Source organism: Scyliorhinus canicula, chromosome 14, assembly GCF_902713615.1.
Source record: "Scyliorhinus canicula chromosome 14, sScyCan1.1, whole genome shotgun sequence".
Classification (NCBI taxonomy): Eukaryota; Metazoa; Chordata; class Chondrichthyes; order Carcharhiniformes; family Scyliorhinidae; genus Scyliorhinus; species Scyliorhinus canicula.
Window position 1 is genome coordinate 96,575,635 of NC_052159.1, and position 1,153,433 is coordinate 97,729,067.

The following is a 1,153,433-nucleotide window of genomic DNA, read 5'->3' on the forward strand; positions in this document are numbered from 1 at the left end:
CATCCCACCCTGGACCAGCAGCTCCAGTGCCCCTGGGCTGCATGCCAGGGATTGGAAACAGCTACTCACCTCCTCAGCTGTCATTGCACCAGCTTCCTGTTTTTAAATAGGAATGCTAAACTGCGCCTGAGTGGCCTCTCGCTGTGGAGCCGATTATTAGATTGGGCTTCCATCTCGTTAATGAGATGGGGATTGCTCTTAATTGGTCTCAATTGGTATCTTACCATGTCTGGGAAGGATTTGGAACCCGCCAACATGAGTGGGCCAGTTAGACTGCAAACTGGTTCGCGCCCAGCGCAGATCCGATTTTGGCCTCTCCGATCCATGCTGGGTACAACACGGCCTTTAAATCACGGCCATTGTTTCATCTTAAACAATATGCAATCCAATCAAAATTAAAACCCGTGAAAATTAATCATTAAATAGTTTAAAAGTGAGGTATCGGTCTTTCAATTCTAAAACATGAACATTCTAAACGCAGGTGGCCAAAGGGAAAAATTGTGATGATGTGATAATTGTTATTACCCACCATAGTAATCAAAGAACAGTGATCGCACACTTTTTTATCGATAGCAAAACAAGGTAAAACAAGCTAACAGACGGAACAAAATTGACCGTATCTACATTTCTTTGCCGGTCTATTTTATATCCCCTGATCTAAGAAGAAATGGATAAGTTTGAATGCTCCACTTATTCAATCATTGATAAAACATCTGAACCCCCAAGAAAAAAAACAAGAAATGTTCAGAAACAATATAATAAGAGCTATCTTGCCTTTGGACTTTCACGGACAAGAGATGCCCATTGCCTGAATGTCTCATCTGCAGAGAGACATTGGCAAATGCTGCAATGGCACCAAGCAAGTTAAAATGCCAAATATATTTTACTTTGCATTTTGCTCTTATCCATTGAATTTCAATTATTTATCAGATCAATTATTTAATAAAAATTATACTTTAAAAAATATTGTTACAGACATGAAATTCAAAAAGCGAAAAGGTGAAATTCAGATGCCTGAACCGAGTGCCACGTGTGGAACAGATTTCGGGCTATGTGTAGTTAGAAATAGTTGAGTTGAGTAGATTTTGAAAATGTGCTTGTGCTCGCTGTCGAAGATGGTATATTCTGTGATGGATTTGGAACATTAATTCATTTGATCTTTATTTATCTTGTTGTATGCACTATGTTGCAAACCTCTTTAGTAGGACCTTAACCACAGTAAACGTAAGTAAGTGTGATGTTTCTGAGCAATCGATTCAGCTGAAGAAAGTGGGTGTGTTGTAGAATTGTTTGAGTCACTGAAGTGCATCCGTTACTAAAAAGGTTGGGAACCACTGCTCCATACATGCTTAAACAAGCCAGCTTGTCATGTACAGTCAGCCTTTACTCACATTCAATGTTTTTGAGCACATCCACTTCAAAGAAAGAATGCAACCCCAGTGAGCCTCAGAAGAAATTTAAAAGGGTAGCACGGTAGAATTGTAGATAGCACAATTGCTTCACAGCTCCAGGGTCCTAGGTTCGATTCCGGCTTGGGTCACTGTCTGTGCAGAGTCTGCACATCCTCCCCGTGTGTGTGTGGGTTTCCTCCGGGTGCTCCGGTTTCCTCCCACAGTCCAAAGATGTGCAGGTTAGGTGGATTGGCCATGATAAATTGCCCTTAGTGTCCAAAATTGCCCTAAATGTTGGGTGGGGTTACTGGGTTATGGGGATAGGGTGGAGGTGTTGACCTTGGGTAGGGTGCTTTTTCCATGAGCCGGTGCAGACTCGATGGGCCGAATGGCCTGTAAATTCTATGATAATCTATGATAAAACATCCAATGAGAATGCCACTTTGCAAATGGCATGCAGCTGTATTGTCATTGAAAGCCATTCTGCAGTCATATTAAGTCTGATAATTCTAGTTCATGAAGTGTCTGACCTACTCTGTGAACAAATAGGGTGAGAAATTGGGCTCCTTAGTGCCCCTGTGAGCACTGAGTGCTTTTGGATTTCTAACGGGGCATCCTTGGAATGTGCATATTTCTGATGTGAAGCACAGGAGACACCATCTTAGTAAAATAATTAATACATGTTCAACTAACATCTGCAGGAAATATCCAGGGAAGGCAAATCATGACATTGATCAGTGTACATGTTGATTTGATGGCAGCAGCACCATTTTGGAACTTAACAGTTCAACTGTTTCACCTACTAAGATTACACAGTGAAGATGTGTTTAGCAGTAGGAAGATTCCCCATAAATGTTATTTATAGAAATCATCAACGATAATCACAATTCCACACGTTGTTGTGTTTTCTGTAGTTATTTCAAGTTTCAAATGCCCACAAGTAGTTATGAGGCAAAAGCTAATTTATGATTTTGCTGACTGCAAGGCTTCAGCACTCACTAGTTGCTCCCAGACATGGTACACATAGACAAGGTATACATTCTTCTTGGAATACAGCATGACTGGAAGAATGAGAAAAGGCCATACAAAGTAGGACGATTTGCAGGACAAGGGAAGAGGGGAGAGGGAGAAGTGCATTTGCAGGATGCCATATCAGGGTATTCATGGAGTAATTCTTCTATTTCAGCCTCAATGGCAACCAGTGTTTCAGACAGTTGCATGTTGCTAAGGAGGTATTTATCTTGAGGAGGCAGCTGTTGGCCTTGGAGGGCGACAGCAAGTAGCTCTGCTTCGAGAATGCAGGGCTTCAGAGTGCACCATTTAGGCATGGGTCAAAGCAGTCTGGCTGTCTGTCTGACATGTTCACCGGTAGCATGTCAGGTTGGGAGCATAAGCCCTATCATACTTTTTAAAAAAGTATTTTTATTAACGTTTTGCAGAATTTTTCATAATAAAACAGTAGTAACAATAATAACAAAACAAACTGCTCACCCCCCCCCCCAACCCCCATCCCCCCCTATGGATTGCTGCTGCTGCTGACATTTTAATTTTCTCCAAGAAAGTCGACGAACGGCTGCCACCTCCGAGAGAACCCTAGCGTAGACCCTCTTTTTTTTTTTTTTATAAATGTTTTATTCAGTTTTCGTATTTTATATTGAACAAATTACAAATTGTTAGGAGAGAGAAAAAAAAAAAAAAACAAACAAAAACAAACACGCAAAAATTAACATACATATTTACAGGTAAGCATCTTCGTAGTAGTAACTGCGCCCCCCCCCCCCCCCCCTCAACATGTTTATTTAGCTTGGTTTTGGGCCTTAGCTAGCCATCGAACCCCCGTAACGAACCTGTAGCCCCCCCCCCCTCCCGCTACCTTCCCCCGACTATTCTTCCTCTTGTACATTGGCCACAAATAGGTCCCGGAACAGTTGCATGAATGGCTCCCACGTTCTGTGGAAGCCGTCGTCCGACCCTCGGATGGCAAATTTGATTTTCTCCATTTGGAGAGATTCCGAGAGGTCGGACAGCCAGTCCGCAGCTCTGGGCGGTGCTGCTGACCGCCAGCCAAACAGGATTCTACGGCGGGCGATCAGGGAGGCAAAGGCAAGGGCATCCGCCCTCCTCCCCAGGAATAGATCTGGCTGTTCTGAAACCCCGAAGACCGCCACTATCGGGCATGGCTCCACCCTCACTCCCACCACTTTGGACATTACCTCGAAGAAGGCTGTCCAGTACTCCACGAGTCTGGGGCAAGACCAGAACATGTGGGCGTGGTTAGCGTAGACCCTCTTAAGGCAAACTTTATTTTCTCGAGGCTGAGAAACCCAGCCCTGTCATTAACCCAAGTCTCTACACTTGGGGGCTTCGAGTCACTCCACATTAATAAAATCTGTCTCCGGGCTACTAGGGAGGCAAAGGCAAAGACAGCGGCCTCTTTCGCATCCTGAACTCCCGGGTCTTCTGACACTCCAAAGATCCCTATCTCTGGACTCGGCACCACCCGTGTGTTAAGCACCTTGGACATTGCCCTCGCAAACCCTTGCCAGAACTCTCTAAGCTCTGGGTATGCCCAAAACATGTGGACATGGTTTGCAGGGCTGCCCTTGCACCTCATACAACTGTCTTCTACCCCAAAAAACTTGCTCATTCTCGCTGCCGTCATGTGTGCCCGGTGGACCACCTTAAATTGAATTAGACTGATCCTGGCACATGATGAGGAGGAATTAACCCTGCCAGGACCTCTGCCCACTGACCCGCTTCCAACTCCTCACCTAGCTCCTCCTCCCACTTGCCCTTGAGTTCCTCTACCGGAGTTTCTTCCGCCCCCTGTAGTTCCTGGTAGACATCCGACACCCTCCTCTCCCCCACCCAGGTGCCGGAGACCACCCTGTCCTGTATCCTCAGTGGCAACAGCATCGAACAGGCCATTATCTGTTTTTTTCAGGAAGGCTCGTACTTGCAGATATTTAAAGGCGTTTCCTGGCGGCAGATTAAATTTGTCCTCTAGCGCCTTCAAACTAGAAAAGCTTCCGTCGATGAACAGATCTCCTATCCTTCTGATGCCTGCCCTCTGCCAGTTCTGGAACCCACCATCCATCCTACCCGGGACAAACTTGTGGTTGTTGCATATCGGAGTCCAGATCGACATTCCCTCCACCTTCTTGTACCTCCTCCACTGTCCCCAGATCCGCAGTGTTGCCACCACCACCCGACTTGTGGAGTAACGGGTCGGCGAAAACGGCAAGGGAGCCGTTATCTCCCAGACTAGGCCGGCCAGGAGTGGTTGAGAAAGTTTGGCAGCGCCAATCCAGCCCACCCCCCAGCCCCCTCGACTGTGCTCCAACAGCGATCTCCTTACTCGTGGGGTCTTATTCGCCCACACAAAGCCCGTAATGATCCGACTCACCCGCTTAAAAAAGGCCTTAGGGATGAAGATGGGGAGGCACTGAAAGACAAACAAAAATCTGGGGAGGACAGTCATTTTCACGGTCTGCACCCTCCCTGCCAGTGACAGCGGGAGCATGTCCCACCTTTTAAAGTCCCCTTCCATTTGCTCCACCAACCGGGTCAGGTTGAGCCTGTGCAGGGCATCCCATTTCCTGGCCACCTGTATACACAGGTAACAAAAACTTTTCTCTACCATCCTGAGCGGCAGCTCTTTCAGTCTCTCCTCCTGCCCCTTGGCCTGGATCACAAACAACTCGCTCTTTCCAATGTTCAGTTTGTACCCTGAAAAACTACCAAAATCCTTCAGGATCCGCAGAACCTCCCCCATCCCCTCCACAGGGTCCGAAATGTACAGGAGCAAATCATCTGCGTATAGCGAGACCCGATGTTTCACTACACCCCCTCCCCCTGAACCAGTCCCCGACAGTTCCTCGAGGCTCTCAGCGCCATAGTTAGTGGTTCTATAGCTAGGGCAAATAGTAACGGAGAGAGGGGACACACCTGCCTCGTTCCCCGGTGAAGTCCGAAGTACACCGACCTCGGCCGGTTTATACATACACTTGCCACAGGCGCCTGGTACAGCAATTTCACCTAGCCAATAAAGCCCTTACCAACCCGAACCTCCCCAGCGATTCCCACAGGTACTCCCACTCCACCCGGTCAAAGGCTTTCTCTGCATCCATCGCTGTTACCACCTCTGCCTCCCCTCCCTCTGAGGGCATCATAATAATATTGAAAAGTCTCCGGACATTGGTATTGAGTTGTCTGCCTTTACCAAACCCAGTCTGGTCTTCCTCTATCACCCTGGGACGAAATCCTCAATTCTTGTGGCCAGAATCTTAGCTAGCAATTTGGCATCCACATTTAAAAGCAAAATCGACCTATATGACCCCCAATGTTCCAGGTCCTTCCCTTGTTTAAGAATGAGTGAGATCAAGGCCTGTGCCATTGTTGGGGGGAGGTTTCCTTTCTCTCTAGCCTCATTGAAGGTCCTTATCAGGAGTGGGCTCAATATTTCCAAAAATTTCTTATAGAATTCTACCTGGTAACCCTCCGGCCCCGGGGCTTTTTTTTTGAGAAGACATCATGCTTCTGGTCCACGGAGTCACCACGACTTTCTCGTGGCGTCTTCTCAGCCATCCTATTAATCTGCTTGAGGACACAATGCTGCACTGTTGTGAGATCCTTCATGCCTCTTTGAACACTGGTATCGACTGTCATTATGCAGCAGTGTGAGCTTGCTTGACAACAGTCTAAACTTCTATTGCAACATCACAACCTTTGATGGAAGCTGTTGTGTTGCCATGACCCAAGTTGGTGTTGACTCCACCATGCTCCTTGATATGGATCGCAGGCTTTCCTCAATGCACCATGCATTTACTTGTGCATCTCCATCAGTATTCTTCTGAATGCTGCCACATCAAAGTGCTTATCTGCAGCAGAACTTGTGTGTAAACTCACACTCTACAATAATAATAATCTTTATTGTCACAAGTAGGCTTACATTAACACTGCAATGAAGTTACTGTGAAAAGCCCCTAGTCACCACATTCCGGCGCCTGTTCGGGTACACTGAGGGAGAATTCAGATTGCCCAAATTACCTAACAGCACGTCTTTCGGGACTTGTGGGAGGGAACCGGAGCACCCGGAGGAAACCCACGCAGACACAAGGAGAATGTGCAGACTCCGCAAAGACAGTGACCCAAGCTGGGAGTCGAACCTGGGACCTTGGCACTGCAAAGCATCAGTGCTAAACACTGTGCTACCGTGCGCCCATGGTAGTGAGCATGGTTGTGTGTAGTGAGCAGTGAGCTGCCATCTGTGCTACCCATGACCCTGCCCTGGCTCTAGTGCACTTGAGTGCGTTATCCAACCACATATATTTTCTGGCTTTAATCCATCCTCTAAGATACGCTCAGTATCAATGCTTGTATCTGAGCTGCTGGCTGTGCTTGTGAATCCAACTCTCTTGTTGGTTTTCCTCCACTACCTGGCCAGATTGCAGTCCTTGCATGTCAGAAAGGAAAAGGGCATAATGGGAAGATTGTGCTGAGGGGAGAAGGAAAGCAAGAAATGCACGCTTTTATAATCTACAGTTTGGTCAGCAGAGATTGTGTGATGATGGAAGAGTGGGATGTGAGAAGGAGAGTTGTTTTGAGAATACCAACATCTTCAAGGATTCAATCCCATGTCTGTCCCCATCCTCAGCAGTGGAAGTAGAGGGATTTTGACCTGGAAAGAACGGCAATATAGTTCCAAATCAGGATGGTGTGTGGTTTGGAGGAGAATTTGTAGGTGGTCGTGTTCCCATGCATCTGCTGTCCTTCCTTTTTTTTTTTTTTAAATAATTTTTATTGAATTTTTCAAAATACAAACATTTTAACCCCCCCTACATTTACATTTAAATTATAACAAAACAAAGTCAAACCCCCCTACTTAACAAGGAAAAGAAAAAGAATCCCCCCCCCCCCCCCCTACCCGCGCATCCCCCCCCCCCCCCCCCCCCCCCGCCGGCGAACCGACAGTCAGACCAACTTATCATTTCTAGCAGCGTCCTCGGGCAGGCCTTGCCCGTGCCACCGCCGCTACCGTACTTCCTTCGTCGTTTTCCCCCCTCCCCCCCCTCCCCTCCCCCCCTCCCGCCCTCCCCTCCCCTCCCGGGTTGCTGCTGTCATGGCCTCAGTTTCTATCTCTGATCCAAGAGGTCTAGGAAGGGTTGCCATCGCCTGGAAAACCCCTGCACCGACCCTCTCAGGGCGAATTTGATCCTTTCCAATTGGATAAAGTTTGCCATGTCGTTTAACCAGGTGTTAACACTCGGAGGCCTTTCGTCCCTCCACTGAATCAGGATCCTCCTCCGAGCCACCAAGGACGCAAAGGCTAATATTCCAGCCTCCCTCGCCTCCTGTACCCCCGGTTCCACCCCAACCCCGAAGATCGCAAGTCCCCATCCTGGCTTGACCCTGGACCCCACCACTCTCGACACCGTCCCTGCCACCCCCTTCCAGAACTCCTCCAGTGCCGGACATGCCCAAAACATATGTGCATGATTCGCAGGGCTTCCCGAACATCTAATACACCTGTCTTCACCCCCGAAAAACCGACTCATCCTTGTCCCCGTCATGTGGGCTCTATGCAGTACCTTAAATTGAATGAGACTTAGTCGCGCACATGACGACGACGAGTTAACCCTCTCCAGGGCGTCTGCCCATGTCCCGTCCTCTATCCGTTCCCCCAGCTCTAACTCCCACTTATCTTTCAGCTCCTCTACTGGTACCTCCTCCACCTCCTGCATAATCTTATAGATGTCCGAGATCTTCCCCTCCCCGACCCAGACCCCTGATAGCACCCTATCACTCACCCCCCTGTCGGGGAGCGCGGGGAACCCCGCTACCTGTCGTCTGGCAAATGCCTTCACTTGGAGGTACCTGAACGTGTTCCCCGGGGGGAGCCCAAATTTCTCCTCCAGCTCTCCCAGGCTCGCAAACCTCCCCTCTATAAACAAGTCCCTCAGTTGTCTAATACCCGCCCTCTGCCAGCTCTGGAATCCCCCTCCTGTGTTTCCCGGCGCAAATCTGTGGTTCCCTCTTAGTGGTGCCCCTATCAGACCTCCCACTTCCCCCCTGTGTCGCCTCCACTGCCCCCAGATCTTGAGGGTGGCCGCCACCACCGGGCTCGTGGTATACCTCGTGGGAGGGAGCGGCCATGGTGCCGTTACCAGTGCCCCTAAGCTTATGTTGCCGCAGGACGCCCTCTCCATGCGCTTCCAGGCTGCCCCCTCCCCTTCCATCATCCACTTTCGTACCATCGATGTATTTGCCGCCCAGTAATATCCGGAAAGGTTGGGTAACGCCAGCCCTCCACTATCCCTACTCCGCTCCAAAAAGACCCTTCTAACTCTCGGGGTGCCATGTGCCCACACATACCCCATGATACTACTCGTTACCTTCTTGAAAAAGGCCCTGGGGAGGAAGATGGGCAGACACTGGAACAAAAACAAGAACCTCGGGAGGACCGTCATTTTAACTGACTGCACCCTCCCTGCTAGCGACAGCGGCACCATGTCCCACCTCTTAAACTCCTCCTCCATCTGCTCCACCAGTCTGGAAAAGTTCAACTTGTGTAGGGTCCCCCAGTTCTTTGCCACCTGCACCCCCAAATACCTAAAACTTTTAACTGCTCTTTTGAAGGGGAGCCTCCCAATTCCCTCCCCTTGGTCTCCCGGGTGTATTACAAAGACCTCACTTTTCCCCAGATTTAATTTATATCCCGAAAAGTCCCCGAACTCCGCTAGTATCCCCATTACCTCCGGCATTCCCCCCTCCGGGTCTGCCACATACAACAACAAATCATCCGCATAGAGCGAGACCCGATGTTCCTCCCCTCCCCTTGTCAGTCCTCTCCACCCCCCTGAACCCCTCAGTGCCATCGCCAACGGCTCAATCGCTAATGCAAAGAGTAAGGGAGATAGGGGACATCCCTGCCTAGTACCTCGATGGAGCCCAAAATATTCTGACCTCCTCCCGTTTGTTACCACACTTGCCATCGGAGCTGAATAGAGCAGTTTTACCCACTTGATAAATCCCTCCCCAAACCCAAACCTTTCCAACGTCTCCCACAAGTATTCCCACTCCACCCTGTCAAATGCCTTCTCCGCGTCCAGCGCTACCACTATCTCCGCCTCCCCTTCCACTGCTGGCATCATAATCACATTTAACAATCTCCGAACATTTGTGTTAAGTTGGCGTCCCTTCACGAACCCCGTCTGGTCTTCATGGACTACCCCTGGCACACAGTCCTCTATCCTGGTTGCCAGGACCTTTGCTAACAGCTTGGCATCTACATTTAAGAGGGAGATAGGCCTGTAGGACCCGCACTGGACCGGGTCCTTGTCCCGCTTCAAAATCAAGGAGATCAGGGCCTGCGACATTGTTGGAGGCAGAACCCCCCCCTCGCGCGCCTCATTGAAGGCTCGCACCAGCACTGGACCCACCAAGTCCACAAATTTCCTGTAAAACTCCACCGGGAACCCATCCGGCCCCGGCGCCTTCCCCGCCTGCATCTGGCCTATCCCTTTAATTAGCTCCTGCAGCTCTATCGGCGCCCCCAACCCTTCCACCAGCTCCTCCTGTACCTTTGGGAACCCCAATTTGTCGAGAAAGTTCTTCATTCCCCCTCTCCTCTTCGGCGGTTCAGACCTATACAATTCCCTATAGAAGTCCCTAAAGACCCTATTCACCTCTTGCCCCTTCTGCACTACATCCCCACCCCTCTCTCTCACTCCCCCAATCTCTCTGGCTGCATCTCGCTTACGAAGCTGGTGTGCCAGCATCCTGCTCGCCTTTTCCCCGTACTCATACGCCGCACCCTGCGCCCTTCTCCACTGCATTTCCGCCTTCCTAGTGGTCAGTAGGTCGAACCTGGCCTGCAAGCTACGCCGCTCCCTTAATAGCCCCTCCTCTGGCGCCGCCGCATATTTCCTATCTACTTCTAGGAGCTCCCCCACCAGCCTCTCCCTTTCCTGCCTCTCCTTCCTCTCTCTGTGTGCCCTTATGGAGATCAGCTCTCCTCTAATCACTGCTTTCAAGGCCTCCCAGACCGTCCCCACCTGCACCTCACCTGTGTCATTCGTACCCAGATAGTTCTCAATGCCCGTTCTCACCCTTCTGCACACCTCTTCGTCCGCCAACAGCCCTACATCCAGGCGCCACAACGGGCGTTGGTCCCGCGCCTCCCCCATGTCCACGTCCACCCAATGTGGTGCATGGTCCGATATCGCAATGGCCGAGTACTCCGTGTCCTGCACTCTCGGTATCAGCCCCCTGTTCAATACGAAAAAATCGATCCTAGAGTACACTCTGTGGACGTGGGAGAAAAAAGAATACTCCCTCGCCCTAGGCCTACCAAATCTCCATGGGTCTACCCCTCCCATCTGCTCCATGAACCCCCTTAACACCTCTGCCGCTGCCGGCCTCCTATTCGTCCTGGAACTCGATCTATCCAGCCCAGGGTCTAACACCGTATTAAAGTCCCCTCCCATGATCAGGCCCCCTGCCTCCAGTCCCGGGATGAGGCCCAGCAGGCGCCTCATAAAACCCGCGTCGTCCCAGTTCGGGGCATACACATTTACCAGTACCACACTCTCTCCCTGCAGCCTACCCCTCACCATCACGTACCTGCCCTCCTTGTCTGCCACCACCTCTGCCGCCACAAACGACACTCTCTTTCCCACCAAAATCGCCACCCCCCGGTTCTTGATATCCAAGCCTGAGTGGAACACCTGTCCCACCCACCCCCTTCTCAGGCGGACCTGATCTGCTACCCTCAAATGAGTCTCCTGCAGCATTGCTACATCAGCCTTCAGTCCCTTCAGGTGTGAGAAGACCCTTGATCTTTTGACCGGCCCATTCAGCCCCCTTACGTTCCACGTGATCAATCGGGTCGCAGCGCGACCCGTCCCTACTCCCTGTCGATTAGCCATGTCTTGTCCCTTGCTCGCCCCGGGTCATCCCTTCTTTTCTGACCCGCTTCCCATAGCGATGGCCCCCCCCACCCCACCCCCCCCGGCTCTCCCCTTCTCGTCCCTGGTCTTTCTAGCAGCAACCCGGTGTCCCCCCCCAGTCCCCCCCCCTTCCCCCCCCCCCAGTCCCCCCCCCTTCCCCCCCCCCCCCCCCCCTGGCTAGGACCCCTCCTAGCCGTGCTGTCCTTCCTAACAAGCCCTCACACAAACCCCTGACACTGCTCAAATCCTGACACCACCAATACTCCTCCCACATCAGCTGAAATAAGGAGCTGGAGATTTTAGGTGGTGAGCCCGGGCTCCAGTGTTTGGTGTGTGGGAAGGAGGGGATTGAGCAGAACCAGAGGTGATGGGTTTGATGTGGGGAGGGACCTAAACGTAAACTTGGATGACAATCCAATTTAAATACTGAAAGTCACTGAACAGAAGACAAGCCTCAAAGGGCATGCCTTTACTTCTTGGCATAAAAGGGGCAGCTGCATCACTGCAATTGCACCATTGCATGATGGATCCAATCTGCAGCTGGGAGAGGAAGTTCCGAAGCCTCCGGCATAAAAAGGTAGGTCTTGAACGCAGTCGTCGGTGTGCCTTACCACTCCAGTAGTTACCGGGGATACTGACCATTGTCTTTTTACATGTCCCCTCACTATCATTGTCTCTTTTTACACCACCCTCATTTGCACTTACCCTGTGCTCCACTTAATACCCTTCACATTTTCTTTCATTGTTCTTCTCCAATGTAGTTTGTCTCTTTCTTCCTCTCTTGTATGTGGCATCTTTCTCTCACTTTGTGTGTCCATCATTTATGTTTTCCCTTTCCCAATTGGCATCACCTTAGCCCAGAGCTGCAATTTCTACTCTGACCTGAGCTCACATTTTGTGCGCATGACAAATTTGACCTGTTACTGTGCAGCTTCTGCAGTGCATACACAATTCACCAAAACAAAACAGCTGTAAGTTAGTAATACACAAGGAGAAACCAAACCCCAACGTAATTCAACCACAAAACGTTTACTTTTCTCTTAGTTAAATGTCTAAGATAGTTTTACAAGATTAGATTAACCTTCAATATTGGATCTGCTATTGACTTACTGACCACCTGCAATGCAGAAACAGGTCATAGCACCCTAAAAATGGTGGGGTATGATTTATTGCCCACTACCAATGACGCTTCATCAATACTATCTTCCTAAGGAATTACTCAGGCCATCAAATTGTCAATCTGAGTCAGTCGATAGGCCCTTTTCAGATGCAAATTAAGATCCTATGATATAGTTCAGACTTCCATTGTCGTCTTAGAAATTATTCACACTCTCACAACAAATGGCTCAGTCGTAAAAGAACAAAGAAGGTAAGATTTAATTTAGTTCTGTGGGGTCAGGAAGAGCAGAAATGTTCCACAAAAACAATCTGGTCCACAGCTAGATTGGATTGTCCCAAGAATGATCTTCAATCTACACCCCAGACCAACCTTAATATTTTAGCAGTCCAGGGTCACTGGCTGCCCTAGGGAGGTCTAGTTTTAAAAAAAAATTAGAGTACCCAATTCTTTCTTTCGAATTAAGGGGCAATTTAGTGTGGCCAATTCACCTACCCTGCACATCTTTTTGGGTTGTGAGGGTGAAGCCCACACAGACTGGGGGAGAATGTGCAAACTGCACATGGTCAATGACCGAGGGCTGGGATAGAAACCAGTCCACAGTGCCGTGATACAGCAGTGTTAACCACTGCACCACCCTGCTGTCCCTGGGGAGTCTAGTTTTCTACCTGCGGCTTATGTGTCCTATTTTAAGGATGTTTGCTTCTCAAAAGGGATTGGGCTATCACCAACAGTATTACGCAGCAGGCTGCCTGAAAATCGCACAGGAAAATTGTCTGATCCACTCTTCTATGGATCAAAATCCATATCCTGAGTTAGCACAACTATTAAATCATAAAAACAGCGAGCTGACTTAAGTTTCCAAAGGTATTGTACCTGTAGGTAGTGCTACAAATGTAATGTTAGATGATAGGTAGTACTTAATTGTTTTCAATATGTCATGTGACATTTCAAACACTATTTTAGCAGCAACATCAATGAACCTACTGGAGTCTGCATGCCATAGTAATATGGTGTTATTTTGGAGCAGTCTGAATGTTTGAGACTGTGGCTCTGTTCTTATAGGTTAAATAAATGGTAAGAGTTCTGATTTTTAATTATTTTAATGTTTAAATTAATTTTACCCAGCTCTCCAGGACAGCAGCTTCTCACGTTGACCCCATACCTTCTCAAATGGATTTCTACTAAGAGCCAATGGGAGGTTCTGGAAGCTCACTCATTCAGCTCTGGATTGTCGCTAGGTGGCCATCACCATTAAATGGTCATTGTTCAGCACACTATCGCCTTTTCTCAAGGCTCCAAAAACCACAAACCAATTCCACAAGTTCCCTACTTGTCAGGAATTGCAAACACTGCCTTAACACTGCAGTCTGGTTTAATGCACCAATCCAGGTCCAGTCACAGTTTTGGCTGATTTTAGAATTTCTCTCTTTGTGGCTGCAGCACATTCATCCCTATACAGATTAGCTTCAAGCCTTCCTCCTACCTCTCATCAGGAATTTTGCCATTACCCCTTCACCAAACAGCTTTACATGGAGTTACTATCTCCAATTGAGCACCATTTTGGTTCCATGTCAACACGTACCCCATGAGGCAATTTCCCTCACTTAGTGATTGTCCCCATAATCAGTATTTTTGAAAGCTCTTCCCTTCCTAATATTTCAGCACTTTGGCTCATATTTCTTTGTCCAGCTCCCAATGTTTTGGCCACTGCTACCTTTCCCTCCCTCTCTTCCCTTTCCACCTTGACCTGCTCTCAAAGTCTCCGCCTGCCTCTTCTTGCATTACTACACTCCCCCTCCTTTTCCACACTTCTTGGCCCCTTACCCCTTCCTTCTGTATGTAGTTGTCGATCCCAACATGACCTTTTAGTGTATTTGAAACATTGAATGAGGAACAGAGCCAAAAATATTCCTATACCACACCCTAATATGGATAGGAACATTGGCAGCATATGCCTTCAACATCAAATTTGGAATATTTGGTAAAATAACAGAAATATGCATGCATCGCCAGGCTGGATTATTGAATACTTAATGATACTTCAAAACACTGGGTATTTTTTATTCATCCTTGGGATGTGAATGTCAGAGGGGGCTGGTTGCTCCATTGGCTGATAACATGGGGTTTCAGCACCTGTATGGACTGAGGTAGTTTTTGGAGTCTTATTCTTCTTACTCCATTGTGACATCATGGCACAGAAATGTTTGGAGAGCCATAGTGAGCTCCCCTAAGACAACGAAGATGCCAGAATGTCACTGGTATCTTCAACATTTACTGCCCATTCCCAATTGCCCTTGAGAAGGGCAGTTGATTTAAATATTTAATATATACAGAGGTGGGAACTTAACTGGTAAAACTGTGTTAATGTTGTATTTTATTTTAAAGTAACACACTTAAACGTATAAAAGATAATGGGATCAAACTCTGCACAGGCATTCGGAAACCGAAGTCCTAAACCAGAAATTGCTCTGATCCAGGCTAGAATATCAGCCATTGTAGATGGACACCACCTGCACAGAAAACATTGTAGTTCCTTTAGCACGATTATCGAGTACCCTAAAATCAAAGTGTGAAATACGAATCTCAGAAAATACTCCCCCTGCAAGAATGTAAAGTGGTGGGCTACTTCGGAGTTGGACGAGGCGGAAGTGTTCTGTTCAGGGGCGGCACCAAGAGCGATGCGGACACCAGGACTAAACTAGGACTGACAGAGCAAACGAACAGTATGACGGCTTTAAACACATAGCCAGCTCTCTGCTTTCCTGCTGTTTTAAATATCCGTAAAACTCCAAGGCCTCTCGCGTTAAGTCCTGGCTGAGAAATAGGGGCAAAAAGAAAAATAAGCCGAAAAGAGGCGTGGGTGTGTGTGGACAAGGTGCTGGGATTTGTCTGGCTGCAGCGCTGCGCTTTTGTGAGGGTTGCGGCGCATCGCTGCACATTTGGAACGTTCCCCGGGAACGGCTCGAGCTGCGGACGCCAGCGAGGGGGGTCCGGGCTGGCGCGAGGCTGAGTGACGGCAGTTGGGGGTTCGGGTCCGGGCGCGAGCTGCAATGGGGCTCCCCACTCTGGAGTTCACGGATTGCTCCCTGGACAGCCCGGATTTCAGGGATCGACTGAAAGCACATGAAATCGAGCTCGAGCGTACCAACAAATTCATCAAGGAGCTGATTAAAGACGGCCTCATGCTGATTAACGCGCTGAAAAGTAAGTGGCTTTTCAAAAAAAAAAATCGCTTGTGTTTGAGACTGTGGGAAAAAGTTTGAATGAACGGGGAAGAGCGCTCCTCGTGGCGGTGGCCAACACATCCATAGAAATTGCCTTCTTGGGTCTTTTGAGGCTTGAGTCAATGTTTTCGAGGAATAAAACAAGCAACTCACCTGATCTATTTTTACGCTAATGTGACGAAGTTTGATGTTTGTAAGAATAATTGGAAAGTGCAACCACCCAAAGTTACTGTTGATAATGGATAAGTAGATCAAATCCAGAGAGGTTAAAGCAGGAGTTGCAATCCAGACGTCTGAGAGTCGGATGAGGGGGGAGGGGACGACAACTAACAGGCAATGCTATTTCTATATTCAGGAAGAAGATAGGAAATCAAGTCCAAGGAACTGTAAAACAGCTAGCTTAACAACAATGGGGAAGATTTTGGAATCGTTACTCAAAAGATGTAATGGGGAAAAAAAATCTAGAAATCGAAAATACCTTTAAAGAATAGCCAACACGAATTTTAAGGGACCGTCATGTTTGACCAACTTTAGTGAATTGTTTGAAGAAAATAACAAAGATAGATAACAGTAATATAGTGGATAGGATATACATAGACTTTAAAAAAGTACAACACAGGGGATTCATGATCAAGATTAGAGCACCGTGGATTGGGAATAAGTAGTTAGGCTAGCGACCTGAATAAAAACAGTCACTCAGACTAGTGGGAGACAGGTGTCAGTCTTCCACAAACTCATTACGAGGATCACTGTTCACTATTTGCATAAATGGGTTGGGTTCATGAATCAAAGATTTATTGAAATTTATCAACATTTGTTGTCAGCACCAAATGATGTGTATATTTCATACTGTGGACGACTGCAACACAAATACTTGCAGAATGGATGTATTTATGGCACAGGAATTTCTAATATCGGTAAATGTGAGCATTTGGTTGGAGGAATAAATTTGTGAGTTGAGTCGAGGCACACAATGATGTGAGGTGGTGACGCACAAATCATTAGAAGTAGCAACACAGGTCAACAAAGCTGTAAAAAAGTAAACAAAACACTGCAGTTCATTTCTGCAATATATTTTGAAAGTTATGTGCAACGTATGTACAATTTCAGGCAGAACACACTTAAAATACTGTGCACATATGGGATGGAAACAATATAGAGATATTGGGAAGGTACAAAGAAGAAACACACTTCTGTGGCACCTTGCACATTTTTGGGGCTTGCAAGTATAGTCAGTATTGCGGTGTAGGGGATATGGCAGTCAATTTGTGAACAGCATTGCACCACGAGGATCATAGAATCATAGAATTTATAGTGCAGAAGGAGGCCATTTGGCCCATCGAGTATGCACTGGCCCTTGGAAAGAGCACCCTACCAAAGCCCACAACTCCACCCCATCCCCATAACCCAGCAACCCCACCCAACCTTTTTGGACACTAAGGGCAATTTAGCATGACCAATCCACCTAACCTGCACATCTTTGGACTGTGGGAGGAAACCGGAGGACTCGGATGAAACCCACGCAAACACAGGGAGAACGTGCAGACTCCGCACAGACAGTGACCCGAGCCAGGAATCAATGAGATAACCGCTAATCTGCTAGTTGTTAGGTTGAAGGATAAATAATGTCCTTCCCTTTGAATAGTGCCAAAGGATCTATTTTTAAGGGCAGCACGGTAGCATTGTGGATAGCACAATTGCTTCACAGCTCCGGGGTCCCAAGTTCGATTTCGACTTGGGTCACTGTCTCTGGGGAGTCTGCACATCCTCCCCGTGACTGCGTGGGTTTCCTCCGGGTACTCCGGTTTCCTCCCACAGTCCAAAGATGTGCAGGTTGGGTGGGTTGGCCATGAAAAATTTTCCAAAATTCTATGATTAACCTAGGACAAAGGTTTGGCGCAACATTGTGGGCCGAAGGGCCTGTTCTGTGCTGTATTTCTCTATCTCTATCTATCTTTTCTATCCACTTGAGCGGGTTGGATGTTTTGGGGTGGGTGGGGCATTAGTTTAATGTCTTATTTGAAAAACTACACCACCAACAGTTCATGAGTACTCCACTGAAATGTCAGCCAAGGTTCAATGTTTGAGTTCCTGCAATAAAGCTTGAATCTGTGACTGATTCAGAGGCAAGGTGAATGTTTGTATATGTTGTATATCTCATAGCAAACTTTTGAAATATCTTAAATGACTAACAATTATAAAAAATGCTGCATTTACTGCAGAGTGCCTGTTCTGAAATTTTTAATGCTATATAGGAGCTGGTAGTGTGCTTTCAGAAGTGTCTAGACCTCCCTGAAGAAATTACATGTTCTTGTGCCTCTGCAGGGTGTAGTGCAAGAGCAGTGATGCAAATGGACAGCTTTTGTTCCAGCCAGCATTATTCTTTTGATCTGGTGGTGTGATTTTCCAGACATTGGACTGTACCAATCTCCTTGACTGCAGGGGAAAAATGTCAAATTCAACTTGAAAATTGTGAGAGCTTTTGGATTTGCAAGTGATTATGTTTGGTGCTGTGAAATTTTTTGTACAATGTGTAGGGTGTTGATTCCACTCTAACATGAAGCAGTCTGTCAAATACAACCCTCTCAATGTGTTGGGAATCTTTAGTCTGATAAATTTAAGACATCATATCTGAGTTGCACGTGTAACGACTGGAAGAATTTAGGAAATTGGATTATAAATGTAGTCGCAATTTAAGGGTTAAATGCCAGGGGTTAGTGTGGTTTGACTGGGCGAAGTACCTACAGAATTAATGATTTGCAGTCTGCAGAGATGTATCTTTTTTATATTGAGGAGGTGAGATCAGTGATGGTTGGAGCTCAGAGAGACACAGGACCATTTTTAGAGAAGCTGTGGAGAGAGGCAGTTTGGAAAAGACACAGGGTTTAGTCAAAGGCTTTTGGAAGTGAAGTCTGATCTGCTACCCTGGATTTTCTTGAGACCACAAGTAGAGAGGCAATGAGTTTGAGGAAGATTTGAGAGAAAGAGAAATTCAGCTCCCATCTGTCTGACTCTGAGTCCACAATTATTTTCCAAGTAAGATAGTTTACAAAGTGGTACTATTTTAAAGGCAGAGCAGCCCTTGGCTGGAGATAAGAGAAAGACGGAAACAAATCAAGTGATGCAGCCGTTGGAAGACCTTCAGAGAGAGTAAAAAGGGTTTTCATGACTTCCGGTGACGGCGGGCGGGAGGCAGCCGCGCGTTGGCGGGCTCCCGTTCAGGAACGGCATTGGCGGGGGGGGTAACGCTCGGTCCTAAGGGCAGCGGTGGCAGCAAAAGTCGGGAGACAGCACAGGGAGGGGAAATGTCAAAGATCAGCAAACAAACGACCGTATAAAAAGCAGCTGAAAGTCCGTCGGGAGTGGAAAGGTCACCGCGGTTGAGGAAAGAAAATGGAGGCTGGAGCACCAGGGGAGGCCGCATTGCTCACTGCTGAAGAAATAACTAAGGTGATGGCCATGGAAGTCGAAAGGCAGTTTACAAAACACTTGGAGGCAATGAGGAAGGAGATTGGGGCGGTTTTGAAAGTGCTGGTGGAGGAGGCGATTACCCTGGTGAGGACGGCGGTGGCGAGTGCAGTAGCGGAGGTGCGGGTGCAAGGCGAGGCACTGAAGGAAGTGGAAGAGACATTACTGCAGCACAGTGATCAACTTACCTCGATGGGGAAGGAGATGCGGAAGGTGTTAGAGATCAACAAGGATCTGCGAGGCAAAACGGAAGACCTGGAAAACAGATCAAGGCAACAGAATTTGAGGATTGTGGGGTTGCCCAAAGGAGTGGAAGGACCAAGGCCGACTGAGTATTTTGCCATGATGTTGGCGAAACTATTGGGGGTGGGGGAGGATCCCTCCCAATATGATCTGGATCGGGCTCATCGGTCGTGGAGGCTTGTATTAAAGGCGAGTGAGCCACCAAGAGTAGTGACTCTGTGCTTCCGTAGGTAGAGTGTAAAGTCCTGTGCTGGGCTAAGCAGAAGCGGGTGGTGCAGTGGGCTGGAGCTGATTTACGCGTATACCAGGACTTTACGGTGGAGCTGGCGAGAAGGCGGGCTGCCTTCAACCGGGTGAAGAGGGCACTGTACATTAGCAAGGTGCAGTGCGGCATTGTATGTCCAGCGAAGCTGAGGGTGACCTACAAGTTCAAGGACTTTTATTTTGGGACGGCGGAAGCTGCGGAGGAGTTTGTGAAGGCAGCAGGACTGTGGCAGAATTGAGAAATGGTCATGTACCGATGTAGCCTCATAACTGTATTTTTTCTTTTTTTTTTGTTTCACTGTGTGCTGGTGTATGGGCTATAGGAGCCAACATTGTATATATTTGGACAAGGGAAGGAATGGGACTTTCAGTCGTAATGAGGGTTCTTTGGGGTGTGGATGTGTATGCGGGATTTGTGTGCTAAAGGGGACTTCTGGGTTTTTCCTGGGGCCGGGCAAGGGGGAAAGAGACCCGGGCGGGGGCCTCCACGCTGGCCGGTTTAAGCCGGCCAGTGAACAGAGGTGGGGGGGGGAGGGGCTGCGGCCATCGGTGCCTGGCAGAACAGGGTCCGAGGGGTCTAGCCAGGGTGGAAAGTTGGGGGGAAGGAACGTGGGGGGGGGGGGGGGGGGGATTTTTACAAGAGGGAGGGGAGGAGTTGGGGAGGGGGGGGTTTACAACCCTTGGGTGTCATTTACGGTACTCTTTTGGAGGTTGGATGGCATTGAGTGTCGTCGGGTGGGGTCTTTATAGGTTAATGGTGACCTAGGCCGATTCCGGACTCCTTTCTCTTTTTCGCCTTTGCTTTTTTTTCCACCGTGGAAGGGTTATTTGATGCATATATTGACAGGTGGGCCGTTGAGTGGGGTGGTGGGAGGATGAGATCATTGTTGATGTTAAGGGTATTGACTTTGTATCTGTTACCATTTACTGCTTGTTGGTGGGGTGTAAATTTGAAGGAAAATGTGAAAATGGAGAATAAAAACATTTAAAAAAGCATGTATCACTTTAGGCCTTGCTTGTTTAAGGTGGATTAAGAGCTAGCTGTACGTGTATTTTCTTGTTGCTTAATGGGAAATTGAATAACAATTTTAAAGTGTGCATGTAATAATCTATATTATTGTCACAAGTAGGCTTATATTAACACTGCAATGAAGTTACTGTGAAAATCTCCTAGTCACACTCCGCGCCTGTTCGGGTACACTGAGGAAGAATTCAGAATGTCCAATTCACTTAACAAGCACGTCTTTCAGGACTTATGGGAGGAAACCGGGCGGTTCTTATTGGGTTTTAAATTAAAGCATTTAATATTCTAGTTATATAAGATCTTGTTTTAAAATAACCAAGCCCTATAGCTTCAGGCAATCACTCCTGGAGCAAATTGATCTTTCCACACAGCCTTAAAAAATAAAATAAAATATTGGTATTTTCAGTCCAGTATCCTAGTTACTGTTAGGGATCGTAATACATGACAAATTTGACTGGCTCATAGATTGTGATTTTGTATTTCTTCCATAACTGTTGCTGATCATCCTTCCCTATTTATACATAATTCTACAAGTTTATTTTTATGTATTGTCAAAATATCAGACATATGTAGTTGTGGAAACATTTGTACTGCAACAAATAATGAAATATGTTTTCATAATACTTTTCATATATTGAGTAACATCTTGGAGCTCTTTATTTGGTAGTGAGCTCTTTATTTGATAGTGAATACAAGTAGATGGTTAAAAAAAGAACGACCAGCACTAATAGCATCTTTCACGAGCTCAGGACATCCCAACATGCTTTACAGCCAATAAAGTACTATTGAAATGTCGGCATTGTTGTAATGTAGAAAATCTGGCAGCCAATTTGGGCACTACAAGCAGCAATTGATCACTTAATCTGTTTTTGCGATGTTGGTCAGGGATAAATACTGGCCAGGACACTGTTACTAGAAGACAGTAAAGACGGGGCCTCACGGTAGCATGGTGGTTAGCATCAATGCTTCACAGCTCCAGGGTCCCAGGTTCGATTCCCGGCTGGGTCACTGTCTGTGTGGAGTCTGCACGTCCTCCCCGTGTGTGCGTGGGTTTCCTCCGGGTGCTCCGGTTTCCTCCCACAGTCCAAAGATGTGCGGGTTAGGTGGATTGGCCATGCTAAAAACATTGCCCGTAGTGTAAGGTTAATGGGGATTGTTGGGATACGGGTTACGTGGGTTTAAATAAGGTGATCATTGCTCGGCACAACATCGAGGGCCGAAGGGCCTGTTCTGTGCTGTACTGTTCTATGTTCTATTGTGTACTCCAATTGGAAGGAAGTTACTCGTGGTGATCCACAAAGATTGTGCAGAAGTTTTAAATATTCGCCACATTTATTAATGACTTGGACAACATAATATATATCCAAGTTTTCTAGATAGTTGGGGTATTAGAGGTACTGATAGATTAATTGAATGAGCAAAGCTGTGGCAGATGAATAATAGAAAATCATTGAACCAGAATAGGCTGGATCAGAGTATTTTTAAAATGGTGATAAGGTAGGAACAAGATATTTTGGATTTCATGTGCATAGATTCCTAAATGTAGTGGTCAGGTACAAAAAAAAGTTAAGTCTAATGAACGTTAGCCTTTATATCTGGAGACTAGATCTATATCTAAGACTAGAATATAAATGGTGGATGTGTTATCATACTTATACAAAGCACTAATTAGACCACATCTGAATTACTGTGTACAGCTCTGGGCACCACACTTTGGAAAGGATATAATAGTTTAGTGAAGCAAATGCTACCAGAATGCCAAGGTTTAATTTATAAAGTATTATTACATAACCTAGCATGTATTTCCTGAAGGTTAAAGTGTGATTTGGTTGAGATTTTAGAATTTTTAAAAGAACTGAGAGGGTAGATAGAGGAAAACATTTTCTGCTGGAAGTGGAGCCTTGGACAAGGATGCCTAACCTTAAAATCAGAGCCATGCAACTCGGGACAGAAGTTAGGAAACAACCTCACTGCTTCATAAAAAGGGTGGTAAGAGTGTGGAACTCTCACAAAAAGCAGTAGATGAGGTTTATAGATTTTTGCCAGCCAAGAACATAACTACATGATGCAGCAGTAGACCTGAGGCCCTCAGTCCTGCTCTGCCATTCAATAAGATCATAGCTGATCTTCTACCTCAACTCAACTGTCCCTGACTACCCTCACTTTCCTTGATATCCTCCTGGTGTTCAAATATATGGCAATCTTGGTTCTAGACGTAATGAACGATTGAGCATCTCCATTCTCTGGATAAGAGAATTCCAAAGATTAACAGCCCTCTGAGGGAAAGTATTTCTATTTATCTCCGTGTTAATCACTGTATCCCTCTATTCCCATCCTATTCATGTATTTGTCAAGATGCCCCTTAAATGTCACTATCGTACCTGAGTCCAACACCACCTCCGGTAGTGAGTTCCAGGTACGCAATATCCTCCGTAAAAAAGTTTCCCTCACACATCTCCTCCAAACTTTGCACCTCGAACCTTAAACCTATGTCGCCTAGTAATTGTCTCTCCCACCCTGGGAAAAAGCTTCTGACTCTCCACTCTATTCTTGCCCCTCATAATTTTGTAGACTTCTATCAGGTCGCCACTCAACGTCTGTCTTTCCAGTAAGAACAAACCGGGTTTATCCAACCTCTCCTCACAGCCCACTGAGGGAAGGTATTTCTATTTATCTCCGTGTTAATCATTGTACCCGTTCCAAGGCAAGCATATGCTTCCTTGGGTAAAGAGACCACCACTGTATATAGTACTCAAACTATGGGAGCAAATTCTCCGGGGCCACTAGCCACCAGTGGGAATCGCGATGGCCCAGTGAATTGGGCATGAGGCCAAAAATGGGATGGAAACCTGTTGTTTTCCAGTCAATTTCATTGCCCTTTAAAATGAAGTCTCTGTGCAAGCTCAGAAGCCAAAAATCATTGAACTGCATTGTTTACTTTCAATTTCATAGACCATTTTCCTTTTAAAAGCCTCCTGATTAACAGACAATTTCAAAGGAAGGATTGCCATTGTTTATTTGTATAACCCTAAGGGGTCCATTAAAGGACAAAGAACAGAAGAAAAGTAAAGCACAGGAACAGGCTCTTCGGCCCACCAAGCCTGCACCGACCATGTTGCCTGTCTAACCTAAATCCTTCTACACTTCCGGGGTCTGTATCCCTCTACTCCCATCCTATTCATGTATTTGTCAAGACGGCCCTGAAATGTCACTACCGTACCTGCTTCCAACACCACCTCCAGCAGCGAGTTCCAGGCACGCACTATCCTCTGTAAAAAAAAAAAGCTTCCCTCACACATCTCCTCTAAACTTTGCCCGTTGAACCTTAAACCTATGTCCCCTAGTAATTGTCTGTCCCACCCTGGGAAAAAGCTTCTGACTCTCCACTCTATCCTTGCCCCTCATAATTTTGTAGACTTCTATCAGGTCGCCACTCAACGTCCGTCTTTTCAGTAAGAACAAACTGGGTTTATCCAACCTCTCCTCATAGCGAGTGCCATCCGTACCGGGCAACATCCTTGTAGACCTCTTCTGTACTCTCTCTAAAGCCTCCACATCCTTCTGGTAGTGTGGCGACCAGAATTGAACACTTTATTCCATGTGTGGCCTAACTAAGGTTCTATACAGCTACAGCATGACGTGCCAATTTTTATACTCAGTGCCCCGGCCGATGAAGGTAACCATATGCTTTCTTTCTCCACCTGCATTGCCACTTTCAGTGACCAGTGGATCTGTACACCCAGATCTCTCTGCCTGTCAATACACTTAAGGGTTTTGCCATTTACTGTATATTTCCCACCTGTATTAATCCTTCCAAAATGCATTATCTCACATTTTGTCCGGATTAGGCTCCATCTGCCATCTCTCTACCCAAGTCTCCAACTGATCTGTATCCTCTGGCAGTCCTCATCACTATTCGCAATTCCATCAACGTTTCTGTCTCGCTGTAACCTCAAAGTACTTCATCTTGGAGCAGCTGTTCTTTCTAACCGCATTTCTTTTAAAAACAGGCTGTCTCTTTGTTCTGAAGAGCTTCCTCAAATGACCAGGTGCAGACAAATTGAATATATTCAATGCAGTTAAGGGCTTTTCGACTTCTAAGCTTGCGCAGAGGTTTCAAAACGTTAATGGGCATTGAAATTAACGGTGAAAAAAACCACTTCAAAGGTTTCCCCCACATTAAGGGGGAATACTTTTATCTTCATCTCACAAATCTTTCATACTGATTGTGGTGGTATGACTAGGAGGTTTACGGTACCTATCTGCCATTGATGCAGAGCACTTGCTGCCCATTGGCTCAGGTCGGTCATGTGACTCTCTGCTGATTGGTTGAGGCTAGTCATGTGACTGCTCATCGATTGGCCGAGAGGCAAGTATTCCCGCCTACGAGGCAGGGTATAAGAACCCGTAGGACCCGGCAGTCGGCCTTTCTCTGTAAGTCGACTGCCGGGCACACAACTAGTTGATTAAAGCCTGATATTTGGAACTTCTTCACGACTCGAGTCCAATTGATGGTACATCAATTTAATCAACTAGAATTTTGAAATGGAGCTTCGGATCAAACCAGACTGCCTCCGCATCAGCCCGCATGCTACAAACACGTCAGCAACTTTTAAACATTGGCTGGCGTGCTTCAACAGCTACCTCTCCACCACAGGCATCCAACCCACCAAGGAGCAGAAACTCCACATCCTCCACTCGTGTGTGGGCACCGCCGTCTACTCGATGATTGAGGATGAACAAGACTATGACGCGGCCATGGATCTTCTGAAAGGACATTTTCTCAGGCCTGTTCACCAAGTCTACGCACGGCATCTCCTGGCTACAAGGCAGCAGTTCCCCGGTGAGTCCCTTGATGAATTTTATCGGGCCCTCGTTGTCTTGTGGAGAAATTGCGCCTGCCCGCAAGTTACTGTGGCAGAACATACAGAACTGTTAATTCGGGATGCCTTCGTTGCAGGCATGCAACCTTCTTCAATACACCAGCGGTTATTAGAAAAAGACACTTTAAGCCTTGCTGAGGCCTGGACCCTCGCATCCTCTCTGGAGGTTGCCGACCGAAATGCCCCCGGCCTCACGGCAGCCCCTTGGGCAACGTGGCACGCAACCCCCCTGTCCCCCGCCGACTCCGACCCCCCCCCAGGCCTGCGCTGCGGGACGCCCCGATAAGCTCACGGGGCCCCGCTGTTACTTCTGTGGCCTGGCCAAGCACCCCCGCCCGCGCTGTCCGGCCCGCTCCGCAGTACGTAAGAGCTGCGGTAAGAAAGGTCACTATTCAGTGGCCTGCCAATCAAAGTCTGTCGCTGCTGTTCCGCGCAGCAACTGCGGATCGCCCCCCCCCCCCCCCCGCGCTTCCCCAGGACCCGCGCGGCACACAGGCCTCTCTGCCCCTGCCCCCGGCCACCACGAGCGACCCACGGACCTCTTTGCCCCTGCCTCTAGTCACCATGAGTGACCCACGGGCGCCGCAATTTTGGGTCCCGGACACCACGTGTGGGTCCCGGCGCTGCCATCTTGGGGCCCCGACCCCACGTGCGGGCCACGGGCACCGCCATCTTGGGGCCCCGACTCCACGTGTGGGTCCTGTGCGCCGCCATCTTGGGGCCCCAACTCCACGCGTGTCCGACGGACGCCACCATTTTGGACCAACGCAGAGGACCCCACCAGCGACTACTCCGCAAGCAAAGGCGAACCAGACCTACTGCCCCGACTCACTGCAGTGACTCTCGACCAGTCGCGACCACGCATGCTCTCCACGGCGACGACACAGATCCTTCCCAATGGACACGAAACGAGCTGCCTACTAGCCTCCGGGAGCACAGAGAGTTTTGTCCACCCCGATACGGTAAGACACTGCGCGCTCCCCGTTCACCCGGTCAAGCATAAGATAGCCCTAGCCTCAGGTTTGCACTCCGTCCACATCACTGGGTGCTGCGTAGCGGACCTCACGGTCCAGGGGAGGGTTTTTAAAAATTACAAACTCCTCGTCCTCCCCCACCTCTGCGCACCGGCACTCTGAGGACTGGATTTCCAGTGCAACCTACAGTGCTTGACCTTTAAATTCGGTGGCCCTATTCCCCCCCCCCTTACTGTCTGCAGCCTCGCGTCCCTCAAAGTGGACCCCCCTTCCTTGTTTGCGAACCTCACCCCGGATTGCAAACTCGTCGCCACTAGGAGCAGACGATACAGTACCCAGGACCGGACCGTCATCAGGTCCGAGGTCCAGAGGCTACTAAAGGAAGGAGTCATTGAAGCCAGCAACAGTCCCTGGCGAGCCCAAGTGCTGGTAGTTCGGACTGGGGAGAAAAACCGAATGGTCATTGACTACAGTCAGACCATCAACAGGTTTACGCAGCTGGACGCGTACCCTCTCCCTCGTATTTCCGACCTGGTTAACAGGATCGCGAAGTACAAAGCCTTCTCCACGGTGGACCTTAAGTCCGCCTATCACCAGCTTCCCATCCGCACGGGTGACCGCAAGTACACCGCGTTCAAGGCAGATGGGCGCCTCTATCACTTTCTAAGGGTTCCATTCGGTGTCACAAATGGGGTCTCAGTCTTCCAACGGGAGATGGACCGAATGGTTGACCAATACGGTTTACGGGCGACCTTCCCGTATCTTTTTAAAAAAAAATAATTTTTATTGAAAAATTTTGATTTTATACAACATTGACGCACCTTAGTAAAATACCGAAAATAACAATAATATTAACAATCATATATATTCGGCCCATCCCCATGAACAACCCAGCATTTTAACAACAACGCAAATTAACACACTATGAAGTTACAGAATAAACACTACAATAATGCACCCCCCCTCCTCCCGGTTGCTGCTGCTATTGACCAAGTTACCTATCTCTGAGCCAGGAAGTCCAGAAAAGGCTGCCATTGTTTATAGAACCCTTGTATTGATCCTCTCAGGGCAAATTTGACCTTTTCCAATTTTATAAATCCCGTCATGTCACTGATCCAGGTCTCCACGCTTGGGGGCCTTGCATCCTTCCATTGTAACAGAATCCTTCGCCGGGCTACTAGGGACGCAAAGGCCAGGACACCGGCCTCTTTCGCCTCCTGCACTCCCGGCTCTACCGCAACTCCAAAAATCGCGAGTCCCCACCCTGGTTTGACCCTGGATCCAACCACCCTCGATACCGTCCCCGCCACCCCCTTCCAGAATTCTTCCAGTGCTGGGCATGCCCAGAACATATGGCCGTGGTTCGCTGGACTCCCCGAATATCTGGTGCACCTATCCTCACACCCAAAGAACCTACTCATCCTAGTCCCGGACATGTGGGCCCGGTGCAGCACCTTAAATTGGATGAGACTAAGCCTCGCACATGAGGAGGAAGAGTTGACTCTCTCCAAGGCATCCGCCCAAGTCCCGTCCTCTGTCTGCTCCCCGAGTTCCTCCTCCTATTTAGCCTTCAGCTCCTCCACTGACGACTCCTCCACCTCCTGCATTACCTTATAGATGTCAGACACCTTCCCCTCTCCTACACACACCCCCGCAAGCACTCTGTCCATCGTCCCCTGCGAGGGCAGCAAAGGGAATCCCTCTACCTGTCGCCTGGCAAACGCCTTTACCTGCAGGTATCTGAACATGTTCCCTTGGGGAAGGCCAAATTTATCTTCCAGTTCCCCCAGGCCCGCAAACCTCCCGCCAATAAACAGGTCCCTCAATTTGCTGATGCCCGCCCTTTGCCACCCCCTGAATCCCCCATCCGTGTTCCCCGGGATGAACCGATGGTTGCCACCCAGTGGAACCTCCATCGAGCCCCCTGTTTCCCCCCGATGCCGTCTCCACTGTCCCCAGATTCTTAGGGTCGCCGCCACCACCGGGCTCGTGGTAAACCTCTTAGGGGAGAGCGGCAACGGTGCCGTTACCATGGCACCCAGGCTAGTACCTCTACATGACGCCATCTCCATTCTTTTCCACGCCGCCCCTCCCCCCTCCATCACCCATTTACGCACCATTGACACATTGGCTGCCCAATAGTACCCCAGAAGTTTGGGCAGCGCCAGCCCGCCTCTATCCCTTCCTCGCTCCAGGAACACACTCCTCACTCTCGGAGTCCCATGTGCCCACACAAAGCTCAGAATACTGCTGGTCACTCTCCTAAAGAAGGCCCTGAAGATAAATATGGGCAGGCACTGAAAAAGGAACAAGAACCTCGGAAGCACCGTCATTTTGACGGACTGTACCCTCCCCGCCAATGACAATGGCAGCATGTCCCACCTCCTGAACTCCTCCTCCATCTGATCTACCAGTCTGGTGAAGTTATGCTTGTGAAGAGTCCCCCAATCCCTGGCCACCTGCACCCCCAGGTACCTAAAACTCTCCCCTGCCCGCCTAAGCGGGAGCCTACCAATTCCTTCCTTCTGGTCTCCAGGGTGCACCACAAACACCTCGCTCTTGCCTAAGTTTAATTTATAACCTGAAAAGGTCCCAAACTCGGCTAGCAACTCCATCACTCCTGGCATCTCTCCCACCGAGTCCGCCACATACAGTAACAGGTCGTCGGCATACAACGACACCCTATGTTCCTCTCCACCTCGCACCAAGCCTCTCCACCTCTCTGAATCTCTCAACGCCATCGCCAGTGGCTCGATTGCCAGTGCAAACAACAAGGGGGACAGGGGGCAACCCTGCCTGGTCCCTCGGTAAAGCCAGAAGTACTCCGACCTCCTCCTATTCGTGGCCACGCACGCCATCGGGGCCTCATATAGCAGCCGTACCCATCTAATGAACCCTTCACCAAATCCAAACCTCCCCAACACCTCCCATAGGTACCCCCACTCCACTCTATCGAAGGCCTTCTCCGCATCCAGCGCCACCACTATCTCTGCCTCCCCCTCAATCGCCGGCATCATGATGACATTCAACAATCTCCGCACATTCGTGTTCAGCTGCCTTCCCTTCACAAAACCTGTCTGGTCCTCGTGTACAACCCCTGGCACACAGTCCTCTATCCTGGTGGCCAGGATTTTTGCCAGCACCTTAGCATCCACGTTGAGGAGAGATATGGGCCTGTATGAACCACACTGCTGGGGGTCCTTGTCCTTCTTTAAAATTAACGAGATCAGCGCCCGCGACATCGTCGGGGGCAAAGTCCCCCCTTCCCACGCTTCGTTGAGTGTCCGCACCAGCAAGGGGCCCACTAGGTCCACAAACTTTTTATAAAATTCCACCGGGAACCCATCCGGCCCCGGTGCCTTCCTTGACTGCATCTGCCCGATCCCCTTAACTAGCTCCTCCAGCTCAATCGGCGCACCCAGCCCCTCCACCTTCTCCTCCTGCACCTTCGGGAAAGAAAGCCTATCAAGGAACCTCTCCATTCCCCTCCTCTCCCCCGTTGGCTCCGACCGGTACAGTTCCCCGTAAAAGTCCTTGAAGACCTCATTCACCTCTACCCACTTCCGCACCACATTCCCACTCTTGTCTCTCACTCCAGCAATCTCCTTAGCCGCATCCCGCTTACGGAGCTGATGAGCCAGCATCCTACTCGCCTTTTCACCATGCTCATACACTGCCCCTTGTGCCTTCCTCCGCCTTTCTAGTGGTCAGCAAATCAAATTTAGCCTGCAGGCTGCGCCTCTCCCCCAACAGTCCCTCCTCTGATGCCTCTGCATACCTCCTGTCCACCTCCAGCATCTTTCCCACCAGTCTATCCCTCTCACTCCTCTCGCTCCTCTCCCTGTGTGCCCGGATGGATATCAGCTCCCCACGAATTACTGCCTTCAGGGCTTCGCAGACCATCCCCACCTGTACCTCCCCCGTATCATTCACCTCAAGGTACCCCTCAATACTTGCCCGGACCCTCCTACACACCTCCTCCTCCGCCAACAACTCCACATCCAACCGCCACAACAGACGTTGGTCCCGCACCTCCCCCATCTCCAACTCTATCCAATGCGGAGCGTGGTCGGAGATTGCAATGGCCGAATACTCGGCCTCCTCCACTCTCGGAATCAGTCCCCTACTCACCACGAAGAAATCTATCCGAGAGTAGACCCTATGTACGTGGGAGAAGAAAGAGTACTCGCGTGCCCTCGGCCTCACAAACCTCCATGGATCCACCCCACCCATCTGGTCCATAAACCCTCTCAGTACCTTGGCCGACGCCGGCCTCCTACCCGTCCTAGAGCTGGACCGATCCAGTGAAGGATCCAACACCGTAATAAAGTCAGACTAAGATCAGACCTCCCGCCTCCAGATCCGGGATCCGTCCCAACATACGCCTCATAAAGCCCGCATCGTCCCAATTTGGGGCATACACACTAGCCAGTACCACCTTCTCTCCTTGTAGCCTGCCCCTAACCATAACATACCTACCCCCCTTATCCGCCACCACCTCCGATGCCTCAAACAACACATTTTTCCCCATCAGAATCGCCACTCCCCGGTTCTTCACATCCAACCCAGAGTGGAAAACCTGCCCCACCCATCCCTTCCTCAGGCAGACCTGGTCCGCCACCCTCAGGTGGGTCTCCTGAAGCATTGCCACATCTGCCTTTAGCCCCTTCAGGTGAGCCAGTACCCTCGACCGCTTCACCGGCCCATTCAACCCTCTCACATTCCAGGTGACCAACCGGATCAGAGGGCGTCCCGCCCCCCTCCCCCGTCGGCTAGCCATAGCCCGTCGACTGCCCGCCCCAGGCCAGCATCCCCTGCCCGACCCCGTCCCCAGAGCGACAGCCCCTCACCTCTGTCCCCCCAGCCCCCACCAGCTCCTTCTTGACCCTACCAGCAGCAACCCGGTATTCCCCTTTCCCCCCCTCCCTTCCCCCCAGGCTAGGAACCCTCCCAGCCGCGAACAGTCCTCCATTGTACTTCCGTGGGTCAGCTAACTTCTGCTGACCCCGGAAACTCCCGCCAATAGCCCGACCCCTCCCGAAGTGGGATCATCCCCCAATCTATCCCTCCTCCAGGCACCGCTCCAGCGCGGGGAAGAACCAGTTAAGGCCCCGCCTCCCCCGTCACCGTCTCTGCCCCCCAGCCCCGCAGCGTGGGAAACCAGAGGAAAGCCCGCGCTTTCGCCCTGCCCCACCACACCTTTCTGACGCAGCTCCCAAATATCAGCCCCTCTCCGACATAGAATACAACAGACCCCCCCTCCCCTCCCCACAAGATACACAGCCCAAACAATGCCCCACAGCACAAGAACAAAAACATAGCAGAACAACCCCTCCGTAAATAACCATATCAAAATTGCAAAAGTACTAAAACAAGAAGAAAAACACCAGAAGAAAAAGAGAACACAGCAACAGCAGAATCCAGCACTAATATCTTACAGCCGACCTCGCAACCCCCAACCCCTAGTTCAAGTCCAGTTTCTCCGTCCGCACGAAGGCCCACGCCTCCTCCGGGGAATCGAAATAATGATGCCGGTCCAAATAAGTTACCCACAGGCGCGCAGGCTGCAGCATTCCGAACTTTATCTTTTTTCTATAAAGCACCTCTTTTCGTCCGATTAAATCCGGACCGCCGCTTAGCCACCTCCGCACTCCAGTCCTGGTAGATCCGTACTACCCCATTCTCCCAATTGCTGCTCTTCACCTTCTTGGCCCAGCGCAGCACGCACTCCCGATCACTGAACCGGTGGAACCTCACCAGCACCGCACGCGGGGGTTCATCTTCCTTGGGCCTCCTGGCCAGCACCCTGTGCGCTCCCTCCAGCTCCAAGGGCAGATGGAATGACCCGGCCCCCACTAGCGAATTCAGCATTACAGCCACGTAGGCTGTCAGGTCCGATCCCTCCAGCCCCTCCGCAAGGCCCAAGATCCGCAGGTTTTTCCACCTCATGCGGTGATCCAGCTCCTCGAAGCGTTCCTGCCACTTCTTGTGGAGTGCCTCGTGCCCCTCCACCTTACTCACGAGGACCACGGCCTCCTCCTCTCGTTCAGTGGCCTGCGTCTGCAACTCCTTGATGGCAGCACCCTGGGTGGACTGAATCTCTGACAGCCTTCTGTTCGTTTCCTGCGGAGAGCTCAGTACCTCATCCTTGAATTCTTTAAAGCAGCGCAGGAGATCAGTTTGTTGCTCCTGGGCCCAGAGCCTCCATTCCTCTGGAGCTTTGTCGGCGGCCATCTTGGATCCCTTCCCCCATTTTTTCTGAGGAGCTGCTGCTGTTTTTTCCCCCTTTCCACTCCGAGTTCGAGGCATGGACTGCGGGGAAAGTCGTTCAGCACACCTTCCCCCACTTGGAGACGTCGAAAAATTTCCGTTTTGGGCTCTCAAAAGAGCCGAAAAGACTCATTAAAACGGGAGCTCCCAAATGTGTGGCTTCCTACGTCATCACAGCCACCGGAAGTCCGACCTTCCCGTATCTTGATAACGTCACTATCTGCGGCCACGACCAGCAGGACCATGACATCAACCTCCAAAAATTCCTCCGTACCTCAAAACTCCTTAACCTCACATATAATAAGGATAAGTGTGTGTTTCGCACCGACCGTCTAGCCATCCTCGGCTACGTAGTGCGTAATGGAGTGATAGGCCCCGATCCCGAACGCATGTGCCCCCTGATGGAACTCCCTCTCCCCAACTCCCTCAAATCCCTTAAACCCTGTCTGAGCTTCTTCTCTTATTACGCCCAGTGGGTCCCAAACTACGCCGACAAAGCCTGCCCCCTCATCCAATCCAACACTTTTCCACTGTCGATGGAGGCCCGCCAGGCCTTTAGCCGCATCAAAGCGGATATCGCAAAGGTCACAATGCGTGCTATCGCCGAGTCCCTCCCATTCCAGGTCGAGAGCGACGCGTCCGATGTAGCACTGGTGGCCACCCTCAACCAAGCAGGCAGACCTGTTGCCTTCTTCTCCCAGACCCTCCACGCTTCCGAACTCCGCCATTCCTCGGTGGAAAAGGAGGCACAGGCCATAGTTGAAGCTGTGCGATACTGGAGGCACTATCTGGCCGGCAGTAGGTTCACCCTCCTCACAGACCAGCGGTCAGTGGCCTTCATGTTTCACAATGCACAGAGGGGCAAGATCAAGAACAACAAGATCTTGCGATGGTGGATCGAGTTGTCCACGTACAACTACGATATCTTGTATCGTCCTGGGAAGCTCAACGACCCTCCTGATGCCCTGTCCCTGGCGCAGATTGACCGCCTCCGCACCCTCCACGCGGACATCTGCCATCCAGGGGTAACCCGCTTCTATCACTTTATCAAGACTCGCAACCTGCCATACTCCATTGAGGAGGTCAGGACCGTGACCAGGGACTGCCACATTTGCGCAGAGTGCAAACCGCACTTCTACCGCCCCGAGCAAGCGCATCTGGTAAAGGCGTCCCGCCCTTTTGAACATCTTAGTATAGACTTCAAGGGTCCCCTCCCCTCCAACAACCGCAACACCTACTTCTTAAATGTGATTGACGAGTACTCCCGCTTCCCTTTTGCCATCCCCTGCCCCGACATGACCACGACAACCGTCATCAAGGCCCTTCTCTCCATTTTCTCCCTGTTCGGTTACCCTGCGTACATCCACAGCGACCAGGGGTCCTCCTTTATGAGTGACGAACTGCGTCAATTCCTGCTCAGCAGGGGCATCGCCTCTAGCAGGACGACCAGTTATAACCCTCGGGGTAACGGGCAGGTCGAGCAGGAGACTGGCACAGTCTGGAAGACCGTCCTACTGGCCCTATGGTCCAGAGATCTCCCTATCTCCCACTGGCAAGAGGTCATCCCCGACGCCATCCATTCAATTCGGTCTCTCCTCTGCACTGCCACAAACCAAACGCCTCATGAACGTCTTCTTGTTTTCCCTAGGAAGTCGTCCTCAGGATCCCCACTCCCGACTTGGCTGGCCACACCCGGGCCCATCTTGCTCCGGAAGCACTTGCGGGTGCACAAGTCCGACCCGTTGGTGGAACGAGTCCAGTTACTCCACCCTAACCTGCAGTACGTGTACGTCGAGTATCCCGATGGTCGGCAGGACACGGTCTCCCTTCGAGACCTGGCACCCGCTGGCGTGCGCCCTCAACCCCCCACATCAACACCCTCCTCCCAGTCCTAACCCTCCCCGGGCTCCCCGCAACCCAGCACACAGGAACCCCCTCTCCCGGCCAGAGCTTCACTAGCACCGACCAGGGGTACGGACACAGGATCACGACCGCCGCTCCCGGAGTCAAGGACGGCCACCGGCCCGATGTCACCGGCACCACTGCGACGGTCCAGCAGAACATCGAGGGCGCCCGACAGACTGATTGTGTCGATCTGATGTTCCACTGGACTTTTATCCGACTCCTCGTGTCATTCAGAGTTCCAATGTACAAGTTGCACATTTTGTTTTCGTTTTTCTATTTGTGTACTGTTCATTGCTGCTCATTGTATCTGCACAGTCATCGCGAGCCAGTGGGCAGCCATCATTTACCTCGGTACACCTCGTTCTCTCTAGTCATACCACCAGGTCATGTGCCTCTCTGCTGATTGGTTGAGGCTAGTCATGTGACTGCTCACCGATTGGCCGAGAGGCAAGTAGTCCCGCCTACGAGGCGGGGTATAAGAACCCGTGGGACCCGGCAGTCGGCCTTTCTCTAAGTCGACTGTGGGGCACACAACTAGTTGATTAAAGCCTGATATTTGGAACTTCTTCACGACTCGAGTCCAATTGATGGTACATCACTGATATTCTGGGAGACAGTTTAAAGTATTTCGGGCTACAGAGAGGAGAGTTTCACTTCATTCTCAGATGACATGTTGACAGACAGTTTAAAAGTTTTAAACTGGGCTGGGGCGTTTGGCTGGCTTCCCGTCAGTTTAAAGGGTACTGACGGGAAGCCAGCCAAACGCCCCACCCCAGCCCCATCTCCCCTGAAGGACCCTCCCTCGGTACCCTGGAGACAAGTTTGGGAGGGTAATTACCTCTTTGTTTACCCCAGCCCTATCACCGTAACTACACCTAACCTTTTGTACACTAAAAGACAATTTCACAAGTCTACCTAACCTGCACATCTTTGGCGGGTTAGTGCTCAGCAAGGAGACCAGTTGTGTACTGGCTAAGTTGGTGGTGTGTTGTCTCATGTGATGTTGAACCAAATCTTGATTTGCTGTTCCGGTTGCAGATGTTATATACATAGTTTGGAAGGGTGAGTGAAGGCACTGGCTTTGCAGTGTGCTCGCTTGACCTGTAATGACCTGACCCTTTTTTTCTCAAATGTTATGTCAGAGATGAATCCATTTGCATCTACCCAAGGTTGCTTTTTCCTACATAGTCTTGGAAATTGGCTCTCAGAATGTAAATTGTATCTTTGTTTGAGACGTTATGATGCGGGTTCCTGTGCTCAGCTGGCTGTTGAATACTGCCTTTGATGTTCAGGAAACCTCCATAGGAACTTGGCTGATACAGTGGAGTGGAGTTTGGATAAGCATGCTCTTGCTACCAAATACATGGCACTTCATAGAATTTGCAGTGCAGAAGGAGGCCATTCGGCCCATCGAGTCTGCACCGGCACTTGGAAAGAGCACCCTTCCCAAGGTCAACATCTCCACCTTATCCCCATAACCCAGTAACCCCACCCAACACTAAGGGCAATTTTGCAGAAACATTGTTACAGATTTTGTCCTACCACTTGCAGACAGATTGTAAGCAGCAAAAATGGATTACGTCTGCCTTATGTGTCCATGTCGCGCAGAAGTGATGTGAGATCTACTGCCTAGTAGATTATGATCTCATGCTGTCTCCAAAGTCTGTTGCTGAACCTACTGAATACAACTTGTATTTATCAGATGAGTTCATCATCCAAAGTGGTGGTGTTGGTGAGGTTTCTTCCAAAATAGCAGAACGTCTGAACTAAGTTGAGGGGCCTATTATGAATTGTGACGATGGGATCTTGGAGATTGTGGCCAAGTTAGTACAAGACGTCTCTTTCACACTTATTGTAAAGCCAAGATGTTCAAAATCCAACAAACAGTTGGAGTGTGTGCCATGAGAGCATTATCGTCGGCAAGGAAAAGTTAATTTAGTAGCTGTTTTATGATCTATGTGCCAGTTTTCAGCCTTTGCAGATTGAAGATGTTGCTCTCTGTCCTGAATTGAATTTGACTCCTCTGTAAAGATCTTTTGAGTGCATACATGAATGTGGCCAAAAAGTAACTGGCCAACACAACTGGAGCCATTACAGTCTTGCTGCCGTTGGTGACAGAAAAGGCATCTGATAGCCAGGCATCACATTGGCTATCGTGAAATGAGTGGCTGACCCTGATCATCTTTACAGGGCAGTCATATTTGTGAAGCACCTTCCAATAGGCCTTCATGGTTTACTGTGTTGAAGATTTTGGTCAAGTCAATGAACACCATGTACCTTCTCTGTGCTCCCTCTGGAGAAAGAACATCCTTCCTCAGATAAGGAGACCAAAACTGCGCACATGTTTGCTGGACTTCTCTTGAATCTGGTGTGCTGCAAAGATAATGTTGACTGTTCCTCACCAGCACGTAAGCCACATTGTATTTGTGGGTACACAGTGTATGTAAAATGAGTGACAATCTTGTTGAGAATTACCTTTACATAATTGTTTTCTAAGATGGAGAGAAGTGAAATAACACAATGATTGTTATAATGGATTTGTTTCCCTTCCCTTTTTACAGGTGAGTTCCCCTCTCATCCTAACTGACTCAAGCTCTCCTCCATACGTCAGTCCTGCTATCCCAGGAATCAGTCTGGTAAACCCTCAAGAGAAAATACATCCTTTCTCAGATAAGGAGACCAAAACTGCGCACAATATTCCATGTCTGGCCTCACCAAGACCCCATAAAATTGCAGTAAGACATCCCTGTTTATACCATTTGCCTTCTTTACTGTCTGCTGCATCTGTATTCTTACTTTCAATGACTGGTGTACGAAGACACCCAGGCCTCATTGAACATTCTCCTCTCCTAATTTATGGCCATTCAGATAATAATCTGCCCTCCTGTTTCTGCTGCCAAAGTAGATAACCTCCAAATTTTACTACATCTGCCATTCATTTGTGCACTCACTTAATGTGTTCAAATCACACTAAAGGATCTCTGCATCCTCCTCACAGCTCACTCTGTCACCCAGCTTTGTGTCATCTGCAAATTTGGGATATTGTTACGACACCCTAGGCTAGTACACGGTCATTTGTCAGTCCTACTTGTCCCAGAGTCGCAACGCCATGGAAATTAATTATTCATTTCCAGAAAAACGAATTTCAAAGTCTATGATCTTTGGCTGCCCAATAACTACAGTCACCAGGTTTGTAAATTGAAACACAATAATTTTTTATTAATAACAACAACTATAATTAAATAGGCAGCAAATACAATTGGAGAACTACTACCTAATTCCTAACCCCCCTCTTTAACTTACCCCACCCTCTACGTACACACATACACAAGACAGAAAAACACAGAGGGGAAAGAGGGGTGGAAGGAAAAATAATATGAAGAGTAAAAGGATAAAGTCTGTTTCAGCTCTACCCTTACAATTTGCACATTGTCGGAGCTAATATCCTTCTTCACTATTGTGTTAATTTGCGCTTTAAACAGCAATGCAACACCGCCATCTCTTCCTTTTTGCTTGTCCTTGCCAAATACTGAATGCCCCTGGGTGTTCCCATTGCTTGTCACCCTGCAGCCATGTCTCAATAATCCAACTGTATTATACTCGTTAATGTCTATTTGTTCGACTAGTTCATCCACTTTATTGCGACTGCTCTGCATGTTAAGGCACAAAGCCTTTATGATTGTCTTTTCAACATTACTTGTCCAGTTCCCACTGTTTTTCACTGTGGCCCAATTTGAATCTGGCCCTTGGTTTCTCTGCCTATCACTTCTTCTCCCCCCTTTTCTGTCTTTTGTTTTGTCCTTGATTCTCCTTGCACTGATTGGCTGTGCTTATCGGCAGCTTGCTAAAGCTCTGCACCTTTGTTCTCCCATCAAAATATATGTTTTTTATCACTTAGTTTGACTTGCAGTATGTGTTTTACTTGATGGTATATGACTTTTCTTGCTGGTAATTTTTTGAGATATGTCGGATCTAAGTATTGTGCACATCATCTCGTAGCATGGTTGTTCTTGTCGAGCTAATCTTTGTGCTTTGGTTTGATTAATCCAGTTCTGACCACAGGCTGAAATCTGCTTCCCCAGTCTGTTTCCTTCATGAATTAGCTTCTGTTTCCCTAGCAAGTGGAGGCACAGTCTCATTTCACAGCTAAGAAATAAAATTACCGAAGACCTTCCCCCAGAAACATGGTCCGAGTTCCTATTTCGGTTAGAAACAGTCTTAAAACAAATGCAGGCTTTGAAACCATTTAATCATAATAGCGATCGGCACATAAAGCTCAGCAGTAGAAGTTTGAATAAGAGAGGCTATTTATGATGCTTTCCATATTGTGGATGAAAAACACCTCAGCTCTCTTCATCCCTGTCTTTTCTAACCTTTTGACACCACTGACAAAATGAGGAGTCAAAATGTCACTTACTTTTCTAACTGCTTACTGTATTTGATGTTGACTTGCTGTGATTTGTGTAAAAGAACCCTCATTCCATCTACCAATTTTTCCAGTTTCTCACCAATTAAAAAAATATTCTGCTTTTCTCCTTTTCCCGTTGAGGTAGATAATTTCATATTTCCTTACATTATATACCCCATTTGCCAACTTCTTACTCACTCACTTCACCTGTCTTTATATACCTTTGCAGCCACTTTAAATTTTCTTCACAGCTTACTTTCCCACCTAGTTTTGTACTGGTGACATTACACTCAGTCCCCTCACCTGAGCCATTGATATAGATTGTAAATACATTTTTATGTTCACCCATATCTGCCACAGGACCATTTTTACCATCTACTGTGGTGGGATTTGAACTTGAAACGCCAGAGCATTGCTTTAGGTTTATGGTTTATCAGTTCAGTAAACTATACCGCTGTTACAGCGGGAATCCAAATTTTTCAGCCCACCCATGCCTGCCACAGGACGATTTTACCATCTACTGTGGTGGGATTCGAGCCAAGGTCAGTGGTTTACTAGTTCAGTGACCTATATCACTAGACGAGAGAAGGAAACAATAGAAAGATAACTGAGGCCCAAGCACTGACCCTGCAGCAGTTCGCTTATTGCAACCCGCCAATCTGAAAATAACTCAATAAAGGTTATGTAACTAAGCTAGCTGAATGGAATTGGAATAGAGATCAACCATGACCTCTGATTGGAAGTACATGCCTGAGAGGCTGCATGGCCGTGACCTGAGAGATGGGTGAAAACACAATTGAAGACCAGTCTTTTTAGAAAGGTCTTGGAAGCAGATATGGAACAATAATAGAAGGATTTTCAGAGAATAGATTATTGTAACTTCAATGACTGCAGATGGTGGTGTGGAGAGATTAGCAAAGAGTAAACCAATGTTGGAGGAGCATGGGGACCACTTGGTTGCTTGAAGAAGTGTTTGACTAAGGCTGAAACAATGTGGAATTGGATCACATTTGGGAAAGGGAACTTGAATAATACATTTGTAATGGGAAGATGATAAAGTTAATTTCTAGAAGGATGAGATCAAATCGCCTGAAGGGCCTTAATCACCTAAATATTTCTGTAACCTCTGGGCCTAGCCTAAGTTCATAACTCGGGAGATTAGTCATATCAATGTTGCAGGAGACAGTCAAAGATGTTTCTTTTAATGTTTTGTTGATTAAACTTACAGCTCAACCAGGTCCTAATGCACTAATTATTAGTATGCATTTTTGCATGTAGTGATGGAATATTTTCACTCATTAAAGACCCCAATGTATTATCCAATTTAAATTATGAATTGCATCTTTAAGATTTGTAAAAATAGTGGCCCAGGATATGAAAAGTTGGGGACAAACTAATGATGCCTACTATTCTTTCAACTCTGCAACTGGAGTTTAAATTTTACTTGGCCTTCTTTTGGTTGGACAGCCTTCGTGCAGTTTCTCAGGAATATGTGTCTACAATAAGAGTGTCCAAATTGTGACTCGTGGATCAGATGGGGCCTCGAATCATGACAATTTGTACATTGACTACTAATCAATTCAGTCCTTTTTGCATATTAGTTTCTTATTTGCTAGGTTGTGCGTTTGAAATTTGTAGGTCTGGAAGTTTGAAGAGAGCAGTTTAAGAGACTTTTTTTCAGTTAAAAAAATTCTAAGTCTGTTAGGGTCAGCAACTTTAGATGTACTATATGCACATTTTGGGACACTGATACAAACTTAGATTCGATGGTACATGTGCATAGAAGTATAAAGCTTGGGCACTCCCGGTCTGTGGAATGCAAATTTGTGGGAGACTGCAGGATGGATAGCGTGGGAAATGGGAGTCAGGTTTTTTTGAGGCTGGATTGGAAACACACTGCCTGAGGAATCGGAGCAACATAGAGGGAGCTTGATTTTAAAACATCTGACAACAGCTGCCTGAAGTGATACCTTTCGTTTGAACACAAAATATCACAAAGAAGTTTCAAAATGTAGTTTCACAGGCTCATTACGTAAATGATCCGAAAGCACCTAATTAATATTATGGTAATTTTAACGTAGAACATATTTAAACACTATAATCTGTACTGTGGTTGCCACAGTTATAACATTTAAGCAAAATAGTGACTCTCTTCATTTTACATTAAGGCATTTGGTTCATAATTTTCAGTATAAACAGAACGCAGTGAAGTGTTTACAGATGTCATTGCTGCATAACTTTACTTGATGTGGGAAAGGCTCCAAATACTTTGATCGTGGACATGAATCTTACTTTATAAAAATTTTAGTAGATGTAGCAAGATGTATTCTATTAACTAAACTGAATTTTGATCAACGGTTTTTGGTGAAATAATCTGATTTTATAACTGCAAAGTGTTAAAAAGTAATTGGGCAGAAAGTATACACATACTATATAAAATCTTTCAAAATTTTTATGATTCTGGAATGGTTCCTGCACATTGGAAGGTAGAAAATGTAACCCCACTATTTAAGAAAGGAGGGAGGAAAAAACCTGGGACTACAGACTTGATAGCTAGGCATCAGTAATTGGGAAAATATTAGAATCTATGATAAAGGATGTGATAACTGGCAACTGAGAAAATAATGGTAGGATTGGGCAGAGTCATGGATTTATAAAAGATAAGTCATGTTTGACAAACCAATGGAGTGTTTTGAGGATACAAGTAGTAGAATGGATAAAGGGGAACCAAAGGATGTGGTATATTTGAATTTTCGGAAGGCTTTTGATAAGTTCCCGACAAGAGATTAGAAAGCAATATTAAAGCATGTGGGATTGCATGTAATATACTGGCATGGATTGAGAATTGGTTAACAGACAGAAAACAGGGCAGGAATGAGCAGATAATTCTCAGGTTGGCAGGCTCTGACTAATGGGGCACTGAAAGGATTGATGTTTGGGCTTCAGCTAATCACAATCCACATTAATGATAGGGACAAAGTAATATTTGCAAGTTTGTTGATGACAACTAGGTGGGAATGCGAATTGTGAGGAGGGTACAAACAGATTTAAAGGGGATTTAGACAAGCTAAGTGAGTGGGTAAGAACAGGGCAGATGAAATCTAATGTGGAGAAATAGGTTGGCATAGTGGCACAGTGGTTAGCACTGCTGCCTCACAGCTCCAGAGCCCTGGGTTGAATTCAGGCCTCGAGTGACTGCGGAGTTTGCACTTTCTGTCTGCGTGGGTTTCCTCTGGGTGCTCCACTTTTCTCCCACAGTCCAAAGTTGTGCAGGTTAGGTGGATTGGCCATGCTAAATTGCCCCTTGGTGTCCAAAGGATTAGGTGGGATTGCAGGGTTTAAGTTGGAGGCGTGGGCTTAAGTGTGGTGCTCTTTCCAAGGGCTGGTTCAGACACAATGGGCCGAATGGACTCCTTCTGCACTGTAAATATTATGATTCTATGAAATATGACAGTAAGAAGTCTTACAACACCAGGTTAAAGTCCAACAGGTTTGTTTCAAACACGAGCTTTCGGAGCACGGCTCCTTCTTCAGGTGAATGGAAAGGCTTGTTCCAGAAATGTTTATATAGACACAGTCAGAGATGCCCCGGAATGCGAGCACCTGCAGGCAATCAAATCATCAAAGATGCAGAGAGAGAGGTAACTCCAGGTTAAAGAGGTGTGAATTGTCCCAAGCCAGTTCAGTCGGTAGGCCTCTGCAAGTCCAGGCTTGTTGGTGGGGGCCGAATGTAATGCGACATGAATCCCAGATCCTGGTTGAGTCCGCATTCATGCGTGCGGAACTTAGCTATAAGTTTTTGCTCAGCAATTTTGCGTTGTCGCGTCTCCTGAAGGCCTCCTTGTAGAATGCTGACCCGGAGATCAGAGGCTGAATGTCCTTGACTGCTGAAGTGTTCCCCAACTGGAAGGGAAGAGTCCTGCCTGTTGATAGTCGCACGATGCCCGTTTATTCGTTGTCGCAGTGTCTGCATGGTCTCGCCAATGTACCACGCTTCGGGACATCCTTTCCTGCAGCGTATGAGGTAGACTACATTGGTCGAGTCGCACGAGTATGCGCCGCGTACCTGGTGGGTGGTGTTTCCACGTGTAATGGTGGTGTCCATGTCGATGATCTGGCATGTCTTGCAGAGATTACCCTGGCAGGGTTTTGTGGTGTTGTGGTTGCTGTTCTGAAGGCTGGGTAATTTGCTGCAAACAATGGTTTGTTTGAGGTTGCGCGGTTGTTTGAAGGCCAGTAGTGGGGGTGTGGGGATGACCTTGGCAAGATGTCCATCCTCGCTGATGATGTGTTGGAGGCTGCGAAGAAGATGTCGTAGTTTCTCCGCCCCAGGAAAGTACTGGACGACGAAGGGTACTCTGTCAGTGGTGTCCCGTGTTTGTCTTCTGAGGAGGTCGGTGCGGTTTTTTGCTGTGGCGCGGTGGAACTGTCGATCAATGAGTCGAGCGCCATATCCCGTTCGTACGAGGGCATCTTTCAGCATCTGTAGGTGTCTGTTGCGCTCCTCCTTGTCTGAGCAGATCCTGTGTATACGGAGGGCTTGTCCATAGGGGATGGCTTCTTTAATGTGTTTCGGGTGAAAGCTGGAGAAGTGGAGCATCGTGAGATTATCTGTGGGCTTGCGGTAAAGCGAGGTGCTGAGGTGACCGTCCTTGATGGAGACGAGTGTGTCCAAGAATGGAACTGAATTTGGAGAATAGTCCATGGTGAGTTTGATGGTGGGATGGAACTTATTGATGTCATCGTGTAGTCGTTTCAGTGATGTCTCGCCGTGGGTCCAAAGGAAAAAAATGTCATCGATGTATCTGGTGTATAGCATCGGTTGAAAGTCCTGTGTGGTGAGGAAGTCCTGTTCAAACTTGTGCATGAAGATGTTGGCATATTGAGGTGCAAATTTGGTCCCCATGGCTGTTCCGTGCGTCTGGATGAAGAATTTGTTGTCGAAGGTGAAGACGTTGTGGTCTAGAATGAAACGGATGAGTTGCAGAATTGCGTCTGGAGATTGGCAGTTGTCGGTGTTGAGGACTGAGGCTGTTGCAGCAATGCCGTCGTCATGGGGGATGCTGGTGTAGAGTGCCGAGACATCCATTGTGACGAGGAATGTTCCTGGTTCAACTGGTCCATGGGTGCTGAGTTTCTGTAGGAAGTCCGTCGTGTCGCGACAGAAGCTGGGTGTACCTTGTACGATGGGTTTCAAGATGCCCTCGATGTGGCCAGAGAGGTTCTCACACAGGGTCCCATTGCCTGAAACGATAGGACGGCCTGGTGTGTTGGCCTTGTGTATTTTCGGGAGGCAGTAGAGATCTCCAATGCGGGGATTACGTGGGATGAGAGCACGTAGGGTGTTCTGAAGGTCTGGATCTAAGGTCTTGATCAGTCTGCTGAGTTGGCGGATGTGTTCCTTGGTTGGATCTGCGGGTAACTGCCTGTAGTGTTCCTGGTTGTCGAGTTGTCGGTATACTTCTTTGCAGTAGTCTGTTCTGTTCAGTATGACGGTGGCCCCTCCTTTGTCTGCTGGTTTGATGACGATGTTGCGGTTGGTCTTGAGAGTGCGGATGGCGTTGCGTTGTGCTTGGGTGACGTTTGAGGCTGCCTTGTGATTGCGAGTGATGAATCTGGCATTGACACGACTTCTGACGGCTTGAGCATACATGTCGAGTCAAGGGCAGCGGCCTTCCGGAGGGGTCCAATTTGACTCTTTCCTTTTCGGTTGCTGCACTGCAGATCTCGCGGTCTGCCGTTCCGGTTCATTGGTCGTGTCCCTGGGTTCGCTGTCGGCCTCTTGGGGTCTGTGGAAGAATTCCCGGAGCCTCATTCGCCTGATGAATTCCTCCGTATCTGCCGCGAGACTGATGGGGTCCATTTTGGTGGTGGTGCAGAAATTGAGCCCTCTGCTGAGGACTTCGATTTCGTCTGGTTGAAGGGTGTAGTCTGACAAGTTGACAATGGATTTCCCTGTATTGTTTTCGACTGTTGTACCGGGAGAAGCTTGATTGCTGCTGGTGGTGATGCCAAGTTTCTCAAGCTTCCTGTTCTTGGTGTGCATGTAGGTGGCATAGTATTGCTGTCTCATCTGTTTGGCGGTGTTCCGCAGCTGGTCTGCTGTGTCCTGAGCGCAAGTTGAGAATATGGCCTCTCTCTTGGTTTCCAGGTTGCGTCGACTGCTGTCGAGTTGGTGTACGAGGTGTTTGAGGAGTGTGACAGAGGTGCGGTGGCAGAGTCTTTCAGCGTAGTCTGTGTTGTAAGTCGACTTGAGTGGGTTTTTTGATCTGTAGTCCTTTCGGGATCTTGTCTGCTTTTTTGCATCTTTGTAGAAACTGAATGTCAGTGTCTATATGCGCGATCTTCCTGGAGATCCTCTCCACTTTGAGCCGGCAGTTTGCGGTGTCAATGGTAGCCATGATGTGGAGAAACTACGGGCGGAGAAACTACGACATCTTCTTCGCAGCCTCCAACACATCATCAGCGAGGATGGACATCTTGCCAAGGTCATCCCCACACCCCCACTACTGGCCTTCAAACAACCGCGCAACCTCAAACAAACCATTGTTTGCAGCAAATTACCCAGCCTTCAGAACAGCAACCACAACACCACAAAACCCTGCCAGGGTAATCTCTGCAAGACATGCCAGATCATCGACATGGACACCACCATTACACGTGGAAACACCACCCACCAGGTACGCGGCGCATACTCGTGCGACTCGACCAATGTAGTCTACCTCATACGCTGCAGGAAAGGATGTCCCGAAGCGTGGTACATTGGCGAGACCATGCAGACACTGCGACAACGAATAAACGGGCATCGTGCGACTATCAACAGGCAGGACTCTTCCCTTCCAGTTGGGGAACACTTCAGCAGTCAAGGACATTCAGCCTCTGATCTCCGGGTCAGCATTCTACAAGGAGGCCTTCAGGAGACGCGACAACGCAAAATTGCTGAGCAAAAACTTATAGCTAAGTTCCGCACGCATGAATGCGGACTCAACCAGGATCTGGGATTCATGTCGCATTACATTCGGCCCCCACCAACAAGCCTGGACTTGCAGAGGCCTACCGACTGAACTGGCTTGGGACAATTCACACCTCTTTAACCTGGAGTTACCTCTCTCTCTGCATCTTTGATGATTTGATTGCCTGCAGGTGCTCGCATTCCGGGGCATCTCTGACTGTGTCTATATAAACATTTCTGGAACAAGCCTTTCCATTCACCTGAAGAAGGAGCCGTGCTCCGAAAGCTCGTGTTTGAAACAAACCTGTTGGACTTTAACCTGGTGTTGTAAGACTTCTTACTGTGCTCACCCCAGTCCAACGCCGGCATCTCCACATCATGGCTACCATTGACACCGCAAACTGCCGGCTCAAAGTGGAGAGGATCTCCAGGAAGATCGCGCATATAGACACTGACATTCAGTTTCTACAAAGATGCAAAAAAGCAGACAAGATCCCGAAAGGACTACAGATCAAAAAACCCACTCAAGTCGACTTACAACACAGACTACGCTGAAAGACTCTGCCACCGCACCTCTGTCACACTCCTCAAACACCTCGTACACCAACTCTACAGCAGTCGACGCAACCTGGAAACCAAGAGAGAGGCCATATTCTCAACTTGCGCTCAGGACACAGCAGACCAGCTGCGGAACACCGCCAAACAGATGAGACAGCAATACTATGCCACCTACATGCACACCAAGAACAGGAAGCTTGAGAAACTTGGCATCACCACCAGCAGCAATCAAGCTTCTCCCGGTACAACAGTCGAAAACAATACAGGGAAATCCATTGTCAACTTGTCAGACTACACCCTTCAACCAGACGAAATCGAAGTCCTCAGCAGAGGGCTCAATTTCTGCACCACCACCAAAATGGACCCCATCAGTCTCGCGGCAGATACGGAGGAATTCATCAGGCGAATGAGGCTCCGGGAATTCTTCCACAGACCCCAAGAGGCCGACAGCGAACCCAGGGACATGACCAATGAACCGGAACGGCAGACCGCGAGATCTGCAGTGCAGCAACCGAAAAGGAAAGAGTCAAATTGGACCCCTCCGGAAGGCCGCTGCCCTAGACTCGACATGTATGCTCAAGCCGTCAGAAGTCGTGTCAATGCCAGATTCATCACTCGCAATCACAAGGCAGCCTCAAACGTCACCCAAGCACAACGCAACGCCATCCGCACTCTCAAGACCAACCGCAACATCGTCATCAAACCAGCAGACAAAGGAGGGGCCACCGTCATACTGAACAGAACAGACTACTGCAAAGAAGTATACCGACAACTCGACAACCAGGAACACTACAGGCAGTTACCCGCAGATCCAACCAAGGAACACATCCGCCAACTCAGCAGACTGATCAAGACCTTGGATCCAGACCTTCAGAACACCCTACGTGCTCTCATCCCACGTAATCCCCGCATTGGAGATCTCTACTGCCTCCCGAAAATACACAAGGCCAACACACCAGGCCGTCCTATCGTATCAGGCAATGGGACCCTGTGTGAGAACCTCTCTGGCCACATCGAGGGCATCTTGAAACCCATCGTACAAGGTACACCCAGCTTCTGTCGCGACACGACGGACTTCCTACAGAAACTCAGCACCCATGGACCAGTTGAACCAGGAACATTCCTCGTCACAATGGATGTCTCGGCACTCTACACCAGCATCCCCCATGACGACGGCATTGCTGCAACAGCCTCAGTCCTCAACACCGACAACTGCCAATCTCCAGACGCAATTCTGCAACTCATCCGTTTCATTCTAGACCACAACGTCTTCACCTTCGACAACAAATTCTTCATCCAGACGCACGGAACAGCCATGGGGACCAAATTTGCACCTCAATATGCCAACATCTTCATGCACAAGTTTGAACAGGACTTCCTCACCACACAGGACTTTCAACCGATGCTATACACCAGATACATCAATGACATTTTTTTCCTTTGGACCCACGGCGAGACATCACTGAAACGACTACACGATGACATCAATAAGTTCCATCCCACCATCAAACTCACCATGGACTATTCTCCAAATTCAGTTCCATTCTTGGACACACTCGTCTCCATCAAGGACGGTCACCTCAGCACCTCGCTTTACCGCAAGCCCACAGATAATCTCACGATGCTCCACTTCTCCAGCTTTCACCCGAAACACATTAAAGAAGCCATCCCCTATGGACAAGCCCTCCGTATACACAGGATCTGCTCAGACAAGGAGGAGCGCAACAGACACCTACAGATGCTGAAAGATGCCCTCGTACGAACGGGATATGGCGCTCGACTCATTGATCGACAGTTCCACCGCGCCACAGCAAAAAACCGCACCGACCTCCTCAGAAGACAAACACGGGACACCACTGACAGAGTACCCTTCGTCGTCCAGTACTTTCCTGGGGCGGAGAAACTACGACATCTTCTTCGCAGCCTCCAACACATCATCAGCGAGGATGGACATCTTGCCAAGGTCATCCCCACACCCCCACTACTGGCCTTCAAACAACCGCGCAACCTCAAACAAACCATTGTTTGCAGCAAATTACCCAGCCTTCAGAACAGCAACCACAACACCACAAAACCCTGCCAGGGTAATCTCTGCAAGACATGCCAGATCATCGACATGGACACCACCATTACACGTGGAAACACCACCCACCAGGTACGCGGCGCATACTCGTGCGACTCGACCAATGTAGTCTACCTCATACGCTGCAGGAAAGGATGTCCCGAAGCGTGGTACATTGGCGAGACCATGCAGACACTGCGACAACGAATAAACGGGCATCGTGCGACTATCAACAGGCAGGACTCTTCCCTTCCAGTTGGGGAACACTTCAGCAGTCAAGGACATTCAGCCTCTGATCTCCGGGTCAGCATTCTACAAGGAGGCCTTCAGGAGACGCGACAACGCAAAATTGCTGAGCAAAAACTTATAGCTAAGTTCCGCACGCATGAATGCGGACTCAACCGGGATCTGGGATTCATGTCGCATTACATTCGGCCCCCACCAACAAGCCTGGACTTGCAGAGGCCTACCGACTGAACTGGCTTGGGACAATTCACACCTCTTTAACCTGGAGTTACCTCTCTCTCTGCATCTTTGATGATTTGATTGCCTGCAGGTGCTCGCATTCCGGGGCATCTCTGACTGTGTCTATATAAACATTTCTGGAACAAGCCTTTCCATTCACCTGAAGAAGGAGCCGTGCTCCGAAAGCTCGTGTTTGAAACAAACCTGTTGGACTTTAACCTGGTGTTGTAAGACTTCTTACTGTGCTCACCCCAGTCCAACGCCGGCATCTCCACATCATGAAATATGACATTATCCACTTTGTGAGAAGAACAAAAATGCCAGATTTTTTTTACATGATGAGAGATTGTGCAGTGTTGATGTTCAAAGGGGCCTAGATGTCCTTGTTTACAAATCACTGAAATCTAACATGCAGGTGCAGGAAACAATTAAGAAGGCAAATAGTTTGCGGCCTTTATTGCAAGGGGATTTGAGTATAGGAGTAAAGAGGTTTTGCTGGAATTGTATAGAGCCTTGGTGGGATGGGACTGTACTTGGAGTATTGCGTACAGTTTGGTCTCCTTACCAAAGGAAGGATATGTTTGTCACAGAAAAAAGTATCTAATAATATCTATCTTTATAATATATGGAACAATATATGCTGTTTCGTAGTTCTTTTGAATTTTCTTTTATTGTTTTTGGAATCACAAACATCCCAAGAAAAGACTGAATTGTGTTTCATGAGAGGTTGTTTTTGTTTACAAAAATACTTTTGTGCACAAAGGATGTGATGAACTCCAGCAGGTTAGCTAAACATGATTTGTCCTTAATAAATCTGTGCTGGCTGGCTTTCCTTAATTAACCCTTATTTTGTCCATGTGATTAATTTTGTCCTGAATTATTATTTCTAGAGTTTTTACCAACAAAGTTAAACTGACCTGCAGTCGCTGAGATTATCTTTACACCCTTCTTTGAACATCTGAAAATTTTTCAGTATTCTTGCACCATCCCCGATTCCAAGGAGAACTCGAAAATTATGGCCAGTGCCCCTGCAATTTCCACTCTCTCTTCCCTCAATATCCTTTGATATCTTGCCCTGCTGTTCATCAACTTTTAAGTAGTCTAATACCTCCTCATCAATTTTAAATCCTGCTAATGTATTAAAAATTTTGAACTGCATTGTTTGCATTTAATTTCACACACCATTGCCTCTTAAAAGCTTTATTGATTAACCTGTCAAGGCAGTTTCAAAGGGGGTGGGGATTAAGATTGTTTATTTATGGGGCAGCACGGTGGCACAGTGAGTAGCACTGCTGCCTTACCATGCCGAGGTCCCAGGTTCAATCCAACTCTGGGTCACTGTCCATGTGGAGTTTGCACATTCTCCCCATGTTTGTGTGTTCCGCCCCCACAACCCAAGGATGTGCAGGCTAGGTTGCCCCTTAATTGGAAAAAATGAATTGGGTACTCTACATTTATTTAAAAAATATTGTTTATTTATATGGCTTTGAAGGTTTTTAAACAGTGTTCTCAAGTGCTTCTCAGGAAGAGCAGGTGGGCAGCACCTGTTCTTTCTCGAAAGCACTTGAGAGTAAAGACACAGCGCTCTTTTAAAAAAAAAACCCTGCAGTTAGAAAACCAGCTTCTCCCGCAAGTTAATAGATCCCTGCAGAGCTATATAAATAAACAATCTTCAACCCTTTGAACCTGCCTCAACCTGTCAATCAAAATGCTTTTAAGATGCAATGCTGTGAGAAATTGAATTAAAACAATGCAGTTCAAAGCTTTTGGCGTTTTAGACATACAAATAGGCTTGATTACTTGAAAGAGCAATGAAATTGACTGTGATGAAACCACTTCAAAGGTTTCCACCACATTAAAGGTAATCATTTTACCTTAACCTCACAAATCGTTGAACTTGGCATACTGACAGACTGTTTAAAGGGCTTGAAGTCTGCAGATGGGAAGACAGCTAAATGACCTCATCCCAAGAAAGACTCCCGACCTGGCTCCTTCCAGCAGAAGCCCCCCTGACCCCCAACAGCATATGAAGGAAATCTTCTCAGCTCCCCAGGTGATGTTTAGGGAGGGTACCCACATATTTGTCACCGCCTTGAACTGCCCCTTGAAGGTTGGCACTGCCATTGGGTGAGCTTGAAGGGGGGGCGGGAGGGAAATGAGGGGCAGGTTGAAGTGGGGGCCTGGAGTGGGTGGTGATGGTAAAGGGGTATACTGAGGGGCGTGGTGGCTATGCCAGCAATCAGGGTGGGGGTAGGTGCCTTACCAGAGGTGTTGGGGCTAATAAGTGGTCAGGATGTCGAGGAGGAGAATGGTTTCTTTTGACTTCTGACAGAAGCCAGTGAACAGTGCACAGCTGATGCTTGGAGGACAATGACCTGTCCCAAGGTAGAAAGGAGATGACTCCTGCCTTTTTCCCATTCCTTGATATCCTACAGTAACTTTTCACTCCAATGAGTGAGCCCTTTTACCTATTTGATAATGTGTTACTAACTACGACAGAGGTTTTCTTGTCAGCTAACCAGGAATGCATGCCCTCATGAAACCTTCTGTTATTTAACCTGTTCTACTGTCCACCCTATCACGGATACAATAATGTCATAAAGCTGTCCAAACAACCAATTGTATTGGAGCAGGATTTCCCAAACCTTTCTGGCTATGGAACCATTTTGACCTCCCCGAGGTAATGACAGAACCCCTGCAAAACATTGTTATTGTGTTGAAGAGTTAAACCACACAAAATTGACTGTTTTTATGCAATAGGTACAAACAAACAAACAAATTGATGAAAGTCTTTTCTATTTTACTATATGCATACATTTATTATAATTAAGAAGTTCTCCTATTCAACTAATTGCGCAAATCCATTTTGTCATTTTTAGTAGGAGTGATGCTGCTTCTTTTGCTCAAGTTTGTTTCGTATTAGGAATGCTGCTGGAGAGCTGGATTCTCATATCAAACACAAGTGCATGCATGCTTGCACACTCATTCACATTCTCTTTTTAAAAAAAATATTTTTATTGGAGTATTTGTAAAATTTTACAACAAAAACAAAAAAGAACAATAAGCGTTAAACATTAACATAGTGCAAAAATAGATAATTCCCCGAATGGCTCTGTCTTCACAGACCATCGAGAATAACAAAAAACAAACAAACACAACACTTGCCCCCCCCCCCCTCGGAAAGCTGCTACTGCCGACGTTTTAAATTAAATTTCCCCAAGAAAGTCGACGAACGACTGCCACCTCCGGGAGAACCCTAACATTGATCCTCTTAAGGCAAACTTTTTTTTTTCGGGGCTAAGAAACCCAGCCATGTCACTAACCCAGATTTCTACACTCCGGGGGGCTTCGAGTCCCTCCACATTAACAAGATCTGTCTCCGGGCTACCAGGGAGGCAAAGGCCAAGACGTCGGCCTCTTTCACTCCCTGAACTCCCGGATCTTCTGACACCCCAAAGATCGCCGCCTCTGGACTCGGCACTACCCGTGTTCCTAGCACCTTGGACACTGCTCTGGCAAACCCCTGCCAGAATCCTTCAAGCTTCGGGCATGCCCAAAACATATGGACGTGGTTTGTTGGACTCCCCGCACACCTCGCACATCTGTCTTCCACCCCAAAAAACTTGCTCATCCTCGCCGCCATCATGTGTGCCCGGTGCACCATCTTGAACTGTATTAGACTGAGTCTGGCACATGATGCGGAGGAATTGACCCTACTTAGGGCTTCCGCCCACAGTCCCAGCTCTAACTCCCCTCCTAACTCCTCCTCCCACTTGTCTTTCAGCTCCTCCACCGGGTTTCCTCCGCCTCCAACAGCTCCTGGTAGATATCAGGCACCTTCCCTTCCCCCACCCAGGTACCGGACACTACTCTACCTTGTATCCCCCATGACGGCAGCAGCGGGAAGGCCACCATCTGCTTCCTCAGGAAGGCCCGCACTTGTAGATACCTAAAGCCGTTCCCTGGCGGCATTTTAAATTTGTCCTCCAGCGCCTGCAGGCTGGGAAACTCTCCTTTATAAACAGGTCCCCCTTCCTTCTAATACCCGCCCTCTGCCAGCTCTGGAACACGCCATCCATCCTACCCGGCAGGAACCAGTGGTTATTACATAACGGGGTCCAGACCGACGCGCCTCCCACCCTCTTGTGTCTCCTCCGCTGCCCCCAGATCTTCAATGTCGCCACCACCACCGAACTTGTGTAGTAGCGGGCCGGCGAGAACGGCAGAGGTGCCATTACCAGCGCTCCCAAACTTGCGCCTTTGCATGACAGCGCCTCCAACCCTCCCATGCCGACCCCTCCCCCAATACCCACTTCCTGATCATGGCAATGTTGGCTGCCCAGTCGAAGTTGCAAAAGTTTGGCACGCCAGCCCACCCTCCCCCCGGCTGCGTTCCAGCAGCACTCTCTTTACTCGCGGTGTCTTGTTCGCCCACACAAATCCCGAGATGATCTTATTAACCCACTTAAAAGAGGCCTTGGGGATGAAGGTGGGAAGGCACTGGAATACAAATAAGAACCTGGGGAGGACCATCATTTTCACTGTCTGTACCCTCCCTGCCAGTGACAGCGGGAGCATGTCCCATATTTTAAAGTCCCCTTCCATTTGTCCCACCAGCCGTGTCAGATTAAGTTTATGCAACAAATCCCACTTCCAGGCCACCTGTATATCCAGTTAACGAAAGTTCTTCTCCACCCTCCTCAGCAGCAGCTCCCTCGGTCTCTTCTCCTGTCCTTTAGCCTGGATCACAAACAGCTCGCTCTTCCCCACGTTCAATTTATACCCCGAGAAACTGCCAAATTCCCTTAAGATCCGCATGACCACCCCCATCCCCTCTAGTGGGTCCGAGATATACAGGAGGAGATCATCCGCGTAGAGCGAGACCCCATGCTCCTCCCCCACCCCGAACCAACTCCTGCCAGTTCCTTGAAGCTCTCAACGCTATGGCTAGTGGCTCAATGGCTGGAGCAAATAATAACGGGGAAAGGGGACACCCTTGCCTCGTCCCCTGGTGCAATTTAAAATACTCCGACCTAAGCCGGTTCGTGCGCACGCTTGCCACAGGTGCCTGGTACAGCAATTGCACCCATCGGATAAAGCCCCCACCAAACCCAAACCTATCCAGCGCTTCCCATAGGTACTCCTACTCCACCCGATCAAAAGCTTTCTCTGCATCCATCGCTGCCACAACCTCTGCTTCCTCGCCTTCCAAGGGCATCATAACAATATTTAAAAGCCTCCGCACATTAGCATTAAGTTGCCTGCCCTTAACAAATCCAATCTGGTCTTCCCCTATCACCCACGGGACACAATCCTCGATCCTAATGGCCAAGATCTTTGCCAATAGCTTGGCATCCACTTTAGCAACGAGATAGGCCTGTAAGACCCACACTGTTCAGGGTTTTTCTCCTGTTTGAGAATAAGTGAGATCGAGGCCTGTGACATTGTAGGGGGGAGGATTCCCTTCTCCTCGCCTCATTAAAGGTCCTCAACAGTTGTGGGCTCGACGCCTCTGAAAATTCCACGGGGAAGCCAGCCGGCCCTGGAGCTTTGCCCGACTGCATGCCCTCCAGCCCCTTAATAATTTCTTCTATCTCGATTGGCGCCCCCAGCTCCTCCACCAGACCTTCCTCCACCCTTGGGAACCTCAACTGATCCAGAAATTGCCTCATTCCTTCCCCACCCGCCGGGGGTTCCGACTCATATAGTTTGCTGTAGAATTCCTTAAAGATTTCATTCACCCCCTCCGGGTCTGAGACAAAATTGCCCTCCTTATTCTTTATTCCATAATCTCCCTGGCCGCCTCACTCTTCCTAAGCTGGTGCACCAGCATCCTGCTCACCTTCTCCCCATATTCATACACCACACCCCTAGCCTTCCTCAGCTGTTCTACCGCTTTCCCTGTGGTCAACAATTCAAACTCCGCCTGAAGCTTGTGCCGCTCCCTCAGGAGTCCCGCGTCCGGGGCCTCCGCATATTTCCTATCCACGCGGAGTATCTCCTCCACCAATCTCCCTTTCTGCCCTTTTCCCCTCTTTTCTCTATGGGACCGGATCGATATAAGTTCCCCTCTAGTAACTGACTTCAGGGCTTCCCAGACTGTCGCTGCCGATACCTCTCCCGTGTTGTTTGTCTCCAAATAGTTCTGGATACTCATATTCACCCGCCCACAAACCACCTTGTCCGCTAACAACCCCACGTCCAGTCTCCACAGCGGGCGCTGTCTTTTCTCTCCTCCCCAAGCTGCAAATCTACCCAGTGTGGGGCATGGTCTGAAACTGTAATCACTGAGTATTCCGTCCCTGTCACCTTTGGGATCAACGGCCTGCCCAGAACAGAAAAATCAATACGGGAATAGACTTGGTGGACGTGGGAGAAGAAGGAAAACCCCTTTACCCTTGGCCATGTAAACCTCCAGGGGTCTCTCCCCCCCCCATCTCTTCCATAAAGCCCTTCAGCTCCCTTGCCACCACCGGCCTCTTCCCTGCCATGGATTTTGAGCGATCCAGTTCAGGTTCAATGACCGTATTAAAGTCCCCTCCCATGACCAAGTTGTGTGACTCAAGGTCCTGGATTTTGCGTAACACACTCCTCATAAAATCCACATCGTCCCAATTTGGGGCGTAGACATTCACGAGTACCACTCTGACCCCCTCCAGCTTCCAACTCACCATGATATACCTACCCCTTTTATCAGCCACTGTTCTCCCAGCCTCAAATGCCACTCGCTTCCTGATCAGAATTGCTATTGCCCTGGTCTTCGAGTTCAGCCCTGAGTGGAACACCTGGCCCACCCAACCCTTCCTTAATCTCATCTGATCTGTGACCTTCAGATGTGTCTCCTGGAGGATTGCCACATCTGCCTTTAGTTCCTTTAAATGCGCGAACACGTGTGCTCTCTTCACTGGTCCATTCAGACCTCTCATGGACCAAGAGATCAGCCTGGACGGGGGACTAGCCATCACCCTTTCTTGGCCTGCGCTCCCCGTTTCCCTAGGCATCACCTCAAGCAGCAGCCGACCCCAACCCTCCTTTTATTCCTTGAAGAAAATTTCTCCCTTGCAGCCACCCCCCCCCCCCCCCCCCCAACCCCCTCTCCCAAACACCAGAAACCTAATCCTCCGAACCAAACACCAACTCAACACTAAGTCACCCCCCACCACGCTTCCGAGAGTCAGCTGATCCATGCTGACCCTGATAGCCCCTGCCCCCGGCGCCGGTCAGGCTATTGCCCTATTGTTCAGACAGCTATCCCTACATAGAAAAAACCTATTTACAAGATCACATTCCCCAGTGAGTAAACATCAGCTCTCCCAAAGCCATTAGCATAACCATAAAGCCGAACAAACACACTCACTTCAAACAATTCGAGTCCCCTGAAGGGTAGTGCTAGCTTCAGCCCCCCCATCCCGTATCAACCATCTTCTGAACGAAGCACCCTCCAACCATCCCACCATCCCGCTCTCTCGCCCATTACTAACCACAATCTTGTATTAAAACAGAACACAATTACAACCCGCAGCCTCCTCCCATCTTCGAAGCATTAAGTGTCTCTTAACTTGAGTCCAACTTCTCTTTAATAAATGTCCAAACATCATCTGGCGACTCAAAATAATAGTGTCCGTCCTCATGCATTACCCACAGTCTCGCTGAGTATAACACCCCAAACTTCACCCCCTTCTTAAAGAGGGTCGCCTTTGCCCGGTTGAACCCCGCACAACTCTTGGCCAACTCCGCACCCAGGTCCTGATCGATGCGCACCTCATTATTCTCCCACTTGCTGCTCCATTCTTTCTTGGCCCATCGCAGGACCTGCTCCTTGTCTGAAAATCGGTGAAAATGGACCACCATGGCCCTTGGCGGGTCATGCGCCTTGGGTTTCCTTGCGAGGGCTCTGTGCACTCCATCCAGCTCCAGGGGTCGAGGGAAGGGCCCCGCTCCCATCAACGACTCCAGCATACTCGCCACATATGCTCCTGCATCTGATCCCTCAATACCTTCAGGAAGGCCAACGATTCTTAAATTCTACCTCCTGGTTCTGTTCTCCAGCTTCTCCTGCATCTGCTTGTGGCGGTCCTCTAGCACCGCCACCTTATTCTCCAGCACAGTTATCTCATCCTCTTGGTTGGAGAGTTTTAATTCGATCTCCTGGATCGCTTTCCCCTGGGCTGCCTGAGTTGCGACCATTTGGTCGATCGATACTTTCATCGGATCAAGCGTATCCCTTTTTAGCTCGGCAAAGCAACTCTTGAAAAACTCCATTTGTTGCTCCTTCGGCCAGTGAGCCGCCACTCCCTGGTCCTTGCCACCTGCCATGCTTTGCCGCACTGCCAGCTTCCCTCGCATCCCTCTATCGCAGGGGTGGGCAAACTTTTCCGTGCAAGGGCCACATTCAGAAATTCACAATTTTAAAGGGCCGCATAGTATATTAAGTAAAATAATTACTTCACCCGGTTATGATTCTGGGCGCCTCATATAGAACATAGAACATAGAACAGTACAGCACAGAACAGGCCCTTCGGCCCTCGATGTTGTGCCGAGCAATGATCACCCTACTCAAGTCAACGTATCCACCCTATACCAGTAAGTAACCCAACAGCCCCCCCCATTAACCGTAAACAAAAATTAAAAAAAAAAAAAAATCTTTAAAAAATTTTTTTTTTAATGACTTGGTGGGCCGCATAAAGACCTTTGGCGGGCCACATGCGGCCCGCGGGCCGTAGTTTGCCCACCCCTGCTCTATCGGGACTAATTTGTTTCACACGGCCACTTCTGGTCCAGCTATCCATACACGGGGGTGGGGAATCCGCCTTACTCCACCGATTTATTCCATAAAGTCCTCAAAAATTGGGGAGAAAAGGTCCAAAAGTTCGATTCGGGTGGCAGTTATCGAATGTGTGACTTACTCCTCCATGGCTGCCACCAGAAGTCATATATCACACACACACTCTCACATACTGACCTTCCTCTCTTTCATACTCATCTATCTTTCTCTTACATACTCGTCTCCTGCACGCTTGCTTGCTTGTGCTCTCTCTCTCTCACACACATACTCTCATCTCTGTCCCTCACTTCTAGGTCATCTCTGTCCCTCACTTTGTTCCACGCCGTTTCCCCTCCTACACCGGCTGCTACCTTCCTTGCTTGGCTGTCTGCTCTCACTCTCTCCACTGGCAGCACCTGTATCCAGTTCCATCTCAATTAAGTGCCCGTTAATCCGTACCAGGATGCAAATAGAGACCTCTCATGCTGCAGCCACAAAGTTCATCTGTATTTCTGACTTGTCTGCAGCTTCTACAGAGTCATCCAAATGTAGGGCCCAAGCATGTGGCTGATGCCTGCCGCGTCCCGGGTGGTCAGGGTGTTTTCCCTCACGCTGCCAGCAGTTTCGGAGACTCCAACGCCCACACTTCTCCAATGGCTCCTACTGAATTTAGAGAGGGTGTACCTAGGGCCTTGAGACCTCTGGCCTACTGCATCATGGTGGTTCTACTCACTGAAAGGCACGGAGGGGAGTGGCATCGAATGACATTTACCTCCATTCCTTGAAGCTCCTGCATGCCTCTCCTGTGGAAGAGAAATTTGCAATGCCTGCTGGAATTTTGGGCAATTTTCACTGAGCCTTTCCTTTTTTGTATGTCGAGATTGTTAATACCGCAAACCAAACAGTCATGAAGCCCATCCGCCAACAATGCCCCTTATTCGCAATACTCTGTGATTTTTTTCCATAATCAGGAAGATTACTCTGCAACTGACTCTCTTTCCACCGCATTGAATCTGTACCATTGCACAATGATGGATGGTGTCAGGTTGAAATGATTCCCCACCAGCGCGATGAGCTGGTCAAATGTTGCCATACCTGGCGTTGCCAGAAACATGAGGCCCCTAATTATGCCAAATATGGGCACACTGCAGACTGTCAATAGGATCACAGTCTGGCGCTCATGTTCAGTTATGTTATTTGCACTGAAAAGGTATCGCAAGCATTCCGCATGCAGATTCCAAGACTCAACTGCAGGTCCAAAGCATCCAATCGACCAAACAAAGGCATAGTGAAGTAGTCAATGGCATACCTTAGTCCCAAGAGAAGCAAAGTCACAGAGAAATTGGGTAGGCGGCAGAGTAGCACGTTGACAATTTCAGTTTCTTTTCTTCACGTTTAATAAAGGCGATGGAAGTCAGACGAGTAACACAAAGAATACGTTTATTTATAATACGTCATTTTTACAAAGAGGCCCAATTGAACGTCACCCTCTCTCTCTCTAGTTAATGGGAGAGCTCATATTCCTCGAGCCACATGGGGAAAACAATCAATCCAGCTTTGTGTACGCCGAGCAGGTTATTACACTCTCATCATAGATTAATAAATTGTCCGCAATACTGAGATTCTTGCATTGCTTGAACTACTGATGAGGATATCATTAGGAGCATATTCTAGCCATCCGTTTTCACGGTATTCTCTGATTTTTAGTGCATTCTTCATGTTGTTTAGCTTCTGTGTGGTTGTTGGTGAAAATTTTGTTATGAGCGATCTGTACAACCACGACTTCGATTCAGATTTTTGTCCTCCTGTTCTGGATCCATGTGGTGGCCAGTGCTTCCTTTTCAATCACTGTGTACCTTTTTTCAGTTTTGGTTTATTACCTGGATGCATAATATACAGGTCTATTCCGGTTTTTTAGGATCTGGAATATCTCAGTCAGGTTTCTGATACATCCAAAGTAACTACTGTGAGCAGTTCTGGGTCATAAGAACATAGGAGCAGGAGTAGGCCATCTGGCCCCTTGAGCCTCCTCTGCCATTCAATGAGATCATGGCTGATCTTTTGTGGACTCAACTCCACTTATCCGCCTGCTCACCATAACCTTTTATTCCTTTACTGTTCAAAAATCTATCTACCTTTGTCTTCAGAATATTAAACAAGGTAGCCTCAACTGCTCCACTGGGCAGGGAATTCCACAGATTCATGACCCTTTGGGTGAAGAAGTTTCTCCTCAACTCGGTACTAAATCTGCTCCCCCTTATTTTGAGGCTATGTCCCCTATTTCTCATTTCATCCGCCAACGGAAAGAGCCTCCCTGCTTCCATCTTATTTATTACCTTCATCATTTTATATGTTTGTGTCAGATCCCCCCTCATTCTTCTTATTCCAATGAGTATAGTCCCAGTCTATTTAGTCTCACCTCACAAGCCAATCCTCTCAACTTCAATCAACCTAGTGAATTTCCTCTGCACACCTTCCAGTGCCAGTACATCCTTTCTCCACAACTATACACAGTCCTCCAGGTATGGCCTCACCAACACCCTGCAACATAACCTCCCTGCTTTTAAACTTCATCCCTCCAGCAATTCCATTTGCCTTCTTAATTACTTGCTGCACCTGCAAAGCAATTTTTGGTGATTCATGCACAAGGACACCCAGGTCCCTCTGCACAGCAGCATGCTGCAATTTTTGACCATTTAATTAACAGTCCATTTTCCTACCAAAATGGATGACCTCACATTTATCAACATTGAACACCATCTGCCAGACACTTGCCCACTCACTTAAACTATCTATATATTGTATATTGTGCCAGTATGACTGATGAAATAAGCATGTTTTTGAAGTTGAATGATATTGCTGTTGTTCTTCCCAACATCATGCCTGTTCTTATCTGAGCAGTTGTCTTGGTGGTTTGTTCACATGTGCCAAATTAGGGAGGAACTTCGCTGCCCAATTGACCATTCCAATTAAGTGATTGAGCTCCGTAACATTGTAAGGTGATGGAAAATCTTTGATTGTTTTGGTCTATTGGGGATCAATCCTGATGCATGAATGATGGGCGCGATTCTCCGCTGCCCACGATGGGTCGGAGAATAGCGGGAGGGCCTTCCCGACAATTTTCAAGGCCTCCCGCTAATCCCCCCCACCCGGCCACCCCCCCGACTTGAATCGCTGCTCGCCGTTTTTTACGGCGAACAGCGATTCTCCGCAGGCCGATGGGCCAAATACCGCGGAGTTTACGGCCGCGATCACACCTGCTTTCGGCGTTCGTGAAAACGGCCGCAAAGTGCCCGTCCCGGACAACCATGGCACCGATTGGCACAGCTGTGCCAAGGGTGGCATGGGCCTGCGATCGGTGGGCACCGACCGCGGGCAGCGGGTCCGATACCCGTGCACTATTTGTTCTTCTGCCGCCCCGCAGGATCAGTCCGCGGGGCGGCTGAGGGGCATGACGGCTCGCGCATGCGCGGGTTTGACGCGTCTGGGTGATGACGTCATCCGCGCATGCGCGGGTTGGAGCCGTCCAATCCGCGCATGCGCCGCTGACGTCATCGTGCGCGTCAGCCGCCGTGACTCTTGGCGGGCGGAGTTAGTGACGTTCACTAACTCCGCGTCGCCGTGATTCTCCCGGCCCCGATACTTGCCCCGCCCGGGGGGGGGAGAATCGGGTCCCAGGACGGAGCTCCGAGGCTGGCGTGAAACACGGCCAGTTTCACGGTAGCCTTCACGGCACGCCGGATTTGTGGAGAATCGCGCCCGATATGTCCCAAGACCTTTATACTGGGTTGTGAAAACTCACATTTATTGTTGAGAGTTAGCCCTGCTTCTTCCAGATATTGCAACACTGCTTTCACTGTTTTATCATGTTCCTGTGTGGAGGACCCATGGGTCAGAATGTTTTCCATGTGGCAGATGACCCCTTCTAATTCCTCCAAAATGGTTGGCATTGTTCTCTGGAAAGTGATTCTAAAAGGTAAAGCGATTAAAATAACTCCCTCCCCAAGGGTGTGATTAAAGTAGTCAGTAGTTCGGATTCCTCATCCAGAGGTAGTTGCCAGAAGTCACAGTTACCATCCAACTTTGCACAAAAATTACCTTTTTCTATCTTTGCCAGACTCTCATCCACAGATGTCATTGGGTGCATCTCCCTTTCAACAGCGTGAGGTCAACATACATGCATATTGAGCCACCTAGGTACAGGAACCCTCAACATCAGTATGTGGTTATGGTAGCCGGTGAGATGACACCCAGATGCAGCATGCACTCTGTTTCTTATTTCATCATCTTTAAAATGCGGGTGTGAGATCTTCCTTGTGGCACATTGGTTTTGCATCTGCTCCAAAGATGTCCATGTTGGGTGGATTGGCCATGATCAATTGTCCCTTCATGTCCAAAAATGTGCAGGTTAAATGGGGTTACAGGGATGAGCCTGGTAAGGGTATTTTCTTCAGAGGGTCGGTGCAGACTTGATGGACCAAATGGCCTCCTGCACTATAGGGATTCCATGAATCGTTCTATGAATCAGTGTGATGCGATAGGCTGTTTTTCAGCTTCCCTAGACCTCAGAATAGTTTTGGGAATTCTGCCCTTAATGCTGTTGCTTTTTCTAAGCTTACTAGTTCATTGACTTTGTAGATAGGTTGAACACATTTACAACCTTTCAGGTTTATAAGTGAACATTATTGATTAAAGTGACATACAAGGTTTCTGTAATTTCTCTTCCTTTATGTTGGAGTTTTGCAGCCAACTGTCTTTCAGCTGAATCCTTCCTGAACCATGTAAACCTATAATGGATGGCTGGAATATCTCTGCTTTTAGCAACCTTTCTGACAAAAATGAAATCCCTGCTCCAGTATCTAACCTCAAGTTGGTTTTACGTTAGTTGACCATAATATCTGCACTCCAAAAATATCCATTTGATCCTGTGATTTCTCCCAACAAACTTCTGGTCCCTTTTCATCTTCATTCTCCCGAATCTCTTTAATTTCCTGAATGGTATCTTGTCTGTTTCCCATTCAATTGTTTGATTGAAAGCTATTTGCTGTGACAAACTGATTTAAAATGGCCTCTCTTCATGCCAATGCTTCCTTTTCCCACCACAATGAGGACCCTGAATAATGGAGCTGAATAATAAAGGCCGCTGCATCCTTTTCTGTTTGACTCTCTTTGGGACTAAGTGCACTACAATGTTTTTGTGCTGTAAACTGGACTTTGCCAAACTTTTTTCTGCCGAGACTTCTTTGTTGCCTTGCATAAAAATTGTTTTTCTTTCTCTCTTCTGCTTGCCTCGCTATCTGTACCGTTTTCGATATGATCAAGTTTTCTGTGACAGAAAAAAAATGGAGAGTGTCTCTTCTAAGACTCTCATGACAAAGTGATCTTGAATTAGTTAGTCCTTAAGGGCTCCATATTCACAATTTTCTTCTGATCCATAGAACATAGAACAGTACAGCACAGAACAGGCCCTTCTGCCCTCGATGTTGTGCCGAGCAATGATCACCCTACTCAAACCCACGTATCCACCCTATACCCGTAACCCAACAACCCCCCCCCCCCCCCACCTTACTTTTTAGGACACTACGGGCAATTTAGCATGGCCAATCCACCTAACCCGCACATCTTTGGACTGTGGGAGGAAACCGGAGCACCCGGAGGAAACCCACGCACACACGGGGAGGACGTGCAGACTCCGCACAGACAGTGACCCAGCCGGGAACCGAACCTGGGACCCTGGAGCTGTGAAGCGATTGTGCTATCCACAATGCTACCGTGCTGCCCTGTGCTGCAGCATATGATGCTGCAGCTTCATTTATGCCTATCAGATTTTAATATCTTATGCACTACTGCCGATGGCATGTATAATACCTGCTCTCTGCTAGTTTTTTCTGAAAGTTCTGATGCAGTTCCTTACCAGGAATATCTATGACACCAGTTCTGACATTGGCTTAATCTAAGTGTTGTAAGTAGTTATCAGAACATAAGAACATAAGAACTAGGAGCAGGAGTAGGCCATCTGGCCACTCGAGCCTGCTCCGCCATTCAATGAGATCATGGCTGATCTTTTGTGGACTCAGCTCCACTTTCCGGCCCGAACACCATAATCCTTAATCCCTTTATTCTTCAAAAAACTATCTATCTTTACCTTAAAAACATGTAATGAAGGAGCCTCAACTGCTTCACTGGGCAAGGAAGCACTCCGGCAGAAGTAGGACCTATTAAATCTCTTCCTTTTATTGTTGCTTCTTATAGAACAGTACATAGAACAGTACAGCACAGAACAGGCCCTTCGGCCCTCGATGTTGTGCCGAGCCATGATCACCCTACTCAAACCCACGTATCCACCCTATACCCGTAACCCAACAACCCCTCCCCCCCCTTAACCGTACATTTTTAGGACACTACGGGCAATTTAGCATGGCCAATCCACCTAACCCGCACATCTTTGGACTGTGGGAGGAAACCGGAGCACCCGGAGGAAACCCACGCACACACGGGAGGATGTGCAGACTCCGCACAGACAGTGACCCAAGCCGAAATCGAACCTGGGACCCTGGAGCTGTGAAGTGATTGTGCTATCCACAATGCTACCGTGCTGCCCCGTGCTGCAGCATATGATGCTGCAGCTTCATTTATGCCTATCAGCCGTTCACGCCGGTGGGATCTTCTGGTGCGACCAACGATGCACCTTGGCACGGGTTTCCTTGCGGTGAGGGATGCATTCAATGGGAAATCCAGTTGACAACAGTGGGACCAGAAGATCCCGCCGCAGGCCTACGGCAGCTTTTCAAATGCTCAGTTATTTAATCCTTAATAACTGACTCCAGAATTTTCCCCACCATTGATGTCAGGCTAACTAGTCTATAATTCTCCGTTTCCTCCCTCCCTCCTACGTGATCTACTCTCTGCTGCCACTTCTGGCCGGAAGACTCCGTGCAGCCTAATCTGTATCTCCATTAAAAAGACAACATTGGCCGCAATTCTCCATTTAAAAGCTGATAGAAGCTGTTTGGTGCTTCTCTCACGATTGGGACCACCACTGAAATGGCGGGACTGGTTGCTCCGTGACCCTCCTGACACCCGCCCGCAGGTCATGACCCTGAGTTCGAAAAACCCTGCCATCGACCAAAGGACATAGGGGGGTTGAATTTGACCATTCGGCCCATCGAGTTTGCTCTGCCATTTGATCATGGCTGAAATGTTTCTCATCCCCATTCTCCTGCCTTCTCCCCGTAACCCCTAATCCCCTTTTGTAAACAAGAACCTATATATCTCTGTCTTAAATACACTTAGTGACTTGGCCTCCACAGCCTCCTGCGGCAATGAGTTCCACAGATTCACCACCCCCTGGCTGAAGAAATTCCTCCTCATCTCAGTTTAAAAGGATTATTTCTTCAGTCTTAGGCTGTGCCCATTGGTTCTAGTTTCAACTATCAGTGGAAACAGCTTCTTTCTCCACGTCCACTCTGTCTATGCCTCTCAGTATTCTGTAAATTTTTAATGACATCCCCTCTAAACTAATGTGGCAGGGGGATGGGAACCAGATTAGGAAGTTAGAGGTCAGTAAAGAGGCAGCAACTAAAACCAGTAAGGTACTAGATAATAAACTCAATGTGACTAAGGGGAAGAGTAGACAGGGAAGAGATGATGAACGCAAAGGGACAGGTGGTCTGAGGTACATTTGTTTTAATGCGAGAAGTGTAGCAGGTAAGGCAGATGAATTTAGGGCTTGGATTAGTACCTAGGAATATGATGTTATTGGTATTACTGAGACTTGGTTGAGGGAAGGGCAAGACTGGCAACTAAATATCCCAGGGTATAGATGCTTCAGGAGTGATAGAGAGGGAGGTAAAAGGGGTGAAGGAGTTGCATTACTGGTCAGAGATGATATCACTGCTGTGATGAAGGAGAGCACGATGGAAGATTCGAGCACTGAGGCAATATGGGTAGAGCTAAGAAATAGGAAGGGTGCAGTAACATTGTTGGGACTTTACTACAGGCCTTCCAAAAGTGAGCATGAAGTAGAGATGCATTAAAGATGCATCTGGACAGATATATGAATGGGCGGGAAACAGAGGGAAGTAGATCCTTGGAAAAAAGGCGACAGGTTTAGATAAAGGATCTGGATCTGCGCAGGCTGGGAGGGCCGAAGGGCCTGTTGCTGTGCTGTAATTTTCTTTGTTCTTTCTTTGTTCTTTCATCCTTCAAAACTCCATCGAGTACATCGAAGGTAGCATGGTGGTTAGCATAAATGCTTCACAGCTCCAGGGTCGATTCCCGGCTGGGTCACTGTCTGTGCGGAGTCTGCATGTCCTCCCCGTGTGTGCGTGGGTTTCCTCCGGGTGCTCCGGTTTCCTCCCACAGTCCAAAGATGTGCGGGTTAGGTGGATTGGCCATGCTAAATTGCCCGTAGTGTCCTAAAAAAAAAGTAAGGTTAAGGGGAGGGTTGTTGGGTTACGGGTATAGGGTGGATACGTGGGTTTGAGTAGGGTGATCATTACTCGGCACAACATCAAGGGCCGAAGGGCCTGTTCTGTGCTGTACTGTTCTATGTTCTATGTACAGACGGAGATTCCTCAACTGCTCCTCATGTGACAAGCCCTTCATTCCCGGGATCATTTTGTGAACCTCCTCTGGACCCTCTCCAAGACCAGCTTATCTTTCCTTCGATTTGGGTCCAAAACTACTCTCAATATTCCAAATGGGGTCTGACCAGAGCCTTATACAGCTTCAGCAGTGCATCCCTGCTCTTATATTATAGCCCTCTCGAAATGAATGCTAACATTTCATGTTAAACACAAGAGAATCCTTAACTAGGGCTCCTAAGATGATGAGTAGGTGGAGCAGAATGCAGCGACGTGATTTTTTCCCCCCCCAGTACAAACTAATTCCGATGAACTGGAGATAATGGCTAAGTAATCTGTTCTTTAAATATTTAAATGTTTCAGATGGTATGTCCTCTAGAAATTGACATTAGAAATACGTATATTTAAATTTTGGACACATTGAGGCATAAACAAACAAGAGTTCACAGTGGTGTTTTAACAATCTAATTCTTTAAGTTATTAGCTGATGATAGAAAAATGGCGACACCACCTCCTATATACTTGTAAGCACCACCATAATGACAAGTGGTTGGCAGCAGATATCAATGCTGAAAAAAACAACCCACAATGACACTTGACACCGTTGTGTGTGGCTCTTGTCCCAAAACCTGCTTCTGAAGGATTGGTCTCTTTAGCCATCAGCAAAAGTGTTGTATGAAGCCACCAATCTGAAATGGATTTGTTCGTTGTGTATCCATCAGCTTTTGTAAATAGAAGGGTGCCGGCTTATAACCCGAATAATTGTCTCTGGTAAAAGAATGAGTTTAAACCTAGTCTTTTACATCTGGTTGATTTTTTCTTAAGCCTCCACATCCTTCTAGTAGTGTGGCGACCAGAATTGTGCACAATATTCCAAGTGCGGCCTGACCAAGGTTCTATATAACTGTAGCATGACTTGTCAGTTTTTATACTCGGTGCCCCGTCCAACAAAGGCAAGCATTCCCTATGCTTTCTTGACTACCTTGTCCACTTGTGTAGCCGCTTTCAAAGATCTATGGATCTGTACGCCCATATCTCTCTGACTTTCTATATTCTTAATAGTTTTGCCATTTACTGTATATTTCCCCTTTATGTTAGACCTACCTAAATGCATTACCTCACATTCGTCCAGATTAAATTCCATTTACCATTTATCTGCCCAAGTCTCCAACCTATCTATGTCCTGCTGTATCCTCTGACAATCCTCAACACTATCTGCCACTCCACCAACCTTGGTGTCATCTGCGAATTTACAAATCGGGTTAGCTACATTTTCCTCCAACTCGTTTATGTATACTACAAACAACGGAGACCCCAGCACTGATCCCTGTGGAACACCACTAGTTACAACCTTCCATTCAGAAAAACACCCTTCCACTGCTACCCTCTGCCTTCTATAATGGAACTAGTTCTGTCTCCATGTTGCCACCTCGCCTCTGATCCCATGTGACTTCACTGTTTGTACCAGTCTGCCATGAGGCACCTTGTCAAAGGCTTTACTGAAGTCCACATAAACAACATCCTCTGCTCTCCCCTCATCAATCATCTTTGTCACCCCCTCAAAAACTCTGATCAAGTTAATGAGGCTTGATCTCCCCTTCACAAAACCATGCTGTCTATCGCAGATGAGTCCACTTGTTTCCAGATGGGTATAAATCCTGTCCCTGAGAATTCTCTCCAATAATTTACCTGCTACCGACGTGAGGCTCACCAACCTGTAGTTTCCTGGATTATCCCTGCTACCTTTCTTAAACAGTGGTACCACAATAGCTATTCTCCAGTCCTCTGGGATCTCACCTGTAGTCAATGAGGATACAAAGATGTCAGTCAAGGCCCCAGCAATTTCCTCCCTTGCTTCTGTATTCTGGGGTATTCCGGCCCAGGAGACGTATCTGCGTTAATATATTGTAAAACACCCAGTACCTCCTCCTTTTTGATGTCAACATGACCCAGTCTATCCAAACACCCGACCCAATAATCATCTTCCCCAAAGTCCTTTTCTTTGATGAACACTGATGCAAAGTACTCATTAGTACCTCACTCATTTCCTCTGGCTCAACACATAGATTCCCCCCACTGTCACGAAATGGTCCTTTCCCTGGTCACCCTCTTGCTTTTTACATATAAATAAAAAGCTTTGGGGTTCCCCTTAATCCTACTTGCCAAAGACTTTTCATGACCCTTCCTAGTTCTCCTAATTTCATGCTGAAGTATCTTCCTACTTTCTTAATACTCCTCAAGGGTTTCAACTGTCCCCACCCTTCTAGACCATACAAAAGCCTCCTTTTTCTTTTTGACGAGGTTCACAATATCACTTGTTATCCAAGGCTCCCTAAATCTCCCATACTTGTCCTTCGTTCTCTCAGGAACCTGACTTTTCTGAATCCTAATCAACTGCCGCTTGAAAGACTCTCACATGTCCGATGTTGATTTACCCTCCCAACAGCCACATCCAATCCAGATTTTTCAATTCCTGTCTATTGTTATTGTAATTTGTCTTTCCCCAGTTTAGCACCTTAACCCGAGGGTTAGCCTCATCCCTATCCAAAAGTACCCTAAAACCAACGGTAATGTGGTTCTTTCAGAGAACATAAGAACTAGGAGCAGGAGTAGGCTATCTGGCCCCTCGAGCCTGCTCCGCCATTCAATGAGATTATGGCAGATCTTTATTGGACTCAGCTCCACTTTCCGGCCAAAACACCAGAACTCTTAATCCCTTTATTCTTCAATAAACTATCTATCTTTATCTTAAAAACATGTAATGAAGGAGCCTCAAATGCTTCACTGGGTAAGGAATTCCATAGATTCACTACCCTTTGGGTGAAGAATTTCTTCCTAAACTCAGTCCTAAATCTACTTCCCCTTATTTTGAGGCTGTGCCCCCTAGTTCTGCTTTCACCCGCCAGTGGAAACAACCTGCCCGCATCTACCCTATCTATTCCCTTCATAATTTTATACGCTTCTAAATTCCAACGAGTACAGTCCTAGTCTACTTAATCTCTCCTTGTAATCCAACCCCCTCAACTCTGCGATTAACCTTGTGAATCTCCTCTGCACACCCTCCAGCGCCAGTACGTCCTTTCTCAGGTAAGAGGACCAAAACTGAACACAATACTCCAGGTTTGGCCTCACTAACACCTTATACAATTGCAGCATAACCTCCCTAGTCTTAAACTCCATCCCTCTAGCAATGAAGGACAAAACTCCATTTGCCTTCTTAATCACCTGTTGCACCTGTAAAACAACTTTTTGCGACTCATGCACGAGCACACCCAGGTCCCTCTGCATAGCGGCATGTTTTAATATTTTATCATTTAAATAATAATCCCTTTTGCTATTATTCCTACCAAAATGGATAACCTCACATTTGTCAACATTGTATTCCATCTGCCAGACCCTAGCCCATTCAATTAACCTATCCAAATCCCTCTGCAGACGTCCGATATCCTCTGCGCTTTTTCTTTACCACTCATCTTAGTGTCGTCTGCAAACTTGGACACATTGCACTTGGTCCCCAACTCCAAATCATCGATGTCAATTGTGGACCCAACACTGAACCCTGAGGGACACCACCAGCTACTGATTGCCAACCAGAGAAACACCCATTAATTCCCACTCTTTGCTTTCTATTAATTAACAAATCATCTATCCATGCTACCACTTTACTTTTAATGCCATGCATCTTTATTTTATGCAGCAATCTTTTGTGTGGCACCTTGTCAAAAGCTTTCTAGAAATCCAGATATACCACATCCATTGGCTCCCCGTCATCTATCGTACAGATAATGCCCTCAAAAAATTCCACTAAATTAGTTGGGCACGACCTGCCCTTTATGAACCCATGCTGTGTCTGCCCAATGGGACAATTTCCATCCAGATGCCAGCCTCCCCGGACAGGCGCCGGAATGTGGTGACTAAGGGCTTTTCACAGTAACTTAATTGAAGCCTACTCGTGACAATAAGCAATTTTCATTTTCATTTCAGATGCCTTGCTATATCTTCCTTGACGATAGATTCCAGCATCTTCCCTACTACCGAAGTTAAGCTAAGCTAACCCGCTTTCTGCCTACCTCCTTTTTTAAACAGTGGTATCACGTTTGCTAATTTCCAATCTGCTGGGACCACCCCAGAGTCCAGTGAATTTTGATAAATTATCACTAGTGCATTTGCAATGTCCCATCTCTTTTAGCATTCTGGGAAGCATTCCAATAGGGCCAGGAGACTTGCCTACTATTAGCCCCATTAGCTTGCCCATCACTACCTCCTTAGTGATAACAATCATCTCAAGGTCCTCACCTGTCATAGCCTCATTTCCATCAGTCACTGGCATGTTATTTGTGTCTTCCACTGTGGAGACCGACCCAAAAAAGACCTGTTAAGTTCCTCAGCAATTTCCTCATCTCCCATTATTAAATCTCCCTTCTTATCCTCTAAAGGACCAATAATTACCTTAGATAGTCGAAGAGAGATAGTCTATCATCAAAGGGTGTGCAACCGGATAATGAAACGATCAAGGCCATCATCAAGATGCCAAGACCCATGGACAAAAAGGGTGTGCTGCGCATTGTGGGCATGATTAACTTGTGGGAAAGTTAATTCCCAACCTTGGCTCCAAGACATCACAGCTCATGGAATCCATTAAAAAGGATGTTGTGCTCCGGAGGGTGAACACCTCCACCTTGTGTGCGAGGTTGGGGCTGATAGAGCTGAAGGTGGGTGGTGTATAGAGCGCTTCTTACAAGGGCTCTTTGAGGGGGTAGAAGATGTATGTGAATGTTGCGGGGTTGGCGGGGAGGGGGGAGGGGGGAGGGGGGGGGGGGGGGAAAGCAAGACCACGTTCATATGTTTGGTCCAGTCCAAAACTGAAGGATTACCGGAAGGAGGTGTTTAGGGTAGTCTCTGAAGTGGCACGTGAAACTGGACCCGGGCCCTCAGGAGGTCATATTCGGGGTGTTGGACCAACCTGGGTTGGAAACTGGCGTGTAGGCAGATGTTGTAGCCTTAGTCTCGTTGATCGCCCGAAGGCGGATCCCGTTAGGCTGAAGATCAACCTCTCTACCCTGTGCCCTGGCATTGGGGGGGGGGGGGGGGGGGGGGGGAACCTGCTGGACTTTTTGACGATTGAAAAGGTCAAATTTGAACTGAGGGGAAGGAAGGCGGGATTCTCCAATTCATAGGCGTTATTTATTATGCACTTTCGAGAATTGGATCACATTAAACATTAGTGACTATGGGTGATTCCTGATTCCTCTTTGGCATTTGTTTATGTTAACATGCGGGCTAATATTTGGGGGTTTGGTGGGAGGATGGGATCGTTATTATTGATATGTGGATTGACATTACATTTGTTACTGATTATTGTGTATTGTTGGGTGTAAAATTGGGAGAAAATAGAGGAGAAAAGGAGGAGAATAAAAAAACTATTAAAAAAAAAGTATGTCTTACAGTGGTCACCGTAGCACGGACAGGAATGGAAAGCGCTATATGCGTCGCGATCAATGGCGCCTGTCCTGGCATTTTACGATCCGGCCAAGAAGACAAAAATCTCCACGGATGCGTCTCAGGATGGAATTGGGGCAGTACTTCTGCAACAGAGTGCAAATGGGGTTTAGCTGCCGGTGACTTATGCTTCGAGGATCATGACGGAAGCAGAGCGCAGATATGCGCAAATCGGGAAGGAATACCTGGGGCTAGTCACAGGCCTCGAAAAAGTTCATAACTGTGTATATGGGCTGCCCACATTTTTGCTTAAGACTGACGACAGGCCTTTGGTTACGATAGTCCGCAAGAACTTATGCCAGATGTCCCCGAGGATACTATGACTCATGATGAAACTCCAGTGGCATGACTTTAACATCAGGCAAGTTTCTGGCTGTCACAGACACACTCCTGAGAGCTGCACCATCAGTGAGGTCTGTCCAGGGGCTGATGAGGTTCAGCTACATGTCGACATGGTAGCTGTGTCACTACCGATCTCTGATGAGAAGCCCAGGCTAATCAAGGCAGAAATGCCCAAACTTCTGGTACATCAGAAGGTCAGCACGTGTCTCAAAGAAGGTTGGCAAAAAGGCTCTTGCCCAGCATACTAGAATGTTCGCATCGAGCTTGTGAGGTGAATAGTCTTTTAAGGGAGCATAGGATTGTCATCCTGCATTCACTCAGGCCGCTCATGCCAAAAAAGCTTCACGAAGGTCACCTGGCCATTGAAAAATGCAAACGCAGGGCTCGGGAGACGATATATTGGCCAGGCAGTACCAAAGACATTGTGGGTATGGTTAGGCAATGTGACACCTGTCTGAGGTTTCGCTGCAGACAGAGCAAGGAACCCATGCATGTGGAAGACATTGTTACCAGCCCGTGGCAGAAAGTTGGTATGGTCGTGTTCCACTTTCAGCGGAGAGACTAGCTGGTCATAATTGACTACTTAGAACATAGAACATAGAACAGTACAGCACAGAACAGGCCCTTCGGCCCTCAATGTTGTGCCGAGCCATGATCACCCTACTCAAACCCACGTATCCACCCTATACCCGTAACCCAACAACCCCCCCCCCCCCCCAACCTTACTTTTATTAGGACACTACGGGCAATTTAGCATGGCCAATCCACCTAACCCGCACATCTTTGGACTGTGGGAGGAAACCGGAGCACCCGGAGGAAACCCACGCACACAGGGGGAGGACGTGCAGACTCCACACAGACAGTGACCCAGCCGGGAATCGAACCTGGGACCCTGGAGCTGTGAAGCATTTATTCTAACCACCATGCTACCCTGCTGCCCCAATTACCCAGAGGTGACACAGATGCCCAATGCGACAGCTCAGCAGATCAAATCTATCTTTGCCCGGCATGGTGTACCATCTATTGTCATGTCGGACAATGGTCCATTAGTAATCATGAACGGACAGAGTTTGCTTGCTGGCATGACTTCAAAAACATAACTTTGATTCCGTTTTATCCCCGTTGAATGGGAAGGCGGAAAAGGCCGTATACATAGTGAAGTACCTGCTGACAAAGGCCCTGGACAATCGGGAAGACCTGTATCTCACCTTACTCAGCGACCTTTCAGCCCCACTGGTAAATGGCCTATGAACAGGCAGTTGCAGACAACAATGCCCTTCATGGTGATGCCCACGGTCAGTTGACAGTTCCAGTGGAACCTGATTCTGCAGAAACAAAAGCAGAAAGAGATCTACAAGGGCATTCCAGCCCTTGCAAGTAAGGGACACGGTCAGAATCAGGACCCCAATGGCAAAGGATGGGCCAAGTTGGCAACGGTTGTTCATCGAGTGGGTGCGCACTCATATATGGTGTTTACCGAGGATGGCTCACGTCTGCGTTGGAACCAACAAGCACTCCTCAAAGTACAACGACCTTTTATGCTCAACCCTGTAGATGTGTCTGGGTGTAATCCCAAGCTAGAGAAAGACACAGACTGTCCAGCACAGCCTGGGACTAATGATGCATCCACTGTGGTGGTGAGGGAAAGGTCAGCGATTGATGAAGGTGGGGCACGCTCAGTAACCCAGCAGGTGCTCAGAAGGTCGACCAGAATTAGGCACAAGCCTGATAGGCTGAACTTGTAACTGAACGTTCCAGAAATGTGTTTGTAAATGCACTTGTCTCCAAAGGAAGTGGGGTGTGGTGATATGCACATATACATATCTGTCTCTGGCTGTATATAATTGTACCAACGTATATAGCTGTATATAACAGTATCAATGTACAAAGCTGATCATCAATACATGTAGTGACAGTTATGACCTCCTGCCAGTAAGTGGAGCCAGATACACACATATATGTCAGATTATTGACGAGACACAGGCAGTTGGCAGCAGGACGGACAACAGGACAGTCACATCTCATCGTAGCTTTCCAGTAACTTTGATATCATTGTCTGTACATAAGTTTGTTGGTTTCCTGTCCACTTGTTTAATAATAAATACTCGTTATTCACATGTTCTATGTGTGTCTTCATGATCAGGGGAGCCATAGAACACAACATTATCGTTATCACTCGTGGCATGGATTATGAGAGCAAGGAGATTATGTTGGACATTGGTTAGGCCACAACTGGAGTAGTGTGTTCAGTTCTGATCCCTGCACTATAGGAAGGATGTGATTGGAATAGAGAGGGTCCAGAGGAGTTTCACCAGGATGTTGCCAGGGATGGAGCATTTTAGCTATGAAGAGAGGCTGAATAAGAACGGGTTGTTTTCTTTGGAGCAGGGAAGATTGAGGGGGACCTAAATGAGGTGTAAAAGATTCTTGAACAACAGGGATAGGGTCTATAGAAAGCAGCTGTTCCCCTTAATTGAAGGGCCATAACGAGAGGGCATAGTTTTAAATTGAAAGGCAGGAAGGGAATTTGAGGAAAAATCTTTTCACCCAGAGGGTGGTCGGAATTTGGACTGCAATGTCTGGGAAGGTAGTTAAGACAGGAAACCTCTATTTTTAAAAAGTACCTGGATGAGTATTTGAAATGTCATAACATTCAAAGCTATGGACCAAGTGGTGAGAAATGGGATTAGTGTATATTAGTATTGTTTTGTTGGTGCAGGCTTGATGCGCCAAAGAGCCTCTTCTGTACTGTATGATTCTATGAATCTAATTAATGTATGATTCTAATCCACATTGCTGTGGATCTGGAGTCACATGTAGGTCAGACCAGCTAAGGATTTCCTTCTCTAAAGAATATTAGTGAACCAGATGGATTTTTACAACAATCAACAATGATTTCATGATCATCATTAGACTTCTCATTCAGATTTATTTTACTAAATTCAAATTTCACCATCTGCCCTGATGTGATTTGAACCCGGATCCCCAGAACATTGCTCTGGGTCTCTGGTTACTAGTCAAGTGATTAAAAACTCACTGTCTCCTTGGTGGCTGACTTAATAATGTAATTGCCAAACAATTGCAAACAATGAAATTGCTGATACATTGACACAAGCTGGCTAATTCTGTAATTGACAGCATTTTAATTTTAAGATTAATGGAAATAGGCCAATTTACCCTCATTTTGTATTAAGGTGAAGTATTTCAGCTGCAAGGGGTAGAAAAAAGAATGTTAGTAAACACTGATATAATTTCAGAGTTTCAGCAAGCGGTATGAAACTATGTTGAGGAAATGTTCTGACAGCTTCATTTGGCTCTTGCTCCAGAACTACTGGGAACAATGTCAAGTGAAATTTAAAGCTTCCCAATGTGACGTGTCGATTCTTTGCCAACGTTCAAATTTAACTGACATTTGAATGATTGTAAAGAAGAGTTATGAATATATGTGCCTGTATTTGCAGAGTTTCATTTTTCTCTCGAGATGATGGTGTTTTCTTTTCGTTCTATGTTCTGATTCCACAGCTGTGGAACCTCTCCCTGCCATTTTTAAAACATTTCTCAAGGTATTAGAATTTATTTGAAAATCTTTCATTCCAAAATCTGGTGTCTGGCACCACAGAATATTGATTATGCAATTCACACTTTGTCCTTCTGTTTTTATTCGGTCAAAGTTTGAAGTTGTGAAAGGAACAGGGATTACCTCACACCATTGAGATATCCAGGTCAGCAGGTGAAATTTGTTTTGATATTAATGAACTATGAGTCAATGGGGATTAGAAAATCCCTGTTATCTGAAACCATTCTGATTTCACAATACATAAATGTTGGTATTTTTATGCTAGGCACTGCTTACCTGCTAGGCAGAGACGTGAACATGAGAATTCTTTAACTTAGTTGAGATTACTACTTAATCAGGTGGCTTTGCAGAAGCTCCCACTATCTGATGCTCTGCTGGTAATTTATGCAGTAACAGTGTATATAACAAGTGTATATAACCTCCGGCCACTAGGTTTCATGCAAGAGGCACAGGACACTGAAAGCGGGCAGAGATTATAAAAAAAAGTTAATAAAATAAAAAATTAAAGTGTTTAAAAATCAAATTAACAACTAATTAAATAAAATAGAGATGGAGAGTCAGGTGATGTGTTGTTTCTGCATGATGTGGAGCTGATGGACCCCATTGTGGTACCCAGTGACCACAACGGTAGTAAGTGGTTGAGGTTGCTTGAGGAACTCCGGCTCCGAGTCGATGAGCTTGAGTCTGAGCTTCGGACACTGCAACACACTGGGTAGAAATCCGTGAGGGGGCGAAGTACCTGGACACTGTATTTCAGGAGGCAGACACACCCCTTAGAAAAACTAACTTAAATTTGGCCAGTGGTCAAGGACAAGATGGTGTGGCTGCGGGTGAGGCAGGTAGAGTTGCAAGAGCCTCAGCCTTTATCCGTGTCCACCAGGTTTGAGATCTTTGCTCCCTGCATGGACGGGAACGGAGACTGCAGGATAGATGAGCAAACTAACCACAGCACCGTGATACAGGGAGCCATTCAAGTGGGGGGAGAGCAAAGAAATGTTGTCGTAATCGGGGGTAGTATAAGTAGGGGGAGTGCGGGTTCTGTTGTACGGGAACTAGAAAACCCAATTTAAAGGGGGAGGTAGGAGTGCAGGTTAGCAATGTGGGGATGGTTACCAGAAAATAAAAGTGGGGGACAGAACAGGTGAATGTCTTTATGCACCAAGGAATTATGGAAGAGTAGGGAAATCTAACATGAAAACAAATTTAAAAGCTTTGTATCTAAATGCAAGAAGCACTTGTAACAAACTTAATGAGCTAACGGCGCAAATAGAAACAAAAGGTTAAGACTTGGTGGGGATTACTGAAACGTGGTTACAGGGAGACCAGGAACGGGATTCTCCGCAAACCAGCGGCACGGGCCACTCCGGTGCCGAGGAGTAGCGTGAACCACTCTGGTGTTGGGCCGCCCCGAAGGTGCGGAATCCTCCGCACCTTCAGGGGCAAGGCCGGCGCCAGAGTGTTTGTCGCTGCACCAACCCGTGCGGAAGGGCTTGGCACCGCACCAACCGGCGCCGAAGGGCCTCCGCCGGCCGACTCGAGTTGGCCCAAGCACGGGAGCGCCAGCATGTGCTGGAGTCATCCCAGCGCATGCGCAGGGAGGTTTGGGGGCCAGTGCGGAGGGAAAGAGTACCCCACGGCACAGTCCTGCCCGCGGATCGGTGGGCCCCGATCGCAGGCCAGGCCACTGTGGGGGCACCCCCCGGGGCCAGATGCCCCTGTGCCCCCCTGAGGACTCTGTAGGCCGCCCGTGGATCCAGGTCTGACAGTAAGGAAATGTTGTGATTGACGCCGGTGGGACCCGCCAAAAACGGGCGGCCACTCGACCCATCGTGGGCCGGAGACTCACCGAGGGGGCCAGTGGCCGCCGACCGGCGCGATTTCCGCCCCCGCCAAAACCCCGGCGCCGGAGATTACGCCAGCAGGCGGGGGCGGGATTCACGCGCACCCCGCCGATTCTCCGACCCGGCGGGAGGTCGGAGAATCCTGCACCTGGTCTGGGAATTGTATATCCAAGGGTACTGTAATAACCTGCACAGGACTCATCCAGCTGGGGATGATTGTTTCCCTGTGCTCATTGGGCTGAGTTAACCCAACACTAGTATAAAAGTACGGCTGCTGTAGAGCCAGTGAAAAAGGAGTGAGGACCCGGTGAAATGTAACCATGCCCTGTGTGGATAATGCGGTTGCAGAATAAAAAGACTTTTTAAGAAACCCGTTGGACTCCCTCGCTTTATCAAACTGTCGCTGATGATGAATTGGAACTGTCGGTGTGCTCTCTGTTCAGCCAAGCAGTATTTCAGAAAGATAGGATGAAATGAAGCCCTGCTGGTGAGGAAAGGGACCAGTGTTGTAATGAGAAATGACATGAGCACTGGCGATCAAGATGTAGAATCAGTCTGGGGAGAAATAAGAAATAACAAAGTCCTTGGTAGGAGTAATCCTCAAACAGTAGTTCTAGAGTCGGGCACAGTATAAACCGGGAAATACTGGGGGCTTGCAAGAAAGATAAGGCAATAATAATGGGTGATTTTAATATGCACATAGACTGAAGGAATCAAACAGGGTGGCACAGTAGCACAGGTTAGCACTGCTGCTTCACAGCGCCAGGATCCCAGGTTCGATTTGCGGCTTGGGTCACTGTCTGTGTGGAGTCTGCACGTCTCCCCGTGCCTATGTGGGTTTCCTCCGAGTGCTCCGGCTTCCTTCCACAAGTCTCGAAAGACATGCTGTTAAGTAATTTGGACATTCTGAATTCTTCCTCAGTGTACCCGAACTGGCGCTGGAGTGTGGTGACTAGGGACTTTTCACAGTAACTTCATTGCAGTGTTAATGTAAGTCTACTTGTGACAATAAAGATTATTATTTTATTGTTATTATAAATGGATGGCCTGGAGGCAGAGTTCATTGAATGCATTCAAGATTGTTTCCTGGAATAGTATGTTGGGAAACAAACCAGGGAGGAGGCTACTCTCGATTTGGTATTCTGTAACGAGGAGGGATAATTAATGACCTCATAGTTAAGGATCCATGAGAGAGTAGTGACTATAGTATGGTAGAATTCAAGATTCAGTTGGGGGCAAGGAAGTGGAGTGTTCTGGAATTAAACAGGAAATACATAGGCTTGAGTTCAGATTTGGCCCATATAGACTGGGTAGGAAGGCTAAAATGTAGGACAGCTGATGAGCAGTGGCAGTTGTTTAAGGGGATACTCAATTCCTCACTACTAAAGTATATCCCAGTCAGGAAGAAAGATCGTAAGAGGGGTAAAAAAACATCCATGGCGAAACAAGGAGGTCAAGGACATTATAAAGACAAAAACTAAGTTATATCATATTGCAAAGGCCAGTGGAAGGTTGGAAGATTGGGGAACTTTCAAACATAAACAAAGGGATGCTAAAAAAGTAATAAAAAGAGCAACGGTAAATTACGGAAAAAAAAAACAAGCACAGAATATAAAAAAGGACTGCAAAAGCTTCTGCAGGTACATAAAAGGGAAGAGAGTTGCTAAGGTGAATGTTGGCCTCTTGGAAGATGAAACCCGGTGGCATAATAGTGAGGAACACAGAAATGGCAAAGATGCGAAATCATTACATTGCCTCAATTTTCCCAGTGGAGGACACTAGTATCATTCCTATAGGAATGGGCAATTCAGAGGTAATAGAAAGAGTTGAACTTAGAACAATCAGCATCAATAGGGAAATGGTACTCAACAAACTCTTGGGATTGAGGGCAGAAAAGTCCCCAGGGCCTGATGGCCTACATCCTAGGGTGTTAAAGCACTTGGCAGTAGTGGACCCATTAATTATAATATTCCAACATTCCCTGGTCACGGGAAAGGTTCCAGTGGATTGGAAAAATGCTAACACATTGCCCTTATTCAAAAAGGGAGGGAGGCAAAATGTGGGAAATTACAGTCAGTTTAACATCTGTTGTTCAAAAATTGTTAGGATCAATTATCATGGACGTATGACAGGACATTTGGAAAGCCAAAGCTCTAGCCATCAGAGCCAGCATGGTTTTATGAAAGACAAATCATGTTTCACTAATTTGCTTGAGTTCTTCGAAGATGTAACAAGCAAAGTGGATTATGGAGATCCTGTAACTGTAGTATATCTGGATAAGGTGCTGCCAGAAGCTTCATTCACGAGGTGAGATCACATGGGATTAGGGGTAATTTATTAGTTTGGATAGAAAACTGGCTCATGGACAGGAGGCAGAGAGTTGGTCTAAATGGGTCTTTTTCTGGATGGCAAGATGTTAATAGTGTGGTGCCATAGGGTTCGATCCTTGGGCCCCAGCTATTTACAGTCTATATTAAAGACTTGGATACAGGGATAGAAGGTTCTATAGCCAAGTTCGCAGATGACACAAAAATAAGCGGGACAGTAAGTTGCAATGAGGAAATAAGAACCTTACAAATGGATATAGATAGGTTAGGAGAGTGGGCCAAAATGTGGCAGATAGAGTTTAACGTGGATAAGTGTGAGGTCATGGATTTTTGTCAATAAAATGGAAAGGCAACTTATCTAAATGGCTAGAGACTTCGGGGTGCTCCGATGTAGAGAGATCTGGATGTCCTTGTGCATGATTCACAAAAACGAGCATGCAGGTGCAGCAGATAATAACAAAAGCAAAAGGAATTGAGTATAAAGGTAAGGAAATGTTGCACCTGGAGTATTGTGCACAATTTTGGTTCCCTTATTTGAGGAAAGATGTAGTGGCATTGGAGGCAGTTAAAAGAGGGTTCACTAGATTGATTCCAAAGATGAGGGGTTTGTCGTATGAGGAGAGATTGAACAGTTTAGGCCTATACTCTCTAGAGTTTAGAAGAAGGAGGGGAGATCAGATCGAGGTATACAAGATGCTCAAAGGTATGAATAAAGTAGACATGAAGCAGATGCTTCCTTTTGTGGGGGATTCTAAAACGAGTGGTCATAATCTTAGAATAAGAGGTCGCACATTTAAAACAGATTTGAGGAGAAACTACTTCTCCAAAAGGGTTGTGAATCTGTAGAAATCGCTACCACAGAGTGTGCTGGATGCTGGGACAGTGGGTAAATTTAAGGAGGAGTTAGATGAGATTTTTAATTGGCAATCGGTTCAAGAGTTATGGAAAACGGGCAGGATAATGGAATTGAGGCCATGATGGGATCAGCCTGATCACATTGAAGGTGTTTAGGCTTGGGAGGCTAAATGGGAGTGGGCCATCAAACAGCCAAGATATCAATGAGAGGCTCAAGCCTGGACACCCCCAGAAAACCATTATTTGGGGGGTTCTGTGGAGCTGAGAGAGAGAAAAAGAATCCTGCTTTGAACAGGTAGGAGGAGAAGACTTTGGAAAATTTTTTTTTTTTTTTTTTAAATAATTTTTATTGGAATGTTTTACAGAAAATATAAAAATATAACAATAAGTATAGCAACAAGCAGTAATATGCAACTAACAGCCCCATAACATCCACAATTCCCCCCAAACCGTAACATCACATGTAACAAACTCGACTGAGATAGGTCATGAATGTTGCCACTGAGGCAGGCTTTGGAAAAGGGTTCTGAAGGAATGTCCCTACGGAAGAAAAATTGCTTTGTGAATGCAAGTATAGCCTTTGTTTGTCTGTGTAAATGGCATGAGAACTACATGTTCTGTTAAATTGCTGTTTCATGGGAACTAGGGTAAGGTTAAGAAACTACATGCAATCTGCTATTGTTAGGGTTGAAGTTTAAATATTGTTTGCTTTCGTTTGAGTAAAGTTCGTTCGTAAAATAACCAAGCCCTATTTCTTATTATCACTCTTGGAACGAATCAGTCTTTCCGCACTGTCTTAAAACTTTAAGAAGTTATGATTTTGGTCCAGTCTCTAAGCCACTTTTCAGAGCTGACCAGGCGTCTGTAACATTCTGGTCAGAAAATTGTGGGACAGCTGGATTCATCCTTTCCCTTGCATGTCCTCTGTGTGAAATTCCACAAATACAAATGGACACAAATAGGCTGTGAGCCAATCAGATTACAATATACTATTCACTTTTGTGGGTTTATATGCACAAACTATTTTCACCATATCATCAGTGGTTACTGGTACGGTTTGGTGGAGAAAATGGCTCTTTGAAAATGCTTGGTGCCGCATATGTTGGGGCTGTCACTCCAAAGTAGAACACTGTGCTCTGCTGACAACCCTACTGGTTTCCTCCCTTTTATTCTCACTATTATAATGCAATGGTCCGTAACTATGAGAGACTTGGCCAAGGGTCAATGGTGTTGGTGCATCCTGAAGTGTGGCAAGAGGGAAAGTGGATGGGACGATGAGCATGGCACTATTCATCATTCATCCACCTATTGAGTCTTTGCAGCTAATTACACAACTGCATGATATCTGAAAAAGGTAGTTGCGGCAAGATCTTGCCATCTCCATGGCTGTGTCTTGTGAAACCACTCCGTGCTTTCATTGGTTCAGTGGAGTACAGTTTGATGAGGCAGCAGCAATAACAGTTCTCCAATAGGGAAAGCTTATGAAGGGCCATCTTTCCAGCACCAGCTAACCGTTGGACAATACATACGCCTTTGACATTCATCTGACAAGGTAATAACTTTTCCCCCGAGGCACAGGGACTTCTCCATTGACAATCTACTCTCAAATGGGCCTTTCTGAAAGGCCGCTGTTTATCTGCACCCAAGTCACCCAACGTGTCAGGCCCGCCTCTAGGGTCTGGGATTGCCCAGATTAGGGTCTGGGATTGCCCAAGGTAGAGTTTGCCGAACCGGAATTTCTTTCGTATCTATGGACTCGATCCAGGAGTGGAAATCTAAGCCAGTGTGTCCGAGTGAATAAAAGTGCTCCTTCAGCAACATGCGTCTGCATATTTTTCTGTCATAAAAGAAATTTCTTTCAAATGTCAAAGCTGAAAAACATGTTCTTGTACGGTTACAGTATTGTTTTCACGATGTTACCTTTTTACATTTATTTCAAGAGCCTTTAAGTCCACAAAGTGAACATTAAGCACGTGAAAGGCTTATTGCAACATTTTTGGCAAAATTTAATTTTCTCTGAATCTTTTCACTCAAAATGTAGTATTTCAGTTGAAGTAGTATTCTAAATGTTCCTAAAATAATGTAATTGCAAAAATGCATCTCGGCTTTCCCAAATGTAATATGCACCCTATATTTATCTCCAGCATTTTTGGTTTTTATTGAACATTATCAGCCTGCTCTAATAACTTAAATGTGATGATTACAGGGCAGCACGGTAGCATTGTGGATAGCACAATCGCTTCATAGCTCTAGGGTCCCAGGTTCGACTCCAGCTTGGGTCACTGTCTGTGCGGAGTCTGCACATCCTCCCCGTGTGTGCGTGGGTTTCCTCCGGGTGCTCCGGTTTCCTCCCACAGTCCAAAGATGTGCAGGTTAGGTGGATTGGCCATGATAAATTGCCCTTAGTGTCCAAAATTGCCCTTAGTGTTGGGTGGGGTTAGTGGGTTATGGGGATAGGGTGGAGTTGTTGACCTTTGGTAGGGTGCTCTTCCCAAGAGCCGGTGCAGACTCGATGGGCTGAATGGCCTCCTTCTGCACTGTAAATTCTATGATTCTATGATTACTGACAAGAAGACATGACAGATGGTTGCTGTCAAGAGTTGACATAGACCATGATTGTGCACTCGAAATCCATCATTAAAGGTGTTTGCTCTTATTTTTCCAATTTTCCCTTTGTCTCTTGATGTTAAGATTGCTGAATTTTATACTATTTATTATATCTCGATAAAGGAGGCAACCAGCATTCAGTGGTTATGTCCTTTCTTTTCAATTCCAAACATTGCTGTTTTTACAGATGGGATTTTGCTTTCAGCAGTTGAGTCATGTCTGAGGTTTAGACTCAAACTGAGAACTCTGCTTACCAGTGACCCTCAACAGCTGTCTGTGAAGGGAGAGGCACTTAACCAGATCTCTTTGAGAGTAGATATTCATTTTCTTTGGCCTGGGTTTGAACTCTTATCTCCATTGGGGTGACAGGATGTTGCAGGATAAAATATGCTGTTCCTCTAATGTGCATTGAAGTAAAATTCAATACCATGTCAGTTCAAGTCATACTGTAACATCTCAGTTAATTTGACATGGTACAATATCAGTGTGGTTCAAATTGCTCAATGTTTTTGTGGGAGTCTACTGTTAACAGATTAGCTGCCACAAGCAAAATGCAACCTTTAATGAAGATGGAATAACACCAGTTATTCTATAAACGTTAGAAAGAACAACACAATTTTCCAAGTACATACAATTATGTTGATGAATATTTAAATTTGGATCAAATGGTTTGCAAGACATTACAAACATCTTTTGTTTGTATCTTAATGAGATGCAGGGCAGAGAACCATAGGATAGGCTCATCCTTGATGGTCTTTCCTATGACAATAGTGAGTTTAAACCTTGCATCTTACTCTAGTCAGTTAATGCTCGAAAAAGCTCGACTCCCTTGGATTTGATATAGGGACAGAGATAATAAGATTTGCTTGTAGTAAAAATACAGTTACTACTTAAGTTATGCCTATTTTTTTAAAATCTGTCTCTTCTTGGGATGTTGGTGACACTGGAAACCAGTAGTTGTTGTTTATTCATAGTTCTCAGTCATGTAGCATAGAACTACACTTGCGTGCAGGTCAGGCCAGGCAGGCCGTCTGAAGTTGGCCTACTTGGCACAGTAAAGCCATGATGACATTCACTAATGTCATGTTGTATGTCTTAGATTAATGGCAATGTGATTGTGATCAGGAACCTAAAACCTAAGTGAGCGAATAACTGATGATCAATTTACTGAGTACTGCCATGGAAAACTGACCTCAAAGTGATTGGGAGGTGTCAAAGCTCTCCCTCTCTCATTCGGTAGTTCTGTCAATGATGATCACCAATAAACAAATTACATGTTCATCTTGCTCTGGAGACATGAAACTTCTTCGTTGGTGGCATATCTATCCAGTCTGTGAGGCTCTTTAGAAAGGTCATTCTTTGCTACCTCAATTTGAGGCTGAGGCCAAACCTCCGGCAATTGTTTTTTAAAAAGGTGCAATGCTTGAACATATTCTTTTCGTTTACAGAGACTAAGTCCATGCTTACAATTGCATGTTCCTTCTAGCAAGTATAAATGAGCCACATTATGAGCTTGACTGATTATCTTAAATTGGTTGTTCATGTAGCTATTAGTATGCTCAGGATTGGTCAGCAAGTACTTCCCTATCTGGAAATCGTATCTAACCGTAGACATTCTCTTTTGGATTTGAAAAGTACAGAATGGTTGAATAACATTTGTACTTAGTTTATTCTGAACAACTGAAGGAACATGTTGTTTGGTTTAACCAGCCATTTCTAGAATGTATGGCATACATTCCTGGTAACATGCAGCACTGAAATTCATTCACAATGTTGCTCGATTGTGTGGTAGGCAGAACATCATATTGAACTGATGGCATCATGTCATCAGTAGAAAATACTACTTGTGTAGCCAATGCATAATAGCAGCACGAGACGCTTTTTGCTTAACCTCTTGCTAAAACTTTTCAGATACCTTTGTCTTTCCAGGATAACTTGAGGTAGGCTGGGCACTTCTCAGGGCCTAAACTGCCAATTTATGAGTTTGCACAATTCTTAGCAAAGAATGAACATACAAGATGGATGCAGAAATAGAACATATCAAAGCAAACCGACGGGACAGTAGCTATCCAGATCAGATCAACCCTGTAACTTTCTCCATGACATTGCCTTGATCAGAGTTGTTTTGTCAACCGATCAGCACCCTTCTTCTCTTACAGTACATATTTGTGACTGTTTGAAATTTGGCATTTGTGAGTTTGTACTGACGAGTGCAAGATGAAAAGCTTCAGCAACATATCTATCTTTATTGCGACATTAAGATATTCCTGATTATGATGTACAAAGACAGGGGAGATTCCCTAATATTTGTGGAATAAATGTCTTAGATATCACTCGTTCAGTGCACCTCTAAATATTATTAGCATTTGACACACAATTAAAGATGCAAAATATATGCTTCGGACTTCACTCAACAAGGCAAGGAGCATGTTTAAATGATTTAGAAGTTTTGATGCAATTTTAGAGATCAGCTTATCAGTTTGTTGAGGGTTATAAAATATCTCCTTCAGTGTCTGTGCTGCTTCTCTCCTGTTTTACCTTTCAACCTATTTTTCCAGTTCATGTTAACTAATTCTGGCTTCATACCCTTTTAATTACCTTCATTTAAGTTGAAGACATTAGTTTTAAATCCAAAGTTTTCACCCTCAAATTGAATGTGAAATTCTATCATGTTATGATCATTCTTACCCGGAGGATCCTTCACCATGAAGTTAATAATTAATTCAAGTTACATTACCAAGACAAAAATAGCCTGTTACCTGGTTGGTTTCAGAACATATTGGTCTAAGAAACTGTTCCGAATACCCTCGATGAACTCGTCCTTCAGGCAACTTTTGAAAATATGATTGGTCTAATTTACATGAAGCTTAAAATCTTCCATGAGACTCCTGTAGCTTTCTTGCAAGCTCCCATTATTTTTAGGTTTATCTTCTGCCCTACAGTGTTGCTACTGTTAGGAACGTTATAAACCACTTCCATCGGTGACTTCCATGTTGGTATTTCTTAACTCCACTCGAACTACATTTTAACCCCAGAATCAAAATTATTTCTCGCCATTTTGCTGATCTCATCCTTTATCAACAGAGCCACCCAGCTCCTTTTCCTTCTTGTCATGTCAAAATGTCAGATAACCTTAAATATTCTGGTCCCAGCTGTGGTCACTTTTGCATCCATTTCTCTGTAATGGCTATCATATTCTCATTTATTTGTATATGTGCTATGAATTCATGTGTTTTGAATGCAGTGTGTATTCAGTTTAAAAAAAAGGTTTTAGTTCTGTCTTATTCTGCTATTACTCTCTACTCTGACTTGATTTGCTGATACATTTTATGTTTGTCTGCTCAATCCCTTTCTGTCGTACTCTGGATTAACATCCTATTAACTTGAACCAGATTCAAATCTAGGTTCCAGCAGTGATCAGAAGACATGGTATTCAATTGCAATTCTCAAGTCAGAATATCCAATGTAGGGATATACCGAAGTTACTAAATGAAAACTGTTTTTTCTGCATAAATCATGTGAGGTGTTTATCTTGCACAATTAGCATCTTAAAATCCATGTGTTTACTCTGATCCTGTAGCCTTGTTTCCCCTTTCCTGCACCGTATTATGAATTTGTCCTCCAGGACCCCAATACAATGAGGATCCTTCTAATCAAAGTTAATCTAAATTTAATAATATATTTGGTGTATTGGCTTCATTTGAAAATCTGTACGGCAGTTTATGTTGCAGTGGAATTTGGTGAACTTTTTATAATTATGCCCTGCTTAAATTAAAGACCCTGCTATCTTATCAAAGTTATACTGTCAAATTGATATAGAAAAACTACAATTTGTGTGACAATGATTGTTATAGGTAGGCACATACATTTTAATCAGGACAAAAGAATAATTTGTGTAGGCCTGCAAATGAACTAATATTCTTCCGTGTATATCGTCAAAATATTGCGCTCAGTTTAAAAAGACATTGACACTGAATTCAGTTTGGCCAGATTAAGTACAGGTACCTGGAACACCTAGTAAAAGATCTACTGTAAAGTTAGGAGTTCCTTGATAATGGCAGTATTTGAAGTATTTTTATTGCTCAAAACTTTGCAGGAAATATTTGTTTTATGTTAAGTTCATAATTTTTTTTTTCTTTAAAAAAAAATTTAGATTACCCAATTATTTTTTCCAATTAAGGGGCAATTTAGCGTGGCCAATCCACCTACTCTGCACATTTTTCGGTTGTGGGGGCGAAACCCACGCAGACACGGGGAGAATGTGCAAACTCCGCACGGACAGTGACCCAGAGCCGGGATCGAACCTGGGACCTCAGCGCCGTGAGGCGGTTGTGCTAACCACTAGGCCACCGTGCTGCCCGTGTTAAGTTCATAATTGATTGATTATTTCAGAAGTGATTAGTATTTTAAATGTTGGTATATAGCTAGTGAAATGTTTTGTAAATACTTTTGTTTCTTTTAGCTTGCTGAATAAACCATCTTTATACAGCACATTTTCTGACTGGCAAAACATGGAATATGTCATATATAAATGGAGTATGATATTTGTGAGGTCATAACGTGAATCAAACTATTATATTTTGAGTGTTAGTTAGTTGAGATAAATGTTCCGTAGCATCTCTTCCCAATGACAGAACAATGAATCGAGCGCCACTTTGCAGAAGAGAAACAACCAGCTCAAAATGTCATTTTATTTTATATTTCAAAATATTAAATTAGAATTTGCAACTTATATAATAAAATATTCCTCACAAAGGCAGTTGGACATTCTGACATTGTAAAATAGTGTAAAGGTAGTTCTTTATAATCATTGTTGCACTGTTTGTACAGAGTTTATGCAATTAACTGATGTCATTATATTTTATTACAACAGTGTGGAAATAGCATTATTTTTATATTATGCTATTGACTACATTGTCCATTATGAACTTTTTATGGAACTATTTCGTCCTTGCATGGACATCTCAGAACTTGAATTTTAAATTAAACAGCTGTTACACTTTCGGAAAAGAAAAAAGTAGAAAATCATGCTAAACAGCAAGTGTTTTCTCAAACTGTATTGATGTTCAGCCCATTCATTAGAAAAGGAGAATAGCCGTTGCAAACAAATATTGTTTTGGTTGAGATCCGATATTTTTGTCACTGCACTATATCACCTATATCACCTCCAACTGTGATAAATCTGCCTTTCTTTCTTTTTTTATGTTAATGTTTCAAATCATTTAGGGTTTGAAGTTTTTGAAGTATAGAATTGGTTAATAATTCCAAAGCATTGCTTCCTTAAAAATGTTAGTGGTTTCTAGTCTTTGATGTCTTCCCTTAATCTGATATATGTTTATTTGAAGTGGTGCAGTTAAGCTATACATGCAATTTTATTAAATCTCAACTGACAGGGTTTATTATGATTTCAATCATTTTGCAAAGGTTCTGGAAAAGACTTTCGAACTTGAGTAGTTAGTATGGGATAGTAGAAATAAAAGTAGACCATTTGACTGCTCAAGCCAGTTCTGCCATTCAGTGAGGTCATGGGCGACCTGTGACCTAATTCCACATATCTGCCTTTTCTTCATATCTCTTAATACCTTTTGGGTAGCAAAAATCTATCAATCTTAGATTTTAAATGAACAATTTATCCGACATCAATTATCAATTGCAGTGAAGTATTCCAAACTATCACCGTTTCACTTTTCGCTCATGAAAGGTCTGGTTCTAATGATTAGACTGTGCTCTCATCTCAGACCACACAAACAACTCTCTATCTACTCTATTCACCTACCTTTTTGAAACCTTTGCTGGTATGAAATAATTATTTAAAAACATATTTTAAACCTTTGTTGAAATCCTTATCTTGGCATCAGAAACATCTGTTGGAAAAGAAAGTAATCTGGTGAAATTTCTTTCCAAGAGAGCATTTTGAGTGAGTTAGAGAAGGTCTGGTGGCCAGATCGTGGAATCACAGGATGAACATATTTTCCCAATTAAGTGCAAAGCTATTGTGCAATGCTGCTGTGCGTCAGAGTGTGATGTCTTTAAGATTGAAAAACTTGTTGCATTGTTGTCCAGAGGAATAAAAGGTATTGCAGATGCTCATGAGTTTCCAATGAAGTGGGTGTCCCACATAATTATTTTAATTAATGATAGATAAATCAAATATTATCCGTGGTAGCATAACATAACACACCACAGTTTGTAAAAGACCAAAGTGCATAAAGTGCTATTCTGGCATCCCATACTGAAGTTCACTTGCAACAGCTTGTGGATCAGTTCTCCTTGGCCTGCAAGGGGTTTGGGTTGATAGTCAGTGCAAGGATGGCCAAAGTTATGAGCCACGGTCACTTCCTATCAAAACTGACAACCTCATTCTGGAGGTTATTGACAGCTTTTATACCGTGGATGAATAATTACCAGCAAACGATCCTTTGATGTCAAAATCAGTACCAGGAATGTCAAGGCCGCAGTTGTCATGTTAAAGTTGAGAATTTGAGTGTGGACCAACAGCAAACTAACTGAAAATAGAGCACTTGTGTTTACAGGGTTTGTGTTCTCAGCACCCACATTTACAGTAGCAAGGCATGGACAACTTATGTAAGCCAAGAAAAGTAGATGAACACCTCTACTACATTAAAGAATATTGGGCATCTCCTGGCAACACAAGAGTGCTGAATATGGAAGTACACGGTAGCATTGTGGATAGCACAATTGCTTCACAGCTCCAGGGTCCCAGGTTCGATTCCGGCTTGGGTCACTATCTGTGTGGAGTCTGCACATCCTCCCCGTGTGTGCGTGGGTTTCCTCCGGGTGCTCCGGTTTCCTCCCACAGTGCAAAGGTGTGCAGGTTAGGTGGATTGGCCATGATAAATTTCCCTTAGTGTCCAAAATTGCCCTTAGTGTTGGGTGGGGTTATTGGGTTATGGGGATAGGGTGGCGGTGTTGACCTTGGGTAGGGTGCTCTTTCCAAGAGCCGGTGCAGACTCGATGGGCCGAATGGCCTCCTTCTGCACTGTAAATTCTATGTAATTCTATGAAATGTTTGTCCTCTTGAGATAGTGGTGACACCATTGGCCGGGTCATGGGAGCTGAATGGATGATGGTCGCAACCCCAAAGTCCTGTCTTCTTGGTTTGAGACCTACATCACAGATACAAAGACGTTTGGAAACAAGATTTAATATTGATTGAGATCAGAGTCACTTGGGTGCCTGCAGATGAGAGTCGGGAAGAGCATGGTTAAAGCAGTAGACCAAAGAAATGACCATATAGTGGAAAAGAGAGCCCTACGAAAGGAACAAACATCATGGACCTCAGACCAATGCATTTCATCTGTGCGAGGTGTGGCAAGGGATTGTCACTCATGGATTGGCCTCTGGAGCCAACACCAATGATATTCAGTATAGAAGTGACCTACACCCTGGTTACAGTCCATCGGCTCCTGAGACAGATGGTCTCCAATAACTCACTTCATAAGTTTATAAATGCTGCTAATGATACATCAAAATATTGTGTGATGAGCTGTCGTGTTCCTTTTCATGAATTGAATTAATGCTAACATGTAATTCTTTATTTGATATTTAAAGGTTGATGAGCTGATCAAGATAGTATTAACTGTATATTTTTATTTAAATTGTGTTCCCTGAGGCCAGCAGGGTTGCACTGCATCTGGCTGTAACTCTTCTTCTGCTTCACTTTGATAATACATAAACACAGGAAAGAAAGGTTAAGAGAAGTGACAGAGAACTGGGGGAGTCTTGGAACGTTCTACACATTTATTACTTTTTTTTTTGGGAAAGGATTGATATATATGGTTATGTCGCCAGCTCCAGCTACACACTGGCATTGAGATAACTTTGTTAGATGTATATTGTATGAATGAGAGTTAACTTCAGCAGTGATTTTGAGTTTTATTTTTAGTACTTGGTGAAATGTGGCCATGCAGAGCAGTATATAATGCCAGTGCAGCTGTTACAGGGAGATTTGGAATTTGAAAGAAACCAGATGCCCTAATTGTATGTTGATCTAAAGGTTGTGGGAAAGTGCCATGTAAGCTAGGACTGATTCTAGTATTGATAAGGCATGTCTACTACAATTCAGAAATAATCTTTACATTACTAGCTCATGGAAAGCTCATGGTCTGAGATAGATGTTAATGTAATTTGCAAAAAAAAAGTCTACCTCATTGAACATTCACAAACATTATTTGGAACTCATTCTCTGTTTTAGACTTTTATCACTTGCATTGTATTGACTTGGGTGTAAAATTATGTCATCATTGATGTGTTGGGCAGGCTGGGTTTATGTGAACTGCGTTTGATGCAGTGTAGAGAGAGACAGGCTTCCAACACTTGATGAGATGCAACACCATTTTATTTAACATCTAACTATATTACATGCTTAACTGTGGGTTGACACTATGCTGACTTGACTGGAGACCTGAGGCTAGCCTGACCAGACTAACTGACTACCACATGGTGTTTGTACCAGCTGCTGCTCACGAGCTCTGACTGTCTCAGAGGCTGGATCCCAAGAGAGCGGGAAAACTGGTGCCCTCTGGCTTTATAGTGGTCGTGTCCTGTCTGGTGATTGGCTGCTGTGTTCTGTGTGCTCACTGGTCATCCTATGTGTCAATAACTGCCTGTCTACACTCCATTATATACATGGATGTATATTATGACATTCCCCCCCCTTTTCCCAAAAAAATGTGTTCAGGTCAATAAATAATGAATATGTGTACAGGTACTTGACTATATACAGAACATGCCAACTTATATACATGGGAAGGTGTCTAGTGCAGATAGAGGGCAGATAACACATCATAAATGACGATATGTACAGATGTCAAAACGATGAGACAACAAGGTAATGCAAGTCAGTCTATAAATTTAGTCTCTGTGGCGGGCGACGAATTCTGGTTGACTGCCTCAAGGGTGGGTCAGAGGTCGCCTGCACCTGAAAGGGCAGGACTGCCTCCAATGCGGTGGCCGTAGAGGTCGGTAGAATATCTGGTAGATCAGTGGCCTCATGGCAGGGCGCGTCCTCAGGAAGCAGTGTGCAAGGCGGGACATCACGGTCGGGTGGCGCAGTCTGCGCAGTTCCCGCCTGTTGCGCCAGAGAAAAGAGCCATCAGGCATGTGAACGAGGAATGATCTCGGGGCCACTTGCTTGACCACCACAGCCGTGGCGGACCAGCCACCGTCAGGCAGCTGAACACGAACTCGGTCAGCAGGGACCAGCTTGGGGAGATCTGCAGCATGGGCGTCGTATGCCGATTTGCATTGGGCCCGAGACTGCTGCATCCTCTGTATGACCGGGAAGTTGTCAAGGTCCGGAATGTGGATGGCCGGAACCATCGTTCGCGGTGTGCGGTTCATGATGAGCTGCGCTGGGGACAGCCCAGTGGACAGAGGGCTCGCTCTATAAGCCAACAGCGCCAGGTTGAAATCGGAGCCCGAGTCAGCAGCCTTACACAATAATCTTTTTACGATGGGCCTTCCCATTCGACTGGGGGTAGTGGGGGCTGGATGTGACGTGCCGAAAGTTGTACAGCTGGGCAAAATCTGACCACTCCTGGCTGAAAAAGCCGTTGTCACTCATCACCGTGAGTGGGATCCCATGTCAGGCAAAAGTTTCCTTGCATGCTTTGATCACTTCGTGGTCAGACAGTCTGACCACTTCGGGGTAATAGGGAAAGTGGCTCACTAGGAGGACATAGTCACGCTCCTTGGCATGGAACAGGTCAACACCGACTTTGGACCATGGAGAGGTCACCATCTCATGTTGCTGTATAGTCTCTTTAGGCTGGGCCGGCTGGATTTTTTGACACGTTGGGCAATTGAGGACGTGTTGGCGACATCTTGGCTGATGCCCGGCCAGTATACTGCCTCTCGGGCTCGACGGCGACATTTTTCGACCCCGAGGTGACCCTTGTGGATTTGGCCAAAAACCAAATCTCTCATGCTCTTTGGGATCACAATTCTGTCAAGCTTCATGAGGATGCCGTCTACCTCTGTCAGATCGTCCTTGACATTGTAAAACTGGGGGACACTGCTCCTTTTGTCAGCCATTCGTGAGGTGCTGCATCACCTGCTGGAGCAGAGGATCCCTGGCCGTCTCCTCATGAATTTGAACGACCCTCTCATCAGAGGCCGGAAAGTTGGAGGCACAGAATTGCACCTGCGCGTCTATTTGACAGACAAAGTCAGTCTGCTCACATGGTGTGGGGATAGACTTGGAGAGTGCATCGGCAACAATGAGCTCTTTGCCCGGGGTGTAAATCAGGTCGGAATTGTAGCGGCGTAGCTTTCGGAGGATGCGTTGTAATCATGGCGTCATGTAATTGAGGTCTCTTTGGATGATGTGAACCAATGGCCTGTGGTCCGTCTCGACCGTGAATTTGGGGAGGCCATACACATAATCATGAGACTTGTCGATCCCTGTAAGGAGGCCCAGGCATTCTTACTCAATCTGAGCGTATCGTTGCTCAGTGGGCGTCGTGGCTCTAGAGGCATATGCAACAGGGGCCCAGGAGGAGGAGTCATCCCGTTGGAGGAGCACTGCCCCAATACCATCCTGGCTCGCGTCAGTGGATATTTTTGTTTCCTTGGCGGGATCGAAAAACGCCAGCACTTTGGTGAGTTTCGCCCTCAGCTCATGCCATTCTCTCTCATGTGCAGGTAGCCACTTAGAATCCGTCATTTTTCTAACGAGATAGCGGAGGGCTGTGATGTGTGACGCCAAGTTGGGGATAGCTTCCCAAGGTAGTTGACCATCCCTAGAAAGCGGAGGACCGCCTTCTTGTCCTCCGGGGTCTTCATGGCATTGATCGCCGAAACCTTGTCAGCATCCGGCTGCACGCCTGGCTGCGAAATGTGGTCGCCACGGAATTTGATTTCTGATTGACCGAATGAGCATTTGGCTCTGTTGAGTCGGAGGCCATGCTCGTGGATCCTGTGGAACACCCGCTTGAGGCGATCATGTGTTCTTGAGGAGTTGTGGACCAGATTATGACATCGTCGACGTACACTCGCACCCCTCGATGCCCTCCATCATTTGTTCCATTATGCGGTGGAATACCTCTGAGGCAGAGATGATGCCAAAGGGCATTCGGTTGTAGCAGTAGCGACCGAACGGGGTATTGAATGTGCACAGGTTGCGACTGGATGTGTCCAGCTGTATTTGCCAGAACCCCTTGGAAGCATCCAGCTTCGTGAAGAATTTGGCATGAGCCATTTCGCTGGTTAACTCTTCTCATTTAGGTATTGGGTAGTGTTCCCTCATGATATTGCGGTTTACATCTTTGGGGTCGATACAGATTCAAAGCTCCCCTGACGGCTTCTTGACGCAAACCATGGAGCTAACCCAGTCCGTGGGTTCCGTGACCTTTGAAATGACGCCCTGGTCCTTCAGGTCTTAGCTGCTGCTTGAGGCGGTCCTTGAGGGGTGCCGGCACCTGACGCGGTGCGTGAACCACAGGGGTGGCGTTTGGCTTCAGTAGGATTTTGAATCGGTATGGGAGTGTACCCATATCTTCGAACACGCTATGGTATTGCATTATGATGTCATTGAGTTGAGCCTGGAAGTTATCATCTGGTGAGGCAGAGCCTGTGCGGATGACATGGTGTGGAACCGCTGTACTAGATTCAGGAGTTTGCAGGCCCGAGCACCGAGCAGGGAAGCTTTGTTGGTTCCTACGATTTCAAATCGCAGCATCGCTTTCAATGACCTGTTGGACACCGCAAGCTGGCATGAGCCACTGGCAGAAATGGCATTGCCATTGTAGTCGAGGAGCTGGCAGGCCGGTGGAAGAATGCTTGGTCTGACGCGGATGGTGTCGAGGTCAGATTTTGAAATGAGGTTTGCTGAAGCGCCGGCGTCCATCTTGAAACGTGTGCGAGCCTTGTTTACAGTAAGGGTAGCACACCACTCATCGTCCAGATCAAGGCTCAGGATTGGGAGGTGTTTCACCATCGTTGAGAGAGGCAGCGCATGCTTCGTGATGATGCCCACCTGGAATGGGGATTTGAGGCACTCAGCGTCAGGATCTGGTGGGCTGTCGGGGTCGGAGTCTGTCACGACCTGCTGTACCGATCGGACGCTCCTGCGCTGTGGCTGGGATCGCTGTCTGCTGGGCAGTGGATCAGATCTGCAAAGGGCTGCGTAGTTGCCAAGCTTGACACACTGGAGACAGCATTGTGATTTTGCCGCACATTGCCGCTTTAAATGGGCGGAGCCAAAATTCGGACACGTCAGCACGTTCCGTGCGCCTACGCGCATGCGCAGTGCGGTCGAACGACGTACGCACCTGCGCAGGCTGGTCGTCTGTCTCGCCGTTCCCTCGGCCGTGGCGCGCATGCGCTGGAGCCCAGGAAAAGCACGCAAAATGGCCACTCTCATCAAGACTCAGGCCCTGCATTTGTTTGATGGCCTGCACCCGTTCTGCCTCGTTGGGGTTTAGCCTTGCCGTTTCTGTCACCCTGATGTGGGAGTACCTCATGGAGATCGCAGGTTTCGATAGCGATGGTAAGGGTGAGCTGCTTAACTTTGAGGAGTTGCTGGCGAAGGGAATCGGAGTGGACCCCGAAAACGACCTGATCCCGGATCATGGAATCAGTTGTCGCGTCATAGTTGCATGACTGCGCGAGGATGCAGAGATGGGTTAAAAAGAACTGAAAAGGTTCATCCTTACCCTGAAGCCTCTGCTGGTAAACGTACCGTTCAAAGCTCCTATTCACCTCAATGTCGCAGTGGCTGCCGAACGTCAGCAGGACTGTTTTAAACTTCGTCTTGTCTTCGCCTTCAGCAAATGTGAGGGAGTTGTAGATGTGGATAGCGTGGTTACTGGCTGTAGAAAGGAATAGTGCGATCTTCCTGGCATCTGATGCGCCCTCGAGGTCGGTGGCTTCAAGATAGAGCTGGAACTTCTGTTTGAAAATCTTCCAGTTTGCACCGAGGTTGCCGGCGATGCAGAGCTGCGGAGGAGGGTGGACGCTGTCCATGTTACCGGAGGGCTGATCGCTGGTCAAGGCAGATTATCTCAAGGTAGGTCCGTCAAACTTCAGCATCACTCACTGGTACCATGATGTGTTGGGCATGCTGGGTCTATGTGGACTGCAGTGTAGAGAGAGACAGGCTTCCAGCACTTGATGAGATGCAACACAATTTTATTTAACATCTAACTATGTTACATGCTTAACTGTGGGTTGACACTATGCTGACTTGACTGGAGACCTGAGGCTGCCTAACCAGACTAACTGACTACCACATGGTGTTTGTACCAGCTGCTGCTCACGAGCTCTGACTGTCTCAGAGGCTGGATCATGAGAGAGCGGGAAAACTAGTGCCCTCTGGCTTTATAGGTCGTGCCCTGTCTGGTGATTGGCTGCTGTGTTCTGTGTGCTCACTGGTCATCCTGTGTGTCAATCACTGCCTGTCTGCACTCCATTATATACATGGATGTATATTATGACAATCATAATCCTGTTAATCAATGGTACGTGAAATTGTCAGGGAGTATAATTTATGTTTGGTGCACTCGTTGGAATATGGACTTGCTCTGAAACATTTGCTCTATTACCAAATGGTTGAAGTTGCTCCTCCCCAAAAGTGTATTTTATAACATTATAAATTGATGAAAAATTATCTATTTTAAGTGAAACATATTTTGTTTCAATCTGCTCAATTGTTCAGCAAAATACCTTCTGTCGTTTTTAAGGTACGTTGATTTCCAGAGTCTGATGGAGTATGGTCCAGATGCTTGAGTTGTACTGTGGTGTCACTCAGCGGTTATCTCGCCATTGGCTGGGACAGCGAGTTATTGGCCGAAGGCGGCATCTTCCAGTCCTGCCGAAGTCAGCGGCAATTTGCATGGCTCACTGGCCCCACTGTTGGGCAACTCGCCATGGGGATTGACTTCCAAACCATCGTGTGATAGATTGGTATAGTGAACTAAGTTGTTATAAGGTACTGCAAGATGGTTTGTTTCAGTGCCGTGGACAGTACATTTGGATATGTTGAGGCTGCAGGATGATTCCCTATTAATTTGAGCTATATTTTAAAAAGTTTATTCGGAAAAGAAACTGTTGACTCAGCGTGGAATGATAGTCCTGTGGTGAGGTTTTATTCAGATTAGCACTTGGTGATGTAGCGTATTGGTATTTAGAGTATACTGTGGAAAATCCAGTTCCTCAAAACATTTCTACTGTTGGTTCAAGCTTGGTTATTTGTTAAATATCTGTATTTGAAGAATGATTTGACATTCAATCTTTGTGAAAAGTTATTTTAAAACAGCCATTGTTTCTTTGATGTTTCCGTAATTCTGGGGAAATCCATTTGCAGTCTCTGGTCTCTTATCAAAACATTAGGGAAATGGTTAAGAGGGAAATTTTAAAGAGCTGCTGATGTTGATGTTTTGGCAGGGGACCACCAGAGATTAGTCTGAAGTAACTAAAAACCATTCCACTCATGTTGGAATGGTGGAAGGAGAGAGAGCGCAAATCTGAGTTGAAAACAATAGGACTAGGACACAAGGGCTGAGAAGTTTGCTGAGGTTGATAGGTTTTGAATTCGATGGGCTAGGCTAGAGGATGAATAGCCATTTGAATTTGCAAGGATAGAATAATGAGAACTCCACATTTAATGAAGGGCAGGATATGTGTATGGGATTTTGGAATTTTATGGAGTTATGGTCAGAAAGCTCGCAAGTATGGCTTTGGACTGGGCTTTTCAGCGGACTTTTGAGCTGACTTTTGAGTTGTGCTTATTGACAATTTAGGTCATTGTTAATAAATGTATTTGTGATGACTGCTCATATGTGTAATGAAAAACTATCTAACAAGTAAAGTATGAATAGTATGCACCCGAAATAGGATGCAGTTTGACACTTTGATTTCCTATTATTGGAGGTATCTGGTGATGCTTCTCACAAGGAGAGAGTTATGTTGAAATTTGCTCAAACATTCCATTTCCAATTGCTGAGTGGCATTAACCAGAATCTCGAGGTATTTTCCTGACTAAGTACAGGGACCATGCTATGATACTTGGTGTGGAGAATAAAGAGAATATTTAGAACATATTCTTGTTAATGAACATTTAGGATTTAAAAAAATTAATAAGAGCCATGCCCACGACAGTGGAATACTCCAGGGGGAAAGAAGCAAATAAAAATGAGACTGTAAAAGATTAATTAATCTTTCTAGCCTTGCCCCTATAATTGTGATATCTCATGCATAATGATACAGATCATTCGTACTCCCTCTGAGCCATGTACTGTAGATCGAGGCATGTACAATGACCTTTTTTCTTTAGTACCAAAAATTGTTTGGGCCGAGGCTCAACGTACAAGTCGACCCTCCCCTTTCTGTTAAGACATGGTATACTCTCCAAAGGAGTTTGCCGTAAGGGTTTGCCTCGATTCTTTTACCTCCATGATGCATGTTTTACTCACCAGTCAGCCCATGGGATCTCAAGCAAGCAAGAAGTGTTGCCAAAAGATGCATGAAAATTTAAGACAGGCCCCCATAGAACAGATTACCCATGGCGAATGATGATCAGAAGTGGCTATTCTGACAAAAAAAATGAGATATAAAACTGGTTTCAAGCTAAAAGTAACATTTGCTAACTTTTCAAATAACGGTGCTGCAGTGATGGAATTCAATTCAGTGAAAATGGAAGAAAGAATCCACCATGAAGAAGATAGCCAAGGCCAAATGCATCATGAGAACAGTCCAAAGATGTGCTGGTTAGATTGATAGTTTTGTTGGCATTGAGGGATAGATTGTTGTTATTACACCACTCCACTAGGTTCTCTATCTCCCTTCTGCATTCTGACTCGTCGTTGTTCGAGATCTGACCCACTATGGTCATGCCGTCAGTAAACTTGTAGATAAAGTTGGTGCCAAATATGTCCACACAGTCGTGTGTATTGGGGTTATAGTAGGGGGCTAAGTACGCAGCCTTGCGAGGCCCGGTATTGTGGAGGAGGTTTTGTTGTTTATTCTTACCGATTGTGATCTGTGGGTCAGAAAGTCGAGGATCCAGTTGTAGAGTGAGGAACCAAGTCCTAGGATTTGAAGCTTTCAAATGAATTTAGCTGGGATTATGGAGTTGAAGGCGGAGGGAGTCTGATGTAGGAGTCCTTGTTGTCGAGATGCTCCAGGAATGGGTGTAGGGCTAGGGAGGTGACGTCTGCTGTGAACCGGTTGCGGCGATATGTGAATTGCAGTGGATCTAGGCATCCTGGGAATGAGGAGTTGATTTGCTCCATGATCAACCTCTTGAAGTACTTCATTATGCTTGATGTCAGGGCACTGGACGGTAGTAATTGAGGAACGTTGCCTGGTTTTTCTTTGGCACCGGTATGATGGTGGCCTTGGTCGGGACATCGGAACGGACTAGGGACAGGTTGAAGATGTCCGTGAACACATCTGCCAGCTGGTTCATGCAGGCACTTGAGTGCAGGACTGGACCCGTTGCCGCCCGAAGGTTCACTTTCAGAAAGGCCGATTTGACTTTGGAAGCTGTAATAGTAGGTATGGATGTGTCCGGGGTGCTGGGATACCTGACAGCGAAATTATGGTTTCCTGCTCGAACCGAGCGTGGGATGCATTGAGTTCATTGGGGAGGGGTGCGCTGCTGTCAGAGATGCTGTTCGGTTTCGCTTTGTAGCCCGTTATGTTGTTTAGGCCTTGGCACAACCAACGAGAGTCTGTAACGCTAGTCTGTGACTCTAGCTTGGTCTTACATTGTTTCTTGGCATCCCGGACGGCTTTGTGGAGGTCGTACATGGATTTCTTGTACAAGTCAGGGTCGCTTGACTTGAACGCCTCAGACTTGTCCTTCAGTAGGCAGTCAATCTCCCGATTAAGCCATGGTTTCCAATTGGGGAACATACGTACTGTTGTCTCGCTGGATAAATCCTGATATGTTCTGAATTTGCTTTGCGATCTCCAAAGGAAAATTATGCACGATTCCAAATGGAAATTAAGTAGTTGAATTATTTATTGACCTCTATTTCTACAACCGAGGAATTATTATCCTGTCCCAGTCCCAGGTGGACCTTTATGTGACGCTGCAGAGCAAGCCCCGTACTTGCTTGGCCCAGTACTGTACCTCAGATGAAAGAAGAATTCCTTCTGTAAAATGCCAATGGCTTGTGTGTAGTAGATGAAATAAATACTAAAAAATAATCATCATGCCTAATGCGTTGAGGAGGCAAGAGATAAGTATAAAAACAAAGACCTAATCTTCAGATTTGAGAACATTAGCATGTCATGTTGATTATGGGAGAAGGAAGCAACATTTCTTAATTGTTAGTCAAAAGTAAAATATATGATACGGAAATGCAATAAATTGTTAGTCAAAACTGAGATCTAGAAACAGACATTTTTGAGTTTGTAGATTTTCCTATTTGCCCATAAAATACTCTTAAATATGTCTTAGAAAATTAGGAAATCAGAATATTTTCAGTCTGCAGCAGAAGTAGCCTAGGGAGAATTTATTGAGGTTAATCTATTTAGTAAAGCTGCGAACAGATGGCAAAATGAAAAATGTTTTTGGAAGATACCTTTTTTACTAGTTTAATCTGTCTGTACTTCTGAGTGTAGATTATTTCAGGATGGAATACTCTCCATATGGTAACTGTATTGCCTCTTTTGAGTAGACTGTGAAAGTGGTCTGTGGTTGAGAATCTGTTAGCTCTATTGTTAATAGTTCCTGGCCCTCATTTCTTGTAGCATGCATGTGTACATTAGAATTTTAGCAGCAGCTAATCTCTTGTTTTTCTGAATGCAATTTTATTTTTCTCATCTTTTTATATTTGTTCACTTTGCACATTAGTTGCAATATACCAAATGTTAATGAGCTGGATCCAAACCTGTGATCTTTCTCACATAGGTAATGTTGTACTTGTCTAACATAACCTGTATATAATAGCACATAATGTATTTTGATCACAATTAGTAATATACTTTTGTGCAGGAGGTAAAACTCTAGACTGAGTTATGAATGAGTACTATTTGTTCCCCAGAATTATTTTAGCTGCATTTTAACTACTATCAAACCAGAAGAAATGAACAGTACTAACTTTCAGTTTTCTGTTACTTTTATGCAGGTTATTAAAGATTTTCCATATTCTGTAACTATATATTATCAGTTCCTGTCAATAGTTTGTTCTTTGAGAACTGTTTATATTATGTGGTGCACAAATTGGACATACTGGAATTTAGGTGAACTTCGACATACGTCAAGGTGACTAAAGGTGACCAAGAAAAGACTAAATTGATGCCTGGCAATCCTTGATAGCCTTGTGCAATTGCTCATGTTATTGACACAATGCTGATTGAGTTAATAAGCAAAAAAACTTAATGAACTCTTCATTTATCCAATTAAAAAGCTTATTTTAATGAAGTATGAATATACAGATCCACAATTAAAATTATCCATTCAATGTTTACATGATATAAATCATTTTTAGTGGTTAGTTCTTGAAATTGCCAGATAACCCTTTAAAGAACTTGTGTGCAGCATTTAGTTTATTTGTTAAGAGGATGAAACAGATGACTACCTTCCTCATTTGCACATTCTTCTACACGTGCAACCTTAAAGTTAGTTCTTATTGAGTGATGAGAGAAATTTATTGTGTGTGATTAAAACTCCTTCCCACTCAATGAATGGAATTTTTGTTCTCTGCTGAGCTGCAGTGGAAATTCTTCCTTTGTAAATAATACTATGTAGTTTTTATTTACGGATCCAATACAGAATAAAAGTTGGTAACAATACTAGGCTTTCATTGCACTTCATTAGTGCATTATTTTTCTTATAATGTAGCAGGAATTCCTAATACCATTCTGGATTGTTTTAATAATTAGATTCAAAATAGCTGAGAAGTAGGCATGAGACAAATTGAGCTTTGGTCTCCCAAGGTCAGTTCTTCATTAGGTCTGTCATTGAATTAATCAGTAGCTAACTCGATGAAATCAAGAAGTGAAATAATTGGTGAGAGTGATTTTGTCATTGGATCTGTTCGTGATGAGGTTATTTAAATGCTATACTGCTGAAAGTTGTTGATGCAGCTGTGAAAACAAAAGTGTAAGGGAAAAGTATTTTCAAACTGTTTTTGAGTAGAAGATGTATCTTTTCAACAATTTTACAAAGCCAAAAGAAATACAGTGGATAAGAGAAAAAGGATTCCTGGAAAGCAGTAATTCATGTTGTAAGAACTATATAATGTGATGAAGAGCCAGCGCTGTCTTTTAACTGGATGCACGCTTTCTAGTTGAAACTTTACGGTGCAACAGTTTGGCTGTTCCGTTACTGTTAATGATTGGAAAAATTCTACATTAATTGGCTTCTATTAAACCTGATAAAATTGTGGAGACAGAGATTGTCATAAATGATGAACTTATTATTGAATCTGTGTTACAGATTGTATTGTCGGTTGATATATCCCTTGACCAGGGCATAGGAGCAGTCCTGCATGGCTCTGATTTTATGGGTTGTCTCTAATGTTAAAGGCCTCTTCTGATTCTTAACATATTTTCAAATAGTCATTTTATTCTAACTTATTTGGTATTTTTATATTTTATTTTAATTTTGTGACTTGCTTCTCTACCTTCACCCTGGAAATGTCCAATGTAGATTGAATTTAATAGAATACTCCAGGTTCTAAAAAGATGCATAATTGACATTTGAGAGTCTTTACTTGTGACTTTACCAGATGTTGAAATGAAAATGTAACTTTCTTTAAGCTTCCTTTACCGATTTTTTTTTGTTGAAAAGTCATCGTTTGTGTAACTTTTGTCTGCAGCCTTCCATGTGATTTGGATCCTACAGGATGCAACTACTGTCAATTTTAGTCTGAATTCCAAGTAGACAACGCGTATTACATTTGTGCATCTTTAGTTCGGATTAGTTTGCATCTGTTGTCCAGTCCCAAAAGTTTAAACTGCTAAATCAAAAAGTGAGTCAATGTTGGCACAGGAGATATTGAGCTGATTTAACAGTGTGGTTGCAAGGATCAGCTGTATGTGTGCCAATGTTCCACGATATGACTGAGCATAAAGGTTCTCGAGAGGCTCTTGTCACCTTTTAAAAAATGTATTCAAGAGATGTGGACTTTTCTGGCTCGGCCAGCACTCATTGCCTATCCCTAGTTTCCCTTGAGAAGATGGTGGGGAGCTATCTTCTTGAACCGTTGCAGTCCATATGGTGTGGGTACCCCACAGTGCTGTCAGGTAAAGAGTTCCAGAATATTGACCCAGTGACTGTGAAGGGACAGCGATATATTTCCAAGCCAGGATAGTGAGTGGCTTGGAGAGGAACCTCCAGGGGGGTGATGTTCCCATGCGTTTGTTCACCTTGTCCTTCTAGATGGCCATGGCCTTGGGTTTGGATGGTGCTGTCTCCGGAGTCTTGGTGAATTCCTGCAGTACATCTTGTAAATGCTGTTGCTACTATGCATCGTTGGAGGGGGGAGTGAATGTTTGTGAATGGGGTGCCAATCAAGTAGACTGTTTTGTCCTGGATGGTGTCAAGCTTCTAATGTTGTTGGAGTTGTACTTATTCAGGCAAGTAGCAAATGTTTCATCACACTCCTGACTTAAGTCTTATACATTGTGGACAGCCTAGGGGGAGTCGGGAATTGAGCTACTCACTGCTGAATTCCTAGCCTCTGATCTGCTCTTGTAGACACAGTACTTATATGGCTACTCCACTTCAGCTTTTGGTTAATGCTAAATCCAGGATGTAGTTAGTGGGGGGATTCTGTAATGGTAATGCCATTTGAATGTCAAGGATGTTGGTTAGATTCCCTCTTGTTGGAGATGGTCATTGCTTGGTGCTACTGTGGCCCGAATGTATTTGCCACCTATCAGTCCAAGCCTGGACAGTGTCCTGGTCTTGCTGCAGTTAGACATGGACTGTTTTAGTATCTGAGGAGTCGCAAATGGTGCAAAATGTTGTACAATCATCAATGAACATCCCCACTTCTGACCATATGATAGAAGGAAGGTCATTAAACTCCTGAACCCCTTTTAATTTCAGTCAATATGACCTACACATGGTGAACCTATTGATGTTGGTTGCTCATGAAGTGAGGAATTCACACATCGGTTGTGGTTTTTTTGAGGCGGAGAGGGCCTGTTGCCAGAAATAAAAGCTGGAGGTGTCCCTACCTCAATGGGTGGCAGGGCCAGGAGTCACATTTTATTTGTTTTGCATCTTCCTCCACGCTTTTTCCCAATTTTTGGGGAAGTGCTGGAACAATTAGCAGGCTGATTATCGATTTGTTTGAACCACATCATGACGCTAGGGCCATTCAAGTAGGCCCCGGCAAGAGGTATGGGGACGTTGATGTCTATGCTCATGTAGGGTGGTCATTGTTTATTACGTTAGTCATATATTGAGATGTGGAATGCTGGCTTTGACTGGGGTGAGCACAGTAAGAAGTCTTACAACACTAGGTTAAAGTCCAAAGGTTTGTTTAGAATCACTAGCTTTCGGAGCAGAGCTCCTTCCTCAAGTGAGTGAATAGGTGGGTTCCAGAAACAGATATATAGACAAAGTCAGTGGTGCAAGATGATACTTTGAATGTGAGTCTTTGCAGATAATTAAGTCTTTACAGGTCAAAAATGGAGCAACTGGAGATGGGATAATCGCAGGTTAAAGAGGTGTGAATTATCTCAAGCCAGGACACTTGGTAGGAACACAGTCGGGGAACACTTCAGCAGTCGAGGACATTCAGCCTCTGATCTTTGGGAACGCGTTCTCCAAGGTGGCCTTTCGGATGCGCGATAATGCAGAACGGCCGAGCAGAATTATAGCTAGGTTCTGCACACATGAGTACGGCCTCAACCGGGACCGTTGATTCATGTCGTGTTAAATTCACCCCCCACCATCTGGCCTGGGCTTGTGAAATCCTACCAACTATCCTGGCTTGAGACAATTCACACCTCTTTAACCTGTGATTATCCGTCTCTCCAGGGGCTGGTTAGCACAGGGCTAAATCGCTGGCTTTGAAAGCAGACCAAGGCAGGCCAGCAGCACGGTTCAATTCCCGTACCAGCCTCCTCGAACAGACGCCAGAATGTGGCGACTAGGGGCTTTCCTCAGTAACTTCATTTGAAGCCTACTTGTGACAATAAGTGATTTTCATTTCATTTTCTCATTTCTCCAGTTGCTCCGTCTGGAACTGTAAAGACTTAATTACCTGCAAAGACTCGCATTCAAAGTATTGTCTTGCATCATTGACTTTGTCTATATATATATATATATATATGATTCTGGAACCCACCTCTTCATTCACCTGAGGAAGGAGCAGTGCTCCGAAAGCTAGTGATTTTAAATAAACGTGTTGGACGTTAACCTGGTGTTGTAAGACTTCTTACTGTGTTCATATATTGAGGGAAAAATGAATCTGAAATCAGTTTTTTTTCCTTAAGACAGATTTATTTCCAAATTTACAGAGTAAATATGTAAATTCACCACTCCTCCTCCTCCTCCTCCTCCTCCTCCCCCCCCCCCCCCCCCCCCCCCCCAAACAACCGTTCAGAAGAGGCTGAGTTTTACAATCCTGTTTTAATGTTTAAGGTGCCAAGATTAAACCAGGGGCTGGATTCTCCGGCCCGCCACACCACATTTCTGACTCATCCCGCCGGCGGGATGCTCTGTTACGCCGGCCGGTCAATGGGGTTTCCCATTGTGGGGCAGCCCCATGCCGTTGAGAAACCCCTGGGCTGCCGGTAAAACGGGGCATCCCGCCGGCAGAGAATCCAGCCCCTGATTTGTGGAGCATTGTGATCAAATATTAATTCCATTTCCCCTGTTTATTATCCACTCCTATAGCTATGTAATCTCTTGGGAGAGATCAAATAACGTTCTGAGCAACTTTTTCATTAATCCTCTACAAACAATGTGCAAACGCAATTTCAGTTAAACACCATATAAAATACCAAATCTTATGCACTATTTCAATGTTTAATTGATTTGACATCTTTATGGTGGACAAAAACCAGTCACTGTTACTGTAAGCCCCTAATGTTTCCAACAATAAGATAACAGGAGCAAGCCACTTAACCGCCACCTTGCTCTGTCATTTGGTGAGGCAAAGGAACACTTTTTCTTTCAAAACCCAATTCCAACCTTTTCTCTGGATTCTGTTATATAAACATGTGATGGTGACAAGCAAATCAGTTGATCTCTCAATCCTGCTCTGGAACATTATAGCTGGTGTATTGTGGCAAAGCACTCATTCCCTTTTCCCAACTCTCCAGCCATGTAATTTATTGGATGCGGCAAAAAATAGAGTAAAGTTCCCAGGGCCAAAAGGAAACAAACTGGAATTTTCTGTTCTGAGGGTTTAAGTGCGATGGTGGCGGGAAAGTCAATGTGATTCCCACTGTGCACCGAGGGTGATTTCCACACTCGATTTTCTACTTTACAGCTCATTATTTATGCATCAATTAGGAGCTTATTGAATCTCGTGGTGAGGTGAGCAGTAATTCGTTCACTCCTCCATTACCTTATGGGATCAAAGTCCTGGTGCCCTATTAAACGCTCACTCACTGTATACCAGGTGTGTGCTGAAGGTCTATGTTAGTATGCTGACCAAATGTTCAAACTGTCTGCTCCATGGTTCAACAAAATCTCCTGAGGCATTCTTCTTCAGGCTGTCCAGGAAAGATGGGGGTTGCAATTCTCCGGCCTCGTTACCCTCTCGCTCAAGCGAAATGAGGCCGGTGAGTAGTGTGAAGGCAGAAAACGAGAACCATTCCAGGTGCCAAACAGTTTACAATGCAACCGGCCCGTTCCCGTAGGTGAAAGCGGGATCTTGCCGTAGTGTGGCGAGAAACCAATGATCACCACTTAAGCCCCATTTCCATACAATTAACACGAGCCACCCCATATCCAACGGCCTCCTGTCATTTATCGGCCTCCCCAGTTAGTGGTCATGCTGATGCCAATTAGTGCTCCTTTTGAAAAACGTGAACCTGGCGGAAGGGCTTTTTTGGGGAGACGAGGAGGTGAGTAGCCATCTTTGCTCACAGGCAAAGAGCCTGGGGCGCTGGATGTTCACGGTGGTGATTGGGGGTGGGGCGGGGTGTTGTGAAAGTAGGGTTTGAGGGGGTTGAAGGGGGAGGGGGTGGATGCTCCCTTGGGGGCGGAAAGGTCTCTGCTGGGGGGGGGTGGGGTCTACTCATTCATGCTTCCTTTTGTAGGTTGTTGACCTTCCTGCACTGGAGGCCAGTCCTCCTGGGCTCACTGACCATGCTGCACTCTTGGGGGAACAAGACACCCCTCCTGACCTCCACTGCACCTCGGAGTCTCCCCAGGTCTACATCCCCGAATCTTGGGGTCGGTCTCCTCAGCGCTACTGTTGCGAGCTGGCTGGGTTGGCTGAGCAAATGCAGCTTAAGTGCTGCTCGACCTTGTTAGTGGGGGGCTGTCGAGTGCAGTCCTGGCGAATCACCTGGCGAGTCTTCGTTTTTGGTGAAAAGCCTGTGAGGCGTTGTTAAGTGGATCAATTAATGTTGAATAGCGTTGCTGTCCTCGCTGGGCCGAATGCCAGGAAGCTCACTGCAATTCCCACTCGCTACAACACTCAGAAATCTTTCCAGAGAATTGTGCCCTGGAGGTCCTCTTTGCAAGGGATAGGAACAGGAGATCCTTCTTGTGGACTCCTGATTTTAAAATCCCTTTGCTCTTTGTCAGCCTGACCTATTTAGGCCACATGCATCCTGACTTTATGGAACACCGTATCCCCATCGAGACCATCCAATACCCCCCCCCCCATTACTTTTCAGCTGCTATAGATGCCTTCATTGAGCATGACTGGGCTGTCACAGTACCATGCCCCTAACCCCCTGGACTAAATTCCTTAGATGACTGAACCATGCCTTGCACTCAATGCTGTGCGTGACTGTCATTGGATAGCGAGGACTTCCGTTTCCCAAGACTGGGACCAAGACATGCACTCCATGCAGATCCCTCAGAATTTCAAGGTATTACAACCAAATGGCTTGGATGAATGACAGCTGGTTCAATGGCTTTCTGATGGAACTCTGTGTAAAAAAATCTTTTGCTATTTTAAAAGCAAAGAAAAAACATGGGTTCTCATTATGAGACCTTTTACAAGTCTAAAGTTCTTTTCCGAATAAGATGGGTGGTTAAATCGATTATATTCTATGTTGTGGATTTTACACCTTGGAATTGAAGAATTAACCATTCAACTTAAAATAATGCCTTTGAGTTAGTTTCAGGAAAGGCATTGAGTCAACATTAATCTGGAAGGTTCATTTTGCCCTTGCTTGAGATGGAGGATTGGCTTCAATCTACAAGAGAAGTTAGCTAATCCTTGGACAGTGAACTTGTTGAAATCTTTTGTGGTCAGTTTTTCGTTAGATATAAAAATTAATTGGAAATTCAGAATATACTGGGGCATGGCAATGATGTTTTCTTGGCCTCAGTCCAGCTCCCCCGTTTACATCATACAAAGAGTTAACACCCACCACACCAGATGGCAATGTATTTCAGTCGCTTGTTAGTCTGTTGGAAAGAAAGAACTGCCTAATGTCTGGTATATTCCTACTCTTGCATACTTGTAACACTTGCTTCTCCAGTGTTTTCCATTAAACAGCTCAATTGCTTCTACAACGTTGAACTTTTAGCTCAGGTGATTTCTATTCTTAGTCTTTCATTTTTGTTCACCTACTTTTGCATTAAACTAATTTAGGCTCCAAGCTCTGGACATTCCACCCTACAGCTCACTTCCCTCCATTAAGGTATTATTGAAAATGTACCTCTTTGCCAAGCTTTTGATCATCTGACCTATTATCTCCATTGTGGCTCAATGTCATATTTTGCTCTCTAATGCACCCGTGAAGCACGATGGAAAGTTTCATTATGGTATAAACTATAGGCCAGAGCTCTGTTTCTGAGGTGGGCAGCTCAAGTTGGAACATTGCCTGGCTTGGCTCACTGTTTTAGGACAGGGTGCCAAATATTTGCTGTCTGATTTAAATAACTTAATAGATTGACAGTTGGAAACTTGCCTTTCACAAGCATTTGCGGCTTCTCCATAAATCGGTGACTCCCACCCTGCACTTGAGGCCCTTGGTATAGTGAAATAGTGGTCTGTTTGAAATCGGCACTGATTTCACACCCCATCCACTTCTAAAAAGATTGATATTAATATTATTTTATCATGATGCACTGGGCTAGTGGAATCTTCTATTCAGGGTTGAATGTAATCAAGATTTCATTTCCTGAATATCCTTGTGACATTTCGCACAATCATAGAGCTTTAAGGCACAGAAAGAAGCCATTTGGCTCATCATGCCTGTGCCAGCCAAAAAGAGCTATCCAACTTACACCCACATTACAGCTCTTGGTCCTGTGTGTTGTAGGTTGCAACACATTTCATATTTCTTCTTTGTTTCTTCTCCTGTGTTGATGGAGACCGTGATCGATCGGCTTAGACAGACGCAATAAAGCCACCTGCATTTAGTACAACTCTACTTTATTCAGAAGAGCTGCTTAATTGTGATTTTTAAGAATAAAGTACAGAGATGACCCACATTCACTACTGAAATCTAGGTATTACACACAGTAGTGAAGGAAGCTGGCCAGGCTATGATCACTTGTTGTGGATATCTTCTTCTCTGCGCTCCGAGCTCAGGACTCCTCTTCTGCTATGGTTGCTCTCAGGGATCCCTGAGTTTTTGCTGACTATATCTTCCAACGTCCTTTCTTTTATCCAGGTTCTGTTCCCGCTGAGACATGATGGGCGGGATTTTCCGACCCCCCCCCCCCCCCCCCCCCCCCCCCCCCCCCCCGGGCCGGGTCGGAGAATCACTGGTGGGCGGTATGAATCCCGCCCCCGCCGGCTGCTGACTTCTCCGGTGCGGGGATTTGGTGGGGATGGGAATCGTGCCGTGCTGGTCGGCGGCCATTGGCATCTGCCCACCAGGCGATTCCCTGGCCTGCGATGAGCCGGGTGGCCGCCCGTCTTCGGCCAGTCCCGCCGGCGTAAAATACATCAGGTACTTATCGGCGGAACCTGACTGCGCGGGCAGTCTCCGGGATCTGGCCCTGGGAGGTGCCCCCACAGTAGCCTGGCCCGCGATCAGAGCCCACCAATCTGCGGGCGGGCCTGTGAAGTGGGGGCACTCTATTCTTCCGTGTCGGCCGCTGTGGTCCTCCGCGCAGGCCGACGAGGAGATGAACACCCCCCTGCGCATGCACTGGGATGCTCCCGCGCATGCGCCAAATCGCGCCAGCTGGCGGAGGCCGTTCGGCGCCGGTTGGGGTGGCGCCAAGCCCCTTCCCTGCCGGCCGGCACGGCGCAAACCACTCGGGCGCCGGCCGAGCCCCTGAAGGTGGGGAGGATTCCGTACCTTTGGGGCGGCCCGACGCCGGAGTGGTTCACGCCACTCCTCGGCGCCGGGACCCCTCGCCCCGCCGGGTAGGGGAGAATCCCACCAATATCCTCTTCATTCATCCCTGTATTCCTTGATCCCGTCATGCTTCAGTGCATATCTGTTTGTTAGCCCCTGTGTTGACAAGGCCCTGCTAGACCAGTTTAGACAGACAAATTGAAAACACCTGCATTTAGTACAGTCTACATTATTCAGAAGGCTCCTAGATCAGACTACAAGTTGGCCGTTAACAGCATAATCCCAGTCAAGCTCATATCAAAACTCCAAAATCTAGGACTTGGCTCCTCACTCTGCAACAAGATCCTCAATTTCCTGACCCATTGACCATAATCAATAAGGATAAACAATAACACCTCCTCCACGATGGTCCTCAAAACCAGGGCCTTGCAAGACTGCATACTTAGTCCCCAATTATACTATCTATACACAGACACGACTGCGTGGCAAAATTTGGCTCCAACTCCATCGGTAGTGGGTCAGATCTCAAATAACGATGAGTCAGAGTACAGGAGGGAGATGGAAAACCTAGAAGAGTGGTGCAACGACAACAATCTCTCGCTCAATGTCAGTAAAACTAAGGAGCTGGTCACTGACTTCAGGAAGCAAAGTAGTTTGCACACCCCTGTCTGCATCAATGGGATTGAAGTGGAGATAGTTGACAGCTCCAAATTCCTTGGTGTACACATCACCATCAATCGGCCCTGGCTCACCCACGTCAGCGCTATGACCAAAAAAGGAGAACAGTACGTATACTTTTTCTGGAAACTAAGAAATTCGGCAGGTCCACATTGGACTCTCACCAATTTTTACAGACTCACCATAGTAAGCATCCTATCTTGCTGTGTCACAGCTTGGTATGGCAACTGCTCAGTCCAAAGCATAAGAAACTATAGAGAGTCATGAACATAGCCCAATCCATCTTGTGAACCTGCTTCCCATCCATTGACTCTGTCTACACCTCCCGCTACCTTGGGAAAGCGGGCAGCATAATCAAAGACCCCTCTCGGGTTACCCGGGTTATTTTCACTTCCAACCTTTTAGATCGGGCTGAAGGTACGAAAGTCTGAGAACACGCACTAACAGATTCAAAAACAGTTTCTTTCCCACTGTTACCAGACTCCTGAATGACCCTCATATGGACTGAACTGATCTCCACACATCTTCTTAACTGTGCAGCACTACACGCCAAATGCTTCACCCATGTCTAAGTCTATGTATTTACAGTGTGTATTTATCGTACGTGCTATGTTTTTCATGTATGGAACGATCTGCCTGGTCTGTACGCAGAACAGTGCTTTTCACTGTACCTCGGTACATAGGGCAAATCTAAATTTAAGAGCTAGCTGAATCGTGATTTCTGAAAATATAGTACAGAGATGAACCAGATTCACGACTGAGACGTAGGTATTATCCACACTAGTGAAGGAGGCTGGCTAGGCCATGATTACTCGGTGTGGATATCTTTTTCTCTGAGCTTCGAGCTTAAGGCTCATCTTTTGCGATGGATGCTCTCAGAGATTAGGGAGTCTTGCTGATCATGTGTTTCATGTTCCTTCTTTTATCTAGGTTCTGCTAGCACTGAGACATGATGCACCTACCTGGCCTGAGTTGTATTGTCTCATCAGTACACAAGAACATAAGAAATAGAATCAATAGTTTCAATCATGTCCCGTGATTCAATACGATCATGGCTGATCTATGCCGCCTCAACTTCTTTTCTGTGCCATTTCCCCATAACTCTCTATTCTATCAAATATTTATCAACCTCCACTTTAAACACTAATGATCCAGTCTCCACCACCTTCCAGAGAATTCCAGAGATTCACCACCTTCTGCGAGAGGAAATTTCTATCACCTCAGTTTTAAATGACCTGCGCGTTATCTTTTAGCTGTGTCTGCTTGTTTGAGACGTCCCCACTAGTAACAACATCTCACCATCTACCTTGTCAAGCCCACCTATGTTTGAAGAACGTCGCCCCTCACTCATGAAACTCCAAGGAATACAGAGCCAGACTATTTAGCCACTCTTGATTGGACAACCCTCTCATCCCAGGAATTAGCCTGGTGTATCTTCTTTGGGGTACCTGGAATATTATAGCGTTTTTAGGTAAGGGGACCAAAATTGTATGCATTATTCCAGGCGAGGCCTCACCAAATCCTGTACAATTGTAAAAAAAAATTCCATTCTTTTAAACTCCAACCTCTTTGCAATAAAGGCCAAAATGCCATTTGGCTTCTTAACTACTTGTTAGACCTGCCTGCTGACCTTTTGTTATTCATGCACTAGAACACCATATCCCTCTTTTCTTTACTCACTTGCAGTCTCTTTTCATTTAGATAATCTGCCTTTTGATTCCTCCTATCTCATACTTCCCCACATTAAACTCCATTTACATGTTATTGCATAATATTCAGCCCCATTCATGACTTCTCAGATACTAAAGCAGTCTATATCTAAACGTAGCACGACCTGAACAATGTCCAGGCTTGGGCTGACAAGTGGCAAGTAACATTTGACTTCTGGTGGCAGCCGTGAACTGATTAGTCACACACAAGGTGGCTCCTGCTTGGTGGCTTAGGTTTTGGCCCTTTCTACCTGATTAATGGGCATTTTGGTGGGAATGGGCGTTTTGGTGGGAAACCGGACAAAGAAATTTAAGATTGTCAGTGGGTTATAATACCAGGCTGAAGTCAAATAAAACCTCTGCTCAAAAGTTGGATGACTCTCGTAGCACAGCGAAAGTAAGTATAGTGAAACTGGCCATGTCGTTGTCGTCCTCCCCAGTGCCTATGGAGCAGTTAATGGAGTTTATCTCCGAGAATTTAAGAAACACTGGCAGGAGATGCAGGACGATCTGTCCAGGGTGATCAAGTTAGCAGTAGCTCCTCTTCGTGGGGCTTTGGCAAGGGTGGTTAAGATAATGCAGTCACAGGGCGCGACGATTCGGGAAGTGGAAAGGGTGGTACCTGGGAACACCACCGCTTAGAAGTTCCCCTCTTTAGTAACTTGAGGATGCCAGTTGTAAGAGAACAGATATGGTCAGTGATATGGTAGAATTTCTCAGTCTTGAAAAAAAAACAAGTTTGCATTAAGAGGATTAATACAGGGATTCGCCCGGAGTTGGCAGCCGTTCATCGATTTCTTTAACAAAATCTGAACGTCAGCACAGCAGAAAGGGGGTTGGGGGGGGGGGAGAATGGGAGGCATGGTAATGTTAAATAAGGATAGGGAACTTAGTGTACAGGTAATTAGGAATAGGGCGGGAGAAGTGGGGTACATGATCTATTGTTTGTTGTTATTTTAGGGGGTATTTTGTGCGGCGACCAGCGCAGTTGTTTTAGAAATGTCAATATGTTAAATTGTGAAAATTACAAATGCTTCAATAAAATATTTTCTGAAAAAAATAAAATGCTGGCGTAGCTCGTGACACTCACATGTGCTTATAGCCACTGTGGGCCTCATGCATCCCCACCTTGAGGCCACTTCCACTGTTCAACATATACCCCTCCCCCAAATCCTCCACCCCGTTATTGGTCTTAAGTGCAACCTTCCCCAACGTGCAACCTCAAGAACAGGCCTAGCCCTGCAGCCACTTCTGCCTGAGGCCATTTGTCCCCATTCCCTAGTACAGGCCTAACCCTGTATTCCTTTCTTCTGCCTGAGGCTACTTGCCTCCCTTCCCCTCTAACATGCCTAGCCCTGCAGCCTATGAAAAGGCCCACCTGTCTTACTGCTGGTCTGGTAGGGTAGAGACCTGCCTCTGACAACCCCCTCAAAGTGATGTGGTGCTATCTGCAAAGCCTGGTACTGATTCCTGCAAGTGCTGCATGATGCCACCTAACCTCGAATTGCCAAATGAAGTTCAGGTTGTCATATGCACATCACTTACATACTGTTGTGGAACACATTCTATTGCACATTGACATGCCCTGGTGGTTCAGTATGGGGTATGAATCCGGCAAGGAGATGTTATAATGACAGGCAAAAATATTGAAATTATGTTCCTGACTTATGGCAGGAAACGCGGTCTGACATTGAAGGCTGGAGTGCTCGGTAATTAGCTATTTTACAATGATTTTTGGCCATCTTGTGATATTTTTTGCTCGCAGTCTTGTTGCCTACTGAGAATGGGAGCAGAAAATCTTGGCCTAGGTCTTGACCGTTGTAATTGAAGTATTCTCTTACTATTGTACAGTTGTTATTCTTAATTAACAGAGCTACCTTTTCCCAGCTTCCTGTCCATCCGAAATGTCAACTTACTGTTGAATATTCAGGTGCCAACACTGGTCACCTTACAGCCACGCCTCTGTAATTTCTATCAGGTCATAGGTTTTATTTCTATTGAAGCACACAATTCATCTGTATTTATGTATTCCAATCCAAAGCTTTTGCCCTGCCTTTTTACTATTTTTGCAACCTATGGTACACTCTTTGGTTTGTCCGTTCTGTCACAGATATAGGTTGAGAGGACATAGATTTAGAACTGAGATGAGGAGGAATTACTTCTCGCAGAAGTTGGTGAATTTGTGGAACTTGCTGCTTCATAGTGCAGTGGAGAGTCGTGACACAGCCCAGTCCATTACACGTACCTGCCGCCCATCCATTGACTCCATGTACATCTCCTGCTGCTTTGGGAAAGCGGGCAGGATAATCAAAGACCCCTCCCACTCGGCTTACTCACTCTTCCAACTTCTTCCATCGGGCAGGAGATACAAAAGTCTGAGAACACGCACAAACAGACTCAAAAACAGCTTCTTCCCCGCTGTTACCAGACTCCTAAATGACCCTCTTCTGGACTGACCTCATTAACACTACACCCAGTTAGCTTCACCTGATGCCGGTGTTATCTAGTTACATTGTGTACCTTGTGTTGCCCTATTATATATTTTCCTTTATTCCCTTTTCTTTTCATGTACTTAATGATTTGTTGAGCTGCTCGCAGAAAAATACTTCTGTCTGTACCTCGGTACGCGTGACAATAAACAAATGCAACAATCCAATCGGCATCATTATCTGGTTTCAAGAAGGAGATAGTATCATAGAATTTACAGTGCAGAAGGAGGCCACTCGGCCCATCAAGTCTGCACCGGCACTTTGAAAGAGCACCCACTTAAGCCCACACGCCCACCCTATCCCAGTAACCCCACCTAACCTTTTTGGACACTAAGGGCAATTGAGCATGGCCAATCCACCTAACCTGCACATCTTTGGACTCTGGGAGGAAACTGGAGCACCTGGAGGAAACCCACACAGTCAGAGGGGGGAGGTGGAGTTCTGGGAGGAAACTGGAGCACCCGGAGGAAACCCACACAGACACCGGGGGGGGGGGGGGGGGGGGGGAAAGAGGATGTGCAGATTCTGCACAGGCAGTGACCGAAGTCAGGAAACGAACTTGGGACCCTGGAGCTGTGAAGCAACAATGCTAACCACTGTGCTACCATGCCGCCCATATATTTCTGATTTTAAAAAAAACGGTTAAAGGGAAATGGGGAATAGGTGGGGAGTTGGATTTTGACCAGGAAGAGATCAGCCATGATCTCTTGAATGGCAGAGCAGGCTCGAAGGGCTGAATTGCCTACTTCTGCTCCTTGTTCCTATGTCCCTTTCTGTCACTTCCTTGTTGCATTATCCTTTTTGTTACTATGCTGTCTGGGGTTGATACGGACATGGGCATTCAGAGCAGGAGTAGGCCACTTGACCCTTGGAGTCTGCTTTGCCATTCCACAAGATCATGGCTGATAGAACATAGAACAGTACAGCACAGAACAGGCCCTTCGGCCCTCAATGTTGTGCCGAGCCATGATCACCCTGCTCAAACCCACGTATCCACCCTATACCCGTAACCCAACAACCCCCCCCTTAACCTTACTTTTATTAGGACACTACGGGCAATTTAGCATGGCCAATCCACCTAACCCGCACATCTTTGGACTGTGGGAGGAAACCGGAGCACCCGGAGGAAACCCACGCACACAGGGGGAGGACGTGCAGACTCCACACAGACAGTGACCCAGCCGGGAATCGAACCTGGGACCCTGGAGCTGTGAAGCATTTATGCTAACCACCATGCTACCCTGCTGCCCTAAATGATCTTAATGTAAGCTCACCATCACATTTATGCCTACCCCTAATAATTTTGCACCTCCATGTTCATCACGAGTCTATCTAGCTCTGTCTTAAAAATATTCAAAGCCTCTGCTTCCACTACCTTTTGTGGACGAGAGTTCCAGAGACTCACGACCCTCTGAGGGAAAATAATTCTCCTTATCTCCGTCTTGAATGGGTGACAATTTGGACGTGATCTAACTGCGATCACGATCTTGATCCAGCCCACAATAGGAGGGAACAACATTTGCAGATTTTTCCACACTTAAATATGTCTCCACCAGTGCCATCCAACCCCTGGGATCTAACTGTCTCACTGAGGAGACCCCAGCTGAGCACTGCTCTCCATAAATGGGGACCAGGCGTAACGCACTTGGGGGTGGGGGGTTGGTTGGGAGACATAGTCTCTCAGGCAGTAGGCCCCTGGGTGGTCGGCCTCTGGGCAGGATTGGGCCCAGAGGCTTCCTGCCCTTATGGTGCGGGGGGGGGGGGGCTCAACGACCCCCCCCCCCCCCCCCCCCCCCCCCCCAACAGGTGTGTTGGGGGATCGAGAGATTGGGGTGCCATTTGAAAATGGTGTCCCGATCTCTTCCTGCACTGACAAGCGGAACTCCACAGTGCAGGAAATGAAGGTAAGTATGGCCCACTTACTTAACCTATCTGTGTCCCTTTGTAACCTCCTTATGTCCTTTTTACAACTTACTTTACTACCTATCTTTGTTCATCAGCAAATTTGGAAATCATCCTTTCATGTAAGTCATTTATTTATATTGCAAAAGATTGAGGCCCTTGCACTCATCCCTTTGGCATACCACTCATTGTATCCTGCCAATCAGAAATAGACCTCCTTTTGCCTACTCTCTGTTTCCTGTTAGGTAACCAATCTTCTATTCTTGCGATTTATGTTACGTCCTACACAGTGATCTTTTATTTTCTGCAATAACCGTTGATGTGGCACCTTATCAGTTGCTTACTGGAAATTTAAGTATAGTACTTCCACCGGTTCCCCTTTATCCATTGTATGTGACTCCTTTGAAGAACCTCATAAACTGGTTGAACTTGATTTCCCTTCCATAAAACCATGTTGACTCTGCCCAATTGCCTTGAACCTTTACTAGATTCCTGCTGTAATATCTTTAATAATAGCTTCTAACATTTTCCCAATGACCGGTTTCAGGCCAACTGGCTTGTAGTTCCCGTCGTTCTGTCTCCTTCTCTTTTTGAATAAAGGAATTTAATTTGCTGTTTCCCAATCTATTGGAATCTGCTCCAAATCTAGGGAATGTTCTAAAATTAGAACCAATGCATCAACTATTTCCCTAGCTGCTACTTTTAAGACCCCTGGCTGAAGTCCACCCAGACCCTGGGATTCATCAGCCTGCAGCCTCAACAATTTGCTGATTACCACCTCCCCGGTGTGTGTAATTTTCCTGAGTTCCTCCCTCCCTTCCATTTGCTAATTTACAGCAGCATGCTGATCCCTGCTATTTGGATTGCGGATTAATGGTGGGTCCACCACTCATCCCTTACTTTTCCCATCCCGGCTGGATATATCTCAGCAGAGGAATCGGCCCGGCTTTAAATTATCTGTAACGCAACACCCAAAATCTGGAAAATGCTTGTATCCGGTACACGTCCGGTTCCGAGCTTCCCAGATATGGTGTCCAGTACCTGTAAACATTTACTTAATTAAAGTTTAATTAAGTCCTGCTTGTACTTATATTCTTATTATTTTAGTTTCCATGTTCTGATTTCCTGAATTGAAATTCCCTGGTTTAGATAAGATAATTAAGGCATATCACAAGCAAATTACCTAGCTGTCTTCCTGTGATGTCACACTTTGATTTTTCTTTCTGAATACGGGCTGTGTATTTAGCTCTTTATGTCTCATTCTGCTCTCGCCATTTCTGAAATGAAATCCGTGCTCTCTGTGCTCTCCATCACTCTATCTTGCCCCTTCCCACAAGAGTTGTCGTGGAATAATACTGTGATGATATTTGAACTATCATCTGTGTATATAATATAATAACCACACTGTATATAAACATTAGTGCCTGTATGCATAACACAGGTGGCTTGGGCAACAAGAGAATGTTAATGGAACACAGACATGTGCCTGTATGTACAGATTACAATTCTAGCATCCGACCAGAGGTGGCGTGGCTACAGGAGAATGTTCTCACATCCACATGTGAGCCAGAAGGTGATAGCAAGCGCAGAGTCCAGCCGCACATCGAGTGGCTCCTTAGTCAATACTAATTAATACTAGTTAATCATAGTTATTTGTATTTAGCCCCAGTATCCAACTGTAACCATAGTAGAAATCATAGAAACTCTTTAGTGTTTTAATTTGTTAATGAATAGTTTTGTTCATTTACAAAGTCGTATGTTTTCTGAACACTTCAACTACAAGGACTTGGGCAGCACGGTGGCTCAGTGGGTTAGCACTGCGGCCCCACAGTGCCAAGGTCCCAGGTTCGATCCCGGCTCTGGGTCACTGTCTGTGTGGAGTTTGCACATTCTCCCCGTGTTTGCGTGTGTTTCACCCCCACAACCTAAAAATGTGCAAGCCAGGTGGATAGGCCTCAATAAACTGTAAAAAAAAATGAATTGGGTATTCTAAATTTATTTGAAAAAACTACAAGGACTTTGCCATCCGTGCATACAGAGAACATTACAAATACAATGAACAAATTATATCAGGTATAAATTATATTTAAACTTTAAATTGAAGATATGTCCTTACATTCTACCATTCTTTTCAGTTTCTCAATGATAATATGTGGATAGGCCTTTGCTATTGTGCCCTGAGCCTGGAAGTAGGTACAGGAGCAGCTGCACTCTCTTGCCTTGTCCATTAGCTGAAATTGACAGTACATGGGAATGAGGAACCACACCTCTGCCATGATAAATTGATATTCAAATGCATTATGTTGTTGAATTATATTTAAAGCATGTTATTTTCTTCACTTGCCTCAACTAAAATCTTGTGAATCTATGAGATGAACGAGTACTCGTCTGCTCTCTGGCTGTGCATAGCTGTGCTCATGCATGAACATGAACAAAAAGTTTTTCTTTTGTAACTGGTTCTTAGTTTCTCCTCTTGGCTTTACATTTGCATTAATGTAGCAATGTTTTGAAAAAACTTGTTTCTTTGAAGACTTCTTGCTGAGGATATGATATGCAAGTTTTTAAAAACAAAAATCTTGTGCATATAACAAAGCCACAAAGCTAAGATCAAATCTTTACTTTTGGAGGAAAGGAGGGGAATTCTAATGACCGAGACAAAGCATTGAGAAATATAATTCAAGTTTCATGTAGATTTATTAAATATTTAATCTATTTCTGGTAATTAAGTTTCATTATCATTTATGTGACTAATTGAACAGCCGACTAAAGCAAACCCTCAAAGTTCCAGATGTGACAGGGTGGTGGTGAAAGTGAGGATGGAAATGAAGCAAATAGGTACCATCAGACTAACATGGTCCTTCGGATGGTGTAACTTTTGCCATAACATTTATATAATGGAGAGAGAACATATTTAATGCTTTGAGTCTTTGTGACACTTCTTCAGAGTCAAATTGACTCAAAACGTTAACTCATATTTTCTCTCTTCACAGATACTGCCAAAGACCTGTTGAATTTGTCCAACATGTTATGTTTTCGTTTCAGATTCCAGCATTTGTAGTATTTTGCTTTTATATTCATATAGTACTTGTTCTGCTTGAAATTGAAATGACTCACATATGCACACGTTTCCACATTTTTCCCTTGCATATATCTCATCGTGCTATGATTATGCCAAACTAGTAGAAAAATCTTTACTTTTGCGTAAAATGTTTTCTAGATCTGAAATCCTCTGTCATGTTTGTTCCTTATACTTCTTAATTTCTATTTAAAAAGTCCTGTTTTCTCAAGCCTCACTTCATAACTGTGTGACCTCATCATTTCCTGTTTACATTTTACACATAGTTGATCTATGATTTGAGTCAATTCTTCTGTACATTTAAGCTCCTAATTTGCCTCATTGGCCTGTAACTTTCGTTCCTTTTTTTCTTGTTTACAGAGATTCTCCGCCACACATGCATGTCGGGACAATGCGGAAGTCCCAACACACGGACATGGGCGCTGAATAGTTTAAACTATTGGGCTTTTTTTTCCCACTTGCTTTCCTTCCATGTTTACGCTGAACCACCTGTATTAAAAATCAAGGGACAGCGCTAACCTGGCCAGCTTGTCCCGATATTAAGGTTTTACACATTCTGGGTTTGCATTTTCTCCTGGTCCAGAATCATTGAGCAGAGGCAACAAACATTGGGAGCCATTTCTTTTGGTGGAATTATGTTTTATAATATTCGTGCTTGGTGTTTATAAATATGTTAAAATGCAAATAAAGTGAAAGAAATATATTTTTTTAAACATTGGATTGTCATGAAGCTGTTAATTACATTAAAAAGTACTTTACTGTATAAAGTGACTCACAAAGTGAAAGGTTTTTTCAAAATGTTGATTTATCATGAGGATGTTAATTCCATTAAAGAATAATAGATAGAATGGTTTTGGAGTGTATTTGATCTTTGGCAATCATTTGCTAATGAGTATGATTGTCCAGCTAAGAAACTTTGTGTTACTGACCATGGGTTCTGTGGGTCCTTGCTTGACTGATGAGCCCGACCTTGGGCTACATCTCTGACCGCACACTTGACAGTTGGTTCTGGTAAGTGGGATTGATCCTTGGGATCTACATTGTGGGTATTCCTTTCTCGGGCTCTTTTACCAGGCCTCCTCTTGCCGTCAGGTATCCTTGGTGATCTGAGAGACCCAAGTCGGTCGTCTCTGATCAAGGGTCTCCCAGGCGTTGATGTCCATGTTGCAGTTCTTGAGGCAAACCTTCAGGGTGTCTTTGAAGTGCTTCCTTGACCTCTTGTTGTTTGGAATCTTTCATTGAGCTGAGAGAAGAAGATTTGCTTTGGCAGTCAGGGCTCTGATGTCCGAAGCACATGGCCAGCCCAGAGGAGTTGGTTTTGGATGATCATGGCCTTGATGTTGATGCTCTTGGCTCCTTCAAGGATGATAATGTTACTACCTATGCCTATTCTCCCAGCTAATGCAGATCTAAAGTACATTTGGATTTTGTGTGTATTTTAGTGTTATTTCAGATTCCCCCGATGTAATTTTCATACTTACAAGCACCAGTGATTACTTCAAATGTTTTAGCAAAGGTTAATTCCTTGGTTAGCGTTTAGAAGCCTTCTGTAAGCTAATATGGACTATCTCTCAGGCAGGTACTGCACAATCGAGTGGGGCGGTATGGTAACAGTGGGTAGCACTGTTGCTTCACAGCTCCAGGGTCGATTCCCGGCAAGGGTCACTGTCTTGTGGAGTCTGCACGTGCTCCCTGTGCCTGCGTGTGTTTCCTCCGGGTACTCTGGTTTCCTCCCACAAGTTCTGAAAGACGTGCTGTTCGGTAATTTGGACATTCTGAAGTCTCCCTTCTTGTACCCGAAGAGGCGCCAGAATGTGACGATGAGGGGCTTTTCACAGTAACTTCATTGCAGTGTTAACGTAAGCCCACTTGTGACAATTAACATTAGTATATTATAGATTCAAAATCTGGAGTCAAGCTAAATGTCTGACTGGTGAGGAAGTGAATCAATTACCCACCCCTTATGAAAGCAAAGGACATCATACAAAATTATTTCAGAGGAGATGTGTGCCCGGCGACTGTGCTTCAGCAAGGAATCAATGGGATGCCATTGCGAAATGTTGAACGAAGATCTGAAGACAAACTTGTAACTGCTGCACTGCCTTAACAGTGAAGATTAAACTCCGAGCAGTTGTGTGTTGTGCAGTGCATAATTTTTCTATTCAGTGTGGACTGAGCATTCAGCCAGAAGATGACATGCCACCAGAAGTGGAGGAGGACAATATGAAGTCTGATACAGACATCCCTCCTGGTGCAGATGTGCAAGCCTAGCCTAGGGCAGTGTAGGAGTTAGCAGTTTGGCTTAGTTATAATACAGCAGCAAAGGATGTACATGCACTTTTGTCTGAGGTTTAAATTTTGGTAGTGGAAGGGCAGCTTGTGGCGCAGTGGTTAGCACTGGGACTGCCGCGCTGTGGACCCGGGTTTGAATCCCGGCCCTGGGTCACTGTCCGTGTGGAGTTTGCAAATTCTCCCCTTGTCTGCGTGGGTTTCACCCCCACAACCCAAATATGTGCAGGTTAGGTGGATTGGCCATGCTAAATTGCCCCTTAATTGGAAAAGAAATATAATTGGCAACTGAAAATTTTGTTTGTGGAAAATGTGTTTTGGATCTATGCAACCCATTACAAGACTTTATTCACTATGACTGTACCAACCATAACTGAATTTGTAAGGTATTTTACCAAGCCCATCCATTAAATGTTCATACCGTAATCTACTTGCATTACACACACTTTTGTATGGATTTTTATGTTAGCAATCCTCTATTATGTATAAAATTATAAATAGTTTTCAATCTGTCTTAAACGTAAAATACCTACTCTAAACACAACAGTCACAGTAAAATATATCGCCTAGCAGGAGACCGTCCAAAAAGCAAGCAGACGTTTTAGGACGTGATTCAACTAATTGGGAACAAGGTCACATAGCAAGCTCGTTTTGCTGCGCTCCCAGTGCTGTATAAGGGTCCTTAGCGGGGAGTGCGCGGCTGAGGCTGCACATAGCCCCGTTTTGTATACTGGGGAGCTCCTCTCACCAGAACTCCCCAGTGTAGCAAGAGATCAGAACGCCATTTTTGAACCCCCTGAACACCCACGCACACCCATGCAGGGCACCCCTGGCTTGATCGCGCACACGCGAAAAATGATAGCTTGGCAGTGCCAACGTGGCATCCTGGCATTGCCCCCCCATTCACCACAAGATCTGTAACTTCTGTGAAGTTAGCTAAAGGGCTACAGATTGGGTATATGAATGTGGGATTAGGAAGGGCACCTGGGTGTCCTCAGGTTGGCATGGACACGATGGGCCAAATTGCCTCCTGTGCTGTAACTTCTATGGTTCTAAGACGTTTTTACCAATAAAATAAAATACTGTATATGAATATTGAAATATGAAGATTGAATATTCCTTTTGTAATGCATAGTACAGGCATGAAGATGCAGCAAGTCCTGACTTAAAGTTATAGTTGCGTTAAATGCAAGAATTTATGTAAATAATTGGTTCCCACAGGAATCAGTATTAAAGTCTGAGTTTGTTTCTTTGGGACATTTCTTGCCTGGGAAAAAAATGAAAAGTTGAAATACTGTACTGTATAGCACATGTGGAGATATGTGAATTGCTGGCTGGAATAGCTTTGAAAAATAAAATAAATCATTGAAAATAGCAGAAATACTATATAACTCCAAATTAGCTAACACTGAATCAGCCAAACAATTCTAAATAGTTCCTGTCTCGCGCATGGCACTGCTGAAACTGAGCTCAACATCTTGCCTTCTTTCCTTCCAAATTCGGTCTGCCACCGTACTCCCACATTAATCCACTCACCTTGCCTTGTCCACACTCTATCTCTCTTCTTTCCCAATCTTTGGCCGTGATTTTCCAGGCTCCTGCCATGGGGCCAGTGAGCCATTGAAATCTTCACTCACGTCAGCAGGACCGGAAAGTCCTACCGGCATGAGAGGCTGGAAAACTCCGGTTTTTACCTCTCTCTTATTGCACTCTGTCTGACTATCTGCCTCTCTGTCTTTTCCGACTGTCTCTCTCTTTCTCCCTCTCTCACTGTCCCTTTTTCTCACTCTCGCTCTCATGCACTCTCTCCTTTTTGTGCATTCTCTCCATTTCGTGCATTCTCTCTCTCGTTTTTGTGCGTTTTCTCTCTCCTTTTCGTGTGCTCTGTCTCTCTTTGTACGTTCTCCCTTTCCTTTCCATGTGTGTTCTCTCTCCTTTTTGTGCATTCTTTCTCCCCTTTTCATGCATGTTCTCCCCTTTTTCATGTGTGTTCTCCCTTTTTTGTGCGTGTTCTCCCTTTTTTGTGCGTGTTCTCCCTTTTTTGTGCGTGTTCTCCCTTTTTGTGCGTGTACTCCCCTTTCTCGTGCGTGTTCTCCCTTTCTCGTGCGTGTTCTCCCTTTCTCGTGCGTGTACTCCCCTTTCTCGTGTGTGTTCTCTTTTATTTTTGTGCGTGTTCCCCTCTTTCCTTTCTGTGTGTGTTCTCTCTCTTCCTTTTGCGTGTGTTCTCTCCTTTTTGTTTGTTCTCCTTTTTGTGTGTTCTCTCACTCTCCTTTTTGTATGTTCACTCTCTATTTTTTGCGTTCTCTCTCCTTTTTTTGCGTTCTCTACTTTTTTTGCGTTCTCTCCTTTTTGTGCGTTCTCGCCCTCCCTTCTTTATGTGCGTTCTTTCCCTCTCCTTTTTGTGCTTTGACTCCTTTTTGTGCTTTCGCTCAATCTCGCTCTCCTTTTTGTGTATTCACACTCTCTCTCCCCTTCTCTGTTCTCTCTTTTTCCTTTTCATGCATGTTCTCTTTCACTTTCAGTTTTGTGCATTCTCTCCTTTCCGTGTGCTCTGCCAGGGTGCCAATCTGGTACTGCCAAGGTGCCAAGCTGCCATTTTTGGCATGGTGGCGATTTGGCGGGGGGTGCCCTGCGCGGCTGTTCGTGTGTAAGGGGAGGGGGTGTGGAGGAGTGACACATTCTTCCTTAATGTGTTGGGCTTGGGGGGAGGTGGTATCGGGGGTGGCTTAGGGGCCCCAGAGATCGGGACGCCATTGAGTTCTGGCGAGCATAGCTCCTCAGTGCAGAAAACTATGTAATGTGTGACCTCAGCCGCGCGTTTCCCGTTGAGGCCCCTTAACGTCAGTGCCGTTTTTTGTGTTTCGTGCCGTTCGCTATGTTTCCATTTAGTTAAATCCTGTCCAGAGTCTATAGAGAGTGAAAAATATAATCACTAAAGGGCAGGGATTATTTAACAATGTTTGCAACAGCTAGAAAAGAAACTAATGCCATTGAAAAGCCATTTTGCATTCCTTTGATTCCCTATGCTTAAACTTGTGTCTGCTTTTTAAAAATCTCATTGAGAGAGCACCCAAAATGAATGAGGACTGGGTAGATCAAACTACTTCTCTTGTGAAGTTATGTTTTCTTAAAGTCTGGCTTCTGACATGCTTGGGATTCAATGGTGCAGTTAAAGAGATAAACTAGCTCATTTATTTTTCAAAAATCTCCAAAACAATTCAATTTGAGGGATGGGGTAGTGGTCATTTCAAATGAAAAGTTGCCCGAAACTGATGCTGTATGTAGATAAGCATACCTTCATTTTACTGATGTAGATTTCTATTTTAAAAATTTCTCCCCAAAGCATGTTGTCAAGCGCATAATTCTAAGATTTATTTCATTGTAAGTTGATAAGTGTGGGAGTTTTGTTATCCCAAAAACTTGCTAGAGGGGCCCCCCAACTATCTTGTATTTGACAAAATGGAACAAATTGTGATACAACCATAAGTCATTAACCTTTGGACATGGGAAAAAAAAACTTTCCCATAGAATTGTAGAAATATTTTAAGTTGAACTTGTAACCTCTGTTCAGCAATGCATGTCCACATTTAAAAAAAAAATGAGATGGATGTTGAAAAAAGTCACGAGAAAAAGAACACGTTTTCGCTGGTCAACCGAAAACAATTAACCTGGTAATTAATTTCAGACTTATTTGTAGGCTCTTGATGGATACTTAATATCCAACTTTATGTTAAAAAAATGTTTAATAGCTTTAGGGATGATGCTGTAAAGCCAAACATTGGTTGCCCTGAGAAGAGGTGGTGGTACTCTCCAGGAGCTGTTTTTGTCCTGGTGATGGTGTTTCCACAATGCTGTTGATTGAATAGGAAATTCCACGGCATTGACCCATTGACTGATGAAGGCATAGTAATTTCCAAATCAAAACTGTGTGGAATTTGGAGAGGAACATGGCTACGGCTACTTAAGAAATTAATTGCATGTGAAGTGCTTTGAAGCGTTTCTGACAGACTTAATAACTTATTATTGTGATCTTAAGCTGAAGTGGGAGGTTAGGAAATCTAGTTTCTTGAATCTTTTGTGTATGCTTTAGTCTACGAAATTGCCGTACATGCACAGTTTGTTTATTTTACCTTCTTCATGCTGGGAACAGGCTCTTCATGCATGTGTGGAGGAAAAGAAGTAGAACAGAGTGAAAAGCAAGTCAGGTGACCTGCTAATGGACCACCATTGTGCTGAGGGTGTCCTAGGGAAGGGGCCTATAAAGGTGGCAGAGAGAGGTCCCAGAAGAAAGTCCCAGGCAGGGTTTAAGACAGGGATTAGAAACAGGTCCCAGGGTCAACTTAAAGGAAAGGAGCAGAGCAATAGGCTGAGTTAAATAGAGAAATGCAAGGAGCAGACTTGAAATGAAATGAGTTTGAGAGTAGCGTTGAAGATCTGAGGAGCAGTCGAAGGTTGGTGACTCCTTACTGCGATATTTTGGAGCAGTTATATTTTGCTTGGCATGGCCGAGGACCTGATTGTGCTTGGAAGGTGAAGTTTGAATAATCCAGGGCAAAGGAATCTTGGGAAGTGAGATTGAAGCCCTGAGAAATGAACCATTGTTTCAGCCATCCAAGTGGGAGTATTGTTTGGAGAGAATTCCGCGGAAGGTTGTTCAGATGAGGCAATTCAAAACTCCCATGTGAAAGACAAAATTTCACTGGAATTGTTTGTTCACGATGTGACAAAGGTCTGAGTGGGTTGCTAAGAAACCCATGAAATCTGCTTTGGTCGCATCAGTAATTTATTTTGGAGTGTGGTGGGTGTCTGACCATAGTTCGCCATGTACTTCGTACTTACCTGAATATTAGAGTATAAGATAGATATTTTACATTGTTTTATCTTTCTAAATTTGTAATCATCATCTTGTGTTTATATTGAGATTTTCACAACATTTTTGTCTGGTGGAATATAGTTAATTTTTCTTGTTCAATAAATGTTTCATTATTTGTGTTAAAAGTCCATCAGTAGACTCTGAATTTGTGAAGTACCTTTTTAAAAAAAATGTATTTTATTACAGACATGTATTAAAACAGGTTACTGCAAATAAACACCCCAGGAAACATATTTCCCAGCAATCAACTGTACAGTCTGTACAAATTTTTTCCCTTTTTCATCCCCCACTGCGAAAAACAGCTCCTCAAACACTGGTCACAAACATCCCCCACTTGTTTTCAAAACCCCTTAACTCATATTTCATCTTTTCCAACCACAGGAATGTGTACAGGTCATCTAACCAAGCCGCTACCCCAGGGGCCGATGGCCGTACGTGATTCCAGTAAAATTTGCCGCCATGCAATCAGTAAGGCGGGGACCACGGCAACGGCCTTCTTCCTCTCCATGAGCTCCAGCTTCTCTGAAACCCCAAATATTGCCACCAAAGGGTCCGTGTCCACCCAGAACCGTCCCAATTTTTCACAACCCCAAAACGTGCACGTGATTCGCTGGCTCCCGCCCACACCTCTCACATCCATCTGCTACCTCTGAAAGGACCCACTCATTCTTGCCCGAGTCATACACCCCTGGGCAGCTCTATCCTCTCCCTTAGCTCCTCCAGACTGGTGAGCCCTTCATCTTGACCAGCCCCACTTCCCTCCACCTCCTGTATACACTATCCATCTCTCTTCTCTTTCTCTCTCTCTCTCTCCTCTCTCTCTCTCTCTCTCTCTCTCTCTCTCTCTCTTCCCCCCCCCCCCCCCCCCCCCCCCCCAATTTCCGAAAATGGCCTTTAGTATAAAGATGGCGTTGGTAAGTAATTTTCATCCACAAGTTAAAAGAAAATTGGAATTTATCGAGCCAGGTATCACTCTGGGATCTGATTTGGCCAGTATTGACATCAGTTGCGATTCTAACAATATAATTACGATTCTAACAATATAATTACAACTCTTTTTCCATAATATCTTTTTAAATTGCTAAATTTAATTTGACAACCTTTTCTGCTAGCATGGTGGTGTACTAAAGAGCTGGCTTTTAAAGCAGACCAAGTCAGGCCAGCAGCACGGTTCACTTCCCGTACCAGCCTCCCCGAATAGGCGCCAGAATGTGGCGACTAGGGGCTTTTCACAGTAACTTCATTTGAAACCTACTTGTGACAATAAGCAATTTTCATTTCATTTACATTTCATATATCCATTTCTCATTCTCCACTACTGTATGTGGAAAATATAGCTTCAGGTCAATCACTAGAAATAAACCTGTGGAAATATCTAACTGACAAAAACAAAATGATGAATTGGACTCTTATTTTTCTTCTTGTAATCAGTCATTGAATTGAAATGTACTGAAACCTATTTTGTTCAGATTTTTTGAATGTGTGCCCCTAAACTATTGGGGTTTGTTTACAGTTTCACACGGAGCTAACTTACCAGCTTGGGATCTTTCTCTCTTTTAATCGATAAGCAAGTCACAGGCTGGCCAGTATACAAGAGGAAAACACTGACAATAGTGTATTGTTTCCTTTTAGCTTTTGCTTTATATTATTACAAATGGTAGAAGCAACCACTACAGGAGAAAATAAATGGATTCTGGATACCATAGTACAAGAATGGAATGAGTTCGGCTTTCGATTATGGAGCCAAATATTTTTTTTTACTTCTCTGAGCTTTGGATAATCTGTTTAAGCAATGACTGCACAACATGCCCTTTAATGGTTGTGTGAATTTGGTGCAGAATGATTCACTGTGAATTCCATCATTTAAGACTACATTAGCAATAGGGGGCGGTTATGAGTAACTGTATACAGCTGTTTTGTTTCTACCACCCAATTACTGCTGCTTTTTTTTTACTAAGATCATGTTAAAAATATATTCAGAGATGAAAATTATTTTAAAATGATGAATGTAAGTTTTTGTGCTTGAATTGTGATTTTGAATGGAGGAGATGCATAGGATGATTGTTGAAACAGTGAGAAATGATTTATGCTATGAGGAGGGCAATTTTGCTATCTGTTCATCTTTTAAAATTATAAATATATTTTTTTGCAACATGTTTGCTCCTGCACTGCATGATAGATCCTGTTCAAGTGATTACAGTAGTAACTTGGTTTTATGTTATGAGGAGGGCAATTTTGCTACCTGGTCATCTTTTAAATTTGTAAATACATTTTTTGCAATATGTTTGCTCCTGTGCTGCATGATAGATCCTGTTCAAACGATTAGTAAATTGGTACAAAACCGCAATAGGCATATATGGACTTTTTGTCATTCCCACCACATGTTGTGTCTGTTGGAAGCAGTTCAGCATCCTAGCTGGCTTTGGTTCAACCCTATTAAATGGTAATTGTGGATTTGATTGTTTTGTTCAATGCTTATAGTAGATTGCCAAGCTTCAACTGGAAATAAGCAAGGAAATAACTGGAGAAGTAATAAACCACATGAGGGATGGGTGGGAGTGAGGGTGTGGGAATGAGGATGTGTTTAAATTGGGATGCAAACTGTGGGCACGAGTAAATGGAAGTGAAACAGAGTTCCATGTCGAGCGCTTTAGCCGGGTGTTTCCCAGAGCTGGCAATGGCGAGAATGACCCTGCTATATTAAATGTGTCTCTGCTTCATTACAGAGCCTCAGTGAGGCACACCCTGTTGAGGCCGCACCTTAGTTCCCTGCACTAACTAGCACCGCCTGCCAATTCAGGAAGAGATCGGACTCCATTTTTAAATGGCACCCCAATATCTAGCACCCCCCCATGGCCTCGAGACAGTCCAACGCCCCAGTAAAGCGGTCATCGATCCCCTGCATCCCACCTCATAAGGGCAGGATATCGCCAGGTCCAATATCCGTGCAGGCAAAATGCCAATCGGGCACCCTTGCATTGCCCCTGTCAGCCTGGCATCAGCGCCAGGGTACCACCATGCCCAGAGGCTGACCGCACAGGGGCCTTCGATCGCCTGGGAGACACCCCCAAGTGCCGTTCTGCCTGGCCCAGCAAGGGTCTCCAGAGCGAGCGGATTTGATGCCAGCTGCTGGGTTGATCAAGCATAAACAAATTCACTTGAATATGCAAGTCTGGGTCCAGCCAATTGTGGGCAGGATCCAGATCACAATGTCTCTTGAGATCCCGTTAGATCTCGCGAGGCATGACGAGCCAGGTAAATCTTACTTGAGGCTTCTCGTGAGATTTATCGGCCGCATTGCATCCTGAGTCAGGCGCAGCCTTGGATCATGCCCTGTGCCTTTTAGGCGCAATATGGCTCTTAACCTCTTAAGGCCCTGGAATGGTGGATCAGGCATGCACATTGTGTCAAATTAAGTAAGGAGAAACAAATGGCTTTCTTTATCCCCTTAGTCCTTTGCATATGTAAATTAAGGGGCTATTGCCTTCTCAGACCCCGATTCCAATAGGGTGGAATCATCCAGCCGTGGAAAACCAACTCTAAGCATTGCATACATTTAAGAAAAGACTCCATACTCACCACATTCACCATCCTGGGCAGCCATATAAATGATGTGGCTACAAGGACATGTCAGAGACTGGGAATTTTGTGGCAAATAACTCCCCTCCTGACTCGCCAAAGGCTGTTTGCCAAAAACAGGTGTGGTGCAATATTCCCCACTTGCCTCACTTCAACAACACTCGAAGCCCGACTCAATCCAGCAAAAAGCAGCCCGCTTAATCAGTGCCTCATCTACCAACTTAAGCATTCACTCCCACCATCATTGGTGCACAATGGCATCAGTGTGTAGTAGACAAAGATGCAATAGAGCAATTCACTAAGGATTCTTCACAACCTCTTCCAAACTAGTGACCTGTCCCACCTGGAAGGACAAGTGTAGAAGACACATAGAAACACCACTATTTGCAAGTTCTCCTCCAAGCCACACTTAATCCTGATTTAGAAATATATAATTATTCCTTCACTATCGCTAGATCAAAAGGGAATTCCTTCCCTAACAGCATTATAGGAGATGAACTACAGTGTTCAAAAAGATGGCTCACCATCAGCCTCTCAATTAGGGATGGGTAACAAATGCTGGCCAGCATTCCATGAAATAATTTTTTAAAAAGTCTCGCTGAATTGCCCACAATGCTTTCTTTATTTTAAAGTGGTCTGAGTGCAAGATGCTGCGCACTTGAAATTTCTATTTTTAAAAATTAATTTATGGAATGTGGTCATCATTGGTTGGGTTTGCATTTATTGCCCAATCCTAATTTCCCTTTGAGCTGAATGGTTTGCCAGCCCATTCAGAGTCAACCACATTGCTGTGGATCTGGAGTCATATCTAAACCAGGTGAGGATGGCAGATTTCCTTCCCCAAAGGACGTTAATGAACCAGATGGGTTTTTACAACAATGGTTTCATGATCATCATTCGCCTTTTAATTCCACATTTTTATTGAATTCAAATTTCACCATCTGTCATGTTGGGATTTGAACCCAGGGCTCTGAATTACTTGTCTAGTGAAGATACTACTATGCCTCCTTTTGGCACTTGATACTTCAAATCCTTTGGTGAAACATGAACTGAATTCTGTACTTACAGTTTTGTGATCTCTGCTACTGCATGTTTTAAAACAATATGATGTCGATTTGTTCAAATGATAAAACAACAGAACTTCTATTCTGAAAGAGGTCAATATCTGTACTAATGACTATTTACCTTCACTTACACAGCTATCAACTGAGTATTGACAATTATGATAATATTCCCCATAGCAGTATGAAATGGCTTCAGTCGGCTATTTTCTTTAGAATACGCAACAACATACAAACCTGGTTTGGTCATATCAAGCTAACTTTGCTTACTGCTAAAAAATTATCCTGGAGAGCAGAATTACTTCAAACTCCTCTTCTCAAAACAAATCATCCTGATGGAGTTTCCTTCTCTACAATTCTCAAATTCACTTTGGACACAAAATGTGAGGAAATCTGAGGCTATTCTGTGCAAAATTGAACTAACTGAAGTTTCTTTTCTGTCCTCAACTCATTGATGTCACACTCTTCTTAAAAAGAAGAGGGAAAAATGAAAGAATGAGAAAATACTAGCAATAAATATAAAAACACAGTAAAAGCTTTTACAAGTGCAATATAAAAAGGAAAACAGTGACTATTGGTCCCGAATGACACTGAGGAATGAATAATGAGAAATAAGTAAATGGCAAAAACTTTGAATAGGTATTTTGTACCTGTCTTCATAGCAGGCTTCAAATGAATACAATAAGCGATTTTCATTTCGTTTCGTTTGAAGACACAAAATGCACCCCAAAATAGTAAAGAAATCAAATGGAAAAAGGGAGGAAGGAACTTGAAACAATAACAAAGTACTGGGAAACTATAGGGACTCGAGGTTGAAAATTCCCCAGGACCACATGACCTTGCACATTAGGGTCTTAGAAGAATGACTTCTGAGATAAGGATAAAGTGTTTGTGATCTACCAAAATTCCCTACATTCAAAAGGTTTCAGTGGATTTGAAAACCAGAAATCCAAAATTTCTGCTCAAGAAAAGAGAGGGAAAAAAAGCAGGAAGCCACAGGCCAGTTGGGAAATATCATAATCTATTATTAAGGGAGTAATAGCAAGGCATTTGGAGAATCATAATCAATTCAGGCAGAGTCATCATGGTTTTGTGAAAGAGAAATAATGGAATTCCCCCATACCCTCACCGGCAGGTTGATTGGTGGGAGGGGTGGAGTGGAGAATTTGGCTGGAGTGCAAAAATCGATTTCAGGCTGGTGTGAATTTCCCCTGGTATCTTCTGCTGGTGCCTGCCGTGGCAGATTGGGAAACCTGCTGGAGGTCGGCTTGAAAGTGATTTGCATCCTGTTATTGGGATGTAGATGAAAGCTTGACCAGAATCTTCCACCTATGCCTGGTAGGGTACCCCATGACACCAGCGGGAAAACACACCAGTGCAAAACACACCAGGAACAAAATCATGTGCAGATGTCAGGACTCACTAGAACAATGCCTGGGGCTGCCTGAGGCAGCCAGCAACCTTGGACTCTTAACAATAGGTGAGAGGAGCAACTACAGGTGGATCTCCCAGGTTCAGTATTATCAAGTAGGTCCATCTTCCAGCCTCAGAATATTCCTGAGATCCATTTTCTTTGTCAGGAAATCCATCTTGCACCCCAGGATGTTCCTGTGATCCACCTTCTTTCTCAGAATCATAGAATCATACAATTTATGGTTTAGGAGGCCAATCGGCCCATCGAGTCTGCACCGGCCCTTGGAAAGATCATCCCACTTAAGCCCAGACCTCCAACCTATCTTTGTAACCCAATAATCCCACCATACCTCTTTTTGGACACTACGGGCAATTTAGCATGTCCAATCCAACTAACCTGCACATCTTTGGACTATGGGAGAAAACCGGAGCACCAGGAGGAAACCCATGCAAACACAGCGCGAACGTGCAGAATCCACAGACAGTGACCCAAGCAGGAATCATACCTGGGACCCTGGAGCTGCGAAGCAACTGTGCTAACCACTGTGCTACCGTGCTGCCCATCCATCCATCTTCCAGCCTCCCAAGTGCTCTTGGAGATCCATCTTCTTTTTCAGGAGGCCCATCTTCAGTAGTGGATCAATGATGTGTGGCTTTCCAATATGATGCCTGAACATGATGTCAGACTGTGCACAATCACGCCTTCCTCGCCAGGGAATATGGTGAAAGACACATGGTTGCATAAATAATTAGGTTGAAGCAGGAAGATACTGGCCTCCAAAGTGGGAAACACTCCTCGTTTCTGCCTCCACTATGGGTCTTAGTCCCAGATGGGAGAATTCCACCCAATGTTTGATGAATTTATTGGGAGTACTTTGAGAATGCAACACACAAGATTGATAATGGGAAACCACTAATGTATTTGGACTAAAGCAGTCGATAATGTGCTATATAAAAGGTTGCTACACAAGATAGGAGCTCATGGGCGTGAAAAATTAACATAGATAGAGGAATGGCTAATTACCTGGAAACCAAGTCGGGATAATTGTCAAGCTTGGGTTGACAAACTGAGTACTGGAGTGCCACAGGGATCAGTGCTGTGGCCTCCAGTATATAGGGCAGGATTCTCCATTGGCTGACGCCGGAAGTGGGAAACGCGATTGGGCGGAGAATAGATTCCGACGCTAAAATCGTGTTGGGTGCAGATTTGATGCCAAATCACAATTTTTCTGTTAGCTCCACCTTGATGACCTCTTGCTCCTCTTGGCCACCGATCATGTCCAGAACCTCTGGACATGAGTGGGGCGGGGGAGGGGGAGGGGGGGGGGGGGGTTGGGTTACGGCTGTGTGAGACCTGGGTTACTGCCAGGCGTACAGTGCTCCCTACTCAACATGGCCGCCCTGAGGAGGTTGTGCAGTTTTTTTTTCTGGCACTGCTGGCCCATTTGGACCATGTTGCCCACGGCGCTCATGACCTCTGCCACCTGCACCCAGGTGCAGCGAATGGCGGCAGCTGGCAGTCTTTTTCCCGGGACAGGGTACAAGATCATACACTGCTCCTCCACCACGTCCAAGAGGATCTCCAGCTTGGCATCTGTGAACCTTGGGGCTGCTCTACTCACTGCCATCTTGTTGGCTGGAATGGTGTGTATGGGGAGTGAAGTGTGTATATGCAGCTGCGGCTTTGTCAGCCTTTGACTGTGAATCGCGACACTGGCGAATCCGGCACCATTTCTCATTAGAATCGATTGTATTTAACGTGGCGCCAGTGCAATTCTCTTAGCAATAGCGGAATCGGTCCAGGTGTGGCGCCAGTTTTTCTGCCGTGAAAGTCCACAAATTCTGCATTGGCGTCAACACTCAAACGGAGAATCCCGGCCATATTTTTATATTTATGAGTTGGATGAAGGGCAGTCTGCACTGTAGTCAAATTTGTTGATGATACAAAGATAGGTAAGAAAGTAAATTCATAGAACAGGATTTACCAACTTCACGTCAGTCAGAAATTCCGGCCCCATGCTGGCGCACGGGTTTCCTGTGGTGTACGGTACTGTCAACGGGAAATCCCGTAACAATGGCGGGACTGGTCGATCCCGCTAGCGGGCCACCTCCCCCGCCGGAAAACACGGAGGGTGTCAATAAATCCCACTCATAGAATCCCCACAGTGCAGAATGAGGCCATTCGGCAAATCCGGTCTACACTGACCCTCCAAAAGAGTACTCTAGGTAGGCCCACTCCTGCACTATTCCTATTACCCCATAACCCTAACCTACACACATTTGGACACTAAGGGGCAATTTAACATAGCCAATGCACCTAACCTGTACATCTTTGGACTGGGAGGAATCTGGAGGAAATGTCTGCAGACACTGGGAGAACCTGCAAACTCACATAACCTTTGGTTCCCCAACTGACTAAAAATCTGTCTATTTCAGCCTTGAATATACTTAAACAGCTTTCAGCAGCTCTGTGGTAAAGAATTCCACAGGTTCACTACTCTCTGAGAGAGGAAATTCCTCCTGATCTTTGTCTTAAATGGGCAAACCCTAATTCTGAGGTTATGCCTTCTGGTCCTAGATTCTCCCACAAGGGGAAACAGACTCAACATCCACCCTCTCAACATCAAGCCCCGTGAGAATCCTTTATGTCTCAATAAGGATGCCTCCCAATCTTCTAAACTTCAATGAAAACAGGCCCAACCTACTCAACTTCTCCTTATAAGAAGATCCCTCCATACCCAGAATGAACCTAGTGAACCTTCTCTGGACTGCCTCCAATGGCAGTATAAACTAAAACCATGTGCACTTGTGGAGTCTGTATCCTTCCATTCCCACCCTATCCATATATTTGTCCAAATGCCGCTTTCGTACCTGCTCTCACCATCTCGCCAGGAAGCGCGTTCCATATATACCCTTTGTGTATATAAAAAAAAGACTTGCCTCGCACATCTATTCTAATCTTTTCCTCGCGCGCTTTAAACCTATGTACCCTAGTACTTGAATCTCCTACCCTAGGAAAGAGCATCTGACTACCCACTCTGTCCATGCCACTCACAATCTTGTAGAGCTCTATCAGGTCGCCCTTCAACCTCCGTCGTTCCAGTGAGAACAGACCGAGTTTATCTAATCTCTCCTCATAGCTAATGCCCGCCATACCAGGCAACATCCTAGTAAACCAGGCGGACTGCAGAAGGACTTCAACAGGCTAGGAGAGTGGGCAAAGAAGTGACAGATGGAATACAATGTGAAAAGGTGTGAGGTCATGCACTTTGGAAGGAGAAATAGAGGCATAGACTATTTTCTAAATGGGCAAATGCTCAGGAAATCAGAAGCACAAAGGGACTTGGGAGTCCTTGTTCACAATTCTCTTAAGGTTAAGGTGCAGGTTCAGTCGGTAGTTAGGAAGGCAAATGCAATGTAAGCATTCATGCCGAGAGGACTAGAATACAAGACCAGGGATGCACTTATGATGAGGTGGCAGCGGGCAGGGATTGAGAGATTTGGAGATCTCTTCATTGAGGAGGGTTTCCCGAGCTTGGAGGGGCTAGAGGAGGAGTTTGAGTTGCCAGGGGGAATGGGTTACAGTACTTACAAATGCGGGATTTTGTCTGGAGGCAGGTTCCGGGCTTTCCTCGCCTCTCACTAAGGGGACTACAGGATAAGGTGATTTCATCCTCCCCGTGTGTGTGTGGGTTTCCTCTGGGTGCTCCAGTTTCCTCCCACAGTCCAAAGCTGTGCAGGTTAGGTGGATTGGCCATGATAAATTGCCCTTGGTGTCCAAAATTGCCCTTACTGTTGGGTGGGGCTACTGGATTATGGGGATAGGGTGAAGGTGTTGACCTTGGGTAGGGTGCTCTTTCCAAGAGCCGGTGGAGACTCGATGGGCCGAATGGCCTCCTTCTGCGCTGTAAATTCTATGATAATCTATGCTGAGATAAGGTTGTGATGATATACATATGGGCTACATTATAATTGGATGGTGTGTGACCTCCAACCAGCAAGTGGCAGTACGGACACACCTTGAGGTCTCCAGACCAAGGTCATGTGACCTGGGTCCCAGATATTAAAGGAGACACATCCAGCCATCTTCAGAAGAAGATTGAGAGGGTAATACATGTAATTGGTCAGGGTTAGATGTAAGTTCCAGAGGAGTAGCAAGACTCTATGATAACGTGCTTGTATCAGATTGCCGTCCTGCCACAGGAGACAAATTAAAAGGATCCTGGTTGAGACTTATTTTGGTGTTTGCCGTGCTACTTCATAAAGTACAAGGGACCAAACACAACATGGTACCATGAGTACTGAAGGTTTGAGGTTGGCAACGGCAGTGACAACGTTAGGCTTCGGCCTGAAGACCGGTCTGGTGAACTGCAACCTCAGACGACCCAACGCGTCAAAAATGCTGAAGCTCGAGATGGACGGAGGATTGAGGGTCCTTGACCAGCTTCTGATATCCGGTAACGTAGGTGAGAACTGGCGACTGTTCAAACAGAAGTTTGAAATTTATGTTTTGGCTGTGGGCCTGCAGGTCCAGCCTGATGAAAGTTGAATCGCGCTGCTGCTAACATTGGCATGTTCACAAACGTTTGAACTATGAAACTAGTTTGCCTTTAAACATGAGGGAAATCAGAAGAATTTTGATGAAGTGATAAAGCGCTTCGATCAGCATTGTTCCCCCAAGAATAATGAGCACTTTGAGCGCTATATGTTTTGAATACATACATACAGACCTGGCGAATCATTTGACAGTTTTGTCACCGACTTTAGGCTGAAGGCCCAGACATGAAATTTCGGTGACGTACAATCTTCCTTAATCCATGACCAAATTGTCTTTGGTTTGCTTGATGATAAGCTTCGGGCGATATTATTGCAGGAGGAAGATTTGGTGCTGGAAAAAGCAGTGAAGATTTGCCAGACCAGCGAGATTGCTGCACAAAGAATAGGCGCACTCTGCTCAAAAGATTTTGGTGCCAACATGGATGAAGAAGCCAGCGCCATTAATGCCGTGACGCACGTCATAAAGAGACGTGGTCTCAGTGCGGGTGGCCATTTTAAGCGGTCGACAGGAGCCGCCGCCGCCACCTTATGCTAAAAATGTGGCATTCGACATTCCCCACGGCAATGTCCGACCAATGGAAAAGTTTGTTCCAGGTGCGGCCGTGTTGTGCATTTTGCAAAGCAATGATTTGCGCGTTCCGCCATAGATTATGCATGAGCGGTGCATGCAGTCGATGAGATAAACACAGAATTTTTTTTTCATTGATCTCATTGCGCCGATAAACTAGAACATAGCTAGTCACCTGAGAACACACTGCATGGCATTATGGTATACATGGTGTATGAGGATTTAGAACAAATCCAGGTGGAGGATGACAAATCAGAAGAGAAGATGGAACAGTCAGTGAGCATTTTGTGGTTCAGATTAACAGTCTTCAAGAACGTGCATGTGCTCAGGGCCATGATACAGGAGCATAAAGAGCCTGTATTAAAGTATCTCGCGATGTGAATATTAAATGGACAGAGCAGGAGAAGTCGTGGAACTTCACTCTGGAGTTTAAATTCGAACCTGATGAGTATTTCGCAAATAGGGTGCTCACGAAGAAATACCGAGTGGAGTCGTGGCCATCCAAATCGTTTTTCGATTAACCAGAAATCAGCAGGCTGTAAGATTGACTGGAAGGAGGGCAAAAATGTAACGGTGAAAACAATTCAAACAGAGCTGACGCACAAGAGGGCGAAGCGCTTGCAGAACAGTTACAAAAACTGTACCACGTGAATTGTTCTCTAATTTCTCAGTCCTCCTGAAATCTCCCGGCATGGCCCGTTGAGCCCAAATTTGGCAGCCAAACCTGTGGCTGACTTTGAACTTGGCGGCCTACTGCATGTACAAGTAATTCCGTGTGCAATGTTAAATTTTACAGGATAAATCACTACAGACGATACTGAATCCGATGATGACTGCTATGAATATGTCTGAAGATGGTGACTACTCCGAATATATGTTTGAAGATCTCTCAGAAGATACCAAAAGTAATGGTGTGGAAGGGGAGACCAATGAAGATTTTTTTCCCATGAGCGAAGACGAGCTTAATGAAGGGGCTCAAAAAGCGCTACTCCGGTGATCTGCAAGCAATGACGAGGTGGTCACGGGGGATAACCGGACTGCGTTGGACTCTGTGGAGAGCAGGTGTTGGAGATGGAGCAGGTAGAATTCAAGGCTGCTTGATGCTACTGAAGATCTGCTATCGAGGGAATCAGAGATGCAAGAAGTTTTACTGATCTTGAAAAAACGGGCCTCGGAAATATGTGATGTACCATCACAAGTCATTGAAACAGCTCTAGTAACTTACTCTCGATCAGTCGGCGACGCCGATGACGAAGAAGTTGTCTTATGAGGAATGGTTCAGCAAATTGGGTCTACACTCTAATATTAGAGTTCGAAGAATAAAAGGTGATTTTATTCTTATAAACGTTTTGATCTTATTGAAACATATAAGATTTGTAGGGGGTTTGACAAGGTAGATGCTGAGAGGAGACATCGTCTTATGGGGTAAACGAGAACGAAGGACACAGCTGTTAGGTAATTTGGGCATTCTGAATTCCTCCGTGTACCCAAACAGGGGCCGGAATGTGGCGACTAGGGCATTTTCACAGTAACTTCATTGCAGTGTTAATGTAAGCCGACTTGTGACAATAATAAAGATTATTATCATTAGTTTCAGAATAAAAAGATTATTATCATTAGTTTCCGAATAAGGGTCTACCATTTGAGTTGGGAGAGGAGGGGAAATTTATTTTCTCAGAGGGTAATTTTTCTTCAGAATTCTCTTCAACAGAGAGTAGTGTAGATTGCGTCATTGAATATATTCAGGCTAAGTTCGACAGATGTTTGATGATCTAGGGAGTTGAGGGTTAGGGGGTCAGGAATGAGAGTGGAGCTAGGCCACAGTCAGATCAGCTACGACAATATTAAATGGAAAAACAGATTTGATAGGCCAAATGGACTAAATATGATCCTATTTCTTAAATTCTATCTTCTGTCACCTAACAATTCCTCCCACATTCATTAAAAAAATAATAATTCTTATTCAAATTTTTCAACAACAAATTTTCTCCCAACAGTAAAGTAAACAAGGTGTAGAACTAAACAGAAAAATAATTCCCCCCCCCCCCCCAGTACAAAGCGATAAATTAATAACTTAATAACAGTACAAAAAAGAAGAAAATAGCAAACATATTGTCGCAAACCCCCCCCCCCCCCCCCGAGATTGAGATTGCTGCTGAGATTGACCACCCTCTAACCCTCCACCACAAAATCGAGAAAGGGCTGCCACCGCCGAAAGAACCCTTGTACCGACCCCCTCAGGGCAAACTTAACCTTCTCCAGCCTGATGAACCATGTCGTTAATCCAGGCCTCCGGGCTCGGGGGCTTCGCGTCCCTCCACTGTAAGAGAATCCTACGCCGGGCTACTAAAGACGGAAAGGTCAGGGTACTGGCCTCTCTCGCCTCCTGCACTCCCGGTTCCGATGCTACCCCAAAGATCGCGAGCCCCCAGCCCGGTTCCACTCTGGACCCGACCACCTTGGACAAAGTCCCCGCCACCCCCTTCCAAAACCCCTCCAACGCCGGACATGCCCAGAACATGTGGGTGTGGTTCGCCTGGCCTCCTGAACACCTCCCACACCTGTCCTCTCCCCCAAAGAACCGGCTCATCTTGGCCGCCGTCATGTGCGCCCTATGCAGCACCTTCAGCTGAATTAAGCTGAGCCGTGCGCAAGAAGAGGACGAGTTCACCCTCCCCCGGGCATCTGCCCACGTCCCATCGTTGATCTCTTCCCCTAGCTCCTCCTCCCACTTCGCTTTCAGCTCTTCCACCGAGGCCTCCTCTTCTTCCTGCATCATCTGATAGATTGCCGAGATCCTACCCTCACCGACCCACGTCCCCGAGAGCACCCTATCCTGCACCCCCTCGGCGGCAGCAGCGGGAACTCCGCCACCTGCCACTTAACAAACGCCCTAATCTGCATATACCTGAAAGCACTCCCAGGGGGAGGCCCCACTACCCCTCCAACTCCTCTAAAGTCGCAAACTTCCCATCGAGCAAAAGGTCCCCCATCCGCCTGATGCCTGCCCTATGCCAACTCAAAAACCCACCATCTATTCTCCCTGGCGCAAACCGGTGATTTCCCCGTATCGGGGCCCACACTGAGGCCTTCACTTCCCCCCTATGCCGGCTCCACTGGCCCCAAATTTGGAGGGACTCCATCATTACCGGACTCGTGGAATATCTTGCCGGGGGGGAGAGGGAGCCGGGCCATCACCAATGCCTCCAAACTCGTACCCACACAGGACGCCTCTTCCATGCGGCACCCTCCCCCTCCATCACCCACCTGCGAATCATTGCCACATTCGCAGCCGAGTAATACCCACACAGGTTGGGCAACGCCTTCTTCGCTCCAGGAATACCCTCCTCACTCTCGGGGTCTTCCGCGCCCACACGGACCCCAGAATACTCTTGTTAAACCTCTTTTTAAAAAAAACCTTCGGAATCAATATGGGGAGGCACTGGAAAAGAAACAAAAACCTCGGGAGCATCGATGGTTCTATTTCCGCCTCCCCAGCCGCCGACGCCATCATCGTAACATTAAGAAGCCGCCGTACATTGACATTCAGCTGCCTCCCCTTCACAAACCCCATTTGGTCCTCATGGATAACCATCGGAACCACATCTTCCACCCTTCTGACAGTACCTTAGCCAACAACTTTGCATCCACGTTGAGGAGCGAAATCGGCCTGTAAGAACCACACTAGGGAACTCCAGCCTATCCAGAAAGCGGTCCATCCCGCCCACTTCTCTAGGGGGCACCGCCCGGTACAGCCCCTCGTAAAAGGATCCGAACACCCCATTAATGTCCCTGCCACCCCGCACCAAGTTCCCTCCTGCATCTGTGACTCCCCCATCTCTCTCGCTGCCTCCCGCTTCCAGAGCTGGTGGGCCAGCATCCGACTTGCCTTCTCCCCATACTGTATACCACCCCCTGCGCCCTCCTCCATTGTGCCTCCGCCTTCCGGGTGGTCAGTGTATCAGACTCTGCTTGGAGACTGCGGCGCTTCCTCAAAAGCCCCTCCTCCGGGACATCCCTATCCTCCTGTCTACCCTTACCATTTCTTCCACCAGCCTCTCCCTCTCAACCCTCTCCTCTTTCTCCCTGTGCGCCCAAATGGATATCACCTCCCCCCAAACCACCCCAACTTGCACCTCCCCGTTATTATTGGCTTCCAGATACCCCTCTATACCCCTACGGACCACCCACTTACTTCCTCCTCTGTCAAAAGCTCCACAGCGGGCGCTGATCCTTCCCCTCCCCCAGCTCCAGGTCCACCGAATGCGGAGCATGGTCAGATATGGCTATCGCCGAATACTCCGTCCCCACCACTCTCGGGATTAGCGCCCTGCTGAGAACAAAAAAGTCGATCCGGGAATAAGCCTTGTGGACATGGGAGAAAAAGGAGAACTCCCTACCCCCCCGGCTTCAAAAACCTCCAAGGGTCTACCCCTCCCATCTGATCCATGAACCCCCTCAGCACCGAGGCCGCCACCGGCCTCTTACCCGTCCTAGACCTCGAACGATCCAGAGCCGGGTCCAACACAGTATTACCCCCTCCCAAGATCAAACCCCCCGTCTCCAGGTCCAGGATCCGGCTCAACATTCGCCGCATGAAGCCCGCGTCGTCCCAGTTGGGGGCGTACATATTGACCAGAACCACCCGCTCCCCCTGAAGTCTACCACTCTCCATTACGTATCTACCTGCACTGTCCGCTACCACATTCGACGCAACAAACGACAAGCTCTTGCCAATTAAGATCACCACCCCTGGATTCTTCGCATCAAGCCCCGAGTGAAACACCTGTCCCACCCAGCCTCTTCTCATCCTCGGGTGCGTCTCCTGGAGAATAGCCACGTCCGCTCCCAGTCCCTTCAGGTGTGCCAGGACCCGGGACACCGGTCCATTCAGCCCCCTCACGTTCCATGTGACCAGCTGAATCTGGGGGGTCTTTCCCCTCCCTCTGCGCCGGTCAGCCATAGCTCTACCTCGGCTCACCACGTGCCCAGACAACCCCCCAGGCTCGTTCCCCACGGTTGCAGACCCCCCCCCCCCCCCCCCCCCCCCCCCCCCCGCCTCCCCCTTCACCAGCCGTTCCCCTACGGCCCCTGCAGCAGAAACCCGGTACCCCTCCCCCCCCAAAGCTAGGGCCCCCCCTCGCTGCGTAACCCCTACCATTGTACTTCCGTAAGTCAGCCGACTCCTGCTGACCCCGGCTGCTCCCGCCATCCCGACGACCCCCCCCCCCACCGATGCAACACAACCACCATTTCCCCCTCCCAGTGGCGACCCCGCCCCTGCTCCTCCCAAACCCCGCCCCCCTGACCCAACACGCGGGAAAAAGACGGGCACATGACCCAGCGGGACCGCGAACAGCTCCCCAACCCTCCACCAGTGAAAAAAATGAAAAAGCACCCCAATAAATAAATAACAGTCCCAAAAAGCGAAAATGCAGAACAGCAAAAAGGCAACATCAAACACAGCCAATAAAAACGAAAGGATACCAAGGATGATAGAGCCTCCGGACTATGTACATCATTCACCAGCCCCCCAGTCCTCAGTTCGAGTCCAACTTATCTGCCTGGACAAAGGCCCAGGCCTCCTCCGGAGAATCAAAGTAGAGCTGGCGGTCCTTGTAAGTGACCCAGAGGCGGGCCGGCTGTAGCAGGCCGAACTTCACCCCCGTCCTGTGAAGCACTCCCTTCGCCCGATTGAAACCAGCCCTTCTCTTCACCACCTCCGCGCTCCAGTCCTGATTTGATCCTGATCTCTGCATTCTCCCACTTGCTGCTCCTTTCCTTCTTTGCCCATCTCAGCACACGCTCACGGTCAACAAAGTGGTGAAAACGGACCAGCACCGCCCTAGGCGGCTCGTTCGGCCTGGGCGTCCTCAACAGCACTCGATGGGCCCCCTCCAGCTCCAAGGGTACTTGGAACGACCCCGCGCCCATTAACGAGTTCAGCATCACAACCACGTAGGCCCCCAAATCCGAACCTTCCAGCCCCTCCGGGAGGCCCAGAATCTGCAGGTTCTTCCGACGGGAGCGGTTCTCCATCTTCTCCATCCTTGCCAGCCATTTCTTGTGAAGCGCCTCGTGCAACTCCACCTTCACTGCCAGGCCCAGGAGTTCGTCCTCGCTCTCCGAGGCCTTTTTGCTGTAGCTCTTGGATCTCCGCACCCTGAGCCGTCTGAGTTGCCATGAGCTTGTCCAGTGAGGCCTTAAACGGTTCCAGGATCTCAGCCTTCAGCTCTCTGAAGCAGCGATGGAGCAGCTCCTGCGCCCACTGCTGCCACGCTGCCGGTTCCCCGCCCGCCGCCATCTTGTTTTTCCTGCCTCGCACCTTTCTCTGCTCCAAAGCCGATTTTTTGACCGCTCTACTCCTGGTCCAGTCCATCCACTGGCAGATAAGCACAGTGGATGTGTTCCCACCCGGGGAAAAGTTCAACCAGCACCGCTGCGGGTCCTTAAAAGAGCCTGAAAGTCCAAAAATAGCAGGAGCTACCGAACGTGCGGCTTAGTTCCGCATCACCGCAACCGGAAGTGGCTCCTCCAACATTCATAAAAGTACTTATTATCATGCTTATATTTTCTCTATCTGCTGGTCTATCATCATGTTTCCTTTGTTCCCCCCATCTTTTATGTTCTCGTTACACTTGTGAAAACCTTTGACCCAGAAGCGGCACCATAAGTACATGTTTTAATTACTTTAAAATATCTCTAAGTTCTTTATTTGTTTTTAAGAATGTCTGCAAATGGTTTTTAAGAGTTTGCACCAATTGTGAAGGCATCAGTTTTAAGTTTCTTGGATAATAGGAAATGCTGGTCTACGTGACCTCGTGACCTGGTAACCCTTGACCTGGAAACAGCAGCAAGAGAAAGGAAGTTAACACAAGAAAGCCCTGTTGCCAGCAGACAAAAAGAAGTTCTGTAGCAGGGTCACAGAGGAAAGTTTGCAGGTAAAGGACGGTTGTAGGCAGAAAGCAATCTACATGTAGATTTATTCACAAAGGAACAGCAGACTGAATTAAGAAGGATAACATATACGTTGTGTGGGGTGAAACCAACACACAGTAGAGTGGCACAATGGTTAGCACTGCTGCCTCAGCGCCAGGAACCCGGGTTCAATTCCAGGCTCGGATGACTGTGTAGAGCTTGCACGTTCTCCCTGTGTCAGCGTGGGTTTCCTCCCAGTGCTCCGGTTTCCTCCCACAATCCAAAAATGTGCAGATTAGGTACATTGACCATGCTAAGTTTCCTTAGGGTGGGTGTGCATGGAATAGTGCGGGGGATTGGGCCTAGGTAGGATGGTCTTTCAAAGGGTGGGTGCAGACCCGATGGGTTGAATAGCCTCCTTCTGCACTTTAGGGATTCTATGATTCTGTGAAAAAACTCTTTGAGAATGATTAATTTTCTGTTTGGCAGTAAGAAGAAAAATGTAATTGCAGAAGCTCCTGGCAAGTGAACAAAATTGGATTGATTCCTAAAAAAGTGTGAAAAGCTTAGGTATGTGAAATATTTAAATTATCTCTCAGAGGACCAGATTGCAAAGCAGGTACTGTTGGTTGGTTGGTTGGTTGAAAAGAAATTTGAGAAAGCTACATCAAGACTGATGTGACCCAAGTAAGCAACGGTTTGTCAACCTGTATCTTGCAGTGTTGACAGTACTCAGGAATTTGGTTGGAATAAAGCTGCCGGCTTGTGCTGTTATATTACCGTACATGGTAATATGATGTGATGTTTGTCCTTATATCCAGAATGATCTGTTGTGTTGTTGACAAAGAATCCACCAATCCAATTTATGAAACAAAGCTAATTTATTATTAAAACTATTAAGCAAATGAAGTTCAGACACTCTACTGAGCTACAATTAATAATTAAGCAATATTGAATCTATCTAGCAGTAATCAATAAACTAAATCGTCACTAACTACACTATTATCTAACCTTGTGCTAACTCTTGTCTAATCTAATCTCTTAATGCTGTCACCACGCTTTCTCTAATGCCATCAACAGAATTCCCTCAGGGTCAGACATAAATAGAGAGAAGTGGTGGCACCCTCTACTGCTTTATTTACACGGAGATGTAATAATTAACCCTTCACTAACTTGTCTATCTATATATCATTACACACGCAACTTGAGGACTAAATTTATTGAGTTGGAAAATGAGACACCCCAAGTACCGGAAGCTAAGTTGAGAAGACTGTGAGATTGCACATGGTGCCTCTCTTTTGTGGGAAGTGATGTGAGTGCCTGTATTTGTGTGAGGTGTAGGGTGCAATTTAATGGAAATAAAACAGAGTCCCATGTCGGGTGTGGCTGGTAGCATTGAGAACAACCCTGCTATTAAACAGGACTCTGCTTCATTTCTGTGCCCTGCCGAGGCGGCACTTAGTCTCATTACCTGCACTAATGAGCGCCACCCACCAGTGCAGGAAGAGATCGGGGCTCCATTTTTAAATGGTGCCCCGTTCTCTAGACTCCCCCAACTTACTGATTAGGGGTCCTTGAGCCCTCCGCACCCCACCTTATAAGGACAGAGTATCCCCGGGACCGATCCCCAGTATGGTCAAAATGCCACCTGGGCACCCTGGTGCTGCCCATGTGGCACCCGGGTAGTAGATTGTGCCGGGTGGCATTGGGGTGCCAGGATAACACCCATCCCAGAGCCCGACCACCCAGGGGAACCCCCTCATGCTGGAAGGCCTGGTCCACGACTGTGGAACTGTGGGACTGTGGAACAAAAAAAGATTATTATTATTATTAAGAGGCACAACTGAAACTGATTCTGGCTGTGGCAAGTAAAGCATTTTCTGCAGGAATCACAAGTATTAAACACAATCATAGAATTTACAGTGCAGTAGGAGGTCATTCGGCCCATCGAGTCTGCACTGGCCCTCGGACAGAGCACCAGAACACCCTACTTAAGCCCACGCCTCCACCGTATCCCAGTAACCCACCTAACTGTTTTTTGGACACTAAGGGTAATTTAGCATGGCCAATCCATCTAAACTGCACAGTTTTGGACTGTGGGAGGAAACCAGAGTACCCGGAGGAAACCCACGCAGACATGGGGAGAATGTGTAGACGCCGCACAGACAGTGACCCAAGCCAGGGTTTGAACCTAGGACCCTGGAGTTGTGAAGCGGTGCCGCCCCCAGGTGGAAGTTGGGCATCATTTAGCAGATGCTAATGTCACCCATGCTCAATCTGGCTGAGATCTACGAACTTGACAAGAAACAACTTGTGATCCTATGCTATGTAGGGTGGTGAATTTACCCACCACACTATTGATTGAGCTAGAATTTTTCATAAATGTAATTTAGTAGGTGGTCTTAATATATAACATATAAATGTTGATATGAAGTCGTGCTGGACCATTGAGTTGAAGGTATCGAGGTCTGCCTATCCTCCTGTCCATGCCATCAGATAAAGTTACCCAAAATAGGTTGTCTGGACAGATGGGGGTGGACCCCAGTAAGAAAGGTGGTGAGCTTATAATTTTAAAGTTGTCATTCTAGACTGCCGTTGAGAAAGTGTTTCACACAAAGTAGCATTAATGAAACATCTTGTCTATTGAATGATGAGTGATGTCAAGGGATTTAAAAGGGATAGTGTGGAGAACCAAGCCTTTTGACATGCATTTACAGTTCAAGCCATGGAAAAATCTTTCACAGTAAGACTCACGCATGTAAGTTTCATCAATCCCTCTAGCTTTAGTCATTTGATTTCATTGTTTCAAAACTTGTTATTTTTAATAAAACTACTGTTCAGACATTATTAGGAAATATTTATCTGACATCGCATTCCTATCTTGTTAAATGTTCTGCCAAAAATCAAGCAAATATTGTAATGAAAAAACTCTTAAATTTTTATTTCCATACACCTGTTGTCTTGTGTGAGTTTAAATGTACTATTTCTTTATGGGATTCTGTGTAGTTCAGCAGTGTAAATGAATCTGCAGATGCTGCCACTCGGGAGACTGTCAGGAACTGATGCAAAGCTTTGAAATATTTCAGTAATGTGTGAGAAAGAATATACAGTAATTGTTAATACTGGGAGTCTGGAAATCTTTAGCTCTGTCTTTGTATATCTCATTTAAAAAAAAAACAACAAAGGCTATTCAGTTCAAATGAAGTGCATAGCATTGTGTGAAGGGTCCTACAGTTTGATCCAACATGGGGAGGCGGTGTTGTACTGGTAATGTCACTTGACCAATATAATCCAGAGGCCAGGCTAATGACAGCTGGTTAATTTTTGAATTTAATTAATAAATCTGGGATATAAAGCTGGCCTTGGTAATGGTGACCGTGCCAACCATCATTGAATATTGTAAAAGCACATCTGGTTCACTGATGTCCTGTAGAGAAAGAAATCTGTCATCCTTGCCTGTTGTTGACTTTAAAATGCCTATTAAATTGGCCTAGCAAGCCACACAATTAGGGATGGGCAATTCTATGCTGGCATTGCCAGTATCACCCACACCCCCCTGAAAGAATTTTTAAAAAGTTTATTTCCCTGAAAATAACTGGGTTAAATAAATATTCCATTGAAGGTAGGTTTGCTGACATTTGTATCACTTTAAAGTAAGGCGGTAGACTTCTAAATGACACTATACATGGGAATTATGTTTTAGAATAAGCTTGGCATTTGATGTTTCTGTGAAAAATAAGTTATCACTGTTAGCTGAATTAGGCTACATCAGGATTGAAAGAACATAAGTGAAATACATCAGTAGATACAAATTTCCATATGTTAAGAAAGTTGAACGAGGAGACTCCTGGAGGAACTTTGTCCATGTTGAAGTTGTTTACTTTCATCATTCTCTTGATCTTTTATTTTTTCCTGCTTCAGTTAACTTTTTTAATTTATTGAGCTGGCCACGGTTCTTGTTTCCTGTCTTGGTATCGTAAGAAGGCATTAATCTCTTGATGGAACAGTTGTTCCATTGACCTTGGGTGCCATTCATTTATAGTGAGCCTTGATGGTACCTTTTTAGACCATTTTTTGATTCGAAAGAGGCATCACCCAGTATCCATTTGGATACATTTTCAGCAAGCATTTCTAAAGTAGGAACTCTGGCTGATTCTTTTTCTCTCATCATTTCCCCCAAATGCTGTGACCAGCTGCAGGTTACTATCTACCACTTCTGATTGTTTACATGGAAAGTGCAGCATCAGCATCCACAGGTACACTGACAAAACCCCACTCTATCTCACCACCTCTTCTCTAGACCCCTCCAGTCTCCAGTATCTATACCAGACAGCTTGTCCAAAATCTGATTTTAGAGGACTAGAAATTTCCTCCAACTAAATATTGCTAAGACTGAAGCTGTTTTATTTGGTTTCTGAACAACTTATTCCCCAGCCACCAACTCCATTCCTCTTGCTATTGTAACTGTCTGAGATTGAAGCAGACTGTTTGTAACCTTGCTATTAACTTTAGCCCTGAGATGAATTTCCAGCTGCATTTCTGGCTGTTTCCACCTCTGTGACAGCCCTTGACTTTGCCCCTCCCTCGGGTCATCTGATGTTGAAACCTTTATCTGTGCCATTGTTATCTTTAGACTATACCAGTGGTAATTGAGTTCCTGTGATCTTCTGCAAAAGCAAAATATTATGCATACTGGAAATCTGAAATTTAAAAAATGTCAGGAGGTCCTTTTCTGATTTATGTCTTTGCTTTTAAAAACGCTTGCGCTGGAATGTACCCCATCCCACAAAATTGGTCATGAGCTCAAATTGAATTAAACACCATGGTGAATTTCTGTTAATTGTGTCTATATGCGGACCTACGCGAAGCCTCTGAAGGGTGAAGATATTTTACAAAGAACAAAGAATAGTACAGTACACAAACAGGCCCTTCGTCCCTCCAAGCCAGCGCCGACCATGCTGCCCATCTAATCTAAAATCTTCTGCACTTCCGGGGTCAGTATCCCTCTATTCCCATCATATTCATGTATTTGTCAAGATGCCCCTTAAACTTCACTATCGTCCCTGCTTCCATCACCTCTCCGGCAGCGGGTTACAGGCACTCACTACCCTCTGTGTAAAAAAACTCTTCTAAACCTTGCCCCTCGCACCTTAAACCTATGCCCCCTAGTAACTGGCCGCTACACTGGGAAAAAACCTCTGACTATCCACTCTGTCTATGACCCTCATAATTTTGCAGACCTCTATCAGGTCGCCCCTCAACCTCCGTTGTTCCAGTGAGAACAAACCAAGTTTATTCAACCACCCATCATAGCTAATGCCCTCCACACCAGGGAACATTCTGGTAAATATCTTGTGCACCCTCTCTAATGCCTCCACATCCTTCTGGTAGTGTGGCGACCAGAATTGAACACTACACACCATGTGGCCTAAGGTTCTATACAAGTTCTAAGGTTCTAAGGCCTATACAGCTGCCACATGATTTGCCAATTTTTATACTCAGTGCCGCGGCCAATGAAGGCAAGCATGCCGAATGCCTTCTTGACTACCTTCACCACCGGTGTTGCCCCTTTCAGTAACCTGTGGACCTGTACACCTAGATCTCTGTCTGTCAATACTCTTGAGGGTTCTACTATTCACTGTATATTTCCTACCTGTATTAGACCTTTCAAAATGCATTACCTCATATTTGTCTGGATTAGACTCCACCTGCCATCTCTCCGGATGGGTAAAATGTTCAGAGGCACCGTACTGTTGTGCAAAATGGTGTTTAATGTGTTTCACAATCCCCCACTCTCTCGATGGTGCCGCTCCCACCACAACCCTACAAACACCCCCTCCCCCAGTGCCCTCCGTGATCCACAACGTTCTTGGCCTTCCTCACTCTACCGCTATGTCCAAGTGTTTCCCCAGGATGCACATCTGAGGTGGAGGCAACCAGCTGTTTACCTCGTCCCGTGGCTTTCGATGCCCCTGGCAGGCGTCCTCTGGGGGTACTTGAGGCCGGAAGGCCCCAGCGCACTTGTCGGCGGCCCATGCACAGCCGTGCTGCCCTGTCCCATGTGCTGACTTTGAGATGCAGCCTCATTAGAGGGGTGGAACTCGGGGGACCTGGTGGCCACCAGCACCACTCCATGGCATGGGTCCTGGTTGGCCAGAACATGTGGATGTGGTTGGCCGGGCCCCTCTGGCACCGATCACATTTGTCCTCCACCTCCGGGAAGAAACTGCTCATTCAGATTCTGGTCAGGTGTGCTCTGTGCACCACTTTGAACTGCATGAGGCTAAGCTTTGTGCAGGAGGAATTGGAGTTGGCCCTGCTCAGTGCATCGCTACAGAGTCCCCACCCCACTTCTGTCTCCAGTTCGTCCTCCCATTTCCGCCTGGTCCCGTCGAGTGGTGTTCGGGCTCTGTTCAGTAGCTGTCTGTATATTTTCCCACATAGTCCACCTTCGTTATTGTTGGTGTTTATCAAGTCCTCGAATAGTGTAGTATTGGGCCCCCCCGAGGTACCCTACTGTCTCTTTGCATAGAAAGTGCTTGCTTTGCAGGTGTCTTATTTCCTGTTCTGTCAGCAGTTCACACTCATCGCCAGTTCATCCAGTGTCTCTAGTTTGTGCCCTATGTAAAAGTCCCTAACTGTCAGTGTGCCCCTCCCCATCTCCATTTCCTAAAGGCGACGTCTAACATGACTGGGGGATTCATCCACAGGTTTTGGCTGACCTGTATATTTCCATCATTTGCAGTTTTTGAAAGAAGCTCACTGTGCTAGTTTGTTTGTGGGTTGCGTTGCTTGCATCAGAAGGGGTACGAACAAGAAGTTTGTTGATATGAAAATTGATAGGGTAGTAAATAGTGAGGAAGATTGCTGCAGACTGCAGGAAAGTATCAAGGACTGGCCAGGTGGACAGAGCAGTGGCAAATGGAATTCAATCCGGAAAAGTGTGAGCTAAATGCATTTGGGGAGGGAGGACTAACAAGGCAAAGTATTACTCTATGAATTGTAGGACCCTTGAAAGTATGAAGATCAGAAGGACCTTGGAATGATCCCTGAAAGTGGCAGTGCAGATAGATAAGGTTAAGAAGGCATATGGGATGCTTGCCTTTATTGGCTAGGGCATAGAATATAAAAGCAGGGAGGTCATGCTGGAACCTAGCAGAGGTGATGGTACAGTGATATACAGTCGGGAGCTACTTGCCTGGAGATCTCCAACATTGACGCCAGAAACTATGAAATCAGGTCATATATGATTATCACATGCCACACCACCCCTGCTATACTCTAAATTTAAAAAAAGAATAGGTTGCCGACAAAAAAAATATTGTTCAGTCATTTGTTTTTGTTTAGTAATTTGTTGCAGTAAAAGTTCTAAAACGTGAAATCTTATCAAGTCATTCTTTCCATATTTGGGGCGTCAGACTTGCCGGAGCTTCAGACGCGTGCCCGGGGCTGATGTGCTGGCCTTCACTTCGCTGATTGCTCGGAGGCGAGTGCTGATAGGATGGATTAACTTGAGTCAGGGTTAACCTGAGATGCATTTGAGTCAACAGGCCACTTCACCTAGTGCTTCAGTGTGGCTGGGAGATCTGATGGAGTTTCTATACCTCGAGAAAGTCAAGTTTTTATTTTAGTCATTTATTGGATGTAGGCATCGCTGGTTAGGCCAACATTTATTGCCCATCCCTAGTTGCCCTTCAAAAGGTGGTAGTGAGTTGTCTCCTTGAACCGCTGCAATCCTTGAAGTGTAGGTACATCCACTATGATGTTATGGAGGGAGTTCCAGGATTTTGCCCAGCGACAATGAAGGAGCAGTGACATACTTCTAGGTCAGGGTGGTAAGTCACTTGGAGGGGAACCTCTTAGGTGCTGGGGTTCCCAGGTATCTGCTGCTCTTCTCCTTCTAGATGATAGTGGTCATGGGTTTGGAAGGTGTTGTTGAAGGAACCTTGATGAGTTACTGCAGTAGCCATTTTGTAGATGGTACACATGGCTGCCACTGTTTGTCGGTTGTGGAGTGTTTGAAATTTTGTGGAGGGGAGAGCAATCAAGCGGGCTGCTTTGTCCTGGATGGTGTTGAGCTTCTTGAGTATTGTTGGAGCTGATAGTGCGGTAATTGGCTGTGTTGGAAATGTTCTGTTTCTTGTGTACAGGACACACCTGGGCAACTGTCCACATTGCCAGGTAGTTGTAGTTGTACTGGAACAGCTTGGCTACGGTTGTGAAAAGTTCTGGAGGCCACTCCTTCAGTGCCAATGCTGGGATATTGTCAGGGCCCATAGCCGTTGCAGTATCCAGTGCCTTCAGCCATTTGTTATCACGTGGAGTGAGTTGTATTGGCTGAAAGCTGACATTGTTGTGAGTGCTTCAGTCTTGTCTTTTGCACATATATGCTGGCTCCCCCATCATTGAGGTTGGTGATATTTGTGGAGCCTCCTCCTCCAGCGAGTTGTTTAATTGTCCACTATTATTCATGGCTGGATGTTGCAGGATTACAGAGCTTAGATATGGTGCATTTGTTGTGGAATCGCTTAGCTCTGTCTATTACTTGCTGCTTAAGCTGTTTGGCTTCCAAGTAGTCCTGTGCTGTAGCTTCGCCAGTTCGACACCTCGTTTTTCGGTTTGCTGATGTTGCTCCTGGCATGTTATCCTGCACTCTTCATTGAACCAGGGTTGATCCCCTGACTTGGTGGTAATGGCAGAGTGGGTTATATGCCAGGCCATGAGGTTGCAGATTGTGGTTGAGTACAATTCTGCTGCTGCTGATAACCCACAGCGCTTCATGAATGCCCAGTCTTGAGTTGCTAGATCAGTTCGAAGTCTATCCCATTTAGCACTGTAGTCATGCCGCACAACACGATGGAGGGTATCCTCATTCTGAAGGACTGTGCGGTGGTCACTTCTACCGATATTGATAAAGAAAATAAAAAGAAACCAGGCGGTGTGGTGGTGAAGGAGGATGGTATGCAATAATGAGTGCTGGGATTCAGGATTTTGCCACACCAGGAATGCACAAACAGAACACAAATTAAGATTGGAGTTCCTTCACTCTTCTTCACCATCTTTGATGGCTTTTTAAAAATGCATTTGTGGAATGTGGGCGTCACTGGCTGGGCCAGCATTTATTTTCCATCCCTTATTGTCCTCAAATGAATGGCTTGCTAGGACATTTCAGAGGGTGGTTGCGAATTAACCACATTGCTCTGGATCGGGGACCACGGATGTACACCAGACCACGTAGAGGGCATCGGTAAACCAATGTTCTTGGGAAAATTGATAATGGTTTCATGGTCATCATTAGACATTTTCCAGATTTTTTTTATTGAATTCAAATTCCACCATCTGTCTTGGTGAGATTCAAGACCCGGTCCCCATTTTAGGTCTCTGGATTACTAATCCAGTGACCATACCATTATGTCACAGCCTCCCTCGCTGGGGTTCGGAATGATGACCGTGATGAACAGAGCAGATACTATGATTCAGTACATGATGCATGAGGTCAAATATTTTACTGTAAAGCAGTTCCAAGCATATGCCCTGTAAATGAAGATGAAGAATTGAGTGGACTTTGTTACTGCTTGAAACAATCACAATTACACAAGTAGGCTTGAGTCATACCATCAATTACCTCTGAATAGTGTTGTGATCTTTTGCCAGACCCCCATGTTGTTGTTGAGATTGGTTAGGGACTAATATTTTCTTTAAAGTAGACTAAAAGTTTGAGATTCAAAACATGTTCTCAGCAAAGAAAGCCACAGGTTTTGAACAAACAAACATAAACTTTGCTATACAAGATCAGAAAGATGAAATAATAATCTGTCTGATACTCTAACATTCAGGGTTAACTTGAGGTGCATATGAGTCAACAGGCGAACTGTGGTGAAGCAAACCACACTGCACAATAAATGGCAAATGCAACCAAAACAAACTCCACAGATTTCTCAGTAACCCACTCATGTATCAATCAATCTCACTGTAACTCCGCTCACATGAGGGTTTCTAATCTTCACCTTTGAAGATCTTGTCTTGGAAATCTCTCCAAAGGCCGTTCAAACTTGGATGGCTTCAATAGCGAACCACCTTGCAGGGTTTTGATCTCATCTCCTGTGAGTCCATTGTCCTGGGTAACCAAGTACCCATTCAAGCACCACCTCATGAACACAACTTCAGCTCTGCCATGCTGAGTGGAAATCTACTACTAGCATTCAGGAACACAGAGCAACCTTTGGCTGCTTTCCAGGCTCGGATGGCATCGGAAACGCCCACCTTGCAGGCTTCCCATCTCTCCTGAGATTCCATTCCCCTGGATTCCCAAGCATATACCCAAGTACCAAATTCTAAGCATAACCTCAGATCTTTGGCCATGCCAAGCAGCACACTACTGTTCCGAAGGGGGACCTTTGCCCCAACAGCCCACAGCATGGAGTCACAATCTTTGGCTACCTTCAAGGGTCTTTAGGGTTTCTTCTGAACTCTCTTCAATTACCAGAGCTGCTCCTGATCTCCCTTTACTTAAAGTCTGCTTCCTGCCACCCTTTCTCAAATTTAGATCCTGTTTCTTTGCCTCTCTCTAAACTAAAGATCATAAGATGTAGGAGCAGAAGTTGGCACTTTGAACAATCGCGTCTGCTCTGCCATTCAGTGAGATCATGACTGACCTGATGTGATAATCTTCAACTTCACTTTCCCATTTTATCCCCATAATTCTTGATTCCCTTACTGATTAGAAATCTGTCTATCTCAGCCTTGAACATACTTAATGACCCAGCCTCTACAGCACTCTATGGTAAAGTTAACTGGGACGTATTTCTGTTCCCTGTCTCTGTCTCCTACCTGGGACTTTATTTTCAGATCTCTCCCTGCCTCTGTCTGGGATATTAGTCTTCCATGGCACTCTGCCCTGGTTACCTGACCTGATCTTTCACACCATTTTCCGTCCTTTCTCTTTATGTTCAGGCGTGCTGGGTCTATCCTTGGCCCAAAGAACTTATACATTCAGAACCACACATGGACAGCATACTCCTGGCTTGTGCATGTGTAGAAAGTCCATTGGGAGTAAAAATTCCTGACTTCCAAGCTTAACAAGGTAAGTATAGCTTTCATAACAGTAAATAATTGATAGAAAATTGCAAGGAAATTTCTAAAATTTAGTTTGGTGCAGACTTTGATCTTGCCCCAGTGAAGTAATTGTACTGTTGTTTCTATGTCTCCCATTGTACATTCTTGATTATAAAATGCCTCTATATATAATAGTAAAGATGATGTATTTTGTAGTATTATTATTATCATCCTTGATAAGTCCCCAAGTCATCGTTAAGATCTGGTTGGGGATCAATAATGTTTGGTTTGAAGTAGATAAATTTTGAAATTCAAAACACGTACTCAGTAAAGAAAGCCAAGAGATTCCACTGGTGTGAAAAAGTAAATAAATAAACTTGACTACACAAGGTGTTTTGACCACAGCAAATATTAATTGCCAAATCCCAGAGGGAAACTTGACTTACACCCCATAACCCTTTTTGCTTATATTCTGAAAATGAGAAGAAACCTACTAATCTCAGTGAAATAAAATTCCAGTAACACTTCTGGGATTTAAAGAAAAACTAAAACATTTATTGACAGCAAGAAAAGAAGACTGAACGCACAAAAGTACAGTGACATAGTTGAAATAGTCTTGCAAAACATCCTTCCCCCCACAAAAACCTGCATGGCCATATCCACAAGTGAACACCTTCCAAGCAAACCCCCCGCATAAATATTCAACTCTAAAAAGTCAGTAATATTACCCAAGGCAAGACTGCTGTCACTGTAGTAATGATATGCCATATCACCTCTCAAACGCCTCCACTTTACTGTGGAAATTCAAGAAACTTCAGAAGTAAGACTACTTTCTGAAACCCTGGACCTTTTTGGATTTCTAGATGGGCTACTTCAGACTTTGCACCTTTTCCCAGCACAATGCTGTTTCTAGGATGTCTTTCCAACACCGCCAACACAACTCAAAATATCACCTTAAATATTATTTTTTCTTTGTCATCTTAAATCCCATTGCCCTCAGCATCTTTTTTAATTCAGCTTTTCCAAAATGTAAAAATCATCCATGTTTTCCACTGACCCCCACTTTCAGGTCAAATAAAATTTAATAATCTTCCTTGAAGCTGTTGCAAGTTGTAAACGTTCCTTATACTCCATTGAAATTTGACAGCTGGAAAAAACAACTCTATCTTATCTTCTAATGCAAATTTATAAACTCAACCTATTTACTCATAAATCCACTTGACCATAGCTTCATTGCAAATGCATGTAATCAACACCTCTACCCCTTTCATCTCTCAATTCTCTCGGAGAAGCTCTTTCCATTAACCTTTTCCCAGCTTGATTAAATAATTTGCACATACATTGGCACACACACATCCTTCTTCACAGAATAACAGAATATTCTTGAAAATATTTTGAAAAATCCATCCTCACAAATGTCCGTAAAAATAAAACAATTCATAATATCTAGCTTATGCTCTAACACTCGAGATTAATATGGAATACATGTGAATTAACGGACAAATTGATGGAACACACAGCACCACAGATGTGACCAAGACTGAGACCCTGGATTTCTCAACAATCCCCTGGACGTCATTAAAAATGTGGGACAACCTATCTCATTGAAATTCTATCTATGTCATCAGGGATTCCAAACTTTACTGTTGAAGATCTACTTTTTGAATTCCCTTCAAAATTGCTCCAACTCAGAATGCAACAACAGTGGCTTAACTTGTAGAATTTCAGTCCAGTTTCCCATGATTCCATCCCCCTAGATTCCTGAGGATGCAACCAAGCACCAACTCTCAAGCACAATTTCAGATCTTTAGCTGTGCTGAGCCGAACATATAGCTTCAATGGGTACCTTTGCCTAAAGCCCAACACAGAGCTCCCAACCTTTGGCTGATTGCATGGATTTTCAGCATTTCTCCTGAGCACTCTGATTACCATGAATTCCCGTGAGCCCTCTTCACTTAAAGTCCTCTACCAGCAGCCTGTTTCCTGTTTATATCATTTTTTCTCTGCTTGTCTCTCTCAGTCCTTGGTAGGAATAATCTGTAAGGAATAAGTCCTTGGTAGGAATAATCTGTAAGTCCCCAAACAGTAGTTCTACAGTGGGGCACAGTATTAACCAGGAAATACTGGGGGCGTGCAAGAAAGGTACGTTAATAATAATGGGTGATTTAATATGCACATAGACTGGAGGAATCAAATTGGTAAAGGTTGCCTGCAGGCAGAGCTCATTGGATGCATTAGAGATTGTTTCCTGGAACAGTATGTTGGGGAACCAACCTGGGGGGGGGGGCTACTCTCCATTTGGTATTCTATAATGAGGAGGGATTAATTAATGACCCCTTAGTTAAGGATTTGCTAGGGAGTAGTGACCATAGTATCATAGAATTCAAGGTTCAGTTTGTGGACAAGAAAGTGGAGTCCCACGCTAGTGTTCTGGAATTAAACAAAGGAAATTACATAGGCATGAGGACAGATTTGGCCTGAAGAGAATGGGCAGGAAGGCTGAAAAGGTAGAACAGCTGATGAACAGTGGCAGTTTAAAGATAAACTCAATTCCTCACAACTAAAATATATCCCAGTGATGAAGAAAGATAGTAAGAGGGTAAAAAAAATCTATGGCTAAACAAGGAGGTCAAGGACATTATGAAGACAAAAACTAAGGTATATCACATTGTAAAGGCCAATGGCAGGATGGAAGATCGGGAAACTTTCAAACATAAACAAAGGGATGTTAAAAAGTAATAAAAAGAGTTCAGGGAAATTACAAAAAATACTAGCGCATCTAGTTCATTAGAAAGGGTGGAACTTGGAACAATCAGCACCAATAGGGAAACACTATTCAACAAACGCTTGAGATGGAGGAGAGACAAATCCTCGGGGCCTGATGGCCTACATCCTAGGGTGTTAAAGGAAGTGGCAGCAGAGTTAGTGGATATTCCAAAATTCTCTGGACGAGGGAAAGGTTCCAGTGGATTGAAAAAATACTGACATAACGCCCTTATTCAAAAAGGGATGGAGGCAGATTGTGGATAAATACAGACCAGTTAGTTTAACATCTGTTGTTGGAAAATTGTTAGAATCAATTATCAAGGCAGTAATAAAGGGAAATTTGAAAGCCAAAACACTATCCATCAGAGTCAGCATGGTTTTATGAAGGGCAAATCATGTTTGACTAATTTGCTAGAGTTCTTCGAAGATGCAACAAGCAAAGTGGATAATGGGGATCCTGTAGATGTAGTATATCTGGACTTTCGGAAGACGTTTGAGAAGGTTAATTCACAAGCTGAGATCACATGAGATTAGAGGTAAATTATTAGCTTGGATAGAAGTCTGGCTGATGGACAGGAATCAGAGAGTCGGGATAAATGGGTCTTTTTCTGGATGACAAGATATAACTAGTGCGGTGTCACAGGGTTCAGTCCTTGTGCCCCAGCTGTTTACAGTCTATATTAACGACTTGGATACAGTGATAGAAGGTTCTATAGCCACAAAAATAGGTGGAACCATAAGGTACAATGAGGAAATACAAATGGATATAGATGGATTCGGAGAATGGGCCAACATGTGGAAGATGGTGTTTAACGTGGCTAAGTGTGGGGTCATGCCAAGGTAACTTATTATCTAATGGGAAGAGACTTCGGGGTGCTCCGACACAGAAGGATCTGAGTGTCCTAGTGCATGAGTCACAGAAATCGAGCATGCAGGTGCAGTAGATAATAAGGAAAGCAAATGTAATGCTGGCAGTTAGAGCAAAAGGAATTGAGTATTAAAGTACGGAAGTGTTGTTGCAACAGTACAAGGCATTGGTAAGACCGCACTGGGATATTGTGCAAAGTTTTGGTCCCCTTATTTGAGGAAAGATGTAGTGGCATTGGAACCAGTTCAGGCGACGTTCACTAGATTGATTCCAGAGATGAGGGGTTTGTCGTATGAGGAGAGATTGAACAGTTTAGGCCTATACTCTCTGGGGTTTAGAAGAAGGAGGGGAGTTCAAATTGAGGTACACAAGATGCTAAAAGGTATGGATAAAGTAGATGTGAAGCAGATGCTTCCTTTTGTGGGGCATTCTAAAACAAGAGGTCATAATCCTAGAATAAGAGGAACCAAATTTAAACAGATTTCAGGAGAAACTACTTCTCCCAAAGGGTTGTGAATCTGTAGAATTCGCTACCACCGAGTGTGGTGGTTGCAGGGACAGTGACTAAATTTAAGGAAGAGTTAGACAGATTTTTAATTGGCAATGGGTTGAAGGGTTATGGAAAACGGGCCGGACAGTGGAGTTGAGGCCATGATGGGATCAACCATGAACACTCACATTGAAAGTTATTTAGGCTCGGGAGTGTAAATTGTCAACTCCTGTTCCTGGATCATGTGTTCTAGCAAGGTGATGCTCTGGCTGAATTTGCAATCCAGCTCTTTGTCTGTAGCATTGTAGGTAACAGATGTTTTGCTGCAATTATACAGGGCCTTGGTGAGGCCACACCTGGGGTATTGTGTACAGTTTTGGTCTCCTTCTCTGAGGAAGGATGTTCTTGCACTCAAGGGAGCGCAGCAAAGGTTTACCAGACTGATCCCAGGGATGGCGGGACTGTCATATGAGGCGAGATTGACTAGGTTGGGATTGTTCTTGCTGCAGTTCAGAAGAATGAGGGGGGATCTCAGAGAGACTTATAAAATTCTAACAGGGCTAGACAGGGTAGATGCAGGGAAGATGTTACCAATGATGGGTGTGTCCAGAATCAGGGGTCACAGTCTGAGGACTCAGGGTAAACCATTTTGAACAGAGATGAGACATTTCTTAATGCAAAGAGTGGTGAGCCTGTGGGATTCATTACCACAGGAAGCAGTTGATGCTATTATTATTGAATATATTCAAGAGGCGACTAGATATAGCACTTGGGGAGAATGGGATCAAAGGCTATGAGGAGAAAGCAGGATTAGGCTATTGAGTTGGATGATCAGCCATGATCGTGATGAATGGCGGAGCAGGCTCGAAGGGCCAAAAGGCCTCTCCTTGCTCCTATCTTCTATGTATCTCTATGTATCTATGTATGAGGAACATATCAGCCATGATAGAATGGCGGAGCAGACTCGATGGATCGAATGATTTAATTCTGCTTCTATATCTTATGAACTTAACCAAACTGGGACTTTTTTCCTGACCCTTGCCTTCTCTGGGACTCTTTTTGGATCTCGCCTTGGCTCCTTCCTGGGACACTCGTCTTCCATGGTGCTCTGAGGTCTATCGGGAGTTGAAGTTCCCATCCTCCGCTCTCAACATTAAAATAAGTTCACTGTCATAACAGCATGAACTACATTATCAGAAAGGGAGATGAATAGTTTTGAAGAAATTTCCTTGATGCAATAAATGCTTTTTCCTTTCCTTTTGATAATATTTGTCTTTCATAAAATATGAATGTAAGTAGAAAGCAATTATGGCCATATTGTTGCACCACTGCAGAAATTTGTAGTCTGTAATTTTTGTACTAATAGTCACGTGGGTTTTTTAATGCAACTTTCTGTTTGTGGAATTGGAAATTTGCATTTTAGAAGAGAGGAAGAAGTCTTGAGACGAGTGTTCAGTGAAAATGCGATGGATGTTTTCTATCTTTGGCATTTCAAGATTTGAATGATAACCAGCATTTTATTGTCCAGAATCTCCTTGTACTGATTCACCTGTCTATTTTGATGACAGGCAGAGCTTCCTGATGTAGGCTCATAATATTGCTTACTCATCACAACCTAACTGATAAGATTATTAAAGAAGGGTACTGCTGGGAAACTTCCATTGACATCATATGAGGTGAGGCCACTCACATTGCAGCTCCCAACAGGAACAATTTTTTGAGCTCTTTTTGTTTTTTTTTCAGTATATTTTTTCACAGAAATGTTTCTTACTGAATATAAAGGATTCATAACCCTCTGCAATGCCGAAGGCATAAACAACCCACAGAAAATAACTCTTCGACCGACTCGAAGGTGTCCCGCAGCTCCTCCGTAGAAAAAATTACAGAGGCTTTGTCGGTGATGGCCGCCTCCCTGATTACTGCAGACATGCTGGCCAGTGTGCGAGCCAAGGAATTTGACGCTCACTTCGACAAGCAGTGAAGGTGAATGGAAGAGAACCTACGAAAGTTGTTTGAGAAAGCCCTGGGTCCTGTCTGGGTGAAATTGGAAACAACTGCGGAATCGTAAAAAAGCATGGCGAGATGATCAAAGGTATGGAAAAAGTGCCGATGAGACACTGGGACCAGCTTGCCTCGCGAAAAGCTGAAATAGTGGTAGTGGCTGATGAAAACAGGATGCAGAAGGCTAAGGCCGACAGCCTCGAAAACTGATGTAGGAGGCAGACCCTCAGTCGTAGGGTTGCCAGAGGGAATAGAGAGCCTGAATCCAGCTACATATCTTTCACGAATGTTTGTGATAGTGATGGAGGAGGGTGAACCCGTTTCCCCTTTGGAGCTTGACAGAACCCACCGGACTCTTCGCCAAAAACGTTGGCCGGATGAGACGCCACATGGGTAATAGCGTGCTTTCATAATTTCCAAGAAAATGATCAAGTCCTGAAATGGGCCACGGCTCACTGCATTGGAAGTTGGGAACGCATGCCCGTGTGGGACATGGTAGCTGAACTGGTGAGGAAGTGGGCAGCCTTCAACAAGGCTAAGGCTGCCTTGTACAAGAAAGGAGTTTGGTTTGGGTGGTGTATCCAGTGAGGCAAGTGTTCAATTTGGGCTTTGGTGGACAGGCCCAAGGTGTAGCCACCTTAGTTACTAAATAAGTTATTTTTTCGTGGCGGATCCTGATGGCAGATTCGTGATGGTCAGTGACGGGTACCTCGGTGGTACTAGTAAATGTCTACACACCAAATTGGAATGGTGTGACATTTGTTGGAAGAATGTTGACCTCCATTCCTGACCTGGATATACACCAAATGATCTTTGGAGGAAATTTCAACTGTGTACTGGATCCTAAATTAGATTGATACAGACCTAAATTGTTTGCTCTCTCTGGGGTGGTGAAGGTGCTCCTGGCCTTTAATGAACATATGGAGTGGCAGACCTGTGGCAGTTTTTGCACCCTGGGGCAAAGAGTTCTCCTTCTTTTCCCATGTGCCTAAAGTTTATTCCAGGATTGACTTCTTAATGGGTGGGTCCCTTCTACCCTGAGAGCGGAGAGCAGAATACTTGGCAATTGTAATCTCGGATCATGCCCCACCCTTCGTGGACTTAGAAACAGTTCCTAATCCGCGCCCATCGTGGAGGCTTAATGTAGCGCTGTTGGCAGACAGGGGGTTTTGAGAGCACATGTCCAGGACCATCGAGGAATACACTAGATTAAATAGGAACAACACTGTCTGTCCCTCCACACTGTGGGAAAACCCTTAAGTCGGTCGTAAGGGAGGACGGTAATGACCTTAAGGCACATTTAAATAGCACGGTGAGGTTGGAGCGGCAATGACCGGTGGATGCGTTCCATGAAGCGGATCGTCAATATTTGTCTGACGCCACCCCAGAGTTGCTTGCGAATGGGAAGAAGCTGCAAGCCCTGTTTGATTTGTTGTCCACTGGGAAGGCAGTGAGCCAGCTCTGGCACTCAAGAGCTTTTTTTTAATGAGTATGGGGAGAAGGCCAGCTGTCTTCTAGCCCACCAACTGAGATGGCAGGCGACTTCACAACAGTTTATACAAATTAAAAACTCGGGCAGCAGTTGGTTTGCGCCCCAAAGTAAGTCAATACAGTCTTTAAGTCTTTTTACAGGAATGTCAAAAGGTCAGAGCCCCCGGAGAATAGGTCAGTCATGTTGCCGTTCTTAGATAGGTTGTCTTTTCCGGTGATGGAGTGAAAAAGGCAGGAGGTGTTGGGGGCCCCGTTGAGTCAGGAGGAAGTACTGAAGGGCATTGGGTTGATGCAATCGTAAAAGGCCCCTGGTCCTGATGGGTTTCCTGTCAAATTTTATTTTATTTAAAAAATATTTTTATTCAGTTTTTCCAATTTTATACATAATACAAACATCCCTCCCCCCACCCCTAACAACTAATGGTGACCAGCTCTTTGAAGTACCAAATGAACGACTGCTATCTTTGGTAGAACCCCTCGATTGCGCCCCTCACGGTGTACTTGAGATGCAGAAAATACCGTAAGATCCCCCAGGCACACTGAGGCACTGGGTGGAGAAGCTGATCTCCACCACATCACCCGCCTTCGAGCAAGGCAGAGGCCAAAACATCGTCTGGCCTTGTCTGCAGATCCGACAGGTCTGACATTCCAAATATGGCCAGTATTGGACAGAGCTTAACATCAACTTGCAGAATTGCTGGCATGGTGCTGAAGAAGGAGACATAAAATCCATGAGCCCAGGACATGCCCAAAACATATGCACATGGTTGGCTGGGCCCCTCCCACACCGCTTGCACTCATTTTCCACTCAAACAACCTGCCCATCCTGGATTTGGTCAAATATGCCTTATGCACTACCTTCAACTGTATCAGCCCTAACTTTTCACATGACGATGTGACATTCATCTGTTGCAGAACACCACACCCTATCCTCCAGCTCGGACCCCAGCTCCTCGTCCCACTTGGTTTTGACCCCAACCAAGGATGCTCCCTCCTCTGCTGTAAGGCTCCCATAAATCCTCAACATACTCCCCTCCTCCAACACCAGAATCCTCTCCAACAACAAGGAATGGGGCATCATCAGAAAAGAAGGAAAAATATTCTTGGCGAAGTCACGCACCTGCAAATATCCAAACGTGTCTGCTCGCAAAAGCAAAAGTTTGCCTTCACCTCCTCAAAGCTTGCAAATCGGTCTTCCACAAACAAATCCTCATCACAGCAACCCCCTTCTTCTCCCATCTCTGGAATCCACCTTTGAGCCTCGTCGGCTTGAAAATATGGTTTACCCACACCGGCACCATCTTCGACACCCGCGCCAATATAAAGTGTTGCTGAAACTGTCTCCATATCTTCAGTGTGGAGGCTACCACCGGATTCCCAGAATACTTCCCCGGAGAAAAGGGTGAGATAGGGTAGCATGGTGGTTAGCATAAATGCTTCACAGCTCCAGGGTCCCAGGTTCGATTCCCAGCTGGGTCATTGTCTGTGTGGAGTCTGCACGTCCTCCCCCTGTGTGCGTGGGTTTTCTCCGGGTGCTCCGGTTTCCTCCCACAGTCCAAAGATGTGCGGGTTAGGTGGATTGGCCATGCTAAATTGCCCGTAGTGTCCTAATAAAAAGTAAGGTTAAGGGTGGGGGGGTTGTTGGGTTACGGGTATAGGGTGGATACGTGGGTTTGAGTAGGGTGATCATGGCTCGGCACAACATTGAGGGCCGAAGGGCCTGTTCTGTGCTGTACTGTTCTATGTTCTATGTTCTATAGCCGTTACCAATGCCCGAAGCCATGACCCCCTAAATGGGCATGACTCCATCGACACCTAAACCGTGTCCGAATCCCCACATCATCCCAGCACTTTCTCAGCGTTTGCAGCCCAATAGTAGTCCAGCAGATTTGGTACACCAGGCCCCCTTGACTGCTGATCCTTCTGGAGCACTGTCTTCTGGATCCTGGCTACTTTTCCCGCCCAAATTAAGGTCGAAATCAGTCTTTCTATTCCCTGAGAAAAGAATTTGGGCAAAACACTGGCAAGCATTGAAATAAAAACAACAAACGTGGCTGGACATTAATTTTTGCCGACTGGATTCTGCCAGCAAGGACAAAGGGAGGCTGTTCCACCTCTGCAATCCGCTTTAACTCTGCTTACCAGACTCGTGAAAGTCAATTTTCAAAGCCGACTTCAATCCCGGGCCATCTGAATCCCTAAATCACGAAAATGGGAACTCGTCAGATGAAATGGCAACGACTCCTCTCCCCTGTTGGTAACTGGGAAAGACTCACTTTTCTCCCAACTTAGTTTATACCCGGAAAAAGCCCCAAATTGCTTCAACAGAGCCATGATATAATCTATAGTGGGATTCGGGTCTGTTACATATAGAAGAAGATCATCAGCGTACAGGGACACCCTATGTTCCACCAGCCCCTCCCTGCACCCCCCTTTCTATCCCCCTCCACCTACCCAATGACCTCAGGGCAATGAACCTAGTGGAGTGGTGTAACGACAACAATCTCTCCCTCAATGCCAGCAAAACTAAAGAGCTGGTCATCGACTTCAGGAAGCAAAGTACTGTACACACCCCTGTCAGCATCAACAGAGCAGAGGTGGAGATGGTGAGCAGTTTCAAATTCCTAGGGGTGCACATCACCAAAAATCTATCCTGGTCCACTCACGTCGACGCTATCACCAAGAAAGCACAACAGCGCCTATACTTCCTCAGGAAACTAAGGAAATTCGGCATGTCCACATTAACCCTTACCAACTATTACAGATGCACTATAGAAAGCATCCTATCGGGCTGCATCACAGCCTGGTATGGCAACTGCTCGGCCCAGGACCGCAAGGAATTTCAGAGAGTCGTGAATACCGCCCAGTCCATCACACGAACCTGCCTCCCATCCATTGATTCCATCTACACCTCCCGCTGCCGGGGGAAAGCGGGCAGCATAATCAAGGATCCCTTCCATCGGGCAGGAGATTCAGAAGTCTGAGAACATGCACAAACAGACTCAAAAACAGCTTCTTCCCCACTGTCACCAGACTCCTAAATGACCCTCTAATTGACTGACCTCATTAACACTACATCCTGTATGATTCAACCGATGCCAATGCTTATGTAGTTACATGGTATATCTTGTGTTGCCCTATTATGTATTCTCATGTATTTTCTTGAATTGTTTAATTCCCTTTTCTTCCATGTACTGAATGATCTGTTGAGCTGCTTGCAGAAAAATACTTTTCACTGTACCTCGGTACACGTGACAATAAACAAATCCAATCCAATCCAATCCAATCCAATGGCGCCATTGCAAACAGGAGGGGGGAGATGGGGCACCTCTGCCTTGTGCCTTGTTCCCCTGTGCAACTGAAAATATCTCGAGCTCATATTGTTTGTGTGAAAGCGCTAGCCTTGGGTGCCTTATATAGTAACCAAACCCACTCCACGAACTTAGACCCTATCCCAATAATGCCATTCCTGGGCTGTGATTTTCAGAATCGCATTTTCAATTGTCATGGAGTTGTGCTAGGTTTTAAAAGAGTCGTGGGTAATGGCACATCTGAGGTGTCGTGACCCATTGTCACGTGAGGGAACCTTTTAAAAGGTAAGTCCAAAAGGTCCTCCGTATCCTGATGACCCCTATACCAAACTATGGTCCTCCACCCACCTCCCATGACCCCTGGTACTTTCATGCCCATTGACCTTATACTGTGTTAAACCAACGGACTCTGTAGTGACAATAGTATTTGAAAAAAAAAATTAAAAACGCAATCATTCAGTCATTACTTTCCACTCGTTTAAAAAGAAAGTTCATTTACTACAGGGCGCTAAAGTGTCAATCATCCACACCCGTTGACATATCATAAAAGAAACTGTCGGCCCTTCTTACCTTGTGTAAATAAATATTGTGCAATCAACAGCAGTGTATAGTAGGTCAATGGGCATAGAAGCAGCATAACTTGGCATGGGACATGAGGAACCATGGGAGAGTGTTGATAACTGTAGCTTGGTGAAGGGGGCATGGGGGCTGGGTATGGTTTGGGGAGTGTGTCAGAAGTCAGGGCTGGAGTACAATTTCAGCTGCAGTAAGATATCCTTGCTCCTGCACTCAAATCTTCATGCTATGAGGCCAACATACTATTTGCCTTCTGTAAGGGTCAATGAAAGGAGTCCACACTGAGTTGTGGAGAAAAACAAAATGTATTTTATTGAACATGTTAACTATTATCTACAGCTCCAGTAGTTCCCTACTGGGTCTTCTCTAGTTGGTGCGTGACTGGTCGACTTTATTTATACAAAGGCGCATGAATTGTGATAAGGGTTCCTTCCCCCTTATCGGGGGAGCTCATATTCTGCAAACTCCACGGTAGTGGATCGTCCCTACCCTGTGAGATCCGTGTGGGTTATAACACCTTCCTAACTGTTTGTTGTATCCTGCTGCTTGCCTTCAGTGATTGGTGTACAAGGACATCCAGGTCCTTTGTGCATCAATATTTTCAAGTCTGTCCCCATTTAAATAAGTGCCATTCTGTTTTTCCTACTGAAGTGAATAGCTTCACAATTATCCATGTAATGTTGCATTTGTCATATATTTCCCCCTCATTCACTTTTTCTAAATTGCCTGGAAGCCTCTTCACACCCACCTCCCCACTCACATTCCCACCTAGTTCTGTGTCATCAGTAAACTTGGAAATATTACATTTGGTTCCCTCATCCAAATCATTAATATAAATTGTGAATAGCTGGGGCCCAAACACTGATCATTACAGTACCCTATTCGACAACACCTGCCACTCCCAAAAAAATCCATTTATTCCTTCTCTGTTCCCTGTCTACTAGCCAATTCTCAATCCATGCCAATATATTACCCCCAACCCTATGTCCTTTAATTTTGCACACTAACCTGTTATGTGGAACTTTTATCAAAAGCTTTCTGAAAATCTAAATACACCATTTTTATTCTATTAGTTACATCCTCAAAAAACTCCAGTAGCTTTATCAAACATGATTTCCTTTTCATAAATCCATGTTGATTTTATCAATTCCATTGCTATTTCCTGAGTGTCCTGTTATCACATCCTTTATAACAGTGTTTTTCAAACTTTTTTTTCTGGGGACCCAATATTATCAACCGACCGACCTTCGCGAACCACCATTTTCTCTTGCCTTTAATGCGCAAGGTGAGCCTGCATGATCCTCATGATCTCACTCCAATCAGGATCATAGGAGGCGAAGTAAAACACAGTTAGCATGCAAGTTTCATCAGGAAACAAATCAGCCAGTGAGGACAATTTCTCAGGAGGAAAGCGTGGATTTTGTACCTCAGTTCGTAAACTCTGAGTAGCTCCCCTGTTGACTGATCATTAAAGTAGCTCTTCAAGCGGATAAAGTCCACTATCATTGGGATTGACTGGTCACTGTTTTGATTCAATGGTTTAATGTAGTCTAAAAGGTCAACAAAAAACTTATAGCCACCCTTCAGTACACAAAGGGTGAGATGTGATATTTTCCCATGGCTTTAATTATATCCCTTGGCAAATGTTCAGTTCTGTCCATGATTAAACCATGAGGAATATATACTCTCTCCAGATCATTTGAGTAATGTTTAGGGATGCAAAACAGGTCAAGGTCATAGCCTTGTTCATCATTGGTGATCACCACGCAGTCAGCCACCGCCATGCAGCTATCGCACTTTGACCCCGGGTCATTTTCAAAGTTGTTCGCAGCCGGCATTGTTAAAAGCCGGCTGCTGCAGCTGTTGCGTTTGTATTCCCACGATTGGGAATGCCATGATGGACGACTCCGCGACCCTCCCGATACCCGCCCGCGGGTCACGCCCCCCACTTTGAAAATGCCTGCTTTACAATAGACTCCAGGTACTGATGTTAGGTTAGCAGGACTGTAATTCCCTATTTTCTCTCTCCTTCTTTTTTAAATAGTGGAATTCCATTTGCCGCCTCCATCCAGTCTACATCTCCTCAGATGTTGCTAGACCTGCCGAGCCTTTTCAGCACTTTGTTTTTGGTTCAGATTTCTAGAATGCACAGTAATTTGCCTTTATTAAACATTTTCATGTTCGGTTTATAATAATTGTGCTGTATGTGCCTGAAATCATGCTATATAGAGAATTGTCCAGGATATTAATGAAAATGCATTGGATCCTTGGCTTCTGTACCTTCTATCTATCGGGATTTAAATGTTTTTTTTTTGTTGCCTTTTTTCAATGCAAACTTAAAATAAACTGGCTGGGGGGGATAACTTCAGTGTAATAATGAAAATAAGAGTATGGATGTTTAATGTTAACAGCAGATTAGGTAGGTGTGCGGTGAGCATAAACATGGAGTTGAGGCCAAAATTTAATTAAATTGCAGAGCAGGCTCAAATGGCTTACTCCTGTTCCTATTTCTTGCGTTCCCTGAGGTAAGATGTTTTTAAATGGAAGACTATTTTACAGGTTTGAGCATTTGGAGGCAGGTGCTTATGTGATGAAAACTCCATGAATATGTCCTACAAGAATTGACAACTTTACTTCACTGAGAAATTGGGAAATGCATGATCACATTTTTATTAAGCAATATCAAGGGATTATTTTTCAAAGTCAGATAAATAGAATTGAGATGTGGACCAGTATGGTTTAATTGAATGATGGAACAGGCTTGGACAGCTACCCCTCCCCAGTTCTAATGTTATATTGTTGTACTGTGGTCTAAGTGCAAATATAATGTATAGTTTAAACATTGCACTTTTTCCACTACATATACTTAATGAAATGTCTTTATCAGAAATACACAGGGGGCTGGATTCTCTCTTTGTGAGTAGAAGTTCTCTCGATTCTGTTGAAATCTTGCAATCCGGGCATCATTTTGAGCAGGTGGCCCGATAAGGTCTGGCAACAAGGTCTGGTGGCTGACACCCCCCCCCACCCCCGTCTGTTTGTCCTGTGAAGATTCCCAAGTGGGATCTTTGGTGGCTTTCCCACCACATGCCAGCCTCCTGTTAAAATAAATATTATACTTTTTCATAGCTACAGACTGTATAGGTTTTGAATTGTGAACCTACATTGCCAGAGAATTTTCAACTGCGATGGGCAATTCTGCTGCTCACTGGGACCCTCCATAAATGTCACTGTCTTTGAGTTTAAAGTCAGAGGCATTTTTGCGTTGTCACCCAGGAAATATTAGACTGATTAAAACACATGGATAACCACAGAACGGAGCAACCCCGAATCTCCATCCGACAACTGTCCTGACCATTCAACTACCCTCTTGACCATTCAATCACCCTCTTGACCATGAACAACATGGGGAGGTGAGTGAGATGACAGGTACTAAATGTAGTTGTATTATTTTTGCGAACAGTATGAGCAAAACAAGAGCTACTGTATGAACTTTAAAGTCTGGCACTCTGAGCATCATGGCAAAAAGAAATGCATTTTTCATTTTTACCCTAGGTAGCTAGATTTCAAATAATAATGTTTGTGTTCCATCAATACATCCTGGGCTGGATAGCCGCATTTAGCTGCCCTTGATGTGGTGAGGGGCTGGCAATCATAGCAAGAGTGTTGATAGGCTATCAAGGGATTTCATTCAATCACTTACACCCCTACCCACTTACTCCCCTAGCATCTTGACCATTCAATCACCCTCTTGACCATTCAATAACCACAGACCATCCAACAAACTATTTGACCTAACTAACTTCATGACTCGACCCACTATCACCCAACCTGACTACCCTGAGACTTGATTACCCTCTCCACCCTTCAAACCACGTGACTACTCACTCACCATCCAACCCCTACTTAACCCCTATCCACCTCACCCACTTAATGCACCTACCCATGCACCACCTCACCTTACCCATCACACGCTGCTACCCCTTGACCCTATTACCCACTATAACTAATTACCAACTTTGCCACCTCACTCACCTCCCCATGTTGTTCATCCCCCCCACCCCAACCACTTAGCTGCTTACCAGCTTTCCCACTCACCTGTTTACCCATCGTACCCACTTACCTACCTCCTTCAGTACCCCCCACCCACTTACTCCCCCACCCACTTACTCCCCCACCCACTTACTCCCCCACCCACTTACCCCCCCACCCACTTACCCCCCCACCCACTTACTCCCCCACCCACTTACTCCCCCACCCACTTACTCCCCCACCCACTTACTCCCCCACCCACTTACTCCCCCACCCACTTACTCCCCCACCCACTTACTCCCCACCCACTTACTCCCCCACCCACTTACTCCCCCACCCACTTACTCCCCCACCCACTTACTCCCCCACCCACTTACTCCCCCACCCACTTACTCCCCCACCCACTTACTCAACTTACTCCTCCACCCACTCAACCACCTCCCCACTTGTTTCTCTGCCCCGCTGCCTGCCTGCCCCCCTGCCCCGCTGCCCGCCTGCCCCCTCTTGTCCACTTGCCCCCCACTTGCCCCCTCTTGCCCACTTCCAGTCTCTTGCCCACTTGCCCATCTCGTGCCCACCTCACCCCCTTAGCCAACCACCCACTGGCTCACTTAACCCATTCAAACTTGCCCACTAACCCACTGTGGCCTCTTGCTCAGTCACCCACCTCACTCACCTATCGCTTGCTCACTTATCCATCTATATCCCCATCCACTTACTCATCTGCACACTCACCTGCTTTTTAATTCAATAACATTCAAACTGGACCTTTAAACTTAGCATATGGCAGCTAGTGCAATAAAAAACTGCATGTTCTGTCTTCCCCGGCTTGCTTTGATGCCGTTCCTTGAAGGATGTGCGCTGCGCGTTTCTGTGAAAACCGTGGTCAGAAAGCCCAGAGGAAATGCTCTGCAGCTTTGAGTCAGGGAACTTTAGGATGCAGTGGCAATCTGACCATTATTGCCGCTGCTTGGAAACTTCGGACCATCCTGTACTAATGAAACTGGACTTTTGAAATTGCAAAGCATCTCGCCTGTCTTTAATAGCCTTCATGTTGTCTAGTAGAAATTGCTGACTATAGATGCACAATATTTTTATCTTACCATTTTACCAGTAAATGTATAAAAGGTTTTCAAATTGCACATGACAAACCATGCAATATAAGCAAATTGTAAAGAAAGATTCCCCAGGAACAGAAAATAACAGAGGCAGAATGCAAACTGCCTCTTAATTCACTATAGCTGTTACAGTTGTAAAAAGGAAGCATAGTGAAGGAAGGATATGATAATTGCCAGCAAGTAATCAAGTGCTGATTTGTATTAGCTTTTACTCAATAGCTGTTAAACTTTGTGACCTGAAGAGACAAAGTATCACTTTTGCAATAGAATAATTCTTAACGAGGTACATGCCTATATGATTCTAATCCTTGCATTACTTGACAGAGTAATAAACAAGGCCAATGGAGATTCCTAAGTTTTATTTAGAAAAGGCCATGGGTATTATTATTCACTGGCTGTTTTTGAATTGTTTACTGTGAAGGTTATCAACTTGATGGAGTTTTACCTCCATAAAATTCAGCTAAATACAGTATTTATACATTCACTTTCCAGATCTATCTGCAGCTGTTCAGAGGTTTTCACAGTCATTGCAGGATTTTCAGTTTGAGTGCATTGGTGATGCAGAGACTGATGATGAAATTAATATTGGTAAGTACTGAACACTTTATGCATAATATAAATATTGTATTTATATGGTAGTTCTTGTGTGAGAAAAGATTGAACACAATGGGTCTTTGTTCTCTGAATTTTAGAAGATGAGAGGTGTTCTATTTGAAACTTATAAAATTTGAGGAGGTATGAAAGAGTCGATGCTGAGAGACTATTTCCCATTGCTGAAGGGCTTCGAATTGCAGATCATAGTCTCAACACAAAGAGCTAATGGAAATTTCTTTGCTCAGAGGGCTGTGAATCTTTGAAATTCTATGCAGAAACTGCAGTTGCTCAGTAATTGTGTATACTTGGGGATGAGTTTAATCTATTTTTGGAGACAAAGGGAATCCAGGAAAATGAAGGAAGGTGGCGTTGAGCAGGAAAATTGCCTATTTTACTGAATGGTGGAGCAGAAGCATGACCTGCACCTGCTCCTGTTTCTTATGCTTCCTAAGTTTTAATATGTATTAATACCATGGGTTTCTGCTCAAAAGGTGTAAGGAAAAATTGGATACTGAGACAAAGAAACAGATAACAAAAAGCCTGGCCAGAGAAATGAGTCTCAAAGGAGAAGAGTGTGGTGGAGAGTCAGATAGTTTTAGGGATGGAAATCCAGAGCATGGTGTCAGACAGCACAGCTGCAAAGGAGGAGGGATACCCAAGACGCCAGAATCATAGGAATGAAATGTTTGGGTGGGGAACTTTACAGCGTTGATTAAGTTGCATAAATGGAAGGGGACGAGTTGTGGAGAAATTTAAACACTAGGGTGAAAATGCTAAATTTCAGACTCTGGCTAACCAGGAGCCAATGTAAGGTGGCAAGAGTAGAGACACTGGAGATTGGGACTTGGTGTGGGAAAGGATATTGACAGCAGAAGCATGGGTGCATTTGAATTTTATGTGATTTGAAGGATGGGAGGACAGCCAGGAGAGTATTGGATACAGGCATGGATGAGATTTTCTGCATCAGATGAGCTGAGTCCAAAGGTCACTCCTTCAGCTTTCACAAACTAATTAATGGTGAAAATTAACTTGATCCCCATTGATCCTTAAAATTAAATTTGATTTATTTGACCACAATAGATCAATGACCTTGTCATCTAACATGATTACTCTGAATGCAGAAAAGATGATGCAAAAATGAAAGAAATGTCACTGGCCTGAGACTCACCCCATGCTTATATATCTATGAATACAATTTACTTCTTAAGGTCCACAACATTGTTTTTTTGTTAAACAACTTGATGTATTTGAGTGGTAATCTGGTGCAGTTTTCTTAATTTTGTTGGTAATGAATAGCCATTTGAATAAGAGTTTCCAGTCATAGAAACATAAGAAATAGAAGCTGGAGTTGGCCATTTAGACCAGCAAGCTTGTTCCACCATACAGCAAGATCATGATTGATGTTCTTCCTGAAATCTACCTTCCCGCACTATAATCCCCTTATTCCTTACCACCCCAATTCTATCAACCTTTTCTTGAATGTACCAATCACTGAGCATCCACAACACTTTGTCAAAGATTCACGATCTTTTGTAAAGGGCTTACTCTAAGATTGTGACCGTTTGTTCTAGATTTATTCTATGATTTCACCAGCTGAGAGGAAACATATTCTCTGCATTTATTCTGTCAAGCAATTTAACAATTTCATATGAAAACATCTCTCATTCTTTTATACTCCAGGATTGGTCAACTTAATCTCCCCTTATTGGACAATTTTGTCATCCTGGGAACCAGTCTGGTGAACCTTTGTTGCATTCCTTCTAGGGCAAGGAGACCAAAACTGCACAAAGTACTCTAGGTCTGGCCTCATCAATGCTCTTTGTAGTTGTTGGAAGACCTCTTTACTTTTATACTTGAAAATGTAAGTGAAGACGCAGATGACCATAGGGTGCTTTTCCCCTTTGAGGGGGAGAGCTGACTGGTGGTGATTTAACCTGTGGATCAGTACACCTCAGGCAAATAGCAAGGGTGAGAAGGCTGAATAAAAGCTGACATGGGAATTGAACCCGTGCTGTTGGCCTTGCTCTGCGTCACAAACCAGATGTCGAGCCAACTGAGTTAAACCGGCCGGCAAAACTCTAAACTCGTTGCAACAAAACTTAACATACCATTTGCCTTCCTAATTATTTGCTGTACGTGTCTGTTAACTTTCTGTGATTCATGTACAAGGGCACCTAGGCCCCTCTGGATGTATATATGAATGTATATATGACATAGCCATGCCATTCAAAAATATTCTGACTTTTTATATTTTTCCGACTGAAGTGGATAACTTCACTGCATTGCACTTCGCCTGTCAAGTTCTTGGCCACTCATTCAACCTGTCTATATCCCTGTGCAGCTTATTTGCTTCTTCTTCACCGCTTTTTTCCACCTACTTTTGTCATCCGCAAACTTGGATATGTTATACACAGTTCCTCATCTAAGTAATCAAAATACATTGTAGATAGCTGGGGCCCAAGTACTGATATTTTCAGTACATTGCTCGTTATAGCCTACCGACATGGTAATATATCCCATAAGTCCTGGGGTGGGATTTTCTTGCCCTTCCTGCTGGCAGAATCTTCCGGTCTTGATGAAGGTGACCCCCCCTGATGTTTTGGGTAAGCTGGGTCTACGGGGACTGCTTTACTGCAGTGGTGAGAGAGACAGGCTTCCAACACTTGAAGAAATGCAACTCGATTTTATTGAAAACTTAACTATAATACATGCTTTAACTGTGGGTTGACACTATGCTGACTTGACTGGAGACCTGAGGCTAACCTGACCAGACTATCTTACTACCACATGGTGTTTGTTCTAGTTGCTGTTCACGAGCTCTGACTGTCTCAGAGGCTGGATCCCGAGAGAGCGGGAAAACTGGTGCCCTCTGGTTTTATAGTGGTTGTGTCCTGTCTGGTGATTGGCTGCTGTGTTCTGTGTGTTCACTGGTCATCCTATGTGTCAATCACTGCCTGTCTGCACATCATCATATACATGGATGTATATTATGACAACCCCCATCCCTGATCTGATGAATGGAATCTTAAATTGGCATACAAAAGATTGTGGAAACCATGAGTCCAAGTGATTTGGGCTGTAATTCAGCCATTTTAACATTGTTAAAATTCACTAATCTTATATGCTGGTTTGGTTAATTACACTTGGATTGTGCTGATATTACGCATGGATAAATGAGGGGACATACTACCCCAATGTATAAGTTTATTTTAGGTTAGGCTACTGAGTCATTTACATTATAGATCGACAAAGAAAACACCTGGATGTTAAACTTTTAAGAGAAAGAAAAAGTATAATTCTTGTCAGAAAGTATTGAATTGTGATTCTTTCAAAATGACATTCATAAACAGTGTTAAAGTTTAAAGAGCTTCTGATATGAAGTGTCCCTTATAAGAACTCATGTATATTTAAAAAAAAAATATGTACAAGCTAACATTTAAAATAAGTAATTCTTGAAATCTGTTTAAAAATGACTGGATTTTTTCTGGAAGAAATAATTCTAAAATGTGGAAGTTACATTAAAACTGGTGATAGACCAGGAAATAGCAAAGCAATTATCAAAAGCCAAGTTGTAATTTGCAACTGTTGTAACTAAAATATTTCCACAAAGTTCTATGTCTGCTGCCTAAGAAGAAAGGTCCAGCAAAAATACACAGGAGAAAGGCCTGATCGAAGAAGATAATAATCCTTCCTGAAGCATACCAGTATATTTTACAATTTCTTGGAGAAGGCAGCTAGCTAAGTGCTTGCTCCTCTGAACCTGCTTGTTATTTGACCACTCAACTGTTGTGTCTGTTACCAGATTTAATAGAGAAAAGATGAATCATAAGAATAATGAGATCTTGAACAGGATAAGCTTAGAAGCCTGATTTAAGAGTTGGAATCGACATTGATTCCTTGTACATTCTCTAATAATGTTACTGACTGTTTGGAGAAACTGCTTATCCTTAATTAAAGTTTGTGATTAGCCTTCATTGTACTCTATGACTTGCCTGTAATTGAGTTGCTCCTGTTTTAGTTGCAGGGGTTCATGATTCCCATGCCTCGGCACTTTGAGCTAGGCAGAATGCAAACATGTTGCCTCCACATTTTCATGATTTGAACGTGCAGCCGATTGCCGAATGCTATGTGGGCTGACTGCCCACACAACATAGAGTTCAGCAGTATGCATGACTTGCTGTGTTTCAGCCTGCATCTCGAAGTGGCAATGTGTTTCTTTTAACACAACACTCATTATAAAGGAGGCTACTGTTGACTGCAGGAATTAGCTGCAAGGAAAGAAATCCAAATGGAGAAATGGTAAAGAGAGAGAACTCCCAGGATATTTGATTTGGTGCTGGAGGCATCAGTGCAGGAGGTTGAAATTGGAGGGGAAAAATACTTCCACATTGTGGTGATATGCATCACTGTAGATACACAAGGGGTTAATGTAAGTACATGTAGACTAGCTAGACACTAGAGGGAGCACCAGAGACATGACACACAGACACTCAACCAATAGGTCTGTAAGATAGGACACAACCAATGGGCATTCACGATACACACAGAGGTGACACTACCACAGGGGGGGCATTACACCAACCCATATATAAAGGACACAGCACACATGATCTTCCTCTTTCCAGTGGAGACACTCAGTGAGTACAGACACAGGGTTGATTCAACATCATACCCACCACTGGTTCGTCAGTCTGAGTAGCTATAGAAGGATTAACAGTAGAGTCGAATCCAAGTAGGAGAATTGTAAATAGTTTAATAAACATGTTGAAGTTATCTCCACGTCTGAACCTTCCTTAGTCAGAGTGAACATCAAGGACGCAGCTTATTCTACGGCAAGAGCATAACAAGACACACGTGGAATAAAGAGGTTCTCAAGACAAAACCTCAGAAGGCAATATGAGCAGGTGGCTGGACTCAATTCCTGGAATCCGGCACCTAGGACCTGATAAGTGTCTGAAGACATTCAATGACAACCTCAAGTGGTCAAGGTTGAAGTGGTTATATCTTCAATGGACATCTTCGAGCCACTGTGTTGTCATCTTCTCATGCTGCTCAATGGATCACACCCCATTCACTCACCATTCAGCTATCTCTAGTAATCCGGACTTAAGGCCTAACTTTCAGATACTCCATTACTCTTTCCCATCCCTTTCAATGTTGTCAGTCGCACACCCACCGCTTCATGTTTGCACATTACTCCAACTATTCAACCACGACAAGACATATCACCATAACACACATTGCAACACCGTCACTGCCATTCTTACTTCTCTCTAACAGGACAACGTGGCCCATAACCATAGGGAGCAGATCAGAACTGAAGGAAGCAGGAATGCCTGCATCATCTGAGCCCTCTGGAGAAAATTATGCACTGCATTGTGGGGAGGCTTTAACAGAATGCATTAAATTAGGCAGTACCAAGTACTTTCAGAAAAATGGTACGTTCGCATCCAGTGATCCTTCTCAAGTTCCAACTTGTTCCCTTACTGCTATCTGGCGTGAGGTGCAAGCTGCAGATAATGTGACCATGGATAGTTTGCTTTCTACCTCAAACTAACACTTATCTTCTAGATATATATATTTTTAAATACTTAATATTTGATGCCAGGACAGCCACTGCAGCATCATGAGAAAGGCCAAGAGATGTATCAGATCTCTGCTTAATAGGTACCTTCACTGGATATGACACTCGTAGCCAACAACACCAATACTAGAACTACAAGTACCTGAGAGGGTAGTGTAGATATGGTGAGTCAGCATTGGCAGCATGGTGGCACAGTGGTTAGCACTGCTGCCTCATGGCGCAGAGAACCCGGCTTTCACTGTCCGTGTGGAGTTTGCACATTCTCCCTGTGGCTGCGTGGGTCTCACCCCCACAACCCAAAAGATGTGCAGAGTAGGTGGATTGTCCACGCTAAATTGCCTTTTACTTAAGTGGAAAAAAAATTATTGGGTATTCTAAATTTATTTTACAAATGGATGCACAATTGGGATGCTGGCGTGGGGGGTTGGGCAATATATTTGCCTATTTCCCAGAGGGCGAGGTCACAGATGAGCTTCGTTGATGGAGATTTTGATGAGGACTTGAAAGAGGCAGCATGCAGGTGTGGACACCTTGCCGGCTCTCAACAGTGGCTAAGAGACTGGACCAGAGTCCGTAACTTTGTAAAGTTTTAAGATGTAGCGGAAAGATTGATTCGTTCCAGGAGTGATAATTTAAGAAATAGAGCTTGATTATTTTATAAACAAATTTATTAAAACGAAAGAAAACAATATTTAAACTTACTTCAACTCTAATATTAACAGATTACATGTAGTTTCTTGACCTTAATCACTAGTTCCCATGAAACAACTCTGCAACAGAATATGCAGCTCTCATTCCACACAAATAGACAACGACAATACTTGCATTTACAAAGAAATTTTTCTTCTGGTAGGGACATTCGTTTTGAGCCCTTTTTCAAAGCCTGCCTCAGTGGCAATTTTCATGACCTCTCTGGTCGATTTCCACAGCCATCTGCCTATAACTGTTCAGAACAGCATTCTTTCTCTCTCTCTCTCTCTAAGCTCTGCCCACCCCCTCAACAAAAGTTCTCCCCGGAGGTGGCCAGACTTGAATCATTACCTTGGCTGTCTGATTTCCCACTCCTTGTTTCTACAGAAAAACAGAGCTGTGCTATTCATGTACAACCAACCTTCCATTACCGGACAAATAGGTCATCAGATTCTGTGATGGGATAATGACTTGTGAAACAAGGTTATCCTGAATGACAATTGATTTTGAGTAGATCATCCTGGTTGAACCAGGCCATCCTGTGTATTTCCACTAATGAGGTTAAGTATGAATGGGAGAAGGTAACTCCAGCTGTGGGCACATCCTCCTGACTCTGCTGCTAGCAGTCTTTTCCTTCAGTCTATTAACCCCCTCAATTTCCTGCTACATCTTGGACCCTATTTCTGAACCAAAGTTCCAAATATCTCCTGATCATGACATAAGTGAACTGTGATGTATATTAAGATATTTAGTGCAGGCGTACCAGTCAATCTGTTGTCACCTTTAAGAAGTGTGGAGCTGTTGGGCTGCAAGTTTGCACTTGACATTGAACAGAGCTTGGTATATATCCTTTCCAGCAGAGAAGTAAATTGAAATCTGAGGTATATAGGTAATAAGAGTTAAGTAAAACACTTAAGTTAATTTCCCTTTGAAATAAAGTGATACCAGGACAAGGGAAATAGCTGATTGGTGAGTAGCCGATGAGTCTTTCCTTAATTACATCAAAGAAAAACAAATAATGATGAAAAGATCCATAAAGAGGGAAACATTAGAGTACGAGAGAAAGATAACTAGAAATATAAATACCGATAGTAAAGATTTCTATAGATATTTTAAAAAGAGTTAACAAAGTGAGTATTAGTCTGATAGAAAGTGAGTCTATGGAATTAATAATGCCATCAGTTTTCACTATAGAAGTTACAAGTGATATCGTAGATGTGGCTGTAAATCAGGAATTGGAAGGGAGGGATGGACTCAAGAAAATTACAAACACCAGGGAAGTGGTACTTAGCAAATTGTTGGAACTGTGGATTGACAAGTCCCTGGATCCTGATGGATTTTATCCCAGGGTCTTAAAGGAAGTGGCTAGTGTGATTGTTGATGCGTTGGTTTTAATATTTCAAAATTCACTACATTTGGGGAAGATGCCATTAGATTGGGAAGTAGCTATTCAAGAAGTGAGGGAGACAGAAAGCAGGAAACCAGAGGCCAGTTAACTTAACATGTCATGGGAAAAATGTTAGAAGCTGTTGATAAAAGATGTTATAATAGAGCATTTAGATAAATTCAAGTTAATCAGGCAGAACAACAGGGTTGTGTGAAAGGGAAACCATGTTGTAGGACCACTTATTTTATCTTCTAATCAGAGTCGATAGTCCGGTTGATTGGAGGTGTTGAAAATACAACTTTATTGCTAATTATTCACTTTAATACACTTGCATACAAACTAAATCAAAACTTAAAAATGCAATATCAAACAATACATGGTCAAATACATGGCAAAGGAAAGCATAAATCATAAAAGCATAAAGAAATAACTTTCAAAATAAACGAATGAGATGATTCAAGAATTCAGGAAGACAGGAACTCGGGAGGCCGACCTTGGCTATGAGGTCTTACTTTAAGGGAATCCTTATAGATGGTCTAATCCCTTATTTACTCTCACTGGTTTCTAATTCTCAGCTGAGACCTCCTGTTTTGTTCAAATAGATGTCTGTTACTGATTTAGTAATCAAATAGTGGCCATTAGTTAAGATTGACTGGTATCCATCAGGAATAATTTGGTGTCTACGTGCGCCGCCTCATGAGAATAGGTTTCTCACGCCACTGCTGACCGTAGATCTTGTTGTAACCAATTATTTGATATTCTTACTACTAAATGCACTGAAATATAGCGGTCTATTCATTATATAACACATTCGTTGGAACAATAGAACATAGAACAGTACAGCACAGAACAGGCCCTTCGGCCCTCGATGTTGTGCCGAGCAATGATCACCCTACCCAAACCCACGCATCCACCCTAATTGTAACCCAACAACTCCCCCCTCTTAACCTTACTATTAGGACACTATGGGCAATTTAGCATGGCCAATCCACCTAACCCGCACATCTTTGGACTGTGGGAGGAAACCGGAGCACCCGGAGGAAACCCACGCACACATGGGGAGGACGTGCAGACTCCACACAGACAGTGACCCAGCCGGGAATCGAACCTGGGACCCTGGAGCTGTGAAGCATTTATGCTAACCACCATGCTACCATGCTGCCCCCAATGTCTAAATTTCTGCAGACAAGACCCTAAAGTTCAATAGTTAATTAATTATCTGAAACAATGACTTTTCACAGTCAAGGCATTTTGAATAATTTCACTCTTTAGCTATGCACACAATCGGTACCTAGAAACATCAATAAATTAATAAGTCAATAATCTCTCACGTTTACCAATTTATTGGAGTTCTTTGAATAAATAATAGATGCTGTGGATAAGGGGCAACTGATGGATTTTACTGTACTAAGATTTTTGGAATCATTTTATAAGGTGCCTTGTTAGATGTCATTGCGGTTCGTAAAGTTTCATGGTGTAGGGGAGTAACATACTGCGATGTGGAAAGGATTGACTAGTTAACAGGAAACAGAGAGTGGTCAGAAATGGGTCTTTTTCTGGTTGGCAGGATGTGATGAATAGTGTGCCACAGGGATCAGTGCTGGGGCAAGAATCTTTTATAATTTATATAAATGATTTGGATGAACAGACTAATGGTATGCCTGATAAATTTGCTGATGAGAAAGGTCGGGAGGAAAGTGAGTTGTGAAGTGTTGATGGCGACAAAAGGCTGCTCGTAGAAGGCCAGATTTAAAGTGATTTGCAAAAGAAGCAAATGTGATGTGAGAAAAAAGATTTTCTCAAAGGAGTTGGTTCGGGTCTGGAATGCACTTACGTGTGGTGAAGGCTGGTTCAGTCGAGGTATTCAGGAGGATGTGAAAGTGTACTGGGAAAAGGCAAGGGAATAGAACTAAATTGTAACCAACTCCATAATCCAGCATCTGGTGGTCACTGCCTCAGTTTCCATGATAGCACAGGTGGAAACCACCTGATATTTCTATCTGCTGTCACAGAACTTCAATCTGATATCACGAGATCCATACTTATTGCCATGGAGGCTCAGAGCTCAGACTATTCAAAGGAATATTCAGGTTCTACCAGCATTCCATCACTCTGTCCTCCGAACTGATTGCTAGGATTGCTGGGGCATCACCCCAGTGAGCAGCAGTCATATTGTGGAGGTTGAACCTGTTGTCCTCTCTCTGACTGATGGCTTGTGTTTCCATCCCTGCCATCCCAGAAGTTGCTGTAGCCTCTCGGCTGTGGAACCCAGCCGTCCAAACCGAGGTGATGCTGTTTGAAGCTGGGACTTTAAGGCTTTGAGCTGTTTTGGGTCGGCATGTAACATCATCTGCAACCTTCCGGCTGAAAGTCAGCAGTCTCCCACTAGCCATGCTGCATTTACTGGGATAGTACTGGGTAAGAGTCTAGGCCAGGCAAAGAACATAAGAACATAAGAACTAGGAGCAGGAGTAGGCCATCTAGCTCCTCGAGCCTGCTCTGCCATTGAATAATATCATGGTCCATCAGCTTCACTTACCCACCCGCTCACCATAACCCTTAATTCCTTTACTGTTCAAAAATCTATCTACGTTTGCCTTAAAAACATTTAGCGAGGTATCCCCAACTGCTTCACAGATTCCCAACCCTTTGGGTGAAAAAGTTCCTCCTCAACTCGGTCCTAAATTTGCTCCCCCTTATTTTGAGGCAATGCCCCCTATTTCTATTCCCGCCAGTGGAAAGAACCTCCCTGCTTCTATCTTCTCTATTCCCGCCACAATTTTGTATGTTTCTATAAGATCCCTCTCATTCATCTAATTTCCAATGAGTATAGTCGCAGTCTACTCAGTCTCTCCTCATAAGCCAATCCTCTCAACTCAGGAATCAACGTAATGAATCTCCTCTGCACCCCCTCCAATGCTAGTACATCCTTTGTCAAGTAAGACCAAAACTGTACACTGTACTCCAGGTGTAGTCTCACCAGCACCCTCTACATCTGCAACATAATCTCCCTGCTTTTAAACTCTATCCCTCTAACAATGAAGGGCAAAACTCCATTTGCCTTCTGAATTACCTGCTGCACCTGAAAACTAACTTTTTGCGGTTCATGCACCAGGGCATCCAGGTCCCTCTGCACATCAGCATGCTACAATTTTTGACCATTTAAATAATAGTCCATTTTGCTGTTATTCCTACCAAAATGGATGACCTCACATTTACCAACATTGTTGACAAGGGCCAGGCCCTTGCCCACTCACTTATATTATCTATATCCCTCTGCAGACTTTGTGTCCTCTGCACACTTTGCTCTTCCGCTCATCTTAGTGTCACCTGCGAACTTTGACACATTACACTTGGTCCCCCAACTCCAAATCATCTATATAAATTGTAAACAATTGCGGTCCCAACACTGATCCCTGAGGCACACCATTAGCCACTGATCGCTACCAGAAAAACACCCATTTTTCTCCACTGTTTACTTTCTGTTAGTTAACCAATCCTCTATCCATGCTAATACATTACCCGTAAAGCTGTCCACCGTTATCTTATGCAGCAACCTTTTGTGTGGCAATTTGTCAAATGCCTTCTGGAAATCTAGATACACCACATCCACCCATTCCCCGTTGTCCACTGCGCTCGGAATGTCCTCAAAGAATTCCAGTAAATTAGTTAATGTCTCAATTCCGGGGGCGGTGATGTGCTGAGCGGACGCATATCAGATGGTTCTCTTCCTAACCAGAACCAAATAGGCACTTTTAGGCGAATTTCGCCTACAAATTTGAAGGCAATTTAACCTCAACAGAGAATAGAAAACAACCACAAACAAATGCCAGCAAACGGGAGATCGAGAGGACGGCAAAGTGGTGGACAGGGCAGCAGTTGGACGAGCCGGTGGACCCACGAGATGAGATGGCCCCGGCCACCCAGGAGAGATGGAAACCATCGACCTGAGCTTCAGCTTCCCCTAACCACCACCTGAAGACGATGGAAGACCTTGCTCATGAAAGAGGTGGCGGTCAAGGTGGTGGTGACCGAGGCGATGGTCACCATGCAAAAGACAATCGTTGGGTTGGGGAAGAAAGTAGAGGCGCAGGAGAGGATGATACACGTCATGGAGAGAGCCTCGGCGGACCAGAACAAAAGGATCGCCACTCTGGAAACTGAAGTTAAAAGTCTGGTGGCCGCCCAAGGGAACTTAAAGGGGCAAGTTGAGGACCAGGAGAACAGGTCCCGACGACAGACTATTTGGATTGTGGGCCTGCCAGAAGGTATCGAGGATAGAATCCTGACGGGCCACGTCGCCCAAATGCTGGGCAACCTAGTCGGGAGAGACAACTTCCACAATCCCCCAGAACTTGACAGGGCACTCGGGTCGAAACCCAAGGCGGGAAAGCAGCTGAGAGCGATCATCGCAAAGCTGCACCAATGTCAGAACAGGGAGAGGATCCTGCAGTGGGCAAGACAGACTTGAGGGAGCACATGGGAAGAGCATAAAATCCGAATTTACCAAAACATTGGGGCAGACCTGGCAAAACACAGGACTAAGTTTAACCTCAGTAAGAAGTCTTACAACACCAGGTTAAAGACCAACAGTTTTGTTTTCAATCACTAACTTTCAGAGCACAGCTCCTTCCTCGGGTAAATGAAGAGGTGGGTTCCAGAAACATATATTTAGACAAAGTCAATGATGCAAGACGATAAGTTTAACCAGGCAAAGTCGATCCCGTATAAAAGCGGGGTGCGATTGGTATGCTGTTCCTAGCCAGGCTCTTGGTCACACAGCAGAACAAAAACCACTACTTCAATACCCCGGCTGAAGCAAACTAATTCATGTAGACCAATGGCCTGGACAAGGGACAGGCGAGGCAGCGATGAAGGCTAATCAGAGGAGGATTGCTAAAGAAATAGAAACTCATTGGACAGTTATCTTGTTTGCGTGGGACTGTACTGCCTCGTTCTGATCAAAAAGACAGGGTCATAGGAAAGCGTGAGAACAGGGAAATGCAGGTGAGGCTACAGGCAGGGAAAGTGGACAGTCAGCGGGCATAAGCTAGGGCTAGACCAGCCCCAGGAGGGGAGCCACCACACTAGCAGGAATAGCTAGCTTGGGAAGACAGACAGCAAGGGGGGTCCGTGATACACCTCCCAATAGGTAGGGAGCGCCTGGCTGCAGGGGTGGTGGAGGTCAAACGCATGGATGGGGGGGGGGGGGGGGGGGGGGGGCATGGGGAATGGGGGGTCACTTTGGCGAAAAGGATGGGGAAAAAAGAGTTGGTTCACGGATTGGCTTCGGCAGGTAGGGAGCAGGCTGAGGAAACACGATGGCCCCGCAAGCAGCCACTTTGGAATGTCCCTGGGCAAAGGGAGACCCCGGAGTGCAGGGGTGCACCCATGTGGTGTACACACAGTTGGTGGCCATGTTGGGTGCCCTCTGGACAAAGGGAAACCCCAGAGTGCAGGTGCCCGACCTCATGGTGAGAACAGTGACCATTTTAGATGGCCCCCTAACAAAGGGAAACCACGGAGTACAGGGGCCCTTCTACTAGGTATGTATGGTTGATCTGCAGGAACAGGGGGACCGAAAACCCCCATCATGATTATCAGCTGGAATTCAGGGGACTTAACGGCCCAGTGAAAAGATCCAGAGTGTTCACCCACTTAAGTCTGAAAGCTGACATAATCTTCCAGCAGAAGACACATCTGAGGGAGAAGGACCGTCTGCTGGTAAGGAAGGGCTGGGTGGGACAGACATACTATGGGACGAGGGCTGGGGGGGTAGCCATACTGATTAGTAAGAGAACGAGGCTTACAGTGACAAAGATGGTTACGGACTACAGGGGACGGTATGTCATGGTCAGCGGTGTCCTAGATGGGGCACCGGTAGTTCTGGTAAATGTGTACACGCCCAACTGGACGACAATCTCCGCTACCTGGGGATCCATATTAGAACATAGAACGATACAGCGCAGTACAGGCCCTTCGGCCCTCGATGTTGCACCGACATGGAAAAAAACTAAAGGCCATCTAACCTACACTATGCCCGTATCATCCATATGCTTATCCAATAAACTTTAAATGCCCTCAATGTTGGCGAGTTCACTACTGTTGCAGGTAGGGCATTCCACGGCCTCACCACTCTTTGCGTAAAAAACCCACCTCTGACCTCTGTCCTATATCTATTACCCCTCAATTTACGGCTATGTCCCATCGTGCTAGCCACCTCCATCCGCGGGAGAAGGCTCTCGCTGTCCACCCTATCTAACCCTCTGATCATTTTGTATGCCTCTATTAAGTCACCTCTTAACCTTCTTCTCTCTAACGAAAACAACCTCAGGTCCATCAGCCTTTCCTCATAAGAGTTTCCCTCCATACCAGGCAACATCCTGGTAAATCTCCTCTGCACCTGTTCCAAAGCTTCCACGTCCTTCCTATAATGAGGCGACCAGAACTGTACGCAATACTCCAAATGCGGCCGTACTAGAGTTTTGTACAACTGCAACATGACCTCATGGCTCCGGAACTCAATCCCTCTACCAATAAAGGCCTACACACCATAGGCCTTCTTCACAACCCTATCAACCTGGGTGGCAACTTTCAGGGATCTATGTACATGGACACCGAGATCCCTCTGCTCATCCACACTACCAAGAATTTTACCATTAGCCAAATATTCCGCATTCCTGTTATTCTTTCCAAAGTGAATCACCTCACACTTCTCCACATTAAAGTCCATTTGCCACCTCTCAGCCCAGCTCTGCAGCTTATCTATGTCCCTCTGTAACCTGCGACATCCTTCCGCACTGTCTACAACTCCACCGACTTTAGTGTCGTCTGCAAATTTACTCGCCCATCCTTCTGCGCCCTCCTCTAGGTCATTTATAAAAATGACAAACAGCAACGGCCCCAGAACAGATCCTTGTGGTACGCCACTTGTAACTGAACTCCATTCTGAACATTTCCCATCAACTACCACTCTCTGTCTTCTTTCAACTAGCCAATTTCTGATCCACATCTCTAAATCACCCTCAATCCCCAGCCTCCGTATTTTCTGCAATAGCCGACCGTGGGGAACCTTATCAAACGCTTTACTGAAATCCATATACACCACATCAACTGCTCTACCCTCGTCTACCTGTTCAGTCACCTTCTCAAAGAACTCGATAAGATTTGTGAGGCATGACCTCCCCTTCACAAAACCATGCTGACTATCCCTAATCATATTCCTATCTAGATGATTATAAATCGTATCTTTTATTATCCTCTCCAAGACTTTACCCACCACAGACGTTAGGCTCACCGGCCTATAGTTACCGGGGTTATCTCTACTCCCCTTCTTGAACAAAGGGACCACATTTGCTATCCTCCAGTCCTCTGGCACTATTCCTGTAGCCAATGATGACCTAAAAATCAAAGCCAAAGGCTCAGCAATCTCTTCCCTGGCTTCCCAGAGAATCCTAGGATAAATCCCATCCGGCCCCGGGGACTTATCTATTTTCACCTTGTCCAGAATTGCCAACACTTCTTCCCTACGCACCTCAATGCCATCTATTCTAATAGCCTGGGTCTCAGCATTCTCCTCCACAATATTATCTTTTTCCTGAGTGAATACTGACGAAAAGTATTCATTTAGTATCTCGCTTATCTCCTCAGCCTCCACACACAACTTCCCACCACTGTCCTTGACTGGCCCTACTCTTACCCTAGTCATTCTTTTATTCCTGACATACCTATAGAAAGCTTTTGGGTTTTCCTTGATCCTACCTGCCAATGACTTCTCATGTCCCCTCCTTGCTCGTCTCAGCTCTCTCTTTAGATCCTTCCTCACTTCCTTGTAACTATCAAGCGCCCCAACTGAAACTTCACGCCTCATCTTTACATAGGCCTCCTTCTTCCTCTTAACAAGAGATTCCACTTCTTTGGTAAACCACGGTTCCCTCGCTCGACCCCTTCCTCCCTGCCTGACTGGTACGTACTTATCAAGAACATGCAATAGCTGTTCCTTGAACAAGCTCCACATATCCAGTGTGCCCAACCCTTGCAGCCTACTTCTCCAACCTACACATCCTAAGTCATGTCTAATGGCATCATAATTGCCCTTCCCCCAGCTATAACTCTTGCCATGCGGGGTATACTTATCCCTTTCCATCACTAACGTAAAGGTCACCGAATTGTGGTCACTGTTTCCAAAGTGCTCACCTACCTCCAGATCTAACACCTGGCCTGGTTCATTCCCCAAAACCAAATGCAATGTGGCCTCGCCTCTTGTTGGCCTGTCAACATATTGTGTCAGGAAACCCTCCTGCACACATTGTACAAAGAACGACCCATCTAATGTACTCGAACTATATCTTTTCCAGTCAATATTGGAAAGTTAAAGTCTCCCATAACAACTACCCTGTTACTTTCGCTCTTTTCCAGAATCATCTTCGCCATCCTTTCCTCTACATCCCTAGAACTATTAGGTGGCCTATAGAAAACTCCCAACAGGGTGACCTCTCCTTTCCTGTTTCGAACCTCAGCCCATACTACCTCGGAAGAAGAGTCCCCATCTAGCATCCTTTCCGCCACCGTAATACTGTCCTTGACTAGCAGCGCCACACCTCCCCCTCTTTTGCCCCCTTCTCTGAGCTTACTAAAACACCTAAACCCCGGAACCTGCAACAACCATTCCTGTCCCTGCTCTATCCATCTGAACCTGAGGGGCACCAATATCCTGGGGGGGGAGATTTGTTAGTGCTCTTTGGGGGGGTTTAAACTAATTCAGCAGGGGCATGGGAACCTGGATTGTAGTTTTGGGGTACGGGAGATTGAGAGTATAGAGGTCAGGAGCACAGATTTGACTTCGCAGGAGGGAGCCAGTGTTCAGGTAGGTGGTTTGAAGTGTGTCTACTTCAATGTCAGGAGTATACGAAATAAGGTACGAAATAAGGTACGAAATATAGCCCATGACTGGACACGGATAGGGGCTGGTTTAGCACAGGGCTAAATAGCTGGCTTTGAAAGCAGACCTAGGCAGGCCAGCAGCACGGTTCAATTCCCGTACCAGTCTCCCCGAACAGGCGCAGAAATGTGGCGACTTGGGGCTTTTCACAGTAACTTCATTTGAAGCCTACTTGTGACAATAAGCGATTTTCATTTTTAATTTTCAGCCTTTATAAAGAAGACCATGATGGAAATCCCCGACATTGACACACCCAACTGTTCATTGAGGGGGGCGACTTCAACTGTGGACAGGACTCTCTGATGGACTGATCAAACCTCAGAATGGGGAAAAGGCAGGCATGGCTACGGAACAGGGAGCATTCATGGAGCAGATGGCAGCTGTGGCTGTTTCGACACCCCGGTGAAAAGGAATTCCCATTATTTTCAGGGGTGAAACTCCTGTACAACACACCCACGGTGAGCATCCAGACCAACAGCACCAGCTCTGAATACTTCGAGCTGCACAGAAGCAAAAGGCAGGGATGCCCCAACTGTCTGCGCTCCTATTCGCTCTGGCAATTGAAGCCCTGGCGATTGCTCTGCGGGACGCAAAAGGCTGGAAAGGCATTCAAAGAGGAGGCAGAGAGCACAGAGTTTCACTCTGTGGATGACTTGGTCCTTTATGTCTCGGACCCACAGAACAGCCTGAAAGTAATCATGCAGCTCCTGGAAGTATTCGGAGCTATCTTGGGCGACAAACGCAACGTGGGTAAGAACGAGACAGTCCCTGTGGACCCGAACTGGGGAGAGACAGAGCTGGAGGGACTACCAATCAAACTAACCCATAACAAACTCCGCTACCTGGGGATCCATATATCCCATGAGAGGGCACGGATCCACAAGTGGAATCTAACCAGTCTGGTGGAGGAAGTTAAAAAGGACCTAACGTGGTAGGACTCATTCCCGCTTTCCCTGGTGATGAGAGTGCAGACGATCAAGATGAACTTACTGCCGATGTTCCTCTTCCTATTTAGATCATACCGATCTTTAACCCCAAGGCCTTTTTCCATAATACTGTATAGACAAAATAATCACGGCGTTTGTATGGGGGTTGGAGATGTGGTAAGAACCCCAGTATCCCTAAATCAACACTGCAAAGGAGGAAACATATGGGCGGTCTGGCCATGCTGAATCTACAATACTACCGCTGGGCAGCTACGGCAGAGAGGGTGAGAGGATGCATACGTGAACCCAACATGGAATAGGTGAGGTTGGAGGAGTCCTCCTGCAAGGGAACGATCCTCCGGGCCCTCGCCATGGCAGCGCTCTCATCCCCCTGACGCATCCTGCCCAGTGGTGGTACCCACACTAAATACAATGAAGCAGCATTTTGGTCTAACCGAGATGCCTCTATGGCCCCCATCTGCGGAAACCACAAATTCCCACCAGCCATGCTCAACGCCATCTTTAAAAAACAAAGACAAGATGGGGTTGCTCGCATCAGGGACTTTGACATAGGGGACAGACTAGCGACCTTGGCTGAAGAGACGGAAGACATGGAAAAACCGACAGGACAGGAACTCGGACTCCTCCAAATTAATGCAAGGAGATGGGAAGACACCCGAGGGTCCCGAGAGACACACTGCTAGAGTAACTAATGAACACAGACAAAAAGGAGGGGAGGAACTGTGGAAATATCTATGGATGGTTACTGGATACGGCAAGACTACATTTGGACAAAGCCAGATGAAAATGGGAGGAAGAACTGGGGACGAAAGTGGGTTGGGGACTCTGGAGTGAAGCACTGAGTCGGGCCAACTCCACCTCCTCCTGCGAAAGGCTAAGCCTCATGCAATTTAAAGTGGTGCACAGAACACTGAACCAGAATCCGAATGAACAGGTTCTTCCCGGAGTGGAGGATAAATATGAACGGTGCCAGGGTGGCCCAGTGGCCCAGCCAACCACACCCACATGTCCTGGGCTTGCCCAGACTTTCTGGGTTCTGGACAGCCTTCTTTGAGGTGATGTTGAAGGTTGTTGGGGTGAGGGTGGAGCTGTGTCCGAGAGTGGCAGTCTTCGGGGTATCTGACGAGCCAGAACTACATATAGGGAAGAGGCCCGATGCCCTGGCTTTTGCTTCCTTAATCGCACGCCAGAAAATCCTGCTTGGCTTGTGATAAGCAGCACCATCCACAACTGTAGACTGGCTGGCAGACCTGTCTGAATTTCCCCACCTGGAGAAGATCAAGAACACCATCCGAGGGTCAGACGAGGGCTTCCACAAAGCGTGGGGGCTATTTGTCAGCCTGTTCCAAGACCTGGTCGAAGGCAATAGCAACTAGGGAAAGGGGGGAGATGGGGGAGTGCAGGGAAGAACACGTAGAACGAGGAGGAGCAAAGAGAGAAGGGGGAGGATCATCGAATCATAGAATTTGCAGGGCAGAAGGAGGCCATTCGGCCCATTAAGTCCACACCGGCCTCTGGAAAGAGCACCCCACCCAAGCCCACACCTCTGTAACCCCATCTAACCTTTCTGGACACGAAAAGGCAATTTATCATGGCCAATCCACCTAACCTGCACATCTTTGGAACTTGGGAGGAAACGCGGAGCACCCAGAGGAAACCCACTCAGACACTGGGAGAACGTGCACGACTCCGCACAGACAGTGACCCAGCGGGGAGTCGAACCTTGAATCCTGGAGTTGTGAAGCACAGAGCTAACCACTGTGCTACCCTGCCATGTTATTACTTGGTGGCCCATAGACTGCACCTATTTATTTCTAATTTCTACCCAAATGGTTTCTACGTTTTTAATCATAGAAACTACATCATCTTTCACTACCGCCCTGATGTCATCCTTAAATATTGGAGCTACACCACTTCCCTTACCTTCCTGTCTGTCCTTCCGAAATTCTGATACTCCTGGATATTTAACTTCCAGTCGTGACCACCCTGTAACCATGTCTCTGTAATGGCTACAAAATCATACTAATTCGCAATGATTTATGCCATCAACTCCTTTACCTTGATGCAAATGCTACAAGCAAGCATTCAGGTAAAGTGCCCATATGCTAGTTGTTTTTACCTTTTTGAATCCTAACACCTCCATAATAATATCTCCTGAGTTCTTCTTACTTTTAACTTTTTTCATAACTTTCCACGTAATTGAACCCATCTCCCCACTTGCTAACCTGCTGCTTTACTTCCCATTAACCATAATATTTCCTGTAGTTTAACCTCCTCTCCCCACCCCCCCGGGAATCTGGAAGATGGGTACGAACAATATGCAAAAGGGTGAATAGTTCAGTTTTGTATGTCTTATTGAGTGTGTTATTGGATTATGTTTCTATGGAAAGATTTTTTTGTCAGTGGCTTTTGTTCCAGAATTTGGGCCAAGGAGTAACCTTGATGGGGAGTGGCAGTTGGATTGAAAGTTGGGGAAATGTGGAGCAATGGTAAAGATTGGAGGAGATATTAATGGAAGCAGAATCTTAGAGGCTGCTCATAAATAACACAATTAAGGCAAAGATACCCTGCATGCCGCCTCCTTGCTTCCTCTGCCTCCTCTTGAGGTGGCTCCTTGATGCTGAATATCAAGGGCTACGCCCTCATTGTGCCGTGATTGCGGGGTATGCAGCTATTAACTTGGCCACTTACTCTGGTGGGTACTGGAGAATACCCTCCAAGTTGTCTGGGCAGTGGAAGCATTGCTTCAGGATGCTGTTAACTTGCTCCATGATGTTTCTGCACTGTATGATGTTTTTTATGGCTTCCTGGCTCTAATTATGGGCATGTTGTCATTACATTGTTGGGTGACAAAAGGTAGTCATGAATCCTATGTACAAGGTAATTTTTTTTATCTCCCATCAGCCAATTTCTGGTTCATCATGGTGGTCTAAAGATGGTGGGAACATCTGATTGCCTCATGATGAGGGTTTTAGAGTTGCTGCCAGGGTAAAGGATTTAATGTTCTGCGTATATTAAAATATCTGCATATTGGGCAGCACGGTAGCACAGTGATTAGCACTGTGGCTTCACAGCTCCAGCGTCCCAGGTTTGATTCCCGGCTCGGGTCACTGTCTGTGCGGAGTCTGTATGTTCTCCCCGTGTCTGCGTGGGTTTCCTCTGCAAAATCCGCTTCTGAATAAATTGATGATGCCGGTGACCTTTATAGCTATGAACAGTCAGATCCTCGCCGTGTCATGCTGCTCTAGATCATTTGAAGTAGGCAGCACAGTTCAGTGACCATCTTTTTGCTGAATCATTGGCACCTCAACCAGTGCTTCTGATTGAGCAGGAGGCAGTTGAGGTACTCCCTCAAAACCTTTCAGGGCAAGTCCTCTGAGTAGATCCCTCCTCTTTCTCTCTGTACAGCTTTCCATTTCTAATGCTGTGCTGCATGTCCGTTTTGTGTTGCAAACTATGAGTGACTGTAAAAAAAAGCACTTAGGTGTTCCATACACAGGACAGTTAACTCCTGTGATCTCCCTTCCGAACGTAGCAACAATCCCTTCAAAATTCACAAGTCACCAGAATTCTTAAAGTATTACAAAGTTGATTGATGGTGACAAAATGGGTTTTCACATCAGAAGAATGCTACTGTTATGGGCCAGTGTTTAGAGAACCCCAAAGTGTATCATGGAGTTCACCTGACCCACAACTTTTAATAGATTGTGGTATGTGGAGCACACGGCCCACTCTACAGGTGTGGTACAGAAAAAATGGAAAAGTATATTTGAAGGAAAACAATGTTTATTCTATGAACTCAAGTTAACTTTTTTAAAACATGCAGCGAACATCTTCGCAACCATTAATTCAAATACAACCCCCAAAGAATGCAACACTAAGTAATCCTTGATAACTTCCCAAACAACATCCAGAAGACAGAAGCTACATCTTTTAACAGAAGCACATTAGATTTACATTCACTACTGAGAACATTTATAATTCTGAATTCACCAAATGATCAAGAGATAGTCTTTTGATGGCAGAGAGAACAGCAGTACACCTGCTTGGTCTGGCTTCAGCTCCAACACTGAAAACGAAACTGAAACACACCCTGCAGCAAACAGCCTAAAACGAAAGTAAAAAGATGACAGACAGCCCAGCTCCACCCAACTTCTGACATCACTGATAAACACGCATTTCGTAAAGGTACATGTGGTGAATGTATTATGACAGCCATTCAGCACTGTATTGAATTGTACTATGTTGTTGCCCTTGTGGGCTCCACCTATCGACCATTGTATTGCATTACACCGCTTTGTATCATGTTGGTGCCCTTGTGGGCTCCGCCCCTGGCTCCGGCCCCTTGAGGGGAGGTATATAGAGCTGATGCCCTGCAGGCGGCTCTCAGTGCTGATTAAAGCCAGTGTTCACTTCAACTCTCCGTCTCGTGTGAATTGATGGTTGCATCAGTTTAATCAACTACAACATCGCGATGGAAGCAGCCCTCAAACCTGACCGACTGGAACACGACCCACTGGCAGCTGAAGCCAAATGGATTTTTTCGCATGGCTCCGATTTTTCGAGGCCTACCTCGCCACCTCCTCCTTGCCCTTCGTCACCGACGAACAGAAGCTGAGCCTCCTCCACGCCCGGGTGAGCCATCGAATCTCTGTACAAATCGAGAAAGCGACCACATACGCAGACACGGTCGCGATCCTGAAGCGGCAATATGTGAGGCCGGTGAACGATGTGTTCACGTGGCATCTTTTCACCACTCGCCGCCAACCCCCCGGGGAAACGCTGGAGGATCGCCTACGCGATCTGAAAGTACTTGCGCGAAGCTGCAACTACAAGGCTGTCACGGCCTCAACAAAAGGAACTCGCCACCCGGGACACCTATGTGGCTGGAGTCTGGTCCAACTTCGTCAGACAGCGCCTGCTTGAGAAGGGCGCCCTCGACCTAGAAGAGACGGTAAAACTAGCCACCTCCCTCGAAGTAGCGTTTTAGAGCCTCAACGCTTTCCCCTCCGACCACGCGACCCCCTCGTGGACACCCGACCAGAGAGTACCCCAGGCCTGTGCTGCGCGGCTGCCCGCCCAATCTGGGGGGCTACTCTGCTATTTCTGCGGCCAGCACCAGCACCCCAGGCAGCGTTGCCCGGCTCAGAACGCGCACTGTAGCGACTGCGACAAGAAAGGACACTTTGCCAAAGTTTGCCTGGCCTGGTCCAAGTCCTCCAAATCACAGGCCCGACTCTCAGACTCACAGACCCCGCAGTGTGGCTGCGTGCCTGCTGGCTACGCCCCCTTCGGACGCGCCCGCCTCGTGTTGTCCGTGGGGGCAGCCATCTCCAACTCTACACAACACGTGCGACTCATGGGGCTGCCATCTTGGCCGCCGTCTCCCACGCGGACCGCCATGTGCGACTCATGGGGGGCGCCATCTTGGCCGCCACCTTCATCGCAGCCTGACACATGTGACCGACGGGGGCCGCCATCTTAGCCGCCATCTTCAACGCCGCTCGAAACTTGCGACTGACGGGGCCCGCCATCTTGGGACCACCCCACCACCTCTGACCATGCCGGCTACCCATGACTCGGCGTGGTCACCCTCGACTAGTCACGCCCAAAGCGCCTCTGGAACTCCATGATGACCGTCCGAGTCAATGGACACGAAATGCCTTGCCTGTTTGACTCCGGGAGCATGGAGAGCTTCATACACCCAGACACGGTAAGGTGCTGTTCTCTCCAAATCTCCCCCGCACATCAAACATCTCCCTCTCTTCCAGATCTCACACAGTGCAGATCCGGGGGTACACTGTCGCGAATCTCGCGATACAGGGCGTCGAACACGCAAACTTTAAACTATATGTACTCTCCGATCTCTGTGCTCCTCTTCTGTTGGGACTGGACTTCCAGTGCAACCTCCGGAGCCTAAAGTTCGGCGGGCCCCTACCCCCTCACCGTTTGTAGCCTCGCGACCCTGAAGGTCGACCCTCTCCCGCTCTTCGCAAATCTCATCGCCGACTGTAAACCCGTCGCCACCAAGAGCAGGCGGTACAGTATCCAGGACAGGACTTTTATCAAGTCAGAGTTCCAGCGACTCTTGCGGGAAGGGATCATCGAGGCCAGTAATATCCCCTGGAGAGCTCAGGTGGTGGTCATCAGGACCGAGGAAAAGAACCGGATGGTTGTAGACTACAGCCAAACCATAAACTGGTATACGCACCTCAATGTGTACCCCTCCCCCGGATAGTGGACATGGTGAATCAGATTGCACACTACCGGGTGTTCCCCACGGTGGATCTGAAGTCCGCATACCACCAGCTTCCAATCCGCCCGGAGGACCCGCTAACACACGGCTTTTGAGGCAGATGGCTGCCTCTTCCACTTCCTCCTGGTCCCCTTCGGCGTCACCAACGGGGTCTCAGTCTTCCAAAGAACGATGGACCGGATGGTGGACCAGTACGAGCTGCGGGCCACATTTCCGTACTTGGACCATGTCACCATCTGCGGCCACGACCAGCAGGACAACGACCACAACCTTCAGAAGTTTCTCCAAACCACCCAAGCCCTCAACCTCACTTATAACAAGGAAAAATGCATTTTTCCACACAACCCGACTAGCCATCCTCTGCTATGTAGTGGAAAATGGTGTCCCAGGGCCCGACCCCGACCATATGCGCCCCCTCCTGCAACTTCTCCCCCACTGCCCCAAGGCCCTGAAAAGATGACTCGGGTTCTTTTCCTATTATGCCCAGTCGATCCCCAACTATGCGGACAAAGCCTGCCCACTGATCAAAGCTACCATCTTCCCACTGGCGGCTGAGGCCCACCAGGCCTTCAGCCGCATCAAGGCAGATATTGCCAAAGCCGCGATGCGCGCGGTGGACGAGTCCATCCCATTCCAGGTGGAGAGCGACACGTCCGAGGTTGCCCTCGCCGCTACCCTTAATCAGGCAGGGCAGGCCCGTAGCCTTTTTCTCCCAAACACTCAAGACTCCGAGATCCGACACTCCTCAGTCGAAAAAGAAGCTCAAGCCATTGTGGAAGCTGTATGGCACCGGAGGCACTACCTCGCTGGTAGGAGGTTTAGCCCCGTCACCGACCAACGATCGGTAGCCTTCATGTTCAATAATACGCTGCGGGGCAAGATCAAGAATGATAAAATCTTGAGGTGAAGGATTGAACTCTCCACCTATAATTACGATATTGTGTTTCGTCCTGGGAAGCTCAGTGAGCCCCCAGATGCCGTGTCCCGCGGCACATGCGCCAGCGCGCAAGATAACCAACTCTGGGCCATCCACAATGACCTCTGCCACCCGGGGGTCACCTACATCACCTGCATTCTCCACTACATCAAGGCCTGCAACCTGCCCTACTCCACTGAGGAGGTCAGAGCCATGACCAGGGACTGCCAAATCTGCGCGGAGTGTAAGCCGCACTTCTATCGACCGGATATGGCCCACTTGGTGAAGGCATACCGGCCCTTTGAGCGCCTCAGTATCAACGTCAAAGGGCCCCTCCCCTCTACCAACCGCAGCACGTATTTTCTTAACGTCGTTGATGAGTACTCCCACTTCCCCTTTGCGATCCCTTGCCCCGACATGACCGCGGCCACCGTCATTAAGGCCCTACATAGTATCTTCACCTTGCTCGGTTTCCCCACTTACGTCCTGTGAGCCACTTCACTCCCGCTGGACTTCAATTTTTTAACAGGAGGTGAATGCGGTGAAAGTATTATGAAAGCCATTCAGCACTGTATTGCATTGTACTATGTTGTTGCCGTTGTGGGCTCCACCTATGGACCATTGTGTTGTATTACACTGCTTTGTATCAAGTTGGTGCCCTTGTGGGCTCTGCCCCCTTGAGGGGAGGTATATAGAGCTGCTGCCCTGCAGGCGGCTCTCAGTGCAGAGCAGTCGCAGGCAGGCACAGTTCTAGCTGATTAAAGCCACTGTTCACTTCAACTCTCCGTCTCGTGTGAATTGATGGTCGCATCAGTACGTTTCTTAAGCACCCATTTCTTAAAGGTACTCTCATATGATGCTACCACCAGGAAGATAAGGTTTTCCCACCATTTCGTCACTTAGCCAACCAGCATTCATTTTACTGATTGCAGTAAAGATTTACTTTTCAGGGAATCTTGAAATGTTGTTTGGTTTTTATTTAGAAATCTAAGTGCTAAATTGATGTCTTTGCTGGTAGCAATAAAATTGCTTGCCTCCAGCTTCCAAAAAGTCAATCTTGGACGAGACAGTCTCAGGTAATGTAAACAATTCGAGCAATGTACTGAGGTCAGAGATCTCTGGCAGAGCAATGCTCTCTTTGGACCTCGATATAGTACACAGAAAAATATCTGTAATTGCATTACATACTTAGCAGGCGGTACTGAGCTGTCTCGATTACTGAAATAGTTTGTGTCCAAAATACAGGATATTTGTGTTCACCCAGGATTTCAATAGCGCTGTTGGGAAAGCATCATGAATACCTCCATTTAGTTCATTTGTGAGGAGCGTTTTTAAAAAAATGCTTTTGCTAGTTAGCTTCTCTTCCCTGCTCATGTTCGAAACTGCATTTAACTCTTCCTCCTCTGAGAGTACTTTGCTATTATATAAATTGGATTTTTAAGAAACATGCTTGTGCAACATTAAAGGTATTTGTCAATGTGCAGGAGCTGCTTGGTGTATTTTATGCATCCTGGGATTCCAGTTGTTTCATTACGTTTAGAAACTGCTGCATTCAATATCTCCTTGTTTCTTTTACTGACAATGGTCAGGAAGCCAAAGTCTGCTTTCTGTATTTCTTTACTTTCGAAAACCAGGATTACAAAAATGTCTAAGGTCAACTAAAGTAAATTAGATCTCTTGAGAGCTGACATCTGTTAAGTGTTACAATCCAAGTAGTATATCCCAGCACTGATAAATGCACAGCACTAAAGTTCTTTATTCTAACCCGGCTGATCTTGTACAAGAAATCTAATGATTTTAGTATGAGGTGAACTTTGAATTGTTCAAGTGACATTGCGGAAGTGTGGAACTGAGCTGCTTGTAGTGGTACTCATGAAATATTGTGAGGTAGCTTTCTGAAATGATAAATTATTTTGTTGCTTGTCACAATTGACCTTTCATTTTGTGAGAATTCCATTTAGCACTACAAATCCTGTGCTATCGACATATAACCAAAATCTAGTGTGTTATTTTTCCTGCAAATTAAATCTGTTAAGTTTGATTTCTTCCAATACACCCCTATGGATGCCATTGCGTGACATCCTGGAATTAGTTTCTTATCGCAGTTTTGCCTGGTAATTGAAAAATGTCAGTTTCCACTTTTAGGTCGGTTTTTATAAGGCTTTGCCTGCAGTGTGGTGTCTCACTTGTGGTGGGTAAATGTGGTGCGAGAGAATCATTTGTGTCGCCTTTCTATTGAACATTTAATTTAAGATACTTTGCAGAATTGCATGATTTTGAGTGAGGTACCGTCCTCAAAATGCACATTGTCCACAAAAGATGTTACATCGTTGTGCGTTAGTAATCCTAATATTTGCTCAATAGATGTCATAAAAGGGGTTTACCAGGATGTTGCCTGGTATGGAGAGTATTAGCTATGAGGAGAGGTTGAATAAACTCTGTTTGTTCTCACTGGAACAACGGAGGTTGAGGGGGCGACCTGATAGAGGTCTACAAAATTATGAGGGGCATAGACAGAGTGGATAGTAAGAGGCTTTTTCCCAGGGTAGAGGGGTCAGTTACTAGGGGGCATAGGTTTAAGGTGCAAGGGGCAAGGTTTAGAGGAGATGTACGAGGCAAGTTTTTTTACACAGAGGGTAGTGGGTGCCTGGAACTCGCTGCCGGAGGAGGTGGTGGAAGCAGGGACGATAGTGACATTTAAGGGGCATCTTGACAAATACATGAATAGGATGGGAATAGAGGGATATGGACCCAGGAACTGTAGAAGATTTTAGTTTAGGCGGGCAGCATGGTCGGTACAGGCTTGGAGTGCTGAAGGGCCTGTTCCTGTGCTGTACTTTTCTTTGTTCTTTGGTTTGTTTTACTTGTTTAATCTTTTAGTCGCCATAGTCCCAGATGTCCATAGGCTGCTTTCCGCTTTGAGGAGCTGACTGGTGGTGATTTAACCTGAGGATCACCACACATCAGACGAGGGGCAAGGTTGAGAAAACGGGGCCTTCATGAATAACCTCAGCCAGTACAGGGATTGAATCTGCGCTGTTGACCTCACTCCTCACTCTGCATCCCGAACCAGCTGTCCTGCTAACTGAGCTAAACCAGCCCCATTTGTTTCATACACTATTGGGAAACCATGGGCGGGATTCTTTGGTTGCCGACGCCAAAATTGCGTTCGGTGATTGCCCGGAGAATCCCCGTTTGCGCCAAAATTGGGGTGGCTCTGCTTTTGTAATGCTCCGCCCCCTCAAAAACACCATATTTTATGCCGCACACCTTCGGGACGGCCTAAGGACATCACCTGAGGCCCTACCCTGATGCTCCGTCCCCAATGGGTGAGTCTGCCTGGAATATTAGGAGTCTGTGCTCAGGTGCCTGTAGTGATATTCGGCTATCAATATACATGATCAATGTATGTAAATGTAGTACAGTCATTTCAACACTAGATGGCTCACAGTCAGATACTATAAGAACTGATTTCCTGCCTTTTCTATGTCACATGATGATGTGATTTAGAACAGTGAACAAGCAAGATATAGAATAGCTAGAGTGAGAGAAGTTAGAACTAGTTTGTTATAATAGTATATAGTTATCTGTATTGCCTGCTTCAGACATCATTGCCTGTTGCTACTCAGGCTTTTGCTGTTTCCAGCAACCTGTGACGGGCCGCCTTCCTCCTCATCTGGGAGAGAGCCTGTAGAAAGGCAGGATTGTCTGGAGCCTGCAGTATCTAGACCTCAGTGGATTGACAAACAAATTGCAGTAACAAATCTAGTGAACATATTTCATTCAAGTTTGGCTCCTTCTCAATCACCCAGCTAGTTCAAAGCCCTGTGCCTGGTTTCCGTCTGGATGCGCCATCTTCACCCCACCCTTTCCTTTTGAAGTCCTGGAGGACCAGAGCTGAATGTTCTATCTGCTCATATATGATTGTGCAAGGAAACGTTGTTCTTTGACTGGGGTATGCAAGGAGACATTGCTGTTTGACTGGGGTACTCATAGGGACATTGCTCTTTGACTGGGGTGCTCATAGCCACCACACATGCTGTTTGACAGGGGTGCTCATAGGGACATTGCTCTTTGACTGGGGTGCTCATAGGGACATTGCTCTTTGACTGGGGTGCTCATGGAGACATTGCTCTTTGACTGGGGTGTGCATGGAGACATTGCTCTTTGACTCTTTGACTGGGGTACTCAGGGACATTGCTCTTTGACTGGGGTGCTCATGGAGACATTGATCTTTGACTGGGGTGCACATGGGGATATTGTTTTTTGACTGGGGTGCACATGGGGATGTTGCTCTTTGACTGGGGTGTGCACGCGGGCGTTGCTCTTTGACTGGGGTCATGACAGCCATGTGCAAGAATCCTCCCTCTAATATTATGGAGCTTGTCTCTATTTAAGACTCTAGAGACCATTGCTTGAGAGGTATAGAAGGAAGAACCATATGAGCCCTTGTCAGATATGACCAATCACCAGGGAGTTTTGAGTCGGGGGTTTCCTGCCGTCCATCAACCATGCTACTTGGAGGCATTGACCTACTTACCTATCTCCCTTCCTCCCTCCCTCCCTCCCTCCCTCCCTCTGATAGCAGCAGGTAGCTAATAGCACAGAATGAACAATAACTTCAAACATTGCTGGGACCTCGATGTTATAAAACCCATGAGTCAGGAACAAATCTACTTGCATGTGGACTTAACCTTAGAGAAGACAGCACAACAAGTTATGTATTGTGTGTTTTGTTTGGCTTGCTGTATTTTTCAAGCCAGTGCATTGTGGGATTGCAGGATACATGTTTTCTTATTTGTTCCACTGCAACAGCAATAAAGAACATTTGCAATGTTAATCACTCCCTGTGTCTACTTGTGCACTGATTTATCTTGAAAGATACCAGGACCAAAAACACAACACAACACAACTGAGCATGATTCTCATCCAGTTGCCTGTCTTATCTATGTTGCTCTTTTATCTTTATTAATAATAACTACAAGACGCAAGTATGTTCTGTGTATTGGACAAATGACCACACAACCAGTATATTAGTTCAATTATTGTTTATTACCAAACACAGGCTTAGTTCTATGCGTAATATTCTACACGCGGCTACACATTAAACTATACCTCAGTTTAAATGACCTTTACTTAACTTTCAAGTGACCGGCTATGTGCAGGTTAGACGAGGCCTTTGTCTGAATCCCCATGTGTGGTGGCTGTAAATTGTCAGGTACTTCTAGGCTGTGGCTCGTCCTTCAGGTAGCGATCGCGGGTCCTTTAACTTGGCTGGTCGATGTGCTGCAGTTGGTAGGGGCAGAGGCTGGTCCTAAAAGAGACAGAACATTAGTCGCGCAGTTCTTATCCTCCGATCTTTCGCGCTCTTTTGGGCGGTCCCCACCCAGGATCCAATAGATCGATAGGATTTCAATCACCCTAATCGATTCTGGACATTAGGGGCGGGTACCTTGATAGCTGGGCGGGTCCTAGTTATTGCCCAAGGCACGTAGGCATTTCGAAATAAGGTAAATAGGCACCCCCAATTCTGTTACTGCTGCAATGTTTCAATCTGTGTTCCATTGTCCTGGGGAAATTGGTGATTGACCTTTAGCAGGTGCACGTTTCTCTGTAGGTCTGGTTTCCCCTGCACGATACACAGGGGCTGTGCATTGTCTGTGTCACACCCTGACCACAATTCCCATTATCCTTTGCGGGTGGCCATTTTAGATGGCCACACCTATGACCTCTGCACATCATGAATTGGGCGAATGGTTGGGCAAATTCTTATCACCCATTTTGAATAGGTTTGCCAGATATACTATTTCAAGTTGATGCTGAAATGGGAGGCATCAACAACATACCGTGGGACAATGGCTATCCTGATCAGATCATTTTGCTGTATGTTGCACAAACATGAACGGGCCAAAGACTGTCACCTCAGATTACCCTGGAAGGGCAAGGTATGTAATGAATCTGAGATGGCTGTTTCACGCTGCCACTATGCAGTAGCAACACTAGTGGTATGGATTCTGCTCTCAAGCCAAAATGACCCTGCCTATCTCACAAATGAGTAACGTGGTATACAAATTTCAGTGCCAGTGTGATGCTGTTTGTTTAAGACTGGTGGATCGTATCAAACAGCATGTCCCTTCCACTGTTTGTAACAGGCAAACTACAGACGGCACCCAACTAGCCTATGCTTGCAAAGCACAGTATCCAACATTAAATGTGATTCCATGATTGGACAAATTTATTGAATAATATTCAATGTGCTAAAAATTAAGCTGACAACCAATTTAAGCTCGTCAGTCCGGCTCACAATGTGGTGCTTTAGTGTGTACTAGAAGCTACATACATTAATACACAGGGTTCTGTTCTTTAGAAACAGAACAAACATCTATGCACATTACACCTGTTTCAGCTGAGCAAAATAAGTGATAGCCTTTCGCTACTTCATTCCACAGGACATTGCCTTGTCCGGTCAGAGCTAAGCTGCCTGGTTTGAATTTCAATCAATGCTGGGAAGTTAATTGTCAGTCACTAGCCATATGCATTCTCCATGTCAATGCCTCTACAAATCAGTGCCAACTAATCAGCACTCTCTTCTCCTATAGTATAAAGTTATACTTTCCCTGATACTGGTTTCTTGTGCTTGTCCTGATGAGTGCAAAACACATCTTCTTTCAGCAATAGTTGCTTATTTCTTAACTCCCTAGCTCCAGGTTTAGGCAATCAAGCCAGTGTGCAAGGATCAATTAACAGACTAGCATAACCAAACACAGGTGAAACAAACCATCACTTGCGACGTGAGGTTATCGGTCGTGTTAAGAAATTAATAAAGGTCATCTTTTTTGTCGTTTGGAGTGTTAATAGCTCATTAAGTGTTTAGTGTATGTTGATTTTGGTTTGTTTGTTATAGTGAAAGTTTTAAAACTTGAAATCTTTAGTGTGATTCCTTTAAATTGATTCAAATCTGTTTTTAAAAATGATCAGTTTCCATGGGGATTCTAACAGAGCAAAGCAGAGCAGGAGAAGCTAGTTTGCACATCTTTGACCTCTCTTAAAGTGTGTCCAAGGATGTGAGGAAAAATATTGGACCAAAAATATGTTAAATAACTCATGAAACTTAGCATGAGTTGTAAGGGCCATTTATGTTATAAAGCTCTTCAGAGTGCTTTAGCCAGAGTGCTTTAGCAGTCTATGTCCAAAATCGCTGGTTATGTGTGCCTGATCTTGCACTGCATATAAGCAGTCATTTATCCTGTTATGTAGTTAAATGTGTTACATAATTTATCTTCTCATAAACAATTTTAACTTCGTATAGAACCTTTTAACATAGAAAATTACCCCAAAACACTTTATCAGTGCAGGTTTTTAAAGAGAGGTAGAAAAGCAGAGCTTTGGGAAGGGAATTCTGATAGCTGGGTCCAAGATGATTGCATGGAACCTGCCAAAGGGACCAGAACTTGAGGAATGCAGAGTTCTTAGATGGTTGTAGGGTTGGAGCAGGTTTCAGAGAAAGCGAGTGGAATGAGGCAATAAAGTAGATTTTAAACACAACAATTAGAATGTTAAATTTTAGATATTGGATGGGTAGCTAGGCAATATAGGTCAGTAGCATTTCGGAGTCTGTGTGTCTTGGTGTGGGTAGGAAGGAAACATTGAGTTTTGGATCAGCTGAAACTTATGGACGTCATTCCCGACAGGAGAGTATTATAATAGTTGAGTTTGGAGCTGCCAAATGTGTGGACGATAGCTTTTGACAGAAGGTGGGTGAATGCAGGAGGAGAATTAGGTGATGTGATGGCGGTGGAAGTAGGTGGTCTTTGTGGTGAAGGGGTCAGAATCTCCGATGTGGGACAAAAATAATTCAGAGGCTACAAGTAGGACGGCCCGGTAGCACAGTGGTTAGCATTGTTGCTTCATAGTGCCAGGGACCCGGGTTTGATTCCTGGCTCGAGTCACTGTCTTTGCGGAGTCTGCACGTTCTCCCAGCATCTGCGTGGGTTTCCTCCGGGTGCTCTGGTTTCCTCCCACAAGTCCCAAAAGACACGCAGAAATTGGCCATTCTGAATTCTCCCTCAGTGTACCAAAGAGGCGGCGTAGTGTGGCGACTAGGGGATTTTCCCAGTAACTTCATTGCCGTGTTAATGTACACCTACTTGTGACATTAATAAAGATTATTATTATTATTAGTTTGGTTCTAACTGAGATAGTAGCGGTTGGGCTGGAATCAATGGTGAGGGTACACATTTGTGGCAAGGCTGAGGATAATGGTGTTGGTCTCTACAAAGTTTAACAACAGGAAATTCTAGCTTACCAGGGCTGGATGTTAAATGAATCGCCTGATATCGTAGGATTGAGTGAGGTAGAACTGGCTGTTTTTACTATGCATATGTAACCCGACCTCATTTCTTTGCATGATGTCTCCAAATGGAAGTATGCAAATGAGGAAAAGGAGGGGGCTAATGATAGATCCTTGTGGTGACTCCAGAGGTATCTATGACACGGGTGGGAGGACCGAATGGGGGCCAGATCAATTATTAAAAGTCTGATCAGCAAAAGTTCATTCGGCCTATGAAGTCTATGATGTATTGATCTCACAAAATCCCCTTCTGACCGTATCTTCCAATCCATTTTTTCCCCCAACAACATATAATTGTTCTGAAATTATTTATAGTGAAACCTAAAGTACTATTGAGGCACCCTCAATTACGACGCGAGAGCGAAGTCGGTAATCAAAGTTATATACCGTTTCCTGGGGGCGTAGCCAGAGGCGGAGTCCCCCAGGGTTCCAAGCCTCTTAAAGGGGCAAGGTATCAAAGGTCAGGTACCGTTTACGGAAGTTATTAAAACCGTTAATCACATTCACCCCCTGTTTAAAAAAAACACATAGTCCGTCGGGGGTGAAGTGTTTTAAATTATAAGTTCAGTGAACCTCCTACCGGTTAGGTAGTGCCTCCAGTGTCGCACGGCCTCCACAATGGCTTGTGCCTCCTTCTCGACTGCAGAGTGCCGAATTTCCGAGGCGTTGAGGGTTCGGGAGAAGAACGCTACTGGTCTGCCCGCCTGGTTGAGGGTAGCAGCCAGGGCGACGTCTGATGCATCGCTTTCTACTTGGAAGGGAATGGCTTCGTCCACCGCGTGCATAGCGGCCTTGATGATGCCGGCCTTGATACGGTCGAAAGCCGACTGGGCCTCATCTGTCAGGGGAAAAACCGTGGTCTTAATGAGTGGCCAGGCTTTGTCCGCATATCTGGGGACCCACTGGGCGTAATAGGAGAAAAGCCCCAAGCACCGTTTGAGTGCCTTGAGGCTACGGGGGAGGGGGAGTTCCTTAAGGGGACGCATGCGGTCGGGGTCTGGGCCTAGGACCCCGTTTTCCACGACGTGGCCGAGGATGGCTAGCCGGGTTGTGTGGAACACGCATTTCTCTTTGTTGTACGTGAGGTTGAGGGCCCAGGCAGTCTGGAGGAACTTCCTCAGGTTTGTGTCGTGGTCCTGCTGGTCATGGCCGCAGATGGTGACATTGTCCAAGTACGGGAAGGTAGCCCGTAAGACGTATTGGTCCACCATTTGATCCATCGCCCTCTGGAAAATGGAGACTCCGTTTGTAACACCTGAGGAAGTGAAACAGCCGACCGGCTGCTTCAAAAGCCGTGTAGGGGCGGTCCTCTGAGCGGATAGGGAGTTGACGATAGGCCGATTTTAGGTCAACCGTGGAGAATACCCGATACTGGGTGATGTGAGTCACCATTTCAGCTACACGGGGAAGTGGGTAAGCATCGAGTTGTGTAAAGCGGTTTATGGTCTGGCTATAATCCACTACCATTCGTTGCTTTTCCCCGGAGCGGACTACCAATACTTGAGCCCTCCAAGGGCTGTTGCTGGCCTCTATGACCCCCTCTTTTAGTAGCCGCTGAACCTCTGACTTGATAAAAGTCATGTATTGGGTACTGTACCGGCGACTCTTGGTGGCGACGGGCTTACAGTCGGGAGTGAGGTTCGCGAAGAGGCGGGGTGGCGCAACTTTGAGTGTCGCCAGGCTGCATACCATGAGTGGGGGCAGGGGTCCGCCGAACTTCAGTGTCAGGCTCCGGTGGCTGCACTGTAAGTCCAGACCGAGCAGCAGGGGGGCGCAGAGTTGAGGAAAGATGTAAAGTTTAAAACGGGAGTATTCAGTGCCTTGAATTGCGTGGTCAGCGACACAATACCCCGTGATTTGAACCAAATGGGACCCTGAGGTGAGGGCGATAGTTTGGGAGGCGGGGTGGGTGCGCAGGGAGCAGCGCCTTACTTTGTCTGGATGGATAAAGCTCTCCATGCTTCCGGAGTCGAATAGGCAGGGAGTGTCGTGGCCGTTGACTTGAACCCGCATCATAGAGTTTCGCAGGTGTTTCGGCCGCGATTGATCGAGTGTGATCGCTCCTAGTTGCGGGCCGTCAGAGTTGAACTCACAAAATGGCCGCCCGGAGTCACAAGATGGCCGTCGGTCGAACGTGTCGGGTTTCGGAGATGGCCACCGCCAAGATGGCCGCTCCCATGACTCGCACGAGGTCGATATCGCGTCGATAGTGGGCGGCCGAGCCGCAGGCGGCCGCGTTGCGGTGGCTGTGAGACCGGGAGCTTGATTTCTGGGCCTGGTGAGGGTTTTGTTTGTGGCCTTTGGGCCCAGCCAGGCAGACTTTCGCGAAGTGCCCTTTCTTCCCGCAGTCGTTGCAGATCGCGGATCGGGCCGGGCAACGCTGACGTGGGTGCTGGCCTTGCCCACAGAAATAGCATGGGGAACCCCGGGAGTGAGTGGATCACCGCGTGGCACAGGCCTGTAGCGTGGCCGAGTCTGGAGGGGATCGAGAGGGGTTCGCAAGGTCCGCGGAGTACGTACGGAGGTTACGGTGGGCCGTTTCGAGAGAAGAGGCGAGCGTTACCGTGCCCTGGAGATCCTTTGCCCCGTCTTCTAGGAGCCGCTGCCGAATGTACGAGGACCTGATACCAGACACAAGGGCGTCGCGAATATGTAAGTTCCTGTGGTCTTCTGCCGTCACTGCTTTGTGGTCGCAGTTCCTCGCGAGCGCAGTGAGTCTTTCCACAAACTCGTCCAGCGTTTCCCCAGAACGCTGGCTGCAGGTTGAGAGCAAATGTCTGGCGTGTACCTCGTTAGTAGGTTTTATGAAGCTTTTCTTCAATATTTCGACCGCCGCATCATAGGTCGTAGCGTTTTCGATCACGGCGGAGAGTCGGTGGCCCACCCGGCCATGTAGTAAGCGCAGCTTGCGAGTACTGTCGACATCAGTCGTTGAGGAGTCCAGATAGTCCTCGAAACACCGGAGACAATATTTAAAAATTTCCGGGGCTTCCGGCGACCTGGCGTCCAGGTTGAGTTTCTCCGGTTTTAGAGCGCTGTCCAACTTGATGTTTCTGTGTATTAAATTGAGGCACCCTCAATTACGACGCGAGAGCGAGGTCGGTAATCAAAGGCTTTAATATACAGACAACAGGACAGCATTCGAGAGAAGTGTGCTCGCCACATGGAACCTTATCCTATATACCGTTTCCTGGGGGCGTAGCCAGAGGCGGAGTTCCCCACGGTTCCAAGCCTCTTAAAGGGGCAAGGTATTAAAGGTCAGGTACCATTTACGGCAGTTATTAATACCGTTCATCACAACTATCATCAGGTATCCTTCATTTTCACATTGGTAATTGTATATACTGTACTTTAATAGTTGTCCCAATGATCTTGAAACATCAGCTGAGAACTGGGATTTGGAAATCGATTCACACACTTAATATTTGAAGTTAGAGATCCCTAACCCTCTAAACTTTGGTGTACGTTTGGGGATTCCTCCCTGAATGCTGTCTTTAACAGCCAAGGAGATCAGCTCCTTTCCTGCCACAGCAGCACCCACTCATGCCCCTGCTCCATTACATTGCTGGCTGTTCAGAGAAACTTCTGGTTCGGCAGCATGGTGATGGGTTGCTGGGGACCTGTGGCACAGATCAAAACCACAGATTGCAACAGGTGCTCGCTTTGACACTTATGACTTATAAGTGATTTGTGTAAGCATAAGGCATAAAGATGTTATGAGTTGGAACCTGTTTATAATACTTCATTAAAGTCATACTTTAATCTCATTATTTAGTTTTAAAATATTAAAAAGAAACCAAGTATATTAATTATACTGCATAAAATTTCACTAATTAAACATATAAAATAAGGTGAGATGGAAATGGCAGTGTTTAGTAACTGCGGAAGCCAGCAGTAGGAGAACTATGGACAATACTCTACTTATGCAGAAATTCTCTCCCAACCTAGTTGGTGCTGGGACCACGAACAGGTCCGGGCCCTGCTTGGGCTGGCTTTATATGTAGGTCTAGTGAGCTCCAGCTGGGTTGCCTCTGCCCCCTACTTGATAAGCTCGTACTCCACAGGTCCCACCGAGAGATTGACACTGGTTCCCATGGTTCCCTTGGGCGTTATGATCCAGTGCAATAGGTGTGCCATTTGTGAGTTTCTGGAGAGTACACTTTCTAGCCCTAAGCCTACTGGAAAATATGGCCAAGTTACAAAAGACACTAACCTGATGAGAAATGTAGCCAAGTAACAAAGATATCAGAGAAGTCACAGAGGCTCTCTGGAGAATATCGAGAATTGCAGTTTCTACAGCAGGGTGCTGGACAGCAGGAGGCCCCTAGCCTCAAAAGGAGATCATTAGCATCTACATGATAAGATACATATAACAGCTATGTGACAAGGAAAGACGAATGAAGGGGCGACATTACTTTTGTAGTCACAGAAGCTGTTAATCTGGAAGTAGTTTTATGGCATAATAGAATAAAATTATCCCTTTTACTGGATCTGTGAAACACAACCTCTGCAGCAGAGGGTAATAAAACTGACATCATCGAACTTTTGGAAATCTGGAAGAAATAGTACAGAGAGGCAGAGATACGAAGCTTCATCAGCGAAAAACCTGGACCAACCATTGCAGACGAGTTCCCTGAGTCAAGGACTCAGTGAGCAGTGAAGCAGTTTTTGAGAAAGCCTGGTCAACTGTTCTGACTGGGGTGACGTTTGAGTTTGACTCGTGAGTTGAGCAACAGCTATTGCTTGTTGGCTGAGGTTTTTCATGAAGGCTTCGCTTTCTCAACATTGCTCCTTGCCTGAGGTGTGGTGATCCTCAGGTTAAACCCAACTAGTCAGCTCTCCCCCTCATAGAGGAAAGCAGCCTCTGGTCATCTGGGACTATGGCGACTTTACCTTTATTGAGTGAAAAGGCGGCAAGGTAGCACAGTGGTTAGGAATGTTACTTCACAGTGCCAGGGACCCAGGTTTGATTCCTTTAAAAAAAAATTAGAGTACCCAATTATTATTATTTTTTTTTCAATTAAGGGGAAATTTAGCATGGCCAATCTACCTAACCTGCACATCTTTGAGTTGTGGGGGTGAAACCCATGCAGACACGGGGAGAATGTGCAAACTGTACACGGACACTCACCCAGGGCCAGGATTCGAACCCGGATCCTTAGCACCCTAGTCCCAGTGCTAACCACTGTGCCACGTTCCACCCTGGTTCAGTTCCTGGCTTGGGTCACTATCTGTGTGGAGTCTGCACATTCTCACCTTGTCTGCGTGGGTTTCCTCCGGGTGCTCCGGTTTCCTCGCACACGTCCCAAAAGACATGCTGTTAGGTGAATTGGACATTCTAAATTTTCCCTCTGTGTATCCGAACAGGTGCTGGAGTGTGGCGACTAGGGGATTTTCACAGTAACTTCATTTTAGTGTTAATGTAAGCCGACTTGTGACATTAATAAAGATTATTAAGCCTGTGTGACACTTATTGAATATTAATCTGTGTGACGGGCTTTATTAAGGGTTATGTATTAGTCTCCGTGAGTTTAAAAAAAAAATTATTTTATTACAAACATGTATCAGAGTGGGTTACAGTAAATGAACACCCCGGGAAACATACTTCCCTGCAATCAACTATACAGTCTGTATAGATTTTTTCCCTTTTGCACCCCTCCTGCGACGAACAACCCCTCAAACACGGTCATAAAACATCCCCCAACTTTTCTCAAACCCCCATGCAGAGCCCCTTAACTCATACTTTATCTTCTCCAACCGCAGGAAGTCGTACAGGTCCCCCAACGCTGACAGCCACTTCAATAAAATTCGCTGCCGTGCAATCAGAGAGGTGAAGGCCACGACATCGGCATTCCTCCCCACCATGAGTTCCAGCTTCAAGGGTCCCCCGTGTCCTTCCCTTATTTCCGAATGAGTGTGATTACTGCCTGCGTCATCGTCTCCGGCAACTCCCCCTTCTCCAGTGCTTAATTAAACGCCCCCAACAGATATGGTGCCAAGTCAGTCGCAAATTTCTTATAAAATTCTGCCGGGTACCTATCCGGATCAGGGGCCTTCCCCGACTTCATACCCCTGATACTATCCAGCACCTCCATCAACCTCAGGCGCTCCTCCAATGCCTGCCTCTTTGCTTCCTCCACTTGGGGAAATTCCAGCTCGTCCAGAAACCGCCCCAGCCATACACCCCCCCCCCCCCCCCCCCCCCCCTCCCCACCCACACCACCCTTGGGTCCGCTTCATAAAATCCCTGGTAGTACTCTCCAAACGCCCTGTTTATCTTCCCTGGCTCCGACACCACACCCCTAGCCCCTGTCCATATCTTTAATATTTCTCTAGATGCAGCCTGCCTCCACAGCTGGTGCGTCAACATGTGGCTCGCCTTCTCCCCATACTCATATTGCACCCCTCTTGCCCTGAGCAGTTGCCCTGCTGGACTCCCCGTATTCAGCCTGTCAAACTCCCCTGCAACGTTTTCCTCCTCGCCAATCCCTCCGCGGTAGGCACCCTCGAATATTCCCTGTCCATCTCCACTATCTCGCTCACTAGACGGCCTTGTTCCTCCTTCCTTTCCTTATCCGCAAGAGCCTTAAACAAAATAATTTCCCCCAGGACCACTGCCTTCAGTGCTTCCAATATAATGACCGCCGACACCTCCCCATTCTGCTTCAACTCCATAATCACCGCCCGCATCTTTTCGAGAAAATCTCCATCTGGCAACAACCCTGAGTCAAACCTCCACCCCGGCCTCTGCTCTTGTCCCGATCTAAACCGAATCTCCAGCCAGTGGAGCGCATGGTCCGAGATAACTATTGATGTGTTGGGTATGCTGCGTCTGCGAGGACTGCGTTTACCATAGCAGTGAGAGAGACAGGCTTCCAACACTTGAAGAAATGCAACTCTATTTTATTGAACTCTTAACTATTAAACATACTTTAACTGTGGCTTGACACGATGCCGAGTTGACTGGAGACCTGAGGCTAACCTGACCAGACTATCTTACGACCACATGGTGGACATTCTAGTTGTTGCTCACAGGCTCTGACTGTCTCGGAGGCTGCATCCCAAGAGAGCGGGAAAACTAGTGCCCTCTGGCTTTATAGTGGCCGTGTCCTGTCTGGTGATTGGCTGCTGTGTTCTGTGTGTTCATTGGTCATCCTATGTGTCAATCAATGTCTGTCTGTGCACCATCATATACCTGTGTGTATATTATGCCATCTCCCCCCTTTTAAAAAATGTGTATATGTCAATAAATAGTGTGTGTATGAGCTTGACTATGTACAAAGTATGTGAGCGTATTTACATGAGTAGGAGCCTGACTATATACAAAATACGTGAACGTATTTACATGGGAAGGTGTCTAGTGCAGATAGAGTGCATACAACAAATTAGGAAGAAACAATATTTACAGATGTGTAAACGAAGAACAAGGCAATGAAACATTCAGTCTATAAATTCAGTCTCTGTGGCGGGTGACGCATTCTGGTTGACCGCCTCAGGAGAGGGTCAGGGGCCGGCTGCACTGGAATGGACGGAGCTGCATCCAATGTAGAGGGTGGCAAAAGAAGCGGCAGATCGGTGACCTCTTGGAATGGTGTGTCCTGAGGAATCAGCAGGCGAGGCGGGACATCACGTTCAGGTGACGAGCGTGGAAGCAGCCGCAGTGCCCGCCTATTACACCGATGAAAAGAGCCACCACGCATGTGAATGAGAAATGTTCTGGGGGCCACTTGCTTGACCACCACAGCTGTGGCAGACCAGCCACCGTCAGGTAGCTAAACATGAACTCGGTCAGCAGGGACGAGAGCAGGGAGATCTGTGGCGTGGGCGTCATACGCCGACTTGCATTGGACCCGAGACAGTTGCATTCTTTGCAGGAGCGGAAACTTGTCAAGGTCCGGGACGTGGATTGCTGGCACCGTCGTCTGTAGTGTGCGGTTCATTAGCAGCTGTGCTGGGGACAGGCCAGCGGACAAAGGAGTCGCCCTGTAGGCTAGCAGCGCCAGGTTAAAATCTGAACCCGAATCAGCCGCTTTACACAACAGTCGTTTGACAATGTGTACCCCCTTTTCAGCTTTCCCATTTGACTGGGGGTAGTGGGGGCTTGAAGTGACGTGTGTGAAATTGTACTATTGGGCAAAATCCGTCCACTCCTGACTGAAGAAGCCCAGGCCATTATCAGTCATGACCGTAAGTGGAATGCCATGACAGGCAAAGGTCTCTTTGCACGCCCTGATGACTGTTGTTGATGTGAAGTCATTCAGTCTGACCACCTCGGGGTAGTTAGAAAAATAGTCCATGAGGAGGACATAGTCCCGGCCTTTTGCGTGAAAGAGATCAATGCCAACCTTGGTCCATGGGGACGACACCAGTTCATGCGGGTGCAAAGTCTCTTTTGGCTGAGCCAGCTGGAATCGTTGGCACGCTGGGCAATTAAGGCCTGATTGATGCCAGGCCAATATACTGCCTCTCGGGCTCGCCAGCGACACTTTTCCACCCTCGGGTGACCCTCGTGGAGTTGGCCGAGGATGAGCTCTCGCATACTCTGTGGTATTACTGTCCTGTCCAGTTTCATTAGTAATGCCATCGACCACTGAAGGATCGTCTTTTATATTATAGAACTGTGGGCACTGGCCCTTTTGCCAACCATCTGTGCGATGGCGCATGACTCGTTGGAGTAAAGGATCCCTGGCCGTTTCATGACTAATCTGTACAACCCTTTTGTCAGTGGCCGGAAAGATGGATGCGCAGAACTCAACATGGGCGTCGATCTGGCTGACGAAGTCCGACTGCTCGCATGGCGTGGTGATGGAGCAAGAGAGTGCATTGGCCACAATGAGCTCCTTGCCCGGGGTGTAGACCAGGTCGAAATCATAGCGTCGGAGTTTGAGGAGGATACGTTGTAGGCGTGACGTCATATAGTTGAAGTCCTTCTGTATGATGTGAACCAGTGGCCTGTGGTCCGTTTCGACCATAAACTTGGGGAGTCCATACACATAATCATGGAATTTGACAATCTCCATGAGGAGGCCCAGGCACTCTTTCTCGATTTGAGCATAGCGCTGCTCAGTAGGTGTCATGGCTCTAGATGCATATGCGACTGGGGCCCAGGAGGAGGATTCGTCGCGCTGGAGATCCTAATGCCAGACTGGCTCGCGTCAGTGGCAGGGTCGAAAAATAGCAGTACCGGGGCCTTGGTGAGTTTCGCCTGAGCCCATGCCACTCTCGCTCATGAGCGATGAGCCACTGGAAGCCGGTGGTTTTTTTTACAAGATTGCGGAGAGCTGTGGTGTGAGATGCAAGGTTGGGGATGAACTTCCCAAGGAAGTTGACCATCCCCAGGAAGCGGAGGACCGCCTTCTTGTTCTCTGGTGTCTTCATAGCATTGATCGCCGACACCTTATCTGCATATGGCTGCACACCGAACTGCGAAATATGGTCACCGAGGAACTTTATTTCTGCTTGACCGAACGAACATTTGGCGCTGCTGAGTCGGAGGCCATGCTCGTGGATCCTCTGGAACACGCGCTTGAGGCGATCGATGTGTTCCTGCGGAGTCGTGGACCGGACAATGATGACGTCGAGGTACACTCCCTCGATGCGGAGTCGTGGACCAGACAATGATGTAATCGAGGTCACCCCCTCGATGCCCTCCATCATTTGCTCCATTATTCGGTGGAACACCTCCGAGGCGGAGATGATGCCAAAGGGCATCCGGCTGTAACAATAACGACCAAACGGGGTGTTAAATGTGCAGAGCCTTCGACTGGATGCGTCAAGTTGTATCTGCCAAAACCCCTTGGAGGCATCCAGCTTCGTGAAAAACTTGGTGTGAGCCATTTCGCTGGTGAGCTCTTTGCGCTTAGGGATAGGGTAGTTAGGGTTCAAATCTTTGTTGTCGATACAAATGCGCAGTCCCCCTGACGATTTTTTGACACAAACCGTGGAGCTAACCCAGTCCGTGGTTTCCGTGACCTTAGAAATGACGCCCTGGTCCTGGAGGTCTTGCAGCTGCTGCTTGAGGCGGTCCTGAAGGGGTGCCGGCACCCGACAAGGTGCATGAACCACAGGTGTGGCATTCAGTTTCAGAAGAATCTTGTATGTGCAGGGGAGTGTGCCCATATTCTCGAAGACGATGTGGTATCGTGCTATGATGTCATCTAATTGGATTTCGAAATTGACATCTGGCGAGGCTGATGCCTCAGCGGGCGACATGGAGTGAACCCGCTGCACAAGATTCAGGATTTTGCAGGCCTGAGCACCGAGCAAGGAAGCTTTGTTGGACCCTACAATTTCGAAACGCAGGGTGACTCTTGAAGAACGATGAGATACCACAAGCTGGCATGAGACACTTGCAGCAATGGCATTGCCATTGTAGTCAAGAAAATGGCAGGCCGATGGAAGAATGTTCGGCTTGACGTGGATGGTATTCAGGTCAGACTGCGAAATGAGGTTTGCTGAAGCGCCGGTGTCCAGCCTGAAGCGTATGCGAGATTTGTTGACCATAAGGGTAGCACACCACTCATCGTCCGGATCAATGCTCATCACTATGAGTGGTTTTGCCTTTTTTGCGGAAAGCATCGTATGCTTGGTGATGATGCCCACCCGGAATGGGGATGTGAGATCCTTGGTGTCGGGATCTGTAACCATGTCGGAGTCGGAGTCTGCAACGGGTTGCCACACTGACCGGATGTTCCTGCGCTGCTTCTGGGACCGATGTGTGGTGGGCAGTTGAGCAGATCTGCACAGGGCTGCGTAGTGGCCAAGCTTGTCACACTGGAGACAGCATCGCGATTTCGCGGGACATTGCCGCTTTAAGTGGGCGGAGCCACAGTTGCACGTCATGGCGCCGACGTCAGGACGCTCCGTGTGCCACTGCGCATGCGCGGTGAGGTCGAACAATGTGCGCAGTTCGGTCCTTGGCCTCGCCGTCCCCTTGGTCGTTGCGTGCATGCGCAGGAGCTCGGGAAAAGCGCGCAAAATGGCTGTCCTCATCCAGATTCAGGCCCTGGAGTTGTTTTACAGCCTGCACCCGTTCCGCATCGTGGGGGCCTTGCCACGCCGCCTCTGCCACCTTGATATGGGAGTACCGGTTATTAGCGTGCTCATTTAGGACGCAGATGTCAATGGCGATGGTGAGGGTGAGCTGCTTAACTTTAAGGAGCTGCTGGCGAAGGGGTTCGGACTGGACCCCGTAAACGATCTGGTTGCGGATCATGGTGTCGGAAGTGGAGCCGTAGTTGTAGGACTGCGCGAGGATACGGAGATGGGTTAAGAAGGACTAAAAAGGTTCATCCTTACCCTGAAGCCTCTGCTGGAACACGTAGCGTTCAAAGCTCTCATTGACTTCGATGTCACAGTGGCTGTCGAACTTAAGCAGAACTGTTTTGAACTTTGTCTTGTCCTCAACTTCACCAAAGGTGAAGGAGTTAAAAATGTGGATAGCATGGTCCCTGGCTGTAGAGAGGAAGAGAGCAATCTTTCTGGCATCCGATGAGGCTTCGAGGTCAGTGGCTTCAAGATACAGTTGAAACTTCTGCTTAAAGATCTTCCAGTTGGCACCGAGGTTGCCGGCAATGCGGAGCGGCTGGGCAGGGCAGACGCTGTCCATGTTACCGGATGGCTGATCGCTGGTCAAAGGCGGACTATCTTGAGGTAGCTCCGTCAAACTCTTAACATCACGCACTGGTACTTTGTTGTGTTGAGTATGCTGGGTCTGCGAGGACTGCGTTTACTGCAGTGGTGAGAGAGACAGGCTTCCAACACTATTTAATTGAACTCTTAACTATTAAACATACTTTAACTGTGGGTTGACACGATGCCGAGTTGACTGTAGACCTGAGGCTAACCTGACCAGACTATCTTACTACCAAATGGTGGATGTTCCAGTTGTTGCTCACAGGCTCTGACGTCTCGAAGGCTGCATCCCAAGAGAGCGGGAAAACTAGTGCCCTCTGGCTTTATAGTGGCATCCTCTGCATCCTGTAGTTCCTGGTAGATGTCCGACACCCTTCCCTCCCCCACCCAGGTGCCGGAGACTATCTTGTCCTGTATCCTCAGTGGCAGCAGCGTCGGAAAGGCCACTACCTGTTTTTTCAGGAAGGCTCGTACTTGCAAATATTTAAAGGCGTTTCCTGGCGTCAGATTAAATTTGTCCTCTAGCGCCTTTAAACTGGGAAAGCTTCCGTCTATGAACAGATCTCCCATCCTTATGACCTCTGCCAACTCTGGAAACCACCATCCATCCTACCTGGGACAAACCTGTAGTCGTTGCATATCGGGGTCCAGACCCACGCTCCCTCCACCTTCTTGTACCTCCTCCACTGTCAAAGTAATCACTCTTTGAATACACTTTATGTCCGTGTGCAACAAAGCAATACTTCTTTGCCCCTGGGTTCTGAAAACACCACGGTCCACCATACCCATCCTCTCCATAAACACCCTGAGCTCCTCGCCATTCGTACTCTACCCATCGACCTGCGGCTCGACCTATCCCTCTCGGCACAAGGACACAGTTAAAATCTCCACCCATTATCAACTGTTGCGTGGCCAAATCCGGGATTGCTGCCAGCAACCCCCTTATAAAACCCACATCATCCCAATTTGGGCATACACATTTACCAACACCACCGGTGTCCCTTCCAATACCCCACTCACAATCACATCTCCCACCCGGATCCCTCACCTCCTTCGCACTGACAAATTTTTTTGCTCATTAAAATCCCCACTCCCTTCAATTTCAAAGCAAACCCAGAGTGGAAAACCTGCCCGACCCACCCCTTCCTTAACCTAACCTGTTCCTTCACACGGAGGTGTGTCTTCTGCAGAAAGACAACCCCCGCTTTCAAGCTCCTGAGGTGCGTGAACACCCGCAACCTTTTAACTGGCCCATTCAGTCCCCGGACGTTCCACGTTACCAGCCTTCCCGGAGACGTACGCTTCCATTCCCCATTACTGTCTGTCATATTCCCCATTACTGTCTGTCATTCTCCCCACTTAACTCCAGCCCCGTTCATTCCATCCTGTACCTAGCCCATTCCAGATGGCTCCCTACTCAGACCCTGACCATGTCATCTCTCACCCCCTGCTACATCGTGTCAACACCCCCCACCCCTCCCCTCCTCTCTCTTCCCCCCCCCCCCCAACGGCCATATGGCCTACGTGCCTGACATCACATTGCCATTAAACTTCAGACCCCCCCCCCCCCCCCCACCCCAACGGCCATATGGCCTACGTGCCTGACATCACATTGCCATTAAACTTCAGACACCACATCATTTTTTGTATGGTAGGTGAAACGTCTCATTGGCCTGTTGGAGGGAAGTGCACTCATGCTGCTACTGAAAAGTATTAGCTGAAAATACTAGCTTCACTTGTTGCACAAAGATTTAATATATTTAACCGTTCCGGGGTAATTTGTGGGTACTTTTCAGGCTGTCCAGCCATTGGACCGTTTTTGAATTAAACAAAAGCGTGGGGAATAGTTCCATAGCCCATGCCGATCAGGCAACTTGCCAACTCGTTAACACCCTTTTCTCAGTAAAAATAGTTTTTCCCTCTGAATTTAGACATTCTTGTGCCTGTCCTAATGAGTGCAAGGTGAAAAGCTTTTTTCAGCAATACTGTACTTGTACTCCCAAGCGACTAAATCAAATGTAATTTATTTCAAGTGATTAACTACATTTTGTGAGCAGAAGTTTGTTTGTTTGTTTACATCATATCATGGGCGGCACTGCAGCACAGTGGTTAGCACTGTTGCTTCACAGCGTCAGGATCCCAGGTTCGAATCTCGGCTTGAGACACCGTGCGGAGTCTGCAAGTTCTCCCTTTGTCTGCATTGCTTTCCTCTGGATGCTGCAGTTTCCTCCCACAAGTCCCAAAAGACGTGCTGTTAGGTCATTTGGACATTCTGAATTCTCCCTCACTGTACCCTGACAGGCAACGGAATGTGGCGACTAGGGGCTTTTCACAGTAACTTCATTGCGGTGTTAACGTAAGCCGCCTTGTGACAATAGAGATTATTATAAAGATTATTATCAGATGATTTATCGCAGGGGTGGGCAAACTTTTCCGTGCAAGGGCCACATTCAGAAATTCACAATTTTAAAGGGCCGCATAGTATATTAATTAATAGTCCCAGTTGTAACCAATTAGCGTGCGGCATATACCTCAGCGCTTCCCCCGGCGGCATCCTGCCTTTAGCCCTCTTTTTCTCTACTTTTCAAAAATGGCGCTTCACCCGGTTATAATTCTGGGCGCCTCATATAGAACAGTACAGCACAGAACAGGCCCTTCGGCCCTCGATGTTGTGCCGAGCAATGATCACCCTACTCAAGTCAACGTATCCACCCTATACCAGTAACCCAACAAACCCCCCCAATTAACCTTATTAAAAATTTTAAAAATTTAAAAAATAATTTAAAAAAAAATTTTTTGTTTAAATTTTTAAAAATTTTTTATGACTTGATCTTGGTGGGCCGCATAAAAACCTTTGGCGGGCCGCATGCGGCCCGCGGGCCGTAGTTTGCCCACCCCTGATTTATCTGTTTGAAGTTATTTACTTGGTTCTACAATATTCTGACTACTGACTGATGCTTATGAAAGGACGTAATTTTAACATGGGGCGGGATTCTCCGTAGCCCGATGGCGAAATCGGGAACGGCGATAGGGCGGCGAATGGTTTTCGACGCCGATATCGGGACAGGCTCCGTTTTGACGCCGGTTCGCGATGCTCCACCTCCTCCAAATTAGCATAATCGGGTCAAGTGCCGCGGCAAGCTGCAATGCTATTGGCGAATCATAAGCCGGCCCACCCCAATGCTCCGTCTCTAGTGGACCGAGTTCCCGAAAGCGCGGGCCATGTGTGGTCCCAGCGGTTATGACCATGGCATGTCAACTGTGGACAGTTCCAGCGCTGCCACACTTGACCGAGATCCATACCGCTGCCTGGGGGACTTCTGCTAGGGCGGGTGTGTGGGGGGGGGGGGTTCAGGATGGGCGGGTACGTGGTCTAGCATGGCTGGTGCCATGTTTCCCCGCAACCGGTGGGGTGTAGGTGTGTGCGGCTGCAGCTTGTCAGCACTGGGCATGCGCGGCCCGGGACCCACTGATTCTCCGGCCATTCTCCACACGATCTGCGGGTATTCCACGCAGTGCCAGTGCTAGCTCCACTTCATTTGAAGCCTACTTGTGACAATAAGCGATTTTCATTTCATTTAATTTCATTTCACTGGTACCGGAATCAGTGAGGGATTCGCGATGATTTTTCCGTCGTGCACCGAATCTCTGTTGGCGCCAGCACTTAGCCTCAGAAACAGAGAAGCTAGCCCATGGTCTCTAGTATAATATAGTCTTCTGAGAAAGTCCCCGTGGCACATGTTATAGCGGGACCCAGTGTATAATAAAAACCAAAGGAATTTTAAGTCATAAAAATTTCCTTACTCTGTCTTTGTTTTCCTTTCTTTGTTCCAGCATTCTTTTCAATAGGGAGTGATCAGAGCAAGGTAAATTATTAAAAAATTGTTAACAAGTTCCATTTACTGATGCTCAGTTTTGTAGTGCATTCATTTATTGCGATAACCTTGTTATCGGAATTTCACACTACTCAAACACATCCAATACATTTTGATATTTCCCAGCTTCTGTGAATTTGCAGTGTTATTAAAATCATTTTCTCACACCAATGCATTGTCTGATTTGTGTGCTGTTTGTTAAACTGTACTCGAGGTGCAGAGACGTTCTATTCTCAATGTTGACTGTGTCACGTTTTGTATAATGCATTCTCATGTTCTCATGGACCATTTACAAATGTCCATTTGTACTGATTTTAAGCAATTCTTCAAAATAATTTGTTCTAGTAGTGAATTGTGGGTTAAAAGTTATATGAGATGTGATTTTCCAGAGTTAACACGTGAAACCTATGTTTTCCAGCTCAGTCCTTCAAAGAGTTTGCACAGCTTCTCCATACGGTTGAAGAAGAGCGAAGAAGATTGGTGAGAATTATCTTTATTTTAAAATTCTTACAGAAACAGGAATGTGGCCATATGGATAAAACGATGATTGGGGCAAGCACTCGGAGTAATGAGATGTTTCTCAGGTTGAAATGATCTGGTGCTCCACATGTGTGTGTTTTGGAGCCAGTGTTTTTTGGTAAATGCAAGAATGACAGGACTTAATAGATTAAATAATATCAACATTTGCTAATGACACCAAGATTGGGGCACGAGGAATGTCAAAATGAAGAAGATAGTTGAACAACTGTGGAGGATATAGATTTTGGGGTACCCTATTCTAAGTAGATGTTAGTAATGAGGAAAAGAGACTCACTAGAATATTCTAGGCATACATTCTTGAAGGGTTATGATAAAGTAAACAGTGACAGATGCTTTCTACTGCTCAGTACTCCCATTTTCTTAACAGCTCAGATTTACAATAATACTGAATATTAACTCTGGACCCAACAAATCGTGTTATAGTTTGGTAAAGAACCTCATGCTGATTGCAACATGTGACCTGCCTTCTGCTGATGAATCGTCCTTGTTGAATAGCACTGAGATTAGTAAGGTTATAGAATGTACTGATGGTGAACAAATAAACAATTAGTGGGAAGGACAGGCTATCATGAGTATTCTACCTCCAATCATGATGGAACCCAGCAATATAAATGAAAAGACAAGGCTGGATTGTTCCATTGTTCCATCTTCAGCCTGAACTGTTGAATGGCAAGCCTGCTAAACCATCTCCTGAGGCCCCAACACCAAAATTCACACTATATGATCTTCAGAAATGGCTAAGCGATTGGACACTGCCAAGGCCAAATGTGTCCTGGCAACACAACCTGAAAAAGCCAGGAAAATCCAATTTGACCAGTGTACCATCCCGTCAGTCTGTTCTGCATCATCAACAAAGGGATGGAAGGTTGTTGACAGTGCAATAGAGCAGCCTTCACATAGCAACAATCTGCTCATCAATGTTCAGGTAGGTTTCAGTGATATTATCATTGCCACACCACAATAATCAACATCCTGGGATTGGAAATTCAACTTGACTATATAAAGCCTTCTGGCTATAGTAATTTAGAATGGGACAAACCCCTAACCAAGCTGATCCAAATATGGTTGTGAAGGTGTTATATCGGGAAAACTTTTCTTAATAAAAATATTTTTTGAAAAACCAAGCTAATCCAGTACAATTACAAGACCAGCGCAGTAAAAAATTGATCAAATAGTTTTGTCCACGAAACGCAGGGCAAATCCAACCCAGCTAACTATGTGCCTGAAGACCTGCTCCCAATCAGGAAGACCGTCAGCAGTGCTATCAAGCAGCATGTACTCACCTGTAATCACTCACTGATGCTCAGTTTGGGTTGTGCAAGGGTACCATTGCCTTCAGTCCAGATATGAACGGAAAATTAATTCCATAAGGTGATGATAGAATAATTGCTAGTGATGGGAAAGAAGCACTTTACCAAATGTGGCATTAATAAACCATAAAAGAATTATAGTCTTTGGGTATTAGGAGGAATGGTCCAGTGGATAAACCGATACTTGCCACAAAGGAAGATTATTTGTGGTTATGGAAGGACAGTCATATCTTTACAGGCATTTTTCAGCATTCCAGGCGCAACTATATCTACTTCACCAATTACTTTTCCTGTATCATAAAACCAGAAGTGTTGTTTTCTGATAATTGTGGTTTTCAGTTCCACACTCAAATTCTCAGATGTTGAAGCAGTCCATCAATTTACACAGGAAAACATGGACAACCTTTTGGGCTTATTTAGTTATTGCCATTTGCACTACACAAGTGGCAGGCAATAACCATCTCCAACATCACAGATCCCAACTACCTACCTGTAACATTTAGTGGCATTATCATTGCTATGTTGTCACAATCAAATTCCTGGGAGTCAGCTAAGATTGAAAATTCAATTGGAATAGCCATAAAAGTCATGCGACTTTGATGGCCAGGGTCTGGGTATTGCTATGTCTCGAAGGAGGACATTAACCTCCCCAAATAAAATTGAACTCTCAGATTTAACAGAATTATGTACAAGATTTTATATTTTAGACAAAGAATTTGATTGTACATTAATTAAACAAATCAAGTACTATTAATTTAAGCACATATTTTGTAAGCACTTATTCTTTAAGCCTAAAATATCCACCCAGGAGTTTCCTATACTTTACAGGATCTTGAGAATGCCTTCATTTCTGCTAGGACCAAACCAGGGTGTACCACAGCTCTCGGAAATTCACTTTGATTCTCCTCCATATTCCTGAGGTCTGATATTTCTTGGAGTCCTTCCTCTAGCACAAAGCTGGGTGATCCTCTAACTCTGTTTAAGCAGCTCACAATGGTGGACAGCCCTGTTCAAGTATGTTTTGTTGTTCAGTGACTCCCCTTTTGCTTCTGGTACATAGCTTCTGGTGGATTTCTCGCTCTGGTTTTCTCAAAGTGACTTCCAGGTTCAAACTGCAACTACCCTTTTTCTTTGAGAAACCCGCAGACAGAACCCAACTTAGGAAAAATGCTACAATCTATCCTCACAGCAACGTGATACAACTGGGTTGTCCCAGATAAATATCCAAACTCATAATCCCCCATTTCCAACCATTTCCTTTGTTCTGGGAAACTGTATGAATAATTTAAACCCCTTTTGTGAGGGCCAAGAAGAATACAGCATGAGTTTGTAGTCAAAAGAAATAACTTTATTTACAATTTTATAGATACAGCAGCAGTAGTATTTCACCACTGCTTTACTCCTCTAGCTGGTACCACACTGGCCAGCTCTATTTATGCAGGTGAAACTGCTAATGATTTCCCCGCCTCCCGTCATTGGGGGAGCTCATACTTCACAAGAATTATGGGATCCCCAATAGTCCACAGCCAATAGCATACAGGCAGGTTATAACACAAAGACAACAGTAAATAGCTTTTCTCCACCAACAAAGAAAGGGGTACTATTAATTAATGTTTTCCCACTTGCCAAAATCTCTTCACTACCTAAAAGGCATGTCAGGAATGTGATGAAATAAATGATCTCCACTTTCTGGCATGCATGCAGCTACAACAACACTTGAGAAGTTCGGATTCATCCAGGACAAAGCAACCTGTTTGATCAGCACCTCATCTTAAAATTGAACAGTAAAAATAAATATCATCGATACATCATGGCTGTAGTGTGCACTATATACAGGACACACAATTATACCGTGGGCATCATGGTAGCACAGTGGGTAGCACTGTTGCTTCACAGCACCAGGGTCCCAGGTTTGATTCCCAGCTTGGGTCATTGTCTGTGTGGGGTCTGCACGTTCACCCCGTGTCTGTGTGGGCTTTCTCCGGTTTCCTCCCACAAGTCCCGAAACGCATGCTATTAGGTAATTTGGACATTCTGAATTCTCCCTCAGTGTACCCGAACAAGCGTGAGAATGTGGCAACTAGGGGCTCTTCACAGTAACTTCATTGCAATGTTGATATAAGCATACTTGTGACAATAAAGATTATTATAAATATTATTATTATTATTATAACTCATCAAGGCTTTCTGGGCAACACCTCTCAAACCCACCACCTAGAAAAGTAGGCAACTAAATGCATGGAAATATTATTGCTTCCAGGTTCCGCACTAAGTCACATCATCCTGACTTGGACATACTTCGACTTGCATTTATCATCATTGACGCATAATTCTAAAACTCTACCTAACTGCATTATGGGAACAAGTTCATCACATGGCTTCTATGGTTCAGGAAAAAGGCCCAGCAGCACATTCTTGGGAAGGGGAGAGTGACTTGTAAATGTTAGAGACAGCCACATTGTAAGAATGAAATTTAAAAAAAGAACTTTGATGATTAAAATTATTAACATCTTGTAAACTTAAGAAATTTTCCTTTATCTCACAACAAAGCAGTTTTCTTTTAAAATTAACTTCTTCAATACATGGCTTTGAGCTGGGATATTGCAACTCAAAATTATTGTTGAAGACTCCAGGTCATCTTCAAAAATTATATTTTTCCTAAAATGCCCATCTTGCCACAATTTAAATCTGTTCTTTTAGCTTGGCCAATTCTTTAGCTGTTTGGTGGATAAGCCGCTTGTTAGTGGATTCCTCGACGCCCTCAGCTGGGGTCCCTGCCCTCGGTTCCCTCTGGCAGGCCTATTATATGCAGATTTTGGCACCCTGACTGATTCTCCTGGTCTTCAATGTTCCCTTTTAGCTTTTTGCCACCAACTTCGCTACCTCCGATTCCAGGGCGACGATCTGATAGCTCTGGTTAGTTTAGGCCTTTTCCAACTCCTTAATGGTGTTCCCCGAGGTCTCCAGTTGCTTCTCCACCTTGTCGAGGACTGCCTGTATGGCGACCAATGGTTCTGTCATTGCCACCTTGACCGCTGCCTTTGTATCGGCCGTGATGACTCGATGGCCTCCTTGAGCTCTTTTGGTTCCTTGGTGTGGAACTCTCCCCATCTGCCCCCTGGTGTGGGGATGCTCCGTGCGCTTCTTAGTCATCCCTCTCTGTCAGGTGTCTCTGGGGTCCTGTCGCCTTGTTTGTCGGCCATCTCCTCCACTTGTTTCTCCAGACGTTTGCCACTTTTGTCTCTTTTCGGCCCCTGGCAGTGCTGCTGTTCAGCATCTCTCGTTCTGTTTTGTTTGAAGAGGGTGAGGGGATGTTTTTTCTCCTGATTCTGGCGGACTATTCTCGATTAAGGGAGCCGGAATTCAAATTCTCAGGAGAGCCACCTTTCGTGCATCCGCTCAGCACATGCCCATCTCCCGAAGTTCGTGAACCACCACTGTGTCACCATGCTGCCCTTCCATGCCTACCCTTACATGGGTAGATTGGTGAAACTGTGATTTTCGAGTTGTTTGAGAGGAAATTCAACAGTGGTGCTTATAATCAGAAGGGTCCAAGCAGAGTGAATAGAGGAAAAATGTTCTCTCCTTGGCATAGCAGTCAAGAACCAGAGGGCATAGATTTAATGTAATTGGTAAAAGAACCAATGGTGCTACATGGTGAAATATTTTTATGAAGGAGTTGGTTATGATCTGGAACACACTGCCTTTAGGTGTGGTGGAGGAATTGCGAACACCAAAAGGGTAAGCACCTAAAGAGCAAATATTTGTTGGATTAATGGACAAGGGCGGGGGAGTGGGACTAGCTAAATTGCTTTTGTAGAGAGGTGGCACAGACTCGACAAGTTAAATTACCATCTTCTGTGCTTTAACTATGCTCATACCGCTATATGGTTCTCCTGGATTAGTCTCAGCAGCAAAAACATTATTTCAGATGCCAATGGTTTGCTTTACAGTGGAAACTTGATTTTCTTTTGTTACATACATGCTGCCTATGTGTGCATGGGTTACCCACCAAAGTCATGAGGATTCCTTTAAAGGATATCCCTATTACCCAGTAGCCACCCTCTAGTTTGTCGTGTGGCTCAACTGTGGGAGGCACAGCAGATTTCTGCAGAATGAAGTGACTGTGGTCTTTTCTAACATGTTAGGCATTGACCTGCATGATACAGTGCAGAAGGTCACACACTGGCTCGACATTGAAAACGTAGAATCAGTTTTGGCTGTGGTACATTCCAAGCTAACATGCAGTGCCCTCAAAGTGGCATGCATGCATTCAATGGAATCCTGCATATTGGGGAAGCCTGTAATCCTTACTGGTTGATTTTCTCCTCTTCAATATGGCAACAGAGAATGAAATGTGTTCTGCATTCTTAGATCACAGATCCTTCGTGACCTTGCTTATGCAACAGCGGGTGGCAAACTGGGAGATTTTGCAAATATCGCTTGCCACAGCCTGAACAGAGCCAGGTGCATTAAATTCATGGTCACAATCACCTTCATATCCACTAGCGGTGCCATTTTCATGGTGCTCTGAGCCTGCATTTGTGGCTGCAGCAAGTGTCAGATTTCAACGAGCTCTCCTCAGTGAAGCACAAACCTCTGACACACTGTTCTGCATTGGGCTTGAGATAAGAGAATTGCCCCAGGGACACCTGGGCTGAAATGGCCTCCTGTTGAAATTCTTTTTCCCCTTCCTTCTTCCTGTTGTAACAGCTTGTCTTGCTTTTTGTCATCTTTACTCATTCTCATCGTCATATAGACAAAAGTGGATGCATACTCCTGCATTTGTGCCTGAGAACAATTGGCTTCTGTAGAATTTTGAAGTATGGACAAAGTCCATCAGCATAGGCCCCATCACTCTCTGTACACTTTAATTTTAGAGGAGTCTAGAAATCCCCATCAAAGTATTCTACAATCGCATAAGAGCTAGCTGATTAACCAGAAAAGAATTGATCTTTTAAAAAAATGTTGTTGGAGTGGGGATCCTATCTGCTGAATAGATGCTTAACTGTGCTTCGGTAATGGCATTAAATGGAGCATTGAGCTCCAAAATGGCATCAACATCGTTGCATACTGTTTAATGTCACAATCTGTAAACTTATGGTGGATGTTCCCAGTGATTGGGTGCTCATGTACTCATCAAAATGGCATCCAGTATGGTTAATAAAGTGCACACATGCAGCAGATGTCAATCTGGTGGCAAAAGAGCACTCACAGTCATCCGATATTTGCCATAAGAAGTTAAACAACTAATTATTTTGTGCCCATCGAAATCAATGGAGAACTGTGACTCTGTAATTGTGACAGATACTGTTATGTTACTGAATGACCCACTGCTGGGCTCAGAAAGAGTAAAATATTCAGTTGCTTAGCAGGTTAATTGAGATTAACACATTTTTTACTGATTTATTCAAGGAACTTCATTTAAATCTTAAACCTCATTTTAAAGTGTTTTGAGAGCATAGCATTCCCTGATTTCCCCTCCATTGTTAATTTATCTTAATTATTGTGCTTTTGCGCTAAGCATAGATGGTGACCTGTAATGCAATATGGTTAGAAACTGCACAATATTATGAAAATAGATATGTGCCAAATCTTTCTCATTGTCTGATTATATATTTGTTAAACTAATCAATCAAATTAAATCCACTTGGACATTGTTTCCTCACATGCTAGCACCCATCTCGTGATGGCAGATCACTGTGTGATGAATGTAGAAACTGTTACATATTATATTTTATATAATAATAATCTTTTATTATCACAAGTTTGAAGTTACTGTGAAAAGCCCCTAGTCACCACATTCCAGCGCCTATTTAGGTACACCGGTATGGGAATTGAACCCGCGCTGCTGGCTTTGTTCTGTATTACTGACCAGCTGTCTAGCTCACTGAGCTAAACCGACCCACCTATTGCAGTAATGATTTTAAAGCCTGGGTTAAGTTCTCTATTAAATTTTGGCCTGGAATTTGCAGTCAGTGAAGTTCTGACACTCACTCTTGATTTTGAAGAAAGATCTCTTAATCTATGGCATGGATTTCACCTGTCCAGCTGTTAGTTTGATTTTGGTGCCAGGTTAAGGGCATCCAACAGCAGTGATGTCATGAAGAATACTAAATAGCCAACCACTTTGCAGAATTATAAGATAGCAGGTACTTCCGGTGGCACAATGTGAGGGGAAGACATGCATGAGGTGGCTCCTGCTGGAAAACTGACATTTGCACCCTTTTCTCCTAGCGTCACGGGTCTTTAACTTCTCTGAATCTCCTGAAATTTGGTTGTGTAGATTCCTCTCATCTCAGAGATGCCCAAGGGAGACAGAGCCAGAAATAAATTGGTCCGAAACTCATCGACTGACTTTGAAGTCTTTCAAAGATATACTGGATGTAAGATTACGGAGTCAGTGTCTTCTCCGACCACTCCAGTAACAGCCGAAGCTCTTACCAAACATTTGGCAATTAAGCTCGATAAGCACTGACAAAACTTGTTGTTGGTATCTTAAAAGATAAATTGAGGAGGCCTTGATCCCCATTTGTTTAGTTCTTGAAACCACCAGTAAGACTGTCGAAGCTCATGGAGCCACAAATATGGGCACGGAGGCCACATTGCTGGATCATAATTACAGGATCACCTCCCTGAAATCTGACCTTGCTTCAGTGGTTGAAGTTAACAAAGCGTTAACAACTAAGCTAAATGAGCTGGAGAACTGATCCAGGATGCAGAATGTGCAGATTATGGTGTTACCAGAGGGGATCAAGGGCCACACACCTACTGAACTTTCTCTGAACTGTTCCACAGGATGGTGGGTGAGGGTGTACACCTCCCCACCTCCCCCCCCCCCCCCGCATAAATGAGACTGGGCCCATCACTCAATTCGACCTAAGCCTCGCTCTGATCCTCCACATGCGGTGATCGCAAGATTTCACAATTTCAATAAAAAAAGTTCTTCATTGGCATGGGAGCATTGGGATCTCCAGTGGGAAGGCAACTAACTATACTAGGCTGTATCAGGACACGAGTGTGGATCTCACAAAGAAAAGAGCTGCTTTTAATGGATTGAAATCCATCTTGTACTCGAGAGGAGTCAAGTTCGGGATGATCTATCCAGCTCACCTTTGAGTAACGTTCCAAGAAAAAGACTGCTTTTTTGACTCACCGGGAGATGTTGACTCCTTTATACAAAAAAACAAGCTAGGCACTGTTTAACCTATTTTATGGCTCTGTGCACAGGCACTTTGTATTTTGTTTCTTTTTAATGTTTCGTTGTTTGGGTATACTTGTGAGGCATTTAGTTATATTTGAGAGCGTACTGCTGTTTGTTAATGACATTAATCTATTGTTCCCTTTCACTTTTCATTGTTGTCATCTAGTTGCAGCAGATGTGTTTATACTCTCTAATTGCTAGTTAATGGGAGAGGTATTGGAGGGTTTTCTACTGCTCATAACAATGGTTTTTAAAATGAGCATAGAGTTCACCTTTAGTTTGGTTTGTTATTTGTAGGCTTTAGGGTAAGTTATTGTTTCTCACCATTCCATTTGATTTTGGGTGTGGTTATACTCAACTTTGAGGGTTTTTTTGAGATGTGGAGGGTGGATAAGGGTGGTTTTAGTATTAGTTTGCTGACGGTGTCTGCTGGTGTCCCTTTGTTGGGTCATCTGACTTGGCTTGGTGGCCATCTCGGATGGATCTTTTTGCTTTATCTTAGTTGGCTTCCTTGTTTAACAACTCTGGGAATGGTTGACACTGCTTTGAGGGGTGGTGGGGGACCTCCAATCCATCTGGTTGCCTGGAATATGAACGGCCCTGTAAAACGGTTGAGAGCATTTGCTTATCTTATCATTTATCATAGAATCATAGAATTTACAGTGCCGAAGGAAGCCATTCGGCCCACTGAGTCTGCACTGGCTCTTGGAAAGAGCGCTCCACTTACACCCACGCCATCACCCCATCCCCGTATCCTCACCTAAACGTTTGGACACTGGGGGGCAATTTAGCATGGCCAATCCACCTAACCTGCAGTTGACTGTGGGAGGAAATCGGAGCACCCGAAGGAAACTTACGCAGACACGGGGAGAAAGTGCAAACTCCACACAGACAGTCACCTGGGTCGGAATTGAACCCGGGCCCTGGAGCTGTGAGGCAGCAGTGCGAACCAGTATTCCACCGAGACCCTCCTTAAGAACCGAAACTCTGATTGGGGGCGATTTAACTATATCAGAACAAAGTCCCATAGCGAGCATGTTTAGCCGTGTGCTTCCCGGTGCTCGCAACAGCAAGAAAAATAAGGCTATATAACACGACTCACGTTTGATAAGGAACCTCAACGGACAACCCGTGGCCGAGGCCGCACTTAGCCCCATTTTGTACACCGAGGAGCTCCAATCACCGGCACTCCTCAGTATAGCGAGATCTCCAAGGCCCCCAAAGCGACACCCAACACCCCCAAGCTCCAACGCACTAGGGGAGGCGCTCCTCCCCCGCACAAGACATTCCTGGCCCAATCACACCTGTGCAGAAAATGCCAGCTTGGCACCTTGACTGTGGAACCTGGTAACCTCGCAGTGCCCCTGCCAGCTGGCAGTTCCAGCCGGGCACCTTGGCAGTGCCAGGCTGGCACCCAGGTAGTACTGCTAGGGTTCCAGGCTGGCAGTGGCCGGGTGATACCAGTAGTGCCAGGGTACCACCTTATCCAAAAGGAATGCATAGGGGGTCTCCCGGATCTCCGAGGAGACGCCCATGATGCTGTTCCATCTGACTCCTGTTTCTGGAGACCTGAACATATGCGCTCGTTCAAGATCTCTAAGATGAGGGAGATTGCTCCCATGCCTCAGGTAACTCTGGAATCTGCACATTAAAGCGACTGGTTGTCTCGCTTTAATATGCAGATTTGCTAAAAAGTGATCCCGCCCACAATGGGCAGTACTTACATTGCAACGTCTCGCGAAATTGCATTAGAGCTCATGAGGTGTTGCGAGCCGGGTAGATCCCAGGAGCGCAGCTGGTCCCCTGGCTTCTATCGGCCATGCTGCACCGCAGCGAACTGCTTTTCGGATGCAGCGAGGCCATTAAATTGCGTCCATTGTCATTTTGCAGGACGGTAGCATAGTGGTTAGCACAAATGCTTCACAGCTCCAGGGTCCCAGGTTCGAATCCCGGCTTGGGTCACTGTCTGTGTGGAGCCTGCACGTTCTCCCTGTATGTGCGTGGGTTTCCTCCGGGTGCTCCGGTTTCCTCCCACAGTCCAAAGATGTGCAGGTTAGGTGAATTGGCCAGGCTAAATTGCCCTCAGGGTCCAAATTGCCCTTAGTGTTAGGTGGGGTTACTGGGTTATGGGGATAGGGTGGAGGTATGGGCTTGGGTAGGGTGCTCTTTCCAAGAGCCGGTGCAGACTCGATGGGCTGAATGGCCTCCTTCTGCACTGTAAATTCTATCTATGTAATGTCAAGGATCAGAGCAGGCTACACTAGGGCTGGATTGGGCAAGTTTTTCATTCCAGTTCCAAGGCAGGACCAGGAGTGCAGTGATTTTACTTATTAAAAGAGTCCAGTTCTCCAATTATCAGATTACGGCTGACCCCAATGGTCGATATGTTATTGTTTGTGGCTTCCTGTCAAACACCCCAGTAGTTGTGGTCAATGTTTGTGCCCCTTACTGGATTTATATGAATTTCATTAATTTTCTGATCACTTCCCTCCTCAACCTCAACACACACAAGTTTATTTTAGGAGGTGACCTGAACTGAGTTTGGATTGTTCAAAAACTAAATCTCTCGGCCCATCAGGGATGGCTGGGGTTTTGTCTTTTATGGCTCAGATCTTAGAATCATAGAATTTACAGTGCAGAAGGAGGCCATTCGGCCCTTCGAGTCTGCACTGGCCCTTGTAAAGAGCACCCTACTTAAGCCCACACTTCCACCCTATCCTGTAACCCAGTAACCCCACCTAACCTTCTTGGGCACAGAGGGAATTTAGAATAGCCAATGTACCTAACCTGCACATCTTTAGACTGTGGGAAGAAACCGGAGCACCCAGAGGAAACTCACGCAGACACTGGGAAAACATGCAGACTCCGCACAGTGACCCAAGCCGGGAGTCGAACCTGGGGCCCTGGAGCTATGAAGCAACAGTGCTAACCACTATGCTATCATGCTGCCCTAGGAGTAGATCCCTAGTACTTACTGCACCAGAATGACATGGATTTTTATTTCACATGCGCACATGAGTATTCCTGCATTGATTTTTTTCTGTAATGGCGACTGAGTCAGCAGTTGTAATTTCTGACCGCACGCCACACTTTATTGATCTGTTGCTGGAGTCCAGCCCCACCCAATGCCCACCCTGGAGATTGGATTCTACTTTCCTGGCTGATAAATTTTGAAAACACCTTTCCACCTCTATCGAAGACGACATCAAATTAAATAGGTCTGACTCCGTCTCCCCTTCCACATTGTGGGAGGCTCTTCAGGTGATCCTTGGGGAGGGGGGGGGGGGGGGGAATGATGTCCTATAGAGCATATGTGCTTAGGATAAAGAAGATGGAGCAGCAGAGGCTGGTGGACTCCATTTTAGAGGTGGATCACTAGTACTTGTTCAATTCTACTCCAGAGCTATTTGCAAACAGAAAGAAATTGCAGACACAGTTTGAACTATGGTCCACTAACAAGGCTGTGCATTAGTTGCAGCTCTCGACGGGTTGTTTTTCCGAGTACGGGGAGAAGGCTAGTCTTCTGGTTCGACAACTCACACGTCAAGAGGTCTCCCATGAAATCCCCCAGATATCTAATCCGGGCGACAACTTCATTTCTGCCCCTCTCCACAAAGAACAAAGAAAGGAGAAAGGACAGGAACAGGTATTTCGGCCTACGAAACTTGTGCCGATCCAGATTTCTTATTTAGGCCTACTTCTTGCCCAAATGATCTGTGTCCTTTCATTCCCCGTCCGTACAAGTGTCTATCAAGATACATCTTAAACGTTGCTATCGTAATTACCTCTATAACCTCCATTGACAACATGTTCCAGGCACTCGCCACACTCTGCGTGAAAAACTTTCCCCGCACATCTCTCCTAAATTTCCCACTCTCACCTTGAACATGTGCCCCTTGTAATTGAGTTTTTCACCCTGAGTAAACGCTTCTGACTATTCATAGAACATAGAACAGTACAGCACAGAACAGGCCCTTCAGCCCTCAATGTTGTGCCGAGCCATGATCACCTTACTCAAACCCACGTATCCACCCTATACCCGTAACCCAACAACCCCCCCCTTAACCTTACTTTTATTAGGACACTACGGGCAATTTAGCATGGCCAATCCACCTAACCCGCACATCTTTGGACTGTGGGAGGAAACCGGAGCACCCGGAGGAAACCCACGCACACAGGGGGAGGACGTGCAGACTCCACACAGACAGGGACCCAGCCGGGAATCGAACCTGGGACCCTGGAGCTGTGAAGCATTTATGCTAACCACCATGCTACCCTGCTGCCCTTGTCTATATCTCTCCTAATTTTGTGGACCTCAATCAGGTCTCCCCTCAGCCTCCACCTTTCCAACGAAAACAATCAAAGTTTATTCAACCTCTCCTCATAGATAACACCATTCAGACCATGCAACATCCTGGTAAACCACTCTTCTTGACATAGTTACTGCACCATTGCTCTTTCCTCCCGTTAGAATTTCCTTGAACCCAGTGGTGGTCTCCAGTCTTAGGGTCTGGAAATAGTTTCTGCAACACTTTAACCTCCCTTCCCTGTCTTCACAGGCCCCTGTCATAACAATAATTTTTTCTTACCTACTGGATTGGACCCAAAATTTAAATCGTAGAAAGTGAAGGGAATTGAAAATTTGGTGACCTGTTCGTAGATGGCAGGTTTCTCTCATACGGCTTCCTCTTGCTTTCCTCTGGCTCCACCTTCCCCCTTGCTGAATAGTATGTTGCCCTTGGCTCGGCCTGGCAAGGGGGTGGGACGTTTCGGCGTGGCCAGTTCGGCGTAGCCGATTGGAATGGGACGTTTCGGCGTGGCCGATTCGGCGGAGGAGTTTTTCGGCGGAGGGACGTCAAATTAGTTATAGTCGCAAAATGTTTGTGCAGCCCATTTCTTGTATCTTTTCCTTCCAGCCGCCTCAGATATCGTGTTTGTGCACCAAACCGGGTCTGACTTTACACAGCCGGTGTTACTGAAGATATCATGTTTGTGCACCAAACCGGGTCTGACTTTACACAGCCGGTGTTACTGAAGATATTGTGACTTTACACAGCCGGTGTTACTGAAGATATCGTGTTTGTGCACCAAACCGGGTCTGACTTCACACAGCCGGTGTTACTGAAGATATTGTGACTTTACACAGCCGGTGTTACTGAAGATATCGTGTTTGTGCACCAAACCGGGTCTGACTTTACACAGCCGGTGTTACTGAAGATATTGTGACTTTACACAATGTGTTAAGTCAGACAGCAGTGTAGATCACTGGGCAGCTGCTTCAATACTTTCAGTAACACCGGCTTTCTTTAAGAGACCCGGCTTGGTGCACAAACACGATATCTTCAGTAACACCGGCTGTGTAAAGTCAGACAGCAGTGTAGATCACTGGCGAACTGGTTTAATGTTGGTGCCTTTCTTTAAGAGACCCGGTTTGGTGCACAAACACGATATCTGAGGCGGCTGGAAGGAAAAGATACAAGAAATGGGCTGCACAAACATTTTGCGACTATAACTAATTTGATGCCGAAACGTCCCTCCGCCGAAAAATTCCTCCGTCGAATCGGCTACGCCGAACTGGCCACGCCGAATCGGCCACGCCGAAACGTACCAAACCCCCTGGCATGGGGTCTATCTCAGACATGTATGGCCATATTCTCTTGCCTGATTCCTCCTCACTAAGCTGGGTAATGGGAGAGTGATCTGGGCCCTGTATTTATTAGCGAGGTTTGCAGGGAAGTCCTTTACAGAGTCAACTCCACGTCCTCATGTGCCAGGTTGAGTCTAATTCAGTTCAAGGTGCTACATAGGACGCACTGCCAAAGACGAGGATGAATGGATTTTTTCTAAACGTTGAGGACCGATGTGTTCACTGACCATATGCATATGTTTTGGTTCTGTCCCAAACTCGCCAGCTTCTGGGCTTCCTTTTTTTAGCACCATGTCGGAGACACTCTGGAATTAATCCAATGTCCGTTGGTAGCCTTATTTGGGGTATCAGATTCACTGGCGGTCCACTCTGGGGTAGAAGTGGATGTTCTCGCTTCTGTCTCACTGATAGCCTGAAGGCGGATACTGCTTCGTTGGACGTCTCCCATTCTGCCCAGTACCTTTGGCTGGCTGGGAGACTTAAAGTCCTTCCTACGCTTGAAGAAAATGCAATTCACCATCGGGGGTTCAGTGGAGCGGTTTTACCTGAAATGGCTACCATTTATTTCCTTTTTTAAGGATCTAGACACAGTCCTCTTTTAGCATTTTAGGTATAGTGTTTAAGTCAATTGTTTTTTTTTTCCTGTTTGTGATTTTTACATTTTTGTGTTTTAGCTGGTTGTTGGTTATTATGTAAAACTTCTATAATCATACTTTAAAAAAATAATTCTACGGTGGCCAATAATGAAGTAAAATGCATTAATAATTCTTCTAAATCAGTTTGCAGACAGCAAAATAAAGATTGGGACACACAAATTGGAATAAGGTAGAATCATAGAATGGTACAGCACAGAAGTAAGCCATTTAACCCATTGTGTCTGTTGTGGTTCTGAAGAAGCAATTCACCTAGTGCAGTCCTTTGCATAGCCCTGCAATTTTGTCCTTCTCAGGCAATGATCCAATTCTCTTTTGAAAGTCATGGTTGACCCTGCCCCCATCACATTTCCCAGGTAGTGCGTTTCACATCCTAACCACTCACTGCATGTGAAAGATTTTTGTGCATAACACCACTGCTTCTTTTGCCAGTTACCTTAAATCTGTGCCTTCTGATTCTCAATCCATCCATCGATGGGAACCGTTTCTCCTGATCTTCTCTGTCCAGATATGATTTTGAATACTCTATAAACCTCCTTTTAACTGTCTCTTCAAGGAGAAAAACACCAAATGCTGCTTCCTTTCCATGTAACTGAAGTGACATGTTCCTGGAACCATTCTTGTGCATCCTCTCTAATGCATCCTCAACCTTCCTAAAGTGCCCATAACTGGATACAGCACTCCAATTGAGGCTAAACCAGTGTTTTATACAAATTTTACATAACTTCCATGTTTTTGTACTCTCTACCCTGATTAATAAAGCCCAGGATGCCATATACTTTATTAACGACTCTTTCAACCTGTGCTGGTAGAAGCAGAAGCTGCAATATCATAACCTTTTAAAAAATAATTATATTAAAAACCTACAAAACTTTTATCATATGGCAGGATTCTCCCGAAAGGGAAAAAAAAGTCCCGTAGCGAGCGTGTTTTGCCTCATGTTTCTCGGTTCTCACAATGTCTAGAAACATATAGCTATTCACCACGTATTGCGTTGTATAAGGGGCCTGAACAGAGAACACACGGCCGAAGCTGCACATACATAGCCCCATTTTGCAAAATGGAGGAGCTCCGCTCTGCAGAACTCCCCAGTGTACCGAGAGATCAGGACACCATTTTTAAATAACGGCCTGATCTCTGAGGCCCCCTTCCGCACCCCTTCAACACCTACGCAGGGCACCCCCCCGGCCCAATCGCGCATGTGCAAAAATGCCAGCGTGGCACCTCTGCAGTGCCACCTAGGCACCTTGGCAGTGCCAATTTGGCTCTAAGGTTGGCACTGCCAAGCTGACACTGCCAGGGTGCCCAGGTTTTTCCAGCAGTGCCAGGGCACCACTCTTCCCAATGGGCATGCAGCTGGGGGCCCCCCACGAGTGCCGTTCCGTCTAGTCTGCGTTTGTGGGGATCAGTGCTGAAGGGCATTCGCTCAAGGTCTTCGAGACGAAAGGAATGAATCCCATAGTACCTCGAGAATGTGCATATTAGAGTGAGCCCATTGTGGGTGGGATTTACATCGCAACGTCTTGCGAGATCACATTGGAACTCGCGAGGCATTGCAAGCTGGGTAGATCATGGGAGCAGGGTCTCCTGGCTTTTATCAGCCACATTGAGCTGCAGCAAGTTGCTTTTCCAGTGCAGCGTGGTTGTTGGATCATGCCCATGGAGTAATAATTTGGCATGAAAGAAATAGAAATGAATTTTCTTGCCAGAAAACCTGTTTCACAAGGTGTAAGTTTTTTTTCCAAAGCAATATGTCAGCCTAAAAAAGGAATTTGGCTTTTAAAGATTGCCACCTGTGGGCATTTCAATTCCCCCTGTGGAGGAGGATCGAATCACTGATAACTCCTGTGTTTAACTGCATGTATGGATGCCAGAGGTTGCTGTTAGTTTCACAGTTGTACAGCAAAGATTGTCACTATAACTGTGCAATCTGAGCCAACCTATTCTTCTGCATTGGACGCTATCTTGAATTATGCCAGACAGGCTTTGCTGCTCCTAAACAGCTATGCTCACTGCAACATATTTTAATTATGACCTATTTTGAGGTGTTTGGCGCTAATGTCGCTTTCGCAAATTCTTGGCCACCATTGCAGAAGCTAGTGTTTTAAGAAATTATTACATTTTTAAGAAGTGTTATAAATATCTTTCTTTTGTCAGAAAGTATATTTGTGTCAGTGCAAATTAAGTGAGATGAATCATTTTTACAATGCAGTCATATTTATGTTCTCCATTTTAAATACAGAATATCAGTTTACTGCTGCTTTTCAAATTTATTTTATGCATTGCCATCTACAGGGTGTAACAAAATTGTTATTGTGGGTTAACAGCAGTTATGTGTAAGCTATAAAATGTGTAATACTAGTTCAGGATAGTGATGCTTTATGAGCCAATGTCAAGGAGCTCTTCATTATAATTAATCAGTTGGAGCAACTGAATTCAGTCCTCACATTACTATAGTATTATCAACAGATTTCTTCTTGGTAGATTTTTCTTGCATTGAAACCCCAAATTATTCCTCAAGTTGTCTGCTGAAACTGTTGTTCTTATTATGATTTTTAGCCATTGTGAATCCCTTGGCATTGGAGCACTAACCACCCACTCAAATTCTTCAGCTAGGGTGGCCTTTCTCGCTTTTCCACCACCAGTGAAACATGTAACTTGTTGGACATCTGGCTCCCCACAACAATTTTGAATGGTTTATTGCCTGAAGGAGGTTTAGTTCGGTCTGAAGATACCACGTCTGATGGTGGCTTTTGCTTCAGAAGAGCTATCATATTGTCCTTTCAGAATCTAGTACTGAAAGAGTTTAATAATAATAAAGTAGGCTTACATTAACACTGCAATAAAGTTACTGTGAAAGTCCTCTTGTCGCCAAACACTCTGGCGCCTGTTTTGGGTGCACTGAGGGAGAATTCAGAATGTCCAAATCACCTAATAAGCATATCTTTCGGGACTCGTGGAAGGAAACCAGAACACCCGGAAGAAACCCATACAGACACTTGGAGAATGTGCAGACTCTGTACAGACAGTGACCCAAGCCGGGAATCGAACCGGGGCCCCTGGTGCTGTGGAGCAACAGTGCTACCCACTGTGCTACTATGTTGCATTGTCAGAGGTGGATTCTTTGGATGAGATAGTAAACTGAAATCCAAATTGCAAGGGTGGATGATAAAATACCCATAACAACAATTGAAGAAGAGGTCCAATTTCATGTAAGTGCTTACATCTAGTCTGTAATATTTTGCACGATATATTACTTTTTGTGAAAAATAATGCACCTAGATATTTGATCATGCCTGTAAAAGGTCATTCAGACAGAATATCTCGACACTACAAGTTCTACATATTTTGGGGGGAGAGGTACTAGGAATTGAGTGCATCTGATGCCAGTTCCTCTTAAAGGAAAGGTGCATTGTGGTTGCAGATAAGAAGAAAGGTTATGAAGGAATCTGCCATCCTAACCTGCATGTGACTCCAGATCCACAGCAATATAGGTTGTCATGATATGCACTCATGCACATAATGAGATACAGAGAGGCAGTGACAGACACACAGTACAGCCAATTAACACACAGGACAAAACACAACCAATCACCAGACAGAACACTAGGGGGGGGGTTTCCCACTATAAAACACATGAGGCATCAGCACTCCGCCTCTTTCCACTGGTGACAACTGTAGTGACAGTCAGGGTGTATATATCAGTTAGCACCTTCTACATGTGGCTCAGAGCTAGTCTGGTCTAGTTAGTTATAGTTAGCACACTTAGATTAGTAGAGTGTCAACCCACAGCAAGCTGTGTGCACTGTTACAGAAGTTCAATAAATCGTATTGAACCAATGTCTAAGTTTGGTGTCTATTTTCCAGGACAACTGCATCCAGTTGCAGTCCGTGTTACCCCAGGGTGAATAACATGACATAGGTTATTCTGAAATGCCCTCTGAAGTGGTGTAGCAAGGCATTCAGTTCAAGGGCAATTAGGGATGGGCAATATATGCTGACCCAGCTAGCGATGCCCACATCCCAAGAATATGGAAAACAAATATGGCTTGAAGGATGGTAGACTGTGACCCCAGGTTAACCTGCTTTATGTGATAGACAGGAGAAGGGATATGCTGTTTACCCTGTTGGTGTTGAATGTCTTTGCGGTAACCCTTCATGCTGTTGCCCTTCCAATTGTTGCTACGTTACTAGTGGCAGAAGTTGGTCCCTCAATATAGTGAAGTTGGACAGCGTATTATAATCAAATCTGTAAACATGATCAGGCGTATATTTCTAAGCTCCTGCCAAACTGTCCAGGCAGCTTAAAGGGTTAACTAACTTCTGGATCGTCTGCGAATTATACTCCTGGTGGTGGCATGGCTTTAGTTGCTGTATACTCCTGTGCCTGTGCTTGTATTCCTAACAGGGTCAAGTTGCAAAGTAACCAAATTAAGACCAGATGGACTTGTTAGAATAAGGCAACACAGAATTGGCACATGATGAAGGAATCGTGATTGCTGCGAGGAAACTGGGCATAGATCTGCATGATATATTGCCTGCAGTTGCAAAAAGTGACATATTCAGGGAGTAGTGTCCCTTTCTATTAAGGACGTCAGGTCGGTGGTGGTGAGCATGCAAGGCAACGTCACTGTGTACACACTGAGAAGGCTAATGCTGTCTTATCCTGCTTCAGTCTGTATATATGGGGTAAGAACTGGAAGTTTCTTTTCCTGTTGTAGAGAGTCTTGGTCACTTCCCTGATAAAGCAGTGCACAGAAAATTCAAGCTCATGGTGACCCTGACTGCTATGTACAGTGTTACCCAATGTGCTCATTTCTGACATTGAATGGATGATCTGAACGGTCTGCTCTATCCTGTATCTAGTTGTGGCTGCAGCAGATAACATAGGGTCAGTTTCCTTGGCGAAGTGCAGGCACAGTGAAGTTGAAGTCCCCTTTGAAGACACATTTGTGGGTTTGCCCTCCAGTGATGTGCCTTCCTCCTCTGTCTACTCCCATATGCTTCTCATGTCTTGTCTCTACTTCTCCCCCTCATCCTCCAGCCACAAAGCAGACCCATAAGACCACTCATGACTGGAATAAGCTGTTTGTAAAACAGAAAAAAACACATAGGGCATTTGTTTGAATATCTTTATGAGGTGCCTACAGAACAGCCCAATTCAATGATCAAGTGAAGTAGTTTCACTGTGGGATAAGCATGCATGTTGCATGACACAATTGACTCTTGAGCATCCATTTTATGTGAGAAATTAAATTTGCGTATGATGGTTTTTCATCAAGATTGATGAATGATGTGTGGCCCATTATGTTTCAGTTGTTTTAGAAATTTGGCAGTTTGGGGAATAATAATAATATAATAATAATCGCTTATTGTCACAAGTAGGCTTCAATGAAGTTACTGTGAAAAGCCCCTAGTCGCCACATTCCAGTGCCTGTTCGGGGAATGTAATTTTGGATATGTTGGTATTCAGACCACTAAAATGCCAACTGGGAGCTGAAGTAAATTTAGAAAATCTATCACAGGATAGATTAAAACTACTATTTGCATAATATTTTCTGAGATATAGTAAGAACACACTCGTTGTTCATTAAATGCCATAATTGTGATGGTCTTTTGGAAAATGTTTAAGTATGTTAAGACATTTTCCTCAATTGTACCATAAACATGTGTTCCTTACATGTATTCTCTATTTGGGAGCTAGGCTTTCTCTGCAAAGTGGCTGGCAAGTATTAATTTCCTCTATGTTAAAGGAACTTCAGATTAAAAAGAAGCTTGTATTCTCTTGCATTTTTCAATCACCAAGCATCTTGGCACCTGGTTGTACATTATACAATGAATGCTATAATCTAATTTCAAAATATAACTGGAAAGGCCGAACTCTTAACTGTTGAAGGAGCTCTGGAATTTGTGATGATATCGGCTGTCAGTCCTCCAAAAATCATGAATTACAACTTATGGCAGAAACAAGTCAAGTTATCATGTTTCCACTGCTCAATATTATAGTACATTAGGTTTGCTGTTCTGTTCTCATCTTGCAGAGTGCATTGTTTTGAAACAATTATGTGATGACATGCAGGCTGATAATGCAGCAATTATAAAGAGCAACTATGTTTTCTTCATGCCTCCTGCTATCTTCTCCAAATTGAAGGACTACTTCAAGTATCTTAGCACTTGATAAATGATATCAGTGCTTCGTCAGATCGGTGCTTCATTGTGTGGTGATTTTTGTGAGGTTGACTTTGGGATGGAAAGCGTAGTGATCATAGAGACACTTGAAGTTCTTTTCATGAACAAAAATAATTTTATTTATACTACTTAATTTAGAGTTCATCACTTATTCCTATGGTAAATGGGCGGCACGGTAGCACAGTGGTTAGCACTGTTGCTTCACAGCGCCAGGGTCCCAGGTTTGATTCCCGCTTGGGTCACTGTCTGTGCGGAGTCTGCACGTTCTCCCCATGTCTGCGTGGGTTTCCTCCGGGTGCTCCGGTTTCCTCCCACAAGTTCCGAAAGATGTGCTGTTCGGTGAATTGGACATTCTGAATTCTCCCTTAGTGTAACCGAACACGTCCCAGAGTGTGGCGACTCGGGGCTTTTCACAGTAACTTAATTGCAGTGTTAACGTAAACCTACCTGTGACAATAATAAAGTTTATTATTAAATATATTATTAAACCCACTATCACTAGCTCTATATTCCTTTTCTTTCCCAATTAAGGGGCAATTTAGCATGGCCAATCCACTAAATCAGCACATCTTTGGGGGGTGAAACCCACGCAGACACGGGGAGAATGTGCAAACTCCACATGGACAGTGACCCAGGGCCGGGATTCAAAACCGTGTCCTCAGCGGCGTAGTCCCAGTGCTAACCACTGCGCCGCCGTGCTGCCCCCTCTATCTCTATATCCTCACTGCAACTATATTCTATCTTCTCTAGGACTACAATGCACTCTACTCCTGTCTCCTTTAACTCTAATCTACCCTCTCCAGCTCACTTTCCCAGAAATCTAAGAGTCAGTGCAATGTATAGTACTGTCCCTTAGCTCCTTCAGTTGGCTAGTTTTAACATAGCGTTAACTCCTCACGTGCTGTACATTTGTAAAATGTCACACATAGGATTAAGCAAACATGAGAGGCGGGATTCTCCGATCAGCCGCCGGGCAGGAGGATCACGGGGGGGGGGGGCATGAATCCTGCCCAGACGCCGGAGTGGTAATTGCGCCGCGCCGGTTGGGGGCTGTTGGCAGCGGCCCCTCCCGGCGATTATCCGGCCCGCGAGTGGCCGACCGTTTACGGCGGGTTCTGCCGGCGTAAAATACACCAGGTTCGTACTGGCATGACCTGGCTCTGCGGGCAGCCTGCAGAGTCCTTGGGGGGCGCGGGGGGTGGGGGGGCATGGTGGCCTGGCCACGATCAGGGCCCACCAATCCGCGGGCGGGCCTGTGCTGTGGGGACACTCTTTCACTCTGCGCCGGCCGGTGTAACGGTCCGCCATGGCCGGCGCAGAGAAGAACCACCCCCCCCTGTGCATGCACTGGGATGACGCCAGCACACGTGGGCGCTTCCATGCATGCGGCAACTCGTGCCCTTTGGTGCAGGTTGGCGCGGTGCCAAGCCCTTCGGCGCCAGCTGGCACGGCGCCAAACCCTTTGGCGCCGGCCTAGCCCCTGAAGGTGCGGAGGATTCTGCACCTTCAGGGCATCACGATGCCAGAGTGGTTCACGCCACTCCTCGGCGCAGGTACGGCCTGCCCTGCCGGGTAGGGCAGAATCCCGCCCTCGGTGCTGCATTTTCAATTGGCGTTTGGGAATTACCATTTGGGTGCGGGTGGAATCAGAAAATTGCTTTCCCGGGATACTTTTAAAAAATTCATTCATGGGCCGTGGGCATCGCAGACGGTGCCAGCATTTATTGTGCATTCCTAATTGCCCTTGAGGGGCAATTAAGAGTCAGTCACATTGCTGTCGGTCTGAAGTCACATATAGGCCTATAAGGATGGCAGATTTCCTTCCCTAAAGAACATTTGTGAACCAGCTGGGTTTTAACGCCAATCAACAATGGCCATCACTCGACTTTTGCTTCCAGATTTTTATGGAATTTAAATTCACCATCTGTAGTGGCGGGATTTGAGCCCAGAACCCCAGACTCTGGGTTACTAGTCCAGTGACAATCCTGCCTCCACTACACCAGATCCTCCTGCCTCCGGAATGTGATGTGATTTTCAAAGAGAGGGTGGTGGTGGTTGGGGAAGGGGGAAGCATCTGAATGCCTCTCATTAAAAGGACTCGGAGAAATGGTTTCAAATTTTTAATTGTCAGGCGCAAGGATCACGTGGTGTCTGGGCACCTCAGGGTGCAGCTGCCATTACCATAGTGGAGAGCCATGAGGGCCAATGGATACACAGAGAAACTAACTTAAAAGTGGCAGAATAATACTCAGCTGCAGAACCGGGGGCACAGAGTTGATGCTGAGAGGTGTGTATTTGTCAAGGTGTGTATTTGCGGGAGTGGAAATAGGAGTAGGCTCCTGACTTTGGACTATGTAGTGAGGAGGAACTAGTCAGGTGGAGGCCAGTGGAGCATAGAGAAGGGTTGCAAGGGGAAGAAAGCATTACCCAAGTCATTGAAGCTACTGTCCACAAGTGAGCAACGTACAAATGGCAAGAGTGTCGGGACCATAGGAGACCGTACCTGTCCAGGTAGTTGTACTTGGACACAATGACCTGATGTACATGATTCCCATGGCAATCCATATCTTCAGCCATCAAGGTCACCATCACCTTGAGGTTTTGCCATTCAGGTTATTCCCGCTGATGCTGCTGACTTGGGAGTTACTGGCATACGGCAGTTCGTCAGGTAGGCCATGGATGACTTATCCAGGATAGTGGGGAACTGACGACATCCATTTTGATACAGATGGATCAGTATAAGCGCAAAGGCATTGGGCTTTGCTGTCATCGATTGATTGTGCCAGGACAAGGGGCTCATTAACTGCACCCAAGTCGCCACCAAAGGCATTGACAGGCTATCTTTAATAATGCACATTAAACTTCACGGTCCTTGATATTTAAGAGATAGCGATTGTAAATTGCAACATATAAGCCAATCCCAATTTTACAAAAATCCTGTCTTTGCACACACTAGTCCTTTTATTTGAACAAAACCCTCCAAACATTTTCAGCACCTCTTTGATTTTTATCATCAACCTTTTTAACCAAGGAAAAGACGATCTATATTTTTTTAAATGTTCAACATAATATTGTTTTACCTTTTTTAAGCATAATGCGCTGGCAGGGTGGACAATCAAGGAGTAAAGCATTTTATTCCTTGCAAAAATGGGGAGCCTTTATGATTATACTTGTGCAATTTGTGCAACATTTCTAAGGAAATGTTAACATTTGCTAAATAGCTAGGAGGTTTTCAAACTGTTTCTGAATCTGATCTGTCCCGTGGGAAAACTAAATTGCATTCTCACTCATAAGAAATCTTTAGCTTTCTGTTATTATTGTGAACATTGTTTTTCTTAGACTTTCTTATTATAGAGTCCCCAAGGCACTTCAACATTGCCAAGTTAACAATGGTTCTCACGGTTTTTTGTTAATTAGTTAAATATGATTTGATTTATTTTCTCATGTAGGAAGATCAGTTCTCTTTATTCCTCATATACATTTCACTTTTTTATTATTTGTCAAATTGCTAATATTTAAAAAAAAAAAATGATTTTGATGACATGTGGGCATCACTGGCTGGGCCAGCATTTGTTGCCCATCCCTAATTGCCCTTCAGAAGTGGTGGTGAGTTACCATCTTGAACCACTGCAGTCCATGTGGTATAGATACACCCACAGTGCTATTAGGGTGGGAGTTCCAGGATTTTAACCCAGTGACAGTGAAGGAATGGTGATATATTTCCAAGTCAGGATGGTGAGTGACTTGGAAGTTCCAGATGGTGGTGTTCCCAGGTATCTGCTGCCCTTAACCTCCTAGATGGTAGTGGTCGTGTGTTTGGAAGGTGATGCCTAAGGAGCCTTGGTGAGTTCCTGCAGTGCATCTTGTAGATCGTACACACTGCTGCTACTGTGCGTCCGTGGTAGAGGGAATGAATGTTTGTGGAACGGGTACCAATCAAGCGGGCTGCTTTAACTTGGATGGTGTTGAGCTTCTCGAGTATTTGGAGCTACACTCATCCATGCAAGTGAGGAGTATTCCATCACACTCCTGACTTCTGCTTTGTAGATGGTGGACAGGAGGAGTCAGTTGGTGAGTGACTCGCTGCAGGATTCCTAGCCTCTGATCTGCCCTTGTAGCCACAATAATTTTTTAGCAAGTCTATTTCAGTTTTTGTTAATGATAACACTCAGGCTATTGATAGTGGGGGATTCAGTGATGGCAATGCCATTGAATATCAAGGTGAGATGGTTTCATTCTCTTTTATTGGAGATGGTCATTGCCTGCCACTTGTGTGGCATGGATGTTACTTGTCACTTGTCAGCCCGAGCATGGATATTATCCAGGGCGTGCTGCATTTGCATGTGGATTGCTTCAGTGTCTGAGGAGTAGTGAATTGTGCTGAACATTGCAGTGAAAATCTCCGTATTTAACCTTGTATTGGAAGGAAGATCATTGATGAAGTAGTTGAAGATGGTTGAGACTAGGAGGCAACCCTGAGGTAGTCCAGGAACTGAGGTGATTGACCTCCAACAACCATAACTATCTTCCTTTGTGCTAGGTATGACTCCAACCAGTGAGAGTTTTCCCCCTGATTCCCATTGACTCCAATTTTGCAAGGGTTTCTTGAAGCTGTACTTGATCAAATGCTACCTTGATGTCAAGGGCAGACACGCTCACCGCACCTCTGGAATTCATTTCTTTTGTCCATGTTTGAATCAAGGCTGTAATGAGGTCAGGAGCTGAGTGACCCTGGCGGAACCCAAACTGAGCGTCAGTGTGCAGGGTATTGCTAAGTCAGTGCCGCTTGATGGCACTGTTGATGATCCCTTCCGTACCTTTATTAATGAGTGAGAGTAGACTGATAGGGCGGTAAGTGGCCAGGTTGGATTTGTTCTGCTTTTTGTGCACAGGGCATTGAATGATATATATTTAATGAAAAACCTTGAGAGAATGGAATCCGGAGGGCTAATTTCTATTCAGGCCAAATAATACTTTTAAAACAAAATGTGACTGCTCACATCAATTTGTGAGACATTTGCGAGCTTTGGAATACCTGTGCAGCTGGAAGAAAAATTCCAGTTGTGACATCTAAAATGACAAGATAGCATGAACTAGGCTGAATGACCTCATTCAATCACTGTTCTGATTTCCTTCTATCTATGTTGTGAAGATAGTACAAAAAATAATAAAATGGAGCAGTCATTTGTCCACATGTCCATTCTTGGCCTGCTGCAATGCTCCAGTGAAACCCAGCTAAGCTGGGGAAGCAGTATTTCATCCTCCGGTTGGCCCCATTATAGCCCTCGGATCTCGATGTGGTGTTCGGAACTTTAGCTTTTGACTTTTCTCCTCCATCTATAACCCCCACCCCCCAACATTTTTAAAATATCCCATACGTGTATTACCTCAATACAAACTCCTCCCTGCACCCCCCTCCCCATCTCACTCTAGGTCATTTGTCTTTTGTTCTTAAAGTTGCAACTTTTAATTGCAGTATCTGCAATTTTAACACATTCTCCCTCCCTTCGGTTCTGACGAAGAGTCTAAAGGATTCGACAAGTTAACTCTGTTTCTCTTCTGATAGATGCTGGCAGACCTGCTGAGTTTTTGCAGCATCCTCTGTCCCACAGGTCCTAAAAGACGTGCTTGTCAGGTGAATTGAAAGTTCTGAATTCTCCCTCAGTATACCTGAACAGACGCCGGAGTGTGGCGACAAGGGGATTTTCATACTAACTCCATTGCAGTGTTAATGTAAGCCTACTTGTGACACTGATAAAGATTATTGTTTCAGATCCCAGCATACGCAGTATTTTGCTGATTTCAGTTATTATTGTTTTTGTCTTGGTCATTTTCTCCATGCAAGGAAATGTCTGTTGTTCAACTATGCATTTGTTTCATACAAATTGATATAATTTGTTTCTATAAATTAACTATTTATTAACATAAGATATAGGACTAGGTGTTGACCATATTCTTCTAAAGGGCATGCCATTGTACCTTCAGAGGTGAATCATTAGAAATTATTGACTGTTGTGAACTTCAAGTATATACTCTATACACTATATATGCATATACACTATATACTCTGCAAAGAAAAGTGAAAATTTGAAGCCTTCTTTAATTGAGGTTAAAATGGTTTTAAAAATAACTGGGCTTTAAATGGTCTGTTATGTCACAATTACTACTAAACCACCTTTCCAACCCTAAAAATATAATTTTGAATGGAACCTCATTTCCTCAGAAGAACATTTTAAAAGCAGTTGGAGGATTCGGGACTGCTCTGCTCAGCTGGGCACAGATATTGTACCCCAGCGTGCGACGAAGAGAGTACGCCTTGTGCAACATCACAAAATGTATGATACACTGGCAGGTGTTCTAAGCACGCTGCGTGATTTCAGAGGGCTTGGAAGAGTCTTTAGCTTAAATGACATGCTGTTCAAGCCTTTGCGGTGATGCCTTGCTTCGGCCTGCATGAAGCATCAAATATGCCAATCACATGAATGTTTGCAGGCCTTCAACAGTGGCTTTCATACTCTGAATGCCACTTTAAACAGGACAAATGATTTCCGAGCCTTGGACTTTCACCACCCTACTGGTTTACAGCAAATCATTTTCCATTGCATTGCTACCTGGGAAATGCAACTGAGCCATGAAAAGAGGCATGGATTTGGAACCGGGCCTCAAAGTGCTTCTACTCTTGACCCCTCAGTCATCTATTGATGTGCAGCCTACGTCCTGATGCCTAAGTATTTGGTGTGGCTCATGGTCATAGGTAATTCAACAGTCAGGGTAGGGATCAAAGGCTGTCTCGGTAACTTTGCTGGGCCCTTGGTGTTGCACCAGCTGGAATCGCTAGTTTTTGTAGCTTTGGCTATTACATTCACGCTCTTTGGTTGCTGCCTCCTTTCATCGAACGCGCATTACTGCGCAAAGTGATTTTTTGGCATATAGAACATAGAACAGTACAGCACAGAACAGGCCCTTCGGCCCTCAATGTTGTGCCGAGCCATGATCACCCTACTCAAACCCACATATCCACCCTATACCCGTAACCCAACAACCCCCCCCTTAACCTTTTATTAGGACACTACAGGCAATTTAGCATGGCCAATCCACCTAACCCGCACATCTTTGGACTGTGGGAGGAAACCGGAGCACCCGGAGGAAACCCACGCACACAGGGGGAGGACGTGCAGACTCCACACAGACAGTGACCCAGCCGGGAATCGAACCTGGGACCCTGGAGCTGTGAAGCATTTATGCTAACCACCATGCTACCTGGCACAAGTTTTGCCAAATGCAGGGATTTTTCTCGGACAGAATGTTCTGCCTCACCTCTGGCACAAAATGCCGTGCTCCGTAAGTTTTTGAAAATTGCCGCTGCTCGGACCACGTTTCTGATTTTAGGCCACAGCAAAGATACCATCGGTCATGCATCTCTTTTTTCCCCCGCCTCTTCCTCGGGTCTGGGTTGGAGTGTCATAGAGTCATTGATGTTTACCGCATGGAAACAGGCTCTTCGGCAAAGCTTGTCCATGCCGCCCAGTTTCTATCACTAAGCTCGTCCCACTTACCCACATTTGGTCCGTATCCCTCTATACCCACCCTTCCCATGTACTTGTCTAACTGTTACCTGCCTCTACCACTGCATCACCTGTGTGGAAAAAAATTCTCCTGAGGTCTTTTTTGTATCTTCCCCTTGCACCTTAAACCTAAGTCCTCTAGTTCTCGACACCTATACCTTTGAGAAAAGGTGTTGACTATCTACCCTTTCTATGCTCCTCATTATTTTTTATTTTATTTTTAAAAAAATTTAGAGTACCCAATTAATTTTTTCTAATTAAGGGGCAATTTAGCGTGTTCAATCTACCTACCTTGCACATCTTTGGGTTATGGGGGCAAAACCCACACAAACACGGGGAGAATGTGCAAACTCCACAAGGACAGTGACCCAGAGTCGGGATCGAACCTGGGACCTCTGCACCATGAGACTGCAGTGCTACCACTGCGCCACCTCTTATAGACCTCTATAAGATTACCCCTAAGCCTCCTATCGTCCAGGGAAAAAAGTCCAAATCTATCCAGGCGCTCGTTGTAACTCAGACCATCAAGTCCTGATAGCATCCTTGTAAATCTCTTCCGCACTCCAAGTTTAACAATATCCTTCCTATAGTAGGGTGACCAGAATTGAGCACAGTATTCCATGTGTGGTCTTACCAATGTCTTGTACAACTTCAACAAGACGTCCCAGCTCCTGTATTCAATATTCTGACCAACTTCACCACCCTGTCCTCCTGTGACTCCACATTCCAAGAGCTATGAACCTGTACCCCGAGATATCTTTGTTCTGTAACTCTCCCCAACTCCCTACCATTAATAGAGTAGCTCCTGCCCTGATTTTATCTACCAAAATGCATCACTTCACATTATCCAAATCTGCCATTCTTCGGTCCTCTGGCCCAATTGGTCAAGATCCTGTTGCATTCTTCACTATCCACTATATCACCAATCTTGATGTCGTCTACAAACATACTAACCATGCCTCCTATATTCGCATCCAAATCATTATATTTAAAAAATATATTTTTATTGCCATTTCTCCTATTTATGAACAATTGTATATATACATCACATTATTCTTACCCATGTTAATTTACTTTATTGTGTAGAAAGGTTTACTTTAAAAAAAAAAAAATTGATCCTATATACATTTCACCACCCTCTAGATTGGTCTATGGTCCCCCCCCCCCACCCCCCCGGTTGGCTTTTGCTGTCCTTTGTTTTTATTCTCAGGGGTGTAGTTACCACCCCCTCCCTCCTCTTATCTTCTTTTGTGGTTTCGCCACCTTCTTCCCGTCTTCTCTCTTCCCCCCCCCCGCCCCCCCCCCCCCATGTGTAGTTCCGGCTGCTCCGATACCCCGAAGAATGGCTCCACTCTCACCCCCACAACCTTGGACATTGCCTTGCAGGAGGAAGTCCAGAAACTAGCAAGTTTGGGACAAGCCCAGAACTTGTGGGTGTGGTTGACCTGGCCCGTCTGGCACTGTTCACATTATCCTCCACCTCCGGGAAGAACTTGCTCATTCGGGTTCTGGTCACCACTTTGAGCTACATTAGGCTGAGCCTTGCGCAGCAGGAGGTGGAATTAGCCCTGCTCACTGCTTTGCTCCAAAGTCCCCACCCTACCTTTGTCCCCAGTTCATCCTCCCATTTTTGTCTGGTCTCGTCCAGTGGTGTCCGAGCTCTGTCCAGTACGATCCATATATTTTCCCCACACAGTCCCCCCTCCTTGCTGCTTGTGCCTATCAGATCCTCTAGTAGTGTGGTTTATGGGGCTTGGGGTACTCTTCTTTCTCTTTGCGTAGGAAGTGGCTTATCTGGAGGTGTCTCATTTCTTGTACTTTTGTTAGTTTGCACTTCCTCGTCAGTTCGTCCAGTGTCGCCAGTCTGTGCCCTACGTAAAAGTCCCCGACCGTCAGCGTGCCCCCGTCCCGCCTCCATCTTTTGAAGGTGTTATCTAGCATGGCTGGGGGGAAATCTATGATTGATGCAGATGGGGGCCATGGGGGACATTTTAGGTAGTCCGAAGTGTTGTCTCAGTTGGGCCCACGTGGGGGATGGGAGTAGTACTGCAGCCAGGGCCCATGACAGACGTTTAGCTGATGTTGTAAAAAAGAGTCAAAGGGACTGTTCCTTTTTACAAACATCGTTATTTCACTTTAACAGACTCTGCACAAAACTCTATTTTCACATCACCTGCCGCAAAGGCCAGCTGAAGCTCCTTTATATATCAGTGTCAATTATTGGATACTTAACATAAATGAGACAACTAATTGGAATGTCTCTTAAGCCATTACTTAACAGTCCCCCCTTCCTTGGAGAAAAAAATATTATCAGGTGAAAACAAAACTACAAGAAACTCAAAAATACACACGCAATTTCCCCTTTTAAAAAAATTATTTTGGAAGAAAACGGTGCCCTTCATTAACAATATCCAAAATTTTCTGTGAACTAGTCCCTCATTTTGTAAAACAGTCTGACAATCGATAGCTACTGTCGACCCATTTAATTTTTGCTATTTCCCCACTGTTGAACATCTGCTTCAAACTTGCGATGCCTATCCTTAACCTTTTTTCATTGACACTTTTTGTAGAGTTTTCCCTCAGGGATTTATTGTCAATGTGACAGTCAATAGGTATATTACCCAAATCCCCTAATCCCAAAATTTTTGTCAATATCTGAGATATATAAAAGGCCATATCCATCGCTTCTACAAGGCTTAATGTCTCAGCAGCCAAAGTGCTTTTGACCACTCTCCTTATTTTCTTTGTTTCCCACACAAGAGGGCAACATTTACCATTGTTCCCCAAAATGAAAATTATAAAATCTCCTGTGCTTGAAACCCCATCACATAAATTGGCAGAGGACGCATCAGTATGAACTGTGAGTTTCAAGTGTCTAACGTCACCTAAAACCATGAACCTCAAAACACATTCCTGCATTTTTAGTTTGGCCAACGCTTTATTTGTTCTTATTATGTCTTCCACTTTGGGATCATTAATTTTTGTACTCAACTCTAAGACATCAAAACTCACATCTGGTCTAGTCTGTCTACCTAACCAATTCAGTTGCCCAATTAAACTTTGTAGTTGCTCTTTTTCCATCTTTGAAACCATTGTGTCTTTTTGTGAAACCTGGCCATGACTAATTGCTATTGGGCTGATGCTTTCTAAATAAGATTGCTGACGTAAAGTTGCCCCAAACTTAGTCTGTCCAATTTCCAGTCCAATATATTTAAATGCATTGGAAGCCTGACTTCCAAACCTGAATTCTTTCCTCAAACCAGAGATTGCAATAGCTACGAAATCACTAGTCCCACCCACAAAAAATCATTGCCATGCCAGAAAGATTTCCCTTATGGTGCCAGTAAAACATGGCCGGATCTGCTTTCAACTGACAACAGCCTAACTTTAACAAAACTGACCGTTCTGAAAAATACCAGACTCTAGACGCATCATTTAATCCATATACACATTTGTTCAACTTCCAGTGTACCCCTTCTGTGTTAGCTACCTCTTTAGGAGGAGGGAGAAAAATGTCTCTCTGGAGTTGATGCACTGCAAAAAGGCAGCTTTTATATCTATAGATTTGCATTCCCATGCCTTTGTGGCTAATAGAGCCAAGAAGATCTTTAAAATAACCTTTCCTGTCGTAGGTGAATCTACCCTTAAATCCTGATCATCTAAGTTTTCTTCAAATCCCCTTGCCACAAGCCTGGCCTTTGGCTTATAAGTTCCATCCAGAAGGACTTTTTCCATGCAAATCCATCTGTGGGATAGAGCTCTTTATCCCCTATCTGGTACTTCTGTGTATACCCCAAACTCACTCCAACTATGCAGTTCTTGCTGTTTTGCATCTTTGATAACGTTTCCATCTAATTTATTGGAAGCCACCAAATTCGCACGTGCATGTGGGCTTCTACTCTTAATAGTATTCATAGTCTTACTCATGTTCCGAGATCTTGATAAACTATGTCCCTTCTCCCGCCTGGTATCTCGTTCTGTACTGCTACTGCTTGATCTTTCCCTTCTGCTGTGGGATGTCCTTTCAATAGTTCTCAACCTTTTCCTGTGGACCTGTTCACTATCCGATGTACTATCTGAACTGGCACTGCGTTTCTGTGCCCTCCATTTTTGAACTGTGTGCTCCCAATCCATTGTCTTAACTCCTTCCCCTGAATGCTGTACATTCAACCAATATTTATACTTTCCAGTGGCCTTCCCTGCTCTACTAATAACAGTTGCATCCTTCCATTGACTAGACCCTTCAGGCAAGTATGTCACTTTTGTACCAACTTTTGGCAGTTGTCCTTTGGAAAAATGGCTTGTTCTAATTATCAGAAGTGTTGTGTTCCTCGACAGAAACCCTGTCTACATCAGTTAACTGGTCGTCATAGTTCTGTAACACGTGCGTACCAGATGACTCTGGTTCCTCGTCATGTCTGTCTGCTCTGTCTAAATATGAAAATTTGTAATCTGTACCCATTATCCTTGATGAATGTACCCTAACAGTTTGATTATCATGTTGCAAAATAATTGTTTTGCCATCTATGCCTATGATCTTCTGTGGGCCTTTCCATTCGTTAAAATTGTCTCTCTTAGAGTCTACTATGTCTCCTTGCTGAAAAACGGTATTTGATGGCCGTAGATTATGCCTTAAAGCTCGACAAATTATTTCAGAGACTTCTGCTTCCAAAAAAGCTTTCCTAGTGCTATGTAATGCATTTAAATGCTCAGCAAAGACAGCTAATTGTAGTCCCTTCCCAAGCTGGAGGCTGGTGATCTAAAATGGATGGAATTTTAGGATTTCTACCAAACACTAATTGATAGGGACTATAGCCCCCAATCAATGAATTATTTGCATGTACCGCCCATGCTAAAGCTAAATTTAGCTTGCAGTTTGGTCTAGCTGCCAACATTTTCCGGAGCATGTAATATATTACTGCATGGCTTCTTTGACACACACCATTACTAAATGGGCTTTCCGCAGCCGTATTCATAACTGTGATATTCACGTTTTCACACATATCCCTAAACTTCAAGTATGCTCAGATGAATCCTTGACTCCTTTCTTATGCTTTGAGATGATTGCAGCAGTATTCAAAACTGTAATATCTTTTCCCTTCTCTATTGTGGTTGCATGAATGGATTCATTATCACACCTTTACTTCTGCAACAATTCTGTATGCAGAGGATTGTCTTATTTTCTGTCTTCATTACTGCCAGTCTATCTTTTTCCATGACATTTCCTAAAGAGGTAGTATTCCTTGTTGACTTTCTAACTGCCTAATCAACCATCTAATTTCAAGATCTGAATAGCTGCAACTAATCTTTATTCGAGTTCTTGAACCTATGTTTGATATGCAACCTGCATTCCTGCTCTCCTTGTTTCTTATCCTTGTTCTTGACTGTGCCAAATTCAGTAATATTTCCATTTCACTTTTCAATCAGTTTGTTTATTGTCTCTGGGCTGGATTCTTCATCCGCGCTGGCCGCAAGACCGCCACGGGTGGGATGTGGACCATGTAAAGATCCACTGACCTCGGGCAGGAATTTCCAGTCGCTGGGCGGGCATGGCCGGAGAATCCTGGCCTCAGTTTCTATCTGCCAAGTCATCTCTTCACCGCTTACGTTTCTGCTGCTTTTCTTGCAGAGCTAATTTACCTGTGGATTACTTTACAGACACAAAGTACATGCCAGAGTCTGCCAGAGAAATTAATAAGAAGCTCTCAATGCTCCAACTGTATAATGTGTTAGTGAGGCCACACCTGGAGTATTGTGTTCAGTTTTGGTCTCCTTACCTGAGAAAGGACGTACTGGTGCTGGAGGGTGTGCAGAGGAGATTCACTAGGTTAATCCCAGAGCTGAAGGGGTTGGATTACGTGGAGAGGTTGAGTAGTTTGGGACTGTACTCGTTAGAATTTAGAAGGATGCGGGGGTGGGGGGGGGGGGTGTATTATAGAAACATATAAAATTATGAAGGGAATAGATAGGATAGATGTGGGCAGGTTGTTTCCACTGGCGGGTGAAAGCAGAACTAGGGGGCATAGCCTCAAAATAAGGGGAAGTAGATTTAGGACTGAGTTTAGGAGGAACTTCTTCACCCAAAGGGCTGTGAATCTATGGAATTCCTTGGCCAGTGAAGCAGTTGAGGCTCCTTCATTAAATGTTTTTAAGATAAAGATAGTTTTTTTGAAGAATAAAGGGATTATGGGTTAATTGTTTGGGCCCGAAAGTGGAGCTGAGTCCACAAAAGATCTGTCATGATCTCACTGAATGGCGGCGCAGGCTCGAGGGGCCAAATGGCCTACTCCTGCTGCTAGTTTTTATGTTCTTATGTGGTACTCAGTAAGAGCAGAATTATGTCTTGAATGCCTACCCTAAGAAGTGTGATGATAATAATTTGCAGGATAATTTCACATGTATAAATGAACCGAGTGTAGATCAAGGCTGTCTACAATGAGTTTAAGAATCATTATCTCTTTATCAAGAGCATGGTGGGATAGACCATCCGAAAGCAGTAACAAGAAACTATTCTAATATCCACAGGCAAATAGAGGTATTAAGGTGAAGGAACCCTGAGGGAGCAGTGACCACAATTTGATAGAATTTACCCTGCAGTTTGAGAGGGGGAAGCTGCAATCAGATGTAATGGTATTACAATTAAATAAGGGTAACGACAAAGACATGAGGGAGGAGCTGGCCAGAGTTGGTTGGAAAAGATTAGCACAGAAGACAGTGGAACAGCAATGGCAGGAGTCTTTTGGGGTTATTCGGGAGGCACAACAGAAATTCATCCCAAGGAGGAGGAAACATACTAAGGGGAGGACAATGCATCCATGGCAGACGAGGGAAGTTGAGGACCACATAAAAGCAAAAGAAAAAGCACACAAAGTGGTGAGAATTAGTGGGAAGCCAGAGGATTGGGAAGCCTTTAAAAGCGAGGAGAGGACAACTAAAAAAGCAATAAGTGGGGAGAGGATGAAATATGAGTGCAAGCTAGCTAGTAATATAAAGGAAGATAGAAAAAGTTTTCTGGAGTATATAAAAGGTAATAGGGAGGCAAAAATAGACATTGGACAAATGGAAACTCTGGCTGGAGAATTGATAATAGGAAACAAAGAAATGGACTCTGGGTCTGTGTTCGTTGGAGTTTCGATGGATGAGGGAAGATCTTATTGAAACTTACAGGATACTGTGAGGCCTGGATAGAGTGGACTTGAAGAGGATGTTTCCACTTGTAGGAAAAACTAGAAGCAGAGGACACAATCTCAGGCTAAAGGGACGATCCTTTAAAACAGAGATGAGGAGGAATTTCTTCAGCCATACGGTGGTGAATCTGTGGAACTCTTTGCCGCAGAACTCTGTGGAGGTCAAATCACTGAGTGTCTTTAAGACCGAGATAGATAGGTTCTTGATTAATAAGGGGATCAGGGATTATGGAGAGAAGGCAGGAGAATGGGGACAAGAAAAATATCAGCCATGATTGAATCATGGAGTAGACTCAATGGGCCGAGTGGCCTAATTGCACTCCTATGTCTTGTGGTCGAAGTGGATAAATGTGTCTATTTCCCATAGCTCAATAAAATTTTTGAGGTTTGAGAAGTTGATTTGTAATTTATGAGTTGCCAGAGGTGTTGATGCCAGATAATGGCCCATGGTTCAAGTCAGAAGAACTTGAAATATATCTGAGTAAGAATGGAATAAAACATGCTCTAATACCAGCATATCACCCAGCATTAAACAGTGCTGCAGAAAAAAGTGTACAGATTTTGAAGAGATTTTGCAGAGGTATATGCTGGATGACGAGCTAGGCAGTAATCTCCGTGTTTCACTTGGATACAGCCGAGACAATTCTTTTACAGAGTAACCCCACAGTTTACAACAGGTAGCGCACCTTACAAGTTGGGTTTAAGCAAGCTAAGCCTTGTTTAAACTCTATCATCAATAACAAAGAAGAAATGAAACAAAGTGAACATTAGGCATGATACACACCAGGAATGAAACTTGAGCATTCAATGCTGGTCAGAAGTTCACCGTGAAAAACCATCAAGGTGATCAGGAAAAACATGTGATTTGAGTTGTTCTATAGAGGCTGAGTTCAACCACATATCTAATGAAGATTGGAGAGAGACTCCATCAGTGACATGAAGATCATTTGCTTGAAAGGGGAAGTCTGACAGAGGGCGAGCAGGAGAAATTTTCCATAGTCCAAATTCCTCCAAAGAAAGTGGAAAGGAAAACAAACATCAAAAGTAACTGGAAGTCTGTCGCTTTTAGAAAATCCATAATTGATCAAAACAAGCAAGGGTCTGAAATCTAACACAACCCCAATCATTAGGTGGAGGTGGTAGTCAAAGTCAAATTTTTAATAGGATTGGGATGTGGCATCACAGGCTAGGCCAGCATTTATGGCCCATCCCTAATTGCCTTAGAGGTGATGGTGAGCTGCCTTCTTGAAATTCTGGCTACATTTCTATTAGGGAGAGTTCCATGATTTTGACCCAGCAACAGTGAAGGAATGGTGTTATATATCTAAGTCAGGATGGTGTGTGGCTTAGAGGAAAACCTCCAGGTGGCTTCAGACGCCATCCTTGTCCTGCTAGATTGGATTTGACAGTCAAGAAATGTTGAGAGGGTAGGGTCATGGAAGTGGAATGAGATACCAGACAAAACCGAGAAAGAAGCCGGATATATTAATAGAAAGTATCTAGGAAGAAAGGAGAAAAAAAAGACATTTTCATAATTTAGTGTCAAAATCATATTTTGTTGAACACTTATTGCTGTTTTTTACATCTAAATTACGCTGGCAGTATCAGTCATATATGTTTTGGTTGTGATTATAGTAAAAACAAGTATGCAATTCAACTTTTTAATTTTCAGGTATTATTGATAATGGCTTAGTGATTTTGTATTGTGCATGTATCATTTTACATTTTAATGATACTGTATTAATGATAATGAATTCAGGGTAGGCGGTGGCATAGTGATATTGTAGCTGGACTAGTAGTCCAGAGAGCCAATATAATGATCTGGGGACCCGGGTTCGAATCCCACCACAGCAGGTGATGGAATTTAAACTCAATAAAATATCTGGAATTAAAAGTCTAATGATAACCGTGAAACCATTGTTATAAAAACCCAGCTGGTTCACTAATGTAATTTAGGGAATGAAATCTGCTATCCGTACCTCGTCTGGCGGACATGTGACTCCAGACCCACAGCAATGTGGTTAAATGGTTAAATACCATCTGAAATGGCCGAGCAAGCCACTTAGCTGTATTCAACCAATATGAAAACACCAAAAAGGAATTAAACCGGAAGGACCCACCTAGCATCAAACAAGGCACTGGAAACGGCAACGGCAAACCCAACCCTGTCGAACCCTGCAAAGTCCTCCTTACAATCATCTGGAGTCTTGTGCCAAAGTTGCGAGAGCTGTCTCACAGACTAGTTAAGCAACAGTTTGACACAGTTATACTCCGAATCATACCTGACAGACAAAGTCTCACCGGCAGGACAGATGCAGCAGAGGTGGTGGCACAGGGGTATACAGTCAGAAGGGAGTTGCCCTGGGAGTCCTCAACATTGACTCTGGACCCCATGAAGTCTCATGGCTTCAGTTTAAACATGGGCAAGGAAACCTCCTGCTGATTGCCACGTACCAGCCACCATCAGCTGATAAATCAGTATTTCTCCATGTTGAACATCACTTGGAAGAAGCACTGAGGGTGGCAAGGGTGCAGAATATGCTCTGGGTGGGGAGCTTCAATGTCCATCACCAAGAGTGGCTTGGTAGTATCACCACAGACTGAGCTGGGCAGGTCCTAAAGGACATAACTAGACTGAGACTGCAGCAGGTGGTGAGGGAAACATATACTTGAACTCATCTTGCTGCAGATGCATCTGTCCATGGCAATATCTGGAGGAATGACCACCGCACAGTCCTTGTGGAGACAAAGTTCCATGTTGACATTGAGGATACTCTCCATTTGTTCTGTGGCACTACCATTGTGCTAAATGGGACAGACTTCGAACAGATCTAGCAACTCAAGTCTGGACATCCATTAGGAGCTGTGGGCCATCAGCAGCAACAGACTTGTATTCAACCTCATGGCTTGGCATATCTCCCAATCTACCATTACCAACAAGCCAGTGGACCAATCCTGGTTCAATGAAGAGAACAGGACAGCATGCCAGGAGCAACATTAAGCATTCCGCAACATGAGGTGTCAACCTGGTGAAGCGACAACACAGGACTACTTGTTTGCCAAGCAGCAAGTAATAGACAGAGCTAAGTGATTCCACAACAACCGCATCAGATCTAAGATCCGTAGTCCTGCCACATTCAGCCATGAATGATGGTGGACAATTAAACAACTCACTGGAGGAGGAGGCTCCACAAATATCCCCATCCTCAATGATGGAGAAGCCTAGAACATCTGTGCAAAAGACATCTGAGGCATTCGCGAAAATCTTCAGCCAGAAGTGCCAAGTGGATGATCCATCTCAGTCTCCTCTAGAGGTCCCCAGCATCACAGATGTCAGTCTTCAGCCAATACGATTTACTCCACATGGTATCAAAATATGGCTGAAGGCACTGGATACTGCAAAGGCTATGTGTCCTGACAATATTCCGGCAATAGTACTGAAGACATGTGCTACTGAAGACATGTGTTCCAGAACTTACCGCACCCCTAGCCAAGCTGTTCCAGTACAGTTACAACACTGGCATCTACCCGTGATGCAATGTGACAAATTGCCGAGGTGTGCTCTGTGCACAAGAAACAGGACAAATCCAACCTTGCCAATTACAGCCCTATCAGCAGTGACTATCTCCTACAAGAGAGGAACTAACCACCACCCCTTGACATTCAATGGCATTGCCACCGTTGAATCCCTTACAATCAACACCCTGGGGGTTACTATTGATCAGAAACTGAACTGGACCGGCCACATTAATACTGTGCCTATCGGGCAAGTTAATGGTAGGATTCCTACGAGCAACTCACCTCCTGACCTCCCAAAGCATGTACACCATCTATAAGGCAAATGTCAATGAGTGTAATGGAATACTCTGCACTTGCCTGAATGAGAGCAGCTCCAACAACACTCAAGAAGCTCAGCACCATCCAGGACAAAGCCCGCTTGACAGCTACACCTTCAACAAACAGTAAAACCATCCACCACCAACGAACAATGGCAGCCATGTGTACCATCTACAAGATACACTGCAGTAACTCACCAAGGTTCCTTAGACAGCACCTTCCAAACCCACGACCACTACTATCTAGAAGGACTAGAGCAGCAAATACCCTGGGAACTCCACCACCTGGAGATTCCCCTCCAAGTCATTCCCCACCCTGACTTTGAAATATATTGCCGTTTCTTCGCTGTCGCTGGTGCCACATCTTGGAACTCCTTCCCTAACAGCACAGTGGGTCTACATCTCAATGACTGCAGCAGTTCAAGTACTGCTGAATGTTGGTTGTTTTGAATTGTTTAGGTATTATTCATTAATTTTAACTATAAACTGTGTTCATAATGAATTAAGAAAAATGCCAGTGATTATAATTTTCTACTGAGAAAAGACAGCAAAAGAAGTAACACTTCATTTGAAATTCAATATTATAAAGCGCTGTGAAATGGTTGAACATTCAGTGGATATTGCTGGAGCTATTTGACTTGCCAGCAACAAAGTTGAGGACAAATGTTAAAAAAGTGATGAAAAAAGTTTGTTCGGCGAACAATTCCCTCGGCTGCTGATGGATTAAATAGAAATAATCAGAGTGGAATTAAAATGGATGTGGAAAGGCTGCTAACCATTTGGATTGAACATTTAACTCAACAATACCTGCATCTTAATTTATTGCTTATTCAAGAAAAGGCTAGGAGTTTGTATGATGATCTTAAAAAAAAAAGCCATGATGAAAAATCAAACACAGAACAACTTCAAGCTAAGCCTGGGTAATTTTCAAGGTGTTAAAATTTGTTAACTCTCATAACATTGTTGCAAGTGGAGGAACATCCAGGGCAATGAAGTATTCTGAAAAGGAAAAGCTACCTGTTATGATGACATTAGCTCCAGAAGCTGTAAAGGAAAGAAAATTTGTAATATCATTGAAGTGTTTTTGAAATCTGTAATAATTTTAATGAATATGTGAAAATTATTTTTAATAGATTGCATCACTTATCATTTTCAAAGGATGACAAGCATCACTGAACATACCTCCTAGCTTCCAAATGCCTCTATCTCTCCCAATATCGACTCCATAGTCCATAAGACCTGGTGGGAAGTCTGAGTTTCCCTGGGAGAGAGAACAGATATCAGTTTAGATACTTCTTCTAATTGACAGACTATCTTCAATGCTCCAAGGATGTTAATAATTATTGGGTTCTCTCATCTAGCAGAGCCTGATCTAAAACCCCTGTAAAAGAACATGCCCTGTAAAGGATGCAATGACTGGCTTACTTCAATATCTTTAAAAAATATATATTTTTATTCAAGGCATTTTGCATATCATAGAATCATAGAATCTCTACAGTGCAGAAGGAGGCCTTTTGGACCATCAAGTCTGCACCGAACCTCCAAAAGAGCACCCTGCCTGGACCCAAGCCCCGCCCTATTCCTGTAACCCCACTTAACCTTTTGGACACCAAGGGGCAGGTTAGCATGGCCAATCCACCTAACCTATACATCTTTGGACTGTGGGAGGTAACCGGACCAACCGGAGGAAACCCACACAAACACTGGGGAATGTGCAAACTCCACACAGACAGTCATCTGAGGTCAGAATCGAATCCAGGTCCCTGGTGCTGTGAGGCAGCAGTGCTAGCCACTGTGCCACCCCACGAGTCGGGAGATTATTCTAAAGTTTGGGTCACAGGCAACTGAAGGCATGACCAACAATGGTGAAGCAATTAAAACAGGGGATGCACAAGAGGTCAGAATTCAAAGAGCACAGATAGCTCATAGGGTTGTGCAGCTGGATGAGAGCACAGAGACAGGAGGGGGCAAGTCCATGAAAAGATTTGAAAAGAAGGATGTGAATTTTAAAATCAATACTTCATTTGACTGGGGGCCAACTTTGGTCAATGACTGCCGGGGTGCTCCGAGAACATGACTTGGTTAAGGTATGAACAGGCAAGTTTTGGATGAGGGTAGAATGCAATAAGAATAATCTTTATTGTCACAAGTAGGCTTACATGAACACTGCATTAAAGTTTCTGTGAAAAGCCCCTAGTCGCCACATTCCAGTGCCTGTTCAGGTATACAGAAGGAGAATTCAGAACGTCCAAATTACCTAATAATAGCACTATATGTAGAAATATTAATTCACTTTAAAGAAGTCGATAAATGGCTTCCACCTCGGGGTGAACCCCTCCTCCGGTCCCCGTATAAAAACTTGATCTTTTCCAAGTAGAGGAATTCTGCCAGGTTTCTCACCTATACCCCCGCTTTTGCCGGTTCCGAGTCCCGCCAGCCCAAAAAAATCCGTCTCCAAGGGGACAACCCCGCTCATTTCACTCCCATTAATTCGTCCAGCCAGCTAGCATGCACCTCTCATCCTCCCCAATCTGCCCTTCAACCCCCATTCCCCCAAACAAACATGCATGAAAAAGCAAAAGGCACATTCCATTCCCATCGCCATAACCATCGCCAATCCAACCCCCCGCTCCCCATGTGCCCACATCCTATGCATAGCACAACTCCAAAGTTCAATGACCATAAGACATAAGAGCAGAATTAGGCCATTTGGCCCGTCGAGTCTTCTCCGCCAATCAATCATGGCTGATATTTTTCTCATCCCCATTCTCCTACCTTCTCCTCATAACCCTAATCCCTTTATTAATCTGTCTCTGTCTTAAAGACACTCAGTGATTTGGCCCACACAGCCTTCTGTGATAAAGAGTTCCCCAGATTCACCACCCTCTGGCTGAAGAAATGCCTCCTCATCTCTGTCTTAAAGGATCGTTCCTTCAGTCTGAAGTTGTGCCCTCTGGTTCTAGTTTTCCCTGCTAGTGGAAACATCCTCTCCATGTACACTCTATCCAGGCTTCGCAGTGTCCTTTAAGTTTCAATAAGATCCCCCTCATCCTTCTAAACTCCAATGAGTACTGACCCAGCGTCCTCAACTGCTCCTCATATGACAAGCTCTTCATTCCAGGGATCATTCTTGTCAACCTCCTCTGGACACTTTTCCAAGGCTAGCACATCCTTCCTTAGTTACGGGGCACAAAACTGCTCACAATAATCCAAATGAGGCTGACCAGAGGCCTATATAGCCTCAGACGTATATTCCCGCTCTTGTATTCTAGCCCTCTCAACATAAATGCTAACATTGCATTTGCCTTCCTAACTGTCGACTGAACATGCATGTTAACCGTAAGAGAATCATGAACAAGGACTCCAAAGTCCCTTTGTGCTCCTGATTATCTAAGCATTTCCCCATTCTTCCTTCCAAAGTGCATAACCTTGCACTTTCCACATTATATTCCATCTGCCACTTCTTTGCACACTCTCCTCGCCTGCCTACGTCCTTCTGCAGCCCCCCTGCATCCTCAATACTACCTGTCCCTCTGCATCTCTTTGTATAATCTGCAAACTTAGCAACAATGCCCTCAGTTCCTTCTTCTAGATCGTGTAGTATATATTGTGAAACGTTGTGATCCAAAAACTGACCCTGTGGTGCCTGTAGATAATATTATATGTACTCGGCAGTGTGACCTCCCACCAGCAGGTGGCCATGTACACAGCAGTGTGACCTCCTACCAACAGATGGCATCAGTTATCAGTCCGGTCAAATCAGGCTACCAGCAAAAGTTGCACGGCGTACATGAGGACAGTCGCACATGAGGGTAGTTCCAGGAGTCTAATATAACTCTGTAATGACTTAGTTGGTATTGAATTCTAATCGTTACCTTATCACGTGTACATGAATATATCATCGTTCTGACTAAGTCACCAGCAGTTCTGTAGAATAATTGCTAGACAAGATCACTGAACACAACAGACCCTTGAGGCACACCACTAGTCATTGGCTGCCATCCTCAAAAAGACCCCTTTATTCCCACTCTCTGCCTTCTGCCAGTCAGCCAATCCTCTATCTATGCCAGTATCTTATCCTTAACACCATGGGCTCTGAACTTATTTAACAGCCTCATATATGGCACCTTGTCAAAGACCTTCTGGAAATTTAAATCGATCACGCCCACTGGTTCTCCTTTGTCTAACTTCCTTATTACCTCCTGAAATAATACTAACAGATTTGTCAGACATGACCTCCCCTTGATGAAGCCATGCTGATTCAGTCTTATTTTATCATGCACTTCCAAGTACCCCACAATCTCAACCTTAATAATGGACTTTCAAATCTTACCAACAACCAAAGTCAGGCTAACCAGCCTATAATTTCCTGTCATCTGCTTTCCTCCCTTTTAAATCAGGGCTGTTACATTAGCCATTTTCCAGTTCTCTGGGACCCAGAAAGGGAGTTAACTGAGCAAAAAAGCTCAAACTCCTTATCATATGTAGTAAAGTATTTATCCCTAAGAAAGAATGCATCAAAACACCGTGACCTAGATTTGGGGGTGGTGGGGTGTGGGGGTAGGGGGGCCTTCACGTAAAAGCTCACGGAAAACAGGAGCATGGTCATAGTGGCCGTAGATCACAATGCTATCTATTGAGCCGGAGGATACTAAATATCGGATTGCTCTAGGTATGAAGAAATAGTCAAACCTAGTTTGACAATGATGAGCAACTGAGAAAAATGTGAATGCTTTATCTCTCGGATGTAATGTTCTCCGCACATCTAAGTAATCCATCTCCTTGCAAATGGACGTCAACATCCTTGCCTGAAGCTTGGGGCATTTCTCCTTACTGGGAGCTTATTCACCAAATGATGTAAGTGACAATTAAAGTCCCCGCCCACAAAAGAATTAGCTGAGGCCAATTCGCAAAGTCCATGAAAACTGTAGTAACAAACTCCCAGGAATGATTTGGAGGGCCGTACAAATTTATTATCGAAAAAGATTTTCCATATACAAGACCCGTAGCAATTGCATCTATCCCCCTTACCCTTCACACAATTCTCCAAGGGAACATTTCTATTGACCAAAATTGCTACTTCTCTATTGTGCGCGGCTCACTCGTGGCGTTCTTGCTGTGGTCGATGCGCGAGTATCTAGCCCATAGTATAGGATTTTCACGCCACATTCGGACGTACACCAAAACTCACCTCGCCATCTGAAGTCACACCAGAGGGACCATAAAGTCCTTATAGCGTTCTTGTCTCAGATTAGACCTGTCTGTACTACTGTAGGATCCAGTCAACACCTTTCTAACCCCAACACAATAGAACGACAAAATATTCATGAGCACAGTAGTTCCAAGGGAACGTTCCTCAACGCAAGTAAGGACCCTTAAGGCTAACCTTATGGCCATACCATCACTACAATTAGGAAACATACTCTTCCTCCAGGAGAGATGAGCCAAAAAGAGAATGAGAGCCAAATGTCCCTTCCACATTTTGGGCCCACCCAGGAAAACCTGAATCTTTCACCCACCTCCCAGCAATGGCGCCAATTGATTCTATCATGGTTAATGAAAGGATACTAAATATTCAGTATTACTATTATAAAGAAGAAAAAATGACGAATAACGAACACATGGCACAGCTACCATAAATGGAGGTCCTTGAGATTGTTAAGGATAAAACATACAGTACAGTGCTCAATTCTTAACACCTCCCAATAAACCAGATATAAGACAAAATAAGATCAGAGAAAAGGCATTATAGGAGGTAGAAAGTCCAATATTTTAATAACCTGCAGACCATCAATCCATGTCTTTATTAACTTCTATGAAATTTACGAATGCCAATGCACTAGCCAGATTATTGAAAGACTAAATGGAGTTGTCGGCTATCACCCTAAGTCACACAGGGCATAATTTACTCCAGCTACCTTTAGCTGTTTTCTGACTTCATCAAAGCCTCCTCTTCTGCGGAGTTGCCACCAAGAGTTTCTGGAAAAATGTGATCCTCAGCCTCTCAGGAGCCAGGTCCTACCATGCCACGCCTCGCTGCCTTCCTCCAGAACCTTCTGCCAATCTTTGAAGTTGTAATAGCGAATGATTATGGATCCGAGACTTTGAGTATCCCTAGGCCTCAACAACTGGATGCGATGTGCCCTTTCCAACTTGAAACGTCCAGCCTCACTTCCAGCTTAAGGAAACATGATAGCCAGCTCTCAAAAGAATTAACAGGGATCTTACCCTCCTCCTTTCGGCAGATCTATGACCCAGATATTCTTCCTCAGGCCTTGGTTCTCCAGATCCTCCAGGGGTTTTGACATGCCATGCAGCTGATCTTCCAAGGATTGAGTGCGATCTTCGGCTGAGGACTCAACATTTTTGACGTTCATGATTCTTTCCTCCGTTTATTCGAGTCTTTTATTAGTATTCTGCAGCTCGGTCTCATCAGCATTTATATTCTGTGTCAATATGCTGAGTTTGTAGTCTATTGATCTGATGATGCTCACAGTCATCATTTGCAGCGTTTTTGAAAGTGCCGGTTGAGAACCTGCTCGAGGATCAGGTCGTCATATGGAGAAGACTGCTCCACCGCCATTGCATCTGACTGCTCCCTTTTATCGCCATCTTTCGTAGGATTCCTCTGTATTTTTTCTCCATTATCCTAAGTTTGTCATCTATTGCTCTGATAATACTCTCAGTCATCTTTTGCAGCGCCTTCAAACGTGCCGGGTTAAGAGCCTGCTTGAGGATCATGTCGCCAAATTGAGAAGACAGTTCCACCACCATTGCATCTGACTGCTCCCTTTTGTCTTCAGCTTTCTTAGGATTACTCTGTATTTTTTCTCCAACAGTTAACCAAAAATCTTATAGGGAGATATGATGGGGTATAAAATGGTTAAAAATGAGTAGAGCCAGCATCCATGGAAAAGCTACGGATCCCATGCCTGCTATCCCCCAAATACTACATTTATTTTCATTGTGCTTTGTTAAAATGTATTGCTTGGTATCTTGAAACAGAACTTGAGAAATGTAAAAATGGATTTACAGATATTTCTTTGTTATTTATATCACAATGCTTTTCCATGTCTGATTACATTTTTTTATTTTGAAGGGAAAATTAAGGACTCTTCTAATCCATAGAACAATATCATGCATCATTTATTTATGTCTACAGTACTATCCTGAATCTTATGTTTAACTCATCCTGCACAAGGTTTATCAGTATTATGTAAGATATACAAAGTTGCAATGTGTGTCATTTGTACATTTTGTTTTGTCCTAGATTTATGCTGTTGCACCCAATATAGTTTTTGTCTTGCATATCTTTACAAGCCTGCTATCTGTATTTGTGTGATCCTGTAAATTCAGGTAATCACCACCAGAGTTTATATGACTTCCTGCTATCAAGATCTTGTTTTCTTTTGAAATGGCTACCTGTGGAAATTTGAATTTCCTTTGAATAGTCTGACATGCTTTTACAGTCATCAAATTATAACTCCTTTTTGAAACTGCACATGACCAGGTAATATACAGTACAGCCATTAGGAATATTCTTGCAGCCATATAAAGACAGAAGAGACAATTGCACATATTCAAGCACAAAAACAGGTCATTTGGTCTCATAGGTCTGTGCTGGTGTTTATGCTGCACAGGAGATTCCTTGCGCACTTCATTTAATCCTTCAACATGTCCTTACAATCGTTGCTCCCATGTGTTCACCTTTTCGTTAAACAATACCAACAGCACCAATTTCTATTTACACAGCACATTTAACTGGTTGTACGTCTGAAGGCACTTAGCAAAAGTGACGTGAACTAAAAACATTTCTGACATTTTTGGACACTGAGGCACAAAAGGAGAAATCGTGACAGAGGACATGTAGAGTTCAAGGAGCATCTTAAAAGAGGAGAGAGAAGTGGAAAAGTTTAGAGGGGAATTCTAGAGCTAAGGGCCAAGGCAGCTGAAAGCATGGCCTCCATTAGTAAAGCAGTTAAATTCAGAGATGTGCAAAAGGCAACAGTTGGTGGAGTGTAGAGGCCATACAGGTTTATAAAACTAGAGCATGCCATATAAATCGTGAGGTATAAGGCAATGCAGGAACTTGAAAACAAGGATGAGGAATTTAAAATTTAGGTATTGTTAGATGGGAACCAGTGAAGATCAGCAAACACAGGGGTGATGATTGAATGAGGTATGGAGCAAGTTAAAATATGGGCAGTAATGTTTTGGATGGGCATAATTTTACCTAGGATTGAAGATGGGAGGTTAACAAGGACCATATTGGAATAGTCAACTCTAGTGGGATCAAATTCTTTGGGGAAAGTAAAGGTATAATGTGAACTATACCTCCACTAGCCCGAACGTAAAGAGGATCTTTACTGGTCTGTTCAACGTGAGATTTTGCAAGATTGTTTCAACTGATCAACTTGTGCCTTGCATTGCACAACCGATCGTGTCTCCTTGATGTCATCATTTGCTGTCAAGTACACAGTTTGGCATCGCAGAGACGAGAAGAACTGGCAGATGGTGACCTGGAGGGTCACCAGGCATCTTAAGTCCAACAATGAAGGCCAGCAGAGCGGGATGCCAGAGAGATGAAGGAGGCCAAATTAATTAGCCATGAGATTGCTGTAGGACCTTTGGACTCGGTGGTAGTGGGCGAGTAAACCACTTGTACAACATAAAATCCAGCTGTGTGTGAGAGAGAAGAGAATTTTTGGGCCGGATCTTTAATTAGTTCCAAGTGGTGGGTGGGCACAGAAATTCCGACTGCAGCCTTCATGCTTGTTGACGATATTGTCCCATCTTTCTTTTGGGTCATTTTTGGGGGATGAAATGGCTATCTTTCTATAAGCAGAAGTTAGCTAATTAAGGCAAATACGAGGCCTGGAATTTTCCGATCAGCAAGCAGGCTCCCCACGGTGCTTGAAACATGGCCAATGGAAGAAAGTGGCACCAAGTTAGTGCTCTAGATACCTATAAAATCCTCCTTTACACCAACAGTCAATATGGCATTTTTAATTTTAACATTTTTTAGAAGTGCTGAGATGGCGCTTGAGGCATTCTCCCTCTCCCTTACCTGGCCCTCCAGCATTGTGGGCCCTTAATTAGATGGCAAGCGTGTTTTCTGGTCATTATTTGTCAATTTATTTCAAAATTTCAATTTGCGAGGTTGGGCCCCAGTCAAAATCCCAAAGTCTAGGTCCTAGCCCAAAAATGGAAAGCCAGCAACGTGTGTATGAGAGAGCCACATGCACACTCATATACAATGTATGCAAAAACGATACACGCAAAGGTGGAAAGAGTACATGATAAAGCAGCAAGAGTGTGAACTGTTGCAACCCAGTTCTAATTATCTTACTTACCGCTGGCGGTTTTCCAAATTTAGTTGGTAAGTAGACTAATGATTGACTTTGCACCTATAATCCTGTCTCTGACTGAGATGTAAACTGACAACTGGAAATAAGCCAGGGCTGGTTTGGGGTATGGAAGTCTCATGCATCCGGAATTCAATTACTGTTTGCGGTTTTGGACATGGCTTTTGAATTTGCTTTCTAGTTTGGATACAGAAAAGAATGCATCTTCTAACCTGAATTTTCATTGAAATATTGCCAGATGTTTCATTCTGTATCGGGGCAATTGCATTTTAAGTAAAACGTATTCAGTAGAATTCTTTCCAGCAGCCATAGATTTTTGCATTTTAATTGCAGGACAAATTAATCAAAATGTCATACATGCAATAATATATGAGGATTAAATATTCACGTAAATACTTGTGTAGTCCTTTTAATGATTGAGTGATTTTGTTTCCTTTGCATTAAAATGGACCTCCCATGAAGCTTTGCAGAGGATTTCTAATTCCATTATGTGAAATATTCATTAACATCTGGATGTTGTTTGCAAAAATGTTTCCAAAGTTTAAAGCTGCGTTTGCTTACAGCTGAATTTGGAATCCTCTGCAGAATTGCTGAGTAAATGCATTTTGCTCCTGATTTTAGAATTCCTTAAGTGCAAATAAAAGTCAATTCTGAGTACTTTCAGACATTTTCTAAACACTCAAAGGCAGAAATGGAACTGATATAGTTTTCTGTTTTCTGTTATCATCTTCTGCTTATTGCTAGGTGACGTAAGAATGCTTATTTCAACATTGTCTCTTCAACCTTTGTCTATGGATTGATTATTTGTCTTTGCTACTAATTCCACTCAGAAGACCTAGCTGGTGACAACAATTGCAGTGAAGTAGATTAACGTGATATCCTTTCTTAGTTGCCAGGTTGTCCTGACTTAATTCAAAATTAACAGTTTGGCTGCTGTTACTTGTTTGGGTCATAATAAGTTGCTTTTTATTTTGGGAGAATGATTCAATCCAAGCTAGAATGTTATAAGATTACCCTTTCCCACCTGTGACAGCATAAAATGAATCTGTTGGGTTTTAAATGTGGAAAGAGCAATCTTTCTTTCAACAAATACTTTTTTTGAAAAGTATTCTTCATCAGAACCACTCAAATATCTCCATAATTAAAGCAAATCTGGAATTGTTAATAATTTACAAGAATTAAATTGAATTATTAACTTCAACAAGCCAAATTTTTTTTCAGTTGTTTTAAATTAACTTAACTGACTTTGATCTGTCGGGATTGGCCTGATTTTCTGCTATACTTAAACAATAGGTTGATAGAATCCCTTGACAAGCGGTCTAAAATTCAGTTTTCAGACATTTATTCCTGTCTTCCATTGAAATTATCATGAGCGATCAGGACAACCCACTGCAGAAATTCATGGCTGACCCATTTTTTTCATACAAGGTATAAGAATGAATTTTTTTAACGCATTGGAATAGTAATTCTTCGAATTTGAGTCCAGACTCCAGAGAGTGAGTGCTGATGGATAATTTTTTTTTATAGAACAGTACAGCACAGAACAGGCCCTTCGGCCCTCGATGTTGTGCCGAGCCATGATCACCCTACTCAAACCCACGTATCCACCCTATACCCGTAACCCAACAACCCCCCACTTAACCTTACTTTTTAGGACACTCCGGGCAATTTAGCATGGCCAATCCACCTAACCCGCACATCTTTGGACTGTGGGAGGAAACCCACGCACACACGGGGAGGACGTGCAGACTCCGCACAGACAGTGACCCAGCCGGGAATCGAACCTGGGACCCTGGAGCTATGAAGCATTTATGCTAACCACCATGCTACCGTGCTGCCCTTGAACCATAAATGAAAGCTGAGTCTGAATCTTTGCTTTCAGGTGTCCATATATATTCATTTGCAACAGGGATCGTTGCATAGTGACCTCAAATAGGCAAACAGTATTCCCCCCCCCCCCCCCCCCACTTTTTTTTTCAAGGACATAGAGAATAATGGTAGCATTTGCATTACTTATTTTGTACAAACTATAGGGATCAAATCTGGCACACTCGTGCTCTGTATGGTTGTCTAATACTACTTAAAAACAATGATGGTGATAGAATGGCAAAAGGGCAGTGCAAAGGGTAAAACAGACTAAGTGCTAGGAAGCCTCTGGATTTTAGTGGCCTTGCCTAAAATTATTTCTGATAGTATCAACCATGCTCACAACACATGCGCATTAAAAAATTGGCATTGAACCCATTCTCACTTCCTTCAAGTGTATATAGTATAAGTGTAACTTAAGTGCTGAAGCATGTCTCTTTGAGTTTCAAGTTGAGTCACATTTTTGAAGGAGAATGGAGAGGTTTTTATACTGTAGTTACATAGAATCCCTGCAGTACATTCGATCCATCAAATCTGAACCGAACCTTCGAAAGTGCACCCGACCCAGGCCCTATCCACCAACCTAATCCCGCAACCCCACCTAACCTTTGGACACCAAGGGGCAATTTAGCATGACCAATCCGCCTAACATGTACATCTCTGGACTTCGGGAGGAAACTGGAGCATCCGGAGGAAACCTGCGTAGACATGGGGAGAATGTGCAAACCACACAGACAGTATTGCCGAGGTCGTAATCAAACCTGGGTCTCTGGCACTGTGAGGCAGCAGCGCTAACCACCGTGCCCCCCCCCCCCCCCCCCCCCCCCCCCCCCCCCCGTCCTTTACCTGATCTTGGATTATTCAATACAGGATCAATGTGAAGCAGTTAACCATTCTTCGTTTAGCGTGAGACATATTTGGAAATGTTCCTTCCTGTTACTGTTTTCTGATCAAAGGCAGTCACAGCAGACAAAAATTAATCCAAATATGTAATAAACGTGTGATGGGTCGATGTGGTAACTGTGGTGGGATTGGGATGCTACTTGTGTAACATGTTTACTGATGTTGACCTTGGAGATCTGCAGATTCTAAATCACAGGGAAGTCTTGGTTTAAACACCAGTGATTATCAGGAATTATATAATGCAAGTTGCATTACTATTCCAATGAGGTGGCATGGTAGCACAATGGTTACCACTGTTGCTTCACAGCGCAAAAGTCCCAGGTTCGATTCCCAGCTTGGGTCACTGTGCAGAGTCTGCACGTTCTCCCTGTGTCTGGGTGAGTTATCTCCGGATGCTCCGGTTTCCTCCCACAAGTCCCAAAAGAAGTGGGGCTGGATTCTCCACAGCCCCGTGCCGAAAACGCATTTGGTGCGGGGTGGAGAATCCAATTTCACGGTGAAATTGGGCCCGGCGCCGGTCCGACGATTCTCCGGGACCCGAGAACCGGCGTGATCGCGGAGTGCTCAGAGCAGCTGGGTGCCAATTGCCAGAGGCCAGCCTAGCGATCCTCCGCTCCTGACTGGCTGAGTTCCCGACGGCGTGGAACTGACTTGCTATTGCCGATTGGGATGCTCGCGTGGCTGCTGCAGACTCAGTTCATGGCCGCCCTGGTGGGGGGATCGGACAGGGGGAGGGCCTTATAGGCGGCCGGGGGACAGAACTGCGAGGTCAGAGCCTCGGACTCACGGCCAATTGGGGGGGGGGGGAGTTAGTTTTTATGTGTGGCCCTGCCGGGTGGAACACCATTGATTCCGATGAGAAAGAGTGCGGGTTTTGCCCGGTTCGCGATGGACACTCAGGAGACTGACAAGCTGAAGCCACACATACATTACAATCTCCACACACACTTCTATGAGCCAAAACGATGGCACTGATTGTACTGGAGAACACTCATACAGCTGATGGGTCGGCTGGGGCCAGAGTGCACCCAGTGGGTAGCCTGGGGGACATCTTTATAACTCGTGTTCATAGTGCACTGTTAGCGGTGTGCAGTTTCATGCTGCCTTGCCGGATGCAGCAATGGTGCTCCGTGCCTACCCCCCCCTCCCACCCCATAGCTCACCTCTTGGCCACCCCCACTATGCCCCCTGGCCCTGGCAGAAGCCCTGGCAGAAGCTCCCCGGCGCAACTGTCAGCAAACAATGGCGATGTTGGACACTGTCGTACCCCCTCCATCTCCCTCAGCAGCCACCACACCGATTTCACGATTTTTAAAAGCACAAGTGAATCACGCCGTCGGGAACTCGACCCATTGGAGGCAAAGAATACCGGATCGGACCTGCTAATGAAATGCAAATGGTGTCTATTGTACGGCGGAGTGAAACACATTGACATAGTTTTTGAGGTGACGGAGAATCACGATTTGTTGTCATGCCACGATTTTGGCGTCGGAAGGTATTCTCTACCCAATGGTATTTCTCAATTTTGGCACCAGCTAATGGAGAACCGCCCATGGTTCTTTTTCAAGTGCAGGTGGAAGGATATTCAAAATTTTGTAAATTTCAGTAAATCTTTCAGATTGGTAAAAAAGACAACTTGAATTTAATTTCCACCTCCATGTCCACACTAATTTGCCAGTTGTGATAGAACCTTCACCTGTCTGAGAAAGCCATTGGTTCAACATTCAATCCAGAGGTTTGAACAAATAATCTCGGCTGACTGTGTACTGCACTGATGTCGGTGTCATTTTACAGATGAGACATTGAGTCAAGTTTCCATAAAAGAACATAAAAGATCCTATCAAAAGGAAATTTCCTGCTGTCCTGTACAACATCACCAGAACAAATTATTTGGTCATTATTATATGGCTATTTTTGGAACCTTGTGCATTAACTTACAGCTGTGTTTCAGTGAACTGCAGTGGTGGCTGCATTTCAAAGTTCTACAATGGCTGGGAAACACCTTGGACTGTGTAGAACTCCCATCCTTTTGCGTTTTTGCTTCCTTCTTTCATTTTCAGCTCAAAGCCTTTCATCTCCTACACTCCTTACAATGTACCACTTGAGTGCCTTGAATTGTTTAACTACATTAAAAGCTATAGAAATGCAAGCCATTGCCAAAGATCCCAAAATGTATATTGTTTGCCAATTCTTCACTAACAATTGGATACTCCAGAAACATCAGCGCTATTTTATTTTACTTTACATTAATCATTTTAGTCAAATTGTCATCTTGTCTGCAGAAATAATGTGACTGAATGGAACATACTTTGCAATTCCTGCCATTAGTGCAGTTTCTATTGTCCTCTGTTCACAAACTGATATGGATAAGAAGATTAGCTAACTGAAATAGGATTTCGGGTGAGTGGAGTTCCTCAGTGCAGAAAATGGGGCTATGTGTGGCCTCAACTGCGCGTTCCCTGCTGTGAACTCCTATCTAACCTGAGTGACGTGTGATAGCGTTGTGTTTCTCGGCGCTGCGAACACCTGGAAACACGGGGCTAAATGTGCTCGCTGTGGGCCATTATTCCCATTAATGTCTGCTAAAGCTATGATTAAGGGATTAGCTGCTAGGCAGGCTGTGATGTCACTCATGGGAGAGGCTGGTTCTGTTTTTAGTTTCTTCAGCACTGTCCTGCGTCTGTTGTTTAGTTTCCTTTTAGTGTTCTGCTCTGGGTTTTGACAAAAGGAGTTATGTTTCTTAGACTGACTTATGAAAGCTTCTCTCCAAGGACTTTGCAAATAAATCTGTAAGCCACTAAGTGTTAAGTGTATTAATAAATGATCTGTGGGTGGATTGTTTAATTATAATTTCAGAAATAGATGGGAAGTAAGCTGAAAGACCTTTACTTTTTAAAGAACTATTTAACTGTTAATTGAAAAGCTTTTTTTTTCTTTACTGTTAATAAAGTTTGTTTTAATGCAAAAAAATCTCCTTCCTCACAATTTACAAATTGAAAAATTGTTGGGGTTTCTCATCCGGTTTCCCAATTTAAATTGGGGATCTGGCCGGTTCCGTAACACCACAATCAAAATCTTTAAAGGTGACATATATTACTATGGTTATAATTGCATTTATCAGTTGAATTGTTTTATGTCTTCTGATGGCCTCTGTAAAACAATTTCAGCCTATTACCCCCCCCCAAATTTGAGGCAGAGTTTTATGTTCTGGAGAATAAATCCAGTGCGGGTGCAAAACTCGCTGTAATACTTCCTGGGTAGTGGGGCAGGTTCTCATACCAGAGCATCAATTATACATAAGCGAGGATTTTTCCCGCCCACCATTACCGAAGTGCAGGATGCCATATTTAAATGGCACCCACAAACATCCCAGAACCTGTTGTGGCAAAGACAAAAATAGCCCCATGAATACTAACCTCCAAGTTCTGGAGACTCCTTCAGACGGTCCAGCACCAGCAGGAAGTCCTCTACTTTTGGGATGGGAGCTGGTGATCCACTAACCTCACCATGCTAGCCTTTGAGGAGGTCGCTAGAGAGGTCAGCATGTGTGGACCTCAGAAGAGGATCACCCTGCAGTACAGGATGGGGATGAATGATCTCATTGTTCAGCCCCCGTAAGTCATCCTTCTCACACCAAACTCTCACTCTCATAAGGTTGTCAGGAAGTCTAATGGTTACAGTTCACAAAGATCTCATGCACTACCAGCAAGAAGAACATCAGCACTACTTGTCTGACAGACACTTTAACATCACCATCTCCTGTAACATCCTGCAACAAAACATGCCCTCAGCCCTTACTGGGGACAACTCAGTGCACACAGCAGGCGTGCATGCTTCTGATCTCCTCTTTCATAGATGTTCAGTCAACACACTGTATTTACACTGGATAAGATCTACAACAAAAAGGAAAGATTTCAGACCAGAGAGGGGGATGGCAGAATTGAAACAACTCTTGTCCATATAAAGAACAGATCTCACCAGAGAGGACAGCGATGCCTGCGTGGAAGGCAATATCAATGTCCAGCATCAAGCCTGTGAGGGTCCACACAGCATACATCGGCTGCACATGTACAATGACTTTGAGCAAGAAAAGGCAAAGGCGGAGCACTAGCCAGCACATCAGCCCCACACCACGTCAGATGAGGATCCTGAGGACGCATCCGTGGAATACTCTTCACTGCGTTCATGTGAACCTTCCAACAGCACAGAGACATACAGCTTGGTGGACACTAGTTCTCGAGTAAGCTTAGGGTCACTATCTGGTGAGCCCCTCAAAGACACGGGCAGTGACAGCCAAGGTCTCTGACACTCGGAGTCTGCTGAAGACCAGGCCCTAGCTGAGTTTCAGTTCAGGTTCGATGGCAAGTCTCTGTAATAGCCACTCCGAGAAATGATGGAACTTCAAAGACAGGCAGGGGAACAACAGGCAGGGTTATCAGAAGCTGTAAGTAGATTTGATGATGAATGGAGGATTCCATCCACATTCTGTCTGATGTAATGACTCTGACATGCCAGTGCATCGAAATCTCCATGAGAAGTATGAAAGTCATGTTGGAGCCGGGCGTGGCAGTTTCTGCTGGATGTGCATATCATCACTACAGCCATGAGTAGAGATCCATTAGTGGTTAGGTGAGAGTGGGACAAGGGAGGTCAACCTCTCTCCAGGTGTCCGTTCTTCTCAAGGAGTCAGGGAGGAGCCTTCAGGCAACCACAGGGCGGAGGTATGTTTGCTGGACACCCCAGGGCATCCACCCAGGACACTGCTAAGTTTGTCCAGCCATTCTAAATTACCTTTGTCTGTCAACTTGTCAGGCCAAGGAGGGTGCACCTGCCCCAGGACAGACTGAGGGCCTCCAGGCCTCAAGAAGATGCCCGCCAAGGCCATCTCCTGACAACTGGGCATAGCAGTCAGCAGGCTACCTCCACCTGTAGTTCAGATGTCAGAACTAGACCCACATATAGCAGTAGGGTTAGGAAAGTCAAGAAGTACAGCAAGCACAATGGTGGCATGGCCATTCTGTCCCAGTATATGCTTTGCACCTTTAAAACTATATTTTGCAGTGGCATGGTGGTGCAGTGGTTAGCATTGCTGCCTCACGGCGCCGACGACCCGGGTTCGATCCTGGCCCCGGATCACTATCCATGTGGAGTTTGCATTGGTAACATTTTCTTGGCATCTACCCTGTCTAGTCCTGTTAGAATTTTATAAGTTTTTATGAGATCCCCCCTCATTCTCCCTGTCCCTAGCCCAAACCGCTCCAATACCTCAAGGAGGTACTTCCATTCGTCTCTGTAGAAGAACTTTTCTGCGTTCGTGCAGACGATCGCCTTTGGTGTTCTTACCCTGGATGTGGTCATTACATTCAGCAGACACCTGATGTTCACAGTTAGCTGTTCACCCTTAACAAAGCTTGACTGGTTCTCTGCGACCACCTCTGGTATGCAGGCATCCAGTCTTTTGTCCACGACTTTTGCGAATATCTTTGCGTCCATATCGAGCAGTGAAATGGGTCTGCATGATCAACATTCTGTGGGGTCTTTGTCCTTTTTGGGTATCAGCGATATCATGGCCTGTGTTAGTGTTGGAGGCAGGGTGCCACTCGCTAGGTAATCCGCAAAAACTTCCGGTAGGTGTGGGCAGCACCGTAGCATTGTGGATAGCACAATCGCTTCACAGCTCCAGGGTCCCAGGTTCGATTCTGGCTTGGGTCACTGTCTGTGCTGAGTCTGCACATCCTCCCCGTGTGTGCATGGGTTTCCTCCGGATGCTCTGGTTTCCTCCCACAGTCCAAAGAGTTTATACTCTCCATGACCGCTTCCAGCTCCCTCCGCCTATAGTCCCCGCACGACTGGCATGTCCAGTCCATCGAGGAACCGTTTCATCCCCGCGTTCCTGTCGGGAAACTCAGGTGTACAGTCCTCGGTAGACTGCCTCAAATGCTTTGTTGACCTTTTTTTGGTTCAGCGACCATGCAGGCGGGCAAGGTGCCGAATTTGCACCAACCTTGGCCCCACACCTACCGGAGGCTACCAGTCCACCTCTTCTATCCTTCCCCTGTGCTATCTCCCTTGTGGCTGCCTGCTTTCTGAACTGGTGAGCCAGCAGGCATCCAGCCTTCGCTCCGTGTTTGTAAAGGGTCCTCCATGTATGTCGGAGTTGGCCCACTTGGCTTTCCTGGTGGATCGCAAGTTAAAGTCCGTTTGTAGCTTTTTCCTCTCCACCAGAAGCTCTACGTTCAGGGCTTTGGGGTACTTTCTGTTGACATCCAGGATGGAATCGATCAACCGCTGCCTATCCACCCTCTCTTCCCTATTTCTGTGTGCCTTATAGGCTATAATCTCTCCGCTAATCACCGCCGTCAGTGCCTTCCAGAAAGTGAAAGGTAAGTCTTCCCTGTTCTGGTTGTAAACGATATGCTCGCCTATGGCCTGTAATGTTTTCTGGCAGAAAACCTTGTTGGCCAAATTGCCAGTGTCCAACCTCCACGTAGGATATTGGAAATGGGTTGTATCCAACCTCACATAAGAACATAAGAACTAGGAGCAGGAGTAGACCATCTGGCCCCTCGAGCCTGCTCCACCATTAAATGAGATGATGGCTTATCTTTTGTGGACTCAGCTCCACTTTCCGGCCCGAACACCATAACCCTTAATCCCTTTATTCTTCAATAAACTATCTCTCTTTATCTTAAAAACATTTAATGAAGGAGCCTCTACTGCTTCACTGCGCAAGGAATTCCATAGATTCTCACAACCCTTTGGGTGAAGAAGTTCCTCCGAAACTCAATCCTAAATTTACTTCCCCTTATTTTGAGGCTATGACCCCTAGTTCTGCTTTCACCCGCCAGTGGAAACAACCTGCCCACATGTATCCTATCTATTCCCTTCATAATTTTATATGTTTCTATCAGATCCCCCCTCATCCTTCTAAATTCCAACGAGTACAGTCCCAGTCTCACATCCATGTAATGTGGAGAGTGATCGGAGATGACAATGGCAAAGAATTCTGCCCTTACTATTCCTGATTTCCTCACTGCAAAGAAGTCAATCCTATGTATACTTTGTGCACTGGCGAAAAGAATGAGAATGCCTTCTCACCAGATGTAGGAACCGCCATGGGTCCACTGCCCCATCTGCTCCATGAAAGATCCCAGTTCCCTAGCCATGCCCGTCTTTTTCCTCATTTTGGGGTTTGACCGGTCGGTCAGTGGGTCCGGTACGCAGTTGAAGCCGGCCCCCATGATCAGTTGGAGTGTGTTGATGTCGGGGATTTCCACCATTGGCCGGGATTCTCCGAGCCCGGGCCGGGTCGAAGAATCGGCAGTGACGCGGGAAATCCCCGCCTTGTCGTTCCAATGCCGGGATGTGATTCTCCGGCGACCGGAGAATCAGCGCCAATCGCGCCCCATGTGATGCGATGCCGGTTGGAGGCTGCTGAAAAAGGCCCCGTGGCGTTTCTCCGCGGTTGACCGGCCGAATTCCCGCCGGCGTTCTTCCAACCTGGTACCACCCAGCGGGGGCTCGGACCTGCGGCCACGGTGGCCGTACTGGTTGGGGGGGGGGGGTCGGGGGGGATCAGACTCTGAGGTGGGCCTCCATGGCGTCAAGGCAAGTGATCACGGGCTACCAATCAGTGGGCGCCTGCGATCTGAAGGGGGCCTATCTCCTTCCGCACGGGCCCGCTGTAGGGCTCCGCCATGTTGCTCGGCGCCGGCGCAGAAACAGCCACCATGCGCCGCCGTGGAGACTGCTGCCGTGCACATGCACGGACCCGCACTGGCAGTGCCATCTGCTGCCCAATACCAAGCCACTAGCTCCTCGGAACCAAATGTATTGACTGACCACCCACTAAACTGCATGCTGTATGCAACCTGCACAGCCTTGGTGCAGAATCAGAGCAGCTGCAAGATATGACAGCAGCCCAGTTAAAGGTATGTGAACGATGTGTCACACGTGAAGTGAAGGTCACCACATGCACTCCACTTATATATGACCAAGAATCAGATCAGTCTAATTTTTGACTGCCTTGGCAATTAGATTTGGAGAGTGAACATGATTCTCGCAAGCTGAGTTTTAAATTAGTATTCATGATATAAAAATGGATGCAAATGTGGTTCTGGGCTTGGATTTGCGAAAAAGTCAATCTGCCATTAGACCGCCATGAAAGTTGGGAGCCGAAAATATCAACTTACCTTCCCTCTGGTGAAAAACTGACTTTGTCAAATTTTGTTCCCCAACCCGCTTTGATCCTCACCGTTTACAGGACCAGGTATATGCACCCTTGGACTTGAACTTGGGATTTTTGCTCAGAGTAGTGACTTTGAGCTTCACGCAGGTTCAAGGTCTGAGTCTGTGTAGTATTCACAATTTCTTCGAAAACATGCTGTTGCAGTCTCTAATATAATTTACTTGGCTGTTGCTCTTCAGGTTAAATCATATAGTGTTTTTCAAGTGGAGAATGTGTGTACGTGCGAAACAGAGACACAATAAAACACATGCCCTACGCTGGAATTCTCCGGGCATTTGCTGGTGGCGGGATTCTCTTGTCCCACAATCAGCACGCCCCCATTTGAGGGTTTCCTGGCGGTGTGAGGTGGCTTCAATGGGAATTGCCATTGACAGCAGCGGGAGCAGAAAATACCACCGCCAGTGACTGGTGTGCTGCCGAGAAACACACAATGGGTGGTGGGGGGGGGGGGGGGGGGGGGTGACAACGAATCCTGCCCATACTGTACTGATTGACCTGTTGGAATAAATTTAGTTGGTGTTTGAATTGTACCCTATAATTTTCAGAAGGCTTAAACCAGCAAAAATACCAACACATCTAATTTTCTCACCCTAATTCAAGTTCTTTCTTGATAAAACTAATCAGTTTAATTCTGAAGACAACAAAGCCTCTGTTACTTGGTTAAGCATGACTTACTGAAAGTTTGAAGATGTGAAAATTCTAATTACTGACATCTGGAAGACACAAAGATAAACAGAAGTGTACGACAGGAAACAATCACCAATTTAAAATGTGAAATCAATTTAATGACAATACTGGGTCAGGCCCACAGCTGAAAAAAATGACAGCATTGGCAAGTTCAAAAGTCTATCCCTGATGGTAAACTTTGCTCCATTGGATATCCAACTCTGAAGGTAGCCAACTGCTCCTTTCATAACTTATTCCAAGAATAAAGATCGAGGACTGAATTTTCATCAGGGTGCAGAGGCACATTTCGGTGAGCAAACGACTACAGTTTTTTTTTTAGGGAAATATGATTTTCCTCCACATTCCCGATGTTGCTCGTTCTGGGTGAGTGTGCTTAACACTCAATTTGGCTCTGTTTTGTTACTTAGCTTTGGAGTCGCCAGGTATCGTTAAGATACCGCCACAAGTTTCAAGGTCAAGTTCAAAGCAATAAAACCATACACCAATTAGTAAGTTCAAACAAATGAGTTTATTATAATACAATTATAAACTACTCATGCACACGCTAAGATGACTAAACTATTCCTACCACTAAATAGACCAATACTTATCTGAATAAGGAACTGCCGGATCAGGGGACAAGGTCCTCTTGCTCTGCACTGGGTCCGCAGACTTCAGGTTGGTACGGATTAAAAGGGGTCAGGAGTGTCTATCTCTGGTAGCGATCGTTGTGAGCCACTTACTTGCTGGCGGCTGCTGTCCGAACCTCTCCTCTCTCTCGGTCAAGGCTGGTCGAGAGGGCTGGTCAAGAGAGGAGGGCTGGTCAAGATGAACAAACTGAGTTTGGGACCTGTCTTTTATAGGTCCCAGGGCTTCGCACTCTTTTGGGCAGACCCTCTATCTGTTGGGGATCGATTGGATCTCTTCCCAATCGATTTGTTTGAATCCCCCCCAATACTGAGGCTGTCCCTCGGCTACTGGGCGGGCCTTCAGGTGCTTTGTCTTCGAACCCCGCTGGTGCCGGGGTGTCTGGTTTCCCATACAATGTTGCAATCACTTCCCTATTTGTGTCCTTTGTCCCTGGGATCGTTCCATTACTATGCTAACTGTCCTGGAGATTGCCTCATTAGTATGCGGAATGTTCGTTTCGGTGCTGTCTGCTCTCTTAGCAGACAGAATACACAGTGGCTTGTTGCAGCCTGCTTGTGCTGCAAACTTTGTCCATTTTACCCTGCAAACTTTGCGTTCCTCCATTTTGTATTGAGGGAATGGCCAACTTCGGTGGCTACACTCCCTCCTTGTGATCCTCATGAGAAACCATGAAGGATCACCCAAGGTCGGTGTCTTTGGGTTCCCTGACCTCAGCGAGTCCCATGGCCTCTATACTTTCCTCAATTATGCCAAAAAAACTTTATCTAACAATTTCTGATTGGCGCTATGTCAAAGGGGACATGCATTATCAATTGAAATCGGGAACCTCTAACTATCCTCAATAAACTACTCTCATCTCATATTTAAATATTCTACAACATTCTAAATCCTTAATCATTCACACAGCAGCATCATTACATTTCAGTCTCTCTGACTTGGCAGACGAGCTCAGAGGTCCATCATTAATAGAAAGAATCTCTTTATTTTACAAAGGCATCGAGTGTAAAAATAAATACTTGATTACATTTCCAGGGGTTCGGGGGACTGGTGGAATCCAAAAATAGGGGATCTCACTCTATACGCTGTTGAGGCACGAGAGTGGTAGGCTCTCCTTCTCCATTTCCTCATCCTGAGGGTTTGGACTATAATACAAATGATTGCTATTGCTAAAAGTGATTCTATAACGTACGACAAGGAGTACCATGTCAGAAATCTGGTACACCAGGTCGGGGTACTGTTACAATTGACTTTGCTGGGGGTGGTCTGGGTTTGGGAGAAGTTAGCAAACGTTGTACTGTGGGAAAGGGGGTTCGCGTCCACGCGCAACCACGCAGATGCCACAAAAGCTAAAAACATAGCAATTGGAGTGCTCTTCACCTTCTCTCTCTCTTCTCTTCTCTTTTCTTCCTGGGATCTTGCTGTGCTGTTGCTTCGGTTCCTCTCTCGAACGTCCGAAAGCTATGGGATCAAGCATATTATCTGTTAGTGTTCAGCTTAATATCTTGACTTTAAGTACATCTGTCCTCTTGTTCCAAATTTCCCTTTACGATGGTCACCTCCATGTGACTCCCTCATTTTTTTTTCAAAAGCGGATTTAGGACCAGACATATACTTAACTACCAAACCAGTGCGAGCCGTCTCGCAGAGTGTTGCAATTTACCATCCCAAAATGTTCCTGGATGCAAATAGCATGAGGGTTGCAACCGAAGGGCTGCGTTAAACGAAACCAGAGGAAAACAAACTTTTAGAAATAAGACAGTCGAAATTGGGTGCGTGTGGGCCGCGACGGGTAAGATTTGGGTGGAATCCCCGGGTAGGGTGTGCTGTGCTCTACCCGAGCTTAGCTGACCAGAGGGGTGGTCCTCAGACAGGGCGGGTCCTCAGTGCCATTTCTCCACTGCCTGAGCGACCTGATTCAAACGGGCAAGAATGTAGTCATCATGGGGGTTGCCTCTTCTGTCCTCCAAACAGAAGAGCAGTTATGAAACTGGAGCTAGGGTGCTCCTAGTGGATTCAAGGGAGAAGCCTTGAGCTGGGCATCAGACATTTCAGATTAAATGGTCTCGGGAACAAAACATCTTCACTACAGAAGAACAATGACGAAATGTGAGATGGTCACAAACTTTTCAGCTGAAAGTCTTGTGGCCACTCCTCCTAGGCGTTCTGAGCTGAATGAAAGACAAACATAGAACAAACAAACATTAAACATACTGCAGGTTCCATCAGAAAGGACACCGTTTATCTCTCAGCGGTTCTTCTTACTGCATCATCTGGACACCTCATTCATTATCCTCTGCGAACTGGTTCTCAAAGAGGTTGCCGTGTCGGGAGTCAGACATCAAGCCATCCTCTTCTCCCGGATCCCATACCCTTGTATGGATCAGGCATGCAATTTTTGCATTGTGTGACCGGGGGTCACTCTCGTCATTGCGGACAAGTCTCCATGAATTGTCTCTGTGCCAAATCGTGGGGTCTAAATGTGAAGGAACGTTGTCGGGGTCGTCATAGTTGGGCGGTGGGTTTGGGTGTGGGTCTGGATTTTTAATGTAAGTGATCTCTAAATCACTGTAGTCGGTGTCGTAGGTGGTGTGTGTGGTGTCTGTGAAATCAGGGCAGTAGAGTGCTGTGGCTGTCGTCCAAGTCACAGTCGCTGTCTCTGCTGTGGCAGCTTGTGTCGTTCCGGGGCGTGGTCTGAAGTTATTGGGCGGAGTCGAGGTCGAGTCCGATGAGGAACTGGTTTGTGAGGGGGAGGGTGGAAATGTGTCTCTTGTGGGCGGGGCGAGGTGTTCTGCTGCGTCTAGCAGGACATGGTGCGAGTGGTTTGACTGTGTTCCATAAGACTTTAACTGGTTAATATGGAACCACGCAGTCTTACCGTTGGGGTACTTTATCTGATATATTGACGGGCTGATTTTGTCCGAAATTGAGTACGGGCCAGAAAATTTTGGGGCCAAAAACGTGCTGGGGTTATACACAGATAACATCACTTGTTGGCCAACCTGAAATTCTGTGGTGTGGACATTTTTGTTGAAACAGGCCTTGCTCTGTTACCGCCTTTTACCCAATTTTACTGCGGCTGCTAGCTGAGCAGACCTTACAGTCTCAACTAATTGTTTTACTGCTTTCTCGTGTGTGACGGCCGTCACTTCTGGGCTGGTCATGTTGAGTCCTAAAAGGAATTCTGAACATTTCATAGGGCGTCCGGTCATGAGTGTGTGTGGGGTGAAACCTGTTGATGCTGAAACAGTGTTTCTTATAAACATAAGAGTGAATGGGAGCACTTAATCCCAAGTTGAATTGTTCTCCTGTACCATTTTCCTAAGCGTCGATTTTAGAGTCCGATTCATGCATTCCACTATCCCGCTTGACTGGGGGTGATACGCAATGTGAAAATTTTGTTTGATGCCAAATATGGTCAGGACATTCTTCATGATCCGTCCTGTAAAATGAGATCCCTGATCTGATTCAATACTTCTGGGGAGTCCCCATCTAGTAAAAATGTGGTGGGTCAGGATCTTTGCGGCTGTCTTTGCTGTGTTTGTACGAGATGGGAACGCCTCTACCCATTTCGTAAACGTGTCTATGACCACCCACCAGAACATATTTATAGCCATTCCTGCAAGGGGGCAATGGACCTATAAAATCGATCTGGAGGTTAGTCCAGGGGCCATTAACGGGGCGAGTGTGGCTGAGTTGTGCCTTCTTTGAATACCTCTCCGGGTTATTTTGTGCACAAATCAAACAGTTCTCGATGTAGTGCGTTACATCGTCTCTTAAATTGGGCCACCAACAGAGCTGTCTAAGGTGGGCTGTGGTAGGGTCGATCCCTTGGTGTCCATGACCACCATGGAATAAGGCAATCATTTGATTCCTGTCTTTCTCAGGAACCACATACAATTTGCCTTTTATGATCTCACCCTCATGTGTGGTCAAAGCGTGTTTGAATTTGTCGTACTGGGCCACAAAGTTTCCTTTTAAAATCTCCCGGAGATTTGCGTCCTGCTTCTGTGCCTGTACTAAATCCTCGATGTCTGTCTGTGAGACCTGAACTGAACTCACAGGGGTGCTAGCTGGTGCGCTAGCTGGGGGTGTCCAAAAGTGACCTCGCCTGGAACCTGCTTTAGCCAGTGCGTCGGCTTTCACATTTCCAGGGGGGGATGATCGATGGTGGCTTCTAACCTTAATAATGCCATACGTCCTATCCTTTGCCTTTTCTAGGATATGGCGGAGTAATGGGGCTGATGGAAGGGGCTTCCCGTCCGTGGAGACAAAACCTCTTGTCCTCCACGGGGTAGAAAATCTGTGAGGCTGTTACAGACATACAAGCTGTCCGAATATATATCTGCTGGGCTGGGGAAGGAATCTGGGTGGTCCACTATGTATGCTATGGCCGCGAGCTCTGCTGCCTGCGTGCCTAAGTGACCGGGTAACTTTAGTGCTATCTCCTCTAGTGCGCGTCCCTGCGCATCTTCTACATAAATCCCGCATCCTGTAATGCGTTCGCCATCTAAAACTGTGGATGAACCGTCCACATAGATTTTCAAGGGGGCACACGTGTCTGTGTGCTGGGGGCTCTGGCTTGAATTCCCTATCTTCCTGGGGGGCGTCTTAGCAATGAAGGGTCCTGTGTCGTGTAACGGTGCTACGATTTTGCATTCATGGGGTTGCCCTGGATACTGTAGGTTGTCCGCTAAAAATGTGTGTCTTGGTCCGTTTAACTGTTATGTCCCATCCTTGTAACAGAAGTGTCCATCTAGCTGCTCTTATCTGGCTCACTGAACCGTCCTTCAGTCGTCCGTCTAAAAGTAACTGTGTGGGGGTGTGTTCGGTCAAAATGGTGATGGGGTTGAGTCCGGTAATGTAGGAAAAATATTGTACTGCCCAGACTACCGCGAGCAGGTGCCTTTCGCAGGCTGAGAAACCTTGCTCCACGGGGTCTAACAGTCGTGAGGCATAAGCCACTGGTCGTAGCTGCTCGTGCCGTTCCTGAAGGAGCATGGCCGAGAGGGTCAGATCGGTGCTAGCTACCTCTATTGCATAGGGGGAGGGTTGGTCTGGAACTTGTAGCGCGGGTGCTGCGCTAAGGGCTTTCTTTAACTCTTCCACAGCCTCTGTATGCTGCGGAAGCCATTCCCAAGGGGCTCCTTTCTTAAGGAGGTCTGATAGTGGGGCTGCCTTAGTCGCAAAACCATCGATATGGTTCCGACAACACCCGACCAGTCCTAAAAATGACCGGAGGGCTGAAACATTTTGGGGAAGGGGCAATTTAACGATCAAGTCAATTCTTTTGAACTCTATCTTGCGTTTGCCGTGTGTGTTGACTGTACCCAAATACAGTACTTGATTCTCCAATATTTGGGCCTTTCTGGGGTTAACTTTACATCCGATGTCTTGCAATAGTTCCAGGAGTTCGGACAGAAGCGTGATGTGCTCTGCCTTGGTGTCTGTCTGCAGTAATAGGTCGTCCACATACTGTACCAGACATTCGGGTCGGGAAAATTTTGCTAGTCCATTTGCCAGCTGTCGGTGGAAAATGGAGGGGGAATTGTGGAATCCTTGTGGGAGGCATGTCCACGTATACTGCTGTCCTTTGAATGTGAAGGCAAATTTGTACTGGCACGCCTTTGCCAATGGGATTGACCAAAAGCCGTTGCTAATGTCCAATACCGTGAAATATTTGGAGTGGAGTCCCTGCTTGAGCATGGTCTCAGGACTTGTTGCTACCATGGGGCCTACTGCTGGGGTAACTTTGTTGAGTTCCCGATAATCAATGGTCCCCGTCGGGCTTCCTCACTGGCCAAATAGGGGCATTATTGGTCGAGGCTACTGTCCTAAGTACACCCTGCTCTAATAAGCTCTCTATAACCTTTCCAATTTCTCCCTCTGCTTCTAGGGGAAATCTGTACTGTCTGTGGTCTCGGGTCAGGTCCTGTAACTTGAACTTGTCCAGTCATTCTGCCGCAGTCGTGCCGGTGACTGGCAAATGCTGTCCTGTGTCTTTTCAGTACTGCCCTAACTGTAATGTGTCCCTGCTGTGAGTGACCTATAAAGCCGCTGAGTGTTATTGAAGCTGTAGTGGGCCACGTGTCTGCCTGTGGTGTAGTGGAGGAATTAATGGTAGTGCGGGACCCTCCTGTGTCCCAAAGTAATTCTATGGGCTTTCCCCGAATTTTCGCCGTGACCACCGGTCTTCTGGATCGGTTCCAGAGGGTGTCACAGACCCAAGTAGGGGAGCCCGAACACCGTCAGTCCGTTCCGTCCACATTAGTCTGTCCTGACTGCATCCCTATACTATGGATTGGCTTTGCTTTGTTCCTGGTCAGAGTGCCTGTCTGCTGGCCTCTCTGAGATTTCTGCGGGCCGTTGCATTCCCTAGCAAAATGCCCTAACTGACCGCAGTTATAACATTCTTGTGACTTCTGTTCTTTCCCTCATTTACCCATGCAGGGTTTTGGTGTGCTCTCACTGCCTGAATATCTGCTGCAGCCTGAGCTTCTTCGGGGTTCTTTACTTTTATCTTGCCTTGGACAGATTGCTCCCAAGCGCGGGACAATCTTTTCAATACCCATTTTTCATTATGGGCCTCTTCTGAGGGGTCATAATTGGAGCAGACATTCTGTCCTGCATCTGTGGCGTGGGAGATGATTGTGCGGGTCCATTTAACCATATTATCTCGGGTTAAATGTGCGCGGTCTAAATCACCAAAAACGGCAGTGAAATGAATCCACAGCCTTCCTGCGAATGCTGTGGGGTGCTCGGTCCTTTTCTGCCTACACTTATTTAGGCCTTCGACTGGGTCTCCTCTGTTGTACCCTATCGCGTCTAAAATAGCTGTATGCATCTCTTCAAGGGTGCCTCCGCCAACGTTCTGTGGGTCGGGGAGGGCTGCTACAACCGATGAGTCTAAACTCAAAACTGTGAGCTTCACCTGCTCTCGCTCATCCAGACCGTACATGGTCGCGTGCTGTTTCACTCTTGCAAAAAAATTGGTGGGGGTCTGCAGTGGGGAGGAACGGGGTGATTTTCTCACACGCGTCCCTTAGTTGTGTTACGGTTAAGGGGGTGGTATATGTGATCTCGGGTGCGCCTTCTGCAGTTGCTTTTCTTTGGGTGGTGACTGGGTTCATTGGTACGGGTGCTATCTGATCTGTGGGGGGTTGGGGCGCTTTCCTTTTCTGCTGCGCTGCTGGCGCACATGTTCCCTGAACATAGCGCTGCGCTGTTTCACTCAACTCCTGCCAATCTGGGGCATTTTCTTCATCTAACTGTGTCCCAAATGTCTCTTGGAACCCATTCTGCACAGAAAGCAGAGATTGCAGCTGCGCAATCTGCTTCCTACATTTCGCGTGGTCTACGCTGCTTTGCCTTTGTTCAGTGGTGGCAGCATGGAGTGCCCTTAATGCTGCCTTTAGGTCGCTACACTGCTTCTTTAGTGTCTCTACCTGCTTTTCTGCTTCTTCTCTTACCAAGACTGCACGCTGCACATCTTGATAGGCCTTTTCATATTGAACCTGAGAACTGCTCAGATGGGCTAGACAAGACTGATGTGCCCTCTTGGCATCATCCACCTCTCTATCCTTATCGACCAGTCGTTGCCTTCAACCTAGATTCTCCTTTTCCATGTCCCTGACATCCACTTTTCTCATTCGGTTCTTCTCCTCTAACTCTGCTCGGAGCGTCCTGATGACCTCCTCTGTGCCTCGCAATTGTGCCAAGCAGGACACAATTGCCATCGGCTTGCGTGCTTTACCTATACTTTTCTTGTGAATTTCACTCGGGTTCTCCCACCAAGTATGTCCTATACTCCCGGGGCCTGACTCCTCATTCACACAAAAATCCTTTCCCTTTGAGGTACTTCCTGAGTTCCAGCTCCCACATGGGACACTGACCTACTCTGCTACTGTTGGTCGCTGCGACCACGAACTGCTCTGGGTTCATGAGGCGTTCCATTGCCTGCATGGCCATTTCTTTTTCTCCTATGCTCTCTTTTAATTTGGAACGAGGGATAATAAGGCAATGCTATAAAATAAGGGTACGGCTTTCGCTATGTTCCGAATTATAAAACTCCCGACAGTTTGTCATTACAAAAATCTCTAGGTTTAACCTTACAACCCTATTAGTTACGCATGCAAAAACACACTTCCGAATTTTGAGTATTGATTTGAACTCCTTGAACACTTGTGGTTTTTCCTTTTCCCAATTGGATTTCAAATTCAAATTTCTGGGTTCTCTCGGAGTGGGGGGGCACTTCTAATCGAGTCCCGTCGGATGTCGCCACTAAATGTTGCTCGTTCTGGGTGAGTGTGCTTAACACTTAATTTGGCTCTGTTTCGTTACTTAGCTTTGGAGTCGCCAGGTATCGTTAAGATACCGCCACAAGTTTCAAGGTCAAGTTCAAAGCAATAAAACCATACACCAATTAGTAAGTTCAAACAAATGAGTTTATTTTAATACAATTATAAACTACTCATGCACACGCTAAGATGACTAAACTATTCCTACCACTAAATAGACCAATACTTATCTGAATAAGGAACTGCCGTATCAGGGGACTGGGTCCGCAGACTTCAGGTTGGTACAGGTTAAAAGGGGTCAGGAGTGTCTCTGGTAGCGATCGTTGTGAGACACTTACTTGCTGGCGGCTGTTGTCCGAACCTCTCCTCTCTCTCGGTCAAGGTCTTCTTCGGTAAAGGCTGGTCGAGAGGGCTGGTCAAGAGAGGAGGGCTGGTCAAGAAGAACAAACTGAGTTTGGGACCTGTCTTTTATAGGTCCCAGGGCTTCGCGCCCTTTTGGGAGGACCCTCTATCTGCTGGGGATCGATTGGGTCTCTTCCCAATCGATTTGTTTGAATCCCCCCCAATAGTGAGGCTGTCCCTCGGCTACTGGGCGGGCCTTCAGGTGCTTTGTCTTCGAACCCCGCTGGTGCCGGGGTGTCTGGTTTCCCATACAATGTTGCAATCACTTCCCTATTTGTGTCCTTTGTCCCTGGGATTGTTCCATTACTATGCTAACTGTCCCGGAGATTGCCTCATTAGTATGCGGAATGTTCGTTTCGGTGCTGTCTGCTCTCTTAGCAGACAGAATACACAGTGGCTTGTTGCAGCCTGCTTGTGCTGCAAACTTTGTCCATTTTACCCTGCAAGCTTTGCGTTCCTCCATTTTGTATTGAGGGAATGGCCAACTTCGGTGGCTACACCGACCCCATGCCATTTTCATGTGGCCTTTTTTGCAAAATTCATCCCCCCAGTCTGGTCAGGTTCCCCATTTTAAATGGTGAATCGATCCTTACGTTGAGAGCCTTGTGTATTTATTCTAATGCATTACAGTGTTTTTCAATGGAGGAAAAAAAATCATTCAGTGAAAAATGTTACAAAATGTCCATAGCTAGTGCTGTCACCTTTTCCACGGTGATTTAAATGGCTTTCGCTGATTAAAGCGTTGGTTTTGATGCTTGAAAAAAGATCTAATAACCTGCTCATTGATTAGATAATAAGACCATAAGAAATAGGGACAGGTGTAGGCAATTCAACCCTTCGAACCTGCTCGCCATTTAATAAGATGATGGCTGATCTAATACTCACTAAATCCACTTTCCTCCATCTCTCTGTAACCCTTCATTCCCACACTGATTAAACATCTATTGGCCTCAGCCTTGACAGTGTTCAAGGTCTCTGTTTTCACAACTGCGTGGTGTAAAAAATTCCACAGATTTATCATTCTTTAAGAGAAGAAATTCTTCCTCAAATCCATCTTAAATGAACTTCCCTTATTCTGTGACTATGCCCTCTGGTCCTACACACTCCCATGAGTGGAAGCATCCTCCCAACATTTATCCTGTCTCACCCCTTAAGAATCTTATATTTCAATCATATTACTTTTCATTCTTCTAAACTACAAGGAGTACAGACACAACTGTTAACCTTTTCCTCATATGGCAGTCCCGTAATATCTGGAATCTTTCTAGTAAACCTCCTGTGTACTGCCTCCAAAAATAATATGTATTTCCTAAAATAAGGATGCCAAACCTGTCTGCTAATAAAATCCAAAATTTCATTGAACTTCCCTATTACTGTATGCTAGCTACCTAGGTTTCATGATCAAGTACCCCCAAGCCGTTTTGCAGTTTTAGACGTCTCCCTCCATTTAAATAATAACCAACCTCTTCCTTCTCAAATTTGCCATAGTAGATTTTGTTTCCTCCTAATCATTAATATATTTTGAAGAGATGCAGTCCCAGCACTGATCCCTGTGGCACTCCACTTATTACTGTCCTCCAACCTGCAAAATACCTCCTTTTCGCAACTCACTGCTTTGCTTTGAAATTGAAATGAAAACCTGTTATTTTCACCTTCCAAAGAGTAGTCCTGGGTTCTGCAGGGGTCCTGTGGTTGGTCTGGGGACGGGGAAGGGGCAGAAGAGCCAAAGCCAGTGGTGGGATGAGAGGCGAAGTGGGGGGGGGGGGGGGGGGGGGGGGGGGGGGGGGGGGGGGGGGGGGGGAGGGGAGGGGAGGGTTCCTGAGAAGAGCTGAGTCTTGGCCAGCCGGACTATGTAGCTGGAGAAGTGCCGAGGCTGTGTTTTTCGTGCTTTAATTCTTCATTATACGTAATAAGGTCATTTCAGTACTCATGGGAGGTCAAAAGGGTTCTGTGGCTGGAAAAGTTTGAGAAATCCTGGAGTAGTCCATTGTTTGTCCAGCTGTGGCCAGTAATTGAGTTTTCAGTGCTAATCGGTTTCAGCGAAGCATGTATTCAATCCATCTGAGAATGAATGACAGTTTCAAGGAGTTGTAATAACAGCTTGGCCCTATGTGTTTGTTGAATCAAGCTAAATAGGATTACAAGTTTTTATCACTTTTCAGAAGTCATTTTTTATCAAGTTCAATGGTGTAGAGGCTTTTATTAGATGGAGAGAGGATTATTCTTTGCTCAGAGAATGTAAAATATTTGCATTAAATATTGTATGGAGTCTGAGGACACTACATAGTGCAAACTAGGTGAGTGTCCATGAAGGATACATGAGGGGCCTCGAGGTGGCATGGGTGATTTGGTAGAGCATGGACGGTGCATGGGTAATATAAGTAGCATGGGTGATATGAAGATGTATGGAGTCTCAGAGGTAGGATAAGGTTGCTTGGGTGATTTGAGAGGGCATGCACTGGCATGCAGGGATGGCTGATATGAAGGAGATGAGAGATAAGGTATAGGAAGCCTTTAAATATTGTTGGCAGCTGGGATAATATGTCTGAGAACCAAGGCAGACCTTTTAAACCAGCTCCCTTTAGCACCCACACTCCTCACGCTTTCTTGTGCACCTCACAAACTGCACTGAAATTCTAACCCCAGGATGAAAAGGCAAATTGACAAGTGAAGTCATAGATGAATCGGACATGCTGTTTGTGAACCATGAAAGTGTATAGGTCCCATTTTTCTGAGGCAGAGAAAAGTTTGGCCTGTCTGAAGATTATTTTGATAGGATTGGATCATCTTCTACCTATTATTTTTGTTTCTGGAGCTGCATTAAAAGTCTTCTAAAAGGCTCTTGTTTAATGTTTTCAATATCTTGCTTCAAGAAAATCATCTATGTGAGAAATTAAGTATTTCTTTCCAGAAAAGTTAAACTCTGGTTTAAGTTTAGTATAATGCATAATGGTAGATTAATGCAAGTTGTTACATCATTTAAAATACTGTTCTGCATTTCTGTTCAAGATTCAGAATGCCAATGATGTTTTAATTGCACCACTGGAGAAGTTTCGTAAAGATCAAATTGGAGCAGCAAAGGTAAATGCAATTTTAATTTTTTATATTTATTCTATTAAATTTGACATGACAAGTATATTTTACCAGTTATTTACTAATTATTGTTTCATGAGATTAGGGTGTTGCTCGCCAGGCCAATATTCATTGTCTATCCTTGAGGAGGTGGAAGATTCTGTTAAGGCCACTCTGCTCCTGGCCTCATTACAGCATTAATCCAAATATGGAGAAAAGAGCTGAACTCAAGAGTGGTAAATCGAGAGCGACTGCTCTTGACAAAAGCGGCATTTGACCGGGTGTGGCCTCAAGGAGCCTGAGCAAAATGGGAGTCAATGGGAATCACACGGAAAACTCTTCAGTTGTTGAGAGTCATAACTAACACAAAGGAATATAGTTGTGGTTGTTGGAAGTCAATTACCACACTCTCAGGACATTGCTAAAGGAATTTATCGGGTAGTATCCTAGGCCCAACTATCTTCTGCTGCTTCATCAGTGACCATACCTCCATCATAGAGCAAGAATTGGGGTTGTTCACTGATGTTTACTCAATGTTCAGCACCAGTCATGACTCCTCAGATACTGAAACAGTCTGTGCCATGTGTAGCAAGACCTGGACAGCATTCGCGTTTGGGCTTGTAAGCAGCAAGTAACATTCATGCCACACAAGTGCCAGACAATAACCATATCCAACAAGTGAATCTAAGCAAGTTCCCTTGACATTCAATGGTATTACCATCACTAAATTCCCCACCATCAACATTCTTTGGGGGGGGGGGGGGGGGGGGGGGGGTGGATTACCGTTGGCCAGAAAATTAACTGGACAAGCCATGTACATGTTGTGCCAGGAGAGCAGGTTAGAGGCTAGGAATTCTGTGGTAAGGAACTCATCTCGCAACTTCCCAAAGGCTGTCCACAATCTACAATGCATAAGTCAGAAGTGTGATGGAATACTCAACACTTGCCTGTATGATTGCAACTCCACCAACTCTCAAAAAGATGGATACCATCCAGGGCACAGCAGCCTACTTGATAGGCACCCCATCCATCACCTTCTCCATTCACTTCCTCTAGCATCAATGCACAATGGTAACATTGTCTACCCCCTACAAGATGCACTGCAGCAACTTTTCAAGGTTCCTTTGACAGAACCTTCCAAACCCGCAACTTCTGCTTGCTATAGGGGAAAGGGCAACAGGTGCATGAAAAAAAAACACCTTCAAGTTCCCCTCCAAGCCACATGCAATCCTGACTCAGAACCACATCATCATTCCTTCAATGTTGCTTGGTCAAAATCGTGAAACTCCCAGCCCTACTATCACTGTGAGTATACCTAAACCACATGGACTGCAATGGTTGAAGAAGACAGTTCACTATCATCTTCTCAGAACATGGAGAAATGGTCATTAAATGCCGGCCTAGTGAAGCCCACATCCTGTGAAAGAATAATGAAAAAGAATAACAGCCTAACAAAGCCAAATCATGGTGAAATTGACATATTAGAGATATTAGAGAAGTACTACTGGATGCTATCAACATGTGCATGAATTTTGACCCCTTTGTACATTAATGATAGCAACAAGAAAAGAGTGAGCCCAAGGAAAGATCCTTCAGAACTTCTGGAGGTGATCATGCAAGGGCAAGAAGGGAAACATTTGTTGGAGATGCACTGGTTCTGTATTTAGAACTGTGAAAGGCCATGTAGCCTGATGACAGACATAAGGTGATGACGGAGAATTTTTAAAATTCATTCTTGAGATGGTCAGTTTTATCGCCCATCTCTAATTGCTGCATGGGGGCACAAACTGCTTTAGGGTAGTTGTGTTGAGCAGCGCGGTCATAGAAAAAATGAAGTAATGTACCAGTTAAAGAAGTTATTTGTCACTTTGGCCATAGTGATCTCTATTCTGTGTAAGAATGGAGGCTGAAGGAATTTGTGCAATATAGCAAAAAAGTATTATTAGATCTTGTAAGCTCTTTGTAATCTGTTACAAGTGAGTTGGAAGTCAAACAACGATGAGTCAGATACAGGAGGGAGATAGAGAACCTAGTGGCATGGTGCAACGACAACAATCTCTCCCTCAGTGTCAGCAAAACTAAGAAGCTGGTCATTGACCTCAGGAAGCAAAGTATCATACACACCCCTGTCTGCCTGGTGCCGAGGTGAAGATAGTTGACAGCTTCAAATTTCTAGGTGTACATTTCACCAACAATCTGTCCTGGTCCACAGCCAAGATAGCACAGCAGTGCCTATACATCCTCAGGAAACTAAGCAAATTCAGCATGTTCACATTGACTCTCACTAATTTTCACAGATGCACCATAAAAAGCATCCTATCTGGCTGCATCACAGCTTGATACGGCAACTGATCCGCCCAAGATCATAAGAAACTACAGAGAGTCGTGAACACATCCCAGTCCATCACGCGAACCTGTTTCCTGTCCATTGACTCTGCCTACACCTCCCGTTGCCTTGGCAAAGCAGGTAGAATAATTAAAAGCCCCTCCGACCCGGCTTACTCATTCTTCCATCGAGCAGGAGATACAAAAGTCTAAGAACACGCACTAACCAATTCAAAAACAGTTAAACCAATTAAAACAGCTCATTTCCTGCTGTTACCAGATCTTATTAAATGGTGAAGCTGGGTTTAGGGGCTGAATGGCCTTCTCCTATGGCCTATTTGCATGTTCATGTGTATGAAACAGAGACCAGCATTGAGATTAAGTAAGGGTGTGGGGGGAGGGGGGGGGGGGGGGGGGGGAGAGTGTGGAGAGAGTCAATAGGTCATGGTGCTTTGAAGGTAATGATGACAGGTAGATGGGAGACTGAGGATGGGGAAGAAGGAGCTCGACATGGAATACCAGAATGCAGATGCAGAAGGGGGTGGATGAGAATCGAAATATATGAATGGGAGGGGATGCATGCAGAATCCCGAATAGGAGAGGGGGTGTTGTGTTAGTGTGGTGCAAGAAGGATGTGTTGCACATGAGACAGGTTGCACAGAGACTAATTTGGGGGTGGGGAGAAGGGATACTCAAGAGTTAAAGACTCTCTGAAAGACTATCCTCCTAGTCAGAGTTGTAAAGAAATATAATATTTTCCTAATATCCCTGTGGCATATTGTGGTCTGGGCACAAACTTAGTTAAACTGAAGACAAACTCAAAGGTTAAAAACATCAAAATGTGTGAAGCCAAGATGTTGAAGTGGAGCAAAGTTAAGATGGGATACACATCAGCAGCATGCATCGAGATTTGAATTGGAAGATAAGGAGGTGATGAAGTTTAGCTATTGTATTTCAAAAGGAAAATTTATAACTGGGAAAGATGATAAATGAGTAAAGCAGTATTAGCATACTGGGCTAAATTGCTGTTTTTTAAAGCAGACCAAGGCAGGTCAGCAGCACGGTTCAATTCCCGTACCAGCCTCCCCCGAACAGGCGCCGGAATGTGGCCACTAGGGGCTTTTCACAGTAAATTCATTGAAGCCTACTCGTGACAATAAGCGATTTTCATTTCATTTCATTTCATTTTTAGTTTATTTCCCCAAAAATAGTGGCCTTTAAAACGTGTAGGTTTTTTTATATCCGGGAGGTGGACTTGCAAAGAGATTTACAAAAATGGATTTAAACATGAAAGAGAAAACAAATCTATCAAGAGAGATTTGAAGCTCTATGGCTGGGAGTAGCCATTATATCTTGAAGAATATGCTGTGCTTAGTGAAAGCTGTGAAGGAAGCAGAGTGAATCAATGACTCCCTCAAAGATAACTGTTTTGTCTGCAAGATTTGATACAAGTCTTAGATTGACATTATCAAGTGAGTGAGAGAAGCCCTGTGAAATCCTTCCCCTACAGCAGCAGTGGATGTCTTGTGGTAATATTATTGGGATTTTTATAGATTAAAAAACTATAGGGAGTGAAAGGGGTGTTTAGCTCTTTTGAGCAGAAACTGAACAGGACGCCAGTTAGACCTCAACTGGAGTATTGTGTACATTTCTGGGCGCCAAAGTTAAAGAAGAATGTGTGAACATTGGAGAGAGTATAGAAGATGTTTACAAGAATAAATCCATGGATGAGAACTTCGGCTGTGAAGATAGATTGGAGAGGTTGGGACTAAGAGGAAATTTGATGCCAATGTTTAAAATCATGAGGGGGCTGGACAGATTGGATAGGGAGAAACTGTTCCACTTGTAAACGGATCAAGACGAGAGTTTAAAATAATTTGCAAAAGAAGCAAATGTTGGCCGGGATTCTCCCTTTTGGGAACTAAGTCCCCATGCGCCAAGGTTCAATTGAGGCATTCAAGAGGGGCATTGGATGATTGCTTCAATAGAAACAAACGTGCAGGGGTATGGAGAATTGCACAAAGTAATGATGCTCACTTGGAGAGCCCCTGCAGACACGATGGACCAAATGGCTTCTTTCTGCACCATAACAATTCTGTCAAATCTTTTGGGAAGTTGGTAGGACTACATCTAATTGTCTAAATTTAATTGCTTTAATTTTCTTTTTGTTAATAAATAATTTAATTTAATATTTTAAAAGTGGTATTAGAATACTTACTTTTGACTTCAGTGTATATACATCCTCATTGTGTAGGAATGTACGGTGGCACAGTAGTTACCACTGCTGTCTCACAACACCAGGGACTGGGCTCAATTTGGGCCTTGGGTGACTGTGGAGTTTGCACATTCTCTCCATGGGTTTCCTCCAGGTGCTCCAGTTTTCTCCCACAGTCCAAAGATGTGCAGATTAGGTAGATTAGCTAAGCTAAATTGCCCCTTAGTTCCAAAAAACGTTAGGTTGGGGTGGAGGCAGGGGCCTAAGTGGAGAGCTCTTTCTGTGTGTTGGTGCAGACTCGATGGGCCAAATGGCCTCCTTCTGCATTGCAGGGATTCTACAAGTCCAGGAGTTGGAAAGGAAAGATAATCATTGTGATAACTTGTCCAAATTTCCATTTGGTATTTAGGAAGCCCAGGATTTACCACCTGCCATATCATAACCGGATGAGAGTTTACTGGGGGCTTTGAAGGCCATACTACAGGCCTATGCATGGCATGCATGTTGCTGTGCACTCCAGGGAGGGAAAAGGCCTGTGTACCTTGAGATAATGCACAGCTTAGTGTGTAGGGCATGTTCATTGTCTTACAGTTCTGGGCGATGGGGGTGACTAGCTTGGTACTGGGCTGGTCATGTTTAGGGGAGGCATCTGTAGCTTGTAAAAGGAGAAAACGTAATTAAGGGAGTGATATTCAAAGTTCTGTGGTTGGTGTACGGGGGAGGGGTGTGCTCTACTCTGTGACCATACACACAGCCTTGAGATGGGGAGGGGTGAGGCCCACATGGGACATTGGAGCATTAACAGTGATGGGTAGAGTGGGGAGGGCTGGAATGTCCACCGCAATTACAATGGGACCCAGCGATGCTGGAGAATAACCAAAGGGAGGTCTGACTGCACATTGTAAGGTTCTAGGAAGATTTGAGAGATCAGAATACTGACATTTGTCTCAAATCCAAAGAACACCTCAACCCAGAAGCTGGTCTCAAAGTAAAAATGCAGCAATTATTGTACAGTTTAAAATCCAAACTGGAAAATACTCTGCATGGAAGGGACTTGAGGCAGTGTAGGAACAGTGCACAGCTGGACTAAGTGGCCTTTTCAAGACCCATGCTCAAACTGCTTAGTCACAACGTTGAAATTATGTCACAGTTGAGAGAAGGTTGGATCCACTTGGTGCACTTTAATGAGAGATTGTAGGAGTCATTGATTTCACAATACTGTTGCTTAATTTCAACTTTTACAGAGAGATATGTGGGAATTGAGAATGGAAAACTCAGGCTTCCGTTAAGGAAGCACAGCTGCTGCATATCTACCAGATCATCAACGAAACCCTCTAATGTGCTTTCTCCAGTATAGATAATGGCCACAAGGCATCCAGTCATTGCTGAACTATTTGATGAGCATACTGTTAAGAACCTGCTGGTGTTCGAGGCAAGGGTATCCCAAAACCCAGAAAGATAACTTTGACTGTCGGGTTTTGAGTGTGCTTTTTTTCGATATGGTATTACATGGAAGATATACAAACCAATGAGGGAAAGGTTCAGTCTTGTTGTTACCATTCAAGTAAAACAAAAATCATTAACGTGTAAAAGCACACAACAAGAAAGGCCACAATATAAAACAGATAAAACTTAACTACAATAATGGCCACACGCGCACACTATAATCCGAAAATAACCCTGTTCCCATCTTTCTACTTCCCTAAATCTGAGAAATGTCCCTTGTACAAAACAATCAACCCATACAATATAATTCTAAGAACTAAATCCAGCAAATAGTTACCACCCACATCTTTAATCTTTATTTTATCCAGTTCTTAAACTTCTACTTTATTCAAACTTCTTGATAATATCAGATCAGAGATTGCAGAATGTCTTTGGTAAGGTCGCACATTTCATGAATATGTCCAAACCTCTTCCAATCTTTGTGGGATTGGGATGTCAAGCTACAAGGTTGTACCAACGAAAAGCAAGCAGTGCAGACCAAGCTCTCGGGCATGATAGTGGCTTTCTGTTTGTGAGTGGGAGGTCTGCTCTGTTCATTATTCTGTTCCATTTATCAATGTACGGGGATAAGGAAGATTGAATAATGAGGCTTATGATCAATGCTGCCTTCTTGGTAGCAATGATCCAACTGAGGAGAAGGGCCCGGAGTCACCTAGCACAGATTCAAGAGGAGGTTAGATCTGAGGTCCATCGTCCAGGGGAGCCCCAGCAAGACCCACAGGATGAGGAGGTTAGAGCCATCCCACAGAGGCAACTCACACAACCAAAAGTCTATCCAAGAAGACTTTGGGATCTGGAAATTAGCAAAAGATAACACACATATCTGTGCTTGTCAAGAGATTTGGTGGATCATATCTGTCACATTCTGTGGGAGGATGTCTTCCCACCCCCATTCCCCTCCCCCAATAACTTGGTCAATAACCAAGGGGCATAGATTTAAGGTGAGGGGTAGGAGATTTAGAGGGGGATTGAAAAATAATTTTCTCCCAGAAGGTGGTGGGAATCTGGAACTCACTGCCTGAAAGGGTGGTAGAGGCAGGAACCTCACAACATTTCAGAAGCCTTTAGATGAGCACTTGAAGTATGCAAGGCTGCAGTCCAAGTGCTGGAAAATGGGATTAGAAAAGGTAGGTGCTTGATGGCCGTTCAGACACAATGGCCGATGGGCTTTTTATGCTGTAAAACTCTATGTCTCAATTACTCTATTGCCCTTCCTTCACTGCTGCTGGGTCACAATCGTGGAACTCCCTCTCCAACATTATAGTGGGTGTACCTACCCAGGTACTGCAGCCGTTCAGGAAGGCAACACACCATCAGCTTCTCAAAGGCAAAGGATGGGAAATTAATACTTGCCCAGCTAGCGATGTCCACATTCCATAAATGAACACTAAAAGTAAAAGTTAAAGTTATGGAGTGTGGCCCAATATTGGGTCACCTGAATACCCAGAGACCGGAAGCTAGCCTTGGCCAGTCGAAATGGCAACCTCCCCAGATCAGCTCCCATCCCCCGTGGATTCACCGGAAAAAAAATCACTCTTGCCCAAATTTAATCTTGTACCCCGAAAAGAAGCCAAACGACCTCAATGCACTGGCTAGTGGCTCAATTGCTAAGGCAAACAAAAACTGAGACAATGACCCCTGCCTTGCACCCCGTTCAGTTAGAAATAACCTGAGTTCAGGGCATTAGTACATACACTCGCGGTGCTGACCTGTACAGTGAAATAATCACCCCGGCACGTTCCCTAAGGAGGGTGACAGCGCAACACTTAACAATCTGCAGATATTGGCTGACAATTGCCGGCCCTTAGCAAATCCAGTCTGCTTCTTCCAAATTACCCCTGGTAGGCAGGGCTCCAAATGCATTGCCAACACCTGAGCCAAAATCTTAGCATTGCGTTTTACAACAAAATAGGCAGATTCGACCGACCCACATTCCATGGGATCCTTGTCCTTCATTAGGATCAAGGAAATCAAAACCTGCATCAGCGTAACCAGCAACCCCTCCCTGGACACGGAATCGTTAAAGATATCCAGCAGAAGTGGGGCCAATTGATCAGCAAACAGTTTGTAAAATTCATTGGGGAATCCATCTGGACTAGGAGCTTTACCCAGATATATTAGTATGAATATAGTTCATGATCTCCTCTAGCCTGGCATCTCCAACTTCTGCCTTCTCTCCTAATCAACCTCCGGGTAGGTCTACCCAACCAAAAATTGCATCGTTGATTAACACTCCTCCAGGGGTAATTAACACTCCTCTGGGAGCTCTGACTCCTATAACCCACGGTAAAAGTCCTCAAATGCCTCTTTAACCTTCTCTGGGGCAAAAACCCAACTCGTCACCCGGGTTTCTGACTTGTACTATCTCCTGGGAGGCAGCCTGCTGACACAACAGGTGAGCCAACAGACGGCTGGTTTTCTCCCCATATTCATAAAATGCCCATACTCATAAAACACCCTCCTCGATTGATGCAGCTGGCTCACCATGTTACCCGTTGATAACATCAGTTTGCAACTTCTTTCTGTCCGTAAATAACACCAGTGTTGGGGCGATTGAGTACTGGCGATCTACCATGAGAATGGAGTCCACCAGTCTCTGCCGCTCCACTTCCCAGATTTATCCTTAGACGCTTTATAAGAGATTATCTCCTCCCTAATAAGCACCTTCAAAGCATGGAAGGGGAGACGCCTCATTCCTGTTGAACTCAATGTACACCCCAATGGCAGAGAATACCCGCTCACTAAATCACTTATCTGCAAGCAACGCCATGTCCAATCTTCACAGCGGGCCCTGAGAGCCACCCGGCTCCAAAATCAGGCCCATAAAATGTGGAGCATGTTCTGCTATAACGGATCGGTGAGTACCTCACTACCCTGACCCCAGGGAGAAGAGACCTACCCACCATGAAGAAGTCAATCCGGGAGTAGGCCCAATGGACTTGGAAAAAAAAAACCTCCTTATCCCTCAATCTCCATGGGTCTGCATTACACTCCTGTTCCATGAACACCAGTAACTCTCTCGCCACCCCTGATTTCCTGATGGACTCGGGGACTTGAGACTCGACCTATCCAATCTTGGATCCAAAACATAATTGAAGCCTCTCATGCCATGTCATCCCAGTTCGATGCGTACACATTGACCAACACTACTGGTGTGCCTTTCATTGACCCATTGATGATTACGTAGCTCCTACCTGGATCTGCCAAGATATTAACCGTAGGAAAAAACACCCTCTTATTAATCAACATAGTGGCCTCCTGCGCCCAATAATCAAAAACCAAGTGGTATACAGAAATGAGAAAGAGAATCTGGTGAACTGGTGCGATGACAATAATCTCTCCCTCAATGTCAACAAAATGAAGGAGATTGTCATTGACTTCAGGAAGCATAGAGGAGAACATGCCCCTGTCTACATCAATGGGAACGAAGTAGAAAGGGTCGAGAGCTTCAAGTTTTTAGGTGTCCAGATCACCAACAACCTGTCCTGCTCCCCCCATGCGATCACTACAGTTGAGAAAGCCCACCAACGGCCCTACTTTCTCAGAAGACTAAGGAAATTTGGCATGTCAGCTACGACTCTCACCAACATTTACAGCTGCACCATTGAAGGTATTCTTTCTGGTTGTATCAGAGCTTGGTATGGTTCCTGCTCTGCTCAAGACCGCGGAAACTACAAAAGGTGAATGTAGCCCAGTCCATCACGCAAACCAGCCTCCCATCCATTGACTCCGCACTCTACTCTCCTCAGCTAGTAACGCCATCTCTGCCTCCAGGGAAACAATCCAATTGCTATGGTCAGAGACCTCTATCTTCTGTATTGTCACTCATTTTACTCATGTCCGCCTGTCCACTTTTTCCATGGGTGCCCCAATTGGGGCGAAAGCCCCTCCATTGCCTTCTCCAGATCCTCAGCAACCACTTGCCGCTGCTTCTTAAATTCGTCGGTCAAGAAGCTAACCAACATCTCAGTCGACCACTGAGGGGCCACCAACTCAGCAAAAGCCTTCGCTATGTTTCCGCCTGCTGAGGCTCAAGGAACTTCTGAGTCTGACGACAATCCCTTGCCTGACTTCTGCCGTATGTTATATTTAGCAGCATTTACTCATATGAGGGCAACTTATTCCATTAGACTAAGCCAATTTGCTCCAAAGAATCAGCAATAAACTGGGCAAAAAGGGCCAAAAACCAAGTACCCTGGTGGGAAACACTGCGTGTGTGACTGCTTACCATATAACCACCACCGGAAATCCATCCTTTGAACCCATGATGTTATTATGAGAGTGTGACATTGGAGTGAGCTGAAGATTACCTTACACTGTCGGAGTGGATGAGATCGTTAATCTGCTTCCTGCATTGGATGGTGATTCTTGGCAGGTGCCTGGCAAAGTGACCTCCCTTGTTACTGCCTCCTTGGTCAGCAAGGCGAGGCTGCTAGGTCTGCTGGAACCATCTTTCAAGTCAAAGCCATTCCCAGTGCTGGCAGACTCCACAGAGGAGGGCCTTAAGTGAGTCATTGCAGAACCTGGGAGCAGCTTTTTTTCTTGATGGAGTCATACCAAGAAGATCCCTGACAAACAGCTGGCCTGTGGAGAGTAATGTGTGTGTTTGGGTGGTGTTTAAATTTGGGTTCCGACTTTGATTGCATTCGGTGACGGAGGGGGAGAGGAATTGTGCCATGTGATTCGGAGAGCTACTCACCGATGATAATTAATGATCTTGGAGTGTGAAATTGGACGAGATTTTGTGACCCGCATGCCAGCGAGAAATGTGGTGTTCTTTGTGATTCTGTTATCAGGATGGATGGCGTAGTGTTCACAAAGACCACAGAAGCTAAGTTCATTAACAAAGCTAACATTTATTTACACTACTTATTAAAGATCAACCACTTACTCCTGTAGTAAACAATAATCTAGTAATCAACAATCTACACTCCACTAACACTACTACATTCTATCTATAACTGTACTCTGATCTCTCTCACTGCTCCTCTGCTCTCCTCTCCAGCCTTCTCCCAGAAGTCTGTGAGTCAATGCTTTATATATCTGTATCTAGCTCCATCTGGTGGTTAATTATGATATGACATTAACTCTTTGTGTTCTGAACATTTCCCATAATGTCACAGGAAAGTCGTGCGAAAACCGCCTCACCGCCTCACTTAGTCTTTGGAACGGAAGACTCCATCCTTGTAGTCTCGGCTTGTGTGAAAAATGATTAGTTGGGCAAGATAAGGAGGCTGCTGGTGTCCATAGAATTGCACGCTTGCATGTGTTAGAGCCTTGAGGAGAAAAATTGAGAAGTGATGGTTGGAAATCTTAAAGTTTCTCATCAGAGGAAAGAAGCGGTACTTTTATAAACTACTTTTTGACAAATTTCTTCATTTATCAATGAAGCAGCACTGCATCAATTGTGTTTGCAACAACAGGTTAATCTTGGATTCCTTGGTTATTGGAAATTTGTATACTATGTACATAAAGGCTTACGATAACAAGGACTTAGCATGTGTTAGCCAAGCATCATTCATTCTATGAAACCAAAAGAATTATAGGTCCCACTTAGATATGTGGCCGATGCAGTGACTGAGCTAATGTAAATAGTAGCTTGATGATGTAATTCGGAAAGGATTTCAGGCATGAAGTAATTTTGTTGGCATATGGCTGATAACTTTTAGGAAATGATTGTGATTTCCTTTGCCCTGGTTCATTGAATTCATCAGACATTTAATAACATTTATTTTAATGTCCAATGACTTTTACAGACTGGTTACATCAATGCTTATAATTAATGGTTAAATTCCAAAACAACTGATGTTTTCACCTAAAAATGCTGGTTGTATTAAATATTTTGTGAATGTTGTTTAAGTTGAAATCCATTACAAAGAATTTTAAATTGTATTTTGGCATTAACAAGAAAAACCAGATAAAATGTAAAAGCAGTTTTTGTGCCCAACCACTCTCTGGCTACTGTCTGTCCAATCCTGGAAAAAGAATCTGTAGAATTTAGAACACCGATCAGCGAAAAAAGTTGGTTAATGAACCTTATCTTTCCAGATGTTCAGAATCTTGCTTGTAGGCTTTGTTGTTTGTTTCTTGCTTTGTGGCATATGTGGTGACATTCAGAATAGCTTTTTTTGTTTACTTAATAATGTACTGGAGAATACTGAAAAACCTGTTTTCCCACAACATTGTGTTCACTTGTTGAGATAATTTGTGGTCTGAAATGAGAAAAAATGACCAGAATTTTCCAACCCCCAGCGGCAGGGCTGGCGAGCCATTGAAATCTCTGTTCGCATTAGTACGACCGGAAGATCCCGCTGGCATGAAGGGCTGGAAAATTCCAGCCAATATTATGCTTCTTAAATAATTTAATTGAAATGGAGAATTTTCTAAAACGTTTCATATTGTGGCCTTTAGTTTGATGTAATTTGGCAATTTTCCCTTGTTTGTTTATGCTTCACATACCAATGTATTGACCCCATCGTCCAATTGGTTCTCAGTGCAACAATATCAAACAGGAAAATCTATCACTTAAAAAAAATAGAATTTGAATGAATTAAATCACTAATTTTTTTCTGTGTTTGATCATTTTTAGTTCTCATTAACTCCAACCATCTCAGAAGAACATTATTTGCTCAATATAATTGAATTTACCAATAGAATTATATTTTGTTCTCATCTACTTACGTTATTTTTTTCTCAGATAGGTCAGACACCCATAAAGGCTAGGGTTTATTGCTTTCAGAGCTATGACTGGGTTAGCAGATTAGATTTAATTACCAGGCTTAAGCCTACAATTCCCAGCACATCACAGTGTAATGCGGATACGGTTGTCAACTCTAGTAACTTGAGGAAGTCACACTAAGAGAACAGAGGTTTATTTAACTATATACAATATTCTGCTCAAGGCTGCAACTCGCTCCCAGTACAGTCATTGCTGGGAGAACTAACCGCACCAGGCCCTGCTTTGGGCTAGCTATATTTGCTACAATTCGCTCCAGCTGGGTGGCTTCCACTCCCTATCTGGGAAGCTCGTACCCCACAAGTCCTACAGGGAAATCAATGGCACAGTGGCACTGCTGCCTCACAGCGACCAGGGTTTGATTCTGACCTCGGGTGACTGTGTGGTGTTTGCACATTTGCTCCCTGTCTGTGTGGGTTTTATCCGGGTGGTCCGGTTTCCTCCCACATAGTCCAAAGATGTGCAGGTTAGGTGGATTGGCCAGGCTAAATTGCCCCTTAATACCCAAAGATGTACAAGCTAGGTAGGGTTATGGGGATAGGGGGGTGTGAGCATAGCTAGGATGCTCTTTCAGAGGGTCTATGCAGATTTGATGGGCCGAATGCCCACTTCCTGGACTGTCGGAATTCTATTCTATTCTAACTATGGTTTCCACATGATCCTCATGGGTGTATAACACCCACTTTCCAGGATTGCTTGGAAGAATTTGAACATGCCTCTCCCAGGTTCTACTTTTAACTTCTTTGGAGAATCTTGTAGTTTAAATTTGTCATGATGTGGAGAGGCCGGCGTTGGACTGGGGTGAGCACAGTAAGAAGTCTTACAACACCAGGTTAAAGTCTAACATGTTTGTTTCAAACACTAGCTTTAGGAGGAAGGAGCAGTGCTCCGAAAGCTAGTGTTTGAAACAAACATGTTGGACTTTAAATTTGTCACCAAGGTGTCCCACTCCCAGTCCATGATATTGCTAGCTGTCACTTAGCTACCTCCAGGTTGGTGATGTCACCTCACCCATCAACCTCAGAGTAGTGCCTGCTTAGACTGCCTGGACACTGGACCAACTGATAGTGCTGGGGGAGCGGGGTGGTAGTGGGGTATTGTTAAAGGGGAGAGGGATGTGAACCCTAGTCTGATGAGGGATCTTTTTAAAATGTGAGTTCAGAAGGACTCCCTCATGCCCCCAATGCCAAGTTTAGCCCCCATCTATCCCACCCCATTGCCCCTCAAGCCCATATGCCAAAACCTGCCCTTCCACCCAACCTCCCCCACAGTGCCAAGCACTGCCTTTCCTCATGCCCTTTTACCCACCCCTTATGGCTCCATAATGCTCCGTAAGCCAAGATATGGCCCTTCCATGCCTAATGACCCCTGTAAACTGGTTGAAGTTTTGAAGGTTAAAGGGGCTGTGAGGGGTGGAGATCCTTTGTGTATTTATTTTAGCTGGAGTAAAGTTGCAAGCACTGAAGCGGGCTTTTTAAACAGCCTGTCTCTTTGGCTGCCTCAAAACATCTTCCCTGGTTGGCTGACCCAAGTACAGACTGCATCCACCCCTCAGTAATGAAGATCGTGCTTTGCGGACACTTTCTCCTAAGGCTTTTGGGTCAAGTCAGGAATTTTCCTAACTCCCCCTTCTGCTTCAAGGATCAAAATCCAGGCTGAAGTGAGAAGAGAGGCAGGAATGGAGTCATACAGGAGCAGGGAAAAAGTTTGGGCATGGGTGAACAGGTACCTACAACTCGAGGACTGCCGCAGTTCAAGAAGGCAGCATACCATCACCTTCTGAAGGCCACTAGGGATGGGCAATAAATGCTGGCCTAACCAGCAATGCCCACATCCCGTAAATAATTTAAAAGAAAATTGAGGTTGGAAATGGGTGTGGGGAGGATGTGGTGGTGGTTTGGAAGTGTGGCCAGTTAGGGTCCACTATAGCGGATTGGGAATCTGAGGAAGGGAAGCCAGGGAACGGATAGAGAGAGAGGCACAGATGATGAAACGGGGTGTGGGGCAAAGACACGGGTGAGAAAATGGGAATGGGTCAAGAAAGAATCTGAAGAATAGCATTGGGAATTGTTTTCATTCCACTTGTACATGCTAAATTTCATCTTCCACCTGACCGTCCATTCTGATTATCTGTCTTCCTGCAACTACTTATCCTCTTCAGTTTTTACCAAATCACTTACAGATTGTTCTTCCTACACTGAATTCCATAACTTCCCTGCATGTTTAGAAAAACGTAAACCCAGTACCCACATCTCATCTTTTTCCAGTCTCAGCGACATCCATTTACTCTTATTTTGACTCCTGTTAGCTGCAAGGTTTCATCTCTTATGATGCATATCTGAATTTTTCTAACAAACCTGTTGTGAGATATCTTATTAAATTGTCCATCAATATCCAAATACACTCTGGCCGCGATTCTCCGCAACCACGATGGGTGGGAGAATAGCGGGAGGTCCGCTCCTGCACCTCCCGCTATTCCCCCCCCCCCCCCCCCCCCCCCCCCAAAATGGCGTGTCCGGTTTTCCGACACACTGCTCTGAGAAACGCGGGCCGCCGTCTTTCACGGCGGCCCGCGATTCTCCGGCCCAGATGGGCCAAGCGGCCTGCCGTTCCCGACCTGTTCACGACGGCGGCAACCACACCTGGTCGCTGCCGTCGTGAACATGGCGCGCCAGGTAAGTGTGGGGCCTAGGGAGGGCGGATCGGAGATCGAGCACCACGACCGTGCTCGGGAGGGGACTGGCCCGCGATCGGTGCCCACCGATCGTCAGGCCGGCGTCTCAAGGGGACGCACTCTTTCCCCTCCGCCGCCCCACAAGATCAAGCCGCCACGTCTTGTGGGGCGGCTGAGGGGAAAGACGGCAACCGCGCATGCGCAGGTTTGAGCTGTCCAACCCGCGCATGCGCGGCCGACGTCATTAGGCTCCGCCACGGCGTCATTCTTGGCGCGCCGAGCCTTGAAGCCAGGGACAAGGCCCGGCCGCCGTGTTTCCCAGTACGGCCCGCCTATCCCCCCCGGGTATGGGAGAATAGGGGGCCGGGAGAGGCTTCCAACGCCGTCGTGAACCTCTCCAGGTTTCACGACGGCGTCGGGCCTTGTGCAGAATTCCGCCCTATACCTCTTTCATTCCTTTAACTTATCAAAAAATATTATAATACATCTGGAACACAACTTGCCAGTGTCAAATAGTAAGGGCTGACTTTGAATTACCCATGAATTTCTAAATATTTACGAATTTTATCTTGAATGGCTACAAAGAGTTTTAGTGTAACTAATATTAAATTAACTGGTTAAGAGTTCATCAGTTTATCTTCTCTCCCTTTTCTTAGGCTGTAAGAGTATTTGTCTATATTTTTTCAAATAATTTGCAAACAAACCTGAAGACAAATTCCAGATTTGAAGATAAAGAACGCTATTACAAAATGCTTAATTTTTACTTTGAAAGATGGAAATAGAGAGGGATGAAGAGGCGTATGACGGTGCTTAATACTGTTTATACTGTGAGATGTAAAACAATGATCATTGGCACAAGGCTTATTTATGTAGCTGCCCTACCTATTTATTAATCTAACTGTAGCAAGTAAATAAAATACCAGATTTTTTCCAGGAACTAATTACCAACGAATGCTTCAGGGTCACTCTACAGAAGTCTTAAAATATCCATTGAAATTCCAATAAAACTCCTGTTATAAGGCACTCTTTAGTGTAGAAAAATGACTCAGATGCTTGACATAGAGGAGAGAAAACTAAAATGTATAAATGAAATAGCACAGCTGTTGAGTTATGGTGTAAAGTTAGATGTGGCTGGCTAAAAAGATAGATTTTAGAAAGGTTTAAGATGGGTACTGAGAAATTAATTGGAGCAAGGAGTTTGGGAGGAAAGTTTGGTGAGTCAAGTTGGCAGTTGAGGGCAACGCAATGGAGTTGAAGAGTTGAGTAGAAGCAGTGGAGGTGAAGTGATGGTGTGGTATATGGGAACTTCAAGATGCCTACCATGTCCTGGATAACCATTTATACAGGAAATGTCATCAACTGCAGCAGCTTGAGCTCTAGGTTTTGGAACTTCAGCAGCAGCTGACATTACTTCAATACTCCTGCGAGGTTAAGAGCTTTATGATTAACATGTTTGTATATATGTGGCCACCCTACAGCTTAAATGTATGCAGGAAGAGAAGGAATGGGACTGGCAGTCAAATAGGAACAGGTAGGTAGTGGAGGAGTCTCGAGTACATCCCACTCTCCAACCAGTATTCAGTTCTGAATGCTGATGAGAGTAAAGTGATGGTTCATTTGGGGAGTAAAATCAGAGCCAAGTCCATGTCACCATGGATGAGATTTATCTGCACTGGAAGATTCAAGTTAGACTGAAGAAGCAAGAGTGATAGCTGATTCAATAGTTAAGGGATATTAATAGAGGTGTTTCTGCAGTGGCAGATGTGCATCCAGGATGGTGTGCTACCTAGCTAATGTCAGGATGAAGGAAGTCACTGAGTGGCTGCAGAGCACCCTAGTGGGAAGGGTGAACATTCAGCAGTCGTGATCCACATTGGTACAAACACCAAAGGCAGAAAGAGGGATGGGGTCCTGCAGTCAAAATTTAGGGAGTTGGTAGAAAATTAATGAGTAGGACCTCAAAAGTAGTAATATCCTGATTCGAATCAAATGGAAGTGTGTACAGGATTCGACATTTATTGGCCCCATTTGTCACATTTTGGCTCAATGCTTTAAGTTTCCTTTGAATTTTCTGGGGGAGTTTCTGCCGTATTCCTTTAAGGGGTTGCTCATTTAATTTGTCCCTCAGTTTGTTTGATTTAGTTTAAGTGGCTGTTTGTTTTACACAAAAGAGTATACACGTCTGCAGAAGGCCCAAAAATCAGTTTCACACTGGCTTGAAATTACAGTTGGATCTTCTGATGCTGCCTGCTATGGCGGTTCGGGAATCCTGCTGGAGGCCGGTGTGAAACCAATTTGCATCCTGCTTTTGGGATGTGGAAGAAGGCCCGACTGATTCTCTGTGATGCCAGCAGGACAAAACATCACTCCAGAACACCACAGCAGGAGTTTGGAATGGGGGGTCACCAGTAATTCTGGACTCTGGAACACCACAGCAGTGGGCGGGGGCACTATCAGGTGGATCTTCCACCTTCAGTTTCATCGAGGATGTCCATTTTCCAGACTCAAGAATGTCCCTGGAGGTTCACCTTCTTTCTTCAACAGTGGATTAGTGATATTGGGCATCTTTTAAATATGGCATCCAGATATGACAGCGGAATGCACGCCATCAAGCCAAGCCAGCCGTGCCATGGAGACCGCACAAACACCCCGGATGCATAATTAATTACAATGGGGCGGAAGTCCCAGATGGTATAGTTCCATCCTGGGTCTTAAATATTCCTGGTTTTCAGGAAAGATAGGAAAGGAAGAAAAGGGTGGGCAATGCTGGAGAAAGAAGGTGTCCCAGAGGAATTTAGGATGGAATCTATTTGAAGAGAGCTTAGGAACAAAAGAGATGTAACTACATTGCTTGGTGTTGTCTATAGGCCACCAACTAATGGGGAAGATGTAGAGGAACAAATTTGCAAGACAATTATTGTGGTTCAAAAATTCTAGGAAATTTATAATGAGGGGCTTTAATGTCATATTATGGTTTGGGTTTGTCGTAATGTAAAGGCAATGAGGAGTAAGAGTTCCTATAATGTGTTCAGGAAAATTTTCTACAGCAGTATGTTTCCAGCCCAACAAGAAAGGAGATACTCTTGGGGCGAGGTAATATTGGTATACCACTTGGTTTGCATGGGTTGTGTTGTGTTGGGGTTATTTTTGTAATGTTGTAAAATTTTGTTTGATTCAAAATTTGAAAACAAAACGAAAGGAGGCACTATTAGACCTGGTTCTTGGGAATGAGGTGGTCAAGTGGATTTTCCTCGGAGAAAATTTAGGAGACAGTGACCATTGTAGCATAAGGTTTGGCACACGGGAACTAGTTGGTCCACTCTGCCAATCGGCGAGGTTCCAGCTAGGTTTGCCAGTAAGCTACCAATTCCCACCCTGGCTCTGCCTCTCTGAGCTCAGAACCAAGACAATGGTGTGCAGGCCAGAGTACATTGATATGGTAGTGTCTGCACTGTGTTTGGTTTGTTCCTGCAGGGCAGTCTACAATCTGTCCTTGGAGGAATCTTCGTGCTTCGAAGAGTGGGTGATCACAGCGCACATGTCCTAGGTAAACACCTCCACAGTTCAGGCCAGAGCATGAAACCCCTCTGGTGTAGCTGCCAAATATTCATGGACCACGTGCTCGACATCCAGCATCTGCTGCCTCACAGACGACTCCAACGGCTCAACATCCAACTTGGAATTGGTCGCTGGATAATCTGGCCACTCCTCTGACTGTCGGAGGCCTGTTTCTCTGCCTTAACCAGCACTTGCATGACCCTCTTTTGAGTTGCCAGTTATCTGCAATGATGCTTGGTGCTGAGAGAGGAGGTGATGCTACATCCTTCTAGGGTTCCGTTTCCTCAGAGGGAGGTGGTGGCCTGACTTCTGGAAAACGGTGAGTGGAAGAGACTTCTCCTGAAACAGATACATCAGTAAGAGGATTATTGGGCATTAGAGATTTTGCCACATCAGCCCTATCACACGACTCTTATCTGTGGAGGTTTTACTGTTGATCCGGCAGATGCAATGTACCCTTGAACAATCATCTGAGCTTCAAATTATGAAGCCTGTCATGTTCTTAATGTATGAACTATATTCACTATCAGGTTTGGATAATGCCTACCCTGCTTTATACCTCCACTGGCCTTTTCCCCGTTCCTAACAGTGTGAGCCTTTTCATCTTGCGTGAGCCAGGCCTTCCTCCTGTTGTACCTCTGCTGACACTCAAGAGTCCATTAGTGCCAGCATCTCTTCTTCAAAAGAACCCAAGACTTTCAGGTTGGAACTCCCCTGCCTCTACAGTTTCTTTTGTGGTATTGCGTGCTCATTTGACTTGGAAGGATTTGAGAGAATTTTAAAAACTTTTATGGTATGTCTCCAACCCCATATTCTTCACAGTGTGTGGCAGCTTAGAAGCTCAGGTCACGTGTCATATGCTCATCCTGCAACCGCCCTATAATTAGACCATTGCTTGAAATGCACAAAGATATTGTCAAGAACAGCTGTATTCTTATAGAATCATGCTGCCTTTGAAAAGCAGCCAAACGCATCACCTCCTGCATTTGCAAAAGTGAACTCTAGCACACTGGACCAAGATAGCTCATAATGAAGTCATCTTCATCCTGGCTGACCTCATTAGGAAATTGCACCTTTTCTGCCAATGGGCCCAAGTCCTTCTGACCAAACCCACACTTATTGGGCTGGTTTAATTCAGTGGTCTGGGCAGCTGGTTTGTGATGCAGAACAAGGCCAGCAGCGCAGTTTTAATTCCCGTTCCAGCTGAGAATTCTGAATTCTCCCTCTGTGTACCTAAACAGGCACCGGAAATTGACGACTATGGGCTTTTCACAGTAACTTCATTTTGATGTTAATGTAAGCCTACTTGTGACAACAAAGGTTATTTATTATTAATTTATTGACTACCTCCTCCCACACAGCTTGTGTCTGGTTGGGCTTCCTCCTCTTGCCAGAGGCTGGCATAACTGCTCACATCAATCTGTTGCACGTAGGAGAGTTCTGAGTGAGTCCTGATTGAATCTAGAGGCTGGGCTGGCCCCTCTGCTCCATTTCTCCCCTCATTCCAATGGCATAGACATCTCTTTATGGAAACATGCAATGAAAAAAACATAGAAAATAGGACATGAATAGATCACTCAACCCGTTGAGTCATTCACTATGATCATGGCTGATTCTCTAACTCAACACCAAACCCCTACTCTCACCCCATATTCCTTGATGCCTTTGGTGTCTAGAAATGCATTTTTGTTTTAATATATTCAGTAATTTGGTCTCCACAGCTTTCTGTGTTAGAGAATTCCACAGATTCACCACCCTCTGAGTGAAGACATTTCCCCTCATTTCGGTCCTAAATGATCTATGCAATATCCTGAGACTGTGACGCATTGTTTTCAACCCCTTAGCCAGTGGAAATCATCCCTGCATTCAGTCTGCCAGTCCTGTCAGAATTTGAAATGTTTCAATAAGCTTCCCACTCATTCTTCTAAACTGTAGTGAATACAGGCCCAGTCAACACAATTTCTCCTGATTCGACAATCTTGCCATCCCAGGAGTAAGTCTGGTGAACCTTCACTGCACTCTCTCTATGGAAAGCATACCTTTTCTTGGGTAAGGAGACAACATTCCACATAATACTCCAACTGCTGTCTTATCAAGGCCCTGTACATTTGCAGTAAGATACCCTTGCTCCTGTACTGAAGTCCTCTTGCAATAAACACCAAAATACCATTTGCCTTCCTAGCTGCTTGATGCATCTGCGTGCTTGCTTTCAGTGGCTGGTGTACTAGGACACCAGGTCCCTTTGTACATCAACATTTCCCAATCAATCACCATTTAAATAATACTTTGCCATTCTGTTTTTCCTACTGAAGTGGACAACTTCACACTTAACCACAGACTGCATCTTCTATGTATATATCCATCACTTAACTTGTGGAAAGCACCTTGAAACTTCTTCCTCACCACTCACATTCCCATCTAATTTTATGTTGTCAACAAGCTTGGAAATATTACTTTTGGTTCCCTCATCCAAATCATTCGTGTCTGTTATGAATAGCTGGGTAGCAAGCACTGATCCCTGCAGTTCCCACTAGTCACTGCCTGCCATTCTGAAAAATACCTATTTATTCCTACCCTCTGTATCCTTGCTGTTAATCAATTCTCAATCCATGCCAGTATATTACCCCCAATCCCATGTGCTTTAATTTAGCACACTAATCTCTTATGTGGGACTTCATGAGAAACTTTCTGGAAATCCGAATTCACATATTCATTTATCTATCTTACTAGTTACGTCCTCTTAAAACTCCAGTAGGTTTGTCAAACATTATTTCCTTTTCATAAATCCATGTTGACTTGGTCTAAGGTTTGTAGTGATGTTCCCCAGGGATCGGTACGGCGATCTTGCTCTTCCTGATGTATATTAATGATCTAAATCTTGGTGCACAGGAGACAATTCAAAGTTTGCAGATTGTACAAAACTTGGAATTCTTGTAAATTGAGATGACTGTGTAGAACTTCAAAAGGACATAGACAAGTTGGTGGAGTAGGCATATGATTGGTGCTGATGAAGTTCAATGCAGAGAACTGTGAAGTGATGCATTTTGGTAGGAAGAATATGGAGAGACAATAGAAAATAAGAGGCAAAATTCTTGAGAGTACAGGAGCAGAGGGACCTGAGTGGAGAGAACACTTAATAAAACATAGAGTATTCTGGGCTTCAGGGGCATAGCGTATAAGAGCAAGGAGATTATGTTGAAGTTATGCAAGACACTAGTTAGACCTCAGCTGAAATATTGTGTACTGCTCTGGGTGCCACACTATAAGAAGGATGTGAATGTATCGGAGAGAGTGCAAAAGCGGTTTACAAGAATGGTTCCCGGGATGAGAAATTTCAGTTATGAGGATTGATTGGAAAGTTTGAAACTGTTCTCCTACGAGGAGATTTGACAGAGATGTTCAAAATCATGGCGGGTGCTGACAGAATAGATAGGGAGAAATTGTTCCCACTCGTAAAAGGATCAAAAACGAGAGGGCACAGATTTGAAGCAATTTGCAAAAGAAGCAAATGTGATGTGTGAAAATTATTTTTCACACAACGAGGGGTTTGAGCTTGACATGCATTGCTTGGAAGTGTGGTGGGGGCAGATTCAATCGAGGTATTCAAGAGGGCATGAGATGATTATTTGGTTAGAAACATAGGAGTACGGGGAAAAACCAGGGGAATAACACGAAACCATGGTGCTTGTTTGGCAAGCTGGCGCGTAAATTATGGGCTGAATGGTCTCCTTCTGCACTGTAACTATACTGTGAAGTGGGGTCTCGTGAAGGTAAATGGGTAGGAGAGAGTGATACTTATGTGTTGGGCTGGTGTTTAAATATGGCAGGGTGGTGGGATATTCTGGCAGGTGATTCGGAGGGGAACTCGCCTGTGCATAATTAATGAGATTCCAAGTGCAGAATCTGGCATGGGATGCCACCATTCTGGCCAGAGAAAGGCGCCGCCGAAGCCACCCACCACCCATTTAGTCTCAAAAAAGCCTTTGTTTCTCATAAAGCCTAAGGGTTGCCAATTCTCCAGGACTGTCCCGGAGTCACCAAGATATAAATATAATCTCCTGAACACTACCTTGAGCAACTTGGATAAACATCCCTTCAAAAAGTGTTTTCATTTTCTTTGAAAACTAATTTATCGTATAAAAAACATTGGAGATTAGAGAACAAGCTTGATTGACTATCAGGAATCATGTAGTTGGGTAATGAAGAGACTGTTTGATTTGCTGTTGGCATGCTACAACAGTGTAACTATTTGGTGACTAATGGCTAGATATAGGTGGAATTCTATGGCCTCACTGCAGCGGGGCACGTCTGAAAAATATTCAAAGGTATATTGACTTTGGTGGGACCAGAAGACACTGTCGGTAGGAGGTGCCATAAAATTGTGTGATGAAACCCCCAGGAGTATCCCCAACTCTAGCTGGCAACTTGTCAGAATCCTTGTTCTCATCCGTGTTTCTATGAGATATACCTAGCAGAAAACAAACACCTTCTGACAAGAGTGAGTGAAGAGAAAATCTTAGCATAGAATCAGATTGCTATTTTTAATATTTTAAGATTAAGACTTTAATAATGAAATCTGTGCGTGCAACTTTGCAGCAATCTCAGGAACAAATCTTGTGCCTATGCAGTTAGTGATGTCATTATTAGGATTTTGATTGTCTTACTAGGAAGTTTTCAGATATCCGAGAAAAATCAATATAGGCCAGGAAGAGAAAAACTGCTTTGCTTGCTTGTGCAAAGTGGAAATGCAGGTGCAGCCAGAGCTGATTGGAGTTAATTTGTCTCTCTTTCACTGGTGCTTTTAGACAAGGTGGTGGGGAACTGGGTGGGCCAGTGCTTTAGACACCAGCCTTTGACCTCTGGGACCTAGGTTCAAATCTGGCCTAGATTGATATGTTTGAATTCTGCTCCATTGACTGACCATAAGATTCTGTATGATCATAAGATTCTGTATGATTCTATGCCCAATAAGTTTGCTCAGCTTAAATCTAGATTGAATGAATAACTGCAGTATAATAATTTGGAATTAAATTACAATATAATTGAGGTCACTGGATGGCGAGTGACAGAAATGGAAATAACGTCAAGAAACTTGGTGAGACTACGTGATACAGAGATATAGTTATTAACTGAAAATACTTGAGCAAGGTCTGTAAATTGGTTTGAAAGCTGTCACCATTTTTTAACCAATGTGAGACTATAGAAATTAGGAGTGCAATTATGAGCTGTTGGTTCTGTAAATTATGTAAAATATGTGCAGTACAGTTGTACAATAAATTGACTGCCAATTGTACATTTTGAAGGACTCATGGAATTTAGAACTCTTCCGTGGTTCATTGATGGTCTCTAGTGGTGAAAATGCATACTGCTGCAGAGTACACACAAACATAAAAAGTGGCTATATTGGGCCCGATTCTCCTAAATGGAGACTATGTGTTCGCGCTGTCGTGAACGCCATCGTGTTTCACAACGGCGTGAAACGGGTGAGGGGACAACCAATTCTGGCCGCGCCAACCCGCGCATACTCGAGGGACTTCTTTAGCGTGCCTGCCCCAACTCAACATGGCGTGGGGGTTCAGGGGCCAGCCGCGCAACAAAGTAGGCCTGGGGGGGGGGGTAGGCCGGCCTGCCAATTAGTGGGCCCCGATCGCGGGCCAGACACCATCAGAGGTCCCCCCCCCACAGGCCTCGAACCCCTGCCAGTATCTCCTAAGTTTTGGACACGCCCAAAACATATGGACATGGTCTGCCGGTCCTCTCAGACACTTTACACACCTGTCCTCTACACCGAAGAATCTGCTCATTCCGGACACTGTCATGTGGGCCCAGTGGACGACCTTAAATTGAATCAGGCTGAGCTTGGCACATGTTGCAGTCCCATTAACCCTGCTCAGCGCGTCCACCCACAGGCCTTCCTCAATCTCCCCTCCCAACTCCTCCTCCCATTTATGCCTCAGCTCCTTGGTCTGCGTCTCCTCCGCCCCCATGAGCTACTTGTAAATATCCGAGACACGTCCTTCCCCCACCCATCCTCTAGACACTACCCTATCTTGGATCCCCCTTAGCGGCAAGAGTGGAAAAGATGGCACCTGTCTGCGCAAAGAGGTCCGCACCTGAATTTACCGGAATTCATTCCCCCTCGTCAACCCAAACTTGGCCTCCAGCGCTCTCAAGCTAGGGAAGCTCCCTTCCAAAAACAAATCTCCCATCCGCTCAATCCCCGCCCTCCATCATACCCGAAACCCCCCCCCCCCCCCCCCCCCCCCCCCCCCCGTGCAACCTCCTCGGGGCAAACCGATGATTATCATATATCGGTGACCAGACTGATGCTCCCGTTGCTCCCATGTGCCTCCTCCACTGTCCCCAGATACGAAGGGCCACCACCACTACAGGACTGGTGGAGAAGCATGCCGGCGGGAACGGCAGAGGTGCCATCACCAATGCCCCCAGATTGGTACCCATACATGAGGCTGCCTCAACCCATTCCTAAGCCGACCCTCCCCCCACCCCCCACTTCCTTATCATGGCGATGTTGGCTGCCCAATAATAGTTGCTGAAATTTGGCAGTGCAAGCTATAAGTAGTCCCACTCTACCCAGTCAAACGCCTTCTCCGCGTCCATTACCACCACTACCTCAACCTCCTTTCCCTCTGGGAGCATCATGATCACTTTGAGCAATCATCTTCTATTCGCCACCAGTTGCCTACCTTTAACAAACCCTGTTTGGTCCTCCCTAATAACACTCGGCACACAAGCCTCAATCCTGGTGGGCAAAAGCTTTGTTAGCAGTTTAGCATCCACGTTAAGAAGGGAGATCGGCCGATAAGACCCACACGACTCCGGGTTCTTGTCCTGTTTTAAAATCAGGGAGATGGTAGCCTGCGACATCGTCTGGGGCAGCACCCCTTTGTCCCTTGCCTCGTTAAAAACCTTGACCAGCAGCGGCCCCAATATCCCGGAGAACTTTTTATAAAATTCTTCCGGGTACCCATCCAGCCCCGGGGCTTTACCTGATTGCATGGCCTTTAAGCCCTCCAATATCTCCTTAGCTCTGATCGGGACGCCCAGCCCTTCTACTAGCTCCCTACCCACTTTTGGGAATGTAATTTCGTCTAAGAAACGTTACATCCCCTCCGGCCCTACAGGGGGCTCCTAGCTATAGAGTTTGCTATAAAAGTCCCTGAAAGCCCTGTTCACACCCGTCGCATCCCCTACCAAGTTACCGCCTCCATCCACCATTTTACCTATTGCCTTAGCCGCCTCCCTCTTTCTGAGCTGCTGAGCCAGTATCCTGCTGGCTTTCACTCCCAAGTTCATATACCGCACCCCTCACCTTTCTGAGCTGCACCACTGCCTTACCCGTGGACAGCACCCCAAACTCCGCCTGCAGCCTCCTCCGTTCCCTCAAGAGCTCCGCACTCGGGGTCCCCGCATACCTTCTGTCAATCTGCAGGATCTCTGCTTTTGTCGGTCCATTTCTGCCCGATTCGTCTTGTCCCTGTGAGCCCTTATTGAAATCAGCTCCCCTCTCATCACTGCCTTAAGCGCCTCCCACACCACCGCTGCTGAGACTTCCCCCGTATCGTTGACCTGCAGATAGTTTTGTATATGCTTCCTCACCCTCTCGCACACCCCTTCATCCGCCAGCAGTCCCACATCTAGCCTCCACTGCGGGTGCCGGAAGCTCTCTTCACTCACTTGTAGCTCAACCCAATGTGGGGCATGGTCGGAAATGGCGATTGCTGAATACTGCACATCCACCACCCCTGTCAGCAGATCCCTACTCAGTATAAAAAATGGATCCGGGAGTAGACCCAATGGACGTGCAAGAAAAAGGAGAACTCCTTCCTTGTAGGCCTTCTAAACCTCCATGGGTCGACCCCCCATCTGCTCCATGAACCCTCTCAGCTCTTTTCCCATTGCTGACACTCTGCCCATTTTTGAGCACGACCGGTCCAGGCCTGGATCAATAACTGTATTGAAGTCCCCTCCCATAACCAGCTTGTGGGAATCCAGGTCAGGTATCTTCCCCAGCACCCTCTTTATGAAATCCGCATCATCCCAGTTTGGCGCGTATATGTTGACCAGGACTACCTTCCTCCCTTTCAGCTTACCGCTAACCATAACGTAGCGACCTTCCCTGTCCAAAACAATACTCCCCACCTCAAACTGCACCCGCTTGTTCACCAGAATCGCAACCCCCCTGGTCTTACTATCTAGCCCTGAGTGGAATACCTGACGAACCGAGCTCTTCCTCAACCTAGTCTGGTCCGCTACTTTCAGGTGCGTCTCCTACAACATTATCACGTCCGCCTTTAGAGCCCTAAGATGCGCAAACACTTTTGCCCTCTTCACCGGCCCATTTAGCCCTCTAACGTTCCATGTGACCAGCCTAGTTTGGGGGTCGGGGGGGGGCACTGCCCCCCCCCACCCCTTGCCGGTCAGCCATCCCCTTTCCTGGGCCTGCCACCAGCCCTTACCCCGCCCCTCTGTAACCCCGCCTCCTGGCAGCGCCCATCCCCGACCTCTTCTCCACTTCGAAAATCAAATTCCTCCCTCGTCAGCGGAACAACCCCCCCCCCCCCTCCCCCCAGCAACAACACTCTGTAACCTAACCCCATCCCTAATCTGATTGTATACACACCGCCCCACTGTGCTTCCGCAGACTAGCTTACCCAGCTAGCCTGGTGGCCCATGGCTCCGGCGCCAGCATGTCTCCCACCTATTGTTACCTACCTGCCCTCCCCCGCCCATCGAAACCATTCTCCTCATCAACCCAGCCCCGACAACCGCCCACTTTAAGAAACAGACGCCAACCAAAGTCAGTATAAAGAAAAACAAAGCCAAACTCTCACCATAATACAGATCAAAGTAATACTACTCAAAATAATACAAAGACAAAAGTCCCCACCATCATCCCCCTCACAACACAGAAAACCCACCGAAATCGAATAACTTTTAAAAACTACTTTCCCCTTCTTAAACAGAATTCAATTATCAAAGAGAAAAGCAAAGAATGAAAATGAACAAACAAGTAAATCAGTGCAAACAGCATTTAAAACGAACAGAAAAACAGTTTCTCAAACTTAGAGCAGAGTGTTCTCAAGTTGGCAGCAGTCTTTTCCTCCTGGTGAACTCCATAGCGTCCTTGGGCAACTCAAAGTATTGATGTTGGTCCTCATGCGTAACCCAAAGTCGCGCCGGGTGCAACAGTCCGAACTTAACCTGCTTCTTGAACAGGATCGACTTGACTTGATTAAAACCAGCCCTCCTCTTGGCCACCTCCACGTTTAAATCTTGGTACACCCGCAAAATGCTGTTGTCCCGCTTACAGCTCCGCATGCGCTTGGCCCACTGGAGCACTTGGCCTACCTGTGGAACCTGACCACCATCGCCTGGGGGGGAGGGGGGTGGTCTCCCTTTTCCGCGGCTTCCTCACCAGCGTTCTGTACGCCCGATCCCCCTCCAACGGTTGGGGGAAAGCCCCATCTCCCAGCAGCTTCTGGAACATGTTTGCCACAAACTCTCCGGGATCAGTCCCCTCTGGGAGGCCAACAATCCTTAGGTTCTGCCTACGGGACCTGTTCTCCATATCCTCTACCTGTTCCAGCAGCCTTTATGCCGGTCCCTCAGCATCCCCACCTCCATCTCCACCGCCATCTGGTGTTCCTCTTGTTCAGCTAGCGCCTTCTCCAGTTTCTGGATCATCTGGTCCTGGGCATCTAGCCTCCGCTCCATCCTCTCCACCGTTTCCTTAATCAGGTCCAGATATTCCCGTTTCTGTCTGGCGAACCTTCCCGGATGACCTGCATCAGCTCCTCCGGCCATCTTGTCTGTTGCTGCAGCCAACACCCAGCTCGAGCCTGTCTTTTTGTTTCTTCCCTTTCGATCCCTTCGGGCTCTCTGTTCCATAAACCAATATATACAACAGACACTTGTTCACTTTTTCAAGTGCTTAAAAACGCAAAAAGAAAAGTGGGGAGGGAAAGGTCCGAATGTCTAGCCAGAGCGGGAGCCACCAAATATGAGACCTACTCCCTCATAGTCGCCACCAGAAGTTATCAACAACACAACTCTTAACTGACCAACATATTTTAATCTAAAATAAATATAAAATATGTGATCCATGATCTTAACTCTGGAAAGAGACCAGCTTACACACACCTAAATAGCTGAATAATACCTCCTGGTCTACGTTTTGATTTAACTGAATATCAAATTCAATATTTTAAAAATGTAACATTTTCTGACTATTCCAGTTTTCAGACAGCCAGATTTTGGATACCCAACCTGTACCCTCTGTAGTAAGTTTTTAATGTCATAATCAATGATAATTGTTAATGAACAACTTTTCTGGCCCTGAATTTTTTTTTGAGACATGTGGTTTTATTTCCTCAGGAGAAAATTAATTTTGCTGATTTAAAGATAAACATTTTTCCAGATTTCTGTGTTATAATAATACTATAATATAATAATCTTTATTGTCACAAGTAGGCTTACATTAACACTGCAATGAAGTTACTGTGAAAAGCCCCTGGTCGCCACATTCCGGTGCCTGCTCGGGTACACAGAGGCAATTGTCCAGTTCACTTAAGAGCACATCTTTCGGGACTTGTGAAGGAAATCAGAGCTCCCGGGGGAAACTCACGCAGACACAGGGAGAACATGCAGACTCCGCACAGACAGTGACCCAAGCTGGGAATCGAACCTGGGACCCTGGTAACCACTGTGCTACCGTGCTGCCCTTACTCTCTTTTCTATCTCCTAATCTAATCTGCAGATCACAATCTTTATTTCACTCCTTGTGCAATGAATTAGGTATAATTTCTATGTTCCGTTATTTCTTCTTGTTTGCAGGGGATCGGTTAGCTTAGTTGGCTGGATAAGTGGTTTGTGATGTGGAGCATTACCAACAGCGCAAGCTCAATTTTCATTTCAGTTGAGGTTATTCATGAAGACCTCACCTTCTCAACCTTGCCCCTTGCCTGCGGTTTGGTGACCCTCAGGTTAAATCACCACCAGTCAGCTCCCAAAGCGGAGAGTACCCTATGGTCCTCTGGCGATATTTGCATTGTGTATAGTTCAATCTGAGTGATTGAAGAACTTTGCTCCTGCTTTTCCTGCTTACAATGCCTCCGATTTCCTGTCGAGGGTGCCACATTGAAACAGTTGAGGATTTGCGCAAATCTTCTCTGACAAGCTTGGAAAAATTAGCATATTATACCAGGTTTATTAATTGAATTTAAATTCCTTTTGCGGCCATGGTGGGTATTTGAACTCGTATCTTCAGTGCATTAATTCAGGCATCTTGATTCCTAGCTCAGTAACATGACCACTATGGTACACTTCCACCAAGTTAGTGTGCAAAATGTGTAGAGATGCGAGAGAACAGGTTTTTTTCTAAAGGGGGTTTCTTATGTGATAGGAAACATTCTTTAAGTACCTATATTAATGGTGAATATCATCTAAATTATGGTCATATTTATTTTAAAGGTATTTAGTAGTAGGCTGCACAATTAATCGTGATACCGCATTTTTCACCTGAACATTTGCAGTCAACATAAAAATTTACATAGTGCAATGTACATCATGACTTAAAGCTTTGTATTGGCTTGAGCTTGTCTTAGTTGATAGATGATGTACATATATCTGGACAACTAGCTGTGTATATTGCACGTTCCAATTTTTTCAGAAACTCAAAACACACTTTTTACCCATGCAATTACTTTACAATTCATGAAGTGAGGCTCTGAATCTTGCTGGAAGTTAAAATGCTAGTTACATATCAGTATTGTAATTTTATTCATGCAAACAGATCAGATAATCTCTACATTGCAAAAGGAGGCCATTCAGCCCATCTAGTCTGCACAGACCCTCTGAAAGAGCACCTGCTCCCCTGCCCTATCCCTGTAGCCCCACTTAATCTGTAATCCCAGGACACTAAGGGGCAATTTTATTATGGCCTGTCCGTCTAACCTGCATATCTTTGGGCAGTGAATGGAAACCGGAGCACCCGGAGGAAACCCCTGCACACACTGGGAGAAAGCTCAAATTTTACAGTTACCCGAAGTCAGAATTGAACCTGGTCCCTGGTGCAGTGATGCAACAGTGCTAACCACTGTGGCACCGTGACATTAGTTCATAGAGACCAACAGCCTGGGGGGTCAGTCAGCTTGTGGTTTTGTGCCAGTTCTTTGCTGGAACATTCGCGAACTAATCCCAGTGCCTGATCTGCCTTCATATTACAGTGTCTTCCTCTGCTTCCCATACTTATCCAGCCTTTTCTTAAAAGTGCAATGGACTCATGAACTACTTCCTGTGGCAAAGCATGTTCCAACAACCTTCCATGTAAAGAAATTGATCCCAACCTGTCTCTTCAGACTTATTGTTCATTTATAATTTTAAAATCCTGTTTATTTTCAGTTCATTTTCTGGTAGGCAAGGTGTAACAAGTGGTGTGCCAAAGGGATCAGTGTTGGGGCTTCAACTTTTTACAATTTATATAAATGACTTGGATGAAGTGATCAAAGGTGTGGTTGCTAAATTTGCTGATGTTGAAAATCAGGTAGGAAAGTAAGTTGTGATAAGGATTTAAGGAGGCTACAAAGGGATATAGATAGATTATGTGACTGGGCCAAGATCTGGCAAATGGACAAAGTCTGGGAAACTGTGAAATTGTCCACTTACTTGGGAAGAATAAAAAAAAGCATGTTATCTAAATGGTGAGAGATTGCAAAGCTCGGAGATGCAGGGTGATCTGGGTGTCCTAGTGTATGAATCGCTCATATACAACAAATAATTAGAAAAGCTAATAGGATGTTATTGTTTACTGTAAGGGGTTTTAGTTGTACAGGACATTGGTGAGACCATGACTTGCATATTGTGTAGAGTATTGGCGGCACGGTAGTACAGTGCATGGCACTGTTGCTTCACAGCGCCAGGGTCCCAGGTTCGATTCCCGGCTGGGGTCACTGTCAATGCAGAATCTGCACGTTCTCCCCATGTCTGTGGGTTTCCGCTGGGTGCTCCGGTTTCCTCCCATAAGTCCTGAAAGATGTGCTGTTAGGTAATTTGGACATTCTGAATTCTCCCTCAGTATATCTGAACAGGCACCAGAGTGCGGCAACTCAGAGATTTTCACAGCAACTTCATTGCAGTGTTAATGTGAGCCTACTTGTGACACCAATAAAGATTAATATTATTATATTAATGAGGGAAGGATGTAAATACTTTGGAAGCAATTCAATGAAAATTTCCTAAACTTATACCTGGAATTGACAATTTGTCTAATGAGTGAAGGTTCGATAAGCTAGGATTGTACCTGCTGGAGTTTAGAAGAGTAAGGTGAATTGATTGAAACGTACAAAATCCTGAATGATGGTTACAGGGTGGATGTGGAAAGGATCTTTACTTTTGTGTAAGAATCAAAACTAGGAGGTCAATGTTCATAAATAAAGGCAGTAAGAAGTCTAACAACACCCGTTTAAAGTCCAACAGGTTTGTTTCGAATCACTAGCTTTTGGAGCACTGCTCTTTCCTCAGGTGAATAAATAAGGGGTCATCCATTTAAGGAAAACATGAGAATTATTTTTCTCTGAGAATTGAGAGTCTTTGGAACGTCTTTCCTCAAAAGGCGGTGGAAGAAGAGTTGACATTTTTAAAAAATAGACAATTTTATTGAGGTATTTTTGGCGTATAAAACAATGACATTGTGTAGTACTGTACAGAAAGAAAAGCAAATAACGCATAGTGCAAACCACGACTCCAGAGTTGAAGTATTTTTAAGGCAGAGATAGATAGATTCTTGATAAGCAGCAGGTGGGAATGTTGAGTTGAGGTTAAAATCAGATCAGCCATGATCTTATTGAATGGTGAAGCAGATTTGAGGCGATAAGGCCTACTCCTGCTCTGAATTCATATGTTTGTACGTAGATTTCTCTGCTGTAGTGAGAATAGTCCTAATTCCTCATATTTCTACTCATAGTTGGTATCCCTGGCATCATCCTGATGAATTCATTTTGAATGCTCTCTTGGATTTTAATGTCCTTTCTTTAATAGAACACTGAATTTGCAGTGCATGCTAACGAGTATCTTGCATAAACTTTGATTACTTGTTTATTCATACTCTATGCACCTATTTATAAAAAAGCTAAATACTATTTTTATAATGGATTTATCTACTTGCTCTAGATTTTATATGACCGAAGCATTAAAATCCATGTCAGCCTTAGAAGGAAATGTAATCATTTTTGTATTGGTCTTCATTTTCTTTTCCAAACACTCACGTAAACCCATTATTCAGCCAATTTTGAATAAGTTTTGATCAAATGTTGAAATTGATCAGACAAATATTGTTTTATATTGAAATGAAGACTTCATTACATTGAAGGGAAAATGTATTTGGATATAATGAATTAAAATATTATCCTGATGGGACAATCCCTACAAATACTAACTTTATTTTCACACCTGCAACCAATATGATAAGATAATTGATTTAAGAAACAATGGGCGGAATTCTCTGTTCCTGAGGCTAAGTGCCAGCGCCAACGGCGAATCTGCGGGTGATTCACAACAGGAAAATTGGCACGAACACCTCACCGATTCCGGTACCAGTGAGGGGCTAGCACTGGCACCATGTGGAACACCTGCAGATCACACAGAAAACAGCAGGAGAATCGGCTGCGCGTGCGCAGGGCCAACCAACTGCGCAGAAAACATGGCACTGGCCATGCTTGAACCCCAACTCGCCCACCCCGATCCCCCAGGCCACCCCCACCACTCCCTCCACCCCTAGCTGCAGCCTCCCAGCCAGCAGCACGGATCCCGGACGTGTGTGGCAGAACTGGACACTGTCCGCAGTCGGTACCTCAAGGTCCCGACTGCTGGGAAGACACGTGGCCCATGCCACGTGGAACTCAGCCCATAGGGGGCGGAGCATAGTGGGTTAGTCGGCTGATGATGCGCCAACGGCCTTGCGACTGCCGTGGCGTGCGTCCTGATGGCGTCAATTTGGAGGGGGCGGAGCATCGCAAACCGGCAGCAAACTGGTGCACGAATCTGGCGTCGGAAGCCATTTTTTGCCCGATCGCTAATCTCGATTTCAGCATTGGACTATGGAAAACAAATTGGTCTGAGTTAATCAAAATTGCCTTATTTTTTTCAGTTCTTACATTGATAAGCAATCTTTTTAGACGAAAGACAGAGAGAAAATAAGTACCCTTCAATCAATTATCAACATTGAAGATTAATAGATGAATTGTGGTCGCTTCAACTAAATGGTTTCATATCTTTTCCATTCTTACTGAATTTTTAAAAATGAATCACTGCTCACCTTGTACAGAAATTGGAATTCACTCACCCAACAGCCCAATATTGCCAATGCCAAATAAACAAAGAATATAAAACATTGAAATGTTTCTCGTCAATTGTTTCCAAAGATTATTTTTTTTTGCAGGATGGAAAGAAAAAATTTGATAAAGAAAGCGAGAAATACTATTCAATATTGGAGAAGCATTTGAATCTGTCATCAAGGAAAAAAGAAGCACATTTACAAGAGGTAAGAAAGTTTTTTGCCTTGCAGGGATATTTATTGCAGCTTGGAATCCAAATATTTATTCAAACTTTTAGATTCCCTTATTTAGTTAATTGCCAGGTCAACTTTTGATCATTCCAGCAATACCCAATTTTAATGATGTGTAAGTGAACTATTTTTATTTTGAATTATTTAAAATTTAAAATTATACTGTTTTTTTCAAGTATTTTATTTAAGACATATTGGATTATTTAATGGTTCTGGGTCATGACTCTACAACTTCTGTTCAATTCAAACGTGAAGGAGAGCAAATCAAACTGGATTGGTATCAAACAATATTGGTATTGTTTAGAGGTAGTCAGCCCAGGCTGACTGGAAGATTGTCCTTCTATTTCTAGAGTTGAAAAGAGTTGAGGATGAAGTCTGTCATGCTCTGGTGACTTGTCAGCCTTTAGTCCTAAAAATGTTCTTAGTACCATTTCACTGCTGATTGCAATTGTTTTAAGTTTCTCCATCCCTTTCATCTTTTGAATGTTCTTTGTGTCTTCTGTAGGAAAGACGCATGCAAAATATTTTCTACTTTTTAAATTCTAACCTACGACTAATCTTTACAGAATCGTATCCTTTTTCTTTCAATTTGAAACTGTACGACACTCGGCGCGATCCACCCAGTGTTGCGTACTCATGCGAGCGCAACATGGCCGGTAGATCCCTTGAGGGGCCTCCTGTGGACTTCCAGGCAACCTTCACACTTCGCGGGATCAGCCCAAGTCCCGCAAAGTGTCGGATCAGAATCACGCCCAAAAGGGTGTGACCAAACCGTGTTTTCCGAAGTCGGTTTTAAACCGACTTCACCGTGCTTATCCGGGATGGACCAGGCGGAAAGGCACCCAAGGGGTCGCACAGGCTATTGGAGATCCCTGGGTGGTCAGGGTCGGTGCAAGGTGGCTCCCTGGCCCTCCCCTGGAACGCATCACCTTGGCACTGCCCAGGTGGCACTTTGGCATTTCCAAGGTGCCGGGGTAGCACTGTCTGGGTGCCAGGGTGGCGGTGCAACGGTGGCACTGCCAAGGGTCATGGGCCGAGGTGGGCCATGCCCATGAAAGGAAGGCGGAGAGGTGGTTTGAAAGGTGGGGATTTCATAACCGGTAAACAGGGGGCTCTGGGAATTTAGAGGAGTGACGGGCCGGAATCCTGGAGGGGGGGCTGAAGAGCCAGGACCCCATAGCGGGGTGTCCTCACATAGTTTCCACCTGTGTGGAGCCGTGACATTGCCCATGGGTGGATAGTGTGGGGGGACCCAAAGCTTCACTTCCGGGTGGCATTTTGAAAGAGTGCCCCACTCTCTAAGTGAGCTTGTGCCCCCCCCCCCCCCCCCCCCCCCCACACTCCCCACCCTCCCCACCCAAGTGCAATGTCACCCCACATGTGGGAACTATGATCAGCTCCCCAGTGCTGAAAAAGATTCTAAAGGCGGGATTTAACGGCATTTCACACCCGTGGGAATTTCCGGTCCCACGACGCTGCACGGGTTTCCCGGCGATGAGGGGTGCTGTTAACGGGAAATCCCACTGACAGCATAGCGTGAGACTAGTAGATGATGCTCTGTTAGGCCAACTGCCCCCGAAAACCATTTGGCAGGCTGGTTGGTAAATCCCGCCCAAAGTGTGGGCTAAACCGGTGAGAAACTCCCCAGAGCCCAAAAAAGTGACCAAGTGTCATTGGATTGAGGTGGGGAACTCACCAGCAGAGTCGACAGGAAACTCCCTGAAAAACCTGCCACAAATTAACTTAGAAATGTTCCCATTGAATTGCGCCCACTATCTTTAACTTCCTTAGTTAGTCACGGATGGCGGTGCATCCTTCACCTAGAGTCTTTCTTTATAACTGGAATATATCTTTGCTGAACATTCTGAAATATTTTCTAAAATATCTGCCACTATATTTCCCCTGACTTACCCCTCAACGGTTTTCCGCAGGTCATTTTAGCCAGCTCTGATTTCACATGCTGGCAAATGCCTAGTCTTAACACGAGTCTAGGGCCACTCTTTCCCTCAAATTGAATGCAAAATTCAATCATGTTATGATTATTGCTACCTTGAGCTTCCTTCACACTGCGGTCATTAATTAATCCTGCCTTATTGTACAGTATTAGGTCTAGAATAGCCTAGAATAATCCAAAGATTTTTCTCTGGTTAGCCATAGAACGCTGCTCTAAGAAATTGTCCAGAAAGCATGCTACAAATTAAAATAAATGTAAAATACTGTGAATAATGGAGACCTGAAAACATAAACTGCTAGGAAAACTCAGCAGGCTTGGCAGCACCTGTGGAGAGAGAAATAAAGTCAACATTTCTGAACTCCGAATTCATTGGAATGAATTCATGTTCCATGTTACGTTTGCTGATGTGAAATTTCCAATCTATATGTAGATTAAAATCACCCACGGTAATTGAATAATAATCACTTATTGTCACAAGTAGGCTTCAATGAAGTTACTGTGAGTGTCTTTACCACAAGCCTCCCATTATTCCTTCCTGTATACCTGATCCTACAGCATTGTTATTGTTAGGAGACCTGTAAACTCTAACAGTTGACTTATTTCCTATGCTATACTTATCTCTACCCAAACTGATTCCACATATTGATTTTAGAAATAAGAACATCTTTAATCTATTGTACTGTCATCTTTAATTAACAAAGCAACCCCACCACCTATTCCACGCTTCCTGTCCTTCCAAACTGTCAACTACCTTTGAATATTTGGGTCTCAGCATTGGCCCCCTTGCAGCATTTCTGTAATGGCTATTGGGTCACACATATTTATTTCTAGGTAAGCTGACAATTGTTGAATGTTATGGGCTTTCAGATACAGAGATTTTAGTTCTGCCTTTTTACTATTTTTGCAAACTCTGGCCTTATCTGAAGTCACACTCTTACGTTTGTACACTCTGTCACTTCATATCACCCTCTGATTCATTGTTTCTGCCTTGTTCTTTTGCCTTGTCATTTTCCTTTAGTTTATCACATCCCCCTCACGTGATCTTCTCCCCCCCCCGCCCCTCCCCCCCCAACTAATTAGATTAAAACCCTAGAACACTGGTCCCAACACAGTTCAAGTGAAGACTGTCCCAAAGTACCACTTTCCCCAGAACTGGTATCCCATGAATCGAAGCTCATTCTCCCACACCAATCTTTGAGCCATACATCATACATTCAATTCCCTAATCTTAATTGCCCTCTGCAAATTTGCTTGTGGCTCAGGCAATAATCCAAAGATTTTTCTCTATGCTCATTTTCACTCAGCAGAACCTCTATCCTGATCCTTTTGTTTGTACCATGTGGGCCACGACAACTGGATCCTCTCCCTCCCATTGCAGGTTCATCTCCAGCCCAGAGCGGAAGTCCCAAGTCCTTGCACTGGTGTAGTAACACTCAATTACAGAGAAATCCCTCTGACCATACAGCCTCTATATTCTTATTTACTGACCCTGTTTGAATGGTTTCCTGTACCAGTTTGCTTATCTGCCCTGCAGGCCCCGTTTTCTTCTATACAAGCTGCAAGAACCTCAAATATGTTGGACAATTGCAAGGGCAGTGGCATCATCTAGAAACAAAGAAAACATAGATATGAGGAGCAGGAGTAGACCATTCAGTCTTTTGAGCCTGCTCCATCGTTCAATATGATCATGGTTGATCCTTTATCTCAAAGCCATTAAAAATTTTTAAATTATCTTTTTAAAATGATCAAGTACATTCAGTGACTTGGCCTGCACAGCCTTCTGTGTAGAGAATTCCACAGTTTCACTATCATTTGAGTCAAGAAAGTTTTCCTCATTTCAGTCCGAAATGGGCTACCCCATATTCTGAGACTGTGTCCCCATGCCGCACCCGTAATCAAACCATTCTGTCCCTGACCATGGACAAAATCAAATGTCCGAACCTGAGGGCTGTGACTGCTTTCTGAAATAAAGTATCCAGGCAACTTCCCTCTCCTGTCCCACACCCCTTTCCCTCTCGATGCATTACAGTGTCAGGTCAATGATTTGTGTCTAAATTCTTCGAGCCACAGATACTTATTGCAGCTGAGGTTACTATAAATCACACAGGCAAATCTTAGCTCCCACAGACCACAATCGCAACACATCACCTGCCTGGCCAACTTCATTGTGTTTTGATTAATAAATCATTATTTATTTTCTCAATTAAATGTTTCAATTAATGTGTCTACTCTTGTTTGTGCTTATAATCTTATCATTTTAATTTTTGTTTTACTTAATCTGATTGAAATTCCCTTGGAAATACTCAATAGCCAATCACTTACATGTCCGATAGCCAGGTCTCTGAGTTTGGGGGCTTTGGGTCCCTCCATGCTAATAGCATCTGTCTCCAGGCTACTAGGGAAGCAAAGGCCAGAACATCTGCCTCTTACTCCTCTGACACCCCAAAAATTGCCACCTCTGGACTCAGCGCCACCCTTGTTTTTGACACCATCGACATGACATCTGCAAACCCCTACCGAAATCCCCTAAGCTTTGGACATGCCCAGAACATGTGGACAGGATTCGCTGGCCCTCCCACACACTTTGCACACCTGTCTTCCACCCCAAAGAATTTGCTCATCCGGGAAGGTTGACACCTGTTTACGTAGGAAGTCCCGCGCCTGCAGATACCTGAATTTGATTCCCCTCACCAACCCAAACTCCTCCAGCTTGGAAAGCTCCCCTCTATAAACATATCTCCCATCCTCTCAATCCCTGCTCTGCGCCATATCCGGAGCACCCCATCCATACTTCCTGGTGCAAACCGGTGATTATTACAGATTGGGGACCAGACCGATGCTCCCTCTGCTCCCACATGTCTCCTCCAATGCCCCCAGATTCTCAGGGCCGCCACGACCACGGGGCTGGTGGAATACCGTGCCGGCAGGAACGGCAGAGGCACAGTTACCAATGCACCCAAACTGATGCCCTTGCATGAAGCCAGCTCCATACGCTCCCATGTCAACCCCTTCCCCACCATCCACTTCCTGATCATGGCTATATTCGCCGCTCAGTAATAGTTACTAAAATTTGGCAGCGCCTGTCCGCCCTCTCTCCGACTCCACTCAAGCATTACCTTCCTTACTGCGGGATCTTGCCCGCCCAAACAAAGCCAGAGATCACTTTGTTGACCCGTTTAAAAAAGGACCGTGGAATAAAGATGGGGAGACATTGAAACACGAACAGGAATCTCGGGGAAACCGTCATCTTCACCATTTGCACCCTCACAGCTAATGACAACGGGAGCGCGTACCATCTCTGAAAATCGTCCTTCATTTGATCTACTAGCCAGGCCAGATTTAATTTATGCTGCCGGTCCAATTCCCGCACCACTTGAATGCCTAGGTACCTAAAGCTTCCCCCTACTAATCTATAAACGGTAGCTCCTCAATTGTCTCTCCTGTCCCCTCCCCTGGACAGCAAACATCTCACTTTTCCCCATTTTTAGTTTATACCCCGAAAACCGGCCAAATTCCCTTAGAACCCTCATGATTACTTCCATCCCCTCTAATGGGTCCAATACATACAGAAGCAGGGTGTCTGCATAGAGCGAGACGCTGTGCTCCACTCACCGCGGACCAGCCCATTCCAGCCCCTTGAGGCTCTCAGTGCAATTGCCAACGGCTCTATAGCAAACAGTGGGGAGAGGGGGCATCCCTCTCTCGGCCCCGGTGCAGTCTAATGTGGTCCGATGTTGTCCTATTCATCCGTACACTTGCCATAGGAATCTGATACAGCAACCTGACACAGTCAATAAAGCCCCGCCCAAATCCAAACCGTCCCAGTACCTCCCACAGATAATCCCATTCCACCCGATCAAAAGCCTTTTCTGCATCCATTGCGATCACTACCTCCACCTCCCTACCTTCTGGGGGCATTATGATCACATTTAACAGCCTTCTTACATTGGCCACCAACTGCCTACCCTTAACAAACCCCGTCTGGTCCTCCCCAATAACGTCCAGAACACAATCCTCAATCCTGGAGGACAAAATTTTGGCCAGCAGTTTGGCGTCCACATTCAACAGGGATATCGGCCTGTAGGACCCACACAGTTCCTGGTTCTTGTCCCGCTTCAGAATCAGCGAAATCATGGCCTGTGACATCGTCGGGGACAGTACCCTTCTTTCCCTTGCCTCATTGAACATCCTCATCAATACCGGCCCCAATATCCCAGAGAACGTTTTATAAAACTTCACTGGGTACCCATCCGGCCCCGGGGCTTTACCCGCCTGCATGGCCTTCAGACCCTCCACTGTCTCTTCCAACCCGATCGGGGCCCCCAGCACTCCTACCAGCTCCCTGTCCACCTTTGGGAAATTCAGCCCCCCCCCACAAGAAGTGCCTCATCACCTCCGGCCTCGTAGGGGGTTCCGACCTGTACAGCCTACTGTAGAAATCCCTAAACGCCTTATTCACCCTTGCTGAATCTCCAAACAGGTTCCCATTTCCGTCATTTAGTTTCCCTATCTCCCTTGCTGCCTTCCTCTTTCTAAGCTACTGTGCAAGCATTCTGCTGGCCTTCTCTCCATACTCGTAGATCGCCCCCGTCGCCTTTCTCAGCTGCTCCACTGCCCTCACTCTGGTTAACAAGCCGAACTCCACCTGTAGCCTCCACCGTCCCCTCAAAAGCCCTGCCTTTGGGGTCTCCGCATACCTATTATCGATCTGCAGTATCTCCTTAACCAGTCGGTCCATCTCTGCCCTGCCCACCTTCTCCCTATGGGCCCATATCGAGCTCCCCTCTGACCACCGCCTTCAGTGCTTCCCAGATCATCGCTGCTGAAATTTCCCCCACGTCGTTGACCTGCAGGTAGTTCTAAATATATTTCCTCAGCCGCTCGCACACCACTTCGTCAGCCAAAAGTCCCACATCTAATCTCCAGTGCGGGTGCTGGTTACTGTCTTTGCTAACCTGCAGGTCAACCCAGTGCGGAGCATGGTCTGAGATTGTGATCGTTGAGTATCCCATGTCCACCACCCCTGCTAGTAAAGCCCTGCTCAAAATGAAGTAATTGATCCGGGAGTACAATTTGTGCACGTGTGAGTAGAAGGAGAAAGTCCTCCACCCTCAGCTGCCCAAATCTCCATGGATCCAACCCCCCTCCCCTCATCTGCTCCATGAACCCTTTTAGTTCATTTGCCATTGCTGGCACCCTGCCTGTTTTCAAGCTTGACCGGTCCAAGCCAGGGTCAATAATTGTTGAAGTCCCCTTCCATGACCAACCTGTGCGAGTCCAGGCCCGGTATCTTCCACAGCATCCTCTTTGTAAACTCCACATCATCCCAATTTGGCGCATACACATTTACTAATACCACCTGCACCCCCTCCAGTTTCCCACTGACCATCATGTACCGAACTCCCACATCCGAAACTATTCTACCCTCCTCAAACACCACCCGCTTATTGATCAGGATTGCGACCCCTCTAGTCTTTGAATCCAGTCCCGAGTGAAAGACCTGATTGACCCAGCCTTTCCTCAATCTAATCTGGTCAGTTACTCTAAGGTGCGTCTCCTGCAACATTACAACATTCGCCTTCAGTTCCCTAAGATGCGCGAACACATGTGCCCTCTAACCGGCTCATTTAGCCTCGAACATTCCAGGTGATCAGCCTATTTGGGGGACTCATTGTCCCCCACCCCTTTGCCAATCAGCCATCCCCTTTTTTAGGCCTGCCTCCATCCCATGCTCCGCGCCTCCATTGGCCCGCCCCCAGGCTATCTCCGCCCCCAGCCTCCCCTCTGTCCCTTGGCCCAAGTCCCTCCCTCGTCAGCAGAACATTTCCCCCCACCCCCCCCGAGTAACAACATTCAGTAACTCAACCCCTCTGATAAGCCAAGCATATGCACACCCCCCCATTGCGCATTGTGAGCTAGCCCGCCCAGCTAGCTTGGTGGCCCCCCATCCCTGGCGCCGGATAGTCGCCCACCTATTGTTCCCTCCCCAACCTCCGCCCCGCTCATACAAACATACTCCAACATCAAACAATCCCCACACAATTGCACGACAGAAAAACACCAACATCTAAACAAGCACACCTCCATCCCCCAACAGTGCAAATTCACTCAGCTCTGCCACCGGTCCAAAATCAATACAGAAGACATTACAAACAGCTTCCATAAAACAAAAAACAAGAAACTTTTTAAAAAAAGAACAGAGAAACGAAAAGAAAAAGAAAACATGAACGCTGCAGCAAAGTTCAAAAGTTCTCAGTCCACCACCAGTCCTTTCCTTTTCATGAAGTCCAGCACATCCTCAGGCGACTCAAAATAAAAGTGCTGTTCCTCGTACGTGACCCGGAGACGGGCCGGATACAACAGTCCGAACTTCACCTTTTTCTTAAAAAAGATCAACCTAATCTGGTTGAAGCCTGCTCTTCTCTTGGCCACCTCCACACTCAGGTCTTGGTAGACGCGCAGGATACTATTGTCCCACTTACAGCTCAGTGTCTGCTTGGCCCATTGTAGAATGCGCTCCTTATCCACGTATCTGTGGAATCTCACCACCATTGACCTCAGGGAGGTCTCCCAATCGCGGCTTCCTCACGACTGCTCTGTGAGCCCTGTCCACCTCCAAGGGTCGGGAGAATGGTCCATCCCCCAGCAGCTTCTCAAACATATCTGCGATATATGCCCCAGCATCCACTCATTCGGACCCCTCCGGGAGCCCAACGATTCTCAAATTCTGCCGGCGGGACCTATTCTCTAGGTTCTCCACCTTCTCCATGAGCTTCTTCTGCTGGTCTCTCAGCATCCCCACCTCCAACTCCACCGCAGTTTGATGTTCCTCCTACTCAGCCAGCACCTTCTCCACCTTCTGGATCGCCTGATCTTGGGCATCCAATCAAAGCTCCAGCCGCTCAATCGCCTCTTTTATCGGGTCCAGCAGTCCTGTTTCTGCTTAGCAAAGCCTTCCTGAATAACTTGCGTCAGCTGCTCCATTGACCGCTGGGTCAACAAACCAGATGTCCAGTCCTCCGCCAGGCTGTCTCCCGCTGCATCTTCAGCCCAAGCCTTCGCTGTCTTTCTGTTTCTACCTTTATGAGCACTTCTAGTCCTTCTCTCCATGCACTGATGTGGGAATTCAGCACACAATTGCCTCTGTCTTCAGTTTTACAGTTCAAGTCCAGTAGAAAATTGGGGGAAAAGGTCCAAAAGTCCGACCCGAGCGGGAGCCACCAAATGTGTGACTTACTCCTTCATAGCCGCCACCGGAAGTCCAGGAGCTCTATTTATCACCTCTTAATAAATCTCTCAGTCCTCCTTTGCTGAATTCTGAACTGTCTCCAATACTCGGGCTTGGTACTTTTTGTACCAACTTTATATGACTCTTCTTTCGATCTAATATTACCCTTAATTTATTTTGTGAGCCATGGTTGGGCACTTTTCTTGTGTTTTTGTGACAGAAAGGTTTAGTTTTAGGACCTTAGTTACAGATCAGACTTCTTCACCCTCCCTGCTATAATGTTAAGGTCACTGTTCCCTAAAGAAGCTGGCACAACAAGATTATTAATTAACCCCTTCTCATTGCATAAAACCATATATAGAATAGCATCTTCCTCAGTTGGTTCCACATCGTCCTGGTCTAAAACAAATTCTCTTCTATGGATATTGGTCTCAGTCCTGCTGTAGTGTAATCCGAATCATTGCCTATCTTCAAAATCCTGTTCAGCCTTTGGGCAAATACCATTTCAACATCTCTCTTAACACCAAGTAAAATATTTCCAAACTAAGCCGCACAAAATCGAAAATTGATGCTATTTTTGTAGGTTTAGCAGTTGTTAATGTGAACCGTGCAAATTAATTCAACATTTACTTCATTCTCATATTATGGTAATTTACCTGTTTGTCATGATGTGGTGATGCCGGTGTTGGACTGGGGTGAGCACAGTAAGAAGTCTTACAGCACCAGGTTAAAGTCCAACAGGTTTGTTTCAAACACGAGCTTTTGGAGCGCTGCTCCTTCCTCAGGTGAATGAAGAGGTATATTCCAGAAACATTTATATAGACAAAGTCAGACATGCCAGACAATGCTTGGAATGCGAGCATTTGCGGGTAATCAATTCATTACAGATCCAGAGATAGGGGTAACCCCAGGTTAAAGAGGTGTGAATTGTCTCAAGCCAGGACAGTTGGTAGGATTTTGCAAGTCCAGGCCAGATGGTGGGGGATGTACCTGTTTGTCAACACCTGAAGAAAGAAAACAGAGGTGAACAATTCAGGTGCAAACCCTAGGCGATTACTTGAAAATAAACCAGGCCCCTTGTGATGAACATAACAAAAAGAACACACAAAAAGCAACAGAAATGATTAAGGGGTATAATAGCCTTTGACAACTTGAAAATGAAATGAAATGAAGATCGCTTATTGTCACGAGTAGGCTTCAATGAAGTTACTGTGAAAAGCCCCTAGTCGCCACATTCCGGCACCTGTCCGGGAAGGCTGGCACAGGAATCGAACCATGCTGCTGGCCTGCTTGGTCTGCTTTAAAAGCTTGTTTCGGTTGTTGTATAAATACATGTGAATACATGATTTTAAAAAGCAAGAAATAGTTAAAATTATGCTAATGACATACTAATTACAAAAGTCAATCTGGAATTATATTGGAGGATACGCCAAAACCTATTTTCAACTATTTATGCGCCAGCATTCAATCTGATGAACTTCAAACTTTTGAGGTTTTGATTGATGTGAATTAGTTTTCTGAACAAAATAAAAATTCTTTCTGTTTACAGGCTGACACACAAATTGACAAGGAACGACAGAATTTTTATGAAGCTTCATTGGAGTATGTGATCAAAGTACAAGAAGTTCAGGAAAAGAAGAAATTTGAGTTTGTTGAACCTGTAAGTCATAGAATCATGAAATGGTTACCGCACATGTGTTGACTTTTTGGCCTATTGTGTCTGTACTAGTCCTCTAAAGCAGCAATTCACCATAGTTCTGCAATGGTTTCCTTTCGAGTTAATGATCCAATTACCTTGTGAAAACTTCAATTGACGTTGCCTCCACCACAGACGCAGGCAGTGCATCCCCAATCCTAACCATGCACTGCATGAACAAGCTTTTCTTAAATATTGCCATTGTTTCTCTTCCCAGTTAACTTAAATTGATGACTCTGTAGTTCTCAATCCTTACATCACTGGGAATAGTTACTCGCTGTGTGCTCTGTCCAGACCCCACATAATTTTGAATCTCAAATCCCTTGTCAACCTCCTCTTTTCCAGAGAAAAGAATTCAAACTTCTCCATAACTGAAGTTCCTCACACCTCAAACCCTTCTCATGAATATTTCCTGCATCCTCTCAAATGCCTTCTCATCCTTCACAAAGTGAGATGCCCAGAATTGGACGCAATATTCCAATTGATGCTGAAACTGCGATTTATATAGGATTAACATAATGTCCTTGCATTTGTAACTTATAGCCCTATTCATAAAGCCCAGGATACTGTCTACTTTATTAACCATTCTCTGACCCTGTTCTACCACCTTCATTGACTTATGCATATATACACCAAGGTCCATCTCTGCACCCCCTTTAGAATTATGTCTTTTATTTTATATTAGGGTAAGTTTGCCAGGTCTGCCTGCCACGTGAATCATCGCATGCAGACCAGACAATTTGACAGACCAGTGAAATGTTTGTTGACCTCGGATGGGAATTTCTGGTCTTGAGGTGGGCGGGACCAGAAAGTGACATCCATTCTCTTTCTGAGTTCTTCCTATCAAAATGAATCACTTCAAACTTCTCTGAATTAACTTAATCTGTCACCTATCCATCCATTCCACAAACTTGAGTATGTCCTTTGATATTCTGCACTGTACTCATGGTTCACAATACTTCCAAATTTTGTATGAGCCACAAATTTTGAAATAGCTTCCTGTACACCAAGTTCTAGGTCATTAATATATATGAGGAGGAGCAGGGTCTGAACACCACTGTGGAGAACTCCACAGTAAACCATCCTCCAGTTCAAAAACAGCCATCCACCACCATTCTTTGTTTCCTGTCACTTAGCCAATTTAATATCCATGTTGTTAGTGTCCCTTGTATTTAATAAGCTCTGACTTTGTTCACAAGTCTTATACAGCACTTTATCAAATGTGATTTGGAAGCAAATGTAGACTGCATCAACAGCAATGCCCTCATCAACACTCTGTTATTTCATTTAAAAATCTCAAGCAAGTTAAACATGATTTGCTCTTAAATCCATGGTGGCTTTCTGTAATTAGCCTGCATTTACCTAAGTGATTAAGTTTGTCCTGAATTATCATTTCTAAAGCTTCCTCAGCACTGAGGTCAGACTGACTGGCCTGTAGTTGCTGAGCTTATCTTTACAGCCTTTTATAACAAAGTGTAAGTAGAGCAATTCTCTACTCCTCTGGCTCCATTTTCCAGTCTGCGGAACATTGGAAAATTATGGCAATTGCCTGCACCATTTCTGCTCATACTTCCTTCAACATCCTTTGATGCATCTGATCTAGTCCTGATGCCTTATTAACTTTAGGTAAAGACAGCTTATCCAAAATGTCCCCCTCATTAGTTTTAAATCCTCAAGTGTCTGAACTACTTTCTGTTTCAACATGACTGGGCAGCATCTTCTTCCTTGGAAAAGACAAGCATAGTATTTATTTGATATCTCAGCCATGCGTAAATCTCATTTTGGTTCCTACTTGGCCGTAAGAATCCTCTTGCCATTTTTTTACTATTTATATGCTGCTAGAAAACTTTTGGATCCATTTTATGTTTGCTGCCTGTCTCTTTTCCTACTATCTCTTTGCTTCCCTTATTTGCTTCTTCAATTTCCTTCTATATTCAAAGTGATTCTGAATTATATTAGTCTCCTAATATCTCCTCATTACCAGCCTATTTTTTTTTGGCTGCCTGGTGGTTACCTGTTTTTTTTCTCCCTACATATTCTTTAAGTTGTGGAGTGACTACGTCAATAAACGTGCTATATACAAAGCTCTCAACCTTCAGCGATTGCAACACATTGACACCAGCTGCCGTTCAAACACCAAAACATTTCCTGCACATGTACGTTCCTACATAGAACAATATGTGTACTCCGGGGGTCAGAGCTGCCCGACTATTCCTTGATATGTTATAAAACTTAATAGTCAAAATAGAGTCACCTGCTACTCACTCCTCCTTCTGCTGTCACTTAAAAATAGAGAGATTAATTAAAATGCTTTCGTGAATTTCTATCATTAAATAAATTGGTCGGGATTCTCCGTTGGCTGGCGATTGGGTGAAGAATCGGTTCCGACACCAGATTTTCAGCGGGCACCGATTTGAGGCCAAATCGCAATTCTCCGTCACCTCGACAGGAGCGTCAATGCGGTCCAGAATGCACGTACAGTAAACACCGATTGCATGTCATTAGTGGCCTGACCCAGTATTCTCTGGGGCCTCTGCGATTCTCCACCTCCAATGGGCTGAGTTCCTGACGGCGCGGTTCACTTGCGCTTTTAAAAATCATGAAAGGTAGGAGGTGGGACACAGAAGCGCAAGCGTGGGCTGCCCCCCCCCCCCCCCCCCCCCCCCCCCCAGCCTCCATTATATCCCCTACCACCCAAGCGGCCACCACACGCCGGCAGCCCACATGGGGCAATGCCCACTGAAGCCCCAACGAGGGCAATGGGCGGGGACACGGTGCTTACCGGTGGCTGGGGCAGTGCCAGCTGACGGTATTCCTGGCATCAGGGACAGGCACCAGAGGCCTCCATGGTCCCGGCCAGTGATGGGGCCAGGGGTGCAGGAATGGGGAGGGGCCATGCAGGGGTGGAATCGCAGTGCTAACCGGGGGCACTATGTAATCCGGTCGACCTGGTTGGCCACGGGAGTACGCAGCATGCCAACATTTCGGCCTTTCACCCTACAGACAATGGATATTGGAATTCAACTAGCAGTGGTTACCTTCCTGCTCGTCGCTGCAGCCCTGTGGGATGTCCTGCAGCTGTATGTGCTGGTGCTGCTCGAGGAGGAGGAAGCTGCAGCAGCAGAGCTTTCCGCAGAGGAACAGGAGGCAGCTGCCCAGGATGGGATCTCACAGACCTCAGTGCACAGGTGCATCCGTGCCATCATAGAGGCCCTATATACCCAGGCGGCTCAATAAATCCACTGCAATGTGGACCGAGCCACGAGCATGCTGGGCAGCGGGGTTCGCCGCCATCGAAGGATGCCCCGGGTCCAAAAGGGGTCCGCTCGATTAACGTGCAGCTGATATGTGACCATCAGCAGCGCTTCATATATGTCTGCGCCCAATACCTGGGCAGTGTGCACAACGCCTTCACCCTGGCGCACCCAACAATTCGTGATATGTTCGAGATGCCCCCTCCCCACCCCGGCTGGGGGATGAGAAGGGGGGGGGGGAGGGGGGGGGGTTATCCACTGCGGTCGTGGCTGATGATGCCTATCTAGAGGCCACAGACCGTTGTGGAGACCCACTACAACAACGCCCATAGAGCGACCAGGGGCATGATCAAACGGTGTTTCGGCCTCCTGAAGATGCAATTCAAGTGCCTGGACCACTCTGGAAGGGCCATCCAGTACGATGCTGAGAGGGTCGCCTGCTTTGTGGTGGCTTTCTGCATTCTCCATAACATCGCGCAGCAGAGGGGTGCCGTGCTGGAGGAGGAGAACGCCAGTCCTCGTCCGATGAGGAGGATGTGGGGGAGGTGGAGGATGGGCAGGACATGAGCCCAAGTAGCCATGGGAGGCCGCACAGCGTGTACAAGATGCTCAATCGCCCCCAGGTTCACTAACTAGACGGGGGTGGGGAGGGAGAACTGGCCAGGGGCACGGACACCGCATCTCACCCCTCACCCCCGCCAGCCTCTCCCTCGTCTGCAACTCCCTCCGTGATACATACCTGCTGCACTATGGGGTGGGGCCTTGGGTTGGCAGTAACACGAGTCTGGTCCATGGGATGGAGGATGTGACAACCTGCTCTGCGATGAGGTCTGGTGCTCCACATTGTTTGACAGCATCTGACTCCTGCCCACCGTCGTACTTTCCACCGTCCACCTGGGTGATCCCTGCTTGCAAGCTGGCCATTCATAGAACATAGAACGTACAGTGCAGAAGAAGGCCATTTGGCCCATCAGGTCTGCACCGACCCACTTAAGCCCTCACTTCCACCCTATCCCCGTAACCCAGTAACCCCTCCTAACCTTTTCGGACACTAAGGGAAATTTAGCATTGCCAATCCACCTAACCTGCACATCTTTGGACTACGGGAGGAAACCGGAGCACCCGGAGGAAACCCACACAGACACGGGGAGAACGTGCAGACTCCGCACAAACAGTGACCCAGTGACGAATCAAACCTGGGACCCTAGCGCTGTGAAGCCACAGTGCTATCCACTTGTGCTACCATGCTGTCCATTCGATCCTTGGGGTGACGGTGGTGGAGGTGAGGGGTTGGTGGGGGGAGGCTGGGGAGCCCAGGCCACCCACAACATCTGCCTATTCCCCCCCGAACTTCCACCCATTACTCCCCCACCCTGCGGCCAGCCGATACCAGCCCATCCCTCACACCCATCTGACAGAGCACTGGGGCAGGTTGTAACAGTGTGAACAGGTGTTTAATGTGGTAATGCAATAGAGATTTATGCCCTAGCCCCATAACTAGATACAGATTTGTGCCCTGCACCCTTGCCAACTTAACTAGTGTCTAATTTTCTGGCCTTACGGGTCCTAAAACTGCATCTTGGTGGATCCCCAGACGGCACATCAGGATGGAGGCAGCCTGCTATGATTCTCGCCCACGACCCGGTCCCCATTGACGGACAACGTCTGGGCTCACTGGGCCTGAATGGGCCCTGCTGTTGCTTGCATGTCCCAGGTGGCATGATGCTGCTGTGTTCTGTCTGTTGCCTACCAGATGCACCAGGGACGTGGGTGGGGGGGGGGGGGGTGGCGTTACTCCCCTGCGGGAGTCACCGGCACGTGCCCTATCCCTCCTCCTCCCTTGGGGTGCTCATGGCCCGCTGTGACTGGGCCATGCTCAGAAACGCCGCTGCAGTTTCCAGGTGGCTCTCACACATAGCTGCCTGTGAGGCGGCAACCCTGCTCTGGGCCTCGGCCTGCACAGAATGCCCCAGGCCCTGGACATGATGATCCATAGCCTAAATCGTCGCCCCCCCCCCCAATGTCTCCACCGTGGACGCCATCCGTGCGATGTGGCCTGAGTGGCACGCATGGTCAGCAGCACCTCCTGCTCCTGCATGCGGTTGGATTCCTCCAACTGCACCTGCCGGCACTGGATGGTCACCAACATTCCCTCATGTAGTCCTTGGCTCTGCAACTGCATCTCCACAATCGATGGGACTGTATGTTCCAGAAGCCCGAAATCCGCCTAAATGGCAGCTAGTTTCTGGGGTTGGCCTGCCCGCCCTCCGACTGTCCGCCACCTCATGCGTCCCTACCTCCACCTGCTAAACAGGATCAGCTGTGTGGTGCGCACCACAGAGTGTCCCAGGAGCCTCTTCACTAAAGTGCCCCACCGAGGTGAGTATCTCTGGGATGGTGGGAGGGTGTGGACAGCTCTGACGGGAAGTCAGTGTCATCCTCAGACTCGAACTCCAGGGTGTCCGGCATCTCAGGCAGAGGGCTGGCTGCCGAGCTGCTATCCTTTTCGCTGCTCACTCACGGGGGAGCTCCGGCTGCGGCACTGGCTAGAGATGGGGGACACCAGATGGGCTCACCCCATCTTCAGCAGGATCTGTAAGACACAAGATGCATCATCAGACCGCGGGCCAGGGGAGAGTGGGGGTGGTGGGGTTGAGCATGTGGGTAGGTGGGAGATCGTGAGGGTGGTGTGCAGGTGAGAGTAATGTGAGGTTGAGGGTGAGGGCAGTGTTAAGGGTGGTGGCCAGCATTGGTACCGACATGTGCCGCAGGGTGGGTTTTCGGCTGCCCTCAGGGGATTCGTTGTGGGTGTTGGGTGGGTGGTTGTCGGTTTAAGGGGTGCATGGGATGGTGATGAGATCTACCATAAGGAATTAGTGAGGTCTTGCGACACTAAAATTCAGTACAAATTTGAGTTAAACTTCTCGGATGCAGACAAGAATCTTTATTACCTCTATTTGATTACAATTGAGAGAAACTTAAATCTATTCTCAATACAGTCCGGCTAGCAAAAGGACTTAAAGAGAAGTAATTTGTACACAATTTAACATTCAAAATAAAACAGAAATGGTTTCTTGCTTACGGCAAAACAGCTTGCATTTAATTCAAGAGTTAGAGCGGAAACGTGAAAATATGAAAAATAGAAATAGCAAATAATTTCAATTAAAGTACAGGATGATCCCGGAATAAAGATGGCCGTACGGACCATCATGTTTATAGGAAATCTTATCAGTCTTGAGCCATCTATCTACACCTCTGTCGTCCTAATTGGTTTGGGTTAGAATCAGATGTATTTGATTCGACGGTTAGCTGTCAATCCTTAATGTGCAACATAAGTTCTGAATGTTTCATGTTTGAATATTTGTGTATGTTATGGAATGCTATTCTGTGCTATTATCAAGACTAGTTTCTTCTGGTTTTCTGCTGACTTTGCTTTATCCACATTATTGTTATGGGCCAGGGTTTAGAGAACCCCAAGTGTATCACGGAGTTCACCTGACCCACAACGTTTAATAGATTGTGGTATGGGGAGCACACAGCCCATTCTACAGGAGTGGTACAGCAGAAATGGAAAAGTAATTTTTGAAGCAAAACAATGTTTATTCTATGAACTCAAGTCATCCTTTTTGAAACATACAGTGAACATCTTAGCAACTATTAATTCAAATACAACCCCCAAAGAATATAACACTAAGTAATCATTAATAACTTCCCAAATAACATCCAGAAGACAGAAGAAACACCTTTCAACAGAAGCACATTAGGTTTACATTCACTACTGAGAACATTTATAATTCTGAATTCACCAAATGATCAAGAGATAGTCTTTTTTTTTTAAATAATTTTTATTGGAATTTTTTACAGAAAATATAAAACATAACGACAAACAATGAAATGCAACAAAATAACCCTTAATAACTGTAACACCCCCCAGACCGTATCGACGCATATATCACATCCCCCCCCCAACCCCAATGAACAACAAAAGAACTTAAAAATAAATTAAAATTAAATAAACAAACATAGTCATCGTCTCCCCCCCCTTTTCCCTCCCCCTTCCCCCCCTCCCCCCCGGGTTGCTGCTGCTACTGTCCCCGTACCCTATCGTTGAGCCAGAAAGTCGAGGAAAGGTTGCCACCGCCTAAAGAACCCTTGTACCGACCCTCTCAGGGCAAATTTGACCTTCTCTAGCTTAATGAAACCCGCCATGTCATTGATCCAGGTCTCCACGCTTGGGGGCCTCGCTAGGAGATAGTCTTTTGATGGCAGAGTTCAACAGTACACCTGCTTTGTCTGGCTTCAGCTCCAACACTGAAAACGAAACTAAAATACACCCAGCAGTAAACGGCCTAAAACAAAAGTAAAAAGCTGACAGACAGCCCAGCTCCACCTACTCTCTGACATCACTGCAGTAGTAAACACCCATTTCTTAAAGGTACTCTCACTACAGATATTTATATACAAACCCATTTATAAACACCCATTTCTTAAATGTATTCTCATAACATTATGAGGGGCAGCACGGTAGCATGGTGGTTAGCATAAATGCTTCACAGCTCCAGAGTCCCAGGTTCGATTCCCGGCTGGGTCACTGTCTGTGTGGAGTCTGCACGTCCTCCCCGTGTGTGCGTGGGTTTCCTCCGGGTGCTCCGGTTTCCTCCCACAGTCCAAAGATGTGCGGGTTAGGTGGATTGGCCATGCTAAATTGCCCGTAGTGTCCTAAAAAGTAAGGTTAAAGGGGGGGTTGTTGGGTTACGGGTATAGGGTGGATACGTGGGTTTGAGTAGGGTGATCATGGCTCGGCACAACATCGAGGGCCGAAGGGCCTGTTCTGTGCTGTACTGTTCTATGTTCTATGATGAACAATAGTGTCTTTATGTTGCTATGGTGCCTGCTTCATCCTTGATCAGATTACTGGTACAGCTCATGTCTTAATGTCAAACTGTCTTTCAAAATATGTTGGTTAGAACAATAGCTTATTCATCTTTGCTTAGTAAAAATGTTTTAATCTCCAATGAGTTTATGCATGTGTCAGGCTTATTGTGTCTCTGTTGAAGCTATGTGTTTTATCATGACCTGAGGTTATGAGTGCTGAAATCCTTACTTTAAAATGGGTATTAAAACTGGGGCTTAATATTTACACTAAATAGCCTTTTACCTATCAGATCTATCAGGAAATAGTCGATTCCTATCACATGATGGGGTTGGTGCCAGGAGCACAATGTTGTCAGCTCATCCTGGCCGCCTTGGTAAGTTTCGTCCAGCACTACTGGCCGGACAGGATGGTGTTACCCACTGCACTGACCACCTCTGCCATCTGTGCCCAGGCACGATGAACAGCAGCAGCTGGCAGCCTCCTTCCCAGGTCAGTTACAAGGTCGTCCGCCTCTCCTCCACCGCGTCCAGGAGAGTCTCCAGCTTTGTGTTGATGAATCTTGGAGACAATCTCCTTGTTGCCATCTTGTTTGCAGGGATGGTGTGGGTGGGGAGTGGTGTGTATATGCGGCTGCAACTTCTCAGCCTCCTGAGTGTCAATCCGTCGAATCCCGCACCATTTGTGATTGAAATTGTGTGTTCTATGTGGCGCCGGTGCTAGCCCCTGAACAGTAGCTGAATTGCTCCAGGTGCAGCGCTGGTTTTGCTGTCATGGTAGTCCACAAATTCTGCGCCAGTGGCAACACTTAGTCTCAGAAACAGAGAATCCAGCCCATTATTTTAATAAATTTCCAAGCTTCTAAGTCTAACTCCTTAACTTTGTAGAAAGAGAAATCAAGCAACAGTACTCACTGGGCAATCAACTCATGGCTTTGCTGTGATGTCACAGGTTTTTTTTTCTTCTTCCTCAATTCAGTGATCCTGACCTGCTCCATAGTTTCCAAACCAGTGACGTGCTGTTGCAATGTTTTCCTTAACAGTACGCCAGGATTTCTGCACTATACTGTTAACTGTAAGAAATTGCTCTTATATAGCAAATAAACAACATTTAACTATGTAGGGTTGAATTCTCCAGTCCCACCCACCGCAAGAACACCACCGGCGAGTCACGTAGAATGGAAAAATCCATTGACTTCAGGCGGGATTCTCTGGTCACCAGGTGAACGTGGCCGGAGAATCCTGCCCAAAATGCCAACATAAATAATAATTGGGTCCGGGGGAAGGGGGGGCTGAATAATTACAGGAGGGAGAAGAATTAGGTGATAATGTGGTGGAAGAAGGAGGAACTTGGTGGGTGACGTGGGAGGGTAGAATGTGTTGGAAGCCCTGCTAAACCTCAAATACAACAATCTTAAAATCTAAAAGTCATTGCACAGTTACGAAAACCTCAGGGGTCTCAGAACAGGTGGGCGGAGTTAATGACATTCCTCCTCTCCCTGCCTTTTCCTTTTACTGTTAACGTGCCCATGCTCCTCCTCACCCTGACATCTCCTGTTCTCAAGACAGAACCCTGACCCTTCCCTGACCTTTTGAGACCACCTCCTTTGCCCCCCCCACCACGAGACCATCCTCTATCCTCCCATGAGCCTTGCACCCTACCTGCTTCTTTAAACCCTTTGGACCAATTTCAGTAACTCACAGACCACACCCTTTTGACACACGTCGACAATGCACACTGCCCAGTGAGACATGCAGCCACCCTACAACGAGACCACGATGCATTGACCTTCTAATACGCCCTCGACTGTCTGGATTCCTTCCATGGGACTGCCTTCGAAATATGCCGTGGGCAGTCTGTCCTCCTTCCCAGGACAAATGTCCACTCTGCCCTTGCCCCCGCTTGTTCTCTTCCCCCCCCCCCCCCCCCCCCCCCCCCCCCCCCCCCCCCCCCCCCCCCTCCCACACACAAGGTCCTGTCTATGCTGCAGAATTCACTGCTGGTCCTGCCTTCCATAGCCAGCCTCTGGCCTATATATATGGTTGCAAAACCAAATGTTCTATTTTCTCACTGGTGGGGAAATTAATTTGCAGACTAATGAGCATTTGCAAGATTTATGCAAATAGGCTTCCCAAAATTGTTCATTGAGAAGTCCCAAGAACAAAATTCCAATAGGTTATCCCGATATTGGAAAACAGATACTTGGCATCTGCTAAATTAAGTTCCCCAGTCTCCATGATTCTTGCTGCTGAATGGACTGCAAGATTCCACCAGTTATAGTTCTGAGTTTTGCAAGTATGAGTTGTGATGTGACCATCAATTCACAAGACACGTGATTGGAAGGGAACAGTGGTTTTAATAGTCTTACAACAGAGCCTGCCTGCGACGAGATGAATTGGCAGGCAGGCTCACGACTGCAAAGCTTTATACTTCCGGTTAGTGGGAGGAGCCATGGGCAGAGCTAAGGGTGGAGCCCAGTACAAACTCCTCATCTCCCCCTATGGGCAGAGCTGCGCAACTGCTCGTATACCGAGCTTACAAGAACACAACACATACAATATACACAGTGTGAATTACTAGATTGTGATTCACCACATTCACCTTCTGTAAAAAATCAAGTCCAGCGGGGGAGATGGGCCTACAAATTGAGTCGGTCCGGCGGTCGAGTCGTCCTCAGAGATCTGCGAACCACCAAGGTTGCAGCCTCTTCTGGTGGCTGGGTGGTAGCGGTCGGCGAGGGTACCATGGCGGACTCCGGGGGTGATTCGGACCGAGCTTCGTACCCGACTGGTTCGACTGGTGACGGGGAGCGCTGGAAAACCATAGGCGCGGGGCGCGGAGCATGGGGAATGAACCTGCAGGCGTGGGGGGTTGGGTGGGGTGTAGTGTGAGGGCTCCCTCGACGGTAGTAGCGTCGGAGCTGGAACCTGCAGGCTCCAGGTCCCGGAGGGAAACAGTGTCCTGACGGCTGTCAGGGTATTTAATGAACGCATATTGAGGGTTTGAGTGGAGTAGGAGCACTCAATCTATGAGTGGGTCAGTTTTGTGGGTCCGGACGTGCTTGCTTCCGGAGGTGAACAGGGCCTGGTGTCTTCAACCATGCTGGGAGCGAAACCCCTGTGGTAGTGCCCCTGGAAAAAACAAATAGCCGCTCGTGAGGGGTCTAGTTGGTGACCTAATAGCATGGAGCGCGTCGGGGAAGACCTCCTGCCAATGGGAGGTTGGGAGCTTCCTGGACCGGAGGGTCAGTAGGACGGTCTTCCAGACTGCCGCGTTCTCCCTCTCCACCTGCCCGTTCCCCCTGGGATTGTAGCTGGTAGTCCTGCTCAAGTCAATGCCCGGGCCGAGCAGGTACTGACCCAGCTCGTCGCTCATAAAGGACAAACCCCTTTCGCTGTGTACATAACTGGGGAAACCAAACAGGGTGAAGATGCTGTGCAGGGCCCTAATGACTGTGTGGGAGGTCATATCAGGGCACGGGATAGCAAAGGGGAAGCGGGAGAACTCGTCTATTACGTTTAGAAAGCACACATTCCGATTGGTCGAGGGGAGTGGCCCTTTGAAATCGATGCTCAGGCGTTCAAAGGGCCGGGAGGTCTTTACCAGGTGTGCCCTGTCTGGTGTATAGAAGTGCGGTTTGCACTCCGCACAGATCGAGCAATCCCTGGTGATGGCTTTTACCTCCTCGGTGGAGAAAGGCAGATTTCGGGCCTTGACGTAGTGGGCGAGGCGGGTGACCCCCGGGTGGCAGAGGTCATTGTGGAGTGGGGGCAAGGGCCCGCCGAAGCTGAGTGTGAAACTTTTGCGGTTGCACTGGAAGTCGAGTCCCAGTAAGAGTGGGGCGCAGAGTTCGGGGAGCACGTATAGTTGGAAGTTAGCGTAGCTAGTGCCCTGGATCGTTAGGGTTGCGGCGGTGCGCCCTTGGAGGCGAACGGAGTGTGAGCCCGAAGCGAGGGATATAGTTTGCCGTGCAGGGAAAATAGGGAACGAACATCGTCTTACCAGATCTGGATGTACGAAGCTCTCGGTGCTCCCGGAGTCAAAGAGGCACGGTGTCCTGTACCCATTGATTTTAACGGTCATCATTGAGTTGCGGAGGTGCTTTGGACGCGTCTGGTCCAACGTGACCGCGCTGAGTTGCGGGTAGTTGGCGGCTCGATCAGCTGTGCTGGAGTGGCCCCGTGATGACTGCCCTCTGAGTTCGTAGTCGTCGAGGTGAGTTTCAGAGTTTGAAGAGGATGGATCCCAAGATGGCCGCCCCCGTGGATCACACATGGCGGGAGGCGAGGAAGATGGCGCCCAAGATAGCGGCCCCCATGAGTCGCACGTGGTCGGTCGCGTGGAGGGGGTTGCCAAGATGGCGGCCCCCATGAGTCGCATGTGTCGGGTGGGGCGGAGTTGGAGTACAGGCCGCAGCATTTCGGTGCCTGCGGGCCTGTGAGTTTTGGAAACGAGTGCTCTGGGCTGCGGGGGAGTTTGGAGAGGGGGGGTTTCTTCACCAGGCAGACCCGGGCATAGTGTCCCTTGCGACCGCAGCTGCTGCAGGTCGTGTGCGGGCCGGGCAGTACTGCCGTGGGTGCTGGGGCTGTCCGCAAAAATGGCACACGTAGTGGGTGGGTGGCCGTGCAGCGCAGGCCTGGGGCAGTCGGGGGCCCAGGGGCAGTCGCTGGTCGGGGGCCCAGGATGAGGTTGCTTGGTCCGCGGGGAATGAGGTAAGGCTGCGGAACGAGATCTCCATGGTAGTCACCAATTCTACAGTGTCCTCCAAATTCTGGGCTCCTTTTTCAAGCAACCGCTGGCGCACATAGTTTCACCTGAGCCCTGCCACGTACACATCTCTGACGGCGAGCTCCATATGCTGTTCGGCTGATTCAGCTTGGTGATCCAACGACTCCGCGGGGCGCTGGCGGCGGGTCGTAAAAATGTGGCGCGCGTAGACCTCGTTGATGGGCCTCACGTACATTCGATCTAGCATGGCTAGGGCCCCTGTATACGAGGTAGTACTGTTAAGTTGAGTAGATATACGGTGGCTTACCCTTGCGTGCAGTAGACTGAGTTTCTGCTCCTCTGTAGTTTCTGATGTGCTCGATTCAGCCAGGTAGGCCTTGAAACATCGGAGCCAGTGTTGAAAAATTTATTTTGCCTCTGCAGCCTGCGGGTCGAGTTATAGTCGATCAGGTTTGAGGGCTGATTCCATAGTCGTTTTCTTCAAGTTTCCTGAGACTATTAAATTGATGTGACCATCAATTCACAAGACACGTGATTGGAAGGGAACAGTGGTTTTAATAGTCTTACAACAGAGCCTGCCTGCGACGAGATGAACTGGCAGGCTGCAAAGCTTTATACTTCCGGTTAGTGGGAGGAGCCATGGGCGGAACCATGGGCAGAGCCAAGGGTGTAGCCTAGTACAAACTCCTCATCTCCCCCTATGAGCCGCGCAACTGCTCGTATTCCGAGCTTGCAAGAACACAACACATACAATATACACAGTATGAATTACTAGATTGTGATTCACCACAAGTTGGTTGAGTAAGGTCAATATTTTAGCTATTGCATGATATTTGATACCATCCCCCAATCATTGGGACTTGACTTAGGTACTACTTGTGAGTGAGAAACATGGTGGCGCAGCGGTTATCACTGCTGCCTCACGGCCCTGAGGACCAGGGTTCAATTCCGGCCGCAGGTTACTGTCCATGTGGAGTTTGCACATTCTCCCCATGTCTGCGTGGGTTTCAGCCCCACATCCCAAAAAGATGAATTGGCCACACTAAATTGCCCCTTAATTGGAAAAAAAAATTGGATACTCTAAATTTATTTTAAAATTTTTTTAAAAAGATACCATTCGTGAACTTTCAGACAAGCCGTTTAAATAAAGCCCAATCATGTGTACACAAAATAACCCATAGTAGAATCAAAGTGGGGCATTATTCCGCCCTGAATGAACATAATCAAGAATTGATTACCTAGATTGAATGATTCTTCTTTTGATTTACTTTTATGGTAGCTTGCTGTAATTAATTTAACTTCAAAAATAATCCATTGGATGTGAAATGCTTTGGGCGATCCTGAGGATACAATAAGGTGTTACCATACATAAATCCAAGCCAGTTATGTCTTTCTTGTTGCTAAAAGTTAACTAAAACTATCAAAAACTGAAATTGACTACATACTGTATGCAAAATATCCTTGTGACACGTTACTTCCTGTTAGTGGAGCTGGACCAAATTGCAGGAGTCACAAGGACACAAGGTCTATAATTAATCTGAAGTTGAGTACAGAAACAAAACTGCCTATATTTACAAATGGTATCAAATGTCAGTGGGGCAGATTTCAAACAATTAAGAACAGGAAAACCAATTATCATGAGAATTGCTGAAATTGGGCTGAAGAGTGGCAAATGTAATTTAAGATAGACGTATGGAAAGTGATAAAGTTTTATCAAGGAAATAAATGGGATTTTAAAATAAACACCTCTAGACCGAAGGATGAAACAGCAAGTATCTGGTGGATAGCTCACTGAAATTTAACAGCACAGTGAGTGGTAGCTTAAAGTGAATGGATCTTGAGATATAGAGTATAAATCACGTGAATAGAGATGGATCTGTGCAAGACACATCTCTGATCACAACTGTGTGTCATTTAGGTTGCTGCACTATGCCAAAATCTGAGCATTAGCAGCAATGCAGAATAAAGCGCAACCAAGCTGATACCTATCTTAAGATAACTGAACTATGAGGAGGGATTGAAGAGACAGATTGTTTGCTTTGGAGAATAGAAGATCCAGGGAGCTGTTAAGATCTTTAAGGGAATAGAAAAATTATTTGCCATCATCCCTATTTCCAAGAGGGAACTTGTAGAGAGTTTAGATTTAACGACTTTACAAAAGAGGGTGGTGGATGTTTAGAATAAAGAAACGTTATGGAGTTCGGACTCCATTGCCAACATCTAATCTTAATCTAACACCGCAAAAACTGGTCACTTATTCATGGCTGTTCGTGGGACCTTGGTGTGCACAAATTGGTTGCGGGTTTTCCCTATAGATATGGCCACACTTTAGAAATATCTTATTGGTTGAAGGTTTTTAGGATCTGAAGATCGTGAAAGGTGTTGCGTGAAAGTTTGTTCTTTTAATGTGAACACAATGAACTTTGCAAGTGACACATCATTCAAGTCATTATTTTTATTTGGTATGAATGATTTGATTTGAATTTGAATAATAATAGCCTTTATTGTCACAAGTAGGCTTACATTAACACTGCAATGAACTTACTGTGAAAAGCCCTTAGTCGCCACATCCGGCGCCTGTTCAGGTACACTGAGGGAGAATTCAGAATGTCCAATTAACATCTTTCGGGACCTGTGGGAGGAAACCGGAGCACCCGGAGGAAACCCACGCAGACACAGGGAGAACGTGCAGACTTCGCACACATAGTTCCCCAAGTCGGGAATCGAACCTGGGACCCTGGAGCTATGAAGCAACAGTGCTAACCATTGTGCTACCATGCCGCCCATATAACACGCTGCATTACAAATTCCATCGGCTTCATTGTATTTGATATATGTGGAGCACCTCACACTTTAATTAGTAAAATTAATTCTTATCTGTAATGTATGGAAGTTTTTTGTTTCAACAGTTTTTAGTGATAACATTTGAAATAATTGAATCATTCTGGAAAATTGGGTACTCTATATTTCCTATGAAAATGTGAAAACAATGCCTGTTAATCCTTCTGATGATATTTATAATTATTTTTTTTAATGATGGATAAATAAATACTATTTCAAATATACATTGCCCCAGAGCATGGGGTAGGGTGGGGGCTGGGGAATGGAAGCACGGCAGAGTAAATCTTATGCAATACTGTCTTTTTTTATTAATTGTTCTGTACAAATCTGCTTATTTTTCGACAGCTGTTGGCATTTCTTCAAGGGTTATTCACATTCTACCATGAAGGTTATGAGCTTGCACAGGAATTCGCACCTTACAAACAGCAGCTACAGTACAATCTGCAAAATGTAAGGTACCTTCTATTACAAAACATGGTGAAAAGTTTAGATCAGTGGCGCAGGAAGGGCGGCACAGTAGCACAGTGGTTAGCACTGCTACTTCACGGCGCTGAGGACCCGGGTTTGATCCTGACCCTGGTCACTGTCCGTGTGGAGTTTGCACATTCTCCCCATGTCTGTGTGGGTCTCACCCCCCCACAACCCAAAGATCTGCAGGCTCGGTGGATTGGCCACACTAAAATTGTCCCTTATTGGGAAAAAAGAATTTGTTAATCTAAATTTATAAAAACAATGATCAGTAATGCAGGATAATACCATGATTGAAAAAGAGACAAATCTGGCAATAGCGATTAGTGATGCCAAGCTTGTTTTTTTTAAGCTTGAAGCTTTCAACAAGAAAGAATAACTTGGGAGGCAAGGAATTCTGCAATATTCAAGCTCTTGGGAAACAATGAAAAGATTAAGGAAATATGCATTTGCTTCAATTTTCACCCAGTAAGGATGTTACTCCCTTTCATCATTTAGTCTTCTTCATCCACCATCTTGCCCCTCCGTGTGCCATTGTGAATCCTTGTATGTAGAAAATTACCCCCCCCAAACGCCTTGCACAACCCTTTCTCCTGCATTTCTCCCTTGTCTTCGTCAGGCCACCCCGGTCAAACATCTAGGGCGGGAATTCTTCGTCGGCTGATGCCGGAATTGGGAAATGCGATTGGGCGGAGAATTGGTTCCGATGTCGAAATCGAAGTGGCCGCTAGTGTCATGCAAAATCACAATACCGTTGTCTCGGCAGTGGCGACAATGCGACGCACGTAAAGTAAACAATCTTCGCATTTCATTAGCGGGCCTGACCTGGTATTCTCCAGGACTTCTGCGATTCTCCGCCTCCATCGGGGTGAATTCCCGAAGGGAGGTTCACTTGCGCTTTTAAACTGGCGCTATGGCTGATGAGGGAGTGAGAAGAAATAGGATACAGAGAGGTGCGACTGTGGGATGCTGGGCTGGTCACTGGCTGGGGTGGAGGGGCCCTGCTAGGGGAGAAGGGGGTTGGTGATGGGGGAATGGGCTGTGTGACTGGGATGAACCTCAGGGGACTAGGGCGGTGTCCAGGCATGAACCGACAGTGCCGCAGCCTGCAAGGCAGCTATCTTACTGCACACCCCACTGACCACCCATCTTGGTCCCTGGTCTGCAGAGTGACACCGGCCATATGGGTACCCCCACCCCACCACCCCCCGCACCCCAGCCCCCACTCTCCACACCACCATCCCTGCATCCCAACCTTCACCATAACCCCAACCAAAATGGCCACCACCTGCAGTCCAGGCATCTGGCGGCCCACACAGGGCAATGTCCACTGTATCCTGTACGAGGTCACCGGATGGTGCCAGGTCTGTGCCCGATAAGTAGGCAATTTGCACGATGCCTTCATCCTGGCACATCTGATGATTCCCAGCCTCTTCGAGACATTCCCCCGGCTGTGTGCTTGGCTCCTGGATGATGGGGATTATCCACTACGGTCATAGCTGATGACCCCTATCCGAAGTCCGCAGACCAATGAGGAGACCCGCTACAATGACGCCCTTGCAGCAACCAGGAGTGTGATCGAGTGGTGTTTAAACATCCTGTAGATGCAGTTCGAGTGCCTGGACTGCCCTGGAGGGACCCTCCTGTATGGCGCTCGGAGGGTCACCCGAATCGTGGCGGCCTGCTGTGTCTTCCACAACATCGTGCAGCATGGGATGGACAGTGCTCACAATGGGACTTCTCACCGTCCACCTGGGTGATGCCTGCATGCTGGATGGCCATCCCACCACACGGTCCCATCAAATCCCTGATGTGGCGAAGCTAGGGATGGAGGGGGGAGGTTGGGGAGCCCAGCACACCTATTCCACCCCCCCTCTGCCCCCCCTCTCTGGCCAGACCGGACCAGCCCTCCACTCACACACATCGGACAGCACCCAGGCTGGTTGTAACAGTGTGAACAGGTGTTCAATGTGAACAAATATATACAAATACATGTCCTGGCCCCTATAACTAAACGGTGCCCTGCACCCGTTACAACTTAACTGGTGTCTAACATTCTGGCTTTACGGGCCCTAACACTACATTTTGATGGATCCCCGGACATCAGGTGTGGAGGCGGCCTGCTGCAATTCCCACCCTGCGACCAGGGTCCACATCGGTGGCTGTCTTCTGGGATGATGTTGCCTGGATGGGACTGGCTGCTTCTCGTTAATCCCAGGTGATGTGGTGCCGCCCTGTTCTGCCTGCTGCCCAGCAGATGTGCCAGGGACAGGAGGAGGAGGTGGATGGAGAGTCTGAGATGTTCCGACACCTCCTTGAGTCACAGCACAGGCCCCATTACTCCTGCTCTCTCGGGGTTCCTGATGGCCCCCGGGGTACTCCATGGGACGAGGGTGCGAGTAGAGCTATCCCCTAAGACACCCCTGCTCCAGTCCTGGAGGCCCGCTTTCATCTTGGCAATGGTCTGCATGCTCGCTGCCATGGAACACAGGGAGCGGACCACCTCCGTCTGGGACTGTATACTGTGACTGTGCCACCACCTTCTGGGTCTGTGCCACATCAGCCAATGTCTGCGCTTCTCCCTCTGGGACTGGGCCATCTCCCTCTACGTCTACGACACATCGGCAATGCCACCGACCCTCTGAGAAATGGCCTGTTGTGACTGGGCCATGCTCAGGAGCGTCACTGTAATATCCAGGTGGTTCTGGCACCTGGCTGCCTGTGAGAGGGCAGCCCTGTCCTGGACCCGGATTGCCCCAGGCCATGAGATGCTATTCCATATAAAAAACCCATACCCCCAAGGCCTCCACCATGGTTGCCACCTGTGAGATGTTACCCTGTGTGGCACACGTGGTCGTCACCACCTCCTGCTGCTGCACACAGTTGGACTTCTCCACCTGTGCTTGCAAGTGTTGGATGCTCGCCGACAATCCCTCATATAAGACCTGGCTCTGCGACTGCACCTCAACAACCAATGGAACCGTCCGTTCCAGAAACCCAAAACCTGTCTGAACGGCAGCTAGTCCCTGGGGACAGCCCACCACCCAACCGTCAGCCCCCTTGGGTGTTCCTACCTCCACCTGATGTACTGGTGCAGCTGTGTGGTGCATAGTAGAGGGTGTCCAGGAGCCTCTTCACTGAACTGAGGTGAGTGTCTCTGGGAAGGTGGAGGATGTTGGAGACAGCTGTGACGGGAAATCAGTGTCCACATCGAAATCAAGCTCCGGGGTATCCTGGGTTTCAGGCACATGCATCAACTCCGTGTCGGTGTGGTCATCGCTGCTTGGCACATGGGGTTGGGGGGGGGGAGTTTCTGGGTGTGGCACTGGTTGTGGCTGCAGGCAGGGGACACCAGATGGACCTGCCCCATTACCAGCAGCTCCTGCAAGACACGAGACAAGACGCATGATTAAACCGCGGTCCGGGTGAGGGTGGTTGAGGGCGAGGGTGATGTGCGGGTGAGGGTGATGTGGGGTTTAGGCTGGTGGTGTGTGTTTTGGGTTGGGAGTGAGGGTGGAGATGGTGTTGAGGGGGGTTGACACATGTGTCACGGGGACCTCCCAATAAGCGGGATCTCACTTCCTTGCCCGCGGCCGATCTCCACCCCGGCATCTTCCCTTTCCTCAGGCCTGCCAACCACATCTGGAGCCTGCTGCTCTGCCACAGTGAAGGGCCACAGGTCTGGCGGTCCCTCTCCAGTTCTCTCCCACCCCCGGCCCTTTGGGCGACCTTCTCCTGGAGGTGGGGGGGTGGGAAACAGAAAATGCAGTGTTAGACAGTCTGACATAGCTGGTGGCTTCACTGGCCTGGGCACCCGGCCATGGCGGCCGTTATGGGTGCAAGTGGGGGTTCTACCCTCCTCTGGTGGGGGGGTTACATGTGTGTGGGACAGGGGTTGGTGCCAAGGGCACAGTGCTGCTTACTTACCTGGTCACCCTGAGGAGCTCGTGCAGTTTCTTCCGGATGCTGTTGCCCATGGCACTCACCGCCTCTGCCACCTGCACCCAGGCACAGTAGACGGCGACGGCTGGCAGACGCCTTCCCGAGCCGGAGTACAGGGTGGCCTGCCTCTCATCCACAGCTTGCAGGAGGGTCTCGAGCTCGGCATCTGTAAGCCGCGTGCCTTGCTGCCATCTTGTTGGTTGGGATGGTGTGTCTGGGGAGTAAAGTGTGTATATGCGGCTGCAGCTTGAGTGCCAATCACAAACCCAGCGAATCCCACATCATTTCTCATTGGAGGCAGTTGTGTTCCATGTGTCGCCGGTGCTAGCCCCTTAACAGTCGCAGGTGCGATACCAGTTTTGCAGTCGTGGAAGTCCATGAATCCTGCCCCGGCATGAGCACTTTGTCCAAGGAATGGAGAATCCAGCAACAGATCTTTGTTAATAATAATAATAATAATAATAATATAATAATAATCTTTTATTGTCACAAGTATGAAGATAATGCGAAAAGCCCCTAGTCGCCACATTCCGGCACCTGTTCGGGTAAGCTGGCACGGGAATTGAACTCACGCTGCTGAACTTGTTCTGCTTTACAAACCAGCTGCCTAGCCCACTGAGCTGAACCACGATTGTTGATTATGTGTGTGACATAAGGGAGAAAGAGTCCCCAACCCCAGGCGCTATACTGAGGGTCAATGGGTCCAGCACCATTGTATTGTCCATGAGGACCAGGGCTGGGATTCTCCCCTACCCGGCCCGCCCCAAAGGTGCGGTCTAATGCGTCTTGTCTTGTGTCTTGCAGGAGCTGCTGGTGATGGGGCAGGTCCATCTGGTGTCCCCTGGTCGGCCTTTGGCGCCATGCCAGCCGGGGCTGAAAGGACTTCACCGATCGACATAAGTCTGCACATGCGCCAGAGCGTCAGCAGCTGCTGACGTCATCCCCGCGCATGCGCAGGGGAGGGGGTCACTTCCGCCTCCGCCATGGTGAAGACCATGGCGAAGGCGGAAGGAAAAGAGTGCCCCCACGGCAAAGGCCCGCCTGCCGATCGGTGGGTCCCGATCACGGGCCAGGCCACCGTGGGGCACCCCATGGGGCCAGATCACCCCCAGGACCCCGGAGCCCACCCTCGCTGCCTGCTCCCGCCAGTAAGGTGGTGGTTTGATCTATGCCAGCAGGAGAGGGTTGACAGCGGCGGGACTTCGGCCCAGGGTAGGAACCGGTCTGCGTTGAAAGAGTGGTGTACAGCAGTGTTTTTCAAACTTTTTTTCCCGGGACCGACTTTCGCCAACTGCCCGACCTTCGAAGCCCACGCCGACCGACCTTTGGGACTGACGCCACATTCGCTTCCCTTTAATGTGAGAGGTGAGCCTGCCGGGTGGTAACAACCTCACTCCATTGTCTTTGCATCCTGTCTTTCCCAAATTTCCTGCCTCATGCTGGGTGAGTCTAGGAAGGAAGCATGCCCCCGTCTGCATCGGCGCAGAGTAACTGGAGCGCATAGAAACATGCCCCTCTCTCTGGCCATGATCTAGCAGCCGCGTTGCACCCAAAGTTTGGCGCAGCTGGTAGAACATTACAGTGCAGTACAGGCCCTTCGACCCTCGATGTTGCGCCGACCTGTGAAACCACTCTAAAGCCCATCTACACTATTCCCTTATCATCCATATGTTTATCCAATGACCATTTAAATGCCCTTAATGTTGGCGAGTCCACTACTGTTGCAGACAGGTTATTCCACGCCCTTACTACTCTCTGAGTAAAGAACCTACCTCTGACATCTGTCCTATATCTATCTCCCCTCAATTTAAAGCCAACCCCCCTCGTGCTAGCCATTACCATCCGAGGAAAAAGGCTGTCACTGTTCACCCAATCTAATCCTCTGATCATCTTGTATGCCTCAATTAAGTCACCTCTTAACCTTCTTCTCTCTAACAAAACAGCCTTAAGCCCCTCAGCCTTTCCTCATAAGATCTTCCCTCCATACCAGGCAATAGCCTGGTAAATTTCCTCTGCACCCTTTCCAATGCTTCCACATCCTTCCTATATTCCAAATGCGGCCGCGCCAGAGTTTTGTACAGCTGCAACATGACCTCATGCCTCTGAAACTCAATCCCTCTGCCAATAAAAGCTAACACACCATACGCCTTCTTAACAACCTTATCAACCTGGGTGGCAACTTTCAGGGATCTATGTACATGGACACCGAGATCTCTCTGCTCATCCACACTACCAAGAATCTTACCATTAGCCCAGTACTCTGTCTTCCTGTTACTCCTTCGAAAATGAATCAACTCACACTTTTCTGCATTAAACTCCATTTGCCACCCCTCAGCCCAGCTCTGCAGCTTATCTATGTCCCTCTGTAACCTGCAGCATCCTTCCGCACTGTCCACAACTCCACCGACTTTAGTGTCATCCGCAAATTTACTCACCCATCCTTCTATGCCCTCCTCCAGGTCATTTATAAAAATGACAAACAGCAGTGACCCCAAAACAGATCCTTGTGGTACACCACTAGTAACTGAACTCCAGGCTGAACATTTCCCATCAACAACCACCCTCTGTCTTCTTACAGCGAGCCAATTTCTGATCCAAACTGCTAAATGACCCTGAGTCCCATGCCTCCATATTTTCTGCAATAGCCTACCGTGGGGAACCTTATCAAACGCTTTATTGAAATCCATATACACCCCATCAACTGCTTTATCCTCGTCCACCTGTTTGGTCACCTTCTCAAAGAACTCAATAAGGCTTGTGAGCACGACCTATCCTTCACAAAGCCGTGTTGACTATCCCTAATCAAATTATTCCTTTCTAGATGATTATAAATCCTCTCTCCTATAAACCTTTCCAAGACTTTGCCCACAACAGAAGTAAGGCTCACTGGTCTATAGTTACCGGGGTTGTCTCTACTCCCCTTCTTGAACAAGGGGACAACATTTGCTATCCTCCAGTCTTCTGGCACTATTCCTGTAGACAATGACGACATAAAGATAAAAGCCAAAGGCTCAGCAATCTCCTCCCTAGCTTCCCAGAGAATCCTAGGATAAATCCCATCCGGCCCAGGGGACTTACCTATTTTCACACTTTCCAGAATTGCTAACACCTCCTCCTTATGAACCTCAAGCCCTACTAGTCTAGTAGCCTGTATCTCAGTATTCTCCTCAACAACATTGTCTTTTTCCTCCGTGAATACTGACGAAAAATATTGATTTAGCACCCCTCCTATCTCCTCGGACTCCACGCACAACTTCCCACTACTGTCCTTGACTGACCCTACTCTTACCCTAGTCATTTATACTTGACATACCTATAGAAGGCTTTAGGGTTATCCTTGATCCTACCTGCCAAAGACTTCTCGTCCCCTCCTGGCTCTTATTAGCTCTCTCTTTAGGTCCTTCCTAGCTAACTTGTAACTCTCGAGCGCCCTAACTGAACCTTCACGTCTCATCTTTACATAAGCCTCTTGACAAGTGTTTCAACTACTTTAGTAAACCACAGTTCCCTCGAGCTTCCTCCCTTCCTGACAGGTACATACTTATCAAAGACATGCAGTAACTGTTCCTTGAACGATCTCCACATTTCAATTGTGCCCATCCCCTGCAGTTTCGTTCCCATCCTCTGCATCCTAAGTCTTGCCGCATTGCATCATAATTGCCTTTCCCCCAGCTATAACCCTTCCCCTGCGGTATATACCTATCCCTTTCCATCGCTAAAGTAAACGTAACTGAATTGTGGTCACTATCACCAAAGTGCTCACCTACCTCCAAATCTAACACCTGTCCTGGTTCATTACCCAGTACCAAATCCAATGTGGCCTCGCCTCTTGTTGGCCTATCTGCATACTGTGTCAGGAAACCCTCCTCCACACATTGGACAAAAACGGACCCATCTAAAGTACTCAAACTATAGCATTTCCAGTCAATATTGGGAAAGTTAAAGTCCCCCATAAAAACTACCCTGTTACTTTCGCTCCTATCCAGAATCATCTTTGCAATCCTTTCCTCTACATCTCTGGAAATTTTCGGAGGCCTATAGCAATCTCCCAACAGGGTGACCTCTCCTTTCCTGTTTCTAACCTCAGCCCATACTATCTCAGTAGACGAGTCCTCATCAAATGTCCTTTCTGCCACCATAATACTGTAGGAAGGAAATACTGTAATATTGTCCTTGACTAACAATGCCACCCCACCCCCTCTTTTACCACCTTCCCTGAGCTTACTGAAATATCTAAACCCAGGAACCTGCAACAACCATTCCTGTCTCTGCTCTAGCCATGTCTCTGAAATGGCCACAACATCGAAGTCCCAGATACCAACCCATGCCACAAGTTCACCCACCTTATTCCGGATGCTCCTGGCGTTGAAGTAGACACACTTTAAACCACCTTCCTGCCTGCCGGTACAACCTATATATTGGAGCTACAATTCAGGTTCCCAACCCCCTGTTGAATTAGTTTAAACCCTCCCGAAGAGCATTAGCAAATTTCCCCTCCAGGATATTGGTACCCCTCAGGTCCAGGTGTAGACCATCCTACCTACCCCAGAATGAGCCCCAATTATTCAGGTATCTGAAACCCTCCCTCCTGCACCATCCCTGTAGCCACGTGTTCAACTGCTCTCCCTCCCTGTTCCTCATCTCACTAGCATGTGGCACGGGTAACAACCCAGGGATAATAACTCTGTTTGTTCTAGCTCTTGAGTTTCCACCCTAGCTCCCTGAATTCCTGCCTTATATCCCAATTCCTTTTCCTACCTGTGTCATTGGTGCCTATGTGGACCACAACTTAGGGCTGCTCCCCCTTAAGGATCTCGAAAACACGATCCGAGACATCACAGACTCTAGATGCCAGAAGAGCCTTCCGAGATCTTCCAGGCTCGCCACAGCTCGTGAGATCTAACACGATCTGAATCCCACCTATTGTGACTGCAATCACTATTTTGCAAATCTGCATATTAGAGTGAGACTAGGTCACAATCCTGGAACTCCGTCCCTTACAGCACTGTGGGTTAACCTACACCTCAGCGGGGGCTGCAGCGGTTCAAGAAGGAAACTCACCACCACCTTCTGAAGGGCAACTAGGGATGCGCAATAAATGCTTTCTTTTTTTGAAATAAATGCTTTCCTAAGCAGCGAGGCCCACATCCCACGAATTAATTTTTTAAAATACTAATTTTAAATCCACAGCCTTGCCACAAATAAACTTGTGAATCTGTGCATTCCACGTCCAGGCAAAAACGCTGAACACCATAAGGTGAGAAGTAGAGTGACAGATGGATAAAATGGGGCAGGCAGAATTTGATGCACGCCATTGCGGAGTTTTAAAGTCTATTATCAAAAGGGAATAGCCTAACTTCTGTGTCTCTATATCTATGTCACTACTTCTCCATACTTCCGTACTAATCTCCCGGATTGCGACCTAGTGGCAGTGAAGGAACTGCGATATATTTTCAAGTCAGGGTGGTGAGTGACTACGAGAGGAACCTCCAGGTGGTTGGGTTCCCAGGTATCTGTTGCTCTTGTCCTGGATAGTAATGGTTGTGGATTTGGAAGATGCTGCCGAAGGAACCTTGGTGAGTTCTTGCAGTGCATCTTGCAGTGCCACGGCTGCCGGTGGTGGAGGAGGGATTGAATGTTTGTGGAAGGGGCAGCAATCAAGCGCGGACTGCTTTGTCCCAGATGGTGGTGAGTGTCTTGAGTGTTGTTGGAGCTGCATTCATCCAGGAAGGTCGATCTGCAAAGATTATTTACCAAGAATGTGGAATATCCTAACATTGGAACCAACATTATTCAACCATGACTTGCTGGAATGCACAGTTGATGCTTTTGTGGTTGCAGCAGAACAGGGCCATATTTTCTTATTAATTTGGTCATCCATATCCTTAAACCTGCAATCTCATTCTTTCTTTTTGTCCACTTGTTTTTTTTTCAATTATGCTATTCGTAAATTTTGCTTGCAGACCAACAAATGACAGACACAAGCTAACAGTAATGAAATCAAAGAAATATGTATTTTTGGATCTCTACAGCAATAATATTTTTTTTGGCCCTGTCGTACCGTCTGAGAAAATAGTTATTGCCATAAAATTCATGATACTTGGATCTTGGCATATAGAGTAAAATTTCCAAATTTGCCTATGATACCAATCTTGGAGTAGTGACAAACATTGAGGATGCCAGGAATCAACTGCAACATGACATTGGTAGACTGGCAGAATGGGCAGTCAAGTGGCAGATGGATTTGAAAAGAGAAGTGCAAAGTGATGTATTTGGGGAGAAGACACAGGGAGAACCAATGATAGACTTTATGGCAAAGTTCTGACAACTGTGTAAGGCCAAGGGGACCTGGAATTGCATGTGTGTAAATCTTTGCGACATATTGAGAGAGTAGCAAATGGGATCTTGAGTTTCATGCATAGAGTTATTCGGCCAGAAGAGTATTGTGACCATTTTTGATCACCACATGTTAGAAAAGATATGAGGGTCCTTCAGAGGGTGGGAAGAGTCACCAGAATAGTCTCATGCATGAGAAATGTTTGCGACACGATTGGGTTGGAGAAACTGAAGTTGTTCATCATGGAGCAAAGGAGATTTAGTAGGGATGTTTCAATAAGTGGGCAAAAAAAAAAAAAGCAGTCCCCTTAGCTTATCGTACAAGCATCAGAGGACATGGATCTAAGATTTTGGGAAAAGCATGCAGGGAGATGTAAGGAAGAATGGTTTTAAGCAGCAAGTGGTAAAGTCCTGGAACTCACTGCCCAGGAAAGAGAGCCGATCAATAATTTCAAAAGGAAATTAGATGGACATTTGAAGGAAATAAATTAGCATGGTCACAGGATATACCAGGGAATGGGACTGACCAGTTTGTCCTCCCTACAGCAGGCCTGGATTTGGGCCAAATGGCACTAAAGAATGAGATTCCACATTTGAAGTTCGTTTTCATGCCAGAGAGTTAGTTTGGCAGGAATTATGCTGTAAAACTAAAAGGTACTTAGAGTGGAATGATTTGACTAAATTTCTCTTGTGAGTTTAGGATTTTGGACTTTCATGCTGTTAATAAGTTTAAAAGGAAATCCGTTTGGTGAGATGTAGCTTTTTCTTAGCTTGCGGTGGTGCAGCGCACCTTGAGATAGGTTTTCAGATTCTTGTGTTCAGCTGCGTATATGTACCTCCCAGTAGTTATCTGATTTGGGAGTAAAAATGGAGAGCACTGTTAGCCTTGCATATTTAGTAAATGCCATCATGCTTTTGAGTGCCTAAGCCTTAAGGCCTATTGCAATGATTTTGTTCTATCTCAAGACCAGAAACAATTTTGAAAGTACCAGGCAGGAAGTGGAAAGACTGATGCAGAGAATGAAATCAGCCCCTCAAGATTACAAACCGCCTGGCCAATGGACAATGGAAGGTTATCTCTATGTGCAGGAAAAACGTGAGTGCCCAAAAGCAGTTCTTGTTATTCATTCTCTTACCAATTGCCTTTTTAAAATAAAATATAGTAGACTTCCTGCTGCCTTTTAAAGGTCTATCAATTGTATTTCTTTATGATTTCAAAAAATCTTATATTTATTGGTGTTCTAGTAGCACACTGCCTGTTCACATTTAAGTTATTGGTTCAATTGCATTTTAGATTTATGAGATAAATGTCTTTCACTCTGCTGGTTAATGAATTATAAATTAAATACATTTGTGCAGTCTCGTCCCAGAACTACCGAGATGGGGTTTTGAGCAGGGAAGTGTGCGTAAATGTCCACCACACTAAATTTCTCGTAATTCAACACAAATTGTCAATCTTACTCGGGCCAAAAGCTAATTAGTATACAAGGAGAAAAAATTACACTGGCAGATTATGCATATATTCTCGGATTGGAGTTCAAACAAATTGGAAGATTAAAGAGAACCTTTAAACGGTTGTGGTTTGTATACCTGACCTATGAATACTTAATGCTGCAAATGAGTGTCTTGAGATCAAAAAGTGTTCAAATACCTCAGCATTGAAATTCCTTCTAATGACTGCCAAAACTCAGTCGGAATGTAAAATGAAAGTGAAAAAAAGAGAACACAACATAATAGAGTGCATGCATAATTCTAACAATGCTAGTGCATGCACAATTCTAACAATGCTACTGAGATATTTGAGTTTTGGAGTTCTTTTGACCGAACACATCAGGTGCCATGATCACTGTGTGATATATTGCTTGTCATATTAAAGACAGTGCCATAACCTGCGTCCGCATGGGACTAATGGGGTGGGGATGATTGTATTCCCATGTCCTTTGCGGTATACAAGCTTCCCCGCTAAGGAGGTGGGGGAAGCTTAATTGCTATTGTATGGAAGGTCGGCCAGTTGGAGACTGGCCGCACGCAATCCCGGTTGGATATCACCGGGAGCATTGTACCTCAAGCTTTGCAAATATGCCGTTGTACCCGGTCTACATTTTCTATAACCAACTATTGTATATAGTGGTACGTGTAAAGACTCTTTGAAAACAAGTAATTCTTTCATAAATTTCTCCTATGTTTGGAAAAAAGCGTCTTCATTATAAGCTAATAAAGTGTCAATCGTCTAAGTCCTTTAAAGTATCAATAACCTAAACCATAAACTTCTGAAACCACTTACAAATTGTCTAAAATGACATTGTGAGATTGACAGCAGAGAACAAAGAAACTAAGTCATATATCAAATCATGTTTTCCTTGAGGAGCAGCTGTTTAATCAAACCTAATGGACACCGAGGCTCTCAACCAGCCTTATTATGTATGATTGGCTGAGAGTCCAGAAACCTATTTGAGTAACATTTGAATACCTCTAATTGGCTTCTCAACTTATGTTGCTTTGATGGCAGCAATCCTAGTTTCTATAATCTCTCCATTCAGTCCAGCTACCATTATGATAAACCCCCTCTGCACCGTTACCAAAGGTTTGACTTCCTTTTTAATATGTGCTGACCATAATTGATCACAGTACTCCAGCTGAAGTTAATCTGGTAATTTTAAAAAATTCAGCGTGACTTAGTTCTTTTTGTATTAATTTCCCTTATTTACAAAACCAAGGATGCCGTATACTTTATTAACAGCCTTCTGAACTTGTCCTACCACTTTCAAAGATTTCTATCCACACATCCCCAAGACTCACTACCTCGGATTACCCTCAAAATAGTACCATTCAGATTTTATTATTTTACCATGGTTTTTCCAAAACAGAATCATTCCATACTTAACTTCATTAAATTACAACTGGCTTGGTGAGCTCATTTCACCACTTAGCTCATTTCACTAGTTTGCCTTCCTTTCTCTAGTCTGTTACTATCATCCCCATTATTTACCAAGTGTTGCCAAGTGTTTACAAAATTGGAAAATGTTACAATGTCCCAGATACCATCACCATCCCTGGGTAAGCCCTGTCCCACTGGTAGGAGACCTACCAGAGATGGCAGCACAGTGATATCTAGTCAATAGGAAGGTGCCTTGGGAGTCCTTAACATTGACTCCAAACCCTATAACGTCTCAAAAATGGCAAGCAAACTTCCTGATTACACCTTGCCTTTACATCCCACCCTGTAAATGGGACAGATTTTGAATAGATCTAACTACTCAAAACTGGGCATCCATTTGGAGCTGTGGGCCATCAGCAGCAGAGTGGTACTCAACCAAAATCTGTAACCTAGCCAAGCTGTTCCAGTACAACTACAACATTGGCAATGTTGAAAATTGCCCATTTGTGTCCTGTCCAGAATGAACAGAACAAATCCAATCTAGCCAATCACCCCCATCAGTTTACTCTTCCATCATCAGCAATGTGATGGAAGGGTTCATCAATGCTATCAAGTGACACTTACTCAATGATAACCTGCTCACTGACACTCCGTTTGAGTTCTGCCAGGGTAATTCAGCACCTGACCTCCTTAGAGTCTTGGTCCAAACATGGGCAAAACAGCTGAGGCGAGGTGTGATTGCCTGCCATTGATATCAAGGCAGCAATTGACAGAATGTGGCATCAAGGAACCCTAGTAAAACTGAAGTGAATGGGAATCCAGAGCTAGATTCTTCATTAATTGGGGTCAAACATGACATAAAAGAAGATTGGTATGATCTTCGAAGGTCAATTATCTCAGTCCCAGGGCATCACTGTAGGAGGGTCTCAGGTTAACGTCCTAGAAAAAACTTACTTCAGCTGTGTCATCAATGACCGTCTCTCCATTATAAAGTGTGAATTGGGGATGTTTGCATAATATTCAGTACCATTTTAGACTCCTTGGATAATGGAGCAAACCAAGTCCATTGCCTGGGCAATATTCAGCTTAGGTTGATAAGTGGCAAGTAACATTCACATTACTCAAGTACCAGACAATGACCATCTTGAACAAGAGAAAATGTAATCATCTCCCTTGACATGGCATCACTATTCCGCAAACCCCACCATCAAATTCTTAAAGGTACCATTGACCAGAAACTGAACTGGACCACCCACGTAAATACTCTGGTTACACCAACAGGGGTTGGTAATACTGCAATGAATGACTCACCTCCTGGTCACCATCTGCAAGGACCAAATAAGGAATGTGATGGCATATTCTCCACCTGCCTGTCTAAGTGCTGCTCCAACAATATTCAGGAAACCTGATACCATCCAGGACAAAGCAGGCCATTTAATTGGCACCTTATCCACTGCTTTAAATAGAAGCATTCACTCCCTCTAGCACCGACATATAGTGGCAGCATTTTGTACCATCTACAAGATGCATTGAAGCAACTCATCAAGGATCCTTTGGCAGCACCTTCCAACCCCTTGACCCCTACCACCTTGAAGGGCAAGGGCAGAAGATACATGGTGATACCACCACCTTCAAGTTCCCCTCCAAGGCACGTACCATGTTGATTTGAAACTATATTGACATTCCTTCACTGTTGACTGTTGTTGGATTAAAATCCTTGAACTTCCTTCCTAACAGCACTGTAGGTTACCTACACCACATGGATTGCAGCGGTTCAAGGAGGAAGTTCACCACCACCTTCTAAAGGGCAATTAGGAATGGGCACTAAATGGGGGCTTAGCCAACGATGCCCACATCTCATGAGAGAATACATTTTTAAGAAAGAACTGATCTCTTGGTGACGGCTCCACATACTGCTTTCCAGTAGGAAAACACCCATTCACCACTACTCGCTGTCCCTATCCCTCAGCCAATTACTTACCACCATACTTTTAATCCTATTTTCTTGTTTTTTCTTAATAAGTCTGCTATGTTGTATTTCATCCATTTCTTTGGAAAGTCCATGAACACAAAATTTTGATTCCCTACTGTTCATAGTTGCAGTGTTAGGGTTGTTATTTTAGTTTCAAAATGGCATCTGTACCATGGGTTTACATTTCAAGCACATTTTCGGAAGGTCGGTTGTGTGGCCTTAGGACCATGTGCTGGTGTATGCAATATCAGCTGATTTGATGTCAGCATTGTCATTTTCAACTTCACCATTCCAGTAAATCCAATCTTAAACTGAATGTGTGTTAAGCAGCAGAAAGGAGCCCAAAACAGAGTTATTCAAATGGATTGCCAACCACTCCTGTGTTAGTTGCAAATTAATTTCTAGTGGCTCTGACTGAGCTAGCAGAAGTGCTTGGTGATTTTCAAAGTTGCTTAAAGTCAATACTATGCTGCATATTAGGATTCTGACTGCAAGAGTACTGTTGACACTACTCTCTCCCAGCCACAAATACAGAATAACCATCCTCATTGATCTTCAGCTTGAGAAAAAGATTGTGCAGAAGCAGCATGGAAGAGAATAGGCTATTTAGAGAGAAAGAAGGGGGAGGAAAGCTCTCATCAGTGGGCCTTATCCACCTTGGATCTTCTGGGAGCATTTTTCTTACCTACAGCCTCAAAGGTAAGCAAGGACAGTGCTGCTAAGGGCGATGAAGATGACTATGGCCTAGACCTCCTTCAAATCAGGATGCTTCCAGTTCGGACATGCAAAATATGTAACATTCTCAGTTTGCCGTCCATATCTGTATTAGGGAGGAAATTGACCCTCTTTATGCTGAGGGAGTGAAGTACATTGTGTTGTCTCTGACCAGAGAAAAGCAGGTTTTGCTTTGTCATGATAGCATGCTTTTCCCATAGTGCAGAAGGGAATGGATGGGAAAGTGAAATTTGGAACACAAACAGATCATCCATGATCTTATTGGATGGCGATGCAGACTTAAGGGATTGAACAGCATACTTCTGCTCCTATTTTGTGTGTTTGTATGTGCAGAGTGTGATTGACTACACATACATGATTTTACAGGCACTGTATCTGACTGCATAAACGTACACGAACCGCAAAGGACTCACTCCTGGAATGGGTAGTTGGTATGTGGTTATGCTCAGCATATCATGCAGGTGAATGCCTGCTGTCCTAGAAGCAGTCATTGATGCATTTAATAATAATAATCTTTATTTGTGTCACAAGTAGGCTTACATTAACACTGCAATAAGGGCAGCGCAGTGATTAGGACTGCTGCCTCATGGCGCCGAGATCCCAGGTTTGATGCCGACTCTGGGTCACCGTCTGTGTGGAGTTTGCACATTCTCCCCGTGTTTGCATTGGTTTCGCCCCCACAACCCAAAAATGTGGAGGTTAGGTGGATTGGCCATGCTAAATTGCCCTTTAATTGGAAAAAATGAATTGGGCACTCTAAATTTAAAAGAAAACATTGCAATAGAGATTCTGTGCAAATCCCCTAGTTGCCACATTCCGGAGCCTGTTCGGATACACTGAGGGAGAATTTCAAATGTCCAAATCACCTAACAGCACGTCTTTCAGGACTTGTGGGGGGAAATCGGAACACCCGGAGCAAACCCACACAGACACGGGGAGCATGTGCAAATTCCACCCCGGGGCTGGGTCTTTTATTCCATTATCCTTCTCCACTTATCCCTTTTTCCAGTTTGGTCTTCAAACAAGTGCTGTATTATTTTTAAATTTGGGCCTGGACTTTTGCAATTTCAGAGATCCTCTCAGTTGTGAAAAGGGTGGAGGAGGCCATAATTTGGTGGTTTTGCCCTTGAACGCAGCACCTACCATTTTTGTAGGAGCCCTTGTCAGGATTTGCACATGCATGTTTTGGGGAGGCAGCTGCCATATGAAACAGAAGCTGCCTCCACTCATGCCTAATTTTGTTGATCCAGGTGTGAAACATAACGGCCGGAATTCTCCCCCACCCGGGAATCGGCGGGAGCGGGAATCGCACCCCGCCGATCGGCGTGCCCCCCGCAGCGATTCTGCGGCCCGCGATGGGCCGAAGTCCCGCCACTGTCAGGCCTCTCCCGCCGATGTGGTTTAAACCACTTCTGTGCCGGCGGGATTGGCGGCGCGAACGGGCCCCCAGGATCCTGGGGGGCCCACAGATCGGCGGGCGGGCCAGTGTCGTGGGGGCACTCTTTTTCTTCCGCTGCCTCCACGGCCTCCACCGCGCATGCGCCGGTGGTGACGTCAGCGGCCGCTGATGCTCCGGCGCTTGCGCGGACTCACGCCGACTGGCGAAGGTCTTGCGGCCAGCCCCGACGCCGATCGCCGTAGTGCCAAAGGCCATTGGCGCCAGCCGGCGGAGCGGGAGCCACTCCGGCGCGGGCCTAGTCCCTAAAGGTGCGGAGAATTCTGCACCTTTGGGGAGGGCCGACGCCGGAGTGGTTGGCGCCACTCCGCTACGCCGGGACCCCCCGCCCCACTGGGTAAGGGAGAATTTCGCCCAACGTGTGCAGGCGAGACCTGTAGGAGCAGGTCTGAATTTTGTGATGTCCTTTGGATAGTTGGGGCACCCTTTTGGAGCTTCAGGATATCCCTGTTGAATTTGCCACGGAACACCTTTGGGGGGGGGTCAGGCGTCCTTTGGAATTGTTAAAAATAGCATAAATATGTGTAAATGTGCATAAACCCATTAACTGTCAAATTCATTGGAACTGTCAAAAGTGTCAAAATAAACTGCCAAAGGCAACTTTCAAACGTGCTTAAATGGACTGTCAAAAGATGCTGTCAAACTGTAAAGACATTTAAAATTCCTACCCGTTAAATCTTTGAAAAATACATCTTGAGTGTTTTTAAAAATCATTTCTTTCTATTTCACTCTGTTGGCATAAGCCTGTGGGCTGCCATTACATGACTCATTTCACAAACTTTAATTATCACAATAGGGTATCTGACATTTCACAATTTGAGTTACAGTTCCAAGTAGTTATAGACTCTTTAATTGGGACTATCTATTCCAATGCATGTTTATTTAAAACTATGTAGTTGAATTTTGTATAGCATTGGTCTCCTTATTTAAGGAAATATGTTAGTGCTTTAGAAGCAATTCAGAGGAGTTTTTCTAGATTAATAACAAGAATGGACGGATTGTCGTTGGAGGAAAGGTTGGAGAAGTTAGATTTGAATCCACTAGAGTTTAGAAGAGTAAGAGACGACTTGATCAAAACCTTTCAGATCCTGAGGTATATTGGCAGTGTATACGTGAAGAGGATGTTTCCTCTTGTCAGAGGATGTCGAACTAGGGTCACTGTTTAAAAATAAGGGTCACTCATTTAAGGCTGAGATGAGGTGAAATGTTTTCTCTCAAGAGGGTATTGTTCCTCTGGAACACTCTTCCTCAAAAGACAGTGAAGCAGAGCCTTTGAATATTTTGATGAAAGAGCTAGGGTATAAAAGGTTATCGGTGATGGCAGGAATGTGGGGTTGACGTCACATTCAGATTAGCCATGATCTAATTGAATGGTACAGGAAGCTTGAGAGCCTACTCCTGTTGCTAATTTGTATGAATTAAATGTTGGTTCTGATTGAGATTATGTATTTGAATGTCGATGTGGTAAATTATTTTTTAATGAATGAGTGATTTAAAAAAAAAATGAAGTCCATAATGTACACTTCGAGCTTTATATTATTTCACCTCAGCATGGTCTGCCCATGGTGGATACTGGGTGAGCTGGCATGTAGGTATATGGGCAACGGGTGGTGGTGGGGGAGGGGGTCATGGGTTGGTATGCATTGATCTCTGGGCTACAAAAGGCCCTGGGGGGGGGGGGGGGGGGGAGGTGGAGCAGAGGGGCATGGAGAGACTGAGGAGCCATGGAGAGACTGATGAGCCATGGAGTGTGGGCAGAGAGGTACAGGTTAACATGAAGAAAATTACAGGCCACTGAGGTGGGTTGAGGCATAGATTGCCAAGGAGGATGCGAGGGGCCATAGATGGGGCAATACAGTCCCAGAGCACCAAGCCCAGCCCACCTCCACGCCCAGCAGCCTCCACTTGTTCCAGGGCTGTCTGGCCAAACTCCCAGAGACCCCGCCGCCCTGGAACAAAAATCTCAACAACTGGGGCATTTTTCCCAGATAGCGATTGCCAAGTCGGGAGATGTCCGGACTGCGCTCCCAACCCGGGAATGAAAATCCAGGCCTTGATGTATTTACTCTCTTAGGCATTGCATCATTATATGTAAGCTGTATAACAGCAGTTCTTTCTTTTTTAGGACCCCTTGGGTTTGCATGGATAAAACACTACTGTACCTACGAAAAAGCAACAAAGACATTTTCAATGACTTTATGTGAACCAAAGTCAGGGGGGAAATTGGTAAATTCAAAATTTTATCTCATATAAGTGACGAAAAATGTACTTTTCGCTTACATTATCTAAAGATAATCTATGCACACTTTTTTCGTAAATGCTAATTTTGAACAACTCAACTCAGTTTTCCACCCCACCATGGCACTGAAATGGCCCCTTTGAAAGGCACAATTTACAGCTTATGCAACCATGATCATAGTAACCTATCCCTCTACATCTATCCAGTTGTAGCCAGCATCACTTGCAATGTCTTTCTTCCTATTATCTCTGGAGTCTTCCAAGAATCTACCTTTTGCCTACTCGTATTTCTCATCCACATGCTATATCTGGCCAATACCTTTTTCAGCTCCTGATTTGTCATACTGCTTATCTCACAAGTAATTTATGAACAGTTGCTTTACCTATTAAATGTTGAGAATACCTAAACCAATTTCTTTGACCCCTGCCATAAAATGCGTTCCCTAGCCAATAAATTGATCCGTCTCCTGGGCCATTATCTTAAGACTCAACCAGATCATTTGCACATTATTTGACCCTGAATTCAAGCATCTGGCCCCATATATTATCCATCACCAAGAGCATCAACTTAACACTTCCAAAGAATTGCTTGTCCCTACCCCTGCCTCAGTTCATCTGCTGTTAAAATCCTCTTCCAAGACTTTGATATCTCAGTCTGATTCTTATGCTCTCCTAATTGGCCTCCCAACAGATCTTCAAGATCACTGCTCTTGCACATCCCTAAATTCCATCACCCTATGGTTGGTGGTTGTGCCTTCAGTGTCCTGGGCCCACCGCTTTGGAAATCCCTCTGTAAACCCCTGCCTCTCTACCACTCTCCACATTTAAATTGCTCCTTTCAAATAGATCAAGCATTTGGTCAGTTGTCCTTAAACCTCTTTGTGTGGCTTAACATCAAATTTTGTTTGGTAACATGCTTTTTACTATTAAATATGCTATATAAATGCAAGTTCTTGTAATAACAACATATAATGCAAATGAAGTTGCGTGGTTGCGTAATTTCTTTTGACCCATTATTAGTAATTGGTGTAATAAGTGTTTGTATGGGCAGCTCGGTGGCGCAGTGGGTTAGCCCTGATGCCTCACGGCACCGTGGTCCCAGGTTCGATTCCGGCTCTAGGTCACTGTCCGTGTGGAGTTTGCACATTCTCCCCGTGTTTGCGTGGGTTTCGCCCCCACAACCCAAAGATGTGCAGGGTAGGTGGATTGGCCACGCTAAATTGCCCCTTAATTGGAAAAAATGAATTGGGTACTCTAAATTTAAAAAAAATTAAAAAATAAGTGTTTGTATTAATTTTTTCAATAGAATTAGAATCATAGGAGTTATACATAGAAAAGACAAGAACAATCAATTCCTTTTCTGTGGAAATATTGATTTACGTCAGTCGATCTGCCATAGAGTTGCTTGTCTGAATGTCTGCTGTATTTGCCATGAAAATGTCTGACATATTTATTTGCAATTAAATAGAATGGCCTTGTAACAGCTTCAGAAATGTTCAAACTGAAATTTTGCATTCGAAGGAAGACGGACTCAATTGATAAACGCTTTTGTTTTGATATAGAAGTCGTGGAAAGGTAAGTTAAATTTATACTCTTTGGATTGACTACTTTTTTTTAATAAATGTTTTTTATTGGGTTTTTGAACAAGGTATAATTACCGTTATGTACACAGGATAAGGAACATATATATATATATATATATATATATACACCTATCTAGAAGAGAAGGGCACACCCCAACATACCAAGGAGAAGGAAATGGTACATAGTAAAAAACAAATACAATAAAATATGAAATAGAATAACTGGTAGAGTATTGTACACCAGCTCGACAGCGGCAGCTCTGTACTCCTGGCAAAATTATTCAAACTACGTAAGTAGGCGACTGTTTGCGGAGGGGGATTGGGGAGGCAAATATACATTTGGGTGCCGGAGAGATAATTACAGTGTGCAATACTTGGCTGTGTTTCGTGTTTTTGTCGCCTGCTTCTCCCGGACGGATCCCGCTGCCGTCCCTCGTTCGCCTCCGCTTCTGCTGCTACTCCCGTCCTCCGTCTTTATTTTCCTCGTTCCCCGCTCCTGGAGATGTCATGCACGTTTTGGTATCCCATGCCTTCCTTCCGGCTCTCTCCCCCCCCCCCCCCCCCCACCTCGCTGGTTCTCCTCTCTTGATCGATTCCTCCCCCCAGCCCGGTTCGCCTTTCTTTCCTCAGGTTTAACCGTCCCCTCCTGCCCTCCCTCCCAGTCTATCTCTCCCTTTCATGCCTTGGCTACTTTCTCCTGATTCTTGACTAATTTCCCCTGATTCTTGGCTACCTGGCTATTCTTCCTCTTGTTCGTTGGCCACAAACAGGTCCCGGAACAGTCGCGTGAATGGCTCCCACGTTCTGTGGAAGCCGTCGTCTGACCCTCGGATGGCAAAATTGATTTTCTCCATTTGGAGAGATTCCAAGAGGTCGGACAGCCAGACTGCAGCTCTGGGTGGTGCTGCTGACCGCCACTTTCGGGCATGGCTCCACCCTCACCCCCACCACTTTGGACATTGCCTCAAAGAAGGCTGTCCAGTACTCCACAAGTCTGGGGCAAAATCAGAACATGTGGGCATGGTTGGCCGGGACTACTTGGCACCGTTCACATCTATCCTCCACCTCCGGGAAGAACCTACTCATACGGGTTCTTGTTAAGTGGGCTCTATGTACCATTTTTAGCTGCGTCAGGCTGAGCCTTGCGCACATGGCGGTGGAGTTGACCCTATGCAGTGCTTTGCTCCAGAGTCCCCACCCTATCTCAATCCCCAGGTCCTCCTCCCCTTTTTCTTGTTGAGTCCAGTACGGTGTCGGCCCTTTCTGTCAGTCGGTCATACATGTCACTACAGTTTCCCTTGCCTAGTATGCTTGCGTCCAGTAGTTCTTCCAGTAGTGTCTGTCGTGGCGGTTGTGGGTACGTCCCTGTCTCCTTTCATAGGAAGTTTTTAAGCTGCATATACCTTAGCTCGTTCCCCCTGGCTAGCTGAAATTTCTCTGTCAGTTCGTCCAGTGTTGCGATCCTGCCGTCCGTGTATAGGTCCCTGACTGTCAGTGTCCCCCCGTCCTGTCTCCACCTTTTGAAGGTGGCGTCAGTCAGTGCTGGTGTGAACCTATGGTTGTTGCAGATGGGAGCTTTGTCCGACATTTTGGTCAGGCCAAATTGCTGCCACAGTTGGTTCCAGGATTGGAGGGTGGCTGTCACCACCGGGCTGCTGGAGTGTTGTTTGGGTGGGGATGGGAGTGCTGCCGTGACGAGGGCCCGGAGGGAGGTCCCCCGCTTCCTCTGCGTGCACCCACTCGGCCTCTGGCTCCTTGATCCATCCCCTTATTCGCTCGGCTGTTGCCGCCCAGTGGTACAATTGTAGGTTTGGGAGGGCCAGACCCCCATGGATTTTGTCCCCCCCCCCCCCCCCCCCACGGGTGTACTGGGAAGATCTCGCTTTTGCTCATGTTGAGTTTGTAGCCCGAGAAGGCTCCAAATTCTTTCAGGAGCGCAATGATTCCGTCCATGCTGCTCTGTGGGTCCAAAATGTAGAGGAGCAGGTCATCTGCATAGAGTGAGACTCTGTGCTCTCTGCCTCCCCTTCGGATCCCCCTCCATCCTTTTGCTGCTCTGAGCGCGATTGCTAGTGGTTCAATCGCTAGGGCGAACAGCAGCGGGGACAGTGGGCATCCTTGTCTGGTGCCCCTGTGCAGTTGGAAGTATTGGGAGTTGGTATTGTTGGTCCGTACGCTCGCCATGGGAGTGTGATATAGGAGCTTTACCCAGGAGGTGAACCCTGTTCCAAGCCCGAACCGCTTCAGTACCTCTGAGGTATTTCCATTCGACTCTGTCGAAGGCCTTTTCTGCGTCTAGGGAGACGATCGCCTCTTGTGTTCTCTCCCCGGACGGGGTCATTATCATGTTCAGCAGGCGCCTGATGTTCGAGGTAAGCTGTCTACCTCTGATGAAGCCCGTCTGGTCCTCTGTGATCACCTCAGGTACACAGTCGTCTAGCCTTTTGGCTAGGATTGTGGCCAGTATTTTGGCATCTGCGTTCAGCAGTGAGATGGGTCTGTATGACCCACATTCCGTTGGGTCTTTGTCTTTCTTAGGTATCAGCGAGATTGAGACCTGTGCTAGCGTGGGTGGCAGTGTGCGAGTCTGTGAACATCTCCCGCAGGTGCGGGGCCAGCGCTGTCGCAAATTTTTTGTAGAAGTTTGCCGGGAATCCGTCTGGTCCCGGCGCCTTCCCCGCCTGCATGGAGCTAATGCTGTCCATGATCTCTCCCAGTGCTAGTGGTGCTTCCAAGCCCCGTTTTCTGTCCTCCCCCACGACTGGAATGTCCAGTCCATCAAGGAACCGTTTCATCCCAGACTCCCCCTTGGGGGCTCTGAGGTGTACAGCTCTTGGTAGAAGGCCTTGAAGGTTTTGTTAATCTTTTCTGGTTCTGTTTCTAACGTGCCTCTGGTACCCCTGATTTGCGCAATCTCTCTGGTGGCTGCCTGCTTTCTCAGCTGGTGTGTGTGCCAACAGGCGGCTGGCTTTGTCTCCGTGTTCGTACAGGGTCCCACGCGTCTGGCGGAGTTGGTGCACTGCTTTCCTGGTGGAGAGCAGGTCAAAGTTCCTTTGTAGCTCTTTCCTCTCCGCCAGAAGCTCTACGGTCGGGGCCTCGGAGTATTTACGGTCTACCTCCTGTATGGAGTCGACCAGCTGCTGCCTAGCCACCCTTTCCTCCCTATCTCTTCGCGCTTTGAAAGCGATGATATCCCCTCTTAGTACGACCTTTAGCGCTTCCCAGAACGTGGAGGGTGAGACCTCCCCGTTCTGGATGTTCTCCGTGTACTTTGCTATGGCCCGCGCTATCCTTTCGCTGAAGGCCTTGTCAGCTAGTAAGGCACTGTCCAACCTCCATGTGGGCCGTTGGGCCCTGCCCGTCTCTATCCGCACGTCCATGTAATGTGGAGCGTGGTCTGATATCACAATTGCGGAGTATTCCACTTTGTCTATCCCTGGAAGCACCGTTTTCCCCACCACAAAGAAGTCAATTCTGGTGTATACGTTGTGTACTGGGGAAAAGAAGGGGAATTCCTTCTCCCCCGGGTGGGCGAACCTCCAGGGTCCACCGCTCCCATCTGCTCCATAAAGTGACTGAGTTCCCTTGCCATGCTTGAGGTTTTCCCCGTTTTGGGGTTTGATCTGTCCGTCTTTGGATCCTGTACACAGTTGAAGTCTCTCTCCCCCCCCCCCCCCCCCCCCCCCCCCCCCCCCCCCCATGATTAGTCGATGCGTCGCTATGTCCGGGATTTCTGCCATGGTCTTTTTGATGAAACTCGTGTCGTCCCAGTTGGGCATGTAATCGTTGACTAGTACCATCGGTGCCCCATCCAGGGCTCTGCTGACCATGACGTACCGTCCCCCCGGGTCCGTAACCGTCTTTGTCGCCCTAAACATTGTCCTCTTGCCGATCAATATCGCCACCCCCCTGGCCCTTGTCCCATAGCAGGAATGGTAGGTTTGTCCCACCCAGCCCTTTCTTACCCGCAGTCGGTCCTGCTCTCTCAGGTGTGTCTCTTGGAGGAAGACTATGTCGGCCCTCATATTTCTTAGGTGGGTGAGGACTTTGGATCTCTTCACTGGGCCGTTGAGTCCTCTTACGTTCCAGGTGACTATCCTGGTGGGGGGCTTCTGCCCCCTCGCTCCTGTGGGATTAACCATACTTATCTGGTGGATGCGCCCCTGCCCTCCGGGGTTTCCCTTTGTTAGGGGGCCGTCCAGGATGGCCGCTGTCGCTGCTCTCTCCATGCGTCGGGTCCCTGCGCTCCAGGGTTTCTCTTTGTCCCGGGGGCACCCGCTATGGCCGCCCACTGTGTGTCTGCCACGCGGGTAGACCCCTGCACTCTGGGGTCTCCCTTTGCCCAGAGACTGTATTGGGGGGTGCTTGCAGCGGTTCCTTGTTTCGAGCTCTTGGTTGTGGCACTTTGTAGCCCTGTTCCTTTTCTAGCCTCTTTTGTTCCTTCTTCCCTGCATCCCCCCTCCCCGGTCCCTCGCTCCCTGTGTATCCCCCGCCCCCGGTCTCTCCCTTTTCCCTCCTCCCCCGTATACCCCTCCTTTGTCCCTCTTTCCCCTGTTCCTGTCCCCATTTGCTCTCCCGACTCTGATGGGTGTTCCCCCCCAATCCCCTGCCTGGCGCCTTCCCCCCTGTTGGGGGCGCGCTGCAGCCCTGCTTTGTTGCGTACCCCCGGCGCTAGCTTTCCTGTTAGTACGGTGGCCCCCCCTCTCGGGGGCTACTGTCTAGCTTCTCCCCTGCCTGACCTCTGCGGTTTACTGCCCGCTCTTCCCCCACCCTACCCTGCGCCCCTCTCGTTTGCTCGCCCTTCTCCATTAGTCTCGTTCCCTCGTGCTGGGGCCTGGCCTCCCAGCTGGAGCGGTCCCTCGGGCAGTGGTTTGCTCTTTGTTCAGGGTGCTCTTGCCGTAGCGGGGGCGGGGGGGGGGGGGGGGGGGGGGGGGGGCATGGCATTGCCTCACCCCTCCCCACCCCCCCGTCAGTGTGTCGTTGTCCCTTGCCAGGGGCCCCTCATCCCTACCCTCGCTGGTGGTTTTCCCGCCCGTGTTCCTCGACAAACTTGTTTACCTCAGCAGGGGCTGTAAAGAAGTATTCTCTGTCTTGGTATGTGACCCAGAGTTTCGCTGGATACAGCATACCAAAACGCACGTTGCTCCTGTGAAGAGCTGCTTTCGCCCTATTGAACTCTGCCTGTCTCCTGGCTATATCTGCCCCAATATCCTCATAAATTCGAATGGTGTGTCCTTCCCATTTGCAGGCTCTATTTTTCCTGGCCCAGCGCAGGATTGTCTCCCTATCCTGGTACCGGTGCAGTTTAGCTATGACTGCTCTCGGGTGGTCTCCTGCCTTGGGCTTCAGGCACAGCGACTGGTGTGCTCTGTCCATTTCTGGTGGGTTGGGGAAAGTTTCCCTCCCCACTAAGTTGCCCAGCATCTCGGCCACGTATGCTGTGGGGTTTCTACCCTCGATCCCCTCTGGCAGGCCCACTATCCTGACATTTTGCCTTCTTGAGCGGTTTTCCTGGTCGTCTACTCTGCCCTTCAGGCTCCCCTGTGTTGTGCCCAGTCTCGTCACCACCCCCTCCAGGGCCATGACCCGGTCGCTCATGTGAGTCGCTGCTTTCTCCAGCTCCTTAATGGTCGCCTCCTGGGCTTCCAGTTTCTCCCCTTGGGCATCCAATTTGTCCTCTATTCTGGCCAGGGCCTGCTGCACCCCTGTCATGGCCCTGGCCACTGCTGCCTGCACTGCGGCCTCTATGTCAGCCTTCGCCTCTGCCTTGTTTACCTGCTGATGCTCCCTCAGCGCTTTGGTAAAGGCTGCCTTCCAGTTCCAGCTCCCCCCTCTAGCCCCAGGGGAGAGGGCACCTGTCTGTCCAGCTCTTTTTGATGCGGCGATACCTCCGTTCTGTCGCCTCGTGTGCTGATTCGCTCGCCTGAGCTGGCTTGTCCATTGCCCCGTCTGCCTTTGGCGCCCCTTCTCCCTCTGCTTTGGCTCCCTTCTGGCATTTTTTCTCCCCCTTCCCTTTCTTCTTTTCTTCTCCCCTTGTTTTTTTCCGCACCCTATTTTAAAACATTTTTTGTTTCTTCCCTTTTTCTTCTCTCCTCCCTTCTTTCCTTTAAACTTTATTTTTTCTCTTTTATAAAACTCTTCTCAGGTGGGCTTGTTTTGGGTGAGAAGAAAAAGTGCAAAAAGAGAAAAAATAATATATATTTTTTTCCCCCCCTCCCCTCTGTTTAAAAGTTTTCTTTTCAGAGTTTTGTTTTTGCAGAAGTTCTTTTTCCTTCCTTTTCCCTCACTCACCCAGGGTCGAGAGAGAGAGAGAGGTCTCTTTGCTCCTGCTTCGTGGTGGTCACTGCCGGCTGGGGGGTGGATCGGTCCCCGCTGCGCTGTCCGGTTGGGGGGGGGGTCGGTCCCCGCTGCTCTGTCCGGTGGGGGTGGTTGGGTCGCTGGTCGCTCCTCCGTTCCCTCCTCTCCGCAGGCTCGGCTCCCGCTTCGGTCCGGGCCGCTGCCGCTCCAATCCTGGCCTGCGCTCTGGTGCCATGGGTGTTGGGGGGGGGGGGGGGGGGGGGGGGGACAGGACCTGCCGCCGTCACCACTGCCGCCGTCACCACTGCCGCCGGATCGCTCTGCCGCCGAGGCTCTCCCTTCCACCAATTTCACAGGGGTTTGACTCTTCCCCTTCTCCCCTCCTCCCGCTGTGGAGATCCCCCGAAAAACGGCCCCAACCTCGTTGCCCTGCGGGAGCCCCTTTCTTTGCGACCGCTCCGCTCGCCAACTGTTCTGATTGACTACTTAAGGTCAATAGGTATAAGTTTTATTGCATGGAAGAAAAAATTCAGTTCAAGCAATCCATGTTGGTATTTGTCCTGTACATGACCAGTAATTCTTATAGCATATCTTGTTCTTATATTCCTTTTATCCACCTTCCTTTCAACACCTTATCTGACCTATTCTTAAATGTTGAAATAGAAAAGTGGGACAAGTGGATCAAGGCCTCGATTTTCAGCTTCGCGGCGGGTTGCAGGAGTTGGTAAAATTCCAGGCTTTCTGCACCCTCCTCTGGATTAAGTGCGAGGAAATAAGGGATTTTCAATGCTGGGACAGTTTTGGGCTATAGCTGATCCAAGAAATAGGTTATAGGTAGTTAAAGGGGCTGCTATGTGTCGAGGCGGGCATTTTAAAAGGCCCAACTTGATGCAGTAAGACTTTAACCCAGTTACAATTAGAAAGAAAGCCTTCTTGCCTCACTCCTCAGTCCCACATTCCCACACACACTCGCACGCCCCATTCATGCCACCTCATACCAGGCTTTGTCAAACAAGCAATGTTTTCCCTGGGACACGGGTATTTTAGTACTCTAATGGATGTCTGCGCTGTTAGCCAAGAATATATATACAGTAGTCCCCCGTTATAACGCGGGTGTTGGGGTCCAAGACAGCCACCCGCGTTACATCCGAGCCGCGGATATCCACGATGGGGGTTTTTTAAATTTAAACATTTCATGGTTATTGGTAGACAGCCTCCCATAAGCCCCCCCGCCGTATATCGCAGACTGTTCGAAGCAGAGCAGAGACCACAGGGCAAGTGACTGCAGATCCACACGGTTATTGAGACAGGTTTAAAAAGGAGAAGATTGCCAGCTTTCGGCACACTTTCCTGGGCAGTGACTAATGTAAATATGTCGTTTAGATGTCAACATCCAACTTTAAAACTTCCTGAATGCAGCCCATCACTCTCGCTGCTGTCAGCAATCCAGCCACCCGCAGTTAACTGACAATTGGTGAAGGATTAACTTTGCAAACTTTTACATTTAGCAACTTTCTGGGCAGGCTTGTTTGCTAAAAATAATCCGCTCCCCGACTGGAAACCTGAAGTTGCCCCAGCTCTGTCCCCTTATCCCAGTGCAAGTAATTTTCGAATAATTTGGGGTCCATAAGCCCCCCTGCCGTATATCGCGGAGCGCGGTATAACGGGGGACTACTGTATTTTTTAATTCATTCATGAGATGTGGGCGTCGCTGGCTGGACTGGCATTCATTGCCTATTCCAAAGAGCATTTATGAGTCAACCACATTGCTATGGGTCTGGAGTCTCATGCAGGCCATACCAGGTGAGAACGTCAGATTTCCTCTCCTAAAGGACATTAATGAACCAGATGAGTCTTTCAGACAATCGACAATGGTTTCATGGTAATCTTCAGACTTTTAATTCCAGATTTTTTTATTGAATTCAAATTTCACAATCTGCCATGGCGGGATTCAAACCCAGGTCCCTAGATCGAAGAACAAGGCCTGGTGGCCGTATTCAGTGTAAAACGATTTCATCAATACATCTATGGCCACCATTTGTTTATTGTCACCAATGCCAGGCCTCTTCCGTGAAGACAAGGTGATTCCACCAGCACCATCTGCAAGGATTCAGTGCTGGGCTCTGTTATTGGCTGCTTACGAATACTCTTTTGAGCACTGCCCAGGGATCCAGATTGCGCATGCTGATGCATTATGCCATCTTCCCCTGCAGATAGAATCCATGAACCTTCTTACAGTGGACGAAGTGATTGCTGAACTGAATCTCGCTGCCTCACGTGTTCGTGACTGGACGCAAACCAACCCTGTACTTGTCAAGTTGTGACATTTGGTGCGATACAGTGGCAGCTACCAGAGGAGTTGAAGGGTTTCTCGTCCAAATTGTCAGAGTTGACCGTGAAGGACGGCATCCTCCTGTGGAGCACCATAATTGTTGTGTCGGTGAAAGGATAGGCTGTCATGTAGAAGGACCTTCACAACGGACATTCCGGAGTATCCAAAATTATGAGGCTGGCGCAGAGCTATATCTGATGGCCAGGTTTGGATTCCAAAATGGGGATACAGACCTCTGAGGTCTTGGCTGTCAACTCCGTAGTTCAACCGTCCCCTGATGATTGTCTACCACTACATTCTTACTGCAGATGACATCGGTATACGCTGATTGATTTGGCGCATCAGCTCCATGGTAACTTACCAGAGACTCCGATGTCCTCCCCCCGCTTCTCCTTCTCAGCTTCATCACTCATCGAGGGGGTCTTTGGACTTTGTGGGGGGGGGGAAGGAATGTAATATGCCACACAGGACCTACAGGGTGGGAATGCTTGTCTTCCCCGATCTCCTTGCGGAGTAAGAGCTCCACCTCAAGGGGCGGGGTATCTTAATTAACCAATGTATATGAGGTTGCCCAGTTAAGCACCAACCAGAGAGGAACCTGGTAGTGTATAAATCGTTTGTGTAAATAAGACTTTGTTCTTATTTTACTCGGTATGGACACTCCATGTCCTTATCAGAGTTACCATGGAGCCCATCTCAACCTTTTCCCTCGCCTTAGCTGTGGTAACCCTCAGGTTAAATAACCACCAATCAGCTCTCTTTCTCAAAGGGGAGAGCCACCATTTATGGCCCTCTGGGACGATGGCAACTTTCAATGCCATTTACAACCTGCAATTTGGTGGTTGGCCAACATCTTATGCAATATTTTGTCAATTATTGCACAATTCCTCTCATGTAAACCATTACTGAACAGGTTCTCAGCCACAGTGTTCATGACTATAGTATTCAAATTCTCATCCATGTCCCAAATTCATCATCGCGGGAGGGACGGGAAGTTTGATGGATCAGCAAAAGGTCCATTGATTTTGTGTGGGAATTTCCAGTCTCGCAGCGGGTGGGACTGGAAAATTCCTTCCCTTATCTGCAGTGATCTATTTGTCCTCTTTATTTATCAATGTAGATAGACTAAATGTAGTTGCCATATCCACAAAGTGTAACAATCAAATACCTGGATCGTTGTCCATTGCCTCTTGGGTCCATTGTGTTGCTCGTTTTACTGGAGTGTGATTAACACGCCTCCGTTTAAAGGCCGTGTGCTTAACACTACTATGGCTCTGTATGTGTAATTATGCTCGGAGTCGCCAGGTGTCGTATTGAGACACCGTCACAAGTATATCAAGGTCAGGTTCAAAGTAATAAATCCATACACCGATTAGTAAGTCCAAACGATTGGTGTTTATTATAACAAATATAATAAATACTCATGCATACGCTAAAGAGACTAACTTACTTCTAATACTAAACAACTAAATACTTATCTAGGCAGGAACAGGCAAGGTCAGGGAGCAAGGCCTTTGTCCCGTTCTTGGTCTGTAACTTGCTGATTGGCAAAGTTGTCAAGAGCTAGCAAGGTCTGGATCACGTAGCGATCGTTGTGTTGGCACTTACAGTTCGATGGCTGATGCTCAACGGCCGGTGGTGAAACTGGAGTCAGGATGCGATGCAACAGGTCTGGGCCGGAGTCTGGAAGCAACAGACCGAGTCATGTGCTTGACCTTTTTATAGGTCCCAGGAGGTTCAGGCCCCCTTGGGGTGGTTCCCTCATCTATTGGGTCTTTCCCAATCGATATCTTTCAAACTCCCCAATCCTAGGGTTGTTTCTCGATGTTTGGGGCGGTCCCTACGGCTCTTTGTTTTGGTTGCTTTGGCGCCATTCTGTCTCGGCGTCTATGGAAAAGTATCCATCGATACTTTAAACCTGGGCTGGGATCACCTCATTAATATGCAGATCTGTTTCCCATTTGCACCTTTGGCTGAAACTCTGCAACTCTTTGGAAACTGGTTTCTGTACGTGCAAAATGCAAAACAGTCTTTTGCAAGCTGTGTGTCCTCACTATGACTGTTTTTCCCTGTGTTCCTTGCGGTTCTCCATTTTGTAGCCCAATGTCCATCTTAGATGGCTACAATTGCCTCTTGGGTCCATTGCCACTACATCGTAAATTCCCCGGCCAGTGGAGGACTTGCACCAGCCATTGTATCAAAGTACCTTTTCTAGGAAATTAAACCCCCATGAATACCAACAGTCTATCGACATCTGAAATCTATGCACAATCCAGTAACTGGAATGCAAGCACAGACTCCGGAATTTCAAGGTGAAATTTATACCATCTCCCAAACTCCATAATATACTCTTCCATGGACTGATTTCTGTTTTCTTACAACTATGAAAAGTTGACCACACTTTGTATGCTTCCAACAAACCATTGTAAAACTTATCCAAAAATTGCAACAGAAGAGCAAATCCCTCTTTGATATCTAAATCAGCCACATCCAGTTTTGAAAATACTTTACTGTTAATCATAATTTTTTTTCTGGTAATGACAAAGCACAAGACGTACCTTTCTTTCTCCAGGATACCGAGGTAACCCATGAACACATTTTCACCTTACTTTTCCATTGCTCATCCGGTTCAGACGCTGGAAAAAAGAACAGGAGATAATCAAAGATTGAGATATTGCACTGGGTCGCAGCCATTCAGTACCAGAGATTGCCTGGAGTAGTATATCTTTCCTTTCACAGAGGCAAAAAAATTTCTCATTCAACATCCAACCATCAGAGCTCAATGTTCATCCTCTGCTACCATGTTGTTCACATGTTGTAAGGATGAGTCTGAAACCAGTTTTTTCCTTAATCTGGATTTATTTCCAAGGCACAGATTCCTCTTGATCCCCCATCATTCAGTGTGAAATGATTTAGATACACCTGCAATAAATCTCTAATCTTTCCCCAATTGGTGGCAGCTGCTCTTAATTACTCATGTAAAGTATCTAACATTAACATTCCACAGGCATTTAAATAGTTAAAAGGTGGTTATGATCAAAATGGGGATTTACGCATGAAGGCAGAGGGCATGGCTGTGACACTAAATGAGTACTTTGCATCTGCCTTTCTTGATGAAGAAGATGTTGCCAAGTTGTAGAGAAAGAGAAGGTAGTTAAAACATTGGATAGACTAATAATCACTCGAGTTATTAGGCTGATTGCACGTAAAGTTAATGAGTCATCAGGACCCAATTTGATGCATCCAATGATACTGAGGGAAGAAACAGTAGAAATTGCAGAGGCGCTGGCCAAAATCCTCCAGTGCTGCTTTGATACAAGCATGGTGCCAGAGGACTAGCGAATTGCAACTGCTGCACTCTTGTTTAGAAAAGTTTGTTAGGATAAGCCCAGCAACTACAGGCCAGTCAGTTATTTTAACTTCAGTGATGAGAAAACGTTTAGAAATAATGACCTGGAATGATATTAACAATCACTTGAATCAATGTGGATTAATTAAAAGCAAACTGTGTTTCAACTATTTGATTGAATTTTTCCATGAAGTTATAGAGAGGCAATTTAATAGAAGTGTTCAAAATAATGAGGGAGGGGTCTAGACAGAGTAGGTTGAGGTGCGGGAAGAATTGTCTCCCATTGGTGGAAGGGTCAAAAGCCAGAGGACACTGACTTAAGGTATATTGAAGGTAATATGGTTGATATAGTGCACATGGATTTCCAAAGGTGTTTGATAAAATGCAAAATGACAGGTTTGTTCACAAAGTTGAGTTGGAATAAAACGGACAAGAGCAACATGGATATAATGTGGACTGACTGACAGGATACAGAACACAGGTTGCTTTTGGATTGGGGGAACAAATATAGTAGGATTCCCCAGGGTGGGAGAAGGACTATTATCTTTCTTGATATAAATTAATCACTTAGGCTTGAGTGTGCAAAAACAGTTTCAAAACTGCAGATAACCCAAAACCTAGAAGTATTGTGAACTCTGAGGATAGTGGTAAACTTCAAGAGAATATAAAAAGGCAGATGGAATGGACAAGTACAGGTGAAACTTAATTTAAAGGAGTGTAGGGCAGCACGGTGGCACAGTGGTTAGCATTGTTGCCTACGTCGCTGAGGACCCGAGTTCGAATCCTGGCCCTGGGTCACTGTCCGTGTGGAATTTACACATTCTCCCCGTGTCTGCATGGGTTTCACCCCCACAGCCCAAAGATGTGCAGATTCGATGGATCGGCCACATTAAAATTTCCCATTAATTGGAAAAAGAAAATGAATTGTGTACTCTAAATTTAAAAAAAATTAAAGAAGTGTGAACCAATACATTCCGTAGGAAGAACAAGGAAAGAGCATTTTGGTCGTAACTTGCAATCTCCCCAGCATAGGATTTTTAAATCAACGGTTGCTGGTTATATCAGCAGTTATTTCACATTCCTAGTTGCCCTTCAGAAGGTGGTGGTGAGCTGCCTTCTTGAAACACTTCAGTCTTGAGGTGTAGGTACACCCACTGTGCTGTTGGGGAGGGAGTACCAGGATTTCGAACCAGTGACAGTGAAGGAACGGTGATATATTCCTAAGTCAGCGTGGTGAGTGACTTGGAGGGGAACCACCAGTTGGTGGGGTTCCTGTGTACCTGCTGCTCTTGTCCTTCTAGATACCCAGTTGTGGGTTTGGGAGGTGCGAAGGAATCTTGACGAGTTACTGCAGTGCATCTTTCAGATGGTACACGCCACAACCAAATTTACATCTATGGTGGAGGGTTCGAATGTCTGTGAAGGGGAAGCAATCAAACGGTCTGCTTTGACTTAGATGTTGTCAAACTTCTTGAATGCTGTTGGAGCTGCACTCATCCGGGCAAGTGGGGAGTATTCCATCACACTCCTGACTTGTGACCTGATGGTGATGGGCAGGCTTAGGGGGGTCAGGAGGTGAGTTGTTTGCAGTAGAATTCCTGGCCTTTCTCCTGCCCTGTGTTGCTCGTTATGCTCTCTGCTTAATTTGCTTTGTTTTAATTATGCTAGCTCAAGAGTCGCCAGGTATCTTTTCGATACCGCCACAAGGTTCAAAACCGAATACTGATCAAAGACACGATACACCAGTTAGTATATCCGAAATCAATGCACATTTATTTACACACACAGTCAATTATACTCATGCACAAACTCTACTCACTAAACTACAACTATCACTAAAAGCCTATACTTAGTTTCGGGTGCCCACTCAGTCAGAGGAACAATGGCCGTTGTCCAGTTCTGAGGCTGCTGGCATCGAACTGGTATAGAATAGTAGCTAGGAGCGCCTATCCCATAGCGTGCGTTGACTTTAGACTTACTTGTCTGGTGCTTGGCGGGTCTCTCGTCGCTGAGAGCTAAGGCCAAGATGATGAAGATGAAGAAGAGAGCGATCTGTCTTGGGGCTCCTTTTCATACCCCAAAGGGGCTTCGATCTCTTTTGGGTGGTCCTTGAACTTGGCGCCAATTAATTGGACCATGTCCTAATCATTTGTATTGATTTCCTCCAATAAAGGGATCGTTGCTTGATCGCTGGGTTGCCGTTGGCCTGCCTTTGTTTTAGTCTCCACTGGCGCCGGGGAGTCTGCTCTGGTATCGTTTGCTTAAATGTTTCTCTTTTGTCCCTGGAGATAGCTCATTACTATGCTAATGGCTTGTAGTATCGGTCTTGTCTGGGAGCTGCAAACTTCAATCCACAGACAAACCTTGCACCTGCTTGTTTTCTTAGCATTGTCCAATTTTTCCTTTACTCTCTGCAAGTGGACATGGCCACCCCAGGTGGCTACACCTGGTAGCACTAATATATTTAGTCCAGTTCTGTTTCTGTCAATGGTAACCCCCAGGATGTTGATTGTGGGGAATTCAACGATGGTTGTAGTATTGCATGTCAATGGGGCGATGGTTAGATCCTCTCTTGAAGGCGACGGTCATTGCCTGGCACTTGTGTGGCGTGACTGTTACTTGCCACTTGTCAGTCCAAGCCTCGATATTGCTTAGGTCTTGCTACATTTGGACATGGACTGCTTCATTATCTGACGGATCACGAATGGTGCTGAATATTGTGCAGTTATCTGCGAACATTACCATTTCTGACCTTATGATGGAAGGGAGGTCATTGATGAACCAGATGAAGATAGTTGGGCCTAGGACACTACCTTGAGGAACTCCTGAAGTGATATCCTGGAGCTGAGATGATGACCTCCAAACCACCTCAACCATCTTCCTTTGTGCCAGGTATGGCTCCAACTAGCGATGAGTTTTCTCCCTAATTCCCATTGACTCCAGTTTAGCTGGGCTCCTTGATGCCATTCTCGGTCGAATGCTGCCTTGATGTCAAGGGCAGTCACTCTCATCTCACCAATGGCATTCAGCTCTTTTGTCCATGTTTGAACCAAGGCTGTAATGAGGTCAGGAGCTGAGTTACCCTAGCGGAACCCAAACTGAGCATCCGTGAGCAGGTTCTTTCTGAGAAAGTGCCGCTGGATAGCACTGTTGATGATTCTTTCCATCACTTTGCTGATGATGCAGAGTAGACTCTTGAAATAGGAAGTCCAAATCAGAAAGAGTAATCTCGATATAGCCTTACTAGGGTTTGATTTATATCCACCATCACATCATCACTTTTATATTCTACGTTTCTTGAAGAATCAAACATTTGTTTTGCTTAATGATGGCCTTTTCCACTTGTGCTGCTTTTATATTTTACAAATGTGTATCCCCAAATCCTCCTTCTCTTACATATCACCAAGTCTTCCCCTATTTGAATCATATTTATTACCTATTTTTAATCAAAGTGTATATAAAAATAAATATACTTATTGAATTACACTGGCTCTTTCCTGTATCTTATCAATAGCCCTTTTCAACTTTTCAGTTTTCAAAATTATTTGCTGTGCTTTGCATTTTAACGATATGTTAAACTTGAGGCCTAACTAGCCGCATATCCAAATCATTAATATAATAACAATAATCTTTATTGTGACAAGTAGGCTTACATTTTTTACACTGCAATGAAGTTACTGTGAAATGCCCCTAGTCACCATGTTCCGGTGCCTGTTTGGGTGCACAGAGGGAGAATTCAGAATGTCCAACTTACCTAACAGCACATCGTTTGGGACTTGTGGGAGGAAACCAGAGGACCCGGAGGAAACCCACGTAGACACAGGGAGAATGTGCAGACTCCGCACAGACTGACCCAAGCCGGGAATCGAACCTGGGGCCCTGGAGCTGTGAAGCAACAGTGATACCCACTGTGATACCATGCTGCCCATGTACACAGTGAATGGAAGACATCCCAGAGCAGAATGCTCTGTGACACCACAACCTACTTCCAACCACTTTGAATAAACTGCCTTTCCCTTAATTCTGTGCCACTTCGGTTTGCCCTGGAGTGGAAGACATTTTCAAAAGTTTTCTGGAAGTTCACATAACATCACCAAATGTCCTTTGTTGATCTAGGCCTGGGAAAGTGATGTTGAGTGGTAATCAACATGGATGGGAAGAGCCAAAGGAGTCCTCATGAATAACATTAGTCACTGCTAATGTGGTAGGGTGGGAGAGGGGTCTATGAAATAATAGAGGATGGATGTCTTAAGGAGGAGGAGTGGGTTCGCTGAAAGAAGGAGGGCCAGAGGCAGATGGATAGATACCCTTGATTTTAGACAATTATTTTTTTATCATCCTTTCATGGGAGTGGGCGTCACTGATGAGCCAGTATTTTTATTTGCCATCCCTAATTGCTCTTGTGAATATGCTGGTGATCTACCCTCTTAAATTGTTGCAGTTTTAGGTGTTGTAGGTACACCCATAGTGCTCACCACCTGCTGCAGACCCAGTCAAGCAGCTGTGTCCTTTAGGACTCAGCCAGCTCAGTTTGTAGTGATGTTCTTGAGCAACTCCTGGTGATAGGCAAAGAAGTCTCCCACCCAGAGCCTCCTTTAGTGCTTCCTCCAAGTGGTGTTCAACTTGGTGAGTACCGATTCATCAGCTAAGAGGGAAGCAGTAGGTGGTAATCAGGTTTTCTTGCCTATATTTGACCTGATACCATGAGATCTTGTGGGGTGTAGTCATCGGATAACTCCCAGAGCAACTCCTTCCTGACTGGTGTTCTGTCCTTTTGGCGGATGAGGACGTACCTAGAGATGGTTGTGCATGTGGCATTGTCAGGTTGATGATTTTATGGGTGTTGTTATATTATGTGATAGTAATATGTCGTTACTCTTTTGCTTACTTCCAGAATGGTCTGATCGTTGTAGTTCAGTAAAACTATCAGTCTTCAAATTAAACAAATAACATTTATTGAATAACGAATATAAATACCTATGAGTTTGTTCACTCTTCTACAACTATAACTGAAGATTAGGTAAATAAGAATAAGTATATATAATGTTTAACTACACTTTCTAACTAAGCTATATCTCTAACAGTCTGCTCACTAGTCATTCCTGATACAAAGAGGTGGGAATCTCCTCTGAGTGCAGTTTATATACATAGATCTGGTGCTGCCATCTAGCGTTTGTCTAGCACTATCTTACAGATGTTAACCCCTTACATAGCAGCAGATATACAGATCGCTACAGGTTGCTTGCCTAGTCTGTGAAACAGTTCACTCAATTTTGCCACACGTCCCCAAGTGCCAAGCCCCCGGATGTCAGTGAGGCCGATTTTGCAGGGTTGACGGGGCCAAAATGCTCATTGTGTTTTGCATCGGAGGTGGATATGGAGTGTATGGTAGAAAATTTTTGGAGGAGATTGGTGTACAAGACGAATCTAGAGTTATTCCCTTCTAGGAGTGGTGAGAAGACATAGCCATAGGAGTGATATCAGAACTGGATGTGATTAGCAGTGCTTTCCACTTGCTTTTTATGGTTCACTCACTAATAAAGTGTTCTCTAGGTTTGAAGCTGCAGTGTTAGCTGTTGTACCAGAGCAGAAATAGAGAATTGACTGGGACCAATTGCACAAGGATGTGAAGAGGGTAATCAAGTAAAGGTTTTGATCCATGGAGGCATTGATGCCCTTCCCTAGAAAGGGGTAGATAATCTCGGACATGAGAATAATTGATATGGGAAATGGAAAAATTGCTGGGGAAGGTTTTGGTGAATGGATGACAAGGAAAATCATTGGATTTAAATTGGATATAAAAATTGAAAATTCAATAAAGTAAATGTTTGTGAACATTTTCAGTATTTTTAATTTTCTTTGTCTTTTTTTTTCTTCTTACAGGCATGGCATCGTTACACTCCAGGCTCAGTCTGAAGCAAACAGAAAACTTTGGTTAGAAGCAATGGATGGAAAGGAACCAGTATGAGATTTTTTCTATGAGATATAGTCATTTGTACTACTTACAGTTATACTCATCTTTATTCTGCACATGTAGCAGAATCCAGAGCATCAATGCTCTGAAGATCATCTTGGGAATGGTTGTGGAGGGTACTTTTTCTGGGCTCCCTGCCCCTTGCTTCCTTCCCTCCAATACAGGCTGGTGCTGAATTTATGGCTCAGTTCTTTTTGGTGCTTCTTCAAATGGGCACCTACCAAAGACAGAGAAAGGATAATTTTTCATTTTCATTTCATTTTCATGAGGTGATAGGCAGAGTTATGTCATCCTTGGTTCGTTGAAGTGGCATCTACTTGAGATGGCAGTGCGGGAATCTCCTCAATCCAAGGGTAACACTAAAGCGTTTGAGATGCAATGTTATGGGTCTTCATATTATTTACTTAGACTTTGCATTAGAGAAATTATCATTGCTCTGTACAAAACAGAAATAATAGACCCTTCACGCCCTAGTAAAGCTCTTTGTTTGAATCCTTTAACTTCCTGGCACAGAACCAGCAACCTTCCAGCACTTTCTCAGCTCCCCAGAGGTTCTCTGATCCTGAACTGCCTGTAGCCTGCTAACAACTCCAAGGGCTTTTCTGTGATCTGCAAACCACATGAGGTCCAAACTGCAACCAACTCTCTCAGCAAACAGATAATCTTTTTAAGCTTCACCTATCTCCATTACGACTATAGCCTTTCAGGATTCAGTAAATGCTTTTAAACTAATTTAACCTAACCCTAACCCTAATTGAATTCTGACTCCCAAAACAAAACACCTTTTGGACTGCACTTCAATTGCAATTCATGGAGACATCATGTACAGAATTTTACGCTCCGTTTGGTGGCTTCTAAGATGGGAGGTCAGGGGAGGTTGTGAAATTCCATGAATTAAATCACCTCCACGATCCTGCAGTCCCGACTTGGTTGAGATTATACTCCGGGTGAGACCAGGCCTCAGAGGGGAAGTCCGTTCTTGCCCCAATTAAATCACTTAAACCGCTTAATGGCCACTTTAAGGGCTTTTTTCTGCCCACTCTCGATTTGTAGGCTGACGGGAAACTGAAAGATTTGGGGGGGCTGAGGGGGAACCAAAATTAAATTCCTTGTGGGAAGCCGGGGAGGGGTGGGGGGAGGGGGCTGTTGCCACTTGCCACCTTCCTTTCCTCTGGTTCTTGGCACTTAATTCCAGGCAGCAAGGTAATGTGTCTCTTATGACTACTATAGTGCTATTCCTGGAATGACCGGAGAACTGTCAACCAATTAGATTAGCCAGCAGCTCTCCAAGGCAGGTAACAGGCTGAAGTCCCACCTTCTGTCATTCAGTGTTTCTTAGAGAATGAAATGACATTGGGCCTGCTGGTGTTGGCAGATAGTGTTCCCAGCCGACTCTTCACTTGGCAGGCACCTGAAAGTTCTGGACCTGTCTCCAATTCCCCAGCTATGTAGGCCCACCTGCTCCTTTATGGCTCCATCTCTTCTATTTTGATGCTATTAAACAAATATAGACAACTCTGAGCTGCCATTCTTTAGTTGTTCTGGCAGTCTCTAAAGACCAGTATTTTAATTACCATATCTTCACAACAACAATCTTATCAAAACTAATCAAAATCGAAGATATTGACATGAACTATGAACTAGATTATCATCACATCACCTTTATGGAATCTTCTTTCAACTTTCTGTGTCATTCTGAAAAGATCCTGGGCCCGATCTACCCGAATGAAGACAGAGTCCCGCAGTGCGATTAGCTGGGTATCTCCCAGCGTTCGGAGTGCCAAGAAAAACCATGCTATCTAACACCCATCCTGGTAGATCGGGGGCCTCAGTGGGGAATGTTCCATCGAGGCTCCACTTAGCCCATTCCCTGCATTGCCGAGTTCCACTCATGGCATCCCAATCTCTTGAGCCCCCAACATGAACCCCCCCAAGTCCTAAATCACTGTAAGGGGTTCTGGGGTGGGGAGGGGGGGCACACCCCTTCACACCCACACAGGGCACCCTGGCCTGATCCCTTCTGCGCGGAAAATGCCCTCTGACACCCTTGCAGTGCCCCTGACTGCTGGCAGTGCCATCTGAGCATATTGGTAGTGCCAGGCTGGAACCGAGGTGGCTCTGCTAGGCTGGCGCTGCTAGGGTGTCCAGGTGGCACCAGCAGTGCCACCCTCTCCAAAGGTCATGCATCTGGGGGCCTCCGGTCCCCTGGGAGACCCCCATGAGTGCAGTTCTTTCCGGTCCCCATTAGTGGAGACCATCATTGAACGGCACTCGTCCAATGTCTCTAAGGTGAAGTGTTAGATCCCAAACCTTCGTTAGATCTCAGGAACGTATATTAGAGCGAGATTAGCTGTCTTACCCTAATATGCAGATTTGCCAGAAAGTGATCCCGCCCACAATGGGCAGGATTCACATTGTCACATCTCGCAAGATTATGTTAGATCTCGCGAGGTGTGGCGACCGCGTAGATTCCGGAAGTGGGATCTCCTGGCATCTACTGGCCGCAGCTGCCTTTCGAGCGTAACACGGCCGGTAATCCTGCCCCCTATTTGTCCAATTTTTCTTCTTAACTAAAACTTCCTATCCCTGGTGTCAGTCATAGTGAGAAAACGAAGCATGAAAAATTTTCAGAAAAGCATTTTAATAGATTGGTAGTGAACAGTGGCCAGTTTGTCTAGTCCAAGTGATGGATTTATTTTCTCAGCATGCATTCGAAATGCAAGTTTGACAATAAAAGTGGAAACGCTTGTGGTAGGAAATTTATTGGTTGTCGAGCAGCAATAGACCAATATGGTGTTAAGGCGGGGACGGCACCTGACACAGTGGTTAGCAGGCAAACCTATGATTATCACAAATCAGAGCCAAAAGGGACATGCCTTTCATTCTAAAATGCTGCCAGAACTGGTTTCACATCCTTAACGCTGATACAACTACCAGGGTCGTAAACTATCTGGCCAGCGAGAACGGAAGGGGTGCCAGCAATAGTGTCCTCAAACTGGTCCTTTTACATGAGGCCACCTCGATCCGCCCCAATACAATCTCTCCTCCACCATCCATTTCCTAACCATTGCAATGTTTGCTGCCCAATAATTGTTTTGCAAGTTTGTCAATGCTCATCTACTTCCCACCCTCTACCCCACCTCCCCCCATCGATCCCATTCCAAGAACACCCTCCTAGCCTGGGAAGCCTCAGCCACCCGCACAAACCCCAAAATCATCCCAATAGCCTTCCCAAAAAAGGATTTGGCACAAAGATCGGGAAGTTCTGAAACACAAACAAAATCTTTGGTAACATCGTCACCTTTACCGTCTGGACCCGACCAGCCAACAACAATGGCAACATATCCCAGGTCTTAAAGTCCGCCTTCATTCCCTTCCCCAACTGCGCCAAATTCAACTTATGCATCTGAGCCCAACTCCGCACCACTTGTATCCCAACGTAACGAAAACCCGCCCCCACCAACTGAACCGGCAGCCCCCCCCCCCAAACCCCTCTCTTGTGCCTGGGCATTAATTGGGAATATCATACTTTTCCCCATGTTGAGCTTATACCCCGATAAGAGGCTAACCTCCCAAAAATCCCCATGATTCTGTTGAAGCACCTGACCACGTCAGAATTATACAGCAGGATATTATCCACGTACAAAGCAACTCAGTGCTCCACATCTCCACCCCCACTCAATGCCTCTCCGGCCCCGTGAGTCCCTAAGCGCCATATCTGGCGGCTCAATCGCTAAGGCAATGAGCAATGGGAAGAGCGGATACCCCTGTCTCATCCCCCAATGCAACCCAAAATACTCCCGAGTTGACCTTATTAGTCTGAACACTCACCTTAGGCCCTTATACAACAGATGAACCCTGTCCGTAAATCCCTGCCCAAACCCCAACTGCCCCAGGACCCCGAATAAGTGTGTACACTCAACCCGATTGAAAGCTTTCTCCACGTCCTTCGCCATAACCACTTCAACGTCTCGCCCTCCAAGGGCATCATAATGACATTCAATAACCTCTGAACATTCGTCAACAGCTGCAGCTCCTTCACAAATCTCGTCTCGCCGTCACCTATCATCCTCAGCACACAATTCTCTATCTGCGTCGCCAGTACCTTCGCCAACAACTTTGCATCTACGTTCAACAGCGAAATCGGGTGTTACGGCTCTCACTGCTCTGGGTCCTTGTCTTTCTTTAAAATGAGCAATATTGAGGCTTGAGACAGCATGGGGTGAGCTCTCCTCTCTCATTTGGGGCAGCACGGTAGCACAAGTGACTAGCACTATGGCTTCACAGCGTCAGGATCCCAGGTTCGATTCTCCTCAGGTCACTGTCTGTGCGAAGTCTGCACGTTCTCCCCATGTCTGCGTGGGTTTCCTCCAGGTGCTCCGGTTTCCTCCTACAGTCCAACGATGTGCAGGTTAGGTGGATTGGCCATGCTAAATTGCCCTTAGTGTCCAAAAGGTTAGGAGGGATTATTGGGTTATGGGGATAGGGTGGAAGTGAGGGTTTAAGTGGGTCGGTGCAGACTCGATGGGCCGAATGGCCTCCTTCTGCACTGTATATTCTATGTTCTCCGTCGACTCTTTATGCATCTCGACTAACGGGGGCTCCATCTCATCTTGTAGCACTCCCAATCATCTTGCAGCACTCAGCTGGGAACACATCCAAACCTGGGTCCTTCCACATCTGCATCGACTCCATGCAATCCATTACCTCACTCAGCCCGATCGGGGCCCCCAGTCCTTGCACCTTTGCCTTCGCCACCTTAGGGAATTCCAGCCCATCTAAAACCCACCCGCCATTGAGTACCTCCGGTCCAGCCTCAGAATGGCCTCCACGAACATAGAACATAGAACGATACAGCGCAGTACAGGCCCTTCGACCCTCGATGTTGCACCGACATGGAAAAAATCTAAAGGCCATCTAACCTACACTATGCCCTTATCATCCATATGCTTATCCAATAAACTTTTAAATGCCCTCAATGTTGGCGAGTTCACTACTGTTGCAGGTAGGGCATTCCACGGCCTCACCACTCTTTGTGTAAAAAACCCACCTCTGACCTCTGTCCTATATCTATTACCCCTCAATTTAAGGCTATGTCCCCTCGTGCTAGCCACCCCCATCCGCGGGAGAAGGCTCTCGCTGTCCACCCTATCTAACCCTCTGATCATTTTGTATGCCTCTATTAAGTCACCTCTTAACCTTCTTCTTAACCTGAACCTCTCAGCTCGCACAATGTGGAAGCAGAGACCTCCCCGTCTTATTCTGCTCCACATAGTTCCAGATAGCCACCCCTATCTTTTTTGCACATCTCCTTATCTGCCAATAACCTCACATCCAACCTCCACAGCAGCTGTTGGGGACTCCCCTTTGCCACCCGCAATTACACCCAATGCGGTGTGTGGTCAGACACCACAATCACCGAATATTCTGATCCAACGCCTTGTCCAGCACAAAACATCAATCCAGGAGTACACCCAGAGGATGTGCAAGAAGTACGTCAATTCCTTTGACCTCAGTCTCTCAAACCGCCATGGGTATGCCCATCCCATGCGTTCCATAAGCCCCAACACTTCCATTGCCATGGCCGACACCTTCAGGGACCTGAGACATGATCGGTCCAACACCATATGAAAATCCACCCTCCCCATAATCAACTGGTATGTGTCCAGGTCCGGAATCTTCACCAAACCCACCTCAAAAACTCTCCCAATTTGGAGCCCTCTCCAATCTCCTACTCATCATCACAAATCTACTCCCAGGGTCTGTCAGTATATTCCCCACCTCAAAAGTTACCCTTTTATTGATCAACACTGCCCCCCTCTCATCTTCATGTTCAACCACAAATGGATACTTACCCCATCCATGGGGTCATGATAAATTGCCCATAGTGACCAAACAGTTTAGATGACCTGGAATAGGGTGGAAGTGAGGGCTTAAATGGGCCGGTGCAGACTCGATGGGCCGAATGGCCTCCTTCTGCACTGTATATTCTATATTCTATGTTCACTTCCACCTTCAAACTCCTTAAATGCACAAAAATGTGAGACCTCTTAATCGGTCCATTTAATCCCAGAACGTTCCATGTAGCACAGTGGGTAGCACCGTTGCTTCACAGCTCCAGGGTTCCCGGTTTGATTCCCGGCTTGGGTCACTGTCTGTGTGGAGTCTGCATGTTCTCCCTGTTTCTGCGTGGGTTTCCGCCGGGTGCTCCGGTTTCCTCCCACAAGGCCCGAAAGACATGCTGTTCAGTGAATTGGATATTCTGAATTCTCCTTCTGTGTACCCGAATAGGCGCCAGAATGTGGCGACTAGGGGATTTTCACAGTAACTTCATTGCAGTGTTAACGTAAGGCTACTTGTGACAATAAAGATTATTATTATGCAATGAAGAGACTTGGCCAACACCCTCCCCGATCAACCGTAACACCTCTTTAACCAGCTTACCCAGATCCACGCCTCCCTCACCCTCGGGGCCTTCCCAGGATGTCCGCCGCCATTCCCCCTTAACCAACTGCGCCACACCAATTCAATCCACGTCAGCATCCCCCTCCCACACGCTCCTCCCAAACAGTTCCACCTCGGAAATAAATGCTTTTCACTGTACCTCCGTACGCGTGACAATAAACAAAATCCAATCCTTTAAAGCTGAAACCACCAAATGTGTGACCACTCACTCCATGGCTGCAACCAGACATCCTTCTGCTCCACTTTTAACAATGACCCCAGTCCAAGATTTTATACCAACCCCTTGAGGACAGCTGTGCAAACTGCTCACAATTGCTTTAATTCTCGATTCCCAGGCTGTATTAAAATGGCAACAGATGTTTGATTTACCTTTGAAGGCTGCTGTCCCATTTTAAATCTGATTACTGCAATTGTCTGTTTAACTTTGAATACTTTGTTTACTCAAATTTGAATTCTTCTGAACAATACCTTGGTTTTTGTTCACTTGACTCCAGACTGCTTGGACACTTCTCTTCATTTCTCTAGTTTCCTTAATCAGCTGGACTTTAGATTTCCGGCATCTGTTTTCCAAACCGTTACTCCATAGTATTGCTTTTCTTCTAGCAAAGCTGAGAGAGATGTTCCCTCTCTAACCTTCTAAACCAACTTCTTCTATCAGAGCTGTGAGAGCTGCCTTCTCTCTCACTGCATATGTCCAAATGAGCTAAACCAAGACTGGGTGCCATTCTGCCTCGTCCACATTTGTATGGACCAGCACCGATCAGCAGCGGGCTGCAGCCTCCCTGCAGAGGCTTAAGAATCGAGGGAGGCCAGTGGGTCCCACGTGAGTAGGTCATAAGTAGGTTTCCCTTGAATGCAACGCGGCCCAAGAATCGTGCCCTAAATGTTATTGAATAGCGGTGGGGGACTCGCTGGCAGAGCCATCAGGAAACTCCCTGAAATGCACGCCACAAATGAGCTTCAAACTTTTTCCGGAGAATCGCACCACAGATCCCTGAAGGTGGCAGGGCAGGTAGATGAGGTGGTTAAGAAGGCATATGGGGTACTTATCTTTATTACCGAGGCATAGAATACAAGAGCAGGCAGGTAATGTTTGAACTGTATAAAATGTTGGTTAGGCAAGAGCTGGAGTACTGTCTTCAAATCTGGTCACCACATTATAGGAAGGATGTGATTTCACTGGAGAGTGTGCAGAGGAGATTTAGTAGGATGCTGGCTGGGCTGGAGGGTCTGAGCTAAAAGGAAAGATTGGATAGGCTGGGATAGGTTTCCATGGAACAGCGTAGGATGAGAAGTCATACCTATAGTCACATGATAGAGGTGTACAAGATTATGAGCCATGATGTGGAGATGTCGGCGTTGGACTGGGGTGAGCACAGTAAGAAGTCTTACAGCACCAGGCTGAGGAAGGAGCAATGCTCCGAAAGCTAGTGTTTGAAACAAACATGTTGGACTTTAACCTGGTGTTGTAAGATTTCCTACCAAGATTATGAGCGGTTAGGGCAGCACGGTGGCGCAGTGGTTAGCACTGCTGTGTCACGGTGCCGAGGTCCCCGGTTGGATTCCGGCTCGGGGTCACTGTCCGTGTAGATTTTATACATTCTCCCCGTGTTTGCGTGGGTTTCGACCCACAACCCAAAGATATGCAGGCTGGGTAGATTGGTCACGCTAAATTGCCCTTTAATTGGAAAAAATGAATTGGGTACTCTAAATTTATTTTTAGAACGTTTATAAGAGGCATGGATAGGCTGGATAGAAAGGGACTTTTTCCACTAGTAGAGGGGTCAGTAATCCGGGTCCACAGATTTAATGTTAAAAAAGGCTAAGAGGGGAGTTTTGGAGTAACGTTTTCACTCAGAGGATGGTGGGAGTGAGTCTGGAACTCACTGCCGGAAAAAGTGGTTAAGTCAGAAACTCCTAGCATTTTAGAAGTATTTAGATATTCTCTTGTGCTGCCGTAACCTCCAGGGATGTGAGCCAAGTGCTGGAAAATGAGATTAGTGTAGTCAGATCTTTGTTGACTGACATGGACACAATAGGCCAAATGGCCTCCTTCACTGCTGTAAATGTCTATGAATCTACATATTAAAATCCTCCCACTCACTACTCTTCAATCTCCAATAAGCAATTGAATACAAAGAATTCTCCTCCATTACCATTGAGTTTACACCTTCTATTTATAATATGGAAATAGGCCATTTAACCCAACAGATTCATACTATTATTTACGCTGCACATGAGCCTTCTCCATCCTTCTCTACTTAAGTCATACCTATAGTTGTGGGGCTAGGGGAGGAACGGAGCACAGTTCATTATTCCTGGAACATGAGTATACGTTAGTCACATCCCCTATTGTCAAACTCCAACTATTGCAGCTAATCATCTTAAATGAGTTCTTTAAAAGTTAAAGTTCACAATGTATTTTGAGAGACAGGCATATCAGACTAATAATGTGGCAGAAAATTCTTCAGTTGAAGGTAGCATGGAGAAAATAACTCTGGGTGCAGAGTTGAAGCAGTGGAATTCTAGGTGGAATTTTCTGGTTCCCCCCGCAGCATGTTTTTCGGCGGAGGAGGTGGCTCGCCCTTGGCCCCCGATAGGATCTCCTGGATCTGCCAAAGTCTACGCCATTCTTCAGTGCTCACCCATCCCACAGCCAGGGGACATGCTGCGGGTGTTGTCTTTGGTGCGACCGGAGGATCCCACCGGCATGAAGGGCCAGAAAATCCCACACACTGAAGGCGGGATTCTCCTGAATCGGCGCAATGGCCGAATTCCCCGTAAAAAACGGCGCCAACTACTCTGGCGTTGGGCCGGCGCGAAGGGACTGCGCGAGTTAGCACATGAGCAGAACCGCCGGCGTGGTTCAGCGCATGCGCAGACCGGCCAGTGTATTCTGCCACATGCGCAGAGGGGTGTCTTCTCCATGCCGCCATGTCGGAGCCCAACAGGGGCCGGTGCGGAAGGAAGAAGTGCCCCCACTGCACAGGGCCGCCCGCATATCGGTGGGCCCTGATCGCGGGCCAGTCAACCGTGGCCCCCGCCCCCCCGAGGTCGGATCACCCGCACCTTCCCCGAGGACTGCACCAGCCAACTTACCTGCCAGGTTCCGCCGCCGTGTGGGACCATGTCCAATCCACGCCGGCGGGACTGGCCAGAAACCGACGGCCGCTCGGCCCATCGGGGCCCGGAGAATTGCTGGGCGGCCCCCAGCCGGCGTGAGGTGATCCCCAACCCCACCCAAAAACTGCCGCTGGAGAATACGGCAGGCAGCGTCGGGGGTCGGCAGGATTCATGCCGCCCCCGGGGATTCTCCGACCCGGCGAGGGGTCAGAATCCTGCCCTCTATGTCTCAATTCAACAGTACAAACTCTGTTCACCTCCCCAAGGTCAGCCACTGTTTCTGACGAGCAAAAAGGTTTAATTAAAAGAGGCTAGTGCTTGCCTAAATCTAGCACAAAGGAGAATGTAGCTCGGAGGCATTAAGCATTTGAATTTGAACCTCACAAAGCATTCAAGGATATAGAGCCATGACAGTCAAATGCAAATCATTCATTATCTGATTGCCTGGTAGAGCATGCCAGAGGGGTTGGCTGGCCTATTTTTAACATAGAACAAGCTGAAAGGCATATTCCTAAGTAATACAGGTTCAAAAAGCTGAATGGCCTGTTTCTGTTCCTAATGTCCCTGTGTAAGCCAAATGCAGACCAGAAATGTACACAGGTGTAAGATTATATATTGTAGTTATCCTATTTAGTTGAATAAAACTATGTAAACGATAGCTGCAAATTTAGCAGTACCCTGCTACCATTTTTAGTGCATTACTGTGTAAGTCAAAGTTGGTCTGCATGTGTGGACATATATCTAGCAATAGATTATTAAACTGGCTGCCTTTTCAATTGGGAAATGATGCAAAAGAGGAAGATTTTCCTGTGCTGTACTACATATAGCTCCTTTTTGCATCCAGAAAACACTTACAAGCTTATCTGACTTTCCTAACATTTACACTTGAAAAGGTTGCAGTGATGTAAATGAATGTCTCTGCACTCAACTCACCTGTAATAAATAGCATGAGGATATAGTTCAATGTAAACTGCTCCACAGAAATCTCCATTTTCAGAGTTGCACTTTAGGTCTTTCCGGATTGGTTGGTTTAGCCAGGGACGGCCTGTATTTTGTGTTTTGATTGTATATTTCTTTCTGCTTTTGTATGTAGTTTAGAATGTTATTAGTATTTTATTTGATGCTGGAGGATGGATTCAGTATTGTGAAACCTGCCCACTCATGGTTTACCATATTTGGAGGCAGACCAGGAGAAACAATAGCAATTATCCTTGACAGATATGGAAGTAATTTGCCCAACATCCTCTGAGCCTAAGCATTCATATTGCTACCATGAAGTAAAGTTCTCCCATGACGGTACAACTGCTCCATACAAATAAAAAAAGAAGCTTCAATTGTCAAATGAGCAACCATTTTCTTCCATTTTTTAATTCTCACATTTGTTTTCTCTGTTGTCTATCTCATTTACTAGCTCGTTGAGACAGATTATAGGAACACTCGGTCATAGCATAGAAGAGGGGCGACACGGTGGCACAGTGGTTTGCACTGCTACGTCACGACGCTGAGGACCCGAGTTTGATCCTGGCCCGAGGTCATTGTCCTTGTAGCGTTTGCACATTCTCCCCATGTCTGCGTGGGTCTCACCCCCACAACCCAAAGATGTACAGAGTAGGTGAATTGACATATTAAATTGCCCCTTAATTGGAAAAAAATGAGAATTGGGTACTCCAACGTTATAAAAAAAATCATAGCATAGAAGAATATACATACTGCATGAAATATTTTAATTAACATATTTGTAAATGACAAATGCAAATTACAGCATCTGATTTGTGAAAATGTATTTCAAGATACAATATTCATTATTCCAGACACCCTAAAATCCACATAAAACGTTTTTTAAATGTTTTCTTATCATGTGGCACAAAATTGCTGAAGTTAGTAGTAAGAAAACACAGGCTAAATTAGAACAAGAACATTTGAGATAGGATTGCTGTAATATTCCATGGAGCAAAGTGACAGCAGAGTGCCAAGGACTCGTGCAGTTCCTGAAGTGGTATTAATTCAGACAAATTGGAAGTTTGAGTCCTGAATTTGCACCCCAGCTGCCAGTACATGTTTTGTTATTTATATCATGAAATAAAATATAGTTGGAATATTTCTGTTGCTGGTTTAGTAAGAATTAAGTTAATCTATTCCTTTTTAATGGAAGATGCAACAAAAAGTGAACAATATTTTAAGTGAACTATGGAAAATATTCTATGAACTGTCTTCATTCTTAGAATATTGCACAATAAATAACCTGTTCCAGTCTTAATGTTATGCTTTAAGTGCTCAATTTGTGATTTTAGATCAAATTATTACAATGAAGAATTAATACCAGTTAGCTTGGTATCAAAATTGTCAAGTTGTTAATAATATAATTTTTTTTTCCAGATATACACTTTGCCGCCTCTTAGCAAGAAAGAAGAGTGTAAGAAATCTTTTGGCTTCTCAGAAATGTGCACGTTTTCAGTGTTGCTCACACACACCTCTGTTAGTGTTTTTAATAAATGGCTGTTTATTTCAAATGAATGCAAATAAAATAAGGATGTAACTCTACCAGGTAACAATCAACTATCAAAGCACGGTGGCATAAATTGTCAGCCAGTACTCTTCAAATGATATAATAGAAATGTGTATTTCAGTCCATGAAATTCATCTGAATTATTCTGGACCTTAGAATACCAAGTTGAATTAAAATAAAAGCAAATTACTGCGGATGCTGGAATCTGAAACGAAAGGGAAAATGCTGGAAAATCTCAGCAAGTCTGGCAGCATCTGTAGGGAGAGAAAAGAGCTAACGTTTCGAGTCCGATGACTCTTTGTCAAAGCTTTGTCTGAGCTTTGACAAAGAGTCATCGGACTCGAAACGTTAGCTCTTTTCTCTCCCTACAGATGCTACCAAATTGAATTATTTAGCATATCAAAAGAATTCCATTCCTTCCATCAATTAAATCGATAAAATGTATAGCCACCTGTCAGGCAAAAAAATAACAATCTTGCCTTTCAGTAGTGCCTTCCAGGCCTGCTGGATGTCCCCAAGGGCTTCACAGCTAATAAATGATTTTGAAATGAAGTCACTATTGTCAAATATGCAAATACAGTTCAAGCATGATGGAGAGGAGATCAAGGGTGATTGTGGCCAGATCAGACGTGAGGCTGGGAGAATTACTGGTAACCGAGGGCAGGTCAGGGGGATAGAGGGAGGGTGAGTATGACAATTGGCATGCTCAGGGTAATGTGCGGCAGGTCCAGCGCATTGTGGGACAGCTTGATAGTAATGAGTGGCAGCTCTAGGTTGACAGTTGATCAAGGGTGATGGTGTGTGGTTACGGCAGGATGATAGCAGGAGGGTCAAGGGTGATGGGTGGGCGGTTTGGGATGGCGGGGGGAGGTCAATCATGAAAGGCATGCCTTTTAAATATGGTGCCTGGACCTTCAATTACCATGAGATAATGGTGTGGTTGGCGACTTCCTGTATGCCCTGCCACACAATTGACCATGCCATCAACTGTGTGAAGCGTGATTGAGCGTGGCCAACGTCCTGCCTCAGTATGCAAGTCTCACTCGCATCCTGTCCTGCCATCGGGGCATTCACCCCAGCATCAAAAACTCTGCTTGAGCTTCGTTAGAGTATTGTGGACAATTCAGGAAACATGTAAATGTAATAGAAAGGAATGCTGGAGGTTTGCCAGGATGTTACAAAGGCTGAAGAACCTTAGTTCTGAGGAGAGGTTAGAATGTTAAACTATTCTCCTTGGAACAGAGAAGGTTAAGAGATGCTTGAACAGAGGTTGCCAAGATGATGAGTGGAAAAAGATATTCCCTCTAATGTGTGGAAAAATAGCTAGAAATCATACGCTAGAATCCCCTACCCCACAGCGGGTTTTCCAGCGGTAAAAATGGCTCGTCAATGGCTGCCAGCAAGATCTTCCGGTCCCGTCAAAGTCAATGGACGCTTACATTTCTCGCCAGCTGCGCGACAGGGCAACCTGCCATGGGGTTCGCCCCCGGTGTGACGGAAACATCCCACCAGGCGGAAGTCCAGAAAATCATGACCATAGATTCAAAATTGTTTGTAAAAGACATAGAAGGGAAATGAAAAATGTTTTGCCGACTCTTCATTGTCAGGGACTGGAGCATTGTTCCTGAAAAGGTGACGAAAGTTGATTGACTGCTTGCCGGGCCAAAAATCAATAATTTCCTGCACTACTTAAAGCTACCTGCCCCTCTTAAAGAAGAAGTATATTGTGACAGGAGCTGGTATTGGAAGACTTACATGATTTGGGAAAGAGAAAAGAATAGATAAATATGGGAGGGAACAGGCTTCCCTGAGTTTCATAGATTGCATGGATGATCTTGGAGGAAATGAGGAGGAGAATTATCCTGTATTCACAGAAGCAGTGATTTTTTTTTCGGGAGGGGAGGATGGCGGTGTGGAGGAGCAAAATGAGGCACTCCAGACACAGTTAAAAAGTCAGTAGAATCAGATAGTTTTGCAGCAATCTCAAGAGAGGATTTGGGTTCCCTTCCTAGTGGGTGTACCTGCACCAGATCGACTGCAGCAGTTCAAGAAGGTGGATCACCACTACCTTCTCAAGGGCAAATAGGGATAGGAAACAAATATTGGCTTTACCAGTGACTCCTATATCCCATGAAATAATAGAAAACAAACTTGATTGTAGTGTTGCAAGTTGAATGATCACGCACATAGAATTAATTTATGTGAATGCATCTTTAAATGCTATATCCAGTACCTGCGTCACTAGTCTCAAGCACTGCTCAAACCACCACATTCACATCACACAATCACCAGCAATCTCAATTAATCAGAAATCATACCTAACATGCATATACTTCACTTCACGCTCACAAACTTCGCATTCTTGAAACCCTCATATTTACATTCCAAGAGGCCAACAGCTCAGATACTGTCACTGCACACATCTTACATGATAGATTAGAAGGAGACTTTGCATGTTCTAAAACACCAGGTACAGATGACTCCCAACTAGGAATAGGGCAAGGTTAGTGGAGTGGCCAGGTTGCCAGAGGATGAAATGGCACATAGGTTCTGCTGCAAAGGATGTCGATGAGAACTGTGATCAGGCAGCTTATGGAAGAATGCTTGTTGCATTGGAAATCCTGCCATTCAATGTCGAAGAGCATGAAGAATAGAGCACCAAGTTAATAAGGGGCTCTGCTCAAGCCTTGGAAACCATCTTTTGTAGTATGGAAGTGGTGAGCAACTCCATTCAGCCGCTATGGACCAAATCAGAGTGCAGTGTCTGGGGACCATTGTAGCAGCTTCCATTGCAGCCTACCCAATGCCTGAGTGTTGTAGTAAAAACTTACTACTGTCACAATGGCATCGAAAGAGCTTGTTGGCCATCAAAACCACGTTGATTCTTTATAGATTGCAATTTAGTCAGTCCTCTTAACCCCTGCTGTAACATCAGAGTCATGCAAGTTTATTTTCCTCAATTGCCTATCAAATTTACTTTTGAAATAATTGATCATCTCTGCTTCCACTGGCCTCATTGGCATCAATTTCCATGTCATTACCACTAGCTGCATTAAAAATATTTATTTTTCACATACCCCTACATCACTTATCTAAAACCTTAAATCTATATAGAATCTCTACAGTGCAGAAGGAGGCCATTCGGTCCATCGGATCTGCACCAACCATCTGAAAGAGCACCCTACCTAGACCCCAACCCCCCACCCTATCCCTGTAACCCAGTAACCTCACCTATCATTTTGGACACTAAGGGACAATTTAGCATGGCTAATCCACCAAACTTGCACATCTTTGGACTGTGGGAGGAAACCAGAGCGCCCAGACAAAACCCACGCAGGCACGAGGAGAACGTACAAACTCCAGTCACCCAAGGCTGGAATTGAACCCAGGTTCCTGGTGCTGTGGGCAGCAGTGATAACCATTGTGCCTCCTTGCTGTCTTTGTACCATCTGCTGATGGGAACAACTTTTGTTGTCTACCTTATCTAAACCTTGCATGGTCTTGCTGACCTCTAACAAATCTCCCCTCAACCTCCTATGCTTCAAGGAGAACATCTAACCTAAACTTGTAACTAAAATCCATCATCTCTGAAGCCATTCTGGTAAATTATCTCTGCACACTCTCAAGGACCCACATACCTTTTCAAAGTGTGGCAAGCAGAAATAGATACAATATTTGTGGCCGAACCAGATGTTTATATTAGTTCAACATAATTTTCCTGCTTTTGGACTCAATACCAGTATTATGAAGGCAAAGATCCCAAATACTTTCTAACTCTCTCAATATATCCTGCCACCTTCAAAGACCTATGTTTATGAACCAATGTTTTTTGTCCTTGCACACCCTTGAGAATTGCGTCATCATGTCAATTTTCCACTTCCTACCGTGTCCAGCAAATGCATCCAGCACTAACCTTGGGTAACAGCACTGTCTAACAGCACCTCCAGACTGAAAAGCAACAATTCACTCACTTTTTTCTATCTTTAAGCCAATTTGTTTTAATCTATGCTCAAACTGTTCCTCCTTCATAATTCAGATTTTTTTTAGAAAATATTTTATTGAAGCATTTGTAATTTTTACAGTTTAACACTTTAACATTCCTTAAACAACCGCGCAAGCCGACGCATGCTAATAACCTAAAAACAACGTCCCCTACTACCCCCTATTTCCTAATTACCTATGTACTACCTGAATTGATCCTCTCAAAGTGAACTTAATCTTTTCCAGCCTGAGTAACCTGACCATGTCGCTGACCCACACTCCTGACCAGGCCCTCAGATCATCCAATACCCCAAATATTGCCAATTCTGGACTTGGAGTCACCCTCCCTTCCAGGACCTCTGATATAATGTCCGCGAATCCCTGCCAGAATCCCCTCAACTTCGGACATGCCCAGAACATACGTACATGATTCGCTGAGCTTCCCCCACAGCGTCCGCACCTATCCTCCACTACCTCAAAAAACCTGCTCATCCAGGCTACCGTCATGTGGGTTCTATGAACCACCTTGAACTGGTTCAGGCTAAGTCTGGCACACAACGAGGATGAATTAACTCTCTTCAAACCTTTTCCCAAATTTTGATTTTCAACTCTCCTCCCAGCTCCTCTTCCCACTTCCTCTTCACCTTCCCGATAGGGACCCTTTCCCACTCCCATCAACTCCTTATATATCTCCGAGACTCTTCCCTCCCCAACCAGCATTTTTGACATCACCTTATCCTGTACTCTCCTCAGAGGGAGCCCGAGGAAAGCCTGGAGCCTGCCTCCGGACAAAGTCCCAGACCTGTGGGTACCAAAACCCATTCCCACCATAATTCAGATTTTTTAACAAGCTTTTTATGTGGTGCTTTGACAAACCCTTTCTTAAAATTCATACAAACAACATTGGTGAATTCTCTTCATCAGCCTTCTCTGATTTATTGATTGATATTTATTGTCCCATGTACCGAAGTACAGTGAAAAGTATTTTTCTGCTGCCAAAGGAACGTACACAGAACGTACATAGTAGACAAAAGAATAATCGACAGAGTACATTGACAAATGGTACATCAACAAATAATGATTGGAAAGCAGCATAGGGAGTCGTGAATAGTGTTCTTACAGGGAACAGATCAGTCCGAGGGAGAGTCGTTGAGTCTAGTAGCTGTGAGGAAGAAGCTGTTCCTATGTCTGGATGTGCGGGTCTTCAGACTTCTGTATCTTCTGCCTGATGGAAGGGTCTGGAAGAGGTCAAAGCCTGGGTCACTGACAATGCTGTCTGCCTTCCTGAGGCAGCAGGAGGTGTAGACAAATACAATGGGAGGGTGGCAAGCTTGTGTGATACTTTGGGCTGAGTTCACCACACTCTGCAGTTTCTTGCGATCTTGGGCCGAGCAGTTCACATATCAAGCTATGGTGCAGCCAGATAGGATCCTCTCTGTGGCACACCTGTAGATGTTTGTGAGAGTCGATGCAGACATGCCGAATTTCTTTAGCTTCCGTGGAAGTAAAGATGTTGTTGGGCTGCCTTGACTGTTGCATCAATGTGAGTGGACCAGGACAGACTGTTGGTGATGGTGACCCCCAAGAACTTAAAGCTATCGACCATTTCCACTTTGGAGCCGTGTGTGTCATGCTATGCTACTTGAAGTCGATGATCAGTTCCTTGGTCTTTCTAACATTTTAGAAAGAGGTTGTTTTTAGTACACCATGCAACCAAGTGATTCTCTGTTGATTCATCAAAATATTCAGTTAAATTAGTCATGCAAGGTCAGCTTACAGTTATACAAGCTGAAACTGCTGCTATCATGGTTGTGTATTACAGCATGAAAAAGGGTATTGGGATGTCACAGCAATCTAGTGATCGGTCGTTCACCAGATTACTAGGATTTCTGAGGTGATGGCTGAGGGGAGTGGCAGTGACTCAGTAGAGCACGAACCTACTGTTTCCGCACCCCTGCCACTCTATTAATGTCTATATCCCTTTGTAGATTCTTTATATCCTCCTAGAATTTATAGTGCAGAAGGAGGCCATTTGGCCCATCGAGTCTTCACCGCCCCTTGGAAAGAGCACCTTACCCAATCCCACACCACCATCCTATCCCCATAACCCAGCAACCCCACCCAACCTTTTTGGACACTAAGGGCAATTTAGCATGGCTAAACTCACACGACACAGGAGAACATGCAGACTCCACACAGACAGTACCCCAAGCGGGAATTGAACCTGGGACCCTGGAGTTGTTAGGCAACTGGGCTAACCACTGTGCTATTGTGCTGCCATATTCCTTGCTATTCCTTTTTAGCCAGCCAGACCAGACTGCTGTTCCCCTTTCAACATAGTGCAGTCCAGAGCTGGATCCAGAGCCATTCAAGAATGGCCTTAAGGGCCATTGAGAGTCTCTTAGAATCATAGGATTTACACTGAAAAAAGGCCATTCGGCTCATTGAGTCTGCACCAGCCCTTGGAAATAGCACCCTATTTAAGCCCACACCCCACCCCATCCCCGTAACCCAGTAACCACACCGTTTTGGACACGAAGGGCAATTTAGCATGGCCAATCCACCTAACCTGCATATCTTTGGACTGTGGGAGGAAACCAGAGCACCCGGAGGTTAGCACACGCAGACATGGGGAGAACGTGCAGACTCCGGACAGACAGTGACCCAAGCTGGGAATTGAACCTGGGACCCTGGAGCTGTGAAGCGACAGTGCTAACCACCATGCTACTGTGCTGAAGTGTTGAAGTGAATTGTGTTAAATCTATTTGCTCTGTGCAGTTAACAAGTGTACATGGTCACAAGTGTACATGTAAGCCATGCATACTATTTTGGAGCTATAAAGGCACTTGTAGCTAACAAGCTCAATTTCTCCTCTTTGCCTACTGCCTACCCCATATTCTCTCATATTTATCCTAACATGATGAGATTTAAAAAAAATCAGATTTGCTTTATTTTAAAAATGCTTGCTGAGCCAGTGGGGAATCACCTCAGTAGGGCATTATAACTGTTTTGAATTTTTACTGATGTTGAGCGTTTTAAATATGTATTTCATAATAAAGAATTTTAATCTTTTACTCAGTCAACTGGTTGAGATTGCTGGCAATGTAACATTCTGTTGTATTAGCATCATTTTCAGTTCAAATGTTTATCACCTGTTCAATATTACTTTAACATCGGGAATAAAAAACATCAACTGCCTCTTTATTGAATATTTAGCAAGTTAATTTTATGCTCTCTTCCATTAAAACTGTAGGCACAGACAGTACATGTAGCCATGGGAATTTCAGTAATTAAAAACAAAGACTTAGGTTTTAAAATCTACATAGGTATTTGTTGGAATGTGATTAAAGCTCAAGTTAATGTTGATGAAATCTAATTTAAGGTGCATGACATCAAGAATAACACTGTAATTTCTATGTTTTGTTCTCCTGAATTTACTGACTTAATTTTTTAATTAGTTGTGAGACTTAAGGGACTCAATTTTGTTTTGCAGTGTACCTTAATGAGGCCGGTTTTAATTTTGTAAAGAAGTGCATTGAAGCTGTGGAAGCAAGAGGTATGAGACTGACTGCTGTTTCTTCATACTTGAAGGCAATGACTCCTAAACTGACAATTGTATTAAAATCTCAAGTCTATGATCCATAGCATTGCACAAAGAGTTCAGTCCAAGTGTATTATTCAGGTTGAGCAGTGTTACAGGATGAGATTAATTGCACAAATTGTGGCAAGGAGGTAAATGGAATTGGAAGGGTAAGGACGCAAGGAGGAAGAGAGAGGAAAGGGGAAAAGAGAGAGGAAAGGGGAGAAAAACAGGATGCAGAGAGAGGAATGATGAGGAGGCTAGTGGCAAGACTTCAACATGGAAAGGGGAAGTGGTTGGAGACAGGTGACGAGCAGGGTGAGGGGCAAAATCTATGCAGAGTCTCAGTGAAGGAGGAGTTTTTGAACACAAAATGGGAAGGCCGAAGGACTCTGAAAATATGTCTTGCGGAGACGTGGAGCTTGTGAGATCAGAAAATATTCCAAGGGCTTGGTTCCGAAGACATGCAGGTGAATATGATTGAAATCTTAAGATGGCTATAGCTCGAGTGTGAGGCAATATTTAACAGCCGAAGATAGTGCAGTACTCACACTTGCAGAAATCGATGACAGTGCTTATGATTTGTATTCTTACTGGCACCAGCATGTCCCATGTGCAGCTGGAAAAGGAGAACAATGCTAAGTAAGGAGACTCTTAACTGCCAGCAGAGGATGGATGTTCTTGGAGGGGTTGTGGGGCTGGTGGTGTTTAACCCCTGTGCCAAAATGCATGGAAGCTTTGCTAAGCTGCATTGAAAGGTTCATGTTGGAGTTTTAATAAAATTCAAAGTGTGTTTGTTTCAGGTTGTTATTGCAATTCACAGCCTGTTCAAAAATTAATATTTAGCTTGACAGCCTGGTTCAGGGCGCAAACACATGCTTGCACAGTTCCAGTGCTGGTCTAGGAGCTCAACTTTCATAACAGATCTTTTAACTTCTTATCAATCACAGCAATACCTAAAGATATAACCTTTTAAAAAAATTAAGAGTACCCAATTATTTTTTTCGAATTAAGGGGCAATTTAGCATGGCCAATCTACCTAATCTGCACATCTTTGGATTGTGAGGGTGAAACCCACACAGACACGGGAGAATGTGCAAACTCCACACAGACAGTGACCCGGGACTGGGATCGAATCCGGGTCCTCCGCGCCTTTGGCAGTGCTAAGCATTGCGCCACCATGCCACCCTGCCTAAAGATATAACTGATACTACAGGTTTTCCATTGAGTGAGCCTGGCTTAGGTGTTTTAACCGCACTTTGAAATGGAATTTGTAACCCACGCAGTGATAAATATATATTGGGGAGAGGGCGCGATTTTGTGCCTGCATCCACGGGAGCGTAAATGGTAATTTGAGCGCAAAATCTCTTGAGAATCAGAAAACAAAATTCTCACTGGCGGGATATTCCAATTTTCCCCACCGCTCATGGTGATGTATTGGATGGGGTCTTCATTTAAATAACTTTGAAAAAACTTAAATATGCGAAAAGAGCTCGCCTGCCATATGTTGCACCAAAGAAAGAATTCCTCCCTTACAGGATTTTACAAATGTGCAGCAGTCGAAGGGAAGCTGCCGGGGGCACAAAGGTGAGTATAACCCCTGGGGGGAGAGGGACATGTGTCCCAGCTACCCTGGGGCGGGTACACTGGGGAGCTCAATTGGGGAGGAATTCCCACTATGTGTAAGGGGGGAGCTCCTGACTTGCTTGTGGGAGGGTGTGTTCTTCATATACGTGAGGGCGGGGCTTGCCTTGGTGCTTGTTGGGGGTTTCCCCATATCCACGGGAGCAAGGGGGAGTACTTTCTCTGTGCAGATCAAGGAGCCCTTTAAAAATGGTGCCCTGATCTCTGGAGCCAGCATTTCCAGGTCTATCAGGCCCCTCTCTGCCAGCATGATGGCAAAAACCACCCCCCTCCCCAGATTTTCTGTGCACAATTGACCTTCATGTCCAAAAGGTTAGGTTGGGTTACGGGGAGAGGATAGAGGTGTAGGCTTAAGTAGGGCCCTCTTTCCAAGGGCCGGTGCAGACTCGATGGGCTGAATGGCCTCCTTCTACACTGTAAATTCAATGATTCTAAGCACATTATTCTGCTATGGTGAATATGTAGACTTTGATTCACTGTTCCTTCATGCCTACAGGATTCTCTGTTCCTGCTGCAAAGTATGGAATTTGGCTGAGTGCCAAATATCTGTCCTCGCTGGCAGCGGTAGCAAGGTGGACTCACAATGTAGAACTCCACCCATAATCTCAATTACTTGGCACTTTATAATTAGAGAGAGTGCCACTCCATGACTGACCATTACCTTAGTATTGCAGAAATTCATGCTGTTCAATCATATCTATCCCTCATGTTTGAACACAGTTTATCAACAATTGACTAAATTAATTTTCTTCCTGTGAGCAGAGATGTGTGAATGCCTGACAAGCTTCCAGGATTATGGTTAGCAATGGTGCCTCACAGCACCGCCAACCTGGGTTCAAGTCCGACCCCAGGTGACTGTGTGGAGTTTACACATTCTTCCCTTGTCTGCATGGGTTTCCTCCACGTGCTGCGGTTTCCTCCCACAGTCCAAAAATGTGCAGGTTAGATGGATGTGTTCTGCTAAATTTCCCCTTCGTGTCCACAGTTTAGGTGGGGTTACAGGGAGAGGGTGGGGCATAGAGCCTAGGTAGGGTGCTCTTTCAGATGGTTGGTGCACACTCAATGGGCTGAATGGTCTCCTTCTGCACTTTATGGATTCTATGATTGTCTGGCCGTTGCGTGTGCCAGAGATCCTGCTATATTGCCTCAAAAATGGCAGCTAAGTTAAACCCACTTGCCGTTGTCCATCAACAAACTGCAGTTAAAACATTTGCTATTGCTGGAAAATATTTTTTTTAGAGAAGTTTAAATTTTCTAATGCACTGCTCCTTTAATTCGATAAAAGACTGAAATTCTGAAGTACAGAAAATTAAAATAATAGTACAAATACGGTGGATGCTGGAACTCAAATAAAAGCAGGAAATATTGGAAATGCTCAGTAGGTCTGGCAGGATCTGTAGAGAAAGAAATTGAGTTAATTGGGTATATTTTACCCCCCCCCCCAAATGGATGCATTTTAGGCGGTCGGGGGAGGGGTCGCAAAGTAGGGTGGGTGTCTAGCCCATCACCTCCTATCCAACACCTAGGTGGGTGGATGCCAAAGTCAACCCACCATATTCAAATAAGTAATCAAGTTAATTAGGTCTGTTATTAACAGACCCTGATAATAGGCTGCCTATGCCATAAATTTTTCGAACTGGGCAGGAATGATCAGCCCAACTTTTGAAAACGCTCTTCAAATGGAGGGTGTTCACACTTTGGGGGCTACCCATTGCTGATCGCAGGTAGGCCCTTAAGAGAAAATTCCACTCCTCCTTAACTGTCAGCAGCCTTAAATGCATGCTCCCCCCCCACCCCCCATCGCACCCTGCCACCCTCCCTGACCTACCCAAAATCTCCTTGCCCAAGACTTACTTGCTCCAGGGATCCATCGGCCCTTTTCCTTCCTATCCCCTGGTCCCAGCAGCTTCCACTTATCCCCCTTTGTTGCTGTCAGGACTGATGGAGCTGCTGGCCATTTGAATTGGCTGTCAGCTCCAGAGTGCGGGCCCCCTCCTCAGTCAGGGGCAAAGTCCCACTTGGCCCTCGTTTAGCCACACCACAGTGCTTTAAGGCTGCGGGATGTAACCATAACTTTGCTTCCTCTCACCCTTCCTGTATTATTCAGCCCAAAAATCTTTTCTGATGGAAGTTCAATGACCTTAAATGTTGACTTTATTCCTTTCTCTAATGATGACGTCAGACCTGCTGAGTAATTCCAGCATTTTACGTTTTTACATTAGAGAAAATCAAACACAGGCAATTTTGATCACTTTCACATTATAAATTGGAATTTGATATTCCATTTGATGTTTAAAAATTACATGAAAAGGCTTGTTTTTTGATTCATCGGATTTTTGCATGTTTGAAAATGTGACATATGTACTCTTAGGTATTAATGCCATGGGACTGTACAGAATGAGTGGAGTAAATTCCAAAGTGCAGAAGCTAATGAACACAGTATTTGGTAAGATATTTTATTTTGATTTTAAAGAGGTTGATGCATAGATAATATGCTTATTGCATATTGTCCATTTTATATACAGGAATTGTGTAACTTTTGATCTTGCTTTTAAATTCTCAATTTCTATTCTTAAACACAGCCTTAAAATTTTATGTAAACTTGTGATCTGTTTCACTTATTCCTCAAATTCCGTAATATATATTTTAGCTGTAAGTAGGCAAATATTGATTCCTTATGGATCTCTGCCCACAGAAGGAAGTGGATCTATTTCCTCCAAAAAATGCAACTTTGGTACAGAACAAATCTAGTATGTAGTTAAGTCTGCCATACACGTAATGTTTTACATTTTTTAAACATGTCATACCTTTAAAGCATTGTAGTTGGAATAGTAGTGGAAGTGCTTTTAAAACCAAGTAAATTTGTGCTTCAGTGAACTTTTATCTTTGAAACATAAAGAAAATTGAAATGAACAGCTCCTTTCTATGTTAATTTTGAAGGTTATTCTGATGGAAAGTGCTTGATATTCAGCATGGATATATTACTACGACTAGGTTTCCAGGAATTGAGAAGTCTGCTGATGTCTTCATATCAATGTCGGTGCTGACCAACTGGGCCAATGCTGAATAACTGACATTAGCTTGTGTCCGTGTTATAGCTCCAATCCATCCTGAATAGTCCGGTCTGATTTTGGAGGTGGGGGAAAGAAGGTTAACTAATTAATAATATGGATTATAATTACTGTTGAGAATATCTTTTCCTCAACGTTTACATGTAAATCATACTGAAAATACTCATTCATTATTCAGGAAAGAGTTTTGTTAGGAACATTTTTAGCATTTATTTTTATGAATTTAAATTTTCGGTTCTGAGTAAAACTGAAAACTTAAACTGCATGCATGTCATGACATTGTGCATAATCAATTCCTGTGTTACATTGCTGGAAGGCGTAATATAATAATGTATTCGCCTGCAACAGATGAAAATAGGATAGAAGTAGGGATGTTTGCGGATGACTGCACCATGTTCAGCACCGTTCGCGACTCCTCAGATAATGAAGCAGTCCATGTCCAAATGCAGCAAGACCTGGACAATATCCAGGCTTGGCCGACAAGTGGCAAGTTCCATTCATGCCACACAAGTGTCAGGCAATGACCATCTCCTGCAAGAGAGGATCTAAACATCACCCCTTGACATTCAATGGCATTACTATCGCTGAATCCCCTATAATCAACATCCTGAGGGTTGGCATTGATCAGAAACTGAACTGGACTAGCCATATTAATACTGTGGCTATCAGAGCTAGTCAAAGGCTAGGAATCCTACGATGAGTAACTCACCTCCTGAATCCCAAAGACTGTCCACAATCTACAAGACACAAGTCAGGAGTGCAAAGGAACACTCTCAGCACGATAGCACATGTGGCTAGCACTGTGGCTTCACAGCGCCAGGGTCCCAGGTTCGATTCCCCGCTGGGTCACTGTCTGTGCGGAGTCTGCAGGTTCTCCCCGTGTGTGCTTGGGTTTCCTCCGGGTGCTCCGGTTTCCTCCCACAGTCCAAAGACGTGCAGGTGAGGTGGATTGGTCATGATAAATTGCCCTTGGTGACCAAAAAGGTTAGGAGGGGTTATTGGGTTACTGGGATAGGATGGAAGTGAGGGCTTAAGTGGGTCGATGCAGACTCGATAGGTGGAATGATCTCCTTCTGCACTATATGTTCTATGTTAATTCTCTCCACTTGCCTGGATAAGTGCAGCTCCAACAACACTCAAGCAGCTCAACACTATTCAGGACAAAGCAACCCGCTTGATTGCCCCCCTTTCCATGAACATTCAAACCCTCCACCACCGACGAACAGTGGCAGCCATGCGTACCATCTACAAGATGTACTGCAGAAATCGCCGAGGTTCTTTAAACAGCACCTTCCAAACTCACGACCACTACCATCCAGAAGAACAAGAGCAGCAGATACCTGGAGCCCCAGCACCTGGAGATTCCCTTCCAAGTCACTCACCAACCTGACTTGAAAATATATTGCTGTTCCTTCACTGTTGCTGAGGCAAAATCCTGGAGCTCCGTCCCTCACAGCTCAGTGGGTGTACCTATGCCTCAAGGACTGTAGCAGTTCAAGAAGGCAACTCACCCACACCTTCTGAAGAGAAATTAGAGTGGGTAATAAATGCTGGTCTAACCAGCCACGCCCACATCCTGTAAATGAATTTTTTTCTTAAATAGTATGGGCCATGAGGTACATTTCTGTGGGTATTTGAAATTAATCAGAAAAATTGGTTCATATGTAATATTTTGAAGCGTACACATGGATTGCCGATAGTGATACTTGGCCAAAATGAAAATAATTAGGTAAGTTCTCTGTCAGTCATGTCTGGAGCCCACACTGTTTTAGTGTGGATAGGGTAGGATTAATTTTCCGCATGTAATTATCCGCGACTTGTTGCACTTGCCGTAATATACTCAATTTGTATCTTAAGTATTGCTGAAAAAACGAGACGTGCCGTCAAAGCTTTTTGTCCTGCATCCACCTGAAGGGAGCAACAATTTATACTACACAAAAGTGTTCTGATTGCTGGAGGCCTTGACATGGCGAATATGCCATGGAATTATTTGCCCCCATGCTTTTGTTTAATTAAGAAAAGGCACTATGGCTTCGACAAGATTATTTTGGTTGCAGAGGACAGCTTCCTGTGTATGAATATAAGAACACTTTGGAGAGGGGTGGCATGGGGTACAGTGGTTAGCACTGTTGCTTAACAGCGCCAAGGACCTGGGTTAGATCCCGGCCCTGATTATTGTCCGTTTGGAGTTTGCACATTCTCCCCGTGTCTGTGTGGGTCTTACTCCCGCAAACCCAAGAAGTACAGGTAGATTGGCCACACTACATTGCCCCTTAATTGGACAAATAAAATGAATGTGTACTCTAAATTTATTTTAGAAAAGAACATCTTGAAAACTTGCAATGTTGCAGCCTCTGGTTCTTCCAAGGCAAAGATGCTACTGCCTTTTCTGCTGCTATTGTCTCTCAGCAGACAACACTTATTAAAGATTAAAAGGGACAATCATGGTTGCATTCCATGTGACTCTTCATGATGCAGTTCCTCTTCCAAATATGCTGGTGGCCTTAGGTTGATTAACCACATCCTGGTTTATTGTTTTGTTGTTTGAAGACAATCATCTTCTTTGTTTCAAGAATGACCATTTAAATCGGAATGTCACTTGATGACCTCAGAATGTGTGTAGTTAGTATATTTTCACCAGAGATGCGTCCTTTTGTCTCTGTTAGACAGTGAGGCAGTTTTTGAATACACATGGTAGGTCATATGCGTCACATTGTCCATTTTTTTTAAAGACAAAACAATTTCAAAGAGTCCCTATTCAATGAAGTATGTATCTTAAAAGTGAGAAATATGACATGCCATTACTGGGCATGACATTTGCAATCCACATGCACTGCCATTTTCTGAATCTGCATTTCTGTATTGATTGAATTCGCGCATTGCAATTCAGCTTTAATTACACTATATATGCCCAAAGAAATGGTGTTGCCGTGGGCTGCGCTCTTAAGTCCAGCTGTTGCTTACATTTTCGTAGATTTCCATGAGAGACATGTTTTTGATAAAATGACCCATTGAATATTTCGGATATGTTTGCTATATTTGAATCTGCAGCTGCAAAAAATAATTTCCTGACACACCTTAATGTGTTCCAACTCCGCTCAATTTCAATGGAGCAGAAGTTTGCTCCACATGCTGGCTGAGAATTCCACGAATGGGTTCTCAACGACTGTCTACTGCAAGCCTGCTTCACTTTTTAATATAGGCTATAAAATTGGCCTTATCGATAATATTGTAAAAAGGGTCCGAGCCATTTGCTCATTGTGCAAGCTGATAGCCGAAGTAGGGCACATCAAAGCCATCCTGCAGGATAATGGCTACTCTGATCAGATCCTTGCTTACTGTGTATCATGCATAGGCCTGAGGCCACCATTTTCGTACCTGAAAAGTACCCAGTCTGCTTCACATTACTCTGGAGAGTAAGATATCGCAAAAATTTGATAATATCTGAAGCTAGCCATTTCCCGCTACTATTATATGGTAACATCAAAAGCGATATATTCCACTAACATGATGCTGCCGTGAAGCCCAAAAGACGATCTGCTTATCACATAAATGAGTATTGTAGTATATGAATTTCAGTGCCAGTACGATGTCAGGTGCATAGGTTGCATGGCCCAATAACTGGCAGATGGTTTCAAACAACATCTCCCTTCAGTTGTCCGTAATTGGAAGAGTAGTGTCTGTAATCAATGAGCCAGTGCTTGTAAAATTCAGAACATAATACCTAACATTAGATATGATTTCTCAATTGAATAGCACTTGCTGAACAATGCTTAATGTGCTACAAATTACACCTAACAAACAATTATCAGTCAGGCTCACAATGTGGCTCATTTTCACTTGCTGGAGGCTATATATATTTGTAGGCAGAGACTTATTTGTCAGGCAAAAGAGCATGTCCAGGTAGTGTACCTTTTTTGAATTATACAAAACATGAAGGAACAATAATTCCCTTGTGCATTCTCATGGAAATGCTTCAACCAATCGGAGTTGACTTGCCAACAAACCAGAACTCTTTTCTCAAGCAATTTAAATTGTTGCTCCCTTTGAAACTTGACATTCTTGCATCTGTCCTGATGAGTATAAGACATAAATCTTCAACAGCATGTCTCTTTTGTCAGCATTGCTCCAGTTCTATACTGTCTTGCATCTATTAGTATGAATCTATTCACACTGAATTTTCCTTGAGAAATTACTCTTTTATCAGAAGTTGCGACAGTTTTATCATGAGTTTTCTTTGTTTGTGAAAACATTTTTAAACAGGCTTCTTTGCTTTGCAGTTTACTAAGTAAATAAACTTTGTTTTCTCTGCAATAAAATACATTAGAATAGAATAGAATAGAACAGTACAGCACAGAACAGGCCCTTCGGCCCGCGATGTTGTGCCGAGCAATGATCACCCTACTTAAACCCACGTAATCCCCCCCCATTAACCTTACACTACGGGCAATTTTAGCATGGTCAATCCACCTAACCCGCACATCTTTGGACTGTGGGAGGAAACCGGAGCACCCGGAGGAAACCCACGCACACACGGGGAGGACGTGCAGACTCCACACAGACAGTGACCCAGCCGGGAATCGAACCTGGGACCCTGGAGCTGTGAAGCATTGATGCTAACCACCATGCTACCGTGAGGCTTGTTTACAGATCTTCTCCTCCCAACGTATTCACTGACAAAATGTCAGTAGACACTCTGGTGTAGATACACAAGTGCATATCAGTACAAATTATTAGATTTTACACTTAAGCTGCAATTTTATGGTCCTGTCAGTCGCAGGCAAAGTCACAGGAAGGACGGGAAAATTTGGAGAATGGCATCACTGGTAGGACCGGAAAATCCCCCACTCTTAGCATCAGCTATGCCTTACTTTTAAGTATTGTAATGGTGTTGGTTACAGAATGTGTCTGTTCAGAAAGTGTTTGTAACCTTCTGTATATTAACAGCAAGTTTTTATTGTAACTATATACATGTATACGGTAACAAGTACAGACAAAGAGCTATCTCCATGTCTAGATCTTAACATGCCTCTGGCCACACCACACTGATCCTTGGTCTAGTTCATCACTCGGCCTTCTTTCGTCACTATGGGTGGTACTGTATCCAGACCCATATTAACCCTGTATATACCAGACCCTTATACTACTCCCCCCACACACCCCCAAACAGTCTTTATCACACGGATATAGAGTTATTTGTTTCCTTTAAACCATACATTGTTATAAGTGTTACAACATCCTTGGGTAGTGCAGAGTCGATTCCAGCCCCACAGACCCCGGCGTCCCAACACAAGCAAATTAATCAATAATTTCTACAAAATTTGCAGAATCTTTGACCCCTTGACTGCTCAATAAGTTATAGCCACCAGGTTTGTAAATTGAACACAATAACTGTTTATTTATGACAGAAATAAAGTTGAAATGTGCAATAATTAGAATGGAATAACGGCCAGCTAATCTACTATTCCCCCCCCCCCCCCCTATCGTCCCACTCTCTACCCAAACATACAGAAGACAGACACACGCAGGGGGAGGAAAATGGGTAAAAATAGTAACAGGATTAATACAAAATGAAAGATGAGTGTCCTTGCTTCTGATGTTGAAATTGTTGCAGCAGTCTGTCCTCCCAGAATTCTTACGGATCAAAGGCACCGGTGTAGTGTTAATGTTTCTGGCAGCAGCATTCAGTCCGTACTCCCAGACAATAGGATTTACTCTGGAGAGTCACTAACTTTTATTAACTTGAGCCTTCTTTCAAAGGAATCGCCTCAGGCTGTTTAATTCTTGTTTCCAACTCCACCAGAATGACCAACAGCCTTATTGAGTAAAGAACAGAGTTCCCCACATGAGATTTTAGAAGGGTTTTAAACAACTGAACCCTGCCTGCAGCTGGTGGCTGGACTGGATTTCCTTGAAGTTCAGTCTGGCTGTGCAGAGAGCGAGGTTTTTAACTCGGATCATTAGAAATAATCCATTAGATGAGAAAGAGAGGGTCAGACTGCCTCCTTCCAGGTTTGCGAGCCAAAAACAAAAGTAAAAGAGAAAAACACAGTCACACAATGCAAGGAACATTCCAGAGAAAACCCGAACAATCGACAGTAGCCATTGACAAGGTCCAGCAATCCATGTCAGTAAATTGGCCGACAGCCAAGTTCATCAAGGTGTGTCAGCACTGATCTCCGTGGAAATTGTTGGGGTCAAATGTAAATAGCTTCATGCAACCTGCCTTGCCTTAGCTTCATAAATCGCTCTTCAGTTAAAGCCAGCCACTTGAATTAAAGTCAAAGTCCATCTTAAAGGCAGCAGTTCATTAACTGTCTATGTACAAAAATTGTAACAGCAAAACAACAGAAATTAAAAGGAGAAAAAGGGAGCTCAGGGATTAAATAGGGGGATCCTTACATGAGTGTTATACATTTGCCTTATTGTTACAGCCTTTATGCTATTTGAACATTTTTGCTATTACAGTGTTAGCATTAACCACCTTCTCACTACCCCATCATCTCCCTTCAAGTCCTTGGTTCAGATTCAGGTGATCCATATCTTATTTGCTATTCTGTCGGAAGAGTGGCAGGCTCTTTTTGTTCTGGTTATTATTGTTGATTTGGAAGTTGGTCTAGCATTTGGGTATGCTTTCATTATTTTCTTCCATTGCATGATTCATGGTTGCTGTTACACTTGATCATCATGCAGGGTGGATGAACGTGGTACTTATCTTCATGGCACTACTTTTCTTCTTCTTTCTTCTTGTTTCTCTGTGTGGGCCATCCCAAAAAGAGATCAATTCAGTCCATAAGGCAATCATTCAGGAGCCTGGTAACAGGGAGGAAGAAGCTGTTTTTGAACCTGCTAGTGCATGTCCTCAGACTTTTGTATCTCCTGCCCGATGAAAGACATTGGAAGAGTAAATAACCTGGGTGGGAGGGGTCTTTGATTCTGCTGCCTGCTTTCCCAAGGCAGCAGGAGGTGTAGACAGAGTGAATGGATGGGAGATGGGTTTGTATGATAGACTGGGCTGTGTTCATGACTCTCAACTCTCTTTTATTGTCAAATCTGACCAATACTGAAACAGCATATTCTTTGCTCACAGACGGCACAGAAGGAAAATTATTGCTCACAAAGCACCTTCCACAACCAGCCTCTATCTTTCCCCAAAGGATCTTGTCTTTTCACCAATACTACTAGTCCTCAAAAGATACACCTCTTGGTATTTTATAAAACATTTGGGTTTACACAGCTTCTTTAATGTAAAGAGCTTTCAAAAGCACCTCAGATAGATATCACGAAAACTCAGGGTAAATCAGCAAGGCGAGTGTAAGCTTAATAAAAGAAGGTGCTTTTGAGAAGTCTAGGAGGTGTCATGGGTTACTGACAGGGAGGAGAGCCTCATCCAGGCACCCTGGGAGCATCCACCCAGGATTACAAGGGTGCCTTGCTGCTCCAACGCCTCTCTGCTAGTACCCCACCATCTGTAACAGTTCATGCGGAGGAAAGTGCACCAACCACGAAGCAGCAAACACCTAGCAGGCTGAGAGCCTTAAGCCTCGGTCCTCCAAAGCAATCAGGCAACAGGGCATAGCAGTCAGCAATGGCCTGCACCTCTGCTGCAGATGTCAACACTACACCTAAAGAAAGGGGCAGGTTTCAAAAGGTGATGGTTGCCTTGATCTTTTATGCAATGAGGTCCTTCCAGGCACTGAGTGGGGAGATATCTGGGATCTGACAGACTTCGGTGCACAGGTGCATTGCGCCATCACGGAGGCCCTATATGCCCAATACATTCATTTCAATGTGGACCATGCCCGCCAGGCTGCCCAGACGGTGGGGTTCGTGGCCATTGCTGGGATGGCCAGGGTCCAAGGGGTGATCGGCGGGACGTATGTTACCCTACGAGCACCTGTAGATGACAGGCCACTCTTCACCAACCGAAAGGCGTACTTGATGAACGTGCAGCTGACATGTGACCATCAGCTACGCATCAGTCACCTCTGCGGTCGATACCAGGCAGCGTGCATGATGCCTTCATCCTGGCACACTTGACGATTCCTGACATGTTACAGACTATCTCCCCACCCCCCCGCCCTGGACTGGGGTTTGGCTCCTGGGTGGCGGGGGTTATCCACTGCGGTTGCGGCTGATGACACCTATCCAGAGGCCACAGACCGACACGGAGACCCACTACAACAAAGCCCGTACAGCAACCAGGAGCGTTATCGAGCGGTGCTTCAGCCTCCTGAAGATGTGATTCAGGTGTCTGGACCGCTCTGGAGCGGCCCTCCAGTACGATGCTGGAAGGGTCACCCGATGATGGAAGGGTCACCCGCATTTGGCAGCCTGCTGCGCCCTCCACAACATCAAGCAGCAGAGAGGCGATGTGCTGGAGGAGGAGGATGAACACCAGGCCTCATCCGATAAGGAGGATATGGGGGAGGGCAAGGATGGGCAGCACGATACCATAGTTGTTAGCACAATTGCTTCACAGCTTCAGGGTCCCAGGTTCGATTCCTGTCTTGGGTCATTGTCTGCGGAGTCTGCACGTTCTCCCCATGTGTGTGTGGGTTTCCTCCGGATGCTCCGGTTTCCTCCCACAGTCCAAAGATGTGCAGGTTAGGTGGATTGGCCACGCAAAATTTCTCTTAGTGTCCAAAATTGCCCTTAGTGTTGGGTGGGGTTACTGGGTTATGGGGATAGGGTAGAGGTGCGGGCTTTGGTAGGGTGCTCTTTCCAAGTGCCGGTGCAGTCTCAATGGGCGAATGGCCTCCTTCTGCACTGTAACTTCTATGGTATTCTTCTCTGACATGGGGCCCAGGCAGGCACGGGGAGGCTGCACGATTTATGTGCCAGGGCTAATGCGCATGGGACGCTCTGTCACTTCCAGATTCACCGACTTGGAGGGGGGCATGGACACCTCATCCAAACCCTACACCCCAGCCACCCCCCTGCCTGCAACTCCCTCCGTGGTACACACCTGCCACATTATGGGGTGGACCCTGGGTTGGCAGTAGCACCAGGTCTGGTCCATGGAAGAGAGGATGATGACAGTCCACTCTGCGATGAACTCTGGTGCTCTGCATTGTAAGCCAACTTCTGACTCCTGCCCACGGTAGCACACTCCACCAGCATGCGAGCTGGCCATTCTATCACACGATCCCATTGCATCCTTGGGGTGGTGGCGGTGGGGACGGTCTGTGAGGGGGGATGGGGGGGCAGGAATGGGAGGTGGGGAGCTTAGCCCACCCACAGCGTCCACCCATTCCCCCTCCTCCCCACCTCCCAGCACCCTCTGCAGCCTCTCTCTTGCTAGCCTAGACCAGTCCACCCCTCACGTCCATCAGACAAAGCACAGAGGCAGGCTGTAACAGTGGCAACAGGTGTTTAATGTGAACAAATATTTACAGATTTGTGCCTTAGCCACTATGACTAAACTGTGCCCTGCACCTGTGCCAACGTAACTGGTGTCTAACTTTCTGGCCTTAGGGTGCCTAACCCTACATCTGGTGGTTCTCCAGGCGGCCTGTTGTGATTCCTGCCCTCCGACCTGGGTCCCCATTGGCGGGCGTCTACTGGGGCTTCTCGGGTGTCCTGTGTGGCGTGGTGCCGCCCTGTTCTGCCCACTCCCAGCTGATGCACCAGAGACCAGGGGAGGGGGTCCGAGGTGCTGTAGTGTTCCGGTACCTCCCCTGCAGGAGTCACTGGCACAGGCCACATCTCCTCCTCCTCCTCCTCCTCCCTTGGGATGCCTGATGACCCCCAGGCTAATCCATAGGATGGGGGTGTGAGTGGAGATATCCCCTGAGACCCCCCTGCCACCTGGCGCTGCCAGTTCTGTAGGCCCACTCTGGTCTCGACCAGGGTTTGCACGCTCACGGCCGTAGAGCACAGGGAATAGTCAATTTCCATCTGGGACATCACGCCGCGACTATGCCACCACCTTCTGGGTTTGTGTCAAATCAGCCAGTGACAGCGCCATCTCCCTCTGGGACTGGGCCACCTCCGTCTGCGTCACGTCGGCCAGCGACTGGACAATGCTGCTGATGTTTTCAGCCATGGCCTGCTGTGACTGGGCGACGCTCAGAAGGGCCATTGCAATGTCCAGGTGGCTCTGGCACATGGTTGCCTGTGAGACGGCACCACTGTCCTAGGTCTTGGCCAGTGCCTGCACAGAATGCCCCAGGCCTTGGACATATTGATCCACAGCCAGTACCGTCACCTCCAATGTCTCCAACGTGCATACCACCCATGCGGTGTTGGCCTGGGTGGCACGCATTGTTGGCACCACCTCCTGCTGCTGCACACAGTTGGAATCCTCCAACTGCGCCTGTAGGTACTGGATGCTCGCCGGCAACCCCTCATAGACCCTGGCTCTGCGACTGCATCGCTACTACAGATGCGACTGTCCATTCCAGAAGCCTGAAACCCAGCTAGTCCCTGGGGTCAGCCTGCCCTCCAACCATCCGTCCCCTCGGGTGTTCCTACCTCCACCTGCTGTACCGGATCAGCTGTGTGGTTAGCACCATGTAGTGTCCCAGGAGCCTCTTCACTAAAGTGCCCAACCGAGGTGAGTGTCTCTGGGATGGCGGAGGGTGTTGGAGACAGCTGTGATGGGAAATCAGTGTCATCCTCTGACTCGGGTTCCGGGGTTTTGGGCGGAGGGTTGGTGTCCAAGCTGCTATCCCAACCACTGCTTGGCTCACGGGGGAGCTCTGGCTGTGGCATTGGCTGGGAGTGGGGAACGCCCGATGGACCCGCCTCATCACCAGCAGGTCCTGTAAGACACAAGACAAGATGCATTATTACCCTGTCTTCTCCCGCTCCTGGCGGTTGTGCGTGGCCTTCTCTTGGGGGGGAAGGGGGCAAACAGAAAACAACAGCGTTAGACAGTTCGACACATGCAGCCCAGGCGGTGGGTAGCTGGTGGCCCCAGCAGCTGGGCACCCGGCCATGGCGACCAGTATGGGTGCCAGCATGAGGTGCAGGGTGGGGGTTCGGCGGCTGTCCAGGTGTGGAGGGGTGGGAAGAGAGGTCGTGTTATGGGAGTTATTGCTGGGGCACAGTGTTGCCTACTGACCCTTGGCACCCTGAGGAGGTTGTGCAGTTTTTTATGGCACTCCTGGCCAGTCCTGACAATGTTACCCACTGTGCTCACGGCCTCTGCCACCTGTGCCCAGGCACGGCGAATGGCGGCGGCTGGCAGCCTCCTTGCCGGCCGGGGTACAGGGGCGTTCTCCACCGCGTCTCAGAAGACCTCTAGCTCAGCATCGGTAAACTTCAGGGCTGCTCTCCTCGCTGCCATCTTGTTGACTGGAATGGTGTGGGGAGTGCAGTGTGTACATGCGACAGCAGCTTGTCAACCTGCTGAGTGTCAATCGCAGAACTGGCGAATCCAGCATGGTTTTGCATTGGAATCAATTATGTTCCATGTGGCGCCAGTTCTATCCCCTTAACAGTAGCCATGATGTGGAGATGCCGGTGTTGGACTGGGGTGAGCACAGTAAGAAGTCTTACAACACCAGGTTAAAGTCCAACAGGTTTGTTTGGAATCACTAGCTTTCGGAGCACTGCTCCTTCCTCAAGTGAAATCTGAGGATTTCACCTGAGGAAGGAGATGTGCTCCGAAAGCTAGTGTTTGAAACAACCATGTTGGACTTTAATCTGGTTTTGTAAGACTTACTTAACAGTAGCAGAATCGGTCCCCAAGTACGGCGCCAGTTTTGCTGTCGTGAAAGTTTGAGAACTCTGCGTTGGCATCAACACGTATTTCTCAGAAAAGGAGAATCCCGCCCCATATCTTTTCTTTCATTATTTAACTTTGGCTGTGTTTGACACTCTGACCCGCAGCATTGTGTTAGTTTCAAGATTGAAAAAAATGTCCCACTTAAAAAGGAATCTATCTGAAGGAATATTAGCAGTGCCATATAATTGTCGTTGCTAAGAGAAACAACAATTTGGATTTAGGTAGTACCTTCAATGTAGTAATACATTTCAAGGTACTACACAGGAGCCTCATCAAATAAAATGTTGACATAAGCTTGGTCAAAGAGCTGAATTTTAATGAGAAACTTACACCTGCAGAATGAGGAAAAAAAGCAGAGAGTTTATAATTGAGGGAAATTCATAGCTTTGAGCTAATACAACTGAATACAGAACCACCACAGATAGAGTGATGAAAATTAGGGTGCACAAGGTTGGTTTTCAGAGATAGGGAGGCGAGGCGGTAGTGAGATTGTCACTGGACCTGTAATCCAGAGGCCCAGAGCAATGCTCTTCGGCCCGGGTTTAAATCCCACAATGATGAAACTGGAATTCAATACAAATCTGGAATTAAAAGTCTAATACTGACCAAGAAACCATTGTCGCTTGTTGTAAAAACCCACCTAGTTCACTAATGTCCTTTAGGGAAGGAAATCTGCTATCCTTATATGCCAGCTTGATTTAGCTTACATATGACTCCAGACCGCACAGCAGTGTGGTTGACTCTTAAATACCCCAGTAAGTAACTCAGTTAGGGGCAATAAGTACTGATCCAGCCACATCATGTGGATGAATTGAGCTGACAAATGGCAAGTAACATTTGCACCACCCAAGTGTCAGGCAATCACCCTCTGACAAGAGAGGAAATAACCATCGGTCCTTAACATTCAATAACATTACCATTGCTGGATTCCCCACTATCAATATCCTTGAGGTTAATATTGACCAGAAACTGAACTGGACTAGCCATATAAATACTGTGGTTACCAGAGCAGGTCAGAGACTAAGAATTCAAAGGCAAGTAACTCGCTTCCTGACCCCTCCAAAGCCTGTCCCACCATCTACAAGGCACAAGTCAAGAGTGTGACCGAATACTCTCCACTTGCCTGGATGAGTGCAGCTCCAAAAACAGTCAAGAAGCTCGACATCATCCAGCCCACTTGATTCGCTACCCCTTCCACAAACATTCAGTGCCTCTACCACCGACAAACAGTGGCAGTCATGTGTACCATCTTCAACTTTTTCAAACTTTTTTGCCCGGGACCCATTTTGCCAACCAGCCATCCCTTGGGACACACACTGGCCGACCATCACAACCCACCATTTTCACTACCTTTACTGTGGCAGATGAGCCTGCTTGATCCTCATGATATCACTTACTTTGTTATTCAATGCTACATTTCTGTTAATGTCTTCCGCTGATGATTTAAGATCTCACTGCGTCCGTTGAAAAATAAAGTGTTTTTCCTCGAACTCATCGTGTTAAGTCTTCAAATGTCTTTGAAGTTTTGAGCATTTTTAACTTTCATTTGCCAGTGCTTCCCTGCATATAACACACATGATCTTTGAATCCTGATTTGCAGGGGAACAATTAATAACCCACATTTCAATTAATCATCTTTATGCTGCTCTATTCCTGTTTTCAACTACTTCTTCATGGGTTGTTCGCCAGAGGCCCAGAACTGCTGGAAGCTGTAAAATGGAGGAATGTCTCTCTCTCATGCCCAGAACACATGACGTCAGTGCATGGGGGGCATGACCTGCTCCCTGCCGCCATTCTCGTTTTCTGAAAAAAACTGGCCCTGGACATTGTGCTGACATCAGGAGGAGGCGGTCCAGCCTGCTGAGCTCCGCTGCTCAATCCCGGACACATGCGTGGGATGGCCGGCAATTTCAAATGTAAGCTGCTGCCGACATTTTTAAAGGCTGGTCGCGGCAGTCGAACGTTCCTCCCTCAATAGGGATGCCGCAACCCTCCTGAAACCTGCCCGCAGCCCACCTTCGGGTCACGATCCTGTGTTTGAAAACCCCTGATCTCAAGATGCACTGCAGGAACTCACCAAAGTTCCATGACCACTACCATCTAGAAGGACAAGCACAGCAGATACTGGGAACACCACCACCAGGAGGTTCTCTTCCAAGTCACTCATCATCCTGACTTGGAAATATACCACCGTTCTTTCACTGTCACTGAGTCAAAATGCTGGAATTTCCTCCCTAACAGCACTGAGGTATACCTACAGCTCAGGGACTGCAGCGGTTCAACAAGGCAGCTCATCATCACCTTTTGAAGGGCAACTATGGATGAACAATAAATGCTGGCCTAGCCAGCAGTGCCCACATTTTGTAAATCAATAAGAAAACAATTTTTTAAGAAGAAGGTATTTCAAAATGTAGTTTTATAATACAGATGTGCAGACCTGCATAAAAACAAATGAGCTTTATTGGAAAGGTGTCTCCTCTACAGGCTGTTATACTAGACTGACTGTTAGCCTTCCCAAACCGTAATGATGTCATCAGTATGTCATATATTCAAACTCTTAAAGTGACTTTGTTCCAACTAGTAACAAACATGAATACACAACACTTTCTTCCCCCTTTACATTAGAGGCTCCTGCAATGAAACACAGTATAACGTTAACAGTCAAAATTTACAATATGAATAATTAACAAACACAACAATCAATAAGTTCGATATTTCGATGGATGTTGATTAATGTGTGGTTGTTGACGAATCTCAAGTATCTGCTTTTTTGTTTTGACTGTAACCACTGATGTTTTTGGTTGAGTTTGGACATCACCTGTTGCCTCAACCAGAGTAGAGCATCTGAAGTTTGACTCGGTGTTGAACTGTCCTCCGCTGAGGTACTGTCTTCCACAGTTTAGAACATAGAACAGTACAGCACAGAACAGGCCCTTCGGCCCTCGATGTTGTGCCGAGCAATGATCACCCTACTCAAACCGACGTATCCAACCTATACCCATAACCCAACAACCCTCCCCCTTAACCTTACTTTTAAGGACACTACGGGCAATTTAGCATGGCCAATCCACCTAACCCACACATCTTTGGACTGTGGGAGGAAACCGGAGCACCCGGAGGAAACCCACGCACACACGGGGAGGACGTGCAGACTCCGCACAGACAGTGACCCAGCTGGGAACCGAACCTGGGACCCTGGAGCTGTGAAGCATTTATGCTAACCACCATGCTACCGTGCTGCCCCAAAGTTTCTTTCGGTATTGTCAGGTTTTCAGGTATGTACAGGTTTTCACTTGGTTGACTCTGTCTCTGGCAATCCTATTCTAGCTGATAAAAAGATCCACACTCGGGATCCAACACATCCAATTCGCTCCTTATCATCCTGTCACAAATCGGCTGGCTGAAAGGTTTGTTCAAACAATGAAGCATTCATTGTAGGTACCTCATGAGTCATAGAAACCCTACAGTACAGAAGGAGTCCATTCGGCCCATCGAGTCAGCACTAACTCTGCGAAAGAGCATTCTACCTAAACTCAATCCCCGGACACTATCCCCGTAATCCCACCTAACCTTTGGACACTAATAGGCAATTTAGCATGACCGTTTAACAAGGATCATTGTCAAAATGACTAAACTAATTCCTAATGACACATTCGACAGCCCACAGTTCCCGGCATTACCCATGATAAAACATCAGTTATGCACAGCGTTTGATTTGCGGAAGATGCCTAAGACGAGAGAAATTGTTGAGAGAAAACAGCAAAGTGGGGTTTTGCGATGTGAGAACAGGGCTAAATGCCATGTTTTTCAGTAAGGTTAGGAAGTATTGACAAGATACTGTATAACCAATGAGAAGTGGATAGCTGCCATCGTCTAAGTAGCACTGGACCCATTCTAGTCTGCTTAGAATGTGATCCATGGCACGCTGGAATAACGCAGGTGTAGATGTGATGTCAAATGGAAGTCTTTTATATCTGAATAGCCATTTGTGTGTCACGATTGTTAAATATTGTGGCAAATCTGAATCCACATTTATCTGGACATAAGCCTGACCAAGGTCACTTTATTGAAGTGCTGGACTCCAGCTAACCTAGAAAATAAATCATCAATTAACACATGGGGTACTACTCTCCACAGTACCAGATTGATAGTTACTTTAAAATCATTACATATGTGTACCAAACCATCTTTCTTCATCACAGGTACTTTGGATGTTACCCAATCACTTGCATTAACAGGTTTGAAGGACCCTCATCCTCACCAGCCTCTTGAAATTGCCTCGACCTTAGATATGATGTCATACCGCACTGACCTAGCCTTTAATCATTTTGCTTGGCTTTTGTCCTTAATCTATAGTTTGACTGAGATCTTTCATGCTTTCCATCAAAGACAATAGCATGTTTCTTTAGAATCTATGGTAGTTCTGCTTTGGACACTGACATGAGATTCACCTTGGTCCAGTTTAGCTTGATTCACTCCAACCAGGTTCTCCCTATTGGGGCTGGATAGTTACCTTTAACGACATGCAGGGACAAGTCTGTGGTCTATCCGTTTAGCTGGACATTCATATTGATATGGCCCCTAGACGGCACTACTTCCCCGGTATATGTTTTGAGTATTTTCTTTGATGGTTTCAAGCTGATATGTCACAATTCCTCTTGGTAACTAGTTTCTGGGGCCAATTAAATGGCTGCAACAGTATACACCTCCATTTTCACCGGTTATCAATCCAATAAAGGAGTAACCCAGTAATAGTTGGTTGCACTAGAAATGACCAGTATGTTCAAGAATAATTATAATCTTTATTAGTGTCACAAGTAGGCTTACATTAACACTGCAATGACGTTACTGTGAAAATCCCCTAAGGTCGAGGCAATTTCACTCCGATGCCTGTTCGGGTACACTGAGGGAGAATTCAGAATGTCCAATTCACCTAACAAACATGTCTTTGGGGACTTGTGGGAGGACCTGGAGGAAACCCACGCAGACACGGGGAGAACGTACAGACTCCGCACAGACAGTGATCCAAGCCGGGAATCGAGCCCGGGTCCCTGGTGCTGTGAAGCAACAGTGCTAACCACTGTGCTACTGTGCCGCCCAATGGCAGTTCATATTCTGTAAGAAGTCTTACAACACCAGCTTGTATTCCAGTTCATATTCTGACTGTGACTGGTCCTTTCTCACGGCTTTTTTGTATCATGTGGATACTTTTCCCTCGTTCGATTTTTCATTTGATGTATTTGGTTCTTTTTATAATTCTTGTTTGAAACTTGTTACTTCTTTCTCCAACATGTACGTTTGATGTGCCCCTTTTGACCACAACTCTTGCATTTTGCACCTGTACTCCAGCAATCAGTTGCTGTGTGTCCAATTTTTGCTCATTGATGGCAATTTCAAACCTTTGTCAGTGTTTGGATTTCAGCTAATTCCTTTTGGATTTTAATGTTCAAGCTTAATAATTGCACTTCCTTAACTGTTAGTTCTATAAAGATCATGACATCTAGATCCTTCTTTCGGTCGAAGTTGGTTTCTCTTAACAGCCTTTTCTGGATTACTTTGCTTCTTAACCCACACACAAGTCTGTCTCTAATGGTGTAGTTCAAGACATCTTCCAATTCACAAAATGCAGCTATGAGCACCAGCACTTGGTGCTTTCATCCTCGTGGTGTAAAATATTCCCGCCATTTTTACTATGTTGGATGTTTGTACAAGCGCAATGTGCCTCGAAATGTTTTAGCACTACCTCATTTTTCTTTTCCAAACAAGGTACCCCTGAATTCAGTTTATTTCATTCCGAGTTTGGAACTCCCCCAGCTCCAAACTATTGTTGCAGGGTATTCTTTACTTTTACTCACAGTAGAGGGAGCACTTTTCTGGTTCTGGAGAGAACACAGCAAGCTTCTTTTGATGCTGTTTTCTCCAAAATCTGTGTTTAAATTTTGATTCCTTCATTGGTTGCTGCTCATTTTCAGCAGCCCACTATTGCCAGCTTTGAAGTAGTGATTTTTTTTATCTTCTTAATCCTTTTGGATGGCTGCACACGGATCAACGATTTTTTGTATATTTTTTCTTCTCTGGGAGTCTGCCAACATGTTTTGCCTCCTCGTTGCCCACAAAGGCAGAAACAAATCAGAACTTTGTTGAAAAGGTATCTACACAGACTGCTGGCCTGCCCAAACTGCCGATGACGTCTTCAGTATGTCACACGATCGAACTCTTAAAGTGACCTTGTTCCAACTAGGAGTAAACATGAATTCACAACACTTGAAAGAATTAAACACACAACAGATTTAACTAAATATTAATATGTATCTTCTAGGTACTATTGCCTTTGGGTGTACATTTATGCATGTTAGTAATCCTGTTTGTCTGGACAGGCAACCATTGTTATGTGCGGCACTATTGTTGTGTTACGTGTGCAGCAGATGAAAATGAGCATCCATGAGGTGCATAGGCCATCTACTGCAGCAGAATGGTATTGCACTACAATCTGTAATCCCATGGTCCTTGAAATCACTCACTGTGTCAGGGGACCAACCTGGGTTCAATATGAATTGTAGAATAGCATGCCAAGAACAGCACTACTCATACCTAAATATGGGATGCCAACCTGATAAAGCTACAGCACACATGGCAGCAGCAAGCTAAGCAAAGTAATTCCACTGAAAACCGATCAGATCAATCCTCTGAAGTCCTGCTGCACCCAGTGATGGACAATGAAACAAATAAAGGGCTCCTAAAATATCCCCATCTTTAATGATGGCGAAGTCCAAGTCAGTGCCAAGGATAATGCCAAAACACTTAGAATCATCTTCAGCCTGAAGTGCTGAGGGGATGATTTATTTTGGCTTTTTCCAGAGATCCCCATCTTCACAGTATTCAACTAATTCAATTCACCCCATATGATATTAAGAAATGGGTGATTGCAGTGAATACAGCAAAGGCTATGGCACGAACAACGTCCCAACTGTATTAGAACTAGAATTAGAACAGCACAGAACAGGCCCTTCGGCCCTCGATGTTGTGCCGAGCAACGACCACCCCACTCAAGCCCACGCACCACCCTTCACCAGCAACCCAACAACATCCATTAACCTTATTTTTTAGGACACTAAGGGCAATTTAGCCTGGCCAATCCACCTAACCCGCACATCTTTGGACTGTGGGAGGAAACCGGAGCACCCGGAGGAAACCCACGCACACACGGGGAGGACGTGCAGACTCCGCACAGACAGTGACCCAGCCGGGAATCGAACCTGGGACCCTGGAGCTGTGAAGCATTGATGCTAACCACCATGCTACCGTGCTGCCCCAGAACTAGCCTCATTACCAGCTAAACTGTTACTGGAGAGCTAGTACAATGGCATTTATCTGACAATGTGGGAAGTTGACCAGGTGTGTCCTGTCCACAAAAAGCAGGGCAGATCCAGTTCAGTAAATTACTCCCTCCATCTACTCCCAATCAACAGCGAAGTGATGTAGTGTCATTTACAGTGCTATCTACACAACAATGGTTGTAGTGTGTGCTGTCTAATAAAAAACCGAGCAGGAACTTGCCAGACTCCCATAGATTGAATCTTCCAAATCTCTGACCTCTCTCATCTGGAAGAACCAGGACAGCAGGTGCATGAGAACACCACCACCTGCAAGTTCCTATCCAGGTCACAGGCCATCCTGACTTGGAAATATATCACTGTTCCTACATTATTGCTGTGTCAAATATAGTGACCATATGATTACTTATTGAGATTAATTATGAGAAATACGTTGACTTTCCTCCTACTTTTAATAAGGAGTTCTTTCCTTTTAAAGCTGAATAAACTTCTGTTTGAATAATCCTTTTTGTTTTTGAGTAACTAAATAATTTTTTGTTCATAATTAGATTTATGAAATTAGTGTTTTGGATATTATGAAACTAAGTAGTATAAAACTGAAATTCGGAAATGAATTTGCCTCTTTAATTGTATTTCTGTAAGTCAGTATTATGTAGCATAGCCAATGATTTTAGATTGTCATTCTCCAACATCATCCGGTGGAACAGATTGAATATTGCCCTTTTTGGAGTTGCATCTTACATAAATATTGGGCCTTTGTTTGAGTGCTTGTTGACTGAAGAAAAATAATTGCCAGTGCATATTGCACTCTCAGATGATATTTTTATGGAGCTATTATATCGTAGTTTTTGGTGAATGAAAACATTGATTTCTTTTTTATACATTGATCTCTGGCAAGACTACTTGAGCAGGAAGTCTGACAGCACCTTCACTTTGCTTTAACTACATTATACTGTCAACTGAAGTCAGCTGTACTTTTATTTTTATTTACACATGTATGCACTGACATTTATTTTTCCTTAACATAGTACAGTGCAATAATGCCTGACCACATAATAATGCCTGACCACATACTGTCATACAATTCAACTCCAAGTACTGGGTCGCACCTCTCCAAAGAATTATTCCTATTGTCAGCTATTGCCACCAATATAGTAGAGCTACATGGCTTTTCATCTTCCACACTTGCAATGAAACCTTTTCACTTGGTGCTGCTTTGGGTCCAGCATATTTATTGAGCAACATTTTCAAGCACCGTTATGCACTGAAAGTTATGAGAATTGGATAGTGGCTGTCACGCAGGATAACCATAGCAAGATACAAAAAAATGAATAAACTAATTTTTTTATACTGAATGATATTCCATACAATTGGGATTGGCTCAGAAAATTAATTACAGTCTTGTAGGCTCTTCAGCACAGACAGAGTTGATTTTTGAAAGACGATTTGTTCAGTGCAAATTAGTTGACTCTGAGCCTGTGATGTTTACCTTGTCTTTTTTCTTGAATTAATACATATTTTGTTGAACTGAATCATTTGATATTATACTGAATTTATTACATTTTTGTCTCAATAGCACCCAAAGCAGCTCCTGACATGGAACTTGACACTGAATTGTGGGACATGAAGACTATTACAAGCGGCCTTAAAAACTATCTCAGGTATGGGTTAATGGTAGAAACAGGATCAAAACTGCACCTTTATTAACCTGAGGCTGAATTTTGCGGCTTCTGGCACAGTAAGGGAGCCGAAACAGGAAGTGCATGGTTCGCTAGCTCCCATTACCACCCCTGCCATTTCAGCATGCCTAATCAAGCATTGGCCAGCCAATTAGAAGCGAGCCAGCCAATGACAACAGCAGCTAATTAGCATTATGCAGTGAGGCTCTGTGCCCAATCGGCCATCAAAGGCAGGACATTCGACAGGAGAGGGACAGGCTTTGAACCGGAATTTGGTTCTGGTCACCAATTTAAAGGCCCTCCTTGCCGCTCACTCTCGAATGAATTATGTAAGCCTATAAATACTGAACAAATAAAGTCTATAAACAGTCACAGGCTGCTAATTTCAACAGCAGACTCTATTTCTACATTTAGCCATGGTCCCATTTGCAGACCTTTTCATCCACCACCTCCTCATACTTGACGTAACACATTCCCAATATTTTTCCCATGCAACTAGCGAAAAATAGAATTGGAAATGGTAAATTGCAATCAATTAGCTTTTTAAAAACCTCAGGAGCTTGTTAATTATTTTCCCCAAAAGGTCAGGCAGAGTTCCGATTTCAGCACCTGCTCACATTCTGTATTGACATCCTGCCAGTCTCCGATGTTAGAGTGCTGACCTGACATCACCATGCCATATTTTATATAAGCGGTGGGGGCAGGTGTTGTGGGGTGGCCCTCAGGATGCCTGATTTGTGGCTGTAATATCCACCCCTGGTTTCAGATATTTGTTTCAGCCTGAAGAAACATAGTTCTATTGAACTTGAAGACGATTTTTCTTTTCTCAAGTACCTTATCATGTCCTCAACATTACAAGACCAATTATGCCAGCAAACTTTGCCAGCCAATTTATGAACGGAAAAGTCCCATGTACAGCAATGAGGTCAAGAGCAGATAGCTCTCCTTCAGTGTTAGATAATGCAGGAATGTTGACTAGTACACTATAAGAACTTCCTCCTCTTTATTTAGTACATTGGGATCTTTCACATCCACATCAGTGGACAACCAAGATCAAGTGAATCAATATGTGATGAAGCATTGACAAGGAAGTGTCCGGCAGTGCTCGTATAAAGTTTTATATTCTGTCACAGGATCTGGGTGTAGTTGGCTTGGCCAACATTTGTTGTCCATCCCTAATAGCCATTGAGAAGATGCCTGTGAGTTGCCTAATTGAACCACGACAGTTCATGTGTTGTTAGGGAGGGAGTTCGAGGATTTTGACCCTTGCAAAGTGAAGCAAAGGCAATATAGTTCCAAGTCAGGATGGTGTGTGGCTTGGAGGGTATTTGCAAGTGACAGTACTCCCAAACATCTGCTGCCCTTGTCCTTCCAGGTGGTAGATGTCACGGGTTTTGAAGGTGCTGTTGAAAGAGCCGTGGTGAGTCACCGCAGTGCATCTTGCATATGGTACACAATGCTGTCATTGTGCATCGCTGGTGAAGAGAATAATGTTTAAGATAGTGGGTGGGATGCCAGTCAGCAGGCTGTAAGTAACTCAAATTTCCAAGAAAAATTTGATTTAGCTTCATATTTCTTCCCAGGTTGTGCCATGCTGTTAATTTTGTAAATCTCAAATACAACTTTCAAAGCCGGAATGTTTAAACATTTCATGCCTTTTTTCTAGTATGACAATACAATGAGAAATGTTACTTCCAAACGGGCTTAGGAGGAGTTGGTGAACAGAAAATTATTTTTAGTTATTCAAAATATTTTATAACTGTCCAATTTCCTGAACTTTCCACTTTTCAATCCTGTGGTCCTCTGATTCTTTCATGACTCACAAAACCTTTAAATTATTTTTAAGCTAAATAGCTATCTCCAACATTATTCTGAACCCTGTAAAAAAAGAATAAAACAAAAGCTATATATTTCCGCCGCTGAAAATCTGGAATAAAATCAGAAAATGCCCGAAATACCTACATCACAGCCTGGTATGGCAACTGCTCGGCCCAAGACTGCAAGAAATTTCAGAGAGTCGTGAACACAGCCCAGTACATCGCAGGAACCTGCCTCCCATCCATTGACTCTGTCTACACCTCCTGCTGCTTGGGGAAAGCGGGCAGCATAATCAAGGAGCCCTCCCACCCGGCTTACTCACTCTTCCAACTTCTTCCATCAGGCAGGAGATATAAAAGTCTGAGAACACACATGAACAGATTCAAAAACAGCTTCTTCCCCGCTGTTACCAGACTCCTAAATTACCCTCTTATGGACTGACCTGATTATTATTACACTCCTTTTTGCTTCACCGATGCCGTTGTCTGTGTATTTACATTGTGGATCTTGTGTTACCCTCTTATGTATTTTCTTTTTGTTTTATTTTCTTTTCATGTACTAAATGATCTGTTTGAACTGCTCGCAGAAAAATACTTTTCACTGTACCTTGGTACACGTGACAATAAAAAAAGCGAACCTGGATCTTCTGCTCCGTAGTCCCAGTGCTAACCATTGCGCCACCTTGCTGCCCCTTTGATCTGAAATGTTAACACAAACAACAACTTGCATTTGACAAAACGTCATCGATTTGAAATGTTACCCATGACCTACCTAGTATTTCCGGCATCTACTGGTTCTATTTTTGCATTTGTTTAGTGTCTTTAAATTCAAGGCACTCACAGGAGTATAATCTAACAAAATTTGACACCGAGCCACGCAAGAAAATATGGCTTCCTTCTCTACTCAAATTTGCTTTCTTTAAAGCAGCCGGTTGTTTTGTCATGAATCACTGCACAAAGATAGCATACCATTATGATTGATCAGATTCTCAGTGCTCATAGAACATATCGAACATAGAACTGTACAGCACAGTACAGGCCCTTCGGCCCACGATGTTGTGCCGAACTAAACTGAAACTAAGATCAAATCAGCCTACTCCAATCATTCTAGCGCACTCCATATGCCTATCCAATAACCGCTTGAAAGTTCCTAAAGTGTCCAACTCCACTACCATAGCTGGGAGGGCATTCTACGCCCTAACCACTCTCTGAGTAAAGAACCTACCTCTGACATCCCTCCTATATCTTCCACCATGGACCTTATAGTTATGCCCCCTTGTAACAGCTACATCCACACGAAGAAAAAGTCGCTGAACGTCCACTCTTATCTATTTCTCTCATCATCTTATACACCTCAATTAAGTCACCTCTCATCCTCCTTCGCTCCAATGAGAAAAGCCCTAGTTCCCTCAACCTTTCCTCATAAGACCCACCCACTAATCCAGGGAGCATCCTGGTAAATCTCCTTTGCACCCTTTCCAATGCTTCCACATCCTTCTTATAATGAGGTGACCAGAACTGCACACAATACTCCAAATGTGGTCAAACCAAGATCTTGTATAGTTGCAGCATAACCTCACGGCTCTTAAACTCAATCCCCACACTAACACACTATAGGCTTTCTTCACGGCTCTATCCACTTGGGTGGCAACTTTCAGAGATCTATGGACATGAACTCCGGGATCTCTCTGTTCCTCCACATTCTTCAGAACCTTGCCGTTACCCCGGTAATCCGCATTCAAATTTGTCCTACCAAAATTGATCACCAAATAGAATTCTTAGAATAGAAAAGAGACAGAAGTAAAAATCTATGTGATCTTGAGTTCATTTATTGAAATTGTGAGGATTTCAGCTTATTCATTCTATGAAAGAACAAGTAGTACATACTTTATATTTGTGGTGAGTAGGACAAAAGCTGGCTTGTTTGTAATTTCTACCCAGCATGTAATAGTCAAATGAAATCTTAACAATTTTTCTGTGTGGAATCTTCTTGTCCTGCCATCAGTGGTAAACTTGGCGGGAGGGAAACTTAATTTCATGTGCGACCAAAAATCAGTTTCCCAAATTAAGAGTGAATTTTAGAATTTTAAATGCAGATTAAAGGCAAGTCAAGCTTCCGATAAACAATGTTGGGAAGCCCTTTCGCATGCATTAACACGTAGAAACATAGACATGTATAACATAGACCATTATTTATGGTCATGGCTGATCTTCCAACTCAATAGCCTAAAACGGCCTTCCACCTACATCCCTTGCTCCCCTTCATCCAAGTGTGATTTCTAACTGCTTGTTGAAAACATACCACAGAACATAGAATTCCTGTAGTACCCTTTGGCCCATTGTGGTTGCACTGACCACCTGAAGAAGAACGTTACCTAGGCCTCCCCCCGCCCTGTCCTGGTATCCCATTTAACCTGCACATCTTTGAACACTAAAGGGCAATTTAGCAAGGCCAGTCCACTTGAGCTGCACATCTTTGGACTGTAGGAGGAAACCAGTGCACCCGGAGGAAACCCACACAGCAGGGGGGAGAAAATGCAAATTCCACACAGACAGTGACCCGAGGCCGGATTTGAACCCGGGTCTCTGGCGCTGTGAGGCAGCAGTGCCTATGTGCTGACCCTGCTAACCACTGTGCCACCCAGTGTCTTGGCCTCAACTGCTTCCTGTGGTAGCAAATTCCACAGGCTCACCACTCTCTGAAGAAGAAATTTCTCCTCATCTCTGTCCTAAATAATCTATCCCATATCCTCAGACAGTGACTCCTGGTTCTGGACATTTGGAAAATACTTCTTGAATCAACACTAGCTAGTCCCGTTAGAATTTTATGGGTTTCTATGAGATTCCCCCCGTATTCTTCTGAACTCCAGCGAATACAATCCTAGCAACTCAATCTCTCCTCATATGATCGTCCTGCCATCCCAGGAATCAGACTGGTAAACCTTTGCTGCAGTTCCTCTAGACCAAGAACATTCTCAGATAAAGAGAGTAAAACTGCACACAATATTGCAGGTGTGGCCTCACCAAGGCCCTGTATAATTGCAGCAAAAATCCCTAATCCTGTACTCGAATCCTCTCGCTATGGAGGGCAACGTACCATTTGCCTTCTTTACTGCCTGTTGTACCTGCATGCATACCTTCAGCGATTGATCTATGAGGACCCCCATGTCGAGTTGCACATTTCTCTCTCCTCATTTATGGCCGTTCAGATAATAGTCGGCCTTCCCACTTTTGCTACCAAGGTGGATAACCTCACATTTATCCAAATTATACTGCATTTGCCATTCATTGGCCCACTCACTCAACCTGTTCTGTAGGGTCTCTGTATGCGCCTCACAGCTCACACTCCCACCCAACTTTGAGTCATCTGCAAATTTGGATATATTACATTTTGTTCCTTCGTCAAATGATTAATAAACATTGCGAATAGCTGGGGTCCCAGCACCTGTCCCTGCGGGATCCGACAAGTTACAGCCTGCCATTTGGTAAAAGACCCATTAATTCCTATTTGTTTCCTGTCGACCAACCAGTTTTCTATCCATCTCAACACACTACCTCTTAACCCATGTGCTTTAATTTTACACACTAATCTCTTATGTGGGACTTTGTCGAAAGACTTCTGAAGGTCCAAATAAACCACATTTCCCTGCTCCTCCTCATTATCTCTACTACATCTTCAAAAAATTCCAGTAGATTTCCCTTTCATAAATCCATGCTGACTCTGTCCGATCTGGCCACTGTTTTTTAAGTGCTCTGCTAGAAAATCTTTGATTATGGATTCTTTAATTTTCCCCACAACCGACGTTAGTTTTACCGGTCTATAATTCCCTGTTTTTGTTTTCTACCTCCCTTTTTAAATAGTGTGGTTACATTTGCGACCCTCCAATCTGTAAGAACTGTTCTAGAGCTTATAGAATCTTAGAAGGTGGCCACCATATCATACATGCTAACCGGACTTAAGTTCCTGCTCGAAATTAAGTTCTCTGCCAATCAGAAATTAGAATGTTTACTTTTACGACTGTATATGAGTGGTGTGCATCTGGCAAGTTTGACTTCTTCCATGACTTTAACGTGAGTAGACATTACTTTGGCCAACTTATGGATCATTCACAAAACTTGACTTGAGAGTCAAGCGGCACGAAGGCTGGACATGGGAGGAAGGAAAAAGGCGACTGGTGAGAAGGGTGAAAGGTGGAGCAAAGGCTGGACATGGGAGACATCTGAAGGGTGGAAGGGGGGGAATGCTGTCCAGGGAAGGAAAAGACAGTTAGGGCATGGAGTGAGGCTGTCCACAAAGAAGGCTTTTGGAGCAGGTAGGGGCTCTCGAGGGAAGGAAGAGACTCTCCACGGCAAAGAGGGAGACGTGACGGGACAGAGAATGAGGGTCATAATAGGAGTGTTCATTTATATCTGTGGTGGGGTCCTGAGGGTTGTACTGAGGGTACTGGGCAATGGGGAGAACCGCCGTAGTGAAAGGGGGCAGTGGAATGAAGTCAGTTGACAGGTCCAACATGATAGAAGGGTAGCTGTTTACGGGGGGGTGGTAGAAACAGACAAAACAGGTGTCTCGGATAATGGAAAGGGTCAAAGGCAAAATGGGTATGGGGTTGTAGGCCTAGGAGGGGAGGGAAGGCATGTGGAGGGTGGTGATAATAGATGCAAGGGTGATGGGAGGAAGTTAAAGCAAATTACTGCGGATGCTGGAACCCGTCGGATGAGGTTCAGTTACTTGCAGGCGTGTGCACCTAGCAGGGACGTCCTTTTTGGCTGAACAATCTCGAAGCATAGGCTTGTTTGTATGTGTCGGTTGGACACTCGGGGCAGGACCCCAGTGCCTTAATTGCCTTGCCGGTGTAGTCCTGGAGTTTGCAAGCAGCTGGAAGGAGCTTGGGTGCCTTCTTGATTCTCATGAAGACCGACTGCGAGATCAGGTTGGCGGAGGCACCTGTGTGAAGTTTGAATTGGATGGGGCATTAGTTGATATCCATCACTGCATTCCATTCGTCCTCAAAATCCACAACAAAGATTGACGGGACTTGCAATGTGTGGCTTATTCACACTTCATGATTATGCCTACTCGGTATGTGTTATCCAGGTAGTCATCGTCTGGATCTGGAGCACTGCCTTGATCAGAGTCATGTGTTTGATGTCACACACTCCTGATGCCAACAGAGTCGTTCAGTACTCGCTGTGTGGCATCGTTTTCTTCTTGTTCAATGAACAAATCATCTTCTTTGATTTCGGATTTGTCAGTGTGCAAATTGCTTGTTCCAGCGTGCTGTGGAGGTTATTTTCAACGTCTGGTTGAAGTTCAGGCATTCTGCTGTCTTTTGAGGTGAAAGAATTGTGCTTTGTGGCTTTAAAACACTTTTTAATTTTCGCACATTTCCCCTTTAAGTGGGCGTGGTCCGGGGCCTCTGACGTCATGATGCTCGTGGCAGCACGGTAGCATTGTGGATAGCACAATTGCTTCACAGCTCCAGGGTCCCAGGTTTGATTCCGGCTTGGGTCACTGTCTGTGCGGAGTCTGCACATCCTCCCCGTGTGTGCGTGGGTTTCCTTCGGGTGCTCCGGTTTCCTCCCACAGTCCAAAGATGTGCAGGTTAGGTGGATTGGCCATGATAAATTGCCCTTAGTGTCCAAAATTGCCCTTGGTGTTGGGTGGGGTTACTGGGTTATGGGGATAGGGTGGAGGTGTTGACCTTGTGTAGGGTGCTCTTTCCAAGAGCCGGTGCAGACTCGATGGGCCGAATGGCCTCCTTCTGCACTGTTAATTCTATGATATCATGTGTAGGACTCAGTTGCGCATGCGCATGCTGATGTTCCTTTACTGTGCACTCTTTTTGCAACCGCATGAGCGGCTTCTCGCGCATGCGCAAAACGCCAGTTTGTTTCTTTTAGGGAAGTGCGCATGTGCGGACTGGTCAGACTGCACACGCACAAGATGGCTGCCATTCAAAACAGCCGCTGCCTTCTGTTTCAACTCTGCCTCGTGGTGAGTATTCGCGCCATTTTTACCGATTTTGTTCGTGTCCACCTCGCAGTGGCTGTCGAATTTGTCCAGGATGGTCTGGTATTTTGTTTTTTCCTGCCCTTCTGAGTATTGAAACGAGTTGAAGATCTCTATCGCATGTTCACCCGCAATGGTGAGTAGAAGAGCTATCTTTCGAGCATCGGTCGCGCCATGCAGGTCGGATGCTTCCATATATAGTTGGCATTTTTGTTTGAACGAACACCAGCTAAGATTACCGGTGGTCCTGAGCTGATGAGGCGCCTGAATCTTGTTCATCGTGCCTGGATTCAGTTGCTGGTTGTCTCTAACCTTGCTGAGTTGAACTAGGGAGATTGAGCAGTCAATCTCCTGTACCATGTGTTATGTTATTGCTCGTAACATAAGCTGCTACTTGATGTAGGCTCTGCTGAAAGACTTGGAGATAAGTTTAATGTATTTATTGAATTATTAACAATGCTCTTAAATGAGTTCAACACTCTACTAATCTGTCTCTAGTAACTCAGTATATTCTGCTAACTATACAAGCTTGCTCTCGACCATGTGCTAGGGTGTGATGTTGCTGATAATCAACCCTGTTCTGCTCTCTTGATTTCTGCCGGTGGAAAGGGCAGAACCTGTGTGCCTTGTCCTTTTTATCTGGGTCATGTAGTGCCCCCTTGTGGTAATGCCACCTCTGGGTGTCCTGAGTGCCCATTGGTTGTGTCCTGTTCTAATGACCCATTGGTTTGTGTCTGCATGTCATGACATCTCTGGAGCTCCCTCTAGTGGATATTTAGTTGTAGTGTATTTACATTAACCCCTTGTTTATATACAGTGATGCATATCACTACAGCCAGCAGGGTGCAGTCAGTCAGAGGCTTGACACAATTTTGGGGTTTCCCTGCATCCAGAGTGTCATAGACTGTTTTCGCGTGAACATCAAGGTGCCAGTTGGTGCACAGAAAGTGCTTCATTCCATGAACATATGGGTAGTCTGCAACTGCGAGATGGAGATTCTGCCAGTCTGCGGAAGGTTCCAGGCACATAGCTGTTCATTGCTCCAGTTTGTTAGGATGAATGGCTCTTGGACAACAAAGGCTATCCCTTGAGTGGCTGATGACACCACTCCAGAACCTCAGAACCAAGGCAAACGGAACGGACAATAGAAGTCATGCCTCCACAATGGTGGTGTTTGAGAGAACCGTTGCGCTACTAAAGATGAGGTTCAGATGCCTGGACCAATTCGGGGGCACTGCAATATCCTCCAAAGAGTGGTCGTGGTCTTATCGTCTGGATCTGGCAAGAGGGGATCCAATGGAGGAATAAGGATAGTGAGGCAGCACCACAAACCGCAGAGGTTGACTGTAGTGATGGATCTGATGAGCCCAGGGAGGCACAGGGTGAGGGCGTGGAAGCAAAATTCAGGAACTTTCACGGAGGCAGGGACACCAAGGATGCCTTAATTCAATGCTCCTTCACCTAGGCTGCCAAGGCATGGCTCCTATTTCACGTCAAGAACACCACCTGCTTAAACATTTCTGAGGACACAATCCTATCACCCCCAGTGTGAATCATAACCTCTGTAATAAGCTTTGCAGCACCTGCAGTTTCTTATATTGCACATGAAGGATGCAGAGGCCACTGAAACAAAAATCAACACTTATATTGTACACAGTGACAAAGAATGAACATAATGTAAGAATATGTTAAATGTCGTACACAAATCAAATATTACAAGGTGTTTTTATCATCTTCCCATGCTGTCGGTGGCATTGGAGGCAGTCTGCTGACTCATTCAGCTCTGATGACTTTGGTTGTCACTCTCTGGCCAGCAGAGCCTGAGAAAGCTCCACCTGGGAGTGTGCATCATGCGCGATGACTGGGTACTCCTCAGTCGTCGTGGTCTTCTCAGATATGACCATCACTGACATGGGCAGCGTAGCTGCTGCCCTCACCTGGAGTGCCCTGAGAGGAGCTCACAGAAATGACAGGCAACTCATCCAACAATCATAGAATCCCTACCTGCAACACCATACCAGCCTCGCTGTGCTCCCCTCCCCAACCCCCTACACCTCGCCCCAAACCAGGTTGAGTGACCACCTATGCAAGTTTGGCCGTTAGATCTCCCAAACTTGGTGTTCATTATTGAGTTGTGATGGAAGCCTAAATTCCACAGACTTAAAGGCCCACAGCTATTGAAGTAACTTGCAGTGGGTTGGAATCCAGGAAACGTCTAAATGATGCAGGTGCGCATATACTTAGAAGCTCCAAAACTATATAGAAAGGTTGTGCACTATGCTATTTGTTTGGCTTCAAAACATCTTAACATTTCTTTTCATGCCACTGCGTCTAGGTTCAGCCTCAACATTCGTAGCTAAGGTGGAGGCACCCTGCTGACTGCTATACCATGTTAACTGATCAATTTGGCAGACATCAATCTGAAGAACCTAACCTGTTAAGAGTCTCCTGCCTAAGTGCAGGTGCACCTTCCTTGGCTTAATCTGCAGGAGGCGATGGGGTCACTGGCAGAGGGAAGGTGGAACAGCAAGATACCCTTGGAGTATCCTGGGATGCTGGCTGGTATTGCTCCCTGTGGGTGCCCAATGGCATTAAGGTGAAGGGACACTTGAAGGGAGATTGATATTCCTGACCCCTTTCCCCTAGTCACTGCTGTATTGTAGCCATGGCATTTCGCTGGACCTCGGTCCCGCAAGGCGGCAACCACACTTTTCATAGAGGCAGCCAAGCGCTCATGTTGGAGTCACGCCATCACACACAATATGTACGGACTATTCTTGGGTCAAGTCTACACATGGCCTCTGGCAACTCAGCCTGATGTTAGAGATGCAGAGACAGGGAGGGAAACATGTCTGTTAGGACAGAGTCCAGAGACATGTCATCTGTATGGGTCTGAGCAGTGGCCTGGTCACCAATGCTTCGAGTGTCAGAGACCTCGACTGTCACTTCCTCAGTCAGCTGTGGATCCATGTCAGTAATGTGCTCCCCAGGTTGTGACCCCTAATGATTCCACTGAGATGACTGTATCTGCACTGGTTGAAGGACAGGTGAAAGCCATGACAGTGCATCCGCTGATGCTTCTGAGGCATCCTCCCTCAGTTGTGGTGCTAGATATAGTGCTGTGCCTGGTCTACCTTGTGTGGGGTTCTTTGTGATTCTGTTACAGGATGGATATTGTAGTGTTAACAAAGACCACAGAACATAAGAACTAGGAGCAGGAGTAGGCCATCTGGCCCCTCGAGCCTGCTCCACCATTCAATTAGATCATGGCTGATCTTTTGTGGACTCAGATCCACTTTCCGGCCCGAACACCATAACCCTTAATCCCTTTATTCTTCAAAAAACTATCTATCTTTACCTTAAAAACATTTAATGAAGGAGCCTCAACTGCTTCACTGGGCAAGGAATTCCATAGATTCACAAACCTTTGGGTGAAGAAGTTCCCCCTAAACTCAGTCCTAAATCTACTTCCCCTTATTTTGAGGCTATGCCCCCTAGTTCTGCTTTCACCCGCCAGTGGAAACAACCTGCCCACATCTATCCTATCTATTCCCTTCATCATTTTATGTTTCTATAAGATTCCCCCCTCATCCTTCTAAATTCTAACGAGTACAGTCCCAGTCTACTCAACCTCTCCTAGTAATCCAACCCCTTCAGCTCTGGGATTAACCTAGTGAATCTCCTCTGCACACCCTCCAGTGCCAGTATGTCCTTTCTCAAGTAAGGAGACCAAAACTGAACACAATACTCCAGGTGTGGCCTCACTAACACCTTATACAATTGCAGCATAACCTCCCTAGTCTTAAACTCCATCCCTCTAGCAATGAAGGACAAAATTCCATTTGCCTTCTTAATCACCTGTTGCACCTGTAAACCAACTTTCTGTGACTCATGCACTAGCACACCCAGGTCTCTCTGCACAGCAGCATGCTTTAATATTTTATCATATGAATAATAATCCTGTTTGCTGTTATTCCTACCAAAATGGATAACCTCACATTTGTCAACATTGTATTCAATCTGCCAGACCCTAGCCCATTCACTTAACTTATCCAAATCCCTCTGCAGAAGCTAAGTTCATTAACAAAGCTAACTTTATTTACACTAATTATTAAAGATCGACCACTTACTTCTGCAGCAAACAATAATCTAGTAATCTACACTCCACTAACACCAGTCTCTACACTCTATCTATAACTGTACTCTACACTCTCTTACTGCTGCTCTCCAGCCTTCTCCCAAAAGCCTGTGAGTCAGTGCTTTATATAGTTCTGCATCTAGCTCCATCTAGTGGTTAATTATGATATGACATTAACCCTTTGTATTCTGAACATTTTACATAATGTCACAACTTGTTGGCACCTCCTTTTTCTTGCTGATACCTGGAATAGAGAAAATAAAGATTTTGTGACTACTAAACAGGCTCCTTAATTAAAGCAATGTATCACACTGTTGGTGCAGTTGACAACTGCAGACTGGAGATATCCTCACTGGCTTCCTGTGAATCTTATCTTAACTTCAACTTAGGCACTGTCTTACTCCTTCCAGCTGTCTTAGCAGCCTGATCATCATACGTGGTGAGTGCTCTGATGTCTCGTATACCATCTCTGATCTTGAACCACTTCCATTCATTGAAGGCATCCTTGTCCTGCAGAAAGTTATAAGGATTGATTATTATCTCAGTAATTGCATGACATGTCCAGGAACATGCGTTCCTATCGCAGCTGCTGAGCCCTCTCCAGTAAGTGCTTCCCAAGCAGTGTGTCCTGCAACTGATAGAAGATTGAAAGCATGACGTGCCTGGAATGTAAATCCTGTCTGACATCCCTGCGCACTAGCACACTTAGACTGCCTAAATGCCCTTAATAGTGTCAGTTCACAGTAAGTACAACAGATCATTCATCCTCTTCCAGCACTACTGGACTTCTCTGTGCTGGCTTTACGAGTGCTCATCTCCACTGCAACCTATATCCAGTCTTCCATGGTCAGCTAGGTGGGTCTTCTGCTGAAATCCTGGGGACGCAGGGAGGCTTCGCTGAACCATGAGGCCACAATTCTCTGGTCTGGGACACCCTGGATGAGTAATCCGGAGCTGTTGATCTGCAGTGAGTGATAGCTGATGGATGTCCTTTAAATAAGGCGCCAGACCTCAACCCCATGAAGTAATGGTGGAGACAACGTCCTGCCCGCCCTGCCACAAGGTTCGGTGAGCTCATGGATGCATAGGTCAGGAGCTAAATAGTGCAGGATCGTGAGTGGTCAGCCATCCCATTCCCCTGGCAAAAATCACGCCGACCTTTGTTTCCACTGTGGTGAATAATATTGCATATGCTCAGCAATGCGACCTCCCACCAACAGGTGACATCAGTCATGTGACTTCCAGCGATCGTCAGAAGTTTGTAAGGCGTACACCAACTACATAGAACATAGAACAGTACAGCACAGAACAGGCCCTTCGGCCCTCAATGTTGTGCCGAGCCATGATCACCCTACTCAAACCCACATATCCATCCTATACCCGTAACCCAACAACCCCCCCCCTTAACCTTACATTTATTAGGACACTACGGGCAATTTAGCATGGCCAATCCACCTAACCCGCACATCTTTGGACTGTGGGAGGAAACCGGAGCACCCGGAGGAAACCCACGCACACAGGGGGAGGACGTGCAGACTCCACACAGACAGTGACCCAGCCGGGAATCGAACCTGGGACCCTGGAGCTGTGAAGCATTTATGCTAACCACCATGCTACCCTGCTGCCCCAACATAAGGGTAGTTCCAGGAGAGTCTATGTCACTCAATCAGTAACATAGTCTGTATAGCATTCTGATTGTTACCCTACCACGTGTATATCAATAAATCATCATTCTAGTTAAGTCACCAGCAGTTCTGTATGAATCATTGCAAAGACAAGGGGCGCGATTTTCTGAGTCCCGCGCTGGGCCGGAGATTCGGCGCAACTGCGCCACGACGCCCCGACGCCGACGCGCGATTCTCCAAGATGCAGAGAATCGGCGCCATTTGTGCCGGCACGCTTATCGCACCGCGAGCCGCTGGAATCGGCCAGGCCGCCGATTCTCCGGCCGGATGGGCTGAGCGGCCACGCGAAAACGGCAGAGTCCCGCCGGCGCCGTTCACCCCTGGTCCCTGCCGGCAGGAACTCTGCGCGAAGGATTGGGGGCGGCCTGTGGGGCGAGGAAAAGTGCTCCTTCACTGAGGGGTGGGGGGGGGCCTCCGATGGGGTCTGGCCCACGATCGGGGCCCACCGATCGGAGGGCCGCCTCTTCCACCTCCCCCCGGGCCTACTTTGTTGCATGGCCAGCCCCTGAACCCCCACGCTATGTTGCTTAAGGGCCGGCGTGCTGAAGAAGTCAGCGCGGCACCGGGAAAGGAGGCTGGAGCTGCGTAAACTGCTCCAGCGCCGTGCTGTGGGGGACTGAATCGGTCGTCTGAAAACTTTGTCTCCTATTTGGAGAATCGCCCCCAAGGTCACAAAACACAACACCCACCACTGAAACCTGGATTTCAGAATGGAAGATTCTGACCTGTGTTTTCCTTCTTTCTCAGTTATCGGGTTACAGATAGAATGTTTGATGAAATAGTAAATTGTAGAACATCAAAATAGTTCCCTTTGTTTTGGCTGATGCTATAATTGATAAAGATGTTGATAAAGGTAAAATCCTCTTTTCTCCATTACCACAAAAAAATAAATCTTGTTTGGCTAAGTAATGTGTGATTCTAACCTGAAATATTGGACTGAATTTTCCTGAACAAGATCAAGTTCTGCTGCCAGTCCTGAAAGAGGGAATCAACTTCGCTCTGCAGTAGGTGGAACATGACTCAACATTTGCCGCTGAGTCCAATTAACAGGCCACAGTAAGCTTGCCTGCAGAGCTGCCAACCCAGTCAGGGAACTGTCAGCCTCGGCACTAGTGACAGCCATTACTGAGGCTGCAGTATGAAGGAGGGGGACAACTTAATGCCTGAGCTGAGTAGACAGGCAGACCCCAGGGATAGTGGGAGGGGTTTATTCCGGTAGTGTTGCTTGGCTGCGGGGAACAGCATCAATTTAGGAGGTCACAGAGTAACCCACTGGGAAGCCATTAGAGTTTACCTGACACTCTCATTACGTAGAAACAGCCACTCCTAACACAGGTAAAATGTAAGCAGGCGAGGGAAGTGCCTTAACTGGAAATTTATTGCCTTAATTGGCCAGCCGGTCTACACCGATGCCCCTCAGGTTCCTGCTGCTGGCAACATGCCATGACAATGGTATGATATCAGACTCCTGCTCCGACATCATCTCCATGATAGGAAGGGACCTCCTCCATCTCAGCCTGTCCCCAAAGTTAGGTAAATTCAGTTCATTGTTTTTTTTTTCAATTATGCTTGGAATGGCTGTTTTAGAATCATAGAATCCCAACAGTGCAGAAGGAGGCCATTCGGCACATGGAGTCTGCACCAATCCTCTGAACGAGCACCCGACTGAGGCCCACTTCCCTGGCATATCCCCATAACCCCACCTAACCTGTACATCTTTGGACACTAAGGGGCAATTCAGCATGGCCAATCTACCTAACCTGCACATCTTTGAACTGTCGGCTTAATTTAAAATTATTAGAACACTCTGGTTGATTTTATGCTTTTCTTTTTCAACATTATCAAGTACAATTCTATAGACATACACAAAGGATGCCCATTGGAATTTTGTCTGTGGCAATATTCTTTTTTGAGACTCAGGAAATATTAAAATATGTCAAAATAGTGATATTTTGTAGCTAAAACTCATCGTAATCCGGTTTAGGTTTATCTAGTTACTCGTGGTTGGCTATGAAATTACAAATAAATGAAATGAAATGAAAATCGCTTATTGTCACGAGTAGGCTTCAATGAAGTTACTGTGAAAAGCCCCTAGTTGCCACATTCCGGCAGCTGTCCGGGGAGGCTGATACGGGAATTGAACCGTGCTGCTGGCCTGCTTGGTCTGCTTTAAAAGCCAGCGATTTAGCCCACTGAGCTAAATCAGCCCCTATAATGTTGAAGTTGTACATTGTAGACTGCCAAAAGTTTTAAAACTTAAATAAAGATATTTTGTTTTCTATCCTAGATGCCTCGTGGAACCGTTAATGACTTACAAACTTCATAAGGATTTAATTGCAGCTGTCAGTGAGTAAATATCATGCAGTATGATTGTAAATTGTGTTTGACTGATTTGCTAGAGTTCTTCGAAAATGTATCAAGGCAAGTGGATAATGGGGATCCTGTAGATGTAGTATATCTGGACTTTCATATGACATTTGATAAGGTGTGGCACAAAAGGTTAATACAGAAGGTAAAATCACTTGAGATTTGGGGTAATTTATTAGCTTGGATGGAAGGCTGGCTAACTGACTGAAGGCAGAAGGTGAGATAAATGGGTCTTTTTCTGGTTGGCAAGATGTAATTAGTAGGGTGCCACAGGGATTGGTCCTTGGGTCCCAATTATTCACAATTTATATGGATGACTTGGATTCAGGGATAGAAGGTACTATAGCCAAATATGCTGATGACACTAAAATAGGTGGGATAGTAAGTTGCAATGAGGAAATAAGACATTTTCAAATGTATAGAGATAGGTTAGGTAAGTGGGCCAAAATTTGGCAGATGGAGTGCAACTTATATATCTAAATGGAGAGAAACCTCAGAGCACTTTGGTGCAGAGGGATCTGGGTGTCCTCGTGCATGAATCGCAGAAAACTAGCATGCAACTACAGCAGCTAATAAGGGTGGCAAATGGAATTTTGGCATTTACGGCTAAGGAATAGAGTAATTATAATCTTTATTAGTGTCACAAGTGGCTTACATTAACACTACAATGAAGTTACTGTGAAAATCCCCTAGTCGCCACACTCCGGTACCTGTTCGGGTACACTGATGGAGAATTCAGAATGTCCAATTCACCTAACAAGCATGTCTTTCGGGACTTGTGGGAGGAAACCAGAGCACCCGGAGGAAACCCACGCAGACACAGGGAGAACGTGCAGACTCCACACAGGCAGTGACCCAAACCAGGAAACGTACCTGGGACCTGCCACTGTGAAGCAACAATGCTAACCACTGTGCTACCATACTCACTATTTGTCGATGTACTACAGTATTTGTCGATGTACTCTGTTGATTATTCTTTTTGTCTACTGTGTACGTTCCCTTGGCCAAAGAAAAATACATTTCACTCTACTTCGGTACATGTGACAACAAATCAATTGATCAATACATGCAGCCATCATTGTGTTTACAGGCCTTTTCAGCTACTCTTATGTCACCACCTCAAATCTGGCATAACTTTTTTCCCATGCAACTAGTGAAAAATGGAGTGTGCAACCAAATCTGCCAAATAACTGAGTAACAAGTGTGATCGCCTGTTGGTTGTCTTTTTCAAAAGAGTATGCTTCCAATTTTAATACCCGTTGGCCCTCCATTTTATTGGAGACTGACAGAATGACATTGGATTACTGACCCAATGTCATTATGCCATATTTCAACATTCTTAAACAGTTCAACAGACGGACAGACCCGTAGTTGCTGGGGTCACTGGAGACTTTATTTTGTTTCTGCATCCCAGAAATACTTACAATGACAACATGCAAACAGCCCATTTGGCTCAATGATAGTTCCACCCTCATTGGATTGAACTTTTCAGGCAACAAGTCAGCCATCCCCCAATTTCCCTGCTGGTGGCAGAATGCATGATGGCATGACTGGGTGTACTAGCCACCCTACGTCCGTTGTAATTTTCCATGGTTTGAGTAATTTATATTTGTATTGTGGGTATTGGAAATGAGGTATAATTCAAATTTACGCTTAATTTGTGTTTCTATACTTATGTGATAAGAAGGCAGTGGTATAGTGGTATTGTAATTGGACTAGTAATTCAGAGACCCACGGTAATGCTCTGGGGAACCAGGTTTAAATCGCACCATGGCAGATAGTGAAACCTGAATTCAATAAAAATCTGGAATTAAAAGACTAATGATGAGCATGAAACCATTGTCAATTGATGTAAAAATCCTTCTGGATCACTAATATTCTTAAGGGAAGGAAAACTGCCACCCTTATCCAGTCTGGCCTACATGTGATTCCAGATCCACAGCAACGTGGTTGACTCTTAAATGCCCTCAGGGATGGGGAATAAACGCTGGCCCAGCCAGCGATGCCCACATCCCATGAATTAATAATAAAAAAGGATTAAAATGTTACTTTAGCTTCATGTTAGAGGTACTTGTATGTGTATAGGTTTCAGTTTCACTTTAAACTCTGCCTGCATTGTAATTGAGGGTTTTTGATGGAAAAGCAATAGAATTATAAAAAAACCTAAGCTGTTGCTTAGCAACAGAGGTCCACACTGAAAACCATAAGCACCTCTGGTGCAGTTGTCATGTCGCACCTTAATTGCTGGCAGGACTGGAAGGTCCTGATGGTGTGAACAGCTGGAAAACTGCTACCCATGTTTCTGAACAATGCAGGAGGGCAGGTATCACTGCTACTCTGTAGACCATGAGCTTGGTGCTGGATCTGAGATCCTGGGTCTTCAAACACTCTCTTCCTCAGGCAACCAAAGACTACACTGGCATGCCGAAGGCTGTTTTGAAAAGTTGTGGCGAATAATCATATGTGAACCTTGTTGATACTGAACCTTTCAGCCATTCCATGATCACCTGTCAATTTTTGTCATTGAACTACAGTATGCAGATGAAGCTTGCATCCCATGTGATTGCTCTGTTCCCTTATCCCTTTATTCAGCTTTCCTTCAATCAACTAGCTATTCTTAGATGTGAACATGGGCTAGAATGACACTCTAGGAGGAAAAATGTCAAATTCCTGGGATACTGGGGCTACTTTTGAGGCTAGGGAAAGCTATACAGATGAGATGGCCTTTGCCTAAATTTCAGAGGCACCATTGCCAGAGGAAACTAGAAAAAGAACAAGGTCCATCCAGGTCATCTTCGACCATCCTGTTAATTATATGATGTTGTTAATGGCTGCCCTTGTTAACAGTTGGCTCTCAGAGTACGGAAAATGGTCTGCATTGTCCAAAGCCTTGTCGATTTTGATAACGGGTGGGGGGAGGGCACTGCTCTTTGGTGAGGCAAGTTAGTAGAGGGCTTTTGTCTTATGGATATTTAGTGTGAGGCCTATGCTCTCGTATGCCTTGGCGAAGGTGTTATAGATGACTTGAGCTCCGCCTCCGAGTGAATGCAGATGTAAGAACAGTTCAATCACAATAATCGACAGGTGGTCATGGACTTGTAGAGAAGTTAAGTGTGAATACGATTGGTAGGTGATTATTCCCCGTACCTTTTCCAATCCTTCCGTCTGAGTGTTTGCTGGCTAAAACTGCTGTTACAATGGTGAGTTTAAGAATATTGTGGGAAAGAAGTGCTGAAACATCAATCGGCTCCTAGGCCTGTTGCAGTTAGACTTATTCTCACAAAAACAACCAGCTATCTTAACTATTCTTAGATGCTAGCATGGGCTAGTAATGCTGTGTAGAAGGGAGAGTTTCACATTCCTGAGATACTGGGACTACCTTTGTGGCTAAGGAGAGCTGTACAGGTGAGATGACCTTTGCCTAAACCTCGGAGGCAACATTGCCTGAGAAGCGGAGGAAAAAGACCAAGGTCCATCGAGGTTGTGTTCCACTATCCTGTTAATTGCATGATATAATGATAGAAAATTGTAGAATAATCACAACATTCAATCAAACAATAAGCCTCCAATAATTATCAGCTAATATTCTTGAGGGTAGAGAAAATAGGGCAGTGGAATACATTTAAATTGTTTTGTGGGAAGGGGCTAATGGGGGAATCATAAGTCAAAAGTAGTAGGAAGTGATAGAAGTGATATATGGACAGAGTGGGGGCAAGTTACTCATAGAAGAATACATAAACTGCAATGTCTTTTTTAAAAATAATTTTTATTGAAATTTTTTTTACAGAATATATAACAACAAACAGTAACAAACAACAATAAAACAACATAATAAGCATAACACCCCCAAGACCGTAACAACACATATATCGAGCCCCCCCCCAAACCCGGTAAACAACAAGAGAACTTGAAAATAAATAAAATAAAATAAACATAGTCAACACCCCCCCCCCCTCTCTCCCCCCCCCCCCCCCCCTCCCCCCCCCCCCCTCTCCCCCCCGGGCTGCTGCTGCTGCTGACCTAGTTCCCTATCGTTGAGCCAGAAAATCGAGGAAAGGCTGCCACCGCCTAAAGAACCCTTGTACCGATCCTCTCAGGGCGAATTTGACCTTCTCCAGCTTAATAAAACCCGCCATGTCATTGATCCAGGTCTCCACGCTTGGGGGTCTCGCATCCTTCCACTGTAGCAAGATCCTCCGCCCGGCTAATAGGGACGCAAAGGCCAAAACACCGGCCTCTCTCGCCTCCTACACTCCCGGCTCCACCGCAACCCCAAAAATCGCAAGTCCCCAGCCTGGCTTGACCCTGGATTCTACCACCCTCGACACCGTCCTCGCCACCCCCTTCCAGAACTCCTCCAGTGCCGGGCATGCCCAGAACATATGGGCATGGTTTGCTGGACTCCCCGAACACCTGACACACCTGTCTTCGCCCCCAAAGAACCTACTCATCCTAGTCCCGGACATATGGGCCCGGTGCAGCATCTTGAATTGGATGAGGCTAAGCCGCGCACATGAGGAGGAAGAGTTAACCCTCTCCAGGGCTTCCGCCCATGTCCCATCCTCGATCTGCTCCCCCAGCTCCCCCTCCCACTTAGCCTTTAGCTCCTCTACTGATGCCTCCTCCACCTTCTGCATTACCTTGTAGATAACAGATACCTTCCCATCCCCGACCCAGACCCCCGAAAGCACCCTGTCCCTCAACCCCTCGCGGGCAGCAAAGGGAATCCCTCCACCTGCCGCCTAGCAAACGGCTTTACCTGCAGGTACCTGAACATGTTCCCCGAGTGGAGCTCAAATTTCTCCTACAACTCTCCCAGGCTCGCAAACCTCCCGTCAATGAACAGGTCCTTCAGCTTTCTGATGCCCGCTCTGTGCCACCCCAGGAATCCCTATCAATGTTCCCTGGGACGAACCGATGGTTCCCCGTTAGCGGAGCCTCCATCGAGCCCCCCACTTCCCCCCTATGTCGCCTCCACTGCCCCCAAATCTTGAGGGTAGCCGCCACCACCGGACTCGTGGTATACCTCGTAGGAGGGAGCGGCAACGGCGCTGTTACCAGGGCCCCCAGGCTTGTGCCTCCACAGGACGCCATCTCCAACCTTTTCCATGCTGCCCCCTCTCCCTCCATCACCCACTTGCGCACCATCGACACATTGGCCGCCCAATAATACCCCGAGAGGTTGGGATAAACTGCAATGTCTACGGGCTCTGACAATATTCCGGCAATAGTACTGAAGACTTGTGCTCCAGAACGTGCCATGACCCTAGCCAAACTGTTCCAATACAGCTACATCACTGGCATCTACCCAGAATGTGGAACATTGCCTAGGTATGACATGAACACAAAGACACAGAACAAATTTAACCAGGCCAATTACTGCCCTATCAATCTAATCTTAATCATCAGTAAAGTGATGGAAGGTATTCTCAACAGTTCTATCAATTAGTAATTGCTTAGCAATAACCTGCTCATTGACACTCGGGGCGATTTTCCCAAATGGAGCCCAAGTGTTCACGCTGTCGTGAACGCCGTCGCGTTTCACGATGGCGCGAACCGGGCCCGGATACGACCTATTGGTCCCCTGTGCTGGGCCGGAGAATCGCCGCAACCACGGCACCCTGACGCCGGTGCGCAATTCTCCGAGGTGCAGAGAATCAACACCATTTGCGCCGGCGCGTTTGGCGAGATGCCAGCCGCGGGCTGCTGGAATCAGCGGGTCCGGCCCGAATGGGCCGAGCGGATACGCCAGAGTCCCGCCGACGCCGTTCACCCCTGGTTGCTGCCGGCGGTACCTCTGCGCGAACGGTCGGGGAGCAGCCTGTGGGGTGGGGGGAGGGGGGGTTCCTTCACTGGGGGGGCCTCCGATGGGGTCTGGCCCGCGATCAGGCCCCCCCCCGGGCCTACTTTCTGGCGTGGCTGGACTGCGCATGCGCGACGCATTTGGCGCCGGGAAAGGAGGCTGGAGCTGCGTGAACCGCTCCAGCGCCGTGCTGGCCCCCTGTGGGGGACAGAACCGGACCCGGTTCACGCCATCGTAAAATGCGATGGTGTTCACGACGGCGTGAACACTTGTCTCCATGTGGGAGAAACGCCCCCATTCTGTCCCCCACAGGGAGCCAGCACGGCGTTAGAGCGGTTCACGCCGCTCCAGCCTCCTTTCCTGGTGCCAAATGGGCAACGCGCCAACCCGCGCATGCGCAATTGGGCTGCGCCAACCTGCGCATGCGCGGGGGACTTCGTTAGCGCGCTGGCCCCGACTCAACGTGGCGTCGGTGTTCAGGGGCCCGTGGGGGGCAGAGGCCGGCCCGCCGATCAGTGGGCCCCCATCGCGGCCAGACTCCATCAGAGGCCCCTCCCCCGGTGAAGGATGGGGATGTTCGCTGATAATTGCACAGTATTCAGCACCATTTACGACTCCTCAGATACTGTAGCAGTGCATGTCCAAATGCAGCAAGACCTGGACAATATCTAGACTTGTGCTGACAATTGGCAAGAAACATTCGCCCCACACAAATACGAGGCAACGATCATCTCCAACAAGAGAAAATCTAACCATTACCCCTTGATAATCAACGGCATTGCCATTGCTGAATTTCCCACTATCAACTTCCTGAGTGGTTACCATTGACCAGAAAGCTAACTGGACTAGCCCTATAAATGCTATGGTTACATGAGCAGGTCAGAGGCTAGGAATCCTGTGGCGAGCAACTCACCTCTTGACTCTCTAAAACCTGTCCACCATCTGCAACACACACGGGGGGAGTGTGTTGGAATACACTCCACTTGCCTGGACGAGTGCAGGTTCAACAACACTGAAGAAGCTCGACACCATCCAAGACAAAGCTACTTGCTTAATTGGCACCCAATCCACAAACATTCACTCTTTTCATAATCAATGCACAGGAGGAGCAATGTGTACGATCTACAAGATGCACTGCAGAAACTCACCAAGGCTCTTTAGACAGCACCTTCCAAATCCACAACCACTACCATCCAGAAGGACAAGGGCAATAGATACCTGGGAACACCACCAGTTGGAAGTTCCTCTCCATACCACTCACCATCCTGACTTGGAAATATATCACTGTTCCTTCGCTGTTGCTGGGTCAAAATCCTGAAACTCCCAACCTAACAGTACTGTGGCTGTATCTACACCATATTGATGTAGTTGTTCAAGAAGGCAGCTCACCTTCACCTTCTTGAGGACAATTAAGGATAGACAATCAAAGCTGGCCTGGCCAGCAAAGTCCACGTTACATCACTTGAATGATTTTTTTATAAAAAGAAAAAAATTACGAGTGGGAAAATGCAGATACATTATTCACAATTTAACAAAAATCTCTAGATTCTGGGATTATGCCTTTGGATTTAAAAATTTCAAGTTTCACTCCATTACTTAAGAAGGGAGACAAGAACCAGGTGGCTACAGAAACCATAGAAAAGTTGCAGCACAGAAAGAGGTCAATCAGCCCACTCTGTCTGCCCTGGCTGAAAGATAACTTGCCTCCCATTCTAATCCCACCTTCCAGCATCTGGTCCATAGCCTTGCAGGTTACAGCACTTCAGGTGTAGATCCAAGTACCTTTGAAATGAGATGAGGGTTTTTGCCTAAACCACCAATCTGGGCAACGAATACCAGATGCCCACCACCCTCTGGTGAAGAAATTCTTCCTACTGATCTCTCCACTACTTGTTAAGTGTGTTCAAGATTGAGAAAGACAGATTTTTAATCAGTAAGGAAGTAAGGGTTATGGGGTTAATGTGGAAAAGTGGAGTTGAGGATTATCATATTAGAGCAGTCATGGTCTCATTAAATGATGGAGCAGACTTGATGAGCCAAAAGGCCTATTTCTGCTCCTGTGTCATATGGTCTTATGGCTGGGGGAAACAAGTCTTCCCTATCTACTCTATCTAGGACCCTCATAATTTTGTACACCTCAATCAAGTTACCCTTCAGCCTTCTCTGTTCCAAGGATAACAAGCCTACATAATATTTCCTCATCACTCAATTTTCCAGCCCTGGAAACACTCTTGTAAATCTCTTCTGCACTCTTTCCAGAGCAATTATCTAATAATATTCAAATAATTCCTGTTCAGTATTAATTGTCAGAATTTTATGTAAAATCTATTATCAGAAATGGAGTGACTGATCTGCTCATACTCGCCCAAATTCTCAAAAATAGTCAATATGACTTTTTGAGGAGTATGGCATATATGATTAAGCTATTGAATTTTTTGAGGTGGCCATAAATATGTCGCATGGGAGAGTGTCAATGGATTGAAATATTTTCACGGAGATTGTAGAGGAAAGGGAGATTTCAAATAGGATATTCATTTTTAAGGATAGTGGGAGTCGAATATGTGTCTTCATGGAGCAGGTGATACCAATAGTTATGAAAGGGAAAGGGATAGTTGTTGAAAGGAAACCAGTTACAACGCCAGCTAATATGAGAGCCAGGAAGGGAAGTTTCAGGATATGCAGTTTAGTGAGAATGGTGTCAGGGATACAGGAGATGATTCTTGTAGAGAAAATGAGTTTGGCGAGAATGTGAGGGAAGATTTTTTTTAATTCAGTTACGGGATGTGGGTGTTACTGGTTAGGCCAACATTTATTGCCTATCCCTAGTTACCGTTCTGAAGGTGGTGGCGATTTGCAGTCCCTGAGGTGTAGGTACACCCACAGATGGGTGATAAAGAACAGAGATGTGTGGATGAAAAGCTTCAGCAAAGGGAACATGTGGCAGCTTTGGTTTGGGGAGTAAGGGGAAAATAAGAGGGTCAAGTTGGCATCCCTCACTATGTCAAGATGACATCCGGGCAGTAGTGAGGGATGACATCGGTGCTATGGAGGATAATGTTGAATCCATTTGGGTGGAAATCAGGAATAGTAAGGCGTAAAAGTCACTGATAGGAATAGTCTATCGGCCACCAAATAGTAAAATTACGGTGGGGCGGGCAATAAACAAAGAAATAACTGATGCATGTAAAAATGGTACAGCAGTTATCATGGGGATTTTAATCTACATGTCAATTGGTTTAACCAGGTCGGTCAAGGAAACCATGAGGAGTTTATAGAATGTATCCGCGATAGTTTCCTAGAACAGTATGTAATGGAACCTACGAGGGAACAAGCGGTCCTACATCTGGTCCTGTGTAATGAGACAGGATTGATCAATGAACTCATAGTTAGGGATCCTCTCGGAAGAAGCAATCACAATATGGTGGAAATTAAAATACAGATGGAGGGTGAGAAGGTAAAATTAAACACTAGTGTTTTGTGTTTAAACAAAGGAGATTACTATGGGATGAGAGAAGAGCTGACTAAGGTAGACTGGGAGCAAGACGTTATGGTGAAACAATTGTGGAACAGTGGAGAACCTTCCAAGCAATTTTTCACAGTGCTCAGCAGAAGCACTGCTGAAAATAAGGGGACTACTTAAGAAGTAGTGGAGAGATCAGTAGGAAGAATTTCTTCACCCGGAGGGTGGTGGGCATCTGGTATTCGTTGCCCAGATTGGTGGTTTAGGCAGAAACCCTCATCTCATTTCAAAGGTACTTGGATCTACACCTGAAGTGCTGTAACCTGCAAGGCTATGGACCGGATGCTGGAAGGTGGGATTAGAATGGGAGGCGAGTTATTTTTCAGCCAGGGCAGACAGAGTGGGCTGAGTGACCTCTTTCTGTGCTGCAATTTTTCAGCAGTACCAACAAAAAGGAAGGACGGTAGAAAGAGGGAAAATCGATCCTAGATATCTAAGAAAATAAGGGCGAGTATCAAATTGAAGGAAAACGCATACAAAGTGGCAAACATTAGTGGGAGACTAGAGGATTAGGAAATCTTTACGGGGCACAGAAAGCTACTAAAAAAACTATAAAGAAGAGTAAAATAGATTATGAGAGTAAACTTGCTCAGAATATAAAAACAGATAGTAAAAATTGCTACAAATATATAAAACAAGAAAGAGCGGCTAAGGTAAATATTGGTCCTTTAGAGGTTGAGCAGGGAGATTTAATAATGGGAGATGAGGAAATAGCTGAGGAAGTGAACAGGTTTTTTGGGTCGGTCTTCACAGTGGAAGATACAAATAACATGCCAATGGCTGATGGAAACGAGGCTATGACAGGTAAGGACCTTGAGAAGATTGTTATCTCGAAGGATGTAGTGATGGGCAAGCTAATGGGGCTAAAGGTAGACAAGTCTCTTGGTCCTGATGGAATGCATCCCAAGGTACTAAAAGAGATGGCTAGGGTAATTGCAAATGCGCTCGTGATAATTTAGCAAAATTCACTAAACTCTGGGGTGGTCCTGGTGGATTGGAAATTAGCAAACGTGACACCGCTGTTTAAAAAAGGAGGTAAGCAGTTAAAGCGGGTAATTATAGGCCAGTTAGCTTAACTTCAGTAGTAGGGAAGATGCTGGAATCCATCTTCAAGGAAGAAATAGCAAGGCATCTGGATGAAAATTGTCCCATTGGACAGACGCAGCATGGGTTCATAAATGGCAGGTCGTGCCTTAAATAATTTAGTAGACTGTTTTGAGGACATTACCACTGTGGTAGACAAAGGAGAGCCAATGGATGTGGTATATCTGGATTTCCAGAAAGCTTTTGACAAGGTACCACATAAAAGGTTGCTGCAGAAGATAAAGATACATGGCATTAAGGGTAAAGTAGTAACATGGATAGAGGATTAATTAATTAATAGAAAGCAAAGAGTGGGGATTAATGGGTGTTTTTCTTGTTGGCAATCAGTGCTAGTGGTGTCCCTCAGAGATCAGTGTTGGGCCCACAATTGTTCACAATTTACATAGATGATTTGGAGTTGGGGACCAAGTGCAATGTGTCCAGACGACACTAAGTTGAGTGGTAAAGCAAAAAGTGCAGAGGATACCGGAAGTCTGCAGAGGGATTTGGATAGGTTAAGTGAATGGGCTAGGGTCTGGCAGATGGAATACAACGTTGACAAGTGTGAGGTTATCCATTTTGGTAGGAATAACAGCAAAAGGGATTATTATTTAAATGATAAGATATTAAAGCATGCTGCTGTGCAGAGAGACCTGGGTGTGCTAGTGCATGAATCGCAAAAAGTTGGTTTACAGGTACAACAGGTGATTAAGAAGACAAACGGAGTTTTGTCCTTCATTGTTAGAGGGATGGAGTTTAAGACTAGTGGGGTTGTGCTGCAGCTGTCACGGGTGTTAGGGAGGCCACACCTGTAGTATTGTGTTCAGGTTTGATCTCCTTACCTGAGAAAGGACGTGCTGGTGCTGGAGGGTGTACAGAGGAGATTCACTAGGTTAATCCCAGAGTTCAGGGGGTTGGATTACGAGGAGAGGTTGAGTAGACTGGGACTGTACTTGTTGGAATTGAGATGGATGCGGGGGGGGAATCTTAGAGAAACGTATAAAATGATGAAGGGAATAGATAGGATAGATGCGGGGAGGTTGTTTCCACTGGCGGGAAACACTAGCCTCAAAATAAGGGGAGGTAGATTTAGGACTGACCTTAGGAGGAACTTCTTCACCCAAAGGGTTGTGAATGTATGCAATTCCCTGTACTGTGAAGCAGTTGAGGCTCCTTCATTCAATATTTTCAAGATAAAGATAAATAGCTTTTTGAAGAATAAAGGAATAAAGGGTTATGATGTTCGGGTGGGAAAGTGGGGCTGAGTCCACAAAAGATCAGCCATGATCTCATTGAATGGTGGAGCAGGCACGAAGGGCCAGGTGGCCTACTCTTGCTCCTAGTTCTTATGTTCTTATGTAAGTGATTAGATAGTCTTAGTGACAATAACATTCATGAGCTTTCTGACATTATGGTGGTGAATGAGCAAATAAATAAAATAAAATCACATTTATGGAAAGGGAGAGCAGAGATGTTTTAAGAAGCATAAGACTGTAAGACATCTGAGCAAAATTAGTCCATTCGGCCCACGAATCTGCTCCGCCATTCAATCATGGCTGATATTTTCTCATCACCATTCTCCTGCCTTCTCCCCATAACCCTGATCCCCTTATTAATCAAGAACCTATCTGTCTCTGTCTTAAAGAAGCTCAGTGATTTGGCCTCCACAGCCTTCTGCGGCATAGAGTTCCACAGATTCACCACCCTCTGGCTGAAGAAATTCCTCCTCATCTCTGTTTTAAAGGATCATCCCTTTAGTCTGAGATTGGGTCCTCTGCTTCTTGTTTTTCCTACAAGTGGAAACACCCTCTCTACATCCACTCTATCCAGGCCTCGCAGTATCCTGTAGGTTTTACATAGAACATACAGTGCAGAAGGAGGCCATTCGGCCTATCGAGTCTGCACCGACCCAATTAAGCTCTCACTTCCACCCTATCCTCATCACCCAATAACCCCTCCTAACCTTTTTGGTCACTAAGCCCAATTTACCATGGCCAATCCACCGAACCTGCACGTCTTTGGACTGTGGGAGGAAACCGGAGCACCCGGAGGAAACCCACGCAGACACGGGGAGAATGTGCAGACTCCGCACAGACAGTGACCCAGTGGGGAATCAAACCTGGGACCCTGACGCTGTGAAGCTACAGTGCTATCCACTTGTGCTACCGTGCTGCCACCTCATCCATCTAAACTCTATCGAGTACAGACCTAGAGTCCTCAACCGTTCCTCATACAACAAGCTCTTCATTCCAGAGATCATTCTTGTGAACCTCCTCTGGACCCTTTCCAAGGCCAGCACATCATTTCTTAGATATGGGGCACAAAACTGCTCACAATACTCCAAATAGGGTCTGACCAGAGCCTTCTATAGCCTCAGAAGTACATTCCTGGCCTTGTATTCTAGCCCTCTCAACATGAATGCTAACATTGCCTTTGCCTTCTTAACTACCAACTGAACCTGCACGTTTACCTTAAGAGAATCATGAACAAAGACTCCCAAGTCCCTTTGTGCTTCTGATTTCCTAAGCATTTCCCCACTTAGAAAATAGTTAATGCCTCCATTTCTCCTTCCAAAGTGCATAACCTCACATTTTTCAACATTGCATTCCATCTGCCACTTCCGTGCCCACTCTCCTACCTTGTCCAAATCCTTCTGCAGCCTCAATATTACCTGTCCCTCTATAGATCTTTGTATCATTTGCAAACTTAGCAACAGTGCCTTCAGTTCCTTTTTCCAGATCATTAATGTATATTGTGAAAATTTGTGGTCCCAGCACTGACCTTTGTGGTACACCACTAGTCACCGGCTGCCATCCTGAAAAAGACCCCTTTATCCCCACTCTTTGCTTTCTGCCAGTCAGCCAATCCTCTATCCATGCCAGGATGTTACCCTTAACACCATGGGCTCTTAACTTATTTGAAAGTCTCCTATGCGGCGCCTTGTCAAAGGCCTTCAGGAAATCTAAATATGTCACGTCTACTGGATCTCCTTTGTCTAACTTCCTTGTTACTTCTCAAAGAACGCTAACAGATTTGTCAGACATGGCCTCCCCTTGAGGCCTTGCTGACTCAGTCCTATTTTATCATGCACTTCCAAGTACTCCGCGATTTCATCTTTCATAATGGACTCTAAAATCTTATCAATGACTGAAGTCAGGGTAACCGGCCTATAATTTACGGTCTTCTGCCTCCCTCCCTTCTTAAACAGCGGTGTTACATTAGGCTCTTTCCAGTCCTCTGGGACCCTTCCTGCCTCCAGTGATTCCTGAAAGATTACCAATACCTCCACAATTTCCTCAGCTATCTCTTTTAGAACCCTGGGGTGTAGTCCATCTGGTCCAGGTGATTTATCCACCTTCAGATCTTTCAGTTTCCCCAGAACCACCTTGTTAGTGATGACCATTACACTCACCTTGATACTCCTGGAGCTCTGGCATCCTACTGGTGTCTTCCACCATGAAGACTGATGTAAAGTAACTTCAGTTCCTCTACCATTTTTTTTTCCTATTATTACTTCTCCAGCCACATTTTCCAGTGGTCAAATGTCTGTTTTTGCCTCTCTTTATCTTTTCTATATTGAAATGGACTCTTCCTATCTTCCTATATATTACTAGCTAGCTTGCACGCATATTTCATCTTCTTCCCGCCCTTATTGCTTTTTTAGTTGTCCTTTGCTTGCTTTTAAATGCTTCCCAATCCTCTGGCTTCCCACTGATCCTCGTCACTTTGTATACTTTTTCTTCTGCTTTTATGCTGTCCTTGACTTCCCTCGTCAGCCATGAATGCCTTGTCCTCGCCTTAACATGTTTCCTCCTCCTTGGGATGAATTTCTGTTATGTCTCCCGAATAACCCCCCCCCCCCCCCTCCGAAACCCTTGCCATTGCTGTTCCTCTGTCTTCCGTGCGATGCTCCTTTTCCAATCAACTCCTCCCTCATGTCTTTGTAGTTACCCTTATTTAATTGTAATACCATTACATCAGTTTTCAGCTTCTCCCTCTCAAACTGCAGGGTAAATTCTATCATATTGTGGTCACTGCTCCCTAAGGGTTCAATCACATTAAGTTCCCTAATCAAGTCTGCCTCATTGCACATCACCAAATCCAGAATTGCCTGTTCCCTAGTACGCTCTGTCACAAGCTGCTCCAAAAAAAACATCCCTGAGACATTCCACAATACCTTTTCCTGGGATGCACTACCAACTTGATTTTCCCAGTCCACCTGCATATTGAAGACCCACGTGATTATTGTAACATTGCCTTTTTTACATGCATTTTCTGTCTCCTGATTTATTTTCTGCCCCACATCCTGACTACTGCTAGGGGGCCTGTACATAACTCCTATCAGGGTCTTTTTAACCATTGCGATTCCTCAACTCTACCGACAGAGATTCTATGCCTTCTGATCCTATATCGCTCCTTGCCAAGCAATTGGCAGTGGACAATGATTTATATGTTGTGTGCATTAAAGTAAAACGTTTTTTGGACATAATAACATTTCTAGATCTTTGGGCCAACTACTAGAGAATCAGATATAGGGCGGGATTTTTCCATGCAACCTGTTGTGAGGTGGCCAGTGATTGGCCAGCGATGGGACCTTCTGGTCCCACCGTTGTCAATGGGATTTCCCATTGAATGCACCCCTCATCGCTGGGAAACCCACAGTTGAGGTGCGCTATTGGCAAGACGAGGAGATCCCGCTGGTGTGAATGGTCAGAAAAATCCAGCCATAATTATGGCATGAAGAAAATTCATTTTGTAAAGTGGCAGTTTTTCCATTGTGTCAAGGCAGTCAGTTTGCAGATGGTGCATTGAACAATTTCCATTTTCCGATCAGTTGATTAGATTATTGTATCTGTCAAGGTGTTGGTGTTGGTTAGTTGGTGTATTAAGCCATAGATTACCATTATTTTAAAATATGTTCTTCTTTAAACAACATGTATTCATGTCAAGCTGAAGTATTAATTTATATCCCAATATTGCTGGTATTTAAATAAGTATTAATATGTTGAATCTATAATACTTTTCTGCAGAGTCAGATGACCAGAATTACAGAGTTCGTGCTGTTCATGCAATGGTTTATAAACTTCCAGAAAAGAACAGAGAGATGCTCGACCTTTTGCTAAAACATTTAGTAAAGTAAGTAGTTATATCTTTCTTTAGCCGTTACAAAACTTCTACCAAAGGCGATTACACTAAACTAATTTATGTTATATTTTGGAAATGTAATTTAACAGATTTAAGATGTAATTTACTGTTTTTTGATAAAAAGATTCTCAAGTAACATTTAGCAGATGATAATGGATACCTTGGTGTTAACTCATTGGTGTAATCTGTTACACCGGGGGGACCGGACGGTTGCACAGTGGTTAGCACAGTTGCTTCATAGCTCCAGGGTCCCAGGTTCGATTCCCGGCTTGGGTCACTGTCTGTGCGGAGTCTGCACATTTTCCCAGTGTCTGTGTGGGTTTCCTCCGGGTGCTCCGGTTTCCTCCCACAGTCCAAAGATGTGCCGGTGGATTGGCCATGATAAATTGCCCTTGGTGTCCAAAAAAAAGGTTTGGTGGTGTTACTGGGTTACGGGGATAGGGTGGAGGTGTGGGTTTTAAGTGGGGTGCTCTTTCCAAGGGCCGTTGCAGACTTGATGGGCCGAATGGCCTCCTGTACTGTAGGTTCTATGATTCGATTAAATGAAGGCTATAGGTCATGCCAGTAATGATGACATTGAAGTTTGAGCAATGTAGTAACATTCATAACTTCCTCCGATTAAATTAATTACCAATTAATTTTCATGTTTTGGCAAATCTGCATATTAAAGCGAGACACTTTAATATGCAGTTTCCTGAGGCACCCGATCAATCCCCTTCGCCTTGGAGTCCTCAGACGAGTGCCGTTCAATACTGGTCTCCACAAACGGGGACCAGACAGAATGGCACTTGTGGGGAGTCTCTCAGGGGATCGGCAGCCTCCAGATTCATCCCCTTTTGGCAGGGTGGTATCCTGGGTGCCCAGGGTATCAAGTGCCCAAATTGCAGGGGCATTGCCAAGTTGGCATTTATTACGCGGTGGAGATCTGGCCGGGGTACCTCTGCGCAGATCTTGGGGGGTGCGCTCGGGCCCCGAGGACCCTCCCGTGGAGCGTTGGGGCATGTGGGGGGAGGGGGGGGGGGGAGATCGGGGATCGCTTTGTGACATCCTGATCTCTTGCTACACTGAGGAGCACCCCCAAGCAGGGTTCTTCAGTGCACAAAACGGGGCTACACATCCCTGCTGAAGCCCCGTTTCTAACCCAGGTGCCATTTTATAGCGTTGTATTTCTCGGCACTGTGAGTGGCAGGTTACACGCAGCTAAACGCACTTGCTATGGGACTTTGTTTCTATTTAGTTACATTTCGCCCTATATATGGAGATTACGGTAGTTGCCTCAAATTTCCTTTGGAAATAGTCCTGTAACAGATAGTATATTACAAAACATGAATCTGCCAAATTGTGGTACCTTTTTTTCCTATTACAAATTTCTGCATTTAAACTTTTATAGGGAAGTGGTTATTATAAAGCGCGATATTTGTGTTTACCACCCTCACACCAGAGTTGGTACTGTGGCACTTCAGTTTTTAATGTCCCTCAACCTCAAATACGAGAAAATCCCATGCTCTAAACAACTTACTTTCTTCCCAAATTTATCTTGGTTTATAATTAAGAGCAAAAGTATAAAATTGCACTGTATAATAGAAGATAAGGACAAATGTAGATCTTTTAAAATGGGGATTTAATTGCATTTGTGTGACTTAGTTCAATTATCCTGGCCTGTAAGCATCAATTGGTTTTGACTGCCCTTATTTGATATCATGATGGTTTACAAATATAAATGAATCGCTCACGTTTAAATTGTGATCAGTCACTGTAGAGGATGGTATATACAGTTGCCCACCCATTTAGGCCATATTGGTCTTATGTTTGAACTTATATTTTGCCTGTGTGTATTTCTTCCCTTCCTTTTTCTTCATAAAGTGCTTTCTGAGGTACAGTAACAGGAATGCTGATATGCTCTTTGTGCCTAACACAAAGGGTGTAATCTTATGCTTTTGCAGAGAGTGGGAAGAAAGGTGGGTGTGAGGCGGGAGGTTCAAATTTAGAAACCCGATGGCAGGGTGAACGTTTGGAATTACGTTGTCAGAAATTTAAGGTGCGTTGAGCTTCCTGACAGTAATTGGCGGGAAGCTCTTTTTTATGTGTTTGCATCTTATGTATGGTCATTAAAACCCCAACCTGCCAGATTAAGTGCCTTTTCCCATTAAGTTCTCCACCAGCAAGAAATAAATGCCTTTAGAAACCCTGACCGCATATCATAGATTATCATAGAATTTACAGTGCAGAAGGAGGCCATTTGGCCCATCGAGTCTGCACCGGCTCTTGGAAAGAGCACCCTACCCAAGGTCAACACCCCTACCCTATCCCATAACCCAGTAACCACCCCAACACTAAGGGCAATTTTGGACACTAAGGGCAATTTACCATGGGCCAATCCACCTAACCTGCACATCTTTGGACTGTGGGAGGAAACCGGAGCACCCGAGGAAACCACACGCACACACGGGGAGGATGTGCAGACTCCGACCAGTGACCCAAGCCGGAATCGAACCTGGGACCCTGGAGCTGTGAAGCCATTGTGCTATCCACAATGCTACTGTGATGCCCATATAAGTCACTTGCAGCAGGCAAGGTCTTCATCCTCCTGTTGAGTACCCACTGCTTTGGCTCTTCGAAAAACATATGTCTATGCCAAGCGAAATAAGTTTGGGGACAGCCCATAAGGGTGCGGAGCAGGGAGACATGCAAAGGGAGGTATTCTACAAGGTACCTGGCCAAGAGAGGTAGTTTTTTCCGTGGCAAGAAGCCTGACTAAGGAAGTAGTGTGACCAGGGAAAGCATGAGGGGCATTGTACATGGAGGTGTGCAGGTTATGCAGGCAAGGGTTGTAAAGGGAAGACAGCAAGGGTGTCAGTGCTGAGGAAGGGGAGGATTAGTGGGGAGGGAGGCTGGATGATGATGAACCTAAAGGGCAGGGTCATTGGTGTCATTGGAGGTATCTGGGGATTGAGCTGAGGCTACTGTTACTGAGACAGTAACAGTGATAGTGAAGATTGGGATATGGTAATGTGGGAGTTCCAGGGTCATAGGAGATAAGGCAGTGACATCAGGGAAGGAGGGTGGTGGTGTTCTGGGAGAGTAAAGGAGCATGTGGCCTCGATAGTGGGGTTCCAGGATCAGGGTGGGAATAGGGAAATACAGTGACGTGTATGGATCAGTGGGGAGAGCAGGCATGTAAATGGTGACGGTAATTGAGTCCAAGTTTATGGGGGAGGATCAAGGGGGATGACGAGCAGGATAATTCTAATATTCAGACTGTCAACTGTAAAGGGGAAGATGGTAGAGGACGTGGAAGGGTTGAAGGTGGTGGGCCATTGATGAAAAGTAATATGCACCATTCTCACTGCCTCACATCACAACACAGTCCTTTGTTAGTATTGAGCACCTGCAGTGGGAAGAGGGTCAGTTCAAATCAGAGGAATTAACAGGTAGCTCAATTGGGCTGACTGAAAGCAAACCCCCTCAGTTAGTGAGTGAACTTGATGAGAATACTACACAGCTTGGTTTGGCAGGAGAGCCTTCATTTGCCATTCTAGGGAAAGAACACATCCCGCCTTTTCCCAATGTCACTGAAATGTGAAGGCATTCGTTGCTTGATCTGAGACATCACTGGTCACACCAGTGGTTTCCCCTTGTATGGAAATTTCGCCCAATGTTTGTCGAGAACGACCAGCAAAGTGATGCTTTTTAAAAAATTAATTTACGGGATGTGGGCATCACTGGTTAGGCCAGCATTATTGCCCAACCTTAGTTGACCTTCAGAAGGTCATAAGTTGCCTTCTTGAACCGCTGCAGTCCTTGAGGGGTAGGTACACCCACTGTGCTGTTGGCGAGGGAGTTCCAGATGTTGCCCCAGCCACCAGTGAATGAACAGCACTATATTTTCACATCAGAGCGGTGAGTGACTTGGAGTGGAAACTCCAGGTGGTGGTGTTCTCCCGTAGCTGCTGCTCTTGTCCTTCTAGATGGTAGTGGTCGTGGGTTGGAAAGTTGCTGCTTAAGGAACCTTGGAGAGTTCCCTGCAGTGCGTCTTGTAGATGGTACACAAGGCTGCCACTGTTTGTCAGTGATGGAGGGTTTGCATGTTTGTGGAAGGGTGAGCAATCAAGCGGGCTGCTTTTTTCCTGGATGGTGTCGAGCTTCGTTGAGTGTTGTTGGAGCTGCACTCATCCAGGCAAGTGATGAGTATTCCATACACTCTTGACTTGTGCCTTGTTGACCATGGACATGCTTTTGCGGGTAAGGAGGTGAGTTACTCGCCGGAGAATTGGCTAGCCTTTGACCTGCCCTGGTAGCCAAAGTATAAATATGGCTAGTCCAGTTCAGTTTCTGAGTGGTAATCCCCAGGATGTTGATTGTGGGGGATTCAGCAATGATAATGCCACTGAATGTCAAGGGGTGGGTGGTTAGATCCTCTCTTGTAGGGGTGGTCGTTGCCTGCACAAATGTAACTTACCACTTGTCATCCCAAGCTCCTGAGTATCAGACCAATGAATTCCTGTCCAGGTGCCTTTTAAATAAGATGCCTGGACCTTACGATCCCAGAGTCAGTTGTGAAGCCAATGACTTCCTGCCTGCCCCCACTGCGACTTTCATCATTTTCCCTGTGCATGCACAGCTGATGGGCTGATCCACGCGTAATCATTAATAAAACCCGACCTTGCCTTCTGGCAGGAAATTTGCTTTTTAGGTCCCACCACCTAACTTAGACTGCAGAACAGAGGATTCTGCCCCAAAGTGACCATTATACAAGTCGTGAGCCTTAATGGTGTGTGCCAGCAAGTTATTCGCTCAAATGGCAATCACAGTTACATCAATTACAAGTAATAACAAAGCTGTGAGAAGAAAAATAGATGACGTGATGGAGGTGAATTAGTCATGCCATTCAAAGACGACCTAGAATGTACAAAAAAACCTAATTACATTCATCCAGTATGATGTCCATGAATCTGAAAAACAGTTAACATGAAAGAAAAGTACATTGTAGTCCAAATCAAAAGTAAAATCATGAGAGGCGAGTCATAACCATAAAATGAAAGAAAACTTTTAGAAGTGTAAAACATAGAAAAATAAACAAAATTATTTAACCAACCACGTATTAAAAGGAGTCAATACTAATGAAATAAATTCAAAAACAAAAGCGTGCAAAGCAAGCATGCTGACTTTCTCCCTGATCACCCAATAGGTGAATTGTAGCTGAAGGAACTGTACGGTTAAGGGGAGAGTAGCCCCCAATTTTTCTTGCCTATGCCTATTATCAATGCACAAGTGTATGGCTGCCTGACACCAGGGGGCAAGAGGTTTCAGAAAAGAAGCTGCAATCTCCAGGAAGAAGCAAACATTGTGTGTTGCCCTCAAATTGTGGCAGAGCCTCCAATCCATGAGGTTCCTGGTTCAAGCTCCATTGCCAAGTTTCTTTATGTGTATCTCCATTTGGATGGCTAATGGACCAATGAGGAGCAAAGTAAGTTTGAAAAGGCTGAATAATGCTCCCTTCCATGCTTAGTAGGCTTGTGCCTACTATGGTGATGTAATTTTAGAACAATCCCCCCAAAATTCTGGGACAACATAATGGAGGCAGCCACCTGACACAATAACCTCCAGCCGAATTCTTTTTTTTGTATCTGGGTTCCTCACTGAATTGTCAACACCAAATTGAGCAGCAGTACCTGCAATAAACCAACAAAGACGGAGTGTGTGGCAGGCATGACTGGGAATGAAGGGTGGGGTTGCAATAGGAGATTTATCAGAAATCCATGTTGGCCTGATAGATAATTCTCAATGCACCAAAATCACATGCAAGTGCACCAAATTCAATGTTTAATTTAATTCATTGGTGCTTGGTTCTATGGAAAAATATATTAGGATGCAGAACAACTCAAATCTACATAATTGTTATGCATCAATTCAATTGTACAAATGAAACAGATTAACCAAATATGGAAGAAATTGAATAAATGAGGTGGGCAGGATGAAAAGTAGCAGGTAAATATAAAGTTGAGACTGGAAAAGGCAGTTGGAAGGTGAATAAACAATGGAAATGCAGCTAAATGGTAATCGCACACAGCATCTAATACAGGAAGTACTTTGTGCATAAGTCTTTGAGACCAAGTTTCATTGCAGCATGTGGTAGCAGTTGTAGGGGAGTTGGATCAGAGGGATAAATCATAAGTCTCAGGAAATGATAATCAACTTGTAGACTCAGTCCAGAAGTGGAAGGTGAGCAAATGGCATGATGACACTTCTTTACACAGTAACACAGATGATGATAAATATGTGGCGCAGTCTTCACAAAATTATTGAAGATCGATTATATTTATGGGGTAGATATTTGGCAGAGAAAGTGATTAAAGGTACTAGAGATAGATGGTCTGTCATCAGATAAACTGTAGGGATCTCGTTCAACCTCAACATTTCTGCAGTTCTTACAGATTTAGATTTTCTTTGTGCCTGTTTTTGAGTTAACATTAAATGTGAATTACTAACACCATCTTAATACAATAAACAAATATTTTCAATGTTATGTAATTGCAGAGTATCCACTCACAGTCAAAAAAACCTGATGACTGTTTCCAACTTGGGTGTTATTTTTGGACCAACACTAATGAGATCTCAAGAGGAAACTGTAGCAGCTATGATGAACATCAAATTTCAGAACATTGTGGTTGAGATTCTGATAGAGAATTATGAAAAGGTACTGTCTGAGCTATCTGCTTTTTCAAGTGGTGGTATTTCATATTTTAAGTTCTTCATTCTCATTGGTCATGTATAAAAGTAAAACAAAATTAGCAGGAGGCGGCGAGAGAGATTGAGAAAGTGAGAGATACAGGGGGAAGGTGGCCTTGGATCCGGCGGAGGTGAATGGAATGTTTCGAGATTTCTATAGCAAGCTGTATAAATCGGAACCCCCAGCCGGAGAAGAGGGGATGAGGCGATTTTTAGGAGGGCTGGAGTTCCCGAAGGTAGATGAGGAGCTGGTGGAGGGCCTGGGGGCCCAATTAGGCTTGGGGAGGTAATAGGCTGGAGGCGATGCAATCAGGTGAAGCCCAGGGTGCGGATGGATACCCGGTGTGGAATTATATAAGACGTTTTCGGGAGTGCTGAGGCTGCTGTTGGTATGGATATTTAATGAAGCAAAGGAGCTGGGAGTGCTTGTCCTGATGTTGTCGCAGGCATCGATCTCTCTCATTTGAAGTGGACAAAGACCCGGAAAACTGCAGGTCATATAGGCCAATCTCCTTATTGAATGTGGATGCCAAACTGCTGGCAAAGATCCTGGCCACACGGATCGAGGATTGTGTCCCAGGAGTAATAGGGGAAGACCAGATGGGGTTTGTTAAGGGGCAACACCTGGCGACCAATATTAGGAGGCTCTTGAACGTAATCATGATGCCTACAGAGGGGCACGAGGTTGAGGTGGTGGTGGCTGTGGACGCAGACATGGCCTTCGATCGGGTTGAGTAAGAGCACTTATGGGAGGTTCTGGAACAGTTTAGGTTTGGGTCGGGATTTGTGGACTGGGTCCGATTGCTTTATCAGGCACCGGTGTCAAACGTGTGCACAAATCGGGTGAGGTCAGAGTATTTTAGGCTGTACCGGGGGACGAGGCAGGGATGTCCACTCTCCCCACTGCTGTTTACCCTGGCCGTAGAGCCTTTGGCAATGGCGTTGCAAGCTTCGATGGTCTGGCAGGGGATAGTACAATGGGGGTGGAGCATAGGGTCCCGCTCTATGCGGACGATTATGGTGATACTAGAGGAATTCGGGCAGTTTTTGGGGTATAAATTGAATATGGGCAAAAGTGAGGTATTTGCGATCCAGGCAAAGGGGCAGGAGGAGAGGGATTGGGGAAGATGCTGGGAGGGAACTTTAGGTATTCAGGTGGCACGGGAATGGGGACAGTTCCACAACTTAAATCTGGGTAGGCTAGTAGAGCAGATGAAGGGGGTCTTCCGGTGGTGGGACGCACTCCCTCTGTCTCTGGTGGGAAGGGTACAGATTGTGAAAATGACAGTCATCCCGAGGTTGCTGTCTGTTTTTCAGTGTCTCCCAATTTTTATCACCGATGTGTTTTTTTAGGATGATGAATGCAATAATTCCGGGATTTATTTGTGCCGGTGAAACCTCGAGGGTGAGGAAGGTGCTGCTGGAGCGGGAGCGTGGGGAGGGGGGGCTGGCTCTTCCGAACTTTATTAATTATTATTGATGGTGAGGAAGTGGGTAGTGGAGGAGAGATTGGTGTGGGGAGCAAGTGGAGGCAGCATCCTGTAAGGGCACGAGTTTGAGGGCGTTGTTAATGGCACCTCTGCCGTTCTCGCCGGCTTGATACTCCACAAGCCCGGTATTAGTGGCAGCCCTGAGGGTGTGGGGACAGTGGCGGCATCACATGGATTTGGAGTGGGCATCGATATGCGATAATCATCGGTTCGCTCCAGGAGGGCTGGACAGGGGCTTTCGGAGGTGGCAGTGGGCAGGGATCGAGAGATTTGGAGATCTCTTTCTTGATGAGGGCTTTCTGAGTTTGGAGGAGGTGGAGGAGGAGTTTGAGTTGCCAGGTGGGAACGGGTTCTGGTATCTGTAAGTGAGGGATTTTGTATGGAGGCAGGTCTCGAGCGTCCCACTCCTCCCTCAAAGGGGTTACAGGATAAAGTGATGTCGAGAAAAGGAGTTGGAGAGGGGAGGGTCTAGGAGATTTATTATGAGCTGATGGAGTGGGAGGGAGCTCCAACAGGAGAGGTGAAGAGAAAGTGGGAAAAAGAATTGGGGTGGGGGGGGGGGGAGTTGGAGGCAGGGTTATGGGAGGAAGCCCTGTGTAGGGTTAACGCATCATCGTCGTGTGCCAGGCTCAGCCTGATCCAATTCAAGGTGGTCCAAAGGGCTCATATGGCTGTGGCCCGGATGAGCAGGTTGTTTGAGGAGGTGGAGGACAGGTGCAGGGGATGTGGGGAATGTCCTGTGAATCATGTCCACATGTTCTGGGGTGCTTTTGGCAGGGATTTGCGGACGTCATGTCAGAGGTCCTGCAAGTGAGGGTGGCTCCGAGTCCAGCGATGGCGATCTATGGAGTGTCAGAAGACCCGAGAGCCCAGTGGGTAGATAGGCCGATGTTTTGGCCTTTGCTTCCCGGGATGGAGGGACTCGGAGTCCCCAAAGTTGGGAGTTTGGGTTAGCGACATGGCGGGGTTTCTCAAAACTCTAACTCAAGCCTTCAATATTAATAATATCCAATGCAATTAAAACAAAAATGTCTTTGTTCTACATATTGTATTGTAATTCAATACTGAAATGGAGAGCACTAGCAGTGGGGCTGAAGATTGTTTAATTATTGGCTGGTTACACCATTATACTTATAGGCTTCTTGTTTAGTTTTTGAATATATTTCATACAAGATTGTAGTTTCTGTTTAATTAATATAACTACTCTAATATGCAACAATTACTTTTTTTATTTTCTAAACTTGAGACACTGAGACTATTTATTTGGAGTAGAGCAACGAAGGTTAAGAGATTTAATACCAGCTTTGGGATTTGATTGGCTTATTATGGAAACATTATGGGGGTGATTCTTTGGCCACGTTGTGCCGGCGTGCATCCCGCTGTGTCGGAAGAATGGCGGTAGAGCCCCTAAACGGAGTTTGCGCCAGGTGCTATCAGATGCTCCCGACTCACTGCAACATACATAATCTGGTTCATGCACTTGTTGAGTGTGAACCAGTTTAGCATATTTAAAATATAATTTAAATATGCTGGATCAGTTTCAAGCCGGATTTTCCTGGCTCCCGGTATCTTCTCTTCCCCCTCCCCCGCCCCCCAATGGCACAGGGAGGTCAACAGGAATCACTACTGGTCTCCACCATCGAACACCAGATGTGATGACCAGGCCAGCGGTCTCAAAGGACAGTGGAGCTTCTGAGCAGTCAGCGACATGGTAAAACTCTAGCAATGTCGACCAGGGTTAGCACTGCCAAGGTGCCAGATTGGCACTGCCAAGTGGGCAGGGCCTGAAAAAGAGCTGAGCCTGAAAGGGGGACATGAAAGAGGGAGGAGGCCTTTGGCGACCCCATGCAGGGGTGTCGCTCACCTGGGGGAGGGAGGTGGTCGTACTGGTGTTTGGGGGAAGGGGGACCTGAGGCTGGCGAGAAAGGAATGGGGGCAGAATGGAGACCCATTGGGAGGGCCCTAATGCCAGCGATCCTTGGGAGTGAGGGGTTTGATACAGGCGAGGGTGGGTGGGGGCATTGAAGCCCTGATGCCTGCGATGTTGGGGTGGGGGAGCCTGAACTGTCACTTTTTAAAAGCGTGCCGATCTCTGTGATGCGTGTGTTTGTGTGTGTGTATGTGTGTCCATGTGTGTATATCCTAATTGATGTATTTGAAGGTTAGCTTGTTTGTTTAAAATAGTTAATTGAATAATTTGTTGCTGGGCAGCTTATTTTCTATTTCAGTACATTTATAAATGTTATAGTATTTTATAATGTTCTACCAATGCATGTTTGTTTTCCTCATTCATAGATATTCCATACTCTACCTGACCCAAATGTTCCTCTTCCTCAACCTGAGCAGAGATCTGGATCTAGGCGAAGCAAGGCAACTTGCCTGTCAACAGGTCCAAGAAGGCCAAGAGGCATCTACAGCCCAACTTTGTGTCTGGCGGATGCAGACAGTAAGCACAACATAAAGAGCTATACTCATTTTTATGACAATGCCGACCTCATTTGAAAAATGCAAACCATAAACTCAAATCTTTTCTGAATATCTACATTTGAGGGATGTATTGGAAGTGATTCCTTTTGATATAGTAAAAAATAGATACCAAAGAATTTATCAGATTTCTTTATCCTTGAGTGCAGAAGAGGTTTCCAGGAATGGTTCCAGGAATGGGAGACTTCAATTATGAGGATAGCTTAGTGAAGTTGGGACTGTTCCCCTTGGAGAGAAGAAGGCCAAGAGGAAATTGGAGAGATAGGAATCTGGATAGAGTAGATATCAGGAGAAACTGTTCTGGCCCGTAAAAGGATCGAGAAAGAGAGGCCATGAGAAGCAAATGTAATGTGAAAAAAAAACTATTCACAAAGTGAGTGATTTATTCTGGAATGCACTGCTGCAAGTGTGGTGGAGGCAGATTTAATCAAGGCATTCAAGAGGGTATTGGATGATTATTTGAGAAAGTCAAATTTGAACTGAGGGGAAGGATGGAGGGGTTCTACAATTCATGGGCGTTATTCATTCTGCACTTTCAAGAATTGTATTACATTGAACATTAGGGGGCTGGGGGAAGGGGGACTGTATGTGTTAATGGTGACTATAGGTGCTTGCTGATTCTTTTTTGTCATTTTTTTATGTTAACATGGGGGCTAATGTTTGGGGGTTTGGTGGGAGGATGGACCCGTATTGATATGGGGATTGACATTGCATTCGTTACTGATTATTGTTTATTGTTGGGTGCAAATTTGGGAGAAAATGTGAAAAACGAGGAGAATAAAAAATCTTTTTTTTTAAAGTTGTATTTTTAGAACAACAGTAACAAGCATTCCAACTCTTGCTAAAAGTAATGGCCACAATGCATGATGGGATTTAAGCTAGCTAACTTGCCTATATTTTCAAGACATTTGGGTTAGGGTTTATCCAGAAATAGTGTAGTCAGCAATAACACAGTCAGCTCAGTAAGCAGTTCTTGTGGCCCCAACAACCTGTCTCAGACAATCCATGGTATAAAGAGGAACCAACTTCAACATCCTGCCCCTAGATGAATAATAAGATGGGCAGGAACTGGCCGAGATAAGTAACATGGGAATGGCAGCAAAACAAATTCATAACGGATAAAGTATCCTGGTAAACAACAGCTGGCAGGATGGGGTTAAATCATGAGTTGATCATAAGTCATCATGTTGCTTAAAGTAAACTTGATTGGTCAATATAAAATTGACAGCTCCAAGAATTGGTCAAGTCCAGTTGGGGTGGGCTGTTGATTTTTTTGAAGATTATATAATTGGAGCGTCTACACCATTGTAAAGTTGAGTGGTTTTGGCAGTTATGCAAATCACTGTCCCTCGTACATGGTCCAAGCTTGGAAAAATAAAGCCGTCTTAACCAGGGTTGATGTGTCTGCAGGTCTTTGTTTTCAGCTGAGCTGTAACTAAGAGGAAGGAACCCCACGTAAAAGCCAGCTCAATACTCGGTCCTTGAAAGCACTCCTACACTATGCCACAATCTTTTTGATGACCATGGTGAACCCAGCCTGTTAAGGGTTTCCTATTCAGGGGCAGAAGCGCCCTTAGCGGCCCAAGCCGCTGGATTGGATGGGGCCATAGGCCGAACGGACTGTGAGCGCTGCACACACTTGGAGTGTCCTGAGAGGAGGCCTCCGGGATATCCAGCTGGCACTCATCCTCCTTATGGGTGCCTGAGGAGATGGTGTTCTTGGCGGGAAGTCAAGGTGCCTCGTCTCCACGTCATCTATATATTGATGGTGCCCACCAGGGTATGTGACCATGGAGTAGAAGGCTGAGTGCAAATCCAGCAAGGCATACTGGACCAAGGTCTTCATGGTGGGGTTTCAAACTTTCCCATGATGACCAAGGCACTCGTATTTCAGAGCCACATCATCAGACAGGATGTGTACAGTGTCCTCCATTGTTCATCCTAGTTTGAGTAACTATCGATTCTCTGCCTAATGTTCCGCCACCTGTCGTTGCATCTCCAGCATTGAGTTGACGGCCACTTCAAGAATTTCATCACCTGACTCGTACTGAGCAGGTGACTGGTCTCCAGCTGCCCTCTTGACTGCGGGAGACCTGGGCTGTCCCTGTCTCCAACTGTTGGGGACACCTGCCAATGAGCCCGAGTCTAATATCCAGCTGTGCCACCGAGGTGTTTGTCTCTGTGCTGGTGGAGGGTGTGGCTCAGCACAGTAATGGTTCTTCCAGAGCTTCCTCTTCAGACATGGTCTGGCTGGGGGCTTGGATAGCTGTTTAGCTGCCTTGGAGGCATCAAAATGCTGGTGCCTAGAAAATTGAGAATAGTAGTTTTAGTGATGAGTTAAATAAGACTGCATGCGACTCACTGTGATTGTCAGTATTTAGTAAAGTGATGGAGTTATGATTCGACTAGGTTTCTGGGAGAGGCCGATCTCCCCTTTCCCACAATGGCGATCCCTATCCTCATCAGCCAACTCAGTTAGGGCAGTGATGTTAGCCATCCCTGCCCCCTGGTCTGCCAGATTTTGTGCCATCTTTGTGCCAGCTTGGCCTGTATAGAGCAGAGGTTGGCTAAGATGTATGTCCCATTGTGTTTGAAGTCCTCCCCAGAAGGTTCAGAGGATGGGTGTGAACAACTGGAGAGATGGGATGGTGGTGATGTGAAAGTCTTCGCCTTCTGGTTGTGTCCCCCTCTCATGGTTGTGTGAGATCTGTGAAGAGAGTGGCCATTTGAGTGCAGGACGCCATGATGAGAGTTTCATGTTGCAGGGAGTTGAAGGATGATTTATACTAATGGAGCAGATGAGATCATTCATCCTCTTTCTGCACTGGATGGTGCTTCAGGTATGGCTGTCAGCCATGCTGGTCTTATGCACAGCCTCCCAGGCAGAAGATGTGAGGTTGGCGTGCCTCCTGAGGCCATCCGTGGGATACAGGATATGCCTGTGCACCCGCAGTCTTCTAATCAAGGCCTTGAGTACCTGGTGGGTAAAGTGGGGTATTTCTTTCTTCTTGAGGCTTTCAGCTTTCTTCTTGTCACTGGAAGACATCTCTGCGTGTGTCCTGAAGATAGGTGGGCTGGAGAGGGTGGGATGTATGTGTTGGACATGCATTTAAATATTGCGCCCAGACCTTCGAACAGCGGGCAGACGAATCAGCTCGTGACATGACAGATTATTTGGCATAATATTCGCCTGTGCATAATTAATTAGCTTCTAAGCGTTGAATTGGGCATGGGTTCCCACCATTCTGGCCAGCAGCATGAACACCATGCAAACCACCTGCCAACATACTTAAGTCTCTTAAATGGAAGATTCTGCTTTCCATGTTGTGTTGATGCCAATTAAAATATTACAAGGGGATGCAAGTGTTAACTTTGTCAAAAATGGGGCAGCATGTGATGCAGTGGTTAGCACTGGGACTGCGGCGCTGAGATCCCGGGTTCGAATTCCAGCCCTGGCTCACTGTCCGTGTGTTTTCACACTCTCCCCATGTCTGCGTGGGTTTCACCCCCACAACCCAAACATGTGCAGGTTAGATGGATTGACCGTGCTAAATTGCCCTTAATTGGGAAAAAAAAAATTGGGTCTCTAAAATTATTTTTAAAAACTTTGTCAAAAATGTTCAGGTAATGTTAAAAATATCTCCTCCTAACTGTTTTATGAAATCATTTTAAGTTGAATAGGAAGCATTTTCACTTCTTAACAATATGCCATACTTGAGAATATTTAGAAAAGATTCTTATGCCTCATCATGCTGGTCGTATATATGCAATAAAAAATCACATAAGTCAGTACTATTATCTTTTTCCATTATCTGCGGTGGAATTTGTACATACTCTTATACTTGTTGTTCCTTTTTTCAGGTGATGCTTTCAGCAGCAGCCCAGACAGTACACCAATGGGAAGCATAGAGTCTCTGTCCTCTCATTCATCAGAACTAAACAGCTCCTCGAAAACCAGCTCCTCTCAACGTCATTTGCCAAGGGAAATAGGAGATAGTGGAATACAATGGGTATCAGCACCTGTGTCATTGCCTGGACAAAAGGGCACAATCGTCTGGACCACGAGCCCAGAATCAAGCTCCAGTGAAGATACTGTTAAAACAGATGGTCAGGCAGATTCACAGAGTCTGTTGTCTGTTACTAATGTGGAAAACCCATCTCTGCCATTAAACCTGTGCAGTGAGGGATCCTATAAATATACTGGACTTAAAAGATCAATAACAACTTCCCTAACCTCTCTCCCTACAACAGATGGTAGGTTCACAGGTCATTTTTTTAATGGTTAAAGTTGCAAATTGGAAAAGTTAAAAATAAATTCAAGAGTTTTTGCTAAATTCTTTCCAGGTACTAATACTAGAACCTTTAGCAGTTCTGTTCAAAATCTTTCTTCAATGGATTTAAAAGATACACCCAAAACTGCATCCAATCCAGCACTTCCTCCAAAGACAGCGATTAGACGAAGGTTAGACACATCAACGAGCAATGGCTATCAGAAACCTGGATCAGTGTAAGTACTATTTTTCTGAAAGATCGTCTTCGGTAGCAGCTAACGTATAATACAATTAATCACTGCAGATGCACACTCTGGCTGTGAGGTTGCGTTCCATCGTGCTGCACATTGCACACACTCATGCAATAATGTCAAGATCCTCCTGTTTAAACCCTGTTTGTTCCCTGTTTTTTCAGCTATTATGATTTTGATCCATGGATGATTAATGGGCCTGTAACTTTAATGCAGCCTTTGCCTTTGATTCAATCAGGACTGGGCTGACGGCCAATAAACTGGCTCAGAATGCTGGACTTTGCCAGTAACCAGTGGTGATTGGTTCTGAATTCTCTGGAATGTCTCTCTGCCCAGTAAAGCTGTTTTTTTTAGTTTCGCTTTCGATTCTGAAGGTTGAAGAAGCAACTCTGATTTTCTTTCGCTGCTGTAGGATCTCTTATCTTTCTCCCAAAAATAAGGTACAAAGTCTGGTGAATGGAGGTGTCCAAAACACACTAAATATTCACTTAAATACGCTTGTATAAGAACTGAATCAAAACTTAGATCAAATAATACATAAACTGGTCAGAATATAGCGAAAAGAATTAAACATAAAACCATAAAGAAATAATTTTAAACATGAACAGACAGATGATTCAAGAACTCAGGAAGGCAGGAATTTATGAATGAAACCTCACCCACGTGGTCTTACTTTTAAGGGAGTCCATATCTATGGTCTAACCCCTAATTTACTCTCATTGGTTCTAATTCTCAGCTGAGGCTTTCTGTTTATTCAAACAATACTTAGAACATGATTTGTTATCCAAGCATTGCTCATTACTTAAAATTCACTATTGTCCATCAAATTAATTAAAAGTTTACGTGCACCTGCCACTTAAGCCATTCCTACAAAGATATGGTGCTTACATTAACCTTGCTGTTAATACATTTTAAGCATTACAATGGGCTTTTATACAAGACATGAAACAATGTTTTGCATTTCTGCAAACATGGCACCAATGTTTGATAGTTTATTCATTATCTAAAACAATGACTGTATTCACACAGTCAAGACATTTTAATAATTTTACTCTTTAGTTATGCATTCAATTAGCACCTAAAACCATGAATAAATCAATGAAGCAATAATCCATTGCTATGATGAAATCTCCCAAAAGGTCCAGTGTTAGAACTCTTTTCCCCAGTAAGGCTGGCTGCCATTTTAATGAAACTACAAAGGATTGGGATTAAGACTTGGGCTGGAAGCTGGGTTTAATGCAAGACAAAGAGTCTGAAGAGAGAAGTACACTCAAAGGTGTACCTTTGAGTTGAAGGCCCAATTTAATAAAGCCTAAAGTTTCTCTCCAGAAGAAATCCTACTCCCTGTGAGTACTGAATGAATGTTGCTGCATGAAGACTATCACCAACTGTACACCGGTGGCTTCCATCAGCAGGCTGCTGGGAGCATAGCCTGCTGCAAAGAATTCAACATTGAAAGCAAGGGGCGCGATTCTCCGCAAATGCGGAGAGTCGTAAAGGCTGTCGTGGAACTGGCCGTGTTTCACGGCAGCCTCCGCGCCCCCTCCCGGGACCAGATTCTCCCCCCCGGTCGGGGCTAGCAGCGCGGCCCCGCGAAGCACGGCATCGTAGGCTTAGCGACCGTCGCTAAGCCCGCGTGCCAAGGGTCACGGCGGCTGACGCGCACGATGATGTCAGCCGCGCATGCACGGATTGGATGGCTCCAACCCGCGCATGCGCAGATGATGTCATCACGCATATGCGTCAAACCCGCGCATGCGCGGACCGTCATGCCCCTCAGCCGCCCCGCGGACTGATCATGCGGGGCGGGGCGGCGGAGCAACAAAGAGTACGCGGGTTTCGGACCCGCTGCCCGCGATCGGTGGGCACCGATCGCGGGCCCATGCCACCCTTGGCACGGCCGTGGTGCGGCTCTGCCAATCGGTGCTATGGTTGTCGGGAACGGCACTTTGCGGCCGTTTTCACGAACGGTGACAGCAGGTGTGCTTGCGTTCGTGGAAACGGCTGTAAAAAAAACGGCGAGCAGCGATTCGTGTCGTGGGGCGGCCGTGGGGGGGGAGAATAGCGGGAGGTCGGGAAGGCCCTCCCGCTATTCTCCGACCCATCGTGGGCAGCGGAGAATCGCGCCCAAGGACTCCTATTTTTTTTTCACCTTAATCCTTTCCATCCCTCTGTGTTTGTCTATATTGTGTCTGTGGGGTAGAGGGTGGGACAGTAAAAGGGGAGTATTAGGTTAGCTTGCCATCACTCCATTGTAATTACTGCATATTTCATTTTTATTTCTGTTATGAATAGGCAGTAATTGTGTTTGATCTTACAAACCTTGTGGCTGTATTATTGGGCAGCCAAGGGCCAATAGCTTCAGGAATTTTTATGCAAATTATTGGTTAATTCCCTTGTGTTGGGACTTTGGGGCCTGTAGGGCTGGAATCGACTGTGCACTAGCCTGGGGTGTCATAATATAAATTGGGTGCTCGTCTGAGATCTTTGGAACGTTAGATGGCAAAGTTTGGGTTGCATTTCAAATGAAAAAGTGACACCAGGTTTGTAGTGATATAACAGGATGATTTTGTAAGCTGCTAAGCATTTTCTTCTTCAGGTGGACATCTTAACTACGATTTATTTGAAGGAGCTTCGCAAAGCTAGTGGTGGGGACTAGGGGGTCATTCGGTATTCAGCATGTTCCTGAGAAACTCTGGGCCTTGTGCAGCTTAGAGTTGCATCACCTTGGCATGCGCAGCGGTTTTGTCTGACTGGCTGAGGGGCAGTAGTAAAAATACTGTTCAGTGCAGCGGTGGGAGCACAAATACTGTTACCCTGAGAGGAACAACAGGTTTCTGCTCCAGGTGCTAGGGCCACTCACCAAGGCATGACTGAGCAATCCTTTGGAGGACATATTGCTGGACTGCTTTAAAAACCTGTATGTCCCTTTGAACATTGAGATGCAAAACTGTGACAGCAGTTTAAGCCTGTCTTGTCAGCAGGGATACAGTGAAGGCAGGGTCACAAGATCCTCTGCTCAGAGACAACTGGTAATCCCACTGTGGGAGTGGTTAGATGTCAACACTCTTGCACCATGCCCCTTTGTTCAAGATATCATCTCACCAAGTTTGATTGAAATTGGTCCAAGGACCGGAGCAATATGCCAACAAACAAACAGACAGATGTGTATTTCTCACACACATTTTTATTTTCTAGATATTGAAGAACAAATTACTCCTCTACATCTCATTTTGTGTTTCCTATGGAAGTAGATTGTACAAAATAGATAGATAAATGATAGATGTCACAATGATGTGACTTGTAAAGCAGTATTCATTTGGTGATTCTTGAACTAGCAAAATGCATTAAAAATAAACAAATATTGGCCTTACTCCCCCAAAACCAGCTGAACAAACAATTGTTGAAAATAAAGTCAAGAAAAAAAGCAAAAGCGGGGAGGATAAAGCTTTCCACAAAATACTGTATCATTTCTCACCATCAATGAATATTCCAGTTTAGATAGCATATTTTTGTCCTTCTAATTTACTCCAGTAATACAACTTTGAGGGGCAGCTTCCATAATTGCTCAAACTAGAACTTAATTTTGATGCAGAGGCACTCTTGGGGTAAGGGGCTGAAAAAGGATGGGCTAACAGAGAAATAAGTAGGTGAAAGGGGAGAGAAAATAGCAGATCTCCATGCCAGGTAAAAAATATAAAGATGTCTCCTAACAGGTACTACTTTAAATACAAGAGGAATTACAGAAAATACACCCAAGTTTTCATTTCTTCAGATTATTCTGTTGATTAGACTAATAAATGCTATTTTAATGGTTTATTATGGACTTTAATGCATTAACATTATATAAAAAGGGTGAATTCTGATAAAATTAGTGATGTCAAAAGACCAGCCTTTCTAAGTATCTTGATTTGTTGAATTATTTACCCCCTGTCCAGGGTTGCATCCAGAGCTCAGTTGTTTGAAAATATTGGTACTCCTAAACAAAATTCCTCCAGACGGTAAGAACTGAACTTTATATGTTCTAAATCTGTATTTATATCACATTTTTTATCATCTGTTGCCACGAACCATGAATCTTTTGAAGAAGTAAATGGTCTCCATGACGAGTCAGGTGCCAACCCTGTGACTAATTAATGATGTGTTCACTGTCATTTTCTAATGTTCAAATTGAATAATTGAGGTTCTCTTGCTTGCATGCTATGATCATAGTTAATCATATGACTCCTTAATAAAAATAGTTTTAGCCACCAATATTCATAGAGGCACCTTTTCCTTCTGGACCTAGTTCACAGAAACACTAACTCATCCAACTCCCCAGCTTTTAACAAAGATATTCTGATTGTCCAACCCTCCCAGTTTACAATAACATTTTTATATCTCCCCATTCTTCATCATCCCCTTGTCCCTCTAAACACCCCCTCTAAACAAATTCCAAGTTGAAACTCCACTTCTATCATCCACTCAAGCAATTTCAGACCCACTGACTTTAAACTGACTAAGATCAGCTGGTAACTGTTTCTTACACTGTCAAGCAGATGAGGCAACGGTAATACGCCACCTATATGCACAGCGAGAACAGGAAGCTTGAGAATCTCGGCATCACCACCAGGAGCAATCAAGCCGTTTCCGGTACCACAGTAGAAAACAATACAGGGAAATCCATTGTTAACTTGTCAAACTACATCCTTCAACCAGATGATATCGAAGTCCTCAGCAGAGGGCTCAATTTCTGCACCACCACCAAAATGGACCACATCAGTCTCACGGCAGACACTGAGGAATTCATCAGGTGAATGAGGCTCCGGGATTTTGTCTACAGACCCCAAGAGGCCGACAGCGAACTCAATGAGACAACCAATGAACCGGAACAACAGACTGAGAGATCTGCGGTGCAGCAACTGAAGAGGAAAGAGTCGCATTGGACCCCACTGGAAGGCCGCTGCCCTAGACTCGACGTGTATGCTCAAGGCATCAGGAGTTGTGTCAATGCCAGATTCATCAGTCGCATTCACAAGACAGCCCCGAACGTCACCCAAGCGCAATGCAACGCCATCCGCGCTATCGAGACCAACCGCAACATTGTCATCAAACCAGCAGACAAAGGAGGGGCCACCGTCATACTGAACAGAACGGACTACTGCAAAGAAGTGTACCGACACCTCAACAACCAGGAACACTACAGACAGTTGCCCGCAGATCCAACCAAAGAACACACCTGGGAACTCAACAGACTGATCAAAACCTTGGATCCAGACCTTCAGAGCACCCTACATGCTCTCATCCCACGTACTCCCTGCGTTGGAGATCTCTACTGCCTCCTGAAAATACACAAGGCCAACACACCAGGCTGTCCTATCATATCAGCCAATGAGACCCAGTGTGAGAACCTCTCTGGCTACATCGCGGGAATCTTGAAACCCATCGTACAAGGAACCCCCAGCTTCTGCCACGACACGACGGATTTCTTGTAGAAACTCAGCACACATGGACCAGTTGAACCAGGAACATTCCTCATCACAATGGACGTCTCGGCACTCTACAGCAGCATCCCCAAGATGACGGCATTGCTGCAACAGCCTCAGTACTCAACACTGACAACTGCCAATCTCCAGACACAATTCTACAACTCATTCGCTTTATCCTGGATCACAACGTCTTCACCTTCGCCAACAAGTTCTTCACCAAACACACGGAACAGCCATGGGGACAAAATTCTCAGCTCAATACGCCAACATCTTCATGCACAAGTTCGAACAAAACCTCTTCACTGCAAAGGACCTTTAACCAACACTATTCACCAGATACATCAATGACAATTTTTTCCTTTGGACCCACAGTGAAGAACCACTGAAACAACGACACAATGACATCAATGATTCACCATGGACTACTCTCCAGAATCGCTTGCATTCTTGGACACACGCATCTCCATCAAGGACAATCACCTCAGCACTTTGCTTTACCGCAAGCCCACGGATAACCTCACGATGCTCCACTTTTCCAGCTTCCACTTTAAACACATTAAAGAAGCCATCCCCTATGGACAAGCCCTCCGTATACTGAGTATCTGTTCAGACGAGGAGGAGCGTAACATACATCTACAGACGCTGAAAGATGCCCTCATAAGTACGGGATATGGCACTCAACTCATCGATCGACAGTTCCAACGAGCCACAACAAAAACCGCACCAACGACCTCAGAAGACAAACACGGGACAACAGTGACAGAATACCCTTTGTCGTCCAGTACTCGCCGGAGTGGAGAAACTATGGCATCTTTTTTGCAGCCTTCAACACGTCATCGATGAAGACAAACATATTGCCACGGCCATCCCCTCTAATTGCCTTCAAACAACCGCGCAATCTCAAACAGACCATTGTTTGCAGCAAACTATCCAGTCTTCAGGAAAACGATGACCACAACACCACACAACCCTGCCATGGCAACCTCTGCAAGACTGCCAGATCATCGACATGGATACCACCATTAAACGTGAGAACACCACCCACCAGGTACGCGGTGCATACCCGTGTGACTCGGCCAACGTTGTCTACCTCATACGCTGCACGAAAGAATGTCACAAAGCGTGGTACATTGGCGAGACCATGCAGAAGCTGTGACAACAGATGAATGGACATCGCGCAACAATCACCAGGATGGATGTTCTCTTCCAACACTTCAGCAGTCAAGGGCATTCAGCCTCTGATCTTCGGGTAAGCGTTTTACAAGGCGGCCTCAGGATGCACAACAACGCAGAATAGCCGAGCAGAAACTGATAGCCAAGTTCTGCACACATGAGTGTGGCCTCAACCTGGACCTTGGATTCATGTCACACTACATTCACCCCCCACTATTTGGCCTGGACTTGCAAAATCCTACCAACTGTCCTGGTTTGAGACAATTCACACATCTTTAACCTGTAATTATCCCTCTCTTCAGTTGCACAGTTTGGACCTGTAAAGAATTAATTACCTGAAAAGCCTCTCGTTCAAAGTATCATCTTGCATCAAGGAGCTGTGCTTCGAAAGCTAGTGATTCCAAACAAACTTGTTGGATTTTAACCTGGTGTTGTGAGACTTCTAATTGTTTCTTAGGTTGCACTTCAGTTAGTCAGAAGGATCTGGGCAAACAGCAAGCCAAGTTTGATCACATACGTAATGCCTTTACATTGCTGATACCTGACAGAATATGTTGCTTCATAAGTAAGCTGGCAGATAACCAATTGTACAAAAGATTTTATAAACTGCCATTGCCAGGTGGAGCAAAATCCTGAAATACTGCAACAAAGATACAAAATGTAATTTTAGGCTCACCTTTACTTGTGGCTTGCTCAAATGGCCAGTTCACAGCTCAGGTTCATCCAATGTTGATAAGCTCTGCATTTTAGCCCAGAAATATTATAATTCATGTTTATAACCGTAAAGATGAATATTGTATAATGCCATCAACATAGAGAAGATGTTTGTGATATTTTTGAACTAACTGAGGCAAATTAAGTATAAAGAGACTGATTTTTATTTTTTAAGTCAGGAAAAAACACTTAAAAATTCAAAGCTTTTGTAACAATCCATATTTGGAAATACACTTGAGTGCAAGTATAATATTAGTCATTAGCTGATTATTTAAAAACTTTCGTAAAATTAACTTTTCTGGAAGAAAAACCTGAAGTCCCCATGCCTCATAATTTACAGCATATGTGGGACATGTAAACAGTAATAAAGCATTGCCATCACTTTTAAATTAAAGGTTTCAGTTTTGAAGATTATCAATGACATCCATCAAGCTCAAAACTTCACTAATAGTCTGTGCATAGAATGCAGCAGAAGACACATTCAAACCTACTTGAGATGAGCTCGAGACCGTAATTGAATTGTGAGAGTACAATAATAATAATCTTCATTGTCACAAGAAGGCTTACATTGACACTGCAATGAAGTTACTGTGAAAAGCCCCCAGTCGCCACATTCCGGGACCTGTTCGAGTACACACAGGGAGAATTCAGAATGTCCAAATTACCTAACAGCACATCTTTCGGCACTTCTGGGAGGAAACGGGAGCACCCGGAGGAAACCCACGCAGGCACAGGGAGGACATGCAGACTTCACACAGACAGTAACCCAAGCCGGGAATTGGACCTAGGACCCTGGAGCTGCGAAGCAACAGTGCTACCCACTGTTCTACCGTGCTGTCCTGTCATGTCATTGGGCTGGTTTAGCTCACTTGGCTGGTCCATGATGCAGAGCCAGGCAAGCAGCACAGGTTCAATTCCCATACCGGCTGAGGTTATTCATGAAGGCTCCGCCTTCTCAACCTTACCCCTCGCTTGAGGTGTGGTGATCCCCAGATTAAATCACCACCAGTTACCTCTCCCCCTCAAAGGAGAAAGCAGCCTATAGTCATCTGGGAATGTGGTGGCTTTACTTTTACTTTATTTAGAAAAGTACTTTAGGATTTGTTGTGTATTATATTTACTTCTCATGGCTATCTTGTTAACAAGTAATATAAAGAAATGTTCTACTTACTAGTAATAGTACTGCAAGTGTTTTCTGATTGTTTTTTTAACAGCCAAGCCAAAGCCATGTATGCTTGTAAAGCAGAGCACAGTCACGAGCTTTCTTTCCCACAGGGGGCAATGTTCACTAATGGTAAGTACGAAGAATATTTATCTTGGAATTCTTGTTGGAACATCCAAATTAAAATAATAGTTAACGTGTTGTATCATCAACAGTTCAAATATAAATTCATTGTTAGATGGTACTTCTATCTATTTGGAAAAGCAGGTTATAGTTTCAAATGCATGTTCTACCTTCAGATGCATAAAATGTTCCATATTCATCTAATCCTTGCATGCAATTAAGAGTTTGCATCATCGAATTAGGAGTAGGACAAAAGCAAATTTGATTTGGAATTCCATCTTTTTTTTTATAAAAGTATTTTTATTCTCCATTTTCTTCAGAATTTACACCCCACCAACAAACAGTAAACGCTAACGAATACAATGTCAGTCCCTTTGTTAACAGCAACGATCCTATCCTCCCACCACCCCAAACAACGACCCACCTGACAATATAAGTATCAAATAAAACAAACCCTTCCAAGGTGGAAAAAAAAGGAAAAAAGAAAAAGGAATCAGGAATCGCCTATGGTCACCATTGACATACACAGTCCACCCCCCAACCCCCCCTGCCCCCCAATATTCAATGCCATCCAATCCCCAAAGGAGTACCGTGAATGACACCCATGAATTGTAGACAACGCCCTCCCACCATTCCCTCCCAGACTCCTCCCCTCCACTTCCTCTTGTAAACTCCTCCCCCAACCTCGGTTCCTTCACCCAACTTTTCACCCCAGCTAGACTCACCAAAATCTGTTCTACCAGGCTCCGATAGCTGCAGCCCCTCCCCCCCACCTCACTCCCATTCACTAGCCGGTTTAAACCGGCCAGCATAGAGGCTCCCGCCCGGGTCTCCTTCCCCCTTGCCTGGTCCCAGGAAAACCACGAAATCTCCTTTAGCACACAATCCTCATATACACACCCAAGCCCCAAAAAACCATCATTGTAAATGAAAGTCCCATCACTTCCCTTGTCCAAATATATACAGCGTTGACTCATTTTGTACATACACCAACACACAGTGAAAAAATAAAGTTACATGAGGCTACATTGGTACACGACCATTTCTCAATTCTGCCACAGTCCTTCTGCCTTCGCAAACTCTTCCGCTGCTTCCGCCGTCCCAAAGTAAAAGTCCTTGGATTTGTAGGTCACCCTCAACTTAGCTTGATATACTATGCCGCACTGCACCTTGCTGATGTACAGTGCCTTCTTCACCCGGCTGAAGGCAGCCCGCTCCCTCGCCAGCTCCACCATAAAGTCCTGGTATATGTGTATACCAGTTCCAGCTTCCACTGCACTTTTCCACTTTGTGGTAAAATACTCCGTCAGCCTCTGGCCTTCCACCCCTTCGGACAGACCCACAATCCTCAGATTCTGTCGCCTGGATCTGTTTTCCAGGTCTTCCATTTTGGCTCGCAGACCCTTGTTGGTCTCTATCACCCTCCGCAACTCCTTCCCCATCGAGGTGAGTTGATCATTGTGCTGCGTTAATGCCTCTTCCACTTCCTTCAGTGTCTCGCCTTGCTCCCGCACCTCCGCCGCTCGATACCGCTTCCCTCTCCGGGACAATCGCCTCCTCCACCAGCACTTTCAATACCGCCTCCATCTCCTTCTTCATTGTTTCCATGTGTTTTGTAAACTGTTTTTCAAGTTCCACAGCCATCACCTTAGTCATTTCTTCTGCTGTGAGCAATGCGGCCTCCCCTGGTGCTCCAGCCTCCGCTTTCCTTACAGTTCCTGCACTGACTTTTTCTCTCCCCGGTGGACTTCCATTAACCCCCTTTTTCACGGCCATTTTTCTCCCAAACTTGGACATTTCTCGTCTCTGTGCCTTCTTACAGCCTTTTCAGCCTCAGTTGCCCCTGGGACCGGGCGTTAAAACTCCGAAATTCCTATTCCCGAGCGAGAGCCTTCCAGTGTGCGGCTGCCTCCCGCTCGCCATCACCAGAAATCTTGGAATTTCATCTTTATAACCATCTTGATCATGTGATCTGTGCGGTGGGCAAGGCCTTGCCCCAGACCAATCTCTTTTAGCGTGACTCAGTTTTCTCTGTTGTCCAGCACATTTGCATAATTTCTGGTTTCTTGGGTCTGTTTGCTCAGTTGGGTGTTTTGTGCGCTGAAAATAATGTAGTAATAAAGTTTTGCAAGTTTATAAACTTATGTTTTTAAGTCCTCAGCAGATGTGTGTTGCATTCCTGCATTGATTCACCGACTTAGTTGGCCCAATCTTAGTTAACCACTCTTCGACTTCTGATCAATGGCAGCTTTCAGTTCTAATTCTTGGTTTTAACCTTTCCAGTAACTAATATCTGCAACCTGTGTCTGCTATCTTTTATTTTAATTTTGAATCTTCAAATTGTAAACCCTGTAGTAAACTCGACACAACAGCACATTGCAGCCATTTCAATAAATGTGATGTCACACTAATGAAAGTACATTGAAACTTAATTCCTTCAGTAATAACAAAACCTTGAGGCTGAAAAGGCTGTAAGAAGGCACAGAGACGAGAAATGTCCAAGTTTGGGAGAAAAATGCTCCAGTTGTGCATCAAAGATATCACCAGCTCTAGATCAGGTTGGGAATCCAATGCCAACTCTCAGCAATGATTCAGAAAGGATTTTCTGGTTAATTTGTATTGTATAGTAATTTGTATGGTGTTACTGTTCTGCAGAACTAGTCACTATCCATGCAGGCTTATGTTCAGCAGTTAGTCCAATGTTGGTTCAGTTGTGCCAGTGATCAAATGCTTTTCACCTTCATACTGAAGTAGATAAATTTGAGTTAAGCTCAAATATAGTTTGAGGTAGATACCAAAGAAAAGTGCAAAAGAAAGAGATTCTCCATGACTACATACTCCCAGCTAAAACATCAGCCTCGATCAGCTACTTCAAAAGCAAGATATTGACTGAAAGAACTCTTGAGCAAGTCTTTCATTGCTATGTCCTCATCTATTGAACTGATAGCAAATCCCATGATTTTACGTTGCCTTGGGATTCCAAAAGTGCAGGTATTCAGATTGATCTAAGTGCTCAGACACTTGAACTCTTCCATCTAATAAGAATTCGTGATGAATACCTTCCTTCAGATGTTTTAGATAGCATCACATAGTTGCTCCCAACAACCAAGATACATGCATGGAATTTTCTTTTGAGGTATATGTATCATCACCACAATTGAAAAGAAAAAACTGGCACTTTTTATATGCTTGGAACATCCAAACTGCTTTACCAACCAATTGATTACTTTTGAAATGTTGTCACAGTTGTTATGCATGGATGTGCAGCCATGAAGCAATTGAGAATGTGCCACACAGAGAACAGGTCATGCACAGGCAACGTTCCCTTTAAGATATGCTCAATCTTAGAAGAACGGTGTCGTGCAACAAGCCGGCTGTACACAATAAATTAAAATTAGAGGAAACGTTGAACAAGACAGGAGAATCATTTTGCTCTGATGTAATTATAATTGCACAGAGTGGACCATCCTGCTGAAGAAACACAGGAGTGGGCAGCTAAACTGAAAAACATGCATGCAAGTCCCTGTCAATTCTCTGCTGGTACCTCTTGTTTTAAAAAAAAATCATAATTCATTTATGGGATGTGGGCATTGCTGGCTTGACCAACATTTACTGCCCATTTCTAGTTGTCCTTAAGAAGGTGGTGGAGAGCTCCCTTTTTGAACTGCTGCAGTCCCTGAAGTGTAAGTACATCCACAGTGCTGTTAAGGAGGTAGTTCCAGGATTTTGACCGAGTGACAGTGAAGGAATGGCGATATGTTTTCAAGTCAGGATGGTGAGTGACTTGGAGGGGAACCCCCAGGGGATAGTGTTCCCATGTGTCTACTACCCTTTGCCTTCTAGATGTTAGCGATCACGGGTTTGACAGGTGTTGTCTCAGTACCGTTGGTGAGTTCCTGAAGTGCATCTTGTAGATAGTACACACTTCTGCATATGTGTGTCGGTGGTGGAGGGAGTGAATGTTTATGGGAGAGATACCAATCAAATGATCTGCTTTGTCCTTGATGGTGTTGAGCTTCTTCAGTGCTATTAGAGTTGCACTGGTCCAGGCAAGTGGAGGGTATTCCATCACATTCATGACTTGTGTGTTGCAGATGGTGGAATAAGGAGGTGAGATACTCACTGAGGATTCCTATTCCTATGGTAGTGAATTCCACAGATTCACCACTCTCTAGGTGAATACATTTCTTCTTGCCTTAGTCCTAAAAGGTTTGCTCCTTATCCTTAAACTATGACCACTAGTTCTGGACTCCCCATCATTGGGAACATTCTTTCTGAACCTACCCTGTCTAATCCTGTTAGAATTTTGTAAGTTTCTCTGGGATCCCCTCTTACCCTTCTAAATTCCAATGAATATAATTCTAATCGATTTAGTCTCTCCTTATTTGACAGTCCTAATTCCCAGGAATAAGCCTGGTAAACCTTTGCTGCACTCCCTCCATAGCAAGAACATCCTTCCTCCGATAAGAACACCAAAGCTGCACACAATACTCCAGGTGTGGCCTCACCAATGCCCTATATATTTTCAGTAAGACATCTTTATTACTATACTAAAATCCTCTCATTATAAAGGCCAACATACCACTTGCCTTCTTTGCTGCCTGCTGTACCTGCATGCTTATTTTCAGCGACTAATGCACAAGGACACCAAGGTCTCGCTGAGAATCCACCTCTCTCAATTTACACCCATTCAAATAATAATCTGCCTTCCTACTTTTGCTTCCAAAGCAGATAACCTTATATTTATCCACATTATGCTGCATCTGCCATGCATGTGTCCACTCACTCAGCCTGTCTAAATCCCGCTGAAGCATCTCTGCATCCTCCTCACAGCTCACCCTCCCACCCAGCTTTGAATCATCTGCAAATTTGGAGATAATACGTTTAGTTCCCTCTTCCAAATCATCAGTATATAATGCGAACAGTTGAGGTCCTAGCACAGATCCCTATGGTATCCCACTAGTCACTGCCTGCCAATCAGAAAAAGACCGTTTATTCCAACTTTCTGCTTCCTGTCTGCTGACCAGTTTTCAATCCATCTAAATGACAATGCATGTCAAGGGGTGATGGTTAGATTCTCTCTTGTTGGATATGGTCTTTTTCTGGCACTTGTGTGGCATGAATGTTACTTGTCAGCCCAAGCCTGGATATTTTCCAGGTCTTGCTGCATTTGCACATGGACTGCGTCAGTGTCTGAGGATTTGAGAATGGTGCTGAACATTGTGCAATCATCAGTGAACATCCCACTTCTGATCTTATGGTGGAAGGAAGGTCATTGATGAAATAGCTGAAGGTGATAGCATTTAGGACACTGTACTGAGGAACTCCTGCAGTGAATTTCCAAGACTGAGATGATTGAATTCCAACCGCATAATCATCTTCCTATGTCCAACCAGCAGAGAGTTTCATCCCCCTGATTCCCATTGACTTCAGATTTGCTGGAGCACTTGATGCCACACACTGTCAAATGCTGCCTATATGTCAGGGGCATTCACTCTTGCCACACATCTGAAAATTAGCTTTTTTGTCCATATTGGAAGCAAGGCTGTAATAAGGTCTGGAGTGGAGTGACACTGGCAGAACTCAAACTGAGAGTGAGTGAGCAGGCCATTGCTAAGCAAGTGCCGCTTGATAGCACTGTTGATGACCCCTTCCATCACTTTACTGATAATCGAGAGCAGGCTGAAGGCACGGTAATTGACGAGGTTGGATTTGTCCTATTGTTTGTGTACAAGACATACATGAGGAATTTTCCACATTGCTGGGTAGATAACAGTATTGTAGTTATACTGGAACCACTTGGCCAGGTGTGTGGCAAGCTGAGAAGCACAAGTCTTTGCCACCTAGTCCTGCAAGGGAGAGGGGCAAGTATTCTGAGTGTATTACAAGGGTTTTGGGTGATGTGTCTGTCATAGTTGAAAAGTGGAACTGTGTGGCAGCTGTAAGATGTGAGTGAGATTGGTAAATGTCTGAGGGTGATGCGGAATGTTGGACATGAGACCTGGTTTCTAGAAATTGACAGGTGTGCTACATTGTAGACTGCGCGAATTCGGTGGTGCATTGGTAGGGGATGCCACTTGATGAACTCACTGTCTAAATGATCTGGCAATTGAATATTTTGAAACCCTACAACCAGACCTTGGAGGGGGAAAGGAGCCCTCAAGCAAAAATTCCAGAAAAACAGGAGCATGGTCAATAGAGCAAGAGGACACTGAATGTAGGATAGTCCTGGACTCAAAAAATAGTTAATTCTAGTGTGACATTGATGAGGGGGTGAGTAAAAAGAAAAATCCCCACCTCTAGGATGGAACACCCTCCAGATATTCTATTTCCTCAAATGCTGAGGCAAGCGTTGTCATCTGCAGGGTGGGGGGATTTCTAGGAACAAAGAACAGTACAGCACATGAACAGTCCCTTCAGCCCTCAAGCCTGCGCCGATCACATGTCCTAGCTAGACCAACTGCCTGTATCCTTCTGTACCCTGTCTGTTCATGTGTCTATCCAGATATGTTTTAAAGGTCACTAACATATCTGCCTGAACCACCTCACTTGGCAGTGCAATCCAGGCCACCACCGCCCTCTGTGTAACAACACTTTCCCCGCACATCTCCACTGTACCTTTCCCCCCTCACCTTGAACTTGTGCCCCCTTGTAATTATCATTTCCACTCTGGAAAAAAGTCTCCAACTGTTCACCCTATCTATCCCCCTCATAAGTTTATAAACTTTTATCAGGCCGCCTCTCAGTCTCTATCTTTCTAGGGAGAGCAATCCCAGTGTATTCAATCTCTCCTCATAGCTAATACTCTCCATACCAAGCAATAACCTGGTAAACCTTTTCTGTACTCTCTCCAAATCCTCCACGTCCTTCTGGTACCGTGGTGACGAGAATTGGACACAGTATTCCAAATGTGGCATAACCATCATTCTATATCACTGTAAGATGATTTCCGAGATTTTATACTCAATGCCCCGTCCAATGAAGGCAAACATGCCATGTTTTCTTTACCACCATTTCCACCTGTGCTGCTGCCTTTTAAGGATCTGTGTGTCTATGCTATGTTTTCTTTACCGCCATTTCCACCTGTGCTGCCACCTTTAAGGAACTGTGTGTCTATGCTCCTGATGGTTCTGCCAATTAGTTTATAGCTCCCATCTGAATTGGATCTACCAAAATGCATCACCATGCATTTATCTGGATTAAATTCCAACTGCCATCTCTCCGTCCAATTTTGCAGCCTATCTATATCCTGTTGTATTCTCTGACAATCTTCATCACTATCCACAACTCCAGCAATCTTAGTAAGATCCGCAAACTTGCTAATCAGACCAGCTATGTTTTCTTCCAAGTCATTAATATACATTACAAACAGCAGAGATCCCAGTACTGATCCCTGCGGAACACCACTAATTGCAGAACCCCATTCGGAAAAACACCTTCCACTGCTACCCTCGGTCTTCAATGGCCAAGCCAGTTCTGAATCCATCTAGCTAGTTCACCCCTGACCCCGTGTGATTTAATCTTTTGCACCAGCCTGCCTTGAGGGACCTTGTCAAATGCTTTATTTTTTATTTTTTTTTATAAATGTTTTTTTATTGAGTTTTCATATTTTATATATGACAAATTACAAGTTATTAGAGAGAGAGAAAAAAAAAAGGAAAACACAAAAATTTAACATGAATATTTACAGGTAAGCATCTTCATAACAATAATTGTGGCCGCCCCCTTTAGCCAGCATACATATTTTACATTCCCCAATATGGCCGAGGCACATGTTTATAGGCATTTATTTATAGTTTGGTTTTGGGCCTTGGCTTGCCATCAAACCCCCATACCGAGCCCGTAGCCCCCCCCCCCTCCCCCCAGCTACCTTCCCCCGATTCCCGTCCATTTTCCCCTGGTTCTTGGCCACCCGACTATTCTTCCTCATGTACGTTGGCCACAAACAGGTCCCGGAACAGTTGCATGAATGGCTCCCACGTTCTGTGGAAGCCGTCGTCCGACCCTCGGATGGCGAATTTGATTTTCTCCATTTGGAGAGATTCCGAGAGGTCGGACAGCCAGTCTGCAGCTCTGGGTGGTGCTGCTGACCGCCAGCCAAACAGGATTCTACGGCGGGCAATCAGGGAGGCAAAGGCAAGGGCGTCCGCCCTCCTCCCCAGGAATAGATCTGGCTGGTCTGAAACCCCGAAGACCGCCACTATCGGGCATGGCTCCACCCTCACCCCCACCACTTTGGACATAGCCTCGAAGAAGGCTGTCCAGTACTCCACAAGTCTGGGGCAAGACCAGAACATGTGGGCGTGGTTGGCCGGGCCTCTTTGGCACCGCTCACATTTGTCCTCCACCTCCGGGAAGAACCTACTCATACGGTTTCTCGTTAAGTGGGCTCTATGTACCACTTTTAGTTGCGTCAGGCTGAGCCTTGCGCACGTGGAGGTGGAGTTGACCCTATGCAGTGCTTCGCTCCAGAGTCCCCACCCTATCTCCATCCCCAGGTCGTCCTCCCATTTCCTTCTTGTTGCGTCTAGTACGGTGTCGTCCCTATCTACCAGTCGGTCATACATGTCACTACAGTTCCCTTTCTCTAGGATACTTGCGTCCAGTAGGTCTTCCAGTAGTGTCTGTCGTGGCGGTTGTGGGTACGTCCTTGTCTCCTTTCGTAGGAAGTTTTTGAGCTGCAGGTACCGTAGCTCGTTCCCCCAGCTAGCTGAAATTTCTCTGTCAGTTCGTCCAGTGTTGCGATCCTGTCGTCCGTGTATAGGTCCCTGACTGTCAGTGTCCCCCCGTCCTGCCTCCACCTTTTGAAGGTGGCGTCAGTCAGTGTTGGTTTGAACCTATGGTTGTTGCAGATGGGAGCCTTGTCCGACATTTTGTACAGGCCAAATTGCTGCCGCAGTTGGTTCCAGGATTGGAGGGTGGCTGTCACCACTGGGCTGGTGGAGTGTTTTTTGGGTGGGGATGGGAGTGCTGCCGTGGCGAGGGCCCGGAGGGAGGTTCCCATGCAGGAGGCCTCCTCCGCACGCACCCACTCGGCTTCTGGCTCCTGGATCCATCCCCTTACTCGCTCGGCTGTTGCCGCCCAGTGGTAGAATTGTAGATTCGGGAGGGCTAGCCCCCCCCTGGATTTTGTTTTTTGTATGACCTTCTTTGGGATCCTAGCATTTTTACCCCCCCCATACGAACGCCATGATATGTTTGTCCAGCGCTTTGAAAAAGGCCTTGGGGATGTAGATCGGAATGGATCTAAACAGGAAAAGGAACCTGGGCAGTACGTTCATTTTGATCGTCTGGACTCTCCCCGCGAGGGAGAGCGGGAGTGTGTTCCATCTTTGCAGGTCCTTTTTAACTTCCTCCGTCAGGCTGGTGAGGTTCCATTTGTGGATCCCTTTCCAGTCATGGGCTATTTGGATCCCCAGGTAGCGGAATTTATTTCGGGCTTGTTTGAACGGCAGCCCCTTTAGTGCTGCCCCCCCCCCCCCCCCCCCCCCCACCCCCCCCCCCCCCCCCTTGCGGGTGTACTGGGAAGATCTCACTTTTGCTCATGTTGAGTTTGTAGCCCGAGAAGGCTCCAAACTCTTTCAGGAGCGCTATGATTCCGTCCATGCTGCTTTGTGGGTCCGAGATATAGAGGAGCAGATCATCCGCATAGAGTGAGACTCTGTGCTCTCTACCTCCCCTTCGGATCCCCCTCCAATTTTTTGCTGCCCTGAGCGCGATTGCTAGCGGTTCGATTGCTAGTGCGAACAGCAGCGGGGACAGTGGGCATCCTTGTCTAGTGCCCCTGTGCAGCTGGAAGTATTGGGAGTTGGTATTGTTGGTCCGTACACTCGCCATGGGAGCGTTGTATAGGAGCTTTACCCAAGTGGTGAACCCTGTTCCAAGCCGAACCGCTCCAGTACCTCTATGAGGTATTTCCATTCGACTCTGTCGAAGGCCTTTTCTGCGTCCAGGGAGACGATCACCTCTTGTGTTCTCTCCCCGGAGGGGGTCATTATCACGTTCAGCAGGCGCCTGATGTTCGCGGTAAGCTGTCTACCTTTGACGAAGCCCGTCTGGTCCTCTGTGACCACCTCAGGTACACAGTCTTCTAGCCTTTTGGCTAGGATTTTGGCCAGTATTTTGGCGTCTGCGTTCAGCAGAGATATGGGTCTGTATGACCCACATTCCGTTGGGTCTTTGTCTTTCTTAGGTATCAGCGAGATTGAAGTCAAATGCTTTATTAAAGTCCATGTTGACAACATCCACAGCCCTTCCCTCGTCCATCATTTTTGTCACCTCCTTAAAAAACTCAATTAGATTAGTGAGACATGACCTTCCTCGTACAAAACCATGCTGCCTTTTTCTAATAAGATCATTCACTTCCAAATGTGCATAGATCCTATCTCTGCTAATCTTTTCCAACAACTTCACTATCACTGACGTCAAGCTCACTGGCCTATAATAACCCGGGTTATCCTTTCTACACTTCGTAAATAACAGGACACAGTGGCGATCCTCTAATCCTCTGGGACTCACCTGTGGGCAATGAGGAAACAAAGGTTTCTGTTAAGAGGTCCAGTGATTTCAACTCTAGTGTCCCTCAGCAATCTGGGAAAGATACCATCTGGCCCTGGGGATTTGTCTACCTTAATACTTTTTAACACTTACTCCCTCGTAATAGTGACTTGTTCTAAAGTGTTTACATATCCCTCTGAGACACCACCAATCAACGTGTCCCTCTCCTTTGTCAATACCGATGCAAAATACTCATTAAGAATCTCACCCATTTCCTTTGGTTCTACGCATAACCAGGAGCTTGTCCATCAAGGGATTTCGGTGACAAAGTCTCGACACACCAAAGAGTTAGCCAAAGCTAGCTCAGCAAAATCCAAAAGAGCCTTTGTGATAAATTCTGGGGAGTAATTCAGTGGGCCGTGTACATTTATTATTGAAACAGTTTCTCCATGTACTAACCCTGAACAATCACATACCTGCCTCCCTTACCCTTAACGCAATTCTCCATCTTGAAGGGGACATTCTTGTTGACTATAATTGCCACACCCCTGCTGCTTGTCGAGAAGGAAGCAAAGGAGACAGTGCCTCACCCATTCCCGCTTTAACTTTAAGTGTTCCTTATTATCCAAGTGAGTCTTCTGTCACAAGGCTAGTCCATTTTCTCCTTCGTAAGAAAATAAAGAATAATTTTCCTTTTGATAGAATGATGAAATCCACGTACATTCCAAGAGCAATGTTTTAAATTAATTACTATCATTGCATAGACCACCAGAAAAAAAGTAGGATTGGATTTTCACGCCACGTTCAGGCATATGCCATAACACCCTTCCCTCATCTCAAGCAAAACCAGAGGCGCCAGAATATCCCTGAAATGTTCCTCTCTCGGATAAAAGGCCTTCAGTCCCAGTGCAGGATATAGTCAATAATATAGTAACCCAAAAGTTCAAAAAAGCAAAAGAATCACAAGCACAATAGTTCTCGGGACAATCATCAAAATGTTGAGAACCCATAGGCTAACCCTATGGTTGTCATTACCATTAGAAGATTCTTCAACAAGGTGGAAAGGAAAGAAGCTAACAAGGGAATGGGAAATGCCCCTCACGTGTTTTGAACTCACCCATGAAAACCTGCACCCTCCACCCACCTCCTGGCAATGGCGCCATTCGATTCTGACATGATTAAAGAGAGGATATAATACAAAAATACGGCGGATAATTAGCACATGGTACAGCTACCACGAATAATAAAAGTCCCTGGGATACTTAAAGACAAGCAAATGACATTCAGCGCTCAAATGTTAACACCTCCCATTAAGCAGGAAATCAGACAAACAGCAACATGATAGGGAGCAAGTAGAGATTTCAAATTTTCTGAGCTGAAGATTATCAGTCCAACTCCTTGCCCTCTATGAACTTAACAAAGGCCAAAGTGCTAGTCGGATCATCGAAAGACTTAACGGAGTTGTTGGATATCACTTGCAAGGTCGCAGGATAATGCATGACATAATTCATTCCAGCTGCCTTGAATTGCCTTGGAACTTCATCAAAGCCTCAATGCTTTAGCTGTGTCGTCGCCGAAAGATCCTGGAAAAAGGCAATCACCCCCCCTCATGGATCCAGGGTCTAGCACGCCTCACCAGGATCCACTGGCAATCTTTAAAATTGTGGAAGCGAATGATTATAGATTTGGGATATTGATTGTCCCTCAACCTCAAAGACAGGATGTGATATGCCCTTTCCAATTCGAAACACCCAGCTTTCACATCCAGCTTAAGACAACATGGCAGAAAATTATAAATGCCTCAATAATATATTTTTTTTTTAAAAGAAGACACGGCAGGAAGTTCTCAAAGAACCTAACAGGATACTTGCCCTCCATTCCTTCTGGCAGACCGACAACCTGGATATCCTTTGTCCAGCCTCGGTTCTCCAAATCTTCCAAGGTTTCTGACATGATACATAGCTAGTTTTCCAAGGATTGAATATGAGCTTCAGCTGTGGAAGCAACATTTTCGATGTTCAGGATTCTTTCCTCCGTTAGTCAAGCCTTTTATTAGTATTCTGCAGCTCGGCCTCAAGAGCGTTCAAATTTTGTGTCAGCAAGCTGAGACTTTGATCTATTACTCGGATAGTGTTTGCAGTCATTATTTTCAGCAGCGCTCAAGGATCAAGTCGTCATATTGAAAAGGTGGCTCCACCCCCGCCGAATCTTACTGTGCCCTTTATTACTGTTACTTAATTTTCTTTCTTCAATAATCATCTAACGGTCTTCCAGGGACATACTACCAAATATTACTTTTGGATTAGATGAGCATGTGGCGGGCAAACAGGTTAAAATATCATAAAGTGAGTGACACCAGAGCCCGCGGAAAAGCTGCTTTCCCCGCAGCACATTGTCAATCCTGATAGATATCGGTAACCATGATATGGACCATGATATTTATCTTCCTTATACCGATGGTCAGTGCAAATGCTTCACAAGCGAGAGTCTGTCCATTTGCTGTTGAAAGTGTTTCTCAGTATGGAATTCTAGTGTGGCATTGTCAGTGTAGAACAGCTCCCTGATCAGGACTTGATACACCTTTGTCCTGGATCTCAGGTGATCAAGGCTGAACAATTATCTGCCAGTTCTAATATGTAATTGGACATCCTCTGTAGATGACCTGAAGGCATATGACAGCAGTAAAAAGACATATCATGTCAAAGAGGGTTAATGTCAGCACACAACCTTGTGTGCTGTTGATTCCTTGATTTCGTATTTATTTTACTTTGTAGTTATCCTTTTTGGTCCATGGATCATTAATGGAGACATGACTTTTAAGTGAATCAAAAATGAGGAACTCAAAAATTGAAAAAAATAGTACACTCTGCTATGAAGATTTAGATTTGGAACAGAAGAACTCAGACTTTATGGCACCTGAGAGATTGGAGGGATTCAGTTCGATTTGTTGACTGGTAGTCACTGGATTGGTCGGGGGGAGCGTTTTCTGCCCGGCAACAGATAGTGATTAGGTCATGTCAGGTGGGATTTTCAGAGAATCCAACAGATATTTCCTAGATACTGAGAGGAGTAGCTATGTGTTACTCTCTCTCTCCCAAATGTTTCCTCTCTGCTGTTTCTGAGTCTGCAGAGAATTCGCAACATCTTGATGAGTCTACAGTGAAAACCAGTACAAACTGAAAGCAAAGACATTATCCAACTGGAAGTTTAGACTGAAGAAAAATCTAACTGTAAGACGTCCATGTGAAGCAGACTTTTAAAAAAAAATAATTTAAATTCAAATTTTCACAAAATATCAACAACAAAAAGAAAAAATTTACAAAGAACAGAAAGAATAACTCTTCCCCCCCCCCCCTGTGCATATACAAAGGGAGAGATAAATGAACACCCGTCATTCCCACAAAACAACTGCCCGTCCCTTCAACAGAAAGGACAGAACCCCCCCGCCGTGTAGTAAAAGCAGACTTTTAACCATTTACTTTTAGTATATTTTTTACACCCCTCTTTCCCCTCTGTGTTTGTCTATCTTGTGTGCATGTAGAGGGTGGGGTGAGTTAAAGAGGGGGGGGTTTAGAAATTAGATAGTAGCTCATCAATTGTATTTGTTGCCTTTTTAATTATAATAATTCTTATTAATAAACGTTAATTTACAAACCTGATGACTGTAATTATTGTCAGCCAAAGACTTTGAGTATTTTAAAAATTAAGACTTAATTTCAACTGTGCTGCAACTCTGGGTCAAGTGGGGCTGGAATTGATAGCCCAGGGTGTCATAGCACTTTGTGGATGGCACTGCAGATCTCAAAGGGTTCCAATGTTGTCCCGTCATAGTTGACCTTACCCAGAGAAGATCACACTCAGCAACTTTGGCAAGCAACTTGAATAGACTGCCTTTGCTCACATAGTCGAATGCCTTGGTAAGAATCGATGAAGGCAATACATAATGCCTTGGTTCATGGCATTTCTCTTGCAATTTCCAGACGCAGAAGATCATGTCAATTGTAGATTTTTCAGTTCTGAAACCATGCTGGGAATCAGATGGATGCTAACAACCAGTTTCTGCCAACAAAAACAGCTGTCACAGTGCTGACTGTGATACAGATCATTCTTTGATGACACCAGAGTCAGCATGCAATCCTTGGAAGGTTTTTCCATTCAAAGCAGCAATGCCATCTTTGTATCATTGTCATTCAAACTGATTACCCAGTTAAAAATCAACAGTTCCTCAATTCAATTGAACAGGTGCTCTCCGGCATTATCACACAAGGGGAGGAGCTAAATGAAGCATCAGGACATCATCCATAATATTGGATTTTGAACCTGTAGGAAGCAAGAGTGGAAAAGTGCTGATTGGTGTTTATGACCCCAGTTGATACTACTGGATGGGAGGATTCACGAATGGAACTCTGGCTCAAAATACTTAAAAATGTACACCAGTTTCAAGGATAACACTGGGTGCAAAATATATCTCTTATAATGTTCCATGAGGGTTTCCAAACTCCACTCAGAAGACACGCTTTAGAATCTTCTTTCAATCAATGCTTTCCTTCAGCTATTTTCAGCAAGGGTCTACCTGCAGGATTTCCAACACTCAGTATTCCTTTGTCTTGAATAGTCACAAGCTTTCAAACTTTCACACAATCTCGCAGGTATTCAGTCCCCAACTGAATACTATTGCTCCAAATACTGGAATCAAGACATCAACCTTACAATTGCTTCAGATATCTGGCTTTTCTGCAGCCAATTTCACTTAGTCTGCCCTATCCAGTTCTGTCTTTAACTCAGTGAACCGTACCCTGCACAAATTCTAGTTCCTCCTTGCTCTTTTGACATTCATTTTGCATTCCCTAGTTTGTAGAACTAACTGTCCTTTAGTTTCTCTGTGATTTGCTTTCTTGTCTATTACTGCATTGTTCTGCTCCTGGCAGTGCTAAGAGCTGTTCACTCTCTAGCTTCTAAGCTCCTTCTGCTGTAGGTTCAGCTTAAAATTAAATTTAAAACATTTTTCTAACCTAAAAAGTGGCCCCTGTTGCTCAGCAACAGCTGAATCCTTCTCCAACCTCTTGTTTAATTTTCTTACTATAACCTCTCAAAGCACGACAGAGACAAATTTAGAAATTTAACCAAAATTCCCCCAGACATGTAAACACCTTTGTTTAACATAAATCTAACTACAGTTTTACCCTTTCTAACACAGAAACACTAAATTAAACTCTGTTAACTTTCTTGGGGTGTGGGGGTGGGGTGTGTGGAGAGGTTGCCCTTGTGGTGGGGGTCCCCCTTTTACTGGAGGTCCATGGATGAGGGGTCTCACCTATTATAGATATGCCTGGGGGGGGGGGGGGTCCCCCTATTAAAGGAGGTCTCTGTAGGGATCCCCCTATTATAGGAGTCTCTGTGGAAGGTCCCGCTATTATAGGGGTCCATGTGGGGTGCCCCTATTACAGAGGTCCACGGGGGGGGAGGGGGGGGGGGGGGAGGGGAGGGGCTGGTACAGGAGAAGTGTGCAGGCAGTGGATTGTTGGATGGGGTGGCCCTCGGAATGTGGACCTCGCAGTGGGCCAAGGGGGAATAGTTGCACCCTTGGCCCACCACGCCATCCACCATCCGAGGGCTACGCTGGTAGAGACCATAATTCCCAGTCACAGAGGGCCGGAGGTAGGTTGCCGGGCCCGCTAAATAGATGCGAATGGGTCATGAAGATCAATTTGCATTTATTTACATTCCTCCGCCCCCCCCCCCCCTCCCTCCACCACACATATCGTGGACCTCATTCACACCATCAGCGGGGGCGAGGGGAAGCATCATGTTCGGGCACCGATCCCGATTTTCCCCCATTTCTCCGCCCCATTAGGGAACGCAATCCGGGCTCTCAGGGTGGAGAATCCCACCCATAGGCTGTCACAGCTGCACTACGTGTTTTTAGACTGACAAAGAGCAAAAATGCAATTAGGAAGAACAACTAGAAGTCTTTGTTCTTTAAAGTTTAGTCTCCACATACAGAGCATCTGTGGCTTGCCTCCTTTTTATTTTGAAAGACGCTTAATTTCCATATGTATTTACCATGTATGCCAACTTCTTACTGTAATTTTGTAGATTTCCTTGTGCCTTGTCCCTGCAATGTCCCACCAGCTCTTATAATGGAATTAAGTATAAAGTTCATCAAAAGCTTTATATATGAGAGCGACAGTAGTCCTGTTGGTTCCTTGTGCAGTTGCAAAAGTGTCCCTTATGTTAATTTTCTCTCTTCGCTAAGAAAGAACGCTGCCTTATTTCTTCCTCCTGTGGCATCATACAGTGGAAATCAAAACCAAATGCAGTATTCGGGTCAAGCAAGGTTAGTGAGTGAAAAGTAGTTGAACCGGATGCAGACAGATGGAAGAGGTTGCGGTAATCGACAGGAGAAAGGGGGTTTATGAAGATGTTGAGAAAAAGGACAGAATTGTGAGGACAAAAAAAAGGAACCTGATGCAGAATATTGTGAGGTTGAAAGAAAGCAGATTTAATATTTTAAGTGAATAAAATCAAAATTGAGGTTTGCAAAGTAGCGTAAAAAAGGAAGTTACAAAGAAAAATTAGGTTGTGTATCATAATAAAATATGAATGTGAATTTATTCAGTGGTATCCTTCTCCAGTGCCTCTGTATTAGCAACACCTGCAGCAAGCATAGTAATAGTGTAAGCTGATCCTGAGGAAGGGTGTTTTGAAATTTATGCACGAAATGGAGATAAAGTAGATTTTAATTCACAAGCCTTTACTGGGGAGCAACAGAGCGTAGTCTTTTGGTGTTTCTTTTGATGTGGTATATCTAGGCAAGACTTCCAAAGATATTTAAGTGTGTGTTTGGGATCAGTATAATGGGTCTGTAAATAATACCTATAGCATTTTTAAGGAATGAGTTGCTTTGTTTTGAGTCAATATAATTACAATTCTCTTTGTGCAATTGGTTCCTTTCTTTTACCTACTGTTGTTACTGCAATAATGGACAAGGTTTCACTGGGCCTTCAGGAGGTGGCAGGGACAATAAACTGCGATTGAGATGTGCTGGAAAGTCTCCCGGATGCAGTCCCACCACTGTGGATCCCCACAGCATTATGTATATCCCCCACTCCCTGGCCAGCTGCACAGGGGCTAATTCTCAGCAGCTCCCCAGTAGAGAAACCAAAATCAAACTCTCCCAATGAGGAACCTCAGAATGGAGAAGCCCACTCTTGAATCCTCAGCACCCCTCGGTAGTACTATCTATGCTGCAGAGCTCATGGTCTGCATGGACTATTGGAAGTGAAGAGCAAACCTATTATCTCATTTGAGTGGCAGGCCCGTTGGCAGTCAATTAACAGACCGCCATCGGGAAGATTTCTGCCATGGCCCAGCTGTCCACCTACATGGGTTCAGGACCTGCATTTTGTCTCATTATAGCCCTGCCAAGAAAATCCCAGTTTAGGGCTCCCTATGTAACTTTTACTATTAAACTAGAAATATATGACTAAATTATCACTCAGAACCTCTGTGTAGTCTCATTAAAGCATTTCTGTAGTTCTGTTTCAATGTTCATAAGTTAAGTGAAGATTCCAGCTAGAAAATATACTTGTTACATTCTGATTAGAAGCTCTGTCTCTCAGCTGGAAGGAAGACCGTACTTTTGTATTACATTTGCTAATTTCATGTACAGACGTTTTTCACAGTTGACATCACTTCCATTGAAGATAAACATCTATATTTTGTTCATGTGGCATTTCATCCATTGCTATGTTTTTTTCTGTCACGGGGAGTTTGTTTCATTTGATTTTGAGTCCAGTCAAATACTTTTGAGATTAATACATATCTAATTTTGAATATCATATAAATCTTTCTTCCTCTTGTGCTGTGACATAATTCCAGGATTTCAATGTAGTCACATGTAAACCAAGTGGTTATTTTAATATAACAATGTTATATTAGGCAGCACGGTAGCATGGTGGTTAGCATAAATGCTTCACAGCTCCAGGGTCCCAGGTTCGATTCCCGGCTGGGTCACTGTCTGTGCGGAGTCTGCACGTCCTCCCCGTGTGTGCGTGGGTTTCCTCCGGGTGCTCCGGTTTCCTCCCACAGTCCAAAGATGTGCGGGTTAGGTGGATTGGCCATGCTAAATTGCCCGTAGTGTCCTAAAAAGTAAGGTTAAGGGGGGGGGGGGGGTTGTTGGGTTACGGGTATAGGGTGGATACGTGGGTTTGAGTAGGGTGATCATTGCTCGGCACAACATCGAGGGCCGAAGGGCCTGTTCTGTGCTGTACTGTTCTATGTTCTAATGTAATTTGATAACAACAATAATACAACAAGATGAATTAGAAATGTATGGCTAATTTCACAAAGGCTGTAGTTGTTCAGCCTCAGAAGTATCAGCGTGAAGCCTAATCATATATATATAATATGCCTGTGTACTTTCCAGCAGGATTCACCAGAGAAGGATGGTGATTGGACCTCTAGTCAATTTGTTTCACCCTACCCACCTTCCTTCTGGATTCTGCTAATAATTGTAATGATCTCTGCCAATCTGGCTGAGATCAGATAAAATCTGAAAGGTTCTAGTTCTAATCCCACATTATCGTTCTCATTCAATTGAAAATGAAAAGTCTTAGAAAAATCATGGGAAAACGTGGTACAAAATGCCACCAAGTTTGAAAAGAGCAAGTAATGAAGGCTAGGTAAGCCAAGGTTGTGTTTTTAAAGCCAGCACATTGTCCGAGAAATGGAAGACCAAGGAAAATGAAGAGTTCCTGTTTTGAAATTCTGGAAAATAATGAGTTACCGTAAATGTTAGGACAGGGCGACAGTACTCCATATATGTGGCTGGATTATCCACACCCCATGCCAAAATCATGTTCGGCAATCTGGCGGAGAATCTGTTTTTCCGCACGAAATCGGAACTGGCGCTGGATCCATGATTCTCCGCCCCCGACCAGCCATGGCGTATTTCTAATGTTGTCCTGCCATTTAGGAATCTCACGAGTTTCACAGTCGGGGGAGGGCCAATCGGAGGGCAGGGGGGGAGGGTCATCATTCGAGACTGGGGGCTATGCGTGCGGGCAGTCCGAGTTGGGCGAGCGGCCGATCAGGGGCATTATTTTCGGCAGATAAGGTCCGCGGGCTGAGTCCGCCATGGAGCATAGCGCGGCCGTTGGAGACCCCTGCCGTGCGCATGCGCACCCTCTGACCCGGATGTGCAGGGAGCTGTATAGACAGCTGGAGCTGAGAGCTCCACAACAGCTGCTTGCTAGCCCCCTGCAAGGCAGTGAATCTGTGGCCTTTTGACACCAGTTTTCCTGGCTTAAAAGACCACAGTTTTCCCGACGACATGGGGACATAGTCCCGAAAACAGAGAATCCAGCCCATGGTCCTCAACACCAAACATTGCTTTATGCATTTTTAAAATTCATTTGGTTCTGCTTTTGAGATCAATTCTATTTGTGGGAATACCAATTTTTTTTTCATTATGTATATTTGAATTTTCCTTTGCACACTTCTTTAAACTTTGTTTGATGGTCTAAACTATCATATTGCTTTCCTGTAAATCAGTTACACTGACAGTTAACAAGCTTGTTTTAGAAAAAAAATTTAAGTTGCCTTTAGCTCTGAGATTTAATGGCAATAAAAGTTTATGTTAAAATTCAGTACATTTAATGATGATTAAATCATTTTCATTCTGTTTATTCTAGTACATACATCAGTGGAACCAGGATGGCTACAGGGAACATATGACGGAAAAACTGGACTGATCCCTGCAAATTATGTTGCCTTTCTTTGATAACTGCTGGCAAGACGAGAAAATCTCCATGGTATCCATGGTGAACAAAATGTTACAAACTGAGCAATATTCCAAAACAGATTAACAGATGTCAGGCAGTCAGAAGTGGTGGAATATTTGCGTTTGAAGAATTATATGCCTTTTTATGGTATGGAGTACAGGATTGTGGTTTGAATCAGTAATTGTTTGATTTCACAGAAATTACTAATCTCAGCCATAATTATTGACAGCATTTCATTTTGCAGTATTGAAAATAGTAAAAGTGATCAAATTTAAGTATATATAAATACAACATATATATTTCATAAAGCGGTAGCATTTGTATTTCAAGACTCCCTGTTTTAAGTACTATGGGCTATATCAGAACTGTATGAACAACAGAAGTTGTACCTTGTTGATTTCTGTGTACTTTGTTGAAAAATGTCAGATTGGACGGAGAAAGAAGAAATGTCTACATCTTAAATTATCTCAGCCATCTGACTTGCTTAGCATTATATTCGGCAGAGACTGCATGCCAGAGTGGGGTCTTTAGCCACACCAGGTAATGCTTAACACAGAGTTGAACACCACAGCGCAAACCATCATTTTACAAGATGGAAGACTGTCACATTATCGTAGCTACACAAATTTTGTATTTATACACGTCTGTGATTTGAATCTAGCTGGCATGATTTTCTTTCAGGCAGAATGTCTGATACTTTTCCAAATTATCCCCAAATTGTGTTTTTAATTATAATGAATCAATTAACTTACTTGATCATATTATGAACTGCATTGTATAAACATTTAGATATCCTTGACTTCGTTTTTCACTGTAGACTAGTGTGGGATGTTGATCATTTTTGCTTAGATGCCACTCAAAAAAGCCATTGGAGGCTCAAAAGATTCATTTATCCAAATATGTATTCTGTTACGGTTACTTAAGTCTGGTAACTGGTAGTTGATATCTATTTCAATACTCAAGTAAAATACATAAATATCTAAATTACTGCTGTATTTGGGGAATAGATATGAATTATAAAGTTAACATACTTTGGTTAAAAAAGTAGTCGTGATGCTAAAGCACTTGATGACTAATGATTTTAATGACACCAAAGATTTACGGTAGTAACAAGATACAAACATCCTGTGTTGTTTTGATCTTGAATTATCTGCAAAAAAACCCTATTCTCTCAGTACCTCTAATGTTCTAACAATCCAGTTTTTGTTATGATCTAATTGCTGCATTTAAGAAGAGACCAATGCATTACCTTTCAGGTAATTTCAGTTTCTCTTAGGTCAAAATATTGTTGACATATTTATGTCAATATAAAATATGTATGATTGTTCACAATTGTTCTGCAGATCAAAAAATATTTTATTTCTGCAATTTAAATTTGAAGTATATTTTTGGGGGAGAAATAATTGTGTCCATAAGACTTTAGTGTTTTTGAAACAAAAAGAATTGCCACAGTTTGTGAAAAGGGCAGAGAGAAAATTGTGCTAGCCTTGAGGTCAAACCACACTTTTTACTCTAATTTTATTATTCCAGTACACTGGTGTATTGGTATATTTTTAAAATCTTGATTTTCTTTCCTGAATATATATATCATTCAATGGTTACATTGATAGTTTAAAGTATATATTTTCAAATAGATTAGTTGGTTTAATGTATTTAATTATTAATATCTCACGAAATGCTGAATTCTTTCAGTTCATTCAACAATCTTTGTATAAAATTACCTGATTGTACCTATGGCTTGGTATATAGTTTATACAATTTTACTACTATTTTGAAAGTGTTTGTACTTGTAGTAAAACATATTTTTAAAAAATAAGGCATGTACTTAAAGACTGAAGAATGATAGTATGAACCAGAAATTGACAGTCAGCTGATGTGGGGCCAATTCATATAATTTTGGATAATGTGAATGCTTACACTACATGAAACAATGCACATTAATTTCCATAGTGGTTACAGGATATTTTGTGTTGTAGCACAACGAATTATATTCAGCTACATTGATGTGGGATTATGTAGCAGATTACGTGCTTCACAAATAATGACTACATAAATAATGACTACATTTTATGGCCATCGAATATGTCATTTATAAGTGGTGCAAAAGATTTAGAATGCCATTTTCAATTTCACAAGACATTATTTTCTGATGAGACAAGACTCTGCAATGTTGAGATTTCTATGGGCCCTGGGGAATGTGGCTCACCTCTCATTCCAGGCCCTTTGTTTTAATATGAGGGGAACTTGACGTTGTGATCGCAATTGATCTAATATACTTCAACTGAGGTATGTGGTGCTGAAATGCTGGCATCGATCACCAGAGCGATTATTAAATGATAATATCAACTCTAGGTTTGTAGAGCAGCAGTACAAAAATATGTCTTGGTAAAAATGCATTCACATAGGGTGAAAGAAAAATCACAGGATCTTAAACTAAATCGCTAAGCATATAACTAATTAGTTAAATTTAATGATATAAACTAATGTTGAAAACTGATGTAATGTAAAATGTTTCTTTATTTTCATGTAGCTCAATATTGATGGCATGCCACGTCAGCATTTTAATGGTGCTTGTCACAAATTACAATGTATAAAAGCTATGTTTAAAAACCTTTGTAAAACGTATGAACCACAAAGTTCTCTTATTTATCAGAAATTGATAAAGTTGTTATTTTAGAAACTAAATATAGTGACAGAGGTATATTTGTGCTTTTTAAGCCTTTGATATCCTTGCCAAGGCTTCCTATTAGTGACTGTTACAGAGCTCAATGTGTGATTCTCTGATTTACAGGATGTCTTGAATACACATCATTTTGAGACGGTGTAATTATTTATGTTGCAGTAACTACTTTCACCATGCAGTTAGTAGACATTCTGTTTTATTACATTATTTTAGAGGAAAACGTTACATACACAAAATCAAGTTCATTACTGACATCAAAGTGGTTCAGTCTTAAATGCTGTCTGAATTGGTGTTGCAAGCCTTTCAGATATGTCAAACTCCTGCAAACAGTAACTATTCAAGTAGAAGGCATATTTCAAGCATATGAAAACCACCACACAATTTCAGTTTGTGCCTTTTCATATTTTGAGAAAGCTAAAACAAATGGCTAAATTGACAACCTCTTAATAAAATACTGAAACTAAAATAAAAGACAAAGGAAAGTTATCAAATTAAAATAATATTCCTGGGGCTGACGAAACACTATAGTCCCTGCGGCTGCCATTGGTTGCACAAAGGCTCAAGCATACCGATGGGCACTGCGTGCCCCTCTCCGGGGGTTCCCAAGCGTGGACATAATCATGGAGGAGGGGCAGGTAGCTGGGTTGAATGACCCCCTCAACCAACTGCTTGTCTGGACCTGTTAATGGTCATCTTAGCCAGGCAATGGGCTAACAAGGAGGTCCCATCCATTGCACCAGTAGCCAAAGATCAGAAGCACAAGGTTGAAGTGCAAGCAAACCTTGAGGAGCAGCCCACTCAAATGGTGAAAAAGGGGCTGCAACATGGCACAATATATGTATACATGGTACATGGACTATGTATCTCTTTATATGTGCTCAAGTGAAACCCCAATTAATGACCTCCACTTGCATCCAACTAAACACAGATGTCATATGATTTGCTGCATATAAAATTTTTCTTAGCAAGGTGAGAAAACATTGTGCAGAGGAACAGAAAGTTGATGTGAATTGCACTACATGATAAGCAGTAATTGATCCTTGCAAAGATTTGTGCTTTCAGTTTTTCTTTCACTATTGTGAAAATATGTCCAGTTTTTTATTTTTATTTTCCCCCAAAATGCCTAGATTAGTCACTAGATTAGTTGCCAAATTGTAAATTATGCCAACCCTTAATAGATATTTATACTCTTTTCCAACAGAAACTGGAGTGAGGCTACTGCAACTCATTTCATCAGGATTTTAAAAAAAAGCCATCTGAGAAATTAGATTTTCTGCCACCTGTCTGAGCTGAATTCAAAATTTAGACTATTAAAGAGAAATAACAATTTGAAATTAATTACTTCATATAGCCCTTTTATGGAACCAAATCTCTGTGATGCCCTTTATTAAAAAATGCATGTACATTTTTCCAATGTTTAGTGCTACCTAACGTAGTCTCTTGCTCAAAGTGAAGGGACACAAGTCTTCTCAGAGAAACTCTGTGTCCAAACTGTGAATCTAATTGATTCCAAAAAAATTATTCTGATATGGTAAACAACTATTCATCTATTATTATGAAACTCTAAAATCTCCAGTTATGACTGCATCCTGATACAAACTCCACTTTGCAATCTTTGGAACAGAAGGAGATAATTCACCTCCTGAGCCAGTTCTGTCATTTAGTTAGATCATGGCTGATCTGTACTTCAACATCATTTATCTTATTTTGAAATATATCCCTCTAGAATCCTTGTAATTTTAAACATCTCAAGTTAGACCTGTCTGCAACCACGTTAATCCACATTATCTAAACCCCAGTATAATTCGCATGAATCTATGCTATATTCTTTCCAGTGCCAATATATCCTTCCTGTGACACCTAAAACTGAATACAATAACCCAGATATGGTTTCATCAAGCCTCTTTACCATTGAAGTATAACCTCCTCCAATTTATATTTGTTGTCTGCAGCTTGTTTGTTTCATTGGATTTAAGAGTGATGTGCAAATTGTAAAATAATAATCTGTGAAAATTCCCTAGTCGCCTCACTCCAGCGCCTGTTCGGATGCACTGAGGGAGAATTCAAAATGTCCAAATTACCTAACAGCATGTCTTTGAACATCAGGTTGTGCAGGGCCTGTGTTGCATTGCATGTATGCTTGAATTGGTACCTGGCTGCACATCGGTACAGCTTAGAGGAAACATGTGCCTCCTTTATTTTACAGCTCCCTTAAACTAAAGGGCTAAATTTTCAAACAGATTGAGAAGCTCTCCACCTTTGTGAAAATGGTACTGGAGGCCTGAACCATAAGTAGTCCCTCACCATTTTTTACGGTTGGATCAAACTTTGGACATGTGTGGTTCAGGGAGGTGGCTGCACATGTTAAAGTGCAGCTACCTTCAGCATCATGTGATTTTCACGAAGAGGGAATATGGGACACGACTCGTGCAAATTAGAAATGGTAGGACAAGATTACTTTTGGATAAGGTCTCAGGATACCTTTGGGAGAGTTAAGCTGTCCTTTGGGAGAGGTTGTGTCCTTTTGGGTTGTTAAAAGTAGACATGGGTATACTTACTTGGCAAGGGTGAAACCATGATCAAGAATGTGGTTTGCCCAGGACGAGGCTAGCCCATTGCTTCGGGTGTGCTGACGCCTACGATGTCCCCAAATGGGAATACTCGACTGCAAAACTTGTGGTAGTGGGGGACTGCGTTTGCGCTCTCCTCTGATTTATAAATCAAAGTAGAGAGAAAAAAAGTAGACATGGGTATGCATTAAAAAACCTCTTCCCCTTTAAATATTTGATAAATATTTAGATCTGCAGTGTTGAAGAAAATTAGTACTTGCTATTTCACTCTGTTGACATAAATCTGAGGCTTACCATTATAGGTTGAGTGCTGCATGACTGATTTTACACCCTTTCATTATCACAGTAGGGTGTGTCAAGTCACAGTAAAAGCTACACATGCTTATAAAGTCTCTGAAGTGGGACTATGAATATAAATGCTTGTTCTTATAAATAATTAAAGGATGTTAAATGTAGTGAATGTCTTTTTATCAATGACTATTATTTTTTACATAGTGAGTTAATCAATATACATTTCTGAACATTATTTAATCTCAGCATGCATCCTGTGGATACTGGGTGTATTGGCCTGGAGCGTGTAAAGATAAAGGCTGGTTGATGGGGACATGGGTTGGCACTAGAAATATAGGAACAGGAGTAGGCCATTCAGCCTGTGCAGCCTTTTCTGCCATTCAATGGGATTATGGGTGATCAGAAACTTCAATGCTTTTTACCCACACTACCTCCATAACCCTTTATGTTATTGTTGATCAGAATTCTATCAATCTCTAGCTTAAACATACTCGATGACTGCGCTTCCAGAGCCTTCTCAGGTAGGGAATTCCAAAGATTAACAACCGTTTGTGTAAAGAAATTTCTTCTCATCTTGGCTTATGCGGCTTTCCCCTAATTTTGAAATTGTGCCCCTAGGTTAGTGTGGCTATAAAAGGCTAAGGGGTGGATGGATGGATGGATATAGAGTACCACTGGAGAGGATGAAGGATAATGGGGTGTTGATGAGGAACATTGAATACTATGGGTGCGATTCTCCGCACTCATGACGGTGCGGAGAATAGTGGGGGTCGTAAATTTTTACGGCCACGCTAGTCTGACGCCCTCCCGCTATTCCCCCACCCCCCCCCCCCCCCCACGCCCGCCTCCCGACACGAATCGCTGCCTGCCGTTTTTTTACGGCGAGCAGCGATTCTCAGCTGGCCGATGGGCCGAAGTCCAAGCCCTTTACGACCGTTTTAAGGAACATCAAACACACCTGGTCTAACCGTTCGTAAAAACGGCCGTAAAGTTCGGATCTTGGGAACCATGGCACCGATTGGCACGGCTGTACCACGGCCGTGCCAAGGGTGCCATGGGCCCGCGATCGGTGGGCACCGATCGCGGGCAGCGGGTACTTACCCCGCGCACTCTTTGTCCTTCCGCCGCCCCGCTGTATCCATTCGCGGGGCGGCTGAGGGGCATCCCTGCCCGCGCATGCGCGGGTTTCGCGCAAATGCGCGATGACGTCATCCGCGCATGCGCAGGTTGGAGTCTTCCAATCCGCGCATGTGCGGCTGACGTCATGTGACGCGTCAGCTGTCGCAAACTCTGGCAAGCGGGCTTAACGAAATTCGTTAAGCCCGCGATGCCGGAGTTCACGGCCGCGGCATGCTAGCCCCGACCGGGGACCAGAATCGGTTCCCGGTCGAGGAGGGGGAGGCTGGCGTCAAACCCGCCCGTTTTTGACGCCAGCCTCATGATTTCTCCCGGTTTGGGAGAATCTCGCCCTATGAGTGAGCATAAATAGGGCATGGGGATTGGGGCTGAAAGTGGGCTGTTGATTTGTTTCCTTTATTCACAGCTGGGTCAAAGTACAATGGCACTAATGCAGGCCTTTCACCCAGCCTGCTTTAGCCTCTGTGGCTGCCTATGAATTATTACCATGGGTCATGGGCATGACTCCCATAGAAACTGTGCCTGTACTCCACACATACACACACATCCCCCCCACCCTACCCATTCATAATAGAAACCCATGCCCCCACCCTCCCTCGGAATGAAAATCTGAACTTCCAGGGAACTTTTCAGGACTCAAGAATCCCAACATCATCTAGGACAAAGCCCGCTTGATTGACACCCCATCCACCCTTTCAACATTTTACTCCCTCCTCCACCACCAACATGATGGCAGCAGTGTATATCATCGACAAGGCACACTGCAGCAGCTCACCAAACGTCTAACAGCAGCACCTTCCAAATCTGTGATCTCTACCATCTAAAAGGAAAAGGGCAGCAGATGCAAGGGAACCTGGTCACCCGCAAGTTCACCTCCAAGGCTCACACCATTTTGACTTGGAACTTTATGACTGTTCTTTCACTGTCGCTGGGTCAGAATCCTGGAACTTCCAAACAGCAGTGCAGGTGTTCCTACAATACATGGACTTCAGCAGCTCAGGAAGGCAGCCGACCACTACTTTCTCAAGTGTAATTAGGGATGGGAAATTGATGTCAGCCTTCGAAAAGAAACATACAACCCATGGACAAATAGAAATAAAGGAAGGTAGGGGTATGGTCTGTATCTGTAGGAGGCCCTCCAGGCGCAAGATAGTGGGAGCAGATAGCCATAGAAGTCAATAATTGGAATCAGACCTGTGAATCCGGATGCAGTGTGCAAGACATTCAATGACCACGCACAATTAGTTCCAGTCAGTGACTGCATCTTCAAGTGCCTTATCGTACTAAGTGCACCACTAGCCTCAGACACTAAAATCAGCAAACCCCATACCTAATCTACCAGCATCTAGGTTTCATGTCTAAAATTCATGTTTCATTTCACCTACAGAGACTTACTATTACAGATATCATGCCCACATCTCTCAAATTGTACACACTACTAGCTGTGCAAACATGACAGCCAAGCAGATTGAATGACACTCACTAGTGGGTTGGCGGGGTGGCAATTGGATTTTGTCAACAGCATATCATCCATGACGAAATAACTGGAAATGTACACCACTTCCACTGTCTTTCTTTTTTGACATATCTTGTAATTAACATTTGACGTTCAGGCAGTGTGCATAGGAAACGTGCAATTGCACAGTGGGGTTGCTTTTCACTGATGAAAACTACCATCAGCTGACAATGCTTCAGTTATTGGGAAGATCTAAAAGTACCTCCTGGACAAACAGGGAGGCTCTGCTTTGCTGTCTGAAGGGTCCATTGGTGATGAGTTTCAAGTCAATGTTTCCTGTCTTGTGGACTTCATAAATTCCCCTACCCACATGTCACACAGAAGAAAATAACACACAACTGGAGCTAGCAGGAATTAACGGGGTGGTTGCACATTGCGTGACCATCACTTGAGGAGACTGTACTAGCCATTATTGGGACACCATTGCTTAGGCCATAGCCAGAGGTGAGGCTGAAATCAAAGCTGACAGTATCCCCATATTTAATCCCCATCCTGACAGACCACTTACCACTCATCCCACACTTCAAATTATAAAATGCAGATGACGTAATTCCTCCCCACACAAACAGAAGTTTACTCTCAGCCTTTTCCCTTTCAATTAGCAAGAGGTACAAGGTGACCAGACAAGAGAAGAAGAGTCATGTTGAAGACACAAAACTTGATTTCACATCAGCAGGCACCAGCACATATTCCTGCCATATTTGCGGCATTGTCGAAGTTCCGCCAATTGTTGATATCTAAACAAAAGTTTGCAATGTTTCCAAAACCATTTTCTCCAGACACTCAGAAGTGTCGGATTGTAGCTGGACAAAAAAAGAAAATGTTCTACAACTCCACTTACATATCTTAAAATTAATGTTAATTGTTCCATATAACTCACATCTGGAGTTGTCAACTATTATGGAATAATATTTGGCATTTTTTACTTCATTAGTGAATCAGTTTCTGAGCTGCTCTGTCATTATAGTGATGAAGTCATCGTAGGTTCTGTGCATTAAAAGGTTGGTCTTCCCTGAGCCACAATATTGATAACATTTCAAATGCTCTTTGAGAAGCTCATCAAATTCACTGAGTTATTCAAGGCAGGTGCAAAATTACCTCTTAGAGTTGACACTGATGGTTCATAATGTCCTCTTAGAGGTAGTCCCAAAGAAGACAGCACTTTGACTGTGGCATCGCGACACAGGGCATTAAGACTCTCACAGGACACGGCTACTGAGATAGTCTTAATGCACAAGCCAATAAACGTCATCACCATGTGGTAGAAAGCTAGTCTGGTCAAGTCAGTAGAAGGTTTCAGTTAGGGTAATAGAGTCAACCCACAGCAGATTATGTACAGCGATCAGCAAGTTCAATAAAACAGTGTTGGATCATCTCCTGTGTCGGAAGCCTGTTTCTCGTTTCACTGCATCCAGTTGCAATCGATGTTAGACCAACTCAGGTAACACATCAGAGCTGTTAAGCAACAGCCTGATTATAGTCATACTCATAGAATCATACTTTGCAGACAATGTCCCAGACACCACTGTCACCATTCCTGGGCATGAGAAGTGGAGGCACAGTGGTATACAGTCGGGAGGGAGTTGTCCTGGGAGTCTTGAACAATGACTCTGGACCACATTAAGTCTCATGGAATCAGGTTAAACAGGAGCGTGGAAACCTCCTGATCACCACGTACCCAGACACCATCAGCTGATGAATCAGTACTCCTTACATTGAACACTACTTGGAGGAAGCACTGAGGGTGGCAAGGGCACACAATATGCTCTGGGTGGGGGACTTCAATTCCATCAAGAGTGGCTTGGTAGCACCACCACAGACTGAGCTGGCTGGGTCCTAAAGGACATAGAGAGGAAACCAACAAAAGGGAAAAACATACTTGACCTCATCCTCACCAATTTGCCTGCCGCAGATGCATCTGACCATGACAATATCGGTAGACGTGACTGTCATAATATACACCAGTATATCATGGTGCAGATACACACTGATGCACACACATGGGCCAATCAACATGTACAAACACCGCAGCCAATCACCAGTTAGAATACACAAACTATAAAGGCAGAGTGCACCACGGTTCCCGCTCATTCTGGGTGCTGCCTCTCAGTGTGACAAGAACTCATCCAGCCCAGCACAGACTCACACCACATGCTGAGAGAATCAACTGGTTCGGACAAGGCTTAGGTCTCCAGTTTAAGTTAGCATCATTTAGGCCTACAGTCATCGTGTGTTAGTTAGAAGTAGTTAATAAAATTGAGTTGAACCTGCATCAATGTTGGAAGTGTCTGTTCATCTCTCAAGTCTACACTAGCCAACACTTCATGGTACCAGAAGTTGAGGGATGCTCGCACTTCTGAGACCTACCTTTCAGTGATCTGCCTTCCACCAGTCTCGCGCCATCCTACAGAATGGACTCCGTTCGCCTGCCGCCGTCTCTTCGCATTGCAGGGAATCTGGGCTCGAACTGGAAACTTTTCAAGCAGCGCTTCCAGCTGTACCTTGAGGCCAGGGACCTGCAAGCTGCCTCGGACGCACGGAAGATTGCTCTCTTCCTCTTCACAGCCGGGGACCACGCTCTGCACATTTACAACTCACTCACCTTCGATGAGGGGGAGGACAAAGTGAAGTGCCAGACCATAATTCTAAAGTTCGACAGCCACTGCGCGGTCGAGGTCAATGAAAGCTTTGAGAGATACATGTTTCAGCAGAGAATTCAGGTAAGGATGAGCCTTTCCAGTCCTTTATTACCCACCTCCGTGTCCTTGCACAGTCCTGCAACTACAGGTCCACCTCTGACTCCATGCTCCATGACCAGATTGTTTTTGGTGTTCAATCTGAGCCTCTGCGCCAGCAGCTACTAAAAGTAAAGCAGCTCACTCTCTCCATGGCCATTGAGACCTGTGTACTTCATGAACATGCCTCCACGCGTTACTCATGCATCCAGGCTGCTGAAACAGCGCAGCAAGCCCCCTATGAGGCAGAACGGGTCCAAATTATTAAATCTTTTCAGGCTCTGGAACTGAATGATGGCGGCCATTTTGCGCGCTTTTTGCGGAGTCCCGCGCTTACACACAGCGAGAGTGCTGACATCACGGACCGCTTCGCGCAGGTGCGCGCCACGCTGGATCGCCCCGCGCATGCGCGGTGGCGCGACGAACGTCCCGATGCTCCGGCGTGCCGCAACTGTGGCTCCGCTCGCTTAAAGCGGCAATGTCCCGCGAAGTCCCGACGCTTCCTGCAGTGTGGCAAACGTGGCCACTACGCTGCAATGTGCAGATCTTCCCTGCCTGCTGTTTTTAGGAGGTCCACCCAGCCCCACAGAGACGTCAGGGCTATCCAGCCTGCCATCAATGAACCTACTCCAGACCTTGCTTCCGACTGTGCCTGCAATGACCCACAGGTACTGTTCAAAATCGGCGTCGTTACCACGAACAGGATGTCCCCCGAGCGTAGCACTGAACCTGTCCACGCCCACAGCGTCAGCCAGGATGATGAGTGGTGTGCCACCCTTACGGTCAACCGGTCCCCTGTCAGGTTCCACCTGGACACTGGCGCTTCTGCCAACCTCATTGCGTCATCTGATTTCCTCAAGCTCTGCATACAGCCTACTGTCCTGCCATCTGTGCGTAAATTGCTGGACTACAATGGCAATGCCATCGCCGCCAGCGGCTCCTGCCGCCTTGAGGTGACACATCGTGCTCACACAGCCATTCTCCCATTTGAGATTGTTGCTGCCTCAAAAGCCTCCTTGCTTGGTGTGCAGGCATGCAAGCTGCTCCACTTAGTGCAGAGAGTACACTCTCTCTCTTCGAGCGGTGTGTCTGCATCCTCTGACACAGACTTCAGGGCGTAACTCGACTCCATCATCCAGCAATACCATGATGTTTTCAAAGGCATGAAGGCTCCCGTACAGGTACAAAATTTTACTCAAGCCCAACGCCACGCCTGTCATTCACACACCTCGCAGAGTCACACCGCCCCTCAAGGACCACCTCAAGCAACAGCTCCAGGACCTCCAGGACCAAGGAGTCATTTCTAGGGGCACGGAACCCACAGACTGTGTAAGCTCCATGGTCTGCGTCAAGAAGCCGTCCGGCGTGCTGCAGATCTGTATTGATCCTAAAGATCTGAATCAGAATATTATGCGGGAGCACTACCCGATTCCGAAACATCAGGAGCTCACGTCCGAGATGGCCCACGCCAAACTATTCTCAAAACTGGATGCCTCAGAGGGTGTCTGGCAGATCCAACTAGATGAGTCAAGCAGGAAGCTGTGTACGTTCAACACACCCTTTTGCAGGTTCTGCTACAATCGGATGCCATTTGACATAATTTCTGCGTCCAAAGTTTTCCATCGGATCATGGAGCAGATGATGGAGGGGATCAACAGCGTCCGGGTATATGTCGACGACATTATTATCTGGTCAACCACCCCGCAGGAACACATTGCCCGCCTTAAGCGTGTTTTCAGGCACATCCACGAACACGGCCTCCGCCTCAATAGAGGCAAATGCTCCTTCGGCCAGTCAAGCATCAAGTTTCTGGGGGATCACATCTCCCACCAGGGGGTGCGTCCGGACGAGGACAAGATTGCAGCAATCACGTCCATGAAGACGCCCGAGGAAAACAAAGCGGTCCTCCGGTTCCTGGGTATGGTGAATTTCCTTGGGAAGTTCATCCCGAATCTCGCCTCACACACCACGGCCCTCAGAGACCTGATTCACAAAACCACAGATTTCAGATAGCTCCCTGCTCACGAGCGTGAATGGCAGGAGCTGAAGGCCAAGCTTTCCACGGCTCCACTATTGGCCTTTTTCGACCCGACCAAAGAGACCAAAATCTCGACTGATGCCAGTCAGTCGGGGATTGGTGCCGTGCTCCTGCAACGAGACGAGGCCTCGTCATGGGCCCCCGTTGCGTATGCGTCGCGGGCGATGACTCCCACAGAGCAGCGCTATGCGCAAATTGAGAGTGTCTCGGCCTTCTCACTGGAGTCGTGAAGTTCCACGACTACGTCTATGGACTTCCGCAGTTCACGGTTGAAACCGACCACCACCCGCTTGTAAATATTATCAAAAAAAACTTGAATGACATGACGCCTCGCCTTCAGCGTATCCTACTCAAGCTGCGCAGGTACGACTTTCAACTGATCTATACTGGCAAGGACCTTGCCGTTGCCGATGCCCTCTCAAGGTTGATCACAACTCCGTGTGATCATGACGGCTTCATTTGCCAAATAGATGCCCAGGTTCAGCTTGCAGCCTCCCATTTCCCAGCTTCAGATGCACGACTGATGCAAATTCGCCACGAGACAGCGGCTGATCCACTTCTGCAGCGGGTGATGCGTCTAATGTCAGACAGGTGGCTCAAGGGCCAATGCCCACAATTTTACAACATCCGCGATGACCTGGCGGTTGACGGGGTGTTCCTGAAATTGGATCGCATCGTCGTCCCACAAAGCATGCGCCAGCTGGTGTTGGAGCAACTCCATGAAGGGCACTTAGGAATCGCGAAATGCCGCCGCAGGGCCAGAGAGGCCGTCTACTGGCCGGGCATCAATGATGACATCGCCAATGTGGTGCTCAACTGCTCTACCTACCAGCATTTTCAGCCCGCCCAACCACGGGAGACCCTGATGCCCTATGAGCTCGTCACATCGCATTGGACCAAATTGGGCATCGACTTGTTCCATGCATTGGGCAGGGACTATGTCATCATCATCGACTACTTCTCCAGTTACCCGGAGGTCATCAGGCTGCACGACCCCACATCCTCGGCTGTGATCAGGGCGTGTAAGGAGACATTTGCCCGACATGGCATTCCGCTGACGGTCATGTCGGACACCAGCCCCTGTTTTGCGAGCCAGGAATGGGCCGGCTTCGCCCGACACTACAATTTCCAGCACGTTACGACCAGTCCCCTGTACCCCCAATCCAATGGGAAGGTGGAAAAGGGGGTCCACATCATTAAGCGGCTCCTCAGCAAGGCCGCCGACGCCGGCTCAGATTTCCATCTTGCTCTGCTAGCTTATCGCTCCACCCCGCTCTCCACCGGCCTGTCGCCTGCTCAGCCACTGATTAACTGCACCCTCAGAACGGCGGTACCATCGATTCTCACTCCCAACCCCAATTATGTCCCTGTGCTCCACCGCATGCACATGTCCCAACTGCAGCAGAAATCTTCCTACGACTCACGGGCTGCTGACCTTCCTGACATCCATCCACGTGACAAGGTTCGCATCCACCTCCTGGATGGTGGCTGGTCAGCGCCTGCTGTCGTTCTAAGGCAGGTGGCCCCCCCGCTCCTTCCTGGTCCACTTACCGGATGGATCCATTCGGCGCCGCAGCAGGCGTGCTCTTCGCATGGTTCTAAGGTCGTCACGGGATCCTCTGACCAGCTCTCCTACTGATCCCGCCGTGGACTGTGTGGCGCTTCCGGTCACTCTGCCTGCCCCTGACTGTGCTGCAGCCCTCCCGGCTCCTGAGGCGCCAGCCATTGCCCCACCCTTGAGGCGGTCAACCAGAGTTCGTCGCCCACCTCAGAGACTGAACATATGAACTCTGTACATATGTGGACTCTCTGAAAAAAATGTTTTCCTATATCCTTTATTGTTGCATTCGTTATCCAGTAATTTGTAAATAGATTTGTTGGTTGTTCCAGTTCATGGTAGTCATCTGCACCAGGCACCTTCCTCTGTAAATAGTCTTGTTCCCTGTATATAGCTTTGTACATATGTCTTCGCACCTCACACGTAGCTAGGTACATTCTCCACACACCCACACTATTTATTAACACATGCCTAGATCAACATATTTTTATAAAAGGGGGATGTCGTAATATATACCAATATATCATGGTGCAGATACACACTGATGGACACACACAGGGACCAATAACATGTACAAACACCACAGCCAATCACCAGTTAGAATACACACACTATAAAGGAAGAGGTTCCCGCTCATTCTGGGTGCTGCCTCTGAGTGTGACAAGAATTCATCCAGCCCAGCACAGACTTACACCACGTGCTGACAGAATCAACTGGTTCGGACAAGGCTTAGATCTCTAGTTTAAGTTAGCATCATTTAGACCCACAGTCATCGTGTGTTAGTTAGTTAGAAGTAATTAATAAAATTGAGTTGAACCTTCATCAGCATTGGAAGTGTCTGTTCATCTCTCAAGTCTACACTAGCCAACACTTCAGTGACCACCGGACAGTCCTTGTGGAGACAAAGTCCTGTCTTCACATTAAGTATGCGCTCCATTGTGTTGTTTGGAACTCCCACCATGGTAAATGGGATAGACTTCAAAAATCAAGATTGGCCATCAGCAGCAGCAGAATTGTATTCAACCACAATCTTCAACTTCATGGCCTGGCATACCCTCACTCTGCCATTACCACCAAGCCAGGGGATCATCCTGGTTCAATGAAGAGTGCAGGAGAGTATGCCAGGAGCAACATCAGGTATACCAAAACATGGTGAAGCTACAACACAGGACTACTTGTGTGCTAAACAGCATAAGTAGAAAGTAATAGACAGAGCTAAGCAATTCCACAATGAATGCATCAGATCTAAGATCTGCAGTCCTGTCACATCCAGCAGTGAATGGTGATGGATATCAAACAACTCACTGGAGGAGGAGACTCCACAAATATCCCCATCGTCAATGATGGAGGAGCTCAGCACACATGTGCAAAAGACAAGGCTGAAGCATTTCCAACAATCTTCAGCCATAAGTGCCGACTGGATGATCCATCTCGGTCTCCTCAGGAGGTCCCCATCATCACAGATGTCAGTCTTCAGCCAATATAATTCATTCCACATGATATCAAGAAATGGCTGAAGGCACTAGCTACAGTAAAGGTGATGGGCCCTGACAATATCTCAGTAAAAGTACTGAAAATGTGCTCCAGACCTGCCCGCATTCCTAGCCAAGCTGTTCCAATACAGCTGCAACACTGGCATCTACCTGCCAATGTAGAAAATTGTCCAGATGTGGCCTATACACAAGAAACAGGACAAACCCAACCCAGCCAATTACCACCCTATCAGTCTTCTCTCCATCATCAGCAAAGTGATGGAAGGAGTCATGAACAGTGCTATCAAAGCAGCACTTACTCAACAATAACCTGCTCACAGACGTTCAGTTTGGGTTCCGCCAAAGCCACTCAGCTCCTGACCTCATTATATCCTTGGTTCAAACATGGACAAAAGAGCTGAATACCAGAGGTGAGGTAAGAGTGACTGCCCTTGACATCAAGGCAGAATTTGACCAAGTATGGCATCAAGGAGCCCAAGCTAAACTGGAGTCAATGGGAATCGGGGGGGGGGGGGGGGGGGGGACTCTTCATTTGTTGGAGTCATACATGGCATGAAGGAAGATGGTTGTGGTGGTTGGAGGTCGATCATCTCAGCTCCAGGTCATCACTGCATCACTGCAGGAGTTCCTTAGGGTAGTGTCCAAGGCCCAACCATCTTCAGCTGCTTCGTCAATAAGCATCCTTCCATCATAAGGTCAAAAGTGGGGATGTTTGCGGATGACTGCACAATGTTCAGCACCATTTGTGACTCCTCAGATAATGAAGCAGTCCATGTCCAAATGCAGCAAGACCTGCACAATATCCAGGCTTGGGTTGACAAGTGGCAAGTTACATTCATGCCACACAAATGCCAGGCAATGGCCATCTCCTACAAGAGAGGATCTAACCACCGCCCCTTGGCATTCAATGACATTACATCGCTGAATCCCCCATTATCAACATCCTGGGAGTTACCATTGATCAGAAGCTGAACTGGACTAGCCACATTAATACTGTAGTTACAAGGGCAGGTCAAAGGCTAAGAATCCTACAGTGAGTAACTCGTCTCCTGACCCCCCCCCCCCCCCCCCCCAAAAGCCTGTCTACCATCCACAAGGCACAAGTCAGGAGTGTGATGGAATACTCTCCACTTGCGTGGATAAGTGCAGCTCCAACAACACTCAAGAAGCTCAACACCATCCAGGACAAAGCAGCCCATTTGATTGCTCCCACTTCCACAAACATTCAAACCCTCCACCAATGAAAAACAATGGCAGCCGTGTATAATATCTACAAGATGAACTACAGTAACTCTCCAAGTTTCTTCAGACAATATCTTCCAAACCCACGACCCCTGTCATCTGGAAGGGTAAGTGCAGCAGATACCTGGGAAACCCACCACCTGGAGGTTCCACTCCAAGTCACTCCCCACACCAACTCGGAAATAGATCGCCATTCCTTCACTGTCACTGGGGCAAAACCCTGGAACTCCCCCCCTCACAGCACTGTGAGCGTACCGACACCTCAAGGACTACAGAGGTTCAAGAAGTCAGCTCACCACCACCTGAACGGCAACTAGGGATGGGAAATAAATACTGGCCTGATCAGCGACACCCACATCCCATTAAAATGAATTTTTAAAAAAACAGTAGACTGCCTTATAGGTTTCTGAAAAAAATCACCCAATTTCTAATTTCCGTCATCCCATTACTCTTCACGCTCAGAAAATGGGAGTTTTGAAGACTTCATTTAAAAAAATATATTTTTAATCACATCTTCAACATTTTTACATTTTTACTGCAACCTTTCTTGGGAAATTCCACACCTGCCTGTATTTAAGCCCTCCTCACACTGGAGCCCATACTACACCCCCAGCTCCTCCAAACCTGTAAATGCTCCTCCAGAAACAGCTCTTCAACTCTTTCACCCCCTTCTGAAGGGGGAGGGTGAACAGCCAGTTGTTGTGGTGCATATAGGCACCAACGATATAGGTAAAAAAAGGGATGAGGTCCTACAATCAGAATTTAGGGAGTTAGGAGATAAGTTAAAAAGTAGGACCTCAAAGGTAGTAATCTCAGGATTGCTACCAGTGCCACGGGACAGTCAGAGTAGAAATTCAAGAATAGTCAGAATGAATACGTGGCTTGAGAGATGGCGCAGGAGGGAAGGGTTCAGATTTTTGGGACATTGGAACCGGTTCTGGGGGCGGTGGGACCATTACAAACCAGATGGTCTACACCTGGGCAGGACTGGAACCAATGTCCTAGGGGGTGCTTTTGCTAACACTGTTGGGGAGGTTTTAAACTAATGTGGCAGGGGGATGGGAACCAGATTAGGAAGTTAGAGGTCAGTAAAGAAGCAGCAACTAAAGCCAGTAAGGTACGAGACAATAAACTCAATGTGACTAAGGGGAAGAGTAGACAGGGAAGAGATGATGAACGCAAAGGTGGTCTGAGGTGCATTTGTTTTAATGCGAGAAGTGTAGCAGGTAAGGCAGATGAACTTAGGGCTTGGATCAGTACCTGGGAATATGATGCTATTGGTATTACTGAGACTTGGTTGAGGGAAGGGCAGGACTGGCAACTGAATATCCCAGGGTATAGAAGCTTCAGGAGGGATAGAGAGGCAGGTAGAAGGGGTGGCAGAGTTGCATTACTCGTCAGAGATGATATCACAGCTGTGATTAAGGAGGGCACGATGGAGGATTCGAGCACTGAGGCAATATGGGTGGAGCTGAGAAATAAGAAGGGTGCAGTAACATTGTTGGTACTTTACTACAGGCCTCCCAAAAGCGAGCATGAGGTAGAGGTACAAATATGCAGACATATAATAGAAAAATGTAGGAGCAATAGGGTGGTTGTGATGGGAGATTTTAACTTCCCCAACATTGAATGGGATTCGTGTAGTGTTGGAGGCGTAGATGGAGCAGAGTTTGTAAGGAGCATCCACGAGAGTTTTTTAGAGCAGTATGTAAATAGTCCAACTCGGGAAGGGGCCATACTGGACCTGGTATTGGGGAATGATCCCGGCCAGGTGGTTGATGTTTCAGTCGGTGATTACTTTGGGAATAGCGATCACAATTCCGTAAGTTTTAGAATACTCATGGACAAGGACAAGAGGGGTCCGAAAGGAAGAGTACTAAATTGGGGAAAGGCAGAGTATAACAAAATTCGGCAGGAGCTAGGGAATGTGGATTGGGAGCAGCTGTTTAAGGGTAAATCCACATTTGAAATGTGGAAGTCTTTTAAGGAAAGGTTGATTAGAGTGCAGGACAGACATGTTCCTGTGAAAATGAAAGATAGAAATGGCAAGATTAGGGAACCATGGATGACGAGTGAAATTGTGAGACTAGCTAAGATGAAAAAGGAAGCATACATAGGATCGAGGCAACTCAAAACTGATGAAGCTTTGGAGGAATATCGGGAAAGTAGGACGAATCTCAAACGCGCAATAAAGAGGGCTAAAAGGGGTCATGACATATCTTTGGCTAACAGGGTTAAGGAAAATCCCAAAGCATTTTATTCGTATGTAAGGAGCAAGAGGGTAACTAGAGAAAGGATTGGCCCACTTAAAGACAAAAGAGGGAATTTATGCGTGGACTCAGAGGAAATGGGTGAGATTCTTAATGAGTACTTTGCATCGGTATTCACAAAGGAGAGGGACAAGACGGATGTTGAGGCTAGGGATGGATGTTTAAATACTCTCGGTCAAGTTGTCATATGGAAGGGGGAAGTTTTGGGTGTTCTAAAAGACATTAAGGTGGACAAGTCCCCAGGACCGGATGGGATCTATCCCAGGTTACTGAGGGAAGCGAGGGTCGAAATAGCTGGGGCCTTAACAGATATCTTTGCAGCATCCTTGAGCATGGGTGAGGTCCCGGAGGACTGGAGAATTGCTAATGTTGTCCCTTTGTTTAAGAAGGGTAGCAGGGATAATCCAGGGAATTATAGACCTGTGAGCTTGACGTCAGTGGTAGGCAAACTGTTGGAGAAGATACTGAGGGATAGGATCTATTCACATCTGGAAGAAAATAGACTTATCAGTGATAGGCAGCATAGTTTTGTGCAGGGAAGGTCATGTCTTACAAACCTAATAGAATTCTTTGAGGAAGTGACAAAGTTAATTGATGAGGGAAGGGCTGTAGATGTCGTATACATGGACTTTAGTAAGGCGTTTGATAAGGTTTCCCAAGGCAGGTTGATGGAAAAAGTGAAGTCATATGGGGTTCAGGGTGTACTAGCTAGATGGATAAAGAACTAGCTGGGCAACAGGAGACAGAGAGTAGTGGTGGAAGGGAGTGTCTCAAAATGGAGAAGGGTGACTAGTGGTGTTCCACAGGGATCCGTGTTCGGACCACTGTTGTTTGTGATCTACATAAATGACCTGGAGGAAGGTATAGGTGGTCTGATTAGCAAGTTTGCAGATGATACTAAGATTGGTGGAGTTGCAGATAGCGAGGAGGACTGTCAGAGAATACAACAAAATATAGATAGATTGGAGAGTTGGGCAGAGAAATGGCAGATGGAGTTCAATCCAGGCAAATGCGAGGTGATGCATTTTGGAAGATCAAATTCAAGAGCGGACTATATGGTCAATGGAAGGGTCTTGGGGAAAATTGATGTGCAGAGAGATCTGGGAGTTCAGGTCCATTGTACCCTGAAGGTGGCAACGCAGGTTGATAGAGTGGTCAAGAAGGCATACAGCATGCTTGCCTTCATCAGACGGGGTATTGAGTACAAGAGTTGGAAGGTCATGTTACAGTTGTATAGGACTTTGGTTCGGCCACATTTGGAATACTGCGTGCAGTTCTGGTCGCCACATTACCAGAAGGATGTGGATGCCTTGGAGAGGGTGCAGAGGAGGTTCACCAGGATGTTGCCTGGTATGGAGGGTGCTAGCTATGAAGAAAGGTTGAGTAGATTAGGATTGTTTTCGTTGGAAAGACGGAGGTTGAGGGGGGACCTGATTTAGGTCTACAAAATTATGAGAGGTATGGACAGGGTGGACAGCAACAAGCTTTTCCCAAGAGTGGGGGTGTCAGTTACAAGGGGTCATGATTTCAAGGTGAGAGGGGGAAAGTTTAAGGGAGATGTGCGTGGAAAGGTTTTTATGCAGAGGGTGGTGGGTGCCTGGAACGCTTTACCAGCGGAGGTGGTAGAGGCGGGCACGATAGCATCATTTAAGATGCATCTAGACAGGTATATGAATGGGCGGGAACAGAGGGAAGTAGACCTTGGAAAATAGGAGACAGGTTTAGATAAAGGATCTGGATCGGCGCAAGCTGGGAGGGCCAAAGGGCCTGTTCCTGTGCTGTAATTTTCTTTGTTCTTTGTTCTCCTCCCATCTCCGGAAGCTCGCATCCATCCTCCTTGGCTTGAATCCGTGATTCCTTCTTATTGGCATCACCCTCGATCCTGCCCTTGATTTGTAGTGCTGCTGAAATTGCCCCCAAATCTTCAGCATGGCTGCCACCACAGGATTACCCAAATACCCACTCAGGGCGTGTGGTGACAGTGTTGTTGCCCATGCCCGCAGCCCTGACCCTTTACAAGAGTCTGCCTCCATCCGCACCCACAGAACCTCCGTCTCCTTACTCCAGCCCCACACCTTCTCCACATTCGCTGCCCAGTAGTAGTGCACCAAGTTCGGGAGGGCCAAACTCTCCGACTGCCGCCCCCTTTGGAGCACCGTTTTCCTTATCCTCGCTAACTTCCCTGCCTACACAAATGACGAGATCAGCCTAACCGCCCCTCGGAAAAATTACTTGCAAAAAGACCGGTAGACACTGGAACAAAAACAGAAACCATGGCAAAATATTCATCTTGATTGTTTGCACCCGGCCAGCCAATGACAAAGGCAGACTATCCCATCTTCCCTAATCCTCCTTCACCGTCCCCTCCAGGCTGGTGAAATTTATCTTACAAAGTTGTGCCCAGTCCCATGCCACGTGCGTCCCAAAATGCCTAATGTAAGTTGTCGCACCCGAAATGGCAACCCTTCCACTTCTGCCCCTGCACCTAGAGAAGACACCACAAAATATTCGCTCTTCCTTAAATTCAATTTGTACCCCGAAAACACCCAAATATCTCTAGAAACCCCATTATTTCCCTCACCGAGGTCCCTGGGTCCGAGATGTACAGCAGCAGATCATCTGCGTACAGAGACACCCTATGCTCCATCCCCCCCCCCCCCCCCCCCTCACTATTCCCCTCCATAAATCTGAACCACTCAGCACAATAGCCAAGGGCTCAATCGCCAACATGAACAGAAGGGAGGTCACGGGGAATCTGTACCTCGTTCCCGAAATAGTGGGAAGTATTCTGAATTTGTGTGATTCTTCCGCACGCATGCAGTCAGATCCATGTATGACAATTTCACCCACAAACTGGGCCCAATCTCAAACCTCTTCAGCACCCCAAACAAATAATTCCACTCCACTCTGTCAAACATCTTCTCCGCATCTAACACCACCACCACCTCTAACTCCCTTCCCTCTGCTGGAGAAGGCACCACATTCACCAGCCACCACATGTTCAACAACAGCTGCCTGCCCTTGTCAAACCCCGTCTGATCCTTCCCCACCACCATCTGGTCCACCCCCACCACCTTCAGAAGACACTCCTCTGGCCTCACAGCCAACACCTTCGCCAGTATCTTGGCATCCACGTTCAGTAGAAAAACGGGCCTATAAGACCCACACTCCACTGGATCCATCTCCTTTTTAAGTAACATTGAGATGGATGCCTGCCTCATTGTCTCGGCAGCCCCCCCTCCCTTACCATTGCATCCTCAAACATTTCCACCATCAGCGGCACCAACTTATCCTTAAACTTCCTATAAAACTCCACCGGGAACCCATCCGGCCCCGGTGTCTAGCCAGACTACATCTTCCTCATCGCTGCCTGCATTTCCTCAACCCCCACTGGTTATCCACTGCCAATGGTTCCTCCAACCCAGTCCTCTCCCACTTCCGGCCTCTCCAGTCACTCCAGAAACTCTCCCATCTCCCACTCATCGTCTGGCGGCTCCGACCCCCTATAAAAGTCCTTAAACACCTTATTCACCTACTCTGGCACCACCACCATCCCACCGGTTCCATCCTTAATCTGCATGATCTCCCTCACAGCTGCCTGCTGATGGAGCTGGCCTGCCAGCAATTGACTGGCCTTCTCACCAAACTCATACGCAACCCCCCCATGCTCGCCTCAACTGCCGAACCGCCCTTCCTGTAGACAGGAGATCAAACTTGGCCTGCAACAGGGGACTTTTAGTGGCGGCCATGAAGTGGATAGTTGTAGATTTGGTAGCTCCCACTCAGGATGGATTTTTCCGGTCTGTTTCCTGTCCAAAGGACAAAGTAAGAAGAGAGGTGCCATCCTTTCCTGGGCTGCTGCCTCTGGGGTTACAGGACAAGGTGCTGTCGACAGACAAAATAGGAGAGAGATATAAAGGACCTAATAAAGACTACTCTGGCAGGAGCCATCAAACCTATGACCTCCACCTACACTCCGCACCTGGAAGTCTGACTTATGAAGACTTCTATCCTGCTTTTGGCCTCCAACCTCAAAACTCTTTTCTCAAATTTTCAATCTCACTTATGTTTTCTGTTTATTTATTACGCAATATTCCAGCATACCCAGTGGAATAGATTTTGGCCAACAGGCAATGTCTTCAGTGTAGGTTTATTCCCTCACTTCAACAGAAGAAATACCTTGCAGTCCATTTCAGATTCCACTTTGTGTTCAACTTTTTCAGATGCTGTGGTTTCTCTGAAAATAGGTAATTCAAAGTCATCAGATAATTCACCCATGTTTTTGTGGATGAATGTACAGTTTGTGCACTGTTCAATATTCAAACTTTCTGAAGAAAAATGACACTGTTTTTGTGCCCAGCTTCGTTCTCTTGCCGGATTGATTGTCATAGTCATAGATGTTTACAGCATGGAAACAGGCCCTTCGGCCTAGCTTGTCCATGCCACCCAGTTTCTATCACTAAGCTGGTCCCACTTGCCCGCATTTGGCCCATATCCGTCTATACCCACCCTGCCCATGCAACTGTCTAACTGCTTTTTAAAGGACAAAATTGTACCCTCCTCTGCCACTACCTCTGGCAGCGCGTTCCAGATTCTCACCGCCCTCTATGAAGAAATGTCCCCTCTGGTCTCTTTTGTATCTCTCCTCTCACCTTAAGCCTATGCCCTCTAGTTCTAGACTCCTCTACCTTCGGGAAAAGATGTCGACTATCTACCTCATCAATGCGCCTCATTATTTTATAGGACTCTATATGATCACCCCTAAGCCTCCTACGCTCCAGGAAAAAAAGTCCCAGCCTATCCAGCCTCTCCTCATAACTCAGACCATCAAGTCCTGGTAGCATCCTCGTAAATCTCTTCTGCACTCTTTCTAGTTTAACAATATCCTTCCAATAATAGGGTGACCAGAACTGAACACGGTATTCCATGTGTAGTCTTACCTATGTTTTGTACATCTTCAACAAGACGTCCCAACTCCTGTATTCAATATTCTGACCAATAAAACCTGGCATGCTGAATGCCTTCTTCACCACCCTGTCCACCTGTGACTTCACCTTCAAGGAGCTATGAACCTGCATTCCTAGATCTCCTTGTTCTGTAAAAATTCCCCAAATCCCTACCATTAACTGAATAGGTCCTGCCCTGATTTGATTGACCAAAATGCATCACCTCACATTTATCCAAATTAAGCTACATCTGCCATTCATTGGCCCACTGGCCCAATTGGTCCAGACCCTGTTGCAATCTTATATTTCACTATCCACTATGCCACCAACCTTGGGTAAAAGCAAATTACTGCGGATGCTGGAATCTGAAACAAAAGAGAAAATGCTGGAAAATCGCAGCACGTCTGGCAGCATCTGTAGGGCGAGAAAAGAGCTAATGTTTCGAGTCCGATGACTCTTTGTCAAAGCTAACAGTCAGAGAATGTGGGGAATCTTTACTGTAGAGTGAGAATGAAAGATGAGTCATAGCCACAGAAACCCAGGGAAACGGGGTGCTAATAGCCACAGAAACCAAAGGGAAAGAGTGTCAATGGCAGTCTCCAGAGAGAACAAAGGTGTGAGAGGCCAAACAGCAGAGAAAATAACATCAAAGGGTGAACTGTGACAGATGTAGATGTGGAGAGAGGGGAAGGGGAGCAAAGGGGAGAAGGGGCTAGGAAAGGTGGATAAGATTGGGGGGGGGGGCATTAAATATATATTAAGAAAGAAAGAAATGTGAAGAGACAGTTGAAATGAAATGGGATGAAAACAAATGGGTCTAGGTGGGGTAGAGCTAATCATCTGAAGTTGTTGAATTCGATGTTGAGACCGGAAGACTGTAGCGTGCCTAACCGAAAGATGAGATGTTGTTCCTCCAGTTTGCGTTGAGCTTCACTGGAACATTGCAGCAGGCCAAGGACAGACATGTGGGCATGTGAGCAAAGTCTTTTGTTAAAATGGCAAGCAACGGGAAGGTCCGGGTCCTGAAACCTGTGCGCATTCAGGACCCAGACCTTCCCGTTGCTTGCCATTTTAACACAAGACCCTGCTCCCATGGTTGATTTTCATCTTAAGTTCATTCGGCAACCTTTGTTCCATGTGACTTACATTTTCGTTTGGCAAGGGTAGTATCAATACCTTTGGAAATTTTCCATTGACCTAACCGCAGCAGTGTTTTGGGGAAGAGAGTTCCAGATTTCCCTTAACTTTTGTGTTTACTCTTAACTAGTCACCTATTCAGGGAAACTAGGGAAGGGGGGGCAATTTTCTGTTTGCGTTAGCTGTCAGTGAGAACGGTGACATGGGTGCAAAATACAGCAAGAATTGGGAAACGTGATTTTTGCCGGCAAGATCGCGTTTCCCAAATTTCCATGCCTCTAGTCGGTGGCTTAACGAGAATTCCGCCATGGAATGTTGGGAACCTCGCTTAAATACATCCGCATCTCATTTGCGAGCCTTCCCAGCAGGACTTCCGTACTTACTGAATATACTTTTTTTCACGACAACACGATTTACAACAGCTGTATACAATCGAAAACCTGGTGACCTCATCTCCGAAGGGGATGTCAGAGGTTAACACTCAGCTCAGTACTACCCTCCATGATGTCAATTGTGGAGGGGGAACCGGACAGGACATGGGGACCCAGATAAGTGCAACCTTGGGGGGGAGGGGTGGGATGGGTTGGCATCTCAGGGGGTGAGATCGCTCACAGGCCTTAGCGATATTTCATGGCTTTGAGCCTTTAGGTTTAAAGACGTCTAACGGCTAGTTTGCAGGCATCGTTTCCTATGCCCTCCTTTTTGAGCTTGTGGCAATATCACCGCTGAGCGATTGCCCTTCTAGAGTGGTAGCTGGAAAGTGGGTGGGAACAGGCAAATCCACAGGGTCAGCACAAGGAATAACTATAAGGTTCCTGGGTAGGGCTCCATGAGATGCCAGGCTGCATGGGCCAAGTGGGGGACTCTGACAAGGGGTTGTTCTAAGCTTCATGAAGAGTGAAGACCCTCACATGTTGGGAATGAGTACAGTCAGAGTGAACCCCAAACTCAGGCTGCACTTTGAAGCCTAAGGGCATGAGCTACCTGGAAGTTCAAGGCCTCTGTTTATGGATGTCAGGCTGTCAGGGATTGTGTCTAAGTGGCTGGCTGTTCATGTTGGAAGGCTAGTTTAATCTGCAGCACGAGAGCTGGGGGAATGATGGTGCCCTCTAAGGATGAGGTTTACTGCAAATTGCAGTCTTCACATGCATTAGATTTGCATCACTTGCCACTAGGGGAGGACACTTGCCAAGTCAATTGTGCCAATTTAGTCAGCATTGCAATGCATGAGTCTGCCATTGATTGTCGCCCAATCATCGCAGAGGGGTTTCCTGTACGGGCTGCTGCTGAACACCCCTTCACATCCTTGCATCCACCCCTTATCCAGACATGGCTTGGCGCGTCTTGTTGCCGTCCAGTGGGGAGGTCCCCAGAGGAGATCCCTACATGGAGGAGCTTTCACCCTTAACATCGGGGACCTGGAGCGGAGGATGTTGCAAGCAGCAGTCACATACAACCAGAGGATGCATCAGTTTATGGACGACCAAGATGTCTGCCCTTTTTGCAGCCTTGGGGAGTCCATGGACCATGCCTCTACAGGTTGTTTCAGACTGCACCCCCTTTTCATTTATTTAAAACAATCTGTGTTGCAGTTTTGTTTGCCCCACTCTCCACCCAGTGCGGAGAGGGATGGGGGGGGGCGGGGAGGAGATCTTAATCAACCTGCTCCTGGGCCTGGCCAAACTTACCCTCAATAGGTCCAGGCAGTGGGCAATCGAGGGGGTCGTTTGACCCAACTGTCTACCCCTCTTCCGCTGCTCCATTCACAGCCAGATATCCCTGGAACTGTCGCATTCAGTGTCGCACCTTCGAGACCTTTCATGCCTGTTGGGCACCGTAGGGGCTGGGGTGTCTTATTGGCCTCTCTAACCACATTTTGTTTTGTTGTTTTAAGTCTCATTTGTGATACGCTTTTTGTTTAAGGCAGTTTCCCTTTAAGGGGATGACCCTTGAAATTGTCCCTCAGTTTGTTTGATTTAGTTTACTTGGTTATTTATGTTGATCACAATAGTTGGAAGCCGAGCCCTCAAGAAATGAACTTGAAGGGTCGTACTCGCATAACAGAGAGGTCAGGTATGGGAGGGAGTGAGGCTCAGTGGAAAGGTGCTGACATACGGGGATACGCATGGGTCCTCGATCCTGAGAGGCCAGAGAGTCAGGGCATATTCAGGATTGTCAGGACTCCTCATCACTTTGTTCTCTTCCTATCACTTTTTGATTCTGGAGAATCATGGAGCCAGTCAGGCTGACAACTCTTTTGATTGCGATTGGTCAGGAGGAACGACATCAATGTGCCGCTGCACGTGGCCAGGAACAGCGCCCTGCAGAGGAACAGGGCCACAGATGGCAGAGCCTTGGAGGAGACATTACCAGCCACCGGGATACCGTCACCGAAGACTCTGCCTGTTCCAGGGAACGGTGGATCACCTGTGCCTGGTGATATGAGAGTTGATCCCACATGGCCTGTGACCCTGAAAGTTACTGCCACTCTGACCTTCTATGCCAGAAGCTCGGGTCAGGGCTACACAGGTGTGGCACATCCCAATCAACAGCACGCAAGTGCGCAAAAGTGGTGACCGATGGGTTATTTGTGAGGACCAACATGTGCATAAACTTGGGCTGGATCCTGGTGACCCAGGATGACAGGGCTATGGACTTTGCCCACATAGCAGGCATGCCCCAGGTGCAAGGTGTCATCAACTGCACCCACATGGCTCTGTGCTCCCTATGGCGGCATGGGGCGCCATTTGCGAACCGCAAGGGATACCACTCACTCAATGTCCAAAATGTGCACCATGCAGCTGTGTGCCCATTTCCCGGGGAACATCCATGAGAGTTACATCTTGGCATGCTTGCAGATCCCAGCTGTTTTTGAGGGCGAGCAGCAGCTAGAAGGATGGCTTTTTGAAGACATCAGGAGGTAGCTGATGACCCCTGAGACACGCTACAATGAGACTCATTTGTCAATGGGTACGCTGGTCAAGCAGGTGATTGGGCTGCTCAAGGTGCATTTCCGGTGCCTGCACCGAATGGGGGAAGCCTTCCAGTACAGCCCCCAGAGGGTGTTTGGCATCAATGTGGTGTGCGGAACTCTGCACTGCAACAGAGTTAGCATCTGGACCAGGGGTAGATGGAGCAGTACCACATCTCCTTGGATAAGGAGGATGTCGAGCATGGGGCAATATGTGAAGGAGGTGGAGGAAGGACCTCTGGCGATGGTCTGGACCTGCATCAGATGCAGGCTGGTGATATCCTCCTAGCCTCTCAGTTTAGGGATGACCAGGACTAGGATGTGAAGACCAATCCCACCACAGGGTCTGACATCTGCTCACTACTGTGGTGCCTACAGAAGGCCATCATGATGTTGGCTACATTCATATTCCCAGGATCCACAGCTGAGGTTTGTTGACTTCCATGCCCTGTTGCCTGGGATCACCATGCAGGGTGTCCCCTGGAGGGTCTGGGCCGACCTTTCAGCTGCATTGGTGTAGGAAAAAGATGAATAATCTACTATGATCAGCAAGGGTAAGTACCTCCGATCTGCTCTCTGCGTTTCCATAACCCCCCGAAAGTCACCAGAATTCCACAACCAATAAATCTTCCTCACATTCTTCTTCAAGTTTCTAGTTGCCAATCTGATTAATTCAATTAAATTTGTTTTATTATTTATGATCCATATTTTTTAAGCAATGTGTCATAGTTTTCTGCCAATTGTATGGCTGACCTAGATCCATCTACAAATCTATTTTGTACTTCCTCAAACTAGCACTATCCTTATTTTGGTACCATTCGCACATTTGAAAAATGTATTTTTGGGATTCAATACCCAGGTTCTGAATGATGAAAATGCCAAATGGGGGCTGAATGTGTTATGTGTGGGAAATGGAGGGGATTGTATGGAGAATGAATAAATAGGCAACAAGGTCGTAGGTGAACAAGACAGAGAGCTGCAGAAGATTGTGGCAATCTTAATCTCTTGCAGAAACTGGATTTGAAGATTATCCAAAGCATATTTAATGAAGGGCCTACTACTGAAATCACAAATTGATGCCTATTTCATCAATTGAGAGCTCTGGGGCGGGATTCTCCGACACCTCCCCCCCCCCCCGGCCGGGTCGGAGAATCGCCAGAGGCTGGCGTGAATCCCGTCCCCGCCGTCTCCTGAAGTCTCCGGCACCAGAGATTTGGCAGGGGTGGGAATCGCACCGTGCCTGTTGGCGGGCTCCCCCCCCCGGCGATTCTCCGGCCCGCGATGGGCCGAAGTCCCGCTGCTGTCATGCCGATCCCGCCGGCGGGAATTAAACCACCTACCTTACCGGTGGGACCAGGTGGCGCGGGCGGGCTCCAGGGTCCTGGGGGGCGCGGGGGGCGATCTGGCCCCGGGGGGTGCCCCCATGGTGGCCTCGCCCTCAATCGGGCCCACCGATCGGCGGGCGAGCCTGTGCCGTGGGGGCACTCTTTTCCTTCTGCGGACGGCAGACGCGGAAGTGGTCTGCCCTGCGCATGCACGGGGATGACGTCAGCAGCCGCTGACGCTCCGGCACATGCGCGGACTTCCGCGGGCCGGCGAAGTACCTTCGGCCCCGACTGGTGTGGTGCCAAAGGCCTTTCCTGCCAGCCGGCGGGGCGCCTAGGCGTGGGCCTAGCCCCTCAAGATTAGGGCTTGGCCCCTAAAGGTGCGGAGAAATGGTTCACGCCACTCCATCCCGCCGGGACCCCCCGCCCCACCGGGTAGGGGAGAATCCTGGCCCTGATCACAGATTTCAGACTATTCTACAATAATAATAATCTTTGTAGTCATAAGTAGATTTACATTAACACTGCAATGAAGTTACTGTGAAAAGCCCCTAGTCGCCACATTCCGGCGTTTATTCGGATATACAGAGGGAGAATTCAGAATGTCCAAATTATCTAACTAGAAACAAATCAGCTTCCTTAATTTATAAATTATTCTAAACAGAAAAGGCTATTCCTCCTCCTTTGTACTTTTAATCCTGGTGGGGTCCCGCAGGGGCCCTTGCTGTTTGTTGTTTATATCAATGATTCAGACTTGAATGTAGGAGGGTTGATCAGAAAATTTGTGGATGATATGAAAATTGGTAGGATGCTAAATAGTGAGGAAGATAGCCTTCGATTACAGGAGGATATAGATGGACTGATCAGTGGCAAATGGAAATCAATCTGGATAAGTGTGAGGTGAAGTACTTGGGCAGGACAAACAAGGCAAAGGAAAGCATGATGAACAGCAGGATCCTGAGAAGCACCGAGGATCAGAGGGACCTTGGTGTCCATGTGCATCGGCCCCTTAAGGTAGCAGAGCACATGGATACAGAGATTAAGAAGGTATTTGGTATGCTAGCCTTTATTAGCCGAGGCATAAATGTTTAAGGTTATGCTGGAACTGTATAAAATGTTGGTTAGGCCACAGCTAGAGTATTGTGTGCAGTTCATAGAATCCCTCCAGTGCAGAAGGAGGCCATTTGATCCATCGATTCTGCACCGACCTGCTAAAAGAGCACCCTACCTAGGCCCAATCCCCCATCCTATCCCCATTCTGCAGTCCACATTACAGGAGGGACGTGATAGCACTGGATAGGGTGCATAGTAGATTTACCAGAATGATGCCTGGGCTGGAGATTTTTAGTTATGAAGAGAGATTGAATAGACTGGAAATGTTTTCTTGGAGCATAGGAGACAGAGGGGGCGACATGATTGAGATGTATAAAATGTTGATAGGCATAGATGGAGTATACAGGAAGAAACTTGTCCCCTTGGTGGAAAGATTAACAATCAGGAGACATAGATTTACTGGCGGTTTAGAGGGAATGTGAGGAAAAGCTTTTTCCCAAAGGGTGGCTGGAGTCTGGAACTCACTGCCTGAAAGTGTGGTGGAGGCAGGGATCCTCATAACATTTAAGAAGTATTTAGATGTGCACTTGCGATGCCAAGGCATACAGAGCTATGGGCCAAGTGCTGAAAAATGGGATAAGAATAGTTTGGTGGTTGTTTTTGACTGGCGCCGGCACGGTGGGCCAAAGGACATTTTCTGTGCTGCAGATCTCTATGTACGCCCCACAGATCTTACTCCAATGCTTTCAGCATGCAGGTGTAAGCACTTTTTTAATTGTTTGCTTCGGTTCATAGATTTAATTGGATTTAAATTCTATGGGTAATCCCTGATTCCATTTTGTCATTTGTTTATGTAAACATGCGGGCTGATGTTTGAGGGTTGGTGGGAGGATGGGATCGTTGTTATTGTTACTCGGATTGACATATCTGTTGCTGATTATAGTTTATTGTTGGTGGGTGTAAATTCGGGAGAAAATATGAAATAGGAGGAGAATAAAAATATTTTTTAAAAAGAGGGTCATTGCTAGGGTTCGTCCAGAGGTGGCAGCCATTTGTCGACTTGTTCAGGAAAACTAAATGTCAGAAGAGGCAATAAGAAAAGTGGGGGTGGGGGTGGGGGGGGGGGGGGGGGGGGTAGCGGGGGGGGGGGGGGGGGAGAGTTAGTCTATTTTCTGTTTAGAGTAGGTGGGATTTGTTAGGAATGGAGATGGTTTATTCACTGTGTTTATATCTGTATGTATACTGTTTACTGTTCTTATTATAAATACCTTAATAAAATGTTTTACAAAAAAAAAAGGTCTTTAAAGAGCTTGTTGGGTGTTATGACTCCCTGGGTGAGTGAACAGTCAAATCCTAGCCCCAGAGATCCCAGAGTCCCAAAACTAATGAATTAACCAATAATCTGTCTATTTTCCTGAGGTCCCTTGAATGCCCCAAAGAGTTACAGGCACCAAATTGGTAAGAAACACATTAAAAAACTCTTTATTTATAACAAGGAAAAAGATGAATATACAATGGTAAGAATGGGACAATGGTCTGCTAATCTAACCCAAACCTCGTCCCAACCTCCACCCAGACACACATTGGGCAAACACACGATGGAGAGGGGGGAATGGTTAAAAAATAATCGGGATTAAAAGGCATGTGATGATTCTTTGCTGCCAAGGTAGAGGTCTTTGTAGCCAGTGATCTTCTAATGGTGTCTTTAATCAGAACCTGCAGGCTGTAAAATGCTGTCTGGTAAGTCACTTTCACTTAAACAATCAGGGCCTTCACACTGAGAATTTCCTCTCTGAGGCTGACGGGCCACCACCAGATTGACTCTCAGTTTCACTGAGACAATTTTAGCACTCTCTACCTGAGAATTTAAACAAAGGTTGTCCATCCATTCCAGACATCGACTGCATGTCTGCCGTTTTTGCAGATCAAGATTCACTTACTGGGGAGCTCCCACAGGTTAAACAGGCTGCAGAAAAGAAGGTCAGTTTCAGTTCATGAACCTTCAGTCTGAGATTTAAACCTTTGTAGGCCTGATATGGAGATGGTGCTTAAACCAACTTTTGGCTGTCTTAATGTCTACCCAGAACTGAGGTAAAATGGGGTTCGTCTCCTGACCCGCCTTTCTTCCAGAAGGTTCTGAATGGCTCTACCAATCACAAGCGACAATAGGAGATATCCAGAATTTCAGTCTCACTGATTGGCTGCTTGTAAAGTCCATCAAACATACATCACAGGCTGTGCCACAGAGCATAAAGGGGACATCTGTGCCAATACATTAGACCAGGGCTTTTTTCAGTTTGACCAAATTGACCACGGTCTGCGGTTTAAAACGAAACTGCAATGTTGCAGGGACAGGGATTTAAAAGAGAAACAGACAAGGATTTAACAAGTTCCTGACATGGGGGGACATGATGAGATTGTGGTGGAGCATTTTGGCTGGGTCAGGGACAGACCAGATACTAGGAGGCAGCAAGACAATGGGGAAACAGTTATGGACATCCCAACAAATTTGGGAGAATGTCTCAGATGATGTAATATAAAATGTCAAATGTCAGGTGTAAAAATCTAATAAAAACATTAAAAAAAAAGAATGGCTCAGATGGTGACTCAATCATTGGCAAACGTGCCGTGCGGAGAGTGATCAATAAACGCTCAGGCAGTGCGGGGGGCTGTCCCCTTGCTGGCAATACAGCAATTTCACCAACCTGACAAGAGTTCCATTATCCGTCAGTTGTTTTCTCTTTGCCAATGCTCAATATTTCTCTGGTGATTGGTTCTAAGTTTAACCTTTCTGTAACATTGATGTCATGTTCCCATGGTTTTCCTTCAAACAACTTGTTTGGGGCTATTGCTATTGGTTTAGATTTATTTAATATTTAATTGCATCATCTAAGCTTCATTCTGTTGCCCAGCTGTATAACTGGTTACAAGTTTTGTAACAGAGGGACTTCCGGTGATGGCGGACGGGAGGAGGCTGCACGTTGGAGAGCTCCCGTTCGGGGACGGCATTTTCGGGGTTTAATGCCCGGTCCCAGGGGCAACAGAGGCGGCAAAAGCAGGGAGAAGGCACAGTGAAGGGAAATGTTGAAAACAAGTTAAAAAAACGGATGTGAGAAAAGCCGTCGGGAAGTGGAAAGGTCACCGCGGGGACGGAAAGAAAAGTGGAGGCTGGGGCACCAGGGGAGGCTGCATTGCCCACGGCTGAAGAAATGACTACGGTGATGGCCGCCAAACTCGAAAGGCAGTTCACAAAACACATGGAGGCGATGAGGAAGGAGATGGGGGCGGTATTGAACATGCTGGTGGAGGAGGCGATTGCCCCGGTGAGGGCGACGGTATTGAGCGCAGTGGCAGAGGTGCAGGAGCAAGGCGAGATGCTGAAGGAAGCGGAAGAGACATTATTGCAGCACAGTGATCAAATTACCTCGATGGGGAAGGAGATGCAGAAGGTGACAGAGATCAACAAGGATCTGCGAGGCAAAATGGACGATTTGGAAAACAGATCCAGGCAACAGAATCTGAGGATTGTGGGTCTTCCTGAAGGAGTGGAAGGCCCGAGGCTGACTGAGTATTTTGCCACGATGTTGGCGAAGCTATTGGGGAGTGGGGGCTGATCCCTCCCGATATGAAATGGATCGGGCTCATTGGTCGTGGAGGCCTATACCAAAGGAGAGTGAACTGCCAAGAGTAGTGACTCTGTGTTTTCGTAGGTACAGTGTAAAGGAGAAGGTCCTGTGCTGGGCAAAGCAGAAGCGGGTGGTGCAGTGGGCTGGAGCACGCATATATCAGGACTATACGGTGGAGCTGGCGAGGATGCGGGCTGCCTTCAGCCGGGTGAAGAAGGCACTGTAGATCAGCAAGGTGCAGTGCGGCATAGTATACCCAGCTAAGTTGAGGGAGACCTACAAAGCCAAGGACTTTTATTTCGGGACGGTGGAAGCAGTGGAGGAGTTTGCGAAGGCAGAAGGACTGTGGCTGAATTGAGAAGTGGTCATGTACCAATGTAGACTCATGTAACTTTATTTTTTCATTGCGGCTGGTGTATGTGCTAAATGAGCTAATGTTGTATATACTTGGACAAGGGAAGAGATGGGACTTTCGCTTGCAATGGTGGTTCTTTGGGGCTTGGGTGTGTATGCAGGGTTTGTGTGCTAAAAGGGATTTCTTGGTTTTCCTGGGACCGGGCAAGGGGGTAAGAGACCCGGGCGGGGGCCTCCGCGCTGGCCGGTTTAAGCCGACCAGTGAACGGGAGTGAGGTGGGGGGAGGGGATGCGGCCATCGGAGCCCGACAGAACAGGTTCCGATGAGTCTAGCCGGGGTGGAATGTTGGGGGGAAGGAACAGAGGTTGGGGGGAGGAGTTTTGTAAGAGGACGTGGAGGGGAGGAGTCGGGGGGGGGGGGGCTTGCAATGCGTGGGTGTCATTTACGGTACTCTTTCGGGGATTGGTTGGCATTGAATGTTAGGGGGAGGGGAGGACTCTATAGGTTAACGGTGACCATAGGCGATTCCTGATTACATTTTCTTTTTTTTTCTCCTTTGTTTGTCCCAGCGTTGGAGGGTTTGTTGTATTTGATGCGTATATTGTCAGGTGGATCGTTGTTTGGGGTGGTGGGAGGATGGGATCGTTGTTGTTGTTAAGGGAATTGACTTTGTATTTGTTACCGTTGCTGTTTGTTGGTGGGGTGTAAATTTTTAAGAAAATGTGAAAATGGAGAATAAAAATATTTTACAAAAAAAAAAGAGTTCTGTAGCTGATACTATGGAAAATTGTGAACTTACTCAGAAATAAAATTAGTTGCCAATTGTTTTGAATTATGAGTGCCAGAGAACCTTGAACATTTGGCACAAGATTTTTAGATTCCAGGGTGACACTGACATCATTACTTACCACAGTGGATTGCCATCATTTTGGCCAATCTATATAACATTCCACAGATTTTTAGATGCTGAAAAACAGATATTATTTTGAAGCCAAAAATCTGTGAGAATATCTATAAAATAGAGACAGAGAAAACGATGTCAGCCTAAACAGAAATTGCTAAATGAGAGAAGTGTCGTCCATAGAATCACGATGGAATAAAATGTTATGTAACAGAGCTGTTTCCGGCAAGTTCTTTGACTAAATCACCAAAGCATGCCACTTAAATATAAGATACTACCTCTTATTTGACTTTTTCTTTGCAACATTATGTGAAAGGTCTGCCCTTGATTGTTGTTCATAATGGTGCTGATCTAGTCTAGTGCATGAAGGAGTGTTGTCGCGGTTGTCATTCATTCTACGTTTCCAACTGTGTTCCACCATATCATTGCATGTTATAGTTGGTGAATGCAGTACCATGCCCTATAGGTGGAATGCTTTGCACATTTAAAAGCATTCGCTGGGTGGGACCATTTCCCGGAACCAAACCCACACTTGTTGTCACTACGCCTACCAGCACAATTTTGTGCCTACTAATTGGCCACCCAGATGTCTACTATCCAATTAAGGGTGGCAGGCAAGTTCATGATTCTGCAGGCCCAATTGGAAAGCCTGTAGCCTTGGGAGGATAGCAGCCCCACCACCAGAGGAGAGTGTAGATTCTAAAGGATGAGGACTGTGAGGGGACTTTCATCTAGGTACATTTTTTAATAAAGTTGTAGCCACAGCTGCCAAGCCATATGTGTGGAGGGGGAACCTTCCGTGAGACGGCCTGCAGCTACAGTGGTAATGCAATGATCCCTGTGCCTTCAGGGAGGGGAAATTGAAAGATGCCAGGGGAACACCTTCACCAAGCCACCTTCGAGCATCTGTCAGGCCTCAGCCTTAGAGGACGTGGCCTATCCACCATTGGGAAGGGTCCAGCAACCCCAATCTGCCCACCATTGTGCACTTAATTATTCATATTGGCTACCTCCCACTGCTGGTGGTTCCCACAGGTTTTGATGCTCAATCTCCAACAAGATGTCTTGTCTTTGGGAATGCATTGGATTGCTGACCCAACTCTCTCATATCTAAATTTACTCCTGGTTCTACCTTCAAGCTGGCCTCTGTGGGATTAAGAAGATTTGATCTGATTAGTTTGCAGGTAAAACATTGGGGTGTTGTGTTTTTTTGATGCCAACAGATCAGTGACTCTGCACTTAACCAAAAACAGCACAGTTTTGTACAATACGGTGCCCACATAGCAAACACAGTGGACAGAACTTTGTCATTTTTTGGCAAAGTGCCACCTTGGGCAGGAAAAGTGGTGGACAGCCTGCTGGTGGTGTTGGCAGGTTTTACCGCTGTATTTCTAAACTGATGCACAAAACAAAATGAAAGGACAGGTCCCACGATGTAACGCTGGCAGGGTGGGATCTGATTGCAACTGACAGCAACTTAGGGTTTTGGAAGAACGAGGCATCCAAGTAAAAAAATAAAAATAGAAACACACCTGTCTCCAAGTATTCCCCCACTACAGGACTCCCCCCACTGATGTAGTGGTGGAACTACAACCCCCCCCCCCTCTCCCCCCCCCCCCTCCCCACCACCACCACCACAGGACTCATTTGCACCCTCCCAGAACTTCCCCCAGGGACTCTTCACCTCCCATCACCACCAGGAAGCCCGCCCCAATCCCCCAATGGAAACAAACACTCCCGAACATTTAAAAAAATAAATAAATTTAGATTAGCCAATTATTTTTTCCAATTAAGGGGCAATTTAGCATGGCCAATCCACCTACTCTGCACATTTTTGGGTTGTGGAGGCGAAACCCACGCAGACACGGGGAGAACGTGCAAACTCCACACGGACAGTGACCCAGAGCCGGGATCGAACCTGGGACCTCAGCGCCGTGAGGCGGTTGTGCTAACCACTAGGCCACCGTGCTGCCCACACTCCCGAACATGACCACCCCCTGTGCACTGTCCCCTCACACTGCCACCTAGCATTTCCCCAGTGGGCATTGCCAAGGTGCAGACCGGGCATGAACCTCTTCCCCCTTGGGGGCCTGCACTGACCTGTACACCTCCATTGGGTTCTGCTCACCAGGTGCACATCGTGGGTGACTTGACTTGATTCATGGGCATAGAAATGTGAATGGATAGTTTAATGCGGGGGGGGGGGGACTATCAGGCGTAAAGGTCCGATATTTAAATGGATGCAAATGGAGGTCCCAATTGGGGAAATCCTGCCAGTGTGATAAACCTTGGATTCTCTGACCCTGCTGCTGCCATTCCACCCCCGACTCTATCCCGAAAATGGGAACAGATAATCCTCCCAGTGAGTCTCACTCACACCAGCATGAAAGCTTTCCTGATGTAATTCCCAGCTTGGGGTCTGCAGGTCAAGAAACACATGGAACTAGACTTGATACACCAGTACCAAGACACAATAGACAATAATAATATTTTTTATTGCCATGAGTGGGCTTACATTAGCACGACAATGAAGTTACTGTGAAATAGAGATGACTTCTGAAGCTGCATGCAATAAAATGCAGTAAGTGAAACACATTTTCTGTTCTTTACTCATCTCATGTCGGCTGGTTCTTGACTCCCAGTTGACTGTTTCATTCTATCTAATGTATGGCTACATTTAAAATTACAGCAACATAAAAATAAGTAAAACTAAAGCGTAGGAAGAGAATTCACAAAGAAAGAACAATAGAACTATCGATGAGGAACAAAACAACAACTGATCTGATTGTACTGTATTTAACATAAAACATGAGGAGATGCTTTGTGGAAAAAAAGACTCAAGGATCTTGTTGAGAACGTTTCTATGAGAACAATAAACCAATTGGGGCTAACTAAGGAAGTTAAGGATGGTATCAAATTGATAGAAGAGACGTAACAGCCTCCCTGAACAGGCGCCGGAATGTGGCGACTAGGGACTTTTCACAGTAACTTCATTTGAAGCCTACTCGTGACAATAAGCGATTTTCATTTTCATTTCAATGATGCAAAGGTTAGTGCTGGCCCAGAAGATTGGGAAACATTGATGACCAGTTAAGGATGACTAAAAAATAATAAAGGGGGATGAATTTAAAAAGGGGAGGATACTGAGAAGAAAAATAAAAACAGACAGTAAGAACATCTGCAAGGATACAATATTACGATCCAAACAGATGCTGATAACTTACAAAAGAAAGAAAACACTGGACAAGACAACAGTTATCAAAACATTGACTGTAGCAAACATACCAAAATCCACATTTCAAATTCCAAACATTAATTATCAGCTGAAAAATACTTCCAATAAAAATGTAAGTTTCACTTAAAATAGTCAATACAATGAAGAAACGCTTCACATTGTTACACACAAACGCTCTGTTCAAATATGGGGCATGTACAAGCTCACACTTTACAACACAGCCTCCTCTATGTAGGATCTCTCATTTCCCATTAATTATTTTGGTCCTTGAATTACATTCACCAACAACAATATTCCATCCAAAGTTCCAGAACATGTATAATACTGACAAGGCCCACATCTACAAGCCATCTCTCCTTAGGACATGACAGTTCTGATGGTATAAAATCCCCAGCGACTCCTTTCTCCGAACCTTTTAAATGCTTTGGTGGTCTCCAGCAATACTGAAGTAGTAGCAATAAGTCTTGTCAAATTCCTAATCATTTGTTATTCCTGTCTTCAGCTCTCTGCTTTCTCCAATTGTATAGCACGCACAATAACACAGTCTCTGATCTATTGTCAGAGACATGCTTCAACACCCGATCTGTATGCAACACAGAAAACAATTCCAAATGGAGTGTCCTTCCTCTTTACATGAATTGTTAATGTGTTCTGAACTGCCAAACACAAAACTCTGGCTGACACAACTCTGCAGCAACTAGCTTTCTGTTTACTCATTGCTTCATAGCTGTTTGCATGGTCATTCCAGGTCAAATGGACATTTCTTGGAACCTAATGATGTTATAATCAGAATACCAACTCGCACTTTCAGAATACTCCCCAGACCATTTGATTTAATGGGACATTGCACAAAGTGATATGCAGGCGTTTTCCAGCACGTGGGCCATCACAATAAAATGGAAGAAAGTAGCTAATGTAAAGTAGGTCTCCTAGAGGACAACGTTGGGAAATTAATCCAGGGAAATGTAATAGCCATATAAAAAGATGCTTCCTCAAAGTAGTCCATGAGCTAAGAAATTATATGTGTATGTATATAGCCACCTATTAAATTATGAGTGGTTCAATTTAAACACAACCCAGCAGACAAGCGGTATTCTTAGATAAGACTTTAGTTATTATAAAACTACTGCTGAAAGTTATTTAAGTAACAGTGATAAAATGATTAACTAGAATACAAATAATAAGATGAAGATAACGCCATAATCACCTCATGCCCTTCATTCCAACCTGTTCCCCATACTCACAATATTTGTCCTTATACCTACTATGTCAACTCACCTATTATCCACCATAGGCAGACCTCAGGACCCATGCAGCGATGGGGTAAAATAAAATTCTGGAAAATGAAGTTCTAAGTGTCGATTGCTGACTTCACTATATTGAAAAACACAGTTCCATCATAAAAACCCATTTACATTTATATTCCTTCAGCAAAATAAAGCCTTATATGAACAAAAATTTAATTCAAGTGCACAACCCCTTATAACAAGAAGCATTAGAATTCATAGTTGCACATCAGAATCTATAACCACTTGTAGCTATCAATCATACTGTGAAATGTCAGGCATCCAACTGTGTTAATGGATGGTTCTGAAATCAATCAAACAGCACTAATGCAGGAATAGAAACTCTCAGGCTTACATAAATAATCAGAGTGAAATAACAACTGAAGATTTAAAAAACAGGACTTTTAAATGCCTTGACAGCTGCTTTTGACAGACCTCTGTGGATAGATGTTACTGACAGTTTTAACAATTGATTTTAATACATCTGTTGACACTTCCAATGAGCTTTACAGCAAAGAGTTTCTGCACTTTTTATGCACATTTATGCTGACTTTTAACAATTCCAAAAGGCACCTGACCCATCCCAAAAGGTGTCAGGACAGTGTCAGGGTGCTGTGGGAAGTGACGTGGGGGCTCTATTGGGTCAGTTCCCCTTATCGGTTAGGGCGGGGGGGTCTCCGTGTGCATGTGGGGGGGGGGGGTGTGTGGTTCCTGTCATGACCATTGGTGAGGTGTCTGTGGGCAGCTTCCCCTGTGCATGTTGGTGATTTCCTGCATTGCCTATTGAAGATAAGGACTCCCTATAAAAAGGATGTCCTTATCTCGGGATTCCTGACTGCCAGTTTTTTCTGGCCCACCCCAACAGATGTTTTCTATGGCTGAGTTATCTGGTGAGAAAAGCTGGCTGTGCAGCCTGTGAGCTGCACACTGCTTTCTCCCCTCTGCAGAGAATGGAAAATTCTGCCCAGAGTTTCAGCAGGGAACAAAAACAATGGGCATGATTCTGTGATCCTGAGGATAAGTGTGGACGCCGTTGGAAACAGCATTGAGTTTCCCGACGGCATCAACATGGCCTCAGGATCAGCAATTCTGGCCCCTACAGGGTGCCAGCATGGCACTGGAGCGACCCTTGCCGCTCCAGCTGCTGATCCTGGTGTCAACTGGGCACCGCGGGGTCCGCGCATGTGAAGTGGAATTAGCGCCAATGCGCGCATGCACAGTGGGACCGGTGCGATTTCTGCACATGCGCAGTGTCCTCCTTCTCCATGCCGGACCTGTCGCAACATCGCATAGGGCTATAGGGGCCGGCGCGGAAGAAAGGAGGCCCCCAGCACGAGGGGCTGGCCCGCCGATTGGTGGGCCCTGATCGTGGGCCAGCCCACAACGGAGGCGCCCCCGGACCCTTCCACGCCGAGGTCCCACCGGCTGAGAGCAGGTGAGAACGGCGCAGGCGGGACTCAGGTTTTTTGTTGTGGCCGCTCGGCCCATCCCGGTCCGAGAATCGCCGGGGAGGCCCGTAGAGCGGCCCCCGGCTGGCGCCGTGTCACCGGTGGTCTGCGGAGAATCGCATCCCGGTGTCGAGGCGACATGGAGATATTCGCGCCTGTTGCGGCGGTTCTCCAGCCCGGCCCCGGGCTGAGAGAATCCCGCCCAATGATTTATGTCTTCCCAATACTTAGCTGGAGGAAATTTTTGTTCATCCATTACTTTGTGTTGAATAAATTATCAAGGGTGGAGAAGTGGATTGAGGTAATGGTGAGATACAGATGGATGTCATCAATGTAGATTAGAAGCTAATCTTATATTTTCATATATCATTGTCAAGAGGAAACATTTAGAGTCTAGGAACGTCAGTCAGCGTTGCAGTTAAGCAGTCTGTGAAGGGTTTTGCTGCAGTCACCATAGCATTGTAGCGGTTTGGAACGGTGTCCTCACAGTCAGTGTCACAGTGAAGCAGACCTTTGCTGTTCATGGTAAATATAAATGATTTGGAGGAAAATGTAACTGGTCTGATTGGTAAGTTTGCAGACGACACAAAGGTTGGTGGAATTGCAGATAGCGATGAGGACTGTCAGATGATACAGCAGGATTTAGATCGTTTGGAGACTTGAGCGGAGAGATGGCAGATGGAGTTTAATCCAGACAAGTGTGAGGTAATGCATTTTGGAAGGTCTAATGCAGGTAGGGAATATACAGTGAATGGTAGAACTCTCAAGAGTATTGACAGTCAGAGAGATCTAGGTGTACAGGTCCACAGGCCACTGAAAGGGGCAACACAGGTGGAGAAGGTAATCAAGAAGGCATACAGCATGCTTGCCTTCATTGGCCGGGGCATTGAGTATAAAAATTGAGTATAAACACGTTTGAGGGCTTTAGAGAGGAAAGGGAGGTTGGAGGTGCAGGAGTTAATTTTTTGATGAGTGGAGTGACAGTGATAGATTTAAAGCAGAGGAACAACACCAGAAGAGAGAGAATCGTTACAAATATTTGCTGACATGGGAAGTTGGAAACGGCAAGGAAGACAAAGCATACAGAGTATGGTCAGTGAAAAATATAAAGGTCCATGGGGGAGAGGGGAGATACTGGGGGGGAGGGGGAGGAAAGGGAGAGGGAGGGAGGAAGAGAGGGAGGGAACAGAGAAGGGGGGGAATAGGGATTGTGGTGATATGCATCACTGTAAATACACTCCAACTAAGTAAACACTAGAGGGGGCACCAGAGACATCATGATATGCAGACATACAGCTAATGAACACATAGAATAGGACACGACCAATGGGCAGTCAAGACATCCAGAGGTGACACTACCACAAGGGGGCAACCCATATATAAGGACAGGCACACATGCTCAGTCTCTTTCCACAGGCGACACTTAGAGAGTAGGACAGGGGCAGATCAGAAGCATCACACCCACCACGTGGCTTAGAGCAGACTGGTTAGTTAGACTGAGTTAGCAAGATTAGAAGGAGAGACAAACTCATAGAGAACTGTGCTAATGGTTCAATAAATCACATTGAACTTACTTCAAAGTCTGGAATATCTTTTGGTCAAAGCTGCATCGAGTTGTAGCCTGTATTATCCCAGAGTACATGACACAATAGGGATATCTGCCTAGAGAGAGGGGAGCTCAAGGGGAAGAGGAAAGGAATGAGGAGGCGGGTAATTTACTGTAGGGAGCACAGGCCTCCCATGCACACAGAGAAAGCAGGGTAACAAGCAGACCCACCCTCCCTCAAAGACTTGAAGCTCAAGAGGGGGACTGGGTCCTCCTCACCCCACCCCACCACCAGTGGAAAGAAACCTACAGGCAGGCAAGGGGAGGACCCCCCCCCCCCCCAACCGCACCAAGGCACAGAAGGGGGAAACTGGTGACAACGCCTACCCCCAAGAGGCAGAGGCCCCAATGGAACTCAACAAACCAGTGTATAAACCAAACACGGATATAAAAATGTAAATATTACCCAGCGTCAGATCCTCAGTCATGGCTATGGTGACCGCGAGGGGCTCAAGGCTCGATGTTCTGACCTATGTACAGTTTTCTTTTTGGTTGTTGAGTAAGACTCTAAGTGAGAAACCCAACTTTTAATTTTGTTTTGTGTTCTGTAATTGTTAGTTGCAACACCAATAAAAACGTTTCAAAAAGTACAAAGGTAAGAAATTATAACAAGTCAACGCTACCTAAAATAAAGGAATAAACATTTCAAACATTCTGCTGTGCATTAATTTGCACTTTATAATGGCACCTTCCTTTTGTACTGTTTGTAGCACAGTCCTAACTATGTTAGTTTTACTCTCATTCATTATGTGTGACAGATATTGAATTGAGGAAGATTCCTCTCCCGTCATGTGTTCCTGTTAAATTACTTATTAGATTTCATTCTCTCCGACAGCCAGATAAACAGCCTATTAAAACCTATTAACAGAACTGTTAAGTTAATTGCTTTGTATCTGCCTCACAGATTTCTTATCCTCTTGAAAAAGTCAATAATAACCACTTCATCCAAATCATTAATGAGGATTACAAATGGGACAGGATCCAGTAGTTTCCCCCTGAGGTGTAGTTTTGGAGACAGTCAGGCAGTGGAGAGTAGAAAGTGTCTGATATTAGTGACACAGTTGAGGTAATTTTAACTGTTTACATTTTGAATGTCTGTGGAGATTGATGAGGAATGGTGTGCATCATTAATATCTCCCCTATAACTTAGAGGGAGGCATTGAGCGAGATTTTCCACATCCCCGCATCATGTTTTGCGGTGTTGGAGGCAGCCCGCCATTGGCTGGCAGCAGGATGTTCTGGTCCCGTCGCTATCAACGCGGTTTCTTTTGTTTGTTCGGGGGGGGGGGGGGGGGATAGAGAGTCGCTGTCAGCGGGTCTGAAGTTCCACCGGCAAGAACGACCGGAAAATCTCACTGTTTGTGTTTATGTTGAGGGGAAAGGAAGCATTATCCAATCTATTGTATTAAAACAAATAAGTAACTTGCTGAACAAGGAGCTAAGATCGTAGAATCTTGGAATGGTTATAGCACAGAATGGGCTATTGGGCCCAGTGTGTCCATGCTGGTCTCAGTAAGAAGAACTCACCTCATCCCACATTTTCCTCATAACTGCAACTTTTTAATTCAGATTATTGTCCAATTCCATTTTGAAAGCCATCATTGAATCTTACCTGTGTGCCTCCACGGCAAACAGTGTCCTCCAGGATGTCCTTTCTCTTCATCATTATAATGTTGCCTTTTCACAACACTGTTACCCCTTCTCCTTTCTTTCCTTCCCAACACCTGTATCCAGGATTATTTAACATGTAGTCTTGTCCTTTTCTAAGCTAGGTCTCTACTATCACCATAAGATCATTTTTAAAATATATCGTTAATGTATCGTTCATGGGATGTGGCTGGGCCAGCATTTATTGCCCATTTCTGAGGGCAGTTAATAACTCTGAACCCATTACTACCGAACTGCTTTCTACTCTAGTGCCAGCTGACTTGTTTTTCTTCTCTATTACTACCTTACGATTCCCATCCCCTGCCAGGTTAGCTAAAACACCCCCCCCCCCCCCCCCCCCCCAACAGCATGAGCAAATTGTCCCACAAAGACATTGATCCCAGCTCTGTTCAGGTGCAACCCATCCGACCAATCCAGGATCACAACATGGAGTTTATGACCCCTGTAAGACAGCACTCAGAGCTGTCCTGTCCAACGCCTCAGGTGTGTGGTGACCTTGGTCTCCAGAGTAGAGGAAGCTGGTCTTGCTGCAGGTGAAAGGTCTAAACTCCTCCAAGCCAGGATCCATCTGCTATGGGCTGACCAGGAGTCTGTAACACTTGGTTCATTTGATCCTGGCAGAGGGCGCAACAGAGCACACAGCCTGGCACATTGGCATCCTCCACAGGTCAGCAGGGTCCATGAACATGAGGAGTATGTCATTGCATAGGTGGAAAAAACCACCTCAATCCCGAACCTGCTCTGCAAGAGGAGGAAGAAAAGCTCTATGCAGATTGTAATAAAGTGGCCAAGCAAGGGGCTGCCCTGACCACCTCCTCTCCCAAAGTGAAGGGGTGCCTTCAGTGACTCATTAACCTTAATGAGGCATTCTCCAGCAGCGTACAGAAGTAGGATCCAGGTTTTTGATTTGATTTGATTTATTTATTGTTACACGTGTGCTCCCCATACCACAATCTATTTAAAGTTGTGGATCAGGTGAACTCCATGATACACTTTGGGGTTCTCTAAACCCTGGTCCATAACAAATTGAGGGCTCGTCCGAGATGAAAGTCTATCTATTGGCTTGGCTTGGTGAACTTAAAGACAGTGAGGGGTGAGCATATTGTGGTTGCTTTTCAGGTGTGGTACTTTAGTTTAAGTAGGGAGTGTGTTGTGGACAATGGTTCTTTCAAAGGCTCTGAAGTTTTTGGGGGTGGAGACAGTCACACGCAGTACATTACGGACAGAGACTAAAAGCAGACTGTTAGATTTGGCAAAAACATTGCAGTTAATATTACCTGACAAAATGCGGAAACATGAAGTAATTATGGTGGTGGCTAAGCATTTAAAGTTGCCTGAGATAGTTTGACTCATTGGAAATGGCAAAAATTCAGTTACAAATTAAACAAATGGAACATGAGAAAGAATTAAAGCAGCTTGAATACGAAAGGGATAGAGAGGAAACAAAAGAGAAAGGGAGCTACAGATCAGGGAAAAAGATAAAGAGAGAGAGTTTGAATTTCAGAAAATGGCCATGAAATATGACAGTCAGTTAAAATTGGCAGGCATAAAGGGAAACGTACAGTTGGATGATAGTGATGAGGGTAGTGAGAAAGAGCATCATAGTCGAAGGCTTGGTGGGGATCTATTTAAATATGTCCAAACATTGCCAAGGTTTGATGAGAAGGAGGTAGAAGCCTTTTTCATTTCATTTGAGAAGGCAGCTAAACAAATGAAATGGCCACAGGACACGTGGATATTACTGATTCAAACAAAGCTGGTAGGTACAGCTAGTGAAGTGTTTGCATCACTATCAGAGGAGGTATCTGAGTCGTATGAGGAGGTGAAAAAATCCATCTTAGTGCATATGAACTAGTGCCTGAAGCCTGCAGACAAAGGTTTAGAAATTTAAGGAAAGAATTTGGTCAAACGTACATGGAGTTTGAAAGGATCAAAGAGTAATTTTGATAGGTGGATAAGGGTTTTGAAAATAGACAAAATGTATGAAGCTCTCAGAGAAATTATACTTTTGGAGGAGTTTAAAAATTCAATTCCTGATGTAGTGAGAACTCATGTGGAAGAGCAGAGGGTTAAAACTGCGAGATTAGCAGCAGAAATGGCAGATGATTATGAATTAGTTTCAGCCTGTGAGTGATAGAAACTGGGGACATGAGAAATACTCAAGTGGTAAAGGTAAAGGTGATCTGATGGGAGATAATAAGGAGAGTGTACCTCAGACTAAAAAAAAAATCCAGGAGGGTGGAAGAGACGCAAAAAGTTTCACATGTTTCCACTGTAATAAACTAGGCCATGTAAAGTCACAGCGTTGGTGGTTGAAGAAAATCACTGGGAAGCCTGATATGGTAAAACAGGATAAGACAATGGGATTTGTTAAAGTTGGTAAAGGAAAGCCCAAGTGAAGCGAAGGAGGTGCAAAAGATTGTACAGCCTGATCAAGAAGTGATTGATAAGGTGCCAGCTCTCTTTAAATAATTTACTTGTGTGGGTAAAGTTTACTCATGTGTATCTGGAGGAGCAGGGAAAGAAGTCACAATTTTAAGTGATACAGGAGCTAGTCAATCTTTAATGGTAAGAGATGAGGAGTTATGTAATTTCGGAAGAATGTTGCCAGAAAAGGTGGTAATATGTGGAATTCAGGGTGAGAGGAGTAGTGTTCAATTGTATAAGCTAAGGTTGGAAAGTCCAGTGAAGAGTGGTGAAGTGGTAGTAGGAGTAATAGATAAACTATCTTGTCCAGGAATACAGCTTATCTTGGGTAATGATATAGCTGGATCACAGGTGGGAGTGATGCCGGCTGTGGTTGATAAGCCAGTGAAAAATCAGGCAACTGAAGTGTTGAAGGACGAATATCCTGGGACTTTTCTGGATTGTGTAGTAACAAGGTTGCAAAGTCACAGGTTAAGACAAGAGGAGAAATCAAAGAGTGAAGACGACGGTGAAGTGCAGTTATCAGAAACAATTTTTGATCAGATGGTTGAAAAAGAACAAGAACAGGTGGAGGATGAGGCGGATATTTTTAGTTCAGGAAAATTGGCAGAGTTACAACAAAAAGATGTAGAAATAAAACGGATGTATCAGAAAGCACACACGGAAGAGGAACCTGAGTGTATACCAGAGTGTTATTACCGTAAAAGTGATGTCTTGATGAGAAAATGGAGACCTTTACATATGCAGGCGGATGTAAAGTGGGCAGAAGTTCATCAAGTAGTCCTGCCGGTAGGGTATAGAAAGGAGGTGTTGCGAGTTGCACATGAGGTACCAGTGGGATGTCATTGGGGAATAAGGAAAACCCAAGCTAAAATCCAGAAACATTTTTATTGGCCTGGACTACATAATGATGTACTTAATTTTTGTCAATCATGTCACACATTTCAAGTGATAGGGAAACCTCAAGCAGTGATAAAACCAGCACCCTTAATACCCATTCTAGAATTTGAGGAACCTTTTACAAGGGTCCTAATTGATTGCGTAGGACCGCTTCCTAACATGAAAAGTGGGAATCAATATCTTTTAACTATAATGGATGTGTCTACTAGGTTTCCAGAGGCCATTCCAGTATGTAATATTACAGCTAAAACGATTGTGGAGTAGTTACTTAAATTCTTTACTAGATATGGACTACCCAGAGAAATACAGTCAGATCAAGGATCAAATTTTACCTCAAGGTTATTCAAAGAAGTTATGGATATGTTAGGAATAAAACAATTTAAACAACTGCATACCATCCAGAATCACAGGGAGCATTAGAAAGGTGGCATCAGACATTAAAGACAATGTTGAGGGCTTATTGTCAAGATTATCCAGAGGATTGGGATAAAGGAATTCCATTCATACTGTTTGCAATTAGGGATGCACCTAATAAGTCAACCAAATTTAGTCCCTTTGAACTAATTTTTGATCATGAGGTAAGAGGATCACTTAAATTGATTAAGGAAAAATTGGTGAGTGAGAAATTGGAAATTACATTATTGGATTACGTGTCAAATTTTCAGGAACAATTATATAGAGCAGGTGAATTGGCTGGACAACATTTGAAAGTTGCACAAAATTTGATGAAACAGGTCGCGGATACGAAATCCAAAGTTCGTAGTTTTGCCAGTGGAGATAAAGTTTTAGCATTGTTTCCAGTGGAAGATGAGCCATTAAAAGCTAGGTTTTGTGGACCTGATCAGATTGAAAGGAAATTAAGTGAAGTGAATTATGTGGTAAAAGCTCACCGAGTGTCATGTGAATATGCTTAAAAGGTACTTTGAAAGGGAAGGAGAGAAAAAGGTGGCGGTTTTAATGATTCTAACTCAAAGTGATGAACCAAATCCAGATGACTGTGAATTTGACATACCTCAAATTAAATTGGAAAATGAGAATATTCTTAAAAAATGGGATAAATTGTTGAGTTACCTTCCAGAGGAAAAACAAACTGACCTGAAAGAGTTATTGATATCACGTGGGCAAGTTTGGAGAGATAAATTGGGAAGTACTAAAATGGCTATGCAGGATGTAGATGTGGGAAATGCTGTTACAATCAAACAACATCCATATAGACTTAACCCTTTAAAGTTGGCACAGGTTAACAAAGAGATTGAGAGTATGCTTAAAAATGGCATAATTGAAGTGGGGTACAGCCAGTGGAGCTCACCCATAGTGATGGTATCAAAATCGGATGGTGCCCAACGGTTGTGTGTGGACTATAGAAAGGTTAATGCAGTTACAAGAACGGACTCTTATCCTATCCTACGTTTGGAGGATTGCATTGAGAAAGTGGGACAATCAGCTTTTATTTCCAAACTGGATTTACTTAAAGGTTACTGGCAGGCACCTTTATCTGAAAGGGTGAAGGAGATTTCAGCTTTTGTGACTCCAGATGGTATATACCAATTCAAAGTTATGCCATTTGGCATGAAAAACGCCGCAGCCACATTTCAACGGTTGACTAACAAATTTGTTTCAGGATTACCCAATTGTGCGGTATACATCGACGATCTGGTAATTTTCAGCCAGACATGGACAGAACATTTGAAACATCTGATGGAGTTATTTGATCGACTTCAGGAGGCAGGTTTGGTGATAAACCTAGCCAAAAGTGAATTTGGAAAGGCCCAAGTCAATTTCCTTGGCCATACAATTGGACAGGGTCGAATGATCACACGGGATGTGAAACCAATAGTTATTGAGGAGTTTCCGATACCCTCAAGACAAAGGGAAATAATGCGATTTCTTGGCATGAGTGGATTTGATCGAACATTTGTGCAAATGTTTTGTGGCGTGATCGCTCCACTGATGGGCTTGCTGAAGAAAAGTCAAAACTTTCAATGGACAGTGGAATTTCAACAGGCATTTAACTGCCTGAAAGCTGTGATAACCAATGCTCCTGTGTTGGAGAATTACAAGGGAGTCTGTGAGCAGATTGAACTAAAGTATCTGACTTTAAAGAGAAATGCCGAGGGATAGACAAATGGATGGATCGTGCAGAGACCTTCTTGTTCAAAGAGACCTTCAATCGCGACACCTTCTTCGCTTGTGGAGGGGGCCCTCCAGTGCCACCTCTGCAGGAGCAATGGCTTCCTCTGATGCCCACATGGCCCCCTCACCATTTAAACTAAAAAACAGAACACTTGGGGTGAAGTGCTACACCCACCCAACGTTGACCATCGCGGCATGCGCCCAGACAATGGCAGGACTTGTCGGCCACTTGGCCTTTGCCACGGCCTCAAAGATGTATGAGAAGACTGTGTTCTTCCTGAAGACCAAGCGGGCGGTCCACTTCGCCCTGGATAAGTGGCTCTGGTGGGCGGGAGTGACCTTCCTGGTGGTGGACCCACTCTGGGCAACTGCCCAGAGTTTAATACTATTGAATGTCCTGACCTTTATTTCTAGTGAGTTACTCCTCACTCACTTATCCATTCCTTCCGGCACCAAATCTTTGTCCGCAAGACCTGGAAAGAGTGTTCAGAGGAGGCTTTTGATGGCTCCTAAGAGTGGATCACCTCCTGGGTCTTCATCATTGACTTTGTCTATATATATGTTTGTGGAACCCACCTCTTCATTCACCTGAGGAAGGAACTGTGCTCTGAAAGCTAGTGATTCGAAACAAACCTGTTGGAATTTAACCTGGTGTTGCAAGACTTTTTACTGTGCTCCCTCCAGATGGCAGACAAAAAGTGCCAGCAATGACTGCCTCTGGCCCGTGGGATGATGGACCAACTATGCCAGGTGAAGCAGGAGTTGGTGCCAAAAGGGCTGGGTGGTCACTCTGAAGGTTACAGCCACGTTGACCTTTTATGCCAGCAGTCCTTTCAGGGATGCATGGGTGATGTCTGCTGCAGGTAAGTAGATAAGGGAGGTGACTAATGCACTATTTGTGAGGGGACACAATTACATCGACTTCGACTGGGACCAGACTAGCAAGGGCATCAGAGCCATGGGCTTTGCTCACATGGCTGACCCGCCCCAAGTGCAGAGTCTCATTGGATTCATGTACGTGGGTCTTCGTTCCCATGGCAGCATGGGGTGCCCTTCACAAACTGCAAGGGATTCCTCCCCCTGAATGTGCAGGTCGCCTGCGACAGTGCCAAGCGCAATATGCAGATGTGTGCCCATTTCCCAGGGAGAGTGCATGACAGCTACGTTCTGGGCCGCTCTCAGATGCCAGCAATCTGAAGACAAGGTGAGCAGGGGATTTGCCAAAACCCACTGCTGCTCATCCAGTTTGGCCAGAGCCAAACTGATGGTTAAAAAAAAGCTGTAAGAGAAAAGTGTATCTGGGGATTCTGTACAATCAGGACTGACATGACCCAAGTGAGAGGGTTTGTAGATGTGTGCCTTGTCAGTGTTATTTGTCTGGGAACCTTGGATGGATTATGGCTGCTAGTGAATGCTACTTCAGGACCGGAACAATTAAATGGAAAGTGACAGATTCTACATAATGGAAGTTGAGTTGGAAAGACTGAGATTGCCAGTCAGTCAAACCATCAGTCAAACCACAGTCAAACCATCGGTTTGGGGCAGCACGGTAGCATGGTGGTTAGCATAAATGCTTCACAGCTCCAGGGTCCCAGGTTCGGTTCCTGGCTGGGTCACTGTCTGTGCGGAGTCTGCACGTCCTCCCCGTGTGTGCGTGGGTTTCCTCCGGGTGCTCCGGTTTCCTCCCACAGTCCAAAGATGTGCGGGTTAGGTGGATTGGCCATGCTAAATTGCCCGTAGTGTCCTTAAAAGTAAGGTTGGGGGGGGGTTGTTGGGTTACGGGTACAGGGTGGATACGTGGGTTTGAGTAGGGTGATCATTGCTCGGCACAACATCGAGGGCCGAAGGGCCTGTTCTGTGCTGTACTATTCTATGTTCTATGTTCTATTGCGCATTGTCCCACATTTGTAAAGGTAGTAACGTGAGAGTTTGTAACTTTGTGACATACATTTTTGTTGTACTGACTATTTAAAATAATATTTATCTTTTTATTTGAATATCCTTCACCTTTTACTGAATATATTTAGTTGTTTTGTTGCATTAAACGTTTTGAAAAGTGAAATCTTGTCCATCAGTTTTGTTTCCATTGACATCATAGGGATCCCTTTCTTTAAAAAGTTATCAATATCTGACACTAAAATATGAGAATCATTGACAGACCTAAATATCAAGATGGGGCGTGGAATGCCCTGCCTGCAGCAGTAGTGGACTCGCCGGCATTAAGGGCATTTAAATGGTCATTGGATAAACATATGGATGAACAGTAGTGGACTCGCCAACATTAAGGGCATTTAAATGGTCATTGGATAAACATATGGATGATAAGGGAATAGTGTAGATGGGCTTTAGAGTGGGTTCACAGGTTGGCGTAACATCGAGGGCCGAAGGGCCTGTACTGCGCTGTAATGTTCTATGTTCTATGTTCCTTCCTGATGTAAAGAAGTGTTCAGCACATCCTGGGTTTGTTATTGTTGGGGATTTATTACATATATTTGTAGGAATAATGTTCCATTATTAAAGTTGAAGACCCAGAAAATGTGGTTTCTTTGTTCAACTTCATCACAGAACAGCTAACCTAACAGCAGGGCATTTATCCAATTACTAGTCAGAATGAGTTTCTTCAAAGTTCATTTGAACAAATTACACACAGCTGTGCTTTATCTCAGTCACAGATTCTATTTCTTTTGGCAAGCTGTTCCTTGTGATCTAATATATTACAGTCTGTCAAACATTTTCATAATGTGTCTCAATTACACTTGCTAGAAGTGACACACATTCATATTCATGATCCGTCCTCTGCAAACAAAAGAAATATGCCCAAGCATTTTTTGAATTCCTGTAGTTGAGCTCTGCTGATCCTGAAGACCTTGCTTCTGAACTCAGGGCCTTCTTCACGAAGGTGGGTTTTGGCGCCCTCTCCTGTCATTGCTGTCTTCTCTTCACTGGGGTAGAGTCTTCACCTTGGATAGAGTCTTTGCTGAGGGTGGCTTCCAGGTGTCTTTTCTTATAGCCCCCTCCCTTCTCTCATGCCCTTCTGGAAAGTTCTCTGGCTTCCAGCCAATGAGGTTCCCAGGGGAGGACTACAATAGGATTGCTCATTCCATGAATGGAAGCCACTAGGAGCCCCCTGGGCATGTCCCTCTCCTCCTGGGGGCTATACTTACCTGGGCACCCCTGGCAGGTTCCCTTTACCTGCTTCCCGATTTTGAAAAGCAGTTGTAAACCTTGCTAACTTCACGTCACATCAATTCCAAATTCCAAATGTGCGGGGACGATACAGCAGGGAAGCACGCTAATCGTATGAAAGGGTGGGAACCTAGTTACCTCACTGGCAGGGGTGGGGAGAATCAGAAAATGAGATCTCGCCGGCGCGACTCTAGTTCTCTGAGTCTCAGGGGATTTTGCACCCACGTCGCCATTTGTGCTTGTGGTGAAGATGAATCTGGGACCTATGGTTTTTAGTGATGAGAACAGGCTCATCGAACTTGGCTTAATTTATGAATAGGGTTATGGCTGGACCATGACCAAGGCCTTTAACATGCTGAAAGGGACAGATAAAGGGTGGAATTTTATGGTCCCCTTGCAGAAAGGGTGGGGATGGAAAATGTAGCAAGCCATTCAGAAGCCCATTGACTTCGGGGGAGCGGAAAATCCCATTGATGGAAAACTCCACCCGATGTAGATCTTATAAAGGTTTTTCATTTCCTTGATGAACCAAGAACTTTATTTCGAGCAGTACAAATGCAGCAAATCGTCAGCAAGACTAGAGATTAGAACAGCTGCTCGCTTAGTGCAGTAAATAACTGGAATTGTTTGGTTAATTGGTTCAAGCAATGATATTAACTTCTTTGGTATGGGTGATATCTGGATAAGAATTGGATTGGAAGTTGTGAGCATTTAAAGTTAGGTAGAAACATTGGCATGGACAAGATGGGCCGATTGGCCCCCCTTCTGTGCTGTATCATTTCCATAGTTCTATGATTATACTAATTGCATTTCTAACTTTACTCAGTCTGAATGAAAGGTCACAGATGAAATGTTAAGTTCTTCTCTCTCTCCGATGCTACCAGACCAGCTGAGCATTTTCAGTCGTTTCCGTTTTTGCCTCATCAAATGTCTTCAAATCCAAATAAGCCACATTCCATTCCCTTTCACTATCCTCCGTTGTTTCTTCAAGAATTCAACAATGGATCAAATCTTCCCGTCAGCAGCGATGTCAAGGCTCACATGGCTGATCACAATTAAAGCATTATCTTTTCCCATGAAGGTTTAGGGTCTTCCAATGCTGGCTGCAGGGTTTAGCCATTGACAAAGACAGTCATGACCCCTTTGAGGTCATCAGTGAAACGTCTGACAGCATCTGTGGAGAGAGAAACAGAGCTAACTGTCGAACATGACTTATCAAATCTCTTATTATAGATTCTATCAGTATCTTTTATTCACTCACAGGATGTGGCTATTGCTGGCAAAGCCAGTATTTATTGCCCCATCTCTAGTTCATCTTGAATAGTTGTTGGTGAGTCATCTTCTTGAACTGCTGCAGTCCATATGTAAAAATACTCGAATTGTGTTGTTAAGTTCTGGAATCCCTGCATTTTGACCCAGCAACAAGGAAGAAATGTCAAGATATGCTCAAGTCAGGATTGTGTTTGACCTGAAGCTTGCCATTCAAGGTGGTGCAGGTCACCAGTGTGGGAGGTGCTGTTGAAGAAGTGTCAGTTAGTTGCTGTGATACATCCTGTAAGTAGAAGATACAGAAACCATTGTATGCTGGTGGTGGAGGAAGTGGGTGTTTACCAACAATTGAAGGAAAGCAAATTGATCTCTAATTTTCTGCATAATCTGTGTCTTGTATTCTTTGAACAGAAGTGCCACATTTATCATCCTCTAGTCCTCTACAGTTTAATTTTCTGCAGAATGTTGGAAAACTGAACAAGGCCTCAGTTATTTCCTCCCAAACTCCCTTCAAGATTCTCAGAAGTAAACAGCCAGGTTCCTGTCACATCTTCCTCAAGCTTCAGTAACATCTTTAATAACATTCCACTTTTAGTAATAACCTCCAATAATAGTTTTGCAGTTCTAAAGAATCAAAGTGTGGTTACACCACAGAAGGAGGCTATTCGGTCTCTTATGTCCATGCTGACTTTTAGCACAACTCAGTTCTCCAGCATTTCTCCATAGACTTGCATTTGTTTTCTTCAGGTAAGTATCCAATTATTTTCAGAAAAACATAATTGAGGGCAGCATGGTGGCGCAGTGGTTAGCACTGCCACCTCATGGCGCCAAGGTCCCAGGTTCGGTCCCGGCTCTGGGTCACTGTCCATGTGAAGTTTACACATTCTCCCCGTGTTTGCGTGGGTTCGCCCCCACAACCCAAAAGGTGTGCAGGTTAGGTGGATTGGCCACACTAAATTGGCCCTTAAATGGAAAAAATGAATTGGGTACTCTAAATTTTAAAAAAACAAAGAAAAACATAATTGAATCTACCTCCTCCTGACTCTCAGACGGTGTATTCCAGATCCTAAACACTCGTTTCTAAAAACTCTTTTCCTCCATATTTGGTTGTTTTACCATTCACCTTAAATCGGTATCCTCTAGTTCTTGACCATTTCAACAATGTGAACAGCTTCTGCCTTTTTTAGTCTGTCCAGACCCCCTCATTGCTTTGGGAGTCTCAATCAAATCTCCTCTCAACCATCTCTTCTCCAAGGAGATCAGCTTCTGTTTCTCCAATCTATGCATGTAACTGAAGTCCCTTAACACAAATATTCAAGTCGATCTTTTCCGCATCCTCTCCGATGTACACAGCCTTCCTAAAGTGTGTTGCCTAGAATTGGTGCACAATACTCCAGTGGAGCCGAACCAATGTTATATACAGCTTCAATATAATCTCCTTGCTGTACTTTATTCATCTATTTGTATCCTGTATTCCTCTAGTTTTGTTCATTTTCATGTATTTCCCTTTTAAGTGGGCGTGGTCCTGGTCCTCTGACGTCGTGACGCTTGTGACGTCATGCGTAGGACTCGATTGCCCATGCGCACACTGAGTTTCCTGTACTGTGCCCTCTTTTCGCAACTGAGCATGTGCGGCTCCTTTCTCAAGATGGCTGCCGCTCAGAACCTCCATCTTCATCCGATTCAACACTGCCTCCGCCTCGTGGTGAGTGTTCGCGCCATTTTTACCAATTTTGTTTTCTAAATCATGATTCTGTGTTTCTAGAGACTCAAAGTATTGATTTTGTTTTTGTTCATAAGCTAGGCATTTTTGTATAGCGATGTCTAGAGTTAGATACTTATTTTGTGAAAGTTCTTCCCTCAGATTTTTATCAGATAGTCCAGAAATTAATTGATGCATTATCACAGTGTCTCTGAAATCAGCATAATCACAACCTTGTGGTATTAACTTGAGATTTGTAATAAAATCAGAGATGGGCCCTCCGTTTCTCTGACAAGATCTCACCAGATTGACTGTTACAGCGTTCAGCAAATTTTTTGAGTATAACATCTACTTTGGTGCTGTCCTCACCTTCTAAGTAATTAAAGCAATTATAGATTTCTCTAGCTTCATGCCCTCCTGTTGAGAGTAGTAGGGCTATTTTCATTACGTCAGAGGCAGTGCTTAAATCATTAGCTGTGATAAATATTTGGAACAGCTGTTCAAACATTTTCCAGTTATACCTTAAATTACCGCTTGTTTCCCACTGCCATGGAGTTGCAACAAGTTCCATCGAATGAGTTAGCTGTCAAGGATCCATTTGCTGCGAAGTCTTCCACGGTCGAATATCCGGTTTAAATTTTTCTTCTCTTGCTGATGTCTAGCTAGCTTTCTGAAATCACTCCTGGTATCATATGTTATTTTCTTAAGTCTGAATAAAGATTGTAGACTTCCAGTTAATACAAATACTTTATTCAATGGGTTTGTTCTGTTTCCAAAGCTTAACTAGATATAATACAGTCAAGAGGTATGACCAGTGAAGCTAAGGTAAACTGCCTGTGCTGAGCTGTCTCTGTCTGCTGCTGCTCACTAACCCTGTGCTTCTGAAAGAGGCGGATCCTCCCTTGGGCTGGACCCATCTCTGATGCTGCCCTCTAGTGATGCTGTGGCTGTTACATCTGTCTGTAGTCTCCGGTGTATGTGCAGATGTATGTACAGATGTACAGATCACTACACTCTAGTCCATGGTCTTCCCAAAGTGAGAGGCTGAAAGGACGTCCCAACCTTTGCATCCCATTGGGCCTTGGCTATAGTCCAAAGTCCTTCCTTAGCATCCTCTGGGAGTTGCCCCTTGCTGTCCTCCTTGCCCTCCTCCTGATCTGAGGAGATGTGGTGATTTTCCATCTCCTCCTCATCCAGCTCCTCGCCCCGTTATAGTGCCAGGTTATGGAGGGTGCAGCACACCATGATGATGCGAGTCACCCGCCAGAGGGCACCTCTGCCGCGCGGCACAGGCGTTGGGTTGGCTGAGGGTGGTCGCTGATGGGGTCCACGATGGGGTGGCCGTCTGCGGGGTGCACGATGCACAGGGGGTGGGCCACTCGGTCGGGGCATAGACCTGAACGTTGCGTGATGCGACCGTAAGTGAGAGCGCTAGCTTTGTGGTCGCCGCGAGGTCAAGCGTAGCCCCTTCTAAGAGGTGCTGGCGGATGTAGTCAGACCCTATGCCCGTAAGAAATGCGTCTCTCATCAGCAAATTCGAGTGTTCCGTGGCTGAAACGGCCTGGCAGTCACAGTCTCTAACTAGGGTGAGCAGGGCACGCCAGAAATCTTCCACCGAGTCACCGGGAAGCTGGCGGCGCATGGCGAGGAGATGCCTGGCGTAGATTGTGTTAGTCCGCTGAGCGTAGTTTTCCTTCAGTAGTGCCATGGCCTCTGCGTAGGGCGGCGCATCCTGGACGAGGGGAAAGACGTTGGAGCTCAGCCGCGTGTACAGGATTTGTAGCTTCTGCGCTTCTGGGATTTTGTCTGGCGCAGACCCGATGTACGCTTCAAAACAGGCTAACCAATGTTCAAAGTCCTTTTTGGCATTGTGTGCTTGAGGATGCAGCTGCAACGATCCAGCTTGATGCGGAGGTCCATCTCTGAAAAATCTCAGTGTAATAAATTGATGCACTATCAATTACGAGAAGACGAGAGTAGAATGTAATAGAGGCTTTATTACATTGAGATGGGTGGCCTCCTACAGAAGCTGGCAAAATGGCTGCTGAATGGAGAGCACACATATTTATACTCCGCCTAATGGGTGGAGCCCGCAGGCAGGGATCTAGCCCCGTACTTGTAGTACAGGGGCCTTGCCGTAAAACACATATATATACAGTATATACATCAGTGGTGACTACCACACAGGGGAAGGACCCCAAAATTCCAAGGCATGAAACAATAAAGAGACTGCAGCCTGACCTGAGCGAAGTTCACCTAATTTGAACACACAGCTGGAGATCACCCAAAACAGCTCTATTGCAGGCAAGGAGTCTGAAGTGCAGGAGAAAGATTTGCTGTGCAACTTAGAAGAATTCCACCAGAGCCAATAGAGATCCATTGCAATACCTTAATCAACGCAGAGCCAAAGGACCTAGCCAGATCACAAAAAAGGAATAGTATAGGGAGAATACCATTGCCAGACCGGATGGAATGCAGATTCAAATGACTAATCCACACCACAAAAAGGATGAGCAAATTTCAGAAAAACGCTGCATGAATCTTTTATAAATAATCAGGACATTAATCAGCCAGAATATATCGATTGTTTGAACAGTGCAGGTGGAAGGTCGCTGTGGGTGAATCTGGAGTCTACACTGACCAAAAAGAAAACATATCCCTTCAAATTAATTTCCCAAGCTAAAAGAAGCAAATTGCTGCCCAGTAAATTAAAACTACCTGACAAATTTGAACTCATACAAGGGACAAATTGGATGCAAAATTGGGCATCATGGAAAGGAACATTTTTGGATGACAACAGTATATCAGTATTAAGTAGGAAATCAGAGTAAGTGCAAGTTAATACATTCATGAACTTATTTGGTGATATTACCAACAAGGTATTGGTGAATCCTCAGCCACATATGGTGAGGTATTTGACAAGCATTCTTAACTCTAAATTGTGGAGAGCACAGATAACAAAGAACAGAGACAAATACAGCACAGGAACAGGCCCTTCGGCCCTCCAAGCCTGTACCGATGATACCAACCTTTGCCAAAACCCTCAGCACTCTCTTGTGCCGTATCCTCTATACCGATTCTATCCATATGTTTGTCAAGATGCCTTTTGAACACCGTTAGTGTATCTGCTTCCACAACCTCCCCTGGCAATGTGCTCCAGGCACTCACCACCCTCTGTGTAAAAAACCTGCCTCGCATATCTCCTCTAAACTTTGCCCCATGGACCTTAAACCTAAGCCCCTGGTGACTGACCCCTCTGCACTGGGAAAGAATGCTTGCCCATCCGCTCTATCCCTGCCTCTCATAATCTTGTAGACCTCTGTCAGGTTCCCCCCTCAACTTCCGTCTTTCTAATGATCTTAAGAAAATGCCAATAAAGCACCAAAGGGGCAAGGAGACCAGAGGGTGAGGCCGACAATACTCCAGCAAAACACAAGGTGGCTGGAGGTCAGTGAAATTAAATGCACAAGCTGAAGGGTTTAGTGCAGAGGAAAGAAGAGACACGTGGGAGGTCATTTTTTGCACTAAGTGTGGCTGAATTGCAATCTGGAACATGCCCATCCACCCGACAGGAATGGGCCCGCAGTTCCCACCCAAAATTACATGATAGGCACAATCCAATGGCCACGTTGTGCCCAAAAAGCAACTTCCCATGGCCGGAAAACACATGGCTAAACTTGACCGCTATGGGACTTTGTTCCCATTCAGTTGAATCGAGCCCTTTGTCGTTTTTCGGGAGATTTGCACCTTAGTTTCTTTTAACTCCGTATTTGTTTTAATGTTGTAAAACCTTCATTATGAAATGAAAAATGAAAATCGCTTATTGTCACGAGTAGGCTTCAATGAAGTTACTGTGAAAAGCCCCTAGTCGCCACATTCCGGCGCCTATCCGGGGAGGCTGGTACGGGAATTGAACCGTGCTGCTGGCCTGCTTGGTCTGCTTTAAAAGCCAGCGATTTAGCCTGGTGAGCTAAACCAGCCCCTACAATTACATTACAATTCAGGCATCTTTTAAAGATGGGCTGGATTCTCCGCACCCCAACGCCAAAATCACGGCCGGCACAGAGGCGGAGAATCCATTTTTCCACAAGGAATCGGGACCGGCGCCGGTTCCTCGATTCTGTGGCCGTACCGCCCAGGATCTACCTGGAGCAAGCCATTGCCAGAGGCCCGCTCAGCCATTCTCTGCCCCTGACCGGCCGAAGTCCCGACAGCGTGGAACTGATGTGGACCTTGGGATAATTGCGTGGCGGCAGCAGACTCAGTCGGTAGCTGCCCTGGTCAGCGGCCGGGAAATGTTTGTGGGGGCGTTGAAGGTCAGGCGCACGGCCGATTGGGGGTTTTTCTTCCAGTCCAGCTCTGCGGCCCGGGTCCGCCATGGAACACGCCGCAGCCGCTGAAGGCCGCTGCCATGCACATACGCGGCCTCCCACCCGGAAATGCAGGGGCCTGTATCTGCAGCAAAAGATGCTAGATCTGTGCCAGGTCCCTGCTAGCCCACTGCAGGGCTACGAATTACTGGTCCTTTCATGCCAGTATTTCTGGCATGAAACTACACCGTTTTGACGTTGGCATGGGAACATAGTCCAAATAATGGGGAGTGCAGTGTGTACATGCGGCTGCAGCTCGTCAGCCTCTTGAATGTCAATTGCGAATCTGGTGAATCCAACACCATTTCTCATTGGAATCGATTGCATTCCACGTGGCGTTGGTGTTAGCCCCTCTGCAGTCATTGAGTCAGTCCAGGTGTGGCGCCAGTTTTGCTGTTGTGGAAGTCCACGAATCCTGCCCCTGTGTCAACAATTAGTCTCAGAATTGGAGAATCCCGCTGCCAATTTCTCCAGTCTCACAATGTGACTGAAGTCTTGAATCGAAGGTACCATTCTAATAAATTCCCTCTGCACCATTTTCATCGCCTTGACATTTTTCTCGACCCTAAACTGGCCAAGATATTGCAGCTGGAGTTAAACCAGTGTTTTAGAAATATTTAGCAAACCTTCCTTACTTTTGTATTCTATGGTTCTATTTATAAAACCAAGGAACCTGCGTGCCTTTTTACCAGCCTTCTGAACTTGTCCTGATGTACACATTACCCCTGCCTCACACCCAGGTCTCTCTATTCCTGCACCCCCATTTTCAATTATACCATTTGTTTTATATTAGCTCTCCCCGTTCTTCCAAACTAAACAAATCACTTCACTTCTGTTTGATTCCATCTGCCATGTGCCTGCCTAATTCACCAGGCTGTCTCTATCTTTCTGAAGTCTGTAATCCTCTTCACTGTATGTTACATTTCTGAGTTTTGAGTCATCTTCAGACTTAGAAATTATGCCTTCTGCACTCAAGTCTAGGTCATTTATATATATCAAAAAGATCAGTGCCTTCTACTTTCCTCCAGTCTGACAAACAATCACTCATCTCTACTCTGTGCTTGCTGTCCCTAAGCCAATTTCACATCCACAAAGCCCTTTCATTCCACATGCTTCAATTTTGCTAACAAGTTTATTATGTGGCATTTATCAAATGCTTTTTGAAGGTCCATACATACAATATTAATCATATTACCTTCATTCACCTTGGTCTTACTTCATGAAAAAATGCACTCAAGTTCAGTAAATAATGATTTGACTTTATACAACCCATGCTGGCTTTCATTAACTAGCCTAGATTTTACCAAGTGCGAATAAATTCCGACTTGGATTAATGGACATGATTTTAACTTTATGTTGAACAAGTTAAAATCTCACCCAGTGGGCAGGATTTTCTGGCCCTTCCCCCGGCAGGATCTTCCCATCCAGCTGAAGGCGACCCACCCCCACCCCGCAGTAGGTTCCTGGGTGATGGGACAGGGAAATTTAGCAATCTCTGCTTTAAACATTCACAATGAGCCTCAACAGCCCTCTGGGTTTGAGAATGCCAAAGATTCACAATGCTCTGTGTAATGAAATTTCCCCTCATCTGGGACCTAAGTGGCATCCCCTTATTTTGAAATTGTGCCCCCTGATTCTTGACACTCCAACCAAGTGAAACACCTCGGGCGGGACACTGGAATTGGGAAACGTGATTGGGTGGAGAATAGGGCATGAGGCAAAAATTGTGGCCGCCGCTGGGCGCCCTACAGAATGCCATACTCCGGTGCCTCGACCGCGGTGTCAGTGTGTTCTACTCCTCACATACAGTAAACGTTGTTAGCATATCATTAGCGGGCCTGACCGGGTATTCTCCGGGGCCTCTGCAAAGCTCCGTCTCCGCCAGAAGGAATTACTGACGGCAAGTTTCACTTGTGGTTTCAACAATCGGGAAACAGGCGTCATGGCTGCTGAAGGAGAGAGAGGGGCTGCGGAAAGTGTCCAACATCACATAGTTTGCTGAGTGTTGTACTGCTGGCCGGGGGCTTCTCCCCACATACACTCAGCTGCGATGCATCTCAAAGAGGTCAGGAACTGTCGAGTGTGCCCTTATGAAGGCGTCGTGCACACTGCCTGAGTATCATGTGCAGAATGTGCAGCTCATGGTCACAAACCATGTTCATCAAGTGGAACCCCTTTCAATTTGTGAAGACCAGCCTGTCATGAGCTGATGCTTGTAGAGGGACATTCATCCCATCGAACACCCCTGGATCTGGGCCATCTCAGCGCTGACGGCGAACCCCACTGCACAGGCACCCTGGTGGGCTTGGTTCACATTGAATTTGATGGATTGTAGCGACTAGGCATATAGGGCCTCCGTGACGGCACGGATACACCTGTGCACCAATCTCTGTGAGATTCTGGACAGGTCCCGATTCTCAGTGCATCCCCCAGGGCTGCGGCGGCCTGGATGAAGGCCACCATTGCTGGTTGAATTCCAATATCCATTGTCAGCAGGGGTTGAATGTCAACCATGTTAGCATGGTGCGTACCGCCTGTGCCTAACCAGCTCTGCACTGCAGCCCCTGCCCCCGCATGTCCCCCTACGCCACCCCCCCCCCCCATCCATCACAGGCCGTTCACCCAGAACTCTGCCCACCACACTCATAGACCTGTCGGTGCCCAGCACCATGGGGCCTCTGGCCCAGACGCCCATTCCTGTTACAGGGGTACGGTGGCTACTGCTACCCATGCCTGTGGTTCCCCTCATGGCTCCCATCTGGCGCCCTCCTCAGGGGCTACTGTGGCCGTTGTTCTTAGGTGGGCCACGTGCTGGGGGTGCAGGGGTGGGTGGGAGGTGGGGTGGGGGTACCCATATGGCCGGTATCGCTCTGCACAACCAAGGGCCATGGTGGGCAGTCCGTGGGGTGCACAGGTGCCTTTTTTTATAACTTTTAATAGCACATGCGACACTCACCATTGGCAAATTTCCCCAGCGGTGGTGCTGCTACGCGGCGGACCCGGAGACTACTGGGTCAGACCCGCTAATGATATGCAAACAGCGTTTACTGTATGTGCGGAGTGGAATGTATTGACTTCGCTGTCGAGGCTTTGTAACATTGAAAATTAGCATGCGCCCGTAGCACAACACCTTTTGGCTTCACGACCGACTTCCCGCCCAACCGCCTTTCCCAATTTCAGTGTCGGTCCATGGAGAATCCCGCCCATCATCTCTGAAAGAGAGAATCCGCCCCTTATCTACCTTGTCTATTCCTTTAAGTATTTTGCAGGTTTCAATGAGTTCACCTATTCTTTGAAACTCTAAAGAAAACAGGGCCAGTTTAACCAATCTATCTTCATAAGACAGTCTCGCCATCCCCAAAACAAGTCTGATGAACCTTTGTTGCATTCCCTCAATGGCAATAGTATCATTTCTGAGGTAAGTGGATCAAAACTGCATTTACAAGCGGTGACTGGGCCCCATGGTTGCTGAGGGAGAGAGACGTAAGAAAAGTTCTAAAAAGTGTTCAAAATTGTAGTGCTTGCTGAGGAGTGGCTGCCAGGGCTGGGGAGCGACCTGGTGACAGATATGTGGATTTGGGGTGTCCCCTTTGGATTGGGGTGCCCGGGCACAGACCTCCATTGTTGCAGTATTTGTTTTCAAAGCAGCCATTGTGTACAAGTTACAGACGCCTGGCTGCTCACTCTGCTGACTGCTCACTGTGTCCTGTAAATGTTCACAGAGCCTCTGATCGATTTGGGAGCCCACCCAGACCGCTCCTCTGGAAACCCTCAGACCCCAGCTGACCCATCAATGGGATGGGTGTGGCCAAGCTCAATCAGTGGCCCACCAGGTGCTGGCACTCCTCAGTGCACTCATCAGAAGCACAGCCCCACTGCAGGGGATGCTGGGAATAGCAGAGCTTACCCCAAACAAAGGGAACATGCATCGTGGCCTTTGACACCTCCCTGACACACTGCCCTGTGGTGTTCTTTGTGATTCTTGTTCATAGGATGAATATTGTCGTGTTCACAAAGACCATAGAAGCTAAGCTCATAAACAAAGCTAATATTTGTTTACACGACTTAAATTAAGCTCGACCACTTACTTCTAAAGTAAACAATAATCTAATCTACAATCTATACTCAACTACACTAGTCTCAACATTCTATCTGACACTATACTGAACTCTCTATTACTGCTCTCTCTAGCTCTCCTCTCCAGCTCCCTCTCAGAGATCTGAGTCACTGCTTTATATAGTCCTGCATAAAACTCCATTTAGTGGTTAATTATAATATGACAATAACCCTTTGTCATCTGTATGTTTCAATAATGTCACATGCCCCTCTCAGGGCAGAGACCTCACCAGTGACGCTATCAGCCAACCCACTCGGCAGAACCACCAGCTGTCTCCAAGCCCTACCTGTCCATTCTGCCCCTGATCAGGTTGTCAGTGGAGGGCGGAGCTGAAGTGCAACTCAGGGTCACCACGTAACCTGTTGGATCTGGATGGGCAAGTGAATACTCATCTTGCTAACACGTAGTCTCTCCACCCCCCCCCCCCCCCCCCCCCTCCCCAGCCCCTTCTGGGAGTGCTCGCTATCAAACTGACCACAGCTGCCCTTACAGATGCATGTAGACTGCAGGCACAGGTGCAGCTCAGGGAGGACCCTGCATAACCAGAGCCTGCCCCAGAAGACCAGGGGCCAGATGGTGGTGCTGGGCAGTCGGCAATCCAACAAGCTAAGTAGGTGGTGCGAAGGAGGCGATGCATGAGGTCACGTTTATACTGCTGATTTACCGGACAGAGCGTGACGACGAAGACTCCGGCTATCCAGGGAGATCGGGCAACATCTGTGCCAGATTATGCTGCAGAGGTATGCAGGTGTGCCTGCACGGGTTCAATGCCCTGGTCTACCTGGCCAACCTCATCCTCCTCTGTACTGCAGGAATTCTAAGCTTTTAAGATTCCTGGTCAAATCAGGCCTGGCGTCCTTCCTCCTCCTGCAGGGTATCCTCTCTGCTGCGTGATGTTGAACAGGTCGCTGCAGACCAGCATATTATTGGAGACCCGTCTTGGTCTGTATTGGAGAGCCCCACCAGAGCAGTCCAGACATCTGAACCGCATCATCAGGACACCAATGCACTGCTCACTGACGCTCCTGGTTGCTGCATGGGGGTTGTTGCAGTGGTTCTCTGCAACACTCTGGGGCCTCCGGACAGGCATCATTAAACAAGTCTTCTTCAGGTAACATTTGTCGCCCAAGAGCCAATCCCGCACCTGAGGGAGTGTCTCAAAGGTGTCAGGAATTGATAAGTGCGCCAAGATGTAAGCGTCATGTGCACTGCCCAGGTATTGGGCACAGATGTGCAGCTGGTGGCCACACACCGGGCGGCATTCTCCCCTACCCAGCGTGACGGAGGGTCCCGGAGTAGGAGAGTGGCGCCAACCACTCAGGGGTCGGGCCTCCCCAAAGGTGGGGAATTCTCCCCACCTTTGGAGGCCAGCCCCGCGCCGGAGCGGTTGGCACCAGAAGACTGGCGCTGACGTCACTGCCGGCGCATGCGCGATGTGGGGTTCTCTTCCGCTTCCGCCATGGCGAAGGCTGTGGCAGCCGCGGAGGAAAATAGTACAGCCAGGGCACTGGCCCGGAGTCTGAGCAGGGGGCCCCGATCACGGGCCAGGCCACCGTGGGGGCACCCCCCGGGGTTCGATCGCCCCCCGCCCCCAAGGCCCGCTCGCACCGCTGATCCCGCCGTTCCAGAGGTGGTTCAAACCTCGGCGGTGGGAGAGGCCTCCCAGCGGCGGGACTTCGGCCCATCCGGGCCGGAGAATCACCGCAGGGGCCTCTCCGATCAGAGTGGCGAGATTCCCGCCACCGCCACTTCCCGGGTGGCGAAGAATCTCTGTCGCGGTGGGGGCGGGATTTTCAGCGGCCCCAGGCGATTCTCTGACCCTGCTGGGGGTCGGAGAATTTCGCCCACCAACTGCACATTCACGGAGTGAAAGCCCTTCCTATTGATGAAGGGCACCCCTGACATGTCATGTGTCCCATCTATTACCCCCAGGATCTTGGGAATGCCAACGATGGTGGTGAATCCTGTTGGCCGGGCATCTTGGTGGATTTGGTCCAGATGAAAGGTTATAAAGTCAGCTGCCTGGGTGTATAGGGCATACGGAACAACGCTGATGCACCTGTGTGTGGATGTCTGCAAAATCCAGACAGGTCACCACTCGGTGCCTGGAAAGACCACGGGCAAAAAAGTTTAAGGCGACCATACTTCAGAGTTACTCATCCATGAAGGGAGAGGAATGAAGCGAGGCTGACACCTGTGTTTGTGGAAGCTATCAATCACAGCCCATTAAACAGAGTTAACATTTGGAGTCTTTCTGACTCCCCTTGAGGGCTGAGAGACTCCTGATACTGAGGCTACATTCTGTCTCGGGAATATAGTTCATTACTATCCATAACAAAGAACCACGTCACGAGCCCACAGATCATGGGCGGGATTTTCTCACCCTGGGGCCAGGCCGGAGAATCGCCGCGACCGGCGCGAATCGCGCCACGCCACCTCAACGCTGGGACGTGATTCTCCGGACAGCGGAGAATCGCCACCACTGGCGCCGGTACATTTTGCGCGGCGCCGGTCAGGGGCAGCTCTACGGGGCCCCCTCGCCGATTCTCCGCTTGGGATGGGAAAAGGAGCTGTACAAAAAAACGAGTCTGCTGGCGCCGTTCTAACCTGGTCTTACCCGGCGGGACCTCGTCATGGAAGGATCCGGGGGTGGCCAGTGGGAGGGGGGAGGGGGAGGGGGTGTCCGACCTCAGGGGGGGCCTCTGCTGTGGCCTGTCCCACGATCGGGCCCCACCGATCGGTGGGCCGGCCTCTTGGGCTGGTGGCCTCCTTTGTTCCACGATGGCCCCTGTAGTCCTACAACATGTTACGACCGGGTCAGCGCGGTGAAGCCTAATGGTTCATCTAAGTATGCTGATCTGGGTCACACCTAGAGCGGGCGAGATCCAGATCGCAATGTCTTGCCAGGTTCAATGGCCTCGTCCCAACATCAAGTTGGACGTGACGAGGCCACTGAATCACGCTCCTAATGTTTCATTTTTTTCCTTCAAATCCATACACCATTGTTACAGAAGTCACACATAGGAAATATTCTCCCAGACATTGACCAATGCTTTTACACTACCATGCATTCAGGTAATTGGATTGTATGAGATGGAGACCTGATTTGGTTTCCATCCAATGCAGAGATACCTTTCCTCTTTCTTGCTCTGCTAGTGAGCTGGAGATCAGTAATCGAGCAATGCAGTGTGTACCTCCCATTTGTGCTGAGTTTCAGGCAGTCTTGACTATTTTCCAGCCACTTACTATTATCATTTAGTACTGATGGAACCATTTTAGATAAGACACTAGTCTGGATGATTTTTTAAAATACCTTCAAACTGAATGAAACATTAGGTAAATGAAAGTCAACATTCAAACCCAAATCCACTGGGAACAAACAGAAATTATGGAAAAATATAAACGTCATAAGTAAGTTGTCTGCGATAGTCTGAAGATGTAGAATTGTCATTGTGGCACTGAAGTACAGAGCTCTGTATTAGCATTCAGATACTGGAAGACCAATTTAACGTGAACTCAAAACTGTGCCTGAACCCACAGTACTTCACCAGAAGCACAAAATATACCACAGCCTAAAGATTATGATATAAAACCGCAGGCAAACAAGCAGCATTTTTAGCATTATTGGTATGTCATCTATGGAAGTACATCTTTGGAGAAGAGAGCATTATAAAATCCCTTCATTGTCAGTAGATGATTGAAAAGAAGCATTAGCACATTGAGGCACTGTCAGTACATCTTAATACGGGAGAGTTATCAAATTGCTATACTGTCAGAACATCATTGAAGAATATTAACACATTACTGCATTGCCGTGCAGTGAAACAATGAGACGTGTATTAACAGAGAATATACAAAAGGTGTGTATCCCATTTATGCAATTGCTGTACTAATGTTAAATGGATGGCTCAGTGGCCAATCGTCCAACATAAATTGCCAAAGTTATGATTTAACACTAACGCATTCATCACCAGCACAGCACGCCCTGCCATTAAACATTTTCTGCCTTTATACCTGGGATGGATGACACATGTTACTTCTATCAAGAGATCACACACAAGTGATGCTTTGATTTTTTTTTTCAGATAGATTGCATCACCTTATTTGAACATTTACCAGACAGAAGAAAAAATGTTCACTAACCACATTTGGATGAAGAATATTCCTGTTTAATCACATGAAAAATAGATAGCCAGCAGTTGCAAATTTGGGCCGGGTTGAAAGGGGCTGCCCCATTGATGCAATTGTTGGGGGGGGGGGGAGGTGCTGTAAATGCTGGGGCAGTTCACCTTCTTGATCCTGTCGGCTGTACTTTAATATGCAGAGTGAGGTCCACACAAATTGTAGGATTTGAGTTGCAATTTTCAAATATAAATTAATGGTGAATCCCCTTAAAGGCCCAAACACCTACTTGGAAATCTTTGCAGGGGCCAGAAGGGGCAGAAATGCTTCCCCCATGCCTCCTGTCTTTACAAAAATACTGCAGGCCATTGCCAACCCATGTGCAACTGCACTCCCAATTCAACCTCCAATTTCTCCCTACCCAGAGAGAAAATGATTTCAGCCACCTGAAACCAATTGAGGGGAACTAATCCTCTAACTACTTGTCCATTTTAAAAAAAAAATAATTTTTATTCAAATTTTCCAACAACAAATTTTATCCCAACAAAGACAACAGAAAGAAAAAACAGAAACCCCTCTCCCCCAATACAAAGCAATAAATTAACAACAAGAAAGAGTAATAAACATAGAACCGTAAGAACACACCCCCATAGCCGAGCCAAAGTACCCCCCCCAGGATGCTGCTGAAGTTGACCACCCTCAAACACTCCTGGGCAGCACGGTAGCATTGTGGATAGCACAATCGCTTCACAGCTCCAGGGTCACAGGTTTGATTCCGGCTTGGGTCACTGTCTGTGCGGAGTCTGCACATCCTCCCCGTGTGCGCGTGGGTTTCCTCCGGGTGCTCCGGTTTCCTCCCACAGTCCAAAGATGTGCAGGTTAGGTGGATTGGACATGATAAATTGCCCTTAGTGTCCAAAATTGCCCTTAGTGTTGGGTGGGGTTACTGGGTTATGGGGATAGGGTGGAGGTGTTAACATTAGGGTAGGGTGCTCTTTCCAAGAGCCGGTGCAGACTCGATGGGCTGAATGGCCTCCTTCTGCACTGTAAATTCTATGAACTCCGCCAGGAAATCAAGAAATGGCTGCCACCGCCGGAAGAACCCTTGCACCGACCCCCTCAGGGCAAACTTGACCCTCTCCAGTTTAATGAACCCGGCCATGTCACTAATCCAGGATTTTGTGCTCAGGGGCCTCGCGTCCCTCCACTGTAAAAGGATCCTGCTCGGGACGCAAAGGCCCGAATGAGAACTGCGTTCCAGAATGAATTGACACCGCTGTCGAGGTGCTGGAGCATTGCAAAGCCTGGAGTACAATTTATCGCCGTTACTTTTAGATCTTTGTCATAATCGATTAGAATGAATCTGTGAAGAGCAGAGATAATCTGTGAGCTTCTCCGTTGGCCGACGCCGGCCTCTCTCGCCTCCTGTACTCCCGGCTCTGCTGCCACCCCAAAAATAGCGAGCCCCCAGCCTGGTTCCACCCTGGAACCAACCACCCTGGACAGGATCCCCGCCACCCCCTTCCAGAAACCCTCCAACGCCGGACAAGCCCAGAACATGTGGGTGTGATTCGCTGGGCTTCCCGAACACCTCCCACACCTGTCCTCACCCCCAAAGAACCGGCTCAGCCTGGTCCCAGTCATATGCGCCCTATGCAGCACCTTCAGCTGAATTAAACTAAGCCATGCGTAAGAAGAGGAAGAATTCATCCTCCCCAGGGCGTCCGCCCACATCCCCTCGTCAATCGCCTCCCCCAGCTCCTCCTCCCACTTCACTTTCAGCTCCTCCACTGAGCCCCCTTCCCCCTCCTGCATCACCTGATAAATTGCAGAGATCCTACCCTCACCGACACACGTCCCCGAGAGCACCCTATCCTGAACCCCCCTTGGCAGCAATAGCGGAAACTCCGCCACCTGCCGTCTAACAAACGCCCTAATCTGCATATACCTGTAGGTATTCCCTGGGGAGAGACCCCACTTCCCCTCCAACTCCTCCAAGGTCGCAAACTTCCCGTCAAGGAAGAGGTCCCCCATCCGCCTGATACCTGCCCTATGCCAGCTCAAAAAACCTCCATCTATCCTCCCTGGTACAAACCGGTAGTTCCCCCGTATCGGGGACCAAACTGAAGCCTTCACCTCCCCCCTATGACGTCTCCACTGCCCCCAGATTTTGAGGGTTCACAAACCCCGTTTGGTCCTCGTGGATGACCTGTGGAACTACACCCTCCACCCTCCTGGACAGTATCTTGGCCAGGAGCTTCGTGTCCACGTTGAGGAGCGCGATCAGCCTGCTTTTTGCCGTACCTCGCGGATCTCTACGCCCTGAGCCATCTGAATCGCCATAAGCTTGTCCAGTAAGGCTTTAAGCGGTTCCAGGAGCTCAGCTTTCAGCTCTCTGAAACAGCGCTGAAGCAGCTCCTGCTGTTCCTGCGCCCACTACTGCCACGTGCTGGTTCCCCGCCCGCCGCCATCTTGTTTTTCCTGCCTCGCACCTTTCTCTGCTCCAAAGCCGATTTTTTGACCACCCTGCTCCTGGTCCAGTCCATCCACCGGCAGATGATCGCAGCAAATGTGTTCCCCCACCGGGAAAAGTCCAGCCAGCGCCACTACGGGCCCTTAAAAGAGCCCAAAAGACCGAAAAAACGGGAGCCACCGAACATGCGGCTTAGCTCCACATCACCGCAACCAGAAGTCAACTACTTGTCCGTTTTGACTGGAAATCTAAAGGCCCCCCAGATTCTCCATGAACACTCAACTTAGTTAGCTCATGCATGGTATGATCAACAGGACATTACACTGAAACACAAAACCGTTCTTTTCACTGATTTGTTTGAAATATGCCAAATCAATATGAAGAGTTGGTTTTCACCTGATTCCATCTAGAAGCGGAATTAACTCACTGCAATACAATAATACCGAATAGGAGAGTTAGCACACTTTAACACTTAGTACAAGCCAGTAGGAGTATTAATGACTGTAGCATTCAATGTTATGACAGGAAAATTAACTCAACTTAACATGGTTCATATAATTATAGAATAAGATTAATACACTATAGCAGAGATAAACTCGGAATTATTGTGTAATTTGAAGACAGCTCAAAACAGTTTATTGAATATGAAATACAAATGGTGGCTACTAAATATGTGTTGGTTCAAAGAAGTTTCTTTAACTTTGTAAAACCTCATATTTCAAATTTCATCGATGCCATTAAAGATATTATCAAAGAAGTTAAGACCTTTTGTTTCCTTTTGCAAATGAAAACGTAAATAGAATGCTCATGGGCGGGATTTTCCATTTCTGAGTATAAGTGTTGACGCCAACGCAGAATTCGTGGACGTTCACAAGAGAAAAACTGGTGCCACACCTGGACCGATTCTGCTACAATTAAGGGGCCAGCACCAGTGCCACGTGGAACACAATTGATTCCCATGAAAAACCGTGCAGGACTCGTGATGTGACCATCAATTCACAGGACACGTGATTGGAAGTGAACAGTGGTTTTAATAGTCTTACAACTGAGCCTGCCTGCGACGAGATGAACTGGCAGCAGGCTCACAACTGCAGATCTTTATACTTCCAGTTAATGGGAGGAGCCATGGGCGGAGCCAAGGGTGGAGCCCAGTACAAACTCCTCATCTCCCCCTGTGGGCAGAGCCGCGCAACTGCTCGTATACCGAGCTTACAGAGACACAACACATACAATATAACACAGTGTGAATTACTAGGATTGTGATTCACCACAACTCGCCAGGTCAGTGATTGACAATCAGGAGGCTGAGAAGCTGCAGCCGCGCATACATAGTACACTCCCCACACATACTTATCCCAGCCAAGAAGATGACAATGGTCGTGCTGGAGCTCGCCCATACAGCTGATGGGTCAGCTGGGCAACCAGGGGGAGTGCCCTGGGGAGACACATATACAATCCATGGCCCTAAGCTTCCAGTGTGCTGTTAGCGGCATGTGCAGCTGCATGGCTGTCTTGCTGGTTGCAGCAATGGTGCTCGGCGCGTCCATCCCGACCCCAGAGCCCACCTACTGGCTACCCCCCACCATTCCCTCAGCCCTGGCAGAAACCCCTCAGCCTGGGGCACAACTGTTAGCAAACAATGGAAATGTTAGACACTGTCCATACGCCCTCTCTCTCCCTCAGCAGCAGCCACGCCAGTTTCACGATTTTTAAAAGCACAAGTGGCCCGCGCCATTGGTAACTCGGCCCATCGGAGGCGGAGGCCCTGGAGAATACCAGTTCGGGCCCACTAATGATATGCAAACGGCGTCTACTGTACGTGTGTTCCGGAACGCATTGACGACGCTGTCGAGGTACTGGAGCATTGTGATTTGGTGTCAAATCGGCGCCGGCCCGATTTTGCCATCGGAATCGATTCTCCGCCCAATCGCCTTTCCTGATTTCGGCGTCGGCCATCGGAGAAGCTCACAGATTATCTCTGCTCTTCACAGAGTCATTCTAATCGATTATGACAAAGATCTAAAAGTAACGGCGATAAATTGTACTCCAGGCTTTGCAATGCTCCAGCACCTCGACAGCGGTGTCAATTCATTCTGGAACGCAGTTCTCATTCTCTTTAGTCTCTGGGTGAGTTGTGAAGCTCCAAGGGAGGGATTCTCTGTCAGTGGGATCCTCTGCTTCACCGGCAGCGCACCCACGCACATGGGTTTCCTGACGGTATGGGATGGCCACAACAGGAAACCCCACTGGCCAGCTGCAAGAACGGAGGATTTGGCTGCCAGCAGGGGAGTACCGTGCCAGAAACGGGGCTGCTGGGACAGAGAATCCCGCCCCAGATTCTTCACTTTTATTTGGTCTATGTTTTCTGAATTATCAGGAGTATTTTGTGGGCTTTACGGTATTTCAGCTGGCTCGGCGTGGCATATGTATTTGACAAAACTTGAGCAATTGTGCCAAAGAAGCGCTTGGGTCCAGTTTGATTTTGGACTGCTGCCAACTTGTAATTCTAATCCTTTCTCTAGTACAGTGTTGTACACAGCTACATGATGTTTTTTTGGAAAATTATATGTTAATATAATTCTGGGTTGCTTAATCTGCCATTTTAAACATGTCCTGGGGAAGAAAAGCTCAATCATTAAAAGGGTCATTGGTGGGCAAGCAGAATTTGCAAGTTACTGCCGAGATTGCACGCAAACCTGATACAGCTCTGCTGTTCTTTACATAACCCAAATAGTTCTTCAACGCCATACAAATCAGGCAGTTGAGACCTCATTTTAACATTTCCTTCAAAGAGTAGTATTGACAACGCAGCGTATTTAGATAAATACCTTGTACACTGTGACTTACAATACTCATGTGACCTCTGGTGTCAGTATATGTAAATAAAGGTTTTGGGCAGTAGTTCTTTTACATCTCACATGGCATATGGTATCAGAAGTGCGTAGTTCAACAGAACAAGAAACCTGAAAAAATAATAGCAGCTCTGGCTATTGGTGCTGGGGAAAGGAGTGCTACATGTTGCATTGCACCAGAGACCTCACGAGAACAGAAGAATTAGACTTGTGAAATTTTTGATGATCTTGAACACCCACTTTAATAATGTTAGTCGAGGGTTCAGTGAACATTATGGGTGGAATTCTCTGTATTTGAGACTAAGTACGGGTGGGGGGGGGGGGGGCTCTGATGGTGTATTTCCCACTGCGCCATGTTCACGATGAGAACAGGTTGGGAACAGCAGGCCGCTCAGCCCATCCGGGTCAGAGAATCGCGGGCCGCCGTGAAAAACGGCGGCCTGCATTTTTCCGAGCGGCGTGTCGGAAAACCAGACACGCCATTTTGGGGGGGGGGGTGGGAGAATAGTTGGAGGTGCGGGGGCGGACCTCCCGCTATTCTCCCATCCATCGTGGTTGCGGAGAATCGCGGCCCATAGCTATGGTTGACAGCTCCTACACCACATTAAAGACAGTTAAGTGCTTTCTGTGGAGAGGAACATGATGTGACAGCACTTAAAGTACTTAACTGGTTAGTTTCACAGCTGGGTACTTCAAAGCCACTCAAGTATGAAGGGAGATTAATGAAATAATGCAGACAGCTGGGTGTGTGTGGAAGCTGTCAATCACAGCCTGCTGACTGAGCAATTTCACAAAGTTATAAACCAGAAACTTGCATATCAAAGATCTGAGGGGGTTTTACGCTTTCCAGGAATTGACACGTGCTGCTTCCTCTGCCGGTGCCAGCAGGTGTATTGCACAGAAGACATTTAAAACCGTGATTTTTTTTCACCACCTCGGCCTGGACTGCTCTCCAGCTTCTAGACAGGGGTCTATCTTATGGGGGGCTTCCAGACAGGGGTATCTTGTATAGGTGGCCTTCAGGCAGAGGTCTCTCCTTTGGGGGCCTTCCAGGCAGAGGTATCTCCAATGGGAGGTTCCTGGCAGGGGTCTCTGTTATGGGGTCTTTGGTGGGGGTGGGGTTCTAATTGGGGGGTCTCTGGTGGGGGCTTCTCTAATTTGGGGTCCCTGGTGGGGGTCTCTCTCTTAAGGGTCTCTGGTGAGGGGGGTTCGGTGGGGGGGTGGGGGGGGGCGGTGGTTGGGTCAACATCGTACAGTGGGGGTGGGTGATCCATAAAATCCTGGAGTGGGAGATGACTTGTGTTACTGGGGGACGGGGGGGGGGGGGGGGGGGGGGGGTGTAGTGGCAACCGTCAGGCCTTGCTAGGGAATCCCTTGAAACCCTTGCCAGGCATGGCTAAGGATTGTGACTCACTTCCATATCTACAATCTCAGCATGAGTGCAATTCAGGTAGTCTTCCAAATGGAGTACTCCGGCCCACATGTCCTGGAATTCTCTGCTGTGACATACCCATACATGTGTCCCAGTCATATTCTATTCTGATATATATGCAACGATATCAGGTACCACCTAATAGCAACCTAATTGCTAAGTTCCTGAAAGTTTGGTGCTGATACTGTGATTACCTGGATGAGGTACTTTTACACTGATCGTCCTGCGCATCTGGCACCATCTCTATATCTGAGGAGGATTGGAAGATTATGGCTGGTGCCTCTGCAATATTAGTTCCCTCAGTATCCTTTGAAGCATCTCATCCGGTCCTGGTGATTTGTCAACTTTAAGTTCAGCCATCCTTTTTAATACCTTATATTTATGAATTTTTAGCCCATTCAGTGACTAAATTATCTCAGTTTTCACAATAACTTTGGCAGCATCTTCTTTCCAGATAAATGCTGATCAGCAATTTTCTCTTACTCACTCTTTGCTGCCCTTATTTTTTTTCACTTCCCCTCTGATCTTTCCATATTCAGTCTGGTTCTCAGGCTGAGAAAGAGATGAAGCAATAGCACAGCACTAATGAAGAGACCATATCACTTTATTTGGCACTCATAGTTATGAACACAGATACTAGCACTGTTACTACCTTGGAGGCTAATATAGAATTGGGATCAATATGTAGTGAATCATCAGGCACGAATGGGCTGCAGCCGGACCAGGGGAAAGGGTGGTTCATTCTCCAGCTTACAGAAGGGCGAGGTCACAGGTAAGTTGTGCTACAGAGATGCAGATACTGATGGGGAGGCATACAAGAGGGCAATGAAGGGCATGCACACTCTGATGCTGTGGGTATTGGCAGGTGTGCCAGACAATCTCTTGTCACTGTCAAAGAACATGATGGAGTGCAGTTCCAAATAGCAGAGGGCATCCTGCAGACCTGACTGCCACCTCTGCTCCATCCCTGTATTCTGCCACAGGCCCAGGGGCACTGCTGCTTCCATACTTGTAACTGTCTTTGGGTGGGCAGGTCGCCTAACCCACTCTCCCTGCTGTGACAACACTGATGCAGCAACACTCTGACAAATCCAGGAACTCACCGCATCACTATCAGAAACACTGCATAGTACTTCCTTACACTGTGCAAAAACAGGTTCTTGAAAATCACCTTCCCTGCAAAGTGCAGGCCAAGTGCATGGCACGGATTAATGTGACCCATATTTAGTATGCTAGCATTGCATCAACTGGTTGGGCTATGCAAGATTATAACAATGCTCCTTCACAGGCCTCCAGAAGATGCCGACATACAAATCTTCTCAAAGGGGTTGTTATGTTATAATGGGAGGAGCTCAGAAATACAGTGCTAGGCCTCTGTAGGAGCCAGGATCACAGAGATAAAATTCACATCCTTTAAATTTAAACTCCCTATGGACTGATAGGAAAACATAGGTAATTTTAAGTGATTTATATTTATATTGGTAAATATTAGAAATAAGGTATAGTTTTAAGTATTTTTAATTGAATGTTTCTGTGTCTTGTTACAACCTCCTGGGCTAGTGCACGGCCAATTCCAGTCTCACTTGACCTGGAGTCACAACATAATTGAATTAACCAGTAATTCTTAGAAAAATACCCAAAGTCTTTGGGCCATGGCTGCCCCATAATTACAGTTGCCAGGTTTGTAAGTTTAATCATAATTACTTTTTATTTAGGAATTGGTCACAGTTACTGGGTTTGGGGGGGGTTGCCTGGAGTTAGGGTTTTTTTTTCTCAAGGGCAGGGGTATGTAAATAGTATTTTGTTTGTATGGATTTGTTTATTTTGTGTTTTATAAAATGAAAACTTTAATGAAAACAATTTTTTTCAAAGGGATTTTATGTGTTAATGAGAGCCTTGTAATTTAGGATGCATCTTGCAATCTGTGTTAAGATAAGGGAGGAGTAAAGGCGTATTGTATCATAAGTCAATTTTTTTCAAGTTTAATGAATGTATTTTCTGTTGTTAAAACCACTAAGTGGTCCTGTGACTTTGTTCCTCAACATTTTATTTCTTAAAAATTATCTTTTGAGTCAGGGTTCCATTAAGGGATCTTCTCGCCCAGTTGCAAAACCTAGTGATTCCAAACAAACCTGTTGGACTTTAACCTGGTGTTGTAAGACTTCTTACTGTGCCCACCCCAGTCCAACACCAGCATCTCCACATCATGCATTTCAAAATGCAAATCTCTGAGGGAAAGCATACTTATGTGAGAAGGTTTTCTAGCGTGTTTTTAGGAGTGTAGTTGGGAAACTCTCAAGATAATAATCAGTTGGGGGTATTCTGAGGATTTTTGCCTACAGTTACCTTGTGCTTAAAAGGGACTTTATGTATTAAGACCATTGTAGCTTAAGATGTACTTTGTAATCAATGCCTGTGCGCAATTGTTAAGCTAAAGTGTAGTAAAGGAATATTGCATCATAAACCAATTATTTCATGTTTAATAAATGTTTCTTCTTGTTGTTGAAACCAATTAGCGGTCTTGTGACATTGTTCCTCCACTTTTGATTAAAAAAATAAAAGTTACAGTCTCTTGAGCTAGGATTCCCTTGTGGGATCTCCTCGTCCAGTCAGAACATCAATTGGAATTGTAACAGGAATTCAGTGCAACACTGTGGGATGAGATGGTAAACAGGTAGAATAGTTTTCCTGCATAAATGAATATTTTAAAAATCCCCTGAAGCTATTTTAAGAAGGCCAAGTTCTCGCAACATCCTGACCAACATTACTCCCTCAATCAATCACAATAGGAAGAGATTTGGTGTGAAATTAGTCATCAATGGTGGAGCACAATGGATGACAGTCGAGCAGTGAAGTCAAAGACGATGAGGCAGGGTGTGAAAGAGATTGTCAATCTCCGACACCAATGTCACTATTATAGCATTATTTGCTGTTGGCACACTTTACTGTGTTTACACTGGCTGCTGCTGCTGCTTGCTTATCTAAAAACAAATTGAGAGGCACTTGAGTAATTTGATTTATGGCTTGTGTATGTGATATTTCCAGACATAATCTTATTTTTTTTAACATAATGGTGCAGTAAATGAATCATATTATTGCATTTTAACTAACCTTCCATCAGGTAACATGATTGTACATCATTATTCAATGTAATACTTTTTCATATTTGGATGAAAATTACTTCAGCAGAGAGGATTAGAACATAGAACATACAGTGCATCGAGTCTGCACTGGCCCACTTAAGCCCTCACTTCCACCCTAACCCAATGAACCCATCTAACCTTTTTGGACACAAAGGGCAATTTTGCATGGCCAATCCACCTAACCTGCACGTCTTTGGGCTGTGGGAAGAAACCGGAGCACCCGGAGGAAACCCACGCAGACACTGGGAGAATGTGCAGACTTTGCACAGACAGTGACCCAGCGGGGAATCAAACCTGGGACCCTGGCGCTGTGAAGCCACAGTGCTAGCCACTGTGCTACCATGCTGCCCTAAATTGGTGCCAAGGATTATTGCCAACTCCTCATTGATGTCTCAGGGCAGAGTTTTACAGTCCTCTGGAGATATGTTTGCAAATGGGCGAGGGTGATAAATTTCTGTCGCTGCTTTCCCACCGGCTACCTGCCTGCCCCTGACCTGGCCACCATTAAAGTGAGTGAGGGCTTGGGCTATTGCACCAATTGAGGCTGCAAACCACAAATTTAAGGACAGCTTCCCACCAGTTTATTGGCCGACAACAAGGGGGAATCCTGGCAGGTAAGCCTACTTGGGCCTTGGGTTGGAATGCCTCTGGAGGTTTGCCTCCCCACTCTCCAGGTCTTCCTGTCGTGCCCTAGCCCAGTACATGCACCAACCTACCTAATTGGGCTCTTGGCTCTTTCAGGAGTGGATGCAGTCCCAGCAGTGGCCATCACTCCCAGTCATGCTGTGGGACCAGAAAACTGTGCCAGCCAATCCGACAGGGATGGAAGGCCAGGCTCAAATGATTTAATGCTCCTCGGAACATTAAAGAACTCGGGCAGCCAGCGAGAGCAGCAGAAATCCTAGCACCCGTAAAATCCTGCTCTCAGAATGGTGTCACACCTCAGGTCGCATTCTGGTGCCTGTGGATGTTCTTTGTCAGGCGATGAAATGTTAGCCCTGTTTTCTCTACACAGATGCTGACAAACCTGCTAAGATTTTCCAGCATTTTCTGTTTTTGTTACAGATCTGAGAATCTGCAGTAATTTGCTTTAAAAATAGAGGCTGGGAGTTAATGATCAAATAACAGTCCGGTTTTGAGCGTGCTTTGCTGGGTGTTTCCTGGCAGTGCCAAGAATGACCAACCTGTTACCGGGACTCTGCTTCTTTTTCGGGCTTCGGCAAGGAATGCCCCACCGAGGCGACACTTAGACCCACTTAGAGCAGAGGCTCTTTTAAATATGCAAATCTCAAGGGGCAGGATCAATGTCGTGATGCCACTTGTTAGATCTTGAGAGGCGTAATAAGCGTCATAAATCTGACGAGAGGCCTTTCGCAAGATTTCCCGGCCTAGTAAAGTCCCGAGTCAAGGCCTTTAGATTGCGCCCAGAATGTTTTGGAATTGTGATGTGTTTTTTAAAAAATTTAGAGTACCCAATTCATTTTTCCAATTAAGGGGCAATTTAGCATGTTCAATCCACCAACCTTGCACATCTTTGGGTTGTGGGGGCGAAACCCACGCAGACACGGGGAGAACATGCAAACTCCACACGGACAGTGACCCAGAGCTGGGATCGAACCTGGGACCTCCGCGCCGTGAGACTGAAGTGCTAACCCACTGCGCCACCGTGTTGCCCTGGAATTGTGATGTTTAAGTTTGGGATATTGTAAAGATCTCCAAAGAAGGCGGTTAGACTGCTTGGTTCATTGTCATTCTTAAATGAAGCTATCATTAGCAGCACAGTAGCGCAGTGGTTAGCACAGTTGCTTCATAGCTCCAGGATCCCAGGTTCAATTCCTGGCTTGGGTCACTGTCGGTGTGGAGTTTGCACATTCTCCCCGTGTCGGCGTGTGGAGTTTGCACATTCTCCCCGTGTCCCCGATTTCCTCCGGGTGCTCTGGTTTCCTCCCACAGTCCAAAGATGTGCAGGTTGGGTGGATTGGTCATGCTAAATTGCCATTAGTGTCCAAAAGGGTTGGGTGAGGTTACTGGGTTATAGGGTGGAGATGTGGGGTTGGCTCTTTCTGATGCAGACTTGATGGGCCAAATGGCCTCCTTCTGCACTGTAAATTCTATGATTACTCACCCTGCTTGACTGGCATATGCTTGTAGTATTATCTCCATACTTTGTTATATCAGAATAAGCAGCAGGGTCCACCTGCTTCCTACTCGAGCAAGAATTGAGCCAACTATCAGACTCTCATGATATAAGGACAGTCCCAGAGAGCTTGGAATTGCAAAACTCCATTTATCCTTTGCAGCATCCACATTAATGGGAACCTACTCAGTGCTTCCCTTCCATCACTTGGCTTTGCTGTCTACGTAAAAGGAACAATTTCCACTTCAATTGATTGAAAAAGTTTGCTGATATATGAAGAAGTAATTGCTAATTCAATAATCAATGAAGCAGCCCATGTGAACATTCAAACCATCAAACTTTAAAATGTCACCACAGTCCCAAAGCACTATAGAGAGCTGACTGTTGGTGATTTAACCTGAGGATCACTGCACCTCAGGTAAGGGGCAAGGCGGGGCCTTCATGAATGACCTCAGCCAGTACAGGAATTGAACCTGTGGTGTTCGTATCACTCCACATTACAAACCTGCTGTCCAGTCAACTGAGCTAACCAACCCCCAATTCAAACCATCATCACCAAACTTAATTAGTCATTTAATATTGAAGAAAATAAGTAAATAAAATAATATTAATAATGGTGTAATAGTAATGTACGCTGTAACTCCATTGGAGTGGGAATTAGCATTGGGTTGTCACTCCATACCCACTTATCTGCGCTAAAATTCTTAAGCATATGTCTCGCTTGACCTTCCTGACTCAGGTTGGGTGAGATTCAGGCAGTGCAGAGCATTGCTGGGTCCAACGTAGGAGTCTAAAAGAAGCAGGGTGAAAGAGGACATTGTAGTGATATGCATCACTATAAATACACAAGGGTTAATCTAAATACACATAGACTAGCTAGGCACAAGAGGGAGCACCAGAGACATGACACACAGACATTCAACCAAGAGGTCAGTAAGATAGGACACCACCAATGGGCATTCACGACACACACAGAGGTGACACTACCACATGAGGGCATTACACCAACCCATATAAAAGGACACAGCATACATGATCTTTCTCTTTCCAGTGGAGACTCTTGGTGAGTGCACACAGGGTTGATTTGAAACACATCACACCCACCACGTGGATTGTAGCAGACTGGTTCGTCAGTCTGAGTAGCTATAGCAGGATTAACAGGAGAATGGAATCCAAGTAGGAGAATTGTTAACAGTTTAATAAATGTGTTAAAGCTATCTCCAAGTCTGAACCTTCCTTTGTCAGAGTGCACATCAAGGAAGCATCTTATGCTACGTCAAGAGCATAACAAAACAGACATGCCTCTTTTTTACAGCATTAGTTGCCATGAACAGATGAGTTGAAAAGGCCCAATAAAAATAACAGGCTAGGAAGGAGGTCTAAGGATGGGAGCTGGGGGTTGTGGGGGGGTCATCGGGCAGGGCTCGGACATTGGGAGGGGGATTGATTGGGTTGGATATGGGGGGGGAATCTGGACAGGGGATGGATTGTCTGGTCAAGTCGGAGGTCAGATAAGGTTGGGGTGTGGTGATTGGTTCAGGTCTGTTGGAGGTGGGGGCAGGGTCTGGCAGTGAACACCAGGTGGAGGTTGGTGGGCTGTGGTTAGAAGGGGCTTCCAGAGTGTGGGGCTGCCCCTTGTGGGGACCGGTATGGGTCTTTATTCCTTCTGACCCTTTCAAAGTAACTATTAGTGCCTGAACCATCTGAAGTTAGTGATATAAGTTGATTTTCTCATGTGAGAGTACCTTTAAGAATTGGATGTTTAAGAACTGTACCTTTAAGAAATGAAGCTGATCATATTGCTGAATTGATGTAATGGGGGGAGCTGAGCTCACTTCTGCTTTTGAGAGTTTTAGTTTCAGTTTGAAGAAAGCTTGGGTGTGGCTGTGAGCTGCATTGCTGGTGATTTCTGCCATGAAGGACTATCTCTTAATCCTTTGGTGAAATTCGAATTGTAAAAAGGTCTCAGTATTGAATATAAATCTAATGTGCTTCCGCTTGAAGGATTTGTTAAGTCTTTTGGATGTGCAAAGGAACAGTTTCCGGGATTGGGTAATGTTGTATTATTTTTGGGGTTATCTTTGAAGTAAGGGGTGTTAAGAGATCCAATGTTTATTTAAAAGGTTAATTTGAGTTCATGGAATAAACATTGTTTTGTTTTAAAAACCATGTGTTCATAATTGTAATACTACACCTGGGGAACAAGCCGTGTGCTTCAAAAGCAACAATCCATCAAAGGTGGGGGTTGGTTGAACTCCATGTTACATTTTGGGGTTCTGAAAACAATTCTCCCATAAAAATTAGGGACTTGTCCGGGATAAAAGTCTATCTATTGGATTGGCTTTTGTGAACTTAAAGACAGTGAAGGATTGTTGCTTTTCCAGTGTGGTATTTTAGTTTAAGTGGGGAGAGTGTTGTGAACAATGGCTCGTTCGGAGGCTCAGAAGATTTTGGTGGTGGACACGGTAACACGTGATACCTTACTGACAGAGACTAAAAACAGACTGTTAGGTTTGGCAAAAGCATTGCAATTAACACTGCCTAGCAAAATACGAAAAGGTGAAGTACTTAACACGGTATCTATGTATTTACGTTTGCCTGTGATACATTCTGACTCATTAGATATGGCAAAGCTCCAGTTGCAGATTAAGCAATTTGAACTTGAAAAAGAATTAAAGCAAATTGAACATGAAAAATAATTAAACCGGCTTGAATATTCAATGAGAGAAAAAGAAAGAGATAGAGATAGAGAGGAAAAAGAAAAGGAGAGAGAAGAAAGAAACAAAGAAAGAGATAGAGAGGAAAGGGAAAAAGAGAGAAAGTTTGAACTTCGGAAAATGGCTCAGAAACATGAAAATCAGTTAAAATTGGCAGACGCAAAGGGACACATACAGTTGGAGGAGATGGATGAGAATAATGAGACAGACGTCATAGTCAAAGACGTGGTGGGGGCCTATTTAAATATGTACAAGCATTGCCAAGGATTGACAAGAAGTAAGTGGAAGCCTTTTTCATTTCATTTGAGAAGGTAGCCAAACAAATGAAATGGCCACAGGACACGTGGGTGTTACTAATTCAAACAAAGATGGTAGGTAGAGCTTGTGAAGTGTTTGCATCACTACCGGAGGAGGTATCTGGAACGTATGAGGAGGTGAAGAAATCCATCTTAAGTGCATATGAGCTAGTGCCTGAAGCCTACAAAGGTTCAGAAATTTAAGGAAAGAATTTGGTCAAACATACATGGAGTTTGAAAGGCTCAGAGTAATTTTGATAGGTGGATAAGGGTTTTGAAAATAGACCAAACGTATGAAGCTCTCAGAGAAATTATACTTTTGGAGGAGTTTAAAAATTCAATTCCTGATGTAGTGAGAACAGAGGGTTAAAACTGCGAGATTAGCAGCAGAAATGGCAGATGATTATGAATTAGTTCATAAACCAAAGATTGGTTTCCGACATCAGTTTCAGCCGGTGAGGGATAGAAACTGTGGACATGAGAAATACTCAAGTGGTAAAGGTAAAGGTGATCTGATGGGAGACAATAAAGAGAGTGTACCTCAGATTAAAAAAGAAATCCAGGAGGGTGGAAAAGAAATGAAAAGTTTCAAATGTGGAATGTGGCGACCAGGGGCTTTTCACAGTAACTTCATTGAAGCCTACTCGTGACAATAAGCGATTTTAATTTCATTTTTTTCATTTTCATATTTTCACTGTAATAAACTAGGCCATGTAAAGTCACGGTGTTGGTGGTTGAAGAAAAGCACTGGGAAGGCTGATGTGGTAAAACAGGATAAAACAGGTGGATTTGTTAGAGTGGTAAAGGAAAGCCCAAGGGAAGCGAAGGAGGTGCAAACGATTGCACAGCCTGTTCAAGAAGTAATTGTTAAGAAGGTGCCAGATGTCTTTAAAGAATTTACTTGTGTGGGTAAAGTTTACTCATGTGTATCAGGAGGAGCAGGTAAAGAAGTCACAATTTTAAGAGACACAGGGGCTAGTCAATCTTTAATGATAAGAGTTGGGGAATTATGTAGTTTGGGAAGAATGGTGCCAGTAAAGGTGGGATATGTGGGATCCAGGGTGACAGGCGTAGCGTTCCATTATATAAGGTAAGGTTGGAAAGTCCAGTGAAGAGTGGTGAAGTGGTAGTAGGAGTAATAGAGAAACTATCGTGTCCAAGAATACAGTTTATCTTGGGTAATGATATCGCTGGATCGCAGGTGTGAGTGATGCCTACTGTGGTTGATAAGCCAGTGGAAAACCAGACAACTGAAGTGTTGAAGGACGAATGTCCTGGGATTTTTCCGGATTGTGCAGTAACAAGGTCTCAAAGTCACAGCTTAAGACAAGAGGAGAAATCAAAGAGTGAATAAGAAGTTGAAGTGCAATTATCAGAAACGATTTTTGACCAGATGGTTTAAAAAGAACAAGAACAGGTGGAGGATAAAGCGGATATTTTTAGTTCAGTAAAATTGGAGGAGTTACAAGAGAAAGTTGTAGAAATAAAACGGATATATCAGAAAGCATATACGGAAGAGGAATCTGAGTGTAATCAGAGTGTTATTGCCATAAAAGTGATGTCTTGATGAGAAAATGGAGACCTGTACATATGCAGGCAGATTAAAAGTGGGCAGAAGTTCATCAAGTAGTATTGCCGGTAGGGTATAGAAAGGAGTTGTTGCGAGTTGCACATGAGGTACCAGTGGGAAGTCATTTGGGATTACGGAAAACTCAAGCTAAAATCGAGAAACATTTCTATTGGCCTGGACTACATTAAGATGTAGTAAAATTTTGTCAATCATGTCACACATGTCAAGTGAGAGGGAAACCTCAAGCAGTGATAAAACCAGCGCCCTGGATACCCATTCCAGCATTTGAGGAACCTTTTACGAGGGTTCTAATTGATTGTGTAGGACCGCTTCCTAAAACAAAAAGTAGGAATCAATATCTTTTGACTATAATGGATGTGCCTACTAAGTTTCTAGAGGCCATTCCAGTATGTAATATTACAGCTAAAAGGATTGTGGAGGATTTACTTAAATTCTTTACTAGATATGGACTACCCACAGAAATACAATCGGATCAAGGATCAAATTTTACCTCAAAGTTATTCAAAGAAGTTATGGATAGCTTAGGAATAAAACAATTTAAATCAACTGCGTACCATCGAGAATCGCAGGGAGCGTTAGAAAGGTGGCATCAGACATTAAAGACAATGTTGAGGGCTTATTGTCAAGATTATCCAGAGGATTGGGATAAAGGAATTCTATTTCTACTGTTTGCAATTAGGGTGCGCCTAATGAGTCAACCAAATTTAGTCCCTTTGAACTAATTTTTGGTCATGAGGTGAGAGGACCACTTAAGTTGTTTAAGGAAAAATTGGTGAGTGAGAAATCAGAAATTACACTATTGGATTAAGTGTCAAATTTTAGGGAATGTATAAATAGAGCAGGTGAATTGGCTAGACAACATTTGAAAGTTGCACAAAATGTGATGAAACAAGTCGCGGATAAGAAATCCACAGTTCGTAGTTTTGCCAGTTGGGATAAAGTTTTAGTGTTGTTACCAGTGGTAGGTGAGCCTTTAAAAGCTACGTTTTGTGGACCGTATCAGATTGAAAGGAAATTAAGTGAGGTGAATTATGTGGTAAAAACACCAGATAGAAAGAAGACTCACCGTGTGTGTCATGTGAAATTGCTTAAAAGGTACTTTGAAAGGGAAGGAGAGAAAAAAGAGGTTTTAATGATTCCAACTCAAAGTGACGAACCAAATCCAGATGACTGTGAATTTGGCATACCTCAAATTAAATTGGAAAATGAGGATGTTCTTAAAAATTGGGATGAATTGTTAAGTTACCTTCCAGAGGAAAAGCAAACTGACCTGAAAGAGTTATTGATATCACATGGGCAGGTTTGTAGAGATAAATTGGGAAGTACTATAATGGCTATGCATGATGTGGGAAATGCTGTTCCTATCAAACAACATCCATATAGACTTAACCCTTTAAAATTGGCACAGGTTAACAAAGAGATTGAGAGTATGCTTAAAAATGGCATCATTGAAGTGGGTTGCAGCAAATGGAGCTCACCCATAGTGATGGTACCTAAACTAGACTATACCCAATGGTTATGTGTGGACTATCGAAAGGTGAATGCAGTTACAAGAACGGACTTACCCTATCCCACATTTGAAGGATTGCATTGAGAAAGTGGGACAATCTGCTTTTATTTCTAACTTCCAGACGTGGAAAGAACATTTTAAACATCGTATGGAGCTCTTCGATCGACTTCAGGAGGCGGATTTGGTGATGAACCTAGCCGAAAGTGAATTTGGAGAAGCCCGAATTACTTTCCTTCCGGAGTTTCCGATACCCTCAAGACGAAGGGAAATAGTGCGATCTCTTAGCATGAATGAATTTGATCGAACCTTTGTGCAAAAGATTTGTAGCACGGTTGCACCACTGATGGAATTGCTGAAGAAACGTAAAAAATTTCAATGGACAGGGGACTTTCAACAGGCATTTGACTGCCTGAAAGCTATGATCACCAATGCTCCTGTATTGGAGAATTACAGGGGGCTCTGTGGTCAGATTGTACTAAAGTATCTGATTCTAAAGAGAAATGCCAAGGAGTAGAGGAATGGATGGATTGTGCGGAGACTTTCTTGTTCAAAGAGACTGTCAATCAAGAAGGATTTCGGTTGGAGGAAGAAGAACGGGAAAGATGGACTTTATTATTATGCCTGTTTGCGTGTGTTGTTTTTTAAAATCAAAAACGTATATTTACTGTGTGCACTTTTCAGTGGATGGTGCAAAAGTGAAAAATGAAACCATCTTGAAGTTGTTGGTTTACTTTTTTTTCTTGGGGGAGGTGTCGTGTGAGTACCTTTAAGAATTGGATGTTTAAGAAATGTACCTTTGAGAAATGAAACTGATCATATTACTGAAGTGATGTCATGGGGGGGGTGGAGCTGAGCTCACTTCTGCGTTTTGGGAGTTTTAGTTTCAGTTTGAAGAAAGCTTGGGTGTTGCTGTGAGCTGCATTGCTGGTGATCTCTGCCATGAAGGATTACCTCTTAATCCTTTGGTGAAATCGGAATTGTAAAAAGGTCTCAGTATTAAATATAAATCTAATGTGCTTCTGTTTGAAGGATTTTTAAAGTCTTTTGGATGTGTAAAGGCACAGTTTGCAAGATTGGGTAGTGTTGTATTACTTTCGGGGATATCTTTGAAGTAAGGGGTGTTAAGAGATCCAATGTTTATTTAAAAGGTTAATTTTGAGTTCATGGAATAAACATTGTTTTGTTTTAAAAACCACGTGTCCATAATTGTAATACTACACCTGGGGAATAAGCCGTGTGCTTCAAAAGCAACAATCCAGTAAAGGTGGGGGTTCGTTGAACTCCATGATACATTTTGGGGTTCTGAAAACACTTCTCCCATAACACTTTATTGATGGTTCCCAGCTGAGGGGAAGTTAGCACTTCTGCACAACTACAGGTTAAACACTTACTGGGAACTTTTGAGAGGAATTCCCCAGCACATCTTTGGGGTACTGTCGCAATCCAACCAGGAAGCTACAGATCTGTGTGTTGCAATAGAAGCACTGAAATATTCTTTTTATTCAAATTAGATAATTAGCAGATGGACTGGCAAAGTAAAATAGTTGGAACGTGCTGAGATTCACTTGGCTAGACAAATATAAATTATTACTTCAACACACATATATCCAGGAAACAGTGCCATGCAGACTAAAATACATACATATTTTCTCCTTCTTGATTCCATCAGGCTGCACACTTGAGGCCAGTCAGTCTTCTCCAGATTCCTGTCTATGCTGTGCTTTAACAGTTCATTACTAGACAGGGTGGCTCAGGACAAGTTCTTTTCCAATCTCCCTTCTTCCCTGTACAATGGCTTAACTAAAATGTGAAATTTGCAAAACATTTCCATGAAGACAAATCTGCATTATGAGTCGCACCCTGCTTGAAGTTGGACTACTTCTGTCACAGTAAGAAGTCTTACACCATCAGGTTAAAGTCCAACAGGTTTGGTTCGAATCACTAGCTTTCGGAAGGCAGGTGACTCACCTGAGGAAGGAGCAGTGCTCCGAAAGCTAGTGATTCGAAACAAACCTGTTGGATTTTAAGCTGGTGTTGTAACACTTCTTACTGTGCCCACCCCAGTCCAACGCCAGCATCTCCACATCATTGCTACTTTTGTCACAGTTGAATCCATTCTGTTCTTTAAATTATAATTCTAACACACAACCATAGAACTAACACAAGTTTCAAAATATCGCAAATATGAGAGAGTCGGTCACTTGCCTTCTCCTCAAAGCCTGTTCACCAGCAACAATGAACACCTCAGCAGAATGATGGAATACTCCCTGGATGAGTGCAGGTCCAGTAACACTCGAGGATTGGCACCATCCAGGACAAAGCAGCACATTTGATGATGAGCACCCCATCTATTAACTTAAACATTCGCCCCAGTGCCCCATTGACAGCATGTGCACCATCTGAAAAATGCACTGCAGCAACTCATCAAACTTTCTTTGACAATACCTTCACGACCTGACCACTTCCTTGTAGAAGGACAAGGGCAGTAAATGCATGGGAACTTGATAACCTGCAAGAACCTCTCTGAGCCACACACCATCCTGACTTGGAACACAGTTGCTCTTCCTTCACTGTTGTTGGATTGAAAAGCTAGAACTTCTTTCCTAACAGCACTGTGGGTATACGCATATGCCTTGATGGATAGTTTTGGTGGATTATTATTGTCAAAAAAATCATGATAGCATGACATGTCAAGAAAATCCAGTAATTGGGAATGTGTTCTGGTGATTGCATGTCATTAAAAACTACTTAAAATGGAAACTGTGTTGTGGTAGAGACAGTGTAACTAGGTTGACGGAACTAGTGCGTCTGAAATGTTAATAAACCTAACAACGCTGTAAACAGGTGTTTACCTAAGGCAAGTTGGTAACAATGGAGAATAGAGTGTCAAGGGTTTGAGCAAAGATGTTTGAGGTTCACAGGAGGATGAGGCATGAATGTTGCATTTACATGTGTTCTGGGGAGTCAAATGTTTAGGGTTTACTAACAACAATTTATTAGGGCAATCAACAGCTATTTTTAGGGACTTTTGAGCTAATGTATTGCAATACAATTTGGAGGACTAACAAAGGATAATTACATAAAGATGTCGGGCGCGATTCTCCGCCCCCACGACGGGTCGGAGAATAGCGGGAGGGCCTTCCCGACATTTTTCCCGACCTCCCGCTATTCTACCCCCCCCCCAACGGCCGCCCCACGACACGAATCGCTGCTCGCCGTTTTTTTACGGCGAGCAGCGATTCATCCCTATCCGATGGGCCGATTTCCCAGGCCTTTACGGCCATTTTCAGGAATTTAAACACACCTGCTATCACAGTTCGTGAAAACGGCCGCAAAGTGCCGTTCTGCACAACCATGCCACCGATTGGCACGACCGCACCACGGCCGTGCCAAGGGTGGCATGGGCCCGCGATCGGTGCCCACCGATCACGGGCAGCAGGTCCGATTCCCACGCACTCTTTGTCCCTCTGCCGCCCCGCAGGATCAGTCCGCATTTGCGGAGAATCGCGCCCGTCAAGTATTAATATGCTGATGTGACAAAATGAACACGGACAACGGAATGATGAGATAGCACCGTCTACGAGCAGTTAAAATAGCGGTTCAATAACATGTTTTTAGTCTAACTGGTTCCTAGTGACCTTAACCAATTGTTCTTAAGACACTATCTGTAACAACTCAGGATAAAGGTTAACACTGTGTTTTCCTAAATTGACCTAAGGACCAGACACATTTAATGGGTCTAACACCAAGAAGGGAGTTTGAGGAGGAATCCATAGAAAGATGAAAGGTAGATATAAGTAGATAACACTCAGTTTGCCTGGGCACACACATGCAAATTGTTTAATGTAAAGTTTGAACCAGATAATGCTCAAATGTAAACAATGTTTACGTGACCTGTACTTTATAAATGTTACTTGATTTCTTGTGTTGGGCAGTCAGTTCCAGAGGCCCTTCTTGACGTTGTGCTTTTCCAACGCGATGGTCAATAAATGGTCATTCTGTGCCTGAGACTCCTCCGATTATTTCATGTAAAAGAGAAAAACGACAACACATTCTAAAAAGTGGAACCAGAAAATGAAGATAACTAAGAATGTCTTCTGTGGAGCTTAGTTTAGATAAGGCAAGATCAAAATGGATAGCAGTTTATCAGGAGCAATTTCAACCTATGCAAGTTGGCTGTTTTGAGAACACAGCCCGCAGCAGGAAAAGCTGAGTAAAGTCCCAGAAAGCTGTGTCTATAGAAATGCCTGATTGAAATGTTATAAGTGCCTGGTGTGATAACAATAGATTTTGCCGATAGTCTTTCAAGCTCTAAATGAAGACGTTTAGGGAGGATGAGCTCTGATGTTAAGGAAATGGAGGGATTTTGAACTGGGTAAATTTAACGATACTGTGTATATTTATTCATCTAGTTAAGTGTATTTCTGGCTGATTTTTTTTTGTGTTTCATTAATCAACATTAATTTTATTTAAATTCATCGCAAAAGCGTCTGGGACATCCTTCCCTGGTTTTCACAACTTTTCTCACATTATACCAAATTGTAATTGAGTGCCGGAGTTTCCAGCTTCCCTTCTGGAATTTGGAATATCCTGTTGTTTAACCTCAACTGCGCGCTTAACATTACACTGCAAGTGAGTTTGATGGAGGAGCAAAGCCCAGTCTGATTCTGATAACTATACATACAGATTTCCAATAGGACTCACGATAAATGATTTGGAATGGAAACTTCTGGTGATTGTAATAATCCTAATGCAGGGAGACTGAAAACAATTGCACAGCGAGTGTTAGGTTTATAGCAATAATTTTAGCATGAACTGAATCCAGGTTCAGATAAGACTGTTAAAAGATCTGTCTTCTGTCTGTCACAAAACAAAACAATAATTTCATGATAATGGTTCCCCAATGTCGCATTTAGGGGACAATTCAATGATACGCAGGAATCCCTCAAGGAAGTTCCTATGTAAGGAATTGCCAGGAAGTGCTAACTTTCTCTGGGCAATTACGCTGGACAGAGAACCATCCAACAGAAGAGATTTCATTCGCTAACTTTGGGTGGTTCTGCCAGTTTTACCCTGCTAGTTACTCTGAAGGAGTTAGAGGAAAAAAATCACTTCTAACTCCAGAGTAACGTTTGAAAAAACCCAGACCCAGCCTCACATGGGACACCACCAAAACACACACGACTCCCCAGGGGACCCATCACACCCTCCCCACCCCTGATCCAAGCCCCTGCCGATCTCTGCCAACCCCCATTGTGACTTGAACTTCCCTCAGCCCGGGCCCCACACGCCGGCCTGACCCCAACCTCCAGGGCCGCATGTCCGTCTGGACCCAGCTCTTCTCTATCTCCCCCCCCCCCCCCCCCCCCCACCCCCCCACCGATCTGACCTCCCATTCCTGGTCTGACCCGATCTGACTCCACCCCACCACCCCCATTCTCAGACAGACCTCGACCTATAAGACTGAACTACCCTCCCGAACTGATACCCTATGGTCTGACACCCTCCCAGTCCTACCCATCTTCTACATCTGCCCTCCTCCCCAGGCCTCCCCATCTGGTCTTTCTCCCCCACCACTTCCCAGTTTCCCCACTCCACTCCCCTCCCGGTCTTCCCGTGATCACCTAAACCTCTTGCCTTTAAAAGTTGCATGCTCCATGTAAATTGTCCCTTTTTAAGCTTCCATTTCCAGCAGTGACATGTAAAAAGGGGATGTTTTTTGCTTCTCTGTGCCCCAGTTACTCCAGGCCACTGCTACTGGGGCACATTGCAGTACTCCTGTCTCACCCATCCTGAGTGAGGAAGCTGTGCGAGACAGCGGGATAATGTCGGGAGTTAAAAATAAAACAATTATGGTCATTAAAGTCAAGCTTAAAGATTTCATTCTTAATTTCTAACTTGAATATAAGTTTCCAGTGTTGCAAGTGTTGTCCTTGTGCTGATATAGAAATATGCTTAGCAAAGATAATAACAGGGAGAATGTGTTTTGATGGCAGTGGTTCAACAAAAACAACTTTGAATAGATTTAATGTCAGGGCATTACAGGGACATCTTTAGCTGGAGATTTTACTATTATGTCTATCCAACTCAATGCATTTTGCAAAGTTCGCAGGCTTTACCTGCTGATTGTTGTCGTTAAAATCTTCAAAAATAGGCAGGAAAATCAGCAGGAGGGGCCATAGCCACATCAATGTCTGCTGTCAGTAATTGTTTGACCTGCAAGCAATAAAATAGATGCCAGAGACTTGTCAAAGGTGTGCCATTCGATGTTGTAACTGAAACCGGGAGTCACTCTGCTGTATCTTTCTTCCATTTCCAACGCGATTAAAATTCAAGTTCAAAGTGCCGACAGAGTGCATGCAATCACGTGTGATTCTGCAGCAGGGAAAGCTTTTCATTGGTAAAACCTGCCATCAGCTGACAATGCATCAACTAAGGATAGGCTATAAAAGAGCCTCTTGGCTAAACAAAGAGGCTCTGCTTCAAGGCCATACCGTCTGTCCAAATCCATTGGCATTAACAAAGGTGAGAGCATAAAGGTGGTGGGGGTGTTCTTTCACAATTAACCTTCTTCACATGGAAATGTTTAACATTACATTGGTTTCACTTTAGTCATCTGTTCATCATCATGATTTGTTGAGACTTGCCTAATCAGAGAATTAAATGTACTGGCACACCTCAAAGTTGGCACATTGGTTTTTGCAGGGGAGTTAGGGACGTCTCCATTAATTTAGAAGAAACAATGTTGTGTTTTTTATGTTCATTCTATTGAGCGTTTATCCTAGTGTCCAGTGTTGTACTCGTCACTCTGTGTGACATAGCTGAACTAGCAGACTCAGCTGGCGCTCCTTCGATGCATTGTAAAGGACATTGTCTGAGATTACTCCCAGTGAGGATAACTGAAATGTTACAGGTGAATTCAAAACTGTATAAGGTGTCTGCCGGCCAACACCTTCAGATGTCTGAAGGTACATTTGGACAGTACCTACAATGCTCTTTAAACCCCTGATTTTCTTACATTGACTGACTGTTCCTATCAACTCCATTTCCACACAACATGCAGGATGCCAGACTCTTCCCACTTCACTCCTTCATAACTCAGACCCCACCCTCTGTCCTCCCATTTCAATTATCCTCACTGGGAGTGATCTCAGACAATGTGCTTTACAATGCATCGAAGGGGCCAGCTGCCCCTGCAAGTTCAGCTCCGACAGGTCCGATACCCCAAACATGGCCCCCCGAAGTCCATGTCAAAGTGCAAGATCACCAACATGGTGCTGAAGAACGAACCCCAAAATTTCTCCAACTTTGTACAGGACCAGAAAGTATGTACATGGTTGGCCGGACTCCTCTCGTAGGTGGCCTCCACCCCCTCAAACAGCTGGCTGAACCTTGACCTCGTCAGGTATGCCCTATGCACCACCTTTAGTTGTACGAACCCTAGTCTCATGCACAAGGTTGAGGTATTCACCCTCTGCAACACCTCACATCACAACCCCTCCTCCAGTGCTCCCCCAGTTCCTTCTCCCATTTGGCCTTAACCCCCTCCAACGACACCCTCTCCTCCTCCAAAATCCTCCCATAGATCACCAACATGAGCCCCCCCCCCCCCAAACCCATCACTGACAGCACCCCCTCCAACAATGAGGAGGGCAGTATCACCAGAAATGTCGGAAAACCTTCCTTGCAAAATCCCACATCTGCATATACCTAAAGGTCTCAATCCATAGAATCCCAAACTTCTCTGCCAACTCCTCCAAGTTCGCGAACCACACTTCCAGAAATAAGTTCTTCATTTCCACCACTCCTCTCCTGCCAGCCCCGAAGCCTGGCATCCAATCTCTCCGGTTCAAACAAATGATTCTCTTGAATTGGCATCAACTTCAACCCACCCCTAACTTAAAATGCTGCCGGAATTGTCTCCATATCTTCAGTATGGCCACCACCACTGGACTCATAAAATCATAGAATTTACAGTGCAGAAGGAGGCCATTTGGCCCATCGAGTCTGCACGGCCCTTGGAAAGAACACTCTACCTAAGCCCACATCTCCACCCTATCCCCGTAACCCCACCCAACCTTTTTGGACGCTACCCCGTAACCCCACCCAACCTTTTTGGACGCTAAGGGCAATTTAGAATGGCCAATCCACCTAACCTGCACATCTTTGGACTGTGGGAGGAAACTGGGGCACACAGAGGAAACACATGCAGACACAGGGAGAACGTGCAGACTCCACACAGGCAGTGACCCAAGGCGTGAATCGAACCTGGAAGCCTGGAGCTGTGAAGAAACTGTGCTAACAACTGTGCTACCGTGCTGTACCCAATTATTTCCCTGGGGCAAACTGGAGCGGTGTCATTGTCAGTGCCCTCAACCCCGACCCCCTGCAAGAGCCCACCTCCATCTTCACACACATTGCCTCCAATGCCTACCCAACCCCACATCTTCTCAGCGCTCACCGTCCAATAATAATATATCAGATTCGGCAGAGCCAAACCCCTGGCTGTCGCTGTCTCTGAAGCACCATTTTCCAAACCCTCAGTACCTTGCCTGCCCAGGAAAATAACTAAATCAACTGTTCCACCTCCATAAAATGTGCTTTCAGCAAGGTGATTGGTAAACACTGGAATAAGAATATAAACCACGGCAAAACATTAATATTTACTGACTGTACCCAGCCTGTCAATGATTGGGGGAGGCTGTCCCATTGCACCAGATCCGCTTGACCCTGCCCAGCAGGCTTGTAGAATCCAACTGATGCATCCGGGCCCAGTCTCGAACCACCTACTCCGCCAGATACCTGCCGCAAAAAAAGGCAATCCCCCCAAGCTCGCACCCTTACCCAATGTGTGGCATAACCTGCCCGGATCCTATTGGCTGGGGAGAATTGGTTACTCCAAGACTTTTGGGGAATGAGTTCTCCCAGTGAGGGAGGTGGGGCAATCATTAGCAGTGCAGGAGTATGAATAGAGCTGGCCAGTGTGGTACCGGCTGCGAACCAGTAGTGAACTGCTGCTACTTTGTACATATTGTTTCAAATAAAGTTACTTTCTGTTAGACTTTACAAACTCATGCTGGATTGTTTGTGGCCCTCACAAAAGCGAGGAATCCAAAAAGCATTGTGTACGCCATCTTTAAACGATTCTGAACTATATTCTCGTGTGCAGCTGACTTCATTTGAAGGTAGGATGTAATTAAAAGAAGTTTTACACGGAGGAATATTCATGGAATGCAGATACATTATAATTATGAATCCGCTACAGACTGGCATAATGTTCGACGCACCGCATCTCAACCCATTGTCAGGAATTGGAAATTCCAGATCTCACCTAATTCACCTCAATGCACACCACTTTCCCCTCTCTTGTAGGCTCCATAAAATCCACCCCAACCCTGCAAAATTGATTTAATTTAGGCTCAATAACTGGCTCAATAATTGTTTTGGTAGAAATTCAGTGCAAAAGTTTTAATAAGTTCCTGGCTAGAGAAAATGAAGCATTCAGGATTCATTCTGAAACTATATTATGCATGTTAGACGATCATCATATTTTGTCACTTTTCTAGTTTACCTAAACTTCATTAACTAGATCATGATCTTGTGATGCTACCTCTTCTTGCTTCTGCTCACCAACTCCCTCCCTAACTGCACTGTGGGAGCATCTACATTGCAGGGACTGAAGTGGTTCAAGAAGGCAACTAACCGTCACCTTCTCTAGGGAAATTAGGAATGGGCAATGAATGTTGGCCTAGCCAGTGGAGCCCACATCCCGTGAATGAATTTTAAAAAGCTTGTTTCACTATTCAATGAAATCACAGCTGACCTGCATCTCAACTCCATTTTTCCACTTTTGATCTGCAACACTTATTGCTGCTACTTGTAGCTACACTTGCCAAAAGGTCTGCTGCCAGATGGTAAGTCACACCCATCCATCTTGCACCATCCTCACACATCCAGTGTATTCAACTCAACCACTCGGTGACATCTGTTATCCATGTTGACTCCTCTTTCTGCTTCCTCCACTTTGCCCTTCAGAAGAGATTTCTGTAGCCCTTTAGCTCTGATCAAGTTTCTGAATGACTAACCTTTTTCTGGATGTCCGTTTTTCGAGTTCTTTTTCCTCATGCAATTTCAAGCACCTCATCATTTGTTTTTGGTAGATGAGATTTTAATCATATGTGTCAGTATCCATATTTCAAAGGCCTCTTTTTTCTTCCACAGAACTTAACGTATTGTCCAGGTTTCTGAGGCATTCAGGAAAGTGGATAGAATGTAGCATCTTATGAGATTTTCCTTGTTACAAGCTGAGTTTTCTTGCCGTTTACACATCCTTCGCCTTCATGAAATTATTTCTGGCTAGCTCTTCTTCTGATTTCGGCATCGCATCCACCATCTGGTGTTATCATTTGTCCTATCCCTTGCCTAACAAAGGTATTATTGCCTTAATAACCTTGTTGGGATCTAAGACCACACACAAAGTTAGTTCCTTGCCTTGGACACGGTTCAACGATCAGCAGACAAAAATATCTTTGTTTAAATTGGTGTTTCTTTTTTCAGAAGGGGGACTAGATGCAATATTGCATCAGTAAGAATTTGATTTGATGTTCACCATCATTTATTTACTTTTTAAATAAATTTAGAGTACCCAATTCATTTTTTTCCAATTAAGGGGAAAGTTAGCGTGGCCAATCCACCTAGCTTGCACATTTTTGGGTTGTGGGGGCGAAACCCACACAGACACGGGAGAATGTGCAAACTCCACACGGACAGTGACCCAGAGCCGGGATCGAACCTGGGACCTCGGCGCCGTGAGGCCACAGTGCTAATCCACTGCGCCACCGTGCTGCCCTTTCACCATCAGTTATGACAAAATACTGTTTAGTTGCGTCAATAAGTTAACCAGTTTGCCCAAAAGGAAACAATTGTTTTGATGGAACATTTCATTAAACTTAACCTTTAAGTGAAAAGGATTTTCCAACCAGTGACAGTTGTGAAGGTCACTGAGCACTCTCATGAATCTTTTTTACATATTTTATCTAAAAGAACATGATGAACTTGGCTGAAGTTCTGCATGGGGACCATGAATTTTCATTTAATATGCAAAGCAAACTGTAAAGCATCATTGTGCATCGCTTACTTCTTTGAACTGGATTATTTTTGATCAAAGTAATGCTTGCATTGTGTGTCAGACTCAACTGCTGCAAATTAAATCAATAATTTCCCAACAACTTTAATTTTTCTCAATATTGTGGGTGAAATATTACTTGAATAAAAATGAGTTATTACAAAAGGTAGAGTTTGATGAATGCTTATCTCAGTAATAGGAATGATTCAACAGAGATACAGAGAAGAAGAGCTGTCAGCATCAATATTGCTTTGGGGGTTCTACTAACTTCACCTAACTACATGCAAAACTGCATGTACATCTTGCTGTACAGTGAGCAGGGAGTGTTTCGGTAGTCAACTACTTAACAAGTACACAAGAACTAGGAGCAAGAGTAGGCTGCACAGCCCTTGGAGCGCACTCCGCTATTCAATTTCACAGCTGATCTTGGGCTTTCAGTTCCACTTTTCCGCCCACTTCCCATATCCCTTGATACCCTGAAAGACCGAAATATCTCTCTATGCCAGCCTGAAATGTATTCAATGCTGGAACGTGCACAACCCACTGCGAAAACTGACTAAGTTTGATTGGGTAAATCGACTAAAGGGTCTGGTGATAAATGAACAGTGCGAAACATTTAAAGAAACAATTCAAAATGTTCAACAAACATACATTGCATTGAAACTGAACAGGTTTGTTTCAAACACTAGCTTTTCGGAGCATTGCACCTTACTCAGGTGAAGGACCTGAGGAAGGAGCAGTGCTCCAAAAGCTAGTGCTTGAAACAACCCTGTTGGACTTTAACCTGGTGTTGTAAGACTTCTTACTGTGCTCACCCCAGTCCAACGCCGGCATCTCCACATCATTGAAACCGAAAAGCAGCGAGAAAGACCCATTCATGTCGCACTCAGCAGGTTAAGGATAGTATTAGATTAAAAGAAGAGGCTTAGAATATTGCAAAGATATAACAGTGGTTAGCACTGTTGCTTCACAGCACCAGGGTCCTTGGTTCAATTCCCGCTTGGGTCACTGTCTGTGCGGAGTGTGCACGTTCTCCCCAGGCACTCCGGTTTCCTCCGGGTGCTCCGGTTTCCTCTCACAAGTCCTGAAAGATGTGCTGTTTTCTCACACGTGAATTCTGAATTCTCCCTCAATGAACCGAACAGGCACCGGAATGTGGCGACTAGGGGATTTTCACAGTAACTTCATTACAGTGTGAATGTAAGCCTATGTTTGACGATAATGAAGATTATTATTGAGAATAATAGTAAAACTGAGAATTGGGAATGTTTTAGGAACCAGCAAAAGACCACCAAATATTTCAGTTTCTTCCTGACTTTAACTTTGGGCTGTAGGAGGAATTTGAACAATAGGTAACACCTGCACTCCCGTTGTCAGATTTCCTCTTTCAAACAAATACAATGTCCTCTTTGTTCAAAGGCCACTTTCTGTTCTCTTATGTCAATGTCGAACATATTCTTACTGATCCCTACTGTAAATAACTCAGTTCAGTTTAACGGCATCTTCTTGAGAAAATCCCTTCCTACCAGAGAGACTGTGTTCTCTCCTATTACAACCAATAGTAAGTAACAGGGCGCCTGATGGTATTCTGCCCTCACATGACCTTGATCTAACACTGCAACACTGTAACTGGAGAAACTGGTCAATTTAACACCAGCTTTGCGTAAGGGGATGTCATTTATGCACTTTTGTACTTTCCTTTGAAATAACAGACATGGCTGCAGCCCCCACTTTCTCCATTACTGATGCTAGTGCATTACGAACCAAAACGCACTTCTGCCTTCCTGTCTTTGAGCCAGATATTAATCTTTCCAATTTTATGTACCGTATGCCAATTTGCACGAGGCTCAGGTAATAATACAGTGATTCGAACCTTGAAGGTTAGAACATAGAATATAGAACATACAGTGCAGAAGGAGGCCATTCAGCCCATCGAGTCTGCACCAAAGCAATTAAGCGCAACTTCCACCCTATCCCCATAACCCAATAACCCCTCCTAACATTTTTGGTCACTAAGGGCAATTTAGCATGGCCAATCCACCTAACCTGCACGTCTTTCGGCTGTGGGAGGAAACCGGAGCACCCGGAGGAAACCCATGCAGACACGGGGAGAACGTGCAGACTACCACAGACAGTGACTCAGCAGGGAATCGAACCTGGGACCTTGGTGCTGTGAAGCCTCAGTGCTATCCACTTGTGCTACCATGCTGCCGTTGTTTCATTTGGTGCCTAGCTCCTCAAACTCTCTATGTAGAACCTCTTTCCTCCTCCTACCCATGTCGCTGGTAGTACCTACATGGACCATGGCAATGGGATACTCCCCCTCCTACTGTAAGTTTCTCTCCAGCCGGGAGGAGATGTCCTTGGCACCGGGCAAAAATCACAGCCATCGGGACTCTGGCTCCTTGGTGCAGAGAACAGTATCTATTTCTCCCACGATCACTACCTCCCTATGTGCTCCCCCCACTATAATAACATCCTGTACAACAGTGCCATGGTCAGTGAGCGCATCCACACTGCAGCCCCCGCTCTATTCCAAACAAGCCTCACGGTAGCATGGTGGTTAGCATCAATGCTTCACAGCTCCAGGGTCCCAGGTTCGATTCCCGGCTGGGTCACTGTCTGTGTGGAGTCTGCACGTCCTCCCCGTGTGTGCGTGGGTTTCCTCCGGGTGCTCCGGTTTCCTCCCACAGTCCAAAGATGTGCGGGTTAGGTGGATTGGCCATGCTAAATTGCCCGTAGTGTAAGGTTAATGGGGGGATTGTTGGGTTACGGGTATACGGGTTACGTGGGTATAAGTAGGGTGATCATTGCTCGGCACAACATCGAGGACTGAAGGGCCTGTTCTGTGCTGTACTGTTCTATTCTATTCTATTCTATTCTATTCACCTCAAACCTGTTGGATAGTTGAGGAAGCGGACACTCCTATACTCCTGCTCTTACCTGCCTCAGCTGCCTTCACACCCTCCTGTGCCTGACCACTCTCAAAACTGGAAGATCCTGTCCTAAGGGGTGTGACCGCCTCCTGCAAAAAAGAATCCAGATAACTCTGCACATCCCTGATACATCGCAGTGTTTGCAGCTCAGCCTCCAGCCCAATGACTCTGAGCCGAAGTTCGTCAAGCCGCAAACACTTATTGCAGGTGTGCTTGTCCTGGGTAACACCAGTATCCATGAGCTCCCACATGCTGCAAGCTGCAACCTTGACATATCTCCGGTCTTGCCTTATTTATGATCCTTAACTATTTTTTGAATTATTTTATTCAATTATTTATTTTCTTTTAGATATTTATTAATCTGATCAGAAAAAAGCAGGACAAGTTTAAACCTTTGCAAATTGATCTTGACCACTTCCTGGATATTCACCAGATACTCACAAACAGCTCACCTTCTCCCCTGTAGAACAGCAGAAAGAGGCTGCACGGTGGCGCAGTAGTTAGCATTGCTGCCTCACGGGCACTGAGGACCCAGGTTCAATCCAGGTCACTGTCCGTGTGGAGTTTGCACATTCTCCCCATGTCTGCATGGGTCTCACCCCCACAACCCAAAGATGTACAGGGTAGGTGAATTGGCTACGCCAAATTGCCCCTGAATTGGAAAACCAAATAGCAGAAACCTATTTTTGTAGGGTGAAAAGGATAAAAAAGCAAAGGAGCAGTGCTCTCCCCTCCTCACCAAACTTTCCTCATCTTACCTCTAGTAGCACGAGGTAATACAATGAGCCAGAGCTGAACCACAATGGTAATTTATTAGCAAAGGAAGAACTTTATTTATAGCAAAACCAATCTGCACCTCCACAAAAGAAACCTTTTCATCCCTTTGCTGCAAGTAGGGCCTGACTTGCTCTGACCAAAATGCCAGCTAGTTAAAACCATCCTCTTTACCTTCAATAAGATTGGGTTCCTGTCAGCCCTTGTCTTGATGAGGGCCAGTAAAATGGCAGAGCGTCCAGAAAATTCAGAGCAAGGACGATCCCCTGTGGAATGGGAGTCGCAAATACTGTCTGTGGAAATGGAAGCCGGCTTAGAGCAAAGCATCGGCATTTGAGATTTGCATACCTGGTCTGTGTACCTGGAAAGTGCAACAATACGCAGCCAACAATAATGTCCAACTTTGTACTCTGGCGGATGCTATTGGCGGAATTGGTTTATCGTTGCGGAAAAACCCAAGTAACAATTTATGGTCCGAGACGATGGTGAAGGAGAAGCAATTCACATCTTATTGGTTGAATTCCCAGACGGCATATGTGACTGCAAAACTCTCTTTTTTTATCTGTGAATGCTTCCTTTCAACATCCAACAAGGTTCTGGAAGCAAAGGCGACATGCTGCTCCACGCAATCTTCCATCTTGTGGGAAAGTACAGACCCTATGCCTTGAGGTATGCATCACACATCACTATTATGGATTTGTCTGGGTTAAAGTGCACAAGTAACGTCGTTGATTGTAGGGTCTGTTAGACTTGGTCAAAAGTTTTTTTCTGGGAATCTTCCCACTTCCATTGTCGGTCCCGCATCACCAGAAATGTAGACAAGTTGAGTAAAAAAACGGCCATAATAGATGACTATCCCTAAAAAGGACTTCAACTCAGTTACATTCCTTGGTGCTGGAACTCCTTCCATCCCTTTGACCTTGTCTTCGGGTAAGACATCATCTAGATACACGACAAGCTTTGGGGTTTCCTAGAAAAGGCCCGCCTTTTATAGTGCAGGCCAATGAAATACAGTGGAATAAGCCTTTGTGTGTGTTTATGGTGACGAATTTCCCCGATTCTTCCTCCAACTCAAGCTGCTGGTACACATAAACTTAGATCCAACTTCACGTACTTGAGGCATTCTGCCAACTTCGCATAGAGGTTCTCCCCTAGGAATAGGGATTCTCCGCTGGTGGGATGCTCCGGTTTGCCGGCTCTCCAGGGGTTTCCCGACGGCGTGACGTTGCCCCACAATGGGAAAGCCCATTGAGCAGCCGGCATAACGGAGCGTCCCGCTGGCGGGGTGAAAATTAAATTTGGTGCGGCGGGGCGGAGAATACAGCCCCTGATATCTGTCTACTTTAGCAGTCCAGTTCACACTCATCTTGTAATCGCCGCAAACCCTTACAGTGTAGTCTGGCTTTAACATTGGAACTATTGGGACTACACTCTGAAAACTGTACTGGAGTAATTACCCCCTGGACTTCCAGACCTTTCAGCTCCAATTTAACTACGCAGAGCATAGGGCACAGGGCGGGCTCTAAAACAAGTTGGTTTTGCGTCAGGGTCTATGTAGATTTTGGAACCCAGTTCTCTCTGAAAGTTGATAGTTACACAGAGGTTCCTGGAAAAGCCTATTTGTGATGCTGAATATCTCCAGCCATTTTAGCCTGATTCTCTTCAGCCAATCTCACCCCATCAGGCTTAGTTTCTGTCCTTTTACTCCAATTAAGGGAAACTGGGCAGGCTGGTGCTGACGTGATGCTGGTGTTGACGCCATTCCCATTATCCGCAGGACCTCCCCAGTATAGGTAGCTAAAGTGGTTGTCTCAGGGGTTGCATCCCTCCTTGTAGATACTTATTTGTCTGCTCTTCTACCAATGTGGCACCCGTATCGACCTCCATATTTAATGGATGGCCGTTAACCATAAGGATAGTTTCAATGGGGGGCGTGTCTTGCTTAACTTCACCATGTTGAGCTTATAAACTTGGGACTTCTCTACTGGGTTCTCTGCAAGCTTATTCACTGGAGTCGCCAATGTTTTTGTTTGGGAACTAGGTGTAGTTTGTCTAACTCTGCATCTGGCTTTTTCCATTACATCGAAAGCAAATGCATCTGTCTTGAGGATGGTCTCCTCCACAACAATAAAAAGCCTCTAGATCCTGTGACTGACGGTCACTCTTTCTTTTCCCAGGCTCTGCTGCATCCTCACTATGGGTACTTCAAGCAGCCACTGTCTCCCGCCCTAACCTATTTACTTTGCTTTGCATGCCTCACGGTTCAAAAGCACTTTGTTCAGCACTTTCAGTCACTTGAGCCAATTTAACCACTTTGTTAAGGGATTTTTTGGTTTCTGCCAGCACCTTTTTCTGAATACTCAAGTTACCGCAGACCAGACTGTCATGTAACATATCACTGAGAGATGGACCAAATTCTCAGCGCTCAGCCATCTGTAGAAGCCTGGCTACAAAAGCAGATATTGTTTCTCCAGGACCCCTAATGGCAGAGTTCAATTCACAGTGCTGCATGATAATGGAGGGCCGGGATGTAGTGGTGTCTCATTAGATGGTCAAAAGATTTGGTATTGGGAGCCTGCGGAGAAGTTTCCCACGAGGTTATACATTTTTGGGCTGTCAACTGTGAGTCTTATAACTTTTTGCTTGTCTTCTCCAGTGATTTTGTTGGCAGCGAAAAAGTATCGAAGCCAACTTTCAACCCCTGGATCAAAAGGATCGATTTTCCTGAATAGTGGCATAGCTATTTGACTGTGGTTGATTATTTACCTTTTTTGCAGGTCTCTGGGTGGCCTCTCTTCCATTCTTCCAAAAGTTGACGACTTTCCCTTATTCAACTGGTCTGATTTATCTTGTTGCCAATGTAGTAGCGCGAGGTGGTTGTACAATGAGGCAGAGTTAAATCACAATGGTGATTTATTAACAAAGGAAGAACTATAAATATATATATATACAAAATAACACAACTTCAACATGGATCTAGTCCAAGGCGGCGATGCGGAGCGAAGCCGCACATTCGGCAGCTCCCGCTTTTAAAGGACTTTCGGGCCTATTTTAGGGCCCCAAACGGTGCTGTTTCGACGATTCCCGGTAGGGAAGATGTTTGGAGGAACATTCCCCGAAATTTATGGTGCTTACCCGGAGTGGGGCAAAGGAAAAGGCTGCAGCAGTTCCCCAGGAAAAGCGGGCGAAGGAGGACAAAATGGCGGCCGGCGGAGCACCCGAGGACTGGTGGAAGTGGGCGCAGGAGCAGCGCTGTTTTGCGGAGCTGAAGGCTGAGTTGCTGGACTCCCTGAATGCGACTACCAACAAGCTGCTTGAGACCCCGACGGCCCAGGGTGTGGCCATTCGGGAGTTGCAGCAGCAGGCCGCTGAGCGGGAGGAGGAGGCCGTGGTCCTCGTGGGGAAAGTGGAGTTGCACGAGGCACTTCACAAAAAGTGGCAAGACCGCTTGGAGGAGCTGGACGTTCGCACGAGGTGAAAGAATTTGAGGATCCTGGGCCTGGCGGAGGAGCTGGAGGGGTCGGATGTCCCGTCTTATGTGACCACGATGCTGAGCTCATTGATGGGAGCGGGGTCCTTCCATTTGCCCCTGGAGCTTGAGGGAGCTCACAGAGTGCTGGCCAGGAGGCCCAAGACGAATGAACCCCCGCGGGCGGTGCTGGTGCAGTTCCATCGGTTCAGTGATCAGGAGTGTGTGCTGCGCTGGGCCACGAAAGAGAGGAGCAGCAAGTGGGAGAATTCGGTAGTGCGAATCTACCAGGACTGGAGTGCGGAGGTGGCTAAGCGGCGGGCCGGGTTTAACCGGACGAAGGCGGTGCTACATGCCAAGCAGGTCAAATTTGGAATGCTGCAGCCTGCGCGTCTGTGGGTGACATATAAGGACCGGCACCACTACTTTGAGTCCCCGGAGGAGGCGTGGGCCTTTGTACAGGCGGAGAAGCTGGACTCGAACTAGGGTCTGGGGGCTGCGGGGTCCGGTGCACTATGGTCGTTTCTGTTTTTGCTGTTGCTGTTTTTGTAACTTTGACATGTGTTTTCTATGCTGGTTTATGCTCTGTTTTCGGGTGGGTCTGTTGGGTATGGTCTTGGGTTATGTGGGGAATGTTGGGGGTTTGTTTTTTGTTTTTTTATTTTCTCTTCTGTACGGGGCTGGGGGATGGGGTGGAGCTGGAATTTGGGGAGCTGCGTCAGAAGGGTGGGGTGGGGCAGTGTGAAAGCGCGGGCTTTCCTCTGGTTTCCCGTGCTGCGGGACAGGGGGGGTGGAGATGGCGGTGGGGGCGTGGCCTCTACTGTTTATTTCCCCGCGCTGAATTGGTGCCAAGGAGGTGTGGCAGGAGGGGGGATGACCCCATGTCGGGAGGGGCCGGGTTTTGGCGGGAGTTGTCGGGGTCAGCAGAAGTCAGCTGACTCACGGAAGTACCATGGAGGGTGCGTCGCGGCTAGGAGGGGTCCTAGCCTGGGGTGGGGGGGGGGGGGGATACCGGGTTGCTGCTGGAATGGTCAAGAAGGAGCTGGTGTGGGCCGGGGGGGTAGAGGAGAGGCGTTATCGTCATGGGGAACAGGTCGGGCGGGGTGTGCTGGCCTGGGGCGAGCAGTCGATGAGCTATGGCTAGTCGGCGGGGGAGGGGGGGCGGGGTGCCCTCTGATCCGGCTGATTACCTGGAACGTGAGGGGGCTAAATGGGTCGGTTAAGAGAACTAGGGTATTTTCTCATCTGAAGGGGCTGAAGGCGGACGTGGCTATGCTCCAGGAGACCCACTTGAAGGTGGTGGACCAGGTTCGTCTGAGGAAGGGGTGGGTGGGGCAGGTTTTCCACTCAGGATTAGACGCGAAGAACCGGGGGGTGGCGATTCTGGTGGGGAAGAGGGTGGCGTTTGAGGCGTCTGAGGTGGTGTCGGACAAGGAGGGCAGATATATTATGGTGTAGGGTAGGCTGCAGGGAAAGAAGGTGGTGCTGGGTAATGTGTATGCCCCGAATTGGGATGATGCTGGCTTTATGAGGCGCATGTTGGGCCGCATTCCGGACCTGGAGGCAGGGGGCCTGATCATGGGGGGAGACTTTAACACAGTGCTGGATCCCCCACTGGACCGGTCCAGTTCAAGGACGGGTAGGAGACCGGCGGCGGCCAAGGTGCTGAGGGGGTTTATGGACCAGATGGGAGGGGTGGATCCCTGGAGGTTTGGGAGGCCGAGGGCGCGGGAGTATTCCTTTTTCTCCCATGTCCATAGGGTTTACTCCCAAATAGATTTTTACATCCTGAGCAGGGGATTGTTCCCGAAGGTGCAGGATGCCGAGTATTCGGCCATAGCAATTTCAGACCATGCTCCACACTGGGTTGATCTGGAGATGGGGGAGGCGCGGGACCAGCGCCCGCTGTGGCGCCTGGATGTGGGGATGCTGGCTGATAAGGAGGTGTGTAGGAGGGTCCGGGGAAGTATTGAGGGGTATCTGGATACCAACGACACGGGGGATGTCCGGGTGGGGATGGTCTGGGAGGCTCTGAAAGCAGTGATCCGGGGGGAGTTGATTTCCATCCGGGCCCATAGGGAAAGGAGGGAGAGAAGGGAGAGGGAGAGACTGGTGGGGGAGCTCCTGGATGTGGATAGGAGGTACGCGGAGGCACCGGAGGAGGGGTTGCTGGGGGAACGGCGTAGTTTGCAGGCCAAGTTCGACTTGTTGACCGCCAGAAAGGCGGAGACACAGTGGAGGAGGGCGCAAGGCGCGGTATATGAGTATGGGGAGAAGGCGAGCAGGATGTTGGCGCATTAGCTCAGTAGGCGAGATGCGGCTAGGGAAATTGGTGGAGTGACGGATAAGGGTGGGAATGTGGTGCAGAAGAGGGCAGAAGTGAACGGGGTCTTTAGGGACTTTTACGAGGAACTGTACCGGTCGGAGCCACCGATGGGTGGGGGGGGGGGATGGAGAGCTTCATGAACAAGCTACGTTTCCCAAAGGTGCAAGAGGAGCTGGTGGAGGGGCTGGGGGCGGCGATAGAGTTGGAGGAGCTAGTCAGGGGGATTGGTCAAATGCAGTCAGGTAAGGCGCCGGGGCCGGACGGGTTCCCGGTGGAATTTTGTAAAAAGTATGCAGATCTGGTGGGCCCCCTGTTGGCTGTTGGTGCGAGCCTTCAATGAGGCATGGGAGGGGGGGGGGGGCTTTGCCCCCGACGATGTCACGGGCGCTGATCTCTCTGATCCAGAAGCGGGATAAGGACCCCTTGCAGTGTGGATCATACAGGCCAATCTCGCTCCTCAATGTTGACGCTAAGTTGCTGGCGAAGATCCTGGCCACCAGGATAGAGGACTGTGTTCCAGGGGTGATACACGAGGATCAGACAGGATTTGTCAAGGGAAGGCAGCTCAACACGAATGTGCGGAGATTGTTAAATGTGATTATGATGCCGGTGGTGGAGGGGGAGGCAGAGATAGTGGTGGCGCTGGATGCAGAGAAAGCGTTTGATAGAGTTGAATGGGGGTACCTGTGGGAGGTGCTGGAGCGGTTTGGATTCGGGGAGGGGTTCATCAAATGGGTGAGGTTGCTTTATGAGGCCCCGATGGCGAGTGTAGTTACCAATGGAAGGAGATCAGAGTACTTCAGGCTCTACCGTGGGACCAGGCATGGGTGCCCCCTGTCCCCCTTGCTTTTTGCACTGGAGATAGAACATTTGGCTTTGGCGCTGAGGGAGTCGGGGAGGTGGAGGGGCCTGGTGTATGTGGACGACCTGCTGTTGTATGTGGCGGACCCAGAGGGGGGAATGCCGGGGGTGATGGAGCTGTTGGCTGAGTTTGGGAGCTTCTCGAGCTATAAGTTAAATCTAGGCAAGAGTGAGGTATTTGTAGTACACCCGGGTGATCAGGAGGAGGGAATTGGGAGGCTCCCGTTTAAGAGGGCAGTGAAGAGTTTCAGATACCTGGGGGTGCAGGTGGCCAGGAGTTGGGGGACTCTCCATAAGCTTAATTTTACCAGGCTGGTGGAGCAGATGGAGGAGGAATTTAAAAGGTGGGACATGTTGCCGCTATCGCTGGCGGGTAGAGTGCAGTCCGCCAAATGACGGTTCTCCCGAGGTTCTTGTTCCTCTTTCAGTGTTTGTCCATCTTTATCCCTAGGGCCATTTTTAGGAGGGTGACTAGCAGCATTATGAGCTTTGTTTGGGCGCATGGGACCCCGAGGGTGAAGAGGGTCTTCTTGGAGCTGGGTAGAGATGGTGGGGGGCTGGCGTTACCCAATCTCTTGGGGTATTATTGGGCGGCCAATGTGTCGATGGTGTGCAAGTGGGTGATGGAGGGGGAGGGGGCAGCATGGAAACGGATGGAGAGGGCGTCCTGTGGAGATACAAGCCTGGGGGCCCTGGTAACGGCGCCGTGGCCGCTCCCTCCTACGAGGTATACCACGAGTCTGGTGGTGACGGCTACCCTCAAGATTTGGGGGCAGTGGAGGCGACATAGGGGGGAAGTGGAGGGCTCGATGGAGGCTCCGTTAAGGGGGAACCATAGGTTCATCCCGGGGAACATTGATGGGGGGTTCCAGGGTTGGCACAGAGCGGGCATCAGACAGCTGAGGGACCTGTTCATTGATGGGAGGTTTGCGAGCCTGGGGGAGTTGGAGGAGAAATTTGGGCTCCCCCCGGGGAACATGTTCAGATATCTGCAGGTAAAGGCGTTTGCTAGGCGGCAGGTGGAGGGATTCCCTTCGCTTCCCGTGAGGGGGGGTGAGTGACAGGGTGCTTTCGGGGGTCTGGGTCGGGGAGGGGAAGATATCTGATATCTACAAGGTAATGCAGAAGGTGGAGGAGGCGTCAGTAGAGGAGCTGAAAGCTAAGTGGGAGGGGGAACTGGGGGAACAGATCGAAGATGGGACATGGGCTGATGCCCTGGAGAGGGTTAACTCTTCCTCCTCATGTGCGCAGCTTAGCCTCATCCAATTCAAGGTGCTGCACCGGGCCCACATGTCCGGGTCTAGGATGAGTAAGTTCTTTAGGGGCGAAGACAGGTGTGTCAGGTGTTCGGGGAGTCCAGCGAACCATGCCCATATGTTCTGGGCATGCCCGGCACTGGAGAAGTTCTGGAAGGGGGTGGCGAGGACGGTGTCGAGGGTGGTAGGATCCAGGGTCAAGCCAGGATGGGGACTCGCGATTTTTGGGGTTGGGGTGGAGCCGGGAGTGCAGGAGGCGAAAGAGGCCGGTGTGCTGGTCTTTGCGTCCCTAGTAGCCAGGCGGAGGATCTTGCTACAGTGGAAGGATGCGAGGCCCTCAAGCGTGGAGACCTGGATCAATGACATGGCGGGTTTTATTAAGCTAGAGAAGGTCAAAATTGCCCTGAGAGGATCGGTACAAGGGTTCTTTAGGCGGTGGCAGCCCTTCCTCGACTTTCTGGCTCAACGATAGGGTATTGGGTCAACAGCAGCAGCAACCCGGGGGGGAGGTGGGGAAAATGGGGGAGGGGGGGAACTTGACTATGTTTGCTTATTTAATTTAAATTTATTTTTAAGTTCTCTTGTTGTTTACTGGGTTTGGGGTGGGGGGGTGGGGGGGGGGTGTGATACATGCGTTGATACGGTCTTGGGGGTGTTACAGTTATTAGGGTGTTTCATTGTTGCTTTTTATTGTTTGTTGTTATATTTTCTGTAAAAAATTCCAATAAAAATTATTTTTTTTAAAAATGGATCTAGTCCAACTGACCCCAGGACCCATTCTGATGACTCCTCACTACGCGGGTCCATGCCCTGGCCCAGTTCGTGCACTCTGTCCCCATAGATTCTAGGCGGGTCACGTGTCGTGAAGGATAACTCCTTGAAAGGGCCGTGCTATTTCATTACCGAACGTCCACATTCCGTTTCAAGGCGCACACAGCGACTGAACAAAGGGACTCGCTGAGCCCATGTAGAGCAGAGACTTGTTCAAGCCTGTTCCTTAATTAATTAATTCTTTCAGCTGCTGCCAGTTGATAGCTTCTCTCTCCCTACTGAAGACCCTGGGTGAGACTTACAAGTTAAACAATACTTGCAAAGAACAAAGAAAATTGCAGCACTGAAACAGGCCCTTCGGCCCTCCAAACCCTGCACTGATTATGCTGCCCATCCGAAGTAAAACCCCCTCCTGTTCCAGGGACCATATCCCTCTGTTCCCATCCTATTCGTGTATTTGTCAAGACGCGCCTTAAAAGTTACTATTGTACCTGCTTCCACCACCTCCTCCGGCAATGGGTTCCAGGCACCCACCACCCTCTGTGTAAACAATTTACCTTGTATGTATCCTTTAAACCTTGTCCCTCACAACTTAAACCTATGCCCCTAGAAATTGACTCTTCTGACTATCCATTCTGTCCATGCCCCTAATGAACTTTAGACTTCTATCAGGTCGCCCCTCAACCTCCGTTGATCCAGTGAGAACAAACCAAGTTTCTCCAACCTCTTCTCATAGCTCATTCCCTCCAAACCAGGCAACATCCTGGTAAATCTTTTCTGTATCCTCTCCAAAGCCTCCACATTCTTCCAACAGTGTGGTGACCAGAATTGAACACTATATTTCAAGTGCAGCCTAACTAGGGTTCTATAATGTAAGTTTACAACTTATCAGCTGAACAAAACTGAAGAAAGCGGAACAAAACTGGACAAGAATTGAAAAAGGATATAGTCAATTTTAAAAGACAAGCGCTGCACATAAAACAGCCCAAACCAAATGTCTGCAAGCAGGCAGACAGCAGAATATACACCACCCCCCCCCCAGACCCATCTCGGATAGAAACAAAAGAGGCCATGAGTCACGACAGGGCCAACTGAAACATTATGCAGGACTGTCTGAACCGCCCGAATCAACTGTGGGAGAGACAATGGTATTGAGAGGAGTTTTGCTCTGGCCAGACAAAGTCGCACTCTACTAACACGATTAAAGTTGTCCCCAACACCCACTTTGAGCCAGGTGCAAGAGATCAGTGGTCTCCGGAGACATTACTGAATGAACCTTTGTGGAGAAACCGATCAAATCAGTTTCATCCTGCCAGCAATTAGCAGGCCTTTGTCCTGGAACTCACCTGTGAGAGGGTTCAGTCAGTTCTGTTCAGGTTTTTGCCCTTAAGAATACGGGGCTCAGGGTAGAGTAGAGACTACTATGGGACTTCAATCAGACTACAAGTCCTCAGACTACTACAGTGATCAGATGTGAAGAGCAGGAGGGGATTTGAGAACGTCACAGGGATAGACAAACATTACGACCAAGGAGAACCGTGCGGAATAACATTAGGACGGAAGATCAGGAACACCAGTCTACACAGACTACGAAAGATTCCTGCAGAGGAGCCACACCAGCAGGATCAAGGCCCATCAGCCAAACGGACCAGTCGGTTTTGAGGAAGAGCCAAAGAAACATTTGTGCCTGTTCAACTATTTTCCTAGGAACTGTGAGTATATTCCCTCAGCCCACAAAAACTCCCAATTAGGCAAGATTATTGAGGTTGGGCTGGGGGGGGGGGGCAGGTGTGGATATATGCACATATTCGTGTGTGCTACAGTAAACTTGTGTGAGGATAAGAATGTTTGATATGCTGTTTAGTTTCTTGCTTCCCATAGTATTTTTATAACTAGTCTGTGTGTGTTACAGTCTGAGTTGTGGAGGGCCTAATCTTCTTGAATAAATTATTTATTTGTAAATTTACCATTGTTGTAGTCTCACCTTTCTTTCACTGTCCGCTCTGGTTGAGTCACAATAATTGCCAGAACATAATTCCGAAGTCGAGGACCCAAAAGGAATCCGAGCGTTTTGAACACAGTCACTCAAGAGAGGCTACTGGTTAGGAATAAACAGTGGTCCATCTTTCTCTCTCTCTTGTGAAGTTTCACTAGTGAGGCATTTCTGGGTGACATTTCACCATCAACAGGAGAGAGACTCACACAGGCATAGGTGGCAGTCAAGGGGTGGGATTCTCCTACCCCGCACTGGGTCAGAGAATTGCCGGTGGGCCACGCGAATCGCGCCACGCCGCCCCAAAGCCGGCACGCGATTCTCCGCTACATTGGCACCGGCATGGTTGGCATGGCGCCGGTTTCTAGACGCTCTACGAGGCCGGCCCACCGATTCTCAGGCGCGGATGGGCTGAGCGGCCGTAAGAAAAGAGCCGAGTCCCGCCGGCGCAGCTCTAACCTGCTCTGGCCTGACGGGACCTCAGCGTGTAAGGGTCGGGTGGTGGGGGGGGGGGGTCCGACCCTGGGGGCGGCATCCGATGTGGCCTGGCGATCGGGGTCCACTGATCGGCGGGCCGGCCTCTGTGCCTGGGGGCCTCCTTTCCTACGCGCCTGCCCCTGTTGTCCTGTGCCATGTTGCGTCGGGGCTGGCGCGTTGAAGGAGGCCACTGCGCATGCGCGCGTTAGCGCCGGTGCCACTGCACATGTCCTCGTTGCCGCCGGCGCAGCTGCGCATGCACGGATCCCGCGGCGCACAGTTGCCGCCGGGATTTGCAGCTGGAGCAGCGCCAACCGCTCCAGCGCCGTGCTGGTCCCCTGGAGGGGCCAGAATTAGTTGTTGGAGCGGCCCGTTCACACCATCGTAAAACGCAACGCCGTTTACGATGGCGTGGACACTCTGCCGTGGGATTGGAGAATCCCGCCCAGGGTAACTGGTGTCGCATCAGAACAATCCCATTGGTTCGGTATAAACAGTGAGACTTGTTCCCTCTCTCTTGCGAAGCTGTCTCAGTGCAACACTTCTGGGTTGTGGTTTCAACCCTGCAGGAGAGAGAGACCTGCAGTTATCTGTGACACCCAATACCAGCCTACTGTGGAGTAAAGGAAACCTTTTACAATAAAACTGCAACGTGACTTGCTAATTTTTCAACTTAATGCCCCGGCCAACGAAGGCAAGTATGCCGTATGCCTTCTTGACTACCTTCTCCACCTGCATTGCCACTTTCAGTGATCTGTGTACCTGTCATGTGTTCTGCCATTTACTGTATATTTCTCATCTGTATTAGACCTTCCAAATAGCATTACCTCACATTACCTCCCCCTGTGTGCGTGGGTTTCCTCCGGGTGCTCCGGTTTCCTCCCACAGTCCAAAGATGTGCGGGTTAGGTGGATTGGCCATGCTAAATTGCCCGTAGTGTCCTAATAAAAGTAAGGTGGTTGGGGGTTGGGGTTGGGGGGGGTTGTTGCGTTACGGGTATAGGGTAGATACGTGGGTTTGAGTAGGGTTATCATGGCTCGGCACAACATTGAGGGCCGAAGGGCCTGTTCTGTGCTGTACTGTTCTATGTTCTATGTTCTATGTTAACCTCGGATTAACTCCATCTACCATCTCACCGTCCAACCGATCTAAATCCTGCTGTATCCTCTGATGGTTCTCATCACTATCTGCAATTCCACCAATCTTTGTGTCGTCTGCAAACTTACTAATCAAACCAGTTACATTATCCTTCAACTCATTTATACATATTACAAACAGCAAAGGTCCCAGCTCTAATCACTGAGGAATACCACTAGTCACAGCCCTCCATTCAGAAATGCACCATCCACTGCTATCCTCTAACTTCTATGACCGAGCCAGTTCTGTATCCATCTTGCCAGCTCACTTCTGATCTCGTGCGACTTCACCTTCTGTACTATTCTGCCATGAGGGACCTTGTCAAAGGCCCTACTGAAGTCCATATAGACAACATTCACTGCCCTACCCTCATCAATTATCTCCATCACTTCCTCGAAAACTTGATCAAGTTAGTAAGACATGACCTCCTCTTCACAAAACCATGTTGCCTCTCGCTAATATGTCCATTTATTTCCAAGTGGGAGTAAATCCTGTCTTGAAGAATCCTCAAATAATTTCCCTACCACTGACGTAAGGCTCACCGGCCTGCAAGTAGCTGTAGTTAAATATTAAACACAAATACAAACACTATTAGATTTTTAGGAAGATATTTAAAATTTCCCTCTTCTCACAAAACTTCCACACTTGGTTTGAAGTCACACTCAATCACATGTTGTTCCATAAGTGTTGCTAAAACACCGAAATGGTTTGGCCTCCTATTAAAGTGTGAGATCGGCACATATTGGGATTGGTGTGAGCCATTCTCTGCTGATTCTATCACACCAGACACTCTAGGAAGCCCACCTCACTCTCATGCTTCATGGGATTGTTTCAATGCCTAACCTATGTTAATTGATTTCAGCAACCTTCATATTGAAATTGCTTTTCTCAGGGTGCCATAAGCAATAGAACCATTAGTTTTGTGGCAACTGACATGTGAATTAGTATGTCAAGCCTTTAAGGGTAGATTTCCTGGCTCGTGAAAGGTCAGCCACAATAGCATTAGTCTGTTAAAAATTCCACACATAATCTTAAAAGACCCACTACGGTATGTTAATGTGCCATAATTAAAGACAAAAGTCAATAGTAATATTAATAAAGTAAGTATGTTACTGGACTAGTAATCCAGAGGCTTTCACTTATGATCCAGCAACAAATTATACTGTGATAGCTCGGGGCTTTAAACCATTTTAATTATCTAAAAATCTAGAATTAAAAAGTTAGTCGGTGAGATTCTCCGTTCTTGAGACTAGGTGTTGACGCCAAGGCAAGATTCGTGGAGTTCCATGACAGCAAAACTGGCGGCGCACCTGGACTGATTCAGCGGCCGTTACGGGCTAGCACCGGCACCGTGTGGAACACAATCGATTCCAACGAGAAACGGTGCGGGATTCACCGGTTTTGCGGTTGACACTCAGGATGCTGACAGGCTGCAACTGAATATACGCACTGCACTCCCCACGCACCCATCCCAGCCAACAGGATGGCAACAAGGAGAGCGGTCCCAAGATTCATCAACGCTGAAATTCAGACGCTCCTGGATGCCATGGAGGAGAAGTGGGCCACTCAGTACCCCGGCTCGGGAAGGAGGCTGCCATTCGCCGCCGTTCGTCGTGCCTGGGCGTAGGTGGTAGAGGCCATCAGCGCCACGAGCAATACCACCTGGACCGGCCTGCAGTGCCATAAAAAACTGCATGAGCTCCTCGGGGTGGCCAGGGGTGACCCCTAAAACCCCCGCCCCACCCAGAGGGTGGGTGAACCCCCGCCCTGCACCACATGCCAGCACCCAGACTGGCCACCATGGCCGGGCGCCCTGACCAATGAAGCCACCAGATACCTGTGGTGATATGCATCACTGTAAATACACAAGGGGGTTAATGTAAATACACTAAGACTAAGTAAACACTCGAGGGGGCACCAGAGACATCATGACATGCAGACATACAGCTAATGAACACATTGAATAGGACACGACAAATGGGCAGTCAAGACATCCAGAGGTGACACTACCACAAGGGAGCAACCCATATATAAGGACAGGCACACATGCTCTCTCTCTTTCCACAGGCAACACTTAGAGAGTAGGACAGGGACAGATTAGAAGCATCACACCCACCACCTGGTTTAGAGCAGACTGGTTAGTTAGACTGAGTTACTATAGCAAGATTAGCAGGAGAGTCTAACTCAAGTAGGAGAATTGTTAACTGTTCAATAAATGTGTTAAACCTATCTCCAAGTCTGAACCTTCCTTTGTCCGAGCATACATCAAGGAAGCAGCTTATGCTACATGAAGAAGGATAATAGAATACCCATCCCCTTGGCTGCATGTGTCAGGCTGTCTAACACTGTGCATTTCCTGTTCCCCACCACCCCAGGAGAAGGTTGCCCATAACCACAGGGAGCGGGAGAAGACTGGAGGAGGACCGCTGGACCTGCGGCCCCTCACCATGGCAGATTTAAGGGCCCTGGACGTGGTCGGCCGTGGGCGAGGAAGTGAAACCTCTGCTCAGTTGCAGTTCCCTGTGTCACATGTCAACCTCCCCCAAACACCACCCTCACCCCCACACCACCGTCTATCTACAATTCCCATTGCTTCGGAAAGGCAGCCAGTGTAATTAAGATCCCTAAGCACCCCGGACATAGTCTCTTCCACCTTCTTCCGTCAGGAAAAGGATACAAAAGTTTGAGGTCACGTACCAACTGACTCATGAACAGCTTCTTCCCTGCTGCCATCAGACTTTTGAATGGACCTACCTCGTAGTAAGTTGATATTTTCTCTACACCCCAGCTATGACTGCAAGATTACATTCTGTAGTCTCTCCTTCCTTCCCTACGTACGGTATGCATTGTCTGTGTGGAATGTAAGAAACAATACTTTTCACTGTATACTAATACATGTGACAATAATAAATCAAATCAAACCCTCGCCCCAGACCACCCTCGCCCCCATACCACCCTCATATCCACATCATCCATACACCAACACAACACCACCCTCACCCCCACACCACCCTCACCCCCACACCACCCTAAGCCTCACATTACCCATACACTAACCCAACATCCTCACACCAGCCTCGCCACCACACACCCTCACCCCCACACCACCCTCAATCCCACACCCTCACCCCCACACACCCTCACCCCCCACACCCTCACCCCCCACACCCTCACCCCCACACCACCCTCACCCCCACACCACCCTAAGCCTCACATTACCCATACACTAACCCAACATCCTCACACCAGCCTCACCACCACACACCCTCACCCCCCACACCCTCACCCCCCACACCCTCACCCCCCACACCCTCACCCCCACACCACCCTCACCCCCACACCACCCTAAGCCTCACATTACCCATACACTAACCCAACATCCTCACACCAGCCTCACCCCCACACACCCCCACCCCCACACCACCCTCACCCCCACACACCCTCACCCCCACACCACCCTCAATCCCACACCACCCTCACCCCCACACCACCCTCACCCCCACACCACCCTCACCCCCACACCACCCTAAGCCTCACATTACCCATACACTAACCCAACATCCTCACACCAGCCTCACCCCCACACACCCCCACCCCCACACCACCCTAACACCCCCCCACTGTTGTGTTTGGGCTTTTATACCTTACGAAGGAATCCACCAAACGCCTCGACTTGTCCAAACTGCGAATCTTTTATTGAGTCTCATGTGGTAAGATAACAATTGATGCACTATCAATTACGACAAGATGAGAGTAGAATGTAATCGAGGCTTTATTACACAGAGATGTGTGGCCTCCTGCAGCAGCTGATGAAATGGCTGCTGTATGGAGAGCACATACATTTATACTCCGCCTACTGGGCGGAGCCAGCAGGCAGGGATCTACCCCCGTACCTGTAGTATAGGGGCTTTACCGTAATACCAATATATACAGTATATACAGTACAGGGCAGCACGGTAGCCTTGTGGATAGCACAATCGCTTCACAGCTCCAGGGTCCCAGGTTCGATTCCGGCTTGGGTCACTGTCTGTGCGGAGTCTGCACATCCTCCCCGTGTGTGCGTGGGTTTCCTCCGGGTTCTCCGGTTTCCTCCCACAGTCCAAAGATGTGCGGGTTAGGTGGATTGGCCATGATAAATTGCCCTTAGTATCCAAAATTGCCCTTAGTGTTGGGTGGGGTTACTGGGTAATGGGGATAGGGTGGAGGTGTTGACCTTGGATAGGGGGTAGGGTGCTCTTTCCAAGAGCCAGTGCAGACTCGATGGGCCGAATGGCCTCCTTCTGCACTGTAAATTCTAAATTCTATGTAATCTATAATACAACAGTGGTGACTACCACATTCACCCCCTGTTAAAAATGAGTCCAGCAGGGGTGGTGGAAAATTATATACATACAGATTGACTTTAACATTACAGAGAAGGTTACAAATTTAGACGATCGGGCGCCTTGATCTATCATTGAGAGCGTCGCAGTGCTGGTGGTGACTCCGGCGTCGGCTTGGTCTTCGGTGACTCCGGGACTGTGTCAAAATCCTCTTCATCCCCCGGGTGGGAGCAAGGGGAGGACGGATTGTCCTGGAGCGAGGGCTGCGGTGGGGTGCGCTGGGGGGGAGGGAGAGTGGCACCGGTGCAGGGGGGGGGGGGGTGTGTGGGGACCCAGCTGGTGCCAGGTCCCTTAGGGAGACTGTGTCTAGGTGGCCGTCAGGGTACGCTACGTAGGTGTACTGTGGGTTTGTGTGGAGTAGCTGTATCCTCTCAACCAACGGGTCCGCCTTGTGGAACCGCACGTGCTTGCAGAGGAGAACGGGTCCTGGAGCTGCCAGCCACGTTGGAAGCGAAATTCCCGGAGGTGGACTTCCTGGCGAAGGCAAAGAGACGTTCATGGGGCGTTTCGTTAGTCGCGGTGCACAGGAGCGACCGAATGGAGTAAAGTGCGTCGGGGAGGACCTCCTGCCAGCGGGAGACGGGGACATTTCTGGACCGTAGGGCCAGCTGGATGGCCCTCCAGACCGTCCCATTCTCCCGCTCCACCTGCCCGCTTCCCCGGGGGTAGTAGCTGGTCGTCCTGCTCGAGACAATGACCCTGTTGAGCAGGTACTGGCGCAGCTCATCGCACAAATATGAGGATCCCCGGTCGCTGTGGACATAGGTGGGGGAAACCGAATAGAGCGAAGATGGTGTTGAGGGCTTTGATGACGGTGGCAGACGTCATATCGGGGCATGGGATGGCGAAGGGGAATCGGGAATACTCGTTGACCACATTAAGAAAATACGTGTTGTGGTCGGTGGAGGGGAGGGGCCCTTTGAAGTCCACGCTGAGGCGTTCAAAGGGGCGGGAGGCCTTCACCAGGTGCACACGGTCTGGCCGGTAGAAGTGCAGTCTCTGGTGACAGCCCTGACTTCCTCGATGGAGTAGGACAGATTATGGACCTTAATGAGGTGGTAAAAGCGGGTGATTCCTGGGTGACAGAGATCGTCGTGCAGGGTCCGGAGTTGGCCCACTTGTGCGTTGGCACATGTAACGCGGGACAGGGCATCTGGGGGCTCGTTGAGCTTACAAAATCCCGTAATTGTAGGTTGAGAGCTCGATCCTCCACCTCAAGATTTTATCATTTTTGATCTTACCCCGCTGTGTGTTGTTAAACATGAAGGCAACCGACCGTTGGTCAGTGAGGAGAGTGAATCTGCTGCCGGCCAGGTAATGCCTCCAATGTCGCACAGCTTCAACGATCGCTTGGGCCTCCTTTTCAACGGAGGAGTGCCGAATTTCGGAGGCATGGAGGGTGCGGGAAAAGAATGCCACGGGCCTGCCTGCCTGGTTGAGGGTGGCAGCCAGAGCGACGTCTGATGCATCGCTATCGACTTGGAAGGGGAGCGTCGCGTCGCCGCGTGCATTGCGGCTTTGGCGATGTCGGCCTTGATATGGTTGAAGGTCTGGTCAGCCTCGGCTGTCAGTGGGAAAGCGGTGGATTGAATGAGTGGGTGGGCCTTGTCCGTATAGTTTGGGACCCACTTGCGTAGTACGAAAAGAACCCCAGGCATTGTTTGAGGGCCTTGGGGCAATAGGGGAGGAGGAAGTCCACGGGGAGGTACATGCGGTCGGGGTCGGGCCCCAGAATTCCATTCTGAACCACATAGTCGAGGATGGCTAATCGGTCCGTGCTGAACACACACTTCTCCTTGTTGTAAGTGAGGTTGAGGAGAGTGGCGGTGTGGAGAAATTTGGAGAGGTTAGCGTCGTGGTCCTGCTGGTCGTGGCCGCAGATGGTGACATTGTCCAGGTACGGGAATGTGGCCCGCGGTCCGTACCGGTCAACCATTCTGCCCATTTCCTGTTGGAAGACCAAGACCCCGTTGGTGATGCCGAAGGGAACCCTAATGAAATGGTAAAGGCGGCCGTCTGCTTCAAATGCAGTGTATGTGCGGTCCGCCTTACGGATGGGGAGCTGGTGGTAGGCAGATTTCAGGTCCACTGTTGAGAAGACCCGGTACTGTGCAATCTGATTGACCATATCAGATATGCGCGGGAGGGGGTACGCGTCGAGCTGCGTGTACCGATTGCTGGTCTGACTGTAATCAATGACCATCCTGTTTTTTTCCCTGGTTTTCACCACTACCACTTGGGCTCTCCAGGGGCTGTTGCTGGCCTCGATGATACCTTCCCGCAGCAGCCACTGGACCTCAGACCTGATGATGGTCCTGTCCTGGGCACTGTACCGTCTGCTCCTGGTGGCGACGGGTTTGCAATCCGGGGTGAGGTTTGCAAAAAGGGAAGGTGGGTCGACCTTCAGGGTCGTGAGGCCGCAAACAGTGAGGGGTGGTAGGGATCCGTTAAATTTCAGGGTTAGGCTCTGGAGGTTGCACTGGAAGTCCACGCCGAGTAGCAAGGCAGCGCAGAGGTTTGGGAGGACGTAGAGTTGAAAGCCGCTGAACTCTATGCCCTGGACGGTGAGGGTGACGATGCAGTACCCCCGGATCTCCACGGAGTGGGATCCGGAGGCCAGGGAGATTCTTTGGTTGGCAAGGCGAACTGCAAGGGAGCAGCGCCTTACCGTATCAGGGTGGATGAAGCACTCAGTGCTCCCGGAGTCCAGAAGGCAGGATATCTTGTGCCCGTCGACCTTCACCTTTGTCGACGCGGTCGCGAGATTATGCGGTCAAGTCTGGTCGATCGTGACCGAGGCGAGACGCGGCTGTTCGTCGCCGGTTGCAGGCGATGAGCGGCCCGATGAGGTGCCCGACGGGCAGTGGTCCTGAGGCGGGTAAGAGGGCGGCGTCCATGGGCCGCATGTGTCCTGGGGCAGGCAAGATGGCGGCGCCCATTGGTTCTAAGGCAAGGAAGATGGCGGCGCACACGAGCCGCACGTGTCATCGGTGGAGCAAGATGGCGGCGCCCATGGGCCGCACGTGGTCTGGGGAGAGGAAGATGGCGGCACCCACTGGCCGCATGTGGGGGGTGCAGGGACAATAGCGGCGATTGAGCGGGCCTGGCACACTGCAGCAAAATGTCCCTTCTTACCACAGGCTTTGCAGAGCGCGCTCCACACCAGGCAGCGCTGCCGGGGGTGTTTTGTCTGTCCTCAGAAGTAGCATTTGGGTCCCCCGGGGTTGGTTGGCTGCCGCGCGGCGCAGGCGTGGGGTTGGCTGGGGGCGGTCGCTGATGGGGTCCACGATGGGGTGGCCGCTGGCGGGGTCTACGATGCACAGGGGGTGGGCCATGCGGGCGGGGGCATATGCCTGTACGTTGCGTGAAGTGACCGTGAGCGAGAGGGCTGGTTTCTTGGTCACCGCGAGGTCAAGCGTGGCCCCTTCTAAGAGGCGCTGGCGGATGTAGTCAGACCCTATACCCATAACGAACGTGTCTCTCATTAGCAGGTTCGAATGTTCAGTGGCCGAAACGGCCTGCCAATCACAGTCTCTCACCAGGGCGAGCAGGGCACGCCAAAAATCTTCCACCAAGTCACCGGGAAGTTGGTGCCGCGTGGACAGGAAGTGCCTGGCGTAGATCTTGTTGGTCTGCTGAGCGTAATTCTCGTTCAGTAGCGCCATGGCCTCTGCATAGGTAGGCGTGTCCTGGACGAGGGGAAAGACGTTGGAGCTCAGCCGCGTGTACAGAATCTGGAGCTTCTGTGCTTCTGGGATTGGGTCTGGCGTAGACCCGATGTATGCTTCAAAACAGAGCAATCCAGACCGAGGCAGCAAAAAAACAAACTGTTGTAACGCTCACCTGGGCAATACACCTGCTGACTCAGACAGAGGAAGCAACACGTGACAATTCCTGGATACAGAAAACCAGTCAGCTGGGTTTAAACCTCCTCAGATCTTTGAGCTGCAACCCATTCTTTTATTTCCCTCACTCGACTGTGATTGGCAGCTTCCACACACACACACACACACACACAGCCGTCGGCCTTGCTTCATTCACCTTCCTTCATGGTTGAGTAACTCTGAATTGCTCTAACCACAATTATCAAGATTCTCCATTTGGGAGACTATGGGATGAATTCTCTGCCAGCGGGATTCTCCATTCCGCCGGCAGTGAACCCCCGCCTACAGGTTTCCCTGAGTGTGGGGTGGCCACACTGGGAAACCCCATTGGCCAGTGGCGGGAATGGAGAATCCCACTGCCGGTGACGATATGCCGCTGAGGAACATGCGGACGAAGAAGCGGAGAATTCACCCCTATGTTATTCCACTGGCATTGAATTGCTACTAATTTGCTCCCAGCAATTCAATTCCCTCGCCATGCAAACTTATGACTGACGAGGATTATGAGGGGTTCCCAAGGGAATCCCACTATCACGCCATCATTTTGAGCGGGCAGCCCAATAGCAAGGTCCTGCAACTGGCCACCACCCCCCCACATCGCAAAGCAACCACCTACCCGCGGATATTCTGGGTACTCCCCTTCTCCCAAGTTCATGGGTGACGTGTCTCACCCCTCTCATGGACCCCTTATAAGGGAGACCCCCCCTAGGACTCCCAAAATATGGAGACCCTCAGGTACACCCTACATAGGGAGACCCGCCACAGAGTCCTCCTAGATAGGGAGACCTCTAAATTGGAAGACTCCCACAGAGACCCCCTAAATATGGAGATCCCCACATTCTCCCAAAATAAGATCCCCAACAGAGACCCCTAACTAAAGGAACCCCCCCCCCCCCCGCCACAGAGAACCCCTAAATGAAAAAATGAAATGAAAATCGCTTATTGTCAATGAAGTTACTGTGAAAAGCCCCTAAAGAGGGAGAACTCCCACAAGAAACCCCCCAGAGGCCCCCTGACTAAAGGAACCCTCCACAGACTCCCCCCCCCCCCCCCCAGAAGAGGCCCCTGTCTGGAGGCGGGAGAGCAGTCCAGACAGGAACCGTGTAAAAAATTACTATTGTAACACTCACCTGGGCATACACCTGCTGGCTCAGATAGAGGAAGCACCGCCTGTCCCATTCCTGGAAAGAGAAAGCAGCGACATGTGTTTAAACCCCTCAGATACTGCTGCAAACCATTCATTAATTTCTCTTTGAGGGTTGTGATTGACAGCTTCCACACACACAGCCGTAAATCTTGCTTCATGCATCTCCCTTCATGGATGAGTATCTCTGAAGTGCTGCAACTCTAAAGTGCTGTATGTTTGCTGATGAAATGGCCGTAGTGGGTCAGGACTTGAACAATGATAGCGCAGAGTACAGGAGGGAGATAAATAATCTACTGAAGTGCTGTAATGATAACAATCTGTCCCTCAATGTCAGTAAAACTAAGGTGCTGGTCATTGATTTCAGGCATCAAAGTATTGTACACACCCCTGTCGCATCAGTGAGGCCAAGGTGGCGATGGTTGACAGCTTCAAATTCCTAGGTGTGCACATCACCAACAGTCTGTCCTGGTCCACTCACATCAGCGCTACGACCAAATAAGCACCACAGCGCCTATACTTCCTCAGAAACTAAGGCAATTCGGCAAGTCCACATTGACTCTTATCAACTTTTATAGATGCACCCTAGAAAACGTCCTATCAACTGCATCACAGCCTGGTATGGCAACTGCTCAGCCCAAGACCATCAGAAACTACAGAGAATCATGAACACAGCCAAGTCCATCATTTGAACTCTGTTTACACCTTGGGAAAGCTGGCAGCATAATCAAAGACCCCACCCACCCGGCTTACTCACTCTTCCAACTTCTTCCATTGGGAAGAAGGTACAAAAGTCTGAGAACACTCATTAACAGCTTGCTCCCTGCTGAAACCAGGCTCCTGAATGACCCTCTTTTTTGGCTGAACTGATCTCTTCACGCACCTTCTCTACTGAGTAGTACTACACTCCAAATGCTCACCTGATACCTGTGCTTTTGCATTTACATTGTGTATTTATGTATGTCCTATGTTTTTTCATGTATGGAACGATCTGTCTGGATTGAATGCAGAAAAATACTTTTCTCTGTACCTTGGTACATGTGACAATAAATTAAATCCAATCCAATCTAATTCAACAATGTTTACAAACATCAACCACTTCAAAGAGATAAGTGCATTCCAATCACCCCCCCTGACTGATTTTGACGTGATGAACTGGAAATTGATAGCACTTAAGAAGTTAGCCCCTTGGCCCACTCTGAGGTCCACTACTTCAGGGCCATGCTGGGAGCTACATGTCGTAAATCCTGCCCATGTAATTCCTGGTCCAGAGGACCGGAGGATCTTGAGAGCCTGGAGAATGTGGTGCCCGGCCCAGTAAGAGCCTTGATGCTTCCACCAGTGGGGGAACCAGACCATCGGAAGTGGATCCGTGCTATTTTCTTTGACGCCCAATTCTTCACCGCGACCACCAGCGGGCAGCCAAGAATCCGGTCCAACATCATGATTTGTCAGGACTAAGGCAGAAAACAGGCTAAAAGAGATTTAACGATGCGCGAACCACTTACCGTCCAAGCTGGATATCCCTCAGAATGTGCTGTGATATTTTTGATAAAGTTTTGTAATAAAAAGGGAGAATCTTGCACTGCAGCCACGAAGGATCAGGAATGGTCACCTTGATTCATGGCCTACAGCTCTAACCGGAAGGACCGACTGGGTGGGGTGTTCTAAATATAAGCCAGATCCGAAGGATATTGGTGCTGAGGTTTAAAGATAGCAACTATATCCCAAGGATTGTGTTTGAGTTGATGTTTGGCTGGAAATGTGGGGTTTTGTCTCTGGTCTTTCAGTTAATGAATCGTTGTTTCGAGTGTTGCGCAGTATCATTACTCTATTATAAAGCTCATGTACTGGGACTTAGGAGTGTTTTTTCTGTTTATAAAAGCATTTGTGCTTGAGCCCAAAAGCCAGTGTCAGTGCAACTTTGTCCTTTATAAATTCCTAAAGTCAAGAGTGGACAATGAGAGTAAACAGCCGGCCCATTCAATATCCCTGACTTTTCTGAAGTTGGGGTGTATCGCTCTTCTGCTTTGTGGATTGCCTGTAGACCAGCAGTGGCCACGACCTGCTTCTGGCACTGCTGGGACTACAGAGCTAATCAGATTTTCCGGCATCTCTCGCAGGTGAGAATTTATTTACCCCCGGGGGTAGGAATCCCGCTCCAAAGGTTGTTCGCAGTATTATCATTGCAGGGCAGTCAGGATCCTTGTCAGCACAGTGTTGATGGGCCCGTGGGGTGGCGGGCGGGGTGGGGGTGGGGGGGGGGGGGGGTGGTGTTGGGTAATCCGTCCCCCTATAAAATCCACCCCTAAGAGGTTTGAAGTGAGGGAAAGTTTTTGTTATTGATAGTAAAATAGTTCAGCTTAATATTTTTAAAAGGTTGTTAAACATGGCACCCTGGTCTCTGGGGTACAGGACCTGTAAGGGAGACTAGGACCCATCACTTTCAGTTCCAGTGCAGACCCCAGGGTGCCATGGAATGTTTTCAAATTGTCATTGCCTGGCATGTCAGGGACACTCCTGCCGCCAACGGGAATCATTCTGGTTTTCCCACTGATGGGAGCACTAGGTCACAGATTTGGGATGGGGTTCTCTGGTCATTGCAAGTCAATTTTCCTAATGGCAGTGCACCCCCACCAACGGATCTCAGGGTGGCAAGAGGTGGTTATAATAGGAAATTCCATTGACAATCGGCGGGAAGATAAAATCCCACTGCCAGCGAATGGCGCGTGGCCGAGAAACATGAGGCTGGGGGAACGGAGAATTAGGCCCTTGGTCCAAATTATGTGTTAATAACAGAATACACGTCAGCACTGTCTGAAAGCAAAATAGCAGAATAGCAGAAAATAGATCAGGATTGTCTGCAAGCAAAACCACAAGAACAAGATGCAGACTTTTTCCCCGGGTGGAACACACCATTACAAGGGGACATAAATTTAAGATAAATGGTGGAAGATATAGAGGGGATGTCAGAGGTAGGTTCTTTACCCAGAGAGTAGTGGGGGCATGGAATGCACTGCCTGTGGTAGTAGTTGAGTCGGAAAAGTTAGGGACCTTCAAGCGGCTATTGGATAGGTACTTGGATTAGGGTAGAATAATGGAGTGTAGGTTAACTTCTTAAGGGCAGCACGGTAGCATTGTGGATAGCACAATTGCTTCACAGCTCCAGGGTCCCAAGTTCGATTTCGACGTGGGTCACTGTCTGTGTGGAGTCTGCACATCCTCCCCGTGACTGCGTGGGTTTCCTCCGGGTACTCCGGTTTCCTCCCACAGTCCAAAGATGTGCAGGTTGGGTGGATTGGCCATGAAAAATTGTCCAAAATTCTATGATTAACCTAGGACAAAAGTTCGGCGCAACATCGTGGGCCGAAGGGCCTGTTCTGTGCTGTATTTCTCTAAACATGCACTTGGAGATGGTTAGAGGGAATCAAAATGGAGGACAAAGTTCATAGTCTGAAGTAGTTTTGTTGAGTCTGGAAAGGCTGTAAAGTGGAGGAGCAGCACCTCATCTGACTGGGCACTCTACAACATTCTGGACTCAACATTGAATTCAACAACTTTAGACCGTGAACTCTGTCCTCCATTTTGATTCTTCTTCCCTTAAGGTTTTTCTGCCACGCTCTCCAGTTCCAAAGAAGTCATGTTTGTTGTGTTACGTAATTTGGAATAACACAAGCTGCCACTTGATGAAGTTTTGAGTAAAAGATGCTCCAGACTTTGAAGTGAGTTCAATGTGTTTTATTGAACTATTAGCACAGTTCTCAATGAGTTTGACTCTCTGCTAATCTAAATGTAGTAACTCAGTCTGACTGAACCAGCCTTGCTCTAAGCCACGTGCTGGGGTGTGATGCTGAGGATACACCCTGTCTCACTCTGTAGATGTTGGTCTGTGAAAAGAGGTGGGGTGTGAGTGCCTCATCACTTTAATAGTGAGATACCACCCTGAGTGTCCTGACTGCTCATTGGTCGTGTCCTATTCTATGTGTTCATTAGCTGCATGTTTGCATATCATGACATCTCCCCTTTTTAAAAATGTTTTGTTCGCGTGTGTGAATGTATTTACATGTGAATGAGTCTGTCTAACATGACTGACGGAGGACAATAGAACAGAGCAAACAAAACAAACGTTCACAAGTCCAGTCTCTGAGGCTTGCGTCTGATCCTGGTCAATCGCCGGAGAGGTCACGGAGGGGACGACGGCACCTTGACAGGCGGGATGGAAGCCTGACTGGCGGCCTTGTGGTGCGAGGTATCAGGAGGTGGCAATTCAACATATGGAAATGGAGGAGAAAGTGGTTGCCGGCAGGCAACTTTGCGCAGTGCCCGTCGATTCCTTTGCACGATGGAACCATCAGCCATACGTACTACATAAGAGCGGGGCGCGGCCTGTCGAACAATGACAGCCGGGGCAGACCATCCACCATCCGGTATCTTGATCCTGACAGTGTCTGCCGGGGATAGCACGGCCAGATCGGTGGCATGGGCATCATAGCCCTGCTTTTGATGGTCTCTGAGCTGCTGAATCTTCTGCAGCACCGGGAGGTGATCCAGGTTGGGCAGGTGTATGGCTGGAAGCATCGTCCGCAGGTCCCTGTTCATCAGGAGTTGAGCCGGCGACATGCCAGTGGACAATGGAGTTGCCCTGTACGCGAGTAGTGCAAGGTGTATGTCGGAAGCAGAGTCCACGGCCTTGCAGATGAGCTGTTTCACAATGTGCACCCCTTTCTCGACTTTTCCATTGGACTGCGGATAGTGTGGACTGGAGGTGACAAGCTGGAAATTGTATCACCTGGCAGACGTGGACCATTCGCGACTGTTCTCGACGGGCCATTGTCACTCATGATGGTGATTGGGATGCCATGCCGAGAGAACGTCTCCTTACAGGCTTTGCTGACGGTCCGAGGGGTGAGGTCCGTGAGCTTCAGCACCTCAGGGTAATTCGAGAAATAGTCGATGATCAATACGTAGTCGCAACCATTCGCATGAAAGAGGTCGATGCCAACCTTGGACCACGGAGAGGTCACTATGTCATGCTGTTGGAGCGTCTCCTTGCTCTGTGCTGGCTGGAATCACTGACAGGTAGCACAGTTCAGGACCATGTTCGTGATGTCCTGGCTGATGCCATTGGTGAGGTTATGGATGGCACGCTGCAAGAGGGGGTCTTTCGTTGTCTTATCACAGATGAGAACTACCTTCTTATCTGTCACTGGGAGAGTGCTGGCACACAGCTGCACCTGCGATTCGATGTGCTGGATGATCTCCAGCGGCTCACTGGGCGAGGTGACGGAGCGAGACAATGCATCAGCGATGATGAGCTCCTTGCCAGGTGTGTACACCAAGTTGAAGTCATACCTCCTAGGTTTAAGCAGGATTCTCTGCAACCGAGGCGTCATGTCGCTCAGGTCCTTGTGGATGATGGGGAACAGAGGCCTATGATCCGTCTCGACGGTGAATGTTGGCAGGCCGTAGACATAATCATGAAATTTGAGGATGCCGGTGAGAAGACCCAAGCACTCCTTCTCAATCTGAGCATATCTGGTTTCAGTGGGCATCATCGCCCTTGATGCGCAGTTTACTGTTGCCCAGGATAATGTGTCATCGCGTTGAAGCAACACCATACCGATGCCATCCTGACTCGCATCTGTGGATATTCTTGTCTCCAGGTCCGGGTCGAAGAATGCCAGGACTGGTGAAGTGGTGAGCTTGGCTTTCAGCTCCAGCCACTCTGTCTGGTGTGCTGCCTTCCACTCAAAGGCAGTTGACTTTTTCACCAGGTTGCATAGTGCCGTGGTGTGTTGGCCATGTTTGGAATGAACTTGCTCAGAAAATTGACCATACCCAAGAAGCACAGCACCGCCTTTTTGTTCTCAGGGGACCTTCATCGCCTCGATGGCCTTGATTTTGTCTGTGTCCAGGCACACACCATGCTGTGAGATCTGGTCGCCTAGGAACTTGAGCGTCGATGTGCCAAAACAACATTTGGACCTGTTTAACTTTAGGCCATTGGCATGTACACGGCGGAATACCTTCTGGAGACGGGACACATGTTCTTCAGGAGTCGTGGACCATATGATGATGTCATCCATGTACACCTGAACCCCTTCAATGCCTTCCATCACCTGCTCCATGATGTGATGGAATATCTCCGATGCCGAGATGATGCCAAATGGCAAGCGATTGTAGCAGTATCTGCCAAAAGGCGTGTTGAAGGTGCAGAGCCTCCTGCTGGACTCTTCCAGCTGGATTTGCCAAAATCCCTGTGATGCATCCAATTTAGTGAAGAAGCGCGCGTGTGCCATCTCACTCATGAGTTCCTCCCGCTTCGGGACGGGGTAGTGTTCCCACGATATTCCTATTGAGATCCTTGGGATCAATGCAGATGTGCAGGTCCCCCGAAGGCTTCTTTACGCACACCATCGAGCTGACCCAGTCGGTCGGTTCGGTGACCTTGATGCCTTTTTGCTGAAGGTCCTTGAGCTGTGCCTTCAGGCATTCTCTCAGTGGAGCAGGGACACGTTGTAGTGTGTGGACCACTGGCTTGGCATCAGGTCGTAGCAGAATCTTGTATCGATACGGCAGCGTGCCCATCCGTTGAACACATCTGGATACTGGGCGAGGATGTTGTCGATGCCGGCCTGAAGATCCACATGGGAGGATGTTGTGGTTTAAACCCGTTGAATGAGGTTCAGGTGCTTGCAGGCTAGTAGGGATGCCCTGCCTGGCTTCACAATTTCAAAGCGTAACCGTGCTTGTGTGTGTCGGTTGGCTACGTGCAGATAGCAGGATCCCAGTGCCGTGATGGCATTCCCGTGGGAATCCAGGAACTTGCAGGCAGCTGGAAGGAGTGTGGGGGGCTTCTTAATGCATCTGAAGTCTGCCTATGAGAGGAGGTTGGCAGAGGCACCTGTGCCCAGCTTGAACTGTATGGGGCAGTGGTTGACCATCATCACTGCTCGCCATTCGTCCTCGGAATCCATAGCTAGGATTGACTGGACATGTGATGAGTCTGGTAAGGCATAGTCACACGTTGTAAGCCCACACAGTAGGCATTGTCCAGGCATTCATCATCTGGATCCGTTGCACTGCCAGGATCAGAATCCTGCAGGCGTTGTTGCACACTCTGGATGCACCGTTGTTGCAATTGGGAGCTGGCTCCCGACTGGTGGTGCAGATCTGCACCGGGCTGCATAGTGGTCTGGGCTTCCCACTGTTTAAACAGCATCTGCGTCTTACAGGGCAGTGTTTCTTTAAATGGGCAGTGCCACAGTTCGAACACGTCATGACGTCGGCGTCCTGACGCTCCGTTGCACATGCGCAGTGCGGTTCTCAGACATCTGCACCTGCGCAGTGCGGGTTTCAGGCGCTTCGTTATCCCGTTCGCATCGAGCATGGGTCAGGCCCCAGGAAGAGTGCGCAAAATGGCCACTTTCATCAATGTTGAGGCTCTGCATCCGGGAGGTGGCCTGCACACTCTCCACCTCGTGGGAGGCTAGTTTATCATTTCTGCTGTTTTGTACTGGGAATAGAGATTTTCAGCGTGCTCATGCACTGTGCATGTTTCAATCGCGACTGGCAGGGTCATATTTGGGGCAGCAGGGTAGCATGGTGGTTAGCATAAATGCTTCACAGCTCCAGGGTCCCAGGTTCGATTCCCGGCTGGGTCACTGTCTGTGTGGAGTCTGCACGTCCTCCCCCTGTCTGCGTGGGTTTCCTCCGGGTGCTCTGGTTTCCTCCCACAGTCCAAAGATGTGCGGGTTAGGTGGATTGGCCATGCTAAATTGCCCGTAGTGTCCTAATAAAAGTAAGGTTAAGGGGGGGGGGGTTGTTGGGTTACGGGTATAGGGTGGATACGTGGGTTTGAGTAGGGTGATCATGGCTCGGCACAACATTGAGGGCCGAAGGGCCTGTTCTGTGCTGTGCTGTACTGTTCTATGTTCTATGTTCTATATGCTTGATCTTCAGTAACTTCTCTCTCAGAGGATCAGAGTGAACTCCAAAAATGATTTGGTCTCTGATCATGGAGTCAGTGAAATCACCGAAGTTGCAGCATTGCGCTAGCAGTCTAAGGTTAGTTAAATATGAGTTGAAGGATTCGTCTTTACCTTGCAATCGCTGCTTGAATCTGTAGCGCTCGAAGATTTTGTTTATGTCCACCTCACAGCGGCTGTCAAACTTGTCCAGGATGGTCTGAAACTTTGTCTTGTCCTGGTCTTTGGCAAAGTGAAAGGAGTTGAATATTTCCAAGGTGTGATCACCCACTGTGGTGAGGAAAAGAGCGATCTTCCAGTGTGTGATCACCCACTGTGGTGAGGGAAAGAGCGATCTTCCAGTGTGTGATCACCCACTGTGGTGAGGAAAAGAGCGATCTTCCGTGCATCAGATGCACCGTTGAGGTCTGATGCTTCGACGTAAAGCTGAAATTTCTGCTTGAATGTCCGCCAGTTGGCACTGAGATTGCCGGAGGTCCTGAGCTGGTGAGGAGCCGGAATCTTCTCCATTGTGCCGGTATACAACCACTGGTCGTCATGGATCTTGCTGAGTTGAACTAACTAGATTGAACAGACCCCTGGTATCATGTCGTGTTATGTAATTTGGAATAACACAAGCTGCCACTTGATGCAGTTTTGAGTAAAAGATGCCCCAGACTTTGAAGTGAGTTCAATGTGTTTTATTGAACTATTAGCACAGTTCTCAATGAGTTCTACTCTGCTAATCTAAATGTAGTAACTCAGTCTGACTGAACCAGCCTTGCTCTAAGCCACGTGCTGGGGTGTGATGCTGAGGATACACCCTGTCTCACTCTGTAGATGTTGGTCTGTGAAAAGAGGCGGGGTGTGAGTGCCTCATCCCTTTTATAGTGATATACCACCCCTGAGTGTCCTGACTGCTCATTGGTCGTGTCCTATTCTATGTGTTCATTAGCTGCATGTTTGCATATCATGAAAATATTGTGCTTGAAACTTGTTTCTCTTCACAGACCTGCTGAGCTTTCCCAGCACTTTGTTCTCCTTTCAGATCTCCAGCATCCACAGTATTTTGCTTTTATTTTTATGCATGTATTTTAAGTTCTTTATTTCTTTAGATTTGAGAACGTAGCAATGCCTGCTGATACTGAGCACAAAGCATCAACACAAAAAGATGCAAGGCATGGGTTTGACAGGGGCTTATTATAAACCAAAGGCTGCCACGGCTCCTCCAGATACAACTGACAATTCAATTGTAATGGACCTTTTGGCTAGTTTTTAATAAGTCGATACCTTCATGCTGTTTCTCTGTTCATACTGTTCTGGAGTTAGCGGCATGGTGGCACAGTGGTTAGCACTGCTGCCTCACAACTGCAGGGTCCCAGGTTCAATTCCCACCTCGGGTAACTGTGTGGAGTTTGCACTTTCTCTCCGTGTCTGCTTGGGTTTTCTCCGGGTGCTCCGGTTTCCTCCCACAGTCCAAAGATGTGCCAGTTAGGTGGATTGGCCATGCTAAATTGCCCCTTAGTATCCAAAAAGGTAGGGTGGGATTACTGGGTTGCGGGGACAGGAAAGAGATGTGGGCTTAGGTAAGATGCTCTTTCCAGGGACCGTTGCAGACTCAATGGGCCAAATGGCCTCCTTCTGTGCTGTAGGGATTTTATGATTCAATGGGCGGAATTCTCCGCAACGGCCGACGCCGTCGTGAAACCCGGAGTGTTTCACGACGGCGTCGCAGGCCGCTCCTCGCCTCCTAGTCCCCCCCCCCCCCCCCCCCCGGGGGGCTAGTGAAACTCGGCTGCCGGGCCTTGACGCTGGCGTCAAGGCGGCGCGCCGATAATGACGCGGCCGGCGGCGCCTTTGTGACGTCAGCCGAGTATGCGCAGGTTGGCTGGCTCCAACCCGCGCATGCGCGGTTGCCGTCTTCCCCTCCGCTGCCCTGCAAGACGTGGCAGCTTGATCTTGCGAGGCGGCGGAGGGGAAAGAGTGCGTCTCTTAGAGACGCCGGCCCGACGATCGGTGGGCACCGATCGCGGGTCAGTCCCCTCCCGAGCACGGCCGTGGTGCTCGATCCCCTCTCCGCCCCTCACAGGCCCCAAACTTACCTTTTGCGCTATGTTCACGCCGGCGTGAACAGGTCAGGAACGGCAGGCCATCCGGTTTTCATGGCGACCCGCGATTCTCCGAGCGGCGTGTCGTAAAATGTGACACGCCATTTTGGAGGGGGTGGGAGAATCACGGGGTGTGCCAGAGCGGCCCTCCCTCGATTCTCCCACCCGGCGTGGGGAACGGAGAATCGCGCCCAATGTTTAAGGGAAATATAACAACTTCTTTGAGGGTAGTTTGAATTTAAGAAAAATTTAACTCGGGCACTCCATTTTCATTAGTTCTGGAGTTTCTTTTACTTAAGTGAATCATGGTCACTTTTGAGAATTAATTTTGCTGATCTGATGAAAGGCTTTAATGGCTTACAAACAATGCATTAGTCCCAGTGCATTTGCCATATAACTGAATTTGATTTACGTTTAAAATTTAGATAGGCAGAGTTTTGGGGAATAATTACCTTTGCTGACATGGAATCGAGCTGTAATTGGTTCAAAGTTAGCCAGTAATAGGACACTTTGAATCCTAAATTAGCAGGATTATCTGTCTGTTTACCCTTACACTCAAAGTGCTGGTCTACTATTATTATGAAAATGTTTTAATTGCAGCATTTTTAATGCAACTTCAAGATTTAAAATGTGACCACTGAATTTCAAAGTAAACATTTTTCATGCTGTGCTGAAAAATAGGCTTACGGTTCTCTTCTCCAACACACACCAACATTATTTTGCCTTTCCTCCTGAGCTTTAGGAGGAATGTGAAGGGAACGTGATGATATAGCTGTTCAAGCATGGGGTTTGGCAAAGTTGAGATTGACACAAAAAACAGACACAAAACACCCGTTACGTTTTGAGCTGTTTTCATTTTAGAGCCAGACAAGCACTAAACAAAGATTTTAATCTTTAAAACCTGTCAACTTTACATTAGCAAGCAGCCATATTGTTGCTCCATACAAAACAACTACAAACTGACAGGTATGTACAAAAATCAACAATTAAAACAATTCAAGGATGCCAGAAAGTATCAATCAAAAGCACAAGATACAGACAAAGCTTCCATTAAATAGAATACTGCTACATGCAGCTTGCTGAAAACTGTTGATTGGTTAGGAGGTGACCTTTACTTGCAACGTATGTCTCATGGAAAAGCAATGACTAACGAATGCCATTTGCTGATTTTTAAAATGCGGCAGAACAGCATGGATTTGAGTTACAGAACGCAATAAAATAGCACTAATGAAGTCAAATGTTCAGGTGGGTGGATAATGCAAATGAAGATTTGGCAACAATTCAGCTCATCGACATAATATTGGCCAGTCTTAATTATAATTCATATTAACCATGCTTTGAATATGTGTGTGTGTACTTGATAATATTGAAACTGCAATCAGTTGCACTTCTTCAGTGCCATTCATCAACTATTACATGTGTGTTCACCAAGATGAGGCAACAACGCTGGGAAATTGATTATTTTCTGTCCTGCACCCAGCACACCACAGAACAACTGTGGCATAATGTAGGTGGAATGAAGATCTGAAATTATATTGTCCCTAATACGTCTAAACTACAGTTTTCCCCTATGTCACTTAGACTTTCAATGAGTATGTTCTCCATCTACATTTGTTTCCTTTTCAGGGCCAAGTACTGGGCTGTCAATGTAAAATGTGAATTAAACATTTGTATTCCTCTTGTGGTAGAAATTATACAAAAATTATGCATTTGCTTGGGTCAACTATACCCAACTGACAGCACTTTATATCACCTGCAATACCAAACTGGATCATAGCAAAGACATATATTTATATATGTATATTATATAAATATAACATACATATATGTCTGTATATATATTTTGGCCGGAATTCATCCGCCATTCGCTGGTGGTGGGATTCTTGGTCCTGTCAGCAGCTCACCCCCGCCCTACAGTTTCCCGGAGGTCTGGGGTGACTTCAATGGGAATTCTCATTGACAAGTGGCGGGAGTAGGGAATCCCGCTGCCAGCAAATGGTGCAGTCAAATTCTCAGTCCTCTCCAGCAGTGGTAGCGGGCGGACCCGCAATGGAGAATCTAGTCCTTTCTATATCTCAATGTATATTTACACACACATACGCTAGGTGACAAGAACAAAAATTTGTGTTATTGCAAATAACATTATGAAATTGGAGCAGATGAATTGTATCTTTACAAAGATTAGATCAAAACCTAAAAATGCAAAAAAAGGATTCCCAAGTAAAGGAATACTTAATGTTGATTGCTGTCTGGACCATTGAACCGATATGAATGCTAATAATTACTGATATTTATCTAACTATAGGAACCACTTCAGCTACATTCCTATTTCCTGTAGAATCCCAGAAATGCTTATGCTTTTTGTGTCAAATTCACTATTCTTTGGTGCCGTAATGTCACAGCAGATGTTTACACCGTCACCATTGCAAGAAAAGGCTTGTTTATAAATATGATTGCATTCAAGGATCATGTTACTGGCCCCATAGCACTTTTGGATAATTGAGGCAGTCATATTTGCTAAGCTATATATATTAATTATTTACAAGTTCTTTACATAGAAGTGTTTTGAAATTGCAAGTGTATTTAAAATGTATCCATAGATATAGGGATAAATACAGACTTTGAAGTATCTCCATTTGTTTCTGATACATTTTGACAGAGTCAACACAAAATATTCTGAGGGATAATCAGTGTGAGATATCCTTGCTCTTGTGTTGATCAATGTTAAATTTTAGGTTTTTTTGCGATAGATCCACTGAGATTATATGCTCACTTCGAGCTCATGTCAATTAGAACTCTTTATAGCTGTTAAACAATAGGTCAAAATTTTGTTTGTGCTGGAATCAGCTGATTCTGCCAGCTTGATTGAAGATTCCCAATGTGCATCACTAGGAGTAAAGTGTATAATGAATGACTGATCATTTTACTAAGTCTACTGTACAAAGGAATTATTTCCCCATTGTCTCTGCTGGGACTACTTATAATCTGCAGCATAATGTTAAATATTTCATTTAGTTGGAAGTACTCTGTGGTATGAGAAAAGGAACCAAGCTAAAGATATTTTTTTCAATTAGCCAAGTAAAATAAGTAACATTTTTGAAATATTGTTCAACCTAAAATTGAACAGATATTGGTTCAAACTATTGGCTAAAATTTCAAGGATGGTACTGGATATTTTTGTCATTAAACTTATGTGATTTCACAATATATTAATCGGCCAAAACCAGAAAGTTTTGAGCTCACTTTAACATCTCATTTTCTTGGTGGAAGGGAACCGCAGATATGGAATATTTTGTTCCCGTGCATATACTTTTCTTACAATTTCTCCATTTTGCTTTAAAAGGTGCTTGTCACCTTGGACAAAATTAGGCTAATTTAATTTAATGCAGCAATTGGCAGGACAGAAAAAGAATTGGTTACATAACTGAATGGCAAATGGGCAGCACGGTGGCTCAGTGGTTAGCACTGCTTCCTCATGGTGCCGAGGACCCGGGTTCGATCCCTTTGCCGGGTCACTGTCCATTTTCAGTTCGCTCATTCTTCCGTGTCTGCGTGGGTCTAACCCCCACAACCCCAAAAGATGTGCAGGGTAGGTGGATTGGCCACGCTAAATTGCTCCTTAGTTGGGAAAAAAAGAATTGGGTACTCTAAATTTTTTAAAAAATAATTGAATGGGAAATCTTTTTTTTCTTTCAAGTTGGTTGTAGGAATTTATTGAATATTGTTTATTTTAAACCAGATTATCTGACCAACTGCTTTCAAACTCTGTAAACCTAATGAAGAATAGGATTGGGAAAAATGCTGTAGGGATGTATGATTAAAGGGAATTGTTGACAGTTACATTTTAAAGAATTATAAATAGGATTGATGAATGAAAAACGTGTCGGAAATAGCTGACAATTAGATTTGTTCGTGGGCAGGATTTTCCGGTGGCGTGCTTCACTGGATGTTTTAGATTTCTGCATTTGGTTCATGTATGCACAGTTCCCATAATTCATCTGGGTTTTCATTAATTCCCTGTCAACAGTTCGAAAGTTCAGTTTAATACACCTAACAATATTTCCCATTCATTTTCTACAGTTAATAGTTTTAAGATGTTGCTAAACTATTATGTTGTTGTGGAATACGATTAGACTTCATGACGAGTGCTGTTATTGCTGCACTGGTCTTGTAGGTGCAGGGATTTCAATTTTGGCAAATTGCGTATTTTCCAATGTTTGGTGCGTTGCCGGGAGCAGTCACATGCATCGATTGCCTTTGTTTATATGGAAAACAATGGCAGGTTCAGATAAATTAGTAGTTAACAATGTCTAAGCAATAGGTCGCGTAACATATTTCCTTTCCGCCTCCTCATATTTAAAGGAAGAGTAACAATTGTAACCATGATCAATTATTCCCATATTCTTACATTTCCTGCCACATTAATTGTCAGAACCTTCATAATAGTTGTTAAATCTAAAGCTGCATGATCCCAAAATTTTCTTTATTCATTTTGTTTTCAAAATTAAAAGCATGATCAAGAACAGTTAACAAAACATGAGACATGAGGGAAAGTAGAGGCAGCATAAATTGGCATGATGAAATCGTCAACATTTCAATTTCTTTAGTTTAATACTTGATTTGTTTTTATAATTTAAAAAAATAATTCGAATATATGTCATCAAATAAATATAAACAGTCAAAAAGACCCTACTCAGCTGTAGTACTGTAAAATACGCCATTCAGGTTTATCTTTAAAGCTGCTCATTAACCATGATGGTTTGAACATGAGTTCACATGGGGTCTCAGTTTCTTGACAGACATCTTCAAAGGCAAACATCATACAAAAAACTATTGCATTAATTAAATTGAATTTAAGGCTTTCAAAGTGAAAAACATCTAGTAAATGGTGAAGGAGTTAAAATTCTACTGTGAGATATTATCATATCTATGCTTAGCATGTTCATCTTCAATCCCTTTGTCTGTGATTTTAACAGAGTCATAAACCTATGCTATGAGGAAAAGTAGAGGAATTTGACATGCTAAGATCTCATATGATAAGCTCCAGGCTTGGTTACTTACGGTTAAATTTTGTTAATAAAAATTATTTTCCTGGGGTTACTCTCCAGGTACCATGAATGAAGAACGTCAGTCAATTGCAAAAACCGTAAGAAAGTTCTTAGTTTCTAGCTGAATAAAATAGCCTCATTTTGTCAGAGAAACCCCCTTAGGTTTTCGTCATTTTCTTGTCATTGACCACATGAAAAATCTCAACATGAGATTCAATGTGAGAGTATGCAGTTTAACTCTAATAAGTAAAAATGGGTGCCATGCTGAAGCAGAAACTACAGCTCATACAAAGGTTATTACAATAGCATTTTAGAAACGTTTGAAAGTGTGTCAATAAATTCAAAAGCCTGAGAATGAGAAAAAAATAAAAAAACATTAAAACTTAATAGGTGAAATAGTACGCACATCAAAACTTCTGAACATTTGGACATGATTAAAATATGACAATATGAGCAGATTAGCACTGAATCTGAAATTCAGATAGCATGCCCAAATAAAGTCAACGATTTCTATTTCTATTTTCCAACAGCTTTTCAAAAAATAGGTCTGTGGTGGGAGAGGGCAATAATATATGGTGTGTGATATATAACTCTGTTTGAATAATATTTCTCACCATGCCAAAATAATTGTGTTAATTGTAAATGCCATGGGTACCTTGCATGGAAGAGGACACTCTGGTAAGAGCAGGCCTGACTACAGCTCTGTCAAACTCCCATCTCTGGCTCTTGAATCTATGTTTATGTATTTCATAGACAAGCTTTTAATATATTGATGGAAAATCACACACCAAATTAGACTGAGTTGTTTAAACGCTCGGAATATTGACTTAATAAGCCGAGATAGGAAACAAAAACAACAGTCTTTTCCAATGTATTGACAAACCAATTACAACAGTGGGTCAATAAGGTATACATGTGGAAAGATGACATAATTAAATTACAAGATGCCACTTTTAGAAAAACTGAGCTTTCGATCATCTTAAATTGGAATTTATTGGTTTTCTGTTTGTTTACTCAGCACTTCTTGATCAAGAAACTCTAAAAGATTGCATTCACATCTTTGAAAAATGGGATCACAGAACCATCCTAACAAAAAAAATATTAGAAATGATAAAGTTTGAACCAATTCTGTCAGTGACAGCTTTCTGGTATTGAGATATTACAATTCATGTGCCGCCAACTAGGGAACAAGCCTCAGAGATTCTGAGCAACATCAGCACTTCTTTTCACAAAATCCTGTAATCTGTAAATCCTTCTCTCGCTCTCAGATGAGTTTTAACATTTTGAGACTTACATATCCCCAATTTTGCCATTTGCTCGCAACGGTTGTGTGGGTGTCATCTTGGGAGCATATGGAGTTTTTTTTAAATTTAGAGCAGCCAATTATTTTTCTTTTCCAATTAAGGGGCAATTTAGCTTGGCCAATCCACCTAACCAGCACATCTTTGGGTTGTGGGGGTGAAACCCACGCAGACATGGGGAGAATGTGCAAACTCCACATGGACAGTGACCAGGATTCGAACCTGGGTCCTCAGTGCCCAGTCCCAGTGCTAACCATTGCGCTACATGCCACCCTGGAGCATATGGATTTTAATTCAGAACATTAGAATAAGGATTGTAAGCATTATAATTTACTATGGATGTGGGTTGAAGTCATTTTGTACTCATTCAATTTCCAGGCAACGGCTTTTCAAAGGAAGAACCACCAAATCATAGTCAACAGCAGCAATCCCTGTCTTATTCCTTAGCTGAGGAGTGGAGAGGCCAATTGCTGCACCCCCACTACCTTTCCAACTAAAATGAGGCAACTCGGTCCAGAATTAATAGAGACTTGAATCTTGGCCTGACATGCAAATATGGCTCAGCTGAATGTTGTTTCAGAAAAGGAATCAGATCAAGTGAATCTTTAAAGATGCCTAACCTGAAGGAGACCTTTTCTGTGATTTCAAAATGAGCTCCTTGCACTCTGATATTTCCTTGGAACTTTAATATGAAAGACCAGTGCAGTCTTATATAACCTTGGGTTTTGTTATGAATTACAAGGAAGAGTTGGTTGACGACAAGGTCTCAGGGCTCGTCATTAATGGATGACTGCCTCATATTGAAAGATTCACTATGAGCTGAACAAGGCAGATAAAAGGGGAATGGCTGCCTGATTTAACACTATTTTATCACAGATAGTAACATTTCCCCTGAACTGCTCCAAATGTTACTCTGTAGTATTCTTTAACTTGGCCGCTTTTGAAGATTGAATGAATGACATCGTTTTCTGTCCTGTACGTTTGGTTCTCACAGGCGACGTGGGGTGAAGTGAAGATCCAACTTCCCAAATCTCATTCATTAACTCAGTGACCATTAATTTATTTCCTAAGACATCTACATGAAAAAGTTGATCAAGAAACCATATCTAAGTTGAACTGAAATTAAGTCTGTCGAGGGAAAGGGCCTGCTAGAACATGGGGAAATTCAAGTGATACCTATTGTCGCTTGATGTGGTGACATCCTGCTTCCTGAAAATAGCCACTAGGTTGTAGGATAAGGAATGTCTATTCATGGGGCTGGTTTGTATTCTTGCTGAGAGAAACCTGCCTTTACATTCTCCGTAATGTCAGTTGCCTGGTAGTCAAAAAGCAATGGGCCTTTTACATCATATCACATTTCTACAACTGTGCACTCATTTGCTTGTTTATATCTCCAATCATAGTTTTGTGGCCCCAGTCAAGGTCAGTTTGAACGTCTCACCAAGCAGTGTCTAAAAGAATTTCAGGACACATGTCCTAGCATGCTGGGAACTCAATATCTTGATCCTGAAGCCACAGTGGAACATTTTTTCACATGGAATTATACCAATTTCATGTTTTCCGTATTATAATGTGCTGTTCGATTTTTGGAAATATGAGCATTGCAACAGCACTGTGTTATCCAGGTTTATTTGTTGTTTCAAATGGATGCACTTACGTATTGGTTCTCAGCCTAAGAGCATTGATGGAAATTATCTGAGAAAGACAGCAGAGGAGAGTAACTTATAAGGAAACTCTAAGGAAATTTTGCCATTCTAGCAGCCAGGTGCCTTTTGTGGGAGCAGGATCAACCAATTTAACCTCCTTGGCCTGATTTAAGAGAGAAAGGCATTTAAGAGTGCACATTGCCACCACACTGAGTTCCTGCAGCCCCAATAAAAGCTCCAATCTGAGATTTACAAACACGGGGATGCGGAATTTTACGACCCGACGGTAGGCTTTTTGGGTACCGCCACAGTCAATGGACTTTTGAATTGCCGCCGCATTTATGGTCCCACCCCCTCTGCAACAGGACCATAAATTCCACCCAAGAACTGGCATCAATGCAAGCGCATTATTTTTAGAGCTATTGGTATGAAGAAATTTAGATGCAGCCCCCTTGGCTTGAAACACGCCAGAATCTGTTTACTTGATCTCCCTCATCAACGTTGCAAATTTGCATGTTGTTCATTCGAATGAGAATCAAGTGTGACGATTGAAGGAAGATAAAGGTTTCTTGGAGTCAATGCAGACTTGAAAATCAGGGTGACCTTCAAATTCCCAAATTACATAAATAATGAATATCTTACATGAAACAAAAAACTTGTGGCACAGTCATTATTTGCAAAGTTTACCTTCTCTGTGGAGCAGCACTGAATACAACTGACCCAGTACAACTGACCCAACACAACGCACCCAACACAACACACCCAATACAACTGATCCATTAAAACTGATGGCTGTGGCAGAAGAAAATGAAACCAAGAACAGGGGAGGTTTTCAGATTGGACATTGTAAAAGATGGTCACAAGATTCACTTAAATAACTGCATAAAAAGACTGGTATCATTTATGGCACATGAAGTATGATGAATAAAGAAATTTTGGGGGTTATGCAGCTTTCAAACTGAAGAGCATAAGCATTTCTGTTTAATATTATAGCATATGCAGATACTTTACATAACTTGTAAGTTACAAAATACCCAAAAGTACCAAAAGATACAAAATCATTTCGATCAGGAGGTTACACATTAAACAACAAGACTAAATTCACATTTCATTGCTTATAAAACATATAGTGCAGCTATGGCAATGGACTTCCACTATAACTGTATGCCAAACAGCATTGCTTATTCTTCTGTAATAAATTTTAAAACAATCTTCACTCGCGGTACTGTCATGGTCACAAAAATAGAATAAAGCTGTCAACTTGCATAATGCAAAAAAATGCTGCCTGTAAATCAATGCAGCCAGGCGCAACAAAGAGAGAAATTTACTCATTTCTTGTGAAAGAGCAATGGCTTCACCAGCCCAGCCAGGATCTTGGGTAACTGTGTTGTTATAATCTCTGACATCATCTCTGGAAATTCCACACTCAGTGCCTGGGACTGAACAAAAGTATTCAAGCAGAACTGATGGAGCTTCTTGACGAGCTATTGAAAAGAGAAATGGTGTTACCAATTCTGACTGTGAATCTTTCAATATTCGGAATGGTTTCTATCACATACCAATTGGCAGAAACAGGTAACAGCCAGAAATTCTGTTAGTGATGGACAAGCCAAACACTCCAACATATTCCGGTCATAATACCCTGCCCACAATTTAACTGCAAACATCAATCCTTTCTTAAAAAATCACCATTATCATAATGAACAGAGGAAATGACACATGAACATGTTAAGCATTTAGTCCACTGGTATCCAGCAACAGTTCTTTCTGATCTTATTTATTTCAAGAAGGAATAAAGGTTACAATTGTTACTGAAGAGAGTTCTGCACAAAACTCTTGCTTTCAGCCTGCCACTCCATCATCAAAGTAGTAAAAGGACACAACTGGGTGTGCGGGCAGAACATATGAAAAGGTGAGGCAATTTAGCCCACCCCACCCTTAACCTACATGGCAGAAATTATGTGGGAAATTATAATGAATATTTAAAGAAAAAAATATTTTGGCGCAGCACTCTTATTCTAATATGAATGAGTAGCTGATTCACTTAGAAGAGGAAGATCAAGCATTCAATCCTCAATTGGTGTGGAAGTTGTTGATCTTAGTCAGCGTGGTACTAAGAGGGCTACAGTGGCTGCTGTGCTACTGGGTGAGAGAATGCAAAATTATTCAAGATTCCCACATTCTTAATTACTATCCGGTGATCCCTGTTGAAAGGATGCATGTATGGACCTCAGGCTAGGCCTGGGCGGCCTTGACTATGATGTTCCTGAGGTCAAACAGCTTGCTGGCATTGCAGACTCACCCATTAACACTGGCTGAGGTGTCAGAAGTTGACTGCTGCTCTTAGAACAATAGCACAGCAAGCACTCAACATCTTCAATTTTGGAGGAGGGGAATAAAGAGGACAGGTCATTTATACCTTTATACAGAATTTAGTTTTATTCATATCACTGTTGTAGCCAGCACCTCTCCCTATGGAAAGATCACTGTGTATTGACTGACAGAGGAGCCTTATGTTTGAGATCAGTTAGTAAAGTTCATTAATTAAAAAAATTTTAGAGTTCCCCATTCATTTTTCCAATTAAGGGGCAATTTAGCGTGTCCAATCCACCTACCCTGCACATCTTGGTGTTGTGGGAGCGAAACCCGAGCAAACATGGGGAGAATCTGCAAACTCCACACGGACAGTGATCCAGAGCCGGGATCGAACCTGGAACCTCGGCACCGTGTGTCTACAGTGCTAACCACTGCTCCACTAAAGTTCATTAATAAATTGATTCAGCATTTGGCATAATTATTGTTACTGACCAAGACTAGTAAAAGGAATCTATCCAATAAATATCTCATTAAACAACCACACCTACTTCATGCATCGAGTCCATGAGTTTAGTGAGTTGGTAAAGACGTTGAGAGTTGCTCTGTGCACCTTTCTCCTGCAAGTTAATGGCTCTACTTAGCTCTCTAATGTAGTCTCTTCGCATCTCTTCAAAGTAGGATTGGCTCTTGAGGCCTTCCAAGGGAACTGAAAAACAAATGCCAGTCCAAACATAAATATTTCTGAAAATAATTATTGTATGCTCCCCTGCTGACAGGTTTGTAGGTGGGTGCTTGAAAAATCCATCAAGCATGTTTCCCCCATCTGAAACTTATGGGTGGACAGCCTATCGTACCCCATAAGTGACCAATTAATGATATTTTACCTGTTGCAGGATAAACTCCATATCATGTGGGAATCCAGGTAGCTTGAGCTGCATGTACTGCTGTTGGACAAGTGAAGGGGGGGTGAACTTCTTTTTGGGGGCCCCCTGAGCCCATCGGAGGCATCCCTCCCTCATTAGATTATCCTCCTTAACACGCTCCGTCATGTCTTGAACCTGACCTCTCACTCACCTCACTGAAACACTGGTCCTGGATTTACCTAGTTTCTCAGTGTGGTGGGAATACCTATAAATCCAACCATGACCACTGCACATGTCTGGCATTGCCATGCCTGCAGAGCTGTCAGCCTACGAGATTGGGAGGAAACTCTCCAAGGCAGGACCTCCTCCCAAGATAGAGATGGAAGTCTAGTCTTAAGGCAATTCACACTGTTCCAAGCATCAAATTGTTGCAGTGGTGACATTGGGATAGTGGGCAAGCTCTCCTAACTTCATTAACAGGGATGGGGACCAGGGAGCCTTGTAAAATTCAGTCTGATATTGCATATCCTTGATAAAATATGCAGATACTTGTAGGAATAGTCCTGAATATTGGCTTTAAGCTTTTTGGACATGAAATCTGAAATATTCTTGAACAAATACTAAGCTGGTGTATCAGGACAATCATTGGTTAGCACCGTGCTAACCCAGTGCTAACCATCAGGGACCTGGGTTCAATTTCAGTCTTGGGTGAGCGTGCGGAGTTTGCACATTCTCCCCTGTCCGCGTGGGTTTCCTCCAGGTGCTCCGGTTTCCTCCCACAGTCCAAAGTTGTGCAGGTTAGGTGGACTGACCTCAATGCTCATGGGGTGTACAGGTTAGGTTAGGGTATAGGGCGGAGTGGATCGGTGCAGACCCGATGGGCCAAATAGCCTTCTCCTTCTGCACTGTAGGGATTCTATGGTTTGCGAGTGTTGTTACGCTCTCAGGAACCACCAGGTTCAAATTTGATTTTTTTTCAGTAATTATTGTTTCTAGTTGCACCTTGTTGCTGAGTTACTGAGCGATGTATTGTCCCTAGTGCTAATGCTAAAGAAACATTGGTCTGAATTCTCCGGCCGTTGGGATTCTCTTTTCCCGCTGGCAGCGCACCCCGTCCTGGGTTCCCGGCAGTGTGGGGTGACTTCAATGGGAGAACCCCACTGAGAGGCGGAGGAAGTAAAGAATCCTGCCGCCAGCAAATAGTGCGCTGTTGATAATCACGCGGCTGGGGGACTGGAGAATCCCCTCCAATCTTTCAAAATAAAGCATCTGTTGATATGGGATAATTTTTCCAATTTGGAACTCTTAGCAAGGAATCTCACCCAGAGGCAGCGTCTTTTGGAAATTCAGGCATCCCTGAGCACAATTTCCCACCCATTCATTTAAATGCTTGTAAAATTATATGGTGCAGACTCCTAAGTTTGTGATAGATATTGGCAGCAAACAAGCATGCCCTCCTGAAATATAGGCCAGAAAATTAAGCCTATAATGAGATTCGATTAAGAACGTTTTTTAATGTTATGCACAAGAGAAGATAAACTAAATAATGTACACCAATCAAGAGTTTTCTGTGATTCCTGCTGAAATGTGCAAAAAATGGGCAAAAATGTGCAAACTCCACACGGACAGTGACCCAGAGCCGGGTCGAACTTGGGACCTCGGTGCCGTGAGCCAGCAGTGCTAACCACTGTGCTACCGTGCTGCCCCAAACCACCTTGATTCTTGGGCCTGGATTTTTGTTCCCGAGTTGATTAGCACGAGGCAAGAAATCTCCTGGCTCATTGCCCCCATGCCCTCTCTTAGGCTCTCTTATTCACTCCATGCCCACTCACCCAGTATCCACCATGGGCAGATCTCAGGAGACACGTTGAGAGAAAATAAAGATTTAAATATGTGTTACAGCTTTCACTATAATAAAAAAACTCTCATTCATGAAAGCCCATTCAAAATGTTAAAATCCCCTCAAATCTGTCAAAACAGAGTTGTATTTATAACCTCACATCAAAGACAGCAAATGATTTACTAACCTCTTTGAGGTATCAATAAAAATGTGAACTTACAGCTTCCCTGCTGGAATAATCATAGGTCATTGAAAGAAGCCAATGACAAATAAATATAGCTCTTGAGGTAATGTCAACAAAACTATTTTAACCGTTAGCATGTAAAGCACATAGTAAGAAGGGAATGGGAAAAGGCGGCGAGTGAGATTAATACCAATTTGGCATCCTGACACTGCCACCTGGGAACCCTGGCACAGCCCCTGCTACCCTGGCAGTGCCCCAACCAGCTTGGCAATACCACCCTGGCAGTACCACACTGACACTGGCAGGGTGCCAAGCTGGCAGGTCAAGGTGCCCAGGTGCCAGAGGGAGTACCAGTGTCACTCTGCCCTGTCCCCCACTACCAGGGGGCTTTAATGGCCAAGGAGGCCCCTTCAGGAGCTGTCAAGACTGGTCCACCTTTGTGAAAACCAGGACTAAACTGGCCTCTCGCGAGATTCCATGGCCTTGTCCTGACACCAAGTGAGGCACAACAAGGCTGTTAAATCGTGCCTATTGTGCAACCTTATAAGGTATTGTTGCATCGGGGTCAGTATGTGGTGATCCACCAGCTAGAGGTGGACTACAACCATGTCAGTCTGAAAAAGTAGTTTGTATGCCAAGCTTACACATGAGAACACCACCCACCAGGTACACGGTACATACTCGTGCGACTCGGCCAACGTTGTCTACCTCATACGCTGCAGGAAAGGATGTCCCGAAGCGTGGTACATTGGCGAGACCATGCAGACGCTGCGACAACGAATGAACGGGCATCGCGCGACAATCACCAGGCAGGAATGTTCCCTTCCAGTCGGGGAACACTTCAGCAGTCAAGGGCATTCAGCCTCTGATCTCCGGATAAGCATTCTCCAAGGCGGCCTTCAGGACCCGAGACAACGCAGAATTGCCGAGCAGAAACCTATAGCCAAGTTCCACACGCATGAGTGCGGCCTCAACCGGGAGCTTGGATTCATGTCGCATTACATTCACCCCCCACCATCTGGCCTGGGCTTGCAAAATCCTACCAACTGTCCTGGCTTGAGACAATTCACACCTCTTTAACCTGGGATTACCTCTATCTCTGGATCTGTAATGATTTGATTACCCGCAAATGCTCGCATTCCAAGCATTGTCTGGCATCTTTGACTTTGTCTACATATATGTTCCTGGAACATACCTCTTCATTCACCTGAGGAAGAAGCAGTGCTCCGAAAGTTTGTGTTTGAAACAAACCTGTTGGACTTTAACCTGGTGTTGTAAGACTTCTTACTAAGCTTTTGAAGGACAAGGTCATAAATGAGATCTTCTTCATGAGCCAGGCTGAGACCATCAAAGGGGTGATCGACAGGAGAATGCTGTTGGGTATTCACAATGAGATGCATGGTGCAGAGCTTGTTGTCACTCTCAAGGAACATGAAGGTCTCTGGTCTTAACATGGCACAGGAATCTGTACAGACCAAAATCCACTTATTCTAGTATGGAAGAGGTGGCCAACTCCACAACAGCACTTTTGGACCTACCCGAGACATAGAGTCTGGTGGTAGATGTTTCAGCTTCTAAAGTAGCGCAGGCATAAAGCACCCAGATATCTGAGTGACGTGGTGAAAGCTCAGACTGAGGTCCTGGGATTCATGCTTGTTGACATGTCAGCCCAGCTTGGTGGATGCAGGCTCACACTGCCACAGCTGTCACAGTAGTCGAGTAATCTGTGCTCCAGCAGGATATTCGATTACTCTGTCGCCTCCCTGATGCATGTGTTTGTTGTCCTCTCTTTGAATTGCTCCCATCACTTCCACTATTGCCTTTCAGCCAGGCAAGACTGTTGCCATCCATGCTGTGCAGTCTGCAGTTGGACCCACATGGCCCAGACAATGGTCAAAATCCCAGAAATGGTTGGAAATTATAAGTCCTGACCAAGAATTTAGGGTGGGATTTTCCGTTGGCCGACGGCAAAATCGAGGAGTGCAACTGGGCGGAGAGTAGCTCCCAACGTTGGAATCGCGAAGGCACTGGTTTGACGCCAAATCATGACGCTCTGCCTCCCCGAAAATGGTGTCAATGCGGCGCACGCCGCATGTAGTTGAAACACCGTTCGCATATCATTAATGAGCCCATCCGCGATTCTCCGCCTCCAATGGACCTAGGTCCCGATGGCGCAGTCCATGTGTGCTCTCATAAATCATGAACCTGGTGTGGTGGCTGCTGAGAGAGAGAGAGAGGGCGTACAGACAGTGTCCAGCACCACCATACTTCACTGACAGCGATGCTGCTGGCCAGGGGGCTTCTGCCAGGACTGGGGGGAATAGTGGGGGGTGGCCAGAAGGTAAGCTGCGGGGTCGGGGTGGAGGGGTACTTATGCCGCTGACAGCCCGCTTTAAACCTGTCGCCCTGGATTGTATAGGTGACCTTCCCTGGGGCATCCCCTGGATGCCCTCTGGCCTCAGCCGACTATCAGCTATGCTCCAGCCCAACCTGTATCATCATTTCGGCCCTGATCAGTGAGTGTGTGAAGGGTGTGCGAGTGTCCATCATGGACTGGGCGATTCATGCACCATTTTTCATGGTTTCGATGGTGTTCCGTGTTGGCTGGTGCTAGCCCCTCACCAGAAGCAGAATCGGTGCAGGTGAGGCGCCGATATTTCTGACGTGAAAATCCACGGATTCTCCTTTGGCGTCAGCATTTAGTTGCAGAAACGGAGAACCCAGCCCCTAGTGTTTTCCATATGGGGGCAGCAGGGTAGCATGGTGGTTAGCATAAATGCTTCACAGCTCCAGGGTCCCAGGTTCGATTCCCGGCTGGGTCACTGTCTGTGTGGAGTCTGCACGTCCTCCCCCTGTGTGCGTGGGTTTCCTCCGTGTGCTCCGGTTTCCTCCCACAGTCCAAAGATGTGCGGGTTAGGTGGATTGGCCATGCTAAATTGCCCGTAGTGTCCTAAAAAAAGTAAGGTTAATGGGGGGGTTGTTGGGTTACGGGTATAGGGTGGATACGTGGGTTTGAGTAGGGTGATCATGGCTCGGCACAACATTGAGGGCCGAAGGGCCTGTTCTGTGCTGCACTGTTCTATGTTCTATCTTTATGGGAGTGGGGTCGGGGTCAATGTATGATGGCTGACCAGTTAAATCACTAGCTGCCTCCACTGAAGTTGGATTTTGGTAGGCCAGAAGCCCAGCACGTGCAGATTAGAACAGGTAAGAACTGAACTGAACTTGGTGGATTCATTTGGATAGTCACGATGACCCTTTGGTTAGATTAAGTACTCTTTTGATTAAGGTCCTGGGATACCTTTTTTACCTTTTGGAAGGATAAGACAACATTTGGTAGTGTTAAAATTAGCACAGTTAGCACTGCAGCTTCGCAGTGCCAGGAACCCGGGTTCAATTCCCGGCTTCGGTCACTGTCTGTGCGGAGTCAGCACGTTCTCCCTGTGTCTGCATCCATTTCCTCCGGGTGCTCCAATTTCCTCCCACAAGTCCAGAAAGACCTGGGGCGCGATTCTCCGCACTCACGACGGGGTGGAGAATAGCGGGCGGCGCAAATTTTTACGGCGACACTGGTCCGACGCCCTCCCGCTATTCTCCCCCCCCCACCCCCCACGCCCGACCCCCGACACAAATCGCTGCTCGCTGTTTTTTTACGGCGAGCAGCGATTCTCCCCTGGCCTCTGGGCCGATTTCCAAGGCCTTTACGGCCGTTTTCACGATTTTTAATACACCTGCTATACCAGTTCGCGAAAACGGCCGCAAAGTGCCGTTCTGCACAACCATGCCACCGATTGGCACCGATCGCGGGCAGCGGGTCCGATTCCCACGCACTCTTTCTCCCTCCGCCGCCCCGCAGGATAAGTCCGCGGGGCGGCTGAGGGGCATTACGGACCGCGCATGCGCGGGTCTGACGCATATGCGCGGATGACGTCATCCGCGCATGCGCGGGTTGGAGTCGTCCAATCCGCGCATGCGCGGCTGACGTCATCATATGCGTCAGCCGTTGCTAACTTTGGCGCGCGGGCTTAGCGAAATTCGTTAAGCCCGCGATGCCGGAGTTCACGGGGCCGCAATGCTAGCCCCGACCGGGGAGCAGAATCGGGTCCCGGGAGGGGCCGCGGAGGCTGCCGTGAAACACGGCCGGTTTCGTGGCAGCCTTCACGACTCTCCGCCTTTGCGGAGAATCGCGCCCTTGCTTGTTGGGGGAATTGGATATTTTGAATTCTCCCTCTGTGCACCCAAACAGGTGCCGGAATCTGGTGACTAGGGGCTTTTCACAGTAACTTCATTGCAGTGTTAATGTAAGCCTACTTGTGACACTAATAAAGATTGATTTTTTTATTATTATAATATGGTTATGCCCTTTTTACATACAAACTAATTGGAACTGTCAAAGAGGTCAAGGAAGTGTCAAAACCATCAGTGTCCCTGGAATACAAGATGAGTTGGCACGGAGGGGGCAAGGGCAAAGGGCGGTGGGCAGAAGGGCATGTGATGGCTTTGGGGCATGAGAGGATATGGGATGGGTAGGGGGCGCGCGTTACATAGATTGGCATGAATGGAGGATAGAGAGTGAGTGAGGGGAGGTGAGGGCGATGTTTTGGAGAGATAGGCCATCTTCCCCATCTGTTATGACTCTAATTTCAGCCTGTATGTAACCATCCCCACCCCGTCAACCGAAAATCCGACGTGCAGGCGGATATTTTTGAAGATTGGGTTTGCCAGTCAGAAAAATTCCTGACTCTGCTGACCCAAGGATGGAAATCTTGGACTGAATATCTGCTCTCTCTTTCTCAACTTCTCATTCCCTATTTCAGGGGGCAGACTGTTTGCCAGCATCTATTATGAACCCTCTGACTTCAGATGTACTTTTATTACACTTCCTCCTACCCTGCTTACTGCAAAACTTTACTTTACTCCCCCAATTTCTCCATCTTTGCTGCATCTCTTCTGAAAATGCTTCCTTCTGTACCAGTGTTTCCAATATGTCTTTATTTTTCCTCCACGTTCGCATGCAATACCTCTCTGTCCACCTGCGCCCTTGTTGTTCCTGGTCCAAAGTACCCCTTTAGGTTCAAACAAATGACTTTAAATTATTTAGTATTTTACATTTTCTGGTCATCAGGTAGTCTCATTTGAATTGGGGTGGCTAAAGGCAAATTAAATGTTTTTCAGAACACTCCATTCAGTCTGCATTAAATCTGTCATTTTAATTCTCGAATGCACTCCTGCTCTGATCGCTGTGTCCTCGGACTCCTACATCGTTTTAATGATGTTTAACATAAGCTTGAGGAATAGCACCTTGGGCTGGATGTTCATCCTCTAGGCATGTAGTGGTGGTTGGGAAAATTCAAAACGTAACCATCCTGCCTCACAGAAAAGTGCCACTCATGCCCCTAACATCAGGCTATGCCCCCCAAACAACCCCAAAGGCCCTTCATGTCCCCTATGCCAAGGTGTGGCCCCCCAAAATGAACCATATGGCCCCTCATGCTATCTCCAATTCTATCTCCAAGCCAGGGAATCACCCTCACCCTTCTCCTACAGCTCAGGCTACATTATGAGGCTTGGCTCGGAGCTCAGACATCCAATAGCTTGGTGAAACACCTGAGACCCAGGGAAAACAGATTTTGATGAACAGCTCTGGGTCTTTGATCTATGCCATTAATCTCATGTTTATTTTCACCAGAAAAGGTGATTTCAAATGTTTGCAGTTTCTGCTAGTGATACTTTAAGGGGTCTGGATTGTTGATTTTAATTGGGTGGCAGTAAAGAGAAATTTTTGTCAAGGAAGTGAAAAGTTATCAATCAATGAGTTTTTAAAAAAAGCTTTTTTAAAAAATACATTCTATTCTCACTGTAAGATTCACTACTTTTATAAAGGGTATAGTCAGTGATTGAGCTTGGAGGTGCCATAGTTTGGCATGGAGGCACGAGGGACCATAAGGGGTGAGAGGGGGACCGTACCTTGTCATATGGAGCATGAGGGCCCATAGGGGGCAGTTGGGGTCATAGCCTGGAATGGTGGCAAGAGGGGAACTTACCTTCTAAAACATATGAACATACATACAAACATAACAATTAGGGACAGGAGCAGGCCACTTGGTCCCTCAAACTCACTCATTAAATTGTATCTGTGACCTCCACTCCATATCCCTGCCTACTCCCAATAACCTTTCGTTCCTTTCTTAATCAATAATATTATCTAGACAAAGCTTCCACTTCCTTTTGAGGAAGAAAGTTCAAAAGACTCTCAACCCTCTCAGAGAAAAAAATCTCCTAATCAATGTCTTTAATGAGTGCCCCTTAATTTTAAACCATGACTCCTGGTTCTAGATTCTCCCACATTAGGGAACATCCTCTCCACATCCACCCTGTCAAAATCCCTCAGGATCTTAAAGGTTTCAATCAAGTCACCTCTTGCCCTTCGAAACCCCAGCAGATACAATCCAGCCTTTCCTCATAAGCCAACCTGCTCATTTGAGGTATTAGTCCAGTAAACTTTCTCTGAACTGCTTCTAACACATTTATTTCCTTCCTTAAATAAAGAGACCAATACTGTGAACAATATTCTAGATGTGGTTTCACTGTAAAACTGAAACACATCCTTCCCACTTTTGTATTTGATTCCCCTCAAAAGAAACAATGACATTGCATTAGCCTTCATAATTACTTGCTGCACCTTCAGAGTAGCCTTTTGTGATTCATGCACTAGGGCAGACAGATCCCTCTGAGTCCCAAAACTGTGAACACTCTCATAATTTCCTTACAGACTCAACATTGTGTTCAACAATTTCAGATCACAACACTTGCTCTCATTTGTCTTCAGTCAGCAGTTGTTTCCATTGCCATTTACATCTCCTGTAGTTCACTTTACTTTTCGTATTATCATCCATTTTGCCATTTAATCTCTTCTGCCTTCCACCCGATCACAGACCTTCCCTTCTGATATTTCCTCTATTACTTATTTTTCCTGCTTCTGTACCTGTTTACAACATGATACATTGCTAACCTTTTCCACTTCTGAAGAAAGGTCATGGATCTTAAATGTGAACTTCATTTCTCTCACCATAGATGCTACCTGATTTGCTGAGTATTTCAAGCATTTTCTGTTTTTATTGCAGCTTTCCAGCTTCTGCTGTATGTCATTGTAAACTACTTGAGTATTTACTTTCCAACCAAAGAAAATACAAAGGGACATGATTATCTTTGTTAATTGTAGCCTAGAAACTGCTCTTAGTTGGTAAATGTTTAACTAAAGCGTAATGAAAGAATTCTTGCCTGCTCAATGTTCCCTCCTTTGGTTCCAAGTATCAATTGTGGAATGGACCATCTGGACAGAGGGCTGACCAGTGCAATGTCAGAAAGAATTACAATAGATATAAATTATTCAGTGGCAAGTAGTAAGAGCAAGTGAAGGGGTCCTTATTGTCCCCCCAATTCTTTCTCTTCCTCCTATTTCTACAGACTGCATCACTTCTCTGCTCTTGTGTATTGAATTCCAGCACCAGCTCCAACTAAAATGTACATCGCATTTCAGAGGTGCAGCATTGCTTGAAGTAGCACAGAATTGCTTGAACTCATGGTGGCTTCTCAAGATTTTACTCAAAGGCTCAGATGTGCACTTGCTCAACAACACATGTAGCACTAGCTTCATACTATACTCTAGTATTGCTGGCATCATACGTTAGCTGATACAGGGGCTGTTTAGCTCACAGGGCTAATCGCTGGCTTTGAAAGCAGACCAAAGCAAGCCAGCAGCACGGTTCGATTCCCGTAACAGCCTCCCCGAACAGGCGCCGGAATGTGGCGACTAGGGGCTTTTCACAGTAACTTCATTTGAAGCCTACTCGTGACAATAAGCGATTTTCATTTCATTTCATCTGCATGAATGGGAGCAGGCTAATCACAAGTAGTGCTTCCCCCCCGCACCCCATTAACCCATTTTGAGTTAAAGGAATATATCTGAGTTGGTCTCGTTAGTGCAGGAAATGGGTCTGAGTGGGGTGAAGAGGGGCGTTCCTCGCCAAGCTCGAAAACGGAGAGTCCCATTTAATAGCAGGGTGGTTCTCAATGCTGCGAGCCCGGTAAACCCGCCCAAAACGGGACTCTGTTGCTTTCCTACATTAAATCCCGCCCGTTGTTCCTCTTGACAATGCTTTTAAATTGTCTTTTAACCAATCTTGTGGTCAGGATTTCAAGGTGCTGTGATGGTATGTCTCTCCCAGCGGATGCAGTGAGTAACTTAAATTACCGATTTCTTTGGCAGGAACGTAATATCCCACCCAGCAGGAAGTGCTGTAAAATCCTGACGCATATTTTTCTACTGTATTGTCTTAATTTGTAGTAAGAATCTTTGGTGGTTTTGGTGAGACTCCATCTGATATTGTGTTGGGAGGATGGTGGAATCCACTGCAAAATAGCTGATACATGGTTGCACCAAATTTGCCACCTTTCCAAAATTTTTTATCCTGTAGACACGTCTCTCAGTGACTGGGCCAAGCTCTGCAGTGCCCCAGCAATATCCACCTGCGTCTGGGACACATCCCTCAGTGACTGGGCTATGCTCTGCAGTGCCTCGGCAATATCCACCTGTTTCTTGGACATGTCTCTCAGCTACTGGGAAATGATGTCGAGACCCTCTGCCTTGTCGTCACTAACTTAAACTATGCCTTAGACACTACACTCATGACCCTGACATTGTGTTCCAGGCTGTGCTCTCCACCCTAGTAGTGTTGGCCTTGGTGCCACGTATTGCTGGCATTATCTCCTGTGCCCGTTGCTTTTGGGACTTTTCCAATTGGTTTTGCATTCATCGGAGTGTAACTGACATCCCCATCTGCATCTCACGGCCATGCCCTAGCATCTGCATCAGCCCAGCCCCATCAGGTGGTGATCCTCTGAGAGAATGCTCACATGGTCAGTGAAACGGAAGGATCATTTTGTCTGACATAAACAACTCACTTGAGACAGGTTATCTGGGTGAAGGGACAGTGGATCCTCACCGCTGTGGCACAGGTTCTCAGCATCCACTCTTTCCTTGCCCAACCCCACAATTTCCAGGGCCTGTTCCTAATAGGGGGTGAGGACTCTGATGTCTAGAAGCTGCTATTCATCCAGGCCCTTTCCCGCCTGTTATGGGCCAACTTCTCCTGCGGGATCAGAGACGGGCATTGTGAGCCACACTTTTAATGCATCGAGGGGGGAGGGTCTATGGCAGGCGGCATGCATGGGCACCGCTACTGAACATGTAGGGGTTGTGATGATGGGTTCCAGGGTGTGCTGGGGCACAAACATGGTGAAAATTCTGTGGCAGGGGTGCCAGCCTCCAACTTACTGGGTTGGAGGGGGGGGGAGGGGGGGGGGGGGGGGGGGCTGCAGGAGGTCAGGGGAGTAGCAGGCAGAACTGATGCCAGTGGGCCGGTGTTAACTTACCTTGCGGCCCGGTGGATGCCATTGGTCTTCGTCCGATATTGGACAGCGGTCCACCTGGTCATGCTTCCCGAACTGATGGCCACTGCCACTTTCTTCCAGGCAGCATTGGTGGCTATGTTGCTGGTTCTCCTTTCCCCTCAGGAGAACAAGGTGTCCCATATTGCCTCCACGGTGTCCAGCAGCCTGGCTGGGCCAGTGTCCCCAGTGCATGGTGCTGGTCTATGTGGTGCCATGGTCGTGTATACCTGGGAGTGAGTTCAGGGGGAGTATCTATGAGCAGCTCCCCATTGTTAACAGACAACTGCTGGGTTCGATTCCGGAGAATTAGCTGGCGGGACAACCAGTTCCTCCGTGAAGCTTGTGGGGGATCATTTTTTGCGTATAGTGTCGTTAAACATGGGCCTGAGTCTCGCCGTCTTGGTTGTTGGGAAGCACCCAGGAAGTCACGCCCGATTTGACACTTGGATAGTTTCCTGTTAAATCGCGCCCACTATACTGTCCAAGTCAGCATGACCATGGCATAATCCCGGTCGGGATTCCTCAAGCCCGCGCTGGGTCGGAGAATCGCCGGTCACGCAGGAAATTCCTGCTACGCTGCTCTGACGCCGGGACGCGATTCTCTGCCGACTGGAGAATCGGCGGCAGTCGCGCCCATGCGGTCGATGCAGAGCCAGTCAGGGGCCCGCCGAGGTCCCACCGAGTTCTGCCGGCGTGGTTCCAACCTGGTACCATCCGGCGGGAGCTCGGACCCGCGGCTGCAGTGACCGTCGTGGGGGGGGGGGGGGGGGGGGGGGGGCGGGGGGATCAGACTCCGGGGGGGAGGCCTGCACGATAGCCAGGCCCGCGATCAGGGGCTACCTATCGGCGGGCACGCGCAATCTGGAGGGGGCTTACCTCCTTCCGCGCGGTCCCACTGTGTGGCTCCACAATGTTGCGCGGCGTGGAAACGGCCACCACGCGCATGCGCGGACCTCTGCCGGCAATGCAGGGCCGCGTACCAGCGCTGGAGCAGCGCTCAGCACTCCGGTGTCATGCTGGTCCCCTGAATTGCTGGGCTAAGAGGCCCGTTGACGCCAGCATGAAACACTCCGGTGTTTACGCCGGCGTCAACATTTGGCCGGGATTTTGAAGAATCCTCGCCCATATCTCCCAGATATCTGGATCCAAAATCTGTTCTACCCTGAATATATATTGGTATCTTGTTTCCTTAGCAGATTGCTACCTCACATCCCACAGATCAGGCCAGGATTAGCTGGATACATCTTTCTGTTTCTTTGTCAGGTTGGGTCAGTTTAGCTCAGTTGGCTGGACAGTAGGTTTATGATGCAGAGCGGGCCCAATACCAGTTCAATCCCCGTAATGGCTGAGGATATTCATGAAGGCCCATTGCCTGAGGTGTGTTGATCCTCAGGTTAAATCACCACCAGTCAGCTCTCCCCTCAAAGGGGAAAGCAGCCTATGGTCATATTGAACGATGGCAACTTTACTTCTTTGTAAGGATATACATAAAATCAGTTGCAATATTGAATATTTCTGCTAGCAGTTAACTTTTCATTTGGCCAAAGTTCCTCTTCAATTACAATAGCAGATTTTATTAGCTATATAGTGTCCTTGATTTTCTTTTTCAGATTTACTACATCTAAGTAACATACAACATGCTTCAAGACAGTACAAACAAAAAGAAAACATAACGGGCGGGATTCTCCGTTTCTGAGACTACGTGTTGACGGCGATGCAGTAGTGAAAGCATTCCGATAACCTCAGAATGAGTGGCAGCCTCCAGCGCCATCTGCTGTGCAGTATGTCACAGCTGAGGCTGTGTTGCCAGGTTTATCTTTCTGAGGTAGCTGCAGTGCAATTCACAGGCTCCTCAGCTGTGCTGTGACATACTGCTGGGCAAGAGGATACAAGAGTTAGCTCAAATATTATCATCAGAAAAATCCTCTCATGGGGGCCTGTGCACAGAGCAGCAAGGTGAATGCTGGATCTCTCCCAGTTTCACTGTTATCCCCTCTATGGAGTGACAACCAGCTGCTGTTCTTATTCTCTGTCCCTGTACCAAAGGACCACTTAGATCAGGCATTAGACTAATTAGACAGCCGCAAGACAAAGGAAGATCAGGTGAATACCTAACAGGAGACCAATTCTCCTCATTAGATTTTCCTTCCTGGTCTCCATCTAGGCAGAAAATATGAAACATTACCACATTATGTGAGCAGGGAAGGAGCCAGGCAATTCACTGACATCATCATCCACAACATGGGCACAATGAGTAACATCTAAATGTTGGACCTCTCTGAGCCACACAAGTGCAGTTAAACACACCTGCACTATAGACAAGCCAGCCAGGATTGGACCACTGACAGTGAAGAAACAGTGATATATATGTTGGCAAGCAACTTTTCCTCTGCTTCCTTGAAACCATTTAAAACGTGTGTTGCAATTTTTACTGCACAGAAGAGCCATGGAAGCTCATAGTCATTCATTAAAGTCATCTTCCAACAGCTAATCGAGCTCTCTTACTAAATCTAAGTGAGACTGGAGTCTCCTTAAGCACTGCTTTTCTGCACAGCCTTCATCTGTACACCCTTTTCAGTTGATCAGTGCCACTTCTGCTGGAGTTAGCTGACAGCCCTGCATCTAGCAATGATTCCTGGATAAGGGTATATAAATCTTGCATCTCAAGCTATTATCGTCCCAGCCACCAAAAACAGCTCAAAAACAATTGGTACAATTGCTCCACTTCCAAATTAACAACATTTTAATCTCAGTTGGAAGGTATCTGACACTTGCTAACACATGCCACACAATGACAAATCACTCTTTGCCTCATATTCCTTTTTATGCAGACAACTTGACCACAATCATTGACCAGAGTTTGGTCACAAAATGATGCCACAAGATATCGTGATATAAACATAGCTTGATATTAATAATTGCTCCTTATCAGTTGCTACAATTCTGCCCTCTCACAATAATATGGCAGGAAGATGGGAATAAGAACCCACTATCACGGGTCTCTTCCTTTTTCTAGGTTCACTGTGTCTCTTCTGCAGGGTCTCTGGGGTGTTAAAGCCAGCAAAAGCATTACCTAGCAGTCTTATTGATAACAATTTCACATTGATAGACCACTTTCAATGAACAGTGAATATTGGTTCTTTTCAATGAGATTCCTTCTTCCGCAAATGTATGCTTAAAATTCTAATATGATTAAAATAAAATTATATCGACCCTTTAAGCCCACTGACTTAAGTTTTGGTTCTCAACCCAACATCTAAAACATCAATTTAGTGAAACAAACTCAGGAACAATATGAAAAAAATTGCAACACACGTTTTAAATGGTTTCAAGGAAGCAGAGGAAAAGCTGCTTGCCAACATATATATCACTGTTTCTTCACTGTCAGTGGTCCAAATCCTGGCTGGCTTGTTTATAGTGCAGGTGTGTTTAACTTGTACTTGTGTGGCTCACAGTGCTGGATCAAAGCACAATCGCTGTGAAAATTGCTGCCATGAAATGTGTGCAGCTTGAAAGATAATGTTCCCTGGTTCCCTTTGTTAATAGGATAAAATCCCAATGGAAAACCGGAGTGCTTCATATCTTTCACAGTAGTAAGCAATAATCTTTGTCTTTTTGGAACATCCAGGTACAAAATTGAGGTAAAAGGAAATGGTTGCCTCTTCTTCCAGCTCTCTTCCCTTTTATGTTGGTTGGGATTCCCAGAGCTGCAACCAAGGGAACTCAAGACATAACTGATATTACCTAGAGGGTAATGTTAATCTGACATTTCTAATGGCACAATTATATAACAATGATTCATCAGGAAACAGCTACATCAAGCAACAGAACAAATAAAGCCAGTATCAGGAATACATTTTATTCATCGGCTGATTCGGAGGTGCGGGGGGAGAGGGGGTGCTCTGCTACAGTACAGTTCCAGTGGGGGAATACTAACATTAGAATGCAGAGTCTATATTTTTAAAATGTATCTTATTACAAACAAGTATCAACACAGGTTACAGTGAACTAACACCCCGGGAACATGCTTCCCAACAATTGACTATACAGTCTGTACTGACTTTTCCCCTTTTTCATCCCCCCCACGACAAAAAACCCCTCAAACATGGAGACAAACATCCCCCACCTTTCATCAAGCTCCCCTGAAGAGCCCCTTAACTCATAATTTATCTTTTCTAATCACGGGAAGTCGTACAGGTCACCCCTGATTTTGGTGAGGAAGGTGTCTGAAACCCGAAGTGCGCAGACCTGACAAGAGTAGGTCTGAATCTTGTGGATCTGTTTACTTTCACAGGAGATTAGTTGAATGAGTTTCAATGTATTGAATGCTTTTTTCTTTCAATAGTAATGTCATCGATAGACACAACTTTGTCACACTCCCGAGATTTGGGCAGGATGGATACTGGATGAGTTGGCGTGGAGGCGTAAAGGGAGCATGGGTTGGCACTAAAGTTAGCATAGGGACGAGAAAAGGCCATGGGACTTTGTAATTTCCATACAGGGTATGAGGGGCACAGGGTGGCATGGAGGTCCGAGGGGGTTATGGGGTTGGTGGAGGGCTTAGGTTGGTATGTGTGAAGGATTGTGGGTGATAGGTTGGGGCATGAGATGGCATTGATGGAGCATGGTGTGTGTGTGTGTGGGGAGTGGTAAGGGAGTGTGACCAGTGACAGCTGGATGTTTTATTTTTAAAATAACTTCAACAAAGTGCCGGCGTACCGAGGCAGGCCTTATGCCCAGCCCATCTACTAACCCGGCAGCCTCCGTCCTCGTCCTTGCCTGACTCCCAGAGAACCCTGCCATCCTGAATTTAAATCCCAACTTCTGAGGCACCTAGGTTGGGTTTGTAGAGATGGGAACTATGCAAGTTATGTGCTCACAATCCAAGAGTGAAAATTCAAGCCGTTGAATATTACAAAGTATTATGAGTGAAGCATTGACAAGTTACCATTTGTAAAGGTGAAAATTCTGCTCACTAATGGTCGAAGTGCACAGTGCATATTAGAATGCAAAATGACACACTTTCCTTGGGAATTATTCTGATTAATGTGTACCTATAGACTATTTTCATCACAATGACTTCCATACAGAACAGGGGCGAAATTCTCCGAAGACCTGCGTGACGCCCATTTCCGGCGGGGAAAAGCGGTGCGGATGACTCCGGCGTCCGGGCCTTCTTTTAAGCCGGTAATCTCCGTTGCCGAAAGGGCCAGCAGCGGACTGACGCGATACGCATCAGTTTCACCCGCTGCGGAAGTGGCGCGTTGAGAGAGAGGGGACCCGGCGTTGAGAGGCGAGGGGGGGACCCGGCGTTGAGAGGAGAGGGGGGGGACCCGGCATTGAGAGGAGAGGGGGGGGACCCGGCGTTGAGAGGAGAGGGGGGGGGGGACCCGGCGTTGAGAGGAGAGGGAGGGGGGGACCCGACATTGAGAGGAGGGGGGGGGGGGACCCGGCGTTGAGAGGGTGGGGGGTCACGGCGATGAGGGGGGGGTTGAGGGGGGGGTGCGGCGTTGAGGGGGGGGGGTTGCGGCGTTGAGGGGGGGTCGCGGCGTTGAGAGAGAGGGAGGGTACCGGCGTTGAGAGAGATGGGGGGGCGGCGTTGGAGGGGGGTAGGGGTGGTGGGGACGGGGGTAGGGGTGGTGGTGAGGGGGGTAGGGGTGGTGAGGGGGGTAGGGGCGTTGGAGGGGGGTGGGGTGGTGAGGGGGGTAGTGGCGTTGGAGGGGGTAGGGGTGGTTAGGGGGTAGGGGTGGTGAGGGGGTAGGGGCGTTGGAGGGAGGTAAGGGTGGTGAGGGGGTAGGGGCGTTGGAGGGGGGTAGCGGCGTTGGAGGGGGGGTGGGGTGGTGAGGGGGGGTTGCGGCATTGAGAAGGGGGGGGTTGCGGCGTTGAGGGGGGGTTGCGGCGTTGGAGGGGGGTAGGGGTGGTGGGGAGGGGGGTAGGGGTGGTGGGAAGGGGGGTAGGGGTGGTGGTGAGGGTGGTAGGGGTGGTGAGGGGGTAGGGGCGTTGGAGGGGGGTAGGGGTGGTGAGGGGGTATGGGTTGTTTGGAGGGGGGTAGGGGTGGTTGAGGGAGGTAGGGGTGGTGAGGGGGTGGGGCGTTGGAGGGGGGTAGCGGCATTGGAGGGGGTGGGGTGGTGAGGGGGGGTTGCGGCGTTGAGAGGGGGGTAGGGGTGGTGGGGGAGGGGGGTAGGGGTGTGGGGAGGGGGGTAGGGGTGGTGGTGAGGAGGGTAGGGGTTGGTGAGGGGGGTAGGGGCGTTGGAGGGGGTAGGGGTGGTGGGGGGTTTGGGGTAGGTGGGCAGCGGCATGCAGAGAGGGGGGGCGACGGGATGCCCGGGGCCAATGCACCGTCGCCCCCCCCCCCTCTGCACACCGCTACCCCCTACCCCAAACCCCCCCCACCACCCCCTACCCCCTCCAACGCCCTTACCCCCCTCACCACCCCTACCCCTTCACCACCCCTAACCCCTCACCACCCCTACCCCCCTCCCCACCACCTCTACCCCTCTCCCTACCACCCCTACCCCCTCCCCCACCAACCCCTACCCACCTCCCCACCACCCCTACCCACCACCCCTACCCCCCTCCCGACCACCCCATCCCCCTCCAACGCCGCAACCCCCCCTCAACGCCGCAACCCCCCTTCTCAATGCCGCAACCCCCCCTCTCATCACCGCAACCCCCCCTCATCGCCGCAACCCCCCTCAACGCCGCAAACCCCCCTCAACGCCGCAACCCCCCCTCACCACCCCACCCCCTTCCAACGCCGCTACCCCCTCCAACGCCCCTACCCCCTCCAACGCCCCTACCTCCCTCCAACGCCCATACCCCCCTCACCACCCCTACCCCCCTAACCACCCCTACCCCCTCCAACGCCCCTACCCCCTCACCACCCCTAACCCCCTCCAATGCCCCTACCCCCTCACCACCCCTACCCCCCTCACCACCACCCCTACCCCCCTCCCTACCACCCCTACCCCCCTCCAACGCCACCCCCCCATCTCTCTCAACGCCGGTACCCCACCCTCTCTCTCAACGCCGTAACCCCCCCTCTCATCGCCGCAACCCCCCCCCTCAACGCCGCAAACACCGGGACACTCTCTCTCCCCCCCTCTCCCCCCCCCCCAAACGCCGGGACACTCTCTCTCTCCCCCCCCCCAAACGCCGGGACACTCTCTCTCTCCCCCCCAAACGCCCCCCCACACAAACGCCGGGACTCTCTCCTCCTCCCACCCCCCCCCCCCCCCGCACTCGCCCTAGGTCACTGAACGGCGTTAACCATCATCGATGATGGTTGACGCCGTTATAAAGCTACTGCGTTTTTCGCCGACGTGACCCATGGCCACGTCGGCGGGACTTCGGCCCATCCGGCCCAGAGATTTGTTGAAAGTAAAAAATCAATGACATCCCGTCGGCGCCAGCTGTTCTCAGAGGCTGCCGGCGGGATTTGCACAACGCCGGCTTTTGGCCGCTCGGAGAATTAAAAACCCGGCGGGAGCGGGAATAACGCCGATTCTCCGACCCTGCGTGGGGTCGGAGAATTTCACCCCAGGTGTGACAATGTTTAATGTTTTCATGTGTTCACAAAATAAAAATGGTGGGGGAACAGTCAATTCTGGAGATAAATGAAAGATAAGACAATTAGGTAGGCAGAGATATTCTGATCAGTAGCCAATTCAAAACAAAAATGCAGAAAACAGGAAATTGGAAACCTGCTAGAATACTGCAACTCTAACAATTTTGGCAGTTCTTTCAGGTTATAGTAAATATTCCCGTGTGAGCTTCATTGCCCTGTGTAGACGTCTGTATATTATATTGAAATTAGTCTTTGAATGATTGCTCAAGGCATAGAATTATACAGAATGTAAAGCACAGAAACAGATCATCTAGCCCGAAAGGCCCATATCAGTGTGTCCATACCTGCCCACAGCCTGGAAAATAGGTGGGAACTCTGTATCACTTTTCTCCGGGAGGCCCAATGGTATTTCAAGGCACTTGCTTGGACAGCGTCGGGTCTCCCGTCAAATTAAATCTTGAGCAGGATAGAAGTCCCGCTTCTGAGAGCTGCTGGCCAGTCAGAGACTGGCAGCTCTCCAGTGCCATCAGGATCAGTGGTCATGCCCAGCATTGCATGTGGGCCTTTGTTGTTCAATACCCGGAGAGAGGTAAATCTGCGTGTCATAGTGTTGCATGGAGAGGGGGGAGTGCCATCAAATGTAAGGACAGAGGATGGCATTGCATGCCATCCTCTCCCAGGACTAGGTCCCTCCATCAGGCACAGTATGGCTGGGTCACTGTCTGTGTGGAGTCTGCACGTCCTCCCCCTGTGTGCGTGGGTTTCCTCCGGGTGCTCCGGTTTCCTCCCACAGTCCAAAGATGTGCGGGTTAGGTGGATTGGCCATGCTAAATTGCCCGTAGTGTCCTAATAAAAGTAAGGTTAAGGGGGGGTTGTTGGGTTACGGGTATAGGGTGGATACGTGGGTTTGAGTAGGGTGATCATGGCTCGGCACAACATTGAGGGCCGAAGGGCCTGTTCTGTGCTGTACTGTTCTATGTTCTATGTTCTATATGTGACAACAAAGGACTGTTCCCTTCCCATTGTTGGATGAATACCAGAGTAGCAGATTAAGATCCTTAAGTGGCCCTCATATGGTTACTTAAAGGCCTCAATTAGCCTGGACGGGAAGGCTGTCCTCCACCCTCATTTCCCAGAGCTTGGCAGTGTTTCCATCTCGCACTATCCTGCCCGATCAAACTGCACCCCCCTGCCTCCAAACTCGCCTCTGGCCTTGGACGGGGGGTGGGGTGATGAAGCGGGAAAAAAAGCTGGGCGAGATTCTCCGCACTCCCGACGGTGCGGAGAATAGCGTGGCTCGTAAAATTTTATGGCCACGCTGTTCCGACGCCCTCCCGCTATTCTCCCCCCCCCCCACGCCCAACTCCCGACACGAATCGCTGCCGCCGTTTTTTTACGGCCGGCAGCGATTCACAGCTGATAGATGGGCCGAGTTCCCAGCCCTTTACGGCTGTTTTTACGAACGGCAAACACACCTGGTCTGGCCGTTCGTAAAAACGGCCGTAAACACTCGCATTTTATAACCATGGCACCGATTGGCACGGCAGTACCACGGCCGTGCCAAGGGTGCCATGGGCCCGCGATCGGTGCCCACCGATCGCGGGCAGCGGGCCCGATGCCCGCGCACTATTTCTCCTTCCGCCACCCTGCAGTATCCATTCGCGGGGCGGCTGAGGGGCAACCCGGCCCGCGCATGCGGGGTTCCGCGCAAATGCGCGATGACGTCATCCGCGCATGCGCGAGTTGGAGTCTTCCAATCCGCGCATGCGCGGCTGACGTCATATGACGCGTCAGCCGGCGCTAACTCCGGCAAGCGGGCTTAACGAAATTTGTTAAGCCCGTGATGCCGGAGCTTACGGCGTCGGGCTGCTAGCCCCGACCGGGGACCAGAATCGGCTCCCGGTCGGGAAGGGGGGGGCTGGCGTCAAACCCGCCCGGGTTTGACGCCAGCCTTACGATTTCTCCCCATATGGGAGAATCTCGCCCGCTGTTTTTCAGTCTACTTGTGCGTGTTCTCAGGCATTTACCTCCTGTCTGATGGAAGAAGTTGGAAGAGTGAGTAAGCTGAGTGGAAGGTGTCTTTAATTATGCTGCCCACTTTCCCCAGGCAGCGGAAGGTGTAGATGGAGTCAATGGGTGGGAGGCAGGTTCGTGTTTCATTACCACTGTATGGAACTTTGTGATTACCCACTTACAGTAGCTATTAGATGGTGACCATTCTCGTAATAAAGTGAAGGTGATCCCACATGTACCACTAAATCCTTTAAAAGGTCTGTTAATGTGGCAAGTTTAAAAGTCTGTGGGATAAAGGTAAAAGTTAAGCCTTTAAAGTGGTGGATACCTTTGAAGTGGTTTGCACACAGTCAATTTCACGGATATTTGTATGTGAGACAATGTGTGATGCTTAAAGTGTGAATGACACATGGGCCTCAATACTTAAACAGAGATGGAGAGGATGTGCAGCAGGTCAAAGTGGCTGGAGAAGACATTGGGGAGTCGGAGGTCCTGCAGGATTCAAAGGCAAGACCTAATGATAAATGGAGTCTTCTGCTTCCTGCGTGCCAACTTGCCAGCTGGCAGACAGGCTGGTGAGAAATCCCTGGAGGTCTCCCAAGGGGACTGGACTGGGGAAGGTCAGAGATATGAACATGTTGGTGAAGAGAGAGAAAATCCTGAAGGGGCAAAGCTGGGTTGGATCTTATGGGGCAATGTTTCGGAGGATGTGAAATCAGTGTTCGCACGATGGATTAATTAATGGTGGAGTCATAAGATGCAGGACTGCTTTAATAACTTCACTGTAAACCTTTAATTTGCAAAGATTTCTAACATTTGCAATTTTGTTTCACATTTACTCTGAAAGTTACGGTGCTATTTCAATAGACCAAATGCCAGGTTAGATAGTAAACATGATTATACCTTTCAGAAAACAAACCCAAAACCTTCCTCATTCAGATGCTGCCCACGAGCTACTCAATCCTCCTTAACTGCAGGATATATTCCACATCCAGCCATTCCAATGCCAAATGCCTATCAGATTTATGAAAACTAAGATTGAACATGAGAAAAAAGCACATCTGCTCGCACTGGTCTCACACTTCTGATTTGTCGTCAGATCCCCGGTGATTTTGTGGTACTGATAAAAATATCAATCAATATATCTTTCCTGATTTAAAATTGAGTTTTATGAAAGTAACTCTTTACTTCTTCTCCTGACTTCTACTTGCTCAGTAACAGAACAAAACTCCATGCTGTTAGAACCTCAGATTGAGCGTGCGGACGATTAGTACGTTTTCAAACCTTTCATGATCAAACACTCTTCTATTCAAGTTCCATTGGGAAAAGTGATGGGGTTATTTCCTCAAGGGGGTCTGTACAAATGCTCTCCTAGCTGGCCTGCCCTGTGTCGACTGCATGAATTACTACTCATGCAGAATGGGGCCAATCCAGCTTACCCTGCTCCATCAAACTCCATTGACACTCAGGTGCTTCTTTGAGTCAACTTCCAAACCATTACTTTCGTCTTTATTTGCTCTATGGATTTACCCCCCATTTTCAGGGATCCGTTCAACTTTATTTCCATTAACACCTTTCACTTGTCTACGAATGATCCACCCCACTTTAGTCATCCCCTCGGGAATACTCTTCCAACATCTCTTTACCTTGCCTTTAAAACCACAACTGAGATATTTCATTGCAACTGCCTTCTTTGGGTCTTCTCCTTAATCTGTTTTGCCTGGTTTCTTTTTCACCAAATGTCCACTTTCATTTGTGCAATTTAAAATATGTTTCTGAAGTGGAAGTATAATTTGATACAAGTTACAATTGTTATTTTAGGGTGCATTATTCAGCAAGTTCAATCAGTTCAACTACGTTTTCCCCATATAATGACAGATGTTTAACATCGTTGTTGCACTGCGTCGGTGACCTGCCACTGCCTCTCAATGTTGTCAATCAAAGTACTTAGCTGATGTGAGCAATGAGTCAGCCAGTAAGCAGGTTCTTATAGTTCAGCATTCTAGTGGAGTGGCACCTGGGACACAGAATTGGAGGGTGGATACTTGATATCTTGGTGACCAATACTAAATTCCTTAGGCTTGGCTGGAGCCAGCCAAATTGAGAGACGGGTGAGCAATTCAAACCCGGCTGTGGTCGGAGAATAGAGTGGAGCTGGAAAAGATTGGCAAGGGCATGGGAGTGTGGTCAAGGAACCAAAAGCAGCGGGAGACTGGGGTCGGGACAGTTTGGAGGTCTGAGGCAGAACAGAGGTCAGGATCAGGAGAGATTGGAAGGGTTGGATGGAGAGGGGAAGAGAGATTGGGGACTCACTGGAGATCAGTAGTCAGGTGCTGAGATCACAAAAGTAGTGGGGAAATCAGGAGGTTACCTGATCACCATGTATTGGTGAAGCATGTACCTGGAATCCAGCAGGTAAGTGGAAAGGGACTCCTCACTTTCCCTTAAAACATCTGGCCAGAGTTAAATTTAAAATGATTGTTAAGTAACATTCCAGCATTGGACTGAGGAGAGTCAGGGGGCAAAGATGAGTGTAGTGTCCATCACTAAGGAGAAAGTGGGGAAGTGGGGATCACTAGGGAAGCTGAAAGATCTGAAGGTGAATAAATCACCCAAACCGGATGGACTGTGCACAAGATTCTGAAGGAGATAGCTGAGGAGATTGTGGAGACATTGGTAGTGATCTTTCAAGACTCACTGGAGGCAGGGAGGTCCCAGAGGACTGGAAAATGGATAACGTAACGCCCCTGTTTAAGAAGGGAGGGAGGGAGATGGGAATTGATAGTTCGTTAGCCAGACTTCAGCTGTTGGTAAGATTTTACAGTCCATTATTAAGGATAAGATTGTGGAGTACTTGAAAGTAATAATAATAATAATAATCGCTTATTGTCACAAGTAAGCTTCAATTAAGTTACTGTGAAAAGCCCCCAGTCGCCACGTTCCGACGCCTGTTTGGGGAGGCCGGTACGGGAAGTAAAATAGGGTGGAGTCAGCACAGCTTCGTCAAGAGGAGGTCATGCCTGACAAACCTTTTAGAATTCTTTAAGGAGGTAACAAAGAAGTTAGACAAAGGAGAGCCAGTGGGCGTGATCTCTTTAGGTTTGCAGAAGGCCTTTGTCAAGGTGCCATACAGGAGGCTGCTAAATAAGATACGAGCCCATGATGTTAGGGGCAAGGTACTGCCATGAATAGAAATTGGCTGACTGGCAGGACGCACAGAGTGGGGATAAAGGGGTTGTTTTCAGGATGGCAGCTGGTGACTAGTACTGTTCTGCAGGGATCAGTGTTGTGACCACGACTATTCACGATATACATTAAGTAGGAACTGAGGGCATTTTTGCTAAGTTTGCAGATGATATAAAGATATGTAGAGGGATGGATAATGTTGAGAAAACAGGGGAGCTGTAGAATGAATTGGGCAGGCTAGGAGAGTGGACAAAGAAGTGGCAGATGGAGTACAATGTGGAAAAGTGTGAGGTTATGCACTTTAGTAGGAAGAATAGAGGCATAGACTATTTCCTAAATGAGAAAGCCTTTGGAAATCTGAAGCATAAAAGGACTTAGAAGTCCTAGTTCAGGATTCTCTTAAGGTTAACATGCAGCTTCAGTTGGTAGTTAGGAAGGCAAATGCAATTTTAACATTCATGTCAAGAGGGCTAGAATCTAAGAGCAGGTATATAGGGCGCGATTCTCCGCAAATGCGGAGAGCCGTAAAGGCTGCCGTGAAACCGGCCGTGTTTCACGGCAGCCTCCGCGCCCCCTCCCGGGACCCGATTCACCCCCCCCCGGTTGGGGCTAGCATCGCGGCCCCGGGAAGAACGGCAGAGCGGGCTTAGCGAACGTTCGCTAAGCCCGGCCGCCAAGACTCACGGCGGCTGACGCGCACGATGACGTCAGCCGCGCATGCGCGGGTTGGACGGCTCCAACCCGCGCATGCGCGGATGACGTCATCGCGCATATGCGTCAAACCCGCGCATGCGCGGTCCGTCATGCCCCTCAGCTGCCCCGCGGACTGATCCTGCGGGGCGGCGGAGGGACAAAGAGTGCGCGGGAATCGGACCCGCTGCCCGCGATCGGTGCCCACCGATCGCGGGCCCATGCCACCCATGGCACTGCCATGGTGCGGCCGTGCCAATCGGTGGCATGGTTGTGCAGAACGGCACTTTGCGGCCGTTTTCACGAACTGTGATAGCAGGTGTGTTTAAATTCGTGAAAATGGCCGTAAAGGCCTGGGAAATCGGCCCATCGGATAGGGAAGAATCGCTGCTCGCCGTAAAAAAACGGCGAGCAGCGATTCGTGTCGTGGGGCGGCCGTGGGGGGGGGGGGGGAGAATAGCAGGAGGTCGGGAAAAATGTCGGGAAGGCCCTCCCGCTATTCTCCAACCCGTCGTGGGGGGCGGAGAATCGCGCCCATAGTGCTGAGGCTGTGTAAGGCTTTGGTCAGACCCCATTTGGAATATTGTGAGCAGCTTTAAAAACATAGAACATACAGTGCAGAGGAGGCCATTCGACACATCGAGTCTGCACCGACCCACTTAAACCCTCACCCACCCTATCCCGGTCACCCACTAACCCCTCCTAACCTTTTTTTGCTCACTAACTAAGGGCAATTTATCATGGCCAATCCACCTAATCTGCACATCTTTGGACTGTGGGAGGAAACCGGAGCACCCGGAGGAAATCCATGCAGTCACGGGGAGAACGTGCAGACTCCACACAGACAGTGACCCAGCAGGGAATCGAACCTGGGACCCTGGCGCTGTAAAGCCACAGTGCTAATCACTTGTGCTACTGTGCTGCCCTTTGGTCCCCGTATATAAGGAAGGATGTGCTGGCCTTGGAGGGGCTCCAGAGGATGGTCGCAAGAATAGTCTTGGGAATGAAGGGTTTGTCATTTGAGGAGCATTTGAGGACTATGGGTCTGTACATGATGGAGTTTAGAAGGATGAGGGAGTATGTCGTTGAAACTTACAGAATACTGAGAAGCCTAGATAGAGTAGAGAAGATGTTTCCATGAGTAGGAGAGACTAGAACTGGAGGGCTCAGCCTTGGACTGAAGGGATAATCCTTTAAAACTGAGTTGAGGAGGAATTTCTTCAACCAAAGGGTGGTGAATCTGTGGATCGCTTTGTCGCAAAAGGCTGTGGAGGCAAAGTCACGGTGTGTCTTTTGGCAGAAATAGATAGGTTCTTGATTAATAAGGGGATCGGGGTTACGGGAGGAAGCCACGAGAACGGGGATGAGAAACATATCAGATATGATCGAATGGCGGAGCAGGCTTGATGGGCTGAATGGCCTAATTCGGCTCCGATATCTTATGATCTTACATGAGACACACAAGTGAGTTGTTTGCCTGCTCCCTTACCTACCTCTATTAAAACTGGGCGTGATTCTCCGCTGCCCACGACGGGTGGGAGAATCGCGGGAGGCCCCCCGGACAAATTTCACGCCCCCCTGGCGCCCCCTGCGATTTTCACGGCGAACGGCGATTCTCCGACCCGGATGGGCCAAGTGGCCTGCCATTCGCGTCCGTATCACGACGGCGGCAAACACACTTGGTCGCTGTCGTCGTGAAACGGGTGAGATATGCCCGTTTGGGGCTTGTGGGGGGAGTACAGGGGAAAGAGCACTACGACTGTGCTCGGGAGGGACAGGCCCACGATTGGTGCCCACCGATCGTCGGGCCGGCGTCCAAATCGGACGCACTATTTCCCCAACGCCGCCCCGCAAGCCGCCATGCCTTGTGGGGCGGCTGAGGGGAAAGACGGCCACCGCGCATGCGTGGGTTCGTGCCATCAGCGTCATGACGTCAGCCGCGCATGCGCGTGTTGGAGCCAGCCAACCTGCGCATGCGCGGCTGACGTCATTAGGCGCGCCGGCCGTGTCATTCTTGGCGTGACACCCCCGTGGCCATGAGTTATGGAGCGCCGCTCCTAGCCCCGCCGGGAGGGGAGAATAGGGGGCGAGGAGCGGCCTCCGAGGCCATCGTGAAACTCAGCTGAGTTCACGACGGCCCTCCCGATTTTTCTCGGGAGCGGAGAATTCCACCCCATATTTTTTATGTTTTAAAATCCCACCATTTAAAAAATTCATTCATGGGATGCGGGCGTTATTGGCTCGGCCAATATTTATTGCCCATCACTAAATACCCTTGTGAAGGTGATGTGAGCTTCCTTTTTGAACCGCTGCAGTCTATGTGGTGTAGGTACACACTCTGCTATTAGGGAGGGAGTTCCAGGATTTTGACCCAGCGACAGTGAAGGAATGGTGATATTTCCAAGTCAGGATGGTGCGTGACTTCATCAGGAACTTCCAGGCGGTGGTGTTCCCATGTATCTGCTGCCCATATACTTCTAGATGGCAGCAGTCCTGGGAAGGTGTTGTCAAAGAAAGGTGAGTTCCTGCATCTTGTAGATGGTACACACTGCTACTAACATGTGTCGGTGGTGGAGGGAATGAATGTTTGTGGATGGGGTGGCAATCAAGCAGGCTGCTTTGTCCTGGGTGGTGTCAAGATTCTTTTTTTTCTTTTTTAAAATAAATTTAGAGTACCCAGTTATTTTTTTCCCCCCAATTAAGGTGCAATTTAGCGTGGCCAATCTACCTAACCTGCACATCTTTGGGTTGTGGGGGTGAAACCCATGCAGACATGGGGAGAATGTGCAAACCCCACATGGACAGTGACCCAGGGCCGGGATTCAAACTGGGGTCCTCAGTGCCGCAATCCCAGTGCTATCCACTGCACCACATGCCGCCTCTGGTGTCAAGATTCTTGAGTGTTGTTGGAGCTGCACTCATCCAGGCAAATGGAGAGTATTCCATCACACCCCTGACTTGTGCCTTGTTGATGGAGGACAGGCTCTGGAGGAGTCAGAAGGCGAGTTACTTGGCGCATGAATCCTAGCCTCTGACCTGCTCTTGTAGCCACAGTATTTATATGGTTAGTCCAGTTCAGCCTCTGGTCAATGGTAACTCCCAGGTTGTTGCCCCAAACGGCCCATTTTCAAGGTTAAAATCCCCCCCTCATCTTTGCTGCTTCTCAATTCGACCTGTAGATTGGATAGTTGTAATTGAGCAGTAGTTTGGTGCTGATTATTGATTGGGTCTGCCACTGATCTTAGTTGAGTAAGTTTGAAACCAGAAATGGCTGCTTCCCATGGAAATCAGACATAACCAGGAACATCTGATTTCTCCTTTAACAATTATTTTAAAATATTTTCCTTAAAGAGGCAATTAATCTCAACTGAGAACACATCTTTAGTAAGCCAAGCGTGCTATCAAACCAACTGCATGGTCAGCCAAAGAATAAACAGCTATTTTTTTGTAGTTGCTGTCGCTGTTAATCAGAGACACTGACCAGGATATAGATCAGTACAGCACAGTACAGGCCCTTCGACCCACGATGTTGTGTCGACCAGCGGTAGACAGTTCAGAATACTTCGAAATCTTAGAGTAATTGACAATGCTATCAGGATAAATTTCACAACCTAAACAGTCAAACAGGGCACTGTATCCGATAACTTCTAAGGATCTAACCAGAGAATAATTCACAAGGTAATGTGACGATCCATTCAAATATCGAATTCATAAAGTAATTTCAGCAAAGGAATGCTGGTTTGCTTCACTATGTCAAACTCTATTCTTACTTACTTGTGTTAAGGAGTATTAAGGTTTTCATGCATAAGAATTCTTCTTGGGTCACTTGAAGATGAATGAACTCTTGTGAGATTTGCCGCATTGCTATACACAGGTCGTACATTGCAGACTTCTGCATTCGTTGCCTGAAAAAGATAATCATCTAAGTAAACATCAGATAAAATGTACACAGCGTTCCCAACTCTAGTCATTGCCAGCATTAATTACTTAAAGGAAAAGTAAATCCAAACGAGTTGTTTGCTGCTCCACTCACAGCATTTTGAGGTAGATAGTGCTCCAGTTGAGATGGCAGCAAAACCCCTGTGCTTCACCTGTATGGTGTACAATTCGTGTGTAAAGAAGCTCTCATGTCATTCAGTGACATCAGCTCATTTCAATCATTTACATTTACTCCCTGTGCTCATTAGCTAGCATGCAGGAAATATGCTGCAGTAGTTGAGTCGGGTATCGAGCGAATCTAGTACTTTTGAATTTCCTTTGCTCAAATGAAAGTTGAGTTAAACATTTTCAAATTCCAAGACCACTTCAATATGGCAGCACAAAGAAAGAGTAGGTGGAATATTCTTTTTGAGGCATAAGCTATGAGAAGTAGCAAAGCAGGGTTATGTTTTTTAACGGAGGGGTTGGTATCATAATTTGCTCTTATTAGTCTTTCTCTCTCCTGTGCCTTATTCATTGCTGGAACTGACATTCTGCAGGAAAGCAGTTTAACGTTTGGAATTAGATTTTCTGCTTTAGTTTCACCAGTAAACTGGCACAACCTGAACAGGTGAGGGCAGGAAGATTGATTGTTGAGCTGTTTCACTGGATCTATGACAGGCAATGTTCTGAAGGATGAATCTGGTACTATGCAATATTCCCTTTAATTTATGTTTGTTGTGCATAATTTCAGTGTGGTCCCTTTAAGATTATCCACATAGCTGGACAGGCATACATTTTAAAGGGAATGTTGCTTGTGCAAAGTCTGTTTATTCCCTGTGAGGAACATTCTGGATTGTTGCAGGACCGTGCATCTTCACAAATTAGGCAGAACTGTGATGCTTGGAGAAAATCTACCCTACAGCCACCCCACAATATCTTGTCACGTAAGTCCTGTTTGAAAGGGTGTTTCACTATTGTCATTGTTCAACTCCTGAACCAGCTGATGTAGAATAACTTTCAGACTTTGATACAAAGCCTGCCCCAACAGCTCTCATCCCTTGTACGACATTGTGGTAAGTATCAATATAGGAGTTACCACTTTGGGGTGTTGTTATTACGGGAGATGGACTTGAAAGTATTGCTGAGGAGATGGCAAAGGAGTTTTGGCTGGAAGACCAACTCAAATCCTACTGCTTTCAGCTATTTATTTATTATCTTACTACAAATTCATTCTCATACCTAATGTGAAGTGCTAACATTGGTTCAATGGCAAGGTTATAGAGGGTATCCTTGTTTCCTAAGTGCCAGTTATCCATTCTTCCAAATATTGGTGCCATTCTAAATTGCTGTAAAATAAAGAGATTATGACTGTCACCTTGGCAACAGGCATTTTCACATATAGGTGTGTGCCGATTGAAATCTGCTCCGCCTTGATGGAATGAAGCCCCATTGGTGAGGGCGGATCAGGGTGTGAGTAGTGGAGGAGAAAGAAAATAGGAAATAATTATCCCACCTGTTGAAGATTAGCAAGATGATCGGTTGTATCGAAATGATGGCCCTTTGATTTCTAAACTCCCTTAGAATGCACCAATTAATAATGGAAGTATTGGATAAGAGCAAGAACAAAGAACAGTACAGCACAGGAACAGGCCCTTCGACCCTCCAAGCCTGCTTCGATCGCATATCCCATCTAGACCAACCGCCTGTATCCTTCTATACCTCGTCTGTTCATGTGTCTATCTGGATAAGTCTTAAAGGTCGCTATCTCAATCACCTCACTTGGCACTGCATTCCAGGCCACCACCACCCTCTGTGTAAAGAACTTCCCCCACACATCTCCACTGAACCTATCCCCCCTCCCCCTCACCTTGAACTTGTGCCCCCTTGTAATTGTCATTTCCGCCTTGGGAAAAAGCCTCCAACTGTTCACCCTATCTGTATCCCTAATAATTTTATAAACTTCTATCAGGTCGCCTCTCAGCCTTCGTCTTTCTAGGGCGAGCAATCCCAGTTTATTCAATCACTCCTCATAGCTAATACCCTCCAAACCAGGCAACATCCTGGTAAACCTTTTCTGTATTCTCTCCTAAGCCTCCACGTCCTTCTGGTAGTGTGGTGACCAGAATTGGACACAATATTCCAAATATGGTCGAACCAATGTTCTTTATAACTGTAACATAATTTGCGAACCTATATACTTGATGCCCCATCCGATGAAGGCAAACATGCCATATGCTTTCTTTGCCACCATTTCCACCTGTGCTGCCACTTTTAAGGATCTGTGGACCTGCACGCCAGGTCTCTCTGTGTCTCTATGCTCCTGATGGTTCTGCCATTCATTTTATAGCTTCCACCTGAATTGGATCTACCAAAATGCATCACCTCACATTTATCCCGGTTAAATTCCATCTGCCATTTTTCCACCCAATTTTGCAGCCTATCTATATCCTGTCGTATCATCTGACATCTTCATTACTATTCACAACTCCTGCAATCTTCGCATCATCCGTAAACTTCCTAATCAGACCAGCTATGTTTTCTTCCAAGTCATTTATATATATTACAAACAGCAGAGGTCCTATTACTGATCCCTGCGGATCTAGTTACGGACAACCATTCGGAAAACACTCTTCCACTGCTACCCTCTGTCTTCTAATGCCAAGCCAGTTCCGAATCCATCCAGCTAGTTCACCCCTGACTGCATGTGATTTAATCTTTTGCACCAGCCTGCCATGAGGGACCTTGTAAAATGCTTACTGAAGTCCATGTAGACAACATCCACAGCCCTTCTCTCAGCAATCATTTTTGTCTCCTCCTCAAAAAACTCAATTAAATTAGTGTGATATGACCTCCGGACAAAACCATGCTGTCTGTCACTAATAAGACCGTTCGCTTCTAAATGTGCATAGATCCTGGGCTGGATTCTCCGTCCCGCTGCAGCAGATTTCTGGTTCAGCACATCGGCAAGATGCTCCGTTTCGCCGGCTGGTCAATGGAGCTTCCCATTGTGGGGCAGCCCCACGCCGTCGGGATACCCCCGGGCTGCCGGCAAAATGGAGCATTCCAACAGCAGAGAATCCAGGCCCCTATCTCCGTGAATCTTTCCCGACAATTTCACTTTCACTGACTTCAAGCTCACTGGCCTATAATTACCCGAACCGAATGTCAGTTTAGTGGAAGTTCTCTGTCAGCAGACCGTTGGTTTAAGGCCGGCTGCAGGACTCAAGCACATGATATAAGCTGTTAAGTCCTGCAAAACTGATCAATCTGCCTGTTTCAGTGCAAGAAGAAAATGCCAATTATTCACAGTATCGGGGAATTTTTCTGACCAACATTTATTTCCTTTCATTGAAATGCATATTATTTAGCCTTTAATCTCACTGCTATTTGTGGGATCTTTCTGTGGATAAATGGGCTGCTGCCTACGGCAATGTAACATTGACTGCACTTCAAAAATAATTCATTATGTTGAGATGTATTCGGGACATTCTGAAGATATGATGTGGAGATGCCGCCGTTGGACTGGGGTGAGCACAGTAAGAAGAGCACCAAATGGAGAGTTAATTGAAAGCAGAAAAAAGCAGCATTGATATGGTGCTTAACCTATCCTCAGAATAAGAAGTCTTACAACACCAGGTTAAAGTCCAACAGGTTTGTTTCAAACACTAGCTTTCGGAGCACTACTCCTGGTCACCTGAGGAAGGAGCAGTGCTCCGAAAGCTAGTGTTTGAAACAAACCTATTGGACTTTAACCTGGTGTTGAAAGACTTCTTATTCTGAGGATAGGTTAAGCACCATATCAATGCTGCTTTTTTCTGCTTTCAATTAACTCTCCATTTGGTTCTGACCATTTAAAAATCATTTCACAAAATCATCCAACACTGAAAGTGGGCCATTCTAACCAACGTGCCTGCATTGCTGCTTTGAAAGAGTTGTCTGATGAGTTCTATTCCCTTGCTTTCCTCCATAGCCCTTCAAATGTTTGTTTGTCAAATATATATCCGATTCTTTTTTGAAAGTTACTTCTGGATCAGCTTTCACCATCCTCACATACAGCGCATTCCAAATCATATCAACTTGTCACGTAAAATAAATTCTCCTTTATCTCTGCTCCTCCTGACAGCTAATCCTGGAAGTGGCAGTGGAAATCAGAGAGGCAGCAAGATGGCCCTCGGACACATTTCCCACTCGCTTCCAGTCAGATATTCTCCAAAACAGGAAGTCTATCTCATTACACTCAAGTCAATCAAACTGCGATTTAAATAGAAACGTTATTGCGACTTGATATTAATCATAATTTAAGAAAATATATAATTCTCAGGATGGGTGCAATGCTGACAAGATTTGCACTAAATCCCCATGCCTAGCCAGCCTGACAACTTGGTGGCGGTCATTTATCTTTGATTGTTTTCCTCTGTTGGACTACCTTATAAACTACAAAAGGTTACTATTTCCAAACATGTACTGTGACTCTTGAAAGTAAATATATAATAGCCCAAATCTTCCCACAGTGAAATCTGGAGTTAAGTATGCGTTTTGTGTTGGGGTCCTGCAGAGGTCGTGATGTACATATGTGCGCTGTAATTGCCCGAGAAATTTAACTTTCCGATGGGCTGATTTGTGCTGCTTGGGACCCTCCCTGAATGTTTCCGCTCTGAGCTTAGGCCTGATAAGTGGGATGTACCTGGATACTTACTCGGGAAACATTATGCTCGTCAATATCTGGTCTAATTCAGAGATTACGCCATATAACTGAACACAGTACTACAACTGAACCGAACTCCCCAATCAGCTTCCTAACCCGAGTCTCTCTTCTGCCATTACAACACAAGCTGACAGCACCACCCCATCTGCCCCAACCAAGCCTCGAACATGGCCCGACCACACCCTTCAACCCAATCACTCCTTCCAACCTGACTGCCCACCTGATCAGACTGCTCAGCTGACTGCTCTCCGGCCAATCTGACCAACCCCCCTCACTCGACAACATCCCCCAACCCAACTACCTTACCCAACAAAATGGTCCACCCTATCTGACTGCTTCTTCACCTTACTCACCAATTCACCCACCCACTTATTTGCTCATCCACTTATTCACCCATCCACTCTCTTGGTTATCAGTTATACTGAAGGCTATATTAGCTGCCATATCCACATTGCTAAAGATCTCAAGCCCTTTAATGAATGAGTGTTGGTTTGTGAATAGATGAATGAATGAATGAGTGAGAGGGTAGGTAACTGATTCACCCCTCACCCACTCACCATTCACCTACAATCAAAGGAAGGAGAGGGCATGACCCCAATTTACCGGGCAGCACGGTAGCATAGCGGTTAGCACAGTTGCTTCACAGCTCCAGGGTCCCAGGTTTGATTCCCGGCTTGGGTCACTGTCTGTGCGGAGTCTGCATGTTCTCCCCATGTCTGCGTGGGTTTGCTCCAGGTGCTCCGGTTTGCTCCCACAGTCCAAAGATGTGCCTGTTGGGTGGATTGGCCATTCTAAATTGCCCTTGGTGTCCAAAAAGGTTAAGTGGGAGTTACTGGGTTACGGAGATAGGGTAGATACGTGGGCTTTAGTAGGGTGCTCTTTGTAAGGGCCGGTGCAGATTTTTTGGGCTGAATGTCCTCCTTCTGCACTGTAAATTCTATGAAAACTATTCACCATTCACGCAAGGATGGTATAATGGGATACAGTCAGAAAGGAGGAGCTCGATGAGTACTCAACATTGACTCTGAATACCACAAAAGGACAGGAAAAATTCAATTGATTACCAGCAGCTCTCCCTCAGCTACTGAGTCAGCATGTCACCATGTGAAACAAAAATTGGAAGAAACACAGAGGGTTGCAAGGACAGAGAATGTACTGTAGGCGGCGAACTTCAGTGTCCATCGCCAAAAATTGCTTGGAGCACCACTTTTGCCTCAGCTGACTGAGTCCTAATTTTCTGGCGCTGATTCTCGGGCGCCGCAGGATTCCACCACACCGATTGACCCGGCGATTCTCCGGGCCCCGATGGGTTGAGTGGGCGACGAGTTTGGCTGAGTCCCGCCGGCGTGGGTTACTCAGCTCCCACACGGCGGGACCTGGAAGGTGAGTGTGCGGAGGCTGTCCTGGAGGGGGGACAGGGGGAATCTGACCCCGGGGGAGGGGGGGGGGGGGGGGGGTACGGTGGCCTGGCCCGTGATCAGGGCATCCCGATCGGCGGGCGGGCTGGTTCCATGGGGGCCTACTTTACTCCGCGTTGTGCCCCTGTCGGGCTCCGCCATATTGCCGGGGGCTGGCGCGGAGAAGGGAACCCCCACACATGCGCAGAAGTAAGCCGACCGTTCTGCACATCAGTGGAATCACGTCGGCCATTCCGCGAATGCGTGAACTCCTGCGGGCTGTTCCATGCCGGCTGGAGCTGCGGAGACCACTCCGGCGTCAACCTAGCCCCCTAGGATGGTGAGAATTCCTCACTTTCAGGGGCCGTTGATGCCGGAGTCATTGGCACCGGTTTTCACGCCGGCGTGGGGACATAGCCCCATTATCAGAGAATCCCGCCCAAGTTATCCCACAAGAATGCATCAGATGAAAGCTCTGCAGTGCTGCCACATCGAGTCGTGAACAGTGGTGGACAGTTAAATAATACAAACATTTGAATTAGGAGCAGGAGTAGGCCATCAAGCTCCCCAAGTGTGCTACGCCATTCAATAAAATCATGGTTGCAGTTTCAATATCAGATATCCTTTGATTTCATTGTTAGTCGAAGATCTACCTACCTTAAAAATATTCAATGACCCAGCCTCTACCATTTCCACGGGAAGAAAGTTCCACAGATTAATGACCCTCTGAGAGAAAAATGTCTCCATCTTAAATGGGAGATCCCTTATTTTTAAACTGTGCCCGTTTGTTCTGGGGCATGATTTAATGGCCTCGTCGTGCCCAACTTGATAACGCAACGAGGTGGTTTAATCTCATGAGAGACCTCTTGTTCGGGCAGCATGGTGGCGCAGTGGGTTAGCCCTGCTGCCTTACGGCGCCAAGGTCCCAGGTTCGATCCCGGCTCTGGGTCACTGTCCGTGTGGAATTTGCACATTCTCACCGTATCTGCGTGGGTTTCGCCCCCACAATCCAAAGATGTGCAGGGTAGGTAGATTGGCCACGCTAAATTTCCCCTTAATTGGAAAAGTGAATTGGGTACTCTAAATTTATTTTTAAAAATGAGTGACCTCTCGCAAAGTTCGCAACGTCGAAACAGCTTGTGAGATTTAATGGAATCTCGCGAGATGTCGCGATTTGGATCTCGCCCTCACTGGGTGAGGTCCATATTAGCATAATAAAGTGGGCTATGGGGCTCATTTAAATATGTCTGTCCTGTATTCTCCGGGACCCGGGAACTAACGGCCATGCATGGCAGACCTCGACAGGCGCTGTTTAGCACAGGTTTCCACAAATGTGGACTAGGCGTAACGACACCTGGGGAGTGCTCCAGGCCATGTGAGACCCTGCAGCGGTTGGATTCTGGGCAGGGTGGTACCCTCACACTCCCGCTGACACCCGGGCATGTTGACACTGCGAATCTGGTACTTTGGCAGAGCCACCCTGGAACCAACTGCCAGGCAGGCAGGGGCACTGTCAGGATACCAGGTTGACAGTGTCAAGGTGCTCATAGGCCAGGTTGCCCATGTCGGATCTCAGGCACAGGGGTGCCTTGCCCTTAAGGGGAGGCGTGAGGGAGGCTTGACAACTCCGTAAGAGGTAAGTTGGGTGCAGTGGGGATGGGAGGGTGGGGGGGGGGGGGGGGGGGGTGTCCTGAGTTCACGGTGGTGATGCTGATGGGGGGGTTAAAAGATTGGGGCAGTATTTATAAGTAGCACCCAATCCACGTGTCGTCCTCCTGAAGTGGTGAGCTGAGCCGGGGAGGGAGGGAGTGCGTGAGGGAGGCCCCCGTCACTTCACCTCATACGGACAGGGAATCGGGGGGGGACTCTGGGTTGCTAGGCTCTGGGCAGGACGTAACCCTGGCACTCCCGATGCTACCTGGGCACCCTGGTACTCCCAGTCTGGCAGGGATCCTGTCCCAAAAAGCAGAACAAATACAATTTGGCCAATTCCATCCCAGGAGTCTGCTCTCAATCATCAGCCAAGCGATGGATGGTGTCACTCTCTGACAGTGCTATCATGCAGTACTTACTCAGCAATAACCTGCTCATACACACTCAATTTGGGTTCCAGCAGGGCCATTCGGCTTCAGACCCATCATTACATCCGTGGTCCAAACATGGACAAAAGAATTCCAGAGGTCGAGTGAGAGTAACTGTCTTGATATCAAGGCAGCATTTGACTGGGCGTGGCATCAAGGAGCTCTAGCAAAATTGAAGTCAATGGGAATCAGGGGGAAAGCTTTCCCTTGGCTGGAGTCATACCTTGCACAAAGACTAGGCTGTTAACTACCTTTAAGTGACTACCTGCCACTTACAGACAAGGTATGGATGCTGAGTACTCTGCTACTTGTTCACAGATTCTGCTACACGCTTCTTCATTAGGTTTGCTTTGTCTTATCTTTCTGCCACCTCTTCTTTCCCCACAGCCTCTGGAAAAGCTGACAATGTTTTCCAAAGTTATTTTCAACCTTTCAACAGAAATTTAGCACTACTGTGCTGGTATCTCCCTTTACCCAACAGCATCCATTGAACTCTTTTCAGCTGGATATTCTACTCACACTTCAATTGGGCTGCTTATACATGGGTCAATGTAAATGGAAAGCATATTCCAATGATTTAAGTGACCTGTATTCATGGACTCTATGATGATATGCATAAGGCAAGTTTGTACATAATGTTATGCATGACCTCCAACCATTAGGTGGCATTGAAAACCATCATGTGACTCTGTAATCTGGGAGTTGGGAGTATGTCGTGCTGGGATATAGACTTGTTTGCAGTAGTTCCACATTAGTTGTTTAGTGTTAGTTGTTCATTATTTAATTTATCCTAGGTATTTTATCAAGCAGTTGTTCTGCAATAAATTATTTTAAACTGCATGTCCTGGAGTTCATCATTCACTTCGGCCAGTCTACAGAACATGACAGACTCAACCAAGGTTGGGCCTCCACATGAGATTCACATGATGAACCTGCCCAGCATAACAGTTCATCATCATTGCAACAAGACTGCTACATCAGCTCTTCAATATGTAACCTGTATGGAAATAAACAGCACCTAGCAGCGTAATCACCATTCAACTAAATTAGTACAACATTCTACTCACTCATTGAATATCAGATCTGGAGCAAAGTACAGCATTTTTCCTTTGACATGTTTATATGATCTCCATCCCATTGCAAATGCCATCAGGCCCATCCAAGAGTACTGAATGAGAGTCATTTGATCATCTATGTGCAAATTCCGGAATCCTGTAAACACACACATAAAGGTTAAAAAGAAATGTCCTCGTCATCGACTTAATAGTAACACTGACAAGATTGGCACTGTAATGTGCACAGAACAAAGACTTTATCTAAAGTGTACCAAGTGACTAAATCATCCTGCAATTCCACTTCACTGAGGTTGAAAGTTTTGCATTGATAGATTATTTACCCCCAGTTTAGTTTCCATCAGTTTAAAAGACTGTACTCTCAATATCAAGATTCATGCTTCTTTGATATGGATGACTTCTGCCCGTAAATTGACTTTGTGCTGCCTCACCTTATTCTCGTTACAATAATATGGTTAACCTGGACCTTATCAGTAATGCAAGGAGATCAAAATTACCTGTGTCCAGTAATTATGCTACTTACTAATGTAGAATGTTTGGATGAAGCAGAAAGGTGCAGGGACAGTTTTCCAATTCCTTTCCAACGGTTTTTGAGTAGAACAGTGGCAGGTGGGCTTCCACCTAACTGGGAACTTCCACTGGAAATGACAGCAGGCATCCCATGCAGCTTCCCATCTATTGAAATGGGTTTCAAATGGCAGGAATACACCAGAAGACATATTCCCCATCATTGTACCATAGTAACCCCAATTTGTATGAGCGTAGGGGATTCCTGCCTGATCCAGTTGATGTCTTGTGTAGAAATGCAGCAGCAAATGAAAAACTCCATTTTAACTCCTATTATGCCTGGTTTCTACCTAGAATCCCACTTGGAGACTTCTGGGGGAAGACGCAGCATTGATAGCCAAATTGGTGGCAATTTTGTAACACAGAATATTTTTGAAAATGTTTTGCTTATGTGATGTGGAAAATTAATTTTGTGCCATGTTCTGGTTGGCACCTCTTGGATTTCATTATGTTGAATGCTTCACAATGAATATTTTTCCCCCCCAGTGAACTGGCTAAATTTTGGAAATAAAACACCAGGTGATAGGAGTATTTTTGTGCTGATAATTTTAAACCTCAGAAGTACTTTGGGAACACGACTTCGAGGACCTCAGTGCAATCACGGTCCCGGGTCATTGTTCGTGTGTTGTTCACACATTCTCCCGGTGTCTGCATTAGTCTCACCCCAACAACCCAAAGATGGGCAGGGTAGGTAATTGGCCATGCTAAATTGCCCCTTAATTGGAAAAAATCAATTGGGTTCTCTATATTTATTTTTTTTAAAGTACTTTGGCAAATATTGGTGACATTTACTTCATTGCATTGCATCCAGTGGAAGTACTGACAATGATACCGAGCCGTCAATTGATGAGTGATCAAACGCTTTAACTGACATATGTATGCACTGTCTTCAGTCCAGCTGTGCATATGGAAAATGGTTCGGGATGAGACACAAAAGGATTGAGCATAATGATGCCCTCATCATTGCTCTTAGGCTGAAGGGTAAGTAACAAAAAATGGTTTTACCAGGCATGTGAGATGGCAATAGATGTGACAAATGCATTTCACATAAACATTGCAATTTACAAAATATAATTTTCTGACATCCTACATGAAGTCTGAAGGGTATTTTTTAATGATGTACCTTTAGGTTTCATGTAACTTTATGCATAATGATATATCTGTAGTCTGGATAGTAGTGAACATTCCTTAATGTTCTACAACAAGTCAAAGATATACTATGAAATATAAGTTGAATTTTTTGAGTACACATATATGGACATGTTAAGACCATAAGACATAGGAGCGGAAGGCCATTCGGCCCATCGAGTCCACTCCACCATTCAATCATAGTTGATTTCAACTCCATTTATCCGCTCTCTCCCCATAGCCCTTAATTCCTCGAGAAATCAAGAATTTATCAATTTCTGCCTTAAAGACACTCAACGTCCCGGCCTCCACCGATCTCTGTGGCAATGAATTCCACAGACCTACCACTCTCTGGCTGAAGAAATTTCTCCTCATCTCTGTTCTAAAGTGATTCCCTTTTATTCTAAGGCTGTGCCCCCGCGTCCTAGTCTCCCCTGCTAATGGAAACAACTTCCCTACGTCCATCCTATCCAAGCCATTCATTATCTTGTAAGTTTCTATTAGATCTCCCCTCAACCTCCTAAACTCCAATGAATATAATCCCACGATCCTCAGACGTTCATCGTATGTTAGGCCTACCATTCCTGGGATCATCCGTGTGAATCTCCGCTGGACCCGCTCCAGTGCCAGTATGTCCTTCCTGAGGTGTGGTGCCCAAAATTGCTCACAGTATTCTAAATGGGGCCTAACTAGTGCTTTATAAAGCCTCAGAAGTACATCCCTGCTTTTATATTCCAAGCCTCTTGAGATAAATGACAACATTACATTTGCTTTCTTAATTACGGACTCAACCTGCAAGTTTACCTTTAGAGAATCCTGGACTAGGACTCCCAAGTCCCTTTACACTTTAGCATTATGAATTTTGTCACCGTTTAGAAAATAGTCCATGCCTCTATTCTTTTTTCCAAAGTGCAAGACCTCGCACTTGCCCACATTGAATTTCATCAGCCACTTCTTGGACCATTCTCCTAAACTGTCTAAATCTTTCTGCAGCCTCCCCACCTCCTCAATACTACCTGCCCCTCCACCTATCTTTGTATCATCGGCAAACTTGGCCAGAATGCCCCCAGTCCCGTCATCTAGATCGTTAATATATAAAGAGAACAGCTGTGGCCCCAACACTGAACCCTGCGGGACACCACTTGTCACCGGTTGCCATTCCGAAAAAGAACCTTTTATCCCAACTCTCTGCCTTCTGTCTGACAGCCAATTGTCAATCCATGTTAGTACCTTGCCTCGAATACCATGGGCCCTTATTTTACTCAGCAGTCTCCCGTGAGGCACCTTGTCAAAGGCCTTTTGGAAGTCAAGATAGATAACATCCATTGGCTCTCCTTGGTCTAACCTATTTGTTATCTCTTCAAAGAACTCTAACAGGTTTGTCAGGCACAACCTCCCCTTACTAAATCCATGCTGACTTGTCCTAATCCGACCCTGCACTTCCAAGAATTTAGAAATCTCATCCTTAACGATGGATTCTAGAATTTTGCCAACAACCGAGGTTAGGCTAATTGGCCTATAATTTTCCATCTTTTTTCTTGTTCCCTTCTTGAACAGGGGGGTTACAACAGCAATTTTCCAATCCTCTGGGACTTTCCCTGATTCCAGTGACTTTTGAAAGATCATAACTAACGCCTCCACTATTTCTTCAGCTATCTCCTTTAGAACTCTAGGATGTAGCCCATCTGGGCCCGCAGATTTATCAATTTTCAGACCTTTTAGTTTCTCTAGCACTTTCTCCTTTGTGATGGCAACCATATTCAACTCTGCCCCCTGACTTTCCTGAATTGTTGGGATATTACTCATGTCTTCTACTGTGAAGACTGACGCAAAGTACTTATTAAGTTCCTCAGCTATTTCCTTGTCTCCCATCACTAGATTACCAGCGTCATTTTGGAGCGGCCCAATGTCTACTTTTGCCTTCCGTTTGTTTTTAATGTATTTAAAGAAACTTTTACTATCATTCCTAATGTTACTGGCTAGCCTACCTTCATATTTGATCCTCTCCTTCCTTATTTCTCTCTTTGTTATCCTCTGTTTGTTTTTGTAGCGTTCCCAATCTTCTGACTTCCCACTACTCTTTGCCACATTATAGGCTCTCTCTTTTGCCTTGATGTATTCCCTGACTTCCTTTGTCAGCCATGGCTGCCTAATCTTCCCTCTGATAACCTTTCTTTTCTTTGGGATGAACCTCTGCACTGTGTCCTCAATTACTCCCAGAAACTCCTGCCATTGCTGTTCTACTGTCTTTCCCACTAGGCTCTGCTTCCAGTCGATTTTCGTCAGTTCCTCCCTCATGCGCCTGTAATTACCTTTATTTAACTGTAAAACGTTTACATCTGATTCTACCTTCCTTCTTTCAAATTGCAGACTGAATTCTACCATATTATGATCACTGCTTCCTAAGTGTTCCCTTACTTTAAGATCTTTTATCAATTCTGGCTCATTACATAACATTAAGTCCAGAATAGCCTGTTCCCTCATGGGTTCCATCACAAGCTGTTCCAAAAAGCCATCCTGTAAACAGTCAATGAATTCCCTTTTTTGGGTCCACTGGCAACATTATTTACCCAGTCCACCTGCATATTGAAGTCCCCCATGATCACTGTGACCTTGCCTTTCTGACATGCCCTTTCTATTTCGTGGTGCATTTTGTGCCCCTGGTCCTGACCACTGTCAGGAGGCCTGTACATAACTCCCATTATGGTTTTTTTGCCTTTGTGGTTCCTCAACTCTACCCACACAGACTCCACATCGTCTGACCCTATGTCGTTTAGTGCTATTGATTTAATTTCATTTCTAATTAACAAGGGAACCCCGCCCCCTCTACCCACCTCTCTGTCTTTTCGATAGGTTGTAAATCCCTGGATGTTTAACTGCCAGTCCTGAACCCCCTGCAACCACGTCTCTGTGATGCCTACCACATCATACCTGCCAGTCACAATCTGGGCCACAAGCTCATCTACCTTGTTCCGTACACTGCGGGCATTTAAATATAGCACCTTTAATTCCCTATTGACTGTCCCTTTTTGTTTTCTTAGTGTGGTGGACCTTGGTTTACTGAGCCTTTCCATACACTGTGTCATATTTTGTGAGATGGGGCTATCGTAACCTCTCCTGAGTTGTCTTTTCGTGATTTTTTGTAATCCTAAGCAGCTACGCTTCCCACTGATTCCTTCACCTCTTGGTTCCCTGACTTTCCCTTCCCCCCCCAATCTCTAGTTTAAAGTCCTATTGACCACCCTATTTACTCTTTTCGCCAGAACACTGGTCCCAGCTCGGTTCAGGTGGAGACCATCCCAACGGTATAGGTCCCCCCGTCCCAAAACTGATGCCAGTGTCCCATGAAAAGGAACCCCTCTTTCCCACACCACTCTTTCAGCCACGTGTTAACTTCCCTTATTCTTGCCTCCCTATGCCAATTTGCACGTGGCTCGGGCAGTAATCCGGAGATTATGACCCTTGAGGACCAGTTTTTTAATTTGAATCCTAGCTCTTTATAATCTCTAAACAGGTCCTCTTTCCTATTTCTATTTGGAAGTTACAAATAAAATATCACTAGTCTAGGAGTAGCATTTACCGACCACGCTGCCGTGTGTTTTTAGGCAGCAGTGGCAGCCTGCCAGTGGGATCTACTGCTCCCACCGTCATTGCGGGAAACCTTGGGACCGGAATTTACAACCGGTGTAAAGAGCAGGTAAATCTCGCCCACAGTAACTGTAAATGCTTCAATAACAGGAGAGAACAATATTCGGCAGGATGTTCCGTTCCACCCAGCTGCGTGTTTCTCAACTGTGCGCCATTTTCTGGCAGTGGAATTCCATACTCCCACTGCTTGTCGATGAGAATTCCCACTGTAACCACCCCACACCGCCGTGGAACCCGCTGGCGGGGGCATGTGTTGCCAGTGGGAAAATTGAATCACAATGACCGCACCAGGCATGATGGCAGAGACAATGTGATGCACACTTACATTATTATAATCCATGAACAAGTTTGTTGCTAATGAAGGGAAAAGGTCGCACTTTATAATTGGGAAGGACTGGCCTCCCCAAACAGGTGCCGGAATGTGGTGATTAGGGGCTTTTCACAGTAACTTCATTGACGCTTACTTGTGACAATAAGCTATTATTAATATGTTTACAATCAGCTCTCCGTACAATGTCACAGCATAGCTGCAGAATTCAGCATATTTTTAATCCTATCACAAGTCACCCTAATCCCAAAGGTTTTCCCTTTATTATCTTGAGAGAAAGTGAAATCCACAAAAGAGAAAATTTGTTCCTTGTCTCACACACAGGAACCTTCTTTCTCATGCATATTGACTACATGTCATAGTTAGCACTAGCATCTGAGCTCGCTTCAACCCCTGACGCGAGCAATAGCTCAGAAATTTGCAATTGGAAGATGATAACGAGTTTCAAAAGGGGGTGCAGAAATGGGGCACAAATGGAATGCAAGGGTAGTGTTCCTGAGCAGAATAATGCAGATTGGTACCACGCAGAAATTTACCTTAGATAGTGAACACATTGAGTTGCATTGGCATTTCAAAAGCAAGCACAAATAAACCCAGGGAATTCGACAGGCGCACAGGCACAGATCAATGACTTGTCTCTGTGGAGCACACACTGAAAGAATATTTTAGTATTCTGGTGGAGTCCATGGGTTATGGACCACCCACGGGTGGGCAAACAGGTGGATGGGACTGTAGATTAAGGCGCTCTATCATCAGCCGCATACCCACCATTGGCTTGCCTCCTTTACCCTCGCCACAATATTTGGAAGGCATCGGATGGGCCACCTACCTGTGGTACAATTGAGGCCCTTAATTAGACATTAATTAAGGCCTTCTTTTGCTGTTGCTCTGAGTCTGTGGGCAGCAAAAGAAGCCAGCATTTAACGTGTAACCTGGTAGCTTTAGTCCTGTTAGCTGCTGGTCAGGTAAAGGTGGGAGTGGGGGACAGGTGCCTCCCTTTTGGGCACCTTGTGCAAATACAATGCACAGTTTTGTCTCTCCATGTCCACTCTCCTTCCTTTCCCTGTCCAACATGTCTGCTAGCACCCTCATTAGCACCTGTCAACTTGGCCTGGGAGGGATGCCCCTGAATTTGGGGAATCCATGCTTTCTCTTTCTCTTAGGCCTCTGGTGGCCACTGATCCTGGTGTGCCACGAAGGTGTTGGCCTCCGCATGACTGACATCTCTATGAGATGGGAGTTGTTGCTCTTGGAGACAGAGACTCATACTCCTTATAAGACTGTTATTGAAAAATTGAAAAGGGGCGAGCTGGCCAAAAGAAGGTGGGCTCTCTCTACAATCTATACTGGGATGCAGGAGGCCCACCCTCAGTGTATAATCCAGCATTATGACCCAGAATATTTTCTCTTATATTCAATCTGAGTGTTATCATTATACAGAAGGTGCTTGTACTGTTTTCTGCCAATGAACATACAAAAACATTAAAGGCACATGCAGTGGAGAGGAGATCTTAGTAGAGTAGAGTAGAGTATACAGAGAGGGAAGGTCTCCCATGAAGGCTCCCACTGCCACTGCTGAGGTGCTAGCATCCACATTCCATGACTGTTACCTTAAATGCACCAGAAGACAGAATGCAGACAACTATGCAGAGTGATTGTGTTGCAGTTCAATAGCCTACACTTGACTAAATCTTCCTCATCCCAGTGTAATGCTGTTCTTAAGTGCCTTCTGTGGCGATGCCTGTGTTGAAAGAAATATTTTGCAACATGCAGCAATCAACATTTTTTTTTACTTTCTCTGAGGTATATCGTAAAAACCTCCAAACATATGAAGCATTGCTTGAAAAGGCCAATTATTTGTTTTATTCATAGCTTTTCCATGTGCATATCCGTAATTCTGCTTTCCTGGGACTAGAGGACATGTACAGGCACAGAAAACCCTTTCATTCTTATAGTGTAATTCACATCCAATTAATTACTGGTTTAGCTCACAAGGCTAAATCGCTGGCTTATAAAGCAGACCAAGCAGGCCAGCAGCACGGTTCGATTCCCGTACCAGCCTCCCCGAACAGGCGCCGGAATGTGGCGACTAGGGGCTTTTCACAGTAACTTCATTGAAGCCTACTCGTGACAATAAGCGATTTTCATTTTTCATTTTCATTAAGCGATTTATTATTTGAGTAACCACAGCAACCATTTTGCGCACAGAGGGATCAAACTAATGGCAGTGAGATAAATAAGCAGTCAACATGCTTCTGGTGGGGTTAATCGAAAGAAGAATTTGACGAGACTAACTCCCTGTTGTAGGGAGAGTGCCATGGAGCATTTACCATTCAATGAAAATGGTACATTTAATTATAGTCCAAGTACAGCACCCATGGCAGTGCCTCTCTGTATTGTGTATTGGAATATAAACACTTATTCAGAGGTGAGTGGTCTTCACTGAAATAAGTTGACACACCAGATATCATGTGGCTTTACAGCAGCACATACTTTGAAAGCAGTACAATGGACACCTCAAAAAAGTCATCTGCAGAAAAATGAACACTAACTGGCTGTTCCAAATAATTTATATTTTGATGGATGCAAACTGCTCCTTAAAATCAAGTTCGAGAGCAAATTAAAAACCATGAACAACTATAGATGCACCAAATCTCTTTACAACATAAAACATTGAATACACAGACAGTGCAAGTAGTAATGAGAAATTAAACATGACAGGAGATCACTTTACCCAGCCTGCATTAGTGGCTGAGAAACCTCACAATCTCACGGATTGAACACTTGAGCATCACTTTGAATGTGTAGTGCTGAGTAGTGGGAGCAGGAAGAGCAGCAGCAGCAGTAAATAGAATCAGAGGCAGGCCCCTGAGTGCACAGGGTACAAAGGGGAGTGAGAGCCGCAGTAAACAGAGAGGGAAACAGGGCTCCCGGACTCACAGATCTCAGGGTTCAGCGACATGAGCAGTAATAAATAGAATGGGAGACATGGCCCCGGACACACAGGGTGCAGAGTTGAGCGACATCAGTAATAAATAGGGTGGGACAGAGGGCCCCTGACACACAGGGTGAAGAGTTGAGCGACATCAGTAATAAATAGGGTGGGACAGAGTGCCCCGGACACGCAGGGTGCAGAGTTGAGCGACATCAGTAATAAATAGGGTGGGACAGAGTGCCCCGGACACGCAGGGTGCAGAGTTGAGCGACATCAGTAATAAATAGGGTGGGACAGAGTGTCCCGGACACGCAGGGTGCAGAGTTGAATGCGGCAGCAGCAGTAATAAATAGAGTCGGAGACAGGGCCCTGGGCACTCAGGGCGCTGAGTTGAGCGACAGCAGCAGTAATAAATAAACTGGGAGACAGGGCCCTGGCCCCACTGGTCTCAGGGTTGAGTAAAAGCAGCAGCAATAAATAGGGTGGGAGACAGTGCCCCGGGGCACAGAATTGAATGACAGAAGCAATAAATAGAGTGAGAGACAGGGCCCTGAACAGTCAGGGTGCAGAGTTGAACTAATGCAGCAATAAATAGAGTGGGAGACAGGGCCCCAGACAGGGCAAAGCGTTGAGCAACAATGGCAGCAATAAATAGAGTGGGAAACTGGGCCCGGACACACAGGGCGCAGAGTTGAGCGACAGCAGCAATAAATAGAGTGAGAGACAGGGCCCCGGACACACAGGGCACAGTGTTGAGCAACAGCAGCAGCAATAAATAGAGTTGGAGACAGGGCCCCAGACTCACAGGGTGCAGAGTTGAAGGAAAGCAGCAATATTAATAATAATAGTAATAATACTTTATTGTCACAGGTAAGAAATTCCTGTGAAAAGCCCCTAGTCACCACATTCCGGCACCTGTTCGGGTAAGCTGGTACGGGAATTGAACCCACACTGCTGGCGTTGTTCTGCATTACAAACCAGCTGTCAAGCCCACTGAGCTAAACCAGCCCTTGCTAAAACAGCCCTTAAATCGAGTGGGAGACAGGGCCCTGGGCACTCAGGGCGCTGAGTTGAGCGACAGCAGCAGTAATAAATAAACTGGGAGACAGGGCCCTGGCCCCACTGGTCTCAGGGTTGAGTAAAAGCAGCAGCAATAAATAGGGTGGGAGACAGTGCCCCGGGGCACAGAATTGAATGACAGAAGCAATAAATAGAGTGAGAGACAGGGCCCTGAACAGTCAGGGTGCAGAGTTGAACTAATACAGCAATAAATAGAGTGGGAGACAGGGCCCCAGACAGGGAAAAGCGTTGAGCAACAATGGCAGCAATAAATAGAGTGGGAAACTGGGCCCGGACACACAGGGCGCAGAGTTGAGCGACAGCAGCAATAAATAGAGTGAGAGACAGGGCCCCGGACACACAGGGCACAGTGTTGAGCAACAGCAGCAGCAATAAATAGAGTTGGAGACAGGGCCCCAGACTCACAGGGTGCAGAGTTGAAGGAAAGCAGCAATATTAATAATAATAGTAATAATACTTTATTGTCACAGGTAAGAAATTCCTGTGAAAAGCCCCTAGTCACCACATTCCGGCACCTGTTCGGGTAAGCTGGTACGGGAATTGAACCCACACTGCTGGCGTTGTTCTGCATTACAAACCAGCTGTCAAGCCCACTGAGCTAAACCAGCCCTTGCTAAAACAGCCCTTAAATCGAGTGGGAGACAGGGCCCTAAACATACAGAACGCTGAGTTGAGTGAACGAAGTAATAAATAGAGTGGGAGACAGGACCCTGGACACACAGGGGGTAGATTTGTGCGGCAGCAGCAGCAATAAATAGAGTGAGAGACAGGGCCCCGGACACACAGGGTGCAGAGTTGAGCGACAGCAGCAGTGATAAATACAGTCGAAGGCAGGGCCATGGACACACAGGGAGCAGAGTTGAGGGAATGCAGCAATAATAACAGTAATAATCTTTTATTGTCACAAGTATGAACATACTCTGAAAAACCCCAAGTCGCCACATTCCGGCACCTGAACCCGCACTGCTGGCGTTGTTCTGCATTACAAACCAGCTGTCTAGCCCACTGAGCTAAAGCAGCCCTTGCTCAAGCAACCCTTAAATAGAGTGGGAGACAGGGCCCCGGACACACAGGGCGCAGTGTTGAGCGACAGCAGCAGCAATAAATAGAGTGGGAAACAGGGCCTAGGATGCACAGGGCGCAGCGTTGAGCATTTGGAGCAATAAATAGAGTGGGAGGCACCGACCCGGGCACACAGGGCGTAGAGATGAGCAGTTGCAGCAATAAACAGAGTCGGAGACAGAGCCCCAGACACAGAGGGTGAAGAGTTGAGCGACAACAGCAGTAATAAATAGAGTTGGATGCACAACGTCGGGCACACAGGAAGCAGAGTTGAGCATTTGCAGTAATAAATAGAGTCGGAGACTGGGCCCGGAAACACAGGGAGCAGAGATAAGCGACAGCAGCAATAATAAATAGAGTGAGAGACAGGGCCCTGGTCACACAGGGCGTAGATTTGAGCGGCAGCAGCAGTAATAAATACAGTCGGAGACAGGGCCCCGGACACACAGGGAGCAGAGTTGAGGGAATGCAGCAATATTAATAACAGTAATAATCTTTTATTGTCACAAGTATGAACTTACTCTGAAAAACCCCAAGTCGCCACATTCCAGTGCCTGAACCCGCACTGCTGGCATTGTTCTGCATTACAAACCAGCTGTCTAGCCCACTGAGCTAAAGCAGCCCTTAAATAGAGTGGGAGACAGGGCCCAGACACACAGGGCGCAGTGTTGAGCGACAGCAGCAGCAATAAATAGCGTGGTAAACAGGGCCTAGGATACACAGGGCGGAGATTTGAGCATTTGGAGCAATAAATAGAGTGGGAGGCAGAGCCCCAGACACAGAGGGTGCAGAGTTGAGCGGAAGCAGCAGAAATAAATAGAGTCAGAGATAGAACCCCAGACACAGAGGGTGCAGAGTTGAGCGACAGCAGCAATAAATAGAGTTGGAGACAGGGCCCCGGACACACAGGGCACAGTGTTGAGCAACAGCAGCAGCAATAAATAGAGTTGGAGACAGGGCCCCAGACACACAGGGTGCAGAGTTGAAGGAAAGCAGCAATATTAATAACAGTAATAATCTTTTATTGTCACAAGTATGAACTTACTCTGAAAAGCCCCTAGTCACCACATTCCGGCATCTGTTCGGGTAAGCTGGTACGGGAATTGAACCCGCACTGCTGCGTTGTTCTGCATTACAAACCAGCTGTCTAGCCCACTGAGCTAAACCAGCCCTTGCTAAAGCAGCCCTTAAATCGAGTGGGAGACAGGGCCCTGAACATACAGAGCGCTGAGTTGAGTGAACGCAGTAATAAATAGAGTGGGAGACAGGACCCTGGACACACAGGGGGTAGATTTGAGCGGCAGCAGCAGCAATAAATAGAGTGAGAGACAGGGCCCCGGACACACAGGGTGCAGAGTTGAGCGACAGCAGCAGTGATAAATACAGTCGGAGGCAGGGCCATGGACACACAGGGAGCAGAGTTGAGGGAATGCAGCAATAATAATAACAGTAATAATCTTTTATTGCCACAAGTATGAACGTACTCTGAAAAACCCCAAGTCGCCACATTCCGGCACCTGAACCCGCACTGCTGGCGTTGTTCTGCATTACAAACCAGCTGTCTAGCCCACTGAGCTAAAGCATCCCTTGCTCAAGCAACCCTTAAATAGAGTGGGAGACAGGGCCCCGGACACACAGGGCGCAGTGTTGAGCGACAGCAGCAGCAATAAATAGAGTGGGAAACAGGGCCTAGGATGCACAGGGCGCAGCGTTGAGCATTTGGAGCAATAAATAGAGTGGGAGGCACCGACCCGGGCACACAGGGCGTAGAGATGAGCAGTTGCAGCAATAAACAGAGTCGGAGACAGAGCCCCAGACATAGAGGGTGAAGTGTTGAGCGACAACAGCAGTAATAAAAAGAGTTGGATGCACAACGTCGGGCACACAGGAAGCAGAGTTGAGCATTTGCAGTAATAAATAGAGCGGGAGACTAGGCCCCGGAAACACAGGGAGCAGAGATAAGCGACAGCAGCAATAATAAATAGAGTGAGAGACAGGGCCCTGGTCACACAGGGCGTAGATTTGAGCGGCAGCAGCAGTAATAAATACAGTCGGAGACAGGGCCCCGGACACACAGGGAGCAGAGTTGAGGGAATGCAGCAATAATAATAACAGTAATAATCTTTTATTGCCACAAGTATGAACTTCCTCTGAAAAGCCCCTAGTCGCCACATTCCAGTGCCTGAACCCGCACTGCTGGCATTGTTCTGCATTACAAACCAGCTGTCTAGCCCACTGAGCTAAAGCAGCCCTTAAATAGAGTGAGAGACAGGGCCCGGGCACACAGGGCGCAGTGTTGAGCGACAACAGCAGCAATAAATAGCGTGGGAAACAGGGCCTAGGATACACAGGGCGGAGCTTTGAGCATTTGGAGCAATAAATAGAGTGGAAGGAACAGACCCGGGCACACAGGGCGTAGAGATGAGCAGTTGCAGCAATAAATAGAGTCAGAGACAGAGCCCCAGACACAGAGGGTGCAGAGTTGAGCGACAGCAGCAGAAATAAATAGAGTGGGAGACAGGGCCCCAGACAGGGCAAAGCGTTGAGCAACAATGGCAGCAATAAATAGAGTGGGAAACTGGGCCCGGACACACAGGGCGCAGAGTTGAGCGACAGCAGCAATAAATAGAGTGAGAGACAGGGCCCCGGACACACAGGGCACAGTGTTGAGCAACAGCAGCAGCAATAAATAGAGTTGGAGACAGGGCCCCAGACACACTGGGTGCAGAGTTGAAGGAAAGCAGCAATATTAATAATAATAGTAATAATACTTTATTGTCACAGGTAAGAAATTCCTGTGAAAAGCCCCTAGCCACCACATTCCGGCACCTGTTCGGGTAAGCTGGTACGGGAATTGAACCCGCACTGCTGGCGTTGTTCTGTATTACAAACCAGCTGTCAAGCCCACTGAGCTAAACCAGCCCTTGCTAAAACAGCCCTTAAATCGAGTGGGAGACAGGGCCCTGAACGTACAGAGCGCAGAGTTGAGTGAACGCAGTAATAAATAGAGTGGGAGACAGGACCCTGGACACACAGGGGGTAGATTTGAGTGGCAGCAGCAGCAATAAATAGAGTGAGAGACAGGGCCCCGGACACACAGGGTGCAAAGTTGAGCGACAGCAGCAGTGATAAATACAGTCGAAGGCAGGGCCATGGACACACAGGGAGCAGAGTTGAGGGAATGCAGCAATAATAACAGTAATAATCTTTTATTGTCACAAGTATGAACGTACTCTGAAAAACCCCAAGTCGCCACATTCCGGCACCTGAACCCGCACTGCTGGCATTGTTCTGCATTACAAACCAGCTGTCTAGCCCACTGAGCTAAAGCATCCCTTGCTCAAGCAACCCTTAAATAGAGTGGGAGACAGGGCCCCGGACACACAGGGCACAGTGTTGAGCGACAGCAGCAGCAATAAATAGAGTGGGAAACAGGGCCTAGGATACACAGGGCGCAGCGTTGAGCATTTGGAGCAATAAATAGAGTGGGAGGCACCGACCCGGGCACACAGGGCGTACAGTTGAGCAGTTGCAGCAATAAACAGAGTCGGAGACAGAGCCCCAGACACAGAGGGTGCAGAGTTGAGCGACAACAGCAGTAATAAATAGAGTTGGATGCACAACGCCGGGCACACAGGAAGCAGAGTTGAGCATTTGCAGTAATAAATAGAGTCGGAGACTGGGCCCCGGAAACACAGGGAGCAGAGATAAGCGACAGCAGCAATAATAAATAGAGTGGGAGACAGGGCCCTGGTCACACAGGGCGTAGATTTGTGCGGCAGCAGCAGTAATAAATACAGTCGGAGACAGGGCCCTGGACACACAGGGAGCAGAGTTGAGGGAATGCAGCAATATTAATAACAGTAATAATCTTTTATTGTCACAAGTATGAACATACTCTGAAAAGCCCCTAGTCGCCACATTCCAGTGCCTGAACCCGCACTGCTGGCATTGTTCTGCATTACAAACCAGCTGTCTAGCCCACTGAGCTAAAGCAGCCCTTACTCAAGCAACCCTTAGAGTGGGAGACAGGGCCCGGGCACACAGGGCGCAGTGTTGAGCGACAGCAGCAGCAATAAATAGCGTGGGAAACAGGGCCTAGGATACACAGGGCGGAGCTTTGAGCATTTGGAGCAATAAATAGAGTGGGAGGCACCGACCCGGGCACACAGGGCGTAGAGATGAGCAGTTGCAGCAATAAACAGAGTCGGAGACAGAGCCCCAGACACAGAGGGTGCAGAGTTGAGCGACAGCAGCAGCAATAAATAGAGTTGGATGCACAACGTCGGGCACACAGGGCGTAGATTTGAGCATTTGCAGTAATAAATAGAGTGGGAGACAGGGCCCCGGAAACACAGGGAGCAGAGATAAGCGACAGCAGCAATAATAAATAGAGTGGGAGACAGGGCCCGGACGCACAGGACAGAGTTGAGCGGCAGCAGAAGTATTAAATTGAATTTGAGACAGGGCCCCGGACACACAGGGTGCAGAGTTGAGGGAATGCAGCGCTAATAATAGTAATAATCTTTTATTGTCACAGGTATGAAGATACTGTGAAAAGCCCCTAGTCGCCACATTCCAGCACCTGTTCGGGTAAGCTAGTACGGGAATTGAACCCGCGCTGCTGGTTCAGTGTTACAAGCTTCTCCATAGTGGCATTGGCGCCAACGCGCGCATGTGCAGTGGCTCCCTTTTCCGCTGTTCAGCATTACAAAGCAGCTGTCTAGCCCACTGAGCTAAAGCAGCCCTTGCTAAAGTAACCCTTAAATAGAGTGGGAAACAGGTCCCCGGACACACAGTGCGCAGCGTTGAGCATTTGTAGCAGTAATAAATAGAGTGGGAGGCACAGCCCCGGGTCACACAGGGCGCAGAGTTGAGTGAAAGCAGCAATAGAGTGGTAGACAGAGCCCCGGACACACACGGAGCAGAGTTGAGCTAACGCATCAGTAATAAATAGAGTCAGAGACAGAGCCCCAGACACAGAGGGTGCAGAGGGGGCAAAGAATTCCACAGATTCACTCCCCTTTGAGAGAAGAAATTGCTCCTCATCTATTTTAAATAGGCTACCTGTTACTCTGAGATTATGCCCTCTGGTCCAAGACTCTCCCACAAAGGGAAACAACCTTCAGCATCTACCCTGCCAAGCCTCCTGAGCATCTTATATGGCCCAATAAGGTCACCTCTCATTCAGCCAAACTCCAATGAATACAAGCACAACCTACTCAAAGTCTCTTCATAAGAAAATCCCTCCATACCTGGGATCAACTGATTGAGCCTTCTCTGGGCTGCCTTCAATGCCAGTATCTTTCCTTCGATAAGGGGACAAAACCTGTTCACAGTATTCCAGGTGTGGTCTAACTAGTGCCCTGTTTAGTTTTAGCAGGGCTTCCCTATTGTTATACTCCATTCCCTTTGAAATAAATGGCAACATTCCATTTGCCTTCTCTATTCCCTGCTGAACTTGCATGCTAGCTTTTGTGATGTATGCATGATGGCCCCCAAATCCCTCTGCACTGCAGCTTTCTTCATTTAAATAATATTTAGCTTTATTCTTCCTCCCAAAGTGCATAACATCTTCACACTTTACAGGTTACCATCCTAAAAATGTTCCCTGTATTCCAACTTTTTGCTTTCTATTAGTTAGTTAGCCAATCCTCTATTCCTGTTAATATACTACCCCAAACACCATAGGATCTGTCGTGTTAAGCATAGTAAGATAACATGGGCTGCAACTGGATGCAGCTTTACCTGAGAGATACTGCACACCTTGAAGTTAGTTCAATATGATTTATTGAACCTGTCAGACAGTTAGCTCAATCCTCTGTGGGTTTGGCTCTCTGCTAACCTGGTGTGATTAATCTGTCTGATTCAAGCAGACTAGCTCTTAGCCACGTGCTGTAGGAGTTATATGATATGTACACCTTGACTCACACTGTAGGTGTCACCAGGAGTGTGAGTGCCTCATGCTTTTTATAGTGGGAAACCACCCCCAAGTGTCTGCCAGCTGATTGGTTATGTCCTATTCTCTGTATTCATTAGCTGCCTGATTGTATCTCATTATGTGCATGTCTGCATATCATGACATCTCCCCTTTTGAAATGTTTTTCTATGGCCTATGTTAAAGTATTTACATGTGTAGGCCCAAAAACTAACTTATTTACATAGAGTAGCAGATGGGAACATATGCACATGTAAAAACAGGTGTCTAAGGTGCGAAAACAGAACATAGCAAACAAAACAAGTGTTCATAAGTCCAGTCTCTGGGGCGTGCGCTGATCCTGGTCGACTGCCAGAGAGGTGGTGGTGGGGACGACAGTGCCTTGATAGGCGGGATTGAAGCCTGACTGGTGGCCTCGTGGTTCGAGGTATCAGGAGGTGGCACAATAACAGATGGAAACAATGAAGAGTGTGGTTGCGGGCGGGCAACTGTGCGCAGTGCCCGTCTGTTGCACCGCACAACAGAGCCATCAGCCATACGCACAACATACGATCGGGGAGCAGCCTGTCGAACAACAACAGCTGGAGCTGACCAGCCTCCATCAGGTAGCTTGATCCGAACAGCATCCTCCAGAAGTAGCACAGGCAAATCAGTGGCATGAGCATCATAGCTGTGCTTTTGCCGGTCCCCGAGTTTCTGCACCTTCTGCAGAACCGGGAGGTGATCCAAGTCAGGCAAGTGTATGGCTGGAAGAGTCATCTGCAGGTCCTGTTCATCAGGAGTTGAGCCGGTGACATGCTGGTAGACAGAGAGGTTGCTCTGTACGCAAGCAGCGCAAGGTTGACGTCAGAAGCAGAATCCGCAGCCTTGCAGATGAGCTGCTTCAATATGTGCACCCCTTTCTCAACCTTCCCGTTGGACTGCGGGTAATGCAGTCTGTAAGTGACGTGACAAAACTGATATACCTGGGCAAATCTTGACCACTCTTGGCTGCTGAAGCAAGGACTCATGACAGTGAGTGGAATACCATGCCTGGAGAACGTCTCCTTACAGGCCTTGATGACGGTCTTGGATGTGAGGTCTGAGAGCTTCACAACTTCTGGGTAGTTAGAAAAATAATCAATGATTAACACATAATGATGATCATTGGCATGAAAGAGGCCGATGCCCACCTTGGATCACGGGGAGGTCTCAATTTCGTGCTGCTGAAGCGTCTCCTTGCCCTGTGCTGGCTGGAAGCTCTGAAGACTGAGCGGAATGACAATGTGGTCCAGCTTGAGGAGGATGCCATCAGCTACTGTCACGTCGTCCTTCACATTGAAGAATTGAGGGAACTGCCCTTTTTGCCAGCCATTGGCGAGGCGGTGCATGACACGCTGCAGAAGAGGGTCTTTGGCTGTCTCCTCGCGAATGCGGATCACCTTTTCATCCGATGCCGGGAGGTTGCTGGCCCACAGTTGCACCTGTGATTCAATCTGTTGGATGAATGCCGGCGGGTCAGCAGGCAAGGTTACGGAGCGAGACAAGGCATCGGCAATAATGAGCTCCTTGCCAGGCGTGTACACAAGTTCAAAGTCATACCGTTGGAGTCTGAGGAGGATGCGTTGCAGCCGGGGCGTCATGTCGTTCAGGTACTTGTGGATAATGTGGATCAGAGGCCTGTGGTCCGTCTCGACAGTGAACATCGGCAGGCCGTAGACATCATCGTGGAACTTGAGAATCCCAGTAAGCAGGCCCAGGCATTCCTTTTCAATTTGGGCATACCATTGCTCGGTAGGTGTCATTGCTCGTGATGCGTAGGCAACCGGTGCCCAGGATGAGGTGTCATCGTGCTGGAGCAACACCGCGCCAATGCCATCCTAGCTCGCATCTGTCGAGATTTTCCATTCCCTGTCGGTCACAAAATGCCAATACAGGTGCAGTGGTGAGCTTGGCTTTCAGCTCCAACCACTCTGCTTGACAAGCTGCCTGCCACTCAAAGGCAGTAGACTTTTTTACCAGGTGTCTGAGGGCCGTGGTGTGTGAGGCCAGGTTTGGGATAAACTTGCTCAAGAAGTTTACCATGCCTAAAAAACGCAGTACCGCCTTCTTGCCTTCAAGGGTCTTCATGGCTTCGATGGCCTTGACCTTGTCTGCATCCGGGCGCACACCCTGTTGAGATATCTGGTCACCTAAGAATTTAAGTGCCGATATGACAAAGCAACACTTGGCCCTGTTTAGCTTGAGGCCATTGGCATGGACAAGGCGGAATACCTGCTGGAGACGAGAGATGTGCTCTTCGGGGATCGTAGACCATATGATAACGTCGTCCACATACACACAAACCCCTTCAAGGCCCTCCATCATCTGCTCCATGATTCTATGGAAGATCTCCAAGGCCGAGACAATGCCAAACGGCTGCGATTGTAGCAGTACCTGCCAAACGGTGTGTTGAAGGTGCAGAGCCGTCTGCTGGACTCATCCAGCTGGATTTGCCAGAATCCCTGTGACACATCTAGCTTTGTTAAAAACTGGGCATGTGCCATCTCGCTTCGGGATGGTGTAGTGGTCCCGCATTATATTCCGGTTGAGATCCTTGGGATGAATACAGATGTGCAGCTCACCCGAAGGCGTTCTCACACATAGCATCAAGCTGACCCAGTCCCTCGGTTCCGTAACGTTAGAAATGATGCCCTGGTCCTGAAGAGCCTTGAGCTGCGCCTTCAGGCACTCCCTCAGTGGAGCCAGGGCCAGGAACCCGGGGTGATGCATGGACCACAGGTATGGCATCAGGCCGTATCAGGATCTTGTACCGATATGGGAGAGTGCCCATTCCGTCGAACACATCCGGATACTGAGCTAGGATGTCGTCAATGCCGGCTTGAAGATCCCCGTTGGGGGAGGTCATTATGTAGACCCGCTGCACAAGGTGTAGCTGCTTGCATACCTGTGCACCGAGCAGGGAGGCCCTGTCTGGCTTGACGATCTCAAACTGTAGCCTTGTATGATTGTTCTTGTTGGAGACGAGCTGATGGCAAGATCCCAGTGCTGTGATGGCATTGCCGTTATAGTCCAGGAGCTGGCAGGCTGCTGGAAGGAGCTTGGGTGGCTTCTTGATGCGGTTGAAATCCGCCTGTGAAAGGAGATTGGCAGACGCACCTGTGTCCAGCTTGAACTGGATTGAGCATTGACTTACGTGCAGCACCGCACGCCATTCGTCCGCAGAATCCACATTGAGGATGGACAGGCGTCGTAATGATGTCAGTTAGGCATGTTCACATGTGGCAATGATGCTCACATGGTAGGGAGACTCCAGGCAGTTGTCCTCTGGGTCTGTTGTACTGCCAGGATCAAAATCCTGCAAACCTTGCTGTACACTCCTAATGCGTCTGGTTGCGCATTGTAATTGGGAGCACCGGCCCTTGACTGGTGGTGCAGACCTGCACACGGCTGCAGTGTCCAGGCTTCCCACAATTTAAACATCGCCTGCCTCTTGCAGGGCAGTGTCTATTTAAGTGGGTGGTGCCGCAGTTCAGGCACGTCATGAAATGAAATGAAAATCGCTTATTGTCACGAGTAGGCTTCAATGAAGTTACTGTGAAAAGCCCCTAGTCGCCACATTCCGGCACCTGTCCGGGGAGGCTGGAACGGGAATCGAACCGTGCTGCTGGCCTGCTTTAAAAGCCAACGATTTAGTCCAGTGAGCTAAACCAGCCCCTTCTCATTACGCTCCGTGCGTCGTCGCACATGCGCAGTCCAAGTCGTATCCCGCATGCGTGGGGCTCTGGGAAGAGCAAGCGAAACGCCCACTTTCATCAAGGCTGAGGCGCTGCATCCAGGCAATGGCCTGTACACTCTCTGTCTCGCGGGAGGCAAGTTTCTCCTTCTCAGCCGATTTACATTGGGAATACCGATTTTTGGCGCATTCATGCACTGTACATGTTTCAATCGTGACTGGTAGGGTCATATTCTTGATTTTTAAAAGCTGCTCTCTCAGAGGATCAGAGTAAACTCCAAAAATGATCTGGTCCCTGATCATGGAGTCAGCAATATCACCAAAGTTGAAGGACAGCGCTAGTAGACGGAAATTAGTTAGGAAGGACTTGAAAGATTAATCTTTACCTTGGAAGCGTTGTTTGAACATATGGAGCTCAAAGATTTCATTGGTGTCCACTTCACAATGACTATCAAACTTGTCCAGGATGGTCTGAAACTTTGTTTTGTCCTGGCGTTCAGTGAAGTTCAGCGAGTTAAAGAGTTGAATGGCTTGAGAGGAGAAGCGCAATCTTCCTTGTATCAGACACACCCTCGAGGTCTGAGGCTTTGATGTACAGCAGAAACCTTTGCTTGAAATTCCGCCAGTTGGCACTGAGATGGCCGGAGGTCCACAACTGTTGAGGAGCCTGGATCTTCTCCATGGTGCCAGGATACATTAGCTGGTCGTCACGGAACAGATTGAGGTAAATCACCTAGAGATTGCAGTCTCCTGGTTTTATGTTGTGTTTAGCACAGTAAGATAACACGGGCTGCAACTGGATACAGCTTTACCTGAGAGAAACTGCACACCTTGAAGGTAGTTCAATATGATTTATTGAACCTGTCATACAGTTAGCTCAATCCTCTGTGAGTATGACTCTCTGATAACCTAATGTGATTAATCTGTCTGACTGAACCAGCCTAGCTCTTAGCCACGTGCTGTAGGAGTCGTATGATATGTACACCCTGACTCACACTGTAGATGTCACCAGTGGAAAGAGGCGGAGTGTGAGTGCCTCGTGCCTTTTATAGTGGGAAACCACCCCCAAGTGTTCTGCCTGCTGATTGGTTATGTCCTGGTTTCTGTATTTATTAGCTGCCTGTTTGTATCTCATTATGTGCATGGCTGCATATCATGACAGGATCTTATCTTATTAAGTACCTCATCAAAAGCTTTTTTGGAAATCCAAGTATATCACAGTTACACTTCCCTTTTATCTATCCTGCTTGTTACCACCTCAAAGAGTTCTAATAAATTAGCCAGGCATGACTTCCCCTTCAGGAAGCCATGCTGACCCTGCTTGATTATTTTATATATTTCTAAATGTTCTGCTATTACAAATCTCAGCACCATATTTTGGGAAGAATGGGAAGGCATTGGAGAGGATGCAGAAAACATTTACGAGAATAGTTCCAGAGATAAGGAACCAGGGGCCCCGAGTGATTGGAGCTGTTTTCTTTAAAGAGAAGGTTAAAAGGAAATGTATTAGAGGTGTTCAAAATTATGAATGGTCTGGATAGGTGTAGAAACTGTTTTCAATGATGGAAGGATCAAGAATTTGAGATTAATTTAAGGTGTTTGGCAAAAGAACCAAAGGTGAAATCAGGGGAAACCTTTTGTGCAACAACTGGACAAGATCTGGTACGCACTGCTGAGAGTGTGGTAGAGGAAAACTACTCGTGGCTTTCAAAATGGGATTAGATGATTTTCCAAAGAGAAAAGATTTGCTGGGCTACGGGTCAAGGCAGGGGTGTGGCTCCTGCAGAGAATTGCATGGAGGTGATAGGTTGAATGGTCTCCTTCTGGCCTGTAACCATTCTATGTTTCAATGAGAGGGATAAAGAGGTTTCTCTGCCTCTATGGGATCTGCCTGGAAGGGGGGGGGGGGGGGGGGGGGGGGCGTGGGGGGAGATGTATCTCAGTTACACTAGAACTCCCAGACAATTGCTGATGTCTGTGACTTTTAGTGTGACTGACATACATTTTAGATGAAGGTACAAATGAAAAGGCCACCAAAGCTGCAGCTTGCCAGCTTTTTGCATCCGATGATAGCTTAGCTATGGAGCAGATGAAGTTTCATTTATTCAGCAAAATAAAATGCTCCCAGGCAAATGCTTTTAATTAGGCTTATTTGTTTGTTCTGTAAAATCAGAAGGTACCCTGAAAAAGAAATTAAAATGAAGAACATTCTTCAGTGGTGTCTTCAATATGCAGTCTAAAGGTCGGCATATACAAGCTAACCTACTGCAGTTCATAATAGGAGACCAGGTTTTTGACAGATCTTCATTTGGCTCCTTCCTCTGAGACTATTACTGCTATCAGGTTGAAGTTCTTGCCTCCATGTTACCTCAGCAGTGTTGAATCTAACTTCATTGACTCTGATGTTATTTTGCTCCCCGTTGTATTTGGTTTTGCATTTGGTTTTCCTTAAGCTTTGACTGGGTTCCCAACTTGTTTGTTCATTAAACTGCTTTTGAGGAAAATTCACTTCTTTTATTGATGTCGACGTAGTCCTGTCTCTTCTGCATACTTCAGAGCAGGACACACTATCCATTGGTAAAGGACATATAGAAGCCTCTAGTGCAGTAAGTACTTGAAACCATTTTGAACAGTTCAGACTGTATGAAGTTTCGAAATGATTTCACACCATTTTGCTTGCTAACAAAAAAAATGTTTTAGGATTTTACAAATTGGAAATTAATTTTAATGCAAGTAAAATCCTGCCAGTCCCACGGAACCCCTTGGTCAAATTCCCGATGTGTGCTCTCCATAGGTGAAGCTCTGTGGCAGAAGCACAATTTGGAAATATATGCCATTTTAGCTTGTCATCTATTTTTAAAAATTGTTCTTTCAGAAGCAACTCGCAAAGTTTCCCTATGTTAAATGCACTACATAAATGCAAGTTGTTGTCAAACTGTGTATCTCTGTTCTTCTTCAGAAAGGCCATATTGTAGCCAGCATGGTCCTGAAGGGATACGAAGGGATGAGGAAACAATTGTGGTTGTAATACAGCAGTTAAAAACAGGATAAAAGAGAATTACTGCAGATGGTGGAATCTGAAACAAAAACAATAAATGCTGGAAAAACTCAGAAGGCCTGGCAGCATCTGTGAAGAGGGAAAATAGAGTTAATATTTTGTGTCTGTATGACTCTTCTTCAAAGCTGTGTCATGGAAGTGTGCTAAACCAAGTTTGGTGCAGTAAACTCAGATGTCATTATATTCATTCAAATGTGGCCAAAGAAAGAAAAGGAACAGGAACAGGGGCAGCACGGTAGCATGGTGGTTAGCATAAATGCTTCACAGCTCCAGGGTCCCAGGTTCGATTCCCGGCTGGGTCACTGTCTGTGCGGAGTCTGCACGTCCTCCCCGTGTGTGCGTGGGTTTCCTCCGGGTGCTCCGGTTTCCTCCCACAGTCCAAAGATGTGCGGGTTAGGTGGATTGGCCAGGCTAAATTGCCCTTAGTGTCCTAAAAAATAAGGTTAATGGGGGTTGTTGGGTTACTGGTATAGGGTGGGCTTGAGTAGGGTGATCATTGCTCGGCACAACATCGAGGGCCGAAGGGCCTGTTCTGTGCTGTACTGTTCTAAAAAAACATCTCATTCAGTTAAATCAGCACCTCCAACCTATTCAGACATTCAGTTAAATCATGTCTGATGTGTATCTCAACTACATTTACCTATCTTGGATCCATATCCCTTAATACCCTTTCTTTATATTAATTCATTCCAGTTTCAACATTTTCAGACTGGGCCACAGCAGATCTTGTGGGGGAGAATCCACATTCCTTTACCCCTTACATGAAGAAACACTTCTTGACATCATCTCTGAATTGCCTAACTCTACTTCCTTATTCTGAACTCCCCAAAGTCAGAAGTAGATTCTCTTTATTTATCTAATCAAATCATTTAATCATCTTAATCACCACAATTATCTCACACCTTATTCTTACACACATGAAGCAGACAAGCCTGGTTGATGCAACCTGCTCCGATAATTTAACCTTTTCACCCTGAACATCTTTAGACTGAGGGAGGAAACTGGAGCACCCGGAGGAAATCCACGCAGACACGAGGAGAATGAGCAAACTCCGCACAGACGCCCAAGGCCAGAATGGAACTCAGGTCCCTGGCGATGTAAGGCAGCAGTGCAAGCCACTGTGCTGCCCTTCCTCTTTATATACCCCAGCTAAACTGTAATTAAAATTCATTATACCACATCCTTCTCTAATTCACTCTTATCATGATCTCATTCACTCTTCACAGGATCCCAAACTCTGGAACTCCTCATCAACGTTAACCTTTTTCTATCTCCCACAATCATAAGGAATTTGAAATACCAGATCAGATAGTTTTTACTAAATTTAACTTGTCTTCTCTTACTCTATTCAACGATGGTTGAACTTTGAATTTGTAAAAAAATAATGTTTCTTATAACATAATTGCTTGGAATTAATTCCATTCTTACGAAGTGCTCTACAGCTAGATGTTGTCAGTCTGGTAAGATTTTCGAGTACGGAATTGAAAGAAAGCATGTTTTGTTTTGGAAGAAATGGATTATTCATGTCATTCTTTAATCTATGTTTAGGTTCAGGATTTGAAAGATGATGCAAAGGATTTAGTACAGCTGCTGAAAATGTTCATTATAAAGTTGTTAAAACACAAAATAAATTGAATGAAAATTGTGACAATTATAAAATGGAATGAAAGAAGGTGAAATCCATCTTCAGCTGCATTATAATGAATTGGCAGTTTGTCCACCCTATTTTCTTCTCCACTAAACTGAATGGGATATAAAAGTGGTGGGAGAATAAAACAGGCAAAAATTCTGAATTTACACCCCACAGTGTCCAGAATGAAAATGATGACATTGCCGAGCTCAGACAATTAAGCATCGCTTTAAGATCTGGCAAGAAAGCAAAATAATATGGTGAACAATATGTCTGTAAGTAGCTGATGTGAGAATGAAGTATTGTCTCAGATATAGAGGGATGGATTCTCCATCGGCGATCAGCTGGAGAAGCCATTTTTACACTGGAATCGGGGGCGGCGCTGTTTTTCCGATGCACCATCACCTCAAAAACATGGCGTTGGGACGGCCTCAGGACATCTCCTGAGGCCATCCCCCAATGCTCAGTTTTCGCGGACCTCACATGGCAGTTGCGAATTGTGCCCCGTGCCTTCACAGTCAGGGATGGAGCCTTTCAGCTGGCAGAGAGGCTTCGGCGGGGTCTGGTGGGAGGTTACGGGGGACAATATTTGGCAGGCCGGGTCCACGTGCGGCCGATGCCATGTTGCACGGCGCGGTGGCGGAAAACCGCCGGCGTGTGCATGCATTGCCACGGACCTGCCCCTTCTCCAAGGCATCCAAGCAGGGTCTCGAACTGCGCAGCTGCAAAACGGGTGTCGGTCTGGGGCTCAGTGCGCATGGCCTTTGCCAGCTGCACCCAGGCCCAATGTACGCTGATGGGTGGCAGCCTCCTTCCCACCCAAGGGAACAAGTTGTCCCGCCCCTCCTCCAAGGCATCCAAGCAGGGTCTCGAGCTGTGCATCTGCGAAACGGAGTGCTGCTCTTCGGGGTGCCAATGTGTTGGCTGGAATTAGTGTTTGTGGGGCGTGGTGCTTATCTGCAGTTGCAGCTTCTCAAGTGCCAATCCTGACCCCGGCAAATTGGACGTCTTTTTAGATTGCAATTGCACCAGTTCCACGAGGCACCAGTGTTAGCCCATTAACAATCTTAAATTGCTCCGGGACCGGCACACTTTTGGAGGCATAGAACACCACTGGTTCAATCCCGGCATCAGCACTTAGGTCTCTGAACAAAGAATCTGGCCAATAATTTCAGTTTCTTTCTCTGCCTGAATTGCTGATTCTGTTGTCTATTTCAATATTTTTACTGCTTCAGTTAATTTCCCATCGCCAAACTTCCTTTCTTCAAGCTCTTATTGTCCTAATTCAATTCTTCACTGTATTTGTTCTTATTGTCTAGTTGCTTTTTTATGGGAGTTCAGTTTATTCTCCATTATATCCCTAATTTCTCCTTCTTTGTAACTTCATTTTGTAAATTATTGCAACTTCTTTTTTCTCCATGTTTTCTGTCATCCATTTTATTTTGTTGTTCCAATGTACTTCTCTGGAACTTTAATTCTTTTTGATGATTCCTTTTTATGTTGAATAATTCCTAGTTTGAAGTCTTTATGTGTTTCTTATGAGGGGAATCCATCATGTTCTTACTGGATATATACATTTCACAAATGGAATTTTCATTTCTACTTGCCTTAACTTCAGCCAAACGCTTTTGCTTTCACTGTTGGTCAGGTCCATCTCCGATGAAGTATTGACTTGTTTTCATTTGACAATTCTCTTGTTGCCCTTCTTGTGGAATCTTACATTCCCCTCCTTCTGGAGTCTTTCATTGCCCTCCTTCTGGGGTCTCTTTCTGCTCACTTTCTGGGGTCTATTGCCTCCTCTTTGAGGTCTTCATTGCCTCTTCTGATGTATTCCTTTGTCTCTTCTTTGCGGTCTTTGTTTTGCCCTCAATCTGGTGCCTTTCTGAGGTCTTTGTTGCCTCTTCTTTGAGGTCCCATTTCCTCCTGTGAGGTCGTCAGTTGCCTCTTCCTGAGTTCTTTGTTGCATCCAGACCTTTTTTGAGCGTTATCCTCGATTGGAGGTGTTCTCTAATTTTCCTGTCCATAGCCACTTGTTCCTTCTTGTGGTTGCCACTTTACATGCATTGCTATTTTAAATGTATTACGTCTTAAATGGTATTACTGCTTTAAGATTGTGGAGTAATCTTTTATCCCCACACAGGCTGTCGTTGCTCTGATACAGTTGGCTTCCTTCTGCAGGTATATTTTCTGACAAATATATAAATGCAGTTACAGCATGTCTCGGGCAGTTTCTTTTTTGTTCACTCTTAACGCTGCAGCACTGCATTCTAGTGCCAGCCGATAAGCTTTTAAACTTTTTTAACTGTAGCTATTCTTTGCCTTTTATCCAAATTTCTTCTTTTAAAATTTGAAGCTTTTCTGTATGGACGTCTTCTCTTGATTTTTTACTTTCTACGTTTCTTTTTTAAACCTTTGACTCTGCTGGCCAATTTTGTAGGTTTGTTTTTCTATGTCTATCTTTCAGTTTCTTTCATGCACTGAGCACCTTGTACCTATCCATCTTTTCTGATTCTACATTACTTAGGGTTTGGCAATACCTCAAGTGGGCCTATTCCCCAAAAAAGAGGCTTTCGGGTGAGCACGTTTTTCCTCCAGGACATCCAATAAAATAGGATGCTCATAGATATTGGGACAGAGGCAGTGTCAGGATAATTCATCCTCATCGCCAGATGTAATGAGGCACTTTACACAGACTTCAATTGTGAATACAAAAAGGGTTTATCAATAAGAATGCAGCTAGAGGCTGTAGGACAGGTGGCAGTGACGAGGGTCTGGCAAGCCGGGAGGGCCAGGGAGGCCCTCATACTCGTCCGCTTAACCTAGGACGTGACCTGGTCCGTCATCACAACCTTACCCAACCACCACCCCCATTTCACAGCCTCCCAGGGTCTGGGTCACATCGCTCCAGGGTGCTGGGACTGTGTCAGCACAGTCAGCGGGTCACTGTCGAGGGAGGGGAGTGATGATATCCTGCAGAGAGCTGGGCACTATGAAAATGAAATGAAAATCGCTTATTGTCACGAGTAGGCTTCAATGAAGTTACTGTGAAAAGCCCCTAGTCGCCACATTCCGGCGCCTGTCTGGGGAGGCAAGTACGGGAATCGAACCGTGCTGCTGGCCTGCTTGGTCTGCTTTATAAGCCAGCGATTTAGCCTTGTGAGCTAAACCAGCCCCTAGTGCTCCTCAATCTGTGCCATAGTCTGACTCCTGCTTGTCTGCTGAATGCTAGCTCACCTGCACGCGGTGATGCACAGTGGAAGAAAATGACTGAAGCGCCCTACTGGTTGTGCACAAGGGGGTTTATTTTTCAATGCACGTCCCCATTCTTCCGATGGTGCCACCGCACCCTCACCCTTCACACATCCCCTCACCCCCTACCTACCCCGCCCCCCCCCTTTACCAGTGCCCTCAGTGATCCTACTAGCTCTACCACTACATCTAGGTGTCTCCCCTGGATGCACATCTGTGGCGGAGGCACCCAGCCGCTTACCTCGTCCCGTGGCCTTCGATGGCTCCAGGGTCTGGGTTAGCACCAGGGCTCATCCCGGTCAGCGCCCATAGAGCCCTGGATTCGAACTTGGGATGGAGGGGCAACTGGTTTGAGCCCCGTGTGCCCCTGCATCATGTGGCTCTGCCAGCCCTGGCAGTTCCCCAATGTCTGCACCGCGATGTCGACGCCCTCGGCGATGCTCCTCAGTGACTGGGTCACATCCCCCAGTGACCAGGCCACGCTGTGCAGTGCCTCGCCAATGCCCACCTGCGACTGGGATAAGCTCTGCAGCGTTTCAGCCATGCCCACCTGACAGCTGTCCCCCAGAACCTAATCAAGTCAGCCTGGTACTGGGTGACATCCACCAGCGAGGCAGGCATTCTGTCGAGATCCTCAGCCATGGCCATCACCGATTTAGTGACGCCTTAGACATCTTCAAGCATGGTGCCAACATCGTGCACCAGGCTCTCCACTGTGGGCGCCATCCGAGCAGTGTTAGCCTTTATGCCATTTATTGCCAGCATCATCTCCTGCACCTGTAGCCTCTGGGACTCCTCCAATCGACTATGGATCTGCTGGAGTGACACTGATATCTCCCTCTGAATGTCCCGGCTGCTTCCTATCATCTCCATCAGCTCCGTGTGACCCTGTTCCAGAGGCTCAGCATGGGTCCAGCTGGGTCCTGGAATCCAGCAGCCTTCTGACTGTTGTCTTGCCTGGGGGGATTTCTGCCTCCGCCAGATGTGCAACACCAGCAGTATGGTTTAAAAAAATTATTTATTCATTTACGGGATGTGGGGGTTGCTGGTTAGGCCTGCATTTATTGCCCATCTCCTCATTGCCCTTCAGAAGGTGGTGGGTAAGTTGCCTTTGTGAACCACAGCAGTCCTTAAAGTGTAGATACACCCACAGCGCAGTTAGAGAGGGAATTCCAGGACAATGCCCTGATGTGTTATCTGTGTTGGTCTAACATCGACTGCAACTGGATGCAGTGAAACGAGAAACAGGCTTCCGACACAGGAGATGGTCCAACACTGTTTTATTGAACCTGTTGATTGCTGTACATAATCTGCTGTGGGTTGACACTCTATTAACCTAACTGATAACCTCCTACTTGCTTGACCAGACTAGCTCTCTATCACATGGTGATGAGGTTCCTTGGCCTGTGCACTGCGACTATCTCCCTAGCCGTGTCCTGTGAGAGAGAGTCTTCATGCCAGGTGGGCTTTATAGTGGTGTTGTCCTGTCTAGTGATTGGTTGTTCTGTGTTGTGTGTGTTCATTGGTTATCCTATGTCAATCACTGCCTGTCTGCATCCCATGATATACATGAGTGGATATTATGACATGCCCCAGCAACAGTAAAGGAGCGGAGATATATTTGCAAGTCAGGGTGGCGAGAGACTTGGAGAGGAACTTCCAGGTGATGGGGTTTTCAGTTATCTGCTGCTCTTGTCCTTCTAGATGGTAGTGGTCGTGGGTTTGGAGGGTGCTGTCTGAGGAACCTTGATGAGTTACTCCAGTGCATCTTGTCGATGGTACACATGGCTGCCATGGTTCAGCGGTGGTAGAGGGTTTTAATGTTTGTGGAAGGGGGAGCAATTAAACGGGCTGCTTTGTCCTGGATGGTATCAAGCTTCTTGAGTGATGTTGGAACAACGCCTATCCAGGCATGTGGAGAGTATTCCATTAAACTCCTGACTTGTGCTGTGTAGATGGTGGGCAGGCTTTGTGGGGTCAGGAGGTGAGTTACTCGCCGTAGGAGTCCTAGTCTTTGACCTGCCCTGGTAGCCACAGTATTAATGTGGCTAGTCCAATTCAGTTTCTGATTAATGGTAACCCCCCAGGATGTTGATTGTGGGGATTCAGCAATGGTAAATCAATTGAATGTCAAGGGATGGTGGCAAGGTCCTCTCTTGTAGGAGATGGCCATTGTCTGGCATGAATGTATCTTGCCATTTGTCAGCTCAAGCCTGGATACTGTCCAGGTCTTGCTGTATTTGGACTTGGAATGCTTCATTACTTGAGGAGTCGCAAATGGTGATGAGCATTGTGCAGTCAGCTGCAAACATCCCCACTTCTGACCTTATGATGCAAGGGAGGTCATTGCTGAAACAGCTGAAAATGGTTGGGCCTAGGACACTACACTGAGGAACTCCTGCAGTGATGTCCTGGAGTTGAGATGATTGACCTCCAACCACCACAACCATCTTCCTTTGTGACTCCAATCACCGGAGAGTTTGCTCTCTGATTCACATTGACTCCAGTTTAACTGGGGCTCCTTGATGTCATACTCGGTCAAACGCTGCCTTAATGTCAAGGGCGGTCACTCTCACTTCACCTCTGGCATTCAGCTCTTTTGTCCATGTTTGAACCAAGGCTGTAATGAGGTCATGAGCTGAGTGACCCTGGCAGAACCCAAAGTGAGTGTGCGTGAGCAGGTTATTGCTGAATAAGTGCTGCTTGATAGCACTGTTGATGACTTCTTGCATCACTTTGTTGATGATGGAGTGTTGACTGATAGTGCGGTAATTAACTGATTTGGGTTTGTCCTGTTTCTTGTGCACAGAACATACCTGGGCAACTTTCCACATTGCCGGGTAGATGCCAGTGTTGCAGCTTACTGGAACAGCTTGGCTCGGGGTGCGACAAGCTCTGGAGCACAAGTCTTCAGTACTATTGTTGGGATATTGTCAGGGCCATTGTCTTTGCAGTATCCAGTGCCTTCGGCCGTTTCTTGATATCACGTGGAGTGAATTGTATTGGCTGAAGACTGACATCTGTGATGCTGGGGACCTCCGTAGGAGACCGAGACGGATCATCCACTCGAGACTTCTGGCTGAAGATTGTTGTAAATGCCTCAGCCTTGTCATATGTGCTGGACTTCTCCATCATCGATGATGGGGATATTTGTGGAGCCTTCTCCTCCACTGAGTTGTTTAATTGTCCATCACTATTCACGGCAGGATGTGGCAGGACTGCAGAGCTTAGATCTGATGCATTTGTTGTGGAATCGCTTAGCTCTGTCTATTATTTGTTGCTTTTGCTGTTTGGCACACAAGTAGTCCTGTGTTATAGCTGCACCAGGTTGACACCTCACTTTTTGGTATGCCTGATGTTGCTCCTGGCATGCTCTCCTGCACTCTTCATTGAACCAGCGTCGATCCGCTGCCTTGGTGGTAATAGTAAAGTGGGGGAAACTAGTTGGGCCATGAGGTTGCAGATTGTAGTTGAATACAATTTTGCTGCTGCTGATGGCCCATAATGCCTCATTGATGTCCAGTCTTGAGTTGTTCAAAGCCTATCACATTTAGCATGGTGGTAGTGCCACATAACATGATTGAGGGTATCCTCAATGTGAAGACGGGACTTTGTCTCCACAGGGACAGTGCAGTGGTCACTCCTACCGATATGTCATGGACAGATACATCTGCACCAGGTAGATTAGGGAGGATCAGGTCAAGTATGTTTTTCCCTTTTGTTGGTTCCCTCACCATCTGCTGCAGTCCCAATCTAGCAGCTATGTCCTTTAGGACCCAGCCAGCTCGGTCTGTGGAGGTACTACCGAGCCACGCTTAGTGATGGACATTGAAGTCTCCCAAAAGAGCATATTCTGCACCCTTGCCATGATCAGTGCATCCTCCAAGTGGTGTTCAATGTGGAGGAGTACTGGTGGATGGTATCTGGTAAACAGCAGGAGGTTTCCTTGCCCATAATTAACCTGAAGCAATGAGACTTCGTGGGGTCCAGAGTGGATGTTGAGGACTGCCAGGGCAACTCCCTCCTGACTGTATACCACTGTGCCGCCACCTCTGCTGGGTCTGTCCTGCCGGTGAGACAGGACATACCCAGGGATGGTGATAGTGGTGTCTGGGACATTGTCTGTTGGGCATGATTCTGTGAGTATGACTATGTCAGGCTGTTGCTTGACTAGTCTGTGAGACAGCTCTCCCAACTTTGGCACAAGACCCCAGATGTTAGTAAGGAGATGCTCACTTGATTGTGCTCCAGAAGCCTGTCCACTAACATGTCCCACTGAAATGGGTGTATTTGTTCTGGTGGAGGGTGGGGTTGACCGCTTCAATGCGACTATAATGGTTGCGTCCTCGGAGTTCTCCTCCAAGGTTTTCTCCTTGGAGTCGGGAGAGGGTGCCACCTGGGATGGGCCGGCGCCTCAGGCTGGAGGCCCTGCGAGAGAATGGACATGTGGTCAGTGGGAGGGACGCACCAGTCTGTAAGGAAATCAATACTTACGTTTGACAGGTCCTCCAGTTGGAGCCCCGTGGTTCCTCACCTCTGCGGCGTCCTCCAACCACCGTGTGGGTGACCGCCCTATCCTCAGCCACTACGGTCACCTCCAGGGCACGCTCCTCGAAGGAGGTGAGGATTCTCAAGTCCGGCACCCCACCACCAGTCTGGGCCCTCTCCTGACGATTCTGGGAGAGCTTTTCCTGGGGAGACAAAGAGAGGTCATTGTTAGCCAGACATGTGGCTCACAGTTGTGGGGAGGAATGGGGGTGAAGGGAGGGCTGGATGCTCCCTTGGCGGGGGGGGGGGGGGGGGGGGGGGGGGGGGGGGGGGGGAGGTGGGGGAGAAGGGGCCTTGGTGTTTATTCAGTCGTGTTACCTGGTGTAGGTCATTGACCTTCTTACAACACTGGAGGCCAGTCCTCCTGGTCACTTTGACTGAGCTGACTGCTGCCGCCACCTCATCCCAAGCAGCACTAGCTGCCTTGTGGCTCACCTTCTGGCCTCCACTGTGTCCAGGAACCTCCTTAGGTCAGCATCCCGTATCTTGGGGCTGGTCTCCTTGGCGCCATTGTTATGAGCTGGCTGGGATTGGCCGAGCAAGTGCAGCTCAAGTGCTGCTCCACCTTGTTAGCGGGTGGAGAGCCCGGTCCCGGCGAATCAGCTGGTGAGCTGTCATTTGGGGCGAGAGGCCCACGAGGCCTTGTTAAGTGGACCAATTAATGTTCAATAGAGTTGCCGGCCTCGCTGAGCCGAGTGCGGGGAAACACGTGGCAATTTCTGCACGCTAGCACATTTAGGAATTTATTCCGGAGAATCGCGCTCGATGAAGCAAAGTTTAGTGTCATCAATGTCGAAGGCTGGATCAAAATAACTGAAGATGATTATCAGTGAAATTGTGCAACATTACAAAAAATGATCAGTTAACCATTAGCAAACATGGACCAACGATAGAAAATTCATTTTTTTCCCAGCAGAAATAGTTATCTGCTTTATTGTGACTTTTGTAACCTGTGCAGCATATTTAGATTTTTTTAGAAATGAGAATAGAGTTATTTTAATATAATGAATTATCCATGAACAGGCTAAGATCATGCCCATTTAGGTTTTCAATTTCATTTTACAAATGCAAAACAATTTTAAAAAGGGTCTGCAGAAAGAAAAGACCTTGGATGGGATTCCCCGTCCCGCTGCACCAGATTTCTGGTGTGGGGTGGGATTCTCCCCTACCCGGCGGGGCGGGGGATCCCGGGGTAGCGGAGTGGCGCCAACCACTCCGGCGTTGGGCCTCCCCAAAGGTGCAGAATTTTCCGCACCTTTAGGGGCCAAGCCCTCACATTGAGGGGCTAGGCCCGCGCCCGAGTGGTTGGCACCACGCCGACTGGCGCCAAAACCGGCACAACGGCCTTTGACAAGCCCGGCGCCGGGGCTGGCCAAAAGGCCTTCACTGGTTCACGCATGCGCCGGTGCGTCAGCTGCCGCTGACGTCACCACTGGCGCATGTGCGCTGGGGGATTCTCTTCTGCCTCTGCCATGGTGGAGGCCGTGGCGGCGGCGGAAGAAAAAGAGTGCCCCCATGGCACTGGCCCGCCCGCCAATCGGTGGGCCCCGATCGTGGGCCTGGCCACCATGGGGGCACCCTCCGGGGTATGATCGCTCCGCGCCCCGCCCCAGGACCCCAAGAGCCCACTCGCGCCGCCGATCCCGCCGCCACCAGAGGTGGTTCAAACTACGGTGGCGGGAGAGGCCTCTCAGCGGCGGGACTTCGGCCCATTGCGGGCCGGAGAATCGTCGCAGGGGGCTCGCCAATCGGCACGGAGGGCATGCCGATTGGGGTGATGCGTGATTCCCGCCCCCGCCAATTCCCGGGTTGCGGAGAATTCCGGCCATGGCGGGGGCGAGAGTTTCGCCGGTCCCGGGCGATTCTCCGACCCTGCGGGGGGTCGGAGAATTTTGCCCGTGGTGCGCCCCCTGGGATTTTCCGCCTCGCCAGCCGGCCAATGGGATTTGCCATTGTGGGCAGCCCCACGCTGTTGTCAAATCCCCGGGTTGCCGGCGCAACGGAGAATCCCGACATCGGAGAATCCAGCCCATTGCTCTTTGGATTTTTTTTACCTCTAGAATGTGGCCCCTTCATAAGCTCAGGAACTTGAAATTCCAAGGCCTTACAAGAAGTTGCTAAACTGGAGAAACAACCCCTCAACAGTCAACTGTCAGTACTGCTCAGGATGCATCTTGGGATAGTCAACTTCCCCAGTGGGAATAATAAAGCAGTGGGTTTGGATAGACATCCCTCTTCAAACGTAGCTTTTTCATTTTAGGAGTTAAACACAGTACTGCTGCCTGCTGACGACTCACTGGCAAGAAATCAAAACGACAGGCAAAAAAGCAATTCTGAATTTGACCTGCCAAAAACCATCCAAATTTATTGGAATCCCTTCTTGGCCTTTTGTTTAAGATCAAGCGTCAGATCAAGTCCAAGATGAGGTGAAATTCCGTCTCTTGTCAGTTAGGATCTTGTATGTCTCTCATGTGACTACCATGAATTGGATTCAACTTGAATTTGATTTGTTTTTTTGAGAAAGCGAGTAGACTGATTAAGGACTTTCCCTCTGCACATTGGCTTTGTAACTTAAAGGAAGGAATAAAAGTTTTGTAATTTACCTTCATAATTTAACCCTCTTAAAGCTCAGTATCTTTCGTGTGGCGGTGAGGTGACTTGGGGTGGAAGGGTGAGGTCTCACAATGGCATATGGAGCGATAAGGAGGTGGATGAAGATGATGAATAATGGAAGTCAGAGGGAAGGGAAGTTGGGGAACACAGAGGTCTCCGTATTCCTGGTGCCATGCAGCAGTGTTTATCTGGACAGGATTCCAGATCCTGTCCAGATTACGGGAATCAAACTGCCCCCGCAACAAGGGTCTGAAGTTCAACCGGGATAGAGTGCGAGGTGAGGTCACGAGAAGGTGAGGTGAGGTCTGGTGGATGAGCAAGCTTTCACAATGACATGTGGAGGGGTAAGGAGGTGTACGAGGATGATGAACAATGGATGGCAGAGGGAAGACCGAGGGGAGGGAAGCTGGACCTCAAAAAGGTTGCATAAAATGATCATAAACAAGAACGTCATAGGGATAACACATTGTTTACTGGATGAAGACTCCAGGTGTGGTGGGTAGCGTTCCTAGTGGGGCACGGGTGCTTCACAAGTAATGGGCTCGGAGGAAGGCTACTTGAATCAAGGAACAGATTTCTCCTTGAGACTGTTAGTCTTTTCCTTCAGGGTTGCTGGCATTCTGCACAGTCTGGTGAAGGCATGTGGGCTGGAGAGAGTGATACGGGTATGCTGGACTGGTGTTTAAATATGGCACCGGAACCTTGCATCCTGTCAGCTGAGGGAGGGCAGATAAATCATCTTCTGGTCTGTCAGGGAAGTTGGAGGGGAATTTGCTTGGACATAATTAATGAGCTTCTCAAGGTAAAAATATGGTATCAGTTGAGGAAGCATTTAAGGGTGGAAGGGATGTCGGTACTAACGCCGCTGTGTGAGAATCATGGGTTTGAACTCTGGGGGGATGGATAGTGTATACAGGAGGTGGAGGAAGTGGGCCTGGTCAAGGTGAGGTATCTGTATTTGGAGGAAGGGTTCGCCAGTCTGGAGGAGCTCAGAGAGTGGGTAGATCTGCCAAGGCATAGTGAGTTTGGGTATCTGCTGGCAAGGGACTTTGCACGAAAGGTCTGGAGGGGATTCCCAGGTTGCAGGATACACCCTGCTGGAGCAACTGCTGCTTCCAGATGTGGAAGGGAAGGGAAGAATTTGGGATATATACAAGTGGCTGGGGAGCAGGGAGGCGAGTGGATGGTGAAGATCAAGGAGAAATGGGAAGTGGAGCTGGGAGGGGAGATCAATTTGGGAGTATGGAGTGAGGCACTGCGTAGGGTAAACGGGACCTCCTCTTGTGTAATAATGAGCCTGATACAGTTTAAGGTGGTGCACATGGTGCATATACCTCAGGCGAGAATGAGTGGGTTCTTTCAGGGGGTAGCATGAGTGTGAGAGGTGTGCGTGGAGGCCAGCGAATCACGTGCACATGTTATGGGGTTGCAAAAAATTGGGAAGATTCTGGGCGGGAGTGTTCATGGTCTTAGCCAGGTTAGTGGAGGAGGAGGTGGACCCGGACCCTTTGATGGTGATATTTGGGGTTTCAGAAAAGCTGGAGCTCATGGAGAGGAGGAAGGCCGATGTTGTGGCCTTCACCTCTCTGGTTGCACGCCGGCAAATTTTTCTGGAGTGGCGGTCGGCATCGCCACTGGGGATAGCGGCTTGGTTGGGTGACCTGTACTACTTCCTGCAATTAGAGAAGATAAAGTATGAGTTTAGGGGCTCTTCAGTAGAGTTTGAGGAAAGGTGGGGGATTTTTGTGACCGTGTTTGAGGGGCTGTTCGTCACGGCGGAAGGGGGGTGAAAAGGGGAAAAATCTGTACAGACTGTTGTCATGTGAGAGTACCTTTAAGAAATGGTTGTTTATAAATGGGTGTGTACATAAGTATCTGTAGTGAGAGTACCTTTAAGAAATGGGTGTTTATTACTGCAGTGATGTCAGAGAGTGGGTGGAGCTGGGCTGTCTGTCAGCGTTTCACTTTCGTTTTAGGTTGTTTGCTACAGGGTGTGTTTCAGTTTTGTTTTCAGTGTTGGAGCTGAAGCCAGACCAAGCAGTTGTTCTGCTGTTCTCTCTGCCATCAAAAGACTATCTCTTGATAATTTGGTGAATTCAGAATTATAAATGTTCTCAGTAGTGAATATAAACCTAATGTGCTTCTGTTAAAAGGTGTTTCTTTTGTCTTCTGGATGTTATTTGGAAAGTTATTAAGCATTACTTAGTGTTGTATTCTTTGGGGTTGTATTTGAATTAATGGTTGCAAAGATGTTCACTTTCTGTTTTAAAAAGGTTAACTTGAGTTCATTGAATAAACATTGTTTTGCTTTAAAAATACTTTTCCATTTCTGCTGGACCACAACTGTAGAGTGGGCTGTGTGCTCCCCATAACACAATCTATTAAAAGTTGTGGGTCAGGTGAACTTCATGATACACTTTGGGGTTCTCTAAACCCTGGCCGATAACAAATTGGGCGCTCGTCCGGGATAAAAGTCTATCTATTGGATTGGCTAAGTGAACTTAAAGGCAGCGAGAGGTGAGCATATTGTGGTTGCTTATCCGGTGTGGTATTCTAGTTTAAGTGGGGAGTGTGTTCTGGACAATGGCTCTTTCAGAGGCTCTGAAGTGTTTGGGGGTGGAGACGGTCACACGCAGTACCTTATGGACAGAGACTAAAAGCAGACTGTTAGATTTGGCAAAAACATTGCAGTTAACATTACCTGACCAAATGCGAAAAGGTGAGGTAATTATGGCGGTGGCTAAGCATTTAAAGTTGCCTGAGATACCGTTTGACTCATTGGAAATGGCAAAAAATCAGTTACAAATTAAACAAATGGAACATGAGAAAGAATTAAAGCAGCTTGAATATGAAAGAGAGGAAAAAGAGAGAGAGTGGCAAAGGAAAAAGAGAGAGTGGAAAAAGAAAGTGAAAGAGAGAGAGAGAGGAAAAAAGAGAGAGAGGAAATAGGAAAGGAGAGAGCAGAAAAGAGAAAAGAAAGAATAGCCCTAGCAGAACAAACAGAAAGAGAAAGGGAGATATAGATCAGGGAAAAAGATAAAGAGAGAGAATTTGAACTTCAGAAAATGGCCATGAAACATGACAGTCAGTTAAAATTGGCAGACGTAAAGGGGAACGTACAGTTAGAGGATTGTGATGAGGATAGTGAGAAAGAGTGTCAAAGTCGAAGGCTTGGTGTGAATCTATTTAAATATGTCCAAGCATTGGCAAGGTTTGACGAGAAGGAGGTCGAAGCCTTTTTCATTTCACTTGAGATGGTAGCTAAACAAATGAAATGGCCACAGGACATGTGGGTATTACTGATTCAAACAAAGCTGGCAGGCAGAGCTAGATAAGTGTTTGCATTACTACCGGATGAGGTATCTGGGACGGATGAGCAGGTGTAAAAAAACCATCTTAGGTACATATGAACTACAGACAAAGGTTTAGAAATTTAAGGAAAGAATTTGGTCAAACATACATGGAGTTTGAAAGGCTCAAACAGAGTAATTTCGATAGGTAGATAAAGGCTTTGAAAATAGACCAAACGTATGAAGCTCTCAGAGAAATTATACTTTTGGAAGAGTTTAAAAATTAAATTCCTGATGTAGTGAGAACTCATGTGGAGGAACAGAGGGTTAAAACTGCAAGGCTAGCAGCAGAAATGGCAGATGATTATGAATTAGTTCATAAATCAAAGCTTGGTTTCCGACATCAGTTTCAGCCTTTGAGGGAAAGAAGCTGGGGACATGAGAAATACTCAAGTGATCTGATGGGAGATAATAAGGAGTGTACCTCAGATTAAAAAAGAAATCCAGGAGGGTGGAAAAGAAATGAAAAGTTTCAAATGTTTTACTGTAATAAACTAGGCCATGTAAAGTCACAATGTTGATGGTTGAAGAAAAGCACTGGGAAGGCTGATGTGGTAAAACAGGGCAAGACAGTGGGATTTGTTAAAGTGGTAAAGGAGAGCCCAAGTGAAGTGAAGGAGGTGCAAAAGATTGTACAGTCTAATCAAGAGGTGATTGATAAGAAGGTACTAGATATATTTAAATAATTTACTTGTGTGGGTCAAGTTCACTCATGTGTATCAGGAGGAGCAGGTAAAGCCACAATTTTAAGAGATACGGGAGCTAGTCAATCTTTAATGGTAAGAGATGAGGTGTTATGTAGCTTGGGAAGAAGGTTGCAAGAAAAGGTGGTAATATGTGGAATTAAGGGTGAGAGGAGTAGCGTTCCATTATATAAATAAGGTTGGAAAGTCCAGTGAAGAGTGGTGAAGTGGTAGTAGGAGTAATAGAGAAATTATCTTTTCCAGGAATACAGTTTATCTTGGGTAATGATATAGCTGGATCGCAGTTGGGAGTGATGCCTACCGTGGTTAATAGGCCAGTGTAAAATCAGACAACTGAAGTGTTGAAGGACGAATATCCAGGGATTTGTCCGGATTGTGTAGCAACAAGGTCACAATCATAGGTTAAGTCAAGAGGAGAAATCAAAGAGTGAAGATGAAGTTGAAGTGCAATTATCATAAACGATTTTTGATCAGATGGTTGAAAAAGAACAAGAACAGGTGGAGGATGAGGTGGATATTTTTAGTTCAGGAAAATTGGCAGAGTTACAACAGAAAGATGTAGAAATAAAATGGATGTAATGGAAAGCATACACGGAACAGGAATCTAAGTGTATACCAGAGTGTTATTACCGTAGATGTGATGTCTTGATGAGAAAATGGAGACCATTACATGTGCAGGCAGCTGAAAAGTGGGCAGAAGTTCACTAAGTAGTATTGCCGGTAGGGTTTAGAAAAGAGGTGTTGCGAGTTGCACGTGAGGTACCAGCGGGAGGTCATTTGGGAATAAGGAAAACTCAAGCTAAAATCCAGAAACATTTTTATGGGCCTGGACTACATAAAGCTGTAGTTAAATTTTGTCAATTATGTTACACATGTCAAGTGATAGGGAAACCTCAAGCAGTGATAAAAACCAACGCCCTTAATACCCATTCCAGCATTTGAGGAACCTTTTACAAGGGTCCTAATTGATTGTGTTGGACCGCTTCCCAAAACAAAAAGTGGGAATCAATATCTTTTAACGATAATGGATATGTCTACTAGGTTTCCAGAGGCCATTCCAGTACGTAATATTACAGCTAAAGAGATTGTGAAGGAGTTACTTAAATTCTTTACTAGCTATGGACTACCCACAGAAATACAATCTGATCAAGGATCAAATTTTACCTCAAGGTTATTCAAAGAAGTTATGGATAGCTTCAGAATAAAACGATTTAAATCAAATGCGTACCATCCAGAATCGCAGGGAGTGTTAGAAAGGTGTCATCAGACATTAAAGACAATGTTGAGGGCTTATTGTCACGATTATCCAGAGGGTTGGGATAAAGGAATTCCATTTGTACTGTTTGCAATTAGGGATGCACCTAATGAGTCATCCAAATTCAGTTCTTTTGAACTAATTTTTGGTCTTGAGGTTAGAGGACCACTTAAATTGATTCAGGAAAAATTGGTGCGTGAGAAATCAGAACTTACATTATTATATTACGTGTCAAATTGTAGGGAACAATTAAATAGAGCAGGTGATTGGCTAGACAACATGAATAAGTTGCATAAAATGTGATGAAACGGATAGCGGACAACAAATCCAAAGTACGTAGTTTTGCCAGTGGAGATAAAGTTTTAGCATTCTTACCAATGGACGGTGAACTTTAAAAGCAAGGTTTTGTGGACCTTATCAGACTGAAAGGAAATTAAGTGAGGTGAATTATGTGGTAAAAACACCAGATAGAAGGAAGACTCACCGAGTGTGTCATGTGAATATGCTTAAAAGGTACTTTGAAAGGGAAGGAGAGAAAAAGGAGGAGGTTTAAATGATTCTAACTCCAAGTGATGAACCAAATCCAGATGACTGTGAATTTGACATAACTCAAATTAAATTGGAAAATGAGGATGTTCTTAAAAATTGGGATAAATTGTTGAGTTACCTTCCAGAGGATAAACGGACTGACCTGAAAGAGTTATTGATATCACATGGGCAAGTTTGTGGAGATAAATTGGGAGGTACTAAAATGGCTATACATTATGTAGATGTGGGAAAGGCTGTTCCGATCAAACAATATCCATACAGACTTTACCCTTTAAAATTGGCACAGGTTAACAAAGAGATTGAGAGTATGCTTAAAAATGGCATAATTGAAGTGGGTTGCAGCCAATGGAGCTCACCCATAGTGATGGTACCTAAACCAGATGGTACCCAACGATTGTGTGTGGACTATTGAAATGTTGATGCAGTTACAAGAACGGACTCTCATCCTATCCCACGTTTGGAGGATTGCATTGAGAAAGTGGGACAATCAGCTTTTATTTCCAAATTGGATTTACTTAAAGGTTACTGGCAGGTACCTTTATCCGAAAGGGCAAAGGAGATTTCAGCTTTTGTGACTCCAGATGGTATCTACCAATTCAAAGTTACGCCAACGCACCAGCCACATTTCAACGGTTAACTAACAAAGTTGATTCAGGATTACCCAATTGTGCGGTATACATCGACGATCTGGTAACTTTGAGCCAGACATGGAAAGAACATTTAAACCATCTGATGGAGTTAGTCGGTCGACTTCAGGAGGCGGGTTTGGTGATAAACCTAGCCAAAAATGAATTTGGAAAAGCCCAAGTCACTTTCCTTGGCCATGCAATCGGAAAGGGTTGAACGGTCACACGGGATGAGTCTCAGATTTCCGAATAATGTGGACAGCAACCGCCGTGTGTTTAAAAAACAATTTAATCTGTTTCTTACTGCAGTAAATTTAGGAGATCAATCAGATTTGCGTAAGTTGTCGATGCTCCTAACAGTGGCAGGGCCCGAAGCAATTGCTACGTTTAATACATTTACATTTGCAAACGATGAAGATAGTAAAAAATTTAACAAAGTAATTTGAAGATCTGATGAACATTGCACCCCCAGAAATAATGAAATTTATGAATGCTATGTGTTTGCATCACATTTAAAGAAGACAGAAGAGTCCATAGATCATTTCATCACAGATTTAAAGTTTAAAGCTAAAACCTGTAATTTTTCTGCGATAGAATCTTCCATGATTCGGGACAAATTGTGTTTGGAGTGAATGAAAATAAGCTGAGTGAATGGCTGCTGAGGGAATCAGATCCGTCCATCAAACAAACAGTTAAGATTTGTCAGGTTCACAAGCTAGCAGCACATTGTAAAATGTTTCTCAGTACTGGCGGTGTCTTATTGGACGAATGCACTCCGGTTGCCGCGCTTTGTACAGAAAGGCGGGAAACCTCCCAAAAGAGGAAAAGTTCCTGCAGCTCCTTGCACACCAACAAACAGGTTAACGATCAGGGCAAAGTATTTATGTGTAAAATATATGGTCAAAAGCACAAATTAAGCCAGTTTCCAGGGTTTTGGTAAGTTTTGTTCCAGACGAAAAGGAAAAAAATCACTTTGCTCAGAATTGTTACTCTAAGCTCAATGCCAGATCAGTCAGCACAGTGGAAGACACAGTCTTCAGTGGTGAAACATAATTGTTTGTTGGAGTAATAACAGAGAAGAAGAATATTTTGGAGACATCAAAAAATTCTCCAGCACTTAAATAAATGCAAACTGATGCTCCATTAAAAAGAGATGCGGTTGATGAGGACAAATGGCTGCGACCTCTTGACGTGAACAGTACAGGGGTCCAATTGAAGTTAGACACTGGTGCTGAAACCAATTTAATCAGCATGACTAATTTGAAGAAATCACAAAATATCTTTGAGAGATTATGATGGTTCAAGCATCAAATGTTATTCTGCTTGTGACTTGAGTGTGGTGGTGAAGAACAGTTTAATCTGTCCCATTGTCTATTGTATCCGAGGGCTTGGATTCTTTATTAGGTGATCAGTCCTGTGAAGAATTAGGTCCAGTGCAGTTGGTATACATCCACAAAGGACTGGATTAACACTCCACCGATTTTGAGAACACTATCAACAAATTCAGCGTTGTGTTCACGAGTGCACTACCATTCAGCAACGAGTTACAATTTAAAGAAGCACCGATGCATAATATTCATAGGGAAATTGTTGAAGATGTGGATCTGCATGTCAATCTCATTTCTAATCTATCATCTGTATCATATACGAAACCACAAGTTATAAAGAAGATAGGAGAACCTACCAGTGGGATACATTCCAAGTTATGTGTGAAACAAAAAAATGATGATGCTCGTATAGGCATGAATCCCAAAAATCTTCACAAAAAAGTATACATATCGTAAAACAATCATTACAGAAAGCAATGGACAGCCAATCTGATCCCGCAAAATCATGTTACAAAGCTTTACCAATGTCACACGGTAAAGCACCAGCAGGGTTACTCATGAATAGAAGGGAACACCTCCATATTTGTAAAAGGAGGCGAATTCAGTGGAACTGCAAAAAATGCAAAATATTAAAGTAAAACAAAAGCAGTTCTATGCTAGAGTGTCTAGAACTTTACTACCACTGAGTAGTGATGACAGTGTGAGGATAGAAGATTCAGGCAATTGATTGAGAAAAGCCATTGTACTTGAAGAAGTAGCACCTCATCCTACAATGTACAGACAGAGGAAGGGTTGGTTTTAAGAAGAAATTGTCGTGCATGTGTTGGTTTTAAGACAAAATCGTCACACACTCTCGAAAACCAGAGAAAACATTCACAACAATGTGATGGATGACAAATCTATGTCAGATTTAACATCAGCTGCAGTGGCAGATAGTTCAACAGTTCCTGAGCACAAGAATGTCATGGAGAGCATTGAATCTACAAGTTCTGAGCAGCAAGGTCAAACTGAAAAGGTTAACCAGAGTCAGAAGAAAACGTGATCGAATCAATTTGTAGATTTGGACTATTTTTACATATTATGCTTGCTGTTCTTGTAATTTGTTAAACCAGTTTTAAAAATGTTAAAGAAAAAAATACTGTTACGACTCACAGGCTAATCATATCACTTGTAAATATACTGATGGCAATGTATTTATTTATTCAATCAAAGGAAAGGGGATGTAGTGATAGCATGGCTGTGTTGTAATTCACCAACTGACCACTAGGAGTCCCATTAGTATATAAGTGAATGTTAGAGTCAGGTGACCTCAGACTGACTAGGGAGTTGGGAAAGAAATAATGGTTTGTGCATGTTCATACTGATATTGATCTGTTCTTTTGTATATACTTGACCCACAGTTAATGTTAATAAATTGTTTGTAGCTTTATGATCCAGCTGATGATTCTGGACAAAATTAACAGTCACTTGGGCAAATGTGTGTTAATTAAGGGAACCAGGACAGATTTGTTAAGGGCAAACAAACTTTTAACAACTGCTTAACTTGGGAGTTTTTTGATGCGGTAACAGAGAGGGTAGATTAAAGTAATGTTATTGATTTGGTGTACACGAATTCCAAAAGGCATTTGACAAAATGCCACACAACAGATTTGTGAACAATGTTAGAGCTCCTGGAACAAAAGAGACACCCTGCTGGTGCGAGTGGCTCAATGGGAAATCCCATTTACAAGCCACAGGAGTATAGAATCCCATCAACAGTGCACTGCCAAGAAACATGCGACTGGGAAACCAGAGAATCCAGTCCCATATAAAATAAAAGTTACAATTCTGAACAGGGTGCAGAAGCCGCGGGTCCTTGGGGTATATGTGCACAAATTATTGAAGGCGGCCTGAGTGGATTGACATGGATAAGAAAGCAGACAGGATCCTGGGCTTTATATATGGGACATAGAGTACAAAATCAAGCAAGTTATGATGAACATTATAAAATGTCGGTTCAGCATCACACTTAAGGAAGGATGTGAAGCATTAGAGAGGGTGTAGAAAATATTTATGAGAATGATTTTAGGTATCAAGAACATTGGTTATGTAGACAGATTAGAGAAGTTGGGACTGTTATCCTTGGAGAAGGACGAGAGATTTGATCAAGGTATTCAAACTCATGCGGGATCTGGACAGAATAGATAGGGAGAAACTGCTTTCATTGGTGGAAAGATCCAGAATCAGAAGTCACAGATTTAAGGTGAGTGGCAAAAGAAGCCATGGCAACAGGAGGGGAAAACCTTTTTATGTAGTGAGTTTAGGATCTGGAATCTACTGCTGGAGAATGTGACAGTTGCAAATTCAAGCAAGCATGACTCCAAAGGGAATTGGATCCTTATCCGAAAAGATAAAATTTGTAGGCCAATGAGGGGAAAGGCAGGGGAGTGGTACTCGGTGACCTGCTCTTGCTGAATGGCTTCCTTCTGTGCTGTAACAATGCCATGATTCTAAAATCTTACTAACCTTATCCAATTGCAAAATACCTGAAAATGTATACATCATTCTAGGCCTGGATTTAATTCAACAATATGGGAATGGTGCCAGAATTGAATCCTTTGGATCACTGTCCATGGCTAACCAGTATGAAATAGTGCTTTTAACTCCTGTTTTCATTCCTCCTTTCGAGGCAACTTTCAACCCAATTTGTTATCCGACCCGAATCCCTTATTCTTTTCTCATAATCTCCCAGGTGGTATCTTATCAAAGGCATTCCTAAATACCATATGCACAATGAAGTCAGTCCCTCCATTTTATCCACCATGCTGTTTCTCTGAAGTAAATTACTACTGCATCTGAATCCTTTAATCAGAAGCAAGTGATAATTTAGAATTTTAGATACTTCATGAGAATTAGAAGCAAAAATCGATTATTGACTGGATAATGAAAGAACTGAACAACTGACCTTGTTTTTAGAAACTACCTTATTCATATTCTCGTGGATTGTAAAAGTGTAAGGAATAAATGTAGGTTCTGAGTGACGACTCAGCCAAAAATGGTAAATTACGTAACCAAACTGCTTGCATCAGCCTCATCTATGTGAGTTTTGTAAGTGTAGCAGGTTAAATATACTTGTACCGTTGAATCTGATAAAGTTAAACAATTCAACATGTATACTTCTGAACTTACCAAAACTAAATTTTGAAGTTTAAAAATTGAAATGAAAGTCCAATTAAACATCCTGTTCAAAACACATTCTCAATTCTGCCTCCCCATGTCACCTTCAACCAACTGCAATATAAACTAATATAAAACTAGAAAAGTCTGGATATACTCAGTGGGTCTGGCAGCATCAATCGGAAATGTAACTCTGTTTTTCTGCTCATAGCTGCTGTCAGACCTGCTGAATATTTCCAGAATTTTCTAGTTTTATTTCAGTTACCAGCAGCTACAGCATTTTGCACTTGTTTGTCCAATGTATAAAATGCACCATATGCAACATTGTACGGGCAATAGAGTCTACATACAACATAAATCCATGGTCGGAAAAATGGAAAGGTAATTTATTATCTAAATGGAGAGAAACCTCAGAGTGCTTCCGTGTAAAGGGATCTGGGTGTCCTCGTGCATGAATCGCTGATAACCAGTATGCAGGTAATAAGGAAGGCAAATGGAATTTTGGCCTTTAATGCTAAAGGAATAGAGTATAACAGAAGCTAAGTGTTTCTGTACTATTCAAAGCATTGGTGAGACCGCACCAGTACAGTTTTTGTCCCCTTATTTGAGGAAGGATATAGTTGCATTAGAGGCATTTCAGAGGAGGTTCACTAGAATGATTCCAAAGATGAGGGGTTTGCCTTATGAAGAGAGATTGAGCAGGTTAGGCCTATACTCTTTCAAGTTTCAAAAATTGAGAGGAGATTTAATTTAGGTATATACGATGATAAAAGGTATTGACAAAGTAGATGTAGAGTGGATGTTTCCTTTTGTGGGGCAATCTAGAATGTGAGATCATAGTTTTAGAATAAGGGGGAGCAGATTTAAAACTGAAATGAGGAGAAATTCCTTCTCTCAAGTGGTCGTGAAACTGTGGAATGCTGGAATTCACTACCCCAGGTGCAGTAGATGCCGGGAAATTGAATACAGTTAAGGAGGGGACAGATTGATTTTTAATTAGTAATGGGCTGAAGGGTTATGGAGATAGGGCAGGAAGTGAAGTTGAGGCCAAGAGGAGATCAGCCATGACCGTATTGTATGGCGGAGCAGCTCCGAGGGGCTGAATTGCCTGCTCCTAGATATTATGACATTTGTAACATATTTGCCATTGTTAATTAAACACTTAAAAAGATGATCAGAACTCAGTCATGGAATTGTTCTCCAACCTACCATTTAAAGAGAAATTGGCAAGTTGGATTAAAACTGATGGTGGGAGCAAAGGTTTTGTATACTGCAAGGAATAAAGTTGCAACTAGAATGATCAGAAATAAAACTGAAATAATGTTCTGTGGCTTTGTGACCATGTTAACTTTGGTTTGTTTTCCTGCACTATCTATGCTTTTAATCCTACCTGTACAATCGTTCTTATTTAGTACAAATCCAACATGAATTCTCTAGGGAAGGAAATAATAGACCTGAGACTTTACTTCTGTTGGTGGCTTTTAGAGAGCTAAATGCTCATAAATAACTTTCTTTTTTAAATGGTATATCTACAGTGGTTCAGAATTAGCTGTAGAAATAATATTGAGGCTGACAGCGCTCACTGTCATTGCAGTATAATCAGAGAGCAACTTCTGGCGACCACACATGCAAAATGAAATGCAGAAATTCGGAAGTTGTCATTCTCCCCAAAAGCTGCGCTATATTGGTATCATTTTGAGATGCTTGTCATTGAAACAAATGGAATGGAGTGAGGTTGCTGTTCTGAGGTTGACAATATCACTACTAAACTAACCAGAAAATTAAGGCATTTCTATTCCAGTATGAGTAAATTATTAATAGCATGATAAGACTTAATTACCTCCCAACAACTATCTCTCTTACACTAAAAATTACAACTTTGGATCCTCCTTCCTTAAAATGTTCATTATTGCTGGAAATTGTAAAAAGAAAAACGATTAAACAGAACTTTAAAAACTTTTTTCTGTTCCTTTTAATGCTCAATCTCAGTTCAATCTTGCTTTTCCTCCCTTTGTTTTGCTTTCTGTACCTGATTTGACATTGAATTAAATATTCTATCTGATGCTTCCAGGTCCGTCTGCTGCTTATTAACAATGGTTCAATTTGATTGCTTGAGGAGCTACACAATTTGCTGGTCCTGTTCACCCAGGTGCCAGAGGCACTGTAGACAATATTTTGACTCCCCAATTTACATTCAGTTTCAGTCCAAAATCCACAAAAAGTCAGTGGGAAAGTGTAAGTTTAATACAGAGCTGGTGCCATTCATTGGAAGCACCACTGAGAACAAAATCTGACCGTAGTCTCAGGATTAAAATGGGGAGAAATATCTTTACTCAAAGGATTGTGGATATTTGGAACAATCCACAGCAGAGGACTTTGGATGTTTAGTTGTAGAATATATCAAAGACATTCATAATTTTTTAGGAGATAAGAGACAAGAGAATCAAATGATCTGGGGTTTGGTGTGGACATGGAGTTCAGGTAGATTTTATCCATGATGTTTTGAATGGCACAGCAGACGTGATGGGCCATATGGCTTACTATGAACATAAGAACTAGAAGCAGGGGTATGTGCAGTGATTTGACCCTTATTCTGTCCTTAAAGGGACAATTACCACAGTGTGTTTTGAACACAGAGCAAACTTGAACTCTATAATGGGCAAATAATCCATAATGTCTAGAATCAGTAAAAATGATTATATGCAGCAGTCCCCAATTAATTAACACCTATGAATTCATGAAATCAATGCTCAGCTAAAGCAAACTGCTAGCAAGGAATCCATGCTGAAAGAGAGTGTGGCTCAGATACAGCATGACAAAATATATGGCAGAATTCTATGCCTTCTCGCAAGACAAGTTTGGTCATGGGGAACATAGACACTTAATTCGACAAATGAGGACCCCGTCACTTTCCCACTTCTGTCCTGGTTACGTTTAGGATGGGTAGGTTCCTAGACATCCTCCAAGCCCGTCGCCAATTAATTCCCACTTAAAAGTCTCATGTTGCCAGCAGCCCCATGGGAAGTCTAGCAATTAAACCTTGATGCGGTTGCTTGCCGGGGGGGGGGAGGAGGAGAGAGAGAGAGAGAGTAAAGAATAGGGCTTGCTGGGAGCCATAACTTTCCCTTACTGCACACTCCTCTCCCCCATGAGTGAGTGACCCCCGATACTTCTGTGTGGGGTGTTACCCCAAATACTTTGGGGAGGGGGGTCCTCCATGGCCCTGGGGGCTTGGGAGGGAGTTCAATTTTCTTGCTGATTGGGTAGCCCTTTAACGATGGCGCCCTGATCTCTGTGTTACCAGGCACGCCGGCTCTAGCAGACCCCGTCTTGGCAAAGTAATGGCACAAACTGCACCCCACAATTTCCAGACGATCTGGACAGAAAACGTAGCTGTGTTTCAGGAGAGAAACACGTCAGTTTTGAATCAAAACCTGAAACGTGGCCATTTTTAAAAAAAGATTCTTCCCTATATTTCTCTTTCTCTGAATGAATTAACTGTCCTCTAATATTGTATTAGTTATACAATTTACAAGTAGTTATTTAGAAACCCTATATCCTATTTTTACAGCCTGAAAAAAATCAATAGGATTTTGTTAAATTTATGAATTTGACATTGTTCATATTATTCTGCTGGTAATTGTAATGCAAATGTGCTTACTGTCAATCTCCAAGGAAAATGTTAGTCTATATTTTTTTTCCATGACTGAATGATCCTTTTACTTAGTCCCGTTTTCTTTGGTTGACATTGGTCACATTTCATTTGGGGTAACAGCAGGAAACCAGGGGATCTTCTTCAAAACTTCCACTCACATTATTCTCAGCCAAGCATCAGAGGGCAGCTCAGTATTAACACACCATCAATAATTCTGTCCTTCTTGTGGGAGGTCCCCTAATTTTCATAAAATGTGGCTCACAATAGCACAGCTTTAAGCTGTTCCCTGATGATGTGGGGGATCAAAACCAAGACCTGTTCCCACTCCACTGTTATTTCCTTGGCAATGTACATTGCGGCTCTGAAATGCTTTGTTGCTAAGCTGAGAGCAAATCAGTTTCATGTATGCTATCTTTGGAATTGAAACTTAACAGCAATTTCACCAGGTAAGGAAACTTTAACACCATTTGCAATGAACACAGGAGAGCTGATTTTAACTTTCAATGTAGAATACAAATTGCTTGGGCAAATGGATTGTATAGGGAGTTGAGGTGTACTCATGGTTGATGTGGGAAATCAGAATATGATTTTGCTGCAAGTAGATGTTCTGCTCAGGTTAGAGATTCAGGCACATTTTTAAGATCAAGTACAGGCAGCTTGCATTTTGCATCTGATTTTACGCTACATACGAGTACTTTACGGTGACAGTGAACTCAAAAACGTGTTGGTTCTGCTGTTCAGCAATGAAACCTTTCATCTTGATGACCATAACATCACCAGAAAGGGACTAAAGATACAGAATGTAGTGTGTGCCGTGTTGTCTAATGATTGGAACATTATCTCTTAAACTCGTATGGTTACCTGGTACAGATTTGGCCCATTTAACAACAGCTACAAGTTGCCTCTCACATAGCCTGTTCAGGCTGGTTAGCAGATAGTTAGGAGAGTCTGGTTGACTGTTATCATAGCCTGCATAAACAACTTCTGGCTCAATTATCTGTAAAATGGAAATGAGTGTCGGCGTGAACTGGACCCCTCGAGCTGAATGTAATGAGACCTTTGGCATTGCAACTGGACTGACAGTGGATAATGTCATTTCGGACTGCAGAGAAGATGGGCTGTTTCCGATGTTCTTTAGTTTACTGAATTTCCTTAGCTTTCGGGCTGAAAAACAAAAGATAATTGCCTGTTCAACAACTGAACTTTCAATACAATATCCATTACTGTTCAGTTTACAGGCTTATGCTTCACAATTATCCAAACCAATGTCTACATTATTTGGATTTTATTTGATCTTACTTTTCTCAGCTTCCTGAATTTCCAAATTCAGTTTCCTCTGAATGCATAAATAAATAAGCTGTTTTCTCTTTAACATAATGGTAAATCACATTTTATGTGAGGAGATATAATGAGAAATAAAATTTGATGTTGCCAGGCATCAGCACTTTGACACTGACGAGGCAAAAGTCGTTTGAGACTATGTGGCAAGATCAAAGGCATTTATATTACAAGGAGTAAGCTTCCTATAATGTTACTTAAAGAGAAAGAAAATGTAGGGACGTGCTTTCAATTTAAAATACGATTCCTAGCTAAACAATGCTTAGAAAAGAATATTTAAATATCTCTTACCTCTTAGGAGAAGTCCTTATTTTCATTTCAATTTTTCAGACCCTGATTCTGGGTCTCCCCTCTCTGCAGGGAGCCACTCTGAAGATGTCAGTTATGGGAGCGGCAGTGACTGCCTTCATAGTGAACCCTGTACCATTAGCATCCAGACCAATCTTGATGCAGGTTGGGAAGCAGGTGAGCTGAGAAAAGTCAATGCCAGCTGGGTATCCAGGCACACCCAGCTGCTATTGACTTCTGTAGGCTCCAATGTCTCTTGTTAACTGGCCGAAAACTTCCCATCGTTACAAAAACTTTCTAATGGAAATTTGATAAAAATAACAAATGGGAGTGTATAAGCTGATGAGTGCGGGAAGTCAGGAGAGGGAAAAAAAGCACCCCTGAAAGTTGTCGTCAGGGAGAAAAACCCTCTGATGCCTGGCAATATTATCTGTCAAACTTCATTGCAAGTGACATATAGTTTGCATATATGCCATCCAGATTTACCATCTTGGTAAATGTTTTCATATACAGACCACACTGATTCAAAAGATAGATTTTATGAATTCACACGCTCTTGTGTGCCGGAAGCATGGAATGGTGAATTCTACCCAATTTAGCGCACCAAAATTTTAGCTCAATTTTTGATCTAAAATGGAGAAGATTTTATACCGAAATCACAGTTTTGCAATCACAGTAATTTCACATTCAGTCACTTATCATGTGCACCAGGGGCTCGGGCATCCCCAGTGCAAGTTATAAAAGAAAAATCATGGGTGTAACTTTGCGCAATCTTTGTACACAAGGTAAAAAAAACTGTACCTATTTTTAATTAACTCTTAATCGCTGTGAAAAAAAACATGGACTTCTTCAACTGTTTTGTTTAGAAATATTTATTAATCCAGGGACCAACATAGGTTTTGGTCAAAAAAAAAATTAGCAAAATGCCTGTTTTGCAACCACTGTACCAAAATCTGAGCAAAGCACGTGTAATTCGTAGATACCGAAAGTGAGAACTGGCGTCATTAGTGGCAAAGACAAATATTAGCCAATTGCGGCACATCAGCATTAAAGATCTTTTGCGCCTCTGAAGCAGCTGAAGAGCCACTCAATCCCTACAAATTTTGAAAAGCTTGCTGCAGAGCACACTATTGCCGGCTAAAATTAGTTAAATGCTTGTAGCGCAAAAAGCCAGGTTTAATGGAGAGGGTCTGCAAGAGAAAGTAGGCACCATCATGAAGTGACGCAACCACATTTTTTTCATGGGGGAGGCCAAACCCCTTAGCTTGTAAAGTAGGCAAAAGCATTGCAGTTTTTCAGCACTGTCTTCACGACTCAGAGGACGACCTGGCAGGAGGTCTGGAAGAAGGCGGACAAAGTTAAGGCATGAATATTGTTGTAAAGTAGGTGCAACAGACATTTCTGAACATGAAGGAAAGTTGTAGTTGTACAAGATAATGCAAAATGCTTCACTGACACAGATGTTAGCAAGTATATAGCAAGTAAGGTATTCGAAGGGGAATAAAAGCAGCATCATGCAAATTACATTGTTTCATGCTAGGAAAGTATTTGTACTGCAAGAAGGATTTTTTTCTGCGCTAAATCATTGCTTCTCTATCCCCAGGGCTCCTCTGCTGAAAAGCAATTTTTATACAGAATAAAATGGCAACAAATAGTGAACCCCAGAACTAGATACTAAAGGACTAGATACAGCAGTGTAGGCATTGGGAGGGTCGGAGGGGGCATGACCCCCCTCCCTCCCCCCACAACCCCTAACAAATCATTTTGAGGTTAGCTAAATCTTCATGTCTGAACATGGCCAAAAATTAGTGAAAACAATTTACTTATTTAACTTTGAAATTCTTGTTGATATATTTGAGCCAGACGCTAATGGCAAAGTGACATTGGAAGATGTTGCTGTGATTATTCTGTGCCAAGCCAGCCAAATCTGGATGTTTATCCAATGTCCACACCCAGCCCTAATCTTTTAGCCTGAGCTCTGCCTCTACTGAAGGTCAGCTTGTTTCAGCTGAGAGAGTTGGCCTCAACTCTCCTCACCCACCCACGTCTGCTGTGGAGGGGAGAAAACTAATCAGAATTCCCACTCTAGATTGCTTTCCAGTAATGTCTTTTGGAAATTAATATGTGTGAATGTCAGAAAATGATGGTTTGTCTAACTGATTACACCTTCAGTTGAGTACTCTGCGGCACTCACTGTCCAGGTTCACACAGTTTCGAGAACTGATGGAACCAGACTTACCCCATCCAGCAAGTTTGTAATGGTTACAAAAATAAATTAGTTTTCTTAAAATACTGCTCTTCTGTGGACAATAAAAGATTCTTCACACATACCTGTGTGAATCTTTTAATAACTGTAGACGGTAAGGATGCAACTTTGGTATAGGTGATTTCCCAATGGGTTGATGTGAAGATTCTTGTTTTGTGGTGACCAGGAACCCTGGAAAATGGATTTGTGAAACATGATAGCCCAGTCTTCTTTGCTGGAATGTATGTGTGGAAGACTGTTTCAGATAGGGATTAAAGGTTGCTGACTCTCCAGACTTGCCCAGGTAATGAATCTGCTGGACACTGCTTTAAGCAATTTTGGGAGAGAAAAAAATCACAGGAGCTCTAAAACACAAGATTGTGTATTTTTTCCATTTTCTTTGAATATATAATTTCCTATTCATAAAAGTGTTGAACAAGAAGAAAGGGCCATTTACTGTGTGACCAATTGGAGACAGACGGTCAGGTGGTGAAATCTGCAGGAATTATGTCAAGCTAGAATTGGCGACCCTAGTAGAGATAATGGTATGCATGGGACAAGGACCACAATGCACCTCATCAAGGTAATAATATTCTAAATGAGCAGGGCCATTCGCACTATGCCAACCATTTTCCGCTAGATAGTTTTGATGCTGCATGCTTCCTCCATAAAAACCTCCCAGATGGACCAATGTTTTATCTTAAAATGGAGTTTAAGAAAAATTGATGTGTTCAGATATAATTCAGCATGATGGCACAACTGCTAAATAAGCCAAAGATAAATTGATCCAGCAGGTTCACAGAAAGTGGATTCACTCAGAAAATACTAGAAGAGAATGAAACCTGAAATTAGAAAACAAAACCCTCTCATGTACTGAATTGGTGATTGATGCAGAACAAGGGAATATTCTCTATTGATCCAAAATGGTTCAATCTTTAGTAATGATTCAATGAGTAAATGCACCACATGGTTCCAGGTTCGATTGCTGCTCTGTGCTAAGTTAACATGGACAGTGATAAGATACAATGCACAGAGTTGGCAGGGAGACAACTCTGCCTTGAACGTTTGGCTCAGTCTCGGGCACTATTAATTACAGGGCCAGAAAAAGTGAAAGACTCGGTCAAAAAGCTAGTTGATTTTGCAGTATCTGCTCTATGATAATGTGATACAAGTACAACTGTTCTGGCATGGTATGAACCAAGGGAGAACTGTACATCTCACGCATGATACAACATTCAAAAATAATCAATTATTCGAGTATAAATAAATAATGCTCATATTTCTGGCTGGTCAAAGCTCCGCTTCTAAATTGAACCTTGACATAACGTAATCTCACACTTTGTAAGGTACATTCAAAAATGCACTGAGCTAATAAAGGGTAAATCCATGGCAAGAAATTCAATGTCTAGCGCTTTTCTAGACGATTTTGTTCAACAGGAAACTGAGAACTGTACATAATATTAATTGATTTTGAGGATCAGCATTTTCTAGAGTGTGCATTTGGTTAGATTCTCCCCAGTTAGCAAAATGTCAAATGAATTAGCTTTAAATTGAAAGGGCAGCATGCTACATAAAGTTAACACCATGTTCCCAGCCCAATACAAAGGGAGGGAGGGCTCAACCTATTGGACTCTCTACTGATTTATGAAATTCTTGTAATTTACTTTAGAATATGGAACATCAAAATTAGACCAATTCACTCAGTCTGTAGCACAAGTGGATAACTTAAAGGCTACAGTGGAGCAAAAGCCTGGTCACATGTCTGGTCATCGTGACATCTCTTGAATTGGTATAGCTTCCAGACATAGAGGGACCGGATCCAAAAAAGGATATAAATCTGAGTTGGAATGAACATCTGATGTTACAAAAGGAAACTTAGCCTAGAGAATCATGCGTCCCTCGTGAGGGTGAGATCTTGCCAAATAGCACATTAAAGCAAGCTATTCAGTAGAGCAAGATTCACATTGATCCCCTGTATGTGCAGGACTTGTGGAAAGAATCGATAAAACCTCTGCTAATGAACTTCAAAACACTTAATCATAATTTAACCAAGACACCAGTTATTGGAAAGGCTAGCACTCAAGATCATAAACAAAATAAATCCAGTAATGGCAGAACAATATTTAAATAGACTTTGTGACATATTTTGAGGCAAGGAATTAATTTAATAAGTTGTGGACTTGGATCACTCGCTCAGAGCCACTTCAAATCTTGAACGAACAAACTTTCTCAATACTCAACTATAAGAATCAGCAAAGTTCAAGCAGAGACTATTCAGCCCATCTGTTCTGGTACTAACTCCATATTGGAGATAATCACTGCAAGGCTACTATCCTGTTCTTCCTCCACCCTCCTTCATGAATATTCCATCTCAGTGAAAACAGCATGGAGGGATGGGGATTACACATGGTGGCATTCTTATTTCAGACGTTGGTTGGGGGGAATTTCTAGGCAAAATCAACAGCATTCAATGAACCAAGGTGTGCACCAGTTGGCAATTTCACAGCCAATGACGTCTGAGATTTCAGGACTGATTATAGGCGCTTTGAATATGCGAATCAGGAGTCTAATGCCTGTTTCAGGACCCAATATTAATTTGAACAAAATCTAAATGTGGAATGTGCATGTATACAGTATTGTGCTCAATTTTTCATTTCTGCGGTGACCTAAGCAGCTGTGTACAAAGGTCTCTAAAAAGATAGCTGGAGGAGGTAGAAGAACAGGCAAAACTTTCAGTTTTTGACATCAGGTTTTACTAAGTGAAAATTTCACGGTGGACAGTTAAAATTGAATTAGGGCCTGATTGACATCAAGCGAGCCTGATTTATTTATTCATGATGCACCTGCTGAGTTAGATGGTGCCTCAACCACCCAAAAAATAACAATGTTAAAATGACCATGAGGGCGGTAGAACAATGGAATGTCCACCACCTCTATTTCAGTACCTGGCACCCTTGATTGCTGGGTTGGAGTGAGAGTTTCCCTTCAAATCTCTAATAAAGCCAAAAATGCTTTTCGGAATTTCCCCTTAGGCTAAATGATAGACAATTTATTTTTCTACCTTGGCAATGAATATAAAAATTGTTTTAACGATTACATAAAATAATGGTCAAGTTTGGGTTGGGTGTTGGTGGGAGGGATGGGGCAGGGGTAGTTGAAAGGGTTAATGTCCTCAAAAATCAGGTTGTTGATCCAAACCCACCTTCAGCCACCCATATAGGAAGGTGGAAAGGCACCCAACCAACTCCAGATTTGCTGTGAGTCTCACTGTCAACCAGCTTCTCAACCTTAATTGGGGTCAGCTGGGTTTTCCAAGCCTCAGGGAACTCGGCAGTTACATTTAGCTGAGGACCCCTACCTCATGGATCTGGTATGTCACCCTGAGGAATCCACGATATTGGGCAAGTTCCTGCTCTCCCTCAGCCCCCAACCACCTACATGGCCCAAAAGGGCTCTGATTTAGACCTCCACCAGGCCCCCTAATATCATCCTCAGACTTTAGTTCCCTGCACCAGCCTTCTAATTTACTCCTCTCCACCCGAGGACCCTATCCCACAACCTCTCCCAGGACACTAATTCCACCCCATTAACACCCAGGATCCTAAGTTCCCCATTCCATAACCTGTGAGGGATGATACCATCTGTTTGGTTTTTTTTGTAAAAATTAGTTGATGTTGCGTTGTATTGGTACCAATGTGGAATGATGTTTCCTTGTTTAATGGTTAGTGTGATAAGTGGAATGTTATGTATTTGATTGTCAAATATTTGTTAATATTGACCGTTCGATAAGCAAAACATTCTCTGGACTCCCTTCACCCTCCCCCCCCCCCCCCCCCCCCCTCCCCCTCCCCCGGCCCCCTTCACTATCCTCCAGGACCATAGATTGGCAGCCTACCGGATCAACCGTCAACCCTCCTCACCCCAGTTGCCTGGTGGACCCCCTCCTCAGACTGGCCATGATCAACACATCAACACCCCTAACCCCTTTACCCAGAACGACTCTCCTCCTCTCTGTTCCAATAGAGAGAGGTACCTGGTGCTGTAAACCTCTCTGACTGACTCCCCACCTGACTGTCAATTCGGCTTGGCTTCTGGGAGCGGAAACAATCGATAAAGTCATGGCCTACTTATAGTGTTAAATCTCCACAGCGTGTGGGAGAATCTGACTTCCCACAGCTTTCAAACCCTCCATCTGCTGCAGATGGGTCAGGTAAGTCAAAATTCAGCCCCAGAACACAACAAACATGAGAAAATTCTATTACATAACAAACTGATTCTCAGAGAGATCATCATGAACAGTCTACCCCAGTCTTGATCTGACTTATAGTTGGTGCTTAAAGGTTTTTGTGGTTTTTCACTCAGAACAATCTACAACCCACCCAATGAATAATTTGAAGAAACTATGCCAATTAAATGACCCAGTAATTGGACATGAACCACCTGTCCTCTGTTCATGGTTTTTTTGTTTCCATTGAAATCAAGAAATATAACACGATAAAGTACACCTGTGCTACATTTCAGAGGGAAATAAACTATTTGTTGATAAAATAATGTTATTAATGTGACGATGATGTTGCATTTAGAACAAGCAAATTAGTTTCAATTATTGTGCATCAAATTCAAAAAAATGTTGCTTTTAAAAATTATCCTAAAAGGTAAAAGTAAGGTTATGAGGGGTAATTTTCTGACTATAGGCACGATTTAATGGAAAAGAAACAAAAGAGTTCTTTGGCGCATGCTTAGCAGGGTGTTTCCTGGTGCTTGCAATGCTGAGAATGACAGCGCTAATAAGCGGGACTGCTTCTTTCCTGGGCCCCACCGAGGTCGCATTTAGACTCATTTCCTGCATTAACCTGCTCAGATCAGTGCATTCGTCAGTGCAGGAAGAGATCAGGGCATCATTTTCAATCTCTGAAACCCCATCGCGACTTCCGGACCCTCCCAATGCCTTAACGTACCAATTGAGGGAATCAACTACTTCCTGTGGTCACGGATTCTACAGGCTCACCACTCTCTGGGTGGAAAATTCTCCTCATCTCTGTCCTAAATGGTCTCCTCTGTATCCTCAGACTGTGCCCCCGATTCTGACTGTGCCCTCGGTGCTGGACACACCCACTATCTGGATCATCTTTCCTGCATCTCCCCTGTCCAGTTCTGTTAGAATAGGCAGGGTGGGGCAGGGCAGGGCAGCACAGTAGCACAATAGACAGCACTGTGGCTTCACAGCGCCAGGGTCCCAGGTTCGATTCCCCGCTGGGTCACTGTCTGCGCGGAATCTGCACGTTCTCCCCGTGCCTGCGTGGGTTTCTTCCGGGTGCTCCAGTTTCCTCCCATAGTCCAAAGGCGTGCAGGTTAGGTGGCTTGGCCATGATAAATTGCTCTTAGTGACCAAAAAGGTTAGGAGGGGTTATTGGGTTACGGGGATAGGGTGGGTGCAGACTCGATGGGCCGAATGGCCTCCTTCTGCACTGTATGTTCTATGTTCTAAGTTTAAAATCTATGAGATCCCCCCTCATTCTTCTGAACATCAGCGAATACAATCCTTGCCGATTCAATCGCTCCTCATTCGTCAGTCCTGCCATCCCAGGAATCAGTCTGGTAAACCTTGCTGCACTCCCCCTATAGCTAGAACATCCTTACTCAGATAAGGAGACCAAAACTGCACACAATATTCTAGGTCCAAGGCCCTGTATAATTGCAGCAAGACATCCCTGCTCCTGCACTCGAATCCTTGAGTCTTGCGCTATGGGCGACCATATTTAAGTGGGCTTAACTGCTTATTTGAATATGCAAATCTGGACTCCGCCCACTGAGGGGGAGATCCAGATTGCAACAGCTCATGAGATCTCATTAGATCTCGCGAGGCATAACGAGCATTGTAAATCTTATGCGAGATACACCGGCTTTGTCGAGTCCTGAGTTAGATTGAGCCCATCTGTTTCCAGTGGGCTTCACGCTCACTGACAATACCTTGCAGTAATTTGGGTTTCTGGTGTGCTTGACTTTCCCATTATTTTGGTTGGAATATTGTGCAGAGCCCAAACCTGAAATTGTAAAATGAACACCTTCTGAGAATTAATCTCCCCGATAGATATTGTTTGAATTAGGAAAGGGATTTCTGTGTTGCCAAAGAAAAATGTGAGCAATATTGTTGTCATAAGGAGAGCAGATCTGCTACTTGCTATACATCTTAGCATTTCAGTAATCATGTGATTGATGCCCTGCCCCCTTGCCGCTGTCAACAGATTATTTCAGTAATTGTGAATTTTGGATGCTGTGCCTTGCACTAATTACTGGGGGCCATTACAGTTACTTGAATGAATGTACATAACTTAACCTGGTAGAGAAGAGCAAAATTGCTTATATTATCTGGCTAATAACTATACTGCCCAGTGAGCGAAGACAAGCATTTTGGGGAAGGATTTTCACCAAGCCGGGCCAACTCAGGAGTCCTTTAACAATGGCATATGGTACCCAGATGTAGATGTCCTGTTCCCATTTGTGTTGACAACGGGAAGGGGGCAGGGCGTCAACCACACAGGCATGAGATCGTAACTCAGCATCGGCATTTGAAATAACTGCTGAGTTCAAACAGATCCCATTTTCACTGTTGCAAGGGCCTCAATCGACACTCTGGGAGTTTAAAATACATGGGGCAGATGTGAAAATGTGGAGAAAGTTTGTTTAAGTGTTATGATCTGAAATGATTAAACCCCCCCCATCACTTTAAACATGAAGAAAATCAGGCTGCATTTATTAATCAGAGTAAATAAAAACACCCACTGCTGAGCTGGTTTGATTGTCAGGCCATCTGGTGTAGCTTGGAAAAATTACCACCTGTTCCTGTAGTTCAATAGAGCTCATTATTGACATTTCGGAAGGGTAGTTTTTTTTATAGCAAAGTCCATTATGAGTGCCTGACTGGATTTCAAAAGCTCCAAAATAAATTCTCTTGGGGATTGGGTGGGATAGGTGGGTTAGGGGTGGCTGAGTTCAGATTTTTATTGACAGTTTTCTGAGGCTATTGAATAATAACTGCCGTATGGTTACTAAATAGAAGTTGGTTTGGTTTAATAACAGGTTGATCATTTGATAGGTTGAATGGGTTTCATGAATTATACAATTGATTCAGAAAACAAATGTAAGTGAGAATTCTATTGGCTTGTTAGAAGTTTAATTTTTTATCTCCAGATGACTCGTGAAGTCCATCCATGGTGAACTAGGTGAGTGGCTATGGAGGTAGCCTTTGGAGTATGGGGTAGCAAGGAATGTTATGGGGTAAGAAGCAGCATGGAGGTGGCATGGGGATAAGAGGCTGCATGGGGCGGGGTGGATTGAGGCATGTGTTAGCATGGAGGGAGCACTAATTATATGAGGGGCATAGTGGAGGATACATGGGGCGGGGGTGGGTGACATGTGGTGACATGGAGAGGACGTGGGGACTGGGTGGGGGTGTGAGGGTTGAGTTTAGAATGGGAAAAACTTTTGAAATAACTGGGATGAAGGTGGGACTTCAAACCAGACAGTCTGCACTAATCCGCTTCCGTGGCTGTAACTGATCTACATCTTGGGTCGGAAAGCCTGGCTCAATCCTGCCCTTGGCTCCTTGGTGCAAAATCGGCACATGTTGAGGCCATTTAGAACATAGAACATAGAACAGTACAGCACATAACAGGCCCTTCGGCCCTCAATGTTGTGCCGAGCCATGATCACCCTACTCAAACTCACGTATCCACTCTATACCTGTAACCCAACAACCCCTCCCCCCTAACCTTACTTTTATTAGGACACTACGGGCAATTTAGCATGGCCAATCCACGTAACCCGCACATCTTTGGACTGTGGGAGGAAACCGGAGCACCCGGAGGAAACCCACGCACACAGGGGGAGGACGTGCAGACTCCACGCAGACAATGACCCAGCCGGGAATCGAACCTGGGACCCTGGAGCTGTGAAGCATTTATGCTAACCACCATGCTACCCTGCTGCCCCTAATTTCTATCGAGGAAGATATGCCTGCCTTGGTATTGAAATCTAGCCCCTGGATCTGGGCTGCTATACAATGGGGAATTCATTTCTAATGGGAGTTGAGAGGCTACCTGCCGCCATACTCACCTGCCCACCCCGACACAAACCAACACCAACATGACATCTAGCCGTTATTCTGGCTGGGTATTGTAAAAGTTAGGTTAAGGACTTGTGCCTAGACAAAGGAAACAATCACTGGTCTAACATAATGGAAGTCATGATTGTCTAATGTGCTATTAGACATGGAAAAGAAGGCTAACTACACTAATTTCTAATCAGTTGTCCTCCATGAATGTTTATAGACAGGGCTCCTTATGATCTGTGACCAGCAACCTTGCTAAAGCAGGAATTGATGAGGCTCTCAGGGGCTGGTCCTGCCCTTAAAATTGCAGATAATATAGATTTTAAGGGATCGACATCATGGCCCATTAGATAATGGGTCAGAATCCTAGAATTCCCCCCTAACTGCACTGTATGTGCATCCACATTGACTGCAGTGGTTCAAGAAAGCAGCTCACCACCACCTTGCCAAGGGCAATTAGCAATGGGCAAGAAATGCTGGTCTTGTCAGATACACTTACATGTCAAGATTGAATGTAAAAAAAAGTCCAAGTAATGTCCTTGTGAACCCCAATGAATAGTTTAACTCATCACCCCTCAAGTTACAATTCCTCATTAGCACATGGCTATGCCATATATAGACTAGTCCCTGCACAATAGAAAATTAGGGGCGGGATTATCTCAGCCCGGGGCTGGGCCGGAGAATCCCCGTGACTGGCATGAATCGCGCCACGCCGCCCCAATGCTGGCCCACTGATTCTCCGCCCGGGATGGGCCAAGCGGCCATCGTGAAAACGCCTAATTCAGCCGGCGCCGTTCACACCTGCTCTCAGCCGGCGGGAACTCGGCATAGAAGGGACGGGGGGGCGTCCTGTGGGGGGGGGGGGGGGGGGCTCGGATGTGGCCTGGCCTGCAATTGGAGCCCACTGATCGGCAGGCCAGCCTCAATGGCTGGGGGCCTCCTTTCCTATGCGCCGGCACCTGTAGTGCTGCGCCATGTTGCCTCGGGGCTGGCGCATTGAAGGAAGCCACTGCGCATGCGCGCATTGGAGCCAGTGCCACTGCGCATGCGCGGATCCCGCAGCACCCAGTTCGCTCTGGGATCAGCAGTTGGAGCGATGTGAACTGCTCCAGTGCCGTGCTGGCCCCCTGTAGGGGCCAGAAATAGCGGTCGGGTCAGCCCGTTGACGCCGTCGTAAAACGTACGGCGGCGTGGACACTCTGACGCAGGATTAGAGAATTCCGCCCCAGGTGCTTCTATCTGTGTTGAAATGCAGAGTGTATAACTGGTTGGAAAATATTGTATAATGACTGCAGACGAAGGAGGGCTAGACTCACTTAGAAGGAAGTGCATTAGTGTGAGAGAGACAGTGTCCAATGATGAGCTTATTTTGATATTCCAGTAAACATCAACACAAACCATTTTTTTCTTTGTTTAGCAGGAGTGTGCCTGCTCCGCCGTTCAATGAGATCATGGCTTATACGATTGTAACGTCAACCCACATTCCTACCTACCCCCAATAATCTTTCAGCCCCTTGTTAATCAAGAATATATCCAGCTCTGCCTTAAAAATATTCAAAGGTTCTGCCTCTGCTGCCTTTTTAGGAAAAGAGTTTCAGAGATCCAAGAAGCGCTGAGAATAACAAATTCAACTCATCTCCATCTTAAATAATCGACCCCTTATTTTTAAACCGTGACCCCTAGTTCTAGATTCTCCGACAAGAGGAATCATCCTCTCCACATCCACCCTGTCAAAACCCCTCAAGATCTTAAAGGTTTCGAAAGGTTTACTTTTCTAAACTTTAGTGGATACAAACCTGAACTCCCAACCTTCCTAGTATTAATCTGGTACACCTCCTCTGAATTGCTTCTAAAGCCCCTTTCCTTAAATAAGGAGAGCAATACGTACACAATGCTCCAGATGTGGTCTCACCAGTATGACTGAAGCATAACCTCCCTACTTTTGTAATAAATTCCCCCAATAAACAACAAGCTTCCCTAATTATTTTCTGTACCTGCATACTCGCCTTTTGCAATTCATGCACTTGGACACCCAGATCCCTTGGCATCTCAGAATTCTGCAATCTCTCACTATTAAGATAATAAGCATCTTTTTATTCTTCCTGCCAAAATGAACAATTTTACATGTTAGCACATTATACTCCACTTTCCAAAGTTTTGCCCACTCACTTAACCTATCTATGTCCCTTTGTAGCTTCCTTACATCCTCTTCAGTTTACTATCCTACCTATATTTGTGTCTCCAGCAAATTTAGCAACCATACCTTCAGTCCTTTCTTCCAACTCATTCATATAAATTGTAAAGAATTGAGGCTCCAACACTGATCTCTGTGACACACCACTTGTCACATCCTGCCAACCTAGAAAAGACGCATTTATGGCAACTCTATTTCCTGTTAGCTAGCCAATCTTCAATCCATGCCAATATGTTACCACCTGCACCATGAGCTTTATTTTCCACAATAACCTTTGATGTGAAACCTCATCAAATATCTTCTGAAAACCTAAGCACAGTATATCCACCTGTTCGCCATTATTCACAGCACATATAACTCCTTCAAATGACTCGTAAGTTAATTAAACATGATTTCCCTCTCACAAAACTATGTTGACTCTGCCTGATTGCCCTGAATTTTTCCAAGTATCCTGCTGTAACATCTTTAATAACGGCTTCTAACATTTTCCCTATGACAAATGTTAGACTAACTGGTCTATCATTTCCTGCTTTCTGCCTCCCTCTCTTTTTAAATAAAGGAGTTACATTTGTTAGCTTCCAATTTCATGGAATCTTCCCCGAATCTATGGCATTTGGTAAAATTAAAAGCAATGCATCAAATATCCCATGAGCCACTTCTTTCAAGGCCTTAGGGTGAATGAAGTACATCCGGACCCAGCGATTTTCCAGCCCGTAGACCCAACAATAAGTTCAATAGCAGTTACTTCCCTGGTGACTGTTATTTACCAGAGTTCCTTTCTGTCTTTCATTTCTTGACAGTTTTTTCTGGGATGTTACTTGTGTCATCTGTAGTGAAGACTGATGTAAAATATCTATTTATCTCATCCGCCATTGCCCTACTTTCCCTTATTAGTCCCCCAGTCACACTTTCTATAGGGCCAATGTTCACTTTGTTAACTCTTTTCTTATTTAAATATCGATAGAAACTTTCATTATCCGTCTTTATATTACTGACTAGCTTTCTCTCATGCTCTAGTATTTTCTCCTTATGAATCTTTTTGTGATTCTTCGGTGTTCTTTATATTCTTTCCAATCTTCTGATCTGACACTCACCTTTGTGTAACTATATGCTTTTTCTTCTGGTTTAACACTGTCTTTAACTTTTCTTGTTCCCATGGATGATGGACCCTCCCCATGGAATTTCTCTTTCTCATTGAAATGTGTCCATTCTGTCTATTCTGAAATATCCCTTTAAAGGTCTGCCATTGATCCTCTATTGATCTATCTCTTAAGTACGTTTGGCAGTTCACTTCAGCTAGCTCTACTTTCATGCCCTCATAATTGCCCTTGTTTAAGTTTAAAATACTAGGCTTGAACACACATTTCTCTCCCTCAAAATGAATGTGGAATTCAATCATATTATGATCATTGCTACCTCAGGGTGCCTTCACCATGAGGTTATCAATTCATCCTATCTCATTGTACAATATGAGGTCTAATATAGCATGTCCTCTGGCTGGCACAGAATGTGGTGTTCCAAAAATCTATCTCAAAAACATTCTATGAACCCCTCATCTACTCTTCAGTTGCCCGTCTGATTTTTCCAATGTATATGTTGATTAAAATTTATCCATGATCATTCAAACAAACTGAAAGAACCCGAGACCTGTTGGACAATTGCATAGGTTTACAGAATCACAGACTAATACGCTGCAGATGAGGTTCTATTGGCCCACTGAATTGTGGGCCACTGAAATGTGCATTGACACATGAAAGACATCTGACTTGCCTACCTAATCTCATTTGCCAGCACTTGGCCCTTAGGCTTGAATGTTATGATGTGCCATGTGCATATTCAAGTACTTTTTAAAGGATGTGAAGCAAACCGCCTCTACCACCCTGCCAGGCAGTGCATTCCAGATCGTCATCAATTTCTTGGTAAAAAGGTTCCCCCTCATATCCCCCCTAAACAGCTGATTCCTATCCACCCTGCCCACACCCTTCATAATCCTGTACATCTCAATCAGGTCCCCCCCTCAGTCTCCTCTGTTCCAGCAAAAATAACCCAAGCCTATCTAACCTCTCTTCATAACTTAAATGTTCCATCCCAGGCAACATCCTGGCGAATCACCTCTGCAGCCCTCCAGTGTAATCACATCCATTCTATAATGTGGCGACCAGAATTGCACACAAAACTCCACTGTGGCCTCACCAAAGTTCTATACAACTCAACATGACTCCCTGCTTTTGTAATGTCCCATTTGCCTTTTTCACCACCCTATTAACATGGCCTTCTACCTTCAGAGATCTATGGGCAAACACTCCAAGGTTCCTTTGTTCCTCGGCACTTCCCAGTGTCAGGCCATTCACTGAATACTTCTTTGTCAAATTACTCCTTCCAAAGTGTATTGGCTCACACTTTTCAAGGCTAAATTCCATCCAACAGTTTTCTGCCCATTTGACCATCTATATCTTCCTGTAACCCAAGACACTCAACCTCACTGTTAGTGACACTCACCCAAGACACTCAACCAACCGGTCAACCTTTGTGTCATCCATAAACCTGCTGTGGTTGATTCTCCTGCCATCTGGGTCCCCTTATCTGCCTCAGTTGAAGTCACATCCTCCTGTCCCTGACCACTTTCAAACAGAAGACCCTACTAGAAGAGATTTGACTGTCTCATCAGTCAAAGCATCCAGATAACCCTCCCTTCCTGATGTGTTGCAGTGTCTGCAGCTCAGCCTCCGCATCAATTACTCTGAGCTGATGTTCCTTCCTGCAGACATATTTGCCCTGGATCACACTGTTATCCAGGAATTCCCACATTCTGCAGCTTTAACAGATCTACTATCCTGCAATCCTTAAAAGTTATACGTAATTATATAATTGAATTATTTCCTTATTTATGGTGCTTTTAATATATTTTATTAACTTCACCATCAAGGGGCAGCATGGTCGCACAGTGAGTTAACCCTGCAGCCTCACGGCGTCGAGGTCCCAGGTTCGATCCCGGCTCTGGATCACTGTCCGTGTGGCGTTTTCACATTCTCCCCGTGTTTGCGTGGGTTTCGCCCCCAAAACCCAAAGATTTGCAGGCTAGGTGGATTGGCCATGCTAAATTGTCCCTTAATTGGAATAAATGAATTGGGTACTCTAAATTTCTATTACAAAAACCCAAAAAATCAATCAGTGAACTGTTTAAACCTCAGAGATCGAGTAGAACTTACCCACTTACCAGATTCCTGTTGTAGAGAATAAACCAATCCTAAAGGGTGAGAAGGTTAGAAAAAGCGAAGAGAAACAAAAAAATGAAATACCCCGATTACCAACTTCCAAGTTTGCACACAATTCCTTGTTGCACTCTATTTGTCGAGGCTGTACTAAAGTCTCTGAATTTATAGAAAACGGAACTGATACTACCGGGGCTACAGGAACCAGATTAATCCATTTAGCTAATTAAATATTCAGCTCCCACAGCTGAGAGTGAGTTTACCCTGTCTAAACTACTAAAAATAAATAGCTCAACCTGTTTCCATAGTACTTTCTAGTTACTGCTGATTGATTTTAAGAGGAAAATGTAAGAACAAAATCAGCACTTTAAAAGCCCCACTTACTAAATTCCAACATTGGACTCAGTTCCTTTCTGCACTCCATTTGTTGTAACATATTTAAGTATGCCCAATTCTGAAGGTGGCAACTATTTATACAGTGTGATTGGAGCAATTATACATATTCTGTATATCATACAGTTTGGCTGTCAATATGTATGTGGTCTCATTGCTGTTGGTGCTGTTACAAAACTATGTTATTACATAATCATAATATGGTCCTTAGGCCAGATTTTCCCCTCAGAAAAGAAACGCAATGATACATTAGTCCAGTTTTGCCCATGAGTTTTAGGAAGCCTAGTCTTCACCCCCCATGCCCATTCATACTCCCCATGCTCCCTCTATACAGCCCTCATGCCCACTCCCAAATATCAACTATGGACAGAACTCATGAGCCCTACAATAACATTGGGAAGTCTTTGAGACTTAAGGAACTGCCAAAATAAATAAACAATTATTAAGAAACCTCCTAAAAAAGCTAATCCTATTAAATACTTAAGAACTGTCAATCAAATCAAAACTCATTCTCTTTGTCAGCTGTGTCAGCAAATCTACTGAGTTGACGTCATTAGTGTGGTTTGGTGCTCAGCCAAGCATTCACAATGAGACTATTACACAACTATATTAACAAAGCCCCCAGAACGAAATACACTAAAATATTTGAAGTAGTGAAACAGATGATAACACTGTTTCAAGGCTCACCAGATGGCTGGGACGACAGTGACCGGCGTGCTGTGATATTAAGCAAAGAATTCAGCCACCTGTTCCACTGCTTCAAAAGCTCAACAGAAGGCTGGGCTGTCAATCAATGTAATGATTCAAGTACAAGGTTCAAATGGCACTTTAAAATCAGAATGCCAATACTGCTGAATGCAAAAGAGAAAATTATCCAATCGATAATTTTTCTAATGTATATGAACACTTTCGCAACGATGGTCAATTTAACAGTCACTTATCTCTTAAGAGCACATTATCAACTTATACTTAAAATATACTTAAATAATCATACAGCATTTACTTATGACATATAAAGTTGCCAACAACTTTTAAACTTATCTGTCACAAATTCTCTGACTCCAGAAGAGACTAATCTTTATTAGTATTAATAATAATCTTTATTAGTGTCACAAGTAGGCTTACATTAACACTGCAATGAATTTACTGTGAAAATTCCCTAGTCACTTCACTCCGGCACCTATTCGGGTACACCGAGGGAGAATTCAGAATGTCCAATTCACTTAACAAGCATCTCTTTCGGGACTTGTGAGAGAAAACCGGAGCACTCGGATGAAACCCATGCAGATACGAGGAGAACGTGCAAACTCTGCACAGACAGTGACTCAAGCTGGGAATGGAACCCGGGTCCCTGGCGCTGTGAAGCAACAATGCTAACCACTGTGCTACCCATCTAATGTGTTTCAGACTGGCTTCAGTAATCCATCCACCTTGCTGTAACTTTCAAACGTCATGAAATACAACATTGAGGTAGGCAGAAACAGGGAAGTCCTGATGTTATTTTCTTTGTTTGTTGTGTCATGGCCCTCTACATTCCCCATGCTGGACAAAATAGTGGCTGGCGGGAATGCTGGCTCAATTTCCGTCTTCCCATTCAATGTTGGTTTGCCCTCGTTGGGAAAGCAAAATCCAGCTCAAAACCCACAAATTAGCCAGGACCATCTGGAATGCAAGAACAGGCGCCGTATTAACTTATCATAGAATTTACAGTGCAGAAGGAGGCCAGTCGGCCCATCGGGTCTACACCAGCTCTTGGAAAGAGCAACCTACCCAAGGTCAACACCTCCACCCTATCCCCATAACCCAGTAACCCCACCCAACACTAAGGGCAATTTTGGACACTAAGGGCAATTTTATCATGGCCAATCCACCTAACCTGCATATCTTTGAACTGTGGGAGGAAACCGGAGCACCCGGAGGAAACCCACGCACACACGGGGAGGATGTGCAGACTCCGCACAGACGGTGACCCAAGCCGGAATCGAACCTGGGACCCTGGAGCTGTGAAGCAGTTGTGCTATCCACAATGCTACCGTGCTGCCCCACTAACCTTCACTATAAACAAAACAAAAGGCAAAATACAGAGACCTGCGTGGTGTATTTGATGTGATAACCAGGGCACCAGTGGAATGGTTGCTATGGTGGTTCATGAGATGGTCTTTAAAGTTCAACTGTTGGAACAGCAGAATGTCAACAATTTTCGTTATGCTTTGGAGAAGGCTCTTGGCATAAATCAGCTAGTTGTGCAGAGCAAGAATAGGAAAAATTTGACAGGACCAGAAAATGCAGGATCTCTCTATCCCAAAAGACCTATCCAGAGAATTTCCATGGGTGGAATGTCCATGCGCTCCTTTATGCCAGAAAGGGAGGGCGTAGACAAGATGGGCTTCTTCCACTAGAATTCCTGAAGCTCTACCTCCAGAGCACATGGCAATTTAAACAGGTCATGTGTGTGTCAGGGTCAGGAAAGAGCTTTGCAGCAGGATTCACACACTGGTGGATGCTGGAATTCTAGAAGATGATTGTTTATTTAGACTTTTGTAAAGCCTTTGAAAAAGTAATTAAAAATTGCTCATTATGTTTCGATCCTGTGGAATCTGTGGGCAGACGTTAGCCTGGGTAGAAAACTGATTGTCTTTTTCATTGATAGAGCACAGTTGTTAATGGTAGCAAATCTGTACAGGGCTTATCACTTAGGGAAGAGTCCTGCAGGCATCATTGATAAGCTTCATCACCAACTTTATTAATGATCTGAATGAAGATACCAGAGAAACAGTCTGCAAATTGTGGATGAAGTGACCCACATATATGGCTGTATGGACTTCAGGTGAATAAAGTAGATTGTAGGATGATCAAAACACAATGGCAAATGGGCTTGTGCTTGGTAAATACAATTTGATAAACACAAGGACATCATATTGAACTTGGGCTGGGGCGATTCCAAGCAAGATTCTGCAGTGTTGTACGTTCAATGTCACTGAGTGGGAGAAAGTCTTGGGAATGATGGTACAAAAGTCAATTTAAGGGCCATATGCATGTGTAAAAACACACAGGCATGGCTAAAGAGGCCTTTTTTCTCTTCCCAATATGGCATATGACTCATTGTTTGCTGGAAATATGCACTGTTATCATTTTAGGCGTCAGTGCTGGATAAAGGGTGCTGTATGCACTGAATTTATGGACGAATACATTTTCATTGCCAGAGAAATCACTCCCTACTGATTGGAAAGATCCAATAGCCATAACATTCATAGCCGCTATCAATTTCACATTCACAAACATAAAAACATAAAGACTCTCCAATGTTCTCTTTAAATCACTTTGTAGCAGTTAACATTCTGCCGATAATCTCCAAACCTCATTTTCTGCTCTGAGAGTCTGATGAGGGAAACTCGAAGGCCTCTCCTTCGGACACGCTACAATTTCAAGCTGTTGTTATTAGTTGCATCTTTCCTCTATTCTGAGAGGTTGAAGGTTTCTGCAGTCAATATAACATTCATGCCATTTGCTCTAAAATAGAAACTGTTTAATGTACTGCTTTACGTTGGCGCCTACTTTGTGTACGACTTACATCTCCAGCGGAGTATAACATGAAAATATTCACAATTTCCTGCCCTCCTCGTGGACCTATCTCGACCTGATCCCAATAATTAATGCATGCATTATGCAGGAATTTTCACACCACCTGCGGCGTGTTTTGCGGCGGCAGCCCGCCATTGGACAGTGTCGGGTTCTTCCAGTCCCACCGCTGCCAACAGGGTTTCCCATTGTTTGCACCCTCTGCCACCGTGGAACCAGTGGCGGGGGGAGGGGGGTGGGGGGGGGTCACTGTTGCTGGGACCGAAAGATCCCATCAGTGGGAACGGCAGAAAATTCCATGTTTCCAATCCACTTGTGTCAAATATATGCCATTCCATTAAAACTTTGTCGGAAGTTATTTTGTGCAATGATTGCCAACTTTGTTTATGGAAAAAAATTGATGTAATATTACGACGAGTTTAGAGAAATGCTCTACTTTTTGAATGAACAACAATGAAGCCTGCATTGTATAGCATCTTTAATGTAGTACAATGTCCCTAGTGTTCTTCTCATGAGCGATTAGCCAAGCCACAAAGAAATATTAAGGGAAATGTCGAATAAGGTCTGTAATCATGTACTGAGTTTATGATAAGCAATTAACCTGCGTTTGTTCACAGCAAAATAGGCAGTATTTAAAATTTATGATACCTGCCAACTTAAATAGTGGTGCCGGACAGGCCATGAATAAGCACGTTGCTGAGTGGCTACATGCCTCAGCAAGGTGGTCAGGTTCGTGAAAGGCTAACGCCACTTAAACTTTGCCTGCATGATAACATGTCAGCCTGCATCTCTTAATGAGGAGGCGCATTTTGCCTGGAACTGAATCAAGATGAACCTCGTAGCAGCGAGAGATGGGGAAATGGCATAACAGTCCAGGGAGCAGTCCTATAGGTTCATTTGGTGCAGCACTGGAGACCTTGTTGGAGGAGATGGACAGGAGGGACATTCTCTTCCATCAGTGGGCTGGGTAGCCTTTGAGACAGATATCAGGAAGAGGTGGGAGCACATGGCTGTCACAGTCAAAGACAGCAGTCTAGCTCCATGTGTAGCCCTGTGGCACAGTGGTTAGAACTGCTACCTCACAACGCCAGGGACCTAGTTTCAGCCTTGATGACTGCCTATGTGGAGTTTGCACTTTCTCCTCGTGTCTGCGTGGTTTTCCCCCAGGTTTCTCTGGTTTCCTCCCACAGTCCAAGGATGTGCAGGCTAGGTGGGATTACAAGGATAGGGTTGTAAATTGGCTGTGAATGTGAGATTGGTGGATTGGCCACACTAAATTGCCCCTTAATTGGAAATATTAAGGGAAATGTCGAATAAGGTCTGTAATCATGTACTGAGTTTATGATAAGCAATTAACCTGCGTTTGTTCACAGCAATATAGGCAGTATATCAACTTTATATACTAGGTAAGGTGCTCCTTCAGAGGATCGATGGTCCAAATGGCCTTCTTCAGCATTGGAGAGATTCTATGGTTCTGTGGACCATGGATGCAAGGCTGTAAAATTTTCGATGACCTTATGCAAGCAGTAAAAGTCAGCAAATGTAACTTACAAACCAGCTATTAATCTCACACACTGTTGCATTCACCCCATCCCAATACTCAACAATTTCGATCAAGAATGACTCTTATTAGTCATTGCCTCACCTTTACCTCACACACACGATGCATTGGTGTAAGGCTTAGCTTACAATTTCCACCAACAGCCAGCTATTCAATGGTGGAAGGCGCATTACCCAAACACACTGCACAAAACCCTATAGCACACTGTTCTCTTTCTTTCAAGACAGGATTGCCCCTAATCAGAAGGAGCAGCACCGAAATGGCAAGGAACAGGTAAAGCTGCTTGTCTTAGCTCCATGATGAAGATAGTGCTCGCAATCAGTTGTGTGGTCATGAATGAAACTAACGGTACATTCCTATCTAATCTACTTTCTCACATCCTCTTTCCTCTTTATCCAACCCTTTCTGATTTTCAAGCTGTATCTGGTACAAACATGCACTTCTTGTTTTTACCAAGCTTCCTTCACCCGAGCACTACCCTTGTGTCTTTAGCCTTTCAGAAATCCCAAAGCTGCCATTCAGTCAAGAACTGGTGAGATTGTGAAGTCCAAGAGGAACAAGGCAAATGATGAAGAAGAAATATCTTCACTCAATCTCACATTCACAGCCACCAGTTCAGACACTGGCACTATACTTTTGAAGATAGCATAGAGACACGCTGCGGAATTCTTTGTCGGTGGGATCGTCCGATCCACTGGCTGCACTCCCATGCCCACGGATTTCCTTTTTTTAAAATTTAGAGTACCCAATTCATTTTTTCCAATTAAGGGGCAATTTAGTGTGGCCAATCCACCTACCCTACACATCTTTGGGTTGTGGGGGCAAAACCCACGCAAGCACGGGAAGAATGTGCAAACAGGTAAATTGGACAATCTCAGCAAATACCTGTGCCACATGGACAGTGACCCAGGGCCGGGATCGAACCTGGGACCTCGGCTCGGTGAGGCAGCAGTGCTAGCCACTTCGCCACCATGCTGCCCATTCCCGTGGAATTCCTGACGGCCTGTGGTGACCACAATGGAAAACCCCATTGGCCGGCTGCGGGAATGGAGAATTAATTCAAGGTATGATAGCATCACTGCTAGCCAGCATTCATTGCCCATCCTGAACTGCCTTTGAAGTTGAGTTCCTGCAATGTATCTCATAGATGGTATACACTGCTGGAACTGTGTGCCCCTGGTGCAGGGAGTGAATGTTTGTGGGTGGCCATCAAGCAGGCTGCTTCATCCTGGAAGATGTCGAGCTTCTTGAATGTTCTTGGAATTGCACTCATCCAGGCAAATGGAGGGAATTCCATCACACTCTTTGACAAACAGACATCCACACTCAAAACATTAACTCCCTTTTCTCTCTACAGATGCTGTCAGACCTGCTGAGATTGTCCAGTATTTTTTGTTTTTGTTCCATCACACTCCTGACTTGTACCTTGTCGATGGTGGACAAGCTTTGGGGAGTCAGGAGGTGAGTTACTCGCAGCAGGATTCCTAGCCTCTGACCTGCTCTGGTAGCTACAGTATTTAGGTAAATCCCGTTTTTATGTAATACCAATTTACCTGAATTGCCAGTTTTACGGACAGACTTGTAGATTTATACTGGATTGTGATCTCTTTTCAATAGTAAGTTGATTTATATCGGTGACAGCGTTCAAGTCACAGGCTGAAATGTATTTAAAAAATAACTGAGAGGCTGTCAGCTTCACAGTTTAACTTACTGCAGAGAGCTTAGGAACATTTGCCTTGCTAAAACAATGGGCTGGAGGGTCGGAGAATCGCCGGGGGGGGGGGGGGGGGGGGGGGGCGACGTGAATCCCGCCCCCGCCGTCTCCCGAAGTCTCTGGCACCAGAGATTCGGCGGGGGCGGGAATAGCGCCGCGCCGGTCAGGATGAGGGCTCGAGCCCGCGCGCCAGCGGGGTGATGCAAATAGCACTTAGCCGGCCAGGCACCAGGATCTCTGGTCCTCTGAGTCAGGAATCACATGGGCCAAACTGCTGGTTTTACCAGCGTGGCCCAGATATGGTGCACCTCACCATGGGCCAAGGGGGTGACCCCTTAAGCGAGTTGCTCCCAAAGTCCACCCAAGGGCACCCTCACCTCCCACAATGTCAAACACCTCCACCATCAGACATCCCCTCCCCCAGGACTCTCTAAATAAACCGACCCCCTCACAGAGACCTGCTAAATAAGGGCACCCACACAGAGACCCCCTAAATAGGGGACCCCTACAGAGACCCTCCTTCTAAATAAAGGGACACCCCCCTCACCCCCAGAGACCCCTAAGTAAAGGGCCCCCCCCCCACGGAATAGACCTGTGTGGAAGCTAGAGAGCAGTCCAGACAGGAATAAGTGAAAATAATTACTGTTGGAACACTCACCTGGACATACACCTGCTGGCTCAGACAGAGGAAGCACCACATGTAATTTCTTGGAAAGAGTAAACTTGTAACCTGTGTCTAAACTCCTCAGATCCTTGAGCTGAAAGCTATTCATTAATTTCACTTAATGGGCTGTGATTGACAGCTTCCACAAACAGTTGTGAGCCTTGCTTCATTCATCTTTTTCATGGTTCAGTAACTCTGTCGTGCTCTGATCACAATGTTTACAAATATCAACTACTTCAAAGAGAGTTAAGGGCTGTCAATTTCCAGCTGAGCGTTTCAAAGTCATTCAAGTATGAAGGGACTGTGAATGCTGACCTTAACCTTCCCTGTCCTCACCTAACTTAATCAAGGGAAGTCAGGAAGGCAATGGATTCTCTACTCTATGCCTTCTGCCGATTAAACGGCCTTCCCACCTCCTAGCACACTCTTGGGGGTGGGGGTCGGGGACTATTAAATTCCATCTAGTGTGTCACCATGCCTGAGTGGGCTCCAGCCAAGGCAGAAAAAAAGGATAGATAGCACATTAGAGGGTGAAGTACCAAATGACTTCTGCTACAGAGGAATCAAGATGAGTGTTTTGACGGGCAGAGTGGGCTTACTGAGCATGCTCCACATTCAACACAATCATGGCTTATTTTAGGCTACAACTCCACTTTCCCTTTTGAGAGATATGGGGAACATCCACAACCCATTAAGGACTTTCTCCTCCTCACAGTCCTAAACAACTTGCCCCCTATCCTTGATTTTAACTCGGTGTAAATAAAAATGTTTTGTATGTGTTCATATTGGGCCCATTTCTCGCCACAAATACCATCTGAACAGCGGAATACTTCCAGCATTTTCTGTTTTTAAAAAGGAAATGTTAGGGCAAATCATTAAAAGCTTGGTCAAAGAGGTAGGTTGTAGGGGCATCCTGGTGGCGCTGAGGACCCAAATTCAATCCCCTGGTCACTGTCTGTGTGGAGTTTGCACATACTTCCTGTGTCGGCGTGAGTCTCACCCTCACAAAATGTGCAGGGTAGGTCGATTAACCATGCTAAAATTGCCCCTTAATTGGAAAACATTTAAAAAGGCAGGTTCGTGAAGTAGAGATGCAGAGAGGACTAGTGAGGGAATTCCAGGACCTAAAGGTAAGCAATAAGGAGTGGAGTGAAGAAAATGAGGGATGCGTAGATGGCCTGAATGGAAGGCCAGAGATGCTGTAGAGCTCTGGAACGTTAGAGTTAATAAGGATGAAAATTTTTTAATTGATGCATTGCTTTACTGGGAGCCAATGCAGGACAACAAGCACAGTGGTGCTGTGTGAACAGGTTTGGCATGAGATAACGTATGGCCAGCAGAGCTTTGGGTGAACAGTACTATACAAATTATCAGTGATGCAGTGCTCTTTGGTGATGTCAGACTCAATCACCAGAAGGTCCCAGGTTTGATTACCAGTCCATGAATTTGGTCTCAAGTAGAACAGGAGTTCAAGTACTGCAATGATTCTGGGATAGAATTTGGAATAAGATCAGCCATATCTCCATTCACAATTACCATCTAATAATCCATGCTGGAAGTTGTACATGTGTAGATGCTGGAGAGAAACAGGATAAGGCTTTGGGTTGTAGAACAATAGCCTTCTAAAACTTGCTACTAGGATCGCAAATGTAGAATGGTCATATGGGCAAGGTACTGGAAGGCTTCTCATGGTTAGAACCTGTATCGTAATGTAAATCGAAACCTACTGCAAAGGGAGAGTATTGGAAAATGCTAGTTTATTCTTCTTTATTGCTGAAATTGTTATCATTTTGAAATATCAGAAGAACAGTTTGAGAATGTATGCTGGGAGATAATTTGACACATAGGGAATGTGTATTCTCTCAATCCTCATTTCCTTATATCCATAATGAAAATGGCTTGCCTTGTGTCAGATAATTCCCTACTAACGGTGATATTGAGTAGAATTAATTATATTTTGCACTGTATTTTTAAGTAAACTTGACAATGTGGACTGGTGATTGTGGGTTCTGTTGAAACTTACAGATTGCTTCCAATCTGAAAATCTGTCAGAGTGAATTGCACTGAATGTTAATGGTTCCTTATAATTATATAAATCACAGCAGATTTATATTCTTTGAAAACATATGGCATATTTATGACTACATATTAGCCAAACGCATGGGAGTCATTAAACTCTTCTTCAAAAAATGTCTTATTGTGTGAATGTTTAGTAGACATTAAAATGAGTAAAATGACAGCTTGGCTCATTTTAATATCCAGGTTTCCCTTGCTGAGTGAACTGTGCCATACTCATTGTGTGCTAATTCATTATGGACTAAAATCAATGTGGAAAATAAAGAGCAGTGCTACTTAGCATGACAGTAAAATGAATCACACCATAAAATGAGGTAAATGTGGGGTAATATTTTGTCACGATCCTGTAATTATGATATTTTGGATTTTTAAGGGCGACTGTTTGAAAAGCACATGTTTGCTATAAAAAGAACTTCAAAACAGTCTTTGTTCGGAAAAGGGATGTATAAACAGACAACTTGCCACCTTTCTGTGTTCGCTCCAAACATTATCAGACTGTTTATCTCAAGAAGGATCACAAAAGACATTTTGAAATTTAATGAGTGTTACCAAAATGAAATACTTGTCTTCTTTCAGAATGAGGAAAATTAACTGATAAAGACCTTAACAGAAAACTGAATAAAAGAACCTCAGGTAGGAGAAAGGTGGTTTGAATCACCGATGCCCAATATGAAAACATGATTCGTCAGTTTGGGAACAGCTACCTTTTGGCTTCATATTATAAGAAGAGGTTGAAAGATGCCGAAAGAGAGAGAGGCATCTTGAATATTATGAGAAAGACACCCTGAAATAGAAACTGCTTCTCAACCAAGAGAGACCAAGGAAGACTTCCAGAAACAGTTATCTGACTGTTGTACCACATCAGGTTACTGAGAAACACCAAAATGCAGTACCGTAAAATTGAAATGCGGAGCCTTTGCTCTCTTCTGGACCTGTTCTGCTTGTTGAGTCCATCTGCAAAGCAAAAGTCCAACACTTCAACTACAGAAGCTATCACAGCTGCAAAAGTGAACCTCAATTTCAAGCCCTTCATTTCAGAAAGAAAGAATTCAAGAAATGGGCTGCATTGATTGGGGGATGGGGGTTGAATTTTCCATGCCTCTCCCGGTAGGTTTCTCGGTTGCTGGAGGCGATCTGCAGTTGGCTGGCGATGGGATCTTCTGGTCCCGCTGCGGTCAATGGGATTTCTCACTGCATCCACACCCCGCCATGGGGAAACCCATGGCAGGGGTTCACCATCAACAAGACCAGATGATCCTGCTGGCAAGAACGACTGGAAAATCTACTCATAAATGTAAAGGGAACCACATGCAAATTCGTAATTCATGGCCCACTTTAAGGAAACACCAAAATGGTTGTGATAAGCTTCACATACAGCAAGGTTCTGGCCGTGAGTATTATTTGCCGACATAGATATGTATAGTTTAGTTTTCGTTAGAACTCATGTTTGATGCTTTGTAACTAATGTCGTGAGGAAACATTTTGGGGGTAATTATAACATACTAAAACTGGTAGGATAGGGTTAGGTGGCAACAGAAAACATAAAAAAATTTCAAAACCAATACCAACCTTTCGAGAACCCACCTACTACCGGTTTTATAAGCGACAAAGTATTTTTAAGAAAGCTGTGTGCCTCCATTTTAGCATGATTTCTATTTTAACTCACATTGGCTGTGTTTCCTTGGTCTTGAGATACCTAGTAGGTAAAAGGAGGTGAGAATGGTTGAATCTGTTAGGTTAGTATTTTTACAGCACTGTTGTGGGCCAGGTGGAACAGGTGTGTATCCCCTTCCCTCCACCAGCCCATTGAGCTACTCATTAAACCTCCACATAATCTGATCCCTAACTTTTATCTCCCCAACCCCTCCCATCTCCAATAATCTCCAACTTCCAATCCTCCCCATCACCACCCCTCCACCAACACAATCTCTTGCCACCGCAATTCCTTCTTCTCCAGATACCTTCCAGTTCCATGGCTATGGCCCAGTTTTTCAGGCTGTCCGGCTTGCTAGACAGCTAGCCTATCAATTATGCTGGTTGTTGGGCTGGAATCCTGCAGAAAAAATTAAAATGTACTCTGCCATCAAAACTGCAGGGCTTTTGAATTTCCTGTCAATAACTCCTCTCTCAGCTCCCAAAGCACATCTCAGGCCTCTTGTGCAGAATGTTCCATCACAACGTTTTATTGTGGAGACGCATGGATGGAGGAAAGCAACCCTTTTGTTATCTATGACAGTTCATTTAAAAAGATTGAATACTGCCTTGCGAGGCAGTGTTCTGCACAGCAACCTAGCCAAGAAATGGTGATATTCATCAAATGAGAATGAACCAATGCTATTCCTAATCTTTGTACATCGCCACAAGGATAAGAAATGGCAACATGACCCATTGAAACTCATCCTACATCAAAGAAAGTATTTTTTCAATATTCTGTCACTTTGAAAGAACACCAATATACATAAGCACATCTCTCTGCATTACTATCCCCTAAACGTTATTAACTCTTTGAATAATCGGTACACTTTGATGACTGTAACTTGACTTTTTTGCCTTTTAACCGCCAATGCCAAGTTTTTGTCATTAAAATGGGCAATTAAATAGGGCCAACCATTCTGATTTTGGTAATTTACAGTTGTAATATTCAGGTAACAAGTACACCTGCCCAAGAGTGTTTTAAACACTTGGCTAAATCAGGGAGCAGCTTCTACACCAGTTTGAAGCCGGCTAGAGGTTGACCACTGAGACCCTTCAGTGTAACTTTATTTATTTTCTTTGTGGGGTCCAAAATATTAGGATTGTTCCTCTGGGCCCCACAAAAAAAATGTGGGCCCCTCTGCCTCGATTCCATTTCCTTCTGAAACTGCTGGTCTTATTCCATTTCCACATTCACCTTGGGCTTGGCTGGTGATTTTAACAGCCTGGTGGCCAATTCCTAGTCATTCTTGTTGGAATGTCAGCCTGTTGCATGTTACTGAGTCCTGGGTGTATCATCTGGACTTCTTGCGACAACTGTCAGCTGGACCTGCTGCTGCTGGGCTGCGTTTCTACTTGGGAGTTTAAATTCCGCTTTCTTCTTCACTTAAAAACTAATCTTAGAAAAATACAATGTAGAATGTACAATAATCATGTATATGAAAGGCCTTTTACACCCTATAACTAATTTATAGATTAGAAATTACTGCGGACTTTAATTTCAATGAATGGACACCTAACACACACAAACAAAATTCCACTGCATGGGTTAGTGTCTCTGTTAAAATACAGAATGTCCAGCATGTTAGCTCAGTGGGCTAGACAGCTGGTTTGTAATGCAGAACAAGGCCAGCAGCATGGGTTCAATTCCCGTACCAGCTTACCCGAACAGGCGCCGGAATGTGGTGCCTAGGGGCTTTTCACAGTAACTTCATTGAAGTCTACTTGTGACAATAAGTTATTATTATCATCACTTATTATCAATTAATAATTTCCAGCCTTACATTATTGAAAATATTGTCTGCTCTAAGTCCTTACAAGGCTTATTGGTTTGAGTACCCGAGTGACAACTAGATCTATCTGGTTGTCAGATTAGCTCCTTCTAGCTTCCTCTCATTGACTATTGTGCCCACTTTCTGAATTGTACCGATATCAATTACTAACCCCAACAACAATGGTTAAAGTTGCTAATTGTGATAAAGCTACATTTGTGTTAGAGATGAATGAGGAAGCTACCAAAAAAACTCTCTTGCAACTAAAGCTCCAAGAGTACATGATAGAGGGTGAGGCCTCTGCTTAGCCTTCTTTTTCTCACCTTTACTACCCTCTGCTTACCGGAGAGTTCTTGATTCATTATGTACCGTATTTATTAGTTATCCTAACACCCAACTCAAAAAAACCCAGCCAGCTCAAAAGCCAATCTGAGTGCCCACTGCTCCGCTGACCCCAATAAACCCATGGGTTCCATGCCAAACTACACCAGTTGGCAGGTTGATTCTGGTCCAGAAGAGGCCCAGGCAGCTACGTTCACAACTTTTAGGTTTCCCTGTGGGCCCACAGCTAGTAGGTCCCCAGTTGGAGCCTCCTTGCCTGTGATCTCTGTCACTGCCACGAGCAGCAGAGTGCATTTGGCTGGACCTGGGTCAGATGCTGATGAAAGTTATGGTATGGAGGCCCAGCCATTAAGACCAGCTAGGTCTCCGAAGCCTTAGGTTCTTCGGGTACATCACCTAAATCACTACCCTCATGTACTGTACCCAGCCCTCCTTTAAAACTGAGGCCTGCATTTCAAAGTAATTCATCACATGTGAGTTGGCTTAAGCATTTTGACGCCCGCGTCAAAGCGGCGCCGCCTGAATGACGCCGCCCGCGCATGCGCAGGTTCGCTGGCGCCAACCCGCGAATGCGTGGTTGCCGTCCGGAGGATTGATCTTGCGGAGCGGCGGAGGGAAAAGACTGCGTCTTTCAGAGACGCCGGCCTGACGATCGGTGGGCACCAATCGCGGGCCAGACACCTCCTGAGCACGCCCCTGGTGCTCGATCCTCCCTCCGCCCCCCACAGGCCCCACACACAGCGAACGTGCGATGTTCACGCCGGCAGCGACCAGGTGTGGTTGGCGCCGGTGTGAACTGGTCATATTAGGCAGGCCGCTCGGCCCATTCGGGCCGGAGAATCGCCGCTCGACCGGAGCGGCGATTCTCCAAGCGGCCTGTCGCAAAACGCGACACGCCGTTTAGGGGGGGTGGGAGAATCGCATGCGGGTGCAGGGCGGCGTGGCGTGAATCGCCCGGCGCCCCCGCGATTTTCCCACCCGGCGTTGGGGTCAGAGAATCGCGCCCATTATCTCCAAATTGGCAGATAATTCAAGTTGGGTTCGCGTTTTGCGACAGGCCGCTCGGAGAATCGCCGCTCCGGTCGAGCGACGAATCTCCGGCATCGACACCGAAATCCGGCATGACGCCGCTCCCATTATTCTCCGGCCCCTGGAGAATCACGGCCAATCATGGTATGGGGTCATTGACAGAGGCCCCCGTGGCGACTCTCCAAGTGTAACAGGCCGAGTTCCCGCCGGCGTAGTTCTTTCAAGGTCCCGCTCGTTGGGAACTCGGCGTGGCATCTGCGGACTCAGTCTGCGGCCGCCCTGATGGGGGCGGGGGGATCCTTCACTGGGGAGGGGTGGCCTCACAGCTGGCCGGGCTATCGATCGGGGACCACCGATCCGCGGGCACGCACGATCACGGGGAGCCTATCTTTTTGGTCCGCAATGTCGCACGGGGCGGCCGACGCAGGCAGCCGTCATGCACATGCACGGACCCCCGACCAGAAGTTTAGGGCCTTGTATCGGCGGCCGGAGCTGCGAGGGCTATTCTGGGGCCCTGATAGCCCTCTCCAGGTAGGAGAATCACTCTGGACTTTCTTCAGGAAAGTCCAAAGTGATTCGCCCGCGTTTTCACGCTGGAGTGGAGACATAGCCCCATTATTGGAGAATCCCGCCCCTGGTAATTTTGAAAAGTGCAATATAAATGCAAGTCTATTTTTTCACCAACCACAGCACCATGTTGTTTGGGCATCTCTATGCCAGGATAACAAAAGGTCACAACAGAAAATTCGATGTTAGCCCTCCTGTCTCATGTAAATGACCCTGACTCTTCTGTTCCTCTTCAGACCAGATCCTGTCTTCACCAGAAAATCTCTTGGAAATTACTGCCCCTGACTTTTGTTCAGGAGAAAATGTGAATTTCATAGGGGTGAATATCAAGAAATTAGGCCCTGTTAAATCTCGCATTTAGTTGTTACAAAGTCTTCCCCATAACCATTCCTTTAGACACCCAAAGTAAAAAAAGCAACACTCCAAATGTCTTAGGTTAATACTTGCAATATTCATGAATTCAATGGCTGAGCAATGTATCTCACAGATAAGCACCTGGTCTTCACTTAATGCCTTCCCACAATGATATACATGTGATTAGGAATTTAGTAGTTTGTAAAATAGCATGCATCAGCCCCTGTCCAATCACTTTGAATTGTCTTCTGTAACACCGTTCCAATAATAATAACGTATTCTTACATCTAAATGAAAAACAATGGTATGAAGTGAATGATTTTCATTTATCTGAAAGAAGCCATTAACTATGTGGGAGACATTGCTACCAGTTATTTATTATCAGTGAATAATGTTCCATTGCTTGTTGTTGGTTGAGGTAACTGAAAATCTCTTTGGTTTAAGTTTGTTTTCTTCTTTACACGATAATATTGAATAACCATTGAAGTATATGGAACATAGAACATTGGATTGGATTGGATTTGTTTATTGTCACGTGTACCGAGGTACAGTGAAAAGTATTTTTCTGCAAGCAGCTCAACAATGCATACAATGCAGAAGGAGGCCATTCGGCCCATCGAGTCTGCACCGACCCACTTAAGCCCTCACCCGATTTAGGACAATTTAGCATGGCCAATCCACCTAACCTGCACGTCTTTGGACTGTGGGAGGAAACCGGACCACCTAGAGGAAACTCATGCAGACACAGGGAGAACATGCAGACTCCGCACAGGGAATCGAACCTGGGACCCTGGCGCTCTGAAGCCACAGTGCTAGCCACGTGTGCTACCATGCAGCCCAAATGGAGAATGAGTGCTCTCTCTCGCTCTCTCTATCTATATATATATATAGATAGAGAGAGAGAGAGAGAAAAAACTCCTTCTCCATTAATCACTAGCTAAAGTTATTTTAAGAAGTCTGCTGATTAAAATGTCAGGATTTTTAAAAAAAGTGCGATGTAATCTATTCATTTCTCAAAATCCGATTGGACAGGAAAGACCTGACAGCAGGTGGTGGCACCTCCCACAGGCAGAAAGAATTTGCAATCAATCAGTGGCTCCCTTCACTTCCTAGCCAGCAGGCTTTATTATTTTAGTGTATTACTGTTTTGTGGGTGCAATTTCAGACATCTTAGCAACTGAATACCGATGGTTTACCATCAGGAAACAAAATAGTTGCTCAGGTTAGAACTCAACACGAGTTACATGGAAACATACATAGAAAATAGAAGCAGAATGAGGCCATTTGGCTTTCGAGCCTGCTCTGCCACTCATTAATGGCTGTTCATCAAGTACAATACCTTGTTTCCGCCTTTCCCCATATCCCTTGATTCCTTTAGCCCCAAAAGCTTTATATAATTCCTGCTTGAAATTACACAACGTTTTGGCCTCAACTACTTTCTGTGGTAGTGAATTCCACAGATTCACCATTTACTGATGAAAAAATTTATCTTCAGATTTACCCCTTATCCTCAAACTATGACCCCTAGTTCTGGACTCACCACCATCGGGAACATTCTTTCTGAGTCTACCCTGTCTAATCCTGTTAGAATGTTATAAGTTTCTATGAGATCCTCTCTCAGTCTTCTAAACGCCAATGAATATAATCCTAACTGACTTAGTCTCTCCTTATATGACAGTCCTGCCATCCCACGATTCAGCCTGCAATCCTTCCATAGTAAGAACAGCCTTCCACCAAAACTGCACACAATACTCTAGGTGTGGCCCCACCAATGCCCTATACAAGCGCAGTAAAACATCCCTATTTCTATATTCAAATCCTCTCTCTCACTATGAAGGCCAACATTTTTTAGTATAAATTTAGAGTACCCAATTTATTTTTTCCAATTAAGGGACAATTTAGCATGGCCAATCCACCTAGCCTGTACATCTTTGGGTTGTGGGGACGAAACCCACACAAACACGGGGAGAATGTGCAAACTCCACACGGACAGTGACCCAGAGCCGGGATTGAACCTGGGACCTCGGCGCCGTGAGGCAGCAGGGCTAACCCACTGCACCACCATGCTGCCCTACTATGAAGGCCAACATACTATTTGCCTTCTTTACTACCTGCTCGCTTACTGTCATTGGCTGATGTACGAGGACACCAAGGTCTCGCTGAGTATCCACCTCTCTCAATTTAGACCCATTGAAACAATAATCTGCCTTCCTATTTTCGCTAAATAATAAGATATTAATCTTTATTGTCACAAATAGGCTTACAGTGCAATGAAGTTACTAAAGAGGATAACTTCACTTTTATCTACATTATACTGCATCTGCCATGCAAAAGCCCACTCACTCAGCCTGTCCAAATCCCTGAATGCATTTCTGCATCCACCTCACAGCTCACTCTCCCACCCAACTTTGTATCATCTGCAAATTTGGAGGCAATGCATTTAGTTCCCTCGTCCAAATCATTAATGTATAATGTGAACAGTTGGGTCCTAGCACAGATCCCTGCGGTACTCCACTAGTCATTGCCTGCCAATCAGGGAAAAAAACATTTATTCCAACCTTTTGTTTCCTGTCTCCTAACCAGCTTTCTATCCATCTCAAGACACTACCCGTAATACCATGCACTTTATTTACATATTAACCTGCTATGTAAAGAGACCTTGTTGAAAGCCTTCTGAAAGTCTAAATAAACCACACACCCCAGTTCTCCCTGGTCAATGCGATTCGTTACAACTTCAAAGAATTCCAGTAGATTTATCAAGCATAATTTCCCTTTTGTAAATCCATGCTGACTTTGTCTGATTATACCACTGCTTTCCAAAAACACTGCTGTGTTATGAAATCTTTGATAATGGACTCTAGTAACTTCCCCAATACTGCTGGTATGCTCACAGGTCTATAGTTCCCCGTTTTCTCTCCACCTCCCTTTTTGAATAGCGGGGTTGTATTCGCTACTCTCCAATCTCTGCATGCAAACAAAATAATTAAAAACTAACTTCTTCAAATTTGCTTTTGGTTCTTTATAAAAATACATTCTCAGGTGGGTCAGCTATTCGCATTGTAGGGCTGGAATCACAAAGTCCAGTCCAGGTACAGCTGCACACTTACATCGTCATGTCCCTGGGGGTGCTATGATATTAGCATTAATCTGGTGTTTAGTCCAAAGGCATTGAAAAATCAAATAATTAAATGATCACCGAGTAGAAAATCAAACCCCTTATAGTTCCTTTCATGAGAAAAAGATTTTTACAATTGTAGAGTAAAAGTATGGAGACACTGGAGAAGCTGGAATTCTTCTGGAAATTTAAAATAGGAAGAATGCCAAATGTCAAATCTACCTCAGTTGCAGGCATTGTTAATTCCCCTGCTGGTATGTGGGCAGGAGTAACACCTGCCCATTCCACCTATCCAACAGAGTTTTTAATGGAGGCAGGTACCCAGTATATCTGCCTCACCAACACAGGTCAAGGCTAATTTCACAAAGCAATGATGCAAGAAATTTGGGGCCCTGAAAAAGCAATTGCCCTGATTTTATTTTCCCTTTGCCTGCATGCAATGGATTACACAATCGGCCAGTCACCAAACAGACCTTTAATGGCATTAGTCTGTATCATAACTGTGCTTTAACTATTGACATTATTGAAGCTGAGATAAACCTATGAATGATCCTTCATTAAAATTAACACTGACATCAAAATTAACACTGAGTTCCGAGAACAGATCTGGTTTTCAGGCTCAAATGCATGCCAACTTATCATGCTAAAAACACGATCCTGTCAATCCCATGTCCATGCCATTTGGTTGCTGAAAAAATATCCCTGGAGCATTCTTTTTAGGCACTCGGTTATCAATTACTGTAAAGTATTCCACATATTGAAAATAGATGCTCTGGTGGCCAGAGGAAATAGGTGAAATGTGTATGTCAGAAATATAAAAAGGTAAGATGGGTAGAATGCTAAAAGCGAATGTAATTAAAGCGAAGATTAAAAATAAATTGAATTGAAGGGAAAACAGTGAAGAAAGGACATACTGGAATCAATGTTAATTTTGCTAATTAAATGTTAATTTTACAGAAATAATATGGCTGCAAGTTAGCAGCCGAGCTAACCTTGGCTGCAAATCCTATAATGGCCACTAAATCTTGCGAACAGTCATAAACAAGATTTGTGTCGGCATGATTTCAGTTCAGAGGGCAGCACGATGCCGCTGTGGTTGGCACCGCTGCCTCACGGCGCCGAGGTCCCGGGTTTGATCCCAGCTCTGATTCACTGTTTGTGTGGAGTTTGCACATTCTCCCTGTGTTTGCATGGGTTTCACCCCACAACCCAAAGATGTCCAGGGTAGGTGAATTGGCCACGCTAACTTGGAAAAAATGAATTGGGCACCCTAAATTTAAAAAAAAAGATTTCAGTTCAGGCCACACAGGAAAGTATAGTCCCCAGGCAGTTGCTTGGCACTGCTCCCTGGCACACTGGCAGTGCCAACCTGAAAGGGCAGGTGGGGGAGGGGGTGGCACGGATGCTTGAGAGGGGTGTCCTCCAAGTCTGAGGGCAGGGTTTATTTATTTTTTTCAGATCAGGGTGCCATCTGGACTCACCCCACCAGAATGATGGCAGAACACCCCCAGATGCTCTGTGCACAGAGTTGCAGAGAATGGGATATGAAAACTCAGCTGTGCAGCCTGAGAGATATAGGCCAATTTTCAGGCTGAATCAACTTCATGACCATTCCACCTGTTTGAATAGCTTTTGTTCTGTAATAAGTTTTTTTAGCATGATAGTATATGAGTGCAAAGCAAACAAATCCAGAAGTCAATGTGTTAATAGTTTCCCTGAACCTCTTGGAAGCCTAAGGGTTATACTCAATTGCTGATATTTCCAGAAGAAATATCTATTACAAACCAAGCACCATTGTTAAATGTAATCAACGACTATAACACCCAACTAATCTTTTAGACAACAGACCAAATGGTCAAAAATCTAATTTATTTAAATCGCCTTTCTCTTTACAAAGAAGCTGTGTTTCCACCCTCTGTAATTTATTTACAGACGCAATTGAAGATTTATTTAACATCAATCTACTTTTTGACTGGTTTAGACATTTTTAAAAAAATTGATATTTTGTGCAATTGTTTAATACGTTGTAACTGCACCAATTAAGGAACGTTGGATGGGTGGGGGCCCTGGGTTAGCATGGGGACATGGAGGTGGCATGGAGCATGGCTGGAGAAGTGATTGGGAGGTGAGAACTAGAGGGTCTAAAATTTAATGAATCAACTGGAATGAATTCCCATATGGAAAAATAGGGCAAAAATAAAACGAATTGCATTTAGGTGATTTTTTTTTATTGCTGTTCTTGGTGTTAATGGCAAGTTAAACTATTGTGAATTATTGTTCTCCAAAATGACAATTTGTGACATTTCAAAGCTTTCTGAGTAGCTCACAGTTTTAAGCTTGAATAAAAATTATTACACACGTTGAAAAGAATACACTGCCAAAGATGTTCTGAGAAGTATTATAAATAGGGTGATGCCATTTCAGGGGATAAGAAGTAAAGGAAGAAATGTAACCTAACTCCACAAATAACAGAAAGAAGTATGTTTCATTTATTTAATGCCTTTCATAACCACTGATTCCAAAGCATCTTAAAGCTAATCAAGAACTTACTGAAGTACAGTCATTGTTGTGGGAAGTCTCACATACACCAAAGAGATGAAGGATCAGAATCTGGCCAGGATTTTCACCACTGAAAGGCTCTCGGTTGAGGCGAAAATCCCTGAAATGGTTTAATTTTTTTATGTTCCGTCCCCAAACTCGGCATTTCCCATTTTGACTGGGCTGAGACTGAGGTCGGCCTGGGCTTCACTCTTTCACAAATTGTTGAAGCAACTGGCCATTTAAATCACCAGCTGCCTCAACTCACTTCTGATTTTTGAACTCCAGCTGTGTGAATTCTGACTCTGCAGGTTAGACCAGGTAAGGGACATCTGAACTTGGTGGAGTCTTTGGATAGCCGAGGTACCCTTTGGAGAGGTAAAGTACCCCTTTGGATATGGTCCTGGGACATCTTTGGGAGAGGTGAGGCACCCTTTGGGATTATTTGAATTAAATATGATTATGTACTTTTTATACAAAAATTTGGATTGTCAAGCTGTCAAGGAACTGTCCAGCTGTCTAGGAACTCTTCTGGCAGTGTCAAAGCGGTCAAGCAAGCATCCAAAGATAATAGATGAGTTGAAATGGAGGAAGTAATGGGGGTGTGAGGGCTCATGGGGAGTGTTGCGGAAATATAGTTTGCCATTGATAGGGCCCAAGGAATGTGTGCAAAGGTGAGGGTTAGGGGGTTGTTTTATTATTTATTTAGTTATTTAAACACAGTGCCACAGCACGGAGCAATCCTTTTACCCAGTCCACCTCCATTCCCATCAACCTCTGCATCCATTTTGGGGTCACCCATCCTAACTCACATTTCAGCCCACTTCACTCCCTCCCCCAACCAGAAATCTAAGCTGCAGGTGTATATGTTTAAAGGTTTAGTTTGCCAAGCCAGGAAATCTCCTGAATCTGCATGCCCAACCAAGGGGCGATAATATGAGCCTGTTTTCATAGTGATATTGGTTTACAGATAAACGTTGTCTCGGCCATCAGGAGAACTCCTTTGATGTTTTGAAAATAGGGACAAAGGGTCTTTTTCATTACTTGAAAGGGCAGACAGAATACCTCTCAGATTGCAGTGCTCCCTCAGCGCTGCATAAAAGTGCTAGCCTGTATTATGTATTCAGGTCTCTGGATTAGGATTTTTAAATCCATAATCTTCTGACTCTGAGACCAAGTCTGCTATCACCAAGTAAAGGCTAACATGGGAATGTAATTAAAATGATAAAATCTTGATATACACTTACACATTTCATTATCCATTTCAAATTATTTCCTTCCACTTGGTGGGTTACTTCAGTGATCATATTATAGGTTGAATCTCCAATCTAGGATTTCCAGAGGCGGTTCTCGACTTGCACTTTTTCTTTTACTCTTATCTCCCCATATCTACTCTCAGAGCTCACTCTATTCATAATATATACCTTCTACACTCTCAACCCTATTCCCATTGGACTGACCGCCTGATTTCCCTTTCTGGCCCCTATGTTAACCAACTAATACCATAAATAATTCTCTCATCAGGTATTGTTCCCTGCCCTTTCAAATCGACTATCAGCATTGTCTCCTCAAAATATCAACCCTTGAACTCGCACAAACTACTGGCCCAATTTGAGCCTCCATTACCTGTCAAATCTTTGAGTGCTGCAAACACTCAAAATGTATGTTTATCTTTTTTTGCAACTCATTGCTTGACTATTTCCAGTCAAGTTTCTCGCCAGCACTGCACTGATATGCACCTATCAAAGTCACAAATGGCATCTTCAGTGATAATGAGATATTCCTCATCTTTATTGACCTGTATATGACACGATGGATCTCACAACTGTCGTCCAACATCTTTCTTGCATTGTTCACTTGATTGTATTGTCCTTACCAATTTCTTCTGCAATGGCTTCACTTCCAGTCCAGAACCATTACCTCTGGAATTTCTAGGAATCTATCTTTGTCCCTCTTCTATTTCTCATCCACATTCAGTCCCTCGACAATATTATCCTAAGACATCAGATCAGGTAATCCATTTGCTCTGACATCATCCAGCTCTATCTCACTAATAACTCTTTCGACTCTTATGCTGTCTCTGTGGGCTCACATGGCTTAAGTCAATTAAATACTAGAAAGAACCAATCCATTGCCTTTGGAGCCTACCACAAACTCTGTCCAATTTCCACGGAATCCACACCCCTCGCTGGCAACTTGGCTGAACTAGACTACTCGCAACATGGCATTCCATTTTACTCTTTCAACCTCATGTCCTCTCAATCACAACTCTGTAGAATTGTCCATCTCCAACCCTACATCAGTCCCTCTGCTACACTCTGTTACCTCTTGACCTGACTATTCCAATGCTCTATAGGAAACCTCCATTCTTCCACCCTGTACAAACTCAGCTCATCTAAAACTTTGCCACCCATATCCTAACCTCCACCACGTCCCAGTCATCCATCACCAAAATCAAGATTTGAATATTTTCATTGTCTGTTCAATCCCTCCAAGGCCTCACCCATTCCTATCTCTGTGACATCCATCTTTAGGATCCTCCAATAATTTTGTACACCTTTAACTTTGCATCTTTTGCAGCCTTGCTTTCTTTGCCCCTGCATTGGCAGCCATCCTTCGACATCCAGACCGTAACCTCCACCTCACATTCTGCTCTCTTCCTTTAAACCAGACATGCCCAACAAACAGATCGGGTGCTGAATCCCAGAGCCAGTTTTCAAAATTCTGGTCACACAGGTAAGCTTGAATGGAAGAATCTGCACAGAGCTCGTCCTCCAATCATAGGTTGTCTCTTTTGCATGTTTACTGTTCAAAGGCTCCCTAATGAGCCTTTTGGCAGCAAATATGGGAGAGAAACAACCTGAGTGGAAATTCAACAAACACCAATGGTGATTGTTCGGGTCTGGAGTGGCCAGGGCACGCAGAGCAGAGTACAAAGCAGCAAAAGGAGGGCCCATTGGTGTCTGAATGAGTGAGAAAGAGAGAGTGTGTGAAGGGGAAGAGAGTATGTGAGGGTGGGAGTGAGTGTGTGGGAGGGAGTATGTGTGGGAGGGAGTATATGAGGGGGGAGAAAGTATGTGAGAGGGAGAGAGTGTGTGAAAGGGAGAGTGTGTGAGGTGGAAGAGGTGAATACGAATGGGAGAGAGTGAGGGGGAAAGAGAGTGTGTGTGGCTGTGTGAGCGGGGAGAGAGAGTGAGTGTCGGGAGAGGTAAAGAATGTGGTGGGGAAGGGCAAAGAACTTATTCACAAGTCTGGCTCGCTTCCAATATCAAGGTTGGATTTTGTTTATTGTCACATGTACCGAAGTACAACAAAAAGTATTTTTCTGCGAGCAGCTCAACAAATCATCAAGTAGATGAAAAGAAAAGGAAATGAAAGAAAATACATAGAAGGGCAACACAAGGTACACAATGTAACTACATAAACACCGGCATCGGGTGAAGCATACAAGGGTGTCGTGTTAAACAGATCAGTCCATAAGAGGGCCATTTAGGAGTCTGGTAACAGCGGGTTCTCCCTCACCCTCACCCACACACACCTTCATACACTCTGATTCATTCTCAGTGAGTAAGGGTGACTGAATGAGCACCCTGAGCCTGGAGGTTAAGCCAGAAACCCACACACTCACCCTACTGCACTTTAATACTCATTGTTATTTATTACCCATTTTTTTGCCAGCAAGTTGTTTATTTTCATACCTCAGTTTTTGTTTTGAAATTCATATTTAATTTGTGCCAAACTTTAACTGTCCAAAATTTGCTCATTGAGAAATATTTTGAAATGTGGCCTCTCACACGAATAAGTTGGACAGGCCTGCTTTAAACCTACCTTTTCTGACTAACCAGGGTTTTGTTACTTGCCTTAATATCTCCTTCCTTGACGAGTCAATTTTTGTCTGAGTATGTTTGTGTGAAGTGTCTTGGAAAAATATCCTAAATTAGAAAGGCGCTAATTGTTGAGGTTGATCTTCCCCTGAAGTTATGGTTGCCGACTCAAAGAACCCAACAGGAATTCAAGGCAAATACACTGAGTTTATTAATATATGTTCAATTAGGTAGAGGAGTTAACTTGGCTCGAGGGGAATTTTATTATTTCAGAAATGCTGTTTGAATTGTAAGATTAAGAATGGTAAATATTTGAACAATAGGCTTTAAATCTCAGAGATGGTAATCGTTTGTTCTGTTGACCACGTGATATTTCTTGAGCCTTTGGTAATTTATAAAGTTGCTCCTCCCCTGAGAATTGACATTAAGGGATAAGCTTTATAGGCTCTAATGGGATATTAATTTCAAACTCATTTTAATGCTTTGGGGGGAACCATTTTTTCACCAAACATTGAAATATTCCAAAGTAAAAACAGAAAATGCTGGAAAAATCTCAGCAGGTTAAGCAGTATCTGTGTAGAGAGAGAACTGTGGTTGAGATATTTGCTCCCAGATTGGGTGAGCAGGGACAGGAGAACTCCTGGCTACATGATTAGAAGTTTGGGCGGGAGACACAGAAGAATTGAGGAGGCTGCTGGCTGTTAGCAGAATTTCTGCTACAGGGCTCTGACACTGTGTCCAAAGAGTAAAACATGAAACATCCTTCTAGTCCTTACCCATTACCCCTCACGCACTTTCAATTCCTCATCCATGCCAACCTATGCCACATCATGCCCCTACACACCCTAATGCCTCCTCACACCCTCATGCCAACTTATGCCCCTCTGCCCACCCTAGCATGCTTATGGACAGTTGTGAATTTAGTCACAATGTACAAATTCAATTTTGGAAGCCCTCAAGCATGTGTCAGCAGATAGAGTGAAATAGCAAGCTCTGCATGCTTCTGTCCACAAGCATGATCCCGAGCTTCTGGAGGCCAGCCTTTTAATTCTACGCTTTCCTTTCATGCTGACATCTCCGTTCTTGGCCTGTTGTGCTATTCCAGTGAAACTCAAAGTAGTCTTGAGGAACAACACCTCAACTTTAGATTACGCATTTTACAACCTTCTGAACTCAACATTGAGGAATTCAACAATTTCAGACGATAAAAACTGTTCCCCATTTTATTACCACTTTTTGACCTGTTTTGTTTCTCTTTCAGATAGCAGCACACCTGCTCAAGGCACCTATTTTGTTTCTTTCAATTCCTTTATTGGCCCATCACCATTCTCATAGAATCAGAAAATCCCTACAATGTAGAGAGAGGCTATTCAGCCCATTGACTCTGCACAGACCCTCTGAAAGAGCATCCTACCTAGGCCCACTCTCCAGTCCTAACCTCATAACCGCATTAAGCTGCACATCTTTGGGCTGTGGGAGAAAACAAAGCACCCAGAGGAAACGGAGGACACGGGGAGAATGTGTGCAAACTCCACACAGCCAGTGACCTGAGGCCAGAATTGAGCTTGGATCCCTGGCACTATGAGGCAGCAGTGCTAACCACTGTGCCACCATGTTGCCCCCTTCTCTTTGGCCCTGGAATAGCCTCCCTCTGCACTGTAGGGATTCTTCTGTCATTCAATTTCGCCTGTCTTCCACCTTATCACAGACCTTTCTTTTTTCCTTGTCCCACCCACCCTTGCTCAAAACCTAATATCTCTAAATTTTCCCAATTTTGATGAAAAGTCACAGACCTGAAACATTTTCTCTTGCCAATACTGCTGCCTAACCTGTTGAGTGTTTCTAAAATCCATAGTATTCTGCTTTTTAATTGCAAAGTTTACAATATCTGAATGGATAAACACCTCAATGTTATATAATTCAATTCTTATCAGGTTTTCTTTAAATTGCAAGATGATTTTTCAACAGTGACATACTATCTCTTGAAATACCATTGATACATGAGAAGTGGACAGCTATGTCACACAAAACAATCACCTCCTACGTCCTTGTTTACAGACAGCTTGATTTATTTTTCTTGGCAACGTAATTTCATTTTTTAGTCACAGCAGGAGTCTGTGAAATGTAATTTAGTAGTGTGCAGGTACATGCTGCCCTACCTGTGGCTCAGGTATAAAGCAGGGTCGTTAAGCTCCTTTGCATCGCAGAACCACTGAACAAAACACATCTCACGTATACCTAACATCAATATAAGATGTCAGCAGTGTTGCTTGCCCAATCCTGGGTGGTCTAACAATGAAAAGACCTATTACCCATGTTAACATTGTGTGACACATAGACAAAATAGACGGCTTAAGATTTACTCTTGCTGTACTTCTGTTGTAAAACCTATTTATTCTCCTATTACTGGAACATTTCTTTCCCCCTTTTTGCAGGTGAAGGACTAATTTTGAGGAACAAAGTACTGGAATTACAAAGAAATTACATGTGTGTTTCAATATGACCAGAAATATCATAAAAAGAAAGTAAATACAAAGAAACAACTCATGAGTGTAACTGCAGCAGATGGATTGCCAGGGTTCAAGGTAGTGGCTCGCCATCACTTCTCAAGGACAATTAGGGATGGCTAACATCCCATCGCGTGAAGGAATAAAAAAATACTCAAACTTCCTTGAATCTTCCATCCTGCGTATGCATTAAAAGTGCTTATGTTATTAATGTGGCACCTGGTAAGATAGAAAATTGTGGCAAGTGTGTTTGCCGACATGTTCGAGTGAAGGAAAGGGAACCTCAGTATTGCATCACAGCACTTTACTTTGATTAATCCTAAATAGTTCTATCCCAATCAAATTTCCCCTTTGCTTTTACTGGACTATAAAAGAGAAACTATCTATTCATAGTGGTACTGGCATAATGCAGATGCAAAAGAACAAGAAGCCAATGTGAAAGCAAAGAGAAATAGAGACAATCAAAGGGGACACAAAGACTGCAGCACTCATATAAGCTTCATAATGCAATACCAGATCTTGCTCTAAGCATTTTGTGCATTTAGTTGATTATGCATGCATGGAGGCCTACTTCCTTTGTATTCCCAGTTGTGCCAGTGGGTGGTACAATACCCAAGATGCATGACTGAAAATGCTGTTGGTTCTGCTCCAGTAGATGGGATCTACTTATGTAGTGATTCAGGCTGTTTGATTTCATTCCCACTGTGAAGTTCAAGATATCTGAGTTTCCCATATGTGTCAGCAATCCCATGGCCTGTACCTTCAGTATGATCCTCAGTGACTGGAAAGAACTACCAAGACAGTTCTTTTCAATCATTAAATTCTGAACGCTGATAGAGGAGGCCACCAAAAGTTTTCTTTTAACTTGAAAACCTCAGTTTCCCTGGCAGTGCTTTGCACCGGCTACTTTCATGCTACAATCAATGCTTATTCCTACTGGTGCGAGACAACCTTTTTGATGGAGTGTTCACTGATGTGTATTTGCCAATTTTTTTTTTTTTTACATTCTTTTGGTGTTGGTTCAGTGCCCAAGAGTGCTCACAACACTGGCAAAATTAAGGCTGTGTCTGTCCTTGGTGCAAACAACCCTGTGGCTGACCTAAGACCAAAGGAACAGGAAGAGGCCACTCAGTCCTTGAGCTAGTTTGGCTATTCCATTAGATTATGCTTCTCCTGTATCTTAATTGCATTCATGTGCCTTGGTTCCACAACAGTAACTAATTTTGCCTATCAAAAATATATCAATTTAAATTATGAAATTTTCAATCGACTTATTCTCAAAAGGTTTTTTTAATAAAGAGCCCAGAGTTTGAGATGATCACTACTCATGTGTGAAGTAATGCTTCCTGACATCACCTTTGAACATCCCATCTCTAATTTGAAGGGTATACCCCTTTGTTTTGGACTCCCGGTTTGGATGAATATTTTCTCTCATCTGCCCGATTAAATGTTATAATTATCTCAATTATATTATTCCTTAATCTTCTACACTCAAGGGAATATAAGCCGAGTCTATCCAATCAATCCTCATAGTACAAGCCTTTTAGCCTCAGTAACATGACAAATTTAGGAAGGTTAACCTCTCGTTCTCATTTTAATAGGTACCTCGTGCATCAAAATGCAATGAGAAGTCATGGTCAGCAACATAATTGACTGGACTGGGGAAATCAGGAGATGTAGAGGAGGGAAGGTTTTGTGGACAGAATGTAATGATGTAATGGCCGAGAAAGGTCTGCAAGCATCTAAATGAGCAAACTCACCCTTGAATGAAGGAGACTTTATTGGCATTGCTGCAGAGGCAAAACAAAGGAGGCTGGAGCTCCCTCTACAGAGTCTAAAGATAATCGTATCGTGCTGAAAAGTCAGAAACTGGGGGAATTTTAGGCCCTGATGAGGCTGCACAGAGGTTGGTGGGGAGGAGGGTGGCTAAATTTGTGTGGCTGGTCAGCATGATGGTTCCCTGGCTCCATCCCATCCCTGGGCCATTTCCCTGGGTGAAGTACTTGACCTCATTAAAAGCCAATTAAAGCTTATTGAAGGAAGCTGAAAGGAATTTTCCACTCAACCTCCAGCCCAGGAATCATTGGCGAACATGGCAGCTGCCTGTTTGTGACCTCCTGGACTGGTGAGATTTCTCATTTACAAACTTGCAAACTTTTCCTGGACACTGAACTGTGTCCACAAAATCCTTTCTTCCCTTTAGTAATCAGCTCCTCTGCACAATGCTGGCTGGCTAATATTTTAAGTTAAATTTAAAAATTTTAGAAAGAGATTTATCCTCTTCGGGTGCCTCCTTACATACCTTCCTTCCCTATTTGGACAGCAAGCCTGCTCTCTGCTCATTAATTGGCCAATTCAGGGAAAACACTACTGGGTGACTGCTCCCCACACATTTGGCACCCTTTACGACTCCTCAGGTATTGACGCAGTCCATACCATATACTGCAAGACCTGGAGAATATTAAGACTTGAACTGATAAGTGGCAAGTAACATTTATGCCACATGACTGCCAGGCAATGACCATCTCCAACAAGAGAGAATCTAATAATCTCCCCTTGACATTCAATGGCATTACCATCACTGAATCCCCCACTATCAACATTCTGGGGGCTTACCATTGACCAGAAACTGAATTGAACCAGGCATATCAATACTGTGGCTACAAGAGCAGGTCAGAAGCTGTGAATTCTGCAGATAATAACTCAATTCCTGACTCCACAATCTACTCCCCAATCTCCCACAATCAGCAAAGCACAAGTTAGGAGTGTCATGAAATACTTTCCACTTGCCTGGATGAGTGCCGCTCCAACAATACGCAAAGAGTTTGTTACCTGTAATATCCCGCACGGGACATGTGGAATGAGAAAGATGATCTTCCCTGAGGCCCTTGCGGATTACAAGCTTCACTGCTGAGCGGAGGGGGAACTCTATTCAGGTCAGTCAGTAAGGCACCGACCAGAGAAGGAACCCACTAGGGATTTACCGGGTAATGTACATGTCGTTATTGTAAATAAATCAAAGTTCTTTATTTTACTGAGTGTGGACTCCCCATGTCCTTAGAAAACATTACCCAGGACAAAGCAGCTTTCTTGATTGGTACACCATCAGTGTTACTTCACAGGAAATGTGACAGAAACCCCATTTATGCGTCAGCAGAGAGGAAGCAGCCCTAAGGATATTTGTGGCTAGAGATTGCACAGCAGTACCAGAGCATGTAATATATTATTTTATCGCTTTTTAAACATGTCCCTGAAATCCTTGTAACTCATTTTCTCTTTGTTCAAGACCTTTTTGACGCAGGAGCAGCCAAGAATTGAGCATGCCACATCGTAATTTCCAGCTGGTGCAAACACCATTGCAGATCCTAGCTACCCTTAACATTTAGGTAGAACCATAGAATTCCTACAGTACAGAATGAGGCCATTTGGCCCATCAAGTCGGCACCGATCCCTCGGAAAGAGCAGTGTGTCTAGACACCCCCCCCCCCCCCCCCCCCCCCCGCCCGCCATCCCCATAACCCCCATCTAACCTGCACATATTTGCATGCTAAGGGGCAACCTAACCTGTACATCTTTGGACTGTGGGAGGAAAGTGGAACACCCAGAGGAAACCCAGACAGACATAGGGCGGAAGTGCAAACTCCACACAGTCACCTGAGATCGGAATCGAACCCGGGTCCCTGGTGCTGTGAGGCAGCAGTGCTAACCACTGTGCCGACCTAATGAGTTTTGAGGAGAGAACACTGGATGAACCAATCTGGCTGACTACACATCTGCTTCCTTCAGTCCCTCCTCCTTTGCCCCTTTTGCATGATGATGTTCTTCCATGTTCTGCTTGAAGGTACTTTGTTTCAAAACGTATCTGTGTACGCCAAACAGCAGAGCTATTATGGTAAGATCCAAAATGATGTGTACTAGTTGAAGCTTGAGCTTCATTGTAATTATATCATGTTACTGTTCAGGTGACTCTCAAGAGGGTTGTCAGCCATTACTGCCGAGGTTGGTACTAGTTATCTTACCGCCATTAACTCAGTCTGTGGGAAATAATATGGGCACTGTGGATTGCTACATAATGGAGGCTTCCTGGATGGAAGCATTCCTGCATTTACCTTTTTGTCGCCAGACACCACCTGAACTTTAATTGAATGGGGAAGCCATTGACGTTTATTGAATCATGGGGTTGATGTGAAGAGCCTTAACGTTCACAATTACTCTGCTCTGGGCTCTTGCTAACACTGCCCTCCAACAAAACTTCTGTTCCCTATCTAGCTGGTGCCTTGTTTCCACAGAGAATGGGAGGAAGTTGGCAACCGTGTTTCAGCTGCCAAGGCCCTGAACTCACGTGCACTCTCCCAAAATCTTGGGTGGAATTCTCCAAACCCCCCGCCGGGTCGGAAAATTGGCGCGAATAGCACCACGCCGCCCCGATGCTGGGATGCAATTCTCCGCAGAGTGGAGAATCGGCACCATCGGCGGAATGCCGGTCGGGGTATGTGCCGACTCTCCGGCCCGGGCCGGCACGCGATTCTCTGACCCAGAAGCCGTCACAAAAAATCCAGTCCTGCCGGCGCCGTTCTAACATCCTATGATCCGGTGGGACCTCGGCCGGTGTCCGGGGGCGGCCTGTGGGGGACGGGGACGGGGGGATCTGATCCCGGGGGGTGGGCACTCCTTAGTGGCCTGGCGCGTGATCAGGGCCCTCCAATCGGCGGGCTGGCCTCTCTGGCTGGGGGCCTCCTTTCCTCTGCGCCGGCTCCTGTAGCCCTGCGCCATTTGGCCACTACGCATGCGTTAGTTGGCGGCGGCCCAACTGTGTATGCGCGGACCCCGCGGCGCCGGATTCATGCCGAGATCGGCATTTGGAGCGGCCTAGCCCCCTGTGGGCCAGAGAATGGGGTCCCGGAATGGGCGCCGATGCCGGAGTAAAACACTCCCGTTTTTATGCCGGCGTGACACTTAGCCGTCCGATGGGAGAATCCTGCCCCTTGTTTCTCCACTCTCTCTTCTATTTTAAGATGGCCTCATCTTTCACAAAGCTCTTTCCTGTCTGTCCTGATGCCTCTTTCTTCAGAAAGATCTCAGTATTTTTCTGAAAGCATATCTGTGAAGCACTTTGAGGTGCACTACTACATTTAGGATGCTATACATGAATGAAATGAAATGAAAATGGCTTATTGCCACGAGTAGGCTTCAATGAAGTTACTGTGAAAAGCCCCTAGTCGCCACATTCCGGCGCCTGTTCAGGAAGGCTGTTACGGGATAAGTGGTGGTCCTCTCAGCCATTTGTCACGAGCCTGAATGTATATATTAACTTATTTTCCTTATTTAACTCATGCAATGCTTGCAGAACTCCTGAAGAAATGCCAACAATTTGCTGATAAGACTTTGAAAAATAAACTCTCATGCAGAAATGGCAGCGTGAACATTAATTGAAGCTAGGCAAAATGCAATTAACATTACTGCTTGTCACTACAGCAAGCCAATGAAACAATCAGACCCCCCCCCCCCAATGTTTTGTGGGTGAGGCGAGACCTGGGGCGGAGTTTGCCCCAAAGAAGGGAAATTTGGGACTTCAGGGAAAAGATTTATAGATTACAATGCGGCATTCGCCAACAACACAGCCATAACTGACTGTTTCAAAATTTAATGCACTGATCATCACATAGTTTGCAGTTCTGATTTACCCTCACCTCAGCGAGGCACTGCTGGCAGCATAGATCCTCTCAAAATCAGGAGTATAAAATGCTAAATTGGGATGATAATGGCATTTCAAACTACTCACCGTAGCTGTGGTTTACAAGGTGAGCTAAAGTTATGCTTTACAGTGGTTTGAAAATTAAAGCCCAAAACATTTATGGGATGCCTGCAGTGAAAAACGAAGGTTCCTGATTTCAATTATTTACTGCTGATTTTTGTGGGTTATGTCTCTACCTGCCTAGTTAAGATGCACACACTACACTTGTTAACAAACATGTTCCTGTCCCTTACACATAATAAAAAGCTGCAGGCCAGCTCATTCATGCAATCAGATTTATTAAGTCTACTGCCACATAAGATATTCAACCTAGTACTGATTTACTTTTTGTCCTGCTCATGGTTTTTCCACACAAGGGTGATACCAGAAATTGCTTTGATCTCCCTTCAAATAGAAAGTTGCATTCCCACAAGCTTATTTTGTGACTGATAAAGTTAAACTTTAATTTTTGTAACTTAGTCCTCGAAGTCAGTTTTGGAACTGTGCAGCATAAACCAGGAATCCAGTAATCTTGGTCATTGGGAAACACTATCCTAATTTTCCAGAAATTCTGGGGACCATGCTTCTGATTTCCCAATATTTGCTCTTGGGGCTGCAAGGTTCCATGCCAGGAGCTTCATTTGATAAAATTAACTCAACAGTTCACTGGTAACAGTAGCACTTTCAACTAGTTATATTTACTGAGAGGTAACAGTTCCTCAAAGACTTTAGGTGGGATTCTTCGGCCGCACCCCCCTGGCGACCGGAGAACCCCGCCTGAGGTCAATGGACTTTTACATGGTCCGCGCCTTGCCCGTGGCGATCTTGTGGCGGGTGGGGCGGAAGAATCCAGCCCCTTGCCTCTCCTCGGAGGAGAATAGATTTTTGGAACAGATTTGGATGACGAGCATCCGGGGATCTACTTGATCTCTTCCTTCCAGGATACCAATCCATTAACGAAAGAATGGTGACCCAAGCTCCATAGTACATCACCAAGGTTAAAATGTAATAGTAAAGTAGGTATAGTCCCCGAGGCTCATAGGCTGCTCTCCCCTTTGAGAGAGAGTTGACAGGTGGTGATTTAACCTGAGAATCCCTACACCTCAGATGAGGTTGAGAAGGTTTATTTTATTCATAAATAAAATCAGCCAGTTCTGGAATTGAACCCGCACTGTTAGCCTTGCTCTGTATCATGAACCAGCTGACCCGTCAACTGAGCTAAACATCCCCCATTAAAGTGAGTTAAAACAAAAAATACCCAAAAGCCTCTGAGATTTAATACAATGTATGCACAAAAATTAACATATACACGATGCATCCTGCTGGAATTGGAATGGTATTAGCCTCCTGGGATTCCCAATAGTTGTTATGCCTCGTAAAATCTAAGCAGATCTAGTGAAATGTTGTGATCTGGATCTCGCCCATAATAGTCGGAGTCCAGACTCGCATAGTTAATTGAGTTTAGAAACTCACTTAACAGGGCAGCATGGTTGCGCAGTGAGTTAGCCCTACTACCTCACGGCACCGAGGTTCCAGGTTCGATCCTGGCTCTGGGTCACTGTCAGTGTGAGGTTTGCACATACTCCCCGTGTTTGCGTGGGTTTTGCTCCCACAACCCAAACATGTGCAGGGTAGGTGGATTGGCCACGCTAAATTGCCCCTTAATTGAAAAAATGAATTGGGTACTCTAAATTAATATATAAAAAAAGAAACTCACTTAACTATGTCTATGCCAGATCGAATGGCCACCCGGGATCTACCGGCCTCACTGAGGAGACCCCAGCTGGGCGCTGTCCAACACTGGACCGCACAAATTGGGACCTGGGAGAAAGGCACTTCTGGGGGGTCTTCCAGGTAATCGGAGGACCCCGCTGGTCAGCCTCCAGGCAGGGTGGTACCCTAGCACTTCTGGTACCACCTAAGAACTTTGGCACGGCTAGCCTGGCACTGTGGCAGTGCCACACTGGCGTGCCCTGACTGAGGTGAGGTGCAGGTGGCCCGAGGACCTACTTATAGGTGATTTAGGGAATTGGGGGTGTTCGGGTCTTTAAAAATAGCACCCCGAGCGGAACTACTTGGTGCAGGAAATGACGCTAAGTTTGCCACGGGGGAGGGGTTGTATCCTGCTGAGGGCAGAAATAGCAACAAAGTGCCGTTAGATAGCGGGATCGTTTCCGGTGCTGGTATCCCACCCTGAACGGACTCTGATTTTAAAAATTAAAACGAGCATGCTGGGACAGATTTGGCACCACAACTGGGCTTGTGTTGCGGAACTGTTGTGAAAAATAACAGTAGTTCCTAAAGATGCAAAATGTTCAAATGCTCGCATTTGATTTGGATAACAAACATGTTGCGAATTATATAAACCAATCACATTGGTTCTAAAGTTCACATCTGACTTTGTGGTATTTAGCAAGTAAAGTCTGGTATAACTACATCAAGTTTTTCTGCCCAAAGGAAATAAGGTGTTTCTACCCAAGTAGCTAACTAGACTCTTTGCTGGCTTTTTTTTTAAGGAAATATGGCCATGTTCTGGGAATTGAAAATGAATAGTTGAGAAAATAATGCGTTGTTAAACATTAACATACGGTACACAGTGTTTGAGGCACATTGTGTTCATCTTCTGCAATCCAAGTTTGAGTTTGGTTCTTTAACCCTGAGAAAGAGGATAAAGTCTCTCTCTGCTCTCTCAGCTGTTCAGGTTTGAGAGTACAGTGTGTGCTGGCAATCGCAATCCAAGCTGCACAACATCAAAGAGGTTAGTTTTGAGAAATGCAAGAGCCAGGTAGCCAGCATTGAAGCATTGTGTTTTGTAAAAGCTGGGAAAATGGGTGTAAGAGTCGTGAAGATCTTTAGTGCAGCACCCAAGCAAGCCCCCTCCTCCCTACCACCCAGAATTATTCATCTTTCCTTTGTCATAAAAATTCAGCACAGGTCAGGAATTGAACTACTTTAGGTGGTGCCTTTACTCAATGGGTCATCAGGAGCAGATCATTAACTTTTTCTTTTTAAAAAAAAAATTGTTTTGTCACAGGCTGTTTTTCATTTCTATCAATTGGAAAGCATTGATTGTTCCAGATGCTTTACTCAATTAGTAGTAAGTGGCATCAGATGCGCATTGCTCAGGATTGCAATAATGCTAATGGCCAGCAAAACTCCAGCTACCCTCCAGCATCACTCTGAAAACACTATTACCCTCGTCAATGACATATAAATATAGTATAAGGGGAAAAGACAAAACCTGCAATGGGCCAATCTGACAAATTGGATTCATGCTTCACCAGGTAGCCTGTTAACTCAGACAATGTCCCTTGTTTGGACAAATACACAGCTACTAAACATTAGGGGAAATACATAGCTCTTTCAGTTGTTAAAGTACCTACCTATTTACTGCCAACACTCTCTTCCAGTCACTGGCATCATCAGTTCATGCAAAAGGGAGGAGCATAAACAACTGCCATAATTTCCAAAGTGGTATTGCATATATGTACAAAAAGAATAATAGACAAATTGTCCCACCGGACACATACAATTCAATTATTTTAAAAAAACAAGCCTTTCCACCCCAAGTAGTCCAAGTTAGCTTGGATTGTTTTCAATGCTTGCCCCTTGCAAATCATGTGTTCAGTTCATTATTGAGCTATGAGCCACCTTGTGGAAAATGGTGTAGAAGTTGCAGTCTCTCTGAACTAATCTGATGTGATTCTGAGTATTGCTGAATGCATATATAAGTTGAAATGTTCACCCAGATCTGTTTTCCTATTAGAACAATGACAGGGTAATGTTCACACTATAGTTGGCAGTTAAACCGCCATTCCCAATGGTCAGAAGGAACTTACTTAAAAAAAAACTTTAAAAATCAGAATGGTTGCTGAATAGAATTTCCCTCAGGATTGTAAGCTGGTGAAATGGCAAATAACCATTCAGTAACTTACTGTGATATTTTTGTTAACTGAAAATGGAATTGTAAAAGAAAGTGCTAAAAACGTGATGGGTGACATACCTTCATTTTCTTCCAGTACTGCACAGTTCTCAGTAATGACACACTGATACTAGGAGATGGGGGAGTGAGATGCAGAAATGTAACTTGATTGCAATACTGCAAGAAAATATTGTGCCATACTTTGTGTAAGTAGAATGAACATTTTCATATGGCATATAGATTCCTACTTAAAATATGTCACATAAATGTCATGGCACGCTGCAGAAAATTAGCAGAAAAGATTAAACTATTCAGTGAATTTTCACACTTACTATCAATTCCAGTTTCCCCTTGTGTGAATTACAGGTTCACTGGGCAAGGAATATAATTTTTAGTTCCATAAAATAATATGCATTCACTTATATATTTATACATCAAAGTATTCAATACAATCTTGCCAGGATGCAGAATATATTAGATCTGATTTACCTGTTTTGATTTAAATCGAAGAACTTTTTTCTCTTACCTCCCAACACCATTCCAGCTTGATAGCACTTTCTGAGACGGCAGGCTGGGCAGTTTTTCCTTCGAATCTTGTCAATGATGCAGTCATTCCTTCCAGCGCATAGATACTTATGCTGCCCTGAAAGTTAGAAGTGAGTTGATGTTATTATTTTCACAGAACCGTTGAAACAGGCATCTAAACATCTCGTGCGGGATCTTCCCAAAAGTAAACAAAGTCCCCGAGAGAGCACATTTAGCCACGTGTTTCCCGGCACTCGCAGTGCTGAGAAACACATCGCTATTAAACACGACTTGCTTTGAATGAGGGGCCTGAACGGGAAACGTGCAGCCAGGGCCACAAATGGGAAACTCCCCATTGTCGCGAGACTGGGGTGCAATTTTTAAATGGCACCCCATTCTCCCAGCCCAAAAATAATCCCTGACCGTCTCCCCAGCCTGAACGTAACATGGAGAGTCCTCTGGCACCCCTCAACATCCACACCGGCAACCCTTGCCTGATCGCACACATGCGTGCTCATAAATGCCTGCTTGGCAGCCTGGCCGTGCCCATACCAGTACCATCTGGGGACCTTGGCAGTGCCAGGCTGGTAAACAGGTGGCCCTGCCAGGGTACCCAGGCGGCACTAGCAGTGCCAGGGCACCACCCTGCCCAAACAGCATGCACCTGGGGGCGGGGTCTCCTGGTTTTCAACGGTCATGCTGCGCCGCAGCAAGCTGCTTTTAGAGCGCAGTGTGGCCAAGGATCACGCCCCTCATTAGAAGATAACTGACATGAGATTAGGTCGATACTAATGAGATACTAATGAGATACCAGAGGAAGTGAAGGGTAGATATTTAGCATTCATGCTAACTTAAATGGAAATAAAAATTGGGAGAGATATCATCTGTTTTTGACTGTTACACAAGGTGGGGATTGGTGGTGGGGATCGGTGGAGGGGGGGGGGGGGGGGGAACTGAGTCCGAATAATTTAGAGCCTCCAAGCTGACTAGGAGGGGTTCACAAGCTGAAACTTGGGTTAGCCCCCATTTAGTGCAAGATGCAATTATTGGGAGAGAAATTGATGCTAGCGTTCAGAATGGCCACTCAGAGGATCATTAAAAGCTGATTGTCACATAAATCATAAATTCCCACCAATCCTTCATTAAGGAGATTGCCCGGCCTTTTGATGGACAGCACTTGAACTAACACTCCTGATATCAATCAGTGGATTTGGAGCAAATAAATGGTTGCAGATGATTTTGAACACTAGTATAGATAGGTGACCTTTTACTAATCACTTGCTGCTGAAAGTTTGAAGGGGACATTTGAAACCAATTGCAAGATTTTTAGGGAAATGTTGTAAAGACTTCACAAGCACTCTATCAACATTTGTCCTGGAAAGTTCTTTGAAGATTTAATCGAAAAAGAGGAAGATTCTCATTATTTGACACCTGATGGGAGTCACCAGTAGAAAGAAAGAGCTTTGTCATCAGCATTTTACTTGAGTTCCTCCTTGTTTGGCAGGAAGAACAGGAGGTAGGAAGGCCTGGCTGAGCAGCACCAGCTTCTGCAAATCAGAGGGACAGGAGCAGGGGGGCAAAGGAGCTCCTTTCATCAAGTGTGTAAAAGATGTACTAACTCCTGCACTCGGCCCTGTGGTAGTTACCACTGATGTATATATTGTATATAGAGGATGTTGTTATAGGTGCGTTACGGTAAGGCCCCTGTACTACAGGTACGGGGGTAGATCCCTGCCTGCTGGTTCCGCCCAGTAGGCAGAGTATAAATATGTGTGCTCCCTGTACAGCAGCCATTTTGTCAGCTGCTGTAGGAGGCCACTCATCTCCATGTAATAAAGCCTCGATTACATCCTACTCTTGTCTTTGCATAATTGATAGTCCATCAGGCCCTCCAGTGCAGTGCCAAGAAACTGTGCATTCTCTCACTCGCTCCCTGAGCCTTGCTGGGTTTGAGCTACATAGGCAACACCATCGGTGGAAGTGGGTGCATGAAGCTCACATGTGCTACTTAGCAAGAAAATGCACTTTATCAGCATGTGTGTGTTGCGGCGAATTTCAGAGGCCGCGTGACTTCCTCGCCCGAGGTTTTGGCAATTCTCAAAGGCCTGGTGACTCCCCAGCCAATGGAATTCGAGCACGCGGTAGTTTCAGATGGAGAGAGGGCCTTTAAAACTCAGTCCAGATCTGGAAAGCAGGAGGGTAGTAGGAGTTGTTGTTTTGTCATGTTATGTTTGTAAAATAGTCACTTGGAAATAAACAGTTGTTGTTTTGATTACTGGTGGTCACCTGGAGCTTCTGTTATCAAAAAGTGCTAAACCTGTCGGTGTTTGTTTTGGCACCCAAGTGGTATATTCAAATGATGGTAATCGACATTTAGACCCAAAATTGTGTGTTAAAACCAGAATTCAACAGGTGAATCTTATTAGCACAACACCCATTTGGCACATATTTTTACCATTTTACCAAAACAATCTCCAGGATCTACCCCATCTAGTTTGATGATCCAACATCTCGCTTGACTGTGTCACAGTGTTCTATAAGCGTGTTCCCGTATTGCTGGCAGTACCATTATCCCCTCTAAAGATAAGATCAAAACAAGATTTCACCAAATCATTCCCAGTTTAAAATTCCAGCCAAAATTGATTGTGAGCATGAAGATTTTATTAAAAATTCTTCACGGAATGTGCGCATCAGTAGCAAAGCCGACATCTAGCATCCATCCCTAATTGTCCTTGAGAAGGTGGTGGTGAACAACCTTCTTGATCTGCTGCAGTCCATGTGGTGCTGTTGGGGCGGAGTTCCAGGATATTGTTGCAACAACAGTAAAGGAGATATCTCCAGGTCAGGATGGCATGTAGCTTGGAGGGGAACATTGCAAACGTGCTCCCATGCATCTGCTTTCCTTTTCATCAAGGTGGTAAAGAACACAGGTTGGAAGGTGCTTGTTATGTATATGGGAATAAGTTCTTGATGATTCCACATCACATGATGTGTAGTTATGTCAGCAAAGTGTTTTGCATGGGCTTTGGGCAGATCACCATCTTGATTGGACTGAACAACACCCTTAATAAACGTCTCATTGTGTTTTACAAGAATCCAGAGCATGGGCACCTGCAAAGCTTTTCTCTTTACGACAACAAAGAAATATAACAGGAGAGAATACTAGCGATGAAGATTGACGCAGGAAAATCAGTGGAAAGATGATTTTTGTTCACTAATTGTGGGCTGGCATCGGGAGCAAAGGAAGATTCTCGAGACCAGACTCTAACACACAGACACCGGGCGAAGCATTGCCGCCGATGTGAAAGTTAACAAAAGTTTTCAACAGCAACTGTGAATGGCTGGTTTAGCACAATGGGCTAATAGCTGGCTTGTAAAGCAGACTAAGACCAGCAGCGCGGGTTCAATTCTCATACCAGCCTCCCCGAACAGGCGCCGTAATGTGGTGACTAGGGGCTTTTCACAGTTACTTCATTTTTAGGGGCTGTTTAGCACAGGGCTAATTCACTGGCTTTGAAAGCAGACCAAGGCAGGCTAGCAGCACGGTTCAATTCCCGTAACAGCCTCCCTGAACAGGCACCGGAATGCGGCGACTCGGGGCTTTTCACAGTAACTTCATTTGAAGCCTACTTGTGACAACAAGCGATTTTAATTTTTTCATTTCAATAAGAAGACTGACCCAGTTGGGAAAAATTTGTTTGAGTTGAAGTGAGTAGTGTCTGGGCTGCTGCGACCATGCAGGTGACAAAACTATACAGCCTGTGGGAAACTGGAATTTCGAAGTCTGCCAACTGTTCACAGGCTATTACTTGGAAAAGTCAAAATACTCGAGCATAAAAAAGGGAAAGATTTTCTGTTTGCTTGTTCAAGCAATTGCTCGTGCCATAATTTCCAACACTGTCGGAAGGGAAGAAGAGTCGATCCTAGGAGTCGGGATACAAATATGGCACAAAAACTGGCATCTTGAATTAATTAAATGTTTAGAGGAACATTTCTCTTCTAAACCGTGACTGATTTCTGCAAGGTTCTGATTCCACCACCATAGTCAGGAAGAAGGTGAAACATTTTAGTTTATAGAATCTTTAAGGAGATTAGTTAGGTATGGTGAATTTGGTACAACACTTGATGATACTCTTTGAGACAGACTGGTTTGTGGGTTATGCAATGAAACAATTCAGAGGAAATTGCTTACTGTAAATGATTGAACAGTGACTGGAAAAGGGTAAATTTTACGGGGGGGGGGGGGGGGTCTAACAAGTGAACTGGAGCAGTTGATCGGAAATGCATTTTGGTGGATAAAGCAGTGGATGGAAAATGGGAAGGTACCCATGCAAAATAAAGACAGGGTATCAAAAGCTAGAGTACCCTGAATGACTAAGGTTATTGAGAAAATAAGGAAGAAAAAAGAGGCATATGAAAATGCAGGATAATAATTGCAATAGAAATCAGGAAGAGTATCTCAAATGCAGAGGAGAGGCTAAGGCTGAAATAAGGAAGGCTAAGAGGAAGCATGAGGGAAGGAAGGAAGGATGCACTAAAACAAATAGTAAAATATTCTTCAAACATATTAATAGCAAAAGATTAGTGAAGGATAGAGTAGGCCCATAAGGGACAAGCACGGGAAGCCGCTTACTGAAGCAGAGGGTATGGCAGAGATACTAAATGAGTACTTTGCTTCTGTCTTTACCAAAATAGAAGATGGTGACAATTCTGAATGGGTAAAGAAGGATATTTTGTTTCCTCCAGTTGCTAAGTCAGTGACTAGCGGGCCACAATTCCAAGATGGTCAGCAAGAAAGCTAGGAGTGAGATGAGGTGATGCCTCTTTACTCAGAGAGTTGTTGGGGTTTGGAGGTTTCAAAAGAAAGCTGTATATATTTGAAAGTGATAAATTTAGAGGGCTACGGAGATAGGGTTGGGAATGGGACTAGCTAGGTTGCTCTCTCAGGAGTCGGTGCAGACACGGTGGACCCAAAGTAAAACTCTATGATTCGATAACTCTGAAAGCTGCCACATCTATGGAGCTTACAACAAGAGAAGCTTCACAGATACTGACTGCAGTGAAGATCGACAAAATGGATACCTCAAGGAATAAGGCTGCAAAGGTACAACCATGTCAACGTGGTACAAGTTTCGACACTTAGTAGGGAATTAAGGCGTAAATCGAATACATGCAAGAATTGGGGTAAGAAGGGCCAGATTGCCAAAACATGTTGGGCTCAGGAAACCTCTTCCACACCAAGAAAGTGTAAGAAGAACAATACAAGTAAACAATTTAGTTGTGTCGAAAAATTTGTGGATGAAGCCTAAGATCACTCAAAAGACAGCGAAACCGAGCTACAGAGAGTTTAGCTAGGCATTTTGTCAATGCAGGGAGATCAATGACATTTTTGGGCATACCAAAAACTTGGTGGTCATAAAATTAAAATGGAAGTGGATACGGGTGCAGCAGTATTGTTGATACCTGAAACAATTTATGATCAAAAGCTGAGGCATTTGACTTTAAAACCATCCAATGTGATCCTAAGGATGTACATTGAAGAGATCGTAGGCGGGATTCTCCGACCCCCCCCCCCGCTGGGTCAGCGAAACGCCGCCGTCATCCAGATTCTTCGGCCCCCCCAAAAATCGGCCCGGCGTAAATCGCGCCGCCCGCTTCCGAGAACGGCGGGGACCGGCGCGTCTCAATGGGCCCCGGGGCCGCCCGAATTCTCTGGCCCGCGATGGGCCGAAGTCCTGCCCGTTTTTTGCCAGTCCCGCAGGCGTAAATTGGAGTAGGTCTCTACTGGCTCCGGGGTTCTTGGGGGTGCGCGGGGGGGATTTGGCCCTGGGAGGTGCCCCCACGGTGGCCTGGCACGCGATCGGGTCCCACTGATCCGGGGGCAGGCCTGTGCCGTGGGGGCACTCTATTGTTCCGCACCGGCGGCTGTAGCAGTCCGCCACTGCCGGTGTGGAAACGAAGCCCTCTGCGCATGTGCGGGGATGACGCCAGCACATGCTGGCGCTCCGACGCATGCGCCAACTCGCACTGGCCGGCGGAGGCTCTTGGGCGCCAGTTGGCGTGGCACCAAGCCCCTTACCCGCTGGCCGGCGGGGTGCCAACCACTCCAGGGCGGGCCTAGCCGCTGAAGGTGCGGAGGATACCGCTCCTTTGGGGCGGCCTGACGCCGGAGTGGTTCACGCCACTCCTCGGTGCTGGGACCCCCCGCCCTGCCGGATAGGGGAGAATCCCACCCCGTATCATTGAAAAGATGCATTACAGTGGAAGTAGAAGCAAATGGGAAGATGGAGAAACTGCCTCTTCATGTTGTCTGTGGAACCTTTCCTGCTATATTTGACAGAGCATAGTTGGCTAAGATTAGGTCTAACTGGGAAACAGTCAATGAATTTGTGGATTCAAAGAGTAACTTGCAACAACTTCTGAAGAAGTATGAGAAGATGTACGGATTCACTAGACTCTATGACTAGAGTTGAGCTGCACCTAAAAATCTAGCCAGACCGCACATCCAAAGGTCTCAAAGCTCAAACCATACCATGTGCCACCAAGCCAAAAGGTGAAGAACTGGGCAGATTAGTGAGGACAGGAGTCATCGAACATGTTCCTACAAGTGTTTGGACAACAACAATCATTCCTGTATTAAAACGGGATTGCTCAGTGAGAATCTGTGGAGATTTTAAAATGACTAATAACCCAGTTTTGTGCTTCGATCATTATCTACTGTTACTGATTGAAGACTTGTTTGCTGGACTTTCTAGACGACAGAAACTCAGTAAATTGATCTTTCACAGGTATACCTGCAGATGAATGTGACTGCCGACTCAGCCACTACTCATCATCATAATGCACAAAGTTCTGTTTTGTTGCAGAATATTTCCTTTTGGAATAACATCTGTGCCTGCTCTCTTTCAAACATCCATGGATCAAATTTTAAGTGGATCGAATGGAGTGCAATGTTATTTAGATGATATACTAATCACCGGTTCGAGTCAACAGGAACACTTGGAGAATTTGGAAGCTACCCTGAAGCAGTTACAAAGCCACAACCTAAGAGCTAAAAAGGAAAGGTGTGATTTTTAAAAACAAAGATAGTTTACACAAAGAGCCAAAGAAAATGTCAGCAATCTTAGAACCACCACACCCTCAAAATGTCACATAATTAAGGTCATTTTTAGGATTAATCAATTATTATGGTAAATTTGTGCTAAATTTAGCAACACGATTGAAGCCTTTACACATGTTGCTATGTGTGGCACTGGTCAGAAGAATGTGAAAATGCATATAATGAAGTGAAATAAATTTTACTGAAGTCAGTGCTGGGCTTGTTTAGCACAGTGGGTTAAACAGCTGGCTTGTAATGCAGAACAAGGCCAACAGCGCGGGTTCAATTCCCGTACTGGCCTCCCTGAACAGGCGCTGGAACGTGGCGACCAGGGGCTTTTCACAGTAACTTAATTGAAGCCTACTTGTGACAATAAATGATTATTATTATCCAAAAAGTTGCAATTAGCTTGCAATGCCTCACCCTATGGGGGTTGGTGCAGCCATGTCGCACATTCTGCCATCAGGAGAGGAAGGACCAATAGTATTGGCTTCACACACTCCTACTAGCTCAGAAATGAATTACGCTCCACTAGAAAAAGAAGCTTTGAGCATCATTTCTGCTGTAAGAAGATTCCATCATTACCTTGAAAGGTACCATTTTATCCTTTTGATGGATCATCGATCCTTGTCTACAAACTTTGGGCCATATAAAGGTTAACCTTCTTTGGCAGATATTAAATTGCAAAGATGGTCATTAAATATTATCAGCACACAATATCCAACGCAAGGCCGAACAGCATGCAAATGCTGATATTTTATCACGTTACAAGGCAAGCATGACCCTGAAGAACATTTCATCAATATTTTGTATTTCTCGCACATGAATAGTGTAGCTCTGACTTCTTCCCAAGTTTCAAGATATACAAGAACTGATCCAGTAATGGGGAAGGTGATGGACCTGGTTCAAAAAGGAACACTGTCAAATGTTAATAAGAAAAATCCAGATCTCAAGCCCAACATCTCATGAACATTTGAGTTGACAGTACCGAGTGGAGTTCTATTGTGGGATTATTCCTCTGTAAATCCCTAGCAGAGTCCTTGATAAACTGCATGTGGTACGGATGAAGGAATTAGCATGTAGTTATTTTTGGTGGTCAGGATTAGACACTTGAATTGAAGAGAAAGTTGTGCAATGCCAAAACTAAGGAACACTTCACCATTACATACATGACAATGGCTGACTCAGCCATGGCAGAGAATTCACATCGATTATGCTGGTCCATTGGAGGGTTACATGTTCTTCGTGATCGTGGAACGCACTCGAAATGTGTCGAAGTCGTGATCATGAAGTCAACAGTGACTGAGCAACCACTGAGAAACTAGCAAAATATTTGCATTTTAAGAACACCAGAGGAGATTGTCTGTGATAATGGGCTGCAGGTTATTCAAAAGAGTTTGAGGACTACTTGAAAGGGAATGATATACGTCATGTCAAGTCAGCACCATATCACGAAGGGGCTGGTTTAGCTCACCAGGCTAAATTGCTGGCTTTTAAAGCAGACCAAGCAGGCCAGCAGCACGGTTCGATTCCCGTACCAGCCTCCCCGGACAGGCGCCGGAATGTGGCGACTAGGGGCTTTTCACAGTAACTTAATTGAAGCCTACTCGTGACAATAAGCGATTTTCATTTTTCATTTTTCATCCAGCAAAGAATGGATTGGTCAAATGTTTTGCACAATCATTAAGGCATTATATCAAAGCATGGGAGGACCAGGCAACATTGTTAAAAAGCATAAGCAAATTTCTAATATCTTACTGGAACACTGTACATGCTAACATACAAAGCTCACCGGCATGCTGTTGTTCAAGAGGAAACTACAAACACAGTTTGATTTGTTAACTCCACCTGATACCTCAGAGATTGTCAAATGACAACAAACACAAATTGCTAGGAGGGAGAAAATCTCTAAAAGACGAGTATTCAACCAGGGAGAGTGTTAGCTGGGAGTTACACCACCAACGAGAAATGGTACCAGCTATGATTCCAGCAAAGACAGGTCCAATATCATACACTGCACGGACAGACGATGAAAGAGTTTGGTGACATCATGCTGATCAGTTACTTGTTGCATGAAGTGAGTTCGCAGAAATGTCTCAAGAGGTTCCACCTTTAGAATATCTGGAGAGCTATACTTTGGAACAGAGACCACAGACAGGGACAAGTTCCGATTCTGTTTCTGAGGGCTTTTCAGTGACAGATACTGAAATAACTACTCATGAAATACCATAGACAGAAAGGAATGAAGACACTTCAGAGGTCGCAAATAGCTCAGTTCTAGAACCCCAAATTCTACCAAAAAGGGACTGATGTCCACCACAGAGACTATCTTATTGAATTGTATATATGTATAGAAACAACATACCCAGGGATCTGTTGTAAAAATGTTAATTGTTGTCGTTGCACTAATGAAGTAAAGTTATGTATCGGGGAATACATGTTTGCTGGTTCTGCATCATGATGTGTAGTGACATCAACAGAGTGCTTGTGTGGGCTTAGGACAGATCACCAACTTGATTGTCTGAAACACCCTAAATAAACCTCTCATCATGTTTTACAAGAATCCAGAGTGTGGGCACCTCCATACGTTTTCTCTTTGCAGCAACAAAGAAACAACAATGCTATTAACGGAGTTTTGGTGAGCTGTTGCAGTGCATCTTAAAACATCGACACTGTTGTCACTGTGCACTGATGGGGAAGAGAGTGAATGTAGTTCAAATCGGCTGCTGTGTCCTCGATGGTGTTGATCGCCTTGAGTGTTGTTGGAGCTTCACTTATCCAAGCATGTAGACTAGTATTTCATCACACTCCTGATTTGTGCCTTGTAGTGGTGGACAGGCTTTGGGGAGTCAGTTACCTGCTGAAGAATTCCCAGCCTCTTATCTGCTTTTGCAGCTACAATATTTATGATCCAGTTTAAGTCACTGCTCAATGGTGACTCCCATCAGGATATTGATGGTGCACCATTAAGTTCTGCAATCTCTCTCCATGCAAAAATGGAAAAGTTCACATTTTCCCAATTTTTATTCACTCACTTAACCTATCTACATCCCTTTGCAGACTTTTTTGTCTCCTTTGACAATTTGCTTTCCTACCTATCTTGGCGACATCAGTAAATTTGGCTATCATACATTCAACCAGTACTTCTACACCATTGATAGGGTAAATAGTCGAGGCCCCAGCATCCCATTAGTTAAAATCCAAAAATTATCTACCTATCCCTATTCTGTGCTTCCGTCACTCCCTACACAATGTGTAGTCTTCTATCTTATTATTATCAAATCTGCTGGGACCCTTCCATAATCTAAAAAAGTTTGGAAGAGTGTAACCAATGTATCTCTCCAGTCAATTCTTTGAAGAACCCAGGACAAAGGCAATCTGATCCTGGGGAGTTGTCAGGCTTTAGGTCTTATTGTTTTCCTAGCACCTTTTTCCTGGTGATGGTAATTGTTTTAAATTCCTCCCTCCTTTTCATCTTCTGATTTTTAAGTGCGGAATTCAACCAAAAAGTTTTTAAGGTGGGATTCTCCGGCTGCTCCCGGCCGGCAACCGAAAATTCCCGCCCGAGGTCAATGGACCTTTACATGGTCAACGTCCCGTCTGTGGAGATCTTGCGGCGGACGGGACAGAAGAATCCGGCCCGAAGTGTAATTTTGAGTAGGTTTGGCAGGGTGTTTCTGGCGGGTCTTTTGGCTGAGATCGACGCAGCTATTCAACCACACTTGGTTATTTGAAACTTGGGAAGTTTCTCCCTGGTCAAGAAATCTTTTTATCATGGGAGAGCTGAACTTACCGGCGAGACCGGTTCCTCAGAAATTGGGCTGCCATTTTGAAAGGCTGCACCAATCACTAAGTGAGCATGAAGATTCCCCCACCCAAAGGCAATGTCACACTTTGCACAAATGGCCATTGCACCACCACCCCAAGGGAGGACACCCCATTATGGGGTCACTGAGGGCCCATTTTTCAGGCCTTCCCACCCCCCCCTTTCACCTCCCTTCTGTGCCCCCACCCTTGAACTCCCCAACCTTCATGAGGCCTGTTCACACCACCCTTCATTTCCCCCCAACCTTCATAACCCCCCTCCTTTCCCCTTTCATTCATTTGGCCCCCCTCAGGCCCACACCCTTGGCAGTGCCACCCTGGCACACAAGCACCCTGGCAGTGCCACTCGGGAATCTTGCCAGTGCACCTGGGTACTTTAGCAGTGTGAGGGTGGCAGTGCCAAGGTGCCCAGGTGCCAGAGAGACAGAGTGGCCCATCCCCCACCTTGCCCTGTTCCCAAACACCCAGCGGTCTCCAATGGCCTGGGAAACCCCCAGGTGCTGTTTTGACACACGTTTCTGTGGACCAGTACTAAACACTGCCCGGTCGAAGCATTGCTAGGGAGGCCGTTAGCTTCCAGATGCTGGGAGAATCTGGATCATGCCCAGCGAGGCCGCTCGCTAAGGTGTTTGCCTCCTGATCAACGCCTCCTGGTGCTTGGATACGGTGTCCCTAGCGTTCCATTGCTCCTCAGACCTAGAATACCTAACCGTGAAGTGTCGCCCCTTCTACCTCCCACGTGAATTCACCTCTGTATTCATCACAGCAGTCTACATCACACCCCAGGCGGAAGTGAAGAAAGCACTTGACGAACTACACTCCATCATCAACAACCACAAAATAAATCACTCCGAAGCCCTAACAATCGTGGCTGAAGATTTCAACCAGGCCAATCTCAGGAATGTCCTACCCAAACTCCATCAACATATCTCCTGTTCCACCAGAGGTGCTAACACCCTGGACCATTGCTACATGAGCATCAAAGGAGCCTAGTGCTCCATTCCCCGACCTCACTTTGGCAAATTCGACCACAAGTCGGTATTCTTACTTCCGGCCGACAAACAGCAACTCAAGTGTGCTGAGCCAGTCAAGAAAACCGTGCATTGCTGGTCCAAGAAATCTGAGGACATCCTCCGCGACTGCTTGGAGACTGTGGACTGGTCCATATTCAAGCCCGTGGCAACTAACCTGGATGAGTATGCAACCACCGTCACAGACCTCATCAGTAAGTTGGTCAGGGACTGTGTACCAAAGAAGACAATGCGGGTATTCCCCAATCGGAAACCCTGGGTCAACCAAAAGGTTCACTCCCTGTGAAGTTCCGGACGGAGGCGTTCAAGTCTAACGACCCAGACCTATATAAGAAATCCAGGTACGACGTACGGAAAGCCATCAGGGATCAAAAAGACAATACCGCATCAAACTAGAGTCCTAGGCCAACAACACTGACACAAGACGATTATGGCAGGGCCTACACAAGATCACAGGCTATAAAGTAAGGCCAGGCAGAATATCTGGGGCTGGAGCATCCCTACTCGGTGATCTGAAGAGGTTCTATGCTTGCTTTGAGCAGTCAGCCAATGTATCAGTGCCACCCACCCCAACAGCCCTGGACACACCGTACCCACTATTACAGCCTCAGAGGTAAGAGCTGCCTTCTTGAAAGCGAATCTGCGGAAAGCGATGGGCTCCGATGGAGTCCCTGAGCGAGCACTCGAAGCCTGCGCAGACCAGCTGGCAAGTGTATTCATAGATATCTTCATCACTTCACTCCTCCGCTCTGAGGTCCCCTCCTCCTTCAAGAAGGCTACCATAATACCAGTACCAAAGTAGAACAAGGCAGCCTGTCTCAACGACTACCAACCGGTGGCCCTAATGTCTGTTATCATGAAATGCTTTGAGCAGCTAGTCATGAGACGGATCACTGCCAGCCTCCCAGACGGTCTCGATCCACTGCAGTTTGCCTATCACCACAACTAGTCCACAGCAGATGCTCTCACTGGCTCTGCAATCAACACTCGAACACCACAACAACAAGGACACCTATGTAAGACTGCTGTTCATAGACTATAGCTCCGCCTTCAACACCATTATTCCGACAAGACTAATAACCAAACTCCGCAATCTTGGACTTGACCCCTCCCTGTGCCGCCCGATCCTCGACTTCCTCACCAACAGACCGCAATCTGTCAGGATAGGTAACAGCACCTCCGCCACAATAATCCTCAACACCGGGGCCCTGCAAGGATGTGTGCTCAATCCTCTACTGTATTCCCTTTACACCCATGGCTGTGTGGCAAGATTTAACCCCAACTCAATCTATAAATTTGCGGATGATACGACTGTGGTGGGTCATATCTCAAACAACGATGAATCAGACTACAGGAGGGAGATAAATACTTGGTTGCATGGTGTACCGAAAACAACCTCTCTCTAAATGTTGAAAAGACCAAGGAACTGATCATCGACTTCAGGAACGCAGCACGACACACACTCCTGTCTGCAAAGAAGTGGAGATGGACGATGGCTTTAGGTTCCTGGGGGTCACCATCACCAGCAGTCTGTCCTGGTCCACTCATGTTGATGAAACAATCATGAAAGCCCAACAACGTCTCTACTTCCTACGGAAGCTAAAGAAATTTGGCATGTCTACATCAATTCTCACAGACTTCTCTAGATGTGCGATAGAGAGCATCCTGTCCAGCTGCATCACAGCCTGGTATGGCAACGGCTTGGTCCAAGATCGCAAGAAGCTGCAGACTAGTGAACTCAGCCCAACGCATCACACAAACATGCCACCCCCACACTGATTCTGTATACACCTCTCGCTGCCTCAGGAAGGCAGACAGCATTATCAGAGACCCCCTCCCACCCAGACATTGCCTTCTTCCAGACCCTTCCATCAGGCAGCAGGTACAGAAGTCTGAAGGCTCGTACATCCAGACATAGGAACAGCTTCTTCCCCACAGCGACAAGACTCCTCAACTACTCCCCCTCCGACTGATCTGTTCCCTGTAAGAACACTATCCACGATGCCCTATGCTGCTCTTGCTCATGTATTTGCTTTGTTTGGTTCCTTATTCAGCACTGTAACCAATCATTGTTTTGTCAATGTACCATTTGTCAATGTTCTCTATTGATTATTATTGTGTCTTCTATGTACCTCGGCCGCAGAAAAATACTTTTCACTGTACTTCGGTACATGTGACAATAAATCAAATCAAGATTCTATGGCTGGCCTCATCACGTCACCAGGTTGGATGCGACGAGGCCGGTAAATCACGTCCTAAGTATCTTTGGGAAGTTTGCTAAGAATTTTACAGTGAAGACAGAAACACTATACCGGTCTGGCATCACCATCATTTCTGTGCTTTCCATTTGCAATTCCCCAGACTCTCCCTGGAGAACCAACGCTAGCTTTAGTTACTTTTCCTATTTAAATACTTGTCGAAACTCTTACTATCTGCTTTTTAAAAAATTAGCTAACTGTCTCTCAGACTCTACAATCTCCCACTTATTTGTTAGTCATTGTTTGCTGGTTCTGAAAATCTATCCAACCTTCTGACCTACCACTAATCTTCGCCCGGCTGGTCTAGTTTTTGGCCGCTCCCGCTATTCATCCGCCTTGTTGTGCTCTCGCTCAAGTGAAATGAGAGCAGAGAATTGCACCCGTAGTTTGTCAACTCCTCATGAAAGAAGACATTCCCTGCACGGGAGGCTAATGTCAGGTGTGAACGATGGATGCAGCGATGGGTTCTCTGGAGCACCCACACCACTTGTCATCACTCTTTGTAAAGTACAGCAGCAGTAAGGTAATTCATTTTAGGAAGATGAACTTTTGATGCAGGAGAGAATGATCAATAGTAGGTGAGAAAATATGGAACTTTTAAGAATCTCAGTACCACAGAAGACCACAATCCAATTATCAACTTTAATCTGACAGCTCAACTCCAACGCATCCATTTCCCAACCTCACATCTCTTGCTGGTGTGTCCGCCCAAGAGCTGTAAAGTTACTGCTCAATCCTACCTAATGCTGTTCTTCCTCTACTTCTGGCACTTCACTGTCATTGCTTATGGGAAATCCTTTCTTTATGGAAAAAGTAACATACCATAGAAAGACTCGTTCACTTCAAATGAAATGTCACAGAGGTATCTTCAAAGATTCCACGAATGGTTATGCAGTCAGATGCAGCATTTACTTTTCACTCAATCACTTGCAGCCTTGCTGATGGAGCATGGGCAGAGGAACTGCGGAATGGTGGGAGAGAGATGTACAGCTTGGGTGGGGATCAGTGGTTGTTGGTGAAGACTCTGGTGCTTATGAAACCCCTGCATCATCCTCTTCTAGCAGTTCCTAAGTTGGGTTTCAAAATGCTTGCCCTCTTTGCCCTTGGGCGTGATTTAACGGAAATGAAAGAGTCCCCGGAGGAGGGCGTTTAGCCGGATGTTTTCCGGTGTTGGCAGTGCCAAGAACAATCCCTCTATTAAACGGGAGTCTACTTCATTTCTGGGCCTCGGCAAGTACCGCCCTGCCGAGCTCCGCTCGCAAGTGCAGGAAGAGATAGAAATGGCGTCCCAATCTCTAGATCCTGCACTGCGGCCTTCAGGCCCACCCGTACATTCCAACTCACCAATCAGGGGTCATCGAGCCCCCCCGCCCCTCCATCCCTCCTCATAAAGGCAGGGCATCCCTCGGCTGGATGGCAGTGCCACAGTGCTCAGGTGGCATCAAGGGTGTCAGGATACCACCCTGCCCAGTGCCAGACCACCCAGTTTCCCCAATTGCCTTGGAGACCTCCCCCCCCCCCCCCCCCCCCCAATTGCTTGGACGCCTGGCCCATGTTTGTGGAAACCTGTGCTAAATGGGGTCTCCGAGGCGAGGTTGTTGGGTCCCGGCCACTGGGTCGATCCGGCGTGGACATATTCAAATTAGACTAACTGCTCACTTGAATATGCAAATCTTGGTTCAACATTCAATGCGCGGGGTCCAGATCGTGACGCTTCGCGAGATCTCGTCAGAGGCCTCTCACAAGATTTACCAGCCTCATTGCATCGAGAGTCCTGCGCGGCGATGTCGATCTTTGCTGTCAGACTCTTGTTTCTCTGACACCTCGATGCAAGTCCACCTCCTGCCATGTCCTCTCCCCCTGATTTTGTGCTGTCTCTGCCTCCCCAAGGTCCACAAAGGCTCTTGGATTTCTAAGCAGCAACAGCCTTTTAATTACTGCTACAACACCTGGTTTCCTTTCCTTCCAGTGAAAAACAAAGACTTGACGACGTGAAGCCACCCTGGATATTTAATTGGTCCACTCCTAAGGAATTGTGAAGGTGGATCACAAACTATTGCCCAAGGAGAGTCCAGGCCTTAGTTAATCATCAGCCGTTATTTACTTAAATCTGCCACTTCAAACAATTCATGATCAAATTTCAGAATGATCGCTGAAAACGGGAGCTTTGTTCAGTATGTTGCTATGGTGTTCTCTATGATAGTGTTGCCATGTTGTTCTTACAGCTAACAACAGCACTGTATAAAACAATCACACTGAAATCACTGTCATTGCCAGCACAACTTAAACAATTGAAAGCTTCTAAAATTAGCATGAAACACTCATGCTATTATTCCGTGAACAATAGATGCTACAAATAAAACATTTACAGTTCTCCATCTAAACACTCAATTATTACACTTTGGATTGAATATTTAGCGAACAAACAATACAAAATGATAAGCCCACCTTGTAAAGCAGGTGGGTATTTGCAGAAAATTTACAGGTATTTGCAGAAAATTAGCAGAAAACTGCATTCATCCTTACACAGAGAATTGTTTAATCAGGTATAACTTCCCTCATTATTTATTTCATAAAATTATCAAAACATTACATTGACATGTATACCTCAGAAAGCTATTATGCACTGAAGCTGATTGCACTCAGAGGCCAGCATATGGTTGCTCCGCCCATTGACCCTAAAGTTGGGGGCAACCCCGCCTCAGTTGATCATGGAAACCCCAACATCTATTTTGCAATCCTCAGGCAATTAATTGTGAGCAGCCAGGTCTTCTCAGGGTCCCAAGAGCTGCTGACCAATCAGAGAACCAGCAGCTCTTCAGTCCCACAGCACCATAGTGAGCAGTGGCCACTGCTGGGACTGCAGCCAGCCTGGGCCAGCCACATGGAGAGAGCCCTTGAATTAAAGTGATTTTAGTGAGGCTGATTGGGATTAGTCAGGCAGGCCTGGCATGCGGGGAATTGTTTTTGAGGGCAGGGAGTGGTCTCTCAGAGGGCACTGCTTCCTAGTGGGATGCCCTCTGTGGGCCACAGAGTGCCTGATCAGAAGGTGCTCCTGACCTCGCATGGAAAACTGTCTTCTCACAAGTCAGAGACTCACTGTTGCAGATAAAAAAAACAGTTGCAGAGGCAGGGCTGTCCACCACCTACTCCACCATTGGTAACATACCAGTGACAGTGGGAAGGGAGGGGACACACCACATCCCACACAATTATATGTTCTCTCCCACCTTGCAGCCGATTCCCCGTAGACTTCCATCTATACTTTCAGATTTCCTGATATGACTGTGATTGAACGGAGAGGCTCTCTGCCTTCATGGTCAGTTGGGTGGGTTTCTTTGCTGTTTTGGTGTTGTCTCAGCTGAGTGAATACCCTAAAGCAAACTCAAGTAGATTGGTAATTTCTTCCTTTTTTAGGTGCAAGTTGAATTTACATTCAGAGCCACAGGAAATTTAAGAACAGGACCTGGCTGTTCAGCCTTTGAGCCTGTTCTGCCATTCAATTGGGATCATATATAATCTGTATCTAAACTCCATCAACCACCTCCCTGCGGTAGTAACCACTGCTGTATATATTAGGGTATATATGGTAAGGCCCTGTACTACAGGTACGGGGGCCCCTGCCTGCTGGCTCCGCCCAGTAGGCGGAGTATAAATGTGTGTGCTCCCCGTACAGCAGCCATTTCGCCAGCTGCTGTAGGAGGCCACACATCTTAGTGTAATAAAGCCTCAGTTGTATTGAACTCTCGTCTTTGTGCAATTGATCGTTCATCAATTTATTACACTAAAGTTTTCAGAAGATGGACCTCCGCATCAAGCCGGATCGCCTGCAGCTGGATCCGCTATCAAGCAATGCCAAAAAGGACTTTGAACACTGGCTAGCTTGTTTCGAAGCTTACATCAGGTCTGCGCCAGACCCAATTCCGGAAGCTCAGAAGATCCAGATCCAGATCCTCTACACGTGGCTGAGCTCCAGCGTTTTTCCACTTATCCAGGACGCGCCTTCCTACGATGAAGCCATGGCGCTACTAAAAGAGAATTACGCTCAGCGGACTAAGACGCTTTACGTCCTCTCAACTCGTAGTCAACTCCCTGGTGAGTCAATAGAAGATTTCTGGCGTGCCCTAATTCCCCCGGTCAGAGACTGTGACTGTCAGGCCGTCACGGCCACGGAACACTCGAATTTACTCATGCGGGGCGCTTTCGTTACGAGGATTGCGTCAGACCTCATACGCCAGTGACTTTTAAGGGGGCCACGCTCGACCTCGCGGCAACCAAAAAGCTGCCGCTAACGATGACGGTCGCCTTGCGCAATATCCAGGCCTACACCCCTGGACGCGCGGCCCACCCCTCCTACGCATCATGGACCCTGCAGACGGCCGCCCCTTCGGGGACCCTACTCAGCCAACCCTACGCCTGTGCCACGCGCCAACCAGCCAACCCCGGGGGCCCCAGGTGTTACTTCTGTGGGTAGCCAAAAACACCCCCGCCAACGCTGCCTGGCCCGGAGCGCCCTTTGCAAGGCCTGCGGCAAAAAGGGGCACTTCGCTGTGGTGTGCCAGGCTCACTCAGTCGCCGCTTCGCTCCGACCACCTCCCCCCCCCCCTTATGGACAGTGGGCGCCGACATCTTCCCCTCCCCATGCCACATGCGGTCCATGGGCGCCGCCATCTTGTTCAACCCCCGCGACGTGCGGCCCATGGGCACCGCCACCTTGTCCTCCTCAGGATCGTCAGGCGCCGCCATCTTGTCTCCCCCACAGCACGTGGGCGTCACCATCGTTCCAGTACCCGTGCCCCCCAGGCACCCCATTGTCTGACACCAGCGACGACCGGCCGCGACTCGCCTCGGTCACGATCAACCAGTCTCGCCCGCACAATCCAGCAACCGCCTCCACAAGTGTGAAGATCGATGGGCACGAGATCTCCTGTTTGCTGGACTCCGGGAGCACCGAGAGCTTCATACATTCAGATACGGTAAGGCGCTGCTCCCTCGCGGTACACCCCGCCAATCAGAGAATCTCCCTGGCCTCCGGGTCCCACTCCGTGGCGATCTGCATAGCCACGCTCACCATCCAGGGCGTAGAGTTCAGTGGCTTCCGCCTCTACGTCCTCCCCAGTCTCTGTGCTATACTATTACTGGGCCTGGATTTCCAATGTAACCTCCAGAGCCTAACATTGAAATTTGGCGGGCCCTTACCCCCCCCTTACTGTGTGCGGCCTCGCGACCATAAAGGTCAACCCACCTTCCCTATTCGCAAACCTAACCCCAGATTGCAAACCCGTGGCCACCAGGAGCAGACGGTACAGCACCCAGGATAGGACCTTCATCAGGTCCGAGGTCTAGTGGCTGCTTCGGGAAGGCATCATCGAGGCCAGCAACAGCCCCTGGAGAGCCCAGGTGGTAGTGGTTAAGACCGGGGCGAAGCACAGGATGGTCGTGGACTACAGCCAGACCATCAATCGGTACACGCAGCTCGACGCGTACCCCCTCCCACGCATATCTGATATGGTCAATCAGATTGCACAGTACCGGGTCTTCTCAACTGTAGACCTAAAATCCGCCTACCACCAGCTCCCCATCCGTAAGGCGGACCACCCATACACTGCCATCGAGGCAGATGGCCGCCTCTCCCATTTTCTTAGGGTTCCCTTTGGCGTCACCAACGGGGTCTCGGTCTTCCAAAGGGAGATGGACCGAATGGTCGACCGGTACGGTCTGCGGGCCACTTTCCCGTACCTAGACAATGTCACCATCTGCGGCCACGATCAGCAGGACCTAGATGCCAAACTTCTCCGCATCGCCACTCTCCTCAACCTCACTTATAACAGGGAGAAGTGCATATTCAGCATGAACCGCTTAGCCATCCTCGGCTATGTGGCCCAGAACGGAGTTCTGGGGCCTGACCCCGACCGCATGCGCCCCTTCATGGAACTCCCCCTTCCCCACTGCCCCAAGGCCCTCAAACGCTGCCCGGAGTTCTTTTCTTACACTACCCAGTGGGTTCCAAATTATGCGGACAAGGCCCGCTCACTCACCCAGTCCACCCTTTTCCCCCTGACGGCCGAGGCTCAACAGGCCTTCAACCATATTAGGGCCGACATTGCCAAGGCCACGATGCACGCAGTTGACGAGACGTTACCCTGTCAAGTGGAGAGCGACGCATCAGACGTCTCTCTAGCCGCCACCCTCAACCAGGCAGGCAGGCCCGTGGTATTCTTTTCACGAATCCTTCATGCCTCTGAAATTCGGCACTCCTCCATCGAAAAAGAGGCCCAGGCCATCGTTGAAGCTGTGCGGCATTGGAGGCATTACCTGGCCGGCAGGAGATTCACTCTCCTCACTGACCAACGGTCGGTAGCCTTCATGTTTAGCAACACACAGCGGGTCAAGATCAAAAATGATAAAATCTTGAGGTGGAGGATCGAGCTCTCCACCTACAACTACGAGATTTTGTATCGCCCCGGTAAGCCCCCCGATGCCCTATCCCGAGGTACATGTGCCAGCGCACAGGTGGACCAACTCTGCACGACAACCTTTGTGTATGTTCTTATGTCACCTGGGAGTCACACGGTTGTACCACTTAATTAAGGCCCGCAATCTGCCGTACTCCGTCGAGGAAGTCAGGGCCATCACCAGAGACTGTCAGGTCTGTGCGGAGTGCAAACCGCACTTCTACCAGCCGGACCATGCGCGCCTGGTGAAGGCGTCCCGCCCCTTTGAACGCCTCAGCGTGGACCTCAAAGGGCCCCTCCCCTCCACTGACCAGAACACGTATTTCCTCAGTGTGGTCGATGAGTACACCAGATTCCCCTTCATCATCCCATGCCCCAACATGACGTCTGCCACCGTCATCAAAGCCCTCAACACCACCTTTGCTCTGTTCGGCTTCCCCACCTACATCCACAGTGACAGGGGATCGCCGGCGGTTCTGCGCATGCGCCAACTTGCGCCGGCCCACGGCGGACTTTCGGCGCCGGATGGCGTGGCACCAATCCCGCCGGCGTTGGGCTGCCCCGCCAATTGCGGGAGAATCCCGGCCCCTGTTTCTCCAACACAAAATTAGTGCTTGTACCGTTTGGCCTTGTATATATTTTTTACTGTGTTTTAATAAAACGATTTGGCCAATCCACCTAACCTGCACATTTTTGAAAGGTTCCTGGTACAAATTTAGGGTCTGCCTTTTTTTTTGCGCAGTGGTTCTGATCGCTGCAATAAATAGTCTATGTGTCATGCATATAGTACTGTGCTCACACTCCCAATACCTCATGTTATTGTGTTATGAGTTTGATATTATGTTCTTCATAGTTGCCCTGAATTGTGCTTCAAACATTTAGCAGCTGGATTGAAAAAAACATCAGTGAGATGAGGCCTGAATTGCAAACTGACTTCATTATTGAAAGAGTACAGTTAAAGCAACTTCCTCCACTGAATCGCAGCTTGCTCTTCAATTCCTTGCCCATTTTGTAGGCTGACTTATTTGACATTTCAGACGAATTCTAATTGCAAAAATGATTTACTATATGGTAGGTTATGGTTCCAAGTCTTGGCCGACAACTCAGTCTCTGGTATAAAACCCTGCTCTCATCTGCCCTTTTCTCCTTTTGTGCTCTCAGTAAGTAGGAGGTCTGAGCCTTCAATTCAATCCCCATTCAAGGTCTCACCAGAAGGTTGGCCAGACTACTTCCTCACCCAGAAGTGTGGGCAGGATCTTATGGCACCCCTACCAACCAATCATTGCCCACTTAAAGCCCTCAATCCACCTCCACATATAAAATGGGAAATGGCAGGCGGCCGAGAGAGACAGGGCTCTTTTTTAAACAACTTAATTGAAAAGGCAGGAAGGGGAGGGGGGACGGTTTCACATTCGGGTTGGAGGAAGGGGGCTGCCCTGTGGTATTCAGTGCACCCTCCTGCTAAATAATAGCCCCTCCCCACCTTTGTTTCTCCCCATCTACCTCCAAAACACAGCCCCTTACCATCCTGCCCAGGTTCCCCAATTCCTCCCCATCCAAAATCATGGGCTAAACTCTCCCCAGGAGACATGTCCTTGTCATCCCAAGGCTTCCCATCAGTGCCTAACTGACGATACTGGGCTGCTCTGGATCTTCCTCCCACTGATGGGGTTTGGACCACTGATCTGTTATTGCTGTAGGGATGTCTTGGTTTGGAACCAGCTTTTCCTTCCTGGAGGCGGGGAGGGTGGGTGCGTGTTCATTTTGTTCATAAACTATCTTACTAGTCAAAGAAATAGATGTTCTGCATGCATCTTTATCACAGCCACAACACAGGACATAACATCAGGGAGGTCTAGGTTTGCAAGTCCCACCTTTTTGTTTGTGGGAGCATTTTTGTTCTGGACCCTCTCTACTTCTTGAATGCCTCTCTCTGCTCTGACACTGATTTACCTTCAATAGTTATTTACAATCCACCAATGTTAAATCGCATCACAGCTGGGTAAAATTGGCCTCTCCCACAATTTAAAACTTTTACTCGTGGCCTGTCTTTGATCTTTTCTGTAGCTACTCCAAAACTAACTGTATTATGATCATTGCCACCAAAATAATTCACCCATTAATACCCCTTCAACTCAGGGTTATTTCCTCAATTCAAGTCCAGAACTGTTCCTTCTGTTGTTGGGCTTAATTGCCATGTACAGGTTAAAATATTTGTTTGAATGTATTTTAAGAATTCTATGCCCTCAATAATTTTTGCTCTGATTTTACCTCAGTTAATACTAGGGCCATTAAAATCCTGCACATTGCAGCAATTTGTGCACAACCAATATTGTGATTACACCTTTTTAGTTCCACAGTTCAACCCATATTATCTCATTTGATGATCATTCTAGCAAAGCATCCACCTCACAACTGTGACTGTTTCTTTACACAATATTGCAACCCATTTTATTATTCTCCTCTCCACTTTTAAACAATGATTACATTTCAAAAGTACTTCATTGGTTGCAAAGCGTTTTTTAAGAGATCTGGTGGCTTTGAAAGGCACAATATAAATGCAAGTCTTTAAAATAAATCTGTGCCTTGTCTGGAAACTAGTCACCTGGAAATCTGAATTCCCATTCCTGCCCTTCTTTAAACCATGTTTCAGTACCAGCTAAGGTAACAGAACCCCAAGTGTTTCTTTGACCTTCCATACTTGCTAAATGATTTTCTGCCTTCCATTTACAGCTTTGCTTCTCTCCCTTCTGAATCTGTGCTCTGGTTCCCAACTCTGTGTCATATAGTTTAACCCCTCCGCAACAGTACCAATAAACGTTCCTGCCATGATACTGATAATCTACCTTTTCAAGCTCTTTCATGATGTTATATTTCAGAATTCCTTCCTTTAAATTCCCTGACTATAGGTCTATTACCCATGCCAGGAATTGGGCCCAGGCGTGCCCTGCGTGGGTGTGGTGGGGTGTGGAGGGGGGAAGAGGGGGTGTGTGGAGAGGAGAAGGTGCCCGAGGACTCCTTTATGGGTAAGTTGGGGATTTGAGGGGCGCGTTGGGGGGGGGGGGGGTCAAGAGATCGCAACGCTACCCTGCATGGTGCAGAAACCGGACTACGTGAAGCCTCGTCAGAGTGTTCACCACTGAGGCCTCGAATTGAACCAGAGTCCCAGTAGATAGCGTGGTGTTTCTCGCCGCTGCAAACGCGGGAAAAACCCATCTAAACCTGCTTGTCCCAGGACTCTGTTCCGATTCGTTTAGATGCGACCCCACACTGATTACGGACAGTAATGGAAATGATACAAGAGCTTCAGTTCACTTCTGACCCTGTCCACAACAGTTGTACTTTATCATGCCCCTGAAGGGAGGGGGTTCAGTGATGATATCTCTTAAAACTGTATAGTTAGCATACCACTAGAGTAGTTTTACATAAATTACTTTATTATGGATTGAGATGAATTATAGGAAGAATACCGAGTAATCATTATTAACCATTAAACATGTATTTTTAGGACATAGCAGTAATAAGTAATCAATAGTGAAACAATCCAGGGTGCTGGTTCTGTTGTTCTGTTTCTCACAAACAAACAGCACAGGATGCTGAGATTGTACATCACTGTCAGGTTAAGGATCCTGGCATCAATTATGGGTTGCTTGCGATTCTATTTGGTGAAGTTTAAACATTGCTTGCAATTCTATTGGGTGAAGTTTAAACATTGCTTGCGATTCTATTGGGTGAAGTTTAAACATAGCAGCTTCAGGGATTGGATCACATCCAACTGGGGAGGGCTATTGATTTTTGAATGTCGTATATATGTTGCATTTGTGTCTTTGTTCTGTAGAAGGATCTTGGCAGCTTTCCAGGTCTTATCTCTCATAGACATGAAAGCAAGCTTGTAGAAAATTCAACTGTCTTCAGATTGTTGATGTGTCTGCTGTTCTTTGTACCACAGGAGAAAAGCCCACATGCAAGCCGACTCAATACACAGGCCTTGAAACCCCTCCTGCAGCTCCCATCTATCTAGTATCAGTGCTCTCAGAATTTATGAGATTTAGACGGTTGGGTCTGAATATCAAAGACTGTAATAAATGTCGGGCGGAATTCTGTGGTTGTGCCATGACTGGCAGATATGTCGTTCTGTCCCCTGTTCAGCCGGAGTGTTCGATAGCATGCCGTAGAGGCGGAAAATTGCAGAGGCACTGGAAAAAACGGGTCAGGCCCACTAATAGTATGCAAATGGCGTTTACTGTACTTTGGGATTAGAACACATTGACGCCGCTGTCAAGGCACCGGAGAATTATGATTTGGTGTGAGTCCGCTGTCTGCCACAATTTCGGTATCAAATCCAATTCTCCACCCAATCGCCTTTCCCGATTTTGGTGTTAGCTAACAGAGAATCCTATACCTGCTGTGGATAATTCGGTGTCCTGGGTAAAAATCCATTGACTTTCCCAGTGGCACGCTGGGAAATCCTGCTCTATGTCTCCAAGGATGGCCATCCTACAAGGCTGTCTGAAAGTTTGTCTCTTTTACCTATTTCTTTGAGTATTTGTGCAGCCTTTGTTAGTGCATATCCCTTCTAGTGTGACAGCTTCAATGACAATTTCAACAATTGCACCACTCCCTTGTCAATGAATGCACTAGTACTGCAAAAATATTGCAATAGCAGAAATTTAGCTCACCTGCAGGTCTGTAATATCAATTCTTTTTTAATTCAGCAAATACAACTAAGCCTGAACAAACTATCCAGGGACTTACCTTCCTGGAGGTGAGGATCCCTTTCAGTCCCTTGCTGCAGCCTGCCATTTGAGTATTCCTGCCATGTTTTGCTGGGTGCGCTTAAGAATGAACAAATCAAATGCTCCCAGATATTTATTTCCCAAAGGACCACAATGCACGTGTAAGACTCTGAATTAAATATTGCAGTAAGTCCAGCATTCACTTCAGACAGCTAGCGGTTATGCCCAGCAGCTCCCTATCACTGCAATGCATGCACACTTCTGCTGCGGGCTATTTAATTGCATGATTGGTTAAAGGCCAATTTATGGCCTTAAATATGGCAATGAACACTACCAAATTTCTGCTCTGTAAAATCTTCTGTAGTTTTCATCGTCTTGGTTACTAGAGTTAGAACATGTTTCCTCCAGGCAGTTTCTTCAGCCTGTCAACTGAGAAACCAGAACTTCTGATTTCATTCCAAGAAATTTTCAAAAAGTCTTTTTCATAAAACGTGCTGAGATTCAAGCTGGCAAAATACAGGGGAAATTTTAATTCACAAATTTTCTCAAGCATTTGGAAACGGTTTTAAGGGATGAATGTGATGCTTTCTGCTCGTTTGCGCAACACCATATTTACAGTTCAGTCGTAGTTAGCCCAGTTCTCCTTCTTGTTTGAGTGCAAAAGAACTGAAGGGAAAGCTGGTGTGTCGAGATGTGCTTTATTTCAGAGAATAAAGATTAATCACATTTTGAATGGTAACTTGTAGCAGTGGGCCTCTCAAAAGGGCAAGGTTTCAAAGGGCAAGTCAGGCTGTAGCGTGCGGATCCGGGGGCTTTCCTGGCAGAATCGATCCTGGAGCTGTAGAAGTTGGTAGCACATCCTAGCACTCTATACAGTTAGAATAGTTATAGTTATTCTAATAAAACATTTGTTGTTGTTCAAACCTGGTGGTCGGCAATCACCCAGATATTACAGTAACTTACCAATCATTTTCACTTTTCTTATATATTTAAGAGTCACATTCTCAAAATGCTGAGATAAGTGGACCTGCAAGATTCTGAGTCCTCAATGTGAAATAAATATAGAAAAAGAACACAGCAAGTCTGTAAGTATCTATAAATGATAAAGGTGAATTTTTGATTCAAGTGTAGACTCTACCAAAAGCACAATGGGTCTAACTAACCTAAAACATTAACAAATCTTGTTTTATGATGGATTGCTGTGTATTTCTGGCATTTTAGATTTTATTCCACACTACATGTGGTGATATGCACATGTATAGCAATGTAGATAGTTGGATGTATGATCTCCGACCAGCAGGTGGCAATAGAGATCCACCATGTGACTCCAGAGATCTGGCAGTTGGTAGTAAGTCAAACTAGAGGCCAGTCGCATTAAACGTAGCTCCAGGAGAATTGACAAAATTCACTTATTCATTACCATTTGTATACTAGTTCGTTAGTTATCTTTCCACCTGCTCATTTTCTTAATTAATTATATTACTAGTCAAAGAGTTAGAAGTTCTGGGTGCATCCTTACCACGGCCACAACAGAAAACATAACATGGTACCAAGTGTGTAGTACAAATGAAGATAACTATGGAGAACACGGGACGAAATAGGCGGAAGAAAGAAAAAAGAAATTTCTTCCACCAACCTGGTAAACAACGGGCAACTGGAAGTCAACTCACGGAAAGACTGAAAGTAGAGATGGAAGGTCTGAAGGCAACCCACCAGCTTCAAGTCACCAATAATGTAAATGAGAATTGCCGTGTTTTTAAGCAGCAATTCAAACTCTACATTGCAGCCCTTGGCCTGCAGGCACAGCTTGACTAGAGGCGTACTGCATTGCTGCTCACAGTAGCAGGTCCTCAAACAATCGAAATTCATAATACCTTCACATTTGAGAGCGAAGCAGAAAGCAAGAGCTTTGATTAAATAATAAAATACTTTGATTGGCTATGCTTCCTGAAGAAAAATATAATATTCGAACGCTATATCTTTCATACGCGTACCCAGAAGGCAGGCTGATCTTTCGATAGTTTTCTGACCGACCTGCGGTTGAAGGCGCAGTCGTGCAATTTTAGTACGTTGAAGTCATCGATGATCCATGATCAGATAGTGTTTGGGGATATCAAATGATAAGGCATGTGAGAGGCTATTGAGGGAAGAAGAGCTTCAATTAGAAAACGCTATCAAGATTTATCACGCATGCGAGCTAGGTGCACAGCAGATTAATATGCTCAGTGTGAAACATTTTGGCGCCTATCTGGAAGAAGATGCCAGCGCCATAAGCTCAGTGGCGCAATTGAATAAAAAATGTGGTCTCAGTGCGGATGGCCATTTTAAGCGGCCGACCAGGTCCCTCATTTTATGCTAGCGATGCGGCAATCGACAATTGCCACGGCAATGTCTAGCATTTTGGAAGGTGTGCTCCAAGTATGGCAGAACAAATCACTTTGCAAAGCAATGTTTTTCACGTTCAACAGTGGACCAAACAGGATCAGTCAATGAGATTGATGAGATGTCCATTGAAGACCTGATTTTGACCGAGGACACGATGAGTCTGAATAGGCAAAGTGAAGAAGTCTATTGCAGCAATAGTGATGGTGATGCTGGTACCATAGAAGACAGATGGGCAATTCCATTGATGTTGAATGGCACATTGATCAAATGCAACCTCTACACGAGAACGAGAGCCAACCTTCTAAGTTTGTCCGATTTGAATGGGCTGCGAGTTAAATCGCAAATAGTCAATCAAATAAGATTACTGAGAGGCTACAGTGAGAATGAGATTGTAATTTTGGGAGGATGTGAGCTCGAAGCATGGGTACACAACATACCATTTTTCATTGTGGGCACGGAACGCAAGTCCATCATAGGAGTAGAAGTGTGTGAGGCACTGAACCTAGTTGAGCGGCTATTCATTCCAGACAGCGCTGCGACAGAGGATCATTGCAGCTGGCAATGAGATTAAGTGGAGCAGTTATCCGATGGGATAAAAGCAAAAGTCAAGGTGGAGGAAGATAAACCAGACGAAGAGATGGAGGAGCCAAAAGGAATTCCAGAATTCCTTTGACAGTCTTCAAAAATGTGGATGGGCTCAGTGACATGATACAGGAGCATGATGAGCCTATCTTAAAGCATCTACAAGATGTAAAGGTAATATTTTCAGATCCTGGACAGCCAATGACTTTTTCTCTGGAGTTTAAGTTTGAGCCAAATGAGTATTTCACAATGAGGTAGTGAGAAAAATGTACAAATAGAGTTGCAGCCTGATGAGTCAGACGTTTTCTTCTTTGATGAACCAAAAACCATGGGATGCACAGGGTGGCAAATCGACTGGAAGAAAGGAAAAAACATCATATTGAAAACCATTAAAACGAAGCAGAAGCATAAGGGTTGGGGCACTGGTAGAACAGTTCTGAAAACTGTACTAAATGACTCTTTCTTTAACGTTTTTAGTCCTCCTGAAGATCCAGAGCATGGAGAGCTGGATGAAGGTTCTGCAACAAGACTCGCTGCTGCATTTGAAATTGGTCACTACCTGTGGTGATATACATGGCAATGTAGATAGTTGGATGTTCAACCTCCGACCAGCATGTGGTGATGGCGATCCATGCGACTCCAGAGATCCGGCAGTTGGTAGTAAGTCGTACAAGGGGACAGTGGCTTTAGAACTAGCTCCAGGAGAATTCACTGAATTCACTTATTCATTACTGTTTGTATCATAGTTCGTTAGTTATCTTTCCACATGTTCATTTTGTTAATAAACTATATTACGAGTCAAATAACTAGATGTTCTGTGTGCATTTTTACCATGGCCACAACACAGAACATAACACTACCAACATTTGCATGCATGTTAAATGTCTTCCAGCCACACATTTCTTGAATCCAATGTCCACACTGGCATAGTAGCAATGTCAAGGGACTGGTTATACAGAGGCTCAGGGTACTTGGGTAGAATTTTAGGCCCAAGTGGATGGAAGATTTAGTTTTTCCATTGTTTACCCTCCATTACTACTTCAAGACTGTCGACTAATGCCTTTGTATAAAATCACCAAAGCAACCTCAGCATTTCATGCAATTAATGACTGTAGTATAGTGAAATTCATAATAACAACAGAACTAAGTCTTGAATAGTATTCCTAAATCTTTGTGTCAAAGTTTTACAACCACTGCTCTGACTGACTGTTTTGGTTTTGCCTTTAAACAGATCCTCGGGATAAAGAGAGTGACTCAAATTCATCATGCCACTCACAAACAACTTGCACCTATGCTGTTGATGTCAAAAGTATGTGCTTGTCAGAGATATGCAATCTTTCTCCTTTATCTTGTATTCGTTCTGAACGGCTCCAACCAATAGCACACACTTGGTATAAATAACTGAATTGATTTATTTTTACTATTGCAGAAAGATTGAAAGATGACCCAATTTAGATCTTTAAAAATATCATGAGAGACAATTAGAGTATCGATAAAATTGCAATCCCAGAACATTACTGCTAAATTAGCAAGCACCTTCACAAAGCACTTGATGCCATGTGAATTAACCTTTTCGATAAAGTGTATGGACAGAGATTGTCAACAATAAGAATAAAGACACAGATGATCATAGAGGAATGGCTTATAGAATGTACATGGTCATAGTTGTTAAGTTGAGTTAAAGTCTTGGATTCACATTCAATTACCCTGGGAAGCTGGAAACAAATTTCAGAAGAAAAATCAAAAGCAACTGCTATGTTGCCTGGATCTGCCTTTCTTGCAAATCTCGCTATTTTTTATGCGTATTTAATAGCAGGACAAATTAGCAATTGAGATATCCATAAATGCATTAAAACTATCTACAGTGAAATGCTGATAAGAACACTGTTCTGCTCATTTACAGGGATGATTCAAGATTGCCAAACTGCATTTGTGTCACAACCTGGAATGGCAATCAAATCAGGATGAACAGGAAAAGAGAAGTGAAGACAAATCAAAAGGTGTAACAATGTTAACAACTAGGAACATCACACGGCTGACTGCAGCAATTGCCGAACAGCAACGTCACATGTTTTGAGAATTATGGTGCTGATTTGAAGTGGCAAGAGCTGAATAGTAAATAGCCACTTGCCTACTAGGCATGCAGGAGAGCTCAGCTCTCGTAGAAACCTTGGGCGCGATTCTCCGCTCTCCACGCCGGGTGGGAGAATCGCGGGAGGGCCGGGCGACTCATTTCACGCCCCGCTGGCGCCCCCCGCGATTCTCCCACCCCCCCCGCTCGGAAGAATCGCCGCTCGCTGTTTTTCACGGTGACCGGCGATTCTCCGACCCGGGTGGGCCGAGCGGCCTGACGTTCCCGACCGGTTCATGACGGCGGCAACCACACCTGCTCGCTGCCATCGTGAACATGGGCGCCAATGGCCTGTTTGAAGCTTGTGGGGGGCGGAGAGGGGTGTGAGCACCACGGCCGTGCTCGGGAGGGGACTGGCCCGCGATCGGTGCTCACCGATCGTCGGGCCGGCGTCTCAAATCGACGCACTCGTTCCCCTCCGCCGCCCCGCAAGATCAAGCCGCCACGTCTTGCGGGGCAGCGGAGGGGAAGACAGCCACCGCACATGCGCGGTTTGGAGCAGGCCAACCTGCGCATGCGTGGCTGACGTTAATTAAGCGCGCCGGCCGCGTCATTCTCGGCGCGCCGCCTTGACGCAAGCGTCAAGGAAGGCCCAGCCGCCAAGAATAACGGAGCGCCGCTTCTAGCCCCCCAGGTGGGGTGAATACGGCCTCCGAGGCCGTTGTGAAACTCAGCCGAGTTCACGACGGCCTTCCCGATTTTTCCCGGGAGCGGCGAGAATGACGCGACGGCATGTGACATCAGCCGCGCATGCGCAGGTTGGCCGGTTCCAACCCGCGCATGCGCGGCTGATGTCACGACGGCTGACAGCTCAAACCCACGCATGCATGGTGGCCCTCCTGGCGGCTTGATCTTGCGGGGCGGCGGAGGGGAAAGAGTGCGTCGCTTTTAGATGCCGGCCCGACGACCGGTGGGCACCGATCGCGGGCCAGTCCCCTCCCGAGCATGGCCGTGGTGCTCACTACCCTCTCCGCCCCCCACAAGCTTCAAACGGGCCTTTGCCGCCCATGTTCACGATGGCAGTGACCAGGTGTGGTTGCCGCCGTCGTGAACCGGTCGCGAACGGCAGGCCGCTCGGCCCATCCGGGTTGGAAAATCGCCGGTCGCCGTTTGGGGTGGGAGAATCGCGGGGGGCGCCAGGGGGGTGTGAAATCAGTCACCCGGCCCTCCCACGATTCTGCCACCCGGCGTGGGGAGCGGAGAAGCGCGCCCCTTATCATTTGCCACAATCTTCAGAACAGAAAACACTGAATATCCACAGTATGATCCTAAAGCAATAGGCAGAACTGATGCTCCAGGTGCAAGACAGGCAAGGCAACACGGTAGCATTGTGGATAGCACAATTGCTTCAGAGCTCCAGGGTCCCGGGTTCGATTCCGGCTTGGGTCACTGTCTGTGCGGAGTCTGCACATTCTCCCCGTGTGTGCGTGGGTTTCCTCCAGGTGCTCCAGTTTCTTCCCACAGTCCAAAGATATGCAAGTTAGGTGGATTGGACATGATAAATTGCCCTTAGTGTCCAAAATTGGCCTTAGTGTTGGGTGGGGTTACTGGGTTATGGGGATAGGGTGGAGGTGTTAACCTTGGGTAGGGTGCTCTTTCCAGGAGCCAGTGCAGACTCAATGGGCCGAATGGCCTCCTTGTGCACTGTAAATTCTATGATCTATAAGACTCTCTCAGAACCAACTACTTTAATGGTGTCCAGTTCAGACTCGGAAAATTAATGTTAAGTGCACAAACAACAGCTGTTGAGGTACCAGCTGCACCCAGCAAGAGCCCTTTCTGAGGATACAGACCGCCTTCCATTAACTGGTGGCTCCTTCAAGTGTACCAAATGCAGACTTGCCCCCCACCAACCATAAGAGCAGAAGGCATAGGAGCAGAATTAGACCATTCGGCCCATTGAGTCTGCTCTGCCATACAGTCAAGGCTGACATGTTTTCCATCCCCATTCTCCGACTTTCTCCCCATAGCCCCTGGCCCCTTTAACCTTCCAATTAATTTTTGAATCTGCAATTTATTTTCATTTCTCACCTCCTTCAAAGCTACATCCTGCAACCTCAAATAAAAACAGAAAATGTTGTAAAAACGCAGCAGGTCTGATAGCATCTGTGCAGAGAGTTCACATTTTGAGTCTGTGTGACTCTTTAGATCTTAATAGAGGGAGAAATGTGATGGATTACATACTGTATGAGATGGGATGGAGATGGAGCAAAGTAGAAGGTCAGAGAGCTTGGAGAGATTGGAAAATGGTGTTTTGGGCACAAGATAAACAAAGTGTTAACGGTAGTATTAAGGGCTAAAGATGGTGTTGATGGTGGCATATAGGTAAGATAGCAGCATTGGTTGATAGCAGAATTTAAGAACAGCTGACAGATACCCCTGTGGATGTATGTGTTCTCTGTGGGGGGCTGGGGAGAGGGGGTTGCCAGCATCGGGCAAGAAATTTGGGTCAAGTTGGAGGAGAGTGCTCACAATGTGAATTTGTTGAACTCAATGTTAAGTCCGGAAAGCTATAACATCCCTAATTGGAAGATGAGGTGCTGTTCCTCCAGTCTGTGCTAAGCTTCACTGGAACATTTCAGCAGGCCAAGAACGGATATGCGAACATGAGGGCAAGATGGTGAGTTGAAATGATAAGTGATGGAAAGGTTGGGGTTATGGATGCAGACTGAGCGAAGGTGTTCTGCAAAGCAGTCCCCCAGTCTACGTTTAGTCTCCCCAATGTAAAGGAGTGCATTGGGAGCAGTGAACACAGTGGACCAAATTGAATTGAAGGAAGTGCAATTGAAATGCGGCTTCACCTGAAAGGAATATTTGAGACATACACTGGAGGCTTCCAGTAGTAAACAGAGGGGTTTATTGACAAAAGACAAAGACAGTTATATAAAAGGCACAAAATACTATGCAACAGGTCTTTATACCACAGCTCCGTGGTCCACATTGTCCAGGGTCTGCTCCAAGGGTACCGTGCAAACCCGCCATTTGCCGGGGTTCATGCACTCCCGCTCGAGTGGTCTCAAGCCGGTCACATGGTCCATGTAGCTTGCCCCCTTAAAGGGACTACGCTATCACAGGGACATTGGACGGTTCGCCATGCTCAGGCTTTGAAGAGTGACTGGGGAATACAGATGTTACAGAGAGCTCTCCAACAACAGTAAATGTACTCCTGTAAGTTTATTTAGTTCTTGGTCCATATGTTCTGGCATATCAATTGATATAAAAGCCCCTTTTCTGCAGGGTGAAAAATGTCCAGAGAATTCATACGATTCTTACTGTGCAAAGGAGGCCATTCGGTCCATCAAATCTGAACTGGCCCTCTGAAACAGCACCCTACCTCTGCCCACTTCTCCATCCTAGCCTCATAGCCGCACCAACCTTTGGATACTAGGGGGAAATCTAGAATGGCCAACCCACCTCAGCTGCACATTTTTGGACTGTGGGAGGAAACCGGTGCACCAGGAGGAAACCCACACAGTCAAGGGGAGAATGTGCAAACTCTACACAAAGGCCAGAAATGAAACTGGGTCCCTGGCACTGAGGCAGCAGTGCGAACCACTGTGCCACCATGTCACCATAAGAGAGCGTATTTCCGAAACTACCTAAAGAGACAAGCAAAGAATAAGAGAATTTATGGAAAAGAAAACAAAAGTGTTTATGGCTTGAATGATGGCCCATATTGTGGTATTTTTTGTTTTTTTTGGTGAGAGCTGTTATGCTGAAAGTAGATTGTGCTTAACCGAAAGTAGATATCGCAATGGTATCAAGAAAGGAGACTTTCGGCATTTTCTTGATGTATGTTGATGGGGGATACTGTGGGATTTGACAAATTATTATTAGCAAGATTAAGACTTTACAGAGAATCTGGAAAACAGTTCTGTCTTCTTCAATTTGTTTGGAAATATTGTTTGTGAATATTATTTTTCAAGTTTTACTTAAGGAAATAAAGGAAAACAGTTAATTATATAAATTAAGGTTAAGTGTCTCCAAATGGGGGGGTCGGCACCTGGGCACCCATTGGATAATGACTTGTGTATAAAGCGACATTGCTGCTCCTCAAGTTTTGTCTGCACTTCAGCTCCATGTTCCTGATCTTTGGTCACCGGATGCAGAATGGATGGGAAGATTGGAGGAACTCCTCATGGGTCCATTGCTGGGCCTGGTCAAGCTGACCATTAACAGGTCCAAGAAGTGGGCCACGAAGAGGGTTGTTAGACCCAACTGTCTGCCCTTATTCCATTAAGAGGGAGCATACTGTGTCTGCTAGTATGCTTGAAATGGGTACCACAGGAACTGGAGTGCACCATCAGCCCCGGGCACATTTTAATTGAATTCATGAGTTTTCTTTAATGGTTTGTCTTTTTGCTACAGGGCCCCTTTAAGGGAATTTCAATTAATTATTTACATTATGTGTCTTATTCTCATAAAAAGAATATTAAGTATCACTCCCTCTCAGGGAGGGGCTGGTTTAGCTCACTGAGCTAAATCGCTGGCTTTTAAAGCAAACCAAGCAGGCCAGCAGCACGGTTCGATTCCCGTACCAGCCTCCCCAGACAGGCGCCGGAATGTGGCGACTAGGGGCTTTTCACAGTAACTTCATTGAAGCCTACTCGTGACAATAAGCGATTTTCATTTCATTTCATTTTCTTCAATGATTCTATTGGCATCCAGGTGTCCCTGGACAGGGAGCCCATGATGTCCATCAATACACTTGAGAGCTTCCACAACTACTAGGCATCAAAGGTGCTGGAACGGATCATCATGGGGTGCAACGTGGCACAGTGGTTAGCACTGCTGGCTCACAGCACCAGGGACCAGGGTTCAATTCTGGCTTGGGTCACTGTCTGTGTGGAGTTCTCCCCATATCTGCATGGGTTTCCATTGGATGCTCCGGTTTTCTCCCACAATCCAAAGATGTGCAGGTTAGGTGATTGGCCATGATAAATTGTCCTTTAGTGTTCAGGGATGTACAGGTTGGGTTACGGGAATAGGGGGGAAGTGGGCATGGGTAGATTGCTCATTTGAAGGGTTGGTGCAGACTTCATGGGCCGAATGGCTTCCTTCTGCACTAGGGATTCTTTGATCAGCCCCGGGAATGTTATTTTAATTTACTTTGATGAGTTTTTGTTAAAGCATTTGATTCTTGTTACAGTGTCCCGTTAAGGGTCCATTAATTAATTGATTTGTTTAATTGATACACTCAAAAAGGAATACAGCGACACTGACAATGATGACAGGAACTCTACATTTGTAACGTTTCACTTTGTGAATAAATCTGAAATTGAGTAAAGGTTGCTTTCTGGTCTTCTCCTGCACCAGTTGGCACCAGGAAGTTTAATAACACCGGGGTTCAGGTGTTAAGCCTTTGTTTGTTCCCTCAAGACTTCAACTCCATCCTGGATCATGGTCGGAAAAGCTGAACTGTTTTGGGATTCATTCAATTCAGTTTGCAAAACGAACATCAGATTCGGCCAAATTTACACAAGAATCCAACTTCTCTTTTGTAACCCAAATGAGGAACTGTTGATAAAAGAACTTTCCAGTCAAGGTTCAGATATTATGAAAGGAAGCTCTTCAAGCAGTAATAATTTTTGAAGCTATAAAGTGATTGGTACCCTCCATACAAATGGCTCAGCTAGAAATTATTTTGACTTAATGACTATGAACTCTGCTTAAAAGAGACTTTGTAGCTAACTTGCAAGAATAATTTATCAATTTTATTAAGCATTTTTCACCTCCGCTTTCAAAGGTTGTCACCATCAGTAGTTCTTTAAAAAATAAATTGACAAAGAATTATGATCAACTTTAATATCCTCTTCTTTCTCCTAATTTTGCTGATGACATCACTGATAGAGTTGACTTGGAGCATATCATAATGCTAGCAGTCTGAGGGAGTTTAATATATAGACAGTTGAAATAACATGGCCACCGACTTCCGGTGGCAGGCATGCGCGGGTAGGTCACGTTTTTGGCAGCTCCCGCCGCCGCCCCTTTTCAGCACAAATTGGCAGGCAAACGGCACTAGAAGGCTCCCCACAGCAGTTTATGGAGGGGACCAGGAGCAGGATGGCCAAACACGGAGCAATGAGAAGTGGCAAGAACAGGCACGGGAACAGAAAATGGCGGCCGGCTCGGATTAGGCAGCGTGGGGTCAGTGGTCACGGGAACAGCAGGAGTTCCTTTGAAGTTGCTATGCTGACCTGAAAACGGAGATGCTGGCTCCAATGACGGCCTCAATGGAGAAAATGGTTGAGACCCAGAAAATGCAGGAGAAGGCGATCAAGGAGATTAAGAAAAAGATCTTGGATAATGAGGACGAGATACTGGGCCTGGCCGTCAGGGTATAAGTGCACGACGCCCTACATAAGAGGTGGCAGGAGAGGCTAGAAGACCTTGAAAACAGGTCCAGGAGGCAAAACCTGTGCATTCTGGGCCTACCTGAGGGTGCAGAGGGGTCGGACGCGAGCGGATTCGTGATCATGTCACTGGGGACCCTGATAGGGTCAGGAGCATTCCCTCGGCCTCTGGGACTGGATGGGGCACACAGAGTCCTTGCAAGGAAGCCCAAAACGAATGAACCGCCGAGGGCAACGGTGATACGGTTCCACCGCTTCTCGGATAAGGAACAAGTCCTGCGATGGGCCAAAAAGGAGCGGGGAAGCAAGTGGGAGAACATATAATCCGCATCTACCAGGACCTGGTAGCAGAACTGGCCAAGAGGCACGCTGGATTCAACCGGGCTAAGGTGGCCCTCCACAGCAAAGGGGTGAAGTTCGGGCTGTTGCATCCGGCGAGGCTGTGGGTCACGTATCAAGATCACCACCATCACTTTGATACACCGGATGAGGCGTGGAACTTTATCAAGCAAGAAAAGTTGGACTCAACCTAAAGGACAGCCACACTAAGACGTTACTCTGGTGGGGATGTTAATTGCCGGGTAGCCGGAGGGAGCGACATTATGTTGTTCCCTCTTATTTTTGTTTTTTCCCTGTGTCTTTGGCCATGTTTTCGGCTTTTGTAGAGCTCGGCTGCAGAGGGAGGAGAGGGGCCCTACACGTAGGGCTTCTCCTGGCAGCCGGAGCAGTTTCTTTTGTGGGGTCGGGTTTGTGCCCGGGGTCTGTTTCGTGGGGAAAGGGAGGCGGGAAATATTCTTTGGGGGGCCGCTGAAGCAGATAAGATGGGCTTTCCACAGGGAGGGAGGGGCCGAAAAATAAGGCATCTGAATAATCAGAGACAGAGGCGGGAGAGGCCGGGGTCAGCATGGGTCAGCTGACTCACAGAAGCGTAATGGGGGAGAGCCAGTGTCAAGCGGGTGCTTGACTTGGGGGTTTGGGATCACGGGGCTGCTAAGGGGGGGGATGGGATGCTGCTTTGCTGACAGAAAAGGAGCCAACATGAGGGAACAGAGGGCGAGTCGGGGGGAGGTGGGGGCAATGGGAGGGCTCGAGTAAGTGGGAGACGCCGGCTCGTGGCTGGCCGAAAAAGGGAGATGGCTAATGGGCAGGGGCGGGGGGGTGGTTACACCCCATCCAGGCTGATCACGTGGAATGTGCGGGGCCTAAATTGGCCGGTCAAGAGGGCTCGCAGGTTCTCGCATCTAAAGGGGTTAAAGGCAGACGTAGCCATGCTAGAGGAGACGCACCTAAAACTTGCAGACCAAACAAGATTGAGAAACGGGTGGGTGGGCGAGGTGTTCCATTTGGAGCTGGATTCAAAGACCAGAGGAGTAGCAATCCTGGTCAGCAAACGGGTGGCTTTTGAGGCAGGGAATATTGTGGCTGACAAGGGGGTCAGATACATAATGGTTATCGAGAAGCTGCAGGGGACTCAGGTGGTGCTAGTGAACATTTACGCCCCAAACTGGGATGACGTGGAATTTATGAGATGCACGCTGGGTAAAATTCCAGACTTAGACTCACACAATCTGATTATGGGGAGTGATTTCAACACAGTCATAGATCCTGTATTAGACCGGTCAAACCCCAGGTCGGGCAAGCGACCAGCGGCGGCTAAAGAACTGAGGGGATTCGTGGAACAGGTGGGGAGCGCAGACCTGTGGAGATACGCCCGACCGAGGGCAAAGGAGTTCTCTTTCTTTTCCCATGCCCGCAAGGTTTACTCCCGTATAGATTTCTTTGTGATGAGCAGGGCACTAATCCCTAGGGTGGAAGGGACAGAATATTCGGCCATTGCAGTCTCCGATCATGCTCCACACTGGGTGGATTTGTGTCTTGGGGTGGAGAGAGGTCAGCCCCCACTATGGAAGCTAGATGTGGGGCTGCTGGCAGATGACGAGGTTTGTGGGCGGATAAGGAGGAACATTAAAAACTACCTGAAAACGAATGATACGGGGAAGTTAGCGGCGTCCATGGTGTGGGAGGCCTTGAAGGCGGTTATTAGAGGGGAGTTGATTTCTATCAGATCCCATAGAGAGAAGAAAGACAGAGCGGAGAGAGAAAGGCTAGTCGAGGAGATACTCAGAGCAGACAGGAGCTACGCGGAGACCCCCGAGACGGGGCTACTGAAAGAGCGCCGGAGGCTGCAGGCGGAATTCGACCTGCTGACCACGGGGAAGGCGGTAGCACAGCTGAGGAAGACTAAAGGGGCTGTCTATGAATATGGGGAGAAAGCGAATAGAATGCTGGCACGCCAACTTCGCAAGAGGGAGGTGGCCAAGGAAATTGTGGAAATACAGGATAAGGAGGGCAACACGGTCATAGACCCAGAGGGGGTGAACAAAGTTTTTAGGGCGTTCTACGGTAAATTGTATGAGTCAGAGCCCCCGCCAGGAGGGGAGGGGATGAAGCAATTCATGGACCAACTGAAGTTTCCAAAGGTGGAAGAGGATCTGGTGGAGGGACTGGGGGCCCCGATAGAGATGGAGGAGATGGTAAAGGGGCTAGGGAACATGCAGTCGGGCAAGGCCCCGGGGCCGATGGCTCCCCTGTAGATTTCTCCAAGAAATTTTCGGAACTGCTGTGCCCACTCCTACTAAGGACCTTTAATGAGGCCAAAGAGAGAGGGACCCTCCCCCAACAATGTCACAGGCTTCAATTTCACTCATCCTCAAACGAGAGAAAGACCCGCTACAGTGTGGATCTTATAGACCGATATCGTTCCTCAACGTGGACGCCAAACTGCGGGCCAAGAACGTGGCTGCTAGAATTGAGGACTGTGTCCCTGGGGTGATAGCGGAGGATCAGACAGGCTTCATCAAGGGCAAGCAATTGGTGATAGCGGAGGATCAGACAGGCTTCATCAAGGGCAAGCAATTGGTGATAGCGGAGGATCAGACAGGCTTCATCAAGGGCAGGCAATTGAACTCTAATGTACGGAGGCTCCTAAATATCATCATGATGCCCTCAGAGGGTGGGGAGTCAGAAGTAGTGATGGTGACGGACGCAGAGAAAGCCTTTGACCGCGTGGAATGGGGGTGCTTGTGGGAGGCGCAAAGAAGGTTTGGGTTCAGTGAGGGTTTCATAGGTTGGGTCCAGCTACTCTATCAGGCCCCCGTGGCAAGTGTGTGCACGAACAGGGTGAGGTCGGAATTCTTTAGGCTCCACCGGGGGACGAGGCAGGGGTGCCCCCTCTCCCCCTTACTATTCGCCCTTGAGATACAGCCGCTGGCTATAACGCTGCGGACTTCAAGGAACTGGCGGGGGCTGGTTCGGGGGGGCGGGGGGAGAAGCACCGTATCTCGCTTTACACGGGCGACCTGCTCATGTACATCTTGGACCCTTTAGAGGTGATGGGGGAGGTCATGCAGATTCTGAGGGACTTTGGCAATTTCTCGGGGTACAAACTGAACGAGAAGAAAAGCGAGATGTTCGTGATCCAAGCTAAGGGGCAGGAAAGGAGACTGGGTGAGCTTCCGCTGAATATGGTCGAGAAGAGCTTTCGGTACCTAGGGATACAGGTGGCTCGAAAGTGGGATGCCCTCCACAAGCTTAATCTATCTCGGATGGTAGAGCAGATGGAGGGGGACTTCAAAAGGTGGGGCATACTCCCGTTATCTTTAGCGGGGACGGTATAGACCGTTAAGATGACGGTTCTCCCCAGGTTACTGTTCATCATCCAGTGCCTTCTCATCTTCATCCCTAAGTCCTTCTTTAAGTGGGTGAACAAGATCATCTTGGGACTCGTATGAGCAAATAAGACCCTACGTGTAAAGAGACAGTACCTAGAGCGCAGTCAGGGAGGGGGTGGAGAAGGCACAGGGGGGTGGAGGGAGCCTCAGTCTGCACCCTGATACGCAACAATCACAGATTTGTCCCGGGCAAGATAGACGGAGGGTTTCAAAGCTGGCATAGGGCAGGCATTAAAAGTTTGGGGGACATTTTCATGGACGGGACCTTTCCCAACCTGAAAGCGCTGGAGGAGAAATTCAGTTTGCCCCCTGAAATTGCTTTCAGATACCTTTAGGTACATGACATTCTGAAAAAACAGGTGGCATAATTTCCGCTGCTACCTCCGCGCAGGATACAGGATACGGTGGTCTCCAGCAGGAGCTAGGCAGGGAGCTGGATGCGGGCCTGTGGGCGGATGCCCTAAACAGAGTCAATTCCTCCTCATCATATGCCAGGCTTGGCTTAATCCAGTTTAATGTGGTTCACCGGGCACACATGACGGCAACCAGGATGAGCAAGCTCTTTGGGGTTGAGGATAAATGTGCGAGGTTTGCGGGAAGCCCTGCAGACCATGTCCATATGTTCTGGGCATGTTCTGAGATTTTGGCAGAGTTTTGCTAAGGCATTGTCCAAGATCTTGGACATGCGGGTGGTGCCGAGTCCAGAGATAGCGACCTTTGGTGTGCCAGACGATCCGGGAGTTCAGGAAGCGAAAGGGGCCTCACGGTAGCATGGTGGTTAGCATCAATGCTTCACAGCTCCAGTGGTCCCAGGTTCGATTCCCGGCTGGGTCACTGTCTGTGTGGAGTCTGCACGTCCTCCCCGTGTGTGCGTGGGTTTCCTCTGGGTGCTCCGGTTTCCTCCCACAGTCCAAAGATGTGCGGTTTAGGTGGATTGGCCATGCTAAATTGCCCGCAGTGTAAGGTTAATGGGGGGATTGTTGGGTTACGGGTATACGGGTTACGTGGGTTTAAGTAGGGTGATCATTGCTCGGCACAACATGAAGGGCCTGTTCTGTGCTGTACTGTTCTATGTTCTATGTACAGGTCTTTGCCTCCCTCGTAGCCCGGAGACGGATCCTTTTAATGTGGAGGGACTCGAAGCCCCCGAGTGTCGAGACCTGGGTTAGTGACATGGCTGGGTTTCTCAGCCTCGAGAAAATAAAGTCTGCCTTGAGAGCGTCCATGGCAGGGTTACATTGTTCTTTTCTTTGTATATGGTTAACTTTTATTTTGTTATGTTCACGGTTGCGCACGGTTATGTAAAAAAAGTATGTTTTTGACAAAAGTTTTGAATAAACATAATTAAAAAAAAATAAATAACATGGTCAGTGAATGAATATTCATTTAGTTTTTCCACACTATCAGACTGGATCGAATTGAAATCTCAGTCTGATCTTAGCTGTAAATTTCACGTTGAATTGCTTTATCTGTTCTTTTACGCAAGTCTTAACCAATCTATTGTCAGTGAATTATTTTGAATAGAAAACAAAAATCTTTATACAAACACATTGGCCGCGATCGTATTGCCTCGTCATGCCTAACTCAGTGACTGCTCGCAAGGTTTACAAAGCTCGGTACGCGTCATGAGATCTAACGAGATGTTTTGAGATGTCACGACCTGGATCTCGCCTTCAATCGGTGGGATCCAGACTTGCATATTTAAGTGTGCAGTTAAACTCATTTAAATATGTCTACACTGGATTTTCACAAGGCTCGGGAGTGAGTGCTCGGGCCTTGGAGACCTCGCCATGGCGTCCTTTAGCCCTGGTCCACACTGAGGGACCAGCAGTAACGGCACCTGGGGGGTTTTCCCAGGAGATAGGAGACCCCCAGGTGGTCGGGCTTGTGACATTATAGAAATGTTCAGTATACAAAGAGTTAATGTCATGTTACAATTAACTACTAGATGGAGTGAGATGCAGTACCATATAAAGCACTAACTCTCAGACTTCTGGGAGAGAGAGTGAAGGCTGGAGAAGAGTGCATCGGAGAGATCAAGAGAGGATAGAGTACAGTTAGAGTGTAGAGATTGGCGTTAGTAGAGTGTAGATTATTATAATTATTGTTTACTATAGGAATAAGTGGTCAAGCTTAATTTAAGTAGTGTAAATATGTTAGCTTTTTTAAAGAACTTAGCTTCTGTGGTCTTTGTGAACACTACGTTGTCCATCCTGAAAACAACATCACAAAGAACACCACAGAACTCTGGGCAGGGTGGTACCCTGACACTCCCAATGCCACAGGGGCACAATGGCAATGCCACCTTGGCACCCTAATAGTGCACTGTTAGAGTGCCAAGGTGGCATTGCCAAGCTGGCAGTGCCAAGGTACCTGGGTAGCAGATTGTCCATGCTGGGGATTGGACTTGGGGGTGCCCTGTCCTTATGTGGTGGGGTGAGGGGGATCCGAGGACTCCCTAATCAATAGGTTGGGGCACAGGTGGGTTCCTGAGGGCACGATGGGAGGGGGGGTCAAGAGGCCGGGCAGCATTTGAAAATGGCGCCCCAATTTTTTCCTATACTGACGAGCTGAGCTGAGCAGGAAATGAATCTAGGTGTGGCCTCAGCTGGACTTTCCTCGCCGAGGTCGGAAAAAAAGAGTCGGTTAGGGATGCGGGGTCGTCCATTGGGAATATTATGGTATTTTGCATCACTTTGGTGCCTTCTCCGGTTACAAGTTGACCATATAGAAGAGTGAGTATTTTGCAGTGGGTGCATCAGGGCAGGAAGCGAGACTAGGGGGGGGTTTGCCGTTTCAGTTGGCGGGGACTGGTTTTCAATACCTAGGGGTCCAGGTGGTGGCGGATTAGGGGCAGCTTTGGAGGTTGAATTATACAAGGGGGGACGAGTTAAGGGGGACTTGCAGAGGTGGGATTATCTTCCGTTATCTTCGGCGGGCCGGGTCTAATCAGTTAAGCTGAGCATCTTGCCGAGATTTCTATTTCTGCCTGTGTTCTTACCCAAGATGTTTATCCGAAAGGTCAAGGGCTTATTTCTGGTTTTATTTGGATGGGTAAGACCCCAAGGATTCGTTGGGGGGGGGGGCTTCATTGGGAGAGATAGGTAGGGGCTTAGCGTTGCCAAATTTGCTGTACTATTATTGTGCAGCTAATGGGGAGAAGGTGCCTGGACCCAGGGGCTCTCTGGGTTCAGACGGAGTCGGGGTCATGTAGGGGGATAAGTGTGGGGCATTGGTAAAAGTGCCACTTCCGTTGGCACCAGAAATGTACTTAACGAATCCAGTGGTGGTGACCACGCTAAAAATATGGAGGCATATTTTAGGTTTTGGGGCAGCTTCAAGGCTGGTTCCAATTTGTGCTAATCATTTATTTGAGTCGGCAAGGCTGGATGCCACATTTTGTGCATGGAGGGAGAGAGGGGGATTTATTTTTGGGAGGGTGGTTTGCCAGCCTGACAGAGCTGAAGGAGAAATTTGGGCTGTTAATCTCAGACATGTTTAGGTACCTCCAGGTGTGAAGCTTTGTTAAGAGGTTTTTTTCTGCTCTCCCGATGGTGCAGCCATCTTCCTTATTGGAGCGGATTTTCTCCTGTTCAGGGTCGGAGGAGTGGAGTGTGTCTGTGAAATGCGTGGATGGCTGGGGAAGAGTTGAGTTTGGTGGAAGGAGTGAAAGCGAAATGTCTGGAGGGGTTGGGGCCATTACAGAAGAAGGGGGTGTGGAGTGATGTGCTGTGGAGGGTGAATACTACATCGTCATGTGTGAGGTTGAGCCTTGTTCAGTTAAAGTTAGTGTTTTGAGCACACCTCACTGAGGCGAGGATGAACCATTTTTTTGAGGGGGTGGAGAATAGGTGCAAATGCTGTTCAAGGGGACCCGCAATCCACGCACACATGTTTTGGTCCTGTTCTAAGTTGGTGGGTTTCTGGAGGTCCTTTTTCAACATCATGTTGGCAATCAAAATATTGAGCTGGAATCCTGCCCCCTGGCGGCTATTTCCGGGGTTTTGGATGTGCTGGAGCTGTGGACAGGTGCAGAGTGACCTTGAGAAGGTCAAATACACCGTGAGGGGGTTGAGTGAAGGGTTCTACCAGATATGGTGGCTGTTTATATTTTGTCAGAGAATTGGTCACTGTGAGCTGTTGCGGGGTGGGGGGAATGGGAGGGGGGGGGGGGGGGGGGATGTGTCGCTGCGGGGTTTCTTCGCTTTTTATGTTTTGTTTGTGTGGATTTTGGAAGGTTGCCGGGAGGAATTTGTAGGGGGGTGGTATTTTGTTAAAAGTATTTGTTTGTTTGTTTTGTAATTTTGTATAAAATGTTAAAAACCTATTAAAACCATTTCCCCAAAACAATGTGGCTGCAAACATCATAGCCACATTTCTCAGCATGAACACACTGTCACAAACACATTGGACATTTTCCTCTCTTTTGCAGGGCATGGTAGCACATAATAATAATAATCTTTATTAGTGTCACAAGTACGTTCACTACAATGAAGTTACTGTGAAAATCCCCTAGCAAAGGGCAACAGCATCAAGTCAGGGGTGGGTGAATGGGTGGAAGGCATTGCTGCATGCTCATACCCTTCTGCAGGAGACAGTGCTGGTCACCATTCAAGCTGCAAGACTGAGGTTATGGCCAGTGACAGGGCTGAAACTATAGAAGATTGTGGTACATAACTACCAAATAGACATTTTGACATTCCACTTCCTCCTTTTCCCACAATCTCTTCCGATGTACAAGCTGCAGGCGGTGTAAACATAGACACTTTGCTTCCTCTCCCCTCGTTTCACCACAACCCTACCCTTGGTACCTTTCTCCTTTCAGATACCCAAGAATTGCCACCTGGGCAAGCACAGGTGTGAGAGTGTGAAGTGGAAGAGGAGCAAGACACTGTTGATGAAATACCATCATGAGGAACCATTAGCTCAGATACTAGCATTGCATAAAGTTTAAAAAGTAGTGCAGAGGGTGGATGTTCTGCATGGTGTGAGTCACCAGGCATAAGTGGCCAGCAGCCAGGTTAAGAAGAAAGAGTAAAGCAGGTGTCAGTTTCCTGCAAGGCGAGGCCACACACAAGGTCTGCTGCAGAGAACTCAGAAATGGACTTTGATGCGGCAGCATACAGGAAATGGCTGATAGGCATGCACAATGAAATGCTTCATTCATTGATAGGCTTACTGCAAAGTCTGAAGTTACTGTCAAAAAGCATGGAGGAGTCTGGCACCCACTTGGCACAGGGGCTTTATACAGCTTAGCACAGAGCTTCTAGTATGGAAGTGATGCGCAACCCTCTGATAGCGTCTGTGGACCCATCATGATGCATGATCTTATTGATGCTGTTTCAGCTTCCAATTCAACACTAGTAAAAGTTACCAAATACCTGAGCGCTGCAATGGAAGTTCAGACTGAAGTAATGAAATCTCATATTTTTGCCATTATGGATAGTCAAAAAGGCTTGTAGACTCTCACTGCAGTCTGCAATCTGTCCTGGAAAAGATTGCTCGGGTTGCTGAAGTGCCACGTAGGAGAGTGGCTCCATGGAACATGAAGCTGCTGTCCCTTCTCATGTTTATAGCTTTCATCCTCCCTCCACTGTCACTTCACCATCACCTCTCTTTTGCCTCTCAGTCAGTCAACCCAAACTGCTGCTGCCCAGGCCGTGGTTCCGGTCTCAGGATCTAGAGGTACTCGAGGTTGTCCACGCAAGGCCATCTGCACACTCCCCCACTGCAAATCAGCAACCATCCACCAGCCAGATTGGAGTCCCTGGGGTAGCCTGAAAGATGGGTGCACAGGATGACTTTCGTATGCAAGATTGATGGTTTGTTTGATGGTAGTTTTGTGGTGGCTTTTATTTCAAAATTGTGACCAAGAGGGGTGTTGTGATGGTTATTGACAGAGTGAAGGTATTGTGATCACTGTTGAACTGGGATTTCAGCTTGTGCTTAGTGGAACGTAGTCAGATAAAGTGATCAGAGACAATTGTTGGTTGCCTCTCCCTTTCTTTCTGAGATGTTTGCTTTATCTCTGTAAGCAAGGGCGTCCCATGATAGCAAGGTTGTATGGGATACAGCAGACCACGACAGATCAGACACATGGGTTGGGATTCTCCATTTGAGAGACTATTTAGTTGATTTGTACTCCAAACGATTCCAAATCCTCAGCTATGCATATTTCTGCATGGTGAGGATTGCGAGGGATTCCCTAGGGATTTTGAACGATAACAAGGTCCCTCGGCCGACAACCCACTCCCCATGCAGCACAATTCAGAAACCCCCCGGGATTTTCTAGGTACCCCCTCCCCCCAGTATGGAGGTGACCCAACCTGCCCCCCCCCCCCCCCCCCCCCACAGAGACCCCCTAAATAAAGAGATCCCCAAATAAAGACCTCCCAACAAGCCCCCCCTCCCCCCTCCCAGAAGAGAGACCCATGTCCGGAAGCTAGAGAGCATTCCAGACAGAGGCAGTGAAAAAAAACACTACTTTAATACTCACCTGGACAATACACCTGTTGGTTCAGGCAGAGGAAGCAGCACCTGTCAATTCCTGGAAAGAGAAAACCAGTCAGCTGGGTTGAAACCCCCTCAGACCATTGATCTGTAAGCCATTCATTCATTTCTTTTTAATATTGCTTTTACTAGGCTTCCACACACACCCAGCTGGTAGCATTGTTCCATTAATCTTCCTTCATGGCTGAGTAACTTTAATGTGGTCAGCTGAGGAACTAACTGCAATGCTGATAAACATTGAGCTGTGATTGACAGCTCCTGGGACACTTCAAACAGGGTTAAGGGCAGTTAGTTTCTAGCAGACCACTTCAAAGTCACTCAACTGTGAAGGAGGTGATTGGAAAGCACTTAATTGGTCTTGCATTGTGGGGGGGGGGGGGGGGGGGGGAGGGTGGCCCTCAATGGACTTAAGGGGCAACTCCCTTAAAACATTACCCCCTTGGTCCACTATGCCAGGTACACTTTGGTCAGGACAAGTAGTGTTCCTCTCGCCCACGTGATTCCCGGCCCAGAGGAACGGAGAACCACGTGGACCTGGAGAATATGGTGCCCAGCCCGCCAAGGCCATTTGCATTTTGACCCATTTGTAACCTCCCACTCGTTTGGGGCTCAAACCTCGACCCCAACAGCAGTGGGGGGCTGAAGCAGCGAAAGCGGATCGATACCTGCCGGCGATTCCATTTTCTACAAGACGCTGGATTCTCCGCCTCATTGGTAACTTCGCTACCAGCAGCGCAAGGCGGAAAATTCAGCCCATGCTCTGGCGAGTTCCTCCAGAAAGGTTCCGACAGTGAAACCATTGCCTGAACACCCTAATAGACTGTTCAGTAATGTTTGTGTGGCATTGTGCTCATGCTGATCAACTGTGATCAGAGTGCACAGCAGACTTTTGAGACAGATTTCAATAGAGAACCCTTGCCTCTCATCAACCACCCTCTGGTTTGCGGTGGTGGCTCAGTGAACTGACTTAAGATAAATGCCAGGTTAGTAGTGATTCACTTGCATGATATGCTGAGCATGGTCACACACCAATGCAGATTCGGGAAGTAGAATTGTTTGCAGTTGCTGTATATTTCTAGATGTAGGTGTTGCATCTGTAAAACCACATGTGTGTGCAGAGTGAGTGAAACCATGCACCAAGGGGAAGCCGGATATCTTGACAAAGCCTTTTACTTAGTCTGCATGTTTCTCTCTAAGAGAACAGAATGAATTCCCCTGCCCTGGCATTCAGAGCAATAATGGCCTCCCAGCAAACTGGGAGATATTACAGATGTTGTTTGCTCCAGACTGAAAGCCCTGACACAAAGAAATTCAGGGTTAAGGTTACCTTTATAGCCACTGGATAGCACTGTCCTTGCCTTGTTTTGAGGCTGCAGGTCTGCCTGAAAGAAGGGGCAGGTTTCCATGAGCATGTCCATTGCAAAACTGAGTCAACTCACACATTGTTCCTGGCTTAAGTTGAGGCAGCAGAAATGCTCTTAGAAGGCAGGGAAGATTCCAACTGAGAGCTCTCTTTGCCTTAATCCTCTTACTTCTGCAAGCAACATGTCCTCTTTTGTGCCACCTTGGTTCCATATCTCCCTCATGCCAGAGGCCAAGGGGATTTCTTACTACATACCCAGGGTTAGGAATAAGAGGTCTGAATAGAACGATTAATATTAAAACCAAGGCCGTCTCCAATGCAGCACCATTCCCAGTTGACCTCGCCGGTTAAGTGGAAGATAGTTTTTCTCCCCAAGCAGTCAAAACATGTCTCCTAACTTCAAAAGTGAAATATTTATATCCAATCAATACATTATTATTTTTCAATGCAAAATATTTCAATTCCACATCCATGTTCTGTTCTATTTTTTCATATTTGTGAATATGGCCATTAGTATTAGTTTTAGAATTGTACCCTAGTTTAGTAATTGTTTCTTCAGCTTCGAATATGATTGAGAATTATTTATCTGGAATATCTCTGAATAAATTACTATTGAATGCAGATTGTAAATATGATTAAAATGATTATAAAATTAAATTTGGAATCCTGTAATAAGACCATAAGATCTTTAGACATAGGAGCAGAATTAGGCCACTTGGTCCATCAAATCTGCTCTGCCATTCTATCATTGCTGATATTTTTTCATCCCGAATGCCAAACTGTTCGGCGATCATTCGTTAAAGAGTATGATTGTCCACCTAAGAAACTCTGTGTTGCTGGTCATGGGTTCTGTGGGTTCTTGCGTGGCTGATCAGCCTGATCCTAGAGCCGCATCTCCAACCATACACTTGGCAGGTGTTTTCGGGAGGTGGGATTAGTCCTTGGACTTGAGATCGCTCATATTCCTTTCTCAGGCTCCTTTTCTGCACCTCCTCTTGCTGTGAGGTGTTTTTGAAGAATTGTGTCCCTTCAATCAAGATGTAAACACCACATCCGCACTCTCAGAAGAGAATTCCCAAGCCATTCTTGACACCTTTGCAGATGCATACCGAAGAATCGGTCTCAGCCTCAAGAAGACTTATATCCTTTACCAACTCGGCCCAGAGAAAGATCCAGTCTATCCCTCCATTAAAATCAAAGGAGACATCCTATCAAACGTGGAACATGTCCCTACCTGGAGAACCATCTCTCATCTAAGGCTGACATCATTGTGGAGGTCCAGCATGATATCCAATCCGCAAGCATCGCTTTTGGACGTCTAATGATGAGAGTCTTTAATGACCGTGACATCTGTGCTGATACGTGTATGTTACAATTCTTGAGGTAAGCTTTCAGGGTGCCATGGAAGCGTTCCTTTGTCTTCCCCTTATTAGGGAACCATCCTTGAGCTAGGTGAAGAAGATTTACTTTGGTAGTTGAGACTCTGGCATCGTAAGCTCATGGGCAGCCCAGTGGAATTGGTTTAGGACAATCATCGCTTTGATGCTGCTGCTCTTCGATCCTTCAAGGACACGGATGTTAGTCCGACTGTCTTCCCAGCTGATATGGAGAATCTGTACATCTCCAGGGCCTTGCTGAGGTGTTTGGAAGTAATCCAAGTTTGTGAGCCACATAGAACAGTTGAGAGGAGGACTGCCTTGTACATGAGGATCTTGGTATCAAATCAGATGTCACAGTCTCAACCTTAGGCCTCCAAACAAAACTGACCACTCTCCCCAGCTTAGAATAATCCCCATTAGCAGTTTCTGCTCACTGTGCTCTTGTGCAAGCCTTCCAGGAGGCTCTAAATATAAATCTGGTTCTTTTGGGAAATAATGGGTGTGCTTTTAAAGCCCCTGAATGTGATGTTGTTTCAATGAGAAACAAACTACCATAACCCATTTTAATCAGCAAATGGTTAGGTGTATTTTAAAATAATTTTCAGCAGTTTAAAATTGGGCATCTCACGGCGGGCTGTTTTGACAGGGCGCGTAAATTTCCTAGTTTTTTAATAAACCTATTTTCAGCTTCAAAACCTTTGGCTTTTCACGGCAGCAGTATCTTCCTGTCCTGCCACGTGTTTCCCAGTGACATGGGGGGGGGGATTCAATGGGAAATGCTATTGACAGACTCGGAGCCAGAGGATCCCACCACTGGCCGTCCACCACCCCCACCCAGAAACACACAACGGTTGAGGCCAGAGAACCTCACCCATAGAAAATAGCAGAAGTCGGCCATCCAGTCTTTCAAGCCTGCTCTGCCATTCGATGTGATATTGGCTGATCTTCAATCTCAACGTCACACTACCATGCTCTCTCCATACCCCAGATGCCTTAGATTCGAGAAATCTATTTCCTTCTTAATATATTCAGTGCCTTGGCCTCCACAGACTCCTGTAGTGGAGAATTCCATAGATTCACCAAACTTTGAGTGGCTGCTGCATATGTGGTGTTACCTCCCGCAGTGTTCCGGCACAGTGTCCAGGCATCACGGTTTGATTTAGATGCTGGGCAATGACTCCCAAAAGTTACATGGCCCACCCACCCACGGGAATCCACTTGGATTATGTGTAGTGCTCACTTAACCACAATTGCCAATTCTCTTCAGCAATTGACTTCAGCTGCACGGCCAGGGGCCTCGGCAGTTGGAGGGCTTATGGGTGATCATTGGGGCAGATGGGCAGGGACAAGGCAGTTGCCCCCGGAATGGGTACAAATGATCCAGGGGTTGGCATGGTGGTGCCGCGAGCAATTGCCCCCCTGATTGCCCTCCAGCACCTCCCTCCCACCCTCCCATGGCAGCCCATGCCTGCGAAGGGTCCTTCCTGCCCCAGCTGATGGTTCCCCACCCCCCGCCGAGCACAAGGGGAAGCAAGCCCAGCACTCCCGGGCTTTTTGCCTGTGAGCTTCCCACAGAAGCTCTTCCGCCAGGTTCACATTTTTAAAAAGGCATACTAATTGGCACCAGCGTGACCACTTGCTGGAGGCCGATGAATGACAGGAGGCCGTTAGATATGGGGTGGCTCTCGTTAATTATACGGAAATGGGGCTTAAGTGGTGATAATTGGTTTCTCACCACACTAGAAATAGTGAGGAATCCCAATTTCGCCTGCGGGAGAAGGCCAGTTGCTTCACAAACTGTTTGGCGACTGGCACGGTTCTCGCTTTTAGTCTCTCCCGCTATTCACCGGCCTCGTTTCGCTTGAGCGAGAGCGTAGTGAGGCCCGAGAATTGCACCTTTTTTGTAATCATGTTGATATTTTTTAAGCGTAACTATTATCACATCCTTTATAATAGACTCTAGCATTTTCCCTATTACTGATGTTAGGCTAACTAGTCTGTAATTCCCTGTTTACTTCCTCCTTCCTTTTGTAAACAGCGTGAGGGCAGTTACCACATTCCAATCTTCAGGACTATACCAGAATCTACAGAATTTTGGAAACCAACACAGTCATTATTTACATGGTGACTTCCTGGGGTGTGGATTATCAGACCCTGGGGATTTATTGGCTTTCATTCCAATAATTCCTCCTGCACTATTTTTCTGGTAATAGTAATTTCCTTCAATTCCTCTTGCATACTCGACCCTTGATTCCTCAGTATTTCTGGGTAGTTATTTGTGTATTCCTTCATAAAGACAGAACTAATGTAGTTGTTTAATTGCTATGCTATTTCCTTGTTTTATATTATAAATTCTCCTGTTTCAGACGACAATGGACCTACATTTGTCTTCACTAATATTTTTCTTTTTAAATACTCACAGTCCGATTTTATGTTACTTATAAGTTTATTCTCCCCTCTAAATCAACTCTTGGGACCTCCTTTGCTGAATTCTGAACTATTCCCAATCCTCAGGTTTGCCACTTTTTCTAGTAACTTTATACAACTCTTCTCTGGATCTAATGCTATCCTTAATTAAATTTGTATGCCATGGCTATGCCGCTTTTTAAAATGTGTTTTTGCACCAAAAATGAATGCATAACAGTTGCAATGAAATTGTTCCTCAAATATTCGCCATTGCCTCGCCACCTTTTAATGAAGTTCCACCAACTATCTTAGCCAACTCATGCCTCATACCTTCATAGTTTCCTTTGTTCAGATTTAGGATCCTAGTTTCAGATTGGACTTCTTCAGTTTCCATCCTAATGAAGTATTCTATCATGTTATAGTTACTGGTGACTGAAGGACCCCACACAACCAGATTATTAATGAACCCCTTCTCACTGCATAATACCAAATCAAGGATAGCATGTTCCCTAGTTGATTCCTCAACATACTGGTCTAAACAAAAATCTTGTATGCACTTCAGGAATTCATCTGCCACAGTACTGTTGATAATTTAGTTTGCCCAATCTATATGTAGATTAAAGTCACCCATGATTACTGCAGCAACCTTGTTATGTACATCTCTACTTTCATGTTTAGTGCCATCCCATACCTTACCACTACTACTTGGAGGCCTATAAACAACTCCCATTAACGTTTTCCACCCATTGTTACTACTTAGCTTCACCCAGACTGATTCTACATCCAGATTTTCTGAGCCAATATCCTCGCTCACTATTTCACTATTGCACTGATTTCATCCTTAACCAACAACACCATCCCATCTCCTTTCCCTTTGTTCCTGTCCTGCCTAAATATTGAATACCCTTGGATATTCAGTTCCCAGCCCTGGTCACCCTGCAGTCAAGTCTCTAATCGCAATCATATTGTACCCATTTATGTCAATTTCCGCTGTTAATTCATTTACCTTATTGTGAACGCATCCAAGCATTCAGACTTAGACTTTTTAACATTTCTACACATGTTTTTTTGTACAATGGCCCTATTTGCTGCTAGTTCTTGTTTCCTCTGGCTTCCACTTTTGCTTTCTACTTTTCAGTCTTTCATTTCTATCTTTGTCTCCCGCTCAGGTTCCCATCAAATTGTACCATATCACCGTAATAAATCACGGAATATTTCTTAAAGGAAAATCTTTAAAAGTTATCACATTTTTCAATGCTGCTTGATTGCACTAATGACGTCTGGCCCAAATCTTTCTATTACCAGATGTTTGATGGGAGATAAGCATCAAGAACCTGTGGAAAACCTGATGCATGTTTCAATATGGGAATTACCCAGGGAATTCCAATGGGAAATTCTCCTTCCCGGAAACCGGTGTGAATGTCTCTGACTCTGAGTTAGAGACAGACTTGGGACAGAGCTGCATGATTTGCCTGGATAGTTACCCAGGATATGTTAAGAAGCTTAAAACTTGGCTAACACATGGGTAACTCTACAACTGACCCCTCCCAACACCTGATTAATACCTGACCACCCATTTACCCCATCAGCCATCTATCGCCTAAACAAACTCACCTGACACGATCACCCCCCAGCCACCTGATCACTCACTATCCCTGACCCCACCTGATCCAACTATCCTTGACTACACCCCCAATCCAAAATTCACCAGATGGACCGGACTAACACCCTGACTACACCCCTCCAACCAGACCAACTATCCCCTTAACCAGAAGTTATCCTCTAAACCGACCCAACTACTCTCCCGAACCAACAATCCCTGACCACCTAATCCGACTACCCCTTCGATCTGACTACCATCCCAACCCTACCTGGCTACCTCCAAGCACCCGACTACCAGCCCAACTACTTGCCGGTTCGACTACGCCTCTGAGTGGACACGACTAGCCCCAATCACCTGACTACCTGGGCAAATGAGTACGTGGGTAAGGCGGGTAGATGCATGACTGGATAGGTGGGTAGATGGATGAGTGAGTAGTTGGGTCGCAAGGGGAATCAGAAGATCGCGGAAAGAATTTGTACTCGGGTCAGGTTCAGAAGGTTGAAGCCTTTGTGGTCAGCGATATTAAATTAATTTAATCAGAAAAAAAGAAAAGAGCTCTTCTGAAAACTGGCACAATTTTGAGCACAATTCCTGGCTTGATTGCTGACTACACCGTAAGTAGAAGCCCTACCTTAGGATATATTGCATGAAAATAATTCAAATTCAGATCAAAATAACCAATAGCTCCCAAAGTGGAAACTCTGCTCCCTAATATAACAGTCAACACAGTTAAATGCTCATAAGATGCAAAGTGAAAATGTAATATTCTTGAACGTGGGAGCATAAAGTACGTAAAAATTATTTTTTAGAAATCCATTCAGCATAGATCATAGAATTTACAGTGCAGAAGGAGGCCATTCAGCCCATCGAGTCTGCACTGGCCCTTGGAATGAGCACCCTACTTAAGCCCATGCCTGTACCCTATCCCTGTAACCCAGTAACCCCACCTAACCTTTTTTGTTGGACACTAAGGGCAATTTAGCATGGCCAATCCACCTAACGTGCACATCTTTGGACCGTGGGAGGAAACGGGAGCACCCAGAGGAAACCCACACAGCCACGGGGAGGACGTGCAGACTCCGCACAGACAGTGACCCAGCCGGGACTCGAACCTGGGAGCCTGGAGCTGTGAAGCAACTGTGCTAACCACTGTGCTACCATGCTGCATATGAAAGCTCATCCTGCTCATCTATTAATTCTCCCACTATTGGCTATAATTATATTTTCGATGTCTCTCGTAGGTAGAATATCATCACTTTTTGAATTTATACACTTTTCCTGATATCTGTTCTAAGTTTACTTTTTGTTCATTTCTAATTGTCTTCTAGTCCTACTTTATTGGTGTATTTTGATATAATGCTCTGGTTTTTAACCTCATCCATCCTATAAAAGGACCAACTGTCCAGTCACCTTATCAGGAAAAGTCACTTTCACTGACAGTACTAGACTTTTGCTGTCTGCCTTTCCAATTTAACCAGCAATCTATAACAAATCTTCTCTAAATCTAAATATGAACAGTACCAAATATAAAAGATGCTTTTCCCTGCAAACATGTTCTGATCCACGAAGAAAAATGCAAATAGTATTTTTTCTTAATTTTGCTCCATTGCCTTCAACTATCACAATGAAAGAAAAATCTAAATAATGTTTAAAAAGTAAACAAGCTTTATTCGTCGAACCAATTTCTCCATTCTAGCATCAATGATTTACAAGATCTTCCATGTGACTATTTTTGCCCTCAATATAAGGAGCTATACTTCCTTCACCACTGCTCTATTGTTCCTGCTTCATTTCATAATGAGCCCCTCCACCATGTATGTTTTTTTTCTGGGTGTTCACACCTGCTGCTCCAAAGCAACAAAAGTTCACTGATGAATAAATAATGCTATTCCAGCAATTAACAAACTAAAGAACACCCAGTTGCATATGTCAATAATAAAGAAAAGGGTTAACAGCCTGTATAGTCATATAGCGCATGATACTCATCTCTATTGGAATTGCTGATCAATGTTCACCTATAACTGAAGTTAAAAAGGTGTGTGATACCACTCAATACATGATGTATCTGTATTTATGCAATTACTGTAATACAATTTATGATTCCAAACCTCAATCTAATCATTATTTTTAATTTTTAAAAGGAGCACCGATGAAATAGCCCTGATAATGATGGGAGAGGTGAGAAAGTTGAAACTCTGGATGGAACTTTCAGGCCATTCGCGCCGGCGAGAACTTCAGGTCCCACTGATGGTGCACCCCCACCATGGGTTTTGTGGTGGCGAGGGATGCATTCAACAGGTAACCCTGTTGGTAATGGCAGGGCCAGATGATCCTGCCACCACCCAATGGCGGGCTGCCTCCCGCCAACACGATACGCACGGCGAGTTGCGCAGTAACACCCGCCCTCTGACTTTAGGTTGTGTTCTCCACTGGATACAACTGCACAGTTTGTTTTTCATTTGAACGTTCCAAAAGGAAAACTATCAAACCTAGGTATATTCTCTTTGGTTAAACTACACTTTACTAGTTATGTATAAGGATCAGGATAAACCCACACAAAATTGATCCTTATGCACAGAATGGATACTGGCAGATCAACAACTGTTCTATACTTTGCTGGTTCTTTTCCCCTTTTTATCCATTGCTACGACATATCTTCTTCCTTGGGATATGCTGTTTAGAAATATTTGTAAAAATGTTTGCTTCACAGCCTCAAAGACAAAAACGGGTAGAAATAAGTAGATATTGCACCTGTTTTTTTGGGGCATAAAGTAGGCGTAACACATGTCAATTTAGTTATGAGGAAAGCCAGGACCCAGTCTGTGCAGGTGTCATCCCATCACCAAATTCATGGGGCCTACTTTTTAGGCCCTTTGAACTTTGAATAAGGTTGTTATGCACAGTGAAGAAACTCTGTGTAAAATAAGCCCTGATGATCGGGGCAGACATTGAGACTTTTCGCTCAGAATTCTTCAGCAGTCCCTCTGTCTGCTAACTAAAGGGACGTTTCAATTTGATTATCTGAAAATAAATTTGGGAAAATAACCTCCCAGTAGAGCCTGAAGAAGTAGGAGTGCTCCCTTGCTTGTACTTGCAATCAAGTACCTCATTTCCTTTAACATTGTCCCCTCCCAGAACTTGCTTGAGGGCCATTGGGGCGGCACGGTAGCACAGTGGTTATCACTGTTGCTTCACAGCGCCAGTGTTCCAGGTTTGATTCCCGGCTGAGTCACTGTCTGTGCGGAGTCTACACGTTCTCCCTGTGTCTGCGTGGGTTTCCTCGGGTGCTCCGGTTTCCTCCCACAAGTCCCGAAAGACATTCTTAGGTAATTTGGACATTCTGAAATCTCCCTCCATGTACCCGAACATGCGCCAAATGTGGCGACTCGGGGCTTTTCACAGTAACTTCATTGCAGTGTTAATGTAAGTCTACTTGTGACAATAAAGATTATTATTATTATTATTATTATTATTATTAGAGAAGCTAGTAACCCAAAATTGTTTTTCCCTTGTCTGGCTTACTGTCCATGGAGATGTGACAATCCCTGGTAACTTGCCTCACATGAGGCTTGGGAACCAATTTCTATAGATCCTCAGTTTGGGCACACATTGCATCCATACGTGTGCCAAAAATGGGCCCAGGTTAATTTGTACTTTGTGATGGTTTATTATTGTATGTTCATAAATATGTGACTTTTTTTTAACATGTTAGCCAAGTGCTTTATTTCTGTACTTGAATACTTGTATTTCTGCAATTTCCAGTCTGATGCATGTTCACTTGCTCACATTCATCACAGGCAGTAATGCAGCTGTCGTGAATAGGATACAAATCCTTCCTGAACATCAACTTTATTTAATCAAAGTGCAAAGCATAGGTCCCAACTTGGAACATCAAGGAAACCAACTGCAATACATCATACTCTTTGGGCCCTGACAGTTGCTCATATCTGCTGCTTAGATCATTACCAATTATGCAGATCAACAAATGCATTGTGTAAGTTCAATCTTAGATTGCTACTCTTGAATGGTCCCCTTTTATTCACACTTATACGAGAAGTAAATAGGTCACGGCACAGAAGGCTGTTTAGTAAATTAAGTAAATTAACTAGCCCTTTGCTAGAATTAATCCCACTGAACTGCTCTCTTAATATAGCCAAATATATTAGTACCATCTTATCTAGGTGCTTATCGGCTTCAAATACTTGAACAATGCTCTCTTAAAGGTGCAATGGTCTCTGCTTCAACCACACCCTGAGGCAAAACAATCCAATTTACACCAACTCTCTATGTACTTAATTTTTATTCTCGCAGTGATAGTTTTAATTGATGATGCACAGCACTGACTCCCCAACTGCAGGCCATAGGACGGAATTCTCCATCTCGCAGCATCGCAAACGTGAACCGTGATCAGATGGAGAATCAGGCATTCTGCCAAAATCCAGGTCCGTGCCGGCGCCGATTCGGAGTCAAAACGTTCAGGAATGCATTTGCTTGTGGAGAGGCTCAAGTGGATGAGGTTTGAATTAACGTGGTGTCACTGGAGTCACCAGTAGTCTCATTGTGATTGTCGAGAGCCTCTGTACACACTAGCTGAATTCTGTCACGTTGCACATCTTGTATGGGAAGTGGGATGCCATCGTCACTTGTTGCACATACAGTGGGTAGAGCCTCAGTGTCTTCTTGTCGTTCACTTGAGCTGGGTAGACTGTCAGAGTCTTCTTCTGGTGGCTCAAATAATCTAGGTAGACTGTCATAGTCTTCTTGCTGTGCACTTGAGCGTGGCAGACCTGCATCGTCTGCTGCTGGTGCTCAGAGGAGGTTGCTAGACCCTCATGGTCTTGCTCATGCAAGGACTGCGATCTGGAGTATTGCGTTCCTTCCATCATGGAGTCTGTCCACGAGCTCGCTATGGAGGCTTGTGTCACCCCTCTGTGGAGTCTTGCAGTGTTCCCTGTGTGGAATCATGCATTGGTCTCTCTGTGGAAACTGTCATCACTTCTTGTTCATGCAAGGACTGTGCTCTGGAGTCTTGCGTTGCTTCTATCGTGGAGGCTGTCCACGAGCTCGCTGTGGAGGCTTGGACCCTTCGTGGTGCGTGGACCACTCTCTGTATGGAGTCAGGGACTCTTCGCGTGCGTGGACCACTCTCTGTATGGAGTCAGGGGCTCTTCGCGTGCGTGGACCACTCTCTGTGTGGCAGCAGGCTGCTCTCTGTGGGCTTGTACTGCTCTCTGTCTCTTGGCTTCAGGCCGCAGCATAATCCTGCACTCATGAGTCGGGATGTCATATATGCTGGGCTGATGATTCCCCAATCCGAAGAACTCATCGTCGGAGTCTTCACGGTACAACACCTCGCGGTTTGGATTTGGTACTGGGATGGCCATCTCCCAAGATGAAATCTTTGTCTGGGTCGTTATCTACAAAAAACATATCATCTTCTAGGGCTCTGCTAACTGCTTGTTGCAGGGTTCTGCGGATGTTACTTTCAGCTACTAGTCGAATTTCAGGCATTGTGCTGTCGTTCCAGGTGAAAGAATCTTGTATTGAGGCTTTAACATTTTTTTTTTCTTGTTTTGGGACAGTTCCCCTTTAAGTGGGCATGGTGCGGGGACCCTGACGTCACGAAGCTTGTGACGGAGAGCGTAGGAAGCGATTGCGCATGCACAGAATGCTGTTCCGTTACTTGGGGCCTTTTTCACAATTGTGCATGCGCGGCTTCTCGCGCATGCACAAACGGACCTTCCCATTCTGTGCGCTTGTCGCGCAACTGCGCATGTGTGGCTCCTTTTCTAAGATGGCCGCCAATCAAAACTGCCGTTTTCTGCAGGCCTACCTTCGCCTCGTGGTTAGGATTGGGCCTCTTTTACTGTTTTTTCTTGTATGTTTCTCGCAGAATTCTTGGAATTTTTCCAGGCTGCCTGGAAGTCGCTCTTGTTTTGCCCCTTTGAGTATTTGAAGGCCTCAAAGATTTCTGCTGCTTTTTTACCCATGATGGTAAGTAGAAGCTTTATTTTCTCTGCATCCGCCACGCCACCTCAGTCGGACGCTACCAGGTAGATCTCGAATCTCTGCCTGAACGCACTCCAGTTCTCACTGAGATTGCCTTGGTACCTGAGCTGCTGTGGAACCGGAATCTCGAACATCATCTTGCCTGGGTGCTGTTGCTGGTTGTCACTGTTTGCTGAGTTGTAACTATATGGATTTAAACAGTCACTCACTGATACCATGTTTTGTTATGCTCTTGACGTAGCATAAGCTGCTTCCTTGATGTACACTCTGACAAAGGAAGTTTCAGACTTGGAGATAGCATTAACACATTTATTAAATTGTTAACAATTCTCCTACCTGGATTCGACTCTCCTGTTAATCCTGCTATAGCTACTCAGACGATCTAACCAGTCTGCTACAATCCACGTGGTGGGTGTGATGTGTTTCAATCAACCCTATCTGTACTCACTAAGTGTCTCCACTGGAAAGAGAGAGATCATGTGTGCTGTGTCCTTATATATGGGTAGCACTCTTGCAGTAGTGTCACCTCTGGGTGTGTCGTGACTGCCCATTGGTTGTGTCCTATCCTACTGACCTATTGGTTGAATGTCTGTGTGTCATGATGTCTCTGGTGCTCCCTCTAGTGTATATCTAGTCTTAGTGTATTTGCATTAACCCCTTGTATATTTACAGTGTCCTAGTGTATCTACATTAACCCCTTGTATATTTACAGTGATGCATATCACCACACTCTCTATGTAAAGATTTTTCCAAAACTTAATTTTTATTCTTGTAGTGATAGTTATAAATTGATGATGCACAGCACTGACTCCCCAACTGCAGGCCAGAGGGCGGAATTCTCCATCTCACGGCATCGCAAATGTGAATCGCAATCAGATCGAGAATCAGGCATTCTGCCAAAATCCAGGTCCGTGCCGGCGCCGATTCGGGCGCCACGCTCTGGTCCCTCCTTGGTGGCGATAACGAGGTTTTGCACTCCGTGCTGGCACTGTCTTGCAAAACCGACGTTTGCATGCATTTAAATGTGATTAATGCATTTGACCTGCAATGTTCCAGCCTCCACGATGCTCCGTCCCTCTCAGGTGCATGTCACGCGGGAGCTATTTACTACAGGTACCTACAAATGGGACTGGGAGCCATGGCTGTTAAGGGGGAAACAGAAGGTCAGCAGAGTTTGAAAAACTGTTAAAAATTGTAGTGCTTGCTGGGGGTTGGCTGTCAGGGTGCCGGGGAAGAGTAGTAGGGAGAAACCTAGTGACAGCTCTGTGGATTTGGGGTGTTCCCCTCGGGATCGAGGTGGCCTGGCTCAGGCTGCCACTGCAGTATTTGTTTCAAATGCACCCATTTGGTACTACTTACAGACGCCTGGCTGCTCACTCTGCTGACTGCTCACTGTGTCCTGTAAGTGTTCACAGAGCCTCTGGTCGATTTGGGAGCCCACTCAGGCCGCTCCTCTGGAAACCCTCAGAGCCCAGCTGACCCATCAAAGGGATGGGTGTGGCCAAGCTCAATCAGTGGCCCACCAGGTGCTGACACTCCTCAGTGCACTCATCAGAAGCACAGCCCCACTGCAGGGGATGCTGGGAATAGCAGAGCTCACCCCAAACAAGGGCACACGAACCCTGGGCTTTGACACCATCCCTGATACACTGCCCCTCTTAAAGCAGTTACACTATCAGCTAGCCCACACCGCAGGACCACCAGCTCTCTCCAAACCCTGCCTGTCAACCGCCCTCCTGCTCCCATCTATCCTGCTCTCGGACCACAACCTGTTTCCACAACCTGTCACACCCAGGATCTACATCACACTGCAACTATACTCCCAGAGACGCACATTCCCCTGCCTCACCCCCATCTCTAGGACCTGCCCACACACAAGCCTCTTAGCGTGGAGGTGATTAGTGACACACAGTGACCCATTCACTGCACAACCATGTACCACCCTTTTGGTGGGATAACACTCGGCCCACTCAATGAGAACAGCTACAGTAGACCCCACAGGGGAAACAGGGGAGGGGCCGCAGAACCTAACGCTGACACGGGTTGTGACAGACACCGGTACCCCTGTGACAGGGACGATTGGTGAGGATAGAGGTTTCCTGGTGTCATTCACTGATGGGGACAGGGGTGCAGTGTGGAAGGCAACATATCGAGGGACAAGGCTGAGGGGGTGGGGGCGGGTTTGCAGGGGAGACATGTGGAGGGTGGAGCTGAAGTGCAACTCAGAGTCACCATGTAGCCTGTTGGATCTGGATGGGCAAGGGAATATTCATCTTGCTAACAGGTTTTCTCTTTCCCTCCCCATGCAGAGAATGAATTTCGGTGTACAGCCAGAAATGCTTGCTATCTATCTGGTTATAGCTGCCGTTGCGGGCGCACAGAGGCTGGAGGCACAGGGCCGGCTTGGGAGGAGCCTGTACAAGAGGAGCCTATCCCAGAACAGCAGGGGCCAGCCGGTGAGGCTTGTGTGCCAGTCGTTCAACAGGCTGTGGAGGAAGTACGAAGGAGGGGCTGCATCATAAGACCATAAGGTAGAGGAGCAGAATTAGGCAATTCGGCCCATCAAGTCTGCTCCGGCATTCGGTTATGGACATCGTGAACAGTGATGGGTGACTCACTGGGTAAACTGTCCTACAAGGCAGTCTCACACTTGCTGGCTCCGTTCCTTGCCACCTCCTGAGCGTGACCCCAGGTGGAACTGGTGGGTTCTGCCCATAGCAAGCCTCAAAGTCCTAGACCACCCACCACTAACCTCCCATACACCCCCAACCAGCACACTCTCTACACCCAGCCAGAGCCCATGTTCACACCCTTCCGAAAAGAGGATTGAGACAGGTTTGGTCAAACATTTTGAACTGTGACTATCTACAATTGTTGTGCCCTGACCCCTACTTCTAACCTATGTGCTGCACTCGTGCCAACTTAACTGGTGTCTAACGTCCTTATTTTTTTTTGGAAATAATTTTTATTGAGAAATTTTGAATTTATACAACAATAACGCACCATAGTAAAATACCAAATATAACAATAATATTAGCAATCATAAACATTCGCCCCACCTCCATGAACAACACAGCATTTTAACAACAACGCAAATTAACACAGTATAAAGTTACAGAATAGAAACTACAATCAGGAACCCCCCCCCCCCCCGGGGTTGCTGCTGCTATTGACCAAGATACCTATCTTTGAGCCAGGAAGTCCAGAAAAGGCTGCCATCGTTTATAGAACCCTTGTATTGATCCTCTCAGGGCAAATTTGACCCTTTCCAATTTTATAAATCCCGCCATGTCACTGATCCAGGTCTCCACACTTGGGGGCCACGCATCCTTCCACTGTAGCAGAATCCTTCGTCGGGCTACTAGGGACGCAAAGGCCAGGACACCGGCCTCTTTTGCCTCCTGCACTCCCGGCTCTACCGCAACTCCAAAAATTGCGAGTCCCCATCCTGGTTTGACCCTGATCCAACCACCCTCGACACCGTCCCCAGCCAACCCCTTCCACAATTCTTCCAGTGCTGGGCATGCCCAGAACATATGGGCGTGGTTCGCTGGACTCCCTGAACATCTGGTGCACCTGTCCTCACCCCCAAAGAACCTACTCATCCTAGTCCCGGACATGTGGGCATGGTGCAGCACCTTAAATTGGATGTGACTAAGCCTCGCACATGAGGAGGAAGAGTTGACTCTCTCCAAGGCATCCGCCCAAGCCCCGTCCTCTATCTGCTCCCCGAGTTCCTCCTCCCATTTAGCCTTCAGCTCCTCCACTGATGACTCCTCCACCTCCTGCATTACCCTTATAGATGTCAGACACCTTCCCCTCTCCGACCACAACCCCCGAAAGCACTCTGACCATCGCCCCCCCCCGTGAGGCAGCAAAGGGAATCCCTCTACCTGTCACCAGCAAACGCCTTTACCTGCAAGTATCTGAAGATGTTCCCTTGGGGAAGCCACATTTATCTTCCGTTCCCCCAGGCCCGCAAACCTCCCGCCAATAAACAGGTCCCCTCAATTTACTGATGCCCGCCCTTTGCCACCCCTAAATCCCCCCATCCTTGTTCCCTGGGATGAACCGATGATTGCCACCCAGTGGAGCCTCCATCGCGCCCCTGTTTCCTCCCGGTGCCGTCTCCCATTGTTCCCAGATTCTTAGGGTCGCTGCACCACCGGGCTCGTGGTAAACCTCTTAGGGGAGAGCGGCAACGGCGCCGTTACCATGGCACCCCAGGCTCGTACCTCTACATGATGCCATCTCCATTTTTTCCACGCCGCCCCTCCCCCCTCCATCACCCATTTACGCCACCATTGACACATTGGCCGGCCAATAGTACCCCAGCAAGGTTGGGCAGCGCCAGCCGACTCTATCCCTCTCTCGCTCCAGGAACACCCTCTTCACTCTCGGAGTCCCATGTGCCCACACAAAGCTCAAAATACTGCTAGTCACTCTCCTAATGAAGGCCCTGGGGATGAAGATGGGCAGGCACTGAAAGAGGAACAAGAACCTCGGAAGCACCGTCATTTTGACGGACTGTACCCTCCCCGCCAACGATAATGGCAGCATGTCCCACCTCTTGAACTCCTCCTCCATCTGATCTACAAGTCTGGTGAAATGATGTTTGTGAAGAGTCCCCCAGTCCCTGGCCACCTGCACCCCCAGGTACCTAAAGCTCTCCCCTGCCCGCCTAAGCGGGAGCCTACCAATTCCTTCCTTCTGGTCTCCAATGTGAACCGCACGCAATTCAGTCTCGGTGTCAACACTTAGGACACGATTGAATGGCCACTGGTCATTAAATCTCGCAAGTGGCCATCGGAGACCGGGCGCTGGGCAGGGTGGTACCCGATCACTCCCAATGCCACCTGTGCACCTCAGCACTGCCAGCCTGATACCTTGGCACTGACACCAGGATACTCTGGCAGTAACACCCAGTCACCCTGGCAGTGCCCCTGCATTAGTGGCACTGCTAGGCACTGCCAGGGTACTCAGGTGGCAATGCCAGGCTGGCAGGGGCACTTCCAGGGTGCCTGGTGGACAGTGCCAAGACGCCCGGGTGCCAGGTTGCCCCTGATAGGGATCGGGCCCAGGGAAGGGGCCTGCCCTGAAGAGACTGGTGGTGGTGGTGTGGGGGCGGGGGGGGGGGGGGGGGGGGCTGCTTAAGGACCACCTAAGAGATTGGTTCGGGAGGGGTGCAGAGGCCACGGTGTGGAGTCTGATAGCGGTTGAGAGGTCAGGGCGGCGTTTAAAAATGGTATTCTGAACTCTTCCTGCACTGAAAAGGCCAGACAAAAAAACAGACCTGTTCGATAGCAGGGTCATTCTCGGCGCCACAGGCACCAAGGGATGAGAGGGTTGAATTACGAGGAGAGATTAAACAGTTTGGGGTGTACTCAGTGCATTTTAGAAGCATGATAAGGGATCTGATCGATGTGTATAAAACACTAAAAGGTACTGATGATGTAAACATGGACCAAATGTTCCCCCTTGTAGGGCAATCTAGAACCAGAGGTCACAGGTTGAGAGGTGGTAGATTTAAAACTGAGATGAGGAGGAACTACTTCTCGCAGAGGGTGGTGAATTTGTGGAACTCACTTCCCCACAGAGCGCTGGAAGTTGAGTCATTCAATGGTTTCAAAAAGGGGATAGATATATTTCTGATTAAAATAAAGGTTATGGAGAAAAGTAGGGAGTAGATTTGAGACCAGGAGAGATCATCCATGGACTCCGCACTGAATGGTGGGCAGGCGTGAAGGGGCGGAATTACCGTACTTCTGTGCGTAATTCCTAATATTCCTATGTTTTGGTCCTATGAAACACCCCGTTATACGCACTTTTGGGCATTAAATCGTGCCCTAAGGGCGGGATGCTCCGACCCCGCCCCCCCCCCCGGGCCGGGTCGAGAATCACCCGGGCCGCGTCAATCCCGCCCACCCGGCCGTGGCCTGAATTCTCCGCCCTCCGAGATTACACGGCGGGGGCGGAAATCACGCCACGCTGGTCGGATAGCCCCCCGCGGCGGTCGGGCGGGCCCCCTGCGGTGATTCTCCGGCCCGCGATGGTCCAAAAAAGGGGTGGAACGAGTCCCTCTGCTGACAAGCCTTTCGACGCCAGCGTGGATTAAACCACCTACCTTACCGGCGGGAGCAGGCGGCGCAGGCAGGCGCTGGGGTCCTGGGGGGGGGGGGGGGGGCGATCTGACCCTAGGGTGTGCCCCCACGGTGGCCTGGCCCATGATCGGGGCCCGCCGATTGGCGGACAGTCCTGTGCCATAAGACCATAAGACATAGGAGTGGAAGTAAGGCCATTCGGCCCATCGAGTCCACTCCGCCATTCAATCATGGCTGATGGGCATTTCAACTCCACCTACCAGCATTCTCCCCGTAGCCCTTAATTCCTCGCGACATCATGAATTTATCTATCTCTGCCTTGAAGCCATTTAGCGTCCCGGCCTCCACTGCACTCCGCGGCAATGAATTCCACAGGCCCACCACTCTCTGGCTGAAGAAATGTCTCCGCATTTCTGTTCTGAATTTACCCCCTCTAATTCTAAGGCTGTGCCCACGGGTCCTCGTCTCCTCGCCTAACGGAAACAGTTTCTTTGCGTCCACCCTTTCTAAGCCATGTATTATCTTGTAAGTTTCTATTAGATCTCCCTTAACCTTCTAACTCCAATGATACAATCCAGGATCCTCACCGTTCATCATATGTTAGACCCGCCATTCCAGGATCATCCGGGTGAATCTATCCACGCTGGACACGCTCCAGTGCCAGTATGTCCTTCCTGAGATGTGGGGCCCAAAACTGGACACAGTACTCCAAATGGGGCCTAACCAGAGCCTTATAAAAGGCTCAGTAGCACATCACTGCTTTTATATTCCAACCCTCTTGAGATAAATGACAACATTGCATTCGCTTTCTTAATCACAGATTCACCTGCATGTTTACCTTAGGGAATCCTCGACTAGCACTCCCAGATCCCTTTGTACTTTGCATTATGAATTTTCTCACCGTTTAGAAAGTAGTCTATGCTTGATTCTTTTTTCCAAAGTGCAAGACATCACATTTTCTCACGTTGAATTGCATCAGCCATTTCCTGCACGACTCCCCAACTGTCTAGATCCTTCTGCAGCCTCCCCACTATCCTCAGCACTACCTGCCTGACCACCTAACTTTGTATCATTGGCAAACTTCGCTAGAATGCCCCAGTCCAAGAGTGTGCAGGTTGGGTGGATTGGCCATGACAAATTGTCCAAAATTCTATGATTAACCTAGGACAAAAGTTCGGCGCAACATCGTGGGCCGAAGGGCCTGTTCTGTGCTGTATTTCTCTATCTATCTCTATCCAGATCATTAATATATATGGTGAACAGCTGTGGCCCCAACACTGAACCCTGTGGGACACCGCTGGTCACCGGCTGCCATTCCGAAAAAGAACCTTTTATCCCAACTCTCTGCCTTCTGTCAGACAGCCAATCCTCAACCCATGCCAGTAGCTCACCTCGAACACCATGGGCCCTCACCTTACTCAGCAGTGCCGTGGGGGCACTCTTTTTCTTCCGCCTCCGCCATGGTAAAGCCCCGGTATGACGTCAGCAGTCGCTGACGCTCCGGCACATGCGCAGACTTACGCCGGCCGGCGAAGTCCTTTCGGCCCCCGGGCTGACGTGGTGCCAAGGCCGTGTCACGCCAGCCGGTGGAATGGGAACCACTCTGGCGTGGGCCTAGCCCCTCAATGTGAGGCTTGGCCCTAAAAGTGCGTGAGGACTTCCGCACCTTTTGGGTGGCCCGACGCTGGAGTGGTGCACCGCCACTCCAACATGCCGGGACCCCCCCCCCGGGGCGCCGCCGGGTGGGGGAGAAATCCCGGCCCTAGTCCCTCCCAAACTGGGAATCTTTTCCTATTCACTATCATAGAACATAGAACATAGAACAGTACAGCACAGAACAGGCCCTTCGGCCCTCGATGTTGTGCCGAGCAATGATCACCCTACTTAAACCCACGTAACCCGTATACCCGTAACCCAACAATCCCCCCATTAACCTTACACTACGGGCAATTTAGCATGGCCAATCCACCTAACCCGCACATCTTTGGACTGTGGGAGGAAACCGGAGCACCCGGAGGAAACCCACGCACACACGGGGAGGACGTGCAGACTCCACACAGACAGTGACCCAGCCGGGAATCGAACCTGGGACCCTGGAGCTGTGAAGCATTGATGCTAACCACCATGCTACCGTGAGGCCCCCAAGTAATTTTTTTTAAAAATTCTTCAACTATCTCTGCAGCAGTGTAATTAATCCCACACCTTAAATCTTTCTTTGTAACTATTATTTCTAATCTTTAGCATCATCCAAGTTCTAGGCTGAGTTTTAGCAAGCCTAGTGTTCAAGTGGCTAAGACTATGAAAAGCATGAGTACATGGACAAGGGAGGGGGGCTTTAGGGAGATCTGGAGCATTCAAATATGGGTCATAGAATTTAAAGTGCAGAAGGAGGTCATTCAGCCCATCGAGTCTGCACTGGTCCTTGGAAAGAGCATTCTACTTTAGCCCACTCCTCCACCCTGTCCCCGCAACCCAGTAAGCCCACCTATCCTTTTGGACACTAAGGGGCAATTTAGCATGGCCAATCTACCTAACCTGCACATCTTTGGACTGTGGGAGGAAACCTGATCACCCGGAGGAAACCCACACAGACATGGGGAGAAAGTGCAAACTCCACACAGTCACCCGAGGACGGAATTGAATCCAGGTCCCAGGAGCTGTGAGGCAGCAGTGCTAAGCACTGTGCCACTGTGCCGCCCATAAATTATAGGGGTATGTGCTGTCATATATGTGCTGTGCATCTTAAGCATTGTTCTGGGGGTTATCCCTTCACCTTTTTGAATCAACATCAACTTGTATTTATGTAGCATTTTTAATGTAGTTATTTGTGACAAGGCGCTAAATCCCAAAATAATTCCATTAAAAATTGTGTGCATAATCATTCTAGGAAGTGTTTATACAGCCCATACTTACAGTTCCATTGTTAATCTTTTTTTAATAATTAAAAAATTTTTTTTTAGAGTACCCAATTATTTTTTCCAATTAAGGAGCAATTTAGTGTGGTCAATCCACCTACCCTGCACATCTTTGGGTTGTGGGGGTGAAACCCACGCAGACACGGGGAGAATGTGCAAACTCCACACGGACAGTGACCCAGGGCCGGGATTCGAACCCAGGCCCTCAACGCCGTAGGCAATGCTAACCACTATGCCACCGTGCTGCCCTACCATTGTTAATCTTAATGACACCTAGAAGGGCAGAACTGACTTAGAACATAGACATAGAACAGTACAGCACAGAACAGGCCCTTCGGCCCTCAATGTTTTGCCGAGCCATGATCACCCTACTCAAACCCACATATCCACCCTATACCCGTAACCCAACAACCCCCCCCCCCTTAACCTTACATTTATTAGGACACTACGGGCAATTTAGCATGGCCAATCCACCTAACCCGCACATCTTTGGACAGTGGGAGGAAACCGGAGCACCCGGAGGAAACCCACGCACACAGGGGGAGGACGTGCAGACTCCACACAGACAGTGACCCAGCCGGGAATCGAACCTGGGACCCTGGAGCTGTGAAGCATTTATGCTAACCACCATGCTAACCACCATGCTACCCTGCTGCCCCTACACTTGTACATAATGAATATTGAAAAATGTTTAAAAAAAATAAACAAAAGCTGTCCTCCTAAATAAAAGATCAAAGCTAAAACCCGCAGCTGCTCCTTCCATGAGGAGAGAACTGCTGGATTATAATTGATAGATGGGATTATGCTTTTCAACTACTGTCAGTTTTTGAGAATCAATGCAACTGGAAAGATGTGAATATCCCCGAGATTACATTTATACTATGGAATATTAATGCTATGGAATATTAATGCTATTGTATGGTGTGCACGTTAAGGAGAAATCTTCAAAAGGTCCAGATTGATACCATATTGAAACTTCCCCAAGTCTTGGATAGCCAAGCCCTGGATAGCCAAGGTCTGCCTGCGGTAATATTCAGGCATCCATGTAAATGACAGGCTGGTTAATTCTGCAAATCACAGTCTGACACAGTTGGAGAATCACAATTACAAATCTGAAATACAAACAGGCTAAAATTGTGCTTTTCACTCTCTGACTATTTGCCTGATGCAGTAAACAGCTTAATCAGAGAACCTCAAAGACCGCAAAACAAAAGGCTTCCAAAATTTGTTTTCTTTTCTTGTGAGGACAGGAGGATTGGGATTGCTTCTCCTGATTCCACTAAATATTAAGGCGTTCTGTTGGTGCAGACTAATCCCTCTCTGGGATCAGTCCACACACCTTTCCAGACGCTACAGCCAGCTGGCTTCCTGTTCTCTCACAATCTCAAATATCCCTCTCTGTGTTTCCAAGAGTTTGCAGAAGAGGGACTGAAGGAAAAATGTATCTTCCAAGGCTACATTAACCTTCTGGTGATTCACCATAATTCATAGAATCACAGAATCCCTGCAGTGCGGAAGGAGGCCATTCAGCGCATTGAGTCTGCACCGACCCTCTGAAATAGCACCCTACCTAGGCCCACACCCCCTCCGTAGCCCCGTAACCCCATCTAATCTTTGGACAGTAAGGAGCAATTTAGCATGGCCCGGTGGAAACCCGCACTGACACCAGGAGAACGTGCAAACTCCACACAGTCACCAAAAGCCGGAATTGAACACGGGTCCCTGGCACTGTGAGACAGCAGTGCCAACCACCGTGCCACCATGCTGGCCTATTTTTTTATTGTCCCCTACAAAGATGCCGGCCACACATGTGCTCTGTTGCACATTTCCCCCAATAAAGTTGGCGGTCGTTAGCCCGGGACGATAATTGGCCCTTGTGTGGTAGTCACCACTTATGTATATGTTATATATAGAGGATGTTGTTATAGGTGCTTTACGGTAAGGCCCCTGTACTACAGGTACAGGGGTAGATCCCTGCCTGCTGGCTCCACCCAGTAGGTGGAGTATAAATATGTGTGCTCCCTGCCATTTCGTCAGCTGCTGCGGGAGGCCATACATCTCAGTGTAATAAAGCCTCGATTACATCCTACTCTTGTCTTTGCGTAATTGATAGTGCATCACCTTGTGGGCGGCTCTGTGGAACGGGGGAACCAGGAAGTGATTTTTCGGGGTGTGGGCTTGCACAGCATGTTTAGAAACCCTCTCCGTCCAACCACCAGATCCACCGTTCCTCGCATTCTGCATTGGTTTTACTGTTCTGTGCTGCTTTTGTATTTTATTAGGGAAGACAAAGATGCTATTTGTGATTGAAAGTGGAGTTGGTCTGCCTATAGAAACTGCTGGACAACCATGGACATGAGAACCACAAAAAAGTGTTGAGAAAAAGTCTCAACCAAAATCCTTGTATTTTAAAATATAACAACAGCCAAACTGTTCAATCCTGCATCTTTAAAACCAAGCTGTTAGCTGGCTCTAGCTTGTTTTGATTCCAGTAGAGAACTCTGGACATAAAATGCTCAATGCTCAGAACAGGTGTCAGCTGGTGCTCATGCCTGTCAAAATGAAGGTGTTAGTTATGGCTGAGTATTATAAATTTGGTGTTAATATTGCAGGTCCAGAATGCAGAATGCTTGAAAGTTTAAAGGGGAGTAATTGGCTAATCCCGAAAATGACATGGGGTTTGTGGTGTACGATTAACCCATGCCTCTTCATCGTATTTGGGCAGCATGGTAAACTGGTGTTGCCAACTCTTTTAAAGATTGCTGTGTACAGAGACGGCAATCCATACACTACTCGTTGACTTCAGACATTGGCAGCGGGCCCGATACTGTGCGTGGTTAGTGCTACTTAAAGGTAACCAATATCTCAAAAAGGGGGGCTGTAAGAAATGGTGGACGTTTCTTCAGAAACATGCCTTGAGAAATCAGAGGACATGCAGACCGAGTTTTCAAGGAAAAGCGAGACATTCCTCAGGAATGTAGGAGACCCTACAGATGCTTAGATGGAAGAAGCAGCAGCGTGGGGCAATACCAGGACTGATGCTCCAAGGTGATGAACGCAGTGCAGAAAGAAGTTCAGTGATGTGACACAAGTTGTCAAGTTGAGTGGGTTCACCTTTAAATGGCACATTGTACGAACTAAACTACCAGCATCATCTTCTGCTCAATTCTCTTAAACCCCCATCACCTGCCTCACAATTATCTCTATCAATCAGCATTTAAACTTAAAATTCATATCATTTACCTCACTCACACTGAGCACACTGGTAAGTTTTGCACCCACAACTCAACTCACACTTTAGCAGCTATTCAACCATGAAAGATACGCAATTCAAACATTTTACAGGACACTCACTGAAGCATTTTCGCCATTATTTCAGGTGCACCTAAGGAGGCAGCAGCAAAGACGTTGAGAAGAACAAGTATGCCTGCATGTTCCATCCCACGCAGGAGAAAGTACGAACCAATATGCAAGGGGGTATCGCTGAATGAATGGCTATTGATGGGCTGGAGGGATCAATGCTTAGGGTGGCTGCATACTTAGGCCTCCTTTACTCGTCCTACATCTCCCTCATACCATAGCCTCTTCTGACCCACATATTGCAGATGGTGAAAACACACACTTCTTACTTTTTCCCCTGTCGCTCGCACAAGGCAACACTTAGCCCATAGAACATAGAACAGTACAGCACAGAACAGGCCCTTCGGCCCTCGACGTTGTGCCGAGCAATGATCACCCTACTCAAACTCACGTATCCACCCTATACCCGTAACCCAACAACTCCCCCTTAACCTTACTTTTTAGGACACTACGGGCAATTTAGCATGGCCAATCCACCTAACCCGCACATCTTTGGACTGTGGGAGGAAACCGGAGCACCCGGAGAAAACCCACGCACACACGGGGAGGACGTGCACAGACAGTGACCCAGCCGGGAACCGAACCTGGGACCCTGGAGCTGTGAAGCATTGATGCTAACCACTATGCTACCGTGCTGCCCGTTTTTTATACCAAGTATTGAAATTTCTCAGTCGGTGGCTGAAGATTTGCCGTCACTCGATCTCACACTCAAAGCCACCAACTCAGAGTTTGCCACGGTGTGCATTTCAGATGTCAGGATATAAGGTTAGAGGTGTCTGCACATGGTGAGATGTTGAGCACAAATGGGCAGGATCCAGCAAGGGGAGAAAGAGAAACATATGGACTAGCTTGTCAGTGTGAGAGGGAAATTCCCTTGCAGTTAAGGTCCAGTAATCATATGAAAACATTGATGGGCCAGACAGCAGAGGAAAAATGACACACGCACACTGCAGTTTGGTGCAATGGAAAGCCTACCAGAAACCTTGGGCCCAATTCTCCGTTCCCCACGCCGGATGGGAGAATCGTGGGAGGGCCGGGCGAATCACGACACGCCGCCCTGGCACCCCCCCAATCTCCCCCCCCCCCCCCCAAAATCGGCGACCGCCGATTCTCCGGCCTGGATGGGCTGAGCGGCCTGCCGAACCCGACTGGTTCACGCCGGCGCCAACCACACCTGGTCTCTGCCGGCGTGAACAGCCCGCGACAGGTGAGTGTGGGGCCTGTGGGGGGCGGAGGGAGGATCGAGCACCACTGGCTTGGTCAGCAGATGTCTGGCCCGCGATCGGTGCCAACCGATCGTCGGGCTGGCGTCTGCAAACGACGCACTCTTTTCCCTCCGCCGCCCCGCAAGATCATGCCGCCATGTCTTGCGGGGCAGCGGAGGGGAAGACGTCAACCGCGCAAGCGCGGGTTGGAGCTGGCCAACCTGTGCATGCGTGGCTGACATCACTTCGACGCCGCCGGCCGCGTCATTCCCGGCGCGCCGCTTTGACGCAAGCGTCAAGGCCGGGCGCTCGGGATTCACGCACCGCCGCTCCTAGCCCCCCGGAGGGAGAATAGGGGGCGAGGAGCGGCCTCCGACGCCGGAGTGAAACACTCCAGGTTTCACTCCGGCGTCGGCACTCAGTTTCCCGTTGGGAGAATCGCGCCCCATGTGTTCTTTGTCAAGGAGCATGGAAGAACCCGGAAAAAACGATGGATCATGTCAAAACTATGCAGTCCTGCCACATCCAGTCATAAATGGTGGTGGACAATTAAACAATGATCTGGAAGAGGAGAACATTCTCATCCTCAATGATGGCAGTGTCCAAATGATGAGGCTGAAATATTTGCAACCAACTTCAACCAGGATGGCTGAGTAGATGATCCATTTCAGCATCTTTCTTATGTCGTCATTATCACAGCAACTGGTCATCAATCACTTGAATTCACTCTACATGATATCAAGAAATGGCTGAGTGCAACATCAGGACCCCAACAACATCCAGGCTGTGGTGCTGAAGGTTTCTGCTCCAGAACTAGATGTTCCTCTCTGGCAAAGCTTTTGCAGTACAGCTACAAAACTGACATCTACCTGGAGGGTATGTTCTGTCTACCAAAAAGCAGACAAATCCAATCTGGTATCTAAATCAGTAAATTATCAGCCATCAACCTACTCTTGAACAGCAAAGCGTTGGAGGGAGTCAGCAATAACGTGACCTGCTCACTAATATTCAGTTTGGATACTACCAGAACTCAACTCCAGACCTCATGGAAGATTTGGTCCAAACAACAACCTGAATTTATGAGGTACCTTTAACTTAGTGAAATGTCTCAAAGCACCTCACAGGAAAATTATAAAGCCAAACCTGATACTGAGCCACATAAGGAGCTATTAAGGCAGTTGGGCAAAAATGTGGACAAAGAAGTAGCTTATAAGGAGCATCCTGAAAGAGGAAAGTGAGGCGGCGAGAGATTTGCAAACAGAAATGAGCATTTGAAATTGAGGTGTTGCTTAACCAGGAACCAATAAAAGTCAGCAAACACAGGGGTGATAGGTGAATTGGACTTAACACCATTTAGATATGAGCAACTGAGTTTTGGATTATCTTAGGTCGACAGTTAGGAATACGTAAGAATGGTCAAGTCTGGAGGTAACAAAGATAGATCAAAGATATAGATTAAGATTTCAGCAGCAGATGAGCTGAGGCAGGGGCTGAGTTGAGTGATGTTATGGAGGTGGAGGTAGTGGTCCGAGTGACGATATGGGTGTGTGGTCAGAAGCTCAAAAATGACACCAAGAGGGTCACGTGACGTGATTGCGAGAGCAGTTGCTTTGTCGCGAACTCCGGCTCTGCTCATCGTTTAATCCATTGTTTCATCCTGATGCACATTTCATACTTGTTTTTTCTTGGGTTACATGACTTGCACTATGACCCTGGAAGTTTCTGATTAGTCTTTTTATAAGAAAGAACCAAGATAAAATGCTAAAATCCTCATTTGTTCGTAGTAGTTGGAGTAGGCTGGAGTGAGGCCCAGCTGGTAGTAGCTGCTGCTGATGGGCTCTCACCTTGGCAGTGCTGCGTGCATCGGATAATGGACACCATTGAAGATGTTGTTTTGACAGAGAATTTTGGATCTGCAGTGCAAGTCCTCAGAGCTCACTTCGAGGGATTGCAGGATGACTTTAGAATAGCGGTGGAGATGCGTGAGAGTGTTTTTGCACTCAAAAGAGTACTGTTCTTGGTTGTGGACCGCCTTTGTGTTGTCAACCCTCTGTTGCATGGTATGTAAGTTATCCTGATGGCTTGGCAGGATGTTTCCCTGAGCCTGGTCCCTGGTGAGAGATGGGAGATGTGTTCCCGATTGAGTTTGAAAATTGGCTGCCATGCTTTGGTAATCTTGATTTGGAGACTGCGCATATCGGATTTGATGGAGTATAATGCACTCTGTCTGCAAGGCCAATTGTTGGTAGGGTCCACCAATCATTTCTCCTATTTTGTTCTATTCTCAATGCTCTTTGTGAGGGTTGGAGGTGGCCAAGCTGGTTGAGTCATTCCCCTCGGCTAGGTCTAGTCTGGACGAACTGGGCGCAGGAGAAATGGCATAGTGGAAGCGATGGTGTCTCATGCTTCGATCAGTGGAATCTTTGAGAGATCCTGAAGAGTGCTTGTTGATCCTACCTTATCCTTTGCCTACATGTGCAACATGGAAGATGTCTTTATCCTGAAATTTTACCCTGCAGTTGTTCCTGTTGATCATGTCATTAATTTTGTTTATTGCTGTCTTTTTTCCTGTAGGGGAATGCAAAATGTGAGCATGCTGGCCTCTGCTGTTGATTATCCTTATCCTTTCATCCTGTGTCAGTAAGATCATTTTGTGTCAATAATGGGAAGTGTGATATGTGTACGGTTTTACTGTGTGGAAGATGGGTGGGGCTGGGGTGGGTTGAAGAGTCGGTGCTGACTGGGATTGAGAATAGCCCCCACAGTTAGAGAAAATCCATTTTGGGTTATTCTTGTGGATTTGCGTTTTCTTTGAATTAAGAATCAGTATCTTCATCCTTCTTTGGCCTGGGGATGACTGGGTTCCTTCTGTCTCCATCCTGAGTTTGAGTTTTTCCTTCCATCTTTTTGGATCTCTCTACATGTTCCTCCCCTGGGCTATTGCGGTCAGGTTGTTGATGAGGGAGGCTGCTGTAGATATCCTTTCTGCGATGATGGTCACTTGGAGCTAGGCTGTGTGTCCCCTCTCTGGGGGTTTTCTTCTCTTAATTTGGGTGTTAGCTTTTATCGTGGTCAAGCCCGCTGGCTTGAGGGGTGGTTTCTGTGTCTGTGCCAGGGAGGAGGAAATCGGCCCTCATTCCCAGGGCGCTTAATTATTGGCTGTCTTGACGATTCCTCTTCTTCTCGGAAATTAAAAATGAAATGAAAATCGCTTATTGTCATGAGTAGGCTTCAATAAAGTTACTGTGAAAAGCCCCTAGTCGCCACATTCCAGCCCCTGTTCAGGGAGGCTGGTACGGGAATCGAACCGTGCTGCTGGCCTGCTTGGTCTGCTTTAAAAGCCAGCGATTTAGCCCAGTGTGCTAAACCAGCCTGGGCGGAAGCCACCCCTTTTGGCTGGGACTGGAACAATCATCCTCTTGTGATGCATTGCTCTGGATAGGGCTGGAAAGATACAACCTTGACAGGGGAGTGCATGAGGCCTTGGGGGTATAGTATTTATGTGTTGGCTGGTGCTGGGCTGGGCTAAGCCCGGTACTATGACTGTTATCCTGCTGTCCTCCGAGGGTGTGGGGATGGGTTTCCTGGGAGGCTCGGCTTTGTTTCCTTGTCTTTGGTGGACAAGTGCCCAGGAATGAATCAGGTTCTGTGCCTTGGTGGATAGCCTGTGGTTCGCCCTGGGGGGTGGGGTCACCCATTTCAGTGGCATCCCATTTCCAATGCCAGGCCCCCGATCAGGCACTAAGTGGTTTTGAATGAGGAAAATCCTTGGGAGCACTTAACCTTGTTGCTAATTTCCTACACTACAGATACTACACTTCATAAAGTAATTCTTTAGCCATCAGCTTTGTAATGTCCTGAGCTCATAAAAGGAGCTATACTTTCTTGCAGCCCACACAGTAAGCCCCCACCGACCGCTGGGTTATAACTAGTGGCAGCAGGTTGAGACACTTTAGTGGCCATTACTTACTCACTTAAAGACCTCAATTGTTGGTGGGGCGGCAAAGTTAACCATGGGCGTTCTGACGTGTACATAATCAGGGAGCAGACAGGAAGGTGCCCACCCTCCCCGCCATCAAACATGCCCAGAGGAAGAGCATTAAATTCTGCTATGTGTCACTCTTTTTAGAGAACTCCACAGGTCAGGTTACCCTGTTGCTCTTCACAGGAGCTCACCTCATTATACAAATGACTCCATCTCTGTAATTGTAAACGGGGTCAGAAGCAGGTCACATCAGGGAATATAACTCCAAATTTGCCACGGCTCTGCAAGATCAAACATGTCAATCGAATTTGCAGGCTGATACTATCAACCGTTGTAAGGATATAACCTTGTTGCTAATTTCCTACACTACAGTTACTACACTTCATAAAGTAATTCTTTAGCCATCAACTTTGTAATGTCCTGAGCTCATAAAAGGAGCTATACAAATGGAAGTCTGTCTTTCTTTATTAATATTGCCATTGTTAAAGTGGGTCTTGAAGACCAAGTTCAAAGAAAGTATTAGTTCATGTTTGGTACAAAAAAACGATGATCACTTAGTCCTGGAAGAAGGAAAATTCACCGAAACTGAAACAGTGTACAGAGGGGAGAGAATATTTGATATAAAAACAGAAAATGCTGGAAATACTCAGCTGGTCTGGCAGCATCTATTCAGAGAGAAACAGAGTTAACATTTCAAGTCAATTACTTTTCCCCAGAACTGGGTAAAGTTAGGAATGTAATAGATTTAGTAAATGAAATGCAAGGGAAGAGGATAGAAAATAACAAAAGGTAACATCTGTGATACGGTGGAGGACAGGATGGAGTGAATGATAAAAGAGTTGATGGTGCAGGGATAAGTAAAGAAACAATAGATGTGTCTAGAGGAGGTGTGAATGGCAGAATGAGGGATAGGTCCTATTTGAAATCAAAAAAACAAGGAACAAACAAGACTAAAACCAAAACCTGCAAAGAAAAAGGAAAGAATATGGGGCAGAAACTGCGATCTGAAATTGAACTCAATGTCGAGTGTGGGAGGCTGCAGAGTTATTATCGGAAAATGAGGTGCTGTCCCTCAAGCTCATATTAAATTTCACTGGAATACTTTGATGTTCTGTTTGTGACTTAAATTGTGACTGTTGTTCAAGTTCTGGAGCCGTTGATTAAGAAGAAAATAACGAAGAAAAATTTACATTCATGAAGTACATTTTATGAGTTCAGCATTTCTAAATCAAGTAATGTAGGAAATGTGGTAGCCAATTCCTATACATCAATGTCCCACATATTGCAATGTGATAATAACCAGGTAGTTATCACAGGAACTATCTGCTTTTAGTGATGTTGCTTGAGGGATAAATATTGAATAGGAGACGAGAGAGAATTCTGCTGTTATACCATAAGACCATAATGTGCAGCTGCAGAAGTAGGCCATTCAGCCCATTAAATCTGCTCTGCCGTTCATTGAGATCCTAGCTGATCTGATGTGATAATCCCCAACTCCACTTTTCTGTCTTATCCACAGAACCCTTGATTCCCTGACTGAATAAAAATGTTCTATCTCTGTCCTGAACTTAATTAATGACCCAGTCTTTACAGCCTCTTCAGCTCTCTGCAGTAAAGAATTCCACAGAATTCTACCTACAGGGCAGTCAGACCTGTGGTTTAACACCTAATATAAAGGACGCCACCTTTGATGGTGGCAGCACTTAAACCCATCAGCTTCTGATTCAGAGGCTATGATTGAGTCATGGCTGATACATGTAAAAATAAATAAATCTCGTTTGGTTTTAAGTCTGATTATTGTAAATGCTTTGCCAGTTTCTTCTGCCTTTTTGCTTTCTGAATTATAAATAAACATTTATTTTTGAAATTACAAATTCTGAACTTGTTGATATTTCATCTCAAAGGTGATTAAAAATGTGGCCTGGCCCAACATAAAATCCAGCATGCAATTTGTTGCAAATGGAGATGGCGTTGAGTCAAGTACCGTCAGGAAGACCAGGCGATGTGGAGGAATTGGGACAAAGTCTTCTTAAGGAAAGACTGTGCAACAGTTGAAAGAGAAAATAGAACTTAAAGAAAACCATTTCTATTGATATCACTGAGACTGGATGTCCCAGTACTGAAATGTTATTATATTACAGAATATTAATGCACAATCAATGACCTAATCAGGCGATGGGACGTTTATAACCAAAGTATGAACCCCTTTTATTCTTGATATTCACTTTTGAACTCTTTTGTTTTGTTCTTCAGTTGTAACTGGTCTCTGGAATAATCATCACAATTACAAAGGTATAACTTCTAACAGACCGATATGTACACAAATACTAAATCACAGTGGGCAAGGCTAAACTGTATGCACATACAAAGAAAGGAACAGGGGCAGATTCAGACATGTTTATTAATTGAGTCAGAAAGCATATCATTTTGAAGTTTACTGAAATGTTTACTGAACTGATTTCAATTTGTGGTGGCGAGGATATAATTATAGCTGTTTGTGTGTTTATAAAATAGTCACTGGCAATCATGTTCATCTTGATCTTGCTATCAATTTGTTTGGATAATGGCACACAAAATACCAGTGGGACGTTGGTTCAGTTTTTAAATAGAGAACAATTTTATCATATAAAAGGTGAAAGTACATTATTCACGCTTTCCCTCAGAAGTGACTTGTAAAATTATTGGATCAAACGGAAAAAATGTGGAGAAGACCGGAAGTGAAAGGAGTGTCTGTGGCCTGTCAATTTGACATACCCCAAAACTTGAACAAAATTAGATTTGTATTGTGAAACAAACGGAAACAAATTCAGTAATTGTACGTTGTTGAACACATCTTGAACAAAGAACGATTAAAACTGACTTTCAAATGTGTCTATAAATGTCTGACATTTTAGATTCCCAAAGTCTTTCGCTTTCTCTATGATGTTTATTTGCTATGTGGAGCTGATGGGGAAGGAATATTGGATAAGGAACGAGAACATTGTCGGGGGATCACGATACATGATTAACCTGTGCCTGCTCCTTTCAATGCAGAGAGCACACAAACCTCAGGCTGCTTGCTTATGATTGTCGTCTGCAGCCAGGTAGGCATGATGTTGAATGGCTACACGCCTGAGTAGGGGGTACAAAATTGAGAAGTTAGCACGAGACTGACCAAGTCTAAGCTACTTACAGCAAGTCTGCATCCCTTAAAGGGAAGAGGTATTCTGGCTGGAGCAGTTGCTGGGTATCCTGTGTAACCTTGGAAAGGAACAACATGACAAAGAGAGGCCTCCAATGTTCTCTGTCGCAGCACTGGAGACCTTGGTGCAGAAGGTGGAAGGAAATAAAGTATTCCTCTATCAACAGGGAGACAGTATGGCCTCCAAATAAACTGAGGAAGCAATGGGAGCACTGTCAATGCCAAAGGGTAGCAATCAGCTCACAGCAATCAGCAGGTTGAGTGAATGGATCTTCAAATGTTATATTCTACCAGCAGCACCATAAGCCTCACACACTGCGCAGTACAGCATTCCCCCACACTCACCTACCAACAATCTCCATCAATCTTAACTGATACCTAACATTCATAGCTTCACATCACACAAAAGCCAGGTCATGACCATCTTCAATAAGAGAGAAACTAAACATCTTCCCATGACATTCAATGGTACCATCTCCCAACATCGCCACCATTAACCAGAGTGTAAAAACGGTGGCGGTAAGAGCAGGTCAGAAACTGGGACTTTTGCAGCGAGTGATTCATGCACTCCTGACTTCACAAACCCTGTCCACCAACATCCACAATGTATAAGTCAGGATTATGATGGAGTACTCTCCACCTATCTTGATCAGTGTGGATCCAACAATACTCAAGAAGCTCAACACCGGATTTCCGGTGGCGGCGATGTCCGAGTGAGCCGCACATTCGGTGGGCTCTCACTCCGGCGGGGCTTAGCAGCTGATTCCCCGCGATAGCGGGACCACGGGGGCGGCAAAAAGGCAGCCGTGAAAGAAGAGGAGAGCGGGCTGCAGCAGATGGAATCGTGGGAGGCCAGCAGGTAGAGGAAGAAAGAGAGAGAGAGAGAGACGGAGGCAAGGAGGAAACTGACCTGAAGGGTAAGATGGCGGACCCACGACCTTCCTTCCTCCAGGACAAGAAAAAAAAGTTTAGAGTCGCTGAAGAGGGACAGCTTGGACCCACTTCAGATGCCCAGAAGGTAAAATTTAAGGAGCTGGGCGAAGGAAGGCGGCAGCGAAGGTGCTGAGGAGCGGGCTGCGGCATATGGAACAGCGGGAGTCCAGAAGGCAGAAGAAGAAGGAGAAAAAGGGACAGAGACAAGGACCTGAAGAAAATTACCTGGGACCTAAGATGGCGGACACACGGACCCCGGACTCAGCAATCCAGCAGGCGCTGGATAACATGCTCCAGGTAATGAAGTCCAGTTTTGAAGCGCTGAAGCGGGACAGCTGGGACCCAATCCAGAAAGCGGTGGATCAGCTGAACCAGAGGCTGGATGCGCAGGATGTTAAAGTTAAGGAGCTGGGAGAGGCGGTGGAGGAGCAGGCGGATGCACAAACGGTTGCAGCGCTAGAAGTGGACGGCCTGAAAGAGCGGCAGAGTAGACTGCTGGACAGAGTGGAGGAGCTGGAGAATAGCGTCCGCAGGAACAATCTGAGGATGGTCGGCCTCCCGGAGGGGGCGGAGGGAGCTGATGCTGCAGCGTTTGTAGCAGACCTGCTGAAGCAGCTGATGGGGGCCGAAGCCTTTCCGCGACCGCCGGAGCTGGAGTGGGCACACAGAGTGCAGGGAAGGCAGGGGCGGCCGGGCGGACCCCCCCCCCCCCCCCCCCCCCCCCCGCCCGATGGTGATTAGGTTCCACAGGTTCGTGGACAAGGAGCGGGTGCTGCAGTGGGCAAAGAGCGCCAGGAGCAGCACGTGGAACAACAGTGTTCTCCGCATTTATCAGGACCTAAGCCAGGAGGTGGCTCGGTGGCGAGCAGCCTTTAAGAATGTCAAGGAGGTGCTGTTCAAGAAGCACGTGAAGTTTGGTCTGCTGTTCCCAGCTCGGCTATGGGTCACGCACCAGGGTCAACACCACTACTTCTCCGAGCCTGAAGAAGCGATGGATTTTGTGAGGGACCTGGGGCTGGTCCCGAAAGGAGGCCCCAAGGACGTGAGTTAGGGCCCGAGGATTTCTGTGGGAAGGAACGCCAAATGTGCCTGGATTGCTGCTCAACGGTTTGCTGGGCCAAAGGGGCCAAGCGGAACATTTGGGACTCTTTCCTTTGTTCATGGACATTGGTTTGGAGGGTTAACCCCCCCCCTTTTTTTTTTTGTTTTTTTTGTGGTCTCTCTTGTTTCTTATGTGGGGGGGGGGGGGGGGGTTTGGGTATATATTTTTGTGCTTTTTCTCTTTTTTCTGTGTTTTTTTCTTCCTGTTTGGGCTGGTTTGTGCTTTTTGTGCAGCTCGCGGAAGACACTGGAGCCGGCTTGCCCCAGTGGGTGGGAGAGGGGGATGGGGCGCCGGGGAGTGGGGAGGAGGACAGGGAAACAATGGGAATGAGACAGGAAGGCGCCGGAGTGTTGAGTCACCGGGCTAGCAGATTGGCTAGTCAAGGGAGTCAGATGGGGGGGGGAAGTTACAGCCAGTAGATGGCAGGGGTGGGGGTATCGGGGGATGGGGTTAGGGGAGGGGGGGTTGTTCTGCTGACGGGAGAGGGACTTGAAACAGGCACTGGAAAGGAGGTCGAGGGTGGAGGCAGCCAAAGGGCGGGCCAGGAATGGCGCGACGCACGGGCCAGGGGCCGGACCGAGAAAGGCTATGGCTGACGGCGGGGTGGGGGTGGGGGTGGGGTGGGCCCCCCCGGCCAGGCTGATCACCTGGAACGTCAAGGGACTGAATGGGCCGGTTAAGAGGGCACGGGTGTTCGCGCACTTGCGGGCCCTGAGGGCGGACGTAATTATGTTGCAGGAGACACATCTGAAAGTGTCGGACCAGACCAGGCTAAGGAAGGGCTGGATTAGCCAGGTCTTCCACTCGGACTTGGACTCGAAGTCCAGAGGGGTGGCAATCATGATCAACAAGCGCGTGCAATTTGAGGCAGAGGGCATATCCGCAGACAGGGGGGGTAGATACCTGATGGTACGGGGCAGACTGAAGGGGAGAAGAGTGGTGCTGGTGAATATATATGCCCCGAACTGGGATGACGTGGACTTCATTAAAAGAGTGCTGGGGAAGATCCCGGACCTGGATTCTCGCAGGCTAATAATGGGAGGGGACTTTAACATGGTCCTTGACCCGACTTTGGATCGGTCGTGTCCCAGAACGGGTAGACTCTCAGCAATGGCAAGGGAGCTGAAAGGGTTTATGGAGCAAATGGGGGCAGTGGACCCCTGGAGAGATAGACAGCCAACAGGAAGGGGCTACTCGTTTTACTCGCACGTCCATAAAGTATATTCCAGGATAGATTTCTTTGTACTAAGCAGGGACTGTATGGGGGAGGTAAAGAACACAGAACACTCAGCAATTACCATTTCAGACCATGCCCCGCATTGGGTGGACCTGCAGTTCGGGGGAGCGAGCTATCAACGCCCGCAATGGAGGCTAGATGTGGGACTGCTGTCGGAGGAGGGGGTCTGCGAGAGGCTTCGGAAATGTATAAACAATTACCTGCAGGTGAATGACACGGGGGAGGTCTCAGCGGCGACCCTGTGGGAGGCGCTAAAGGCAGTAGTGCGGGGGGAGCTGATTTCAATTGGGGCCCACAGAGCCAAGGCAGACCGGGCAGAGATGGATAGATTGGTCAGGGAAATGGGTCGGATAGATGAAGAGCACGCAGAGTCCCCGGGGGAGGTTTTACTCAGGGAGAGGCAGAGACTACAGGCGGAACTGGGGGCACTATCCACGAGCAGGGCCGTGGAACAGCTTAGGAAGGCGAGGGGAGTGGTGTACGAGCATGGGGAAAAGGCTAGCAGACTGTTAGCGCAGCAACTCAGGAGGAGGGAGGCGGCCAGGGAAATAGGTAGAGTGAGGGACGAGGGGGGGCGCAAAGTGGAGGACCCGGCAGAATTGAATAGGGTATTCCGGGACTTCTATCGTAAGCTGTATACTTCGGAGCCGCCGGAAGAACCGGAGGGGATGAAAAGGTTTCTGGACCGGTTAACATTCCCAACAGTTGGTGGGGGGCGAGTGGAAGAGCTGGGGGCCCCGATTAGAGTAGAGGAGGTATTGGGGGGCCTTAAGGCTATGCAGTCGGGGAAGTCCCCAGGGCCGGATGGATACCCAGTAGAGTTTTATAGGAAGTTCTCTGAGCTGGTGGGCCCGGTCTTGGCGAGGGTTTTCAATGAGGCAAGGGACAGAGGGACCCTCCCGCCGACAATGTCACAAGCCACCATATCTCTGATATTGAAGCGGGGTAAAGACCCGGAGGCGTGCGAGTCCTACAGGCCAATCTCCCTGATTAATGTAGACGCCAAGCTCCTGGCAAAGGTACTGGCGGGTAGAATGGAGGACTGTGTACCGGAGGTGATTGGGGAGGATCAAACGGGGTTCGTGAAAGGTAGGCAGCTGGCGGCCAATCTGAGGAGATTACTCAATGTGATAATGATGCCCCCGGCGGGTAGGGAGGTGGAGGTAGTGGTGGCAATGGACGCCGAGAAGGCCTTTGACCGGGTGGAGTGGGACTATCTATGGGAGGTGCTCGGACGGTTTGGGTTCGGGGAGGGATTGGTGGATTGGATCAAATTATTATATCAGGCCCCGAGGGCCAGCGTCAGGACCAACAGAGAAGTGTTGGAGTACTTTAGGTTGTACCGAGGGACCAGACAGGGCTGCCCGCTCTCCCCGCTGCTGTTTGCGCTGGCCATAGAGCCGCTGGCGATTGCACTGAGAGCCACAGAGGGTTGGAAGGGAATGGTGAGGGGCGGGGTTGAACACAGGGTTTCTCTTTATGCAGACGACCTGCTCCTGTACGTGTCGGACCCAGTGGCCGGGATGGGAACTATACTGGGAATGCTGAGGAAGTTCGGCCAGTTCTCAGGATACAAATTAAATACGGTCAAGAGTGAAATGTTTGCGGTCCAGGCAAGGGGCCAGGAGAACAGATTGAGAGGGCTACTGTTTAGGCTGGTTGAGGAAAATTTCCGGTATTTGGGAATCCAGGTGGCACGAGACTGGGGCAGGCTGCATAAGTTAAATTTGGCCAGGGTGGTGGAGCAAATGAAGGGAGAGTTTCGGAGATGGGATGCACTCCCGCTGTCGCTGGCAGGGAGGGTGCAGACAGTAAAGATGACAATCCTCCCTCGATTTTTGTTTATTTTTCAGTGCCTCCCGATCTTTATCCCACAGTCCTTCTTCAAAAGAGTTAACGGGCTGATCATGAGCTTTGTCTGGGCGGGAAAATCCCCGCCGGTGAAGAAGGTGATGTTGGAGAGGAACCACAGCGAGGGAGGGCTGGCTTTGCCGAGTCTGATCAATTATTACTGGGCGGCCAACATCGCTATGATAAGGAAGTGGATGGTGGGTACGGGGTCTATTTGGGAGCGGGTGGAGGCGGCTTCGTGCAGGGGCTCCAGCTTGGAAGCCCTGGTCACGGCTCCTCTACCGCTGCCGCCGGCCAAGTACACCACCAGCCCGGTAGTGGTGGCAACCCTGCGGATATGGGGCCAGTGGAGGAGGCATGTGGGGGAGATGGGGGCGTCTGTCTGGGCGCCAATCTGCGACAACCATCGGTTTGCCCCCGGCAGTATGGATGGGGGGTTCCGAGTATGGCGGCGAGCGGGGGCGGGAAGGGTGGGTGATATGTTCCTGGAAGGGAGCTTCGCGAGTTTGAGGAGCTTGGAGGAGAAATTTGGGTTGGTAAGGGGAAGTGATTTTAGATACCTACAGTTGCGGGACTTTGTTCGTAGACAGGTCCCATCTTTCCCACGCCTCCCGCCAATGGGGATCCTCGACAGAATAGTCTCTAGGAGGGAAGAAGGGGAGGGCAAAGTCTCGGGTATATATAAGGTGCTCATGAGGGAGGAAGGGTCCCAGACAGAGGAACTGAAACTTAAATGGGAGGAGGAGCTAGGCGGGGAAATAGAGGATGGGCTGTGGGCAGAGGCCCTGAGTAGGGTAAATTCGACCGCGACATGTGCTAGGCTCGGGCTGATCCAATTTAAGGTCGTTCACCGGGCCCATATGACGGTGGCTCGGAAGAGCAAATTTTTCGGGATAGAGGACAAATGCGCTATGTGCGCGGGAGGACCAGCGAACCATGTTCACATGTTTTGGGCATGCCCTAAGCTGAGGGGGTACTGGGAGGGATTTGCGGGGGTCATGTCCCAGGTGCTAAAAACAAGGGTGGTGATGAGTCCAGGGGTGGCAATTTTTGGGGTTTCGGAAGACCCGGGCGTCCAGGGGGAGAAAGCGGCCGATGTGCTGGCCTTTGCTTCCCTGATAGCCCGGCGATGAATATTATTGGCGTGGAGGGACTCAAAGCCCCCGAAGACTGAGTGGTGGCTTGCGGACATGTCGAGTTTCCTGGGGATGGAAAAAATTAAGTTCGCCTTGAGGGGATCTGTGCAGGGGTTCACCCGGAGGTGGCAACCATTTATTGACTTCTTTGCGGGAGAGTGAGCGTCAGCAGGGGGGTGGGGGGGGGGGGGGGGGAGGGGGGGGGTAGAGTAGAGTAGGAGGGAAAATATGGCGGGTAGTACCGGTGGGAGGGGAGCGAGCTTGTGCAATATGTTACGATGGATATATTGAAAGTACGTGGATGTTTGCACATTTTTGCCTTTTTTGCTTTCTTTCTGATGATGTCTGTAACTGTTTATAAAGCCAAAAACTACCTCAATAAAATTGTTTATTAAAAAAAAAAGAAGCTCAACACCATCCAGAACAAAGCAGCCCGCTAGATTGGTACACCATCTATCACCTTAAACATTCACTTCACATACCATTGGTGCACAATTTCCAGAGATGCGACAGCAATCCAACAAGCCTAATTTTAGTGCACCTTCTAAACTCATTATTTCCACCACCTAGAAGGTCAAGGGCAGCAGACACACGGGAACAGCACTGCCTGGAAGTTCTCCTCCAAGTCACACACCATCCTGGCTTGGAACTATAATCTCTGTCCATTCGCTGCCAGGTCAAGATCCTGGAACTCCCTTCCTTGACAGCACTGTGGGTGTACTTATACCAGATGGGCTGCAGAAGTCGAAAAAGGCAGCTTAACACAACCACCTTCTCAAGGGAAATTAGGGATAGGCAATAAATGTTGGCCGAGCCAGCAACATCCAATTCCATGAAAGAACAAAATAATTAGATTGGCCATGAATGAGACTGTAGTCAGTGGAGGATCTCAAATGTTCTCATATGTTATCCTCCTTTACACAATCCATTTCACCCTCATCTCACGCCTCTTGCGATTCACAAGCTGCATCCACCTCTTACTTTCCCCTCACTGCAAGATGTTCTCCTTTCAGACTCCAAGAACTGCCACGTGGTCAGGTAGCGGTGTAAGAGCATGAAGTTGAAGGGAATGATGATAGTGAAATAACGGCAGTTGATAAGACATTTGCAGCCACCAACTCAGATACTGGCACTGTATCGTAGGATAGCATAGATGCAGACCTCCATAGAATCATGGGATTCCTACTGCGCATGAGGCTATTCAGCCCATTAAGTCTGCACTGATTCTCTGAAAGAGCACCCTACCTAGGCCCAATCCCCACCCCACCTAAGGCCAGAATTAATCCCGGGTCCCTGGTGCTGTAATGCAGCAGTGCTAACCACTGTGCTACCATGCCACCCATGTGGCAAGTTACTGGGTAGTAATGCCCTGCAGTCAAGGCAGGAGAAAAGGGTAGCACACGTGTCAGCTCATAGGAGGGCAAGGTTGCACATAGATTTGGGAAAAGCTGAAGGTTTTGAGGGACTGGAATAGGGGAAAAGTCTGATCGGTGTGCACAATGATAGACTTGGTGTACTGGCAACTGGGAGTGCATGCACTACATGGACTGAAGCAGTTCTGGAAGGCCACCACCTTCTCAAGAACAATTAGGAATGGGCAATAAATGCTGTTCTTACCAGTGATGCCCACATCCCATGACTGAATTAAAAGGAAAGATCCATCAGAAACCTAGGAGTCTGGCCAAGGACCATGGGGCATCTGAAATGGGTCAAGACTTTGCACAAGGCTTGGTGCCCATTCTTTACAGCTTGGAAATGATGATCAACCCAATGGTAACACGTGCACACTCAACCATGTATGTCGTGTAAGAAGGCTCATGTCTCAGCTTCCATTGTAGTTCTCAAGCCGAAGCCACATAATATATGTAGTGGATTAGTGCCGTGGGCAGGGGCAGAATAAATTCAGTGTGAATAATACCAGGATTCACATGCAAGGTGAGCTGAGCATGGTTCAAACCAGTTGCATATTCAGGGTTACCGTGATTACCATGCAGCTCTGTACTTGGATGCGGCACCCACAAAGCCACCTGTGCACAGTCATGGGGGAGCTTGCTATTGTAGCAAACATGCATACCCCACCTGCTTCTCTGTGGAAAGAGAAAACACAATGCATTGCCCTCTTCTGGCATATAATGCATCACCTCCCTTGCACAGCAGTCGATGTTGAACTTCTAGAAGTTGGAGACGTCGCCTGTTCCAGCCTGGAAGGAGTCCATCACAATTAAATCATTGCCACAGTCACCTGTAGATCTACTGCCAATACTGCCTTCACCGTGTTCTGAGGCTACAGGTCTGCCTGCAACAGGTGGAAGATTTCATTGAGCACCTCTTTCATCAAATGGAGATATTGCACAAGTAGTTCCTCACTCAAGTTGAGGATAAAATAATTTCTTCCTGAAGGTCCAGGGTGGATTTGGTCCTTTTTTGAGACTCCTCTGCGGAATTCTCTGTCAGCAGGATCCTCCACTTCGCCGGCAGCGCACCCACACCTGTGGGTTTCTCGATGGCGAGGGGTGGCCACAATGGGAAATCCCATTGGCCGGTTGCCGGAATGGAGGACCCTGCTGCCAGTGGGGGTATACCGCGCTGGAAAATGGGACTGGCGGGATGGAGAATCCGTCCCTTATCTCCCTCTTTCTCAGTCTGTAAGCGGTTTATCCTCATCAGTGTTGCCTCTGTTCAAACTCCCCCATTAAGCTGCAGGCCAAAGTGGATGATAACTACAGCGCATATGTTTGGAAATAATTTCTGTGATCAGAACCCCTGAAGCAAGAAGACCTTCAAAACAACACTGCAAGCTTCACCAACTTTAAACACAAACCTCAGCACTTATATTAACTCAGCAACTAAACTCAAGGTATTTGATGATCACTCTACACAGCGCTACTGGGGATGCGTCCTTCCTATTGCTGATCATGAATATTCAGTGGTGCAAGGTTTAGAGAGGGTGTTCGAAGGAATGATGGGTTTAAAAATAACACCATGAGAGTAAACTCACAGTTCCACACTGACCAATGTCATGATCTGTCTACTTTTTATACTTCGAATACACCCTTCTGATGTCCACACGAATGCCCTCACGTGATGTGCACCAAAAGTGCGTGCATGGTCACTGACGGCGCTTTTGCACACAAAATGGTACTTGTAACATCAATAAAACTAGTGCTACGGAGCCGAGTTTTGTGTTTAATATGTAGAGGAAGGACCCTGGTTTATTACCTGGCTTAACTTACTTTCTTTCTCTAGTGTCTTTTTGATTGTAAAGACGATAAACTTGTGTACTCCTCTGCTTCCTCTGTCTTTGCTAAAATGTGATAATTTTATATAACATTCTCTTAAATATGTTTCTATTCATATTTTATTCTTAAATTGCTTTCTTTGGCAAGCTTTTAAAGTTTATTGCAGTTTTCCTGCAATAACAGCTGTGTGTGACGCTAGAAATCTGCACTGGCACCATTGCGACATTCCTGACTGGTACTGTTTGTGCTCGAACAGGAATACAAATACAAGAGATAAGTGCTGACTTGTGACTAACAGCCTTTAATGAATTTGGCAGCCAGGGAAACCAGCATTTTATTTGGACTCGTGCTTTTGGTATCTAAAACTCTTCCAGCCCCTGCGGCCTGATCTGGTTCATACCGTTATTTAGCAAGAACCTGCAGAATGACATTGTCATTTGTCTCAGCATTTTCAAGAAAAGAAGACGTGGCCATCATTAACGTGCCATCTTCTTCATAGGAATTTACTTGCCAAGAAGAAATATGACAACTGTCTCAACTGCAAATTTGCAGGTCCTCCACAAACGTAGGAAATTTAGGGGGATGGGGGGAGATGTTTTCTTCAGCCAATGGGGCGGCATGTTGGCACAGTGATTAGCATGGCTGCCTCACAGCTCCAGGGTCCCAGGTTCGATTCTGACATTGGGTGACTGTCTGTGTGGAGTCTGCACTTTCTCCTCGTGTCTGCGTGGGTTTCCTCCGGGTGTTCCGGTTTCCTCCCACAGTCCAAAGATGTGCAGATTAGGTTAATTAGCCATGCTAAATTGCCCACAAATTAGGTGGGGTTACGGTGCTAGGAGTGGGGAATTGGGCCTAGGTAGGGTGCTCTATCGGAGCAACGGCCGTGCAGACTCGATGGGCCGAATGATCTCCTTCTGCACTGTAGGGATTCTATGATTCTATGAATTTTCAGGCATGCAGATCAAGATGTGGGATCACCCTGTGCGCTATCCCACTAAGGCACGCAGTACACAAACTTTTTGTTACGTCTTCATTCACATGATTTTGGCAGGCAGATCACAGTGGATCTCATTGCTAACTGGCTGCACACTAAAAAGGGGCCTGGATGGTGTAGCTAGCAAGTTTCAGCTAGTCTGAATGTCTTGAAGGCCTGTCCCTTTTAACAGGGAAGTACACAGATTGTACAGGAGTTGCTGAAAACTGTTTGTGGAAGACAGGCAGAGGCACAGAAAATGGAGCAACAGGCAAGAGAGGGCTCTCAGCTTTCCTGACATGACGTTGGAAACATTTTTGCAGGAAGTGGAAAGGACTTACGTTTGACATAATATTTCCATAGCAGCAAATCCTGAGAAGGGAATGGGAGCAAATGATCAGCAAGGCCAATTCCTAGAGCCTGGACCAGAGCCAGCAGTGCCAGAAGTTCAATGACTTGACATGGGTGGTCAAGGTCAGTAAATGCATCTGTATTTGACATGTCCAGTTCACTGCATCAACAACCATTCTTGCTGTTCAATGTACCACATCCCCATGACTCACCCATCAATAGTCCCTGACACTCAGGACTCAGAACTAACAGTCAGACAGAATAATAATAATAATCTTTATTATTGTCACAAGTAGGCTTACATTAACACTGCAATGAAGTTACTGTGAAAATCCCCTAGTCACCACACTATGGCGCCTTTTCGGGTAGACTGAGGGAGAATTCAGAATGTCCAAATCACCTAACACCTAACATCACGGGCGGGATTCTCCGCCCCCCCGCCGGGTCGAGAACCGCCGGGGGAGCGGCGTGAATCCCGCCCCCACCGGCTGCTGAATTTTCTGGCACCGGAGATTTGGTGGGGGCGGGAATCGCGCCGGTCGGCGGCCTCCCCCCTGGCGATTATCCGGCCCGCAATGGGCCGAGTTCCCGCCTGTTTTTGGCGGGTCCTGCCGGCGTAAATCAAAGTAGGTCCCGACCAGCGGGACCCAGATCTGTGGCCGGCCTCCGGGCTCCTGGGGGGGGCTGCGGGGCGATCTGGCCCCGGGGCTGCCCCTACGGTGGCCTGGCCCGCGGTCAGGGCCCACTGGGTGTGTGCATGGGGGCACTCTATTCCTACGCGCCGGCCATGTAAGCCTCCGCAATGGCCGGCGCGAAGGTGAAGGCCCTGCGCATGCGCGGGGATGACGTCAGCAGACGCTGACGCTCCCGTGCATGCGCGGATCCGTGCCGGCCGATGGAGTCCCTTCGGCCCCAGCTGGTGCGGCGCCAAAGGCCTTCCACACCAGCCGGCGGGCGCAAATCACTCCGCCGCCGTCCTCGCCCCTGAAGGTGCAGAGGATTCCAAACCTTTGGGGCGGCCCGACGCCAGAGTGGTTCCCGCCACTCCAGTGCGCTGTTTCTGCCCGCCCCGCCAATTCCCGGAGAATCCTGCCCCAGGTCTTTTGGGACTCGTGGGAGGAAACCGTAACACCTGGAAAAACCATTGCAGACACAGGGGAACGTGCAGACTCCAAACAAACAGTGACTCAAGCCAGGAATTGAACCCGGGCCCTGGCTCTGTGAAGCATCAGTGCTAACCACTGTACTACCATGCTGCCCTCGAATCACTACAGTGCAGAAGGAGACCATTCAGCCCATGCCCCGACCCCATCCCCGTAACCCAGTAACCCCATCTAATCCTTTGGACCACTAAAGAGCAATATAGCAAGGCCAATCCACCTAACCTGCATATCTTGAGACTGAGCGGAAACTGGAGCACCCAGACGAAACCCACGCAGGCTCAGGGAGAATGGGCAAACTCTACACAGTCACCCAAGGTCAGAATCAAATCTGTGTCCCTGATGCTGTGATGCAGCAGTGCTAACCATTGTGCCGCCATGCTGTCTCAGTACTCTACCTCAGCCTCATACACATAAGAATGATACCAGTTTCCCACCCACATCTTGCTGTTCCAATACTTCCATCTATTCTGCTGTGGCAGGCATATCACCCACAGCAACATACACAATGGCATTCATCCCTCTTTCTTGCAGGAAAAGGTGGCCCATAACAGGGTAGAACAGAGCAGAGCCAAATGGGGACAAGGACCTGAGCTGTCTGGAGAAAAAGGCCCTCCTGAATGGATCTGGCCGTAAAAAAGGCCATTGCATCTGACCTTAACAAAAATGTGCAGGATTACAACGTGCTCCTCCAATATGCTGCTTCTCAAATCTCAATGCATCCTCAAACTGTGATTAGACATTCGATAAGATAATCATGGACCTTTTTTCACTTTCACGTCACTACTACCTCTCTTTCCCTCACTCCCACCTTCCCCTTCCGCATTTATGCTTTCAGAAACCCAGGGTTGTCACCTTGTCAGACATCACAGCCTCTTAAGGAAGAGCAACAGCTACAACTGACCTCCGATTCTTGATCCCATATTCCCTGATACCAACTCGGATAATGGCACAACGTGTCCCTTTGAAAGGAGTATTGAGTCGGCATGTGGAGAGTCACTGGAGGTGGGGGAGGGGCTGTAGCTACGCTGAAGGAAACGATAATGTGTGTGTGCAGCAGAAGGCCATTTAACCCCTCAAGCCTGCTTCACCATTCAATGATGTTTCAAATTCCATGTTCCCTTCTACCTCTTGTTGTGTTAGGTACACTGGTCGAACACTGGTTGCAACTGGATGCAGCTTAGATCAGAAAGATACTCCAGACCTTGAAGTTAATTCAATCAGGTTTATTGAACTAATATCACAGTTATCACAGTTCTTTGAGTTCAACTCTCTGCTAATTTAAGTGTGGTTACTCTGTCTGACTGAACCAGATTAGCTCTGAGCCACGTGGTGGAGGTGTGAGATTGTAACAACACCCTTGACTGACTCTCTATATGTTCATCAGTGGAAATAGGTGGAGTGTGAGTGCCTCGTGTATTTTATAGTCAGATCCCACCCCTGAGTGTCCTGCCTGCTTATTGGTCATGTCCTGTTCTCTGTGTCCATTAGCTGCTTGTCTGTATATCATTATGTGTGTGTGTGTGCCTTGATATCATGACATCTCCCCTTTTTTTATGTTTGGATGAGATATGTGAGTGTATTTACAAGAATAGGCCAATATTAAGATATATACATGCAGTGGATGTGAACATATGTACATGTGAAAACAGCTGTCTAATGCGAGAACATAGAACATAACAAACAGAACAAATGTTCATAAGTCGTCTTTGTGGTTTGCGTCTGATCCTGGTCGACCGCCGGAGAGGTGGTGGTGGGGATGACAGCGCCTTGATGGGCGGGATTGAAGCCTGACTGGTGGCCTCCTGAGTCGGGGTGTCAGGAGGTGGCAAAACAACAGAAGGAAACGGAGAAGAAAGCGGTTGTGGGCAAGCAACTTTGCGCAGTGCCCGTCTGTTTCGTCGCACAACAGAACCATTGCACAACAGCCAGACGCACAACATAGAGTGGGTGTCAGCCTGTCGAACAATGACAGCTGGAGTTGACCAGCCTCCATCAGGGATAGAACATGGAACATAGAACATACAGTGCAGAAGGCGGCCATTCGGCCCGTCCAGTCTGCACCGACCCACTTAAGCCCTCACTTCCACTCTATCCTTGTAACCCAATAACCCCTCCTAATCTTTTTGGACACTAAGGGCAATTTATCATGGCCAATCCACCGAATGGATCTTCACCCGAACAGTGTCTGACAGGGATAACATGGGCAAATTGGTGGCATGAGCATTATAGCCCTGTTTTTGCCAGTCTCGGAGTTGCTGCACCTTCTGCAGCACCGAGAGGTGATCCAGGTTGGGCACGTGTATGGCTGGAAGTGCCGTTCGCAGGTCCCTGTTCATCAGGAGTTGAGCCGGCGACATGCCAGTGGACAGTGGGGTCGCCCTGTTCGCAAGCAGCGCGAGGTGAACGTCAGACGCAGAATCCGCAGCCTTGCAGATGAGCTGCTTCACTCTGTGCACCCCTTTCTCAACTTTTCCGTTTGATTGCGGATAGCGTGGGCTGGAAGTGACTTGTTTGAACTGATACGACTGGGCAAACAGAGACCATTCATGGCTGCTGAAGCACAGGCCATTGTCACTCATGACAGTGAGTGAGATACCATGCCTGGAGAACGTCTCCTTACAGGCCTTGATGACAGTCCGAGATGTGAGGTCTGAGAGCTTCACGACTTCAGGATAATTGGAAAAGTAATCAATGATTAACAGTATTCACGACCATTTGCATGAAAGAGGTCAGTGCCAACCTTGGACCATGGAGTGGTTTCGATTTCATGCTGCTGAAATGTCTCCTTACTCTGCGCTGGCTGGAAGCGTTGACAGGTTTAGATAAAGGATTTACAGGTTTAGATAAAGGATCTGGATCAGCGTAGGCTGGGAGGGCCGAAGGGCCTGTTCCTGTGCTGTAATTTTCTTTGTTCTTTCTTGGAAAATAGGCGACAGGTTTAGATAAAGGATCTGGATCGGCGTAGGCTGGGAGGGCCGAAGGGCCTGTTCCTGTGCTGTCATTTTCTTTGTTCTTTCTTGGAAAATAGGCAACAGGTTTAGATAAAGGATCTGGATCGGCGCAGGCTGGGAGGGCAGAAGGGCCTGTTCCTGTGCTGTAATTTTCTCTGTTCTTTGTTCTCAGGTCGCACAGTTAAGGACCATGTTCGCGATGTCCTGCCTGATCCTGGGCCAGTAGACAGCTTCCCTTGCTCTGCGTCTGCACTTTTCCACACCCAGGTGGCCCTCATGGATTTGACGGAACACCAAGCTCTGGAGACTGTGGAATTACAATCCGGTCCAGTTTGAGGAAGATACCATCAACCACCGTCAGGTCGTTCTTTACATTGAAAAATTGAGGGCACTGCCCTTTTTGCCAGCCATTGGCTAGGTGTTGCATAACACGCTGGGGGTCTTTGGCTGTCTCCTCAAGGATACGAATCTCCTTCTCATCAGATGCCAGAAGGGTGCTAGCACACAGCTGCACCTGTGACTCAACCTGTGACTCAATTTGCCAGATGACGTTCGGTGATTCACTGGGCACGGCGATGGAGCGGGACAGTGTATCGGCAATGACGAGCTCCTTGCCAGGCGTGTAGACCAGGTCAAATTCGTATCTTCTGAGTTTGGGGAGGATGCGCTGAAACCGAGGGGTCATGTCATTAAAGTCCTTGTGGATAATGTGGACCAGGGGCCTGTGATCTGTCTCGACTGTGAATGTTGGCAGGCCGTAGATATAGTCGTGAAACTTGAGAATACCAGTGAGAAGACCCAGGCATTCCTTCTTGATTTGTGCATACCTTTGCTCGGTGGGCGTCATTGCCCTTGATGCGTAAGCAACCGGTGCCCAGGATGAAGTGTCATTGCGTTGCAGTAGGACTGCACCGATGCCATCCTGGCTCGCATCTGTTGAGATTTTCGTTTCCCTGTCTGGGTCGAAAAATACCAATACGGGTGCAGTGGTGAGCTTGGCTTTCAGCTCCAACCACTCTGCCAGATAGGCCGCCTTCCACTCGAAGGCAGTGGACTTCTTCACTAGGTTTCGTAGGGCTGTGGTGTGTGAGGCCATGTTTGAGATGAACTTGCCCAGAAAATTGACCATGCCAGGAAGCGCAATACCTCCTTCTCGTCTTCCGGGACCTTCACGGCTGTGATGGCCTTGACCTTGTCTGTGTCGGGGCACACGCCCTGCTGAGAGATCTGGTCTCCAAGGAACTTGAGTGTCGACATGCCAAAGCAACAGTTGGCCCTGTTCAGCTTCAGGCCATTGGCGTAGACATGGCGGAATACCTGCTGGAGACGGGAAACATGCTCCTCAGGGGTCATGGACCATATGATGACGTCGTCCACGTACACACAAACCCCTTCGATGCCCTCCATCATCTGCTCCATGATGCGATGTAATATCTTTGATGCCGAGACGATTCCGAACTGCATACAGTTATAGCAGTACCTGCCAAACGGTGTGTTGAAGGTGCAGAGCCTTCTGCTGGACTCATCCAGTTGGATTTGCCAGAATCCATGTTACGCATCTAACTTCGTGAAAAACCGTGCGTGTGCCATCTCACTGGTGAGTTCGTCCTGCTTCGGGATGGGGTAGTGTTCACGCATTATATTCTGGTTGAGATCCTTGGGATCAATGCAGATGCGCAGGTCTACAGAGGGTTTTTTAACCACCACCATCGAGCTGACCCAGTCAGCCGGTTCGGTTACCCTGGAAATGATCCCCTGCTGCTGCAGCTCCTTGAGCTGTTCCTTCAGGCGCTCCTTCAGCGGAGCTGGGACCCGGCGTGGTGCATGGACCACTGGCTTGGCATCAGGTCGCAGTAGGAACTTATACCGATATGACAAAGTACCCATCCGTCAAACACATCTAGATACTGAGTGAGGATGTCGCCAATGCCAGCTTGAAGATCCACGTTGGAGGATGTCGTTGAATAAACCCGCTGCACCAGGTTTAGCTTTTTGCAGGCATGCACGCCCAGTAGGGATGCCCTGTCCAGCTTGACAATTTGAAACCTTAGCCATGCATGGGTACTCCAGTTGGAGACGAGTAGATGGCAGGACCCCAATGCCGTGATGGCATTACTGTTATAGTCCAGGAGCTGGCAGGCTGCTGGAAGGACCTTGGGGGGCTTCTTGATGTGTTTGAAGTCTGCCTGTGAGAGGAGGTTGGCAGAAGCACCTGTGTCCAGCTTGAACTGGATGGAGCAGCGGTTGACCTGCATCACCGCACGCCATTCGTCCTCTGAATCCACAGCGAGGATGGCCTGAATGTGAGATGAGTTAGGTGTAGCATGTTGACGTGTGGTAATAATGCCCACTCGGTTGGCGGACTCCAGGCACTCGTCCTGTGGATCCGTTGTACTTCCAGGGTCAGTATCCTGCAATCGTCGTTGCACATTCTGGACGCGTTGTCGTCGGAATTGGGAGCGCTGGCCTCTGACCAGCGGTGCAGACCTGCACAAGGCTGCATAGTATGCAGGCTTCCCACAGTTTAAACATCGTCTGCCTCTTGCAGGGCAGTGCCCCTTTACTGCCACAGTTCGGGCACGTCATGACGTCGGCTTCGTGACGCGGTGTACATCGTCGCACATGCGCAGTGCGGTCGGCAGACGTCTTCACCTGCGCAGTGTGGATGTCGGCCGCTTCGTTATCTCATTCGTATCGCGCATGCATGGGGCTCCGGGAAAAGCACGCGAGATGGCTGCTGTTTTCAATTCTGAGGCGCTGCATCCGTGAGATGGCCTGCACACTCACTGCCTCATAGGAGGCAAGTTTCTCATTTTCAGCCGATTTGTATTGGGAATACCGATTTTTTGCGTGCTCATGCACTGTACATGTTTCAATCGCGACTGGCAGGGTCATATGCTTGATTTTTAAGAGCTGCTCTCTCAGAGGATCAGAGTGAACTCCAAACACGATTTGGTCTCTGATCATGGAGTCAGCAATATCACCAAAGTTGCAGGACAGCGCAAGCAGTCGGAGGCTAGTTAAGAAGGCATTGAAAGATTCATCTTTACCTTGAAGACGTTGTTTGACTATGTAGCTCTTGAAGATTTCATTGGTGTCCACTTCACAGTGACTATCGAACTTGTCCAGGATGGTCTGAAACTTTGCCTTGCCCTGGTCTTCGGTGAAGTTAAACGAGTTGAAGAGTTGGTTGGCTTGATCACCCGCTGTTGAGAGGAGAAGCGCGATCTTTCTTGCATCAGATGCACCCTCGAGGTCTGAGGCTTCGATGTACAGAAGAAACTTTTGCTTGAATATCCGCCAGTTGGCACTGAGATTGCCGGAGGGTTTGAGCTGGTGAGGAGCCTGAATCTTCTCCATGGTGCCGGGATACATTTGCTGGTCATCACGGAATGGACTGAGGTAGGCCACCTTAAATTAGTAGTCTCCTGGTATCATGTCGTGTTAGGTACACTGGTCTAACACTGGCTGCAACTGGATGCAGCTTAGATCAGAAAGATACTCCAGACCTTGAAGTTAGTTCAATCAGGTTTATTGAACTAATAGCACAGTTAGCACAGTTCTCTCTGAGTTTGCCTCTCTGCTAACTTAAGTGTGGTTACTCTGTCTGACTGAACCAGACTAGCTCTTAGCCATGTGGTGGAGATGTGAGATGGTAACAACACCCTTGATTGACTCTCTAGATGTTCATCAGTGGAAAGAGGTGGAGTGTGAGTGCCTCGTGTATTTCATAGTCAGATCCCACCCCTGAGTGTCCTGCCTGCTTATTGGTCATGTCCTGTTCTCTGTGTCCATTAGCTGGTTGTCTGTATATCATTATGTATAGAGTGCCTGCATATCATGACACCTCTGATAAGCTTTGATTCCCTTGCAAAACAATAATTTATCTACCTCCACCTTAGAAATATTCAATGAGGTCCATTGTCATAGAACATAGAACAGTACAGCACAGAACAGGCCCTTCGGCTCTCGATGTTGTGCCGAGCAATGATCACCCAACTCAAGCCCACGTATCCACCCTATACCCGTAACCCAACAACCCCCCCCCCCCCCAACCTTACTTTTTAGGACACTATGGGCAATTTAGCATGGCCAATCCACCTAACCCGCACATCTTTGGACTGTAGGAGGAAACCGGAGCACCCGGAGGAAACCCACGCACACACGGGGAGGATGTGCAGACTCCGCACCAACAGTGACCCAGCCGGGAACCGAACCTGGGACCCTGGAGCTGTGAAGCATTTATGCTAACCACCATGCTACCGTGCTGCCCCTTGCAAACCTCATCCAGTATCGATCCCTTCCCCGCACTATTCACACCTCCCAGGACAATCAAAACCTGCTCGACCAGGTTCCAATGACCACAGCCCCTCCCCCACCAGCGGAATTCTCCATCGGTGGATCCTCCGCTCGCCAGCAGCACACCCACGCCCTTGGCAGAGTTGCAAAGTTGGCAGAGTTGCACTGTGGCAGAGTTGCAAAGCTTTGCAACCCTCAGAGAAAAAATGCTCCTAATTTCTGTCCTATAAGGCTACCCCTAATTTTAAAACAGAGGCCCCAGTACTGGACTCACCAATAAGGGGAAACATCCTTTGCACATCCAACTTGCCGAAACTTTTCAGGATCGTGCATACTTCAATCAAGTTGCCCCTGACCCTTCTAAACTCTGGTGGAAACAAGCCCAGCCTTGTCCAACCTTTCCTCATAAAACAACCAGTTTACTCCTGGTATAAACCTAGTAAATCTCTTTTGAACTGTCTGCAACGTATTTACATCCTTCCTTCAATAAGGAGACCAAAACGGCACACCGTATTCAAGATTCTGTCTCACTTCTGTTACAAGTGCTGATGGATTCTGACGAGCACCAGGTAAGGTGAGGGATTCTCCGCCCCGCCGCAGCACATTTCTGCCTCACCACGCCTGCGGGATGCTCCGTTACGTCGGCTGGTCAATGGGGTTTCCCATTGTGGGGCAGCCCCACGCTGTCGGGAAACCCTCGGGCACCGGCAAAACGTTGGAGACACTCTTTCGCTGCAACATGAATTGGAAGTGAGATGTAGGTGGCAGAGAGGAAGCAGTGTGCAGAGGAAGAGAAGGCGGAGGAGGCACCTGCAAACTTTCAATGGAGATGAACTACCTATGAGTGGATACTTTGGCTCAAGTTCCCTTGTGATCCCATCCCCATACTCCATAGCAGAGGAGGTTCACTATTTTGATTCCAGAGATATGGGGCGAGATTCTCCGGTCTACCAGTTGCGATTTCCTGCACAGCACGCCCTCGCTGGCAGCGGGATCCTCCATTCGGGTAGCGGGCCAATGGGATTTCCCATTTTGGTCACTACATGCCATCGGGAAACCCAAGGGCGTGGGTGTGCTGCCGGCGAGCGGAGGATCCACCGATGGAGAATTCCGGTGGTGGGGGAGGGGCTGTGGTCATTGGAGCCTGGTCGAGCAGGTTTTGATTGTCCTGGGAGGTGTGAATAGTGGGGGGAAGGGATCGATACTGGGTGAGGTTTGCAAGAAGAAGTGGTTAGGGCAGGGGTGGGCAAACTTTTCCGTGCAAGGGCCACATTCAGAAATTCACAATTCACAAAGGGCCGCATAGTATATTAAGTAAAATAATTACTTCACCCGGTTATGATTCTGGGCGCCTCATATAGAACATAGAACAGTACAGCACAGAACAGGCCCTTCGGCCCTCGACGTTGTGCCGAGCAATGATCACCCTACTCAAGTCAACGTATCCACCCTATACCAGTAAGTAACCCAACAGCCCCCCCCCCCATTAACCTTTAAAAAAAAAAAAAAAAAAAATTTTTAAAAAAAAATTTTTTTTTTTTTTTTAATGACTTGGTGGGCCGCAGAAATACCTTTGGCGGGCCGCATGCGGCCCGCGGGCCGTAGTTTGCCCACCCCTGGGTTAGGGGATTCTGGGAAGGAGCAGTAACTAAAAGATGGGGCGGGTCCTGTCGAACAGGTTGGGCCTGGGGTAGTGATGATGGCAGATAAAAAGGGCCGGCGGGGTGATCGGAAAAGTGACGTGGAACGTGCGACGGCTGGGGGGGGGACTGTTGAAGTGGGCGAGAGTTTTCTCGCACTTGAAGAGTTTGAAAGCTACAGGAGACCCATCTGAGGGTGAAGGACCAAACGAGACTTAGGAAGGGATGGGTGAGCCAGGTGTTTGATTGTAGGGAAAGGGGGGTTGATTTTGGAGGGCAGGTGGGTGAGATGTCAGATGGAGAAGGTTGTGGCAGATTGGGGGTAGGTACATGATTGTAACAGGTGCGTTGGAGGGAGGGAGGTTGCTGGCATTGGAAAAAATGATGTTTGCGCTTGTGCACTGTTGGTCAGGACACACTATAGTGGCTAGGCCAGTAGAGGCCCAAAGTATTCTGCCTATCATTACTTAACATTGGAACTTCCATTGTGCCCGCACCAGAGATACAATAGACTACAATTTCACTTCCCTGAGAACCCTGCAGCAATGTCGAATTACTTAAGTATCAGTAAAAGTGAGATGAATCCTGCAAACTCACTCCTCAAATCATATACAACTTTAAAGAGTTGCTGTTTTGAGGAATCCAAAGAACCAGGAATTTTGTTTGATACTTGTGTTGCTATGGGCGCGAACTAACTAAAATATAGTAGAATATGCTCTGGGCGGAATTAGCTGGGTTGTTCCCGATTCTTGTAGCACTGGGAATGTTCCCATTATCTATTGGCACTCTGTTTTTTTTAGTACCCCGGCGGAAATGCCTCCCAAGGTCGCACTTAATGTCATTTCCTGCACTGAGGAGCTGCAATGAGCAGAGCTCCTCCATGCAGGAAGAGAGCAGGAGCCATTTTTATGTGGCGTCCCGATCTCTTGACCCTCCAACGCAACTTCTGGACACCCTCCCAATACCCCAACTCACCTATCAGGGGTCATCGAGCCCCTCACACACCCCATCCTAAATGACCCTCTTATTGACTGACCTCATTAACACTACATCCTGTATGTTTCAACCGATGCCAATGCTTATGTAGTTACATTGCATATCTTGTGTTGCCCTATTATGTATTCTCATGTATTTTCTTGAATTGTTTAATTCCCTTTTCTTCCATGTACTGAATGATCTGTTGAGCTGCTTGCAGAAAAATACTTTTCACTGTACCTCGGTACACGTGACAATAAACAAATCCAATCCAATCCATCTCACATGGGCCGAGCAGCCCTGGGCCAATCCTGGTTGTGGGCAAAATGTCAGCCTGGTAACTGGGCACCCTGGCAGTGCCTGGCTGACATCCAGGTGGCACTGCCAGGGTGCCAAGGTGGCAATTTACAGGGTGCAAGGTTGGCAGAGCCAAGGTGCCTCGGTGGCACCAGCAGTGCCAGGGTGCCCACCCTGCCCAGAGGCCAACCAGCCGGGGCCTCCCATCGCCTCGGAGACCACCGTTTGTGGGGACCAGTACTTAACGGTGTGCGGTTGGGGCCTCCTTAGTGAGGCTGGCAGATGCTGGGTGGCCGTTATATCTGCCTCAAGCACGGCTAAGTGGGTTCTTAAACTCACTTAGCTCTGCAAGATTGGGCCCCGGCCATAATGGGTTAGATCTCGCACGACCTAACATCCGTCGGGAATCCCGGGGAGGCCGCTTCCGGGATCTACTGGTCTCCGGCAGGACACAGTGGTAGATTGTGCCCAATATATCCCTTATAAGTGATCCTATGATGAATGGATAGAATTGATGCCATTGCATTGTGTCTTTAGAAACAAAATCAGAAAATTAAAAACTTTTTCATGAAACCAGTGTCCAATTAAGTTGGAAACTAACTGCAAAAATATTAAGAGAAGAGAACAAGGCAGCTTCAGAGGTTCAGGGAAACACCGACTTAGATAGATAGAGATATACAGCACAGAACAGGCCCTTCGGCCCACGATGTGGCGCCGAACTTTTGTCCTAGGTTAATCATAGAATTTTGGACAATTTTTCATGGCCAATCCACCCAACCTGCACATCTTTGGACTGTGGGAGGAAACCGGAGTACCCGGAGGAAACCCACGCACACACGTGGAGGATGTGCAGACTCCACACAGACAGTGACCCAAATCGAAATCGAACTTGGGACCCTGGAGCTGTGAAGCAATTGTGCTAACCACAATGCTACCGTGCTGCCCTTAAGAAGAAATTAATCTACACTCCATTATTCTACCCTAATCCATGTACCTATCCAATAGCCGCTTGAAGGTCCCTAACGTTTCCGACTCAACTACTTCCACAGGCAGTGCATTCCATGCCCCCACTACTCTCTGGGTAAAGAACCTACCTCTGACATCCCCTCTATATCTTCCACCATTTATCTTAAATTTATGTCCCCTTGTAATGGTGTGTTCCACCCGGGGAAAAAGTCTCTGACTGTCTACTCTATCTATTCCCCTGATCATCTTATAAACCTCTATCAAGTCGCCCCTCATCCTTCTCCGTTCTAATGAGAAAAGGCCTAGCACCCTCAACCTTTCCTCATATGACCTACTCTCCATTCCAGGCAACATGCTGGTAAATCTCCTTTGCACCTTTTCCAAAGCTTCCACATCCTTCCTAAAATGAGGCGACCAGAACTGCACACAGTACTCCAAATGTGGCCTGACCAAGGTTTTGTACAGCTGCATCATCACCTCACGGCTCTTAAATTCAATCCCTCTGCTAATGAACGCTAGCACACCATAGGCCTATGTGTAAAAGGCCTTGGGGTTTTCCTTGATCCTACCCGCCAAAGATTTTTCATGCCCTCTCTTAGCTCTCCTAATCCCTTTCTTCAGTTCCCTCCTGGCTATCTTGTATCCCTCCAGTGCCCTGTCTGAACCTTGTTTCTTCAGCCTTACATAAGTCTCCTTCTTCCTCTTAACAAGACATTCAACCTCTCTTGTCAACCATGGTTCCCTCACTCGACCATCTCTTCCCTGCCTGACAGGGACATACATATCAAAGACACGCAGTACCTGTTCCTTGAACAAGTTCCACATTTCACTTGTGTCCTTCCCTGACAGCCTATGTTCCCAACTTCTGCACTTCAATTCTCGTCTGACAGCATTGTATTTACCCTTCCCCCAATTATAAACCTTGCCCTGTTGCTCGCACCTATACCTCTCCATAACTAAAGTGAAAGTCACAGAATTGTGGTCACTACCTCCAAAATGCTCCCCCACTAACAAATATATCACCTGCCCTGGTTCATTACCAAGTACTAAATCCAATATGGCCTCCCCTCTGGTCAGACAATCTACATACTGTAGAAAACTTCTGTTTTCTTTTTCCCTCCTACACTGTTTTACTGAAAAATAAGATCAATGATATTAAATAATTGATGGACTGAAGCAATAGGAATAGCTTAATTATAGTTAGTTTCCAAATTCAACAAACATCACATTTTTCATCTCCATTAAGTATTCATCAGCATAACACCGAGAATAATAATTTCCAGGTTTTGTTTGCCTATTTTTTTAAGTTCACTTTGTTTGTTTCTAATTCTCTAGTTCTAAACTCCAGTTCAGGGGACATAACTCACTTTATAAAAATGTCTACCTTTGGTGAAATATTACTTTGAAGGCGAGTTCTCAAGACAATTAAATGGAAGGCAACAGGAGAGCATGGTAACAGGTTGGGGAAATGGGGCAAGGTATGAAGCACCTCATGTACATTTTCCCTTCCCTAATTGAAAGACTGGCCAACTGCTGGACAGGAAAACGTATGGGGACGGATCTCAGCACCTGTAATCTCAATACAGGCTATGGACTTATCGTGACAGGGGGCAGAGACATGCCGCAAGTGGCAGAAGGGATGCTGGAGTCAAAGGAAACCCACATGGAGTGCTATAAAAAAAGACCTTGCGGAACACAGAGGTCACCCCTCAATTGTAGTGCAGGTTTTCATGAACGCTGGGAATCAGTCCAGTAGCAGTTCAATTTAAATCAGGCTACCAAATATAGGGTGGGTGCCTAATTTAAATATGTTCATAAAGTATCCTACCCTACATTATGGAACATTTTTATGGCCTGAAACCTGCCACTGTAAAACATCAGTAGATGTACATGTGGCAGATTGGAGATTGGCTCTCTATTTTTTTTTAGGAGTAGCTTTCCTTGACCTTCTCTCGTCTGTCATAGGGGGAGGGAATGGAGGTTAATGTTAGTCCTCAGAGTCTGAAAATGGACTTCATCATGGTAACAGACGCAACCAAGAGGATAATTTACGGTCGCAAAATTATAAACTTACATTGGTCATTTCATTGTAAATTAGCAACAATAGAATGGTCCTCCCTTCAGCCATGTTTAATGGATCTAACCAAAAGGAATACTGAGATTGGCTTGTTTGGACGAGTGAGTATTTTGAGGATTTCAACGGGATTAAAAAATGATACAAGGAGGATATAACTAAAACTCAAATCAATACAAACCAACATTGAATATATTGAAATGTTATAGTTACTTGGGACCGGTAGTTTTTGAGCTTAAGTGATACTTTACTCATACGAATGAAAAATATTGTAGAAATGCATTACTCATCCAGTGACTCTTAAATTCATGGCTCAGTGGCCCCGTGGTCACATTTTTGCCTCTGACTCAGTAGGTATTGGGGGGGGGGGTTCAGCCCTGAGGGAATCCTGCACTGTCAGAGGTGCAGTCTTACAGGAAAGATGTTAAATGGGGCCAGTTAGATGTAAAAAAAAATCCCATGGCAATATTTAAAAGTTCAAGGAATTCTTCCGGTGTCCTGGCCAACATTTATCCCTGAACCAACATCACTAAAACAGATTAATTGGTCTTTATTTGCTTATCATCTGCGGGAACACACGTGACATGTGTGCAACTGTTATGTTACGATGGGGACTGCACAAAGTAGCCCACTGACCTAAATTTTTAAAATTGCTTTATCAGAGTTACAAAGCCAGAGCTCAGAGCGTGGACAGGGGCAAACCCCTAATCCAGTTCCTTACCTGCTCCAAAAAACAATTCAAATTGAATCCAATTCATGGCCCCCACAAGAGAACATACCAGATTCAGGCATTACACCTGACCTCACGCTCATCTTAGCCAAAAGGCTACTTTGGGAAGTCCTGATGATCAAGTATTTTCTTACCAAGGATGCTACTACTTTACATGGTTTATTGCCAACCGGATCCCAGTTTTGAATTTTGAAAAATATAATGAAAGGAGTGTCATGCCATAACAAATGATTGTGATCATAAAGTGTTTAAATCAAACCTTCTTTTCTGATTATTTAAAATAGTACTTTGCTGGGCCAAAAGGGCTGCTAAAGGTCACATGATTTGCAAATTGGCTATACTTCTGGAAACTTCCAACAGTAATTACAAGACAAAGCTCAACCCTCATCGTTGTGGAATTACACAGCTATCATTGTGTGGGTCCATTACGGTATGGGGGTCAGTTAGCTCAGTTGGCTCAATGGCTGGTTTGTGAGGCTGAGCAATACCAACTGCGCACGTTCAATTTCTGTACCAGCTGAGTTTATCCATGAATATCCCACCTTCTCAACCTTGTCCCTTGCCTGAGGTGTGGTGACCCTCAGATTAAATCACCACTAGTCAGTTGTCTCTCAATAGGAGAGAGCAGCCTATACCCGTGGGGAGTATGGTGACTTTCATTTCATTCCATTACAGTCAATGAAACAAGGGAGCAGTAGGGGGTTTGCCTCCCCTGCCTGGACTTGCAACCATCACCCTCAATCCCTCCCCTGTAAAAACAAAGCCTCTAGCCCATCAGAGTCACCAGCTTGCTGTCCCAGTAACTCTCAACATGTGCATATACTGATGTGATTACAGAACAGTGAATTCTTTGGGGGCTGAAAGTTTGATAAATCTTTCTTCGCAAACGACTCCAGGGAATCAATATGAAAATGAAATGAAAATCGCTTATTGTCACGAGTAGGCTTCAATGAAGTTACTGTGAAAAGCCCCTAGTCGCCACATTCCGGCGCCTGTCCGGGGAGGCTGGTACGGGAATCGAACCGTGCTGCTGGCCTGCTTGGTCTGCTTTAAAAGCCAGCGATTTAGCCTTGTGAGCTAAACCAGCTAATTAAAGGGTCCAAATTTTGAGAGTTATGCTGCAAGACAGCTGATAACTCATCATTTGTTCAGTGAGTAAAACCTATTGCGCAAATTAGTTGAGTCCCAGTTGTATGCACAACCCAAGTTAAAGAGTTGATGGGCACGACTTAACAGGAAAACAACAGAGTCCCGTTTTGAGTGCATTTAGAGGGGTATTTCTCGGCGCCTGCAGTGCCGAGAATGTCCCCATTAAAAAAAGGGACTTTGTTTTTCGAGCCTTGGTGAGGAATGCCCCGCCGCGGCAGCACTTATATTCATTTTTGCACTGAAGTGTTGAGTTTGCCAGTGCAGGAAGAGATCGGGCCACCATTTTTAAGTGCCGCCAGATCTCGCGAACCCCCACCTCAGCTTCCGGACCCCCAAATGCCCCAACTTACTTGTTAGAGGGGTCCTCGAGCCCCCCTCACCCCACCTCATAAGGGCAGGGCATTCCCCCTGGCCCGATCTCTGTCACAGACAACCTGGCACCTGAGCACCTTGACATTACCAGCCTGGCAGTGCCACCTGGGTATCCAGGCTATGCCAGGGTAGCACTGCCAGCACATCCAGGTGGCATTATCAGGCTGCCCGGGTGGCTGTGCCAAGGTGCCTAGGTGGCATTGGGAATGACAGGGTATCAACCTGCCCAGAGCCTAACCATCCGGGGGCCTCCGATCGCCTAGGAGACTGCCCCTCCAAGTACTGGTGCACATTTGTGGAAACCAGTGGTAAATGGCACCATGGTGAGGCCTCTCAGGCTTGGGCATTCGATCCCAGGTGTTGGGAGACTCGGCGCAGATATATTTAAGTGAAGCTAACTGTTCACTTAAATATGCAAATCTGCATCCCGCCCAGCAATTAATATCTTTATTTTTAATAAATTTAGAGTACCCAATTATTTGTATTCCAATTAAGGGGCAACTTAGCGTGGCCAATTTACCTAACCTGCACATCTTTGGGTTGTGGGGTGACACCTATGCCAGACACGAGGAAAATGAGCAAACATTCACCAATGGACAGTGACCCAGGGCCGGGATTCGAACCCAGTTCCTCAGCGCAGTAGGCAGCAATGCTAACCACTGTGCCACATACCACCCTTGTGAGTTAGATCTTGAGAGGCATCCCGAGTGTCATAAATCTCATGAGGCACATCTCACGAGATTTAACAGTCTCATCGCGTCACCGATTCAGACACAACAAGGCCGTACGATCGTGCCCAATATTCCTATGTTTTGCTTCCAAACAACAGCCAAAAATGGGTGCATTGGAGGGTAAAAATGGACAGAATGGATTAAATTCTCCACCGCCTGCCGCCAGTAGCGGGATTCCCGATGTGGCAGTTGATATTTGTAAACACTGTGGTTAGAGCAGGGTGCCAGGCTGGCAGTGCCTGGTAGGCCTTGCCTGGGTCTGGGCCTGGCAGGGGGCCTTGCCAGGTAAAGGGGTTGAGGGGATATCCTCGGGACATCCCCAAAATTGGGAGCTAAGGGGAGGTCACAAAACAAAGGGGGGGCCTGAAAGGCGGTGGCGGGGTAGGGGGAGGGGAATAAAGATCAGGGCAGCCAGTCAAAATGGCGCCTCATTCTGCTGAAGCTGGCCAGCAGGAAATCCCTCTAAGTGAGGGCTTAGCAGATTAAATCACCCAAAGGCCAAAAAGCGCAGTGAAACACACCGCTAAACACGCGTTTAGTGGACTTTAACTTGAGTGTGCTAAATCATGCCCCTTGTCTACTCAGGACCACTCAATACAGCAAGACCATTGGGCAGGAAATACAGAAGTCTGAGAACACTAACAGGTTCAAGAATATCTTCTTCCCCACTGTTACCAGACACCTGAATGACTCTCTTATGGACTGATAAGAACATAAGAACATAAGAACTAGGAGCAGGAGTAGGCCATCTGGCCCCTCGAGCCTGCTCCGCCATTCAATGAGATCATGGCTGATCTTTTGTGGACTCAGCTCCACTTTCCGGCCTGAACACCATAACGCTTAATCCCTTTATTCTTCAAAAAACTATCTATCTTTACCTTAAAAACATGTAATGAAGGAGCCTCAACTGCTTCACTGGGCAAGGAATTCCATAGATTCACAACCCTTTGGGTGAAGAAGTTCCTCCTAAACTCAGTCCTAAATCTACTTCCCCTTATTTTGAGGCTATGTTCCCTAGTTCTGCTTTCACCCGCCAGTGGAAACAACCTGCCCACATCTATCCTATCTATTCCCTTCATAATTTAAAATGTTTCGATAAGATCCCCCCTCATCCTTCTAAATTCCAATGAGTACAGTCCCAGTCTACTCAACCTCTCATAATCCAACCCCTTCAGCTCTGGGATTAAGCTAGTGAATCTCCTCTGCACACCCTCCAGTGCCAGTATGTCCTTTCTCAAGTAAGGAGACCAAAACTGAACACAATACTGCAGGTGTGGCCTCACTAACACGTTATACAATTGCAACATAACCTCCCTAGTCTTAAACTCCATTCTTCTAGCAATGAAGGACAAAATTCCATTTGCCTTCTTAATCACCTGTTGCACCTGTAAACCAACTTTCTGTGACTCATGCACTAGCACACCCAGGTCTCTCTGCACAGCGGCATGCTTTAATATTTTATAGTTTAAATAATAATCCCGTTTGCTGTTATTCCTACCAAAATGGATAATCTCACATTTGTTAACATTGTATTCCATCTGCCAGACCCTAGCCCATTCACTTAATCCCTCTGCAGACTTCCAGTATCCTCTGCACTTTTTGCTTTACCACTCATCTTAGTGTCATCTGCAAACTTGGACACATTGCCCTTGGTCCCGAACTCCAAATCATCTATGTAAATTGTGAACAATTGTGGGCCCAACACGGATCCCTGAGGGAAACCACTAGCTACTGATTGCCAACCAGAGAAACACCCATTAATCCCCACTCTTTGCTTTCTATTAATTAACCAATCCTCTATCCATGCTATCTACTTGAACCCTTAATGTCATGCATCTTTATCGTATGCAGCACCTTTTGGTGTGGCACCTTGTCAAAGGCTTTCTGGAAAATCCAGATATACCACATCCATTGGCTCCCTGTTATCTACTGCACTGGTATGTCCTCAAAAAATTCCACTAATTAGTTAGGGCACGCCTGCCTTTATGACCAGCTGCGTCTGCCCATGGGACAATTTCTATCCAGATGCCTTCGCAATTTCTTCCTTGATGATAGAATTCCAGCATCTTCCCAACTACCGAAGTTTAAGCTCACTGGCCTATATTTCCTGCTCTCTGCCTACCTCCTTTTTTAAACAGTGGTGTCACGTTTGCTAATTTCCAATCCACCGGGACCACCCCAGAGTCTAGTGAATTTTGGTAAATCATCATTAGTGCATCTGCAATTTCCCTAGCCATTTCTTTTCCCCATTAGCTTGCCCATCACTACCTCCTTAGTGATAACAATCCTCTCAAGGTCCTCACCTGCCATAGCCTCATTTCTATCAGTCGCTGGCATTTTATTTGTGTCTTCCACTGTGAAGACCGACCCAAAAAACCTGTTCAGTTCCTCAGCCATTTCCTCATCTCCCATTATTAAAACTCCCTTCTCATCCTCTAAAGGACTAATATTTACCTTAGCCACTCTTTTTTGTTTTACATATTTGTAAAAACTTTTGCTGTCTGTTTTTATATTCTGAGCAAGTTTACTCTCATACTCTATCTTACTCTTCCTTATAGTTTTTTTAGTAGCTTTCTGTTGCCCCCTAAAGATTTCCCAGTCCTCTAGTCTCCCACCAATCTTTGCCACTTTATATGCTTTTTCCTTCAATTTGATACTCTCCCTTATTTCCTTAGATATCCACGGTCAACTTTCCCTCTTTCTACCATCCTTCCTTTTTGTTGGTATAAACCTTTGCTGAGCACTGTGAAAAATCGCTTGGAAGGTTCTCCACTATTCCTCAACTGTTCCACCATAAAGTCTTTGCTCCCAGTCTACCTTAGCTAGTTCTTCTCTCATTCCATTGTAATCTCCTTTGTTTAAACACAAAACACTAGTATTTGATTTTACTTTCTCACCCTCTATCTGTATTTAAATTCCACCATATTGTGATCGCTCCTTCCGAGAGGATCCCTAACTATGAGATCATGAATCAATCCTGTCTCATTACACAGGACAAGATCTAGAACCGCTTGTTCCCTCATAGGTTCCATTACATACTGTTCTCGGAAACTATCGCGGATACATTCTATAACTCCTCTCAAGGTTGCCTTGACCGACCCTGGTTAAACCAATCGACATGTAAATTAAAATCCCCCATGATAACTGCTGTACCATTTCTACATGCATCAGTTATTTCTTTGTTTATTGCCTGCCCCACCATAACGTTACTATTTGGTGGCCGATAGACTACTCCTATCAGTGACTTTTTCTTTGCCTTACTATTCCTGATTTCCACCCAAATTGATTCAACCTTATCCTCCATAGCACCTATGTCATCCCTTACTATTGCCCGGATGTCATCCTTAAATAACAGAGCAACACCACCTCCCTTAACATCCACTCTGTCCTTCCGAATAGTTTGATACCCTCGGATATTTAACTCTCAGTCGTGACCATCCTTTAACCATGTTTCAGTAATGGCCACTAAATCATAGTCATTCACGATGATTTGTGCCATCAACTCATTTACTTTATTCCGAATACTACGAGCATTCAGGTAAAGTACACTTATGTTGGTTTTTTTACCTCTGTTTTGAATCTTAACATCTCCAGTTTTAGTCCTTTTAGTATTACTGGGCCTATTTACTGAGCTCCCCTCAGTCACTGTACCTTGTACTGTCGCCCTTTTTGATTTTTGACTATGTCTTCTCTGCCTTGCACTTTCCCCTTACTTCCTTTTGGCTTCTGTCCCTGTTTTACTACCTTCCAACTTCCTGCATCGGTTCCCATCCCCCCTGCCACGTTAGTTTAAACCCTCCCCAACAGCTCTAGCAAACACCCCCCCTCGGACATCGGTTCCAGTCCTGCCCAGGTGCAGACCGTCCGGTTTGTACAGGTCCCACCTCCCCCAGAACCGGTCCCAATGCCCCAGGAATTTGAATCCCTCCCTCTTGCACCATCTCTCGAGCCACAAATTCATCCTATCTATCCTGACATTCCTACTCTGACTAGCTCGTGGCACTGGTAGCAATCCTGAGATTACTACCTTTGAGGTCCTACTTTTTAGTTTAACTCCTAACTCCCTGAATTCCGCTTGTAGGACCTCATCCCGTTTTTTACCTATATCGTTGGTGCCTATGTGCACCACGACAGCTGGCTGTTCACCCTCCCCCCCCCCCCAGAATGTCCTGCAAACCGCTCCGAGACATCCTTGACCCTTGCACCAGGGAGGCAACATACCATCCTGGAGTCTCGATTGCGTCCACAGAACCGCCTGTCTATTCCCCTTACGATCGAGTCCCCTATCACTATAGCCCTGCCATTTTTCTTCCTGCCCTGCTGTGCAGCAGAGCCAGCCATGGTGCCATGAACCTTGCTGCTGCTGCCTTCCCCTGGTGAGCCATCTCCCTCAACAGTATCCAAAGCGGTATATCTGTTTTGCAGGGAGATGACCGCAGGGGACACCTGCACTGCCTTCCTACTCTTGCTCTGTCTTTTGGTCACCCATTTTCTATCTCCCTCAGTAAGCTTCACCTGCGGTGTGACCAACTCGCTAAACGTGCTATCAACGACCTCCTCAGCATCGCGGATGCTCCAAAGTGAGTCCATCCGCAGCTCCAGAGCCGTCAAGCGGTCTAACAGGAGCTGCAACTGAACACACTTCGTGCACGTGAAAGAACCAGGGACAGTGGACGTGTCCCTGAGCTCCCACAGCGCACACGAGGAGCATGACACGGGTCTGGGATCTCCTGCCATGTCTTAAACCTTAGGTAAACTTAAACAACTACAATTTCAAAGTAAAAATTAATAAATTAGACAATGAAAAGAAAAAGAGAAACTACTTACCAGTCACTTACCAGGGTTAAAAAGCACCTCCGAAAAAGCACCTTCTCTCACTCTGCACCGAATTACCTGACTGCACAAAATTACCAAGGTCCAACTTCCCATTCTGGATTTGCCTCACTCCGGATGTGTCTCCTTGAAAAGCGCAAGCTTACTGAGTGCGCTTTCTGTCTGTCTTTTATGCAGACCTCAGCTAACCGCTGACTCAAAAAATACCTAAACTTCAAAGAGAAGAATACAATGTGCCCTTTGTGCCCCTAAACAGGCCTCAGGTGACTGACAGATAACTGCCTCTCAGCAATTAGGGTGGGGCCAGCTTCAACCAATCAGTCACTAAGCTACACACTGCACTTTTAACTGAAAAACAGCAGAATTAGATTTTCCACTCACCTTTCCTGATTACCTCACTGCACCAAATTACCAAGGTCCAACTTCCCACTCTGGATTTGCCTCACTCCGGTCTCTCCACACATCTTCTCTACTGAGTAGTACTACACTCCTGTATGCCGATGTCTGTGTCTATGTATTTACATCGTGTATCTATCGCATGCCCTGTGTTTTTTCATGTATGGAACTATCTGTCTGGACTGTACACAGAACAATACTTTTCACTGTGCGTCGAGACACGTGGCAATAAACGTAAATCCAAATCCAAAGACATTAGTCATGTGACCAATTTCAAATGTTGCCTCCCTTTATTGATCTGCTGTCTGGGTGGTGATGTTGTCAAAGAAACAGGAGGCTCATCGGTTAGGCCTCAGGGCTTCAAATGATGATGTCACCTGCTCAGGCACTGATTTAGTGTGACATAATAATAGGAGTGTGGTAGAACCTGATTGATGAATAGGTAACTTTACAGGATATCATAGAATTACATAGAAATTTCAGCTTGGGAGCAGGCTGAATGATCCAACAAGTTGTTGTAGATGTTTACTCTTCACTAGCAGTTTTCCCAAATTTCATAGACCTGCCTGTTTCCATATTTCTTTATCTTCTTTACCTTAAAATACTTATCTAACCTATGCTGACCTGCTTTCTGTTTCAATCACTATCTCTGGTAATGCATTTAGGTTTCTCCTCCTCTCTGTCCTGAATCTCCTATCTTCAGTCTTACATCTACATTCTTTTGTTCTGGACCTCTCAATGACTAGAATGAGATGGTCTTCATCTTCACTTGCTATCCTTAAATAATTTTAAAGACTGATGTTAAATGAATGCATTTTTCAGACAGCTATAGAGACAAACAAAGCAGGGAGTATCTGCTAATCAGAGTGGCCTGGATCTTTCTGAAAGCATTGGGCCCGATGCTGACAAAACAGAAACCTTCCCACTTACCTGCACACATCTATTAAGGCCAAATTTCCAATACTGGATTCAACATAGATCCCTTGCACAGGAATCCGCGGAGAAACTGGAGAAGAAAATAAGCTCAGAGAACACCCGCATTTTTCACGACATCAGCTACCACATTCAGGTAAGTGTTTAAAGATCCCACATATTTTACCCACATGCCCCTTCCAACCCAACCCCACTCTCCTCCCACCATCACTCCTCCAACCCAGCCTGCATTTAGGTTTCTTCCCCTCTCTGTCCTGTCACATCCAGCCGTGAATGGTGGTGGACAATTAAACAACTCACTGGAGGAGGAGGCGCCACACATATCCCCATACATCCTCAATAATGGGGGAGCCCTGCACATTTGTGCAAAAGACAAGGCTGAGGCATTCGCAACAATCTTCATCCAGAAGAGCCAAGGGGATGATCCATCTCGGTCACCTCCGGAGGTTCCCAGCATCACAGACGTTAGTCTTCAGCCAATATGATTCACTCCAGGTGATATCAAGAAATGGTTGAAGGCATGGACAATATCCCGGCAATAGTGCTGAGATTTTGTGCTCCAGAACTGACCGCACCCCTAGCCAAGCTGTTGAAGTACAGCTACAGCACTGGCAGTTACCTGGTGTCATGTTCTGCAGATTGGCCAAAGTGAATGCTGAATACAAAATATCTAGTTTAAATAATATATTATGAAACTAGGATAAATAAAATAACAAATTACTAACACTAATTAACTATTGTAGAGCTACTGCAAAGTATGTCTATCCTCCAGCACGACCTACTCCCAACGTTATGCATATCATCACATCCCCTTTACTTTGGAAAATGGAATTATTTACATGCATTCAATTACTTTTTACATTTCACCATGATATGCATAACTATTTACATGTTCAGAATTTTTTTACAGTCTGTCACAAGTTCAGTCTTTCTGGCTTATTCTTGTAGACCTTCTCAGTATGTGCTGAATTTGCAAAGGTTCTTCATGTTCTTGAGTGTTTGTTGATTGAGTTTGATGTTCTTCATGTATTGATGTATCATGATCTTGTTGTATTTGTTCCATATGTTCTTCAGATGTTGTAAGACTGTTGCATGCTTCTTTCCGTGGTTGCATCACAAACGGTTGCCATACTTTGAGCAAAGCTGTTCTATTCCTCTCAAAACAGCAACTTCATCCATAATAATGAAATATGAGTTTGGGCCTGCTTGTCGCAATACCTTTGCCTGTTTAGACCATCCATTTCCTTTGGAGTCTTCTATTCTCACCGTATCCTCCGGCTTCAGAGGTTGAAGTCTTTTGGCAGATCTATCACAGAAGCCCTCTGCCTCCTTTTCTGAGAGGTCAATTGTCCTGTTAATGAATGGTTCACGGGCTCATGAGGAAAATGAGGTAGAATCGTTCACAGTTGCCTGTTCATCAACATTTGAGTGGGCGAGAGGCCATTGACTCGTGGTGCCGAACGATAGCTGAGGAGCACAAGACATGCATCATCACGACAGTCCAGTGCTTTCTTTAGGATCTGTTTGATGAATGCACACCCTTTTCAGCCTTTCCATTCGACTGAGGGCAATGCGGACTGGAAGTAACATGTTGGAAATCATACTGCCGTGCAAATTTTGTCCACTCATAGCAGTCAAAACAAGGACCATTATCACTCCTGACCATATTCAGAATGCTGTGTCACGCAAAGATTATTTTGGCATTCTTAATAACACATCTTGCCATAGATTTCGCTAACTGCACTATCTCCGGGTAGAGAAATAGTTAGAGAAATAGTCTACGGCCATGCCAACCTTCTGCCTCGGAGTTGTGACCCATCTGCATAGTTTCTTTGCTCTGCCTGCGCTGAAATCTTTGGCATGTTTCACAGTTTTCCACCACCAACTCAATGTCCTGGTTGATCCCAGGCCAATAGATTGCCTCCCTGGCTTTCCTCTTGCACTTTTCCATGCTCAAGCTCACTTCATGGAGCTTCACAAGGATCATGGACCATAGTGCCTGTGGAATCACAATCTACTAAATCCACAGCAAAAATCCATTCACGCCATCTATCCCAAACCATCCTGTGATGCATCAGTTGAGATTTTTGTATTTTTGGCTGTGTCAAAACACATGAGAACTGGCACCATGGTGAGGGAAATCTGCAATGCCTGCCACTCTTGTTCATGGTTACTGGACCACTGGAACGTTACATCTTTGGTCATGGTCTCCCTCAGATGTGCTGTTTTGACTGTCAAGTTGGGAATGAACTTGCCCAAATTTATAATGCCTAGCATTCTTAAAATGCCTTTTTTATCTATAGGGCGTGGCATCTGCAGAATTGCCCTTATCTTGTCTTGATCGGCCTGAACACCTTGTGGAGATAGCTTGTGTCCCAGGAAGGTGATGCTGTGCATCCCAACATGACATTTCATCCTGTTCAGCCTCAGACCATTTTTCTTGATATTTTCAGGACCTTGGGAAGCTGTCTATCATGCTCTTCCCGCGTCGGCCCCCAAATAATAATGTCATCCACAAAAAAACGGACCCCGGAATTCCCTCAACCACATTCTCCATGGTATGACAAAAGATCTCTGAAGCCGAGATGATGCCAAATGGCATTCTTAAAAAGCAATATCTCCCGAAGGGTGTGTGGAACATACACATTTTATTGCTTTCTTTATCTAGCTTCAGCTGTCAGAAGGCTTCTGATGCATCCAATTTGCTGAAACAGGTTGCTCCTGCCATTTCACACGTTATCTCCTCCCTTTTTGGAATAGGGTAGTGTCCCTTTTAATATTGAAATTCATATCCTTTGGATCCATGCAGATTCTTAAGTCCCCATTGCGCTTCTTTACACAGACCATGGAATAAAGCCACTCTGTATGGACTTCAATACTCTTAATGACACCGAAGGCAGTCATTCTCTCGACCTCTGTCTTTAGTTTATCCCTTAATGGCACTGGCACATGACTCAGCGCATCTTCCTTGAATTGAATCTTGTATGTGTACGGTAACGTACCAAAACCTTGGAGAATTTCAGGGAAATCATTCAGTATGGAGTCTCCTGAAGGATGAGGGCCTGTTGCAGCATTGTCTGCATTATAGGTTCATCGGACTAGCTGTAGCTCCTCACGTGCCTCAACTGCAATTAAAGCCTCACGGTCCGCCACCACCACAGAAAATTTCAACTTGTGAATTTTGTTTTTGACATCGACATCACACTCACATGTTCCTAACAACGATATTTCATTACCATTGTAATCTCTTAAAACCGTTCTGGTAACTATTTTTAGTTGAATCCACAACTTTTTTTTACATCGGACAGGTTGATGAGGTTGGTCCTCACACCAGTGTCGAGCTTGATTGTTATCACTATGCCATTTATCTTTATGATTATCTGCCTTCAATTCACTATAGCTGCGGATTGGTACAAATACATGGCTATTTGGTATGACTTGAGTCTCTTTGCGTTCGCTGGAGTACATGTCAACAAAGAATGTGTCCTCTAGGCACACTTCATCAATAGCACTGATACTCTTTGTTCATGCCTTCTCCTTGAATAACATTGGGTTGCAAAATGATTCCTGCCATTACAGATGGCACATGTTTTTCCATAAGCAGGACATTGCCATGGCAAATGCCGTTTGCCACATTACGGATACAAAATGGAAGATCGGGTTGGCTGTTCAAAATGGCCGCCCGCACTGGAAGCACGTTTCGTATTCAGCTGCGTCACCACACTAATGGAGTGGGCCGCCTCTTCTGCCTTCACGCCAAAATGCTGGAGATTCAACCTGCTGAACCGCTTTGCTGCAATCTCACTAGCATGACATATTTCAATCGCACTTTCAAGTTGCAGGTCTGTTTCCTGCAGAAGCCGTTCACGCACTTTGTCATTGGAGATTCCGAAAACTATCTGATTGCATATTATTGATGACTGGAGTGCGCTGAAGTTGCACGACAGCGCTTTTAATCGCAAGTCAGTGAAGAAGCTATCAAATGCCTCTCCCGCATTCTGGGAAGCAATGTGAATCAAATTGTTTCCGAACTTCATCGGAGCTTTTGCTATCAGTCTTGTTTTCAAAGATAAAAGTGTTGAAAATTTCAATTGCTTGCGGACCTGCTACAGTGAGCAGCAACGCGATACACCTCTCATTGAGCTATGCCTGCAGACCAAGGGCTCCAACATAGAGTTTAAACTGTTGCTTAAAACCCTCCAATTCTCATCTACGTTACTGATAATCTGAAGCTGTTGAGGTGGCTTGATGTCTTACATCCCAGGCTTCAATGTTTTACCACAAGATGAGCACCAGATGCCAGGAGCTAGCAAGGTTAGTAGCAAAGATGCATCTTCTTCCTTATCCTTCAAAGTTATCTTTAGTGATTCGGATTGTGTCGTACCGAATCTTCGCGTTCTTTGTAAACCATCAATCCTACTCCCAACTCCCCAGCTGCAGGGACACATGGTGGGTTGTGTAAACATCCAGAAAATTGGAAAATTGCCAGGCGTGTCCTGTACACAAGAAACAGGACAAATCCCACCTAGCCAATTACCGCCCTATAAGTCTACTCTCCATCATTAACAAAGTGATGGAAGGAATTACCAACAGTGCTACCAAGCCGCACTTACTCAGCAATAACTTGCTCATAGATGCTCAGTTTGGGTTACGCCAGGGTCACTCAGCTCCTGACCTCATTACAGCCTTGGTTCAAACATGGACAAAAGAGCTGAATGCCAGCGGTGAGGTGAGAGTGACTGCCCTTGACATCAAGGCAGCATTTGACCGAGTATGGAATCAAGAAGCCCAGCTAACTTGGAGTCAAGGGGGAAACTCTCCGCTGGTTGGAGTCATACCTGGCACAAAGGAAGATGTTTTTGATGGTTGGAAGTCAATCATCTCAGCTCCAGGACATCACTACAGGAGCTCCTCAGGGTAGTATCCTGGACCCAACTATCTTCATCTCCTTCATCAATGACCTCCCTTCCATCGTAAGGTCAGATTTAGGGATGTTTGTGGTTGATTGTACAATGTTCACCACTATTCACGACTCCTCAGATAATGAAGCAGTCCACGTCCAAATGCAGCCAGACCCGGACAATACCCAGGCTTTGAAATGAGATCAAATGAAATGAAAATCGCTTATTGTCACAAGTAGGCTTCAAATGAAGTTACTGTGAAAAGCCACTAGTCGCCACATTCCGGCACCTGTTCAGGGAGGCTGGTATGGGAATTGAACCCGCGCTGCGGGCCTGCCTTGGTCTGCTTTAAAAGCCAGATATTTAGCCTTGTGCTAAACCAAACCCTTGGAGGCCTTTGGGTTGGTTTAGCACAAGGCTAAATGGCAAGTTACAATTGTACCACACAAGTGCCAGGCAATGACCATCTCCTGCAAGAGAGGGTTGAACCACTGCCCCTTGACATTCAATGGCATTACCATCACTGAATCCCGACAATCAACATCCTGGGGATTACCAGTGATCAGAAACTGAACTGGACTAGCCATATTAATACTGTGGCTACCAGGACAGTTCAAAAGCTAGGAATCCTAAGGTGAGTAACTCACCTCCTGACTTCCCAAAGCTTGCTTACCATCTACAAGGCACTAGTCAGGAGTGTAAAGGAATACACATCGCTTGCCTGGATGGGTGCAGCTCCAACAACACCAAAGACTTTAACACCATCCAGGACAAAGCAGCCCGCTTATTGCTCCCCCTTCCACAAACATTCAAACCCTCCACCACCGACGAACAATGGCAGCCATATGTACCATCTACAAGATGCACTGCAGAAACTCACCAAGGTTCCTTCAATTGCATCTTCCAAACCCACGACCACTACCACCTCGGACGTCAAGCAGCAGATACCTGGGAACCCCACCACCTGGAGGTTCCCCTTCACATCACTCACCACCCTGACTTGGAAATGTATCACTGTTCCTTCACTGTCACTGGAGCAACATCCTGGAACTCGCTCTCTAACAGCACAGTGGGTGCATCTACACAACAAGGACTGCAGCGGTTCAAGAAGATAACTCACCACCACCTTCTGAAGGGCACTAGGATGGGATATAAATGTTGGCCGAACCAGCGATGCCCACATCCTATAAATGAAGTACCCAATTCATTTTTTTCCAATTAAGGGACAAATTAGCCTGGCGAATCCACCTACCCTGCACATTTTTGGATTGTGGGGGCAAATCGCACGCAAACATGGAGAGAATGTGCAGACTCCACACGGACAGTGACCCAGGGCCAGGATCGAATCTGGGACCTCGGCGCTGTGAGGCAGCAATGCTAACCACTGCGCCACTGTGCTGCCCCTACAAGTGAATTTTTTTTTAAAATCTCCTATCTTCAGTCTTACATCATTAGTGAATGAGTGGCTGGGTGAATGTTTTAGGCAGCAGCATAGATATTGCCCTGACCTAATCTTGGAGCAGAATGGCCATAATCCATTTTAAAACACTAAATCATGAATCACATGAACCAGAGTTAAAAGGTTGCACAGCGAATCTTTTGAAATGTTGAATACTGAGTATTGTCCCTTTGTTCTCAGTAGGTGTCCATTCCAGACACTGACAGGCCCTTAATAGACTAATTTCAAAAATAATTTCACAACACACACACCAAATATATTGATACATGTTAGGAACTAGAACATAGAACATACAATGCAGAAGGAGGCCATTCGGCCCATCGAGTCTGCACCGACCCACTTAAGCCCTCACTTTCACCCTATCCCCGTAACCCAATAACCCCATCTAACCTTTTTTGGTCATTAAGGGCAATTTATCATGGCCACATCTTTGGACTGTGGGAGGAAACCGGAACACCCGGAGGAAATCCACGCAGACACGGGGAGAATGTGCAGACTCCGCACAGTGATCCAGCAGGGAATCAAACCTGGGACCCTGGCACTGTAAAGCCACATTGCTCATCATTTGTGCTACCGTGCTGACCTATTCCAGTTTGAGTGACATGCAAACTACAGTATTATACAGCAGACATTCTATGGCCATTGAGAAGGTATTGGTCATATCAGTTTTGGGTCAGGTTGGGAGAGAGTGACGTGTCGGATTGGTGGGGGTGGGTTGGCGATGGGAGAATCGGGTTGCTTTGGGGGAATGATGATGGGGAATTCGGACATGTCGGGGTGGTGCTGGTCAGAGAGAGAGTTTGGGTTGGGGGAGTGCTGATGAGGGAGTAGGTCAAATCAGGGGGTGTTGGGAGAGAGTGTGGAGTCGGATTGGAAGGGTCATGTGGGTGAAAGAGTTAGATCGTGATTGTGGTAGTGAGTGAGTTAAGGTTGAGGACAGTGTTTGTTGAGAGTCAGATGGGGGAGGTGGAGGTTGGTGATGGGAGAGAGTCAGGTCTGGTTGGGAGCGTGACTGGGTCGGGTGGGCGGGAGAGGAGTTCATTTGTGGTGCTCAGTTCAGTTACATTGACTAATCACAAAATTATACCAGATATTAACCGGGGTCAACAAGGTGGCATCATCGCACCAATACCCCATCACCCTGAAACTCACTGCTGGAGTGGAGATAACCCACCGGACAAGCCGGAACTTGTATAACCTCTGACACCCAAAACCAAGACAACCCCAATCTCCGCGCGCCAGTCGGGGGCCTTTGAAAGTGGCCGAGTGCCAGCAGAGTTCGGCCGAGTCCCCCCATCGTAGGTTAAGTGTGGTCCTACCCGGCGGGACCTCGGAGTTCTGGCTGTGGGGACCGTCCTGGTGGGCTCCAACTCCTGGGGGGGGGGGGGGGGGGGGGGGGGGGGGGGGGGGGGGGGGGCCTCCACGGTGGCCTGGCCTGCGATCGGCAGGCGGGCTATTTCCAAGGGGGGCCAATGTTCTTCCGCTCTGGGCCCCTGTAGGGCTCCGCCATCTTGCCCGGAGGCCAGCTCGGAGGCGGCAACCCACGTGCATGTGTAAACTTGCGCCGGCCATGATTCACATGCGCGAACCCGCGCCGGCCGTGGCGCGCCGGCTGGAGTAGCAGACCCCACTCTGGCGCCGTACTAGCTCCCTGGGAAGGGTGAATACCTGGGCCTGGAGGCCGGAGTCACTCGCGCCACTTTTGACGCCGGCGTCATAACTTGGTCATGGGATCGGAGAATCGTGGCCAGAGTGTTTGAAGACCGAGACCTCGAATGCCGCACCAGGCTCGTGGTCTACAGAACAGCCATGGTCCCACCCTACTGTTTGCATCTGAAAACTGGACAATGTACAGTAGATACCTCAAATCCCTGGAGAGATATCACCAAAGTTGCCTGTACAAAATCCTGTAAATACAATGGCAGGGGAGGCGTACTAATGTGAGTGTCCTTTCCCAGGCCAATATTCCCAGTATCATGGTCACATTTGACTAGCTGTGTTGGGTGGGTCACATTGTCCACATGCCCGACACAAGAATCCTGAAATAAGTGCTCTACCTCAAGCTCTGCAACGGCAAGCAATCACGAGGTGGGCAGAGAAAAAGCGACAAGGACATTCTGAAAGCCGTCAAAATAAATACAACATCCCCATCAACACGTGGGAATCGCTTGCTTTAGAATACATGAACTGGAGAAGAAGTGTACGCGAAGGTGTCCATAACCTCAAGCGTCGCAGGGTGGAGCACATGGAGGCCAAACGTAAACAGTGGAAGGAGAGCATGGAATCTAGTGTGGCTCACCCACCTACCTCAGACACCACCTGCCAAAGCTGTGGCAGAGTCTGTGGCTCCAGGATTAGATATTCAAACACCGCAGAACCCACCTCCCCGGAGTGGAAGCAAGTCATCCTTGACCATGAGTGACCGCCCAAGAAGGAGAGGAAGGAAGACTATTAACCAGAGTAACATTTCCGAGGTAAGTATGCAGCCCAAGTCCCGGACTCTAGTTCAGTGTCACAGACATGAGTGAGGGGCCTCAGGAAGTCCAAATCAGTCCATCAGAAGTTAAACTTCCCAGATAATTAAAGTGCATGAGTTAGTGTCCGGACTTCGTCAGGGTCCTGATGCACAGCACAGAGATAAGTTCAGATTTTACCACTCTGGGCCTTGAAAGATTCAAGCCATTGATTTGCTAAACAAAGTGACCAAAGAAATTTGATGAGACTCGGAAGGAAGTGCTAACTGCTTTCAACGAAGCGCCAACCGTAAATATGCAAATAATGAAAGTAATTAATTAGATCAAAGCTTATGGAATTTAAATTAAGTAGAGGATAGCAACACTAAATCCCAATTGCATTAATTACAATATAAAATAATCTAAATAACAAACCATGAAGGTTTATACTTTATATATATATATATATAGAACGTAAGTAGGTTGACTCTAAAACAAAATAATGGGACACCTCAGAAATGTCTGAAATTCCTGTGTCAATGTGGGAATTGTTTTCTGTGTCCTGAATAGCTTTGCATGAAGAAAATGCTTCCAATTGCTTAAACCTAAATTCAGGTTTCTGAAATTCAGCAGCAGCTGGAGTCACTGCAGACCTTAGGGAGGCTGAGAATTTCCTGGTGTCCATGTTCCAGGAGATGCTCATTCGGCAGCTACAGAGAGTTCTGCAGAAGAGGTAGGTGGCCACCTGGCACGGTAGGAAGAATGAGGCAGTACAAGAATCCCCCAAGGGCGGGGAACCCTCCAACTGGTTTTCAGTGCTGACAATTACAGACCAGGTAAGCAACTTTTGGTGGTGGAGAAACATTAAGAGACAATTATCAGGGGCAGAATGAATTGAAAATTGGTGATGTATGGGCTAATCAACGGAAGTCACTATGGATTTGTTAAAAGTGAATCATGTTGGACTAACTTGATTTTGTTCCTTGATGAAATAACAAAGGAGGTTCATGAGGCTGGTGCGATTGATGTTGTGTAATTTTACAAAAAATCTTTCTTGGCATGTAAGATCAACATTTATTGTCCACCCGAATTGCCACTAAGATTTCAAAAGACATTTGACAAAATATCACACAATAAATTTGTTAGCAAATGTGAGCCATAGTATTCAAGGAACAAGCGGCGTAACGGACGCACTCTTTTCCCTCCGCCGCCCCGCAAGATCAAGCCGCCACGTCTTGCAGGGCGGCTGAGGGAAAAGACGCCAACTGCGCATGTGCCGGTTGGCGGTGTCCAACCCGCGTATGCGCAGCCGACGTCATCGGCCGCGTCAGCCGGCGTGACGCTTGACGTGCGGCCTTGACGGGGCCGCGCTCCTAGCCCCGCCCGGGGGGAGAATCGGCCCCGGAAGTGGGCGTGAAGGCTGCCGTGGGTCACGGCCTGTCCCACGGCAGCCTTTACATCTCGCCCGGGATTCTTAACTTTATTAACAGATGGCAAGAGTACAAAAGCAAGGAAGCTATGCTAAACCTTTACAAAATATTGGTCAGGTCTCGGCCTGTGCACTGTGTTCTTTTCTGGGCATCATCATACTTCAGGAACAATTTCAAGCCTTATAAGGGCCTGATCTTTACTCATTCAAAACCCACCCACTTCCACAGAGTTCAAATCAGGCCTTAACTAGAGAGGATGCCGAAGAGACTTATTAGAATGGTTGCAAGGTTGAACGACGTCAGGTACGTGAATAGAGAGAAGAAGCTGGGGTTGTTCTCCTTAGAGCAGAGAACGTTAAGTGGAGATTTGATAAAAGTGTTCAAAATGATGAAGTTTTATTAAAGTAATTAAGGAAAAACTATTTTCAGTGGTAGAAAGGTCGCTTATCAGGGAACTCAGATTTGAGGTGATTGGCAAAAGAACCAGAGGAAACATTGTTTTGACATAACGAGATGTTGTAATCTGCAATACATAGCCTGGTGGAGGCACAGTCAGTGGTAAGTTTCAAAAGAAAACTGGATAAATACTTAAGGCGAAAAAGTATTCAGGGCTATCGAGGATAATCAGGGAAGCAGGATGAATTGTACAGCTCGACCAATGATCTGGCACAATGCGCTGAATGGCATCCTACTGTGCTCTTTCATTCTATTTTAATGGGGAAGCAGGGAGGGTGCAGAGTGAGGGGGAGGAGGCAGCTTTGCTGCAGAGTACAGCTCCTGTTAATGGCAGAACCTGACGACCATTTCTAGACATAATTTCTTAGTTGCCTGTAGTTAGATTGAGAAGCTGGCTTGCTGTTAATAGAATAGGCATATGGCATAAGACTACAACTGCAGGGAGACCGGTGGCGGCCATGGAGTGAGTGGTTGCACACTGGGCAGCCGGCTTGAAGGCATTGGTTTGGGCACTTTATACCCGTTAATGGGGTAGCTCCGACAGGAACGTGGTGCAGAAGGTGTAGAGGGGAGAGATTCTCCCCAGGACTGGTATGTCTCATGGCTACCGGGCCAGACCAAAAGCTGGCTAAGGAACTGGAGGGGACCTGTGGGGAGGCAACAATTGTGAAAATGGCAGAGGGGGTAGGTTGGCACCAGTGGGAAAGGCCCAAATGGAGCAGTTGTTGGCCTTCATCAAAGATGAAATTCGCCACCAAAGGAAGGAGTCGCATGGCGAGTGGTCGAAGGCCATCGAGGGAGCAGTAGCACCCCTGTGAGGGTCAATGGACTGAGCAGAGAAGTGCCTCAAGGCACAAGGGGTGAAGATGCAAGAGGTGGAGATGGTGGTGTCTCACCAGAGTGACAGGCTTGTGTCCTTGGAAGCCCAGGTGGTGGTCTTATGCAAGTCGCTGAGGGTGAAGGTGGAGGAGCAAGAAAACCGGTCCAGGCTGCAGAACTCACAGAAGTCAAGGATATTGGCCAGGCTGATGGAGCAGGGAGTGCTGGACAAGACCCCAGAGGTGGACAGGGCCCACAGATCTTTAAGGCATAGACCGAGAGCGGGGGAGCTGCCGCGAGCGGTGATTCTGCAGATGCACAAATTTGTGGAAAAGATCCTACGATGGGCTAGGGAGAAGTGAGACTGTGAATGGGAATGGAATTGTGTCCGAATATATCAGGATATTGATGCGGAACTGCCAAAGAGGCGTGCAGGATTCAACAGTGCCGAAGGCAGATCCGGTTTGGTGTGCTGTACCCGGCAATACTGTGAGTCACTTTTGAAAGCCGGAAGTACTATTTTGAAACAACAGGAGAGGCTAATGACTTTATAAGGGATCGTAAACTACGGCAGAACTAAGTGTTGGTGTGGGATGGAGAAGCAGCATCTGTAAAGATTGGAGGTTCTGGTTTTTGTATGTTGCAAGAGGGTGGGATTTTTTCCATTTGTTTGTTGATGTCACTGTACTTTGGGGAGTTATAAGTTTGTCTGTAGCCCCCCCTTCCCACCCCACCCATCCCCTCCAGGCCATCTATGGTGTTTTTCTTTTGGAGGGGGTGGATTGTGACTTTGGTTGTTTTTTATCTAAGGGTCGGGGGGTCATGCAGGGGAGGACCTTCAAGCATGAGCTGCTGTTGAATGGAGGTGAGGTGGGGGAGGAGATTGGGAGAGGTGGTCAGGTGGGGGGAGGGGAGGCGAGAGGGATGGGGGTTGGACTGGGTGGGGAGGGGGAGGGGGTATTGCGATGTGGTAGAGTTGGCGATTGAGCATGGTCATGGACGTAGAGGGGGGTCCCCGCCGGGTCGGAGAATCGCCGGGGGTCGTCGTGAATCCCGCCCCTGCCGTCCTCTGAATTCTCCGGCCCCCCAAAGTTCGGCGAGGCGTGAATCGCGCCGCCCGCATCGGAGAATGGCGGGGACCGGCGCGACTCAATGGGCCCCGGGGCTGCCCGAAGTCTCCGGCCCGCAATGGGCCGAAGACCTGCTGGTTTTTTGCCGGTCCCGCCGGCGTGGATCAGACTAGGTGCCTTACCGGCGGGACCTGGCGGCGTGGGTGGGCTCCAGGGCCCTGGGTGGCGCGCGGGGCGATCTGGCCCCGGGGGGTGCCCCCACGGTGGCCTGGCCCGCGATCGGGGCCCACCGATCCGCGGGCGGGCTTGTGCCGTGGGTGCACTCTTTTCCTACGCATCGGCCTTGTCAGCCTCCGTGATGGCCGACGCGTAGGTGAACCACCCCCTGCGCATGCGCGGGGCTGATGTCAGCAGCCGCTGATGCTCCCGCGCATGCGCGGACTTTCGCCGGCTGGCGGAGTCCCTTCGGCCCCGGCTGGCGTGGCGCCAAAGGCCTTCCAGGCCAGCTGGTGGGGCGCAAACCACCCCGGCGCCAGCCTAGCCCCAAAGGTGCAAAGGTTCCGCATCTTTGGGGCGGGCCGACGCCAGAGTGGTTCAAGCCACTCCATCCCGCCGAGACCCCCCGCCCCGCCGGGTACGGGAGAATCCCGCCCACATTAACATTTGTTGAGATGCAAAGACATTGCTGTCATTGAACCTCATTATTAACATCTTCGTGGATCACTATTGACCAGTAACTCTACTAGACTAGCCATTTTGATGCTGTAGTTATGGTAGCCGGTTAGAGTCTGGCTATTCTGCAGAAAATTGCTCACCTCCTGAACACCGCCTCCCCCACCCCTCCCCCCCGACAGCCCTCCAATCCCCTCCCCACATCCTCCACCAACACCTCTCCATCACCTAATAACTTGCAAGACATATCAAGAATGTAATGGAATATTCTTCTCGATGGATGCAACCCTGACAACACGCAATGTCCTGCATCATCCAATACAAAGTAATCTGCTTGATTGGAATCCCACATACCAGCTTCAATATAGAGTAACTTCACTGTTAGTGCATCGTGGCTGCAGTGTGTACTATCTGCAGGATACACAATGCACTTAAGTCACTCAAGTTTCATCACGTGCAAATCTGTATCCCTTAAAAAAACTAGGGCAGAAAATTCATGTAAACACCATCACCTCCAAATTATCATCCACGTCAAATAGCCATCCAAACATGCATGTATAATGCCAGTCATCTAACTTCTGGAATTCTGTAACCACCGACAGTGGTTCCAGAAGAAGACTCATCACCACCGGGAAACTACAGATAGATAATAAATGTTGGCTTTGCCAGTCACACCTATATCCCTGTAATGAATTAAAAAATATAACATAGCATGGATTCCATATATATCCACATATAACTTTCTATATTCAAGTTAGATTAAATTGGACTTTGTTAGATCAGGATCTGAATGTCATGCTGCACGATTTCCCTAACAGAGGGTCTACACACATCTCCCTCAGTAGTGCAGTGAAAAATCAAGTTTAATGCCTTGAACTGACCCTAAATAAAAATGGACCGATCCTCCTTCAGTCTCAATAGTTCCTTTGGGTTCAAGTCAGGCCCTGATTTCAGGCTCAGGCTGTATTTAAACACTAATGGCAGATAGGTTAGCAATCTGGGGAGTACAAAGGTTCCTCAGTACAGAGAATGAGATTTTGGGAGACAAGGGTTTGAATTGGTGGGATGGGGACAGTGCAGGATCTATCAGCTTTGCGGCAGTCAGGGTTGAGGGGGGAGAGAAGTAGGGTGGGGGGGCAGGGTGCAGTGATGGTATTGGCGGTCAGCAAAATAAGACCCAAATTATTTTTGGTCTGTTTTGAATCATCATCGCCTCACACATAAGCCACCAACTAACTCACAGCACCTCCAGGGTTCGTAAGTGTAAGATCTTTACCAACAAATCCAATAAGAAATTCAGGAGAAATGCTTCTTGCAATATGGTCAGAAAGTGGAAATTGCTACCAAATGGAGAGTATTTGAGCAAAATAATAACAATATATTGAAGGGGATGCTGGAAAGGTACACGAGGGCAAAAGGAATAGAATGACATGCTGATAGGGTTAAATGAAGTAGGGGAAGTAAACGACCAATCTGGATCACCTGCAGCATTGATCGGGAGTAAAACTACTCAAGAACAGTTGTACTGTTGTGGTATCGTTCAGGTTTTACATATTTAAAAAATAGAACTGAATGTTTTGGATTAAAATTCAATTGCCATCTAATTCTCGCACCCCACCATTAGAATCAATATTTTGAATTGTATTAACTGACGTAGGATTATCTGTCAGTTTAGTGATTTGACACAGGCAATAGTTATGCTGGAACAATGGCTTTTATTTCAATGTTGTGTTTTGTTACAGCAATGCTTTATCTCCGCTGGGGCTCTGCATAGGTAACAAGTTGTGACTTGTTTTCTTGTGCTTGACTATGACTTGCTAACATTCAAATTTAACCCATTTTGAAAAGCACGTAATGATACCAACATAATCACAAATGCAGTGAATTTAAGTATTCTATTTTCAATGGAAAAGTGTTCAAAGAGACTTTCAAATTAGACACTCATAATAGTTTTAAACCAGCAAACTCCACCCCCCCCCCCAAAAAAAACCACAGGTTGATTTATTGATATTTATATTAAAATAGTGTTCTTAATGTTTAGGAGGCAAAACACCCAGTGATGAGCATAATGTCCATAATGCGAGATCATTAAATCATGTTATCACTTATTCTAGAGTTTAGCCTTATTTCTTTCAAACGAAACAATTACCAAGTGAAAAAAAAACAAAGTTTATTTTCAAAACAATAATTAATTCTATTGTCTGACTGCGAGACAGTAAGACACTTTGAGCATTGATTCTGCTTTATTTTGGACTGCATTGGTTTCTAATTTACTGTCAGTGCTGAGTTAAACCTCTGCAGTCATTAAATGTCACTGTTAAATACATCGACATAGAGGAAACTAACCTTTTGACCGTGAGGAGCACTTCAGTTATAACACTGCTGCCTGAGTTGATTGGATAATAGCATATCTAACCAAAACAAAAATCAATGGTTGAATTAACTGAACAAGAGTAACAACTGGCGGAGCCCAGCTTGTTGCCATATTTGGAATCATTTGCAATCACCCAAACCTAAGGACTTGAATGAAAGGCTGTCTTGAGATCATTTATGATCTAAGCACATTAGATTGGAATTTCCTGTGGGGGCTTAACCGAGACATTGCACGCAATAATTATGCCCATACATCTTCCTATTTTGTTGATATATATGTACACTCAAATTTCCTGCTATTCTCATTAACATATGCTGGAAGTAAATGTGCATGTGTAGGCAAGAAGAAATAAGTACAAACAATAAGGGCGCGATTCTCCCAGACAGGGAGAAATCGTAAGGCTGGCGTCAAAACCGGGCGGGTTTGACGCCAGCCTCCCCCTCCCCGACCGGGAACCGATTCTGGTCCCCGGTCGGGGCTAGCATGCCGCGGCCGTGAACTCCGGCATCGCGGGCTTAACGAATTTCGTTAAGCCCGCTTGCCAGAGTTTGCGCCGGCTGACGCGTCACATGACGTCAGCCGCGCATGCGCAGATTGGAAGACTCCAACCCGCGCATGCGCGGATGACGTAATCGCGCATTTGCGCGAAACCCGCGCATGCGCGCGCTGGGATGCCCCTCAGCCGCCCCGCGAAGTGATACAGCGGGGCGGCGGAAGGACAAAGAGTGCGCGGGAATCGGACCCGCTGCCTGCGATCGGTGCCCACCGATCGCGGGCCCATGGCACCCTTGGCACGGCCGTGGTACTGCCGTGCCAATCGGTGCCATGGTTGCCAAGATCGGGACTTTACGGCCGTTTTTACGAACGGCCAGACCAGGTGTGTTTGCCATTCGTAAAAACGGCCGTAAAGGGCTTGGAATTCGGCCCATCGGCCAGCTGAGAATCGCTGCTGGCCGTAAAAAAACGGTGGCAGCGATTCGTGTCGGGAGTTGGGCGTGGGGGGGGGGGAAAATAGCGGGAGGGCGTCGGACTAGCGTGGCCGTAAAAATTTACAACCCTCGCTATTCTCCGCACCGTCGTGAGTGCGGAGAATTGCGCCCTAAGTGTCCAAGGAAAGCATGTAACTCAACATGTTACTTTCTTAAGTATGAAAATAAAGTTGCAATTCATCTATCGTTCGTGCATATGAAGTGGAGCATGTTTAAGGACATGCAACTTTAGAAGCTTTTAAATTTTTCGTAATTTATATATAAAAATGCATTGGAAGAAACAGAAAATATAGTGCAATTCTCAATGAGGATAATTTTTCCAAAAATTGCTCAATACAATTGCAACAAAATATGTGAAAATTATTTTATTTTCAGCTGTTTCTAAAATTCAGGGTTTCAGATTACAACCGATTTGAAGCTGTGTAAGGCATGAAATTTGTGTGTACTTCCTCCTTAATCTGGGTGGGGAGGGAGCCATAACAATGCATCATGATGCGTTCTGGCAGACAAATCGAGAAATGGGTGCAATAGAGCAAATAAATTCGGGCGAAGCACAATTATGTGCATAACGCAGTTTCCCTCACATTTGTACATTGGGGCCGCGATTATCCGCAACCACGATGGGTGGGAGAATAGCGGGAGGTCCGCTCCCGCACCTCCCGCTATTCTCCCACCTCCCCCAAAATGGAGTGTCCAGTTTTCCGACACGCCGCTCGGAGAAACGGGGGCCGCCGTTTAAAATGGCGGCCCGCGATTCTCCGACCCGGATGGGCCGAGCGGCCTGCCGATCCCGACCTGTTCACGACGGCAGCAACCACACCTGGTCGCTGCCGTTGTGAACATGGCGCGCCAGGTAAGTGTGGGGCCTAAGGGGGGCGGATCGGGGATCGAGCACCACGACCGTGCTCGGGAGGGAACTGCCCCGCGATCGGTGTCCACCGATCGTCGGGCCGGCGTCTCAAGGGGACGTACTCTTTCCCCTCCGCCGCCCCGCAAGATGAAGCCCCCATGTCTTGCGGGGCGGCTGAGGGGAAAGATGGCAACCGCGCATGCGCGGGTTTGAGCTGTCCAACCCGCACATGCGCGGCTGACGTCATTAGGCTCTGCTGCGGCGTCATTCTTGGCGTGTCGGGCCTTGAAGCCAGGGACAAGGCCCGGCCGCCGAGTTTCCCGGTACGGCCCGCCTATCCCCCCGGGTAGGGGAGAATAGGGGGCCAGGAGAGGCTTCCGACGCCGTCGTGAACCTCGCCAGGTTTCACAACAGCGTCGGGCCTTGCGGAGAATTCCGCCCTGGATCTTTCCTTTATGTCTCAATTACTTTTATTTCTGAGCGGTAATGCAGGGGGAGTTTTGCGCCAATATCCCGAGATGAAGGAAACCTGACACAAGGCCAAAGCATGTTTTAATAATATGAATATATGCAACATGGAGAGAGTTGTGCTTGACTGCAAAACCAGTGGAGTAATGGGGATGAAGTCATCGTACTCAGAGCCTGGTCTCTGTTGAAGAGGTTACTTCAGTGATTCCATGACAGAATCTGGCAAATTCCTGCCTATGCACACAAGCTATCTTCCTGTCTGATAAATATATATTATAACACATATATATTTAATATATATATACACAGTGTGGTAGTCGGTATTAGGGGTATTACGGTACCCAGGTTGAGGCTGTAAGACCATTGGTGTGGGAGGTACCTGAGACAGCAAAATCATTGGTGAAGCCTGCCTGCTGGTACCGCCCAGGAGTATCAGAGTCTGTGTCTACCCAGCTGCTGCATTCTGTACCTGCGCTGCTGGGGGAAACATCTTGTCCAATAAAGCCTTCAATTGTCCTCCAATCTCGCTTCGAGAGTTATTGATCGTGCATCAATTTATTGGACCAGATTTTAAAGAATGGATCTCCGAATCAAGCCGGAGTGTCTGCAACTCAGCCCCCATGCGGCAAACTCAGCGGCAACTTTCAAACACTGGCTGGCGTGCTTCAGTGGGTACCTCAGGACGGCCACGACTACACCCACGGAGGACCAGAAGATGCAAGTTCTCCACTCGAGGGTGAGCCCAGAGATCTACACCCTCATCGAGAATGCGGACGATTTCGAGGACGCAATGGCCCTGTTGAAAGGACATTACATTCGCCCAGTAAACCTGGTCTACACCCGACATCTGCTAGCGACAAGGCAACAAATCCTGGGGGAATCGCTGGATGAATTCTACTGTGCGCTTCTGGTACTAGGTAGGAACTGTGACTGCCCGCAAGTTTCAGCCAGCGACCACACAGAATTTTTAATCCGGGATTCGTTTTAGGTATGCTGTCCTTCCAAATCCGTCAGCGGCTGCTAGAGAAAAAGACACTAGGCCTCAAGGAGGCACAGGCCCTTGCTAGCTCCCTGGATGTGGCCTCCCGAAACGCCCGCACGACATTCCCGACCGCTCGGCAGCCCCTTGGGCAGCGTGGAACCCCCTCGCGGCCGACTCCGATTCATCACCCATCCCCCCACAAGCTTGTACCGTGCAGCTACCAGGCAACCCCAGGGGGCCCTGCTGTTATTTTTGCGGGCAAGCCAAGCACCCCCAGCAGCGCTGCCCGGCCCGCTCCTCCACCTGCAAAGGGTGCGGCAAAAAGAGCCATTTTGTGGCGGTATGCCAGGCCCGGGCGGTCGCGGCCGTCTCTGGGTGCGAACCGCAGCGCCACCACAACTCTCTCCGCAGGCCACGTGTGGGCAGCAGGCGCCGCCATCTTCATTTTCCCGAGCCACGTGCGGACCCCGGGTGCCTCCATCTTGTTCCTCAGGGACCATGTGCGATGTGTGGGTGCCACCATCATGCACACCCCCAGCCATGTGCGACCCGTGGGCGCCACCATCTTGGCTGGAGTCACAGGACCCCGATTCGGATGACCACACACCGCCCGAGGAAAATCTTCAACTTTTACCACGACTCACCTCGGTGACCCTGGACCAGTCTCGGCCCCGAACACTCTCGACCGTGATGACGACCGTGCTCATCAAAGGACACAAAACATCCTGCCTGATCGATTCCGCGAGCACAGAGAGCTTCTTACACCCCAACATGGTAAGGCGCTGTTCTCTTCCCATACACCAAGTTAACCAAAGAGTCTCCGCCTCCGGGTTTCACTCTGTAGAGATCAAGGGGTTCTGCGTAGCTAACCTCACAGTCCAGGGAAGGGAATTAAAAAATTTCCAACTCTATGTCCTTCCTCACCTCTGCACTGCCAGGCTCCTAGGGTTAGACTTCCAATGCAACCTCCTGAGCTTAACCTTTAAATTCAGCGGCACTATACCCCCCTTCACTGTCTGCAGCCTCGCGACCCTCAAGGTCAACCCGCCTTCCATTTTTGCGAACCTCACCCCAGATTGCAAACCCGTCGCCAGCAGGAGCAGACGGTACAGTGCACAGGGCCGGACCTTCATTCGGTCGGAAGTCCAGCGGCTACTGAAAGAAGGTATTATCGAGGCTAGCAACAGACCCTGGAGAGCTCAAGTAGTGGTTGTAAAGACCGGGGAGAAGCACAGGATGGTCATAGATTACAGTCAGACCGTCAACAGGTATACGCAGCTCGCGCGTACCCTTTCCTCCGCATAGGGCAGCAGGGTAGCATGGTGGTTAGCATAAATGCTTCACAGCTCCAGGGTCCCAGGTTCGATTCCCGGCTGGGTCACTGTCTGTGTGGAGTCTGCACGTCCTCCCCCTGTTTGCGTGGGTTTCCTCCGGGTGCTCCGGTTTCCTCCCACAGTCCAAAGATGTGCGGGTTAGGTGGATTGGCCATGCTAAATTGCCCGTAGTGTCCTAATAAAAGTAAGGTTAAGGGGGGGGTTGTTGGGTTACGGGTATAGGGTGGATACGTGGGTTTGAGTGGGGTGATCATGGCTCGGCACAACATTGAGGGCCGAAGGGCCTGTTCTGTGCTGTACTGTTCTATGTTCTATGTTCTATATCTGATTTGGTCAATCAGATTGCACAATACAAGGCCTTTTCCACAGTGGACCTCAGATCCGCCTACCACCAGCTCCCCATCCACCCGGGAGACCGCAAATACACTGCATTCGAAGCAGATGGGCGGATCTACCACCTCCTGGGGGTTCCCTTCGGTGTCACAAATGGAGTCTCGGTCTTCCAACGGGAGATGGACCGAATGGTTGACCGGTACGGATTGCGGGCCATGTTTCCGTACCTCGACAATGTCACCATCTGCGGCCACGACCAGCAGGACCACGACACGAACCTTCGAAAATTACTCCATACCGCAAAAATCCTTAATCTCACCTACAACAAGGACAAATGCGTGTTCAGCACCGACCATCTAGCCATCCTCGTTATAGGCCCAGATCCCAAACGCATGCGCCCCCTCAAGGAGTTTCTCCTCCCCCACTGCTCCAAGGCCCTGAAACGCTGCCTTGGATTTTTTTCATATTACGCCCAGTGGGTCCCCAATTACGCGCACAATGCCTGCCCACTAATCCAATCCACGGTTTTCCCCCTGTCGACAGAGGCCCGCCAGGCCTTCGGCCTCATAAAAGCGGACATCGCAAAGGCCGCGATGCACACAATCGACGAATCCCTTCCATTCCAAGTCGAGAGCGACGCATTCGACATAGCTCTGGCGGCCACGCTCAACCAAGCGGGCAGGCCCCTGGCCTTCTTCTCACACACCCTCCATGCTTCAGATATCCGTCATACCTCCGTTGAAAAGGAGGCCCAGGCCATAGTAGAAGCTGTGCGGCACTGGAGACATTACCTGGCCGGCAGGAGATTCACGCTCCTCACTAACCAACGGTCGGTTGCTTTCATGTTCGATAATGCACAGCGGGGCAAGATAAAGAACGATAAGATCTTACGGTGGAGGATCGAGCTCTCCACCTACAACTGTGAGATCTTGTATCGTCCCGGGAAGCTAAACGAGCCTCCTGATGCCCTATCCCGCGGCACATGTGCCAACGCACAAGTGGACCGACTCCGGGCCCTCCATGAGGACCTCTGCCACCCGGGGGTCACTCGATTCTTCCATTTTATCAAGACCCGCAACCTGCCCTACTCCATCGAGGAGGTCAGGACCGCCACCAGGAACTGCCAAATCTGCGCGGAGTGCAAGCCGCACTTCTACAGGCCAGAGAAAGCGCACCTGGTAAAGGCTTCCCGTCCCTTTGAATGCCTCAGTATGGACTTCAAGGGGCCCCTTAGCTCAGGGGCTGGTTTAGCTCACAAGGCTAAATCGCTGGATTTTAAAGCAGACCAAGCAGGCCAGCAGCACGGTTCGATTCCCGTACCAGCCTCCCCGGACAGGCGCCGGAATGTGGAGACTAGGGGCTTTTCACAGTAACTTCATTGAAGCCTACTCGTGACAATAAGCGATTTTCATTTCATCCACCGACTGCAACACGTGATTAACGAGTACTCCCGGTTCCCATTCGCCATCCCCTGCCCCAACATGACCGCAGCCACTGTCATAAAAGCCCTCCACAGTATCTTTACACTGTTTGGTTTCCCCGCCTACATGCACAGCGATAGGGGTCCTCTTTCGTGAGCGATGAACTGTGCCAATTCCTGCTCAGCAAGGGCATTGCCTTGAACAGGACGATCAGTTATCACCCCTGGGGAAACGGGCAGGTAGAGAAGGAGAACGGTCTGGAAGACCGTCTACTGGCCCTGCGGTCCAGAAATCTCCCAGTCTCCTGCTGGCAGGAGGTCCTCCCCGATGCACTCCACTCCATCCGATCACTGCTGTGTACCACGACCAACGAAACACCTCATGAATGTCTCCTTGTCTTCCCTAGGAAGTCCTCCTCGGGGACCTCGCTCCCAACCTGGCTGGCAGCTCCTGGACCCATCCTGCTCCGCAAACGTGTTCGGGGGCACAAGTTGGACCCATTGGTCGAGAGGGTCCACCTTCTTCACGCTAACCCTCAGTACGCCTACATGGCATACCCTGACGGCCGACAGGATATGGTCTCCCTACGGGACCTGGCACCCGCTGGATCCCCACCCACACCCCCCCATCTACCCTACCCTCCCTCCCACCGGCGCACCCTATGGCCGCCCCCTTCCCAGGTGGATCAGTTCTCCACTGGTCCCATCTAGGGGTGATGAAGCTACCGAAGAAGCTGAAGTCATGCTCCCGGAGTCACGGATGCCCAAGCCACCGCCTGCATCACCGCCGAAACTGCGACATTCACAGAGGACGAACAGTGCCCCCGATCGACTAATTGTTTCATTTTGATATGTACATGTAAATAAATACTGTAAATAGTTGTGACATGTAACAAGGAAAAACACTGTATCACCGACGGGTACCGCCATAATCTCAACCTCTACCACTGTATAACGCAAGACCACCACCCCCGCCAGACTCCTTTTTAAACAGGGGGTGAATGTGGTAGTCGGTATTAGGGTATTACGGTACCCAGGTTGAGGCTATAAGACCATTGGTGTGGGAGGTACCTGAGACAGCAAGATCATTGGTGAAGCCTGCCTGCTGGTTCCGCCCAGTAAGGTGGAGTATAAGAGTCTGTGTCTCCCCAGCTGCTGCATTCTATATATGCGTTGCTGGGGGAAACATCTAGTCCAAAAAAGCCTTCAATTGTCATCCAATCTCGCTTCGAGAGTTATTGATCGTGCATCACACATGAATACAAATGTTAAGCAATTTCAGTATAGATCAGATCATATGCAATGAATGAAACTGTTCTATGTAAACATTCCCAATGCACATCATTAATCCCCAGAGGCAAGCCTGGTTTATAAAGTAACAGCAAAGCACTGACACAAAAATTTAAGTAAGAAGTCTTACAACACCAGGTTAAAGTCCAGCAGGTTTGTTTCAAACACGAGCTTTCGGAGCACTGATCCTTCCTCAGGTGATTCACCTGAATCCTTCCTCAGGTGATTCACCTGAGGAAGGAGCAGTGCTCCGAAAGCTCGTGTTTGAAACAAACCTGTTGTACTTTTACCTGGTGTTGTAGACTTCTTACTGTGCTCACCCCAGTCCAACGCCGGCATCCCCACATCACACAAATTTAAGCACATGAAGGAAACCAGTTAAAATACCACCATTTCATAAGCAAATACTGGCACAGAAGATGTAGCAATAGCAATATCAGAGTGGGACAGTGAATTGGTGAGATTTGTACTAAGTTGCAGGCATTGGAGTTATTAGTTACACTGGGTGGGGTATCTCATCCAATGTGTGTAAGGTAAGCCAGTAAGGCACCAACCAAACAGGAACCTGGTGGAGGTCTACCGGGAGGTGTATATATATCATTTGCAAATGAAACTTTGTTCTTATTTTCACTCGATGTGTACTCCCCGTGGCCTTACACAACAGCTTCCCAGCTGAATGGGCTCTTGAATCAAGGCACAAAGACCACACTATTTAGACATTGATCCCACAACCTGAAGATAGCTGTTTAGCGTGCAGATCCTGCAATTTTACGGCCACCTCATGCCATTCAAAATCCTTTAATTTCAGCAGGACTGGAAAATTCAACCAGCAGGAGAGGCCGTGAAATTCTGCCCGTAATTTCTTACACTGGCACTGACTGATGCTACACGTGAAACACAAGAGTATAGGCAGAACATATACATACTGAGTGAAGAACATCTACATTATATATTATTTCGGCAGCACCTTCCCAATGGGCGGCACGGTAGCACAGTGGTTAGCACTGTGGCTTCACAGCACCAGGGTCCCAGGTGCGATTCCCGGCTTGGGTCACTGTCTGTATGGAGTCTGCACGTTCTCCCCGTGTCTGCGTGGATTTCCTCCGGGTGCTCCGGTTTCCTCCCATAAGTCCCGAAAGACATGGGGCGCAATTCTCCGCCCCCCCCACGCCGGGTGGGAGAATAGCAGGAGGGCCTCCCGACATTTTTCACGCCCTCCCGCTATTCTCCCCCCCCCACGCCCGACCCACGCCACGAATCGCCGCTCGCTGTTTTTTACGGCGAGCGGCAATTCTCCGAGGCCGATGGGCCGAGCGGCCGGGCCTTCACGCCCGTTTCAACATGGCAGCAAATACACCTGCTCGCTGCTGTCGTGAAACAGGCGCCAGAGGCCCATTTGGGGCATCTGGGGGCCCGATTGGCACGGCAGTACCACCGTAATGGACGCACACTTTTCCCTCCGCCGTCCCGCAAGATCAAGCCGCCACGTCTTGCGGGGCGGCTGAGGAAAAAGACGGCAACTGCGCATGCGCCGGTTGGCGTTGTCCAACCTGCACATGTGTGGCCGACGTCATCGGCCCGTCAGCCGGTGTGACGCTTGACGTGCGGTCTTGACGACAGTCGTCACGGCCGCACCGCCGTGACGCACGGGGCCGCGCTCCTAGCCCCGCCTGGGGGGGAGAATCGTCCCCGTAAGTGGCCGTGAAGGCTGCCGTGGGTCACAGCCTGTCCCACGGCAGCCTTTACAATTTGAATCCCACCCATGCTGTTCGGTGAATTGGACAAATTCTCCCTCTGTGAACACAAACAGGCGCCGGAATGTGGCGACTAGGGGCTTTTCACAGTAACTTCATTGCAGTGTTAATATAAGCCTACTTGTGACAATAAAGATTATTATTAAACCTGTAACCTCTAACACCTGGAAGGACAAGAGCTTCAGACAGATGGGAACATGACCATAAGACCGTAAGACATAGGGGCAGAACTAGGCCAGTCAGTCCATCGAGTCTGCTCCGCCATTCAATCATGGCTGATATATTCTCATCCCCATTCTCCTGCCTTCTCCCCATAACCCCTGATCCCCTTATTAATCAAGAACCTATCTATCTCTGTCTTAAAGACACTCAGTTATTTGGCCTCCACAGCCTTCTGTGGCAATGAGTTCCACAGATTCACCACCCTCTGGCTGAAGAAATTCTTCCTTCTCTCAGTTTTAAAAGATCTTCCCTTTAGTCTGAGATGGTGTCCTCTGGTTCTAGTTTTTCCTACAAGTGGAAACATCCTCTCCACGTCCACTCTATGCAGGCCTCGTATCATGTAAGTTTCAATAATTGCTATTATTTATCCTTCTAAACTCCAATGAGTACATGAGTCCTCAACCATTCTGTGGTGATATGCATCACTGTAGATACACAAGGGGTTAATGTAAGTACACGTAAACTAGCTAGACACTAGAGGGAGCACCAGAGACATGACACAGACACTCAACCAATAGGTCAGTAAGATAGGACACGACCAATGGGCATTCACGATACACACAGAGGTGACACTACCACAGGAGGGCATTACACCAACCCATATATAAAGGACACAGCACACATAATCTTCCTCTTTCCAGTGGAGACACTCAGTGAGTACAGACACAGGGTTGATTCAACATCACACCCACCACGTTGATTGTAGCAGACTGGTTCGTCAGTCTGAGTAGCTATAGAAGGATTAACAGTAGTGGCGAATCCGAGTACGAGAATTGTAAATAGTTTAATAAACATGTTGAAGTTATCTCCATGTCTGAACCTTCCTTTGTCAGAGTGAACATCAAGGAAGCAGCTTATGCTGCACCAAGAGCATAACAAGACACATTCCTCATACGACAAGTTCTTCATTCTGGGGATGATTCTTGTGAACCTCCTCTGGACCCGTTCCAAGGCCAGCACTACTTCCTTAGATACGGGGCCCAAAACTGTTCACAATACTCCAAATGGGGTCTGACATACAGCCTCAGAAGTACCTCCCTGGTCTTGTGTTCTAGCCCTCTTGACATGAATGCTAACATTGCATTTGCATTCTTAACTGCCGACTGAACCCGCACATTAACTTTAAGAGAATCGTGAACAAGGACTCCCAAGTCCCTTTGTGATTCTGATTCCCTAAGCATTTCCACATTTAGAAAATAGTCTATGCCTAAATTCCTCCTTCCAATGTGCATAATCTCACACTTTTCCACATTGTATTTCATTTGCCACTTCATTGCCTACTCTCCTAGCTTGTCCAAATCCTTCTGCAGCCCTCTTGCTTCCTCAATACTACATGTCCCTCTGCATATCTTTGTATCATCTGCAAACTTAGCAACAGTGCCTTCAGTTTCTTCTTCCAGATCATTAATGTATATTGTAAAAAGTTGTGATCCCAGCACAGACCCCTGAGGCATACCACTAGTCATTGGCTGCCATCCGGAAAAAGACCCCTTTATCCCCACTCTCTGTCGTCTGCCAGTCAGCCAATCCTCTCTCCGTGCCAGGATCTTACCCTTAACACATGGGCTTTTAACTTATTTAACATTGATGGCCTAATGGCCTCCTTCTGCACTGTAAATTCTATGAACAAGTGGTTGATGTTTGTAAACATTATGGTGACTGAACCATGGAGAAATATGAAAGAAGCAAGATTGACACCCGTGTTTGTGGAAGCTGTCAATCACAGCCCACTAAGAAATGAATAAATGGCTTAGGTTTCCCAGGGGATTGGTGGTCCCCAGGTTCATGCCCTTTGGGCAGGGTGGTACCCTGACACTGCTGGTGCCACCTGACACTGTCAGCCTTCTGGGTGCCTGCCTGGCACTGCCAAGGTGCCCAAGTGGTATTGCCAGCTGGCAGGGGCACTGCCAGGGTGCCAGTTTGGCATTTTTTGTGCATTGGCGATGGGTGGAGATTTTGGGCAGCGCGACGCAAATTAAAAATGGCATCTTGATCTCTTGCTACACTGAGAAGTTACGGTGAGCGGAGCTCCACAGTGCAGAAAACAGATTGGCAGCGCCAAGATGCCAAGGTGCCACGGAGCACCACCCTGCCCTGTCCCTGACCACCGAGGGGTATCCAATGGCCTGTGAGAACCCCCACCCCCCCCCCACCAAGGTGCCATCATGCCTGGTCCACATTTGTGCGACCAAGTGCTAAGTGGCGCCCTGGCGAAATCCCCCGGGCACGGCTGTTCCAGGGCACCGGGTGCATACAGCGTCAGGATATTAAAATGACCAAATATGCAGATCTGGATCACACCCAGCGAGGGCGAGATCCAGATCGCGCAGGCAGAGCGAGTCTGGTGACTCGATCGGTCCAACGCGGAGCAAGATTTCTCGCATGATTCACCAGTTGTGACCTTGCGCCAGGTGCAACGCAGTGGCTGAATCACGCCCACAATATTTAAAGAAATACATAGCAATTGCAAGGTTTGATTAGTCAGTTGAGCTAGTCGTGCAGTCAGAATAGAATGGTGCTAGTCTTTTACTGTTGGAGTTAAGTACTACAAAGAAATACTCTGAAGCAGAGAATGTTTTATGGGAAAATAAAAGATTGGAGAAATTATATCTGGAGAAATGCGTACTTAAGTGACCCAAAGAACATAAAGCTAGATATATTTAATGATCCTTCATGTGTCTTCCTGACGGGTATTTTGGTGAAGTTGGTTTCATAATATTTCCAATGAGTGAGAATAGGAAATGTGGTCCTTCAGCTTGGGAAGCTGAGAAAATAGATTTGTGATTGTAGCCTGACTGACAAAATGTTGGTTCCTCTAGAGAACATTCGGCGAGGAAAGGCCCAGGCGGGTAGCGGGGGCTGGACCTCAGTATCCTCACCCCCTTCGAGGAACAAGTCCTGGAGGGTGCAGGGGTAGCTAAGGACAGATCGATTACAAACATCAAGCCTTGCCTATGCCGCAGGGGTGATGAACTACCAGCCCCTACTCCTCACCCAGATGACCTATCACATGTGTGTTATTCATGTCAGCATGATGATCCTTTCCCCTCACTGACCACATGTCCCTTCCCTGCAGGATCTCCAGCTGATGGGACCAATCCATCCGAACCTCCCCCACCCCACCCCAAGCCACCTTCCAAGAGAACACCTCGGAGGAGAGCTCTGAAGATGCCACCATTGACTTGTCACAGCTGTCATTACCACCCTCCACCAGCGCAGAAACGCACACTACGGTGGGTGAAATTAGTGGACAGGCTCCTGGGGCACGGGCTGGTGAGCACCACCCAGTTGCAGATGCACATCAGGTGGAGGCAGGAACATATAGGAGGGACAGCAGTTGGAGATGTTCTGGATCCCAGGACCCAGCTGAGTCCCAGTCAGATACCGAGGCTATAGACACGGTTTACCCGGAGCTGATGCAGTCGATAGGGTACGGCTGTGAGTTTCAGAAAGGGATCCCAGCGACACTCCAGTGATTCCAAAACCAATTGGAAGAGTCCCAGAGGCTAAGGATGCAGGAAATAGGGCTGGCAATGCGTGGCACCAAAGCCAACATTGCTCGGGTGGCGACCACAGTGGAGAACCTGGAGCACGAGATCAGTACCAAGAGTACGAGATCAGCACCAAGAGTATGGTAACTACGGCATGGCTCAGTCAGTGTCGGCCATGGCTCAGTGCCTCGACATCATTCCAAGGCACAGGGCAACCCGTCTTGATGTAGGTGTACATTTCCGAGGAACTGTGGAGCATGTACCAGTCTCAGGTGAGCATTGCTGAGGCGCGGCAGAGCATGTCCCAGACACTGGGGGACGTGTCCCAGTCTCAGGTGGATCTTGCTGGGGCACTGTGGAGCCTGTCTCGGTCTCAGGTGGACATGCTGAGGCGCTCTAATCTGGTTACTGAGGAGCGTGATCCAAATGCAGGTGGACATTGGCAAGGCTGCAGAGCATGGCCCATTCACAGAGGGGCATTCCCGAGGGCATCAACACCATGGCACGATATTGGGGAGCCAAAAGTGCTGGCAGAGGTCGATGATGCAGGGGTATCTGAAGCCCATTTCTGCTGCCCCTGGAGTGTCCCTCGAAGATTATGGGGATATCTGACTGCCCCAGGATGTAGCTGTCGTGCAGGCTCCCTGGGAAGCGTGCACACAGGTGCATGATCTTCAGCTGGTGGTTGCACACAAGTTGGACATTCAGGAAGTGTTAATGAAGAGCGCTACCAGACTACCCGGGGCAGGCAAGGTGACATCTATTACCCTCTGGACCTGGGCCATCCCAGCGATGGTCGCGAATCCTGCTGCCCAGGCATCTTGTTCCTTTTGGTCCAGGTCAAAGTTCATGCAGTCAGCTGCCCGGGCAACCGTGACTTCATGGATGCACTTGTGGGCTGTTGGTTGTGAAATGCCACACAAATCCCCGCTCAGCTCCGGAATGATCCCAAAGCGTAGACGTACAGGACTGCAGCCTCCTCCATGTGGTGTCACATTTGCAAGGACATGGCACAGGTACCACACCGTCCCTTTATTGAGGCAGAGCCTCTGGCGGCACATGCTGTCTGACACAGAATCATAGAATCTACAGTGCAGAAGGAGGCCATTTGCCCATCGAGTCTGCACCTGCCCTTAGAAAGAGCACGCTACTTAAGCCCACACCTCCACCCTAACCCCGTAACCCAGTAACCTCAGCTAACCTTCTTGGCGACTAAGGGCAATTTAGCATGGTCAATCCACCTAATCTGCACATCTTTGGACAGTTGGAGGAAACCGGGGCACCCGGAGGAAACCCCGCAGACATGGGAAAATGTACAGACTCCGCACAGACAGTGACCCAAGCCGGGAATCGAACCTGGGACCCTCGATCTGTGAAGCAACAGTGCTAACCACTGTGCTACCGTGTCGCCCACAAACATCAGTTGAAAAGACTAGCGATGTCTGTATAGTTTGGGCCATCACGGGCATCTTCCTGAATGGCGGCCTGGTCCTCAGAGTGTGGGGCCGTTTTTAAATAGGTGGAGTGAATGACGCCCGTGATCACTCGCTGGGGAGGTGGTTAGATCACTGGTGACCGTTCGATAGGGGGATCTTCTAGTTAATCGTATGGAGATGGGGCTTAATTGTTGATTATTGGTTTCTTGCCATGCTGTGGCAGATCCGGATCTCACCAATGAAAGCGGGCCAGTTAGATCAGAAATCTAGCAGAGCTTGGCATGGTTCCCGATTTTGGCCATACCCGTGATCTAACTGACCCGTTCGTTTCCGCACCTGGCAAAACAAGGCCGCTAAATCGTGCCCAGTATATCCATTGAATATTACATAGACAATTGCACCTTGTGGGATATTCCTGCCCATGAAATCTGACTGAGAAAATGTTGATTGGTCTTTCTTGTTTCAAACAGCTATTGGAGGGCATGGAAATCTCCAGAATTAAATAGTTATCAACTGATTAATTGTTTTACTAAAAGAAATGCATGTACAAAGAGGAACTAGATAATGATACAAGACCAAGGTTAGAGCAAGGACAAACTCTAGAGAAGGTTTTGGCCTAGTGCACTGGGGAAAGGAGGAATGTGGAAGAGGTAGCTGAATGGATGGTTTCAATTTTGGTGGCACTCAATTGGTTTATGTCTGCTTCCTTAAAGAAGTGGGAATCAGGATCATACCAGAGTAACAGAGTTCTTTACACATTTATTTTTAAAAAGGGTATGCCGCTTCTAAAATTGCAGAGGAAAGACGTACCGACAGTTGGCTGAATCTCAAATCGCGCAACGCGATTGGGCGCCGATTTGACCCCAAATCGCAATTCTCTGTCATCTCGACAGCGGGGTCAATGCGGTCCGGAACGCACGTACAGCAAACACTGTTTGCATGTCATTAGCGATTCCGACCCGATATTCTCCAGGGCCTCTCCGCCTCAGATGGGCTGAGTGCCCGACGGTTGTGCTTTTAAAAGTTGGGAAACCGGTGTCATGGCTGCTGAGGGAGAGAGAGGGGTACGGAAAATGACCAACATCGCCATAGTGTGATGACAGCTGTGCCGCTTTCTGGAGGGCTTCTGCCAGGGCTGGGGGGGGGGGGGGGGGAAGCAGAGATGGCCAGGAGGTAGGCTGTGGGTCAGGGTGGACGTGCACGGAACTCCATTGCCTCAGCCAGCAAGGAACCAATGCAGCTGCACAGGCCGCTAAAAGCCCACTGTGAGCTTAGGGCCATGGGTTGTATAGGTGTATCCGCCAGGGCACCCCCCTAGGAGCCCTCTGGTCCCAGCTGAAGCATCAGCTGCATGCGTGCGCTCCAGCACAACCAGTGCCATCTTGTTGGCTGAGATGGTGTGTGTGAGGATTGTAATGTGTCATCCGGCTTCAGCTTGTCAACCCCCCGAAATCGGGGGCGGGGCCGCTTTTGCAATGCTCCGCCTCCTCAAAAATGCATGCCATCGGGACAGCCTCAGGAAATCACCTGAGGCCCTCCCCCAATGCTCCGCCTCCGATGGGCTGAGTTCCCGACGGCGTGGAACACTTGTCCTTTTTATTTTCGTGAACCCGGCGTGGCAGCTGTAGACTGAGTCCAGCGCCACCACAGTTGAGGGGAGATCCGTTTCCGCGGGCAGGGGGTGCTTTGGCGGGGGCTGGGGGCACTGAGGGGGAGCGAGGCTGATTACAGGGGGGCAGCTTTTGGCAAGCCGGGTGTGGCAAACCACTGTTAGTGTATTATATCTATTGTGGTAAGCTGTTACTGTGCTACATGTATTGGACTGCCTGATGGCTTGGCCTGTGGCTCCTCCCTGATGTGTTGGCTGGTGTAGGCTTGAGTGATGAACAGACACTTCCAACACAGATGAAGGTTCAACTCAATTTTATTAACTACTTCTAACTAACTAACACACAATGACTGTGGGTCTAAATAATGCTAACTTGAACTAGAGACCTAAGCCTTGTCTGAACCAGTTGATTCTCTCAGCACGTGGTGTAAGTCTGTGCTGGGCTGATTAAGTTCCTGTTACACTCAGAGGCAGCGCCCAGACTGAGCGGGAACCGTGGTGCCCTCTGCCTTTATAGTGTATGTGTTGTAACTGGTGATTGGCTGCGGTGTTTGTACATGTTGATTGGTCCCTGTGTGTGTCCATCGGTGTGTGTCTGCACCATGATATACTGGTGTATATTATGACATTCGCCCTTTTATAAAAAAATGTTGATCTAGGCATGTGCTAATAAATAGTGTGGGTGTGTGGAGAATGTACCTAGCTACGTGTGAGGTGCGAAGATGTATGTACAAAGCTATATACAGGGAACAAGACTATTTACAGAGGAAGGTGCCTGGTGCAGATGACTACCATGAACTGGAACAACCAACGAATCTATTTACAAATCACTGGACAACGAATGCAACAACAAAGAATATGGGAAAAAGAACATTTCAAAAAGTTCACATGCGTGCAGAGTTCATAAGTTCAGTATCTGAGGTGGGCGACAAACTCTGGTTAACCGCCTCAAAGGGTGGGGCAATGGCTGGTGCCTCAGGAGCCGGGAGGGCCGCAGCACAGTCAGGGACAGGCAGAGCGACCGGAAGCGCCACACAGTCCACGGCGGGATCAGTAGAAGAGCTGGTCGGAGGATCCCGCGACGACCCTGGAACCAGGCGAAGACACGCCTGTTATGGCGCCGAATGGATCTATCCAGTAAGTGGACCAGGAAGGAGGGGAGGCCACCTGCTTTAGAATGACAGCAGGCGCAGACCAGCCACCATCCGGGAGGTGGATGCGAACCTTTTCACGTGGATGGATGTCGGGAAGGTCAGCAGCCCGTGAGCCGTAGGAAGTTTTCTGCTGCAGTCGAGACATGTGCATGCGGTGGAGCACGGGGACATGGTCGAGGTTGGGAGCAAGAATTGATGGCACCGTCATTCTGAGGGTGCGGTTCATTAGCAGCTGAGCAGGCGACAGGCCGGTGGAGAGCGGGGCGGAGCGATAGGCCAGCAGAGCAAGTTGGAAATCTGAGCCGGCGTCGGCGGCCTTGCTGAGGAGCCGCTTTACGATGTGGACCCCCTTTTCCACCTTCCCATTGGATTGGGGGTACAGGGGACTGGACGTCACATGCTGGAAATTGTAGTGTCGGGCGAAGCCGGCCCATTCCTGGCTCGCAAAACAGGGGCCGTTGTCCGACATGACCGTCAGCGGAATGCCATGTCGGGCAAATGTCTCCTTACACGCCCTGATCACAGCCGAGGATGTGGGGTCGTGCAGCCTGATGACCTCCGGGTAACTGGAGAAGTAGTCGATGATGATGACGTAGTCCCTGCCCAATGCATGGAACAAGTCGATATCCACTTTGGTCCAAGGCGATGTGACGAGCTCATGGGGCATCAGGGTCTCCCGTGGTTGGGCGGGCTGAAAACGCTGGCAGGTAGTGCAGTTGAGCACCACATTGGCGATGTCATCATTGATGCCCGGACAGTAGACGGCCTCTCTGGCCCTGTGGCGGCACTTCTCGATCCCTAAGTGCCCTTCATGGAGCTGCTGCAAAACCAGCTGGCGCATGCTTTGTGGGACGACAATGCGATCCAATTTCAGGAGCACCCCGTCGACATCCGCCAGGTCATCGCGGATGTTGTAAAATTGTGGGAATTGGCCCTTATGCCACCCGTCCGACATTAGGCGCATCACCCGCTGCAGAAGTGGATCAGCCGCTGTCTCGCGCCGAATTTGCATCAGTCGTGCATCCGTAGCTGGCAAATGAGAGGCTGCAAACTGGACGTGTGTGTCTATTTGGCAAATGAAGCCGTCATTATCACATAGCATTGTGATTGACCTTGAGAGGGCATCGGCAATGGCAAGGTCTTTGCCCGGGGTATAGATCAGTTGAAAGTCGAACCTGCGAAGCTTGAGCAAGATACGCTGGAGGCGCGGCGTCATTTCATTCAGGTCCTTCTTGTTTCAACCGTGAACTGCGGAAGCCCATAGACGTAGTCATGAAACTTCACGACTCCGGTGAGAAGGCCGAGACACTCTTTCTTGATTTGCGCATAACTCTGTTCTGTTGGAGTCATCGCCCGCGACGCATACGCAACGGGGGCCCATGACGAAGCCTCATCTCGTTGCAGGAGCATGGCACCAATGCCCGACTGACTGGCATCAGTCGAGATTTTGGTCTCTTTTGTCAGGTCGAAAAAAGCCATCACTGGGGCCATGGAAAGCTTGGTCTTCAGCTCCTGCCATTCACGCTCGTGAGCAGGGAGCCATTGGAAATCTGTGGTTTTGCGAATCAGGTCTCTGAGGGCCGTGGTGTGAGAGGCGAGATTCGGGATGAACTTCCCGAGGAAATTCACCATACCCAGGAACCGGAGGACCGCTTTGTTTTCCTCGGCCGTCTTCATGGACATGATTGCTGCAATCTTGTCCTCGTCCGGACGCACCCCCTGGTGGGAGATGTGATCCCCCAGAAACTTGATGCTTGACTGGCCGAAGGAGAACTTAGCCCTATTGAGGCGGAGGCTGTGTTCGTGGATGTGCCTGAAAACACGCTGAAGGCGAGCGATGTGTTCCTGCGGGGTGGTTGACCAGACGATAATATCGTCGACATATACCCGGACGCCGTCGATCCCCTCCATCATCTGCTCCATGATCCGGTGGAAAATTTAGACGCAGAGATGATGCCGAATGGCATCCGGTTGTAGCAGAACCTGCCAAAGGGTGTGTTGAACGTACACAGCTTCCTGCTTGACTCATCTAGTTGGATCTGCCAGAAGCCCTTCGAGGCATCCAGTTTTGAGAATAGTTTGGCGTGGGCCATCTCGGACGTGAGCTCCTCCCGTTTCAGAATCAGGTGGTGCTCCCGCATGATATTCTGATTCAGATCTTTAGGATCAATACAGATCCGCAGCTCGCCGAATGGCTTCTTGACGCAGACCATGGAGCTTACCCAGTCTGTGGGTTCCATGACCCTAGAGATGACTCCTTGGTCCTGGAGGTCCTGGAGCTGTTGCTTGAGACGGTCCTTGAGGGGCGCTGGAACTCTGCGAGGTGCGTGAACGACAGGTGTGACGTTGGACTTGAGTAAGATTTTGTACGTGTAAGGGAGCGTGCCCATGCCTTCGAAAACATCATGGTGTTGTTGGATGATGGAGTTGAGCTGCGCCCTGAAGTCTGTGTCAGAGGATGCAGGTGTATCGCTTGAAGAGAGAGAGTGTACTCTCTGCACTAAGTGGAGCAGCTTGCATGCCTGCACACCAAGCAAGGAGGCTTTTGAGGCAGCAACAATCTCGAACGGGAGAATGACTGTGTGAGCACGATGTGTCACCTCAAGGCGGCAGGAGGCGCTGGCGGCGATGGCATTGCCGTTGTAGTCCAGCAATTTACAGGCAGATGCCAGGACACTAGGCTGCACGCAGAGCTTGCGGAAATCAGATGACGCAATGAGATTGGCAGATGCGCCAGTGTCCAGGCGGAACCTGACAGGGGACCGTTTGACTGTAAGGGTGGCACACCACTCATCATCCTGGCTGACGCTGTGGACGTGGACAGGTTCAGTGCCACGGTTGGGGGACATCCTGTTGGTAGTAATGACGCCGATTTGGAACGGGACCTGTGGGTCATTGCAGGCATAGTCGGAATCAAGGTGTAGAATAGGTTCATTGATGGCAGGCTGGATAGCCCTGATGTCTCTGTGGGGCTGGGTGGGCCTTCGAAAAGCAGCAGGCCTGGAAGATCTGCACATTGCAGCGTAGTGGCCTCATTTGCCACACTGCAGGCAGTGTCGGGACTTCGCGGGACATTGCCGCTTTAAGTGAGCGGAGCCGCAGTTGCCGCACGCCGGAGCGTCGGGATATTCGTCACGCCACCGCGCATGCGCGGGGTGGTCCAGCGTAGCGCGCACCGGCGCAAAGCGGTCCGTGACGTCAGTGCGCTCGCTGCGTGTGGGCGCCTGAAGAGATTTTATCTCGTTCTGCCTCGTCGGGGGCTAGCAAGTCCCAGAACGAGAAGTCCCAAGAAGACTGAAGACAAAGGGACATAAGGAACTGAAAACTGAAAAAGATGCTCAACCCTTAAGATAAAGAGTTCAGGTTAACCCACACCTCGTACAGGTACCGCCATTCCACCCAGTTAAAAACCTTCTGCACATCCATTGATATGATAAACTCTGTCACTTTACCCGTGATGGGGTCATTACCACATTCAACAGCCTCCTGATGTACTTGAAAACTGTTGCCCCTTAACAAACCACATCTGGTCCTCTGGAACCACCTCCGGTACACACTTTTCCAACCGTCTCACCAAAATCTTCACCAGTACCTTCACATCCATATTTAGGGAGATGGGCCTATATCCTTTTTGGGATCAACAAAATAGAATCTTGCACAAGCATGACCGGCAACTCCCCTTTCACCAATAATTCATTATTCGTATCCAAGTCATGGAGCACCAACTCAATCAAAAACTGTCTATAAAAATCGACCGGGAAGACATTCTTTCCCCGGTTGCATCAATCCTCCACACTTCGTTATCTCCTGAAACCCCTGTGGTGTCACCAGCCCTGCCTCCTCCCATTTTCCAACTCTGGAAATACCAGCCCATCCAAAATATTCCCCATATCCGTGTCCTTCCCTGGGGCCCAAACTGACACAGCCTCCGATAGAAGGCCTTAAATGCCTCTGTGGTGAATCACATTCCTCGTAATTCACACTGTTGTTATATGGTATGTGTTGTGTCTATGTAAGCTCGGTGTACGAGCAGTTGCGCGGTTCTGCCCATAGGGGGAGATGAGGAGTTTGTACTGGGCTCCACCCTTGGCTCCGCCCATGGTTCCGCCCATGGCTCCTCCCACTAACTGGAAGTATAAAGATCTGCGGTTGTGAGCCTGCTGCCAGTTCATCTCGTCGCAGGCAGGCTCTATTGTAAGACTATTAAAACTACTGTTCACTTCCAACCACGTGTCTTGTGAATTGATGGTCACATCAATTTAATAGTCTCAGGAAACTTGAAGAAAACGACTATGGAATCAGCCCTCAAACCTGATCGACTAGAACTCAACCCGCAGGCTGCAGAGGCGAAAGAAAATTTTCAACACTGGCTCCGATGTTTCAAGGCCTACCTGGCTGAATCAAGCACATCAGAAACTACAGAGGAGCAGAAACTCAGTCTACTGCACGCAAGGGTGAGCCACCGTATATCTACTCAACTTAACAGTACTACCTCGTATACGAGGGCCCTAGCCATGCTAGATCGAATGTACGTGAGGCCCATCAATGAGGTCTACGTGCGCCATATTTTTACAATCCGCCGCCAGCGCCCCGCGGAGTCGTTGGATGAATTCCTGCGGGATTTAAAGACTTTAGCTCGGGACTGTAATTACCAAGCTGTATCAGCCGAACAGCATATGGAGCTCGCTGTCAGAGATGTGTACGTGGCAGGACTCAGGTCAAACTATGTGCGCCAGCGGTTTCTTGAAAAAGGGGCCCAGAATTTAGAGGACACGGTAGAATTGGCTACCACCATGGAGGTCTCGTTCCGCAGCCTCACCTCGTTCCCCGCGGACCAAGCGACCCCATCCTGGGCCCCCGACCAGCGACTGCCCCAGGCCTGCGCCGCGCGGCCACCCACCCACTACGCAGCCCCAGTGTGCCATTTTTGCGGACAGCCCTAGCACCCACGGCAGTACTGCCCGGCCCGCAACGCGACCTGCAGCAACTGCGGTCGCAAAGGACACTATGCCCGGGTCTGCCTGGTGAAGAAATCCCCCTCTCCAAACTTTCCCGCAGCCCAAAGCACTCGCTTCCAAAACTCACAGGCCCGCAGGCCCCGAAATGCTTCAGCCTGTATGCCGACTCCGCCCCCACCCGACATGTGCGACTCACGGGGCGGCCATCTTGGCAATCCTCCTCCATGCGGCCGGCCATGTGCGACTCATGGGGGCAGCCATCTTGGCAATACTTCTCCATGCGGCCGGTCATGTGCGACTCATGGGGGCTGCCACCTTGGGAGCCATCCTCTTCAAACTCTGAAACTCACCTCGACGACTACGAACTCAGAGGGCAGTCATCACGGGGCCACTCCAGCACAGCTGATCGAGCCGCCGACTACCCGCAACTCAGCGCGGTCACGTTGGACCAGTCACGTCCAAAGCACCTCCGCAACTCTATGATGACCTTTAAAATCAACGGGTACAGGACGCCGTGCCTCTTTGACTCCGTTCGCTGCCTATTTTCCCTGCACGGCAAACTATCTCCCTCGCTTCGGGCTCACACTCCGTTCACCTCCAAGGGCGCACCGCCGCGACCCTAACGGTCCAGGGCACTAGCTACGCTAACTTCCAGCTATACGTGCTCCCCGAACTCTGTGCCCCACTCTTACTGGGACTCGACTTCCAGTGCAACCTCAAAAGCCTCACACTCAGCTTCGGCGGGCCATTGCCCCCACTCACTATCTGCAGCCTCGCACGCTAAAAATCGACCCCCCTCCACTCTTTGCCAATCTCAGGCAGGACTGCAAACCCGTAGCCACTCGCAGCAGGCGATACAGCCTGCAGGACAGGGTGTTTATCAGAACCGAGGTCCATAGGCTTCTACGTGAGGGGATCATAGAGGCCAGTAATAGCCCCTGGAGAGCTCAGGTGGTGGTCGTCAAGACCGGGGAAAAATTCCGAATGGCTATAGCCAAACCATTAATCGGTTCACGCTCCTCGAAGCGTACCCCCTCCCCAGGATTGCAGACATGGTGAATCAGATCGCCCATTATAAAGTCTTCTCCACAGGATTTGTCAAGGGGCGGCAGCTCAACACGAATGTGCGGAGACTGCTCAATGTTATCATGATGCCGGCACTGGAGGGGGAGGCAGAGATAGTGGTGGCGCTGGACGCAGAGAAAGCGTTTGATAGAGTTGAGTGGGGGTACCTGTGGGAGGTGCTGGAGAGGTTTGGATTTGGGGAGGGATTCATCAAATGGGTGAGGCTGCTTTACGCAGCGCCGATGGCGAGTGTAGTCACAAATGGAAAGAGATCAGAGTATTTTAGGCTCTATCGTGGGACCAGGTAGGGGTGGTCCCCTGTCCCCTGTCACCCCTGCTCTTTGCACTGGCGATTGAACCGCTGGCCATGGCGTTGAGGGAGTCAGGGAAATGGAGGGGTCTGGTGCGGGGTGGGGAGAAGCACCGGGTATCGCTGTATGCGGACGACCTGCTGTTATATGTGGCGGACCCAGAGGGGGGAATGCCGGGGGTGATGGAGCTGTTAGCGGAATTTGGGGGCTTCTCGGGCTATAAGCTAAACTTAGGAAAGAGCGAGGTATTTGTAGTGCACCCGGGAGATCAGGAGGAGGGAATTGGGAGGCTCCCCTTCAGGAGGGCAGTGAAGAGTTTCAGGTACCTGGGGGTGCAGGTGGCCAGGAGTTGGGGGGCTCTTCATAAGCTTAACTTCACCAGACTAGTGGAACAGATGGAGGAGGAATTTAAAAGGTGGGACATGGCGCCGCTATCGCTGGCGGGCAGAGTGCAATCCGTCAAAATGACGGTTCTCCCGAGGTTCTTGTTCCTCTTCCAGCGCTTGCCCATCTTTATCCCTAGAGCCTTTTTTAAAAGGGTGACCAGCAGCACCATGGGATTTGTTTGGGCGCATGGCACCCCGAGGGTGAAGAGGGTCTTCTTGGAGCGGAGTAGAGATGGGGGGGGGCTGGCGTTGCCCAACCTCTCGGGGTACTACTGGGCGGCCAACGTGTCGATGGTGCGTAAGTGGGTGATGGAGGGGGAGGGGGCAGCATGGAAACGGATGGAGAGAGCGTCCTTTGGGGATACAAGCCTGGGGGCCCTGGTAACGGCGCCGTGGCCGCTCCCTCCCACGAGGTATACCACGAGTCCGGTGGTGGCGGCTACCCTCAAGATTTGGGGGCAGTGGAGGCGACATAGGGGAGAAGTGGGGGCTCGATGGAGGCTCCGTTAAGGGGGAACCATAGGTTCGTCCCGGGGAACATGGATGGGGATTTCAGGGATGGTATAGAGCGGGCATTAGACAGCTGAGGGACCTGTTTAACGACGGAAGGTTTGCGAGCCTGGGGGAGTTGGAGGAGAAATTTGGGCTCCCGCCGGGAAACATGTTTAGATATCTGCAGGTAAAGGCATTTGCTAGACGGCAGGTGGAGGGATTCCCTGCGCTCCCCACGAGGGGGGTGAGTGACAGGGTGCTCTCGGGGGTCTGGGTCGGGGAGGGGAAGATATCCGATATCTACAAGCTTATGCAGGAGGTGGAAGAGGCGTCAGTAGAGGAGCTGAAAGCTAAGTGGGAGGGGGAACTGGGGGATCAGATCGAAGACGGGACATGGGCTGATGCCCTGGAGAGGGTAAATTCTTCCTCCTCGTGTGCGCGGCTTAGCCTCATTCAATTCAAGGTGCTGCATAGGGCCCACATGACTGGGACGAGGATGAGTAGGTTCTTTGGGGGTGAAGATAGGTGTGTCAGGTGCTCGGTGAGTCCAGCGAACCATGCCCATATGTTCTGGGCATGCCCGGCATTGGAGGAGTTCTGGAAGGGGATGGCGAGGACGGTGTCAAGGGTGGTGGGATCCAGGGTCAAGCCAGGGTGGGGACTCGTGTTCTTTGGGGTAGAGCCGGGAGTGCAGGAGGCGAAAGAGGCCGGTGTACTGGCCTTTGCGTCCCTAGTAGCACGGCGAAGGATTTTGTTACAATGGAAGGACGCGAAGCATCCAAGCGTGGAGACCTGGATCAATGACATGGCGGGTTTTATTAAGCTTGAGAAGGTCAAATTCGCCCTGAGAGGATCGGTGCAGGGGTTCTTTAAACGGTGGCAACCTTTCCTCGACTTTCTGGCTCAACGATAGGGTACTGGGACAGTAGCAGCAGCAACCCGGGGGGGGGGGGGGGGGGGGGACGTTGATTATGTTTGCTTATTTATTTAAATTTGATTTATTTAATTTAAATTTATGGTTCAGTTCTCTTGTTGGGGGGGTGGGGGGAGTGTGATACATGTGATGTTACGGTTTGGGGGGAATTGTGGGTGTTATGGGGCTGTTAGTTGCATATTACTGCTTGTTGCTATACTTGTTGTTATATTTTTATATTTTCTGTAAAAAATTCCAATAAAAATTATAAAAAAAAAAAAAGTCTTCTCCACGGTGGATCTGTAGTCTGCATACCACCAGCTCCCAATTCGCCTGGAGGACCGCCACTGCACGGCGTTCGAGGCCGACGGCCGCCTCTTCCACTTCCTCCGGGTTCCCTTTGGCGTCACGAATGGGGTCTCGGTGTTCCAACGAGCAATGGACCGAATGGTGGACCAGTACGGGCTGCGGGCCACGTTTCCGTACTTGGACAACGTCACCATCTGCGGCCATGATCAGCAGGACCACGACGCTAACCTCCATCAATTTCCCCAGACTGCCCAGAAACTCAACCTCACGTATAACACGGAGAAATGCATTTTCCACACGACCAGGCTAGCCATCCTCGGCTATGTCGTGGAAAACGGAGTCCTGGGCCCCGACCTGGACCGTATCCAACCTCTTACAACTCCCTCTCCCTCATTGTCCCAGGGCCCTCAAAAGGTGCCTGGGATTTTTCTCCTATTATGCCCAGTGGGTCCCTCAGTATGCGGACAAAGCCCGCCCACTATTTAAGGCCACACTCTTTCCTCTATCAGATGAGGCTCGTCAGGCCTTCACTCGTATCAAGGAGGACCTCGCTAAAGCTCGCATGCGGGAGGTGGATGAATCCGTCCCTTTTCAGGTAGAGAGCAATGCCTCAGAGGTCGCCCTCGCAGCCACTCTCAACCAGGCAGGGATACCAGTCGCCTTCTTCTCCCGAACCCTCTCCGCTTCGGAACTTCGACACTCCTCGGTCGAAAAGGAAGCACAAGCCATCGTGGAAGCTATACGTCACTGGAGGCACTACCTCGCAGGTAGGAGGTTCACCCTCATCACCGACCAAAGATCGGTTGACTTTATGTTTGACAACTCACAAAGGGGCAAAATTAAAAACGATAAGATCCTGCGGTGGAGGATCGAACTCTCCACCTACAAGTACGATATCATGTACCGACCGGGGAAGCTCAACGAGCCCCCAAATGCCCTGTCCCGCGGCACGTGCGCCAGCGCGCAAGACGACCGCCTGAAAGCCATCCACAATGACCTCTGCCACCCGGGGGTCACCCGGCTTGCCCACTACATTAAAGCCCGAAACCTGCCTTTCTCCACCGAGGAGGTAAAAGCCATCACCAGGGTTTGCCCGATCTGTGCAGAGTGCAAACCGCACTTCTATAGACCAGACAGGGCCCACCTGGTCAAAGCCTCCCGGCCCTTTGAACGCCTGAGCATCAATTTCAAGGGGCCACTCCCCTCGACCAATAGGAATGTGTACTTCCTGAACGCAATAGACGAGTTCTCCCACTTCCTCTTTGCTATCCCGTGCCCCGATATGACCTCCCACACAGTCATTAGGGCCCTGCACAGCATCTTCACCCTGTTTGGTTTCCCCAGCTATGTACACAGCGACAGGGATTCGTCCTTTGTGAGCGACGAGCTGCGTCAGTACCTGCTCGAAAAGGGCATCACCTTGAGCAGGACTACCAGCTATAACCCCAGGGGGAACGGGCAGGTGGAGAGGGAGAACGCGACGGTCTGGAAGACCGTCCTACTGACCCTCCGGTCCGGGAAGCTCCCGACCTCCCATTGGCAGGAGGTCCTCCCCGACGCGCTCCATGCTATTAGATCCCTCCTATGTACGGCCACCAATCAAACCCTCACGAGCGGCTATTTGCTTTTTCCAGGGGCACTACCACGGGGGTTTCGCTCCCAGCATGGTTGAAGACACCGGGCCCGGTTCTCTGGAAGCACGTCCGGACCCACAAAACTGACCCACTCGTAGAGAGAGTGGTCCTACTGCATTCGAACCCACACTACGCGTTCATCGAGTACCCTGACGGCCGTCAGGACACTGTTTCCCTCCGGGACCTGGCGCCTGCAGGATCCAACTCCGACATTACCTCCGCCGAGGTACCTCTCGCACTATATCCCTCCCAACCCCCCGCGCCCGGCGCCCCCATGCCTGCAGGTTCGCTGCCCGTGCTCCACGCCCCCGCGCCTTTGGGTTTCTGGCGCTCCCCGTCACCAGTCGAACCAGTCGGATACGAAGCTCTGACTGAATCACCCCCGGAGTCCGCCATGGTTCCCTCGCCGACCGCCACCACCCAGCCACCAGAAGAGGCTGCAACCCCGGTGCTTTGTCGATCTCAGAGGACGACTCGGCCGCCGGATCGACTCAATTTGTAATTTGTAGACGCATCACCCCAGCTGGACTTGATTTTTTTTACAGGAGGTGAATGTGGTGAATCACATTCCTCGTAATTTACACTGTTGTTATATGGTATGTGTTGTGTCTATGTAAGCTCCGTATACGAGCAGTTGCGCGGTTCTGCCCATAGAGGGAGATGAGGAGTTTGTACTGGGCTCCACCCTTGGCTCCGCCCATAGTTCCGCCCATGGCTCCTCTCACTAACTGGAAGTATAAAGATCTGCAGTTGTGAGCCTGCTGCCAGTTCATCTCGTCGCAGGCAGGCTCTATTGTAAGACTATTAAAACCACTGTTCACTTCCAACCACGTGTCTTGTGAATTGATGGTCACATCAGCCTCATTGGTTTTTTCGGACGTTGCTATAAACCCGGTGGCAAGATAGCACAGTGGTTAGCAGTGTTGCTTCACAGCGCTAGGGACCCGGGTTCAATTCCCGGCTTGGAACTCTGCCGTGCGGAGTCTGCACATTTTCCCCTTGTCTGCATGGGGTTTCCTCCGGGTGCTCCCACAAGTTCCGAAAGACATGCTTTTTAGGTGAATTGGATTCTGAATTCTCCTTCAGTGAACCCGAACAGGCACCGGAGTGTGGCGATTAGGGGATTTCCACCGTAACTTCATTGCAGTGTTAATGTAAGCCTACTTGTGACACTAATAAAGATTATTATTATTAACCCCCTCCACCTGCGCAATCTCACGAGCAGCCACCTGCCACCGCAACTGATGGGCTAGCAGCCAACTGGTCTCCTCTCCGTATTCATAGTGGACCCTCCTTGATCGGTTAAGCTGACCCACCACCTTCCCTATTGTCAAGTGGCCAAACTGCCCCTGCAATTTCTTCCTTTACACCAACAACTCTCTAGTCGGGGCCAACCCCCCGCCCCTGGAGTATCTCCAGTCCAGCTCTACAATAACCTCTACTAATGCCTGCCTCTCCTCCCTCTCAAATTTATCCCTATACACCTTTTAAGGAATAACTGACCACTGGACCACCGCCTTCAATGCCTCCCAGAATGTGGAGGAGGAGATCTCCCCGTTCAGATTCAGCTCAACGTAATTCATTATCATCTCTGCCACCCTGGTCTCTGCGCCCATCCTGTTTCAAACCTCGCGTCCATATAATGCAGCACATGGTCTGAAATTATTATCCCTGTGTACTCTGCCCCCGCGAACACCGCCTTCCCCACCACAAAGAAATTAATACAAGAGTATATCCAATTGACATGGGAGAAGGAGGAGTACTCCCTCTCTCCTGGATGCCTGAACCTCCATAGATCCAACCGCCCTCCCCCCAAATCTGGTCCATAAATACCCACAGTTATTTTGCCATTCCTGACCTAACCATTGACTTGTGTTAAGACCCATCCACCTTGGGTCCAACACACAGTTAAAATCACCCCCCTCATTATCAGCTGATGAGAATCCAAGTCCGGCATGGGCGCTCGCAGCTTCTTCACAAAGTCCGTGTTGTCCCAACTGGGCACATGTACATTAACTAACATTACCGACATCCCGCCAGGACTCTACTCACCATTGCAAACTGCCCTGTCCGGGTCCCACACCTCCCTCGCCACCACAAACGAGGGGAGACAGTGCCGTAGCTGGACTAATAATCCACAGACCCAGAGTAATGGGCCGGGATTCTCCCCCAACCGGCGGGTGGGCTGTACTGGCGCCAAAGAGCCAACCAGCGCCGAAGGGCCTCCGCCGGCCGGCACTAGTTGGCGCATGCGCAGGAGCGCCAGCGTGTTCTAGCGCATGGTCCAAATCGCTGGCGTAATTCCTGCGCATGCACAGGAGATTCTCCTCCGCGCGGCCATGGCAGAGCTTTACAGATGCTGGCGCGGAGGGAAAGGGTGCCCCCATGGCATAGGCCCGCCTGCAGATCGGTGGGCCCCATTCGGGGGCTAGGCCACCATGGCCCCCCTCCCCCCCCCCACCATCGGAGGACCCCCGAGGACCCCGCTAACCACCCTCAGAGCCAGGTCCCGCCGGTATGTGTATTTCACGCTGGCGGGACTGGCCGAAAACTGGCGGCTGCTCGGCCCATGGTGGTTAGCACAATTGCTTCACGGCTCCAGGGTCCCAGGTTCGATTCCCGGCTTGGTTCACTGTCTGTGCGGAGTCTGCATGTTCTCCCCGTGTATGCGTGGGTTTACTCCGGGTGCTCCTATTTCCTCCCACAGTCCAAAGATATGCAGGTTAGGTGGATTGGCCATGATAAATTGCCCTTAGTGTTGGGTGGGGTTACTGGCTTATGGGATAGGGTGGAGGTGTGGGCTTGGGTAGGGTGCTCTTTCAAAGAGCCAGTGCAGACTGGATGGGCCGAATGGCCTCCTTCTGCACTGTAAATTCTATGTAAAAAATCACCGGGGGGTCACTGCCAACGGCCCCCGACCGGCACGACGTGATCCCCGCCCCCACCAAAAAACCGGCGCCGGAGAATTCGGCAGCCGGCGTTGGAGCGGCGGGGCGGAATTCACGCCGCCATCCCCCTCCCCCCGGCAAATCTCCGACCTGGCGGGGGGGGTCGGAGAATCCCGCCCGTGGTCTGAGACCTGGATTCGAATCCCAAACAGGCAGATGGTGCTGTTTGAATTCAATAAAAAGGAATCTGGAATTAAAAGTCTAATGATGACCATGTAAACAGTGTCAATTGTCATAAAAACTCATCTGGTTCACTAATGCCCTTTCCGGAAGGAAATCTGCCACCCTTACCTTGTCTGGCCGACATGTGACCTCAGACCCATAGGAATGTGGTTGAATCTTAAATAAATGTCCTTAGGGATGGGCAATAAATATTGGGGCTCAACGGGCAACACCCACATCCCATCAATGAATAAAAGAAAAACAATGCCACATTTTTACTGAACAGGACCATAACCAACCTCAGCTTAGGGTCAAAACAAGAATTTAATGTCTGCCCCACCATTCCCTTCCTTAACTGTGTCTGGTCCTTCACCTGTAGAGGTGTCTCCTGAAAGAAAACCGTATCTTCCCTCAAACGTTTAGATGTGTGAACACCCGAGACTGTTTAACTGGGCCATTTGAACCTCTCACTGTCCATGTTACTCTGCTCTTTGGGTATTCTGAGCCCCCACCCATTAAGGTTCGCCATCCCCACCGAGCACAGATTCCGCCCATCCGTCCGGCACCTCAAGAACCTGGGCCCACCTAAAATGGCCACCTCCTCTATCCTCTCCTAAACCCAACCACAAAACCAACTGCTTCACACCGCCCCCCCCCCCCCCCACCGCCTCCCCCTGTCCTACCCTCCAAACCCCCACATCCCCCTACCCCCCCACCCCCTCCATCTCTGGCCACCCACCGTGGACCCACCCCCACATTGCTTCTGTTTATTAGCATTCCCTGCTAGCATGACAAATCCCATCTGGAGAACCCGACCCTAACCCCAACTGTCCAAACTACCCCTCCCCCATTCTGCTTCCACCACCTTATCCTTTCAACCTGTCCCACTGTCCCTCCCCAAGTCCCCGCTACCCAAGCCCCCTCCCTCCTTCTTTCCAGCAGGAGAACCCAATCCAAACCTCCGAACCATCCCCTTATCAACCCAATCCCATATAAAACATGTGAAAAAAAATCGCACACACATATTGCACACACAGGTAACTACAAAAACCCCATACCAAAACCCAACATGTGCAAAATATAACAACACATCAATTTCAAACTGGCATATATATTAGAAGTCATAAAACAGAAAAATTCCCAACATTAGCTCTCCCCCAACCTATGTTCCTTGGCAAATTCATTCGCCTCCTCCGGCATCATAAAGTAATGTTCTCTGCCCTAACCTGTCACCTTTGCTTTGAAAGAGCGCAGCCTTGGCCTTATTGAATTCTGCCTGCCGTCTGGCCAGATCGACATAAATGTCCTGATAAATCTGGATCTGATTCCCCTCACAGTTACAGTCTTGAGTTGCCTTCACCCACCTCAGAATCTCAGAATCTTCTCCTTGTCGCTGTTTACAAAACTCTCCCTTGATAAAGACCATCAACTGCTCCACTGGCAGTGTGGCAGATGATGATGACCCTTCCCCCTCCGCCTTTTTTCCACTGGTATTGCGCAATTCTATACTTATTTCTCACTTTTTCCTCAATAATCACCCATGAATACCGTACCCTTACAAATAAACCACAGACATCGTACACTACTCGATTTCAACCACCCCATCATTCACCTACCAACATTCGGTAGCACAGTGGTTAGCACAGTTGCTTCACAGCTTCAGGGTCCCAGGTTCAATTACCGGCTTGGGTCACTTGTATGTGTGGAGTCTGCATGTTCTCCTCATGTCTGCGTGGGTTTTCTCCGGGTGCTCCGGTTTCTCCCACAGGTGGGGTTAATGGGGTTACTGGGTTACGGGGATAGGGTGGAGGTGTAGGCTTCGATCGGGTGCTCTTTCCAAGGGCCGGTGCAGACTCAATGGGCCGAATTGCCTCCTTCTGCACTGTAAACTCTGTAAATTCTGTAACAATCTATCAAATATGACTCAAATATCACATTCATAACTTCACCTCACTCTCACTCACTGAGCACTGCTGCAGGCCGGTGATCCACATCACAGCAGCCTGAAATACATTGAAGAACTAAACCTCATTTTCACATCTCCCTCTTTCCACTATTTATGTTGCAATATAACCTGCAGACATTCTCAGCTTGCACACATTATCAACTGTTCAGCAATGTCAGGCACAACACGTAAGATTGCAAGATCATAAGAAATGGAGCAAGAGTAGGCCATTTGCTGCTATATTCATTCCTTTCTCCTCAGGCTCCTCCTTAAGTCTGAATACTAGCCTGCAACCAACTTAGTGCCCTCTCACACTTCAGCCCAAATACCTTAAATGTCTCATTCCATCCTCATCAATCACGTAACTTCTCACACTCCTAATTACACAATTGGCAAGAGAGACCGAGAAGTAGGGGTGGAACTGCATGTATGACCAGCCTGACCATGCTGGAGAAGGAAACTCGAGATCAGCAGAATGTCAGCAGTGCAGATGGTTGGCAATGGAGAGATGGTGGTCACACAAAGATTTGGTGAAAGCATCTTGGGTGGGATTCTCTGTCTGGAGCGGCACGCCCCTGCAGGCGGCAGATTCTCCGTCTCACCAGCTGGCCAATGGAGTTTCCCATTGTGGGCAGCCCCACGCCTTCGGGAATTCCTCGGCTGTGGGTGTGCTGCCAGCGCAACAGAGAACCCGGTCAGTGGAGAATCCAGCCCCAGATATCATATTGCTACTTGACACTGAACTGTCACTCATACTGAATCAATGGCACGAGTACATTAAATATCAAAATCTTCACTGTGCCAAATTGAAACTTAATTTCACCTACATACAGTCCAAAAACCTATTGTTCATCTCCTCCTGTTACATTCAGCAAGTCGTTGCAGTTTTAGTCAGAAGACATTGGCTCCTCACAAGACATGCATCAGAGGAGACACCATCACATGACTCCTTCACAGTGCTGCCCTGTGGCTGTCCACTCTGTTCAATGAAGCTGCATGTAGCTGTAGAGAAGGGAGCTGCTGCTCCTCTTACAGTTGCTGAATATGTTGCACCTTCTCCCCAAAGGTCCACCCGATTTCCAAATATGTGGGCTCTATGGCATTTTGCAATCTCACAGTCAATCAGGTGACCTGCCTCTCAGAAGTGCCAAAGACACATGAAATAATTGGCACTAAGTTGCTGCCCTGCATGAAACCAGTGAACTGTGCGTCAGCGTCAGTGATGAAGGGAGTAGATGGGGTGCCAATAAAATTAATTGATTTGACCTGGATGGTTTCAAACTTCTTCTGTGTTGTTGGAGCTGCACTCGCCCTGGCAAGTGGAGACTTTTCCATCACACTCCTGACTTATGGCTTGTAGATGGTGAACAGGGTTTGGGGAGTCAGGAGGCGAGTTACTCATCGGAGGATTTGACCTGCTCTTGCAGTCACAGTTTTTATATGGCTAGTCCAGTTCAGTTTTAGTCAATGATAACTCATAGGCTGTTGGTAGTGGGGTTCAGCGATGGTAATGCCATTGAATATCAAGGATTGATGGTTAGCTTCTCTCTTGTTGGAGATGGTCATTGCCTGACACTTACGTGATGCAAATATACTTGCCACCTGTCAGCCCAAGCTCGGATATTATCCAGGTCTTGCTGCAGTTGGGTATGGACTGCTTCAGTATCTGAGGAGTCATGGATTGTGCCTATCACTCTGTTACGCACTACGTAGCCGAGGATGGCTAGACGGTCGGTGCTAAACACGCAATTATCCTTATTATACATGAGGTTAAGGAGTTTTGCGGTTCGGAGGAATTTACGGAGGTTGGTGTCGTGGTCCTGCTGGTCATGGCCGCAGATGGTGACATTGTCGAGATACGGGAAGGTGGCTCGTAAATCGTATTGGTCAACCATTCGGTCCATCTCCCTTTGGAAGACCGAGGCCCTATTCGTGACACCAAAGGGAACCCTTAAAAAGTGGTAGAGTCGCCCATCCGCTTCAAACACAGTGTACCTTCGGTCACTCGTGTGGATGGGGAGCTGGTGGTAGGCGGACTTAAGGTCCACCGTGGAAAAGACTTTGTACTGCGCGATCCTGTTAACCAGGTCGGAGATACGGGGGAGAGGATACGCATCCAGCTGCGTAAACCTGTTGATGGTCTGACTGTAATCGATGACCATACGGTTTTTCTCCCCAGTCTTAACCACCAGCACTTGTGCTCACCAGGGACTGTTGCTGGCCGCTATGACCCCTTCCTTCAGGAACCTTTGGACCTCGGACCTGATGAAGGTCCGGTCCTGGGCACTGTACCGCCTGCTCCTGGTGGCGACGGGTTTGCAATCCGGGGTGAGGTTCGTAAACAAGGAAGGGGGGTCGACCTTGAGGGACGCGAGGCTGCAAACAGTAAGGGGGGGAATAGGGCCGCCGAATTTAAAAGTTAGGCTCTGCAGGTTGCACTGAAAATCCAGTCCAAGAAGTGCCGGTGCGCAGAGGCGGGGGAGGACGAGGAATTTATAATTTTTTTAAACTCTCCCCTGGACCGTGAGGTCCGCTACGCAGCACCCGGTGATTTGGACGGAGTGCGAACCAGATGCCAGAGCGATTTTGTGCTTTACGGGGTGAACGGGGAGCGCGCAGCGTCTTACCGTGTCGGGGTGGGCGAAACTCTCTGTGCTCCCGGAGTCTAGTAGACAGCTTGTTTCGTGACCATTGAGGTAGATCTGTGTGGTCGCCGTGGAAAGCGTGCGGGGCCGTGTCTGGTCCAGTGTCACCGAGACAAGTCGTGGCAGGAACACGGAGTCGTCATCCAGGATGGAGTAATCGCTTGCGGGGTCCTCCGTGCTGATCCAAGATGGCGGCGCCCATCAGCCGCATGTGGTGGGCGATGAACAAGATGGTGGCGCCCTGGGGTTACACGTGGAGTCGGGGGCCCAAAATGGTGGCGCCCGGGGCTCGCACGTGGCGTCGGGGGCCCAAAATGGCGGCGGCCGTGGATCACTCGTGGCGGTGGGGGGTGGAGGCAGCGAGGTCCGCAGGCCGCACGGGGCCCTAGAGGAGTGCAGGGGGGGTCCCGCGGTTGCTGTCTGGAACGGCAGCGACCGACTTGGAGAGGCAGACGGCCGCGCAATGGCCCTTTTTGCCGCAGCTGTTGCAGACTGCGGTGCGGGCCCGGCAGCGTGGGCAGGGGTGCTTGGCCTGCCCACAGAAATAGCAGCGGGGGCCCGTGGGCTTGTCTGGGCGTCCTGCAGCGCGGGTCTGGGGGCCCGAGTTGGCGGGGGTGAGGGGGCTGTGCCACGCTGCCCAAGGGGCTGCCGCGCGGCCGGGGGCATACTTGCGCGCATTGCGGTCAGCGACCTCCAAAGAGGATGCAAGGGTCCGTGCCTCAGTGAGGCTGAGAGCGTCCTTCTCTAACAGTCTCTGCCATATTTGGGGTGATTGCATGCCCGCCACAAAGGCGTCCCTAATCAAGAGTTCGGTGTGCTCCACAGCAGTGACATGTGGGCAGGCGCAGTTTCTCCCTAGGACAGTGAGGGCCCGATAGAATTCATCGAGGGGCTGACTGGGGAATTGTTGCCTTGTTGCCGGGAGGTGCCGCGCATAGATTTGGTTTACTGGCCTGATGAAGTGTCCATTTAGGAGATCCATGGTGACATCATAGTCCAGTTCGTCCTCTATCATCGAGTAAACGGCGGTGCCCACGCACGAGTGGAGGATGTGGAGTTTCTGCTCCTTTGTTGGTTGATTTTCTGTAGTAGTGAGATAGCTGTTGAAACACGCCAGCCAATGTTTAAAAGTTGCTGACGCGTTTGCAGCACACGGGCTGATCCGGAGGCATTCTGTCTTAATCTGTAGTTCCATTTTCAAAGTCTAGCGTATTAAATTGATGCACCATCAATTGGACTCGATCGTAGTGAAGTTATAAACAACAGGCTTTAATACACTAGATGTGAGCCCGGCTGTGGTCGTACAGAGAAAGGCCGACTGCCAGCCAGCACGTGCTCTTATACCCGGCCTTGTAGGCGGAGCTACCAACCTCTCAGCCAATCGGTGGGGAGTCACATGACCAGCCACAACCAATTGGCAGAGAGGCACATGACTTGCCTGGACCAATGGGCAGCGAGGCTGCTGTACCAATGGCAGCTTGGTTCTTTGGTAATATGATCTCTCTAGCCATACCACATGCTGAACATTGTGCTGTCATCAGCAAACATCCCCACTTCTGACCTTATGATGGAAGGAAGGTCATTGATAAAGCAGCTGAATGTCTTTTTTTTATCTTGATTTTATTAGTACTCGCAAAATGGCGATCTCAGACACTCAGAGACAGATAATTCAGACAGAGACAGGGGCTGGTTTAGCTCACTCGGCTAAATTGCTGGCTTTTAAAGCAGACCAAGCAGGCCAGCAGCACGGTTCGATTCCCGTACCAGCCTCCCCGGACAGGCGCCGGAATGTGGCGACTAGGGGCTTTTCACAGTAACTTCATTGAAGCCTACTCGTGACAATAAGCGATTTTCATTTTTCATTCATTTCATTTCTGTGAGGTCAGCAAAACCTTTAAACATGCGATATGTTTGCTTCAATGCTGCAGTGGGAAAAGACATCTTCTCCCTCTGACATCACCATTTATTGAATTTTCCTGCTACACTGTATGGTAGATAGTTTGAAGCAAAGCTACACATTTACTTTGAGGGACAAATAAGAAGCATTTTAAAATGAAAAGTTTCAAAGTGTAGAATTTATTTTGTTTATCGGTCTGTTATTTGTTATTGTTTGATATAAAATTTTGGGGCAAAAGTCTTCTAAAAGTCAAGGTTGTGAAGTTCAGACTTCCTTGGATCTTTGCCAGCACAATGCATTTCTTAGCTTGATGTACTTCACAACTGAAAATATTGGAGCATGAAATAGTTTTGGACTTTACTTTTTAAGGAAGAAACTTTAAGCAGGACTTTCCACTCCCCCAGCCACGTGTATCTTGGTGGCACGCCGTTCGCTGGCGGCAGGATACTATCTTCCTGGCGCTTGTCAATGGGATTTCCCATTGTAACCACCCCATGCCGCCGGGATAACCACGGGCTGGGGGTGCGTTGCCGCCGGGAAAAGCAAATTTCAATGACCGAAGAATTTCAGCCTTCATTCAGAAATATTGCAAAATAATTTTCTGATTTAGAAGTACAGGGCGCTCTCTTGCTGTTGAAACATACATACACAAATATGATACATATCTCAAAAATATGCTGTACAATTAGTGCTGTGCAGTTAAGTTTTAACAAGGAAGTTATAAATAATGCAACTTTTACCACAGGGTGTTACAGTACATCTGAAAATGATATGGTGAGAGACCATATTGTTACAAAGTATCTTAGGCAGCTCCAACGGGATGTCGGGAGCCTTTTAGTGCAGCCTTCTAGAATTTCAGATATTTTATTCACTTCATCAAAATTCATACTTTAGGACGATTTGCAAACTGTCCTGATGTTTTTGTTCATTCTAGATGCAAGCTTTAAAAATTGCATTGTTGAAAACAAAGAGCAGCCTGTGTGGTCTATGATGTCCCAGCAGGAGACAGACTACAGCACGCAGATAAGAATTATTTATTCTCTCCTCCACGCGCATGCTTGAAATACCATGATAAGAGATGTTTTAAAAAATACACCATCTAGATAATGAGCATTTTTATGATACAGTGAACACTCAATAAATAGAAATATTTGTCCATGAGTTCACTATTCACAGTATTTAAATACAGACTGACCCACCATTTGGGCATGCTTCATTTGGAGGGCATGTTTTAAGGAAAAATAGAAGGATTTCTACATCTTTAGTCAGTAAGGGAATCAAGGGTTATGGGAATAAAACAGGAAAGTTGAATTCAGGTTCATCCTATCAGTTCAGTCATGATTTCATTGAATGGCAGAGCAGACTCGATGGGTCAAATGGCCAACATCTGCTCTTACGTCTCATGGTCTTATTATCATATCTTGAGGAGGCTAATAAAGATTCTTATCACATTTTAGGAGCTCAAGTAATGATCCATTAGCTGAGAAATTATTAGTGTGACAGAAATGCTGGGAAGGACCTTAATTCTGGACTGAATCTTCCAGCCCTTCCTGCCAGTGGGAGCGCCCAGTCCCGCCGATGGTGACCCCGGGTGGCGGGTTCCCTGGTTGCGGAGAGTGCGAGCCAGGCAAAATGATGTGGGCATTGGCAGGACCGGAAGATCCTGCTGCCAGCCATGGTGACCCACCTCCACCTCTGGAAAACACGACACATTGGGCGGGGGCGGGGGCGGGGGGGGGGGGGGGGGGGGGGGGGGGAGAAACTCCGCCCTGTTAGAAACGAGTTGTTCTGGTACTGATAGTGTAATGTAGTGCAGTGTAATGAAAACAAAGTATTGCACCTGTATTTCATGGCTTGCCATTATTTCTTTTGCAGCTACATTGCAGTGCTTAGGAATTCAAAAAAGCGTGGGATGGGGAAATAGCTTCATAGGCTGCACAGCTTCCATTTGTGTTCAACAACCTAATTTTTCTAATCCCACCGTGTAATAAATGCCACATACACAATTAGATAAAAGCAGAAAATGCAGGAAATACTCAGCAGGTCAGGCAGTAACTGAGGCGAGCAAAATGCAGTAAACATTTCAGATTGATGATCCTTCATCAAAACTGTTTTGACAAAGGAAAATTGAGCTAAAATGTTGGTCTGAAATCCATGCTTGCCCACTGATAGTTTTTTTTTGTGGTGGGGGGTGGAGCGGAGTGTGAAATTGAAGGAATCCCCTGGGTTCCAGCCTATCCCGGCCTCACAGTGAGTTTATGCTGGGGTAGGCAAGGCCTTGGGTGGGCAGTACGCCCTTTCCCCAATTGAAGCTGTGGCCGTTTAAGGGTTGTTTTGCCACCCCGCCTCAATTTTTAGACTGACGGCAGGATTTCCTAGGTGTGGGGGAAGCTTGAAAATGATCGGGTTTAGGCCCCAGGCATGAAGGGGTGGGACAGGCACACTTACATCAGCAGACCCCTTCTGATTTAGGGTGACCCCCCACCCCCCCCCCCCCCCATAATGTCCGTGGCTGCTGGACCTCCCTCTTCCTGTACTTCGACACCCCCGGCCCCCACCCCCAAGCTTTCACTCTTCTCTCTGTCCTTGGACCCCAAAAATCTTCCTTGCCAGCAAATCCCAGGATCTAGGCTCAGGTATCTTCAAGCCCTTCCTGTTCTGTCTACTGCAGCTCTTGTTGATTCAGGGACTGGAGAGCCGCTCGCCAATCAAATTGGCCGGCAGCTTCCTAAGGCGGGGCTGTCTGCCGAATGAGGGGTGGAAGTCTCGCCTCTGGTCAACTGATGCTTATTTGAGTGTTGAATGGCTGCAGGGCAGGTACACCCCGTTCTCTTATTGGATGGCGAGAATAAAAACCTTGCAATCCAGAATATTCAGGACATTAACTCTGTTTCGCTTGCTCCTAATGCTTCCTGACCTGCTGAGTATTTCCATCATTTGGTGCTTTTATTTCACATTTCCAACATCTACATGTCACTGATTGATGTTCACTGCTTTGTTCATTATTATAGCGGATCAATTTAGTGGTAGATGTCATAAATGTCATTGATGTTTACAGCATGGAAACAGGCCCTTCTGCCCAGCTTGGCCATGCCGCCCAGTTTCTATCACTAATCTAGTCCCACTTGCCTGCATTTGGCTCACATCCCTCTATATCCACCCTGCCCATGTAACTGTTTTTTAAAGGAAAAAATTCTACACGCCTCTACCGCTGCCTCTGGTTGCCCGTTCCAGATGCTCACCACCCTCTGTGTGAACAAGTTTCCCCTCTAGTATCTTTCGTATCTCTCCCCTCTCACCTTAAACCTATGCCCTCCAGTTCTAGACTCCTCTACATTTGGGAAAAGATGTTGACTATCTCCCTTATCTATGCTCCTCATTATTTTATAGACCTCTATAAGATCACTCCAGGGAAAAAAGTCCCAACCTATCCAGACTCTCCTTATAACCCAGACCATCAAGTCCGGTAGCATCCTCGCAAATCTTTTCTGCACTCTTTCTAGTTTAACAATAAAGTGATACTAAAATCATGACATTACTGGGGGGCTTTTCACTGTGACCATAATAGGGTTAAAATTGCAAATGCTGATTAGCCTTACTCATCAGCCTTACATATTGGGATACCATAAGTAATGTAGCCGTGGTTTCCTGACCTAGCTGACCAGGGGAGGTTCACTACTGGGATTGTACATTTATTTAATCAGTCCTGAAGTCTCCCATATTCTAGTCCCACACTTTGCCAAGTAACAGGTTGCCCTTAGTATTAAATGTTACTTTAATTAATGAACAACTTGACCCAAAGTTTCTGGGGTTCCAGTTCCACCATGCCTGTTCCATCACCAATAATGTGTTTTAGCTAGAAGCACAGTGACCAACAGAAGATGACGCAGACCCTATCCCAAGTTGGGGGAGTTCTTTTTTTTCCATGTTTGAGGTTTTTAGCTCAAACCCGTAGAGGTACAAGAGTGGGTGCAATCCTACATGCTGGCAACAGTCTAAAACTGACAACTTTCAGTTTCAATTCTAAAGCCCAGGAATGAATGAGGAAATAATTCCTGTTCTTGATTTTATGTTAGAGAGAAAATCCTTTTAAAAGTATGGCAAATAATCCCCTTTGGGATCAGCTGAATCCCTTTACTTAGAGCAGTTTTGAATTATTGTGCCCTTGCTGCTCCAGCGATCGAGGTTGTAAAAGGTATCATGTAAATGCAAATGTTTCTTTTTCCTTTTCCTCACTGAACATGAGAGCTGTTGTTAGTGACACAGAGGCTCAATCTTCAACCACATCTCATTGGGCGAGTTATCTGTTACTCTCCTGCGCCCTCCTTATGCCCAGAAATGGGTGGGCCCAGATTTCTAGGCCATTGTATTTTCACAAAGGGGCTACTTAGTTGGTAATATGTTTATCTGCAAATTTGTCTCCTATTTCAGTTTTGAAGTCCTATCTTAAAGCAATATCAAGACTGTATATCCCTGATTTTAAATTAACACACCCAGCAGGTCAGTTCCAACCGTTGTTAAATCGGGCAGGATGTAATTTAGACACTGGACCTGGATGTGTGACATTATTAGTGGGTTAGGCTAAAAACAGAGTTTACATTCGTCCTCCATTAGACTGCCAAGAATGAGACAGATATATAATGATTATGAGCCAATTATCACCATACTGCCATTTATCCCAATATAATTGAACAAAAATTAGTTTTTAAATGGAAAAGAAAGGAAAAATAAAAACACTTCAGTTGCTGTGGTTCTTCCAGAGGCAACAACAGCTTATCTGACACCCCATTACTCTGACACATCTAAAGCACTAGTGGATTACACAGAGGAATGGTTTGTCTGCATGTAGAATGTTGCGACAATATTTTTAAAGGGGCATTTGCAGAACTTTACATATAATTGCACAGAGGGAGGCCATTCATCCCTGCTGCCTGTGTCAGCTCTTTGCTGGAACAATCCTAAACTAATCCCATTACCCTGTTCTCTCCTGACACTCCTTTATTTTCCTCTCCTTTGGATATTTGTTGTTTTTGAAAGTAAAAGATACCATCGTTTTTGCTTCAACCATACCCGAAGGTAAAGCATTGCATGCTCCTCTGTGCAAAGATTCTCCTGACCATTATCCTCACTACCTTAGTTATAATTTTGAATTAGCAACTTCTCACCCTTTACTCCCCAACAAGAGGCGATTGCCTTTCCCCTACTCATGCTCAAACAGAAATCTCAGCAACGGACTCCAATAAATCTCCGTTTAGCAGGGATAATGCAAATTGTCTGACTATCTCAAGTCATTCTTCTGAACTAAGGCTTTCTAACCCTCGTGTCATCCACAAGCACGAATGCTATGAACTCTGTATGGGCCCAATATTATGTAAGCAGTTAAAAAGGCAAATGGGCCAGACCTGGGACTGGGGCAAAATTCCTTTGGTTCAGAGAATCCACTCCTGGCCATGGATGGGGCCTGCCATAACAGTGATTGCTGGTTACAGACTTCACCAAAGATGCCTCTGTGCTCCATTTGTAAAATCAAGATCTCATAGGTGATCTCGACACTGAAATTCTGAAATTTAAAAAAAAATGTTCTGCCGTAGCTCTTTGTCCAGGAGCCGCTCAAAGCAGTAGCAGGATCAGGGGCAGTTACGGGTGGATGTTAGTGGTGAGGTTGCACTTGGGCAATTGCACTAATGAGTGTGAATCCAGCAGAATCTCTACAGGCACGAAGAAGACTGGCACCTAAAAATGCCCCAAATAGCACGCTTACCCATCCAGAGCTCCATGCAAAAAGAGGTGTTCTGCACCTGACCTCAGATACCTCAGTGGGGCCAATAGCTGACAACACAATTTTAAAACTATTTTGTGAAGTAATGACAATAGTATTGCTGGTTGAAAAGATCAGCTCTTCAAAGTTTTGACCATTAGCAAAAATTAACTGCCATGATCCGATCTGGTTAGAATGATGGTTTAATTAAGTCTTCACATTTTCTAATACGACTAAGCTAATGACTGATAACTAGAATTTCACTGTTGCAAAGGTGGAAAGGGATTTCCACAAGAGATTTATGAGAATTCACAAGGCTCACTGTATTTTGCAGTGCATTTATAATATACTTTGGGCACATGTTGACATTTTTTAGCACATACAAGCTAAAAAGGAAAAATAGGGCAAATCTTGTGGAGGCGACAGAGCTCTTGGTCTCCTTTTGAGAGGCCTGTCACATCCTGGGCTCAAACACTTCACCCAACTGCTGGCCAATCAGAAACCGGCAATTCTTCTGTACTCAGCAGAGCCACCGGGGAAGCAATGGCTGCCACAATACTATCCCACCCATATCCTCGGATCAAGGAGGGACCCAGTGAGGGGGTCATACGATAGGAGTTGTTGGAAAGGGAAGTGATAGATAGGGAAGGGGTTTTCAGTCCACTCCTCCTTCCCATACCAGGTTTCTTGTCAGACACCAATTACCTTTGAACGAGAGACCATCACCTCTCCATAAGCAAACATGGCAGGGTTTGCGCTTGTTGCGTTTCCCACTTGGCAAATCCCGCTGGCTTAAACCAGCAGCGGAGGGACAAGACCCTTCAGTGGACATTAATTGCCCATTTAAGAGCTTCAGTTGGTGGTGGGGTGGGGCTTAATTTGTGTGGCAGCACAGGGGCTGGTTTAGCTCACTGGGCTAAATCGCTGACTTTTAAAGCAGACCAAGCAGGCCAGCAGCACGGTTCGATTCCCGTACCAGCCACCCCGGACAGGCGCTGGAATGTGGCGACTAGGGGCTTTTCACAGTAACTTCATTGAAGCCGACTCGTGACAACAAGCGATTTTCATTTCATTTCATATCCATCATTAACTGCCCCCACCACCAAACTTGCCACAAGAGAAGGCAGAAGATTCTACCCAAAATGTTCCTACGGTGGGCATCTACTGGCATGAACAATGTCACCTCTTAAAAGTCCAGCTTTATTTTGGAGTATAAATTGTTTAAAATACTGCTTAACTTCTTTGACTATATCCTTAAGCTCTGTCACTGTAGGATGCTACACTCTACCTTGTGAGGTGAGCTGTTATTCGGTTGGTTCTCCTATAAGCTGCCTTGAATAAGAAATCAGCAAACAAGGCCTCCAATGCTTCTGGGTGGATGTTTCATTCTTCCAGTCATGGTTTAAGTGAACCATGAAAAGTAGTTCTTCCTTCACCTACTGCCCAAATGTTGTCAAGTACTGCACCAATAAGTATAGTAGACAGATTGCATAACATCGAAAACATCCAATCAAACAACTGGATCTTTTACATTGAGTATCTGATTGGAAGGAAGTCTAAATTCTAGGAGGCCAGCACAAGATGAAGACTTAATCTTCTTTGTATTTCTTGTGAAACTTCTTTTTAACATGTGCAATTATATTTCTTGCAAAGCCTCAATTGATGCAGGTTCAAAACATGTACATCAATGCATATGCAAATGTAATCTCCAGGATAAAATTAGCAGATTTTCACAAACCTCTTTCCAGACTAAGTACAGAATAGAAAATAAAATATCACTTGAAATTGAAAAAATTGTTCTACCTTCAACAGCTCTCTTGAAGAAAACCTTACAGCTTCCACATGTAAGAACTCCATAGTGACATCCTGAGGCTTCATCACCACAGATCAGACAGAGTTTCTGCAGACTCAATCCAGGGGCAAAATGAGAAAGATGGCCTCTTCCATTCTCTGGTCTTATTAAAAAAAAGGAAAAACAGATTTCAAAGTGGGTTGACTCACCATTAAAAATAATTACAACACAATATTAGCTTTAAAAGTTTTACATGCAGTCTTTTGTGAAAATTCATCATTCATGTGTCACATTAATTTCTATATGTAATGTATCAGTTACATTCAGGTCATATGCTCGTGGAGGAACAGATTCATTTTCAAAGTGAAAAATCTGCTGCTATAGTAGACTCCTGTTAAACATCAGTTTTTTAATTGACAAAAATTTTCATTTGAAGCCCATTTTTGATTTGAATGGTGTTTTTACTTTGTTCGATTATCTGTCTTCTGGCCAGTACCAATTGAAGTTTTTTTAATGGCTGTGCAATGGTGAAAAAACCAAAGTGTCTTTGATGCCATCTCTGATCCAGTAATCACAATCATTATTAGGATAATGTTCATTTATTATGCGAGACACATAAAACAGAGCTACGCGGTAAAAACTGACTTATAACAATCTGTTCAAGACACTCAGAATTTAGCACCTTAGTTACAAATTGTTGTTCCATACTGTCTAAGGTTGTGACAGTATAGAGATCAGTTTTCCAGCAAAATTGAGTTTACACCGCATCCTTTCACTTCCCGCATGGCCCATGCCAAACTCGATGAGCCCAATTGCTTTCTGTGCAGATGCCAAAAGTATGCAGAGAAGGCAGAATGTAAAGTCAGTCAGTTCTACAATGCTGATTTTATGCCAAACCTGCCAATTTGGATGCCACCACTCCAGGCAATGTCCTATCTTAAACATATGACAGTGGCATGTTTATAAAGGGATCATCAACAACCTGCAGGTTATTTGCTGATTACTTTCTACTAGCTCTGTGTTTGCGGTAGTGCTAAGTCTTTGGTGCAATTGGTTACCATTAGAAAACTGCAGGGTTTTATGCCCGATAAAGGGAGGGTATTACTTATGACTGCAAGGTCTCTGGGCTCAACACTTGATTTCCATGATCGGGGCTGTAACTGTCATCATCCTCTGGCTGCAGCATGAGAGAGAGATGGTCCAAAGACAGCATATAAGGGGACACGCTTCTCACTGAGGGAGGAGGCAAAGGCAGAGAAATGCTCTCAAAAGGGGGCCTTACCCACCTTGGGTCTCCCAGGAGAAAATTCCTACTTCCACCCAAGCCGGGAGCAGTGTGTTCAAGGGAGGCAATGGCATAGTGGTATTGTCACTGGATCAGTGTCCCAGACACCCAGAGACCCAGCGTATCCAATAGCCCAGCATAATGCTCCAGGGACCTGGGTTTGAATCCCACCACGGCAAATGGTAAAATCTGAATTAAATAAATTAAAAAATAATGATGTCCATTGTCGATTGTCATTAAATATCCATCTGGTTCACTAATGTCCTTTGAGGGGAACCAGTCCTGTAGCCTCAGAACAGGATGACAATGCTACTTCCAGTGGCTGCAAAGTTTACTGTGGCCCTCGATTTCTTTGTGACAGAATGGTTCAAGGTTAAAGAGCTAACACAGCCAAAATACTCCAGCACCCTGTGCATTGCTCCATCAGAGATATGATGACGGCTCTATCTGTTAGGAAAGGTGACTTCATTGTATTCTCTCAGGACTGACAAAAGCAGGAAGAGTGCATCCGTGGCTCTGTCAAGATAGCAAGTTTCCCCAGGTGCAGAGGGCACAGCATCGCAAAGCTAGGATGCACAGCAACAGTAAAAGTCACCATTAGCTCAATGTACTCTTGGCGTTTAACCATACTCGGAACATTATGCGGGTGAATGCCCATCATTCTAGCAGCAATCGTGACCCATTCATCCTATGTCAGTCTGCTATTCCAAGAATCTTTCAGTCCCAGGACAATACAGCAAGAGTTTCCCAAGGGACTGTCCTCAGTTCAACCATCTTAAGCTGCATAATCAATGACCTTCCCTCCATCATAAGGTCAGAAGTGGGGATGTTCGCTAATAATTGTACAATGTTTAGCATCACTCACAAGTTTTCAGATATTGAAGAAAGACCTATAGAATATCAAGCTTGGGTTGGTAAGTTGCAAGTAACAATAGCTACCTGCTTCTGTCATGATATGCAGACATGCAGATAATGATATACAGACAGGCACAGAGAGGCAGCTAATGAACACAGAGAACAGAACATGACCAATGAGCAGGCAGGACATTCATGGGCGGTATCTCACTATAAAAGGCACAAGGCACTCGCACTCCACCTCTTTCCACTGATGACCACCTACAGAGTGAGTCAGAGTGTATTTACAGGATCACACCTCTAGCACGTAGCTAAGAGCTAGTCTGGTTCAGTCAGACAGAGTAACCACACTTAGGTTAGCAGAGAGTCGAACTCATAGAGAACTGTGCTCCTGGTTCAATAAATTAGATTGAACTAACTTCAAGGTCTGGGGTATCTTTTGGTTAAAGCTGCATCCAGTTGCAGCCTGTGTTATCCCAGAGTACATAACACGACAGTTTCCACTGCCTTCAATTGATCCTGAACCAATTGTAGGCCATGCTGCAGTCAGATTTCATATTGTCTTCGAGAGGTATGGTCTGCTTTAAGTAAAGCAGGCTAGCCTTTCATGGTGTTGGCATCTCAAGAACTTGGGCCTCATGCTGAGGCATACAGCTACTCAAAAGCACGTTCAGCGCTGGGATGCATGCCACAATCATTACAATCAGTTGTCAGCGCCAAATTTGCCAGCTGCCTGTATGACCTTGAATAGCTGCAGGTTAATTGTGCATTGTGATCCAGGTGTTGATTTCAGGGGCAATCTAATTTTCCCTCCTTTAGTTTTCATGGGGAAACTGTCAAAAGCAGCAAGTTGGAAAAAATGAACCTATATTAATCCAGACATTTTGATATTAAATAAGAATTCACTAATCGAACCTGGGACCCTGGAGCTGTGAAGCAACTGTGCTAACCACTGTGCTACCATGCACGGCGGCAAGCACAGTTGCCTCACAGCTCCAGAGTCCCAGGTTCCATTCCCGGCTTGGGTCACTGTCTGTGCAGAGTCTGCAAGTTCTCCCTGTGTCTGCGTGGGTTTCCTCCGGGTGTTCCGGTTTCCTCCCACAAGTCCAAAGATGTGCAGGTTAGTTGGATTGGACATGCTAAATTGCCCTTAGTGTCCAAAAAGGTTGGGTGGGGTTACTGGATTATGGGGATAGGGTGGAAGTGTGGCTTTAAGTATGGTGCTCTTTCCAAGGGCAGGTGCAGACTTGGTGGGCTGAATTGCCTCCTTCTGCACTGTAAATTCTATGTCTCTACACTCTCACAATGGATATAATGTTGTGCCCTCCTCTGTGGCACGTTTGGTGGCAAGATCATTTGATTAGGTGGAAGGGTGGAGGGTAGTAACCCAGCTGCCTTTCTGCCTCCACCCAAATTAAGTCTGTGGCAGGAAGGACTGTGGACAGCCTTCTCTCTTTGCTGCCGATTGAGGCCTTGAAGTGGGTAAGATGGCACTTAAGGACTTCATCCTGCCACTGCTGGTATTAACCCAACACTCGATGGGGAATTTGTCCCGTGGGAAACATGACAAGCAACCTTGGCATATTTGCCTGGGGCTCTCGGTGATGGTGGTGATGATGGTGGTGTCATAGTATACACACAGGTATATGATGGTGCACAGACAGGCAGTGATTGACACACAGGATGACCAATGAACACACAGAACACAGCAGCCAATCACCAGACAGGATACAGTAAGAAGTCTTACAACACCAGGTTAAAGTCCAACAGGTTTGTTTCAAACACGAGCTTTCGGAGCACGGCTCCTTCTTCAGGTGAAGAAGGAGCCGTGCTCCGAAAGCTCGTGTTTGAAACAAACCTGTTGGACTTTAACCTGGTGTTGTAAGACTTCTTACTGTGCTCACCCCAGTCCAACGCCGGCATCTCCACATCAGACAGGATACGACCACTATAAAGCCAGAGGGCACTAGTTTTCCCACTCTCTCGGGATCCAGCCTCTGAGACAGTCAGAGCCATGAGAAACAACTAGAACATACACCATGTGCTAGTAAGATAGTCTGGTCAGGTTAGCCTCAGGTCTCCAGTCAACTCAGCATAGTGTCAACCCACAGTTAAAGTATGTATGATAGTTAAGAGTTCAATAAAATCGAGTTGCATTTCTTCAAGTGTTGGAAGCCAGTCTCTCTCACTGCTGCAGTAAACGCAATCCTCGCAGACCCAGCTTACCCAACACATCATGGTACCAGTGAGTAACGCTCAAGTTTGATGATCCTACCTTGAGATAGTCTGCCTTTGACCAGCGATCAGCCATCCGGTAACATGGACAGTATCCGCCCTCCCCCACAGCCCCGCATCGCCGGCAACCTTGGTGGAAACTGGAAGATTTTTAAGCAAAAGTTCCAGTTGAATCTTCAAGCCACCGACCTCGAAGTCGCATCGGATGCCAGGAAGATCGCTCTCTTCCTCTCTACAGCCGGGGACCACGCTATCCACATCTTTAACTCCCTCACCTTTGCTGAAGGCGAGGAGAAGACAAAGTTTAAAACAGTCCTACTGATGTTTGACAGCCACTGCGACATAGAAGTCAACGAGAGCTTTGAACACTAGGTGTTCCAGTAGAGGCTTCAGGGTAAGGATGAACCTTTTCAGTCCTTCTTAACCCATCTCCGTATCCTCGCGCAGTCCTGCAACTACGTCTCCACATCCGATTCCATGATCCGCGACCAGATCGTTTTCGGGGTCCACTCCGATCCCCTTCGCCAGCAGCTCTTTAAAGTTAAGCAGCTTACCCTTACCATCGCCATCGAAACCTGCATCCTCCACGAGCACGCTAACAACTGATACTCCCATATCAAGGCGGCAGAGACGGCGCGGCAAGGCCCCCACGATGCGGAGCGGGTGCAGGCCGTAAAACAGCTCCAGGGCCTGAGTCTGGATGAGGGCGGCCATTTTGCGTGCTTTTCCCGGGCTCCAGCGCATGCGCGCCACGACCAAGGGGTCAGTGAGGCCGACGACCGAACTGCGCAGGTGCGCACGTCGTTCGACCGCACCGCGCATGCGCGGTGGCGCACGGAGCGTCCTGACGTTGGCGCCATGACGTGCAACAACTGTGGCTCTGCCAATTTAAAGCGGCAATGTCCCGCAAAATCTCGACGCTGTCTCCAGTGTGACAAGCTTGGCTACTACGCAGCCCTGTGCAGATCTGCTCAACTGCCCAACACAGAGTGATCCCAGCCGCAGCGCATGAATGTCCGGTCAGTACAGCAACCCGTTGCAGACCCCGACTCTGACATGGTTCCAGATTCCGACACCGAGGGCCTCACATCCCCATTCCGGGTGGGCATCATCACCAAGCATATGATGCTTTCAGCCAAGAAGGTGAAACAACTCCCAATGATGAGCATTGACCCGGACGATGAATGGTGTGCCACCCTTATGGTCAACAAGGCTCGCATATGCTTCAGGCTGGACACCGGCGCTTCAGCGAACCTCAGTTCAAAGTCTGACCTTGACACCATCCGCGCCAAGCCAAACATTCTTCCACCGGCCTGCCAGCTCCTCGACTACAATGGCAATGCCATTGCTGCCAGTGGCTCATACCAACTTGCGCTATTCCATCGTTCTTCAAAAGCAACCCTGCGTTTTGAAATTGTAGGAACCAACAGAGCGTCCTTGCTCGGTGCTCAGGCCTGCAAAATCTTGAATCTTGTGCAGCGGGTTCACACCATGTCGTCCGCTGAGGCTGTTGCCTCGCCAGATGTCAACTTCCAAACCCAATTAGATGACATCATAGCACAATACCACAGCGTCTTCGAAGGTATGGGCACACTCCCCTACCGATACAATATATAAGATACTTCTGAAGCCGAATGCCACACCTGTGGTTCATGCACCTCATCGGGTGCCAGCACCCCTTAAGGACCGCCTCAAGCAGCAGCTGCAAGACCCCCAGGACCAGGGCGTCATTTCTAAGGTCACGGAACCCACTGACTGGCTTAGCTCCACGGTTTGTGTCAAAAAACCATCGGGGAACTTCGCATTTGTATCGACCCCAAAGATTTGAACCGTAACATCATGAGGGAACACTACCCAATACCTAAACGAGAAGCGGTCACCAGCGAAATGGCTCACGCCAAGTTTTTCACGAAGCTGGATGCCTCCAAGGGGTTTTGGCAAATACAGCTGGACGCGTCCAGTTGAAAGCTGTGCACATTTAACACCCCGTTCGATCGTTATTGTTACAACCGGATGCCCTTTGGCATCATCTCCGCCACGGAGGTGTTCCACCGAATAATGGAGCAAATGATGGAGGGCATTGAGGGGGTGCAGGTGTACGTCGATGATATCATTATCTGGTCCACAACTCCTCAGGAGCACATCGATCGCCTCAAACGAGTGTTCCATAGGATCCACGAGCATGGCTTCCGACTCAATAGAGCCAAATGCTTGTTCGGTCAACCAGAATTCGTCACCCGCCACAGAGAATGAATTTATAGGCTGAATGTTGCATTACCTTGTGATCCGTTTACACATCTGTACATATTGTCTCTTCCTAATTTGTCATCTGCCCTCTATCCGCACGAGACACTTTCCCATGTAAATACGTTCACATACTTTGTATATAGTCAGGCTCCTATATACACACACACACTCACTATTTATTGACCTATACACATTGTTTTTAAAAATGAAACAAAAAAAGGGGGGGAGATGTCATAATATACACACAGGTGTATGATGGTGCACAGACAGGCAGTGATTAACACACAGGATGACCAATGAACACACAGAACACAGCAGCCAATCACCAGACAGGACACGACCACTATAAAGCCAGAGGGCACTAGTTTTCCTGCTCTCTTGGGATGCAGCCTCTGAGACAGTCAGAGCCCGTGAGCAACAACTAGAACATACACCATGTGCGAGTAAGATAGTCTGGTCAGGTTAGCCTCAGGTCTCCAGTCAACTCAGCATAGTGTCAACCCACAGTTAAAGTATGTATGATAGTTAAGAGTTCAATAAAATCGGGTTGCATTTCTTCAAGTGTTCGAAGCCTGTCTCTCTCACTGCTGCAGTAAACGCAGTCCTCGCAGACCCAGCTTACCCAACACAACAGGTGGTAGGTGGAGGGGGGTATCCTAATTCAAAGGCACTCAGTGTATAATCAAGAGAACCAGTGAAAGGTATCCCTGTGACTTGTGGGCCCCCTGTGGGCGGCATGGTGGCACCATGTTTAGCACTGCTGTCTCACAGCACCAGAGACCCAAGTTTGATTCCAGCCTTGGATGACTGTGTGGAATTTGCACATTCTCCCTGTGTCGGCATGGATTACCTCCCACAGCCCAAACATGTGCATGTTAGGTGGATTGGCCATGCTAAATAGCCTCTTAGTGTCCAAACATGTGCAAGTTAGTTGGGGTTATGGGATAGGGCAAAGGGAGTGGGCCTAGGTCGGGTGCTCTTTCAGAGGGTCAGTGCAGACTCGATGGACTTAATGGCCTCCTTCTGGCTACAGGGATTCTATGGACTCCACCCTGTGAACCCAACCTGTGAGTCCCTTCCTGTCATCAATTCCACCCAACATGTTTGCGCATGAGCTACTTGAGAATTAAATACAAAAAACAAAAATCATTTTCTTCACTTATCTCTGCCGACTGTTGGAAAGGTTTAGCTCAGTTGAACCAGTTCTTTTTACTAATTTGGGAATTAATTTTGACATGTTAACTTTCCATTTGAGTTTCAACTTGAAAACAGAAACAATGGCTTCACCAAGGACAAAATATGGAACCTCATGCTCAGGGTAATGTATCTGTTTTACTTGAAGCATTAAGCAAGGGTACAGTGTATGATTAACAAATAACGTCATCTACCATGACTTAAGCTCTGACAAAATATTGGTCTGTCCTAAAACATTAGTGGCATGTTAGCATCAATATAATATGAAATACATGATGATCAGCTGAAAATAGCTAGTTCACAGTGAGGTATTGTGTCACCTTAGAGATGCTAGTGGAGATATAGTTCTCATTACAAAGGACTTGATTGATCATGTGTAACATTTACAAGAAGGATACATACTTGAGAGAGACAGAAGGAAACAAAGTAAATAGAGTTAGGCATCATATTTTCTGTTTTGTTGATCACTTAGGAAGAACTAAGACGTAAAGACGTCATCGTTTCTAGCTAAAGCAATATACAAAGAATGACACATCAGTATCTATATTTGTATCTTTACACATGGTCAGATTTATAATAATAATACTCTTTATTGTCACAAGTAAGCTTACATTCACACTGCAATGAAGTTACTGTGAAAAGCCCCAAGTCACCACATTCCAGCATCTGTTCAGGTACAGTGAGGGAGAATTCAGAATGTCTAATTCACCTAAAAAGCACGTCTTTCGGGACTTGTGGGAGGAAACCGGAGCGCCCGGAGGAAACTCACCCAGACATTGGGAGAATGTGCAGACTCCGCACAGACAGTGACCCAAGTGGGAGCTAACCACTGTGCTACCGTGCCACCCAGATGGACCGCATTCCATTCTTCCATCTATTTTGAAAACACTTTTGTTTCTTTGACTGTCGACTACATTGAAACTTCAAGAGGATGGAAGAATTTTGTCAATTTGTGATAAAGTTATAAATGTTCCAAGTGGAAACCTCCTGCGGACAGTAAATTCTACCACAAATATTTCTTGGTCCCATGATTAAAACATGGTTCAAATTTCTTTATCATTTGAACCTTTACCTTCAGAGACAAAGTGAAGAGTTGTGTAATGAAAAGTTCGTAATTCAGATCATGGAGATTTAGAAACCTAGAAAAGTAACTATATTCCATTGGTTTCTCTAATTATTGTGACATAATTCCTTTTTAATAGAAATTGCAAAATTTTACTTGCAATGTTTCTCAATCATTTCTGAAAGTGAGGAAATATAAGCTTCTGGGACATGCTGTATTGATGTGCCTGGAGATTTTGTGGCGCGATGGATAGGGTCCCTGTCTCTGAGCCAGAAGCTTCGGGTTTGAGTCCCACCCCAGAACTTATAGTCAAGGAAAGTGAATTCATAACATGGTCAAACAGTTTGAATGCGTCAACTTGCAAATCTTTCCAAACAGGCCAATGGCTGGCAGTGAGAGGGGAGGAGACTCCTTGTCAGCCATGCTTGATGTGGAGTGGCACCCCTCAAGCTATAATCCCCTGTCAACAGACTATCTACCTGTTCTGGGAATTGCTAGCTATGGAAACAGAGGAAAGTCTGCCTTAGTGCACCACTAGGCGCAGGAAAAGAATTAGAAATTAGAATAATACACCTGCAATAAAGATCTTCGAATACTGCTCAAACCTCTAACGAGCCACAAAATGAAACGTTTGTTGATGGAGCTGTGGAGTGCTTGATTATCGCAAACACAAGTAGAGTAACATTTTAAGGCAAAATATATTGACTTAGTTTCAGATGTCGCCAAGTTTTTTTTATACAGCGTAGAAATAATATATTGGAGATGCACCAAAGAAAAAGATGCAAGAGTACATCATAAACATGGTAAACTGGGAGGCAGGGAAAAAGGTGCATGGTGCAAAGCATGAATATCTCAACTACACATGGCAAAGTGATCAGAGCACATCTCACCAGAGAGGTTGGAAGATGCAAGCCCTTGGAGTTTGGAGGAGCACTCAGAACGCATAAAGGTTCAGTTTTCTATGCTCATGAGAAAGCTCTCACTCACTGAAGAATGAGCAAAGCGGCAACCAGATGAATCAGATACTTGTCTGTCTCTCTCACAGGATTATTCTGGTACCAATTTTCTCCAACTCCACTCAGTTCATGATGGCACTCTTACCTACTCAGTAACCCCACTATGCTCAAAATGTTCTCTATACCAAACTTCGCTTAAGTTATCATTCTTCTCCCACTTCTTCCATGCCGATTTAATTCTGCACTTGCAACTACATCGTGCCATGTAACCCACATCTTTGAGGAGCCAAACATACTTTCTGTTTCTTCAAAAGATTGCGCCAGAATTAAAGCAATTCATACTCCTGAGAAATGGATATTACTTTGGGTTGTCGCTGTACACCATTTATGTTGTGATGAAAAGTAGCCTTCTTCATTTAAATATGCCATGATTTGGTAGATGCACAATCAACAAACTGTTGTTGCCTCTGATACTGGTACTACTGTTGGTACTTGTAGCTCTCTGACAAAACAGGCCTTCGGTGGCCTGCTTAAAAAACTTGGCAAACTGATTGACTCCAGTGATGTCTCCTTTAAGTGCCTGTAAGGTCACTGTGGCATAAATGTTTCTGATGATAATCTTCACTGCTACTGGTAGTATATTGTGGATGATTGAGTTTTATAATATTTTTAAAAATAAGTTTAGACTATCCAATTCATTTTTTCCAATTAAGGGACAATTTAGCGTGGCCAATCCAGCTACCTTGCACATCTCTGGGTTGTGGGGGTAAGACCCACATAGACATGGGAAGAATTTTCAAACTCCACATGGACAGTGACCCAGGGCTGGGATCAAACCCGGGTTCTCAGCACCGTGAGGCAGCAGTGTTAAGTGCTGGAGATTGCACATTCTCCTCATGTTTGCATGGGTTTCACCCCCACAACCCAAAGATGTGCAGGCAAGGTGGATTGGCTACGCTAAATTGCCCCTTGATTAGAAAAAAATTAATTGGATACTCAAAATTAAAGAAAAAGTTATTAAAATCAACTACTAAGAGGTTGGGTAGTTCTATTGGTTAAATGTCAGTCATGATCATCTCTCGGTCAGCAAACATATTCAAGATGAAAGGTCCTACTGGGTTTGACCTGTATGACCTTATGATGTTGCCCTCAAAGTTAAAAGTTCATAGTATAGGGAGTAACATATTGGCATTGATAGATGATTGTCTACCTAATGGAAAAGAAGGGGTAGGCATAAATGGGTCATTTTCTAGTTAGCAAAATGTTCCGAATATTGTGACACGGATCAGTGATAGGGCCTCAACTTTTTTCAATTTATATAAGCGACTTGGATAAAGGAACCAAAGGTATGGTTGCTAAATTTGTTGCTAATACAAAGATGGTTAAGAAAGTAAGTTGTGAAGAGGACATAAGGAGGCTACAAAAGATAGGTTAAGTGAGGGGGCAAAGATCTGACAAATGGAATATAATATGGGAAAATGGGAAATTGTTGATTTTGGCAGGAAAAATAAAAATGCATATTGGCGGAATTGTCCCAAAATTGCCTGATTTAACAGTACTCTGCATTTTCAAAGTGCTGGCAAGGATCACACAGCCAGCTGGAGGAATGAAGCCGGGAGCTAAAGGGGACTGGTTTAACTCAGTGGTCTAGACAGCTGGTTTGTGATGCAGAACAAGGCCAGCAGCGCAGGTTCAATTCCCGTACCAGCTGAGAATTCTGAATTATCTCTCTGTGTACCCGAACAGGTGCCAGAATGTGGCGACTAGGGGCTTTTCACAGTACCTTCATTGCAGTGTTAATGTAAGCCTACTTGTGACAATAAAGATGATTTATTTAACACCGGGAATCTGAGATCAGGCGGCCTTTTTAAAATTGAATTAAATGACCCCCTTCACATAAATAAGACCCCCCAACCCACCCCCCACCGCAACCACCTCGAAGGGTATAAAGTATATAAAGTGTATTGAAACTTACAGGATACTACATGGCCTGGATAGAGTGGATGAGGAGAGAATGTTTCCACTTGTAGGAAAAACTAGAAGCAGAGGACACAATCTCAGACTAAAGGGATGATCCTTTCAAACAGAGATGAGGAGGAATTTCTTCAGCCAGAGGGTGGTGAATCTGTGGTACTTTTTGCCGCAGAAGGCTGTGGAGGCCAAATCACTGAGTGTCTTTAAAACAGAGATAGATAGGTTTTTGATCAATAAGGGGATCAGGGGTTATGGGGAGAAGGCAGGAGAATGGGGATGAGAAAAATATCAGCCATTATTGAATGGCGGAGAAGACTCGATGGGCTGAGTGGCCTAATTCTGCCCCTATGTCTTATGGTATTATGGTCTAAAGGGAACATCCCCACCACATACTGAAGTGTACCCCCACCACATTGATAGGGGAAATTCCCCCACATGAGAAGAGGAAGCCCCCAATGAAGGAGGGTACCCTCCCCCCAACTGTGCCCCCGACATTGCCAGAAGGCAATGCCCTGGCATGTCCTTCAACCCCCAGAGTAGGCATAACACTGATTTACATAAATTTTAATACATTAACATCTAGTTGCTGGGCTTGACGCCATGACATCTACCCACATCTGGAGTAATGTGTACAGTATTGGTCTCTATATTTAAGGAAATATGTAAATACATTAGAAGCAGTTCAGAGAATATTTACTAGACTAATACCAGGAATAAGAGGGTCATCATCTTACCAGGAAAGGTTGGACAGGCTAGGTTTGTATTCACTGGGCTTTAGAAGATTAAGAGACGATTTGATTGAAACATATAAGATCCTGAGGGAGCTTTGACAGGGTGGACGTTGAAAGATGTTTCCCCTCATGGGAGAATCGAGAACTAGGGGGTCAATATTTTAAAATAACGGATCGCCAATTTAAGACAGAGATGAAGAGAATTTTTTTTTCAGCAGATCTCTTTCTGGAAAGGCGATGAAGCAGAGATTTTGAATATTTTTACAGCAGATGTGAATAGATTATTGATGAACAAGTGGGTAAAGGGTTACCAGGGGTGGGTGAACATGTGGAGTTGACGTTACAATCAAACCAGCCACGATCTTATTGAATGGTGGAGCAGGCTCGAGGGACCAAGTGGCCTACTCCAGCTCCTCATTCATATGTTGTCCTACCACCCTCATTGGCTACTACTCAGTTATTCAAAAGCATTTTGGAAGGTTGAATTTGAATGCTGAATACAGGGTTAAAGGCAGGATTCTTGGAAGTGTGCAGCAACAGCGGGATCTTGGGGTCCACATACATAGATCCCTGAAAGTTCCCATCCAGGTTGATAGGGTTGTTAAGAAGGCATATGGTGTGTTGGCTTTCATTAATAGGGGGATTGAGTTTAAGAGCCGCGAGGTTTTGCTGCAGCTTGATAAAACTCTAGTTATACCACACTTGGAATATTGTGTCCAGTTCTGGTCACCTCATTATAGGAAGGATGTGGATGCTTTGGAGAGGGTACAGAGGAAATTTACCAGAATGCTGCCTGGACTGGAGGGCATGTCTTATGAAGAAAGGTTGAGGGAGCTAGGGCTTTTCTCACTGGAGCGAAGAAGGCAGAGAGGTGACTTGATAGAGGTGTACAAGGTGATGAGAGGCATGGATAGTGTGGATAGCCAGAGATTTTTCCCAAGGGTAGAAATGGCTGTCACGAGGGGACATCATTTTAAGGTGATTGGAGGAAGGTATAGGGGAGATGTCAGAGATAGGGGACGGAATTCTCCACTGGTGGCCAAAATCGTGGAGGCCATCGTGAGCTCGGCCGAGGTTCACAACGGCCTCGGGGCCCTCTCCTCGCACCTAATTCACCCCCACCCAGGGGGCTAGGAGGGGGAAAATTGACGCGCTTGACACGCAAAACGGCGCATTTATGAGGTCATCCGCACATGCACGGGTTGCCGGTTCCAACCCGCGCATGCGCGGATGACTTCATCGCGCAAACAGCGCATGCGCGGTGGCCGCCCGGCAAGACGTGGCAGCTTGATCTTGCCGGGCGGCGGAAGGGAAAGAATGCGTCCGTTTTGGACGCTGGCCCGACGATCGGTAGGCATCGATTGCGGGCCTGTCCCCTCCCGAGCACAGTCGTGGTGCTCCCATGCCAATCAGGCCCCTAGATGCCCCAAACGGGCATCTGGCACCCGTTTCATGAATGCAGCGACCAGGTGTGGTTGCTGCCGTGGTGAAACGGGCATGAAGGGCTGGCTGCTCGGCCCATCGGGCTCGGAGAATCGCCGTTTGCCGTGAAAAAGGGCGAGCGGCAATTTTCCCGAGGGGGGGGGGGGGGGTCGCTGGGGGCGCCAGGGGGCGTATAAAATGTCGGGAGACCCTCCCGCGATTCTCCCACACGGCGTGAGGAGCGGAGAATTCCGCCCAGGTTCTTTACACAAAAAGTGGTGGGTGTGTGGAATGCAGTGCCAGCAGAGGTGTTGGAGTCAGAGTCATTAAGGACATTTAAGTGACTCTTAGACAAGCACATAGACAGCAGTAAATTGAAGAGGTGGAGGTTAGGTTGATCTTAGATTGGGATAAATGGTCGCCACAACATCGTGGGCTGAAGGGCCTGGTACTGTGCTGTACTGTTCTATTTTCTATGTTCTATTTCCAGTTATGTATGTGGCACGGTAGCACAGTGGGTAGCACTGTTGCTTCACAGCGCCTGGATCCCAGGTTCGATCCCGGCTTGAGTCGCTTTCTGTGCGGAGTTTGCACGTTCTCCATGTGTCTGCATGGGTTTCCTCCGGGTGCTCCGGTTTCCTCCCACAAGTCCCGAAAGACGTGCTGTTAGGTGAATTGGGCATTCTGAATTCTCCCTCGGTGTACCCGAACAGGTTCCTGAGTGTGGCGACGAGGGGATTTTCACAGTAAATTCATTGCAGTGTTAATGTAAACCTACTTGCAACTATAAAGATCATTATTATATATAATATATATAAATATATTGGTTATTATATTCCATATATTTGTTATTAATTTTTGTTTAGTTGGTCATTATTACCTGAACTCAAACATTAGTGAGTAATTTAATTACAGCAGTACTCAATGCCGCGCTCGTTTCTCTATTGGCAGGCCTCGTGTTTGTCACCATTTTTGCATATGCACATGAACAATAGTTGGCAGGCCTGGAAAAGCGTGGTCTGTGTCCAGTATTCTTTTCGGCAGGGGCCACCTGTTTTGGTGGACACGAAGGACATGGGGAATCATCAATGGATCTTCCTGTGGGCTTCATGGAATATGAATTCTCCTATTAAGCGGCGGTAGCTTGCCCAATAGGAGATGTAAGCAGCTTAAATCTCGCTGCTGCAACCTGGACCAGTACATCAGTATGTCCCCAGGCTGGGATGCAAGTATTGTAATCTGCGACAGGAGCCTTTTTCATTACTGCAGTAAAGGAGGTTAATGTAAGACTGGCCTTGGCAAAGTTATTACATTGGTGATGAGGAGTCAAAACCAGCTTTGGCCGAATAACTTTTAGAGTGGAAAACGAGTGGCTTACATAGAACATACAGTGCAGAAGGAGGCCATTCGTCCCATCGAGTCTGCACCGAATCACTTAGGCCCTCACTTCCACCCTAACTCTTTAACCCAATAATCCCTCCTAACCATTTTTTGGACACTAAGGGCAATTTAGCATGGCCAATCCACCTAACCTGCATGTCTTTGGGTTGTGGGAGGAAACCGGAGGACTCGGAGGAAACCCACGCACACACGGGGAGAACGCGCAGACTCCGCACAGTGACCCAGTGGGGAATCGAACCTGGGACCCTGGCGCTGTGAAGCCACAGTGCTAACGATTGTGCTACCATGCTTCTTCAGTAAGAAACAAAATGCCTCTCTGTGATAAACCCAAATCTTATGATGTTAATGGAAAAGACTGGGTCTAATACACGGAGCTAATAACATTGTGGGAAATGAGAAGCAGAAAGTAATTCTGCTGACAGTGTGCAGGGCCCTGACATTTAGCGTGATGCCCCGACGTGAAAACTTTTGGTGCGTTCATAGACTTCGTGCAAAAACTCTATAACCCAAAGCCGTCTAATATCCTCCAGGGATACCATTTCAACACGGTGCAGAGAACCCTTGGGGAAACTCCCACTGAATCTTTGACCAGATTGTGAAAACTGGCAGAACATTGTGAATTTGGCCCCTCCTTGACCAAGATTTTTTTTTAAAGAAATTTTAAATACCCAATTTTTTTTTCCAATTAAGGGGCAAGTTAGTATGGCCAGTCTATCTATCTTGCACATCTTATTTGGGTTGTGGGGTGAGACCCACGCAGACACAGGAAGAATGTGCAAATTCTACAGAAACAGTGACCTGGGTCCACGGCGCCTTGAGGCAGCCGTGCCAACCACTGCGCCACAGTGCTGCCCCAACCAAGATGTTTTGAGACATATTGGTATTGAAACGTAGAAAATAGGAGCAGGAGCAGTTGATTCTTCCCTTCAAGCCTGCTCCACCTTTCATTATGATCATGGTTGGTCATCCAACTCAATAGTTCAATCCGGCCTTCCCCCCCATATCCTTTGATTCTTTTCACCGCAAGTGTTATATCTAGCTGCTTCCTTAAAACATTCAGAGTTTTGGGGTGGCACGGTGGCGCAGTGGTTAGCACTGCTGCCTACGATGCTGAGAACCCGGGTTCGATTCCGACCCCAGGTCATTGTCCATGTGGAGTTTGCACATTCTCCCCGTGTCTGCATGGGTTTCACCCCCACAACACAAAGATGGGCAGGGGAAGGGAGGTTGAGCACACTAAATTGCCCCTTAATTGAAAAAAAATTATTGGGTGCTCTAAATTTAAAAAAAAGAAAACATTCATAGCTTTAACCTCAACTGCTTTCTGTGGTAGTGAAGACTAACCACTCTCTGGGTGAATAAATATCTGCTCATCTCTGTCCTAGTCTACCCCTTATCCTCAGACTGTGACCGCTGGTTCTGCACACCCCCACCATCAGGAATTCGTCTTGCATCTACCCTGTTTAGCCCTTTTAGAATTTTATAGGTTTCTATGAGGTCCCCCCTCATTTTTCCGTACTCCAGCAGATAGAATCCTAGCCGACTCATACTCTCCTCTTTTGCGCAAGGGACAGCAGACGGCAATGTCTTGCCAATTAACGTTGAATAGCATTGCTGGCCTCGCCAGGCCGAACGCCTGGAAGCTCGCGGCAGTTCCCACTCGCTACCACACTTGGAAATCTTTCCGGAGAATCGTGCTCTAAATGAATTATTATGGGAAGTTTATCCTGAATGTGGCCGCCTGGCTACCTCTACCATACTATCGCAAAAGTACCAAAAATGATCTCTTGATGCCCCACAGGTGGAGGCCTTAGAGCAAGTAAAATGACAATTGCTGTTGTCCTATTTATTGGCCCATTTCAATCCCAGAAAGGAACTCACCTGACATGTGAAGCTTCCTCTTACAGGGTTGGGATGGTACTCTTGCACCACTGAAAAAACAGGACAGAGAGGCCCATCATCTACGCATCTTTCTCGGATGCCGAGCGGAGGTATTCTCAAATCGAGAAGGAGCGCTTGGCGGTCGTATTTGGTGTACAAATATTCCATCAGCACGTCTATTGCAGGCGTTTCATAATTGTAACCCACCACAAGCCCTTATTGGGACTTTTTAAGGAAGATAGGGCAATTCCCCACATTGTCTCTGCCCGGATAAAGGGTTGGGCCCTGTTACTTGCAACTTATGAATACCTCTTAGAGCACGACCCAGGAACACAAATTGCTAACGCTGATGCCATCTGCTGCTTCCTGCAACCCACAAGCCTGGCTCCATTGCCAGTGTTGGAAGAGGTCACGATGACACTAAACTCTTTTGGGATATTACTAGTGTCTGTAAAGCAAATCAAGACGTGGATGCAAAAGGGTCCAACACTGTCAAAATTGAAGCATATGACCCTGAACGGAGTGTACCCTCAGATGGCATGAAACCTTACCTGACCAAGAAACATGAACTCAATGTTGAGGATGGTATCATTCTTTGGGGGGAGGGGGGGGGGGGGGTCCTGGGCTGTTCTCCCCTGCATAGGACAGCGCCCAATTCTACTGGAGCCACATAATGTCCACCCTGGGTTCTTTAAAATGAAAATGCTTGCCAGGAGCTAAGTCTGGTGGCCCGGTCTCATCTGAGACATTACGGACTTGGTGAAGCAATGCGATTCATGCCAAGAGAATCATAAACCCCCTCATTCTGCTTCACTGCGCCCATGCAATCCAATGACATCAGGCACGTTAGAACAGCACCATATCACCAATCACCAATTGGACTGGCAGAACGGGTGATGTAGACTTTTAAAATCTGCATGAAAAAGCAACTGGCAGCATCATTAGAGACAAACTGGCACAGTTTTTATTGGATTATAGGTCCATTCCTCATACTACAATAGGAATTGCCCCAGTTGAACTGTTAATGGGGCGGTGGCTTCATACAAGATTAAGCCTCCTATTCCAAACCTGTCGGGGAGTCCCAACAGGAGAACCGGAAAAGAAATTAAGGGCGGTATTCTTCCCACCCACCCCCACCCCTCCTGCGCGAATCGCGCCACGCCGCCCCGACCCCCCTCACGCGATTCTCCCAACCCCTGAAACCAGCGCCGCGCGAATCGCGCCGGGCCGCTCAGAGAATCGCCGCAAACGGCGAGCGAGGATTCTCCGGAGCGGCCATTCCGACACGACAGGTTCCTGCCAGCGCCATCCACCCCTGGTCGCTGCTGGCGGGAACTGTGCGGGAACACTGTGGGAGTGGCCTGTGGGGGGGGGGGGGGGGGCCTCCTTCACCTTGGGGGCCTCCGATGGGGTCTGGCCCGGGATCGGGGCCCACCGATTGGCGGGCCGGCCTCTCCCCTCCCGGGCCTACCTCCTTCTGTGGCTGGCCCCAGAACACCGGCGCCATGTTGGTGAGGGGCCGGCGCGCATAAGACGTTCCCCGCGCATGCGCAGGACGGCACGACCCAACTGCGCATGCGCAGGATTGAGCTGCCCAAAACTGCGCATGACCATTTGCTGCCACGTAGGGACGCTGGAGTGGCGTGAACCACTCCAGCACTGTGCTGGCCCCCTGTGGGGGCCAGAATAGGTCGTCCCCGGGACCTGTTCGCGCCATCGTGAAACGCGACGGCGTTCATGATGGTGCCGGGAGCGGAGAATGCCGCCCTATGACTCCGTGAGAACCAATAGAATATTCAAGACCGGTGATCTGGTCTATGTGAGGGTTATCAGAGGCGGTTCCAGCTGGGTCCCTGGAGCCATTTTGGACAAAACGGGACCACTGTCCTACAAAGTGTAGGTGCAGGATAAGGTCTTGAGGAAACACCTGGATCACCTCATAAGTAGGGAGTCCTTCCCTGTCCAAGCCTCACTACTTGCCACAGAGATGGCCATCACGAGCACAGAGCAACTGCTCAAGGAGAACCCTGTGTCCGTCTCCTCTGATAACAAGGACTTAGGTTCCGTGATGGAGGCAAGTGTTCTGACTGCAGCTGACAGCGAAGAGGAATCTGCATTAGTCACTCTTTGGAACTCCATCCGGAAGCAAATGCCTCTGATTTGGTTCACACCTCCAGATCTGGATCCCTTCGCGAAGGACCTCAGGCCAATTGCAAAGAGGCGGAAAAGACCTCCTCACCACAGGAGAATTGAGGGAGAAACAGACTTGAGGGGAGAGGGATATTATGGTGGCATTATGGACATGGGGAATCATCAATAGATCTCTCTATAGACCTTGTGGATCATGAGTTCTATTAAGCGGCCGGTAGCTCGTCCAGCAGAAGATATGGTGGGAGCTTAAAACCCACTGCTCCAATCTGGACCGATATCTCTGGAAGTAACTGTTGTAAGCCATGACAGTGGCCTTTTTCGTTCCAGCAATAAAGGGATTTATTCGTAGAAGAATGGCTTTGGCGAAGTTATAATCATATAATAATGTTTATTGTCACAAGTGTGCTTACATTAACACTGCAATGAAGTTATTATTACACCGCCTTAGACCCCAGTCATAATTGACAATTTCCCCTCAAAGAAATTAATCCTGCAGTTTAGCTTGACAAAGGCTCAGCTAAATTCAGTGTTTCAGATCCCCACTACCCCTTCAACCCCTTGAGAATTTTATTTTACTTACTAGTAGCATTTTAACTTCCACTGTGCAAGAGTAAAACTATGGTGGACTAGTTAAAATTCCAAAATACACTATGCGCCCTATATGCACCATTAATCCAATCCCAAATCACAGAATTTATTGGAAGAGGCAAAACAAGAATAGAAGACAAATTAAAGAAAGAAAAATCAATTTGGAAATTCCTCTCTAACCCCTAATGGTAATCAAGTAAACTTTCGTAACTCATATCAGTAATCCTTATGAACCCTCTGTGACCTTCTATAACTTTATTCTCATAAAATTATTCAGTTCCCTTTTAAATAACTGCAATGAACCCATACGTGCCACATGTTTCAGTAATCTGTTCTTGAGTACAATGATTTCTGAAAATTCCTACCATCGAAGCTATTTGCATTCTTATTTTATCGCTATGGGTTCCAGTATATCTATCCACATGCAGTTCAGATAACCTATCAGCGAGGTCTACACTTCTTCAAGAAATACGGCCCAAATTTCTTCAACCTATTTTGGCTTCAAATAAATAACAAAGATTGCAATTACAAACAAGTTAGCTGTTTGTGTTCAGTGACATTGCTAAATTCATCAATTTCTCATCTTAATATAAAGTTTCGGGGATTATTTATTATAGGCTTTTCAAATTGCCAGTTTGACCAGCTCTGAATTATTTTCTTTGGAAAAATAAACAAAGGAATGTTAAAGAAACACTTTGGCGTAATTTTCACGCTGAGCGTTAATCGGGTGGGCAGTGGGCCGGGCATACACAGCAGCTGTCTGGAGGAGTCAGCAAGGGATTTGCTGGATCCTAGTTGCAATGTGGTTGGCAAGCTATTGGCATGAAATGCACTCTCTGATAGGAAGCTTGCTGATTTGAAAGCAGGATTTGAAGCAGAGCATGATGAACCTGCAGCCCCCTAATGGGGAGGGATTTTAAGAACTGTAATGAAAAAAAGCAGCACTTTTGACCAACTTGGGAGTGGCCACAGTATCAAGAGCAGTAAATCTGAAAACCTTTTGATGCAAAATCCACATAAAACTGTCTAAAAAAAAAACTCCACCTGGCTTTCTGCCGATTATTTCCTGAACCTTTGTGAAACTGATTTTCTCCTGATTGTACCTCTGGTATTGGTTAGTGGATAGTAGAACCAAATGGAGGTAGTCGCGTAGGCCATGATCAAAACAGCGGCAGCACCCAGACTGTTTCATTTGAGCCTGATGTATCTTTTCGTATAAGAGTCCTGCCTATTTATGTGGAGTCCAGTAAGCATCACTGAGCGCCGTCTGAATATCAGAAGTGATTAACTCAGCATTTTCTCAAACCTTTCACCATTCTGGTTCTCGTACTGCCCCATTTTTATGTTCAAATGGGTCAATAGTGACCCAGAAATTACCCTGCACCCTCTCTGTGTTTCTTTACTATATAGAAATTTGGGAGCTATAAATCTAGTAGCTCCTCTTACTGCTCTTGTACATATTATAAGGGATCTTCCTGTTTGTTCCCTGTTTATTTCCTATTTTCCCTTTATTTTATTTTTGCTGTTACAATTTTGATCTATGGATGTTTAATGGACCTGTGACTTTAAGGCAAAGCAGACACTAAGCAGCCTGAACCTTTATTTCAAACATCAGAATCCAGAAGGTTGGGCTGCTTTAGATTGACTGATCTCAGTGATGACTTAATTTGATTGATTTGGCTGGTGGCCAATGAATTGGTCCAAAGGGCTGGACTCTGCCTGGTAACAGGTGGTGATTAGATCTTATCCTGCTGAAGTGATTTGCAGACCTAAGGAACTTTCAACTTTATTTTGGCAATAGCGAGGTAGAGTTCCAGCTAAATTCTTTCCAGAAAGCTGTTGCTAACTCTCTCTCAAAAAATCTAACTAATCCTCTCCATATGATCACTGTGAGGGCTGCCTCCCTCTCCAGCAAGACTGGATGTCATTCTCTTGAGACTACAGAGGCTTGAAGTCAAACCACGAGTTGAACACAGCATGGTAGCATGGTGGTTAGCACAATTGCTTCACAGCTCCAGGGTCCCAGGTTTGATTCCCGGCTTGGGTCACTGTCTGTGCGGAGTCTGCATGTTCTCCCCGTGTGTGCGTGGGTTTCCTCTGGGTGCTCCAGTTTCCTCCCACAGTCCAAAGATGTGCAGGTTAGGTGGATTGGCCATGCGAAATTGCCCTTAGTGTCCAAAATTGCCCTTAGTGTTGGGTGGGGTTACTGGGTTATAGGGATAGGGTGAGGTGTGGGCTTGGATAGGGTGCTCTTTCAAAGTGCCGGTGCAGACTCGATGGGTCGAATGGCCTCCTTCTGCACTGTAAATTCTATGATCTATATAGAAAGATATAGGCTTGAAAATGAACATCGAGCTGAAGGCTCGGTTTGACAAGACATTTTCTCTCCAGAAAACATACTGCCTGTACTGAATGAATGACTCAGCAAGAAAGACCATTTCCAGCCATAAATCAGATACTTTGATCAGTGGCCATGTTGTGAAGACAATGTGCTGAAGAAACACGATTTGAAGCAAAGACACTTATCTTTTGACCTTCATCCTTATTATTTTATCCCTTTCCCCTCTGTGTTTGTCTGTCTAGTGCGTGTGGGTGGAGTACAGTTAAAGAGGGTAGTAGGTTAGCTTGTGGTTATCTACCTGCATTTACTGCATACTTCATCATCATTTGTGTTATAAATAAACAGTAATTGTGTTTCAATTTACAAACCTGGTGACTTATTGTTTTGGCAGCCAAGGGCCAAACACTTTGGGAATTTTAATAAAAATTATTGGTTAATTCACTTGTGTTGTGACTCCGGGGCACGTGGAGCTGGAATTGACCACGCACTAGCCCAGGGTGGTGTAACAGTCTCATATTTTTAAAAGATTGCTACTGATTCTTGAAATTTGATTGATAAACTTGGAAGGATGTGCAAGCTAGTGCATATCTCGGTATTGCATTGTCATTAGTTGCTTTTATTCCCATCCCATCAATAGTGAAGTGAAAAATAACTGTCTTCATGTCACAATGTGATGCTGCCTTGTTAAAAAAAAGGACCGTTTAGATTTATATAATATTAAATAGTATGTGTCAGCTAAATCCAGAAGATGACTTCAAAATCAGCCACCAAATTAGAACTAGAAAAAGGAAGGCTGAAATTTCTGAAGTGGTAGATGGTGGGGGATGGCACTTGGTTCTACCTGTTTTTTGGTGAAATCTTCATCAAAGGAATGACAGAAACAGGTTATAACAGGGGCTGGTTTAGCTCACTCAGCTAAATCGCTGGCTTTTAAAGCAGACCAAGCAGGCCAGCAGCACGGTTCGATTCCCGTACCAGCCTCCCTGAACAGGCGCCGGAATGTGGCGACTAGGGGCTTTTCACAGTAACTTAATTGAAGCCTACTCATGACAATAAGCGATTTTCATTTCATTAATTGTCATATGTGCCATTTTTCAGGGACTCTTGCAAATCGTCCACCAAAGGTATGGTTGGTAAAATCAGGAAAATCATATGGAAATTTCCCCCATAAATTTTCAATTCATGTTTCTTTATTCAAAATTATGAATTTTAGGAATAAGAAATAGGGCACGATCCAACCAAAAAAATCTACATCTGGTTTTGCACACGTTAAACAGGGTGTTTCTCGGCAGCTTCATCACCGAGAAACACCCTTCAACGCCATTCAATGGTACTTTGCCAGAGTTTTTTTGACCTCGAGGAGTCTCTCTCCTCCGAGGCCACAGGCGCCCAGCAGGAAAGGCTCCTCCAGATCGGGCACTATTTTGGAAGGCTCCCCAACTTCGGGGAAGCCTCCGACCCTCCCTCCACCTGGTAAGTCCTCCCTAGTTCAAATCCCTGGCAGTACCAGCCTGGCATCTTGGCTGTGCCCTTGTGAGTCTGGCAGTACCACCCTGACACTATCAAAGGCACTCAGGTGGCATTGCCAGGGTGACAGTCTGGCAGTGCCAAGGTGCCCAGGTGTCAAAGGGCATGTTGGGGTGCTACCCTACCCTGTCCCTGCCCACCCAGTTCTCTAATGGCCTGGGAGACCCTCCAGGTGCCGCTACAACTAGCCCATGTTTATGTGAACCAGTACTAAACGGTACCGAGCGAGCTTCCCAGGCCTAATGGCTCATTTAAATATGAAGACCAGGATCACGCCCAGTGAGGGCGAGATCCAGATCACAATGTCTTGCAAGATTGACTAAATTTCACGAGGCGTTTCAAGCGTTGCAAATCTCACGATTTGCCTCGTCCCGACTGCGAGTCGGGCACTCAAGACCGCTGAATTGTGCCCTTAATGTTTAGTTGTAGAGACAAAACCATATGGAGGTGGAATTACTGTTCATGGCTAATATGGGAAATCTATTGAGAAATTAGCTTTGTTGGGCCAGATGCGTTTTTTTGAAACAATAAAACAAATGCATGAAGAGATTTTTCTGTGCAGTTTCCACTTGTGGTAAGAGCATTCTTGATCGAAAATATATGTGTAGATTCTGCCTTTTTGAGGGCAAAGAGCCAACACAAAAAGCATCAACAGACTGCCCGCAGAGTACATTATAAAACACAATTTCTCTTTATAGGTGGTTAATAGTTTAGGAACTGACAGGAGACATCCTTCACAAAATAATAACATCTGAAACAAAATGGATGAGTATTGCAGAACTACTGCCTCTGATTGTATGCTGACAGACTAGTCTAAACGGTGAAACAGGTACACACAGGATGACAGGTATAGTTCCGAGGCCAACAGGAGAGAAGAAAAAATCACTAAGCGCACTAAAAAGCTCCTTTGATATTTTAGAAACAATAATTTCATTTTGCAGAGGTCTTAGAGAGAACGATTAACAACATGCAGTTTGTTAAATAAACCTGACCTATATAAGACTTTGCTGAAGTCATAGCATCCCTTTAGTGCTGAAGGAGGCCATTCCACACCACCAGGTCTGCACCGATCGTCTGAAAGAGCATCCTACTCAGGCCCCTGCCCGATCTCCGCAACCTCACTTGATCTGCACATGTTTGGACACTAAGGGGCAATTTTAGCATGGCCAATCCACCTAACTTGCACAACTTTGGACTGTGGGAGGAAACCGGAGCGCCTGGAGAAAACCCACGCAGACACAGGTAGAATGCGGAAATTCCACACAGACGGCCACCCAAGATCAGAATTGAACCTGGGTCCCAGGCACTGTGAGGCAGCAGTGCTAACCACTGTGCCGCCGTGCCACCCGCACCCTGACAAATAGCACAAAAGGAAGTCCTTTGACGACATCGAATTATGTCTTTGTAATTTTGTCTCAATTGTTTATTAAACAAAGATAATGCGTATATATATATTTTTTACTTATAGTTTGCAGCACATGATTAGTAACAGCCTAAGTTAAGTATGTTTAATCATTGGTTGGGAATTTCTGGCCCTCACGTCCAGCAGTACCTGCCGGTTCCCACCGCGGGGGGAGAAGGGGCAGGCTGGAAAATTTTGGCCATTATTTTAAATTTGGGCAAGTCACTTAAATTTGTGGTTATTGCCCATTTTAAAACATTATCGCTCTGATACTATAAATCCTACATTAATGAGAAAGAATAGGGAAGGAAACACCAATAGATCATGTGGCACAGGTACTGACAACTCCTTAATCCTCTCTCCAATGCAGGGAGTTAATGACCTCACAAGGTTAGCAAAAGTGAAACGACTACAAGCTGGCTTTGATGTACATTTTGGACAGTGCTTACATTTACCTTAAAACGCGTTAACTAATACAAGGGTATCAACCTATGTATGAAATGTTCTTCAGTGACACCTAAAGTGGATGCACCATTGCTGCAATTCATGCATGTTTATTGAGACGTCACTACTTTGATGGAAATTATATAAGCGAAGAGATTTTTAAATACTTGTCAAATTAAACAGCCCTGTGACTGACAATAACCAACATTCTTTCTCGTGCAGGCAAACATTCCACAGAATTCTAAGGAGGGTCTAACCACAGGAACAGGGACAGCAAGTGGTAGAGGCAAGATCATTTGAGAACTCGGTTAATTTTGTAGGAGGTGAAGATGTAGGAGGGTTTATACACCCACAGAGGTTTGTGCTGACTCAATGCTAATAGGCAACAATCAGAATTGGACTCTATTATTTTTTAAGCTCATATTCGGAGGTCACCCTTTTATCAGACTAACAGTAAGAAACAGCATATATCAAGAGACTCAATACATTTTCATTCTTCTTGTCTTCAAAGAAGCTGGGAACAACTAGGCATCCTTGTAATACCCATTTAAGGGATAGCAGCATACCATCACTAGAAGGGAAGTGTGTCATGTGATCCAGTCTCAGTTTCATGTTGGCCTGTGAGCAAAATACAGCACACACAGCTCTGCTGCTGATGTCAGCAAACTTCTATCTTTGTAAAACTATTTCATGAGCCTAGTCTCAATAAATAAACCCATAATGTGTTTACCTAATCCCTTGTGAGTGATTGGTATTTTTATATTATTATTAAAACATGACATGGTGTTTACCTGTGGTCAACCAGCATGGCAGCAAGATTAGGTACATGGGGGAGACAGTGGCGTAGTAATAAGATCACTAGACTGGTAATCCAGATACCCTGGTAAATCCTCTGGGGACATGAGTTCAAATCCCACCACAGCAGGTGATGGAATTTAATTTCAATATCATGAATTGTTATGAAAACACATCTGTTTCACTAACTTCCTTTAGGAAAAGAAATCTGGTCTTACCCAGTCTGGCCCTACATGTCACTCCAGACCCACGCAATATGCTTTGTTCTAAATTGCTGTTTGAAAATGGCCGATCAAACCACTCTGATCAAGTGAAACTAGGGATGGGTAACAAATGCCCATTTGGAAGGTTGCAGATATATTTGCAGTGATTTTCCAGCGCAAAGCGCCCGGCGCAAATCCCGCTCTGTCAAGAGAATTCCAAGAGAGGTCTGAAGCAGTGTTTTTAACCAGGCTCCAAACAGTTCACCATGGGCGGGATTCTCTGAGCCCGCGTCGGTTGGGAGAATCCCCGTTCACGCCGTCGTAAAACTCTCTGGGTTTTACGACGGCGTCAACACTTAGCCCCTGGATTGGAGAATCCCGCCCCATGTTCCTAGGCTCTCCCCGCAGACGTAATGAGTGAGGGCATGAACCTGATTATCACTGAGTTAAATATTCAGTTGGCTTAACGCCGAATCTTCTGGGGATGTGCAGCGCTTCTACCCACCACGTCACGTGGCGCCAGCGGGAATTACCACCGGTCTCCACAACGGGAGACCAGACGTGATGACCATGCTGGGGCATTCAGAGGCCATTGTAGCCCCTGAGTGGTCGAGGTAAAAACAGGGCAGTATCCCAGGCAACTTAGCAGTGCCGGCAAGGGGCCTAGCCTAAAGGGATGAGGGCCTGAAGGAGGAAAGGCCCATAGGGAAGCCCATTGTGGATGCCCCATGCCAGTGATCCTACAGGGGATGTATTGATGTGCCGTTAAAACTGGTCCAGGCTGAACAGCGCCATGGCGAGTTCTGCCAGGCACAGGTGTTCTTTCTCGGGCCTCGGGAGCATCGGGTGCAACATTTTTAAATGAGCCTAATGGTTCACTTAAACATGTAAATCTGGATTTTGCCTCGTGAGATCTCATTTCTCTCATGAGGTTTTCCGAGCAGTGCAAATCTCGCAAGATTTAAAGGCCTTGTTGCATCACCGGGTCGAGCGCGATGTGGCTGTTCCATCATGCCCTTAGTCATTCTGGGGGAGAATTGCACCCTTTGCCAAAATGTCCACTAAATTTTCAGTTTGAATTGGGCTGCAGCTGACCTACTATCCGAATTCAGAATATTTAAATAACGGGCACAGCTAGGGTTTCTTGATTCAGGTGTGCCTGAACCAGACAAGTTCCGTACAAATTCCCGTAGCAATTGGGAATGAACCTCTGCCTAGGCTGAACAGGTCAGGATTAACAGAGGAGCTGATGGATCCCCAAAAGATGGACGATAGCAGAAGAACAGTTAAGAATCTGGTTAAATTTCCATATTCATCAATTAGTGTTCATATCACTTCGACAACAGCCTACAGAATCCATAGACCATTTCCTCAGCAGATGTATAGAAAAGTGTATGGACTATGATTTTTTTTAGACACCGAACTAGCAGACAGAATTGTTGAGTTTGTGATTGTAAGGATCAACGCCCGCTGTGGAGGTTGGATGTGGGGCTTTTGGCAGAGGAGGAAGTGTGCGGTCGGATCCGTAGGGGTATCAAGGGGTATCTGGAAACCAATGACAACGGGGAGGTGCAGGTTGGGATGGTTTGGGAAGCGCTAAAGACAGTAGTTAGAGGGGAGCTGATCTCTATTCAGGCGCACAGGGAGAGGGGGGAGAGCGTCGAGAGGGAGATGGTCAGGGTGGATAGGAGATATGCAGACACCCCGGAGGAGGGGCTTCTGAGGAAGCGGCGCAGTCTCCAAGCGGAGTTTGACATTTTAACCACCCATAAGGCGGAGGTGCAGTGGAGGAGGGCACAGGGGGCGGTGTATGAGTACGGGGAGAAGGCAAGCCGGATGTTGGCTCACCAGCTCCGGAAGCGGGAGTCAGCTAGAGAAATTGGGGGAGCCATGGATGTGGGTGGGAACATAGTGCGGGTTGGAAAGGACATCAATGGGGTGTTCAGATCATTTTATGAGGGGCTGTACCGGGCGGTACCCCCCGGGGAAGCACGCGGGATGGACCACTTTTTGGATAAGCTGGAGTTCCCAAGAGTAGGGGACGAGCAGGTGGAGGGTTTGGGGGCCCCAATTGAGCTGGAGGAGTTGGTGGAGGCGCTGGGAAGCATGCAGACAGGGAAAATATAAGAAATTTTCAGATTTGCTGGGCCCGCTGCTGGTGAGGACCCTGAATGAGGCCAGGGAGGGGGGGACTTTACCCCCGACCATGTCCAGGGCAATTATCTCTTTGCTCCTGAAGCGGGATAAGGACCCCCTTCAGTGTGGGTCTTTTAGGCCGATCTCGCTCCTTAATGTAGATGTCAAGTTGTTGGCAAAGGTGCTGTCCAGGAGGGTGGAGGATGTGGTCCAGACGGTGATTCATGAGGACCAAACAGGGTTTGTAAAGGGGAGACAAATGAATGCCAACGTGCGGAGGCTCCTGAATGTCATGATGATGGCGCCGGTGGTTGGGGAGTCAGAAATAGTGCCGTCCATGGATGCGGAGAAAGCTTTTGATAGGGTGGAGTGGAGTTACCTGTGGGAGGTGTTCCGGAGGTTTGGGTTTGGTGAGGGGTTCATTAGCTGGGTGAGGTTACTGTACAGCTCCCCGGTGGCGAGTGTGGTGATGAATGGGAGGAGGTCGGAGGACTTTCGGCTTTCCAGAGGGACGAGGCAGGGGTGCCCTTGTCTCCCCTGCTCTTCGCGTTAGCAATTGAGCCCCTGGCGCTGAGGGGCTCGGAGGGTTGGAGGGGGATTGTGCGGAGGGGGGGGGGGGGGGGAGGGGGGGGGGGGGGGGGGGAGCACCGGTTGTCGCTGTATGCAGATGATCTGCTGCTGAATGTCGCGGACCCGGCTGAGGGAATGCTGAGGAGACTTGAGGAGTTTGGGGACTTTTCGGGATATAAGCTAAATGTGGGGAAAAGCGAGCTGTTTGTCCTGCACCCGGGGGGTCAGGAGAGGGAGATAGGGGAACTCCCGTTGAGGAGGGCTGAGAGGAGCTTTAGGTATCTTGGGGTCCACGTGGCTAGGACCTGAGGGGCTATGCCTAGGCTTAACTTTTCGAGGCTGGTGGGGCAAATGGAGGAGGAGTTCAGGAGGTGGGATGCGCTGTCGCTCTCGTTGGTGGGCAGGGTCCAGTCGGTTAAAATGACGGTGCTCCCGAGGTTTTTGTTTCTTTTCCAGTGCCTCCCATGTTGATCCCGAAGGCTTTTTTTAGAAGGGTGAATAAGTCGATTCTGGAGTTTGTGTGGGCGCGGAAGGCCCCGAGAGTAAGGAGGGTATTTTTGGAGCGAAGAAGGGAGGTAGGGGGCCTGGCGCTGCTCAACCTGTGTGGATATTATTGGGCGGCGAACGTGGCGATGATTCACAGGTGGGTGACGGAAGGGGAGGGTGACGCATGGAAGAGGCTGGAGGTGGCATCCTGTGCGGGTACGAGTCTGGAGGCCTTGGTGACGGCCCCACTTCCACTCCCCCCGGCAAAGTACTCCATGAGTCCGGTGGTGGTTGCGTCCCTCAAAATCTGGGGACAGTGGAGGCGGCATAGGGGGGTAGTGAAGGCCTCAGTTTGGGCCCCGATACGGGGCAATCACCGTTTTGCGCCAGGGAGAACGGGTGGGGGATTTGGGAGTTGGCACAGGGCAGGCATCAGACAGTTTGGGGACCTCTTCTTGGATGGGAAGTTCGCGACTCTGGAGGAGCTGGTGGGGAAGTGGAACCTCCCCCCTGGGAACGCTTTTAGGTATCTGCAGGTCAGGGACTTTGTTAAGAGGCAGGTGGAGGAGTTTCCGCGGCTGCCGCCAAGGGGGGTGCAGGACAGGGTGCTTTCGGGGTCGTTGGTCGGGGAAGGGAAGATCCCGGCTATCTACCAGCTGATGCAGGAGGAGAAGGAGGCCTCAGTAGATGAGCTCAAAGCGAAATGGGAGGAAGAGCTAGGGGAAGATTGAGGATGGGATGTGGTCGGACGCCCTGGAGAGGGTGAATTCTTCCTCCTCTTGCGCACGGCTCAGCCTAATTCAGCTGAAGGTGCTGTACAGGGCCCACATGACGGGAGCAAGGATAAGCCAGTTTTTCGGAGGGGAAGACAGGTGCGGGAGGTGTTCGGGAGGCCCGGCAAACCACACCCATATGTTTTGGGCATGTCCAGCTCTGGAGTGGTTTTGGAAGGGGGTGGCGGGGATTTTGTCGGAAGTGGTTGGGTCTAGGGTCAGGCCGGGCTGGGGGCTCGCGATCTTTGGGGTAGCTTCGGAGCCGGGTGTGCAGGAGGCGAGAGAGGCCGGCATTCTGGCCTTTGCGTCTCTAGTAGCCTGGCGCAGGATTCTGTTACAGTGGAGGGATACGCGGCCCCCGAGTTCGGAGACCTGGGTCAACGACATGGCTGGGTTCCTCAAGTTGGAGAGGATGAAATTTGCCCTGAGGGGGTCGGTACAGGGGTTCTTTCGGCGGTGGCAGCCCTTTCTCGATTTCCTGGCGAAGGGGTAGAGAGTGGTTGGTCTCGGCAGCAACCCGGGGGGGGGGGGGGGGGGGTTGGGGATGGTTGGGGGGGTGTTTTTGCGGCGGTGGGTTTGTTAGGTTATTTTCTTCTTTCTTGTATTGCTATTTGTTATTATTTATTTTTTAGTTCTTTTCTTGTTTTGTTTTGGCGTGGAAACACGCCTTGTTCGTTTTAAATTGCGGGGAGAAAATTTGTTATTGTTATTAAAAAACATGAATAAAAATTACTTTAAAAAAAAGTTTGTGATTGTATCCACTCCCATGGAAACATTCCAGCAAGTAATGTTAAACAAGAAAATATACAGCATCATCAAACTATTCAAGGATAATTGTAAGTGGGAAACGATACTCTGTCTCTCTCTCCCTCTTGTCTCTCTCTCTCTGGCTCTCTTTCTCTCTCTGTCTCTCTCTAGGTCTCTCTTTCTCTGCCTCTCTCTGCCTCTCTCTCTCTCTCTCTCTCTGCCTTCTCTCTCTCTCTCTGCCTCTCTCTCTCTCTGCCTCTCTTTCTCTGCCTCTCTCTCTGTCTCTCTCGGTCTCTCTCATTGTCTCTCTCTCTCTCTCTCTCCCTCTATCTCTCTCTGTCCCTCTGTCTCCCTCTCTCACTCTCTCCGTGTCTATCTCTCTATATCTCTCTATCTATCAATCTCTCTATCTCTCACTCTCTCTCTCTCTCTGTCCACGATTGATCCAAGATGGCACCAGAGCGTGGCGACTCTCTGCGAGCTCTCCCCACAGATCCCCTTCCTGCATCATGTATGTAACGATCTGTATGGGCTGCATGCAGAACAATACTTTTCACTCTATCTCAGTATACGTGACAATAAATCTAAATCTAAATGGTCCACAATTAATTGGTAGACCATTTCAGGTTATGTGTGGGATGTGGAACATTGTTTACACTACTTCTTCTCCTCATTTTCCTTCATCTAACAGTCTAGCTGAACTAATGATTAGCTTGGTGAAATCCGGAATTCTCAAATTTAGACAGATCAAGCAAGATCGACACATTGCTATAACAATGGGTGAGTACACTGTCTAGGATGATGCAGTGATATAATGGTAATATAATTGAACTGACAATCCAGAGGCTCAGGCTGATGCTCTCAGCAGCTCGTGGAAGTTGCATTCAATAAATAAATCTGGAATTAAAAGCTAGCCTCAGTAATGTTGACCATGAAATATCATCCAATGTTGTCAAAACTTAGCATCCATGAGGTGCTGCGTGTCATCAGCAGCAGCAGAACTGTATTCAACCACAATTTGTTATCTCATAGCCCACCATATTCCTCACTTCACCAGTACCATCAAGCCAGGGATCAACCCTGGTTCAATGCAGAGTGCAGGTGGGCATGCCAGAAGCAGCACCAAGCATATCTAAACATGAGGTGTCAACCTGGTGAAGCTATGACAGAGCACTACTTGCAAGCCAAACAAAGAAAACAGACAAAGCTAAGCAATTCCACAATCAATGGATCAGTTCACAGTTCTGCAGTCCCACCACATCAAGCAATTAATAGAGGTGGATAATTAAACAAATAACTAGAGGAGAAGGCTCCAGAAATATCCCCAGCATCAAAGATCGGGGTGGCCAGCACATCACTACAAAAGTCAAAGCTGAAGCATTTGTCACCATCTTCACCCAATAATGCCGAGTAGTTAATCCACCTCAGCCTCCTCCTCCGGTCCCCAGCATCAGTTGTCAGTTTCAGTCAATTCAATTCATTCCACATGGTGTGAAGAAAGAGCCTACAGATACTGGAAAGCAAAGCTTATGGGCCCTAACAATATTCCAGCTTTCACACTGTGGTAGTCACCACTGATGTATTATACTGTATATATGTGTTTTACGGTAAGGCCCCTGTATTACAGGTACGGTGGTAGATCCCTGTCTGCTGGCTCCGCCCAGTTGGCAAAGTATAAATGTGTGTGCTCTCCATACAGCTGCCATTTCGTCAGCTGCTGTCGGAGGCCACACATCTCTGTGTAATAAAGCCTCGATTACATTCTACTCTTGTGTCATCGTAATTGATAGTGCATCAATTTGTTACACAGAGATTTTTCAGAGATGCACCTCCGCATCAAGCCAGATCGACTGCAGCTGCATCCTCAAGCAGACAACGCCAAAAAAGACTTTGAACATTGGCCAGCCTGTTTTGAAGCATACATCGGGTCTACGCCAGACCAAATCCCAGAAGCACAGAAGCTCCAGATTCTGTACACGCGGCTGAGCGCCAACGTTTTTCCCCTACGTCCAGGACGGGCAGACCTACGCAGAAGCCATAACGCTACTGAAGGAGAATTACGCTCATCGGATCAACAAAATCTACGCCAGGTATCTCCTATCCACACGGCACCAACTTCCCGGTGAGTCTGTGGAAGATGAGTGGCGTGCCCTGCTCACCCGAGTGACAGACTGTGACTGCCAGGCCGTTTCAGTCACTGAACATTCGAATCTGCTGATGAGAGACGGGCATAGGTTCTGACTACATCTGCCAGCGCCTCTTAGAAGGTGCCATGCTTGACCTCGCGGCGACCAACAAACTAGCGGTCTCACTTAGGGTCACCTCACGCAACGTACAGGCCTATGCCCCCGACTGCGCGCGCACCCCCCTGTGCATCGTGGACCCCGCCGACGGCCACCCCATCATGGACCACATCAGCGACCGCCCACAGCCAACCCCAGGCCTGCGCGCGGCAGCCAACCAACCCCGGGGGACCCAAAAGCTACTTCTGCGGACAGTCAAAACACCCCCGGCAGTGCTGCCCAGCGCTGCAAGGCCTGTGGCAAGAAGGGACATTTCACTGCAGTGTGCAAGGCCCGCTCAATTGCCGCTATTGTCCCGGCACCCACCACGTGTGGCCAGTGGGCGCCGCCATCTTCCCCTCCTCGGACCACGTGCGGCCCGTGGGCGCCGCCATCTTGCTCTACTCACAACACGTGCGGCCCGTGGGCGCCGCCATCCTGCCTGCCTCAAAACCATTGGAAGCCGCCATCTTGCCTGCCCCAGGGCACGTGCTGTCCGCGGGCGCCGCCATCTTGCCTGCTCCAGGACACGTGCGGCCCGTGGGCGCCGCCATCTTACCCGCCTCAGGACCCCTGCCCGTCGGGCACCTCATCAGGCCACTCATCGCCTGCAACCGCCGACGCCAGCCGCGTCTCGCCTCGGTCACGATTGATCAGTCTCGACTGCACAACCTCGCGACCGCTTCGACAAAGGTGAAGATTGACGGGCACGAGATACCCTGCCTCCTGTACTCCGGGAGCACTGAGAGCTTCATCCACCCTGATACGGTAAGGCGCTGCTTTCTCGCGGTACACCCCGCTAACTACAGAATCTCCCTGGGCTCCGGATCTCACTCCGTGGCCACCCTCACCGTCCAGGGCGTAGAGTTCAGCGGCTTCCGCCTCTACGTCCTCCCCAACCTCTGCTCTGCCCTGCTACTCGGCCTGGACTTCCAGTGCAACCTCCAGAGCCTAACCCTGAAATTTGGCGGGCCCATACCACCCCTTTCTGTTTGCGGCCTCGCGACCCTTAAGGTTGACCCGCCGTCCCTTTTTGAAAACCTAACCCCAATTGCAAACCCGTCGCCACCAGGAGCAGACGGTACAGCGCCCAGGACAGGACCTTCATCAGGTCTGAGGCCCAGCGACTGCTGTGGGAAGGTATTATCGAGGCCAGCAACAGCCCCTGGAGAGCCCAAGTGGTAGTGGTGAAAGCCGGGGATAAAAACAGGATGGTCGTTGACTACAGTCAGACCATCAATCGGTACATGCAGCTCGACGCGTACACCCTCCCGCGCATATCTGATATGGTCAATCAGATTGCACAATACCGGGTCTTCTCGACAGTGGACCTGAAATCTGCCTACCACCAGCTCCCCATCAGTAAGGCGGACCACACATACACTGCATTTGAAGCAGACGGCCGCCTTTACCATTTCATTAGGGTTCCCTTCGGCGTCACCAACGGGGTCTCGGTCTTCCAAAGGGAGATGGACCGAATGGTTGACCGGTACAGACTGCAGGCCACTTTCCCGTACCTGGACAACGCCACCATCTGCTGCCACGACCAGCAGGACCACGACATTAACCTTTCAGAATTTCTCCATACCGCCACTCTCCTCAACCTCACTTACAACAAGGAGATGTGTGTATTCAGCACAAACCGATTAGCCGTCCTCGGCTATGTGGTTTCTAGGGCCTGACCCCGATCGCATGCACCCCTCATGGAACTCCCCCTCCCCCCACTGCCCAAGGCCCTCAAACAATTCCTGGGGTTCTTTTCGTATTACGCCCAGTGGGTCCAAAACTATGCGCACAAGGCCCGCCCACTCATTCAATCCACCGTTTTCCCACTGACGGCCGAGGCTCATCAGGCCTTCGACCATATCATGGCCGACATCGCCAAGGCCATGATGCACACGGTTGACGAGACGTTCCCCTTCCAAGTCGAGAGCGATGCATCAGACGTCGCTCTGGACGCCACCCTCAGCAGGCAGGCAGGACCGTGGCATTCTTTTCCCGCACCCGCCATGCCTCCGAAATTCGGCTCTCCTCCGTCAAAAAGGAGGCCCAAGCTATCGTTGAAGCTGTGCAACATTGGAGGCATTACCTGGCCGGCAGGAGATTCACTCTCCTCACTGACCAACGGTCGGTTGCCTTCATGTCAAACACACAGCGGGGCAAGATCAAAGACGATAAAATCTTGAGGTGGAGATCGAGCTCTCCATCTACAATTACAAGATTTTGTATCGCCCCGGTAAGCTCAACGAGCCCCCCGATGCCCTATCCCAAGGTACATATGCCAGCACACAAATGGACCGACTCCGGACCCTGCACGACAATCTCTGTCACCCAGTAGTCACCCATTTTTACCACTTCATTAAGGCCCACAATCTGTCCTACTCCATCAAGGAAGTCAGGGCTTTCACCAGAGACTCCCAGGTCTACCGGCCAGACCGTGCGCGCCTGGTGAAGGCCTCCCGCCCCTTTGAACGCCTCGGCGTGGACTTCAAAGGGCCCCTCCCCTCCACCGACCGAAACACATACTTCCTCAGTGTGGTCGATGAATATTCACGATTCCCCTTTGTCGTCCCATGCCCTGATATGACATCTACCACCATCATCAAAGCCATCAACGCCACCTTCGCTCTGTTCGGTTTCCCCACCTACGTCCACAGCGACCAGGGATCCTCATTTATGAGCAATGAGCTGCGCCAGTTCCTGCTCAATAGGGTCATTGCCTCGAGCAGGACGACCAGCTACAACCCCAGGAGCAACAGGCAGGTGAAGCAGGAGAATGGGACGGTCTGGAGGGCCATCCAGCTGGCCCTACGGTCCAGAGATCTCCTGGCCTCCTGCTGGCAGGAGGTCTTCCCCGACGCACTTCTATCCATTTGGTCGCTCCTGTGCACCGCGACTAATGAAACCCCCCATGAACGTCTCTTTGCCTTCCCCAGGAAGTCCACCTCCGGGGTTTCACTCCCAACGTGGCTGGCAGCTCCAGGACCCTTCTCCTCCGTAAACATGTGCGACTCCACAAGGTGGACCCGTTGGTTGAGAGGGTAAAGCTACTCCACGCCAACCTGCAGTACGCTTACGTAGCGTACCCCAACGGACCTGGCACCAGCTGGTTCCCCACACACACCCCCCTCTGCTCCAGCGCCACCCTCCCTTCCCCCAACGTACCTCACCACAGCCCTGGTCAAGGACAATCCATCCTCCCCTTGCTCCCACCCGGGGATGAAGAGGATTTCAACACGCTCCCAGAGTCACTGAAGACCAAGCTGACGCCGGAGTCGCCACCAGCACTGCGGTGCTCTCGACGACAGATCAAGGCACCGGACCACCTAATTTTGTAACATTCTCTGTGATTTTTAAAAGTAATTTGTATGTATATAGTTCTCCACCACCCCCGCTGGACTCATTTTCAACAGGGGGTGAATATGGTAGTCACCACTGATGTATTATACTGTATATATGGGTTTTACGGTAAGGCCCCTGTACTACAGGTACGGTGGTAGATCCCTGCCTGCTGGCTCCGTCCAGTAGGCGGAGTATAAATGTGTGTGCTCTCTATACAGCAGCGATTTCGTCAGCTGCTGTCGGAGGCCACACATCTCTGTGTAACAAAGCCTCAATTACATTCTACTCTCGTCTCGTCGTAATTGATAGTTGTGGCGCTAACAATTGCACACAAAGACTCGATTCGGTACAAGAGAGGCTTTATTACAGTGAGATGCTATTCCTTCGGCTGCAGCTGTAGAATGGCATTTCAGGGAAACTCATGAATATTTATACTGCTCCCTGTGGGTGGAGCTAGCCAGCAGGGGCTTACCGGAAAACCTGTAATACAGGTACTGTCATACATCCCCTAATGCCAGCACACACCTATATACAGTGGTAGATCATCACAATAGTGCATCAATCTGAAGACTTGTACTCCACAACTAGTCATTACCCTAGCCAACCTGCTCCAGTAAGGCTCCACCTGGCCATATTTAAAAGTTGCCCAGACAACCACCATACCAAGAGAGTGGATCTACACATGGCTGCCATGAGAGAGCAAGTACTGGACCAGGGTTCAGCGATGCTTCACTGGACACACTCTGCAAACTGTGGAGCTTGGAGGGAATTTCCTTTTCCAAGGGATGGGAGCAGGAGTCACCCGAATCTCGGGTGGAAGAGAATTTGGGACACGGCAGGGGCGGGATTGACGCCGGCCCCGGGCGATTCTCCGACCCGGCGGGGGGTCGGAGAATCCCACCCCAGATTTTTAAGTACAACATCAACAACCTGTTTACTTATAACAAGAGTAAAAGATGAACATATAATGGAAATAATGGAACAAAGATCTATCAGACGACCTACTCCCAAAGCCCTGTCCCACCCTCCACCCAGACACACATAAGACAGACACACAGTAACAACGTTAGATGTTAATCGCAGAACAAGAGTCAATGTTGCCTGAAAGCAAAACATAAGATTAATTTACAGACTGGCCTTGCGGGAGGGAGGGGTTGAGGAAAATATCAAAATGGAGGACAGAGTTCAAGTTGTTGAACTTAATGTTAAATCCAGAAAGCTGTGAAGTGCCAAACTATAATTATGAATTGTTTTTATATTATTATAATTGTAAATTACCATCAGTACCTGGCAACATCGGGACAATGCTATGAGCTGAGCGGTCATTACTGTGAGGGAAATCATATTATCTCCAGTTGTGTAAATAGCAGGGGAAGAGATAAGGAATCGTCTTTGACCTTGCAGTCTTGCATAGCTCAGGAGATTGTAAGACCAAAATAAAGAGAAATATGAAAAACTTGGTGATCGAGACGGCTGTTTACTGAATCTATGCCTGAGGCCCAGATGTGTGACTAAACAATTGGGATACTATGAAAATAATAATAATAATCTTTATTGTCATAAGTAGGCTTACATTAACACTGCAATGAAGTTACTGTGAAAAGCCCGTAGTTGACATATTCCCGTGCCTGTTCGGGTACACGGAGGGGGCATTCAGAATGTCCAATTCACTTAACAGCACATCTTTCGGGACTTGTGGGAGGAAACCGGAACACCCGGAGGAAACCCACGCAGACATGGCAGAATGTGCAGACTCTGCACAGACAGAGACCCAAGCCGGGAATTGAACCTGGGACCCTGGCACTGTGAAGCAACAGTGCTAAATCACTGTGCTACCTTTCCCCAAATAGGTTGAGGCTTAAGGAGGGAATCCCACAGCTTTAGGCCTTAGGCAACAGAAGCAAAGCCACCAATGTCGGAGTGGCAAAAAGGACAACATCAAAGCTTGGGGACTGCAGTCAGATGAAGAAAGATGGGGACCAGTCATCCGCTGATGCAGGCCTACAATCAACACCGTTAATGACCAGCCGCATAGCTGAGTGTAAGTTTCAGTCAAATCATAAAGGGATTTTTGCTAGGATTTTGTTACTTTAATAAACTAACAAATTTGGGGTTAAGCCAAAACCTCTTTGTTACATTTAATTTTTTCTTGTAATACTGGGTGCAAGAAAGCCTGTCAGGAGAATGGAATTGGAACCCTTTACACAATTCCAGGACATCACTGCAGGAGTTGCTCAGGGTAATTTCCTAGGCCCAACCATCTTCAGCTGCTTCATCAATTACCTTTCTTCCATCATAATGTCAGAAGCATGAATGTCCCCTGAAGATTGCACAATGTTCGGTACCATTCGTGTATCCTCAGATACTGAAGTAGCCTGTGTGCATATGCAACAAGACCTGGACAACATTCAGGCTTTGGCTGATGTGTGGCAAGCAACATTTGTGTCACACAAGTGCCAGGTTTTGACCATCTCCAACAAGAGAGAATGTACTAATTGATTTCTCATCTACATTCAATGACATTGGCATCACTGAATCCCCCACCACCAATATTTTGGGAGCGACCATTGACCATAAACTGAACTGGACTAGACATAAATACTGTGGCTACTCAGAGGCTGGGAATTCTGCGGTGAGTAACGCACCTCCTGACTCCCCAGAAAGTCGATAAAACACAAGTCAGGTGTGTAATGGAATAATTTCTACTTGCCTGGATGTGTGCAGCTCCAACAGCACTCAATAAACTTGGCACCAACCAGGACAAAACAGCCTGCTTGATTGGCATTCCATCCTCAACCTTAAACATTTAATCCTTCCACCACCAACACACAGTGGCAGCAGCGAGTACCATCTGCATGATGCATTGCAGCAACTCATCAATCCTCCCCGCGAGCACCTTTCATACCAGAGACCTTTACCTCCTAAAAGGACAAGGGCAGCATTGGACCACCACCACCTGCAAGTTCCCCTCCTAGCCACACACCATCCAGACAAGGAAACTTTTCCTTCACTGTCACTTGGTCCAAATCCTGGAACTCCCTCCCGAACAGCATTTTGGGTGCACCTACACCACATGGACTGCAACAGTTCCAAAAGACAGCTCACCACCACCTTCTCAAGGGCAATTAGAAATGGGCAATAAATGCTGGCCGAGCCAACAATGCCCACATGCCATGAAAAATCAATTAATAAAAGCCCGTTACATCTCATTCAACAAGACATAACTTTTTCAAAAGATTTTCTAGTGAAACTAATAACATAAAAAAATGGATCTTCATGTGAATTCCGATAATTAGAAAAAATTCTATATGAGAAGAATTCACTAGCTCACCATTTGGAAAAGTGGACAACCTTTAGTTATCCATGCTGTACCCAGATGTTGCTCTCCATTTCACAGAATGATGGCAGCAAATGGTGACAGTATCATCACCATTACAACCTCAAAATCCAGGTCAATGTTATATGAGTTCAATGTCGCAAAAGTTTCAATGATCTGATAAGGTCTAGAAAGATGAGTGGCGAGCACCATACAGGTGACAAACCTCAACTCCTTATACATGAGCTGAGCAGACAGAGTGCCCCTAGTTCACCTTTCCATTCTCAGCACAAGTAGCCTGTTGTATCACTGAGTAAGATAATCCACCCTTGTATACATGAAGGTCAATTGAGAAGGGGGCATCACTGAGCAGTGTAATCTCATGTGAATGTCATCCTGCAATAGGTGAGGAAGGTCAGGCTGGTCATACATCATTCCCCCTCATCCCGCAGGAAGTACAACTCTTGGGAAATGTTTTGATGGGTGAAAGAGTGGAGGACCTACACAATCGGACTCCAATGGAGGGAATGGTGTTCGTCAGAGCAAGGGTGCTATCAGACGAAGGGCAATGGTGAGATGGAAGATGGTGGAGAGTGGCGTTATTTGATAACTCTAACCTTAGGTAAAGGACTTGGAAACTTCTCTTCAATGTGCGCTGTGGCTTTTTAACTGCTGCTGTCTATTGAGTATGTTGTGATGATGTCCCTGTGTGGTAACTAAAGTGCCCAACACCACCTGTTTCCCACAGGACCATTAGCAGGTGTAGAGCAGAATGACTGCACAGACATTTTGGCCTCCTCAGTAAGGCGAGACTTCACAGAGCCTGCAGCGTCAAATCATTCCTCAGCACCATTCATCAGTGAGGACACAGTCACCTCAGGTTGAATCAAAATTAGAATGGGGAACACAGGGTGAGCAGCACATCATGAGTGAACAGGAGAAGGTGATGTGGAGTCAGCTACAGGCAGTCCCTTTCGGAGGAGAGAGGAGAGCCACACTTCGCTAGGTGAAGATGCTGTGCCTCATGTTTCACACATAAGTAGAGTCTTTCTGGAGCATCAAGGGCAGATGACCTCTCAAACGGAGATCCCTGCAGCATTGTGGAGCCACAGGCAGGAGAAGTCCATGCAGTGCATGTGCACCATTATGACACAAAGATTTAAGCGCATGAACTCCTTCATTAAGAGAGTGGCCAACCACTTGTATAGTCATATGCAGCACCACTCTCCTACACAGAAAGAATAGCATTGATTTCTCTCTGTCACTGGTGGAGCAGAGTTGCTCAGAGTAATGCCAGCTCCATCCCAGCTGGTGGCTTGTCCAGAATTTGTGGGGTGCTATGTCAACACTGAGGCAGCTAATGGGATTGATGAGGGGGTCACTCCTCAAAGGGGGCACTGGCATCAACCCTAACCTCCTTGGTTCCTCTGACTTTGATCATTCCTGTCATAAGGCCTACGATAGAGGCGGCCCCTGAAATGACACAAGTGCAGCAGCCTATGGAGGTGCCCCCACGGGGACCTCCAAGAACTGATGTAAACCACAGGTATCCCAGCCAGATGCAGAGACAGTGGAGCAGACTGTCTTCATCTCACCTTCAACCACAGGGATGCATCCTGTAGAGTGGACATGAAAGCAAGGCACCACACCTGGATCACCTGGGTAAAGCTTTCTCAATTTGTTTGCTTATTTATGTTTCCTGTAATAATAATAATTGCTTAAGTTCTTAATAAGACTTGCATGTTATTAACGCTTGATGTCAAAATGAAATGGAAGTTAAGCAGCAGTGATGATCCTCGGGATAGGGGAAGTGGTTTGTTTCTGCAGCGGTTCCATGGTCTGTGATGTGGGACAATGATAACGTTAGAGTCCCCATTCTCAATATCGTTGGGTGCCTGCTCCTCTTGATCCAACTTCGGACCCCTTTGCATTGTCACATTGGGTAGCACATGGCCAATGAGCGCAATGGGATTCACTCTGACTGGTTCATTTTGGAGGACAGCATCCAACCGATTAAGACTATGGAAGCACATCTACAAAATGCTGATGACCCATTCAATGCAGATTTGTATGAGGAGATGGATATGGCTGTAATGCCTCTCTGTACCCATGCCTGGATAGAAGCCATGCCCTCAGGGGATATCTCTTATTGCCCAGTAGCCACCCACAGAGTTTGGATGTTGGCCTGAAGCGATTTTGCACCCAGGATTCTCACAGGATAAAGGAATCATGGCAGCTGCCCAGGAACCCAGCACAGGCCTGCAAGAATTGCTTCCTGTGGTCACAGGAACTATTCCTGTGAACTATTCAATGAATGGAAGCCCCTTCTTTTCAGCAATCTGGTTGGTTTGTCTGTTGGTGCCTTGATGACGATGGAGTGCCATTGAGGACACGACCTGAGGGAACCCATCAATAGTGGCAAACACCAAACCTCTGTATTTGTGGTAGTAAATCTGAAAATGGATGTAGACTCCGCCCTCCGGAGCACAAATTCAATGTCATGCTTGATCCTACCTGGAACTGGAATCCAATATGATTTTGGGCTAGATATAGGGATATAGAAAAAAGAAACATATTGGAGTTACAGATACAGTAGGGAAAGAAAGAAATAGAGATTGGAAGACAAGAGCAGTAAAATGTTTCAGGTACAAAGAGATGGAAGAAACAAAGAAACAGATTAGTGCCAATAAAATTCAGAGAGATGGAAGACAATATTAAGAGACAGAGTAAAAGGTTATTTGATAGCGATAAAGGAAAACAGATTGGAGACAGAGAGGAGTTTAGGAATCAGAAATTGGAAAGCAAAATATACAAATATGTGGAGTAGAGACCAAAATGGGGGAGTCAGAGGCAGAAAGATAAAGATCGGAAGGGGAGATAGGATGCTCAAAGAGAAAGAAAACATATTATGACAAAGAAATAGGGATCCATTGGATAGCAGAGAACGAGATTGCAGCAAAAGATAGAAATCAAGTTCAGTCAGATAGGGGGCATATAAAACAATCAAGGAAAACATGATGGAAAATTTAGGGAACACACAAAAAAATTGAGGAAATAGGGATAGGGATACATCAGGGGAACAAGGACAGAGAATCAGGTAAAATAACACAAATAATCCTTGAACACTCAAAGATCCTTTTAAAGCACCTTCCAAAACCGTGACCCTTCCAAAACCGTGATCCAGAGGATCCAAACAGTGCAGAAGGAGGCCCTATTCCCATCGCCCCACCTAACCTGCACATCTTTTTGGACAGTAAGGGGCAATTTATCATGGCCAATCCACCTAACCTGCACATCCTTTGGACTGTGGGAGGAAACAGGAGCATGGGGAGGAAACCCACACACACACGGGAAAAATGTGCAAACTCCACACAGTCGCCAAAGGCTGGAATCGAACGCGGGTCCCTGACGCTAACGACTGTGCTGCCCATTTCCCCTGAAAATTCCCCATCAAGTCACAAACCATCCGGACTTGGAAATATATCACTGTTCCTTTGCTGTTGTTGGATCAAAATCCTGAAACTCCCATCCCTAACAGCACCGTGGGTGGAACTACAGATGGACTTCAACGGCTAAAGAAGTCAGCTCACCACCATCTTCTCAAGGCAATTAATGCTGGCCTTGCCTACGTTGCCCATGTTCCAAGAACAATGAAAAAAAAAATCAGATCACGGGCAGAAATGAAAAAAGTGACAATAGAAAGAAAGACATGAGGCTCAAGGCACATTCATACAGCAAAAAAAGCAAATACATCACAAATAAAGCCACAACTTTAAATGTGGATGAACTGAGATTACAGTGACAAAAGAAATCAAGTTAGCAGAGGATTGAAAGTCATAGTAGATCACCGATCTAATCCATATCAAATTGCTTTTTTGCCTAATAACCTTACTTCATCTGAACCCGGTGCTCTTGTATTGATTCACCTCTAACACCATGGGCAGACTGACTGGTACTTTCCAAATTAAGACAAATACTGGACTAGGCTGAGCAAAGTGATTTATTTACATCATTTATCTCAATGATTATCAAAAGATTAATATTTATAAATGATTATTGTATAAATTGTGGCTGTTAAACATCTCTCTCAGTGGGCTGGATTCTCCACTGTCGGGATTCTCCGTTGTCCCAGCAGCCCAGGGATTTCCCGACGTGGGGCTGCCACAATGGGAAACCCCATTTGGCAAAGATTGCTGGGAGATTAGAGGACTGGGAAATCTTTTGGGGGCAACAGAAAGCTACTAAAAAAGCTATAAAGAAGAGTAAGATAGAGTATGAGAGTAAACTTGCTCAGAATATAAAAACAGACAGTAAAAGCTTTTACAAATATATAGAACAAAAAAGAGTGGCTAAGGTAAATATTGGTCCTTTAGAGGATGAGAAGGGAGTTTTAATAATTGGAGATGAGGAAATGGCTGAGGAACTGAACAGGTTTTTTGGGTCGGTCTTCACAGTGGAAGACACAAATAACATACCAACGACTGATAAAAATGAGGCTATGACAGGTGAGGACCTTGAGAGGATTGTTATCACTAAGGAGGTAGTGATGGGCAAGCTAATGGGGCTAAAGGTAGACAAGTCTCCTGGCCCTGATGGAATGCATCCCAAAGTGCTAAAAGAGATGGCTAGGGAAATTGCAGATGCACTAATGATGATTTACCAAAATTCACTAGACTCTGGGGTGGTCCCGGTGGATTGGAAATTAGCAAACGTGACACCACTGTTTAAAAAAGGAGGTAGGCAGAGAGCGGGAAATTATAGGCCAGTGAGCTTAACTTCGGTAGTAGGGAAGATGCTGGAATCTATCATCAAGGAAGAAATAGCGAGGCATCTGGATAGAAATTGTCCCATTGGGCAGACGCAGCATGGGTTCATAAAGGGCAGGTCGTGTCTAAATAATTTAGTGGAATTTTTTGAGGACATTACCAGTGCAGTAGATAACGGGGAGCCAATGGATGTGGTATATCTGGATTTCCAGAAAGCCTTTGACAAGGTGCCACACAAAAGGTTGCTGCATAAGATAAAGATGCATGGCATTTTGGGTAAAGTAGTAGCATGGATAGAGGATTGGTTAATTAATAGAAAGCAAAGAATGGGGATTAATGGGTGTTTCTCTGGTTGCAAATCAGTAGCTAGTGGTGTCCCTCAGGGATCCGTGTTGGGCCCACAATTGTTCACAATTTACATAGATGATTTGGAGTTGGGGACCAAGGGCAATGTGTCCAAGTTTGCAGATGACACTAAGACGAGTGGTAAAGCGAAACGTGCAGAGGATACTGGAAGTCTGCAGAGGGATTTGGATAGGTTAAGTGAATGGGCTAGGGTCTGACAGATGGAATACAATGTTGACAAATGTGAGGTTAACCATTTTGGTAGGAATAACAGCAAACGGGATTATTATTTAAACGATAAAATATTAAAGCATGCCGCTGTGCAGAGAGACCTGGGTGTGCTAGTGCATGAGTCACAGAAAGTTGGTTTACAGGTGCAAAAGGTGATTAAGAAGGCAAATGGAATTTTGTCCTTCATTGCTAGAGGGATGGAGTTTAAGACTAGGGAGGTATGTTGCAATTGTATACGGTGTTAGTGAGGCCACACCTGGAGTATTGTGTTCAGTTTTGGTCTCCTTACTTGAGAAAGGACGTACTGGCACTGGAGGGTGTGCAGAGGAGATTCACTAGGTTAATCCCAGAGCTGAAGGGGTTGGATTATGAGGAGAGGTTGAGTAGACTGGGACTGAACTCGTTGGAATTTAGAAGGATGAGGGGGAATCTTATAGAAACATTTTAAATTATGAAGGGAATAGATAGGATAGATGCGGGCAGGTTGTTTCCACTGGCGGGTGAAAGCAGAACTAGGGAACATAGCCTCAAAATAAGGGGAAGTAGATTTAGGACTGAGTTTAGGAGGAACTTCTTCACCCAAAGGGTTGTGAATCTATGGAATTCCTTGCCCAGTGAAGCAGTTGAGGCTCCTTCATTAAATGTTTTTAAGGTAAAGATAGATAGGTTTTTGAAGAATAAAGGGATTAAGGGTTATGGTGTTCGGGCCGGAAAGTGGAGCTGAGTCCACAAAAGATCAGCTATGATCTCATTGAATGGCGGAGCAGGCTCGAGGGGCCAGATGGCCTACTCCTGCTCCTAGTTCTTATGTTCTTATGTTCTTATTTACCGGCTGGCGGGATGGAGAATCTCGGGGGCGCGCCACACCAGAAGGTACCTCCCCCTACGTCGGAGGCCGAAGTGGAGGAGCCGGACCCGGCGCAAAAACGAAGCAGGAGACCCATGAGTCACGAGGACCATGGGAGCTCCTCGGACTTTGCGGGGGAGGGGTGTAATGACTGAGGCCAGGCCTTTGAGATTGGCCAATTAGAATATGAGTTCCCTGATTAGTGACCCTTTCTGTGTATATAACAGGGAGTGTCAGACCCATGGGCAGACAACTCCGAACCCGGCTGTGTTCTGCTGTCTACACTCCCGGTGTAGACAGCAGACTGAATGGTCATGGTTGTTCAGCTGTTGGGTTTGTAAATAAAATAATTCTGGTGACGGGACTTCTGCCTCCATGGAGTTATTACAATTACCAAGCTATGGCAGTATTTAAAAGCTCCGCCTCCAGACAACTTGCACTACTGGGCCAGCTCTACCCATAATGTAAAGGTGGTCATCTTAAATTTCTATGCGAATAGATTCATCAGGAACACAATCACACTTCTGTCCAACTATAAAACAAATGCATTTTGTTTGCTGGAGGAAATGTCATCATTATTTTTTCTAGCACCAGGGAAAAGGCTGGATTCTCAGTTTACGGTTACGTAAAATAAATACATGTGTCCAGATGGACTCCTACCACCAGCCGTGTGGCCCCTGTGAACAGAAAATGTATCCATTTGATTAATATACAGCAGGGCCCTGACTAGAAAACCTGGATTTTGCAGGACAGTGCGCAACACTTCAGTAAGAGCAATGGTACATTTATTTTGCATCTACCCACTATACTAATATGGAAGGGAGCAGGCAGTTGACAGGTTACTATTACAGATAAACAGGTTGGGCCCTGGGATATCCAGTAAGTACAACCCTAACAACCTGGTTAAGAAGCTCCATGAACTGAATGGACGAGAGGTAACCAAGAAACTCGTGTCTCCACATGAAACCTGTTAAATGTACCACTGGCAAGCTCAAACAAAAAATCTGACATACCCTCCAAAGCCATAGTTATGTGTTGCCTCTTCAAAATTTGTAGACGAGTAATCTTGCAACGGAAGGATGAGGAGTGCTCTTTAAAATTCATTCATGGCTTGTGAGAATTTCTAGGTAGGCCAGCATTTATTGCCTATCTTGGGTAAAAATATTCGTTTTGCGGGCTCATTTGAGATTTTCAAGAGGGTTCCCTTATGATTTTTGGTTTTCCTCGAAGATAAAGCCTTCATTAAAGGATACTAAAGAAACCAAAGGTACAATGCTGGATAGGCTGCAAGAAAAAAATAACAGTTAAACCATTTTACTTAATTCAGATTCTCCCAGATTCCCAGTGACTCCAGTTTTGCTGCTGCTCCTTGATGTCACCCTCGGTCAAATCCAGCCTTGATGTTAAAGACAATCACCATTACTTTACCTTAGCTCTAAGATCTTAACTTGGGCCTAAGGATATGTGGGAAGTGGTGAGGGGAATGACTGAAGATGACTTGCAGGTAAAAAGACTCGTGTCAACTATTCTTCCTGAAGGCATTTATTTAGTCCTTACTTTGGCCTCTGCATTTACACTGCTATCGTAATAAGCACAATGCACTCATCTCATGAACATCATACCCTTCTTTAACATTTCACCAACTCAACTACCATGTACCCAGCAGCTCATTGCCTGTTGTCTTAATGTAGCATTCCTAAAAAAATTTTTACAATTTATTTTTTTAATTTAGAGTACCCACTTCGTTTTTTCCAATTAAGGGGTAATTTAGCGTGGCCAATTCACCTACCCTGCACATCTTTGGGTTGTGGGGGCGAAACCCATGCAAACACTGGGAGAATGTGCAAACTCCACACAGACAGTGAGCCAGAGCCGGGATCGAACCTGGGACCTCAGCGCCGTGAGGCAGCAATGCTAACCACTGCGCCACCGTGCTGCCCAGTGGCATTCCTAAAATGAACTATTGGGGATGTATTGAAATAACATGTACATTTTATTAACTTACTAATGTTCTTTGTTTATATTTCTAGCTTTCCCTTTGTTCTTCTGTTGATAATTTTGAGTGAACCCCTAACAATCTTTCATTCTTTATCCTTTCAAAACCATTCATAATTTTGCAAATGTGTATTGATCCCCTGTTAGTTTTCTCTATTCCAATGAAGAAAATTTAATTTCTAACCTGTATTTATTATTATAACCTCTCATTTCTTCTATTGTCCTTGTGAACCTTTGCTGCATCCTTTTCATGGATTCAGTGTCCAATCTACAATGAACTGCTCACAACTGATTGCAAAACATCAGTTATGGCTTAACGAATGCAAATCGGACCCTGGTATAGAGACTGCCTTGATTTTTTAAAATTCCAATAGTTTACAATCACCAATATTTACAGAATCAGCTAAAAGGACAAAAATCCTATGGGGCAGGATTCTGTGATCCTGAGGCTAAGTTTTGATGCCGTCGGAAACGCCGTCAACACGGCCTCAGGATCAGCAATTCTGGCCCATACAGGGGGCCAGCACAGCACTGGAGCGGTTCACGCTGCTCCAGCTGTTGATCCCGGCGTCAACTAGGTACCGCGGGATCCACGCATGCGCAGTGGCTTCCTTCAACGTGCCGGCCTCGACGCAACATGGTGCAAAACTACAGGGGCCGGCTCGGAAGAAAAGAGAGCCCCAGTCTGAGGGACCGGCCCGCCGATTGGTGGGCTCCGATCGCGGGCCAGGCCACATCGGAAAACCCCACCTCCGGGGTCAGAACCCCCCTGCCCTGCCACAGGCCGCCCCCGACCCTTCCACGTCGAGTTCCCGCCGACTGAGAGCAGGTGTGAACGTTGCCGGCGGGACTCGGCTTTTTTACGACGGCCGCGTAGAGCAGCCCCCGTCCGGCGCCGTGCCAACCACGCCGACGCCAATGGCGCTCTGTGGAGAATGGCGTGCCGGCGCGGGGCGGCATGGTGCGATTCGCGCCGGTCGCAGGGATTCTCCGGCCCGGCCCCAGGCTGAGAGAATCCCACCCAAATGTAGTAAAGGTTTCTCGTGTACTTTTGAAAACTCATTGAGATTGCTCAGTGTTAAAGATCTACATGTTTTTGTTCATAAATTGGACTATGAGGAAAAAAATATATTTGGTGGGATTCTCCGTCCCACCGCACCAGATTTCTGTGGTGTAAAGGGTGGAATTCCGCCTGGACCGGTCTTTCCATCTCCCCAGTAAGCACCATGTGTTTTATTTTTGATAAAACCAGGTCTCGTTGGGTCCATAAACGAATGTTTTGTGCAGCCACTGGAAGGGTGTCCAGGAAATGTAATGTCGTTACTGTTTCCTCTATTTTGCGTACTAATGGCGGGGCATCCGGAATGGCAGCCTGCTTAGTGCATCGGCGTTTGCCACCCGGGTTCCTGGCCGATGCGCCAGTTGATACTGGTACGCCGCCAGTAGTAGGGCCCAGCATTGGACACAGGCCGAAGCTATTGGTGGTATTGCTTTGTCTTCTTTCAACAAGATGTAGAGATGCTGGCGTTGGACTGGGGTGAGCACAGTAAGAAGTCTTACAGCACCAGGTTAAAGTCCAACATGTTTGTTTCAAACACTAGCTTCGGAGCACTGCTCCTTCCTCAGGTGAATGAAGAGGTATGTTCCAGAAAACATATATATAGACAAATTCAAAGATGCCGGACAATGCTTAGAATGCGATCTTTACAGATCCAGAGATCGGTGTAACCCCAGGTTAAAGAGGTGTGAATTGTCTCAAGCCAGGACAGTTGATAGGATTTCGCAAGCCCAGGCCAGATGGTGGGGGATGAATGTAATGCGTCATGAATCTTTCTTTCAAAAGCCCAGCAATGGCTTGTGGTCTGTAATTATAGTGAATTTCCGCCTGTACAAGTACTGGTGAAATCTCTTCACCACAAAGATCACAGCCAGTCCTTTCTTTTCGATTTGGGCGTGTTTTCATTCTGCTGCTGCTAGCGTCCTGAAAGCAAACGCTATCGGTCGTTCCTGTCTGTTTTGCTCTCTGTGTGCCAAAACTGCACCAACGCCGTATGGAGACGTGTCGCACGTGAGCCTCACCAACTCTTTCCTGGGGTCGTAGTGTGCCAAGACGTTCTCGGAGGAAAGCTGTTCTTTGATCTTCTTGAAAGCCCTGTCTTGGCGGGCAGGCCACTCCCAAGCTTGCCCCTTTTTTAGTAATTGGTGCAGGGGGTCCAAGATGGAAGCTCTGTTCTGTATGAACTTTCCATAATATGTCACCAGTCCTAAAAAAGACCTTAATACCTGGATTGTGGAGGGGGCCGGGGCATCTTTAATTGCCCTCACCCGATTCTCCAAAGGGTGTAGACCTGATTTGTCAACCTTGTACCCCAGATAGGTTAATTGAGGTGCTAGGAAAATACATTTTTCTTTTTTAGGCACATGTCTGTTGCTGAAAACCACCTAAGGACTTATTCCAGGTTTTGCAAGTGTTCTGCCTTTGTTTTTCCTGTAATGAGGACGTCACCCAGGTAAATGGTGACTTGTGGTAGCCCTTGCAATATATTCTCCATTGTCCTCTGGAATATCGCACAAGCTGACGATACCCTGAAGGGTAATCTTGTGTCCTGAAAAAGACCCTTCAGGGTGTTTGAATCGTTGCGAATTTTTGGGATTCTTCATCCAGCTTCAGCCGCAGATATGCATGGCTCATATCCAGCTTTGAGAATAGGAGTCATCCAGCCAGTCCTCAATCCGGGGAATTGGGTATTTGTCTAGTTGCGAGTAGTGATTAATCGTTTGTTTGAAATCTCCACAAAGGTGGACCGAGCCGTCCGGATTAAGGATAGGCACCACGGGTGCCGCCCACTCTGCAAACTGGACCGGTTTTATTGTTCCCGCACGCTCTAAGCGTTTTATTTCCATATCGACTTTCTGCCTTAATGAGAAGGGTACTGGTCGGGCCTTGTAGAATTTTGGGATTGCCTCTGGATCTACACGCAATGTTGCCTTTGCTCACTTTATTGTTCCGAGCCCTTCTCGGAAAACCTCTGGGTATTTGCGCAGGAGTTCGCTCAGGCGGCCATTTTCCAGCTGGAAAATGTTTACCAAATCCACCTGGATCTCTTTTAGCCAGTTCCGTCCCAATAAGCTTGGCCCCACACCTTTCACTACCATTAAAGGCAGCCGAACCAGTTGTTCTCTATAAGCCACAGTTTATTGCGTTGTGCACAACACTCAACAGTGGTTCCCCTGTGTATGTCCTCAGTTTTGCCGAGGTCCTGGTTAGGAAAAAGGGTTGGAGTCCAGTGCGAATTTCATTGAATACTGTTTCCCCTATCACTGATACGGCTGCTCCAGTGTCGACTTCCATCAGTGTGGGACGTCGATTCAACCTTATGGATAATTTAATGGGTCTCGGTTACACAATTTAGTTGTTCCTCATCGGAGGTAGGTGGGGCTTCTAGGGTATGCATTCTCCTGTATCCCGGCCCACGTGACCTTCTCCAAGATTTTGGTTTTGGGCTTCTATTTCTGCCAGCTGGCAGTGCCACTTAGGCATGTTAGCAGTGCCAGGCTGGCATCCACATGGCACTGTCAGGGTGCCTGGGTTGCACCAGTAGTGCCATGGTACCACTCTATCCAAAGGGCATGCACCTGGAGGCCTCCGAGCCCTTGGGAGACCCCAATGGGTCTCATTCCATCTGGTCCCTGTTTGTGGAGACCAGCACTAAACAGCACTCACCTGAGGTCTCCAAAGCGAAGGGGGAAGATCCCAATGCCCTTGGTACATCGAGGAACTGCATATTAAAGTAAGACTAGCTGTCTCGCTCGAATATGCAGATTAGCTAAAAAGTGATCCCGCCCATTTACATCGCAACATCTCGCAAGAACATGTTAGATCACGTGAGGCATTGCGAACCAGGTAGATCCCGGCAGCGGAGTACCCCGGCTTCTATTGGCCATGGTGTGCTTCGGCGAGCTGCCTTTTGGGAGCAGCCTGGCTGTTGGATCCTACCCAACTTTGTTTTCCTCATTTATTCTCTGAACCTTTGTCAGTCCTAAGTTAATTTTAAATGGAAGGCATAAACCATGGTGTACTCACTCTATTCCTCAAATGAATCATGCTCAACAGTCATAAGAAACAACCATTAAAAATATTGAGCGGGAGGTAAATTCCAGCTTCAACTAATAATGGACCTATTACCATTAAAACATACACACTCTACATGTACATTACTGAAGTTAACTAGAGCCAATATGTTTGTTGAAATCAAAGTGAACATTTTCAATATAATATTTAGAAGGAATAGGATACAATGCTGAAATAAGATAAAAGATTTTGTATCATTTAGATTTACAAAATACTTTCTCTCTGTTCCAGCTACCATATCAAGATCACTGGGGCACACATGATTGTTATGAGGTAGTGGAGGGAGTCATGGGGTAGAACAAGACCACCTCGCCTCATTTGGCTCCAACTTATGATGGCACTGTTGACACTGAAAAACTGTAATGGCAGTCTTGGGCTTGAGGCCCTTCCGCATGGTTTCCAATGTGTTTGCTACTGTAAATAAGTTACAGTCCAGAAAGGTTTTAAAAGAGGTGGGTGTTGTACAAATAGAAGGAAACGTTGATTACAGCAGAGAGTTACATGACCTAAGAACAACCAGATATTGGCATGTTTCAGCAGACCTCTTGGGATGGATGTTAGTAAATAGAAAATAAACACCTAATGGCCTTTTTATATTAGGGAAATATAAAAAAAATTCTGTAAATGCAATTATTCTTGCAAAACCTGCGGACAATGCTCTTCTACAACATGGAAAAATAATCCAAATGTGTCTTCTAGAAATTGTGATTGTAAAAATGTAGTTATGATAGCACAGTGGTTTAGCACTGTTGCTTCACTGCTCCAGGTTAGATTACCGGCTTGGGTCACTGTCTGTGCGGAGTCTGCATGTTCTCCCCGTGTCTGCGTGGGTTCCTTCCGGGTGCTCCGGTTTCTTCCCACAAATTCCGAAAGACGCGCTGTTAGGTAATTTGAGCATTCTGAATTCTGCCTCTGTGTACCCAAACAAGCGCTGGAATGTGGAGACTAGGCGCTTTTCACAATAACTTCGCTGCAGTATTAATGTAAGCTACTTGTGACATTCAAGATTATTATATTATACATACTCTGTCATTATATGATTGCAATTTTTTACAACTCAGAACTATTTTAATGAACAATGATAAACTCAAAAAAATAATTTCCAAGGTGGAATCTCTCACTCATGTTGCCATAACTTCAGAAGTCTGCATTAACCCTGGAAAAATAATGTAAGCACCATTCACAGCTTTTTGTGTGTTTCTGCAGCATTCCCATCAAAGCAATAGCAGAACCACCACAGAAATTCATCCCCAAACATTCAAAGGTAAATATTGTTAAAGCAGTAATTGCTTTTTAGTTGGTTACCACAGAGTGAGCATTGACAAACTAAATAACAGCCATTGAGACAAAAAAGCTTGACAATTTCTATGTGCCTAATAGTCAAACTTTGAGGCAAAGAAATGTCAGAGATGGACAATGGAATCTTTATCTGAATGTCACATTTGGGCTTGGAATTAGGTTACGTAATACAAATGTATAAATAGTTAACTGATTTGTTCAAAATTTCACTCTCCGATATGTGGAGGTAGTAGACTCTTTATTTCAATTGGGTGAACACCTCTGCGAGGTCATCTCAGTAAGGATCTTTGCCTCCATCAAAGTATTTCATCACAACTGCCTGGTGCTGAGTAAAACCCAGGTCTCAGAAATGGAAATACAATACTGTAATTCGTTCTGCTTGTCAGAATCCTTCTGCAATAATGCACTGCACACAAACATATACAGAAGACATTAAAACTGACATCAAACAACATTTTCCACAAAACTAATTGTCTTTCTATTGTAGTCTGACATGTTATGCTATTCATGCTGACAATTGTATCATTTACAATTTCAAAATTTTATTAAAATTTTAACACTATTGTACAGCAATACACTGAATTTGGAGGATAATGTAAGGTTTTCTTTTCCCAATTCATGTGATGATATTATTTTGAATTGTTGATATCAGGGAGGATGGTATTCAAAATCCTCTGAAAAACGTACACTCTGTAGGTGCTTAGATGTATGTTAAAACAGTAAAATGTAAAATGGATCAGTCAATCTTACAATGAATTACTTAAAAAACATATTTTGTGCTTATTGTTGATGCTGAGGAAGAAGATATTTAAGTTTCAGGCACCATCCACTCCCAGATTATTTGCATTATGGTTAGGTACAGAAAACAACTCCATTCACTCTGCCCAAACACACGTCACTCAGCTTCATCCTCACCACTGAGAACTTATCCTATTTTTCACAGGTATCCTGTGGACTTTATGAGATGAAATTTCCAGTTTTGTGTCAATTAGTGCTGAATTAGTGGCTGTTTTGTCTTTTGGTTGATGTTTTTTGGACTGAGACATTTCAAATTGACTGAAAACGTTAACCTATCTATTTTGGCTTGGTTTACACCATCTTAAATCCGTACTATACTATAGTGATGATGTCATGTACTGTTTGATTGTAACTGTCGGCGGCAAACAGCTGAGATAGTTTGCAGACCTTTTGGAGTAATGGTAATATAATTGTTTAGTAATTATAAATACGATTTAATCATTGATTATAAAATACCTAATGTTAGAAAATAGTTACATGATTGTAATTTAATCTATTGCTGACGCTATTTATAACCTGCCAAATTTGTGACATCATCACCTTCTCAAATAATATATTTCAATTTAATCATCCACCGTTTTGTATATTTTCTTTTGTTTTATTATTGATGATAACAATAAAAACTTGCATATTTATTTCATGAGCCATAATCCTGTGGAACGTTTTATAGCACATAAAATGGAGAACTATAAGTAGACATTAAATTTCAAACTGCACTCAAGGCTATTTAATTGATATCATCTTTCATGGTTGATTAGTGCTTAATGTGCATGACAAGCACCCTTTGCAGAGCATTAGCTTTCAGGACAATGTGCAGCTCATTGGTATTTAGTGTTTTCTTTTAATTAGGCACCCATTCTGCACGTGTTCCATAAACTAGGTATGTACAATTCCCCACTGCAGAGCTGTCTGTCAGATGATGCTTCCCTTAATTTAATGCAATTGAGGGCAAGGCCTTTTAATTAGTTATACACTACAATGTAAACTGAAGATTCAAACCACATGACTTCAGAAGACACTACAGTGAACACTTTCTTCTCTAATGCTTAGATTCATTGCAGCTCTGTTGAGGCAACAGATGGCTCATTTGTTTGTCTAATTAAAACACAGACATGTGTTTTTGTATAAATTTAGTCTTGTGCTGGTGTTTCTCGGCAGTTGTGAAACTACCACCATTAGTGCTGTGTGCACATTTCAGTAACCTCGTGCTCGGATGCCTTTTGAAACCCACATACGGTACCAGTTCAAATTTTATTCTGAAATTTTCCTGAACTTGGGTGGGGGAATCTCCAGCAGAATGCAAACTTTGCTCAGCGATACAATTTGCGTTGAGACATCTGACTCTGCAGCAGATGTTATTGAAACAGAGTCATGTTATAGTTATGATGTTGCAGATATATAATATATATATATATATAAATATATATATATATATATATATATATATATATTTTTAAAATTGTCATTATTATTATTCTTCAGAAAGCGAAATGTAACAAAGCTGAAAATTATTATCCCACTCGTTACCTTGGGCAGACATTTGGAAGCCTATCAGTGGTGGGAACAGAGGAGGACGCACCTGAAGTTTCCTGTCACCTGCCAGCAACCCGGTTTATCAGCAGGTCAGGCCATTTTTAAGAAAGCCAGTTTGGGTTTCTACTCCGTAGTGGTGGGTAACCAGTTGGAGCCTTTAGGAGGCCTATCAAGGCACCTGTCTTGTGCCAACTGGAATTTTCCAGTTGGCAGGCAGGATCCCTGTAATCGCCAAAACATGGTTGGGGAAAGGAGGCAGCACCCTGATGGCAGACCAAGTGCAAACAAACCGCCAACCCCTGCAGCCAATTTACAAATGATCACAGGTCGGCCTGTGGAGGGGATCCCTTTACACAGACAGTAAGGCAGCTGTGACCATTGTTTTTTTGGCAATTATGTTAAAGGTGCTGAGAGGGTGCACACTGACGCACTATCAATTATGCAAAGACGAGAGTAGGATGTAATCGAGGCTTTATTACACTGAGATGTGTGGCTTCCTACAGCAGCTGACAAAATGGCTGCTGTACGGGGAGCACACATATTTATACTCTGCCTACTGGGCGGAGCCAGCAGGCAGGGATCTACCCCCGTATCTGTAGTACAGGGGCCTTACCGTAAAACACCTATATATACATCAGTGGTGACTATCACACACACATCTTCAGGCAATTTCTACATTGGAAGGCTGCAGCTGTCTTAAAGCTGGAAGGCCTCCTAATGATCTTCCAGCATCAGAAGCCAACCTGCCAACTTCAATAGGGCAGTGAAAACTCCCCCCTGTCCATTAATTAGCCAATCCGACAAAAATTTCATTGTGTATGTCACACCCATGCCATGCGGTGTTGGCACCATGTATTCTGGCTTTGGAGACTCTACCCTAAAACAAAAATGCTGCCCTAGTATCAGAATCAAAGGCCCCAACCTTTATGGGGAAGTGGGGTGGATGATCAAGAGTGAGAAAATGGCTGGGGAACATTTAAATTTTTCTAATTAAGGGGAGATTTAGCGTGGCCAATCCACATTCCCTGCATGTCTTTGGGTTGTGGGGGTGAGACCCTCGCAGATACGGGGAGAATGTGCAAACTCAACATGGACAGTGACCTGGGGCCAGGATCGAACCGGGGTCCTTGGTGCCATTAGGCAGTAGTGCTAACCACTGTGCCACCATGCCACCTTGGCTGGGAAACAATGAGAAGGTCCTAATGCATTTAACAGCAGGAACACAGGATAATTATTTTCTTCCTTTTCCCAGTTAACTATTTCTACATTTGTATTACGTAACCTAATTACAAACCCAAATGCGACATTCAGATGAAGATTCCGTCCATCTCTGACATTTCTTCAAAGTTTGACTATTAGGCACATGTCTCAATGGCTCAATGGCTGTTATTTAGTTCGTCAATGTTCACTCTGTGGTAGCTAACTAAAAAACAATTGCTACTTTAACAATATTTACTTTTGAATGTTTGGGGATGAATTTCTGTGGTGGTTCTGCTGGAGCTTTGGTGGGATTGGAGCAGAAACACACAAAAAACTGTGAATGGTGCTTACCTTATTTTTCCAAGGTTAATGCCGCCATCTGAAGTTATGGCAACATGAGTGGGAGAATCCCCCTGAGAAATTATTTTCTAAGTAGTGACCCAGTCTCTAAATCTCGTTCCCCCCACCCACTTCTCTGACTCTCGTCCAACACCAAGTAGAGACTGGGCCCAACACCCAGGGTGGGATTCTTTCAGCCCACACAGGTCCGGAGAATTGCCGGGCTGGGCACGAATCACGTGACGCTGCCCCGACGCCGGTCCACCGATGCAACGGAGAGCGGAGAATCAGTGCCATTGGCGCCGGCATGATCGGTGCGTCGACAGCCGGGGGCCGCTCTATGCACGCCCCCCCCCCCCCCGGCGATGCTCTGCCCGGGATGAGCAGACGCATTAAAAAGCCAAGTCCCACCGGCGCCGTCCACGTGTGGTCTTACCCGGCGGGACCTCGGTTGCATCCATCGGGAAGTAGCCTGGTGGGGGGGGGAGGAGGGCGCAACCCTGGGAGGGTCTCCACTGTGGTCTGGCCCGCGATCAAGGCCTCCCAATCGGCAGGCCGGCCTCTCGGGCTGGGGGCCTCTTTAGCTCAGTGCCGGCCCATGTAACCCTACGCCATGTGGTGTCAGGGCTGGCGCGGAGAAGGGAGCCACCACACATGTGTGCAATCGCACCAGTTGCAGTGCACATGCGCAGACCCGTGGCACCCATTTGACGCCGGTATCAGCAGCTGGAGCAGCGTGGGTCGCTCCAGTGCCATGAATCGCTGCTTCTGGGGACACGTTGGCATTTACGACGGCGTCAACACTTGGCCTCAGCATCAGAAAATCCCACCCAAGGTCTTTGAATCTCGCCCCACACCCAGTTCTCTGCCTCTCGTCCCACACCCATTTCTCTGAACCTGGCCCCACACCCTGTCTCTGAATCTCGCCCCACACCCTGTCTCTGAATCTCGCCCCACACCCAGCCTCTGAATCTCGCCCCACAACCAGTCTCTAATCTCACCCCACACCCAGTTCTCTGAATCTGGCCCCACACCCATTTCTCTGAATCTGGCCCCACACCCAGTCTCTGAATCTCCCCCCGCACCCAGTTCTCTGACTCTCCCCCCGCACCCAGTTCTCTGACTCTCCCCCCGCACCCAGTTCTCTGACTCTCCCCCCGCACCCAGTTCTCTGACTCTCCCCCCGCACCCAGTTCTCTGACTCTCCCCCCGCACCCAGTTCTCTGACTCTCCCCCCGCACCCAGTTCTCTGACTCTCCCCCGCACCCAGTTCTCTGACTCTCCCCCCGCACCCAGTTCTCTGACTCTCCCCCCGCACCCAGTTCTCTGACTCTCCCCCCGCACCCAGTTCTCTGACTCTCCCCCCGCACCCAGTTCTCTGACTCTCCCCCCGCACCCAGTTCTCTGACTCTCCCCCCGCACCCAGTTCTCTGACTCTCCCCCCGCACCCAGTTCTCTGACTCTCCCCCCGCACCCAGTTCTCTGACTCTCCCCCCGCACCCAGTTCTCTGACTCTCCCCCCGCACCCAGTTCTCTGACTCTCCCCCCGCACCCAGTTCTCTGACTCTCCCCCCGCACCCAGTTCTCTGACTCTCCCCCCGCACCCAGTTCTCTGACTCTCCCCCCGCACCCAGTTCTCTGACTCTCCCCCCGCACCCAGTTCTCTGACTCTCCCCCCGCACCCAGTTCTCTGACTCTCCCCCCGCACCCAGTTCTCTGACTCTCCCCCCGCACCCAGTTCTCTGACTCTCCCCCCGCACCCAGTTCTCTGACTCTCCCCCCGCACCCAGTTCTCTGACTCTCCCCCCGCACCCAGTTCTCTGACTCTCCCCCCGCACCCAGTTCTCTGACTCTCCCCCCGCACCCAGTTCTCTGACTCTCCCCCCGCACCCAGTTCTCTGACTCTCCCCCCGCACCCAGTTCTCTGACTCTCCCCCCGCACCCAGTTCTCTGACTCTCCCCCCGCACCCAGTTCTCTGACTCTCCCCCCGCACCCAGTTCTCTGACTCTCCCCCCGCACCCAGTTCTCTGACTCTCCCCCCGCACCCAGTTCTCTGACTCTCCCCCCGCACCCAGTTCTCTGACTCTCCCCCCGCACCCAGGTTCTCTGACTCTCCCCCCGCACCCGGTTCTCTGACTCTCCCCCCGCACCCGGTTCTCTGACTCTCCCCCCGCACCCGGTTCTCTGACTCTCCCCCCGCACCCGGTTCTCTGACTCTCCCCCCGCACCCGGTTCTCTGACTCTCCCCCCGCACCCGGTTCTCTGACTCTCCCCCCGCACCCGGTTCTCTGACTCTCCCCCCGCACCCGGTTCTCTGACTCTCCCCCCGCACCCGGTTCTCTGACTCTCCCCCCGCACCCGGTTCTCTGACTCTCCCCCCGCACCCGGTTCTCTGACTCTCCCCCCGCACCCGGTTCTCTGACTCTCCCCCCGCACCCGGTTCTCTGACTCTCCCCCCGCACCCGGTTCTCTGACTCTCCCCCCGCACCCGGTTCTCTGACTCTCCCCCCGCACCCGGTTCTCTGACTCTCCCCCCGCACCCGGTTCTCTGACTCTCCCCCCGCACCCGGTTCTCTGACTCTCCCCCCGCACCCGGTTCTCTGACTCTCCCCCCGCACCCGGTTCTCGGACTCTCCCCCCGCACCCGGTTCTCGGACTCTCCCCCCGCACCCGGTTCTCGGACTCTCCCCCCGCACCCGGTTCTCGGACTCTCCCCCCGCACCCGGTTCTCGGACTCTCCCCCCGCACCCGGTTCTCGGACTCTCGCCCCCGCACCCGGTTCTCGGACTCTCCCCCCGCACCCGGTTCTCGGACTCTCGCCCCGCACCCAGTTCTCGGACTCTCCCCCCGCACCCAGTTCTCGGACTCTCCCCCCGCACCCAGTTCTCGGACTCTCCCCCCGCACCCAGTTCTCGGACTCTCCCCCCGCACCCAGTTCTCGGACTCTCCCCCCGCACCCAGTTCTCGGACTCTCCCCCCGCACCCAGTTCTCGGACTCTCCCCCCGCACCCAGTTCTCGGACTCTCCCCCCGCACCCAGTTCTCGGACTCTCCCCCCGCACCCAGTTCTCGGACTCTCCCCCCGCACCCAGTTCTCGACTCTCCCCCGCACCAGTTCTCGGACTCTCCCCCGCACCAGTTCTCTGACTCTCCCCCCGCACCCAGTTCTCGGACTCTCCCCCCGCACCCAGTTCTCTGACTCTCCCCCCGCACCCAGTTCTCGGACTCTCCCCCCGCACCCAGTTCTCTGACTCTCCCCCCGCACCCAGTTCTCGGACTCTCCCCCCGCACCCAGTTCTCGGACTCTCCCCCCGCACCCAGTTCTCGGACTCTCCCCCCGCACCCAGTTCTCGGACTCTCCCCCCGCACCCAGTTCTCGGACTCTCCCCCCGCACCCAGTTCTCGGACTCTCCCCCCGCCACCCAGTTCTCGGACTCTCCCCCCGCACCCAGTTCTCGGACTCTCCCCCCGCACCCAGTTCTCGGACTCTCCCCCCGCACCCAGTTCTCGGACTCTCCCCCCGCACCCAGTTCTCGGACTCTCCCCCCGCACCCAGTTCTCGGACTCTCCCCCCGCACCCAGTTCTCGGACTCTCCCCCCCCACCCAGTTCTCGGCCTCTCCCCCCGCACCCAGTTCTCGGACTCTTCCCCCCGCACCCAGTTCTCGGACTCTTCCCCCCGCACCCAGTTCTCGGACTCTTCCCCCCGCACCCAGTTCTCGGACTCTTCCCCCCGCACCCAGTTCTCGGACTCTTCCCCCCGCACCCAGTTCTCGGACTCTTCCCCCCGCACCCAGTTCTCGGACTCTTCCCCCCGCACCCAGTTCTCGGACTCTTCCCCCCGCACCCAGTTCTCGGACTCTTCCCCCCGCACCCAGTTCTCGGACTCTTCCCCCCGCACCCAGTTCTCGGACTCTCCCCCCGCACCCAGTTCTCGGACTCTCCCCCCGCACCCAGTTCTCGGACTCTCCCCCCGCACCCAGTTCTCGGACTCTCCCCCCGCACCCAGTTCTCGGACTCTCCCCCCGCACCCAGTTCTCGGACTCTCGCCCCGCACCCAGTTCTCGGACTCTCGCCCCGCACCCAGTTCTCGGACTCTCGCCCCGCACCCAGTTCTCGGACTCTCGCCCCGCACCCAGTTCTCGGACTCTCGCCCCGCACCCAGTTCTCGGACTCTCGCCCCGCACCCAGTTCTCGGACTCTCGCCCCGCACCCAGTTCTCGGACTCTCGCCCCGCACCCAGTTCTCGGACTCTCGCCCCGCACCCAGTTCTCGGACTCTCGCCCCGCACCCAGTTCTCGGACTCTCGCCCCGCACCCAGTTCCCGGACTCTCGCCCCGCACCAGTTCCCGGACTCTCGCCCCGCACCAGTTCCGGACTCTCGCCCCGCACCCAGTTCTCGGACTCTCGCCCCGCACCCAGTTCTCGGACTCTCGCCCCGCACCCAGTTCTCGGACTCTCGCCCCGCACCCAGTTCTCGGACTCTCGCCCCCGCACCCAGTTCTCGGACTCTCGCCCCGCACCCAGTTCTCGGACTCTCGCCCCGCACCCAGTTCTCGGACTCTCGCCCCCGCACCCAGTTCTCGGACTCTCGCCCCGCACCCAGTTCTCGGACTCTCGCCCCGCACCCAGTTCTCGGACTCTCGCCCCGCACCCAGTTCTCGGACTCTCGCCCCGCACCCAGTTCTCGGACTCTCGCCCCGCACCCAGTTCTCGGACTCTCGCCCCGCACCCAGTTCTCGGACTCTCGCCCCGCACCCAGTTCTCGGACTCTCGCCCCGCACCCAGTTCTCGGACTCTCGCCCCGCACCCAGTTCTCGGACTCCCGCCCCGCACCCAGTTCTCGGACTCCCGCCCCGCACCCAGTTCTCGGACTCTCGCCCCGCACCCAGTTCTCTGACTCACGCCCCGCACCCAGTTCTCTGACTCACGCCCCGCACCCAGTTCTCTGACTCTCGCCCCGCACCCAGTTCTCGGACTCTCGCCCCGCACCCAGTTCTCCGACTCTCGCCCCGCACCCAGTTCTCGGACTCTCGCCCCGCACCCAGTTCTCGGACTCTCGCCCCGCACCCAGTTCTCGGACTCTCGCCCCGCACCCAGTTCTCCGACTCTCGCCCCACACCCAGTTCACTGACTCTCGCCCCACAATTTTCTGACTCTCACCCCACATTCTGTTCTCTGACCTCGCTGCACAGGAGCAAGTTTTGGAGGGAGAGAGTCTGCAGTGGAGAGTCCCCGTTGCAGGGTCCAGGTCGCTCCCAACTCTGTTTAGCTGGACACAGCTGCCGAGCATGGGGGTTGTTGATGAAGAGGACAATTCTGGGTGATGAGGTTCTGTTAACATCTCCAGGGGCACGGTGCACCCTGGGAGAGTGACTGGAGGAGGGTGTTTCCATCATGAGTGCCTTGATGTCTCAGGTATTTGTGCTGATGTCCACCGCCCATGGAAATAATGGTGTCTTACATCGAGCTGACAACCGAGTTCATGCTGACCCTGGACAATGAGCTGCACAGTCTCTCTGTCACTTTATACAAGACAGTGGAAAGACTCACTTTGGCTGACCAACACTTCAGTGAAATACAGTAAAGTGTTCTTCAGCTTTTGGTTAGCAGGAAAATGTTGGTTACCCATGAGAAGGAAGATCCAGAACAAGTACAAGGCAGTGGGGAGTGTTCTCAAGGCACTCCCACTTCTCATCCCTTGCTCCCCACACCATCACAACCTCTGCCTCAGGCAGAGTCCAAAAGCTACCTCCTGTCCCTGGACAGGCGCAGATGAAGCAGTTTTTGGCAAAACCTGTAAAGGACCCTTCATACGAATCTCAGTATGGGAGTGAGCAGTCAGCCTCCAGCTCTGCTGCAGCTAGAGGGGTAGGGTCTTGCCAAAGTAATCAGGGAAGGAAAAGAAAGACATTTTAGTTGCACAAGGGGTTCACTTCGGTGATTATGAAAATATCAGTGTATTAATTTATTGCAAAATGTCAATAAATCATGTACTTTATTTCAAGTCTCCATTATCCATTCATCTCCATTATTACTCCATACCTTCCAAATGTGCATTGGTCTTGAGGAGAATGGAATGAGAAGTGAGGGGTGTAAATGAGATGGAGGGATTTCTGATAATGGCATTGATTTGTATTGGTGGTATGGAGTGAGGATTGTAAAGTGGAGACAAGAGTGGTGGGCAGCCAAGCTGGTTCAACATTGTTGCGTCAGTTGGCTTGATAGATTCAGGTTACCAGAACCGTGTGTAGATGAGTCCATTGCAAAGTTCTCAGGCAGATTTGTTTCTGAAGCCATCATTATCACATGTGTCTCCTCCTCATCCACCTCTTCCTTCTCCTCTGAGGATGCAGAATGGTCCTCACCTACTAGCTCCATGCCTCTGCTGTGCGATATTGTGCAAGGCACAGTAGGCTACCCCATTTTGAACACTCCTGCTGATCCAGGCACCTGAACCACATCTTCAGGAAACCAATGGGTGGCTCTATGAGTGTCCTTGTATTCATATGGCTCTTGTATCTTTCCTCTTCATCAGTTGTTGGGCTCCTCACTTTTGTCATCAGCCACATCATTAGTGGATAGCCCTTGTCTCCAGGAGTTATCTGCTGACTCATGCTATTTGCCATGAACAAGTGCAGAAAAGAATCAAAAAGACTAATGGAATGCTAGCCTCTATATCTAAAGGATTGGAGTATAAAGACAAAGTTATGCTGCAGCTATACAAAACCGTGTTTCGACCCTACCTGGAGTACTGTCAGCAGTTCTGGACACCACACCTTAGGAAGAATATATCGGCTATGGAGGGAGTGCAACGTTGGTTTACAAAAATGATACCTGAACTGCAAGAGTTAAGTTACGAGGAGAGATTACACAAATTAGGCCTGTTTTTGCTAGAATTTAGAAGGTTAAGGGGGGGATCTAATTAGAATCTTCAAGATGTTAACAGAAAAAGATTCTAAAACTAGGGGGCATAGTCTAAATATTCGGGCCAGACTGTTCAGGAGAAATGTTCGGAACCACTTCTTCATGCAAAGGGTGGTAGAGGTTTGGAACTCTCTCCCACAAACACCAGTTGAAGCTAGAATCGTTGTTAACTTTAAATCTGAGATACATGTTAAGCGAAGATATTAAGGGATATGGAATTAGGCCACAGATCAGTCATAATCTCATTGAATCGTGGGACAGACCCGAGTGACTGAATGGCCTAATCCTGTTCCTGTGACTTTGCTTGGAGAAAGGCCTTGGGGGGATATGACTGACACAGAATGAAAGCCTCATAGCAGCTTTCAACACATCATGAACAGATATGCATGAAAACTTTCCAGTGGTCACACACCAGCTAAACATCACTGGAGTAGAATCCCTTTAAATTGACAGAAACTGCTGGTTGATCAGAGGGCATGTTGATTGCCACATGTATGCAGTCTATGACTCAATGTGCCTGTGGGGATCCTGCCATTGCGGAAATAGTGACAGCTCTGGTTCTGGCTCTCCTCATCAGCAGCAAAGTGGATGCAAGGGGCAGTCCTGCCAAACATGGCATCAGTCACTTGGGAGATGAAACTGTAGACAGCTGATGGTGAAATCCTTGTGATGTTGCGAGCTGATTCCAGGAAGAAACCGGAGGTGAAGAAATTCAGGGCTGTGGTGACCTTGACTATGACTGGCAATGGTGTGCCCACTTTCATGGATTTCTTAAAGAATCACAGAATGAAGGCCATTAGGCCTTTTGTATTTGTGCTGTTTTTCTACAAGAGTAAATCAGCTAGTAGCAGCCTACTGCCCTTTCCCCGTAACATTGCAGTGTTACTTTATCTTCAGGTGCTCATTCAATTCACTTTTGAAAGCGGCAATTCAATATGCCATCACTACACTCTCTCAAAGTACATTCCGAATCTTTAAAGTACATTCACAAAAAGCTTTTTCTCATGAGTCTATTAATTCTATCGCCATTCACCCCATATCAATTTCTTCCTGAGTCTCACTCTTGCAGCAATAGAAACATTTTATCACTATCTACTCTAGATAGACCCCACATGATTTTGAACAGCTCTATAAAATCTCCTCCCAAAGATCTCTTCACTAGGGAGAAAAGACAACTTCTCCAATCTATTCACACAGCCAAAGTCTCTCATCGCTGGCACCTTTGTCTTAAATCTCATCTGAATCCTCTCAAGTTTTTATATCTTTCCTAAAGTCTCATGCCCAAATTTAGACACAATACCACAGCTGAGATTTTCTCAAAGTTCATCATAACTTACTTGTTTTCATAAAAGTCTGAGAATACGCACTAGCAGATTCAAAAACAGCTTTATCCCTGCTGATACCAGACTCCTGAATGACCCTCTTATGGACTGAACTATCTCTCTACATATCGTCTCTACTGAGTAGTACTACACTCCGTATGCTTCACCCGATGTCTATGTCTATGTATTTACTTTGTGTATTTATCACATGACTTATGTTTTTTCATGCATGGAACGATCTGCCTGGACTGTACGCAGAACAATACTTTTCACTGTACCTCGGTACACGTGACAATAAACCTAAATCTAATCTATGCCTCTTTTTTAAAACACAGGATTCAATTCTGTTTTTCTAACCACTTTATTAACCTGCCCTGCCACAGTTACCAATTTGTACTTGTATATCCCAGGTTTCTCAGTTCCTTCAACCTCATAGAATTGTACATTTCATGTATGATATGACTCTCCTCATTCTTCCCCCAAAGTGAAACACTTCATGCATCTCTGCATTAAATTTAATCTGTCACATGTCCACCCATTCTTACAACCCTGTCAATGATCTCTTGCGGTTTATCACTATCCTCCAAACAGTTCACAATACTTCCAAGTTTTATGTCATCTTTTTAAAAATAAATTTGGAGTACCCAATTCAATTGTTCCAATTGAGGGGCAATTTAGCATAGCCAATCCACCTACCCTGCAGATCTTTGGGTTGTGGGGGCGAAACCCACGCAAACACAGGGAGAATGTGCAAACTCCACATGGACAGTGATCCAGAGCCGGAATTGAACCTGGGACCTCGGGGCCTTGAGGCATCAGGGCTAACCCACTGCGCCACCGTGCTGCCCCTGTCATCTGCACTTTTTAAAATTTGGTCCTGTACACCCAGTTTAGGTCTTAACAATAAATCAAGAAAAACAATGGATCTGACATGAACCCCTTGAGAACTTTTTTTTGTACCTTCCTCCAATCTTAAAAAAAATTTTTTACCTTTCACCATTACTGTTTCCTGTCACACAGCAAATTGTGTATCTCTGCTGCCACTGTTCCTTCTGAATCATGGGCTTCATATTTGCTGGCAAGTCTATAGCGTGGCATTTTTTCAAATGCCTTTTGGAAATACATGTACAACACTTCAAGTGCATCAACCATCTCTGTTATCTCACCAAAAAACTCAATCAAGTTGGTTAAACACAATTTTCCTTTTACACATCCATATTGGCATAATTATCCCCATTTGTCCAAGTGACTGATAATGTGTCCCACACTTGTTCCAGAAGGCTACAGATATCAGCACTGACCTGCCATGAAATCTTCAGCCTCCGTAGGTACCATTAGTCTGGCATGCAGGAAAGTTGATCCTCTGCCTGCATACCCTCTGTTGGGGGCAGAGCCGCATAGGTTGCTCCCAGGCTGTGTTGAAGGCTGACAGCAGGGAAGTGCAGATCAAGGTGACTGAAGTTCCAAGATTGGTAAAGTGAATCATAAAAGCTGGAAACTGCCTGGAAATTGGTGTGCGCACATTCTTACAACAAGCCCTGTGAGCAAAAGCCTTTTGTTGAGGCTGAGAAGCAGCTGTTGTAGTTTCAATCTTTGAAGACTTTCCAACCATCCAGGGTCAGAGCTATCAATCGCCATTGTGCTCTTGCTTTGTTGAGCCTTGGAGAGTTTCGAACAACTGTGAAAACCTGTGTGCTGGTTGGTAAAGCCCAGAATTCCGTGTTAAAGTCAGAATTATTTGGGTCTTAACTTACTTAAATTACAGAACCGACATTTCCATCGGTGTTTTCCTCCAAATGTGCCCCGGTATAAGCTGGAAGTAGGGATCGTGACAGGTAGTGGCTGTGGTGTCTGCTGTGAGATCGGGAAGATTGGTTTTTAAAGTGTCCCATCCATGAAGAATTGGTTTTCAGAATGTCCCATCTACAAGCAGCCTGACTGACAGGCCTGTGGCCTTTCTGATGGGTAGCCTCCTTCACAGGCATAAAGTCTACCTGAGCAGCAAGATGTGTTTGGAGGGTAAAAGAGGTCACGGGAGTGAGGGGCCCAGACTTTGTTGGGTGGTCTAAATCACGGTGTGTTACAATAATGGAGGGTCCCGGGATCCCAATTGTGGAGGAGGTTCCAATGGTGGTCTGCGGGTCCGATGGAAATTGGGCCGTTCAGCGGTGGTTTGGAAATGCAGACAGATTGTGGGGAGGATTTTATTGGGTAGCTTGAAGATTCCTACACTATCTGTTTCATAAGCAGTGCTTATAAGTACTTACCTTATGCATTCAGCCTTTCTTATCTCCTTTAAACTATTGAGTTTCCTGGGACCTGGGAAACCTAGCTGCATATGGTTAAAAATAGAATGACTGTTAAAATGACCAAGTCATTTTCTATTAATCTCTGATGGAAGGTCATAAATCTGAAAGAAACTTTAAATATGTTTTTCTCTGCCTAGATTTTGCCAGACCTGCTGTACTTCCAGCATTTTCTGTTTTGAACAATTAGTAGGTTGGTCACTGGCCTCTCGTCCCACATCCATTAAAACTGGAACCAGACGAATTTGAGGTAGGTTCAGTCCCGTCGGATTCTGACCCGTCGGGTTTGAGCAGTTAGATGCATAGATACATAGAAGATAGGAGCAGGAGGAGGCCTTTTGACCCTTCGAGCCTGCTCCACAATTCATCACGATCATGGCTAGTCATCCAACTCAATAGCCTAATCCTGCTTTCTCCCCACAGCCTTTAATCCCATTCTCCCAAGTACTATATCCAGCCGCCTCTTGAATATATTCAAGGATTCAGCCCCAGCTCTGTTTGGAAATGGGGAAAACTGGAGAAAGAGAATAAGACTGAGAGGTGGAAAAAATGAATGAGAACAGTACTTGATTCTGGTTAATATTTGTATAAAATTCCACTGTTTACTGTTTTAATGCAACTATTAACCCACAAAAAAAGTTTGATTAAGCCCTCAAAAGAGGAAAGATAGCTGTAAAGAATACATACAAAAACAAATGCAGTGGGGTTCAGATGTCTGAGTTGGGTTGTGTATCTGATGAGGAAAGGTTGAACAGGCTGGACTTGTATCCGTTGTCAGGCCTTCCAGTTTTACATCATGCCAGCAGAAAATCATTTCAATGTCGAATCCTTTTGAAGCAAAGTGACATGTACAAGTTGGACCTCAGTTCACTTGAGACCTCAAGGCAAGTGCTAATAGCTTCCCTGCCATGGAACTGCACTGCTAATGTTGCGCTGAACACCACTCCAGACCAGTTTGTGCCCTCTAGCTCCATGCTGAGCTGTTCTTTATGGATGGTATGGTGCTGCAGGTCTTATGGACCCTCCAAACTTTGACCGGGGGTAGGGTGTAAGGTGGGGTGGCGGGTGCTGATGAATACAAGGAGGCATTGTGGAAGAAGGTCTGTGCAAGGTTGGAAGGACAAGCGAGCAGGATGGCAGGCAGGAGGGCATGGAGATGGATGAAGGTGATGAACAATGGAAGGCAAAGGGAGACCAAGGGGAGGGAAGCTGAACCCAACAAGGCTCCATCAAATGGTCACAAAAGGGGGTCAAAGGGATACTACTTTGTTTACTGGAAAGGGATGCATGAAGGCTCCAGATGTAGGGAGTATAGGTCCAAGTTGGGCAAGGTACTCGCAAGTGAATAAAGACAGACTTCTTCTTGAGGCTGCTAGCCTTTTGGCCCTGTGTTTCAGACTTCCTGCATGGTCTCATGAGGACAGGTGGGCTGGAGAGAATAATATGAGAGTGCCAGACTGGTATTTGCATATGGCCCCCTGACCATTGAACCCACCAGCTGATGCTGACTGGATGAATCGGGTGATTCATAATTCTGTTCATAATTAATGAGCTTCCAAATGCAAAATCTGATGTGGGATCCTGCTATTCCGGTTAGTGGGAAAGGTGCCACCTCAGCACCCATATCTACACTTGGGGCATGATCTTCCGGCTGTTCATGTCAGCGGGATCATCTGGTCCTGACCAAAACGCACCCCCACCACAGATTTCCCAGTGGCGTGCGGTGGATTCAATAGTAAGTCCGATTGACAGTGGTGTGGCCAGAACATCTTGCCGCCAGTCAGCAGCGGGCTGCCTCTCATTGCCGAGAGACATACCACACAAAGGTCAGAGAATCTCACTCAAAAACAGAGAATTCCGTGCAATGGGTTTGATTTTAACTTTGGCTGGATTTTGGGAAGGTTAGTAACAGGACAAGTTCGAAATTTGCCTACTGACCCACAAAACAGGTCCACAGTATTTTAATTTCCCACCAAACTCACTGATACATCTGGAAATCTACCCACTTCCAAACTACAATTTCTGGCTGACTTAAAGCGGCAATGTACTTCTTAAAATTGTTTCCTGCAGGACTTTGCAATTTAATTGCTGGAAAAGGAAATTGCTCAGAAATGGGTTAGTGTCAAGTCCGTTGCCTTCCTGGAGATCCTGCTGGATCAGGTGGCAAGTACTGTTTCCAGGAAGGAGGATCCCAGAGCATCAAGTTCACCAGGCATGGAGAGACAGTGCAGAAAATGTCAAGTGCAGTAGAATCATCCCTACAATGCTTCAATGACCACTTAAGGTGGTTAAGTACAGCTCATTTCTCACATCTCTCTCAACACAAGGCTTTCTTCCCTACCATGCTCAACAACTTCCTCTCATCTATCATGTACTTCACCAGAACAAGACCAGATCCAAATAAACACTCTCTTCTTCCTTGCTCCTGTTCTGCATCCACAAGCGCCTTTTTCTTCTCACTTGCTCACCTTCACGTAATCACTTTTTTATCATCGCTCATGCCTCACAACATCCCACATGCGTGCTTTCCATTCAACACCTCCCCATCTGTTTTTCTCTTGCCTTTTGCTCTCAGTCTCTCCCCAACAAGCACCAAGCCTACACATCTGCATTTTTTGTTTGTAAGAGAAACTTCATCTTGGTTCTTTGCAGGCCTAAGTAAAGAAAAACGCACAACACGAGGTGGAGAAGCAAAACCAAGCAGAAGAACTAGCCAACCCTGTGGTGCTATTGGAGCTGGAGCAGCAAGCAATGGAAACCCCTTCAGAGCTGTGGAGTACAACAGTTATTTCAACAAAATAACTTACTTTAATATAGAACCTTCATGTAGTGAAATATTAAAGCGGGCGCAAAGGGGTCTGCACATTGTAAAATTGCCCAGACAACAGGGAACAGCAGCAGGGATAGATGTCAGGAACAACCAAGGATTGGAGACTCATCTTATTCATGTAAGCTGCTGGTTCAATAGGTGCATGAGTGTAATCTATTATGTTCTGGGCGAGATGAAAGCCGACTACTGCTGCAAATCCCATCAACTCTCAATCTGGCTGTTGGAATATATCACAAAGGTAGAATATTGGTTTGTTCCACCAAGGATATTAATGTAGTTGTTCACCGCACAGATAGTCATATCTTCCAGATCCCTGTTCCAGCCTGGAAGGAGCCGCTGACAAAAAGGTTGGGAGTCATAGTGACTTTGACAGCTACTGTCAAATTATAGCCATGTGATTGAGAAGGCAGCAGATTCTGTTGCAATCGTCTGCATGGTCTATGGGACCCTCCTCCAGTACTGCTATTCAGCAATATCCAAGGAATAACTTGACTTAAGTAGCCTGTGGACTGGTTAAGGTCTTACCTGTTACTTGTGCTGGTTACTTTGACTGCTGTTGTTGTTATTCTTTTTCCTCCAACTGTTTGTCCATCCAAAGGAGTGAAGCAATAACAACACCCATGATAAACAGAATAGTAAGTCAGATTCAAAAAATCAAAAAGAAGCTTAGTGCTGCCTTGGGAACTGCCCTATACACAATAGCATACAGATCACAATGGTCTAAGAATATCTCTAAATGTCGCTTGGAGACATGTTGGTCACTTTGGAAAGCCAATCCTGCTGGCTTTGCATGTTTGCTATTCACCATACACTTCTGATCTGCCCAGTTATAAATGCATATTGCATTAATGGAACATTATTTGAATTTGTTAAGGAGACACCTATAGTTTAGAACTGGTGGCTTTTAAATCAAAAGTTAAGCCCCCCCCCCTTCCCGATGCTGAAATCGCATTCGCGACGGGGCGGAAAATCCGTGTCGGCGCAAGAAATCAGGACCGGCGCTAGTTTCGCAATTTTACACCCTGCCGAAAATCGGGGTACTCGTGGAGTATGCCACGCCGAGTATCCACCGCCCCAGGCCATTGCCTCAGGCCCATCCCACAATGCTCTGTCCCCGACCGGCCAAATTCCCGATGGCGTGGTTCTAACATGGTCCCACGTGCGGCTGCGGTCCCAGTCCAGGGCCGCCACTGTCGTGGGAGGGCCGATCAACGGGCAAGGGGGGCTTCATTTGGGGCTGAGGGCAATGTGGGCGGGCGGTCCGGGGCGCAGGGCCAAATGCGGGGCACTACTTTGGTGGTCCAGGTCCAGGCTGAGTCCGCCATGGAGCATAACACGGCTGCTGGAGGCCACCGCCGTGCGCAAGCGCAGCCTCTGACCCGGAAGTGTGGGTGGCTGTATCGGCAGCTTGAGGTGCAAGCTCTACGACAGCTGCCTGCCAGCCCCAAGCAAAACGGGGAATCTGTAGCTCTTTGATGCCATAAAAGACCACAGTTTTCCCGACAGCGTGGGGACATAGTCCTAAAAACAGAGAATCCAGCCCAAGAACTTTCAAGTTAAAATGATGGTTGGTTGTTTTCTGTCAGGAACAGGGCAGTAAGCCAATTTTCCAATTTTAACCACTTGCTGTTTGACAGATGTGGGCAAAATCAGGCCTGCTGTTTATAAAGGACAGGGCAGTTATGTATATTTTGTAACATGGTATGTTATTAGGATGCTCAGGTGGCATTATGTTCAATGGACCTGTTGTTTTAAGGCCACAAAGTCTAATTGCTTTAAATAGGTGCATTCTATGATCAGTTAGATATACTGCTAGATACATTTAAAGTCAAACGGTGACTAATTATTTTTCTTAATGTTCTTAAGGTGCAATTTTTCCACTCGCAAATTCACTATCTGCTTCCTTGTAGTTTCTTTCTGTTTTAGGAACGCGATATTTATGTCACATTGTGGCAAATTAGATACAAACTTTCATTTATAATAGATGCACTTTTGCTTGAAGGACTTTATATCCACAGAGAGAAATGTTTTTTTATCTAACATACATTTCCTAATATTGCGCGTGTCTTCAAAGCAAACCCTAATCTATCTCGGAAACAAAGGAACGTGAAACATATTTGAAACGAGGCCAAGAATAATCATGAAGTATTGGCATGAGCAGGAAAAGATAAACCTCTTTTGTGTTGGAGTGAGAGCTAAAATCCGTTTGCATAAGGACACTCATAATATAGTCACTCTTAGACTCTGGCTACAAATATTCCTTAAAGTTAATTATTTATAACCTCAGAAAAGCCCAGGGGGTGGGATTTTCCACCCACTCCATGCCGTGTTTTGAGGTGGTTGAGGCGGCTCACCTTTGGCCGGCACCGGGATCTTCCAGTCCCGCCACCATCCACAGGACTTCCTGTTGTTCGCGCCCTCCACAGCTGGGAACCCATGGCGGGGGTGGGAGGGGGGGGGGGGGGGGGGGGGGGCACCGTCTGGGAGACTGGAAGATTCCACCAGTGGGAACGACGAGAAAATTATGTTCCAGAAATATTTTTCATAACTGTTGAAGCAGTCGTTTGAATTTGCAATAAAACAGATATTAGTCTATGACTTGAGTTACTATTACTTTCTACATATTATATAACAAGGAGATTTGAAATATTTCAAAGTAATTTCACATTTTGGTACATATAATCCATTGTTAAATTATATTACTCTCTTATGTCATTAATATGTTCATATTGGGGTAAATATTTTTTTATTCGTTCATAGGTCGTGGACGCCGCAGGCTGGGCCAGCATTTATTGCCCATCCCTAATTGGGCCAGCATTTATTGCCCATCCCTAATTGGGCCAGCATTTATTGCCCATCCCTAATTGGGCCAGCATTTATTGCCCATCCCTAATTGGGCCAGCATTTATTGCCCATCCCTAATTGGGCCAGCATTTATTGCACATCCCTAATTGGGCCAGCATTTATTGCCCATCCCTAATTGGGCCAGCATTTATTGCCCATCCCTAATTGGGCCAGCATTTATTGGCCATCCCTAATTGGGTCAGCATTTATTGGCCATCCCTAATTGGGTCAGCATTTATTGGCCATCCCTAATTGCCCTTGAGGGAGTTGTTGTAGGTCTACAGTCACATGTAGGCCAGACCAGATAAGGATGGTAGATTTCCTTCCCTAAAGGACAATAGTGAACCAGATGGGTTTTTACGACAATCAACAATGGTTTCATTGTCATCATTAGATTTTCAATTCCAGAGTTTTATTGAATTCAAATTTCAGCATTTGCAGTGACAGGATTTGAAACTGAGTTCTGGGAGCATTACTCTGGGTCTCTGGTTTACGAGTCCAGTGTCAATACCACTATGCCACCATCCATCCATAATTAATTTATACATTCCTATCAAACAAACTATAATTAAGTTATTATTATGTATTGACCTCATAAAATGTTCATTTCATCTTCAGTAAACCTTGCCTGTAGATTATCTTTGTTATGTAGTTACAGTTTTTCTGAAACACTTTGCTTTATCTTTAGTACTGTGACACTTTCACTGGACAACATTTTTAAAACATGAATTAAAGACAATACTGATATCTTGAAATCTTTCTGAACTCCAAGGAGTGTCAGCCCCTGTACATTTCTCATTAGTTTCTCTCCACTAACTGGTCTTCATTCAGCAAGGCCAGCAACTAGATTTTGTTTATTTTCTCTTATGGTGTGATAGGATGGAAGAATTTGAAATGAGCAAAGCATTCATTAAGGATTGCAATCAATTTTGTTCACCCAAATTTCACATATTGTGGGAGTAAAATTGGATTTAGCCAGTGACTGGGCGCATCATTAACTGCACTCGTTCAGAGCAATGCAAGAAACAGACAAACTTTGTGTTATCCACTCATTTAAATAACATGGTCTCCAACCTGAGGCTAACCATGCTGCTGAGAGGCTGCACACCTCGGCGGGAGGCCCAAGTTAATGTGAGGGCATAGCATTCTGTGCTTACAGCTTGCTTGCACCACTTGTCACAATGTCAACCTCTTAAACACAAAGTGTGTTCTGACTCCTGGAAGTCATTGTGCAAGAACTCCTGAGCAGAAAAAGGACCATAAGTTTTGTAACAGTCCATGAAGTGACTCCAAGATTCACTGACGGTCTTGGTATCGGAGGTTGAAAGCAGGAGCGAGGTCCTCTTCCATCTGGAAGGCAGAGGTCCCCCAGATATACATTATGAAGAAAGTGGGAGCAGATAGCTGTCACAGTCAATTTTTAAAAATATTTTTATTGGTTTTTAACATTTTATACATAAAACAAAACAACACAAAACAAAAAGAATAAGAGAAGAACTCCCACCCACTCTACCAACCAATGCATATATGACTCGAAAAATAACCCCCACCATCCCTCCTCCCCTCTCAAACTCTCCCTCCCCTTTGCAGCTGATGGTGACCGACTCATTAAGTGAAGAATAAACAGACCTCATCTTTTCTGGAACCCCCCAATTGCCCCCCTCAAGGTGAATTTAATCTTCTCAAGATACAGAAACTCCATCAGGTCCCACAGCCACACTGAGGCACACCGTGGAGAAGCTGACCTCCTCCCCAGTATGACCCGCCTGCGAGCAATGTGAGGCGAAGGCTAAAACATCCACCTCCGCCCCGTCAGCAGCTCCAACAGCAGCTGCCACAGTCAATGGCAGCAATCCAGCTCCTAAGATCTAGCTGCAGTGTCACGAAAAGTTTAATGATGTCACACAAATGTTCAGGTTCAGTGGATGTACCTTCAAATGTCATATCCTTAGAAATAAACCACTGGTCTCACACTGTTCCATTTACCACACCTCCTCCACTTACCCAGCAACAATCCTTATTAAAAACAACTCATACCTAACATTTATAACATCACTTCACCCTCACATAGTTAGCCTGCTGCAAGCTTCAACCCACATCTCACAGCTTGCAAACACTACCAGCTATTCAACAGGCACATCACCCAAAAGCATTGCACCCACCCTCACTTACACACTTCCCTGTCTCTTTCAACATAACCAGAGGCAGCAGCACCTCACTGATGGAGGGCATGTAGTGTTGCAATATCCTCACTCACAGGAGGAGGATACAGCACTCACCATCCTTGATGCTGTGACAATGGACGCTGTGGACAGCGGTGGGGCTGAAGCCATCAAGAATGACAATACGTTCCTACCTCTTCCACTTTCTCACATTCCACATCCCCTTCATCCAATAATCTCCTCTGATTTACAAGCTACAGATGGGAGAAGCTTGTACCACTTGTTTCCACCCAATTAACCCCAACCACCAACACCCATCCACCTCCCCTTCCCTGATCCCAATCTTACCCTTGTGCCTTTCTTTTTCAAGATACCCAAAAAGCACTAACTGCAAGATCATGAAACACTCACTCAATCCCTCACTCCCAGTCACCAGCTCAGATACTTGCACTGCATATACTTGAGAGATGAGCATGGAGGAGAGTTCTGCACATGCTCAGTCACCAGGCATGGGCAGCCAGCAGAACCGGAAAAGAAAAGAATAGGGGGGCTGTCCGTTCCCAGAATACAGGAAGCACGTGACTTCTGCTCCAGTGGATTCAGATGGGGATGTTAAACAATACAGGCTGATGGTTATGCAAATAGAACTACTTGATGCATTGCCATCCCTGAAAAGAAACCTGCTGTCAAGAAGCATGGATCTGTTTGTGTAGGGGGTCTGGATTGAAGGCGCTAGCAACAGGGGAGATACTCAGGGAGTCCGGTAATAATAGCTTCGTTGAGAATTTGGAAGCAGTTTCGCCAGCACTTCGGGTTGGGGGCAGTGTCAAGGAAAATGCCGATTCTGGGGAACCATAGATTTGAGCCAGAGAAGTGGGAAGGTAAGTTTCGGAGATGGGAGGAGTAAAGAATTAGGACACTAAAAGATTTGTTTCTTGGGGGTCGGTGTGCAAGATTTAAGGAGCTGGGAGCGAAGTATGGGCTGGAACAGGGGAAATATTTAGATACATGCAGGTTCGAGACTTTGCCAGAAAGGAGATTCAGAGATACCCAGTAGAGCCGGCTTCCACATTGCTGGAGGAGGTAGTGATGACAGGGGGACTGAAGAAGTGGGTAGTATCGGCAGTTTACAGGGCTGTTTTGGATGAGAAGGCGCCGCTGGAAGGGATCAAAGTGGGAGGAAGAGTTGGGAGAAGGTATGGAGGAGGGGTTCTGGTGTGAGGTGCTCCGGAGGGTGAACGAGGTTGGGGCTCATACTGCTGAAGGTGGTCTATAGAGCATCCCTTGCAAGGGCGAGGATGAGTCGGCTCTTTGAGGGGGTAGAAGATGTGTGTGAACGTTGCGGGCGGGGCCCCGCAAACCACGCTCATATGTTTTGGTCCTGTCCAAAGCTGGAGGATTCCTCGAAGGAGGTTTTTAAGGTAATCTCTAAAGTGGCGCACATAAAACTGGACCCGGGCCCTCAGGAGACCATATTCGGGGTGTTGGATCAGCCATGGTTAGAAACGGGTGCAGAGGCAGATGTTGTAGCCTTCGCCTCGTTGAACACCCAAAGGTGGATCGTGTTAGGGTAGAGATCCACCTCTCCATCCTGTGCCCTGGCAAAGCGGGGGAACCTGCTGGAATTCTTGATGCTTGAAAACGTCACATTTGAACTGAGGGGCAAGGACGGAGGGGTTCTACAACTCATGGGCATTATTCATTATGCACTTTCGAGAATTGGATTACATCGAACATTGTGTGGGGGGGGGGGGAGAGCTGGGAAGGTTGGGAGGGATGGGGACTGTATGTGTTAATGGTGACTATGGGTGATTCCTGATTCCTTTTTGTCATTTATTTATGTTCACATGCGGGCTAATGTTTGGGCGTTTGGTGGGAGAATGGGATCGTTCTTATTGATATCGGGATTGACATTGCATTCGTTATTGATTATTGTTTATTGTTGGGTGTAAATTTGGGAGAAAATGTGAAAAAGGAGAATAAAAATATTTTTTGACAAAGAGGCACGGATCTGTCTAGCTCCCATTCAGCACATGGTTTTGTGCCGAGATTTGGATCATATTCATTCCAGTCCGAAAGTGACACTTGAAGTCCAGAGCATGATGCAGCAACTAATGGCCAATCACCATCACCTCAATTGCATCCCGCTAATGGGATGCAGATGAAAGACCAACCATAACGCCCGATTCACCACTGCACCAGCAGAAAAAAGCTCCGGTGCAAAACATGTTCAGAACAACAAGTGCCGAGATTCATTTGAACAATGCTTGGGGTTGCGTCCAGAGTTCAGGATGGAGGCCGCCGGCAACCCTGGACCCCAGAACACCACATCAGGGGGTCGGGGAGAATCTGCAGGAGAATATTCAAAATTAGGGCTCGATCCAATGGCCGCGTTGAGCTCAAGCGAGAGCACAACACGACTGGTGAATCCCGGGAGAGGCCTCCGACTGGCCTCCCGGCAGTTTCCGCGCCTCGCGGGATACACCCAAGTCCCGTGAGACGTCGGAATTGAACTCCGCCTAAAAGAGGCGGGACCATACGGCACTCACTAAAGTTGATCTTAAACCTACCCGGGATCTACCAGCCTCCCTCAATCCACTGGCCTCGCCAGAGAGGCTGTAGCCAGGCGCCGATCAGTACCAGCCCAGTGGCACTGCTAAGCAGGAGCACTGCCCAGATGCCAGAGTGGCTGGTCAAAGGTGCCGGCTGCCAAGGTGACACTGTCAAGGGTCATGCCCATGAAAGGAGGGGAGAGGGTCTTTGAATGGTGGGTGTGCAAGGAAACTATGTAGGGCCTTTGGGAGGTTGGGGAGCTAACGGGTAGGAGTCTTGGAAGGGGGGGTTTTGCTGTAAGATGCATGGGGGGGGGCTGGAGGGAGAGCTCCCTGGGACCCCATAGTGGGGTGTACTCACTTGTAGGGGTACAGAGTAGTGCCCATGTGCACTATTGGTGGGGGTCCACACGCTCACTTAGAGATCAGGGCACCCTTTCAAAATGGTTGGACAATCTCGGAGGTCAACTCCCCAGTGCTGAAAAAATTCTGAGCGATTGTCCGGCCTTGTTGTGCCCTCGCTCGAGCGAAACGAGGCCAGTGAATAGCGGGAGAGGCCAAAATTGAAAACCGCGACAGGTGCCAAACAGCTTGCAATGCAACCAGCCCGTTGCCCTAGGCAAAATCAGGATCCCGCCGTAGCATGCGAGAAATCAATTATCACTACTTAAGTCCTATTTCCATACAATTGATGAGAGTACCCCATATCCAACAGCCTCCCGTGATTTAGTGGCCTCCCCAGCAAGTGGTCACGCTGGCGCCAATTCGTGCTCCTTTTCAAAAACGTGAGCCTGGTGGAAGGGCTTCTGCGGAGAGCCGAGTAACCATCTTTACTCACAGGCAAAGAGCCCGGGGACGCTGGTCTTGCCGCCCCAATGTTCAGTGCGGAGTGGGGGACCCTCCGCTGGCAAGGGGGGGCACCCACCATAGGGGTGGGCCGCCATGGGAAGGTGGGCGGAGAGGCGCTGGGGGGGGGTAACCTCACGTGGCACCATCATGCCAACCCCTAGCTCATGTGTACTCATTCTGGGAGCAATACTTGTCCCTGCCCCTCTGCCCCACCGACCACCCATAACCCCCACCGATTGCCATGGGGATGGGACACAGCTCCGGGGACATGTCCATGGCCGAAGGGTGGGTGTGTGCAACGGAGAGGGGACCAGCGCCCAGTCCAGGTGACATTATGTGCTGGTGTCTCGGGTACAGGGTCTGGGGTTGGTTGAGGGGGCCTGCTGCGGATGGGAGTGTGTGGGCAGGGCGTTCTTGGTATGTGGGGGGGGGGGGGGGGGGGGGGGGGGGGGGTTGATCAATGGGGAAATGGAGGGCCCCGGGGTGGGAGCCGCTGCTGTTTTTCAGTCTCACAATCTCTCCCAATTCCTTACAGATATTGAATGGTATGGCCGATATTTTCAACCCCACAGATAGTCCCTAGTGGTGCTGCTGGTTTGCCGGGCAGCCAGACACCAGAGACAGCGGCAGCGTCTGCAGATGCTCGAGGCGGCAGCCCATGAGCTGGACCCCGTCCCACACCCTGAGGATCTGGTCGCCCATTAGGCCGGGGGGGAACCCAGAGGGGGATGCCTGTGATGGCCCAGGGTGTACAGGCATCACTGGTCTTCTGAACAGATGTCGGACAGCGGGTGCCGCAGAAGGATCTGCCTCAACAAGGAGACGGTGCGACACCTGTGTCATGTTCTTGTGGACTTGGCACCACGTGGAGGAAGACACCCGCTCCCGGTGGTCAAGGTCACTGCAGGTCTGAACGTTTATACCTCAGGATCCTTCCAAGGCTCGAGTGGGGGACCTGTGTGGCATCTCGCAGGTTACAGTCCACAGGTGCATCTTTCCAGGACAGAAAACAATATCAAGTTTGGCATGAACCAAGCCCAACCGGATGCCTGGGCAGCAGGATTCTCCATATCGCCGGGATGTCCCAGGTCCAGGGGCTGATACACTGCACGCACGTCACTTTGCACTCACCAGGCCATTTAGGAGTTCCAAATGTTAACAGGAAGGGGTTCCACTGCCTGAACATTCAGCTGGTGTGTGACCACCACCTGCAGATTATGCACGCGTGTGCTCGCTTCCCAGGGAGTGTGCCCGACAGCTACATTCTGGAGCAGTCAGACATCCCCAGCCTCTTCAAGGACCACTCCAGGATGGGCGGCTGGCTCCTGGGAGATAAGGGGTACTCGCTGAGGAGCTAGCTAATGAAGCCAGTATGGAGGTCGGAGACCAAAGTGGAGACCCATAACAACAAGGCCAATGTGGCCATCCGGGCTGTCAATGTGTGGTTCCAGTGCCTCGACCGCGCCAGTGGTGCCCTGCAGTACATCACCCGGAGGGTCACCCGCTTTGTGTGGCACGGCAGTGATGGGACATGCTGGAGGTTGGGAATGAAGAACATGTGCCCACCTCCGAGAAGGAGGACGAGGATGATGATGAGGTGCCGGACCAGCAGGGACTGGAGGACAATCCCGGGGATGAACTGGAGGCTGCAGGACATGCGGCAGAGGCGAGGTTCTGGCAAGCCCAAAAGGCCAGGGAGGCACTCATACTTGCCCACTTCACACAGGGCATGGTCTGGTTCCATCGATACCTTACCCACCCCCATTTCCCATTTTACCGGGGTCTGTGTCACATCACTCCAGGGCGCTACAACTGTGTCGGCACCGTCAGCAGGTCACTGTCGAAGCAGGGGGAGCGCCAGTGCTCCTCAATCTATGCCAGTCTGACCCCTGCCTGTCTGCATGCTCACACCCATCACCTGCACATGGTGTGCCCGGTGAGGGGGAGATGGCTGGAGAGATGGGCAAAGAGTTCAGAGGTCGGCCTGTATTGCGGAGCAAAGTGACAGAGGCATCATACTGGTTGTGCTCAAGGGTTTTTAATGTGTCAGAGGTGTCCAAGAATGCCCCATTCTCCCAATGATGCTGCCCACTCTCCCCACCACTGCTTCACCGCCCCCCCCCCCACCCCCCCCCCCCCCCCCCCCGCCTCTCCACCCCCACCTCTTCCTCCCTCCCTCAGTGCCCTCAGTAATTCTCAATGTGCTTAACTTTCCATGCTCCACTGCTATGTCTAGGTGTGTTCCCAGGATGCACATCGGAGGTGCAGGCTGCCAGCTGCTTACCACGTCCCGCAGTCTTCGATGCCCCGGCGGGTGTCCTCTGGAGCTGGAGTGCCCTGGCGCACTTGTCGACGGCACATGCCACCCTGTCGCATGTGCTGACTTTGAGATGCAGCCTCAGCAGACGGGTGGAACTCGGGGGAACTGGTGGCCACCATCCATACTCCATGGGACGGGTCCAGGTTAGCACCCAGCATCCTCCTCCCCCCCCCCCCCCCCCCCCCCCCCCCCCCCCCCCCCCGCTTGATGCCCATAGTGCCCCGGGTTCACCTCAGGACAGAGGGGCAGCTGGTTCGAGCCCCGGCTGCCCCTGCATCATCTGGCTTTGCCAGGCCTGGCGGCTTCCCGATGTCTGCACCATCGTATTGACATCTTCAGCGATACTCCTCAGTGATTGGCATATGCTGTGCAGCACCTCAACAATGCCCACCTGTGAGTGGGAAGCTCTGCAGCGCCTCGGCAATTCCCATCTGAGAGCAGGACTTGTACCGTGGCACCTCATCAAGGTCAGCTGGTACTGGGTCACTTCCCGGGTCAGTCAGACATTCTGCTGAGGCCCTCAGCCATGGCCATCACTGACTGTGCCACGTCTTGGACACCTCCACTAATGCTGCCGACATCGTGCACCAAGCTCTCCAATGCAGTCGCCATCCTAGCAGTGTTGGCCTCGGTGCCACACATTTGCTGGCGACATCTCCTGCGCCTGTAGCCTCTGGGACTCCTTCAATCGGCTATGGACCTGCTGGAGAATTGCTGACATCTCCCTCTGAATGTCTTGGGCCAGCATCTGTCTGGGACCCAGCTTGGGGGTTCTGGGATCCCAGACAGATGCTGACCCAATCTCCCAATGATGCCGCCCAATGCTTACGGTGTCCGGATCTCTGATATAAAACGCAGGAACCCCCCACCTTAATGCATACAAAGACCACCCCCTTCATGGACATGGGTGGACCATGCATACGCACAATGGGACCCTCCCCCCCCCACATACACACAAGGGGAACTCCCCAACCACTAAGATAAAACTCCCCCAAAGGGCCCCCCGATTGGGCTCCCCTGGCACCCTGACAGCACCAGGAGGCTGAACCAGGGTATCAACAGGTAGGGCCGGGGGCAGTGCCGGGTAAGTGTCAGGTTGCCAGGGAGCAGTGCCAACGGGCAGTGCCAGGGTGCCTGGGGCAGTTCCAGTGGGAAGTACCAGATGACAGTGCCAATGGTACTACTCGGACATGTCCTTCTCCCTGGGGACTTATACTTACCTGGTTACCTTTGCCGCGATTTCATTTTTGAAAATCAGTTGTAAACTTCAGCGAGGGGGGAATTCCAAATCTGATATAAATTTATTGAAATTAGGTTCCAACATTCCTGTGCGTGAAACTTGTTACGCCACCAGAGCGGGGCAGGGAGAATCGTAAATTGAGATCTCCCCAGCAAGAATCTTGTTTTCTGAGACTGGCGAGATTTTGAGCCCACATCGCCCTTTGCGCTCGCAGCAAACGCTGGCGTAAATTCGTACAAATGTAACATTTTCATTCAAGAATGGAGGAAGAGAGAAAGCACGTAATGGTAGGCCAGTTAGCCTAACATCTTTGAGCAGTGGAAGCTCAAACTGAGGTTTTGAAATCTCTGGTTATTGCCACGCATGCTCAGAGTGCTGCCTTGCAAGCTCGGCGTACTTCCATGCAAGCACAGAATGCTGCCATGCACACTCAGTGGGCTGCCATGCAAGCTCACAGCGCTGCCATGCACACTCAGAGCACTACCACACAAGCTCAGAGTACTGCCATGCCAACTTAGAGCTCTGCGATGCAAGTCCAGAGCCCTGCCATGCAGGTTCAGAGCGCTGCCTTGCAAGCTCGGCATACTTCCCTGCAACAGAGCGCTGCCATGCACACACAGAAGCTGCTATGAAAGCTCAGAATCCTGCCATGCAAGCTCAGAATATTGCCAGGCAAGCTCAGAATACTGCCATGCAAGCTCAGAGCTCTGCCATGCTAGCTCAAAGCTCTGTCATGCAAGCTCAGAGCTCTGCCATGCTAGCTCAAAGCTCTGCCACGCTAGCTCAGAGCTCTGTCATGCTAGCTCAGAGAGATGCCATCATGGCTGTGAATATCAGGGCACAAAGGAGCTTGCAAAATCTCTCATGATAGTACACCAATATCTCTGCCCCTCTATCAGCCAGCCAGTCCAGATCACTGGAGGGAAGCACAGTGGTTAGCACTTCTGCCTCACAGTGGCAGGTACCCAGGTTCAATTCCAGCCTTGGGTGACTATGCCTGTGTGGAGTTTGCATTTTCTTCCCATGTATGGGTAGGCTTTCTCCAGGTGCTCTGATTTCCTCCCACAGTCCAAAGATGTGTAGGTTAGGTGGATTGGCCATGCTAAATTTCCCCTTAGTGTTACAGGGATAGGGTGAGGGTGTGGGACTATGTAAAGTGTTCTTTCAGAGAGCCGGTGCAGACTCGATGGGCCAAATGGCCTCCTTCTACACTGTAGACATTCTATGGCTCTATGGTACTTCTGATTGCTCCATGCAGTGGAACTGTTGGTAAAATCATGATGTAAGTTGTGGTTCAGCGATCCTCGAATGATCAAGGATGTAATCTAGAGAAGAACAAGAAAGTGGCTGAATAGCCACTTAACCCGTATAAATTTTAAAAGTCAAAGGATGGAGCTGTGTACTGTAGAATGTTTGTGGAAGTGATTCACAACAAAGTAGATGACTGGTTTTGGTGAGAAAGCTTTGTAAGGGCCATAAAAATAATATTTTTGGTAGTGGAGAACAGCTTCTTAATAAAAGAAAGAAGAAGGCAGCACTGAAAATGCCACTAATGGGCTCAATCTGTCTTTGCCACTTAAAAGGATACGCAGGACAGCCAAAAGAAGAATCAAAAAAGTACAACCATAAAATATGAATATTACTGTGTATCTGGGACAGAAAACCTACTTTCACATTTGGAAAACTTAAAGGTGTAAAATAATTTTCAATGGACAAATCATATGTCTCCAAACTCGCAACTCCAATATTTAAAGATATTCACACAATGTACAACAAATGGTGGATGTCCATGCTGGATGAGGAAAGATGTATTTGTTTCACTAAAAGTTTAAAATGGATTGAGGCTGTGGAGATTGGAATACCCCAACAGATTTGTGGAAAATGAATCAATCAAATTAATCACATATTCTAAGGTTTGTATGGCATGCTTCATGAATGCAATCATAGCTATTAGTTATGTACAAGGGCACAAATATGCCACTAAGCCTCAACTATTAATTTCAGAAGAGCAAAGTTAATGAGGAATTGGATAATTCTTTTCATCTACAGATAATATACTATATGTCGTCTTCATAAATCAAGAAGAATCCAATCAAGCACAGCCACACCTAAGGAGCACCAGACCTTGGCAGCTACTCTCACTACTCTAGTCGAATTTCGATGCGTTACAGATAAACACATTATGGAAGGTGATGATAGTGATTAAAATGCAGCACAAGGTGAGGCACTGGGTTTTGGTGAAGCACTGAGCTCTAGTGAGGAAAGGTTAGTAACCATGATGCTTATTGAGGGAAGAAGCCAGCTGGCACAGGAAGGAATTCCAATACTGACTTGGTGGATCAAACTTTGTTTTCAATCCTTAGTGTTAGAGCAGCATACCCATATTGAGAAGCCATTGCTTCCTTAAACATGACACTGGTAGACACTAGAGTAATCCAACTTTCAGCTATGTATGGTCACACTAGAGTAATGGACAGCATGGTAGCACAGTGGATAGCACTGTTGCTTCACAGCGCCAGGGTCCCAGGTTTGATTCCCGGTTTGGGTCACTGTCTGTGCGGAGTCTGCACATTCTCCGTGTCTGCGTGGGTTTCCTCCGGGTGCTCCAGTTTCCTCCCACATGTCCTGAAAAACATGCTGTTAGGCGAATTGGACATTCTGAATTTTCTCTCTGTGTACCCAAACAGGCACCGGAATGTGGCGACTAGGGGCTTTTCACAGTAACTTCATTGCAGTGTTAATGTAAAAGCCTACTTGGGACAATAAAGATTATTATTATTAATGGTGTATATCAACAGCTGTTTATAGTAGTAGACTGACAATAGCATATGGAAATAGCAGCCGCAACTGCAATGGAGATGGCAGTTACTCAGACCACTGGTATAATAGGAGTGTTCCTATTATAAAACACTGCCACCATGGAGACTTCCAACTCAAAGTACAGTGATAGACATCTAAAGAACAGTCATCGGAAGCTACAATACAGTAATTCCTAAATCTTATAAATGTTTTAGATCCATTTGGATCAGTCTCAGGACAAGATGCCTTTCACCGTGTGTGGAGTAGCATGTATGAGAGTTGTGCCAAAAGTATCAGAGGCCCTCAATATTAATGTTGACCCTTCAGTAATAGAACATAGAACATAGAACAGTACAGCACAGAACAGGCCCTTCGGCCCTCAATGTTGTGCCGAGCCATGATCACCCTACTCAAACCCACGTATCCACTCTATACCCGTAACCCAACAACCCCCCCCCTTAACCTTACTTTTATTAGGACACTACGGGCAATTTAGCATGGCCAATCCACCTAACCCGCACATCTTTGGACTGTGGGAGGAAACCGGAGCACCCGGAGGAAACCCACGCACACAGGGGGAGGACGTGCAGACTCCACACAGACAGTGACCCAAGCCGGGAATCGAACCTGGGACCCTGGAGCTGTGAAGCATTTATGCTACCATGCTACCCTGCTACCACCATGCTACCCTGCTGCCCATAATAGCTGCATCCTGCCATCAGTGTTACTGTTTTAACCTAGATAGCATTTAATAATAAGACACATCTACAACCAGGGCAGAGAGGTTAACAACACAAAGAAAAACGTAGCAGCAAAACATATTAAAAATATTTGCCATGAGCACTGCAGAATTGAATTTAATTCACTCCAATTCTATCTTGCAGTCTGCAATTCTTTCAACATGCAGAAAATAAAACATCAGTGTTGAAAATACAAACAAACCTATGTGCTGGAAAAGAAAAATGGGGGTGACAAATGGCTGTGGTTATTGTAAACCTATCTGATGGAAAATATTAGTACCAATTTACAGAACTCTCTGGAAGAACTGAGCAATAAGATCCTATTGCACCGTTCCTCTCGATAGTTCTAGAAGTTCAGTTACTTGCCCTGGCTGTAGTGGGTGTATTTAGGGTGCATCTGAGGCAAAACTGGGCTTCAGGTCCTTCCTTGATGGGGTGAAGTTCCTGACCCTGATGCCTGCAATGTTTGTGGCATCAAAGTGAATCGTAGCAACACTCTTTGCTGCCACTGACCACGCATTGCAAACGGTCAACTACCCTGCATGTTTACATCTGTCAGGTGCACATCTCAAGTCATAAAGTCCCAGTTGTGGTTAAGCATCCTCAGGGAGTGTTTCTTCATTATGTTCCTTTAGTTAGTTCTAATATGGTAGATTTGTTGCCTGATGTAGTACTTGTTGTGAATTAGGAACCCCCGTTCCCTCTTCTGCTCTCAGCTCTAACTCTCTCTTTCTCTCTCTCTTTTCTTTATCCATTATAAAATGCTTGGCGGGCAGCAGCACCCATGCTTGTGCTCAGAATACAGCAGTTATTGTTATCACAATACTCACAATTCTTCAAATTTATAATCCTCACTTATGCCAATGTTGAACTCCCGTTTTTACTGTGTGTTCATGGTTATGAATTTTGTGCTGGTTACTCATTCCTAACCTTTAACAAAGTCTTGCTCAAGAAGTAGATTTGATTTTTTTTTTTCAATAACATTAATGCGAGGTAGGAGTGCTGAAAACAGGGATAATTAAACTTATGCCATTCTCAAATCATTCTTTACTTGCATTGTCAGAAATCTTTGCAATCAGGAAAGTCAGTTATCACGTAGATGTAGAACACTTCAAAAGTGACTTTTTTTGAATGGAAATATTTATTTTCCAAGGTGTCAAATTAATACCATTCTGGTAGGAATGAATTTACACGTCATTTTTAATTTCCTATGAAGTAACCAGTATTTATACTGAGTATGTTGCTTGCCAGAGTCAACCATTGTTGTTCTTATTTACCACTCTCAATGCCTGACTTGACTAATCAAACACAAACCATTTGGAAAACCAAATGCAAAACACAAACGACGGGGAAAGATTGCAATTTGATAAGTTTCATCAACCATTGCTGTGGAACGATCAAGGCTCAAAGTACAAAAAAGGAAGAGCAGCTGAAAGTACAATGCCGAATTTTACTGGCAAAGTACAATTGCCTATGTCTTATTCAAAAATATATTTAGTATGGATGGGAGCAGAATTGTGTGAACGGGGGAGAGGGAAATAAAATCTGAGGGGCGAACGGGGCAAGTCATTTATGAAAAAGCTGCCCTGGGAGTATAACGCCACAAATGATTAGTTCAACAATCCTACTGAATGAAGGAGGCGCAAGTCTCTGCCATCTGCAAATGGACATCAATATTTAGTTAAAGTCCGTAACCAATGGACTAAGAACTAGTTACGAGAAACAGAAAACACAGGCAAATGTTGGACGGTCAGGTGGAAAAGTTCTGCATAAAAAAAATAGTTTTAAATTCAACTGTGCGGTCAAAATCTTTTGACGGCATTCCAAATTGAAAAGTAGTATCTCCTTCGCGTTTGAACGCACCCATACGAAATTTTCGGTAAAATCTATCTCAACGCTTTGCAAATAGAGAGCACACCGAAAGTTGATCAGTTTCCCGAAAATTAAATAGAGCCGCTGTGGGGTCTGGTTAATTTAAAATATTGGATAAAATAACACCAGCCAAACAAATAATTTAAGAGTTGTGTATTAAATGGTGAGAAAATAGGGAGTATATTTATATATATATATATATATGAAAGCGGCATATCAATAATACTGGGCTCCTTACCTTATCAAACCTCCGTACTGGGAGTAACCTTGCGAATAAGAGTCTGACATTGCTTTAGTTCCACCTTGATAACCCAGATATGTAATGGGCTGGTACCAGGTCACAGGGGCTGATGAAGTAGACGGCATGGTATCATCTTGAACCAAGAAGTTGCAATTGAGTCCTGATTCATGCTGTGAGAGTCCATAGGAATCTAGAGGTTCGGTCTTAAACATGACAGCATCTTCAAGTGGCTCGCCTCTCATGGGGGGTCTTTGCTGCTGGGGAGAGACGGAATAGTCCGAATATGGGGAGTAGCCAGTGGGCATGTAGCCAAACGTGTTGCTGGGGGCTTCCTGGCTCATGTTCATTGCCGGGTGCGACTCCGCTTGGATGTTCCTTTCAGCTTTCGAGTTGGGGGAGCCGCCAGTCTCGGCGAAACCATAGGAGCTGGAAATGTCCGGGATGTAAGGAGCGTGGTCGCAATCGTCCGTGGTGAGGAGTTGGTGAGTGCGAGCGGCCAGGTAGATGGGGTTAAGTGGCAGGAAAGGGAAGCGGAAGATATTCAGGGGTGACACCTGGCCCCGAGGGTGGGGGTTGCAGCCATCCTCTCTGTCCTGGCAGATTTCCGATTTGAGGGGCTGGAGAATGGCAGCAGATCCACCGGGCTCGAGTGAACTGAGACTTTCTCCGGCACACACTTTCCGCAGCTTGGCAGCAGCGGCAATATTCCTATCGGTGTTGATCAGGGACCAGGAGGTCACAGGCACTGTGGGGATGGACTGCTTCGCCGCCCCAATCCCTTCAGAGTTGCTTTCAGTTAAACTCAAATCGCAATTTGCCCACGTCGAGGGCTGAGCCGCGTCACTCAGATTGGACACAGAAGATAAGCCCATGCTGTCCAGATGTTTGCTTTTCTCAGAGTCACTCTCGACCTTCCTATCCAAAGCGGCTGCGAGTTCAGTCTGGGGGAGCAGGTCGTCCATATAAAGCCCCATCGAGTCCGAAACCGCCTTCAGCAGGTCTGTGGTGCACCCATCTCTGGAGCTGGGCTCAGAAGGATAAGGTAGACCCTTGTCCGTCGTATCCTTCTCCTCCATGTTCGCCATGCCCCCTTGCTCCATGTCACTGGCCGGAGAGTGCAGCGAGTCCGCTGCTGCAATCCCGCTTCCTGATCCCCTGCTCGCACTGCTCAAGTCTGAACTCCTTCCACCGCCACTCTGCAACTTTCCTCATGCACCAACTCCATCCCACGGATCTGATCACCTCCCTGTCAAAAGGCGCGAAGAGAGCAGATCTTAATACAAACTTTCATATCCCATCCGACTTGTCACTGTTTGAACTCATTTTAATTAAACCCCCCTAAACATGTTTAAAGAGCGCCCAAGTGACTGTCAGGAGGCAAGTTCACCATTTACGGATTTCAATATTTGTTTTCAGTCTGAACACTTGCGGTCTACACTCATCCCCGAGGTTAACTCATCTGGTAAAGTTCGCAAATATTTGGGCGCTCCAACCCGTCAACTGGTTCTCCCTCTCGCTTACAAATAACAAATAAACCCAATTGGATGCCCCTCCCCGTACATCCCGAATATTTGTTGCAGTTTAATTTTGAGATATCCCAGTTTGGTTGAAGAATTGAACAAACTCTGGCGTTGTTGTTGGAAGAGTTTTAAAAAATATTTTAGAGTTGGACACATGCGATCTATTATCAGCGCAGTACCATCGCCTCGCTCAAAACTAAGGCGCTCAGGTGAAGAAAATGTTTTTTAAAAAAGAGTGGTTTCGCCGGCTGAAGAATTCCTACCTGAGCGTCTGTCTGGAAGTGCAGTCGATGGCGGCCGTCCCGCGCTCTCTGCTTTCCGTCTGCTTCCCCCTCAAGTCTCGCCTCTGCCTCTATCACGTGTGAGTCAAGATTTGAGACTTTACGTCAGCACAGCGATCATCACACGTCACAAAAAAAAGTTTACTCCTGCATTTTTAACTTACAAGGTACAAACATCCGGAGTGATTTTGTTGTTGTTGCTTTATCCCCTCTTCCCTTAAAGCTGCCTCGTCTCTTCAATCCCCTCCATCCACCTCCCGGGGTGGGGGACTTTCCCCAAGAGAAGTTGACACCAATCTCAAAGCCGGGCACTGGGTGCACTCCAGCTGAAGGTGAAAAGTCTCCCTAACTTTCTCCACATATTTATTTGTAAAATAACTGTACCGCTACCGTTTGGAATATTCTAAACTGAGCCGCAGTATTTTCTGAAAGAAAAATGACACACGTTACCCAAATGGTAATGGAGTTGCTAAAAGGGGGGGGGGGGGGGGGGGGGGGGAGCAGACACCTGCCTCTCGAATTGTTCTCCACACAGGAAAGCTGCCTGTAGCTCTCGCGTTACACAAACCGGCGGCGCTCATGTGAAAGTCCCCATGTTTGTCTGTATGCCAAAAAGAGCTGTCTGTATATTGTCAAATTTCCGGCAAATAAAATTATGGGAGGAAGTGCTTTGTGGGGGCTTGTGAGGATCCACAATGGATCACAGAATGTGGCTTGTATTTAACACATCAGCCAGGGGAGGACTTGACTTTTTCTCTCATGAATTGACACCCTCTCACCCGAGATCTACAGGCGTGATGTGTGAAGAACAATGGGGTTAACTTGCATGTCCTTCACATGTGCTTTGTCGCTGTAACAACGCTTATTTGAGACGATGCGTTTGACAAGGTTTGCACATTTGAAAGATTTACACAATGGATGATGTCTCACAATTATATTTAATACCAGATTCAGGGACGAATGAGCGCTTAGAGGATATCTTCTGAATGTAACAACATCGTCTGTTGCAACCTGTCACTGGCTTTATATCTTAAAGATATTGACATCGTTGCGAAATAAATTATTCAATGTACAGTAAAATGATACTTTCTATTTAATCCCCTCCTCCTCCCGAAAGTAATGCTGGAGTTTACTCTATGTGGCACTTCTTGATCTGCAGTGCTTCCCATCCAACCCAACTGTTGTTCACTTCGAGTTCAACAAGGTCACGCCATACAAGGGAGTATTACAGGTGAGTTTGATGCTCGGGTTTCTCCAGGTTCCTCTCTCCGAGGTCAACGGAAAGTTATTTGGAGCAGGAACTCTAAATTCTGAGTGCCTCCCAAAGCAAGGAACTGAGGTCAATGGCTGTCGCTCATAATTCATATGTGAATTCTGCCATTTGGGTAAGGTTTTATTTGTCATGTTCGCTATTTATGTGAGAAACTTAATCATCTAGGCCCAGAATTTCAATCTGGACAACACAGGAATAGTAGCTGGAGCTGTACCCATTCATTTTACTGATGGTGAGAAATTTTCTCCCACCGTTATTAGAATTCTCCCTAAAACCTAAAACGTCGGTAAATTGGGAAGTGAACGGGATCGGTTGGGGTCTAAGGAACACCAAACTTTCAGTCTTAAAATGTAACATATTCAACCATCACCATTCATTCACATCAGACAGGATATTTTTTCAGAACCTGCAATTAATTGAATTTAAAAAAAAACAGACTTACATTTGACGATGCAGATGCATTAAACAAACAAACATCCAGGTTTCAATCTGGATAAATTATTATTTTTAAAGTTTTTTCAAAATTGCAGTTGTAAGACAAAAAGTTGACTTTGCTTGCTGTGGCCCCTCGCAATATGACCGTCGATGTTGAGAGACCACGGAGCAAGCACAATTGGAGGCCCCTCACATTTCAGTTTTGGGGACGTTAGGAGTTTTGTGGGCCCAGATTCTTCGTACGGAAGGTTTGATTGATGAATCTAAAATGTCAGGTAAATGGGTATATTGTAATTAGGTGTGTAATTCATGCCCAAAATTCCATGATATTTTCAATCACAATGCAGCGCATTTAATGCCCAACATGGGACCGAACTGAGACTTCTCGGGGCTATATGCAATACAATGGATTTGTTTGCGGAAATATCAGTGTTCATTATATTTTCAAACGCCATCAAAGTTTTAGGAGAGTATTCATATTCTAAGACCAGATAATTTATACAAAACCAGTTGCTATGTTCGGACTGATTGACAGCATACCTACATTGTTTTGAGTCCAGATAATTGAGATGACTGCGATAAACCACATGCAATTCATATGCAACGTTTTAAATCAAGAAATACTCTGGTAGGAATGCAAAGGCATTGCCATGGAGAAGAAAGATGCCCCAATTTAAGACCATTTTCAGACTTATAGCAGGTGGAGGAGACCTTAAAAATCAACCTTGATATGCCTAATAAATAACAATTGCAGAGCTCCCAGGTAGAATTGGACAATGAGGTGTTCGTAAAACGTTCTTATGCCGCAACATGTATTCATCTTGAATCTTGCATAACTTGCGCTCCATCAAAGTCAATGGCAATATTGAACAAAGTATAATATATCACCATAATATTACCGTCAGTCACTTAGCCATGTTGTAAGATCCAAGTGGCCCAGTCAACTGAAACATTGGTTCAATCTAAGATTTATGTTGAGTGCCTGGTCACCAGTGTGTATTATTATATTTGTTTTCTGTTGAAATAGAAGGTTCTGCAGAGCTGTTATTAACAATCAAGTCTTTTGTTAGGTTCAATTACATCAGAATGAAAGGAATGTATGCATTGACATGCAACATTTTCTGCTCATGTTTACATACCATTTGCAACTTAGCCCAATAATAGCAATTTCGGTTTTAACTTTAGGATTGTTGGTATATTTTAATACAGCCATTAATGACCTCTATCCCTAAAGCAACAAAACAAATCTTGGAGTATATTGGGTTTTGTATGTTGGCTGTATTTGCATCCTATCTGAGTTATCATCACAATTTATGTGTTCGTATACATGGTCCAATAAAGCAGCAGACTCTTGGAGCACCTCAAACTATTATAAGCTATTTATGTGGTATGCTTAATAAACCGTTGATACTCGTTCTAACAACTCATGGTTTTGCCTATTAAACAGGTACTGATTGCCACGTGTGTCAGAGCGTTGGAATTGTTTAAAGTAACCCACTATTTTGAAGACATGGTGGTGCCCGGCTCACTTTTAAAGTTATGTGAAAATGAAAGTACAATGCTGTCAGGAAGCGCTTTGCCACCTATGGCTATGGCCATCCACAATACAAATGCAGCAGAAAAGCAGAAGAGATTTGAACAAGCCTGTGATGGAACTTGACTGAGAGATGGAAAGCGTGCAGGTAATGACACTTCTCAGCGACTGGGGAAGAAGCTGACACAGTTTACTCCACAGGGACGTACTGGGGCTTTGTTGGAGACAGGATCTAGACGGAGCTGGTGCAGAGGAAATCCTCTCCGTCTTGCCAACTGTACAAGAGACTATTGAGAGGCACATGTTCAACAGAAGAATGGAAGGGACTATTGAAACATACAATCAGTAACTTCTGAAGGCTGTAAGTTCAACACCATAACACCAGAAGACAGAGCTTGAGACCAATTTATGTTTGGAATTGTGGATTTTAGGCTGAGCGAGCGACTGTTTCATGAGACTAATCTAACTTTGTTAAAGACGCATATGATTTGTTACATGGGTAGAAACATGATAGTGCAACACACGGTCAGCGGGCAGAATGAGTGTGGCAGAGAAAGGCAGGGAACATCCCATGGCTTGACAGAGACAAGGTTCTGAAAAAAATCGAAAGATCTCCAAAGGCGTGTGAATGCTGGGCTCAGGAGAAGTCGCACAAGTTCCACAAGAGAGTGCTGTGCCCAGTCTTTGGGATCATGAGCAGCAATGTAATGGTGAAATGTTGTGGAAAGGAATTCCCTGCACACATATAGCAAAGAACAGAAATAGATGAAGATTCAAGGATAAAGTATGTTTTTTATGTCAGCAGTGAGTGAGGTCAGTCCTTTTTGTTTGCATAACTTTGAGTGTGTCCCACTGGAGTGAAATAAGGCAACTAACTAAAATTGCTGTCCTCTCACAGGATAACAGTATGGAAACTCCCACCAGCGCCATTCTGCCAGCCAGCCAAGACTGTGGCCTCCCAGGCCGAGATGGTATAGTCCAGGGCCAGGCCCTCAATCCTCAGAGCTACTTGAAAGCTTCCTCCAAGACCATAAGACCATAAGACCATAAGACATAGGAGCGGAAGTAAGGCCATTCGGCCCATCGAGTCCACTCCACCATTCAATCATGGTTGATTTCAACTCCATTTACCCGCTCTCTCCCCATAGCCCTTAATTCCTCGAGAAATCAAGAATTTATCAATTTCTGTCTTAAAGACACTCAATGTCCCGGCCTCCACCGCCCTCTGTGGCAATGAATTCCACAGACCTACCACTCTCTGGCTGAAGAAATTTCTCCTCATCTCTGTTCTAAAGTGACTCCCTTTTATTCTAAGGCTGTGCCCCCGCGTCCTAGTCTCCCCTGCTAATGGAAACAACTTCCCTACGTCCATCCTATCCAAGCCATTCATTATCTTGTACGTTTCTATTAGATCTCCCCTCAACCTCCTAAACTCCAATGAATATAATCCCACGATCCTCAGACGTTCATCGTATGTTAGGCCTACCATTCCTGGGATCATCCGTGTGAATCTCCGCTGGACCCGCTCCAGTGCCAGTATGTCCTTCCTGAGGTATGGGGCCCAAAATTGCTCACAGTATTCTAAATGGGGCCTAACTAGTGCTTTATAAAGCCTCAGAAGTACATCCCTGCTTTTATATTCCAAGCCTCTTGAGATAAATGACAACATTACATTTGCTTTCTTAATTACGGACTCAACCTGCAAGTTTACCTTTAGAGAATCCTGGACTAGGACTCCCAAGTCCCTTTGCACTTTAGCATTATGAATTTTGTCACCGTTTAGAAAATAGTCCATGCCTCTATTCTTTTTTCCAAAGTGCAAGACCTCGCACTTGCCCACGTTGAATTTCATCAGCCACTTTTTGGACCATTCTCCTAAACTGTCTAAATCTTTCTGCAGCCTCCCCACCTCCTCAATACTACCTGCCCCTCCACCTATCTTTGTATCATCGGCAAACTTGGCCAGAATGCCCCCAGTCCCGTCATCTAGATCGTTAATATATAAAGAGAACAGCTGTGGCCCCAACACTGAACCCTGCGGGACACCACTTGTCACCGGTTGCCATTCCGAAAAAGAACCTTTTATCCCAACTCTCTGCCTTCTGTCTGACAGCCAATCGTCAATCCATGTTAGTACCTAGGGCCCTTATTTTACTCAGGAGTCTCCCGTGAGGCACCTTGTCAAAGGCCTTTTGGAAGTCAAGATAGATAACATCCATTGGCTCTCCTTGGTCTAACCTATTTGTTATCTCTTCAAAGAACTCTAACAGGTTTGTCAGGCACAACCTCCCCTTACTAAATCCATGCTGACTTGTCCTAATCCGACCCTGCACTTCCAAGACAGTCTCCCCCATTGAAAACTGTGCTGCAGCTGCTGGGTAGCACTGTGGAGGAATTCTGGGACAGGAAATTGGCCAAGAAGACACTCTGATATTCCTGAAAAAATGAATGGGAGGATAGGGAATGGAGCAATGGTGATCTGTGGGTTTCTTCGAGGGTTCCTCTCGTGTGGTCCAGGCTGCAGAACCCATGTGCTAGAACATCTACGGTCTGCTACACCATGTTCTTAGTTGAGGCATGGCTGGCAATGTTTTAGTGCTTCCCACACGATCGGTTGGGTTGAAGGGAGTCATTAATATAGTGTGCAGCTCTCGTTACCAAACAACCAAGTGGTGGTTCAAATATGGTGGGCTAAGCTAAATAGCACCAGATGAAATCCTCATGACAGCTGCAAAGATAACAGGAATTAACCAAGTTGATGGTCTGCGCATGGTCATCCATCAACTGCTCCTTCAGGGAGTGAAAACGTTTGCATTTGTAAGTCATTTCCCAATTAAGATATGGCATCTGCAATGTGATGAATGTACGAATTTCAGATTATTATATCGGTATTTTGTGCAGGAAGGGTTAAAAGCCTGTGTTAGAGTGTGTGTGACTGCTAAAAGCATATTTTTTAAAAATCTTGGTTTAAAAGGCAAGTATATTTTGGGAGCCAGGAGTGCAATTTAGCCTTCGTAAAAGGCTTGGGCTAATGCATTTTGATTGGATTAAGAGGATTTCCTGCGGAGTTAATTACATTTCAGCTTGGTAAGATGATTTAATTAGTGGATGCAGCCAAGTTATCGGGCATTTTGTAGGAAAAGCAGGTTAGTGGAGTTCTCGCTGAAGCTGTGACCAGAAGTCATGCAGTTTGCCCTCAGCAGTTCAGTTAAAAAGTATGTCTACAGGCAAAAGAGCGGTGCGGTTGGAAAGATGAACAAACCAACTGAGACAACTTCTGAAAACGTACAACCAAAGTTTCTGCATGGGTCTGGTAGGAGTCAGATCTTTTCTTTAAAGCTGTGTCAAGAGATAACTCTTTCTCAAAGAACATCTCTGTAAAGCAAATATTCCTGAGTGCCAGTGGTATTTAATAGTGGAATGAAAGCTGAGATTTGTTTTCCTTGTTGGTTAATTGAGAATAAAAATAGCCGTTAAGGGTATTGTATACACTGTATTGAGTAGTATTGTTTAAGGAGTAATTATAAGCTATTTCCTGGTGCTATGTAAAATATATTCTAATACTGTGTTAGTAATAAAGTTTGTTTTAATATACCATATTCCAATTTCTTTGTGGAATCACTCCTGGAATGAGATAGCGCAGTCTTAATAAAATAAAATATTGGGGTTTCTGTCTAGTATCCTAGCCATTGTTGGGGTCTGATCTGGATCATAATATGCAGAACCATGCGTGTGTATTTGATGCATTTGCACGATTGGGGGGCCTTTACCCTGACAAAATCATGCAACTGTTCCCCCCCCCCCCCCCCCCCCCATTCTCACCAATTGGAGATAACACAATTAAGCCCCTTTCTAGTGTAGAAGGTGATTATCTCCCAGATGCACCAATTCACATTGAACTTAGAAATATTGGTAATGCCACTCGCTCCTGCCTGGAAGAACCCTACGGTATAGAACTTGAGGCTGATGTTAACCTTCACAGAGAACAGACACTGGTGGCACCATCATCACCCTGTTTTGCAGGAGAAGCTCGGTAACCACCTCTTTGGTGCAGGATAGCCAGCATGCACACTGCTCCTGGTTGAAGTGTAGGTAGGAGAAGTGCTCTCTGAAGTCCCTCCCTCCACTTGTGAACAGTTTCATGGCTTTGCTATCTCTGCTCCATCTCTGTCATGCTATGGCTCAACAGGAAGTGCAACACCAACCTTCCAAGATTAGGAGTTAGTTTTCTGCTTCGAGGCCTTTCAAATGGACACCACTTCTTCCACAGATCTAGTACCACTCCCTTCTGATTGAAATACTTTCTGTCAAGTCCTCCAACAACACAATGCCCAGCTCTTCCAAAAACTCTCCTGCAGCAAAGGGAAGTCAAAAACATTCAGCTGACTGTTGACTGGCACAATCAGTGGAGAGGTGTGGGTGATCCTCCTTGCAGCCGAATGCATGTTCAGCTGGGTGTACTGAAGAGAGGATGCTATATAGCCTGTGAGCTCCAAATTGGGAGATTGTGCAACAAATTAGTGTCAGATGCTGACTGGCACCATGATCTGCCCATCCGTAGGCTTCCGCCATATGCAGGCAAGGCCTGCATCAGCACTCTTCAAAATATGCAATAGGCATGGGCCATTCCAGAAATCGTCAGGAATGGATCCTCTTCGGCAATTGTTTCATCACCAGTTCCTGTTGTGCTGTGAGGCAAATTTTGGGAAAAGTTAGAACTACTTAAATCCACGATTGTAGCTTGTGGAGCTATCAGCCTCCCGGTTGGAGGACAATTATGAATCCTGATTCAACATGGTGTCTACAATTGTATACTGGACTGTAGCATTACTATATGCCCTCTGTTGGGTAAACAAGACAGCTCTAGCATGTACTTCACTAGGTACAGTGATGATGAAATTAATAGAACACCATCTCTGGAGTAACTGTGTACAGTAACATTACCTTCAAACCACTAACCAAGGAATGTTTAATATTGAAACATTCAGTGATGGGGCAGGTTAAGTGTACACAGAGTAAGAGAAATGACTGGGCAAGACAGCAGATTTTGTTCCCATGTCTTTTACTGTGTGGCTTTAAGTAATAAGCTGAAGGCTATCCTGGATAGTCTAGTCAGACATACTTCTTTATTTGTATAGCATACCACCCATGTCATTAGAAATTGAAAGCTTTGACAAGGATGCCAAACGAGAACTTGTTTTGGATGTGGGATGTGGGCATCACTGGCTAAGCCAGCATTTCCTGCCCATCCCTAATTGCCCTAGAATCGTTGGTGGTGAGACTGGTAGTGTAGGTAGACTCAGTGCTATTAGGAAGGGAGTTCCAGGATTTTCCAGATATGTCCTGTACACAAAAGGCAGGAAACATCCACCCTGGGTAAAATCACCCCGTCGGTCAACTCTCAATCATCAGAAAAATACTGGAATAGATTTTTGGCAGTGCTATCAGTTAGCACTCATTCAAAAATAACCTGCTCACGAATGATTAGTTTTGGTTATACCGAGGTTACTCAGCCCCTGACCTCATTACATCTTTGGTCCAATCATGGGCCTGAAGAAGTGAGGTGGGAGTGGCTGTCCTTGACATCAAGGCACCATTTGTGCCACTGTGCCGCCCATTGTTTAATTGTCCACCTTATTCATGACTGGATGTGCAAGGATTGCTAGAGCTTCAATCTGATCTATTGGTTGTGGACCGTGGTTGTGGGCTGGTCCGTTCAAAGAGAAGATTGAGAAGAGAATCATCAGAGATGTATAAAATCATGTGTGATCTGGCCAGAGGTTGTTGGGAGAAACTGTTCCCATTGATGGAAGGATACTGATTTAAGATGATTGGCCAAAGAAGCAGTGGTGGCATGGGGGAAAACCTTTTACATAATATGTGGTTCGGATCTGGAATGCACTGCCTGAGAATATGGTTGTGGTAGATTCAATCTTGACATTCAAAGGGGAATTGGATCATTATCTAGTGAGGAAAAACCTGTAGGGATCTGGGATAAAGGCAGGGAAGTGGCAGTAGATCAATTGCTCTTGCATCGAGCCAGCACAGACATGTCAGGCTGAATGGCCTCCATCTGTGCTGTCCCCATTCTATGATTCTGAAGTTCAATTATTAATGAAATGTTGATATTCTTTTTTTTTAAATTTAGAGTGCCTAATTCATTTTTTTCCAATTAAGGGGCAATTTAGCATAGTCAATCCACCTACCCTGCACATTTTTGGGCTGTGGGGGCGAAACCCATGCAAACATGAGAAGAATGTACAAACTCCACACGGACAGTGACCCAGAGCCAGGATTGATCCTGGGACCTTGGCGCCATGAGACAGCAGGCTAACCACTGTACCACTGTGCCGCCCTGTTGATATCCTTTTTAACAACCCAACTACATAAAGAGTCACAATGATTTGGTCATTATCCCATTGCTGTTTGTGGGAGCTTGCTGTGCACAAATTGGCTACCGCGTTTCCTACATCACAGCAAAAGTCATTCATTGGCTGTCAAATGCTTTGCGACACCCTGAGGTCATGAAAGGATTTAAATAAATGTAATTATTTCTCTCTCCCTTTATTTTGAACATGCTAGGAATTTGGATAAATGCTTACTGCCTTAGCTTCTGCTGCAGACATTTGCTGCTAAAGTGTATGTAAAGAGAAGAATGAGAAAATAGGACTTCAGTAACCTGCTTAATGAAGGAGTGTCTGGGACTCCAATGATATTACCTACCAAAGCCCGGGATCTCACTGGGACATAAAAATTCAGGACATTCAGGAACTGCCATTAGCAGTGCAGGACGACTGTTTGATTGTTCTTGCTGAAACAGATGACTCATCTCAGTCATACCTTATTGAGACACAGTCTGTGGGCCGGATTCTCGCCGGCGTGATTCTCCGTTTTGCCGGCGTCCCGGTGTTTCCCGACGGTGTGGGACTGCCCCACAATGGGAAACCCCATTGACCGGCCAGCGTAATGGAGAATCCCACCGGCGGGTCGAGGCTGTAAAGTGGCGGGGCGGAGAATCCAGCCCTGTATCTCTTTCACACAACTCCTTCATGATGACCAGGTAGCTGACTATATTGTGGTAGAGGGCGGCACGGTGGTTCGAACTGTTCTTCACAGCGGCAGGGACCTGGGTTCGATTCCCGGCTTGGCTCACTGTCTCTGTACGTTCTCCCCATGACTGCATGGGTTTCCTCCCACAAGTCCCGAAATACGTGTTTGTTAGGTGAATTGGACATTTTGAATTCTCCCTCAGTGTACCCGAACAGACGCCAGAGTGTGGCGACTATGCAATTTTCACAGTAACATCATTGCAGTATTAATGGAAGCCTACTTGTGACACTAATAAAGATTATTATTAAATTAACTGCATGGGGATGCAAGTTTACACCTCAGCTGTCTCCTTTCGCTCCAAGGCCACACTGTTCTTCTCCAACAGGCAAACCCAGCAATGCTCATTGAATCCATAATATAAATAGAAAGTACTGGACAATCTCAGCAAGCCTAACAGAATATGTGTAGAGAGAAGGGAGCTAACATTTCGAGTCTGGTTACCTCTTTGTCAAAGCTTTGAATCCATGTTGTATCTTGCTGTAAATAGTCTCAGCTGGAATATAACATTATGTGCAACTGCACCATATAATTGTGTTGCTGCTGTACTGATAAGTTTTAACTCCACACAGTTGTTAAACTGATTATCGTCAGGTCTGACCTTGTATTAAGGGAGACATTTCCTCGACTGGTGAGGAGCTTCACCAGCCAATTGTTCACGTTGAAAATTTGTGGGCAATTGGCCCATAATTTTACATCGATTAAAATGAATGAAAGGGCAGTGATGAAGCTGGTGTCTGAACTTCTGAGCTGCTGGTACAAACTCAGAAATTTGCACCTTAATTACCGATTTTTGCTTGAGTCTTGTCTTGCCAATGATTGGCCTTTAACGAGGCCTTAACAGAATGTAATAGATTTTAATACCTATTTGTTAACATTCATTATTCATTTTTGATTAATGATTTAAAATGTTTAATATAGATAGAAATCTGTCTTCACTGTCTGCTACAGTTCCATCCCTTTTCCAAAAAAATGTACTTTATGATTTATCAAAAGGAGAAATTTGAAATCCTCCATTAATACAACAAATTCTAAGGATTGCCAATATAATTACCAGAGAGAGGTAAAGTGTGGAATGATAACAGGTTCTAAACCATCCTTTTGCGAAGAAATAAAGCATAAATTAATTGGACAGACCATTAGCATGAAATCAATGATGCCAACTACAAAAGAGTAAAGATGTGCAGAGAATATGGAAGTGAAAGAAGTTAACAAAGTCTTCAAAAGACCACAAGTATGCTTGGGTTGTAGAGAATTGATTAACTTCAATGGTATGATAACAAAAAGTAAAATCCAATGTAGCACACAAGCTTGAGACTGTAAAATGCATTCAAGTGGCTGAATGAATCATCCAATTACACTGGTATCTATAATGAACAAAAAAATCTACCCTAGTGTACCAGCATTCTGGTAAGTATGAGTTTGTTTTAAATAAGTTCTGTTTCTAAAACAGTCAGTAAAATTATTTTGCTACAATGGGGAGGTAGTGGTGTAGTGGTATTATCACTGGACTAGTAATTCAGCGACCAAGGGTAATGCTCTGGGGTTTGAATCCCACCACAGAAGATGGTGAAATTTGAATTCAATAAAATTCTGGAAATCTGCCATATTTACCTGGTCTGACCGACATGTGACTCCAGATGCACAGAAATGTGGGTTGAGAATTAAATGCACTCTGAAATGGCCAAGAAAGCCACTCAGCTGTGTCTAACTGCTTAATGTCTAAAAAGAATGAAACCAGATGGACCAGCTGGTATCGACCCAGGCACCAGAATAGGCACCAGAAATGACAGTAGCAAACATCTGGGGGATAGTGTCAAAATTAGGAGAGCTGTCTAACAGATTCGTCAAGCAACAGCCTGATATAGTGATAATGTGCCAGGTATCACCATGATCTTCCCTGGGTGTGTTTAATCCCATCAACAGGATTGATAGATCCAGCAGAGGTGGCAGCACAGTGGTATACAGTCGGGGTCCGAGGAGTCCTTAACATTGACTCTAGATTGCATGAAGTCTCAGGTCAAACATCGGCTGATTACCATGTACCATTCCCCCCTCAACTGATGAATCAGTACTCCTCCACATTGAACACCACTTGATGGAAATACTGAGGGCGCAGAATGAACTCTGGGTGGGGACTTCAATGTTCCTCATCAAGATGGCTTGGTAGCATCAATACAGACTGGACTGTTCTGTCTTCGTATCGAGGATACCCTCCATCGTGTTGTGCTAAATGGGAAAGATTCAGAACCGAACTAGAAACTCAAGACTGGGCAACTATGAGGTGCTGTGGGCCATTAGTAACAGCAGAATTGTACTCGACTACAATCTATAATCTCATAACCCTTCATATCCTCCACTCTACCAATACCACCAAACCTGGTTCAATGAAGTGTGCAGGAAGACAAGCGAGGAGTAACACCAGGCAAAATTAAAAATGAGGTGTCAACCCAGTGAAGCTACAACTCAGGGTGACTTGCATACCAAGCAGCATAAGCAGCAAGTGGGAGTCAGAGCTAAGTGATTCCACAACCAACAAACCAGATCTAAGCTCTGCTGTCCTGCCACATCCAGTCAGGAATGTTCACTGTTGTCTGCACAATGTTCAGCACCATTTGGGACTCCTCCGATACTGAAGCAGCCATGTCCAAATACAAGAAGACCTGGACAATATCCAGGCTTGGGCTGACAAGTGGCAAGTTACATTCGCGCCATACAAGTGCCAAGCAATAACCTTCTCCAACAAGAGAGAATCTATCCATCGTCTCTTAACATTCAATGACATTGCCAATACTGAATCCCCCACTATCAACACCCTGAGGGTTACCATTAACCAGAAACTGAACTGGACTAGCCATATAAATACAAGTAGGCTTGGAATTTTGCAGCGAGTAACCCACCTCCTGACTCCCTAAAATCTGTCCAGAATATACAAGCCCACCCCCACCCACCCCCAGACGACGGGGGTTATCTGCTACAGTTGTGGCTGATGGTGCCTAATCAAAGTGAACGGACTCGACGCGGAGACCTGTTACGACATCTATGCAGTGACCAGGGGTGCCATCAAGCGCTCCTTTGGCATCTTGAAGATGCGGTTCAGCTGCCTGGACAGCTCTGGAGGGGCCCTCCTATGTAGCGCTAGGAGAGTCTCCCATATTGTGGTGGCCTGCTGTATCCTCCACAACATTGCACAGTAGAGGAGTGACATGCTGGAGGAGGAGGATGAATGTCAGGCCTCACCCAATAAGGAGGATGCGGAGAGGGGCCAGGATTGGCAGGATATGAGGCCCAAGCAGGCATGGGAGCCTAAATAATGTGAGCATGGGCTGACATGCACGGGGCACTATAATTGTTTCCAGGTTGACCGACTAGGGGATCAGGCTAGTGGCACGGATATCCCATTACACCCGCACTGCCCTCCTGGCCAAATATCCCCTCCCATGAACACCCACTTTGCGCCACATCCCCCTCCTTGCAACCTCCCCTCCATGATCCCTACCTGCCTTACTACGGGGTGCGGGGCATAGGTTGGCAGTAAGAGTGGGTCTGGTCCATGAGATGGAGGGTGAGGATGACCTGCTCTGTGATACGCTCAGGTGATCCGCAATGTTTGAGGTTGGGGGGGGGGGGGGGGGGGCTATGGGGTATTAAAGCTGTGAGCGCTGGCTGTACTGGGTTCTGTGGCCCAAGCCACTCCCGACCCTCCATCCAACATTCCCCTCCCCACCTCCGGTGCTCTCTCTGCTGCCAGCCCAGCCCATCCCTCACCCCATGAAAGAGCACGGAGGATGTGACTGGGCCAGGCTCTGGAGTGCCGCTGTAATGTTCAGGTGGCTCTGGTACATGGCTGCCTGCCTGTGACAGGGCAACCATGTCCTGGGCCTCAGCTGCTGGCTGCACAGAGTGGTCAAGCCTTGGACATCTTGACCCATGACCGAAAACTTTGAACCCAAGGCCTCCACCGTAGACGCCAGCCATGCACTGTTGGCCTGTGTGGCCCGCATGGTCGGCACCACCTCGTGCTCCTGCACGTGATTGGACTCCTCCACTTACACCTGCAGTCGTTGGATGGTTGCCAGCAACCTCTCATGTAGTCCCTGGCTCTGTGACTGCATCTCACAATCGATTGGACTGTCCATTCCAGAAGCCCGAAACCCATCAGGATGGTAGGTGGACACTGGGATCGGTCCATTCTCCGACCATCAGTCCTCTCGGGGGTCCTACCTCCACCTGTACACACCAGATAGTGCCCCAGGTGTCTCTTGACTAAAGTACCCAACCGAGGTGAGTGTCTCTGGGAGGTGGAGGGTGTTAGAGACAGGTGTGATGGAAAGTTGGTGTCTTCTCCAGACTCGAGTTCCGGGGTTTTTTCTTTGGACCCCTATCCATGTCCTCGTCATTGCTGCTTACCACATGTGGTTGTGGTTGAGGTCGAGCACGGGGGATGTTAGAAGTGACTGCACCATCACCAGGAGCTCCTGTAAAATACAAGATAAGATGCATGATTGCATCGCTGGCCGGGCGGAGGGAGGGGGGTGGTTTGGGCGAGGGGTGTTGGGCAGGGGAGGGGATGGGAGTGGAGAGGCTGGTGCTGGAGTGGGAGTGAGTGGAGGTAGAGTGTGACACGTACCATGGGGTATCACAACTCAACTGGGTCTCACTTCCTTGTCCAATGCTAACCTCTGCTGCTCTCTGGGTCCACCGATCACGTCCAGTGCCCTCTGTTCCTCTGCAGATAGCAGCCGCAGTTCTGATGGTCACCCTCCAGTTTTCATGGCCATTATGAGCAGCCTTCCCTTGGGGGTGGGGGGGAAGAGAAAATGCTCAGTGTTAGACTATCAGACGCATAGACCCCAGAGGGTGGGTAGCTGGTGGCTTCAGTGGCCAGGGCACCCGGCGATGGCGGCTGATCTGGGTGCTGGCTTGTGGTGCTGGGTGGGGGTCTGGCTGCCCTCCGGATGGGGGTTGGGTTAGGGTTACGGATGTGTGGGCCGGGTTTGGTGCCGGGGCAGAGTGTTTTTTTTTACAAATTTAGAATACCCAATTCATGTTTTCCAATTAAAGGGCAATTTAGTGTGGCCAATCCACCCAGCCTGCACATCTTTGGGTTGTGGGGGCGAAAACCATGAAGACATGGGGAGAATGTGCAAACTCCACACGGACATTGACCCAGAGCCGGGATCGAACCCGGGTCCTCAGCACCGTGAGACAGCAATGCTAACCACGGTGCCACTGTACTTCCCACAGGGGCACAGTGCTGTCTACTCTTCCTGGCTGCCCTGAGGAGGTCATGCACTTTTTTGCGGCACTGCCCACGGTGCTGGCGACCTCTGCCACCTGCGCCCAGATGTGGCGAACGGCCGCTAGCAGCCTCCTTCTCGGGCTAGGGTACAGGGTCGCCCGCCTCTCCTCCACAGCGTCCAGCAGGGTCTCCAATTCAGCTTCCATGAAACGGGGTGCCGCTCTCCTTGTTGCCATCTTGTTGGCTGGGATGGTTTGCATGGGGAGTGAAGTGTATATGCGGCTGCAGATTGTCAGCCTCCTAAGTGTCAATTGCGAAACCGGCAAACCCGGCACCATTTTTCATTGGAATCAATTGTGTTCCAAGTGGCACCAGTGCTAGCCCCTTAACAGTAGCGTAATTGGTCCAGGTGTGGCACCAGTTTTGTTGTCACAAAAGTGCACAAATTCTGCGTTGGCGTTAACACTTAGGGTGGAATTTTCTGTTGCCCGCTGCCGATATTGTAATTGCCGATCGGGCGGATAATCTCTTCTGATGCCCAAATTGGCGTTGGCGCCGGTTTGATGCTGGATTTCAAGTCTCCGCCCCCTCTGAAATGGTATAATCGCGTCGCGAGCCACACGCCTTTGGAACGACGTTGGATCATCATCGGAAGGCTCTCCCCCGATGGGCCGAGCTCCTGATAGTGCGGGTGACGTGTGGTCTGAGCAGTCGGGAACCCGGCGTGGCGGCTGCGGACTGTTTCCAGGTCGGGAGCTGTGTTGATGGCCTGGGAGGCTTCCGTGAGAGCTGGGGGGACTGGTGGGGGATGGCCAGGGGTTGTCCTGTGGGGCTGTATCTGGCAGATCAGGTTTGCGCACGGCCGGTGCCATGTTGTACGTTGCGACCACTGCAGGTTGTCGCCATGTGCATGCGCGGCCATGGTCTTGTCCATTCTCTGGTCACTTTTGGCGTGGGAGATGGGAGTTTTACCTGGTGCCAGTGCTGGTCCCGGAATTGGTTAAGGTTCGCCGTCAATTTTGGCATCGTAAAACACCACAGTTCTCCTGCCGGCATCGTCACTTAGCCGCAGAATCGGAGTATCCAACCCAGTCTCAGAAATTGAGAATCCAGCCGCCTTTCTTTTTTGTGCAGATCTTTTGGTGTTTTGGGTACTCACCTTCCTTAGTGGAAGTGGAAGAGGTTCTGGAAAGGCAATCAGTTGTGTTCTACGTTCTATGGAGGCCCGCAAAGTAGTGCCTTTTCTTTTGGCCGGCTCGTGACCCCCAGACCACCCCTCAAAAGTGCCTCCAGCCCCTGTCAAAGTCCCCCCTGCCCGCTGACCCCCCCCCCCCCCCCCCCCTCCCGGCTGTGTGGCACCGCTGGACTGAGTCTACAGCTGTCACACCGAGTTCCCGACAACCACGAAAGACCAATGCCGCCTGGAACTCAGCCGGTCGGGGACGGAGCATTGAGGGGAGGGCCTCAGGCAACGTTCTGGGACCGTCGATACAACATACGGCTTTGGAGGGGCGGAGCATCGCGAAAGCGCCGCCGTTCCTGATTTCGGCGCAAACTTTGATTCTCCGGCCGATTGCTGAACGCAATTTTGGCTTCGCCGACCGGAGAATCCCGCCCATTAGCTGCCACTACCTAAACGTGACATGACCTCTATACAAAAGAATGGAAGTTTAATAGTGAGAGGGGGAGTCTGCACTGAGTAAAATAAAAGAAACAAATGTTTTTATTTCCAGCATCATATATACACAACCCGGTTGATCCCGACCGGATACCTTTCTGGTTAGTGACTTACTGACTGGATTTTTATACAGGGGTCAATACAGATTCCCTGCCCCTAGTGGAGGAGCTCACACTCTGCAAGGACCACGGTGAAGATAATCATTCCCACCCCTTATTGCCCATGTAGCAAGTGTAAAATTGCATTCAGGCACATAACCATGCATATAATGTTTTGGAGGAATATTTAGCAAATGCCATTCTGTCTCTGCAGACAGGCAACGCACAATATGTGGGACTTGATGCCAGAAGAGGAAGTGGAATTGGGCGCCATGTCTGCTTTTGTGTTGGAATCTGGGCACATGTAATTCCAAAAAAAAGTAAAGGACAGCTGGCAGGTACATGGGTTTGGGCAAGAAGCTTCCAGACATGCCATCAGGTGACTAATTTGCAGGTCTGGTTGGGATATTAAAGAGCCAACTGGACAAGTATATTGGTCCTGCAGACAGGGAACAAGTTAGCATTTCAGAAGAGGAATTTTATGTTTTTGAAACCAAGCCTTCACTCCCATTTGGAGGTGTCACACTTCTAGCCCCATCATTCCCTCCCTCACATTTTTACCAAATCCCCTGAGATCCCCATTACCAACAACCACAACCCCTCCAGTCCAGTCATCTCCCAGTGTCCCCATCATTCCCCCCTTCCTACTGAGCAATCATCCACTGGAACACTGTCACTCCACCCCATAATAATTACCTGAGGTTAGAGAATGGTTTTGCGATGTCTCCCTGCAGATTCTCCTCGATGCCATCTGGAACAGTGGGAGGTGACAACAAAAATCTTTCTGCCTGGCCAAGGTGGCCTGAACAGAAATCGCAGAGGGTTTGAGTAAACATGGGATCGATCCAAGATCCCGAGTCCAATATCACAAGTGGGTCAATGATGTCCATTGGTCAACCAAGGTACGTGGCATTAAGGCACTGTATTATTGGGTCTCTCATAAGGGCATCAAGCAATATATATTTGAGGAGAGCAGGCAGGTGAATGCATCAGCCTCAGTAACACATGATACTTGAGGCCAAACCATGTGACAGTTTATTTGAGTAAGTGATTGAGTACAATTGAGAAGTCATGGGTCAGTATGTATCAGGGCTATGTATGCAGATAAGGGGATTGCATCTCACTTGATGTGTTACCAAATCTCTACTTTGTGATGCAGGAAAAACAGGTGCACAATCCAAGTGTGAGGGCCAAGATTGGTGGGGAGGTGCCAAATGTAACAACCCTTATGCAATGGAATAGGAGGCAATGCAGATCACAGGGTAGCAGAATGGTCATTTAGTCACCACCAATTATACTGAAGTGGCCAGGCAGCAGAGTAACAATCCTGCCAACCTAGCACTGAGACAAGGGAAGACAGGAGGCATGCAAAAATGTGATATGGTCATCAATATTGCTTAATGTGTCACATTGTGTTTCCCCTGCAGGCCTTTGCATTTGCATTTGGAGGCCACACCACAACCACGAGGTGGTAGCAATGGCACCAGCTCGGAGGATGGTGACACCAATGACCCAAAACATGCACCATCATCTGCCTCTTCAGCACCTTCAATTTGCACAGTGACATCCCCATTGGTCACAGAAGGATCACGTGTAGAACAAGGAGCACATTCTGCTGAGCCCATCATGGACACATCCCAGTAGTTGAAAGATGCTGTGATAGCCAAAGTCCCTGGCAATCAGAAGACTGTTGATGACCCAGCCCATGCTGAGCACCAGACTTATGAAGGTCCTCTGCTCTCAGTCACAATGACCATAACCTCCAGTTAGCGGTGGGAAGCCATGGGTCACCGATTCTGAAAGGGAAAAATGCGCTCTTACCTGTGCTAGGATATTATGATGAACCTTCATTTCCATTTAGGAGCCTGGGGCTTCCAGCAGTCTGCACAGACAACAGCAAGGCGCATGAGTGCGCCCTGCCTCCTTATGTCAGGGTCAGTTTGGGATCTCCCATTGACGGCAGACATTTAAACAATAGATTTAGACTGAAGGCAACAGGCAACATATTGCACAAATGTTTTGAAGGTATGCAGAAGTTTTAAAAACTTTTTGTTGCTCTTCTATACAGGCATTGCAGTTGTTGGTTCTTTTGAAGTAATTTTTTATTTAAACATTTTTTTAATAAGTGAATAATATGTTTTGTTATTTGTTTTAAATCTGTGAAACTATTTAAGTCTGATACAAAAGTGTTTGTATGTTTTTATGTTTTTATTGAGATTATGGTCATACAATTTTAAAAGCACCCCAGGGCTTTTTGCTGTCACTGTCCTTGTAACATCTGATATTTATTTGATTTGTGTTTATGGAATCAGAGAATCACTGCAGTGGAGAAGAACTCAGCCCAATGAATCTACACCGACACCCCAAAGGAGCACCCTACTCAGACACACGCCCCTGCCCTATCCCGGTAACCTCACCTAACCATTGGACATTAGGGGACAGTTTAGCATGGCCAATCCACCTAACCTGCACACCCTTGGATTGTAGGAGGAAACAGGAGCAACCAAAGGAGACGGCAGTGGCATGTTGGCACAGTGGTTAGCACTGCTGCCTCATAGTGCCAGAAACCTGTGTTCAATTCCGGCCTTTGGTGAGTGTCTGTGTGGAGTTTGTATGTTCTCTCTGTGTCTGCGCTGGTTTCCCTCTCACTGACCATATGTCCATTGTCTCACAGGATCATCTGATGAGGCTGGGCTATCCAGAGGCATTGTCCCCCCCCCCCCCCTGCCACCCATGAGACACCTCAGAGGAGAATTCTGAGGAGACCACCATTGTGGCATCATAGCTATCACACCCACCTACCAGCGCAGAGACACAAACCTCAGTGGGTGATATTAGTGGACAGGCTTCTGGGGCAAAATCTGATCAGCACCGCAAAGTTCCTGATGCACATCAGGAGGCAGGAACTCCCAAGGGAATCAGCTGCTGGAGGTCTGCTGGATCCCAGGACACAGCTGGGCCCCAGCCAGATGTGGAGCCTCTGGACAATGATCTCTCCGAGCAGATGTAGATGTTAGGCCAGAGTTGTAACATTCAGGAGGGGACGTCAGGTACATTACAGTGAGTCCATCGCAAATTGAAAGAGTCCCAAAAGCTTCAGGCACAGGAGATGGTGCTGACAATGCGTGGCACTGAGGTCAGCGAGGGTGACAATCGTAGTGGAAAGCCTGGAACATGACATCCGCATCTTGAGTGGTAGTGCCCAAGGCATGGCTCAGTCTGTGACGACCTTGGATGAAGACCTCAACATCATGTCCCATTCACTGAAGGACATGTCCACAGATCCACGTGAGCATTGCTTGGGCACTGCAGAGCATGGCCCAGTCACTGAGGACCATCACTGAGATTGCCGGCACCATGGGAGATGCCAGGACTGGCAGAGCCAGATGACACAGTCTCTGGAGCTCACTCCAGATGCCTCTCCATTGCATGGAGTCCCCCAGGACCCTATAGCCCTACAGGCACTGTCAGGGAGGGGGAAGCACGAGAGGCCAACCCAAGGCCTTGTCACCAAGGAGACTACAGCGGTTTCCAGTTCTACCAAAATCTCTCTTCCCCCCCCCCCCCCCCCCACTCCTGAGACAGCCGCATCTCAAGGGAAACAGGCAGAACAGGGTGGCACGGTGACGTCTACGACATCGGTAAGTCAGCCGGAGCCCTCCAGCTCCAGGCCCTCCAGAGGACGTCCACCAAGAGTATCAAAGTCCAGATGGCGCAGAAAGTAGCATGCAGCCTCCACCTCTGTTATGCATCCTGGGGACACACCTCAATGGAGCACTAGATTACATAAGATCAAGAAGAGTGAGGAGCACTGAATGGGCTCTGGTGAGGTCACTCCACAGCTAGGGGGAATGGAAATAACAAATGTTCACTATTAAAACATGTTACAACTGGTACATGTGAAGCCTCGCCCATGCTAATCTTCACAGCGGCCCTACCTGCACCCCCAGCCCCTGTTGCCTTCCGCTCCCCCAAACCTGCCTCCCGCAGATAGCGGTCCAAGGTCAAATGTCCCCGATGTAGACACTGTCCAGAGGATGGGTGTGAACGTGCTGTTAGCAGAAAGACAAGAGTCAGGCTTTTGCAGAAACTGAGAAGCACCAGATCTCTCCTCACGGTGAGTTATCATCATTCTCCTGCCTTGACAGTGCTGACACAAGCCCATCACCCTGGAGTGATGTTACACAGACCCTTGGAGGGTGGAACATGGTGGTCAGGATGGGGCAGGAAATGGGGGGGAGGGGGAGGAGGAAGGAGGTATGGGGGAGGAAAAGAAATTGGGGGTGGTTATGCTGATGGACACAGCCTCATCCTATGAGCATCTGTTGAGTATGAGGGCCTCCCTTGTCCTCCGGGCATGTTGGACCCTTGCTGCCACCTGTCCTCCATCCTCTGGCTCCTCCTTTAACTCCTCCCCGAGCTCGTCCTCCAGCCCCTCCTGGCCCGCTTCCTCCTCCTCAGATGAGGCCACATGTTCCTCCTCCTCCTCCAACATATCGCCCCACTGTTGTGCCAGGTTGTGGAGGGCACAGCAGACCACTACAAAGCAGGAGACCCTCCGAGGATTGTACTGCAGGGCACCACCAGAGCGGTCCAGGCATCGGAACCACATTTTCAAAAGATCGATGACGGCACAGGTGCCAACATGGACCTCTTTATAACGGGTCTCCACATTGGTCTCAGGCCTACATACTGGCATCATTAACCAGGAACTCAGTGAGTATCCCTTGTCCCCCCAAGAGTCAACCTGTCATCCTGGGGTGGCCCTTGAAGACACTGGGGATCTCCAAGTGCCCCAGGATGTAGCTGTCATGCACGCTCCCAAGGTAGCAGGCACACACGTACATAATAAGAGTATTAAGTGCATTCCAGTCACCCACCTTCACGCTTGAGTGATTTTGAAGGGCTGAGTTGGAAATTGACAGCACTTATCTCTCTTTGAAGTGGCTGATGTTTGTAAACATTGCGGTCAGAACACTTCAGAGTTACTGAACTATGAAAAAGGCGAATGAATCAAGGTTCACAGCTGTGTTTGTAGAAGCTGTCAATCAGAATCTATTAAGATAAATAAATGAATGGCTTGCAGCTAAAGTATCTGAGGGGTTAAAACACAGCTCACTGCTTTTCACTTTCAACAAATGGACACGTGGTGATTCCTCTGTCTGAGTCAGCAGGTGTGCACCCAGTTGAGTGTTACAACAGTAGTTTTCTTTTTACTGCTCCTGCCTGGACTGCTCTCTAGCTTTCAGACTAGGGTTTCTTTTCTGGGAGGTCTTTGGGGGGGGGGAATGGTTCCTTTACTTAGGATGTCCCTGTGGGGGGTTCCTTTAGTTGGAGGTCCCTGGGGGGAGGTCCCCCTAATCAGGGGTCTCTGGAGGCCACTGATTTGTTTTTATCCGTGCATGGGATGTGGGCATCGCTGGGTGGGGCAGCATTTATTACTCATCCCTGAGGGCAACTAAGAGTCAACCAAATCTCTGTGGATCTGGAGTCACATGTAAGCCAGACTAGGTAACAATGACAGATTTATTTCCCAAAAGGATATTAGTGAACCAGGTGGGTTGTTACAACAATCGATATAGGTTTCATGATCACCTTACGACTTTTAATTACAGGCTTTTATTGAATTCAAATTTCACCATCTGCCGTGGCTGGATTCGAATCCGGATCCCCAGCACATGTCGCTGGATCTCTGAATTACGAGCCCAGCGATAATACTCCAGGGAGTCTCTGTGGGGAGGGGGGTACCTCTAATCATGGATCTCCATAAAAGGTAGAGAGTAGCAATGGAAGGGTGCTTTTCTAATTGGAGGGCTGTGACTAGTGGTATTCCGCAGGGCTCAGTGCTGGGACCTTTGCTGTTCGTAGCATATATAAATGATTTGGAGGAAAATGTGACTGGTCTGATTAGTAAGTTTGCAGGCGACACAAAGGCAGGTGGAATTGCGGATAGCGATGAGGACTGTCAGAGGATACAACAGGATTTAGATCGTTTGGGCACTTGGGCGGAGAGATGGCAGATGGAGTTTAATACGGACAAATGTGAGGTAATGCATTTTGGAAGGTCTAATGCAGGTAGGGAAAATACAGTGAATGGCAGCACCCTCAAGAGTATTGACAGTCAGAAAGATCTAGGTGTACAGGTCCACAGGTCACTGAAAGGGGCAACACAGGTGGAGAAGCTAGTCATGAAGGCATACGGCATGCTTGCCTTAATTGGCCGGGGCATTGAGTGTAAGAATTGGCAAGTCATGTTGCAGCTGTATAGAACCTTAGTTAGGCCATACTTGGAGTATAGTGTTCAATTCTGGTCGCCACACCACCAGAAGGATGTGGAGGATTTAGAGAGGGTACAGAAGATATTTACCGGGACGTTGCCTGGTATGGAGGGCATTAACTATGAGGAGAGGTTGAATAAACTCGGTTTGTTCTCACTGGAACGACGGAGGTTGAGGGGCGACCTGATAGAGGTCTACAAAATTATGAGGAGCATAGACAGAGTGAATAGTCAGAGGCTTTTTTCCAGGGTAGAGGGGTCAATTACTAGGGGGCATAGGTTTAATGTGCGAGGGGCAAGGTTTGGAGGAGATATACGAGGCAAGTTTTTTACACAGAGTGTAGTGGGTGGCTAGAACTCGCTGCCGGAGGAGGGACGATAGTGATGTTTATGGGACACCTTGACAAATACATGAATAGGATGGGAATAGAGGGATGCTGACCCTGGAAGTGCAGATTATTTTAGTTTAGACGGGCAGCATGGTTGGCACAGGTTTGGAGGGCCGAAGGGCCTGTTCCTGTACTGTACTTTGTTCTTTGTTCCATGGGGAATCCCCCTGTTCAAGGGATCTCTACGGGGGGTCTCCCTATTTAGAGGGTCTCTGGGGAGGCATCTTTATTTCAGGGGTCTCGGGGGATTTGGTGGGGTGGGATTCGGCATGTTTGGCATTGTGGGGATGGATGACCTATTTAAATCTGCACCCACGTGATTCTCAGCCCAGAGGACTAGAGAATTGCAAGAGCCCAGAGAATCTGGTGCCCGGCCCGCTAAGTGGATGCAAATGAGTCATGTAGATTCTATAATAATGGGTCGCGGGCATGATCACCAATCCCGCTGCCAGTTGGGGGGGGGGGGAGGCGGAGCATCATGAACGGGTGCTGATCCCATTTTTACCCCACAAGTCCAATTCTCCGCTGTATTGGGAACCCCGCTACCGGCAGGGGGCGATGGAGAATTCTGCCCTCTGTTTCTGCCACCTCCCTTGAACCACCTGAATCCTCAGTGGCAGTAGTTGGGTTCATTCTTGGCACAAGTTATTGGGATGCAGGGTTAAACTTCAACTTCCCACTCAGTCATGTGAGCAAGTAGTATAACTGTGGCTTCTACTGCTAAAAATGCAGTTGCCAATGTACCAGTTCGTGCAATATAACTGGGACATTACAAAGTAGTCGATGATGCACTCAGTAGAAAGGCTGATTGCAGTTTTATTCTCTCCCTTCTTGGACTTGGGCTGTATATATTGTTGACTGATGTGTTGAAAATTTCTTCCATCCAATGATGGCAGGACTCCTAATCTGTACTCATTTCGAACTGCTTCAATCTGAATGGAATAACTTTGTTTATGCCTGTCTAGCGTTCCAATACAAGTATTAACCTATTGATTTTCACTGTGGTTAGTTAACTTGGCCTGTCATGGCTAAATAATTGTTCTGCTGCAGTGGAGGATTGGTTAACGTTGCTGTTTATTATGTATTTATTCTGCTGAAAGCATTGTGATTTATTTCTTGATTTAGAGTATGTGAGACTACTGCAGTTCAAAGGTTTGCCATGGTGGATTTGGTTGATACGCAAACTGTCTTGGTATTGAAGTGGATTCTTCCTGCTTCTGAAATATGGGTTGAGAAATTGTTCTCCACTGTTCTCCACCAGTCTGCACTTTGTCAGGCTGAGGAGCTGCTTTCCTCTCACAAGCAGTGGTTCTATATGGCTCTCTAAATTTATTTTACCACCCTGTAGTAATAGTGCACCAAGCTCCATTTCTCTTCAGCGTTCTGCTATAATTTTCTACAATTCCAGGTTTAAAGAAGCCTGCAGCGCTCAAAGTAACCCTTTGATTTTGTTGAACAAATAGTTTTTGCACTGTGAAAGAAACCAATTCTCTTGTTTTGCGGATCACGCAGAATTAACATCCTTGACTGTCCTGGCCTTTATTTGCAATGATAAGAGAGAGCAGTTATGTTTTAATTGATATAATTTGTAAAATATATTAAATGCTTCAATTCTCAAGTAATCGATTTTTCTTTAGTTTCATGCTGAGAGCTGAGGTCTATTTTCACTGCATATTACGATTGTATGCTTCAATTAGTAGAGTGTCATGATATCTATTAAGTGGCTAAATGCAGAACACTTTGATGAGTAGAATTAAATTTTAGGTCAGAAATTAATGTGGCGATAACAGATAACAAATGTGCATGTTCATGTGCATTCCCTGTCCAACATTTCAATGGAGATATGAATGTATTTATCTTATAGGAAGATAAGAAATAGGAACAGAAATATATTACTTGGCCTTCAAACCTACTCCACTATTCAAAACTATCATGGAATTCTCTATCGTAGAGGACTGTGGATGCTCCATCATTGAATATATTTAAGGTTGAAATGGACAGATTTTTGGTCACTTGGAATCAAGAGGTATGGGGAGCAGACAGGGAAATCATGTTGAGGTTAAGGATCAGCCATGATCATATTCAATTACCTGCCTCTTTGTGGTCCACCCTGCTCGCCTTTATCCAAATTGCTACATTTTTCTCTTTAGGTTTCTAAACCTCCTTTCACTTGAGCCCTGTCTCTTGAGTTAAAGCCCTCTCCACAGCTAGAAAACTGATCCAAGCCCAGTTTAAGAGGAATCCATCCCAACGGAACAACTCCCTCTTCCCTGAGTACAGATGTCAGGGACCCATAAATCAAACACCCTTCTTCACACACCGCTATTTGAGCCATAGGATCTCCTTGACCTTATGCCAAGTTGTATGTGACTCTGATAACAAACCAGAGATTATAACTGTCATCACCTGGGATTAAGCAGGTCATGGGACACTAATAAAACTTTAAGCAGGTCATGGGACACTTCTGAGACTGGGGAATTGATATTCCCAAAGGATTTTGGGGAATACGCACTCCGTCACTGAGAGGCGGGGCACCCAGTTCTACATCCTGTATAAACCTGGAGGGCCATGAACTGTGAGCTGGCTCCTGTAGCAGACTAAATGCTCTGTAGTCTTGTTCTGTTGCATTAAACCTTTTCCCTTTGACGCAAACGGTTTGGCTCGATGTGTACCTTATGATAATAATTTTTTAGGTTCCCTGCTTTAATTCGGACCCAAACTCCTCAAACTCTCCCAGCAGAAGATCATTCCTGGTTCTACCTATATCGTTGGTTTCTATGTGGACTTCGATAACTGGGTCCTATCTCTCCCAGTCCCAAATTCATATTCACCTTAAGAAAGTATCCTTAATCCAAGTTTGGCATTGTTCGGGGAGGGCGGCTCTTGGATGGACTTTGGGGGCAACTCCCTTAATGGGTTACCCCCTTGGCCCACCGCGAGGTCCACCATGTCAGGGCCATGTTGGTAAATACGAGTTGTGATCCTCACTCATATGATTCCCAGCTGGAGAATCGGAGAATCATGAGTGCCCGAGAATGTGGTGCCGGGCCTGCTAAGTGGATATAAATGGATCATTAGGACCCATTTGCATCCTGCCTTTGGTGCCCTGGCAAGAACCTTGAGCTCACTGTCAGCGGGGGTGATCCCGTTTTTACCTCGAACGCCGATTCACCACCACATTGGGAATCCGGCTGCCAGCGGCAGAGAATCCAGGCCAGTATATGTTACAGACACCACATGAAGCGACGCAACCTTTGTGCAGCTTCTGTAACAACATTTAACAAAGTTCTAATTAGACACTTCAAGTATCTCATATAGTACTGTACTGCTGGAATTAAAATAAGTTGCGATGCGTAGTAAAGTTAAGCATTCAAGCTGATTCAAATCAGTTCCTGTTTTACGTTGTCTGTTTTGAGAAGCAGTTGTTCATAAAAACGGAAACATAAGAGTAAATAACCTCCTCAGTGAACTCTGAATCATGAACATCATTAAAAGTTCAAAACTGCTGATTGAAATAGCTGCATAAGGATTGTCACTTACTGAATAATTCAAGCATTAATTGGAAACCTCGCAAAGAATTGCTCAAAGATACTATAAGTAATGGAAAGAAGACTAAGTTGCTTTTTCCCAGCTAAAGAAGCTTGAGAAACGTGCTTTCTCTTCAAGAATTCAAGACAGCAGAAAAAAAAATGATTTTGATAAACTAAAAGAATCATGATTTGCAATACAAATATTTTGGAGTCAGAAAAAAAGCATTTAAGAAAGGCTGCTGTGAGAGCCATACCTCAAATTGAGTAAAGTGCAGATGTTACATATTTTTGGGTGAAGCAGTTAAAATTATACACATAGTTTTGTGAAACAGAATATCAAGAATGAAATAACTGGGAGGAAACTCAATAACTAGAAGCCCGCATGATTAGAGGTGAATTGATTGGGGCAGCATGGTAGCACAGTGGTTAGCACAGTTGCTTCACAGCTCCAGGGTCCCAGGTTCGATTCCCGGCTTGGGTCACTATCTGCGCGGAGTTTGCACGTTCTCTCCGTGTCTGCGTCGGTTTACTCCGGGTGCTCCGGTTTCCTCTCACAGTCCAAAGATGTGCAGGTTAGGTGGATTGGCCATTTAAAATTGACCTTAGTTTTCAAAACGTTTGGGTGGGGTTACTGGGCTATGGGGATAGGGTGGATGTGTGGGCTTGGGTAGGATGCCCTTTCCAAGGGCCAGTGCAGAATCGATGGGCCGAATGACCTCCTTCTGCACTGTAAATTCTATGATTGGTGACGTTTTTGTGGATAAGATGTTTAATTTTAGATAAATTGCAGAGCTGCATGCATCCCACTCAGACTCCATTCAAAATGTAGATCTCCATCTTAAAAAGCAGACCATAAGCTAGAATTCTAACATGGAAATGTTGGATATTTGATATGGACAAATGCTTGAATTCCAAGTTGCAAATAATGATGTCAGACTAGTGTGAGAACCAAAAGTTCTGAAGCTGCTGAGCACCCTCGACACATTGAAACATCTTTTGCATCTGCTCGCTAGCACGTCAGTGACTTAGATACCTGTGGCAGTCAGTCTCATCATGGAGGTGCCAAGGTGGGCATCTCCAAAGCCTGCTACCCTGGCATTGCCCGAGAGGCAACCTCTGTCAGAGTGCAGATGCTTTCTCTATTAGAGGGGACATGGAGATAGATGCTGCTGATGGAGCCTCATGAGTGATGGGCATCTCATCATTATCTGTCACCCCAGCTCGCTGAGGGCACCATTGATATCTGGAGGGAAATACCAGCCGGGAGGCAGTGTGTGCCATCGCTGACTACTACTCTTTGTTCAGCTTCTCTTTGCATTGTGGGAAAGAATGACACCCAAAGCAATAGTTGTTGCTTGCCCTTTAAATAGGGCCCACTATTTCCTGTGTGCTGCCTGGGATGCACTGCCTGGCAGTATGATGGAAGCGGATTCAATTGTGCCCTTCAAAAAGGAATTGGATAAGAACCCAAAGAGAAAGAAAATGCAAAGCATTAGGGAAATGGTAGTGGAGTGGAACAGCTCCATTTATCTTCCAGAGAGCTAGCATGGAACGTGGGCTGATTGGCCTCATTCAGGGTTGTATCCCTATGATTAACTTTTTTCTCTGTTTACAGTGCATCAGTCATTTCCATACCAGCATATTGGATGGTGAACTGTAGCATTTTGAAGATGTCCCCTGCTCCACCCTGGAAGAAACTGATGTACTGAACTTCAGGACAATGCAATCTTTAGTACTGTTATATTACTCTGAGGCTTCAATAAACATCTCCTTACTTGAACCGAGACATCACTCATATTGTTCCTTGCTGAGGCTGAAGGAGAATTGCTCTCTCATGGTTATGGCTTTCTGCTAGAGCCCAACTCCTCCTACTTCCTCTTTGAGGACTTTGTCTATTGATGCGACCATCAATTCACTCTGAGACACGAGTTGGAGTAAACTGTGGCTTTAATCGGCTTACAACTGAGCCTGCCTGCGACTGTGCTGAACTGAGGGCGGACTCGCAGGACCGCAGCACTTATACTTCCTGGAGGGCGGAGCCAAGGGAGGAGCCCTGTACATGCTCCTCATCCCCCCCTGTGGGCAGAACCGCGCAACAGCTCACAGATGGAGCCCACAGGGACACAGTAATGTACAGTGTGAATTATAGTGGTTACACAGTCACCACATTCACCCCCTGTTAAAAAATCAAGTCCGACGGGGGTGACGGGTCTATAAGTTCAGTTGGTCCGGTGCCCAAATCGTGCGTTGCGACCGACGAAGCACTGGTGTTGCAGCCGTCTCGGATGGCTGTGGAAGGATGTTCGGTCCAGGTCCGGGGGTGGACTCTGGGGATGCTTCTTCCTGAGCTTCGTTCCTGCGGACTGGTGTGTCGGGTGGAAGGTAGCGCTGGGAGCAAATAGGTGCAGGGGCGCAGGGCATGGGAAGTCGGGTGTAGTGTGAGAGCTTCATAGGCGGTAGTGGTAGTGGAGCCTGCGGGTGGCAGGTCCCGGAGGGAAACGGTGTCCTGTCGACCATCGGGATGTTCAACAAACGCGTAGTGGGGGTTCGAGTGCAGGAGCTGGACCCTCTCTACCAGGGGGTCGGTCTTATGTGTCCGAACGTGTTTTTGAAGGAGGACAGGGCCTGGTGTCCTCAACCAGGGCGGAAGCGAGACCCCCGTAGTAGTTCCTCCTAGGGCAGGCAAATAGGCGTTCATGAGGAGTCTGATTCGTGGCCATACAAAGGAGGGATCTAATAGCATGGAGCGCAAAGGGGAGGACCTCCTGCCAATGGGAGGTTGGGAGGTTCCTGGACCGTAGAGTCAGTAGGACGATATTTCAGACCGTCGCGTTCTCCCTCTCCATCTGCCCGTTCCCCCTGGTGTTATAGCTGGTAGTCCTACTCGAGGCGATGCCCTTACTGAGCAGGTACTGACGCAGTATGTCGCTCATGAAGGACGAGCCCCTGTCACTGTGGACATAGTTGGGGAAACCGAACAGGGTGAAGACACTGTGCAGGGCTCTGATAACTGTGGGGGTGGTCATATCGGGGCATGGGATGGCAAAGGGAAAACGGGAGAATTCATCTAAAACATTGAGGAAATAAATGTTGCGATTAGTTGAAGGGAGGGGCCCTTTGAAATCAATGCTCAGGCGTTCAAAGGGCAAGGATGCCTTTACCAGGTGGGCCTTGTCTGGTCTATAGAAGTGCGGTTTACAATTCCTGGTGATGGCTTTAACCTCCTCAGTGGAGAAGGGCAGGTTGCGGGCCTTGATGTAATGGGCGAGCCGGGTGACTCCCGGATGGCAGAGGTCATTGTGGATCGCCTGAAGACGGTCGTCTTGCGTGCTGGCGCATGTGCCGCGGGACAGGGCATCTGGAGGCTCATTGAGCTTCCCAGGACGATATACAATATCGTAATTGTAGGTGGAGAGTTCGATTCTCCACCTCAAGATCTTGTCATTTTTGATCTTGCCCCGCTGCGAATTGTCAAATATGAAGGCAACCGATCATTGGTCGGCGATGAGGGTAAACCTCCTACCTGCGAGGTAGTGCCTCCAGTGCCGCACGGCTTCCACAATGGCTTGGGCTTCTTTTTCGACTGAGGAGTGTTGAAGTTCGGAAGAGGAGAGGGTTCGGGAAAAGAACGCTACTGGCCTGCCTGCCGGGTTCAGAGTGGCAGCGAGAGCGACCTCTGAGGCGTCGCTCTCCACCTGGAACGGGACAGCTCGTCTATTGCAGTCATGGCGGCCTTAGCGATGTTCGCCTTAATACAGTCGAAGTCCTGGCGAGCCTCGGCTGACAGTGGGAAGAGGGTGGACTTAAATAGTGGGCGGGCTTTGTCCGCAAACTGGGGGACCCACTGGGCATAATACGAAAAAAATCCGAGGCACCTCTTGAGGGCCTTGGGAAAGTGAGGGAGAGGGAGTTGTAAGAGGGGGTGCATACGGTTAGGGTCGGGTCCTAATACTCCGTTTTCCACGACGTAGCCGAGGATGGCTCGCCTGGTGGTGGGGAAAACGCATTTCTCCTTATTATAGGTGAGGTTGAGCTTTTGGGCGGTCTGGAGAAATCGGTGGAGATTGGCGTTGTGGTCCTGCTGATCATGGCCGCAGATGGTGACATTATCCAAGTACGGGAAAGTGGCCCGCAGCCCGTACTGGTCCACCATTCGGTCCATTGCTCTTTGGAACACCGAAACCCCGTTTGTGATGCCAAAGGGAACCCGGAGGAAATGGAAGAGGCAGCCGTCTGCCTCGAACGCCGTGTAGTGGCGGTCCTCCGGGCGGATTGGGAGCTGGTGGTATGCGGACTTCAGATCCACCGTGGAGAACACGCGGTACTGTGCGATCTGGTTTACCATGTCCGCAATCCGGAGGAGGGGGTACGCATCAAGGAGCGTGAATCAGTTAATGGTCTGGCTGTAATCAACCACCATCCGGAGCTTTTCCCCAGATTTGACGACCACCACTTGTGCTCTCCAGGGGCTGTTACTGGCCTCTCTGACTCCTTCATGCAACAAGCGCCGGACTTCAGATCTGATGAACACCCTGTCCTGCAGACTATACCTCCTGCTACGAGTGGCCACTGGCTTGCAGTTGGCGGTGAGATTAGCGAAGAGTGAGGCGGGGTTGACTTTCAGGGTGATGTGACCATCAATTCACAAGAAACGTGGTTGGAAGTGAACAGTGGTTTTAATAGTCTTACAACTGAGCCTGCCTGCGATGAGATGAACTGGCAGCAGGCTCACAACTGCAGATCTTTATACTTCCAGTTAGTGGGAGGAGCCATGGGCGGAACCATGGGCGGACCCAAGGGTGGAGCCCAGTACAAACTCCTGATCTCCCAGAGCCGCAGAGCCGCGCAACTGCTCGTACGTCCAGCGGGGGTGATGGGTCTACAAATTGAGTCGGTCCGGCGGTCGAGTCGTTCTCTGAGATCGACGAAGCACCGGGTTTCCAGCCTCTTCTGGTGGCTGGGTGGTGGCGATCGGCGAGGGTACCATGGTGGTCTCCGGGGGTCATTCGGTCCGAGCTTCGTACCCGACTGGTTCGACTGGTGACGGGGAGCGCTGGAAACCCATAGGCGCGAGGGCGCGGAGCACGGGCAGTGAACCTGCAGGCGTGGGGGTGCCGGGCGCGGGGGGATGGGTGGGGTGTAGTGTGAGGGGCGCCTCGGCGGTAGTGGTGTCAGAGTTGGATCCTGCAGGCGCCAGGTCCCGGAGGGAAACAGTGTCCTGACGGCCGTCAGGGTATTCAATGAACGCGTATTGGGGGTTCGAGTAGAGTAGGAGCACTCTCTCCACGAGTGGGTCAGTTTTGTGGGTCCAGACGTGCTTCCGGAGGAGAACCGGGCCCGGTGTCTTCAACCATGCTGGGAGCGAAACCCCTGTGGTAATGCCCCTGGAAAAAACAAATAGCCGCTCGTGAGGGGAGTACATAGGAGGGACCTAATAGCATGGAGCGCATCGGGTAGGACCTCCTGCCAATGGGAGGTCGGGAGCTTCCTGGACCGGAGGGTCAGTAGGACGGTCTTCCAGACCGTTGCGTTCTCCCTCCCCACCTGCCCGTTCCCCCTGGGGTTGTAGCTGGTAGTTCTGCTCGAGGGAATGCCCTTGTCAAGCAGGTACTGACGCAGCTCGTCGCTCATAAAGGACGAACCCCTATCGCTGTGTACATAGCTGGGGAAACCAAACAGGGTGAAGATACTGTGCAGAGCTCTGATGACTGTGTGGGAGGTCATATCGGGGCACGGGATAGCAAAGGGGAAGTGGGAGAACTCGTCTATGACATTTAGGAAGTACACATTCCGATTGGTCGAGGGGAGTGGCCTTGGAAATTGATGCTCAGACGTTCAAAGGGCTAGGAGGCCTTTACCAGGTGGGCCCTGTCTGGTCTATAGAAGTGCGGTTTGCACTCCGCACAGATCGGGCAATCCCTGGTGATGGCTTTTACCTCCTCGGTGGAGAAAGGCAGATTTCGGGCTTTGTCGTAGTGGGCGAGCCAGGTGGCAGAGGTCATTGTGGATAGCTTTCAGGCGGTCGTCTTGCACGATGGCGCACGTGCCGCGGGACAGGGCATCTGGGGGCTCGTTGAGCTTCCCCAGTCGGTACATGATATCGTACTTGTAGGTGGAGAGTTCGATCCTCCACCGTAGGATCTTATCGTTTTTAATTTTGCCCCTTTGTGAGTTGTCAAACATAAAGGCAACCGATCTTTGGTCGGTGATGAGGGTGAACCTCCTACCTGCGAGGTAGTGCCTCCAGTGACGTATAGCTTCCACGATGGCTTGTGCTTCCTTTTCGACCGAGGAGTGTCGAAGTTCCGAAGCGGAGAGGGTTCGGGAGAAAAAGGCGACTGGTCTCCCTGCCTGATTTAGTGTGGCTACGAGAGCGACCTCTGAGGCATCGCTCTCTACCTGGAAAGGGACGGATTCATCCACCGCCCGCATGGCCACTTTGGCGATGTCCTCCTTGATGCAGGTGTAGGCCTGGTGAGCCTCATCTGATAGAGGAAAGAGTGTTGCCTTAAATAGTGGGCGGGCTTTGTCCACATACTGAGGGACCCACTGGGCATAATATGAGAAAAACCCCAGACATCTTTTGAGGGCCCTGGGACAATGAAGGAGAGGGAGTTGTAAGAGTCCGGGTCGGGGCCCAGGACTCCGTTTTCCACGACATAGCCGAGGATGGCTAGCCTGGTCGTGCGGAAAATGCATTTCTCCGTGTTGTACGTGAGGTTGAGTTTCTGGGCAGTCTGGAGAAATCGATGGAGGTTAGCATTGTGGTCCTGCTGATCATGGCCGCAGATGGTGACGTTGTCCAAGTACGGAAACGTGGCCCGCAGCCCGTACTGGTCCACCATTCAGTCCATTGCTTGTTGGAACACCGAGACCCCATTCGTGACGCCAAAGGGAACCCGGAGGAAGTGGAAGAGGCGGCCGTCGGCCTCGAACGCCGTGTAGTGGCAGTCCTCCGGGCGGATTGGGAGCTGGTGGTATGCAGACTTCAGATCCACCGTGGAGAAGACTTTATAATGGGCGATCTGATTCACCATGTCTGCAATCCTGGGGAGGGGGTACGCATCGAGAAGCGTGAACTGATTAATGGATTGGCTATTGTCCACTACCGTTCGGAATTTTTCCCCGGTCTTGACGACCACCACCTGAGCTCTCCAGGGACTATTACTGGCCTCTATGATCCCCTCACGTAGAAGCCTATGGACCTCAGTTCTGATAAACACCCTGTCCTGCAGGCTGTATCGCCTGCTGCGAGTGGCTACGGGTTTGCAGTCCGGCGTGAGATTGGCAAAGAGTGGAGGGAGGTCGATTTTTAGCATAGCGAGGCTGCAGATAGTGAGTGGGGGCAAGGGCCCGCCGAAGCTGAGTGTGAGGCTTTTGAGGTTGCACCGGAAGTCGAGTCCCAGTAAGAGTGGGGCGTAGAGTTCGGGGAGTACGTATAGCTGGAAGTTCGAGTAGCTAATGCCCTGGATCGTTAGGGTCGCGGCGGTGCACCCTTGGAGGTGAACAGAGTGAGAGCCCGAAGCGAGGGAGATAGTTTGCCGTGCAGGGAAGATAGGGAGCGAACAGCGTCTTACCAGATCTGGGTCTGCGAAGCTCTCGGTGCTCCTGGAGTCAAAGAGGCACGATGTCCTGTACCCGTTGATTTTAACGGTCATCATAGAGTTGCGCAGGTGTTTCGGATGCGACTGGCCCAACATGACCGCGCTGAGTTGCGGGTAGTCGGTGGCTCGATCAGCTGTGCTGGAGTGGCCCCGTGATGACTGCCCTCTGAGTTCGTAGTCTTCGAGGTGAGTTTCAGAGTTTGAAGAGGATGGATCCCAAGGTGGCCGCCCCCGTGGATCGCACATGGTGGGCGGCGAGGAAGATGGCGCCCAAGATGGCGGTCCCCATGAGTCGCACGTGGCCAGCTGCGTGGAGGGGGGTTGCCAAGATGGCGGCCCCCATGAGTCGCACGTGTCGGGTGGGGGCTGAGTCGGTGTAAAGGCCGCAGCATTTCGGGGCCTGCGGGCCTGTGAGTTTTGGAAACGAGTGCTCTGGACGGGAGAGTTTGGAGAGGGGGATTTCTTCGCTAGGCATACCCGGGCATAGTGTCCTTTGCGACCGCAGCTGCTGCAGGCCGCATTGCAGGCCGGGCAGTGCAGCCATGGGTGCTGGGGCTGTCCGCAAAAATGGCACACTGGGGCTGCGTAGTGGGTGGGTGGCCGCGCGGCGCAGGCCTGGGGCAGTCGCTGGTCGGGGGCCCAGGATGGGGTCGCTTGGTTCGCAGGGAACGAGGTGAGGCTGCGGAACGAGGCCTCCATGGTAGTAGCCAATTCTACAGTGTCCTTCAAGTTGTGGGGCCCTTTTTCAAACAACCGCTGGCGCACATAGTTTGACCTGAGCCCTGCCACGTACACATCTATGACAGCGAGCTCCATATGCTGTTCAGCTGATAGAGCTTGATAATTACAGTCCCGAGGTAAAGCTTTTAAATCCCGCAGGAATTCATTCAACGACTCCGCGGGGCGCTGGCAGCGGGTTGTAAAAATGTGGCGCGCGTAGACCTCGTTGATGGGCCTCACGTACATTCGATCCAGCATGGCCAGGGCCTCCGTATACGAGGTAATACTGTTAAGTTGAGTAGAGATACGGTGGCTCACCCTTGCGTGCAGTAGACTGAGTTTCTGCTCCTCTCTAGTTTCTGAAGTGCTTGATTCAGCCAGGTAGGCCTTGAAACATCTGAGCCAGTGTTGAAAGATTTATTTTACCTCTGCAGCCTGCGGGTCGAGTTCTAGTCGATCAGGTTTGAGGGCTGAATCCATAGTCGCTTTCTTCAAGTTTCCTAAGACTATTAAATTGATGTGACCATCAATTCACAAGACACGTGGTTGGAAGTGAACAGTGGTTTTAATAGTCTTACAACTGAGCCTGCCTGCGATGAGATGAACTGGCAGCAGGCTCACAACTGCAGATCTTTATATTTCCAGTTAGTGGGAGGAGCCATGGGTGGAACCATGGGCGGAGCCAGGGGTGGAGCCCAGTACAAACTTCTGATCTCCCCCTATGGGCAGAGCCGCGCAACTGCTCGTATACCAAGCTTAAAGAGACACAACACATACAATATAACACAGTGTGAATTACTAGGATTGTGATTCACCACACAGGGTTGCTAGGCTGTATATAGTGAGTGGGGGCAGGGACCCGCCAAAGCTGAGTGTGAGGCTCCTGAGGTTGCACTGGAAATCCAGGCCTAGGAGGAGCGGGGCGCAGAGGTCTGGGAGAACGCACAATTTGAAATTCGTATAATTGGCGCCCTGTATCGTTAGTCGCTGAGGTGCCCCCTTGTATTTGGACTGAGTGCGACCCCGAGGCCAGAGAGATTGTTTGCCGCGTTGGGAATACCGGGAGCGAACAGCGGCTTACCAGGTCCGGGTGAACGAAGCTCTCGATGCTCTCGGAGTCGAAGAGGCACGGTGTCTCGCGGCCGTTGATCCGGACGTTCATCATGGAGCTTTTGAGGTGCTTGGGCCGCGACTGGTCCAAGGTGACGGTGCTGAGTTGAGGGTAGACGGCGACGTCGTCGGTGGTGCTGGAGTGGCCCCGCGATGACTGTTCGAGTTGGGTCGTGGGTGATGGCCAAGATGGCGGCCCCCATGGATCGCACATGGCCGGCCGCATGGGGGAGGATGGCCAAGGTGGCTGCCCCTGTGAGTCGCACATGTTGTGCGGAGGCGGAGTCGGCAGACACACTGCCAGGTTACGGGGTCTGTGAGCCTGGGAGTCAGGAGAGCGAGTGTTCGAGTTAGGGTTAGAGTTTTTTGATTTGGCCAGGCAGACCTTAGCGAAGTGTCCTTTTTGCCCGCAGCTGCTGCAGCTGGCGTTGTGGGCCGGGCATTGCTGCCGCGGGTGTTGGGGCTGGACGCAAAAGTGGCACGATATGCCTCGTGGTGGGTATGTGGCTGCGCGGCGCAGGCCTGGGGCAGCCTTTGGTCGGGGGTCCACGATGGGGTCGCATGATTGGCCGGGAACGCAATTAGGCTTTGGAAAGTGACCTTGTTACCGTGTCCTCCAGGTCCTGGGCCCCTTTCTCAAGAAGACGCTGCCGCACATAATTTGATCGGACCCCCGTAACGTACACGTCTCGGACAGCAAGTTCCATGTGCTGAGTGGCTGTCATGGCCTGGTAGTTACAGTCGCATGCTAGGGCTTTGAGGTAGCGCAGATAGTCATCTCGCGACTCCCCAGGGCGCTGACGATGAGTTGTGGAGATGTGTCACGTGTAGACTTCGTTCACGGGCCGCACGTACAGGCGGTCGAGTATCGCGAGGGCCTCAGTGTAAGAGTCAGCTTCATTAAGTTGAGTAGAAATATGATGGCTCCCCCGTGCGTTGGGAAGACTTTGTTTCTGTTCATCTGTAACAGAGGAGGTCGTCGGCGCAGCCAGGGAGGCCTTGAAGCACCGAAGCCAATGCAAAAAAATTTCCTTTGCCTCTGCGGCCTGTGGATCGAATTCCAGTCAGTCAGGTTTGAGGGCTGATTCCATAGTAGTTCTTTAAGTTCCTTGCTGAGGCTGAAGGAGAATTGCTCTCTCATGTTTATGGCTTTCTGCTAGAGCCCAACTCCTCCTACTTCCTCTTTGAGGACTTTGTCTATTGATGCGACCATCAATTCACTCTGAGACATGAGTTGGAGTAAACTGTGGCTTTAATCGGCTTACAACTGAGCCTGCCTGCGACTGTGCTGAACTGAGGGCGGACTCGCAGGATCGCAGCACTTGTACTTCCTGAAGGGGGCGGAGCCAAGGGCGGAGCCCTGTACATGCTCCTCATCTCCCCCTGTGGGTAGAGCCACGCAACGGCTCACAGATGAAGCCCACAGGGACACACTAATATACAGTGTGAATTATAGTGGTTACAGTCTCGTCTGTATTGTCTCTGCTCATTCTTCCTGTCATGCTGCAGGCCGGAGATTAATGGACTGGAAGCAAAGATTGCTGGTGGAAACCTCACCGAGAACCCATTCCATCACCACATGTCACTGTAGATTTTACAAATTGTATAGCAGAAGCCATCAAACAATTCTACTAATTCCACAACAGGCACTGGAAATTGATCAACAACAAGCCTGAAAGTAGTTTTTGATCACTTTAGATAACACAGATGGGAGGGGGGACTTTGTGTTGTTGAACACATGATGAGCTGGATGAGGTTAAGGTAAGGCATTAGCTGGAGTGCTGCAGATGAAAATGACACTGTTGGTGTAAAATCAGCATTCCAGGCTGACTGGCATCACAATCTGTCCAATCTGCATACTTACATTGCACTTCCCAAAGCCTCACTAGCGACCCACTCAAAATCCCTTCTCGCATGGCCTGCAGCAGAGGTGTGCATACACAGTGCACAGGCCACTTTGGCCCAACTTGAAGTGCCAAAAAATTAGATGCTACACATCCACATTTTGCAGCAAACGTATTTAAAAGTGTGAGAAAAATGCTGACAGTTGTAAAAATGAAGTCAGTGGAAGTTAGTGCTATTCTGTGCTTCTGGGAAAACAGACAAGCTCCCACTCTCGTGTTTCTATGTATAGATTAGACATTTACATGGTGCTTTTGATGTCGCTGAAATGTAGTGAGTTAATGACGTTCTATTTGAGTAAGTAACCAGTATTTTAGATAGTAAGCTTCTTTTATTTTCTTGACTGTGTTATTTTATACCTGGGGAGCTGCCAGTCTTATCAAATCTCATTTACTGTGTAATTTTGTTTTACACAAAAGCATGGCTTGTACTGAATGTTCTGGGTGTCACACTTTAGAAATTTCTTCTGTAAATGGTTTGCATTGACCTTGCTAATTCATTTATACAAAAACACATTAATGACGATACTCCAACATTGCAGTTAACAGCCATCAGATTCACACAGTTGCCTATAAAGTTATTAGCTGTCTGTATACACGCTTTTACTGATAGAGTTATTAGCTTTCTGTTCTAAACAGTTACCTATAGTTATTAGCAGTCTGTTATACTGTTACCTATGGAGTTATTGACTGTTTCCACACTCTTATGTAGAGAGGTTTTAGATGCATATTCTCTTACCTTTGAGTTATTAGCTGCAAGTTTACCGACTGTTACCTGTAAAGTTACTAGTTGTCTGTTTACAGTTACTTGTGGAGTTGCTAGCTGTCTGTTTACACACTGTTACTTATAGAGTTATTAGCTGCGAGTTTACAGACTGTTGCCTATAGATTTATTTGCTGTCAGTTTACATAAAGTTACGTATACATTTGTTAGCTGTCTGTTTGCATGTAGTTACCTACAGCACTATTAGCTCTCTATTTACAAGTGACCGGTAGAATTTTAAAAAATGTATTTTTATTCTCCTTTTTCACATTTTCTTCAAAATTTACACCCACCAGCAAACATTAACAGTAATGAATGCAATGTTGATCCCCTTATCAACAACAACAATCCCATCCTCCCACCAACCCCCAAACAACAGCCCACATGCCAACATAAACATCAAATAAAAAAAGGAGTCAGGAATCACCCATAATCACCATTAACATATACAGTCCCCCCCCCCCCCCCCCCCCCCCAACCGCTCCCACTAATGTTTGATGTCATCCACTTCTTGAAAGTGCATAATGAATAATGCCCATGAATTGTAGAACCCCTCCATCCTTCCCCTCAGTTCAAACTTGACCTTCTGGGTATTCTAAAAGACATTAAGGTGGACAAGTCCCCAGGACCGGATGGGATCTATCCCAGGTTACTGAGGGAAGCGAGGGAAACGAGGGTCGAAATAGCTGGGGCCTTAACAGATATCTTTGCAGCATCCCTGAGCACGGGTGAGGTCCCGGAGGACTGGAGAATTGCTAATGTTGTACCTTTGTTTAAGAAGGGTAGCAGGGATAATCCAGGGAATTATAGACCTGTGAGCTTGACGTCAGTGGTAGGCAAACTGTTGGAGAAGATACTGAGGGATAGGATCTATTCACATCTGGAAGAAAATAGACTTATCAGTGATAGGCAGCATGGTTTTGTACAGGGAAGGTCATGTCTTACAAACCTAATAGAATTCTTTGAGGAAGTGACAAAGTTAATTGATGAGGGACGGGCTGTAGATGTCGTATAAATGGACTTTAGTAAGGCGTTTGATAAGGTTTCCCATGGCAGGTTGATGGAAAAAGTGAAGTCGTATGGGGTTCAGGGAGTACTAACTAGATGGATAAAGAACTGGCTGGGCAACAGGAGACAGACAGTAGTGGTGGAAGGGAGTGTCTCAAAATGGTGAAGGGTGACTAGTGGTGTTCCACAGGGATCCGTGCTCGGACCACTGTTGTTTGTGATCTACATAAATGACCTGGAGGAAGGTATAGGTGGTCTGATTAGCAAGTTTGCAGATGATACTAAAATTGGTGGAGTTGCAGATAGCGAGGAGGACTGTCAGAGAATACAACAAAATATAGATAGATTGGAGAGTTGGGCAGAGAAATGGCAGATGGGAGTTCAATCCAGGCAAATGCGAGGTGATGCATTTTGGAAGATCAAATTCAAGAGCGGACTATATGGTCAATGGAAGGGTCTTGGGGAAAATTGATGTGCAGAGAGATCTGGGAGTTCAGGTCCATTGTACCCTGAAGGTGGCAACACAGGTTGATAGAGTGGTCAAGAAGGCATACAGCATGCTTGCCTTCATCAGACGGGGTATTGAGTACAAGAGTTGGAAGGTCATGTTACAGTTGTATAGGACTTTGGTTCGGCCACATTTGGAATACTGCGTGCAGTTCTGGTCGCCACATTACCAGAAGGATGTGGATGCCTTGGAGAGGGTGCAGAGGAGGTTCGCCAGGATGTTGCCTGGTATGGAGGGTGCTAGCTATGAAGAAAGGTTGAGTAGATTAGGATTGTTTTAGTTGGAAAGACGGAGGTTGAGGGGGGACCTGATTGAGGTCTACAAAATTATGAGAGGTATGGACAGGGTGGATAGCAACAAGCTTTTCCCAAGAGTGGGGGTGTCAGTTACAAGGGGTCACGATTTCAAAGTGAGAGGGGGAAAGTTTAAGGGAGATGTGCGTGGAATGTTTTTTACGCAGAGGGTGGTGGTTGCCTGGAACGCTTTACCAGCGGAGGTGGTAGAGGCGGGCACGATAGCATCATTTAAGAAGCATCTAGACAGGTATATGAATGGGCGGGAACAGAGGGAAGTAGACCTTGGAAAATAGGAGACAGGTTTAGATAAAGGATCTGGATCGGCGCAGGCTGGGAGGGCCGAAGGGCCTGTTCCTGTGCTGTAATTTTCTTTGTTCTCTTTGTTCTTTGTTCTCAAGAGTTAAGAATTCCAGCAGGTCCCCCGCCATGCCAGGGCACAGGGTGGAGATATTGATCCTTCAGGCGATCAACGAGGCAAAGGCTACAACATCTGCCTCCGCACCCGCTCCTCGAATATGGCCTCCCAAGGGTCCGGGTCAAGTTTCACATGCACCGCCTTAGAGGTTACCCTAAAAACCTCCTTCCAGTAATCCTCCAGCTTTGGACAGGACCAAAACACATGAACTTGGCATGCGGGACCCCCCCCCCCCCCCCCCCCCCCCCCGCCCCCGCAACGTTCTTATACATCCTATACCCCCTCAAAGAGACGGCTCAACCTCACCCTTGTGAGGTGTGCTCTATAAACCACCTTCAGCTGTACCAGCCCCAACCTTGCACACGAGGTGGAGGCATTCACTCTCCAGAGCACCTAACACCAGAACCCCTCCACCGTACCCTCTCCGAACTCTTCCTCCCACTTTGATCCCTTCCAGCGGTGCCTTTTCCTCTTCCAAAATAGTCCCGTAAACTGCCGATACTACCCCCTTCTCCAGGCCCCCTGTCGTCAGCACCTCCTCCAGCGATGTGGAGGTCGGCTCTAAAGAGGAAGCTCTGTATCTCCTTTCTGGCAAAATCTTGAACCTGCATGTATCTAAACATTTCCCTCTGCACCAGCCCATACTTCCCACCCAGCTCCTTCAATTCTGCCAACCGACCCCCAAGAAACAAATCTTTTAGTGTCCTAACTCCCTTCTCCTCCCATCTCTGAAAATTTCCATCTCACTTCCCTGGCTCAAATCTGTGATTCCTCCGAATCGACATTTCCCTTGACCCTGCCCCCCAACCCAAAGTGCTGTCGAAACTGCCTCCAAATTTTCAACAATGCTATTACTACTGGACTTCCTGAGTATTTCCCTGGGGCCATCGGAAGCAGCGCTGTTGCTAGTGCCTCCGATCCCGACCCCCGACGCAAACTCTCCTCCATTCTGACCCACTGGGAATCATCCCCTCTGACCCAGCTCCACACGTTCTCCACGTTCGCCGCCCAGTAATAATACATCAGGAGTTGGATTCTCTGTCCCGCCACGTCACACATGCTCCAATATACCGGCTGGTCAATGGGGTTTACCATTATGGGGCAGCCCCAGGCCGTCGGGAAAGCCGCATCCCACCGGCGGACAATCTAGTCCCAGGTTCGGAGGACCCAACCCCCCCTGACTGTCTTCCCCTCTGTAGCAGCACCTTTCTAACTCTAGCCACATTCCGTCCACATAAAAACAGGGTAATCATTCCTTCAATTTCTCTTCAAAAAGCCTTTGGAAGGAAGATCGGCAAGCATTGGAAAGTAAACAGAAATTGTAGTAACACGTTCATTTTAATCGCTTGTACCCAACCCGCCAGTGACAGAGGGAGACCATTCCTCCTTGCCAGATCAGCTTTCACCCTCCCCACCAAACTAGAAATGCTGTACCTACGGAGCATCCCCCCCATCCCGGGAAACCTGCACCCCCAGGTATCTAAAGTTAGTCCCTGTCCTACGGAGTGGCAGCGCCAACCCCCCCACCCCCCCCCCCCCCCTCCCCACCCCACCCCTGGCCCCAGTCCTGGCCGAGACACCACAAAATACTCACTCTAGATTTAATTTGTACCCCGAGAAAGACCCAAACCCCAAAGCAGCTCCAATATTCCCCCTATTGACACATTCGGTTCTGACACGTATAACAGCAAGTCATCGGCATATAAGGATACCCTATGCTCTACACGCCACCCCCCACCACACTATCCCCCTCCAGACCCCCTAACTTCTTAACGTGATGGCCAATGGCTCAATTGCAAGTGCAAACAATAAGGGGAACAGAGGACATCCCTGCCTAGTCCCACGGTGGAGAGACAAGTATCCCGAGCTGATGTTATTTGTGCGGACACTCGCCCTCGGCTCCTTATACAGTAACTTTACCCAGTCCACAAATCGTGGTCCAATCTCAAGCCGCTCCAGAACTGCCATCAAATACCCCCATCCTTCTCGGTCAAACGCTTTCTCGGTGTCCAATGCCACAACCACCTGTTTCCTTCCCCACCGCCGCTGCCATAACCACGTTCAATACCTTCCTAATGTTCGAAAAGAGCTGCCTCCCTCTCACAAACCCGTCTGATCTTCACCTCGGGGCTTTTCACAGTAACTTCATTGAAGCCTTCTTGTGACAATAAGTGATTTTCATTTTCATTTTCATTTTCACCTATCACCTTTGGGAGGCACTCCTCCAGCCCACCTGCCAGTACCTTTGCGTTCACGTTTAAAAGTGATATGGGCCTATACGACCCACACTCCGTCGGATCCTTATCTTTCTTACGCAACAGTGAAATCGATGCCTGCCCCAAAGTTTGTGGTAACACCCCCTTCCTATCGCCTCCTCAAACATCCCCACCATCAGCGGTGCCAACCTATCCTTGAAGTTTTGATAGTATTCCACCGGAAACCCTTCCAGCCCTGCCACTTTCCCCGACTGCATCCTCCCAGTTGCATCTTTTATCTCCTGCTCCACTATCGCTCCTTCTAATGTAGCCCTGTACCTCTCCTCTAACCTCGGGTACTCCAGCCCAACTAGAAATTCCTGCATCTCCCAGTCTTCTCCAGGTGGCTCTGACCTGTGCAACCTCTCATAGAATTCCTCAAAGACCTCGTTAATCAGACCCGGAGCCACCACCAACTTCCCTGCCCTGTCCCACACCTGGACAACTTCCCTTTCCGCCGCCTCTCTCCAAAGCTGACCCGCTAACATACGGCCAACCTTCTCTCCATGCTCGTAAACTGCACCCCTTGCTCGTCTCAGTTGGCGCACTGTCTTCCTGGTAGATAGTAGGTCAAAGCTCGCCTGTAGTTCATTCCTCTTTTCCAACTTTGCTGGATCCCCATCTTCTGCATAACACCTATCTACCTCCAACATCTCATCCAATCCCCTCTGATGCTCAAACCTCTCCTTTTTTGTCCACCCTGGCCTTAAACAAGATCATCTCACCCCTCACCACCGCCTTTAGAGCCTCCCAGACAACCGCCTTCGACACCTCCCCCATGCAGTTAAAACCTACATATTCCTTGATTACTTTCTCAATTTTGTCACAGAACCCTCGGTCCTCCAATAGTCCCACATCTGATTTCCACTCCGGCCCCTTCTCCAGTACCATATCCACCCAATGCGGCGCATGATCTGATATTGCAATTGCCAAGTACTCCAACCCCTTAAACCCAGCCAGCAGAGCCTTCCCCACCACAAAAAAATCAATCCGCGAGTATAACTTATGGACCACCGAGAAAAACAAGTACTCCTGCTCCCTCGGGTCAGAAACCTCCAAAGATGCACCCCTCTCATTTCCACCAGTAGCCCAGACAACGCCTTCGCCCTCCCCTGACAGGATCAGCGAGTGCAGTCATAACCCGCCCAATCTTGGCTCCTGCACGAAGTTCCAGTCCCCCCCCCCCCCCCCCCCCCCCCCCCCCCCCCCCCCCCCCCCCCGCTATTAGTTTGTGTGAGTCCAGGTTGGGGATGGCTCCACACACCTTCACGAATCCTCCATCGTCTCAATTGGGACCATACAGACTTACCAGTGCCACTAATCTCCCCTTCAGTGCCCCTGTCACAATCACATTTCTACCCCTCTGATCCGCAACCAGCTTCTCCATCTGGAACTGTATCCTTTTGCTGACCGCTACCCCTCGATCCCTTTCGTCAAATCCAGAATGAAACACCTGACTAACCCAGCCCTTTTTAAGTCTCACCTGGTCCTTCACCCTCAAATGAGTCTCCTGCAGCATTGCTACACCAGCTTTCAAGCCTTTAAGATGTGCAAGCACCCTTGACTTCTTGACTGGACCTCCCAATCCCCTTACGTTCCACGTGACTATCCTAACTAGGGGTATCTCACCCCCCCCCTTCTTATCCACCATTATTATACCACCAGGCACTGCCCCAAGAGCCTGACCCACCCCTATCCATTGTTAACATCGAATCCCCTCCCAGAATCCCCCGCCCCCGTACTTTCTCTCAAAGAATCCTCACCCAGTATCGATCTCTTCCCCTCACCTTGCTCACCTCTTCGGCCTATCGAAACCTGCTAACCAGGCTCCAATATCTGCAGCCCCTCCTTCCACCTCACCTCCATTCACTACCCGACTTTAGTTAGTTAGTGCGCCCCCCCCCCCACCCAAGGCATTCCGTTCCCTCCCACCCAGTCCCAGAAATAAAAACAATTCAACACATACAACTCAAAAAAAGTAACACATAACTGTTGCAACAAAGAATGCCAAGCAAACCAAACAAAAACTTAAACTCTATAACAATGTGAAGTCAAGTCACTTACAATACAGATCAATGAACAGAAAGTTATAAAATTTATGCATTTTCCAGCTCCCCAATCACAGTCCACCACCTCTCTTCCAGTTCCACTCCTCACTTCAGTCCCAAGCCTTCTGCCTTCACGAACGCCTCAGCTGCCTCCACCATTTCGAAATAAAAATCTTTGGTGTTGTATGTCACCCTCAGCTTTGCTGGGTACACCATACCAAATCGCACCCCACTGTTGTACAATGCCACCTTTACTCGGCCGAACGCCGCTCGTCTCTTCGCCAACTCTGCCGTCAAGTCCTGGTATATCCAAACTCCAGCACCAGCCCATTGCACCTTCCGCTTCTGCTTCGCCTAGTTTAACAACCTTTCCTTCATGTGGTATCTATGGAAGCAGATAATTACTTTTCTTGGTGGCTCATTTACTTTTGGCTTCGGCCTTAACGACCGATGAGCTTGGTCCAGTTCTTAACGGGAGGGGATCTCACCCTCCCCCATCAACTCTCCCAGCATCTTAGCGAAGTACTCTGTTGGTCTTGGGCCCTCTGCCCCTTCGGGCAAGCCCACAATCCTCAAAATGTGCCACCTTGAGCGGTTCTCCAAATCTTCGAGCTTTGCTCGAAGCCCTTTGTTGGCCTCCACCACCCTCCACAGCTCGTCACCCATCGAGGTGAGCTGGTCGCTGTGCTGCGACATGGCCTCCTCCACTTCCTTCATCTTCTCGCCCTGTTCGTTCACCTCGGCTGATGTCTTTGCCACATCCACCCTCACCAGGGCGAATGCCTCTTCCACCAACGATTTCAGTCCGACCACCATCTCCTTCCTTAATGCCTCCATGTGCCTCGCAAACTGCTTCTCCAGCTCCATAGCCATTACCTATGTCATCGTTTCCACCATAAACAGTGTGGCCTCACCATGTGGTCCAGCCTCTGTCATCTTGTCAGCTCTTTTGTTGGTCCTCTCACTCGACGGCGAACCCTCGTTTCCTCCCTAACTGACTGGTAGAGTTACTAGCTGTCTGTTCATACAGTTACCTGCAGAGTAATTAGCTATCTGTCTACACACAGTTACCTAGAGAGTTTTTAGCTGTTTGTCTGCACACTGTTAGCTATAGTTATGAGCTGTCTGCTTACAACTTACCTATCGAGTTATTGGGCGGAATCCTCCACGCCATTATGCTGGCAACCAGTACTGCGATCGGGCGGAGAATCGGGCATCTGACCGAAATCGAGGTTCGCACTGGGTGCCGGTCCGACCACTATGCTCTGGCCCCCTACTGGTGGAAAGATCTGGGTTCATGCCCGTGTGCTGGCGGGAGGATTCTAATGGCTGCAAATACATCTGAGTGACCCATTCACATCCACTTAGTGGGCCCAGCACCAGGGTCTCCGGTCCCTTGCGATTCTCGGTCCTCTGGACTGGCAATCATGTGAGCAAAGATCTCTCCAGGTATCACGTGTACCTGACGTGGTGGTCCCCACAGTTGGCTAATGGGGTCACTACTTAAGGGAGTTGCCCCAAGTCCACTCGGAGGCCACCATCCCCCTCCATAATTCACTACCTGCCCACTCCTCCCTGACCAGACACCCCCCTGCAACAGCCTCCCCCCCCAGAGATCCCCTAAAATGGGAGACTCCCCCCCCGGGACTCCCGAACAAGGAAGACCCTCACAGAGAACCCTAACTAAAGGAACCCCCCCCCCCCCCCCACCCCCACAAACACCCCTTAAATATGGAGACCCGCAGAGACTCCCTAACTAAAGAGACCCCAAAGAGACCCCGAAATAGGCAGGCACCCCCGGGAACCTCTTAACTAAACCCCCCCTCCCCCCACACAGACCCACCGGAAAATGGTCCCTGTCTGTAAGCTAGAGAGCAGTCCAGGCAGAGGCAGTGAAAACAATTATATTTGTAACACTCACCTGGAAGCACCACGTGTCCGTTCCTGGAAGGAGTTCCTGGAATCCAACCCATTGCATTGGCTAGAATTCAGCATTGGGTGCTTCTATGGATATTTAGAACATAGAACATAGAACATTACAGCGCAGTACGGGCCCTTCGGCCCTCGATGTTGCGCCAACCTGTGAAACCATCTGAAGCCTATCTGACCTACACTATTCCATTTTCATCCATATGTCTATCCAGTGACCACTTAAATGCCCTTAAAGTTGGCGAGTCTACTACTGTTGCAGGCTGGACGTTCCACACCCCTACTACTCTCTGAGTAAAGAAACTGCCTCTGACATCTGTCCTATATCTACCAACCCTCAATTTAAAGCTATGTCCCCTCGTGTTGGTCATCACCATCCGAGGAAAAAGACTCTCACTGTCCACCCTATCTAACCCTCTGACTATCTTATATGTCTCTATTAAGTCACCTCTCAGCCTTCTCCTCTCTAATGAAAACAACCTCAAGTCCCTGAGCCTTTCCTCGTAAGACCTTCCCTCCATATCAGGCAACATCCTAGTAAATCTCCTCTGAACCCTTTCCAAAGCTTCCACATCCTTCCTATAATGTGGTGACCAGAACTGCACGCAGTACTCCAGGAGCGGCCGCACCAGAGTTATGTACAGCTGCAGCATGACCTTGTGACTCCGAAACTCAATCCCCCTACTGATAAAGGCTAGCACACCATATGCCTTCTTAACAGCCCTATTAACCTGGGTGGCAACTTTCATGGATTTATGTACCTAGATGCCAAGATCTCTCTGTTCATCTACACTACCAAGAATCTTGCCATTAGCCCAGTACTCTGCATTCCTGTTACTCCTTCCAAAGTGAACCACCTCACACTTTTCCGCATTAAATTCCATCTGCCACCTCTCAGCCCAGCTCTGCAGCTTATCTATGTCCCTCTGTATCCTATAACATCCTTCAGCACTATCCACAACTCCACCGACCTTCGTGTCATCTGCAAATTTACTAACCCATCCTTCTACACCCTCTTCCAGGTCATTTATAAAAATGACAAACAGCAGTGGCCCCAAAACAGATCCTTGCGGTACACCACTAGTAACTGAACTCCAGGATCAACATTTGCCATCAACCACCACCCTCTGTCTTCTTTCAGCTAGCCAATTACTGATCCAAACCGCTAAATCACCTTCAATCCCATACTTCCTTATTTTCTGCAATAGCCTACCGTGGGGAACCTTATCAAACGCCTTACTGAAATCCATATACACCATATCAACCGCTTTACCCTCATCCATCTGTTTGGTCACCTTCTCAAAAAACTCAATAAGGTTTGTGAGGCATGACCTACCCTTCACAAAACCGTGTTGACTATCGCTAATCAACTTGTTCTTTTCAAGATGATTATAAACCCTCTCTCTTATAACCTTTTCCAACATTTTACCCACAACCGAAGTAAGGCTCACAGGTCTATAATTACCAGGGTTGTCTCTACTCCCCTTCTTGAATAAGGGGACAACATTTGCTATCCTCCAGTCTTCCGGCACTATTCCTGTCGACAAAGACGACATAAAGATCAAGGACAAAGGCTCTGCAATCTCCTCCCTGGCTTCCCAGAGAATCCTAGGTTAAATCCCATCTGGCCCAGGGGACTTATCTATTGTTACACTTTCCAAAATTGCTAACACCTCCTCCTTGTGAACCTCAATTCCATCTAGCCTGGTCGACTGAACCTGAGTATTTTCCTCGACAACATTGCCTTTCTCCAGTGTAAACACTGACGAAAAATATCCATTTAACGCTTCCCCTATCTCCTCTGATTCCACACACAACTTTCCACTACTATCCTTGATTGGCCCTAATCTTACTCTAGTCATTCTTTTGTTCCTGATATACCTATAGAAAGCCTTAGGGTTTTCCTTGATCCTATCCGCCGATGACTTTTCGCGTCCTCTCCTCGCTCTTCTTAACTCTCCCTTGAGGTCCTTCCTGGCTAACTTGTAACTCTCAAGTGCCCTAACTGAGCCTTCAAGTCTCATCCTAACATAAGCCTTCTTCTTCCTCTTGACAAGTGCTTCAACTTCCTTAGTAAAAAACGGTTCCCTTGCTCGACAACTTCCTCCCTGCCTGACAGGTACATACTTATCAAGGACACGCAGTAGCTGTTCCTTGAAAAAGCTCCACATTTCGATTGTACCCATCCCCTGCAGTTTCCTTCCCCATCCTATACATCCTAAATCTTGCCGAATAGCATCATAATTGCCTTTCCCCCAGCTGTAATTCTTGCCTTGCGGTATATACCTATCCCTGCCCATTGCTAAAATAAACATAACCGAATTGTGATCACTATCACCAAAGTGCTCATCTACATCTAAATCTAACACCTGGCCGGGTTCATTACCCAGTACCAAATCCAATGTGGCATCGCCCCTTGTTGGCCTGTCTACATACTGTGTCAGAAAACCCTCCTGCACACACTGCACAAAACTGACCCATCTATAGTACTTGAACTATAGTATTTCCAGTCACTATTTGGAAAGTTAATGTCCCCCATAACAACTACCCTGTTACTCTCGCTCCTGTCGAGAATCATCTTTGCAATCCTTTCCTCTACATCTCTGGAACTATTCGGAGGTCTATAGACAACTCCCAACTCTCCTCTCCTGTTCCTAACCTCGGCCCATACTACCTCAGTAGATGAGTCCTCAAACGTCCTTTCTACCGCCATAATATTTTCCTTGATTAACAATGCCACTCCCCCCCCCCCGCCCGGGTACGTAGATTGCCCATGCCAACACTCTGAGTCATCTATTATTCGTCCCCCCATTCCTGCCAGTGTTGGATGAATTAGTGGCAACTTTCAACTTTATGGATATCTTGCCAGTGATGGCTACTCATGTGTGCACATGGATGCAGCGGGTTCCGAGACTGGCAAAACTTCACCTCATGCCTTTGAGCGGTGGAACGCAGTATACTCTTCCTGTAGCCCTACAACCCTTTGCCCAGAAGTTCTCAGGGCTCAGCGTGGAAGATGGTGTCATATTGCAGAGAACTCATGTAGTAATCCTGCTGCAGGCTCAGGAGTCCCTGCTGAAGGCTATACAGTGGACACCTCTAAGATGAAGATATTGGCTCATAGTTATGTCTGGTGGCCTGGTATCGATGGGAACTTTGAGAGGGTCATTCGCAGCTGGCCAGCATGTCCAGAGGCATCAAAAGCTCCCGCCGGAGGCCTCCCATCATCCATGGGAATAGCCGGGATGCCCATGGATGTGAATGCACGAGGACATTGCGGGGCCTTTCATGGGTCCATGTTCATCGGCATCGTTGATGCCCACTCGAAGTGGCTTGACGTGTACAATATGGCCTTGATGACGTACAGGGCCACGGTAGAAAAGCTCCGGTGTTCATTCAGCACCCATGGGATCTCTGAGGTCCTGGTAACGGATATTGGGACGTCCTTCACTAGTGAAGAGTTTGACACATTTACGAAATGGAATGGCATGCGGCAAATCAGAACCGCCCCAGACCATCCCTCAACCAATGGCCTGATGGAAAGGGTTGTCCAGACTTTAAAAAGGCACATAAAGAAACAAACCACAGGTTGCATGGACACGTGACTGGCATGGCTCCTATTTAACTACTGCACAACACTACACATGACAATGGGAATCTCCCCTTAGCACTGGTGATGGGCCTCAGGGTTAGAACACGGTTGAGTCTCACATTTCCCAACCTTGGTGGAAAGTGGAGGTACAGCAGGTGGCACAGAAGCGGCACCATGACCTGAGGATGCAGGGTAGCAGTTCGACTCGGGACGGGGTCTATGCCCGCAACGTTTGAGATGGGGCACTTTGCCTCCAAGGTGTTGTGCTGGAGAGAAAAGGACCGGTCTCCGACAAAGTCAGGATTTAAGGAAGAATTCAGCAAAAGCATTTTGGCCATCTCAAGAAGCGGGGGCCCATACTGCACAATGTCTAGTGGCAGCATTGATATCTCCTCCATGCCAGGAACCACCCCTCAGCCAGGGGACCCAGCCATCTATACCCCAGCACCCAGTCCAGCAGGAGGAGGATGACTCCAGCTTGGAAATGGACACAGAAGTGTCCGGACCTATGGATATGGTCGTGTTCAGGACTGAGATCCCGGCAATAATGCTTTGGAGCTGGGCCAGGAAAAGGCAGTTGACAAACTGATATACACTGTCAGATCAGAACCGCTGCAAGCTGAAGTACAACCTTGGGCAAAGTGGCGCAGAAGCATTGGCAAGTGGCAGCATTGGCGGCTGAAGCGGAGTTTTCAGACTCTGTGGTGCAGGAATGTTATATTCCCCAGAACGACCATGGGAAACCACTGTTGACCTCGGTGTGGGACTCGTTGAGTACGAGCTTTCCAAGTATGGGGCGGAGGCACCCAGCTGGAGCTCGTTAAAGACTATATATAAAACCTGGCCCAAGAAGGGCCTGGTGTGGTTCAGTCTCCCAGCAAGTCCAGGACTATTGTGTATGGCGCAATAAATTTTAGTTCCACTACTACGGGCTTCCTCAAGTTACTAAAGTTACCGAAAGAGTTATTAGCAGTCTGTTTCCATTAGTTACCTGGTCACCCCTTCGATAAATTCAATTAAGTTGGTCAGACATGACCACCCCTTAACAAAACCATGCCGACTGTTCTTGATTCATTCCTGCCTCTCCAAATGCAGATTAATTTTGCTTTCAAAAGTTTCCCCACCACTGAGGTTAGACTGACTGGCCTGTAGTTTCCTGCTTTTTCCATTTCTCCCTTCTTGAATAATGGTACCACATTGGCTATCCTCCAGTCCTCCAGCACCTCTCCTGCGGCCACAGGGGAATTGGAAATTATTGTCAACACCACTGCTATTTCTTCACGTCTCACTCAACAGCCTGGGATACATAATTATTCTTTCGCCCATAATTTATCTGTAAACCAATTTAGGATTTTCCTTTATTTTACCTGCCAGTATCCTTTCATGTCCACTTTTTTTGCTCTCCTAATTTCCTTTTGAAGTTCCCTCTTGCACTTCTATACGCCTCTGGAGCTCGATATCCAGGGTTCACTGGATTTGGTGGTACTACACTTTATCTTGATTGGAACATGTTAGCCTGTACTCTTCCTACATTCTTCTTAAATGCTTCCCACTGTTCTGTCACAGATTTACATATAAGTGTCTGTTCCCAGTCTACACTGGCCAAATCATATCTGATCTTATTAACATTGGCCTTCCCGAGTTATGATAACTGTCTGCAAAATGCTCCCCCATTGATACTACAACCACTTGCCCTGCTTCGCTACCTAAAATTAAGTCCAGGACTGCCCCCTCTCTTGTAGGTCCTTCTACGTACTGCTTCAAAAGTTCTCTGGGATGCATTTTAGGAATTATGCTCTCTCTAAACCTTTCATACTATGGCTACCCCAGTTACTAGTTGGGAAATTGAAATCCCCTACAATCACTACCGGATTACTTTTACACTTCTTTGAAATTTGCCTTCCAATCTGCTCTTCATTTCTTTCGGTCTGTAAGGGGGCCTATAAAATACTCGCAGCAATGTGATTGCTCCTTTTTGGATTTTAAGTTCTATCCAGATGGCTTCAGCTGAAGAGCATTCTAAGATGTTGTCCCACCTCACTGCTGTAATTAATTCACTGATCAAAACTCCTCTTTTAACTCCTCCCTGTCTTGCCTGAAGAATCCTGGGTGGGAATCTCCGAGCCTCCTCGTCGAAATCGCGCTCGGCACGGGGGCGGAGAACGGGCGTCAGACCCGCGATCGGATCCGACGCAGCTCCTGCGATTCTTCCGTCTCCGGAGAATCGCCGGCAATCGGGAGCGCGCGACCAACGTGGCGCCGGTCGGGGGCCATTGAAAAAGCCCCTGCAGCGATTGGCCGAGTTCCCGCCAGCGTGGTTCTCTTAGGTTCCACCTGACGGGCACTCGGTGTGGTGGCTGCAGACTCAGTCCGCAGCTGCCCTGGAGGGAGGCGGGGGGGGGATCATTCACTGGGAGCGGCCTCCAGGACGGCCAGACCATTGATTGGGGGCCACCGATCCGCGGGCGCACGCAATCTGGAGGGGGCCTACCTTCTTGGTGCTGGTCCGCGGTGTGGGTCCGCCATGTCGTGCGGGGCGGTCGACAGAGGCCACCGCCAGGCGCATGCACAGTCCCTCGACCAGAATTGCAGGGCCCTGTATTGGCAGCCGGAGCTACTTACCCCAGGTAAGTCCAGAGTGATTCACGTGTGTTTTTTCGCTGGCGTGTGGACATAACCCTATTATTGGAGAATTCCGCCCCTATATCCTGGAATATTGAGCTGCCAATTGTGCACCTCTCACAACCTTGTCTCAGTGACAGTAATGACATTGTAATCCCATATTTTAATTTGTGCCCTCAACTCATAAACCTTGTTTGTCAGACTCCTTGCATTCAAATAAATACCATCTTGTTTAAACACTGTTAACAATTGAGCTATTAGCCGTCTGTTTACACACAGTTACCTGTCTTGTTATAATGTGGAGATGCCGGCGTTGGACTGGGGTGAGCACACCTGAGGAAGGAGCTGCGCTCCGAAAGCTCGTGTTTGAAACAAACCTGTTGGACTTTAACCTGGTGTTGTAAGACTTCTTACTGTCTTGTTATAAGTTGTCTGCTTACATACAGTTACCTATCTGGTTATTAGCTGTCTGTTTACATACAGTTACCAATCTGGTTATTAGCTGTCTGTTTACATACAGTTACCTATCTGGTTATTAGTTGTCTGTTTACATACAGTTACATATACAGTGTTATTAGCTGTCTGTTTACACAGTTACATATACAGTGTTGTTAGCTGTCTGTTGATAAAGTGTTACGTACATTGTTATTAACTGTCTGTTCCCACACAGTTACCTATGAAGTTATTAGCTGTCTGGATTGGATTGGATTCGTTTATTGTCACGTGTACCGAGATACAGTGAAAAGTATTTTTCTGCAAGCAGCTCAACAGATCATTAAGTACATGGGAAGAAAAGGGGAATAAAAGAAAATACATAATAGGGCAGCACAAGGGCTCCACAATGTAACTACATAAGCACAGGTGTTGGATGAAGCATACAGGGTGTAGTGTTAATGAGGTTGGTGCATAAGAGGGTCATTTAGGAGTCTGGTAACAGCGGGGAAGAAGCTATTTTTGAACCTGTTCGTGCGTGTTCTCAGATTTCTGTATCTCCTGTCCGATGGAAGAAGTTGGAAGAGTGAGTAAGCAGGGTGGGAAGGGTCTTTGATTATGCTGCCTGCTTTCCTCAGGTAGTGGGAGGTGTAGATGGAGTCAATGGATGGTAGGCAGGTTCATGTGATGGACTGGGCGGTGTTCACGACCCTCTGAAGTTTCTTACGGTCCTGGGCTGAGCAGTTGCCATACCAGGCTGTGATGCAGCCAGATAGGATGCTTTCTGTTTTCACACTGTTACGTACAGTGTTATTAGCTGTCTGTTTCCACACAGTTATGTACAGTGTTATTTTCTGTCTGTTTACACAGTTACCTGTGGAGTTATTAGCTGTCTGTTTACACACAGTTACATAAAGTATTATTTGCTGTCTGTTTACATAGTTATGTGCAGTATTATTTGCTGTCTGTTTACACAGTTACCTGTGGAGTTATTAGCTGTCTACAGCCTTTTGCCTATAAAATTATTTTCTGTCTGTTTAAATACTTTTACCTAAAGAGTTATTTGCTGTCTGTTTACACACAGTTACCTGTGGAGTTATTAGCTGTCTGTTTAAACAGTTACCTCAAGAGATATTGCCTGTCTGTTTAAATATAGTTAGCTATAGAGTTATTAGTAGTTTGTTTGCACTAGTTACATAGTGATATTAGCTGTCTGTTTGTACATGGTTAACTAGAGATATTTGGTGTCTGTTTTCACACTATCAATGGAGTTATTAGCTTTCTGTTTACAAGTGCTATCTGTAATGTCCTGATATGTCTTTTTACACAGTTTGATATAGATTTAATAGCTGTTTTCTTACACACAGTAACCAGAGTGTTTATTATTCTGACTGTTTACACAAAGTTACCTGTCGTGTTATTAGATATATATTTACACACATGTACCTATAGCACTATTAGCTTTCAGTTTACTCAGTTGTCTATCAAGTTATTAGCCGTCTGTATGCACACTGTTACCTGTAGAGTTTTTATAAGTCTGTTTACACAGTTACCCATACAGTTATTATCTGACTGTTTACACCCAGTTACTCACAGTTATTAGCTGTTAATTTACATCCGTTATCTAAAGTGTTATTAGCTGTTTGTTTGAACAGTTAGCTATCGAGTTATTAACAATCTATTTACACAGTAGGTGCAATTCAGCGGAAAGATTTCTAGTGTCATTTTAGGCAAGACTGGCAGATGTGTTGCTCGACGGCCATGTTTGCGAGATAGTGGCCCGTATTCACCGGCGCTTAGTGCCGAAAATGAGCACCCATGTGAGTCTTGCCATTACTGTCTGTCTCAGCATCTGATTCGCCAGACTGGTGCCTCAGTGGCTCACTGCTAACAAGGGGGAGCTGCTTTTAACTGCTTTTAACACTCACTCCCAATGAACGCACAAGCATGGCAGCACATAGACCTGTGGCTCGTTGCTAACAAAGGGGGAGCTGCTTTTAACACTCACTCCCAATCAACGCACAACCACGGCAGCAAGTGGACCTGATCCTCATTTCGCTGACGACCTGGCCAGGGGTCTTGACGCTATCGATGCGAGACGGACACCTTGGGCGGGATTCTCTGATCCTGGGGCTAAGTGTTAATGCCGTCGTAAACGCCGGAGCCTTTTACGCCGGCATCTTCTTTCCCCTTGGATCAGTGATCGTGTGCTGCACAGGGGGCCAGCACGCTGCTCCAGCTGCCGATCCAGTCAGCGCGTGCGTGCTACGGCCGGCTCGGGTTTGTGCATGCGCAGTACAGCCAACGCCGGTTTGCACATGCGCGCTTCGGCCGGCCGAGTTCGCGCATGCGCGCTACAGCTAGCATGAGTTTGTGCATGCTCGTGGGTTGCCTTCTCCACGCCGGTCCCAACGCAACATGGCGGAGAGCTACAGGGGCCCGGCGTGGAGGAGCGTAGTCCCCCACCAGGAAAAGCCCACTCGCCGATCGGTAGGCTCCGATCGTGGGCCAGGCCACCGTGGTGGCCCCCCTCCCCATGGTCGGATCACCTGTCCACCCCACCAGGCAGCCCCCCGCAACATGACTGCCGAGGTCGCGCCGGGTAGGACCATACGAGAACAGCGCTGGCGGGACTCAGCATAACTCGGCGGGCACCGGCCCATTGTGATGGGAGAATCACCAGGGGCCGCATTGACCGCACAGCACAAATGAGGAAGTGTAAAAACTTATGTAACCTCCGTGCAAGCCGGCCATATTAGCGCTGTCCTTGGATTTTTAGTACAGCCGGTCCAGTGCAGCGGTGGAAGGAAAGCAGGTGAAAAGAAATGGAGTGGGAGTTTAAACATGGCACACTTCCAGCATGCATGTCCATGCGTAGGGGCTTCCGGTTGGTCGTGCCACACATGTGCGGTGGACAATCAACAAGTCGGAAAACAGATAGGAAGTTACGGGCTTTTGCAGTTACTGTGACAATATGTATATTGTATGGTAAATGAAGGGTTAACAATTTGATGTGAATGCTTCCAACCACTAGATGGAGAGCAAGAGCATCCACGTGATACTCTTGATTCTGGGAGTAGATGATTGGGCAAGATAGAGAATAGTCATATTTTCAGAAGCTCTGTAGATAGAATAATAGTCTTAGTGTATTTTGTAATATTTGTATCTGAGTAAGTTGGTTCGAATCTGTAAATTGTGGTATTAATAAAATAAGATTTTTAAAAAACATTGCTTGATGTTCTTTGAGAGACACTACACTTCAAAGTCATCCTCATCCACATAGCAAAGAACATCCCATGGTACCAGGTGTGGTTGCTAAGACAAAAAGAAGGGTTTGGCGAGAAGAGAATTATGAAAAAAATCTCCGTGGAACTAAACTTCCAAAAACGTTCTACTATGTTCTGACTGCATCGACAACGTCAAACAACTCCCCAGTCGAAGCGGGATGAAAGGTTTGTAAACTCCACGGCAATTTTGTACTTCGGGTAAATTGAAAATTTCGATAAGCACTGCCAGTTGCAGCAAAACAAAACATTTGAATGGTTAGTGTTCAGAAGACTGCAAAAAGCAGGTGAAATGCTTGACTGCTTCATCACGGATCTGAGACTTCAAGTGCAGACATGTAATATTTCCATTCTCCTTTCTTCCATTCTTGCGGGAACAGGGGTGGAACAGGGGTGGAACAGGAGTGGCACATTGCAGGACCAATGCAGGAACAGGAGTGGAACAGGAGTGGAACAGGGGTGGCACGTTGCAGGACCATTGCGGGAAGAGGAATGGAACAGGAGTGGAACAGCTCGGCACATTGCAGGACCATTGTGGGAAGAGGAGTGGAACAGGAGTGGAACAGGGGTGGCACGTTGCAGGACCATTGTGGGAAGAGGAGTGGAACAGGAGTGGAACAGGGGTGGCACGTTGCAGGACCATTGCGAGAAGAGGAGTGGAACAGGAGTGGAACAGGTCGGCACATTGCAGGACCATTGTGAGAACAGGGGCGGAACAGGAGTGGAACAGGGGTGGCACGTTGCAGGACCATTGCGGGAAGAGGAGTGGAACAGGAGTGGAACAGGGGTGGCATGTTGCAGGACCATTGTGGGAACAGGGGGTGGAACAGGGGTGGCACGTTGCAGGACCATTGCGGGAAGAGGAGTGGAACAGGAGTGGAACAGGGGTGGCACGTTGCAGGACCATTGTGGGAACAGGGACGGAACAGGGGTGGAACAGGGGTGGCACATTGCAGGACCATTGTGGGAACAGGGACGGAACAGGGGTGGAACAGGGGTGGCACATTGCAGGACCATTGTGGGAAGAGGAGTGGAACAGGAGTGGAACAGGGGTGGCACGTTGCAGGACCATTGCGGGAACAGGAGTGGAACAGGGATGGCACTTTGCAGGACCATTGCGGGAACAGGAGTGGAACAGGGGTGGCACGTTGCAGGACCATTGCGGGAACAGGAGTGGAACAGGAGTGGAACAGGGATGGCACTTTGCAGGACTATTGCGGGAACAGGGGAGGAACAGGATTGGAACAGGAGCGGCACATTGCAGGACCATTGTGGGAAGAGGAGTGGAACAGGAGTGGAACAAGGATGGCACGTTGCAGGACCATTGCGGGAACAGGGGTGGCACGTTGCAGGACCATTGCGGGAACAGGAGTGGAACAGGGATGGCACTTTGCAGGACCATTGCGGGAACAGGAGTGGAACAGGGGTGGCACGTTGCAGGACCATTGCGGGAACAGGAGTGGAACAGGGTTGGCACTTTGCAGGACCATTGCGGGAACAGGAGTGGAACAGGGGTGGCACGTTGCAGGACCATTGCGGGAACAGGAGTGGAACAGGAGTGGAACAGGGATGGCACTTTGCAGGACTATTGCGGGAACAGGGGAGGAACAGGATTAGAACAGGAGCGGCACATTGCAGGACCATTGTGGGAAGAGGAGTGGAACAGGGGTGGCACGTTGCAGGACCATTGCGGGAACAGGAGTGGAACAGGGATGGCACTTTGCAGGACCATTGCGGGAACAGGAGTGGAACAGGGGTGGCACGTTGCAGGACCATTGCGGGAACAGGAGTGGAAAAGGAGTGGAACAGGGATGGCACTTTGCAGGACCATTGCGGGAACAGGGGAGGAACAGGATTGGAACAGGGTCGGCACATTGCAGGACCATTGTGGGAACGGGCGGAACAGGGGTGGGACACTGCAGAAACGGGTGGCACAGTAGCACAGTGGTTAGCATTGTTGCCTCACAGAGCCAGGGTCCCAGGTTCAATTCCAGCCTTGGGTGACTGTGGAGTTTGCACACTCTCCTCGTGTCTGCATTGGTTTCCTCTAGTTTCCTCCCACAATTCAAAGATGTGCAGGTTAGGTAGATTGGCTATGGTAATTTGCCCCTTAGTAGCCAAAAGGTTAGGTGTGGTTACTTGATTACAGGGATAGGGTGTGGGTCTGGGTTGAGTGCTCTTTCCAAAAGTTGGTGCAGACTCAATGGGCCAAATGGCCTCCTTCTGCGCTATAGGGATTCTATAATTCTATGATTTGAAGGCCTACGCAATATTTAGCAAATCTCTGATGCCACACATGCAGCTAAAGGTCATGCTTCCCCAAGATCATATTCCTCTGATAAGCCAGCATAGATAGGCAACCTCTGGGCACAACAAGCACACGTCCAAAGGAGGCATTTGATGCTGATGCCTGCCACCCAATTTCCTATGTGACAACCCTCTTTATGCTTTATGCAGGTCTTTCATCCTCTTGCAGCACTGGAACCAAGTTCTCCTGTGGCCCCCATGATCACTGACCTGCGCTGCTACCTCCGGTCTCTGCTGCCTTGGTCTGGTGAGATGGCCTCTTACTGCCATCCCTGGAAAAGAGACCATACCTTCTTTCCTGGATGGCCCGGAAGATTACCTGCAGTGAGGTATTGCTGAAATGTGGCCACACGCTGTCTGGTGATAGACATCTGTTTGCCGGTGGGGGGATGGGATGAGGCAACTTCCAAAGGTAGTGCTCGACGATGTAGGGAGCCAATTGTAGGTTGTAATGAATACTTGTTTTGGTTCTCTTTAAAAAGTCCGCCCACACCTTCGAACCCATTAGGTAGCCAGAATGATGTCGACTTCCTCCTGTCCCACTTCAAGATTTACTTCAAGCGAATGAGTTGGTAATGAGCTGAAAGGTGTGTATTACATAGAATTTACAGTGCAGAAGGAGGCCATTCGGCCCATCGAGTCTGCTCCGGCTCCTGGAAAGAGCACCCTACCCAAGGTTAACATCTCCACCCTATCCCCATAACCCAGTAACCCCACCCAACACTAAGGGCAATTTTGGACACTAAGGGCAATTTATCATCTCCAATCCACCTAACTTGCACATCTTTTGACTGTGGGAGGAAACCGGAGCACCTGGAGGAAACCGACGCACACATGGGGAGGATGTGCAGACTCCGCACAGACAGTGGAATCGAACCTGGGACCCTGGAGCTTCAATGCTACCGTATTGCAGAAGCTCTTCCCACCTGCCAACAAGCATGATCAATGATCAATGTCTTCACACTTAAGAGTGAAAAGCTGAAGATTCCACCCCATGTTGGGATTGTGACATCAATGTGGAAATTCAACACAAAATGCTGAAAGCACTCAATTATCCAGTTTAATTTCATTCACGCAATCATTCACAACATTAGACGTGTTGGAATAACATCACTGCTAAACAGGGAAATAATGTGTGAGGTCAATGTAAAGGAATGCAGACTATTTAAGAGGAGTGTTATAAAAGGGACAACCCTTTGGAGGGCATTAGGAGTTACCTTAATGCAGAATTAACCTTTGCCAGCTGAAGGACATGAAATTAAGCAGAGGCAGACCAGAGTGAAGGGAAAGGATCTTATGCCTAGATTTGACCATATGGTCGAGTGAGTCCTTCAACCTTTGGAAATCCAGCAGGACCATCTCACTAACTGTTCATGGACCCGGGTCTACTTGTGTGTATATTATGACACCCGGGAGGCCATATTCGGGGTGTCAGACCAGCCAGGGTTGGAAACGGGTGCGGAGGCAGATATCATAGCCTTCGCCTCGTTGATCGCCTGAAGGCGGATCCTGCTGGGATGGAAAGCAGCTCTTCACCCTGTGCCCTGGTGTGGCGGAGGGATCTGTTGGAATACTTGACCCTTGAGAAGGTTAAGTTTGAATTGAGGGGAAGCTCGGAGGGGTTCTACAAGTCATGGGCACTATTTATTATGCACTTTCAAGAACTGGATAACATCGAACATTAGTTGGGGGGGGGTTGGGTGGGAGGGTTGGGGGGAGGGAGGCTGTGTATATTAAGGATGACTATGGGTAATCTTTGATTCCTTTTTGTCATTTGTTTATGTAAACATATGTTATGGGAGCGGCGTTTTCAGAACCCCAAAACCAGCCTCTCCCTTTAATGTATTGTTGCTTTTAAAGCACATGGCTTGGTCTCCAGGTGTGGTATTACAATTATGGACACGTAGGTTTTTAAACACAAAACAATATTTATTCCATGAATTCAACTTAACCTTTTTAAATAAACATTGGATCACTTACCACCCCTTACTTCAAAGATAACACCGAAAATAATACAACACTAAATTATCCCTTAAAATGTTCCTTCAAACCTCCAAAAGACTTAACACCTTTAAACAGAAACACATCAGGTTAAAGACATTACTATTATGAGTTTAAATCACCCAAATAATTCAGAGATAGTCTTTCCTGGCAGAGATCACAGCAGATCCAGCTCACTGTAAACACAGATACACCCAAGCTCTTTTTCTTCATGCAGCTCTCAAACTGAAACTAAAAGCAGAACTCAACTCAGCTACCCCCACCCTCTGACATCACTTCAGTAATATGAGCTGCCTCGTTTCTTAAAGGTACATTGCCTAAACATCTATTTCTTAAAGGTACTCTCACATGACACATGCAGGCTGATGTTTGGGGGTTGGTGGGAGGATGGGATCGTTGTTATTGTTATGGGGTTTGACATATTTGTTGTTGATTATTGTTTGTTGTTTGTGGGTGTACATTCAGGAGAAAATGTGAAAAAGGAGATTAAAAATATTTTTTTCAAAAGTTAGAATGTTAAAGAAAATGAAAATACGCACTTTTTTTGAATGTGTATTTGTAGTTATCTTCCTGTAACATTATTATACTGTCAATTACTTTTTAATATTTTCTTTTACTTACTGCACTCTATTCAAATATGCCCAATGCATGTATAGAACTAATTAACTCCTATATTGTGCCAACAATTTGCTTTAAGGAAAGACCAAAACCATTGCATCATTTTGACAAGGTGGCTCTTCTGAAAAAGACTATCAACTTTCAGCCTATTAGTGCGAGTAGAAAGTCTAACTACATAATAAGTGAACTTGATGAATTTAGCACATCCCCAATTTTCTCGCTCGGCTGCATACTGGTTGCAGCCAAGCAGAGAAACGTGAGTACATCTATTCTGCTTCCAGTCTTCACCAATTCATCTGTCAGGCTCGAACTGCCACTGCATGAGGGAATGATCTCCCTCTAAGTCTCCCCTTCACCTTTAGAAGGTTTGTAGCTCTGCTGAGTTACTGTTTGCAAGAGCAACAGATTGGGATAGGAATTGAAACAGAATTCAAAGTTTCCACAAAACACATGGTTACACTGTTATGACGCAATAGATTTAAAAATGTATCTCTATCTATGTCAGAGATGGCTTCCAAATGGCAAAATCAACAGGAACTCTTGATTTTTTTATTTCAAGTAGTAGTTCATGCCAATTCTTAATCCCTTTTGTTTATTAAATATGTTACAGGCACAAAGTTGCAGAATCAAAAGATTATGACAGCTCACAACGAATCATTTAGACCGCACTAAAATATAATAAAACATACTAGTGTTTTCTTAGGCAAATAATTTATACAAAACATACTTGTGAAAAAATTCCATTATTCATCTTACGAGGTCTTTGAATTTTTGTTCCCAGTTCATGCTTTTATGTCATGACATTTGTTGGCTGCTTAAAGAATTTATTAGTGTCATGCTTGGTTTCCTCCTAACACAATGACCTCTTTTAAAGAAATTGGCAAAGAATGTTCATGCAAATTACTGTTAGCATGTACCGCCGCTAATGGGAGATATCCAGTATGTCATCGCGAGGAAAAGTTCGAAAAGAACAACTGATCATGTTGATGCCTGAGTATAAAGTGAAATGCTTGTCATAGCAACAGTAACATACAATAAAACTTCGAGTAGTAATCCTGAGGATTGTGGTGGTGGTGTGTTACGATTTTCACAATAACTTCATGGCAGGGTTAATGTAAGCAGTTGTGACACTAATAAAGATTATTATTATTACCGATCACCCAGGGAGGCTGAGCTGCTGTGGCAATATACACTTGTATATTTTTGAATCTCAAGATACGGATAATGACAACAGTATCTTCCCCTTCTTCCATCACATGGCTGATGAGGAATCTCCCCTCTCTTACCATCTATCATTGGCATATGTTGAAGGTATTGCAGATTGATAATCAACCTGCTTCGCCATGTTATGAATACACCTTCCTTGATTATCAAGTTATCGGATAAGACTTGGGAGAATTCAGAATGTCCAATTCACCTACCAAACATGTCTTTCGGGATTTGTGGAAGGAAACCGGAGTACTCGGAGGAAACCCACGCAGACACGCGGAGAATGTGCAGACTCCACACAGACAGTCACCCAAGCTGGAAATCGAACCCGGGTCCCTGGCGCTGTGAAGCAACAGTGCTAACCACTGTGCTACCGTGCCGTCTCTGTGCTGCACAGGCACGTGGAGTGTGTCAACTAGGGTATTTTCACAGTAACTTTTGCAGTGTTAATGTAAGCCTCCTTGTGACACTAACAAAGATTATTATTATTATTATTACTTGAACCCAGAGCTTTTGACGCAGAAGCAGGGACAGTACCCATTGCGGCACAAGACCTCCTGAGGGCATCTGAAGACCAATATCATTGCCTTGAGGAAGAGATGAAAGAAGCTGGTGGGCTATCTTTGGAGATCTGTGTGAAATTGAATTGAAATGGGAACCGTGAAGATTATCTTCAGGCAAGACAACAGACATACAAAAGTATTCCACACTAATGTCAAAAATAACATTTGTTTGGCAAACCTTTGTCAGGGAAGATTTGTCTGAACTCTGTCATGCCTTTTTTGCTTGTGATAAATTTCTCCAAAAGATTTGAAAGATACATTTGCATGATAAACTCAACAAAATAATTATAGCTCAAATGTACTGCATGTGATAAAAGCAGTAAAATGCTTAATTTATTCATGTCTTTCTCCAGTGCTATTATAATACATGCATTTATCATAAATGGATTAAAGACAGACGTATCAATGTGCTAAGCATTCATCCAATAGTATCAGCAATACTAATTTCCAGGCTTAGCTATTATGGATAACAATGCTAGATAAATGGTTGTAAAACATCAACCTTTAACTGTCAGAAAGTGCATTGACCATCCATTTTCTGTTTCCATCATTATCGAAGATGGCCATTTCTTGCATGTGTAGAGCCATCTGTTGTATATAGGTATAGGGGGTGAAGTGCAACAGGAACCAGATACCGAAGATGATGAAACATTGTCATTTGATCTCACACCCCCAGCCACCATCTCAGTGGGCTAAACAGCTGGCTTGTAATGCAGAATAATGCCAGCAGCGCGGGTTCAATTCCCGTATCGGCCTCCCCGAACAGGCGCCGGAATGTGGTGACTAAGGGCTTTTCACAGTAACTTAATTGAAGCTACCCATGACAATAAGCAAAAAAAAAAGATATTCACTCTGCACGTACTTTAGAGGGCGGTGTAGAAGTGGGATTTGAACACATGGCCTGAGATGTAGATGGGAAAGGTTAACACAGGTCCCAGCTCCCTCTAGGTTGAGGTCTTGCATGAATTCTGCTGCAGAGGACTCCAATGAAGACTTCAATGGAGTGGCATGCAAACAAACTCTAATGGATATGCTCAAAGAATGTGTTGTGCATTGGCAAGCCCGCAGGAAGGTCTGCAGCCGATGACATGATGCAAGGTGGGTGACCTGGCATCTTGGCACAACTGACTTCATGTCGAACTTGAAACCTGCTCTTCCCAGAGAGGAAGTGGTGGCCAACTCCATGGCAACAATTGCTGATGCTTTCTTGACTCAGCTTATTTATTTAAGCTCATCACTCTCAAGAGTTGGTTCCCATTATTTCACTTTTTTGTCAAGATAGATTTAACATGTTGGATTAACATCTTCCTTATTCCTCATTATAATCTCTCCTGTTTTAGTCTCTAAGGGTAAGACCCACATTTAGTTTTGCTACTGTCTTCCTTTCACATAATTTTCACAAAGATGCTTTTTTAATCTGCTTTTATATCTTTTTTTATTTCTTGCTAGTTTAGTCTCATTCTATTTTCTTCTGATTTCTTTGTTGGTTTATAAAAATCTCCCAATCCTCACGATTACTAATCTTCTTGGCAATGTTAGGAGCCTCTTCTTTTAATTCAAATTATCCTTAACCTCTTTGGTTATCTGTGGACGGATTACATTTCCCATAGAGGCTTTATTTCTCAATGGAATGTATACTCATTGCGAATTATGAAGTACTATCAGATCCATTAAAATAATTTTTATTGAAAAATTTTGAATTTACACAACAACAACGAACCATAATAAAATACCAAAAATAACAAGAATATTAGCAATCATAAACATTCGCCCCACCTCCATGAACAACACAGCATATTAACAACAACGCAAATTAACACAATATTAAGTTACATAATAGAAACTTCAATAAGGAACACCCCCCCTTACCCCGCCCCCTCCTCCCCGGGTTGCTGCTGCTATTGACCAAGATACCTATCTTTGAGCCAGGAAGTCCAGAAAAGGCTGCCATCGTTTATAGAACCCTTGTATTGATCCTCTCAGGGCAAATTTGACCCTTTCCAATTTTATAAATCCCGCCATGTCACTGATCCAGGTCTCCACACTTGGGGGCCTCGCATCCTTCCACTGCAGCAAGATCCTTCATCGGGCTACTAGGGACGCAAAGGCCAGGACACCGGCCTCTTTCGCCTCCTGCACTCCCGGCTCTACCGCAACTCCAAAAATCGCGAGTCCCCACCCTGGTTTGACCCTGGATCCAACCACCCTCGACACCGTCCCTGCCACCCCCTTCCAGAATTCTTCCAGTGCTGGGCATGCCCAGAACATATGGGAGTGGTTCGCTGGACTCCCTGAACATCTGGTACACCTGTCCTCACCCCCAAAGAACCTACTCATCCTAGTCCCGGACATGTGGGCCCGGTGCAGCATCTTAAATTGGATGAGACTAAGCCTCGCACATGAGGAGGGAGAGTTGAGTCTCTCCAAGGCATCCGCCCAAGTCCCGTCCTCTATCTGCTCCCCGAGTTCCTCCTCCCATTTAGCCTTCAGCTCCTCCACTGACGACTCCTCCGCCTCCTGCATTACCTTATAGATGTCAGACACCTTCCCCTCTCCGACCCACACCCCCGAAAGCACTCTGACCATCGCCCCCCCGTGAGGGCAGCAAAGGGAATCCCTCTACCTGTCACCTAGCAAACGCCTTTACCTGCAAGTATCTGAACATGTTCCCTTGGGGAAGCCCAAATTTCTCTTCCAGTTCCCCCAGGCCCGCAAACCTCCCGCCAATAAACAGGTCCCTCAATTTACTGATGCCCACCCTTTGCCACCCCCTAAATCCCCCATCCCTGTTCCCTGGGATGAACTGATGATTGCCACCCAATGGAGCCTCCATCGAGCCCCCTGTTTCCCCCCGATGCCGTCTCCACTGTCCCCAGATTATTAGGGTCGCCGCCACCACCGGGCTCGTGGTAAACCTCTTAGGGGAGAGCGGCAACGGCGCCGTTACCATGGCACCCAGGCTCGTACCTCTACATGACGCCATCTCCATTCTTTTCCATGCCGCCCCTCCCCCCTCCATCACCCATTTACGCATCATTGACACATTGGCCGCCCAATAGTACCCCAAAAGGTTGGGCAGCGCCAGCCCGCCTCTATCCCTCCCTCACTCCAGGAACACCCTCTTCACTCTCGGAGTGCCATGTGCCACACAAAGCTCAAAATACTGCTAGTCACTCTCCTAAAGAAGGCCCTGGGGATAAAGATGGGCAGGCACTGAAAGAGGAACAAGAACCTCGGAAGCACCGTCATTTTGACGGACTGCACCCTCCCCGCCAACGACAATGGCAGCATGTCCCACCTCTTGAACTCCTCCTCCATCTGATCTACAAGTCTGGTGAAATTATGTTTGTGAAGAGTCCCCCAGTCCCTGGCCACCTGCACCCCCAGGTACCTAAAGCTCTCCCCTGCCCGCCTAAGGGGGAGCCTACCAATTCCTTCCTCCTGGTCTCCAGGGTGCACCACAAACACCTCACTCTTGCCTAAATTTAGTTTATAACATGAAAAGGTCGCAAACTCAGCTAGCAGCTCCATCACCCCCGGCATCCCTCCCACCGGGTCCGCCACATACAGTAACAGGTCATCGGCATACAATGACACCCTATGTTCCTCCCCACCTCGCACCAAACCTCTCCACCTCTCTGAATCCCTCAACGCCATCGCCAGCGGCTCGATTGCCAGTGCAAACAACAAGGGGGACAGGGGGCAACCCTGCCTGGTCCCTCGGTAAAGCCGGAAGTACTCTGACCTCCTCCCATTCGTGGCCACGCACGCCATCGGGGCCTCATATAGCAGCCTCACCCATCTAATAAACCCTTCACCAAATCCAAACCTCCCCAACACCTTCCATAAGTACCCCCACTCCACTCTATTGAAGGCCTTCTCTGCATCCTGCGCCACCACTATCTCTGCCTCCCCCTCAATCGCCGGCATCATGATGACATTCAACAATCTCCGCACATTCGTGTTCAGCTGCCTTCCCTTCACAAAACCTGTCTGGTCCTCGTGTACAACCCCTGGCACACAGTCCTCTATCCTGGTGGCCAGGATTTTTGCCAGCACCTTGGCATCTACGTTGAGGAGAGATATGGGCCTGTATGAACCAAACTGCTGGGGGTCCTTGTCCCTCTTTAAAATTAACGAGATCAGTGCCCGCGACATCGTCGGGGGCAAAGTCCCCCCTTCCCACGCTTCATTAAGTGTCCGCACCAGCAAGGGGCCCACTAGGTCCACAAACTTTTTATAAAATTCCACCGGGAACCCATCCGGCCCCGGTGCCTTCCCTGACTGCATCTGCCTGATCCCCTTAACTAGCTCCTCCAGCTCAATTGGCGCACCCAACCTCTCCACCTGCTCCTCCTGCACCTTCGGGAAAGAAAGCCCGTCGAGGAACTTCTCCATTCCCCTCCTCTCCCCCGTTGGCTCCGACCGGTACAGTTCCCCGTAAAAGTCCTTGAAGACCTCATTCACCTCTACCCACTTTCGCACCACATTCCCACTCTTGTCTCTCACTCCAGCAATTCCCTTAGCCGCATCCCGCTTGCGGAGCTGATTAGCCAGCACCCTACTCGCCTTTTCACCATGTTCGTACACTGCCCCTTGTGCCTTCCTCCACTGTGCCTCCGCCTTTCTAGTGGTCAGCAAATCAAATTTAGCCTGCAGGCTGCGCCTCTCCCCCAACAGTCCCTCCTCTGGTGCCTCTGCGTACCTCCTGTCTACCTCCAGCATCTTTCCCACCAGTCTATCCCTCTCACTCCTCTCGCTCCCCTCCCTGTGTGCCCGGATGGATATCAGCTCCCCACGAATCACTGCCTTCAGGGCTTCCCAGGCCACCCCCACCTGAACCTCCCCCGTATCATTCACCTCGAGGTACCCCTCACTACTTGCCCGGACCCTCCTACACACCTCCTCCTCCGCCAACAACCCCACATCCAACCGCCACAACGGGCGCTGGTCCCGCACCTCCCCCATCTCCAACTCTATCCAATGCGGAGCGTGGTCGGAGATTGCAATGGCCGAATACTCGGCCTCCTCCACTCTCGGAATCAGTCCCCTACTCACCACGAAGAAGTCTATCCGAGAGTAGACCCTATGTATGTGGGAGAAGAAAGAGTACTCCCGTGCCCTCGGCCTCACAAACCTCCATGGATCCACCCCACCCATCTTGTCCATAAACCCTCTCAGTACCTTGGCCGCCGCCAGCCTCCTACCCGTCCTAGAGCTGGACCGATCCAGTGAAGGATCCAACACCGTATTGAAGTCCCCCCCCCCATGATCAGACCTCCCGCCTCCAGATCCGGGACCCGTCCCAACATACGCCTCATGAAGCCCGCATCGTCCCAATTTGGGGCATACACGAGCAAGTACCACCTTCTCTCCTTGTAGCCTGTCCTTAACCATAACATACCTACCCCCCTTATCCGCCACCACCTCCGATGCCTCAAACAACACATTTTTCCCAACCAGAATCGCCACTCCCCGGTTCTTCACATCCAACCCAGAGTGGAAAACCTGCCCCACCCATCCCTTCCTCAGGCGGACCTGGTCCGCCACCTTCAGGTGGGTCTCCTGAAGCAGTGCCACATCTGCCTTTAGCCCCTTCAGGTGAGCCAGTACCCTCGACCGCTTCACCGGCCCATTCAATCCTCTCGCTTTCCAGGTGACCAACCGGATCAGAGGGCGTCCCGCCCCCCCTCCCCCGTTGACTAGCCATAGTCCGTCGACTGCCCGCCCCAGGCCAGCACCCCCTACCCGACCCAGTCCCCACGGCGACAACACCTCACCTCTGTCCCCCCGGCCCCCACCAGCTCCTTCCTGACCCTACCAGCAGCAACCCGGTATTCCCCTTTCCCCCCTCCCTTCCCCCCTCAGGCTAGGAACCCTCCTAGCCGCGAATCGTCCTCCATTGTACTTCCGTGGGTCAGCTAACTTCTGCTGACCCCGGAAACTCCCGCCAATAACCCGACCCCTCCCAGAGTGGGATCATCCCCCAATCTATCCCTCCTCCAGGCACCGCTCCAGCGCGGGGAAGAACCAGTTAACGCCCCGCCTCCCCCCGTCATTGTCTCCACCCCCCAGCCCCGCAGCGCGGGAAACAAGAGGAAAGCCCGCGCTTTCGCACTGCCCCACCACACCCTTCTGACGCAGCTCCAAAATACCAGCCCCACTCCATACCCCCAACCCGACATAGAATACAACAAACCCCCCCCAACCCTCCCCGCAAGGTACAAAACTCAAACAATGCCCCACAGCAAAAAAAAAATAACAGAACAATACCCCCATAAATAACCATATCAAAATTGCAAAAGTATAAAAATAGAGAACACAGCAACAGCAGAATCCAGCAATAAAGTATTACAACCGACCCCGCAACCCCCAACCCCTAGTTCAAGTCCAGTTTCTCCGTCCGCACGAAGGCCCACACCTCCCCCGGGGAATCGAAATAATAATGCCGGTCCGAATAAGTTACCCACAGGCGTGCAGGCTGCAACATTCCGAACTTTATCTTTTTCTTGTAAAGCACCTCTTTCGTCCGATTAAACCCGGACCGCCGCTTAGCCACCTTCGCACTCCAATCCTGGTAGATCCGTACTACCCCATTCTCCCAATTGCTGCTCTTCACCTTCTTGGCCCAGCGCAGCACACACTCCTGATCACTGAACCGGTGGAACCTCACCAGCACCGCACGCGGGGGTTCATTCTCCTTAGGCCTCCTGGCCAGTACTCTGTGTGCTCCCTCCAGCTCAAAGGGCAGATAGAAAGACCCGGCCCCCACTAGCGAGTTCAGCATCGTAGCCACGTAGGTTGTCAGGTCCGACGACTCCAGCCCCTCCGCAAGGCCCAGGATCCACAGATTTTTCCGCCTCATGTGGTGATCAAGCTCCTCGAAGCGGTCCTGCCACTTCTTGTGGAGTGCCTCGTGTCCCTCCACCTTACTCATGAGGATCCCGGCCTCCTCCTCTCGTTCAGTGGCCTGCGTCTGCAACTCCTTGATGGCAGCACCCTGGGTTGTCTGAATCTCCGAGAGCCTTCTGTTCATTTCCTGCAGAGAGCTCAGTACCTCAGCCTTGAAGTCTGCAAAACAGCGCAGGAGAGGAGCTTGTTGCTCCAGGGCCCACTGCTTCCACTCCTCTGGAGCTCTGCCGGCCGCCATCTTGGATTCCTTCCCCCGTTTTTTCTGGGGAGCTGCTGCCGTTTTTTCCCCCTTTCCACTCCGAGTTCGAGTCATGGACTGCGGGGAAAGTCGATCAGCACACCTTCTCCCACCGGGAGACGTCGAAAAATTTCCGTTTTGGGCTCTAAAAAGAGCCGAAAAGTCCGTTTAAAATGGGAGCTCCAAAATGTGCGGCTTCCTATGTCATCGCCGCCACCGGAAGTCTGTACTATCAGATCCATAAAATACATGCAGTCAAATTAATATCTTTATTGAGGTAGTATTTCTTTAAATACAGGATATCTAGTTATTGTTTCAACAAAAACATTGACGGAATCAAATGTTCCCACTCTGAAAAAAGCTACATAAAGTTGTGTAGGTGGAAAAACAGGCCTAGAAATATAAATACAAATTTAAGTTCAATCCCATAGTTTCAAACTTTAAGTCTAGCATTCTTAAACTATTCAATATGAAGTTCCTCATATTATAATCACTCTTCCCCAGAGAATCACGTGTTATTATATTATGACTGTGCAAATTCTCCCTGAGTCTGCGTGGGTTTCCTCTGGATGCGATGCTTTCCTCCCACAGTCCAAAGATGTGCAGGTTAGATGGTTGGCCATGCTAAATTGACCTTTCGTGTCCAAAAGGGTTAGGCGAACATAGAACATAGAACAGTACAGCACAGAACAGGCCCGTCGGCCCTCGATGTTGTGCCGAGCATTGTGTTACAGAGATAGGGCGGGGAATGGGCCTAGGTAGGGTGCTCTTTCAGAGAGGGTCAGTGTAGACCCGATCAGTCAGACGGCATTTACTGCACTGTCGTGACTCTATTATTCTATGATTACTAATTGATCCATTTCATTACACAAGACATGATCTAAAATAATGACATATTGTCTGAAATGAACTGTTACAATTCCATGAACTCATCCTCCAAATTACTATTGTCAATTTGATTTATCCACTCTATGTGAAGATCAGAATCCATGATTAGTGCATTGCCTTTGTTACTAGCTCCTCTTATTTCTTGCGTACTGCTCTGTCCACCACAATTGGTACTATTAGGGGCCTACAAACGACTGCCTTGCATATTTTCCACTTATTGCCCAACTGATAGCATTCTCATCTAATTCACAAAGTTTTAGGTTGAAGTCTCACTCCAGGACTTGAACACAAAATCCAGTGCAATGTTGAGGGTGTGCTGCACTGTTGGTAGTGCTGTTTTATGGTTGAGATATTAAAGGAGACTCCAGCTGCTAGCTCTGGTGGAAGTTAGAGATCCCATGGCACTATTTCAAAGAACTGTCTTGGCCAAATTTATCTCTAAGTCAACTTGACAAAAACAGATTATCCAGCTCTAATCATATTATAGTTTGTGGGAGTTTGCTCTGTGCAAAATTGGTTGCTGCATTTTTTTTACAATACATCAGTGACTATACTTCAAAAGCACCCTGCTGGCTGTAAAACACTTTAAAATGCTGAGTAGTTGTGAAGCCTTTATTTTCCTACTTCTTATTATTTATCTATATCTGTACTGATTCTGCTTCTGTCCTCTTCCAGGCCAACATTTTCATCGAAACTGCCCTCATGCCACCACTTATTATCTTGGCTATCCCTGCTCCTTTTGCATTTCGTCTGTCCTTTGTAACCGTCAGACTCCCTGGAATATTTAGTTCCCAATTTTGGTCACCAAGTGGTCAATATCTTACTGTTGTTCTGGACTTCTCCCTGAAATTCCAGCAGGAGATTGAAAGAAGTCACTTGGAAAGTCTTCCCAGATGCATTTTGAGCCAAGGGTAGAAAGAGCTCATCTATGAGAGATGGAGGGATTTCACTGAAATATTAAGTCCATAATGATAGATCAAAATCTGCAGAGGGTATGAGGTGGCATGTGGGCTTCAGAAATGCTCTCTGCAAAGTGGACAACGTTCTCCTTCAGTTTTAATAGTTGCACACAGTAACTATACACAGCATGCTGAGCTGCAGTCCAACAGTTTCCTTGTAAAAGTTTATTATAACCTATTTGTTGTTCCCCTCTATGCCCCTATTTATAAAACTGAACATACTGCTGACCATTTTAATGACTCAGTGCGGAAAGTGAGTGTGCCGATGGACATTTTGCTTTGCCAACACCCGTCCTGAGGAACTGAATTAAATAGCTGGTGGTAATGAAGTTAGCTTTGCAGCTTGGATTTGGATATCCAGAACATCAAACTGACCAGCATGTTGCCAGTTATCCTGTGTAGGTCCTTCAAATGTGCTGAAAACAAATATCCATTGTGCGGCTGTTAAGAAATGGGTTAAGAGACATTCCAATTAGTTGTCTCATTTATGTTAAGTATCCAATAATTGACACTGATATGTAAAGAGGCTTCAGGTGGCCTTTGTGTCAGGTGATGCGAAGATATAGTTTTGTGCAGAGTCTGTTAAAGTGAAATAAAGGTGTTTGTAAAAGGACAGTACCTTTGACTCTTTATACAACAGAAGCTAAACATCGCTAACACGGCTGTCGAATATTCAGGGTTCAGTGATCACACAGTTTTAAAGGAAATAGGCGAGAACATTATGTATGGTCTAAGTATATTCTTCTAAAGTTTTGTCAATTCAGGAACCACTGAAAAATTATGCATGCCACTCTGCTATTTAGAAAAAATGAGAGAAGGGAAACCAGGGAATTATAGATCTCTTAACCTAACTCCTATTGCTGGGAATTAAGCCGATAAGTAAGGCTAGCGTTACTTAACACATGGAAAAGTTTAAACTGGTTAGGGTGGGCCAGCATGGGTTTTACATATCAGTCCCGATGGTGTAGCTTTCCAGAGTTCCTTTTCAACCCATCAACCAACAAATCCTGGTTCACAATCTGGTCCTCTCAGCTTTTGCATGTCTGAGCTATTGACACCACTTTTAGAATCTGGTCCATTTTAGGACACTTGTACATTACTTCCCTAAATGGTTCTGGAAAATTATTTTTCTCCTTAATTCCGAAAACTGAAATAAAAATAGAAAATTCTGGATAAAATCAAGAGGTCTGGCAGCATTTATGGAGAGAGAAACAGAGTTATTGTTTTGAGTCAATATGACCCTCCTACAGAGAAGATTAGTACTTCTTCAAGGAAGTCATTCCTGGAAGGGAAGTGGCAGTGAATTAAACATTTATAGAAAAGCAAAATACTGCAGATGCTGGAAATCTGAAATAAAAACAGAAAATGTTGAATAAACTCAGCAGCTCTGGCAGGCAGCATACATGGAGAGAGAAATAGTTAACGGTTCAAGTACAAATGACCGTTCTGCAGAAGAAAACGGACCCTTTTCATAGACAACTCTGCTGGCTTCTCTCCAGATAAATTCTGTTTTCCCCTTTTGGTCTCTCAGTCTACATTTTCTTTGTGACTGCAGCTCTCCTTTTGTCTGGCCAAACACACCTTGTGTTTCTTAACTTCCCTCTTGTCAGTACTGCTTCTAGGTCAAGGGTTGCCTGTTCACATGTACCAGTGTTTCTTATTATCCAATAACAGGACAAGTGATTCCTTTACAATTGAGGCAAACTCTGTTAAGTCCTGTTTAAACATGCTTAAAAACAATGATTCCACAGGCATTTTAAAGGAATTAGAAATTATACTGTACTGCTTCCAGGTCAAAGGTTGTCACATTTCCCCTGCTTTGAAAAAAACCTTTATTACAGTAATATTTTATTTGCAACAATACTAAATACAGTATATTCTTAAAATCAAAGACACTAACAACTAGTATAGTGCATATTAGACAGGTAACCACAATGATACATCAGATTTACAAAACAGGTTTAATTGCAAAGATACAATGTTATTTTCCAGCCTTGTAATACCAAACACATTCACCTTGATCTGAGGAATTGTTAACATCCCTTGTTCTTTAAACTCTCGACAGGGTATCCACAATCACATTGTTTTGGCCGACAACATGCACAATGTTTACTGTAAATGGCTGCAGCATCAAACTCCACTGAAACAACCTTTGGCTCTTGGTTCTTCGTTAATGTATTGTGGTTTTCATGCTTCATGTGTTTTTTAAAAAATCCGTATTGGGTTGCACACAGACGTATGCCAAGTGAGGACCCACAAATGGTTAACACCAACAAGGCACATGTCTACTGACACGCTCACTGGGGTCATGTTGGTCCTGATGGTATAGTTTTCCAGTGTTTCTTTTCAACCAATCAACCAACACCCCGTTCACAGTCTAGTCCTGATACAAACTCTCTGTTCTTTTGTTTGCCTGAGCTAATCATGGCACTTTTAGGATTTAGTCCCTTTTAGCTTGCCTGCACATTTGTTCCCAAAATGTTTCTGGGATACTATTATTCTTTGTACTGTCAAACAGAAAACTGACCTTTTCAGTAGGGCTGGATTCTCCGTAGGCCTTCGTAACGCGGGTTGCCTGCGAAAAAAATCGGTGCGCATGACTCCGGCGTCCGGGCCTTCTTTTAAGCTGGCAATCTCCGGTCCCGGAAGGGCCAGCAGCTGACTGACGCGATACGCGTCAGTTTCACCAGCTGCGGAAGTGGTGAGACCCGCCGTATTTTGGAGGAGGAGGAGGAGAGAGACAGACCCGGCATTTTGGGGGGGGTGTGAGACCCGGCATTTTGGGGGGGGGCGGTGTGTGAGACCCGGCATTTTGGGGGGGGGGTGTGTGAGACCCGGCATTTTGGGGGGGGGGGTGTGTGAGACCCGGCATTTTGGGGGGGGGTGTGAGACCCGGCATTGGGGGGGGGGGGTGTGAGACCCGGCATTGGGGGGGGGGGGGGTGTGAGACCCGGCATTGGGGGGGGGGGGGGTGTGAGACCCGGCATTTTGGGTGGGGGGGGGTTTGGGGCAGCGGCGGGCAGAGAGGGGGGGCGACTGATGCCCGGGGCCAACGCACCGTCGCCCCCTTCTGCACGCAGCTGCCCCTACCCCAACCCCCCCTCACCACCCCTACATGCCTCCCCACCACTCCTACCCCCCTCCCCCACCACCCCTACCCCCTTCCCCACCACCCCTACCCCCCTTCCCACCACCCCCATCCCCCTCCCCACCACCCCCACCCCCCTCCAACGCCGCCCCCCATCTCTCGCAACGCCGCAACCCCCCCCCCCCCTCAACGCCGGGTCCCCCCCCCCCCCTCAACGCCGGGTCCCCCCCCTCAACGCCGGGTCTCCCCCCCCCTCAACGCCGGGTCCCCCCCCCTCAACGCCAGGTCCCCCCCCCCCTCAACGCCGGGTCCCCCCCCTCAACGCCGGGTCTCCCCCCCTCAATGCCGGGTCCCCCCCCCTCAACGCCGGGTCTCCCCCCCCCTCAACGCCGGGTCCACCCCCCCTCAACGCCGGGTCCCCCCCCTCAACGCCGGGTCCTCCCCCCCTCAACGCCGGGTCTCCCCCCCTCAACGCCGGGTCCCCCCCCCCTCAACGCCGGTACCCACACCCCGTCCCCCTCCCTCTGAAGGCCGGTACCCACACCCCCCCTCTCTCCTCCTCCCCCCTCTCCTCCTCCCCCCCTTCCTTCCTCCCCCCCCTTCCTTCCTCCCCCCCTTCCTTACTCCCCCCCCTTCCTTACTCCCCCCCCTTCCTTCCTCCCCCCCTTCCTTCCTCCCCCCCCTTCCTTCCTCCCCCCCTTCCTTCCTCCGTTAGTGGAGGGGGGGGTGCGGCTTTGGAGGGGGGTAGGGGTGGTGAAGTGGGTAGGGGTGGTGAAGGGGGTAGGGGTGGTGAGGGGGGGTTGGGGTAGGGGCAGCGGCGTGCAGAGAGGGGGGCGACTGATGCCCGGGGCCAACGCACCGTCGCCCCCCCCTCTGCACGCAGCTGCCCCTACCCCAACCCCCTCCCCTCACCACCCCTACCCCCTTCACCACCCCTACCCCCCTCCAACGCCGCACCCCCCCCACCCCCCACTAACGCCGCACCCCCCCCCCACTAACGGAGGAAGGAAGGGGGGAGGAGGAAGGAGGGGGGACGGAGAAAGGAGGGGGGGGAGGAAGGAAGGAAGGGGGGGACGGAGGAAGGAAGGGGGGACGGAGGAAGGAAGGGGGGAGGAGGAAGAAGGGGGGAGGAGGAAGGAAGGGGGGAGGAGGAGAGAGGGGGGGGGTGTGGGTACCGGCCTTCAGAGGGAGGGGGACGGGGTGTGGGTTGCGGCGTTGAGGGTGGGGGGTTGCGGCGTTGAGGGGGGGTGGACCCGGCGTTGAGGGGGGGGACCCGGCGTTGAGGGGGGGGGTTGCGGCGTTGCGAGAGATGGGGGGCGGCGTTGGAGGGGGGTAGGGGTGGTGGGGAGGGGGGTAGGGGCGTTGGAGGGAGGTAGGGGTGGTGAGGGGTGGGTGGTTAGGGTAGGGGGCAGCGGCGTACAGAGGGGGGGGCGACGGTGCGTTGGCCCCGGGCATCCGTCGCCCCCCCTCTCTGCCCGCCGCTGCCCCCAAACCCCCGCGATGCCGCAACCCACCCCCCCGATGGCCGCAACCCACCCCCCCGATGCCCCCCCCGATGGCCGCAACCCCCCGATGGCCGCAACCCCCCAATGGCCGCAACCCACCCCCCCCGATGGCCGCAACCCACCCCCCCGATGGCCGCAACCCACCCCCCCGATGGCCGCAACCCACCCCCCCGATGCCCCCCCCGATGGCCGCAACCCACCCCCCCCGATGCCCCCCCGATGGCCGCAACCCACCCCCCCGATGGCCGCAACCCCCCGATGGCCGCAACCCCCCAATGGCCGCAACCCACCCCCCCCGATGGCCGCAACCCACCCCCCCGATGGCCGCAACCCACCCCCCCGATGGCCGCAACCCACCCCCCCGATGGCCGCTACCCACTCCCCCGATGGCTGCAACCCACCCCCCCCGATGGCCGCAACCCACCCCCCCGATGGCCGCAACCCACCCCCCCGATGGCCGCAACCCACCCCCCGATGGCCGCACTCCACCCCCCCGATGGCCGCAACCCACTCCCCCGATGGCCGCAACCCACCCCCCCCGATGGCCGCAACCCCCCCCCCCCCGATGGCCGCAACCCACCCCCCCGATGGCCGCAACCCACCCCCCCCGATGGCCGCAACCCACCCCCCCGATGGCCGCAACCCACCCCCACGATGGCCGCAACCCACCCCCCCCCAATGGCCGCAACCCACCCCCCCCGATGGCCGCAACCCACCTCCCCCGATGGCCGCAACCCACCCCCCCGATGGCCGCAACCCACCCCCCCCGATGGCCGCAACCCACCCCCCCGATGGCTGCAACCCACCCCCCCGATGGCCGCAACCCACTCCCCCGATGCCGCAACCCACCCCCCCGATGGCCGCAACCCAATCCCCCGATGGCCGCAACCCCCCAATGGCCGCAACCCACCCCCCCCGATGGCCGCAACCCACCGCCCCGATGGCCGCAACCCACCCCCCCCATGGCCGCAACCCACCCCCCCCGATGGCCGCAACCCACCCCCCCGATGGCCGCAACCCACTCCCCCGATACCGCAACCCACCCCCCCGATGGCCGCAACCCACCCCCCCGATGGCCGCAACCCACTCCCCCGATGCCGCAACCCCCCCCGATGCCGCAACCCACCCCCCCCATGCCGCAACCCACCCCCCCCATGCCGCAACCCACCCCCCCATGCCGCAACCCAGCCCCCCCATGCCGCAACCCACCCCCCCCCCATGCCGCAACCCACCCCCGACACTGAACGGCGTCAACCATCATCAATGGTTGACGCCGTTTTAAATCAACTGTGATTTTCGCCGACGTGACCCGTGGCCACGTCGGCGGGACTTCGGCCCGTCCGGGCCGGAGATTTAAGGTCAGTGCAAAAAAAATGAAATCCCGCTGGCGCCAGCTGTTTTCACAGGCTGCCGGCGGGATTTGCACAACGCTGGTTTTTTACTGGCGGGAGAATTCGAAAACCTGCGGGAGCGGAAATAACGCCGCTTCCCGCCAATTCTCCGACCCTGCGTGGGGTCGGAGAATTTCGCCCAAGGTGCTTTGTTGTTTTTTCCTCACCTGAATTCTGATTCCCCCTTTCTGTCTCAGTCTGCTTTCTCTTAGTATGTTTGCATCTTTGCACAGATCAACTTTACCCTGCAGATTTCTTTTGTGCCTACAGTTCACCTTTATGTCTGGCCACACCCACTTTCTGTGTCTTAACTTCTTGTCAATACAGGTCGGTAACTTCTTGTCACCACATAGACCAGTTTTCCTCATTAACCAAGAAAAGTACAACTGATCTCTTTATAATTGTTGCGATCTCATGTAAGTCCTTTTCAAACATCCAAACAATGATAGATCCCACACGGGTCACATGGCTATGCCAGGTTAATAGGATTGCTGATGGATCTTAGGAGGTTACTGCCTATGTGGGGGAAGAATTTGGCACTCAATCTCTTGGACAAATGTCCACCCTTTGGTGGTGGTCTCATCTTATAATAATGGATGAGCTGGCTGTTGTCACTGGGGCCTCCTCTCATGATGCCCTGGTGAGGGCAGCAGCTCCTCAGCCTCTCTATCTGTCATTGTGCCATCCTCTGTGTCCGCAGCGACTGAGGAGTGCCTGGCTATGTCGCTGAGTGAATTCTCCCACGCAGTGTTTGCTCAGGCCCTGTCGGCCAGAGGACGAGTCCAGGAATTGGAATTTTATCTTCAGTCAGCTAATGGTCTTCCCCACCATTGCCCTTGTGGATGGCAGTGTTTTATCTCTCCTCTGCCTCTGTCATCGGGAACCTGTCAGGTGTCATCAGCCATCTTTTCAACAGATACCCCTTTTCACCAATCAGCCACCTGTTGAGGTGAGCTGCAGCAGTGAAGATCCATGATACATACTAGTGGCGCTGTATGTAGGCATCGTAGGAGCTGCCTGGGTACCTTGCACAGACCTACAGAATCTGGGTCCTGTGGTCACAGACTAGTTGAATGTTCATTCA

General features: G+C 46.6%; 2 protein-coding genes, 1 long non-coding RNA gene and 1 other non-coding gene across 4 annotated transcripts; 3 read left to right on the forward strand and 1 right to left on the reverse strand.

The window, feature by feature from the left end:
- Window positions 1–15,130: 15,130 nt before the first annotated feature.
- Window positions 15,131–520,780, forward strand: arhgap42a (Rho GTPase activating protein 42a). The gene is made up of 24 exons (XM_038818093.1): window positions 15,131–15,665; window positions 174,249–174,344; window positions 223,349–223,410; window positions 296,466–296,537; window positions 331,000–331,101; window positions 341,857–341,967; window positions 358,045–358,149; window positions 369,412–369,541; window positions 377,612–377,712; window positions 379,193–379,299; window positions 397,169–397,247; window positions 409,224–409,260; window positions 416,828–416,890; window positions 420,930–421,004; window positions 442,274–442,358; window positions 458,314–458,372; window positions 473,830–473,935; window positions 480,482–480,641; window positions 484,459–484,609; window positions 488,509–488,901; window positions 488,992–489,154; window positions 493,108–493,170; window positions 497,739–497,818; window positions 518,002–520,780. The coding sequence occupies exons 1-24, from the start codon at window positions 15,512–15,514 to the stop codon at window positions 518,088–518,090; spliced, it is 2,643 nt and encodes an 880-aa protein (XP_038674021.1). The 5' UTR covers window positions 15,131–15,511; the 3' UTR covers window positions 518,091–520,780.
- Window positions 520,781–523,324: 2,544 nt separating this feature from the next.
- On the forward strand, window positions 523,325–523,485 carry LOC119977937. The gene has a single exon (XR_005463333.1). It is a non-coding gene; the product is annotated as a U1 spliceosomal RNA (small nuclear RNA).
- A 137,615-nt stretch (window positions 523,486–661,100) lies between these two features.
- Window positions 661,101–1,072,775, reverse strand: LOC119977507 (progesterone receptor-like). The gene is made up of 9 exons (XM_038818543.1): window positions 1,072,603–1,072,775; window positions 1,070,817–1,072,065; window positions 981,996–982,147; window positions 806,871–806,987; window positions 752,436–752,738; window positions 701,447–701,591; window positions 692,050–692,180; window positions 663,028–663,185; window positions 661,101–661,647 (listed from the first exon to the last, which is right to left on the reverse strand). The coding sequence occupies exons 2-9, from the start codon at window positions 1,071,917–1,071,919 to the stop codon at window positions 661,492–661,494; spliced, it is 2,265 nt and encodes a 754-aa protein (XP_038674471.1). The 5' UTR covers window positions 1,071,920–1,072,065; window positions 1,072,603–1,072,775; the 3' UTR covers window positions 661,101–661,491.
- Window positions 1,050,543–1,054,529, forward strand: LOC119977508. The gene is made up of 3 exons (XR_005463205.1): window positions 1,050,543–1,050,620; window positions 1,052,441–1,052,611; window positions 1,053,023–1,054,529. It is a non-coding gene; the product is annotated as an uncharacterized LOC119977508 (long non-coding RNA).
- Window positions 1,072,776–1,153,433: the final 80,658 nt, after the last annotated feature.

Coding starts and splice junctions, on each gene's coding strand:
- arhgap42a (XM_038818093.1), top strand. CDS start 15,512: ATGGGGCTCCCCACTCTGGAGTTCACGGATTGCTCCCTGGACAGCCCG. Junction 416,891..420,929: donor TGAAGCTGTGGAAGCAAGAG/GTATGAGACTGA, acceptor ATGTACTCTTAG/GTATTAATGCCATGGGACTG. Junction 442,359..458,313: donor GGCCTTAAAAACTATCTCAG/GTATGGGTTAAT, acceptor TTTCTATCCTAG/ATGCCTCGTGGAACCGTTAA.
- LOC119977507 (XM_038818543.1), bottom strand. CDS start 1,071,919: ATGGAGCAAGGGGGCATGGCGAACATGGAGGAGAAGGATACGACGGAC. Junction 982,148..1,070,816: donor CAGTACGGAGGTTTGATAAG/GTAAGGAGCCCA, acceptor TTTTTTAATAAG/ACCAGAGAATGGAAGAGGCC. Junction 661,648..663,027: donor TCATGGACTCGATGCATGAA/GTAGGTGTGGTT, acceptor TCTTTTCAATAG/CTCGTCAAGAAGCTCCATCA.